The sequence below is a fragment of the Bubalus kerabau genome, chromosome 4 (assembly GCF_029407905.1).
Source record: "Bubalus kerabau isolate K-KA32 ecotype Philippines breed swamp buffalo chromosome 4, PCC_UOA_SB_1v2, whole genome shotgun sequence".
Taxonomy (NCBI): domain Eukaryota; kingdom Metazoa; phylum Chordata; class Mammalia; order Artiodactyla; family Bovidae; genus Bubalus; species Bubalus kerabau.
This window is the reverse complement of record NC_073627.1, coordinates 109,676,224-110,829,656: the sequence shown is the minus strand read 5'-3', so window position 1 is coordinate 110,829,656 and position 1,153,433 is coordinate 109,676,224. Positions and strand designations below refer to the sequence as shown.

General features: G+C 41.1%; 8 protein-coding genes, 3 long non-coding RNA genes and 2 other non-coding genes across 33 annotated transcripts; 5 read left to right on the top strand and 8 right to left on the bottom strand.

Moving 5' to 3' along the window:
- Positions 1-25,723: 25,723 nt before the first annotated feature.
- TJP2 (tight junction protein 2) lies at positions 25,724-154,675 on the bottom strand. 8 transcript variants are annotated; one of them, XM_055578253.1, is made up of 25 exons: positions 153,359-153,547; positions 153,170-153,255; positions 124,282-124,402; positions 64,180-64,233; positions 61,500-61,624; positions 60,732-60,834; positions 58,766-59,327; positions 54,763-54,866; positions 53,976-54,129; positions 52,214-52,322; positions 51,975-52,108; positions 50,398-50,464; positions 49,430-49,580; positions 45,525-45,633; positions 44,177-44,387; positions 43,128-43,315; positions 42,187-42,282; positions 41,394-41,473; positions 40,780-40,990; positions 33,932-34,032; positions 32,514-32,726; positions 31,135-31,245; positions 29,636-29,965; positions 28,068-28,153; positions 25,724-26,649 (listed from the first exon to the last, which is right to left on the bottom strand). In XM_055578253.1, exons 2-25 carry the CDS (start codon positions 153,226-153,228, stop codon positions 26,484-26,486), a joined length of 3,645 nt encoding a protein of 1,214 aa, XP_055434228.1. In that variant the 5' UTR covers positions 153,229-153,255; positions 153,359-153,547; the 3' UTR covers positions 25,724-26,483. The 8 variants fall into 8 exon arrangements, with proteins under 8 accessions (XP_055434228.1, XP_055434235.1, XP_055434231.1 ...); XM_055578260.1 differs by lacking the exons at positions 153,170-153,255; positions 153,359-153,547 and adding an exon at positions 154,654-154,675; XM_055578256.1 differs by lacking the exons at positions 153,170-153,255; positions 153,359-153,547 and adding an exon at positions 153,657-154,411.
- Positions 105,866-106,480, top strand: LOC129650092 (uncharacterized). Its single transcript, XR_008713582.1, has 2 exons — positions 105,866-106,057; positions 106,229-106,480. It is a non-coding gene; the product is annotated as an uncharacterized LOC129650092 (long non-coding RNA).
- Positions 154,676-165,236: 10,561 nt separating the features above from the next.
- On the top strand, positions 165,237-178,099 carry LOC129650093 (uncharacterized). Its single transcript, XR_008713583.1, has 3 exons — positions 165,237-165,417; positions 170,647-170,909; positions 177,872-178,099. It is a non-coding gene; the product is annotated as an uncharacterized LOC129650093 (long non-coding RNA).
- Positions 178,100-196,066: 17,967 nt separating this feature from the next.
- Positions 196,067-218,472, bottom strand: FXN (frataxin). Its single transcript, XM_055578267.1, has 5 exons — positions 218,251-218,472; positions 213,601-213,698; positions 208,675-208,795; positions 202,150-202,247; positions 196,067-197,061 (listed from the first exon to the last, which is right to left on the bottom strand). Exons 1-5 carry the CDS (start codon positions 218,416-218,418, stop codon positions 196,893-196,895), a joined length of 654 nt encoding a protein of 217 aa, XP_055434242.1. The 5' UTR covers positions 218,419-218,472; the 3' UTR covers positions 196,067-196,892.
- Positions 218,473-228,525: 10,053 nt separating this feature from the next.
- LOC129650091 (uncharacterized) lies at positions 228,526-315,851 on the top strand. 9 transcript variants are annotated; one of them, XR_008713577.1, is made up of 9 exons: positions 229,464-230,055; positions 230,459-230,922; positions 232,152-232,256; positions 302,486-302,598; positions 304,308-304,359; positions 306,236-306,395; positions 310,194-310,467; positions 314,522-314,666; positions 314,983-315,845. It is a non-coding gene; the product is annotated as an uncharacterized LOC129650091 (long non-coding RNA). The 9 variants fall into 9 exon arrangements; XR_008713578.1 differs by lacking the exon at positions 229,464-230,055 and adding an exon at positions 228,526-228,627 and having other exon boundaries at positions 314,522-315,850; XR_008713579.1 differs by lacking the exon at positions 229,464-230,055 and adding an exon at positions 229,214-229,456 and having other exon boundaries at positions 314,522-315,851.
- Positions 269,475-269,546, bottom strand: TRNAE-UUC (transfer RNA glutamic acid (anticodon UUC)). The gene has a single exon. It is a non-coding gene; the product is annotated as a tRNA-Glu (tRNA).
- Positions 303,948-775,806, bottom strand: PIP5K1B (phosphatidylinositol-4-phosphate 5-kinase type 1 beta). 3 transcript variants are annotated; one of them, XM_055578262.1, is made up of 19 exons: positions 746,369-746,428; positions 741,938-742,055; positions 661,649-661,753; positions 643,216-643,312; positions 510,913-510,997; positions 507,121-507,189; positions 461,392-461,522; positions 445,924-446,041; positions 435,853-436,005; positions 427,781-428,080; positions 415,538-415,588; positions 399,164-399,375; positions 396,572-396,655; positions 396,400-396,448; positions 393,064-393,148; positions 379,089-379,244; positions 373,957-374,101; positions 310,276-310,390; positions 303,948-305,065 (listed from the first exon to the last, which is right to left on the bottom strand). In XM_055578262.1, exons 6-19 carry the CDS (start codon positions 507,187-507,189, stop codon positions 304,967-304,969), a joined length of 1,767 nt encoding a protein of 588 aa, XP_055434237.1. In that variant the 5' UTR covers positions 510,913-510,997; positions 643,216-643,312; positions 661,649-661,753; positions 741,938-742,055; positions 746,369-746,428; the 3' UTR covers positions 303,948-304,966. The 3 variants fall into 3 exon arrangements, with proteins under 3 accessions (XP_055434237.1, XP_055434236.1, XP_055434238.1); XM_055578263.1 differs by lacking the exons at positions 415,538-415,588; positions 746,369-746,428 and adding an exon at positions 775,672-775,806 and having other exon boundaries at positions 303,953-305,065; XM_055578261.1 differs by lacking the exons at positions 643,216-643,312; positions 661,649-661,753; positions 741,938-742,055; positions 746,369-746,428 and adding an exon at positions 634,550-634,679.
- LOC129651968 (small nucleolar RNA U13) lies at positions 378,836-378,940 on the top strand. The gene has a single exon (XR_008714457.1). It is a non-coding gene; the product is annotated as a small nucleolar RNA U13 (small nucleolar RNA).
- Positions 539,687-546,645, bottom strand: PABIR1 (PP2A Aalpha (PPP2R1A) and B55A (PPP2R2A) interacting phosphatase regulator 1). The gene has a single exon (XM_055578265.1). The coding sequence runs from the start codon at positions 546,617-546,619 to the stop codon at positions 545,630-545,632; it is 990 nt and encodes a 329-aa protein (XP_055434240.1). The 5' UTR covers positions 546,620-546,645; the 3' UTR covers positions 539,687-545,629.
- Positions 775,807-829,818: 54,012 nt separating the features above from the next.
- TMEM252 (transmembrane protein 252) lies at positions 829,819-833,355 on the top strand. The gene is made up of 2 exons (XM_055578268.1): positions 829,819-830,096; positions 833,118-833,355. The coding sequence occupies exons 1-2, from the start codon at positions 829,819-829,821 to the stop codon at positions 833,353-833,355; spliced, it is 516 nt and encodes a 171-aa protein (XP_055434243.1).
- A 2,820-nt stretch (positions 833,356-836,175) lies between these two features.
- Positions 836,176-1,044,497, bottom strand: PGM5 (phosphoglucomutase 5). The gene is made up of 11 exons (XM_055578264.1): positions 1,043,675-1,044,497; positions 1,022,354-1,022,516; positions 1,015,352-1,015,498; positions 1,012,098-1,012,223; positions 1,005,311-1,005,501; positions 1,004,560-1,004,714; positions 920,315-920,430; positions 896,989-897,124; positions 893,216-893,399; positions 877,368-877,502; positions 836,176-841,060 (listed from the first exon to the last, which is right to left on the bottom strand). Exons 1-11 carry the CDS (start codon positions 1,043,933-1,043,935, stop codon positions 840,971-840,973), a joined length of 1,704 nt encoding a protein of 567 aa, XP_055434239.1. The 5' UTR covers positions 1,043,936-1,044,497; the 3' UTR covers positions 836,176-840,970.
- Positions 1,044,498-1,086,612: 42,115 nt separating this feature from the next.
- LOC129651571 (forkhead box protein D4-like 1) lies at positions 1,086,613-1,090,798 on the bottom strand. The gene is made up of 2 exons (XM_055580239.1): positions 1,088,319-1,090,798; positions 1,086,613-1,088,256 (listed from the first exon to the last, which is right to left on the bottom strand). Exons 1-2 carry the CDS (start codon positions 1,089,403-1,089,405, stop codon positions 1,088,105-1,088,107), a joined length of 1,239 nt encoding a protein of 412 aa, XP_055436214.1. The 5' UTR covers positions 1,089,406-1,090,798; the 3' UTR covers positions 1,086,613-1,088,104.
- Positions 1,090,799-1,101,976: 11,178 nt separating this feature from the next.
- LOC129650083 (putative COBW domain-containing protein 7) lies at positions 1,101,977-1,148,093 on the bottom strand. Of its 4 annotated transcripts, none has more exons than XM_055578250.1 (15): positions 1,147,960-1,148,093; positions 1,143,785-1,143,871; positions 1,141,668-1,141,764; positions 1,140,098-1,140,189; positions 1,133,777-1,133,836; positions 1,132,577-1,132,614; positions 1,126,910-1,126,956; positions 1,124,537-1,124,623; positions 1,123,311-1,123,355; positions 1,114,522-1,114,578; positions 1,111,692-1,111,743; positions 1,105,890-1,105,958; positions 1,105,722-1,105,787; positions 1,103,521-1,103,650; positions 1,101,977-1,102,377 (listed from the first exon to the last, which is right to left on the bottom strand). In XM_055578250.1, exons 4-15 carry the CDS (start codon positions 1,140,156-1,140,158, stop codon positions 1,102,271-1,102,273), a joined length of 819 nt encoding a protein of 272 aa, XP_055434225.1. In that variant the 5' UTR covers positions 1,140,159-1,140,189; positions 1,141,668-1,141,764; positions 1,143,785-1,143,871; positions 1,147,960-1,148,093; the 3' UTR covers positions 1,101,977-1,102,270. The 4 variants fall into 4 exon arrangements, with proteins under 4 accessions (XP_055434225.1, XP_055434223.1, XP_055434226.1 ...); XM_055578248.1 differs by having other exon boundaries at positions 1,147,776-1,148,081; XM_055578251.1 differs by having other exon boundaries at positions 1,147,846-1,147,964.
- Between the last annotated feature and the right edge of the window lie 5,340 nt (positions 1,148,094-1,153,433).

Genomic DNA, 1,153,433 nt, shown 5'->3' with positions numbered 1-1,153,433 from the left:
TGTAATAATAAAACTTGTATTTAAGCTGCTTATCATGTATGGAATATTAAACTTCCATAGTACATGAAAATTACCTCATAAGTCTAAGTGTATGAGCTAAAACAATAAAATCCCTAAAAGGAAATATAGGAGTAAATCTTCCTGACCTTGAGTTAGGCAATGATTTCTTTTTTTTTTTAATTAAATTTATTTATTTTAATTGGAGGTTAATTACTTTACAATATTGTATTGGTTTTGCCATACATCAACATGCATCCGCCACGGGTGTACATGTGTTCCCCATCCTGAACCCCCCTCCCACCTCCCTCCCCGTACCATCCCTCTGGGTCATCCCAGTGCACCAGCCCCAAGCTTCCTGTATCCTGCATCGAACCTGGACTGGCGATTCGCTTCTTATATGATATTATACATGTTTCAATGCCATTCTCCCAAATCATCCCCCACCTCCCTCTCCCACAGAGTCCAAAAGACTGTTCTATACATCTGTGTCTCTTTTGCTAGTGCCAAACACTAAGTGCCAAAATGTTTGGTTCCATTCTGCTCCAAATTCCACTACAACCACTAACAAAGTGCACACATAGAATTAACTGTGTCAAAGTAGTTGTTTTCCTTATAGCCTCATCTTGAATTTTACATTTCTATGGCAAACAATCAATAGGAAGTGTCTATTTTCTGAAAACAAGTTGAAGAGCAATCACCTTGCTTTTCCGAAGAACCATACCATATTTGGTTCTCCCATTCCAAAAATAACAGAAAATTTTGGAGATGGTCACATGGCAAGAAACCAAGCATTGGAATGTAAAACCTTCCTGTCTCTTGTGGAAGGCTCTTGAGTCCTTAAGTAGTTACATTCCAACATCACAAGGAAGCTGAAGAGGGCAAATGCAGTGAGGAAAGTGTCAGAGGCAGCCCTGGCATTCCTCTCCAGGGAGACACCAAGTTTGGTCATGCCCTGGAGAGGTTAGGGTGCCTTGCAAAAGGTGTTGCCACTGCTCTGGTCTGTGAGGCTACATGGAGGGAAATAGCGACTTTTCTAAGTTCTAATCAGCTGCACACAGTCCCCTCAAACACCCACCTACCTGTTTACTCCTCACCCTCCTCCTCACTCCATAGAACTGCATGACAGTCCAACTTTGCTGCTTCCCCTGCTGACAAAGACCCACATGTTTTATTCCATCCTCTTTCCCACCTATCATTCTCCCCCTTAAACGCATAGGTTAAATGTCTCTCTATTTTCCTTAGTTTTTAACAGCATATATCTAAGCTAATTACTCCCTGGGCAATTATTGCCTCTTATCTAATTATCATTTTTATCCCTGTGTTCCTACACCTGCCACAGCTTAGACCCAATTACGTCATTATAATCTGTATTTGTTGGTCTCTTCTCCCATCTGTGAATAAGAAATAAATAAAAGCAAGGATCCTTTAAACAAATGGTGATGGAGCAATTGGAAATCTCTGGGGGTGGAAAAAAGCAATAAAGAAAAAAAAAGCAGTGACCTAAAACTCACACCTTGATAAAAAATTAATCCAAAATGGATCACAGGTTTAAATGCAATAGTGGAGTTAGAAATCTTTCAGAAAAAATTGAAAAATCTCTGGGATCTAGATCTAGGTAAAGAATTACTAGTTCTGATATCAATCATACAATGTACAAAAGGAAAATTTGAAAATTGGACCTTATCAAAATTAAAAATATTTGTAAAAGAGCTGTTAAGAGGATGTGAAGATAAGCTACAAACTGAGAATAAAATCTGCAATTGTATATCTGACAGAGGACAAGTATCTATAATACAAAATGAATTCTCAAAACTCAACAATTGTAAAGACAAGCAATCTAATTAGAAAATGGGAGGAAGACATGAGATGAAATTTTCACAGAAGAGGATAGATATATACATGACTAATAAACACGTAAGAAGGACAGACAAAATGACCACAATATAAATTATCAGGGGCTGTTCTGCAGCAGTGGAGAGGAAGGATTGGACAGAAAGTGTGAAGATACTTTAGGAAATTAGAGTCATGTATCAAAGGGGTGACATCAGCAAGATGGCAGACTCGGAGGTCCCAGACTTCATTCCCCAGAAAAAACATGATTTAGCAGATTGGACATATTATATATACATTGTATATATAAATATGTATGTATGTATACATTCACAAGGGACTTTTTGATAGTATGCACTATACACACACACACACAATGGAGTATTATTCAGCCTTAAAGAAGGAAATTCTGCTATTTCAGACAACACAAACCTGGAGGACAGGTTTAACCATGAATGAACCTGGAGACTAAGTGAAATAAGCCAGATACAGAAAGACAAATACTGCATGATTTCATTTATATGTAGAATCTAAAATAGTCAAACTCAGAGAGGCGGAGAGTAGAATGTTGGTTTCCAGGGCTGTACAACTCATCTGCTCAACTCCCTCATGCCCACTGCCAACCCTCCCTCTTAAAGAATAAGGAGTGGGTCCCCATATTCAGGGCTTCCATGGTGGCTCAGATGGTAAAGAGTCTTCCTGCAATGCAGAAGACTTGGGTTCAGTCCCCAGATTGGGAAGATCCCCCTGGAGAAGGGAATGGCAACCCACTCCAGTATTGTTGCCTGGAGAATTCCATGGACAGAGGAGCCTGGAAGGCTACAATCTCTGGGGTCACAAAGAGTTGGACACAATTGAGTGACTAACACTTTGACTTTCCCTGTATCCAAGAGCTTCGGGGAGGGGACTGAGCATGGACCAACAGTGTGGTTTCCACACTCCTTGTGAGGGACTCTATAAGCCCATTGCATTTGCCAGAAGCCAGTGGTGTGTTCTTTGATTAGACCCAGTATCTGTTGTAGGGGAAGCAAAGATCCTCTTTGAGAATTTCCCTTCAACTCTTGGAGGTCCCAAAGACGAGGCAATGCCTCCTGATGAGATGCCTCTGGTCTGGGCTATTTAGGATCTAGGATTGGGGTTCTTTAGATATGTTCTTCCTGTGTTGTGCCTGGCAACAAAAGAGCCTATTGCTTTGAGTGCCTCCCAGTAATGGATGTGTCTAGTCATTTCCCACACCCATCACTCAGATTCCCCAGGACACACAGGATCAGGCCCATAAAAATAGCAAGTGTGCAGGGCTGAACAAAATGCCCTAGCCTGGTCCTATGTTGAGCTTTTGTTAACAGCTGGTGATCTATAAAACACCAATTAAACCAAATTGAAAACAAACTAGTATTTCTGTCCTAGGTTTTGCATGTATTTTAGTTTAAATTGATGAAGGTGGTAAGAGGAAAGAAAATCTGTATTTTTTCACTTCCATAAACATGTCTGCTCTAGTCCCAAATCAGAATGCTTTTTTTTTATCACCTCTACTGCCAGGAAGATAACAATGCAATTCAGAGCTTAGGAGAGGAAGTAGATTTGCCCTTGGCACAAACCTTTTGGTCAAATCAAGAGATACTGAGGCTGAGCTTTCTCAGGACTGTGGACTGTGTTAGTCACTCAGTCATGTCCGACTCTTTGTGACCCCATGAACTGTAGTCCTCCAGGCTTCTCTGTCCATGGAATTCTCCAGGCAAGAATACTGGAGTGGATTGCCATTCCCTTCTCCAGAGGAACTTCCCAACCCAGGGATCGAACCCTGGTCTCCTGCCTCGCTTTATCAGGAAGCGCCTTTAAATATCTAGTTGACAGAGGATTAGGGCCCAGGACCACTACAGGGACAGGACTTTGGGTTCATGAGGGTTCGCCCCACAGGGTGTGGGTAGACCTGGGCCAGCACAGTGTGCAAGAAAGACAACCAGGTCACAGATGGTGAATAAAAGGCTTTCCACATCCAGGCAGGAGCAGGTGCAAGTTCCATAAAGTCCCAGAGTCAGTCAGAAGGGTCTCTTTCTGTTGACCAGCTTTTGCTAAGAGTATTATTATGGGGAATGTTACACTAGCTGCAGTCCACGTAATAGTCACAAGGTAACCTTGATTTTCAACTGCTTCTGGTCATCTGAGAACCACACACCTGGACTGCACCCTTTTGGCTACTTCTGGAGGTTCCTACTTCTGTGTCACTTCTTTCTCACACAGAACACACATACAGAAACACATTCACATATATTTCCATTTTTCTCTATTTTTCTCTACCTAGTATCATTTTTTACAACTAGGTATATCTTTTTAAATGTCTTTTTATGTGGTAAATTACATATAATATTTTTAAGTGTACAGCTCAGTGGAACTAAGCACATTCACACTGCTGTTCAACCATCGTCACCACACACCTCCACAGTTTTTGCCATCTTCTCAAACTGAACTCTATACGCATTAAATAATATCAATAACCCCCCATTCTCCATCCCCCTGACCCTGGCAACTGCAATCCTACTTTCTGTAAATTTGAATACTCTAGGTATTTCATATAAGTAGAATCATACAATTTGTCCTCTTGTATCTGACTTATTTCACTGAGCATAATGTCTTCAAGGTTTATCCATGTTGTAGAATATGTCAGAATTTCTTTCCTTTGTAATTCTGACTAATGCTGCATTATATGTATACCATTCATTTTGCTTATCCATTCATCCATCAAGGGACTTCTGGGTTGCTTTCTCCTTTTGACTACTGTGAGGACGGCTACTACGAACTTACGTATACAAATATGTATTCAAGTCTCTGCTTTTAATTCTTCGGGACTGTATACCTAGAAGTGGGGTTGCTGGATCATAGATGTTATATTTTAAAAATATTTTTATGATGGAAAATTTCTAGCATTCACTCAAGTGGAGAGGATATTATAAGCAGCCCATGTCCCCATCACCCAGCTTCAACCACTCCTGGCTCATGGCTGATCTTGTTCCATCCACCCTTTACGACTGGAGTACTCTAAAACAAACCACACGCCTATCATTACATTTATAAATACTTCAGAGTCTACTTCTAGCAGAAGTGATCTTTTTTAGGGAGTTTTTTTTTTTTTTTTTAGAGAGTAAATGTACATTGTGAGTGCTTAACTACTAAATACCAATTTGGGTGAATACTCGTTGAGTATTTATCACCGTTTGGAGCTTTAAAGTGGCAGCCTTCTAAAGAAATGTTTTATTATAAAAATTTTGAAATACACTCTAAACTGGAAAAAATTGAACAAGGCAGCCCCATGTGACCATCACTCAGCTTCAGTGACTATCAATAGCAAAATGGTACTCCTTTTTAAAATGTAGGCATAAGATTGCTCAAGTGATAATCTGAAACTTCATTCCTCTGGAGAAAAGAACAGGAATTAGAGTGGAGCTGATAGCAAGAAGAATTCTTTTAATTCTAGAAAGGTTTATTACTCATTGCTTATTTTTAAATGATTGGAGCTTTGCTATAAATGCTCATAAATATCAGCTGAAATTCTCAGCTACAGTGAGATTCCTGGTTTATCTGAGCTCACTTGTCTTTCCTCCATGGCTTAAATCTAGGTGACGTTCAGATTTTTCCAGCCTAGATGGTTATTTACAGAAAGAACAAGTTGACATTTGAATAAAGGCAATGGCTAAGAAGTTATTTCTCCTTTTATCACAAGCACAGAAAATGTGCAGTCAAAAACGGAAGCTGCCTACAGGTTTAACTTTTTTAAATTAGGGATTTGTATAATTTTATAAACAGATGCATTTCCTGATTATTCTCATAAAGACCATATCACTAAACTTTTGTTGCCTAACAAATCATCCCCCAAATTTAGTGACTTAAAACAATAATCATCTAGATGGAAGGATTTTCTTCGTTAGATAACAAAACTTAGTATATGCCATTGTTTCTAAGACACATTATCTTTGAAATTAGGCCTCATAGATTTAACAATCTCTGACACTGTGGAAGATGGATTTAGAAAAGGCAGAAGGAACCAGAGATCAAATTGCCAGCATCCATTGGATCATCGAGAAAGCAAGAGAATTCCAGAGAAACATCTATTTCTGCTTTATTGACTACACCAGTCTTTACTGTGTGGATCATAATAAACTGAGGAAAACTCTTCAAGAGATGGGAATACCAGACCACCTGACCTGCCTCCTGAGAAATCTGTATGCAGGTCAAGAAGCAACAGTTAGAACTAGACATGGAACAACAGACTGGTTTCAAATCGGGAAAGGAGTACATCAAGGCTGTATATTGTCACCCTGCTTATTTAACTTATATGCTGAGTACAACATATGAAATGCTGGGCTGGATGAAGCACAAGCTGGAATCAAGATTGCTGGGAGAAATATCAATAACCTCAGATATGCAGATGACACCACCCTTATGGCAGAAAACGAAGAAGAACTAAAGAGCCTCTTGATGAAAGTGAAAGAGAAGAGTGAAAAAATTGGCTTAAAGCTCAACATTCAGAAAACTAAGATCATGGCATCTGGGCCCACCACTTCATGGGAAATAAATGGGAAACAACGGAAACAGTCTGAGATTTTATTTTCTTGGGTTCCAAAATCACTGTAGATGGTGACTGAAGCCATGAAATTAAAAGATGCTTGCTTCTTGGAAGAAAAGCTATGACCAACCTAGACAGCATATTAAAAAATAGAGACATTACTTTGCCAACAAAGGTCTGTCTAGTCAAAGCTATGGTTTTTCCAGTAGTCATGTATGGATGTGAGAGTTGGACCATAAAGAAAGCTGAGTGCCAAAGAATTGATGCTTTTGAACTGTGGTGTTGGAGAAGACTCTTGAGAGTCCCTTGGACTGCAAGGAAATCAAACCAGTCAGTCCTAAAGGAAATCAGTCCTGAATATTCATTGGAAGGACTGATGCTGAAACTCCAATACTTTGGCCACTTGATGCAAAGAACTGACTCCTTGGAAAAGACCCTGATGGCAGGAGGAGAAGGGGATGACAGAGGATGAGATGGTTGGATGGCATCACCGACTCGGTGGACATGAGTTTGAGTAAGCTCTGGGAGCTGATGATGGACAGGGAAGCCTGGCGTGCTGCAGTCCATGGGGTCACAAATAGTCAGACACGACTGAGTGACTGAACTGAACTGAAGAAAAGATTAGATGACACTGTGTTTTATTTTGTGACTAAAACTCATTGAAATGAATTGCCCATTATATACTAAAAAACTTTTCAAAATGGGTGTAGGAAACTTGGCCCCCCAAAATCATGTAATCAATAGTTGAGCGTTCCTTTAAGAAGTGCTAGATCAGACTGCCCTGGTGGTACAGGGGATCAGAATCCATGTGCTAATGCAGGAGACAGTTTCGAATCCTGGTCCATGATGATTCCACATGCCTCAGAGCAACTAATCCTGTGCATCACAACTACTATGCCTGGGCTCTTGAGCCCTTGAACTTCAACTACTGAGCCCATGTGCTGCAGCTACTAAAGCTTGCACACTTAGAGCCTGTGTTCCACAACAAGAGAAGGCACCGCAGTGAGAAGCCTCTGCACAGCAACAAGGAGTAACCTCCTGCTCGCTGCAACTGTAGAAAGCTCTCATGCAGCAACAAAGACCCTTTGCAATCAATAATTAATTAATTTAAAAAAATAAGTGCCACATTTTCAGTGCTCTTAATGGCTGACAGACAAACCTACATACCACTGACTCAATAAGCTATTGGAGAAGGCAATGGCACCCCACTCCAGTACTGTTGCCTCGAAAATCCCATGGATGGAGGAGCCTGGTGGGCTGCAGTCCATGGGGTCGCTAAGAGTCAGACACGACTGAGCGACTTCACTTTCACTTTTCACTTTCATGCATTGGAGAAGAAAATGGCAACCCACTCCAGTGTTCTTGCCTGGAGAATCCCAGGGACGGGGGACGCCTGGTGGGCTGCTGTCTGTGGGGTCGCACAGAGTCAGACACAACTGAAGCGACTTAGCAGCAGCAGCAATAAGCTATAAGTTTGTTTCTCTGAGATATAAAATAATTCCAGGGGTAGCCTGTACAGGATGGGTATATAGCATGACAAAGCTACCAGGGATATAGGTTATGTTTGATCTTACTGTTCTGCTATTTTCTGCACATGACTCTTGATTCATGACATAATATAGCTGCTTCAGATTCAGACATCATGTGCATATTCCAAGAATGAAGAAAAGAATGAAGAGGAAGCAAAGGGCAGCTGCCAGCTGATTTTCTAGAGGAGCATATGCTTGTTAAAGGAAGGGGAGAAAAAGTCTGTAAACCCTGGGTCTCCAGGAGAGAAGCACCCCCTGCCCCCAGCTATTCACTCTCATGTATTTTTAGGCCCTGGCTGGCATCAGCAGGTCACAATGTCAGGAACCCAGAAGGGTACTTCATGTGGACTCTTTGCTAAGGGCTACTCCAGAAATGCTAGTAAAAGGAAGGGGCCAAAAGCTTCAGTCTCAGTCTCCTCTCCTCCCTCTTCTTCAGGCCACTTCTCCCCAAACCTGCTTGTCTCTCATTCTTCCTTCTTTGTTTAGCATTTCCCTGTCAGATTTTAGAGCACTGTTTGGGCTACAGCGTCAGTAGAACACAATCTTACCCAAATCCAACATATGGTAGTTCATAATCACCCAGTAAACCCACTCAGAGTATGTGAATATAAGCAACAGATCTGCTCCCTCAGCAGGAATTGCATATTTCATGGAATCTTTGCAACTCTCAGACCCCTCCCTGAGGAAATGGGAGTGAATGAAGAATTGTGCCCCAAGTACCTACTAGGTTTGAGGATCCTCTTCAGAGAGCACCTCAGAGGTTTGTGATTCTTGTGTGACACTTGGCATGTCAATACATTGACAGCACAAGCCCTCCCACAGGACATTCAGAATGTAACCCTACTGGTCCAACTAGGGATGCAATCTTCACTCTCAGACCTCTGCCAACACCCAGCCCTCCCCAGGGCCCCTTTGTCCACACAAGTAGCTAGAGCTCTATGTGTGAGGCACTTTGAACACAGCTTAGAACGAGGCTGACTTAGTCTCTGCCTCCATAGAGCTTTGTCCTGCAAGACTGACAGAAGATTCAACTGTTTAAACTTAAGGTCTCTGTTTCTGTTGTTTTTTTTTTTTTTTTTTTTCATTACTCCAGGAGGTTAAAAAAGATCTTGCTGTGATTTATGTCAAAGAATGTCCTGCCTATATTTTCCCTTAAGGGTTCTAGAGTACCCAGCCTTACACTGAGGTTTTAAATTCAGTTTGAGTTTATTTTTGTGTATTGTGTTAGGGAGTGTTCTGGTTTCACTGGTTTACATGTAGCTGTCCATCGACAGATAAATGAATAATGAAGATATGGTACATATGTACAATGGAGTATTACTCAGCCATAAAAAAGAATGAATAATGCCATGTGCAGCAACATGGATGGACCTAGAGATTGTCATACTGAGTGAAGTCAGTCAGAGAAAGACAAATATCATTTGTTATCGCTTATATGTGGAGTCTAAGAAAAGGAGTCTATATACAAAACAGAAATAGAATTAGAGATATAGAAAACAAACTAATGGCTACCAGGGGGTAAGAGGGGAGGGATAAATTGGGAGTGTGGGATTGACATATATATACTACTACATATAAAACAGATAACTAAAAAGAATCTGCTGTATAGCACAGGGAACTCTACACAATACTCTGTAATGGCCTACATGGGAAAAGAATCTAAGAGTGGATGTATGTATATGTATAACTGATTCACTTTGCTGTATACCAGAAACTAGCACAACACTGGAAATCAACTCTACTCCAATAAAAATTACCAACTTCCCCCCAAACAGCAAAAAAAACCCCCACAAAACTTAAGGTCTCTGATGTGGGGCAGTGTGTTTCAACAGACCTGGTAATTACTATTTATCTAAGCTCCTTCCTTTGACCCTCCTTTTTCTTGCACTTCTCAGGGATCTTGAAGGAAAAGTAGATCAAACATTTATCCTTGTTTGTTGCATGAAAGCCAGCCATTACTTCTTCCCAACATCATCACCTTTCCCTATTTCAAAGTGCAATTCTCCAGTCTTGGAAGCACCTTGGTATAAACCCCCTTAGTGACCTGCATGTAAACGTGGCAGGCTGTTTTTCCCCAAAAGGTCACAGCGAAATTTCCAGCTCCACACTGTTTCAGAATCTTGCCTCTAAGAAGAGGCAGATTCTATTTAGTCTTCCCTTGAAACTGAATGAGACTTGTGACTACTTCAGAGAGTAGGATGTGGCAGAAATAATGATTCATGACTTATGAAGCTCAGTCAGAGAAGAAGATAAAACTTCCTCCTGGCCCCTCTTGGAGGGTTTGCCCTCCGAACTTGGCCGCCACGCTGTGAGGAAGTCCAAACCAACTCTCATAGAGGAGCCACATGGGACAGTTGAAGTGGAGACAAACTGAGACTCCAGCCAACAGCTGGCATCAGCTGCCAGAGGCGTTAATGAATGAAATCTCAGGTGATTTCAGCCCCCAGCCTTCATGGCCCCAGATACTGTGGAGCAAAGACAGGCTGTCTCTGCTGCCCTCTGTCCAAATTCCTAACCCATAGACTCCATGAACATGATCAATGGCTCTTTCCACCACTCACTTTTAGGGTAATTTATTAGACAGCCAGAGTAACTAGGACAGGAAACCAAGCATAAAACACAAAACCTGCTAAGGTCCTTATCTTAGCACCTGCAGACTCCTACTTGTCACAGTAGCAACGCACAGAGACCAGAGGGGTAACCACAGGGATGGTTCTGCTCCCATGGCCAGTGCAGCCATGAGGGAAGCAAAGATGTGGAAAATGGGAAGAGAACTGCAGAAGCATAAGAATAATTGGGAACTGACTGTACGGTGTATAAAATTTCACTTACCCAACCCTGACCTTTCCTACCGAGAAGGCAATGGCACCCCACTCCAGTACTCTTGCCTGGAAAATCCCACAGACGGAGGAGCCTGGTAGGCTGCAGTCCATGGGGTCGCTAAGAGTCAGACACAACTGAGCGACTTCACTTTCACGCATTGGAGAAGGAAATGGCAACCCACTCCAGTGTTCTTGCCTGGAGAATCCCAGGGGCGGGGAAGCCTGGTGGGCTGCTGTCTACGGGGCTGCACAGAGTAGGACACAACTGAAGCAACTTAGCAGCAGCAGCAGAACTTTTCTAAGCCTGGTGTTGTGTCTGCTAGAACTCTGTTTTTGGCATTGGCATTTTCTAGTTGCCCCTACCCCACTTTTCTTTTTTTTTTTTTTTTAAGAAAGAAGAAAAGGTATGTGGGCAGTGGGGGTTTGAATCATTTCATTCCCCCGGGCCTTATTACCTTCAGCTTTTTTACTTCCCTAGAAGGTCTCTCTTATTTGTATACATCTACTCCTTATTGCTTGGTTTGCTAAAGACCAAGAAATTGAGAATTTAATGAGCTGAATATTCAATAAGTGGGGGCACCATCAGCAACCCCCCAGTAATCCCCAAATCATCATAATCATTATCAACATTTTTTTGGTGGTGTTTTCTGTTGATTTTTTTTTTTGCCACTCTGTGTGGCTTGCAGGATCTTAGATCTATTAGGGATTGAATCCGGGCCCTTGAAGTGAAAGTGCAGTCCTAACCACTGGACCACTGGGGAAGTCCCTCATTATCAATATTATTGTCATCATAATCTTTAATATGACCAAGTGATGCTTAATCTTATGAAAAGTAAAACTCCAAAGCACTTGAGAATATTCTGCTGTTTTTATTCATTTGTAGCAATCTTACTCTAGGTCCCCCGAGTAGAACCCAAGACAAGGGCCAGTGTGCAGCTAGTCTATGTGGAAGGTGACCCCAGGGAGTGAGAGTGAATGAGAGGGAAGACTAGACCTGGAAGGCAGAAAAACATCTGGGTACATTAAAAGGGTACGTTTTTGAAGCTGCTTCTTTAGATTGTGGACTGTGATTCCACTGGACTTCCTGAGAGGCACATGGATTTCTCCACTGTAGGGCTTCCCAGGTGGTGCAGTGGTAAAGAATCCACCTGCCAATGCAGGAGACGCAAGAGATTTGGGTTTGATCCCTGGATCAAGAAGACCCCCTGGAATACGAAATGGCAATCCACTCCAGTATTCTTGCCTGGGAAACCCCATGGACAGAGGAGCCTGGCGGGCTACAGCCCATGGGATCACAGAGTCAGACACGACTGAGCATCTGAACAGGATAATATAGGCTAGCATTTGCTGGGCACCAACTGTGCTATGTATTTCCAAACACTGTTTAATTACCAGAACAACACCATGAGGGGGATTTTAATTATCCCCATTTTATAGACAACAAAACTGAGGCTTAAAAGCTTAAACTGTCTGAGGCCACAGAGCTTGGCAGAGGTGGAACCCCACCTTTCAACTTCAAAATCCTTTGCCACTTTAGAACAGCTTCTCCTGTGCAAAGAAGGCAGAGGGTTTTGTTGGGTCTCTTTCAGAAGCTCTTAGAAAATGCAAAATTATCTTTTTGGCCTCAAATCAAAAGGCTCTGAATAAAAAGTCCCCAAAAGTACAGTAGGAATTGTCTGGCAAACTTATACTCAGCTGGAAGCCCAGCTGAGAAGGAACATCCTCTGAGACCCTTGATAAGCCTCTCCAGCCCATGTTATGTTTGTGAAGATACAGCTGACAAGACGTCACAGAAACACACGGACTGCAAAACCACAGACAAATGAAAAATCTAGGATCCAAGCACAAAGCTGAGTTTAGGTCTCAAGGACTCCCTGGCAGGAAGCAAGTGCCGTTCCTTGTGGTCCCTTCACTGTCATCCTCCTTCATCAGTCAGAGTCCTATTCTTAGTTTGAGGGATCTCAGCTGTCACCGATGAGAACTCTCAACTGGCTGAATAATTACAGCGGCTCGGAATAGCACATCTGAAGTAGCGAGCCAAGCTGGCAGGCACGCTGCTACATTAAGAGAAACTGGGTGGGGAGGAGGGAGATTCTGTGCATGCTGGAAGCCAGGTCACAGGGCCTTCCTTTTCACGTAGGGAAAAGGCCAGAATCACTGGTTTTGCTGTAAAAACAGTGCTTTAGGGGAGAAGAAGTAAATTTAGAGTAGAGAGCTAGTACACAGAGGCTAAAAAAAAGCAGCCTTTATTCACTTAATGCCTTTTCTTCATTCTGTCAGATTTAAAAAATGGAAATAGCTTTGTTCTCTTGCAGTTATAAAATGAACGTATTCTCATTGTAAAAAAAAAAAATCAGACAGATAGAGTTGCAAAGACTCAGACACGACTGAAGACACTTAGCATGCACACACGCATATATGTTTATATATATATAAACATATATAACTGATATATGTTTTTATATATATATAAACATATATAACTGAGCCACTTTGCTGTACAGAATAAATTAACATAACATTGTAAATCAACTATACTTTAATAAATTTTTTTTAAAAAAGAAAAGTAAAAATTGGCACTAATTCCATTATCCAAAGCTCAGAGATACAAACACTATTCACTTTATGGTGTGGAGTTTTGTTGCTGTTGTATACAAACAACTGGTATTTGCTACCCAGAACTTTCCCCTCTTTCTCCAGGAAAAGTCCGCCCAAATTCTTTTGCATTTGTCTCTCCCTCTAGTTCTCAGCCTGGTGGTTAGGGATTGCCTCACTGTTGGTTCCATTATCCCTTATGGCTTCAGCTTACCACTGGAGCCCATCACCCTGGCCAAGGAATTTGGTTCAGGAGTGCTCATGTGACCCAAACCAGAGCAACCCCAGTGAAGTTCATGTCTTTTTCTGGGACAGTGAAACAAAGATGCTCTCTACGTTCTATGTGAGATAAGGAAACAGAGCCCCAGGGACTGTTGGCAGCTATCTGGGGATCATGAGAGAAGAAGGAACTCTACAGGATGCATAAGAGAGAGAAAGAGAAACCAAGCCCTCCAGAATGTCACTGAGCCCCTGGAGTCCAGCCTTTTCAGTTACAGGAATCAACTGACTTCATTATTATATCAGCTTTGAGTTGAGTTTTCAGTTACTAGTAGCTGGGAAAAAACTGTAATCAATATCAGTTCTTTTGGACTTTGACCTTACCCCAACACTTATGGTTTTATGAAAAAAGTAGGGATTGTAGTATCTTTTCAGGTCAAGAAATACAGGCATATGTAAATAGTGATTTCTAATGTCCATCTTGCCATGTAAAGCTCTACTTAAATGTCATCTCAGTCAGGCTTCCCCTGACCCACCCCTGGTCACTCTTTATCACAACACCCTTTCCATTTTCATCCATAGTACTAACATGACCCAGCATAAAAAAAAAAGTTTTTATCTATTTATTCCAGGTCACCAATCATTAAAATGTAAGCTCCATTAAAAAAGATACCTGTATACCTAGATTTTACAAAGATATTCTCTCAACCTATATGCTCAATGAATGCTTATTGAATGAATGAATGTCTGAATAATGTTTCATGTATACACCATAGTTTATTTAAAGCAAGCCCTTATTGTTGAATATTTAGGCTATTTCCAAGTTTTTTCTCATAAAAACAATTATCTTCAAACAGTAATTATTTTCTTAGTATAAATTCTTGAAGTAGAACTATTGATCCAAGGCAAACATGTTGAAGGGTCTTGATGAATATTGTTATGTCATCCTGCAAAAAATGTATACCAGTTCTGCTCCAACAACAAAACATGAGACTCTAAGACTCTACTTCATACTCCACAGATGAAAAATCTTTGTTGTCTTATTTTTTCATGTGCCAGGCTTTGTGCTAAGAAATAACCTGTATTAGAGCATGTAACCCTCACAATCAACCTCTTGAGATAGATGCAAATTTTACACTTAGTTTACAGATGAGGAAACTGAGGCTGCAACAAAGATGTTATACAATTGGCCCAGGAGCACTAACGAGTAGTTTTCAGAGAGGGATTCAAACACAGGTAGTCTGCTCAGGGGCTGATATCCTCAATTACTGTGCTTTATGAAGTCACTGCCTTCAGAGGAATTCTACTCCCTAAGCTTTGTCAGTAAAGAAAGGAAGATGACATACACTGGTGTTAAGTTTGGGCTAATATTTTTGTAGTGCTTACACTGGGCCAGTCACTTAGGTAGTCTCTTTACTAGGTAGTCTCTTTACTTAATTCTCACCACCACATTTTGTAAAAGGACATATCGCAATCCTTACTTCGTACACGAGGAGCCTGCAGCTCAGGCAATTTACCCCAGGTCCCAGAACCAGTGAGTCATTGTAGCCAGATCAGCTGAGATGCCAGCATTTCCTCTGAATTCAGGATGGATGGACATGCATAGCTCTACCCCAGCCTTTCAGGTTCTGTCTCACAGGACCCTCTTCCTCTCTGAGCTCAGTCATCTGTGCAGCAATCCCACAGAATGTTACTTTCCTTCCAACCAGTTAGTATAACTGCACGAAAACTAAAGAGTTGGCCCTGCTCCCCTCTGTCACATGCATATCTGTTGATGGATAAGTGTTGATTAATTTATGAAATGTTAATTCATTTAGTCCTGAAGAGGAATCCAGACCGAGGGATAATTCCAGCAGCTGGGCCTAAAACCATTATCTAATCCTCTGCAATGTCCTAGACTACATTCTTATTTCTATAGAGAATATTTCAGAACGCATTTCCTCAGACCAAGGCCACAAATGTGACCTCTACAATCACCCGGCTAACAAAGGTGGAAGAAATCCCATCTGGTCCTTATTCATCAGAGTTCTGGGAGCCAATTTTCTAAGCAACAAAAACATATTTGCCACCCTCTCCCAATCTCGATTTTTTATTCCAACACATTTCAACTGTAGTAGCCATGGAGAGCAGGACTTGAAGAGATATACTCATGAATGCTTTCTAGAGGCAAGTGAAATTTCTGGACCATCTTATAGAGGAAGTTGAAAACCATGCCAGGGAGGAGCAGACTTCCTTCTGCATGTTCAGAATGCTGGCGTCCCTTGCAGTTATGTGGACGCTGCACACCCAGCATTCATGAGGGACGGGGAGGGAGGGTTGCAAACTCAATGTCCTCACCAGTCTTGAAGGTCATATTGGCCAGTGAGGGTGGGGGGGTTCCACATTGGGCTGAAAACATGCAGCTCCCGCCTGCGACTGTCCTATAATGATGTGCACCCCAAACTGCCAAATCTACCATTTTATAAAGAAAAGCCCCAAATCTTGACTTGTATATAAAATATACTGATTTTTAAATTAAACAAATTTTCCATCACCTTGTGCAGGCCAAACAAAACATGTTTGTGAACTAGATTAGTTCCATAGCTTCTGGCAATTTGCAGGCTCAGTTTAAAAGTGCTTTTTTCAAAATTGTAAGTAGAATATAATACAACATGATCAACAAACTATTTCCAGAGATCCTATAGGAGTGGCCTCTGGAAGGAAACACTGGAAGACTGGACTCAGAAGCAGAAAACTTTGTTTTGAATCCAAACTATATGTATTTTTTATTAGTGAAGGATTCTAAACAATTTATTCACCTCAGTTATGGATTACTTATAAAACTAGCATAGCCACACCTGCTATTCTTAATATATATAGGCTGTTGCAAAGAACAAATCAGACTGTCAACTGAGGAATTTCTCATGCAAATAAAATAATTTGTAATGGAAACTTCTGAAAGGCAAAGAATAGGTCATAGTACATAGTGTTTGTGTTTATCTGCACACCGATGCACTCAATAAATATTTTTAACTGACTTAGCTTACCAGAACCCCTGCTATAATTCAAATTTAGAGAATTAATGTCTTTCAGAGTCTACAAAATACTTTGTGTGACTCTTAAGCATAATAATTCACATAGTGACTGATGAGTGCTAAAAATATTGATCAAAGTTCCCAGACATAGTGAAATCACATGCTAATGTGTAGCTCTTTGTCTGGTAGAGATGCAAATAATTTTTGTCTGGTAGAAAAAACAAAGACAAAGGTTATCAATTACTATCCTGTAGGATATGAACTAGTTTTTTGTAACTCTGAATTCTTAGCCTAATTGATATTCCTTAATAATTACTTATCCATAACTAGTTCCTCAGATGTTCTTTAAACCAATTCTAATATCTTACTGGTTGCTCATTAAATAACAGTATTAAAAAAACTTTGACAAGGATTCATATTATATTTGCATGAGAATTAAAATTTTATCCTTTTGAAAACTATACTTTGATATTAGCCTGTCTTTTCTTAGCCAAACTAAGTTCTTTGATTTTCTCAATTTGTTTTACTAATGTTCTCCAGTTTATACCAGTGCTGTCAATGCTGAAGTTTAACTGGGCACAGTGTTAGAAAATCTTATATCACTGACATGCTTTTGGACAGATATATTTCAATTTATTTATTCATTCATTCATTCCATTTTCCAACAAACATTTCTGGAATATATGCAGGACACTGAAGAGGATACAATGATGAGTAAAAGACACACAAATACAACAAACAGCCCTTTTAAGCAAGTTGAGGAGGGAGTGGGGAGTAGTTCTATACATTGATAACTAGGATATCAGAGGATACAGATGAAGGGCTATGGAAACTTACTGAAGGAGACAGTGTTCAATTTGATTGAGGGCATCAGAGAAGGGCTGACAGAGAATGTGATACATTACCTGAATCTGGAAGGATGACTAGGATTCTGAAAAATGGTGAAAAAAAGAAAGGTATTCCCAGCAGAAGACACAGATAATTCAAGAAATGTCCTGGGGACGTATCCTTCTATTAAATTGGAATATACGTGGGCTTTGAAGGAGAAACTTACCTGAAAAAGGCTGCTGCTGCTGCTGCTAAGTTGCTTCAGTTGTGTCCAACTCCGTGAGACCCCATAGATGGCAGCCCACCAGGCTCCCTGTCCCTGGGATTCTCCAGGCAAGAACACTGGAGTGGGTTGCCATTTCCTTCTCCAATGCATGGAAGTGAAAAGTGAAAGCGAAGTCGTTCAGTCGTGTCCAACTCTTCGCGACCCCATGGACTGCAGCCTACCGGGCTCCTCCGCCCATGGGATTTTCCAGGCAAGAGTACTGGAGTGGGGTGCCATTGCCTTCTCCGGAAAAAGGCTGTGGGGGTCTATTGTTATAAAGCAAACGACCCTAAACTCAGTGACTGCACATAACACTTGTATAATATTTTTCATATATCTGCTGATCTAAGCTGAGCTCATCTAGAATGTTTCTGCTCCACATTCCTCTCATCCTGCCCAGGAAACAATAGGTGGTCTGAGGTGTTCCCTGGAATAGAATGGCAGAGGTGCAGGAAAGCAAGCCACATGATCAATCCAAAGCCAAGGGTTGGGGAGATAGATTCCGACTCTTTAGTGGAAGAAACTGTAAAGTCATATGGCAAAGAACATAGATACAGAGAGGGGTGAAGTGGAACCAGTGATGCAGTATCCAAGGGAACCTGCAGGATACCTGAACGCCATAATAAAGATTAAACTTTGCTGCTAAGAAACTAGATCTTAATTGTTCTCATCACAAAAAAGAAACAATAATTATATAACATGAAAGGGGCTAACACCAAGGTGGTCATCCTACTGCAACATGTAAATGTATCAAATCAACAAGCTGCATGCCTTAAACTTAACAGTAGTACTACATGTCAGTTATATCTCAATAAAAAAATGAAAGAATTAAACGTTGCCCTAAGCAGTGTAAAGTCATCGCTCTTTTTTGAAGCAGCAAGGAGACATTCTTAGGTCTATGTTAGATGATTCTGCCTGCTAGCTAGGTGGAGAATTAGAGAGTTTATAACCAGCTGAACTAGGGTAGTGGCTGTGGGAAAAGGGACAGAGGGACAAAGTAAAAATAGTTCTTACGTAGAATAAAGTAGGTCATCTTTTGGAAGAAAAATAAGAAAATCAAAGACACCACTCAGATTTCTAAACTGATATGGGACTGAGAATATTATTAGCTACACTTACTGAACATTTATTTTGTGCCAGCTACTACTGCAAACATATTACACATATCATTTGATCAAAGTGTCACACAAAACCCACAACACAATGTTAAGGTTTCTACCCCTGTTTTATAAATGCAAAACCTGAGCCTTAAACATAGTTGAGCAACTTGCCTAAGGTTCTATGCTATACTTAACAAAATTGGGGTTTAAACATAAAATTATTTTGAATCCAGAATCTGAACTTGTAAGCTCTATGGGCTGCCTCAGCAGGACAGGGATAATGAATGAGGGAACCGGCTCTTGGGGGAACTAACATTTGATTTGGGGAAGGGACTGGATTAGCAGCTTTATATCCTGGCCCATCATACTATTTTTGAGTAGTAACATGAGAGTGTATTTATTGGTATAAAACATCATTTTGATTATTTTTAAATGCCTTAAATTCTAATCACTTTGGCTCAAAGGGGCATTCATTTGGAAAGATTCAGAACCCATCTTCACACACACACACACACACACACACACACACACACATACCCATCCCCTCTCTCAAACCCTTCTGAAGTATCTTTGCTGTAATTCCCTCTTCTTAGGCTTCTAATGGGGTTTTTGCATATTCACCAGATCCTCTGGTCCATCTATACTTATGGTAGTCCCTAACAGGGTTGTTTTAGAATGGCTGAGGGGCGGAGACAAAAGAGCATTCAGTACAGGTTCTGGGAAGGAAGAGAAAGGAGGTTCAGAAGTTTCTAGTCCAGCTCCAGCCCTTTCTTCTTATTTTTTCCAAGTCCTCCTTCTTTCCACTCCTTTCTCTTGTCCTCAGAGACAGATCTACTCTCATTAACTCAACACATCTCTCCAAGGATGATTTACATCAGTCAATGTATTTTTCCCCAATCATTCCTCCTAGAGAGAGACTCAAGCTCAGGTCAGAGGAACCTGGACTCTGGTCCTCTCTGAGGTAGAGCAACATCTGAAGACAGAGCAGAAGCAATGAAACCACGTCATACTTTTTATTGTACAAAACAAATACCAAACTACTACTGCTGCCATTGCAATCACTACTAGTCTGGGAATGTGAACTGTGTCAATTTTATACCTGTATACATACAGAGGTGACTTCAAAGAGCTAGGATAGCAATGTGAAGAGCTCCCTCTCCATACATACACACATATATTTTAATTGCCATTCAGCCTTTTATTTTAAACCTCATTTATTTCACTAAATGTTATTTTAAAATGTCAACTACCTTATTGTTATGGGATTTCTCAACACTATTATTTGAATTCCTTTTATTCATTAATTTATTTTTTAATTGAAGGATAACTGCTTTACAGAATTTTGTTGTTTTCTGTCAAACCTCAACATGAATCAGCCATAGATATACATATATCCCCTCTTTGCTTTTAATTTTTAAGGCTTTTGTACATACTCTTATTTAAAACAAAATATATAGATAATATATGCATGTGAAATGTGTACCATATAGAATCTATAAAGAGGTGTAAATATAATTTTCCCTCTCTTGGTTCATTCAGCTTTACCACCGGATGAGATGTACAGCTACACGGGTAGTCTACAAGGTGAAGGGTACTATGATGGTTAATTTTGTGTCTACTTGACTGCGCTATGGTGGCCAGATTATTTGGTCAAACGTTATTCTGATGTTTCTATGAGGGTGTTTGGGGGATGAGCTTAATATACTAATCAGTGGATTTAGAATAAAAATAGATTGTCCTTTATAACGTGGGTAGGCCTCAAGTCAGGCGTGAACACAGAAAAAAGCTGATCTTCCCTGAGCAAGAAGGAATTCTGCCAGTAAGCCTCCAAGTCTTCCTTGGGTCTCTAGTCTGCTGACCTAGCCTGCTGATTTGGGATTTACTAGGCCTCTAGTACTCTTGCCTGGAAAATCCCATAGACAGAAGAGCCTGGTAAGCTGAAGTCCATGGGGTTGCTAAGAGTCGGACATGACTAAGCGACTTCACTTTCACTTTTCACTTTCATGCATTGGAGAAGGAAATGGCAACCCACTCCAGTATTCTTGCCTGGAGAATCCCAGGGATGGGGGAGCCTGGTGGGCTGCCATCTATGGGGTCGCACAGAGTTGGACACAACTGAAGCAACTTAGCAGCAGTAGCAGCAGCAGCAGCGGGCCTCCTTGGGCTTCCCTGGTGGCTCACACAGTAAAATATCCACCTGCAATGAGGGAGACCTTGGTTCGATCCCTGGGTTGGGAAGATCCTTTGAAGGAGGGCATGGCAACCCACTCCAGTATTCCTGTCTGGAGAATCCCACGGGCAGAGGAGCCTGGCAGGCTACAGCCCATGGGGTCAGAAAGAGTCAGACAGGATGCAGCAACTAAGCACAGCACAGCACAAGCCTCCACAACAGTGGGAGCAAGTCCTTAAAATAAATCTCTTTGTATATACACATCCTGCTGGTTCTGTTTCTTGGGAGAAGACTAATACAGGGAGTAGGCTTTCCCACTCCACTCTTCCAAGGGGATAGTTCCCTAGTTCTTCTCATGTTCCCCCATGTTTCTAAGACACCAGACAGAAAAAAAACCCTCACCTTGGAGGCCTCAGTAGATTCATAGTCCAATCATCACCATCATACGTGGCATCAGGGTTCCTCAGGACGTGCACCACTGCCTGCTCCAGCCTGCCAACTGCCAGCCTCTGCGTTGCTTTGCCTGAAGGAAGGGGGAGTTGAGAAGAGGGAGGGGGTCAGGACACCCTCTCCCCCATCAATGCAAGCATATTTGACCTAAGCAGCAGTCAGCCAGTCTAAAGCCAGCTGGTTTTAGGACAAACAGCCTGGCTCTCCCATCACCTGGATGGGAAAACTCGGAGGCACATGTTTCATGCCATTCAGCTGAATTTCCTGGGTGTGTGTGGGGGTGGGGGGTGGCGTGGGATTAAGTTCTGGTCTCCATTGCAGTTTACCTGCATTTCCCAAACAAACTACTTACACTCAAAACCTGGTCTTGGGTTCTGTGATCCAAATAACAATCTCCCCCATCCTCCACTGCACAACTACTGCTGTTTCATTCATCACACAAAGTCAAGGTTGACAGAAGCAGTAAAGTGAGGGACAGACAGGTTATGCTGTAATTCTGTAAGATGCTGCTGCTGAAGCAAGACTACCATGCAGATTTGGAGAGTTTCAGAGGGTGGAAGGTGCCCCAGAGACCTGTGAGGATACAAAACATCACTTAAGTCCCCCATGTTAGCCTGCACTCGTGGGAGATTTGCACTCTGCCGCATGATCTACCTTGTGTTTCAAACACCCACCCCCAACTCTGAGTAAAACAGATTTTGCAGAAAGATGGATAACTTATTTTCCTTGGGGATTCATACAGGTCATATTGCTATTTGAGATGCAATGGCCCTGAGTGCTGTAGAATTTTATTTCTGGATTAGATCAGAAGGCAGGGCAGTTTCTACATTGCAGTTTTCAGTGCTTTCTCCAGAACTTTTACTGAATGGTCCTTGGAATGATGCTACTGCCCTACAGTGAACACAGTAAGGAATAAGTGAAGTCGAAGTGAAGTCGCTCAGTCGTGTCTGACTCTTTGTGACCCCATGGACTATAGCCTACCAGGCTCCTCCATCCATGGAATTTTCCAGGCAAGAGTACTAGAGTGGGTTGCCGTTGTCTTCTCCAGGGGATCTTCCTGACCCAGGGATCAAACCCGGGTCTCCAGCATTGCATGTAGAAACTTTACCATCTGAGCCACCTGGGAAACCCAGTAATACAGGAGTGGGTTGCCATTTCCTTCTCCAGATCTTCCCAACCTTGGGATCAAACCTGGGTCTTCCACATTGCAGGCAGATTCTTTACCAACTGAGCCATGAGGGAAGACCACAGAAAGGAATGGACCTCCCAAATCCTAGCAAGAATGTGGTCACGATCGCATAATGCAAAATGAGATCCCACAGAATAAAAAGAAAAGGGGAGGGGACAGATTTCTGGAAAAATTCCCCTCCCTTCCTCCATGTAAAGTGAACACTATCCTCACTCATGTTTGTCCTTCCTATTCTGATATTCTTTCCTCTTTTTTCATTTGCCTAGTACCCATTTTTTAATTTAACCTCCATATATATTGTAGGCAGCCTTAAATCCTCCCCAGGACAAAGCTGACTATGAATTTAAAAGGGGTAGGGCAAAGGAGAAAAGGAAAGATATGCCCATTTGAATGAAGAATTCCAAAGAATAGCAAGGAGAGATAAGAAAGCCTTCCTCAGTGATCAATGCAAAGAAATAGAGGAAAACAACAGAATGGGAAAGAGCAGAGATCTCGTCAAGAAAATTAGAGATACCCAGGGAACATTTCATGCAAAGATGGGCACAATAAAGGACAGAAATGGTATGGACCTAACAGAAGAAGAAGGTATTAAGAAGAGGTGGCAAGAATACACAGAAGAACTATACAAAAAAGATCTTCATGACCCAGATAACCAGGATAGTGGATCACCCACCTAGAGCCAGACATCCTGGAATGTGAAGTCAAGTGGGCTTTAGGAAGCATCACTACAAACAAAGCTAGTGGAGGTGATGGAATTCCAGTCGGGCTATTTCAAATCCTAAAAGATGATGCTGTGAAAGTGCTGCACTCAATATGCCAGCAAATTTGGAAAACTCAGCAGCAGCCACAGGACTGGAAAAGGTCCGTTTTCATTCCAATCCCAAAGAAAGGCAATGCCAAAGAATGTTCAAACTATCACACAATTGCACGCATCTCACACTCTAGTAAAGTAATGCTCAAAATTCTACAAGCCAGGCTTCAGCAACACGTGAACCATGAACTTCCAGATGTTCAAGCTGGTTTTAGAAAAGGCAGAGGAACCAGAAATCCAATTGCCAACATCCACTGGATCATTGAGAAAGCAACAGTGTTCCAGGAAAACATCTAATTCTGATTAATTGACTACACCAAAGCCTTTGACTGTGTAGATCACAATAAACTGTGGAAAATTCTGAAAGAGATGGGAATACCAGACCACCTTGCCTGCCTCCTGAGAAATCTGTATGCAGGTCAAGAAGCAACAGTTAGAACTGGACATGGAACAACAGACTGATTCCAAATTGGGAAAGGAGTACGTCAAGGCTGTATATTGTCACCCTGCTTATTTAACTTATATGCTGAGTACATCATGAGAATTTACATCCGGGCTGGATGAAGCACAAGCTGGAATCAAGATTGCTGGGAGAAATATCAATAACTTCAGATATACAGATGACACCACCCTTATGGCAGAAAGCGAAGAACTAAAGAATCTCTTGATGAAAGTGAAAGAGGAGAGTGAAAAAGTTGGCTTCAGACTCAACATTCAGAAAACTAAGATCATGGCATCTGGTCCCACCACTTCATGGCAAATAGATGGGGAAACAATGGAAACAGTGAGAGACTTAATTTTCTTGGGCTCCAAAATCACTGCAGATGGTGACTGCAGCCATGAAATTAAAAGACACTTGTTCCTTGGAAAAAAAGCTATGACCAACCTAGACAGTATATTAAAATTACTTTGCCAAAAAAGGTCTGTCTAGTCAAAGCTATGGTTTTTCCAGTAGTCATGTATGGATGTGAGAGTTGGACCATAGAGAAAGCTGAGCGTCAAAGAAGAATTGATGCTTTTGAACTGTGGTGTTGGAAAAGACTCTTGAGAGTCCCTCAGACAGCAAGGAGATCAAACCAGTACATCCTAAAGGAAATCAGTCCTGAATATTCATTGGAAGGACTGATGCTGAAGCTGAAACTCCAATACTTTGGCCACTTGATGCAAAGAACTGACTCCTTAGAAAAGACCCTGGTGCTCGGAAAGACTGAGGGCAGGAGGAGAATGGAACAACAGAGGATGAGATGGTTGGATGGCATCATGGACTCGATGGACTTCAGTTTGAGCAAGGTCTGGGAGTTGGTGAAGTACAGGGAAACCTGGCATGCTGCAGAGCATGGGGTCGCAGAGTCAGACATGACTGAGCAACTGAACTGAACTGAGGGCAGACACTGATGATCCACTGGGCACTGCTGGAACATTCTAGGGAACAGAGATCCTTCCTTTTTGAGCGTACAACCTAACTCTTCACAGAAAAGTGCTACAGCCAGGGATAGCGCAGCTCTTGCTCAAAAGCTTCCTTTCTTCTTCTCCCGAAGCTTGCAAAAGGACTCATTCCTGTATTTAAAGAGCAGAAGCAAACCAAACCATCATATATTTAACCCTTTTTTTCTATCCACAAAAGGTGGCTTTTATTTATGAAATACGCAGATTTGAGTCAGTGCCTTGAAACCTGCTTAATTCATGGTGTTACACTAAATGGTTTATAAATTACAGCACCCGAACTGACACAGACACAACCAAGGATACATTTATAATATAACTAAGTTATGAGTAAGCTGAATTTCCAACTCAACTAAAACATGTGCTGACTGTGTCAATTCATATTACAAAAAGCCCATAATGGAACCAAGACTCTTCTCCTTTCCTAAATTCAAGGTACTTCCAATTCCAATTTACACAAGCCTAAATTCCTAATTTTTTTTTTTATTTAAAACATATTTTAGCCTTTAAAGAGTGAATACAGGACTATAAGTTGATGCAACTTTTCTAGGAAGCAATTTGGCAATAAACACCAAGAGCCTTAAAAATGTTCCTCTGCTTTCATTCAGTAATTCCATTTCAGAGAAGCTATCTGCTGCAAAGGATTAAAATGCTGCTCATTGATATATTAATATAAAAATGGATTATATATAAAAAGGTGCATTTCATATTAAAAGAAAAAAAATGGAAATAATCCAAATGGCCAACAATAGAAGAACTATCTATTTAGGTAGCAATGGTCACAGCACATACTATGATTCTGCAATTATTATGTCCTCGTTTTCATGATCAGTAACTGAAATAAAAGATGCACTTTAACACAGAAAGTAACATAGAAATTCACCACTAAGCACCTCATTGATTGCAATGTCCTCCTTTTTATTAAATTATAAAACTGGCTGTCAATGTACACATTTTTGGAAATGCATTTTTCTGCTTTTGTGGAGCACATGATTTTAAACAGACAAAATATTTCTATATTAACTTCCCAGTCTTTGAGCTATTTTGCACCGGTAGCCAAACCACCAAGTATAGATATTATAATATACAGTCAGAATTTATGGAAAATATTACAAAGACAAATGCCTTAACAAGATGATAGTGCAGAGAAAACCATAGCTCTGAAACAGGTATAAAAATTTAGTCAAAATATTTTAGTCCATTATGGCTTTGCATAAAGCTTCAAAGGAAGAAAATTGAAGACACTTCTCATCAAAGGCACTTAAAGAAATGTAATAAAATACTTCTTTGAGTTTAGAGTCCGACAGTATTTTTTATTTATCTTTTTCACATTCTGTCTCTCACTGAAACAGTCCTGGAAGGCAGCTATTAATAAGGAAAAATTGTTATCATTTCTTAATATACATGTTAAAAATACGCAAACAGAATTAATACAGATTTTGGTCCATGGAAGCAGGTAACAGTATCAGACTGTAGTATTTCTCTTAATTCTGAGCCCAAAGCCCTCAATTCCCCAGACGCAGTCCCCTGGGCTCCCCAGGAGGTGCCTTGCCATTGCCACAGTGCGCTGAAACTGGAAAGAGCCATCCTCCCTGTTTGGTGGGAATGCTGCTCTGAGGGAACGGCCACAGAGCACACAGGAGTCAAAACTCGGGCATTATAATTCTGTGTCCCGGTATCGGGAAGGCTGGCCGTAATAACCGCGCCTTGAGTGTTCTGACAGCTGCTGCCGGTATTCCTCCTCCTCAGCATCACTGCCATAGCTTCCTCTGGGATCCTGATAAAGTCTGGCAGGGCCTTTCTGTGGCTCGGGGGGCCTGGAACTAACAAAGAGAGAGGGTTACGTGTAGCCCAAAGCTCAGGCCTCCCTGCCCGTCTGTGCTGCATGCAGTGGGCAACTACTGCCCAGGACAGATGACTTACCTGAGTCACACTCTGCTGACAAACCAGGGCACTCCTGGCCCCGCTCCTAGTTCACAGAGTGGTGGAATAACAGAGTGGAGGATAGGAATAACAGGTCAAAGCCAATACCCACTCAAGTAGTGAGTGGGGAAGACAGACACATACTCTCTGACCTAAGAACCCTCCAGCCCGATGAGGGTGCCTTCCTGAGATCACTGGTTACAAGTTCACAAGCAGAGTGAGTTCTTCACCAGTTTTGGTCAATTCTACCAAGTCCCATCTGTTGCCAGGGGCCTCCTGGTCAGCTGTGCCACTATTTGATTGGTAAAGAAGAAACTTGCCTCTAGTTTTCTATTGCTGTAAAACTAGACTCTAGTTTCCAGTCAGAGTGGCTGCAAGAAAATGTGGTTTTGCTTCCTATTCACGGATGCAAGAAATGATGCAGTGTAAAACCTCAACAGGAAGACTCTGTGATAATCACTACTGCTTATGCAGCACTTTAAACAGAAGGCATCCTACCAACACCAGTCAACTGATGTTCCCTTTCCCTCAGACCACAGCTCACACACAGCCTGACTTTGCTACGTGACGCAAAAGGATTACTGAGCTTGTTGGCCAACAACTAGAAAATATAAACAATGAAACAACTGGCATCTAAACCCCAGGAATTTTGCTCATGAACTATCCTAACACAATTTAACGCATCTGTGGCTCCAATTGGATTTCCCTGGTGGCTCAGGAGTAAAGAATCCACCTGCAATGCAGAAGCTGCAGGGGATGTTGGTTTGATCCCTGGGTGGGAAAGATCCCCTGGAGGAGGGCATGGCAACCCACTCCAGTATTCTTGCATGGAGAATCCCATGAACAGAGGAGCCTGGTGGGCTACCGTTCATAGGGTTGCAAAGAGCTGGACATGACTGAAGCGACTTAGCATGCACACACATGGCTCCAATGGGTCTAATGGGACTGACTTGGATTGTCAGTGATTACACTGTGTTGGAGAAGGAAATGGCAACCCACTCCAGTATTCTTGCCTGGAGAACTCCACGGACAGAAAAGATAAGTCGGCTACAGTCCATGGGGTCGCAAAGGGTCAGACATGATTGGGCGACTAAACAACAACACTATGTTAGTTTTAGCATGCAATCAACACTACCATAAAACTTTGACTCTATGGTCTTTATAATTAAATTTGACTGATAAGTAAACAGTTTACCAGGAGAAATAAAAAAACAAACTTTCTTATTACTTTGAAATGTAGGTGAAAAAAAAAATTCTTAAGCATCAAAGTCCTACACAAGCCCCTTTTTTAGACCTATACCCTCAGAGCAGCCCTTACCTTGTGTACTGGGGTGGGCCAGGGTCCAGCTTGTGTGTTTTGATTGGAACTGCATAGATATCAGGATGCTTCTGAGCAATTTCAATCTGCAGAGATTACGGGGGTAAAAAAAAGAATAAGAGGGAAGGGATGAATGACTAGCCAGTCAGCTTGCTCATTTCCTGCTGCTTCCATTCTCCAATCGCATTTTAGCCAAGAAGAGGAAAAACAGAAGCAAACCTCTAGTTTCCAGAGTTGTATGTGATGCCTAGTGGTAAATGTCAAATAGGAAAAATGTTTAAAACTAATGAAAGTCTGCCACATGCTACAACATGGTTGAACTTTTAGGACACTATGCTAAGTGAAATAAATCAGCCACAAAAAAGACAAATATTGTATGATTCCACTTTTGTGAGGCTCCTGAGCTGTCAAATTCATAGAGACAGAAAACAGAACAGTGGTTAACGGGCTGGAGGAGGGGAAAATGAGGAATAATTAATATACACCGAGTTTTAGTTGGGGAGGATGACAAAACTCTAGAGACCAATGATAGAGATGGTTACACAAAAATGTGAACATATTAATGCCACCAAACACTTAAAAATGTTAAAGATGGTAAGTTCCGTGTATATTTTACTGCCAAAAGAAGCAAAAAAGAAAAAGAGTGTGGGTCATCTCTTGCCTTCTGAGATAGCCCACACTCTGTCCAAAGTGTGTGCTTCTCCCAGGGCCACTCTTGAGGGCCACACTTTTGAGACAGACTGCATTCTGTCTGTGGAATGTATCTCTCTAAATACATCCACTTTGTTACTAATTACTTTGTCTCTCACTGAATTCTTTCTGCAATAAGACATAAAGAACCTGAGTTCCAATAAGTCCTGACACCAGGAACTAAGGCCCCCTCCCAGTTGGAGGATGGAATTATGTGGACCCTCCTGACTTCAATCAACTACAGCCTGGACTCTGTCAACCTCTGTTCCAATTCCATGCTGAAGTCTTCTCTGCTCAAGCCCCCTTATGAACATGCACATAGCCTTAGTCTTAAACCTCCCTGAATTCGCAGTTCAGAGACTGCTTTGGGAAAAGATCCCTTGTGTTCTCCTTACTTGCTGCAGGTAATAAATCCTTCTTTTTCCCTACCTTCCCCCTCTAAAAAAGAAAAAGGCTCAGAAGCACTGCAATTGTGACAAATTTAAATGAAGAAAACTCCCATAACCACTGGGCCGAAACGCTCCAGAAACCTTTACTTAACAAATGTTACAGTGAAAAACAATGTTGAAGAGGCCACAGATTCTCTTGTCACGCTTTCCTATTCCAGAACCCAATATAAAGTTCTGAAGCACAAAGAGCAGAATCCTATTCACCTGCAAAGTCAGGTTTTCTTGACTGGAAGAAAAAGGGATGTGCTAACAGCTGGCAATCTGAAAATGACACACCCATAGCATGTGCCTTTGTACCACGCACATCAACACACCCTTTCATGTTTGCGGCAGTGGCAAAAGGACTGTAAATCACTACACTGCAATGCAACTGCTTTAAAATTCTTACTGTTGACACACTAACATGACCCAGTGATTGAAAACAATTACCCTTGCATTCTGTGCTTCTTGGAGCTCTTGCATTCTCTGTAACTTTGCCTTGTGATCCATCTTCTCAAATATTTTTACTTTGCCCAGGACAGATTTGGGAGCATTGTGCTGCTCCTCACTGCCCTCTCCGGTCTCCTCACTCTCTGGGGGAGGGACGGGAGTGGAGGGCTTCAGTACAGGCCGTCCAAAAGTGGGTTTCGCTGCAATAGGAGGAGGACAACCTTTGGTAGATGCCCCTGGAATTTCGTTACCAGCAGCGGCTGAGGGGTTTGACTTGTATTCATAAGATCTGGAGAAGTCAAAAGATTCTTCTCTGTTTTGGGTTTTGGCCTGCAGAGAGCAATGACATAGTTTTAACCTTGAGCTTTCCGTTTATTTTCAAATCTCTATTAGTGATTTAATACACTCCATTTCCTGATCAGTTTCCAAAGGTGGTCAACAAATTCCACTCCAACAAGGAATCAAATACGACAAGGTACATGGCCAAGATCTGGCATCCAAAGCCCTACCTCACTCCTTACAGAAGAGTATTAAGTGCTTGAGGAAACCAAGAGGGTGCTGGGAGGCCTGTAAGTGCTAGAGGTGGATCAGACCTAACTCTGTCCTAGAGGAGATTTGAATCTTAGAGAGGACCTCAGAACAAGTCAGGCTTCAGGATGGAAGAGTGGCTCCTGAGTTCACACCATGCTGAGGGGACGTGCCTTGGCCCAGAGGTCCACCCAGAAGTGAGGAGACTTGGGGTGGGGAGAGGTAAGGGAGAATATCATGCTGATGGCCACTTTGTCTTCATACTTCCATCCTAGGCCACTTGTAAACTTTCACTCGTCTATATTATTAGGTCACCAATTACCTCTAAGAGCTCACAATGAGTTATTACTTTCTTCCTATCTAAAGCACTGAGTTAGGAAGAGAAACTTTACTGGGTTCTAAGGGAAAGCCACAGTTATAGCTGTGATTCAGAGAGGGTGAAAAATCATATGACGTGTGTCCTCACATTGATTTTTTTCTGGACAATGGTTTACTTAAAAAATAAACTGTCCTCATAACGAGAGGCATTGTAAACAACAGTGGTGATTGTTTTCTTTAGCAAGTCATCAGGAAGGATTTTTTCATGTGCATCTAAATCAGATTGTGGGCAGAAAAATTTAATTGGATAGAAGAAAAACAGATTCTATGACAGGTGATTCCGGGCATGCAGTATTCATCCAACTTTTATTCTTTCTACATAAACAAACAAACAAATAAAAAACAAAAGGAAACAAACACTAACAGTCCTAAAACTGCACCCTCTTCTAAAACTGCCTTTCCATTTTACGTTTTTGCCATTTCTTAATTTTTTGGATTCACCCAGAAGATAGGCTCCAGTGGAGAACCCAGTTGGTCAAAACCATAATCCAGTGCCATCTGACTGCGCATGCTCTGCCCTGGCTACGCTGGAGCTCCAGGTGAGCTCAATGTGTTTCTTCCTCCTTCCCATCCTGGGCTTCCCAGCCACGTACCTTGGGCGGCTCTGGCTTGAATGTCGGGGGCGGGCTATTGTCCCTAAGTTGATCTCTGCTAGCAGCCCTCCTCATCTGAGCTCGTGGCTCTGGGCTGGGTTTCCTTATGCTCTACAAGACATAAAGGTTCATTCACAACAAGAATATCCCAGCAGGAAGAAGAGAGCATTGGTCTTCTTTGCTGGAGTTCTTCGAACTTGTGGGAATTAAGATGTTAAGGTTCCTAGTGTGCATAAGTTGAGCTACTGACCCAGTGCTTCTTTACTGAAAAGGCAGATACCTGGTATACGCTCCCATTAGCAAGTGTTTAAGGAACATTTTTTCCAAAACTAGCTGCATCTCTCCCTTTACAGTAAGAAAACAAGAGGTTTTTGTAAAGTTTTGTCACTAACAGCTGTTAGTATTTTATTCTTTTTTTTTCTTTCGTTTTTGGCCGCACCATGTGGCATCCATCATGCTCGTTTCCCACATCCCCTGAAGTGGAAGTGTGGAGTCTTAACTACCTGACCACCAGCTATTAACATTTTAAAGCATTAGCTCAACTGTATCTGCAGACATTCATGAGTTAATTTACTTTTTATGACTTGTCTGACAGTATATACTAATTTTTTTTTGTCATGGTGAATTGTTCCTCCTTTCAACTTACATATTTGGTCCTTCTATATTGTAAAAAACAAAATTCACTGAAACAACCTAAACTGCTGAAGAGAAGTCCACAGAAATCCAAATATATGGAGAATTTTGTCTGCAAAGGTCATTATCCCAGTGTCCTCTGAGGTGCAACCAATAACTGCTCTGGTCCTAACTTAGTGCTAGCAATGTGATTTCTAGAATCACAGAAGCAGTCTATTCACTGGCCAGTGGATGCATAGTACGTGAGATCAGACATATAATTAATCAATAAACTCAATTAAAAAACTGAAATACAAGAGAGAAGGAAACTGATGGGGAAACACTCAGGAGTTTTGGCAAGATTAGAAAGGTTAAAGGTAGGGTGGAGAAGAAAAAGCACAGATACCTAAGAGTACAGAGAGAGACCTAATCAAAGGTTACAAGTAAATACAACAATATTGTATTTAAAAACAATGCCCCAGTGGTAATTTGGACAGCTGGTCTCACATCATGACATCATGCCCAGGGGCATCTGTAGGGTGAGTGCTGATCACTCAACCTCTTCCAGCACTTGGTTCCTGTCCCACTCCCCTCTGGACCATATCCACAATCACACAGGCATTAGCTTGGAATGAGAGGCTCCCTAGACATCAACCACTCCAACCCTTAGGAATACCTGCCTCAGCACCCTGAACGAGCTGTTGGCCAGAGCAATTCGCGTGAAACACCAGAACCTCCTGTTCCTGCCCAGGCCTGCCTCGCCTCACCTCCTCATGCTGCACCGGCTCCGAGGAGCGGGTGATGGAAGACACCAGCGGCTCCTCAGCTGGCTCATCCAGCTCATTGTCAGTGTAGGCGCCTCCTTCACCGTCGGTGTCTTCAAAGTCACTGATGAGGCGGCTGTCACAACTCAGATAGTCCGCGCCCATGGCGGTTAAGTAGGACATGCGGTCTTCGGGATCATCATCCATCCCTTCCATCTAGAGGAATTTGTTTCGGAGGGTCAGTGGGATCTGACATGGCTCCTGGGAGTGAGGACTCAAGAAAATTCCCAAGGGCACAGCCAAGGGACTGAAACCTTGACTTGTTGGAGAAAAGGAAGTTCACCTTTATCTTCCTGAAATCACTTGGCTTTAAATGACTATGTAAATTTCTGTGTCGAGACTTAAATTAGAAACCCTCCACCCTATCTCTCCTTGCCACCATCCATCAAGCTTCCTCACATTGTGCGCTTTTCTTCCAGAATCTGGCTCCCCTCCAGTTTTTTCTGTTGACCTGGTCTCCCAGGGATAAGTGCATGCTGTCTGGAGCTGTATGCCTCTCCACTCACCCATGAGATTCTCAGATCCTTGAAGGCAGAAGCTCCATCATGCTCAGCCTGTTCTCACCACGGAGGCTAACACAGAGCCGCAGTGGGCATAAGCAGTCAGTACACGCTAGATACTCTGACTGAACATGCAGTTCCTCAAGGGCGGGGCTAGGACTCAACCATTAACTGGTAACAGAGGCACTTAGGCAACAAAATCATACCTTGAATGTCTCACAAACGACCTCAATTCAGCTGGACCACAGAATACCAGCACCAAGGGCTCCTAGTACCACAGGGAATTCTATAATTTCTCTGCTTCCTTCCTGCAGTAGGGCTGTGTGAGAACTTCCTCCACAGATGAGAAGTGAGCCAAGGTTAGGAGCCTGTACCAGATTCTAGCGCTCTCTCATCACCTACTCAAAACCCTAGAACTCATCCTCTGCCAACCTTCTTTCTAACACAACAATTCCAATTCCATTAGCTTTTCTTCCTTCTATTAATTTTTAACTATGTTCTCCACGCCCTCAACCTAACCCCTCATCTCCACTCTGGGTTCCCCAGGTCCTTGGTAATAAGCTGTGGAGTTCAGCACAAGGTCTTGTAAGCTCTGATTAGTGTGCTTGGAGGACAACACTAGTTACTACATTAAAAGCAAAAGGGAAGTGAATGTAGGGCTGCATATATCCCATTCTGCTTTTCTTGTAAAAGTCCCTTCGTTTTGTTACTTTTCCAGAGAATTTACAAATTTTTGAACAATTGAAGCATAATGTTGAGATTACTCGAAATGTGCATGGTTTTACTACATTCACTACCCTCTTGAGAAAAAAATTCAGACCACAGACTCTCACCTCACAGCAGAGCATCTGTGTCGCCTACCTTTCCTTCAGAGACCCAGACTGCTTCGCCTTGCTGATGCTGAATCGTGTCTTTCAAGCTGCCAAACCAGCTGTCGTTGGCTGAATTGAGGTTGATTGTGGCTACAGAAATGTAAACCAAAAGGTGTGCCTCAATTTCACGTTTATTAGAAAACTTATTGGACATAACTTACTCTAACTTGTCATATTTCAATTAAAACTTTAGCAAATGGAAGAGAAAGCTGGCACATATTTGAACACTATTCTTTCAATTGAATATAATTAAAGCTATTACCATCTATCTGTTGAAGTCTGCATTATAGGTGGATCTCATAAAACTAAAAATGGATTTATGTTTATTTTTCAGAAAAGCTACCTTTAAAAAATATGTTTTTAAGAGATGAATTTGAGTCAGTTGTAGTAAGGTGGATCAACCTAGAGCCTGTTATACAGGGTGAAGTAAGTCAGAGAGAGAAGAACAAATATCACATATTAACGCATGTATACGGAATCTAGAAAAATAGTACTGATGAACCTATTTGCAAGGAAGGAATGGTGACGCAGATGTAAAGAACAGACTTGTCAACACAGGAGGGGAAGAAGAGGGTAGGATGAATTGAGAAAGTAGCATAGACATATATACACTATCATGTGTAAAACAGATAGCTAGGGAGAAGCTGCTCTGTGACATAGGGAGCCCAGCATGGCACTCTGATGACCTAGAGCAGGTGGGATAGGAAAGGGGGAAGAAGGATCAAGAGGGACAGTGTGTGTGTGTGTGTGTGTGTGTATACACACATATATATATATAAAATCATAACTGATTCATGTTGTATGGCAGAAACCAACTCAACACTGTAAAGCAATTTTCTTCCAATTAAAAAATAAATTTAAAAAATACATTTTTAAAGAGTGTGCTTTCAGGGGCAACAATAACTCATCTAAATAAAATATAAAAGTACATATTTAAAAAATCAATATATAGACATGAACAGTAAAAGAAAAATATATACCAATGTACTGTTTATCTCCAATAAAAAACTAAATGTATGTCATTTTGATAGGCTTAAACATTTCAGAATATAGATACAGACTAACCAAACTCTACAGGTGTGTGTATTCACGGGACATACATTTTCTATTCTGAACAAAATGCTTCCTACGTAACAGCACTTACTAGGACTGACCAAGCACTTTCCTAAATACGTTACATGGATTAGTTCATTTTATGCTTAAACAAACCTTGCAAGGTGGGTGTTGCTATCATCCCCATTCTATAGATAAAAAACTGAGACACAGCAGTGAAAGTAACTAGTCTAAGGCCTCACACCAAGCAAGTGGAAAAGCCTGGATGCAAACTCAGAAGTCTGCTTTTAGAGCTTATGGCTTCAGCCACTGCGTGACTCAGCCCATCTGAAACATGAATTTGGAGCACCAGGATAAAATACCAACCAGTAAAATACATGTGATCATTTTTCAGCAATACTTTGGACCAAAAATGATCAAACTCCAGGTAAATCAGTACTTTTTAGAGCTATATCATCATGGCCTATTATTAAGCCCATTATGTGTCACCCAAAAGAAAACTGGATCTTGTCGCTGAAAGTTGTTGGGCAGCCTGCTCCACCTATCTTGAAGTCTGCATACTTCTCTATAAATAACTCCAAAGAACCAGAAAGCAAATTCTGTAAGCAATTTTGCTTCAAGATTTTCTTCCCAGTAACATACAGCATTCTTTCCTTTAAAAAGTCCCAACGTTGACCTTGGAAAATCCTGAACAAGCTGACAATTTCCTGGGCTATTAATTATTTATAGTATTAGAATAAACCGATACCTTGGACAACTAAAAGAAAATCAACCTTGTTTCCTTTAACTTTTGTACCCTTACCGTATGTGCGTTAGTCGCTTAGTAGTGTTCGACTCTTTGTAACCCCATGGACTGCAGTCTGCCAGACTTCTCTGTCCATGGACTTCTCCGGGCAAGAATACTGGAGTGGGTTCATTCCCAACCCAGGGATCAAACTTACATCGCCAGCATCTCGTACATTGGCAGGCCAGTTCTTTACCACCAGCGCCATCTGGGAAGCCTTACCACAGTACCTTGTAAAGATTACTATCCTCTTGGTAACAGAAGTGACATTGGGCACCCCAGGGACAAAATGAGTGATCTCCACTAAATGTACACAGAATGTCCAACTACCTTTTTGAGCTTTATGCAGAAGTAGTCTAAGATGAGTAAAGTTTGTATTTATCAGGAGGAAAATCTAAAATTAAAAGGGCCATTTGTGAAATGCAGAAAGTATGTTCATGCCCCCTGATAAAATGAAACAAGCCAGAAGCCTCTAACTGAATTCATACTGAAGTCTAGTGCATGGAAAAAAAGAAAAAACAGTAATTTCTAACTGAGTTGGTGGCATTCAGATCATGCACTTTACCTCTCTTTAAGAGGTGGGAGCACAGCCATGATGGTGCCCTCCTTTCTCTTAGAATCAAGTTCCTTTGGTTTACTGTTGACTTTTGCTCTTTAGGTTTCTCAGATTCTTTGACTACAAGCCATTAGGTTAACTCCTGTCATTTCCAACCTCTGGATTAAACTCATGCTTCCTTGGACAGACTAAATACATCTCTCAAACTCCAGAAGGTGAAATACTGGAAGGAGCTTCCTTCAGCCTCCATCACGGCCGGGAGTCCTGGCCTTCTGAGGGCATTCATTGGCAGCCCAGGCACGGGTGCCCTCGGCGCTACTTCTCCTTCCACAACCAAGGAGGCTGGGAAGCACGAGAGCAACAGCACAAGGTGACAAAGGCGCACGGGAGGCTGGAGGGTGAGGAGTCAGAAGTGACTGTAACGGGAGGAGGCTTCTCCTCAGGGCGATAGAGCAGTTCCAGATTGGTGGTGGTGACGGCTATACATCTCTGAATATACTAAAAACTACTGAACTGCATGCTTAAGTCGGGTGAATTATAGGGTATATAAATTAAATTTCAAAAATGCTATTCAGGGCTACCATTTAGAAGGACTCTAAATGGACAGGCATCAACCAAGGTGCCCAGCCAGGGACAGTGGCAACTTCCATCTGCTTCCTGTGGTCCTCAGTGTCCCTACATATCCTCGGGAAATCAAAAACTGCCTAGTGCAGTTTGGGTATTTTTAACTGGTACAAGATTCACTCCTCCCCACTAGGCTTTCTCAAACACTGTATTATGGAAATGAAAAATGTTTACAATATGTAACAATTAAAGATTTTGAAAAAGTATAAAATAGTATCACTAATGAATAGCATTTATTCAGTATTTCCAAAGTCTTAGGACTGCACTGTACATTGATTGTAAATTAATGTAATTAAACTAATGATCTGTAAGTTACAAATTTCACATTAATGAAATCTGGGAAACTGAGAAAAGTGCTGGACCATCCTGTGGTACTTTAAAAATCCCACAATTTCACACAAAGGATGGCTCTGCATGGATCTCTAAGTCTACAATTCCATTTCTGTGGTCTTTAAATCACAAACTGAGTGCTTCAGCAAAACATGTTCAACAACTCCAAGAAAATATGTAATGTAAACTTCATGTTTTAAAAAATAATTTTTGTAACATGTGCATGCAAAATGTATTATTCTACAGTAACATTTTTAAAGTGATGGGGGAAGGTTGGGAAGCCTAACATTTTAATTTACATTGACAAGTTAACTTGCTTTTGGGCAAATCTCAGAATAATGTTTCCCTTGTCATCTGTGCATTACTGAGAAGTACCCTGAATGTGCAAGAAGAGTCATTTTGCTTTAATTTTTTTAATTTTTATTTTTTAGGTAAAAGGTATTTGATTATATTGTAAAAATAGTAATGGATATATGTTAAAAAACAAAAGACAAAATAATTTATACCTTTCAAAAATGAGCAAGACATAATATTAAGCATAACAGCACAAAAAAAGTAAATCAACAAAAACTAGCAATGCTAGTTTTTCTTGTAACCAGCTACTATTAATATCATACTAAGCCCTGATTTGTCCTACATCTGAAATACTAACAATTTATCATGACACTGTACAGATCTTCAGTTCTCCTACTCAATCACTTTTATACATAGTAACTTCCAGGAGAGTCATTTTATTTTATTTTATTTTTAGGAGAGTCATTTTAATACTGTCAAATTTAAATACTCATCTACGGAAAATGGGATTTTCTCGTTACTGTGCAACAAGGAAAAAAGAAAGATATTCATTGAGTTAATCCACCTGCAACATAAGCCTTGATTTTGAGTTACTGTTCATCACAGTAGCTCTATTTTTCCCCACTTATTAATTCATTGTGTGTGTGAGGGCATTGCTTGATGACTATTGTCATTGATGTAAATCTGATTTTTGTTGCTTAGTTGTTGTTCTGTTAGTAGCTCAGTTGTGTCCAACTCTTTGTGACCCCATGGACTGTAGCCTACCAGGCTCCTCTGTTCATGGGATTTCTCAGGCATGAATACTGGAGCAGGTTGCCATTTCCTCCTCCAGGGGAATCTTCCTGACCCAGGGATCAAACTTGCATCTCTTGCATTTCCTGCATTAGCAGGCAGATTCTTTACCACTGGCACCACCTGGGAAGCCCCTATTAATTCATTTAAAGGCCATAAATGCTGTTAATTTAAAGTCATTAAAAAAAAAAACCAACAACTCTGGATTCTGGCCTTGGCATACACCATCAAGTCACAACCTGGCCAGGTTGAGACACAGGGCATATAAAGTGCTCAGTGGAGCCATCCACGGAGTTTCAAGAGTTAAACTAAGCAGTCTGGAAAAGGCCAGAAAGGGCCATCCTTTTTTAAGTTACTCAGCACCCTGCTCTACCCATCCTGAAGACTGAGTCAGCAAATGAAGCTGACTCAAAGGCAGACCAATGAAGTGGCCAGCATCTAGCCTCCCTCAGCCTGGCTCTTCCTCTACAACTTATTATTTCCCTGGATGCTATCTCAGATCCTCACATGAATCCCAAACTCAACTCTCTGAGGGACACTCCTAGCCATTCAATGGACTTACACAAAAGTAAGGAGGTGGGGAGAAATGAAGTGGGCATAGATTTAACATCAGTCACAATCACATGGACCTCAAATTCAATGAATTATCTGTTAAATGGAGGAATGGCAACATAAGACCCCATTCAGCATTAGGATAATACGTCTGTGCTGTGAAGTATATAGAATATTGGACACACAGTCAGAGACACCACAGTGTTAGTCTGGGCTCGGCCATACACTAATGTGTGACCATGCAGAAATCACCTGGCCTTTCCTATGGTCTAATAAGACAGGACCCGTGAAAGGCTGTACCACTGTTAGCTATTGCTATAATAAAAACAGTAATGATAATATTAATTACAGTAGTAGTAGTAAAACAAAGGAAAGATCACATATGAACATGCCAAAAACACAAGCTTACTCTTGACTACATTCACAAGAATCCAGTTTATGAAGCACCACTTCCTTCTTTGCCTTTGGCTACATGACCTCTCAGTTAGAGCACTTCACCATAGTGGTAAGTCGTCATCTCACTCTTTAATAAGAAAAGCCAGTAACAATAAAACAAGGGTCTAATGTAGACATTCATTCACACTCTCCCCTTCCCTTCCCTTCCCAGTGTCAGATAAGTTAAAAGTGGCATAGGTTGATGATGACTGGTGCTGAACTCAGTTTAGTTGCTAAGTTGTGTCTGACTCTTTTGACCCCATGGACTGCAGCCCACCAGGCTCCCTTGTCCATGAGATTCTCCAGGCAAGAATACTGGAGTGGGTTGCCATTTCCTTCTTCAGGGGATCTTCCCGACCCAGGAATCAAACGCAGGTCTCCTGCATTGCAGGCAGATTCTTTCCCAACTGAGCTATAAGGGAAGCCCGAACTCACAGAGCTATCATTCTCCTAAGGATATTAATTATATCCACACAATTGCTCCATGTGGCTTCCATAAAACTGCATGACCAAAAACTTCATGCAACCCTTTTAAACCCTTAATTATACCACATTCACAGAACTAGTTGTTTTTTTTAGGCAGTGCACACAGCCAGTTACTAAAAAGGTCACATTCTTAAATCATTTTACTTTCATGAATAATAGCAGCAGTAGGTCTTCATTTCAGGAATTTTAAAAAATATCCTATTATGGAAAACTTTAGACATACAAAAGTGGAGAGAAGAATATACATCATGAATGCATCACCCAGCTTCAACAACTATCAACTCTTGGCCAGTCTGGTCTATAGCCACACTAACTCTCCTCACGGAAGATTATTTAAGCAAATCCCAGACACGATATTAGGTCATCCATAAATACTCTTATTTACCATATATGCCTAAAAATGAGAACTTCTAAAAAAAAAAAAAACCGAACATAATCACAATATCATTTTCACCTTAAAAACAGGAGTAATAAATTCTTAATATCATCTAATACCCAGAATAGTCCAGGCTATTTCAGAGACATTTTAAAATAATGAAACCAAGTGCCTATCACCTTGTAAGTCAGCGTACGCATGGATGGTAAGAAGAGAAGAATGACACAGCCCATGCCAGACATGCGTACTCGGTGCTATGCCAGGCTTAATCACTAGCCTTGTAGTCCCACCCCAAAATTTGAACCTCATCAAAATGACCAAGTATTGTGTATTATGGATCTTTATGATCATGTTCAAACAGTCAAACTTACAAAGTTAAATATACAAACACCATAAGTCTCGTATACTCACTTTATAGGATTAGTTCCTTTTTGAGGAGTCATAAACAGAATTTCAGATAACTATTTTCCATTCAGATTATTTTCCTATTCCTTCCATCCTACAGTTCCTCATTCCTTACTTTTGAGCAAAGAGTACATTTTACATTTCACTTACCTGTGAAAAGATGTGCACAAGTTTTTTTAAGCTTGTTGGCTTGATCAAATAACTTCCGAGAACTTTTGTTGGATGATGGATTCAACCTCTGTCTCATAGTTTTGACACCTTGCCTAGAGTCTGGGTTGAAAAAGATCACAATCGGGAACCACTGAGTATAGTTCAGCAGGTCCACAGCCTTAGGAGTTACATCCAGGAGTGCGTGCTTGTCCTGTTAGAAACAGGGGAAAAGGTGATGTAAATGGGTAAAAGCCAAATAGCATCAAAGAGTTTGTGTTAATAAGTAAAGGTTGCATCAGATAAAATGTGTCCACGTAAATCACAAAGCTGAAAACGTTTCCCTTCACATTAGGTCCACTTTAATATTACCAATCTATGAGAAGTTCTGAGAAAATCAATTAACAAGTTTTTGGTATAATGCTCAAACTCCAAGAGAATCAATACATTGGTTCACAGAACATCAACTGATTGTCACACAATGAAACAGCTTACATTTATATTCAGCTTACTAACATTTAATAATTATTAAAATACAGACTCTATTCTTAAAAACACTGCAGCAAACCATGACCCTATTCTTTCCAACAGCGTGGCCTTCAGGTGACTTTTCTTACCTGTTCAATAATTTGTCTCACGGTATTTAACCGCACCACCCCAGTGGATTTCTCAGATCCTGCGTCTCTTGGTTCCGTTTCTGCAAAGGAAAAAAAATAAAGCAGGGAGCAGGGAGGGGGGGAATGAATAAAATTTTAGAAATCAGTGACAACCAAGTACCACCCTCCTAGCATCAACTGGGACAAGAAACCTGACATTCATTGTCTCCTAATAAGAGGCAATGGGAAGGACTAAGACTACCTGTTTCACCAAAATCTAACCAAGGGAAACAGACCAGGCCAACAGGAGCATCCTATGAGACAAATGGCTTGGACTGTTCAAAATATCATGCCACAAAATACTTTAGAAAAAGGAGAAGATCAGAAAAGATAAAAATCAAAAGTACTGCATTCTGAACTTAAAGAAACAACAGTAATTACCTTGAAAGGCATAATTGGGATAACTGATAAAATTTGAAAAAGGGACTATATACAAAATAACATTATTGTATCCATGTTAAATTTCCTGGTTGTGATAATGGTATTATGGTTGTACAGGAGGAGAATTAGGAGATTCACAGAGGTAGGAAGTGTTATAATGCCTACAACTTAAACTTTCAAATATGTCAGCGAAACTATAAAAAGTGTGTGTGTATATGTGTGTGTCTATGGGGGACGAATATAGATGGCAAATGTTACCTGGTGACAAGTGATTCCAGGGGAAGGGTATGTGGGTGTTTATTATTTGTTCTTCAGGTTAGAGATTTTCCTAAATAAAAGTTGAGGGAGGAAAAAGTATCACTGACAGACTTACTAGCAGTTTGGAACAGGTCAGGCAAGTCATTTGCCAACTTCTCCAGGGCTATATCTGCTATGGGGCCGAATAAGACAACAGGTCTCTTGAAACCAGCTGAAATGAGAAAAGAAAAAGCCATGAAATTAGATGTAAAATAAGCTAGAAGGATATATTTTATAAAATGAGGAATATGGCCAATATTTTATAATAACTACAAATGAAGTATAATCTTTAAAGACTGTACACCTGTAATTTTATACATAATATTATACAGCAACTATACTTCAATTAACAAAAAAGAAAAGCCATGAAGACACCTCCAAGTCTTTAGCTGTTAAGAAACAAAAGTATTTTACAGAGTATTGATAACAAAATAGTGGACTTCCCAGGTGGTGCTCGTGGTAACGAATCTACCTGCCAATGCAGGAGACACAGAAGAGCCGAGTTTGATTCTTGGGTTGGGAATATCCCCTGGAGAAGGAAATGGCAACCCATTCCAGTATTCTTGCCCAGAGAATACCATAGACAGAGGAGCCTGGCAGGATACAGAGTCAGACATGACTGAACAACTGAGCACACACATTGATAACACAACCAAATAAAAGAAACTGTGTGTTCTTCCATCTCCAATTCAGCCCAGCTCTTTTCTGAAGAATAAAAGCTCTCTCTTTTATTTTGGTTCATTCCCCTCACTATTACTAAACTTTGCTCTATAGAATATATAAAAACTTCTGAATGATAGTATTAAAATAAAAAATAACAAAGGTTGTAGAAATACAAGTTTGCACAGTTCAGTTTTTTCTAAGTCTTATTCCATGCTGAAAATATGACTCCAACTGTCAGCTCACTTGGCCTAAGTGATATAGATAAATTGGAACATGACCATTAAAGTTTAAAAAGGAAGAAAAACTGGCTCTGAGCCCAGTCAGATCATTTCCTGGCCCACATGGATCCCTCACCTTCTCGAAGCAAAACCCTCTCGTAGGCTGGGAACTTGGTGCTGACTGTCACGGCGGCGGTCAGGTCCTCCCGACTCTTCCGTAGGTTCTTCTTCACACCTGATCTCTGGCCACGCATCCTCCAGAAGTCTGCCCTGTCCCCGGTGGTGTCTCTCTGGGCATTCTGAACGCTGGCCATTTGTTCCGCTCTGAGAGAAGAAGCCAGGGGAAGTAAAGTTCTGAAGTCAGGAAATGCGCAAATGTGAGAGTCACTAACTAAATCCAGTCACTCTCACTTATGGACTTGGATCAGAGAAGAGGCAGAGTGACAATGAGCAATGCCAGGAGTAAGAAACACAGGTGCTTTCTCATCCGGATGGAGGCAGAGAAAAGCTGGGTGCACATGAAATCTACCAGAAGTAGCTCAGTAATATAAACATGCTGACATGGCTTGTTCTGCTTAGGCTGGTGTACAGACATGCCCTGTCTTACTCTGCTTTATCATACTCTGCAGACACTACATTTTTTTTTTTTTTTTTTTTTTACAAATTATAAAGATATATGGCAACTCTGCATCAAGCAAGTCTATTGGTGCTGCTGGTCTATTCCCAGCAGCATCCACTCGCTTTGTGCCTCTGTGTCACAGTTTCTCTCAAAATTTCAAACTCTCCACCAGCAAAAAGCACTATGAATCATGGAAGGTTCAGAAGATGGTTAGCATTTTGGGACACTAAAGTATTTTTAATTAGGGTATATACCTTGTTTTTTAATAGACATAATGCTACTGTACAATTAATAGACTTAATAGTATAATATAAACATAACTCCTATATGCACCGGGAAACCAAAAAAATTGTGTGCCTTGCTTCATTACAATATTTGTTTCATTGTGGTGGTTTGGAACCAAACTCACCATCTCTCCCAGGTCTCTTCATAAATGAGAAGCAGATGAGGGGAGAGGTCATGATGGCAAAGGACGAAGTCATATGGGGCTTCCTTTACGTGGGGGTGTTGTTTATGTGTAGGGGGGAATCTTAGGGGGTCGTGTGGAATCGTGTGGTCTCAGATACCTGCTTTTGTTGGGGATTAAGCCTTTCTCCAGTTCGTTCCCGATCCTCACAGCCAGCCAGTGGCCCAGTTTGCCATCATAGAGTGTATCTACCACACGGAAGACCTCCCCTCTGGTGAAGGCCAGGCTCTGTGGAGTTTCCTTCTCACATTCAAAGTGGCTTCTTATAAAAAATGAATCCCCTCTGCCACAAGCCAGTATGTCTCTATACACTGAAAGACAAAAGCATCGTTTCATGCGGTGCTCAGCCTGGCCAGGGGTCTTTCCTGGAGCGGTTATTGGGTTCTCTGAGCTCTGATCACCCTCTTTACCTTCCACTCATTTAGTGAACTCAGCACACAGGCCCCACGGTAACCATAGCTCAAACAGGAAGAAGGACAAGTAACTAAGTTCATGACTTTTGCTGTGATTGTTAATTTTCTGTATCAACAGGCCATGCGATGCACAGTATTTGGTCAAACATTATTCTGACTGTGTCTGTTGGGGGTGTTTCTGGATGAGCTAACAGTAACACATAGACTGAGTAAAGCAGACTGCCCTCCCTCATGTGGGTGGCTTCAGCTAGTCTGTTGAACGTTTGAACAGAACAGAAAGGTAAATCTTTCTCTGAGTAAGAGATAATGAATTCTTTTTGCTTTCAAGGTGTGACATGAGCTTTTTTCCTGCTTGCAGACTCAGATACACTGGCTCTTCCTGGATCTTGAGCCAGTCCACCTTTGGACAACAACTACACAATCAGCTCTCTTGGTTCTCAAGCCTCTGGACTTGGACTGGAAGTAAACCATCAGCTCTCTTGGGGTCTCCACCTCACCAGCTCACCCTGCAGATTTTGGGACTTGCCAGGTACCATGAACATATGTGCCAAGTCCTCATAATAAGCAGCTCTTTCTCTGTGTGCCATTTTGTCTGGAGAACCCTGACTAATACAGGTGCCAATGAACCCTCTGAAGCAGACAAGAAGATTCTATTAACTTCCATTTTACAGATGACAAAAAGACCTGGACAGGTAAATCAACTTGTCAGACTGATAAGGGTTAATATGCGGGCTGACCTGCAGGTGTGGCCTCTGCATCTGTCATACGGAAAACCTCAATCATAACTTCAGGCAGTAATTAAGGAACGATCCCTGTCCAGAAAAGCAGTTTTATTCCAAAATCACACAACTAGTAAAGTTCTTTCAGTGGGTGCAGAGAAAGCATTTCTGTAGGAAGTTAAATGCCACCCAAATTCTTTCCACATATCTATGACCTAGAGTTAGGTCAATTTTTTAACACTCAGATTTGCCTATTCTGGTCCCAAGCTACCTCCCTCCCCTACTGCCCACTGAACTCAAAACCAAACTTGCTCACCATCAGCTCGGCTCTGAGCTAAAATGGTCACCGTTTCACCTTTGGGGATTTCTAACAGGTAGAGAACAGCATCCTCCCGAACGAGTCCTCTGAAATCCTGTGTGTTCACCTGATAGAGGAGGGGCAAACAGAAAAAAGGCAAGAGAAAATAAGAAGGTGTTTCTTAAAAGGTGCTCCCTGAGCTTCTGATCTGTTTTCATCAGGACCTGCCTATGTACAGACGCATACATCAGGGCCCCACAAGAAGCCCTTGGTGCCCTGCTGAGGCCCGCCAAGCACCCCGCCTGGACTGTGGGCACCGCCACACCCTCCTGTTCCCCACACTGCCCACCACCCCTCAGGAATGTGTCATTCCACCAAAGACTCGTCACTGGATCGGGTGAGGATTTCTAGGAGTGTGTCAGTCTCCCTCTCTTCTTTGAGTCTCCTGCGCAGGTGGCCAGCGAGGTAATGTACCATTATGAATCCAATAACTAGAATTCAACAGGAAGTGGTGAGATCTATGGCGAGTGAGCATGCTGGCTCAGCTTAAGGCATTACTACTTTTTAAATTAGTTCAAATAGAAGCCTGCAAATAAGGATTCTGCCCAAATCCACCTTTTTCTTATAGCTTCTATCATCTGAAATTGAAGAGCCTTAGTTTTACATGGTAGACCATCCTAATGTATAGGCTTTTACATTTAAGCTTCTGCCACACAATGGGTAAAAAGCCCATGTTTATCCACCGCTGATCAAGTAGGGTACACTGTAAATAGCTTTTGGAAGACAAGTTAGAAAGAGTAAAACTCAAAAATGGTACAAAGAAAAAGACATTTTGACATCTTTGCTCTGTACCTTGAAAACCATTTTAAAACAGAAATACAAGTAAAAAGCAAAAATGATTTTAAAGTACCTTATGTTTTAAAAAGGTATTACAGAAGTGAAGATATAGAATTTCTCTGAAATATTTTCTTCAATCACTGAAGACTTGTAGAATCTTTTAATCAAAGAGTAATGCCTTACTACTGAAAACAATAATTAATTGAGCCTAATTTAATTAAGGTTGGAATTTACAATGAAGTGAAAACATTTTTTCTTCATGGAAGTTTTCAATGTGGGGAGATGAACCGAGCTATCCCTTTTCGAAGTGTAGGTAGACACGGGGACTTGGAGTTGTCACTAACTAGGCTCTCTCTGGGAATGTTTCTCTCAACACATTCTGCGTCATGCTTGTGTTGTAACTATTCTGGAGACAGTCTGGCTGTGTCTAAACTGCATTACTGTTGTGTAAAATATAACTGTATAAATACAAAAACAGAATGTTGAAAAGAAAAAAAAAGTGAAACCAGGCATGAGACTAAAACTATATTTGGTACATTAAAAACGGTAATTTACTAAACCAATTGTGTTAACTTTTCCTTTGATACAATATTTAGCATTTAAGATAGCTCATTTCCATCTCTTTGTCTCTGAATTAAGGATATTTGACCTTTGGTATTGAATCCTTTCTCGCGTGCTATCTGCGGATCTACATTTGTGTCCGTATATGGCTATGAATATGTCTTTATATGCACTGTACATGCTTGCATTTGTTTATTTAAATAAAGCAGGGCCAAAGGGCATGGGGGAAGACCTTGGAAGTCCCTTTGTCCACCTCTACAAACTGAGAATGACTTTCCATCAAGCCGAATATTATAATGGACGAAATTAAAGCCTACATGGTAGCTAAAATCCACACAGTTAATAATCAAACTTAGGAGGCTCTTTGTTTCTGGTTTCCCTCTTCTCTAATAGTTTCTGAAAATGAAATGACAATCATACCAGGTAACCCAAGCACTAAAGCATGTGTTATTTCAGTTATTTTCATGGCACATAATTCGCCACCCAACACACTCATGTTTTCATTCCACACGTCAAGTTGTCACCTTTACAAAAGAAAGAGCTGCACTTAAAAACCTGCAACAGAAGACAGTGCTTGGTATATGTGTATCAGACCCTGGTCTCCTCAATCTGACAATGAAAAGAAGTGCTGAGACAAATTAAAGGAAAAAAAGGCCAAGACAGCACTTTGGTGAGGTTGTATAGCCCTCTCTAATAAGTATTGTCTTTCATTATCTATTTAATAGTCTACACGGTCCAGCTGTGTCTGTTGTGAGCCTGAAGAGGACTCTGTGTCAGCTGCACTAAGACTGTGTCATAACCTCAGTAGGCGAGCTCAAGCTTTTTCACCTCTTTGCAGAATGGAGGGCTCCTTTCGTAGTCAACAGAAAACTTATTCATGCCTAAGAATGAAGACATCTACTGTCTGACCTCCCCATGAGACTACTGCAAAAGAGGTGGGTCCCCACAGTTTCTTCCCTGTTGCCAGGGTGATAACAGGAAAAAAGATACTTTCTTAAATAGCAAACATTGCCTATCATAATTTTTACCCATGGAGGTGATGCTTTCTGTCTTTAACTTAGAGAGAGGTCTGTGAAGCCTTTAAATGAATTTACTTTTTTTTCCATGAAAATTCTGAAAGTCTATCTCTACCCCACCCTACTCCCGCTCCCGGGGTAGATAAATATTTTATCCTTGAACCTTCAGGAGCAAAAGCTGTCAAATTCCTCCCTGACTTCCTGTGGCCCCACATCATTTAGGACACATGCTTCTTCTTTGGCATCAGCTCAAGAGTAAACTGGTATGAGCTGGCACTCGAATGGGATTCTTATCGGTAGCACTTGGTAAGCAGTGTTTCCTAGGCTCATGTGGTACCCTGAGGTTCACTCAGGTACACCTTGTCTTCCAGGATCCTGGCTAGAGCCAAAGAGGGTCTAGAATGTCACTGCAAAGCTTCAGAGAACCTCGTGGTCAAGGTCTGCCCTTCATCTGCTCTGGAAATGAAATCTGAACTACCACCATGAGGTCACAGGCCAGGAAGGAAAAGGACCACTTCTTTCTGGGCTCTGCTGCCTGCTGCCTTGGGAATTCTGCTTTTCTCCCCCTCTCCTTTGAGGTGAGATGCTCTTCTTACCAGATCCCCTAGGAACTCATGATAAGAAAAGCAAGTTTATAGAAGCAGAAATTCCAGTGAAGACAATTCCCAAGCATTCTATATTTTTATAGTCACAAGGTACTCAGCATGCTTGAAGTTAATGCTCAAGTCAACAGAAAACACATGGTATGTGTCTCATAAAATATCAAAGCAGGACTTGCTTATCAGTTAATTTTAAACAGATTATACAAACACATACACAGTAGCTTTTAAAGTATCAATATTTGGTTAACCAGGTGTTCCCCTTCCTGAACAATTTTAGATGTAAGTGACACAGAGTGGCAGCAACCTGTTATTTTTCACTGGGAAAAAGAACGGACTCTGACCCTCCTCCTCTGTGCTAAGAACTCTGCTGAATTCCTTGTGAGTATCACCTAACTTTCCCAGGATCCCTGCGAGGCAGGTATGCTTATCCACATTGAACAGATACAGAAACCTGAGTCTCAGAGCTGGAGCCAGGGCCACAAACTAATATGAAGCTGGGACAGGATTCAAATCAGACGATCTGATGGCAACATTCACCTTTGTTCAGTTACAGCACACGGCCTGAAGAGTGATAACCACGCAGGAGAATTGGCTAAAAACCATCAGCAAGATCTTCCACCTAGGCCTTTAGTTAAAGTCTCAATTGTTTTGTGAATCAAACTAATAAAAATCTTTGTGAGGGTTCTGAATGCTATAAATTCCCACAGACATAAGGATGAGTTTTGGGTTCCAGGACTGAGGAGACAGGGTCCACTGGAACGCAACAGGGACCTGATGCTCAGTAGCAACAAACCCGCAGCTGGTCTATTTTCACCAGAGGGACCACTTCTTCATCCTTTATGTAAGACCCTCCAGGAAACCCTACTCTTTCCCAGTAACACCTACAAACAGGGCTGGGATCTCATACCTTCAGAATCTGGTCCCCTTCTTGAAGACCTTCTTGCTCCGCGGAGGTACCCTCTTGAATGCCGGCCACAAATATCCCAACGTCATTGCCACCAGCCAGCCGGAGGCCCACACTGTCTCCCTTCTTGAACCTCACCATTTTGGTATTGGGGCTGCAATGGGTTCAGTTTCAGTAAAGAAAGATGGGAGGTTTTCTTATTTTTTTTCAGTAAAGGAGAACCAACATTAGCAGTGAGAGATTTAATTTCTTCTATCTATAGAGTGAGTTACCCTTTATAAACTCTCTCTTGCCTTTCTTATATAATCTATAATTTTATCTTCCTTGGGGCTGTGAGATGAATATCAGGAGGCCACTTTACCAGTGAAGAACAGAAACAGAATGTCTAAGTAAACTCATTTAAGATAAAAAGCAAATAATGAGCAGGGTTGGGGTAAAAATTCAAGGCCATCTGATTCCTACTTCAGGATTTTTGCAAAGAAAATCCTGCTGATCCCACAGGGCTCCTGTCAAATGGAGACAGCCTAAGTCCAGGGGAGCAGGTTCCTAACCCATGGAACACACGGAACCAGGGGTTCTCTGTCAAGTGCAGAGCCCTGCATCACTTCCCCCCCCCCTCCACACACCAGGGCCACCTGTCACTACAGCCCCTACAGAGGCACCAGAGTTAAGCAATTCTTCACTCATCTGGGCATTCTTGATCTGGCAAACTCAACTATTCAGAATAACATCTGGAACACTAGCCAGCTAAGCAGACAAGCAGGCAAAGTTAACACTCACTCACTTCCACATTTTACTCTTCCTACGAATGATTTCTCTTTCTTAAAAACACTAGCAATAGAGATGGGTTAAAGGCAGCTGATTATATACAAAATCATCACCATTTAATGGTGTTTAAGAACACCATTTTTCCAGATTTAGGTTGACAGAGCTGTGTGGAGGAAGAAAGGGGAACAGGAAGAGATGCCTACCCATATATTGCTAAATCTTCAGGACTTGGACGAAGAACAGCTCTCGGGGCTGGTTTTGGTGGAGGAACTGTGGATTAAAACACATCACTAGTTATAATGCTGTTTTTTCCATGGATAAATATTTATGCATTTAAATTATGATGATAATTTTATTGTGGCAGGGGGTAGGGGATGGAGTTGAGATGAGAAATGCGACATAGGGGCTTCCCTGGTGGCTCAGTGGTATAGAATCCATCTGCCAATACAGGAGACACAGGTTCCATCCCTGATCCGGGAAGATTCCACATGCCACAGATCAACTAAGCCCGTGTGCCCCAAGTACTGAGCCTGTGCTCTAGAGCCTGGGAGCCACAACCACCAAGTCAATGTGTCTTAGAGTCTGTGCTCTGCAGTAAGAGAAGCCATGCACTGCAACAAGAGACAAGCCTCGCAGCAACGAAGCCATGCACCACCACAAAAGAAAAGCCCCAGCACAGCCAAAAATAAGTAAAATTATTTCTGAAATAAAGAAAGGGACATGAAAGGACTTTAATCAAATTTGACAAAATGCGACTGTGGGACATAATTAAGTATGTATCTGGTCTCTGCGCCACCCCCAGGTCCTGACACAGAGATCTTAAAACCCCTATAATTTCTGGAGTGAAAGGGGTACCAGGAGCATCTCTTGTTCTACAGTTTGGTCTTTAACCCTAATTTCTGACACAGAGCTCCTACATCCTTTGGAATTTGCTGGGTGATAGGAGCATCCCTTGTTCTAAAGAGATGACTCCTAGTAGCCTTCTGGACAGCCTCAAGCTGGGGCTGGTCACCAGGAGGAGGAAGTCATGCTCATGACAAAGCCTCCAAAAAACTAGGGGATTCAGAGTACTTCAGGATGGATGAAATCACTGAGGTGCTGGCAGGGTGACCTGCCCAGTGAGGGCATGAAACCTCTCTACCCTCTCCTCATACCTTGCCCTAGGCATCTCTTCCATTTGGCTGTATCCTTTATTTTAAAAAAAAAATGATCGGTAATAGTAAATAAAGTGCTTTCCAGAGTTCTATGAGCTATTCCAGCAAATTATCAAACTTGAGGAGGGGGTCATGGGAACTCTCAGTTTAGAGCTGGTTGGTCAGAAGTAAAAGCGGCAACCCAAGGCTTGTGACTGGCGTCTGTGGTGGCGGATCCTGTGAGACAGAGCCCTTAACCATCAGGCTCTGCAGGAATTTGGGTAGTCAGTGTCAGAACTGAACTGAATTGCAGGATAACCAGGTTGGTGTCTGGAGAACTGATAGTTGGGCGGAAGACAAAACCCATGCAGTTGATGTCAGAAGTGTTGTGAACAGAAAACAGGTCAGGTTGGGGTCAGGGATGGGAGACCAAAGGACCATGACTAATGAAATATAACAGAAGATGACCAGCCTGTTGGCACATATAAAAGACAAATTCTTTCTTTTTTTTTTTAATATTAAATGAGTTAGGAGTACCTCTTCTATACATGAGAATGATTTTAAATATTTTTTCTCTCTCCTACCAGCCACCCTCTGGAATTACCAAGCACACACACCTGAACACGACTGTGTAAAATGAGCCTCACCTGGGGCTTCCTCTTGGTATTTGGGCTCCTTGCTGGGCTCCGCGCTGCCCGCAGCCGCCATATCCCCAGTGGACTTAAAGGGAGTGGGTGTGGCGCCCATCCTGGACCATCTGCTCTGCATGTCCTCTCTTGAACTTAAGCACACAGCATGTTAATGTTTCATCACGTGACAGATTTGCCAACAGGTATGCGTATACACAGACAGCGACATGTGCAAGGGAAAACACATATCATCTTACTTTGGTCTCTCCTTTAGCTTTTCATTTGAGGAATGGTAATCATAATCGGAATACTGCTGCCGTCTCTCCTCTGGAGAAAACGATCGGTTGGACTCTATTTCTGAGATATCTGGTTTCAAAAATAAGAAAAGTCTTTTTAATGAAACATTTAAGACCTGTGCCAGAAATTATTCAATTTTCTGAGCAAGGAAACATGGGAAGTGGAAGAGAGGGCAGGCAGTAAATGTGCTATTAAATAGTCTGATAGTCTGCCTTTGGGAAAAAAAAAATCTGATAGCTTGAAAGGAAAGACATTAATTAACAAAGAGGAATCCAAATTCAGAATTTTATGTTCTTCATTCATTATTCTTTCCATCAAAGCTGTCACTGAAGAGTCAAAAGCCAATGATGGGGATTTTATAGATGAAAAGATACACAAACTCATTTTTACCAAAGAACAATGCTTCTCAAACTTTAACGTGCATACATGTCACCTGGCATCTTGTTAAAACGCAGTTGTTCTGGGTAGGGCCTGAGATTCTGCAATTCTATCAAGCTCCTGTATGACACAATGCTATTAGTGGATTGAGGATGACACTTGGAAAAACGAGGTAAACTGCAAGCCCCTAGCAAGTTGGGATTATTTCTCATGCTCTCCTTGTTCTCCTGTACTCCAAGCAGTAACCACTTGATTAAACATTTTATATAATAGAAATTAAATGAAGTTTTAAGGTTTTATGAAGTAATTCTTATAAAAAGCAAGTCCACTTCTAAACTTGAGCACTTAATATTTTCTAAACTTTTCTGCACAAAGGCAATACTAGATGGTTACATAGGAAATGCCATGCCTAGTTATTTTTATTGGTCATTTTTACATGGTTAAAATGTTATCCTGTGTGTTGAATATCAACTATATCTCAATTTAGAAAGAAAAAGAAAAAAATCATAATAAAGACATGCCTAAGAGCCAAAAAAAAAGAATAAAGAGTAGAATATCCAAGACCAATTTGAAGGACATGAAGTTGGACTTAAACAAAGACTGACCAACTAAATAAATGATGTTATCCTATGTACTATTCATCTTCAAGTTAAAACTAAAAGAAATGAATACATCTTCATACAAGAGGTGACACAAATTCCAAACCAATGAATACTGTAATATTCAGTCGTTCTAACTGATTCATTATTATAGTGTCTACCAGTTTTAGCTATCCTCCATATTGTCTTCTCTTTGTTGGAAATATTAATAGCCACTTCAAAAATATCACGTAAGACAGCCCAAGAATGAGTAATTTACAAATGTATGTGGTTAGTTCTTTTGTTTGTTTTTTTAAATATTTATTTATTTGGCTGCACAGGGTCTTAGACGCAGCACACAGGATCCTTAATTGCTGCATGCTGGATCTCAACTCCCTGATCAGAGACTGAACCTGGACACCCTGCGTTGGGAGGGCAGAGTCTTAACCACTAGACTGCCAGAGAAGTCCTGTGGTTAGTTCTCTGAGCCACTCTGATATACATCTGTTTACTCACAAGTTTTGTATTCAGTGGCTTTAATCAGAGTCCACTGGGACTCTTAAGTGCATCAGAATTCCATACTGGAATCCTAACTTCAACAGACTCTTTAATAAGAAAATAACAACCTAAGTTGGAATTAAAGTTTAAAAGAGAGGTTTCTGTTAGGAATTTAACTTCCAGCTGAATGGCTATAATAAATAGAGATGAGAACGCAGAAGCAACAGCCTTCCTCACTCGCAGCTAAGTTCACACCCCCCTTCTTTACCCTCTATTTCCGAGTCGCTGTCATTTAATGAGGGGATGTTGATGAGCGTCTGCTTGCTGTCCCTCAGCACCACGAGCTGGAGTTTCCCTCTTGACTTTTCTATCAGTTTTCGAGCATCCGTTAAAGACATGTTCTCAGTTACCGTTCCGTTTATCTGTGTATATGAAGAACAGTAATGTTCCATATAATACAATATTAAGAGTGAAATAGAAAAGTTCTCATTTTCCCCTGCTAAAAATGTAAAGGCTTTGCTCAGCTATTCAAACAGACATGGGCTTTAAGATGATAACAAAAATGAATTATCCTTTAAATTAAATATAACCCTGCATGTCTGAAACCCAAACACAGGCGTGAGAGCTATAGTGTGCTCAAGTGACTCTGTGAAATGACTGAACTTCCAAGTTCAAGACAATGGCTTGGTTTACTACTGGAACATGTTTCTTGACTGGAGAGGTTCACAAAAACTATTAAATATTCAGCATTCATATACCACCAAGTCACCCTCTCATCTTTCCTTCATTCAGAAAACAGGAGCTTAAACTTTAAATAAACAGGGGAAGAAGGATGTCTTTGTTGAGACTTTTTTCTTTAAACTGACATTCCTCTATTACAAATCTCTAAGTCTGGTTTTCCTGATAAAAACGATCTCTCTGCTGTTCTTCCCGGCTTTGTCTTACTATTGAGACTTCCATCTCAACAAAGTTTCACTGTGTTGGAACTTAAGTGTGGAAATGCAGACTATGAAGCCGAGCATGAACCCGGTTGTTCTCTGCCCTTATCCGCCAACCTTGAGAATTATGTCTCCTTCATGCAGGTTGCCATCTTTAGTTGCTAGACCGGTTCTGGTCATTTCCTTTATGAAGATCTGACTCCCAAGCCGGAGACCATATTCTAGGAGACAAACACACAAACATACACATATTTCATTAACATGTCCAGAAAACTGAGTCTGGCTTTCAGGACTAACTACTTAAAAATATGTATGAAAAGTTAATTTTGCATGTGGGAGATTCTGTAAGACCACTGGCTTGAACTTGTAGAAACTGTCAATGTCATAAAAAACAAAAGAGGCAGAGAGATTGTTCTAGATTAAAGGAGATACCAAAAAACAAACACACCACATAGGTCCTCACCCACACTTCACTAGGTCCTCAATTCAATGTGCGAGATACAGGGGGGAGGTGTGGGGGGGAGGGTGGATTACATTATTTTGGAATAACTTTGAAATGAACTGGGCTATAATATATTAAAAGGCATATTCATACTAATCTCTTAACAATGATGATGGCATTATGGTTATGTAAGACAATGTTCTTGTCCTTGGGAGATACCCACTGAAATATTTACGGGTAAAGGTCATCTTGCCTGCGACTTATTTTCAAGTGAGTTCCAAAACACCAATTAGAGACAGAGAGGAGGCAGGGGAAGAAGGGGGGGGGGAGAAAGGGGGAAAACAGAAATGGAACACATGTGGCAAAATGTTACAAACTGGCAAAACTAGGTGAAGGGTATTTGAGTATTTGCCACAAAATTAGCACTTTTCAAAATAAAATGTTGGGGGAAGAAAAAAAACACAATTCGGTACAGGCATGTTCTATGGACAATCCAGTTGCCTATAGGAAGGTACCACCAATATTATACTCTCCATCTGTAACAATTAAAATTGTGTAGGGTTTGGCACTGAAAAAACTTCAGTGTGTGAAGAAAAGGGATAAATAAACCAGCAAAGCAACAAATACAGTATTCAACTAAAACTGGCACAGCTCTGGGGATTCATGGGCTTAGTGTTGCTCTCAAAAGAAAAACCACTGTATTTACTAAGTATATATATACTATAAAATATTTAAAATATTGTTCTGATTTTACTAAACTTGTAAATAGACATATTTTGAGGATGAATTTCGGTTATTTTAGGAAGCTACCTAAACCTAGCAGGTTTTAAAAGAGGCACATTCAAATTTTCATTATTATTGTTATGGGCTAAAATCTTATCATTTCAAAATATCTTTTTACTACTTAGACATAGATTTAAAGATCAGTTTTAAGTGACTTACAGTAAGTTTGCATCAGATCTTACAATGATTAGTGTTGAGGTCCACCCCCACCTTATAAGAAGATGACTCTCATGAAATAAGAAATAAAAAGGGTAAGATGGATGACATTTTCTTTCAATGATGGCAATTTCTTACTGGTTAAACAACCTCACAGTCCAGCACAGAAGACTGAGACAAACCTTAGCCATGAATTCTCATGTGTCAACAATTCCTCTATCTTAAAAACTGTACTCTTACCGTAAAATTAACAAATAAGTTGCTATTGATGTGTTTGTAGGCATCTTTCAAATGAAGAAAAAAATCAGCTGACCAGCTTCTAAGACTTTTACCAGCAAGTCTATCTAATGCCCATGAAACATGTAAATGCTTGCCATATGAGTGGATCATATTTATCTTAATCAAATGAAGATCTTGCCAACAGCCAGATATTTTTAAAGATTAACTCTTATGGAACTCTAGCCAGTTATGCTTAATTATTACGTAATCTTACCAAAAGGTGGCTTTAAAAATCTTTTTGAAAAAGTAGAACTTTGGGAGGAAAACAATGAACACTGAATTCTAACTTTAAAGAACAAAATGGCCCAGAAGGAGTAAAATGTCGTATCTGCAAAGGGGCATGAGCTCCCTTTGTTCCTCGATAGTATTACTAAGACCAGGCATGACTTGGGCAGTTTCTTAGGACATGCAACATCTTTTTAAACTGTGGATCACAACTCATGAGTGAATCTTGAAATCAATTTAATGAGCTGTGACCAGTATTTTTTTTTTTTTTTTTTTGTGACCAGTATTTTTTAATGTAATGTAATGGAACTATTCAAAAACCAACACACAGTAAGGATTGTTCCATGAAACATTTGGTCAAGTTTTTCACATACTGCTGTACCCATGATTATTTGCAGGATGTGGTTCTTTCTGTGGCAGGAGTAGGAGGGGGAAGAGAAGGCAAAAGAGGAATAAGCAGGAGAGGAGAAAGAGGAAGAGGAAAATACTGAAGAGCACTACAGCGGGGAACTCAGGAACCTGGGTGCAAGTCCTATAGAACGTACAGTAGACCTCCGTGAAGGATGCCTCACATCAAGTCATCTTTCTCAAAATTCCTCAACAGTCCACAATCTGGAAGCAGAATGGTTTTCACTCTGCAATTCTTGGGGGTTGACGATGTCATTATCTAGGATGATAAGATTCTCTAGAATCCTTAAACCAGCTAAGATGCACATTCCTCAGATCATACAATCTCAACTTTCACCATTACTTTCTGGGCCTGTGCTCCAGGTATCCTGTTATTCACATCCTTGCAATTATTTCAGTATCTTTTCAGTATCAGGCGTTTCAACAGGTACCCAGTTCTATAACTCAACTCTTTATGCACCTCTAGGAGAAGGCGATGGCACCCCACTCCAGTACTCTTGCCTGGAGAATCCCATGGGTGGACGAGCCTGGTAGGCTGCAGTCCATGGGGTTGCTAGGGGTCGGACACGACTGAGCGACTTCACTTTAACTTTTTCACTTTCATGCATTAGAGAAGGAAATGGCAACCCACTCCAGTGTTCTTGCTTGGAGGATCCCAGGGACGGGGAGCCTGGTGGGCTGCCGTCTCTGGGGTCACACAGAGTCGGACACGACTGAAGTGACTTAGCAGCAGCAGCAGCAGAAGAGCTAAAGAAAACAAACCCTTTCATCTGATAGGCTCTTTAAAATGCAAATTCCCAACCTAAAAAGCAAGTGATCTTACACATTACACTCTTGGACACTCATCTTTTTTCCTCTTTGAAGAAGAATTAGAGAACGAAAAGAGATAAAACGTATATTACAAGGAATTTAAAATGTTGAATGCCAAGAATCAATGCAATGAATATCACAACATGGGGCTCTAAATCCCTGTTCATTCACCTACTTGTTTCCTGTCATTTATTTTCAAGAGATGAAGTTTAGGTTCCAACACTACCACTTACTTATCAGCTTCAAGATGTGGGCAAGTCACCTCCCACCTCTGAGTTTCACCTAAACTGCAAGTAATACTGCTTTGTCTACCTATCACCCAGGGCTTTAGTGAGTCTGGACACAATTAAGTGTGTGCAAATGCTCCGGGCACATGACATGGATCACCAGTGCAGGGCAGAGCCCACCTCATCCGTGGACATACCATCAATCTCTCCTCACATACCATCAATCTATCCCCACCAGTAAAAGAGGAGGGGATTTTCCTACCCATCACGCAGGCTTCTAGTGAGGATTAAATAAGAAAATATTTATTCCACAGAGGCCCTGGCATTGAGCAAAAACTCAATCAAGACTGGCTGGAGTAGCATCCTCTACTGTGGTTTCATTAGTTTAAGCTGCTCTGGGTTCACCAGGAGAGCTTGTTAACACAAGGGGCCACCCCAGTGCCTCTGATTCAGTAGGGGCTGGGCTGGGGCCTAAGAATCTGCCTTTCTAACAAGAGTCCAGGTGATACTTATGCAGCTTTGAGAATCACTGGCCTATCCATTTAAAGCCAAATTTCTGCCACCTGGCTCTGCCATTGATGATATAACTCTGTGCAAGTCAACGAACTTTTCTGCACCTCAAGTTTCCTTGTCTATAAAGTAAAAATATGAATAACACCCACAGGAAGTGGTGGTGAGGATGAAATGAGCTAATCTGTGCAAAGCATTTAGGTCAGTGTGTGGAACAAAGCAGGTACCACGGAAGAGTTAGCTACTGTTAACAGTGCTTTTCTTCATCACGCATGCCTACCTTCATTTGCTTTGCTTTTCATCAGAAGGACCCCGATAGGCTTGTCCGAGTCCGGCCGCCCCCGGGGCTCCGGGCTGGGGCTGCGGGAGTGGAGGTGCTCACGGCTGCGGCTCTGGGATGCCCCATACCGGGCATCAGGCTGGGCCCTGTGGCCGTACTCCCCCTCAGGGGTGTAGGCGCGATCGTAGACCGGGTCAATGCTCCGGCCGCGGCTGCTCTCCCGGGCTCGCCTGTAATCATCGTGGTCTAGGCCCCGCTCGAGGCTGCGGCCACGGCTGCGCTCCCGGGATCGCCCGTAGTCGTCGTCGTGGTCCAGGCCCCGCTCCAGGCTTCGGCCCCGATCCCGGCTGCGCGCCCGGTCATGGGAACGGCCCCTCTCTGGGCTCTCCTCCCAGCTGCGGCTGCGCCCTCCGCGGCTGCTGGGCCGGCTCCTCTCGCTGTAGCCGCTGCGGGCGCTTCTGCCATCAAACTCGTCCATCACCTCGAAAGCCCGGTCATCTTCGTGGACAGGAGGACTGTCCTGCAGCGGGGCCAGCTGGACCTTCCGGGGCCTCTTGACCACCTGTCACCAAACAAACAGTGGAGACACAAGACAATCACAACCAGAGAAAATACAGTGGTTAAGAGCCCGGGTTTCCTTTCCAGGAAAACTGTGTGTTCCTACCCAGGCTAAGCCTCAGGTTCCTCATCTTTAAAACAAGGATAAATACCTCAGAGTGTTAAGAAGAAAGTAAGACAATGAGTATAAAATGGAGCACAGTTTCTCCAAAAATCTGCTTCTACTCAAAAGTGTGAAAAGCACCAAGAGGCTTTAACTCAATAAGTTACAAAAATGAAAATGTGGAAAGTGAGACATTCTGTATAGGAGTGCCTAGGTTCATCCATAAATTATGTCATTCAAAGTGGGGGGATGGCATGTAGGAGGAGAGAGGGGGGAAAAGAGGGATCCTTCTAGACTAAAAAGGACTGATGAGATAAGGACCAAATGTGACTCATGAATTTTTACTGGCTCCTGGATAGAGAACAAAAACGGTCTATCAAAGTCATCTTAGGACATGGACTGTATACTAAATGACATGGTGACGTTATTATTGCTTTTCTTAAATAGGATAACAGTAGTATAGTTATGTAGATGAATGTTCTTATTTACAAGATTTCAGAAGTAAGAAGGGTTAACTGTCATGTCTTGCCCCTTCCCCTCAAATGGTTCACTAAAAATAAGTATGTCTTTATATACACATACAAAGAAAAATTAAGTGAATACAGAATATTAACACTATAGAAGATATGTGTTGGTTATACTAATCTTTGAACTTCCCTTTTTGTTTGAAAATTTTTATCATATAAAGCTGGAAAAAGAACATCAAATACCACACACCCCGTGCATCCCCCCAGCACTGTCCCTAACACACCATGTTCCAATTCTCGCTCAGTGTGTCTACTTGCCCTGCCGGAGTGAACACTCCTTACAGCTCAGACCTGCTCCAGGGCCAAGAGGATTTTCAACCAATGTTTGCCGAATGACTGAGTGAGCCCATAAATGAGTGAATGGCACAGACTGCCAGTTATCTCCAAAGAAATGCAAGTTTATGAAGAAAGAACATGATCCTGTGAGAGCTGTTACAGATGAGTTTTATGAGCTCATAATTGAGTTTCTAAATTAATGTGGTTTTACTATTGTTCGCAATCTAGCTAATTCTCTTAGAGAATAATTATCTAACCTGGCTCTTCAGGCAAATTCATTCAGGTAAGAGAAGCACTGGTCTTAAGTTAGAAGGATGAGACGGCGAGAAGGGATCTTTACATCAACCTTAGTTGGCATCACCCTCCCAACATACTGAGGATACAGAGGGAGCGGTCCCTAGATTGTGCAATTCTGTCCAGTGCTAAAGAGTAAGTAGTAATTTTCCTCCGGGCAAAAGACAAAGCTCTACGGAGTCAAGCTGAAAACAAACCCAGGACGTACAATGGCAGCGATCTTCCCACTTTTCCTCAGCTGCTGGACAGCAAATGAATGGAGCACATCTTCCATGGGGGTGCCATTAACCATGACCACCCTGTCATTCTCTCTGCAAACAAAACAGAAAAATGGGATATGAAAAACTCCCAGCTTACCCCTCTGAATCGTTTATTTAGAAACAAATAAAAGCAAAAGATTGACCCAAAATTCTTATTAAAGGGCTCAGTGTCTAATGACTCATGAGGTTTAATCTGTCAACTTGGTCTGAGCTCTTCAGAGGAAGGAACCCAGGAGACGCTCAGAGCGCTTTGGACAGTGTCTCCTGGAAACCACCTGCAGAGAAGGACCCAAACCCATGGGGTCCCTCCAGGAGTCACTGGACGGCACTAAGGTCAGAGCACAGAAGGAACCTGTACATCAGGCCCTCCTTACCCACGGTGTATGGTGGAACATGGTACGTGGTATGCTCCAGCAAATCTACAGATGCCCCCAAAGGAGGCTGACAGTCACTTGTGTTTTGGAGGGGATGAAGTCAAGAGGTTGCCTCAGCTTCTTAAAGAAATTTTGAGGTCACAGAACCCTAACACTTTAACTTTATCTCATCCCAAAAATGATGTAAAAATTCTACCACGCTCTCTGTATGAAAGAAAACTAACTTACATATATATATTCCTTTCTTTTTTTTAATTTTAAAAGTGCACACCACCAAACGCCCCCTGTCCAGGGCCAACCAGTGGACTGGCAGGGATTGGGAGCAGGAGGAAGGACACTCACTGAAGCAGCCCGTCGGCGGGCCCACCCGGGAGCACATCAGAAATGACGATGGATGTCTCCCCATTTTCAAAGTGGGGGTTGTCTCTGCCTCCGGATACTGCAATTCCAAATCCTCTCTTGGAATCCTGGTCATTGAAGTTAAGATAAAAATTAAAATAAAATCCTTATAAGTGGCTTTCAGGATTTATTACCAGCAGTCAATAAAATAAAGGTCAAACCAATAACCAGAGACAGTTCAGAAACAGAGGGCTTAGAGAAACAAGTGAGAAACGGAACACAGCATCATCATGGTTAGCCGACAGGTTTATAAAGGGAAACACCTTATCTAAAAGGAACAGCCTTGTGAAAGCTGGACAAGATTAATAGCGCAGACTGGAGTTATCACTAGAAGCTGGCAGGGGATGGAAAGTACATCTTCTGTCCAAATAAGTATGTGCTATGGGAATCACCAATCACACCTGTTCTCATATCCAGGCCTGAGCTGGAAAGGCTTGTCACAACTGAATCTGTGCGAAAACCGTATTTTTAAAGAATACCTTTAACTTACAAGTTAGAGGAGCTAATGGTCTCGTTTTAATGTACAGTGAAGAAGAAGTATATGGATTTTAAAGACAAAATCTGAAGATGAACTTATTTTTGACATCTTATGAGACAGCCAAGTATTGAATTCTTTTCTACATGCATTTAGGATGGAAATAGAGATGAATGAGATTCAAGATTAATCTAGAAATGTATAAGGGTGAACCCAAATAATACAGAATCTTAATGCATTTCCGTGTTCAAAAAAGCTAAGCTCCTGGATTTCATCCAGGTGACTATATAGACTATACACGGACTATATTCACACCCAGGGATATATGTGGCTATAAGACTAAATAAGGGTTTGATTAGATAAAAATCTATTCAGAGAATAAAAGAAACCTTCACCCAAAAAAAAGTTCCCACTTTTTTTGTGTGGGGCCCACTATGCCAATTGACAGCAAACAGAAACACAGAACAAGCTGGGCAGCTGTCCATTAACCCCATGGCTTTGATTTGGCAGGAGTGTCGCCTGATACCAGTTTCCACACAGAAAGAGCTCTATCCTCTGGACCAGGCCTAAAATGTTTCTCACCTTTGCCAATTTGTGGTTCAAATTCAAGTGGTATATGGTGAACGGGCAGAGAAAACAGTCAGAATGGAAGCCCCAGAAAATGACAGGAGGTGAAAAATAAGACCTAAAGGGGGAGGCCCCTCAACTCAAGAAATCATGATTACTGCTCCAGAAGTTTCAGCACCTGAGCATCCATCTGTGTTTTTCTATCTAAATTGATTCCATACACATTTATTCAGAAACCAGTTTCCACTGAAGTCAAGGTCTGAAGTTTATGGTTGTGATGGTCAAAGGAAAACTCCCCCTTTGAGGAACTTAGACTCCATTTACACGATGACAGAGACTGGAAGGACTCAGAGTGGGAAAAGACCCATACAGGGCCCAAGAACATCATGAGGCTGACCAAGGCAGCTTGATGAGTAAGACTTTGGAATCACGCGTGTGTGTTTAGTTCATTTAGCCACACACAAATCACTTACAAGTTCCTAATGGCTGCACTTGTCTTGAGTGGTGCTAACACCTATCATGCCTACCTCGAACTCTGCTGTCAGAATAAAAAGGAATAGAGCTAGCATTTATTAAGCAGCAATTATTAATGTGTATTAGACTCCAAGTTCTAAAAGTTCTTTGTATTACCTAATTTAACCAAGAGGGGTAATACCTGTGACATAACTTTAAAAATGCAGTAAAATACATTTATGTATTTTATAATCTAACTTTATGATCTTACTTCTACTTTCAATCCCATTGTGTGTAGGGGGAAGGGTGAGGGGGCATCATTAAAAATCTGATTAACTTAGCCCCATTAATACAATCAGGAGTGGGACAAGGAATACAACCCATGTCTCCAGAGTGCTAAACCAATATTTTAAAGTCTAGTTTGGACTTAAAACTCAGAGGGAACGATGTTATAAATGCTATACTTAAAATTACAGATGTTGTAGAAGCTGCCTTAACATTAAACAGAACAGATTATTTCCATTCCTCCCTTTCTTTCCTCTTTTTCCTGTAAAATATTCTATCTGAAGACATGTGAATCATTAATGAATCTCTATGATTCTTCTATATTATATAGATCTTAGCCAAAAATAGAACATACAAATCCTTGTTAATGCAGTAATTGTGTCTGTGTACAAAAAAATAAGATCCATGATCTGTTATGGTATATATAAATGGAATAATAGTCATTATATGTCCACTTGTATGTGGAATCCAAGAAAAGATATTAATGCAAATGAACCCACAAAACAGAAACAGAGACATAGAAAACAAACTTAAGGTTACCAAAGGGGAAAAGGAAGGGGGAATAAATTAGGAATCTGAGATGAACAGATACACACAACTATATATAAAATAAACAACAGGGTCCTGCTATAGAGCACAGGAAACTATATTCAGTATCTTTTAATAACCTATAATGGAAAAGAATCTGAAAAAGTGTGTATGTGTATCTGTATACATATACACATGAATCACTGTGCTGTATACCTGAAACATAGGCAATCAACTATACTTCAATTAAAAAAAGATCCACGATCTGTAAATACAAGAACAGACTGTAGCAGATATGACATACGTAACACTCACCTTCTGTAGGGTCACAGTGTACTGTTCCCATATCAGTTCTTCCATGCCTGGAGCCTGTTTTAAAAGAATCAAAACCAATTTGATTAAAACCACAAGCATTTCAATGCTAGAAATAAAACTGTAATTCAAAATGTCTCCATAGAAAGTCCAGCTCACACATTCCACACATCAAAAAGAGTGAGAACATTATACTACTTATTTCCAAACACACTTTCCTTCAATGAAATGACAGTCTTAACAATACAAGGAAAATTAGTGAAATACATACTGAGAGATAGACCCTAAAAAGGAAGGAATATTAAGTGTTAAGCTTTTTTCTTATCACCACTCCAAAACACGGTCATAATAAAAGCCCTTATCTAGAGTTGGAAACAGATATATTTCAATTAAAAAAAAAATTCCCCTTCCTCCTGTCAAAAGCAACTTCCTAGGCAAGTTTATGCATTTTTAAGTCTAAGGGAATCCTTGGCCTTTATCAAGAGAGTGCCAAACTTGACACCTTGGCCTTTCCCCCATCAGTATTATGGGTGTAAAAGATGATAATGCCAGCATAAACAGACCCCCTAGGTGTCAACTTCTGACAATATTCTAAAATAGACGTATAGACAAACCTGAAAAATAGTGGATATCATTTCATAATCATAATAATCCATTAAATGCAGGCTGGCTTTGAGGGGAAATCATTAAAGACAAGAAATGCCAAGAAAGCTCAAAGCCAGAGAGATAAGGCAGCACTGCAGCAGGCATTTCAACAGGAGGCTGGAAAGAGAAAAGTGCAGATGTAAACAGGGTGGAGATCAGATTAGAGTGGATGTATAAGGGGGAAAAGCATGCAAGGCAGATGGAGACAGCAGGCACAGCTGCCTGTCTCATTCTTGGCTCTGGGCAGAGTGGAAAGAACTAAAAATATCTCTCTGGAGAATTCCTGTATTGAGAGACCTGTACTCACTCAGGCTTGAGACTGAAATTCATATTATAGATGTGACGACACCCTCCCCTACTAAAACACTCACACCCGAAGTGGTTCTACATTGGCAGCACCACCCAGGTACGTGGAGTGAATGAAATATTCCAGGAACACACTAAAAATACCCAGGAACACACTAAAAAACAGGCTTCAGAGAAGCCTGCAGACAAGTATCTGTGGAACACGAACGAGTTCGCGGTTTAAACACAAACACAAAACAAGTCATCATTAGTGAGAGTTAAGAGAAATAAACTGCGGAATCAAAGTCTGTGCATTTTGGAAAAAATCAATCACAGGCCAAAAGAAAAGTATATGTTTCATATGTTTTTCATAAGAAATTAAAAAGGGGGAATTCAAAGTGTAATCAAAGAACAGCATCAAAAATGATCAGGCAAATCTAAAATTTTTTTTTTTAAATAAAAAAATACGATAATAAAATTAAGTTTAAAAATGGATTGAATCACATAGCACAGAAAGTTGAAGAAAATAATGAATTGGAAGAAAGATGTGAATAAATTACCCGGTGCAGCACAAATCATTAAAAAAGTGAAACAATTGAAAGAGATTGAAAGTGAGATAGTCTTACAATGTGTCTATTTAGATTTCCAGAAGTTAAGAAAATGAGACAGATGCAATACTCCAAAACAAGAGGACCTGATGATTCCTCAGGTTCAAGACTGATACATCACAAACAGGGTAAATTAAAAAAACAAATTAAAAAAATCACTTTGAAAAACATGGTAATCTTACTACAGAAAAAGATATAGAGACTTGAGAGCAGCTAGGCAGAAAAGAGAAGGCAATGGCACCCCACTCCAGTACTCTTGCCTGGAAAATCCCATGGATGGAGGAGCCTGGTAGGCTGCAGTCCATGGGGTCGCTAAAAGTCAGACACGACTGAGCAACTTCACTTTCACTTTTCACTTTCATGTACTGGAGAAGGAAATGGCAACCCACTCTAGTGTTCTTGCCTGGAGAATCCCAGGGACAGAGGAGCCTAGTGGGCTGCCGTCTATGCCGTCTATGGGGTCGCACAGAGTCGAACACGACCGAAGTGTTTTTTAAAAAACAAAATTAAGACAGATTATTACCACAGACAAGCCGTAAAAGAACTTTCAAAGGACAAATTTAAGAAAGGAAAATAATCCCAGAAAGAAGTATAAAAGACAAGAAGGGATGTACATCTGGACGTATATTGGCTATATGCAAGTATAATAAACGTGAAATTTCTGAGAGTTAACTCAGACAGAACTAAAATTCTGTGAGCTTCCCAAGTGGCTCAGTGGTAAAGAATCCACCTGCCAAAGTAGGAGATGCAGGAGATGTGGGTTCAATCCATGGGTCAGGAAGATCCCCTGGAGGAGGGCATAGCAACCCACTCCAGTATTCTCACCTGGAAAATTCCATGGACAGAGAAGCATGGCTGGCTACAGTCCATGGGGTCTCAAAAGGTAGGAAACAACTGAGCGCACGTGCACACACACACACACACACACACAACCAGGCAGCACAGTATGTAAATCTAGAAGACTGTAACATGATTTAATTATTCTAAATATTGCATTCAAGAGCAGAATTAAACTGTTGATTAATTCTGAACTTCATTGAGTAAAATCCACATATTAAATTTTCTGGTATAATCGCCATAGGAATAATTAGAATATACAACTTCCAAAATAGCAAAGGGAAAAATAAAATGAAAAGTCAATCCAAAAGAAGGCAGACGAGACAAAATGGGATATTTAGTAAAAGGAGGGCAAATATTAGTACAAAACATAAACTATGATTGTAGAAATGAATGTAGAGTTATCACAACAAAGACAGATGGTCAAAAAGGATTAAAAACAAGAAGATCTAGTTACATGTTTTTTTTAACAGACAATATCTAAAACATAAGGACTTAAAGAAATTTAATTATATGAATAAAAAGCTTTACTGTTCTTATTTACAAATAATTTAAGAAAAACTCTCTAGCTATTTTATATTACAAATTTTTTAAACTCAAATTTGCCAATTCCCGCACTGCTACTAATAAGACAGAGAGAAGAGAATCAAAACATGGCCAGATACTGTCATCCTGTTTCACCCAGTTAAACTCTTAGGCTTGGTGGTGGGGGGAGATGCCGCTTAGCAGATAATTTCTTTCGTTTGGTAGAATGGGGTTAGAAAAAGGCAATTCTGTTTGTAGAGAAGATGAGCAAGACTACTCTTGAGTGGCTGTCACTGATTACTCAAATCGAGAGGAGTTTATAATCCTTTAGTTCCCTCCTCCCTCTATGTACTCACTGTGGGGACATTTCCCTGGTTAATACCATCTGGCTCCAAGAGATCAGAATTCTCAGAAAGACATTTAAAAATAGAACTTAGATTGTCTCTAGGGTTAGAAAGAACTCAAAAAATGGTGCCTGGAAAAGGTGAGAATTAGTTTCTGTGCTACCAGCACACCTGGGACTGAGTGCTCTCGGGGTGGGGGTGCATTAATGTCCAAAAAGGGGGATGCTTAGGCTAAATGAAGGCATGGCAACACAATGAAATATGTAAGCATTCAAAAGAGGTGACTGTCTCAAATATGTAAATCTCTCCCACTGTTTAAGTTTATTCACCATGATCACTGTTATTCAATTAAAAAAAAAGAAAATGGATTTTCAAGTGACTTTTTTCTATCTCACTCACTTTTGTCTCATATCTTCTAGAACAGTGTCTGGCACACAGAGTAGGCACTCAAAAATGTTTTCTTTTCCATAAACTAATGGATATATTATTCATTCATCACCCAATTAATATGATGAAGGCACCGATTTCTATTACATACAAGTTTTCCTTTAAAGTAAATTTCTACTCCATTCAGTAGCTCTCTGCTTTTTCCATATCACGCTTGAGGTGGTTAGCTGGAAACTCAGGTGCCTATGGTCTGGTGTTCCAGAGAGAAATAGTTTATGGCCATTTCTCTCTGGATTTTTGTTTTCTATAACAGCATTTTCCAATTTGTGCCAGTATAACACAACTTTCCTATTATTTTTTTTTAAAGTGTTTCTTCTTAAAGGGAAATAATAAGCAGAAATCCAGCTGATCAGAAACGATCGTCCCTTTCCATTTTCACAGAACACTTCCTAACATCTTGGCACCTGTTTTCGATGTGGCTTCAATACAACCAATCCACCATTACCTGGAAGTAATCTTACTAGCACATATGTTTTCCAAGTTTCTTCTCTGCACTTTACTTTAAAGCTGACAGAGTTCAACAGTGAATTACTCTGAAAGTTGTGGTAAAATAAATACAGTTGCCAACTCCTCTTTGAGCATAGCTATACTCTCATGTATTAAGAAGAAACATCATTCAGTATCCTACCCCAAAAATGTGTTTAAAAGTCATCAGGAAAGATGACAATGACCCTGAGGACTGGACAATGCTATGGGGTGGATGGACAGTATAATTCCCAAAAGGACAGTGATCTTTAGGTTAAATAAATCAATTCACAGTGAAACACACAGGCACTGAAATAATCATTTAACTTCTGTCCATTTCTAAAGTTTTTTTCATCATGATGACCATATTTTCAATTAGAAAGAGAATTAGTTTTATGTTTTTAGGCCAGCCTGTTCTTGGGAAACAGTGGGGATATAAATTGGCATAAATCTTCCAGAAGGCAAATGCCTAATTTATTTCAAAATGTAAAATCTACATACCACTTGATCAATCAGTTCCAGTTCTAGTAATTTATTCTACAGAAATACTTGTACAAGTGCACAAAGATATACATATAAATTTATATACATATACAGCTGTTTATAGTTTTTAATAATTAAATGCTCAACAATAAGAGACTGGTTTTATATACATATATATATATATATACACAGACACACTTAAATGTCAATTAAAGGAAAAAGAATCAAGGAACAAAACATCATTGTTTGTTCCTGTTTGTTATTTCCCTGACTTATTTATTTTTGTAAGCATACAGGGAAAGGACTGGAAGAGTAAATACCAATAAATGTTAAATTTCTCCAGAAGTTGTGAGGGTTTAGAGAATATTTTTATGAGCACATTGCTTTAGAATATATGTCAAAAATAAAAACAGAAAACTCTCTATTAACAGTTTAAAATTTTTTATCAGTTAGCAAAATAAATATATTACTTCAAAACTTTCTCCAACTATGAACCTGGCTTTTGTAATTCGCTATTCTTTCTTAATAAGATTAAACTGCCTTTAAGTAATCCTGTGCTGCCTGCAGGAGTAATTTAAATTCGATTTGTCAGAGAAAGGATTAACCCCTTACCACTACTGTGCCAATCACAGGAATGAATCAAATTTTTAAATCAATCAGACCTTGCCAAGCGCCAAAGACTTCATCAACTTGTTATGAAACCACTCAGATTATAAGCAACCTTTTCTTACCTAGAGTTAATGGGCTGTGACACAAACCATTAACTACTTAAATTTTAAGAAAATATGCTAAATGATAAATTTCAAATTTTAATTTTAAAGGTGAAGAAATTAGAGTGAAAATAAATTTTAATAGCTCTCTTGAGCATTAAAAATAAACCATGTTGCATGGAGACCCGGGTTCGATTCCTGGGTTGGGAAGATCCCCTGGAGAAGGAAATGGCAATCCACTCTAGCGCTTTTGCCTGGAAAATCCCATGGACGGAGGAGCCTGATAAGCTACAGTCCATGGGGTCACAGAGTCGGACACGACTGAGCGACTTCACTTCACTTCGTGTTGCATACAACCCATAAAGCTGTGACTTTTTACAAAGGTCTCACAGAAAACCCTTCATTCTTTCATTCGTTCACTTATTCACTCACTCAAAAATATTTATTGAGCATCCATTATGTGCCAAGCATGTGGGTTTGTGGTGCCTGGACTACAGGTGAATAAAACAGCCAAAGTCCACATAGAGCTTACCAACCACGGGTGTGCCCAAAACAGCAAAGCACTGAGTGTCTTCTCTGCCTCATCTGTATAACTATCTTTCCAGAAACAGAGCACCCTACACAATCATAGAAAATCAGCTCCCAATATATCCCCAGGGATAGCCTGCAGGCATGCATCAGCTTAGTTGACAGCTGAGACCATGCCTTTCAAACTGGGCCAAAGGGCCCCACCTAACCTGTGCCGGGCTGTGCAGAGATCCGAGAATTGCCATCAATATTTAGACACTGCAAATGAACGCGGGCAGGGAGCTGCTTAGCCTTCGGAGAGCTTCACATGCAAGGCCATAGGAAAAGTACACACATATCAGGCAGGGTAAAGGGACTCATATTCACGATGCAATGATTTCTCTGCTGGTCAGAGGCCCAAGAGAAATGTGCCAGTATGTGCACACAGATCCACAGAGTATTCACAGCAGGAATGTTTCAAGAGCCCAAACTGAGACAACCTGAATGATCTATCAAGGGCAGAACAGACAAATAAATTGTGATATATTATTAAAATGCAATGCTGTACTGCAATGAAAACTAGAGCCACACATCCACAACACAGAAGCATCTCAAACATAACATCCTACAAGGATTTATATAGAGAGCTATCATTTTACATAATTCAAAGAGCAAACACTATTTTGTGGAAATGTGAATATATGGGACACCACTGCACTGTACACTTTTGTTTAGAGGTGTTTGTGTGTGTGTGTGACCCAGGATGAGGTAGATGAGTGAGGAAGGACCTTGGGTCCACCCTAGTGAGGGTCCATGGGTATCGTGATGGGCTCACGAGTGTATTTTATAATTACACTTTATGATTTAGATACATAATTCTCTTATATACCAAACACTTTGTGAGTTAAAAAACAGGGAGGAAGGAAGGGTGGGCTCATGAGTAAACACCAAAGCGTACCCAATGATTCCTAGCCAAAGGACCTCATACCAATATTCGTTAATGCAGTACAGACGGCAAAGCCAAGAGCAAAAGTGCAATCATTCAGACTGCCAGAGGGCAAGGAGGGGATGGAGAGGTGCCTGAAGGCAGGCAAGGTGCAGAAGCAGGCTGGCTCCGGAGGAGCAGAAGGCTGCAGAAGAAGCCAAGTCTCCTTTTCAACCCAAGAGACAACATTCCAGCAGCAGGAGGATCTCCAGTGCTCTTCCCCACATCACTTTCACTTTTTCTGTATGTAAGGTGAATAACCACCCCCACGAAATTGTAATGACTCATTCCTAGATAACGCAGAAAGATAAAAGGGGGCCATTTTTTAAAAACTGTAAATAAAAAGCTTTGTGTTGGCAATAACGTATATACATGAAGAAGGAGAAAGGGACAAATAGTTATTTGATTTGTCTCTAAAAATACTCTCTAGTTGTTAAACTTTCCTTTGAAAAATCTTGGCCAAATAGGTAAATTCCATATTTTACATAAAGAATATCAAAATGTGATAAAAAACAACTAGGCGGCAGTCACTAAAAGTCTTCACTGCCTTGACTCTCCCAACAGGAAATTTTTAAGCTTCTTATCTACAAACTGTTGGTTTTCAGTGATGGAAAGTCAGAGCCAGACATGAATCAATATCTGCCCATAAGGGATGTGTTTGTTAAAAATCCCGTCATAGAAGTAAACACTTATACATGTTACAGTGCATTCCATGTTCAATCTATTGGGGGAAAAAAAGAACAAGGGAAAAAACTTTTTTCTATCATTTAGAAACCAAGATAAAAAGAATACTAAAAAATAATAGTAAGAAGAAAAATATAGATTTCTGCTGGATAGGGAAGCAGAAAGCTTTTTACCCAAAATAAGAAATTACAATTACCCAAATACAAACAAACATCTTTCCCCAGAAAGCAACACCGTGCTCGCAGATTCCCAACACAGGGAAAACAGCAGCCTTTGATTCATAAATCCCATTAAGAGGCTATCAGTTTCACATAAGTCTGCCTAATATAAGACAAGTATTTTTTAAACCCACCAATGACTACAATCTGCATCTCACAGTTCGTTCCTGAGGGCTGCCCAAAGCACAAATAAATCAGAGGAGAAAGGAATCACTGTGAGAAGGCTCCCCCTCCCAATTTCCCACAAAGAAAGGTTGGGGAAGAAAAGGGGGAAAGGAGAGCTTGCGGAGGGACTCACATGGCCTTTCAATCTCCCCAACTTTTTAACAGCCTGGACCCACATCCTCTGGAGGAACTGCGCGGTCTTCATGGCCTCTGGAGGGTGACTAGCCAGAGCACTGCCTACATCCCAGGCTGCTCGCCCATTGCCACCACTCCACGTGGTTACGTAAGGCGGATACAATAGTGGCCCACATTCCCAGCAAATCCTGTTGTCATCTCACACAGTGACACATCCATACAGCGGGACACCAAACGCTCTGAAAAGCACTACTTACGAGGAAAAAGAAAGCATTCTGGATTTGCACCACTCTGCTGGCTTTCTTTCCCTCCCTCTCTCCCATGCCAGAGAACTAGAGAATTAAGAGTAAACATTCCTTTTAGACATGTAAAATGATTCAGTATCCGAGTAGACATTTTTAAGTTAAGTAGGACATTCTAGAGCAATATTGTGGAAAGGAACACTTAGAGAAGTATTTATTTACATAGATGCTCCCCCTCACCAACCCCCCCCCCCCCCACATACTCGAAAAGCACAAGGTGGCTGAACAGCAACAGGTAATGTTTCAGGTGCCTAGGATTGCTGTTATCACTTAGAAAATTAAAAGGCTTGAAGATACGAAGCTGCTCATCCTTGGAGATAACTACGTCTACTCGGGCAGTGGGTACAGTCAGGGCCATAGCGGGGGCAGAGTGCTCACTCGGCAGAGCCTCCTCCTCTCTCGCCCCTTTCTGTAAACTTCACAGATAAAAGAATAACAAAGAGCCCTGCTCTCCATTTCTTTGTCTTCACCACTTGCAGAGGGTGGGGGTGGAAAAGCACATTTTGGGTTTTTGAACATCTAAGAAAGCCTGTATGGGATGCTGGGGGTTTGGGAGCTAGGTTGGGATTTTGGAAGCATGGTCTTGGGGAGTGGTGGTCATTGTCACCGCATATTGTATGTTACACCAATGGGCCAGACTGAGCAGGCTGCAAGGGAGGAGTGTGCCCTCTACATTGTTTGAGGTTGTGTGCTCAGTCATGTCTGACGCTTTGTGACCCCGTGGACTGTAACCCTAACCCTAACCCTATGTAGCCCACCAGCCTGGGATAACATAACTAAATGAGGAAAATATACCTACACCTCAGAGGGCCAGTGTCAGCCTGGAACGTGCAACCTCTCCCTACAAATCACAAAGCACACACGCTGAATGGGCTCTCTAAAGTGTTCACGGTCTTCCCTTGGACTCCATAAGAGTAGATGCTTCAGAAGTGCTGGGCCAGCAAAACGGGATCAGAAATGACTGAAAGTTTGTTTCAAATCTTACACTGAGAGGGCACGGAAGACAAAGGAGCCCTACTGAAGTGGGACCTTGGGAGCTGAGCGGATGCCCAGGACTCGACCCCGGGTGTGCAGGCGCCCCACACCAGCGAGGCTCAGCCCAGGCCCCGGGCACAGAGGAGCATGGATGGAGGGCACAAAGCAGCTTGCTCCTTTCCTCAGGAAAACACTCCTGCTGCCCTGATGAGGAAATAAATACTTCTTTCCCTTAAATGTATGAACATTACCTAGAAGTCACTGGCATTCTACAAGTTAACAATTTCAGATTTTTCTTCAATGATTTCCACAACTTACGGTTTCTGCCATCACTCACTATTTTTTTTTTTAATTATGCAGGAAACATAAGAGATGTGGGTTCAATCCCTGGGTTGGGAAGATCCCCACTCCAGTATTCTTGCCTAGAGAATCCCATGGACAGAGGAACCTGGAGGGCTAGAGCCCATAGGGTCACAAAGAGTCAGAGAAGACTGCAGCAAAACAACACGGACACAACTTAGCAAAACAACAACAACAAAAAAACACTGCATAACATACAATGTACCATCTTAACCACTTCTAAGTATTCAATTCAGTAGTGTTAGATCTGTTGATATTGTTATGCAGCCAATCTCCAATACTTTCTCATCTTGCAAAACTGAAACTCTAGACCCTTTCAACAACAACTCATTCCTCCTCCTCTCAGCCCCTCACAATCACTATTCTTTCTGTTTCCATGAACGTAACTATTTTGAATATCTCATGCAAGTGGAATCATATAGTATTTGGCTTTTTTGGTTCTGGGTTATTTCATTTAGCATAATGTCCTTAAGGTTAATCCTTGCTACATGTGCCAGATTGTCCTTCCTTTTTAAGGCTAATATTCCATTGTATGTGGTATGCCATATTTTATTTATTCATCCATCAATGGACACTTGGGTTACTATTACCTCCTGAATTGTGAATACTGCTGCTATGAACATGGGTATGTAAATATACTAATTTTTTAAAATCTATTTTTAATTGAAGGATAATTGCTTTACAATATTGTGTTGGTTTCTGCCATACCTCAGCATGAATCAGCCTTAGGCATACATATGTCCCCTCCCTCTTGAACCTCCCTTCCACCTCCCACCCCATTCTACCCCTCAAAACACCTCAAACCACCAGTTTGAACTCCCTGAGTATTACAGCAATTTTCCACTGGCTATCTATTTTACATACAGTAGTGTATATACTTTCATATTAATTCTTTACTCACTCATTCAACAAACGTTTACCAAGCACAACATGCCAGATCCTGATGTTCAAATGAGGATCAAACCATATATAGCACTGTCTTCAGGAAGTTTGACAGGAGCTAGCACCTGATCTCATTGGAGGATTGGGGAATAGGGGCTATTTCCCGTGAACAAGGCCACTGAGATGAGGTCTGATGAACGAATACAATTGGGGGTGGGGGTCAGTTGTGCAGGGTTTACAAAGTGGTTCAGTGGTAAAGAATCTGCCTGCCAATGCAGGAGTTGCGGGTTGGATCCATGGGTCAGGAAGATTTCCTCTAGAGAAGGAAATAGCAACCCACTCTGGTATTCTTGCCTGGGAAATGCCAGGGACAGAGGAGCCTGGCGGGCTACAGTCCATGGGGTCGCAAAGAGTCAAACACGACTGAACACATGTGCACTGGATTGTGCAGGACCCAAAGAGCAGCAGAGGGCACAGACCCTGAAAAAGAAAGGCAGAGGGCCACTAGTGAAAAGGCCATCAGAACCACTGCAGCCTGTTCTGATGAGCAGTTGTTCTATCAGTGGCATCTAAAGGACATTTGGTGGTGGACAGCTGCCTCCATGAGAAGATCAAGAGTTTAGGGATTTATCTTTCCCAAGATCCATAGTCACATATTTGAAAAACATCTACTGAGCAATTAGCACCCACCCTGTGGATAAAAGAAAAATCATCCTACATCATTACCCTCAGGCAGTGACAGTCCAGGGGGGGAACCAGGACATGTAAACAGTAATCCCAATGCAGTCCAACTACAACAGTAGATGGATAGACAAGGCTCATAAACTCAACAAATACTCCTCAGGAACCTAGGACATGTCAGACACTGCTGGGGGTACATGAATCAGTTCTCCCCACACAGGGAGGATTTTAACAGAGAAAACAGACAACAGACAAGTAAACATATAATCTCCAGTAGCAGTTAACAGCCATGGGATGTGACACTGGAAAGAAGGAATCATAAGAAAACCTGGACCTCTCTCCAAGTAGAGGGAGCAGTAGACGCAAAGGCCATGAGGTGAAAAAGAATCTTATAATCATGAAAAAAAAAGGCCACATGGGGCTGGAGCAGGGTGATCTCCGAGGGAAGGGCAGGTATATACAATGCGGAACTGATGGTGTGGGTGCATGTCATGAAATGGCAATGAGAGGTCCAGGGTGGACAGCTGTGTACCCCAGAGCTGAAAGATGACTGACCTGCGGGTGGGTGGATATCCGGGGAGGGGGCCACAGGCAGAGCAGGAGGGATAACCTGTAAGGTGTGTCCAAGACAATGTGGACAGGCACTCGGTGTGGCTGGGAAGTAAGCACAGGATGCTACACTCCCAGCATGGAACAGAGGTGTTAAATAACTTAATCTACAGCTTGGGAGTCTTAAAACACACACCCACCCCAGAAATAAAAGACAAGATGAGTGTGAGAACTGGAACAGAAGTAAGCTATCAACACCAGCAGGTACCTGGCTCACAGCACTCTGTAGAGTTTTTCACAGATGCCCACAACCTACAGAAACTCCTTTTTCCCAGAAAAGTTTGAAAATGAGCTTCACTCTTGCTCTTTTTAAATTATAAATCAAGATTTTGGCTTCCAGGCACCTGCCTGTGTCTCTTCAAAGCTAAACCCTTCCAGTAGCAGTAACCAAGTCAGCAGTAAGTTAAACAAACCCTTATGTAATTCTTTTTTTTTTTTTTAAAGTCTCTCATAGTTGATTCCATAAGCATTTCACGTTCTTGATGATAACAAGATCATCACCAGCTCTTTGCCCTCCCTTCACAACTCACTAAGGTGCGCACTGATGGGGAACAGTGACAACTAGTGTACACAGTGTGCTCACAGCACACAACTCACAATGGACACAGCTGAGTGTGACCAGGGTGAGCGAAAAAACCTACACACAGCAGTTTAAAGAGGGATTCTTGGTAGCTCAACAATTCCCAGGATTAGATTCCAGACCTACTGCTGATGGGTACCAGAGTTATGAGGGTTTTGTTGTTGTTGTTATTTTAACCCGTCACCTTTTGTTTACCTAAGGTAAAGTTTCAGTGCATATTTAAGTAAATAATAAAGAACAGAGAGAGGACAACAATTCGCCTAGAGGTGCATTTCAAAAGCAGTTGTGCTGAAATGCAAAAAGCAATGAACCCAGGCTCCAAGACCACACTTCCAGCCAAGACTCTGCCCCTCCCAACCGACCCAGGACCTTGGGCACCCACTCAATTCCACTGCCAGTTGGTAAAAACAAGGATCTCCTCATCTGTTTGACAGGGCGAATTGAGGCAAACTCCCACAAAAACACAGTAAATACCAGGCCAGTAAACTTTCAAGGAGGAGGTGGGATAGTCATAAATGCCTCTGATAAACACGGCCACAAAACATGGTGGGAATAGCCCTCTACAACCCTGCACATGTCAGAGTCCAAGCTCAGCTCCCACACACCTGATAAGCTCCATGAGCTGGAACAGCTCCTTTGCTGAGGCTCAGTTGCTTCATCTACAAAATGGGTTCAAAATCCCTACCCTTTATAATTGTTGTGAGGACTGAATGAAGAAATGCTTATAAAGAGCCTCACCCAGTGCTCATCACACAATTAACACTCTCCATTAAGGTCCCCACCATAATTCTGCAGCAGCAATATAAGGTGACCACTCCCGTTTAAGAACCTGTTCTTTTTCCCAGAAGACCACAGTATGATTAACTAAGAACACATCATGGAACCCAAGGGAAATGAAAATATATGTCCACACAAACACCTGTACACAGATGTTCACAGTGGCATTATTTATCGTAGCAAAAACGTGGAAACCACCCAAATGTCCATCAACTGTAAGTGGGTAAACAAAATGCAGTATATGAATACAACGGATTATTATTCAGGCTAATAAGGAAAGACATACAAATACATGCTATAAGGATAAACCTTAAAAACATTATTAGCAAAAGAAGCCAGATGCATTATATTTTGCAGAATCACAAAATATTATGATTCCATTTATGTAAACTGTCCAGAAGAGGCAAATCCACAGAGATCACATGTAGATTAGTGGTTGCCTAGGAAGAGGGGAATATCGGGAAAAGTGGGAAGTAACTTGCTAAATGGGTATGGAGTTTCCTTTTTGAGGTGATAAAAATATTCTCAAACTGATATGGTGTTGGTTGCACAACTCCATAAATACACTAAAACCCAATGAATTGTACATTTTTATTTTGATATGTGAACTGTATCTCAATAAAGCTTCTTCTTTTTTTTAAGACTTAAAAAAATGCACCATGGATTCTGCAATCAAAAAGTGAGGATCCTTTTTTTATTTTTTGGCTGTACCACACAGTTTGCAGGATCTTGGTTCCCAATCAGGGATTAAATCTCGGGCCCTCACTCATGAGAGCGCCGAGTCCTAACCACTGGACCACCAGGGAATTCCCAGAAAGTGGGGATTCTAATCCTTGTTCCACCACTTCCATTACTTAACTTCTCCATGCTTCAGATTCCCCCATCTGCAAAGCAAGGGCAGTTACAAGACCTACTCCGCTAGGGTTATTGTGAGAATTTAATCAGGTTACTTATGTACAGAATTCAGGGTGATGCCCCCCCAACAGCAAATGCTCTGTCATTTTCAGCTATTATCATTATCATAATTATTGGACTCATTTTACAGAAAAGACTGAAGTCAGACAAAGTAACTTGTCTGAGGTCATACAAGTTAAAGGTAGCAGAAGACAGATTCTACCCCATGTCAGCATGGCTAGCACGCCTGTATCCTTTCCACTGTACAGCCTTTGTGCCTTTCAGAATCTACCCATGAGTGACGACTGATCTCAGGCATGCAAACAAACAACCCACCCCAAAAACACGGCTGGTGGTGCTTGGACACGGGACCTGCAATGGATCCCATCACTCTGACAACTCAGAACATCTTAACAAGCACGACAGTCACTTTCAAGCAGTTGGCCTGGGTTCAGTCAACCTGGCTCAGTAACTCATCCACAGTGACTTGCTGAGAAGAAGGTGCACGAAGGGCACTGGGCTGGACTTTATTTTATTTCTGGTTCTTCCAATAACCAGTTATGTATAGGTTCCCTAATGACTGTGCCCTTGCAAACACATGCTTAAGTGAGGGGCCTGATATATATCATCATTAACTGAATGTTACAATGTGCCAGACACTGTGCTGAATGCTTTATGGCTGTTGCCCAGTAATCCTTCCAAAAACTCTACACAATTTCTCCCTTTTTTAACATATGAAAACAGAAGTCCTGATGATCCACAAAACAAGGAATTGAAAAGCTGAACTTCATTAAAATAAAAAACTTCTGCTCTGTGAAAGGCAATGTCAGGAGAATAAGAAGACAAACCACCGAGTGGGAGAAAATATTTGCAAAAATTACATCTGATAAAGGACTGTTCTCCAAAATATACAAAGGACTCCTAAAATTCAACAATAAGAAAACTACTGGACTAAAAAAAATGGGCCAAAGACCTCAACAGAGAGAAGATATATATGCAATAAGTTCTGTTCAGTTCAATCGCTCAGTCGTGTTCGACTCTTTGCAACCCCATGGACTGTAGCATGCCAGGCCTCCCTGTCCATCACTAACTCCCCAAGCTTACTCAAATTCATGTCCACTCAGTCAGTGATGCCATCCAACCATCTCATCCTCTGTCGTCCCCTACTCCTCCTGCCTTCAGTCTTTCCCAGCATCAAGGTCTTTTCCAATGAGTCAGTTCTTCGCATCAGGTGGCCAAAGTATTGGAGTTTCAGCTTCAGCATCAGTCCTTCCAAAGAATACTCAGGACTGATTTCCTTTAGGATGGACTGGTTGGATCTCCTTGCTGTCCAGGGGACTCTCAAGAGTCTTCTCCAACACTACAGTTCAAAAACGTCAATCCTTCAGTGCTCAGCTTTCTTTATAGTCAAACTCTCACATCCATACATGACTACTGGAAAAACCATAGCTTTGACTAGACAGATCTTTGCTTTGACTAGACAGACCTTTGCTGGCAAAGTAATGTCTCTGCTTTTTAATATGCTATGTTGGTCATAACTTTTCTTCCAAGGAGCAAATGTCTTTTAATTTCATGGCTGCAATCACCATCTGCAGTGACTTTGGAGCCCAGCAAAATAAAGTCTGTCTCTGTTTCCATTGTTTCCCCATCTATTTGCCATGAAGTGATGGGACCAGATGCCATGATTCTAGTTTTCTGAATGTTGAGTCTGAAGCCAACTTTTTCATTCTCCTCTTTCACTTTCATCAAGAGGCTCTTTAGTTCTTCTTCACTTTCAGTCATAAGGGTGGTGTCATCTGCATATCTGAGGTTGTTGATATATATGGTAAAGAAACATATGAAAAGATGCTCTGCAACTTAAGTCATCAGGGAAATGCAATACACACACACACACACACACACACACACACACACACCTACACATACATAGGAAATGGCAACCCATTCTGGTATTCTACTCCGGTATTCCTACTCCAGGGGACCTTCCCAACCCAGGGACTGAACCTGCATCTCCTGCACTGGCAGGTGGATTCTTTACCAGTGTGCCACCTGGAAAGCCACATATACACATATATATGTATATGTATATATACATCTCCTGAGGTATTAATTAACTTGCACATAACCCCACAGCTAGCAGGTGAATGGTCACTATCTGAATCCAGATCTGTATGAGTCCAATTTTAATAAGATATGAGGCAAAAAATAACAATACCATCAGCAGATAATTACACTTAATACCTCTATGGTCATAGTTCTGGATACTAAGCTATAAATTATAATTACAATTTAACAGGCCCTTCTTATTTGTAATCACAAAGAAGCCATTAATAAGCCAAAAAAGGAGGAGCTAATTTGGCAACACAGTCACAGTCCTGTCAACTCTATGATTTTAAATCTGACTAAGCCTGTATAACCTTAAAACACAGCCTCACTTTAAAAAAATAAATACACATACAAACCACCACCCATGCTGGTACCAAGATAAAGAAAATTATAAACTGCTCTGTCAAAAGGCAGGCTAGAAAACCAATTAGAGTGCTCAGCTAAATCCTGCCGGCAGGATTGGCCCTGTATTAAATGCCCAAGGTCAACTGTCACTCCCTGTCTCAAGGCACCATCAGAGGGCAGCTCACACAGGGTGCTTCCGCCATGTATCAGTGTGCCTGGCTAATCCCCAGCAAGTGAGGAAACCTACAGAGACCTGCACCTCAAAGACAGGCCTTTCCTATGAGAATCAGGGAATGAGCCCAGGAACTTAAAGAACCTCCCATTTCAATACTGTATTGCCAACACCTGGAAGCAGAATCTCAAGCCCTACCTTGGACCTACTGATAAGAATATGCATTTTAACAAGATCCCCGATGTGATCAGTATGCACATTAAAGATGCACACGCAAGTGTTCCCAGCAGAACTCGGTGTCATGCTAGCAGAGCTGCCATGAAAACCACTAGCTCCTTGCATCTACTGAGCACCCAAAATAAAATTCAGGAACCAAATGTTTAACTTAAATTTGCAAATAGTCATGCTTACCAAATAATTAGCCATATCCCTAGGAACCAATTTTTTGCTACTATAACAAATACTATAGTTAACATTCTTGTTATGTAGCCCCTCCCCCATAATTTGTGGTATTTCTGAATTAAAGAACATGCTCATTTCTAAGTCTTTTCATGTGTAATAACTTAAATTCTAGCAATTTACAGCACTGTATCAAGATGAGTCAAATGCTATTTTGAGGACAAAACACTGCTTATTTACAGAAGCAGTGCTTGTTTTCATACTTTGAAGATTTTTCTGGTATTCTTTTGGTAAACTTTTCTGCAAAAACGAAGAAGAGATCGTGGAGAAAAAATATTCTGAACTCTTTCTGTAGGCACATCGGTAAAACTTTGCAAATGACCCTTCAAAAACACTAATTCAACCAGCTCTCAGTAAGAGACGCAATAATTTTCTATTAAGCCATTATCTATGGATGAGATTTAAAACTTTACAATTTATGGCTTCAACTGCCTAAGTATTTCTTATACATTTTTATTTTTAAAATTGAAGTAAAGTTGACTTACAATGTTGTGTTAATTACTGCTGTACAGCAAAGTGGTTCAGTTATACATATATATTTTTTAAAACATTCCTTTTCATTATGATTTATCATAAGATATTGAACATAGTTCTCTAAGTAGAACCTTGTTGTTTATCTATTCTATATATATATAAGCTTACATCTGCTAACTGCAACCTCGCATCAATCCCTCCGTTAACCCCCTCCCCCTTGGCAACCACCAGTCTGTTCTTTATGTCTATGTTTCTGTTTCATAGATAGGTTCATTTGTGGCATATTTTAGATTCCACATATAAGTGACATCATACGGTACTTGTCTTTCTCTTTCTTCAGTTTAGTTCAGTCACTCAGTTGGGTCCAACTCTTTGCGACCCCATGGACTGCTGCACACCAGGCCTCCCTGTCCATCACTAACTCCCCAAGCTTACTCAAACTCATGTCCATTAAGTCAGTGATGCCATCCAACCATCCCATCCTCTATCATCCCCTTCTCCTCCTGCCTTCAATCTTTCCCAGAATCAGGGTCTTTTCCAATGAGTCAGTTCTTCGCATCAGGCGCCCAAAGTATTGGCGTTTCAGCTTCAACATCAGTCCTTCCAATGAATATTCAAGACTGATTTCCTTTAGAATGGACTGGTTGGGTCTCCTTGCAGTCCAAGGGACTCTCAAGAGTCTTCTCCAACACCACAGTTGAAAAAAAATCAATTCTTCAGCACTCAGCTTTCTTAATAGTCCAACTCTCACATCCATACATGACTACTGGAAAAACCATAGCTTTGACTAGGTGGACCTTTGTTGGCAAAGTAATGTCTCTGCTTTTTAATATGCTGTCTATGTTGGTCATAACTTTTCTTCCAAGGAGGAAATGTTTTTTTAATTTCATGGCCACAGTCACCATCTGCAGTGACTTTGAAGTCCAACAAAATAAAGTCTGTCACTGTTTCTATTGTTTCCCTATCTATTTGCCATGAAGTGATGGGACCCGATGCCATGATCTTACTTTTCTGAATGTTGAGTCTGAAGCCAACTTTTTCACTCTCCTCTTTCACTTTCATTAAGAGACTCTAGTTCTTCTTTGCTTTCTGCCATAAGAGTGGTGTCATCTGCATATCTGAGGTTATTGATATTTCTCCCGGCAATCTTGATTCCAGCTTGTGCCCAACATTTCTCATGATGTATTCTGCATGTAAGTTAAATAAGCAGGGTGACAATATACAGCCTTGACGTACTCCTTTCCTGATTTGGAACCAGTCTATTGTTCCATGTCCAGTTCTAACTGTTGCTTTCTGACCTGCATATAGATTTCTCAAGAGGCAAGGATGGTGGCCTGGTATTCCCATCTCTCTCGTTTTCCACAGTCTGTTGTGATCCACACAGTCAGAGGCTTTGGTGTAGTCAATAAAGCAGAAGTAGATGTTTTCCTGCAACTTTCTTGCTTTTTTGATGATTCAATGGATGTTGGCAATTTGATTTCTGCTTCCTCTGCCATTTCTAAATCCAGCTTGAACATTTTGAGCATTACTTTGCTAGTGTGAGAGATGAATGCAATTGTGTGGTAGTCTGAACATTCTTTGGCATTGCCTTTCTTTGGGCCTTTCTCTTTCTGACTTAACTTAATCTTTCATTGCATCCATGTTGCTGCAAATGGCATTATTTTTTCTTTTTATGGCTGAGTAGTATTCTATTGTGTGTATGTACCAAATCTTCTTCATCCATTCATGGATATTTAGGTTGTTTCCATGTCTTGACTGTTGTGAATAGCGCTACTATGAACATAGGAGTACATGTACCTTTTTGAACTAGAGTTTTGTCTGGATATATGTCTAGGAGTAGAATTGCTAGATCATATGGTAGTTATATTTTTGGTTTTTTAAGGAATCTCCATACTCTTTTCCATAGTGGCTATACCACTTCACATTCCCACCAACGGTATAAGAGGATTCCCTTTTCTCCATATCCTCTTCTACCATTTGTTATCTGTAGACTTTTTAATGATGGCCATTCTGACTGGTGTGAGGCGGCACCTCATTGTAGTTTTGACTTCCATTTCTCTAATAAGTAGCAATGTTGAGCATCTTTTCATGTGCCTCTTGGCCTTCTGTATGTCTTCTTTGGAGAAATGTATATTTAGGTCTTCTGCCCATTTTTCGATTGGTTTGTTCTCTTGTTGAGTTGTATACTTGTACATTTTAGATATAAACTTGACAATGGAATGTATACTTACACGGTACATTCATCATGATGAGTGTGCACCATCTCAGAGAATCAATGGAGGAAAACAAAGATCCATACGATTGTTGAAGAAAACACTCCATTAAGGGGAGGGGACAGCAAAGACCAGAGACAGGAAGGGGAAAGGTGAGGTTTCCTGCATCCAGCTCCCAAACCAATGAAAGGTGGGAGCTCAAGCCAAACTATTAAAAATAATCAAAGTACACATCAGCAAGCCTTAATAATGATTTTGACTTAATAATAAAACAGAAGAGATGAAACTGAAGCAAGTTTTATCAGAACAGTTAGCCTTCTATTTTTTTTCTCATGACAAAACTTCAAGAAAAAGTTCAGATGTTTAGAACAGCCTAATTGCTAAACTTAGAAGGAGACAACCTTTTTTGATCTAGTATCTTGCATGGCATTATTATATAAGTTGAGTTAAATGGACAGTCCATAAAAACGTGTACAATACCCCCCCACACCCTATTTTCCTTTACTGGTGACATGGGAAATTTCAGACATAGGTCAGTATTATTTTTTAAACTCTGAATTAAACAATGTTGAGCTCCTCTCAAAAAACTTGTCTACGCCTAGTAACATAAATTATTGGCAGAAACTGCATGCAATCTTAAAGCATAAGAAGGCACCCAACATTTGCTACCCTATCATGGAATTTGTTTATCAGGAAATCGGCAAGGCTACTGCATAGTAACAGACATAACCCACTAGGTGGCGCAATGATGCAAACATGAAAAAGGAGAGATGGAAAAAAATTACACTTTTACACGTTAAGTTGTCATACATATACTATTAAAAAAAAGCACTGGAATCTATTGTATAACACATGGAACTCGGCTCAGTGTTATGCGCCAGCCTGGTTGGGAGTGGGGTTTGGGGGAGAATGGATACATGTATATGTGTGGCTGAGTACTTCCACTCACTGTTCACCTGAAACAATCACCACACTGTTAATCAGCTACACCCTAATACAAAATAAAAAGTTTAAAGTTTGGGGAAAAAACAAAACAGTAGATGGACTCCAGGGGGCATGGGTTCGATCCCAGGTGAGGGAACTAAGAACCTGCATGCCACTCGGGGCAGCCAAAAACCAAACCAAACCACTAGAGCATATTAGTCAGCTGACAGCTTACGAGGTTTTTGACCCTGTTCTGGTTGTGGGGTAGTCAGAGCAAGTTAAACCATGTGGAAGGTAGAAGACAGCACTTTCTCACTGTTAATCGCTGGACCGAATTGCTGAAATATAATTTCTAGTAGGAAGAGTTATTGGAATTGAAGTTTCACACAGAAGGTGGAATCCATTCATTGATTCACCCAGTAAATGTTTATTAAACACCTTTTTCATGCCAGGCTTTGTACTGAGCACTAGAGATTAAACAGTGAGAAAAAGAAACAAGATCCCGCCTTCATGGAGCTTACAGGCTGACGGGGGCTCAGCTGTAAATCAGGGAGTCTGTCAGTAACTGTAGAACTAAAACTGTGACCATGCCATGAAGGGAAAGTACAGAAAGGTCTAGAACAGGAGGAGCTGGCCTCTCCAGGGAGATCAGGGAAGGCTTTCCTTTTTAGTGACCCCATGGAAATAGGGACTTCAATCCACTGAGAGAGGACACAGCAAGAAACCATCACGGCTGGGACATAGAGGGGGAGGCCGACGGGGGAACCTGGCTCTCGGTAAGCATCCTGGTCTTGTGCATGAAAAAAGTAACTAAAAGTCTGAGGTGGGTCAAGGGCACGAGTGGATTTGTATTTTTATATATTTGAGACCAGACTCCTCATTTTCCCGAGAAGCAAGAAAGAAGTCTAAGCTGAGGTCGACAGCCACAGGGCGTTACTGAATACAAGAGGTGGGAAGGAGGAAGAAAGAGAGGGCTGCCCTGAATTCCTGGGTTTCAGTCCGGGGCAGTAATGGCCTTCTCAGAGCAGTAAGGCTGAGCGCTTACCCTAGGGTTTAAGCCCCAGTCAAGATCCCCCTTCTACTGTGAGGAAAGTTTAAATCAAACCACCATTTCTAAGCCAAATTCCAGAGTCACCTTTGCAAGTACATAACTTAGGAGTGGGCAAGAAACTGCTATCAGGGCCTGCAACAGGAATGTTTACTGGGCATTCTGAGAAACGGATACAGACATGGAAAAAGCCAAAGGACCACAGGAACAAAATGCACTATCAAGAGTGCTTCACTGGGGAGTTCCCTGGCGGTCCAGTGGTTAGGACTCAGTGCTTTCACTGCTGGGAGCCCAGGATTCAATTCCTGGTGGGGGACTAAGATCTCAAAGTCACCACGCGATAAGGCCAAAATAAATCAATAAAGAAATTTAGGTAAGGACTTCTACAACATTTGCCAAGAAGACTCAGGCTTCTGCTTCCCTGGAGGCTGGGGGCCAGACAACACTCTGGAGCTCTCTCCAGCTGTTCTAGTTTGTCAACAGATGAGCCCCTGGTTTGTCACTAACCAGCTGTAAAACCTCTAAGCTCGCTGCACAGCTCAGGTAATAGTACCCACCTCACAGGGTTCTTAGATCAACTGAGAATTTTACATGGAAGTTTATACAAACTGTAAAGTGTCACACAAACGAGGGGGTACTTCCTCTATTAAGTAAGTCTCACTCTAAAAAAGGCGATATGGTATACATTTAATAAAAGATTTTTCTTTAAGACCTCATTTAGTCATTCAGCATTTAAGTATCTACCAGTGACTCAGGCTTTGAAAACAAAGGCCTATCAACATAGAACAACAGTCCCCACCCTCAGAGGATGCCTTTTTTTTAAGGATGTAGAAAGGCTTGGAACAGTCTGGAGAAAAATGGCGGTGAATGCGTACTGAACTGGGGTGTCAGTCACTGATCTGGCAGCCCCAAGTTTTTCCAAACCCGAAGAACAGCATTAATTCCTCTTCTGTGCAACATTTCTTCACAACTTTGACCATGGTGATGGTTTATTATATCTTTGAAGTCCCTTCCATCCCCCAGAAAAGAATGAATTGTTTAGAAATGAAAGAGCCAACCACTTAGAAATACAACAAACAGTATTGGTCCCAAAGCTGGAAATCCAGAGCATAAATAACAACATCCAAAACTCAGGCAGAACTGTTTTATCACTGAAGGACATTTCAGCGTTATAGCCTTTCCACATCTTACAACGCGCTCTGACATGCACTTTCTCCACGTTTTCTCCTACTTAAGTTACTGCTTAACTTGGAGGAAGTCTACACTCATAACTTCTCAACTGGCTCACCATCTAGTCACTGTTTGGGGATAATTTTGTTTTCTTGTTTCTTTTTTTTCTTTTTTAAATTAATAAGGTGTTAGTTCTTAGTGAATAGGGGCTTCCCAGGAGGTGCAGTGATAAAGAATCCACTTGCCAATGCAGGAGACACAAGGGACGTGGGTTTGATCCCTGGGTCAGGAAGATCCCCTGGAGTAGGAAATGGCAACCCACTCCAGTCTTCTTGCCTAGAAAATTCCATGGAGAGAGGAGACTGGTGGGCTATCCTTCATGGGGCCACAAAGAGTCCACACAGCTGAGCACACATATACACATGCAAGGTCTTAGTGGATACATAATTGCAAAGTTAGGTCAATTCAAAGTGAACTACCCTTGGTTTCGGTGGCAATGGAACTTCTGGTTATATTTTACCTAAACAAAAATCTGAACTTGTTAATTTCCAATCACATACCACATGGGAAGTTGGCCTGAGATCAAAATCTTGCTTCAGATAATCCAAGTGGATAATTAACTACAGGTGGGAGCATTATCAACACACTTATTGGGCAAGACACTGTGAGGAAATGTGCTGAACACAGAGAAGTGAAAACTTTGGTTCTGCTCTCAAGCTGGGCTGCTGCCTGTGTACCCCCACAAAAAGACAATGAGCATGCGGCACCTACAGACCAAGACCAGTACCACTGGAGAAGAAATTTTTTAAAGAGAACATGAGAACCCTAGAAGTTTCCATCACCCACCACAGAATCTGGTCAGAATTATATATCCAGCTTTTGTCATGGCTGAGCTTCGAACCAAGAACCAACCTTTCAAACAATGTCAGCCTTATTAGACTGTGGAAGCTCATGCAACTCCTCAATTCTGGGTCCTCAGGGGAGAATGCCATGCGGTGAGGCTGTGAGGATGACAAAAATGCCCCTAACAGGACCCCAGGGGGAACAGGAGCGAAACAAAGTTTGCACTTGGAGCCTGTCTAGCTCTTTCTACCCCGTGTGCTTGTTGCTCTGGTTGTCAGCGTCCTCCTACCCCAAAAGCCTCCAAAGGCAAAGCCCCCAGCACTCCATCGCCAAATGTTCTGGCTCCAAAATTCCCTCTCTCTCTATCTTTAACCCAATCTCTCAGTTTTATATATCAATGCTTTCAGTCTCAGCTAGATATCACAAAAAGATGACCTACCTGCCACTGAACTGTGCTTGCCTGGTGACCTACACCTCTTAGTGTTATTTAAAAGATGTACTTTGATCCTGACGAAACTAATAATGTAATTCTGATCCTTAACAGGCAAGTTCCCAAACACAGCATATCAAAGATGAACATTCTTTCGAATTCCACAACTCATATGCTTTGTAGCCGCCAACAAGTTTTTCTTGACATTAACAACAACTGTTGTTTTCTGTGGGATGCGATTACACAGTCATTTCTAACTGGATGCTGTGGACTTGAAGAAAGCAGACACTCTCACTTGAGAGTCTTAATATTTCTATAACAGAACTATGACTTTCACTGCTGCTGCTCCTGCTGCTAAGTTGCTTCAGTCGTGTCCGACTCTGTGCGACCCCATAGACGGCAGCCCACCAGGCTTCCCTATCCCTGGGATTCTCCAGGCAAGAACACTGGAGTGGGTTGCCATTTCCTTCTCCAATGCATGAAAGTGAAAAGTGAAAGTAAAGTCGCTCAGTCGTGTCCGACTCTTCTCGACCCCATGGACTGCAGCCCACCAGGCTCCTGTGTGGGAGGAGGGCTTTTCCTGGAGTCGGTTGCCATTGCCTTCTCCGGTACCAAGGTCTAACACTGTACTAACACTGCACCAGCCATGTGGCTTCTCTCACTTCACCAGAGAAAAGTCTGTCTGCATCTTACTTTGTGTCCTGGGGTCCCCTGACCATCAGGTATTTTACAGAGACACCAGGAGTTCTACTGGACACTTGGGTGGAACTTTAGTAAGCCAGCCCCCAACACACCCATGTTTGCAGAAATCAAGGACAGAGCCTCAGAGCCATTCTATAAAGTCCATTCAGATCAGATCGGATCAGTCGCTCAGTCGTGTCCGACTCTTTGCGACCCCATGAATTGCAGCACACCAGGCCTCCCTGTCAATCACCAACTCCTGGAGTTCACCCAGACTCACGTCCATCGAGTCAGTGATGCCATCCAGCCATCTCATCCTCTGTCGTCACCTTCTCCTCCGGCCCCCAATCCCTCCCAGCATCAGAATCTTTTCCAATGAGTCATCTCTTCACATGAGGTGGCCAAAGTACTGGAGTTTCAGCTTTAGCATCATTCCTTCCAAAGAAATCCCAGGGCTGATCTCCTTCAGAATGGACTGGTTGGATCTCCTTGCAGTCCAAGGGACTCTCAAGAGTCTTCTCCAACACCACAGTTCAAAAGCATCAATTCTTCGACGCTCAGCCTTCTTCACAGTCCAACTCTCACATCCATACATGACCACAGGAAAAACCATAGCCTTGACTAGACAGACCTTTGTTGGCAAAGTAATGTCTCTGCTTTTGAATATGCTATCTAGGTTGGTCATAACTTTCCTTCCAAGGAGTAAGCGTCTTTTAATTTCATGGCTGCAGTCACCATCTGTAGTGATTTTGGAGCCCAAAAAAATAAAGTCTGACACTGTTTCCCCGTCTATTTCCCATGAAGTGATGGGATCAGATGCCATGATCTCTGTTTTCTGAACGTTGAGCTTTAAGCCAACTTTTTCACTCTCCACTTTCACTTTCATCAAGAGGCTTTTTAGTTCCTCTTCACTTTCTGCCATAAGGGTGGTGTCATCTGCATATCTGAGGTTATTGATATTTCTCCCAGCAATCTTGATTCCAGCTTGTGTTTCTTCCAGTCCAGCGTTTCTCATGATGTACTCTGCATTGAAGTTAAATAAGCAGGGTGACAATATACAGCCGTGATGAACTCCTTTTCCTATTTGGAACCAGTCTGTTGTTCCATGTCCAGTTCTAACTGTTGCTTCCTGACCTGCGTACAAATTTCTCAAGAGGCAGATCAGGTGGTCCGGTATTCCCATCCCTTTCAGAATTTTCCACAGTTTATTGTGATCCACACAGACAAAGGCTTTGACATAGTCAATAAAGCAGAAATAGATGCTTTTCTGGAACTCTCTTGCTTTTTCCATGATCCAGCGGATGTTGGCAATTTGATCTCTGGTTCCTCTGCCTTTTCTAAAACCAGCTTGAACATCAGGAAGTTCACGGTTCACATATTGCTGAAGCCTGGCTTGGAGAATTTTGAGCATTACTTTACTAGCGTGTGAGATGAGTGTAATTGTGCGGTAGTTTGAGCATTCTTGGGCATTGCCTTTCTTTGGAATTGGAATGAAAACTGACCTTTTCCAGTCCTGTGGCCACTGCTGAGTTTTCCAAATTTGCTAGCATATTGAGTGCAGCACTTTCACAGCATCATCTTTCAGGATTTGGAATAGCTCAACTGGAATTTCATCACCTCCACTAGCTTTGTTCGTAGTGATGCTTTCTAAGGCCCACTTGACTTCACATTCCAGCATGCCTGGCTCTAGGTCAGTGATCACAACATCGTGATTATCCGGGTCGTGAAGATCTTTTTTGTACAGTTCTTCTGTGTATTCTTGCCATCTCTTCTTAATATCTTCTGCTTCTATTAGGTCCATACCATTTCTGCCCTTTATCGAGCCCATCTTTGCATGAAATGTTCCTTTGGTATCTCTGATTTTCTTGAAAAGATCCCTAGTCTTTCCCATTCTGTTGTTTTCCAAAGTCCATTAATGCCTATTTTACATTTGTTCATCCAATAATGGAATGGAATGTTGCAGCTTCAGTCTCCAAGCCACCTGCATGGTTTTGGGGGCGAGGGAGGCCAGTGGGAAACACAGTGAGCAAGGCAAGAGAACACATACCCAGACCAATCTCATTTCAGTTTTTTAGGACTGTCTCCATTCTCCTCCTTTCACCGTCCTTCATTTACTGAGCAACTATTCTATGCCTGGAGTAGTAATGCCAAGAACCAGATCTGCCCTCGAAAATTCACAGTCACTGCACCCCCGCCCAGTGTTAAAAGTGACCCTCCTTCCAACACTAGGCAGAACCCAGGCCTCTCAGAAAACACACTGCTCTTCCGAAAGGATAAACACAAGCAATGAAGTTTACATCTAATTGAGGACACTTATTTTGCAGTTCAGTTTTCCAAGCAATGAAGTTTACATCTAATTGAGGACATTTATTTTGCAGTTCACTGTTTTCCAAGCATTCATTTTGATGAAGCTCATCCCAATCAAAAAGCTTATGTTGCCGCTCACGGAGAAAATGAACTATCCATGTTGCAGACTACACAGATGGAGCCAACAATATCCAAGCTGGAAGAGACAGAAAAGACAGACAGACAGCAGACAGGCAGAATACAGGCTCAGTGTCAAGGGCACCTCACTGCATAAATCATTATCCCAAATGTAAAGCCGAAAGGACAAGTCTGGTGACTGTCTGGAATGATAGGTGAGTGTCATTTTCTCAAGACAGTTCATCACTGGGACATAATCCATTCGGGCCAACATTTATATGTCACCAACTAATCACACTGGGGCTTCCCTGGTGGCTCAGAGGTTAAAGCGTCTGCCTGCAATGTGGGAGACCTGGGTTCGATCCCTGGGTCGGGAAGATCCCCTGGAGAAGGAAATGGCAACCCACTCCAGCATTCTTGCCTGGAGAATCCCATGGACGGAGGAGCCTGGTGGGCTACAGTCCACAGGGTTGCAAAGAGTCGGACACGACTGAGCGACTTCACTTCACTTCACTTCAATCACACTCAAAGACCACTTAGAACAACAATGCCATTGTTCCTTGGAGCTTATTAATACACCAAAGCCAAATGAGCTTCCTCCCCTACCCAACCCCCAAGTGACATGTGTATTCTCCTTGGTTCTATTAATAAGCGAGAGAGATTCTTTAAGGCAGTACATACTGCCTGCAAATATTCTGGGATAATAGATAGTAAAAACATGGCTGACATGTGATTTCTAATATAAATCATAAACATGATACATACAAATTAAATCATAAACATGAAATTTAAGAAATTCAGAAAATTTGGCAATGCCTGAACTAAGTTTACTTTTAACTCAGCTCTCTTTCCCCACATTTTACACAGGAACGGCCCCCAGAGAACTTTATCTTTAAAAAGCTGGTGACTAACCAGTTCTCAGATGTGAGGAGGTTTCAAGGACTGAGAGGGGTGATGATGCAACGCCAGCTGCCTTTCTTAATTCCTTGGCTTTTGTGGAATTATCATTTCATGCCAGAATTTGACTTCTTGTTTTAAGTTTAAAGGACACTATCAAATAAAAATAAGGCTGCTTTGTAAAAATACACAAAGCAGCACTGAGCGACCCTTCTTCAGGCTGTAACACTACTAGCTGAGATACAGACACCCGGATCAGAAATACATAGGTGTTTAAAACCAATCATTTTTGTCGAAGGAGTGAAATTAGGTCAGTGCCCTTAAGAAGCCCCCCTTCAGCTCTATTTTCCACTCTCCAAACAAAGCAAGCTTTTGTGCATTGTGTTAGCCACTGTAAACTGTTTGGACATCCACTGTTAGCCCTCGTCAACTAAGTCAGGCGAAAAAAGAGATAAAACAGGAGATTCTGTCAGTGTATTTCTAGCACATTCAAATTTAAGTGAGCTTTTGCACAGAGCCAGCTCACTCTGCTAAACCAGTGGCTGAAATGAAGTTACTGCTCATGCTTATCTTGGCACTTAGAACATTTGCTTTCCTTACCACGTCAAATTTCTCTGCAAGGAGTCTTCAGAAGCAGTACTATAGATCTAAGCCTAAAATAAAATATGGATCAATAAATCACTTGGCTAGTCTGTTTCTAGCTACTCACCTGAAAGCAACAGGAGTAACGTCCCTAATTAGTCAGGGTCACAGGCAAAATTCTTCGAATGAGAGAGAAGATTCACACACATTCTAAATGAAGAAAAACTCAGTTCTTTCCACATGGGGCATCATTATACAGGGAGGGTTTTGCAAAAACCAAGTCAAGATTTTTAAACGTCTCAAGAGCAACACCTTACAGCTCATATTTTGCAAATAAGAAGTGGGACAGACACTATTGCCAAATGTTTTGATAGACTAGCACGTGCTGTCAGCATGAGACGTGAGGCACAAAACAGGATCAAGATTCAATCTTTTCACTTAGCTTGTCAAAAGACAGAAGTTAGACAGAGGGAGGAAAGGGGGACAGACTCTTCAGGGGATCTTCCCAACCCAGGGATCGAACCCAGGTCTCCTGCACTGCAGACGGATTCTTTATCATCTGAGCCACCAAGGAAGCCTATCAATCTATAAACCAGATTTACATATCACCTTTTACTTTATTAAAAACTAACAAGTCAGGGGGAGGGATAAGTTAGGAGTTTGGGATTAAAACATACTACTACACAGAAAATAGATATCCAATAAGGGCCTACTATATAGCACAGGGATATTACAGTATCTTGTAATAACCTATAATGGAAGAAAATATCTTAAAATGTCTATATATATTTATCTACATGTATAACAGAGTTGCTTTGCTATACATCTGAAACTAACACAACATTGTAAATCAACTGTATTTCAATAAAATTCTTTAAACATTAAAAAAAAAAAAAAAAACTAAGAAATCAAAACAACTTCAGAAAGAAAATACTTGGACTTTCCTGGTGGTTCAGTGGTTGGTTAAGAATCCGCCTGCCAATGTACAGGACACAGGTGTGACCCCTGGTCCAACAAGACTCCACAAGGGCAACCAAGCCCACAGGCCACAACCCCTGAGCCTGCACACCACACCTAGAGGGAGCCCACGGGCAGCAGCCAAGATCCAGCGCAGCCAAAAATAAATACATAATTTTTTTTTTAAAAAAAAGGAAATATTCATTAAGTTTCACAAAGTTATACATCAAAGAGCAGCTCTTAGAACCAAGTCACTTCGCAGCCTGTATTAATTTATAGGCCTGCAAATTAAAACTCCTCAAGCTTACTCATACTGAAAAGTATCAACCATCACAGAGCAGTTGAGAAACAGAGGCCCTTCAGAGACAATACTTTGGGACGACTTAACAGTGGCATCCACACTCCAGCAGGTGATTATAAAGTCTGATTAAAGTACTGATTCTGAACACAGAGTACAGGAAACAGTCCCGTGACTACTGCGGCATCATGTTCTTCGGTAACAGTGATAATACAAGCAGATTGTAACCACTGCAGTGAAATGGCCATTGCAACCCTGGGAGGCATCCATGCCATTTCTTGTTTGCTGGTACTCAGCTTCCCCTAGTCCCAGAGACCAGAAGGCCCAATATCTTCGCCCAAAGGGTACCAATGAGGTGCAAGTATTTACTTAAGATTTAAAGAATGAAGGAAAACAGATGCCATTAGTTTTCCTTCTTCTTTTCCTGTAGCAGCAGTCATAGGCAGAAACTGACCTCCCAGAGCCGCCTCCAAGCTCCCTATCGTTTCAGCCTCCTCTTGGCTACAGAGGCTGATAAAATCAAAGAGGTCCTGGCTCGGGGCAGAAGCAGCTTTCTAACTTTCTAGGAGGCAAATCAGAGACCTAGTGATGGGCCCTAGGTTTTCATCCCTCCAGCCATTTGTTCTGTAGGCATCTAATTCCCTCCATTAAATCCCTTTCCCCTTGAAAGGTCTAGAATAATGTCTGTCTTCTTCACTGAGCCCTGACCCAGAGGTATACGATGCCCATTTCACAGCTGAGCAAAGTAAACTGCCTAAGGCCATGCAAGTTTCAGGACAAAAAGAACTCACACCCAGGTATGCCTGATTTCAGCAGTCACAGAATGAAAGTTAAGCATGTCTCCAGCCCGTGACCCAGCAATTCTACTCCTAGGAATTTACACAAGAGAAATGGGTGCATAAGCCAACAGAACAAAGTATTAGGTGACTTTCATAGCAGTTTTACCCATAATAGAAACAAAACAAAAACCTGACAACAACCCAAATATCCATCAACAAAAGAATGAATAAACAAACTGGGAAATTCATATAAGTGAAGTATATATTATTGAGCAAAAAAAAAAAAAACAAAAAAAAAACTACTGAATCACATAACCACACAAAGGTTACGCTGAGGAAAGAAACCAGATACCAAATGCTGATTTCATTTATACAGATCCTATCAAAGTGAAGCAAAGCTATACGATGGTAAGAGATGTCAGAAGAGAGGTTCCCTTGTCGGCGGGGTGGTAACGGTCAAAGAAGTGGCAAGAAAGAAGAACCTTCTAGAGTGATGGAAAGTTCTACTTTTTGATCCAGGTGGCAATCACACAATGCATACATTCATGTAAAAGTTCAGCCAGCTCTGCAACTGGATAGCGATGGTGGCTGCACAAGCAGATGCCACTGAATTTACACTTAGAATGGTTAAAAAGGTGGGTCTTACTGTGTTTTACTACAATTAAAAAAAAAAAGTATCAAGCTCCCCACTTCTGTGTTTTACTATATATGCTATACTTCAATTTTTAAAAATACATGAAAATAATAATATAGAAAAAACTTCACTGTGAGTAAGCAAGCTTTTGAGACCACCGTTCCCACAGGAAAATTTTCCTCAATTTCAGGCAAATATTTTTCACCTCACTTCTTTGGTAAATTCAGTCTACCTTTCCTGTCTCTTCCCAACTCTTGAGTAAAGACATCTGCACACTATACTTAAGAACTATAAGCCGATCAAGTATTGCTGCTTCTACTGCTGCTGCTAAGTTGCTTCAGTCGTGTCCGACTCTGTGTGACCCCCATAGACGGCAGCCCATCAGGTTCCTCTGTCCCTGAGATTCTCCAGGCAAGAACACTGGAGTGGGTTGCCATTTCCGTCTGCAATGCACGCATGCATGCTAAGTTGCTTCAGTCATGTCTGACTCTGTGCGACCACCAGGCTCCTCTATCCACAAGACTCTCTAGTCAAGAATACTGGAGTGGGTTGCCATTTCCTTCTCGGCCTCTGATTAAAATCTGAAAAAACGCCGATGTTCAAAGTGAACTCATTACCTCTTGATTTCAATGTATTGCCACTTGCCTGTTTTTAGACTCTTCACAATAACACCAGAAGGAAAAGCACAAATGCTTCCAGTTGCATTTCTGGAAAATTTCAATGGATGTCTGAGATGCCACAAATCTCTCTCCCCTCTTAAAACTCACCCAGACACTAAACAGACTCGACCAAGGCAGGCGAAGTGCTCTCCCTGAAGTTAGGCAGAAAAAATCCCATGTGCCTGAGGCATCTATGAAATGTGGCTGCCGGAGAGTGACTTCATGTCAGTCAGTAACAGTGAAAGAGGTCTTGCAACAGTCACCAGGAGGCCGTCTCCAGTACACTGGTGAAGAACAAATCAGGAAGGGCTCCTAGTGACAGGCCTGCCTTACCTTCTGTGCCCATGCTACAGGCATCGTGGCTCCTGGGAGAAGATTCCATAGGGAAGGGAGAGGGTACTGGAGGCTCCCAGGATGCAGCTTTCAATGGGAAGGGTGGAGGGGAAAAGGAAGAGGAAGGAAAAAGAACTCTCAAGAAGCTCTGTGAGATGGTTGCAGCTGCTGACTTGGGGCTGCAGAGTGAGGAAGAGAATTCAGTACCTACTGAGCTGGTACATTATTTAAGCTACAACTGAATAATAGATCTTTCCATCACTTCATGAGCTAAACAAGACAGCCACTCTTAAAACACTGCTTTGCAGACAGACTGCACTGAATCTCATCTTCAAAGAGAAAACAAAGAGAAAGAAAACACACACAATTTGTCTAAGGAGTATAAAAGCGCTTCAAGGTGACAAGAACCAACAGAAATTTAGAATGTTCTCTAGGCTTTACACTGGATACTGAGAATCTTAAGCACAGTAAGAGACTTCAGAGATGATCAAGTATAGTTATCCCCAGAAAGTAACTGAGAATTATTAACAGAATTACATGCCTTAGATAAAGTCACCAAGCTAATTCTTAGTACAGCTTATACACCATCGAAGAAAGGATCTGTATATTAATAAAAATTCTACATTATTTTTTTCTTATGGACAAACTATCATCCACTCACTCTATCAATGTCAGGAATCTAGGAACCCACTTTTCTAAGTTCTCAATGAGTCTTTCCTTCTTACTACTTTATGCAATAAGGCTTCCCCAAATCAAGTCAGTAAAATGTGGTCAGTACTTCAGCGAATGTGCTTGGTGACCTGTCAGTGTCTGGGATGACGCAGACCAGGGAGGGGCTCATGGCTGACAGGAAATGACTGGCATAAGGCAGATGTGATAAGGGCTCAAATAAACACTGGCATGTGCACACTAACCAATCACAGGCCAGGAGGTAACTGATTCAGCCTGAGGGAAGAAGGACAAGGGAGCAACTAAAAATGAGCTCACCAGGAAGTTTCTTCTGAACTATTCTTTTCGAAAGCAGAAATGGCTAGTTAGGCTAATACTTATTTCTTCAAAGAACTTCATTCTGCTTTGCTAGATATATTTGGAGACAGTCGTCCGAGGATGGAGAATGGGCTGGTAGCCCCTGATGGGTACATCACCCCTCCTCCCCATTGCTGAGCCCAGCACACGCAACCTCTCAGATGCCCGCTGCAAAAGGAGGCAGAGAAGAAACCCCACAACCTAGGATGTCTCTCAGTGAATGGAAACAAACAGCCACACACGGAACATTATTTTATCAGAACAACAAAGGTTCACGAAGCTACAAGTCCTAGAAGAGAAGTTCACTAAATCCTATTGATGACTAGAATGCATTATTTCCCCAGTTCACCTTCAACTAAGTGACAAAACCTAGAGTATCTGCGGTATTCTCTCATCTCTAACAAAGCTTTTTCTAACATATACAATGGCAAAGATACAACTGGATTCTGGGACTCTCCCGGTGGTCCACTGGTTAGGACACTGCACTTTCACTGTAAGGGACCCAGGTTCGATCCCTGGTAGGGGAACTAAGACCCTGTATGCCCCGTGGCCAACAAAACAAAACCTACAACTGGATTCTAATCGTTACCTATTAATTACAGCCTAATAACTGTTAGTGAAAGTCGCTCAGTCGTGTCCAACGCTTTAACGACCAGCAAGACTATCCCAATAATTTTCTTCCACAGTGTATTACATATGTTCCTTCTAAATGCCTCTGACTTCTAACTATATTGTCACTAACTATAAAAACATAACTATATATTTAGTCCTGTGTTTATATAGGGTGTCAGATGAAGCATTCTACAATTAAAGTTTCCAAAGACGACATCATTTTTCTCTTGTGAACATAATGCATATATTTCATATGGCTGAGTAAAGTCTATGACACAAATAATAATTACTGCATTGATTAACTCTGAAATCCGTGTTTACATATGCGTATGGGTAAAATTCAGTAAACATTTGTACTCAAGGATGTGACATGAGGTTTTTGCCATGATTAATAGTATAATTTGAAATCCTGGTGTCAGAAGAGCTTCCTGTAATACCCAACAAATATTTTATTTTCAAAAGATCTATCAATAGTCTTTTACCACTACTATCAATAGCCCCAAACTCTCCCCACCCTCCTCCCCCACACACACAAGATGATGGGGGAACAGAAATATAAGTAGAAACTATAATCTATAATCTAATCAGGCAAAATATTTAGCCTGAAAGCTAAAATAAACACTCATTATTATCAAAATTTATACTGCTATGGTTTGCAACACACCATGATGTGTAAGTGACAGAGAAGCTGCATGGTTTTTAAGATTAAAGACCTGATTTAACTTTAACCATCTGGCAGAGGCACTAAACAAATATCTGTACTGACTTTATATGACTAAAGAACAAGTTACTAATTGAAGGCCTAGGATTTCTCATGAAAACTGTGCACACCCACAGAATTAGGGATTCTGGTGACTGAAACAAAGTGTTTTCTGTCGTGGTTTTATTCACCAACCATGAAGAACCTCAATTGCTCTTTTCTCCAGGTCATAGCAGGGTGCTTTTTCCCTATCTCAAGACTTACAATTCCTATGACAATCCTTGTTAAAGTATAGTTTACAGACCATAGGCTTCCCTGGTGGCTGAGACGGTAAGTGTCTGCCTGCAGTGTGGGAGACCTGGCTTCGATCCCTGGGTTGGGAAGATCCCTGGAGAAGGGAATGGCTACCCACTCCAGTACTCTTGCCTGGAAAATTCCATGGACTGAGAGGCTCCTCAAGCCTGGTAGGCTACAGTCCATGGGGTAGCAAAAAGTCGGACACGACTGAGCGACTTCACTTTTATGAGCTTCATTTTTAATGAGTTAGATGCATTGCATGGGAGGCTGCTTGGGTCTCTCTACTCTTAAGCACTGATGAATGGTGACTAAGATGCATTTGGTAACAGAGGTATGTCCTCCAGGAGTGCCAAAGCTCTTCCCCTCTTTTCATGCTGCTGCTGCTGCTGCTACTAAGTCGCTTCAGTCGTGTCCAACTCTGTGCGACCCCAGAGACGGCAGCCGACCAGGCTCCCCCGTCCCTGGGATTCTCCAGGCAAGAACACTGGAGTACACTATCCTACTGCAAATGTCATACCAACAGACCTTAAAACTGCAGAATGGCTCATGGGAAGCAGAGAAAGGAATGAAACTTACGGAAGACATTAAATAGCTTCACAAATACACTGTCTGGGTAGCCAATGGCACGATACACACATTAAGACATAAAGCCCATCAAGTTCAACTTTCCTGTCTTTTCTGGGCCATGCTGTGGTGACTTTCCTGAAGGTGTGGTTGAGGTATACCTAGCTCTCCATACCTAAATGTCACACTCACAATTTAAGAGTATTTTCCAAATCTCAGATTTCAAGGGCTCTCTTCACAATTTTTTATCTTATTCTCACTCTACTCATCCTGATAATTTACTATTTTTCTTAAATCAAACTCACTGTTTTACTTAATACTTATTTTTGCCCCATTCTAAGCAAACTATCCATGAAATAAATGAGTTTACAGACTGGCTTTTCGTTTTTTATTTATACAAGAGAAATGCACGGTAATTAAAGAATGGGCAATGTCCCTCCCTGTACAGTCTGTCTGTACAACACACTTGGGGAAAAAACACTGTTTCAGATCAGATCAGTCGCTGAGTCGTGTCCGACTCTTTGCGACCCCATGAATTGCAGCACACCAGGCCTCCCTGTCCATCACCAACTCCCGGAGTTCACTCAGACTCATGTCCATAGAGTCAGTGATGCCATCCAGCCATCTCATCCTCTGTCTTCCCCTTCTCCTCTTGCCCCCAATCCCTCCCAGCATCAGAGTCTTTTCCAATGAGTCAACTCTTCGCATGAGGTGGCCAAAGTACTAGAGTTTCAGCTTTAGCATCATTCCTTCCAAAGAAATCCCAGGGCTGATCTCCTTTAGAATGGACTGGTTGAGATAGCAAAAAAGACAAGAGAAAATGCATAACAAACTTAATAGATGGTTTTCCAATGACAGTCCTGCATCGCCCTTTTGAGCTCACAGGTTATTGAAGCTGATGTGGCTTTGGATGAAAGAGACTCTGCTGCTGCTGCTGCTAAGTCGCTTCAGTCGTGTCCGACTCTATGCGACCCCATAGACAGCAGCCCACCAGGCTCCGCTGTCCCTGGGATTCTCCAGGTAAGAACACTGGAGTGGGTTGCCATTGCCTTCTCCAATGCAGGAAAGTGAAAAGTGAAAGTGAAGTCACTCAGTCGTGTCCGACTCTTAGCGACCCCATGGACTGTAGCCCACCAGGCTCCTCCGTCCATGGGATTTTCCAGGCAAGAGTACTGGAGTGGGGTGCCATTGCCTTCTCCAGAAAGAGATTCTAGTCCCCTTAAAAAGCCAGTATGAAACAGTCACCGTTAGGCCCACGCAGGCCTGCCTGGGTTCTAACAGTCAGAGGCCACATTCTAGGAAGGGCATTTCCTAAAGAAGCTGCGAAAGTAGACGCTGGTACTTTCCACCTCAGAACTCTCTTCCTCATACGGTGACATGGGCAGCATACAGCTCCTTTCCTAGGTAGCCTTCAAACCTGGAACTAGCTATTGCCAATAGCAGATAGTGGGACTGAGTGCCTGATAACCTTTTTCCATTGCTGTTATATGACTTTTGCAAAATTTTTAATGGAGGTACCATATCAGACCCTCATAAATTTGCTAGCTAAAGGAGCTTCTACTCATAAGGGCAATCATAAAAGTTCCTGTGGGGATGAAGTAGGTTCTAAATTGCTTTAGGGAACATTTCTTTTCTTTCTGAACCTTAAAAAGAGCCCATGTAGGACTTCCCTGGTGGTCCAGTGGTTAAGAATCCACCTGTCACTGCAGGGGACAGGGGTTAGATCCCTGGTCTGGGAAGATTCCACATGCTGTGGAGCAACTAAACCTACGAGCCCCAACTACTGAGCCCATGTGCTGCAACTACTGAAGTCTGTGCACCGACAGCCCGTGCTTCTCAACAAGAGAAGCCACCACAGTGAGGAACCCCTGCACCACAATGAGAGCACCGCCCCCGCTCACTAAAACCAGAGAAAGCCCATGCTCAGCAATGAAGATCCAGTGCAGCCAAAAAATAAAAAATAATTTTTTTTTTTTTAAAGGTCCATGTAAAACAAGTTTTTAACCCACAAAACAGGTGTTGAATCTGACCCCTGAGTCTGTTTCTGATCCTGACCCTTGGATTTAGGATGAAGAAATGAACTCAGTAGATAATCATTAGATAATCATCTTAGATAATCATTCTACCATGCCCACTTAATTTTCAATGAAAATTCTTCTCAACCCCAAGGCTGGCTGGTCCAAGGCCATTCTGGCCCAGCACTTGCCCTGTGATTACTGCCTCAAGTCTGATCAACAAGGCATTTTATAGGGTATCAGCTCTCAACCTAGATAAGCTAATCTATAGCCACAGCTCCTCAATGGGATTTGTTTTAGGGATTAGGCAAGGAATTCCCTGATGGCTCATATTTTTGGTAGAGGTATGTGGAAAGTTTCAGCGTGATTACTAACCCTTCCTAACTCTTCACCCCACCCGCCCTTCCCACACACATCAAGCTACTCTCACACCAAATCTGCATGACTGACTTTTTCACCTATAGAATATATGACAGCATACAAGACTCAAGCGGCCCCGCCTAGTTTCAAGGACTTTTCTGTCTCCTAAGAAGAATTTCTTCAGAAAAGAAAAACTTGCTAAAGTCACTAGGGATTTTATCATCTCCCTCAAATTCCCAGGCACTTCTCCCACGGAAGAGAAATGTCTGGCTGTGACCTTTTGTCAATATACAAAGAAATAGACTAAAAGTTAAACAAATGGAAGCAGAAATCCTTGCAAATGGAACTCCCCAGCAAGTGGTGCTAAAAAATTTAGGATCTTAAGCATATGAGTGCCCCCCAAATAGTTATATTCCCTATGTAGGGGGTGTGGGATAGAGTGTTTACTAGGAAACTGGCTCACTCCTTTGCAGGAAAAGTCAAGTCATTAATACATGAGGGATTTCTGTGGCCTTTTCTTAAAGTTCTCTTACTGGCATTCAAGGTCTTTCAAGAGTGTGAGCATCTCTTGTTCTTTCCCCCAGCAACTGCCCTGATACCTACCTGGCATCTCCTATTTGTGCTTCTAGGTCCCACTTCGGAGAAGGCAATGGCACCCCATGCCAGTACTCTTGCCTCCCATGGGCGGAGGAGCCTGGTAGGCCGCAGTCCATGGGGTCACTAAGAGTCGGACATGACTGAAGCGACTTAGCAGCAGCAGCAGGTCCCACTTGCCTTAGTAACCCAGGACCCTGCACTTAAGAGTTCTCAGCACCTGTTTTGGTTCATATTACAGTCAGCCCTCCATATCCTGAGGATTCAACCCATCATGGATCAAAAATGTATGGGCGCAGGGGAGAAATCCCAGAAAGTTCCAGAAAGCAAAACTTGAATTTGCCACACCAAGAACTATTTACACATCATTTACATTGTAATTACAACTATTTACAAAATATTTACATTGAATACAGTATTGTAAGTAGCCTGTGCTTGCATGCTCAGTCACTTCAGTCTTGTGGAACTATTTGCAGCCCTGTGAACCCTATGGAACATAGCTGCTAGGCTCCTCTGTCCATGGGGTTCTCCAGGCAAAAATACTGAAGGGGGTTGCCATGCCCCTCCTCTAGGGGATCTTAACCTAGAGATGATTTAAAGTGTACAGGAGGATGCCTTGAGGTTACAGGAAAATACTATGTATGCCATTTTATATTAAGGACTTTGAGCATCTTTGGATTTTGGTATCCTACGGAGGTCCCAGAACCCTTCTTCCCCTTCCCATGATACTGAGGAATGACTGTACAAGCTACTGTTTATTTAGCACCCACGAGCCAGGCACCCTGGCACATTTCATTCAGTCCTCACTCAACCCAGTGAGGAGTGTTATTAGCCCCATCTTCTAGACTGACTTATGCTGTGAGGAATCTGTTCAAATGGCAAACTTTCTTCCCCAAAAGAATCCCTGAAGGGAGTGTGCAAATGACAATCCCACACTTTGTTCCATTTCTGTACTGCAGAGTGTATATCTGTATTTGACACTCCCTCCTTCAGCCAGGGTATCCCAGCAGAGAGAGTCTACACAATCTAAAAATACACCTAAAATTTTCAGCTCGCATAGCAGACTCTTAAAAGACAGAAATTGAGTCTTGCTTATCTCATGCACTCACCTCTTCACAATGGACCGGCACAAGCAGGTGCTCATTATGTTATTAGCTTCGCGGTCCTGAAAAAGTTGCAGCAGCGAATCGGGGCAGGGGAAATCTCTGACAGCAGCTCAGAAAAAGCGCAAGAAAAACCTCAAAAGCCACCACCACCTTAGTAAGGCACCCTCACCCCTCGCTTCTTTCACCTCCCCAAAGAGGGAAAACGACAGCATCCTGTTCATCTCTCTAATTGGACTACATCAGTCTTAAAGATTTGCATTCTTCCCCAACAAGACAGGGTGACAGAGGCATCCCCACACTGAAGTGAAGCCAGTCATGAAAATTTATTGAATAACCAAATTTCATTCTCTAAGGCAGGATATCACATGGTACTCTGCTACAAATGCAATCATGACCACTAACTCCTCACTTAAAAAGAAAACAGTCTGATTCCAAGGTCTGTGTGTAGACTGTCTCGCCCAGGAATAATCCAGACACAAGTGGACCTGTTCTCCCAGAGTGTCAGCACAGCTGGCCCAGACCACCTAAAGATCTGAGGACAAGGGCCTCTTGCCTTCTCTGCTGGGATTCCCCCAACTGAGGAAGGGAGGGCAGTTTCTATGACAGGATGAGGGCAGTTTCTATGAGGGCAGTTTCCACTGGGAACTGCAGGGAAACCACAACCATTACTCAGGCTAGACAGCTGCCAAGGCGGCAGCGCTGCCTAAGAACTGAAGCTAAAACAGAGGTGGGAGGCTGTATTCCTTTCCATTACTAAGCCCTAGAGTATTCACTCCCAAGTTCATCCACATTTCAAGAATGTTAAAACCCTGTAGTCAAAACCCTGATTATTTATAATTTAAAATAAACTACTGTGTAAAGCAGAGGCTTCACAAATGAAGACAGAAAAGGAACTGGTGACAGGTAAGATAATACCAGAGTACAAAGCATTCATCACTCTCTTTTCGTGGCGTCCTCCCAAACCCCATCTCCATTTCCTACAGCAAACAACTTTTACTTCTACTGCAGATGTAACTGATTAAAAGGGAAAATGAGGATTCTGGTCCAAAGAGTTGTCATTGTGTCTCACGCACACACGCCTGTTATTTTGCATCAACCAGAGAGTGAGGTTTGGAACAGAGAAGGAAAACATAGGCACAGGGCAGGCGACACAGCTGGCACAGCGAGACGCCCCCGAAGTAGTAGAGATCCAAGACAGAGTTCAAGACATTTTTTCCCTACTCGCGACTTAACCCGAAATCCAAGTGACTTTGGAGAACAGAGAGAAGGATCCAGGAGCCTGGGAGGCCACGAGCCACCACTCCCGTCCGGTGAAACCTACCCGCTGCCCTCAACCCCACCTCCGCACGGGAGAATCCCAGTCACCCATGGCGCATCCGGGAAGCCCACCACGCGCTCCCAGGCTCTCTCCTCGGGACCCTTCTCCGAACCAAGCGGAACGCAAGAGGGAACTTACAGGGAGCCAACCTGACATTTCCCGCCGAGATGGAAACCCGCGATCTCCTCGCACCGGCATCTTCGAGCGCCGGTCCCGCTTGGGCACGCCTGTCCTGGGCCCCGCTCCTCCTCGTTGTCCAGGCTGCAAGTCAGTCCCCAGCCCCGCAGCCGGGTTTTAGCCCGGTTTTAGTCCGCGGGGACCCACCCCTTTGTCCCTCCCTCCAAGGCGGCGGCGGAGGCGGCAACGGCCCGCCCCCTACCCAACGCAGCGCCTCAGCGCCCGCCGCCTGGCCGCGGAAACTCTCAAATGGGCCGCTACCACCCCTGCACGGCCGGGGGGAGGGCTTGCCTTGCCGGCGCCGTGCCCCCGGAGTCCCCGCGGAGCCCCGTGCGCGACTCTCGGCCGAGGACGGAAGAGGGGGGCGGCAGCAGGGAAACCCCGAGGACAGAGCGTCCCGCTGCCCCCACGCCCAACCCCCCTCCGGCGGACCCGATGGTTCGCTCCGCGGCGCGCACTGGGGGCAGCAGGTCCGGCTCCGGGCGCGCGCCGGGGAAGCGCTGCAAGTTCGCTTGTAGCAGTGAGTTCGGGGTGGTCTCATTGTCCGCGGGGAAAGAATCTGCCTGCAAGGCGGAAGACAGGTTCGGATCCCTGGGTCGGGAGGATTCCCCTGGAGAAGGGAATGGCAACCCACCCGAGTATTCTTGCCCGGAGAACCCCCAGTGGACAAAGGAGCCTGGAGGGTCCATGGGGTCGCAAAGAGCTAGACGCTACTGAGCGACTGACACTTTCACTTTCTTTCTGCCCCCAAGGTCGCGTGCGCATCTTGTACGAACACTTTTTGGAGAGGTTTGCAGAGCCTTCTTCCCAATTCTCTTCCAAAAGAAAGAACCGGGGAAGCTCCAAAGTTTCTTTTTGTCCTGCCTAGAGACCAGACCGGCCAGCCAACACACACACATAACCCAGGACTGTACCCCAACTTTCTCGGCTCAACAATTGATACCCTGAATTCGGAGAGTGTGAGATGTTCGTGATAATAAAACAAGACTTTTGAGGAAAATATACTCCAAGTTCTCTCTTTGGCACATTCCCAACAACTCCAATAGGGATTAAAACTGCTTTTTTTTTTTTAAGTGAAAGTCGCTCAGTCGTGTCCTACTCTTTGCGAACCCATGGACTATAGCAGTTCTTGGAATTCTCCAGGCCAGAATACTGGAGTGGGTAGCCTTTCCCTTCTCCAGGGGATCTTTCCAACCCAGGGATCGAACCCAGGTCTCCCGCATTGCAGGGATTCTTTACCAGCTGAACCAAAAGGGAAGGGAAGCCCCAAAGTAGGTCATAAATGCTTATCAGGAAGAATTCATCAAATTCAACTCAGTACATTTATTCATTGTAGAGTCCTCTGCTGTGTGTTAGTCACTCAGTCGTGTCCAACTGTTTGCGACCCCATGGACTGTAGCCCAACAGGTTTCTCTGTCAACCGGATTTTTCAGGCAAGAATATTGGGGATCTTCCCCACCCAGGGATGGAACCCAGGTCTCCTGCATTGCAGGTGGATTCTTTACTGTCTGAGCCATCAGAGAAGTCTCAGTTCAGTTCAGTCGCTCAGTCGTGTCCGACTCTTTGTGAGAAGAGAAGTCTATGTATATATAATTGTGCACAATAAATAAGTTTCCTTATTTTAAAGGCATGTAAGTTATTTGGAGAATCAAAACAGGTACACTGAATATAAATATACCTTTGGGTTTGAAATCTTAAGGAAACCACATTGTGAGAGAGAAGAGTTCAGCCCATCCTGCTCTTAGGTTGAATAGTGCATAGTTCACGTAGGCCCACCAGAAGGTAGATAGAGGAGAGCATGGCAACCCACTCCAGTATTCTTGCCTGGAGAATCCCCATGGACAGAGGTGTATGGTGGGCTACAGTCCATGCAGTTGCAAAGAGCTGAACTTGAGTAAGGGACTAAAGCATAGCACCTCAGAAGGTAGAAGGGTTGATGGACCCACTGAGGAGATGCAGATGGCAGGCTCTCTCCCTGAAAAGTTGCTTCATTTCCTGCCTAATGAAAACAAGTTTGGCAACTTATGTGGAAAAACAAGTCGAGCAGATGCCTCTGAAAGTGTTAGCTTCTGGCCTCCTTTGGAATGGCAAAGTGCCTGCCTCTGAATAAAAAGCACTGTGAGTAACATTTCCCAGTTTTAAGTCTCCAGAATTAGATGCTTTGGTTGTATTCCTGAGGTAAGGTGTTACTCTCCTGATGAAAGCACCATTAAAAAAAAAAAGTTTCCCAAGTTAGGCAGTGCTAATAATAACAGTGACACCATTTGTGAACTGGTCACACCTTAGTGATGTGAGCTTATACCACTAGCATTTAAAAAGAAAGGCGCCCAGAATGCAGCAATTATATCTGCTGAATGATTTTCCTTTTTCTCTCTAGAGTTGCAGTGTCCAACATGATAACCACTTGTCACATGTGAGTATTGGATACATTTACATTTAAATTAAAACTAAAAGAAACTAAAAGTCCAGTTTCTTAGTCATGTTAGTCATATCTCCAGTGCTCAGTCAGTACCCACACACTTGTGATTTCCATATTGAATAGTGTAGATATAGGATGTCCGTCGCTGCATAAAGTTCTATTGCATTGTGGCTATTCATTAGTTGCTAAGGCGTGTCCAACTGTTTTCAACTCCATGAACTGTAGCCCGCCAGGCTCCTCTGTCCCTGGGATTTCCCAGGCAAGAATACTGGAGTGGGTGGCAATTTCCCTGTCCATGGGATCGTCCGGATCCAGGGATCAAACCCAAGTCTGCTGATTGGGCAGGTAGATTCTTTATCACTGAACCACCAGGGAAGCCCTTCTACAGTACTCCAAATGATGACATACTTTTATAGTAGAAATACCAACATTCTGACACAATACATAGTTCTGACTCATGTTGAAAAAAGTCTTTCAATTGATACAGTACCATTGCTGGTGGCAGTATAAATCTATACAACTCTTTGGAAAAGCAAGTTATACTAGTATATAGTTCTCACAAGTGGGCTTGCACATGTGAACCCCATTCCTAGAACTGTGTTTCTCCAAAGAACTTCTATCCAACAAATAATTACTAAACACTTTTTTAAAGTCAGAACCCCCTGATACAAGACTTAGTTAGGCTCTGGCCTCAGAGTTCAGCCTACTACAGTAGACAATTAATAAATGATAAGAAACCATTTAAGATTCCTGGCAGTTCAGAGTAGTCTAGGGTCTTTCTGGAGGGGTTCCTCACCCAGATAGGGGTATGGGGTTTAGCGAAGTCTTTCCAGAGATGAGATAGCAGCTTACACATTCTAAAGGACAGGGAGGAATGACTTTGTGAGACAAAAAGAGGAGAAAGCTTTCCAGGTGAAGACAACAAATAACAAGTGGAGAAAAAAGGAAGCGATCACAGGCTTGCCACTGACGTAGCAGGAGGTAAGGCTGTTCAGGCAAACAAGGTTTGTGTTCTACTGTGACACAGCAGAAGTGGGATTAGACTGGCCTTTTGTGAAGATCACTCTGTCAGCTTCTTGGAAAATGGATGAGTTGGATGGGGGGTTGCAGGGAGGGGCATCAGTAAGAATGACAAGGCCAACAACAACCAAAAAAAAGGATTTTTGTGGGAATGCAGGTGAGAGATGATGTGACTATGAAGTTACACAAAATAAGCCAGTTCAAGGGATGAAGGAAGTGGCATCAGCAGACTGGGTGACTGCCTGATCAGATATGAGGTAAGGAAGAGGGAAGTGAGTCTAAGGTGACTCTTAGGTTTCTGGCTTAACTAAGTAGATGACAGTGTCTTTTGCCAAAAGAGGAAACAAAGGAATGGGAACAGATCTTGGGAGGGGCTTGAGGAAGGATGGTGAATTTACTTAAGGACTGATTTGAGTTTTGAGGGTCATGGGTCCTCCAGGTGGAGAGATGGTCAAGTGTCTACTACGTGCCAGGCATTAACGAGATCTTAGGTAGAGAGGTTTGTGGTAGACGAAGAGATTTGGAAATTGCCAGTGTATCAAGAAAGCTGATGTCATGGGAGGTAATGAGAGTATTCAGAGACATGACAAAAACTGAGGCAGGAAAAGAATAAGGGTATGCCAATACTTAGGGAAGATCCCAGGGAATGCCAATACTTAGGGAAGATCCCAGGGAATGCCAATACTTAGGAGGCAAGCTTAAGACCCCAGGGTAGAGATAAAAGAGAAACTGCCAGAAGGGAAAGAAAAAAATCCACTGCAGTAAGGTGTCCAAAAAGTCAAGAGAAGAATGAATTTCAGAAGGGACGAACAGCCAACATGGAACTTTGAAGAGTTCAGTTAAGAACAGAAGATGTTCACCAAGAAGAGAACCACAGATCATCCTGGCCAGAGCTGTCTCAATAACAAGATAGGCTTGGGAGGTTAGATGACAGCACGTGACTGGGAGGTGAGGCAGCGCTTCATCGTATGCCTGTTTATAATAACATAGGATGGAAACCATTGCTCTCCAAGACTGGAGAACTGTTAAATTACAGCAGTTCAAAATTATATAAGGAAGTCTGTATAGCAACAAGGATAATAACAATATAATAACCAATGAGAAAGGGTACAAATAGCATCTATCCTCGGGAGTTCCCTTCAGTCCAGCAGTTAAGACTCTGCACTTTCACTGTCACGGCCCAGGCTGGCTGGGGAACTAAGATCTCACAAGCACACAGTGCGGCAAAAACACCAACCAAACAAAAATACTATCTATCCTGATAGCAATAACAAAAAATTACTATATATATATAAAAGAATTGGAAAGTATATGAGAACATGATTTGATGAATGGTTAGGACTGTGTATACTTTTCTTTTTTAATTGTAGTTATTGTTTATGAGATGTTTTAACACTTGTCATTACGTATTACAGTGTATAAAGTCTTTAAAGCAGGGTCAGAGGACCTCAAATAACTGTAAAAACCAAACACTTTTAATCAGATTTCCTCAAGAACATTAAGATTTGGGGATAAACACACACACACACACACACACACACACACACACATATTTGCAACATGATTTTATACAGTATCATTAAATGGGAGCAAAGGACCCCGACATGAAAAGTTTCCAGGCTAACTAAGCAATTGAGTTGGCCTGTACACTGGTTGGTGGATTAGAATCATGAAGGCACTCCCAGGACTTCCCTGGTGGTCCAGTCGTTAGGACTTGGCTTTCCAACGCAGGGAAAGTTTCCAGTGCAGTTTCCCACATGCCTTGCAGGCAAAAAAAACCAACACAAAACATAAACAACAGAAGCAACATTATAACAAATGCAATAAATACTTTTTAAATGGCCCACATTATAATGATACTTTCCTTCAATAAGTGTTTCTTGAATGGCTAGCAGGTACCCTGGGGTAGGTGTATAGCAGATAAAGGCAGTATACAACAAGGGGCTTGCTCAGAGCATGATGAAGAGAAAGACATGTACACAAACGATGACAGGGCACAAGAACTGCTCGAGTACATGCATGATTTAGGTGCTGACAGGTAAAACTCTGCCTGAAGGAAGGGTACTTTTCAGGAGAAAAGGCCTGGCATTCCTTTCCCTTCCCAAGCCAAACAACCACACCAGTAACTGTGCATATTCACTTAAAGGACGCCTCCTTCCATAAGCAGTCACCTCACATCCCCTAAAAGAACATCCAGGAGAGAGGCATTCAAAGTTCTGCTCTGCCCCAAGCCTTCACATTTCGTTATTTAATGATGTTACTCTCGCTAACTTTCCAAGTTCGTTAACTCCACGTGCAGGCACCTAGGAATGGCCCTGTGAGCACACAGCGAGAAGGCGACTGTTTGGAAGCCAGGAAGGGGGCCCTCACTGAGGACCGAGCCTGCCAGCACCTTGATCTTGGACTTCGCAGCCTCCAGAACTGTGAGAAGTAAACGTCTGTTGTTTAAGCACCCTGTCTGCGGTGTCCTGCTGTGGCAGCCTGGGCTAAGGCAGCCTCCGTGTCCTCTATGCGTGGACCCTGCTGCTTTTCTCCAGGCTCAGCCCAGCCTGCACTCTCCCAAGCTCACTTCCTGGAGCTGCACCGGCCTTTCTTTGCAGTTGTTGCTCTTGAGACCCTGCCAAGCTCATTCCTGCCCCAGAGCCTTTGTTGGAGCTTCTCTGCCTGGACCACAAAGCCAGCTCCTGCTTAGATTTCTCTTTCCATCTAAAGTAGAAAGCATCCCTTGAGGTTACTACCAGGAAATGATGCCCTCAGGAGAAAGCCAAGTTTAAATTAAAGCAAGGTGGAGTTCAGCTGAATGTTTCATTTACAGTGAAACAAGGGTTTCAGAGAGCCCAGTGCAGGGTATGAAAGGGTGGGAATGGTAGATGGTCTATTTAGGGGATGGGAAGACCAGAGAGGAACAATAGCAGGAAGGGAGAGTAGCCCAAGAAAGGGCTCCCTCTTTTTAATCATCATCATCATCATTATTACCACTGATAATATGTTGGCATTGCTGCTATTATCACTACAATGAAAAGATATTACAGTAAGTACAAAGAGGATGAAAATATCAGTAATCAGACTTACAGGGAAAGAAAGTTTTCAGTTCTAAATGGATGGTGGCTTCTACTTGCCTCTCCTCTCACTGCCAATGGTACAAACTCCAAACCCCAGCATACCCCACCCTGTTCCTACCCTCCATCCTGTGTAAGGACTGGGCAATGTTTCTGGCCATGATGGGTTCACCTGGCCACAAAGTTGACAGAAGAATTAGCTGTGCAACTCAGAATCAGGTGGATGGATTACAAGTCTGAGGAGGCCCTGGAACGGTGCTGGGGGGAGTTCTGGTTGGAAGGAGGTGGCTGTGGTCTGGGCTGACCTCAGAGTGCCATACTGTGGATGGGCAGGCTTCTAGGAAACTTACGGAGCTGACCTGGGTATATTCAGCCTGCTCAACAGGAGTTGAGATACAGCATAATCCAAGTCCAATCCTGGAGATCATAGAAGCACTTTCTGGGATGTGGTTTCATCTGGACAGACCCTGCTGCAGAGCACGCTCTGCCTGTGGAGAGCCCTCTCCTCCTGACAAGGTGTCCTGGATCCTAAAGGCACTGTGCTCTGTGTTTTGACATCTTTAATTATTTTTACTACTATTTATATTGCAGAGTATTTTATATATATCCACACTCTTCAGGGAGAGGTGCCATTTGTTAATACCCCATCAAAAACCCCAGAAACCTGGATTAAAAAGTAATTGATTAAATGCACATTATGTGCCACAAATCCTTCAAACACTATTTTAACTCATTTAATGTAAATCCTTCCATCACCCCGTATATTTGGTATTAGTGCCCTGTTTTAAGATGAGGAAACAGCTTCCCAGAGGAAAACAGCTTGTCCAAGGGCATCACCGAGTAGATGATGGATAAGACTCTAAACCTATCAGACTCAAAGTCCATTCTCATCACTGCTCTCCTGTCCCTCAGTTCATTGTCTACAGCAATAAGACAACTGCACAGAGTTGGGGTAGAGGTTGGTCTTTGGTTGTTGTTATTGTTGTTTTCCTTTCGGTTCTTTTTAACAGACATAAGAGGGCTTCTGCTGACACAACAACTGAACAAATAATGCTGGGGAATCATATTTGTGAAAATCTTCCTGTGCAATATTAAAAAGGTAAATACCACAAATGTCATTTGACTCCACCAATGAGCTAATAGCTAGTACGGATATGAGAGGTGGACCGTAAAGAAAGCTGAGTGCCAAAGAAATGATGCTTTGGAACTGTGGTACTGTGGATGATTCTTGAGAGTCACTTGGACAGCAAGGAGATCAAACCAGTCAATTCTAAAGGAAATCAACCCTGAATATTCATTGGAAGGACTGATGCTGAAGCTAAAACTTCAATACTTCAGTCACCTGATGTGACGAGCCAACTCATTGGAAAAGACCCTGATGTTGGGAAAGATTGAGGGCAGGAAGAGAAGGGGGCAACAGAGGATGAGATGGTTGGAGGGCATCACTGACTCAGGACATGAGTTTGAACAAATTCTGGGAGACAGTGAAGGACAGGGAAGTCTGGCATGCTGCAGTCCACGGGGTTGCAGAGAATCAGACACGACTGAATGACTAAACAACAACACTGAGCTAGGAATTAGAACCCTGAAATCAAATATGATTCTAGCGTCTAAGAATTCTCGAATTTCCTCTCCCCAAATAAGTTTCTTAAAAAAAAATAAACCTTTAATAAGGCAAAATTTTTCCTTTTTAAGGGAAAAAAGTCCTCATCTCCCATGCAAGGGAGGGAATCTAAGGTGAGAGTGGCCCAGGGGACTGTCTGTGTGATACACAAGTCCTCCAGGGAGCCCCGAGGGGCCTCTGGCAACTTGAATTGGTTAATCCTGTAGCACTAAGAATTCAGTACCCCAGACCAACACAGATTATAATTGTTGAAGTGTCTCCTTGATTGTCAAAGAATCCTCAGATCTGAAAGGGGCCTTAGAAAAAAAGCTGTTAAGTTTTCCAGGGCAGCCATACAAAATAGTACAGGCCTCTGAAAACAAAGGAAGCCGGTCCTGGGAAAGGCAAATCCAAGAGGCATTCTATAAAAACTTGAAAACACATAACATACATTTCTATGAAGACAGCTTCTTGATGATAAGAATCACCTGAGGCAACCCAGGTCCCTCCCTGAGATCCTGATTCAGTGGGGCTGAGAAGGGCCCCCGGGGAATTTTACATTGCAGCACTGTACCCAGCAGGTGAATCTTATCATCAGGGAAGTTTAAGAAATTCTGCTAAAGGGACATTGTTACAATTCTCTGACAAAAGATAACAAGGTTTCCAAGGCAGGTAAAACATTCATTTTGAAGGTCAGAAAATAATTCTCCCGTGGGAAAGGATCAGGGGAAGGGATAGTTACTGATTTGGGGATAGACATGTACACACTGCTAAATTTAAAATGGATAACCAACAAGGACCTACTGTATAGCACATGGAACTCTGCTCAATGTTATGTAGCAGCCTGGCTGGGAGGGGAGTTTGGCGGAGAATGGATACATGTATATGTATGGCTGAGTCCTTCTACTGTTCACCTGAAGCTCTCACAACATTGTTAATAAGCTATGCCATGCGAGTTCAGCCATGTTCGACTCTTTGTGACCCCACAGACTGTAGCCTGCCAAGTTCCTCTGTCCATGGGATTTTCCAGGCAAGAATACTGGAATGGGTTGCCATTTCCTCCTCCAGGGGACCTTCCCAACTAAGGGATCCAGCCCACATCTTCTGCGGCTACTGCATTGGCAGGCACATCCTTTATCACTGAGCCACCAGGGTTATTAATACCATTGTTGTTAATCAGTTATACCCCAAAACAAAATTAAAATTTTAGAAAAAAGAAAAGAATTCTCTTCTTGCAAAATGTCTTTGGCTTACAAAAGGGTCAGATGTTATAATCCTCTTGGTATGTTGATTTGCATACATATTTGTATATACACATATATTTGAGTTTCAGTTATTTTAAAATAAATGATGCTTATTTACACAAACCATACCACAGATCACACACACACACATACACACACACACACAAAAGAATAGTAAAATGCAATTAAAATGTCACAATCTAGAGCAAACTACTGTTAAATAACTGGATGAGCATCCTTCCAGGTACCTGCATGCATAGGTAAGCATGTAGATATCATATATAACATTATACATCTGACGCTATACTAGACATGCCCTTTTGCCACCTGTTTTTTCTACAGAGGAATAGGCAATTTTTTCATGGCAATATAGTTCTATATCATCACTTTTCCGTGTGTGTGTTAGTCACTCAGTCACGTCCGACTCTTTGCAACACCATGGACTGTAGCCCACAAGTCTCCTCTGTCCATGGAATTCTTCAGGCAAGAATACTGGAGTGGGAAGCTGCATAATATTCCCATTTGTATGAAGATACCATAATTTGCTGAATAAATACTTCAAAGTTCTTTAAAAAAATGGTATAGAGCAGAGATCCCTAACCTCCAGGCTGTGAATGGGTATTGGGCCACAACCTATTAGGAACCAGGCCACACAGTAGGACGTGAGTGGCTGGACAGCTAGCAAAGCTTCATTTGCTGCTCATCATCACTGGCATTACCACCTGACCCACCATCCCACCCCACCACCATGGTCCATGGAAAAATTTTCTTTCACAAAATTGGTCCCTGGTGCCAAAAAGTTTGGGGACCACTGGTATAGAGGACAAGGTAAAAATCAGATGGATGAAATTCCTAAGATTTATTTTCCATAGATAATGAGAAAGCAAGTAGTTTGTAAGTTGTTGTTCTTTAGCTGCTAAGTCATGTCTGACTCTTTTGCAACCCCATGGACTCTAGACTGCCAGGTTCCTCTGTCCATGGGATTTCCCAGCCAAGAACACTGGAATGAGTTGCCATGTCCTTCTTTCTCCAGGGGATGTTCCTGACCCAGAGATCCAACCCAAGTCTCCTGCATTGAGGCAGATTCTTTACCACTGTGCCACCTGGAAAGTCCCATGGTTTGTAAGACTCAGGCACAATTCATAAGATGTATATAGTATAGATAATATGTTAGTAAGATATGTTAAAAATAAAATAGAATAAATGAAGTGCTTTTGTGTTAAGTATAGATGAAAATAAAGAAACAAATAAGAATGTCACTTATAAATGGAAGAGTTCCAATGAAGGACAAAGTAAATCTTAAATATTAATATTTAATAAAGCCACAAGAAAAGCCCAATAAAATATTAATAAATGTACTAAATATCTAACTTACAATTTTATTTATATTATTAATAAATATTTCCTAATAAAATATTAATAATACATAATAAAGCCCAGTTCATGTTGCCTCTAGATTGACAGCTATGTCATCCCTAAATGGACCACCCATTGGTGACACCCATTATGTTCAATTCTGGCCACATGTATACTCTGCCCCCAAATGCAGGCAAATTACTATTGAGCTACAGATACTGGCCAAGTATACTTGGCCTGCATCCCTCCTATGGGGCAAGCCTATGCTGGCTTCAGACACCTTCTATCTGCTAAGCCTCCTGTTCAACCTCAAATCTGGTCTCTGTGACCACACCATCACTGGGGAAAGCTAACACCGCACAGAGACAGGACATGTGAAGACTGCAAGCATAGGATTCCAGAGTGTAGAGACTTTTCACCTTATTTATACCCTCACCTAATTATGTTAAAAGTGTTCAAATCCTTTCCCCTTGCATCTCAAAGCATGTTTCCAAGGGGAATAAATCGTGTGACTGGAACAACTGACTTTGTTCTCTGAGCCTTTCCATCTCATAATCTCTGGAAGAGTTTCCTTGGCGGTATACTTGGAGGCTAAGACTGCATCAAAGTTAGTTACTTCCCACACTTCTAAAGTAATGGAGAGAAGCAAGCAGAGTGGGGGACCATCATGACTAAAATTACACACGTAGAAGGTACATCAAATTCTTTGCTAGTCTGGGCCATGAGGGTAAGGGTAACACGAAGTGCAATCTTTCATTTAATTTCAGGAATGTATCGGGTTTTCAGCTTTTCTTGCCTCCAAAATTATTATGTAAGTTTTTAAATAAATCAATCACACTTTATTTTCAAGGGATTCTGATATTTATATTTTATACACTAAATCACATAAGCAGTTTTAGCTACTCTTCCCAAAGACATTTTATTTTTCACCAATCTTCTCTCTCCCTGATCTATTTCTAGCTCTCCTGGAACCATCCTCCACTTGCTAAAGTATTTTGATTCTTGTTCTAAATCTTGCCATAAGTATCCTACTGAGCTAAAGCCATCAGAAGAGACAAATTTAACTTTAACATAGTACGATGGCTCTTTCAAAGTGTGTTGACAGTTATTTTAGTTGCCAGACTTAAGATCTGAACTAAAAAACATCATATATGTAATTATTTTGATTTTTTGACTATCAATAATTATATCACAAATATCCATGTTGAATATGAATAATTATAATCAATCATGTATCTTTTTCAAAAATCAGTAATTTTTTTCAAATATCAATAAAATTAGAATTAGGTAGGGGAATTCCTATCTAGGGTGTTTCGTCTAATCTCACTGTACAATCAGATTACCTCTAAATAAATCAAAACTTTGGCTGAACTGAAACATGCTATCACCAACCACTCAACTAATGAAAATGTGAGGTATCAAAATCAGGACTCCAGTGATAACACCCTTCCCAACCAGAAGCTAATTACATCACTTTTTTTTTTTTTTTTTTTTTAATTTTTGGCTATGCTGAGTCTTCGTTGCAGCACACAGGCTCTAGTGTACACAGGCTCAGCTGCCCCCGCAGCATGTGGGACCTCAGTTCCTTGACCAGGGATTGAACCGGAGTCCCCTCCTTTGGAAGGCAGATTCTTAACCACTGGACCACTCAGGAAGTCCCTGCATTATTTTATTATAATGGGAATCATAAAATAAGCTGCCTCCAGTCTTCCTCACGCAGTCACAGTACCAGGGGTCCAGTACAGGTAGCACAGACACAATGTAACTGTTGATTGAAATCATTTCCTGAGGCAGTGCTGTGCGTAGCCCTGTGCCTGTGTGTCTAGCCCAGAGGGTACCTGAAACCAGTTACTGGATCCTGAGTGGCTGGAATATGAGGAGGAGGAAGTGCTGAATAGAGAGGCAGGTGGAGGAGAGGAAAAAGGGTGGTAAGTTCAGAGATTCCTTTTAAAAAATGTGGCTGTGAAAAGCAAGAGAGGGGCAGGGCTCTAGGTTCACAGGCCCCTGGTATGTGACCTGGTATGTGACCTAGTATGTGTCTGACTCTTTGTGACCCCACGGACTGTAGCCCACCAGGCCCCCCTGTCCATGGGGTCTTCCAGGCAAGAATACTAGGACTGTACCCCACCAGGCTCCCCTGTCCATGGGATCTTCCAGGCAAGAATACTAGAGTAGGTTGCCATTTCCTTCTCTAAGGGATCTTCCAACACAGGGATCTAACCTGCGTTTCCTACATTGGCAGGCACATTCTTTACTACTGTGCCATCTGGGAATCCCTTTCACCAGCTCCTGGTGGTGGTGGTGGTGGTTTACTTGCTAAGTCATGTCTGATTCTTGCGACCCCATGGACTGTAGCCCACCAGGTACCTCTGTCCTTGGGATCTTCCAGGCAAGAATACTAGGACTGTAGCCCACCAGGCTCCTCTGTCCATGGGATCTTCCAGGTAAGAATACTAGGACAGTAGCCCACCAGGCTCCTCTGTCCATGGGATCTTCCAGGCAAGAATACTAGGATAGTAGCCCACCAGGCTCCTCTGTCCATGGGATCTTCCAGGCAAGAATACTAGGACTGTAGCCCATCAGGCTCTGTCCATAGGATCTTCCAGGCTAGGACTGTAGCCCACCAGGCTCCTCTGTCCATGGGATCTTCCAGGCAAGAATACTAGGACTGTAGCCCACCAGGCTCCCCTGTCCATGGGATCTTCGAGGCAAGAATATTAGGACTGTATCCCACCAGGCCCCTCTGTCCATGGGACCTTCCAGGCAAGAATACTACAGTAGGCTGCCATTTCCTTCTCTAAGGGATCTTCCAACACAGGGATCTAACCCGCATTTCCTGCATCGGCAGGCAGATTCTTTACTATTGCACCATTTGGGAATCCCTTTCACCAGCTCCTGGTGGTGGTGGTGGTGGTGGTTTACTCGCTGAGTCATGTCTGATTCTTGCGACCCCGTGGACTGTAGCCCTGCCAGGCTTCTCTGTCCATGGAATTCTCCAGGCAAGAATACTGGAGTGGGTTGCCATTTCCTTCTCCATCACAAGCTCCCAGTCATGTTTTAATTCTTAGGTTTTGGGTTCTCTAAAGCATTCAGGAGTATAATTAAATTTATGTTTCAGAACCTAGGTTGAATATTACTCATCTCTAATATATGCTATACTTAAAATATCCAGACATCTCAGATTTCCAGAGATAGGCAAATGGCTACCATTCCGTCTTGTTGACTTCATGAGTGAAGCACGCACTCTAATTTTTGTTTGGAAAACATATTAGACTATAATTACAGCATTCAAAAGTGGGAACAAACACTTATTTTTATTTTTCTTCCACTTCAATAGTACACAAATTTCTCATGATGAAATTTTGCTTAAATTGCTAAAGTGACAAAAATCTTTGTACATAAGTATTTGGGGCAATGCTCTTTCATTATATATACTTAAAGAAGAAAATATGGAATTATTGTGTGAGTACTGACAAAACTACTTGTCTAAAATCTCCACAGCTAGACAATTAAGTCGCTTGAATCCCTGAATGCTGAAACAATTCCAAGTAAAGGTACTTAAAATACAAGTGCATAACTAAACACATTGCTTAAAAATATTTAGGTTGGTTTGAGAAGGAAATTAAGACTAGGACATTTGTACTCTGATAACCTGTGTATTTATAGGTAGTGGTGGTTTAGTCACCAAGCTGTATCTGACTCTTGCAATGCCATGGACTGTAGCCCACCAGGCTCCTCTGTCCATACAATTTCCCAGGCAAGAATAGTGGAGTGTGTTCCCGTTTCCTTCTCCAGGCAATCTTCCTGACCCAGGGATCAAACCCACATCTTCTGCATTGTAGGCGGATTCTTTACCACTGAGCCACCAGGGAAGCCCATATGCATAGGGATTTAATGTTTTAATAGCAATGAATTTTTAATTTCATATACTCCAGTGGCCCCCAACCTTTATGGCACCAGGGACCAGTTTTGCAGAAGACCATTTTTCCACAGACTGAGGGTGGGGGTGGAGTGGGGAATGGTTTCAGGATGATTCAAGAGCATTATATTCATTGTGCATTTTATTACTATCATTAATATATATCAGCTCCACCTCAGATCATCAGCATTAGATCCTGGAGGGTGGGGATCCCTGATATAATCTGGTAATTTCCCACCACTCTCCTTAAACAGGCAGGATAGGAAACTGACACATAAAAATATCTGACCCAGAAACTCAAGAATTAGAAATAAACAGGCTATCGGCTTGGTATCCTGATCTCCAAACCACTGCTTTTTCCAGTGAACCATGAGCAGACATAGCAGGAAAAAAAAAAAAAGGAAAAGCCAGTAAACAAAGTGAAGCGCTGGGTGAAAGAGCACACGATGAACCAGATCTGGGTTTCAACAAACCCCGGTTCTGCTACTTCTCAGGTTTAACGTATGCCACTGCCACTATTCAGCTGTTTCTGAGCCATCAAAATGGCAAGTTACACAGCTGGACCTAACGGTCGTGAGATTTATGTAAACCCTCTAAGTTTCCATCACTGCATCTGTAAAATGGTACAGTGAGTTGTATGATGTCTCCCCAGATTTCACATGTTGAAGTCCCAGCTCTCCCTACCTCAGAATATGATCTTGTTTGGAATCAGGATCCTTACAGAGCCAATCAAGTTAAAGTGAGGTCTTTAGCGGGGGCCCTAATGCAGTGTGACTGCTATCTTAAAATGGGTAAATTTAGACAGAGAGACACACATATTGGAAGATGACCACCTTCTAGCTAAGGAGAGAGGCCTGGAACAGATCCTTCCCTCTTAACTCTCAGAAGGAACCAATCCTGCCAGCACCTTGATTTCAGACTTCTAGCCTCCCAAACTATCAGTTCAGCTCAGTTGCTCAGCCATGTAATACAAACTACGAGACGATACATTATTGTTTATACCACCCAGTCTGCGATAGGTCTTTATTTTTTTACTGCAGCCCTAGGAAACTAATACAAATTAAGATTATAGTCAGACTCATATCTCATAGGTGGGTCTGAGAATTAAATGAAAAACAATGCAATTAAATATTTAGTACAGTACCGAGTACACTGTAATAAGCTCCCAAATAAATATAAGGCTTTCATCTTTATTACTGTAAGTTGATACTTCATATCAGAATTACAATGGAACTCTCACCACAAACAACTTTTCTTCTCACAGTACAGCATCTCCAGGCCTCTGAGGTACAGCCTGTCCTCCCCACGTTTTTCTTCCCTTCTCTGCACACCTGGCCAACAACTTACCCTCCTCAGGAGCCTCCTCGCACATAATCACTGCTCAGGCCTTCTGCTCTGCAGCCCTTTTCACACAGCAGTGTAATTACTGATCTCAAATTAGACTCCCAAGTCCCCCAGACAAGCCTTTACATTCCTCTTAGCTTTCCTCAGGCCGTGTGAGCCTGTGAGGTGCTCATTACATGTTTGAGGAAAGAATCTCTTCACCACAGGCAGGGAAACTGGCCACACACTATCTACAAACAAGCCCAGACTCTAAGATAGCTGTTAAAAGTACTGTCCAGGTTAGTGGTTCTCAAAGTGTGGTGGGGAAACCTGAAGCATCAGCCTGGATGGGAGCTTGCTAGCAATGCAAGTATCCTGGGCCTCACCCCAGGGACTGAAGCCGCAACTCTAGGGGGGGAACCCAGGAATCTGTGTTTTAACAAGCCCTCCAGGCGACTGATGCAGCTAAAGTTTGTGAGCTACTGTTCTGTCTCCAATTCCAAGTGAAGGGGTTGGGCTGCTGGTTGTGAGCTCCCCAGGAATTCCTACAGAAGAGGAGTCCCAGGGGAGAGGGGACCACAGCAGGGCTCCCGGAGCACAGAAGCAACAGTTTTTAATTTTCACTTTCAACTCACTTATCTATACCCATATTATGGGAAGAGCTGGTGACATCTCTAAACTGTTACTATCTAAATTACCTAGCAATGAGAATCCATGTCTAGGAAGTGAGGCTCTGTCCAGACTCTGAGCATCCTTCCCGAAAGCAAAGAGGCAAAGATGATTTTGCCACATCAGAAAACTGAACTCCAAAGCCCCTTAAAGTAGCAACAAACAAGTGCCGGGCAAATAGTGCTCTCCAAAGACTTTAAGATAGTAAAGCAGGGCAGCTGCAGTAGAAGCTGATGATGAGAAACAGGTAAAGGGCCTTCAGGGACCCTCCTCCATCCATGCCAGACATTGCTAATGGGTCACAAAATTCTTACTCAACAAACGTGGACAGTATCTGCATGCTAAGTTGCTTCAATCACGTCCAACTCTTTGTGAACATATGGACATAGCCCACCAGACTCCTCTGTCCATGGGATTCTCCAGGCAAGAATACTAGAGTGGGTTGCTGTGCCCTCCTCCAGGGGATCTTCCCAACCCAGGGAATGAACCTGTGTCTCTTAAGTCTCCTGCATTAGCAGGTAGGTTCTTGACCACTAGCACCAGTTGGGACAGTATCTACAAATCTTTAACTCCAGGCAGCCACTATCAATTGATCTGACCTGGCCCTTGCGAAAAACCCATTACTATCCTAGTTTAGGAGTTAAATCCTCAAGTTCTGTAGCTGCTATTATAGGAATCTCACTGTACTTGGGAATCAGAGGCTATGCAATCTTGGGGAAACCATTTAAAATCTTTGAATCTCAATTTCCTTATTTGCAAAAGGGAGCTGGCAATAGCTCCTCCAGAATGGTCTGAGGATAAACAAGATGGATGAAAGTCCCTTGTCCAGTCCCTGGCAAATAAAAAGCTCTTAATAAATGTCCGCTGGATTTGAAGCTACAGCCATGTGGAGAAAACTGCACCACCCAAGCTTGCCTGCAGCTAATTCACCCAGAAACCCAGGTTTCAGTGTTTATCTATGAAGGAGCTGTGGAGTAAGATGCTGGCTTGGGAAAACAAACTGATGTTGCAGCGTATGTGGTCACTAGTATAGGCAATCAGAACCATGGAGGCATTTATCAGGAAGAGCTTGTTTGAGTCCTTGTCCAAAGACAATGCCAGCGCCAGCTCCTCCTTTGCCATATCCATACTGGACCTCTAAAATCATTTGACTAAAGCAACAGATCCTACCCAGAAATCTACTTTCAGAAAAACCACTTCCAGGGTTGGGGCAAGCATCTGTCTTCTTATGTTTGGAATGTTTAAAAGCTCCATAGAGAACATCTCAGTAAACAAAACCCAGTCCTACCTAGCCTTGTTAGTTCAGTGGAAACTGAGGAATTCCCCACTCAAGTGTCCCCATTTGGACAACCAGATGCCAAGAAAGGCCTTGGTGTGTGACCGATGCTTGCTATATGTTAACTCATTCAGCTTCATGTTAACAAGCCCTTTTTACAGATAAAGGATCTGGAGCTCAGACATTAAGACGATCACGTAGTCAGAAGGCAGGAACACTAGGATTTGAAGAGCTAGCTGCCAGTCACACTCCACTAAATTCCAACACTGATATGAAGCTGGAATCCACCCAGTAAGGTCCTCAAGTTTAAACAGACAGGAATTTTGAAACAAACACATGAAAAAAAAAATTCTAACCCCATTCTAGCAGCCATGAAGTAGCCTATAACCAGGGGTTAAAGTGTAACTAAGAACAAATACATCCTAGCATCTGTCAAAATAGAATTTAATACCTTGTAAATCCCATTTAATTCGTACTTAAAACTGAATCAGTCAATAGATAATACTCAGCCCTTTTTCTAAAAGCCTGTACGTAATTAATCTTTAGAAGCCAGTGTGACTGATGTCTTTTTTATTTTCAGCAAAGCACTTTCCACTGTTATATAATTTTGCTATGTCGAAGATAATGGAAAAAATGTGACCTACCAGAATGACTTATAAACCCTACACATCAAAATACCTTGGTATGCATTTATTCTGAATAATGAGGGTTAGACCTAGACCATAAATGCAGGTAAGATCTTTCTCAGCTTTGGGAAACAGGCCATTACAATTCAATTTTCTTGGCTATTATACAATTTCATTACCAGCAACATCGAATAGGGTGGCCTTGACTTGTAGGATGTGAGATTAGGATGTGAGATTATTTAATCAAACTAGGCCAGTAACTAAGCTGATGAGAGACCAAAAGGCAAGTACCGGGTAAAGCAGGCTGTCTGCTGGCACGTGTCTGTGTTTCCTGGAGCCCTTGTGCCAAGAGGTGCAGCTGGGATGCCAATCCCACTCACAAGGAGATGACAGCAAGGTAGTACTTCGCACCCTGAAAAAGACACTACTGTTAAAATTCAGCACGGTCATTCCCAGTTTGGTGAGATGCTTGAAACACACTGAAATTCACATTCTGTAGCGTTTACCCACCTACATTATGGCTTTCAATATATTCACAGACTTGTGCAACCATGACCACAATCCATTTTAGGACATTTTCATTACTTCAAAATAGAAACCATTTAATCCCCCAATTCCCCCCTCCTCCCAGCTGTAGACAACCACCAATCTAATTTTGTCTCTATAGAGTCACCCCTTCTAGAGATTTCATATAAATGAACTCATACATGATCTTTTGTGACTGGTTTCTTTCACTTGGTATAAAATTTTCAAGTTGCATCCAGGGTGTAGCCTGTGTCAGAACCCACTCCATTGTATGGATATATCATAGTTTACTTATCCACTTTACAGCTGATGGACATTTGGCTTGGTTGTTTCCACTTTTTAGCTATTATGCTCAAACGTGTACATGGACCTAGCTTTCATTTCTCTCAGCTATATATCTAGGAGTGCAATTGCTGTCCTGTTCTTCAAAAAAGGAAAAAAAAAAAAAAGAGTAAAGAATTCACTTTTGGTGGGGGGAGGGGGTACTTCCCTGGCAGTCCAGAGGTGACACAGTGGTAAAGAATCTGCCTGCCACTGGGACGACCCAGAGGGATGGAATGGGGAGGGAGGAGGGAGGAGGGTTCAGGATGGGGAACACATGTATACCTGTGGCGGATTCATTTTGATATTTGGCAAATCTAATACAGTTATGTAAAGTTTAAAAATAAAATAAAATTAAAAAAAAAAAAAAAAGAATCTGCCTGCCAATGCAAGAGACACAGGAGATGTGGGTTTGATCCCTGGGTCGAGAAGATCCCCTGGAGTAGGAAATGGCAACCCACTCCAGTATTCTTGCCTGGAAAATCCCATGGACGGAGAAGCCTGGCAGGCTATAGTGCCTGGGGTCACGAAGAGTCGGACACGACTGAGCACATACATGTCATGTCATGTCTCTGGGGGTCCAGTGCTTAAGACTCTGCGCTCCCAATGCAGGAGGAGTGGGTCAACCCCTAATCAGGGAACTAACACCCCACATGCTGTAAGGTGCAACCAAAATAAACAAACAAACAAAAAATTCATTTTTTAGGTTAAAAAAAAAATACCCAGCAGGTGATAAAACATCTAGGGGAAACTTTTTTTAATTTTGGTAAAATACACTTAACTTAAATTCATCATTTTAAGGTATACAATAGAAAAAACATTTTCAACTAAAAGGGAATTACAATACTGGCTTGTCTCTATATTTATACATGTGGGTTTCCCCCAATCAGAAAAGATGGCAGATACTTTTTATTTTAACCCCTCATCCCAAGACAATCCAAGAAAATGCTTTCTGGACATTTTTATGCATCCTGCCTGTGCCTTTCAAACAGCACAAGAGGCAAGCTCCTTTCTGGGTGGGGCTGGAAACGCAGCAGCCTCATATGGGGACACATCCAGTGGGAGGAGGAATGTGCTTCTCTCCAGTTTCGCACATACTCCTCTGTCTGCTAGACAAAGTGATATTGTGGCATCTGTGCAAAACACTCCCTACACAATGGAACAGAAATCAGAGAGTGTCCATTTTATTTGTGCAGGCAGGAGACCCATTTCCCTTCTCCAAGGACCAGCAGGAAATGTGGGTACAGGCTAATGCAGGGACATCTGGATATCCTACAAAGCAAGCAGCAGGATTAGAGCCCGGCCCATGTGCCATTTCTGTTATTACTTCCCACAATAAGTAAATGCCCAGCAAATCAAGATGGACTTGCTTATGCTTTGGGCCTTAGCATGAAATTTTCCTACGTGTATCAACGCCAAAGAGAGTTTTGCCTCTTTCACTGAAATGGCTTGCTTTTGAATTAAGTCAGTTTTCTGCATTGTGACAACATCCTGATTTTAACTATCTTTTACGATACTGCCTGAAGTTTCTGACATATATAGAAACTCAAATAACAATCAGCCATTTCTGAAATACAAACTATTGACTAGTGGTAGTTGCTCAGTCGTGTCTGACTCTTTGCGACCTCATGGACTGTAGCCCGCCAGGCTCCTCTGTCCATGGAATTCTCCAGGCAAGAATACTGGAGTGGGGTGCCATTTCCTTCTCCAACACTGACTAGGGCTACCTTTAAATTAAGGAAAAGCTTGGAAGAAAACTAAATACACTTGGTATTCAATAGTATTGACAAATATGTAAAATTTTTGTCAGGTAACATGAGTTAGTGCTGGAAAACTTCACAAAATTTTAAAAGGAAAATCCATAAGTGGCTCAATAATCAGATGCCAACTCATGCCATACATCATGTGAGAGCTTAGTTTCCCAACCAGGAATTGAACCTATGCAGCCTCCATTGAGGGCATGGAGTCTTAACCACTGGACCACCAGGGCAGTCCCTGGATGTCAATTTTTTTCTCTACTTGTCGCTATTTTTTAAATAATTTATTTTTATTGTTGGTTACACATGGTCTTGGTTGCTGCACACAGGCTTTCTCCAGTTGTGGCAAGTGGGGCTACTCTTTGTTATGGCGCACGGGCTTCTCGTTGTGGTGGCTTCTCTTATTGCAGGGTCTGGGCACATGGGCTTCAGTAGTTGCAGTTTGCGGGCTCTAGAGCGCGAGCTCAGAAGTTGTGGCACACCAGGCTTTATTGCTCCGCGACACGTGACATCTTTCCAGACCAGGGATTGAACCTATGTCCCTTGCATTGGCAGGCAGATTCTTCTCCACTGTACCACCAGGGAAGTCCTAGGGCTATTTTAAAACCGTAAGCAATGGCAAAATATTTGCCAGTGTACCTATCGTGTTGGGCACTGGGGTCAATAAACACATGTGCAAGTTATCCAATCTGTGCTTCAATAAACTTGCAACATTCAGTCAACTGGTTGGCAGCTGGTTTTGACCTATCATATGATTAGTTAGTAGAGTAGACACCCCAGCACAGCTCTGTTTGCAGAAGCAAGACAAAGTACTAAAAGGAGGAAGGGGCTGGTAGTGAAAGAATTCCTTGAGGTCTTGAAAACTTAATCATGACCTGACTTCCAATTATGTTCTAAAACCCAAAAGGAGCTGCTCATAATTACTCTGCAGTATTACATGTATGTTGCAGCAACTGGAATAGTTCTGGAAAAGAATGAAAGGGAAAGAATCCTTGGAAGAAATATTGGCCCCACTATTTAGTCAACCAGCTCAAGAGAAATCTCCAGTCAGAATGCTTGTCGGCAGATTTCCCTCCGTAGAAGCACAACTTATCACCTACCTTCTAACCACTGAGATGTCTAACAGCTGCAGGGAGAGGAGGTATTTGGACAAAATTTTTAGGAAGGTCAGAGAACCGTGAGGTCAAGAGGGAACAAGTAGGATATCATGGAAAGGGCTGCTCTAGATGCTTGTTCCTCCAAGTGTGGTCATGGACCATCCACTGGGTGGGCATCACCAAAGCTGACAATATCACCTACAAGCATATTCAAATGCAGACTCTCAGGCCCCACCACATCTACAGCATTAGAACCTGCATCTTAATAGAGTGGTTCATATGCACATGAAAGGGCGAGAAATAAGATATCAAGGTGCCGCTGAAGGATTTAGAACTTATTTACAAAATTAAACAGTAGGAGATAAGATGCCTCCTAAGATGCCAGGAAAGGAGAGTTTACTACAAGGTTAGTGAAGGATATTAATATGTCCACAGAAAGGCTGTGTCAAGTGATAAAGTCAGCAAACAAAAAAATGAGGATCAGCAAAATACTATTTTGTCCACGTATATTCAAAGAACTCAAAGTATTATAAGGAAGATCTTGACCTGAGATGCAGAGATATTTCATCAGGCTTAAACAAAAATTTTTTTTAAGGGAATTAAAAAAAAAAAAGGAACACTCAACTCTCCTTATTAAGGATCACTTTGGAATGAATGCTTTGACTTCTGTTTGGCTAGACTTGGGAAATTGAGGATAACCAGAGGTGGTTCTACCTAGGGCATTTACTCATTTTGATGGCTGGAAAAGGTTATCTCCAAAAAGAAATGAATAATGTGGCAGTCAATTTATACATCTGAGTCATGCATGTTTGTTTAGAGTGAATCCTTTAATGACTGGTCCTGAGCCAGAAACTAAGAACATCCAGTTGCTGTCTGAGGGCTAAGTCTTCGATCACGATGACTCAAATGAGGCTGTTTCACACTTGTAAAATTTGAAGACTAAATTATAACTAAGGAATGGCAAAGATATATAGCATGTGTATTGCAGTTTCCCAGTTCTCCAAATTATATGTCTAGAACAAGTATCACTCATTATTCACAATATTCCATACTTGGCCTGGGGATCCTCCCTAACTTGATCCTCTGTTATCCACCCATCAACAGGTTTTGGCATGATATATGAAGCTTGCCTGCCATCCTTGACAAAAGGTCCTCCCAGCTCTACATTTCTGTCATTTTGGGACAAAGAGTTATGCCCAATCTCTAGGGGCTACTTGAAGAATCACAATTTGGTCATTACAACATGTTTTCCATAGCTGTCACTAAACACTGACCCACATCACCTCTCCTAGGGTCACTCTATACCTCTTGCACCCTCTGCACATATATACACTTCCTTTTACTTTCAGGTAGGTAGGTAGATTTAGTCACTAAGTCGTGTCCGACTCTCGTGACCCCGGGGACTATGGGGACCCCACTAGGCTTCTCTGTCCATGGGGATTCTCCAGGCAACTGGAGTGGGTTGCCATTTCCTTCTCTAGGGGAGATTCCCGACCCAGGGATTGAACCCAGGTCTCCTGCACTGGCAAGCAGACTCTACCTTCTGAGCCACCAGGGCAGCAAAATCATCATCATCATCTTGCTGCCTCAGGATTCCATTCTAAACCACCTCTGAAATTTCCCAAAGAAACATCTAGTTTGTTTCCAATAAAAACTACTTTCTAGTGTCAAAGAGGATCTGCCTAATTCAAGTGTCTCAACAGCAATACTATGCAATACTATGGACATTTTGCACTGGATAATTCTTTATTGCATGGTGGGTGGGAGTGGGGAGGGAGGCAGGGAGTGCTGTCCTGTCCATTGTAGGAGGCTGGGCAGCATCCCAGGTCTCTACCTGCTAGATACCAGTACCACCTCCACCCTCCCAGGGTTGGAACAACCAAAACTCTAACCAGAAATTGCCAAATATCCTTTAGGGGACAATTCCTGCCACTGCACCTCCTCCCTTGCAAACTACTGACTTAAATCATTATATAGGAACTTCTAAAAGTTCCACCTTTCAGAAGGTAGAACTATGGATCACAATTTTTCTTCTATATTTCTGAATGTATATTGTTTATATGATAAAAATAAGCTAGAGACTATTTTCTTTTTATTTATTTTTAATTTTTTTTTCTATTTTCTTTTAAAAAGAAATACCATTAGCTACACAGATACCTCAAGCTGATCCCTGAGTGAATGCCAAGTGTTTGGCTTGTTCAGTTTAAAAATTGAATTCAGTCCCTGCATGTGCATCATACAGGAACTTTCAGTTAAACTTCTCAACGTGTAAAAGACACAAAAGAGGGACTTCAGAGAAGAAAATCAGAACTGAAGCCTCTTAACCCTTCTTCAACTGGTAGATCGAGGCGGGGGGATGGGGGGGCTCTGAAGAAAGACATGTTGAAGAAAAGACTGCTGCTTCAAGAGAAGTAATTACCTGAAAAAGTCTGCATGTACACTTCAGTCAGAAAAATACTTGCATTGTTGGAAAAAAAATGAGGCGCAATTTACTTCCTTTCAAGAACTGCTACATTAATAGACCATGTAAAAATTTTTTCAAAATCATAAAATTAAAATATCTGAATGCAAAAATGGGCTCAAAACACATGCATTCCTTCATCTTCTTGACTGCTAGACCAGGAATTTCCTTAAAATTATACATTAATTTCATTACTAACTACTTTAATTCAGTTTGGGGAGACCATATCTGCCAGGAAGAAACGATCTGCATTTATTGAGACAACACAAATTTGGAATGCGAGCTCAGGCTGAACTTGAAATAGAGTTTAACTTTAGCCATAAAAAAAAAAAAGGTAGTGGGCTTAGGAAATGAATAATGATAAACAAGATATATATATATATATAAATTGCTTTGGGGAGTAGTGTTATTTAAAATTCTGATGAGAATTAAACAAATGGGAGGTTAACTACAAAAAAGGAAAAGAAAGAAACAAGTTCCCAATGAAGAACTCGACATCTATTACCCTCATGAGAGGGATGACCCTTGAGTCCACCTGGGCCCCCAAACACACACACAAAGCACCTTCTGGTCTCCTCTGCTTACCCAGGTTGCTGCCAAAGGTTCGCGTGTCTTCTGCTCTCAGGTAAAAGTTCTCTTTTGTTAAGTGGAGTGATGCCCACTGCTGCTTCCAGAATAGTCATATATTTCTTGTACCTCATCTTGTCCCTCTCAGTACAAGGTCAAGGAAATTTGGGGCAGTGTTCCGCTGAAGCAGATGAAGTAATCTTTGCAACACTGGAAGCCGCTCTACTTTTAGATGCTCAGTGCATCCCCAGCCAGTGCTATTAAACTCTACTGTGGGGGGTAAGGCGTGGGGGCGAGGCCAAGGCCAAACCACAGATAAATAAATAAATAAAAGCCTTGTTCAGATTTCCCTGCAATGTCAGTATTATGTAAGGCTAGAGAATTTTGAATAAACCACTAATGAAAATGATTTGCAGGATGATGGTGGTTCTAAACGCAGCGATCTAATGTACACTCCCCAATTAATCCGCACATAAATCTTTTGAGGCCACTAATCCTTCAAGTACTAATGGCACAGGAGGTGATTTATCTCAAGGTCTGGTAATAATTGATCCAAAAAGCCTGCATGCCTCTGGGTGAACTAAAATCAGAAGCAGATCTGCTCCTTCTACAAATATGCTGCTGCTGCTGCTAAGTCACTTCAGTCGTGTCCGACTCTGTGCGACCCCAGAGACGGCAGTCCACCAGGCTCCACGTCCCTGGGATTCTCCAGGCAAGAACACTGGAGTGGGTTGCCATTTCCTTCTCTGGTGCATGAAAGTGAAAAGTGAAAGTGAAGTCGCTCAGTCATGTCCGACTCCTAGCGACCCCATGGACTGCAGCCTACCAGGCTCCTCCGTCCATGGGATTTTCCAGACAAGAGTACTGGAGTGGGGTGCCATCGCCTTCTCTGTCTACAAATATACCTCTCTCTAAAAGACTGCACTTGACACTGAAGAAGGGAGTTCCAGTTGTCATTTATGGTAATGCATTTCTGCTGCTGCTGCTGCTGCTGCTAAATCTCTTCAGTCGTGTCTGACTCTGTGCGACCCCATAGACGGCAGCCCACCAGGCTCCCCCATCCCTGGGATTCTCCAGGCAAGAACACTGGAGTGGGTTGCCATTTCCTTCTCCAATGCATGGAAGTGAAAAGTGAAAGTGAAGTCACTCAGTCATGTCCGAGTCTCAGCGACCCCACGGAGTGCAGCCCACCAGGCTCCTCTGTCCATGGGATTTTCCAGGCAAGAGTACTGGAGTGGGGTGCCATTGCCTTCTCCGAATGCATTTCTACATGCTATAAACTTTCTGCTTGAGTCAGTTGCAAAGCAAAGATTAATTGAGAAACAATTTTTTTCTTTTTAATTATCTTTTTTTATAAGTTTTTTTTTTTTTTTTTTTAATGTGGAACATCTTTAAGTCTTTATTGAATTTGTTACAATATTGCTTCTGGTTTACGTTTTGTTTTTCTAGCCAGAGCAATGTGGGATCTTAGCTTCCTGACTAGGGATTGAACCCATGCTCCTACATTGAAAGGCAACATGTTAACCACTGATGGCCAAGGAAGTCCCCAAATATCTTTACCTCTAAAACCCAGCATGGGTGAGCTCTGCTGGCATGAAAATAAGGCTGTTAGAAGATATTCAGAACCTAACCCTCTCCCTTTTTTAAATGTCTCCTCTTAGCCTTAAGGACTTTTCTTACCCTTTTTCCATGGGGTAAAGGTGGATGCTCCATCATAGGGGTCCATCTAATGGGTCATGGTACACAGGACCCAAACTGGGTGGACTAGCCTTCCCTGGGATGAAAATAAGACTTTCAGAGAGAAATGTCCCCTTTCTACCGGTGTTGACAACCAGGGCTGATAGGAAGTTAGAGCTGCTGGCAATCATGCTCCCCACCAGGTAGAGGGGGGGTCACCACTAGCTAATAAGAAAAACAGTATGAGGAGAAATGTGATGACATCACTTGAGTTTCTGAATCCAGCTATGCCTGACCATGCTAGGAGGTATCTGGTACATTTTTACTGAGATAATGAATTCATTTTTGTGAAACTTAGTTTTAATTGAGTTTTTGTTATTCTGAAAGAGTTCTGATTTACATGCCTCCTTGACCACTTCTTCAAGCTCTTTTCTATTTAATGCAATGTAAGTTCTACTGCTACTTATCTAAACAAATGCATACACAGAAGGGAAGTAAAATCGAGGAGCATCGTCCTATAATACTTCTGACTAACCTAGACATTCACAATTAATAAGTGTCCCAAGTCCATGTCCCCCAAATTGTGAACTCTTCTTCCACAAAATCTCTTTCTTGATAGCAAATTTCATTTTTTTTTTTAATCTAAGGGACCTAAAACAGTGGTCTCCAAAGTGGGTGCATATACCAATAATCTTTGGGGTGTGGAAAGAAAATATTAAACCATCTATTTCTTTTTTGTCTCTTGTCCATTAAAATTTTAGTTTGAGCATTTGTTATTAAATATTTGTAATGTTTGCTTCTGGAACTAATATATTTTAAATTACATAAAAGTATAATTCTGTGTGTGTGTGTGTGTGTGTGTGTGTGTGTGTATTTTGCCACACAGCATGTGGGATCTTAGTTACCAACCAGAAGTTGAACCTGTGTTCCCTGCAGTAGAAACCTGGAGTCTTAACCACCAGGGAAGTCCCCAACGTATATAATTTATAAAGTTATATACTCATATATATTATAGAGTATGCTTAAAAATCTGATGGGGTGTATGAGCAAAAAAGTTTCATGGTCAGTAACTTAACCCTTCAACTGCTTTCTAAACCTCAATTTTCCTCTTGATGAAAGGACTGAACTGATAAGCGCTAAATTATTTTCCAATAATAGTAACAGACTATGAGCCTCCACTTCCCGATTATAATATTATAGTCAGCCCTCCATATCCATAGATTACTATCCACAGATAAAACCTACCTTGGACTGAAAATATTGGGAGAGGGGGATTCCAGAAAGTTCCAAAAGGCAAAACTTGAGTTTGCCTAGCTCTGGCAACTATAGGATGTAGCATTTACATTGTACTCACAACTATTTACACAGAATCTACAAACACAAGCTGGAATCAAGATTGCCGGAAGAAATATCAATAACCTCAGATATGCAGATGACACCACCCTTATGGCAGAAAGTGAAGAGGAACTAAAAAGCCTCTTGATGAAAGTGAAAGAAGAGAGTTAAAAAGTTGGCTTAAAGCTCAACATTCAGAAAACGAAGATCATGGCATCCAGTCCCATCACTTCATGGGAAATAGATGGGGAAACAGTGGAAACAGTGTCAGACTTTATCTTTTTGGGCTCCAAAATCACTGCAGATGGTGACTGCAGCCATGAAATTAAAAGACGCTTACTCCTTGGAAGGAAAGTTATGACCAACCTAGACAGCATATTAAAAAGCAGAGACATTACTTTGCCAACAAAGGTCCATCTAGTCAAGGCTATGGTTTTTCCTGTGGTCATGTATGGATGTGAGAGTTGGACTGTGAAGAAGGCTGAGCGCCGAAGAATTGATGCTTTGGAACTGTGGTGTTGGAGAAGATTTTTGAGAGTCCCTTGGACTGCAAGGAGATCCAACCAGTCCATTCTGAAGGAGATCAGCCCTGGGATTTCTTTGGAAGGAATGATGCTAAAGCTGAAACTCCAGTACTTTGGGCACCTCATGTGAAGAGTTGACTCATTGGAAAAGACTCTGATGCTGGGAGGGATTGGGGGCAGGAGGAGAAGGGGACGACAGAGGATGAGATGGCTGGATGGCATCACTGACTCGATGGACGTGAGTCTGGGTGAACTCCGGGAGTTGGTGATGGACAGGGAGGCCTGGCGTGCGGCGATTCACGGGATCGCAAAGAGTAGGACACAACTGAGCGACTGAACTGAACTAAACATTGTAGTTACAACTATTTATGCATCATTTACACTATTAGATATTATAAGTAATTTAGAGATGATTTAAAGTATACAAGAGAATAGGTTGCACATTGTTTGCAAATACTATGTCATTTTATATAAGGTATTTGAGCATCTCTGGGTGTCGGTATCCTTGGGGGTCCTGGACCCAATCTCCCATGGATACTGTACTATAACTGACCACAAGTAAGAAGTGAAGACAAAGGACAAACCATTTGGTCTTGAAATATTTCATTTTCATAGTATTCATGAATATTACTCCCACTGGTTGTTCTACAAACAATTAGTACCAGTCAGTCACTGGAATTCTTTTACAGGCTGAACTTAGTTGGCTACAGCTGTCACTGCTCAAAAAAGCTCTAATACAGCCCTCATTTAATCATACAGGATGGTGTAATTATACTTACATAACAGTCTTTGTTCTAACAATTTGTATTCCTAATGACGTGCAATAAAAATTACTACACAACCCTCTCAAACAATAAATGAAGTCTGAGTTACCAACAACAAAAAAGCAAGCTAAGCTTATTAGCTGTTGGGAGCTGTTTTACTACAATGAAACTGACACAATACTTTAAAAATGGCATGTTTTAAAGTTTAATTTTCTATAGGAATTTCTGATGCATTTAACATAACTTACAAAGTGATTCTTATCTATGATGATCTCATACAAAATTAAAATTTTGTCTTTTATATGGAATTCTCCCTTAGCAAGTAGCTAGAAAGAACTTGTTTTTATTCCATGAATGAGTTGTTCAGTTTTCTATTCTTTTTTAAAAATTGTCATCTTTGTATGAGCTCCCTCATAATACTACATGAGGACAATAACACAGAAAAAATAAATAAATTTAGTCAAAATTTGTAATATGTATGTAATACATACAGATATGTGTGGATTGAAAACTCAAGTTTTGCCTTTTGGAACTTTCTGGAACCCCCCTCCCCCAATATTTTTAATTATAAACAGATATGTAATTACATGGCTATTTTCTTTGTAATTCTAGAAAGTCTTCGGAATTTTCATTTACTTGGTTAACTCCAATTTCTAGAGTTCTAGAAATTTTTATAACTACAACTATTTGATTGAAAATCACTCATTTTTTTATAAATTGTTAAATATATATGATCCAAAAACCTTTTAAATCAGGATGCTCAAGTTCTCTTTCTGAATGATTAAAATTGGATATACAAATTCACAGATAAGACTGACCTTCCCTTTGAACTGATGATGTCTATTTATTCCTGCTGGAGGAAAAGAGTAGACATCCTTTTTCACGGGGTATTCTAACTGTTCCTGTGTTTTAGAAGTATAAAAATGGAAATGAACTAATGCCCCAAACAGGCTGTTATACAGGGTGTGGTTTGCTTTACAGGGAGCTGGAAAAAGCCTTAACTAAAAGTAGAAGAGTCAGGGAAACCGTCTTTTTTTTTTTTTTAACTCCACTACAAACAAAATAAACTATGACTTAAGGCATCATTTCATCCCTGCCAACCCCCAATAGCTTCCTTAAAATACATCTTTATATATTTGCTACTCAAATGAGCCACTAGAACACAGTTAGAAAAACAGACTACACAGTGCAAAAGAATTACAGAGTTCAAAGTTGTGCCTCTCCTAGATTTAACACCCACCTCCCTGTCAGTTCAAACTTGACTTCTCTCTTCACAGCCAGTCTCAAAATGCACTGTATTGGGTTTATACCATGACCTTCAACTGGATATACCAAATCTGTCCTTCCAATCCCACCCCCCCACCCCCGCCGACTCAACCTGGTATCTACCTGAAGCAATCCACTGCCCAGCCCCCAGCAGCAGTTGCTTCTTGCCTTTCCTGTTTCTTGCATCCTCCTCCTGGCTCTCCCAGCATGAGACCTTGAAGTCATCCTCACCCATTCCTGGGGTGCCCAGTCATACACGGAAAGAAAGCTGAGTTTAAATGAGAAGAAATCAGGTCTTCTCAGGTCCCACCTCTGCTGTCAACACCATGGGACCCTGAACAAGTTACTTGACCCTTCTGAACCTATTTCATTATCTGTAAAGCTGGAAGACCACCACGCAGGGGTGGCTTTAAATAACAAATGAGATGATGTATTTGTATCTCCCTCCCTTCTGTCCATCTCCTCTGTCTTTCCCCCATTCCTAATATCTCTTCAAGAAACCTCCATAAATCCTAATTTCTACCAGTCAGAATGGCTGCGATCCAAAAGTCTACAAGCAATAAATGCTGGAGAGGGTGTGGAGAAAAGGGAACCCTCTTACACTGTTGGTGGGAATGCAAACTAGTACAGCCACTATGGAGAACAGTGTGGAGATTCCTTAAAAAACTGGAAATAGACCTGCCTTATGATCCAGCAATCCCACTGCTGGGCATACACACCGAGGAAACCAGAATTGAAAGAGACATGTGTACCCCAATGTTCATCGCAGCACTATTTATAATAGCCAGGACATGGAAGCGACCTAGCTGTCCATCAGCAGATGAATGGATAAGAAAGCTGTGGTACATATACACAATGGAGTATTATTCAGCCATTAAAAAGAATACATTTGAATCAGTTCTAATGAGGTGGATGAAACTGGAGCCTATTATACAGAGTGAAGTAAGCCAGAAAGAAAAACACCAATACAGTATACTAACACATATATATGGAATTTAGAAAGATGGTAACAATAACCCTGTGTACGAGACAGCAAAAGAGACACTGATGTACAGAACAGTCTTATGGACTCTGTGGGAGAGGGAGAGAGTGGGAAGATTTGGGAGAATGGCATTGAAACATGTATAATATCACGTATGAAACGAGTTGCCAGTCCAGGTTCGATGCACGATACTGGATGCTTGGGGCTGGTGCACTGGGATGACCCAGAGGGATGGTATGGGGAGGGAGGAGGGAGGAGGATTCAGGATGGGGAACACATGTATACCTGTGGCGGATTCATTTTGATATTTGGCAAAACTAATACAATTTGTAAAGTTTAAAAATAAAATAAAATTAAAAAAAAAAAAAAAGAAACCCTTATTATAAAAAAAAAAAAAAAAAATCCTAATTTCTTTGCAGGCAAGCATAAGGAGTACTTACACACTTCTGTTCCTTCCCTGAAGCTACAAAAAAAAAGCCCAAGGCTGAGTGGTTTTGTGGGGAAAACAGGGAGACTGACTAAAGGATATAGGAAGCCAGGGGCTAAAGTAAATAATGAAAACTATCAAAAAAAAAAAAAAGGAGAAAATAGTGTCCCCAGGCTTGCTGTAGAAAGCAGAGGAAAGGGGCCCAGCTTAGGTGTTACTCACCAACTGGGAAGGTTCTTCCTTACCATATTTCACAGATTTTTAGTTTCTGCTAGTAAAGTGTTAGTCTCTCAGTCATGTCCAACCCTTTGGTTCCCCAAGGACTGTAGTCCACCATGCTCCTCTGTCCATGGGATCTGCCAGGCAAGAATACTAGAGTGGTTTACCATTACCTTCTCCAGGGAACCTTCTCAACCCAGGGATCAAACCCAGGTCTCCTGCATTGCAGGTAGATTCTTTACTGTCTGAGCCTGAATAATTAAAAGCCAAAAGACCATATCTCTCAAATAACTTGAATACATAGTAATTCTACAAGTACCTCTTTCCTAAAAGATAAAAAAATTTTAAACTCCTTATATGAGGGAAATTCACTCCTTATTAATGTTGTAAAAATTATACTGCCCCCCCCTCCAAAAAAAAGAGAGAGGGAGAAGTTCCTTAGTGGCTTAGTGGTTATGATTCAGCATTTTCATTGCCATGACCCCAGTTCAATCCCTAGTCAGGTAACTAAAATCCCACAAACCACATTGTGTGGCCAAAAAAAGAAAGAAAATGGAAAAGAAATTGTGTTCATGTTACATTTCTATTCTGAAGCTAGAGTTGCAGGACTCTAGCAGATCTCTTGCTTGGGAGCCGATGAGCAGTGGCACTGCACAGAGTTTAGAACACTGACAGGAGCTGGATTAAATCAAGAAGGGCTTGGCCATTCGTCGGGTTAGGGAGATATTAGTCACCTTTGCTCTGCAATTTTTGGAAAGGGACAGAAGCTCCAGAACTTGGTAGGGACTACACAAGGTGTGAAGTATGGAGATCCAGCAGTCTGTGGCCAGTGGCTGGAGAGTGTATGTGCTCAGTCGCTAAGTCATGTCCAATTCTTTGCAACCCCATGAACTGTGGCCCTCCAGGCTCCTCTGTCCATGGAATTTTCCAGGCAAGAGTACTGGAGTAGGTTGCCACTTCCTACTCCAGGGGATCTTCCTGACCCAGGGGATCTCCTGCGTCTCCTGCATTGGCAGGAGGATTTTTTTTTTACCACTGAGCCACCTGGGAAGCCCTGGCTGGAGAGCAGCTCACACAATCTCACATCTCACCTGCCGAAACGTGCCCTCAACTTCCTTAGCATGAATTGGAGTGCCTCACCACCCAGAACTGAAGTCCAGCTCCACCACTAACTAGTGTAGTGATCATTGGTAAGTCACTCAATGTCTCTATGCCTCAGTTTCATTATTTGTAAAGTGGGGCTAATCATAGCACTGACATCACAGGCCTGTTTTAAAAGCTAAATCAGAGGCACAGACTTTCAGTTGCAAAATAAATGAGTCATGGGTATGAAACGTACAGTATGGGAAATATAGTTAATAACTGTGTAATATCTTTTATGGTGACATTATAACTAGACATAACATGGTGATCATTTTGAAATATATAGAAATACCAAATCATCATGTTGTGTACCAGCAACTAGCATAGCCCTGTAGGTAAGTTATTCTTCAAAAACAAACTTATAGAAAAGGAAACCAGATACGTGGTTACTAGAGGTGGGAGTTGGGGGAGGCAGTCAAAAGGTCAAATTTCCAGTTATAAATAAGTACTAGGAAGGTACAGTACAACATGATAAATATAATTAACACTGCTATATGTTTTCTATGAAAGTTGTTGAGAGTATATTCTAAAGTTCTTATCACAATTTTTTTCTATTTCTTTAATTTTGTATCTATACAAGATGATGAATGTTCACTAAACTTATTGTGATACTCATTTAGTGATGTATATAAGTCAATTCATTACGCTGTACACCTTAAACTTACACAGTACTGTATGTCAATTATATTTCAATAAAACTAGAAGGGAAAAACAGAGAAGGCAATGGCACCCCACTCCAGTACTCTTGCCTGGAAAATCCCATGGACAGAGGAGCCTGGTAGGCTGCAGTCCATGGGGTCGCTGGGAGTCAGACATGACTGAGCGACTTCACTTTCACTTTTCACTGTCCTGCACTGGAGAAGGAAATGGCAACCCACTCCAATGTTCTAGCCTGGAGAATCCCAGGGATGGGGGAGCCCGGTAGGCTGCCTTCTATGCAGTCGCACAGAGTCGGACACGGCTGAAGTGACTTAGCAGCAGCAGCAGCAGCAGAAGGGAAAAAAAGAAATAACAGAGAAATTTTTTTTTAAAAAGTGCTAAATCAGTTTTTACATGTAAAGCACTTAGCATGTGTAATTTCCAGCATATGTGTTATGTAAATGTGTTCTTTTCCTTGCTAATCAGCTATGTCTTCATTTCTTCCAGAAAGCTCTCCTTAGTTGAACCCCTTAGACAGGGTTAGGTTACTCTTTCTTCTGCCCTCTCAAATATGTTGTGTTTAATCTATCAAAAGTAGAACCAAAATGAATTCAAATTACAGGTTTAGGCATGTGCAGAGGATAGGGATGAGTCTCCTGGGCCATCGAGAAGATTAATCAAAGGTTAAGAAGGAGTCCTGGTCAGCACTGGGGGGTTTGAGTTCCACAATGATCCAGGCCTGGACCCAGTCCTCTCCAGTGGTGGACTGCCTGGCCATCAGACACAGGTTTGGTTCTGACCAGAGCCCTGTTTAGTGATCACAGTATTGTGGTCAAACTGGCTTCAGAGCCTTAATGTGGGACCCCTGGAGGAGTGTCATCCTGCCCCACATGGGTACTTTGGGCAAACCCAGGAGAAACTTCAGAGTTCAAAGCAGAAGAAGTTGATGATGTGATCCCCCATCCTGCTTTCCTGGGACATCAGTGGGAGACGGTGGAGTGTACACAACAGCTGCTGTGTTAACATCTCTCTGGTTTCCAGGCAGAATTTCTTATTCTGACTGTATTAGTTTGCGAGGGCTGATGTAACAGAGGACCACAGACTGGTGCCATTATAACAGAAATCTACATCTCACAGTCTGGAGGCTGGAAGTTCAAGTTCAAAATGCTGAGAGGATTGGTTCTTTCTGAGGGTTGCGAGGCAGAGATGTCTGCTCGGCTTATAGATGGCCATCTTCTCCCTACGTCTGTATATCATCTTTGTGTTGTATGTGTCTGTGTCCAGATTTCCTCTTCCTATAAGGACACAAGTGATACTAGCTTAGGGCCCACCCAAATGACCTCAGTTTTACTTGATTACTTCAATTAAGTCTTCATTTCCAAATAAGATCAATTTTGAGGTGCTAGGAGTGAAGATTTCAACATATGAATGAGAGGGATACAATTCAATCCGTAATGCTGCCTAAAGTTGCGGGGGGAGGAAAAGCTCTCATCAAGTGAGATGAAAAAGACAAAACCCCAGAAGAAGTGGGGTTGCCTGGACACGTCCAGTCTGTGATTTGATCTAGCATATATGCTTTACAGAAAATCAACTGGGAAAAGAAAAATGCTCCATGTTCAAGATGAGCCAGCATCTGGTACTTTGAGAATGATCTGTTCTCTGGAAGCTGCACCCAACAAAATACGAGAGGAAGAAGTTAAATCTCATGTAAAAGTATTATGTGCAACTGAGAAAGACTTGGGATCTCCAGATGGCATCTAGGGCTTGTGTTGCAAAGTCAGATCAAGTGTCTGGTGGGACTAAGAAAAGCTCACTCAAGATCGGCTTCTACCCACAGACATAAAAAATAAAATTGTGGTTAGAAAAGGGAAAAGATGGGGGAAGAGAGGGATAAATTAGGAGTTTGGGATTAACATATACACACTACTATACAGTATATAAAATAGATAAACAACAAGGACCTACTGTATGGCACAGAGAACTATACTCAATATCTTATAATAACCTATCATGGAAAAAAATCTTTAAAAGCATATATATTGGGACTTCCCTGGTGGTACAGAGGTTAAGAATCCACCTGCCAATGCAGGGGACACAGGTTTGATCCCTGGTTCAGAAAGATCCCACATGCCATGGAGCAACTAAGCCCATGCACCACAGCTACTGAAGCCTGAGTGCTTAGAGCTTGTGTTCCACAACAAGAGAAGGCACTGTAATGAGAAGCCTGTGCATCGCAACGAAGAGAAAGTCCGTGTGTAGCAACAAAGACCCAGCCCAGCAAAAAACAAATTAATAATTTTAAAAATTATTTTTAAAAACATGTAAAGCATATATATATATAAAATGCAACATTGTAAATCAACTATATTTCAATAAAACTTTTTTTAAAAGAGATAAGCTTCTCTTGGAGAAGAGAACGAGGTAACAAATTGGAATCGGGGCATGTCAACAATGTTGATGACCAGGCACAAAGATCCAGGAGGGAACTGACTAAAATTCCAAAACCAAGCATGCATCTCACCACCCCAGATGGAGAGAAAAATCAATTCTCACCAACGCTGCAGAAGAGAACAGAAAAGCAGAGCCGACAGGTCATCTTAGTGATGTCAGATTGAGAAAGCCTCTAGTGAAAGTGTAGTCACAAACACGAGAGAGGAAATGAGATGACGCAACTCCATCATGAGAAAGAAATGCAGCTTGTTGGGCTATTATCTGACAAGACAGAGAAAGAGGAGGGAAGGTCCGAAGCAAATGACAAGCTGAGCTGTGACCATGAGGAGCAGGAGAACTTGAAGAAAAGCTGCAACAACTCCGTCTTCTTCTCAAAGCCAAATTCTATTCCTTCAGAAGGAGCTTATGGTCGTTGGTTTGAGAGCGTGGGAGGCTGGATAAAACTTCTTCTCAAGACAGAACAGTGTAGACTTGAGACAAAAAAAATCATGAAAGCAATGAAACTCGAACCACAGCAATTCAGGGAGAAGGCAGTATTACTGACCCCCTTTACAAAGAGAAAACTAAGGCTCAGAGTGGAGAAACCTGCCCTAGATCTCACGGCTCCTAAGTGGCAGAGGCAACATTCAAGCCCAGGTCTGACTCTTTCCTGCTCTGCTCTAGCTCTTTCCTACTCTGCTCTAGTGCCTTCCTGGGTAACCTGCCTGCATCTGAGGACTCAGACAGCACATCTCTTCCTGATCCCTGGCAGAAGCGCTCTTCCTCTGAGATAGGAGAATATCTCAGCCCTACTCTCCAACCCCCTCTTGGCTGCAGGGCTTCCCCTTCCCTCACCTCCTCTCTCTCAAATCTGCTATTTCCACTGGATCCAAAGGTGGAGTCTGTGGCAAGAAGACATCCTCTTGGACTTCCCTGGTAGCATAATGGATAAGAGTCCACCTGCCAGTACAGGGAATATGAGCTTGATCCCTGGTCCAGGAAGATTCCACATGCCATGGAGCAACCAAGCCCATGTGCCACAACTGCTGAGCCTGAATGCTGCAACTACTGAAGCCCTAGAGCCCAGGCTGCGGAACAAGAGAAACGACTGCAGTAAGAAACCCACCAGCACAAGGAAGAGTACTCCCACTTGCTGCAACTAGAGAAAGGCCATGCAAAACCAACCAACAGATAACCAAAAGTAAATTAATTAATTAAGTCAAATTAAAAGGGATGTCTCTGGTGGCACAGGGGAGTAGACAGGAATCTGCCTGCCAATGCAGGGGACATGGGTTCGATCATCCAGGAATATGCCACATGCCTCGGAGCAACTAAGCCGGTATGCCACAATTACTGAGCACGACTTCCATGGCCTGTGAGCTGCAAATACTGAACCCACGTGCCCAAGCAACAAGAAGCTGGAGCACTGCAATGAAGAGTTGCCCCCACTTGCCACAATTAGAGAAAGCCCATGCACAGCAATGAAGACCCAAAACAGCCAAAAGATATAAATAAATAAATAAAAGAAGAAATCCTCTTCCTTCTCTTCCTTCCAAGAAGCACTCTCCCCTAACCCCAACCATCACCAAGATTTCCACCTAGGGATCTCTGTCCACCTTATCCTCCTCCTTATGGACTGGGTTTTTCCCTGAATACCCCCATCCAGGCAAAAAAAAAAAAAGAACTACCTCCTGGGTTTACTAAGCTTCTGCATGTACAGGATCTTCCCTAATAGTCAAGATTCTGAAATACCACAAGGTTTTTCATTCACTTTGTTTTAAATTTTCCTGTAAAATATATCTAAATTATCTATATTTATTTTTAGTTAAAAAGCTTTTTTACATAAGTGGTTCTACTTTTCCTCAAATTGTATCTTGATAGTATTATAAAGTTTAGGATATGCATTACCATCAGTTACTGTCATTACATTAGAAACTCTAGTAAAAAGTCATTTCTAATTTGATGACTCAGCCCCCTATTTCCCACACAATATATGTAATGTTGTGAGCACTTCAGCCACTATATACATTCTAAAATAGCGAAACACTTTACCTTTGCTAATGGTCCTGTGTAGTAGTTACAAAAGAAAGGTGAAACAATGTTTCTGTTGGCCTCAATACATTTCCAGTGACTTCAAAAGTCAATGGCACCCCGCTCCAGTACTCTTGCCTGGAAAATCCCATGGTTGGAGGAGCCTGGAAGGCTGCAGTCCATGGGGGTCGCTGAGGGTCCGACACGACTGAGTGACTTCACTTTCACTTTTCACTTTCATGTATTGCAGAAGGAAATGGCGACCCACTCCAGTGTTCTCGCCTGGAGAATCCCAGGGACCATCTATGGGGTCGCCCAGAGTCGGACACGACTGAAGTGACTTAGCAGCAAAAGTCATAGCTGTTTCTCTAAGCATTCTGTGATGGCCTAGAAGGCAGATAAGATGTCATATTCATCCTTGTATTGCTAGCATCTCCCCTGAGAAATCAGCATATGACAGATACCCAATAACATCAGAGTTTACTTCCTAACTAAGAGGCAGCAGGGTATAATGGTTAAAATCCTGCTCTCTAGAACCAGACTGCCTCAGTTTGTGTCCCAGCTTCATATTTAATTAGCTGTGTAGTCTGGGCAAGCCTCTATACCTCTCTAGGGCCTCAGTTTCCTCCTCTGTAAATAGGGGATAATAATGGTGCCTACCTAATAAAGTTGTGTGAAAATTAAACTTAAAAAAATATATGCAAAACACTTAGGGTCTGAACCATCTGAAGTGCTAAGTGCTAGCCATGATTATTATTTACTCAGCAAATATTTATTGGCCCAGGTTATTATGGACTAAATGTTTGTGTCCTCTTAAAATGCATCAATCAAAGCCCTAATTCCTAGCATGTTGGTGATCATGATGGGGAGCTGGAACGTAAATGAGGTTTATGTTAGGTCACAAAGGTGGGTTCTTCACGATGGGATAAGGAAGAAGAAGAGACAGAGACGGCTCCCTCTCCGTGCACAGGCACCTAAGAAAGGCTGTGTGAGCGCACAGGGAGAAGGTCACCTTCTGCAAGCCAGGAAGGCGATCCTCACCCAGAAATGGACCATGCCAGCACCTAGATCTCAGGCTTCCAGCCTCCAGAAATGTGAGTAATAAATGTCTGTGGCTTAACACCCCCAGGCTGTGGTATCTTGTTACCGAAGCCTAAGATCAGAGATCCATTCCCAGACAGGTTTTCAGGTTACTGGGTGCCACTTCTTCAATCAACCCTGTGTTCCCCAACCCCAGTTTTCCAAGTTTCCCTTGGACAACTTCAACCTTCCAAGTTCCCACTTAGATGTCCTGCCCTTTGGCAGCTGAGGTGTTGGTAACCTTTGATCCACCTCTCCATCCCCATCTGGAGGATTCCTGGCTCTTCGGGAGTGGCTCCCTGCCTGACCAGTTCTTCCAGCCTCCAACAACCACCCAAGCTCCAGCAGATATCACACTGCCCAGGGCATCAACATTTGGACCGCCCCTTTCTCCTTGTTCCTGCTCCCCTTGCACCTGCAGCTGGGCCAGACTCTGCTTCCCTCGTGTCACTTTTCTAATTATACCTGTTTACCATCTATCTCCCCCTCTAGACTGTCAGGGGCTGCTCTGAAGGCAGATACCTATTTTGCCGACATTGTATCCATTTCCTGTTGGGTTCTAGGTCCAGCCCAACACTCCATTCATTCATTCACTCCCTGGACAACCCCTGACCTGCTTCCCATCCAACATTCTGAGTGATGCTGCACATACAAATAATATGAAACCATCCCTTCCCTCAAGAACCACCCAGTCTAGCAGAGCAACAAGTAACTGTAACCCAGCACACTGAAGTAGGGGTCACAGTGACCACGGAACAGGGATGAGGCAGGAGAGAGTGGATAAGCCTGTTCAAGGGGCTTGGCTTGGGAAAGTCTTCACAGAGAAAGTACTTGAGTTAGGTCTTAAAAATATGAGCAGACATTCCTTAGGCTAATAGAAGGAGCTGAGACATCCGAGGCAGAGGGAAAAGTATTCCTAGGAGACAGAAGAGCAAAACAGCAAAAAATGTTCTCAGGTCAGTAGGTAGGATGAGCTGGCAAGAAGGCAGCCTGAGGTGCACCTATGAGCCCAGGGCTAGAGATGTCTTCTGACCTTAGGCTCTGCACACAGCAGGTATGGCAGATGCCACCCCCTCTGGCCCACATACCCTTCCCCTGGCCCATATGTGGCTAAACCATGTTTTAGTGACTACATTCACTGTGTCTGCCACTGGGATAAGGGCTCCCCTTAAAATGCATTACCTGGGTGCCCCTGGTGGCTCAATGGTAAAGAAGCTGCCTGCCAATGCAGAAGACATGGGTTTGATCCCTGGTCCAGGAAAATCCCACATGCCATGGAGCAGCTAAGTCCATGTACCATAACTACTGAGCCTGTGCTCTGGAGCCTGGGAGTTGCAAACATTGAAACCCATTCACCCTAGAGCCCGTGCTCTACAAGAGAAGACACTGCAATGAGAATCCCGAGCACTGCAACTAGAGAGAAGCCATGCTTTGCACTACTAGAGAAAAGCCCACACAACAACGAAGACCCAGCACAGTCAAAAACAAAAATAAAAAACATTTTTTTAAAATGCATTACCTTAGTTCATTCTCACAATGACTTTCGGAGGTAGATATAAAATCTGTTTTCAGATGAAGAAACTCAGGCACCAGATGACTAGGTAACTCTCTCGTGGCCACACTGGTAATAAGTACTGGAGGTGTGATTCCAACCCAAGTTGGTCTGATTACAAAATTCATATCTTCTGACACCCACTAAGCCTGAGCACTGAGTCGCTAATGAAGTTTCCTGGTTGGCAACATTTCATACATGTGGTCTGTTGGAATTAATCATGGCCTATGCACCTGCTCTAGGAGAGGACACTTGGAAGCCTGTGCCTGGTTTCCTCAGATTCTGATCCAAGTGGCTTCTTCCATTTACTGATTTTGCTTTGTTGTACTCTCACAGTAATAACCATGGAGGTGAGACTCTGAGTCCTCTTAGCAAATCATAGAAACTGGAGGTCATCTTAGGGATCCTGAAACAGCATCTCTCCCAGAAGCAAGACTGAGAAATGCTTCTAGTTCTGACCATTAACCAGCGGAAGCACACACCCTCAGCCCACAGGGGCCAAGTAGAAATGTAAAATTGTGCAACCAGCTGAGTGGGGTGGAGGACGCCAAGGTGAGTCTAACGTAGGTGGCAGCTGCCCAGCTCTGACCTCAGCAGCACACCACAGGCAGAGCTGGGCAGAGATCACACCCATGGATACCAAACCCTCTCCCCCTGCTGATGGCAGGTGCTCCCAGATGGGAACACAGAGTACTTTGGTGGCAGGCTTTGGCCTCATTCCAAAGCCCAAGATAAATGCTGTATATCCTCAGATACACTGAGGATTCCTTTCATGCAAAATATGAAATAAAATCAGATGTTAGTCTCAAGTCTGTGAAACCACGGGAAGGTGGGACACAGCTTAACTTCACAGGACCCAATAGCAGTGGGCTACCTCCCTTCTTGGATTTTTTTTTCTGTAGCGAACCTGACCTTCATAACATGGACTGTCAGCACCCCACTCTCAGAATCCGCTTATGCCAAGTTATGCTAAGGAGACTAGACACCTGGTAGCACAGATTTTTAAGCCATTAAGCTGAGCTGGCAAAGGCGTGAGAGGAGGAAAACTAAAACTTGATGGCTACTCCTTGCACAAAGGACTCTTGCTCTGGCTTACAAAGCTCCCCAGATTCTAGGTTGACTATGATTAACAGTAATAGTCAAGATGGGGAGGGGCCAGTCATGACTCCAGGACTTTGCCTGAAGGACTATAGGGATCCCTTATCTTATGAAGGCAAGTTCACACTTGGCTCTGTCCCCAGGTAGCCTATCCCACGACCTGGTAACGCTGGCCTTTCTGGAAGCAGTGAAGAGCTGTGTCCTCACTCCCCTGTTTACATGGAGTTGGGGTCCTCAGTGGCCTTGGTCTCCTCAGAACCCTATCCCCACTCCTTCCCCATATCAGAGGCTTCTCTTCCAGCTACCCCTCCCCACTAATCCCTATGTCCCAGTTCCCAGCACCTGTCCATGCCCTTCCTGAGTCACACCTAGCTCCTCAGCTCTATCAAGTTCCCGTACGCACAGAATGCAGGAGCTCACCGCTAGCTTTGTCCCTTTCCTCACTCTTACTCCAGTCCATTTCCAAATGCCTCCAATCCACTGGGTCTCTAAGTGAGACCCCCAGACCAGCAGCATCAACATCACCTGGGTACTTGTTGGAGATGCAGATTATCAGGGTCCCATTCAGACTGATTAACTCAGGAACCAAATTCGGGGTTGGGAGTGGTCAGCAACGTATGTTTTATCAAGCTTCCAGGTGATTCAGATACAGCCCAGTGTGTGAGGACCACTGAACCACACACTTCCATTTGCTTATTCTAAGGAATAAGCAAATAGAAGTAATTTGCTAAATCTGGCTGATTTTTCTATTGCCCTTACTGCTCTCTACATTCACCAGTAATATAAGATCCAAACATACAACCCAAGTTCAATATAGTGGGCCTCTAAAACGCCTACAGGTATTTTAAAAATTCATGATCCATTTGTAACTGTAGACCATGATGGTAATTCTCCACATGGCTATAGAGAAAACACATTGCCATGCAGCCTTGGAAAGAAAGAACGGAAATGCACAAACTCATGCCAAAACATCCACCAGCCTACTTGGAGTATATGAAAATAAAATCAGTAGTCTGCTAATGCAGGAAAAACGAGTTTGATCCCTGGTCTGGTGAGATTCCATAGCCTGTGAACCACAACCACTGAGCCCGTGTGTTACAAGTGCTGAAGCCCGGAGCCTGGAGCCTGCTCCGCAACAAGAGAAGCCCATATACTGCAATGAAGAATACCCCTGCTCGCTGCAACTACAGAAAACATGTGCAAAGCAATGAAAACCCAACACAGCCACAAAAAAAAAAAAAGAATAAAAATTTTAAAAGATTTTTAAAAAGACAGCCTAATAAAAGCTACAATCTATGAATATGAGCTGTATATTCTTATATATTAAGTAGAATGGACAGATGTTAATCAACAGACTACCAAACAATATTTTAGTTCAAGTGTTTAAAATGTCCACTATCAGCACAAGTACATTTATTTTTTGGTGCATTATTAACATTTGAGTGGTGCATGATTTTTTAGGGGGCATTGTATGGGCATATAGAATACTAAATCCCTGTCTACTTACTCCCCTTCACCTCCAAGAATCTATGTATTAATTCTTCACTCAAATCCTTTGGAACATCAGGTACTACAGGTACTAGGCCTCAAGGCAAATAAAAAGATGAGTCAAAACCAAAATAAATTTGAAAAGAGCAAAGTACTCAATTTACATTTTAAGTATTTTCCTAGACCACAGAAACTAGGGAATCTATACAAAACTGATTTTCCTCTTCCTCTATCTAGTTTTCCTTAGAAAATGATTTTAAAAAAAAAGAATGGCTTAATAAATAAGCTCATGAAAAGATGTTTGGCATCACTGGCCATCAGAGGAGTGTAAATCAAAACTACTTCACACCAACTAGGATGGCCAAGAAAAAAAAAAAACTAGAGAAACTGAAACTCTCACACATTGCTGATGGGATTGTAAATGGTGCAATCACTTTGGAAAACAGTCTGGCAGTTCCTGAAAATGTTAAATATAGAATTAACATATGTTTTTCACTTGTAGGTATGTACCCCCCCAAAATGAAAACATATGTCCACATAAAAACATGAATGTTCAGAGCAGCATTATTTATAACAGGCAAAAAGTAGAAACAACACAAATGTCCATCAACAGATGAATGGATAAACAAAATGTGGTATACACTTACATCAGAACATTATTTGGCAATAAAAAGAAAGCTCTGATACATGAGGCAATGTAGATAAATTTTGAAAACATTATGCTAAATGAAAGAAGTCAGAATACAAAACCACATATTGTATGATTCCATTTATATTGAATGTCCAGCATAGGCAAATCTATAGACAGAAAGTAGATTAGTGGTTATTTAGGTTGGGGGAGGCAGAAGATTAGAAGGGGTCAGCTAAGGGGTAGAAGGAGTAGTACTATTTTTAGGGCAATAAAAATGTCCTGAAATTGATTATGGTGATGGTTGCACAACTCGGTGAATATATTCAATATCAGTGAATTGTACACTTTATTGGTGAATTGTATGGTATATGAATTACATCTCAATAAACAGTGTGGAGATTCCTTAAAAAACTGGAAATAGACATGCCTTATGATCCAGCAATCCCACTGCTGGGCATACACACTGAGAAAACCAGAAGGGAAAGAGACACGAGTACCCCAATGTTCATCGCAGCACTGTTTATAATAGCCAGGACATGGAAGCAACCTAGATGTCCATCAGCAGATGAATGGATAAGAAAGCTGTGGTACATATACACAATGGAGTATTATTCAGCCATTAAAAAGAATACATTTGAATCAGTTCTAATGAGGTGGATGAAACTGGAGCCTATTATACAGAGTGAAGTAAGCCAGAAAGAAAAACACCAATACAGTATACTAACGCATATATATGGAATTTAGAAAGATGGTAACAATAACCCTGTGTACGAGACAGCAAAAGAGACACTGATGTATAGAACAGTCTTATGGACTCTGTGGGAGAGGGAGAGGGTGGGAAGATTTGGGAGAATGGCATTGAAACATGTAAAATATCATGTATGAAATGAGATGCCAGTCCAGGTTCGATGCACGATACTGGATGCTTGGGGCTGGTGCACTGGGACGACCCAGAGGGATGGAATGGGGAGGGAGGAGGGAGGAGGGTTCAGGATGGGGAACACATGTATACCTGTGGCGGATTCATTTTGATATTTGGCAAATCTAATACAGTTATGTAAAGTTAAAAATAAAATAAAATTTAAAAAAAAAAAAAAAATGACCTCGAGGAAGACTTCCCTGGTGATTCAATGGTTAAGATACTGTGCTTCCACTGCAGAGGGTATGGGTTCAATCCCTGGCTTGGGGAACTAAGATCCCACAAGCTTTACAGCATGGCCAAAAAAATAAATAAATAAATGACCTCGAAGCTAGAAGAAAATTACAAACTCAGTTAACTAAAAAGTGTTAGGTACCCCAAATATGTGACTTCTTCTCTTTTGCACTGTAAATTTCTCCCAAATGAAGGTAAGAAATTTTTATTATCCTTTTACAGTTTACAAGCACTTTTATAAGTAAGGTCCTTTTGAATCCTTACTACATAGTCTTAGAGAGAGACAACTGTCTCCCTAATTTTATATTTAGGGACATGGTGGCTCTGAGTTTATAAGGCTTACTCCTGCTCAGTCAGTTGGTCAGGGTAAATATCAGTTCTTCTGCACCTGAACCCTGTCCCCTTCCTTCCACACTGTGAGGCATTTGGGGTACTGCGTAGAGACCATCTGGTTGATATACAGAGGTAGCACTGCTGACTGGTCTCAAAAAGGAGATTGCTCAAGACCTGATTTTCCTGGGAGCTGGACTAGTTATCCTAATGCCTAAAATCAAGCCAAGTATAATCTAACTGATCAGAGGTCTTGTAGTACCATAGAAAGAATCCTTTGCTGTTGATTTCTTTGCTCTTTTGGAATTTATTTCAGTTTGGGCTCATCTTTTTATTTGTTTCAAAGTCTAGACCGTGTAGTATTAAATCTTCCCAATATCTCTGATCACTTATGTATTCTGAACCACATTCTAGATCTATAACAGTGTCTTTGTTAGATCATGAATGAAACCATTTTTATTAGTTTGCTAATTCACATTTCTGTTCTAACTGAAAAGCATGTCCTCAAATGGCAACCTGGACAATTTTAAGCAGATGCAAGAGGATGACATTCATTATTACAAAGCTTTTCTATAAATTATGAGTTTGGGATTAACAGATATACACTACTGTATACAAAATAAACAAAAAGGACCTACTGTAGAGCACAGTGAGCTGTATTCAATATCTTACAATAACCTATAATGGAAAAAAAATCTGAAAAAGAATATATATGTGTGTGTAGCTGAATCACTTTACTATATACCTGAAACTAATACAACATTGTAAATCAACTATACTTCAATTAAAACAACAACAAGGCTTTCCTTATATACAAACATTTTTAGAACCAGAAACAATGTCCTTGATCCATTAGACTCACTTAACATTAAAGCAGAATTGAAACAGTTTGAGGTCTTTTAGAAAATCATTTCAAATCTTTCTGAAGTCTTCCTGTGATCTCCTCCTATATATACCCCAAGCAACAATACTTTTTCTTAAGGTTTATTTTAACTACTTTCAAAAATGAGTTTGGTTCACTATTAAAAAACTAAGCCCAATACAATCAGGACACCCAAAATAAAGCCAGTTAAATGAAGTGCTCCAGTCAAACCAAAAAGGAAGGCCTCATAGGTTCAGGCTGTCTCCCTTCAAAGAAAGCACATGCATTTTAAAAACCTGGAGTTTCGTTGCCAAGTCCATCAGGCCAGCAACCCAGGAATTTCCAAATGTTTATCCATATTCTGTAAACATGATTTTACTTTTACTCTGTATTCCTATTCAACCTTCTCTGTACCCTACAGAAAATGTCATGAACAGTAGCCAGAAGCTCAGGGGCTGGGAAGAGGGGGGAAGAGGGTATTCTTTAATAAGTACAGAGTTTCTGTTTGGGACAAGGAAAAAGTTCTGGAAAAAGAGAGCAGGGATGGTTGCACAACATGGTGACAATGCTTAATGTCACTGAATTGTCCTCTTAAAAATGGTTAGGAATTCCCTGGTGCTGGGTGAGGACTCTGTGCTTTCATCGCCTGGGGCCTGGGTTCAATCCCTGATCAGGGAACTAAGAACCAGGAAGCCACACAGTGTGGTGAAAAAAAAAGAAAAAAAAAAGAAATTATTAAGATGACAAATTTTATGTTGTATTTTATCACAATAATAATAAAAGTATCTAGAAACAAAAAACACATAGCTAGTATACTAACCACATGTCCAAATCTTGCGTAAGGTGCCTAGCTCCCTGGGGCGGAGGGGCTGGACCCATAAAGCTGTTAAATGTGTTTGTCCTGGTCTGGCAAAATGAAGGTTCAAATATAGGACTGGATGGAAATGTAGGGAAATATACTGTAAATTACTTCTTTAAACTGGACAAAAAAAACTTCAGCCCAACATACCCTCTGCTAGTGGTTCTCAAGCGATAATACCCAAAGGATCCCCTGAGGACCTTGATTGAGCAGGCCAGGGTAGCGCTGAAATCCCATATTTCAACATGCCCCCAGGTGATGCCGATGTGACCCTGGCTCACTCACAGCAGCAAGGCCCCAGAGCGCTTGAAGTAACGCAGCCATCCTATTAATCCAACCGCTCTAGAACCACGGTCCTCTCACCGAGAAACGCGGAGGGTTGTTCACAACCTTAGAAACCAGGATGGAAGGTCTCACTGCACACACAGTACGAAGAAAACGCACCCACCCCCGGGACTAGAAAGCAGCCACAGGCGATAAGGAGAGCTGACAGAGCGGTAGTTTCGCAGAAAGCCCTCAAGCCAACTTCAGAACAGTCTTGAAAACACCCTTCTCAACCTCGAAGAATGCCTGGAATTCAGTGGCCTTTCTCCAACACAAAGATGTCCAACTCAATTTTGACCGAGCTCCCTATAGAAGAACCTTGCAATGTAGCCTTTGAAGACTGACAACGCGCAGCACATTGACGAACTCGGCCCCTCCCTTACAAATGGGTCAGAAAGTGGGGAAAAACAATTCTCTAAAATCCTGCGGAGGTGGGAGCTCAGGGCTCCCGGGCTGCGCGGGCTAACGAGCATCTCCCGGGCTCTCAGGTGTGCGGCGGAGAATGCGCAGGCAGCCCGCACCTGCTCTCAACTAGCCCGCGCCTCCCTCGGCCCGCATAAAGCCTCCTCCAGACGCTGCGAGTGTTGACCGCTCCAACACAAACTGAGAGGCCCTTTTAATCTGGTTAAAGAGAAGCTCAACAGAAAGTGAAACATTTCCCGTCCCTTGAGGAGAGAACTCCAGGCCAGGTAGGAGAAGGAAAGTGGGTCGCAGGCACCTGTAGCCGCCCCTTCTAGACGACTGCGCAGGAGAACCCTGTGACTGTCGTCCCCTGGAGGGATCGGGGAGGCAAAAGTCGGTTAAGCATCCCCAAAAAGGGGAGAAAAAAGTTACTGTCCAAGAAAGTATACTCCGAATCAACAAGGACGTGGGCTGACATCAGCTCGCGTTTACTCGCGCTACCCACCCCACACCTCCTCCCTCACGATGAATCCAGAGAGCACCCCCCAGAACCCCGCAAAGCCCTCCCCAGCCGAAGTCGAGCCCCGAGCAAGGTGTCCCGGCGCTCCCGGAGCGCGGCTGCAGCGCTGGGGGCGGCTCTCCTCCAGCCTCGCGGAGGGCCGTGCCGGGACGCCCGCGGGCGCTCGGTGGTCGGAAGGGAGAGGGAGGAGGGTACTCGCCTGGAAGCTGGTGGCGGCCGAAGCTGGCGCAGTCGGGGTCGGGGTCAGGGTGAAGGCGGATCTGGCCGGCGCTTGGGCGCCTTCGACACTACGCCGGCGGCTGGGCCGATGTCCCCTGCGCTCCCCGCGCTTCGCCGGCGGCGCCTGGTGGAGCCGGAGTACTGGAGGCGGCCCGGGGAATGGGCGGGTGCGAGTGGCCTCGGCCGCCGCTCCCGTGTATTATTGTGACTCAAGCTATTTCCTGTTTGGAGGTTTGGGAGAAAGGAAAAAAAAAAAAAAAATCCAGGGTGGGGGCAGGGGGGTTGGGCGACCGGAGAGAGCGGCGGCCCGGAGGGGACTCGGGTGGCCAGAGTCTGTCGCCTGTCTCCTTCGAGCCCCCAAGGGTGCCAAACGTGCGAGCCGGGGCAGAGAAACGCGGTTTCTTGCAGCTTTGCTTTGGGCTATCTGGAAGGACCGAGGCGGGGGCGAGGTTCACACACGCCACCCAGCGGTGGGGTAGGGGCTACGGGCCGCAGGGACTGCCGGCCTGGTCACTCCAGCCCGCGCGCTCACTGGTCTGGCTTTTTTCTTCTCTGCAAAACTACCGCTGAGCTTTCTTCCCGCCCAAGGGCGAGTGGAATTCGCTGTGCTGCTTTCTTTATTCTTGACCTGATTCGGCTTTTTGATCCTCTCCCTGGGTGTGGGCAAGGAACTGGTCAGCGTCTCTACTTTTTCAAAAGCCACCGGACGATGGTTGGGGGCCATTGTGGGTGTTCGATTGGCGACTTTTGCTGGAGGCAGCGGGTTGGGGGGTGGGGGTGGATCTTTGTTTTTGTTGGGAGGGGGATGGGAAAACAGGTTAATTATTTTGATGGAAAGTTAACTTTTATGATCAGCTTCCGTTCCCCTCCTCCACCAACCTCACTCTTAGCCGGGATCACTGGGTCTGAGGCCCCAATCCGGAAATACCGGTTCCTCCCGCTGGGACAATAGGTGAGGGCGTGAGCGTTAACCGAGATCTAGCTTGGTCTCCGCTGGAATCCTTGCTCAGATGGGAAGGCAGAATCCTCCTAGTGCCCAAGCCTGCAACTGGCGACCAGGTGCGTCTTCATTTAGTCTTGTTAAAGGTCCTGGGATGGTTTTGGGGACTTGTTTAATGGGTGAAGAGTTTCAATTTGGAACTCTGAAAAATGCTGGTTGCACAACTTAATGGTTTAAACCGTCAATTTTTTATGTGTATTTTACCACACACACAAAAAATATTAATGGGAAAATCATACCTTCATTCAGTCAAGACAGATTTGCTTATGATTGGCAAGCTCCCCTTCCCTCCTCCCTTACACAAACCTTTGCCAGAAGTAATGGAATAAGTAAAACTCAAGTTCATTTAGTTTAGACTGTGTATGGGTGTGCGCGCGCGTGCTCAGTCCTGTCTGACTTTAAGACCCCGTTTTCTCTAGCTAGCCAGGCTCCTCCGTCCATGAGGATTCTCCAGACAAGAATAAAGGAGTGGGTTGCCATGCCCTCCTCCAGAGGATCTTCCCAATCCCGGGATGGAACCCAGGTCTCCCGCTTTGCTGGCGGATTATTTACCCTTTAGACTTTGGGGAGTACCTATCAACAAGTTCTTTCAAGTGACTAGATTACATGGACAGGACAGTTTTTAAAAAGATGAACAGTAGTTTGTCAGGAGCACAGTGCTGGCAAGATGAGTAAAGGTGAGTATGGTGTCTTGCTGTTAATCTAAGAAAGCAGGAACACATACATTTGTGTATTTTCTAAGTGGAAAGATAAATTTGGGAGAGATGGAGCAAGTTGGAAAGTACAAGGATAGAAGCTAAACTTCTCTGACTATATCTTGTTTTGTAGATTTGACTGGGATGCTGTAAATTTTTATGATTATGAAAAATTAAACATTTAAAAAGCAAAATGCAACAAATGAATACAGGTATCAAGTTGGTGGCTTAACCATATAAAGGGAAATTATGTCAGGTAACTTTAAAACACAATTGTTTGGTTCTAGATGCCTTAGGAATATACCTTAAGGATGAAGAGAATGCTAAAAAACAAAACATAAACTGCTTTTTAGTAATCATAATGTTAGCAATAATTTATGTTAATGTTCTTACAAATCTTATTTTAATATAAAAGATAAATATAAAATCAAAGCTAAGCAATATTAAATTTGAACTGAAATTGTCATTTAGAATTTATACTTTTCTTAAATTTTTTTCTCAAGGTCTGTTGTTCAAAATGTTCACTGAAGAGTGACCAATCTGGCAGGATTAAGCACTCTTAGATTCCAGATTGTGGTCTCTAAATACCATTTTTCTTTGAAAGGAACTAGACCTATTTGGAGAAGTGACTTATTTATATTAAAGGCAAGAAGTACCCAAAATAAGACTGGGAGTATCTTGTCAATTCAGAAAGCAAGGAAGCTATCAAAAACTAATAGATTCACATGAAATCAAATAAGAAGCCAACTTATAGAAGCACCCACTGGCCAAAGTGGGATGAATTTGAGCATTAATAACAAAAATGACTGCAATGAATTCAGCTATATCATATATATATATGATATACATATCATATGATACAGGATACATATCATATGATATATATATCATATATATATGTGTATGAGTCATGCGAATACTTAAAAAAAAACCCAAAAGCCCTAATTGGTTACCTTGCAGATTCAGTGGAACAAATTCATTATTTTGAGAACTAGTAAATTGTAAGAGAGAATTACATATTTTATCTGCCTCCTTTGGACTGGATCTAACACTTCATATGTAGCATTTTAGATCTTCTATCCCTCACTTGTCTCTTATTCTAGCCACTGCTGTAGCAACAAATTCTAGGTGGGCTCTTTTCAGCTTCATGCAGTAAGAACCCAAATGACCTCATCTCCTACCTCCCACTCCAGTGCTTCCCTGTTAATGCCAGCGTGAGAATCCATGGAAACTATCTTGTTGCCTATGCATACAGCACCCTGAGGGGTGGGTGAGTTAGCCTTTCATGATCTAACCCTGGACCAGTCGGGGGTAGAAGCTGATAACTAAATATTCCCTCCTTTTCTCCCAGGATAAACTATTCTGAGGCTCTGTCCATATCACTTCTCAGAAATCAAATCACAATGAATCACTTAATCAGATGTTTGAAGCCACAAGACTACTGGATGAGGCTCCCTTGAACTGGCCCTCTCAGGATCCCCCACCACTAGCTTTCCCTAAAACCTTGCTTCCAGTGGGGCTACCTAGGTGGTTCATATGGTAAAGAATCTGCCTGCAATGCAGGAGACCTAGGTTCTTGAGACCTGGGTTCGATCCCCGGATTGGAAAGTTTGCCTGGAGAATTCTCACCTGGAGAATTCCATGGGCTGAGGAGCTTAGCGGGTTATAGTCCCTGGGGTCACAAAGAGTCAAACACACTGAACAACTAATACACAAACAGCCCATGTCTCAAGAACTCTGCTTCCTGGGAAACCCAAGCTATGAGCTGTACAAACTGTATCTCAGTTCAGTTCAGTTGCTCAGTCGTGTCCGACTCTTTGCGACCCCATGAATCGCAGCACACCAGGCCTCCCTGTCCATCACCAACTCCCGGAGTTCACTCAGACTCACGTCCATCGAGTCAGTGATGCCATCCAGCCATCTCATCCTCTGTCGTCCCCTTCTCCTCCTGCCCCCAATCCCTCCCAGCATCAGAGTCTTTTCCAATGAGTCAACTCTTCGCATGAGGTGGCCAAAATACTGGAGTTTCAGCCTTAGCATCATTCCTTCCAAAGAAATCCCAGGGCTGATCTCCTTCAGAATGGACTGGTTGGATCTCCTTGCAGTCCAAGGGCTCTCAAGAGTCTTCTCCAACACCACAGTTCCAAAGCATCAATTCTTCGACGCTCAGCCTTCTTCACAGTCCAACTCTCACATCCATACATGACCACTGGAAAAACCATAGCCTTGACTAGACGGACCTTTGTTGGCAAAGAAATGTCTCTGCTTTTGAATATGCTATCCAGGTTGGTCATCACTTTTCTTCCAAGGAGTAAGCGTCTTTTAATTTCATGGCTGTGGTCACCATCTGCAGTGATTCTGGAGCCCAAAAAAATAAAGTCTGACACTGTTTCCACTGTTTCCCCATCTATTTCCCATGAAGTGATGGGACCAGATGCCATGATCTTTGTTTTCTGAATGTTGAGTTTTAAGCCAACTTTTTCACTCTCCTCTTTCACCTTCATCAAGAGGCTTTTGAGTTCCTCTTCACTTTCTGCCATAAGGGTGGTGTCATCTGCATATCTGAGGTTATTGATATTTCTCCCAGCAATCTTGATTCCAGCTTGTGCTTCTTCCAGCCCAGCGTTTCTCATGATGTACTCTGCATAGAAGTTAAATGAGCAGGGTGACAATATCTCAGGATAACCAAATAATTGATGAGGAAATTATTCTAGCAAATGAAATGACAAAATTTGAATATCAGCATTTCCCAAAACTCTAATAAAAATGTATCAAGGCAATGGTCATCAACGGCTACTAATATCATAGAAAGGATCACTAGACATTGTATGCAATTGCTAGAAATACACAACACTGCAAATGACACATTTTGGCCAAAAAAGAACAAACCTGAATCTGATCAAGCTTCTAAACTGAACTATCAGTTTAGGGGAACTATTGGAATAGAGGAATGTGTTAACACTACTAGGGGCATGTGAACAAAATCCCGTATGTGAGAAACTCTAAATGACAAATGACCCAGTTTCCTCAAAAAGTAGCAGGCACTAAAAATGATGGGGGAAGAAAAATAGATTAAAAGACTTAAGTAGTATCAGTGAAATACAACATGTATTTCTTGTTTGGTTTCTGATTCAAAATGAGATATTTGGGGAAACTTGATAGCCCCTAAGGTAGAAAACTTTCAGGAAATGTTTTTAAATATTTTAATCACATGCTCTAATTTAATATATGGGGTTGGTGTTGCTACTACCTGTGGTTTGGGTGGTGTATTTATTATATATATATTTAATTTCAGAGAACATTTCAGGTAGGAAGAAAGGGACTCTGGCTGGCACAGTTGGTTATTGACATTTTCTGTTTTTTTTCCCATCCGTTCTTTTCATTTTGGGTACGGCTCTATGTGTGCCTTTGTGCTTTCCTGTAAACAGCAAACAGCATTTTCAGTAACATAATTATTTCCATTCGGAACACTAAAGGTTGCAAAATCTGCTCTTAGAAATAAAGAGACACTTCCATGGGCCATAGGGACAGTACTCTGAAAAATGGGACAAGAACTCTGGGTTCTGACTCAGCTCAGCAGAGGTTCTCTTCCTGCCACTGCCACTAAGTCAGTCCCATAGAAAGCATCTTGCCTTCCCGGGAAACAAAGCCCTATTCTGTGCATCTTGTGACAGGGAGCGCTTGTATTCTGAGGTTCTGAAATCAATACTGTGCTTCACCTGCAAGCTGGATAAATAGGATGGGGAAAGAGTCAAATCTCAGTCTAAAATGGGACACTTGGCTTGGTGAGACAGGTGTTTCCTCTACAGGCAATAGGTGTACCATTGAGTCCCCAAAAGAGCCTTGTTTCTAGTTTTGACTTTGCTACTTACTGCCTATGTGATTCTGAGTTTTGCATGTTTTGTAGTTTCATTGAGAAAAATTGTCATAGATCCCTGTATAAGTTTAAGGCATACAGCATGATAGTTTCATTTACACATATTGGGAAATGATTACTACAACAGGTTCAGCTAATAGGCAGCATCTCATAACAAAAGGAAAAGGGGAGAAAATGTTCTCCTTGTGATGAGAACTCTTAGGATTTACCCTTTTAACAACTTTTCTGTATATCATACGGCAGTGGTAGCTGTAGTTAGCATGTTGTACATTACATCCCTAGTATTTATCCTGTAATGTTTATTTTATAATATAATAATATAATTGGAAGTTTACCTTTTGATCTTCCTCCAATTTCTCCCTCTTCCCTCCTCCCCCACAAGTTTATATTTAACTTCTCTGACTCTCAAGTTCTGTCTTTTTACTCTTTGACCTGGCAACTCCATTTTTAGATATCTAGGTATCTACCCATCCCCCACATATACTTGCACGCATATTGAAAGAAATACATTTAAGAATGCTTATTCCTGTGTATTAGACTGGCAACAAATTAAAATTAAATGCCACTAAAGGAATGGCTAGATGAACAGTACATTTGGATGATGTGCTAAATGTAGTGTGATGCCTTTCAAGGTAGTTTTTTGTATGAACTATTCAGAGATTTGCATGTCCAAAATGAGTATTCAATTAATTAAAGTTATAAATTTAAAACCCTAGTTCTTCTTTAGGCTTTTTTTTTTTAGGCTTTGACTTTACACATTTTATTATTCTGTTTTGTAAGTCTGGTTTTTGTTTTCACTTAAAAAATTTTATGTTATATTTGATACATACAAAATCATTTAAGTAACATCTGTATAAACTTGGGAGCATATAATAAAATGAATACATGGATCCACCACATTATTAATCAGTAGAACATTACAAATGCTTTTGATGATGCCACAGGCTTCCAAATCCTAACCCCATCCCCCAGCCATTTCAAGGTAATCACTATCCTAAATTATGCATTCATTTAAAAAGTTGCTGTTTTTTTTTTTAACCAGACATGTACATCTTCCTAAACAATATATTGTTTGGATTTGCTAGTTTTTGAGCTTTATAAGAATAGAGTCACACTCTATGTAGTCTTCTGCAACCAGCTCTTTTTCACTACAAATTATATTTCTAAGATTTATTCAGGTTGCTGAGTATAGCTATATTTCATCCAGTTTTATTCCTGTGTAATATTCCATTTCTCTATTTAATTTTAAGTTTTCCTTTGTATAAAAAGATACCCATGGTGGGGAGTGGGAGGAATTGGGAGATTGAGATTGACATATCTATGCTATTGATACTATGTATGAGATCAATAAATAATGACAACCTATTGTATAGCACAGAGAATTTTACTTGATGCTCTGTTGTGATATAAATGGGAAGAAAAGGCAAAAAAGGAGATGTATGTATATCTGTTTCATTTTGCTGTACAGTAAAAACTAACACAACATTATAAAGCACCTATATGCCAATAAAATTTTTAAAAAAAGATGGCTACCCTCTAGGCAGATGATCACTTTCTTAGTGAACTTTAAGGGAAAGATTTCAAGACCATCACAAGATCAGAATTTGTAGACAGGAAGAGTGATTCTTTTTACATATCAAGAAAATGCATATATCATCCCATGTCTTTGGGGGTTTTGCCTAGTATATCAGAAGACACATAGCTCCCAGAAAAATGTGTCTGGATGGAACTCACTAAACGTTGTTTATACTTACGCTGCAGCTGCTAAGTCGCTTCAGTTGTGTCGGACTCTGTGCGACCCCAGAGACGGCAGCCCACCAGGCTCCCCCGTCCCTGGGATTCTCCAGGCAAGAACACTGGAGTGGGTTGCCATTTCCTTCTCCAATGCGTGAAAGTGAAGTCGCTCAGTCGTGTCCGACTCTTAGCGACCCCATGGACTGCAGCCTACCAGGCTCCTCCGTCCATGGGATTTTCCAGGCAAGAGTACTGGAGTGGGTTGCCATTGCCATCTCCGAGATACTTATGCTAATCACTCCCTAATTCCAAGAAGGGGTAGCCTTCTAGCCCACATCCCTAGATTACTAATTCTTCCTTCTACTCATGGAAATCTACACCTTACATGTACTTTTGAGAAAATTTTATATTTCTTTGGCTCTTATAATTTGTAAATGTCTTTTCTTCATAATTCTTAAGACCTTGGGACTTCATGAATCCTGCTTCTTTTCATATACTTCTCAACTTAGAGCCACATAACTCCAGCAGATATTAAAACAACAGCCAGTGAAAGTGGTAACAGTTGTTGAATCTAGTGGAATGTTATGTGTGTGTTTCCTGTGGTTTCCACTATTTTGTATGTTTGAAATGTTTCCTGTATAAAAATTAAGGGAGGGGGATTGAATTGAATTCTGATATCTTTCTTCACTGTCTGATTTGAGGGTCACAACTTTTTTTTAGCTATTTCTGCTGACTGCCTCTGAGGATGTTTTCCATCAGTTAAGTTAAAAGCAGTAAGCTAATCTGTATGAACCAACATAGAAAGTTCTTCAAGATATGTTGCTACGATACTGGATGCTTGGGGCTGGTGCACTGGGACGACCCAGAGGGATGGTATGGGGAGGGAGGAGGGAGGAGGGTTCAGGATGGGGAACACATGTATACCTGTGGCGGATTCATTTTGATATTTGGCAAAACTAATACAATTATGTAAAGTTTAAAAATAAAATAAAATTTTAAAAATAAATAAATACAATAAAATAAAATAAAAGATATGTTGCTAAAAAAAGGCAAGTCAAAGAACAATACATATGGTATGAAACTGTTTATGCAATACATACATGCATATCTATCTGCAAATGACTAGAAAAAGCGCTGGAAGAATACTCGCATCTTGGCCACAGTGGTTAACTGGAAAAGTGAGTGGGAGACGCTGTGATTTAGGGGGAGAGGAGAATGGTGGTGAAGCTAGATCTGTACTTTTGGGGTACTGTTTTGAATTTAATTAAAAGCAAAAGTAAAGTGAATGCATGGGGTGGGCTAGAAGGCCTGCCAGGTGTCTCCCAGCTGACACGTGCAGTGGTCCTAGGGGCATGGAGCACAGCTGTCTTAAAGGGGACTTGGGAGGTCATGGTAATGGGGTGCCCTCTGAACATTGAATGGGACCACTTGCAGCTCCTAGAACAGGCCACGATTGCATGGCTCAAGGGACTGCTAAGTGCTCTTCCAACACTCTTGACTGTCCTCATCCCAGCTACACCTGAAAGCAGAATTGCTCCAGAGCCAAGTACCTCCTCCATGGGGTCACAGTAGGCAGCAGCCCTGCCTTCTTCCTGGGCAAAGGCAGATACGGGGCAGGTAAACACCCCACGTGTAACTACCAGTCACAGTATTGAGAAGAAAGGCAAGAGCCATGCTCAGCAACCACTGGGCTGAAGAGTACTTTGATCTCCTTTAACACCCTTCATAGTCCACTCTACTTTAAAATGATACCTTAAGTCATTGAATTTATAATTCTGTTTAGAGCCAGGGGTTACCTCTAGATACACTGTTCCTATGGCCAGAGCTTAGGAAATTTTTCTAAGAAAATATCAGTTCAAGTACCTGACACAGTGCCTACTTTAGAACATTTAACGATGTTAATTATTTGGACCTTGACAAATAGCTCATAAAGGTACAGTACTATGTCTTGATTACTTGTTTGTTCCAGAGATCACTGTAGTTTTAGTTAAGCCTCTGGTCTATATTGATTTTAAATATGCATGAAGAACATACTTTCCTTGGGAATGGAATTTCCAGGGAGATAGAAATATATAGAGATATGGATAAATTCACTGAACAACTTAGTAGGAGAACAAGGATGTATTATAGTGTCTCGTGTAAAAATCATCTTTCTCATTATGATGCTCAAAAAAGCTACACAATAAATAATAGTTTTGTGATAATTACAACTGATATTTACATGTATAGCTCAATCATAGAAGCTAGAGGCTGAGATACAGTTTAACTGCACCTGTGCTTATTATGCATCAGATAATAAAAAAGACATGACCAAAATTATTTTAATGAGTATTTATTTGGCATAGAATGCCTGTGACACTAAACCAACGTTATATAAGCATGTTAATTGATTGAGGGATTCTTCTGCTTAAGTCAATAGCCACCACAAAAACCAGGGCAGGTGAGGGTGTGGTTACACTGTTGCCTTGCTACTGCCTTTGTAAATTGCTCTAACTCTTTTAAAAAGTATTTTCAGAAAATACATATAAAGACTTGTTTAAAAAAGTCATTGACCCTGTGATTTTACCCTGGGCACAGATTCTGCTATCTTAAGCCAGTAGTACAAATATAGAGAAAACTACATGCATAAAACTTTTCATCAACATATTTTTCATAAGAGCAAGAAAATGAAAAAAGCATAAGTAGCCAATAATTATGAGAAAGGTAAATTGAGGCATGTCCACTAAAAGGAACACTATGTGGGTGTATGTATATTAAGTATGGAGAGTATTTAGAAATAGTTTTTCAGCCAACAAACATTTATTGAGTCAGCTTTACTATTACCACACTAAGCACAAGTGATACAATGATGAACAAAATCATGGAGAACGTTTTGTCCTCGTGGAGCTTGTGGGTAACACAATATAATTTTCACTGTAAATGACAGACTATAAAATTCCCATGCTATGATTACCCCAATGCAAAAATGAAAAACCAAAAAGCAAACTTTGTGGGATTTTGATAGCACGTATGATTTACCCTCTCTGCATCATTTTAGAGAATATATATATTTTTTGTTTCAAATAATATGAGATATAAAGAAAGATCAAGAAATACTGTTAGCTGAGAAAAACAGAATAATAAATAATACAGACAGAATAGCTGCAGCTCTGTGTGCAGATGGACAGGGATTGAAAACAATTGTTCAAAAAGGAAAAGTATCAGGAAGAGCAATAGGATCTGAGCTAACTCATTTTTCTTTTTAACAAGTGCACGTTAATGCTGCTGCTTCAAGTCTTGTAACAATGTGTGCTTTAAAAAGAGACTTGGAGGAGCATTTCCCCTGTCAGTCCAAGAGCTCTAGAGAAAGGTGTGTGGTACAGGAAATAGAGCATTGAACATTTGACTCCCACAGACCTGGGCGTACCTCCCAGGTCACTTTCCAATGGAGTGACCAAGGTAAGCTCACTTTATCTACTTGAACCTATTTTCTCTTTTAAAAACAAGTCTAGCGACCTCCCTGGTGATCTGTGGCTAAGACTCCATGCACCCAATGCACAGGGCTCAGATTCAATCCCTGGTCAGGGAAGTAGATCCCCCCATGCTACAACAAGAGTTTGCATGCTGCAGCTAAAGATCCCATGTGCTGCAACTAAGACCCGGCACAGTCAAATACATTTTTTTAAGCTAAAATAAGGCTAATATTCGGTGGCTATGTGGTGGAATTCCAGTTGAGCTATTTCAAATCCCAAAAGATGATGCTGTGAAAGTGCTGCACTCAATATGCCAACACATTTGGAAGACTCAGCAGTGGCCACAGGACTGGAAAAGGTCAGTTTTCATTCCAATCCCAAAGAAAGGCAATGCCAAAGAATGCTCAAACTACCACACAATTGCACTCATCTCACACGCTAGTAGAGTAATGCTCAAAATTCTCCAAGCCAGGCTTCAACAATACGTGTTGAACCTGGATCTGTGAACTTCCAGATGTTCAAGCTGGTTTTAGAAAAGGCAGAGGAACTGGAGATCAAATTGCCAACATCTGCTGAATCATGGAAAAAGCAAGAGAGTTCCAGAAAAACATCTATTTCTGCTTTACTGACTATGTCAAAGCCTTTGACTGTGTGGATCACAGTAAACTGTGGAAAATTCTGAAAGAGATGGGAATAACAGACCACCTGACCTGCCTCCTGAGAAATCTATATGGAGGTTAGGAAGCAACAGTTAGAACTGGACAAATCAGGAAAGGAGTATGTCAAGGCTGTATATTGTCACCCTGCTTATTTAACTTATATGCGGAGTACATCATGAGAAATACTGGGCTGGAAGAAGCACAAGCTGGAATCAAGATTGCCAGGAGAAATATCAATAACCTCAGATATGCAGATGACACCACCCTTATGGCAGAAAGTGAAGAGGAACTAAAAAGCCTCTTGATGAAAGTGAAAGAGCAAAATGAAAAAGTTGGCTTAAAGCTCAACATTCAGAAAACGAAGATCATGGCATCCAGTCACATCACTTCATGGTAAATAGGAAAACCATAGAAACAGACTTTATTTTTGGGGGCTCCAAAATCATTGTAGATGATGACAGCAGCCATGAAATTAAAAGATGCTTACTCCTTGAAAGGAAAGTTATGACCAACCTAGATAGCATATTAAAAAGCAGAGACATTATTTGGCCAACAAAGGTCTGTCTAGTCAAGGCTATGGTTTTTCCAGTAGTCATGTATGGGTGAGAGAGTTGGAATATAGAGAGCTGAGCACCAAAGAATTGATGCTTTTGAACTGTGATGTTGGAGAAGACTCTTGAGAGTCCCTTGGACTGCAAGGAGATCCAAGCAGTCCATCCTAAAGGAAATCAGTCCTGGATGTTCATTGGAAGGACTGATGTTGAAGCTTCACTCCAATACTTTACCACTTGATGTGAAGAACTGACTTATTGGAAAAGACCCAGATGCTGGGAAAGATTGAAGGCAGGAGGAGAAGGGGACGACAGAGGATGAGATGGTTGGATGGCATCACTGACCCGATGGACATGAGTTTGAGCAAACTTGGGGAGTTGGTGATAGACAGGGAGGCCAGGTGTGCTGCAGTCCATGGGGTCGCAAAGAGTTGGACATGGCTGAGCAACTGAACTGAACTGAAGGCTAATATTACCTGCTTCATATTGTTGTCAGTGTTAGAATTTATATATCTACATGAAAGTGAAAGTCACTCGGTCATGTCTGCCTCTTTGTGACCCCATGGACTATACAGTCCATGGAATTTTCCAGGCCAGAATACTGGAGTGGGAAGCCATTCCCTTCTCCAGGGGATCTTCTCAGCCCAGAGGTTGAACCTGGGTCTCCTGCATTGCAGGGGGATTCTTTACCAGATGTGCTACCAGGGAAGCCCATATATCTACATAGACAGAGGGAAAACTAGAATATTTTATCAGGATTACAATTGGCTATAGATGATAGAATCTCAACTACAATAGCCAAACAAGATAGACCTTTATTTTATTTCACATCACAAAATATCTGGAGGCAGATTGTTCAGTATTTTTTTTGCTTTGTATAGCATTCTAAGATTAAAGGAGGGGACAAGAGAAACCACCACCACCGATACAGGGGACAAGGTTTTCCATTCTTTCTGCTGTGCCATCTCCCTGTGGTTTTGATCCTCATGGGTCCCAGATGGCTCCCCCTCTGTCAGGCATCTCGTGTATAGTGTGAGCAAGAGCCCGCTCAAGCTGACTCTGCCCATGAGCTTCCCTGTAACCATCTCTGCTTACATTAGCCAAACTTGGGTCCTAAGGCTATTCTTGGGCTTCCCAGGTGACTCAGTGGTAAAGATCCCCTGGAGAAGGAAATGGCAACCCACTCCAGTGTTCTTCCCTGGAAAATCCTGTGGACAAAAGTGCCTGGCAGGCTATGGTCAAGGGGTCGCAAAGAGTCAGACACGACTGAGCGACTAAACAGCAACAAGGCTATTCTTAGCTCCACACTCACATATACCCACATACACACACACTCACATATACCCACACGCACACTCTAGCCTGTAAACTCTTTGCAGATACAGCTATACCTGATACAGTGACACGTAATACATGCTCAGTAAATAATGTGTTGAAAAATTGTCTCCTCATTAAGGTATGATTTGCTATATGAATAGTAAATTAAAAGTAAAATATTAATTTCTTGACCTGATACGAGTAAGGCTCCTGTCAAGAAACTTCTATATGTTCCTTGACTAGGAAATACCCACAGTAAGGAAAAAGTGAAAAGCTACTCACCTGGCTCCCAAGCCATCCTGTGACCCACATTGTCCAGGCTGCTTTGCTTCGGCCTACTTAACCTGAAACCCAGGAGACAGAAACCAGAGGCTGTCCAGTGTGTGGCCTGTTGGGAGAGCATGGTACATGAGCCCACCTAGGGATGGAGCAGCCACAGGTGCCACGTGAACCTTCCAGGAGAAGAAATATGTCCTGAGTGCGGGTCTGGCAACTGTTAGGCAGCCATGTCTGTGAGAAAGTGCGTTGAGAACTGAGGAGTGACTAAAATGAGTAGCTGACTTAATTATCCTTACCTATGGTTCCTAAGGCAACAAGGCAACAACTCCCTTAGGATCTCAGGTAATAAGAGCCTTTCAAAACACACTTGGGACATATCAATTTTCTGTGGCCTGCTCCTGCCTAGCTGGATATGATCCATTGGTTTCTGCCTTCTGGTGAGCCGAAAAAAGCACCCTTCAAGTGTCTATCAGTTCTTGTGTATTTTCAGGTCCTACTGATACATATTAATTAATCCCCAACAAAGGACCTCCTGTTACAGTCACATCCACTGTGTGTAGAAGGATGTGGTGTTGAGTAATTCTTTTTTGCCCAGACCCAGATTCTGGATTCATAGCACCCTAACTACTCATGAGATTTGTTCAAGCAATTGCTTGCTTTTTGGAATTGCACAGAGAAAGGTTATGGTATTAGTAAATCCACAATCCCTTAGCCACAATTCTGAAATTTCAGAGTTTTGTCTCTGAAACCACAAGCTTGGTACTCAAACTCATTTGGCAGCAAAATCTGACCTCACCTGATGAGATAAGTCTATTCATGATCCTTATTTATTCTACTTGGTACAAATAATCATACGTTTCACTGGGAATATATTGATGGGTTTAATTAATTCTGGACTCTGATGGAAGTACCATGTAATGCTATGTAATATATGCACCATATTTCTGAAAAAATTCTGAATTCCAAAACGTATGGCCCAAGAGTTTCAGATAAAGCTTTGTGAACATGTAAAATTAAACCCCAGGGAGATGTGTAGTTAGTGATGGGTTATTCAACACATCACATTGTACTTGAATCCTCTTCATAAATGGTAGAGTCTCTGCTTTCCCTGCCCAAACACACCAGGTATCTAACCCTAACTATTGCAAGCTGTATCAGTTCTGCAGAAAATGTTGCAGACTCGTTATACACACCCCCCAAATTCTCACACTATGATTTTGCACTGGCTCTGCCTCTGTTTTCAAGGACTGCTCCTCCTCACAGGCAAAACAGCTCCATTTCCTCCTATTACTTTTCATATCGTTAAAGAAACAAGCACCCACCTTGGGCAAACATATTTAAGTTTCTCTACAAGTTTCCAAGGGGCTTCTCAGGTGGCTCCATGGTAAAGAATCAGCCTGCCAATGCAGGAGACACAGGTTCCTCCCTGTGTTGGGAAGATCCCCTGGAGAAGGAAATGGCAACCCACTCCAGTATTCTTGTCTTGGAACTCCCATGGACAGAGGAGCCTAGTAGACCTAGTAGACAGTTCATGGGGTCACAAAAGAATTGGACATGACTTAGCAACTAAAACAACCACAAGTTTCCAAGGAAAGCAAATTTGAAGAGCAACTCAAAGGAGGACAACATGTTTAGTTTCTTTTGTGTATCCCTAAATTTCCTTTATGTGGCTTTGACACAAGGCATGGTGTTGTGACTCCTGTATGATATTAGCACAACAAGTTAATCTTTCAAATATCCAGCTAAGTCAGAAATCATGATTTGGATCTTTCATTGAACATGAGGAATCAGATGCAGAATGCAGAACACATGGAAGATTCATGGATGACAAATTATTAGGTTAGCTGAACAGATTAAGGTCTAAACGTATTTGTGGTGACCAAGTAGAGGAGATATAGGCATGTCCCTGTTTTCCTCTGTACCTAGAAAACTGGAAAGTACCCAATAATGTATGACTAATTGCTCCTGTCATGGAGAAACTTGTACCAACAAGCTAAAGGACATTCTAAAGGAAACTCATGACTCCTCAATCATATCTGATGGAAGAATGACTATGACTCAATAAGGAAACTCAGTAAACTTTATAGCCTCGTAAATTTGCCTTCACAACCACCACATGCTCTTTGATGCAGGACCCCAGGACAAATATGAAGATCCTGTCTATGATGTAAGAGCTTGTGCTTAGCAGTGAATTGTTTTTCTGTCATGGTTCTGGTTTGGAATCTCTGCTAAATGCATTACTTCCAAGGGAAAAGTGACTCCCAATTCCCTCCTCCTTCATGCTCTTGAAGCAGGGTTTCAGCTACACCAAACCTTATTATATCAACTGTCACCTGGGCTACTGATGTCGACTTAACTGTTTCCATGGTGTGAAACACACTACCCTAAGCTTGTTCTCATTTTGTTCAGGTGTCTACTCAGTTGCTAGTGTATCTGGAGAAGTCTTCAACCACTCTATCAATCCGAGTTCCCCAAAACAGTTCTGGAGATGGATGGTGGTGGTGATTATGAAACCACACAACTCAAATTGGGACTTGAACCCAGCCAAAGCTCAGATGGGGACTTGACGTGCCTTTTAATTGAAATCTTGCACACCTGGTCTCAGGACTTTATAAAGCTCAGGTTCTTTATGTCTCAGTGCAGAAGGAATTCAGTGAGAGACAAAGTGACAGGTAAGAAGTAGATTTATTTTTGAGAGATATACATTCCATAGAAAGAACAAAGTCTGTCTCAAAAGGTGAGATGGCCCCAAAGTATGGAGTGGCTAGTTTTTATGGACTGGGTAATTTCATAGGCTAACGAGTAAGTGGGGAGAATTAGTCCAACTATTTTGAGGAAAGGTGGGAATTTCCAGGAAGTGGGCCTCTGCCCACTTTTGGCCTTTTATGGTCAGCCTTGGAACTGTCATGGCACTGGTGGGTGTGTCATTTAGCATGCTCCTGTGTTAGAGTGAGTGTGTAATGAAGCTCTAGGTCTACTGGAAGTCTAATCTTCCACCATCTTGGGTCTAGTTGGTTCTAAACAGTTTATGTTTTGTCCTCAACAGCTGTTTCAGTTGTATAACAATGTGAATGTTCTTAGTGCTATGAACTTTAACTTAAAAATGATTAACATGGTAAATTTTATGTTATGGACGTTTACCACAATCAGAGGGGGAATAAAAGGAAGGAAAAAAAAATAGTGCCACCCAGCACACTCCATCCTTTTCACCTGCTTCTTTTTCCTTAGCACATCAGTACCCAACTCTGTAGATTCATTTGTCTATTATCTGTACTCCCCCAAATGAAAGGAAGATCCAAGAGAGCTGGTGCTTCATTTGTTTTCTTCACGCCTTTATTTGCCATGCCCAGAACAGTATCTGGCACGCTGTAGGTACGTCTAGAGATTTTCTGAATTAATAAAAGTGAGCAAGGTAGGCCTGAAACTAGTATTCCCACCTCTAGTTTCTCTCCCTCTAATCCAATCCAGCCTAGCCACTGATCCTAGAGTTACCTGGGTGTTCTTTTTAAAACATAGATTTGATCTTACAATTCTAGTACTCCCAAATTCTGTACATTTAGGAGAAAAACAAACACTATTTTAAAGAGAGAAGAAGAAATAGCAAGTGATAACCACAGACTGTTACCTAGATTGACTCTGAGAAATAACATCCTAGTTTCTCTGCATGTCAAAGTCTCACATAAGAGTTAACAAAGATATTAAATCATAAGCAAACCAATGGCATGAATAACAACAACAAAAATTCCCCAAACCACCTATTGCTTTTTAGTAACTATGGTAGAAGATCTAAATTTAATAGATGGTATGACATCTTCAGTTCAAAATAGTTCGGTTGCTCAGTTGTGTCCGACTCTTTGTGACCCCATGGACTGCAGCACACCAGGCCTCCCTGTCTATCCCCAACTCCCCCAGCTTACTCAAACTCATGTCCATCGAGTCAGTGATGCCATCCTACCATCTCATCCTCTGTCTTCCCCTTCTCCTCCTGCATTCAATCTTTCCCACCATCTGGGTCTTTTCCAATGAATCAGTTCTTTGCATCAGGTGGCCAAAGTATTGGAGTTTCAACTTCAGCATCAGTCTTTCTAGTGAATATTTAGGACTGAGTTCCTTTAGGATGGACTGGTTGGATCTCCTTTCAGTCCAAGGGACTCTCAAGAGCCTTCTCCAATACAACAGTTCAAAAGCATTGATTCTTCAGCACTCAGCTTTCTTTATGGTGCAACTCTTACATCCATACATGACCACTGGAAAAACCATAGCTTTGACTAGACCGACCTTTGTTGGCAAAGTAATGTCTCTGCTTTTTAGTATGCTGTCTAGGTTGTCATAGCTTTTCTTCCAAGGAGTAAGTGTCTTTTAATTTCATGGCTGCAGTCACCATCTGCAGTGATTTTGGAACCTAAGAAAATAAAGTCTGTTCTCATTGTTTCCCCATCTGTTTGCCATGGACCGGATGACATGATCTTAGTTTTCTGAATGTTGAGTTTTAAGCCAACTTTTTCACTCTGCTCTTTCACTTTCATCAAGAGGCTCTTTAGTTCTTCTTCACTTTTTGCCATAAGGGTGGTGTCATCTGTGTATCTGAGGTTATTGATATTTCTCCCTGCAATCTTGATTCCTACTTGTGTTTCATCCAGTCCAGCGTTTCTCATTATGTACTCTGCATATAAGTTAAATAAGCAGGGTGACAATATATAGCCTTGACATACTTCTTTCTCGATTTGGAACCAGTCTGTTGTTCCATGTCCAGTTCTAACTGTTGCTTCTTGACCTGCATACAGATTTCTCAGGAGGCAAATCAGGTGATCTGGTATTCCCATCTCTTGAAGAATTTCCCTCAGTTTGTGGTGATCCACACAGTCAAAGGCTTTGGCATAGTTAATAAAGCAGAAGTCAGTGTTTTTCTGAAATTCTCTTGCTTTTTCGATGATCCAGCGGATGTTGGCAATTTGATCTCTGGTTTCACTGCCTTTTCTAAATCCAGCTTGAACATCCGGAAGTTCACGCTTTATGTACTGTTAAAGCCTGGCTTGGAGAATTTTGAGCATTACTTTTCTAGTGTGTGAGATGAGTGCAATTGTGCGGTAGTTTAAGCATTCTTTGGCATTGCCTTTCTTTGGGATTGGAATGAAAACTGACTTTTTCCAGGCCTGTGGCCACTGCTGAGTTTTCCAAATGTGTTAGCATATTGAGTGCAGCACTTTCACAGCATCATCTTTTAGGATTTGAAATAGCTCAACTGGAATTCCATCACATCCACTAGCTTAGTTTGTAGTGATGCTTCCCAAGGCCCACTTGACTTAGCAATCCAGGAATGTCTGGCTCTAGGTGAGTGATCACATCATCCTGGTTACCTGGGTCATGAAGATCTTTTTTGTATAGTTCTTCTGTGTATTCTTGCCACCTCTTCTTAATATCCTCTGCTTCTGTTAGGTCCATGCCATTTCTGTCCTTTATTGTGCCCATGTTTGCATGAAATGTTCCCTTGGTATCTCTAATTTTCTTGAGGAAATCTCTAGTCTTTCCCATTCTATTGTTTTCCTCTATCTCTTTGCACTGATCACTGAGGAAGGCTTTCTTATCTCTCCTTGCTATTCTTTGGAACTCTGCTTTCAAATGGGTATATCTTTCCTTTTCTCCTTTGCCTTTTGCTTCTCTTCTTTTCTCAGCTATTGGTAAGGCCTCCTAGACAACTCTGCCATTTTGCATTTCTTTTTCTTGGGGATGGTTTTGAGCAGTGCCTCCTGTACAGTGTCACGAACCTCCATCCATAGTTCTTCAGGCACTCTGTCTATCAGATGTTTTCCCTTGAATCTATTTGTCACTTCCACTGTATAATCATAAGGGATTTGATTTAGGTCATACCTGAATGGTCTAGTGATTCTCCCTGCTTTCTTCCATTTAAGTCTGAATTTGGCAATAAGAAGTTCATGATCTGAGCTACAGTCAGCTGCCAGTCTTGTTTTTGCTGACTGTATAGGGCTTCTCTCTCTTTGGCTGCAAAGAATATAATTAATTTGATTTCGGTATTGATCATCTGGGGAAGTACATGTGTAGAGTCTTCTCTTGTGTTGTTGGAGGATGGTGTTTGCTATCAGTGTGTTTTCTTGGCAAAACTGTGTTAGACTTTGCCCTGCTTCATTTTGTACTTCAAAGCCAAATTTGCCTGTTACTCCAGTTATCTCTTGACTTCCTACTTTTGCATTCCAGTCCTCTATAATGTAAAGGACATCTTCTTACCTTCCACTTAACTGCCTAAATGATTTTCCATAAAAACCCATCACTAGAATAGAGGGATCTCCAGGGATATCTGTAGAGAATATGGGCTAGGCATGGTGGAAGTAACTTGGCAGCACCTAGAGATCAGAGTCCACGCCATGTCTCATTGTCGCTGCATGCTCAGCAGATACTTCTTTATCAAACTTCTGCTTTTCCATTTTCACATGCATTACCTTCCTCCTCTCTGAAGTCCCAAAACACCACCCACAACAACCTCGTTTGTTTCAGCTGAAGATGATATTTAAGGAGAGGGGTGTGGCCATTTTGGCGGTTACTCAGTTTTCCTGGGTTTCTCCCAGGTATACATGTTATTAAACTTTTGTTTGATTTTTCTCTTGTCCATCTGCCTCAAGTCAATTTAATTCTTAGACCAGCCAGAAAAACTTACAAGGGTAGAGGAAATAGTCTTCCTCCCCTAGACTGTGCTCCCTACACTCCAGCAAGAGTAGGCTTTTCTGCTCACTTTATGCACATCCGCGTTCTTCCCTGCCTGCCTCTGCTCAAAGCTCTCCCCTATCCAGAAGGCCCCCACCTCCCCTTCCAGTTGACCTCTTAGCACCCCTTTCCCTTCTCCACCTGCCACAGTTGTGTTTATCCTTTAAGGCCTTCTCCACCATCCTTCCCTTAAATCAAAAGTAATTACCAGTTTCCCTGAGACATCTTATTTATTATTATTTTTTTTCTTTACATGTCATTTATTCTTTATTTTCTTTGTTTTAAATCCCAAGTACAAGTTCCCTGGGGTGCTTCAGTTTATTTCAGTTCAGTTGCTCAGTCATGTCCGACTCTGTGACCCCATGAGCTGCAGTACGCAAGGCCTCTATGTCCAACTCCCAGAGCCCACCCAAACTCATGTTTCAGCTTCAACATCAGACCTTCCAGTGAACACCCAGGACTGATCTCCTTTAGGATGGACTGGTTGGATCTCCTTGCAGTCCAAGGGACTCTCAAGAGTCCTCTCCAACACCACAGTTCAACAGCGTCAGTTCTTCTGTGCTCATGTGCAGTTCTAACTGTTGCTTCCTGACCTGCATACAGGTTTCTCAAGTGGCAGGTCAGGTGGTCTGGTATTCCCATCTCTTTCAGAATTTTCCACAGTTTATTGTGATCCACACAATCAAAGGCTTTGGCATAGTCAATAAAGCAGAAATAGATGTGCTTCATTCATTATCTAATCATAGAAACTCTGTCGTTATTGTTCATTCACTCAGTTGTGTCCAACTCTGCAACCCCATGGACTGCAGCATGCTAGGCTTCCCTTTCCTTCACTGTCTCCCTGATTATGGGAAGTGGGGATCTTCCCCTACTTCCTTCATTGTAAATTGTTATTTAAAAATATTTAATTCAAAAATATTATCCCCTAAGTGTTAATACAGTTGTTGTTCAGTCGCTTAGTCTTGTTTAACTCTTTGTGAAGCGCTGTCCGTCACTGTCTCCTGGAGTTGGCTCAAACTCATGTCCATTAAGTAGATGCTACCATCCAACCATCTCATCCTCTGTCATCCCCTTCTCCTCCTGCCCTCAATCTTTCCCAGCATTGAGGTCTTTTCAAATGAGTCAGCTCTTCACATCAGGTGGCCTAAGTATTGGAGTTTCAGTATCAGTCCTTCCAATAAATATTCAGGGTTGGTTTCTCTTAGTATTAACTGGTTTGATCTTGCTGTCCATGGGACTCTCTCAAGAGTCTTCTCCAGCACCACTGTTCAAATGCATCAGTTCTGTGGCATTCAGCCTTCATTATGGTCCAGCTCTTACATCCATACATGACTACTGGAAAAATCATAGCTTTGACTAGATGAACATTTGTCAGCAAAGTGATATCTCTGCTTTTTAATATGCTGTCTGGGTTGGTCATAACTTTCCTTCCAAGGAGTAAGCGTCTTTTAATTTCATGGCTGCAGTCACCATCTGCAGTGATTTTGGAGCCCAAGAAAATAACATCTGTCACCATTTCCACTTTTTTCCTACTTGCCATGAAGTGAGGGGACCAGATTCCATGATCTTTGTTTTTTGAATGTTGAGCTTTAAGCCAGCTTTTTCACTTTCCTCTTTCACCTTCATCAAGAAGCTCTTTGTTTCTCTTCACTTTCTGCCATTAAAGTGGTTATTGTTGTTCAGTTGCCCAGTCATGTTTGACTCTTTGTGACCCCATGGACTGCAGCACACCAGGCCTTCCTGTCCTTTACCATCTCCCGGAGTTTGCCGAAGTTCATGTCCGTTGCATTTGGTGATGCCATAGAGCCATCTTATCCTCTGACACCCTATTCTCCTGCCTTCAATCTTCCCCAGCATCCGGGTCTTTTCCAGTGAGTCAGCTGTTCACATCTGGTGACCAAAATATTACATCTTCACCTTTATCATCAGTCTTTCCAATAAATATTCAGCCTTGATTTCCTTTAAGACTGACAGGTTTGATCTCCTTGTTCTCCAAGGAGAGCACCACAGTTCAAAGGCATCAATTTTTCTGTGCTCAGCCTTCTTTGCGGTCGAGCTATCACAACCGTACATGACTACTAGGAAGACCATAGCCTTGACTATACGGATCTTTGTTGGCAACTTGATATCTTTGCTTTTTAACACACTGTCTATGTTTGTCATAGCTTTGCTGCCAAGAAGCAGTCTTCTGATTTCATGGCTGCAGTCACCATCTGCAGTGATCTTAGAGCCCAAGAAGAGGAACTCTGTCACTGCTTTTAACTTTTCCCTTTCTATTTACCATGAAGTGATGGGGCTGGATGTCATGGTCTTTATTTTTTTAATATTTAGTTTTAAGCCAGCTTTTTCACTCTCCTTCTTCATCCTTATCAAGAGGTTCTTTAGTTCCTCTTCACTTTCTGCCTTTAGAGTGGTATCATCCACATATCTGAGGTTGTTGATGTTTCTCCCATCAATCATCAATCTTGGTTCCAGCTTGCAATTCATACACCCCAGCTTTTCTCATGATGTACTCTTTATAGAAGTTAAATAAGCAGTGTGACAATATACAGTCTTGACTTATGCCTTTCCCAATTTTGAACCTATCCATTGTTCCATGTCCAGTTCTAACTGTTGCTTCTTGTCCTGCATACAGGTTTCTCAGGAGACAGGTAAGGTGGTCTGGTATTCCCATCTCTTAAAATTTTGCAGTTTGTTGTGATTCACACAGTCAAAGGCTTTAGCATAGTCGATGAAACAGAAGTAGATGTTTGTTTGGAATTCCCTTGCTTTTTTCTATGATCCAGCAGATGCTGGCAATTTGATCTCTGGTTCCTTTGCCTTTTCTAAATCCACCTTGTACATATGGAAGTTCTTGGTTCATGTACTGCTGAAGCCTAGCTCATTGTAAATTGTATTTAAAAATATTATCCCCTAGGCTAATAATCAGAGAAGGCAATGGCAACCCACTCCAGTACTCTTGCCTGGAAATCCCATGGACGGAGGAGCCTGGTAGGCTGCAGTCCATGCGGTCACGAAGAGGCGGACACGACTGAGCGACTTCACTTTCCCTTTTAATTTTCATGCATTGGAGAAGGAAATGGTGGTGTTCTTAACTGAAGCGACTTCCTAATAGTCAACTGAAGCGACTTAGCAGCAGCCTAATAATAATAAAACAGTATAACTTTTTAATAAGGAAAGCATTCTCTTTTTAAAAAAATTTTAAGAAAAATTTTATTATAGTTGGTTTACAATGTTGTATTAGTTTCTGCTATACGTTGAAGTGAATTAGCTAAATGTGTACATACACCCCTTCTTTTTTGGACTTCCTTCCCATTAGATCACCACAAAACATTAAGTTGAGTTCCCTGTGCTATACATCAGGTTCTCATTAATTATCTATTTTATACATTTAAGTGTATATATGTCAATCCCAGTCTCACATGGCGTGTTAAGTCTCTGCGTCAAGCACTGCTGTGGGTGTTGGATCGAAGTCCTTTACGCCTCTGCCTCTCTTCCTGACCAGACTGGAAAGGTGCAGAGGAGTGTGGCAGTGTACACAGCAGGTGCTTAAAGCGTACCTGTGAGAACTGAGTTCTCCTCACGTGTGCCTCCAGGACATTGCCTCTCCAGTCAGACACTGTATTGTCTGTCAGCTTCAGGTGTGGGTGCTGGTGGCTGTGTCATTCCCAAATATGGGCATGCCGGGCATGACTTCACTGGCAGAGAGAAGAGCCGGTCATGTCTGTGTGCACCTGACTGAGCCCTGATACCTGTTGGAGTTTCTGAGGGAGTCTCCAGGGCAGAGGTTTACTTGCGTGTCATCACAAGAACACCTGGGCTCCTGATAAGCTGATCCTGAAACTGTGGAAAGCTAAGGCTCTGCCTCTGAGTCAGCCTGGAGGCAGAGATCCCTGCTGACCTGCGGGAAACCCCATTGTCTGTCAGGTCACCATGAATATTTCTCTCACGGGAGGGTCCAACCCGGGGCCAGGGGAGATGAGAGGGAAATAAAGTGGAGACTCAATGTACAAGCTGCAAATCTCATGGGCAAAACTTGGCTGATTGCTAAAGTGTGAACTAAGAGAATAAAACTTTTTTTTTTTAAGTTTTAAGTTGAGAATTGTGATAGAGAGTAGATGGAGCAAACAAGTGAAGTAAGACCAACACAGCAACTGTTCCAGACAAATACACTTCTACTGCTCTAGCACCAGCCTGACTCTGTCTTTCCTGAATCTGATGGAAATGTCCTACTCATCTTTCTCTTGTCCAGGATGCCTGACCTGGACATGCTTCACCAACCCTGAGCAGGAAGAAATGCGGGCACGGCGGTGATGGTGGTGGTTTAGTCGCTCATTCGTGTCTCACTCTTGCAACTCCATGGACTGTACCCAACCAGGTTCCTCGGCCATAGGATTCTCTAGGCAAGAATACTGGAGTAGGTTGCCATTTCCTTCTCCAGGGGATCTTCCTGACCCAGGGACTGAAACCACATCTCCTGTGTCTTTTGCATTGGCTGGTGGATTCTTTACTGCTAAACCACATAGGAAGCCCAATAGATGTAGTTCAGTTCAGTTCAGCACTCAGTTGTGTCCGACTCTTTTGCGACCCCATGAATCGCAGTACGCCAGGCCTTCCTGTCCATCACCAACTCCCAGAGTTCACTCAAACTCACGTCCATTGAGTCGGTGATGCCATCCAGCCATCTCATCCTCTGTCGTCCCCTTCTCCTCCTGCCCCCAATCCCTCCCAGCATCAGAGTCTTTTCCAATGAGTCAACTCTTCACATGAGGTGGCCAAAGTACTGGAGTTTCAGCTTTAGCATCAGTCCTTCCAATGAACACCCAGGACTGATCTCCTTTAGGATGGACTGGTTGGATCTCCTTGCAGTCCAAGGGACTCTCAAGAGTCTTCTCCAGCACCACAGTTCAAAAGCATCAATTCTTCAGCACTCAGCTTTCTTCACAGTCCAACTCTCACATCCATACATGACCACCGGAAAAACCATAGCCTTGACTAGATGAACCTTTGTTGGCAAAGAAATGTCTCTGCTTTTTAGTATGCTATCTAGGTTGGTCATAACTTTCCTTCCAAGGAGTAAGCGTCTTTTAATTTCATGGCTTCAGTCACCATCTTCAGTGATTTTGGAGCCCCCAAAAATAAAGTCTGACACCATTTCCACTGTTTCCCCATCTATTTCCCATGAAGTGATGGGACCAGATGCCATGATCTTAGTTTTTTTAATGTTGAGCTTTAAGCCAACTTTTTCACTCTCCTCTTTCATTTTCATTAAGAGGCTCTTTAGTTCCTCTACACTTTTCTGCCATAAGGGTGGTGCCATCTGCATATCTGAGGTTATTGATATTTCTCCCAGCAATCTTGATTCCAGCTTGTTGTTCTTCCAGCCCAGCGTTTCTCATGATGTACTCTGCATATAAGTTAAATAAGCAGGGTGACAATATACAGCCTTGACATACTCCTTTTCCTATTTGGAACCAGTCTGTTGTTCCATGTCCAGTTCTAACTGTTGCTTCCTGACCTGCATACAGATTTCTCAAGAGGCAGGTCAGGTGGTCTGGTATTCCCATCTCTTTCAGAATTTTCCACAGTTTATTGTGATCCACACAGTCAAAGGCTTTGGCATAGTCAATAAAGCAGAAATAGATGTTTTTCTGGAACTCTCTTGCTTTTTCCGTGATCCAGCGGATGTTGGCAATTTGATCTCTGGTTCCACTGCCTTTTCTAAAACCAGCTTGAACATCAGGAAGTTCACGGTTCACATATTGCTGAAGCCTGGCTTGGAGAATCTTGAGCATTACTTTACTAGCATGTGCGATGAGTGCAATTGTGCGGTAGTTTGAGCATTCTTTGGCATTGCCTTTCTTTGGGATTGGAATGAAAACTGACCCTTTCAGGTCCTGTGTCCACTGCTGAGTTTTTCATATTTGCTGGCATATTGAGTACAGCACTTTCACAGTGTCATCTTTCAGGATTTGAAATAGCTCAACTGGAATTCCATCACCTCCACTAGCTTTGTTTGTAGTGATGCTTTCTAAGGCCCACTTGACTAGGCTTTCCCCAAAAGGGTTTTAAATCCAGATGTCTGGGAAGTTCTGGGCTGAACATGCATCTGTACTGCAGGACCTCTCAGATGCGTGCATTGTATCTTTTCAAGAGGAAGCATAGTGCTGGATATCCCAGATTTCCTTGGCTGCTGAATTCTTTTATACCCATAGAACTCTTAAGACTCACTTGGGCAGGTGCTAAAATGGAGAATCTCTTAAGTTCCCTTTCAAAACTTAGATACCCTCCCCGTGGCTGGCCTCACTGTGACATCTCTGGCCATGTTCTAGCTTGTTTTGCACGAGTCCTACTTTGTCTCATTTTGTCTCATCAGCTCGTCTTCCAGTGGTCATCTTCTCAGAGTGAACAGAGTCACATGGTTTTCTTCATTTCTCTGAAAATCTAGGTCTATCATTGTCAAAATATAAAAATGATATGACTATTTGAAAAAAAATGCATTACAGGAAAGTATAAGTAAAGAAAATTAAAATTCACCCCCAATTCTAATCACCCAAAAATAATTCTAACAAAGGATTTTTAAGTTGAGCCAGAAGATTCTACAACTGGCAGAATTTTATTAAATGCTTCAATTACAAATGTATATGGCAAAATATTTAAAACAGATTGAAGTTTTTGAACTCCTGTATATCTGAAACATTGGAGATTTAATAATTAGGGTTGTTCAGATATGGGTGGAGGGGTTGTTACAGCTTGAAGTATGTCCGCCCCACAAAATATGTTGAGGCCCTAACCCCTAGTACCTCAGAATGTAAACTTGTTTGGAAGGAAGGTCATTGCAGAAGTAGTTACAATTAAGATAGATCATGGTGGGGTAGTAGCTGCTGCTGCTAAGTCGCTTCAGTCGTGTCTGACTCTGTGCGACCCCAGAGATGGCAGCCCACCAGGCTCCCCCATCCCTGGGATTCTCCAGGCAAGAACACTGGAGTGGGTTGCCATTTCCTTCTCCAATGCATGAAAGTGAAAAGTGAAAGTGAAGTCACTCAGTCGTGTCCAACTTCTAGTGACCCCATGGACTGCAGCCCACCAGGCTCCTCCATACATGGGATTTTCCAGGCAAGAGTACTGGAGTGGGGTGCCATTGCCTTCTCCGTGGGGTAGTAGGGAGGGCACCTAATCCACTGTGACTAATGTACTTATTTTAAAAATGGCCACGTGAAGACCCAGAGACATAGAGGGAAGAATGTCATGTGGCAGCAGCGGTAGAGATTGGAGTCATGCGGCTGCAAGTCATGGAATGCATTAGAAACTGAAAGGCATGGAACAGATTCTTCCCTCGAGCCTTCAAAAGAGTATGACCCTTTTGAAAAAGAACATATACATATATATATATTTTGTGGTTGTTCTTGAGTCAGTAAGTCATGTTTGACTCTTTGCAACCCCATGAACTGTAGCCCACCAAGCTCCTCCGTCCATGGGATTTCCCAGGAAAGAATACTGGAGTGGGTAGCCATTTCCTTCTCCAGGGGATCTTCCTGACCCAGGGATCAAACATGTGTCTCTTGCATTGTAGGCAGATTCTTTACCACTGAGTCACCAGGGAAGCATCAGATTAGATCAGATCAGTCGCTCAGTCGTGTCCGACTCTTGTGACGCCATAGATTGTATAGTCCATGGAATTCTCTAGGCCAGAATACTGGAGTGGGTAGCCTTTCCCTTCTCCAGGGGATCTTCCCAACTCAGGGATCGAACCCAGGTCTCCTGCATTGCAGGCAGATTCTTTACCAACTGAGATATCAGGGAAGCCCATATATAAAACTTTGCTATACATTAGAAATTAACACAACATTGTAAATCAAATATTCTTCAATAAAACTTTTTAAGAAAAGAATATTGTCTTGCCCATACCTTGTCTTTGGATTTCTGGCTTCTAGAACCACAAGACAATAAATGTCTGTGTTTGAGGCACCCATTTTGTGCTACTTTGTCCTGGCAATTCCAGGAAACAAATACAAGGGTGGTGGTAAATTGAGAGAGGTTTTGAACAACAACCTGGCCAAATTAACACCCCTCTGATGGGCAAAGATCCCCATCCACACCTTCTGCCAAGCACTGGCATGCTGGAGGCTGTTCCTTACAAGGCCTGTGCCATGCACACATCTCCTTCCTATTCAGTGATGTCATATTGCGAGCTTGAAATGGGCCATTCTGGTAAGCAACCACCTTGCTTCTGGAGGAATTAAGGGTGTCCTGAGGTTCAGCACATTCCATGCTAAAACTGGGAAAGTTTCAGGCAGACTGGACCAAAGTAGTTAAACTATCAGTCATGGGAGGAGTATTTATACCATGCTGCTGCTGCTGCTGCTGTTAAGTCGCTTCAGTCGTGTCCAACTCTGTGCGACCCCATAGGCGGCAGCCCACCAGGCTCCCCCGTCCCTGGGATTCTCCAGGCAAGAACACTGGAGTGGGTTGCCATTTCCTTCTCCAATGCATGAAAGTGAAAAGTGAAAGTGAAGTCGCTCAGTCGTGTCTGACTCTCAGTGATCCCATGGACTGCAGCCTACCAGGCTCCTCCGTCCATGGAATTCTCCAGGCAAGAGTACTGGAGTGGGGTGCCATTGCCTTCTCCGATAGAACTTGGCAAATCTTACAAATCAGAGCATTGCCTTCTTAGAGAACTGCTCATGAAATATGCACCAGCACGTTACTATTCCAGGTTTGGTTCCCCAGCATTGCTGCCTTTTATTTGCATGGTGAATATAGCATTGGTTACCTGAAGCTCTCCCTATAGCTGTTCATCAAATTTACGGGATTGTGCAGCAGTTATTGGCAGGGATGAGGATCTGAGAAGTTATCCTTTCAGTTGAAAATGCAAGCCTTTGCTAGGTACATTGTATAGTAACAACCCTAGCATTATGAATCACATTGACAAAGCACTTAAAAATTTGAAGTTAAGAGATGTCTTCTCCCCAAGTTTTATGTTCTCTTCAAAATCAATGGTTTATTTTTGTGGCATTTACTTATTTATTTATTGAACTACCAAAATCAAAGTTGTTCCCTAATGGATACATATAATTATAGAGTTGAACACAAGACATGACAATTTTTTTTCCCTAAGAACCACATGACAGAATTAGAGATGCTTAACATCCTCCTGTGGACTTACGGAGATCTTAAGCCTTACAGTAAGTTGTACTTACAACAATAATCATTGAGCACAGCACAGCACTTAGCCCACCATGTCTACATTGTAAATAAAATAGCTTCTCAGTCTTGCCCTAGCAGTTACACCACCTTCCTCTCCCACTAGAGAAACCATTAAGTAATACAGGAGGGTGAGTGAAATGTCCATTAGATGGAGCACCAACCCGGACGCCTTCCACTCCCAACCAGGCATCAAACCATGAAAATGCCACAATAGTGCTTCTGTTCCTAAACTCTTCTCCCTGGTTCACTCTCCACTGCCCCAGGTCCTCCTCCCTACTACTTGTCTAGGGCCGGAAAATGTGTTTAAAATGCACTAGATAGTGTTCTCTTGGAGAAAAAAAAATGCACTGCAGAATAGTGTAAGTAGAATGTATTCAGCCTGGGGAAACTGTTCTAAATAAAGAGGTAAAGGAGAAACCAGGATATATATGATATATACGAACTTTTTTGCTGAGAAAAACATGTAGTCAAGCAGAGAGTATTGTTACTAATCACAAGAACAGACATCTCAAGTTCCTTACTTTAGTGCTTTTTTTCTATCTATTGGAGAAAAAAGTGATTCCTTATTTATTTTTGACGTATAGTTGATTTATAGGACTTCCCTGGTGGCCCAGATGGTAAAGAATCTGCCTGCAGTGCAGGAGACCCCGGTTCGATCCCTGGGTAGGGAAGATCCTTTGGAGAAGGGAATGGCAACCCACTGTAGTATTCTTGCCTGGGGAATTCCATGGACAGAGGAGCCTCGTGGGCTACAGTCCATGGGGTCACAAATAATCAGACATGATTGAGTGATTAATATACATACATACATATATATTCATTCTTTTTAAATATAATTTTCCATTATGGTTTGCCACAAGATATTGACTATAATTCCCTGCGCTATACAGTAGGAGCTTGGTTTTATCTGTTCTTTATATAATAGCATAAAGAATCGGCCTGCAATGTGGGAGACCTGGGTTTGATCCCAGGGTTGGGAAGATGCCTTGGAAAAGGGAAAGGCTACTCACTCCAGTATTCTAGCCTGGAGAATTCCATGGACTGTATAGTCCATGGGCTCGCAAAGAGTCAGACACTACTGAGGGGCTTTCGCTTTCACTTATATAATAGCTTGGGCTTCCCTGATAGCTCAGTTGGTAAAGAATCTGCCTGCAATGCAGGAGACCCTGATTCGATTCTTAGGTCAGGAAGATCTGCTGGAAAAGGGACAGGCTACCCACCCAGTGTTCTTGGGCTTCCCTTGTGGCTCATCTGGTAAAGAATCCACCTGCAATGCGAGAGACCTGGGTTTGATCCCTGGGTTGGAAGGATCCCCTGGAGAAGGGAAAGGCACCCACTCCAATATTCTGGCCTGGAGAATTCCATGGACTGTATTGTCCATGAGGACACGAAGGGTCGGACATGACTGAGCGACTTTCACTTCACTTCACTTCGCCTTATATAATAGCTTCCATTTGCTCACCCCAGCCTCCCAGTCTCTTATCCTTCCCCCAGTCCCCTCCTCCTTGGCAACCACAAGTCTACTCTCTATATCCACATATCTGTTTCTGTTTGTAGATAGGTTCATTTGTGTCATATTTTAGCTACCCCATATAAATGATATCATATGGTATTTGTTTTTCTGTTTTGACTTCACTTAGTATAATACTCTCTAGTTGCATCCATGTTGCTGCAAATGGCATTATTTCATTCTTTTTTTTGGTGCTTTTCTGTGTATGGAAACATGCAAGAATCTGGGTTCATTAAATAATTTCCTTAGATACCTATCTTAAATATCTAGGGACTGGCATATCCAAAGCAGGGAATGCTTCCTTTTTTTCTCAATTATGAAATCCCCCAAGGTGCATTGCAGTGGATAATGGCTTGATCCTTATAGAACTTATTGGCAGGCAACATTTTTTTCTTTATCATAGAATCATCTCCAGGGTATATTGTACAGTAAAAAACAAAGCGTGCTTGTGCATACACACACAAAACCCTCAAATCAACTGTACTTGAGTTAAAAGAATGGATCAGAAGGAGAGAGAAGCAAGGTGCTGGACAGTTGGTACAGTATGGTATCTTTCATAATTTAATTAAAAAAATTTTTTTTTATAATTTTAAAAAGCAGTCTTAAATATGCTTGGATAAATACAGGGTGGTTTCTGTGCCTAAAGCACACAGTCTTCACAATGCATTTTATTCATGTACTTTTCTATTTCTTCCAGGATACCATGACTTCCTTGAGGGGAAGGAATTCCTTCATTGACTTTTGTATCCTAGCACGTGGCTTGGATCAAATAAGCAATCAATAAAAGTCAGTTGAAGAAAGCAATCATTAAATACAGGCAGAAACACTGCCTTTAACAGTTTCCTTTTCTCAGTTAAATTTACTAAGCCAGTATTGTAACATAAACACAGGTCCATCGAAGATGTAAGTCACTTCCTACCATTTTAAAGTTGTTGTGTTTTTTTTTTTTTTGGTATGTGTGAATCAGGAAGAGTCGGAGGCATTAAAAAAAAAAGTTTTGAAATTAAACACACACATCACAAGCATCTAATTAGACCAAAACAAAACCAACTTACAAGTCTTGGCTCATCATCTCTGCACACTGATAGCTACATGCACTGATCCTATAATTTATGTCTACTAAACACTGTTATTTTCCTTCTCTATGCATTAGGCAACTAGGAAAAGGTTCCAGAAACATTTAAACACTACTGGCACTCATGATTATTAATATCATTAATACTGTTTATTTTTTTAATGGCTAGTCTTCTAGACTTGTGTATCCGATCTGAGAGAAGAATGTATTTCTAGGGTTGCAGCCAAATGCAGTCCTGAATGCTTTCTGCTGGCAGTCTTTGCTTTCCCAATATTGACTTGCTTCCTACAACCCCTAGGAAGCTCCTCTATCTTTTCAAGCTGCCCTTGGGATTCCTTTTCTTTCTTGGCTTCTTGTCACTGGCACCCCTAGAGCCAGGCAGCAAACATGTCCCCTTGCACATCCTGCCACCTCTCTGGGTCCAGGCACCAGTCTTGGAGATAGGAAGAGAGGAAGAGACGAGGGGTGAGGCAGAGGACGTTAATAATCTCCACTTCCAACCTCCTCTCTCCCTCCCCAGCCCTGCCCCTTCCTACCACCAGAGTTGGCTACCGCTCCAGGAAATAATTGCCCTTTTCACCCTCCTCTTGGAGCAGAAAGAAAGGAAAGGTTTGGATTCGCCTCCTTTTTGGAATCCCCCCATTCTTTTCATTTGTTCAGTCTCTAAGTCCTGTCTGATTCTTTGTGGCCCCATGGACTGTAGCATGCAACCCTGTTCTTCACTGTCTCCAGGAGTTAGCTTGAATTCATGTCCATTGAGTTGGTGATGATATCTAACCATCTCATCTTCTGCCGCCCTCTTCCCCCCTTCTAAGGTTTTCCAAATAACCCCTCTTAGCATCTCTAAAGCCCTTAATTTCTCCTCTTCTGTGCTCAGATTGCAGTTTACACAAGAATCCCCCTGTGGAGTTAGTCAAACATGCATCTCTCTGCTCTGCCCCTGGAGTTTGTCCAGGAGTTTGCTTGGTGAACAGAACTGTCCCTGGGAATCAGATGATTTTACCTTGTAGTGTGGCTTGCACTTTTTACCTTGAGAATGCGGTGATCTGAGCAAAACTTGTGTAAACAGTGGTGGAAAATACTAAGGGAGGAAAGAACAGCCAGACCAAAACTGGAGTTCTTCTACCGAGTCACACAGCATCTCCCAGAGTTTACTCAAACTCATGTCCATTTAGTTGGTGATGCCATCCAACCATCTCATCCTCTGCTGCTCCCTTCTCCTCCTGGCCTTTCCCAGCATCAGGTCTTTTCCAATGAGTCAGCTCTTTGCATCAGGTGGCCAAAGTATTGGAGCTTCAACTTCAGCATCAGTCCTTCCAATAAATATTCAGGACTGATTTCCTTTAGGATTGACTGGTTTGATCTCTTTGTAGTCCGAGGGACTCTCAAGAGTCTTCTCTAACACCACAGTTCAAAAGCATCAATTCTTCAGTGCTCAGCCTTCTTTATGGTCCAACTCTCACATCTGTACCTGACTACTGGAAAAACCGTAGCTTTGTCTATACAGACCTTTGTAGATAAAGTGATGCCACTGCTTTTTAATATGCTGTCTAGGTTTGTCATAGCTTTTCTTCCAAGGAGAAAATGTCTGTTAATTTTGTGGCTGTAGTCACCATCTGCAGTGATTTTGGAGGCCAAGAAAATGAAATCTGTCACTGTTCCCACTTTCCCCCATCTATTTGCCATGAAGCGATGGGATCAGATGCCATGATCTTCATTTTTGAATGCTGAGTTTTAAGCCAGCTTTTTCACTATCCTCTTTCACCCTCATCAAGAGGCTCTTTGGTTTCTCTTCACTTTCTACCATTAAAGTGGTATCATCTGCATGTCTGAGGTTGTTGCTGTTTTTCCCAGCAATCTTGGTTCCAGCTTGTGCTTCATCCAGCCCAGCATTTTGCATGATGTACTCTGCATAAATAACCAGAATGACAATATATAGCCTTGACATACTCATTTCCCAATTTTGAACCAATCTGTCGTTCCATGTCTGCTTCTAACTGTTGCTTCTTGTCCTGCATACAGTTTTCTAAGGAGGCACATAAGTGGTCTCGGATTCCTATCTCTTTAAGAATTTTAGGTAGGCAGTGACCGAAGTCCTAGAAATCTTCACTCTTTCCCCAAAATAGTTAGAATAATCCTCCCACTCATTAGCGTATGAAATTGTCCAGCCCATAAAAGCTAACTGTAGCACACTTCAGGGTCACACTTGCAACCTACAATAGCCCACACTCTGTGGAGTGTGTTTGTCTTTAAATAAATCTCCTTCTTACCTATCACTTTATCTCTCACTGAATTCTTTCTGTGATGAGACGTCAAGAACCAGAGGTTCATTAGATCCTAAAACTGGGTCTGTGATCTCAGTTGGAAGACCATGGGTTTTGGCTGAGTCCCTAGCAGGGTTTTGGGAGGGTTCAAGTCCTGGCCACGTGGGTTCAAGACTCAGTCTGAGGTAAAAGGTTTCATAACTGTGGTGACCTAAGGATGAAAGAGCAGATAAAACCAAGGAGGGTCTTGGAACGCAGGAACAGAAAAACCAGACCCTTATCGTCCTTCCCTCTCCCATGTCGTAACTATTCATGGAACAGTATAACCTCTCTCCCCTCCTACCCCATAGGGAGAAGGTATTTGCCCTACTCTTCTCCCACCACCCAGTATATGTGCCTCATCCAATCAGCAAATGACCTGCAAGACCCTCATCCCACTCTTTGTACCCTGGGCATAAAAGTGGAATAAGGACCCCTGTTCAACGTCAGTTCTCCCTTGAGCTGGTTCGCTGTTCTAACAGCGTCTCCCACTCTAATAAACTTTATTTCTCTCTCATTCTGTCTCATGTCTGGAAATGCTTTTCCAACCTGTGCCCGGACCACGACAACAACTACCCTGTATGCAACTGATCTAGGTGAGGAAAGACTTGCCTTGTGTCATCCTAGGTTCAAGAGCTGGGTCTATGGAAAACTGACGACAGACAGATAAACAGAGAAAAGGTGTACAAGTTTATTAATTTTTAGCATCATGTGCACAGAGGCATCACAGGAAGAAATGAATACCCCCAAAGCAGTGCTATTTGAGAGTTTATAAAACAACTTTATTGGGCGGAGGGGGGGGGGGGGAGAAGGATATAGGCTCTTTAGAAAAAGTGAGGTGAAAGTCACTCAGTCATGTCCCACTCTTTGCGACCCCAGGGACTATGCAGTCAATGGAATTCTCCAGGCCAGAATACTGGAGTGGGTAGCTGTTCCCTTCACCAGGGGATCTTCCCAACCCAGGTCCCCCACATTGCAGGCGGATTCTTTACCAGCTGAGCTGGTTTAGAGAAATGAAGCCGGTTTCGAGAAAAGTAAATGATTTTTGGAGAAGATGAATGGACACTTAGAAGAACAGATAGGAAATCTGAAGATGTAAGGGGGCAAAATTTGTCACCCCAAATGTGTCTCTTTGGCCAAAAACCTCAGGAAGAATTCCTAACTGCCTAAAATAATTTATAGAGAGCCTGTTCCAGGAATGAAACTATCACTATAAATAACTGTAGTTTTATAAGAACCAGGTGTGGTAGACAGGGAGGAACCTAGCAGTCCATGTTGAAATCCTGTCTTTGTCCCATTGTCTGTGTTTGGCCCTTAAAATACTGGCTTTTCTATCATTTCCACGTGAATTGCTTTCCTCCCCTTCGAAGTCCCAAAACACTACCCCCAACATCCTTTGTGTCTTAAGCTGAAGATGGTATTTAAGGTGAAGGTTTTGGCCCACTTGCTTAGTTTTACTTTTGTTACCTTTCTTTTAGTGTCAAATCTAAAAAATCATCACCAAGATTAATGTCAAGGAGTTTACTGCCTATGTTTTCTTCTAGGAGTCTTATAGTTTGAAGTCTTAATTTCTGTTTAATCCATTTTGAGTTGCTTTTGTGTATGGTGTAAGACAGTGGTACACTTTTGTTCTTCTGCCTGTGATTGTCCACTTTTTCCAATACCATTTATTGAAGAGACTCTCCTTTTCCTATTATATGATCTTGAGTCTTTCCTTGTAAATTAGTTGACCATGTAAGTGCTGGTTTATTTCTGGGCTCTCAATCCTGTTCCATTCATCTATGTGTCTATGTTATATCAATACTATACTATTTTCATTGCTTTTTCATATACTTTGAAATTAGGAAGTGTTATGCCTCTTGCTTTGTTCTTTTTACTCAAGATTGCTTTGGCTACTCAGGGTCTTTTGTGGTTCCATACAAATTTAAGAGTTGTTTATTCTATTTGTGTGAAAATGCCATTGGAATTTTGATAGGGATTGTATTGAACCTGTAGGTCACTTTGAGTATTATGGACATTTTAATAGTATTAATTCATCTAAAGAATTGATGCTTTTGAACTGTGGTGTTGGAGAAGACTCTTGAGAGTCCCTTCGACTGCAGAGAGATCCAACCAGTCCATCCTAAAGGAGATCAGTCCTGAATATTCATTGGAAGGATTGATGCTGAAGCTGAAACTCCAATACTTTGTCCACCAGATGTGAAGAACTGACTCATTGGAAAGACCTGGATGCTGGGAAAGATTGAAGGCAGGAGGAGAAGGGGACAACGGGGGATGAGATGGTTGGATGGCATTGCCAACTCAATGGACATGAGTTTGAGTACTCTGGGAGTCCTGGTGTGCTGCAGTCCATGGGATTGCAAAGAGTCGGATATGACTGAGCTGAATTCATCCAATCCATGAACATAAAATAAGTTTTCATGTATGTGTATCTTCTTCGTTTCATCAGTGTCTTATAGTTTTCAGTTTCAGATTTTTCACCTTGGTTCAGTTTATTCCTAAGCATTTTATTTATTTATTTGGTGCAATTATAAATGGGCTTACTTTCCTAATTTCCCTTTCTGATATTTCATTGCCTTGATTTTTTTATATTGACTTTGTACCCTGCAGCTTTAATGAAATGGTATATTAGTTCTAATAGTTTTTTGGTGGAGTCTTTAGGGTTTTGTGTATATAATATCAAGCCATCTGCAAATAGTGAGTTTTACTTCTTCTTTTCTGATTCATGTGCCTTTTGTTTTTTCTTGCCTAATTATTTTGACTAGGACTTCTAATATTATGTTGAATTACAGTGGTGAGAGTGGACATCCTTCTCTTGATCCTTATCTTAAGGAAAAGCTCTCATGAGTATGTTAGCTGTGGGCTTGTCATATATGGCCTTTATTATGTTGAGGTACATTTACCCTACCCCCAGTTTGTTGAAAGTTAAAACATTTTATCTTAATATATCCAGAGGAAATGGATCATGTGAGCTCAGATTGTTTCTGGAGCAAACATCAGGATATACGTGAGGTCAGTTTTTCAACTTCCCAAGGGGCCATTAGTTGGGATCTTTAAAATGTCATGACTAGGTAAAACCAAAAATTTGAAGCCATTTCTTACTTTAACAGTAGCTATATGCTGAAAGACAGTCATGAAGTCATAGTTTTGAATAGCAAGGAGAATTTATATGAAATTTCATACCTGTGCCTCTCCTTCCTCTTCTGGTATGTAGCTATTTTCATTTTCAAAAGATAAATCCATGCCAAGAATTCAACTGGATAAGACCTAAAATTACTTTAATCTCGGTGTGTACCGGAAGGTATGCTTTCTTTGGCAACCTTGTAGAGCCAAACCATACAAACTTTACATTCATGAACAAGGTTCTATCATAAGAAGTAGCAATGAGGCTGTTTAGAACATGGGGTCAAGTGTAGCTTGAGAAACATATTGTAAACCTGTTATTTAATACAAACTATCAGACATAGGATGGCTTATTGGTTTTAGAAGCTATGCAGAAGATGGAGTGAAATATAAGTCCCATAGGGGTCAAGAAAAACTGTTCCAGGCAATTCAGAATCCATCACCAACAAAACCAAAATAAGTGTTTTAACTGTTTGAGGTTGAGAGGAGGACAGGATGTCATAAATCATTACTTTGGAGAAAAATCTCAAATTTATTATCTTTTAATTTTTATTTCTGAAATTTTTATTATTTTAAAAAATAAGTAATTAATTTGGCTGAACTGGGTCTTAGTTGCCACATGTGGAATATTCAGTCTTCATAGTGGCATGTGAAATCTTTGGTTGCAACATGCAGGATTTTTTGTTGCGGCATTTAAATTCTCAGTTGCAGCATAGGGGGCCTGTTTCCCTGACCAGGGATCACACCGCAGGCCCTCTGTATTGGAAGCGCAGAGTCTTAGCCACTGGACCACCAGGGAAGTCCGGGAAAACCTCACATTTATATATACGATTTTGTTGTGTCATATGTTTGTCATGTGTTTGCTTTCCATGTGGCCCAGGTGTCACAGGTTAGAGTCCCCATTTTACAGACCAGAAAACTGAGGCTCGTGTCAACAAACTAATAAGTGGCAGACTTTGGATAAAATTTTTTAAACTTTGATTAAAAAAAAATTTCTTTTACATACCCCCGTGTATCTCTGTATCTTCAGAAAGAGGCAAATAAATCATTCTGGATAGTTTTATTTTCCGGTGGCAAAGGGTCTCTTCACTCAGGAAGAGATACATAAGAGAAAGCTTTCTAAAATTATGTAATATATTTTCTTTCCCCTCCTTGAACTTATACTGAACATTCACAATGCGTTCCTGAGAATCCATCCTTTATTTTTTAAAACGTTTTTATTATCTATTTATTTTTGGTTGTGCTGGGTCTTGGTGCACATGGGCTTTCTCTAGTAGCAAAGATCAGGGGCCACTCTAGCTACGGTGCATGGGCTTCTCATTGTGGTAGCCTCTCTTGATGCGAAGAGCTGACTCATTAGAAAAGACCCTGATGCTGGGAAAGACTGAAGGCAGGAGGAAAAGGGAACGACAGAGGATGAGATGGTTGGATGGCATCACCTACTCAGTGGACATGAGTTTGAGCAAACTCAGGGAGATGGTGAAGGACAGGGATGCCTGGCGTGCTGCAGTCCATGGGGTCGCAAAGAGTCAGACACGACTGAGCGACTGAATGACGACTCTTGTGGAGCACTTGCCCTAGGGAGCTTGGGCTTTAGGAATTCTGCCTTGTGGGTTTAGTTGCCCTGAGGCATATGGAATCTTCTAGAGCCAGAGATCTTCCTACATTGGCAGGAAGATTCTTAACCACTGGGCCACCAGGGAAGTCCAGAATCTGTCTTTAGTATGGGTGATGCAATAGGTGAGATGGTGCTCCCAGGGTCTGAGGTATGAGGGGCACAGGCCCCATGTCCTGGTGCTTTTCCAGTTTGCTGGTCAGAGTGATTTTTATTCCTGTCCCCATTCTGTTCTTGTGCTTGCAGTCTTTTCACTGCCTTAAATGGCAATCTGCCAGAGTCTTAGGATCTAAATAATTAAACCAGTTAGAATTGTACATAAAGTAAAAGTAAATAGGCCTGAAAGGATGTGCAAGGAAAAGCATTAAGAGCACAGTCCTTAATTTCTATTTTCCTGTTACCTCAGCCCAATTAAATACATCTTTAAATTTTATATTGTTTCCCAGGTAGGAGAGGGCACAACTTAACTGAGTTCCAGGTAAGTGAAGGACAATGAAACTTTCATTAGAAGCAAGAGACAGATACAAGTGTATACACAGACACACACAGACACACAATTTTATTTATTTTTTCACTGGCACTGACTTACCCCACTTAAAAATTTTCACTGGACTAAAAAATAACTTATTTTTAAAGAACGACTGTATTTTAAATACTCATTTAGCATTTGTCTGTATTGTTCTATTGTTATGAGTTTTCTTCCCCCCACAAAGAATGTTTTTCGTTTGTCCCTGTGCAAAAAGTCTTTGCTACATATTTGCATAAACTAGTCACTAATAAGTCTTTCTTTAGTAAGGGAGTAGCAGAACAAGAGCCTAACTTTGCCTGAGTTTTAATGTTCCCATGCCCTGGTTTCTGCATGTGTAAAATGCAAGGCTGTAACAATTCAGATGGTGTAGCAGGCTGTCTTAGTCCACCAAGGCTGCGGCAATAATACCAGAGACTGGATGGCTTATGAACATTTATTTCATAGTTCTGGGGGCCAGGAAGTCCATGATCAAGAGCAGACTGGGTGGCAGGTGAAGGCCTGCTTCCTGGTTCACAGACAGATGTCTTCTCCCTGTGTCTGCACATGTTGCAAGGGACAGGCAGCTCCCTGGAGTCTCTTGTAAAAGAGCACTAATCTCATTTATGAGGCCTGTGATTGGGGGTTAGGATCAACACCTAAACATTCTGCCTTCAGCATAGGCTTAGCCAGTAATGGCACAATAAAAGATCATTATCTGAACATGAGTTCAACTGAAATTCAAGTGGACCTAAACCCAGAACCATATACTCACTCTGCAGCTTATAAAAAGTGTCCACTGTCATCTCCTCTAGCCTGGAAAATCCATGGACAGAGGAGCCTGGTAGGCTGCAGTCCATGGGGTCGCTGAGGGTCGGACACGACTGAGCGACTTCACTTTCACTTTTCACTTTCATGCATTGGAGAAGGAAATGGCAACCCACTCCAGTGTTCTTGCCTGGAGAATCCCAGGGACGGGGAAGCCTGGTGGGCTGCTGTCTCTGGGGTCGCACAGAGTCGGACATGACTGAAGCGACTTAGCAGCAGCAGTCATCTCCTCTGCTAGAGGGAATTAAAGCTAGCCTGGAAAGTTGCCTGATGGGACTACTGCGTGTCTGACTTGGGAATCGACTCTGTTCTATCCAGTTTCATCCTCTCTGTTAAGGCGGGACACAGAGGTCCAGAGAGTTTGAGAAACTTGCCCAGAGACAGACAACCTCTTTTGGGGCTGAGCCACGTCTCAGCAACTAAACAAGGTGTAGGACCAGGGTTCCTTTCATTAACACCAAGATATTTTTGTTTGTTTGTTTTTAAAGAAAAGAAAGGTGCTTTAATTAGAAGAGCTGGCAGTCTGGGGAGATAGTGGGTCTGTGTCCAGAGATCAAGTCCCAAGATTCTGCTCAGCCAGGACAGTTTTAATGGGAAAAACGGAGGGGGAAGCATCTCAGTGAATCACCGAGGCAGGAGGCTCTGCATCTCCACTGAGTGCAGACTGCCTGGCTTTCTTGTCAGTTATCTTGTCTGAGTGATCTGCCTGCAGGATTGCTTTGGGGGAACTTTTGGGTGTAGAGAGCTAGTCTGACTTCTTTTTATCTAAGAAAAGAATCAACAGGTTAGACAAAGCATGGTGTACATTCAGGAGAGCAAAGCTCAGGAGTTAGTTTCATTTGCTTAATGATCACATTCTTACAATTAGGTTCTTTTAAGGTAGGAGGGGAATAGAAATGGGGAAACAGGACAAGGGTGTGGAATTAAAAAATTATTCACAACCTAAAAGTTGAGAGTTAAGTTTTATTTTGCTACACCAACATCTTTTCATTTGTGTGGGCTTTCACAGTTTGCCAAGCACCTCCTTAGCTTCATTGACCTCGTTTATTATACTATATCCAGGAGATTAGGGAGATGTTCCCTGCCCCCTGGTCTTTGGGAGACTTTTCGCATACTCAGACCTATGTTTCAATAGCTTATTCTATACCGATCCTTAAAAAATATGTATACACACGTAAATGTGTATGTACATATATATGCACATATGGAAGACACTTCGTGCGTTGCCCCATCACACCCTGGGTCACAAAGCACAAAGAGAAAATAGTCTTTGTTCGACAGTTCCCGAGTTGCCACTGATGCTTCAGTACTAAAGGGCTTAGAAGTGTTTACACTTTCAAGAGGAGGAGGAACATTTTAGGCTTCCCTTTAATAAGTCTCATTTTGAGATAGTATGATGAGGTTGGCCAAATATTCTTCATGCAGTTTTTGTGGTAAGTCCTTCAAAGAATGAACGGTCAAGCCCATTTATTTCTCCTCCTAGAATTTATCCTTCTTGTTTTCCTTAGTTGTGAGGTTATATATAAAGGTATGGGCATACAGACATTATGAAACATAAGGCTATCACGTGAGGCAGGAAATCAGACAAAACATTCAAAAAAAACTCTATGGAAATTAAAAATCTAAACTCAGGGGGCAGGGTGGAAGGTGACACAGTCTTTTCACAGAGCTGTTACATACAATGCAACTGTCCTCAAATGCAGGAATGGAAAAAGCTAGCCATTCAGCTGCAGAACAAGGCTGGGGTCTTGGCTTTAGAGCTTTTCACGTCTTTAGCATTGGGCTGGGCAGCAAGTGTCTTTTCCAGAGTAGGCCAGAGCAGATAAATCCAGCTTGGTCTTTAAGGCTTGAGTCAGCTCTGTGGCCAGCAACTCGTGGAGGGACACGCCATCGTGGGAATATACCCAGTTTCTCCCAGTCCAGTCGTAACGCTTGGGGCCGCTGCAAGACGAAACACAGAGTAAGTTCACGGCAACTGCGCTTGCAAAGAAACTGTCACCAAGAAATTGACTGTAGTGAAGATCTAAAAAGTAATAAACAAGACATGTATTTGACTTCTTGTCTTAGGCTTGATTTAATATATCTGAGTCATTTTGCCGTACACCTGAAATGAACACAACATTGTGAAATCAACTCTAATTTTAAAAAAAGCAGAATTACATCATTATCCTCAAGAACAATTCACAGAACAATGCTCAAGACCTGAAAACATTTCTACCCTATTGATGAGTCTCCGTTTATCATATTCTGACCTTTTGCTTTTCCTATGATATGATATGATATCACATATGATAACCTGAAATATCACAGACAGTTCGACAGTTCAGTCCCTCAGTTGTGTCCGACGACCCCATGAACCGCAGCATGCCAGGCCTCCCTGTCCAACACCAACTCCCGGAGTCCACCCAAACCCATGTCCATCAAGTCAAGGATGCCATCCAACCATCTCATCCTCTGTCGTCCCCTTCTCCAACACCACAGTTCAAAAGCATCAATTCTTCAGCGCTCAGCTTTCTTTATAGTCCAACTCTCACATCCATACATGGCTATGGAAAACCATAGCCTTGACTAGACAGACCTTTGTTGGCAAAGTAATGTCTCTGCTTTTTAATATGCTGTCTAGGTTGGTCATAACTTTCCTTCAAAGGAGGAAGCGTCTTTTAATTTCACGGCTGCAATCACCATCTGCAGTGATTTTGGAGCCTAGAAAAATAAAGTCAGCCACTGTTTCCACATCTATCTGCCATGAAATGATGGGACCGGATCTGAGTTCTCTGAATGTTGAGCTTTAAACCAACTTTTTCACTCTCCTCTTTCACTTTCATCAAGAGGCTCTTTAGTTCCTCTTTGCTTTCTGCCATAAGGGTGGTGTCATCTGCATATCTGAGGTTATTGATATTTCTCCCGGCAATCTTGATTCCAGCTTCTGCTTCCTCCAGCCCAGCATTTCTCATGATGTACTCTCCATATAAGTTAAATACGCAGGGTGACAATATATAGCCTTGACGTACTCCTTTTCCTGTTTGGAACCAGTCTGTTGTTCCATGTCCAGTTCTAACTGTTGCTTCCTGACCTGCATACAGGTTTCTCAGGAGGCAGGGTCAGGTGGTCTGGTATTCCCATCTCTTTCAGAATTTTCCTCAGTTTATTGTGATCCACACAGTCGAAGGCTTTTGCATAGTCAATAAAGCAGAAATAGATGTTTTTCTGGAACTCTCTTGCTTCTTCGGTGATCCATCGGATGTTGGCAATTTGATCTCTGGTTCCTCTGCCTTTTCTAAAACCAGCTTGAACATCTGGAAGTTCACGGTTCACGTATTGCTGAAGCCTGGCTTGGAGAATTTTAAGCATTACTTTACTACTATGTGAGATGAGTGCAATTGTGTGGTAGTTTGAGAATTCTTTGGCATTGCCTTTCTTTGGGACTGGAATGAAAACTGACCTTTTCCAGTCCTGTGGCCACTGCTGAGTTTTCCAAATTTGCTGGCATATTGAGTACAGCACTTTCACAGTGTCATCTTTCAGGATCTGAAATAGCTCAACTGGAATTCCATCACCTCCACTATCTTTGTTCATAGTGATGCTTCCTAAGGCCCACTTGACTTCACATTCCAGGATGTCTGGCTCTAGGTCAGTGATCACACCATCGTGATTATCTGGGTCGTGAAGATTTTCTTTGTACAGTTCTTCTGTGTAGTCTTGTCACCTCTTCTTAATATCTTCTGCTTCTGTTAGGTCCATACCATTTCTGTCCTTTATTGAGCGCATCTTTGCATGAAATGTTCCCTTGGTATCTCTAATCTTTCCCATTCTATTGTTTTCCTCGATTTCTTTGCATTGATCACTGAGGAAGGCTTTCTTATCTTTTCTTGCTATTCTTTGGAACTCTGCATTCAAATGGGTATATCTTTCCTTTTCTCCTTTGCTTTTCGCTTCCTGTCTTTTCACAGCTATTTGTAAGGCCTCCTCAGACGGCCATTTTGCTTTTTTGCATTTCTTTTTCTTGGGGATGGTCTTGATTCCTGTCTGCTATACAATGTCACGAACCTCTATCCATAGTTCATCAGGCATTCTGTCTATCAGATCTAGTCTCTTAAATCTATTTCTCACTTCCACTGTATAGTCATAAGGGATTTGATTTAGGTCATACCTGAATGGTCTAGTGGTTTTCTCCACTTTCTTCAATTTCAATCTGAATTTGGCAATAAGGAGTTCATGATCTGAGCCACAGTCAGCTCCTGGTCTTGTTTTTGCTGACTGTATAGAGCTTCTCCATCTTTGGCTGCAGAGAATATAATCAATCTGATTTCGGTGTCGACCATCTGGTGATATCCATGTGTATAGTCTGGTGATGTCCATGTGAAATATCACGGCAGTGTCTTTTGGATGATGGCCATTCATGCACTACTGGCATGATCTGCCCCTTACCTATGTTATTATCATCATTTCAGTACATTTCATAACACTGGGCATCCACTATCTCTATCTAGTTTCAAAACATTTTCATCACCCAAAGGAAATTCCACATCCATTAAGCAGTTACTCCTTATTCACTCCTCTTCCCAGCTCCTGGTAACTGTCTCTACTGATATTTTTAAGCAAAAACAATTTGCTTAATTCAATTTGAAATCCATGAAGGTGAGAGTCTGATGGGCTAGTTCATCCGTCTCAAGCTCATCTAGTGAACAAGAACAGTACATGCACTTCATGCTGGGAACACTGTGTCCGTGTGGCCCGTGTGACTAGGTTTCGCAGTGTCTTATTATTCCAGACCAACACAACCTGTGCCCATTAATTCCACTTCCTCCGGGTCTAGTGGAGGAGGGGACGTGCCAGCAACTGATGGCACTGCAGGGTGACGCCTTGATGGAGGAAGGAGCAGAGGACACTGGGAGCCCACGGGAAGCAAGGGGCTGCCAAGTCCAACTGCGCTCATGGGAGCTTCTCCAAAGTGCAGGATTGGGACAGCTTTGCCAGGGAGGAGGAAAGTTCAGAAGGGAAGTATGTTTTGAAGGTTACGAAAACATCAAGGATTTCTGTATTATCAACCAAAGGCACTTTCTTAATGGGATAAAAGGGACAAACCAAAAGCACTGGGCTTTAACCATGTACAAACAGCCAAACACATAGAGGCATAATAACCTGGACCAAAGCCAGAGAACGTTTCCTTGGCTCTGGACTCTGATTTGCTGCCAGGATACCAGGCAAGCATGAGAACGTCCAGGCCCCTCCACACTGCCCAGGGCTCTGTGCTCAGCCAGGGACACCCAGCTGTCCACCCAGACCTCTCAGTTATTCCATCCTTTAACGTCCTCAAGCAAGGTACTGAGGCAAAGCCAGTGTTTCTTCTGACCTGAAACGTTGTCAGTTAAAAAGCCCCAGGACTTCCCTGGCAGTTCAGGGGTTAAGACTCTGTGCTTCTAATGCAGGGGGCATGGGCTTGATCCCTGGTTGGGGAACTAAGATCCCCCATGCCATAAAATAAAAAGCCCTGTAATATCAGAAAAGCAGCCCTAGGAAAGGTTATTTTGGGCCAATGTGAAAAATTGAGTGGAAAATAACTTTTTTTTTTGAGGAACATAGTATTTTCATGATAGTAAAAGGCTATGTGGCATATTTTCTTTCCAGATTCTCATCGTGAATTAAAAAAAAAAAAAAACAACAACTTAGGATTTCTCAAAATTTGTTATCATCCAGAAGTATATTTTTCTAAACATGCCTGAGGTAGGATCCCGTTGCTGGTAGGTGTGTCCAAATACGATAAGGGCTTTTCAGTCTCAAGATGCAACAGGAGGGAATTCTTTTAGTGAAGCCAGCACCGTTGGTTCTGGTGCTCTGCCTGCTGTTTTCAAAGCCACTGATCCCCAAAGCTGATGGCTGGATTTGAGCTGGTCCACCCAGTTTCTCGTCCTGATCCCTCTGGAGATGAAGGATAAGACTGCAGCCCTCATGCATGGCCACAGGAAGGGTCGAGGTGGCTGTTTGAGACCAAAGAGAACAGGCTAATTGGCCCACACAGGGTAAAATCTCCCTCAACTTCAAGTAAGTTAGATCTAAAAGCAAGACAGTCTGTGAATAAGCACCTGGCTAGAAATGAGTGATTCCTTGGAATTGGTTTTTCTTGAATGATAACATTCTTCCTAGATGAGGCTGGGATGAAGGAAGCCTAATGCTTGATTTAGTTTGAACAAAGAATCAAACATTACAGCACCATAAACAGTATAATATTAACTACCTAAAAGTGATGTCAATACTGAGGCAGGGAAAGAGTTAAACACTTTTCTTCAAAAAAATGGAAACACTGTGAGGCTTTCAAAGAATTCCATGCTAGTTGTATCTGGGCCTTTCCCAATTCACAGTCTGAGTGTTCTCTTTGGAAGTGCTAATGAAGGACCAGGAAGGTTGTTCTGAGAGCTCTTTGTGGGCGTCTCTCCCTTCACTTTCTTACAACCACTTCAACAGCAGCTAGAGGAATGAGGGACCCTCTCTCCCCGCACATTCTCAGGCCTTGAAACGCAGCACAGAAGGTCTCCAAAACAATCTTTTATTCTGCTAGATTGAAAGCACATCAATGAAAAAGATAGGAGGCATAGAATGCCCTGGAAGTACAGTTTAAAACACTCTCCAACCTCCACAGAGCACACAGCCCAGTTCTGCAAGTAGAATTCAACTAACTTTTACTTGAGGTGCTCAAAACAGACCAGAGGTCAAACTTTAACGTGCTTTGAAGACAAATTGCAACTTGTTCACATGCTGTAATAGCAAAGGTGGCTTTTTCATGGAGAAAAAATGGCAAGGTGGGTTCCGAAAATTCTTCACTTCCAATCTTGTTAATATCCTGATACCTGCTTATCGCAGCCACATAATCATCAGAGTAAACCTTCCTACTGAGCCTGAGACATGCTGTAAAACCTCAGGAAAGGTTGCCTTACATAGGTGCCAATACACGAGGGTGACCCTTCTTAAACAGTCTACCAGGTCATGTTTCAAACGAGCTAAACCGTGAGAGACTTTGACTTCCGGACATACCTGGATGGTGAAGATAACCAGATTTGCTTGTTTGGAGTCTGCTTGTTGATCACGTAGGTTCCTAGATCTCCACCCAGTTTAATTGTTAGAACACCACTCTGGTGCATCAGGTAGAAAAAAGCATGAGGAAGTAAAACAAGACAGGGTTATCACGGTGTCATAGTTGCCTCCTCTTTTGTTATATCTCAATTCTGCATTTATACCAGGGCACAACATACACCAAAAAGGAACTGTCTTTAATTTAGTTTTTGGAATTAGATCACGCAGAAAGAGCACTGCTCTTGGAATCAGATGATGATTAATCACAACGACACATATGTCAGAGTGTTTTCCCTCATTCCCTTTGAGGTGGACAAGGCAAAGAATATCCTTATTCCCCTCCTGAGGTAAGAAGACAGGAGTGTTCAGTGGCTCTACTGCAGCCGACAAATGAAAGGATCAGCATCCTGACTGCTGCCTTGGTTTCTCAACGACGGGCCAGAACATATTAGAGACATTAAAAGACGCAGGCACCAACTCTACTGCAGTCCCAGTCAGCACAAACATCGGGCAGACCAAGTTCATGACCGAAGAAAGGAAGAAAAGGCAAGAGAGAAGGAAGCCATCCAGCCACCAGCTTTGCTGGTCTCAGAGCAGCAGCCTGAGCTCCTCTGGCAGAAGGCAGACCCGCTGCACACCAGGACTCTTATCCACTGCCCCCGACCAAAGCAGCTCACAAGTTTCTCAGATGCCCCTCTCCAGCTTTATATTCCTCTCCGGAGCCTTGAATTCTTCAAAAGGCCGGTTGGTCTTTATCTTTGCCCAATAAATGCTCATTTAAATTTGAAAACCCTCTTTCAACAAAGGAGCCTCTTACTCCTCAGGCCTGAGATCTCTCTAGACTGCACAGGATATTCAAGAAACAGCTCCAGGGCTAAGCCTTGCTGCTCCCCAACCCCTGCAAGGCCCTCAGACAGGCAGCCTTTCAGAGTCCCTGTCCACCAACGGGTCCCCAGTGGTTCTTAGAATGTTTTGTGTTTGGTTTGCAAACACAAAGCGCTATTGAAAAGGTGGAGAGAGTGCCAATAATAATATAACTGACAGGCAGGGGATGGGGAGGACACTAGTGGGTTATATTTTTAATGATTTTTTTCCAATGAAAAAGGAATGTAGCAAAATTATAGAGACATTGGAAACATAAATGTTGTAAACAAAATGAAGACATCCACAAAAATAGCATCTATTATTTTTCAGTACCTGCTCTGTGCCAGGCACTGCTGGGCACTCTGTGTAAAACTGTTTCCTCTATGATCATGATCATAACCATCGGGAGGTGGAAATCATTATCCCAGTTTTACAGATGAGGACAACAAAGGGAAAGGGTAACAAAGGAAACTTAGAAACTGGGAAAGCTGATCTCAAATCCAGGTCTGCTCCAGCCCAGAAGATGCTGTTCTTCCCACAACACGAAGTGCTTTCTCAGTCCTGTTAATCAGCGATATCAGCTCAGGTATCTGCTGCCAGTTCTTTTGTTTGTTTTTATTTTAGCTGTACTAGGTCTTCGTTATGGCATGCAGGGTCTAGTTCCCTGACCAGGGATCAAACCAGGCTCCTGCACTGGGAATGCAGAGTGCCAACCAGTGGGCCACCAGGGTAGTGTTCAGCTGCCAGTTTTAAAATGCAGGGCTATGATCACGCAAGTTTGCTTTAAATTTTCTTTTTTTTCCCCTGAAACCTATCTGTGTTATTTTGTTAGGACTATCTTGCACTTATATTTCACAGTTTCTTACAACTGTATGATTTGGTAGTTTTTAGCCTGTCGCAGAGTGTTTCCATAAAGTGTGCAAACATCCTCAGTATCTAATTCCAGGCTATTTCCATCACCTCAAAAAGAAGGTCTGTACCCATCACGGTCACTCATTTCCCCGTCCATATATATAGTTTATGGCTTATTTTTCCATATAATAGACTCAAGGAATCAAGACATAGTTTCTTCTAATTTTACCTATTTGCGGCCCTTAAATGCCCTGCTGTGACCCTACACCCAGGCGGTACGTGATACAGCAGGAAAGGCAGGGGCCGGGTCTAGGAGTGCAAGGTCTCACCAGCTTCCTTAGGACAACAGCTGCTCCGCCCCCTTCAGAGACAGTTCGCGGAGCGGGGGCTGATGGGAGAACTGAGGCGATTCTGGGGAGGTTACCCTGGCACCCCTCAGCTGGGACTATGGCCTGTGTGTGTTTTCCTCACTGTATCTGAGCTGCCAGCTTGCTGCTCACCTGCTCCTTCCCTCCACTACTTTAAGCCCCCTGAGAGTAGATTTGTCTTTTCATCCTAGCATTTTCAATATCTGTGCAAAAAACTGATGGATTTTAAAAAACCCGATGAGTGAACCAAGTGGATGATAACTAGGCACCGTGATAACCCCTGGAACGTGAAGGGCAAGGTCACACAAGGCAACGCTCAACTACGCCCCCTCCTGTTCATTGTGCGCAATTAGAGTTTTCTACTGAGGTTGTTCAGTTGCTAAGTCGTGTCTGACTCTGCAACCCCATGAACTACAGCACACCAGGCTTCCTTGTCCTTCACTATCTCCCAGAGCTTGCTCAAACTCATGTCCATCCAGTTGGTGATGCCATCCAACGATCTCATCCTCTGTCGCCTCTTTCTCCTCTTGCCCTCAATCTTTCCCATCATTAGGGTCTTTTTCCAAAGAGTTGGCTCTTTGCATCAGTTGGCCAAAGTATTGGAGCTTCAGCATCAGTTCTTTCAATAAATATTCAGGGTTGAGTTCCTTTAGGATTAACTGGTTTGATCTCCTTGCAGTCCAAGGGACTGTCAAGAGTCTTCTCCAACACCACAGTTGGAAAGCATCAATTCTTTGGCACTTAACCTTCTTTATGGTCCAACTCTCACATCCATATGTGACTACTGGAAAAACCATGGCTTTGACTAGATGGACCTTTATTAGCAAAGTGATGTATTTGCTTTTTAATACGCTGACCAGATTTGTTATAACTTCTTCCATTTCCAAAGGAAACTAGCTGCATTACTGGTTCCCCAGGAATTCTTAATGCTTTTGGAACCGTCTGCAAGTAACCCAGATAAAAGGGAGCTTTTTGTTCATTAATGTTATTCCTTAAGGAGCAATCTGAGTGTCTACTTGGGGAGAATGGGCAGATATCAATATGGGGCAGTGGGGGAGAGAGGCAGTACTTAGCTCCTGACATCCAGACACTGACCAGTGGAAGCAGCCCCCAGTCATAGGAGGTGAGGCTTGATTCTGACTGGCAGCGTCAGTGGAAGCAAAAATAATCATTTCCATTGTTATAAGCTCATTTGTAGAAACAGACACATATGGGAATGGCATGTTGCATTAGGGGATTTCATCTATATGAATAGGCTTCCCTGGTGGCTCAGGGAAGCAGTAAAGAATCTGACTGCAATGTGGGAGACCTGTGTTTGATACCTGGGAGAAGGGAACGGCAACCCCCTCCAGTAGGCTTGCCTGGAGAATCCCATGGACAGAGGAGCCTGGCAGGCTACAGCCCATGGGATCGCAAAGAGATGGACACGACTGAACGACTAACACACCTATATGCATGTGACTTCCCCCACTCCTAAAATGGACACTGACTTCCCCTTCAGGAATAAGAATAATGAATATACAGCGCTTTTACCTACATTGTTTCACTTAATCCTAAAATACACCTGGAGAAGAGGAGGTTACTGTCACTCACTCTACAGCTAAAGGACCTGTCCTCATGGTTAGATAATTCACTTAAGCATCCTAGGAAAAAAGTACAAATGCAGGATGCTAGGCCAGGCCCTCTATCACCATATCCAACAAAGTGCTACCTCCGAGCAGGGGTGCATGACCTAGGACCCAGAGGTGGTCTTCAAGGCTCTGCAAACAGCACAGCCCTGGAAGCAGAAAACTCCTAGGCATACACAGAAGTTTTTCTCAGGAGAGGATCCAGAGCAGTCAGATTCTCACAGGGTGTCCTGATCCCCAAATGGTTAAGAAGCCTCTGTCTATGGCAATAATATGCAGAACACTCAGTGAATGAAGGGCATGGCAACCGGTAAATTCTATTTAAAGTGACTAAGAATCTAGGGCTCTACCTGGAAAGAAAACAAAGGCAGCTTGGAGGTAACCTCTAAATAGCATGGTGCTTGTCACAGTTTCCAGGGTCAAGTGCAGCGACTCCATGGTTACCTAGCTATGGGTGGGGCTTTGGCTCCTGCAGGCAGTTCCCTCTGATAACCATAACCAGTAAAGGATGAGGCCTGGACCCAGATACTGACAACCACATGACCTGCCCCACCCGGACAACACAAGAGCCACGAAGCTGCCCATGTCTCCCAGTCCACAGAAGGGAACAGAAGGGAACAGGTTTATCTAGAGTATTGCTTTCATTTGCCTATGTGGCCAATAGCAAGTTGATAAAACAGTTCTATGTGCTGAGTGCCATCACTGAAAGTATGTTCTGGAAAAGGAGGTGAGTCTCATTTCATTTATACAGTGAATCGACATTTCTTAAGTCCCTGCTATGTACCTGGCAATGTTCTAGGCATTGGAAGACCAGGAGTGGACAGTGTCCCAGCTGCCAAGGAGCTCACTGTAGCCATGGGAGCTGGTGTGTAAAGAGACAGTTACAGCAGAGGGTGTCAGTATCAAACTGAGGGGTGCTGGGCAAGGAGGGCTGGTGGTGTCTGCCTGGAGCATCTACGAGGCCTGCAGAGGAGGTGACATCTGACTCAGGGCAGGGAAAGGTTGTGCTCCAACCAACTAATGGTGTTACAGGTGGTCTACCGTCTATAATGTAATGTCAACTAACTTATCTTATATGTGAAATACATAAGTTAGCACCTGGAGGACTCTGATCAGAAATTCATACCTGAGGTAGCCCAACAACAGAGGGAGCTACTAAATCTCTAGTGTAGAGTGCATCTAGAGATTTTCCTAATTAGCACATGATTTACTAGATATACTTCTTCCCTAGTGAGGAGAATGACACTCAAGACGCAGTTTATGGATCGGGTGGAAAAACTCAAGTGCCTCTTCCCTTGCACGAATGGGCAAGTGCAGCAGCTGAGCCACTCTTCAGAGAGACCCTGTGAAGATAGGGAAGGTCCTGACCCTGCACTGAGCACAAGCTTTTGTTGCCTGCCTCGTGAGGGAAGCAGAATCCAGCTGCTAGAATACTGGCACCTTCGCTTCTAATGAAACTGTCATGTAAAGTATTTGAGTCAAGCAGGGACGTGCTTCACTAATCCTATAGGAACAGGTGGGGTGACTGCTTCTGTGGTGTCTGCAAGTGTGGCAGAGCTTAGCCTGAGACTTGGTTTCCCTATAGTTACCACACCCAGGAAGGAGGCTGGGGGAGATGAGACCTGTAGCTTCCCCTAGCTCTAATCATCCCACAGATGGGCAGGTTGGAGGGACCAGTCTGTAAGGGTTCCCTGGTATCTCTCCCTTCTGAGGCTGCCTGCATAAGCACATCCACAGCCCAGCCTGAGCACTGCTGCATTTCCTGGTGCTGACAGCTTCCAACGAATCCACCTGGAAGGCATTTAATCCTCTCCTGCCTACCCCATTACCACCAAGTCCCTTACTGTCCTTACAACCAGGCTTGACACCTGCTCCATCTGATGGAGTCCTTTTTCTATCCAGCACCCCTAACAGCAATATCCAATACCATTTCTATCGCTTTAGCCTGACAGCTGGTTGTCCTAAATAATCCCATGATTTAATCCCAAATGCACACTTCATGACATTTCCTGGTATTAATTAATTGCTGTCAAGAGGATTAACTTCTGCAGGGGATTTGCTCCCACTGGCCAAAAAGAGCTGCTCCCTACGGCCTAGGCAATAATTCTCTATAAATCCAAAGGCTGACCCTAAATCAAGTCTGCCACCTGGTGGCCAGCTGATACACACCAGCACTACCTGGGCTTCTAGGATCTGAGGTTTAAGTTTCATCCAGCCCTTGATGTGTTATTAGAAGCATCTGGGGAGTTACTCTAAAAACTTCAAAAACCTCAATGCCTGGCTTGGGCCACACCCTAGACCAATCAAATATTCCTAGAGGTGGGACCCAAAGGTGCTCTTTAGAATCTCAGGTGAGCTTTTCAAAAACAGGCTTCCTAGGACTGCAGCCTGAATTTCCAGGGAGTGAGGCACATGTCTAGTCTGAATGCATCTTGGGCAATCTCTCACCCGGCTTAAGAACTAGCAGTCTAGTTCAGTGTTCTCCATGCCTGCATGAGGAGGGCTGTCTTGCTACACAAACACATGCCTGGCTTCCTCCCTGATTTACCTTCATGGGTATTGAGTGAAGGTTCAAAATCTGTATTTTTAGGAAAAATGAGGGCTCAGAGAGGCTGAGTGACTTGCCTGAGGTCACAAGACTGGTGCAGCTGAAACCAGAACTCCAGTCTTTTGGCCCCATCCATAACTGCACGCTACTGGAAAGGAATTCTCTATTTCAGTGAGCTAAAATTCTTAGGGAGGATACAGAATAATGAAGAGAAGAAAAGAGGTACCCCAAAGGAGACATCATAGTCTTCAAACGTGTATGGTTTGTCTGCAAGATCTTCAAAAAACTCTGCTAAGGAGTCCAGTGTCTCCTCAGCTAGTCTTTCGTAGGTGGTATCGTCCAAAGTGCTGCAAGGGGAAGAGAAACAACACCAATCATGCGATCACCAAACTGCTGCATTTTATTAGCATCAATTGATATTTATTTTTTACTTAACTTTTTTAAATAGATGGAAAATATCTAACATATACAGAGTAAAAATTTAAAGAGCATGAAAGAATTTAGAGAAGTAAGCCTTTCTGCCCAAACAGGCTAAACTATGATGAGCAATCTCTTCTGTATCCTTCTAGTCACCCTGTAGACTGTAGCCCACCAGGCTCCACTGTACATGGAATTCTCCAGGCAAGAGTACTGCAGTGGGTTGCCATTCTCTTCTCCAGGGGATCTCTCTGGCCCAGGGATTGAACTCCTGCACTGCAGACCAATTCTTTACCATCTGAGTCACCAGGGAAGCCCAACATATACAGAATAAAAATTTAAAAAGCATGAAAAAAGTAAGCCTTTCTTCCCAGACAGGCAATCTGTGTATGAGCAAGCTCTTCTGTATCCTTCTAGAATTTTTATATATTTTTTAATATACAAATGAAGCACCTTGCAGTTTTCATTTCATAGGTCTTAGACATTGTTCCATATTAGACGTATGGGTTTTCACAGTATTTTATCTTATGTTATTCATTCAGCTTGTCCCTTTCAACTGGCCATTGAGGTTGTTTCCATTGCTTTTGTTATTAACATTTGTTGGGCAAATCACAAAGTGGGAGAAAATACTTGCATTCCATATATCTGAAAAAGTACTTATTTCCAGGACATGTAAAGAATTCTTACAAATCAATAAGAAAACCCAACAGGAAAATACGCAAAATATTTGAACAGGTTTCATTAAAAAAAAAAAAAAAAAAAAGATATCCAAATGGTCAATGAACATATGCAAAGGTGCTCAACCTTGCTAATCTTCAGGAAAATGAAAATTAAAAAACCACAATGAGATATCACCAGAAAGGTTAAAACGAAAGAGATAATATGAAGAGTTGGTCAGGAAGTGCAGTAACCAGAGCATTCAGATACTGCCGATGGGCAAATAAATTAGACAAGCATTTTGGAAAACTATTGATACTTCTACAAGAGTTGAATACATTCAGGTGCTGTGACCATCAATTCCACTCGGGTATATACTCAACAGAAATGCATACCCAGGTTCATCAAGAGACACGCACCACGCTAGAATGTTCACAGCAGAACTATCCAATAGCCCATATTAGAGGCTGCCCAAGTATCCAGACATAATACAGTAGATAAAAACTGTGATACCTTCATACCATGAAACACTACAGTGCAAGACAGACCTGTCTACAAAAATAACAATATGGATGAATCCCACAATAAACGGTGACTGAAAGAAGCCACACACAGACATACTTATTCTTAATACCATTTATATAAATTTAAAAGGCAGGCAAAACTAATCCATGTTATTTGAAATCAGAATGGTAGCTACTCTGGGACAAAGAGGGGTTAATAATTAGAAGTAAGCAGAAGGCCTGCTCTCAAGGGGTTGGTAACATTCTATTTCTTGAGCTAGTTCTTGAGTTACATGCTATGTTCAGTTTTTAAAAATTTATCAAGCTGAATACTTGGAGATATTCTATATAGATATTATTTTTTAATTAAAAAAATGCTATAAATCTATAGAGACAGAAAGTGGTTGTCGGGGGTCTGGGGCAAGGAGGAATGGGGAGTGATTACTAATGGCTATGGAGTCTCTTTTTGGAGTGATGAAAATGTTCTGGAATTAGATAGTGGTGAAAATTGCATAATTTTGTGAGGATACTAAAAACCACTGAACGGTACATTTTACTTTATATATATATTGGTTGGCTGGGTTTTTGTTTTGTTTCTGGCTGCACCAGGTCTTGGTTGCATCACGAGGGGTATCTTCACCACCTCGTGCAGGCTTAGTTGTGGAGTGGTGGGATTCTAGTTCCTTGACCAGGGATCAAATCTGAGCTCTCTGCATTGGGCACACAGAGTCTTAACTACTGGACTACAAGGGAAGTCCCAGTGGTACATTTTTAAATGGTGAATTTTATGGTATATAAATTATGACAATGAAAACTGCCAGAAACCTCCCTGTATAGAACGTATCTATAGGTTACAAGAGGTGTCCTGGAAAACTCCATCATTGGAGAGTTTCTAGGAGGCCCAGAGTAAGACATTCTATGGACTGTAGCCCATCAAGCTCCTCTGTCCATGGGATTCTCCAGGCAAGAATACTGGAGTGGGTTGTCATTCCCTTCTCCAGGGGATCTTCCCAACCCAGGAATTGGACCCGGGCCTTCCACATTGCAGTCAGATCCTTTACTGTCTGAGCCACCAGGGAAGCCTGTGCATATAGGTGAAATCCCCTAACTCAACATGTCATTCCTGTGTGTGTCTGTTTCACCGGCCTCAAGGGCACAATGTGGGGAAGGCTACGGGGCTGAGTGGTGGGCCTGGGGGGCGGGTGTTAGCATTTCCCTCTCCCTCTCCTCAGTTAACGCTGATCGAGGGACATCTGAAGAGAAGCAGGACAGACTGATAGGTGCCCGGAGGAGCTTGGGGAACATAAAGACACACCTGACTCAGGCATAAAGCCCAAAGTCAAGAGCTTAGCTGGTGTTATCTGGCAGTGGCAGGTGGGTCATGGCAAAAGTGGGCTGCCCTACACATGGCAGGTCAAGGTACGCTTCCCAGAGGCCAAAAGTAGACCCTGAAGAAGGGAGCTGGGCATGGAGCGTTCTGCGAAGGTCCCATCCAACCTCAGAGGGCTGTCTGGAGGGATGGGGGGACAGTAGCAGAGAGTCTGTGCAAGGAGGGGCTGGAAATGGTGCCCCCGAGGCAAAAACCTAACCCATGCAGACGTAGCACTTGTTCAGAGGCTGCGGGGAGGGGCCAATGACACAGACATGGGAGCCCGGAGCCTGTAGGTCCTCTGTCAACTGCTGCCTGTGATAATCTAGAAGGCCCATACTGTCCTGCGGAGCTGTAGCTCTGGGGACAGTTAGAATGTTCCTGTGTGTGGGTGGCTCCCTGCTGCTGTTAGCTGATGAACACAGAAATGGTGAGCCAGGAGAAGACCAGCCGGTCTACACTGGGGAGCTGGAAGCAGTACTGAGATGGATGAGCCAAGGGGAGAAGCTAAAGCTTCTCATTAAGCCAAAAAAGGGGATCTAATTCTGTTGCAAAAAGCAGGTTAAGAGTAGTCTTTAGTGTTATGCCCTCAAGGAAAATGCTCTTAGGTTGAGAAAGGTGGCTGTGGGAGTGAGGATGCCAAAAATAAGTCAGTTGGAGGCTCCCATCCCAGGTGGGACTAGTGGAAAAGGACCCGCCTGCCAATACAGGAGATGTAAGAGATGCAGGTTCAATCCCTGGGTCGGGAAGATCCCCTGGAGGAGGGTATGGCAACCCACTCCAGTATTCTTGCCTGGAGAATCCATGGACAGAGGAGCCTGGTGGGCTACAGTCCATAGGGTCGCAGAGTTGGACATGACTGAAGTGACTTAGCACATGCAGGAGGCTCCCATTCCAGGTGGCTGGTATGTGAGACTGACTAGGTCTTAAGAGATCAGATGCCTACTAGGTTTCTGAGAAAATCCTGTTATCAAAGAAAAATCAGTCTGGCCGACTGGAGCCTTACAATAGCCTGCAGAAACTGTTACTATCAGCAGGGAGAGGGCTGTGAAGACTGCTCACCCCCAGGAGGGACACGTTCCACTGCCTGTGTCCCGAGGCCACGGGGAGGGACAGCCAGTGAGGAGCCTTCTGGGGGCAGAACTGGGGTTTCTTAGAGGGATGTCCCCCACAACCAGGGTAGAGGTTGTCCCAGGGCAGCCCAGGGGGCTCCATTGCTGCCCACTTCAAATAAAATGTCATCTTTTACTTGAACATGAGCTATTGAGGTTACTGGTTATCTTGCCCCTCTCCGTGTGTTTGTGTGTAGGTCAGAGAAGCCACTCCTAGACCTGGAGGCAGGACTGCATGTCATCTGGGCATCTCGGCCTTGAGGCAGATGAGGGCCTGTGGGCCTGTGGTTGCGGCCCCAGGGTGTGTGTAGAAGGTTGCAGGGGCGGGGCGGGGGGTGCTGTCACGCAGATTCATAGAGGGCTGGGCTGCAGCAGCGCCCAGCAGCTTTCCCCCAGAACCCATCACCTCCTCCCTCCAGGACACCCCCTAGACTACCTTACTGGCCTCCCCTCCTCTTAGCTGGGGCCCTGGGACCAGGTCCTCCCCACTAAAATGTAAGCGAGGGACAAACACCACTGCTGGGCCTGCCATGCTCTCGTCCATTTCTGTGGAGTGTACCGTGGACGGGATGACCCAGGCTTGACCGGCAGAGGGCAGATGGTGCAGACAGGAGACAGGAAGGTGGAAGGAGTCTGGCTCTCTGAACCATTTCACAGAGGTACGGCCACCCTGCTCCAACAGAGAAGGGGGCCTGGTTGGAGCCATTTCAATTTGGGGTCTATTTGTTACAGAAACTTGGCCGGCTCTAAAGACTAAGATATCAAAGAGAATAACAACAAAACTCTGGAAACAACCTCAATGTCCAGCAATAGGGAATGTGTTAAATGAATCATGGCACATCCATAAAACTTAGTACTATTTCACTAAAAATAGTATAGTGGATAGTTAGTGATGTGGAAAGATGCTTATGAGCGCCGCTGCTTAGGGAGAAGACAGGTTTTCTGTGGGATGGGTTTTGAGGTTTTTGTTGTTAAAAAAAAAAAGTGAAAGGAAAGAAAAAGACAAGTATATGTGTGTGTGTGCATATGTTATACATGGGGGGTGGTGGTGGAAAGAGGAAGTGATCTCTGACATGGAAGATGCTTTGTCTTACCCAGCATCACCCAAAGTTCCCGCTGTCCTCAAATTTATCCAGCAGACACTCTGCTTTTTGACATCCAGGGCCTGGTTGAGGCAGCGGAGGCTCAAACTCTAAAAGCCAAAGTGAAGAACATTACCATTTTCCAATACATTACAGTCCATTAATGCCCAGTTTAAATATTGTTACGTGTACACTCAGGAATGTACCAGGTTAAAGTTTTTCAGACTATTTCCTCCTCGGCAATTTTTTTGCCTTCTTTTAGTGCAATACACTGCACTAGCCCAGGCTCTCTCTAAGGCTGTGCTCCCCAACGCAGTAACCACTCACTACATGCACCTATTCAAATGTAAATTTACTGAAGATCAAAATTGCAAAGTCAATTCCCCGGTCTCATTAGCTACCTGTCGGTTGTCGTGTGGCACAGACTCAGGACATACCTACCATCACCGGAAGTGCTGCTGGCTAGGATGGGGTGGTGAACACAGGCGGGGTTAGGAGTGTCAGCAAAGTCTTAGAATGTGATCAAAACGAGCAAGCACAAATAGCTGGATGGCCAGGATGCACCTGCAGACTGCTGCCTGACAGATCTTAATAACACCATCTGCAGGGGACACTGTGACACACTTATTTCTTTCAATACCTAACTGCTCCCTCTGAGCAGTGGGGTCTGAGCTATGACCAGCCGGAGAGCTGTCAGAGGGGATGGAGGCCTGAAAGGAGAGAGAAGTGGTCCAGCGGAATGGAGAGGCGGCAGGGGAATGATAGAGAGGCGGGCTGCAGGGCTTCATCTGGGGAGGACGCCGAGGGGCCTGCAGAGGTTGGCAGCAAGATTCACCTTCTTCAAAGGGCACCGTGGCTGCCACCAAGAGGAGGGGACAGAGGCTGTGGTTACTCTCTTGGGCCATCGGGGCCCTGGGCAAGCTGAGAAAGACTAAGGCTGAGACGTGAGGGGAGGAGGAGGAGGAAATGGGGGTGTAGGACACAGATGGCCGTTTAAAAACACTGGCTCTGAAGGAGAAGTGAGAGAGTGGCTGTGAAAAGCACAGTATCCCACGGCATGTTCTGGAGTGTTCGCCATCAACTGGGTGGTGCTCCCAGACTTTAGAGAAGGGACTCATTTAGTCCTCATTGCCCGCCTAGGAGGGAAGTGTTGTACTGTGATAGTCGTCATTCATGAGAGAGAGGCCCTGTAAAGTTGGTGGATGAGCGAGTTGCTCCTGAGGGAAATACGGAGAGGTTCCTGTGAGCCTCTGGTCTCGTTTTCACCAAATGATCAAGGCACAACCTGGTTTTACACGTGTTTCTGTTTAAAGACGCCTCTATCATATATGTTGTCGATTCACTGACCCTGGACTCACAGCCAACAGCACTAAAACTCACGTTTTGAACAAAGCTTACCCAGCCCACCTGTTTCCTCCCTAAGGTCCCTCACAGCCTTCCTGCACAGAGCAACCAGACAGCACTATGCTTGGGGCCACTTTAAACAGTGAAATCAACCAGAAAAAAAAACCACACAAAACTGTGCCACAAAACTAAACCATGAAGAACATGCCACAGATAGACTGTGCAAAAGACCCTCGTTTCCAGTGTGGGAGCTGAAACAAGAGGGCAGGGCCTGCTGTGACCTCAGCCAGGGTCATTCGAGTGTGGGTGACTCAGGCTTTCTGCTGCTCTGTGCACATCCTAGCATGACCCTGAAAGGGCCCTGAGTATTGATTTTGGGGTTACAGATACACCACAGTGAGGAGGTGGGTGCACAAGTACAGGATCCAGGAATGAGGAGGGTCGACTGTACTTGTATTTTACAGATGAGGAATTTGAGGCACGGCAGGGTCACTTGCCTAAGTCACACAAACACACAGATACAAAGTAGGGGAGCTGGGATCTGAACCCACGCTGTCTGGCCCCAAGGTCCTGGCCCCAAAGGCAAGAATCGCATCCTGGGAACGATACAGGGCTCCAGACACAGAGGGGAGGGGTCTGAGAACTCGGGGCTCACGTCAGTCAGTTTTTCCTTCTCTCATGGATCTCGGCCTCTCAAATCTTCGCTGTCTTAGTCTGTCTGCTACCTTCACACAGCGTGTTTCTCTTTTGTCCTTTAATTGTATATCTTCGATGGTTCTGATTGGAGAGCTGGTCTCAAGCAAGGTACTCATTCACAGCCAGAATAGAAGACTTTATTCAGCTGTTTTTTTTCAAGTTTCTTTTTTTTTTTTTAAATGAATGAATTAAAATTTGGCGATGTCAGGTCTTAGTTGCAGCATGCGGAACCTTCGTGTTGTGTCACACAAGATCTTTCGCTGTAGCACGTGGGCTCTCTAGTTGTAGCAAGTAGGCTCAGTTGCTGCACAGCATGTGGGATTTTAGTTCCATCACCAAGGATTGAACCCATGTCCCCTCCATTGCAAGGCGGATTCTTAACCAATGGACCACCAGGGAAGTCCCTATTCAGCTGATTGTAATCACAAGGGAACAGTTGCCAAAGACCCCCTCCATCATCTCTTACCTGCTTCTCCCTAATCTAACATTCTCTGTGGTGGTGGTGGTGGTGGTGTAGTCACTAATTTGTGTCCAATAGTCCGCCAGGCTCCTCTGTCCATGGGATTTTCCAGGCAAGAATACTGGAGGAGGTAGCCATTTCCTTCTCCAAGGGATCTTCCCGACCCAGGGATCAAACCCGGGGCTCCTGCATTGCAGATTCTTTACCGAATAAGCGATCAGGGAAGCCCGACATTCCCTGGATAACTGCTTAACCTTTCAGACCTCTTCTTCCTCCTCTGAAGGCAGCAGTCATGGACTGCAATACCCAAAACTTGGGGCCTGATGGTGATCAATCAGTTTGTTTTGAAGCATGTCAGGACAGTATGGAGAGATAGGACCTCAGGGGGGAAATCTGGCCTTTGCCAAGGAAGAAGCTGCCCCACTCTGATTGTGGGCTGCAGATAGACTTCAGGGTGGGCAGGGCTCTGTTATAAGTGCTCCCCCTTAGGCCCCGCAAGGCCAACCCTCCTGCTGCCAAGGTTACCTCCTAGAGCCCTTGGACTGTGTGTCTGTGGTAGATCTGCCCACTCGAGTGTCCCGGGCTCAGTGACTTCGTGAGCTCGGCACAAGGCCGGCTAAGGGGAGATGCTGCAGGAAATACTAGGTAGTTCCACAGGCTCCAGCTCAGACCCTGGACATGACCCAACCTAGGCCACTCTGGTGAGGCTTGGCCTGGTGGCCAGCAGGGAGGCCAGCCCAGGGTCCCCTTGTCACCCTGGGCTATGGCAAACCACAAGCTTGAAGAGTGAGTCAGTTCTCATCCGCTGCTGGGAGGACAAATGGGCACAACCACTCTTGGCATCAAATGAGTTGAGTATCTGCTGGCTCCTCACTCAGCAAGGCCAGCCTGAGGACTTCACCCAAGACAAGACTCTGTTCACACACACAGAAACGCCCACTGCAGCACCATGCCAGGCAAGAGCAGCACAGAAGGAACAGGGTGGAACAGGGTGATGAACATGTGCATTCTGTAGAAGGGGCACCTGTGACCAGCGTGGTCCTGACTGCCTGGTTTTCCTGAGAAGAGAAGTCAGTGATTCCAATTTTGAGCGTAGGCAACCAATCCCAGGGATATCTCCAACACAGTCAAATAGCACACCTCAGTGGAAGGGTTAAGCCTAAAGTCAACTTCCAAAGCTCCATGAACAATTTGAATTGGATTTCACCTGCCTCCTTCACCACCCACGTCCATCCAGTGGACCAGCCACTCAGAGCTGATCTCTGCCTGCCTGCCTTCCCGCCTTTGCCCATTCAGTTCTCTCCTGAAGGCCGCTCACCGCCTCCTGCTATCTGCAGACCCTGATTAAACATCACCTCTATCCTCCAGTGTAACCTCCTTAATCCCATAGTCCTTTGGGCTTCCAAGTCGTGGAGTAACTGGGTCAGGCATTTCTTTGTAACCCGGGGGAGAGAAGTGAAATTAAGTGCTGAAGACTTCATATATGTTAATTAAACCTCATGCCAGCGGTAATCTCTTCCCAGAAAAACAAGCCAGGCCTCAGAAGGGTTCTGCGATCCCTCGAGGTACCTCTGCTGAGTCCGGGAGCCAGAACTTGGAACCCAGGCCAGATCCAAAAAGCCCTGCTGCTCTAGCTGCAGTGCTCCGCAACTCTGACATCTTCACCTCGCTAGATGAAAGCATTTCGTTCATAAAAGCCCATGCTTGAAAGCATCGCTCTGATAGTACACATTTATATCATTATATTGATAGATACACTATTTTACTGAAGTAGTTCTATATTCATAGCATGCTAATATTATACATAGAATACTTATATGTATATTATAGTACCTAGCATATATTATTACTTAAATTTAAGTTCTCGAAAAGAGAAGTGACAAGCTTAGAACCATCACTGGTCCCTAAGAGCCAGTCCCCGCCCACCTTTCCTGCTTTTCCCGCAATTGCACCGCAGGATACAATCGCCCTTTTTCACCAGAAAGCGGAAGTCACCGGGAGAAACGGAGACTGGGCACTGCTCGGCCGCGCGCCGCCGCACTTTCCCCGCCGAAGCGCGGCCCCGCCGGAGCTGGGGCGGGTGCGCTTGTCCGGCGCGTCCTCGGCGTGCGCGGCCTCCCTCCCGGCGTGCGGCCTGCGCAGCTGCTGGCGCGGATACTTACAGACTGGCTACGCGCCGCGGCCTTGGCGGTTCCGCTGCGCAGGCCCTGGAGGCCGGAGAGCGAGAGGTCCTTCGCCGGCCGCGGGGCCCCGGCACGGGTAGGGGCAAAGCCCGGGAGCGCGGAGCGGGGCAGGAAACTGGCAACCGAGCGGCGCCCGAGCGTCCACATGCTCTTTGTGATCTGCGGCGGCTCCGCCCTCCTGCTCGGGAAATGGATGGCGCCACCTGGTGGTCACGGATTGCAGCCGCAGCCGCAGATTCCCTTTTACTGTTGGCTTGGGAAATGACTAGAAGTTAGACTTCCGGAAGAACTTCCCTGCATTGCTCTATCTGCTTTTAACAGAAATAGAAAGCTTGTTTAATGCAAAGCACGAGGCTTAACCCTTGGGCAACGTAGTGAATGCATAACCTAGGTCCCTGACATCGGAGACTTCAGCTTAGTGACCCGTTGCTGGAGAATTCTATACAGAAAGGCTTTGGGAGCTGCAGTTCTGCTGTGAACTGAGTGGGATGCAGGTCTTGAAGTTGCTTGAAAGCCAGTATAGATTAAAGCAGCTAGGAGAGTACAGACAGGAGACTGCCTCCCTGGTTTAAATCTGACCTCTGCCCACTTCATACCTGCATGACCAGTGAGTGCTAAGTCGCTTCATTTGTGTCCAACTCTTTGCGACCTGCTGGACTGTAGCCCTCCAGGTTCCTCTGTCCATGGGATTCTCCAGGCAAGAATGCTGGAGTGGGTTGCCATTCCCTTCTCTAGGGGATCTTTGCCACCCAGGGATTGAAGCTGGGTCTCCTGCATTGCAAGCGAATTCTTTACCGTTGAGCCAGTTGGGAAGCCCAGTGTGACCAGTAGGCAAGTTAATTAACCTCTCTGTGGCTTCTCTGTAAAATGGGGTAGAAACGTTTCTACTTCACAGGGTTGTTGTAAGGATTAAATGAGTTAACCTGTAAAGTTTTTCCTCGGACAGGCCCTGGATTGTGTTAAGTCTATAAGAAATATTGTTAATACATTTTAAAATAAAATTTTACTTTGGTAGTATATTTCAAAGGAATACGAATTGTGAAAGTTCTTTCATATTTTGTATATGCTTCAGAAAATGTCAAATATGCATGCTAGAGAATATCATTTTTATGGGTAAGCTAGTGGGCACCTTGGTGCTTTGTGACTAGTGGAGATAAGACACATATTATAAATACTTAGGACAATGACAAATGTTAAAGAGTGGCAGAGTTGCATGGGAGAGTATTTATAACTAGAAGTGGGGGCAATCAAGGAAGTCTTCGTGGAGGAAGTGGCATTTGCACAGGACCTGGAAAAATAGGGTAGAGGAGATGGGATCTGACTGGCTATCTGACAGGGCATTTTTCTGGATGAGAGATGTTCTCCTACATTCAGTTAATTCTAAGCAGCCATTTATAGAGTACCTGCTACATATATGCTGGGGAATGCTGTTAGACATCCTATTATGAACAGGAAGGCCACCCACAACGCAGAATCATCCAGTCCAAAATGGCAGTGATGCTACATCTGAGAAGCACTCATGAAGCCACACTGGAAGAATCCATTTGAGGCAAAGGGAATTGTGTTGGTTGTTGACCTTTGCCCTGACCCCACTGCACTGACAGTGAGGCCCTTCCTCACACACTCAGAGTGCAGTTACACACTTAGAGAGCTGCAGCCTTATCAACCAGCGTGCTGAGCGTGTTCCGGCATAGAAGGGTGCCTGCTCCAACTCCCAACAAAGCTGGTATCCCTGCCCTATCTTTTGAGTCAAGGAAACAGACTCAGCATAGCAGAACAGAAAATACTAAGGTCTCCCAGAAATCTGTCCTCCTCCAGGTCCTGGGAGGTGGTAAAAGAGAATTGGGCACACCAGGTAAGAGACGATTTTCATGTTTAAGTCATAAACATGACTTAAGCTCCCACCCCAGCTAGTGCTTTCTGCTTTACACAGAAAGCAGTGTGATTTCTCTTTACAAAGCAGTGATTTAATGTTTTGCACAAATACTATATACTTTATAAAATGTTAGGAGATTTGAAAAAATACACTCAAAAGAGAGCAAGAAATCACTCCTTGGAATAACCACAGTAAACATGTAGGGAGCATTCTTCCAGACAACGCAGTAGGTGTATTTATTTGGTCTGTTGAACAAGGATGCAAGACGAAACTAACCTCATTCTTTTTTAAATACATGAGTCTACCCAACTAGAACATGAGTTACATGAGAGGAAGCAGCCTGCCTTTGTTCCCTGATATGTCCCCAGAGCCAGATAAGGGCCTGGCATAGAAAAGGTCCTCAATAAATATTTGTTGAATAAATTATTACTATGCAAATATTATCCATGGTACAATCCTTTTTTTTTTTTAAGGTTTACATTTTCTTATTTGTTTGGCTGCATCAGGTCTCAGTTGCAGTACACTGGATCTTTGTTACGTCACGTGGGAGCTTTTCCTGGTGGCACACCAACTTTCTAGGTCGTGGTGGCCAGGCTCCGGACTGCACAGGCTCAGTACTTGTGGCACAAGGACTTAGTTGCCCGGTAGCATGTGGGATCTTAGTTCCCTGATCAGGGATTGAACACACGTCCTCTACTTCACAAGGTAGATTCTCAACCACTTTACCACCAGGCAAGTCCCACAACCAGTTTTTATATTTGATACATTTTATTTCATGGAGAGTTAAGTGTGTTTTTTCATGGAGTTTTAACTGCCTCCGCTTCACTTGTGTTGTCTGCCTTAACTGTATTTGTCCCTTCCTCAGCTTCCCCAGCATTGTGTGAAATCCCTGGAACATTCTGTCTCCCAGAAACCCCTCTCAGGGAGGTTCCTCCCTCCTGCTTCAACCTGGAATGATTCTCTTTAGGCTCAAGGGGCTGGGGCACACAATTCCACCCTGAAATTCCCCATCTGAATTCCTTGCCTTCCTTTCTCTGGGGTTACTTCCTTGTTTGGATAGAGAACAAGCTCCAGAAACATCCTAAGAAAGTGTTGGGAGAGGGAAAGCATCCCTAGGTTTTGCTGGGGGAAGAGAGCTGACCTTTGGCTGTCCCTGGAACTCAGCCCAGGCCCCCTCTTCACCGTTCTGTCTGCTCCCTTCCTGATCCTTCCACTCGCCATGCCCTTCTGTCCCTCAGGCCTTTGCACTTGTTCTTCTTTCTGAATGCTCTTTCTCAGGCTCATCGCAGGGGTACCCTTCTCATCCTTCAGTCCTCGGTCTACATGTTCCCTTCATAAAAAGCCCTTCTCAGACCACTCTACCCAACGGAGACCTTTCCCTCTACCCCGTCTCTCTCTGTCACTTCCCTCCATTGACTTCCTTTGTAGAACGTATTCTAACTGGCAAGTACATCGTCAGTCAGGGTCTTGCTGGCCGATTGGATGTCACCCACCCTAGAATATCAGCTCCATGTCTCTCCTGTTCACTACTGTATCCCCCGTGCTGGATATGGGGCCAGGTAAATAGCAGATACTTAGTAACTGTTTGCCAAATGGATGGATGAACACTCTGCTCTGTGACCTGTTGGATAAGCTTTCTGTAGAATGAGGATTATAGTGGTAGCCACCACATAATGTGTAGTAAGAGTTAGATGAAGTAAGGAATACATTTAAAGAAATGGTTATCTGCACATAGTAAGACTCAACAATTATTCTTTTCTTCCTTTGTTTCTGAGTTCTAGGCTTAACTCTGACCCTGCTTGGGCAAACTTGAGCTAATCACAGAACCTCTTGGGCTGTCAGAGTTTGTTGAGTGCCTACACACTGTTCTAGTGCTGGAAATATGGTGATAAGCAAAATATAAATCCCTGCTCTCTTGGGACTTACATTCCAAGATGTCTGATGGTCTAAACACTTTCTCTGATATCCTGTGTCACTTAGGAACTGGAATTACCTGGCTAGGTTTTGCCTGGAGGAGGGGATGAGGATTGGCTTTCCCTGATGGTTTGGCAGATCTCCTCCAACTGTGCATGTTTGAAAGTGAATTTGCTAGCTACAGCACAGGATCTGAAGTTATCCCCTCTGAGAGCACATCAGAACTGGAGGAGTTGGCTGACTTCCAGCAGAGCCTTCTGCCCAGAGGGCCTTGAGAGGGGCTGGGGGGAGGGGAGCGGCACAGTTGGAGAAAATATGCAGGGGCCCCACCTGCCTGGGGACAGCGTTTCTTCTGATTTGCAGACATATCTCTATCCTTCCAAAAATGAGTGCTGTCCCAGTTCACCACAGGTGATAAAAACTAGTATCTCCACATTCTCACTCATTCTTGCTTGGCCTTGGGTTTCAGCTCAGTGCCCTGATCCAGAGCCTAACACTTAACTTCTGGCCAGGAGGTGACTTCAGTTCTGGGGAAAAGCAAGCCCATTGTGTTTGCTTGGATCAATTGATAAGAGAAATTACTGAAGATGTTCTTCTTTGACATTTGCCAGGGGCAAAGTTTCATATAAGTGGGGTGCGTGGGTGGATGTGAAATAGCAGTTTGTCCCAGGAGACTGATTATGGGGCCAGAATCCGAATCCCAGGTCTGGAATGCAGTCTAATACGTGACTTTGTATATAATGTAGATTGAGTTCATAAGATACTCAGCAAATTTATCAATCAGTAATTCTAAAGTGTTTTTGACAATAAACACAAAACATGTGAATTATTTAAGTAATATGGTAAATAGTGAAACTTCCAGTGGACAGACCAAAAGAGGTTGGATCTATTTGCTGAGGAAGAGTCCCTGCAGGATCCCTCGGGGACAAGTGTGATAGTGTTTGGTCCTTGATCTGACAGATGTGGAAAGCCTCAGGCAGAGGACTCTCACTCTACAAAAAATTTCTAAGGGAGTCTGGTTGAGAGGACAAGAGGAGAGAAGCATAGGATAGATCTGAAATATCACTCTGAGACAGTCGTTCTTGTTGAATTTGTGTTAGGGCTTCCCAAGCGGCTCAATGGGTAAAGAATCTGCCTGCAATGCAGGAGGCACAGGAGGTGGGGGTTTCATCCCTGGGTCAGGAGGATCCCCTGGAGAGGGGCAACCTACTTCAGTATTCTTGCCTGGAGAATCCCATAGACAGAGCTACATCCCTGGCAGGCTACAGTTATAGGGTCACAAAGAGTCAGACACAACTGAGCGACTGAGCATGCATGCAACAGCAGCCCTTAAAGGCTACTCCTAATATAGTAGAAACATGTAAACTGTGGACTTAGATACGTTTTCAAAGAATAATAAAAAAAAAAAAAGCTAAAGTCAATTCTCATACAAATATATGCTGAGTATGTGTTAAAGATTAATTAGAGAGGTGGGGTCCTTATGCAATATAACTGATGTCTTTATAAGAAGAGAAAGGAACACCAGGGGTACATACACACAGAGAAGAGACCATGTGAGGTAGCAAGAGGACTGTCGTCTACAAGGCATGGAGGAAACCACCCCACTGGCACCGTGATCTTGGACTTCTGGCCTCTAGAACTGTGAGAAAATAAATTTCTGTCATTTAAGTACCCAGTGTATGGTATTCTGTTATGGCAGTCCTAGAGAAATATGAGAGAGAACATGCAGGAAGGCAAAGCTGGTTTCAAAGAGGATGGAAGAGATGATCAGTGACGATGAGAGTACCAGGGCCCAGCAGCTGATCTGGGTGCCTCCCCTCACAACTGCAGGCAGGGCAGAGGAGTGGGCTGTCTCTTCTTTTCTTTTTCATTTTTTTTATAATTTTACTTATTTTTGGCTGGGCTGGGTCTTCGTTGCTGTGGGGGGCTACTCTCTAGTTGCGGTGCACGGGCTTCTCACTGCAGCAGTTTCTGTTGTGGGGCACAGGCTCTCGGGCATGTAGGCTTCAGAAGTTGTGTCTCCTGGGCTCTAAAGCACAGGCTCAGTAGTTGTGCTGCACAGGCTTAGTTGCTCTGCAGCACATGTGATCCTCCTGGATCAGGGATCAAACCTGTATCTCCCGCATTAGCAGATGGGTTCTTTACCGCTGAGCCACCAGGGAAGCCCCAGGAGTGGGTAGTCTTGACAAGACTTAGCTGGAGAGGGGCGGAGAGCAGCTGGCTACCCACCCTTCTTTACCCTTGGCCATCACAATATTGCCCTCTCTTTGCCCTCTAACCCGATGCTGTTGTCAACCCCTCACTGCTTTCCATGAGGACTTCGGCTCTGCTGTACTCCTCTCTCCCCTCTGCCTTATTCAGCCAAGAGTACATAGCTCAGTTGGTAAAGAATTTGTCTGCAATGCAGGAGACCCCGGTTCGATCCCTGGGTTGGGAAGATCCCCGGAGAAGGGAAAGGCTACCCACTCCAGTAACCTGGCCTGGAGAGTTCCATGGACTGTATAGTCCATGGGGTTGCAAAGAGTCGGACACAACTGAGTGACTTTCACTTTCACTAGAGTAGGGGGTAGGAATTCCATATGGACCTGTAACTGGCATCTTTGTTGCTGTCCTTCCATTGGTTTTCAGAGGTGAGGTGGTTGATCAACTGAACTGAACGTATGTGTGTGTATTGGTTTTTTTTTTATTATTATTTTTAAAAATTTTTATTGGAGTTTAGTTAATTTATAGTGTTGTGTTTCCGGCATATAGAAAAGTAAATCAGTTAAACATATATCCACTCTTTTTTAGATTATTTTCCCATTTAGGCCATTAAGGAGTATTAAGTAGAGTTCCCTTTGTTATATAGTTGGTCTTATTAGTTATCTATTTTATATATAGTGGCATATATATGTCAATCCCAGTCTTCCAGTCCCACATGCATATGTATGTATTGTTAACATATTTTAATACTTTGGTAGGAGTTGAGGGGAAAGGGGCTTTTATGGTCCCAGGCCTGAAGGAAGAGACAGAGGGTTACCTAGGAAGCCATTCTAAGATTAGCCCAGATCCCTCCGTGGGACGCTGTGTGCTCACTCACTCATGTCTGACTCTTTGCAACGCCGTGGACTGTAGCCCACCAGGCTCCTCTGTCCATGGCATTCTCCAAGCAAGAGTACTGGAGTGGGTTGCCATTTACTTCTACAGGACGCCTTAGGACTCTGTTGTCCAGCACAGGGAGCTCGGAGCCCTGGGACTGGGGTTACAATGGGGTTTCTTTTTTCTTTTTCAAGCTGCTAAATGCATGGTAATATTTTTTTGGTGGGGGAAGGGATAGTGCTTCAGAACTGGTTCATCTTGAAATGTCCCATTTGTGGGGACAACTGCTCCCCATTACCTGAGTATAGAGCACCAGCAGGGGCAGCCTGGGCCTGAGGCTCTCTTTGGAGTGAAATGAAACAGCCTCTCCAGGAAAGGAAAATTGAGTCAGAGCGTTTGGGTGGTGCCTTTCCTCCAGGCCCTTCAGCTTCATCTTTCATTCCGCAATGCTTGGCTGCCTGGGTGAAAGCCATACAAACTATGAATAATGTAAATAGGCTGTTAATTATAGGAAGTATTGTGAATTATGAGTGAAGCACCCTGTGTGGACTGTGACTTATCCGTAAGGTTATATGCTGCACAGGTCTGTAGGGCGGCCCTGGAAGATGAGGTGTGCAGGTCAAGGGCACAGTGACCAGTCCTTGATCCATGGCACCATTTGCTGACCCCGGGCAAGAAGACCCTTAATATTCCTGGATTTCATTTTCCTCACGAGTAAAATGGTAAGAATCATGTACTAGAATTTTTTTTAAGAAGTGAGAGTGGGGAAAAGGAAATAGCCACCCACTCCAGTATTCTTGCCTGGGAAATCCTATGGACAGAGGAGCCTGGTGGGCGACAGTCCATGGGCTCGCAAAGAGCTGGACGTGACTTCGTTACTAAACGGCAGCAGCAGTTGCTTTACAATGTTGTGTTAGTTTCTGCTTATCGCAAAGTGAATCGGCTAGATATATATATATATATACCCCCTCTTTTTGGGATTTTCTTACAATTTAGGTCACCACAGAGCACTGAGTAGAGTTCCCTGTATTATACAGTAGGTTCTCGTTAGTTATCTATTTTATACATAATATCTATAGTGTATATGTGTCAAGCCGAACCTCCCAATTCCTTCCACCTTGCCCTTCCCCTTTTGCTATCCATACATTTGTTCTCTACATCTGTGTCTCTACTTCTGCTTTGCAAATAAAATCATCTATACCATAAAAAATAAAATAAAAAAAGTGAAAATCACATGAGCAGTGATTTTCTAGCAGGGGATTCAGGCTCATTTCTTGTAAAAATCGTGCAGCTGGGTGGCCCGCTATTGACCATTGAATGAAGCCCCACTATTCACCATTGAATGTATGCCAGCACTGTTCTAGGGGCTGATGAGGAAAACAACATCGAGCAAAACATGCAGAAATCTCTATCATCTTGTATTCCATTGTGTCGAGACTGATGATAAGTGAGATAAGGTAATGATGTGTTAGTTGGTGATAGGTGGTATGGAGAAAAATAAAGCAAGGAAGAAGGAGGGGAAGTGTAGTGGCCAGGCCCAAAGGCCTCGCAAGAATCCCCTCAGGCATTCATACTCTTGTGTGGTTCCCTCCACAGTGTACCGCATTGTCCGGGGATTAGTCTGTGTGACCAATAGGATATGGTAAAGGTGATGGAATGTCACATCTGAGATTAGGTTTTAGAAGATGGTGGCTTCCTTCTTGGGCTTGCTTTCTGGTCTCTCCCTCTAGGGGAAGCTGGTTGCCATACTGTGGGGATAGTCAGGCAGCCTATGATGAGGTCCACATGTAAGGAGCTGAGGTACCCCATCAGAAGCTGGTGAGGAAAGGGGCTTGCCAACAGACTGCAACCTCATGAGAGACTCTGAACCAGAGCTTGGAGGAAGCCTTGTCTTCAGTGTTCTGGAGTTGAGGATGTATTTTCTGCATGGCTACCATCACTAGGCCCTGTGCTAAGTGCTTTGTTAGCACATATAATTATCACACCTAATTCTCCTAACAGCCTTATGTGGTACGCTATTATTACATCCATTTTACAGATCGAGGCTCAGAGGCTAATTCATTAATGCACAAATCCTTCAGCTGAGACATGTCTGAGCTGGGACTCACACTTGGGCCTCTAAGCTGCCATGATATTCCTCCCCTCCTTTGCTCTTTTCAGACAAGGCTTGTGATGTAGCACTGATGCACTTTCCCCTCCCTTGTCTTCCACGTCATTCCTAAATATTGACATTTATTGAGCTCTGTGATCCCCAGGCCATACTTGTCCCTCTATTTCACCTCTGGAATATAAAAGGCAGCTCCAATATTCACAAGGATGATAGTCTATCCCACTCCAGGTTCATGGTTCTGGAATCTTTTAGAACATTTAACTGGAGATGTACCCTCTTGACAAAGTTTAAGTACATGATGGTGGTGGTTTAGTCGCTAAGTTGTGTCCGACTCTTGGGACTCCATGGACTGTAGTCTGCAAGGTTCCTCTGTCCCTGGGATTTTCTAGGCAAGAATACTGAAGTGGGTTGCCATTTCCTTCTCCAGAGGATTTTCCTAACCCAGGGATCGAACCCGGGTTTCCTCAAGTACAGGCAGATTCTTTACCAACTGAGCTACCAGGGAAATGCAGGATACAATATTGTTAATTACAATCACAGCAGGTCTCTAGAACTTATTTATCTTGCGTAGCTGGCACTATATACATGTTGAATAGTGACTCCCCACTTCCACCTTACAGGTCAGGTTTGTCTCTAGCCTCCTTTGTCCCCTACAAAGGATACAAACTTCTTGTTTTGTGTTGTTTAATTTCTAAGTCTTGTCCAATTCTTTTGCGACCCTGTGGACTGTAGCCCACCAGGCTCTTCTGTCTGTGGATTTCCCAAGCAAGAATACTAGAGTGGGTTTCCATTTCCTTCTCCAGAGAGTCTTCCCAACCCAGGGATCAAACCAAATCTCTTGCATTGACAGGCAGATTCTTTCACTGCTGAACCACCAGGGAAGCCCACAAACTTCCTGCATTGCCTTAATTCTGGAACTCGATCTCTGGTGCCATTGGTTGCCTCTTGTTTCTTACTGTTTTTATGTAGTTGTCTTTTGTATGAGATGTAACTAATTATTAAGATAACGAGAGGTGGGATCTCTCACATCTCAGGTCTTTGATCCACAGGTTATGGGGCAAATTGGTCTTCCTGTTGGGAAAACAGATTTCAATCTAGGACACATCCCAAAAAAGAGCCAGGCGGTCACTGGAAATGAGCAGCAGGTCCCATGGAGTGCACAGCCCCCTTTCTATTTCCTGTTCCGCTGGAGACACAAAGATAAGCGCTATTTCACTTCTTTCAACACTGATGTGAAAGTCCCACAATACAAGCAGGTTGATAAGCAGCAACGGTCATGGGCTCTGGCTGTGGTGATAGTGGGGTGGGCCAGGGAGGGCTGTGGAATGCTGAGAAAATGCTTGCAAGAGGTGTGGCTGCAACTCAGAACTGCTGAGTAGTGTCCCATGGGAATGCAGGTCTACTGTGCACAGATATTCCAACAGACGACAGCAGTCTGGGTGATATGGGTGTATGAAATTGACTGTCTTTTTTGTGTTTTGAAGTATTGCTGATTTACAATATTGTGTAGTTAGTTTCAGGTGGACAGCAAAGTGATTCAATTATATATGTAGTTTTTCAGATTGTTTTCCATTATAGATTATTACAAGATATTGAATATAGTTCCCTGTGCTATATAGTAAATCCTTGTTGTTTATGTATAGTAGTGTGTATCTGTTAATCCCATACTCCTAATGTATCCCCACTGCCCTTTCTCCTTTGGTAATTACAGGTTTGTTTTCTATGAAGATTGACTGATTTTTTATTAATGAAAAATAATTTAAAAATACTTTTCAGGCTGGTATATTGCAAGTCAAACAAAACATCTGTGGGCTTATTTGGGGTCCTAAAACCTTGGCTGCACATTAGGATCACGTGGGGAGCCTTTGAAAGTGCTGATACCAAATCACACTCTGAGTCAATTAAGTTAGCCTCTTGGGAGGCAGGAAGAGTCATCAGTAATTTTTAAAATGTCCCAGGTGATTTCAAAGTGCAGTTAAGACTGAGAGCTACTAGGCCTGATGACCATCGGTCTGTGACCTCTGGTTTCTAAGGGCCTGTTTCAGCAGGAGCTGTGGGTTCTATACTCTACCCGGGCTTTTTCTGATGTTAATTGGCAGGGGTGCCAGGTCACCAGGTGTCAGGTGCCCTGGGTGAGGCCTCCAAAGGAAGGCATCAAATGCTCTCCCTGTCTGTTTCTCTTGAGGTCTCCAACTCTGTCATGAAATGTGGGTTTTCATGGTGATGGCAGTTCCTGAGAAACTCACATGTTGTTTCACCTTAAATGGTAGCAAAGGCTTGTTTCATGGTGCACACTATCTGCTTTAGCATCTTGTCCTGGATACAAGGGCTGCCCTGGTGGCTCAGACAGTAAAGAATCCACCTGCAATTGAGATCCAGGTTCAGTTCCTGGTTTGGGAAGATCCCCTGGAGAAGGGAATGGCAGCCCACTCCAGTGAGTATTCTTGCCTGGAGAATTCCATGGACAGAGGAGCCTGGTGGGCTACAGCCCATGGAGTCACAAAGAGTCAAGCATGACTGAGTCTAACACATGCACACACACACACCTGGATAGAATTGCTTTGTTTTTTGTTTGCGCTTTTTCTTTTGGCCACACTGTGTAGCACGTGGGATCTTAGTTCCCAGACCAGGGATCCAACCGCCTCCTGCGCTGGAAGGCAGCGTCTTAACTCCTGGACCATTGGAGAAGTCCCACGGGTGCAATTTCTTATTCAGTCCCCCGGCCACACTGTCTCTATGTTATATGATAATGACTGGACATCATGCACCTTCCGTCACCTTGCAACTATGTGACAATGCCCTTTGGGTAGGTATACACACAAAATCATCTTCAAGGTCTTAAGACTGACTACAGCAGGTCTCCCCAGGTACCATGACCTGATGGTGGTGTTAACCACGGTGGGCAAATAGCAATGTCTGATATTCCTTCCCCATCCTCGGGTGGTGGTAGTTCTCGCAGTCACATCCTTGACTCTGTTGTCTCATCCCTCTTGTATCACACACTTTGGCTTGCACTCTTATACCTCTTAAATCTGTGCCAGCAATTCTTAGTCTTTGCTGAGTTCCAAGCCCTTATTTTCAACAGTCTATTAGATGCTTTCACCTGAATGTCTTATAGGAACCGTGGACTCAAGGTGATCGATCCTGAATTTATTATTATTTTCAATAAATTTGTTACTCTTTCTCTTTCCATTTGCTTTTTTCTAAAGGAATTTACTGAAAGGACACACAAGAGAAGACCTGATAAACCAGAACTAAGGAGAGGAGCCCAGGACACTTGTGGATTCAGAGCCTCAGATTCACATGGACAGCCTTTCAAGAAGCTGCCTTTGGATGACTCATTCACAGCCACCTCCAGTACACATGTGTTCCTGCTCAGATTCAGATTCCTGAGCAAGATGAACTGATTGGTGTTTCTTTGGTCATGTGCCACCCCTGACTTTAACCCCTGTGGTTGAAAACCCACCAGAATCAGACAAAACAGGCTAAGTGCTGTTACTAGGAGAAGGGGAAGAACTTCTAAGGAGCAGAAAAAGGATTTTATAAAAATCGTCCTCATCTTATTGATTTAAACATTATGCAGGTAGCAAGTAAGCAAATGCATTTGTGAAAAACCAAATAATGAAGAGTATAGAATAATACCTTACTTCTTACCTTACTCTCACCCCCAGAGGTAAGTACTATCAATTTATGGTGTCTCTTTATAGATTTTTTTGGTACATTTAGCGATTGCAAATTTATCTGTAAACTTATATGTATATACACAATAATATAACTATTTTAAAATGAATATGATGTACTGCTGCTGCTAAGTCACTTCAGTCGTGTCCAACTCTGTGTGACCCCGTAGACGGAAGCCCACCAGGCTTCCCTGTCCCTGGGATTCTCCAGGCAAGAGTACTGGAGTGGGTTGCCATTTCCTGCTCCAATGCATGAAAGTGAAAAGTGAAAGTGAAGTCGCTCAGTCGTGTCCGACCCTCAGCAACCCCATGGACTGCAGCCTTCCAGGCTCCTCCATCCATGGGATTCTCCAGGCAAGAGTACTGGAGTGGGGTGCCATTGCCTTCTCTGATATGATGTACGCCTTCACTTAATTTACAGACCTTTACCATTTTAAAACTTACAGCTCTAATATCTATTTTAACAAGTAATTCATGGTTAACGTTAATTTAAACAGTTCAGAAGTTAATAAAATGAAAAGTAAAAATTTCCTTTCTTCGAATCCACATTTTCATAAATTCCTAGTGCTATTCCCCAGAAGTTACCACTGGCAAGTTTCTTTTATATCAGAAGAAATACTGTAAGGTAAACAAGTAAGCAGGGCCTCCTAGGACTGCTCCCTTGCTATAGACCAATGTTATAATGTCAGTTATCAGCCCATTTCCATAAATAGAGCAAAATCAATAGTATCAATGGATGGATGATTGCCAACATTTTTGTTACAAAATGTAGTATTTGTTAAGTTACTGTCAGTAAACTTTCTCCCTCTTCTAACTTCCTGACTCCCCATATACATCGTTTATGTGTAACAGGGCCCAGGCCAATTTTTAAATCAACATTTTATAGATATCCTTGCTGTTTATAAATCTGACATAGAAACCGGTGTTCAAAGATCTTCATTCTGCTGCTGCTAAGTCGCTTCAGTCATGCCCGACTCTCTGCGACCCCATAGACGGCAGCCCACCAGGCTCCCTTGTCCCCGGGATTCTCCAGGCAAGAATACTGGAGTGGGTTGCTGGAAATAAACTAGAACTTGTTTGTCAAAATCCAATTAGATAAGTATCTCTCTTTGGACCAGAACATGCAGTATTACATGAACATATCTTAGGGAGAAAGACATTGGCAGGTTTTTTTCTGTTTGAATTCTGGGGTAATTCTTTGTTCTCATAAAATATTTTACAGATAGAGGGGACGTTAGGTTTGATTGCTACAACCTTCTTATACTGTCGACCATTTGGAAACAGCTACATCAGCTGTAAAGAGGAGCGTCAGCTGGTGTGATGGCTGGTAAGCAATTTTGGGAGCGAAAGCTTGTGTTGATTGTCGTCAGCTGGGCACACGAGGCAGGGCAGTTCTTACCTCTTCACCGAGCTCCACGCAGGACATTCTGGACACACTGTGGCCTGCTTCTGGGATCTTTTTCAATCTAACGAAAGGAATTCTGAGAATGCAGAGGGATCGCCATTCCCCTAGGCATGCTAAGAACTCCTTTGCTTCCTGAGATCATCAGAAGCAGAAGGAAAGTGGAGAGAAGTAAAAAGTGTAATTATCCTTTTAAAAAATTTAATTAATCTATGGCTGCGCTGGGTCTCCATTGCTGTGCACAGACTGTCTCTAGTTGTGGTGCGCAGGCATCTCACTGCAGTGGCTTCTTTTGTTGAGGAGCACAGGCTCTGGAGCACATGGGCTTCAGTAGTCACAGCTTGCAGGATCTTTCATTGTGGTATGCAGGCTCTAGAGCACAGGCTCAGTAGTTGTGGCACACAGGCTGGGTTGCCTCTTGGCGTATAGGATCTTAGTTCCCTGACCAGGGATCAAACCCTCATTCCCTGCAGGTGGATTCTTAACCACTGCACCAACAGGGAAGTCCAAGGGTATAATTATTCTGTGCTGGCTCTGGGACAGCTAAATACCCTTGCTATGTTCTTCTCGAGGGAATTTGGGTTTCCCTTTTGTGGAAGTTGGGCTCCTCTTGTTATCAACACTAGGTCTTTCGTCCTTCACCTCCCTTCCAATCAGACCCTCTCTGTATATGCGGTAAATCCCTATTCATTGGCCCATGATTAAAACATAAGCATTACACACAGTATACACTTGCTTAACCATTTGCTGAATTAACTAAGAAGAATTCACAGTTAATGGTAGAAACCCTCTACTTGGAGTCAAGCAATTGGGAATTCCTCTTTATTTTGTTTGGTTCCAGCCTGCAGGGCTGGGTGAAAGGATGTTGTGTTTACTTGTAGTAGCTCAAAGTGATGTAGCCAAGGTGCAAAATCAGAACCACAGGTACACAGAACTGACCCTCAAACTTAAGGGCAGGATGAAGAGAAATCGGGAGGGTAAATGCATATGTCTCTAGCTAGGCATTTGTGATGGGATACAATCTGTTGTAAGGAATTGAGAGGGGCGGACAGTCAGGACTCTTTTTTGGTGGGTGTTCTGACATGGTGGCCTGAGGGAGTCCTGAAGGGCCCATCACTTACACACAATGACTTCTCATAAATTTCTATGGTATGTTTTTTAATAATTCATAGAATAGATAGAAAATAAGAATACTGAAGCCCTGAACAATACTATCAACCAGCCAGACCGAATTGACATTTGTAGAACATTCTACCCAACAACAGCAGAATAAACATTCTCAAGTGCACATGGAACATCTACCAAGATGGACCATATTCTGGGCCATGAAACAAGTCCCAGTAAATGTGAAAGAATTCATGTTATACAAAGTATATTCTCTGATCATAGTGGAATTAAATTAGAATTCAACTACAGGAAAATTCTTAAAGTCCTCAAACATTTTCAAACTAAATAATACATTTTAAAGTAGCCTATGGATCAAAGAAGAAATCAAAAGGGAACAGAAAATATTTTGAAATGAATTAAAATGAAATCACTCCATATCAAAATTTATGGGATGCTACTAAAGCAATATCTAGAAAAAAATTTATAGTACTAAGAGTCTATATTAGAAAAAATTTCAAATCAAGGACCTTAGTTTCTACCTTAAGAAACCAAAAGAAAAAAAAAAAAGGCAAAAGAAGAGCACATTAAACCTAAAGCAAGCAGAAAAAACAAATTAATATGCATTTTAAAATTTTTTATTTTTTATTGAGATGTAATTAACATGTAACATTTTTGTTTTAGGTATCCAACATAGTTTCATATATATTAATATTGTGAAATAATTACCACTATATGTTGATTTGATACCTATCACTCACAGAGTTACCATTTTTTCCCTTTTGATAGAAGTTTTAAATCTTATTTCTTTGCAACTTTCAAATGTACTGTATAGTATTGTAAACTGCAGTCACCATGCTGCACATTACATCCTCAGATAGTGTGATAGTTTTTATCTTATAACAGGAAGTTTATACCTTTTGACACCCTCTACCCATTTCACCAATAGCCTGCCCTCACCCCTCTTTTCCCCATCCTCTAACAACCACCAATCTTCCTTATCTATAATTTGTTAAAATACCACATAAGGTGAGCTCATACAGTTATTTGTGTTTCTGTGTCTGACTTAATTCACTTAGCATAATGCTCTCAGATTTCATCCATGTTGTTGCAAATGGTAGGGTTTCCTTTTTCATGGCTGAATAATGTTCTGTGTGTGTGTGTGTGTGTGTGTGTGTGTGTACGTACCACATTTCCTGTACCCATTTATCCATCAGTGGATACGTAGGTTGTTTCCATGTCTTACAATGATGATGCAACGAATACAACAGTACAGATATCTTGTCAAAATAGTGATTTTGTTTCCTTTGGATAAAAACCCAGAAATGAAATGGCTGGATCATATAGTAGTTTTATTTTTAATTTTTGAAAAATCTTCATTCTGTTTTCCCTAGTACCTATACCAATTTATATTCACACCACCAGTGTAAAAGCATTCCTTTTTCTTTCTTTTTCTCCATATTCTCTCATGATCAGAATAATTTTGTTATTCCTATCACAAGTTTATTTAAAATTTATGTACTTCAAAATTTTTTTTCTAATTCTATAAAGTATATTTTGTTAAGGTGCAAAATAATGATACTGATCAAAATACTTTTATGAAATCCTGAGTCTGTTCTAGATCATTGTATCATTTTTTTAATTGGATAAATTTAACATGTAACATTATATAAATTTAATCATGTTACTTTGATACATTTACATATTGTAATATGGTTTCATTGTAGTAATATTTATCAGATTGTCAACTTATAGCACAATATTATTATGTTTCAGTTCAGTTCAGTCGCTCAGTCATGTCCGACTCTTTTCGACCCCATGAATCGCAGCACGCCAGGCCTCCCTGTCCATCACCAACGCCCGGAGTTCACCCAGACTCACGTCCATCGAGTCAGTGATGCCATCCAGCCATCTCATCCTCTGTCGTCCCCTTCTCCTCCTGCCCCCAATCCCTCCCAGCATCAGAGTCTTTTCCAATGAGTCAACTCTTCGCATGAGGTGGCCAAAATACTGGAGTTTCAGCTTTAGCATCATTCCTTCCAAAGAAATCCCAGGGCCGATCTCCTTCAGAATGGACTGGTTGGATCTCCTTGCAGTCCAAGGGACCCTCAAGAGCCTTCTCCAACACCACAGTTCAAAAGCATCAATTCTTCGGCGCTCAGCCTTCTTCACAGTCCAACTCTCACATCCATACATGACCACAGGAAAAACCATAGCCTTGACTAGGCAAACCTTTGTTGGCAAAGTAATGTCTCTGCTTTTGAATATGCTATCTAGGTTGGTCATAACTTTCCTTCCAAGGAGTAAGTGTCTTTTAATTTCATGGCTGCAGTCACCATCTGTAGTGATTTTGGAGCCCCCCAAAATAAAGTCTGACATTGTTTCCACTGTTTCCCTATCTATTTCCCATGAAATGATGGGACCAGATGCCATGATCTTCATTTTCTGAATGTTGAGCCTTAAGCCAACTTTTTCACTCTCCACTTTCACTTTCATCAAGAGGCTTTTTAGTTCCTCTTCACTTTCTGCCATAAGGGTGGTGTCATCTGCATATCTGAGGTTATTGATATTTCTCCCGGCAATCTTGATTCCAGCTTGTGTTTCTTCCAGTCCAGCGTTTCTCATGATGTACTCTGCATAGAAGTTAAATAAGCAGGGTGACAATATACAGCCTTGACGTACTCCTTTTCCTATTTGGAACCAGTCTGTTGTGTACTGTAATTTAAATCTCTATGGCTATATTAGTACTCATTACAAGTTTGTACCCTTAAACATCCTAAATTCTATCCCACTACCCTCTGATCCCCTGGTAGCTACTGTTTTACTCTCTCTCTTTTTTTAAATATTTGGTTTTTTTTCACATTCCACATGTATGTGATATTATATAATATGTACTTGTCTTGCTCTGTCTGGCTTATCTCACTTAACAAAATGTGGTCAAGGTCCATCTATGTAGTCACAAAAAGCAGGATATCCTTCTTTTTCATGGCTAAATAATACTACATTGTATATACATCTCATCTTTTTTAATCCATTCATCCACTGATGGGTATTTGTATTGTTTCCATATGTTTCACAATGAGATATTGTAAATAAGGCTGCAATACGCCAGGACGTGGACACATCTCTTGAAATTGCTTTGGGTTTTCATTTCCCTTGGGTATATTCTCAGAAGTGGAATTGCTGGATTGTGTGGTTGCTGCTGCTGCTGCTGCTGCTAAGTCGCTTCAGTCGTGTCCGACTCTGTGCGACCCCAGAGACAGCAGCCCACCAGGCTCCCCCGTCCCTGGGTTTCTCCAGGCAAGAACACTGGAGTGGGTTGCCATTTCCTTCTCCAATGCATGAAAGTGAAAAGTGAAAGTGAAGTCACTCAGTCGTGTCCGACTCGTAGCGACCCCATGGACTGCAGCCTACCAGGCTCCTCCGTCTATGGGATTTTCCAGGCAAGAGTACTGGAGTGGGGTGCCATTGCCTTCTCCGTTGTGTGGTTGATCAGTTTTTAATTTCTTGAGGAACTTCCATCTTGTTTTCCTTAGTGTTGGGATCAATTTACATTCCCATCAACAGTGTATAAGAGTTTCCTTTTCACCACATCTTCCCCAGCAATCATGGTCACTTGTCTTCTTCATGTTAACCATTCTACCAAGCGTGAGGTGATATCTTATAGTTGTTGTGAATTACATTTCTTGATGCTAATTGTTGTTGAACACCTCATGGTGTTCATGGCCATTTTGGCCTGATGGTCATTTTGATGGCCTCTTTGGAAAAATGACTATTTAGTTCTTCTGCCCAATCTTTAAATAAAATAGTTTTATTATTTGTTATTAAGTTGTGTTAGTTCTGTATATATTTTGGATATTAACCCTTACCCAATATATGATTTGCAAAAATTTTCTCCTATTCGGAAGACTGCCTGTTCATTTTGTTAACAGTGTCTTTGGTATGCAAAGTTTTGCTTTTGATGTGGTCCCATTTGTTAATTTTTGCTTTTGATGTTTGTGCTCTTGGTGTCATGTTAAAAAAAAATCCTCATCAAGAACAGCATTGATGAGCTTCTTCCCTATATTTTCTTCCTGGAGTTATATGGTATTTGGTCTTATGTTTATATTTTTGATCCATTTTGAGTTAATTTTTGTGAGTTATATTAGGGGTTCAATTTCATTGTTCTGCATATGTTTCTCCAGTTTTTCTAGCACCGTTTGTTCAAGACCCTATCCTTTCCCCACTGGGTATTCTTGGCTCCCTTGTTGAACATTATGTGACCATACAAGCCAGGATTAAATTCTGAGCTCTTTATTCTGTTCCATGGGTCTATCTGGCTACTTTAGTGTCAGTGTATCTTATACTGTTTTATTATTATGACCTTGCAGTGTGGTTTGTGGTTTTATCTTTTTGTTTTTTTCCTCAGCATTGCTCTGGTTTTTCAAGGTCTTTGTGGTTCCACACAATATAGGATTGTCTCTTCTATGTCTGTGAAGAATGCCTTTGTTATTTTGATGGGGTTTGTGTTGAAGCTGTCGGAGAAGGCAATGGCACCCCACTCCAGTACTCTTGCCTGGAAAATCCCATGGATGGAGGAGCCTGGTGGGCTGCAGTCCATGGGGTCGCTAAGAGTCGGACACACTGAGCGACTTCACTTTGACTTTTCACTTTCATGCATTGGAGAAGAAAATGGCAACCCACTCCAGGGTTCTTGCCTGGAGAATCCCAGGGACGGCGGAGCCTGGTGGGCTGCCGTCTCTGGGGTCTCACAGAGTCGGACACGACTGAAGTGACGCAGCAGCAGCAGCAGCAGCAGCAGCAGCAGTGTTGAAGCTGTAGATGGCTTTGGTAGTATGGCTATTTTAACAATATTAATTCTGCTATCTGTGAACAGAGGTTCCATTTTTTATATATCCTCAACAGTATTTGTTATCGTTTGTCTTTTTGAGACTAGCCATTCCAAGATATGAGGCGATACTTCATTGTAGTTTTGATTTTCATTTTCCTGATTACTGATATTTGTGCACATTTTCAAGTACCTGTTGGCCATTTGTATATTTGGTTCTTCCACCCATTTTTAAAATCAGATTAAAAAAAATTCAATTATAGGGTTCCTTATTTATTTGGGTTATTAATCCCTTAAGATATGTGGTTTGCAAATATCTTCTCACATTCTGTATGTTGCTTTTTCATACTATTAATGGTTTCCTTTGCTCTACACAAGCTTTTCATTTTTATTATTTTAATTGAGATTATGTAAATTTAAGGTATAAAAAATGTTGACTTGGTACAATGGTAATCATATTGCAATACATAAGTTTAACATTAGCTAACACCTTTATTATATCACATAATTATCTTTTCTGTGGTGAGTATACTTAAGATCTAGTCTCTTATCAAGTTTGACATCTAAAATATAATATTATCTTAATATCATTGTCTATAATCACTGTATTGTACATTAGATCTCCAGGATTTATTTATATATGAGTTTGTACACCTAAATAACATCTCTCCTTTTCCCTGACACCACCCCAGCCCCACCCCTCAGCCTCTGGTAAGCATCATTCTATGCTGTTTTTTCAACTTTGGCTTTAAAATATATATATAGGTTGGTGATGGACAAGGAGGCCTGGCGTGCTGCAATTCATGGGGTTGCAAAGAGTCAGACACGACTGAGCAACTGAACTGAACTGATAATTGTCTGTGCTGGGCTTATTTTCAGCATGCAGCATCTTTGATTTTTTAACTGTGGCGTGCGGCATCTTTAGTTGAAGCATGCAGCATCTAATTCAATGACCAGGGATTGAGCCCTGGCCCCCTGCATTTGGGGCCAGGGCTCAATCCCTGGTCATTGAATTAGATTGGGAGTTCAGAGTCAGCCCCTGGACCACCAAGAAGTCCCTAGTTTAGCTTTTTTTAGATTCCACATGCTAGTGATATATCATACAGTATTTGTATTTCTCTGACTTATTTCACTTAGTGTGATTATGTGATTTTTTTTCTTTGATTCTATTATTGTGATGTATCTCATTGATTTTGTGCATGTTGAACCATCTTTGCATCCCGTGAATAAATCTGTCTTGATCATTGTGTATGATCCTTTCAATAAGCTACTGAATTCAGTTTGTTAGTATTTTGTTGAGACTATTTCCATCTATATTCACCATGGATATTGGCCTGTAGTTTTCTGGTAGTGTCCTTTCCTGGCTTTAGTATTAGAATGATGTTTACCTCGTTACCTGGGTTTGGGAGTATTTCCACTTCATTGATTTTGTGGGGAAAATTTGGAAGTATTAGGATTAATTTTAAATTATGCCTGGTAAAATATGCCAATGAAGCCATCTGGACCTGGGCTTTTCTTTGTTGTGAAATTTTTGATTACTGATTCAATCTCCTTGCTAATAATTGGTCTATTATATAGTTGTTAATTAGTTGTTTTTTCCTTCCTGTGTTTTATTTATTTTTGCTTTAATCTCTATTATTTATTGCCTTCTGTTAACTTTGGGCTTAATTTGTGTTTTTTCTAGTTTCTTAAGGTGTAGTTAGGTTGTTTGGGATCTTGTTTCTTCATGTGGATGTTTATTGGTATACGTTTTTTCTCCTTGAACTGTTCTGGCTACATATGTAAGTTTTGTTTTTCCATGTTTATTTACCCCAAGACACTTATATATTTTCCCTTTAATTACTCCTTTGATTCATTTGTTGTTCAGGAAAAGTTCTTTAATTTCCACGTATTCACTAATCATCCAGTTGTACTCTTGCTCCTGATATCTAGCTTTATATTTTTGTGATCAGAGAAGATACTTTGTATGGTTTCAGTCTTCCTGAATTTGTTAAGGCTTCTTTTATGGCCTAAAATACGGTCTCTATCTTATAAAATATCCCAGATGAGCTTGACGTGAATGTGTATTTTGCTGTCATCAGAATGTTCTATGTAAGTGTGTTAAGCTCATCAGTCTGTAGTGCTGAAATTCATTATTTCATTATTGATTCTCTGGATGATGTATTCATTGTTGAAAGTGGGGTATTAAAGTCCCCAATTATTACTGTATTGCTGCTTATTTCTACTTTTAGCTCTGTTAATTTTTGCTTTATCGATTTGGGTGCTCCCAATGGCGGCCCACTCCAGTACTCTTGCCTGGCAAATCCCATGGACAGAGGAGCCTGGTAGGCTGCAATCCATGGGGTCGCTAGGAGTCGGACACGACTGAGTGACTTCACTTTCACTTTTCACTTTCATGCATTGGAGAAGGAAATGGCAACCCACTCCAGCATTCTTGCATGGAGAATCCCAGGGACAGGGGAGCCTGGTGGGAGGCCGTCTATGGGGTCGCACAGAATTGGACACGACTGAAGCAACTTAGCAGCAGCATCAGCAGCATGTTGGATACACAGAATTTACAATTGTTAAATCTTCTTGATGAATTGGCACCTTTATCATCATACAGTGACCATCTTTGTCTCTTTCCCATTTTTTAAAGCCTGTTGTGTCTAATAAAAGTATACCTAGCAACCTCTGTTTTCATTTGGGATGGTTACCATTTCTTTGCACTATCTTTTTTTATCCCTTCATTCTCAGTTTATTTATGTCTTTAAGGTTAAAGTGAGTCTGTTGTTGGCAGTGTATCATTAGATCTTGTTTTTTGTTTTTGTGTTTATATACATTCAGACATTCTATGTCTTTTGATCAGAGTTTAAACCATTTCCATTTCAAGTAAATATTGATAAAGAACTATTAATACTATTGTTGTTTTGTTAATTGTTCACTTGCTATTTTGTAAATCCATTTTATCTTAGTTTCTCATTCTGCTTTTTTAAAAAATACATTTTGAGGTCTTTTGGTGTCAGTCTGCTTTTACTTCTTTATCATGTTCTTTTGTGTAATTATTATGGGTTTTTCCCTTGTTATCATGAAACTTGCATAGAATATCTTAAAATTATTGTATTTGCCTAATATCCTGTTTTAAACTGATAAAAACTTTACTTGGATAGAGTTCCTAAACTTTACAGTTTTATTTCTCCCCATCACATTTTCAGTCATTAATATGATGTATTTTTTGTATTGTATGCTGCTGCTGCTGCTAAGTCACTTCAGTCGTGTCCGACTCTGTGCGACCCCATAGACGGCAGCCCACCAGGCTCCCCTGTACCTGGGATTCTCCAAGAGTGGGTTGCCATTTCCTTCTCCAATGCATGAAAGTGAAAAGTGAAAGTGAAGTCACTCAGTTGTGCACAACTCTTAGCGACCCCATGGACTGCAGCCTACCAGGCTCCTCCGTCCACGGGATTCTCCAGGCAAGAATGCTGGAGTGCGGTGCCATCGCCTTCTCCTTTGTATTGTATAGTATAGTAATTGCAAATTGTTGTAGCTGTGGTCATCTTTACATTTGTTTTTAACTTTTAAATTAGAGTAGTAAATGAATTATGTACCACCATTACCATATTATAGAGTCTAACTTTGACTATATATTTGCTGTACCAGTGAGCCTTAGGCTGCTTTCTTACATTTTTATGATGTTAATTTTTCAGTTTAACTTCCATTCAAAAAAGTCCCTTTAGCTTTTCTTGTAAGACAGGTATAATAAAGATAATGTCCCTCAGCTTTTATTTATTTGGGGAAGTCTTTATATCTCCTTCATTTCTGAAGGACAGTTTTACTGGGCATAGATTTTTGTTGACAGTTTTTTTCTTCAATATTTTGAATCTGTCATCCCACTATTTCCTAGTCAGAAAAGCTTTTGTGGAGAAATCTGCCAGTAGTCTTATTGGGATTCCCTTGTATGTAACTTCTCTCTTCAAAATTCTTTCATTCTCTTTGATTTTTAAAAATTGAAGCATAGTTGCTTTAAACTTTAGGGGTGGTTTCAGGTGTACAGCATAGCAATTCAATATTTTAGCAGGCTATATTCCATTAAAAGTTATTACAGTTAATGGGCAAATTTTATTACAGATAACTTCCTGTGCTACACAGAAAATCCTTTTTTCTTATTATTTTATAAATAGCATTTTGTATCCATTTATCTCCCATCTGTAGTTTGTCCCTCCCCACTCTTTGATAACCACAGTTTGTCTTCTCTGTCTGTGAGTCTGTTTTGTATATACATTCATTTGTGTTATTTTTTAGATACTACATATAAGGAATATCATATAGTATTTGTCTTTTTCTATATAATTTATTTCACTAAGCATACTCTCTAGTTCCCTTCATGTTGCTACAAATGGCAGTACTTCATTCTTTTTTATGGCATATATACACACACACACTTATGGCCTTCCCTGGCAGCTCAGCTGGTGAAGAATCCTCCTGCAATGCAGCAGACCCTTGTTTGATTCATGGGTCAGGAAGATCCACTGGAGAAGGGATAGGCTACCCACTCCAGTATTCTTGGGCTTCCCTGGTGGCTCAGCTGGTAAAGAATCTGCCTGCAATGAGGGAGACCTGGGTTTGATCCCTGGGTTGAGAAGATGCCCTAGAGAAGGGAAAGGCTACCCACTCCAGTATTCTGGCCTGGAGAATTCCATGGACTGTATAGTCCATGGGGTCTCAATGTGTCAGACATGACTGAGCAACTTTCACTTTCACAATATATATAAAATCTCACATATCTTTTTAACCCAATCATCTGTTGATAAGTCCTTGGGGTGCTTTCATAGCTTGGCTATTATAAATAATGCTTCTGTGAACATTGGGATGTATGCATTTTTAGGGGAGGCATGTTTTTGATTTTCTGAAGATACACTCAGGATTGGAGTTGCTGGATCACATAGGAATTCAATTTTTGGTTTTCTGAGAAACCTCCATACTGTTTTCTTTTTAATTTTTTTTTTTTAATGATTTTATCTTTTTGATTGCACTGGGTTTTTGCTGTATGCAGGCTTTCTCCAGTTGTGGTGGGTGGGGGCTACTCTTCGTTGTGGGGCATGGGCTTCTCATTGTGGGGCCTTCTCTTGTTGTGAAGTACAGGCTCTAGGCACACAGGCTTCAGTTGCAGCATGTGGGCTCAGTAGTTGTGGTACATGGTTTAGATGCTCTGTAGCATGTGGAACCTTTCTGGGCCAGGGATTGAACCTGTGTCCTCTGCCTTGGCATATGGATCCCTATCCCCTATAACACCAGGAAAGTCCCATACATAGTGGCTGCACCAATTTACATTCCCAGCGGTAGTGTTCAAGAGTTCCCTTTTCTTCACATCTCTGCCAACATTTGTTATTTTAGACTTTTTGATACAGTCATTCTAATAGGTGTGAGATGACATCTTGTTTTGAATTGCATTTCTCTAATAATTAGTGATGTTAAGCATCTTTTCATGTGCTTATTAGCCAACTGTATGTCTTCCTTAGCTGCTGCTGCTGCTGCTAAGTCGCTTCAGTTGTGTCCGACTCTGTGTGACCCCATAGACGGCAGCCCACCAGGCTCTCCCGTCACTGGGATTCTCCAGGCAAGAACACTGGAGTGGGTTGCCATTTCCTTCTCCAATGCATGAAAGTGAAACGTGAAAGTGAAGTCGCTTAGTGCTGTCCGACTCTGTGCAACCCCATGGATTGCAGCCTGCCAGGCTTCTCTGTCCATGGGATTTTCCAGGCAAGAGTACTGGAGTGGGGTGCCATTGCCTTCTCCGTCTTCCTTAGAAAAATGTCTATTCAGTTCTTCTGTTCATCTTTTGATTGGATGGATGTTTTGGATACTGAGTTGTATGAGTTGTCTTTCTCTATCTTGAATTAAAACCTTGTTAGTTGCATTGTTTGAAAATATATCCCCCCATTTCTTAGGTTGTCTTTTCATTTTCATTTGTCTCCTTTGCTATGCAAAAGCCTTTAAGTTCAGTTCAGTCCTATTTGTTTATTTTTGCTTTTGTTTCTTTTGCTGTGGGGGGGAAATCCAAGAAAATATTGCTACGATTTATGTTGAAGAGTGTTTCATATATGTTCTCTTCTAGGAGTTTTATGGTTTCATGTCTTATGTTTTAGTCTTTTAAACCATTTTGAGTTTATTTTTATATATGGTATGAAGGGATTTTCTAATTTCATTGTTTTACATGAGGTCCAGTTCTCCTAGCACTACTTGTTGAAGAGAGTATCTTTTTTTGATTGTATATTCTTGCCTCCATGGTCATAGATTAATTGACTGTAGGTGGAGTGGATTTATTTTTGCGTTCTCTATTCTGTTCCATTGATCTATGAGTCTTTTTTGTGCCAGTACCATGCTGTTTTGATTACTGTAACTTTGTAGTATAGTCTGAAGTTTGGGAGGGTTATACCTCTAGCTTTATTTTTTTTCTTCCTGCAGGATTGCTTTGGCAGTTTGGGGTCTTTTATGGGGCCATATAAGTTTTAGGATTATTTGTTCTAGGTCAGTGAAAAATGACATGGGTAATTTGATAGGGATTGCATTAAGTCTGTAGGTTGCTTTGGGTAGTATGGCCATTTAAAAATATTAATTCTTCCCATCCAAGGATGTCAAATATATTTCCATTTTTTGAATCATTTGCACTTTTTTTTTTTATTCATGTTTTGTAGTTCTCAGTGTATAAGTATTTCACCTCCTTGGTCAGGAGTTTATTCCTAAGTATTTTATTTTGGGGGTTGCAATTTTGAAAGTATCGCTTTATTTGCTTTGTTGTTTATTTGTTTAACTTCACTGAACTAATCTTGCTAAGTCTGTTTCTCCACAGTGTGTAGCCTCTTATGTTCCTGCTCAGATTTTCTCTCTTTTTTTAAAAAAAGTATATATTTGTTTATTTTTGCATGTGCTGGGTCTTTGTTGCTACACGGGCTTTTCTCTAGTTGCAGTGGGGGCTGCTCTTCACTGCAGTGTGTGGGCTTCTCATTGCAGTGGCTTCTTGTGTTGTGAAGCATGTGCTCTAGGTTGTGCAGGCTTCAGTAGTTGTGGTGCATGGGTTCAATAGTTGCAGTTCCTGGGCTCTATAGCACAGGCTCAATAGTTGTACATGGGCTTAGTTGCTCTGCAGCATGTGGAAGCTTCTGGACTAGGGATCAAACGTGTGTGTCCTGCATTGGTAGGCAAATTCTTTACTGCTGAGCCACCAGCGAAGCTTTGAAAGGTATTGTTTTTTATATGCCCTTTCTAATATTTCATTGTTAGTGTAAAGAAATGCAACCAAATTCTGTATATTAATCTTGTTTCTTGCTACTTTGCTGAATTCATGCATCAGTTCTAGTATTTTTTGTGTGGAGTATTTATGGTTTTCTATGTATGGAATCACATCATCTACATATAATGACATTTTTACGTCTTCCCTTCCAGTATGGATACCTTTTATTTCCTTTCTTTATCTGATTGCTGTGGCTAGGACTTTCAAGACTATGTTGAATAGAAAAGGTGAGAAGTCTTGTTCCAGATTTAGAACGCTTTCAGCCTCTCACTGTTGAGTATTATATTGGCTGTGGGTTTGTCATAAATGGCTTTTTATTATGTTGAGATACATTCCTTTTTTACCCACTTTGGTAAGACTTTTTGTCTTGTGGATATTGAATTTTGTCAAATGTTTTTTCTGCCTCTATTGAGATGATCATGTATTTTTGTCTTTTCTTTTGTTTATGTGGTGATTGATTGATTTTGCATATGTTGAACCATCCTTGTTAACTTCGGATGAATCCCATTTGGTTGTGGTGCATGATCTTTTTTATCTGTTGTTGGATTCAGTTTGCTAATATTTTGTTCAGAATTTTTGTACTTGCATTCATCAAAGATATTGGTCTATAATTTTCTTTTTTGGTTGTATCTTTGTCTGGTTTTGGTATCAGGGTGATAGTGGCTTCATAAAATATCTTTTGGAGTGCTTCCTCTTGTTCAGTTTTTGGGAAGAGTTTGAGAAGGATTGGTATAAGTTCTTCTTTGTGTATTTGATAGAAATCTCCTGTGAAGCTCTCTGGGCCTGGACTTTTATTTGCAGGGAGTTTTAAAATTACAGATTCTATTTCACCTCTAATGATCCATCTATTCAAATTATCTGTTTCTTTTTGATTGAATTTTGGTGGGCTGTCTGTTTCTAGAAGCTTGTCTACTTCTTCTATATTGTCAAATTTGTTGGCAAATAATTGTTCATAGCATTCCCTTATGGTGTTTCGTATTTGCACAAATTGGTTGTTGTGTCTCTCTTTTCATTTCTTATTTTGTTTATTTGGGTTCTCGCTCTTTCTTGGTGAGCCTGGCCAAAGGTTTGTCAGTATTGTTTACCCTTTTAAAGAACTAGCTCTTTGTTTTATTGATTTTTTTCTATATTAAAAAAAAATCTCTCTTTTATTTATTTACTTTCTGATCTTTATTGTTTTCCTCCTTCTGCTGACTTTAGGTTTTATTTGTTCTTCCTTTTCTAATTTTTAAAAATTGTACATTAGGTTGTTTATAAGAGATTTTTTTTTCTTTTTTGAAGAAAATCTGTATTGTTATGAACTTTATCTAATAAGTGCTTTTATTGACTTCCATGGATTTTGTATGGTTGTGTTTTCATTGCTGTTTGTCTCAAGGCATTTTAATTTTATTTTATTTTTATCAAAGAGCATCCTTTTATTACATTTATGATAACTGTGTGGAGACAGAGATTTCAGGAAGTTTCCAGTTCAAAAACCTCAGGCTCTCATCCAGTATAACAAAGTGTGTGTGTTATTTGCTCAGTCATGTCCAACTCTGCAACCCCATGGACAGTAGCCTTCCAGGCTTCTCTGTCCATGGGATTTCCCAGGCAATACTACTGCAGTGGGTTACCATTCCCTTCTCCATCAAGGTATTTTTAAATTTCCTCTTTGATTTCATTGTTGAGTCATTGGTTTTTTAATAGCATGTTGTTTAATTTCCATGTAGTAATTTTATTTTTCCTCATTTCTTTTTCTGTGTCTGATTTCTAGCTTCATGCTGATATGTCAGAAAAGATGCTTGAGATAATTTCTATACTCTTAAATATATTGAGTCTTATTTTATGTCCTAGTATGTGGTCAGTCCTAGAGACCATGTCATGTGTGCTTGAAAAGAATGTGTGTTCTGGGTTTGTTTTTTATGTAATGTCCTGAAAATACCAATTAAGTTTAACTGTTTTATTGTATCATTTAGGATCTCTTTTGCCTTGCATAGGAAAAAAGGCTGTAATGGTTAGTCCCACTGCTCCCCTTGCACACTGTTCACCCAATTGTGCCTGACCTCTAAGGAGGCCCAGGCTTCCTCTGCGTACACCCTCAGGTGTGGTCACACCAGACTCCAGCTACTTCAGGCTCTTTCTGTGCATCCTGCTCCAGTCTTCTCCCTGGGTCTGATTTTCAAAATCTGAGCTCCTACACCCAGCCCCTGCCCATCAGTTCAGTTCAGTTCAGTTCAGTTGCTCAGTCGTGTCCGACTCTTTGCAACCCCATGAATCGCAGCACGCCAGGCCTCCCTGTCCATCACCAACTCCTGGAGTTCACTCAGACTCACGTCCATCGAGTCGGTGATGCCATCCAGCCATCTCATCCTCTGTCGTCCCCTTCTCCTCCTGCCCCCAATCCCTCCCAGCATCAGAGTCTTTTCCAATGAGTCAACTCTTTGCATGAGGTGGCCAAAGTACTGGAGTTTCAGCTTTAGCATCATTCCTTCCAAAGAAATCCCAGGGCTGATCTCTTTTAGGATGGACTGGTTGGATCTCCTTGCAGTCCAAGGGACTCTCAAGAGTCTTCTCCAACACCACAGTTCAAAAGCATCAATTCTTCAGCGTTCAACCTTCTTCACAGTCCAACCCTCACATCCATACATGACCACAGGAAAAACCATAGCCTGCCCATACCAGTGAATATATGTCTTAAGCTGGAGAGTGCAGAGTGGTGGCACTCACCACCTATGCAGGTTTCTCTTCATTCTAGCTGCTGCAAACTGGTCGCTACGTTCTCCTCTGAGGTTCCAAAATTCTTCCTCTGTCCTGGCTGATTTCCCACTTGTCAGGGGATTTCCCAGCATTCAGGAGTCTTTCCTCTTTCACAATTCCCTCCCAGGGGCACAGGTCCCATCCTGATTCCTTTCTTGCTTTTTTTCTTTTGTCCTACCTGGTTCCATGGAAATTTTCTTGCCCTTCCAGAGGTCTGAGGTCTTCTGTCAGCATTCAGTAGATATTCTGTGAGAACAGTTTCACATGTAGATATATTTTTGATGTATTGGTGGGAGGAAGTGAGCTCCTGTCCTACTACTCTGCCATCTTAACTGTTCCCCCACTCAGTCTCTTTAATTCAAAGATCCTGAGTGGTGCAGGTGCAGGCTTGCCAGTGGTGTGGCTGCTAGGTGTGGGCGGAAATTATCTATTTTCGATTGGTTTACTTTTCATAAAAACATTTATTTTTCCTCATTTTTGTGTCTGATTTCTAGCTTCATGCTGATATGTCAGAAAAGATGCTTGAGAGAATTTCTATACTCTTAAATATGTTGAGTCTTATTTTATGCCCTAGTATCTGATCATTTTACTTTCATGTTAAAATGATCTGTTTATAGGGATATTCTCTCTTAGCATTTTTATTACCAAATTTTTGAACTCAGTGTCTGGTAATTAACTGTTTTATTTATTTTTTTCAGGGTTTTTCTCTTGCTCTCTTTCAATTGGGAGTAGTTCCTTTACCTTTCTCCCCCCTTTTTTTTTTAAAAAAAGAACTCTTCCTAAAATTTGTTTAGGAAAACAAAACAAAATCTCTGTTTCTATGGATTTGGATGAAACAGTTAACTATTGTGGCTTTAACGGCTGCTTTTATGTGGGAGTATTCCCTGTATAGGGGGCTTCCCTTGTGGCTCAGCTGGTAAAGAACCCGCCTGCAATGCCAGAGACCTGGGTTCTATTGTGTGTCCAGTTTTTGGTGTGAAGGCTGGATTTGATGTGGACACCAGCCACGTCTTTTCTCAAGGTGTGCTGACCACGGTCACTTTGGTAGGGGCTGTGGTTGGTGTTGGTAGAGTTAAAGGCTATGCAGGATGTGAGGCAGGCCTTCCTTCTCTGCATGGCTGTTGCTGCCCTGTCAGGGATGAGGTCTGCTCCCCAGATGCTAGAGTCTGGGTATGGGTGTCAGGTTATCCAGATTCTGCTCTCTTTGAGTGTGTGTTATTCCTTCTCCCTACTTTGGGGCCTTTAGCCCAAAAGAGAGGAGTGCTGAAGTCAGCAGGGCTGGTGTATTTGAAGAGGTCTGATGTGCTGCCTGCATAGGCATCTGTGGTTCCACTCAGATGCAGCCCAAAGCCACACCCTTTCCCCTGTTGTGAGCATCAAAAATCTAGTGCAAGGCTATGGTATAGAGTGAGCAGGCCCAGAACATTTGCTGTACTGGGGCCAGGGTTTGGGGCTTCTGGTTATAGGAATTGAAGTGGTTGTACTGGTGTCAAAGCTCTGGGCTGCTTCTGGGGCACTGTTTGAGCAAGTGCCAAGAGAAGCTGCTGCTGCCCCACCTGGATCACACCCCAGGCTTCTCGGCTGCTCCTGTGTCCCTAGATTGAGTCTTCTTCCAGGACCTAGAAGCCCTAGATCCAGTGGCAAGCAGTAGTGTGGGAGTGTGCACTTGGCTGGGAGTGGGGATTGTGGTATGTTGGTCACAGGGGCTTGGACTGTGTTGCCACCAGAGATCTGGTCTAACTCAGTGGTGCTATTTGACTATTCACCAACAGTGGCCACCACTGCCTCACCTGGAGTACTTCCCAGGCCCCTTGGCCATCTCTGTGTTGCTCAATCAAGTCTTTTTTAAGAACGTGGCTTCCCTAGATCCCATGCCAAGCTGTGGTGTAGAGTGAGAAGGGCCAGGATGTTTGTTCAGCTTGGACTGGGGGGCATGAGGAGGTGGTGGCTGCTAGTACAGAGCTCTCTCAGCCCTGACGGTTGCCAAGCCAGCACCCATGCGCTCCTCATGAGTACAGCGTGAGCTTCTCCAGCCCTTCTGTTTGTCCTAGTGGTTCTCCAAGCGGGTGGCTTGTCTCTTTCATGTAGGATTCCAGGACTAGGAATGGTTTGTGTGTTCACTCCCCAGGGTAAGAGTCCACCCATCTCTTCTTTCTTTTCTTCTTAGATGCCTCCCAGGTGTCCCGACCTAATGCTTTTTTCCCCATTCTATATAGTTATGCAGGAATCTTTCTTGTAGACTTGGTTCTACAGGAGTTCTGCCACTTTCCAGTTAGTTTTCCAAGAGAATTGTTCTACATGTAGATGCATTTTTTATGTATTTGTTGGGGCGGGGAGCGGTGAGCTCTATGTTCCCTTACTCTGCCATCTTGATCCTCCTGCCAGAGAGGTTCTTCATCTTTGTCTTTTGACAACCTGATTACAATGTGTCTTGGTGCATCCCTGTTCTAGTTCAAGTTCAATCTATTTGGGATCCTTTGGACTTCATGGATTTGGATGCTCATTTCTTTCCCCAGGTTTGGGAAGTTACTGCAGTTTGTTACTGCTTTAAACATACTTTCTGTCCCATTCTTGTTCTTCTAAGAGTCTCATAATATGACTATTATTTTTTAAAGTGTTTTCCATTGTTTTTTTTTGTAAAGAATTTTTATTGGAGTATAGCTGCTTTACAATGTTATGTTAGTTTCTGCTGTATAGCAAAGTGAATCAGCCATATGTATACACATATCCCCTCCTTTTTGGATTTCCTTCCCATTTAGGTCACCATGAACATGTCAGCAAATTTGGAAAACTCAGCAGTGGCCACAGGACTGGAAAAGGTCAGTTTTCATTCCAATCCTAAAGAATGGCAATGCCAAAGAATGCTCAAACTACTGCACAATTGCACTCATCTCACATGCTAGTAAAGTAATGCTCAAAATTCTCCAAGCCAGGCTTCAACAGTAAATGAACCGTGAACTTCAGATATTTAAGCTGGATTTAGAAAAGGCCTGCTGCTGCTAAGTCGCTTCAGTCGTGTCCGACTCTGTGCGACCACATAGACAGCAGCCCACCAGGCTCCCCCGTCTCTGGGATTCTCCAGGCAAGAACACTGGAGTGGGTTGCCATTTCCTTCTCCAATGCATGAAAGTGAAAAGTGAAAGTGAAGTCGCTCAGTCATGTCCGACTCTTAGCGACCCCATGGACTGCACCCTACCAGGCTCCTCCGTCCATGGGATTTTCCAGGCAAGAGTACTGGAGTGGGGTGCCATTGCCTTCTCCGAGAAAAGGCCTAGGAACCAGAGATCAAATTGCCAACATCCACTGGATCATCGTAAAAGCAAGAGAGTTCCAGAACAAATATACTTCTGCTTTATTGACTATGCCAAAGCCTTTGACTGTGTAGATCACAATAAACCGTGGAAAATTCTGAAAGAGATGGGAATACCAGACCACTTTACCTGCCTCCTGAGAAATCTGTTTGCAGGTCAAGAAGCAACAGTTAGAACTGGACGTGAAACAGACTGGTTCCAAATTGGGAAAGGAGTACGTCAAGGCTGTATATTGTCACCCTGCTTATTTAACTTATATGCAGAGTACATCATGAGAAATGCTGGACTGGATGAAGCACAAGCTGGAATCAAGATTGCCAGGAGAAATATCAATAACCTCAGATATGCAGATGACACTACCCTTATGGCAGAAAGCAAAGAACTAAAGAGCCTCTTGATGAAAGTGAAAGAGGAGAGTCAAAAAGTTGGCTTGAAACTCAGCATTCAGAAAACTAAGATCATGGCATCTGGTCCCATTAGTTCATGGCAAATAAATGGGGAAACAGTAGAAACAGTGGCTGACTTTATTTTTGGGGGCTCCAGAATCACTGCAGATGGTGACTGTAGCCATGAAATTAAAAGATGCTTGCTCCTTGGAAGAAAAACTATGACTAACCTTGACAGCATATTAAAAAGCAGAGACATTACTTTGCCAATAAAGGCCTGTCTAGTCAAAGCTATGGTTTTTCCAGTAGTCATGTATGGATGAGAGAGTTGGATTATAAAGAAAGCTGAGTGCCAAAGAACTGATGCTTTTGAACTGTGGTGTTGGAGAAGACTCTTGAGAGTCCCTTGGACTGCAAGGAGATCCAATCAGTCCATCCTAAAGGAAATCAGTCCTGAATGTTCATTGGAAGGACTGATGTTGAAGCTGAAACTCCAAAACTTTGGCCACCTGATACGAAGAGCTGACTGATTTGAAAAGACCCTAATGCTGGGAAAGATTGAAGGCAGGAGGAGAAGGGGACAACAGAGGATGAGATGGTTGGATGGCATCACTGGCTTAATGGATATGAGTTTAAGTAAGCTTGGTGAGTTGGTGATGGACAGGGAGGCCTGGTGTGCTGCAGTCCATGGGGTCACAGAGTCGGACATGACCGAGCAACTGAACTCAACATTCAGTAGAGCTCCCTGTGCTATATAGTAGGTTCTCCTTAGTTATCTATTTTATACATAGGCGTGTATATAAAAAAAGGAAGTTGCACAGTTGTGTCCAATTTTTGTGATCCCATGGACTGTAGCCTGCCTGGCTTCTCTGTCCATAGAATTCTTCAGGCAAAAGTACTGGAGTGGGTTGCCATTTCCTTCTCCAGGGGATCTTTCCAACCCAGGAATTGAACCCAAGTCTCCTGCGTTGCAGGCAGATTCTTTACCAACTGAGCCACTAGGGAACCCCAGTGTATATATGTCAGTCCCATTTATCCCAGTTTATCCCATCCCCCCTTTTCTCTTTACTCTTCATTCTTTTTTGTTTTGCCCCTCTGATTGGTAATTTCAAATATCCTGTCTTCTAGGTCATTAATTCTCACCTACACGTAGTTGAGTGTACTTTTTTTTTTTTTTTTAAGTTTTTTAAAAAAATATTTATTCCTGGCTGTGCTGGGTCTTTGTTGCTGCAAACAGGCTTTCTCCAGTTGTCGCAAGAAACTCAAGTTGCAGTACACGGGCTTCTCATTGCGCTGGCTTCCTTTGGTATAGTGAGCAGGCTTAGGGTGCAGTGGGCTGCAGCGGCTGCAGCACATGGGCTCGATAGTTGTGGCTCTCGGGCTGTAGAGCACAGGCTCAGTAATTGTGGGTTTAGTTGCCCCACAGCATGTGGAATCTTCCCAGGGATCAGACCCATGTCCCCTGCCTGGAAGGTGGATTCTTAACCACTGGATCACCAGGGAAGTATGGTTGAGTCTGCTTTTGAAGCTTTCTGTTTTTCAACTATTGGATTTCAATTTTTTATGCCTTCTATTTCTTTGTCAACCTTCTTTTGTTCATGCACGTTTTTCCCAATTTTCTTTAGTTGTCTGTGTGTTCCTGCAGTTCACTAAACTTCTTTTAAGGGTATCACTTTTAAGAGTATCCCTAGCAGGGGTGGTTAAGATTCTTTGCTTGCCACTGCAGGAGGCACAGGTTCCATCCTTGGCTGCAGAACTAAGATCCCACATGCTGTGTGTGTGGCCAAATATTTTTTCTTAAATTAGTAAAATAAAAAATTTTTATAAAGAGTATTACTCTGAATTCTTTGTCTGACAGTTCACAGATGTCCATTTCTTCAGGGTCAGTTCTTGGAGATTTATGAGTTTCTCTTGGTGACATGTTTCCCTGATTTTTCATGATCCTTGTTTCCTTATGTTGGTATCTGTGTATTTGAGTAAGTGGTCTCCTCTTCCAGACTTAACAGGTTCATTTTGGCCCAGCAGTTCGCTGAGTTTCAGTAGCTGGACGTGTCTGCTAGTAACATCCTTCGGTAGGTGGGGAATTACTCTCTGGGGCTCCTCTTGGTTGGGGCTTGTGCCTGAACTCCGAAGTGGTACGAGGTGGCTGAGAGCAGCTGGCGAGGACTGCTGGCTTGGCCCCCTACCCTAGCCAGGCTGTAATGTGGACTCTGCAGTTTCCTGATTTCTCTGGTCATACTTACTATGTCGCTGGGACCGGGTACTATGCTCAGCCCATAGATGGGACTGTGAATCAACTTTTGTGCCCTGGCAGGACAGGGCCCAGGGTGTGTACAGCTCAATGGGACCTAAATTAGGTAAGGCTGTTGTTTTGCCAAGAGTTTTTACTTTCGAGTCAGGTTCAAAGGATTTGTTAACAAGGTAAGGAATAGATTCTCTAGCTTTCTTCTTGTTGATTTCTTGTTTCATACCATTGTGGTCAGAAAAGATACTTGGTATGATTTCAATCCTCTTAAATTTGCTGAAACTTGTTTTGTGTCTGTCACGTGATCTGTACTGGTGAATATTCTGGGTACACTTGAGAAAGTGTATTCTGCTCTTGTTAGATGGGATGTTCTATATATGTCTATTAGGTTTATTTGGTCTAACATATGGCTCAAGTCCTCCTTGTTGGTTCTCTTTCTTGGTTCATTTTTGGGTTATTTTTTGGCTGCACTGGGGCTTTCTCTAGTTGCAGTACACGAGCTTCTCAATGTGCTGGCTTCTCTTGTTGTGGAGTGTGGGCTCCAGGGCACAGTGGGCTTCAGTAGTTGTGGTGCATGCCTTAGGTACCCCCCAAAATATGGAATCTTCCTGGACCAGGAATTGAACCCTTATCTTCTGCATTGGCTGGTGGATTCTTAACCCCTGGACCACCCAGGAAGTCCTTGTTGGTTTTTTATATTTTTTGAGTGATCTATTCATTGCTAAAAGTGAGGGTATTGAAGTAGCCTACGATTGCTGTGTTGTTACCTATTTCTCCCTTTAGGTTGTTAATATTTGCTTAATATATTTGTGTGCTCCCATTTCAGGTGTATATATATATTTTAAAAATATATCATTTTGATGAATTGATCCCTTTATCATTGTATAGTGACCTTTTTGTCTTTTTAAACTTTTGAATAAAAGTCTGTTTTGTTTGATATAAATATAGTAATCCTTCTTTTTCTTGGTTTCCACTTGCATGGAATATCTTCATTCATTCCTATATACTTGGAACATATGCTGCTGCTGCTGCTGCTGCTAAGTCGCTTCAGTCGTGTCCGACTCTGTGCGACCCCATAGACGGCAGCCCACCAGGCTCCCCCATCCCTGGGATCCTCCAGGCAAGAACACTGGAGTGGGTTGCCATTTCCTTCTCCTTGGAACGTATACATGTCCTTAAAACTGAAGTGAGTAGATCTTGTAGGTGGTATATAGTTGGGTCTTTCTTTTTTTTTTTTGATCCACCTAGCCATATGTGTCTTTTGAGATGAATTCAGTTTCACTTCTATTTAGAATAATTATTAATATGTAAGGATTTAATAGTGGTACTTTATTGATTGCATTCTGGTTGCTTTGTATTTCTTTTTTTTTCCTGCTCTTTCTGCCTACGTTTGTAAGTTGCTGATTTTTTATGATGGTATGCTTTGTTCCCCTCTCCACAAATCCTTTCTCCTGTTGTGAATCTACTCTAGATTTTTTTTGTGTGGTTATTATGAGGCTTACATAACAGATCTTCTAGATAAAACAGCCATTTTATAATGACAGCAATTTGTCTTTGATCACCTACAAAAATGATACACCCTTTTACTCTCTCCCTTTATATTTTTGATGTCATAGTTGCCTCGTTTTACATCATATATTCACTAACCAGGTATAGTATATTTTTGATACTCTTTAACTTATAGTTAAGCTGTTAACATTTGAATTTAAATGGTTCATCATCCTATTATAGAATTAGAGTTTTCTAAATCTGTTTGTTCACCTTTACCAATGTATTTTGTTCTTTTTTATTTTAATGTTACTGATTACTGTAGTCATTTCATTTCAGTCTGAAGAACTCCTATACCATTTCCTGCACAGCAGGTCTAGCAGTAACTCTATCAGCTTTTGTTTGTATGAGAAAATCTATTTCTTATTCATATCTAAGGAATAACTTTGCCAAATAGAGGATTTTTGGCATTTTTTCTTTCAACACTTTGAATATATTATTTCATTCTCTCCTGGCTTGTAAAATTTCTGCTGAGAGATTTTTTGATAACCCAATGGGGACTTCTTTGTGTATTACTACTTTCCCTACCCCACCCCACCCCTGACTGCCATTAGGGTTCTTTATTGATAGTTTCATTAAGATGTGTCTTGGAGAAAGTCTTAGGCGTTGAGGTAACAGGGTGATTTATTAGCTTTATGAACTTGTGTGTTGCCAGGTTTCCGAGTTCTCAGCTACTGTTTTTTAAGGAAGCTATCTATACACTCTTTCCTCTCTTCTTCTGGAACCCCAATTATTCTGATTTTTTTGACAGATTCCCATAGATTATGCAGGCTTTTTTCAATGTGTACTATTCTTTTTTCTGTTTTGTATTATTTCAAACTTATTTATCCTCTGAGTCACTTATTCTGTCTTCCATCTGCTTTACTGCAGATGCTCTCTACTGCATCTTGTATCTCATTCACTAAATTATGCAACTCCACAATTTCTGTTTGGTTCCTTTTTAAACATTTCTCTCTCTTTGGTAAAGAACTCATTGTGATCCTTTTTTTTTTTTTTTTTTTTTTTTTTAAGACTTTACTGAGTTGTCATTATGAGATTTCTTGTAGCTCACTGAATTGCTTCAAAACAGCTGTTTGGAATTCTTTGGAATTCAGCTAGATTATGATGTTTGTTCCTTTGAGCTTTGTTGTTGCAGAATGATAGATATCTTGGGGGATAAAACATTTCTTTTATTTTATGTTCCTTGCTGTTTTCAGGTTTGAAGTAGCAGACACCTCCTCAAGTCTGTATTGGTTGCCTTCAGATGGGGTACTGTTCACTGGTGGTGGTATGCCTGGTGTTTTCTCCGCTTTTGAATGGGTAGACTTGCCCCCACTCTTCTTGCTCCCTCTTGTGGCAGAATTCTTATGTTTCACCAGGCTGCCTGCAGAAAATCTCTCTTTCGTTTTCCAGGAGAAGGCACTGTAACTCTAGCTTGTTTTCTCACTAGCCCACAGACGCTTGTCTGCTTTTCTGAGAGCAGTCCAATTACTGGACCTACTCTCATGGCTTCACTTGGGAGGATGCACAAGCATGTGACAGCAGAGTGGGTGGAGGCATAGGCTTAGCACTTAGGGTATTGGGAACACCATGGACCCAGTGGGGAGATCTTCAGGTTGGGGTACTCCCAGAGCTTACAGGTGGACTTCATGCTGAAGTTCTGAAGCAGAAGGAGGAACTATGTCCCCTTGACATTCTTCTAAGTTTCTTAAACTTTGTCCTTACTCCCTCTAGTTATGGAGGTCCCACCTCGAAACTCTATTACTGGAGAGAAAAGGGTTTCTCCATCCATGACCCACACAACTGAGATAGCTGAGCAGGCATTGACCACTTTGCACCTCCATCAGAGGAGAGGTCTCCATTATTGCCAGACAGTTATCCCTATATGGTGTTGCTGTTGAGGAGGAAGGTTTTGCAGAGGTGCTTCTCCTCTCCATTATGTTCACATTTGTAACCTTCACACTCCAGCTGTGGTTGTTCAGTTGCTAAGTATTTTCTGACTCTTTGGGACCCCATGGACTACAACCCTATGCCAGGGTCCTCTGTCCTCCATTATCTCCCAGAGTTTGCTCAAATTCATGTCCATTGAGTCGCTGATGTTATCTAATCATCTCATCCTCTGCCACCCCCTTCTCCTTTTGCCTTTGATTTTTCCCAGCATCAGGGTATTTTCCAATGAGTTGGCTCTTCGTATCAGGTAGCCAAAGTATTGGAGCTTCAGCTTTAGCATCAGTCCTTCCAGTGAACATTCAGGGTTGTTTTTGTTTAGGATTGACTGGTTTGATCTACTTATAGTCCAAGGGACTCTCAAGAGTCTTCTGCATTACCACAGTTGTAAAGCATCAATTCCTCAGTGCTCAGCTTTCTTTATGGTCCAACTCACATTTGTACATGACTTCCCTGGTGGCTCAGATGGTAAAGCGTCTGCCTACAATGCGGGAGACCTGGGATAGATCCCTGGGTTGAGAAGATTCTCTGGAGAAGGAAATGGTAACTCACTCCAGTACTCTTGCCTGGAAAATCCCATGGATGGAGGAGCATGGTATACTACAGTCCATGGGGTCACAAAGAGTTGGATATGACTGAGCGACTTCACTTTCACTAGAAAAGCCAGACCTTTGTTGGCAAAATGATGTCTCTGCTTTTTAATATATTGTCTAGTTTTGTCATAGCTTTTCTTTCAAGGAGCAAGTATCTTTTAATTTCATGGCTGCTGTCACCATCAACAGTGAGTTTGGAGCCCAAGATAATAAAATTAGTCACTGCTTCCACTTTTTCCCCTTCTGTTTGCCATGAAGTGATAGGACCAGATGCCATAATTTTAGTTTTCTTTTTTCATATTGAGTTTTAAGCCAGCTTTTTCAGTCTTCTCTTTCACCTTCATCAAGAGGCTCCTTAGTTCCTCTTTACTTTCTGCCATTAGTGTGATATGATCTGTATACGTGAGGGTGTTGGTATTTCTCCTTGCAATCTTTATTTCAGGTTGTGATTCATCCAGACTAGCATTTCGCATGATGTACTCTGCATATAACTTAAGCAGGGTAACAATATACATCCTTGTTATACTCCTTTCCCAATTTTGAACCAGTCTGTTGTTCCATGTCTGGTTCTGTTGCTTCTTGACATGCATACAGGTTTCTCAGGAGACAGGTAAGGTGGTCTGGTATTCCCATCTATTTTAGGAATTTTCCATGGTTTGTTGTGAACCATATAGTAAAGGCTTTAACATGGTCAATGAAGCAGAAATAGATGTTTTTGTGGAATTCCCTTGCTTTTTCTATGATCCAGCAGATGTTGGCAATTTGATCTCTGGTTCCTCTCCCTTTTCTAAATCCACCTTGTACATTTGGAAGTTCTTGGTTCACATACTGTTGAAGCCTAGCTTGAAGGATTTTAAGCATAACCTTGCTAGCATGTGAAATGAGTGCAACTGTACAATAGTTTGAACATTCTTTGGAGTTTCCCTTCTTTGGGATTGGAATGAAAATCGACCTTTTCCAATCCTGTGGCCACTGCTGAGTTTTCCAAATTTTCTGGCCTATTGAGTGCAGCCCTTTTTTAGCAGCATCTATTAGGATTTTAAATAGGTCAGCTGGAATTCCATCACCTCCACTAGCATTGTTCATAGTAATGTTTGTAAGGCCCGCTTCACACTCCAGCATGTCTGGCTGTGGTTATTCAGGTCATTAAGAGTTTTTTTCTATAGATCCTCTTGGAAGAAAAGTTATGACCAACCTAGATAGCATATTCAAAAGCAGAGACATTACTTTGCCAACAAAGGTCCGTCTAGTCAAGGCTATGGTTTTTCCAGTGGTCAGGTATGGATGTGAGAGTTGGACTGTGAAAAAAGCTGAGCGCCGAAGAATTGATGCTTTTGAACTGTGGTGTTGGAGAAGACTCTTGCAAGTCCCTTGGACTGCAAGGAGATCCAACCAGTCCATTCTGAAGGAGATCAGCCCTGGGATTTCTTTGGAAGGAATGATGCTAAAGCTGAAACTCCAGTACTTTGGCCACCTCATGTGAAGAGTTGACTCATTGGAAAAGACTCTGATGCTGGGAGGGATTGGGGGCAGGAGGAGAAGGGGACGACAGAGGATGAGATGGCTGGATGGCATCACTGACTCGATGGATGTGAGTTTGAGTGAACTCCAGGAGATGGTGATGGACAGAGAGGCCTTGCGTGCTGCGATTCACGGGGTCACAAAGAGTTGGACACGACTTAGCAAATGAACTGAACTGAACTGTGTATACTTGCAACCTCTTTTTAATCTCTTATTCTTCTCTTTGATTTGGTCCTTACCATTTCTGTTCTTTACTGTATGCATTCTTGCATGAAATGTTCCCTTGATATCTTTAATTTCCTTGAAGAGATCTCTAGTTTTTCCCATTCTATTATTCTCCATTTCTTTGCATTGTTCACTTAAGGATGCCTTCTTATTTCTCCTTGCTCTTCTCTGGAACTCTGAATTCAGCTGGGTATATCTTTCCCTTTCTCCCTTACCTTTCACTTCTCTTCTTTCCCCTGCTATTTGTACAGTGTCCTCAATCACCTTGCCTTCTTGCATTTCTTTGGGATGGTTTTTGTCACTGCCTCCTGTACAATGTTACAAACTTCTGTCCATAGTTCTTCAGGCACTCTGTCTACCAGATCTAATCCCTTGAATCTATTCATCATCTCCATTGTATACCCATAAGGAATTTGATTTAGGTCATACTTGAATGGCCTACTGGTTTTCCCTACTTCAATTTAAACCTGAATTTTGCAATAAGGAGCTCATGATCTGAGCCACAATCAGCTCCAGGTCTTGTTTTTCCTGAAAGTATAGAGCTTCTCCATCTTTGGCTGCAAAGAACAGAATATGATTTGGTATTGACCATCTGGTAATGTCTGTGTATAGAGTCATCTCTTGGGTTGTTGGAAAAGGGTGTTTGCTATGACCAGCACGTTCTCTTGACAAATCTCTGTTAGCCTTTTCCCTACTTCATTTTGTACTCCTATGCCAACCTGCCTGTTATTCCAGGTATTTCTTGACTTATTACTTTTGCAATCCAATCCCCTATGATGAGAAGGACATCTTTATTTTGGTGTTAGTTCTAGAAGGTGTTCTAGGTCTTCATAGAACCAGTCAACTTCAGTTGCTTCGGCATCAGTGGTTGGGGCATAGACTTGGTTTACTGTGATGTTGAATGGTTTTCCTTGGAAATGAACCAAGATCATTCTGTTGTTTTGAGGTTGCACCCAAGTACTGTATTTTGGATTCTTTTGTTGACTATGAGGGGTTACTCCATTTCTGCTAAGGGATTTTTTGCCCACAGGAGTGATATAATGGTTATCTGAATTAAATTCGCCCAGTCCTGTCCATTTAAGTTCACGGATTCCTAAGATTTTTATTTTCAATCTTGCCTTTCCTGCTCGACCACATCCAATTCCTTGATTCATGGACCAAACATTTCAGGTTCCTATGCAGTGTTGTTCTTTACAGCATTGGACTTTACTTTCACCACCAGACACATCCACAACTGAGCGTCGTTTTTGCTTTGGCCCGACCACTTCATTCTTTCTGGAGCTATTAGTAATTGCCCTCCATTCTTCACCAGTCTCATATTAGACACCTACTGACCTACGGGGCTCATCTTCCAGTGTCATATCTTTCTGCCTTTCATAGGGTTCATGGGGTTCTTGCAGCAAGAATACTGGAGTGGTTTGTCATTTCCTCCTCCAGGGGGCCACGTTTTGTCAGAACTCTTCACTATGACCTGTCCATCTTTGGTGGCCCTGCAGGGCATGGCCCATAGATTCATTGAGTTGTGCAAGCCCCTTCGCCATGATAAGGCTGGGATCCATTTGACCCACTCCAATAGTGTGCTGGAATCTCTCCTCAGGCAGACTGGAATTCTATGAATTCTTTAGCCTGTGGAAATTTTCCCTGTGCTGTGCTTAGTCGCTCAGTCGTGTCTGTCTTTTTGCAACCCCATGGACTGTAGCCTGCCAGGCTCCTCTGTCCATTGGATTCTCCAGGCAAGCATACTGGAGTGGGTTGCCATGCCCTCCTCCAGAGGATCTTCCCAACCCAGGAATTGAACCCAGGTCTCCCATATTGCAGGAAGATTCTTTACAGTCTGAGCCACCAGGGACAGCATATTATAGATATTTTTTCCCCCACTGCACTGAAAGGAAGTAAGGCAGGTTTGCCCACTCCACAGCCTTTTCCATGATTGTTCTATCTATTTTTGAATACACCAGTGGGTGAGAGTCCTCCTGGATCCTTGGCATATGACAGATACTGTGTCCCACACTCTCCACCAAGGCACCTTTGTTCCTGGATGGATTTATAATTAGTTGTTTAAGAAAGGAAGAGCATCTTATGCTGTCACAATGCTGACATAACCCCCAGAAATTTTTAAATTTGATGTAGTCCCACATGTTTGTTTTTGTTGCCTTTGCTTTTAGTGTGAAATCCAAAAAAAAATGTTGCCAAGACTGATGTCATGGAGCTTACCCGCTTTGTTTTTTTCTAGGTGTTTTCTGGCTTCAGGTCTTACATTCAAGTCTTTAATCCAAATGACTTGGTTTTTGTGTATTTGATGTTAAGAGAGTAGTCCAGTTTCTTTCTTTTGCATGTGGCTGTCTGGTTTTCTCAAAACCATTTATTGAAGAGACTGTTTTCCCCACACTGTGTGTTTTTGACTACTTTGTCATAAATGAATTGAACATGTATACATAGACTTATGCCTGGGCCCTTAATTTTGTCCCATTGGTCTATGTGTTAATTTTATGCAAATACTATACTGTTTCGATTACTATAGCTTTGTAATAAAGTTTGAAATCAAGAAGTGTGATACCTCCAGCTATGTCCTTCTTTCTCAAGAGTGCTTTGGCTGTTTGTGGTCTTTTGTCATTCTATACTTTTAGAATTGTTTGCTCTAGTCCTGTTTTAAAAATGCCATTAGCACTTCAGCAGAGATTGCATTGATTCTGTAGATTACTCTGCACGGTATAACAATGCATGGACATGGTCTACCTTGCCACTTGTTTGTGTCTTCTTCAGTTTCTTTCTTCAGTGTCTTATAGTTTTCAGTGTACATGTTTTTCATCTCCTTGGTTAAATTTATTCCTAGGTATTTTTTTCTCTTTGTTACAATTGTAAGTGGGGTTATTTTCTTTTTTTCTTTTCCCCTGATAGTTCCTTGTTACTGTGTAGAAATGCAACTGTACTTGTACATTGATTTTCTAATGACCCAGATAACCACAATTGTGTGGTCACTCACCTAGAGCCAGACATCCTGGAGTGTGACATCAAGTGGACCTTAGGAAGCATTACTATGAACAAAGCTGGTGGAGGTGATGGAATTCTAGCTGAGCTATTTAAAATCCTGAAAGGTGCTGGTGCTAAAGTGCTGCACTCAATATACCAGCAAATTTGGAAAACTCAGCAGTGGCCACAGGATTGGAAAAGGTTAGTTTTCATTCCAATCCCAAAGAAAGGTAACGCCAAAGAATGTTCAAACTACTGTACAATTGCACTCATTTCACATGCTAGCAAGGTTATGCTCAAAATCCTTCAAGCTAACCTTCAGCAGTTCATGAACCAAGAACTTCCAGATGGTACAAGCTGGATTTAGAAAAGACAGAGGAACCAAAGATCAAATTGCCAACATCTGCTGGATCATAGAAAAAGCAAGGAATTCCACAAAAACATCTGTTTCATTGACTACTCTAAAGCCTGTGACTGTGGCTGACAACAAACTGTGGAAAATTCTTAAAATGAAGGGAATACCACACCACCTTACCTGTCTTCTGAGAAACCTGTATGTGGGTCAAGAAGCAACAGTTAGAACTGGACATGGAACAACAAACTGATTCAAAATTGGGAAAGGAGTACAACAAGGTTGTATATTGTCACTCTGCTTATTTAACTTATATGCAGAGTACATCATGCAAGATGCTGGGCTGGATGACTCACAAGTTAGAATAAAGATTGCAAGGAGAAATAGCAACAACTTCAGATGTGCAGATGATACCACTTTAATGGTAGGAAGAGAAAAGGAACTAAGGAGTCTCTTGGTGAATGTGAAAGAGGAGAATGAAAAGCTGGCTTAAAACTTCATTCAGAAAACTAAGATCATGGCAATCACTTCATGGCAAATGGATGGGGAAACAATGGAAACAGTGACAGATTTTATTTTCTTGGCCTCCAAAGTTGCTGCAGACAGTGACTGCAGCTATGAAATTAAAAGATGCTTGCTCCTTGGAAGAAAAGCTATGACATACTTAAACACCATATTGAAAAGCAGAGACATCACTTTGCTGACAAAGGTCTGTCTAGTCAAAGCTATGGTTTTTCCAATAGTCATGTACAGATGTGAGAGTTGGACCATAAAGAAGGCTGAGCGCTGAAGAATTGATGCTTTTGAACTGTGGTACTGGAGAAGACTCTTGAGAGTTCCATGGACTTCAAGGAGATCCAACCAGTCAATCCTAAAGGAAATCAACCCTGAAAATTTATTGGAAGGAATGATGCTGAAGCAGAAGCTCCAATACATTGGCCACCTGATGCGAAGAACTGACTCATTGGAAAAGACTCTGATGCTGGGAAAGACTGAAGACAGGAGGAGGAGGGGATGACAGAGGATGAAGTGGTTGGATGGCATCACCGACTTGATGGACATGAGTTTGAGCAAGCTCTGGGAGTTGGTAATGGACAAGGAAGCCTGGTGTGCTGCAGTCCATAGGGTAGCAAAGAGTTGGACATGACTGAGCAACTGAATTGAACTGAACTATAGGATCTTGCAGCTTTCCTGAATTCGTAAAAAAATTTTTTTGGTGGAGTCATTAGGGTTTTCTATATATAATATTCTATCAGCTTTACTTCTTCCTTTCCATTTTAGATGTCTTTTTTGCTTTTTCTTGCATAACTGCCCTGGTTAGGACTTTCAATATTATGTTGAATAAAAGTGGTGAGAATGGGTATTCTTGTCCAGTTCCTGGTCTTAGAGGAAAACTTTTCAGCTTATCACCATTTGAGTTAACTGTGGGCTTGTCATATATGACCTTTAATACATTGAGTTAAGTATTGGAGATGGTTGTTGAGAAGATGACTGTGGCTGACCTGTGGACTGGATCTAGGCAATTGGAGGCTCCTCCCTTCCCCCATCCTTGAAACGTACACTGTCAATTGTTTCTACACTAAGATCCATTTAAAGAATGGAGCCTTGAGACAATAATGTGTTGTTGAGAACATCTGGCCTGTATACGTGACTAAACTCCTTGAAGGCCTGAATATAAACTTTTTGAGTCCTGGCATGCAGGTGTGGAGATCAACTCATCTTGTGACTGTCCAAGACAAGCACAGTATGTAAGTTCCCTTGCTTATTAAAGCTTCAGCCTACCAATCTCATCTCTTTCCTTATTTCTCCTTTCCCTCTATGAATGGAAGATTGTTTTGAATTTTACCTGGAAAACTCCTATGGCTACAAACCAACAGTAATGTCCCTGTATATTCACTTTGTTGAGAGCTCTTATCATAAATGGATATTGAAGTTTTCATTTGAAAAAAGAAAAATATTTGCTTATTCTGCACTTCTTGAGATCATATCATCTTTATGCTTTATTTTGGTAATGTAGTATATGATATCAGTTTGTGAATGTCAAACCATTTTTGCATCATCGGGATAAATCCCACTTGACCATGGTATTATGATACTTTTAATATACTGCTGAATTTGGTTTGCTAATATTTTGTTGAGGATTTTTGCTCTTTGTTCATCAGGGATATTACCTGTAATTTGCTTGTAGAGTCCTTGACTGGTTTTGGTATCAGGCTAAAGCTGACATCATAAAATAAATGTGTTTTTCTTCCTCTTATATATATTGGGAAGAGTTTGGGAAGGATTGGTATAAATTTTTCTTTAAGTTTTTGGTCAAATTCATTAGTAAAGCCAGTGAACAAAAGCTTGGAATTTTGTTTTGTTGGGGGGTTTTTTGGATACTGATAGAATCTCCTTACTAGTAATTGATCTGTTTAGATTTTCTGTTTCTTAATGATTCAGTATTGGTAGGTTGTAAGTTTCTAGGAATTTATGCATTTTTTTCTAGGTTGTCTAATTTGTTGGCATACAATTATATATACTAGTGTGTTATGATCCTTTGCATTTCCATGGTATTTGTTGTAATACCTCTTTTATTTCCTATTTTATCTTTTTTTTTTGACTCTTCTTTTTCTTTTCTTGGAAAAATTGAACTAAAGGTTTGTCTGTTTCATTCGTTGTTTCAAAAAACTACCTTTGGTTTCATTGATCTTTTCTTTTGTCTTTCTTGTCTCTATTTCATTCATTTTTGTTCTGATCTTTGTTATTGCCTTCCTATTACTAACTTTGGGCTTTGTTTTATAATGTAGGCACTTATCACTGTGAATGTCTGGCTTGGAATTGCTTTTGCTGCATGCCATAAGCGCGGATATGTTTTATTTTCATTTTCATTTGTCTTAAGATATTTTTTGATTTCTCTTCATTTCTTATTTGATCCATTGGTTGTTCAGGAGCATATTGTTTCATCTCCATGTTTTTGAGAATTTTCCAGTTTTCTTTTCATTGATTTCTAATTTTATACCACTGTGGTTGGAAAAGATGCATGACAGTTTTTCAGTCTTAAAATTATTGAATTGTTTTATGGCCTCAGTACAGTTCATTCGCTCAGTTGTGTCCGACTCTTTGCGACCCCATGGACTGCAGAATGCCAGGCCTCCCTGTCTATCGCTAACTCCCAGAGTTTACTCAAACTCATGACCATTGAGTCGGTGATGCCATCCAACCGTCTCATCCTCTGTCGTCCCCTTCTCCTCCTGTCTTCAACCTTTCCCAGCAGCAGGGTCTTTTCAAATGAGTCAGCTCTTTGCATCAGATGGCCAAAGTATTGGAGTTTCAGCTTAAACATCAGTCCTTCCAATGAACATTCAGGACTGATTTCCTTTAGGATGGACTGGTTGGATCTCCTTGCAGTCCAAGGGACTCTCAGGAGTCTTCTCCAACACCACAGTTCAAAAGCATTAATTCTTCGGTGCTCAGCTTTCTTTAAAGTTCAACTCTCACATCCATACATGACTAATGGAAAAAACATAGCCTTGACTAGACGGACGTTTGTTGGCAAAGTAATGTCTCTGCTTTTTAATATGTTGTCAAGGTTGGTCATAGCTTTTCTTCCACGGAGTAAACGTCCTTTTATTTCATGGCTGCAGTCACCATCTGCAGTGATTTTGGAGCCCCCCAAAATAAAGTCTGTCACTGTTTCCACTGTTTCTCCATCTATTTGCCATGAAGTGATGGGACTGAATGCCATGATTTTAGTTTTCTGAATATTGAGCTTTAAGCCAACTTTTTCACTGTCCTCTTTCACTTTCATCAAGAGGCTCTTTAGTTCTTCTTCACTTTCTGCCATAAGGGTGGTGTCATCTGCTGCATATCTGAGGTTATTGATATTTCTCCCAGCAATCTTGATTCCAGCTCGTGCTTCCTCCAGCCCAGCATTTCTCATGATGTATTCTGCATATAAGTTAAATAAGCAGGGTGACAATATACAGCCTTGACGTACTCCTTTTCCTATTTGGAACCAGTCTGTTGTTTCATGTCCGGTTCTAACTGTTGCTTCCTGACCTGCATACAGATTTCTCAAGAGGCAGGTCAGGTGGTCTGGTATGCCCATCTCCTTCAGTATTTTCCACAGTTTGTGGTGATCCACACAGTCAAGGGCTTTGGCATAGTCAATAAAGCAGATGTTTTTTTGGAACTCTCTTGCATTTTCGGTGATCCAGCACATGTTGGCAATTTGATCTCTGGTTCCACTGCCTTTTCTAAAACCAGCTTGAACATCTAGAAGTTCCTGGTTCATGTACTGTTGAAGCTTGGCTTGGAGAATTTTGAGCATTACTTTCCTACCGTGTGAGATGAATGCAATTGTGCGGTAGTTTGAGCATTCTTTGGCATTGCCTTTTTTTGGGATTGAAATGAAAACTGACCTTTTCTAATTTTGTGGCCTAACATATGACATATCTTGGAGAATGTTCACTGTGCATTTGAGAAAAATGTGTATACAGCTGGTTTTGGATAGAATGATCTGAAAATGTCCAGTCCATCTGGTCTTATGTGTAGTTTAAGTCCAATGTTACCTTATAGATTTTCTATCTTTATGATCTATCCATCAGTGAAAGTGAGGTGTTGAAGTTCTCTACTATTATTGTATTGTTGTCTATTTCTGCCTTTAAGTATGTTAATATTTAGTCCTGTCTAACTCTTTGCAACATTATGGACTGTAGCCTGCCAGGTCCTCTGTCCAGTGGATTCTCCAGGCAAGAATACTGGAGTGGGTTGCCATGCCCTCCTCCGGGGAATCTTCCCAACCCAAGGATGGAACCCGGGTATCCTGCATTGGCAGGCGGGCTCTTTACCACTAGAGCCATCTGGGAAGCAAATTTCCTCATGCTACCCCTATTTTAGTTGGCAGTCACTGGCCTGTTCTCTTAACCTATCATTTTGCCTTTTCTAGAATGTCATATAAATGAATTTATACAGTAATTGACCTTTAGAGTCTAGCTTCTTTCACTCAGCATAATGCCATCCACATTTTTGAGTGTGTCAGTAATTTTTTTCTTTTTATTGCTGTGTGTCATTTCATTGTATGAATGAGCCACAGTTTATTTATCCATTTACACATTGTGGGACATTTGGGTTGTTTTCAGGGTTTGGTAATTATTTATAAAGCTGTTATATGTATCCACATAAAAGTGCTTATGAAAATAGAACTTTTCAATTTTCTACGGTAAATACTTGGAGTTGAATTGCTGAGTCATATAAGGGTATATGATTTACTTTATTAGAAATGGACAAATTTTTCCACAGTGGCTGTACCATTTTGCATTTCCAAGAGCAAAGTATGACAGAATTACTTTGCATTCTCACCAGCACTTGGTATTGTCAATTACAAAAAGCCAATTTAGTGTATGTGCATGTCATTATAGTTTTAATTTGCATTTCCCTAATGACTGATGATGTTGAGCATCTTTTTTGTTCTTATTTGTCAGCCATGTATTTTCTTTTTTTAATTTATTTAGTTTTTCTGGGTCTTCGTTGCTGTGCACAGGCTTTCTCTAGTCGTGAGTGGGGGCTACTCTTCGTTGTGGTGCGTGGGCTTCTCATTGTGGTGGTTTCTCTTGTTGCAGAGCACAGGCTGTAGGCACATGTGTATACAGCTGGTTTTGGATAGAATGATCTGAAAATGTCCAGATCACAACTACACAACTACACAAGCTTCAGTAGTTGGGGCACCGAGGCTCAGTAGCTGTGGCTCATGCGCTTAGTTGCTCCATGGCATGTAGAATCTTCCTGGACCAGGGATCAAACCTGTGTCCCCTGAATTCACAGGCCAATTCTTATCCACTGTACCACCAGGGAAGTCCTCAGCCATATATTTTCCTTTGAAATGTCTGTTTAAATCTTTTCCTTATTTCTTCAGTTTTTTTTTTATTTTTTATATTTATTTTTAAATTCTTTTATTATTATTATTTTTTTTTACTTTACAATATTGTATTGGTTTTGCCATATATCAACATGCATCCGCCACAGGTGTACACGGTTTTAATTAACTTTTTTTTTGAGAGTAATGTTAGATTTACAGAAAATGTGCAAAGATAGAGCAGGGTTTCTTTCTTTTTTTCTGCCATACCATGTGGCTCATGGGATCTTAGTTCCCCAACCAGGGATTGAACCCAGGCCTTGGCAGTGAAGATGCCAAGTCCTAACCACTGGACTGTCAGGGAATTCCCTAGAACAGAGTTTCTACATACCATTTACCCAGTTTCTCTTGAGTCATACTTACATATGATTTTAACATTATTTTTTACAAACTAAGTATTGACTTTTGTACAATTCAGTTCAGTTCAGTCGCTCAGTCATGTCCGACTCTTTGTGACCCCATGAACCGCAGCACGCCAGGACTCCCTGTCCATGATTAACTCCTGGAGTCTACCCAAACCCATCTCCATCGAGTCGATGATGCCATTCAAACATCTCATCCTCTGTCGTCCCCTTCTCCTCCTGCCCTAAATCTTTCCCAGCAGCAGGGTCTTTTCCAGTGAGTCAGCTCTTCACATCAGGTGGCCAAAGTATTGGAGTTTCAGTTTCAACATCAGTCATTCCAATGAACACCCAGGACTGATCTCCTTTAGGATGGACTGGTTGGATCTCCTTGCAGTCCAAGGGACTCTCAAGAGTCTTCTCCAATATCACAGTTCAAAAGCATCAATTCTTCGGCACTCAGCTTTCTTTATAGTCCAACTCTCACATCCATACATGACCAAAGGAAAAACCATAGCCTTGACTAGACGGATGTTTGTTGGCAAAGTAACGTTTCTGCTTTTTAATATGCTCTCTGGGTAGTCATAACTTTCCTTCCAAGGAGTAAACGTCTTTTAATTTCATTGCTGCAGTCACCATCTGCAGTGATTTTGGAGCCCCCCAAATAAAGTCAGCCATTGTTTCCACTATTTCCCCATCTATTTCCCATGAAGTGATGGGACAAGATGCCATGATCTTAGTTCTCTGAATGTTGAGCTTTAAGCCAACTTTTTCACTCTCCTCTTTCATTTCCATCCACTTTGTGTCATAAGGGTGGTGTCATCTGCATATCTGAGGTTATTGATATTTGTCCTGGCAATCTTGATTTCAGCTTGTGCTTCTTCCAGCCCAGTGTTTCTCATGATGTACTCTGCATATAAGTTAAATAAGCAGGATGACAATATACAGCCTTGACATACTCCTTTTCCTATTTGGAACCAGTCTGTTATTCCATGTCCAGTTCTAACTGTTGCTTCCTGACCTGCATCCAGATTTCTTAAAAGGCAGGTCAGGTGGTCTGGTATGCCCATCTCTTTCAGAATTTTCCACAGTTTATTGTGATCCACACAGTCAAAGGCTTTGGCATAGTCAATAAAGCAGAAATAACTGGTTTTCTGGAACTCTCTTGCTTTTTCGATGATCCAGCAGATGTTGGCCATTTGATCTCTGGTTTCTCTGCCTTTTCTAAAACCAGCTTGAACATCTGGAAGTTCACAGTTCACGTATTGCTGAAGACTGGCTTGGAGAATTTTAAGCATTACTTTACTAGCGTGTGAGATGAGTGCAATTGTGTGATAGTTTGAGCATTCTTTGGCATTGCCTTTCTTTGCAATTGGAATGGAAACTGACCTTTTCCAGTCCTGTGGAAACCCACCCACCCACTGCTGAGTTTTCCAAATTTGCTGGCATATTAGTGTAGCACTTTCACAGCATCATCTTTCAGGATTTGAAGTAACTCAACTGGAATTCCATGACCTCCACTGCTTTGTTCTTAGTGATGCTTCCTAAGGCCCATTTGACTTCACATTCCAGGTTATCTGGCTCTAGGTGAGTGATCACACCATTGTGATTATCTGGGTTGTAAAGATCTTTTTTTGTATAGTTCTTCTGTGTATTCTTGCCACTTCTTAATATCTTCTGCTTCTGTTAGGTCCATACCATTTCTGTCCTTTATTGAGCCCATCTCCGGAAGAGATCTCTAGTTTTCCCATTCTATTGTTTTCTGAGATTTTTTTGCATTGATCGCTGAGAAAGGCTTTCTTATCTCTCCTTGCTATTCTTTGGAACTCTGCATTCAAATGAGTGTATCTTTCCTTTTCTCCTTTGCTTTTCACTTCTCCTCTTTTCAAAGCTATTTGTAAGGCCTCCTCAGACAGCCATTTTGCTTTTTTGCATTTCTTTTTCTTGGGGATGGTCTTGATCCCTGTCTCCTGTACAATGTCTCGAACCTCCATCCATAGTTCTTCAGGCACTCTATCAGATCTAGTCCCTTAAATCTATTTCTTACTTCCACTGTATCGGAGAAGGCAATGGCACCCCACTCCAGTACTCTTGCCTGGAAAATCCCGTGGATGGAGGATCCTAGAAGGCTGCAGTCCAGGGGGTCACTGAGGGTCAGACACGATTAATTGACTTCCCTTTCACTTTTCACTTTGATGCATTGGAGAAAGAGATGGCAACCTACTCCAGTGTTCTTGCCTGGAGAATCCTAGGTACGGGGGAGCCTGGTGGGCTGCCATCTATGGGGTTGCACAGAGTGGGACACAACTGAAGTGACTTAGCAGTATAGTCATAAGGGATTTGATTTAGGTCATACCTGAATGGTGTAGTGGTTTTCCCTACTTTCTTCAATTTAAGTCTGAATTTGGCAATAAGGAGTTCATGATCTGAGCCACAGTCAGCTCCCGGTCTTGTTTTTGCTGACTGTATAGAGCTTCTCCATCTTTGGCTGCAAAGAATACAATCAGTCTGATTTCAGTGTCAACCATCTGGTGATGTCCATGTGTAGAGTCTTCTCTTGTGTTGTTGGAAGAGGGTGTTTGCTATGACCAGTGCATTCTCTTGGCAGAATTCTATTAGTCTTTGCCTTGCTTCATTCCGTATTCCAAGGCCAAATTTGCCTGTTACTCCAGGTGTTTCTTGACTTCCTACTTTTGCATTCCAGTCCCCTATAATGAAAAGGACATCTCTTTTGGGTGTTAATTCTAGAAGGTTTTGTAGGTCTTCATAGAACTGTTTAACTTCAGTCTCTTCAGCCTTACTGTTTGGGGCATAGACTTGGATTACTGTGATATTGAATGGTTTGCCTTGGAAACGAACAGAGATTATTCTGTCGTTTTTGAGATTGCATCCAAGTACCGCCTTTCGGACTCTTTTGTTGACCATGATGGCTACTCCATTTCATCTAAGGGATTCCTGCCCACAGTAGTAGATATAATGGTCATCTGAGTTAAATTCACCCATTCCAGTCCATCTTAGTTCGCTGATTCCTAGAATGTCAATGTTCACTCTTGCCATCTCCAGTTTGACCACTTCCAATTTGCCTTGATTCATGGACCTAACATTCCAGGTTCCTATGCAATATTGCTCTTTACAGCATTGAACCTTGCTTCTATCACCAGTGCTATCAATACTATTAACTAAATTCCAGATTTTATTCATATTTTTACTATTAACTAAATTCCATATTTTAACCAGTTTTTTTCTGTTAATAACCTTCCCTTGCTCCCTGTTCCAGGCTTAGATCCAGGATACCTAGAATTAATTTTCTGGTCTTTTTAAATAAGTCTTTGGGTATTTTCACCTTCTTGGAGAAGTTGTGTCTGGAGCCATCTCACCTGCTCCCATCTGGAATGATATATTTATAGATCTCCTCCATTGTTGCCATGTTGGGATTTCCCTTTACATTTATCCTGGGGGTTCCTTTCACCTCCCTTTGAGTTTGACCTCTGTTTTTTTGGATCCAGTGATTTCTCTAGTTCATGCCTTTCTTTTTCTTTGTTTACTATCTCATTTTGGTTCAACATATCTTTTGGAAGTCTTTAGATAAAGGGAAGATGGAAAAGATTTTTGCATAGATAACTTATTCTACCTTCACTTTTAATTGGTTTTTCAGGGAGTGATGATTAATTTTATGTATCAACTGGGCTAGTGGTAGAGCACCTATTTATTTAATCAAACACTAATATTTGAAACACTGAAAATATCTTGTGGCTATAATTAAGATCTTTATTAAATTTTAATCTGTCTTTTTTTTTTAGCCACCCCAAGAGGCATGTGGGATCTTAGTTCCCCAACCAGGGATCAAACCCACACCTCCTGCATTGGAAGCATGGACTCTTAACCACTAGACTGACAGGGAAGTCCCATAATTAAGATCTTTAATCAGCTGATTTTAAAGGAGATTACCCTTTCAAGGTAAAGGGTAGCTAGATAAGGATTTCAATATGTATTTTAGTTTTTAAGTGACTAAATCAAGTTTTAAGGCCTTATAGCAAAAACTGAAGTTTCCTGGAAAAGAAGAGATTTTGTCTCAGGATTGCTCCATCAACCCTTGCTGTGTTTCCAGCCTGGAAATCTGCCCTATGAATTTCAGAATTGCCTTTCCCCACAGTTGTGTGAGCCAATTTCTGAAAATAAACCTGCCATCTATGTCTTTGTCTCCCCCATCCTATTTCTCTAGAGAACACTGACCAGTATACAGGGCATATAGAATTATAAGTGAAAGTTGCTCAGTCCTGTCTGACTCTTTGTGACCCCATGGACTATACAGTCCATAGAATTCTCCAGGCCAGAATACTGGAGTGGCTTGCCTTTCCCTTCTCCAGGGGATCTTCCCAACCCAGGGATTGAACCCAGGTCTCCCACGTTGTAGGTGGATTCTTTACCAGCTGAACCACAGGGAAGCACATATAGAATTATAGGTTGGCAATTAATTTCTCTCAGGATTTTAAAGGCATAGTTCCATTAGTTTCTAGCTATCAGAATGCTATTGAGAAATTTGATACAATTTTGAGACTTGAGCTTTTATATAAAATTAATTTTGCTGTCTGAAATTATAGAATCTAGTCATCATCCTTGGTGGTCTGAAGTTGCATGGTCAGGTTCATTTTCATCCATTGTGCTGGGCACTCAGAATCCCTTTCAGTCTGGAAACAAACTCATATCCTTTAGCTCTAGAAATTTTTCTTGACTTATTTGAGGGTTTTCTGACATCCATTGTCTCTATTTTCTCTTTCTGGAAGTCCTGTTGTTTTGATATTGGATCTAATGGTCTTCAAGTTTTCTTATTCCATTTTACCTATTTTTAATCTTTTGGGGATATTTCTTCAACCTTATCTCCTAATAACTCTCTCTCTCTTAGTTTCTAATTTATACAATTATGCTTTTAATTTCCAAGAGCTCTTTTATGTTTCCAGAATATTCATTCTTTTTCCATATATTTATTTACTCACTTAAAAACTAAAATATATATTGAAATCTTTATCTATATGCCCCAAACAATGAGTATTATAAATTACCATTTTCTTTGTTATAAATCTAAAAACTGAAAGTTAAATTTGCATGGTTTCTAGAATATTTGGTCTATAAAATTTAGTAATGCATAGATATTTGTTTTGATGCTGTTATGCATCATAAGCTGTTTGTAAATTTTGGAGAATAATTCTTTATATGTCACTTGCAAACATTTTCTCCCAGTCTGTGGGTTGTCATTTCATTTTGTTTATTATTTCCTTTGGTATTCAAAAACTGTTGAGTTTAAGTAGGTCCCTTTTATTTTTGTTTTTATTTCCATTATTCTGGGAGATGGATCAAAAAAGAAGTTGCCATGATTTATGTCAGAGTGTTCTGTCTATGCTTTCCTCTAGGAGATTTATAGTGTCTGGTCTCACGTTATGTCTTTATTCCATTCTGAGATTATTTTTGTTTATGAAGTTAAAGAATGATCTTTTTTTTTTTTTAAACATGTGGCTGTCCAGTTTTCATGATAGGCAGACTACCTAAATAGACATTTTTCCAAAGAAGACATACAGATGGCTAACCGGTACATGAAAAGATGTTCAACATCCCTAATTATTAGGGAAATGCAAATCAAAACTACAATGAGATATCACCTTACACCAGCCAGAGTGGCTATCATCAAAAAATCCACAAATAATAAATGCTGGAGAGTGTGTGGAGAGAAGGGAACCCTCGTACACTGTTGGTGGGAATGTAGATTGGTACATTGGTACATAGCTGCTATGGAAAACGGTATGGAGGTTCCTTAAATAACTGAAAATAGAAGTACCACATGACCCTGCAATCCCACTCCTGGACATATATCTGGAGAGAAACATGATCCATAAGGATACATGCACCCTAATAGTCATTGCAGCACTGTTTACAATATCCATGACATGGAAGCAACCTAAATGTCCATGGACAGAGGAGTGGATAGAGAATATGTGGTGTATATATATATATAAACAATGGAATATTATTCAGCCATTAAAAGAATGAAATAATGCCATTTACTATAACATGGATGGACCTAGAGAGTGTCATACTGAGTGAAATAAGTCAGAGAAAGAGAAATCTTGGATGATAGTCCTTATATGTGGAATCTAAAAAGAAATGATACAAATGAACTTACAAAACAGAAAGAGACTCACAGACCTATAAAATGAACTTACGGTTGCTGGGGGAAAGAGACGGGGAATTTGGGATCAACATTTATACACTGCTGTATTTAAAATGGATAACCAACAAAGACCTATTGTATAGCACATGGAACTCTGCTCAATGTTGTGTGGCAGCTTGGATGGGAGGAGGGTTTGGGGGAGAATGGATATATGTATATGTATGGCTGAATTCCTTCACTATTCATCTGAAATTATCACAATATTGTTAATTGGCTATACCCCAATACAAAATAAAAAGTTTAAAAGAAAAAAAAATTTAGCAATGCAAATGCATGGTACAGAAGTTTGAATGTTGCCATTTAATTTTTGTTTCACATATTAGAAACTTAAAAGAAAATTCTGTAAGTATTGATATCCCTAGTTAGTATTTAATAACAGTTTAAATAAATGTTTATATGATGCTCACATTATGGAAATGCCTTGTTTTGTTTGAAGTATAATGCATGTCCTTGAATGTGTTTCCAATGCATAGATGCTATTTTTACTGATTATTTTTGCATTTAATTTCATCTCTTTATGCAAACATTTGCGTATGCTATCTCATTTTTCTTAACTGTTACACTAATCCTAGTTAACCCTAAAATATAACACAGGTCTATTTCCCTGGGTATACTAACATGCCAAGATGTTCCAGTCCAATATGTAACCATGTAATTTTAACATCTATTGTTTTCATACTTTCTTATTCTCATTTAACACATGCAGCTCTTAAGTTCTTGTACAAAATCCAACTATCTTTTTTTTGTTTCCTACTTTTTCCCTGCATAAATCTCTTCCTTTGTCACTGCTTTCTTCGTCTGTATAGAGCCTTCATATATGAGGTTGTATAACACATACAAGTTATATACATATGTAGGTGGTTATATAGCATAAGGGGTTAGAAGTGTGGGCTCTTTAAGTTGGCTAGCCTCCCTACATTTATTTATTTAACTTAAAAATTTTATTGAAATATAGTTGATTTACAGTGTTGTGTTAGTTTCGGGTACATAGCAACGTGAGTCAGCCATACATATACACACATTCCAAAGGGCTCCCCTAGTAGCTCAGATGGTAAAGCATTCACCTGCAATGCCGGAGACTGGGTTCGCTCCTTAGGTCAGGAAGATCCCTTGGAGAGGGAAATGGCAACCCACTCCAGTATTCTTGTCTGGAGAATTCCGTGGCCAGAGGAGCCTGGCAGGTTACATTCCATGGGGTTGCAAAGAGTCGGACACACCTGAGCGACTAACACACATTCATTTTAATTTTTTTCTGAACTTTTTATTTTGTATTGGAGTATAGCTGATTAACAATATTATGATAATTTCAGGTGAACAGTGAAGGGACTCAGCTATACATATACATGTATCCATTCTCCCCCAAACCCTCCTCCCATCCAGGCTGCCACATAACATTGAGCAGAGTTCCATGTGCTATACAATAGATCCTTGTTGATTATCCATTTTAAATACAGAAGTGTGTACACGTTGATCCCAAACTCCCTAACTATCTCTTCCCTGGGGCAACCATGAGTTTGTATTCTAAGTCTGAGTCTCTTTCTGTTTTGTAAGTAAGTTCATTTGTATCATTTCTTTCTAGAGTCCACATATAAGGGATGTCAAACGATTTTTCTCCTTCTCTGTCTGACTTACTTCACTCAATAAGACACTCTCTAGGTCTAGGTTTTAGAAAAATTTGGAGGCTTTATACATTTTATTATTTATATATAATATAGGTTATTAGATTATGTTTGCTCAAGACTACCATGCCTATTTACTAAGTCTAACATGATACAAAGGGTATCCACTCTGTTTTTGGATTCTTTCCCATATAGGCCATTACAGACTATTGAGTAGAGCTCCCTGTGCTATACAGTAAGTCCTTGATATATAGTAGTATGTGTATGTCAATTCCAATTTCCCAATATATACCTCCTCCCTTACTCCCTGGTAACCATAAGTTTGTTTTCTACATCTGTGACTCTGTTTTGTAAATAAGTTCATTTGTACCCTTTTTTTTCAGATTCCACATATAAGCATTATCTTACAATATTTGTCTTTCTCTGAAGGCTGCAGTCCATGGGGTCACTGAGGGTCGGACACGACTGAGTGACTTCACTTTCACTTTTCACTTCCATGCATTGGAGAAGGAAATGGCAACCCACTCCAGTGTTCTTGCCTGGAGAATCCCAGGGACAGGGGAGCCTGGTGGGCTGCCGTCTATGGGGTCACACAGAGTCGGACACGACTGAAGCAACTTAGCAGCAGTAGCAGTCTGCCTTCACTCAGTATGACAATCTCTAGGTCCACTCATGCAAATGGCATCATTTTCTTCTTTTTTATGGTTGGGTAATATTCCATTGTATATACATGTACCACATCTTCTTTATCCACTCCTCTGTTGATGGACGTTTTGGTTGCTTCCGTGTCCTGGCTATTGTAAATAGTGCTGCAGTGAACACTGGGGTGCATGTAGTTTAGAGCTGCATTTCTTTAATAATTAGTGATGTTGATCATCTTTTCATGTGCTTTTTGGCCATCTGTAAGAATGTTCATTTTTGTCACAGCATTCTGGTTATGTTTCATGGGTGCCATATAATTTATTATCTTTGAAGATGTGTGGGAAATTAAAATTTTTTTATTGTGGTAAAAGTCTCATGAAAACATACTATTTTAACTGTATTTAACTGTACAGTTAAGTAGCACTATGTATGTTCACATTGTTAATGCAACTCTCACCATCATCCATTTCCTGAATTTTTCATCTTCCTAAACTGAACCTCTGTTCCCATTAAACACTTAACTTCCCATCACCCTTCCCCATCTACCCTCCCCACCACTCGGCCCCTGGCATCTACCAGTGTACTTTTCTGACTCTCTGAATTTGACTATTCTACGCACCTCATGTAACTGGGATCAAACAGTATATTTCTGCACCTAATGTATATTGGAATGGATTTTTAAGGTTAACTTAATATAGCTTACAAACAGATTGTATATTCTATTTTTTTCTTTCCTGTGCTGTACAGTAGGCCCTCACCAGCCATCTACTTCATACGTAGTAGTGTACAAACATCAATCCCAATTTTCCAACCCTTTGGTGTCCATATGTTTATTCTCTATGTCTCTTTCTATAATTCTGCTTTGCAAACAGGTTCCTCTGTACGGTTTTTCTAGATTCCACATATATGCATTAATATATGATATTTGTTTTTCTGACTTACTTCACTCTGTATAACAGTCTCTAGGTCCATCCATGCCTCTGCAAATGTTACTATTTTGTAACTTTTGCTTCCCTGGTGGCTCAGAATCTGCCTGCAATAAAAGAAACCTGGGTTTGATCCCTGGATTGGGAAGATCCCCTGGAGAAGGAAATGGCAACCTAGTCCAGTATTCTTGCCTGGAAAAGTCCCTAGAGAGAGGAGCCTGATGGGCTACGGTCCATGGGGTTGCAAAGAGTCAGACACAACTGAGTGACTAATACTGTACTATGGCTAAGTAATACTTTATTGTATATATGTATCACGTTTTCTCTATCTGTTCATCTGACAGTGGACATTTAGGTTGCTTCCATGTCTTAGCTATTGTCAACAGGGCTTCAGTGAACATTGGAGTGCATGTATCCTTTCAAATTATGGTTTTCTCTGATACATGTTTAGGAGTGGGATTGCTGGGTCATATGGTAGCTCTATTTTTAGCTTTTTAAGGAACCTCCATACTGTTTTCCATAGTGGCTGTACCAATTTACATTACCACCAACAGTGTAGGGGGGTTCCCTTTTCTCCACACCCTCTCCAGCATTTATTGTTTATAGATTTTGTGATGATGGCCATTCCAACCAATGTAAGGTGATACCTCATTGTAGTTTTGATTTGCATTTCTCTAATAATTATCTATGTTGACCAACTTTTCTTGCATCTCTTGGCCATCTGTATGTCTTTTTAATTTTTTTTTATTTTACATTGGAATATAGCCGATTAACAATGTTGTGATAGTTTCAGTTGGACAGCAAAGGGACTGAACCATACATATACATGTATCCATCTCTCCTAAACACCCCTCTGATTTAGGCTGCCATATAACATTGAGCAGAGTTCCCTGTGCTATACAGTAGGACCTTGTTGGTTATCCATTTTAAATATAGTAGTGAGTACACATTGATCCCAAACTTCCTAGCTATCTTTTACCCCATTCTACCCACCTTGGCAACCATAATTTTGTTCTCTAAGTCTATGAGTCTCTTTCTGTTTTGTGAGTCAGTTCATTTGTATCGTTTCTTTTTAGATTCCACATATAAGGAATGTCATATAAGATTTCTCCTTTTCTCTCTGACTTACTTCACCCAGTATGGTCCTCTCTAGGTCCATCCATGTTGCTGCAAATGGCATTATTTCATTCTTTTTAATGGCTGAACAATATTCCATTATATATATGTATCATATCTTCTTTATCCATTCCTCTGTTGATGGACATTTAGGTGCTTCCGTGTCTTGGCTATTGTAAACAGTGCTGCAGTGAGTGAACATCAGAGTGCAGGTATCCTTTATTCTCTGGGTATATGCCCAGGAGTGGGATTGCTGGGTCATATGATAGTTCTATTTGTAATTTTTTAAGGACCCTCCATACTGTTCTCCATAGTAGCTCTACCAATTTATATTCCCACCAACAATGTACGAGGGTTCCCATCTCTCCACATACTCTTTAGCATTTATTGTTAGTGGATTTTTTTTATAATAATCATTTTGACTGGTATGAAGTGATATCTCATTGTAGTTTTGATTTTTATGTCTCTAATAATTAGCTTTACTGAGCAGCTTTTCATATGCCTCTTGGGCATTTGTATGTTTTCTTTGGAAAAATGTCTATTTAGGTCTTTTGCTTATTTTTTAATTGGGTTGTCTTTTTGATCATGAGTTGCATGAGCTGTCTGTATTTTGGAGATTACTCCCTTGTTAGTTGCTTCATTTGTAAACATTTTCACCCATTCTGAAGTTGTCTTTGTTTTGTTTATGGTTTCCTTTGCTCTTCAAAAGCTTTTAAATTTAACTAGGTCCCATTTGTTTTTTTGTTTTTATTTTCATTAGGAGGTGGGTGAAAAATTATCTTGCTGCAATTTATTTCAATGAATGTTCTACCTTTGTTTTCCTCTAAGAGTTTTATAGTATCAGGCCTTACATTTAGGTCTTTAATCCATTTTGATTTTATTTTTGTGTACAGTGTTAGAGTGTTCTAATTTTATTCTTTTATATGTGACTATCCAGTTTTCCAGCACCACTTATTATGAGATTATCTTTCAATTCTGGTTTCCTCAGTGTGTATGCCCAGCAGCGGGATTGCTGGATCATAAGGCAGTTCTATTTCCAGTTTTTTAAGGAATCTCCACACTGTTCTCCACATGTACCCCAATGTTCATCGCAGCACTGTTTATAATAGCCAGGACATGGAAGCAACCTAGATGTCCATCAGCAGATGAATGGATAAAAAAGCTGTGGTACATACACACAATGGAGTATTACTCAGCCATTAAAAAGAATACATTTGAATCAGTTCTAATGAGGTGGATGAAACTGGAGCCTATTATACAGAGTGAAGTAAGCCAGAAAGAAAAACACCAATACAGTATACTAATGCATATATATGGAATTTAGAAAGATGGTAACAATAACCCTGTGTACGAGACAGCAAAAGAGACACTGATGTATAGAACAGTCTTTTGGACTCTGTGGGAGAGGGAGAGGGTGGGATGATTTGGGAGAATAGCATTGAAATATGTATAATATCATATATGAAACGAGTCGCCAGTCCAGGTTCAATGCACGATACTGGATGCTTGGGGCTGGTGCACTGGGATGACCCAGAGGGATGGTATGGGGAGGGAGGAGGGAGGAGGGTTCAGGATGGCGAACACATGTATACCTGTGGCAGATTCATTTTGATATATGGCAAAACCAATACAATATTATAAAGTTAAATAAAATAAAATTAAAAAAAAGATTATCTTTTCTCCACTGTATATTCTTATTTCCTTTGTCATAGATTAGGTGGCCTTAGAAGCATGAGTTTGTCTCTGGGCTTTCTATCTTGTTCCATTGATTTTTCTGTTTTTGTGCCAGTACCATATTGTCTTACTGTAGTTTTATAATATAGTCTGAAATCAGGGAGCCCGATTCCTCCTGATTCATTTTTCTTTCTCAAGATTGCTTTGGCTATTCAGTCTTTTCTGTCTTCATACAAATTAAATTTTTTTTTGTTCTAATTCTGTGAAAAATGCCATTGGTAATTTGATAGAGATTGAGGGTGCATTTATATGTAAAAATTCACTGAACTATGCAGTTAGTAGCTGTATACTTTATTAAAGTTATACTTCCAACATTGAAAAAAGGTACAAAGTGTTGAGATTTTCTGAGACAAGTGAGATGCCCACAGGCTGACCAAGGGTGATGATGGGGGGAGGGAGCTGGGGATCATAGACAGCTTTATGGCACTGACGTAGTATTTGAGTTAAGCCTCAAAATAGTGGTTCCTAACAGTTCTTGGATCTGTCACTGTAAATTTGATGGAAATTATAGCCTTTCTCTTCATGAAAAAAGCCCCCATATACACAAAGGCATACTCAACTTGTGCATATTATTTCATGTATAATATACATCTATGACCCTTATACAATCAATGGGTAGTGCACTCAAGGACCCATGCTTAGATAAATGGGTAGATTTACAAATAGGAGGGGATAAGAGTGGGATTCCAGTTAAGAAAAACCCTGTAGGAAGAACGGGCATCTGCTAGCACATGTGGATACTAGAGACAGCAAGGCAAGAGACAGCAAGAATCCTCCACAATCCATTTCAGCAGAATTTCCCATTGATAACTCAACCCAGGACTGAGTCCCAGCACCAGCTCTGCAAGTGAAATTACTGCTTATAGCATGGCTCCCAGCTGTAGTTACAAAAGCTAATACCGTGCTTGCTTATGAGAATCAGTTTGCCACTCCAGTACTCTTGCCTGGAAAATCCCATGGGCAGAGGAGCCTGGTAGGGTGCATGCAGTCCATGGGGTCGCGAAGAGTCTGACACGACTGAGCGACTTCACTTTCGCTGTTCACTTTCATGCATTGGAGAAGGAAATGGCAACCCCCTCCAGTGTTCTTGCCTGGAGAATCCCAGGGACGGGGGAGCCTGGTGGGCTGCCGTCTATGGGGTCTCACAGAGTCGGACCCGACTGAAGTGACTTAGCAGTAGCAGTAGCAGCATTAATATTTTACATTGAGTATTTACCAGGAATGTCTTTTTGCTTTCTAATGATTTTTTCCATAGTGTATGAGTACACAACCTCTTAAGCTTCTGCTGCTTGGGACACTCAAGAGATGTTTTGGATGTATTTTTTTTTTTAAATCATTGTTCTTCTGTCAGTGTTGTGTCCGACTTTTTGTGACCTTATGAACTGCAGCACACCAGGCTTCCTTGTCCTTCACTATCTCCTGGATTTTGCTCAAACTCATGTCCATTGAGTTAGTGATGCCATCGAACCATCTCATCCTCTGTTGCCCCCTTCTCCTGCCCTCAATCTTTCCCAGCATCAGGTTCTTTTTCAGTGAGTTGGCTCTTTGCATCAGGTAGCCTAAGTATGGAGCTTCGGCTTCAGCATCAGTCTTTCCAGTGAATATTTTTAAAAAATAATTTTCTTTATTTTTGGCTGTGCTGGGTCTTTGTTGCTGCAGGGCTACTCTCTTATTATGCTGCACAGGCTTCTCACTGCCATGGCTTCTCTTGTTATGGAGCACGGGTTCTAGAGCACAGGCTCAATAGATGCAGTGCATGGGCTTAGTTGCTCCATGGCATGTGGGATCTTCCCAGACCAGGGTTTGAACCCGTGTCTCTTGCAGGTGGATTCTTTACCACTGAGTCACCAGGGAAGCCCCTACAGATGTATTAACTGCTTAAAATATTCATTGTCCCCCTCTGCTGTGTCTATTCCTATATGAAAAGTATATTTCCCAATTCTTTGACATCAGACTTGTCTGTGTCTTTTGCTTTGGCCAGTGGAATGTGAGCAGAAGCTCTATAAACCATATTTAAGCACTAGCTTTCTGAGCTCCATGGTTCCATTATCACTTTCTTCTGCCATAAAAGTGGCATGTCCTAGAGGATGCTCTGGATCCCCAATCCAGAGATTTGGGGATTGTTACCACAATATAACACAGTGAAAGCTGACTAACACCAGGACATTTGGGAAAAAATCTTGAGCAAACAGAGCAGGATCTGTTATTGAGTCTTTTCTCAGGGCCTGGAGAATTTTCTCTCAGTTTTCATCTATCATGAGAGTCAGTTTATTTAGCAATCTAGAATATGTAAAAATGAGGAATGTCAAAGTTACTTCTTTTTTATTAACAAAAAGAAAAAATATATAGACCATAAGCCACAATTGAGAACAAAATATTTTATTTCTTTCAATAAAACTATAGTTTACAATAGTATTTACTAAATAAATTATATAATTTCTCTTTTACAAGCAATAAACTAAATCACAAATATTTCAAAGACAATGTATGTACACGACATAAGGCCTTTTATAAATAGCTTTGCTTATCTCATTTCACTAGTAAACAGTGAAAAAATCTTTATAGAAGCTAATTTTCTATAAAGTATATGCAGACCTATTACACTGATCTTTATATGAAACCAATTTAAACTTTTAATGACATGGGCTATGATTATAACTTTGCAAAAAAGAATAGAATTTAGACTTTATTTACCATTTTGCATGGATGGATCTTTAAAAAATATATGCGCAGATTATATATGTTGCTTATGGATAATCACTGGATGCATGCAAAATGAAATAATGCAAGTGTCAATAGGAAAAGAGCACTTCCAAGTCCAAAAAGGTGATTGGCAATGGTATAGAAAGCAGCTTAAACAGAGTTCATGCAGTTCTTCACAGTTCAGCAAGCAACAGCAAATGCCGGAAGAGTGTGGTATTTTTCACATCTGCTGATTAGCCTTTCTGCCAAGGCTCCCCTGACATCTTGCAGACTCCAAGTCCAGTTGATTATGATTCTGTGCGTAGTGGGGTTCAGCCGTTTCCTTTGGGTAATTCTGGAGTGGAGAAACTTCTTTCCCACGACTGTGTTCACGTCTCCTCCATCTGCCAAGGTGGTCACCATTTTCACTTACTGGGTGGGGAAACAGGAAAGGAGATGTAAGGCTAAGTTTTGGCATTGATTTATAATGGTGCCTGATGAGTAGGAACACAAGTTCATTCATTCTCTCAATGACTCGTACCTGAGAAACATGCAGGTAGAAGTGAGAGGGCAATAGGCCTGGGATGGATTCTCTTTTTTTAAAAGAAATTTTAATTAATTAATTTGGCTGCACTTGGTTTCATTTGAGGCACGTGGGATCTTTCAGTTACGGCATGTGCTATCTATCTAGTTCCCTGATGAGGGATCGAACCTGGTCCCCTGCACTGGGAGGGTGGTGTTTTAGCCCCTGGACCACCAGGGAAGTCCCTGGGATTGATTCTTTTGCAATGATAAGCATCTAACTTCTGCAATATCTAAATTCCACCAAAATTTATCAAGTTCTACCACATCACAGCTCAGGGCTAGGGATTTGGAAGGAAATAACGCTGACTAAGCTCTCCAAGGGCACAGTGCTTTGGGGTTGTGCTGTGGTATATCTGTCCTGAAGTAAATCAGAGCAACCTGAACATGGTCTGGAACTCATGGACCCTGTGCTCATTTTCACACACTGTCCTGTGGCTGGGGAATAAAAAATACGTCCAGCAAATATCAGACCTAAAATGGTAGCCGCTTAAGATCAGAGGCAGCTAATTCAGCCTCTGACAGTTGTACTAGGATATATTTATGAGAAGTGGTACCATGTTCAGGCAGATGTAACTGCTTATATCTATTGATCCTCTAATTATTACAGGACAGTATCCAAGTTACCATCTTTGTACTTCATTTGTTCCATCTGTAAAATGAGAATAATAAATCCTGCTTTATAAGTGATAAACTTTTTTTTAATAGGAAAATAGTGTCTGGGTACAAATATATACACAGGGTACACGCAAATTATATACATATAATTTAGTGCCTGGCATATGTTAGTGTCCCTAACATAATGGTTAAGAAGGTTGTAGCTGGGACCACAGACATTGTGCGGCCCAACACAGTCATCTGGAGACTGAAAAAACTTGAGTCCAAAGTTTGAAATGACTGAAAATTATAGGAAAGAAACTGTCAAACAGGATTTTGTTTAAAAGTGAGTATTTCCTCTTGTAATTTGAGCCTTTTTGAGTTGTAACTTTTATTTACCACTTTGTTTCATAGTTGAGACTGCTCCCTCTTATTAATCAAAATTGGAAAGGTTCGCCTGCCTAAGTGTACAACATGTTCACACTGCTACTCAAGCTGTATCTGAAAGATTATTTAGTATTAGGTGGTGTGCGCTCTAGCAGTGGGCAAAGAGGAAGTTGCTCCATTTCTCAGGACAGATGTCTGTAAGGTCGACTTCATTTAGGCTTGACCAGTGGCATAAAAACACCCACATAAAACTGCAAGTTTCTTCTAATTAGATTTGAGTCCTGCTTTCTTTAAAACCAAAAGGAGGTGATAATTCAGCTCTCCTTAGCCGATAGATCCCAGCTGGGGTTCCGTGTCTGGTTTCTAGTGCCAAACTGAGGCGGACACTGACCAGTCTGAGCCCTGCCTGAAAGAACCATCAGTGGAAGGTCTCCACACCCAGGGCCCCATGGAATTGGTTAAGACCTGGGCTTTGGGGTCTAGAAAATAAAGAGATTTCAAGAGAGAACATGACAGTTGTCTTTGAATATCTGAAGGCTCACTTTGGGGAAGAAAGAGGCACTCGCTGAACGGTCACTGCAAGGGTGACAGTGTCACCAAGAGCAGCGGCCCAGGCGGCTGTGATCCTCGGGGCAGGAGCACCAGAGTGTGTGAAGTGAGCAGGCTGGGAAGAGGTCACCCCTTCAATCTCCTTCCATCAAGTGTTGTGGTACTCACACTGCCCTCCCCTCCCCCCGCCCTAGGAGCCCAATCTGTCATCTGTTGAGACTCAAGTGAATGTGTTAGTCACTCAGTCACATCCGGCTCTTTGAGACCCTATAGACTGTAGCCCTCTAGGCCGCTCTGTCCATGGAATTCTCCAGGCAAGAATACTGGAGTGGGTAGCCATTCCCTTCTCCAAGGGAGCTTCCCGACCCAGGAATCGAACCTGGGGCTCCTGCATTACAGGTAGATTCTTTACCATCTGAGCCACCGGGGAAGCCAAGGGTGAGAAAAAATGACTCCAAGACCAGAACTGGGACAAATTTGTAGAAGCCAGTTTTGCTTCAATGTGGAAATGTTTTCTAACTAAAGAAATGAGTAGTCTCTGAGGGAGGAGGCCAGGTGAACTGGCCTTTGGGTGGAGCTGAAGCAGTGGACCCAGGGCAGCAGGGAGGCACTCAATGACTAGTGGCCAGTGACAAGGGCTCGGGCAGGCGGGGCGTGGTGGGGGGGGCAGTGCTGGCTCAAATGATCACAAAATTCCATTACAACCACAAGACTATTAAATACTGTTCGTAACAGAGCGGATCACAATAAACTGTGGAAAATCCTGAAAGAGATGGGAATACCAGACCACCTGACCTGCCTCTTGAGAAATCTGTATGCAGGTCAGGAAGCAACAGTTAGAACTGGACATGGAACAACAGACTGGTTCCAAATAGGAAAAGGAGTACGTGAAGGCTGTATATTGTCACCCTGCGTATTTAACTTCTATGCAGAGTACATCATGAGAAACGCTGGGCTGGAAAAGGCACAAGCTGGAATCAAGATTGCCGGGAGAAATATCAATAACTCAGATATGCAGATGACACCACCCTTATGGCAGAAAGTGAAGAGGAACTAAAAAGCCTCTTGATGAAGGTGAAAGAGGAGAGTGAAAAAGTTGGCTTAAAGCTCAACATTCAGAAAATGAAGATCATGGCATCTGGTCCCATCACTTCATGGGAAATAGATGGGGAAACAGTGGAAACGGTGTCAGACTTTATTTTTTTGGGCTCCAAAATCACTGCAGATGGTGACTGCAGCCATGAAATTAAAAGACGCTTACTCCTTGGAAGGAAAGTCATGACCAACCTAGATAGCATATTCAAAAGCAGAGACATTACTTTGCCAACAAAGGTCCGTCTAGTCAAGGCTATGGTTTTTTCTGTGGTCATGTATGGATGTGAGAGTTGGACTGTGAAGAAAGCTGAACACCGAAGAATTGATGCTTTTGAACTGTGGTGTTGGAGAAGACTCTTGAGAGTCCCTTGGACTGCAAGGAGATCCACCAGTCCATTCTGAAGGAGATCAGCCCTGGGATTTCTTTGGAAGGAATGATGCTAAAGCTGAAACTCCAGTACTTTGGCCACCTCATGTGAAGAGTTGACTCACTGGAAAAGACTCTGATGCTGGGAGGGATTGGGGGCAGGAGGAAAAGGGAACGACAGAGGAGGAGATGGCTGGATGGCATCACTGACTCAATGGACGTGAGTCTGAGTGAACTCCGGGAGATGGTGATGGGCAGGGAGGCCTGGCGTGCTGCGATTCATGGGGTCGCAAAGAGTCGGACATGACTGATCGACTGAACTGAACTGAACTGAAAATATATACCATCAAGTAATTTAGAATTTTGAAAATAGTTACTGGTTTATATAATAAAACTACATGAAAAGAAATGTAATATTGTGTTTAACCAATTTTATGAGAAATTTGTAATTCAGTAAAAAAAATCAAACAGTATTATAATAAAATATAATTTCCTTAGTATTAAAAATAATGAATCATTTCCAGCTCTGGTCATTAAAACTCCTGTATGTTCACTAAATTTTTAATTTTTAAAATTTAATTTAAATTTTTTCTAGCCTATGAAGTGGCTTCCCAGGTGGTGCTAGTGGTAAAGAATATACCTGCCAATGCAGTGGACACAAGAGATGCTGGTTCAATCCCTGGGTCAAGAAGATCCCCTGGAGGAGGAAATAGCAACCCACTCCAGTAGTCTTGCCTGGAGAATTCCATGGACCGAGGAGCCTGGTGGACTAAAGTCCATGGGTCACAGTCGGACATGACTGAGCACACACACATACATGAATAGTTTAGATTTACAATGTTGTGTGAGTTTCAGGTATACAGCAGAGTGACCCAGTTATACATATATCTGTTCTTTTTTAGATTCTTTTCCCAAATAGGTTTTTACAGATTGTTGCGTAGAGGAGCTCCCTGTAGTATATAGTAGGTCCTTGTGGATTTTCTATATAGTAGTATGTATATGTTAATCCAAAACCCCTAACTTATCCTTTCCCCTTTGGTAACCATTAGGTTGTTTTCAAACACTGGCATCTGTTTGTATTTTGTAAATAAGTTCATTAGTTTCATTTAATATTCCATATATATGTGGTATCATATTTGTCTCTTTCTGATTTATTTCACTTAGTATGATAATCTATAGAATTGCCTTTGTGGCTGCAAATGGCATTATTTCTTTTTTATGACTGAGCAATATTCCATTATAATATATACTACACTATTCCATCATATATTGTGCTCCGTCGTCTTTATCCATTCATCTGTCAGTGAACACTTAGGTTGCCTCCTTGCCTTGGTTACTGTAATTAGAGCTGCAGTGAACACTGGGGGGTATGTATGTTTTTGAATTACAGTTTTCTCTAGATATATGCCCAGGAGTAGGATGACTGGGTCATATGATAGTTTTATTTTTAGTTTTTTTAAGGAAACTCCAAACTGTTCTCCGTAATGGTTGTCCCAATTTACATTCCCACCAACAGTGTAGGAGGGTTCCCTATTCTTCACACCCTCTCTAGCATTTAGTTTTGATGGTCAGAAAGGTGATACCTCATTGTAGTTTTGATTTGCGTTTCTCTAACAATTAGTGATGTTGAGCATCTTTTCATGTGCTTTTTTGCCATCTGTATATCTTCTTTGGAGAAATGTCTATGTAGATCTTCTGCCCATTTGTTGATTGGGTTTTTATTGATTGATATTGAGCTACATCAGCTGTTTGTATAATGTGGAGATTAATTCCTTGTATGTCTTTTTTTCCCATTCTGTGCATTGTCTCTTCATATTGTTTATGGTTTCCTTTGCTGTGCAAAAGCTTTTAAGCTTAATTAGGTCTCATCTGTTTATTTTTGTTTTTATTTTCATTACACTAGGAGGTGATTCCAAAAGGAGTGTAGCAATTTACATCAAAGAATGTTCTTCCTATATTTTCCTCTAAGACTAGAAATCTTTTCAAGAAAATTAAGAGATACCAGGGGAACATTTCATGGAAAGATGGGCACAATAAAAGACAGAAATGGTATGGACCTAACAGAAGCAGAAGATAATAAGAAGTGGCGGCAAGAATACACAGAGGAACTATACAAAAAAGATCTTCACGACCCAGATAATCATGATGGTATGATCACTCACCTAGACCCAGACATCCTGGCATGCAAAGTCAAGTGGGTCTTACGAAGCATCACTATGAATAAAGATAGTGGAGGTGATGGAATTGCAGTTGAGCTATTTCAGATCCTAAAAGATGATGCTGTGAAAATGCTGCATTCAAATGCCAGCAAATTTGGAAAACTCAGCAGTGGCCACAACGCTGGAAAAGGTCAGTTTTCATTCCAGTCCTAAAGAAAGGCAATGCCAAAGAATGCTCAAACTATCACACAATTGCACTCATCTTACATGCTGGTAAAGTAATGCTCAAAATGCTCCAAGCCAGGCTTAAACAGTATGTGAACCATGAACTTCCAGATGTTCAAGCTGGATTTAGAAAAGGCAGAGGAACCAGAGATCAAATAGCCAACATCCATTGGATCATGAAAAACGGAGAGTTCCAGAAAAACATCTACTTCTGCTTTATTGACTATGCCAAAGCCTTTGACTGTATGTGATCACAACGAACTGTGGAAAATTCTTCAAAAGATGGGAACACCAGACCACCTGACCTGCCTCCTGAGAAATCTGTATGCAGGTCAAGAAGCAACAGTTAGAACTGGACATGGAACAACAGACTGTTCCAAATTGGGAAAGGAGTATGTCCAGGCTGTATCCTTTCACCCTGCTTATTTAACTTATATGCAGAGTACATCATGAGAAATGCTGGACTGGATAAAGCACAAGCTGGAATCAAGATTGCTGGAGAAATATCAAAACCTCATATATGCAGATGACACCACCCTTATGGCAGGAAGCAAAGAAGAACTAAAGAGCCTCTTGATGAAAGTGAAAGAGGAGAGCAAAAAAGTTGGCTTAAAACTCAACATTCAGAAAACTAAGATCATGGCATCTCGTCCGATCACTTCATGGAGAATAGAATGGGAAACAATGGAAAGAGTGACAGACTTTATTTTTTGGGGTTCCAAAATCACTGCAGATAGTGAGTGCTGCCATGAAATTAAAAGATGCTTGCTCCTTGGAAGAAAAGTTATGACCAACCTTGACAGCATATTAAAAAGCAGAGACATTACATTGCCAACAAAGGTCCGTCTAGTCAAGGCTATGGTTTTTCCAGTAGTTGTGTATGGATGTGAGAGTTGGACTATATAAAGAAAGCTGAGCACCAAAGAATTGATGCTTTTGAACTGTGGTGTTGGAGAATACTCTTGAGAGTCCCCTGGACAGCAAGGAGATCCAACCAGTCTATCCTAAAGGAAATCAACCCTGAATATTCATTGGAAGGACTGATGCTGAAGCTGAAACTTCAATACGTTGGCCACCTGATGCGAAGAACTGATTCATTGGAAAAGACCCTGATGCTGGAAAAGACTGAAGGCGGGAGGAGAAGGGGGCGACAAAGGATGAGATGGTTGGATAGCATCACCGACTAGATGGACATGAGTTTGAGTAAACTCTGGGAGTTGATGATGGACAGGGAAGCCTGGCATGCTTCAGTCCATGGGGTCACAAAGAGTTGGACACAACTGAGTGATTGAACTGTACTGAACCGAAGAGTTTTATAGTAGCTTGTTTTACTTTAGGTCTAAGCCATTTTGAGTTTACTTCTGTGTATGGGGACAGATAATGTTCTAGTTTCATTCTTTTACATGTTGTTGTTGTTTGTGTTCACCAAGTCATGTCCAACTCTTCATAACTCCATGGACTGCAGCACTCCAGTCTTCCCTATCCCTCACCATCTCCTGGCATTTGCTCAAGTTCATGTCCACTGAATCGGTGATGCCATCCAACCATCTCATCTTCTGTCTCCCTCTTCTCCTTATGCCTTCAATCTTTCCCAGCAGTAGGGTATTTTCCAATGAGTCAGCTATTCACATTAGCTGGTCAAAGTATTGGAGCTTCAGCTTCAGTCTAAGTCATTCCAAAGAGTATTCAGGGTTGATTTCCTTTAGGACTGACTGATTTGATCTTGCTTTCCAAGAGATTCTCAAGAGTCTTCTCCAGCATCACAGTTTAAAAGCATCAGTTCTTCAGTGCTCTGCCTTCTTTATTGTCCACATCTCACATACATACATGACTACCGGAAAGACCATAACCTTGACTAAATGGACCTTTGTTGGCAAAGTGATGTCTTTGCTTTTCAACACTCTGTCTAGGTTTGTCATCACTCTCCTGCCAAGAAGCAATCATCTGCTAATTTCATGGCTGCAGTCACCATCACAGTGATTTTAGAGCCCAAGAAGAGGAAATCTGTCCCTGCTTCTACCTTTTTCCTTCTATTTGTCATGAAGTGATGGAACCGGATGCTATAATCTTAATTTTTTTACTATTGAGTTTTAAGCCAGCTTTTTCACTTTCTTATATCACTCTCATCAAGAGGCTCTTTAGTTCCTCTTCCCTTTTTGCCAGGAGGGTAGTATTATCTGTATATCTGAGGTTGTTGATATTTTTCCCAGCAATCTTGATTCCAGTTTGTAACTCATCCATGCAGCATTTCATATGATGTGCTCTGTGTATAAGTTAAATAAACAGGGTGACAATAAACAGCCTTGTCATACTCCTTTCTCAATTCTGAATCAGTCAGTTGTTCCATACAGGGTTATAACTGTTGCTTCTTGACCCACATAAAGGTTTATCAGAAAACAGGTATTCCCATCTCTTTAAGAGTTTTCCACAGTTTGTTATGATCCACACTGTCAAAGGCTTTAGCATAGTCAGTGAAACAGAGGTTGATGTTTTTCTGGAATTCCCTTGCTTTCTCTATGATTCAGCAAATGTTGGCAATTTTATCTCTGGTTCCTCTGCCTTTTCTAAACCCAGCTTGAACATCTGGAAGTTCTAGGTTCACATAATGATGAAGCCTAGCTTGGAGGATTTTGAGCATAACCTTACTAGCATGGGAGATGAGTGCCAACTGTCTGGTACTAAACATTCTTTAGTATTGCTCTTCTTGGGAATTGGGATGAGGAATGACCTTTTCCAGTCCTATGGCTACTGCTGGGTTTTCCAAATTTGCTGACATATTGAGTGTCTCACTTTATAGCATCATCGTTTTAAGATTTTGAAATAGCTCAGCTGGAATTCCATCACCTCCACTAGCTTTATTGGCAGCAGTGCTTCCTAAGGCCCACTTGACTTCACGCTCCAGAATGTCTGGCTCTGAGAGAGAGGCTACACCATTGTGGTTATCCAGGTCATTAAGATCTTTTTTGTACAGTTCTTCTATGTATTCTTTCCATCTCTTCTTGATCTCTCTGCCTTTATTAAGTCTTTACTATTTTTGTCCTTTATTGTGTCCATCTTTGGCAGAAATGTTTCTTTGATATTTCCAATTTTCTTGAAGAGATATGTAGTCTTACCCTTTCTGTTGTTTTCATTTCTTTGCATTGTTCATTGAAGGCCTTCTTTTCTCTCTCTCGCTATTCTCTGGAACTCTGCATTTAGTTGGGTGAAACTTTCATTTTCTCCTTTGCTTTTTGCTTCTCTTCTTTCCTCTATTATTTGTAACGCCTCCTCAAACAACCACTTTGCCTTCTTACATTTCTTTTTCTTTGGGATGGTTTGGTTTGCTGCCTGCTGTACAATATTATGGACCTTTGTCCACAGTTCTTCAGGCACAGTTTACTAGATTGAATTCTTTGGATCTATTTGTGACCTCCACTGTATATTCCTAGGGAAATTGATTTAAGTTGTACCTGATGGCCTAATAGCTTTCCTCGCTTTCTTTCGTTTAAGCCTGAATTTTGCTATGAGGAGCTGATGATCTGAGCCACAGTCAACACCAGTATTGTTTTTGCTGACTGTATACAGCTTTCCCATCTTTGGCTACAAAGAATATAATCAATCTGAATTTGGTATTGGGCACTGGGTGATGTCCAGGTGTAAAGTTGGCTCTTATGCTGTTGAAAATGGGAATTTGCTATGACCAGTGCATTCTGTTGACAGAATTGTTAACCTTTGCCCTGATGCATTTTATACTCCAAAGCCCAACTTGCCTGTTATTCCAGGTATCTCTTGACTTCCTACTTTTGCATTCCAATTCCCTATGATAAGTAGGACATCTTTTTTGGTGTTAGTTCTAGGTCTTGTAGGTCTTTGTAGAACAGATCAGCTTCTTCAGCATCAGTGGTTGGGGCATAGCCTTGGATTACTGTGATGTTGAATGGTATTCCCTGGAAATGAACCGAGATCATTCTTTCATTTTTAAGGTTACACCCATGTGCTGCAAGTTTCCCAGCACCACTTACTGAAGAGACTGTCTCCACTCTATTGTGTAGTTTTTCCTCCTTTGTCATAGATTAATTGACATGGGTGTGAGGGTTTATTTCTGGGCTTTCTATCTTGTTCCATTGATCTATTAATATATTTCTGCTTTTGTGCCAGTACTATACTTTTTTGATTACTGTAGCCTTAATAGTATAGTCTGAAGTCAGGGAATCTGATTCCTCCAGCTCCGTTTTTCTTTCTCAAGATTGCTCTGGTTATTCAGGGTCTTTTGTATTTCCATAAAACTTTAAAATTTTTTTGTTTCAGTTCTGTGAAAAATGTCATTGGTAATTTGATTGAGATTCCACTGAACCTGAAGGTTGCCTGGAGTATTATAGTTATTTTGACAATATTGATTCTTCCAATTCAAGAACATGGTATATCTTCCCATCTGTTTGTGTCATCTTATGAGATGGTTGGATGGCATCACTAACTCAATGGACATGAGTTTGAGCAAACTCAGGGAGATCGTAAAGGACAGGGAAGTCCGGTGTGCTGCAGTCCATGGGGTCGCAAAGAGTCGGACACAACTGAGCGACTGAACAACAACAACAATTTCTTTCATCAGCATCTTAGTTTTCAGAGTACAGGTCTTTTGCCTCCTCAGGTAAGTTTATTCCTAGGTATTTTATTCTTTTTGATGCTATGGTAAATGGGATTATTTCCTTAATTTCTCTTTCTGACCTTTTATTGTAAGTATATAGAAATGGAACAAATATTTAAAATTAATTTTTATTGGAGTATAATTGCTTTCTCTGGTGGCTCAGATGGTAAAGAATCTGCCTACAATACAGGAGACCCTGGGTTCTATCCCTGGGTCAGAAAGATCCCCTGGGGAAGGAAATAGCAACCCATTCTGGTATTCTTGCCTGGAGAATTCCATGGATAGAGGAGCCTGATGGGCTATAGTCCTTGGGGTTGCAAAGAGTTGGACACGACTGAGTGACTAACACACAATTACTTTATGATGCTTTGTTAGTTTCTTGCTGTACAGCAAAATGAATTAGTCCTATGTATACATATATCCCCTCTTTTTTAGATTTTGTTCCCTTATAGGTCACCACAGAGCACAGAGTGGAGTTCCCTGTGCTATAACGGTAGAATCTCATTAGTTCTCTATTTTATAAATCATAGTGTATACATGTCAGTTCCAATCTCTGAATTCATTCCACCCACCTTCCCCTCTTGGTAACCATAAATTTGTTCTCTTCATCTGTGACTCTACTTCTGCTTTGCAAATAAGTGGCTCAGACAGTAAAGCGTCTGTCTACAATGCGGGAGACCCGGGTTTGATCCCTGGGTCGGGAAGTTCCCTGGAGAAGGAAAAGGCAACCCACTCCAGTACTCTTGCCTAGAAAATCCCATGGATGGAGGAGCCTGGTGTCCATGGGGTCGCAAAGAGTTGGACACAACTGAGCAACTTCACTTTCACTTTCATCTCTACTATTGTTCTAGATTCCACATATAAGTGATATCATACAGTATTTGCACTTCATTTTCTGACTGTTCTCTGTATGACAGCTCCAGGTCCATCCACATCTCTGTAAATGTATTTCATTCTTTTTAGTGGTAAGTACTATTCCATTGTGTATATGCATCACATCTTTATCCGTTCCTGTCAGTGGACTTTTAGGTTGCTTCCATGTCCTGGCTATTGTAAATAGTGCTGCAGTGAACATCACAGTGCCTGCATCCTTTCGGATTATGGTTTTCTCTGGATAGGTGCCCAGGAGTGGGATTGCTGGGTTATATGGTAGCTCTATTTTTAGTTTTTTAAGGAACCTCCATACTGTTCTCCAAAGTGATAGTACCAATTTACATTCCTACCAACAGTGTAGGAGGGTTCCCTTTTCTCCAGCACTTATTGTTGATGATGATGGCCATTATGGCTGGTGTGAGGTGATATGTCATTTTTTTAAAATTTGAAAATGCAACAGATTTCTATATCTTAATTTTGTATCTTGCAGCCTTACTGAAATTACTGATGAACTCTCCTAGTTATCTGGTACCATCTTTTGGATTTTCTGTGTATAGTATTTTATCTGCTAACTTCTTTTCCAATTTGGATTCCTTTTTTCTTCTCTGATTGCCATGGCTAGGACTTTCAAAACTGTTTAATAAAAGAGGTGAGAGTGGATGTTCTTGTCTTACTCCTGATCTTAGAGGAAACTGCTTTCAGCTTTTCACTGTTGAGTATGATGTTAGCTGTGGCTCTGTCACATATGACCTTTATTATATTGATGTAGGTTCCCTCTATGCCCACTTTCTGGAGAGTTTTTATCATAAGTGAGCATAGAATTTTGTCAAAAGCTTTTTTTGCATCTATTGAGATGATCGTATGGTTTTTATTCTTCAATTTGTTAATGTGTATCACACTGATTGATTTGTGGATATTGAAGAATCTCTGCATCCCTGGGATAAATCCCACTTGATCATGATGTATGATCCTTTTAATGTATTGTTGTATTCTGTTTGCTAGTATTTTGTTGAGAATTTCTGCATATACATTCATCAGTGATATTGGTCTGTAATTTTCTTTTTTGTGGTGTCTTTGTCTGGATTTGGTATCAGGGTGATGGTGGCCTCCTAGTTTGGGAGTGTTTCTTCCTCTTCAGTTTTTTGGGATAGTTTCAGAAGGATAGGTGTTATATTGTCTCTAAATGTCTGATAGAATTCACCTGTGAAGCCATCTGGTTCTGGACTTTTGTCTGTTGAAAGTTTTTACTTGTGACTGGTCTGTTCATATTTCCTATTTCTTCCCGGTTCAGTCTGGAAGATTGTACCTTTCTAATAAGAATTTTTCCATTTTGTCTAGGTTGTCTATTTTATTGGCATATAGTCACTTGTAGTGGTCTCGTATGATCATCTGTATTTATGTGGTATCAGATTTAACTTTTTTTATTTCTAATTTTATTGATTTGAGCTCTTTTTTTTGGATGAGTCTAATTAAAGGTTTATCAGTTTATCTTTCCAAAGAACCAGATTTTAGTTTCATTGATGTTTTCTATTTTCTTTGTCTCTATTTCATTTATTTCTACTGTAATCTTTATAATATTTTCTTTCTAATTAATTTGGATTTTGTTTATTCTTTCTCTAGTTGCTTTATATGTAAGGTTAGGTTGTTTGAGGTGCTTTTCCTTGTTTCCTGAGGTAAGACTGTGTGGCTATAAACTTCCTCTTAGAACTGCTTTTGCTGCCCAAGAGCTCACACTAATGAGTATTCCCTGGGGCCTCCACCAGTGTCCTTGCCCCCGAAGTGAGTCACAGCTGACCCCCAGGCCCTGAGGAGACCCTCCAAGACCCACAAGTAGGTCTGGCCTAGGCTCTTATGGACTCACTGCTTTGCCTGGGGTCCCAGTTCATGTGAAACCTGTGTGCATCCTTCAAAAGCGGAGTCTCTGTTTCTCTCAGACCTCTGGAGATCCTGCACTCAAGCCCCACCGGACTTCAAAGACAAATGCCCTGGGGGCTCCTCCTCCCACTGCCAGAACCTCAGGCAGGGGAGCCTGATGTGGGGCTTAGCACTCTCACTCCTGTAGGAGAACCTCTACGATATATTTATTTTCCAGGCTGTGGATCACCCACTGGTATGTGATTTGATTTTGTTGCTAATGTGCCCCTCCTACTATCTCACAGTGGCTTCTTCTTTATCTCTTGGTGTAGAGTATCTTTTTTGGTAGATTCAAGTCTTTTTTGTCAATGGTGGTTGTCCTGCAGTTAGTTGTGATTTTGGTGTTTTCATGAGCAAAGGTGAGCAAGTCCTTCTACTCTGCCATCTTCTCTCTCATTCCACTGGAATTTTTTTTTTTAAACTGGAGGGTCTTGTTGCAGTTTCCGTAAACTTCATTAAACACCCACTCTCACCCCCCCAGGTACCAGGATGTCAAAGTTGGTGAGAACTGCCAATTCTATACCCATGTTCTAATGTAATCCTGGAATGACATGTTTGGTTACCTGAAAGTATGCATTTATGACCCTAATAAAACAAGGTGGCCTGATAGGTCTTTAGGTCTTAAGCAGTATCTCCCTGATTATAAACTTGGCCACAATGAGAAGAAGGTGATTTGATTATCTCATATTTAGTAATAAAGTGTTCAACAATTTTCCTTTCTCCAAGTTATAATCCACAAATCCTTTATTAACCATCAGTGAAGAGACAAAGTATCAGCTGTCTATCTACACTGGGAAGAAACTCATAGCTTGAGTTTATTCTTCAAAATATGGTACGTGTAGGATCCCCTCCAGCTCTCCAACACAGAGATGGGCTCTTCAGGTATTACTTCCGCAAACACTAGCAACTTCTTCTGAGGTACTGAAACTCAACCCTCTCCTCACCTGATGGCTTTGGAAGTAGAAACAGAAACTGGTGCTTTGGTGGGAGAACCCAGCCATATCTCAGGGAAGCATGGACAGACAGAATGACATTTGAGCTCTTGTCATCAACTGCTCTTGTATGTACATGTACGTAATCATCTGTCCACACAGATGCCAGGGTTCCCTAAGCATGTGATGCTCTGAGAAACCACGATATGTTTTAAATTCTGAGACCTGAAGGAAAAGGTGTGATAACGGTTGGTGTGAAAGGAGTATTTAGGTATTTCTGTGGCCTAAATCCTTAGCATTATTTATCCACATATGTTGGTTTGTGGGTGTGTGAGAGGTTCATATGTTTATTTCCACTTAAACTCAGGTACTTCTATGACTGAAACTGTACAATGCACACAAAGGAACAGAGCAAAACAAAAGTAGTCTGTTTGCTGAAAACAAAGCCCTTTCTGAGGATGGACCCCACTGTGGGGCAGCCAGGTTACCCCAGGGGTCCCCCTAAAGTAGATCACTTCATGATGGGCCAAGTTTTTGGAGGGTGACTTTTTAGAGTGCTGTGCCGAGGCTGTCAGGGGTGACAGCCTCTTCTGAGGTCTCACTTCTAGGCTCATTTCCATCCCTCCCTTTTTTCCTGAAAGAAACACATTCACACCCTCAGCCTGCTGTTTAAAAGGCATATTTAGCCAATAGAATTTCATAAGATCTGGAACGTCCTGTGAGGGGATTTAAGGGCAGAGCTGAAACAAGGCAGAGTTTCAGGACTGTCAGACTGGCTAAGATGACCACACTAAATAGTCCCTGAGGCCTCATTGTTCCATGAGCGCCTGACCTTCATGGGTGACGTTCTTTTTTAACTATAGTTGCCTCACAGTTCAGCCCCAGGGTCCCACGGAAGCATGATCTTTTCCTCTCTGGGGTCCAAGGGCAGCCCCATTCTGATTTTAAGTTGAAATTCTTTGCCAAAATACCCCTGAAGAAAAAACTGATTCCTCTCCAGGCTATCATAGGTGGCAAGTCCCTTATTTTCTTTTCCTGTTCCAAGCCCCTCTTCCCCAGCCCTGCTTCCTTTTGTTCCTACTTCACATTGTTCTTCTTTTGGCCAATGTTCTCTCTGTTGCCATGAGAGCACCTACCAGCGCATTCTGCCTCACGCCCTTCATTTTAGTCCAAACTCTGCATTGCCACAAACACGCAAGCAGCTCCACAGGGTCTCACCCCTGTCATCCCCTGGGGCCCGGTGTCCCCTCCTTCTCTGGGTTTACCAGATTGCCTTCTCAAAGACCCTTGAGTTTCTGAGGAGCCACCATGTACTCTGGAATTTTTCTTCAAACATCAGGCTCTGTGTTTTCATTTTATCATATTCATATCTGCCCCGTATTAGGATACTTCACAAGGCGTGATCACTTGGAAATAGATTGGAGTAGGAGATTTCTCTTTGAACAACAGTAGTGGGTGTCCAAAAGCTCACCATTTTTTTAAGGAGGTGAACAAGTACAGACACTAATGCTATAGGAATCAGGACACAGTCTATGTATGGAGTCCAATCACACTGGTATGGGGTTTTTATAGGTAGGAAGCTTTCTCCCAGCTAAGTTTCTTACCTTAGTACTTAAAAAAAAAAATTTAGACTCAGACTCAGGGGTGAAATTATTCTTTCCCAAGAACCAGGGACGAAAGGGCCTTAATTGAGAAGCCTTGAGGCAAAAAGTGGACCTGGAATGACCTTGGAGGATATGTACAATTTGGAAGAAAACTAGCACATTGTGCCGATCATGTAGAATGTTTGTTGAATCCTGAGTGCTGGCAGCACATGGAGTCCCAGGCCTTCTGCCAGCCTTCCAATGCCCTATCAAAGTGTTCCACACCAACCAGCAGATAGATTACTGATAAGATGAGAACAGACCCAAGAAAAACCTGGCACTGATTCTGGATGTCTCGAGGGATGGATTTAGGATTATGGCCTCTCATTTCAAAACTGTTAGTATAGCAGCAATATTTTAACACAGTTCCCAGCCTGATTGATTTGTTTTCCAAAGACCTAAGAGAAGTTGGAGGGCATCAGTGATTTATGTGGCTGACAGTTCTACATTGGACCTTACAGTGACTGTTGCTAATTGTAAATCAAAATGGTTACCTTATTATCTAATGTATCACATAGCCCTTGGGCTGCAACTGAGTTCACTCTGGAGAATGTGGGGAGGGTAATATGGTACTGCTGCTGCTGCTGCTAAGTTGCTTCAGTTGTGTCCGACTCTGTGCGACCCCATAGATGGCAGCCCACCAGGCTCCCCCGTCCCTGGGATTCTCCAGGCAAGAACACTGGAGTGGGTTGCCATTTCCTTCTCCAATGCATGAAAGTGAAAAGTGAAACTGAAGTCGCTCAGTCGTGTCTGACTCTTAGCGACCCCATGGACTGCAGCCCACCAGGCTCCTCCGTCCATGGGATTTTCCAGGTAAGAGTACTGGAGTGGGGTGCCATTGCCTTCTCCTAGCTTCATTCATAAAGGGAGCACTGCCTTGGGACGAGGTCACTGGTTTTTCTCCCTGTGCAGAAGGAAAGGGTGAGCTGCCAGAGACCCCCTAGCCATAGCCAGAGGCTGCACCCCTATCAGGCCTTTCCCTTCCATCACTTTTCTTGGTACCATTTTTTTCTTCACAAAAACACAGTAGCCGGCATGGATTGCATTGTGCCTCCCAGTTCCCCTTGGCCCATTCATGTGTTCAAGCTTTAACCCCCAGTACTACGGGAGTAAGGGAGTTAAAGTCAGGTCATTAGGACTGGCCCTGATCAGATATAACTGAGATGCTTATAAAAAGGAGAAATTTGAACACAGAGATAGGCACACAGAAGGAAGACACAGGGAGAAAATGGCCATCCACAAGCCAAGAAGGGAAGCCAGAAAGAGATCCTCCTCTTACAGCCCTCAGAAGGGATGAACCTGCCAACACCTTGACCTTGAGCTTCTAGCCTCCAGAACTGTGAAACAATACATGCAGTTCTGTTGTTTATGCCACCCAGTTTATAGTATGTCGTTATGGCAGCCCTAGGAAACAAATACAGTACTCTTACTGGGATTTACAAAGTTGGTTTTTTTTTTTTTTAAATAAGGACCTATATTTGAATTTTATTATGGTGATGCTAGTGGTAAAGAACCTGCCTGCCAATGCAGGAGACTCATAAGAGACACGAGTTCAATCCCTGGGTTGGGAAGATCCCCTGGAGGAGGAAATGGCAATCCACTCCAGTATTCTTGCTTGGAGAATTCCATGGACAGAGGAGCCTGGCGGGTTACAGTCCATAAGGTCGCAAAGAGTCGGACACGACTAAAGTGACTTAGCACGCACACATACTTAACCGTATATTCTATTGGGAACTACCACAAAAGCTATAGTCCCCTGCAGGTAGAATGGCTGTCAAGAACAGCCTGTCAAAGACTGAAAATGAAAAAAAGGCTTTTTCACCCTATGTTTGTTGATACTTCATTAAAGATGCTGCTTAAGCAGTAAAAAGGATTTTTCTGTGTTTAACCCCCAAATTGACATAGGGCTTACAAAGAGGATCAAGTGTATTTGGCCTTGATGGATGAGAAGGGCATGCTAGGATCCTAGGGAAAATTAGCACCTTCATTTTTCTGTCTGATTGTAAATTGCAGCCTCCACTCCAACTTGAAAGGTGGTAGATGTCTGTCAGAGGGAACTGCCTTTGCTGTTTGAAGGATGTACCCCTGCCAAACGTGGGTTCACAGCACCGAGAGGCTACCATAAAGTAAGTACACAGAATGGAGACAGTCCTCCGAGCCTCACACTCGCACTTAGATTTCAATTCCAGGACCTCAGTCACTCCTTATCCAGGTTGGTCAGAGGCACCTTCCTACCACGAGGTGGCAGTAGTGTCTGCTGCAGGAACCCAGTCCCATACCCAGTTCATAAACGAAGGTGGTAAGGTTCACCTTAGAATTGAGTGCATTTTTCCTAACTGGCCAACCATCTTAGGGGCTCTTAGGGGAGAGCTTTCCCTTCTGTTTAGCACAGAAGGATTATAGGGTGTTCAGAGCTGAAGGACCCTGCCCTGGATGTGTGGGGAGCTTTTAAAAATACCAGTGCCCTGCTCCACCCTCAGGGATTTTATTTCTAACACACAATATGTCCCCAACATGTGACTGTATCTGTTAATACATTCATTCACCTGATACCTTTCTGCGAGGAGTCCACAATAATTTGGAAACATATATCCAACCTCACGTCCCTGGTGGCTCAGATGGTAAAGAATCTGCCTGCAGGGCAGGAGACCTGGGTTTGATTGCTGAGTTGGGAAGATCCCCTGGCAAGGGAATGGCAACCCATTCTAATCTCTGCCCCAGTCTTCACACTGCCACCCTGGGACTCTCTGTGTGTCCCCTCTTCTTGTGATAACACCTGTCACTGGATTTAGGGCCCACCCTAATACCAGAGGAGAAGGCAATGGCAACCCACTCCAGTATTCTTGCCTGGAGAATTCCATGGACAGAGAAGCCTGGTGGGCTACATTCCATGGGGTCATGGAGAGTCAGACACGACTGAGCGACTGACACACACCACACGCTAAAGAGCGTGTGCGTGCCCTTTCACATGTCCTCAGTAAGGTGCTGTAGTTGGTTGACTAGTGTCCCCTGAAAATTCACATCCACCTGGAGCCTTGAAATGTGATCGTATTCAGAAATACGGTCTTAGCAGATATAACTAGTTAAGATGAGGTCATCTGGTATTAGCTGCTACTGCTACTACTAAGTCGCTTCAGTTGTGTCTGACTCTGTGCGACCCCATAGACGGCAGCCCACCAGGCTCCCCCTGGGATTTTCCTTGCCTGGGATTCTCCAGGCAAGAACACTGGAGTGGGTTGCCATTTCCTTCTCCGATGCATGAAAGTGAAAAGTGAAAGGGAAATCGCTCAGTCGTGTCCAACTCTTCGCGACCCCATGGACGACAGCCTACCAGGCTCCTCCATCCATGGGATTTTCCAGGCAAGAGTGCTGGAGTGGATTGCCATTGCCTTCTCCTCTGGTATTAGGGTGGGCCCTAAATCCAGTGACAGGTGTTATCACAAGAAGAGAGGACACACAGAGAGTCCCAGGGTGGCAGTGTGAAGACTGGGGCAGAGATTATAGAGTATTGCAAGTGGAACAATGCTCAGGACCACATGACCACCAGAAGCCGGAAGAAGCCAGGAAGCATCCTTTCCTAGAGCCTTCACAGGTAGCAGGGCTACAACATCTTGACTTTGGACTTCTTTGACTTGGAGACACATTTCTGTTGTTTAAGCCTCCCAGTTTGTGGCACATTGTCGTGGCAGCCCTGGGAGCACAGGCAGAGGAAAAGGGAAGCTGGGTGCTCGTCTCATCCACATGCCATCTGTCACGTCAGAGGGGCCTTATTTTTTACTAAGTGGACAGTATGTAGGCATCCTCCCTTCTACTCACTTTTCCCATTCCTCCTCAGGTCCCAGGAGTGTGAATGGTATGAGGGACAGCCAGCTCATGAGGTCCCACAGGTATGATTTAAACTTACTTTCCCTAAAGTTTTCATTTCCCTAAATTCTTTTGAATTTGCTTTTTTTGTTTCCAGAAGGCTCAGGGCCTGGTAGCCTCCAGGTTCATACCATTAGAATATGTTCTTCCACAAACACACTCTTCCCAAGAGTTGAAAAGGCTTATTAGGAGACTAGCAAACACTGGTTTCCTATGATGAGGGAGAAGATGGAAATCGAAAGCAGAGAAGCGACAAGAAGATTCTGGAGGGAGTGGGGAAGGAGAGAGCGCCTGGTGTTGAGAGGTAAAGACAAAGAATAACAGGGGCCCCCAACAAGGGCCTGGATGAATAGGAACCTTAGGTGAGCTCGAGAGCAAAACCAGCCTTGAGAAAGGTGGAAATCAAGCTGGCCTGTGAGGCCATGATTCACTATAAAGCCAGGACAAAAAGAAAAAAACTACCATAGCTCTGCAATCTGTCATCCAATTAACTGTGGGCCTAATTTAACTGAAAAGCCAGTATGCCTTTATAACTCCAATTCCCTAAGCTAATCCTTAAACAGCAGTTTAATGCTATTTGTTAAAAAAAAAATCCCACAGAGACCTAATCCAGACTGACGGGTTGCCTCACTAATTTGAAGCTGGCGTCACTCTTGTTTGAGGATGAATCCTTTCTAGGTGCCGTGGGGTGCAGGCAGTCAGATCCATTTTGTCAGCTTTTCCACCTGTCTCAGAAATGTTATTTGGTCAGTGACTTAAAAGGATCAAACCCTCTTTGAAAAGCGCCCTATTTTTCGCCCTTTCTGAAATCTCTTCCTTTCTCAACCATGTGGTCAGACAGTGGAAGAAACTGGCATTCTGGTGAAACTTCTAAACCAAAGGCAGCCACTGCCTCTCTCTTCCTATTTCGATCACACTAAGACCTACCAGAAACATGAGCAGCATCTCTGGTTGGTGGGGATGTTAGCTCTCTGCTGAGAAGCAACAGAATTGCCACTGTTTCAAATAAACATCCTTTGCAGCCAGTGCTGGCTCAGGCAAGGAATGATTCCAGAGACCCGACACTTCACATACAAGTCATTAACGTCCATGTCAGGAAAGTCAAGTCCAGAAATGCATTGTCTCTTGCCAAAAAGTTCCACTGAGTTTTCTAGGACCCCCATGACCTAATTTAAAGTGTCTTTCTTTTTCTCTCAAGCTTTTTTTCATAGATAATAGTATGATAAGCTGTTAATTCAATCATTTTCGCTTCTCTGCCACCCTTCATCCCATGATCAAAGAGTATTATTAACCACCCTGAAGACACATTAAATAACCAAGCTGTCTGACAGCTGCATATCAGAACACTAATTGCCAATACTGGCTTGGCTAAAAAAAAAATGGCTTAACTGTTTCTTTGCCCACAGCTGTTTTTGCACTTTAGCCATCGTGCAGAAACACACATCTGGATGATCAGATATATTATTGGGAGGCTGTTAATACATAAAGTGTAAAGCAAAAAGGGCATGACTTCAAGACTAAATAACAGAAGCAAGAAAACTGTTATTTTGTGGCAGCCCTCTTTCACTTCTCTATTATTTAATAAAGCAGTTCCATTATCTCCTACCTGCCCACCCATTCCCAGTTAGTCATAAAAAAGGACACTCCCACCCACATTTTTCAGCTGCACTGCCTTCGTTGCTTGTTCCTCTTTGCACTAACACCAAATGACAGCTACCGTGATCAGTGCCTTAGAATATCGGATGATTCAAAAAGCGGAATCAGGCCCTATTATGAAGATGGCATGATTGGCCATTTAAAATCAAGAGCCTGCTCATCTCTGCTGTATTCTTTTAAATACTCCAATCTGTGTCATCAACTCAAAATTCAGTGGAAAACATCTCTTTGGTTATTGGACAGAATCTTAAAAAACCCAATGATGTGAGTATTTGAAACTGAATCGCATAGCCTGGAACTACAGCTTGAGGGTGAACGGCCTTTTTCCAAGAAATAACTAGGAACATGGAACCTGAAGCAAATGCTTGAATAAGAATAATGGAACAACTAGCAGCCATTTAAGGTAACCTATCCTTTTAATTTTATGTCAAACTACTGGAAAAGGCAGAATAGCTAGCCTAATTTACATGCACATAATGGGAAGGATCTTTGTATTTTTTAATTAGAGGATAATTGCTTTACAGTGTTGTGGTGGGCTCTGCTGTACAACAACGTGAATCAGCCATAAGTATGCATATATCCCCTCCCTCTTGAGCCTCCCTCCAACCCTGCCCCCATCCCACCTAGGTAGGTTGTCCCAGAGCACTGATCTCAACTCCCTGTGCGATACAGCTCCTTCCCGCTAGCTTTCTACACATGGTGGTGTATACGTCAACGTCAACGCTACTCTCAATTCACCCCACCCTCTCTTCCCCCCATCCCCACAAGTCTGTTCTCTCTGTCTGCATCTCTCTTCCTGCCCTGCAAATAGGTTCATTAGTATCATTTTTCTAGATTCCGTATATATTTGTTAATATACATTTTTCTCTTTCTGACTTAACTTCACTCTGTATTACAGGCTCTACATTCATCTACCTCACAACTCACTCAAATTCATTCCTTTTAATGATTAATACTCAACTGTGTATATGTACCACATCTTCTTTACCCATTCATTTATTGATAGACATCTAGGTTGCTTCCGTGTCCTAACTATTGCAAATAGTGCTGCAATGAACACTGGCTTACACGTGTCTTTGAATTATGGTTTTCTCAGGGTATATGCTCAATATTGGCATTGCAGGGTCATATGGTAGTTTTATTCCTAATTTTTTAAGGAACCTCCATAGTATTCTCCATAGTGGCTGGACCAATTCCCACCAACAGTGCAAGAGCGTTCCCTTTTCTCCACACCCTCTCCAGCATTTATTGTTTGTATATTTTTTTGATGATGGCCATTCTGACCAATGTCAGGTGATACCTCATTGTAGTTTTGATTTGCATTTCTCTAATAATGAGTGATATTTATAAATGCATCTTTAAAAAGGAAATTTCTTATGTTGTCTGGTGTGCATAAATTGAGTTTAAATTATATTTTAAAGAGATATAAACAGTATTGTCCATTAATATATAAATAGTAGCACTAGCAATTGGTAGCACAACCAACAATTCTTAAAGGAGGAGAAACATTATAAGAAAAATTTATGTTTGGTTACAACACCTAGTATAATGTCACCACAAAAACTTTCAACTGCTCTTTCAGTAAAGATTGCTATGATTAAGAGGATTCTAATCAGGTCAAGAGGAAGGAGAGACAACGATGTTGGCAAGATTGGTTTTCCTTTCTGATGCTTTTCTTTGCCATCCATTCTTTCATAGTGTGGAGGCAAATGAAAATATTGAAGGGAGGGCAGTGAGTTGCGTGCTCTCAGATTGGAAGAGCGTGCAAAATAATCTCCAGAGTGAAAACACACCCTAGAAATACAAGTTAATGGTGCAGAATTTTCTGTATGTGTTGCCACAAAAGTTGAAATACTGTGAAGGTTGACGGTAGAATGTGTGATGAAACTGCAATATGAAAAAACAGCTTATAGCTATTCTGAGGGGGAAAACAAAACACCTTATTTCTGGAACTCCTTGTAGTTTAGAACAGGCCATGGCCAGTCAGAGCTGGAAGGGGTCTTAAGAGGTGATTTAATGATCCATTTCATAGATGAGAAAACTAAGGACCAAAAAGGGTGATTAATTGACCATCAGTGATTAATGAGAGGCAGAGATAAGCATAGAATCTCAGTGCCTATTTCTAATTAATCCGTCTCATTTGGTTCTGCACAAGTAGAAGGGAATAAGTTAAAGTACTAGAACAATGGTGTGGGAGACCAGTTCTGGGGATCCATGAGGTTACCCTATTTTCCTATTAATACTAAGATGTTATTTGCCTTTCTCATTCCCTCTCATGGGTGCACAGTGGAGTACAGTCACACGCTGGATCATGCCAAATCAATGTAGAAGCAGACACCCAGCTTCTTACAAGAGGGACTGCAAAAACGTAAAATAATGCCACTCTTTTCACTAAGCTTATTTTCGTTCTGAAAAATCGAAATTTTCATAAAAATATATTTAACATTTTAATAGTTGTTTCAAATCAATATTTTTGAAATTTCTCATTTTAATTTTAAAAATATAAAATGTTGATAGATATAATCCACATATACAAAAGCTATTTGGGATCCTCAACTTTTAGAATATGAAGGGATCCAGAGATCAAAAGGTTTAAGAACTGAGGCAACAAAAACTTGAAAAAATAGAAGGGATGAAAGAGGAATTTTATAAAAACTAAAAATCCTCACTCCTTCCTTTTTGGATCCACTTCTTGCCTTCGTTAGGAGCATGATTCCAATGAGATGGATACATCAATTGGGAACAACTACAGTCATGGGGGCTTCCTGGGCAATATTACAGTGACGGGGGCTTAGGGAGGAGCTGGGTTTGAATTTTGGCTCTGCCACCTGAAAGCTCTGAGAACTGATCAGTTAAGCCCCAGGTTCCTCGTCTGCATGAATGGAGGCAAGTAGAACACCTACCTTATGAAAGGGTTAGTGTAAGAAAAGCATTGGTATAGTGCCTGCCTATGGTATGTACCCCGTTTGGCCATTATAATTATTGTTCAAAATACTATGCTACGAAAACCTACTGAATGGGAGAAGGCATCTGCAAATGATATGTCTGATGATGGTTTAATATCCAAAATATATAAGGAAGTCATACAACTCAATTTATATATATATATATGAAACCTGATTATTTATATATATATTATGTTACACGTGTGTATACATATAAAAAACCTGATATACAGATTATGTTGTTTATATATATAAACAACCAGGTTAAAAAATAGGCAGAGGACCTGAATAAGCATTTTTCCAAAGACCTATAGATGGCCAACAGGCATATGAAAAGAGGCTCAACATCACTAATTGTCAGGAGAATGCAAATCAAAACCACACACCTGTCAGAATGGCTGTTATCAAGCAGCCTTGTAAGGTAGGTGTTAATTCCCTCTTTTGGTCAATAAGAACACAAAGAGTTGCCAGAGCTACACCGAGTCCGTACTCAAAACCCGCCAACCCTTTCCTTCAGTAGGAGTTAACATAAATCCTTTAAGTCACAGGATCCAGAGATAAGAAAGGAAGTTATAAGGAGAGAAGTAAAACCCAAAAACCCAGATGGAACCAGCAGGGACCAAGATGGTGATAAATCTGACCTCAAACAGACCCTGATTCTCATTAAACACTGATTTTACTACTTTAGTGAATTAAATGACATACCCACTGGTGGTCACAACTGGAAATTAAGGACCAAAAAAGGATAAAAAGAGTGGCACCCTACTCCCTCAAACATCCCAGTCCCTTCCCACATAGACTACTGCACATGCCTCCACTCAGCTTCATCTCATCCCTCCTCCTTTTGTCTTTACTCTTTAAAATCAAACCCTTCTCACCACATGGGTGAGAAGCTGACTTGTGAACTATATTCTCACCTCTCCATTCTTCGGCCATTGAACAAGGCTTGCACTGCACTGATCTCAGCTTTGGCTTTATTATTTGGCTACACGAACCCACACGTCCCCCACACAAGTGGATACAATTGAGTCAAAATAGATGTTAGTTTGTGAAGAATGACACCAAGGTGCCCCAGTTGGCTTCAACAGTAGGGGATTTGCTCTCATTACATACGATGATTTAGGATTTTATCCTCGATATTCTTCTGTGTGCTGTTCTATAAGAACTGTGGGATGGCATAATTTGTGAAAAGATGCACTGTTTGTAGAAGTGATGGGGTGCCATTGTTTAAAACTCAGATATGCCTTACCTTACAGAACTTGTTCTTGTATGACCTATGGCCTGGATCCATTTGTAAACGAGGCAGAAAAGAAGGGGAAGAAACCAGATATTACTTACTAAATAGACATCAAGCACGGAGGCATCATCTTGCATTTCCAGAGCATCTGGCTCAGAAGTCAAGTAGATGGTCCCCTCTTCCAAGGTAAAGGTGGAACTGGAAGGTAACCCTTTACTGGAAAAATAAGGAAGAATGATGAGCATGTGGCCTTCAGAACAAAATCCAAGGACCCCTCCCAAGTGGTGGCTGAGGTGGGTGAGCTTTGGGGGAAAGAAAAATGTGGGGTGTTTGAAGGAGATACGGTCACACCTAGAGGTATTTGTGCTTATGTCTGAAGAATCTGGCTTTATTGGCAGTGCCTTTTCTCGGTCAACTTCAGTGCATGAGACACTTTGTATTTCTGAGAGGTGATGTGTTGGCCCCACGCCTTGTGAGAGTGGACTTCTGGCAATCTAGAGGCCCATCTCCAGCTCTGAATAGTTAGCTCTCACTGCTTAAATCCTTTTCTCAACAGTATTGATGTTTTTCTAGCTTATAGAAGATAACCTGATCCCTCATTAGCATTGATGATTTCTTTCTTCAAACCTAAAAGTGCAGCAGAATCCCCTTGGGGGCTTGTGAAAGCACAAACTCCTGGGCTCCACCCCCAGAGTTTGATTGGGTCTGACATGGAGCCCATGGTAACAAGCTCCCAGGTGATGCTCTTGCTGCTGATTCAAGGCCGACATTTGGAGTAATAATGAATCACATAAATACAGAGCTCTGTATCATGTGCTATGTGAGGACAGTTGAGATGGACCCTTCCTAACAAGGATAACAGCAAAAGCCAAAGGAACCCAGGTAGACAGCACTGGAGTCCTTTATGGAAGGGAAGCCACCTTGTTTTGTCATGATATGACAACCAGTGTTAAGTAAATGGTCCAATAGTGTAAAGAACCTTCCTGCCTATGCGGGAGATGCAAGAGACACCGGTTCCAGTGCTGGGTCAGGAAGATCCCCTGGAGTAGGAAATGGAAACCCACTCCAGTATTCTCGCCTGGAGAATTCCGTGAACGGAGGAGCCTGGTGGGCTGAGTCCACGGGGTCCTGAAGAGTCGGAAATGACTAAGCCGCGCACACACTAACATTCAGTTCAGTTCAGTTGTTCAGTTGTGTCTGACTCTTTGTGACCCCATGGCCTACAGCTAACATTGACAATGTTTAAATTGGGAATTTAGCAGCTCAGGAATGTACAGTCTTCCCCCCTACTGAAATAAAAGTTGGTTATATTTGTAACCTGTGGAGATTTTCCATGTGGAAACAAAATATCTACACACAATGGTGGAAGAGTCTGATGTTGGTGTTAGAAGAGGGTGGGCTAGGGGGCTGGCTGGCAGCCACGTGGGACAGACCTGGCTGGGGCTTTGCCTGGGCACCAGGGCTGAGAGCAGGAGAGGAGAAGTCTGGCCTCCCCACTCACCTCCCCATCACACCCGGGGGCTGAGCTCTTAGCTCACTCCATTGAAAACTCCCACGTAAAGTCACCCCCTGGGCTTCTTGTCTGAGCTTCCCAGATAGATAGGTGACTTATTGAGGACATTATACTCCTCAGTCCTCCGTCTTCTGGGCACGACACATAATTCTACTTCTGTACATACCTATTAATTGAAGATACATGAAATAGAAGTTCTGAGCTCTTCAATATTAAAAAAATTTCTCAAAAGAATTATATGGATCTTATGAAATCAGGTTCATTTGTAGAACACATAACACAAAATTGTGAGAATCCAGACTAGTAGTAAGAGGAAAGGGAAGCAGGGAATCTCCCATAGGTTTTCCATTTGGTGATATTTGAGAATTTGGAAACTCAGGGATGAAAGCCACTTCACTTTGGCTTGATATAATTTCTCTCTTTAAATTCTAGACACAGGAAAAAAAAGTCCTCTTGCTTTTCAAAAACCCAAGATGGGTTATACAAGGTGGGAAACTGTGTGTTTTGATTCATTTTTAAAGATCAAGGTGAATGTGGCCTCTTTCCACTGAGCTGTTGACTTTATATTGTAAACCTTTACAGATTTCTTGGGTTAAATAAACCATCAGGTTTCAAGGGATGCTGTTTGGAGAGGCACTGCATGGTAATGAATGTTGCTCAGGTTATTTTCTGGATCAAGAGCAAGGATGCTGTAATGGGCTTTAATTGGCTTTTGCCTTTTGACTGCTAGGATGTCACTCACTAATCCCATGGGTAGGGAGCAGTCCTGCCTGGTTAAGCCTTATGAGAAAGATGAATGATTTATCTACTTAAACATCAAAGCAGGAAACAAAGGGGTTGCAAAATATGTATAGTTCACAATTAATACAATTCAAAAATCTCTAATGGCTTCTGAGTTATTTTGTAACCATAATTTACTTGATGAGGTTCAAATCTAAGCTTCTCTCATCTTGCTTGAGTTTTTGGTCATGATTTTAAATTATTTCCATCCTAAGATTAGGGGTATAACCAAGATATTCTAGAAGTGCTTTTTCTTTTTAAAATTTAATTTTTTAATAGCATACCACCTGTAGTATAAAATATAGCAAAAAGTAATCCTCCTCCTTATTATTATTTTTTTTTTTGTGGTCCTTTTGTGATTCAGAGTTCACCTCCCTAGGAGTAAATCCTTTTGTAAGTATTTTTCAACCTAATATTTGTTTTACTCTTGGAAACTATGGATGAGTCACTAGCATGGTTAAAACCAAATACAAATAGAAAAACAATTAGTTTTCTTTGGGGTTTAACAGGTACATTTATCAGCTTATGGTCAGTTGCTCAGTTGTGTCTGACTCTTTGCAACCCTATGGACTGTAGCTCACCAGATTCCTCTGTCTATGGGATTCTCCCAGCAAGAATACTGGAGTGGGTTGCCATTTCCTTCTGCAGCTATTTTAGCTAAAATATAAAAGATTACAGAGAAAGTACTATATTTCCTTAATACCATATCGTCAAATTTAATAACATCCATCAAGCATATTAAAAGAAAAGACCTTCTGTTAATTTACCCTGTTTTGCACATGTTAGAATAATATCCTATCTTAGTAAGAAGAATATTCTGAGCATCCTTAAATTTGGGGGACAAAAATGAGATATCCAGAGTATATAAAAAACTCTTGTAGTACAACAGTAAAAAGACAACTCAATTAAAAATGGTCATAGGATATGAATAGACATTTCTCCAAAGAAGATACACAAATGGCCAATAAATGCATGTCAAGATGCTCAGCATCATTAGTCATTAGGAAAATGCAAATCGAAAGCACAATGAGATACCACCACTTCACAGCCACTAGGATGGCTATAATAAAAAAGACAGATGATATGGAAAAACTGGAGCCCTCCTACTTTGCTGATAGGTATGTAAAATGATGAAGCTAGTTTGGAAAACATTTTGGTGAATCTTCAAAACCATACAACTCAGCAATTCCACTCCTTGGTATATATGTAAGGAAAATGGAAAAATATATGCCTACACAAAGAACTGCACATGAACGGACACAGCAGCATTACTCATAATAGCCAACAAGCGGAAATAACCCAGAAGTCCACCAGTTGATGCATGGATAAGTAATTCATACAATGGGATATTATTTGGCAATAAATATAGTAAAGTATTATCTATGCAGCAATATAGGTGGACCTTGGTAAGTGAAAAAAAGCTGGTCATAAAGGAACTCATACAGAATGGTGGAGAGATGCTATGCTGCAGGCTGGGGAAGCTGGGGACCATCTGCAGAGTCCCAGGGCCAGAGCTGCTGGTGCGGGAGCAGAGGTAAGGGGGCCTCTCTCCTGGAGGATGGTCTGCCTAGAAAATGCAAACTGCTGGCCCACGGGCTCAGGCCGGCTGCGAGAAGTATGTTTTGGGCCCAAAGAGATTTTTTTTTTTTTAATTTGAATGATTGCTAAATTAAGTAACAGAAAATTCGTACAAAATCCAGTCTTCCACAGATTCTAATGAGAAATGAGATGGGCAGGCAACTCCAAGCCCACATTTGTGAGTAGTGATGAGGCTGAGGCATGTCCTCTCCATTGTTCCAGGGTCCCTACTGCTGCTTCTGCGTCACACACCGGGCCTGTTCTCGCCATTGGCATCATCTCTGCCTGGTCCCTCTGTGTGCATGTCAGCCCAACATCCTCACTGCACTGTATGAAGAAGCTGAGGCTTGAGAGGCATAGTAACTTGCTCAAGGTCACACTAGAGTTGAATAGAGCTAGAATATGAACTTTGTTTTCCAATTAAACACCTTCTCTATGGTCACCCCTGATGAAATTTTATAAATTTGTTACTGCAGAAATTGAGGGAGCTGAGACCAATGTGCCTAGGAGCTTGAGGAGCATCCCATAAGCCAGCAAAAACAAATGCGGGTTTGATGCTTGATGTGAGCTGTGGAGATCTTTTGTTTGAGAAGAGTTATGGCCAGAGAGGTTTGAGGAAAAGTAAGTAGGCAAAATATGCTGTACAAAGCAACATATTTATCTTTCTCAAAAAAGTTAAAATAGAATTACCACTCGAGCCAACTATCTCATATATACCCCAAAGAATGGAAAACAGGGTCTCAGATATTTGTTCCCTCAGTGTTATGGGCTGAACTGTGGGCTTCCCTCCAGCCTCCATTTATATCTTTAAGTCCTAAGCCCAGTACTTTAGTATGTGTTGGTATTTGGAGATAGGCTCCTTAAAGAGGTATAATTAAGGTTAAGTGACATAATTGGGATGGCTCTGATTCAATATGATTTGTGTCCTTACGGGAAGAGGAGGAGGGGATTAGGACTTGGATACACAGAGAAAAGACCATGTGAAGAGGAAGAAGACGGTCCATCTACAAGCCAAGGAGAGCCGCCTCAGAGAAAACCAACCTTGCTGACACCTTGATCTTGGACCTCTAGCCTCCAGAACTGTGAGAAAATAAATTTCTGTTGTTTAAGCCACTTAGTCTGTGGTACTTTGTTATGGCAGCCCTAAAGTTAATACATCAATTTCACAGCAGCCTTATTCACAGTAGCCAACAGATGGTATAATTTCACCGACTTCCTCATTTAAGTAGTCAAATTCAAAGAAGAAAGTAGAAGGGAGGTTGCCAGGGGCTGAAGGGAGGGGGAAATGGGGAGTTGTTTAGTGGGCAGAGTTTCAGTTTTTCAAGATGAAAAAGTTCTGGAGACTGGTTGCACAACAATGTGAATGTACTTTGAATGTTGAACTGTTCACTTAAAAATGGTTAAGATGGTAAATTTTGTGTTATGGGTATGTTACCACAATTTTTAAAAAGTAACATATTAAAAATGAATATCTGAGAGTTGACAAGAATAGAGGTATATAACCTTCTAATGTTTTAACACTTAAAAAAGACATGTAACCATTTAGCCCTGTGTAAACAATTGGGCATTTATAAAGTCGCATTAAATGCTCTTGGAATAATCTGACATTAAATAGCAAAAGCTATGTAACCAATTACTCTTTTAAAAAATATTTGTTATCTTCATTATTCAGTATGTACTGAGTGATATCCAAGTATAGAACTGGCATTTTGCGTCCCTAAAAATCTTAGATTAGGTCCTATCTGCTGCCCAAGAAAGGATGAGAATACACTTCAGGGAAACAGATACCTCAGCTGATAAGGCATTACAGGCATGGCTCAGCTGGGAAAATATCTGCCTGCAATGCAGGAGACCTGGGTTCGATCCCTGGGTTGGGAAGATCCCCTGGAGAAGGGAAAGGCTACCCACTCCAGTATTCTGGCCTGGAGAATTCTGGGTCGCAGAGTCAAACACAGCTGAGCGACTTTCACTTTCACCATCTTTGCTTTGAATTCTGGCTTTTCCTCTTAGCTGTATATGCAATACTGGATGCGTTTCTTAACCCCTCCAGTTACTGGAAACTCCAGGTTCCTATATGTAAATGAGAACAACAACCCTGAACATGCAGGATTACTGGAGTAACAGCAAACGCCCAACACGGACACCCATCTTTGCACATTGTATTCTAGGCGCCAGGATGCAGTGGGGATTGAACAGAGACCTCGGACTCATGGAACTTGCACAGCATTGAGGAAAACAGGTAATGAGAGGAAGATACTTAAAATATATAGTATGTTGGTCAAAAGCACTAAGGAGAAAAATAAGGAGAGAGAGAGGTGAGTGAGCAGCACAGACCATTCCCAAGCAGCACAGTTTCCCTGCTCTGCCACTGGAATTTTCAGGGCCTTAGGCATGAGTCAGAAACCAGGGGACACATCCAGGTCCCCTATGTCCCATGAGGCACTATCAAGGTCTCTGAAGCCTCACTGAAGTCCCTTTCCCTGAGTAGGGACAGGCACAGGCACCCCGACTCCCTTAGAGCTCTCTCTAAAGATCACATTCAAACTGCCAACTCTTCCTGGCTTCTCTAACTTCGCTCAAAGACTGTAGGTAGTCAGCTAAATGGTTTCTGACCACTTCCTTTGCATGTCCTGCAGTCTCACACCTTGCTTTTGTTTTGGGTTTCTGCTGAAACTGATAATCAAAATACTTCATTTTAACATTCTGCTGCTGTTTTTAGCAAAGAGGTTAGTAAAGGTTATACATGAAAATGCTTCACACAAGGACATAAAGTATTATCTGGGCTTTAAGAATCTTTATACTATATACTCGAATGTGGATGTGTTTGTCCATTGCTACTTAAAAAATTAATGAAGTACAATCCATAAAAGAGTAGGGAGATAATGCAAGAATAAACCATCCAATGTAAATAAACGCATCTGCAGCCTACAGCAAATTCCTCTTCCCTTGAAGATGCCCCAAGAAGAAAGGTAAAATATGTTCTAAAAGGGATTTTCACTTAAATGTTTATGTCACTGATCGATTTGTTTCTCTCCAGTTCTGACACTGGTAATAGTCTTGCTATTGCTCGGTTTCCTTACTTCACTGTTGACTTCTTGGGCACAAGCCTGTTTGGAATTGGTTTCTAATGTCCCAGGCTGAGTTTTCCAGATTCCATTTCAGGGGTCACTTTCTCTTGGGAGGAGTGCCTTCAAAACTGAGCAATCTACTCAGAAGGCCTGCCATTTTTCAGCCTCGCAGCTTGGGAAGATCCATTTCTAGAAGCAATTTTATGTGAACAGGTTTGAGTCTGGCTGGCTGCCTGGGTTCTGCACCATCAAGTTTTGTCACAATTCCCTCAATTTAGATGGTCTGAGGGCTAATTGCACCTAATTTGCAGCAAGGTGCTCAGGAAACTGTTAATCTATCTAGTTTTCTTCCTCCCTCGTAAAAGCAGAGGCGCTGCCAACATTCTTCGGCTGCTCTGGTCTCTGCACACGTCACAAACTTGTCACAGGTTAAGCAGGATAAGGAGGGGGAATTTTATGTCCTCCTAGCTCCCTCTGGGAGCTGACGTTAGTGGCTCTCTGATGCAGCTCAGGCCTCTCTGTCATTTACAAAAATGTTCCTTTCTTTTACCAGCAACATTAGTTTGGCTTCACTGGAGAACATTAGCCTGGCTGGACTGCTGAAAACAGGCATAGGTAATTTTATAGCCTGGAACACTCTGATTTCTGTTTGCAGACCTAATGAGTGTTTTATAGCTGATTCTCATGGGGGCACTTGCTCAGAGAACATATGGTACAAAGCACAGTTTTTGTCTTTCAAAAGTTATCCCCTCACTGCCTTTTTTGTCAAAGTAATAACATAATATATCATATGATACAGATGACTAATGATAAAATAAACAACCTCCTGCTCCCGCCTGTACCCCAGTCATCTCCCCAAGGGCAGTGCCTTTCACCGTTTCTCTTTTTAGCCCTTCTGGTGGTTTCCTTCATATCTTTTGATGAATCAGGGAATAAAATATATTATCAACGCAAGGCAGTATCTATTGATTCAATACAAAGGATGTTTGCCTCCTCCTACTTTGCACTTCCTCCCAACATTTGCTATTTATATTTTATTTATTGTGTAACTGTAAATCATATACTTAATAACCTTTTCTATTCCATCAACCATATACCTTTAATTTCCCACATTATTTAATCTTTGTCCTTGTCTTCCCACTTTGTCATAGCTATTAATATTTATATTCCTTTATTCTTATCTTATAGCTATAACCAATTTTTCTGTGCTTTGTCCATGGATTGATTCTAAAAATAGAAAATCACTCCATAGAGTTTATTATTATGACTATTGAAAATCTTGTTAATGCCTAGGCAACACTGAGTTAAGTTTACATTTTCCTCTCTAGATTCAAAATCATGATTGCTGGGCCATGTGAAGAAACATGTTTCCAACATCAAGGTTAAATGGAGTCTTTTAAAATCTTTGCTTAAATTTATACCATGTTTTAGGCTGCTTCATGTTTGGAGGTTTTTGCCCTTTAGAAATGGACTGAGTACCATGGGGGTAAACCTAGGGAGCATCTGGACTAAGGGTGGAGGCCTGAATACAAGCCCTGCTTCTTTGATTATTAGTTACAATACTGGGCAAGCATGACCCTGAGCTCCCAGTTCCTCCTTTTCAAGTGAGAATGCAGTCCCCACCGAGCCCACCTCCCAGGGCCGTCAATCAAGAGGACCAAGTCAGACCCTGCAAGTGAGAGAAAGGCCAACAGAGGGTAATGCTCTTCTGTCTAAACGACCCAGGGTGTCACTATGACTTCTACCTCTGGGACTCTGCTTGTTTCCTGGGGGACGGTAGGTGTGTCTGAGAAGTTTGGCTTTATTGTAACACTTGGGGAAGAAGTCTTTTTCTGCTAGTCCAAGTTTAGCTACCTACCGGAATACTGACTGATGGTAAGAAATGTGGACAGGAAAGTTCTCCTCGCAGAGAAAACCCACAAGTACAGCCTAGTCTCATGTAAAGGCTACAAATACTTGTTCAGTCCTACAGACACATGTGCTTATGAGCAGGTCCCTCCCTGCAGGACTCAGGCACTTCTGATGTGATGGTCAAGCCAAGGTCACGTGTGTATCTTAGAAAAGCTCACTCTGGCTGGCATGGCTCGGGGGTGGAGGCTGCTCCAGGGTGTAGAGTTCTGAAGCCCTGGCATAGGGGTTCCCAGCTACAGCCGGGAGAGTGTCGGCCTGCAGCAAATCTCATGCCCTTGCCAGGATGAGCGTCTCCTTCACACGAGCTCCTGGGTTGATTGTATAGGCAACATCTGCAAGACCCCTGGTGTGAACCCAGAGCACTGGGAAGCCCTTGGCCATGGCTACTGCATACAGACCACCACCCACCTTCCTAACCTACCCTGCCAGGCTTTCAGCAGGATCTGCTGCTTTCTGTCTTTTCTCCTTTTCAGCCATGAGCATGGCTGCTGCTCTTCCACGCTCTCCCACTTTGGCTATTTTTAGACAGGGAGGCTGCCTGTATCTAATGAAGGCAAGCAGAGCGGCAGGCTCTCTCTCTGGAATCGAATGACGGCCACCTATGGGTCTAGTGCTGGGGTTTAACTCTACTCTCTCCCTGCGTTAAGTGTCGCCCGAGGCACGAAGACCGCTGGAGACCCAGTGCAGAAAGCTGCGCTTTGAACTGGCAGGGGAAGAGAGCAGCAAACAGCGTGCTGCCAGGTCTATTAGTTCTGGGGACAGGAAGCCACAGCTGCTGAGAGAGCTAAAGCAACTGAGCTCCTGCCACCAGCAGCCTCAGAAGCAGGCAGAGGAAGGAAGCAGGGCCCTCCCTTTGAGGAAAGCATGTGCATCTGTGGGTGGTAGCTGGAGGGAGAATGCTTTCAAGAAAGAACCCCCATCCAAGTTCAAGGAACTTTTCCACCATCTATCTCTAGGAGATTTTATTTTTCTTTTCAACATCCTCCCACATACATTTTAAAGCTAGCAGTCCTCCTCAGATATTATTTCATTTAATCATCAGAGATCACCCTGTTAGGCTGGGTCTCGTCCTGGTTATTTTGTACATGTGAGTTTTAAGGCTAACGTGTCTAACCACAGTTAATAAATGGTGGTACTGGATTTGAACCAGGCCTGACTGGGGAGCTATGCCGTATCCTATACATGCTGTCTAAGCACTGAGGAGAATTAGTCCTTTGCTGCGCTCCTAAGCTATCCCCAGCAATAATGATTCAGTTATAAAAGAGATATATAAATCTGTTTCTAAATGAAAAATCTATTATCATAAATCAGTCTTGATTATATGACGTGAGAGGCAGGGATATGAAAGAAGAGCAAAAAGAATTTTTGATACCCCCCCCCCCCCCGCGGCTCAGTCACTTCAGTCATGTCCAACTCTTTGCAACCCCATGGACCGTAGCCCACCAGGCTCCTGTGTCCATGGGGTTCTCCAGGTAAGAATACTGGAGTGGGTAGTCATGCCCTCCTCCAGGGGATCTTCCAAACCCAGGGATCGCACCCACATCTCCTGCACTGCAGGTGGACTTTTTTTTTTTTTTTTAACCACTTAGCTACTGGGGAAGCCCCTGGATACCTTATACACACAGAAATTAATTTGAGATGGACCACAGACAAAATGTGAAAGCTAATGCTTCCCTGGTGGCTCAGTGGTCAAGAATCTGCCTGCCAGTGTAGGAGACAGGTTTGATCCCTGATCCAGGAAGATTCCACATGCTGCATGGGACAACTAAGCCCATGGGCCACAACTACGGAGTCCACGTGCCATAACTACTGAAGCCTGTGTGCCTACAGCCTGTGCTCCTCGACAAGGGAAGCCACCATAATGAGAAGCCAATAAACCACAGCTGGAGAGTAGCCACTGTTTGACACAACTAGAGAAAAGCTCGCACAGCAATGAAGACTCAGCACAGCCAAAAATAAAAATAAATGTGAAGGCTAACACCATTAAGCTTCTAGAATAAAACAAAGGGGAATGTTGCCTTGACCTTGGGTGGTCATGACTAGGAAGGGGCAGAAGGGAACTTCTGGTAGGACAGGAATATTCTTTATCTAGATCTGGGTGATGGTTACTGCAATGTACACATCTGTCAAAATTTATGGAACTACATACTTAAGATCTGTGCATTTTGCTATATACAAATCATATTTCAACAGTGAACTGTCCACATCAAAAAAACTATCTGCTTTTCTATTCACAAAACTATAAATTATCCATTCAAACATACACCAAGTGCTGACTTCACCCACTTACTGTGCTAAAAGTGAAAAGTTGGTAAACAGTTCACACATGGCTGAATCACTGACTTAAGGAGCTTTCAAGAAAGTTGGTGAGATGATAAATGTTAAAAAGAAGAAAATGACTTATATATATCATTATCAAAAATGCAAAAAAATCCCTAGTCAAAACAACAAAAAATGAGAAACCTTGACAAAGTAATTTCTAGTGGACTTCATAAAACTGAACAGTTTCTATTCTTCTTGTAAGACGTCTTTTCCTGTTCATATTTGGTAGAGTCTAAAACCAGAATTGGTTCTCTCCCCAGAGCTCTTGTCTATGAAGTTGAGAGATAATATAGTTAAGTAGTTCCCAGAGGTAAGGCTTAGGGCTTCTTTGGTGGCTCAGATGGTAAAGAATCTGCCTGCAATGTGGAGAGCCAGGTTCAATCCCTGGGTTGGAAAGATCCCTTGGAGAAGGAACTGGCAACCCACTCCAGTATTCTTACCTGGAGAATCCCATGGACAGAGGAGCCTGGAGGGCTACAGTCCATGGGATCCAAAGAGTCAGACATGACTGAGCCACTAACACACACAGAGGTAAGGCTTAGGGGGATAAAAAAGACTCTAATATGAGTAGTCCACAAAAACCCCCAGATAAGTGGCTTGCACTGAAAACAGTGCTCTCTAGCTAGAGCAACACACCACAAAGGTAGCAGGAACTGGAAACCCTTTAATTCACCAGAGACTCATGGCCTCCATGGAATGTGGAAGAATAAGCTAGAACAGGAGGCAGGGCAGATGAATTCCGGTACTAACTCAGCAATAAGTGTGGTGTGTGCTCTCTTTGGGTAAGCTGTTTAGCCGCCTGGAGTCCCAGTTTCCTCCTCTGTAAAACTCAGGGCTTTGAACTTGGTAAGGTCCTTCCAGCTTTCAAAAGCTTTGATCCTTAGCCTAGTTGGCCCTCGTTCAACTTCCCCAGAAAACCAAGCCTGAGGTCACAGCAGTCTATCAGGAATACAGTATGCAGAAATGGAGATGCCCATGCTGTATAAGCTAATGGAACCACTAAGGGTTTAAGATAAAGTGAACAAATAATTCTCAACCACAGCACCCTTAACTTCTACACTGCACCTCAATGACATAACTCCCACAGATGGGGTCTGTAGTCAGATATTCTGCAATCTCTTTACACTTGCTTCCTACCAGGATTGGAAAAAACAAATCCAGAAAAAGTAAGCCTTATTCAAAGATGATACTATAGGTTAAATTGTGTCCCTCTAAAATTTGTATGTTGACAACCTAGCCCCCAGTACCTCAGAATGTGACCTTATTTGGGAAAAGGGCAATTGCAGATGTAATTAGTTAAGATGAGGTCATAAGAGGAGATCTGAACAGACATGCACACAGGGAGAAGGACATGTGAAGATGAAGGCAGAGATCAGGTGATGCCTCTGTAAGCTAAGGAATGTCAAAGACTCACAGGAAATCACCAGAATCCAGGTGACAAGCATGAAACAGATTCATCCCCATGGTCCTCAGAAGCAAGCAGCACTGTGAACATCTCAGGCTCCTGGCCTCCACCACGGTGAGAACACACACTTCTGTTGTTTAAGCCACATGGTGTATGGTGCTAGCAAACTAGTACAGGTGTTATAAATGCTTAAAGGACAACCCTGCTTGGCCAGGGGGCTGACTCACTAGCTTTCTCTCCCCTTCCTTAGCCCATAGCACAGCAGAGCAAGGTTACTGGTGATAAGTCGCTTCAGTCATGTCTGACTCTTTGCAACCCCATGGACCACAGCCAGCCAGGCTCCTCTGTCCATGGAATTCTCCAGGCAAGAATGCTGGAGTGGGTTGCCATGCCCTCCTCCAGGGGATCTTCCCGACCCAGGGATCGAATCAGAGACTCTTATGCCTTCTGCGTTGGCAGGTGGGTTCTTTACCACTAGCGCCACCTGGGAAGAACCACCAGTAACCTCAACCTTCAGGAAATTTATGATCTGGGTACCTGAAAAGAGTATTTACCATTCCTATTCTTTTCTAAACACCACATTTCCTATTTTTAAAAAGCAAGTAATCAAATATTTGTTAAGCCTTTATTATCTAACCAGGAATATTCAGATAGCGTTTGTGACTTAGCTGAGTGAGGTCCTCCTTATGTCAGTATGCTAAACATGTACACGGTGGAAATGACCACTGTCAGCAAGTAAGTGGCATCATTTAGTCCAAACCCATATTGCTACCAGTCTGCAGAAGCTACTGGAAAGAATATGAGAAAAGATTACAAGGCAGCTTTACCATCACAGATGCACACTGTAATTAGCACTGTTCAGGGCTATTGGAAAACCATAAGCACCATTGATTTTTAGTGGGCCTCCTAGCTTCAGAGAGGTGCAGAATGACTGGAAGTTTTCTCATACATGGCCAGGCCAATGCCAAATTAATTATAAGCTCTGACTTGAATAATCAGAAAATGTCACAGAAACTACTGGCCTCTGCTGGACAGGTCAGTACCCTGTCTTGAGTCATTAGGAACATAAGCAGTTTAGGGAGAGAGAAGAGCTCTGGTTTGCAAAAGATGGGAGGTGGCTGGCTGAGATGGGGGAGGTAAAAGAGTACTGGCATCTCTGAGAAGAACTGGGACTCATTCTACTTCAAATCATGGCTCAGGTTTAATTATTTCTGACAGCGGTCCTTCCATACACCAAACCCCTTCCTGTAAGTTAAGGAATAAACTAGGTGCTTTAGAATCAAAGGTCAGAACACCCTGGTAGTTAAAACAGTGGCTCTCCAATGACCAGGCACTAGAAAGTACAGGAGCAGGAAGCTGCTGTTTTACCAACCCGGTGTTCCTGAAGCAGTTGCTCCTAGGACCGATAGTTTAAGAAATACTGCCTTACCACACACACACACCCACACCCACACCCCCACACACACCCACACCCACACCCACACCCCCACCCACACCCACCCCACCCCCCACACCCACACACACCCACGCACACCCACCCCCCTTCCAGTTATAAGATAAATAAGTCCTGGGGATGGAGTGGATGGCATGGTGACTGGAGATAATGAAGGACAGGGAAGCCTGTTGTGCTGCAGTTCACAGGGTTGCAAAGAGTGGAATACAACTTAGCAACTGAACAACAACAAAACTGTTATGCCTTAAAGTTGCAAAGAGAGCAGATCTTAAAAACAAATCAAATCAAACTAACCAAAACAAAGAGAGGCAAAACATAGTCCCTACCTTTAGTAAATAAAACCAACTCTTAACCTCAAAAAAAAAAAAAAAAAAAGCAAAACAAAAAGTAACTATGTGAGGCGACAAATATATTTATTAGCTTGATACAGTAATCATTTCACTATGTACAGCAAATTATTATGTTGTATGCCTTAAATATATACCATTTTTATTAAAGATATATACTGTAAAAACAGTTCTAGGGGAGAACAATTTGTAATCACCCATGCAAAACAGGAAATATATAAGTTCCAAATATATTTAGCATGATAAAACTTTGATGAATTGCATGTGTATCATTTCCTATTTAAGTCTTGGGAAACTACTATTTTAGAGAAATTGGTCATCGGCATTCAAATTAATGTATCAGATGGCCATAAAATACTAAAATCCCCCAGAAAAGAAAACAAAAAGGAAAAAATAAACACAAACTGGCTTAACAGAATGGTAAGGCAGTGGGATGTACAGTCCAGACGTAGTGTGGTGTGTGTCTGCGAATGACTGGACAAGAATGGCCCATTCTGGGAAGCCTAGCAAAGCATGAGGGGGATGTAGGTCACCGCTGAAGGGCCTTACCCACACCTTCAAGGACTGACACTGACATTGCCCTGCAGCTGGTATTGAGAGTGCCTGGAAGGGTTGGCATCCGGCTCTGTAGGCTGGACCTAACTGATGTTCAGGGGCTCTGAATATGACTGACTTTACTGAATCAGATGTGAGGCATTTACCACGTGTCACACACAAGAAATGCTACCTTCCAGAAAGCAGACATAAGTCAACTAATAAATGATTAGGCACTTTGCAAAACATCATAGAAAGGTAACCCATTATTTCACACTGTTCATATACCTGACTCTTTGTTATGTGTAAATGTGCTTTGCAATCTGCAAATGCAAACAATAATGTTTAAAAGCTGTCACTGAACTTACACCCTTTCCCATTTATTCTTCCTACTGGAGAAGTCTAAATTATCCACTTTAGGGGTTTGATTTAAGCTCTAGTTATTTTGAATAATGCCTATCTTTCATATGGCATGTCTACATCCCATTAAATGTGAAATTTCTCAATGGCTATTAATAAAAATGCTCTCAAACTACTTACCATTTCCTTAGATGATGTAGTTATATGACATGTGAGTTGATTTAGGAAGACGTACCTGAAAGCTTTGATTCTCCCCCTGTGGTTTCCCTTTCTAACCAGTGTCACTTAGCTGCAACTTGGGCATTTATTCCATCTGAGATTATTCTTTATCCATATAATAACTTTCCTTATTTATCACAGGTTGATGTGAATAATTTATATGCAAGTGTCTACTATGCTCCTTGCCCTTGGAAGGTCCTCTGCTCCAGTAAAGCTGGAGGGGCCTAAATATACTTCCTCATGTCCCCCTGTCTCTAACAATAAAACCATTTCTGAGAATTGAGTCTCAGAAATTATAAAGTCTGTCACTTGTGTTGAATACATGTTAGCTGTTATTAATATGATCATTAAAGATAATTATAATATGTATTTTTATGGACTTCATAAGGAATGGGGTACTGGTAAATGTTTAACAACTAGAATTTTGGGGAAAAGTGTGTGTGTATATATGTTTATATATTAAACTTTACTGACAAAAAATGTGTAACACAGAGTGTAAAAATAATAATAAAATATGCAGTAGTCTTTACTGTAAATTCCATATAACCAATTGATGGTCACATAATGCTTTTGTTGATTTTGGTAGAACTTCTACATCCACAGTCACTTTGTGACTGCAACTGATGACGATGTATTTTTAACATGATGTTGGTTGGTATTTTCCTTTACATTAATAAGACAAAAATGAAATAAAGACATCTGTAAGAAGTTCACTCATTTGTCAATGATATGAGCTACTTCTCTGATGAATGAAAAAACAGTTTTCAAATAATGGAAGACTACTTGCTCAATTTTTTATGCTATTGACAATGCAATTGCTGTAGATATGACACACTTTGAAGGTTTAAAAGGAGATAATCAATAAATCTAGTCCTAACTTACACTGCTTGACAACTGCTGTGGAATAAATACTTCTACTTCAGTTTACCAATGTGATGTCACTGAATGAGGAGCTGGAGTGAAATGCACTGTAGGTGACTACCTAGCATCCCACCATACAGATCCAACCTACATAAACAACCTTAAGGTTAAATAACAATAGGCACGTAGCAATTAGAAGGGGATCACTTTTGAGTATTACCTTTTAAAAAATACAACTCGATTTAGTTGTAAATTTGTCTAATTTAATTTCTAAATTAAATTTACTACTGTGGTCAAGAATCCCTTAGAAGAAATGGAGTAGCCATCATAGTCAACAAGAGAGTCTGAAATGCAGTACTTGGATGCAGTCTCAAAAACAACAGAATGATCTCTGTTCATTTCCAAGGCAAACCATTCAATATCACAGTAATCTAAGTCTATGCTGAAGAAGCTAAAGTTGAATGGTTCTATGAAGACCTACAAAACCTTCTAGAATTAACACCCCCAAAAGATGTCTTTTTCATTATAGTGGACTGGAATACAAAAGTAGGAAATCAAGAAAAACCTGGAGTAACAGACAAATTTGGCCTTGGAATGCAGAATGAAGCAGGGCAAAGGCTAAAGAGTTCTGCCAAGAGAACGCACTGGTCATAGCAAACACCCTCTTCCAACAACATAAGAGAAGACTCTATACATGGACATCACCAGATGGTCAACACCGAAACCAGACTGATTATATTCTTTGCAGCCAAAGATGGAGAAGCTCTATACAGTCAGCAAAAGCAAGGCTGGGAGCTGACTGTGGCTCAGATCATGAACTCCTTATTGCCAAATTCAGACTTAAATTGAAGAAAGTAGGGAAAACCATTAGACCATTCAGGTATGACCTAAATCAAATCCCTTATGATTATACAGTGGAAGTGAGAAATAGATTTAAGGGACTAGATCTGATAGAGTGCCTGAAGAACTATGGACGGAGGTTCGTGACATTGTACAGGAGATAGGGATCAAGACCATTCCCAAGAAAAAGAAATGCAAAAAAGCAAAATGGCTGTCTGAGGAGGTCTTACAAATAGCTGTGAAAAGAAGAGAAGTGAAAAGCAAAGGAGAAAAGGAAAGATATACCCATTTGAATGCAGAGTTCCAAAGGATAGCAAGGAGATAAACCCTTCCTCGGCTATCAGTGCAAAGAAATGGAGGAAAACAGTAGAATGGGAAAGACTAGAGATCTCTTGAAGAAAATTAGAGATATCAAGGGAACATTTCATGCAAAGATGGGCTCAATAACGGACAGAAATGGTATGGGCCTAACATACCATACTTTATTTTATGGGGCTCCAAAATCACTTCAGGTGGTGACTGCAGCCATGAAATAAAAAGACACTTACTCCTTGGAAGTCAAGTTATGACTACCCAGACAGCATATTCAAAAGCAGAGACATCCATACATTACCATGCATGGATGTGAGAGTTGGACTATAAAGATGTGAGAGTTGGACTATAAAGAAAGCTGAGCACTGAAGAATTGATGCTTTTTAACTGTGGTGTTGGAGAAGACTCTTGAGAGTCCCTTGGACTGCAAGGAGATCTAACCAGTCCATCCTAAAGGAAATAAGTCCTGGCTGTTCATTAGAAGGACTGACGTTGAAGCTGAAACTCCAACACTTTGGCCATCTGATGTGAAGAGCTGACTCATTTGAAAAGACCCTGATGCTCAGAAATATTGAGGGCAGGAGGAAAAGGGGACAGAGAATGAGGTGTTTGGATGGCATCACCAACTCAATGGACATGAGTTTGAGTAAACTCCGGGAGTTGGTGATGGACAGGGAGGCCTGGTGTGCTGCAGTCCACGGGTTGCCAAGAGTCGGACACGACTGAGTGACTGAACAGAACTGAATTAGTTTCTAAAAATGGCTGTGCTTAACAACTGGCTCCCAAAATTTGACAAGTGAATCTCAAAAGCTATAAAGAGTGGGCTCCAGGACACCACTGGACAAACACTAAAGAAAAATCTTAGGAGATATTTTGGACACAGTTTATCAGAGTTCCTGCTTCCATTGGAATCACAGTGATTCCATGACTGCTGGCAAAATATTACCAGTGAACAATAGAGGCTGGTGGGATTTCCAAATAATGTCTGTCCATACATCCATATGCAATTTCTTAATCAATAGAACATTGAAAACACAATTACATCAACTTTAGACTTCGAAGAGTTCAAGCCCACTTCTTTCAGTTCAAAAAGTACAGACTAAAAAAGTCTACTACCTTCTTGAATGAAAAATCATATATATTAAGGGAATAAAATCTATAATGCTTGGATAGACAAAAGTTCGTTTATCTTGGTACTAATGACCTACTTTGTTTTACCAGCACTTTCCCTCACATTGTGGGAAAGATGATCTCAGATGATCCCCTGATGCAATCTACTGCTTTCCTACCAATTGCCAGGAACAACCAAATTACCAGCAGTAATTGTCAAAGCTCAGTCCTGTCCCATTACAAGTACATAATGAATAAGCATCTAAAAGACTTGCACAGTGCCTGCTGTTGACAACCTGTAATTAACCCTGGCTATAATTCTAGATGTCACAGAGTTTCAGTGAAAAACAATTTCAGGGAAAACAAATGCTTCTTAAACAAATTTAGACTTCACCGTCTAAATTTGTTTATGATTTTAGAAAGTCAGCCTCATCCCTTATAATCAATGGAAAAGATCAATGGAAAGGTCAGTGGATTCAGAGTTGAAGGGCCTAGATTCTGGTCTTGATTCTGCTACTGCCTATCTCGAGTGATGCTGAGTAAGTAATGTGACCTCTATTTATCTTAGTTTGCTAATTTTTAAACTAGAAGTGTTGGGCTAAATAATGGCCAGTTTTTAAAAATGAGGAAATCAACCTCCATAATCAAAAGCATTTCCTACGGCTTAAAAAACCCATATGAATTAAAAATGCAATAAATATATCCTCCATGTAACTCTCTTGAACAACTGTTAAGCCCTTCTTGCAGATTTTCAATGTCACACTCCTTGTCATTCTTGCAAACACACACTGTGATTCCTCTAGTTTCTAAATGTACATTTGACCTTCTTTCAAATGTGTATTCTCAGTTTTCCCTATTGAAACTTGTTTACTTGTGAGAACAAGGCTCTCTTTTTCCAGTAGATCAGCAAGCAATTCCCAGAAAGGGATAGGGTGTGAGGGGTTGGACATACCCAGGTACAAAGATATCATGTCAATGTATTAAGAAGACAAGGTGTGGTGGTCTCAGCCCCTGGGCTGGGGAGTGTTGTTCTATCGTCTCTCACTGCAGTTCTTAAAAATGGCTAAACCTTAATTTAAAAATTCTGAGTCTATGGTCTTTTCTCAGAACTGTCCAATTAAAAATTTTTGTAGTTTTAAGCATGTTGTGCCTGAGACTAAACAAAGACTGTAACCATCACACCTGAGAACAGTAATACTTGCCCCTTATTGAGGCACTGAACTTGGTGCTTTACATATATTATCTCACTTACAATTTTACCAACCCATCAAAGTGGGTATTATCAAGTTTCATACATGAAGCAAATGAAGCCCCAAGAAGCTAAGTATTGTGCCAGGTGTAGCAGGCAAGTAAGTGTATGACAAGAACACACAGTGTACGGCAAGAATACACAGAAGAACTGTACAAAAAAGGTCTTAGTGACTCAGATAACCACGATGGTGTGGTCACCCACCTAGAGTCAGACATCCTGGAGTGTGAAGTCAAGTGGGCCTCAGGGAGCATTGCTGCCAGTGAAGCCAGTGGAGGTGATGGAATTCCAGCTGAACTATGTAAAATCTGAAAACATGATACTGTTAAAGTTTCACACTCAACATATCAGCAAATTTGGAAAACGCAGAACTGGCCACAGGGCTGGAAAAGGTAAGTCTTCATCCCGATTCCCAAGAAGGGCAGTACTAAAGAATGTTCAAACTGCCGAACAGTTGCACATGCTAGTAAGGTTATTCTCAAAATCCTTCAAGCTAGGCTTCAGCAGTACTTGAATTAAGAACTTTTCAGATGTATGAGCTGGATTTAGAAAAGGCAGAGGAACCAGAGATCAAATTGCCAACATTCACTGGATCATAGAGGAAGCAAGGGAATTCCAGAAAGACAGCTACTTCTGTTTCATTGACTAATCTAAAGCTTTTGACTGTGTGGATCACAACGAAATGTGGAAAACTCTTGAGATGGAAATACCAGACCACCTTACCTATCTCCTGAGAAACCTGGAGTCAAGAAGTATGAGGGTCAAGAAGCAACACTTAGAACCTTATATGGAACAACTGACTGGTTCAGAACTGAGAAAGGAGTATGACAAGGCTGCATACTGTCACCCTGTTTAACTTATATGCAGAGTACATCATGAGAGATGCTGGGGTAGATGAGTTATAAGCTGGAATCAAGATTGCTGGGAGAAATATCAACAACCTCAGATATGCAGATGATACTATGGTAGAATGGTAGAAAGCAGAGAGGAACTGAAAGAGCCTCTTGATAGGGGAGAAAGAGGAGGGTGAAAAGGCTAGCTTAAAACTCAACATTCAAAAAACTAAGATCTTGGCATACAATCTCATCACTTTATGGCAAATAGAAGGGGAGAAGGTGGAAGCAGTGACAGATTTTCTCTGCTTAGGCTCTAAAATCACTGTCATGGTGACTCAGTCAGTTCAGTTGCTCAGTCATGTCTGACTCTTTGTGACCCCATGAACTGCAGTAAGCCAGGCCTCCCTGTCCACCACCTACTCCCGGAGTTTACTCAAACTTGTGTCCATTGAGTCAGTGATGCCATCCAACCATCTCATCCTCTGTCGTCCCCTTCTCCTCCCACCGATCTTTCCCAGTATCAGGGTCTTTTTAAATGAGTCAGCTCTTTGCATCATGTGGCCAAAGTATTGGAGTTTCAGTTTCAACAATCAGTCCTTCCAATGAACACCCAGGACTGATCTCCTTTAGGATGGACCAGTTGGATCTCCTTGCAGTCCAAGGGACTCTCAAGAGTCTTCTCCAACACCACAATTCAAAAGCATCAATTCTTCGGTGCTCAGCTTTCTTTATAGTCCAACTCTCACATCCATACATAACTAGTGGAAAAACCATAGCTTTGACTAGACGGACCTTTGTTGGCAACTGCTTTTTAATATGCTGTCTAGGTTGGTCATAACTTGTCTTCCAAGGAATAAGCGTCTTTTAATTTCATGGCTGCAGTCACCATCTGCAGTGATTTTGGAGCCCCTGAAAATAAAGTCAGCCACTGTTTCCCTATCTATTTGCCATGAAGTGATGGGACTGGATGTCGTGATCTTAGTTTTCTGAATGTTAAGCTTTAAGCCAACTTTTTAACTCTCCTCTTTCACTTTCATCAAGAGGCTCTTTAGTTCATCTTCACTTTCTGCCATAACGCTGATGTTATCTGCATATCTGAGGTTATTGATATTTTTCCTGGAAATCTTGATTTCATCTTGTGCTTCCTCTAGCCCAGCGTTTCTCATGATGTACTCTGCATATAAGTTAAATAAGCAGGGTAATAATATACAGCCTTGACGTACTCCTTTTCCTATTTGGAACCAGTCTGTTGTTCCATGTCCAGTTCTAACTGTTGCTTCCTGACCTGCATACAGATTTCTCAAGAGGCAGGTCAGGTGGTCTGGTATTCCCATCTTTTTCAGAATTTTCCACAGTTTATTGTGATCCACACAGTCAAAGGCTTTGCATAGTCAATAAAGCAGAAATAGGTGTTTTTCTGGACTTCTCTTGCTTTTTCCATGATCCATCAGATGTTGGCCATTTGATCTCTGGTTCCTCTGCCTTTTCTAAAGCCAGCTTGAACATCTGGAAGTTCATGGTTCATGTATTGCTGAAGCCTGGCTTGGAGAATTTTGAGCATTACTTTGCTAGAGTGTGAGATGAGTGCAATTGTGCAGTAGTTTGAGCATTCTATGGCATTGCCTTTCTTAGGAATGGGAATGAAAACTGCACTTTTCCAGGCCTGTGGGCACTGCTGAGTTTTCCAATTTGCTGACATATTGAGTGCAGCACTTTCACAGCATCATCTTTTAGGGTTTGAAATAGCTCAACTGGAATTCCATCACCTCCACTAGCTTTGTTCGTAGTGATGCTTTCTGAGGCCCACTGACTTCACTTTCCAGGATATCTGGCTCTAGGTGAGTGATCACACCATCATGATTATCTTGGTCCTGAAGATCTTTTTTGTACAGATGGAGGAGCGTGGTAGGCTACAGCCCATGGGGTGGCAAAGAGTCGGACACGACTGAGCAACTTCATTTTCACTTTCTGTGTATTGCTGCCACCTCTTCTTAATATCTTCTGTTTCTGTTAGGTCCATACCATTTCTGTCCTTTATCGAGCCCATCTGTGCACAAAATGTTCCCTTGGTATCTCTAATTTTCTTCAAGAGATCTCTAGTCTTTCCCATTCTATTGTCTTCCTCGATTTCTTTGCATTGATCGCTGAGGAAGGCTTTCTTATCTCTCCTTGCTATTCTTTGGAACTCTGCATTCAAATGAGTATATCTTTCCTTTTCTCCTTTGCTTTTCACTTCTCTTCTTTTCACAGCTATTTGTAAGACCTCCTCAGGCAGCCATTTTGCTTTTTTGCATTTGTTTTTCTTGGGAATGGTCTTGATCCCTATCTCCTGTACAATGTCATGAACCACTGTCCATAGTTCTTCAGGCACTCTATCAGATCTAGTCCCTTAAATCTATTTCTCACTTCCACTGTATAATCGTAAGGGATTTAATTTAGGTCATACCTGAATGGTCTAGTGGTTTTCCCTACTTTCTTCAATTTAAGTCTGAATTTGGCAATAAGGAGTTCATGATCTGAGCCACAGTCAGCTCCCAGCCTTGCTTTTGCTGACTGTATAGAGCTTCTCCATTTTTGGCTGCAAAGAATATGATCAATCTGATTTCGGTGTTGTCCATCTGGTGATGTCCATGTATAGAGTCTTCTCTTATGTTGTTGGAAGAGGGTGTTTGCTATGACCAGTGCGTTCTCTTGGATTAGCCTTTACCCTGCTTCATTCTGTACTCCAAGGCCAAATTTGTCTGTTACTCCAGGTGTTTCTGGACTTCTTACTTTTGCATTCCAGTCCACTATAATGAAAAGGACATCTTTTTTGGGTGTTAATTCTAGAAGGTCTTGTAGGTCTTTGTAGAATCGTTCAACTTCAGCTTCTTCAGCATTACTGGTGGGGGCATAGACTTGGATTACCATGATATTGAATGGTTTGCCTTGGAAACGAACAGAGATCATTCTGTCATTTTTGAGATTGCATCCAAGTACTGCATTTTAGACTCTTTTGTTGACTATGATGGCTACTCCATTTCTTCTAATGGATTCCTGCCAACAGTGGTAGATATAATGGTCATCTGACTTAAATTCACCCATTCCAGTCCATTTCAGTTCGCTGATTCCTAGAATGTCTACATTTACTCTTGCCATCTCTTGTTTGACCACTTCCAATTTGCCTTGATTCATGGACCTGACATTCCAGGTTCCTATGCAATATTGCTCTTTACAGAATCAGATCTTGCTTCTATCACCAGTCACATCCACGGCTGGGTTTTGTTTTTGCTTTGGCTCCATCCCTTCATTCTTTCTGATGTTATTTCTCTATTGATTTCCAGTAGCATACTGGGCACCTACCGACCTGGGGAGTTCATCTTTCAGTGTCCTATCTTTTTGTCTTTTCATAGTGTTCATGGGGTTCTCAAGGCAAGAATACTATAGTGGTTTGCCATTCCCTTCTCCAGTGGACCACATTCTGTCAGACCTCTCCACTATGACCTGTCCATCTTGGGTGGCCCCACAGGGCATGGCTTAGTTTCATTGAGTTAGATCATGCTTTGGTCTGTGTGATCAGATTGGCTAGTTGTCTGTGATTGGCGATGGTGACTGCAGTCATGAAATTAGAAGGCAACTGCTTTGTGGAAGGAAAGCTATGACAAACATAGACAGTGTGTTAAAAACCAAAGACATCACTTTGCTGACAAAGGTCTATATAGTCAAGTCTATGGTCTTTCCAGTAGTGATGTAAGGATGTGAGATCTGGACAATGAAGAAAGCAGAGTGCCAAAGAACTGATGTGTTTGAGAAGACTCTTGGGAGTCCCTTGGACCGCAAGGAGTTCAAACTATTCAATGCTAAAAGAAATAAACCTTGAATACTCATTGAATGACTGATGCTGAAGCTCCAAAGCTTTGGCCACCTGACATGAAGAGATAAAGACCCTGACGCTGGGAAAGATTGAAGGCAGAAGGAGAAGAGGGCAACAGAGGATGAGATGGTTGGATGGCATCACCGATTCAGTGGACATGAACTTGGGCAAACTCAGAGATGGTGAGGGACAGGGAGGCCTGGTTGCTGCAATCCATCGGGGTTGCAAAGAGTCGGATGTGACTTAGTGACCAAACGAAAGTGTATGACCTCCCTCACAGTACCTGCCACTGCAAATGAAAACTCCAGCATGACCCAAGTAGGATTGATGCCTGTCTTGGTTTTGAATGGGGAAGACAGCAGTGGAACAGCTCTATGAGATTTTGTACTTGGCAATTTCACTATTAATGGGATAGAATGCCCATTTTGAAGTGAATGTGACACTTTTCCAAGCAAAGCTTTTACTTCAACACTTGCACAAAAAGGTCCATTAAGGACTATCCAACATATTGTGCAATCCTGTAAGGTCTTTTCAATGCTAAGCTAAAAGCCATACTTGCAAATGGACTGAAATATCTTTTGTTAGAAAAGCGTGGGAGAATTATATACATGCTATGTATAGATCATGACGCCATGGGAATACAACTAACTTTATTACTCAACTATCACAAGTTCTCAACTGGCTACTAAATGTGATCCAGATGTAAACATCAACATGATTTTATGATGATGCCAAGCACTGGCAAGGTTGTGACACAATGAAGACTGCTGTACATTGCTGGGGTCAATGTATGCTGAAAACTACTATGAAGAAAAGCATCTTCACTGACCCAGCAATTCCAATCCTAGGTACACAGCCCACAGAAATGCATTCACAGGATACCACAGTCATGTGTGAGAATGCCTGTAGAAGCTTTATATAGTAGCCCTAAACCAAAATCAACACAAATGTCCGTTATCAATAGAACGAATAAAGAAATATTGGTATACAGTGGATACTATTTAGCAAAGAGAATCAATAAATATAGCCACACCACACAACATGGATGAGCCCCACAAACATAATATGGAGCTAGGTACAGGACTATACAGTGATCCTGTTTATGGAATGTTCGAAATCAGGCGAAACTAATATACAGTGTTAGAAGTCTGGAGGGTGGAGGCATTTGGGAAGGAGAAGAGGGGGAGTGGTTGCAAAGGGCCTGGAGAGGGCATCTGAGAAAAACAGCAACACAATTCTATTAATATCAGGTAGGGATTATTAATATCAGGTAGGGATTATTATTCTCACTTTATACAGATGAAAAAGGGACTTTTAGAGAGGTTAGGAGAACACAGCCTACATTATACTTATTTAGTTATAAGTGGCTTTAGCCAGAATTCTAAGCCAGATCTGAGTCTCCTCATTCCTTTCTTCACAATATTAGTATTAAATATAGTGACTTATTTTTCTTTTGCCCACTCAGCACACCTTTCCACTGCTGGTAAGAGCATCCCACTTAGCCGCCCCTCATTCCATGTGGTCCTATGGGGAATGCCCATGACAGCACCTCACCCAGTGACGGGGGGCCTTTGACTCGCCTATGCTCACTGGACACTGTAAGGGACCTGAGTCTTGGACTGTGTGACGAATAATCGATGAAGACTAGAGGAGCTCAGTAATAATACCAGAGGCAGCCAAATGTGAAGCTGTCTGTAGGTTTGATATCCTCTTAAAGCAAGCTCAATGGAAGCACAAGCATGACAGATTCCACACATTGTTCTATCCTCACCCTAGACACAGTGCCTGTGATGTCACAGACTCTCAGTAAATATTAAATGTATGAATGAATATTCAATGTGTGAATGAATCCTCTGAACTGTTGCAATTCATGTTCTTCCCTTGGCTGGACAGTTTAGCCTTTTCTTTATATTATGTAAACTAATTGCTATTTTCCCAGTGCAATGCCAGATTTCCCTTTCTTTTGCAATGCCAGCTTCTCATGTTTGCAAGCAAAGAACCCTATCAGAGTATTATTTCCAGCATTGTTACATGTGCCATAATATTTGAGAATACAGTCCTATGGTGATCTGTGCTTCTACAGCAATGTCTTTTCTGTACTACTGTCACCCCCAAAGAAGGATGCTGACAGAAAATTCTTCAACTGCAGCATCAAGGAACTGTACAGTATCATAGGAGAGATAGTTTATTAAGTAGCACACAGATCCATGTGAAAAAGACCACCTACAATACGTGAGGAAGTAGTTTATTTCTACACTGCATTTGATTCATCCTAAACTTGGACCGGGAGAAATGGCAATAACCTCAGATACACAGACGACACAACCCTTGTGGCAGAAAGTGAAGAGGAGCTAAAAAGCCTCTTGATGAAAGTGAAAGAGGAGAGTTAAAAAGTTGGCTTAAAGCTCAACATTCAGACAACTAAGGTCATGGCATCTGGTCCCATCACTTCATGGGAAATAGATGGGGAAACAGTGTCGGACTTTATTTTTGGGGGCTCCAAAATCACTGCAGATGGTGATTGCAGCCATGAAATTAAAAGACGCTTACTCCTTGGAAGGAAAGTTATGACCAACCTAGATAGCCTATTCAAAAGCAGAGACATTACTTTGCCAACAAAAGTCCGTCTAGTCAAGGCTATGGTTTTTCCTGTGGTCATGTATGGATGTGAGAGTTGGACTGTGAAGAAAGCTAAGCGCCGAAGAATTGATGCTTTTGAACTGCGGTGTTGGAGAAGACTCTTGAGAGTCCCTTGGATTGCAAGGAGATCCAACCAGTCCATTCTAAAGGAGATCAGTCCTGGGTGTTCATTGGAAGGACTGATGTTGAAGCTGAAACTCCAATACTTTGGCCACTTGATGAAAAGAGTTGACTCATTGGAAAAGGCCCTGATGCTGGGAAGGATTGGGGGCAGGAGGAGAAGGGGACGACAGAGGATGAGATGGCTGGATGGCATCACCAACTCAATGGACATGAGTTTGGGTAGGCTCCGGGAGTTGGTGATGGACAGGGAGGCCTGGTGTGCTGCGATTCATGGGGTCGCAAAGTCGGACACGACTGAACGATTGAACTGAAGTGAAACTTGGACCATCTTCCATTTATTTATCCAGGTACAGTTATGAAAAGGAAATCAATGCAAACAGCATATGAATTCATAGGAAATATTAACATCTTCTCAGGAAGAGATGGGTTGATTGGTTTTGAGCAATGATAATAAAATATAAAAACCAATAATGTGCATAGTAGCCTTTTCAAAGAAATCATATGCCTTTTTGCTTTGATTTTCATCTTCTTCACAGTGGAAAGGGCTGGAGTTGATGTAAAAAGAGTGCATTAGAGTAATGATGATGGCAATTGTTGCCAAGTGCACAATCTCTGAGTAATGTCCCTAAGCCTGCAGTGAATGGGACATAGTCTGACTACACGTACCTTTCCATAGGAGAGACACAGCCTGGTTTTCTGTATTTGGGACATAAATTATGGTTGTCTGTACGTCCAATACGGGCAGCTAAATATAAGCAAGAAACTTTTCCTTACCCTGGACACATACACATGGAAAACTTTTTTGATTCAACCCCAAATTTTGGAAACTGGCAAATTCAAGCTATAAGGGCCAAAGTTATCCACAGCAGCCTTGTATGGGTCAAGGTTCCATGGCAGATTAAAATATAATCCACATAATACATTAATCATGGTTAGGCCTGGCTGCAAAAAGTCCTATACTACTCAGCAGGTTACTTGTGTCCCTGTGTGTATAACACATATATTGAATACACCTAATTTCAAGTAAAGCCTCAGAGGTAGTTTTAAAAGATGATCCTTGGGGCTTCCCTGGTGGCTCAGTGGTCAAGAATCCACCTGCCAATGCAGGAGACACAGGTTCAACCCCTCATCTGGGAAGATCCCATGTCTTGGAGCAGCTAAGCACATGTGCCACATTTAGTCATCATATTTCCCTGGATTCCTAGAGACTGTGATTGTTTCTTAAACTTTTCTTAGTTTTGAAGACCTTGATAATTTTCAGGAGTATTTATTAGATATTTTGTAGAATGTTCCACTATTTTGGTTATTGAGCCTGTGCTCTAGAGCCTGGGAGCTGCAACTATTGAGCTCATGTGCTCCAACTACTGAAGCCCATGACCTAGAGCCTATGCTCTGCAACGAGAGAAGCCACGGCAATGAGAAGCACGTGCACCGCGACTAGAGAGTAGCCCCCACTCTCCATAACTAGAGAAAAGCCCATGTAGCAATGAAGATCCAGCACAGACAAAAATAAATAAATCAAATTTAAAAACACCATTCAATATGCTAATGCATGATTATTGTGTAGATTATTGTGTCACTTTGAGGAAATAAATGTCAATCATTAAAAAAAAAAGAAAATGAAACTTCACACAATAGTTGGATTTTGTAGGTTTTCCCTAATGCTCTTTTTCTGTTCCCCATCAGGCTATCACATTACATTTAGTCATCATATTTCCCTGGATTCCCAGAGACTGTGATGGTTTCTTAAACTTTTCTTATTTTTGAAGACCTTGATAATTTTCAGGAGTATTTATTAGATATTTTGTAGAATGTTCCACTATTTTGGTTTGGCTGATGTTTTTCTCATTGTTAGACAGTATTTTGGGAGGAAGATCACAGAGGTAAAGTAGCATTCTCATCACATCATATCAAGGGTATACAGTATTATTAACATGAGTGATCACTATGACGTTAACCTTGATAACCTGGTCAAGGTGGTGGCTATCAGGTTGCTCCACTGTAAAGTTACCCTGATTTCCCTTCCCATCCTGTGTTCTTTGGAAGCAAGCCACTAGGTATAACCCACACTTAAGGGTCTATGGGGTCGCACAGAGTCGGACACGGCTGAGGTGACTTAGCTACAGCTGCAAGGTATGGGGAGTTATGGTCCACCTCTTTGAGGGCAGAGTAGCTACATAAATTATTTGAAATTCTTCAGATGGGAGATGCGTTTCTTCTCCCGCATTTACTTATTTATTCAGTCATATAGTAATCTCTGGAGAAGGAAATGGCAACCCACTCCTGTATATTCTTGCCTAAAGAATTTCATGGGCAGAGGAGTCAGGCAGGCTCCAGTCCATGGGGTCACGAAGAGTCAGCTGCGACTGAGCACAGCATATAGTAATATCAGTATGGACTTGTATGTTTATTTATTCTCTGACTTATAATTCAGTCCTGTGTTATTTTATTGCTTGAACTGTTCCAGTTTTACCCACTGAGATTTCTTTCAGTTGGCTCCCATGCTCTCTGACATGTCCCCGTTGTTTTGCTCTTTGAACACCAATTACTTTTTCTTTTTTAATAGGGAAGGATAGGCATCTGTATTTTTGGATGGCTTATATATGGAACCACTGAGAGACTAGGCTCAATCTTTTAATCCTTAGTAAATATTGAGTTCTAGTATCACTTTCCAGTTAATTCAAAGGGTTAAGACTGACCTCAATACTTCATCATTCATTTATGGGACAAACTTTGTACAGGGGTTCAGAAGGTTAGTCTCCTTAAATCATTCCCAGTGCATGACTGGTATTAATTCATGTTGAGAGGCTAGGTCTTTCAGAACTAGGCTGTCCATCAGACGTGGTGAAGTAACCTGTACTGGAACTTCAGCCTTTCCTGAGAGACCCTCTGCTCCTTTGTACTTCATCTTGTACTTTCAAATTAAATCACATCTTCACAGTCACTGGTTAGAACCAGCCTACTGGTTATCACCAGCTAGAAGCAGTCCACTGCTATCACAGGTTGGAACCAGTTTCCCAGTTGGAGGTCCTGCAGTAATGTGGACAGAATGTGGAATAATTTATCCCTGGGGACTCAGGTGTCCTCTAATTATGCTAGTTGGGCAGAGTCCTGAGCATGCAGTATGTCTACAGAAATGTCTGAAGGGCTATCTTACTAAAAAACTGGATATTTGAGAATACGTTAGATTCTAGGTACTAGATAGTCATATATATTTTCTCATCTTCTCCTCATAATTATCTTGTAGGAAGATATCATTATTCTCTTGTTACAGAGATTGGGGCCTGGGAGGTTAAGTCATAGAACTGGTGAATGGCAGAGTGGCATTCTAATTCAAAAGTCTCTATGCTAGCTTCCCCTTCAGACTGGAAATTATGGCCATATAATCTTACAGTTTCCTCAAAGGAAGCCTGCTGTGCCAAGCATGGGCAGTGTAAGCCTCAGGTCTATTTAAGGCCACATTCTTGCTGGTTTGGTTTTGCTCTGTTCATAAGAAAGGGCAAAGAGGGGTTAGATTTCCTCTCACAAGGCTCTGTATTGGTTGAAATCAAGCATTCTTCTCTTGGGAGTTACCTTAAGAGAAACCCAGAACTGCAAAGTTAGAAGGAAACCGAAAGGCATTCTCGCTAAAAATGCCATGTGACGTTTCTCTCCCCTCCCCAGCACCTCTCCCAGATGGTGGTTCAGCTTCACTGAAAGGCTCAGTATTTTCTGAGGTAGGCTATTTCTTCTTTAACCACATTATTAAACTCCTCATTCTACAGAACAATCATCTCTTTGTAACTTCTAGGCTGGGTTTCCGACCCCACCTTGGGAAGAAGAGCTCTCAGTTGGCTTCCACATGCCAGCACCATCAGCTTCCTGGACCGTGTGGGGAGTTGGGTTAGCCCCAGGTCAGGCACTGCTTATTTTGTGGCGGATCCAAGGGAGCATCCTTCAAAGAAAGACAACCATAGACCCAAGATGCCAATTTATTCCAAGTTACTGTATTAATATATGCCCCTCTTCTGAGATAGCAAAGACTGGCTGTCACTCATGATGAATAAATATTAGCTCTGTACTTCCCTTAGGACCTTCACTTCTCTTAATGGGATCACAATCATCCCTTGGCAAACCCTTAAGAGACATTTAGTCCACTGTGTTCATGTAAAGTGCCTCTACGGGTGAGGGTGCAACCACATGCATTTCTAAGTGTCTATCAGATTCACAGTTCAAAACAAACAAGTCAAGGAAATCTTGGATGTGCCTGAATATAAAAGCAATCTCAAAGAAGAATGATGGCTTAATGACAAAAGAGAAGGAAGTTTCAAGACTGCCACTGGGAAAGAAAAATGTGACTTATTTCATTTCCTTCCGATATGAATAGCAGGTGCTCAGATACACTGAGCTGAAAAACAAGTGAGATGCAGAAAAATTAAGTATTCTACCAACTGCCAGGAGCTGAGAAACAGAAAATATATTTTTATTCAAGTTCTTTTCCCCTTGGGGATCAAATCTCATGTTTTAATTTAATTTATCTTGAAGAACTTGACGCACTGAAAGCTACTGTCAGAGCAGGAAGAAAGCACCTGAAAATTACCACCACCAGTTACTGAACACCCATGATGGAAAGCGTGCAGCCTAAGGAACTGAGGTCTGAGCTGTAACAGCTGTGTGACTGAACTCCAGTATATGCCTGCAATGCAGAGTTTTAGGCAAAGACTGTATAATGAAAGCTCCAACTGCTTTCATAGTAAAGCTCCCTGAGAAGAGGAATGTCAGCCCTGTAATGACTGAACCAAAGTAAATGATTATTGGGGTCTTTAAGGAAAGTATCACTTTGCTGACAAAGGTACAATAGTCAAAGCTATGGTTTTTCCAGTAGTCATGTACAGATGTGAGAATCGGACCATAAAGAAGGCTGAGTGCCAAAGAATTGATGCTTTCAAACTGTGGTGATAGAGAAGACTCGAGAGTCCCTTGGATAGAAAGGAGATCAAACCAATCAATCCTAAATGAAATCAACCCAGAATATTCATTGGAAGGACTGATGCTGAAGCTCCAATATTTTGGCCACCTAATGCAAACAGCTGATTCACTGGAAAAGACCCTGAGCTGAGAAAGATTGAGGGCAGGAGGAGAAAGTGGCGACAGAAGATGAGATGGTTGGATGGCATCATCGACTCAATGGACATAAGTCTGTGCAAACTCTGGGAGATAGTGAAGGACAGGGAAGCCTGGCGTGTGGCAGTTCAGGGGTTATAAAGAGTTGGACATGACTGAGCGACTAAACAAAAACAACAAAGCCAAGTATGTGGTGGGAGGCAACTAAGATCAGAATATTTGGCTGCAAGTCTGATTAAGAAGCTGGCAGAGCATCTCTCCCACTCCATATCATGGGGCAATTGCCCTTTCTCAATCTTGGTGCATGCGTGTGCACATACACACACACATACAGACAAATGGAGATTCATTCTCTACAGTGAAGAGAAGAGAAGGTCTCAGGACTGGGGTCCACCAAGTACCATGGAAGGTGAAGAGGCCTGGAAATGAGAAGATTAGGTGGGCATTAGCTTTCTGGATTCAGAACCAGCCTTCTTACCTCAGTCAAGTTCCAGAATGCTGGTAGCTAGCTTTTATTTTTCAGCCTGGAGAGACTGATAGAGTCTTTCCTGGGGAATCTAATCAACTAGGAAGACAAAGATACCCCAGCCAGACCACTGTACAGTAAAACCCACAGATGATAATCACCAGCCACATACATGGAGCTTTTAATTATCTTGCTAGCATCCCACTGGAAATGGCAATGGCACCCTCCTCCAGTACTCTTGCCTGGAAAATTCCATGGACGGAAGAGCCTGGTGGGCTGCAGTGCATGGGGTCGCGAAGAGTCGGACACGACTGAGCAACTTCACTTTCGGTTTTCACTTTCATGCATTAGAGAAGGAAATGGCAACCCACTCCAGTGTTCTTGCCTGGAGAATCCCAGGGATGGGGGAGCCTGGTGGGCTGCCGTCTCTGGGGTCGCACAGAGCTGGACGTGACTGAAGCAACTTAGCAGCAGCAGCATCGCATTTGTCTGAAATGGTTTTATTGTGGTATTATACATATCCAATACAATTAATCCATCTAAAGTGTATAATCCAATGTTTTTAGTATATTTAGAGTTGTGTAACTATCACCACAACCAATTTTAGTGAGAAACCCCAAAAAGAAAATTCTACTTATGAGCAGGATACCCTCTAATTCCTCAGCACTAGGTGACTACTAATCAACTTTCTGTGTCTATAGATTTGTAGTGGTACCCTTTTACGTATGAAGAGACAAGCAAAGACTACTGTAAGCCTGAGAAAAGTCACTATTTTAAAGACAGAGTTGGAAAATACACAAAAAACTAATTAGAGGGAAGCTGAGGTTATGCAGGGAGAAGAAAATGCCAAGATATCCAGATTAACTATCTTTCATATCCTCAGATAAGTAACTGTAACTATGAAATAAAAAATATGATACTTTAAAAATCATAAAGACAAGAAAGAGGTCCAGGAAAGCAAAAATATAATAGTAGAAATGACTCAATAATAAGGTTGGATGAAAATTTGAGGAACTCTCACACATAAAAGCAAAGCCCAGAAACAATGAAACCCAAGGGGAAACATGCTAAGACTCATATTAATCAAACTAACAAAAATTAAACACAAAGAGCAAATATTAAAAGCAGCAAGGGAAAAGCAACAAACAACATACACTGGGATCCTGATAAGGATAACAGCTGATCTTTCAACAGAAACTGCAGGCCAGAAGGGAATAGCAGGATATACTTAAAGTGATGAAAGGGGAAAACCTACAATCAAGATTACTCTACCCAGCAAGGATCTCATTCAGATTCAATGGAGAAATCAAAAGCTCTACAGACAAGCAAAAGCTGAGAGAATTCAGTACCACCAAACTAGCTCTTCAACAAATGTTAAAGGATCTTCTCTAGACAGAAAAGGTTTATAAAAACTAACCCAAAATAATATGGTAAGTGGTAACAGGATCAGACTCATCAATAATTACCTTAAATGGGCTAAATGCTCCAACCAAAAGACAAAGACTGGCAGAACAGATACAAAAACAACATCCCAATAAATGCTGTCTACAAGAAGATCACCTTAAACCTAGGAACACATACAGACTGAAAGTGAAGGGCTAGAAAAAGATATTTCATGCATATAGATACCAAAAGAAAGCAGGAGTAGCAATACTCAGATAAAATAGACTTTAAAATAAAGACCATTATAAGAGACAAAGGACACCACATAATGATCAAGGGATCAATCCAAGAAGAAGATACAATAATTATAAATATATAGGCACCCAACATAGAAGCACCTCAATACATAAGGCAAATGGTAATAACTGTTAAAGGGGAATTTGACAGTAACACAATTAATAATAGGGGATTTTAATACCACACTCACACCAATGAACATATCATCCAGACAGATAATTAACAAGGAAACACAGCTTTAAATGATACATTGAACTAGTTAGACCTAATTGATATCTATAGGGCATTTCATCCCAAAACAATGGATTTCACCTTTTTCTCAAGTGTACATGGAACATTCTCCAGGACAGATCACATCCTGGGCCACAAGTCTAGCCTTGGTAACTTTAAAATAATTGAAATCATTTCAAGCATCTTTTCTGATTACAATGCTGTAAGATTAGATATCAACCACAGGAAAAAAAACTATAAAAAATCACAAACATTTGGAGGCTGAAAAACACACTTCTGAATAACCAACAGATCACTAGAGAAATCAAAATATGCATAGACACAAATGACAATGAAAACATGACAACCCAAAACCTATGGGATTCAGTAAAAGCAGTATTAAGAGGGAAGTTCATACCAATACAGGCCGACCTCAAGATACAAGAGAAACATCAAATAAACAACCTAACTTTATACCTAAAGCAACTAGAAAAAGAATAAAAAACTCCCCAAGTTAGCAGAAGGAAAGAAATCATAAAAATCAGAGCAGAAATACAACAAATAGAAATGAAAGAGACTATAGCAAAGATCAATAAAGCTAAAAGCTGGTTCTTTCAGAGCATAAACAAAATAGACAAACTGTTAGCCAGACTCATCAAGAAAAAAATGGAGAAGACTCAAATCAATAAAATTAGAGATGAAAATGTGGAAATTACAACAGACAACACAGATATACAAATGATCGTAGGAGACTATTATGAGCAACTATATGCCCCAAAAATGGACAACTTGGAACAAATGGACAGATTCTTAGAAAAGTATAACCTTCCAAAACTGAACCAGGAAGAAACAGAAAATTTGAACAGACAAATCACAAGCATGGAAATCGAAACTAATCAAAAATCTCCCAACAAACAAAAGCCCAGGACCAGATGGCTTCACAGGTGAATTCTACCAAAAATTTAGAGAAGAGCTAACATCAATTCCACTCAAACTCTCACAGAAAATTGCAGAGGAAAGAAAACTCCCAAACTTATTCTATTGAGGCCACCATCACCCTGATACCAAAACCAGAAAAAAATGCCACAAAAAAAGAGACTGCAGGCCAATATCACTGATGAACATAGATAGACGCAAAAATCCTCAACAAAACAGTAGCAAACAGAATCCAACAACATATTAAAAAGATCATACATCATGATCAAGTGGGCTTTATTCCAGGGATGAAAGGATTCTTCAATAGTCACAAATCAATCGATGTGATACACCATATTAACAAATTGAAAGATTAAAAGCCATATGATTCTTTCAATAGATGCAGAGAAAGCCTTTGAAAAAATTCAACACCCATTTATAACAAAAACTCTCCAGAAAATAGGCACAGAAGGAACATACCCCAACATAATAAAAGCTATTTTAAATGCTATTTCAACTCCTAAAAGATGATCCTGTTAAACTGCTACACTCAATATGCCAGCAAATTTGGAAAACTCAGTAGTAGCCACAGGACTGTGGCCTGTGGAAAGGTCAGTTTCCATTTCAATCCCAAAAAAAGGCAATGCCAAAGAATACTCAAACTACTGCACAATTGCACTCATCTCACACACTAGCAAAGTAATGCTCAAAATTCTCCAAACCAGGCTTCAACATTACATGAACCATGAACTTCCAGATGGTCAGGCTGGATTTCAGAAAAGGCAGAGGAACCAGAGATCAAATTGCCAACATCCACTGGATCATCAAGAAAGCAAGAGAGTTCCAGAAAACATCTTCTGCTTTATTGACTACACCAAAGCCTTTGACTGTGTGGATCACCACAAACTGTGAAAAATTCTGAAAGAGATGGGAATACCAGAGCACCTGACCCACCTCCTGAGAAATCTGTTTGCAGGTCAAGAACCAGCAAGTTAGAACTGGACATGGAAAAACAGACTTGTTCCAAACCGGGAAAGGAGTTCCAAATCACCCTGCTTATTTAACTTATATGCAGAGTACATCATGAGAAATGCTGGGCTGGATGAAGCACACACTGGAATTAAGATTCTGGGAGAAATATCAATAACCTCAGATATGCAGATGACACCACCCTTATGGCAGAAAGTGAAGAGGAACTAAAAAGCCTCTTGATGAAAGTGAAAGAGGAGAGTGAAAAAGTTGGCTTAAAACTCAACATTCAGAAAATGAAGATCACAGCAGCCAGTCCCATCACTTCATGGGAAATAGATGGGGAAACAGTGGAAATAGTGTCAGACTTTATTTTTTTGGGCTCTAAAATCACTGCAGATGGTGGTTGCAGATATGAAATTAAAGGACAGTTGCTCCTTGGAAGAAAAGTTATGACCAACGTAGACAGCATATTAAAAAGCAGAAACATTACTTTGCCGACAAAGGTCCATCTAGTCAAAGCTATGGTTTTTTTCCAGTAGTCATGTATGGATGTGAGAGCGGGCCTGTAAAGAAAGCTGAGCACTGAAGAATTGATGCTTTTGAACTGTGTTGTTGGAGAAGACTCTTGAGAGTCCCTTGGACTGCAAGGAGATCCAATTAGTCCATCCTAAAGGAGATCAGTCCTGGGTGTTCATTGGAAGGACTGATGTTGAAGCTGAAACTCCAATACTCTGGCCACCTAATGTGAAGAACTGATTCACTGGAAAAGACCCTAATGCTGGGAAAGATTGAAGGTGCGAGGAGAAGGGGATGACAGAGGAGGAGATTGTTGGATGGCATCACCGACTTGATGGACATCATTTTGAGTAAACTCTGGGAGTAGGTGATGGACAGGGAAGCCTGGAGTGCTGCAGTCCATGGGGTCACAGAGTCAGACATGGCTGAGAGACTGAACTGAACTGAATAAAAGCCATATATGACAAACCCACAGCAAACATCCTCAATGGTGAAAAACTGAAAACATTTCCTCTGAAATCAGGAACAAAACAAGGATGGCCATTCTCACCACTGCTATTCAATATAATTTTGGAAGTCCTAGCCACAGCAGTCAGAGAAGAAAAAGAAATAAAAGGAATCCAGACTGTAAAAGAAGAAGTAAAATTCTTACTGTTTGCAGATGACATGATGCTCTACATAGAAAACCTTAAAGACGCCACTAGAAAATTACTAGGCCTAATCAATTAATATAGTAAAGTTTTGGGATATAAAACTAATACAAAGAAATCTCTTGCATTCCTATATACTAATAATGAGAAAATAGAGAAATTAAGGAAACAATTCCAGTCACCATTGCAATGAAAATAATAAAATACTTAGGAATATATCTACCTAAAGAAACAAAAGACCTATATATAAAAAACTATAAAACACTAATGAAAGAAATTAAATATGACACAAATAGATGGGAGAAATATACCATGTTCATGGATTGGAAGAATCAATAGTGAAAATGACTATACTACTCAAAGCAATCTACAGATTCAATGCTATCCCTATCAAGCTACCAACGGTATTTTTCAGAGAACTAGAACAAATAATTTCACAATTTGTATGGAAATACAGAAAACCCTCAAATAGCCAAAGCAATCTTGAGAAAGAAGAATGGAACTGAAGCAATCAACCTGCCTGACTTCAGACTATACTACAAAGCTACAGTCATCAAGACAGTATGGTGCTGGCACAAAGACAGAAATATAGATCAATGGAACAAAACAGAAAGCCCAGAGATAAACCCACACACATATGGACACCTTATCTTTGACAAAGGAATATACACTGGAGAAAAGACAATCTCTTTAACACTTGGTGCTGGGAAAACTGGTCAACCACTTGTAAAAGAATGAAACTAGAACACAAAGGAGGCAAGAATATACAATGGATTAAAGACAATCTCTTTAACAAGTGGTGCTGGGAAATCTGGTCAACCACTTGTAAAAGAATGAAACTAGAACACTTTCTAACACCATACACAAAAATAAACTCAAAATGGATTAAAGATCTCAACGTAAGACCAGAAACTATAAAACTCCTAGAGGAGAACATAGGCAAAACACTCTCTGACATACATCACAGCAGGATCCTCTATGACCCACCTCCAAGAATATTGGAAATAAAAGCAAAAATAAACAAATGGGACCTAATTAACCTTAAAAGCTTCTGCATATCAAAGGAAACTATTAGCAAGGTGAAAAGACAGCCTTCAGAATGGGAGAAGATAATAGCAAATGAAGCAACTGACAAACAACTAATCTTGAGAATATACAAGCAACTCCTACAGCTCAACTCCAGAAAAATAAATGACCCAATCAAAAAATGGGCCAAAGAACTAAATAGACATTTCTCCAAAGAAGACATACAGATGGCTAACAAACACATGAAAAGATGCTCACCATCACTCATTATCAGAGAAATGCAAATCAAAACCACAATGAGGTACCACTTCACACCAGTCAGAATGGCTGGGATCCAAAAGTCTATAAGTAATAAATGCTGGAGAGGGTGTGGAGAAAAGGGAACCCTCTTACTCTGTTGGTGGGAATGCAAACTAGTACAGCCACTATGGAGAACAGTGTGGAGATTCCTTAAAAAACTGGAAATAGACCTGCCTTATGATCCAGCAATCCCACTGCTGGGCATTCACACTGAGGAAACCAGAAGGGAAAGAGACACGTGTACCCCAATGTTCATCGCAGCACTGTTTCTAATAGCCAGGACATGGAAGCAACCTAGATGCCCATCAGCAGATGAATGGATAAGAAAGCTGTGGTACATATACACAATGGAGTATTACTCAGCCATTAAAAAGAATACATTTGAATCAGTTCTAATGAGGTGGATGAAACTGGAGCCTATTATACAGAGTGAAGTAAGCCAGAAAGAAAAACACCAATATAGTATACTAACGCATATATATGGAATTTAGAAAGATGGTAACAATAACCCTGTGTACGAGACAGCAAAAGAGACACTGATGTACAGAACAGTCTTATGGACTCTGTGGGAGAGGGAGAGGGTGGGAAGATTTGGGAGAATGGCATTGAAACATGTATAATATCACGTATGAAACGAGTTGCCAGTCCAGGTTCGATGCACGATACTGGATGCTTGGGGCTGGTGCACTGGGACGACCCAGAGGGATGGTATTGGGAGGGAGGAGGGAGGAGGATTCAGGATGGGGAACACATGTATACCTGTGGCGGATTCATTTTGATATTTGGCAAAACTAATACAATTATGTAAATTAAAAAAAAAAAAAAAGAATGAAACTAGAACACTTTCTTGGAGAAGAAAATGGCACTCCAGTATTCTTGCCTAGAGAATCCTGTGGACAGAGAGGCCTGGTGGGCTGCTGTCTATAGGGTTGCACAGGGTTGGACATGTCTGAAGTGACTTATGCATGCATGCACTGGAGAAGGAAATGGCAACCCACTCTGGTATTCCTGCCTGGAGAATCCCAGGCACAGAGGAGCCTGGAGGGCTGCTGTCTATGGAGTCGCACAGAGTCGGACATGACTACAGCGACTTAGCAGCAGCAGCAGCAGAACATTTTCTAACACCATACACAAAAATAAACTCAAAATGGATTAAAGCTCTAAACCTAAGACCAGAAACTATAAAACTCCTAGAGGAGAACATAGGCAAAACACTCTCTGACATAAATCACAGCAGGATCCTCTATGACCCACCTCCCAGAGTAAGGGAAATAAAAGCAAAAATAAACAAATGGGACCTAATTAAAATTAAAAGCTTTTGCACAACGAAGGAAACTATAAGCAAGGCGAAAAGACAGCTTTCAGAACAGAAGAAAACAATAGCAAATGAAAAGAATTAATCTCAAAAATATGCAAGCAGCTCATGCAGCTCAATTCCAGAAAAATAAATGACCCAATCAAAAAATGGGCCAAAGAACTAAATAGACATTTCTCCAAAGAAGACACACAGAAGGCTAACAAACACATGAAAAGATGCTCACCATCATTCATTATCAGAGAAATGCAAATCAAAACCACAATGAGGTACCATCTCATGCCAGCCAGAATGGCTGCTATCCAAAAGTCTACAAGCAATAAATGCTGGAGAGGGTGTGGAGAAAAGGGAACCCTCTTTACACTGTTGGTGGGAATGCAAACTAGTACAGCCACTATGGAGAACAGTGTGGAGATTCCTTAAAAAACTGGAAATAGAACTGCCATATGACCCAGCAATCCCACTGCTGAGCATACACACTGAGGAAACCAGGACTGAAAGAGACATGTGTACCCCAGTGTTCATTGCAGCACTGTTTATAATAGCCAGGACATGGAAGCAATCTAGATGTCCATCGGCAGATGAATAGATAAGAAAGCTGTGGTATATATACACAATGGAGTATTACTCAGCCATTAAAAAGAATGCATTTGAATCAGTTCTAATGAGGTAGATGAAACTAGAGCCTATTATACAGAGTGAAATAAGCCAGAAAGAAAAACACCAATACAGTACAGTAATGCATATATATGGAATTCAGAAAGATGGTAACGATGATCCTATATGCAAGACAGCAAAAGAGATACAGATGTAAAGAACAGTTTTTTGGACTCTGGGAGAAGGCGAGGGTGGGAGGATTTGGGAGAATAGCATTGAAACATGTAAATTATCATATGTGAAACAGATTGCCAGTCCAGGTTCGATGCATGAGACAGGGTGCTCAGGGCTGGTGCACTGGGATGACCCTGAGTGATGGGATGGGGAGGGAGGTGGGAGGGGGTTCAGGATGGGGAACACATGTACAGCCATGGCTGATTCATGTCAATGTATGACAAAAACCACTACAATATTGAAAGTAATTAGCCTCCAATTAAAATAAATAAGTTAATATTAAAAAAAAGAAATCTCCTGCATTCCTATACACTAACAATGAAAAATAAGAAAGAGAAATTAAGGAAACAATTCCATTCACCATCATAATGAAAAGAATAAACTACTTAGGAATAAATTTACCTAAAGAAACAAAAGACCTGTATACAGAAAATTATAAAACACTGATGAAAAAAATCAAAGATGACACAAGTAGATGGAGAAATACAACAAGTTCTTGGATTGGAAGAATCAATATAGTAAAAATGAGTAAACTACCCAAAGCAACCTATAGATTCCATGCAATCATTATCAAATTACCAATGGTATTGTTCACAGAACTAGAACAAATAATTTCACAATTTGTATGGAAACACAGAAGACTCTGATTAGCTAAAGCAATTGAGAAAGAAGAATGGAACTGGAAGAATGAACCTTCCTGACTTCATATTATACTACAAAGCTACAGTCATCAAGATAGTATGGTACTGGCACAAAGACAGAAATATAGATCAATGGAACAAAACAGAGAGTCCAGATTAAATCCATGCACCTATAGACACCTTATCTTTGACAAAGGATGCAAAAATATACAATGGACAAAAGACAGTTTATTCAACAAGTGGTGCTGGGAAAACTGGTCAACTATGTGTAAAAATTGACACTAGAACACTTTCTAACATCACACAAAAAAATAAACTCAAAATGGATTAAAGACCTAAATATAAGACCAGAAACCAGGTATAAAACTCAGAGGAAAACATAGGCAGAACACACTATGGCATAAATCACAGCAGGATCTGCTATGACCCACCTCCCAGAGTAATGGAAATAAAAACAAAAATAAACAAATGGGACCTAATTAAAAGCTTTTGAACAATAAAGGAAACTGTAAGAAAGGTGAAAAGACAGCCCTCAGAATAGGAGAAAATAATACCAAATGAAACTGACAAAGAATTAATCTCTAAAATATACAAGCAGCTCAATACCAGGAAAACAAACAACCCAATTAAAAAGAGGCAAGAGACCTAAATAGACATTTCTCCAAAGACATACAGATGGATAATAAAAACATGAAAAGATGCTCAACACTGCTCATTATTTGAGAAATGCAAATCAAACCACAATGAGGTATCATCTCATGCTGATCAGAATGGCACTCATCAAAAAGTCTACAAACAATAACTACTGGAGAGGGTGTCGAGAAAAGGAACCCTCTTACACTGTTGGTAAGAATGCAAACTTATACAGTCACTATGGAGAGCATGTGATATTCCTTTAAAAACTAGGAATAGAACTGCCATATGACCTAGCAATCCCACTGCTTGGCATACACCCTGAAGAAGCCAGAACTGAAAGACACACACATACCCCAATATTCACTGAAGCACTATTTACAATAGCTAGGGCATGGAATGTCCATCGACAGATGAATGCATAAGAAAGGTGTGGTACATATACACAATGGAATATTACTCAGCTATAAAAAGGAACACATTTGAGTCAGTCCTAATGAGGTGGATGAACCTGGAGCCTATTATACAGAGTGAAGTAAGTCAGAAAGAGAAAGACAAATACTGTATATTAATACATACATATGTAATTTAGAAACATGGTACCAATGATCCTACATATAGGGCAGCAAAGGAGACACAGATATAAAGAAGAGACTTTTGGATTCAGTGGGAGAAGGAGAGGGTGGGATGATTTGACAGAATGCCATTGAAACATGTACATTACCATATGTAAAACAGATGACCAGTGCAAGTTTGATGCATTAAGCAGGGCACCCAAAGCTGGTGCTCTGAGACAACCCAGAGGGATAGGGTGGGGAGGGATGTGGGAGGGGGTTTCAGGATGGTGGTGGGACACAAGTATACCTGTGGCTGATTCACGCTGACGTACGGCAAAAGCCATCACAGTGTTGTAAAGTATTTATTCTCCAATTAAAATTAACTAATTAATCAAAAAAAGAAACAAAGAGATATGAGACAGAGAAAATAAGAGAAACACAGAAGGCCAGTCCAGCAGTTCTGATTTTCAAATGAAGAAATACAGAGAGAAAAGAGAAAACAGAGGCAAAGAAGTCATCAAAAAAAGTCCTAGAAATGAAACTCTCCTATCATGTATGAAACGAGTTGCCAGTCCAGGTTCGAAGCACGATACTGGATGCTTGGGACTGGTGCACTGGGACGACCCAGAGGGATGGTATGGGGAGGGAGGAGAGAGGAGGGTTCAGGATGGGGAACATATGTATACCTGTGGCGGATTCATTTCAATGTTTGGCAAAACTAATACAATTTTGTAAAGTTTAAAAATAAAATTAAAAAAAAAGAAATGTAAAATGGTACAGCTACTATGGCAAACAGTATGGAGGTTCCTTGAAAAACTACAACTAGAGTTGCCACACGATCCAGTAATCCCAATCCTGGCGTATATCTGGAAAAGACAAAACCCATAATTTAAGAACACACATGTACCCCAATGTTCTCAGCAGCACTATTTACAACAGCCAACACATGGAAGCAACCAAAGTGTTCACTGACAGGTGAATGAATAAACAAGATTGATGTATATGTGAACATACTGGAGTGGGCTGCCATTGCTTCTCCAGGGAAGTTTTCTGACCCAGGGATCAAACTCATATCTCCTGCACTGGCAAACAGACCCACTCCAGTATTCTTGCCTGGGAAATCCCATGGACAGAGGAGCCTGGTGGGCTACAGTCCCTGGGGTTGCAAAAGAATCAGATACGTCTTAGGGACTCAACAACAACAAAAGATCAACTATACTTCAATAAAAAAAGAAAATGTCCCAGGTCAAAAAACAAAGGAAAAAAGGAAAAAAGAAAATTTCCTAGATCTGAAAGACATGAGTGTGCAGACTGAAAAGATCCATTGAATAGACTATGCTGCTGCTGCTAAGTCGCTTCAGTTGTGTCCGACTCTGTGCGACCCCATGGACTGCAGCCTACCAGGCTTCTCTGTCCACGGGATTCTCCAGGCAAGAACACTGGAGTGGGTTGCCATTTCCTTCTCCAGAATAGACTATATATATATATAGCTACCAGCTTGTAGCTCAGCTGGTAAAAAATTCACCTGCAATGGAGGAGACCCCGGTTCAATTCCTGGGTCAGGAAGATCCCCTGGAGAAGGAATAGGCTACCCACTCCAGTATTCTTGAGCTTCCCTGGTGGCTCAGATGGTAAAGAATCTGCCTGCAATGCAGGAGACCTGGGTTCAATCCCTAGGTTGGGAATATCCCCTGGAGGAGGGCATGGCAACCCACTCCAGTATTCTTGTCTGGAGAATGGATAAAATAAGACCCACTCCAGTGTACTTTATAAGAAGAAAGTGAAGATCTTTAAACTTTCATATAGTGAAAACAAACAGGTAACATGTAAAGGATCAGGAAGCAGGACGACTTTGAACTTCTCAGCAAAATCTGGGAAGCCTGAAACAATGGAATAAAGCCTTTAAATACCTAAAGGAAATTATTCCCAGAATAAAATCTTACATCCTGCCAAACTATTACTTGTGAGTGAACTTAGCATAAAGATATTTTCAGACATGCATGACCTCAAAAAAAAATGCTCTCTACAAGTCTTTTTTCTCAAAAAGATACCAGAGGATGTGCACCACAAAAACAAGGGAACAACCCCTTGAAGAAGAAGATTTGAGAACTATGAAGCAGGGGAGCCACAAAGGTGAAGCAAGTTCTCAGTATGACGGGCAGACTGAGTCAGATCAGAAGGTTCGTGGGAGAGAGAATTCAGCTGACGACAGTGATGCAATGGCTGATGTATCTGAACAAATTACACAGGGTGAACAGCTCAATGTTCAATTAGTAAGAAGTAGTACACAACTAAGTAAACAAACAAACAAACAAACAAAAACAGAACATCATTTATTGGGGGGGAGTGGAAATACAAGGAAAGGTAATGAGATTTTACAACAAGGCACAGTTGTGAATGGGGCTTCCCAGGTGGTGCTAGTGGTAAAGAGACCTTTACCATTGGAGACCTTTACCTGCCTCCAATGCAGGAGACACAAGAGATGCACGTTTGATCCCTGGGTCGGGAAGATCCCCTGCAGGAGGGCATGCTAAGCCACTTCAGTATTCTTGCCTGGAGAATCCCATGGACAGAAGAGGCTGGCTGGCTACAGTTCATGGGGTTGCAAAGGGTCAGACATGACTGAAGCAACTTAGAACACAATGCATGCACAGTTATGAATAGTCGTGATGACATAATAAGGTAAAAAATTATGATACATTTGCACTAGGGGGACAGCGGTGTAGAGAAGAGTTAGTGAAGAGGTAGGGGTAATAAAAAAGAGCTATATTATCCTTTTCCAAAATGACAACATGAAGTAGCAACACAAACATTTTGTATATAGAGAGGAGCTGCTGCTGCTGCTAACTCGCTTCAGTCGTGTCCAGCTCTGTGCGACCCCAGAGACGGCAGCTCACCAGGCTCCCCCATCCCTGGGATTCTCCAGGCAAGAACACTGGAGTGGGTTGCCATTTCCTTCTCCAATGCATGAAAGTGAAAAGTGAAAGTGAAGTCGCTCAGTCGTGTCTGACTCCTAGCGACCCTATGGGCTGCAGCCCACCAGGCTCCTCCGTCCATGGGATTTCCCAGGCAAGAGTACTGGAGTGGGGTGCCATTGCCTTCTCTGATATAGAGAGGAGAGGAACAGCCAAAAGATCAGACAAAAATGGTGAAAGTGATTGCCTGTGGGAAGGAGGAAAGGAGGGTGAGGGGTAGGTGGGTGGGTGGTATAACTATTTGATTCTGAAGTGTATCTTTGATAAAAATAAAACTTAAACATGAAAAAAAGTATGACAACAGCGCTACAGAATGTATGATATGTATGAATTATTTGTATGATACAAAGTAGCATTCATGCTCTGATTACAATCATATAACAAATCTGAAAAGAGCTTGACTGGGATTTACAAAAGCATTAGCAATTGTATTATGGAGGTAGGATTAAGAATAACTGCTTTCTTTTCTAAATTCCTGACACTATAAAGTGCTTACATAACTTGATAATCAGAAAGGGAGTTCATAAAGCTGAAAATGTATATTCCTTATCATGGACTGAAAATTGGTTCAGAATTACTTCTACTTTCCAAATCCAAGATCAAGTTACCAAGGAGAGATCCTGGGTGGCTGGTGTTTTCTCTTTCTTATTCTTTTTTTCCTTCCAAGTCAGTATCAGGAATATTATGAACCAACTTTCTAAAAATTATCAATTAATCAGAAGTAATGTTTGTATTTAGCTTCTCCACTTTCAATGCCATGTGTCTCAGCTATAGTGTTTGCAACACAATGAAAACAATTGCTCTGTCAATTCTGAGGGAATGAGAAAAAGTATCTTCAAATATCCAAAGTTAATACTGCTTGAATAAAGAAAAGTTAATGTTTTAAAATTTGTGGTGTGAGACATTTGCATTACAATGATGTTTAATTTTAACGTTTAAGAAATGAAACAAAAGCAGCTCTGTGGTCTAACTATGGAGACACCTCATACAACATTTCGAAGATCCCATCGGATTTAACAAGTAATTAAAAACACGAATGCCTTTTCATTGCAAATGTGACACACAATGAAATTTAGTAAGCTATCAAACAGGAGAAAAAAGTATAAAAATCATACCTAGTTCCACAACTCAAAGCTACAAAATTATAAATGCTGCTTGGATGTCTCTGAATGAAAATGAACACTGAGCATTTCTTTGACTAGTATTTGTACAAACCCTTCTCTTATCTGTAGGATGCTCTGTTTACAACTCACTTCCACAGAGGAAGTTTTTAGTTTCAGGGGTAAATGATCCGGTGGATAGTTTTTTGGTGGAAACAGTCTAAACAGTTACTTAAGAAGCAGAAAATCTATCTCATTAAAAAAAAGAGAATCTTGAGCTTCTTCCTTACAGGCTGTGTTTGGCACTGCCGCTGGTGCCTTACACAACTACCATAGCTCTCTGTCTTTGCGAACAGAACCCTCAAAGTTTGAGTTTAGGTAGTGGATGGAGAACAGTAGTCAAAAGGTAAGTAAAGTTCTTCCCAGAGTCCTCTGCAACAAGAAGTGGTCACGTGATCTACCTCTGGCCATGAGTTATTAAGAAGATGCTGTTGGAGGCATGACTGGGAAAGCTCCCCCCAGCTCCCCTACCCACTGGATTAAAGAACAGACCATTGCAATATGAAACACCCTCACTTTTTTTCTTTGCTCTTTTTGTTTCCTTCTTGAATGCATTCCCTGGAGCGAGGACACAAGGTCTGAGGCTGTGGCAGTCACTTTGTGACTCTGGGGCAACAATATGGAAAGAGCCTGGATCCCTGAGACTGTCACTGGGCAGCTGCAACCATCCTGGACTGCACACTTTCAGACTTTAATTCAAATAAATGACCAATATTCTTTATTATATTTTAAAGCAAGTATTGCTCAACCATTTTTTAGTGTCATAACATTCATAGGACATGATAATATTTGTCCTGCTTGTGGGGAACATGGAGGAGATTGCTGGCACCTGAGGTGAATAGCCCTGGATTTCTTTCGCTTTGGCTGCCCTAAATCCCCTTCACCACCCTGAAGACCGAGGAGATAAATATCTCGGCTCATCTTTTTGTGGTTCACCAGCGGGCCTCACTACACAAGTTAGATCATTCTATATTCTGTTGCTTGGGCTGAAAGCACTTCCAACTAATACTGGGCTCACTTTTACTTCTTAACGCAAAGTGACAAAATTTCATAAGATATCTTCTATATTCTCTAGCAACATATAATACATAAGAAACAATGATTCAAGCTTAAATCACATCACAAGCTTCCACTGACTGGACTACCTGTTATTTAACTTGTGTTCTTTTTTGTCAGTTATGGGGCCACTTCCTAACTGACAAAGGTCATGTTTCATGAGATTTTTCAAATAGGAAGGGCTTCCCTTGTGGCTCATTTGGTAAAGAATCTGCCTGCAATGCTGGGTTTGACCCCTGGGTTAGGAAGATCCCCTAGAGAAGGGAAAGGCTACCTACTCCAGTATTCTGACTTGGAGAATTCCATGGACTGTATAGTCCATGGGGTTGTGAAGAGTCAGACACAACTGAGCAACTTTCACTTTTCACTTCAAATAGGAAAGCTTTCAAACAACACAATTGAGAATACAGTCATGATTGAAGAACTGTCAATCTTAGAGGAATAAAATTCATTAGTATCTAGAAGTCCATTTATGGGTCAAGTTAGTATATTTTTTTAATAGTTTTAGGTTTGGGTACACAGGGCCTTGACAATAACTGACTTTTCTATATTCCTGTCATGTATGTTTCTAACTCTCTTTAACCAATTCCACTAGCTTACCCTATAGGGCTGACAGAAGCATTAAATAAAACAATACCTGTACAGTATCTAGCAGAATACATGGTATAGAGTAGGCATCCAATACATGTTCTTAAGATTATTATCATAACAAGAAATGTTAAAATTATGCCTTAATTAATTGCCATGGGCTTCCCAGGTGGCTCAGTGGTAAAGAACCTGAATGCCAAGCAGGAGATACTGGTTCAATCCTTGGGTTGGGAAGGATCCTTGGGTTGGCAGAGGACATGGCAACCCACTCCGGTATTATTGCTTGGCAAATCCTATGGACTGAGGAGCCTAGCATGCTACAGTCCATGGGGTCACAAAGAGTCGGACACGACTTAGTGACTAAACAACAATGGTAGCCATACAACTCATCAGTTTTCAAAAATTATCTTCCATATTTAGCAAAAGACTTTATAAATATTATTAGATAAGTGCAGCTCTCACCATCCCCAGAATTCATGTAATTACTTCAGTCTTGGGCCAGCTCCCAGGTGCCCTGCCTTCCTGTCTTGGCAAACAGGTATCATGCTTCAGTTATGGCTGAGAGATGTGTGCTCTTCAAAAAAAATATCCAGTTCCCCAGTTCTCTAGAGAACAGACTGAGGGGGCTTTATGTGGGAGCCCCTTGTTTATTAAGAATTGCTTTTATGTCACGAAGGCAAAAAAATGACTTTTAAATCTGTCTCAGCCATAGAATGACACATGGGACTGAATGACAATCAGGGGCAAACTGGGGAACTCTGCTCTCTCACAGTGTCTGGGCTGATGAGCTGAAGGCATCTGTCTGTACTTGAAAAGGTAGATGTATTAATTATTGTTACAAATATGGCCAGAAGCAAGTGATCAGTACACATCTTCCTGGAATCAAGCTTTTTAATAAAATGGCATTTCCCTTTTGGAGATCCCTTCTTAGTTCAACTAAGAATATGTACCTCAAATATTGCATTTGGATAATGAAGAAATTTTTTCTGAGCCAGAGAAACAGACACCACCATTAGGGACATGGAGTTTTTACTCTAGCACATTTCCTTTGCTGTAGGCATCACAGATAGTTCTTGACAAGTCATCTTTCCTAACTTCCTTTTCCTAACTCACTTTGCATAGATCTTTTACTGAACTTCTGAATACTGCTTCCATTTTATCTATTCATGCAAATATGATGGTATGATGGTTTCTTAAGAGTAAAGATTTTCCATCTTTCCACCCTCCTTAGAATCTTATATAATAATATCCTGTGACTAGAAGGTCCTTCCCAAATGTTGGGAGATACTGAATTAAAGTATGTAAGAATGTGTATTATCTATGTTAATAGACGTGGTAAGATACTAGCCTGAGACACTGAGGTGGGGCAATGTCCATTTTTAGGATTTAGATCTGATGGACTACTGCAACAGGCCCAGTGCAAGTCTATTTGCTAAGGGTTGAGGGAGATCTAATAAAGCAGATAAATTGAATTATGTCTTAAATATTAGAGGGTATGTCTAGTTAGTGGTAGGCTAACCCTAAGGACTCATGCTTTATTCCCAGGGCTAGAGACACAGAGAAAGTCACAGAGTGGGGTATGCTTCCCGATTTCCAACATGTTGATAAGCTATAATTCAAAGCAAAAATACAAAGTACTCATGGCAAAACAGACTCTTAAACTCATGCACACCCAACCAGACACACACTTGTTATGGATGAATCCATTACTGATGGTTTTCTCTGTTTTGAAAAAGGATGCCCTGAACAAGGAGTCAGAGACTACAGGTCCGAGTACCAGTTTTGCTATTAAGTTACGTTGCAACCTCAGAATTCTCACTTGGCAACTCTCTGGGCCTCTATTAACATAGAGACAGAGAAGCAGAGCCAGACAGAACTCATCCTATCTAATTGTACTGTCACCTCAAGCCCCTTAAAATGACAACAAAGGGTTAAAAAAGACATAAGCTTAAAAAAGAGCAGAAGATGGGGAGAGGGTAACAGACACGATATTTTGGAGCCTAGAAGGCACGTAGACAGGTAGTAACTGATTGCAAGCCCAAGAGAGCTGAATCCTAAGTCACCAGTGGGAAAGCAGACACACACACAGCCAGCCAAATACTCAGGCCCATTTTGGCAGAAAACTGGAAGACTTTTCCCCCCACTGAGGAGCACATAGAACAGGGGACATATAGACCCAGGGACACCAGAGGCAGTTGAAGGAAAACAGTGTGATGAGGTTGAATGTGTGCCTATTATAACAGACGCTGAGACACCCAGCGCTCTTCCCAGTCACAGGTCCCACAAGGCTTACAGCCAGGCCTTTCTCTGTCAAGCAGGAAACTAGAAGCATCTTCTGTAAGGAGTCAAATCAGGTCAAAGTAAAGACTGGTGGTGACTAACACTGGCTTCACATCAAAGAATCCAACTGATGCCTTTTAGTGAAGCTTGGGTAACTCAAATACTGAAGCTTCCAGCCAGACTTTTAATTTCCCATTCAAACATGTGGTTGAGCAACAAGCAAGGTTTTTCAGAAATTTGAGGAAAACTGTGAACATGAAAATGAAGACCAAAACAAACAGAAAAAGACAACCCACGTAAAAATTGAGACCAAAAGATAAGAAGAGACAAAAATCAGAGCAAAACAAAAAAAATTCTGATCTCTTCAGAAAGAAAAGAGAAGAAATTTCAACTGTGAAATAAGGAAAGATCCCTAAAAAAGATTCTCACAAAATATGGCAACAGAAATGAAAAACTCAGTGGAAGGATTAGGAGATAAAGTAGAGGAACTCCCTCAGAGGGTAAAATAGGAAGACAAATAGAAGGAAATAAAGAGAGGAAAGGAAATTGGAGGACAAATCCAGAAGATTTCATATGCACAAAAGGAGCTGTAAGAAGAAGAAAAAAAGTGGAGGAAGGAAATTAAAAAAAAAAATAATTACAAAAATTTCCCCAAACTCAAAAGCATGCATTTGCAGATCAAAAAGGCCCTCTGAGTGTTCAACATAATGGTGGAAAATAGACCTGCAGTAAGGCAACCCACTCCAGTGTTCTTGCCTGGAGAATCCCAGGGACGGCGGGGCCTGGTGGGCTGCCGTCTATGGGGTCACACAGAGTTGGACACGACTGAAGCGACTTAGCAGCAGCAGCAGCAACAGCAAAGCCTATCACCATGAACCACTGAGATACAAGGGGGAAGCTGAAGAGATAATAAGCTTCTAGAAAAAAACACAGGCCGTATACAAAAGATCAGGAATCAGAATAGCACTGCATTTCTCAACGGTAACTGGAAATTAGAAGATAACAGAGCAAAGCCTTCACAATTGAAAACAAGAAAGATGTACAGTGCAGAGTTCTATATCAGCTAATCTATCAATCAAGTGTTAGGGTTAAGAATAAAGATTTGTTTGGACATACAAGGCCTTGAATATTTTACCTGTGATGAATCCTGAGGAAGACACTAGAGGATGTGCTCCACAAAAATGAGGGAGCAAACCAAAAAAGAGGTAGATACAGGACATGATAAACAGGGGAATCAACACAGACCAGAGGTGATTAGGATCCCAGGATGGTGGAGAAGGGAAACTCCACGGTAACATATGAACTTCAGGCCCCAGAGGGCAGTCCAACCCAGATGGGAACAGGTCAGAAGACTTTGGGGACACTTCTGTAAAACAATGAAACGAACAGAACTGGATGGCATGTAAATAGTGTGGGAAGCAATTAAGACAACTGGTGAAGAGTTTAGGCTTCTGTTAAATACAAATACATAGAAAGCTAAGCAAATAAAAGGACAAGATGATTATTTATTCCAGAGAAAACAAAAAGTCATACAGAAAAGGAAACCAAAGCTCAATATTTACATAGTTATAATAAAACACTCGATATAGATCTAAGCACAATCATGATGTAACTATACTGGCAGACTAGAAGGGCGGGTGGGAAGGGTACATGTATGGGGCAAAAAGACAGCTAAATATTCATCTTCTATAGTGGGAAATTATTAGTTAATGTCCAAACCTAATGTCGAGGAACAGCAATACAAGCATGCTGTTTAGAAATACGGAATTAATTACCAAATGAATCAGGTAGAAGAGCTGAAAGTGGTTACTTCTGGGGACAGTAAAGTGTAAGGGGAGGTGAACAAGGACCGGCTCTTTTTCCTAATTAACTTTATACAACCATTTGACCATTTAACTCAGTATACAGAATTATGATATAAAAGAATAAAAGAATTGGAGGATATGATGTCAAAGTGTGTGTGTTAGTCACTCAGTTGTGTCTGACTCTCTGTGATCCCATGGACTCTAGCCCACCAGGTTCCTCTGCCCATGGGATTCTCCAGGCAAGAATACTGGAGTGGGTTGCCATTTCCTTCTCCTATGATGTCAAAATACTCTTCTATTTCCAAAGCTCCATGATACTTTTAGGGAAAGTTTAGCTACTAGGATTGGAAACACATCAGGAAGGTGAGCAGGGAAACTCACTTATTAACTTGGCTCACTTATTAACACGTCTGACTTCTCTCCTGTCACAACCCAGTGACGACAAAGAAAATGGCCAGTAATGGCAGTTAGAATTACTAGGAAATGAACCCAGATGCACTTACATATAAATAAAAGATGAAACACTTTTGCCCAGACTATGAGTACATAGAAATATTCTTCCAATGTGATGAGAAACAACAAAAGACAGAGAAATTAACCCATATTTTATCAAGTAGCCATCATGATGAATTTTCATTTTAGCCAAATCCTTAGTTGAGAAAACAAGTCTGGTTGTTTTTAAGTTCTTTTGTGACCTTCCAAACACTAATTCTTAATATGGCTGGCCAGAAAATTAACTAATAAACTCCTTTATATCATTATATTTCATCTTTATTACTTTATCCTTGAAAGCAGGTGATTAAATAATTACATTTTGGATTAGTATTATTCTGATTTAAGATTTTATCGATGCCTCCTAATTCCCTCATTAGACTTACCTAACTCTCCTGACACCCAGACTATCATGAGCTTCAAGCAAAAGGCTGTTGTGTAGGTGTGTTTAGTTGGCCTGTGGGCTGGAGGTGGAGGGGGGGTTCTGTCAAGTTTCTCTGAAATTAATGAGTCCTCAGTAGCAGGTTTACACTATGGACTTCCACAGTGAAACTGTACCCTCAAAGATCACCAACTCATCTAAATTACAAGGAGATAAAGCTGGCTACTTGGGAGATAATTCCATAGATAACAAGATTAAACAGAGGATGTTGAGAATCAACCTCCTTCTAAAGCCTTGGAAGAAATGATGTTTGTTACTTTGTGTATATTCAGTATGTAAGAGTTGCAAAATCAAACTTGGGATTCTGGCAGAGCCTGGCACCTGGGGGTCCCTGGATGGAGGAGGAAGGGAGGGAGCTAGCAGAGAGAACCTAGAAGGAGTTCACGCATCATAGTCTCAGGCCCTGGCAGTCACCATTACTTTGTATTGTGGTTATCAGAACTAGATGAGAAGGCAAATGGGAACACAGGAGATGCACTAAAAGAGAGTACCCCAAAGAGAGGCTGTTGACAGCTGAAGTGATAAGGACAAGTCCACGGCGCTGCCCTGTATGGGGTCACTTGGACAGGAGTTGTCTAGGGGAAGATACTAACTTCATAAGGCTGGCTAAACTGAAGGGTGGAATTAGAGTGTGATGCAGACAAGTCAAACAGGCAGAAGGAGATGGTCAGGGTCGAGAGGGTGACTTCTAGGGGCCCAGAAGGATCAAACTGATCTCTAAGTAGACCAAGAGAGTCATCAAGCTCATGGGATCTCAAACAGATGGCTTTGCTTGGCCACTGAGTCAAGGGTCTCTGTAGACTTAGTCAAGTCCAGAAGAGCAGAAACGTAGTTTGGCCAAAGGTCACAGAGGGTGAGCTGGGAAGCCAGTCTAGGGCAGGCTGGAGTCTTCCAGAGGTATCGTTAACCTAAAATTCCTTTAAGGCAAGGGAATCTTTGCTTAGGATATGTCCAGGTAGAGTTGAAGTACAAGAAAGGCATTGAGGTCCTGTCTCTCCACTATCATCTGAAACCCCTTCCACTTTGCATGGCAGGCATTACATATTATATCCTCTTAAGTCCTTGAATGAGCCCATCTGTGTATCAGCTTAACCACAAGGCAAAGAAATTGTTTCATACCTCAGAAAAAATAGAGAAGGAGAGGAATATCTTTCAAAAAACTTTTTTTTTTTTTTCAAAAAACTTTTTTATTCAACTCTAACATGAGTTGAAGAATTCCTTGAGCAGTGTGGAAAACCTAGATGGAGGAATCAATCACATTCTGAGATGCATTTCTCTAGGGGCTCAGTGAAGAAGAGCAGGGGGTTGGGGAGGGTCTACTGAGGTACATCCACCACCAGCAAGACGTTCTTCCAGAGACTGCATTAGTGGCCGAAGTCAAGCAAATAGAGACATGATGGTTTGGTCCCAGAACTACAATGTAGAAAATAGACTGAAGAGGTTATTTTTGACCAGTTAAGATATCCAAAGGCTGGCCAACATTTTTCCACATTTTTTTTCCCTCATATGGCTTACTCATCAATTGGATCCATTAAAAAATTTTAATAATGCACGAAAAGCACCTAGAAATATTACCATGTAACAATTCATCAAAAAATGTGAGTGTTCTTTGAATTAATGCTGAATCCTAAATTATTCTTCATAAATGTCAGATATCTGAAAAGTTCACTTCAATTTCCTGCCTAGGCTGAAACATATGAGGGATCATTTGAAAAGCTAATCACTTCAGAAGTAATTTTATAATTTGTCAAAAAAAAAACCAGTGTCATCTAACAAAATCCAGGCATAGAGTATATGATGTAAATCTGGGTTTTTTTTGGCCTGGGTTTGTGGAGAGGAAGCTAAACTAACAGGCATACTGTGATGCTGCATCAGGCTCCAATTTTCTCTGCAGGGGCCCCAATCACAACTGGAAAAGGATATGAACATGGCTCTTAGGTTCGCCTGAAACACAACATGCCTAAAAAGGTCCTAATTTCTAAAATAAGACATTCTTCTCTTGGGAGGCTGGGTAACAAAGCAGGCTTTGCCTCAGGATTCTCAGGACTGCTATTCTCCCCAAACATGTATCATCATTTGCTTGGTGACCTGCTTTCCTGACACTAAACCCTTCTCTTAACTCTAAGGAGAATGGAAATGACATTACATCTCTCCACTGCCTCAAATGTGTGTTTGCTTTAAACTGAGTTATAGTCAGTTGATAAGATGGGGTGGACTGGGGTCTTGGCAATAAAGTGCATTGCCTAGGGCAGGGGTGATGGCTACCTTGTCTATCGCCTGCTCTATCAGCTGGATTCCCCAGATTTACAAACCTCTTTGTGGAATTCTTGAGCTCAAGAACCTTTCTTATCTAACCCATGTACCTGGAATTAGCTAAGACATTTCTTTGAGTATTTAAAACCAGCATCTACTCTAGTATAGTATCAGGGAAAGCATTATTGGCTATCAGACTTATTGGTAAATACTGAAGTCTCTAATTACCCACATTATTTAAAAAATTATAGCTACCTTACATTCTATTATTACCTTGGCACAGTAATAAATTGGCTCTGATTCCCTTTAAAAGAGTCTAAATTGATTTTTGTTCTTGCACACACTCAATCTTTATAAAACTTTGATTTTTATAATTCTTTTGTGTGAAAGATTTTATATCTATCTCAGTTTTCCCTTTGTGTGCTGAGGCTATTATTAATATTCTGTCTCAACTCTCCTTTGCAAAGCTGGGGCCAAGAGTTGGCAAACCACGTTCCTCAGGCTCCTTGGCCAGGTTCTGCCAGTTGAGGACACTGCCAGGAAATGAGGCAAGAGGAAGAGAGAAGGCTTGGGTCTCTTCCTACATTTTTCTTTTTTTCTTCTTTGGGTGATGTCTTTAGAGCTGGCCGTGTCCCTGCCACTCTCCCAGCTCTGTAGGTGACATCCTTTTCTATTGTCCCTGTTCCTCAGGGGGCATCTGGTCCCCAGGTGTGGCCTCCTTCCTGAGTTTGAGGTTCTGGTGACATGGCAGGGCTCCTGCCAGGAGCAGTTTCCTGCAGTTATTTAGTTGGGTTTCTGCAACTCCCTGCTTTCACTCTTTCAGCCTCCCACACTCTGTAACCCTTTCCTAAATTCTCTCTGAAATTCCAAGTGTGTTTTCTGTTTCCTTGACAGGACTCTGACTAACAGAGTACTCCATGAGGGCTTTTTGCCAAAAATAACTATATCTTGCCTCTTAGAGTGGGACTTATGGGGAAACTGCAATGTGTCAGGGTCTGGAATCACTTATTTTAACGAGTATTTTGAGGCTGCTTACTATGTGCCAAGAGGCATGATAAGTGCTCTCCAAAGATTATTACATTTAATCTCTGTAACAATGCTCTGGTGGGTAGCATAATAACCCACATTTTATAAATGAGGAACTGAGGCACACAAAGTTAAGGTGACCTGCCCAATGTTCGAGAGGTGGAAGTGGCAGTTGGAGGACTAATGCCCTAACTGATGATTTATAATACTGAAAGTGAAAGAGAAAAACCTGACTGGGGCTGATGGTGGCAAGAAGGTCCATCTGCAGGCAGGAGTACTGAGATGAAGATGCATAAAAGCACAAGAGTCTGTCGAGGTCAGGTTCAAAATCTAGCATCAACAGAAGGGCTACAGAGACCTTCTGATGGGCTGGCAGAGCCCCCAGCTGGCATCTAGGTACAGCAAGGAGCTGCCATGGCCATAGCAGATACTGCAGGCATGCACTGTCCCTCTCTGGAGGTTATGGTTACAGAACTGGAATTACTAGCAAGTTTGTGCCCCCAACTTTTTCTCCTTTGTTTTGTAAGTAATAAAGATTCCTTTGAACCTTACTATGTCAACAGAGGATTCAGGGTTTTCTAAATCAAGCAGAAACATACCTAACAAGTCTCTTCTCAGTGAACTTCTGCCATTTATGACTATGTGATGGCGGAGCCTGGTGGGCTGCCTTCTATGGGGTCACACAGAATCGGACACGACTGAAGCGACTTAGCAGCAGCAGCAGCAACGAGTATTATGTAAGGGTTATTATGCTTAGCAAAAAGTCAGACAGAGAAAGGCAAAAACTGTATATTAACACGTATATGTGAAATCTAAAAAATAAATGAATGAATATGACAAGTATAGAAACAGATTCACAGATACAGAGAACAAACTAGTGATTACCAGTGTGGGGAGAGAGCATGGGAGGGGCAAGTTAGGGGCAGGAGAGTAAGTGATACAAACTACCATGTACAAAAAATATAAAAGCAACAAGGTTACAGGGAATCTGACCAATATTTTGTAATAACTTTCAGTGTAGTATAATCTACTAAAGTATTGAATCACTATGTAGTACACATAAAACTAATATTATAAATTAACTATAATTCAATTTAAAAAGTCTCTCAATGATCATGTAACAATTTGAAGTGTATCTGGATAATTGAAAATAAAAACATAAGGAAACAGCTATTTTAAGTTTCTTGTGAATTTAAACTAATATGTCATATTTTTAGTGTTTGAAAACCAAAACTAACATTTTTGAAAGTGAAAACCCTTACTCAAAATCACATGGAAAAAGAAAAGGCAAAACAGATAGGGAAGAAGAGAACATGTGTGGATATTACTGAATTTCCATTAAAAGCATCATCTAAAAGCCATCTTGTCTGAGACAACTGTCCTTGTCTAAGGACAACTGTTGAATAGCTGAGGCTGTGCCTTAATACACTCTCTGTCAGTGCTGTGTGTGGATAACATGGCTCTATTTTTTAGCCACTTGACCTCAGGAAAGTTAGCTAAATTGCTAAGCATCCCTCATCTGTAAACTGGAGATAAGACAGGGTTGCTGTGAGATTTACTAAAGGAAATCAGCCCTGATTATTCATTGGAAGGACTGATGCTGAAGCTCCAATACTTTGGCCATCTGATGTGAAGAGCCAAGTCACTAGAAAAGACCCTGATGTTGGGAAAGACTGAAGGCAGGAGGAGAAGGGGACGACAGCGGATGAGACGGGTGGATGGCATCGCTGACTCAATGGACTTGCATTTGAGTGGGCTCTGGAAGATGGTGAGGGAGGGGAGACCTGGGGTGCTGTAGTCCATGGGGTCGCAAAGAGTAGGACATGACTGAGCGAATGAACAACAATGAGAATGAAGTGACTTGAGTCAAGAACACAGATCCTTAATAAGGCCCAATAACTAGCTATTTTGTAGTTATTATTGGATTATTATTGATGGTTTGAAGTATAACTAGTACAATGATAGAAAAGTTCCCATAACTATCATGTTTTTAGTAAGCAAACTTAGCTCAGTGACTTCTAGAATAAACATCATAGGTAGATGTTAACATAAGCCCACTACTTTGCCAACTGGAAATACTTTAGTTATTAAATAGTGAAATAAAAAATGCTCAGAGGGCCAGAATTCACATTAAGGGAAAAAACCCCAACTGACCATCTGTGCATAACATACACGTCAAGGATAAGACCAGAGGTCTTCGGAGACCTTGATGAGAAAGGTGGCACAGTGGAAAGACCGTGAGGCTTGGACCCCAGAGACCTGTGTTCCGATTTAAATCCTGTTAGCAGGCTCTGTGACTTTGGATATGTCATATAATGCATGTCTCTGCATTTCTCTTTCTTTATCTTTTAGACAACATCTGTAAAATAATGGGTCTCTAACATTCTTTGGGATGGCTCTACCTATATGTCTTTAAATTTGAATGATGAGCAATTTGTGGGGAGGAGCTTGTAGATAGAGGCAACTGTTCCACCCTCTCTGAGGTTTACCATTCTCTACTGGCAGGAAGAAAGGGCCAGAACTGTGCCTGGAACCACTGAGTCAGCCTTTGAGGTCTCAAATGTTGGACTCCACATTTAGGGAGCCTTTGCCAGCTGTCCCTCCGTGGACGAATGACCAGTGGTTTTCCTCTGACCTACCCGTCCTTCTTGCAATATTTCAAATGTCTTCAGTCTGAGCCAACTATTAGAAATAGCCACTGGCAAAACATGAGACTAGACAGAGTGGTGATGTTGGTAAAGACATCTTTGGTGGGGAAAGAATAAACATACTGGAATGCAGTAGGGCTTTCTATCCTTATGCATAATAAGAGCTTCACGTTTACTACCAACTGTGCAGGAAATCACAAAAAGAATTAAGATTCATGTGTGCATCCAATTTCCACAACACTAAACTGCTTTTAACTTCGAGGTAAAACACATTTGCCTCTGTATTCCTTAATGCTCAATTTATATAGATAAAAACAGAATTCTTATTAAGAAAGAAGAATTCAAGAATCAAAACTTCAGAATTAAAATCCCACCATTTGACTGGGAAGCAAGAACTTATAATAGTTCCTTTGTATTCTTATGAATTCCATGCTCTAACATAGGACTGTTGAGTAGAACTTGAAAATATATACTCCCAGTAATCAGGTCAAATATATACTTTAAAAATGATAGTATTTTTTTGTTTCCTAGTCAAATTTTGGAGTACACTTGAAAAAAAGAATAAATTGCTACTGGAATTTTTGAAGTCACAAAGAATAATCTTTTTTTAAAAAAAGAAAAGGAGTAATTCTAAGAGACAGCAGCAGCCCACTACAGTATATAATTCAGGAGTGGAAACACCTACTAACTGACACTCTTCAAACTTAAAAGATTCTGAAAGGATGGACACAACGACAACTGCTAGTTGAAATATGCACAGCATATCTAAGTACAGTTATGTATAGTATGATGTGGAAGTGGGAAAACAGACCACTCTGCCTTAACATAAAAGTGATTCATAAAGAAAAGGGAAAACCTAACATGAATTATAACACCAATTTTCTTTACAGGCTGTCTGGATTAGGTTTTAAACTTTAGCGGGCCTGAAGAGAATTAGAATATTGTCTATGTATCGCCTCGAGAGACAGCATGTAGGACTTGGAGGACTCTAAAGGAAAAAAATGATAGGAACAAAATATGACAACTTCTTTTCAATTGGCTGGTAAGGCTTCCCTGCTGAGTAATTAGGGGTGGGCATGGTGGGTGGGGAAGTAGGCATATTGATTCCCTGGGGTTGAATCACCATTATTTCTCTTCAGGGTTCTTTAGCACCTCTGTGCCTTTTTTGCACCTTTTCCTTATGACTTCCCTACGGCAGTCTTAAAATCTGAGGCATGTCTTTCACTTCTCTTACACATCATGGGTGAAGAGCAGAAATGCCCACAGGAGCAGGCAGGCCAGAGCAGAGGGTGCTGACCCGGAGCGTCCAGCTCTCCTCCCCAGCGTGAAGCAAGGGAGCCCAGCGTGCCACAACTGGTGGTTTTTCACAAGAATATGGGCATTTTAGTGAAATATGATATGATTACTTAGTGAGGATTTAGTGACATGATTTTAAAATGTTGGTTTATTTAAAAAATATTCTCAGTTCACAACATGCTTTTCTCTGGCTTGCATCCCTCAGGCAGGACCTCCACTTGATTGTGATAAAGGCTGCAAGGCTACTGGTGGGCCAGCTCGGGGGTGTGTACCTGGAGCGGATTTTCTAATGTCCCACCCACAGCACAACGCACCCCCAAGCCTTTAAGACTTTGTGGATTCTCGTATCAAATCCCTTTCTGCTTAAGACTGAGTGGTTTCTTGTTCTTGCAACTGAACCCAGATGGATAGCTAAATATATCAAATTGTAACTTGGGAGATACAATGCCACAGAAGATTTATTTCAAATAATTCACTTAAAAAAAGAGAAAGAGGAAAATATCATAGACAACACTGATGCCTTTCCCATCTAAATGATAACCTGTATCAGCATAAATAAAGGTATCAAGAGTTGTATACCACAGCCCTGGAACAGGCAAGGTATCTCCCAAGCTGGCCAGAAAGGATTGGGAGTTAGAAGGAACTCCGATTCAGATCCTCAAGGAACCTTATAAATTCCCAAGAGTTAAATACCTCTGGTCAAGAGACTGAACCACAACCACTGCCACCAAAAACAAACATACTAAACCCTTGTATTTTTGTGCTGAAAATTCTAGTATGTAATTTAACAGCACATCCAACTATCCAATGGTAAAGAAACCACCACAGTTTCACATGAGAATTGATTTTGACCTTTCAAAGAACTTCCTGTGACTTTCCATCTTTTGAGCTGCTATTTATATTTGAGAGCAAAAGAACAGTTTTTCACAGCTGTACCATATGAACAGGAAAAACTGTTGCTTGACTAATTTACATAACAAATTTGAACATTCAAGGTACATGTTCATGGTATAAATTGCTTTGAATTTTTCTGATCTGAGGAAGCTACCCAAATTACTTTTACAGTTAAGATGAGTTGAATAAGTTACAACAGAGCCTTATTTGTTGGTCCTAGAGTAGAGTGATCCAAATGGAAGTCCAGGCAAGATTTGTTAATCACCTTGTCCTTCCTTCCTCTTTTTCAGACTGTCTCACCTGCTACCACCTAACCTGTATCTAGCTGACAGAGAAGGGAGCAGCAACAAAACGGAATTTCTACAGAAGCTTCAACTACCAAATCTTAACCTGCTGAAAACCAAGCTAGGATTTACAGGGATGCACACATTGAAAATGAATCTATCATATTGAGTCCTGTTTCTGGAGGTGAACCAAGCTGCTAGGTTGGAGGGGGAAAATGACTTACTGTATAAAAAGCACTTGTACAAATTTGATCTTGATTCTTGAGAGCTGAATTTTAATAAGAACCAGTTCAACATTTAACAGATAATTACTGAGAAGGTATACACAGTATTCCCTACCCTGTAATTGAAGCTACTTACAAAAATGCCTATATAAAAATAGAAAAAATAGCTAATCTCACAATGTTGTGATCTTTTGGTAAAGATATTTTTTATTACTAGAACCAGTGTTTGAAAACATTTTATTTACCTAATTTTTTATTAGAAAAATATCTAACAAAAATTAACTTTCTATCCAAGAAAGTTCAGTAACCCACCCCAACATTCAGATTCACAGTAAATGTTTGAGAATCACTGTATTAGTTTCCTATTGCTTCTGTGGCAAACTGTCATAAACTTCATGGCTTAAAATAAGACAGATTTATTATTTTATACCTCTAACAGTCAGAGTCCTAACATTCAAAGGGTTGGAAGTACTGTGTTCCTCTGTGGATGCTCGAAGGCAGACTGTTTCCTTGTCTGTTCTGGCATTTAGACTCTGCCTGCATTCCTTGGCTCATGCCCCTTTGTATACCTTCAAAGCCAACAATGCAGCATCTTCAAATCTTTCTCTCTCTCTCATCTCTGCTTCTGCCATCACACCTCCTTGTCTGACTCTAATCTTTCCTGATTTCCTCTTATGTGGACCCTGTGATTGTGCTGGGTCTATCTGGATAATTCAGGATACTCTTCCCATTTCCAGATCTTTAGCTTAGTCATATTGGCAAAGCCCCTTTCACTATATAAGGGAAGAGCATCACAGGTGCTGGGGATTAGGACATAGACAATTTTGGAGGGCTGTTATTCTGTTTATCATGGCTACTAAGATCACTCATACAAAAAGAAAATATTCAAATATCTTTGCAACTATTTGTGAAAATATTAACCAAGAGTGCTTGCTTTACAAAAATTCATAAGATTATTAAAACAAAAATGATGAAAGATTCACATTTTCCCCCCATAGAATCAAGTATATATACTTTCTACAGGACATAATGATTAACTGTGAATAAAAATCATAAGGATTTTCCCTCCTACCACGGTAAAAATCCAGATTTTCTGTTTTTCTTACAGGGCAGGCAATGGTCACAACCGGGTTGTCAGGGATGACTGGATGACTCATTCAGAGACGCTGGTCTAGCTGTGACATTAACATGGTAATAGCTGGTTGGTAATTTGATTGTACTAAGTATTACCTGTTTGAATAAAGCGTAGTCCTGTCATGTGGATAATGTTCATTGACATACAAGGAAGAAGATGAAATTGTGGTCGCCAAGGAAGCGGCTTCAAACAGCGATGGAGTACTAGGCACCAGATCTGGCCTGTGTCGGGATCCCAGTGCTGGGTGATAAAAAGCAAAACAAGCCCTCATGAATCTCACGAATAAATGTTGTTTCAGTGTCTATGATAATCTAAATGAGTCAAAAGCATTAATTTTACATATCAGGCTGCAAATTAAATTGTGAATTAATTGTGCTCCTCTGAACTGCAGCAGAAATGTAAATAGCTTCTTGGAAACAGGTTAAACAGAAAGGAAATTGGACTAATTTACAAAATGGCTAATGGAAATGACATTATGAATGTTCTTTTTCAAACCTAATAAAGTGATTTACTGTTTCAAAAGATGACATAAAAAACTCCTAGGAGCTTGAAGAGATAATTCGACAGAGATTAAAAGGATGATTGGCAAATGTATAAACAGTGAACCTGATCCCCCTTGTGAGGCTGTGCTCACATCTGCGATTCTCAGTGCAGATCTAAGAACTCAGATTTGCTAAGAGCCAGGAAACAAATGCTTCAGAGACTAACAGCCAGCTAGACCTTAACCCTGTTTGAGCCCACATGCATCTGTGAATATTATTCACAGCTTTTGATATTATATTTTAACAAGCAAGACTGCTTTTTTTTTTTTATGAGAACTCATTTTTCTTTAAAATGTAGGTACCTATGGAAATACTCATGCAAGAGTATCCCCCATCAGAAAAGTAGAACAGTCAAGGCTATGCTCACTCTGAGTCTATGTGGATTTTTTTTTTTTTTGGACAGTTGAATCTGGATCATTTTAAATCATCCTCTCCCAATGGACAAATTCACATCAATTACTGGTCAGCCTGTCAGAGATAGTATTTTGCTTAAAGGACCAACCACAAAGATCAGAGTTCCTTTAAAAAGAGACATAAATTCCCAGAGATAGAATACTGTGAATGAATCTTGTTTTTATCATTCCATAGTTGGACCTTTATTCCCCTCATGGAGATAATTTATTTTTTAATTTTATGGAAGTACAGCTGACACATATTCAATAACACTGGATCAGTTTTAGGTATCATAAAACATAGTGATTTGATATGTTTATTGGGTTGGCCAAAAAGTTCGTTTGGGTTTTTTCTGTAAGATGGTATGAAAAACCCGAGTGAACTTTTTGGCTAACCCAATATATATTGTGAAATGATCATCACAATAAGTTGAGTTAACATCCCATCACCACACACACTTCTAGCATTTTTTTCTGGTGATGAGCATTTTTAAGATCTCCTCTCTTAGCAACTTTCAAATATGCAATACAGTTATTATTAACTTGAGTCACTATGCTAAACTGTGGATTCTTTTTAATCCTTTCCCCAAAGCAAGCTAAAACAGATGATAATAAATACAATATAGCCTTAAGGTGTTTGTGGTATTCTTTTATAGGTACCACAGGCTCAGAATTATGTACTGTCATGAAGTATATGAATGGAAATTGACCCTAATTGGCATAACAACATGTGAGGTTTTGGACTTTGGATTTGGAGGGATATAGATGGAGATGTGGGGTGAGTAATGGAGGGAGAAGGGGGCAGGCACAGAAGGCCTGGACTCTGGACTAGGAAACTAGACACACATTAAAGTGTGGGAGATGGTGCAGTTTTGCCTCTGAGTCAGATCAAAATTAAGAACTGCCATGATGACTAATAGATGATGAGCATATAAAATTACACAAGTACTCAACATTCAAAAATCAACAAGTCTAGCAGTTGACAAATGGCTGGCAATCTTCAACATACTTGATTCCACCTTCTCATTAAATATACAGAAAAATATGAAAACTCTCAAGAATATAGAAAAGTGGATCTGAAACACAAGCTCACATCAGATTCCAATGAATCGCTATTAAATATAAGGTGGATGGAGCTGGACTGAGAACAACTAATAGACTTGGGTCTTGGGCATACTCAGCTTGACTTCATAAACCAGAGGCTTCCTGAGTGATAGATTATAGAAAAACACTACCTGTCCAGTGACTTGGGCCCGGGTCAGAGAGCAACAAAATACCAGGTAGCTGACTCTTAGGAGCAGCTCAAGGAACCAGAGCACTGTTTCCTTATATGCCCATACACTTCAGTTTTTAAAAAAACTAACTAGTGTGGTGGGAAGAATTCTAGAATGTTCCCCAGTGACCTGCACCCTTATATAATCTCCCTTTGAGTGTGGGTAGAAGCTGTGAGAATGATGAGATATTATTCTTGTGATTATTTTATCTTATGTGGCAAAAGGAATCTTGCAGATTTAATTAAGGCTACTAATCAGTTAACCCTGAGTTAGTCAGAGGGTGTCCCCTTTATCCAGGTAGGCCTGGCCTAATCATGTGAACCCTTTAACTATATTAAAGGGTCAGACACCGTCATGGCAGAGATTCCAAGTGTGAGAGGCACTGACTTGCAGGAAATTCTCCGTCTGAAGATGGAGAGGGCTACATGGCAAGGAACAAGGATGGTCTCTAGGGGTGAACCCGGCCCACACCTGTCAGATAGCAAAGACATGAGTACTTCAGCCCTACGGCTGCGAGGAAGTGAATTCTGCCAACAACAGGAAGTGCTTGGAGGAGGGGTCTTCTCCAGAACCTCCAGATGAGAACTCAGCCTAGCCGACACCTTGATGACCCGTTTCTGAGGTGACCCTGATAAAGTTGTGTTCAGAGGACCAGGTAAACCTTGCTAGCCTTCTGACTTACAGAACTGGGAGATGATAAGTGGGGGTAAGCTGCAACCTTCTGGTCATTTGTCACATGGCAGAAGAAAACGAATACAACCCAGACATACTGAGAAAGACAGAAAGTACATGATTAAACACCAGAGGGGCTTTGGTGATGAGTTGGCGCACTCTGAAAGGGAAGTCCCCAAATGCAGAGCATTATAAAAAGACTGAATCTTGCAGCAAACTTTGTAGATGCAGAGAATTGTCCAGATAAATTCATTTAAAAATAATACATCAACAGTTTCAGGTTCGATGCACGATACTGGATGCTTGGGGCTGGTGCACTGGGACGACCCAGAGGGAGGGTATGGGGAGGGAGGAGGGAGGAGGGTTCAGGATGGGGAACACAGGTGTACCTGTGGTGGATTCATTTCGATATTTGGCAAAACTAATACAATATTGTAAAGTTTAAAAAAAAATCATCTGGGGAGTTAAAAAGAAAAAAAAAATAATACATCAACAGTTTCAAAGAATAATCTCAACAGGTTCTTCTTCAACCTTCAGAGACCTTTTCTGGTGAAGTGCTTTTAGATTCAAAGCAGTAGATCCAGGAGTTCATTTGAAAAAAAGCACGATTTGTGCACTGCTTCCTATGTTTCCAGACTTTCTAGGCGCTATGTAGTGTATTTATTATACTTATCCCCTTAGATTAACAACTGGACTCATAGCTTACACTTTAGAAGCAATATATACATGTTTAAATGAGCATAGCTGACAGAAGCCGTATTGAGCACACTATCTGAAAGTTTGTTACAGTTTAAAAAAATGAGTTAATTCTAGAGAATTAAGCAGTGTGGTAGGGAGATACCAACGCAGGGAAGCTAGGGAAAGAGCATGGATGTCAGAAACTGGAGCCATTAACTCAGAGTGAGGAGCAAGGGCAATTCAGTAACTCTCGTTGAAATTGCTAAATCTGGGTAAAAGTTAAAGAAATCCAACTTGGCACATATGGATAAGTGCTGCAAAAGGGCCAAGGATGAACATGCTATTTTAAAGGCTCTGAGGAAAATAAAACCCCAAGGAGAGATCTAATATTCTACAGGAAGTAAAAGAAACTTTCAGGAAATGCTGGGATTCCCAAAAGAATAAACTGATAATAAAATCCAAAATGTTACTTCCTCTTATAGGATTAGAGAGAAAATCCAAATGATTAACTCAAGAGATAGAGAAAAACATTTGATAAAATGCAACACTCATTCTTGATAAAAATTTTAGAAACTAGGAATAAAAAGGAACTTCCTTGACTTGACTATGGGTATCTGATACATCAAACTACTTTCTCAGAAGTGAAACATTAGAATTCCCTTTAAAATCAGGATGAGGCAAGGCTGCCCACAAGCACTACTTCTATTTATCATTGTACCAGAAGCCCTAGTCAGCAAGTAAGAAAGATGTGAGGTCTATGCAGTAGCAACAAATAGCCAGAAAAACCAAATCTTAAAGATACATTATCTGAAAAGACAGAAAACACATATCTGTCTTTATCTCTACAACCATTTGAGAAATAAATCTAACAAAAGGTAGGACAATGACATGCCAGGAGAACATTATAAAACTTCTATTAAACTCATTAAAAAGGACCAAAATAAGTTGGTAATTCACTGCTATGCTGTTGGTCAGTTCAGTCGCGCAGTCGTGTCTGACTCTTTGAGACCCCATGTACTGTGGCATGCCAGGCTTCCCTGTACATCACCAACTCCCGGAGCTTGCTCAAACTCATGTCCATAGAGTCCGTGATGCCATCCAATCATCTGATCCTCTGTTGTCCCCTTTTCTTCCTGCCTCGTATATGTATATAACGTCTATGTGTGTTTGGAAAAAAAAAAAAAATATATATATATATAAGCACAGACCAAGGTCTACTAGTGAAAATACCAAAACCTTCAGATTTGGTATGTTCAGGTAGTGGGATTATAGATCTTTGTTTCTTAATATTTTAGTATGTTCTAATTATTATTATTTTTTTTTACCATAAACCAATACAGGATTGTTTATGTGTTTCAAAAATTTTATGTTAACTGTGTCATACTATAAATATCTTTTAAAAAATCAGTTAAGAAGATCCTTTTGTAGTTCATGAGTGTGATGATTGGGTGTTCATGATGCTGCGTGACATGTGCCTCCCTGCAAACCTTGTTAAGACACCAGCACAATACCTGTCTGATGTAAAAAAGAAAAAAGTCAGTTAAGAGACTTTGTTTCTTAGAGAAACTGTTTTCTAATTTTTCTACTGTGAGTTTACATTACTTGTATGAATAAAAAAAAACAAGAAAAGAAAGAAAAAATTCTTGTGGTTTAAGTTCTGTGTCTTTACCTTCTTCATCAAGGCTGCTAAAACTCTGCCCTTCAGTCAGCAAATCATGCTTCTCATCCTTCCATTCCTGGCTAATTGAGGACACAATCTCCTGTGAGGTTGCCTTCAGGGCAGCGATGGAGTTGCACCGTTTCTTAGAAGGTGACGCCTTCAAAGCTAGAAAAAGAAAAAAATAGATAATTATTGTAAAACCACATTAATAATATTTTTTAATTAAAATTTTACTCATGACTTATTAACATTTTAGTCATTATCTGAGTAGGATGCAAGGAGCTTTGTTTTACATACACAAGGAAAGGGAGACAATATTATTTGTCCAAAGTGACTTAAATCAAAATGTCTTAGAATAAATCCGGGTTGAGCTGTCTTTTCAGATTTTGAAATGTAGTCTTACTTGAGGTGAAATTCAAATGTTTATTGCTAAAGAATTATTTTTCCTCCTCTGAGCAGTGTTTTTCTAGTGCTGAGAGGAGGCTGAGTGGGTTGATAAAGGCAGATGGTAAAGTAAGGAGAATTCTCATGACCCCAGTTTTATTAACTTGGGACTGGGAATTTCTAAACATGCCAATGTTTAATCTTATACTTATGTTACCCAATTTAGCCAAGTTACTTCTGGTTTGCTTTTTTTCTTTGAGTGACTTTCCACTCAAATTTCCGTCCCTTTCAGTCTTTTCTAGGTCATGGTTATATTAGATGTATAAATTCACTCCTGATCTTTGTCCAAACAGCATTCTATGGCTTCTGAAGTGTGCTGGAAACCTGTACCAAGGCAAGCATACTTCACCATCAATCATGCTCACTGAAGGCTGTGGCTTTACTTTTGATATGTCAATGGGAGCTGCTTCAGCTGCAGCCAGACCATCTTCATTTATATTTTTAATTATTCTTCTTGTCTGAACATTGTGAGAGCATTGAGGAAGCCTACCTACCTGAAGCCTGTTTATACTTCTCCCTGAACTTGGTCTTGGCAGTGTCTCTCTTCCTTTGGAGGTTTGCATGTAGGGGTAACCTGACAGCTGATGCATTAGACTGATTGTGTTTGGCCTTGGGAATCTCAGAGCTTAGATTATACAACTCATCAGGGGCCTTCCCATCGGCAGCTTGCAAGAACTTAGCTGGAGAAGGGCTTTGGGACACACAAATGAGGAAAGCATAGAGGGCAATCTCTCCACTTAAAGAGAAGGGGAGGTTTATGTGTCCCATGAGTAGTATTATAATAATAATAACAACATAATTATAATCAATAACATGTGTAGAGGGCTTGAGAGTTTGGAAGCCAACACTAACATTCCACATCTCAAATTATCCAGATGGTCATGTGAGGGAGGTAAGCCCTTTTATGGGTCTAGAAACTGAGAGTCGAAAAGTTGTGACCTGCTCAAGGTCCAGAGCTAGAAAGCATGAAACCCCAGGTGTCTTTCTTTGAAGTTGTTTAATTGGTGGTTTACTTCCTAGCTCTTTGGCATTCTATCTTCTGATTAAAGTGAGGGGTGGGAAAGATAAAACTAGAGTTTGTTTTTCTTTGAGGAGGAAGATCTTGAATGTTTAAAGACTGATTGAAATGGATTTTAATGGTAAATAAGTGGAACAAATAAGTCACATTTTTTTAAACTCATCATCCCATCAAAACAGTGGTCACACTTGCTTGAAGTAATTATCCATATGTTGGCTTTTGCTTTAACATTCTATCTGCTAACTTTTGTAAACCTTCATCTCTCATCTTTCAATATAGTAGAGTTGACTCTTGAACAACACAGGTTTGAATTCAATACTAAATACAACAGTTTCACATAATCTGGGGTTGGTTAAATCATCAGATGCTGAGGAAGCACACAGGAGGAGGCCGACTAAGTTACACAGGAAATTTTAATCATGCAGGGGGTTGGTGCTCCTAACCACTCCTCCCATTGATATTCAAGGGTCAACTGTATTTTAAAATTTCTAAGTCAGAAGATCTCACTGTGGTTCAGGGACTGCTAGGAACCCCTGAAATTCTCTTAGAAGGTCTGTGATGCTAAAACAATTTTCTTAATAATATCAATAAGTTGTTTATCTTTCTCACTCCTATTCTCTCCTGAGTTTTCTACATGACCTGTGGTTATAATCATGGATTGAATTCAGAAGCAGACATGGGAATCTAGATGTCTTCTATTAAGCTGGAATTAGGGATTTGAAAAAATATAAAATAATGCCACTTTTCTCATACAATTATTTATTCTCATACAATAATTTACAATTATTTATTATTTATTTTATTATTTATTAATTAATACAATTACTTTTCAAAATTACTTTTTTGTTAATATTGACTTATGTTGACATGCAATTTTTTGCTTTTATAAGAATTAATGAATATTTAAAATTTCCCTCAATTTGAATTTCTAATAGGTTAAATATAGATATTTAAATAAATTTAGATAAATGTGAATAAAGGATCTTTGGGGTCCTAAGTCATTTTTAATAATGTAATGTGGCCCTGAGACCAAAAGATTTGAGACTTGCATCGTTCTAGGCCAATGCTCATTTCCTAAACTGAGGGAGACCTAGGATCAGACGAATGCTGGCAGCGACATGGAAGGGTGAGTGAGGGGAAGATGCTCAGAGAACGGTCTGTACTTGTGACTTATAATGAACCAAAGGCCAAGAGCCCCAGTAAAGAAATAACTCTTGGCTCATTATCAGCATACATGCAATGCGGAGCAGAGAAGACCCCAAACAAATTCCTGCAAGGGCCACACAGCACCTAAAGAAAGCCTTTACTTTTGTTGTAAATGGTGACTCTTCCTTAAAGGAATTATCTGAGACTCTCTCAGTGGATAAGGACTTGAATCTTGCAGAAATTGAATACCTCAGGGACTCGTTTTGATGGGAGAATCTCAAAGGATGGTTTTGGCTGGTTACTTTCTTTTGTGCCACAGAAACTCCTGAATTTGTCTTTAGCTCACCCATCTGCCACCCCTGAAACTCTTCTGTTCATTCCTACCCCTGGGCCTTTGTACATGCTGCTCCTCCTACATGAGATGTCTTTCCTGCCTCTAACTTGAAATGCTGGCTTGCATTTTAGGACTTAAATATTCTTTTCATTGTTAAGTTCTTTGGGGGAAGATCAATTTTATTTCTCTCTGTGTACCTACAGTAGCCTGTGCAAAAACTCAACTAACAGCTGCTTTATTACATTATAAATCTGTTTCATGTTCCAACCCCTGACCCAAAACAGGCTATGAAATTACCAATGGAATTAATTTTTTTCAAAAAAGCTTTTATTAATGTTTAGCATAATGCTAGGTATATAATATGTGCTCACATGTTGGCTGAATGAATTAACTATTCCAAAATTTTAGGACAGTTGATTTTTAACTAATTAATGTATTATTCTACTCCTTCCAGAAAACTTAAGTTTTAGTACTTTAGACACATTATCTGGGTAGAGAATTTCAGTGAGGTTTCAACATTACAGTGACTAATATTTCCAGAAAGTATTATTGGATTTTGTAAACATTATTACATTGACAGCAGGACTCAATTCTGGGGTGGGATAAATGGATTTAAGAAGATTAAAAATTTTGATTAAAAAAAAGAAACCTGAAGACCAGGTACTGTTTTCTTGAGGTTAGGGGTAGCGAGGGGAAGTTTTCACCTACAAAGCAAGTATGCCTGTAGGAACTAAGAGCTTTAACTTAATCATAGTTGATAAAAGATGTTGAAGTTGCATTTTAAAGTGTCAAATTACTAATTAAATTGCTACCCTAAGTACTTTAAATTAAATTCCATTCATTCATTCAATTATTCATCAAATAATGATTGGCTACAATGTGCCAGGAAATGTGCTAGGGTCTGGGAATATATAAGAGAACCAAACACGGTCCCCACTTTTCAGGAATGCAAAGTCAAGTGAGGAAATAGGACGACAGCTCACCATGGCAAAGTATAGTAAGTTCTATGAAAGAAGCATTGTCTGAGTTGAGAAGTGAAGGAGAACCAGGAAAGGATGGAGACTGTTACAGGCAAAGGGACAAGGGCTGTACAGATGTATAGGCAGCCTTGAATGCAGGGTAACTGCAGGGTGCTCAGAGCTGCTGGAGCCTAGAGGACAGGGTAGAGCATGGAATGTGGGAGGGAAATCACAGGGGAGGGAAAGAGAGGCCGCCTCACACTGGGACTCAGAAGCAGAGTTAAGGATTTTGCATACTAGGTAATACATTGAAGTTCTTAACAAGAAGAAAACTTCTGAAACACGAGAGGGTTTCCTTTTTAAGCACGGAAATCAGCAAGAGGCGATTAAATTGATCCCTGTGGCTGGGGTGGGGTGACACTGGATTGGATGGGTTATATCCATACAATGGAATATTATTCAGCAGTACAAAGTAAAGTACTACAAGGTGGCTATGACTGGAGCTAAGAAAGCAATGTGAGGGCTACAGCTTTATGCAAAAACAAACACAACAAATCCAAATCACAAGAAACACAGTTAAAACAGGAAAGGCATCGTCGAAGAAGCGATGGACACTTGCTATTTCTAGGTACAACTAGGTATTGGTGAGTGACTGCAAGTCAGTGGTTAAGCCTTTACAAAGCTTGATGCCAACATGTCTGGTCTGGATAACTGAGTAAATTGTGGTGGCCTTCAGGGACGTGTGGACTCGGGATGTGTGGCAGGTTCTTGAGCACCCTGAGGGCAATCCAGAAATTAGTCCTAATTTGTGGACAACTGATTTTCAACAAGGAAACCAAGATAATCCAATGGGGGAAAGAACAGGCCATTCAAAAAATGATGCTAGGACAACTGGATATCCATATGCAAAAGAATGAAGCTGGACCCTACCTCACACCATCTAGTATAAATTAAATCAATATCTGTAAATAATATATCTGTTAACAGAAACTCCTGTCAAGAATATATAAAGAACTCTCTATAACTTAACAATAAAAAGACAAATAACTGAAAATAGGCAAAGTATGTGTATAGAAATTTCTCCAAGGAAGATATAAATACTCAATAAGCACAAAAAAAAGATGTTGAATATCATCAGTCATTAGAAAAATACAAATCTAAACCACATTGAGATACTACTTTATACTCACTAGGATGTCTAAAATTAAAAAGACAGTAACAAGCATTGGTGAGGATGTGGAAAACTGGATCTCTCATACATGGCTAGTGAGACTGCAAAATTGTGTACCTGTTTTAGAAAAGAGTTTGGCATTCCCTCAAAATGTTAAATAGAATTACCACCTGACCTACCAATTCCACTCCTAGGTATATACCAAGAGTAATGAAAACTTATGTCCACAGAAATCTTGTGTATGAATTTTCAGAGCAGAATAGCCAAAAATGTAAACAACACAAATATCCATCAACCAGTGAATCAATAAACAAAATGTATTTTTTCCATACAATGGAATATTATTCAGCAATAAAAAAGTAAAGTACTATAAGATGACTAAACTTTGAAAACATCATGTTAAGTGAAAAGACCAAACACAAAAGGCCACATATTGGTTACTTCCATCTATATGACATATCCATAATAGGCAAATCCAGAGAGAGAAAATAAATGAGTAGTTGCCAGGGGCTAGGAAAAGGAAGGAATGAAAAGTAACTGCTAATGGGTATGTAAGTTTCTTTTAGAAGTAATGAAAATGTTCTAAAATTAGATAGTGGTAATATTTTCACAACTTTGTGAATATATTAAGAATCACCAAATCACATACTTTGGAAAGGTGAATTTCCCAGTATGTGAATTGTATCTGAATAGAGATGTTGTAAAATGTAGAGAAAAATGATAAAAAAAAAAATAGATCTGACCACCTGAGGAGTAAAAGACCTGTAATATTAAAAAAATGATAAACTATACAAATTAGAAAGATTCACAACTCACACCATATGTCATGGAATTGAGGATGCCACTGACTGTACCATGAATTTATACACTGTTAAGAAAGCAAAAGCTCTGAAGATGGGGAATCTCATGGAGGAGACTCACTGAAGCTGGGGTCCCAAGGACTATCTCCTTCATAAATCTACCAGGGGCCACAAAGAAATGCATGTTTTTAACCACAGCAAAGGGTGAAGAGAGGCAGAAAATCTGAACCATAAGTTGGTGTTCAGACAGGATTTCAGGCTGAATAAATACTATGTTATGCTCTATCTTAGGCAGAAAAGACAATCAGAGAATTTAATTTGTAGTGGTCTCGATTTTAGACCAATTTTAAGATACCACTGAGATAGTCAAATGTGACATAAAAGTTTTTCTTAGAATGAAATAAGGTTTAGAAAAAGGGACTGATATATTTAGTATGTAGAGTTCACACAAATCGCTTGGATAAATAGTAAACGCTAATATAAATGAACAAATATTTCGAAGCTCAATTCTCAAAGGAACTAAAATGGCTAATAAACATGAATAAAGGTTGAACTTTACCAGTACTTAAGACAGGCAAAATAAAACAATCAGATAACATTTTTTCCTTATCAGAGTAGCATAATTAAAAAAGAATAATTCTGGCTAAAGGCTAGAAGAATATAGGCACTTGTGGAAGTCTAGAATGGCATAATCATTCTGTGCAATAATGTGCATTTTAAACACTCGGTACTTCTCTTGGAATCTATCCTAAAGAAATAATCGTAAGCTTGGAAACAATATTTATCTAAAATGATGCTCATAAAAATACTAATTAGAAAAGGGAGAAATAATGTAAATGCCCAATAATGACAGAATCATTAAATAGATCATGGCATACCCACATAATTTTAATGCTGTATCATAATTTTAAACAGCTTCTTTGTTCAATATACAATGATATGGGAAACTACTCATGTAAAAAACAGAGGACACAGACATAAAACTGTACACCACTGTGCCACTACTTTTGTATAAATACACAAAGTACAGAAATAAAGATGGGTAGGAAGAATGTCAAAATATTAGTGTGGAGGATCTGAACAGACATTTTTCCAAAGATGACATATAGCTGCCAACCAGAATGGCTATTATCAGAAAGACAACAAGTAACAAGTGTTGGTGAAGATATGGAATAAAGGGAAGCCTTGGGTACTGTTGGTGGGAAGGTAAAATGATCAGCCACTATGGAAAACAGTATGGGGATTCCTCAAAAAGTTAAAAACAGAACTACCATATCCAACAATTCCACTGCTGGATATTCATCCAAAGAAAACAAAGCACTAATTAGAAAGGATATATGCACCTTTATATTCATTGTAGCATTATTTACATCAGTCAAAATATGGAAGCAACCTATGTGCCCACCCATCAATACATGAGTGGCTAAAGATTGATCTCTCTCTCTCTCACACACAGGAATATTGCTCATCCATAAAAAAGAATGAAATCTTGCCATTTGTGACCTCATGGATAGATTGAGAGGGTATTATGCTAAGTGAAATCAGTCAGACAAAGAAAGATAAATACGGATATTTCAGGTAGTGGTAGTGGTGGGGCAAATAGGTGAGAAAGATTAAGAGGTATAAACTTCTGGTTGCAAAATAAATGAGCCACCGTTATGAAATGTACAGTGTGGGGAATAGTCAATTATTATGTGATATCTTTGCATTGTGACATATTATAAGGAGACTTATTGTGATGATCAGTTTGAAATGTATAAAAATATCAAATCTCTATGCTGCATAACAGGAACTAACATAGTTTTGTAGATCAATTATACTTAAAAAACAAACAAACTTGTAGAAAAAGAGATCAGATCTGTGGCTATCAGAGACTGGGGGTGAGGTTGGGAGGAGGGGGAATTAGATGAAGGCAGTCAAAACTTCTAGGGAAAAAGAATAAAATACCTAGGAACAGACCCAACTAAGGAAACAAAAAGAACTGTATACAGAAAACTATAAGACACTGATGAAAGAAATCTAAGATGACATAAATAGAGAGATATTCCATGCTCCTGGGTTGGAAGAAGCAATATTGTGAAAATGACTATACTACAAAACACAATCTACAGATTCTGCGTGATCCCTATCAAATTACCAATGGCATTTTTCACAGAACTAGCAGAAAATTTCACAATTTGTATGGAAACATAAAAGACCCTGAATATCCACAGCAAACTTGAGAAGGAAGAATGGAGCTGGAGGACTCAACCTTCCTGATTTCAGACTACACTACAAAGCTACAGTCATCAAGACAGTATGGTACTGCCACAAAAACAGAAATATAGACTAATGGAACTAGATGGAAAGCCTAGAGATAAACCCATGCACCTACGGGCACGTTATCTTTGACAAAGGAGGTAAGAATAGACAATGAGGCAAAGACAGTCTCTTCAATCAGTGGTGCTGGGAAAACTGGACAGCTGAGTGTAAAAGAATGAAATTAGAACACTTCCTAACACCATATACAAAGAGAAACTCAAAATGGATTAAAGATCTAAATGTAAGACCAGAAACTTTAAAGCTCTTAGAGGAAAACATAGGTAGAACACTCTGACACAAATCACAGCAAGATCCTCTATGACCCCACTTCCTAGAGTAATGGTAGTAAAACAAAATAAACAAGTGGACCTAATTAAACTTAAAAGCGTTTTCACTGCAAAGGAAACTATAAGCAAATTGAAAAGACAATCCTCAGAATGGGAGAAAATACTAGCAAGTGAAACAACAAAGGCTTAATCTCCAAAAATACACAAGTAGCTCATGCAAGTCAATACCAGGAAAACAAACAACCCAACTGAAAAGTGGGCAACCTTCCAGTTCAAGATGGTGGAGCAGAAGGATGTACGTTCACCTCCTCCTGCCAGAACACCAAAATTGCAACTAGATGTTGAACAACCATTGACAGGAGGATGCTGGAACCCACCAAAAAAAGACTCCACATCCAAAGACAAAGAAGAAATCACAGAGAGATCGTAGGAGGGGTGCAATCATGATAAAGTAACATCCTATACTTGCTAGGTGGGTAAACCACAAAATGGAGAACAATAATACCAAAGAAGCGTTCCCACTGTTCTGAAAGTTCAGAACCCCATGTCGGGCTTCCCAGCCTAGGGATCTGACAAAAGGACTGGGAATCCCCAGGGAATCTGGCCTTGAAGGCCAGCAGAACTTGATTACAGGACTTCCACAGCACTGGGGGAAACAGAGACTACAGTCTTGGAGGCACAGCCAAAATCTTCTGTGCGCCAAGACTCAGAGCGAAGGAGCAGTGACCCCACAGATGACTGAACCAAAACTACCTGCCAGTGTTGGAGGGTCTCCTGTGGTGGCAAGGGCTGGCAGGGGCCCACCCACAGGGATGGGGGCACTGGCAGCATCAAGCCAGGAAGGCCCCCCTTGGCACAAACTGTCTTGGAGTTCTTCATTAACTACCATAGCAGAGGAACCAGAGTTCAAACATCCAGCCAACATCCACTGGATCATCGAAAAAGCAAGAGAGTTCCAGAAAAACATCTATTTCTGCTTTATTGACTATGCCAAATCCTTTGACTGTGTGGATCACAATAAACTGTGGAAAATTCTGAAAGAGATGGGCATACCAGACCACCTGACCTGCTTCTTGAGAAACCTATATGCAGGTCAGGAAGCAACAGTTAGAACTGGACATGGAACAGCAGACTGGTTCCAAATAGGACAAGAAGTACATCAAGGTTGTGTACTGTCACCCTGCTTATTTAACTTATATGCAGAGTACATCATGAGAAACACTGGGCTGCAAGAAGCACAAGCTGGAATCAAGATTGCTGGGAGAAATATCAATAACCTTAGATATGCAGATGGCACCACCCTTATGGCAGAAAGTGAAGAAGAACTAAAGAGCCTCTTGATGAAAGTGAAAGGGGAGAGTGAAAAAGTTGGCTTAAAGCTCAACATTCAGAAAACGAAGATCATGGCATCCGGTCCCATCACTTCATGGGAAATAGATGGGGAAACAGTGGAAATAGTGTCCGACTTTATTTTTGGGGGCTCCAAAATCACTGCAGATGGTGACTGCAGCCATGAAATTAAAAGACACTTACTCCTTGGAAGGAAAGTTATGACCAACCTAGATAGCATATTGAAAAGTAGAGACATTATTTTGCCAACAAAGGTCCGTCTAGTCAAGGCTATGGTTTTTCCAGTGGTCATGTATGGATGCGAGAGTTGGACTGTGAAGAAAGCTGAGCACCAAAGAATTGATGCTTTTGAACTGTGGTGTTGGAGAAGACTCTTGAGAGTCCATTGGACTGCAAGGAGATCCAACTAGTCCATTCTGAAGGAGATCAGTCCTGGGTGTTCTTTGAAAGGAATGATGCTAAAGCTGAAACTCCAGTACTTTGGCCACCTCATGCGAAGAGTTGACTCATTGGTAAAGACTCTGATGCTGGGAGGGATTGGGGGCAGGAGGAGAAGGGGACGACAGAGGATGAGATGGTTGGACGGCATCATCGACTTGATGGACATGGGTTTGGGTGGACTCTGGTAGTTGGTGATGGACTGGGAGGCCTGGCGTGCTGCAATTCATGGGGTTGCAAAGAGTCGGACACGACTGAGCGACTGGACTGAACTGTACAATATGATTCGTGTGATTAACACTGCTGTATGTTACACAGGAAAGTTGTTGACAGAGTAAATCCTAGGATTTATCATCACAAGGAAAATTTTTTTCTCTGTCTTTAATTTATGCCTAGCTGAGATAACGGCTGTTTAGGTGGCTCATTGGTGAAGAATCCATATACGAGCAGGAGACACGAGCTCGATCCCTCGGTTGGAAGATTCCCTGGAGAAGGAAATGGAAACCCACTCCAGTATTCTCACCTGGGCAATCCCAGGGACAGAGGAGCCTTGTGGGCTACAGTCCATGGAATTGCAAAGAATCAGACACAATGTAGCAACTAAACAACAAGAAACTATTGTAATAACCATTTCATGATGTATGAAAGTCAAATCATGCTGCACATCTTAAACAGTGTTATATGTTGACTACAGCTCAATAAAACTGGAGGAAAAATATTTGCTGTGGATATCTCTAGGTAGTGGGATATTAAATAATTTTCACAGTTTTCTTGGCATTCTTTTGCATTTTCTAATATTTTTACATTGGCACAGTTCAGGTTAAAGACTTAAATATAAAACCTGAAACTAACAATAGCATAAGAAAATATAGGGAAACGTTCCTTGACAATGGTCTTGGGAATAACTTTTTGGATATCACACAAAAAAGCATGAGCAATAAAAGCAAAATAAACAAGTGGGACTACCTCAAATTAAAAAGCATCTATAAAACAAAAGAAACAGTCAATAAAATGAAGAGGCAGCCTACAGAATGGGAGAAAATATTTGCAAACCATGTTCCAAATAAGGGGTTAATATTCACAATATATAAACAATTCATACAATCCAATAGCAAAAAATCAAATAATCTGATTTAAAAATGGGCAAAAAAAAAAAAATGTCCTGAATAGACATTTTTCAAAGAAGACATACCAATGGCCAACAGGTGCATGAAAAGATATGTAACATTAGCAATCATTATGGAAATGCAAATCAAAACCATAATCACCTAATACCTGTCAGAATGGCTATTATCAAAAATACAACAAATAACAAGCATTGCCAGGATATGGAGAAAAGGGAACCCCGGTACACTGTTGATGGTAAAGTAAATTGATCAGCCACTATGAAAACAGCATGGAGACACCTCAAAAAGTTAAAAATAGAACTATCATATGATCTAGCAGTCCCCACTTCTGGGTATGTATCTGAAGGAAATGAAATCACCATCTCAAAGAGAGATCTGCATTTCCACTGTATGTGAGGCATTATTCCCAATAGCCAAGACATGGAAACAACCCAAATGTCCACTGACAGATGAATGGATAAAAAAACTGACACATATATGAATATTATTCAGCTGTTAAAAATTAGGAAATTGTGTCACTTGTGACAATATAGATGGACCATGACAGCATTATGTTAAGTGAAATAAGCCAGAAAGAGAAAGACAAATACTGTATGATCTCATTTACATGTGCTAAAGAAGCTGAATTCATAGACACAGAGAGTAGAAGAATTGTTCCTTGGGGCTGACAGGTGGGTGAAATGGGGATATATTGGTCAAAGAGCACCAACTTGCATTTCATAAGATGAATAAGTCTTAGAAATCTAATATACAGCAAGGTGACTACAGTTAAGAATTCTGTCTTATCCACTGGAAAGATGCTAGGAGGGTAGGTCTTAAATATTCTCATGATACACATACACAATCACAATTGGTAATTATATAGGATGGTGAAGGTACAAAGTAACATAACTGTGATTATCATTGTGCAATATATATTTGTATCATATCATCACATTTTATACCTTAAATTTACATAATGCTATATGTAACATTATGGGAAAATGCTATATGTAACATGTAAATGTTATATGTAACATCGTCACATCATTACACCTTAAACTTACATAATGTTATATGTAACATTATGTGAATGCTATATGTAACATTAGGGGGAAAAAGCTTAAAAAATAAAGTGCTTCACTTTCATTAACAAAGAACTCCAACAAATATTATTTAAAAAATCTGTCTTATATAAATAAAAAATACGAATTTTCCACTTTTTAAGCTTTTTGTGTATGGCTAAATTGTTATGGGGCTTCCCTGGTAGCTCAGCTGGTAAAGAATCCACCTGCAATGAGGGAGACCTGGATTCAATCCTTGGGTTGGGAAGATCTCCTGGAGAAGGAGTGGAATGGCTACCCACTCCAGTATTCTGGTCTGGAGAATTCCATGCACTGTATAGTCCATGGAGTCGCAAACAGTCAGACACGACTGAGTGACTTTCACGTTAAATCGTTACTAAATTGGACAACAAAATATCTAAATGATAACATAAGGAACAATATTTTTTTCTTTTAATATAGTTAAAAACATTTCTACATAAATTATACACACCTGTTGTAGAAAATTTAATAAATATTGATGTAAAGAAAAAGAAAATAACACACAACCTCATGGGTCAGAATAACCATTGTTAACTTTGGGTTTACTCTGCTCTTCCTTTTTTAATTCCTTATGGTTTAAAGTTAGGGTACTGATTTGTGATCTTCCTTCTTTTTGAACGTAGGCATTTATAGCTATATATTTCCCTCCCAGCACTGACTTTGCAGCATCCTGTAAGTTTTTGGAAAGTGAAAAAGCTGGCTTAAAACTCAACATTCAAAAAAACTAAGATCATGGCATCCAGTCCCATCACTTCATGGAAATTAGATGGGGAAATAATGGAAACAGCACAGAGTTGATTTTCTTGGGCTCCAAACTCACTGCAAATGGTGATTGCAGCCATGAAATTAAAAGACACTCCTTAAGAAAAGCCATGACAAACCTAGACACCATATTAAACAGCAGAGACATTACTTTGCCAACAAAGGTTTGTCTGGTCAAAGCTATGGTTTTTCCAGTAGTCATGTGTGGATGTGAGAATTGGACTATAAAGAAAGCTGAGGACTAAAGAATTGATGCTTTTGAACTGTGGTGTTGGAGAAGACTCTTGACAGTCCCTTGGACTGCAAGGAGGTCCAACCAGTCCATTCTGAAGGAGATCAGCCCTGGGATTTATTTGGAAGGAATGATGCTAAAGCTGAGGCTCCAGTACTTTGGCCACCTCATGCAAAGAGTTGACTCATTGGAAAAGACTCTGATGCTGGGAGGGATTGGGGGCAGGAGGAGAAGGGGACGACAGAGGATGAGATGGCTGGATGGCATCATTGACTCGATGGACGTGAGTCTGGGTGAACTCCGGGAGTTGGTGATGGACAGGGAGGCCTGGCGTGCTGCGATTCATGGGGTCGCAAAGAGTCGGACATGACTGAGCGACTGAACTGAACTGAACTGAAGATATTTAACTACAATTACTGATTACTGCTTTGGGGAGATAAATAGTTCAAATGCTTTCAATAAAAATCTTACAAAGTGAAGCCAGTCATTAAGTGCTGAAGGTAAAAAAAAGAAATTCATAAAAATCTTACCTTGAATTTTCTTGAAAACTCTGGAATTCATAAACTTTAGAAATCTGTCTGCATAAAAGCTGGGTCTATGAACCGAAACAGTGTCCTGAAAAGATAAATCAGGTACCACAGGTTTACCTCTCACACAGTTTGTTTCAAGTCAGTAGAAAGCTCTATGCAACAAGCTCTCTGTTAGCCAATGTCCTTAACCAGGAGGTGTGGATGTTAGGAGCCAGACATGAGTGATGCCTGTGGGCGTGTGCACAGGAGCTGAGCTGGGGCAAAAAGCACAAGGATCAATCTGAGTAAAGATTCCAGATACTCATGGCGAAACAGATCATGAAGAGGGGCAGGGCTGAGATAGCAAAGACTCTGCTTTATAAACCCAAACAGCTAATCCTTGATCCACTGTCCACCACGAGGGTGGGATGATTTGGGAGAATGGCATTGAAATACGTATAATATCATATATGGAACAAGTCACCAGTCCAGGTTCGATGCACGATACTGGATGCTTGGGGCTGGTGCACTGGGACGACCCAGAGGGATGGTATGGGGAGGGAGGAGGAAGGAGGGTTCAAGATGGGGAACACATGTATACCTGTGGTGGATTCATTTCGATGTTTGGCAAAACCAATACAATATTGTAAAGTTTAAAAATAAAATAAAATTAAAACAAAACAAAACAAAAATTCCATTTTTTAACATATAAGGCAACCAGTGCCTCAAGTGTCATCTGGAACAAAGACATAATCACTTTCAGTCAGAACAAAACTGGGACATAAACAAGCAAAACAACCCTAATGTAAGATTGAGATAGAGAGCAAAAAAAAAAGTTTGCTGGTTTCACTTTCCAGTCATAAGGTATGTAAACACCATGACGATTCCTAGGAGACAAGGCTGACTGACGATCCCTGTTATGTTCAATTAGCTACTAATTAGACACAGCTGAATTGAATTAAATCATTAGCTCAATTCTCTCATGCTTGGTAGGGGTCTTTAGGACTGAGGGGGCATTTTATCACAAGTCCAGGAAAGAAGACAGATGAAGGAGCTAATTCCATATATTTATTCAGCAGTCATTTATTTGCTATCTGAGATAGACATTCCTAAAAATAGTAAATTTGCTTATTTAGTGTTCCATTTTGATTTGAGGTTCATGGATTCCAACAGGGAAACTTCTAAAAACTTATATTTAGATAACATCGTCTGCAGTGGGTTTGGAAGAAGAAATACACATTGGACCAGAATCCAGAGACCCGGTTCTCATGTTAGCTCTAATTTTAAAGAGCTCTGTGATCCTGGGTAAAGACAGTATCTCAGTGCCTCAGTCTTTTCCTCTGTGAAATTGGGTGTTACATGAAGCATAAGAGAAGTCTGGAATCAGTGTTTTATGAAGGACTCAGCATGGAGGAATCCTCTGCCAAGTGATAATGTTCTCTAGACTATCAGTGATCCTGCAGATGTGATGGAAAACTTCCCACTGGTCTGACATGCACTCCGCCCAGTGTTCTGTCAGTTTCTGCTGGAAGTGGACATGGATTCACAAGTGCAGTCATTTAGAAATACATAGGATGTAAGATGACTGAGTCAGCCCTTGCCTTCTAAGAGAGGTTAAACTGTGGCTTTTTTTGGTATGAGGAAGCATTGTTTAAAGGAGAGGCACAATTGTAAACAGAAAAAAAAAGTCTTAACTATTGCTTATAATTACATATAGTCAGCACAGAGATTTTCTTAAAAAAAAAAAAAAAAAGACACTGAAAAACAGAAGACATATTTTATTTCAACAAAGGTAGGGGCTCCTTAGAAGTATCTGACCGATAGAGGACTAGACCATTTGGAGCAGAGGTCTCATTTGGTAACAGGGAATTGAAACTGTCAATAAACAGGAGGAGAATGAAAGTGTTTACTCTCTCTCCCTTCCATGTTCAAGGCATTATGTAGTTGGTACTTTACTCAGCTAGAAGGAAAAAAAACTAACCTTCCATCTTGGTCTTTTCTTCAAAAAGAGTCTTTGATTTGAATAAGAAGCCTAAGTTTGATTCTCAGAAACAAACTTGTGAACCTGTTGTTTAAAAGTGCATTTTGACAAAGGTCATTTCCTTAGCCTGTGGACAAAATGCAGATCTGACATGCTGAGGGGTTATTACCAGTCTTCCTCAGAACTGAGACAGCGAAGTGTTCTTTTCCAGGAACAGAGAAGAATAGCATCCATAACTTATCTTTTTTTTTTTTCAAAGAAAAGCATCTGCTAACATCTTAAAAAAATATGTGAGCAAATCTTTGACCAATACAATCTTTGGAAGTGTCACTCTGAGTTATTAACTGAGTGAGGCTGAGGCCATAAATGTTCTGTCAAGCAGCAGGAAGTTCACATTTAACTTCTAGATAGGAAGTTGTGTGTGTGTGTAGACAGACTGCTCTTTGATAATTGTTTTCTTCAGTCATGCCATTTCTGGATGCAAAAGACATTCTTGTATCAGTTAACCTTTGTTATATTTAAATCCAACACAATTTAAAAGTTTTCCCTTCCCATGTCCTTATTATGTGTTATGCATTGTGTTGAACACCAAACGGCATTATTTAACTTAACCCTCAAGTCAGCCTATGAGACAGGTAGTGTAGCAGGGCACACACTAAATTGTGTCAGACACTTTGTGACCCCATGGACTGTAGTCCACCAGGCTCCTGTGTCCGTGGAATTTTCCAGGCAAGAATACTGTAGTGGGTTGCCATTTCCTCCTCCAGAGGATCTTCCCAACCCAGGAACTGAACCTGCATCTCCTGCTTGGAGGTGAATTTTTTACCACTATGCCACCAGGGAAATATTCTGAGGTACAGGTACTATGACTAGCTTCCTACTATAAATGGGAAACAACACTAAGAGATGAGAAGCAAGCAATGTGTCTGGGTCACATGGTTAGTAACACGGTTTAAATGTAGGATTCCAGCCTATAGCTGTCTACCATCAAATTCAGGTTCAACCCCCTCTGAAGCTTAGTTTTGAGAGAACTTCAACTCCCCAACTGTCTTTCCAGTGCCTATGAAAAGCCTTTAGCTTTTTCTCATCATCTCCTAACTGGGTTCTTTAGATTGCACATCAAAATAAGACATCATTTTGTTTTCCTGGCCTCTACCTGTTCACCCACGTGGATGGCCTCTATTTGAAGAGCCATTCACATTTATGTTGTCTTTATTCTTAGATTTGAACTGATCTGCTAAGCCTGAGATTCTGAGTTTATAAAGATATTTGTTTCCTCTCCTTTTCAAGTGACACAGCTTCCTAGACATACACTGAGGTCTCTGAGAAATCAGGAAAATAATCCAGTTTAACAAGGAGCATGATAAATCACTCACCCCATCATAAACAAGAGCTTTCCAGGAATGTTCCAACTTCTTCATTAATCTAAATATAAACATACAGAAAAATAAAAGTAAGAATGTAAAATCAACCCCATTTAGTGAATTCTCAGAACCTTTCATTGAATTATTTTGAAATAATAAAAGACTATTCCCCCCAATTTTTTACCTATATGATTGCAGAATGTCAATAATGCCCATAAATAAGAGTAGCTTTTCTCCCTTATGGCTTTTAGCTGGAATGCCTCCCATTCTGTGAACAGAGCAAAAGAGAAATCATTTTATGTGAACAGGAAGTTAAAAATCATTTCTAATAAATAGACTGTAAATGAAAATGGTTAGTCTCTAAAAATCATGGACTCTCATCTTTATTTATTTATTTATTTTTTTGGCTTCAGCTAAAGTCTTCCTGGGAATCAAGAAAGATATACTTTCCAAGAAGGAGAATAATACCACAGTTGCCAGTTCTGAAGAGTTGGATGGGAAGAATTCAATTAAAAAATTATTCTGACTTTAAAACCATGAGCAAGAATTTTTAAAGTATTTCAAAATACTGCCCATCAAAAATGCAACACTTTTATATGTTTACTGTGAAATTTTTAAATAAAATATAGGTGAGCACAAAGGAAAAAATACATATAAAAATATATAAAGAATCCATTCCAAGGATGCAAAGATAACTACTGTTAACATCTTTCCTCTGTATTTATTCATCTGCATAAGTTATTACTTATTAGATGGATTTATAGGAAGGATTAAAAACTTTAGTATGTATGAATTTCCTTCATAAAAGTAAAATATGTCTGTGGTTTAGTCACCGTTGGAGAAGCTTACAAGATAGGCAGTTATAGTCAAGGAAAATGATTTCTTTCTTTCAGTCTTTTTGCTCGGCTAGTACACACACGTGATACAGTCAACCAATTCAACAATTTTCTTTGGTTGTAACTGTTTCTGTTAGTCAATAAGCACTTTGTACATGTAACCTAATGCTGCACATCTGGCTGAACCAAGTGATCACATCTGTCAGGATGTAGGACTAGGACAACAGAATCCTCTTACACAGATAAAAAGTTCCGAATTGCAGACATCACTTCTAGCAAGTATTTGCTTAAATGCATGCTTATTCAAATTCAAAGTATATCCCCCCTGTTTGTGAAGGATGTTTTGAATATGTAGTAAATAGGAATAAAAACATTATTAGCCATTGTTAAATTATGGAGCTATTTGAAAAAAGAAATCATGTGGGTGAAAGCAAAATTAAAGATCTAAACGTAAGACCAGAAACTATAAAACTCTTAGAGGAGAACATAGGCAAAACACTCTCTGACATACATCACAGCAGGATCCTCTATGACCCACCTCCCAGAATATTGGAAATAAAAGCAAAAATAAACAAATGGGACCTAATTAACTTTAAAAGCTTCTGCACATCAAAGGAAACTATTAGCAAGGTGAAAAGACAGCCTTCAGAATGGGAGAAGATAATAGCAAATGAAGCAACTGACAAACAACTAATCTCGAGAATATACAAGCAACTCCTACAGCTCAACTCCAGAAAAATAAATGACCCAATCAAAAAATGGGCCAAAGAACTAAATAGACATTTCTCCAAAGAAGACATACAGATAACTAACAAACACATGAAAAGATGCTCACCATCACTCATTATCAGAGAAATGCAAATCAAAACCACAATGAGGTACCATTTCACACCGGTCAGAATGGCTGGGATCCAAAAGTCTACAAGTAATAAATGCTGGAGAGGGTGTGGAGAAAAGGGAACCCTCTTACTCTGTTGGTGGGAATGCAAACTAGTACAGCCACTATGGAGAACAGTGTGGAGATTCCTTAAAAAACTGGAAATAGAACTGCCTTATGATCCAGCAATCCCACTGCTGGGCATACACACTGGGGAAACCAGAAGGGAAAGAGACACGTGTACCCCAATGTTCATCGCAGCACTGTTTATAATAGCCAGGACATGGAAGCAACCTATATGTCCATCAGCAGATGAATGGATAAGAAAGCTGTGGTACATATACACAATGGAGTATTACTCAGCCATTAAAAAGAATACATTTGAATCAGTTCTAATGAGGTGGATGAAACTGGAGCCTATTATACAGAGTGAAGTAAGCCAGAAAGAAAAACACCAATACAGTATACTAATGCATATATATGGAATTTAGAAAGATGGTAACAATAACCCTGTGTATGAGACAGCAAAAGAGACACTGATGTATAGAACAGTCTTATGGACTCTGTGAGAGAGGGAGAGGGTGGGAAGATTTGGGAGAATGGCATTGAAACATGTAAAATGTCATGTGTGAAACGAGTTGCCAGTCCAGGTTCGATGCACAATACTGGATGCTTGGGGCTGGTGCACTGGGACGACCCAGAGGGAGGGAATGGGGAGGGAGGAGGGAGGAGGGTTCAGGATGGGGAATGCATGTTACCTGTGGCGGATTCATTTTGATATTTGGCAAAACTAATACAATTATGTAAAGTTTAAAAAGTAAAATAAAATTAAAAAAAAAAAAAGAAAAAAGAAACCATGTGGGTGAAAGCATAATGACTCAAAAAACTGCCATTCATCCAGTTATCCGTGGATGAGAGGAAATTAGGCTGGCCTGATCCATTTTAGTGCCAGGTAGGAATCTATTCCTAAAGAGCCACCATGAAGGGAATATGATTGTATTTCATTACCCAGTGGCGTCGCCTGCCATGATCAAGGGGTGTGTGGGCAGACGGCTGCACTTACGTGTCTGGGTTCTCTGTGATGATTCCGTCTCCTGATTTCCCTGGACCCTGGATGGATTCCATTGCTGTTGAGTAGAGAACCTTTTGCGTCCCAGGCCGCTTAGCATCAGGCACATTTTGGGAAATTTCCTCTTCTTTTTCTTTGAGGGTATGGTCCAAGATGTGGATCCCCAGCAAAAGGCTATAGTCCATGATCTTGAAGCTTTCCAGCACCTGAGTAAGAAAAAGAACCAGGAGGCCCATCATGCCAATGACTTATAATTCTCATCTGCCCAGGATCAGAGAGATACGTAGACAAGCAGCTCCTGCTTCCCTCCCAGGGGGGTGGCTGACAGAGGAAAAATCAAAGTAAAAACACTGGAGGTTATTATTAGGTCAAATGCAGTAACCACTCTCACCATGGTTCCAAGATGATATTTTTACACAAATCTAAAGTAAGTACATCTTTCTTTAGCACTCCATGAGCGTTTTACTAAGCATTTATTGAACACTTTCCATGAGTCCAGGTGCTAAATGGTTCATTTTGATTCAGTCCTCACAACTCTTTAAGCCAGGTGCTATTACTGTCTCTGTTTCACAGATGAAAAAAATCGAGACACACACAGGAAGTAATTTGCTCGGTATCATACAGCTCAAAAGTGGCAGTGCTGGGATCTGAACCCAGGTGGTCAACTCCAGCACCTTAAGTACTGGAGGACAGAAACCAACAATCAATGGTCTCTAAAAACCTGTACCCTCCTGAGCATGAAGACTCAGCTGGAATGGGCTTTTACCTGAATTCCGTTCTCAAAACTTTCATCTTCCTAAAGTTCAGGGGCCCCCTTTTCAAAGCTTGTCTTTCAAAGTTACCATCAGTTTCCCTGTAGGAAGTCTTTTTTTAAAAGTATGGTCTCAACAAAGAACAGGACTTACTGTTTAATTATCCACTCAGCAAATAGTGGGAAAGGGAAGGAATTAAAAGTAGCTGGATGTAGCCAGAAAAAGGAGATGGGGGAAAAAAATGGAGACATGATCAAGACGTGAGGCAGGCAGCAACATGGCTCTTGAGTATGGGTAAGTCTTATACTCAGGACCCTTCAACTGAGGAAGAGTGTTCAGGGGGAGTTCAGGAAAATGGGAAATTCTCTATTATACGATAAAGTTTTTTTCCCAATGGTTTGTTTATGATTCTCCTCTACAACAGATTTTTTTGACACCTGGCATTTCTCACACAAAGCTGCTCAGGAAATCAAAACAGCCCAGAAAGAACAGCCTGATGGCGAATAGCTACCCCTGAACCAACATGACAATGTATCTCTGTACTCTAGTTAGGAAATGCCTTTGGAGATCAGAGTCTATAGATAATTGTTTAACCAGGGATTGAATACGTATGCATTACACTGAATTCCGTTCAAGTGTATATCTCGAACTTGTACACACTTGAACTTCAAGTGTATATCTTGAATTCAAGTGTATATCTTACACTTCTCCTTCTCCCTCAGTCAACTGCTTTTGATCAGACACTTACGACATACTTAAAAACGGTTGGGGCTTCCCTGGTGGCTCAGTGTAAAAAACCCGTCTGCCAATACAAGCGACACAGGTTTGAGCCCTGGGTTGGGAAGATCTCCTGGAGAAGGAAATAGTAACCCACTCCAGCATCTTGTGCCTGGGAAATCCCATGGAGAGAGGAGCCTGGCAGGCTACATTCCATGGGGTCACAAAGAATTGGACACGACTGAATACTAAAACAACAACAAAGAAAGGTCAGGCCTGAGGATTCAAATACTTGGGGCTGCCACTTACTGGATGCCATTTAATGGTAGGCTTTGTGAACTATTTTTTGTGGGCTTTCCTTGTGGCTCAGCTGGTAAAAAATCCACCTGCAATGAGAGAGACCTGGGTTCAGTCCTTGGGTTGGGAAGATCCCCTGGAGAAGGGAAAGGTTATGCACTCCAATATTCTGGCCTGGAGAATTCCACGGACTATATAGTCCATGGGGTCACAAAGAGTTGGACACGATTGAGTGACTTTCACTTTTCATTTTTGTGAACTATGACGTATATGGCCTTTGGAAAATATGGTTATTCCTAGGTCTTATGTATCTTTGCTGGCAATGAGGAAACTTTAAGTGGGTTGGAAGTATTACTTAATCCTGAGTGCTCACCATTTACCTTTCAGTAAACTGACTTGAATACTTTCAGAAGGAGGCAGGCAAGAGATAAGAGTAGAATCTTATTATTTAAGCAGTATAGGCCCTGGAACTTTCTAAGCCAGGATATCACAGACTGGCCTGACAGCAAAGTGGAACCAGTTTCCCCAACCTGAGGAAGAGGGACTCCAAGACTGGAGGAAGAAGGAAGGGCGACAGGAAAAGCTCCTCACCACATTCCCAGCGCTGCAGCCTTAGACCCACTGGCTGGTTCCCTATGGAGGCACACCCATGCCTTGCCCCTCTGGAATACAACACAGAGCTGGGGAAGACGGGCCTGCATCAGGGTTGCCAAGGACCCAGCCTCTTAAAAGAAAACACTAACAGACACTGGATGCTTTCTTCAGACAGAAACAAGCATAGATAGAACTTAGCCTTTCCAATTCCCCACCATGCTGAAAGAAAGGCTTGGGAACAGTGCCCATCCAGAGACAATGCGACCCTGCACAATGACAACCGTGTTCAGATACCAGTTTTCCTGCTCTCATGTATCAGTGCTGGCATGTCCCTTCTTAGAACGAATGTTGGAGACGGACACGCAGGACACAGTGCACAAACTCTGTGACCCTAGGTAGATTATGTCACCTCCCCAGGCTTCAGTTTCCTCCTCAGTAAAAATGGTGGCAATAACATTAGCTACTGCACAGGGTGCTTGTGAAAACTAAATATGGTAATGCAGATAAGGTGTTTAGAGAAATTCCTAACACAAAGAAAGTGCTCAGTTCATTGTTAGTTATCATCATGGTTACAACTCATTGCTCACATGTGAGATGTCAGCTGGAAGCAGACACCCTGGGGTTATACTTCTGAAAACAGACATTCATAAAAAGCCAACAAAAATATGACTGCACTTCCAGCCTGCTTGCTAGTATCCCTTTGGTGTGTCCCAATTCCTTTAGAAGTTCTGGGTTCATGGCACCGAGGAGCACTGCATGGATGTTCAACAGGAAAAGGTTGGCTGACACAGCAATTCTGGCCAATGTGCTATAAAATAATGGCCTCGCAATCTGCCTGAGGGAACAGTCCTGTGTTCCGTGGGTGAAAATCACAGCCTTGTGCTCTGTACAGCCCCAAGTGTCCACTGGTAACCCCAAAGCAGTGACCTGGCTTCAAGAGCAAATTCTAGTCAGTCTCCGAGACAATGTTCTACACATTTCACAGGCCTCCAGAGTGAAAACTGAAAGGCACTCCTGGACACCGTCATATTTGTTTAATTTTTCTCTGCAAAGCACCCAAGTATTAACTCTGCTTATAAATAAGCTTTCTTTATACAATAATTTTTCTTAAAGTTTCTTACAATAATTGTCTAATGCACTATTCAAACAATGGCTTTATCTGTACCTGTAGTCTCCTTTCTTGCTCAAGGACAGGCCACAGAGAACATGTGTATTTTATAAGTGATGTGAAGTCAGGCTGGACAAAGCAAGAAGCAATTTCAATGCTTTATGTGGTCAAATATCAGGCTGGGTTTATTAAAAAAACATACAAGCCAAAACTTAGAATTAACTAAGAGAAAGCTATAAATAAGTTTGAGACAGATTAGATTTCTCTGTACTTTTTAATTGGATTGCCAACATCTCTGAAGGGTCTGGATTGTCCTCAAGAGGCCAGGTTTCTACTTTCCAAGTGAAAGTCTTAAAAAAAAAAAAAAAAGATAAGTTATCTTCCTATTGTGTGGAAATCTGAGCATGATAGTTGGATTTGGGCTTAGGGAAAGCCACCATCCATAACAAATGTTAAGAAAGAAAAAGATAAATATATAGATGTATATTTTAAATGAAATTCCCAAACTTGTGCAATGAAAAATTCTGGGAACAGATTTTAGTCATGTGCACAGCAGATGTGCATCAATTAGGAACAAAATAGTTGTTATTCATATCTTCCCGGATCGTTAATGAAAGGAATCAATAAATCTGCCAGAACCTTAACATGTGAGTGTTAAGAGGGTGCAACATCCTGCAACACGACAGACACCAGTCTAGTCTGCCACTCAGGTGCACGCTTTTTTCCCAGACTGTCGGCCTGACCTCACTGTTGCTGGTGGATCCTGTACCCGTGCATTTGCTTTGCAAAATAGCTGCAAGGCAAACACAGGTGCTTTCCCATCCAGCTGGGCCAGACCTTACTCCCTCACCTGTGAAAAAGAGAAAGCAGGAAGGATTCACAGACATATGCAAAACTGAAAGTAAGTTGAAATACCACAGTGTTTTTTTATCCTTAGACCCAGATTATTTTTTCTCTTCTTTCTCAAGGACTATTTTAAGTCAGTAATAATACTGGAATGTGGTTAACAACAACAAAAAAAAGCCAACGTCAAAGCAGCTGCTACATTATCCTGAAGACGTGCTCAAAACTACTTCTTCCAAGATAAAGAATATCCTCTAGGCTTTCATGGCTGGCGCTGCATCAGGGGGGCTCTCATTCACATACAATCTCTGTAGACTTGGTGACCTAACATGGGAGATGCCACAGCTTAGAACGGCAGGCCAACGCTATGCTCCTTTCACAGACAAAGGTCAGAAAGAGGGGTGTTCTTTTTCCTTTTCCATCCTCTGTGCCATAGCCCTTAGCCCGCTGCACACTGCTTTCTGCTCCTCAACTAGATGGAGCCAGCATGACTGCATGGTGAGAAGACTCCATGCCTGAGAGCCAGGTGGCCTGGTTTGACTCATGGCTCCTGCATTGGTTTGTCTTTGAGCAGAGTATATAGCCTCTCTGGGCCTGGTATCCTCGTTCATAAAATAGAAATAATAGGGACACCTACCTCACAGAGTTAGTGTGAAGATTAGTTCATCCACGTGAAGTCTTAGGACAGTCAAGACATAGAAAAAGCATCCAGTATGTGCTAGTTCTTCTTATTGCCCTTGCTCTCCACCACCTGTAGAATAAACCACCCCCACTGGAATCTCTACTCATCCTTAGCTATAAGGCCCACCTTCTCTTGGTTCTTTGCCTTCCTATTTGTTTTTCCCAGTACTTTCCTCTATGCTCTAAGAATATTCACCAGAGTTCTCTCTTCAACTCCTCTTTTTCTTACTTTTCTACAGTGACATTCATTTAGTACCCTGGAAAAAAATAAGTTGAGTGTCTAGTCTGTGCCAGGCCCCACGGAAGTTGCCAGATCTTCAGGGGTAAGTAAAACAGACAACTACACCATCCTCAAAATTACACAAGCTTTGCATCACAGGTTGAAGTAAGGCCTGGAAGGAAAAATAAGGGTGCTGTGGAGATACCACACAAAATGGTGACCTACTTTTAACTATGGGAAAGCAGCAATAGAGCAGGTAAGAAATGATAGTACTTGAATGACACAGCAGCAGGGGAGCTCAAGGGAGACATGGATAGATTTAAGAATATTTTAGGGGTTGATTCCAACTATCATTGGTCCACAGACAGCTCCTAAGATGCTATCTTTAATCTGAACTGAATGCCTAAGTTCCAGTCCCGTATATTTCCCATAGCCTTCTGCTGCACATTTCTGTACACTGTCCTGCTGCAACCCCAAACTTTTTTTTTTAATATAATTTTTAATTGGAGGATAATTACTTCACAATATTGTGATGGTTTCTGCCACACATCAACATGAGTCAGCCATAGATAGACATGTGTCCTCTCCTTCTTGAACCCTCCTCCCGCCTCCCTCCCCATCTCATCCCTCTAGGTTGTCACAGAGCACCAGCTTCGTGCAACCTCCAACTCTTCTTTCTCACTTTTTCTCTGAAATCATCCTAATGTGGATTTTGGACTCCACGACTCCTCTTCCTTTCATTACGTTTCCCAATCCTGCAGCTTCTATAATCAAAATCATCCTCCTTGCTAATACTTTGATTTCAACTTCCCTTTCTTTTTCTGATTCATTCTTGACCCCTTCACCTGACCAGGTCACCTCACATCCCTCCTCAAAGCCTGCGGTCTCTCACCATTGCTCAGGTGACACTGAGATCCTTGCTACTGTGGCCCCAGCCAACATCTGCTATTTACCACCTGTCTAGAGACACCGCCCAGGCTAGTCAAACTGAAATCCCATAATTACCCCTAAATACGCTCAGGCCATTTCTTCTTAAAGGTCCTCATTTCAAACCTTACTGGTTTTTCAAAGCCTATCTCAATTCTTGCCTCCATAAAGACTAGACTCATGATCTACACAAAATATCAGGAACACATCTCCCCTCTGAAAACTCAAGCACATTATTAGTACCCCTCTATGGAATAAAATACAACTATCCGTTTATCTATGCTTTTCCTATTGTACATATAAGGCTGCTCCATTCACCAAAGACTTGTTTTACTTTGTGCTCCCTGCTTGCACTCTGATCAGAGCAGAAATATGCATTTTTATACTGCTTTCCATATGAAAAAGTAAGGGAAAAACAAAATATTCAGCAGCAAAGAATGTATAGCAATACATCTTACATTAATATCTCCAATATAAGAACTTGGATATTGCGCTTCACAATTACAATGCGTGTGAAAAATCTTCAGCACTGAAAGCATTTACTGTGATTCTGTGTTCTATGTTGTCAGAAAAAAAAAATAAATAAAGATAATAGCCTACAGTATTCTCAAACCTTCCCACACCAGAAGTATTTATATCCACTTTGTCAAGGACAAAAATCAAGCTGTTATTTAGAGACTCTGAATTTACTGTTTTGTAGGCACACAACTAAATGGCAGATAAAAGGCAAGCTTGTTTTCTATAAACTAGGCTGAGCTTGGAATCTGGTAAGAGTATCACATTTCTTTTAAGGAAGCGTTTGCAAAAAAGGGCATGTCACAGGCTGGGTCAACTTCAAAGACCCATTAAGCATCCAAGAGTGCTTGGTGCTGAATTTAGGTTGGAGGCTCTGTTCTGAAACACATTTAAGGGCTTCCTTTGCTTTCCTGTCCTCTATTTCTCTGCTCTTCCAATCTGTAAGATATGTGAAGTTAAGTTGGCACAAGACTGAGAAAGGATGATAATCAGGTAAGTCCAAAAGACTGCTGAAAAATGGCTCCATTTTAAAAATGGTACCTGGGCTTCCCTGCAGTTCAGTGGTTAGGAATCTGCCTTGCAATTCAGGGGACACCAGTTTGATCCCTCATCCAGGACGATCCCACATGCCACAGAGCAACTAAGTCAGCAAGCCACAACTACTGAGCCTGCACTGCAACAATTGAAGCCCGTGAGCTTAGAGCCTGTGCTCCACAACAAGAGAAACCACTGCACAGAGAAGCCTGAGCACGGCAACAACGAGTATGCTCCTCTCACCGCAACTAGAGAAAGTCTGTGCAGCAGAGAAGACCCATCACAGCCAAAAAATAAATAAATCTTTTAAAAAATGGTTCCCAGCACCAGGAGATATTCACAGGGGCAATATAACAGAATTCATCTGTAAACCATGCCTTATGCAAAGTGGAGAAGGATGATGATTCTAGGAGGAAAAAGATGCTCTTTGATCAGATTTAAGGCAAGCAGAATTTCTAATAATTTTCCATGTTGGGGGGCTCTTATGGAAATTAATCAAGTCATTAAAAATTTTATTGAGCACCTATTATGTGCTTGACGGCAACTGTAGCCATGAAATGAAAAGACACTTGCTCCTTGAAAGAAAAGCTATGACAAACCTAGACACCATATTAAAAAGCAGAGACATTACTTTGCTGACAAAGGTCCATATAGTCAAAGCTATGGTTTTTCTGGGAGAAGGAAATGGCACCCCACTCCAGTACTCTTGCCTGGAAAATCCCATGGATGGAGGAGCCTGGGAGGCTGCAGTCCATGGGGTCACGAAGAGTCGGACACGACTGAGTGACTTCACTTTCCCTTTTCACTTTCATGCATTGGAGAAGAAAATGGCAACCCACTCCAGTGTTCTTGCCTGGAGAATCCCAGGGTCGGTGGAGCCTGGTGGGCTGCCATCTATGAGGTCGCACGGAGTCGGACACAACTGACGCGACTTAGCAGCAGCAGCAGCAGCATGGTTTTTCCAGTAGTCATGTATGGATGTGAGAGATGGACTATAAAGAAGGCTGAGCACTGAAGAATTGATGCTTTTGAACTGTGGTGTTGGAGAAGACTCTTGAGAGTCCCTTGGACTGCAAGGAGATCCAACCAGTCAAAGGAAATTAACCCTGAATATTCACTGGAAAGACTGATGCTGAAGCTGAAGCTCCAATACTTTGGCCACTTGATGCAAAGAGCCAACTCCCTGGAAAAGACCCTGATGCTTGGAAATTTTGAAGGCAGGAGGAGAAGGGGACAACAGAGGACGAGATGGCTGGATGGCATCACTGACTCAATGGACATGAGTTTGAGCAAACTCAGGGAGATGGTGAAGGACAGGATGCCTGGTGTGCTGCAGTCCATGGGGTCGCAGAGAGTCAGCCATGACTCAGCAACTGAACAACAACAAGCTATGTGCTTGGCACTCTCTTGTTTAGAAATCCTTTGAGCAGTCTAACTAATGCATGATAAAATAAGAACATCACCATTTTATAACACCTAATGAGTTTGAGTGGACTCCAGGAGTTGGTGATGGACAGGGAGGTCTGGTGTGCTGCAATTCATGGGGCTGCAAAGAGTCAGACATGACTGAGCGACTGAACTGAACTGAATGAATTAAAGCATCCAGTTAGTGGTCAAACATTTAGATCCAACAACCAATCTACAGGAAATGAAAGGGGAAAGAGGTGTATACTGAAAGAAATTATGAGAAACATAACCAGTAGAATCTGGACAATGGAATATACAAACCAATTTCTTCAACAAGTATCAATGAAATAATAAATGACCAGGGTAAAGGGGAGTGGTTAACCAGTAGACCCTATTTAAACCTTGATACAAACTATAAAAAAAGGGTTTTTCCCCCAGATACAACTAGAAATTTGAACACTGACTAGTAAGAATTATTAATTTTCTACAGGTATGATGAAGAGGTTGTAGTTACTTTTTTAAAAAGGAGTCTTTAGTAACTAGGGATTATTTGAGCAAAATGATTGGCAAAAACATTTATGTTAATTCAGTAAGACAAAACAGTATCCTGAAGATTTTATGCAAGTAGACATTCCTGGATGCACTGGCTTAGGGTAAAATGAATGTAAGGCTATGCCACTCCTCCCCAAGTAGGCTCCTTGGAATACAGCCCCAGAATTACTTGCATGTCCAAGTTCAGTTAAAGCCGAAAGTTGTCTTTTAAATTTAATTTAATTTCCTCAATACAGCTCAGAGTGTTCTTTGCTAATATGATAAAGAGAAAAAAACAGGCTGTGACAAGCCAAGCAGTTTTGACTGGTAGAGCAGACTGAAATAAATATTCAATCTCTAATTTAGTGATGGCAATAATGTGGTTTTTCACTGTGTCTAATGTGGTGACTTAGAATATCAAGCTGTGCTTGATAAACATGTAAAAAAGTCTTTTTTGCTCACTTAAAAAGCTTAAAGAAATAGAAGCATACCTTATAGCACTAGAAAATCAATTATTTTAAAAGCCGTATCAATCTATTAATATGCATATGAATGTATGAATGAAAACATATATTCTTCAGCTTCTATATTAGATGGATTATGGATCTTTTCTTTATGGAGACTATTTTTACACATTACTGTATCTTAATAAATTATTTTATAAACATATTTAAAAGTAACATTAAAACTGTCAAGTACTTCCCATTCTATCTTCTAGTTGCCATCACTAGAAGTGACTTGCTTCACTGTGGCTTAAGTGATGGGACAGTTGAGAAACTGGGCTGATAAGCTGTCCAGTGAGACTCAGAGGCCACTCATGGCCCAAGTTTCCATGCCCACTTCAATGTACGAGGTGCAATTTCTGACACCTTCTCACCACCTACTACGGTCCACTCCTTGCGGTGAACTGTCTCTGAGTAAAGAGGAAAAAAGTCCTCCTCTCTCTCCTCTTCACTTTAATAAACAAAGAGAGCAAAGAAGAAGGGGAGAATCTGTCCACAATAAATAAAACCTCAATTGTGTGGCCTTAAGGTTTGAGGCAAGGGCCATACCCTATTCACTTTTCTCTCTCCCACAGACTTAGCACAGAGCCATATGCAGGGCAAGAATTAGAAACTATTTGTTGAATGACATGTAGTTAATTTAGCAGGAAGGTAAGGAAGGATTTGTCAACTGAGATTCCAGTGATGGTTTGAAGCCAGAGAAATCAAGCCAAGCCATGCTCTGAGATCATTCAAGGTTCCACAGGACAGGCAGAATCTCAGGTGTGGGAAAGTCTCCATTTGTACTGAAAAGCTTACAATTTATGAAGAACAATAAGTACCTACCCATAGGGTAAGTTTTAAGAAGTGACAGGAAACCCAGATTGCGGGAGGCATCACTAGAAATGAATTCTTTGGGGTCTTGAGGCATTTTAATTAAGAAACAACTATATATGTACATGGTCAAAATTAAGGAAAGTACAAGATGGCAGCTCAGTGCTACGTCCCACAGAGCATGAGGGTGAGGGTTTGAGGTGAAAATAGAATATAAAGTGCAATATTCTGCAATATGCTCTGGTGCAATATTCTAGTCTCTGTGTCAAGATGTGATCCACACCCTACATGTTTGATGATGTTTACCTAACAAAATGGACTGATAAAAGGTTAGTCTACACCAGTCCTGAGAGGGAGTTCAATTTTGAGTAAGATTATTATTTAAATTCAGACACGAACGTTTAAATTTGGAGAGACAAATAATAATTGGCAAGTACAAGACTGTGGATTTTAGTGAGCAAGAGTAGTCATGAAAAGTCCAGTGGTCCCTGGTTTTCCAGTGGTTAAGACTCTATGCTCCCAATGCAAGGGGACTGGGTTCAACCCCTGGTCAGGGAACTAGATCCCATATGCCACAACTAAGAGTTTGCATGCCACAGCTAAAGATCCCACATGCAGCAATAAGCACTGACGATCCCAGGCGTCACAGCTGAGACCTGGCACAGCCAAAGAAATAATAAAAATGAAAAAAGAAAAAAGAGTAGTCATGGAAAAATTAAGAGAGTCTAATTTTCCTACGCAGCTGAGTGCACAGAAAGTAAATTTGTAATCCCAAACCACTGCTTTCTCTGCTCCTGGAGAATGAAGTGGTTGACATATTTTCTCTAATTGCTAATAATCTAGAAAAAGTTATATAGCTCTTTCATAAACAGAAATATCAGAGGCTGGTGAGTCTCCACCTACAGAGAACGTCCGTACCATCTGAAGCCCGATTATCAGGTGAAAATGTAGCAAACAATGAGATGGCATCTAGAATGGTTTGTTTTGGGAACAGCTGGGGTTGACCGAACACAAGTGAAGTTTAAAAATGAGGTCTTCATGTGGAGAAATGAAGAGAGGATGTTAACAAGATCAGACTGCAGCCAGGCTCACTTTCAGGGTGGATGAGGACACTTTAAATAAAGATTAGGTTTTAACCTCCCTGCAGCCCTACTACCTAAGGACAACTGATACATCCAGTGGACTATGCATTCTTTTTAAAATATTTTTTCCCCAAGTGTACGTGTACACAAATGCACAGATGCATGTTTTATAAAAAGTTGAAATTTAATAAATTCATTAAAAACAGATTGTCCTTGGCCATTTCACTCTTAAGAGGGGAGAAAGAAATTCTCCCGTGGAGATTTTCTACCTCACAATGTAGAGGGTAGAATTTTGAGGAACAAAAATGAGGAGAGAAGTGTTACACTTGCTGGGTTGAAATACTCAATTAAAAAATGTCTTTGAAGGAGGAACACTGGTGACATCAAAGGGACAGTCACTTGCAGGAGAGGGGAGGCATATAAAGTGTGCTGGCTGATGGGGACAGGGACGAAGAGCCGTGCACATGAGCCAAAGCCTCTCAGAGGCCAGTAAGTGCTGATCTTTTGGGAAAGAACTAGAACCAAAGTGTGGCCCAAGAAGTACCCTGCCTTTCCCAAGACAGTCAAGGAAGCCCTGTTTTTCCAGAATATGAGTATTTGAGTAAATGTGCACTGAATACTGAATGAATAAAATAAAGCCCTGTAAAAATCAAACTGATTTCACTCTTTAAAAGCGTTTCTAAACAGTGTCAGACTTTATTTTTCTGGGCTCCAAAATCACTGCAGATGGTGACTGCAGCCATGAAATTAAAAGACGTTTACTCCTTGGAAGGAAAGTTATGACCAACCTAGATAGCATATTGAAAAGCGGAGACATTCCTTTGTCAACAAAGGTCCATCTAGTCAAGGCTATGGTTTTTCCTGTGGTCATGTATGGATGTGAGAGTTGGACTGTGAAGAAAGCTGAGCACCGAAGAATTGATGCTTTTGAACTGTGGTGTTGGATAAGACTCTTGAGAGTCCCTTGGACTGCAAGGAGATCCAACCAGTCCATTCTGAAGGAGATCAGCCCTGGGATTTCTTTGGAAGGAATGATGCTAAAGCTGAAACTCCAGTACTTTGGCCACCTCATGCGAAGAGTTGACTCATTGGAAAAGACTCTGATGCTGGGAGGGATTGGGGGCAGGAGGAGAAGGGGACGACAGAGGATGAGATGGCTGGATGGCATCACTGACTCGATGGCCGTGAGTCTGGGTGAACTCCAGGAGTTGGTGATGGACAGGGAGGCCTGGCGTGCTGCGATTAATGGGGTCGCAAAGAGTCGGACACGATTGAGCGACTGAACTGAACTGAACTGACAGAGTTTTTGAGAGCTTCCCCAGAAGCTCAGCTGTTAGAGCATCCACCTACAATGCAGGAGACCCTAGTTCAATTCCTGGGTCAGGAAGAGTCCCTGGAAAAGGGATAGACTACCCATTCCAGTATACTTGGACTTCCCTGGTGGCTTACATTATAAAGGGTCTGCCTGTAATACAGGAGATCTGGGTTCAATGCCTGGGTCAGGACGATCCCCTGAAGAAGGCAATGGCAACACCTTCCAGTATTCTTGCCTGGAGAATTCCACGGACAGAGGAGTCTAGCAGGTTATAGACCATGGGGTTGCAAAGAGTTAGACATGACTGACTGGCTAACACACACACAGAGTCTTTGATTTTATGGCCAACTTGGATATATAGAGTCAACCATATGACAATGCCATTTTTGTAGGTCACAAGAGCCCAGTATTGGCAGTAGACTGTGGTTTAGTTGAAAGCCTGGGCTGCCGCACATGAGCACCTGGTTGTGCTCACTGCGATTCAGCTGCCTGCCTCTGCTTGGCTGGTCTCACAGTCAGAGAGGACTCCAGCCAGCCGGCCAAGCGTGGAGTCTGTCTCTTCAGGACGGCTGAAGGCAACGACCGAACACATCCTGCCTCGAGCCCTCTTGGCGGCGGGCTCAGAGTGAGTAATGCAAATGCTGCTACTGCTCTTGCCAGACACGAAACTCTGCTTCCTTGAGGATTGGTGGACCATGGGGATAAATCCACCTCTTAGGCTCAGCTGTCTATGCGTCCCAGACCCTTTCTGTAGTGATGACAAGCTGTAACCCTTATCTCTCCTCTTCAGCTAGGCATCCTTTTCTTTCCTACTGGGTCTTGAGAGACTGCATGAAAGCACTCTTTGTTTCATCCATGTTGTTTAAGCCCATCCTCATGTGAAGACCCCCTCACCTAGGGGACATGAATCCCCTCTAGCTTCCCCTTTCAGTCACCCGATGACACAGCAAAGCTGATTCTGGCTTGGAGATCAGGGAAGGGAGCCGTAGTTGAATATTCTGGTCCTATTGGAAAGATCATCCTTTTGGTTACAGTCTTGCAGCAGGCTGTTTTCCCTTAATGCCATTAAACATTTCACTCATTAGAGTCCTTCTTCAGATTCCAGTCTGATCCAGCAGCCTTCTACCCATCATGCAGCTTCTCATATAGATATGCCCTATCCCAGAGGCTTACAAGTATTTTGATTTCTGTGACATTTATTTCTTCTTGTGAATTAATAAATTTGAATTTGGATTTATATCATAAAAAAAAAAAAAAAAAAAAAAAATAAAAGCGTTTCCCCAGGGCATATTTCTGAACCAGCTTTTAAACTTTGTAACATTTTCCCAGGCCCTGAAAACTCTCAAATACTTCCGAAGTCTCTGGAACTCAGTCTCTTACCAGATTCCAGAAATTTCTCCTAAACTATGGAAGGTCAACTCCATTTTGTTAGTTGCTGGGGTTTGCCACCCCTCTGTCTCCCTGGGCTGGAGTATTTACGACTCTAACTTACATGGTCATCTGTGTGACAGACTTACCCTGGCATCCACAACAGATCCACCCTGGCCAACTTCATAGCCTTTCCAGACACATCTTCAAAGCCAGGGATATTACCATCATGCCCCAACTCTTCCATGGCCACTTCCTCTTCCTGCTCTCTGTGCTCTGGTTTCCCAGGATTTCCCCAGTGGAGGAGGATATGGTCGTGGGGACATTTCCTTCCCTTTGCTCCCTGCCCTCAGATTCTCTGTGAGTCCTCCCACTTGGGGCCTCCATTGACCTCACCTCTAGACCTAGGGTCATCAACAAAATCAAAAGACAGGTAGGTTCTTTTCTCAAAAAAGCAGGAAACCCTCACATACTATATTTATTTCATAAAGCCCAAAGACTTCAGTTACCTTGAATGGGCATCACTGTTGTTTATATTTATTTACATGTGACAATTGACTTATAATGCAAGTTAGGGAGATACAGCACCGCCACTGCCAGGCCTCAGGATGTAGGTGAGCTCTCTAATCCTTAGGTCATATTGCTTTTAGGAAGAAAAAGTAAAGGAGTTTTAAAGGGGTTGAGGAAGATATTTTCAGTGTCCCATTTCTATTCTTTACTGTAGACATTCTTACAACGTTCCACTTGGTTTGAAGTGAGGGTTAAAAAAAACCCTACTGGCTCAATAATCCTTCCAATTCTGGAGTTAATGAGGATTCTTAAAAGCTGCTACACAGGATTCAACGACATACTTTGTGTCCCTGATCTCCCTCTCTGCCAGACTGGAAAAACAATCAACTCCACTGTAAACCATCACATTTCTCAGAAAGAAGTTTTGCTTTTAAGTTAATAGGATTTCACATGCACACATGTTGGTAACAGTTGGCAAGTGTCAATGGGCTTGATTATGTTTTTCATTAAACTTTCAAAATTAAATGTTTGGATTACTAATTTTACTTTGTGGTTCTCAGTCACTTGGCACTATGTTCCTCTTTGCCTCCTTCCTTCAAGTAGGTTGTGAGACACTTCATTAATTCACTGCACTGTCCAAACCAAGTTCTCTATTTTGATGGAGTCCTTTCTTACCTCCTGCATCAAATCCTCACCAGCTCTGTGTTAGAGCTAGAAAACCCATTACCAGGCACTTCCAACCCATCCTGTTTGCATCCAAGTTATCAATTAAACACTTTCATTTCCGCAGACTTTCCTCCATTACTCCTATTACAGAGAATGTACAGATGAAAGAACCTGGATTTTGGAACCAAAGAGTCCTGGCTCCAGCAATCTAAGCTCTGCAGGCTTGGGGAAGCTGAACCTCCCCAGAGTCCCCACTTCATCTGTCAAAACAGAATCATGGCACTCACTCTGAAGGGCTGTTGTGAGGATTAATGAGACAATCTATCTGTGATGTCAAGCACTGCCTGGCTCAGAGCAAGTCCATAATAAATGTTAATGGAAACAATCTAGAGATGAACTGGGCCTTGGAAGTGTGTCCTTCCTGTCCACAAAATCATGCCTTGGGTATTAAGCTACTTTGGTATCTACCTACAGGTTATTTCTAAGACAGAACTCTCCCTCTACCCAAAACTGGAATAGCTGGTTTTGAAATACTGAGAATTACTTGTCTGGCTCAAACTGAGGTATCTCTTGCTGAGTAGAAAGTCAGGTATGAACAGCAACACAGATGAGTATTTTGATTTTTGCAGCTACCCTGAAATTCTCTAGTATTGACCATCTTGCCCCATGTGTTATTGCAATTGGAGCCCCTTTCTATCACACACCTGCATGAACGCTGAAATGCAGCCGGTGCCACAGCTGGACAAAAAGTGTGTTCATCGCTCAGTCAGGTCCGACTCTTTGTGACCCTGTGGGCTATAGCTTACCAGGCTCCTCTGTCCAAGGGATTCTCCAGGCAACAATACTGGAGTGGGTTGCCATTTCCTTTACCAGCAGATCTTCCTGACTCAGGGATCAAACCTGGTCTCTGGCCTTACAGGGAGCGACATGCATATTCTTCACATTTGAGTCACCTGGAAAGGCCATCCATTCCAGTATTCTCACCTTGGAAATCCCAAGGACAGGGGAGCCTGGAGGACCACAGACCATGGAGTCCTGAAAGAGTCAGACATGACTTAGTGACTAAACAACAACAACAGACACTAGACACATAAGCAATATAAATGGACTTCAATTATCTTCCAATCCACAACACTGATATGATGATTAACTCTAGGTCTATTTCATATCAGACCATTGGTACACTATTATCAAAGCTTGCTCTTATTATATTTATCAATTAGGTAAGAGTTATCATTTCAAAGATGTTGTTTTCTCTTGTGCTGTGCTTAGTCACTCAATTGTGTCTGACTCTTTGTGACCCATGGACATCAAAAGACTAACACACAAAAAAACAAAAAAGAATCCACCTTCCAATATAGGGGATGTTTGATCCCTGGTCGGGGAACTAAAGTCCCACATGCCACAAAGCAACTAAGCCTCTGTGCCACAACAGAGATCCCACATGCCGCAACTGAGCCCCGACACAGCCAAATAAGTGATAATAATTTTTTTTAACCACAAAAAAAGTTCTCCTACTGAATAGGCTAGCAAAGAAATAAACTATAGAAAGCAGTAAAAAAAAAAAAAAGGACTAACACTAAGACATCTGCTATTCTGCTAAGTGATTTGAAGGGTAGGAAAGTGAAATCACACAATTCCTATTCTCCTAGAGAGCAGATTTTAGTAGGCAAATAAAACATGTACCCACGTAATCACAATATAATGTAGAAATACCAAAGGCTATAGAACAGAGTTAGATCAAGTGCTATGAGCATTAAAGTCACAGCATATTATTAGTGCTAAAGTCCTATACCTTGGGCCTCTCCTCAGAAATCCCTAGCAATTACATTAAGGCCCGGAGATGTATGATTAGCCTTTAGACTTAATGGTAAGTTCTTCTGTTTCATTTTTACCCCTCTTTCCTATATCCCCAAGCTACTTCTTTATTGGATTTATCTTTTGCTTTGCTGAAGTATATACTTAAGTAATTTTTTAACAACAGACTTAAATAAACACCTATAAGAATGGCTAAAATAAAATACAGTGATAACAGCAAATGTTGGTGAGTATGAAAAGAAACTAGATCACTCATACACTGCTGGTGGGAATGCAAAATTGTACAGCTGCTCTGAAAAAGTTTAGCAATTTCTTCCCAAGTAAACACATGCTTACCATACAACAAAGAAGCTGCACTTGGGCATTTACGGCAGAGAAATGAAAGCTTGTGCTTACGCAGAAACCTTTATGCAAATATTCATAGCAGCTTTATTTGTAACAGTCAAAAACTAAAGAAAACTACATGTTATTCAGCAAGTGGTATATCCATACCATGAAACTCAGCAATAAAAAAAGGGCAAACCACCAGTATACAAAATAACTTGAATGGATCACAAGGGTATTATGCTGAGTAAAAAAACGTTCCTCAGAGGTTACACCTGTATGAGTCTTGAAATGATGAAACTGAAGGGACGGAAAACACTGATGGCTGCAAGAGACTGGGGAGGGGCAGGACGAGGAAGCTGTGTGTGGCTACATATAAAACAGGGGCAGGAAGGATTTGTGTCAAGAATTGTCACTTGTTGCCTGTCAAGATACTTGACCATGTTGGTTTCAGAAATACATATATGCATCACACTGCATAAACTATATACATACATACCCATGCACACATACAAATGAGTGCACATAAAACTGGTGAAATGTGAAAAAGATCCCTGCATTGTACCCATGTCTATTTCCTAGTTGCAATATTGTACAAAAGTGCTATGAGATGTTACCATTGGGAAAGCTAGGTAAAGTGTATACGAGATCTTTCTGTACTTTTTCTTCCAACCGCATGCAAATCTACAATTATTAAAAAAATTTTTTCTTTTAATAAAAGATTTATAGGTAGGAAGCTTTTAAAAGTCCTTGCATAAACAGAATCCAACAACATATTAAAAAGATCATACATCATGACCAAGTGGTCTTTATCCCAGGGATGCAAGGATTCTTCAATATTTGCAAATCAATCAATGTAAAACACCACATTAACAAATTAAAAAATAAAAGCCATATGATTATCTCAATAGATGCAGAGAAAGCCTTTGACAAAATTCAACACCCATTTATGATAAAAAAAAAACCCTCCAGAAAGCAGAACAGAAGGAACATACCTCAACATAATAAAAGCTATATATGACAAACCCTTAGAAAACATTATCCTCAATGGTGAAAAATTGAAAGCATTTCCCCTAAAGTCAGGAACAAGACAAGGGTGCCCACTCTCACCAGTACTATTCAACATAGTTTTGGAAGTTTTGGCCACAGCAATCAGAGCAGAAAAAGAAATAAAAGGAATCCAGATTGGAAAAGAAGAAATAAAACTCTCACTGTTTGCAGATGACATGATCCTCTACATAGAAAACCCTAAAGACTCCACCAGAAAATTACTAGAGCTAATCAATGAATATAGTAAAGTTTCAGGATATAAAATTAACACACAGAAATCCCTTGCATTCCTATACAGTAACAATGAGAAAACAGAAAGAGAAATTTAAAAAAATAATTCCATTCACCATTGCAATGAAAAGAATAAAATACTTAGGAATATATCTACCTAAAGAAACAAAAGACCTGAATATATAAAACTATAAAACACTGGTGAAAGAAATCAAAGAGGACACAAATAGATGGAGAAATATATCATGTTCATGGATTGGAAGAATCAATATAGTGAAAATTAGTATACTACCCAAAGCAATCTATAGATTCAATGCAACCCCTATCAGGCTACCAACGGTATTTTTCGGAGAACTAGAACAAATAATTTCACCATTTGTATGGAAATACAAAAAACCTCGAGTAGCCAAAGCTATCTTGAGAAAGAAGAATGGAACTGGAGGAATCAACCTGCCTGATTTCAGTCTCTACTACAAAGCCACAGTCATCAAGACAGTATGGTACTGGCACAGAGACAGAAATATAGATCAATGGAACAAAATAGAAAGCCCAGAGATAAATCCATGCACCTATGGATACTTTATCTTTGACAAAGGAGGCAAGAATATACAATGGATTAAAGACAATCTCTTTAACAAATGGTGCTGGGAAAACTGGTCAACCACTTGTAAAAGAATGAAACTAGAACACTTTCTAACACCATACACAAAAATAAACTCAAAATGGATTCAAGATCTAAATGTAAGACCAGAAACTATTAAACTCCTAGAGGAAAACATAGGCAAAACACTCTCCGACATAAATCACAGCAGGATCCTCTATGACCCACCTCCCAGAATATTGGAAATAAAAGCAAAAATAAACAAATGGGACCTAATTAAACTTAAAAGCTTCTTCACAACAAAGGGAACTATAAGCAAGGTGAAAAGACAGCCTTCAGAATGGGAGAAAATAATAGCAAATGAAGCAACGGACAAAGAATTAATCTCAAAAATATACAAGCAACTCCTACAGCTCAATTTCAGAAAAATAAAAGACCCAGTCAAAAAGTGGGCCAAAGAACTAAATAGACATTTCTCCAAAGAAGACATACAGATGGCTAACAAACACATGAAAAGACGATCAACATCACTCATTATCAGAGAAATGCAAATCAAAACCACAATGAGGTACCATTTCATGCCAGTCAGAATAGCTGCTATCCAAAAGTCTACAACCAAGAAATGCTGGAGAGGGTGTGGAGAAAAGGGAACCCTCTTACACTGTTGGTGGGAATGCAAACTAGTACAGCCACGATGGAGAACAGTGTGGAGGTTCCTTAAAAACCTGGAAATAGAACTGCCATATGACCCAGCAATCCCACTGCTGGGCATACAAACCAAGGAAACCAGAATTGAAAGAGACACATGTACCCCAATGTTCATCGCAGCACTGTTTATAAAAGCCAAGACATGGAAGCAACCTAGATGTCCATCGGCAGATGAATGGATAAGAAAGCTGTGGTACATATACACAATGCAGTATTACTCAGCCATTAAAAAGAATACATTTGAATCAGTTCTAATGAGGTGGATGAAACTGGAGCCTATTATACAGAGTGAAGTAAGCCAGAAAGTAAAACACCAATACAGTATACTAACACATATATATGGAATTTAGAAAGATGGTTAACGATAACCCTGTATGCTGCTAAGTCACTTCAGTCATGTCTGACTCTGTGTGACCCCATAGACGGCAGCCCACCAGGCTCCCCGTCCCTGGGATCCTCCAGGCAAGAACCCTGGAGTGGGTTGCCATTTCCTTCTCCAGTGTATGCGAGACAGCAAAAGAGACACAGATGTATTGAATAGTCTTTTGGACTCTGCCAGAGAGGGCGAGGGTGGGGTGATATGGGAGAATGGCACTGAAACATGTAAATTATCATATGTGAAACGAATTGCCAGTCCAGGTTCGATGCATGATACAGGGTGCTCGGGGCTGGTGCACTGGGATGACCCAGAGGGATGGGATGGAGAGGGAGGTGGGAGGGGGGTTCAGTATGGGGAACACATGTACACCCATGGTGGATTCAAGTCAATGTATTGCAAAACCAATACAATATTGTAAAGTAAAATAAATTAATTAATTAAAAAATAAAATGGGGAAAAAAAGTCCTTGCATATATGACAATGTCTTTATTTGCAGTTTCACAAGGAAATCTGGCCTGGCTAGTACAGAGATCTATGTCCAAGATCATTTTCTCTTAGACCAGAGCACAGAAGGCATTGCTTCACTGTTTCTCAGAAACTTAATGATTTTTTTTTTCTAGCTAAAACAATCTGAGTCCATAAGTTGGTTTTATTTACTTATTTTTCAACAACTTTATCTTTGCTTTATGTAGGTATTACAACGTTATCAATATAGCTAATAAGAGATAGCAAGACTCGTAATTTAAAACAATGGAGCAAATAAATATATCATGAGATTATAGTGTTTTTAAGATCTAATTTGCCAAACAGTGCATTCATCTATATCTTTTCAGGGAAGTAATCTTTCATCTCTGGAACAGAGATATGGAGTCAATGATATCTCTTCCCATGTTTTAGCTGAGGTCTAAAAACAAAATTCAATTCCTTACTGATAAAGAAAATAGCCTAAATGTTAAGTGTTGTCATCAGTAAAAGATATACATCTTTTTTCTATTAGGTCAGAGGCATTTTTTCCTCCTTAAAGATAACTGGAAGGCAACCAATATATATATAAAAAAGAAAAGAATCTGTCTAGACTAAATGCAAAAAACATAATTGCTAAACAAAATTATAGCTATGTGGTAAGCACTAACATTATGCTAAATTAAGTATTATAGAAAATAACCTACATTGTAACCCATACAAACATGTCCAGAGCTGAGAAGAATCTAATCTACAAATTTAGAACTTGCCATACACAGAAAGAAATCCCAGTTTGCAAAATAAAAAGTCTCAGTATTAAGACTAGTTTCATGAATATTTCATTAATATTAATATTTATGGTGACAGATGTTTGTATAAAAAAAGAAAATTGGTTCCACACTAAATAAAAATTAATAAGTTTGCTGCTAAAAAAATAATAAATGCAAAATAAGTCATTTAGGTTATTAATTATCAAGACTGTCTGATATGACTCCCACATGAAGGAATAAACTATTTGAATTGCAAACATGAATTCTCACTAATATACTTTGTATCAATGTCACATCCCCAGAGTTATCAATAAATACCATAGGATGTAGGAATGTATCAAACTACTAATGATTGAGACTTTTTAGATTTTTCACATGTAAGTTATGTCAGAGAAGAATTATAGTAAATTTAAAAAATGAATACCAAATAGTTCCTAATTGTTCTTTCAAAATTAATACATACATTTCAAGTCATTTTAAATTTCATCATCCTATATGTACTGAATGTACACAATAAGCCAGGTACACAGTTGTAGAGAGGTATAAGCAATGAGCTTTAGGCTTTGAGACATTTAGTCTGGCTAAGGAGACAGGACATGTACCTAAAGGAAATAAGAATCAGCATCAAATAAATTCAAATGACTATAATACTGTTTCTATGGGAAAATAATTGAAAGATAAAAATACTTTTGTTGCACAAATGACTTTGAACATGGGGACAATGAGTTCAGTTTTTTTAAAAAAAACCCAAAGTGATTCAAAAGGGAACTCATCTGTTTTATTAATTCTCAGGGCTGTATCTGGCAGGCATGGCAGTGAAACTGGATGCCTCTTCCAAAAGAGACAGAACTTTAAAAACAGCTAGATATGTAAAAGTTACCAAAGATAGATTTTTTTTTGGAGGTGCGCCTAAACCTGTCTCTCTCTATCATCAGATAATTTATTCCTTTGTTCAAATATGTATTTCAATGAACTGTTACTAAGTACTGACTAAGCACCAGGCAATGAAGTCAGGTTTGATCCTCAGGCTCAAGGAACTACACGTGTTAAATCCCACAAAAGAGGTTAATCCTAGAGGTGGAGGCTTGGGGGACCCACAGCATGGTGGTCTTGGGGGAAGGTAGTCCTGAGATGAGTAGGCAGGGGCCAGGTGAAAGAGAGAGGGGGAGAACGATCCTTCAGGGTGAGACATGCCTGAAAAGACCAAAACCTTTAGAGAAAGTGTCCAGCCGATCAGAATGGCTGGGGAGTAAGGATGCTCTGGAAAAAGGGGAGAGACAAGGCTGAAGAAGGACGCTGAAGGAGCATCTGGGGAAGCAGAGGGATCAAATCAGGAAGGGTCTGAAAGTTTCAAGCTATGAAGTATGTATGGCTTCAAGAGCTGGTGGTCTTCTGAACTTAGGATGACTTTGGGGGCAGCACTGGAAATATACTGAAAGACAATGCTAGTGAAAACGCCAGGCAAGGAAGGGTCTCTGCAAGGGCAGAGGCTGTGCATCTGGAGGGAGCGGGCAGCTAAGAGTTATTTAGGAGGCAGATTGGACAGGATGTGGTGATTTACTGAGTGTGGAGAAAGGACAAGAAAGGAGGATGGGAAGGGCAGCTGCAGGGAACTGAAGTGGGCAACTGGCTTCATGCTGATCACATTCTCCAGGCCAGAGAAGACAGGCAGAAGATCAGGCTATGGGAAGACAACGGAGCACCTGGAAAGAGCAGTGTTCACACAGGATGCGCCTCTCAGCTTGTCTGTCACAAGGGGACCACAGGGGATGGTTTGAATAAATCCTACATTCTGTTTTTGATGACAAGTGACCTGTACTGTCCTGGTGGTACTTTCTACTGGCATGACTCTTACCTCAGGCCAAGTTCTCTTATGGGTGTAGATGGCTGTCATAGCAGGCAAAGGGTGAGGCTAAGGAAGAGGTAATGCTTCCAGAAAGGGAACCCCATTACGTCCACGTTCATTTCCCCTAGACATAGCCTATAGGGAACAGCGGTGTGGGAGTCAAGGAGAACCAAGATCTGGATTCCTGCTTCTGGAAAGAGTCCTTTTTCTGAATTCTGTGGGGAAGTGGGTTCAGCAAGGTTGAAGGATAAAGTGCATTCTGTTTTCTAGAGGACTGCCAAGCAGCCAGAGTGCCACGTGGAGGAGTTGATAGGGATGGACCATAAGTGGGGTGGGGGCAGGTTTATAGGCAAGGGCCTGAGGCTGGGCTGGGAAAGCTGAGGAAAAGGACTCAGGGGTGCTCAGGGGGTGCAGGGGAAGATGGCCCTTATCAAGAGCACTCGGTGTGGGTTAAGGTAGTTCAGGCCGTTTTGGATGCAGAGTCCGGAAGCAGCTCTGATGGGGAGTCAGGGAAGTAAGTAGTCTGTGGGGAACAGGGCACGATGCATGTGGGTCAAGCTGGGTCAGTGAGTCAGGTGGGTATCATCCAGCCAGCAGTCATGCAGGCAAATGGAGCCCTGGGTTCTGAGATGTCAAGCTGAAATATGAAAGAGGTGGGGGCAGGAAGTAGGAGTGACGGCAGGAAGAAGTTAGGAGGCTTATCTTTTCTATCTGGGAACGGCAGAGAAGCTGGGGTCCAAAGGTCTGGGATTCCTGGCTTTACTACTTCTAAGCCCTTAAGAGGACCTGGCACCCCCAGAAAGGGGCTTTTGACATTATTTGGCTCCTGACTGCTTTTCTCTCCTACCTCACATGTTCCTTTACTATTAACTGTCACACCACCAAACAATTCTAGTTCTAGGAACATGCTATGCCATTTCATGCTTAACTCATATTACTCTCTTTGCCTAGAAATATGCTTCTACTTCTTTGCCTACCTGGAGAACTCCTCTTCTTCAAAACCAAACTATGATGTTACCTACTCTGATCCCTATAAACGCCTTAGAACATCATCATAGCACTAATACACAGAATGGCAATGGATTAAAAATAGAGGTCATTTACCCCATGTTGGCACATAGTAGGCCCACAATACATGTGTCTGATAAGTGCATGGAGGGATGTATCTGAATAGGGGTCTAGCTCACCTTTCTTTGGCTGGGCTGCTGACACGGTAGTGCAGTCCCCCACCTCATTTCTAGAGCCCTAGCAGTAATGCCTCACTCAGAGGAATGTTAATAGCAGAGATTCTCCATCCTTTGGGGCTGGGACCAGCCCCAGGGTGATCTCACATCCTCCCTGGATCTCCATAGCACCTTGTCTGGCACTAAAGTCAGTTTTCTACAAAGTGAGGGAAATGTCAGGGTCAGAGACGCTGCAGGCAATGCCAACCACACAACCTATTCTAGCCCTTCAGGGGATGACCTGAAGAAAGAGCGAGATGGGTCTGCCCGGCTCTAGGATGGGAGTCCTCTGCCTGGAGTGGGGTAGGGTAGGGGTGGGGGATGATGGGCTCCAAGGGATTCATGAACTGGTGTGTGGATGGGCATTTTTCTGGGGAAACAGTTCACAGCTTTCGTCAGTTTTGCAAAGAGGTCCCTGACCTTTAAATATTAAGACCTACCATTCTAGAAACGTGCCCTCCTCCAGGCAGCTCTGATCTGAGAATCAGCTGCTGACTCCAGATCACAGAGGCCTTGGTCTTCACCAAGGCAGATCACAGAAGGGACTCAGGTTCCTCCATAGCATGCCTCTCACATGCCCGAACACCACCCCAAGAAGAGCCTTTTTGAAGACAAATGTGCAATTTAAGGAAGTTTCATTATCTGTGTCTTTTACAGGTTCAAATGCAATGAAAGAGAGAGAGTTAGGCTTATGATGCCTCTACTTTAACCTTTATGTTCCTCAGCACAACAAATCCTCAAAAAATAAAAAGGCAAATCTCCAGGGACTCATTGCTGAAGAAGAGTCGTGTCTGACCTCGTTCTATCAGGGCCGGGCTCAGGAAATGCTAATAAACAGACAAATCCTGTGCAATGGCTTCTTACATTTGACCTTTCCTTTTTTTTTCTGGCATAGGAGCCTTAGACGACAGCAGGAAAAAGGCTTTCCATATTAAAGAGGCAAGAAATGTACGCTCACACACGCACGCACACACACACATGCACACACACAGAGCAAATCTAAAACTGTACTAAACTCTGGGGAACTGAGAGTCACTTTTCACCCACATCCTGTCAGAGTTGAAAAGCATAGAAAAAGGTTTCTACTAAAATGTATGTATGTTTTATTCTTTTTTAAAGAAAAATATGAATCACTCATATGCACCCAGATATCTGAACAGCTCAGCTGGATATTTTTGTTTGCTTGGTTCTCACTGTTCTTCCCATGATTTCTGAAAAGATAGTTTTAAAAAAATCCTTACATTTGAGTCTGTAAATTTCAGTTGTTAAGAACACATGCATTGTCCCTAAACAGGGTGGGCTCTGCCACTAACTGGCTAGGTGATGCTGGACAGGTTTTTTAATCTTTTTAAGAACTTAATTATTCACCAATTAAAATAGGAGTATTATCTTCCAAATTAAAAAAAAAAAAAAAGGAGTGAACAAGTATCCTTTCTGTGCAGTCATCACCAAGTAGCTTAGTGACTCTCACGTGGGCAGTGCTAGGATTAGATGAGAACAGGGACATGTTGGGGGACTTCCTCTGAAACACCCCCAGGCCCATCTAGAGTGAAGAGGACACATAAGACAGCCTGCCCAGGAACAGTGGAACGTGAGAGGGAAGGACCAGGCTGAGAGGGCCTTTCTGCTCTGAGCTGGGAGTGGAAAACAAATGCTAGAAGGACAACATGAAGGTTGGAGTTGAAGCAAATTTTGGGGCATCTATGGTCACTTAACAAAAGAGGCCTGAATGTCTGATTAGTAAGAAAGAAGATGCTTGGTTCCACAGAGCACACCAGCCCTTGGACCAACATCTCCAGGATCTGCCATGAGAGAAAAAAACTAATAATAATAATTTGTGTTTGATTTACAGAACTATTCTCTTGCAACCAAAATCTAATCCAAACCAATAAATTACCTTGTTTCTTCATATCTCATCCCAGGATGGTTAAGCCTTTACCATTTCTGTAAGTCTCATTTCCTTTGAAAATGTATGTTCATACCAAAACCTGAAGACAGATGTTAATTCTAGCATTCTTTGTAGCCATTAAAATGTACTGATAGCTTTGAAAAAAGAGAAAAATGGGAGTATGAATGGTACTGATGTCACAGGGCGGCTGAGATAATGAAATGAAATATGAACTTAGGATATTAAGTGAAGTTAAGTCAGACAGAGAAAGACAAATATATGGTATCACTTCTATGTGGAATATAAACAAATATCGATACAAGTGAACTTACAAAACACAAATAGACTCAGAGACATAGAAAACAAAGTTATGGTTACCAAAGGAAAAGGAAGGAGAGGGATAAATTAGGAGTTTGGGATTAACATATACACAGTACTATATATAAAATAGATTACCAACATGAACCTACTATATAGCACAAGGTATATTGTGTGTGTATATATATATATATATATACATATATATATATAAACAAGATAGTATCTTGTAATAGCCTATAATGGAAAAGAATCTGAAAAAGGATACACACACACATATGTATAACTGTATCACTTTGCTGAATACTTGAAACTATCACAACACTGTAATGGTAAATCAATTATACTTCAATATTTTTTAAAAAATGGAAAATCTCAGGCTAGCTTGGCAATCTTGAAGCATTCAATGAATGGCAGCTAAAGAATAGGAACTGTGGGGTAAATCCTCTACCAACGAAAGAAATGATTCCAAGAATGCATCCTTCTGCGTTTTCATAAATGTTCTAACACAGAGAAAGACAAAATACAGCAACAGTGGGCTGTGCTTCTCGGGGAGGATCCCCTACTTTATACATTACATGGGGAGGTCAAGACTGCCTTCTTCACCTTCAGCTGAGCTCAAGCCTGGCAGAGAAGGGATCTTCCCTCCCCAGCAACAATGTGGGTCATCTGACCAGGTCCACAGAAGGCCCAGGAAGCCAAGACACACTGCATATTTCCCAGTGATCAGGCCCTATGAATCCTGTCCTCTCTTCTAGAAAGCCCTGATCAGGCCTGGACCCAAACCCTCATCATCATTCCTTCGGCCCATTTCCAACATGCTCAACTCAGCTGAGAACTTAGTGGTTCTCAAAAGTTCATCTGGACCAAGAAATAACATCCCTGACAATCTTTTGACCAAATGATCATCACCCTTCAGAACCCAGCAGAGTTACATTCTCATTGCATTCTCATCTATTTCTCCAAAAGGGCTTTTACCTACTTTCTGTAAATTTACCATGTCAGAAATATTTATTCTCAACCTTGGTTTTAGTTTTTTTCTTACGCATTGCTGGCTGAGAACTCGCATCCTTTTGATAAAGGATTTGGCTACTTTGCATGGAAAGGCCTTTGCTCTGTCAAATCTCACTCCTGATCACTTCTTACACAGATCATATAAAGCAGTTTCAGTAAATGAATCCATCCCATGGTTTGGCATCTACAACAGATTTCTAGTGATCCATTTATCAATTGCATTAAGTGCATTTTCTCTAAGCCTCTCTCCCCTGTTGGAATCTTACTTCATCCATGTGGCTTTTCTCAATAATCACTGTGTTAAACCCAAATTTCTTTTCCTTTCACTTTAACTGTCTTTCTCACAGAGGATGAAAAGAAACACAAATCTTTGTGTCATTTGATCAAGGAAGGCTGACTTCTCTTATTAGTAAAATTAATAGACTCCAGACAACTGCATCATCATCCACCAGTTCCTTCAACGACAGGGAAGCATGGATCAGCACAAGGACTGGGAATGAAGGGATTCCATGTGTTGGCCTTTGGACCTTCCTTTAAAAAGTACATTACCACAGATAGCTTTGCAAAGGCATTCACAACAATGACATTTCCTTACCCGGCAGTCTCTCTGAAGTGTCTTCATGAGTGCATTGTATGTTTCTGTATCAAAATACAATCCTTCATGCATGTCCTGCAGGAAATCTAAGTCCTTAAACGTGGGGCTAGATTTCTCTCTCTCTTTTCGGGATGCTCTTCGCTTATAGGTTGAGCCTTTCAAGTCATACGTAAAGTGCATTCTCATGGAGCGTGGTAAAACGTTGTTCATCACCACAATCCTGATGTTAATGCCCCCTGATTGCATGCAATACAGTCCGTAAAATTTTGGCAAAAGAGTTCTTGGATTCTGGTTTAAATTCTAAAAAGAGAAAAAGAAAAAAAAATGTTTAAAATGTACTTTTACAAAGCAACACTCCACTATGATGCATTTTCATGTAAAATGATAATTAGAAATGGAATGTGATTACTCTTGTTAACAGTCATTGTTAAAATTTTGCTGTTCCAAATCTAGTTTCTAAGTCAGCTTATGGGAACTGCAACTTTATCATTCTGAACTCAGGGTGTTAAAAGTGGCAAAGAGTTGGACACCACTGAGCGACTTCACTTTCCACTTTCATGCATTGGAAAAGGAAATGGCAACCCACTCCAGTGTTCTTGCCTGGAGAATCCCAGGGATGGCAAAGCCTGGTGAGCTGCCGTCTATGGGGTCGCACAGAGTCGGATACGACTGAAGTGACTTAGCAGCAGCAGCAGCAGAACTGAAAATGGACAGAATTTCCTTCTTTAATTAGTTACAACTAAAAACAGGCAGAGATGTGATTAGTGCCATGTGTGATTATTCTCTAAGGTAGTTCAAGAGAAAATTAACTGCTGGGGTACAAGGGTGGACATTTAAAATTTTAATAGCTCCTGAGAAACTGTCTTCCAAAATGACCAGATCAGTTTACAACAACATTTCATAAGGTTACATATATACCACCACTCTTACCAATGCTGAATATTATCCCACTTTACAATATCTGGAAGCAAGGTCGGTGAAAAATGAAAATGTGTTTTCAAGTTACTTTAAATGTGAATAACACAGAGAACTCGAGAAATTTAATATTCTTATGTATGTTTGCTGCTGCTGCTAAGTCGCTTCAGTCGTGTTTGACTCTGTGCGACCCCATAGACGGCAGCCCACCAGGCTCCCCCGTCCCTGGGATTCTCCAGGCAAGAACACTGGAGTGGGTTGCCATTTCCTTCTCCAATGCATGAAAGTGAAAAGTGAAAGTGAAGTCGCTCAGTCGTGTCCGACTCCTAGCGACCCCATGGACTGCAGCCTACCAGGCTCCTCCGTCCATGGGGTTTTCCAGGCAAGAGTACTGGAGTGGGGTGCCATTGCCTTCTCCACTTATGTATGTTTAGCCACCTCTTAAAGATAATTTTGTGTTACTCTCCTTTGCTCATTTTTCCTTAGGTTTTTTGTCATTGTTGGAGTTCTTAATATATTCTGGATATTTATTACTTTCCTCTTCTACTTGGGGTAAATATTTTCTTCCAGTATGTTGTCTTTTTTGTTACAAAAATAGACAATCTAACTTTGTTTTTTGGCTGCCTCACAGAGCATGCAGAATTTCCCCAAGCAGAGATGGGACCCATGCCCCTCTTCACTGGAAACACAAAGTCTTAACCATCAGATCACTGGGCTATAAAAATAAAGAATATGTGTCTGCTTTTGTTTCACTTTAAAAGTATGGGAAAACTAAAAAATAATTTTTTGGGTTGTTGTTGCTTAGTCGTTAAGTCACGTCCAGCTGCTTTGCGACTCCATGGACTATAGCCCACCAGGCTCCTCTGTCCATGGGATTTTCCAGGCAAGAATACTGGGGTGGGTTGACATTTCCTTCTCCAGAGGATCTTTCCATCCCCAGGATCAAACCCATGTTTCTTGCATAGGTGGGCAGATTCTTAACCACTGAGCCAACAGGGAAGCACCAAAAATAGTTTACTAAAAGGCATTTATATAAAGAAAACTCTCTCTTCTATCCTTAATCCTTCCCCCACTTCCCAGCTTTTGTGGAAACTGTTTCCTCTTTCTATCATTCTGGAAATAGTCTATGTGCTTATGTTAATTTGATATCTGGCATTATTTTTGGTTTTATAGATGTTTTGCCTTTTCATGTAGTTATATTTATGAACTTGCTTCTCATGCTTTTTTTTGTTTCTTATTTAGCAAGGCTTTTTATACCCCAAGGTTATAAATTTCTTCCTTCTTCTTATAAGTTTTTAATAGTTTTGGTGATTACATTTGGTTTTTACTCTGTATGGGATTAATTTTTTTCTTTCAGTTTTACTGAGATATAATTGACATACAGCACTAAGTTTGCATAGAGCACTGATCTGACTTATGTACATCATGAAACGAGTATCACAGCAAGTTTAGAAGAGAGTTCTTAGGATTTACTCTCTTAACAACTTTCATGTGTAACAGCAGTCCCAAATCTTTTTGGCACCAGGGACCAGTTTCATGGAAGACAATTTTTCCATGCGTGGACCCAGGGGTTTTGGAGGAGATGGTTTTAGGTGACTCAAGTACATTACATTTCTTGGGCTAGTGAAAACTGTATTTACAGCTGCTCCCCAGGGCCAGCATCACTGCCTCAGCTCCACCTCATATATTCAGGCATTAGATTTGCATTAGGAGTGCGCAACCAAGACATGGAAGCAACCTTAGCATCCCTCAACAGGTGGGATTAGATCCTGTGCATGTGCAGTTCACAGTAGGGTTAGCACTCCTCCGATAATCTAAGGCCACCACTGATCTGACAGGTGGCAGAGCACAGGCCGTCATGTGAGTGACACAGAGTGACTGTAAGTACAGATGAAGCTTCACTTGCTCACCTCCTGCTGTGCAGCCTGGCTCCTAATAGTACCAGTCTGTAGCCCAGGGTTTGGGGACCCCTGATATATAACATGCAGCAGTATTCATTATATTTATCATGTTTACATTAACATCCCTAGTAGTTATTTATCTTGTAACTAGAAGCTTGTATCTTTTGACTACCTTCCTCTAACTATCCCTTCCCCCCACCTCCCACCTCTGGTAACCACAAATCTGATCTCCTTTTCTATGTGCTCGTTTTTGAAGTAAAATTGACCTACATAACTATGCTAGTTCCTGTTATACAACATAGTGATTAGATATTTCTATATATTTCAAACTGATCACCACAGTAAGTCTAGTTAAAACCTATCACAACACAAAGATACTACATATAGTCTCCACACTGTCCATTTCATAGCTATGACTTATTTATTTTGCAACTGGAAGTTTGTACCTCTTAATCTCCCTCACCTGTTTCTCTCCTCCCCTGACCCTTCTTCCCTCTGACAACCACCTCTTTGTTCTCTATGATGCTGTTTCTGTTTTATGTTTGATCATTTATTTTGTTTTTCAGATTCCACATATAAGTAAAACAATACTGTATTTGTCTTTCTCTGTATGGCTTATTTCCCTCAGCATGATACCCTCTAGGTCTATCCATGTTGTCACAAATGGCCAGATTTCATTCTTTTTTCTGGTTGAGTAATATTTCATTACATATGTATATCATATCTTCTTCTTCCATTCAGTTAATGATGGGCACTTGAGTTGCTTCCATATCTTGGCTTTTGTAAAATAATGGTGCAGTCAACATAGGGATGCATATGTCTTTTCAAAGCAGTGTTTTTGTTCCCTTTGAATAAGTCCCAGGAGTGGTATTTCTGGATCATACATAGTTCTGTTTTTAATTTTTTGGGGACTCTCCATACTGTTTTCCATAGTAAAGTAGTTCACATTCCCATCAATGGGCATGAGGGTTCCCTTTTCTCTATATCCTTGCCAACAACTTCTATTTGTTGTCTTTTTGATAATACCTACTCTGACAGATGTGAGGTGAATCTCAGTGTGGCTTTGATCTGCATCTCTCTGATGATTAGTTATATTTAGAATCTTTTCCTGTGCCATCTGTATATCTTCTTTGGGAAAATGTCTAGTCAGATAGTGTGCCCAATTTATTTTCATTTTTTGGTTGAAGTATATTTGATTTATAATGTGTTAGCTTCTGGTGCACAGCAGAATGATTCAGTTTTATACACACACACACACACACATATAACTTTATACATATATAAGTAACTTTTTCAGATTCTTTTCCATTACAGGTTTTTAGAAGATACTCAATATAGTTCCCTATGCTACACAGTAGACCCTGTTAATCTATTTTATATAAAGTAGTATATCTATTAATCCCAAATTCCTAATTTCTCTCTCTACCCCTTTCCCTTTTGCTAAGTGTAAGTCTGTTTTCTATGTCTGTGAGATTCTGTTTTGAAATTAAGTTCATTTGCATTTTTTTGATTCCACATATAAGTGATACCACATATTTCTTTATCTGACTTAATTTCCCTTAGTAAGAGAATTTCTAGGTCCATCCATGTTGCTGCAATTGGCATTATTTAATTTTTATGGCTGATTAATATTCCATTATTTATATATGTACCATATCTTCTTTATCCATTCACCTGTTGAGGGATGCTAAGGTTGCTTCCATGTCTTGGTTATTGTAAATAGTGCTATGAACACTGGGGTGCATCTTTTCAAATTAGAGTTTCTCCATCTATATGCCTAAGAGTGGGATTGCAAAATCATATGGTAGATATATTTTTAGTTTTTCATGGAATTTCCATACTGTTCTCCACAGTGGCTACGCCATTTCACATTCCCCCCAATAGTGTAGGAGGGCTTATTTTTCTGCACATCCTGTCCAGCATTTATTATTTATAGGCTTTTTAAAGATGGCCATTCTGACTGGTGTGAGGTGATACCTCATTGAGGTTTGATTTGTATTTCTCTAATTTGATTTGCATCTTTACATGTGCCTGTTTTTGACATTTTTTAAAGATATTTAAGTGAGTTGCTTATTATTTACTTTTCAAGTTGAGTTTTATGAGTTTTTTATAGGTTTTGGATACTAACCTCTTATCATATATATCATTTATGAATATCTTTTCCCATATAGTAGGTGATCTTTTCATTTCATTGATAGTTTCCTTTATTGTGCAAAGTATTTTAGTCTGGTGCAGTCCCATTTATTTATTTTTTGCTTTTGTTTCCCTTGTCTGCAAGTAACTATGCAAAAGATCTGAAAAAGGGGATTTTTTCTTTTTTCAAATGGATAACTATTTATTAAACGGTCTGTCCTTTCTCAATTGAATTTAAGTCCCTCCTATATCATGCAATAAGTTGTCAAATACACATGAGTCTATTTCTGGACACTTTATTTGAATCCATTGATCTTTTTGTCTAGCTCTGTACAAATGCCACCACTTTAATACTAGTATAGACTAGTATATTATAGATAATATAGTATAGACATTTCTGGTGTATGTTATGGCAGGCCTAACATATTCTCCTTTGCCAAATGTATTGTCCATTTCTATAGGCTTGCTTTCCTGTTTGTTTTTAAAACTACTCTTAATATAATATTTGTTTTCACTTTCAAATGAACCAGCTCTGTTAAGTTCAGGGGAAAAAATCCTATTAGAATTTTTGATTGGAATTAGACTGGATTTATAAATTTATGTGGGCAATTAAAATCATTACAATTCTGGGTTCAGGAATGATGCACATTTATTATTTCAGAACTCTGTTTATGTCCTTCAATAACATTTTGTAGTTTCCTTCATATTGGTCTTGTTCATTTGTTTTATAGACATAAGCACTTGAGTTCTTATTAAACAAAATTTTATAAATTCTTTTTGGAGTATTGTTCATACGCTATACTTACTATAAGCTGCTTTTCCAATCAGAATTATAGTATGTATTCATTTATTTATATCTTTAATAACAATCATTATAAATTATTGTCATCACAAATGGAATTCTTTTTTCCCCCTTATACTCTCCAACTTTATATGATCTACATAATAGAATATGATGGATTTATTTATCAAATATCCTGCAAATCTACTGGATTTTCATTACCTCTGGAAACTACTGGTTTATTTTCTTGAAGTTTTGCTCATTTTCAATTGCATCATCTGTACAGAACAGTGTTTATACTTTTCTTCTATGTTTTTTTATACTCAAAAAGTTACTGCTGGAAATTCTAGCAAATACATTAGAAAAGATCATTGATGGAAAGCATCCTTATCTTTTTCTACTACTTTCAATGAAAGAGCTTTTGTTCTTCTCCATGAAAATATGTGAACTCTGGGAGATTGATAAATGTTGGTTTTTATGCCTATTGATTTATTTCCCTATTATGTAAAAATTTCCAATTTTAAGAATTCTCTCGGATATCTAGATGGATAACCACATAATGCTCACATTTTTTCTTGTTAATAAGATGAATTATATTATTTGTTATACTAGCTCACATGGTTGGGATAAAATTACTTGATTAGGCTAAATTTTAAAATTTTACTTAATTTAATAGCCACATATGGCTATTGGCTACCATATTGGACAGTGCAGTTCTACAATAAGAGACTAATCTACCTAAGCTTAGAAATAGAGAAGTTTAAGATTTACTCACTTAGAAGATTAACAAAGAGTGCTATGTGAGTTTGACTGCAATTTTAAATTATTTAAAAATGTGTATATGACTAGGATACATTTGAAAGGATATATACCAAATACTAGCAATGTGTATCTCTGAGAAAATAAATACAGTTGGTTGCATTTTTTCCTTTTCTGTATTTTCTATTTTCTCTAATATAAAGTAGATAATCTGTGCTAAAAAAAATTTTCCAGTGCTAAATTTTTTGTGCTAAAAAAAAATTTTTTTTGTTCAGGATCAAAATCTTTTAAAATCTGTGTATGCTGCCCACTAAGATTTTTGTTTAGATTTTAAATTCCTATATTTATATGTGAGACTAACTTAGGGCAGTTACTGTTATCTTGAGCAGATTTTGGAATTTAAAAATATTTTTACACTCTAATGAGCTGTATGGTGTATCTCATCAATTTTGTTTTGAAACAAAGATGACAGTTATCACCTCTCATAGCAAATGAATAGCAGAACTGTGGCTTTCGAAATCCTGCTACCATTCTAATCACAGAAAATTAATAACTGCCATGAAAGTACAAAGAAATCAGAGGTATGAAAACAACAAATCTACTGAGGAAAATGTTTGCCTGGAAACAAACATTGGAGAGGGCTTCCTATTTTAACATGGGTAAGACATGTAATGCTCTGATTTTCTTCATTGGATGCGTCATACACATTAATGTATTTTTACTGCTTATGTATTTGTTCTTGTAGTATTCCATATGCAGTGAATGTCTAATAGAGCTGTCTAACCCTGGAGCCGGTGGATCCTTGTTTTTTGTGACCAGTGACGATGAATTTATCATCAAAACAGGAAAAATCTGGTCTAAATGTTTAGCAAATCCAAATTCTGGGCTAGGTTATAGCTTCTTTGTCTCTAAAACATTACATGGAAGGTGATCTTCATGTTGTATTTAACCTATGACATCCTAAATTCTGAAGTGTGATGGCTAAAAGTGGCTAATGCTGAATGTGTGGCCCTATAAGGTGCAGGGGTTAAAGACGCGCCCTCTGGACCCCCACTGCTTGTGTTCAAGCCCCGGATCTATAGCCCATTAGCTAAATAACCCTTGGCAAGTGATTCCATTTATCTTTGTCTCAATTACCTCATCAGTTTTACAACTTAGTCCTCAATGAATGTTAACTACTCATATTACTACTACATACAAAGAGCTCTGCAATACATTGCTTCCTTTATCCTGCATCCTGGATCCTGTCTTTATTACAACCACCATGGAAGACAGGTGTCTGCCAGCCTTCAAAGACTGAGGCTCAGAACTTACCTTATTTACTCCTGGTCACACAAGTTAGCTGATGGCCGAGTGGGATATGAGCCCAGGACTGAGTCAGTCATTAGCTATGCTCTACTACATAGTTCTACTTCTCAAAATCTATTCAATCAATTTCATAGTATACTCTAAATGCAAAATAAACCTCACCAAGGAGAAAGAAACATGCCAGAGTTACTGAAAAAAAAAAAAAAAAAGCATTAAAAAAAAACTGGAGGAAAGTAATTAAATCTTAAGTAGAAGCTTTAATTACGTGCACTTACCATGTAATAGCCTGGCAGTAGCTTCTGAAGGAACTCTGCTTCTTTATGCTGAACTGTTTTGATGATAAATTCATCGTCACTGGTCACAAAAAACAAGGATCCACTGGCTCCAGGGTTAGACAGCTCTATTAGAGGTTCACTGCATATGGAATACTACAAGAACAAATACATAAGCAGTAAAAATACATTAATGTGTATGACGCATCCAATGAAGAAAATCAGAGCATTACATGTCTTACCCATGTTAAAATAGGAAGCCCTCTCCAAGAGCTTTCAGAGGAGACTCTAGGTATACTAACATGGCTCTTATGAGATTTCTAAAAATTTAGCTGATCCATTTACCTTAATAACAGAATCATGAATCACCATATTTGTTCAATAACTCCCAAGAGTGGTGTTGACCAAGGCACTTTGTTTCTAGAAAGTGCCCACAAAATAAGAATGGAAGGTGTGGTCCCCACTGTGTATTCCTCACTTGACACCAACACATATTCTTGTCTCACTGTTTACCCTAAGAGAGGTCATTCACTCATGATTTCAACAAAGAGATGACTCCAACATCTGCCTCTCCAGCCAAGACCTCCCTAGGGGATCCAGACCTATATGCCTAACTATGTAACAGACATTTCTACTTAGTTATACCACAAACACTTCATATGTAACAATTTCAAAAGTAAGTTCATCTCAGCCTGTGGTTAGCCCATGTGGTGCCTTGGTAGTGATTAGAAAGAAGGAACTCTTTTTTTTTCCTGGTATATGCAGCTCTGAGCCATAAAAAGGTTGGTGAGCAGATGAAGGAATAGATTCCAGGCTTCACTCCTTCACCTTAGCCAGGTATTTCTGGGCGGTGCACACCTTGTACAACTATACATGCTGACTAGATCATCTGTTCCTCCCCCATCCTCCGTCTTCTCTCTTTTTCCCTATCTTATAAAAAGGAAGCATCATTCATTCCCCCTCTCTTATAGAAAGGAAGCATCATTCACTCTGTTCTCCAAACCAGAAACTGGGATATGATCCTTGATGTTTCACATTTGTTCATCTTCCATATCCAGACTACTGCTAATATCTGCCCCATTCATGACATCTCTTTTTCAAATTCCTGAAATTCAGTGGTTTCATCATTTCATACCTTGATTATATGGCAAGCTCCACCTGTTCTAAGCTATTCACTCTTGACTCCTCCTGAGCATCCTCCACCAGGAAACCAGAGATCCTTCCAAACTGCATAGCCTTCCAAGCCTTCAAACCTTCCTGTGGGGTCCACTGTTAATAGAGACAATTACACCCAAGTTTCTCAGCAGAGCGTTCAACTCCATGGATGACAAAGCTCTGCTCTTCAGCCTTCTCTCTCATCCCTTTCCCTCCTTAAACTCTACCTCTAACTCCAGAGAACTATTTCTCATTTTCTCAAGTGTGCCACACACTCTTGATTATTGACTGCATTTTCTTCTATCAGAAACCACCTCCATGCTACCTTCATCTAGCTGAATACCACAGAATAAAACTTCCTTTAAAAAAAAACACCTTATTTTCTTGACAACAGACACTGGACTACCATTATATGACAACAAATTATCTGTGGTAGGATGTATATGCACTTAAACACTTGACATATGGATTTTATCATCCACTTGGCTTGCTGATTCTTCAAGAAAACCCTTAGGATGATTTGGTTAATATCACTTATGATTCTAGTTCTATGCCAGAAATGCACTATCCATGTTCATTCAACATTTAAAAAGTACCTACTGCGTGCAGACAGATGCACTGCCCCAGGCACTTAGGAAGCTTATACAGTAGTAGGAGGAAACAGCCAACAAAAGAGTAAATAATTTACACATCAGAATGTGCTTAAGTGCTGTTGAGAGAAAGGACACAGGGAAAAGGGGATGGGAGTACCACCAACGATGAAGACAAGGTGGTCACTAAAAGCCTTATTGGGAAGGTGGCATTTGAGGAGAGGCCTGGGGAATATCTGGAGAAAGGGTACTGAGGGCAGAAGGAAGGGCAAAGGCTAAGATCTTGAGACCTAGAGAGTTCATGGCACAGCAAGGAGGCCACGGCTGAAGCAGAGGGGGCAGAGAGGACAGCTGAAGGGGAAGAAGCCAGAAGGGTCTGGTGGGACAGACAAATACATAGGATATATACGGAATGTGGCCTTTTATTTAGGGGAGCTGAAAGCCACTGGAGGGTCTGTAGCAGAGGACCACTCACTCCCTCTGCTGTGCTGAGAGGCCCCAGTAGGAGGACAGAAGGAAGACTCAGTAAGGAGGCTGGTATAGTGACGCTGGCCTTCAGTGTCTGCTGGACAGCACTTGCTCTGGAAAACTCTGCCTGGTTCTGTGGGTCCACATCACCTGCTTCCTGGCACTGGACGCTCTTGTCACAGAAGATACGATGTGAATGTGTTAGTCACTCAGTCATGTCTTGACTCTTTGCAACCCCATGGACTGCAGTCCGCCAGACCCCTCTGCCAATGGAATTCTCCAGGTAATACTGGAGTGGGTTGCTAGTCCCTTCTCCAGGGGATTTCCCCAACCCAGGGATCGAACCCAGGTCTCCTGCATTGCAGGCAGATTCTTTACCATTCGAGTACCACAAAGTACCTTAATGGCCTATTTACTTATTCCAAGTTCCCTCTAGACTATAAAACTCTATAAGGGCAGAAACCATGACTCTTAAATTCTGATATGGTTCAGGATCTGTGCCTTGTACACAGAAGGGACTCAACAAATTTTTGTTAAATAAATGACTGAAATTTACCAACAACTGAAGGGCTGTCAGTCTCCCCAAGTAGTGCCCCAAATCAGCAGAACAGGAAATTTTAGGTTTATGAGTTTAGTGTTTACTACTTAATAATCCCTATTATTGACTTATAGAAACACTGTGGGCAGAGAAAAAGGTAAGGAAGTTAATGTGTGAGATCAGACCAGCCCTGGTGAGAGGCAAGAGCAGGGATTTAAGGAACTGTATTTTGAGGATGGAGGCATTTGAAATTACCAGGGCTGAACATCCTTCAAAGTGTTTTATCTGGGTTTGTGAATATGTAAGTCCTTATCAAAGAAACATCTGAGAGGATAGGAGGAAGAAGGGAAGGAGGGAGGAGAAGAAAGAGAGAAACCAGGAGAAAAATGATTAAAAGGCAGTGTCTAGATGTTACCTTTTAAATCATCCTGCTTTGGCAGCACTGTGGGTAAGGGAAACAGAATTCACCAGGAAAAAAAATAAGCAAGAGTTCACTGCCTTTCTTAACATCACTGGCAACTTCCATCCCCTACCTTCTCCTTTTTCCTCCAGCCTTGCTTCCTGGAGCTCTCTTGCTAAGCAGCACTGCAACCTAAGCCCTCAAGAATGAGTTGAGGATACGCAAGGAAAATAAAAACAGTCATCAGCCTCCACACAGGATGCTGTAAAAGCCAAGAGGAAGCAGAGGGAACCTTCCCTGCTCTGGGCAGAGTCCAAGTGGAAGGAAAGGCCTGGGTTTGGAATCAACCTACTGTTTGTAAAATCAGGACTCTGCCAGTGGCTAGTCACGTGACCTTGAGTAATTTAGCATCTTGGAGTCTTAGAAACCTCGTCTCTAAAATAAAGATGGTGATATATACTTGATAGCATCTCAGAGTGTTAAAAATAAATGTTTTTTAGATCCCTGGCAAAGAGTGACCACTTAGGCATGGCTGTTGCCATTTTTCACTACATGCTCAGCAGTGCCCTAGGATGTACTGAGAGTTTCAGTCTAACTTCCTTGACAAGAAGGCTACTCCAAGGTACACACTAAGATGATCTTGGTGAAGCAAGAAAAGAGACGGGTGGGGGGTGATGAGATAAGTTAGGAGTTTGGGATTAAGACATACTGCTCTACATAAAATAGATAAAACAACAAGGACCCACTGTATAGCACAGGGAAGTCCACTCAACATCTTGTAATAATCTATAATGGAAAAGGATCTGAAAAAGAGTGTATATGCGTATATATATATATATCTATATATCTGAATCACTTTGCAGTACACTTGAAACCAATACAACACTGCGAGTTAACTATACTTCAATTAAAGAAATTAACTTTTTAAAATTTTTCTTTTTTAAAGAAAAAGTAGGTGATTTGTGTAATGACAAATCTGAGACTCAGGAAAATAAGTGTATTTATTTTCATTTATTTATAAATAAATAATTTAAATAAAAAATAATAAAAAATTTATTTAAATAAAATTTTCATTTATTTCCATTCTCATAAAAAATGAAGGCAGATCCCAGACTCTCTTAGGATTTTGATTCTTTGTTCCATGGGGTTTGGATTTCTGGCATAGAATCCTCTTGTGGGTAGGAGTAAATGTTGTGAAAGTACAAAAACAACAAAGAATGCAGAAATTAGGGGCTGCAAATAGAGAAATTAGGGGGTGATTCAGAAAGAGCTGTCTAGGGAAAACTGGATTCAGATGTGAACATCTGCTTCCAATTAAAGTCTCAGATTCTTCCAGAAGCAGTGACACAAACTGGAGACTCTTTCATTGGTTACTAATTGCCAAATACTCCTTTATTATGCAATTTGCAGATGAATATGAATGGAGAAATCAGTTGTTTTGCCCTCTTTCAATAACCATTTTGGGCTCACTTCTAGCACAGTGTCAGTCTACATTAAGTTGGCACTAGGATGCAGAACCCCTTCTACCATTATCACCTCGGATTCTACGGCTTTTCACCTTGCAACTCTGTTACTGTTCTCTGCTAAGCTATCCTCTTCAACATGTTGCCTTTTCAGAGCAAATAAATAGGAGCTATGGGAACATGTTAATTAGCTGTGATCAACAAGCCCCTGTGTGCACCTTGATGCACCTTCCTGGCACCCTCACTGTGTAAGCTGTTGCAGTGTGCTCATTCCCTGCTTTCTATTTCCTGCAGGGCCTCCCTATGTACCCTGGAAAGAATGCAAAGCACAGTCCAGCTGGGCTCTGCCGAGGCAAATCAACGCTGTAAACTTGCACAGTGAGGTGGAGATCATTTTTCCTGCCACTTCTTCCCCTCAATGGTGTTTAATTATTTACCCTGCTCTCTTTCTTATGGGTGTCAATAAACCTAAATCACCCTGGACTTGGGAATACCCGGGCACCTGGACAAGAAGGAAATTAACCAAAGGCTTGTTGCCTAAGCAGAAATGGGGCAAAGATGCTCTGGGGCCCCTTCCCCTAGGAGGTCTTTATTTAGGAACAAATAAGGAAGAAGGAGCATTTGAATTGCTTTGTAGTACACGCGGACGCACCCTCACCACGCTGTCTCACATCCAATTGTGCACATTTCAACATGAATTTGTAATCAGCACGCACTTGGTGAATTTTAATAGTACTGAGAATGTAATCAGAGTAATTCAGGCTGAAATCCAGATGCAACAGCATAAGACTAAGCAGAAATACACACATATCACAGGGATCTGATATCAAATCTATCTATAGTGACCAATCCCTACATCTTTGCCTTTCCCCTCCCATTTAGGTCAGTATATCTTCACAAATTTGGGTTTAGATAGCCCTAGTTTGATGGATACCAGGATGTATTTGTGATGTACGCCTTATCCTTTTTTTTCCTTCACATGGTGTTTCAGGGGACATCTTATTTCATTCTTCTGTTTTGGGGGCTTAACCATTTCAAAATGTGCTTTGTTAGGTGTATTTGACCTCTTTGTCTCATTTTTCAGAATGGATAACTACAGTTCACAGTTTAATGGCTAGGGAGTGACCACCTTGAGACCACACCTTTTGGGTTTTTTGTAGGGGCCGTGCTGTGCAGTTTGTGGAATCTCAGTTCCCCAACCAAGGATTGAACTGGGGCCCTCGGGAGTGGAGTCTAGGGAATTCCTGCCATCTAATGATATCTAAGACTCAGTGGTTGGAAGCATGTGAGACTATGGTTCTGGCTTGGGCTGTGCCTCCACCCCTCAGCATGGGTAACCTTGGGCACCTCCCTTCACCGGTGTCAGATTCCTCATCTACAATGAAGAGTTGGGCTAAAAAGTCTCTGAGGTTCTACCTGATTCTCTGAAGCACAATGCCTCAGGCAAAAGACCCCTTCCTCATCTATCACACTCCAGATCACTGGGTAGTGTCCTCAGATACAGTACTTTGGAGGTGAGCCTCCAGAAGCTCCAAGACCAATAAGGGGAGCTGCCTCGAGCCTGGGCTCGGGGAGGCCCTGGCCACAGGGACCAGGGAGCCATGTAGTTAGAGGCTCGTGGCCCTTGTTCTGTCTTCTGCAGCTCCCAGAGATGGGTCCGGTTATGGAACTGTGTGTACAATTAACAAGGGAGGTGGAAAATGCAATCAAACAAAAGCACACTTAAGCTGCCTGGTCTTATCTCTGTGCCCCCTCCACCAGCTTTTTATCATGAAAAATTTCAAATATACATAAAAGTAGAGAATTGTGCAATTAACATTCATGTGTCTATCTTCCGGTTTCAACAGCTATCAACTCATAGCCTATCTTGTCTCTTTACATCCTCAGTCCTTCCCCTGCCTGCTTTCCTCAGATTCTTTAAAGCAAATCACAGACATTAAATCATTTCTCTGATTTTTACTGAGTGTCGCTCAGTCGTGTCCAACTCTTTGCGACCCCATGGACTATACAGTCCATGGAATTTTCTAGACCAGAATACTGGAGTGGGTAGCCCTTCCCTTCTCCAGGGGATTTTCCCAACCCAGGGATTGAACCCAGGTCTCCCACATTGCAGGCAGATTCTTTACCAGCTGAGCCACCAGGGGAGTCCAAGAATATTGGAGTGGGTAGCCCATCCCTTCTCCAGCGGATCTTCCCAACCCAGGAATTGAGCTGGGGTCTCCTGCATTGCAGGTGGATTCTTTACCAGGTAAGCCACTATTTGTCTCTAAAGGATGAGGATTCCTCTTATAAAAGAGAACCAAAATACCCTTATTGCATCCCTTTACAAAAAATATCTTCCACATAATCAAACATCTAGTCAGTCTTCATATTTCACTAATTTCCTAGAATTTAAAAAAAACATAACCGGTTATTTGAATTATTTGGCCCTGTCTTTCTAAGGGCTGAAACTGAAGCTGAAACTCCAATACTTTGAAACTCCAGTACTTTGGCCACCTGATGTGAAGAACTGACTCATTTGAAAAGACCCTGATGCTGGGAAAGATTGAAGGCGGGAGGAGAAGGGGACGACAGAGGATGAGATGCTTGGATAGCATCACCGACTCAATAGACATGAGTTTGAGTAAACTCTGGGAGTTGGTGATGGACAGGGAGGCCTGGCGTGCTGCAGTCCATAGGGTCGCAAAGAGCTGGACACGAATGAGCAACTGAACTGAACTGATCTTTCTAATATTCTTGATCAAAACCTTCCCTTCCTGCTATACTGGGCCATTCAAAGTCCTATCTAATGCACTTGCATCTCTGGTCTCATGGTCCTAACGCTGCTCCTCATCCTTACATGCCATTCCAACATCTTTCTTTTTTTCCCCACCTACTCAAATTTAACTGTAATTTTTAGGTCACGGTTAAACCACACCATACCCATAATCATCGATCCAAGAGAGAGCGATTTCTCCCTCCTTTGAAATCTTTGAGCATTTATTGTTTCTCTTCCTCTTTTTATTTACTGCCTGGTAGCATGGGTGGTTTTCCCACATCAATCATCATCCCAACTGGATTCTAAGTTCTTTGAGTGTCATGACTTGTAATTTTTTTGAATCTCTCTATAATTATTAGCGAAGCGTTTTAGTTACAGTTGCTGTTCAAAGTACCAAATAATCAATTAACGACCTTCTGCCAGGTACATGAAAGAGGACTTCTGCTTTGAGAAGCCATCACATAGCCTCCTGCTCCTTTGTAAACATTCTGACCCCATTATGAAGGTGATTTTTCCAGCTTAAAGGCTCATTAGGAAACTGTATAAGCTATGTGACTTGTTGCTTAGAAAAAGGCCTTCCCAAGGAAAGAAATCCTGTGAGGCAGACTGACTAAAGAATGGGCTTCCTAGCCTGCAGGTTGATGGCCACTGGCCCACTAAATGGAGACCTGTCAGGGTAGACAGCCATCTCATCACACTGATTGAATCTGTGTTATGAAATGCAAGTCTGGGGCATCACCTTGGTTGGCAGAAGCTCAAGGTAAGTCAGAAAGAGAGAATCCATTAACTTGTAACATATGGCAGAAGATGAGCTATCATCAATCTTGTTTTCAATAACACAGTATCAAGACCTCATTGGGTTCTCCAAACATGTTTCCTGAAAAACAGTGACCCTCAGTAACTACCAAATGGCAAGAAACTAAAGGATCTTCCCTAATGTAAATCCTGCCCCACATCCTGCTAATGCCTGTGTTCATGTACTTGCGTGGTTAAGAGGGCAGGGTTGACATTGCTGTAGAAGCACCTAATCTCTCCACCAGCGGGGTGTGGAGAGTAGAGGTGTGGGGTGTGGGGAGGCAGAGAGCGGCACAGCCATCTCACAGATGTGAAGTGGCAGCTTGTGTGGTTTTGATTTGCATCTCTCTGTTGATTAGTGATACTAAGCGTCTTTTCATGTACCTGTTGGCCATCTGTATGCCTTTTTTGGGGAAATGTCTATTCACAGCCTCTGCTCATTTTTAAATCAGGTTGTTTATTTATTTTTGATGTTGAGTTGTATGTGAAAGTCACTCAGTTGGTTGTGTCTGACTTTTTGCGACCCCATGCCCAGGGAATTGTCCAGGCCAGAATACTGGAGTGGGTAGCCGTTCCCTTCTCCAGGGATCTTCCCAATCTAGAGATAGAGCCCAGGTCTCCCACACTGCAGGTGGATTCTTTACCAACTGAGCCACCAGGGAAGCCCAAGAAAACTGGAGTGGGTAGCCTATCCCTTCTCCAGCAGATCTTCCTGACCCAGGGACTGAACCAGGGTCTCCTTCATTGCAAGCGGATTCTTTACCCGCTGAGCTACCAGGGAAACCCAAATGTGAGTAGTATGAGTGCACATTTAAGGCAGCAGGACGCCCACAGTACACACAGTTCTCATGCTCTATGAAGACTTGCTATTACTTCCTTGAGCAACCAGTATACTCTTTCATTCATCAGGCAGAAGTTTTCCTTAGGGCTCAACTAAGGGAGAGGGTCATTCATGGGTTTTATCAGCTCGGAACAGAATCAGCTTTGAATTTAATCATTTGTACTATATTCAAACTATAAAACAGATTTTAAATATTCTCTGTTATTAAGTAACACATGTTGCTGTACTTCTGCAAAGGATTATTCTCAGATCTGGCTCAAGTCTTACTAAGATCATTCAGAATGGAATGAACAATAAATATTTGATGGTATCCTTCCTAAAGCTTCTTGAAAACCAATTTTCAAGAGCCCCAGGGTGTTAACAGTGATCAAATTATAAGATAAACCATTTTTCTCTTGAAACAGAAAGAAACTTCCTGGCTTCTTGAACAGGAATAAGGTAAAACTCTGAGGTCACATCAGACTTTCTCACAAAAAGCCTGCTGTGTTTGTACTGGCTGCGTGCCAAAAGGCAGACAGGGAGAAAAGACAGACTGAAGGGTAATACATGCCCTCTTACCAAATAAAAAATACCTTCAGAAAGAGCCCACATGAAAAGCTGTTCAGGACAAAACTATCCAGCTTCTCTAAAATCATATTCAAATTGTAGGTCAAGGTGAACATGGCCATGGGCCATGGCAGGTTTGAGACGAATGGTACAAATAAGGCAATTAAAACAGGAAGACTTTCAAAGAGAACCCAATCAACAAAACTCACAGGAGTATTTATAGCTAATTATATCTCTTAGAAGAATTATCTAAAGTAGCAACTGAATTCCACTTATTTAAATATCAATTACCATAGTAGATTCTATAGCTATCAGGTAAAACTTAAGTCAAACCACATTTCCTGAAGCTAAATTTATAATCGCTATAAAACTTGATCCTTTTGCTATGCTCCAGAGTTTTGTAAAGTAAGAGACCGAGGCTATTTGTTGTTGTTGCTATGAGACACTTGTTGCTATTGCTATGAGACAAATGTTGACGTCACACATTTCTGGAGAAGGAAGGAAAATGATAAGTTCTTACCAAGTAATCATCAGGCTTGATACCAAAAAGTTCTCTGAAATATCGGAATGCTAGTGGAGCATATGTCTTAAATCTGAAGTCTGGGTAGTGATGTGCTGGGGTCAGATTGCTCCCTTCACTGCAGTTAAAATGTTAAAAAAAAAAAAAAGAGAGAGAGAGATAAAGAACATCAGCAAAGACAATTTTGACTTCAAATTCTAGCTCTATTAGTCCTGTACCAATTTCCCCTCTAGTAAAATATCCCTTGATACTGAGTCTCTCTAAGCTACTGTCACAAAGGCCAATGGCCATCAGGGAAAAACAGCTGCTAATGCAGCAAGGGACACTCCAAGCTCGCATTCCCTGCCAATCAAAATGTGTCTTCAGCCTGAAAATCCTTCATGCCCCTGTGCCTCCTTTCTGGGAAAAGCACTCCATTCTCTCCAATGAAACCACTGCTATAATGCTTTAGGTATAAGATCCAGTGTTTTGAGCAATTTCAAAAATGCATTTTTTTTTGGCCATGAATTTTGAATATTGCATAAACATTTTAAAGTAGGAATAAGTAAAATAAGTTAGCAAATGTCTCACCAACAGAAAGAACCAACACAGTGGAAATAGATGGGTGCTAAACTCTTTCTTATATCCACAGTTACAGGGAAAAGACCTTAAATATTTAGGGATTTTAAAACCTATTTTCCATTCCCATACATATCATGATTTTTTTCCTCTTCTGGGTTCATCATCTTTGAAAATTTTTGTACAAAATTTATGACAGGTATAAGGTATAAGGAGATCAGCAAATACTCATGCACCTAAACTGTTGCTTACGAAATAAAATATTATTCATGTCGTTCAATTGCCTTTAGTACTTTTTATGGATCATATACTCCTCCTTCTCCTTAGAGACAACCACTACTCTAAATTTTTATGTTTATGATGTTTACCCTCCATTTTATTCTTTGACTACATACAGTAAGACATTTCACATGACATTACCTAATTTTTTATTGTAAAAAAATTTTTTTATTTAGAGGTTCAGAATCCTTTTTCACCACATTCTCGGTGGGACACTGAGGCCGGTCTTTCCTGGACATTACACAAACACACTGTACAAATAGAAAGGCTTTCGGCATACAGCAAGTACTTAGAGCCCGCTGCAATTTAAGGTGGCTGAGGTCTGTCAGATTTGTTTGTATCAGTACCTGACACATGGCAGACAATAAGTATTTTTTGAATGAAAAAAATGAGTTTAAGATAATGCTAATTCAGTAAACTTGATTCTTAGATGAAGCTTAGGTTCAAAAGTCAACATAAAAGGAAAAAAAAAATCACATAGTCCAAAATCATCCTTAAAAACTATTTAGGAAATGACCTGTTCAATATATCGTGTGGCTAGTTTTCCCCTGCATGGTTACACATGACCGTTTCTTTTGGTGACTTCCAAAAGAAGTAGTAAGCTTGTGTTGTTAGGGGCCATCCTATAACAACCAATCTTCTCTGGGAAGGCCAGGGCTGCACTCAGGCAGCAGCAAGGCACATACAGGATGGGAGTGACACAGGAACGGAGGCTGCTTGGGAGAAGAACTCACATATGACCAGATCATCCGCTCACTGAAATGGCTATTGTTGCCCTAAGCAAGCACAGTTGAATATTCATAATGCTTGTATGATACCCAGGCATGGTGTCCAAACATTTCCTCATCCCATATTTTGGGATTTATGAGACATGCACTCAGTTATATGTCTTATGGGACTGCCAAAAGGAATGATTTTGGAACTTACATAATTATAACTTGAAAACATGGGCTGTGTAGAAATAAGAGATTAAAAGCAAAGAGGCTCATAGAGACCTCTGACATCTTTTCTCACTGTTGCAAGCAAGTAATGATAATCTGAAGCAGGCTACTTTCAGTGGGTCAAGACTGTTGCCAATTTTTTATTTTCTCCCACTCTCTTATCTCCTTTCTATCTCATGCAGTCAAAATAATTCATTATATTACAGATCACCTTCAACATTCAAGAGTAAAATAAAACACCCGTTCCACTTACATGGAATTATTCTTCAAATGACTTATTCCGATGCAGTTGGGGACTCAATATTTTATCAGAGAGGATACAGTATTTATTACTATCATTTTTGGTTACCGAGAGCTTCTTGAGTTGTTCACCTCTCCCTGAATCTACCACTAATTGCAACAGCTTTCCTTGGATTCACATCTCCCTGACTACTGTGCTTCGTGCAGAAAAGGTGTGAAAAGGATAGTGTTAGGTTTCCCTGGAGATGAGACAGGCAGACACATGTGTGCATACACACACACACACACACACACACAGAGAACATCTCTAGTTAAAGAAAGGGAACCTTTATTTCCTTACCTATCCACCCTGACCCCTGATGGCTGGTATAAAAAGCCATTACATCACTAAAAATGAAAAAAATAAATTGAATCTATTAATAGCTAGCTTTGGGCCACATTAAGATATAAAGAAAGGTATGGATCAACTATGATACAGGCTTGTCTATGTGGGGTCATCAATAAATTATATTTGTATAATGGAGACAATGAACAGAGAACAAGGATAATACTTAACAGAGGCATTACAGGAAGTGGCAATTTCTTCACAGCATAATTAACAGATATTAATAATTAACTGCTGAGGTTATACAATCTTGAACTTCTCCACTTGCCTGAATGGAGAGGAACGTTCCCTAATAGTGGATCATAATACATGACCACTTTTCATTTGTTTTTCTCCTAGTAGATTATAGTTCATGAATTCTGCTTTCCTTTGACAAGTATTAAGACTTTGCATTCTCTCAAATCACACTGGACCCCCTATGTGGGAGCTGAGACTCTCCTAACTCCCTGTATTTCAGGGAGACTTGCGTTCAAGTTCCATCTCTGCCACTGACAAGTTGTGCTCTCTGAGACCTGGTACCGAGCCTCTAGAAATGACATGGCAGAGTGGGTGAAAATGTGAGAGAAAGACCATGCCCCGGCACATGTGGAGCCCTCAGTGAGTTTGGATGAATGAGGTTGCATGGAAACAAGAGAGAGCCCAGGGTTGAACACGTCACATGAAGAATCAGGTAGCTAAATGGTTTTTTTGTTTTTTTAAAGCAGGAAAAAGAAAGTGACAAAATGAGAAAATACTAGGTTGGCTAAAAAGTTCACTCGGGTTTTTCTGTAGCATTGGGTTGAAAAACACAAATGAACTTTTTGGCCACCCCAACATGTGCAACTCATTTCACAAAAAGCTAACCTTCCAATATAAAGAGCTCTAAGATACAGCAAAGAAAAGACCAAGAAGTTATATATTAATATTTTTTAAAAATAGCCAAAGGTATAATCGGGCGGTTCACAGAAATGGAAGTACAAATGACTTAAATATATGAAAAGATGTTCAACCTCATTTGTCACAGAATAAATGCAAATTAACTGTCACCAAGAGATCATTTTCTCCCTCAGATGAGTAAAAATTTAAAACTTTGCCATAGCTCAAGGGAGACTAGCACCCTGAGACACTAGTGGGAAAGTAAATTGATACTTTTTATTTGGAGGACATTTTTTACAACTGTCAAAATTACAAATGTATATATAACTCTTGATTTAGCAAATGCATTACTATATGCTAAACTAGTGTTTGTATAAAATGACATATGTGTATCTGGTTATTCATTATGGCACTGTTTATAAGGATGAAGGATTAGAAGCAACTTAGATGTCTCTCAGAAGGGAAGTCAATTAAAGTTCAGTCACACACTGGAATATTATGCAATTATTACAAAAGAATGAGGAAGCTTATGTAACCTCCGTTATGCAGATAATACCACTCTAATGGCAGAAAGTGAAGAGGAACTAAAGAACCTCTTGATGAGGGTGAAAGAGGAGAGTTAAAAACCTGGCTTAAAACTCAACATTCAAAAAACTAAGATCATGGCATCTGGTTCCATCACTTCATGGCAAATAGATGGGGAAAAAATGGAAGCAGTGACAGATTTTATTTTCCTGGGCTCCAATATCACTGCAGACAGTGACTGCAGCCATGAAATTAAAAGACACTTGCTCCTTGAAAGGAAAGCTGTGACAAACCTAGATAGCTTAATTAAAAAGCATAGAAGTCACTTTGTGGACAAAGGTCCATAAAGTCAAGGCTGTGGTTTTTCCAGTAGCCATGTATGGATGTGACAGTTGGACCATAAAGGTGGCTGAGCACCGAAGAATCGATGCTTTCAAACTGTGGTGTTGGAGAAGACTCTTGAGAGTCCCTCGGACAGCAAGGAGATCAAATCAGTCAATCCTACACTCAAGCAACCCTGAATAGTCATTGGAAGGACTGATGCCGAAGCTGAAGCTCCAGTACTGTGGCCATCTGATGTGAAGAGTAGATTCATTGGAAAAGACCCTGATGCTGGGAAAGATTGAGGACAGGAGGAGAAGGAGGGAACAGAGGATGAGATGGTAAGATAGCATTACAGACTCAATGGACAGGAATTTGAGCAAATTCTGAGAGTGAAGGACAGGGGAGCCTGGCATGCTGCAGTCCATGAGGTCACAAAGAGTTGGACGTTGACTTAGAGACCAAAACACACTGACATGGTGATATCTGAGACACATTAAGTCAAAGAAGGTTGATGCAAAATACTGTGTATGGCATGCCAACACTTGTATACAAAAACAAAAAAAATATATCTTTGGCATGTATCTGCATAAAAAAACCCCTGAAGGATGTACAGATCCCTAGTAACAGAAGTCAGTAGAGCTAGACACTGGGTACAAAAGGGACAGGGATGAAAGGGGCACTATTCACAGTATTTCTTTAAAAAGCATCATGAGGATTAACCCTTCTATGTATTACCATTTACAACATTACTTTTTTTTTTTTAAGCTGGGGGTAAAAACCATAAGCCCAAAACAAAGCTCTGCACACTGGGTACCACACAGCAGAAAGGTTCAGCAACCCTTCTGCTTAGTAAGCTACTCCAGTGAATAACAAATAGCAACCTGACATGAATGAAGCTCTACTGAAAGAAATGCAAATTACTGGACTGTTGGCCCCAGCTGGAGGTTGTCAGGAGGTACAGGGCACAAGAGCAACACCACACAGCAGGTGCAGCGAGGATCAGCCAGCAGACCTACGGGGGACCTACAGGGTACCTACGGGGTACCAGTGTGGGTGCTGGTCCACTGGTGTCCAGCACAGAGGCTCCTCTGCACATGCAGGAAATGCTGAGCCAAGGCAGCAGACACAACTGCAATCAGCATTTGTCCACTGGCCAGTGGGAAAGCGCCACCAAAGACCCCTGAGGGCTTTCCAGCCCTGAGCCTGGCGGCAGCCATCAGGAGCAGCCAGGCATCTAGACTCAGCAAAACTGAAGTCTGCCAAAGAGAAGACTTCGTCACAATTTAAGACTTAGGTCTCTTCAACCGGTTTAAAAAAGACCCCAGTTTCCTGTCTCAGCATAAAATTGAGGCTTTGGAAATTTCAGCTACGATGTTTTCAGCAGTGATTTGAGATGTTTGGATCCCGTGAGCTGGTAAAATTTCAACAATAAAAATCTGGAGGCCGAAATGTCATACATTTTTAGTTCTCTGACTTAGTATGAACAGAATGTTAGTTTCTAATTTTAAAAAATAGATATGAAACATGCAACAAAGGTTTACTGTATAGCACAGGAAACTATAGTCAATATTTATAATGACCTATAATGGAAAATAATTTCAAAAATAATATATGTATATATGTATAACTGAATCATCTTGCTGTGCACCTGAAACATTGTAAGTCAACTATATTTCAATAAAATTAATATATATTAAGAAAAAAATCTTTAAAAAATCTTGAGGCCCACATAGGATCTCCAATTTTATTTTGCCAAGTAAGAACCTAAATAAGTAAGCCAACACACAGTTCTACTTTATCAAGTTACTAAAGAAAGGGTTTGTTAACCTCACCAGAGGAGGAAGAAACTTCAAATAAAAAATGATACTTTCTCTATCTTGTTCTTTTCTCCCTTATTTCATCAAGAAGCAGTTAGAATTTATTATGGATCAGCTTTGGGATTTTGATATTTACTCTTCGGAGGTGGGTTCAATTTTCAATTTAACTGAAATTAATTTAAAGTTAATGCTTGTCTTCAGTCCAAACGTATGTTATTTCTCAATGGCAGTAAATGTTTAGGGTTACAATGCTGAAGCTTGAGGAAGCAGTAGCTAGCATCTGGAATTTCCCATTTAGCAGATAAGGAAGTCAGAACCTAGGGAGGGAAAGTAATGACCTAAGTTAGTCAGGAACAAACAAGAGGAGGAGATTAGATTTACACCAAGGCAGTGGAACAGTCAGCAGCAATTAGGTTGGCCTTAATTTCAACCTGATCTTCCTTGGTTAGTCTTCCTTTTTAGGATCCTGTTAAAGGTTTCAGGGTACAACCTCCCCAAATACCCCAATTATCTCCCCATCCCCATGCTCCCCATCCCTAATCATGCTGCAGGATCAGGTGGGCTGAATTTGATTAGCCATTTAGGGGTTCTCATTTGTACGTATCGTGAACACCCTGCTTTGCATGTGTGGTTTCAGAGCCTGATAACCAAACGCTATTTTCAGTGGCACTGAGTGGAGAGATCTGATGCTCAGCAATGGGGTGAAATTGATTTAGTATCTCCAGGACTCTTAAGAGGCTCAGTTTTGGAACTGAGGCCCAGAGCTTTGATGTTTTAGAGGCAACATTTTATATATGGTAAGCTTCCTTGATTTCAAACTGTAACTGTTAGTTAGTGGCCTCCTGGCAAAACGAGTGGGTCAGCAACTCCTGGGTGACAGATTTATTACAAGGAATTGGCTCATGCAGTTATGGAGGCTGAGAAGTCCAACGATCTGCCATATGCAAGCTGGGGGCCCAGGAAAGCTGGTAGTGTAATTCCAATCCAAACCCAAAGGTCTGAGAGTCAGGGAAGCCAATGGTACAAGTCCCAGTCTAAGTCTGAAGGCCCAAGAATCAGGAACACTGATGTCCCAGGGCAGTGATAACGTCTAGGGCCTGTGGGGCTCCTGGATACAAACCCTTTCTGTATCCTCCATTTCTTTGATTATAGGAAACAGCCTTCATTCAGTCTCCATGACCTTCCCTGAGTTCCACTGGGTAGATTCAAGTAGTTAACTAGGGAACGGAGGGGATGTGAGACCAGGGAGACAGTCAAGAGCAGCCTTGGGGCAAGGTCCTGTTTTCCCATCAGTGGATACACACAAAAATATCTTCGAGCTATTCTGCAGATACTGAAGCCCCCTCCAGGTGGAAGGAGTTCATGATTAATGGTGGTATGCTGCCCACAAGCATGAAGACCCCAGACCAGTTAGACGTGAAGGCAGACTCCCGCTTACTTCACCACCAACCTGTTAGAAGAATGTCCATGGACTTACCACACCCTCTTTGAACAACTACTATAAAACTCCCTATCCTCCCCAAGTGGGGTCACATGGTTTGAGGGCATTCGCCCACTGTGTTCCCCTTTGCCTGGCAAAGCAATAAAGCTATCCTTTTCTACTTCACCCAAAACTCTGTCTCCAAGTTTTGATTTACCACCAATGTACCGAGAAGCTGAGCTTTCAGCATCAGCAGGAGATGTCCCATCTCAAGTAGGGAGAGAATCAGCCCTTTTGCCACCTTTTTCTTCTATTCAGGGTGATGCCCACCCAAACTGTGAGGTGATCTTTTTTTACTCAGTCTACTGATTCAAATGTTAATTTCTTCTAGAAATATCCTCACAGACACACCCAGAAAAAATGTCTTATCAGCTATCTGGGCATCTCTTAGCCAGTCAAGTTGACACATCAACTTAACCATCACACCTCCCATGAGGCAGGATAAGTGACTTTGTCCTATTATACAGATGGTGATACTGAGACAAAGAAAACTTAAGTGTAATACAATTGGACCAGTGACACCACAGTCCAGGAGCAAACTAGCGGTGGCACCAGTCTTCAGAGTGAACCTGTGTACAGCAGGGCATGCAGAAGCAGCGTCAGGCATTACTAATTGCCTTTGCCAACTCGGGCAAGGTGGACATTGCTTAGTTTTCACATACAACTATTTAACCTAGGTAATAGAAATTGGTTTTTTCTGTTGCCAAATCAGACAGTGACAGTGTTTTTCCATTCTCCTGAAGGAAAAACAAAACCAACATAATGAAACAAAAGACACACTCCCTGCAGGTGCCAGTCTCCTTCTGCTGAACACATCTGTGATGGGTACCCCTGAGCTGCCTTCTGGAACACAAGGTTGCACCATCTTTTGAGGTGAACAAGCTAACAGCCAGTCTTTAAAAGTGAGTAGCTGAAGACAGCTGAAATTCCAAAACTAAAGAACATATTCCAGGGTGTCATTTACTGGGAACGTGTGATATCGTCGTTCATCACCTAAATGCTAAACTTCTAAAGTAGTTATTAGCACACTGAAAAATTATGTTTACAAGACAATTTCAAATAAGTGAAAATGTTATGTAATATTCAGTGCATGCAACAAATTTTTCACTTTTGAATTAAAGGAAGAGGTATATAATCTTTATTGACAGGAAATTATCTTTCCCCTATCCCCACTACATAAATATTGAACAAATATTTGAAAAGTTTTGACTTGAAGGGACCTTGTATTATTGGCTTTACCAGCAACAGTCACACCTCTCATTTAATCCTGAGGAGAATATTCTGGTAGCTTTGTGTTCTATCCACATCTATATAAAACCTTGTATGGAAAAAAACAGGTATAGATCAAGGGTTAGCAAACCTTGTAGAGTCTTTGTTACAACTACTCAACTCTACTGTTGTAGTGGAAAAGGAACCCTAAACAATATGTAAGTGAACAGATGTGGCTGCTACAATTAAACTTTATTTTAAAAAAAAAAGAAGCATGGGGCTGGCTTTTTCTCATGAGCTGTAGTGTGCTGACCCATGGTACAAATGGATTCCTGGATGAGTTTATGTCAGTGAAACTTGAAATGCAGGTGGTTGGCTAGTCTGTCAAAACCCTAAATGTAGCACTGATATTTGGCAATGCTTATACGCATCTTTGACATATATGTTTGCTTGTCATTTAGAATAATATCATAGCTCAGTTGGTAAAGAATCTGCCTGCAATGCAGGAGACCCCAGTTTGATTCCTGGGTCAGGAAGATCCCCTGGAGAAGGGATAGGCTACCCACTCCAGTACTCTTGGGCTTCCCTGGTAGCTCAGCTGGTAAAGAATCTGCCTGCAATGTGGGAGACCTGGGTTCAATCCCTGTACTGGGAAGATCCCCTGGATAAGGGAAAGACTACCCACTCCATTATTCTGGCCTGGAAAGTATAGTCCACAGGGTCACAAAGAGTCGGACACAACTGAGTGACTTTCACTTCACCTGGTGATTCAAATAAATCCCGAAGAAGAAAATCCATCAAACCTAAGGGCAGTCTGCAATGATCTTCACATCAAGCTAAACTCCAGTGAGTAGATGAAAATACAGGCGATTTCTTTTCTTTCTTTCTTTCTTTTTTTTTTTTAAACAAATTCTTCGATTAGATAATTATTCTTGAATATGGAAAGATATATTTATTGCCAGCTTTCAAACCATATTTTCCATCCCCTCTGGCAGTGATGGTATCTCCAACAGAGGAACAGAGGGATGGATTCAAGCTGGCTGTCAAGGGGCCAGATAGGTAGATTTAGTTTCATAAAATTCTAGAAGTTTTGTTCTTTTTTTAATTCAAAAAGAAATACCGTTCCTGTGTTTCATCACCATAGTATAGGGAGAAACAAAACTGTGGACCCAGCCACTGCTGAGTTCAAATCCTGGCTTTACCATTTACTTGGTTTATCACTTTGGGTTAAGACACCTAATACCTCAGGGCCTTAGTTACTTCATATATAAAATAGTTTTTTCTTAATGGTAAAGATGAAAAGTAATAACAATAATATTGTAGAACATACAAATATTATTAATAAGACTATGCTTAGTTCATAGTCGGTACTTAAACTTTGCCTCCTGTTGCTGCTTCTGGTTCATGTTTACATGGCAGAAACATGATCAAACATTCTCTATCTTCCTAATCCCATTTACACATGAAAAATCTACAACCTTGAGTTCTGGGTGGTACAGAATTTGGGGTCAAAAGATTAAGATATGGTCATGGTTCTCTTACTCATCTATTTTGTGATTTTGGAAGATCATGGAACCAGACAGTTAAAAAGATTTTTATATCATCCTTAAAATCTTAAACAGGTCTAGAGCTCTTTTCCATCTACAAAATGAAATAATCTGTGGTGCAAATATATAATATCTAAAAATAACTTCAAGCCACTTTAAAATAAAGAAATAAAAAATAACACAGTGCACTTCGTTGCTAAGGGAAACAGATTCTGCAGTCTCAGAACAGTAGTAAATTAAAACATCTCAAGGCACCCTAAGCAATTAGTTCTATGACCCAGATAAATGCATTGGACTTTAGAGCCACCAGAGACTTCAGAATGTTTCAACTGCTTGCAACAAGGGCCTCTCACCCCTAGGCAGGCAGAGAAATATAAGCGGGGAGGGAGCGAGCATTATTTGGCCCCTTTACTGAGTTGTAACTGACATACAATAAAATGTACAGTTTGTTAGTTCTCACATATGTGTATACCTATGAAACCACCACCGGAATCAAGAAACTGAATTTATCCATCACTTTGTGGGAGGGTTTTGATCGCTATAGTAATGAGATATTACTGGCATGGCCTGGGGATGACAAATGTTCAGTCTTGCACAAAGAATTAGCTCATCCAAAAAAAGTCAAAAGCACATTTATTGAGAAATACTGGGACCAATCCCTTTGCTAAACCAAAGAAGAAACTGAGCCCAGATGAGGAAACTGAGGCAAGACCCCATGTGAGTTTCTTGTTTTCATGTAAATGCATCTGGAGCATATATGTTCTTTTTAAATTATTATTATTGGAGTAATAATTATCTTTCCAATTATTATTGGAATATAGTTGCTCCAGAAAAAACATCTACTTCTGACTATGCTAAAGGCTTTGACTGTGTGGATCACAACAAACTGTGGAAAATTCTTAAAGAGATGGGAATACCAGACCACCTTGTGTGCCTCCTGAGAAGCTTGTATGCAGCTCAAGAAGCAACAGTTAGAACCAGACATGGAACAATGGACTGGTTCAAAATTGGGAAAGGAGTACATCAAGGCTGTATATTGTCACCCTGTTTATTTAACTTATATGTAGAGTACATCATATGAAATGCCAGGCTGGATGAAGCACAAGTAGGAATCAAGATTGGTGGGAGAAATATCAATAACCTCAGATACACAGATGACACCACCCTTATGATAGAAACCGAACAGAACCTAAAGAGCCCTTTGATGAAGGTGAAATAGGAGAGTGAAAAAGGTGGCTTAAAACTCAACGTTCAACAAATAAAGATCATGGCATCCAGTCCCATCACTTCGTGGCAAACAGATGGGGAAACAATGGAAACAGTGAGAGACTTTATTTTCTTGGGCTCCAAAATCACTGCAGATGGTGACTGCAGCCATGAAGTTAAAAGACGCTTGCTCCTTGGAAGAAAAGCTATGACAAACCTAGGCACAATATTAAAAAGCAGAGATGTTACTTGGCTGACAAAGGCCCATATAGTCAATGTGCAAGTTGGACCATAAAGAGGACTGAGTGCCGAAGAATTGATGCTTTTAAATTGTGGTGTTGGAGAAGACTCTTGAGAGTCTCATGGACTGCAAGGAGATTAAACCAGTCAATACTAAAGGAAATGAATCCTGAATATTCATTGGAGGGACTGATGCTGAAGCTGAAGCTCCAATATTTAGGCCACCTGATGTGAAGAGCCGACTCACTGGAAAAGACCCTGATGATGGGAAAGATTGGAGGCACGAGGAGAAGGGGATGACAGAGAACGAGATGGTTGGATGGCATCACTGACTCAATGGACATGAGTTTAAGCAAGCTCCGGGAGATGCTGAAGGACAGGGAAGCCTGGCATGGTGCAATCCATGGGGTTGTAAAGAGTCGGACACTACTGACTGACTGACTGAACAACAGTAGTTGCTTTACACTGATGTGTCAGTTTTGGCTGTAGAATAAAGTGAATTACATATATATATATAAAATCCTTCTCTTTTGGATTTCTGTCCCATTTAGTTCACCACAGAAAACTGAATAGAGTTCCTTGTACTGTGTGTTCTTTAAACAAGCAATACAGTATTCGCTTAAATTTTAGTCTGAATCAAATGTTTCATGTCACATTGACATTTAAAAGCTATACAAACTCTGAATGATATATTTGAATGTGACAGTGGACTCTTCTCAATAGGATCAGTCAGCTGGGTGCTCCCTTCCCCAGAGACATGTGTGTCATTCAGTGGCTGCTGCTGCTTTCTTGGAATACAGAGTTAAGGTTAAAGATGCAAAATCCAGGTAGATACAACTTTGGTTCTTTTTTCCTGAAGAAAAAAATCTCATTTTGTCTAAATCATAAAAATGCAGTATGCTTATGATAAACTGTCCATCAACAAAAGGAATCAAAACTCTCAGAAGGGCCCGAAAACAGTGTTAGTTGCTCAGCTGTATCCGACTCTTTGTGACCCCATGGACTGTAGCCTCTGTCCATGGAATTCTCCAGGCAAGACTACTGGAGTGGGTAGTCATTTCCTTCTCCAGGAGATCTTCCTGACTCAGGAATCAAACCTGGATCGTCCACATTGCAGGCAGATTCTTGACAGTGTGAGCCACAAGGGAAGCCCCCTAAAAGTGTCTATGAAGAACTTATTTATTAAAAAAAAAAAGACCTTATTTATGCACTCCTTTTTGTATAGTATCTCATACAGTGTCATGTATAATTCAGTTGTTAAATATAATTTTTATATTTAAGATATTAATTTAAAAATATTTGGGGTTTTATGTGCTCCAAGAACAAAATCTGTTATCTATTAGAACAACTGTTACTCTAAAATGGGAAGCAAAGTGCCAGCTCAGTGATTCTCAAACTTTTATGTGCTTAGAATCACCTGGAGCAATTGTTAAACAGATTCCTGGGTCCTAGCCCCAGAGTTTCTAATTTTGTTGATCTGGGAGGGGGGAGCCCAAGAACCTGCGTGTCTAACAAGTGCTAGATGATGCTGACGCTGCAGGCCTGAGGACCATATGCTTGCTCCTGGTGCCCAGCAACGGTTGGCTCTGTTGACTGGACAGCGTGAGTAGAAGAGATCAGCCAGGATGGAACACCCTGCTCTTTGTACACCCATCTTTGCTGTAACTGCTCTAGTACCGTAACTCACTGCCAGCCATCCTTCCACAAAAGGCCTCAAAAACAAAAAAAAAATAAGGTTGAAAGTTTTGAGTAGAGGCCCTAGAAGACCATGAGAATTAGAATATTCTGTAAACACATTTCAAAGAATTTGAGCCTAACAGAACATACCAAAAGATTAAGATAAACTCATGACCTCCTGACTAATACATACATTTTTGAATGATAGACTGTTAAAATACAAACACCAAGGACAATTTCCAGCTACAGAGAGAATAACAGTGTCATGAACAGACAGGATTATATCTTAGGTCTTGGGGTTGTCCATATTCTGCATGAAAACTAGTTCTCATAACTGCAAGGGAAACAGAGAAAGGGAAACTTCTAACCTTTCATAGACCAACTTTGTTCTTCAGCTAAAAGGGTTTAAAGCAAAATGAGGCACAGATGAACCTATTTGCAGGGCAAGAATAGAGATGCAGAGAATGGACATGTGGACACGGGGAGAAGAGAAGTGGGGCACGAACTGGGAAACCGGGATTGACGTGTATACACCACCATGTGTGAAACAGCTAGCTAGCGGGAACCCACTGCAGAGCACAGGAAGCTCAGCTCAGCACTCGGTGATGACCTAGATGGGTGGCGGAGGATGCGAGGGAGGGGATGTATGTATACAGATAGCTGACATACTTTACTGTACAGTAGAATGTAACAACACATTGGTAAAGCAATTATACTCCATTTAAAAAATAATGCGGAGATGATAAATTTTAAAAGAATGAGGCTGTCTGGGTTTCTAGCTGACGTTCTTTTATTTATGTGCTCTGTTGTGACTACATGGACACACTCATCTAAAGTTTTTATTTCTAGGAAGCTGATGCCTGGACAAAGAAATAAATTTACGAACCATTTCCCTGAAGATTTTTAAAGACAATGAAAACATGGAGAGGAAAAGTGTCACCCAACCATTCTCACTCAAGCCTAGCAATAATCGATAATAAAATTGGCTTATTTTAGAGAGAAACATTTACTTTAAAATAAATGACAAGTCAATCCTTATAGCCACAAAGACAATATAATTGCTTCCAAACCCCTAAGTTGAGTATCTATTTTTTTTCTTTGAAAAGTCCTGTCAGTGGTAGTGACGTTTCCAATTTAATAGTGAGTACTTCTCTTCTTATATTAACTGAGCATTAGACTTTTAAATTATTTGTTTTATTTTGGTATAGCATGCATAATATAAATTTGCCATCTTACCCATTTTTAAACATATACTTATGTGGCATTATGTCCATTAACACTGTTGTGTAACATCACTATCATCCATCTCAGATTTATTTAACTGATTTATCCCCCCCAGTATGGGGCTTCCTAGGTGGCACTAGTGGTTAAAAAAAAAACAAACAAAACTCAACTGCCAATACAGGAGACATTAAGAGATGTGAGTTTGATCCCTGGGTTGGGAAGATCCCTTGGAGGAGGACATAGCAACCTACTCCAGTATTCTTGCCTGGGAAATCCTATGCACAGAGGAGCCTGGTGGGCTACAGTCCGTAAAGTCACAAAGAATCAGACACGACTGAAGTGACTTGGCACATTAGCATGCATATGATAAAGTTAGAGGTGACATGTATGGGTAACTTGGGTGTCTTTTCAAATATGCTGTCAAAATAGGGGAATTCCCTTAAGTTTTCTGGAGGAGAGTTAAAAGAGGAAACACATGAGAATATTCAGATAGCAGAACCAATTACGGGTTCCCCAACTCATTTCTTAAATTAGGGCTACAGCAAAAACTTGGCACCATCTGCTGCGTCTCAAGTGCCCTCTTTTTCTAAACCTATGCAGACATCACTCGGTGATTACTGTACTCCTTCCCACTGAATTTCAAAGTCTTTCTCCATACGGTCTTTCAGGCATTATTACAACTAATTAATTACAGCTGACCCACAGGATGAACTCTATCTACCATCTGCTATAAAAATGCAGGCCATGTTAAAAAAAAAAAACGCAAGCCATTTAATGCAACGGAAAGTAATAATTACTTGGATTACTTTTGGGCACACCAAAGGTCCAACATGAACATCAGTACATAATGTATGCATGCATTGGTAGAAAAGTCTTGTACCAGTAGAAAAGTCTTCAATATGGGGATGTCACAAGAAAGGTTCCTTAGCATGGAAATCATCACAATAAACAATGTTCTTACCTGGGCAGGAACACACTTTCCACCACATAAAAATCTTGCATGAGAACATCTCGGTCTGGCTTGGAGGTGAGATTACCCACTGTGTATCCTATTCCCAGCTGAATAGCACCTTTGATGGCAGATGATGCAGTCTGCAGGGAAAACAAGGATTTCAGCGTTAGCCTCGGTAGTCAGGACCTTATTCAATGTCACGAGTAGCAAAAACAGGAGAGTGAGGTTAGATTTCTTCTCTTGTTCCTAAGCAACAAGGAAGCTAGGTTTAGAAAGATGACAGGATGCTTCTTTTGATGGAGAATCCTTTCCAAACATCAAGGACCCTTCATTCCATGAAATTATTTTGGTGGTTATCTTTCCTATAAATGTTCCCAAGGTCAAATTACCATCCAAAATCTCTTTCTTTTATTAAGAACTGAGAAACTTTCAACATATAGCATTGTAATTTCTACCAAAGGATAATCGGCACAGTCACATTTTTAAAAAGTCAGAAGTTCTGTAACATATGTATGGATCAGGAAGAGTATTTTGGCTTCATAAGAAATGAGAGAGTAAAAAATAATTTCAGCCTTTGGAATACATAAAATTTAATTTAAAAATTGCTTACTAGTCTTGCCAAGGGTCCATAATCAAAATTTCCTTCACTGATCTATAATAAAACACAGAGTTTTGGAACCTCAATATTTCAAATTTACTGCTTTTCTATTATTCCACAGTTAAACTGACATAATGTTAACTTGGAGGAATGACATATATATTTGTGTGTGTGCACGTGTGCATGTATATATAAACAGTTGTAACCAACATAATAGGAGAAATAGAATAACTTAATTTAGGAAAATCAGAATACATTCTTCTTAATGGTGCAAGTGTGGCATGTTTTTTTTACGCCTTGCAATGTTGAATATAGTACACACTGGGACAGAAGAGCCTGGCAGGTTACAGTCTATTGGTTGCATAGAGTCCGACACAACAGAGCAATTACCACTCTCACTCAGACAATAGGAACTAAACAAATACTTAAATCACTGGTTCTCAGCCAGGGGCATTTGACACTGGAGACATTTTTCAGTCGTCATAACCAGAGGTGGCAGAGCTACTGGCATCTAGTGGGTAGAGGTCAGGAATGCTGTTACAACATCCCACAATGCACAGGACAGCTTCTCATAACAACAAATTATCAAGCCCCAAATATTAGTGCTGAGGCTGAGAAACCATGCCTTAAAATGAATGTAATAAAGATCACCTGCTTAATAAAAAAATATTCTTTTTGAGTTAACATTTTCACTTAGCAAGTTCAAGACCCATCTCCATCTTCCCAGATGCTGCTTTTTAAAAAAATTTCTTCATGCTTTTAACATCAAAAAATCTCTCTCTTCTTGAAAAATGTATCCTCTTGATTTCCATGATAGAACACAGTCCTGTGTCCATGTCTACCTTTTCTGATAGTCTCTCATTTCTTCACTAAATTCTCATATTTTGTTTGCTATAATTGCTGTGTCCCTAAAAGTTGGATCCTTGATTCTCAAATTTCCTTAGTTATGCAGACGATCAATCCATTCATTCCTAATGGTTTCAAATACTGACTTCATGCATATGACTCTCAGAACCTACTTGGACACTGTTTTATCATCACAAACACAGTACACGTGGCACCAAACCATTATCTTACAACCAACCCCCCTACCTCCAAGCCTGGTGTCCCTCTCCCTAAGCTCTGTAATCCTGTCACTGAAGGGTGAACCCCAAGCAAACCACATCTTGCACAGGGCTGGGTCCCCAGGAAATATTTGCTGACTGGGCCTGAAATGGTCACGATCATTCACACGGCTCAGTCACTTCCACTATACAATCAGTAACCCTTACTATCCCATGGAGTCATCATTCAATCGCACTGCTTATTTCACTGCAAATATTATATCAGCCTTAGTGTGAGGACAACTAGAATATCTATCCCCTTCTGTGCAGTTAAGAGAACATCCTGGGGCTTTTCTTCTTTACATATGCCTTTTTACTTACGATCCCAGAGCAGCAAGATGGCAAAAGACTGAGAGTCAAGCCCAAATAGTGCAACTAGTGCTTCAAAAACAAAAAGCTGCTATTTTAATCTTCCCACTGCGAGCTCAGCAATGCCACCAGTTGGCATCAGTGACCTTTTGTACCAATAGCTCTGACTTCTGAAGGCTGAAATGAATTTTTCTCATTTTAACCTCACATAAAAATTCAAAAGGTTTCTCTTCTCCTATCCATCACACAGGGCACTATGGCACAGGACGTGACATCAGCATTTCCAGAAGACACCTACAGTCTGAAACTTTCTATTCCAGGTCTATCAACAGAAGCACACACTCTCAAACTGTTTTTCCTCCCCTTTACCACACCCCTGACTCTGCTTCCAGAAATACCTGTATTTCTGCTTAATTCAGTCATTTAGTGTGCTTCTTGGACTGGAATACATGTGAAACATGGAATGCCCAATTCCTTGTTAAGCACCTGTCAGTCTTATCCCAGAGAAGGCAATGGCACCCCACTCCAGAACTCTTGCCTGGACAATCCCATGGATGGAGGAGCCTGGTAGGCTGCTGTCCATGGGGTCGCTAAGAGTCAGACACGACTGAGCGTCTTCACTTTCACTGTTCACTTTCACGCACTGGAGAAGGAAATGGCAACCCACTCCAGTGTTCTTGCCTGGAGAATCCCAGGGGACGGGGGAGCCCGGTGGGCTGCCGTCTATGGGGTCGCACAGAGTCGCACACGACTGAAGCGACTTAGCAGCAGCAGTCTTATCCCACCCCCAGCAACAGAGGGTGGTCAAAGTTGCAGCAGTCTATATCTGGTTTTTGCAAACGTTAGAAAGTCTGAGAATCACTGGGTCATTTGTTAAAACAGATCAAAAGCACAACTATGGAGACCATAAGAAGATCAGTGCTTGCCAGAGGGTTGGGGAGGGGAAGTAGAGCACAGAGGATTTTCGGGGCAGGGAAAGCACTCTGCACAATTCCTTTATGATGGTGTGTCATGCACGCTCCTTCGTGTCTCTTTGTGACTCCATGGACTATAGCCCACCAGGCTTCTCTGTCCATGGACTTTTCCAGGCAAGAATACTGAAGTGGGTTGCCATTTCCTTCTCCAGGGGCTCTTTCTGACCCATGAAGAGCTCTTGTCGAACCCACATCCCTTGAGTCTCCTGCATTGTCAGGTGGGTTCTTTACCACTGAGCCACCTGGGAAGTCCACTTTTATGATGGATACACATAATTATGAATTTGTCTAAACCCATAGAATGTACTCCATCAAGAGTGAGCCATAATATAAACTGTGGACTTGGGTGATTATGATGTGTCCCTGTAGGTCCATCAGTTGTAACAGTGAACCACTCTGGTGGGGGATGTTGACAATGGGCAGGCTGTGCATGTGTGGATACAGGGGGTGATGGGAAATTTCTGTATCTTCCTCTCAAGTTTTTTGTTAACATAAAACTGCTCTAAAGAACAAATCTTAAAAAAAAAAATGTCAGCAAGCACTGAAAAACAAGAACTAAAGTGGCTTATGGATTGCATCTCCAGAATTTCTGACTCGGAAAGTCTGCAGTGAGGCTCAAAAATTTGCTCTTGCTCTAAGGAGCATCAAGAAACTTTTTTCTCCTATGGTATAAGATTGAATTTTGAGTTCCTGAAGGAATAAGATTTTGGAAAGGAGGTCATTGACATTTGTTTAAATAAAAAAACCAGACTTATAATAATACTATTACTTTCTTTTCATGCTCCTTAAAATTCAAGTGCTCTGAAGACAGAAATAAGTGAAGTCTTAATAAAAGTAAACTTTTTTTATCAACTATTTGTGCCAGGGACTTGACATATGGATAACAACAATAATAATCACAATCAATCATAATTATGGCATATACTTAAAGAGTGTTTACTGAAAACACTCTATGAGGCAATCACTATTCTAAGTGCTTTTGGTTATATTAACTCTTCTATCCTCACAATAACCCTGTGAGGTAGGTACTATTATTATCTTCTTTTTTTAATTTAAATTTATTTATTTTAATTAGAGGCTAATTACTTTACAATATTGTATTGGTTTTGCCATACATCAACATGAGTCTGCCACGGGTGTACATGTGTTCCCGATCCTGAATCCCCCTCATTTTACTGATTCAAGTAGGTTTAGTTACTTACTCGAGGTCACATGGCTAGCAAAGAGGTGGAGCTGGGACTCGTACCTGGCAAGTTTGGCTCCACAGTCCAGATCCAGGTTATAAACAAGTACTGTGCTGCCTCTAACATCAGAATCTCTGACCTCATTTAACCCTTTCAAGGACACCAAAGAGAGGGAGAATCACACCCATTTTACAGGTGGGGATTTAAAGCTGAGCAAGGTTATATGACTGCCTCTCTCACATTGTTAGCACATGGCAGAGTCTGCCTGCAAAGCCCATGCTGCTTCCCTGTCTCTTTTTTTTCAAAATGAGTCTAGAACCCAAGTTAGAAGCTCTCTTTTAAGCCTGGCTGACCTCAGCAAAGGAAGCAGCTCTGTGGGAGCCATGCCTTTTGATGAAATAGGGATAAAATATTTTATTTGCTACTAATCATACTCAATCATGGGTGAGCCTAAAAGAAACCAGTAAACCACCTGCTAAACCAGTATGAACACCTCTGTTAAAGTCACTACTAATAACATGGAGAGGTACAAACAAAAGGAGATATTTTGCTGCCAGGGGAGGATGGCTACCTCTGGCTACCTCAGGGTTTCTTCCTCCCCATCTCTGCGTAAAATTAAATGCTTTAGCATAGATGCATTGGGTATAATTAAAAAGCATCCTGACTATTTCATGGATATGTCTGATTGCACTGTGGCACGTGGGTTTCTAAGTCACCAGCAGTAATGGCCGCATCATCTGACATTTTCCTATTGGACATTAGGCACAGGGACCAAGATGGGAGAAACCACAGTATTTTCTGACACAGTCACTCTTGAGCAAGATGTGTTTTAAAGGTACAAAAACACTTACAAATGCTAATGGGAGGGTTTCTGATTAGCAGACCAGTAAATCATGATGACTAAGAACCTGCTCTGTGTACTGCAGGTTTCTGCAGGTTTCTCCTCTTCTAGAACCAGCAGTTCTTTCCTTGTAAATTTGATGAGTTAGCAGCTTCAAACACACACACACACGTGGTCCATCCAATTTTCTGTGTGGCTTTGCATATGCTCTAAACACGTTGATGGCACCCCACTCCAGTGTTCTTGCCTGGAGAATCCCATGGACGGAGGAGCCTGGTGGGCTGCAGTCCATGGGGTCGCTAAGACTAGGACACACTGAGCGACTTCACTTTCACTTTTCACTTTTCACTTTCATGCCTTGGAGGAGGAAATGGCAACCCACTCCAGTGTTCTTGCCTGGAGAATCCCAGGAACGGGGGAGCCTGGTGGGCTGCCGTCTATGGGGTCGCACAGAGTCGGACGCGACTGAAGCGACTTAGCAGCAATAGCAGCAGCAAACACGTTGATACGTAACTATTTCCCCTCTGTGCTAGGTGGTGTCTGACTCTTTGCAGCCTCATAGACTGTAGACCACCAGGCTCCTCTGTCCATGGGATTCTCCAGGCAAGAATAATGGAATGGGGTGCTATTTCCTCCTCCAGGGGATCTTCCCAACCCAGGGATCGAAACTCACATCCCTCGCAAGCCCTGCATTGGCAGGTGGATTCTTCACTACTGGTGTCACCGAAACACATCGGTTCAGATTTCGGAATACAGACAAACCGAGTCTACGTTTAATTCAGGACTTTTCAAGGGCTAAGCAGAGGCAACATATTGTATGGATATTACAAACACCTCTAAAGCATGTGATATTTGGAGAAAGAACCAGCTAATACCACAAAAGCGAATCGCATATATTTACATTCATGGCCCTTTACTACCCAAATCTGTGTCGGGATGATGGTAATACTAAAAGGAAAATTAATGTCAGTCTGCATTTAGATAATATGCTATGGTTTTCACAATACTGCCTTCTAATGACTGCATGGATTGTCACAATTGTTATGTAGGTAGGTGGGGCTTTAAGGCCCATTTTATAAAGAAACTTGACTCCGGGAGATTAACTTGACCTAAATCCCTTGGCCAAGTATGTGATAACGCCACGAGTGATACTCTGGTCTACAAGGCACCAGTTCAGTGTCCTACCAGTGTGTACTGCTTTACCGGCCACCATTCTCTGTGCAGGAGATGGATCTGACTGAAGCTGAGAAGTAGTTGAACAAAGAGATAATAATGATGATTACTATCAATGAGACTAAACGTCCATGCAGACCTGCTATTAGGGGAGCAATGATCCTGACAACGGTAAGATTTTAATGATTTTACATTGGTTACAGGGAACTGCTTTCTACAGCATATTGTCTAGGAAATTAGATCACTTAATATGCAATCTGATATCACTGGTTTTAAAAGCAAGTACTAAAACATCTCAAGTCAACATTTCTCCCCACCTCAGGTGATCTGATGGCCTAATTATAGGATTATAGACAATATACTTGATGCCAGAGTGATTTTTTTCTCCCAAAGTTCAAACTTTTTATTTTGTATTGGATTGGGGTATAGCCATTTAACAATGTTGTGATAGTTTCAGGTAAACAGTGAAGGGACTCAGCCATGCATATAGATGTATCCATTCTCTCCCAAACCCCTCTCCCACCCAGGCTGCCACATAACATTGAGCAGCGTTTCCTGTGCTATATAGTAGGTCCTTGCTGGTTATCCATTTTAAATACAGCAGAGTGTACATGACCTTCCCAAAGTCCCTAACTATCTCAGAGTAATTTTTTTTTTTTAAGTACAGATCTAATCTTGTCACCACCTTGCTTGAAAACTAACGGGTGTGTAGTATCCTCACCACAGGATTAATCCCAAATATCTTAGCTTGACATGGAAACCTCCTTCCTAGCCTCACACTGAGTCCTACATCCTAACATGTAAAAGATTCTAGGGACTTTCCTGGTGGTCCAGTGGTTAAGAATCCGCCTTGCAATGCAGGGGACGTGGGTTCAATCCCTGGTTAGGGAACTAAGATCCCACATACTGTGGGGCAACTAAGCCCATGCGCCACAACTGCTGAGCCTGTGTGCCACAACTAAGACTCGACACCGCCCAATTAACAAACAAACAAACATCTTTTTAAAAGATTCTAAACACACACTCTATCCTTTGAGCAAGATAACCTTACAGGTCCATGGACCCCGAACAACTGCATGTGAAATTTTCTGCTGTGTGCATTTTTCCCAAGGAGGAGGTCCAATGCTTTCTCTTTTTCTCACAAGATATATTTTCCCAAAACCACAAATGTGGAGATTAATTCTAAATCAGAGATGTACACTGACAAGCACCTTAAACCAGGATGTTAGAAAATGGTTCAGTAACACTTCTAAAGGGGGCGTCCCCCATGGCTCATGGCTTAGCAGTAAAAAAAAATCCACTTGTAATGCAGGAGATGCAGAAGACTTGGGTTCTATCCCTGCGCATTGGGAAGATTCTTAGGAGGAGGGCATCCTTCCAGTATTCTTGCCTGGAGAATTCCATGGACAGAGGATTACAGTCCATGGTGGGTTACAGTCCATGGGGTTGCAAAGAGTTGGACATGCCTGAAGTGACTGAGCACAACACCTCTAAAGAACGAGAGAAAACAATCCTTGTCTGGCTGGGGAGACCCTGCCGCTCTCCTTCATTGCCACAGCTCAAGTCCTGTTCTGGGTTCTCACTCCTGTTTCTGAACTTGAACTCAGGAAAGAAAGCAGAGATTTCTTATTTGTCCCAATGAGAGAATTAAGAAGAAAACGGACAAATTTCACAAAACTGACTGTAGGACTATGGAAATGGGATAGTTTGTTGACAGGCAAGAGGAATGTCTTCTGAAAGGAGGTGGGACCACCTCTTGCTATGGGTTCCTCAACCCATTTCTCCAGTCCCTCCTTGATTTGGTTTTCTACTGCTGCTGTATAAATGACCACAAACTTCATGTCTTTCAACAACACAATGTATTATCTCACAGTTTAGGAGATCAGAAGTCCTAAAATCAAGGTGTTGGGAGGGCTCTGTCCCTTCTTCCTTGCCTTGTGGTCCCCTCCATCTTCATAACAGCAGCATCTTCAAATCTCTCTTAATCTCTCTCTGTCTCCCCTCTGCTTTTGTCTTACATCTCCTCCTCTGACTCTGACTCTTTGCTGCTGCTGCTAAGTCACTTCAGTCGTGTCCGACTCTGTGCGACCCCAGAGACGGCAGCCCACCATGCTCCCCCGTCCTTGGGATTCTCCAGGCAAGAACACTGGAGTGGGTTGCCATTTCCTTCTCCAATGCGTGAAAGTGAAAAGTGAAAGTGAAGTCGCTCAGTGTGTCCGACTCCTAGCGACCCCATGGACTACAGCCTACCAGGCTCCTCCGTCTATGGGGTTGTCCAGGCAAGAGTACTGGAGTGGGGTGCCATTGCCTTCTCCCCTCTGACTCTCTAGCCTCTCTCTTACAAGAACCTCTGTGACTGCACCAGGCCCATCTGGATAGTTCAAGATCACTTTCCCATCACAAGATCTTTAACTTAATCACACCTGCAAAGTCCCCTTTGCCATATAAAGTGCCATATCACAGGCTCTAAGGATTAGGGCATGGCTGTCTTTTGGGGACCCATGATTCTATATTCTACCCTCTATTTCAGGATAGACTTGAGAATTTTTTCCAGTGTTGCCTAGGTAAAGAGAAGAGCTCCCCTTAGAACTCCATTCAGTCACATGCTGTTCATTCATTTAGATCTTCATTCTCAAAGATCTGAGAATTTTCTGTGACCTAAGCACTATGCTAGATGTTGGGGAAAGCATAAATCAAAAAAAAAAAAAAAAAAAAAAGGTCCTGTTCTTGCTTTCATGATAGTTTCTAGGTTAGTGAGTGAAAGAGATTTTAAAGATATGCTTTCATAATAGGCAGTGATACAAATAACAGGGTGATGTGATTAGGCCAAAAGTGAGGAGATCCACTTTAGAACGGGGGAGAGTTAGGAAAGTTCTAACAGGAAGCATACACAGTCTGAGACATGAAAGGTGAGAGCCAGTTGGCAGGTCATATCAACAGATGCTGGCTGTATGTCCATCACGTGCCAGGCACTCATCTACAAACTGGGGATACAGAAATGACCTGGCCTGAGTGCTTGCCCTCAAGGAACTGAAAGTCACATTAGGAGGTCAGAGGAATCAATTTCCAGGCATACAGAAACAGCAGTTCAAGAAACTGAAAGCAAATCACTGTAGATGAATTAAGGTGAGCATCAGAGAGAGCATCAGAATTGGAGGCTGCAAAGATGAGCTGAATCTAGGGCTGAACCTCATAGATCCTGCTAAGGATCTGATGTGTTTCCATGAGGAAAGAGTTATTGTCTAACCTGAAAAACGTCACTCTGGCTGCCATGTGGAGGACAGACTAGAGAGAATATATGAGGAGAAGTGATTAGGAGCCAAGTGTCATGGTTCATGGGTTTGATTGCTGGGTCGGGAAGATCCCCTGGAGGAGGGCATGACAACCCACTCCAGTATTCTTGCCTGGAGAATCCCTTGGGCAGAGGAGCCTGGGAGGGGTCATGAAGAGTTGGACACGATCGAAACAACTTAGCACACATGCATGCATCATGGTTCACATGGAGATGTGGATGTCTTAAGAGTAGGGTGATGAACAATAAGATGGAAAGAAGAGTTGAATTTGTATATATTTTGGAGGGCAATAAACAGAACTTGCCATAAGCTAGAAATGAGGGAGAGAAGAGTACTGGAATGCCTTCTAGTGTTTTCCTTGAGCAGTGGAGAGGACTGAGGTTGCTTTACTGAGTTGGGAAGACTGAGGGAGGAACACATTTTGGGGGGCAGATTGAGTTCCACGTGAGATGCCGGGGAGACATCCAAATGATGTCAAGGTACAAGTCTGGAGCTTAGAACAGAGGTTTGGGCTGAAATTTTGAATTTGAGTGTTTTCAGCATATAAATGGTATTGAAACCCAAAGGGCTGAATGAATAACCTTGGGAGAGAGAAGAGCAACTTGCCACAGCAACTTGAAGCCCGTGAACTACAACCACCTTGCTCACCACAAGTAGAGAAAAGCCTGCCCAGCAATGAACTCAGCACAGTGAAAAATGAATAAATAAAATTATGAAAAAAAAGTCCAAGTACAGGTCAAGAATATTTGACAAAATTATTTGATAAACTCTAGTCAACTTATCGGAGAAGGCAATGGCACCCCACTCCAGTACTCTTGCCTGGAAAATCCCATGAACAGAGGAGCCTGGTGGGCTGCAGTCCGTGGGGTCGCTAAGAGTCGGACGCGACTGAGCGACTTCACTTTTCTCTTTCATGCATTGGAGAAGGAAATGGCAACCCACTCCAGTGCCTGGAGAATCCCAGGGACAGGGGAGCCTGGTGGGCTGTCGATGGGGTCGCACAGAGCCGGACATGACTAAAGCGACTTAGCAGTCAACTTGTACCTTTAAACCATATTTTTTTAAAATGTTCTATAACTTTTAAAAATATTACATTAAGAAAGCAAGATATAAAATACATACAACAAAATTTGAAAAACTCACAAATGTTCTATACACATCCACAGAGGAAAGCAAGACAGGAAGGAAATATATCAAATTGTTTGATTATCTCTGGCTTGTGGGATGTTGGGTGACTTACTTTCAAGTCTTGTACTTCTCAGATTTTCTAAATTTTGTGTTACAGATAAGAATGGAAATGTCCTTCCATGAAAGCATCTTGACTATGTTTATGAATACATTTTGAATGATGACAAAGGCATGTTTGGGATTTGCTAATTTTTAAAATGGTTTCTTCCCTGGTGGCTCAGTGGTAAAGAATTTACCTGCCAAAGCAGAAAATGGGTTTGATTCCTGCACTGGGAAGATCTCCTGGATTAGAAAATGGCAACCCACTTAAGTATTCTTGCCTGGTAAATCCCATAGACAGAGGAACCTTGTGGGGTCATAAAAAAGTTAAATAGACTTAGTGACAACATTTTTTAAAATCTTATTTTCTTTAGGACAAAGCCTTCATGCTAGAAACCCATGTAACTATTATACTCTTATGAAAGTGAAAGGGAAAGTCGCTCAGCCGTGTCCGACTCTCTGTGACCCCATGGACTGTACAATCTATGGAACTCTCCAGATCAGAATACTGCAGTGAGTAGCCTTCCCCTTCTCCAGGAGATCTTCCCAACACAGGGATTGAATCCAGGTCTCCCGCCTTGCAGGCAGACTCGTTACCAGCTGAGCCACCAGGGAAATCCAAGAATATTGGAGTGGGTAGCCTATTCCTTCTCAAGTGGATCTTCCTGACCCAGGAATCAAACCAGCGTCTCCTGAATTGCAGGGAGGTTCTTTACCAGCTGAGCTACCAGGGAAGCCCATGACAATAGTCAGCACAGGAAATAACCAGTACTTCATAATAACTTTGTGTGCTGTGCGTTTAGTCACTCAGATGTATCTGACTCTTTGCGACTCCATGGACTACAGCCCACCAGGCTCCTCTGTCCATGGGGATTCTCCAGGCAAGAATACTGGAGTGGGTTGCCATGCCCTCCTGCAGATGATCTTCCCAACCCAGTATCAAACCCAGGTCCCCTGCATTGCAGGTGGATTCTTTACTGTCTGAGCTACCAGGGAAGCCCATACTCTTATGAAGCATAATCATAATCAATTTTTTTGTCACCCACTGTCCCCCTAAATTTATTCTGGGGTCAGGTCTTCCCTTGCCCTAAGGATGAAATTTCAGGCAAGTCTATGACCCCTCTGGTGACTCCCAGAATAAAATAGTCTGTCCTCTGTTCATATATATTCACAGATCAGTAAAAAAATGGTCTCATGCAGATACTTGGTATGTCTAGCCCACTCATTAATAAAAGCCTTAAGTATACTGTTAGTAACCATCTCCCCTTCCCCCACCTGCCCTGGCATAAGCTGGTCACCAGCAGTGGGAAAGGTAGTGGGGAGCTTTTTCTCTATTCTGACTGATTGCCCGAGGAAGCAGAAAAGGTCTTACTTGAGGAGAGGGGTACAGTTCTAAGATGCCCCAGGCATTCAAGGCTCACCAGGTATATGTGTAGCTCTCTCTCTATTGTGGGTTGCTTTCATAGGATCGACAATTACCCTCCAAATGGCAGCTGCATTTCCCTTTTAGGGGAAGAACTCATCTCCTCTGGCTGCTAGGTCCACATTGTTCCTCCAGGGCCTTATTTGAACAGGCTCAGTGATGACAACACAGCAGCTTTATCTCTAGTTCAGTGCCCTCAACTGGTCACATATCACTTATCCTGAAACCATGGGAATCAACAAACAGTCCCCCACCCTCCCTAAGAACCCTCTCTTAGCTTCGCTACCATCAGAGCAGCTGACCAACAATTCTCTTGTTCTTTCAATTTCCCAGAAGATACTACAGTCCACCACATCTTCCAGGCTGCAGGGGTTGTATCACATGCATAGAGGTCTCACTGAAGCCTCCTACGCTTAGGAATAAGACGACGGGCCAACCCTCTCCTAATACCTGCCCCACTGAGAGAGTAACTCATGACATATCAACGATCACTCCAAAATTCCTTTTCCAGTCTCTGCATTTCGCGTGGGCCAGCTAAGCTCTTTCACAGACTGTGGGGACTACTGAACTGGTCGTAGACCACTTCCTTCCCCAAGTTCCTTGTGGTGGACTGGCACCCGACCTTGCATTGTAATTAAAAAGGCTTGCACCCTTTCAGCCTATAGTATCCTCAACTAACTCACAGATCCTGCTGATAAAATGTGGGGTGGGGGTTTCCCTGGTGGCTCAGGGGTAAAGAATCTGAGAATGTGCCTGCCAATGCAGGAGACGCGATCTGTCCCCTGACCTGAGAGGACCCCACACGCCACAGAGCAACTAGGTCTGTGCATCACAACTACTGATCCCGTGCTCTGGAGCCCCGGAGCCGCAACTACAGAGTCAAGCTGCCGCAGCTCCTGAAGCCCATGGGCTCTAGAGCCTGTGCTCCGTCTGCAACAAGAGAAGTCAATGAAATGAGAAGCCCGAGCACCGCAACCAGAGAGTAGCCCCCTACTCTCCGCAACTAGAGAAAAGTCTGTGCAGCGACAAGACCCAGCACAGTCAAAAATAAATGAGTAAGCAACTGATTTTTTTAAAAGCAAGGCTGTGGTCAGTGGCATCAATTGGTTTCTCACTGTGTTCCTTTCCATTTGTCATAAGACAGTCAGAGTCATCATTCTCGAGCTGTTTGTTTTGTTTTTATTACCACCCCCAGCATAAAAACCTTCATTTTTTTCCCCCCACTATGTGTAGAAGTGGACCTCGTTTCCTTGTTTGGTCTTCAAATTTTCTACAATCTCATTTCTACTAGTGCTAATTGCAAAATACATAAACTCCCAGATGCTAATGGCAGTAAAACAAACAAACAAGCAAACACACCCCTGAAATCTGGTGTCTTCATTCAACACAAGTTGATTCCTCAGTCAGGCACAGTCTACTGGGTATGTCCCTGACTGGGGCTCTGCTTCCCTCTGTTGAGTGGCATCCTGCATTCCTATGGCCCTGTCCTCCCCTAGGGTCTCCAAATCCTGCAGCTGGCTGACAGGAGAAGCAGGAATGGTGCAGGAACACCCACTCTCCACTTCTGACTACCTTTGCCAGAGGTCATCGAGCAGGATATTTACCCCAGGTCTGCTCCTCAGCCTTTCTTCAACTCTGTGTCCTGGGACATTCCCTGTACAACTGCATTAAAGCACTTCCTACCCTTCTGGCTTCTAATTGGGTTTGGCCAATGGATGCTTCCACAGAATATTGGAGAGGCTGGAGAGTGATGTCAGGGTTTGACTCAGACTGGTGTGTCCTTCTGAAGGTTATGGCTTCATATGGCTCCTATTCTAACTCCTAGAAACTGTACCCTTCTCTCAGGCCTAAGAGAGCTTACAGGGTAGACATGGGCCTTATGGTACTACACTATCCCTTGTAGTTTCCTTACTCATTCCTGCATCTTGGCAAACAGTGCCTTTCTTAAACTCCCTTCAAATGATCTAACTGGGGTCTGCCATCCATTTATTATCAGATCCTCTAGCTAAAGATGGGCTTCCCAGGTGGCTCAGTGGAAAAGAATCAGCCTGCCAAGCAAGAGACCTGAGTTTGATCCCTGGGTCAGGAAGAACCCCTGGGAGAGGAAATGGCAACCCACTCCAGTATTCTTGCCTGGGAAATCCCAAGAACAGAGCAGCCTGGCGGGCTACAGTCCAGGAGCTGCCAAGAGTTGGACATGAGTGAGTGCGCACACATGCACACTTGGTTGCTGTGGAGTCACTAAAAGTAATGCCCAACTCTTTGCGACCCCATGGACTGTAGCCTGCCAGCCTTCTCTGTCCATGGGATCTCCTAGGCAAGAATACTGGAGTGGGTTGTCATTTCCTTCTCCAGGGGATCTTCCCAACTCAGGGATCAAACCCAAGTCTCCTGTTTGGCAGGCGGATTCTTTACCACTGAGCCACCAGGGAAGCCCCAAGATAATGAGCCACTTATAGTTGATTAGCAAGGATGAACCACATGGCCTCACCAAGACACAAGAAGAGCTGGCTTTGCAGCTGCTTTCCAGGTCCTGCTTTGCTATGGAAGAGGGAACACAAATTCCAGTGGACAACTTGCTGTTTAGTCTGCACAACACAGTCTTTGCACAAATCTACATCTTCAATCGAATTTTCCTGCTAACTTGCTATGTGATTCCTGGTCCCACCCATGCCAATCCCCGTCTTCAGTGTTGTCCCCATCTTCCTTTGCTCCCCATTGAGTCTTCCAGGTCCAGCTCTCCATTAGTCTCTGCACACAGTGTCTGCTCACCCAGCAGCTAGACATGACTACTCTCCTCTCCCAGTATGACTGGTTTCATACTTTGGGCGTACTGCTACTTTCATGGCTGGCAACTACTTTTCTGATACAATTTCTGCAGTCATTGACATTTTCAAAAACAAGAATGCTGGAGCACCATAATAATGATGTCCTCCGCTGTGCCTGCATGGACCTTCTACGTGGTGAAACTGCCTTATAACAAGGTCATTCTGACACATTAGGCACTCAACAACTTTGGAAGAAGCCCAAGACAGATGTACTTTCTGTGTAATTTTTCCTTATTGCTAAGCAGCCGTTATAACAAGATCCCAGTGTATTCACCTGTTTGAAGAAAGGTTTGATTCTCTAAATATGCTAGAAAAGGCAGAACAAAGAGCACTTAATTTCGTGTTCTCTTGTAAATGATCTTCCCCTCATTTATATGATTGGCAGTGAAGCACATACTCTCACTGGAATGGAAAAGCATATTAAGCAAACATTTCTCATTAACAGAAAAATACTATACTCAAGGTGTTCAGCAGTGGCAAATTATGCACACTTAATTGCCCTTAAAAGAGACATGCCATCAACTGTAGATGAAATTTTTGATTTAGGACAGAATGGCATTATGAATGCTGCTATATTAGTCTTTCAGAAATATTACAGTGTAGACTGAGATATTCATCATAAATGTGACACAATGCAAGTACCCTTAATGCTACACCAAACACTAGGGGAAAAAGCTTCACTTGTTTGTATATTCAAACAAAAACAGTATTTACTTGATGCAAATACAAATTTAGGTTCAATAAATAAAAATAACAAAGGATTGGATTTTCATCCTCCTAGAATCAGAAACACCTCGGGTCTCGAGTATTATATTTCCTGGTAAGGGGGGTGGGTGTCAATTTTAAAGAGAAACTATTACATCAGCGCTAAGCACTGTTTGTGGGGGAACAACACAATGCTTATGGCAGATGTTGCTAGTTGTCCCCAGTATCCATTCACCCCTCTTGTTTAGAAGTTTTTCTCAGTAAGGGTTGATTTTCGTCCTCCAGAATACATGGAACAGTGTCTGGAGACAATTTTAGCTGTCACAACTAGGGAATGTTACTGACATCTATTGGATAGAGACCAGGGATACTGGTCCTACAATGCACTGGAGAGTTCCCACAACAAAGAGTTAGCCAGTCCCAAACTCCAGTAGTGATAAGATTGAGAACCCCTGTTATATGGTAAAAGAAACTTGGATTAGGTAGTTGTTAGGTTCTCTTGCAGCTAGGTGTAGTCACGTGTCTTATTTCTGACCACTGAGATGTGAGAGAAAATGATGTGACCAACTTCCCAGTCACATAGTTAACACGGAGGAGAATGTTCTCTGCAGCTGCGATGGCCAGAGCCTAAGCAGCCCTGATTGATCTTATTTGGAAGCTGTACATTGAGGACAACAGAAAAACAAGATTGAAACCTGGGCACCTGTGACTCTGAAGAGGTGGTAAATTACCTCTGAACTGTTACTTGAGAAAGAAACAAACTTCAACTTTGCTTAAGTCACAGTTACTCAGGTTCTTGCCTTTACACGTAGCTGAACCTATACTCCAAGCACTTATCAATGAACATACGACCAAATGGTCTTTAGCTGAAAAGTGATGCAGACTCAGAGATAACTCAAACTGAAAGAGAAATGTCTGTACAGATAGCATTGCTTAATTAAAAAAAAAATAAAATTGTAGCCCACACTCACTGAGGAAAAGTCAGACAACTCTTAACTATAGAAAGCAAAACACAAAAGTACCCTTTCTCAATCTCCCTCTTCAGAGTTAACTATTGTCACTTCTTTGGTGTGTATCCTTCAGCACATCTTTTCTTTATAATAACACACTGAAAACATTAATATAAGCATATGTATATACATTAAAAATTTTTTTAATGGGATCTTATTACTCATGCTCTATTGCATTTTGTGTTTTTTTACACTATATCCTTCCATGTCTATCTATACAGATTCTCACTTTTAATGATTACACAGGTTTTCATAGTTTGTATGTAAACACAACTGCTTCAACTACTCTTATTGGTAGACATTGGGGTTCTTATTCTCTCTTTTTAATGGCAAAATATTCTGTAATGAACATCCTTGCTCAAATAACTTTGAACATTTCTTTCTTGCAGATTTCTGCAGCATTAATTCCTAGAAAAAGAACTGCTGAGTTAAAGGATAGACACATTTATCCTTTTGTTGGTACTGCCAAAATGCCCTCCAAAAGAAATTCCATTAAAAAAAAAAGACTTCATCAGTTTGTATACTCATCAACAGAAGAATGAATTTGGCATCAAACCTTCACCAACACTGTTATCATTAATACTGTTAATTTTTGTGAATCTTGCTGTTTTAGTTTCCATCTTCCTGATCATTAGTGAGGGAGACCCTCTTTGTGAGTTCCCTGTATTATGCACCTTTAATGTCATACTCTTCTTCCTGTTTTAGGTTACACATTATACACTAATAACAAGCTCAATTATTTTGTATCAGTTAAACTACATTTACAAAATAATCTCCCTGGAAACTCTAAAAAGAATAAGATTCCATCCCATCTCTTCAGTATTTTTATTGTTGAACTTCAGGCTCTCACAGGGCAACAACTACTGCTGTTCTTCGTCATCTTCCAAATAGTTCTTTGTTCCTTTTTACTATAACAAAATTTTGCACTTCTCTAGATAGCTTTTCCCGGAGAAGGCAATGGCACCCCACTCCAGTACTCTTGCCTGGAAAATCCCATGGATGGAGGAGCCTGGTGGGCTGCAGTCCATGGGGTCACTAGGAGTCAGACACGACTGAGCAACTTCACTTTCATGCACTGGAGAAGGAAATGGCAACCCACTGCAGTGTTCTTGCCTGGAGAATCCCAGGGAAGGGGGAGCCTGGTGGGCTGCCATCTATGGGGTCGCACAGAGTCGGACACGACTGAAGTGACTTAGCAGCAGCAGCAGATAGCTTTTCCAATTTGAAATAGTACTTCAGAAGAATTTATGCCCATATTCATAATTTTAAAAATGCTTCTTTGCAATAACAAATAAGAGATGTACTCCATAATCAGCTTATAGGGACAGGGGATTCTTTTGGAGGAATATATACCAGCACCTGGGGGCTGTTTGGGAGGTTGAGAAACACACCTGTTCAGAGAGAGATACAGAGAAACTGTAAAAGTGCATGTTTAACTGTCCCTTCAGAGTCTTACATCCCTGTTGTGAGACGCAATCAGGTCTCTGGAACTGGAATTGTATGCACATGAGGGCAGTATCTTTCTTACCAAATCTCTGCTTCATTCCACTTAGGGAGGAATAAACGGGGCACATTGAGACCGTGTCACCACTCTATTAGCTAGCTGGCATTTTTTGGGGAGTTCACTGTCCTCTGGGCTTCCTCCTGAGTGTGTCAGAGACATTTTCTCCTTTAGGTGCATGTTATCATCAGAACTACTCAACACAGAAGGTAATGATTTACCTAAGATCAAACTGGTTCAGAAAGACAAAGAAGTATTCAGAGCCACGCAGTGAGGAAGTGATAAAGCTTTTAAACCCAGGTCTCTTAACCTGAGTTCATGTTCATAATCATCACATCTGACATAATAACTGGACCTAGAAATAGAGATATCAGCTTTGCCAACTGGTCTTTCAATTCAGCACAGGCTCAGCTAAATTCTATGGTTAGTCTAATGACTTGTTTCTTGGCTCTGTGGGCCTATTTCCAAACAGTATCAAGCCAGCTTCTACTCTTTTTTATTTGTATTTACCACTGACCAGCAAGGTCACAGTTAACTCTCTGTGCCCAGAGGTGTGGAGGTGGGCCAGGGCCAGGGCCAAGCCAAGCCTCACTCCTCCAGAGTTTGCAGGAGTTTCACAGAACTCTGCCAGTTCAGGTACCCAGAGACATGGGCACCTGAAGGAAAGGCTTCCTAGATAGGGCCAAAGTAGAAAAGTTTCACTGCAGTATTGGCATTTTGGAATCTTTAGAAATGGAACTAAAATCTAGGCTTGTCTACCAGCTTTCCATAGGGCAGCTAGAGGACAAACCACCAACCCCTTCCCCCCAAAAAGAAACCCTTGAGGAACCTCCACTCTCTCATCCATCCTTCCCAACCTTCCATTAGACCCATCTACACCGAGAGGATATTAACGCCTGCCCCATTTACACCCCTACCCTTTTATGCTCTTGCTGCATATGAAGACAGATACGACACACACGCATACACACGCACTGCTGCTGTTGCTGTTTCAGGGGATGGGAGGGGATAATTGCAACTTCTTAAGGGAGGCTAAGACCCTCAGGGAAATTTAATATACTTTTGGAACTACCAGTGGTATATAAGAGATTGTTGTTCCATCTTTTATTATCAACTTCAAGAGACCTCAAACCTTTCCTTTCACTCCACTGACTTCTTCAGCTTTTAAAAGAAGATTGTATTAAGGAGGAGAAATAATCCATTATCTCTCAAAGCTCAGTAGTGTAGGCAGGGCCACTGGTCACTATTCTGCAGTTAATTAATTCAGGAAGTAAATTCTCTAACTTTATAAAACAGGAGGGCTTAATTGCTGTATCTTTACTTGAATAAACAGAACAAAACAGAAATGAAACTTCTTCCTAGGGTGGTAGCAGAAGTGGGAGTCACTGGTTTTTTTCTTTTTTTCCATTTGTGCCTCAATTTGTATTAGTCATAATGTTTTTAATAACTAAGTTTGCTGATCTGTAAAAAATGATTAAATGAGAAAAATAATAGATGGTATAGAAGCAGGCCTAGAAGAAGTAAAATAGCTTTGCTTCTTTCAAATCTCTTCCAGCTTATTTTTTCCCCCTTAGGTTAATTTTCAGGATAAACTCTTTCAGTGGCCCAGAGGGGACTTTTATGAATATATATATATACACACACACATAATAGCATATGATATCATAACATATACATAACATATCCCAACACGTGTTACTGGAATAAATAATATTTATGGAAAATAATACTCATATGCATATATATGTTTTTCACAGAAATAAATAATATTCATGAAATATAAAGGCAAAGCTCAAAGATCGAAGATTTACAAGAAAGGAAGGGGAAGTTGAATGAGACGGAATCATACATAAAACAAAAATAATTTTACAAACTGAAAATACAGTAATCTCTATAGACAGATAATGAAAAGCATCATTTGCTAGAGACGTGTTGTTCGTCAATCTTCTACCTCTCGGCTCTAGGTAGCCCCCAACACTCCTTACAGAACAGAACCAGCAGCTGTCAGAACTAAGGAATGATGGCTGCTGCTGCTGCTAAGTCACTTAAGTTGTGTCCGACTCTGTGCAACCCCATAGACGGCAGCCCACCAGGCTCCCCTGTCCCTGGGATTCTCCAGGCAAGAGCACTGGAGTGGGTTGCCATTGCCTTCTCCAATGCATGAAAGTGAAAAGTGAAAGGGAAGTCACTCAGTCGTGTCCAACTCTTAGCGACCCCATGGACTACAGCGTACTAGGCTCCTCTAACCATGGGATTTTCCAGACAAGAGTACTGGAGAGGGGATGGATGCTGACAAAGGATTAAAAAGAAAATGGCTGCTCTTTAAATTCCTATGATCAAGCTCTTTTCTGAAAGAAAGAGGGTTGAAGCTATTCCTCCTTTCACAATTAAGTTAAACGATTGTAACAGCAATTGTTAACAATGTTATTACTACTTGCTTGGTAGTGCTGCCCATATTTTTGGTAAACCACAGAAGAACAATGCCAAGAGAGTTTTTAACAAAGAGATCTGAAATGTTAATGCTAGTATTTGGAATTTAGGTGTTTCCTTAATACAAAAAGGTTGGTTCTAAGTATTTAAAGGCCCTAACATAAAATTTTCTTTTGTAAAATAAATATGAACACTTCTATAATTATACTTCTATAATACTGCCTTAGATTCCGCTGTTATTGTTTTAAGTGTTTATTACCGGCCAAGTTATTTGCATTATTGATTTCTCACCATAACCCTACTATGTCCCTTTTATAGGTAAATAAACTGAAGTTCAGAAACACTACATATCTGAAAGATAAATTCTAGGTCATTTTTCACAAAGGACTATACAATTAAGATGCAGACAAATATCCGAGGTCATTTATGTATCTTTCAAGAACCTCAATAATCAGGTTAAAGTTAGGGGATGGTCTAAAACACTGTGCACAGTTTCAAGCAGGGATTTAACATTCTTTGCCCATGTAACTAACCTCTATGTTTCAAGATCTAGGATTACATGGCATTCTCTTTTAGAATCATGGAACCATTTCCAAAATTCTCTTGGAACCTCATACATTTGAACAACAACAAAACCCTAGCCATTTTAGGAGCTCAGGACTTCCCCATGCGTTGGCAGCTCCCTCGATTCATGTCTGATGGCTTTTCCTCCCTTGCCTCTGGATCCCTCCCATCAAGGGCTTTCAAATAACTGTGGTTTTCCTCATCCCAGGAGCTAGGATTAGTTCCTTTTGCCAGAAAAGTCCTTAGGTCTCTAGAAGAGAAGCATCAAAACCCAGCTGGACACCAGGGCTGCAACAGAGATGGAATGGGAGAGTCCCTGGCCAGGGGACTGCTGGTCACTGAGGGGAATGTGATGGACTGACAGCAGCCAGTACCTCCCCCTGCATCCCTGAGAAGCTCTACTAGGGGGCCCTGCCTGCTTAAGATGCTTCAGCATTCACCACACTCCAGGTTGCTGGAGAAGCTTCTCCCAGATCCTTTCCATGGCACCATGTCACCATCTACTATCCCAGGCCATCTCCTCCCTCCTTTCACCTAGAGCTGGACACTGGGAATGCAGGGCAAAGTCCAGACACGTGAAAAGTCCAGACTGGAGGTTCCTAGCTCTACCACCAATGCCTTTTCACCGAACGTAGAAAAATAGAAGGAAAAAAATATTCACAGACAATGATTACTGCCCTCATTTCATAAAACCCACCACATTAACAATTGAACATGAACAGACATTTGGGATCAGCAATAGGCAGAAAAACCTGAGTTTGGGGCCCCCTCTACTACCAGGGTGGCTGGAGACTGAGAAAGTTAGTGATATAACTGAGCATCAGTTTCTGCCTCTGTAAAATGAAGGCATTTGACTAGATGATAGCCAAAATCTCTTACCCACATAATATTCTCTAAGTCTACTTCCTAATTACATTCATTTTGCAGTCTATGCAGTCACCAACCCGAAGTCACTTGTTTTGCAAGGTTAATGTATTGCATTCCAACATTTTCTGCTTTTTCCACCCATTACAGTTGCTCCTTAAAAAACATAACGTAAGTAATTGCATCTTGCCTACTTTAGATTACAACCCTTCATGTAAGTAAGACTGATACTGAGAAAGGAGAACAGGGTAGTCATTTCTCACACCAGAAGGAGGAGGAAGCAACCTTGCTTCACCCACATGCAATTTCCAGAAGCCCCAGCTGGGTAAAGGCTGAGGGTGCTGCTTATGCATTTGGTCCTTTTCTTTTGAGCTCAGGGTGTTATTAAATTGATTGTGATGTTGCCTATGGTCATAAAAGTTGGTGTCAGAGTTAACAACAGATAAACACCTAGTTCAGGATTCTTCCTACAGGAGCTTCCCACCAGATTCAGAAAACTTTCTGGATCATCAGGTGATGTGACTGTTCTCAGTAGGTTTCTTAGAAGCTCTTGATTTGATCCCAACAAACCAGCCTTCCAATGGCCCAGCTCAAGATGGATCACTGATGGCCCCAGCTGGTGGATGACCTGCTATTACAGAGAAAGTTAACTGACCCACAGACCATTGCTCAATAGAGGGCTGGTTCCTCCCCTCTTTCTTGGTAACAGTTAGAGGAAACTGCGGTGGGTTTCTGCAGCTTAAACCTCTGACCCCATTCTCTCTCTCTCCCCAGCTATGCTAACCTGTCTGCCATCTAACCACAGCACCTTGCTCAATGACTGGGCAGATGAGGTCAGATAGATAAAGACCATCTCAACACTAAGAGTCTATGATGCTATGGAAACATCAAGCCTAATGTGGGGGTTCTCCCTCTTTAGGCTCTGCAGTAGCTGACTCTCAGGATGCAAATAAGGAAGTCAGCTTTCTGTCTAGAAATTTGTGTTATGTTCTGTGTTATAGCAGATTCTGTGTTCCTTGAATCTGCTATAGAAAAGCAGATTATCTGGCTGATTCCTGACCTTGTCCTGACCCACACCTCCAATGTTGGCTCCTCCAAGTCAACTTTGAAACAACCCGGTCCTGTGCACAATCCTTTCACCCTTTTTCCAGCACCAATATCTCACACTTGACTTTAGGCAGCTCTGTGGAGGGTTGCTTAGAAACAGCCTGGCTTGTGAAATAAACATACCTACCCGGTATAGTATGTGGCTTGGGGGGAAATTTCTACAGTCCAGCTGGGTCAGAAAATAGCTTTTCCCAAGAGGAGCAGTGTTCCACTGTGAATTGAAGGGGATGAAAGCAGCCCCAGTCTCTTCAATCAGCCACCACTAACCAGGTCTGCTAGACAGAAGTACAGGGGTCCTGACGCCGAGCACCACAGTCACACACACTGAGGAGTCTGCATCACCAAGCAGTGTCCATTTCATGGGAGGGGAGCCACCTGCCACCAGCCCTACAAAAGGAGCGTGGTTGGAAATACCTGTCTCTATCTCATGATTTCATTTGTTTGGAATTTAGCCACCTGGTAATGGGGGAAAACCTAACAATATGGAAATTGCTAACGATTCAAGAAGGAACAAGGAAAGACAAATCATTCTTATTACACTCAGTGCCCGAGTAGCACATAGTATACAGGCAGGGTTCCAGCAGCCTTTTCATCACTTCTTCCCCCGGACTCTTCTCCCTTTTCAACTACTGCTGCCATCGTAGACTTTGCCAAGACTCGACAATGCTGAGGCCCTTACCAGCCATAGGGTCCCCTGAACGGGCTGTTTTTGTACAGAATGGATAAGAGTAGAGCATTCATTAGTCTTTATATTCTTAACTATCTTCTTTAATACTATGTCTGCTTATGCAAATTATATCATGATCCCCAAACAAATACAACACATCTAAACTGTCAACAACAGAACTCATGGTTGTGAAGAGCAGAGGGAAGCTAACTTTCAATTAAGAGTCACTGAGAATAGAGACCTGAAAGTGAGCACAGAGGGGCAGTTCTGGGACTGTGGGGCAAACTTACTCCTTTACCCAATCAGACTACAGAAACTTCCTTGAGTCATATATTAAACTGACATGTCTAAATTAATCAACTCTTTACATAGCCTTCTAAAGCCAAGTATTAGTTAAGTCATAGATGCCCCGAGGCCAGGGTTTCTCAACCTTGGCATCACTGACACTTTAGACTGGATAATTCTTTGTTATATAAGTGGGGGTCTATGCTGTGTACAATGCTATACAGTGTTCAGCAGCATCCTTGGCCTCTTCCCACTAGATGCCAGTAGCACTTCTTCTTCCAAGTGAGACAACCAAAAATGTCTCCATATATTGCCAAATGGTGACTGAGCAGAGAGGGACAAACATCCCTGGTTGAAAACCACGGTTCTCATAACATACACCAAGATAAATCACCCTCCAAACTGCAGATGGATGTGCCACACGGATGCCTTACTTTGTTGTCTGCATATGCAGTGCCTATGTCAATAGAATACCTTAAATGTTAAGTTTATCAAGAGCAACGTCTTAAAGCTTCACAGTTGTTTTAACTTGTGTTTTGTTGCACCAAACCAAGTGCAAAACCCAAATACTGAAGTTATTTACAAACAAAAAATCAATGATGGAGAAGCAGAACGAGAAAGTACACTTGGTTCACCTTTGTCGTGATTTTGGTCCTTAAAAATGTAGCTGGCATAGTATGCGTGCCTCTCCCTGCCTTCCCCGTCTACTTGCACATGTACACACAAATGGGCTACTGCAGCCCAGAGCAGATGACTCTCCAGTTCTTCAGGGTAAAAGGCACAGGAAGTATTTTGGCCATCTGTTCAGGAGAAATGCCCACTTGGAAACTGACATGAAGGGCCTCTCTGGGCTCAAAGGCACTAGCGATGAGTGCAGTGCTCTAAGACTGAGGACTCAGAAACTTGCAACTTAAGCTGCAGCTCTGCTCCTGGACTCAGCACACTCTTGGCCAGAGAGAAGGATTTGGGCTTCTATTTCCTTGCATGTTAATGAACAGTTTTATCAGAGGCATTTCCAACTCTAACAGTTGAAGTTTCTAAGAATATAATGCAGACAAAATGTCACTTCCACCCACCTCACAATCCTTCTCCTTTCTAAATTAATCATTTCTGTTACTTCCACCTTGAGTGATAATGAGTATTCTCAATTAAACAGAAATAGCAAAAAAAAAAAAAAAAAAAAAAAAAAAACAACGCATGAGATATCCAATTACTTTCAAGAGAAAGGACTAATCCTGTCATTAGAAGTGATGACCTTATTCCTTTTTTTTTTTCTTTTTGCCCAAGATTAAATCTCTGTGAACAGTTAATATTCCATTTTCAAAGAAGTACTAAAAATCCATTCAAGTTAATCCAAACTGTGCTAAAAGATGGAAAATACCAGTCCCATGGAGCATATGAAATCACCAAAAGTATTTACAGCCCTTGATTCCAACCTCGGGATCACTTGACTCTATACCCCATGGAGAGATTTTCCATATATCATTTCCTTCTTCCAGACATGCTTCATAAACATGACCTGCTTCTGTAAACACCAAAGAAATCACATGGCGAATGGTTCTGTGGGAGATGCATAATAGTACAGGAAATGAAGGACACCATCTGTACTATCTCCAGCAGTGAGCTCAGCATTTTGATTTTCAAAACTGTGTTCAAAGATTGAAAAGCAAACATGGCTCATGTTACCACTGTAGCATGAAACAGTCAATCTTTGAAAACAGGAGCTATATTCGCTTTTCAGTCATATGGAATAATATTAGAAGCCCAGTGTCATGATCACACCTTGTAAAATGATCTCTTATTTATGTACATTTATTACAGAAAGATTTAGGTCCTGAAGTTAAGTTTATTATGCTGATTGATTGGAGAGAGTTACATAGAAGCAACAGGGGAAAGAGAGGAAGAGAAAAAAACACAGGAGACAGTCTATACCTCAGGGACCCCTACCAAGATCTACTGAGAGTGCTAGACAGACTAACAGCATATGATAAAGGGATGGCAAAGTGCTCTCGTACACAAAGGAGGATGCTCTTAAGTTATATTAAAGGTTGACCCTTACATATGTCCATGTCGTAAACACCTAGAACCTTGAAACCTAACGGAATGTTATCTAAGAAGGCAAAATGTTACCCTACAAGGTTGCAGATGCAATTAAGGATGCTAATCAGTTGAATGTGGGGTGGGGAGATTGTTCTAAATTATCCAGATGAGCTCAATGTAATAATATGGATCCTGAAAAGTGAAAAAAGAAGAGGCAAAAAGAAGAGTGAGTGAGATGTGAAAAGGACACAACTGCAATTGCTGGCTTTGAAGATGGAGGAAGTGGCAACAAATAAAAAAATGTAAGGACCTCTGCTGCTAAGTCGCTTCAGTCGTGTCCAACTCTGTGCGACCCCATAGATGGCAGCCCATCAGGCTCCTCCGTCCATGGGATTCTCCAGGCAAGAACATTGGAGTGGGTTGCCATTTCCTTCTCCAATGCATGAAAGTGAAAAGTGAAAGTGAAGTCTCTCAGTCATGTCTGACTCTTCGCGACCCCATAGATGGCAGTCCACCAGGCTCCTCTGTCCATGGGATTCTCCAGGCAAGAGTACTGGAGTGGGGTGCCATTGCCTTCTCTGTAAGGACCTCTAGAAGCTAGAAAAGGTGAGGAAACAGTTTCTTCTCCAAAGCTTCCAGAAAGGAATGTAGACCTTCTGGACACCTTGATTTTTAGCTCAGGGAGATGGTACTGGATGGCCATCATACAAAACTTTAAGATAATAAATCTGTGCTGTTTTAAGCCACTAAGATTGTGGAAACTTACTGCAGCAGGGAAACTAACGCATATATTAATTTTAAAGCACTCTCAATACTTTTAGGTCCTGTCTTTTTGAGGCAACCCAACCTTTTCATCCATCAGGCCCAAAAGGATGGATCTATTTATAAACAAAATGTTCTACTGGAACCTGTCTGGAGTGGTTTATCTATTTATTTAAAAGGCAAAAGTCACACTTGCTGTCAGCACACAGTCAGTTTAAACACACCAAAGTCAGACCAAGAGGACTAACTGTCCTTTTATCTCCTTCTTTAAACTCAGTATTTGCAAAAAAAAATTATTTCCAAGGCACTCTTCTTATCTAATTTGCTCTGGGCTAAAATTAAGGAGATGGGTTTGTATCTCTGTGGTACCAGCAATTGGTATAAAATAGGCTCTCAATAACTATTTGTTGAATGAATACGAGTGATAAGTCTGACACGGAAGAGTATACATTGTCCTTCTGGATGAGAAATGGTCTCTATAGGACCTCTGTGGACTAGCGATAACCATGTACGGACCCAATAGGAATACAGTGCTCTGGTCTTTCTCCTTTTCTTTCCATGAGACCACTTCCGTATGTTACATCCTGGTTACGTCAGGATTCCCTAAGGCTTGCAGAGCAAGTGAGGTTGGGTCACAGTGCCATGCTTTAAGTTTATACATACTTCAGTTTATTTTCTTACAAGATTGTCTTTTAAGTGTCATGACAGACTTTTGATCATTTTCTGGTGTATTAATTTTCCCTGGACCATAGAAAAGGGGGGAAATCTCCACATTTTCCCATAGAGGATTAGTCTTTTTAAATCCAGAGTCATTTGAGTTTCTAATCCACGGAGTATTGAAGAAAGGGTGGGAAAATATGCAAGAAATAATCGCCTTTGTACCAAAGGAAAACTAGCACAGACTTTCTTAAAACAGTTGAGGAATAAAACTTAACCTCTCGCCCACCTTTCACCTCTTTCTCCTCTCTTCCATAGCATCCGGCAAGCACTTAACAAAGCAATGGCTGCAGGGCATGATCAGAGAATCACAAACAATAAATAAAACAGCATTAAAACCCCAAGCAACTTAAAGGGCGTTTGGTTGTCATTCACATCCCCAATTCAACAAATGAAGAAAGAGAAGCCCAAATATAATATAAAATTACAAACAAAAGTAAAACTGAGTTGAATAAACACTATTCAGGTGGAAAAATAAGTCCCCTCCTTGTTTTCCCCCAATTTCTGATGAGAATTATTTCAGCAACCTGTCTACCCCAGGATAGCTTGCAGAAAGAACTAAATCTTAGGATAATTTCCATACAGATTAATATGGGAGAAAGGTCAGCATGCTTATAGAAAGAAATTCTAAAAATCATCCCAATCCATAAAGAAATAATACAATTACCCTGTTCATCGGGACTGATACCAACTCTAAATTAAACAATATTTTCTGAAAAACATGATTTTATTATTTTCAAGTACTTAGAGTATATCAAAAAGAGATCTGTGTTTCTATTGACTGCCTTTTCATTGTCTGCTTGAATCAATTTTATAAAAAAGTCAATATCCAATTAAAGTTTACAAAAAATCTTTTAGTAAAGCTAGAGTCAGGAAGAAACTTTCTTAATATGGAAAACAATTATTGAACTAAATGACAACATTATACTATTGGAAGCACTAGAGGGACACTTTCCAAATTCATTTGACTAACGGATTTGCATTTACGTATCTACTAATGATGTGTGTGTGTTAAAGAATGCAGTTTGAGAAACAGTGCAAGAGCCATTTGCCCTTTAAAGTCACACACAAAACAAGCCTGTCCTTTTATCATAAAAAGTCTTTGATACGATTTTGTAAGATCCATCTAGTAAAGTAAGACAAGAAAACCAAGTACAAAATGCTGCTTACAAGGAGAAAACTGATAACTCACAGATAATCTGATTATTACCTGTAATATCCAAGAACCAATCACGGACCTAGTGGAGTAGTTTCAAAAGATCAAGTTGGCAGTTTATAAAATGTACTCACGCAAATCTAGATTTTATACATTTCTAGCTAGAAAATGCAATTGGGAAAAAAAAAATCCTATTCACAGTAGGAAAAAAATCCAAAACAGTAACAAAAAAATCCCACATAATTTACTTAGAAGTATATTTAACCAAAAATAGGTAGAGAATCTTTGAATAAAAATTTACTGAGGAATGGAAAAGACAATAAATATATAGACATTTCATTCTTAGAAGGGTAGAATAGTTAAAGATGATATTTCTTCCTAAATTCATTAATAAATTTAATTTTAACAAATATCACAATAGAAATCTTTTTAGAGAAAATGACCTTAGAAGTCAAAATTCAATTAAAGGGATAAATATAAAAGCATCAACTAAGAAATTTTTGAAAATTAAAAATACCATGGGAACGACCCAATCAAAAAATGGGCCAAAGAACTAAACAGACATTTCTCCAAAGAAGACATACAGATGGCTAACAAACACATGAAAAGAAGCTCAACATCACTCATTATCAGAGAAATGCAAATCAAAACCTCTGAGGGAGACTAAAGTGGGATAACTTTTTGAAAAGTAATTCAGTAATAGTGCTAAAATGTCCAGACGGTTGAACCTGGTTCCATGGGGTAAGGGGCCAAGTCCCTCAAATTTGTTGCTATATTCCTGCTGCCTAACACCAGCAGGTACCCAGATTTACCTACTGAGTAAGAACACATCAGGAAATAAGTATTCTAAGGCCTTGGAAAGCTGAGAACAAAGATGCTCTCCTGCTGGGGTCACTGGTGGCCTCTCTACTCCAGGTGACTGCTGAGGATGTGTATAGGTCAATAAAGCAGGACAAGTGTGGATGGCTGTAATGTTTGCTATTTAAGAGTAGACTGCTATTTTAAATTCCTCCTACATTGGGCTCAAGGCCTGAGGGTAAAAGGTTATGCCTGGCACCCCACATTTGGCCAGACTTTGCCTTGCGTGTACCTAAAAGGATTCTGAGGGCTAAGAGATGCCCCACTGCCATATACTCCCTCTGCTTCTGCTCTCTGCAGCTGTTTGTTTTTCCCTTGGCTAGAGCAACCAGGAGCTTTTTCATTCTGTGCAGTTTCTTCTCACCCATTCCTAAACTTGCCTGAAGCATTTTAGAGCCTCCATAATAAAAAAAAAAATTGTTTTAATTAGCAATATGCCAATGAAAGTATTCAATATGCTTTCAAAAGCCTGCTTAAAATTAAATGAATGAATGAATAAGAACTATGAAGAGGAACATCAAGGTGGCTTGGGTAGGCTTATTCCAAATTCCAAAAGGAAACTGAATCTTAGGATATTTGCATATGTAAACACCCTTGAAAAATAGGATTTCATCTTACTAAGCAAAATTTCAGAAGACTTCATCCTTTGATTTTGTTCGCAAAGACACCTTCACTGCTTCAAAATCTCTTTCCTATTTACAACTTTAAGACGCTCCTAATTTATAATATCTCAGCTATATCCAATGTCAGTGTTTGACAGAATATAGTGGGTGAGGGATAGATCTGTCTTTAAGTTAAAAATAAGGAAATCATCTTGCGGGAGGAGGACTGTGCGGACTGCAGTGCCTAGTTTTCCATGATTTTCTTGAAAATGCATGTAACGCAGAGCTGTAGTCTCCCTGCCCACCCCAACTTCCCCTCTCCTGCTATCTTCAGTGACACACCTTCACCCCATGCTACTGCACTCTGTGTCCCTGAAGAGAAGGACTTCTCATTTCCCCAGGAGAATTCCACTGCCCCAAGACAAGCAGATAAAACATACAAAGGAAGAAACAGATGAGGGGAAAGGACTCCTAAGAAACCCAGTATAGTTTCTGCAAACTATCTCAGACCCTAGGATATAGTAAAGCTACAACAGAAATCTTCAAATTTTTATTTAATATGCTGGAAAGCAAAGACAGCATTTCCCCTTTCTGCACATAGGTTTTTTGTTTGTTTGTGTTTGTTTTAAGGTTTCTTTAACAGACAAAAGTTAGATTTCCTTTTGCCTTTTCTACAGTGAGATTCTTTTGCAGAATCCCACTGCCTTTTGAAAATGACCTGTCAATAGTAGGAACTGCCGTCAGGAGAGGTCAGAGTCCCAGGTTATTTGGAATTCTGAATTTAAGCAGGGCCCCAGTAGGGAGAAGGGGGGACTGGTGACTGTTCCTTCACTAAGAACTGAGTTCTTCCCAGCTTGCCAAGTCCCTGCTGTCACATGGCTTAAGTTCCATAGGAGGTGAGTGGGAATCCAGCAACAATAACAGAGATTTAATATTTGTACACCCAACTACTGTCTTCAAAGCACTTTCTCATACATCCTCAGATCTAATGCTCAAACCACACTGGTCCTGCTGGGCTCAGACATTCACTGTCCTGCACAATGTCGAGTTCAAATGGCAGAGCCAGCCTGCCTGCCTGGCCCCACCCACTGTCACGCATGCTGGTGAGGAAGGAAGGCTGGAAGAGTCAAGAGCTGGCACTCACATCACTGTTTGTTTTGGGGTCCTGAGTGCAGCTTTAAGGCCTGCACTCCTCCATGATTTTATGAGGAACGTAGCTGCTTTTAAAACTGCTAAGTTATTATTTCCTCTCTTTCTCTTTGAAACAGCAAACCTGAAAAACTGTCCATCCTGTTTCTTTTATGTAACAACAACAAAAAAAGGGTGTTTACTATGCTGCTGTGCTAGAGAAAGACTGCCAACCAACTCCAGATCTTGATTCCCCTGACAATTCCTGGCATCTATCTAGGGCAGCTTTTAATTGGGCCAACATCTGGAAAGAATAGAACCTTTATGTGACAGAGTTGGAAAAAGAATACCTTTTTTTTTAGTTTTTTTTGTTGTTGTTGAAGGATAATTGCTTTACAGAATTTTGTTGTTTTCTGTTAAACCTCAACATGAATCAGCCATAGGTATACGGTATATCCCCTCCCTTTTGAACTTCCCTCCCATCTTCCTCCCCACCCCACCCTTCTAGGTTGATACAGAGCCCCTGTTTGAATTTCCTTAGCCATACAGCAAATTCCCATTGGCTATCTATTTTGCATATAGTAATGTAAGTTTCCATGTTACTCTTTCCATACATCTCACCCTCTCCTCCCCTCTCCCCATGTCCATAAGTGTGTTCTCTATGTCTGTTTCTCCACTGCTGCCCTATAAGTAAATTCTTCAGTACCATTTTTCTACATTCTGTATATATGTGTTAGAATATGATATTTATCTTTTTCTTTCTGACTTACTTCAGCATTGCTCATTATTAGAGAAATGCAAATCAAAACTACAATAAGATAACACCTCACACCGGTCAGAACGGCCATCATCAAAAAATCGACAAACAATAAATGCTGGAGAGGGTGTGGCGAAAAGGGAACACTCTTGCACTGTTTGTGGGAATATAAATTGATACAGCCACTATGGAAGACAGTATGGGGATTCCTTAAAAAATTAATCCCACTCCTAGGCATTTACCCTGAGGAAACCAAAATTGAAAAAGAATATCTTTTAAAATTCATTGTTATGACTTCCCTGGTGGTCCAGCGGCTAAGACTCTGCACTCCCAACGCAGGGGGCCGGGATTCAATCCCTGGTCAGGGAACTAGATCCCACATGCTGCGACTAAAACCCAGTGCAGCCAAAAAACCAGATAAGCCCAAATTCCACTCCTGTGTTCCCCACTTGCCTCCCCGCAACATATCTCACCTCTAATTGCAGATCCTGAACTGTAGGTTCAAGAACATATCTCTCCGGAAAGTCTATAATAATCTTAGAATTAAGAAGAAAAAAGTGATACATCTCTTGAACACTATGTGCCAGGCACTGTGTGGGGCCCTACGGATGTCTGGATGATTGGGCAAGGCTCCTGCTCTCTAGCTGCTCCCGGTACAGTAGGCAGGACGTAACTGCACGCGATTATTACAAAACAAAGTCATCCATGATATAACAGAGGTAAGTGCAGGAGACTGAGGGCAGCCTGGGAAGCAGTGACTAACAGTCACAGCCTGGGAGCATGGGGAAGGGCCGAGAGAGAGCTGTTTCCAGAATGAAGGCATTCACGGTGATCAGCACGGACCTGGGATAGACACCTCAGTGCGGCTGGAGTCGGGTGTGTTCAAGGTAGCCGCAGGAGGTGGGTTTGGACACGCCCAGTGAGGGGAAGACTGTAAAGGATTTGTGTGCCATGGAGCATGGGTAGGTAACAGAAGGCCAGTGGAAGATCCTAAGGGAAGGACTTGGCCAATTTTGTTTATTTTAAAAATCTGAAAATTAAAAAAATAAATAAATAAATAAAAATCTGACACTCTGGAGGAGACTATATGGAGGTAAAGCCAAAATGTGGGTGTTCCTTAGTCTGGGGGCCTCGCTTTTCCATCTGTCTCACTGTGAATCTACAGTTTGACAAACTGAAGCAGAACCCTGACCTCTTCCCTGAGTCCTAAATCCACACTTCCAACGACCTACTTGATTCTCTCCTTCAGTGGCTCACTGACACCCTGAAACTGACATGTCCAGATTGGAGACCTTGATTTTCCCTCACAACCCTTCCCCCATATCATTCTTTTCCATCTTGATCAACAGTCACAAAAGCCACCCAAGTGCTCAAGTTAGAACGCTGGCTCATCGATCATTCCAGTCATGCCCTCACCCCCACTTACAACCACAAACCAGGCCAGTCCATCCTAACTCGGAAATATACCTTGAATTTATTCCTCTCCCTCTTCCTAGACTTCCACCTTAGCTTAAGCGTCTGCCTAGTTCTCTAAGCCAGGGTTTCTCTGACTAGCAGTGCTGACATCTGTGGGCAGACAGTTGTTTAGGGGGACTGTCCTGGGCATCGCAGGATGTGCAGCAGCATCTCTGGGTCTAGTCGCTGGACACGACTTGCATCCCCTCCCCCCAGATGTGACAGCATTGTCTAGTGGCCCTGGGGGACAACACCAGCCCCAGTCGAAAGCCACTGTTCTCACTTCACTCTCTCTCTTCCAGGCTTGGGACCCTCCATTACCCTGGCCTCGCCTTTAGGTGCTTGAATTCATGCACCCCTTCCTGCCCCCAGGGCTCAGTGGAAGCTGTTCTATCAAGAAAGTTCTCAATTCCACTCTTCTGTTAGCTGGCTCCTTCTCAAGCTCGTGATCCCAGCCCTGGGTCACCTCCTCAGAACCCCCTGAATACCCTGTCTAAAAGGTAGCAGCCCTACCCATGGTGATTTTCTTCATAACGCTTTTAAAGGTGGTAATCATTTTATTATGTCTACTTTTTCTGGTCCGTCTCTACCACAAGTACAAAAGCAGGATCAGGGCCGCACTATGTCTATCTTGCCTCTGCCTTACCTCCAAGGCCTAGTTCAGTGCCAAGCTAAATAAATACGTGCCAACTAAATAAATGAGTGAATCCACAGATGTATCATACAATCAAAGATATGTTTTACAGCCCAGGCACTGACCACACCCTTAAAAACAACAAAGCCACAATATGAAAAATTAGCTCAGAAGAACTAGCATGTCACCGAGACAGTCTATATATGAGCTCTGTGCTCAATAACCAAATGCAGCCTGGTCCATAATGCAAAGTAGATGACAGCACACGCTGGATGGAGAGAGCGCTCTGGCACGAGAGTGAGAGTGGCTCATCTCCTCTCCACCGGGGAGGAAGTGCTGCTAGACCCTACGATTGAACCCAACTCCTCATAACTCTTTATTTTCCTTGTAATTACACCCAATTTATACCTCTGGTGTCTAGGCGTGTGTGTCTGTGTGTGTATGTATATATATGCATTGGGAGTTGAATAAAATAGATTCAGGATAGAATATCTTATTACAGTCTCCAGAGACCACATCCACCCTCTTTTTCTCTTCTCCTTAGTGATGTGCTGTGTGTCTTTGGGGTGAAGGCTTCCAAGCAGAGGGTGAGCCTCTTCATTGTTCTTTCATGACAGAAATCTCAGACCCAGTGACCTGAACTCACCAGAAACGATCATCCTTTCACAACAAAAGCATCAGACACAGTGAACTGCACTCGCCAGAAAAGGCAGGTGTGCTTTTTGGGGGAACTTGATTCCCACAGGGGAAAATAACTTCTAAAATAGTCAGCCTTGGACCCAGTGCTTCCTTTATCAGATCTTTTAGCCATTGAGCAGATTTTTAGTGAGTCATTGCTCCCCCTGTGACAGTCTATGGAACAGTTAGCTTTTAAAACAGTCCAGAATATGCCACCCCTCCAAGTAGATCTCAACCCTCCCTGTCAATTTGGAGTGCTGTGGTCAAGAATGATTTGTGAAGTTACGACTTTCTCATTTTCTTTCCCATGTTCTGGCCAGTGCCCATGGGATCCCGATTTGTTTTTTTCATTTCAAAATGACTATGTACTCTTGTCAACTCAGTGGACATGAGTTTGAGCAAACTTCAGGAGATGGTGAAGCCTGGCGTGTTGCAGTCCATGGGGTCGCAGAGAGTCAGACATGACTTAGTGACTGAACAACGATGTACTTTCTAGAGAAAAGTATTTTTGAGGCTACAGTTCGGATTCTATATTCAGGGGTGAAACACTTTAGAGGAGAAAATTTGGCTTCTGGACCACCCAATTAGGGAAATAATGCTTTAAAATTGTTGAATTTTGTTCATTTTTCCCATGCTAAAGATAGCTGGGTTTGTGCCGCTGGCCCCCACTGTTCTACTGGATCATGGAGCGTCTTTCCATTTTAATGTCTGTCATAGGCACCGCAGTGTTCAGAGGACAATGTGCTGGTTCCAGGATCGCTAGGATCTGACGGACCCTAGACAGAGACAGTTGGGGTTAGAATCCCAGTTTTATCCTGCCACTTACAGGTTCTGTGGCCCAGAGTAGGTTATTTAACCTCTCAGTACCTGGTTTTCTCCTCTGTCCTAATTCATAGGGTTGTTGTAAGAGTGAGTTAATAATTCTAAAGTGCTTAAAATGGTGCCTAGCATACGTTAAGCACTTAATAAATGTTAGCTCTTATTACCAGCATAGCTTTGAAAGTGCTTTCAGTTGATAATAATTACACTTTAACTTGATGAAATAACAGATTTAAGGCTAGAATAAACCCACTTGAGTTTGATAAATAAGATGCTTCCAGCAACCAATGATCCTAATGTCATCAAATATTAAAAGTCCTGAATAAGCACATGGCATATGCCCTATCAGCATCTGTTAAGTAGTTAAACACCTAGAACGTAACACACATTGTCTATCATCTTTTTTGGAATTTAGAATGAAGAATTTCAGAATTTTAAAATTCTATGATCTTATGCAATATCTTAAGAGCTGCCTTTAAAAATCCTTAAGCACACGAGGAGAGGGAAGTGGGGTGGTAGTGATAAAAATGGTTAAGCCCTGAGCATTGGGACACGGGCTGGCTGACCAGACCAGAACCCCAGTGGCCAAGCTGTGCAGGGAGGCATGCAGATGGCCTGTAGATTTTAACCCTTTTAACTTGAAAACCAAAGTGCCCTTGTGCCCTGGGAGCAGGAGCTCCAGCTCAGATGGCCCAACTGGCTGTAGAAACACTGGAAACTCCAGCCTCCCAACCTGCCATGAACATCAAATGCAACAATGCAGTGTTTCTTGTTGCCCCAAAAGGAAGCTGTGCAGTAAGTCTGGGTGTAGCCTATTATCCCCTGGAGTCAGAGTTTGGGGGAGTTTCAATGGTTAACCAGGATGCAGAAGCATAACAAACCTGGGTGGCTTAACAAACAGGATCAGGGCCATATGAGTGCTAAAAGAGGTCACTTAGGAATGAACAGCTAAGGTAATCACCCTGGGGTAGGATAGGAGGGCTTCTCCTATTTAGAAGCTGCAGATTGTTTTTGCTTAATTACCTGCCACATCTTGCTTGAAAGTCATCAAGGAAGATTTCAAATCACTTGCTTGAGGACTTTTTGAGAAAGAAGTCAGAAGGGCAGGTGATCCTCTATGAAAGCTGACAGACTTGGAGGGAAGATCTGTACAAAGGGGTGGATGGCAATGGTAGACGATTATACATGCTTCTACATCGAATGAGATTAGAAGAACTCCCCCTCTCTGAATGGGGCAGCTCATTTCCTTGTTGCTTAATTTTAAAAGTGCTAAGGAAGCCCACCACTAGAAGCACATCTTTCTCTCTTATTTCTGAAACCCCTGCTGTTGGGAAGGAAAGACTGTCTTCTTTCAGCTCCATCTATTCTCTGATGCCCAGGCCAGACCAGGGCCAGCTCGAGAATGCTAAGTGACACTTCTCCCCCCGAGCCCAGCACTGGGGGGAGGTAGTTGCACCGCCTGCCATGCTCAGTTCTAACAGAACTAATCTGATCAGAAACCAGAGGCTGAGAGATCCTGCTTCTGCTAATTCAACAGAGACTTGACTCTTCGGCATTCCATTTTCCCCAGAACTTGTTCATATTGTTAAATCATTTGATTCTCACAGTGCTGTGAGCTGGTAAAGGCAGGTATTAAGTACATTTCATCAGTGAGAAAAATTAAGATTCAGATCAATTAGGGAAAGTGCCTAAGATGATACAGTGTGTGCATGCTCAGTCATATCCAACTCTTCGCGACCCCATGGGGTGTAGCCTGCCAAGCTCCTCTGTTCATGCATGGGATTTCCCAGGCAAGAATATTGGAGTGGGTTGCCACTGCCAAGGGATCTTCACAATGTAGAGATTGAATCCACGTCTCCTGTGTCTCTTGCACTGGCAGGCAGATTCTTTACCACTGAGTCACCTGGGAAGCCCAAGATGATACAACTAGTACCTAACAGATCTGGACTCCTATCTGTGAGTGTGTGCTCAGTCACTGACATCTACCCTCCACTTAAAAGGGTGGCTGGGTTTGACTGAAAAACCTTCCCACTACTAACATTTTAATAGTTCTTTGCTGTGAGCTCTGCTCTGGCCATAGTAGGAAGCAGCATCCTGGCTTCCACCTCCTCGATGTCAACAGCACCACCCTCCAACTGTGACAAACAAAATGTATCCAGACATTGCTGAATGTTCCCGGGTCACTGGTTGAGAACCACTGGTTTAGGGTGTTGTGGATTAAGGTGGATTAGGAATAATGTAACCTAGCAGGACCCTATGGCGCCTTCCCAGGACAGGCCTCCCCCGCCCGCCCCCACCTCCCCATGCTCTGCTTCAGCTCCTCTCTAAAGTACATAGAAAATGGTCCTTGATGCAAATTTCCTGGGTTGTTTCGCAGATGTGAAAATGCCCCACCAAATGGAAGATGTTAACTATTTGATGTCCATGAGCAAACAGTCCCAGGTCTCCTTGAGCCTAAGGACTGATGAAGGTAACCCCCATGACACCACCCTGCTCCCTCAGCATCAGCCAATCAGAGAATTGTTTACAATCTGATCAGGTGTTCTGTGACTCTCCAGCTCTCTCGCCTGGCTTTTTAAAATGCTTTGCCAAACAGGGGCTCTGTGACAATCTAGAAGGGTGGGATGGGGAGGAAGGTGGGAGGAAGGTTCAGGAGGGAAGGGACATGGATGTACCTGTGGCTGATTCTTGTTGATGTGTGAAAGAAAACCCCAAAATTTTGTCAAGTAATTATCCTTCAATTAAAGAAATAAAGTCATAAAAAAAAAACCCCAAAATGCTTTGCCAAAACCCTTCAGGGAGCTCAAGAGTTTTTAGTGCCCGAGCCTCCTTGCCTGGCCCTGTAATAAACCTTTCTCTGCTCCAAACTCCACCTCACTGAGTGTGGGAACATGAACTTATATTAGCACTAACACTCGGAATGCCACAGGATCACGCTTCCTATAGACCAGTGGAGGTTTACTGATGACAAGGGCTGCTCAATACAGAGACAAGCTTGTCTCTGCTCAGCTATAGAGTGTAGCTTCATCAGGGCAGAAGGCAAAGGTCTTATTTCTGGAAGTGGAGGCTAAAGGGAAGAAGAGCAGTTAGTGCTGGGACACATGCCAGCTCTCCCTTCTTCCCATCTCAAAATGTTATTTTTTCAATTTTTGAATAAGCAAAACATTTATATGGTTCAAAGTTAAATATGCATCAAAAGTACATACAGAACAGCTTCCTCTGACCCAAGATTCCCACCACCCAGTTCTCCCCAGAGGCAGGCGATGTTGACCTCTGCCTGTGTATCTTCCCATGGATGTTTTATAAAAGAGCTTGTATTTAAATAAATATTTCCTCTTAGTTCGAAGTATTGCTGAGTCATGAGTTCACTCATGTTTCAAAAGTCATCAAGTGCATGAAACAGGGCACTCAAAGCTGGTGCACTGGCACAACCCTGACGGACGGGATGGGGAGGGCGGTGGGCGGGGGGTTCAGGATGGGGGACACAGGCACACCCACGGCTGGTTCATGTCAATGTATGGCAAAAACCACTACAATATTGTAAAGTAATTAGCCTCCAATTAAAATAAATAATTAATTTTTAAAAAGTCATCAAGGACATCTTCACTGACAGTGTGGACCAAGGAAGGCCTGGCTCCTCCCACCTGTCCCTGCCTGCCTCCATTGAGAGGGACACCGGCTGAGACAATGGATTTACATGACGACCTAGGTCTTAAAAATCAAAATGAAAAAAAAGACCCTGGGGAGTTTGGCTCAAGGACCCTGTTTATAGCTAGAGTGGTCATTGTCCTACCAGGTCACTGTGAGTGGTCTAAGTGTGCCCATCTTGGTGGCAATTGGTTAACATGATGAAGAGACCACCTGAAGTCGAGGTACTGGTGCTAAAGATGGACCCTCCAGACCTACAGCAGCCTGTGGAAGTCATCAAAACCAGAATCTCCTGGGGGGTGGAGGCCCTGTTGTGGGCAGGCCCAGGATGGAAGGAGGAATAGAGGAGGGAGGGTCAGGCCTGGAATGACAACTTTTGCCTGGAGAGGTGAGAGAAGGAGAAAAGCAAATGGCAGCACTAAAAATTTCCCATGCCTGTCCACAGCCAGCCAACCTGGAAACACTGATTGATTCTGATGGACAAGTCACAAAATTAGGACAACCTATGGCTGGAACTTTTCATGTCCCTGATTAAGAATTGCTAGGTGACCTGGGATAAGCCACTGAGCCACAATGACATATTTGTTTTGGAAGGGTGGGAGTAGATGTGGGCAATTTCCTCACATTCCAAAGAAAGAAAACTCAGGCCTCCAGCATTAGTATTTTATTCAAGTTTAAACCACTCATAAAGTGAACTGATGTCCTGCTTTCTGTTTCCTTCTTTCCTTCCTTATGACTTTGTTAAAAAAAAAAAAAATCTCATCTTCAAACTTCTCTAGTTCCACCAATAGTAGAAAATTTCTATCAGTTACTATGATGGAAAACTTTAAGGCCAACCTTCATTGTAATTTGTACTGTCATTTCATCATGTCAGTAACCACCAAACCAATGTCACGGTACCTCACTGCCTAGAATTGTGCTATCTAATATGGTAGCCGTTAGCCACATGTGTTTATTTAACTAAAATTTTAAAAATTCCTTCCTCAAACACATGGGTCACATTTCAAAAGTCCAACAGCCACACACAGCTTGTAACTATTGTATTAATACAGATCATAGAACATTTCCATCACCACCAAAAGTTCTAATGGATGGTGCTGGCTCAGAATATGAATTCCAAAGGCCTCCAACCAGCACTCAAAGCTAGCAGTCATGTACAGCCAGGCCACACTTCCAAAATTTCCTCTGCTTTCTCCAAACAATGACACTTAGCTTTGTTTAGACCAGACTCCTGTCCCTCCAACAAATTACGTTCACCCCCAATGATTCTGTGCCTGTGCCTATTCGATTCCCCATCACTGAGACAAATGAGTAGATCAATCAACACACAGTCCCTGAATAAGTGGGATTTTCTGCCATGACAAAAAGCAATGAGGCATCTAAGAAATATTTATCCCAGCAAAATGTTCTGCTAACAAACAAGTCCAAAAAAAGGACATTTCCCCAGACAACTGTAATGAGCTTTGTGCTTGTCAGGATTTGCTAGAGGATTGAGTAAAATGCCACTTGTATTGGCACTTAATATCAATTTGACTTATTTAATTTTTTCATGTGAGTCTATTTCTTTTCTCTTAAATAAATTGTACAGATACAGGAAGAAGGGACCAGGCCTTATATGCATTTCTTTGACATCTTCCTCTCCTATCTCACCTCCTTACCCAAACAGTGCAGAGATTGCAAACTGGCCCCCATGTGAGGACAAGATACAATTGATACAGTTTGTTGCTTTTTTCAAAGTGGTTTTCTTTGTTTTGTTTTGGGGGGCTTTTTTTTTTTTTTTTTTTTTTTTGGTAGAAACAGAAAGTTTGCTTTATTTAGGAGACCAGCACCTGGGGAAACAGTGGATTCCTGTCCAGAAACCAGCTGCGAAATTCTGCCAGACCATGAAGGTTTTTAAAGGGAAAATCATTCAGGGAAAGGGTCAGAGTCCTTGTTATCTTTCACTGTGTACAGACTTCCTGAGTGTAATTTTGAATAATTTTGAATCAGTTGCCAATCTTTCAACAATTAGGAGTTTTACATTAGAATCCACATTCTTTATTTCGTGAAAAATCAGTTAGCTGGCAACCCTGGGTAAGGCCTCACACAAAGGTTTATTAGGTAGTGCTTAAGGCCATCTGTCCCCTTTATAAAAGGAATGTATTCTCTTGTTTACCACCTTCTCTCTGCTTGTTTTATTCCCTTATTATCTACCTGGCCCCTGAGGCCTGTGCATTTACAATTCTTGCAGAAGATACCCAATAAATGAACTGAGAACAGAAACACCACACTCCTTAATAAAGCCAGGCAGCTCTTAATACCTGTTTTCATGGGCAACATGTTTGTTTTAAGCAGCTAAAATCAAAATTCTTATCTCAGTCATTAGCTAAAGACATTAACCTTCCCAACTGATTTTAACTATTCTTCCTGGGCTTGCCAGGAACTGATAATGGATTAGAGAAATGGTCAACCGTAGGAACAAAAAGCAGTCAGCCTAAATAGTCACATGAAAATAATTGAGACTCAGAGAGCATAACCGTGTTCCATGAACTCTGAGTGTTCCCTAAAAACACGTGGACATCACAGCACTTATGATGCTGAGTGTTGCTGGCAGCTGCCCAATGAATCTTGATACAGAAAACCTAAACCCTCTCATTAACTCTAACCCTACACCGATTTCTCCTCTTTTGAACCTTTGTTACAGACTACTGTGTTTTAAAATTGTTTTCATGTCTTGGTACTCCCACTCAAGTCTAAATTCCTTATAAACTCTTTTGATATTCTTCTCACATCTAGCACCCAAGATCAGGGTGTTCTTAACCTGGATTGGCGTCAGTCACAGGCAAAATCCAATGGGTCATTTAAAAGAGCATACCCCATGGTCAAGGTTTCAAGACTGGGAAAGAAATTTTATTTTAAGGTATTTATAAAAAGGGCAATAGTTATGAAATGCATAGTGGATTTGATGACACCAATCTAGTCTGTTATTACTCCCAGCTTTCTGTCATCTGCACATTTGCAGAGTATAAATTTGATGTCTTCATGAAGGTCATGGGTAAAAATACGAAGCTACACAGGGACAGCTTATGCATCTTGTCGGTAAAGACTAAGTGAATAGGAACAAAACTTCTACTCTTTGGGAACATTAGTCTAACCAGGTACAACCTACTAATTAAATACTTTATCCATGCTTTTCCACGTTGTCTGAAAGGATGCAACAAGAATATGCTAGCTATCTTTAAATCAAGATTCATTAAACTTGAGAATTCTCCTTATCTGCAACCAATTTAATGATTCTTTCATAACAGGAAGTGCAGTTAATTTAACATAAACTCCATCTTTATGAACCTCTGCAGCTTTGTAAAAGACACGTGTTTCTTCTTTAAATGGACACAGCTATCCTAATCCATGCTCAAATTACGCTGAGGAACAGTTTCACGTCTGGTCTCCAGAATGGTTTCCCTCATTTTTGAAAACAGGGATGATATTTGCTCATCTCCTGACTTTTGGTAAGTCTTCCAGTCTCCTAATTTTTCAAAGTTCACTCAGTGGTTTCTCTATTCTAGCTCCAAGTTCTTTTATCTGGGAAATGGTTTAACTGGGCCTAGAGACAAACACATCTCCAGCAGCTAATGTAACTCCTGCTATCAATTCTACTAAGTCCACCATTAACACCTCCAGTTTAAAGACCTTTTGCTTAATGGAGAAGAATTAAATTGAATAGTTTAGCTGAGCCATTACCTGTTAGCAAAGCAACACTTTTTCTCTACGTGATCCCTTCTTCTTGCTTTGTACATCAACAGCATATTAACTGAGGGCTACAGTTCTAGGCATTGTGTTGTGCTGTGGTACTTTTCTTACAAAAAGGCTAAACACCTCTTCTCTTGTTAATCTTCCTTTTAAGATGAGAGATCATTAAAAAGCTATGTCATCACACATGAAAAGACATCATTGCTTTTGTCCTCAAGTTTCCTGCATCTTCTCTTATTTATCAGAATCATCTGCAGTCCTACAATGTGATTTTCAGTTTTTACAACCTTCCCAATATGCTGAGCCAACTTTCTTGTTAGAGACATTCATTATAAAATCATACCTATAATATTATTGAAAACCTACTTTACTACTTCTTGGACTAGACACATTTAGCAGACTCCAAGATCACTTGGTCACATTCCTTCTATCCCTTGCGCATCACTAGAGAGCGCCTGTAAAGCAGAACAGAGTCAAGAGTCACAGTGCATCTTGCTGCTGAGAAAACTGCCTGAAAGTGATCTGAAGCAATGTCAAGCTGGCAGTTTGACCATCTCTGTGTTGGTCTCACATTCGACCGAATTTACAAAGAGTCTTGGGTATATCAGGTAGGATTTCATTTTCTACCTGTGCTTAAAAATAAATAATAATGTATTGCTGTCTCTGTTCAGATTTACAAATTTTATAAGCTACAACATGACACGTGAGAGCTTTTGAGTATTTACCCTACACTCTTCCCCATACGCATCACCACTTTGGGTGGCAGCCACTCTGTTTATACTTCTAGGTTTGGCTGAGTAGGAAAGTCAGAAGAAAAGACATGCCAGGAAAAAGCATATATTATTCCACACGAAAATGAAACAGGAAATATATCATGTTAGTTCCATGACCTGAGTCTGTGGGTAGATCATATGGCTCATGTACTTTATGACAGAACTTCCTGCTAGCTATCCATTACAGAGCAAAATGCAAAAGGAAATGTTAAGGTATAATAAACCTATGATACACAAACCATCTACTCCCAAGAGAGAAGGAGAGCAAGGTCTTTTAAAAGGTAAAATGTATAGTCAATTTAAAATCAGGAACAGTGGTGCTTGGGGACATATATTACCCAGTAATGCTTCTGAACATCAGCTTGGTTGCCAGGAACCAAGAACTTATTGAAGTCAAAGAGTAGTCAGGCAAGGGATGTTGGGAAGTGTGGAAAGAGATTTTTGTGAAATGGGCTGAAGACATGTAATCTGAGAGGCTTAGTAAGGGGTGCGATGAAATTTCATGTTAAAAATCCTTTTTAAGGGTGGAAAATGTTTAAAATTTTGTTGGTAAGTAGCAAGTCAATTAAAAGATTCTTATGGTAGACACAGAACATTTCACACACATAGGGCCTTCTTCTTAGGAAGGGTTTTCAAGTAACTCCCTTCTGTCGATATTCTATCACAGTAACTGTGGTGGGCAGAAAAATGTCCCCCACCGCCACCCCGAGAGGTCCACACCCAAATTCTTGGGATCTGTGAATACGCTACATTACATGACAACAAGGAGTAAGGGTGGCGAGGAAATTAAGGTTCCTAATCAGATGAGTTTAAAATAAAGGGAGTATTCTGGATTATCCAGGGGGGCTCAATATAATCACAGGCATCCTTTACAGCAGCGGTTCCGAATCTTTTTGGTACCAGGTACTGGCTTTGTGCAAGCAATTTTTTTCAAAGAACTGGGTGGTGAGGGGGTGATTTCAGGATAACTCAAGCAAAGCAGCTGCCTTGGTAGCTTAGTCGGTAAAAGAATCCACTTGCAATGCAAGAGACTGCCTGCAATATAGGAATCCCAGGTTTGATCCTTAGGTCAGGAAGTTCCCCTGGAGAGGGACATGGCAACCCACGCCAGTATTCTTGCCTGGAAAATCCCTTGGACAGAAGAGCCTGGCAGGCTACAGTTCATAGGGTCACAAAGAGTCGGAAGGCATGACTGAGTGAGCAAACTACTATCAAGAGCGTTACATTTATCGTGCACCTCATTTCTATTATTATTACATCAGTTCTACCTCATATCATCAGGCGTTAGATCCCGCAAGTTAGGGACTTATGATTTAAAGTATCAGAACTGGAACTTTCCTGGCAGTCCAGAGGTTAAGACTTACCTTCTAATGCAGGGGGTGCAGGTTCAATCCATGCTCAGAGAGCTAGGATCCCATATGCCTCGGCAGCTCCCCCAAAAGCAAAACATAAAACAGAAGCAATATTGTAACAAATTCAATGAAGACTTTTAAAAAGTGTCAGAATGATAGGGCCTGATAAAGACTCAGTTGGCATTTCCTTGCTGCAAAGGAAATCATGACTCGGAGAACACAGGCAACCTCAAGAAGCTGGAAACAACAAGAAAACAAATTCTTCCCTGGAGCCTCCAGAAAGGAAGGCAGTCCTGTGGACACCTGGCTCTCGACCCAGTGATTCCTATGTCAGACTGGTGACCTACAGAACTGTAAGATAATACATTCATGTTGTTTAAGCCGCTAATTTTCTGGTCATTTGTTACAGAAACAGGAAGCTAAGGCAGTAACTTCCATACAAATGCTTTGGAGGAAGCAAAGGCTTATGGCAATATTAGCATTCTAAGCAATAAAACAGTTCCTCTTTCTGAGCTGAAAAAGAGAAAACACCACACTCATTCACCTTTTTATAGGTTTTCTCTTCGTTTTGTTTCCCAGGTGCCGTGTCTCCATTCTCAGCAGCAGACGACATCTGTAAGAAAGAAGTGGACCTATTTGAATTCAGAAGTTCTACACTGAAATACAATAGGCTAATAATATTGTTACCTACAGAATCTGTTTCGGTTAATTACATTTTTGTTGTTATGGCTGTGGTCTCTAAAAAAGGAAGAAATTTCTTAAAATACTAAGAAAAAAAATTCTGTGTTCCCCAATCTTTCCAAAATAACGCTTTACTTATAAACCATTTTGGTAGCATACTTTACTCCATATGCTCTAAGAAAGGTGCCATGGAAGTCCAAGCCCAGATTATAAGTTTCTTTCTACAAACTCTTAAACCCTTTTCTTCTGGTTATATATGTCTCCTGTAAAAATATCTGGAAAGTACCAAAAAATATGAATCACAACAAAACAATTACTCAGTTCTACTGCCCTTGGGCAACTCTACTACTCACATTTTGGTATATTTGTTTCCACCTTTTTTTCATGTACTTTCAAATGAAAAATATTATGATACCATCTTAATCGAGCATTTCTCACTGAACATTTATGTAATGAGCATTTTCCCATTTGAATATAAAAACCTCATTGTAAGAATAATTTTTACTAGTTGCAAGAGACATCACTGTATGAACATAAATGTGTGTTAATACTTTAGTTAACAATGCCAATATTGAAGAACAGTTGATGTGGTTCAGGGGTTTTGTTTCTACAAATAATGTAATAGCAATGATTTTGTGCTTCTACCTTTGTCCAACTTCAATGTTTTATTGAACTAGTTTCCTAGAATTACTAGGTCATTTAAAAAATTGAAAGCTCTTACCACATACTGCTAAATTTCTTTCCTAGAAGAATACACCCATTCACACTATCAGCAGTAAGTGGGAGCTGGTTTCATTACATGCTTAGCAACGACTATGATCATTTTAACTATCTTTGCTAATTTGACAGGTAAAAGAAAGTACCTCCTGATTTTAATTTGCCTCTTTGAAAATTGTTAGTGAAGGTTAACATTGTTTATATGTCTTTTTTTTTAAGCTCTCTGTATTTCTTCTTTCAGCTTTTCTATTATTTTGTTCACTGATCTTTTGGTGTTTAGTGTCTTAGGTATTGATTTTTTACCTATTATGGTCAGTAATATTAGTGATTTCCTTATTGGTTTTTAATGTATTAAGGTTATTAAGCTGTTTACAGCATATTATTAGTATCTTCCATGCTCCTTTCTTTTAATTTGGTTTATAATTATGACATGGAGAAGTTTAATATTTTTATACTTAAAACTATTGACCATCTTTGTGATTTATTCCAATGATTTTATATAAAAACTTTTTCATTGCGAGGTATCAGATATTTAAACATGTGTTCCTCTCATCTTTTAATAATAAGATTTTTGTATATTCTAATTCATCTGACTTCTTAAAGTCAGTTACTTATGTGGTAAATAAGGGTAAGGACATAATCAGGGAGCCGTGATATTTAAGGGCCATGTCTTAAATTGTAATGAAGAGCATTCTATACACCATGGAGGAGAAACTTCTGACTTTCTCATAAGCCTTTGAAGCACATTTTAAATCCTGGGCTTTTAATAAACACTGTGGGTGAAGCCTAAGAACCTGCCAGCCATTTCTCTATACTGAAACAAAATGACTGCCATGAGTTTGATGTGACTAAAAACCATCCAAGAAAATGGAAGAATGGGCCATGGCAAGCCAATTTCACCAGACCTATGACTGCCTACCAATCCAAGCATTCTCTTAAATAAACTTTCAGTTCCATTTAATCTGTCCATATTAGAATATAAAGTTTTCAAGGACAGATGTTTCATACACTACTGCTTCCCACTCTCTATGTACTTAATTTGTTAAACGAATAATTGACTTTTCTAGTCTCTTCATGATATTTTGGTGAGATGTGAAAAATATATTAGTAGAATTAGAATTGGAGAAGGCAATAGCACCCCACTCCAGTACTCTTGCCTGGAAAATCCCATCGATGGAGGAGCCTGGTAGGCTGCAGTCCATGGGGTTGCTAAGAGTCAGACACAACTGAGCGACTTCACTTTCACTTTTCACTTTCATGCATTGGAGAAGGAAATGGCAACCCACTCCAGTGTTCTTGCCTGGAGAATCCCAGGGACGGGGGAGCCTGGTGGGCTGCCGTCTGTGGGGTCGCACAGAGTCGGACATGACTGAAGCGACTTAGCAGCAGAATTAGAATATCTAATATGTTTTATAATATCAGGCTCAGGGTAAAAACCAAACCCAATCCTGTACCATCCCTCTTGAAAGCTCAAATTACATAATCACTTTAAGAATATACAGGGAGTAAACACTTTCATGCATTGGAGAAGGAAATGGCAACCCACTCCAGCATTCTTGCCTGGAGAATCCTAGGCTAGGGACGGGGGAGCCTGGTGGCTGACATCTATAGGGTCACACAGAGTCGGACACGACTGAAGTGACTTAGCATAGCATAGCATAGCAATCAAATATTTGATCCCAATTTCTATATTAGGGTATGTTAGTGTAATTTAGTACATACTACTACTAATAAGTAAGAGTAGGATTTTCTTTAATCTTCAACTGTTTAATAGAGCCCACAGAATGAAGATCTCCATAAAGAATGCCATTTCAGTAATTTCACCTTATCTAAGCCTTTGCAGCTATTAAAACTGAAAAACTTCAAGAGCATAGTTGAAGGGGCTTGAAAATACAACCTTAATGAGGGGTTGACAAATGGCATGAATAAAGGACAGATGATTAGATGGTTTTTATTATTTTGTAAACAATTCCCTTTAGGCAGCACAACAGAGATAATAATGTTAAAGGGAGGCCATGAGATATCACCTGGGTTCAAAGGTTTTTTTTTTCCCCCCTGTAGGATGATGTTTAACAAAGTCCACATGGACCTATTCACTGGGATATCCATGTAGGAGAGGCAAAGGAGATGCTTGTGGATGCCCTGGTTAACTGTAAATGGCTATTAAAATTGTCACAGTGATAATTACTGGGCTTCCCAGGTGTCTCAGTGGTAAAAGAATCCACCTGCCAAGACTCAGGAGAAGTGGGTTTGATCCCTAGGTTGGGAAGATCCCCTAGAGGAGGGCATGGCAACCCATTTCAAATCATTTCAGTATTCTTGCCTGGAGAATCCCATGGACAGAGGAGCCTGGCAGGCTAAGAGGGCTGCAAAGAGTCAGACACAACTGAAGCGACTTAGAATGCATGTGATAATAACTGTTTGTTCCTAGACTTGCAACGTTCTGCACTAGTTAAGGTACATCATATATAATAACTATGGAAGCCAAGATAAGTATGGATTAAAAATAGTTTTTAAAAACATTATAATCATATATATTTTTACATATGTGTACAAGGAAGGAGGAAAGACATTCACAGAAGTACTGGTAAGTATCTACAGACGATGAGATTGTGAATGCTTTGTGTTTTCATGTTAATTTTTTGCTATATTCTCCAAGCATTCTGCAGTAAGCACTGCTATATTTAAAAGTAATGAAAACATTAACACTTGTCAGATATTTAACACACAGTAATTAAAAGCAGAGACCACATCTCCTGGGTTCTGACCCTTTCAGCATAACAACATCCACAAAATTTCCTCTTCCTATTTGCTTATTTTCTGTTTTTAATCTGATAATGTCAACGTTAAAGGCCATGAACTAGATACATGATTTATAGTATTTGTAAACATAATGAATCCACTGGAAATAATTAAAATATAGACTGTACTTCCTTACCTTCGTAAATGAAATGGCCAGTCATCTGTAGCTGGTTGTGCTGAGTGGCCTATTCATTGTTGAGACTGTTCCCCTTCCCAGGTTTCTGTTAAAATAGAAATCACTGGTCATTATTTATTCATACCTCTCTTTCATCTCCCAGAAAGGATAAGAGGTGGCCACAGGGTTATATATATATTTATATATATATATATATATACACACACACACACACACACACTGTAGTCAGCTAAGGGGCCTCCCTGGTGACTCAGACGGTAAAGAAGCCTCCTGCAATGCGGGAGACCTGGGTTTGAACCCTGGGTTGGTAAGATCCCCGGAAAAGTGAAAGGCTACCCATTCCAGTATTCCTGCCTGGAGAATTCCATGGACAGAAGAGCCTGGCAGGCTACATGGGATCCCAAAGAGTCAGACATGACTGAGCAACTTTTCACTCACTCACTCAAAATTAAAACAAATGAAGTGATGTGTGTATAAATAAAGGGAAGATAAAGGTGAGGAACAAGGTGGTGCCAGCAGTATGGGCTGTACAAAGAATGTGCACTACGTAATCCTGTATAGTCATTGAATACCCTAGTCAGTCTCCAGCAGACTCTGAGATTCCTAGTGGTCATAGCAGAGGAAGACATAATCAGTTACATAAATGCCCAATGCTCATAAGATAAAAACAAGTCAGTTGCTCAAATGAACCACACTGGGGATTAAGGCTGGAGTGAACATTTCTCCTGTGGGTCTACATAAAAGAGACCCCACATGATGTGTGGATAATTTTTCACTATTATCCCTGTTATAAGTCATGTGATTTTCATGAGGGTTGTTTCAATAACACAACTTCAAAGGATAGTTCAACAAACCTCTTCTCTTGCTATGTTTTTATACAAAAGAGATACTTGCTCATGGTAACCAATTTTAAAAATAGAGTTTCAAATAAAAATGGGCTTCCCTGGTGGCTCAGATGGTGAAGCATCCACCTGCCATGCAGGAGACCTGAGTTCAATCCCTGGGTCAAGAGGATCCCCTGGAGAAGGCAATGGCAACTCACTCCAGGACAGAGGAGCCTGGTAGGCTACAGTCCATGGGGTCACAAAGAGTCGGACAGGACTGAACACCTCACACACAGAAAGTAAAAGTAAATAAGATTCCACCAGTTTCTCTCCAATGAGTTAATCAATGGGAACAGTTTGTTGACTATCCTCCCAAAATCTTCCCTGTCCTATACACACACATACACACACTTATTTCAGCCATTTACTTTTATTGGCATTTTAAATATATTTCTTCAAGTCTATATTACATATTTATCTCATTTACAAATAACTGCATTGTTTCCACAAAATGGATGTACCATCATTGAAGCAAACACTTCCTTCTGGGAAAACATTCAGACTGTTTCCAGGATGGGCTATTGTAGCCAAAGAAGGAATAAACAGACTTACACAAACACCTTTAATGTTCTAGTGCTTTTATTTCTGTGGGAAAGAATTCTGGCAATCAATCCCAACTTGAAGTGCATTAAGTATTTGAAGGGTCTTTGTTACATTCCTTTGTATAAAAAGGGTGAAGCAAATCAGTTCCATGATGCATGAGTATCTGCTTATTGACATACTAATCAGCACTGGATGTTTGCCATGTTTAAAATGTTTGCCAATTTGATGGGCGGAGAATGACACCTCAGTCATTTTAATTCATGTTCTCTCACCACTAATGGGCTTCCAGGTGGTGCTAGTGGTAAGAAATCTGCCTGCCAGTGCAGGAGACATAAGAGACATGGGTTCGATCCCTGGCTTGGGAAGATCCCCTGGAGGAGGGGATGGCAACTTACTCCAGTATTCATGCCTGGAGAATCCCATGGACAGAGGAGTCTGGTGGGCTGCAATCCATAGGGTTGCAAAGAGTCAGACATGACTAAGGTGATTTAGCACACACACCACTAACGAGGCCTATTCTCTTCACAGGTTTACTGATGATTTCCATTTTCAGTTCACATCCTTTGCTTATCTTTATACCGTGCTTTTATACTTTTCTTTTATAATCTGTAAGATCTCCTGGTACATTAAACATTAACTCTGTCTCATGAGCTGCAGGTGTTGTTCATCTTTTGGTTCTGTTTATGGTGTCTTGTAAGGTAGACATTTTAAATATTTACATAATCAAATCTATTCATTTTCCTATATGGACTATGGATTTACTGTCTTACTTGAGAGAGGTTTCCAAGTCTGGTGTTATACTACATGTATTCTCCTATATTTTCATCAAACATCTTTATAGTTCATTTTTAACATTTGATCCTCACTTCAAATGGAATCTAACTAACCTCATCTTCTTCCAGATGGGTAGCTAATTTGCCCAGCATCCTTTACTTTATAACCTATCTTCTCACTGGAAAGACATGCCTCCTTTAGCAAATATTAAGTTTTCCTATATACTTTAATATATTTCTGGACTCTCTGAGTCAAAGGCTTTTTGACATTTCTAAGCTAACATGTTGTCTTAAATGCAGTAATAAGACAGCATGCTTGTGATATCTGCTGCTACAAGTTCCCATACTATTTTTCTTCCAAGTTTATATTTTTATATGGACTTTAAAATCACATTGCTTGACCTGAAAACATGCCCACGCCATTCACCCCCTATCAACTTGGCATTCTGACCAGAGTTATATTAAATTTATATACTAATTTTGGAAGCATTAATATTTTAGGGATTTTTAAGTTTTCTTATTCAAAAACATGGTCCAGTTCTGTCTCCAAATGTTATTTTATATCTTTTACTACATCCATATTTTTGTATTTGTCTTACATCTTACTAAATTCATCCCCAGATATTTTAGCTTGTCACACTTTTAAATAGGGTGACAATTTAAATTTTTCTATTTGTATTTCTAACCAGTTATTAATTCACAGAAAGAGAATTATTGGGTTTCATCTATTATCTTTCACCTAGTCATTTTACCAAATCCTCTTACAGAATTTTAAAAGATTTTAAGTAGAGTCTCATAAAAAAAAAAGATTTTTAAGTAGAGTCTCAATTTCATCACATGCAGTATTTATACATCTTATTTCTATTTCTTTTCTTATTGCATTCACTGTACTTCTTTAAGAAAACACTGAATAACAGTGGTTAACAGCAGTAGTGCTTGATATTTAGAATATAACCCTACAGTAGTCACTGTCCTCCATAATGTTTTTGTTTGCATGGTAGCATGGTAGCTTCTTTCTGCTATATTCCCCTTTACTTTACTTTTTATTAGGAATGTCTAATGAATTACTTCAAGTGCATGTTCAACATCAGTTGATATAAGCGTTATCTTTTATTCTGCTATGACATATAAAACATTGAGAAATTTCACAATGAAAAATTATATATTTCTAGAAAACCTCTAACTTGGATTTGATTTTCTACTATTTTAAAAAGGATATTTTTATAATGGAAATTGAATGGTTTTTCTTCCATCTTTTTCAGGTTTTGTTAATAAAAAATGAATACTTTCATAAAATTGAAAGGCTTTCTATGTGCACTCAGTTTTTTGGATTATTCATTTCTTGAAATTTATAACCTTTCTTTGAATCAAATTTCTATAATTTATATTCTGTTGGAAAAATAATCAATTTCCTTTAGATTGTAAAATTTATTGTCATATAGTTAAACATAATATTGTTATTGAATTCTTTTAATGTCTTCTTATTTATTCCTGATAGAGTGTATGTGTGTGCATGTATTTAAAAATATAGATGTATTATATATTGTATATATATGTCATGAATATGTACTTTTTAGTCAGACTTCTCTTTTCTATTGTTTGTTTTTTGTGGCCACTTCCATTAATTTTAACTTTTACTATTAATAATATCTTCTTCAGGCTTTTTAAGAATTTCTTAGATACACTGCTTAGTTCATTTTCACTCTTTTAAAAAATCGTATTAAAGTCACTTAGGCTGAAAGTATTCTTGAATATAAGAATGTGGTCCACTGGAGAAGGGAATGGCAAACCACTTCAGTATTCTTGTCTTGAGAACCCCATGAACAGTATGAAAGGGCAAAATGATAGGATACTGAAAGAGGAACTCCCCAGGTCGGTAGATGCCCAATATGCTACTGGAGATCAGTGAAGAAATAACTCCAGAAAGAATGAAGGGATGGAGCCAAAGCAAAAACAGTACCCAGTTGTGGATGTGACCGGTGCTAGAAGCAAGGTCCGATGTTGTAAAGAGCAATATTGCATAGGAACCTGGAATGTCAGGTCCATGAATCAAGGCAAATTAGAAGTGGTCAAACATGAGATGGCGACATTCTAGGAATCAGTGAACTAAAATGGACTGGAATGGGTGAATTTAACTCAGATGACCATTATATCTACTACTGCAGGCAGGAATCCCTCAGAAGAAATGGAGTAGCCATCATGGTCAACAAGAGAGTCCGAAATGCAGTACTTGGATGCAATCTCAAAAACGACAGAATGATCTCTGTTCGTTTCCAAGGCAAACCATTCAATATCACAGTAATCCAAGTCTATGCCCCAAGCAGTAATGCTGAAGAAGCTGAAGTTGAACAGTTCTATGAGGACCTACAAGACCTTTTAGAAATAACATCCCCAAAAGATGTCCTCTTCATTATAGGGGACTGGAATGCAAAAGTAGGAAGTCAAGAAACACCTGGAGTAACAGGCAAATTTGGCCTTGGAATATGGAATGAACCAGGGCAAAGACTAATAGAGTTTTGCCAAGAAAATGCACTGGGCATAGCAAATACCCTCTTCCAAACAAGACAAGAGAAGACTCTACACATGGACATCACCAGATGGTCAACACCGAAATCAGACTGATTATCTTCTTTGCAGCCAAAGATGGAGAAGCTCTATACAGTCAGCAAAAACAAGACCAGGAGCTGACTGTGGCTCAGACCATGAACTCCTTATTGCCAAATTCAGACTGAAATTGAAGAAAGTAGGGAAAACCACTAGACCATTCAGGTATGACCTAAATCAAATCCCTTATGATTATACAGTGGAAGTGAGAAATAGATTTAAGGGACTAGATCTGATAGAGTGCCTGATGAACTATGGAATGAGGTTTGTGACATTGTACAGGAGACAGGGATCAAGACCATCCCCATGGAAAAGAAATGCAAAAAAGCAAAATGGCTGTCTGGGGAGGCCTTACAAATAGCTGTGAAAAGAAGAGAAGTGAAAAGCAAAGGAGAAAAGGAAAGATATAAACATCTGAATGCAGAGTTCCAAAGAATAGCAAGAAGAGATAAGAAAGCCTTCCTCAGCGATCAACTCAAAAAAATAGAGGAAAACAACAGAATGGGAAAGACTAGAGATCTCTTCAAGAAAATTAGAGATACCAAGGGAACATGTCATGCAAAGATGGGCTCGATAAAGGACAGAAATGGTATGGACCTAACAGAAGCAGAAGATATTAAGAAGAGGTGGCAAGAATACACAGAAGAACTGTACAAAAAAGATCTTCACGACCCAGATAATCACAATGGTGTGATCACTCACCTAGAGCCAGATATCCTGGAATGTGAAGTCAAGTGGGCCTTAGAAAGCATCACTACAAACAAAGCTAGTGGAGGGGATGGAATTCCAGTTGAGCTATTTCAAATCCTGAAAGATGATGCTGTGAAAGTGCTGCACTCAATATGCCAGCAAATTTGGAAAACTCAGCAGTGGCCACAGGACTGGAAAAGGTCAGTTTTCATTCCAATCCCAAAGAAAGGCAATGCCAAAGAATTCAAACTACCGCACAATTGCACTCATCTCACATGCTAGTAAAGTAATGCTCAAAATTCTCCAAACCAGGCTTCAGCAATACATGAACTGTGAACTTCCTGATGTTCAAGCTGGTTTTAGAAAAGGCAGAGGAACCAGAGATCAAATTGCCTGGATTCCAACATCCGCTGGATCATGGAAAAAGCAAGAGAGTTCCAGAAAAACATCATTTCTGCTTTACTGACTACGCGAAAGCCTTTGACTGTGTGGATCACAATAAACTGTGGGAAATTCTGAAAGAGATGGGAATACCAAACCACCTGACCTGCCTCTTGAGAAATCTGTATGCAGGTCAGGAAGCAACAGTTAGAACTGGACGTGGAACAACAGACTGGTTCCAAATAGGAAAAGGAGTACGTCAAGGCTGTATATTATCACCCTGCCTATTTAACTTATATGCAGAGTACATCATGAGAAACGCTGGATTGGAAGAAACACAAGCTGGAATCAAGATTGCCGGGAGAAATATCAATAACCTCAGATATGCAGATGACACCACCTTTATGGCAGAAAGTGAAGAGGACTTAAAAAGCCTCTTGATGAAAGTGAAAGAGGAGAGTGAAAAAGTTGGCTTAAAGCTCAATATTCAGAAAACAAAGATCATGGCATCCGGTCCCATCACTTCATGGGAAATAGATGGGGAAACAGTAGAAACAGTGTCAGACTTTATTTTTCTGGGCTCCAAAATCACTGCAGATGGTGACTGCAGCCATGAAATTAAAAGACGCTTACTCTTGGAAGGAAAGTTATGACCAACCTAGATAGCATTTTCAAAAGCAGAGACATTACTTTGCCAACAAAGGTCTGCCTAGTCAAGGCTATGGTTTTCCAGTGGTCATGTATGGATGTGAGAGTCGGATTGTGAAGAAGGCTGAGTGCCGAAGAATTGATGCTTATGAACTGTGATGGAGAAGACTCTTGAGAGTCCCTTGGACTACAAGGAGATCCAACCAGTCCATTCTGAAGGCGATCAGCCCTGGGATTTCTTTGGAAGGAATGATGCTAAAGCTGAAACTCCAGTACTTTGGCCACCTCATGCGAAGAGCTGGAAAAGACTCTGATGCTGGGAGGGATTGGGGGCCGGATGAGAAGGGGACGACAGAGGATGAGATGGCTGGATGGCATCACTGACTCGATGGATGTGAGTTTGAGTGAACTCCGGGCGTTGGTGATGGACAGGGAGGCCTGGCGTGCTGCGATTCATGGGGTCGCAAAGAGTCAGACACGACTGAGCGACTGAACTGAACTGAACATAAATTTTGATGAAGTCTTCTGTTTAGTTTATTTCCAAATAAATTTGCCATTTTTAATTTGATTTTGATTTAATTTGATTGATTTTCAACTTGATCTAGGAATCATCTGTAAGAGGGTTCCTTAGTGCTAAGCATTTATATTTTCATTATTAATACTATTATTTCTTTCATTGCCACATTCTTGCTTACTGCACTGGGATCAAAACATGGAATGACTAAAAGCTAGCCCTGGCCCCCCAAAATATGCTTTTTCCTATGGCCATTGAATAACTTTTTGAAAATGTTCCAAAGACACAAGAGAAAAGCGTGCATTTCTGCATATAGGGTAGAAAAACACATCATCTTATAATACTGTCTACTTTATCAAATTATGAAAAAATATATTAAAATTCTCTGATATGGTTATATATTCTCATATATTTTTACTTCTTTTTTGTGCCTTAAGATTTCTAAAACTATGCTGGCCAGTGTACAAAGGATATGTGAATAATAGTGTCCTTGTTGAACTGCACTCTTCTCTGTAAAGTTATCTTTTTTTCTTATTTAATACTATTGGTCTTGGGTTCCATCTTAGTTGACAGTAATAGCCTCATCTGCTTTCTTTTATTTGTACGTGGTGCGTATCTCCTCTTCCATTTCTTTAACTTCAGCTTTTTTATTTGTCATTTGGTTTCAACTGTGTTCCTGACATATAGCTTCAAACTAGATTTGGGGGGAGGGGGTGGTGTTAAACTACGAGTTTTCACATGATGATGATTATATCTGCAAAGACTATTTTCAAATAAGGTCAGTGTTCACAGGTACTGGAGGTTAGGACTTCAACATCTGTTTTTTGATCCCTAAAAACATCTTGCACCCCAATCTCTGTCCCAGTATCTGCTTCCAGAGAGTCCAGCCCATGACATTTCTTCCTCATCCCTAAGACAAGATACATGAAAAAACTTGACTCTCTCAATGATTGCTCCATTTTGAACTATCTCCTCTTTGTTGAGACGGCTCTTCTTAATGAACAGTTTATAGTTCATGGGCACATTATTATCATTTATTTAGACTTTGACCATAAGTTTTACAACATTTGTTGCTCATCATTGTTTCTTTGGCTCTTCATCTCCTGCTATCTGCACACCCGTGTTCTGATTCAATTTTCATTCAGTTGGAACACTTCTCAAATAATTACTCAGAAGTGGCACATGGACAGTCCACTCTGTGTCACTCCATGTCCAGAAATGTCTTTCCTTTGTCTTCATTTGTAACTAGATCTCTTGGATTCTTAACTCCCAGCCCTTTTCTTTCATGTCTCTGTTGATATGATCCTGCCATCTTCCTGGCTTACAGATGAGTAGTTTTGATGCTAGTCTGATGCTCCTGTCCTAATAACTTATTGGTTTTCTCTGTCTAGAAACCTATGAGAGTTTTCTCTTTCAACATATAGTTCAAAAATTCCGTAAGGACAGATATTTCTTTTTCTGTCGGTCCTGCCCAGTGAAGGGAAATCAACAAGAAGCTATTACACAGGGATCTGTGACTTAACTCATGAATAATATGTAGGCTATCTAGTTGATGAATGAATGGACTTATATCCTTCAGGCAGTGCTCTATGAAAATTGTTTGTCATAACCAACCTTTTGATAAGAATTGGACAGGTGAGCACTCAAAATTATAGTCCCTGGCAAGAGCTTGGAATGCAGAAATTCTAATGGCCAAGCAAGGGCATAGTCATAAGACTCACGTCTCCTTAGGAGATATGTTACTATGTAATCTGACACAAGACTTCCAGTTAGAATTTATTTTCTTAACTATTTCTGACATAAAACAGAGCCAACTTATGGTGTCACATGATCCAATTAAGATACCAGTTCAGCTAACAATTATACACGCCATGCTGCTGCTGCTGCTGCTGCTGCTGCTGCTGCGTCGCTTCAGTCGTGTCCGACTCTGTGTGACCCCATAGACGGCAGCCCACCAGGCTTCCCTGTCCCTGCGATTCTCCAGGCAAGAACACTGGAGTGGGTTGCTATTTCCTTCTCAATGCATGAAAGTGAAAAGTCAAAGTGAAGTCGCTCAGTCGTGTCTGACTCTAGCGACCCCATGGACTGCAGCCTATTTTTTGTAACTAGTTGATGACTTATCTATCCTTTCTGGTATTTTGGTATCTGGATCCTGTTAGTGTAAGAAATAAATAATTTACACTATTTCAGAGTCTTCTACAATTCTATGCTTTCAGTCATTTTGAGTCACATCAGCAGAGAGACAGACGTGGAGACAGGTACAACACAACACGACATGTGCTTGGCTAGGGTTCTTGGAGAAAGAAATGCCTGAGTCAGCCTGCAGGGACCACGGAAAATTTCACTTATGAGGAACACTGAAACTGAGCAGTTTTGGGGGGACACAAGGCTGGGAAGTAGAGGGTGAGGAAGACACCAGTTGCCATGGTGGCTTAAAGAAAGCCCCAGTAGCATGAAGCATATTTAACACATTTTCCTGGATGTTCTCAAGGATCTTGAATCTTGCATTTTAAGAATATACCCAGAAGCAGGCTTAGGATGTTACTTAAAGGGTTACAAACATCCGGATTGCTCATTTCACCTATGATCACAAGTCCCTGTTCAATCCTTTGCCTGCATAAAAATACATTTGTAAAAATGTATATGGATTCATGAAAACTTCGAAAGTCATTCTTAGGAAAATGTCAGCCTTGTAAATAGTTTGCTGGGGAGGTAATGAGTATTACCCAGGCACTTAAGAAGAGGTTTGTCACTCTTTTAATGTGGTTTTGGCAACAAACAATAACAGAACAGACAGGAAAAATCAAAAGCTTAAAAATGTGACAGGTTATTTTCCAAGGCTTAAATATAAGCAACAAAAACACACCAAACTGAAAACAATCCTTGATGTATTTTCCAAAGTACATCAAGGATTGATCAGAAAAAAAAGTTCTGTTATATTAAGAAATCAGAGGCTCATATCTATGGGGTCACACAGAGTCAGACACGACTGAAGTAACTTAGCAGCAGCAGCAGCAGCAACAGCAGAATATTTGCATAAACTCTCAACAAAATACAGAAGATCAGCATGTTAAGTATTTGCGCAATGGAGACCACCTATTCACACATATGTTCAGACATATGATATATTACACATTTGTAAGCTCAGAAGCCATAGAAATAGAATCTTGGTGCTCTTATAGTCAGTATGCGGCTCCCCTATTCCTACTGATGAAAATAATTTAAATGAGGCTGCATTTCATGTATCTAATATTTATATAACCAAGCTGCTGCCAAAACTGATTCCAAATGATGGCACTTGCTTGCTATGAATCCAAATGGAGACCAACCAAAACAAATTGCAGAGCTCTTATAGTCTCTCAAAAAACACATTCATCCACTCTCCGAGTGGCTCTTACCAAGCGAATACAGAGAATAGCTATAAATGGCATTGACAAAAGGCTCGGCATAAAACAAACCACTTGTAATTCATTTTCCCAACAAAGGTGCTCAAAGAATTCATACGTCTTTTCTAACCAAGCCTTCGCTGCAAACATTAGATGGAAGAAATTAGCCCATGGAAACGACTGTGAAGGATGTGTTGGTTCCAGACCAGTATAACTCACAGCCTTTCAGTAAAACATTGCATAGTCCTCTCCTGCCCCGATCTTCATGTTAAATACACAAAGACCTACTGTGTGTTTGTGTGTAGCATAAGAGGGTGGGGGGAAGAGCAGAAGGTCAGGGACTTCCCTGGTGGTCCAGTGGTTAAGAATCTGCCCTCCCAGTGCAGGGGGCCTGCTTCGATCCTTGGTCAGGAAACTAGATCCCACATGCACAACTAACAGCCCACCTGCCACAGCCAAGGCTTGGCACAGCCAAACAAACAGACAAAAAGGCTGAGAGTCAGGAGAGCAAATTCATATATGGTCATGACACTTATACTTCCAAAAAGCCTCCATGAAGTCTTTATAATCATTGTTACTTTTGTCTCTTCCCAGAAATATCTGGAATAATCAGTAAGAATTTCACATAGTTGAACTTTCCACCTCTGCATAATGCTTAAATTTTTTCTTTCCTAGTTTTTACTAGACATCTGATATTGGGTAGATTTCACAATAGTATATTCTCACTGCACTGTAAATTTTATTTTTTTATTTACTAGATTATGTTTTCTGTCCACATTTTATTGCTAAGCTATTTTTCCTCTCCTCCCAAGAATAGATTCCTCAGAAATTAATCAATTATTACAGTAATAATAATTGTGTGAACCAAATGTGAACAAAAGCAGTGGTGATTGGTAGAAAAATGTTTGGACTCAGAAGCAGCCCAAACAAAATAACCAAAATCGACTGGGTTCTGCTCCTGCTGCAATGTGCATGGCATTTCTGGGTTTATTTCATCATTTTTTTACAGAAAACCAGAGAAACAAAGGATAGCTAGTAGTTTACCCCAAAGCACTTTCTTTTTACCAGTGTTTCGGTGCTGTGTGTCTAGGGGAAGTCTGAAAGGACAAAAAGTGGGGATAGATAGGACCCTAAAAGAAACACACTGCTCAAGGGGATGACGAATGCTCCGAATAGTAAAAAGAGACTGAGCAGGAGAAAAATTCTGTCCAACAAAAAATCTTCTAGAGTTCTAGGCTGCTGCTGCTGCTGCTGTTGCTGCTGCTAAGTCGCTTCAGTCAAGTCCGACTCTGTGCGACCCCATAGATGGCAGCCCACCATACACCTTAATAAATCAACAAGCAATGAAAGAAGTTTCAAACAAGGCACAAATATAAAAATCAAGACAGAGGGAAAACTGGTGAGATGACCACTTAGGACATTTACCTAAACATTGATTCCAGAACTTCTATGGAAAGTACTCGGAGGGAAACAACAAGGAATAATATGGTCCCTGTTGTCACAGTGCTTAAAAAAGAGCCAAAACAAAAGCACAGGAATAATGGGCAAGTCTTTAACAGGATTAGGAGCTAATACCCCATACTTGGCTTTGCCTCTAACAAGTATTCAATTATCACAGTCAGAAGGCTTACATGGAATGTTCTAAAAAATGCAATTAAAAATTAAAGACCAAAACATAAAAACCTAACCCCCAAACCAAAGTCCATGAGATCATAAATCAGCTGTTAATCCCTAAATATTAAATTTCCCAAGTTCTAACATGTACTCAGTTATGTACAGTTTTGAGACATCCTGACATGCAGCTGTTTTCAATAAACCAACTGTTTAACTGGAGAGTCAAGACCAAAGGAGTTGGTTCAGGGAAGAGCAGGTGACAGGGTCTAAAGTAAGCAGTCCTTGCAAATGCAGGAGCTGGCAGGTGACTAGGGGTGGCACATATGGGAAAACTACCAGTGAGAGAAGATGACCATCCTGATCTAATAGTGGGCAATCAAGCTGAAGCCAATGGTTAGTCCCAGGCTAGATGGCCTTGGGAGCCCACCACAGATATGACAAATCAGATATGAACACCTGTTGAAGGCTTTTGAGTGGGAGGCCAGTAAGATTAAAAATAATAATAATATTGCTTAAGAGGAGACAGGATGGAATGGGAAGGGAAGACAGGATTGAAAGAGTGAACGGAGCATCTGCCACAATGGTCATGGTGGTGAGAACCTAGAAGGCCAGGGTTGAGCTGGAAACTGAACAGATGGAGCCCTGTGTGGTGCTGACAACAAAAACATGGTCAGAACACAGGCGTTGCCAGGGTCTGTGGGAGTATGAGGGTCAGTCAGGGTGACGGAGTTTTTGAGCCTCACTAACTGTGGCCAGTTCATGGGAGCTCTAAGAGCAGCTGTTCCCCTGCCTGTGGTACCCTCCCCACCTCCATCCCAGCTTTGGAATGAGCCAAGGGGGCACGCTGGGCCCAGGCCAAGCCACTGGATTATCCGAATCAAGAATGTTCTGACAATGCAGGGACTGAACTGTCAAGTGGGGTTGGTCCAGGGCTGGCCAAAGTCATAGGAGAGTTGCCGGGAGCCGGCGAGAGACATTCCACTCGTGACAAAGGTCATGAGGAAGGAGGCTCGGCATACGCAAAGGCGGGATCGAGCCTCGGGAGTGCCCCCGGATATTCTCGAGCATCTACCCCCAAAAAACCAGAGTCTGCCTACTTTATTGCCTTGTGCACTCACCTCTGACTTTACTGGGGGCTGTCCCCCACCACCAATCTCGCTCTCTCTGTCAAAGAGCTAACTTACAGCTCCAATTAATAAAGTTCCTGAGCAATTAGGAGTGTTTAAATCCAAACCCCTCAGGTGGCTCTCTAACTCGCCTGACAAGTTTACCCGGACACCTACAGCTATGCATACGATTGTTTACAGTCTCCCAGCCTTGAGAGGCACGGGAAGCTTAAGATATTCAAATAGCTTAGAGCCTCTCAGAGAGTTAGAAACTGTCAGAACAAAACTAATAAAAGATTTCATTGATGAGCCAATGTTTGTTGCCAAGTTTTCACATCCCCTGAATTGTATCCTTGAATGTGTATTAATTAATATAGTTGGTATGTAGAAAAAATAAGTAGTGGCCTTGGTGTTAGTAACTTTAGACCCTTAAGGTAATAAATTCTTTCCTTTGTAAACCCATTACACATCCGCCCTATAGGAATGTAATTTTATCTTCGAAAGATGGCGCCAAACCTTAAAATAATTACTCTTAGAGAAAATAAGTCTTTGTTGATAAGTCCTTGTCAAGAGTCATAAAATGTTAATAGGCCTCTGGCCAGAAGATGATGTAAATCACCTAAACCATTTGTATATGATAAATTTGCAGGAAAGAAACCCTGGTTTTTGATAAGCATCAAAGACTGCTGACTTTGCATCCCCTATTATCCTCTATGAGTAACTTAGGGTATAAAAGCCCCTGTTGAAAATAAAGCTACGGGCCTTGTTCACCAACGCTTGGTCTCCCCATGTCATTCTTCCCTTTAACTTCCAGCTGAGTGTCCATCTGGAGTGCAGATATCCTCTGCGACCATTTATTTGCCTGGGCTTCTAAGACCCACTCGAGAAGGTGTCTAAGGTGGGGCACCTTCCACTATTCGAGAGGGCGCCTGCGGCCTCCGTGGTCAGAGCTAACCTGGTGTCACAGGTTATATTGATTTTCCGCGTAAACCAAGCCACTCAGCTTCTTTTCTCCACTGAATTTTCCTACTGAGCTATCCTCTTTTTATTACTCTTTATATCTCTAATTAACATCTGAATAGGTCGCCTAGCCGTCTCTCCTTCGAATACCCTGGATCAGCCGGGGCTGGACCTCGGCAGAGAGTGAAACTAAGAACTTGGCAATTTAATCAGACTGCAGAAAGACGGACAGACAAAGCCCTGTGTTTCCAGACAGAGATAGTACTCCTGCCTGCGGACACCCAGTCCTTGAATCGAGTCACACTCCCTAGCTAGAAGCTGTCTACTGGGAGAGTCCTGTATCTTCGTAACATGCCCACCGTTCCCCTGAGCTCTATGCAGGGGGTTCTAATCCCTATGGCCACACTCTCCTTGACTAAGACAGAAAATCTACTATCAGTATGACACCAAGGGCTTAGCTGAGGTCATCACCCCATCCTCCACCTGTCGAGTGGTGACAATGAGGCAGTCATGAGGATGAGGGTGGAGTCAGAATGCCAGGCTTTACCAGCTGTCTGGCTTCCTCAAGTGACTGTGCCTCCTCATCTGAGAAATTGGGGAAGCGGCAGTACCTCTCTCACAGAGCAGAGGTGAGGAGACCGTGTCCCAGGCATACGGCACACACTCCATATCTAATGTTGTTATCACCACCATCATCATCCTCATCCTCATCAGCCACTCTCACCAGCAGGAATCCTGTGAGGCTGAGCAGGTCTTGTCACTGTTCTGCCTCCAAACTTTAAGTGGGCACAAGGCAGACGCCTAGCATTCAAGGTCCTCCGATGTCTGGGGCTCATGGCTCTGCTCCACTGGCTTACTCCCTCACTGGAGGCGGGAAGAGCCTTTACACACACACACACAGCTCCCCACACCTCACCTGCTCCCTCTCAAGTCTCAAGAGAGCACATGCTCTTCCACAGCCTCTCGCCGAAGCCCAGTGTTGTTCTCCATGGCCCATGCATCATCAGTCAAGAGTCTCTCATCTCTGAGGACCTCTTTGAGTCCTTCTATCCTAGAAGAACACAGAGCTTCCTTGGCTGGGCTCACAGAATCTCTCCATCAACCACTTAACATTTTGGTGTTTATGTGAGCCCAGACTGCATTTGCTCTCAGTCTTGCTAACAGTACTTAGTATAGTTAATATATACAGAACACTTTTTTTGTGTGTGCCAGGCACACTTATAAGTATATTAACACATTTAATTCTCTCAGCAACTCCAAGTAACAGGCTTCTGTTATTACCCTCATTTTGCAACTGAGAAAACTAAGGCAGAGAGAAGTTAAATAACTTGTCCAAATTCACACAGTTAGTTAAGGGGCACAACCAGGATTAACATCAGACTGTGCAAGCATGAAGACTGTCCAGTTCCAAAGAGGGGCTCCTAACCACTCTGTGAATACTGCCTTCTCCAAGACTTCACTTGTTGTGTCAAGTCCGCTGCCTGATGATCTCTGCTTCTTGCCTTCTGCTTCACAGATGGATGAATGGCCCCTTCGTTTACTGCCTTCCCTCCTATGCAATCCTGCACACTGATTCCCATCTTTTCTCTGCTCTGGGGCTCTCTCCTCCTCTCTAGTGCACAGCTAGGGCATGTTTTGTGTCCCCTCCCCCGACACACACCTGTCTGGAGCCCTCTCTCCACCAGTTATCCTTTGACCTGGATCTTCTACCTCATTCTCTCATATGGTTCTTTATCTTGGAAATATGAACATGTCAATTCCTTTCCCAAGACCCTTCCTCCTGACACCTCTTCTTCACCCTGATGCTCTCTTCTGGTTGCAATCCCATCTCACTCTCCTCACTGCTGCTGCTGCTGCTAAGTCGCTTCAGTCGTGTCTGACTCTGTGTGACCCCATAGACAGCAGCCCACCAGGCTCCCCCGTCCCTGGGATTCTCCAGGCAAGAACACTGGAGTGGGTTGCCATTGCCTTCTCCAATGCATGAAAGTGAAAAGTGAAAGTGAAGTTGCTCAATCATGTCCGACTCTTAGCGACCCCATGGACTGCAGCCTACCAGGCTCCTCTGTCCATGGGATTTTCCAGGCAAGAGTACTGGAGTGGGGCGCCATTGCCTTCTCTGCACTCTCCTCACACTCAGGTTCAAATCCTCCAAAGACTAGTGTACACTCCCGGCCTTCAATTCCACTTCCCTGCCCATTCACTTCCGGATGCACCAGCAATCCAGCTTCCCCCACAACCACTCCAAGTTCACAAGTGGAATCCTGGTTGCTTCACCCATGAAGTTTCATTTATCACCTTTCTGGACTTCTTCGAAACATTGACCTTAGGTAGCCTGCATACAGGCTTCTCTGGAACCTTTGCTGAGCTGATGACCAGACCCTCCTTCACCAACAGTCCCTCTTCCCATGGCTACTCCACATGGCCAACACTGTCATCTGCTTACCCTAAATCCTTTTTCCCTTGGTCTTTACTAACAGAACCCTGATTTTGTGTGGGGAGGCAATATGCCCAGTTAAACAAAACTTCTATTCCCAGACATTTTAGAAATGAAATGTTGGCAGATGTTTATGTCCAGGGAGACTTGTTAGAGGCAAAATCAGTTGGTGTGGGCATTTCTGCCACTTGCCATGTGCTCTTTGCCCTTTCTTTCATGGACAGCAGGCTTGAGAGAAAACCTGAACCAGGATTCCATACATACCTGACCTCCCCTTCCTCACATGTCTGGCTTTCCCCCTACCTCTCTGAACACATCTTGGTCTTTCTGGCAGGCTCCCTCTTCTTTGGCTGCCTCTTAAAATTCATGTTCCTCACGGTCTGTATTCTCTTCTTCTTACTCCCTCTGCATCATGCCCTCCATTACCAAAGGGTTCACCTATTTCGGATGAGTCCCCTACAGTAACTCTTGAGCCTACATCTCTTTCTTGAGCTCTAAATCTACATTTTCAGGGCTTCCCCCGTGGCTCAAGAGGTAAAGAATCTGCCTGCCAATGCAGGAGATGTGGGTTCGATCCTGGGTTGAGAAGATCCCCCAGAGGAGAAAATGACAACCCACTCCAATATTCTTGCCTGGGAAATCTCATGGACAGAGTAGTCTGGCAGGCTACAGTCCATAGGGTCGAAAAGAGTCAGACATGACTGAGCATGTACATGCACAAATTGGTATTTTCAATTGATTTCAGGGTTTTTATATAGCATCTTATGAAGTGTTAGTCGCTGAGTCATGTTTGACTCTTTGCGATCCCATGGAAGGTAGCCTGCCAGGCTCCTCTGTTCATGGAATTCTCCAGGCAAGGAGTGACTTGCCTTTCCCTTCTCCAGGGGATCGTCCAACCCAGGGATCAAACCCGGGTCTCCCGCATTGCATGAAGATTCTTTACCATCTAAGCCACCAGGGAAGCCCCATAGCATCTTAGGGGCACTATAAATTCTACAGTTTACCATACTTCTCCCCATTCAGAGGATGCTACCAGCATCCATCTAGTTGTCGAAGCCAGAAATCAAGGGGCCATCCTGACTCCTCCTTACTGCTCTCCCATAGTCCATCAATCAAGTTCTCTTGAATCAATCTCCTTAATGTTCTTTGACTCTTTATTGGCATTTTCCCAGTTACAATCTTAATTGAGACTTCATTTCTTGCATAGATTACTGCCTCAGCCTCCTAATTAGTCTGCCTCACTGGGGCACACTATTGCTAGACGAATCCTTCTATAATGCAAATCTGTCTGTGCCACTCTCCTTTTAAATCCTCTGGTGGCTTCCCACTGCTTCAGGGCAGACTTTAAGAGTCACACATATGACCTGGCCTCTTCAACTCATCTTTCCATGCTGCCCACATGGTTGCCACCATATGGGATGACTTGGAGTTCCCAGAAGCCACAGCACTCTCCTGCTCCTTACTTTGTATACCCTCTGGAGCCTGACATGCCACTGTTCCTCCTCCCCCTCCCCCGCTAGGCATTCCTTATCCTGCAAGATGCATCTGCGGTATCACTTCCTTCCTCGAATCCACCCTTACTCCTGCCAAGTCAGGGCTCTGTGCCTCCCTGAGTTCCCAGGGTGCCCTGGTCCTGCCCCTATTGTGACACTTCCTGATTATAATTATCAGTTTAAATTTCTTTTATTTCCACAATATTATAAGCCTTTTCTGGGCTTCTATGTATTTCTCTGTAAATCACAGAAACTAGCACAGTGCTTGGTACCTGAACAGACTTAATTAAAAGTTGAAAGTATAATGAATGTACATATGAAAATGTCTGTCACCATCAGATAAGTTACCTTGAGTGCAGAAATGAGGTCTTATCAGTTAAGTCAATGCTTCATAAGTGTTTTATTTTTCCTTTTATCATTGGTAATAAATGAAAGTTTGGTTTTCAGAGTGAGAAAACAATATGAAAAACTAGGATGGTGATTTAGCATCCCAAATACTTCTATAAGAGGTCTACCTCTTTCTACCTTCCTCCTTCTCTCCTCCCTTACCTCCTTCCCTGTTTTAGGTTTATTTCACACAAGTTTATTTCATTTTCTTTTCTCTTTAATTAGGAATAGTTGATTTATAATGTTGTGTTGGTTTCAGGAGTATAACAAAGGGATCCAGTGTGTGTGTATACTTTTTTGATTCTTTTGCATTGTAGGTTATTAAAGATATCGAATACAGTTCCCTGTGTTATATATATGCTACTGCTAAGTCACTTCAGTCGTGTCCGACTCTGTGTGACCCCATGGACAGCAGCCCACCAGGCTTCCCCATCCCTGGGATTCTCCAGGCAAGAACACTGGAGTGGGTTGCCATTGCCTTCTCCAATGCATGAAAGTGAAAAGTGAAAGTGAAGTCGCTCAGTCATGTCCGACTCTTAGCGACCCCACGGACTACAGCCTACCAGGCTCCTCCATCCATGGGATTTTCCAGGCAAGAGTACTGGAGTGGGGTGCCATTGCCTTCTCCGGTTATATATACAGACGGTCTTTATTATTTATCTAATTTATATATAGTAGTGTGTGCATGCTAAGTTGCTTCAGTCGTGTCTGACTCTTTGCAACCCTATGACAGTACCAACCAGGTGGCTCTGTCCAAGGGATTCTGCAGGCAAGAATACTGGAGTGAGTTGCCATGCCCTCCTCAAGGGGATCTTCCTGACCCAGTGATCGAACCCACATCTCTTATGTCTCCTGTGTTGGCAGGTGGGTTATTTACCACTAGCGCCACCTGGGAAGCTCCATATATAGTAGCGTGCATCTGTTAATCCTAAACTCCTGACTTATCCCTCCATCTCATTTCCTTCTAATGAATCTTTTTGAGTATTTAAAATATGGCTATAAATGCAACTCATATCTATTATAGAAATACTGGGTAAGCATAGAAAATCACAAAGAGAATACAAGTGGTCAGCAATCTCACTGCCCAGAGACACCCACTGTTGCTCCTTCAGAGTCTCTTCTAATCTGCTTTCTGTGATGCTCACACACTGCCTTGCTCTCCATCCCCTCATTGCTTCTAGAATGGCACAGGGGCTGAAGTGGGCTGTGATACCCACATAGCCTGGGGCAAGCCTACTTCATTCATTCCAACAGAATTCGATGCAGCATTAGTCACAGGACAAAATAAGAAGACTCTGTACAGCAGACGCTCTAAGGAGTGAACTTCAACCTGAGATTGGGCTTCATCTTCACACGCTACTGGGGTAGATCTATGCTGCAAAATAACCTTACTTTTAAGTGAAAACTGTCCAGATTTTCACTTATCTGTTGATGAAACTCAGTTCACTCTGGCAAAGACTTCTTTTCAAGTGGGGTATTAAGTTCACAGGAGTAACTTTTAGTCTTATTATTAACCTATTTCAATTCCTTTGAAAGTCGGGGGTGGGGTGGGGGGAGGGAAATCTCCCACCTTCAGCTTTAGGATTTATTTCAAATCCCACACACCTGGCAGGCTGCCTCAAAGCTCACCACCGTGCTGGTATCTCAGTATTGAACATAACCTTGTAACATCAAGGAAAAGGATAAACTATGATGCTTAAATTCAGCCCAACTGTATGCAATTCAGGAAGGATCGAACATTTTTGTCATTATTAGTGATCCATGGAAACACATGTGCTCTTTCCCTAGTGTTAATACCGCTAAGTCTCCCTGGAATTTCAAGTTCTGTGCCGCCCAGGCTTGTCGTTTCCCCTTGAATAGCCCTACCTGAGCAGTTTCCATCACGATCTCAGGACAACTGTGTCTTGGCTCAAGGAAAGCAGGCCTCCTCCCTCCCCTACACACAAGATGTCCCTAATCTTTATTGTAATTGGCAAGGAGTCCATTGTTTCTGTCTCTTATTTTAAAAATTTCCTTTTACTATAATATAAATTCCATGAAGCAAGAGAATTAATATGTCTTTTAGAAAATTGAGATCAAACTGTTCATGAAAGGTGAGTCTCTAGCCTAGAGTAGGTGCTTGAGAAATATTTACCAAGTAAACAGTGTTACAACCATACTAGAAATTCACCCCATTTATCACTCTCCAGAATATTGTTAATTAGGCTTCCTAAATAAAAAAATTCTTGCTTATTAAACAAGATTAAAATTAATAAGGGAATCATTATGCTTTGAGGAAGCTTAATTCAAATCTGGGCTTCAACAGATTATTTTATTCAAGTATTCACATTAGTTATTTTGTGGTACTCTATGGAGAATTTTTAAAAAATGTCATGGATGCAAATTCATTTATTTTAAAAAATCTTGGCAGTAACACAGCAGTACTATATGCCTTATTTTAATGTGGAAAATATTTAAATAAGATTATTATGGCTCTCTTACAATGTATCTATTTAGTCTAACTCTCTGGTTCCTTTCCACTATTAATCCACTTTATCTGAAGTCTCAGGATGTACAGCTGAAGGCTTTTCCAATGCTAAGACCAACGGATGTGCACAGTGCTCTTGATCACATTTTGGAGCATTACTAACAACATGAAAAATTCACAGATAATTTGACTTACATACTCTTTGTCTATTTTATCTTTCAATCTCCTTATGAATCTACAGCCATAATTTCTAAGCTATTAAATTCAAAGCAAGAGAAAAAGAATGTCACTGAGACACAAGTAGTTACAAGAACACCTTATTAAGCCAAGTTCATTTCATTTACTCTTTTAGGATCAATTTAAGAACTTCCTAAAATGGAATAAACAAATAAATAATTAGGTTCTTAAAAGCCAGAAATAGAGAAATAAGAAAACATTAAGTAAAAAAAAAATTTTTTTAACTTAAGAATTAATTATCTGCTGTAAATGAACATTGCAATTCTTGTTGGCTGGAAACTGCTCGAATATACTCTGCTGTTTGCATATGTTACATGACCCTCTTCATTTTCCCCTTGGAGGATACTCCTCACTTATCAATTTGCTAAAGAGTTACTTCTTTTGGATGGAGGGAAGGGATAGTTAGGGAGTTTGGGATGGACACGTACACACTGCTTTAAAATGGATAATCAACAAGGACCTACTGTAGAGGACATGGAACTCTGCTCAGTGTGATGTGGCAGCCTGGATGAGGTGGGGGGAGTTTAGGGGAGAATGGATACACGTGTATGGATGGCTGAGTCCCTTCACTGTTCACCTGAAACTATCACAGCATTGTTTGTTAATAGGCTGTACTCCAATACAAAATAAAAAGGTAAAAAAAAGAGTTGCTTCTTTTGTAAACACCTTTGTATTCTTTCCTCTATAGTCTTACAGCAGCAATTATGAAAATATGTCTACTATATATCACAGCAAAGCACTACAAAGTCTTGTCCTTTTTTAATTTTTAATGTTCGTATCCCCACCAACAGCAGCTTAAAGACTTGTCCACCCCTTTGAATCCCCAACCCCATCACAGAGCCTGGTACATAGTAGGTATTCACTGAACATTTACTGCAAAAATGTGTAAGTCATCTCTATTATTCTTTCTGCTAAAATCTATAAATTTGGTGGTCATATTTTATAACTGTAATACTGACAAACATGATATCACAAAGGATTTTCATGTCATTTCTAGAACAGAAAAATACCAATTTTAATGTCAAGATTTCTGATACATTTAAATGGGCAGCTGGAGGCAATATTTGATATCTTGACTAATGACTAATTTAGAAAATGTGAGATCTCAAGTTGCCACAGCTGTGAAAGATGAAAACAGTGGAGACCCTAAAGTCTGTGAGGCAGATATCTGTCTAATCCTGGCCTCCTTCTCCATCACCACCCACCGAATCTCTGCACCCTCTTCACCTCCACAAGGTCCAGCCTTTCTCCCACTGAATGATAGAACAGTAATAACTGACCTCCTGCTGACCTCACTAACACTGAATTACAGATAAGTCAGGTATAGGATAGCAATAAAAACCTCAGAGCCACATATTCCTAAATGACATTATCAAAACATTCTAGCCTGGATTAAAGAAAGGCTATTTCATACTCATTTAAAAAAAAAACTGAAATATAGATTATTTTCAGAGAACTATACTTTTCTTTTTCCTAGTCACACACGGGATCTCCAAACATGACCGTCAAATCACTCAAAACTGACTTGGAAAAGAATGCTTTAGAATTGGACAAAATTGAATTGAAATTAACATACCAACTATTTCATGTTGACAAGTTCAAGAAAGTTCTGTGGTCTTTAAACTGTAAAAGTTTTTCAGGTGTACATCAGAACATTGTAAGTGAAAAAAAAAAAAATTAGAAACATCCTAGGAAGCCAAAATCAGTTGGTTACCTATTACATGGTATAGCCACAGAGGGCAAAATGATGCAAAAGTATACATAAAACATTCACTGCATGTTATATGGAAAAAAGCAGTCTGTGGAGCTGCCCATACAGTAGATGCCATTTTTGTGTAAAAATTACACGTGCATATTTAATCAAAGAAAAAGCCTGGAACAACATTCATAAGAAGGTTAACAGCAGCATCTCAGTGAAGTATACTTATTTTCGCTTACTAGAATTATTTTAATTTTGAAATGAATCTGTATTGCTTTTATCATCAGAAAATATTTGCTTATTTTAGCCTACCTGGTTCTTTCTTTTTAATCTTTTTTCACATTATTAAAATATGCACCTTATGACAGGTTGCTTAAAAGAAAATGTCATCTGAACTCTTCTAATTATACAGAATTTGATAGATTGTGTTAAAATTAAAGCAGATTTCTCAATTCTGGTCTGTGAAAATGTGAATGAGAGGAAGAAACCCAGCAATTTTCATGAGTGTTAGGAAAACTGAAAGGAGAGCATATTGACTTCACACACCATCATCTCTAGCCTGTGCATGGGAAGGGTTTTAGTCTGGAAGAGTTCTAAAGCCTGAAACACTAATGTGCAACAATGAAATACCTTATGACATGTATATCACAGGTTTCCAGACACAAACACACCACATTTCCTAAGCTCCATCTATCATCACTATTAAGAACCAAGTTCTTTCTACAGAGAAGAACTGGTTGTTAGGAAAGATATATAAGCCTTTGTCTCTTTCTTTCAGGAAATCTGCCATAAAGATAGGGGGTTATTACATATAATATATATATTCTTCAGGTTTCCATTTATTCAAATAAGTTTTCTGCTAAATAAATCTAATGCTTTCTCTTCTCTAATTCTAACAACTTCTTTTTGAGGTAGGAACTACTCCCACTTAACAAGTAAAAAGACTGAGGTACACAAAGATTAACTCATTTGCACAAAGCAGGGAGATGGGCTAGGTCGGGAAAGCAGTTCTACTAGTCTGCAGATGCAGTGCTTTTAACGCCCTCCACTGCCCACCTCCCATTCCTACTCTCTCAAAACAACAAAAAAACCCCAAACCAACCAACAAAGTAAGGGCTACAAGCAGTAAGTATAGCAATTAAGAGGAAACCAATACTACCCAGAGCCAGAAGAAGCACAGAAGTTTCCACGGAGTAAACGGGACTTGATTGGAGTCTTGAAAGGCAGAAACGCAATATCAGGAAAGAGAGGGAATTCCAGGAGAAAGCATTCTTCCCTCCTGAGTACAAATATGGCTTGGATGTCCTTGAGTCCTCTTGTATGAAAGACTGGGACAGACTCCCCAACCCACAAGAATGAACCTGACAATATTTTACAATCAGAATGAAATCGTAGCAATTCAAAGTGGGGAAAGCATTCTTCCTTCCTTATCATAACTGGTACTCTCCTCTCTCACTGATCAGCAACAATTTCGAAAAGGAATAAGGAAAAAAAAAAAATCTGTCCCTATATAAAACCTAAGAGGACAATGAACTACTTAAAAAAAAAAACTCAGTACTCACTGAAGAGGGAAATGTCTCTGGGTTAAGAAACTGGGCCAAACTTGCAGACAGAAATAATTGTGTCACGGGTGTGGAACTAAATTTCGATTTATAAGTGGAAAAAAAGCCATTAAGATAAATAGATGACAAGGGAATAAAATGAACCAGATGAATTCATGAAGGAAGTGAATCTGTAAACCTTTTGCTTGAACAGTCTACTCATGTTTGGAGTAAAAGCATTTACTTGTAGCTCTTTTTCCTGATAATAGTCCTAAATAGAAAAAAAAAAAGGGGGGGGGGACATAAAACAATTTTACTAGACTTAGCTTTTGTCTCAAATTATAATCATACATATGTAAAGAGATATTTGAAATGCTTAAAAACATTTTACCCATAAGAAGGGGAAGGGAGTGACCTTTTCACTTTAGTTCTTCTTTATCCTCAAGGATCTAGAAGAACTCAATCTCTTTCTTCAGCCATCTGGCTGTCTCCAATTCTGCTCATCCTATTCTCTCTTAAACCTCCTCTAATCAGGCTTTTACTCCATCATTCCAATGAAATGACTCTCACCAAGGTGACCTGTAACTTACACACTACTAAATCCAGGGCTCAACACTTGGTCCTCCCTCACTTGTCAGATCAGCTGCAACTGATAACATATGAAAGAGGATAGAGTGATCAAATGTTTTCTTCACATAGTTTCCAGGACACCACACTCACAGTTTTCTTACCTCCCTGGTTGTTTCTTCTCAGTCTATTTTTCCTGACCTCTCAATGTTACAGTGTATTCCTAGGTTAGTTCCTATTCTTCTATTCTTTACACACATTCGTGTGACCTGTAATGATCTCATGTATTCTCTCGACTCTAAATACAGGCACAAGGCTCCCAGTCATGTATTTCCAGCCCAGTCCTCTTTTCTGAACTCTAGACTCGGATATCTAACTGCTTACGCGACACCTCCACTCGAATGTCTATAAAGTTTGTTTACTCAATATATCCAGACTGAGCTCCTAATACCTCTTGTCCCCATACCTCCCTTGCCCACCCCCCGCCAAACAGCAGCAGCAAACAAACCAAACCCCCAGAACAAAAAATCCTACCTCACACATAGATTTCCACATCTTAGTTGATGGCAACTCCATCCTTCCAGTTTCTCTCTCCTCCACCAGGCATCTCACACCCACCTTAAATCTGTAGCTCTATCTTCTTTGAAGGTAGAGCAAAATCTATTGGTTCTACCTTCAAAATATAATCTAGAATTTAACTACTCCTCCTCTCCAATGTTACCACCTTCATTTAAGCCACCATCATCTTTTATTAGATGTTGGAAAGCCTCTTAATTGGTCCCCCTAATGGGAGTAGTTCCTACCCTCCGTCTTTACTGGCTTCCTCCCCTGCCGCTCATGGTCAACTGTCAAGACAGCAAGAGTGTTTCTTTTAAAACCTAAGATAGGTCATGCCATTTCTATGCTCAATCCCCTGCAAAAACTCTCCATCTCTCAAAGTCAGTGTCCTTTAATGGCACACAAGACCTTATGTCACCTGTACCTGCAACAGTCCCCACCCTTGCCCACCTCTCTAAGCCCCTCCAACTATCTTTCCCTTCAATAACTCTGCTCCTGCCACCCTGACATCCTTGCTATTCCTCACTATATATATTATGTATAAGAATTTACTTATTTATTATGTTTAGTTGCTCTCCCTCCACCCTGTTAGAATATCAGCAAAATGTGTACTCTATACAGATGGGAGTCTTTGTTTTGTACACTGATGTATCCTAAGGGACTAGCTAGTGTGAGGCAGGTGCTCAAATCAAAATTACTTAATGAATGAATTTCTAGTCTCTTAGCAAACTATAAAGAACCCAACCATGTGACTGAGCTTGTTCCCCTAAGAATCTTATTACATTCCTTTCTCTTTAAAACAATCTGTGCCATTTTCCCACCCACTTATCCATCCATTAATCATCTACTCAATGTAAATTTGAGTAACTATAACGTTCTATGCACAGGCATTAGGGGCAGAAGTAAAAGACAGGCTTTGCTTTTACGCAGGTTAGAGAGTCAAGAAACCACACATATACATGTCAGCCTGTTAAGTGCCTTTATAGAAGCAAGGCCCGAGTATAACAAGATCGCAGAGGAAAGCTATCTAACTGACCAGGGCTGGAGAGGCAGAGGCATCAGGAAAGGCTTCTCAGAAGCTGCATCCCCTCGGTCTAAGTTAAGGAAAGAAGGTTGGTAGGGAGTGCAGAGGAAGGAGGAGGTACAGTTCTAAGTAAGGACACAGCTTGTCAGAGTGCAGCTAGTGCTGAGAGCAGGAAGCTGGGGCAACCCAGGCAGTGCAGTGTAGCTAGGGGGTTCCGGGGGTCTGTGGAGACGTGCAAATTCTCATACTGAGTAACTGGACTTAATCCTGAAGTAAAGGGGTAACCATTAAAGTTGATTTCAGGTGTGCATTTTAGAAATTCAGGTAGCAAATAGTGTGGTAAAATGGGGCCTTGAGAAAGACTATTTTAATTGAGTTTTAAACGTAGTATAAAGTGGTAAAAAGTTCCAAGAACTTTAATTCTTGACTCAAAGTAATCTTCAATAATAACAAAAGATAATTATCAGTATCACTGGATTATTATTCACCATTTTTTAGAAGACACTGATTCAACCCCAAATCCCAAATGAAGTGGAACAAAGGAAAAACAAACATTCATGAAGAAAACCATCATCAATGTCACCCTCTAGCCCACAGGGAGTTCACAATGTAGTGAGGGCTCAGGTGCCAAAAGGTATCTCCAATCCACTCATCTCCTCACTCCCATCCCCTTCTCAACAGCTCTCATTCTACTGTCCAAAAGACACCAACACTCAATAGCTACTCATCACTGAAGTTCCAGTAATCCTCCTGGCACTGCAACAGTAAAATCATTCTTTGTCCTGAAAGTAAGGGGAAGGGATTGTCTGAATCACAGGAATGGCTACATCAACCAATCATTTTACTTTGCAAGGGCACAAAAGATCTTTTTCAATTGTCTTCTTTCACAACCTGCTTTGCTAGCCAAGCCTTAGATGTCAGTTTGCTTTGGAAGACCGTTGTAGGCAATTGGAAAAGAACCAGAACTATCCCTGGCATTGATACAGAACTCAACTTTCACAGGTAAATAAAAGTGATATGTTCTCTGCTCTCTAGCTTCAGTCATGCTGTATGAGAATTTAAAGAGTGATTTTTACATCTACCCAAGTATATTCCAAAAGTTCAAATAGGAGAAATAGAAATCAGGCACAAAGAAACCCTATGTATGAGAACAAAATACCTGCTCTTTTAGGGCAGCAACTGGAATTTGGAAATTGATGCAAAATCAAGGCACCAAACACTCTTGCCAACAGTACCTATATATGTATATGTGTGAATAATTTACAAAACCTAACCTACCTATCTGAAAACTAAGGAGAGGAAATCTAAAATGGAAATAAAGGTAAATATGGCTCCAAGCATACAGAACAAGACTCATAAAGTAGGTCAGGTGTGTATATGTGCGAATGTGAGTGTACATTTAGTTGTCCATGCACAAGATTGGAGTATTTGATGTTATCTGCCTAACTTGTTATAAAACTATTTTCACTAACAAGCTACATATGTACAAATTTTATCTGCATCCACTTACTATTTCTGTGAGTTTGGGTAAATCACTTAACTCCCTAAAGCTAATTTCCTTATTTTTATTTTTTAATTTAAGTGTAGTTGATTTACAATGCTGTGTTAGTTTCAGGAGTACAGTACAGTGATTCAATTATCTCTATCTACCTGTGCTTCTTCAGATTCTTTTCTCTTACAGGTAGAACCAAAAGTCACTTTTCAGGTGATTTGAAAATATTTATTGAACTTCCAAAAATGACAGCAACCTTTTAGAATAAACTGTGGCTTTCAATGGTTTGTTTCCAAGTATCTAATGCAGGGATGTGACACTGAAATTTGAAGTCTGACCACCAACTAATTGCACTCTAAGTTTTCCTTTTTTGGGTCCTTTGGCTGAACAGTGAAGTGATTTTTTTATGAAGTAAAGGTTAAAAAAAAAAGTTTCTCAGGGATTGTTCAATTGTTCTGAATTTAAATCTCTAACCTCTGGGGATAGCTTCTTACAGAGAAAGAAGGCGAATTTGTTATGTAGGTAATAAAAGGTTTTTGGATCACTCTTTAAATCCTGCTGTTTAAATACTGAAATGGAACCCACTCCAGTATTCTTGTCTGGAGAATTCTATGGAGGAGCCTGGCAGGCTCCAGTCTGTGCGGTTGCAGAGAGTCAGACATGACTGAGCAACTATCACTTATTTAAATCCTGTTGCTTTTCCTCTAAAAATGATACATTTTTACCATATAGAGTTTATTTGAGGGAGGAGGGATCAAGCGGTTCTTGCTTGTTTCCCTAGGAGAATAATCTAAGGACACCCAAGGATATTGTATAACTCAAGTATAACAAAGCATATATAACATATATACGTATTTTTTATTTATACACGTTTTTTAAAACAATCTAAAATTTGTAGTTTGGGATTTCTTATTTCAAATAGCAAATCAGTTTTAAAATATGTAAACTATGATTTCCTTCTATTCTACTTTTTTTAACCCTTAGTAAAGAAAACAATCCTCCTGATTGCTTCCTCTAATATGATAATAATGTCGAAAGCCACCATTTTAAGTAAACATATCATTTGATTCAAATCAGAAGTGGTAACACTAGCAAGCTGGAAAATAGGCTTCACCTCAAAAACAAAACCAAAAGTTTGTTCATAGGAAATGACAGAAAGACTTAAATTTAAAAGGAGAAGAAAATAAAGTAAGAGAGACTTGAGAAAATGTATTGGCTTTCTCATGTTAAATGGGAATAATCCTTGCATTTACCTCATAGGGTTGTCATGAGGATTGAAGCACAGAAAATAGTGTCTAGGCCCATACTGAATACTCAATAAGCATTAGTGCCAATTATTATTACTACTGGCAACGATTCAAGTTATTAGACCATCTCCTGTTTTTCTATGAAGGAAAGGAAACAGTCTTAAAAGGATCACTGTCTTGTGAAAATCCTACCTGCCAAGCAAGGATAGCTCTACTTTATGAAGAAAGCACAGTGAAAAAATTCCTCAAGAGTCCCCAAATCCAGAAGAAGAGGTAATTACTGAGGGATCAGTGTTTCTGATTTGTGAAGGGAAGGTTATCATATAAATAAGAGATAAGACTTGTTCTGCATTTTCCAGAGAATTGGACATGAATTAAATGGTGGAACTTACAGAGGGAAATGTTTGCTCACTCTAAGAAGAATCCGATGTTGAAAACACTCATCTTATAAAAGGACAGGCTGCCTAGAAGGGTAAAGGGTATGTTGTTACTGAGTGTGAAAGGAGGAGTTTCACCCGTCAAGGATGATAAAAGATTCCTCAGCAAGTCCACACTAGATGACAACAATAATATAATGACAACAACCATCCCCACAAGGATAGTAATGGTAGTTGATACTTCCACAGAAATTGCCAGCATTGCTGTAAGAGCTTGACATGTAGTGACCCACTTAATCCTTACCTCAGCCACCCGGCTCCACAGCCTGTTTTTAACCACTACAGTATGTTGCCTGCCTCCTACTTCGGAATCCTGAGCAGGTTACCTAATCTCTCTGTGACTCCATTTCCTCACTAATAAAATGAGAATAATAATGGCACTAATTTACTCAGAGGACAGTGATGAACATTAAATGAAATAATACATTTGTTTAGCAGCTAGAACATAGCCTGACACGCAGTTAAGTACTCTATAATAGACATTTGAATATAAAGGTCATATTAACTTTTAAGAAAACTTTTTTAGTTGGATGGCAAGGTAGGAAAGGCATAAAGAACTGTCTTGGCTACAGTGAGCAATCTGACTCAAAAAAAGGTTTTTTTTGTGTTGTTTTTTTTTAATCATCTAAACAGAATTCAAGGCTTGCTGATTTAGGATTGATTCTCTGAATAAAATGAACATGAAAAAACATGGACAAAACTGATAAACTGAGTTCTGCAGTGAGATCAGACTCTCCATATACTTTGTCATGGTCAAATGGAATGGAAGATCTTGAAAAAACAGCCTAGTCCATGACGCACTGCTGACTTCTTGTAACATCTTCAAGATCTTGGCCAATCACTCAACTCCACTTTCAGCAAAACCTTTAATTGCTTCACACACTGGGCTTTACCAAGTACCTGTGTAACCAACTCCCAAACCTAGGTTAATCCAATCTACTTCTTTCGGACCTGCCATCTAATGTGGCCTAACAAAACTCCTACTCACCCTTGTCACTCCTTTACAGATTCTCACAGAGGCAGCATTAAACCTTTACTTCACTCAAACTTCGAAAGGTACTCCTGCCCTACCCTCAAATATCCTACACTCTTTAAAAATTGGAAAATAGAAGGAATCAGAAATTCTTTCAATTTTCATATGCCTTCCTCCATACCCCTAAACTCCTGCAACATGAATCAACACTTACTGCTTTTGCTGTCTAGCCATTTCACTCTCTTTCCTATTGCAAAAGGAGGGCGGGGGGGGCAGTGCTTTCCAAGACCAACTCGTTCTTCTATTCTCTGATGCTACTCAGGAAATGTCAGTTACATCACCATCTTTGGTTTGTTGCTTTGGCAACTATTCCCTCCCCGCCACTGCCACCCCCAGTATCCCACTTCTCTCTTGGAACTTCAGACTTTTTCTACTGACCTAAAAACATGCCAATAAGAAAACAATTCTCAGTCCTGTTTCCCTCATAAGCCTTGACCCTTTCCCAATTATATGCCAACTATCTGAGAGGTCTCTTGTTGTAGGTATGTAGCTGGCTGAACAGATAAATGCGAACCACTGAAGGCAACCCCATACCGATTATTCTTGATTACAATCAATCTTTTAAGTATGCTTAAAGGTTCTGACATCCTGCAGTTGCAGATTTAGTGACTACTAATTATTTTTTCCACTTGCACTGCTGTTTTTAACAAACATAACAAAGGAAAATATACAACAGAGGTTTGTTACATATGATGAACTGTACTTTAACTCAATGTTTGTGCTTTGGGGCTTCTAGCACCAAGTTTATAGATTAACAATACTAATACCTTATAAATGTTTTTTGAAGGATAATTCTTATATCAGCTAGCCCCTTACATTTTACAGAGTAATGACTGGAGTTATGAACAATAATGTAAATTGTCTATAAAAACTTAGAGGCTTATTGGATTTAAAACTTACCACCGATATAGAAAAACAAACTTACAGAAATAAAAGTTTCTCTATACCTTCAGGGAAGAGGATCTGGTAAAAGGTGGTAAGACAGGAGAGAACAAGATGTACTGAATGAGAAGCAAGCCAGTAAGGGTGGAATGCAAACAAGGGGAGGGAAAGGCAAGGGCCAGATTGCACAGGGCCTCCTAAGCTAGAATGAATACCTTTTGGTATACCACAAGAACAGGAAGCAGATGAAAAGCTTTAAGCTGAGAAATGTAAGGATCTGATCTGCAACTTTAAAAGGATTACTCTGGTTGATCTATGGAAGATGAACAGGTAAGCCAAGCAGAGAGTGTGAAGGGACAAGTGGGAATCAGGAGGCCTAAGCGAGACACGATGGTAGGCTGGATCTGGGTGGCAGCTGAGATGAAAAGAAGACAGATTCTAGAAGACAAGATCAATAAGATTTGGTGAATGATTAGATATGAGGGAAATAAAAGAGATGTCAGTGAGATGTTGGTTTTCTGAAATTTATATACCTATATACATGGAATGCAGAGTAATATCTTGTACAATATAAACTGAATTATTAACAGAAATTACCTATAGGAAAGGAAGATGAATTTTACATAGTACAGACAAATTTTCACTTTTTACTATATAGATACCTGCATTGTTTAAATATTTTTATAAGTAGAAAGTATACATTATTTCATAGTTAAATTCAAATGCAATAAAAAGAAACAGCATTTTCCAGGGTGAAAAGGACAGGAATGGCATTTTAGGGAAAGAAACAATTTAATCAAAGGTACAAATACATTAAAGTACAAGGCATATTTAAAGATTACAAACTGGTCTAGGGTTTACAAAGAAGAAAGGACATGTAACTGGGACAGGATGAGCAGAGGATGCCTATACTGTTTTAGCGTATAGACAGTTCATGAAGGACCTTCTATGTCAAGCTGAAGAAAGCATCACTAAAATGTACAAAATGGTGAAGCATATAAAGTTTTTAAGCAGGAGGATGACAAAATTAAGTATTTTAGAAAGTCTACTTTAGAGGCAGTATGAAGCCTGGATCAAAAGGGAGGTAAGAAAATAGGCTGGGAGATCACTTAGGCGGGGACTTAAGCTAAATTCAGGGGCAACAGAGATAGAGAAAGGGAGATATGAGACTCAGTTTGCAAGCAAACAGGACATGGTGATTGAGCTGGATGTGGCAGCACAGGAAGAGGGAAAGTCCAAGATGCTGCCCCCGGTTTTGAGTTTAGGAAATTAGACAAGATGACAATTTTAGATCATCCAAGAACAGGTTAAAAGAAAAGATACTAAATTTTGCTCTGGAGATGCTGAGGTTAAAGAACCTCTGGGAGTAGGTCAAAGCGCCCAACAGGAAGTTGGATATATACATGTGAATTTGAGCAACAAGGTCAGAACTGGAGCACATTAACACTATTACCCAGAATATAGAACTTTAAGCCTGTGGACACAATCTTACCCTCGCTGTAATTCACTGAATTCTTGAGTTGACCGGTTACATTTATTCTCATAGTTGTAAAAATTCCATATAATTGTAACGTCTCTGTAGGCAATAACTTAAAGTGAGCCGGAACTTTTTCTCTTGGTTTCTTGGTCTCTCTTATTTTTTTCCCCTTTCCCTTTTGTTTGCCATTCTTTCTATCTACCTAGTAATCTAGTTAAGGAAGAGACAGGAAATAAAGTATCATATAAAAAAAAACCTGTCATTAAATATTTTCATACTTTGTCTTAATTGTAAAAAAAACATTTCATAATTCTACCTTTACTAAAACCTAAATTAAATAATGATTTACCTAGGTGACTCTCCCCTGATTTTCTCTGGCAACTCATTGCCCCTTAATTAACTGACATCCCCCAGGCAGTCAACTCCAGCTGTAGCTTTAACCACAGAGGTTCCTGAAACAATTCCACAGTCCTGTTGTTGCTTACTGTGAGAAATTTGAGTCACACTGTACCTTTGTCTAACTGATGATGCCCTAGTTTCTTGGGAGGTGGAGAGGAAGGACCTGTTGGCAAGGAAACAGCTGCTTCCTTCCTGAGCCAGGGAAAACCAAGAAGGTGACAGACGGGCAAAGCAGAAAAGCAGCCAAAAGTTTCTTGAGCTCCTTGTTGGCAAGAATTTTCACTGAGGCACGACTGAGTATCTTATTAAAGCATATCAATGACTGAGAGAGTTTCATCTGCCTAGGCGCTCTGCTCAAGTTCAACAGGGCTTCCCACACATTTTCTACAATTGATAAAGTCTGCAGTGGTACAAAGAACCTGGCCTCAGCCTATGTACAGTGGGCTAAGACTGCAAGGCACTGTCCCATTTAACTTCAGGAATATACCCATAGGAATGCACTATCTGGTTAAAAAAAAAAGAAGAAATTCTGTATAGTAGTTATATTTGTAATGACATATTAAATTACTATTAAAATTTCATTAGAAAATGTTTAAATGTTTACTTTTGTATATTCAAAAGATCTGTTGCAAACTTTCATATTTTGCTCTTTTATCAGCTTCCCCCCCTCCCATCCACTTCTATACCCAGAAAATTAAATATTCAAGGACTCCTGGGTAAAACTGACAACCACTGGATGGATAAAACTAACACTTTAAAAACAGCTGTACATAGGTAAGTTATTGTTCTTCATCAAATAGAAGTTAGCAATCACTGACAATAACATTAAAAATTAGTGTGGGCATGAAGTATGGAATTTTAAAACATCAGTTTACTATGCTGATTAATTCAACATTTATATTTTCATCAGAACTTAATCCCATAAATAAATAGAGCTCTCAGTTTTTTAAAAAATCAAGGGATAACATATGTATTTAGACATATTAGCAGCGTAAAGATGTATGCTTCAACACACTTATTGGGAAAAAGTCTGAAAATATTACTACACTGAATTCAAGGGCATCCGCAGGAATCTGGCATAAAAGTTCTCTAGAATAACAACATTTCAGGAAATTCCAAAAAAGGAAAAGGGTCAAATAGGAAATAGCCTCAAATTAATCGACAAAGTTCAGTGCTTGTTCCAACTTGATTTTTCTCTCCATTGCAAAAACAAAACCGAGTCTCAGGAAGGGTGGGTGAATCACTTAGATGAAAGTTCATCTACTGGAATAAATGGAGAGGCCGCTTGGGCAGGCGACACAGGAGAGTCGGTGGTAGTGCTGACTTTCGCTGGTGAGTTACAAGAAGATCCGGCGCTGCTGCTGTTTCCATCAAGGGTATCGGAAGATACACACACACCCGGATCTGACAGCTGCGCAACGTCAGAAGAAAGCATGTTGGTGATGCCTTGGAAAAATCTCTTTGGCTGATATTCAGTTTCCATTTCACATTTTCTTTTCAATGGTCCAAGAACACTTGGTCTAATGCAATTAATGGGACTCTGGCTTCTCCGGGTAGTAAATCGGGTCGTTGGGCTGGGAATAGGACTTGGAGGCAATCCATTGCTACTCACAAAACTTTGCAAGGATGGTGAAAAACACTGCTTTCCAATTCCCCGGGTAGGCGACGGTGCTGGCGACACCGGAATGAAATCGATGCGTTTCGGGGAGGCAGATTTCTCCACGTCGTTGTCGCTCAGGCTGAAACTTTCCTCCCAGGAGTGGCTTATCTGCATTGCGTTCTGCACCTCGCGCTCGTGGACAGTCTCTCGATTGATCAAGTCCATGCCCTCCTCCTGTTTGATCTGGTGCAAGCGGCTGCTGTGCATGCGGACTGGGGAGGCCGGCAGAAGCAGGCCGTGGCGATTCGGGAACGTTGTGCTGTTTCGCCTGGTGCTCGGCGCCTCGGCCTGGAACACCGGAGAAGTGTCACTGAGGCCGTGGATCAGGGGGGCGCTGTTAGATCTCCTGAGGCCCCCGCCGCCGCCACTGCTGCTGCCCTCCGCCGGGATCCCACCTGAGCCCGGAGGGAGCTCCAGGTCTAGCTCCATCTTCTCCTGGGCCATGTCGCGGGCACGGAGGCGGGGGCGGTGCTCAGTCAGAGATCTAGGATTCCCATTCCCCGCAGTCCAGGGCCGCGGCCGCCGCCACCACCACCGAGAATCTGTCAGCGGGCTCGTCCCTCTGCGCATGCGTGCCCCTCCGCGCAAGCGCTCTGCAAAGTCTGTGCCTGGCGCTGGCTGAAAGCGTAAGAGCTGCGCCGCAGCCCTAGAGGGAGGGGCGAGGAGTGGTTGGGAAGAGAGTCAATATGTTTCTTCCGCAAATAGCTTTGAGCGCAAACTTGCTTTAACACATGTTAATAAGGTTACCATATTCAGGAGTATATGTTTATAAAGTTACAGCTCTGAAAAAGAAGCACTTTGCGACTTTGGGTTATATGGTGAGGAGAGGAGTTGGTCTTAACCCGAGAGGCCTTCTCTGAGGAAGGGCCAATCACTGGAGATCCCGAAAAGCAGGCCAAAAGGATGCGGTGTATACTGGCGGGAACCAGGAAGGGAGGGAGTGAGTATGGCCTGGAGTGGACAGTGAGCTAGCGGGGCGTGAGGTGGTGGACTTTTATCCTGAGAACAATAAAAACTCAGAAGGTTTTTCAGCATGGGTATAATAGCGACTGAAAAGGTCTCTGGCTGCATTCCGGAGAATACGTTACTGGGAGATTAGAACCCACAGAAAAAGACAGAGAGGAGGCAATCCTCTGGACGAGAATGATGGGAATTTCCAGTAAAGTGGTACTGTAGGAAAGGAGTTGGAAAGAGTGGTAAATCTGGGAACTATTCGGGTCAAGAAGGGAAAAAACCAACCTGTAATTGTATTACTATTGTTTTATTTACAATCATATGTGACAAGCATATGTGCTCAATCATGTTCATTCAGTATGAGGGATTAAATGAAGGAAAAACCAGCAGGACCTCGAACTTTAAAAACACAATAATTGGGTCATGCAATTAATATAAACTTTCATATCTCATTAAAAATCAGTTTATACTTATTCTTTAGTGTATTCAGTCAGATTCTTTTTTTCTTCTGTGTGCCAACTATGTGCCAGGCACTGTGGTAGAAATCAGGCCCTATGAAAACATTTAATTTCTACTTGGGGCAGGGTCAGGGGGAGAGATAAATACCTGAGCTATTTTTTAGATAGTGGTAAGCCTTAGGGAAAAAATAAAATAGGGCGGTGTGATGGAGCACTACTGGGAGAAGAGAGGGTGCAATTAGACAGAGCTGGGATCAAAATGACAAGAAGCAAGTCCTGCTGACATCTGGGGAATGAATATTCCAACCACAGAGAATAGCAGATGCAAAGGACCAAGGCAAACATAAGTGTGGTGAACTGGCAAGAAAACAAAAGGGCCAAGCAGCTGAAGCATAAGGGAGAGAGTGATATGAGGGGGTAAAAGAGTTTGGATCTTAGTCTAAGTATGATGAAAACTCACTGCGAGTTTTGAGCAGGAGAATGATATTATCTGGTTTATGTTTTATATCACTTTTGCAAAACAGGCTGAAAGAGACTAAGAGTGCAGATAGAAAGATGGATTAGGAACCATAGCAACAGGGCAGATGAGATTATTGGACTAGGGTTCTATCAATGGTGATGGGGGAGAAGTAGATGGATTCAGGATATATTTTGAAAGTAGAACCAATAGGATGTGTAGATGGATTAGATTTAAATGGTGAAAGAAATAAATAATCCAAAGGCAACTCAGAGATGTTTTACTTAAACTGGGTAAATGGCAGCATCATTTACAGAGGCAGGGAAAGAGTTCTTTTAGAGTAGAAATTGAGTTCTGTTTTGGTTGATTTGATTTGGAGGTGTCAGATATCCATGTGCCTAATTTGAACTGAAAGAGAGCTTAGTGATTTTTGTTTGGTCTCCTTTTTGCAGTTGAGGAAAGTAAGATCCAGAGAGGCTGGCATAGTCAACATCACACAGCTTGTTTAGTAATGGGAACCAGTACTAGAATCCAGTATGAAAATACTAGACCATACCTTTTCCACTGTCTCTCAAACAGCTTTTAATTTGAAATCCCCCTATTTCATGTAGTCACCCAGCTAATGAAATAATGTTGATTATGCATACCTATAATTCTAGAAACTGATTTAAGCTTTCCAAGTGCCTGACACTATTTAAAGTGCATCACATGTAGAACCTCATTTAATCCTCACAATAACTATAAAGGAAGTATCATTATTCCATTTTGCAGGGGAAACTGAGATGCAAGGATTAAGTAATGTGCCCAGGATGACAGGAAGCAGTGGGACCGCATCCTTCTGGCTCCAGAGCACAGGCACAATGTTGCCTCCTCCATGTGCAGTGACCCTTCAGACAGGGAGAAACCATTTCCAGATTGTCTACACCTTTGCAAGTGCAATGGTATTTGAGGGAGAATTTGAAGGACAGGTAGGATTTTAATAGATAATATTTTATATAGATTTGGCAGCATGGGTATAAAATAGTGAACTTGGCTAATACGTGAAGTACATGGAGAAGAACAGGTAATGGGGAAAAGATGGAAATTAAAGTTGGAATCAGTATTGGAGCTCTGAATGCCAGGAAAAAGTGCTTGTATTTAACGTGTGGGGCAATAGGGAACTGTTGAAGGTTTTTAACAAGAGGAACAACACAACAACTTCACTTTAGGGCTTGCCAGGTGGATGGATCATAGATAGAAGTGGAAGAATGGAAGGTGGAAAGAGCCAACATTTTCTACATGCCCAGGGCTGCCAGTTACTTTAAACATTTATCATTTAATTTTCCTTGTAATCCTATAAATCAGATACTGTTATGCTCATCTTGTAAAAGGGACAATTGAGGTTCAAAAATTGCAAAAGGCCCTATAGCTACATGGAAGAACAAAGATCTGAATGAATCTGAATCAAGATGTCACTTCAAAACCCATATTCTTTTTGATGCTTTCTCCATGAATTAAAGATGGAGAATTTGATAGCTAACTCTGAGATGAGTGAAGTTGCTCAGTAGTATCCAACTCTGCAATCCCATGGACTGTAGCCCCCCAGGCTCCTCCATCCATGGGATTTTCCAGGCAAGAATACTGGAGTGGGTTGCCATTTGATGAAAAGAGGATCTAAACTAAAGTTGGGAATGGCAGGAAAAGGAGATGGGTGTGGAGACTGGAAGGTAACAACCCAGATCCTGACTGTCTGGATGTACAGGGGATGAAGAGAGAGGAGTCACAAACAACTGAAGTTCGAGCATGTACAACTGAACAAATGGTACAACAGTACTGAATAAGAACAGGTGAGAGAGGAAGAGCTTCCAGAAGAAAATCAATATTAGATGACTAGGAAAAAAGTATTAACCATAATCCATAGCATATTGCTAATTTGTATATTACTAAATTAATTCTAGCATGACTCAAATGTGCCAACATTGTTCATGCATGTCTGGATAAACAATAATTATCTTCACTAATAAAGATCAGAGATGGTGATAACCACAAAATCAAACATCTATGCTATTTGGTTCTTACCTGAACACACCTATTAGACATCTTCACCCATTTCCCTGTTTCTACCCTTGTCACTTGTCCACCCAACCTTCAAGGTCATCCTTAAAATAAAACTTGAATAGTCACTTCCCTGTTCAAAATCCTTTGGTGGATTCCCACTCAGGGAAAAAGCTGAAGTCATTACAATGACCTATAGTGCTCTGTCTGGGTCCCTGCCATCCCTCTGCCTACCCACCTCCAACTGCTCTCCCCGCTCACTGCCTTCCCTCCAACTGCAGAAGCCTCCTTACTGTCCTTTGGCCCACCAGGCATGTTCCCCCTCCACTCAGCTTACTTTTCCTTCCAGTGGACATCTACACTGTTCCATCCCTTCAGCTCTCTGTACAAACATCATTGACTAAGAGGTTTTCCTTGACCTTTCCTCATAAAAAGCAACAGCAGAGTCCACCACCAAGCCTACACTCCCATCCCCCAACTCTGTTTTAATTTATCCTCCAGGGCACCACATGACAATATGTACACAATGTTTTCTTGCCTCTTTGTCCTCAAGAATCCAAACTCCACGGGGGCTCCCTGACATACACCTAGTATCCAGAATAAGGCCTGGCATATAGCACTCAATAAGCAAGTGTTGAATCATTGTACGTTGAATCATTGAATGTTGAATCATTCATTCAAGTGATGAATGAATACACGGACTAATATAGCTCTGTCCAAAAGGGAAGAGAACTCTAGTTTTTGAAAATCCAGCCTAATAGGCCTTTCTAGACTGATTCTATGTGTTCTTTACTTTGATAATTCTTCTCATATAAAGACTATCATTAGTTACAGTGCCCTCCAGCCCATGCAGGTAGGTTACCTGAATGAATCCAAGATGTGAACTAAGACATTTAAGTTCCAAGTTTCCATTCTTTTTTAACCATCTGCTGATATACACTTGACAGAATCAAAATGCTCAGGGCTGAGAATTCTAAGCAGTGTTACTCCTTCCTCTCAAAGGAATAAAAAATAAATGAGAGAAAGCAGCAATTCAGCTATTAAATAAAAGGCAAAAATGCAGTTCAGCCTGTTGCAAAAAAAAAAACATCAGATGCAGGATCTAGCTCTTCCCTGAATCAATTCACTCTTCTGGTTTTAACTCTGGGTATGAAGTAAATACCACACTTAAGAGTAAATCATAAAAAGCAAACACCTACTTAGTAAACTACTGTGCTTAATATTTTTTTCAAACTAACACATAGCTGCCTTTTAATTCCTAGGAGCAGTTTAAAATTAAATCTTCAAGCATATGACAAGGCAAATATGCACTTCTGAATCCATACTGAATGAATGTGAAATACAAAAACATGTGTACATGTATAATCTGAGATGAACTGAAAATGTCTCCATTAACTAATATCACCAATCTAGAACAAAAATATTGCAGAGGAAAAGTGTACTTTCAAAGTTGAGGAACTCAGGAGTGTTTATTGGTACAATAACTTAGGGGACATGTTTGGTAGTACATCATACTACCTACTAAAAGAAAATATATATACATGTTCTGTGATTAAGAAATTCCACTTTGGGGTATACAGCCAAGAGAAATCAGTGTTTATGTCTACTAAAAGCCATGTACAAGAATGTTCCTTGCATTATTACTTGCAATAGCCCCAAACTGGAAACAACCCAAATGTCCATGAACAGAATAGCACTATACAATGAATTCTTTACTCAATGACATGTACATGTATAATGTTGAATGAAAAAATCAAACACAAAAGAGTACATACTTTATGACTTCCTCTTTATGAGGCTCCAGAACAGCCAAAAGCAATCTACAAAGGTAGAAGTTAAACAGTGATTACCCTTGGGACTAATATCCTGCTCTGGGTGCTGTTGACACAGGCATAAACATATGTAAAAAATTATTTAAAAAGTGATTAAAATGTACACACTTTATTGCATATAAAGTTAGTCCTCAAAATGTATCAATATAGAAAAAAACAGAATGGGAACTGGAATGTAAATGGAAGACAAAACAGAATAAGAATGAAGATCCTTTGTTTAAATGCTAACCACGAGAGTCTAAACTGGAATGCTAAGCTTCCAAATCTCTTTGACACACAACATTATCAGTGGCCTTGACAGGACAAAGGAAGGAGACAGAAACATATACACACCCCCCTCAAGCTACATTTCACTGGGGCCCTAAACACCAATAAGTCTCCAGCAGCCTCACACAAACACTGGACACTTGTCTGAGGCGAGTTACAGATCACCAACAGAACCATTGGTTCTCCTTGGCACCGTTCCCAAAGAGCCCTCAAAGTTATTTATTTCTGAGACAGCATGAAGTCAAGGAAATGAAGCTCATTTCATAGCCTTTGACTTTCTCAACTGCAATCTGTGTATTCTGCCCAGTTGGTTCTGCCATTTCCTCCGAAGCATAATTCATCAAATGAGACAAAAGTAACATCAAAGAAACTCAGCAGGGGCTGTTATTACATATGGAAGGAATGAAAAATGTGCTTGAGGATGCGATTCTGGCCGCAAGGATCTTACTTTGTTATCATAATGAAAGAAAAATAGATGATCTCAGGAACTGTGATCAATCGTTTACTGGACAGTTTCTGAGAGCCAGTAAGTACAGAGACCCTTCATAGCATATACCTCGAGGGTGCTGAATCTAATCCTTAAAACTTAAAAGCAGCAGCAAGGATTAGAAAATCAAAGCACGAGTTTACTAAGGGGCTTTTGACCCCCTCACCTTTCGTCTTTGATAACAGCTAAAAGGCTATCATGTCACTTGCATGGAGCCACAGTCTTTAAATGGAGGAAGTAAAAAGGCAAAATGGGGGCTTCAAAGGTCTGACAGAAGAACCTATGGCCTAGGGCCTCAGCAAAGTTCAGACAAACAAATAAATGTGGATTGTAGTTATTTTAATTTTTTTTCAAGAGAGAATATCAGGGAAGATATTAAAAATAGCCATCCAGTCCCCACTCTCTAAGTCCTTCAAACAGAATAGAACAAAGAGTTGGTATCATTCTTTGTTGTTCTTCACCACTTCTTTACATTTTGCTGCTGCTGCTGCTGCTAAGTCGCTTCAGTCGTGTCCACTCTGCACGATCTCATAGACGGCAGCCCACCAGGCTCCTCCATCCCTGGGATTCTCCAGGCAAGAACACTGGAGTGGGTTGCCATTTCCTTCTCCAATGCATGAGAGTGAAAAGTGAAAGTGAAGTCGCTCAGTTGTGCCCAACTCTTAGCGACCCCATGGACAGCAGCCCACCAGGCTCCTCTATCCATGGGGTTTTCCAGGCAAGAGCACTGGAGTGGGGTGCATTGCCTTCTCCATCTTTACATTTTACGCAGCACCCATTTTTTTTAGTGTCTTCTTTTAAGCCATAAACCAGGGTTTTGATTGTTGTCCTTTACTATTTACATGTTACATGTTTCTCTCTGCCTGTTTGCTATCTTTCTCCTAAAGGATTAACCCAACCGGCAAGCAGGGAAAAAAGAACTGATGGCTTTATGGATAATGTATAAAGTTAACTTTAAAACATGCAAAAGTTGCAAATATAGTTGGGTGTATATACTTGGGCCTTCCACTTGGGTATCTGGGACACTTCTAAAAGTGTTCAACATATTAGTGCCAGTATGACTATAGCAAAAAAAAAAAAAAGTTCCAAACCTGGAGTCAGACAATCGTACTTCCAGCACAGTGACCTTAGACAAGTCTGTCAGCTTCTCTGGGCTTGCTTTACTCATTTATGAAGTAGAGACACAATGTCTGTTGTAAACATCAAATGATGTCCTTAATAGGCCTTGTAAGCAGTAAAGACTCCCTACACACAGGCTTCTCTCAATGAAAATACTCCATGCTATGATCGCAAAATGAGCCTGCCTACCCTTCCACTCCTTTCCTGATTTGGAACCAGTCCACTGTTCCATGTCCAGTTCTAACCATTGCTTCTTGAGCTGCATACAGATTTCTCAGGAGGCATGTAAGGTGGTCTGGTATTCTTATCTCTTTAAGAATTTTCCACAGTTTTCTGTGAGCCACACAGTCAAAGGCTTTGGCGTAGTCAATAAAGCAGAAGTAGATGTTTTTCCAGAACTCTCTTGATTTTTCTATGATTCAATGGATGTTGGCAATTTTATCTTTGGTTCCTCTGCCTTTTCTAAATGCCTTTTCTGATGCTGAAACTGGTTCCAAATTGGGGAAGGAGTACGTCAAGGTTGTATGTTGTCACCCTGCTTATTTAACTTATATGCAGAGTACATCATGCAAAATGCTGGGCTGGATGAAGCACAAGCTGGAATCAAGATTGCCAGGAGAAATATCAATAACCTCAGATATGCAGATGACACAATCCTTATGGTAGAAAGTGAAGAGTAACTAAAGAGCCTATTGATGAAAATGAAAGAGGAGAGTCAAAAAGCTGGTTTAAAACTCAACATCCAAAAAATGAAGATCGTGGCATCTGGTCCCATCACTTCATGGGAAATAGATGGGGAAACAGTGGAAACAGTGACAGACTTTATTTTCTTGGGCTCCAAAATCACTGCGGATGGTGACTGCAGCCATGAAATTTAAAGATGCTTGCTCCTTGAAGAAAAACTATGACCAACCTAGACAGCATATTAAAAAGCAGAGACATTACTTTGTGACAAAGGTCCATCTAGCAAAGCTATGGTTTTTCCAATGGTCATGTATGGGTGGGAGCTGCCAAGTCACTTCAGTTGTGTCCAACTCGGTGCGACCCCATAGACGGCAGCCCACCAGGCTTCGCCATCCCTGGGATTCTCCAGGCAAGAATACTGGAGTGGGTTGCCATTTCCTTCTCCAAAGGAGAAGTGGGTGGGAGAGTTGGCCCATAAAGAAAGCTGAGCACCAAAGAATTGATACTTTAGAACTGTGGTGCTGGAGAAAACTCTTGAGAGTTCCTTGGACTGCAAGGAGATCCAACCAGTCAGTCCTTAAGGAAATCAGTCCTGAACATTCATTGGAAGGACTGATGCTGAAGCTGAAACTCCAATACTTGGGCCACCTGATGTGAAGGACTGACTCCTTGGAAAAGACCCTGTTGCTGGGAAAGACTGATGGCAGGAGGAGAAGAGGATGACAGAGGATAAGATGGATGGATGAAATCACTGACTTGATGGACATGAGTTTGAGCAAGCTCTGGGAGTTGGTGATGGACGGGGAAGCCTGGCATGATGCAGTTCATGAGGTCGCAAAGAGTTGAACATGACTGTGTGACTGAACTGAACTAAACCCTTCCACTACTTTCATCAAAAAGCGTCCTTTGTTTTCTTGCTTTTTAATTTGATTCTGTGGAAGAAAATTCTCTCATCTTCTTCTCTAAGACTATAGTAATTTTTAGAGAGACACAGTTTCTGTGGTCTAACAGATATGAACTGAGAAGCTCACCTGCAATCAAGTGGACAACTTCGAAGGCTGCAAAATAAGAAAAAACACATTTCTAAGAATTTCACTCTTGAGTCTGTCTGAGGAGAGATGAACCCCGTGGCGGGTGGAGAGGCCATCAGGAACTAAAAATGTAGCTGCATCAGTGAATCCTATTCCCTGCAGCAAACCATTTGCCCATCCCAACAGCGGTAGCAACCTTCCCTGATCGCGCTGAACTTTTCAGTCGGGACTAATCCCAGAGGCTTATTCTCATTTATTCATTGTAAACCCTGTTTTGAATTCCTGCTGTCATGCTACTGTCCTTCCTGGCATATAATAAAATGCACAGACACACATTTGGCTGAGCCTGATAAACACCATGAACCCAGTCCCTCTCAAAATTGTTAGAGGAAAGGGGAAGAGATCAGAAAAAGACTCAAGAAGTTTCAAGGGTTACCATTCCTCGAGATGCATCTTTCCCTCCAGGTAGCTGATACCTTGTAGGTATATTTTGAGGACAAGGTCAAATGATCTGCAGAAGCTTGAAGCTGCTGCCCCAAATCTATAGATTCATAAACTACATGCTTTAGGGGAAAACTTTTAACTTTAGAGGATGACAGCTGCACAGGCAAGAGTTACCTAACCTCTAAGATGCTTGAAGACAGTGCTATTACTGAGTGCTATTACTGAGAAAGGGGGAAGCTCCTAATTTGCCCTTTTGCTTTTATCTAGCTTCACGCTAATATGACTAGTAAATGCAACAAAAAACAGAGTATTAAATAGTGGGAGGGGTGCTCTATTTTCTCCTGTCTCATACTAACTAATTTATAAACTAAATGCAACCATAATTCAGCATCTGCATGCCTTTTTTTTTTTTTTTTACCTGCAGCTCAACTTATTGGTAGGAAATTAATTTTTACCACTAATGGAGTTCAATCATCTGAAAGTCCCACTTATTAGGAAGTGGTACAGATGTTTCTTCTTCACTCTCCATTTGAAAACTGAAAGTTGAGAGAGAAGACTTCTTCAGCTTTTATGGTTATGACACTTTTTACCAGACAATGCTGTCGTTACCATTATCATCATCCACTTAGAGCTTACATTTACTGAGGGCATATGTGCCAAGTACCCTTCTAAGTACCATGGAGATAGCAACTCATTTAATCTCTACACCATTTCTAGGATTATTATCCTCAGTTTATAGATGAGGGGAAAGAGAAACAGAGGCTAAAAAAAGGTGCTTGAGATGACATAACCAGTTAAGGGGTAGAGGAATTTAAGCCCAGGGGTCCGGCTTCAGAGGCTCAACTCATGAAACACAGGTGGACTCCTCAAACCTGCCATGATCATGGTGCTCCAGGCTATTTTCAAGGAATGATCCAGTGGTTAAGAATACACCTGCCAATGCAGGGGACACAAGTTCGATCCCTGGTCCAGAAAGATCCCACACGGGGCAACTAAGTCCATGTGCCACGACTGCTGAACCCAAGTGCCAGCACTGTTGAAACCATGTGCCCTAGAGCCAATGCTCCACAATAAGAGAAGCCACCACAATGAGAAGCCCACGCATCGCACCAAGAAAGTCGCCCCTGCTGACCAAACTAGAGAAACCCCTCAGGCAACAACAAAGACCTATCACAGCCAAAAATAAAACAATTTAAAAAAAAGAATGATAGAGGACTTAATATGTACAGGGCAGTCATTCTGCAAATCAGACACATGAGGGACCAATGTTATTGCATGGATTTACTGATAACTTGCAAGGTTACAAAATCAAGCAATTAATGTCATATTTGTCCCAAAGCAGTAATGAAAACTAATGCAAAGGATTAGTACCACAGAATGTCAGCTGCAAAAGGGGCTTTAGACATCCCCTACACTAACCTTTATCAACAAGGACATCAGTTCAGAGAGAGCCAAAGATTTCTTCAAGGTCAAAAAGGCCTTCAGTATGCTTTATTAAAGTCACAGAAATCACTTCCTCAGTGCTCTCTGGGTTCCCTTTCAACTTTTTCTCTAAACAACAGTATTCACTTCCATGGTTTTAACTATGACCAATATGCTGATGTCTCAGATTTGTATCCCTAAATAGGGCTGACCTATCTCTAGACTGTAATATATAAGACAATTCCTGTCTGTAATATATAAGACAATTCCAAACTTTATGTTTCACAGGTCCATCAAACTCGTTTGTGAACAAACTCACTTCTCCCTGCCCCAAATCTACTACTTCTCTTGAGAATGAATTCACAGCAATCTCTCCAGACAACCACAGCAACACTCCATAGATTCTAAATCTCTCCAACCCTTCAGGTCTCCCATCTAATCCGTCACTAAGTCTCTTCAACTTCACTTGCTTAACAGTTGGCAGCCTCTCCTTTCTTTCTGCCTCTATTACTAAAACATTCTGTCTGCCCCTAACTACTTCAGTAGCTTCAATAAGTTTTGGGCATGTTAGGATGGCTCCAGTCCTGCACAATTTGCACAAATACTGCCAGAGTGAACTTTCTGAAATAATCTCATCAGAGTACAGCCCCTTCCTTTCACTAAAATCCTTCTATTACTGCACCTGGTATGGTAGGTGAGCAGGTAAACGGACTACAGAGAGGAAGACAGAGCAAAAAGAAGGAAGGCAGTGGAAGGGGCATGGGAAGTGGCAAACCCAAGTATGTGCCCAAATTGCTCTAAAGCTCTACTCTCTTTGAAAAGTGCTGCTTAAGTAGTATTTAAGAAATCTGCATTGTGAAGTCAGAGAAACTGGGTTTAAATCTTGACTGTGTAATTTACAGGTGTGTGGCCTTGAGAGTCAAGTTACCTTCCTTCCCTAAGACTCAGTTTCCTCATCTAAGTGAAAGCGAAGTCGTGAAGTCGTGTCCGACTCTTTGTGACCCCGTGGACTGTAGCCCATCAGGCTCCTCCATCCATGGGATTTTCCAGGCAAGAATACTGGAGTGGGTTGCCATTTCCTTCTCCAGGGAATCTTCCTGACCCAGGGATCAAACCTGGGTCTCCCACATTGTAGGCAGATGCTTTACCATCTGAGCCACCAGAGAAATCCTTTTCCTCATCTAAAAATGAGGGTAAACAGTCCCACTATTGAATGATTGTCCTGAACATGAATTGAGGTTAAATGAAGGAAGCTCTTCCACAGCCAGACATGAGATATCTCAAAACAAATCATGGAACCATAAATAGTGCATCTTATTTAACTAGACTGTTGCCTCACCTCTCCTTCCTAGGCACCACCCAGCCAGCCAACTCTTTCTGCGATATTTACTGAGTGCCGACTCTATATGCAGTTCAGTTTGAAAACTAAATGAATACTGGTGAGAAAGCTTCTCTGCTAGAACCCTGAGATTTTGAATTCCTTCAAACCATCAAACACTCAAAATCTCGTATGATTAAGGATCTGTAAAAAGTGAAAGTCGCTTAGTCGTGTCTGACTCTTTGAACCCCATGGACTATCGAGTCCATGGAATTCTCCAGGCCAGAATACTGGAGTAGGTAGCCTTTCCCTTCTCCAGGAGATCTTCCCAAACCAAGGATTGAACCCAGGTTTTCCACATTGCAGGTGGATTCTTTACCAGTTGAGCCACCAGGGAAGCCTAAGAATACTGGAGTGGGTAGTCTACCCCTTCTCCAGCAGATCTTTCCAACCCAGGAATTGAACAGGGTCTCCTGCATTGCAGGCAGATTCTTTACCACTGTAGAGGGTATAATAAAGATGAAAACAACCTCAGGGAAGTTGAGAGTCCAGGGAGGAGGTAAGCAGCACATTATTAACTATAAACTAGGTTAGATCTCATGTCCTCAGCCTTAGTGAGCATCATAATCATCTATGGAATTTTAAAAACAAACAGAACAGAGCCCTAGTTTAGAGATTCTCACTTAATAGGCCTGGGGCTTGATATTGGCATTTTTATTGAAAAAAAATTTTCCCAAGTGAATCTGATGTGCTCCAAAGGTTGGAAATGATTGGAATGAAAATCAACTCTACTGCTCATAAGTACTAATTAAAGTATTAACATTTGAGGATGTTGCTTTTAGCTGATTGAGGGGAAGAACAGAGGTCTACGAAGAATTCTTGAAAAAAGGTCCCCAAGGGTGTCTGTTCTAGTCCGTTTCATTTGGAGCATGAGACACCGTCTTCTAATTACACTAGTTGAATAAAATCTTCAAGTGAGAGTTTTTGTTTTTCTGTTATCTGGACTTTTTCCTATTTATGTTTTGATCTCAAAGGACAGAATCTCAGCAAGATGGCCAAAGGCCAGGAAAAAGGAGAAGGAGCTGAGGCTCTTTTCCTGCAGCAAGTCTAACCAAAGGAGAAAAGAGCTGAAATGAAGCTGGAGGCTCTTCCGATCGCACTGGAGACACTGGCTGAAATCAGTGATTTAAAGTGACACTAGCAGACCTCCCTGGCGGTTTAGTGGTTAAGAATCCACCTGCCAATACAGGAACACGGATTCGACCCCTGTTCTGGGGATATTTCACAGGCCACAGGCCAACGAAGCCCATGTGCCACACTACTGAGGTTAGGCTCTACAGCCTGTGCTCTGCAACAAAAGAAAGTCCACATGCAGCATCGAAGGACCAGGGCAGCCAAAAATAAATAAATAAATAATCTAAAAAGTAACAGTAGAACATTTTAACTGAGAACTTCCACATGTACAAGCTGGATTTAGAAAACGCAGAAGACCCAGAGATCATATTGCCATCATCCATTGGATCATAGAAAAAGCAAGGGAATTTCAGAAAAACATCTACTTCTGCTTCATTGACTACGCTAGAGCCTTTGACTATGTGGATCACAACAAAGTGTGGAAAATTCTGAAAGAGATGGGAATACCGCATCACCTCACCTGCCTCTTGACAAATCTGTATGCAGGTCACGAACCAACAGTTAGAACAGGACATGGAACAACGTACTGGTTGCCAATAGGGAAAGGAGTGCATCAAGGCTGTATATTGTCACCCTGCTTATTTAACTTCTATGCAGAGTACATCATGCAAAATGCCAGGCTGAATGAAGCTCAAACTGGAATCAAGAATCCCAGGAGAAATATCATTAACCTCAGATATGCAGATGACATCACCCTAATGGCAGAAAACAAAGAGGAACTAAAAAGCTTCTTGATGAAAGAGGGGAGTCAAAAAGCTGGCTTAAAACTCAACATTCAAAAAACGAAGATCATGGCATCCAGTACTTACACTTCATGGCAAATAGATGGGGAAGAAATGGAAACAGTGACCGATTTTATCTTCTTGGGCTCCAAAATCACTGTGGATAGTGACTGCAGCCATGAAATTAAAAGATGCTTGCTCCTTTGAAGAAAAGCGATGACAAATCTAGACAGCATATTAAAAAGCAGAGACATCACTTTGCTGCAAAGGTCTGTATAGTCAAAGCTATGGTTTTTACAGTAGTCATGTACACATGGGAGAGTTGGACCGTGAAGAAGGCTGACCACTGAAGAACTGATGCTTCCGAATTGCAGTGCTGGAGAAAACTCATCAGAGTCCTTTGAACAGCAAGAAGATCAAACTAGTCAATCCCAAACGAAATCAACTCTGAATACTCATTGGACTGATAGTGAAGTTAAAGCTCCAATACTTCGGCCACCTGATGCAAAAAGCCAACTCATTGGAAAAGACCCTGACGCTGGGAAAAATTGAGGGCAGGAGGAGAAGGGGACAACAAAGGATGCATTGGTTGGATGGCATCATTGACTCAATGGACATGAGTTTGAGCAAACTCCAAAAGAAGGTGAAGGGCAGGGAAGCCTGGTGTGCTGCACTCCATGGGGTTGGAAAGAGGCGAACAGCACTAAGTGACTGAAGGACAACAACAACGGCATTTTATTGCCTGCGAGTGAACACAAAGGTTCCCGAGTTTCCCTTCAGACGTAAGAGGAGACTTTTCCTCACTGAAAAAATTTACAGAGAGGCAAAAACAGAGTTCTGGCTACATCCCATGAGTGCTGCCTCTTACACTCAGAAGGACATTTGACATATGTCAAATATGGCAGAAATGTTGAAGAATGTTAGGACTGTGGGTTTGGTTTTGTTTGGGGAGCATGGAGGATGATGTGCAGGAGATACTTGGGGGTCTTAGAAAGAGGTCCCCAACAGAGACAGAGGAACGTGTATGAAGAATTCAGACTGGGAGGAGCTACACACTAAGTGGACAGTCAGAAACTGGAGGCAGCCAGTAGACTATGTTTCGGGAAATGTGGCTGATTCAAATTGAGAAAACATTTTTCCATTTCTGATGGAGTGCCAGGTGCTTCCACATAAGGCTTAAAGGAAAACAAGAAATTAAATGTCACTGTGGTGGGTCACAGAAGGGTTCTTAGGGATTTTCTTAAGCTCTTTTCCTTTCCTGAGAAGTGACTAGTGATAACAGAAATACCAGTGATACAAAAGGAAAGATAATCGGGACAAAAAGTCCCGGAGTGAATGGAAGAAATGGAATTGGGGGCACAAGCAATAGGTTATAAAATTTATTTAAAGCCTATAAATACACTTTAGCTTTAAACAAGTCAAATAAAATTGTTGTTTGCTTCATCAACAATAGCTAGTTATAGTCTCAAAGGGCTGCTTGCACTTGATCTGCTTCCTCACTGACAAAATCATCCACCTTTCTTCAGCAAAAATGAAAGGAAAGTGCATGCTTCTACTATACTTAGCTCATCTGGGAGCCTGATATAGGCTGATATAGGCTAGGGAAAAAACCACAGCCTAAATGACAGCGAAAGCCTGTCCCATTTTTCCTACCTAATGTGCTTATAGAATGTGTAAAATCTAAAGTTTCAATTAATCTAAATGACATGACAAAGAACAAAAACTTCCCCGGGCTAAAATGAATTCTCCATGTGTTGCAAAATTCAAAAAGAACAATGCATCAAGGAAAATGTAGGTAATGGCTACTTTTCTGCAAAGATGGGCCCTCAATCTTGAAATTTTTCTAATATTTATTTATTTTTAATTGATTGATGGTTGGTTTACAATATTGGTTTGGTTTCTGTCATAAATCAACATGAATTAACAATAGGTACATATGGCCCCTCTCTCCTGAATCTCCCTCCCACCTCCCGCCCATTCCCACCCCTCTAGGTTATTACAGAGGCCTAGTTTGAGTTCCTTAAGTCACACAGCAAATTCCCACTGGCTATCTATTTATATACATTAGTGTAAATGTATCCATGCTGCTCTCTCCATTTACCTCACCCTCTCTCTCTTCTTCCCCCAACTTGTCCATAAGTCTGTTCTCTATGTCTGCATCTCCATTGCTGCTCTGCAAACAAATTTGTCAGTACCATCTAACCAGATTTCACATATTTGCATCAATATACAATATCTGTTTTTCTCTTTCTGACTTACATCACTTTGTATAATAAACTCTAGGTTCATCCACCTCCTTAGGACTAAAATGTCCTTTTTATGGTTGAGTACTATTCCATTGTATATATGTACCATGGCTCCTTCATCCATTCATCTGTCAATGGATATCTAGGTTGCTTCCATGTCTTGGCTATTGTAAACAGTGCTTCAGTGAACATAGGGGTACATGTGTCTTTTTCAGTTCTGGTTTCTGCAGGGTATATGCCTAAAAGTGGTCTTGCTGGGTTATATGGTGGTTTTATTCCTAGTTATTTAAGGAATTTCCATACTGTCTTTCATAATGGCTGTATCAATTTACATTCCCACCAGCAGTATAGGAGGGTTCCATTTTCTCCACACCCTCTCCAGCACTTGTTGTGAGATATCACTTCACTCCAGTCAGAATTGCCATAATCAATCTTTGAATTTTTAAAATAACAATTTTCAATTGTAGAAATAAGATGAGGGAACCAGAGATGTATTACTGGTTTTGAAGAAGTTGTGTAAAGAAGCAAATGTTTCCTAATTTATTCAAATGATTTCACCACTTTTCCCAATAGCATGACAACTCAACTGTCTATACATGTACCCAGTATCACTCTTTGGTTTACTATCCATCACTGAAATGCTTCCCAGGGCAGACAGAGGAGTGATAATGCTACAAGAGAAAGAGCACTTGCACTCAGCAGACTGGAGAGCCCCGGGGGCATCTAAAGGAGACAGATAGCCACTGCACAATTCCAGCCAACTGCTGCCCTTTGCAGAAAGGGTGTCATGCAATGCTGAAGCTTCTAATTTTTCAAGACATGCTGAACATTCAGATTTTTTAAAACATGGAGTCTAACAATTTGTAAATGTTACAAAAAAAAAAAAAAACAAAAACTAACACACTTGGTGACTCTGATCAAAACAGTAAAAAGGATGCTTTAGGCTATGGGGCACAAGTTTAAGACCTCTAAAAACCCATTCTTTCCCTCCTTATTTGATAGTCTCAGCCCTCTTTCCCCAGGACTGTCATTCAGGTTCTGCTGCCCAATGACATGTCCTTCCATAATATCCTTTGTCATTTTTCTTTATACTCAACCTGGTCTCCGGCCAGGGTAAGAGACAGCAGCAGCACCATGTTTCAGAGCTAAAGTGATGCCCCGCAGTGCTTGGCCTGAGGGCGGGGGCATGTCAGGAGCATGTGAATGCTGGTGGGCGATACAACTGAAACCTCCCCTAGCCGGTGACGAGTACATCCAGTTTTCCCTTTTCTTCCTACCTCTGTCCCTGCAAGTACCAGTTATAGCTAGCCATGTGTCTTACTGACTTCTCTTATTGTTTCTAATAATTTCCCAGTTGATTCTCTTCTTTCTAGGTGCTGATGTGCTCAGTCATGGCCAACTCTTTGCGACCCCATGGACTATAGCCCACCAGGTTCCCCTGTCCATGGAATTTTCCAGGAAGAATACTGGAGTGGGTTGCCATTTCCTTCTCCATTCTTTCTAGCTACGTACTTCAAATATCTACAAATAATGATGTTTGCAACTTCCACTTCAATGTTTATATCTGTCACAACTTTCTCTTATCTCCTGGCTGGTACTTTCTGAGTCAGGTTTGTTATTTCAAAGAAAGTGAGCATTCTTATACATTTGACTTAATTGGGAATGTTTCTCATGTTTCACGTGATATGATACTGTTTTGTCATGAGCCTACATGGTATTTAAAATAAAACAACAAAGGTGACAAATCCACTTATTTTAATTTTACTAAGTTTAAAATATTTCTTTATAATCCATAATGTGTTGTCAGATTTTTTTTTCTGTCATCAAAGACTGATTTTATTTGTTCTTATGAAGTTAGGTTTATTGACAAATAATTTACATTTCATAAAATTCCTCCTTGTAAAGAATATAGTTCCGTGTGTTGTGATAAATGTGTACCATTGCCACAATTGATATATCACTGGATGCTGAATTTTAGCAAAGCATTTTTGGTACCTGTTAAGATGACAAATATATTTTTCTCTTTTGCTCTATCATGGAGACTAGCTTCTCTAATACTGAACCAAGCCCACATTCCTGTGATACACTCCACTGACCAGGCACTACTGCTAACTTTTTTGATGGCATTTTATTGAAGGGTTTTGCATCAGTATTCATAAGCCAGATTGATTTTCTGTGTGTGTGACCGTACACATGTACATGTCCACACACAATGTCTTTGTGAAGTTCTGATATAAAGATCATTTAGGAATAAAATAAACTTGGAAGTTTTCCTTTTGCTCTTTGCTTAGAAAAACCTGTAATAATAATGTGAACATTCATGCAGTTTATATGAATTGTCCCTTGTAAAACCCCATTTAATAAGTTACATGGTGGACTTTCCTGGTGGTCCAGTGGTTAAGAATTCACCTGCCAAGGCAGGGGACACAGGTTCAATCACTTGTCCAGGAAGATCCCACATGCCGCAAAGCAACTAAGCCCACACACCACAACTACTGAAACCCACACACCCGAGAGCCTATGCTCCATAACAAGAGGGGCCACTGCAATGAGAAGCCAGAGCACCGCAACTAGAGAGTAGCCCCCACTCTCTGCAACTAGAGAAAGTCCACATGCAGCAACAAAGCCCCAGTGCAGCCCAAAACACGTAAACATAAATAAATTATACAGTCACCCTACTTAATATCATCAATATCCTCGCATGTTGGAAGAATTTACTGAGGCCATCTGGAGCTTGCACTTTTAGAAAGCACCTTTTGATAGCTTTTTCATTTTTTCCATGGTGACTGACTTAAGCTCTCTCTTCTAGGAACCACTTTGATAATGTAAATTTTCCTAGAAATACCACCTTTGGAATTTCTCTATGGAATTTCATATAGTACCTCACAATATTGTTTTGGTTATTTTCTCTTTTTGGTCTCTAATTTTGTTGATTTTTTATTTTCTCTGGTAACAAAAGAAATATTTGTTCACTGCACAAAATTTTTAAAATAAAAACATATACAAAGAAAAAGCTTAAAATTACCTATAGCCCCATTAATCAGAATTACTACTGACATTGTCATGTGAAGCATTTCACACTTTGAGCTGTCTGCAAACCTACCTTCTAACCTCCCCACACACACTGTTCAATAACCTGCCTCTTCCATGTTATATGATGTGAACATCTTTTCCACATCAATAAATACATATTTACACCTTCAACTTCAATGGCAACAAAGCATGATTGTTATATATGACTTTCCTATTTAAATTCCTAACAAAAAGGGATATGTAGGTAAGTTATTTTTTTTAATTATTTTTTTAAATGTGGCATTGAACGTTATCCAACATCTTTGCATGGTTATCCAGCTATACTGGTAGGACAGATTATTTAAAGTAGAAGTTCTAGTCAAAGACATATGTGTTTAAAAACAATTTTTTGATTATAAAGTTTATATTTCTTATAAAAAATAATCCACAAAGGAAAAATCAGCAAAGGACAAAGTAAAGATGACCAGCAATTCATTCTCCAGTGAAACTTCTGTTCACATTATGTAGGGATACAGACACCAAGTCCTAGCGTGCACTTCTTTTTTAACTATAAATGGGGCCATAGTATACATACTAGTTTGCAGCTTACTTTCCATATTATACCATCTTTTCCTGCACAGCATCATTCTAGACAGCTATAAGACGTTCAATGGATAAAATAATCATACTTTAATTATCTGCTGATGGAAATGTGAGATGTTTCCAATTTTTGCTACTATAAACAATGGTACTGGGTTGGTCAAAAGGTTCATTCTGGTTTTTCCACAGGATTTTACAGAGAATCCGCAATGAACTTTTTGGCCAATGCAATGAGTATTATTTTCTTTAGTTTGGTCTCCATTGTTCAATGACTTCCTTAGGCTAAGTTTTCAGAGGTGGAACTGCTAGATCAAAGGATATGTGCTTCAAGGCTTCTCATGAACACAAGACCCCTGAGAAAGTCTGCATCAGTCAGCATTTCCACTCTGTGCTTTTTCTCCACCTCAATCTTGGTTATTTTTGTTCTTAAACTTAGACAACAAACAGTGGCACTTGGGTTTGCTGTGTTTTGCATTTTAAAAATTATTAATAAATTGGACACTTCTTTAATGTACTTTTTGTCCCTTCACAATAAACTGCCAAATCCTTTTATATGATCTAGCATCTATCTATAAACAAAGTTGTCGTAATAAATCATATTTATTTCTTAAAATCTTCAGTCCTATTCTGAAGAATTAAAAAGAAAGAAAGAAAAACATGCCCTGTATTTTTATAAATAGCTCTGGTGCTCTTCTTGGAATTTTGCTCTAAGTTTATTCCAAGTAAGGAAGAGCAGCCATTTTCTCCTTGTTGTAGTAACATAAATGGGTACCAGAACATTGTAAAATGTTTTGTTGGAGCACAGAATTCAGTGTAGCACAGGTACATATGCAACTTTCCAATATAGTATAAGAATTTTAATAGATATTTCAGTATAATACAGCCTCATCTCTAACTGCTCCATGGAACAGACTGCTGAATGAATACTAAAGGCAGGCCACATTTCATCACATTGTCAACATCTGTAATGTTCGAAGCATTAAAAATAAGAAGTGTCATTTTCCTCAGAGCTTTCATTTTTAAATAACCACCCATTATAAACAATTGTGACTGATTTCCTTTGGAGCATTAACTTAGTGAACATTCACGTTTTTAAAAAACAGCTAAGAACAAATGACCTGCAAGTGAATTCAAGATAATGAGCAGTGATTGTAGCATTCCATCAAAGCATTTTTGTTTAAATGTTGAAAAACAAGATTCAGAATACATATTCCAAAGGCAGCAAATTTAGATAGGCCTTCTCCACTTTTTTTTTAGTTTTATTTTAAAATGCACATGCCAAATGTGTGAAATGCTTTAGTGTTATTAATAACTATCATTAAAGAAATCAAGGTAGTTATTATTTGAAACATAAAATCTTTTTTTGGAGAGGGAAACACTGACATTTATGATCAAGAGGTCATATAATAAAGGTAAGGGCAAGAAAAGGTTTACTTTATCAAGTGTAATTAAAATAAACTTTCTGTCTTTTTACCACTCTTATTTTCTGTTTTGACAAAGTACTGCCTAATCTGTCTGACCTTGGAATGCTTGATACAACGTGTAAAGTAACTTGAGCATTAAATGAAAATTCAGTAAAAAAAAAAAAAATTTTTTATATTCCTAAAGCATTCAGTAGAAAATACTAAAATTCTAAGGTCCTTCAATAGTACTTTGATCAAAGAATTACTAGACAAATATAGCAACTTCAGGAGACAAATCTTATCCTCATAACTCATTCATTGAACTATAGGCCCCCAAATATTAACAGATTCTAAAATCTAGTATAAGAGATGATTAAAGCAACAGGTTAGGAAAATAAGATGACACTAAAAAAAATGGAAAGACCATTCTACAGAATTAATAGTACTGTGAATTCACCCACAATGGGTGGACTTAACCAACTAAATATTCCCAGAAGCCACCCACCACTTAGCTCCTAGATGCAATGAAAAAAATGATTACTATGGAAAGTTTATTGCTGAGATTAATATAAAAAAGCAACCGGCTTTAAAGAAAGTCAAGGTAAACCGAAAAATCTTGACATCTGAAAGCATGCTGAAACAAAGGTGATGATTAAAAAGAAAAAAATCAGGGGAGGAATATGTCCAAAAAAAAAAAGAGTTATCTGTACAAGGAGACAGAAGAGAAAATCACAGTGTCTCTGGTATTTCCAGAGAGATGGTGCCCTGAGCCAAATGCGTTGAGAATTCTCATTTGTCTGGCAGACATGGAATAAGTGAGCAAGGCTGATCCACTGGGTTGGCATCATCTGTTGAAACCAGCCCTTCAAAACATTCATCTGCATTTGCTCCAACTCTTCATCCTCACCTATGAGACCATTTGATGTTAACACAGGAGCTCAAGAAAGTTTACCAGCTGATGGGAAGAAGACACACCACCTCATTGCCATAACCGTCACAGCATGCTGAGAGGTTTCCATTTTCAGTCTAAATTGATAAAAGTGCCATTTTTCTTCATCAGTCTCTCTGATGATTTTGAGTAGTATGAATTGAATCATCATGGTCTAATCAGCCTTGCAAAATAATGACAGAGTTTATAAATCCACAAAGCTCAAATAATATTTTTTTTAAATTAACCATTTCCACAACAGTATGATGCTGAAACTCCTCAGCACAGGCTATGCAGACCTTGCCTCCTTTTTTCAATCTCATGTAATATGATTGTGATCAACATCAACGGCTGACTTTTATTAAGAGATTTTTTTATATCTAAGGCCCTGTTCTAAGCATTTTACTTATGAGATTTCACTCATAAAACCCCACAAGGTATCTAGTGTTATTTTCTTTGTTTTATTAAATGGGGAATTAAAGCACAGAAAGGTTAAATGCTTTTCCTCATCACATTCCAACATGAATCTCACACTTCAGTCATACTGAAATATTTGCAGGTCTTGCAAAATGCCGTATGTTTTTGCACACAATTGGCTTTGTCCAGAAAACCATTCCACTTTTTCTTATCTACATTTCCTGTTGATTCTTCAAGACTCGGGTTAAGCAGGGCCTCCTCTAAGAAACATTTCTAAATACCCTGACTTTCCTAAGATAAATTAGATGCTCCCTCTTCTGCACCCCTATTACCAATATGTATCCACTCACACATAACATGAAGATTTTAAGAGTCTGTATGTAAATCTGTCCCCCACTGGGCTTACATGCTTTCTCATAGGCAATGTCAGGGTCACTGATAAGGCCTCATAGTCCTTCAATGCACATATCCAGGGGGTGCCATTCACAGACTACAGAGTGATGTAAATGGTGACTCTTGGGGTTATACAGTATAGCAGTTCTAAAGACAGTATCCCCATTGCCTTCCAAAGAATTTGGCATATTTCTAAGTAACTGAATGGCCAAACCAGAGCTCACAATAATTGTGAAACGGTGCTTAACCACGGAAGTCTCCCGATCACTTCATTACCCTCTAAACCAACACTTCATAAAGTAATGTCTAAACAACAGTCAACCTAAAGATTAGTGTCACAGACTCAAATAATGGTGGTGAGAGCCAGTTATAAAAGTCTATCCAAAAGAGCAGACTAAAATGTAAACCAATACAGTTCAATTTTTCTATTTATTGAGCACATTCACAAGGATAGTACGATTCTAAATTCAGAAAAACAATATTCCACAACTTCCAACCACCTGCTCAGCAGAGAGAAAAAATTACACACTGAACTTGGGCAAACATTTATGATATCTTTGATCAGAGGTGAAAAAAAGACAAAGCTTAGGCAATACATTCTTATTTTCTTTAAAAGGACACAGTTTTATTTTTCCATGGGTGGGAACATGGGCTTTGGTCAAAGAACTTTCCACACACAATTAGCTTCAAGAAACAGCTAGAGATGGAGGATGCTTTGCTGAAGAGCAATTCTTCAGTCATTCAAGGCCACTGCTGCTGCTAAGTCACTTCAGTCGTGTCCAACTCTGTGCGACCCCATAGACGGCAGCTCACCAGGCTCCCCCGTCCCTGGGATTCTCCAGGCAAGAACACTGGAGTGGGGTGCCATTTCCTTCTCCAATGCATGAAAGTGAAAAGTGAAGTCACTCAGTCGTGTCCGACTCTTAGCGACCCCATGGACCGCAGCCCACCAGGCTCCTCCGTCCATGGGATTTTCCAGGAAAGAGTACTGGAGTGGGGTGCCATTGCCTTCTCCGATTCAAGGCCACTACTCAGCCTAATCCCTTCAGTTGACTTCCGCCTACTACTGGCTGACTGTGCCTAACTCAGTGTGGGAGGGGGGAACAGAGAGACAAAAACAACTCACTCTGAAATGATTCATAAAAACTATTAAACCTCAGAGACATACCAATGTGGTAGGCAGAAAAATGCTCTTCAGGAGATGCCCAAGTCCTGATCCTCTAAACCTGTAACTATGTGTGACTGTGGCATAGGGGGAATTAGAGTTGCAGGTGGAATTTAAGGTTGCTAATCAGCTGATCTTAAAAGGAAGAGGGAGGCAGAAGAGTTGCTGACTGAGTGATACAAAGTGAGAGAGGCTGAACTGGAAATTGCTGGCTTTGATGGTAGAAAGAGAACATGAGCCAAGGACTGCTGCTGGCCTCCAGAATCTGCAAAATGCCAGGATGACAAATTCTCCACCGGAGCCTCCAGAAGGCAGGGAGCCATGCAGATACCGTAACTTCTGCCCAGTGAGACCAATTTTGGGCTTCTGACCTCAAGGACTATAAGAGCTGTGTTATGTCTAAGCCTTAACCCCGTGGGAATTTGTAACAGGAGAAATAGGAAAGGAATACAGGGAATTTCATCTGAGAGAAGAGATACATGATTTCTGTAATTTCTATAGCACAGGAACATCTATTCCACCCCACCCCGCCATCTCCCAAGAGGAGAGCCAGAAGCTCCTGCAGACAACCAGGCCTGATGTGGCCCTTCCCTTCTCTGCCCTCACCTAAAACTTATCATGAAACAGAACACTTCACACCCATCTATTTTACACACATGGTCTGAAATACATTCAAGTTGGTGTGGTGCTTTGAGGCTTTGTACATATAAGTTTCATAACATTTTAGGAGCACTAGAAGGACCTCAGAGAAGAACATCTGGTCCATTCCTTATAATTAATTTATAATTTAAGACATCCAGGCCAGAAGGCTGTGAGTAGTACTATTCTCCAAGTTACACAGCTAGTTAATCACAAAGCCATACACATCCTCTCTCTCTCCCCTTCCCTGTCTTCCACTGCCCTCTGCTACTAGTAACTAAAATGAAATGCTGTGCATACAACTAAAATGGCACTTGAGCAAGTAGGTAACTAAGGAGGTAAATTTTAAATTTTATTTCATCTTAATTAAAATTTTTTTAAAAAACTAATGTTTCTGTTGCTGGGAATGCTGGAACAATCTGGGAATGTGAGTGTACTTTTTAAACTATAAAGCTTCCGAGATCTAAAAATAGGTCAAGTATTTCTGATGAAAATCCAGTGTCTGAATGCACTGAAAGTGTAAAATACACACTGGATTTAGAAGATCCAGTCTGAATAAAAAAATATAAAATCTATCCTTAATTTTTCATATGATTAGATATTGAAATGAAAGAAGTTTTGATATATTATTAACAAGTTTAAATGTAGCTATTACTATTAATATAAAATTTTACTATTATAAATTATAATTTAATATATAACATATAAAATTATATATAATATAAAAATATAAATATATTTACTATTATAAATTATATTATTACTATAAAATTTAAATTTATAAATATATAAAATTATATTTTATATATAAAAATATAAATATAAATATATTTACTTTTATAAATTATACCATTAATATAAAATTTTAAATTACACATGTGGCTCTCATATTTCTCTCAGTGCTGTTCTAAAGGAATGGATTGAGATACACATGCATTTTAATCTGACATTCTAGAAAATGCAAACAACAAAAAATACCAGGCATTTGTTTGATGCAAAGAAGAAATTATAGAGGGAACATGTGAAAGAAAAATACACATATATGGTAAGAATCCTCAAACTCTGTAACAAGGTCACAGTAGAAGAAACATTTTTTTAATTTTATTTTTAATCAATTGGAATACAAAAATGATTAGAATAAAAATCGCTCTTCTTAAAACATACCTTGTTTGTTAGTAGGCTCTTAATTTAAAAATAACATCATAAAACAAAACTATACACATTGGAGTATTAGTCAGCCATTAAAAAGAATACATTTGAATAAGTTCTAATGAAGTGGATGACACTGGAGCCTATTATACAGAGTGGAGTAAGCCAGAAAGAAAAACACCAATACAGTATACTAACGCATATATATGGAATTTAGAAAGATGGTAATAATAACCCTGTATGCGAGACAGCAAAAGAGACAGTGATGTATAGAACAGTCTTTTGGACTCTGTGGGAGAGGGAGAGGGTGGGATGATTTGGGAGAATGGCATTGAAACATGTATAATATCATATAAGAAACGAATCGCCAGTCCAGGTTCGATGCATGATACAAGATGCTTGGGGCTGGTGCACTGGGATGACCCAGAGGGATAGTATGGGGAGGGAGGTGGGAGGGGGGTTCAGGATGTGGCAGATTCATGTTGATATATGGCAAAACCAATACAATATTGTAAAGTAATTAGTCTCCAATTAAAATAAATAAATTTATATTAAAAAAAGAAAAAAAAACTATAAGAATGAGCACAGACTGCATAGCAGGCACTATACATTTTTAGAAATCTATTTTTTCTACAAATGTGTCAAGCTGACAAAATACAAGCGATTCACAAATTCTTTGCATGAAATTTCTAATCCAAGCTCTCCCTTTTTTTGGCCTTGGTAATGGATCAGCTATAAGTTTTCAGAACTAATACTATTAATACACCACAGAGAGAGATATGCTGATCAGACAAGGGTCTTGAAAAATGTTTGTGTAAAAATATCACATTGCCAAAGGGCCTACAAAAATCCATAGAATTTGGCCATAGGATATGTAGCAAAGAATCCACCTGCCAAGCAGGAGATGCAAGAGACGTGGGTTCAATCCCTGGATCAGGAAGATCCCCTGGAGTAGGAAATAGCAACCCACTCCAGTATTTTGGCCTGGAAAATTCCATGGATGGAGGAGCCTGGCAGGCTTCAGTCCATAGGGTCACAAAGAGTAGGACATGACTGAGCACAGCACAGTAAACCAATTCATCTAACTTCCTTTTTCATGCAATTCTATATGCACAACAGGAGTGAGTCTACACTGGAAATATCCCCATGTGACAGATGACTGATCAAAAAGCCACAGCAGTCTACACTGCAGTTCAGAGGAGGCCAGCTTTCAGAGGCCACCTGGTTCCTCAAGAAAAGAGGTAATTCGTTCAGGTGACCCTAAGCTTCCCAGGGTCATGCAGAATAATCTCAGCTTTGTTTTCCAGCCTCTCTGAGGACACTTGGGTCAGTGATTGTTTGAGGACCCTGGTGGACTTTGCTGAGCTCATCCTGGGAGTCACTCCCAGGACTCTGGCCTGTAAGGCTGCACGGATCACCTCATTCTCCATTTCCACCACCCAACAGTCCAGCTTTCCTGTTTAAAAGCGGTATCTCTAAGCAAAACACACGTGATTATAATATTCAGATAAAAGGACAATATACAAATCTATATATGCAGTGTGACAGCAATTACACAAACACAGGAAAAAGAAATGCAAATACCAACAGCAGTATCTCTACTGGAAGGATAATCTTCTTTATACTTTTCAATATTTTCTACATTTGGGGGCAGGGTGGGGGACCTGTATTACTCATACAGGCTGATTTTCCTTGGATTTTTTTTTTTTTTTGATACAGGGGACTATTAACAAAATAACACTCATATTCCTAAGGTACTTGAATATATTTTGAGTCAGCATTCTCCTTTGACATTAGCACCTAATACATTTTGCAAACTGCTTGTGACATCATTAAGCACAGGTATACTTGGGTGGCTCAGTGGTAAAGAATTCTCCTGCCAATGCAGAAGATGCAAGTTTGATTCCTGTGTCAGAAAGATCCCCTAAAGAAGGAAATGGCAACCCACTCCAGTATTCCTGTCTGCAAAATCCCATGGACAGAGGAGCCTGGCGGGCTACAGTCCATAGGGTTGTAAGAGTCAGACACGACTTAGTGACTAAACAACAAAAGTACTTATAAGTGTACTTTCAGTGTGCCACTCTGCTAATCCAAAAATCAGGATCAGTACTAAAAAGTATTCCTTTAGGAAAGTACTCTCAAAAGTAAGACACAGTAAGACTAAAACATTTCTTCTCTGAAGCATGAATGTACACTTCAATCATTCATTTACATTGTACATCTAAGGTCATGATAATACCGCATGAAAAATTAGGACCCTACATTACAGAAATTTTTGACCCACTTTTCTAACTTGATATATTTCAAATTATTTCTTGTAGCTTTTTAAAACTTCAGCAGAGCAGAGGGGTATTTACTGTATTAATAAATTAACCTAATACAAAAAGTACTTATTTGATTGATGTGTCACCTTTTAGTCATAGTGTGTGTGTGCTAAGTTGCTTCAGTCGTGTCCGACTCTTTACAATCCTATGGACTATAGCCCACCAGTCCTCTGTCCATGGGATTCTCCAGGCAAGAATACTGGAGTGGGTTGCCATGCCTTCTTCCAGGAGATCTTCCCAACCTGCGATCAAACACACATCTCTTACATCTCCTGCTCTGGCAGGCAGGTTCTTTACCACTAGGCTCCAGGCAAATATAGGTACCATTTTCATAGAGTTTTATGTCTATACATCAAGAAGATCATACACAAATAATAAATTATTAAAATTATCTTAATTGGAGAGGAAGACTGGCACTGCCAAAGTGCTCTGGAACAGATCACAAAACATGCATGATAGACCCTCCTTAAAAAGTCAGAAACCAGACAAGGATGCCTCTTATTAGCTCTGTCATTTTAATATTTCTTTTACCAAAACAAATCACCTGTTTTACCGCCAAAGTAGCGAAAAATAATAGATAATGGAAACTGAAAAATGTAACTAACATTATTTGGAAATGAAATGGTAGTTCACTGATACAACCCAGTAGAAATGCTTGAAAACAATTCAAGAGTCAATATACAAAATCCACAGCTTCCCAAATTTCCAGAAATAACCAGCAGGAAAATAAAACAGGGTAAAAGTCACATTCATAAAGAAAGAAAAAGATAGTAAACAAATAGTAATATATTTAAAGGGAGGTGTACAGAGCCAATATAAAGAAAGCCACATAACTTTACTGTGGGGCACAAAAGATCTGAATTAATGAAATGAGATATTATCCTGCTGAATGTGAAAGCTTAATTGTAAAGATTAGAATTTCCCTCCAAATAAATTTAGAAATGTAATATGGTTACAATTAACACTTCATTAGAAATGGTCTTTAAAACTTAACAAAAATAATCTAGAGTTCATTTAGGAGAATAGTCAAGAATATTTACGAAAATTTGGAGAAATAGGAATGACTAACTAGATGGAGCTTGCATTATCAGATATCAAATGTTATCAAAATGTGTTATAAGCTATTGGAATTGAAACCTGTTTTGACCTTACAAGAATGTCCAAATATAGTCTAAAATCCAGCATACAATAAAATGACATTTCAAATTAATGCAAAAAGGATGGATTATTAAATCAGATTCATCAACCAGTTACTCACTTTTGTTTTTTTTTTTTTTAAATTTTATTTTTAAACTTTACATAACTGTATTAGTTTTGCCAAATATCAAAATGAATCTGCCACAGGTATACATGTGTTCCCCATCCTGAACCCTCCTCCCTCCTCCCTCTCACTTTTGGAAGATTAAGTTGGATCCCCATCTCTTACCTTGCACAAAAATAAATTTTAGATGCAATAAAATTTAAATATGAAAAAAGAAATCACAAAAGAAAATTAAGGTAATATTTTTACAATAATGGGGTGGGAAAGAACTATCTAAGCCTAGACCAAAATCACAGAAAAATATTAGATTTGATAGCATAAAAATGTTAATCTTTAAGAAAAATAAAACCACCAAGCACAAAACTGAAAGGAAGGTGAATTAAAATATTTGCAGAACGTGGCAGAAAGTTGGACCACAAAGAAGTTTGAGCATCGAGGAACTGATGCTTTCAAATTGTGGTGCTGGAGAAGGTTCTTAAGAGTCCCTTGGACTATAAGGGGATCAAACCAGTCAATTAAAGCTGAAGTTCCAATACTTCAGCCCTCTGATGCGTAGAAACTCAATGGAAAAGACCCTGAAGCTGGGAAAGATTGAAGGCAAAAGGAGAAGCGGGCAGCAGAGGATGAGATGGTTAGATAGCATCACTGACTCAATGGACATGAACTTGAGCAAACTCTGGGAGATAGTGAAGGTCAGAGGAGCCTGGTGTGCTGTAATCCATGGGATCGGAAAGAGTCAGACATGACTTAGAGACTGAACAACGACAACAAAATGGCAAAAAGGGAGTTAATAACCTTAACCAAGAGCGTTCTTGAGAATGGATTAAAAGTCTTGCTTTTAAAAATAGGCAAGAGACATAAAACAATTTACAAAAAACAAACAAAAAATTCAAACATATACAAAAGTAAATATGTGCAAATTAAAACATGATATCACGTTTTCAACATTAATGGATCAAAGACTTTAAAAAAGTGATCACATCCAATGTTTTTAAGGAAGGAGGCTGTTGGCCACTCCCACTGCTGGTGTGAATCTATAGATTCACACCTCTCTATCGTCTTTCAAGAGGGGAATTTGGCAATGCATATTTAAAAACCCTAACATTCTGTAACACTCACTGATCCAGTAATTTCATTTCCAGGAATTTATCCCACAGAAATGACTGCGGATGTTTAAAGCATGCTTATATAATGACTAAAATACATTTCTGACACTAGTAATTTGTATACATTATGCTATATTCATTAAAAGGTGCAATGATTAATATTATTATTAGAGACTATTTAGAGACAGAAAATATATTTCAAGTCAGCTTAACTTTTGTTGTTGTTTGGTTCTTTTTTTCTGTCTTCATCCTAACTTTTTAAAAAGCATATTCTAAAGCAGAATACCTGCTATGATTATGTTTTTAAGAACTGCAGTGATTGGAAGTAGAAAAGATTGAAGGTAACATACCAAAATTATTAAAATTGGTTATTCTAAATTGTGAGGTTACTAGAGGTTTTATCTTCTTTTACTGCCCATTTGCTTTTCCACATTGTTTCCTCCTGCCTGCTCTCCTGGGGCTATTTCACTTTTTTTAAAAAATGTCTTGTTTCCTCCTTTATTTTCACTAAAAGCCAAAAGCAAACCAAACCAAAAAAAAACACTGCCTTGTTTGTTTTGGACACAGTTTGCCAGCCTCATTTTTGTGTCCCACGGGCCTACGATCCTGCTTCTTACAAACACCCCTTTCCAACTTTCTAATCTCAGCCAACCACACTTCATCACACTCAAATTAACATACAATAGAATCTTTGTCTGCACTCAGATAGGACCATTTTCTACCCTTTACACAGCAAAATCCATTCCTCCTATATTCTTTCTCAAGTACTATCATGAAAACAGTATGAAAAATGGTTAAGGATAGTATGAAGACTAGTTATAAACAGAATCTGCAACAGTCCCTCATCTTTTGAATCAGCTCAAAGAAAACCCAACTAATCACAGGATTTGGATGTAAAATCAAACGAAGCTTCAAAAGCACACTGAGTCTGGTCCCTGACCCTTACAGCAGGAAAAGCACTATTCTCCCCATTGGATAGGTGAGGTAAGAGAAACCCGGGGAAGACGAACTGGCGAACTCACTCACTGGAGACTAGTAGCAAAAAGAAAGAATGAAAGCTAGGTGTTATGTTCATGGAAACAATTCTTCTACAGTATCAGGTCACATGAATCTTTTACAAAAGGAGAGAGGAAGAGGGGAAGGAAGGAAGGAAAGAGAGAAGAGAAAAGGAAAAAGAAAAAAAAAAAGGAAACCAAACCATATTCCAATGTTTATGGCTGAATGAATTACCTACATACGATTTTTCTAAGTGTTAAGTTGAAGTACAATATCCTGGGAGAAAAGAGAGTCCTTATACACTGTTGATGGGATTGCAAATTGTTGCAACCATTATGGAAAACTGTATGGAGGTTCCTCAAAAAAGTAAAAACAGTTACCACATGATCCAGCAATTCCACTTCTGAGAATATAACTGAAGGAAATGAAATCACTGTGTACACCAGCAATCCCTGAGCATATATATGCAAAAAAACATAATTCAAAAAGATACATGCACCCCAATGTTTACTGCAGCACTATTCATAATAGTCAAGACATGGAAGCAACCCAAATGTCCATCAACAGAGGAATGGATAGAGGACACGTGGTATAAAAAAGAATGGAATAGCACCATTTGCAGCAACATGGATGGACCTAGAGATGATCACACTAAATGAAATTAGAGAAAAACAAATACCATATGGTATCATTTATATGTGGACACTAAAAGAATAATACAAATGAACTTATTTACAAATCAGAAACAGACCTACAGACTTTGAAAACAAACTTACAGTTATCAAAGGGGAAAGGTAGAGGGGAGGGATAAATTAGAAGTTTGGAGCTCCACAGAAGTATATACATACTACTATATAGAAACAGACAACCAACAAGAACCTACTGTATAGCACAGAGAACTCTACTCAATATTCTGTAATAATATATATGGGAAAAGAATCTGAGAAAGAATGGATATATGTATATATACATAGCTAAATCACTTTGCTGCACACTTGAAACTAACACAATATTGTAAGTCAACGATACTCCAATATAAAATAAAAAGTTAAATTTTAAAAATCCCACAATGGCGAGGATATATCTGCACCCCTGTGTTCACAGCAGCATTATTCACAGTAGCCAAAACATGATAACAACCTAAGGAGTGAACTGATGGATGAATGGATAAAGAACTTGTGATACACGTCACACATACATACAATGGAATATTATTCAACCATAAAAATGGAAGCAATCATGCCATTTGTGTCAGCATGAATGAGCCTTGAAGGCTTTATGCCAAGTGAAAAGTCAGACAGAGACAGAAAAGTACTATAGATCTTACATATATGTGGAATCTAAAAGAAAAAAACAAAGGAAAAAAATGATATTTGTGTTTACCAGAGGTAGGGGACAGGAAAAGGAGGAATTGGGTGAAGGTGGTCAAAAGGTACACATATCCAGTTATAAGATAAATAAGTACTGGATATAACGTACAGCATAATGATTATAGTTAGCACTGCTATGTGTTATATTTGAAATGTGTTTCAAATGTGTTATATTTGAAAACTGTTAAGAGTAGCTCTTAAGAGCTCTAGTTACAAGGAAAAAAAATTTTCTTTTTCTTTTTATACCTATATGGGATAATGGACACAAATTTACCACAGTAACCATTTCACAATACATGTAAGTCAAAACATCATGCTGTGCATCTTCAATTTATACACTGCTGTGTGTCAGTCAGATCTTAATAAAAGCGGTGGCGAATCTTCCCAGCTGCCCCCTAGCTCCGGGAGGGATCGAACCTCTCTGGGCCTAGGTTACTCATCTTAGAGCAAACTGAATCTGAAGATCTCTAATACTGTACAGTTTAACTCCAGTAACTTTAAATGGTGACATTACAAGCTATGAGCAACACAGAAAACAACATATATTCAATTCAATCTATAGATACTGGGCACCTACTATGGGCAAGATATTGATACCATGACAGATACTGTGGGAATACAGTTTGGCCTCTAAATAAGCAATATAGCCAAATAAAATTTTACAGCTACAAAGAACTGAATTTTATAAACTAGCAAACAGGCACAATATTTCATTATATATATATATTTATGTATATATAAAATATAAATATATATATATATATGTGAAAGTCACTCAGTCGTGTCTAACTCTTTGCGACCCTGTAGACTGTAACCTGCCAGGCTCCTCTGTCCGTGGAATTTTCCAGGCAAGAAAACTGGAGTGGGTAGCCATTCCCTTCTCCAGGGGATCTTCCCAACCCAGGGATTGAACCGAGGTCTCCTGCATTGCAAGTGGACTCTTTACCATCTGGGGTGCCAGGGATGCCCATATTATATATAAAAAAAAATATATATATATATATGTCAGACTATCATATTCTTTAATAACTTTTGAAGACTAGACAAGGAGATGGGGAATTTGGCAGTGAGCTTCATTTTTAAAAAACTTACTGAGGTGAAATCAAGATAACATAAAAGTAACCGTTTAAAAGTGAACAGCTCAGTGGCACTTAGAACAGTCACAATGTTGCGCAGCTGCCGCTTCTGCTAGTTCCGAAACCCGTGCAGTGCGGCAGCACATCCTAGACACACCCCATTCCTGACCCCGACCCTTCCCCGGTGAACCCTCTGATTTCTGGAGGGACTTCTGACATCATTCAGCAAAAGTGGACAACTTATTCAACTCCAAAATCATTTAACAAATGCCGATCTAAGTCTCTATCAGTAGTGTCAAGCCATGCAATTACTTAGAAAAGCCAATCAATAGATCCATCCTTCAGAACTAATTAATTATCTTTTCAACAGCTGGATGTTTATTATCTGAATTATTCACTGCGCCTATGCTCTCATTTCAGGCTCCCTTTACGAGAGTCTGCAGAGTCCTTGCAGTGTGTTTGGGGCCTAGGTTCACAAGAGGCCAGTTCACAGGCACTTTAGGTAGGACCCCCACTTTGCAGACAGAGTTTGAGAGAAATGTTTGAATGCACGTACACACTACAGTTATGCACTATGAATATATACACACTATGAATATATTTACATATTACCTTAGAAATATTTATTGTACTAGCTGTAAAATTACAACTATAGGCAAACCTCAGAGATAGTACAGGTTCAGTCCCAGAACACCATAACAAAATGAACACTGCAATAAAGCCACATGAATTTTTTGGCTTCCCAGTGCATATAAGAGTTACATTTACATTATACTGTAGTCCATTAAGTGTGCAGTAGCATTATGTGTAAAAAAAAAATACAGTGTACATATCTTTATTTTCAAATATTTTATTGCTAAAAAATGCTAACCATCACCTGAGCCTCCAGTTATAATCTTTTTGCTAGAGGTGTGAAATATTGCAAGAATTACCAAAATGTGACCTAAGACATAAAATGAGCAAATGCCACTGAAAAAAATGACCTCTAGATTTGTTGGACGCAGGACTGCAACCAACTTTCAGTTCATTAAAAAAAAAATGCAGTATCTTCGAATTACAATAAAGTGAAGTGCAATGAAACAAGGTATGCCTGTGCCCGCATCTTCTGAGAGTTTCTTATGCTCCTGACACAGGTCCAGGTACTCTCAGTATGTTATTTCATTTAGTCCCTGCCTTGATTAAACGACTTGCCCCCAAACCATCCACTTTAGATGTGAAGGGCTAGAATTTAAAAGATGTAAGGGAAGGACGTAAGAGAAGGAAAAAAAAAAAAGTGCTCTGATTGGCTAGGCACAGTCCTTCCCTGAGCCTGCACTGCAAGAATTATCCCTGAACCATTTCTATCAAAAATTCCCACGGCAATTGGGATAAACCAAAAGCCACATGGCTTAACTCTGAAAGACACTCCCAGGCAGTGCTGTGGAGAAGGAGCAGAGGCTCAGCTCCTCAGATATTCCAACTGTTCACCATCAGCAGAAATACATTCGCCAACAGTGATTTCAATCCACGTCAAAGACATTTTCATTTATCCCTGTGAAAATATTCAGCAATAGTTCTGCCCTGCACAAGACCGCATCTTTTCCCTGGGGGCCATCTCCAGCACTCCCAACCCCCTCACCCTAGACTGTTTTCCCACAGCTCTCACCACCCTCTAATACACTACACAGTTGATTTATGGACTGTGCGTATTATTTTTCTTCTGTGCTAGAATGCAAGCTCACTGAGAATGGGGGAATCTTTGTTTTATTCACTGCTGTGTCCCTGTGCTAAGAAACACAATGGCCTACACCACAGTTGGAAGACATTCATTCCTACTCCTTACAAAAGTAGATGATGGTATTTATTCAAAACACTTTCTAACATTTCACCAAAACCCGCTAAATGCTGCTAAATATTTCGTACGTTTGCATGGAGACACTGACACATCCATAAGTGAATTCCACAGCTACGTCACTGAGAAGAAAGCTGTAATTATGGAATAATAGAAATATCACTGACAGATGGAAGGGGGTTTTTCCTGTTGCTACAGCTTATCCACGGAATTATATGAAGAGTTCTGTGAGTTAGCATGACTGACAGATGATCAGAGCATGCAAATCAAGCCTTGATTCCTCAATACTTAGGAACAAGGTTGAGGAGTAGTGTGATGGAAGGCGGGAGCAATGAAAGATGGATGATTAATTTCAAGCACTGATCTTTATAACAGAAGTTACTAAATGTTTGGAAATGTTTAAAAATACTCATTATTTCTGCAAAGGAAACTAGATAAAATTATATAATAAATTAGGATTGCAGAGCATGGGTTAATAGGTGTTTTAATTATTAAACATTTTACTAGGTATCAATGGCTCAGAGGGTAAAGAATGTACCTGCAAATGCAGGAGACATACGAGACACGGGCTTGATCCCTGGGTCAGGAAGATGCCCTACAGAAGGAAATGGTAACCCACTTCAGTATTTTTGCCTGGAAAACTCCATGGACAGAGGAGCCTGGCAGGCTACAGTCATGGGGTTGCAAAGTGTTGGACACAACTGAGCACAGCCACCTACCTACCTGCTGGGTACCAGGCGCTGTTTTGAGGCCTTCGCATATGTCACATCAGTTGAGTAACCTCGTAACCATCCTGTGATGTAGGTACTATTACTATTGGGTTGGCCAAAAAGTTCATTCGAGTATTTCATAACATCTTACAGAAAAACACAAACGAATATTTTGGCCAACCCAATATTTTATAGATAATGAAACTGAGGCTCAGTGGGGCTGCCTAACCTGCCTGGGACTACAAAGTTACATTGTGATGGAGCTGGGATCAAACCCAGGAGTCATACTCCAGGTGCGTGGTTCCCAACAGGGAGTGGTTCTGTTTCCCAGGTACTACTTGTCAATGTCTGGAGATGTTTTTTTGTTGTCACAACTGGAGGGAAGGTGCTGATGGCATCTGGTGGGTAGAAATGCTACAAAACTTCCTACAATGCAGAAGACAGCCCCACAACAGAGAATTATCTGGCCCAAAATGTCAACAGTGCCAAGGCTGAGAAACCTTGCTGTACAGCTCCAACTCTTAGCCACTGTTAAAGTTTTAGAAAAACCACCACTGACACAAGGACTAAAGGAGGACAATTATGTAGAACATGCCAGTAATAGGCAGCTATAAGTTACCACATAAAAGAACGTTGTAACAGATGACCACAAACTTGCTGGCTTAAAATTACAGAAATTTATTCCTTCACAGTTCTGAAAATCCAAGTCCAAAACTAGCATACCTGTGCTGAAATCAAGGTGTTGGCAGGGCCAGACTCCCTCGGGAGGCGCTCAGGGAGAATCCATCCCTTGCTGCTCCCAGCTTCTGGTTGCAGCCAGCACTGGCACTCCTTGGCTGGTGGCCACATCATTTCAGTCTCTGCCTCCATCCTCACATTGCAGTCTTCTGTTTCTCTATGTGTAGTCTCCCCTGCCTCTCTCTCTTATTAATTAGGCCACTGTGATGACAATCAGGGCCTAGGAAATCCAGCATAATCCAGATGATGAAAATCCTCATCTGAAGATCTTTAATTTAAGAATTTCCCTAGTGGTCCAGTGGTTAAGAATCCGCCTTTGCAATGCAGGGGACATGGGGTTGATCCCTGGTTGGAGAACTAAGATCCCACATGCCGCAGGACAACTAAGCCTGTGCACCACAGAGAGCCCAGAAGAAGACCCAGTGCAGCCCCCCAAAGCACATCCTTAGTCACATCTGCAAAGACTCTTCTCTTTTGAATAAAGTAGCATTTATAGTTTGTAGGGATGAGAGCATGAGCATCTTTGGAGGGCCATTTTCCAGCCTACCACAATTATATCTACACTCACATTTTATCCATGATGGACTTTTAAATCATTTGCCCAAGGACAAAAGGCTATCAAGCAGTCGAGGTGGGATTTGAACTCAACTCTATTCATCTCTGGAACTCAATTTCTTATCTTTATGCCACTGAGGAAACCTGAAGAAAAAATCTTAAACTAGCACGTCTCAGGCTCCAATAATGCAAGATAATGCAAAAAAGCGAATAATGCAAAAAGACTAAAATTCCACATATGCTCCAGGCACAATCAGTGAAAATCATAAGAGCACAAACTTCCATGATGTGAGGGTCTCAAAAGTATTTTCATTAACTCATTATTTTCTTTACATTATTTAGTGATCATTTCTTATCCCCTTTGGAGGTATCTTATTGTACAAAGAACTACCCATAATCCTTTCATAGGACAGCCTACAGCCTTTTCCCCCAAATCTTAAGTAACAAGCAATGATTAAAGTTTTAATTGCACATGTTCCTTCAGGATTTGTAATTAGGGACTAAAATGCCAAGCTTATGGTGAAAGGAAGTTATTGCCAATGGAGGGAAGGATATGGTGGGTCTACATGTGGGTGGATACTATAGTTTTTGTAACCCCAGAAATTTTGTCATATTAAAAGTACTGGGTATATAGCCTTTAAAAGGAATGAAGCATGTATACATGCTACAACATGGATGAACCTTAAAAACAGGCTAAGTGGAAGAAGCCAGACACAAAAGGAAACATACTGTATGATTCCATTTGAAACATCCAGAATAGTTAAATCCATAGAAACAGAGAGCAGATTACTGGTTGTCTAGGGTAGAGGGAGTGGAGAATGGGGAGTGACTGCTTAGTGATATGAGGTTTCATTGTACAGTGATGAAAATGTTTTACAATTAAATAGAGTGGTTGCCTCTGTTTTTTTACTTTAATGTGGTTAATTTTCTGTTATGTGAATTTCACTTCAGTATGAACAAAGAATAATCAGAGACCTCTATGCTAAGCAAACTCTGGAGTAGACAACTCATTTCTTTATGATATAGTGTTAAACCACATTCTGGTTCAATTCCTAGCCAAAAAAACACTATGATCTATTTTTTTTTATGACCCTGGACAGAAGCTGTTTTCTACTACTTTACCTTTTAGACTTTGATAAGAAGTCTTCCAGAACTAGAGGTCATAAAAATTTTTAATTCACTTTTTTTTTCCTACTAGTGTAAAAATAATTATGCCAAAATTCATAGTAAAGTAATACCTAGAATAAAAACTTTACCTCCCACTCTCCTAAAATAAGTTGCCTACTTGGATTTTCCTAAAAGACAAATGAGATAATAAAATGAAAATGCTCTAACTCAGGAGCATCTTTCACATGCAAGGCATTATTGTTAGTGTACATAATCATACTCATAAAAAAGACAGCATCAAGTAAAATACTGCCATGTTGCAGTGTGTGTTTTAAAAAAACATGACATGGCAGTAATAACTAACCAAAGAAACTGGTGGTCTATTACTGTTCAGTCAACAGACAGTAATTAAGCAGCAAATGTCAAGAGCTGCAGTTCTGATGTGATAATAACCAGCTAGGACAGACTGGAAGAATGTGCTCCTAGGAGATAAGCCTTCCTCCTCCTGAAGTGAGCACTTCAAGGTTGTTGCCTCAGGGAGTCTGGATTGCCCCAGGGGCCCTGTTCAGCGGAAAACTTGTCAAAGGAAGAATGTAAAGCTGACTGTGGCCGGGGTCAGGGCAGTCTATTGAGCAGCCAGGGAAAGGATGAAAGCTAAGGCGATCGCCAAGCCTAGTTCAAGCCCACCACCATCCTTCAGAATCCAGTTGCTACTGTTCCCTGGGGAGGCAGGCCCAGGAGGCTCCAACAGTGTGGGCTGAGGTTGGGCAGGGGACAGGCCATCTTTAAGCATCCCACATTCATAGCACTGACTCTTAGATTCTCTTGCTCTGCACCCTGCAGGATAGACTCTGCCCAGGGAACTAGCATTTCCATTCCAAATGGCGGCTGGACTCCTGACACCTCTGTGTGACGGAGAAGTGGTGAGCCAGGCCATAGCAGTGATGACAGGGACAAGCCCAGGAGAGAGCTGGCAGGGCTGATCTCTGGCCATGCTGGCCAGTAACCCCTTCAGTGACCTCCCAGCAACACCTCCTCCTTCATGTGGCTATCTGTTAAACGGGGAGGTAGCCCCACTCAGCCCTGCCTGCCTCAAAGTTCCTGCTAGAAATGTGGGAGTGAAGGGGACAACAGTGAAAAGCAGACCAAAAGTAAAGCCATCAGCACTTCATAAACTCCACTGTGCATACCAGGCCACCAAGTCCCTGGATGTTAGGAGTTCACACAAAAGAGGAGAGGCTTTGGGAAATGATTTAGTTGGCTTGATTATTTGTGCCTTGATTTAGTTGGCTTGATTATTTGTGCCTTCAATCATTTATTCAACAAATATTTAGTAAACACCAACTGAAGTTCCAATACTTCGGCCACCTGATGCAAGGAACTGACATATTGGAAAAGACCCTGATGCTAGGAAAGACTGAAGGCAAGAGGAGAAGGGGACAACAGAGGATGAGATGGCTGAATGGCATCACCAACTCAATGGACATGAGTTCGAGCAAACTCTGAGAGTTGGTGATGGACAGAGAAGCATGGCATACTGCAGTCATGGGGTTGCAAGAGTCAGACATGACTGAGCAACTGAACTGAACTGAACTTAAATAAATGGAGTTGTGGGGGGGCTTCCCTGGTGGCTCAAATGGTAAAGAATCTACCTGAAATGTGGGAGACCTGGGTTGGATCCCTGGGTCAGGAAGATCCCCTGGAGAAGGGAATGGCAACCCACTCCAGTATTCTTGCCTGGAGAATTCCATGGAGAGAGGATCCTGGTGGGGTACAGTCCAAAAGGTCACAGAGTCAGACACAACTTAGCACACACAGACATATATATAGAGAGAAGCCTGGCAGGAGAAGGGAACTTCTTTGAATACCCACTTTAGTATAATGACCTGCAGAATTGCACGGACTACATAGTCCATGGGGTGGCAGAGAGTCGGACATGACTGAGCAACTTTCACTTCACTCCCATCAAATTGGAAGCTCCATGAAGGACAACAGTCCTTACCTGTTTTATTTAAGTAAGTGAAAGTGTTAGTTGCTTGATCCACATAAATAAATGGCTTAGAAAATCCCTTTGTTTATGCCAAATAACTACAAAAAAAGAAAAAAAAAGAGTGCAGTAGGGGGAGAGGGAAAGGGAGAAAAAGAAGAGAGAGAGAAAGGTGGGGGGGGGTTAGTGAGGGGTAGGTGAGAAAGAGAGAGGACCCAGTTGAACTGACCTTCTCTGCACTGAGAATTGGTTATGAACACTTTGATTAACTAGAATGTAAAGACACAAGCTGAGAAGAACAGTGAAACACTGAACTATGTATCTGAAGAATTTGTTGTACGTTATAATCTACTTGTCCATCTACTGTTATTTCTTTTCAATAAAATTTTTGAGGAAAAGAGAGAGGAAGAGACTACGGCAAAATGAGGAGTATGGTAAGCAGTGCCTTCCAAAAGAGTGTTAACAGGATGTCAAGACGGACATGGCAACCACTAAGATAGACTAGATACTAGACTCCAAAATGAAGTGCCAGCCCTGGATGCAATCCGTCAAAGGACAGTGGCCCCCAAACCATTGTCACCAATCTTGAGCTCCTCACCCACAGCAAGGGCGCAAATGGGTCAGGCTGTTGGCGGCTAAACTAAGGAGGGAACAGTTAAAGCAAGCAGGCTGCAGTTCTTCTCTGGAAGAGTCAGGAGTCCGGGCCCTCCCCTTGCTAGTCTAGTGAGGGGCCTCACAGGACTAGCAGGAGAGCAGAAGACTCCTGCAACATGGGAGACACAGTGACCTTGTTGGTGACGTCTGCCTAAGCAAAAGGACAAGAAGTAGGCTGGCGGGATGCTGATGGACAAGCCAGAGGAAATAACAGTTGCACTGGGATGAGCCTGCAGTTCTCAAGTTTGCGGGAGCCAAGATGTGTGAGTCTTTCCCAAGGACCAGATGTGGACCACACCCTGAGAACACATCTGGCACCATCTTCTCAGCTTCTGCCCAACAAGGGCCATCTCCTGCACAGCAGAGGAACCCAGCAGATGGAGTCCACACGGACCAGGGAGACTATGAAAGGACAGGTGGTCACATCAAGGAAACTGGAGGGGAGAGGTTCACATAGAGGGGACATTTCTGAAGAATATCTTTATTCCTGAGGATATTTCTGAAGAACCCACAAAGCATCCTCCCAGACAAAGAATTGATTCTAAACACTCACAACACAAAAGACAGCTCTCCTGTGATGCTGCCTGCCAGTCAAAATTTTCCTGCACCCCGTCCTGTCCTGCCCGTCACTCTTCTCCCAAAGCCAGAAGCAAGAGCTACTGAGTAAGCAAGGGGAACGTATCTAACCCCAGCCCTTTCTCCCTCCAACAGGCCCTTGCTGGAAGTAGGAGAGTGGGTATAAGTAGAAATAAAGTTGGAAGTTGGGAGCTTTGACTGTGACATGTTACTAGACATTTTCAGTATTTGGCACATTACACTGAAACTTTTTATTATGTAAGAATAATCGGAATAGTCATGGGATATGTTTTCATCCAGAAACAGGGGAAATGGTTTCCGCTGAATACATTTTAATGGGAGAGTAGGAGACTAGATAAAGTTGGTTTTTGATAGTAGCCCATGAAATCTACTGTTGCAGGCACATTACACATGAAACCACTTTGTGGCAGCACAGCGCATGGCAAATATACTTTCCACAAAAGAAGTCCACTGCGTCCCAACTTGAACATGAAGATCCCTATGGGTTCTGGGTTGCCCTTTGAACACCCTCGGAGAAGGCAGTGGCACCCCACTCCAGTACTCTTGCCTGGAAAATCCCATGGATGGAGGAGCCTGGTAGGCTGCAGTCCATAGGGTCGCTAAGAGTCGGACACGACTGAGCGACTTCATTTTCACTTTTCACTTTCGTGCACTGGAGAAGGAAATGGCAGCCCACTCTAGTGTTCTTGCCTGGAGAGTCCCAGGGATGGTGGACCCTGGTGGGCTGCCATCTACGGGGTCGCACAGAGTCGGACACGACTGAAGTGACTTGGCAGTTGAACACCCTATGTCCTTGGCAGGCCCATAAAGAGTCTGCAGCAGCCACAGCAACCGAGGCTATGGATCTGCTGACCATCTCCTTACACCCTTCTCCTCTTCCAAACACACACACGGGTCAGGAAGGGATGTCTGATACCAGGAGCCACCACCATGCTCAGCGCTAATCCACATAAAATAGGCTCTGACTGAGTTCCCAACTTGGAGCCTCACAAGTCTTCTCCTGAGACACCACTCAAATAGGATTCCTTCCACTGAAACCGAGCTATGAAGCCAGAGCCTCAACTCACACCCAGCAGTAAACTAAGGATATCAGTCCCAAGATGGCAGCCTATCTAACTCCCTCCCATTCATTCTCTCTGTGTCTTGGGTCACCAGAAGGATATCACAGAATGCAGAGTAGTAAAACATGAAACAGCTCATCTTCAATAAACTGGCACTTTGGTCAAGCAAATGTGCAAAGTCAACAGTTTCAGCATCATTATCTGTGTGTAAGTGTTAGCAAATCAACAGACAAAGGCCAAATCTTTATGTTATAGGAAATACTGCTACCAAATACATGCTATAAAAGGTATCTATATGCCCTACATTGATAAGAGTTTATTTAAAATCAAGATAATTTTAAAAGATGTTTCTGGGTCTGTGTCCACTAAGTTTCAAGCTCCATGAAGGCAAAGACTATGTCTCATTTGCTTTTGGGTCCCTTGGGGCCTAGCATAGAATCTGGTACATAGGGAGTTCAATAAAGTCCTAAGGCTGATAAGTGAATGAACAAACAAATGAATATCCTGGCTTCGATTTCAAGATAGATGTATGTTAACAGTGTAATTGAATAAATATGTTTTTAAAAAGGGATAGACCAGCTATCCATCATTTTTGACTACTCCATTCTCTCTACCTATTTTAGTGTGTGTATTTGAATCTTATAATTGGATAGTTTAGCGTTACTCTGTATAAAAGACTTTCTGGGACTTCTCTGGTGGTCCAGTGGCTAAGACTCTGTGCTCCCAATGCAAGGGACCCGAGGTTCAATCCCTGCTCAGGGTACTAGATTCCACAGGCTACAACTAAGAGTTCACATGCTGCAACTAAAGATTCGCATGCTACAACTAAAACTTGGTGAAGTCAAATAAACAAGTATTTTTAAAAAATGTTCTAAGGCTACTCTTTCAACAGGCCCCTGAGACCAGATCAACTAGCCATTCACCCTCACTAGGCAATAGCAAAGATCCGTCATGGTATACGACTCCATCTAAGGGAATCCATGTTTTGGGTCTCTCAAAGGGAATAATACTGCTTTAAAATAGATACATTGAAAAAAACTGACTTTTATCTTTCTTGTGGAAGGATCTTGGGGGCGAAGCAGAAAGAGGAACGGTTTGCTAGCAGATGGTGGGGAGGCATCAGGCACCAAAGAAGAAAGGTCACAAGCTTTGGAGTTGGACAGGTCTGCAGCCAGTCACATCTTGGCTCTGCTGGGCCTCAGTTTCTCCATCTGTACAATGGAAATCATAAGGCTCACCTCAAAGAACCACTGTGTGGAGAACAAAGGAACGCATATGGAGGCTCTGATTATAGTATCTGGCATACAATACGGGCTCAAACAAAAGTTCTACTACCATTATCTACACATAAACTGAACTACATACACCTACTTGCATATTTAAAGATGATTTTATTATGAGTGTCCACAACTCTTAAAGGATCTGAGATCCAAGACTCAGCTGTTTGGAACTTGGAATGCATTCTCCCATAGGAACAATGCTATAAATCACAGAATTTCAGAATTAGAAGCGGCCTCAAAGCTCATCTAGTGATGTAATAAAACTTTCCACCAAATGCAGTATCTCCTAACATAGTATTCCTGGGGTTTAAGTTTCAGGTAAATCCATCAAAACTTACATGATGTATAATATAGCTGAAATGCTACATGTAAGCACACACAAAAAAAGCAAAATATGATTTTCAAGTGTTGAGCAGTAGTTTATCTTCACATGTTCTTCTAACCGTAGCTAAGATTATCTTCCTGCTTGGAAATTCATCCATATAGAAAGTAGGAAGACAATTTCTTACTTCTTACAACCCACTCTGCCCCTCCCCACACCCAACAACCACCATAACTTACAGTTAACATGAGACAGAAATTTATCTGCAGCATGAACAAAATGCAGCAGACCCACAGAGGAGACAGAGACAATTGAGGGAGGAGAAGCGGGTGTCAAAGGGAAGGAGATGTGGGTGTGGAGCAGGGCACAGGAGAGAAGACCTTGGTTACCAAGTTCACCTCCTTTACCACTTTGCCCAGCAACAGCCCTAGTTCACCTGGTTGTGCACAAATGAAAACTATTTGTGGAGCTCATCTGAGACCCTGATGGGTCACCGTGCATATGAAGTATTTCAGGGGTAATCTGTCAACCTCAGTCTGACCCCTGGCTATGCCCACTCTGACTTCATGCAGCGGGCAGCAAAAAAGCACAGAGCGCTCTGGGGTATTCCACGCTGTTTGTCTTTGGATTGGCAGAGAATGGCTGTTTATACTTACAGGATGTTCACAAGCTAAGTGTATTTAGCTTGGCGAGTGTCAATAATGTTGCCTCCAATATGGAAAATTCAGCCGAAACTGCAGAAATGACCAAGGGAATCTGGTTTTGCATAAAAGCTCTAAGCACTACTCAGACAACATGGGACAACAATTATGATACAATGCTAAATGAAACAAAAGTTGTTTTATGAAAATGTATATACGGCATGGTTTCAATTTTGAAGTACATGTACATGCTATATTTTATACATCCTTACATATCTATGAAGGAAAAAGACTCCAAAACATGAATAATTATTTTGTCTGTGTTATGGAAATACAGAGTGTGTTTATGTATGCACACGTGTATATATATGAGTTCATTTATTTACAATTTTCTATAAAGTCTAGTTAAATGAATAACTATCAAAAGAGGTAAAATGGAATTTAGAAACTCTAATCAGAGATTTTAAAGCTAAAAGGATCCTTATAAATTACCCAATCCAACACTTCCTCCAACTCTTTTTAATTATATAGGAAGAACACGTCTGGTCCCACAGGTGACTTATGCACCTAAAGTCCTCCAACTAGTAGAGAACTAGCCAAACTGTGGCTTGAACGCAGATCCTATGACATTCATGGTCTGTGCCACTCCCATGAGATCATGGTGTGTCCTGGCGTCAGGGACTAATGAACTTCAGAAGGAAATACTCTGTAATGAAGGAGCAAGTCTGTCTGTGCACACCTACACTTCTCACTAAATACATATTTGCCAAGAGTCATATCATAATTTTATGACCTGCAAACAATTCAATTGCTACAGGAGCTCTGGTGACTTCATCGGGTCTACTGCACCAGAGTCCTGGTTTCAACATTTTTACTCCTGTGTTACACAGAAGTTCACCTTCAGAGACTTTCAAGATGAAAATACATCAAAAGGCACCTCTGTCCTTAGGTTACCCATCTAGGTGTCCTAGGTGACAATGGAGAAGAAATGTCTTATATGTGGTCTTCCACTGTTGCTTAACACCACATACAACTGCCACTTAACTTCCATTCCACTATATCACACTGTATGAGAACTACTTAACATTTATCCACCTCCCAAACACATAGAGAAAACAGATCGAAAAGCTTCTTTAGTAGCTCTCACTTTAAGTATTTCCTATTTATAAACATGAAGCCTTGTTAGGTGCAAAGTGCCTGTCAAAAAGCACAGTTTCAACCTGTTTCATTTCTACAGGGAGAAAATTCAGACATCTGATACAAACACAGGTAGAGAGCAGCCCTGGGCCTCATAGAAGAGGTTTCCTATTTTGTCCTGCTTATCTTGAGCTGATTGGACTGGGGAAGCTTTGGGGGCAAGGAGTGGGGACGTGTAGCAGAGTCCTGGTCACAGCTGGCAAGTCAAAGAACTGTTTTTTCAGATAAGCAGAGAGACTCTAACCCTGGTCACAGGTACAGTGGCTAGCTCGTTTCCTGTCCAGTGTGCTAACCAGAAACATAATAGGGAACCCAAGATATACTTATGGTGGGCAAAGAGCATGCGGGAATCTGAACAATATACCAGTTGCCTGAGTTAAGTAGTAATTAATTTAGACTTAGAACCTGAAGTTAGCTGTGCACATCATATGAAAGAAAGCAAAGCCTAGAGCATGCACAGGCATAGCAGAGCAGGAAGCACCTACGATGGGCTTCAAAAATGTGAAAACGCTTACACTATAAGACTTTACGGTAGAAGAATCCAAGGAGAAATTCAGGTAAGAGCTGGCTGAAAAGTACTGCAACCTGAGGTATTTCAGGTTGCAAAATATTCCTCCCACCAAAATTATTTCAGTATTGAGGAGAGCCCTAGAAAGAGACTAAAATTCATATGTTTAACTATAGGTGCTAAATTCTTAAATACTTATAAGTTTTAAGGACAGAATGTAATGGGCTAAAGTGATCTCTTTATTTTGTAAAAAAAAAAAAAAAAAAAAAAAAAAAAACCCACATCTAAAATGGAACAAGGATACTACCAAAGTACTGCTTAGTCAGACTCCCAATTCTGAGAATTTGAATGAACCTATCTCCAAAACAGAAACAGACTCGTGGACATAGACTTGTGGTTGCTGGTGGCGGGGGGGCTCAAGGAGGGGTGGAGGAGGAGTCTGGGGTTAGCAGATGCAAGATATTACATATAGAATGGGTAAACAACAAGGTCCTACTGCGTAACACAGGGAACTATACTCACTATTCTGTGATAAACCATAATGGAAAAGAATATAAAAATGTATATATATACACATAAATATATGGCTGAATCACTTTGCTGTATATCAAAATCTGAACATTGTAATTCAACTAAACTTCAATAAAAAAAAATAAGTCAACCCTGAGAATTTAAGTCAAGAAGACAAATGGAGCAAAAGGTTAGGCTGTATGAAGATGCATAATACATTGTATTCTCTAAGAGCAGATTTAAAAACACTAGATCCTATTTGATGACTAATGATGGGGAGAATCAGACAAGAGTAAATTAAGACACATGAAATAGCCTCAACCACTTTAAAAATGATAACATGAAGATACAAATGAGAAACAATATGAAGTTTAAAATTCAAAATTAAACATTCATTATGGCCACAACTAAATTAAAATACTATAGTGGTGTCAGGCAGAGAACTAGGAGGAAGGTCAAGGAACAGGACAAGATGGTTCAGGGTAGACTGGATGGGGGACAGAGGTGCTGTAGGCAAGTACCCCTTGGGTAAAGCCATGGAAAACTTTCTGGAGTGGTGAAGCAGAGGCTCCAATCTCATCCAGAAATCCCAAGGGATGGGCTTGAGCCCTAAACAACAAACAACAAACAAATTGGTCTTCCTAAGATTAAAGGGGGCCCAAGTACAGTGCTTCATTACTCTTGGATGTAAGGGTTAAGAAAAGGGTGGGCTGATATCCTTGTGGATGTGTCTGGTGGCAAATGTAATGTCGTATGCTGTAAAGAACAGTATTACATAGGAACCTGATGTTAGGTCCATGAATCAAGGTAAATTGGAAGTGGTCAAAAAGGAGACGGCAAGAGTGAACATTGACAACTTAGGAATCAGTGAACTAAAATGGACAGGAAAGGGCGAATTTAATGCAAATGACCATTATATCTACCTGCGGGCAAGAATCCCATAGAAGAAATGGAATAGCTCTCATAGTCAACAAGACTCAGAAATGCAGATTTCTGGTGCAATCTCAAAAATGACAGAATGACCTCAGTTCGTTTCAAAGGCAAACCATCCAATATCACAGTAATCCAAGTCTATGCCCCAACCACTGATGCCAAAGAAGCTGAAGTTGATCAATTCTATGAAGACCTACAAGATCTTCTAGAACACGAAAAAAAAAAAAAAATCCTTTTCATCATAGGGGATTGGAATGCAAAAAGAAGTCAAGAGATCCCAGAATAACAGGCAAGTTTGGCCTTGGAGTACAAAATGAAGCAGGGCACAGGCTAACAGAGTTTGAACACACTGGTCATAGCAAACACCCTTTTCCAACAACCCAAGAGATGACTCTACAACATTGAAGTCAGACTGATTATGTTCTTTGCAGCCAAGGATAAGAAGTTCCATACAGCCAGTAAAAATAAGACCTGGAGCTGACTGTGGCTCAGATCATGAGCTCCTTATTGCAAAATTCAGTCTTAAACTGAAGAAAGTGGGGAAAACCACTAGGCAATTCACTGTGATCTAAATCAAATCCCTTAGGATTACACAGTGGAGGTAATGAATAAATTCAAGTGATTAAATCTGATAGAGTGCCTGAAGAACTATAGATGGAAGTTCATAACATTATATAGGAGGCAGAGACTAAAACCATCCCAAACAAAAAAGAAATGCCATGAAGGCAAAGTGGTTGTCTGAGGAGGCTTTACAAATAGTTGAGGAAAGAAGAGAAGCAAAAGGCAATGGAGAAAGGGAAAGACATACCCAACTGAATGCAGAACTCCAGAGAATAGCAAGGAAAGACAAAACGGCCTCCTTAAATGAACAATGCTAAGAAATAGAGGAAAACAACAGAATGGGTAAGACTAGCGATCTCTTCAAGAAAATTAGAGATACTAAGGGAACATCTCATGCAAGGATGGGCAGGATAAAGGACAGATAATGGTAAGGACCTAACAGAAGCAGAAGACATTAAGAGGAGGTGGCAAGTATATATAGAAGAACTCTACATAAAAGGTCTTAATGCCCCAGATAACCATGATAGTGTGATCACTCACTTAGAGACAGACATCCTGGAGTGTGAAGTCAAGTGGGCCTTAGAAAGCATTACTATGAACAAAGCTAGTGGAGGTGATGGAATTCCAGTTGAGATATTTAAAATCCCCAAAGATGATGCTGTTACAGTGCTGCACTCAGTATGTCAGCAAATTTGGAAAAGTCAGCAGTGACCACAGAACTGGGAAAGGTTTTCATTCCAATTCCAAAGAAGGGCAATGTCAGAGAATGTTCAAACTACCATACAATTGCTATCATTTCCCATGCGCAGTTAGAACCAGACACGAAACAACTGACTGGTTCAAAGTTGGAAAGGAGCATGACAAGGCTATATATCATCACACTGCTTACTTAACTTTTATGCAGAGTACATCATGTGAAGTGCCAGGCTGGATGATTCACAAACTAGAATCAAGACTGCCAGGAGAAATAACAACCACCTCAGATATGGAGATGATACCACTCTAACAGCAGAAAGTGAAGAGGAACTAAAGACCCTCTTGCTAAGGATGAAAGAGGAGGGTGAAAAAGCTAGCTTGAAACTCAACATTCAAAAAACAAAGATTATGGCATCTGGTCTCATCACTTCTTGGCAAACAGAAGGGGGAAAAGTGGAAGCACTGACAGATTTTATTTTTCTTGGGCTCCAAAATCACTGCAGATGATGACTACACCATGAAATTAAAGGAAAGCTATGACAAACCTAGACAGTTTATTAAAAAGCAGAGATATCACTTTGTGGACAAAGATACATAGAGTCAAAGCCATGGTTTTTCTTGTAGGCATGTAAGGATGTGAGATTTGGACCATAAAGAAGGCTGAGTGCTAAAGAATTTATGCTTTGAACCGTGGTGCTAGAGAAGATTTCTTGAAGAGTCCCTTGGACAGCAAGGAGATCAAAATAGTCAATCCTAAAGGAAATCAACCCTGAATATTCATTGGAAGGGCTGTTGCTAAAGCACCAATACTTTGGCCAGCTGATGTGAAGAGCTGACTCAGTGGAAAGACCCTGATGCTGAAGGAAAAGAAGAAGGGGGCAACAGAGGATGAGATGGTTAGGCAGCATCATTGACTCAATGGACATGAATCTGAGCAAACTCCAGGAGAGAGTGGAGGACAGGGAAGCCTGGCATGCTACAATACATGAGGTCCCAGAGTTGGACACAACTTAGTGACTCAACATCAACAGAACCTTGAAGGCAGGGGATCTGAAAGAACTTACAGATTAAAAGAAAATCAAGCCTCTTTCAGAGATGGCCTTAAAGGGTCTATTTAAACCAAAAAAATCTGGAAGTTTCCATTTAGTCTAGAAATTTAGCCAAATTTACCAAGGAACATGAGGATGAACTTGTAATAGTCTGACAGAACCTAAGAGTAGGAATAGGGCAAAGCAATTAGCTTCACTCCACCCTTTGCCATCCCCAGCTTTCAGATAAGAAAGATGATGCCACCTGTTCACCCAAGATGACAACTAGTACACAGCAATACCAGAGTTAGCATCCAGATCTTTTCCTTTTATTCCATCAATTTTTATATTATACCTTGCTCAAATATCAACCATGCACCCACCATTCTCCCATCATACATGAATTAAACCCAAAATAAGCATTTTCACCAGACAAGTACTACTGCTTTCATTTTCAACTGGAGGAAGTCTAAGAAAGCCAAAAAAAAAGGAGGAGAATGAACTGCAATTTTGATTTTAAAAACCTCAGTTTTTAAAAATTCTCATCATTTCTATTAAATCTATCTAGTTGGTTTTGGGGTATTTTCATCATTGGTGAACATGTATTTCACAGTGTGAATCTTTATTCTATGAAGCTAATTAATCACACAAAATATGACTTTTTAGGACTTCTATCCAAGTCCTAAGGTGCTTTCTTAAGTTTGGGTCAAAGAAAAATGTGAAGTTCTGACACTAAAAACTTCTTTCCAGCCTGATGCTCAGTCATTAATTATGCTATGACTTATGAAAAGAATCAGTTGCCAATGTAATTATTCCATCATCCCCCAACTTTTCTCTACTAGGTACATAAGGAGACCTGTGGGAGATTTTTGTCAAATGCTTGATGTCTTTGGCATTTTCTTCCTCTATCAATCTAAAACTCTCCCTTTAAAAAATGTGATGAATTGGTCACTACACATTAGTATCATTATACTGGTTCCCAGGGATCAATGCAGTGCCTTCTACAGGCCCATCATCATTTGTAAGATGATAATACAGCATTTTTGCAAGAGAGCATTTCTACATTAACAGTTTTAGGAATTGGGCTTTTTCAAAAGCTCCACAGAACATCTACATGTCTCTGGTCTTCTGGAAGCTTGCCCACTCTCCAAGATTTACTTAATAATCACTGGCAATGACTCAGAGATGATATCTGCTCTTTCAACACCCTGAGATACAATCTAGTGTACCCTAGAGATGTGAACGCATTCAAATTACCTAGATGATCTTTCACTGTCTTCTAAATCCCTCTTAATTAATTATTTTTCATTTTGCAGATCATTCTCTTTAATGGAAAGTAGTTCTGCATATGCCATCTACTGATACTGGCCTTACTCACTTAAGCAAGAGTCTGTCTCTATCTCCATGCTTCTAGCTCCACATACAACTAAAAAGAAAAACAAGCCAAAATACTTCTTTCAGAATAAAAATGACATAACACACATATCACACACTTTTACACACACACACACATGCACCAAAAATGTTCAACTTAGCCAGTAAAGAAATTAAATGAGCACAACAATTAAATGTAGTTTAGTAACAAACCACAGAAACATACCTTTTAAGTAACCAAAGTAATGCTGAGGGGTTGTAAGTAAATGAACATACTTATATTTACTGATAATGTAACTATGTATTTGGAGAGCAAATACAAAATGCTCATGACCTTTCCTCCAGGAACCCTACACCTGCACATTTAAGTTAAAGAACATATTACAAAAAGAAAAGAAGGTCCGAGTATACAAATACATCTTTAGGAATCTCATAGTAGCCCAAACTGGATTCAGTCTAAGTGTCCAACAGGACAATGGCTAGATGAACCGCAAAATACCAACTGTGGTCATCCCAGCCTGAAAACAAAGACATTCACCTCCTAACCCCAGAACCTCGGAATATACAACCTTACGTGGTAAAAGGAACTTTCCAGATGTGAATAAATTGTGAATTTTTAGATGGGAGATTATTCTGAAGTATACAGGTGAATCCCGTGTAATCACGTGTCCATATAAGAGGGAGGCAGGAGGGTTAAAATCAGCGAAGATGTGATGACAGTAGCAGAGGTGAGAGACAGAGAGATTGACGGGGGATGGAGGGTGGAGACAGACGAAGATGCTATGGCTTTAAAGGCAGAGCAAGGGGGAATTCTCTGGTGGTCTAGTGGTTAAGATTCCGTTGCAGGGGGCATGAGGGGAACTGAGACCCTGCACGCTGCATGGCACACCCAAAGGGGGGAAAAACAAAACAAAACCAAAAAAGGGGCCCTTAGAGGCTGAAAAAGGCAAGAGATTCTCCCCTATAGCCTTTAGAAGGAACACAGCCCTGCAGCATTTCAATTTCAGGAATTCTGATCTCCAGAACTTTAATATTGTGTCCTTCCAAGTCACTAAATTTGAGGCAATTTTTTTACGGCAATAATAAAGAACTAACACACCAACTATTAAGCAGCCACTAGATAAATGGGCTTCCCTGGTGGCTCAGACGGTCAAGAATCCACCTGCAATGTGAGAGACCTGGCTTTGACCCCTGGGTTGGGAAGATCCCCTGGAGGGAGGCATGGCAACTCACTTCAGTATTCTTACCTGGAGAATCCCCACGGATAGAGGAGTCTGGCTGGCCGCAGTCCATAGGGTCACAAGGAATTGGGACATGACTGGGCAACTAAGCATAGATATTATGAATCTGAGGACTGTATAGCAACAAATGAAAAATATTAACATATGCAAATTGAAAAATTGTATGTACATAATTATTTAAAATTATTGTGTAATCTACTATGTAAAATATGCCTACAAATAGATCAAGATTCATAGATTAAAACCTGCTAATAGATTAAAAGACCTCTAAGCTGGTCTCCTTGCTTCTGCTCTTGGGCCCCTAACACCCAGAGCAGTCTGAATGGTCCTCTTTAAATATGAACCCCACTGCTCAAAATCCTCCGATGGCTCCAATCTTCTCTAAGAAAAAGCCCAAGTCCTGAGAAGGACCTACAAAGCCCAGGTCCCCAGCAGTGCATGCTCTGGGGAGTGGCACTCACACGTATTTTATATGACCGGCATCCTGGAAGTGTGCAAGACACCCCCTTCTCCGGCGTGGGTTTGCCCACATTCACCCCATCTCCCTCACCTTCACGCTTCCTCTGTCTTGGTGACACCACTCCAGCCTCACCAGCCAGCTCACTATTTCTAGCACATATGAAGCACACTCCTTTGTACTTTTTGCATTCACTGTTCCTAATGCCCTAAGCACTTAATGTCTAGGTACAGGTTTCCCGGAACAAAGGGCATGAACACCTTATATATTTGCTCTCCAAACACAGAGCTACATCATCAGTAAATACCTGAGCGTGTCTGTTTCCCTACAACCTCAGTAGAATTGCTTTTTATTTCTTAAAAGGTGTGTCTCCTAGGTTTGTCATGACATTTTGCTGTGTTCACTTCTTCACTGGCTAAGTTGTACTTTTCCCCTGTAAGTGTGTGTGCCTGTGCATCTAGTATGTAGCATCTGCAGTGTGTCATTTGAATGTTGATGATTCATTATCTTGCTTCCCTCCACTCTCACGCTACCACCTTATGAAAAGGCTTTCCTTGGCCACCTTCTACTGACTAACAATCTCATTACCTAGCCCCCAAATCCCTCAGTCCCCTATTTCTGCTTCACTTTTCTCTACATTATCTATTACCATCTGTCATATTAAACAATACCTACTTTTACCTATCTTTCTGACTTAGAATGTAAACTCCACAAGAGCACAGACTTTCCCAGCTTTGTTTATTGATCCATCCACAGAATCTAAACAAGCTCATGTGTTCTGCATTCAATACATATTTGTTGAGGGAATGACTTAAGAGTAGAGATGACTTCAAAGAAATGAAAAGAACTCCCATTTTAATAGAACTGCTTTAAAGGGGAACCCATACTAAATAACTTCATTTAGTGTGCACTCATAGCATTGTTTTAACAAACTAGCTGCTAGGTCAATTCTGATGATGCTATTTTTAGAAACAGTTCAATCCAAGTTTTCTGTGCATACCTCTTTAAAATCCAAATTAATCAGAAAGTATCCTCTGAAGCCACACTAGTGGCTTTAGCTGCTATCTCCCCATCTCTCTCATGAAGTTTCATGATATTTGTATGATGAGAATTTCATTTTTTCAGAAACCCTCATCTCCTTTGGGTCACATGTCCCTCAAAAGCCATGAAATTCAAGTACTTCCATTGGATGTTTTAAAATCTGCTCTGCTAAAGCTCTGGCAACATGTCTATGACAAGAGTTTTTTGTTTTTTGTTTTTTTTCTTTATGGTTACAAATTCCCAGATATCTAAGACAGTAATACATCAAACGAGTCGGGACCATCTTGTAATGTTCAGAAAGTAAGGGGGTACATCAAGGGATACAGGAGTTGACTGCAAGAGGAAACAAAAAAGGAGTCAAAGAGCAATTTGAGTAAAAAAATAAAAGTAGTACAGGATTGTAACTCAAAGTATAATTAATATGAGTCCATAGTGATATAAATAAATGACGGAATAAGTAAATAAATGGAGAACAGACAAATCTCTCATGCAGAAAAATTTCACATAATTTTTACAGAGATGCCTCCTTAAAAGAAGAGAAACCTAACTCCCCACTCTTGCAGCGTGGGCTGCAAACAGTACGGTACGGGAAGAGAGAGGAAAGAAAAGAATAACGTCACTGTGAAGAAACTGGCACACACTGCATCAGCCAGGTGATCCAATCAACTGCAACAGTGACGTCATATGAATAGTATGTCCCCTTGATGTGAGAATCTCACTGATCTCCCCCAAAACACATCACCCACTTTAATCATGAGAAAAAACAGGCAAACCTCAATTTAAGGACATTCTATAAACCATCTGAGAGTAATTCTCAAAACTGTTAATTAAGGTCACCAAAAACAAGAAAATTCTGAGAAACTATCACAGCCAACAGGAGACCAGGGAGACATGACAACTAGATGTAACGGGGTGTCCCCAGATGAGACGAACAACAACAACAAAAAAAACAGGGTGAAGCAGTAAATCTGAATGAAGTATGGACTTCAGTTAATAATAATATATCAGTGTTGGATCATGAATTGGGACCAATATACCACACTCATGTAAGACAATGAAAGGGGAAAAATTCTCTGCGTGAAGTATATGAGTCTTCTATACTATCTTCTCAGGAGTTCTCTAAGTCTAAGAATATGTAAAATTTAAAATGTGCTAAAAATCATTTTAAGACATCCTGATCACTGCCTTCAAAGGCTCCTCCAACTTCTACCTCATAAAGTAACTCTTGCTTAGTGGTTAGTGTTAAGGCTAACAACTTTTTTTTTTTTTTTTTTTCATTTTGTTCCCTTTTAACTTCACCTAATGCTCTGCAGAATGGTTCCTCCATCAGACTAGATTTATAGATAAGCCTGTTTATCAATCCTGTTTCTCCTCTTCTCTTCCATAGATGGGAGAGATAGTCCCATCCCTGTGAGTCTCAGGACCTCATTGGAGCAAGGAAGCCCTGGGAGCAAGCATCAACCCCATGTTAAAGAAGTATGGGGAAAAGAAGCATGACCGGTCTACTTGGCACTGCCCACTTGGCATGGTGTAGTTTAGGCCCTTGTTCTTGTCCTTCCCTCCCATTTCCCTATTAAGCCTTCCCAGAGGCTGTTTCCCTATTCTCATTTCGTGTAGCTTCGTTAATCCAATGTGCCTCCCACACAAGAGTGATTTTCCCCTTCTCTGAACCCTCCTAAATCCCACCTTAGTCACTCTGCATTCTTAGCACCATTGATTTCATGAGCATTATCTCCTCAACTACACTTCAAGCCCCTCACTGGGGAGAACTTTCTCTACTTTTCTGTAGACACTTTGTGCATTGATCATTCAAATTGCCTCGCAAATATCAGCAAATACTTGAGCACTTGCCACTGAATGTTTAATCTGCCAACAATGAAGTACAATGACCTCCATTTCAGAGCTGAAAACACTGAGGAATAAAGGATCTGAGTGACTTTACTAGGGTCACATGGAAGTTGCATAAGCTGAATTTGAACCCAAATTCAAGCTCTTAATCATCATAGTACATTCTACTGCCTCCTAATTCATACTTACTAGATAAGTGATCCTTCACAGAGTCTAGGTACTAGGTGGTGATCTTAGAAGGAAAGTTTAAAAACCCTTGGTCTGTGGATTCCAAATTGACTGAGAATATTTTTTTTTCAATTGTCCCTCTCTAAAAACCCTAAAAGTTAGAGTTTATGTATAGCATAGGCAATAGGACTCGTGGGAGACAGTACTTTTTAAAAAGTCTTTAGGAGATAGCATTTTATATACTCCATTATTTGTGCAAATTTCTTTCTGTGGATTTTAGTAATTCCATTGTATATATTCTGACACTGAGCATCATTAAAATCCTTATTTGTGCTTTTACTGAAAAATAAATTATTTTCAGTGGTTGCCTCAGGCTGAATAACAAAGTGTGAATTGGTTGCAAAAGGGGTACCAGATAACTTTGGGGGTGACAGAAATGTTATAAAACTGGATGGTAATGATGGTTGCACAACTGTATAAATTTACTAGAAGTCTTCCAATTACACACTTAAAATGGGTGAAATTTTGGTATATAAAGTTTACCTCAATAAAGCTCTTTCAAAAATCAGTTCTTTAGGAAGCACTGTGGTTAGCCATCATTCTTTGCACATGAACCAGTTAGGAGGACTGATGGACACAGAATGAACCAACAGAGGAAAATAAAATATGCAGGCCTGGAGAGTTTGGACTGCAGCGCCAAGCTGGCTCATACGCTTTGAGGAAACGGCAGAGACAAAGCAGCCCGCTAGAGGAGCAGCCAGCACCCAGTGCCATCCCACACGGGCACGGACAGCACAGCGAGGTCCTCTTCAGCCACCTGCTTCTCATTTCCTACTGGCAATTTTGTGCTTGGATGATCAGCTTCTTAGAAGAGTTCAAAAAATAAATTACCACCAACTCAATTACACAAGTACATGAGTATTTACAGTTATAAGCTCACAGCTAAATTAAACCACTGTACTCTCTATGAGATGAAGATGATGCTGAACTCCTCAGCAGGTGTAAAGCATCAAAATTGGTATTGGGCTCCCATTTCACCCGCGTCATCACCACCAGCACCACCACCAGACGACGCCCTTTGAAAGGACGCCAGTGCACTGTGCCAGCATTCAACTGTAAAACCCACTCCACACAATCAAGAATTATCAGGCTAAGCCTATGGGATAGGCAGACCTCTATGCTCTGCCCAGTTCCTGCCATCACTCTCATGCCAGCGGCTCCTTAGCTCTGAGCACTCCGAGAAAGCCTTGCCCAGGGAAAACACTGTCCTTCCTACATCTGTAATATGTGTTAATTACTCCTCTTTAGGGTCGGAGGAGCTTCTGTTTACCAGACACATGTCTGGTTTAGCTTTCAGATTTGGGACCAATGCCTCCAATTGTGATGTCCTTTTGCAAACAGTATGCAGCTAGAGTTCTGAGTCTCAAAAAAACCCAAAACCCCTGAATGAAGGCTAAAACATACCACAGCTGATTCCTAAGTTGACGGAAGGGAAAACACTAGCAGAGAATTAAGTTAGAAATGGTGAGGGAATGAATTTCCTTTGAATTCCAAATACGCCAAAAACCAAATGAATACAGAATTCCAGATACTTCTTGAACAGCCCTAAGTAAGTGAAGTCGCTCAGTCATGTTCGACTCTTTGCGACCCCATGGACTGTAGCCTACCAGGCTCCTCTGTCCATGGGATTTTCCAGGCAATAGCACTGGAGTGGATTGCCATTTCCTTCTCCAGCGGATCTTCCCGACCCAGGAATTGACCCCGGGTCTCCGGCATTGTAGACAGACACTTTACCATCTGAGCCACCAGGGAAGTCCCTGAACAGCCCTAATATAAAGCAAAAGTGACCCACGTAATTCAATCTGTCAGCAAGACTCTAGGATAAAGGGAACTGCTTTGAACAAGTTTTATTTATTAAAAAATAGACAAGAGACCTTTCTGCCCTTAAGAAACTTTCAATTCTGCAGGGAAGATAAGACACGCCTGCAAATAACTGAAAATACACACTGAAAGGTGGTAAGTCCCATCAGAGAAGTATAAATAAAATGCTTATCTCCTTGACCTCCCTGTCTACTCCAGTGTCACAAAGGTTTCAGGATCTTCTGGAAGAATTCTACCTTGGGACTAGGTAACAGAAGCCTCTGGAAGAGGAAGATGAACAGAAAGAGCTGAAAGTCTTCTCTTCCCAGCCACCTTTCATCCATGTAATAAAAAGGACTTCAATTTTCTTGTTATGAAGTACTTACTAAAATACAGTGAAAAAGAGGCAACTTTCAAAAGCAAAGAGCATAATTCTAGTATTATTACTCTTTTAAATAAAGTGTGACTCTCTCAGAGTAATCTCATAGCTGCATTAGCCCTGGGCACCAGCCTATTTTGGAACCTGGAGAGAACTATCACCACACACTACAACTTCAGAGGCTTAATTTGGAGCCCTGAGGCTGGCTTTTACCCTAGCTCAAACCACACTCGGCACTTTTGCCACCCTTCTTTTAACTGCACTGCAGTGAAGTGAAAGTCGCTCAGTCATGTCTGACTCTTTGTGACCCCATGGACTATAGAGTCCATGGAATTCTCCAGGCCAGAATACTGGAGTGGGTAGCCTTTCCCTTCTCCAGGTTTAACTGCATTGCTTTCACCTAATTAAGGATGCTTTCTGCCTGGCTTCCCCACCTATTGTAAATTCCCCATTTATTGTAAAGTTGAGAGGGCAAGGACCACTCAACTGTTTTTGCTATTGCCTCCTCACCTCACCCCCTCACTCTAACTGCTACCCCTTTGTCCTTAGCACCTTACAGAAGGCTTTGCACACCAAAAGTGAAAGGAAGTCACATGTACTTGGTTCCTACTACCCTCATCCCTTTATATTAATTATCTCAATAATCCATTGAAGTGGGCACCATTAGCTAATTTTAGAGACTGTTCTTGTTAGGAAGACAGATTGAATTCTTTCAGACCTCGTCCACTATATACAACACAATGTCAGGTTCCCCTCACCTCACTTTCTTCTGCAAAACATACACATCATACTCCTACCCAGACATCAGGAGAATCAGAAATCATTTCAGACAGATACTCATACACCAAAATGCTACAAGTTTTAGACATCCAGAGTTCTAGAACGGCCTCTAAGATTCTAAAGCAGCACTCAAACGTGACCCATGACCCTTGAAACTGAACATATTGAAACTGAACACATATTAAAAGGATCCAAAGGCTTGTGCTAAAGGTAACTTTCCTTAAGAGTGATGACTATGGAAGTCATATCTATTTATCTGTTAATGATTGAAGGATGACTAAGGGACAACCAGCTTTCGACTATGCAAGTGCCCCACTCAGGCCCAATCTCAGGGATAATCATTTTTGCTGAAAAGAGAAGACATACTGGAGCAACATCCTAAGTTCAAAACAATCAGGAAATCCATTATTTTTTCCTGTTTTTATTCTAGTTGATTTGTATTTAAAGTTAGTGTCTATATAAAGTGGGTGGGGCCCACTTTAAGGACCCAATTTAATCCTTTAAATTTATTGCCCAGTTCCACTATAACCTAATGAGACAACCTCTAGAGTTTTATTTCTCGGTGTAGTCAAGGTCAAACTCCATTACAATGATTCCTGTGGGCTTACTGATATTCTCTGGTTTTCTGGAATTTAGTTGTACATCATAAACTGTGATCATAATCAGGGATCAGTGGGTCAACAATTGAGAAATTTGCTTTTATTTACGGAATTTTTTTCTTTATTTTTGACTTTTACTTTATGTTGGAGTATATATAGTTGACTAACAATGTTGTGTTACCTTCAGGTGTGCAGCAAAGTGACTCAGTTATACATATACTTGTATCTGTTCTTTTACAAAATCTTTTCCCATTTAGGTTATTACAGAATGTTGAGCAGAGCTCCCTGCGCTATGCAGTAGGTCCTTATTGGTTATCAATTTTAAATATAGCAGTGGAATTTAAAAAATATAATTAGATACAAGTTATGATAATGGATCTAAAACCTTCTCTGCAGCACATTTTTAACCCCAAAGTAAATCTCATCTGCTGATATGAGTCACTTTTTGGGAACTGATGTTCAATTAGCCTTGAGGAGTATTTCCTCCTTGTCTCATCCTCACCTTCACTGGAGCACAGAGTAAACTCTGTCCCAGTTCTTGGCTGGGTATCAGAGCACTGGTATCAGTGCTCCAAGTTTTGTTAACCCTACATGTTATTTTCTACATCTTATGATATCCTTTCTTATGTGAATTATATTCTCTTACATTCGTCACATCATATTCATATAGAGTCAACCAAATATACAATAGAAAAGCAAAAGCAAAGCAGATTGTACAAAGTCATCCTTATCAGTGTGCTTGGTTACAAACTGCCTTTCATAATATCATATTTTTCCAGTCATCTTACATAGGCTTTTTCATAGTATTTGTGATAGACATCACTTTGTGCAAGTGATAGAACATCTTTATGAGCTATTATAGTTCATTTAATCATTTCCCCAAATGTTAGATAACGAAGTTATTTTTAGCTTTCCATTATTAAAAATAACACTGTTTGAAAAAGATGTTTTTCTCCTTTGATTTTCTTCCCCTGAAAAGAGAAATTATTGAATCAAAGGGTATATTCACTATTACAGCTTTTGTTAAATATTGTTAACACCCTTTAGGAAGTATACTACTTCAAATGCGACCAATCATGTGCAAATATTTCCAATTTTAAAGTCCCACCAACACTGTAGCTTATTTTAATTAATTTTTAAAATCGCAGTTACCTCAGGTTGCCTTTCCTTCATTATCTACTATGAATTTTTGCACACATTGGTCTTTTTTATGTTGTAAAAATGATAGTACTTAACCTTTGGCCATTTATCCAAATAAAGACTAGTTGTAACATATACATGCCTTATACATTCTGAATACTAACTTTTTATGTGTGTATAGATTGCCAGGAGAAATATCAATAACCTCAGATATGCAGATGACACCACCCTTATGGCAGAAAGTGAAGAGGAACTCAAAAGCCTCTTGCGGATTCATTTTGATATTTGGCAAAAACTAATACAATTATGTAAAGTTTAAAAATAAAATAAAATTTAAAAACTCTCCTGCAAAAACAAAACAAAAGCCTCTTGATGAAAGTGAAAGTGGAGAGTGAAAAAGTTGGCTTAGAGCTCAACATTCAGAAAATGAAGATCATGGCATCCAGTCCCACCACTTCATGGGAAATAGATGGGGAGACAGTGGAAACAGTGTCAGACTATTTTTCTGGGCTCCAAAATCACTGCAGATGGTGACTGCAGCCATGAAATTAAAAGACGCTTACTCCTTGGAAGGAAAGTTATGACCAACCTAGATAGCATATTCAAAAGCAGAGACATTATTTTGCCAACAAAGGTCCGTCTAGTCAAGGCTATGGTTTTTCCAGTGGTCATGTATGGATGTGAGAGTTGGACTGTGAAGAAGGCTGAGCGCCGAAGAATTGATGCTTTTGAACTGTGGTGTTGGAGAAGACTCTTGAGAGTCCCTTGGACTGCAAGGAGATCCAACTAGTCCATTCTGAAGGAGATCAGCCCTGGGATTTCTTTGGAAGGAATGATGCTAAAGCTGAAACTCCAGTACTTTGGCCACCTCATGTGAAGAGTTGACTCATTGGAAAAGCCTCTGATGCTGGGAGGGATTGGGGGCAGGAGGAGAAGGGGACGACAGAGGATGAGATGGCTGGATGGCATCACTGACTCGATGGACGTGAGTCTCAGTGAACTCTGGGAGTTGGTGATGGACAGGGAGGCCTGGCATGCTGCGATTCATGGGGTCGCAAAGAGTTGGACACGACTGAGTGATTGATCTGATCTGATCTGATATGGGTGCATTTGTATAGATATATATATTTTACCTATTTCATTGCTTTTTAAAAAGCATTCATTTTATAATTTTTTAAAACAATAGAACATATTAAGAAATTATCTTTCTTTCATATTTTGGATAAATAAATTAGATGAGATTTTTTATATCTTCCAGAAATAACCAAGACATAATTTGCTCTGTATAACAGAAATTAAGGATTTATACTTACTCTTTGGTGAATATTTATTTAAAAATACAGATACCTTGAGTAAGTAAATAAAAATAGTTCTTATAGGAAAAATACTATGTAGAAAACTTTAATGGAAAAGAACCTGAAAAATATATATATAAACTATATAAATAATACATATATGAATAATTGAATCACTTTGCTGTACACCTGAAACATTGTATACAAGTATACTTCAGTAAAAAAGAAAAGTATTATAAAAGATGAATATGTTTAGGTATTTAGTATCTCCATTTGTCCAAATATTTTAAATTCAAGTTCAACTCTTCCTTCGGAGAAGGCAATGGCACCCCATTCCAGTACTCTTGCCTGGAAAATCTCATGGACAGAGGAGCCTGGAAGGCTGCAGTCCATGGGGTTGCTGAGGGTCGGGCACGACTGAGTGACTTCACTTTCACTTTTCACTGTCATGGAGAAGGAAATGGCAACCCACTCCAGTGTTCTTGCCTGGAGAATCCCAGGGATGGCAGAGCCTGGTGGGCTGCCATCTATGAGGTCGCACAGAGTCAGACACGACTGAAGCGACTTAGCAGCAGCAGCAAACTCCTCCTTTGAAATTCCTGATCTCTCTTTTTGCACCACCCCAAACAGTCCCCTAACATATCCTTGCAACTGTTTATAGTTAAGAAAGACAATGTTTTAATGGTTGTTAAACATATGAACCTCATTAAACACAGGAAGCAATCAGTAACAGTGCCGTGAATCAGCATCTCTAAGGAGACACAACTTTACTGTCCCAGCCAACAAATCACCTTTAAGGCAGGTACGTATTAATATGGTGAACACAAACATTGTCCCTTGCTCACAGAGGACTTGACTTCCCTAGCAGTTTATTCATTCCTGCCTTCATTGACCAGCAAGATGCTCTCAGCTTCAACACTCTTCTCGAAATACTGCCTCTTCAAGAGATACTGGGTTGGCCAATAAGTTCATTCCAATTTTCCCATATTACAGAAAACCTGAATAACCTTTATACAATGCAGGTAGTTTTTAACGATGTCCTTTCCCTTCCCTTCTCTCAAGCCTCTAAAGAACTTCTCATCACACTAAATATAAAATCACTATCAGGTTTATGAGGCTCTACTTGTCTGGGCACCAAGTACCCCCTCCACTCCCTCAGCTCTGGCCATTTGTACAGATCCTCAAACAAATCAAAGGAGCTTTGCACTTACTATTCTTTCTGCCTGGAATGCTTTTCCCAGTATCATTAACAGAGAGTGGATATTTCCCTTCTCTATTTAATTTATATCTATGCTTGTTATGGACTGACTGTTTATATCCCTTCAAAATTCTCATGTTGAAATTCTAACCCCTAATATAATATCCGGAGAAGGCAATGGCAACCCACAACAGTACTCTTGCCTGGAAAATCCCATGGACGGAGGAGCCTGGTAGGGTGTAGTCCATGAAGTTGCTAAGAGTCTGACATGACCAAGCGATATCACTTTCACTTTTCACTTTCATGCACTGGAGAAGGAAATGGCAAACCACTCCAGTGTTCTTGCCTGGAGAATCCCAGGGGCGGAGGAGTCTGGTGGGCTGCCGTCTATGGGGTCGCACAGAGTCGGACACGACTGAAGTGACTTAGCAGCAATATGATATTATGAGGTAGGGCCTGTGCAAGGTAATTGGTTTAAGAAGATAGAGTCCTCATAAATGTGCTTAGTGCCCTTGTCAGAAGACATAAGAGCGCCTGTTCCCCCCATCTCTCTGCTCTCCCTCATGTGAGGATACCATGAGAAGAAGGAAGGCCATTTGCAAACCTGGAAGCAGCCTCTCACCAGACACATCTGTTGGGATCTTCAGAAATGTTTGCTGTTTAAGCCATGCAGCCCGTGGTATATTTGCTAGAGCAACCTGAGCTAAGACAATGTTCAAGTACAGTCCCTCAGAGAGGTCTTCCTTGACCTTGCTTTCTGAAATAACATTCCTCCACTACCACTACCATCACTCTACTCCTTAGTCTGCTTTATTTTTTTCTCTGCAGCATCTTACACTAAATTCTACACGTATTTTTTTGTGGATGTAAGTTCTCCATCGTCATCATTGGCTTCCCCCACTAGAATAGAATAATCCTAGTAACCTAAAACCATGTCACTAGACACTCATCTGTTGAATGATTAGTGAACTATAAAGTCAAGTTCAATATTTCTTTAGGAGACAGCTTCAAAGAATAAGTCATCTTAGAATCAATGAGCATGCATTGTGTGTGCTCTGGGATGTTACACCCTTCTTCCTACCATGAGACATCACACACTATCATAGCTAAGAGAGATGGTTCTGGAGCTGGACCACCTGGCTTTGAAACCTGACTGTGTGGCCTTAAGTAACATACTTAAATCTCGGCTTCATGGCTGCCTCACTTACAAAATGACAACAACATTACCGACCTCACAGGTTGCTGTAAATATTAAACAAGTTAATGCATGTCTACTATTTGAAAACTACCTGGAATATAGTAAGTGCCCAGAGACTTCCCTGGTGGCTCAACGGTAAAGAATCCACCTGCCAATGCAGGAGACACCGGTTTGATCCCTAGGTCGGGAAGGTCCCGTGGAGAAGGGAATGACAACCCTCTCCAGTATTTTCGCCTGGAAAAGCCCCATGGACAGAGGAGCCCGGTAGGCTACAGTCCATGACTTAGCTATCAAACCACAACAAAGTGTTAGGTACAGATCAGCAATGACTGTCATTTTAGGATCCCTCCTCCCTTTACACAGCTTTCCGAACATAGATTATTTCTCCAGTGTTTATTTTATAATATCCGGCTCTTACCCTCTACCCGCTTTAGTTATTTCATGTTGTTTTTTATCTTTATGATCCAACATACCAACGATTTATTTTTATCAACAAAATGCATGTACAAGGTAATATATCAAGTGATATAGAGGATCTCACGAGAATAAACCATTTCTTGATTTCCCTATTCCTGCTATTAGTTCCATTCTCTGAAGATAATCATTCTTAAAATTTTCTGTTTTGGTCTCCTGGTGGTTATCTCCATAACTCTTGATAACAGGCTTAAATATCTTGTTCTTGATTCATATCAAGTACTTTCCTCATATTGCTCTGGTTTCCATCCAAAGTTTAAGATATATCATTTTTTTCCCCCTCTGTTCATTATCATTGAATTTCAAGTACTCAGGTCTTCATTTGTGTTTCCATCAACTTTCTTTTTTAAGTGAATCTGTCTTTATTCACAGACATGATTGTCCCTATAAAAAATTCTATGCATACTACAAAAAAAGAAGTTATGAGAATCAATGCATTGAGTTTAACAGCTCACCAAAGAACTTATATGGATGGCAAATAAACATATGAGAAAATGCTCAACACCATTACCACTAGGAAAACACAATTTAAAGCCACAGGGAGCTACCACTGTACACCTATTCAAATCTCTAAAATGAACAACGCTAACCACACCAAGCGAAACTGAAGATGCGGAGCAACTGGAACTCTCATACGCCACCAGTGCGGAAACGAGATGGCACAACTCCATCTCCAGTTGGTGGAATTCCACCAACTTTTAACAACCGTATCTTACTCCCCATGTCTTACTCAGGAGATGAGAACAGTGGCACATTTAGCCCTTTCGTCTCTGTTTGCACATTCCACCTTCTGTCAGCTACAGTTTTGCTCTGTTGAGGTTGCTGCAGTTTGTAATCTAGCCTACAAACATAACCAAGTCCACCATACTTAGTCCATAATCAACTATTAAGGACAAAAAAAACAAGAAAAGCACCTGTATAATTACAATAATACCACTATGCTCACAGCCAGGATAAGGAAGGAATTAAGACTTCAGCCTCTTACCAGAGATCCCAAGTCATGGTTACAGATCCAATGTTGTTTCCCTACGCCAATGATGTTAAAGTCTATGAGTTCCCGTCACTTTTGATCCGGTATTACTTACCTATGTCAGTAACCCCAGTCACTCCCCTGCCATTTGATACAAGTACTGAACTATAAATATTTATATTATTAATTGAAGCTTCATGAGCATTTGAGGAATGTCTAGTTAACCTCAAGCAGCTTTAAGGACTCCACAGGTATCAAAAACGCTTTCTGAGTGACTTCTAGGAGCTTCTCCTACTCCATCTAAATATGCACTAACACACACTGACCATTTTATATGTGAGGGACAGCACTGGGGCGAATGACCACCACATACCATTCAATCTAAACTGGATAAGCAATGAATTTTAAAAATACACTGAGCATCATATCCTAGTTTGGACTCTATCATAAATTATTTGCTGCCCATCAGCATTCCTTATATTTTCAATTGAAATATGGTTTATTTACATATTGGTTTCAGATATGCAGCATAGTAAGTCAATATTTTTATGGATTATACTCCATTTAACATTATCACAAAATAATGGCTATATTCCCCTGAGGTGTACAATATATCCATATTGCTTATCTATTTTACACAGAGTACTTTGTATTGCTTAATCCCATGCCCCTATCTTGCATCTCCCTCTCCCCACTGGTAATTACTAGTTTGTTTTCTATATCTGTGAATCTATTGTTATATATGTTTTATTTTTTAGATTCTACATATAAGTGATAACATACAGTACTTTTCTCTGATTTATTTCATTAAGCATAATACTAAGTTTATTCATTTTGTTGCAAATGGCAGAATTTCATTTTTATGGTTAAGTAATGTTTCACTATATATATATATTCATGCACACACACACACACACATATATATACACACCTACACAACATTTTTATCCATTCATCTGTTGGACAATTGATTTGCTTCCATAACTTGGCTATTACAAATAATGCTGCTCAATAAACATTGTGATATATGTATCTTTTCAAATTAATGTTTCTGTTTTTTCCAGAAATATACCCAGGGGTGGAATTGCTGGATCATATGAGAAATTTGTATGCAGGTCAGGAAGCAACAGTTAGAACTGGACATGGAACAACAGACTGGTTCCAAATAGGAAAAGGAGTACGTCAAGGCTGTATATTGTCACCCTGTTTATTTAACCTATATGCAGAGTACATCATGAGAAACGCTGGGCTGGAAGAAGCACAAGCTGATATCAAGACTGCCGGGAGAAATATCAATAACCTCAGATATGCAGATGACACCACCCTTATGGCAGAAAGTGAAGAGGAACTAAAAAGCCTCTTGATGAAGGTGCAAGTGGACAGTGAAAAAGTTGGCTTAAAGCTCAACGTTCAGAAAACAAAGATCATGGCATCCGGTCCCACCACTTCACGGGAAATAGATGGGGAGAGAGTGGAAACAGTGTCAGACTTTATTTTTCTGGGCTCCAAAATCACTACAGATGGTGACTGCAGCCATGAAATTAAAAGATGCTTACTCCTTGGAAGGAAAGTTATGACCAACCTAGATAGCATATTCAAAAGCAGAGACATTACTTAGCCAACAAAGGTTCGTCTAGTCAGGGCTATGGTTTTTCCTGTGGTCATGTATGGATGTGAGAGTTGGACTGTGAAGAAGGCTGAGTGCTGAAGAATTGATGCTTTTGAACTGTGGTGTTGGAGAAGACTCCTGAGAGTCCCTTGGACTGCAAGGAGAACCAACCAGTCCATTCTAAAGGAGATCAGCCCTGAGATTTCTTTGGAAGGAATGATGCTAAAGCTGAAACTCCAGTACTTTGGCCACCTCATGCGAAGAGTTGACTCATTGGAAAAGCCTCTGATGCTGGGAGGGATTGGGGGCAAGAGGAGAAGGGGACGACAGAAGATGAGATGGCTGGATGGCATCACTGACTCAATGGACATGAGTTTGAGTGAACTCCGGGAGTTGGTGATGGACAGGGAGGCCTGGTGTGCTGTGATTCATGGGGTTGCAAAGAGTCGGACACAACTGAGCGACTGATCTGATCTGATGGTAGTTTAAAGTTTTTTGAGGAACCTCCATACTGTTTTCCATAGTGGCTGCCCCAATTTACATTCCCACCAACAATGTGCATGAGGGTGAGTGTATGAGGGTTCTCTTTTCTCCACATCCTCACCCACATCTGCTAGACTTTTTGATGATAGCTATTCTGACAGAATCTGTCAATAGCTATCTGTATGTATAGTGTATCTGTAAAATGTAAAGTGCCATCTCAGATGGCTTTGATTTGCATTTCACTGATAATTACAGCTGATGAGCATCATTTCATGTGCCTGTTGGCCATCTGTATGTCTCCTTTGGAAAAATGTCTATTCAGGTCTTTTGCCCATTTTTAACCAGGCTGTTGTTTATTTGTGCATATTTTGGATATTAACCCCTTCTCTCTCCTATCATCTGTAAATATTTTCTCCCATCCACTAGGCTGTTTTCATTTTGTTGATGGTGTCCTCTCCTGTGCAAAAGCTCCTACATTTAATTAGGTCCCATTTGTTTATTTTCACCTTTCTTTTGCCTTATGAAACAGATCCAAAAGAATACTGCTACAATTTATGTTGAAAGAATGTTCTATTTTCTCTTCTAGAAGATTTACAGTTTCAGGTCTTACATTTAGGTCATGCACTTATTTTTGTACACAGTGTGAGGAAATGGTCTAATCTCATTCTTTCACATGTATCTGTCCAGTGTTCCCAATACCACTTATTGAAGTCTTTTCTCCATTGTATATGCTTACCTTCTTTGTTATAGATTAACTGGAGAGTATTCTTTTTCTTTAACAAGTAAACAGACATTTCGCTTTCTTCAACAAATCTCCATGTCCAAAATTCACCTCTTTTTAAAGATAAAACTATGCTGCTCTCCTTATTCATGTTAAGGGTACATTTAAGTTCTGGAACTCTGATCAGGCAGACTTTAGCAGAGTCCTGTGGTGTCTCAGATTGGGGAGCAGACTTCTTTTATGGAACCCCATTACAGTAGATGCTATTAATACAACCTTTACTTCAGACCTCTTTACCCATGGGTTATAGAGGCAGTTGTTTGGAGCCTGGCCTCCTCCTGTAATTCTTATGAAATAAATTCTCTAATGTGCATGATGATTTTTTCCTATGGACTTCAAAGGCCATCATTCCATTTGACCTCACAGCATACCTTTGAACTAGGCCAAGAGCCCATGTATATATTCTTATTCCATAGATGAGAATAGTCTACTGAAGGCTGCTCAGTTGTGTCCGACTCTTTGCGATCCCATGGACTATACAGTCCATAGAATTCTCCAGGCCAGAATACTGGAGTGGGTTGGTAACTCGCTTCAAGTCGTGTCTGACTCTGTGCGACCCCAGAGACGGCAGCCCACCGGGCTCCTCCGTCCCTGGGATTCTCCAGGCAAGAACACTGGAGTGGGTTGCCATTTCCTTCTCCAATGCATCAAAGTAAAAAGTGAAAGTGAAGTCGCTCAGTTGTGTCCGACTCTTCGCGACCACATGGTCTGCAGCCCACCAGGCTCCTCTGTCCATGGGATTTTCCAGGCAAGAGTACTGGAGTGGGGTGCCATTGCCTTCTCCACTGGAGTGGGTAGCCATTCCCTTCTCCAGGGGATCTTCCTAACCCAGGGATTAAACCCAGGTCTCCCGCATTGCAGGCTGATTCTTTACCATCTCAGCCACAAGGGAAGCCCAATAGATGAGAATAAAAAGGCACGAGGCCAAGCCCCTGACCAGAGGTCACCAAAATGTCAGGAGATGGATGAGAATGAGCCAGAATCTCTGCTTTTAGGGCCAGATCTCTCACTGCACCCAGATTCAGCCTAGGCAAATGAATGGGATGTGTGCATGCTTGCTCAGTCATGTCCGACTCTTTGTGACCCCATGGACTGTAGCCCGCAAGGCTCCTCTGTCCACCAAATTTTCCAGGCAAGAATATTGGAGTGGGTTGCCATTTCCTTCTCCAAGGTATCTTTTCGACCCAGGGATCAAACTCGTATCTCTTGCATGTCCTGCATTGGCAGGTGGGTTCTTTACCAGCTGATCCACCAGTGAAGACCTATGATGTGTGTGTGCTTGCTCAGTTGTGTCTGAGTCTTTGTGACCCCATGGACTGTAGCCTGCCAGGTGCCTCTGTCCATGGAATAAAAATAGAGGAAGTACAATCCAATGAAACCTGGAGATAAACTCTGCTTGCAATAAGCAATGGTAGGTGTAGGGGAGCAGCTAAATTCCCTTCCTCTGAAAGTTTCAAATAGTGAGAATAACAGATGACAAGAAATTTACACTGGTTTCATGGACTTGTTTTGCTAATTTCTTTTTTAATAAGAAATAGAACCTTTTAGGGAGAAGGCAATGGCACCCCACTCCAGTACTCCTGCCTGGAAAATCCCATGGACGGAGGAGCCTTGTGGGCTGCAGTCCATGGGGTCGCAAAGAGTCGGACGCGACTGAGCGACTTCACTTTCACTTTTCACTTTGATGCATTGGAGAAGGAAATGGCAACCCACTCCAGTGTTCTTGCCTGGAGAACCCCAGGGATGGGGGAGCCTGGTGGGCTGCTGTCTATGGGGTCCCACAGAGTCGGATACGACTGAAGTGACTTAGCAGCAGCAGCAGCAGCAGAACCTTTTAGTCACAAATTTATTGTAAGCAGGCATTTTTGATTTGGTTCAAGAGGCCCCAACTGCTCCAAATCCTTAAAGAACTTTGAGTTGTTCACCTGTTTACCTTATTCCTCTAAAGGAGAATAACAATAAACAAAAAGCAGTAGAAGCAGCCAGTGTGTAGGAAGACACTGGAGCTGTCAGGCTGTGTGGGAAAGATGAAGTAGGGAAAGACACAGACCTGGCTGTCAGGACCGGGCCTGCAAGGAGAGAGAAGCTGAGAACAAAAGAAAAGTCAGCCTCAAGGGAAAGTTCCAAGACAGTGGTAAGAGCAAGAATGCCAAAGGGAGTGTGTGCCTGAGAAATCACTCTTGGGCACACGTGGGGATCAGAAGTGGGACATATGTGGTATCATGAAAATCTGATACCATTTCCTTCAACAGAGAAGAAAATAGAAGAAGATTCAGTTTAAAAAAAAAATAGAATGAGGAAGGCATAAAGAAATGAAATTGAAAGTGAAGATCAGGGAATGATGTTGTTTCTCAGACATGCTCTATTCTTAGTCCGTAAACCCTTCCAGGGAAGTTTCATCTAATTCCGTGGCTTTGATCACTGGCAAGAGATCGTAACACTGTCTCCATCATGGGCCTCTCTTCTCACCTCCACACTTGTGCACTGGAATGTCCTGCTGGTGTGAATTGCTGCTCAGAGAACCATGACCATAACACGGCTAGTGTCTCCATCATGAGCCCCTCTCCTTACAGCCACACTCCACCTACACATCCCACAGGGATCGCAAACGAATGTGCAAAACTGGACTCATCATCACGGCCCTCCCACCTCTGTCACCACATGTATGCTGCCTCTTCTCCATACTCTCAGTGGACCATCATTCTCCAATCTCCTCAGCTACTCAAGCCAAAACTAGAGAATCATTATCATCTACCTCTCCTATTCCCTCAAAACCCACATGCAGGTGGTCACCAGGTCTTATCAGTTCTCCTCTTCAATCTCAAATCTGCTCATTCACTACTGAGTTCAGGTCCTCTTCATCTCTATTGTAGCTATATCATCTGCTGTAACTAGCCTTTCTGTCTTCAGTCCCTTTCCCATCTCATTCACCTTCCAAAGTGTAGTCCAGGCTGCTGCTCTAGAACAAAGCATGACTCATCACTTGTCTATGAAAATCTCCTAGGTGTTGCCTCATTGCCAATAAAAGAAAGTTCAAACTCCTCAGCACATCTGATAAGATGTCCATGGTCTGGCTCCAACACACCCCTCCAGCCCGATTTCCTCCCACCCACATATACCCAACTCATTATCAGATTACACAGCTCCCAAACATAGCAGGAAATGTTATGGCTTTATGTCTTCTGTGTTGTGGTTGGTACAGAGTAAAAGTTTAAGAAATGGTAGTTGCTATCACTACTACAAAGATGGCAATGACAACACACTGATGATGATGACGATGAATGGTCAACTATGGTCTTATGGACAAAACCAAAGCATTAGATTTGGGGCATAACAAAGCATCTAAGGATTTGGGGGCATGGTACTGATAAAATTATAATCTCTGGTAGCAGGTATTATAACTGACTAAAAAGGGAGAGGGGGGAGGTATCGTAACCATTTGGGAAGCTGCTATAATAGTCCAGGTAGGAGGTGTTTAATATAGCAAATACACATGAAAATGGAAGAAAATTTAAAAAAAAATGTCCTCGTGACTTGATAGCTGCACAGAAATAACGATGAGCAAAATAAAAAGACTGCTAAAATTTCAGGAGCAGGTTAAAAAAAAAAAGGTATCTGATGAAAATCTAGAATTTAGGGATGCAGATCAATTCATGTTTTTAAAAGGTACAATATAGATTTTATAATATAAGTATTTTTCATAGAAGTAAGAGTTGGGCTCACAAGAGCAGATAAGTGACTAAGAGAGAGTGAAGCATGAATTATTAAATAGTTCTAAATGTTACAGGCCAAAAAGCAAGAGATGGACAAAAAGAGTACAATTTGGCCAAAAACAAGGCTGCTCATTGGGAAAGGAACTTGAAATCAGTTGGAAGACTAGCAGCTAGACTTGTTAACATTTTAGAAAGGAGGAGGACCTAAGAAGAGGAAAAAAAGACAATTGTGGCTTAAGAAAATCATTCATTGATTCAACAAACATCCACTGAGAGCTATCTGTGCTAAACACTTTTCTAGGTGCTGGGCATACAAGAGCCAACACATACAGTGCCTCCCCTTGTAGAAGTTCACTTTCCAGTGTGAGAGGCGGACAATGATGAAAACAACAAATATGGAATATCAGGAAGTGCTTGTGACCATCTCTAAAGCTGCTAGATGCGTGGAGAGGATACTTCAGGCTCAATTCTAAAAACCTGCCAGAAGTCTTCTGACATATGTGGAGAGTGACTGTTCTGTATATACGGTTTGCATGAAATGAAATGATGCATCATGTTTACAATATAAGTTGCCATGTAGGAGAGGAAGTTTCTGAGAAACTGCAAAACTAAATAGCGAAGCCCACCTCCACACAAATCTTAAAGGTTCTATTTCCATTCAATCTTGTATAAACAAGCATAAACAAAGGCATGTTTCTCTCTTAACCCTTAGCATGAGAGACTGATTTCTCATTTTCCAAAAATCTTCACCACTCTGCCTAAACTACCTGTCTTGGGGAAAACAATAAAGAGCATTTAAATAGAGCTTGCCAAAGCAATGACACTACTGTTTCCATATATGAATGCATAAGACTAAGAACAGTCTAGCTCTCACCACTTCTTAAAAATAAGTTAAAATTTTCATATTCACCTCCCTTGTTTTATTGTAGGTATTAAAGTTATTTTTTCCAATAGAAGATGGACATCAGAGAGACTGGAGAAGTTTCTATGCAATTTTTCCAATGGAAAATGAGTTACCTTTGGTAATCTATAACTTCCAAAGGCATAAAATATTAAAAATGAAAGTCTCACCATTACACCTGTAAATTACCACTGTTTAAATTAAATGGGAAAAAAAAGCCTATGAAAGTATGCTTTAGACCATAATGTAGTAAACACACACAAATATTTTATACAAATAAAAAGGAAACCATGAATATCTCAGCCTAAAAAGGTAGCACTTTATCTTAGCCCAAAAAACGATAAGAAAACCATACTCTTTATTGGCCAAAGAACTAAATGAATGAGAAAAACTAAAGCTTGCTTGCTTGAGATTTTCCCTTAAAAAAGTCACTTTTTCTTTCTTAAAATAAGTTTCAAGTCAATGAGTAAGATGAGTCTATTTAGGAAACACAATTCAGATAACATAGGTGTTATTTGGCTCCCAAGATCACAACACATTCTCAGTAACAAACAACGAGTGGAAGGGTTATCACTGTTTAAAGTCACAGAAACGGGGTCAAAAAATATTTTTAAAAAGGCAGGTAAGATTTTCAATATTAGCAAAGTGGGGCCATTGGGTACAAGAGCAAAGAGCCTTATATTCCTGAATGAATCTGAAGTTATCATTTTATTATACAAATGAGATATACTCTATGCTGTAAAATCTTTTGAAGAATCAGGGAAGGTAGTGGCAAATTTGGGGAAATTTTCTATACAAAAATTGGCTATAATAAATTTGGATTCTTAAGTAAGCAAACCCTTAGCAATCAAGAAATTTGTTCTAGAAGTAAACAGCCTGCCCCAAAGCTCTGAGAAGTCAAGAGTTCCCTGTTGTAAAACACATGAAAAGATGCTCAACATCGCTCATTATTAGAGAAATGCAAACAAAACTATAATGAGGTATCACCTCACACCAGTCAGAACAGCCATCATCAAAAAGTCTACAAGCAGTAAATGCTAGAGAGGGTGTGGAGAAAAGGGAACACTCTTGCACTGTTTGTGGGAATGTAAATTGATATAGCCACTATGGAAGACCGTGTGGAGATTCCTTAAAAAACTAGGAATAAAACCACCATATGACCTAGCAATCCCACTCCTAGGCATATACCCTGAGGAAACCAAAATTGAAAAAGACACATGTATCCCATTGTTCATTGCAGCACTATACACAGTAGCTAGAACATGGGAGCAACCTAAATGTCCATCGACAGATGAATGGATAAAGAAGATGTGGTACATACACACAATGGAATATTACTCAGCCATTAAAAGGAACACCTTTGAGTTGATTCTAATAAAGTGGATGAACCTAGAACCTATTATACAGAGTGAAGTAAGTCAGAAAGAGAAAGAGAAATACCGTTTTCTAATGCATATATACGGAATCTAGAAAAATGGTACTGAAGAATTTACTTACAGGGCAGCAATGGAGAAACAGACAGAGAGAACAGACTTATGGACATGGGGAGAGGGGAGGAGAGGGTGAGATGTACGGAAAGAGAAACACGGAAACTTATATTACCATATGCAAAATAGATAGCCAACGGGAATTTGCTGTATGGCTCAGGAACTCAAACAGGGGCTCTGTATCAATCTAGAGGGGTGGGATGGGGAGGAAGATGGGAGGGAAGTTCAAAAGGGAGTGGATATATGTATACCTATGGCTGATTCATGTTGAGATTTGACAGAAAACAACAAAATTCTATAAAGCAATTATCCTTCAATTAAAAAAAATGAATTATTAAAAAAAAACAAGAGTTCCCTGTTTCAAGCTCCTTTCATTTTATGCTTGAATGGCCAATTAAAATTGGCAGACTTGATGTCTCAATGAATTTCAGGCAGAAAAAAAAAACATGCTGTCAAACTGTTCCTGACATATTTTTTAGGTTAGTTTCATTTTTCTTCTTACAGCACCTTAGGTTCTTGCTAAAATAAATTATTAGGAACTTTTGAATGAGCATTCTATGAAAAACTGTAGCCATGCCCCAGTTTAAAGGTCATATTTCATCACTGTAGGTGATTTACCCTGTATAGCAGACAAAGTGGGTTTATGAGTTAATTTTCCCCAACACCAAGTTCTATTAGATGCCTACTCTCCAATCTCACAATGTTTTTTGACAGAAATTAAAACTTTGCAGGGAGAGTCTTATAGGGTTGTTAACTCACAACCCTCCCTGAACCCACAAGGGTGGAAAGATCAGTGGATGGGGAATGACAGACAGGTCCTCAATAAATGTACACCTCTGGACTGAGCTTCTGCAAAGGCAGCACTGGAGGGGACAGTAGAATAGATTCATGTCTTCCAAATTGCAGGTCTTAGCCCAACAACAGGGAGTAAAACCAACATGGCAGATCAAGATCAGTATTTGGTAGAGGTTGGAGGTGGGATGGAACTTATCAGAAAATACTTGGATGGCATCACAGACTCAATGGACATGAGTTGGAGCAAACTCCAGAAAACAGCGAAGGACAAGGAAGCCTGGCGTGCTGCAGTCCATGGGGTTGCAAAGAAGGGACATGACTTAGCAACAGGACACAACAAGAGCACATCTCACACAGTCTAGGCTAAGTATTGTTCCATGAATCTTTGTTTTGAATATATTATTTATATGTCTATGTCTGTCCTGGCTTTCAACATAGAATGTGTTTCTTAGAGGGCACTGAGTTGGCCACAAAGGGTTGCGTATGTGAACCCACACCCCTCAAATTCATATTTTGAAATCCTAAACCCCAGTGTGATGATATTAGAAGATGGAGCCTTTGGGAGGTGACCTGGCTATGAAAGGGGGTCCTTTATGAATGGGTTTAGTGCTCTTATGAAAGGGACCCCAGAGAGGGTTCTTGCTCTCTTTCCACCATTTGATGACAATGAGAAGTTGGCAGTCTGCAACCCAGAAGAGGGTTCTCACCAGAACCGGACCATGCTGGCATCCTGATCTCAGATGAACAGCCTCCAGAACTGTGAGAAATAAGTTTCTGTTGTTTGCAAGCCACCCAGTCTGTGTTACTTTGTTTCAGTAGACCAAGCTGATTAATATAGTTTGGTACTTCTCTATTATTTACAGTTCAAGGGACTGAGTAACTGAAAAAGCCATGTGCAAAGATTAAAAGCAAGCTTAGCGTCAGCTAATTTCTGTTAACTGGTCTCTAAAGGATCCTACAATCCCGTTTCATATTCATCCTAAGAATACCTAGAAGATCAAAGATAATGTTTTTAGCCTTTAACTAACTCCTTACTCAACAACTGCTTTTCTCTTATCTAAACAGCAGTCTTTGGTTCCTGTTAGAATATCACCTGTGTGCTCAGTTGCTCAGTCACGGCCAACTCTTTGCGATCCTATGGACTATAGCCCACCAGGCTCCTCTGTCCTTGGAATCTTCCAGGCAAGAAAACTAGAGTGGGTTGCCATTTTCTTCTCCAGGGGATCTTCCCACCCAGGGTTGAACCCCTGGATTTCTCTTGCATTTCCTGCACTGGCAGTTGGATTCTTTCCTGCTGAGCCACCAGGGAAGCCCAAGTGCACTATAAAATCTTGGTATTTGGTGAGGCTTGGGCAAGACCCTAGGATCATACCGGAGTCTTCATCCTGTGGCTGTAAGAGCAGCCAACTATAGTTATGACCATGGCCTGACCACATTCCAGGAAACAAAACCATCAAAGTGGGATGTTGTTTGGAAGAGCAAGTCCTCAGACTTGTGCAAGAGTTCTAAAGCTACAGATCTGGAGAGCCCCAGGGGCCAAAATGTGTCTGCTTCCTGAAGGGCCTGCCTGGGTGTGAGAGGTAAGGATCCAGCCAGCACACCTAGGGTCCTTTCCAGCCACTTCAATTGCTCTGGCTGCAGTATGGATGATGGATTAGAGGAGGGCCAGAGTGGACTCAGGAGCCCAGGGAGGTGATGGCTAGAATTCAGCAGAGAAATGAGAAGTCGGACTAGGGCAGAATCAGCAGAAACTATGAGACCCAGATGGAAGAGGGAGATATTCAGCAAGCAAGACTGACAGAAATAGGTGATGGGTTAGATGTGGTGGATGAGAAAGATGGGGTCAAGTATAGCTCCAAGTTTCTATTTCCTATGAGGCAGTGGCTAGCGATGTCCATCACAAAGCTAAGCAAGAGGACAAGGCAGGAAGAGATCAGGATTATGGTCTTGGACATGAAAAATTTCAGGTGCCTTTGAGATAGCCAAGTGCAATGTCAATTTTGTGATCTAGTGCTCGTAGAGACGCCTAGGTTGGAGGCGTACATTTTCGATTCACTTACGTCTTTTTAAATTCTTGCTCCAAAATTACATTTTGAGACACAAATGCTTAAAACAGAAGAGAATGAGGGTTTTAAAATCAGAAAATCCAGAGATGGAACCGTGTCTTACTGACTCTGTGTCCACGAGCAAGCACCTAGCCCAGTCGGGTTTCCAATTTCCCCTTTATCAGTGAGGAAGCTGCAGCCCACCATCAGAAGCATGGTGAAGGTGAGGAGAAACAGCACTTGAGAAGTGCCTGGAACAGAGCAAGTCCTCAGCACAGTGGAGCCAGAACCATGCTGTACTTTTTTGTATAGCCCCTAGCACTTGATACTGTCCTGGTTAAGGATTCCATCAACATTTAGTACGTTGAACTGACTTGAAATACTCAGAATTGTCAGCAAACCACTATTTCCTAGACAACCACTAGCTCTCAAAATCATTCCTCCACCTGGTATCCTACTGAAGCAACACCCAAACATAAGCTATGCATGGAGCATGTCTTCCTCCCATCACCCACATACCCTGGTGCATCTCCCAGCCCTGGGAGTACCCACCACTTGGCAGGGGCCAGTGACTATCCAGAGCTTGTTTGTACTATCTAAAGTCCTTGATACCCAATCCAGTCATATGAAGTTGTTCTCTTGTGGTCTACAAGGATGTGAGAAAAGCCACAATTGGCTCTATCTCTCCTCTGGTATTTCTAGAGCAGGCAGATGGCACCCTCTCCATACACCCTGAAATTCATCTGGGAATACCAAGCACTTCAGGAGGCTTAGATTTTGAGCAATGGGTTTACCATTTCCTGGCAATATTGGGATTTCCCAAGTGGCTCAGTGGGTAAAGAATCCACCTGCAATGCAGGACACGCAGCATAAGTGGGTTCAATCCCTAAGTTGTGAAGATCCCCTGAAGGAAGGCATGGCAACCCACTTCAGTATTCTTGCCTGGAGAATTCCCATGGACAGAGGATCTTCGTGGGCTATAGTCCATGGAGTTGCAAAGAGACGTGACTGAAGCAACTGAGCATGAGCATGCACACACACACCAATATCGAGCGTGCATCAGAATCACTTGTCATTCAGATTGTTGATCCCCATCCCCAGAGTTTCTGACTCAGTTAGCCTGGGGTACAGTATAAGAATCTGCATTTCTAACAAGTCCTTAGTTCTAGGGACAACACCCAAGAACCCGGCTTATTCCTGAGACTGGGTAATGGCTATGTCTAACTAACATTTAAAAAGAAACCAGATGAAGTTGGGAAGCTTTACCTGGAGTGTCATAAGAAGTTGCCCTGTATATTATCACTATGGTATCTCACTTAAGAGTTATATATGTTTGGGATTTTTGTACTTTCAGACCTTATTTTAATAGTTTCCTAAGGTTTTGTCTTATGCGTCATAATTTCTACTTATTTGTTCTGTTATTTTTGAAAAAGAAAAAGCAAGAACTCTTTCTATAGAGATACCTCTTCATACTGAAGCCAGAACCTAAACCATCACTGTTTCCTTCTCCTGGAGGGCCTGGTTGTCATTCTCATGGAGCTGTCACAGCCAGCCTTTAAGAACAATCTTCACAACTCAGACTGTTTGGCTTGAGAAACCTCAGTGGTGGCCCAATTCATCTTGACAGGATGAATGGGACCTATTCATTCACTGACTTACATGTTTACTGGGCACCTAGTATATGTCAAGCATTTCCTTGATAAGCAATGTTAAGGAACCATGACACCCACCCTTAAGGAGTTTATAATCGTAAGTTGAGTGTGAGTCTGAGTAGAGGTGATAAAAAAAAAATAAGTAAAATACATAAATGTATAAGTATCTACTGTGATAGGTGAAGAAAACATACGAAGAAGGTCCCCTTTAGTTAGATGATCAGAGAGTCTCTAGAGGAGGTGACATTTAAATTGATTAACTTAGAGAAGCTTAAGGAGAAGGCAATGGCACCCCACTCCAGTACTCTTGCCTGGAAAATCACATGGACAGAGAAGCCTGGTAGGCTGCAGTCCATGGGGTCGCTAAGAGTCAGACTCAACTGAGCGGCTTCCCTTTCACTTTTCACTTTCATGCATTGGAGAAGGAAATGGCAACCCACTCCAGTGTTCTTGCCTGGAGAATCCCGGAGATGCGGGAACCTGGTGGGCTGCCGTCTATGGGGTCGCACAGAGTCAGACACGACTGAAGTGACTTAGCAGTAGCAGCAGCAGCAGAAAAGCTTAAAGTCCATTCTTGTCTGTGTATCCTGAACCAAATTCACTCTTATGCCACTCTGGGAGCTTTAAAAATGTTTATCTGATAATTATAAACAGTAGAAAGAACAGATTTCCTATTTAGATTATTATTTCTGTTAAGGAAGAGAAAAAAATCATTCCTAGGAACATTGGTTAAAAAAAGTTGGCGGTCTGGTGAATAAATACCATTTATGATATAAAAAGAAGGACTACTATAAACTATTGAAACTAGTGTTTATCAGTCTGCCTGACATTTCTAAGAGGGTCTGGAAAATAATAAAATCAGAATAATCATGAAATGTCTCAAGGTTTTGAAGAGTAGTCTTCATGTAAATTCATAAGCTGTTCAGTATATATTTATTAAATCCCTACCTTTTCCCATACATAATGCTAAGTTCCAAGAATACAAAAACAAACAAAACGTGATGCCTAACCTTTCCCACTGACAAATATTAGCTAAACACCTACGATGCACTTACCACTTCCTCAAGCTGGTCATAGTTTTGCTTCTTTTTATTGTTGTTTTGTTTCCTTACTTTATCAGTAAATGCTGTGACCAAATGATCAAGAGATAATTATGCTGATCATAGTATTTTTTAAAGTATGCTTTAAATGTTGAAAATCCTGGATAAATAACAAGATCCTATTGTACAGCACAGGGAACTATGTACAATATCCTATGATAAACCATAATGGAAAGAATTTTTAAAAGAATGTATGTGTGTATATATATGCACATATATATACATACACACACATATATGTACAACTTTGCTGTACCTCAGAAATCAATAACATTGAAAATCAACTGCTGCTGCTGCTGCTAAGTCGCTTCAGTCGTGTCCGACTCTGTGCGACCCCAGAGACTGCAGCCCACCAGGCTCCCCCGTCCCTGGGATTCTCCAGGCAAGAACACAGGAGTGGGTTGCCATTTCCTTCTCCAATGCGTGAAAGTGAAGTCGCTCAGTCATGTCCGACTCCTAGTGACCCCATGGACTGCAGCCTACCAGGCTCCTCCGTCCATGGGATTTTCCAGGCAAGAGTACTGGAGTGGGGTGCCATTGCCTTCTCCGGAAATCAACTATCCTTAAGCAAAAAAAAAAAAAAAAAGAGAAAGAGAAAAAATTCACTACTCAGTAAGTAAAATCTACTGAATTTCTTGTGCAAATCTATGAAGCAAAGAAACACATTTTTATGGCTAGCTATAATTTCCTCCTAAACCCCTTGCTCAACATTATTGGATAGCAATGGCTTAAGTATCACCTTTATCTTACAAAACAGAGGAACTTTCTACAGTCTTGTGTCTTTAGTCCTGGGATTTTAGTTACAATTCAAGGTAATTATATTGTATTTCCTGGGCCTGCAGTGCTTGCAAGCCCCATCCTTGCCTGAAGAAACTCTACTGAAAGACACAAGCCCATTTTTAGTTGAGCACTACTACACACAAATGCTATGTAGTTCAATATACAATTTTATACCTGACTTTCTAAAACCTTTAGAGAAACAGGTCTCAAGAACTTGCTCACGCATTAGTCAACTCCTCCAAACATACTGCACACCTACTGTTATTTCATCCCATAAACAATGCAGAAGACTTTCTAAAAGAAGAATACACACTTCAGGGAGTTGTCTTTCAAACACAGGTTTAACTTAAAATTATAATACCTAAGAACTGTCAGTTGACTAGACATGTAAAGACATCTCAGTTATTATGTTTCAAATTTTCCCAAGAGTAACCTAATTTGGGTAGGGCTCCTGTGTTTTCCTATATTATCTCCTTACACACCTCTGATGGACTTCCCTGGTGGCCAAGATAGTAAAGAATCTCCTGCAATGTGGAAGACCTGGGTTCGACCCCTGGGTTGGGAAGATCCCCTGGGGAAAAGAATGGCTACCCACTCCAGTATTCTTGCCTGGAAAATTCCATGGACAGAGGAGCCTGTCAGGCTATATAGTCCATGGGGTCACAAAGAGCTGGACATGACCAAGTGACTAACACACACACACACCCCTCTAATGAAGTTAGACACAAGTAGATACAATTGAGAATGGAATACATAAAATTAAGCCTGGTTTCCCTGGCCTAATCTTTTATCCTGAAAGGAACCTGACTGAATAAAACGCTTCGTCAATAGCAGCCAATTTTGATTAAACAGTACTTCAAAAATGTCATCAAGAGATTAAGCATAACATTAAAAAAAGAAAAAGAAAAATACTAAATAAAACAAAAGGCTAGGTTTCTTCCCTCCTCCATTTCCCTGGCATTTAGAAGAACTGCCTTAGATAAGTCCACAAATGAACAGCTGAGCTACATAATGTACAGTTCTAACTGGGCAGCTTCTAGAAAAATAAAAGGACTCCTTCCAACCCCAGTTAATGTGCTTGATACAAAAAGAACATGTTTCTGCAACAAATATATTTCAGGCTTGATTTTTACAGAATAAACTAATGAAGGCTCCAGCCATAGGAGAAAAGAATTATTTTTCCAGGATATTAAATGTTCTGACTCACCATTTAACAGAAGTACAACTTAAATGAATATGCAAATTAAATATATACATATTTATGACTTTATCCATGTATGACAAGGCCTGTGGCTTCTGGTTTTATTAACCAGGAAGAAAAGTCTGGAAAACTACCATACATTTTTATTTCTATTCAAATAGTTCCTTCTCCCCAAGCACTGGTTGAAGCAAAGTACTAACTCTGAGTCTAGTGATATATATAAGCCAAGAGAATCATAGTGAATGGATGAAAATGGACATTGTCTCCTTTATTATCTATTTGGACAAGAAGATGTAAAAATATAAATATGAAACCAAAAATGTGACACCTCATGAATAATTATTAGTAAACAGAAATTTTCTGTTAATCTCTATGATTTCTAGAAGTCAAAAATGCACTCTCACCATAGAATCCCTAGTAAAACCTTGAGTAAGAATCTTAAGAATTTCACATTAGCTGTAGTCCTCCTGCTCAACATCTGTGAGACTACAAGCAGTCAATTCACCTCTCCAAGCCTCAGCTATTTTACCCATAAAAGGCCCAAGTTTCTGAATTCTTTATCAGAAAGAAATCTACCTCAATCCCCCATGGCTGAATCAGTAAGACCCATTCTAATTATTTGTCATCATTCTTCTAAAACTTAAAACACTCTTTTGTGCATATAGGAAGGATGGGTGGAAAGAGAAGAGGATTCTTAGAGGAAACAGAAGTGAGGTTGGTTTTGTTAATTAGGTTCCTCCTCTGAAACCACGAGTCAGTATTAGCATATACTGAAATTTACCCAAATATAAGAATGGTTGGTATCTTCATCTCAAGACATATTCTTTCAGGAAAGGGCAGAAGTCAATTTCTAGGAATGTATATTTCAGCCAATTGCACATTACTAACAACTAAGGCAGGCAAGAGGCAAGCAAAAGAGAATGACATAGATGTTAGTTTATGGTCTACACCGAGAAATAAACACTCATCTTTATATGATGTAATTGGGAAGGAAAGACACAACATGCGCCTGCCAGCTCCAGGAGGCACACCTCTCATAGGTATATTACCTTATGGGGCAGCAGATGTTGGGAATTTACATGATGAGATGCTTTCTAAGGATGACAAGATGCTTTGTTTTCCTCCTTCATTCAACTCTTCATTGACTACTTACCATATCAAATCCCAAAGCCAAAAAAATAAATGAAGGTATGAATTGACAGTCTGTAATATTCAGGTAAATCTTGACATTTTAGAGTAGTTCAGCCCCTGAGAATATTTCCAAATAAAACAATACTACTAAACAATATAGATGCTAAGCTAAAGTGCCCTTGGAATTTTCTTTCCCTTCATTAAGTGGTATGTGATGAAGGGGAAGTGTGTGTTAATCGCTCAGTCATGTCTGACTCTTTGTGATCCCATGGACTGCAGCCCACCAGGCTCCTTTGTCCACAGCATTCTCTAGGCAAGAACACTGGAGTGGGTAGCCATTCTCTTCCCAAGGGAATCTTCCCGACCCAAGGATCAAACCCAAGTCTCCTGCACTGCAGGCAGATTCTTTACCATCTGAACCACCTCATTAAGTGGTATGTGATGAAGGGGAAGTAAATTACAAGTGGAATAGGTAATTCGGATTACCTATCAGTTAACACAGGGTGAAAAATTTTCTTTCCCCTAGAGAAATAATTTTAATGGATTACAAATATATTGATAAGCATTGATAAGCATTATAGAATGCTTAAACCAGAAAGAGAAATATAACTCAATACAAACTCCTTGTTTTATATGTGAGAGACTTGAGGCTCAAAGGTGGTAGGATTTGGTCCAAGTTATACAGCTAAATCCCTGGAGGAGAAAATGGCAACCCACTCCTATATGTTTTTGCCTGGAAAATCCCATGAACAGAGGAGCCTTGTGGGCTACAGTCCATGGGGTCACAGAAGAGCCAGACACAACTTAGAGACTAAAGAAAAACACACAGTCAAGTATACTGCCAGAACTAGAACCCAGGTCATGAGCAAGCATGCTTAACAGTCCCTGATGTATTGTATCCCATGATGTCTCCTCATTGTTGTCAGAAGTGAAACAATGTCACAATCTACAAAGCCAAGGACTAGACATCAAGAGCTTTGAGTTCTAGTCTTGTAAACTCTACTAGATTAGACATGATACTATACAAAAGTAATCTCTTGTCTAAACCTCAGTTTTCTCAACTGTTGAAATTTGAACAGTAATTCACAGTGAGACAGTGCAAACCACAATAAATGCAGAAATGTCTGGCCATTGTAAAAACCTTATACAAGCACAGAAGTAGCACTGGGTGGATGATAATAGTGGTGGTCCTGCTGCTGCTGCTGCTAAGTCGCTTCAGTGGTGTCTGACTCTGTGTGACCCCATAGACGGCAGCCCACCAGGCTCCGCCGTCCCTGGGATTCTCCAGGCAAGAATACTGGAGTGGGTCGCCATTTCCTTCTCCAATGCATGAAAGTGAAAAGGGAAAATGAAGTCACTCAGTTGGGTCCGACTCTGTGTGACCCCATAGATGGCAGCCTACCAGGCTCCTCCGTCCATGGGATTTTCCAGGCAAGAGTACTGGAGTGGGTTGCCATTGCCTTCTCCTTCAGACAACCTGGCTTCAACTCTAATTCCAGCCACTTGCTACCTTGATAAGTCATTAATCCTGTGAGCCTCACATTCCTCTTGTGAATATCTGGTTAATAATTTTTGCCCTCCTCCCTGAAATGGTCAGAATTAAAAGTTTTTCAGAGAATGTTGTTATTGTTTCAGTTGCTAACTCAAATTCGACTCTTGGAACCCCATGGACTATAGCCCATGGGATTCCTCTGTCCATGGGATTTTCCAGCGAAGAATACTGGAGTGGGTTGCCATTTCCTCATTTGGGAAATCTTCCAGACCCAGGGATTGAACATGAGCCTCCTACATTGGCAGGCAGGTTCTTTACCATTGAGCCACCAGAACAGCCCTTTAGAGAATATGAAAAAGCATTTACAAAGCAAGGCATTGATGCAAATGTGAGGTATTACCAAATCCCTCTAGTCTTATTTGGACAAAGATATAACAAGATTTTATTCATTTTTTAAAGTGTTCCTCCCCAACTAAGACGTCATTATGCATCAGTCTCAGTCTTACCAGCTTTCTCATCAGTTTTCCTAAGTCCCCACAGAAGGCACTATTTCCCTCAGCTCAGAGATTATGCTTGCTGCTTACTCAACTTCCCACTGGCAAGGACTTATCTGAGAAAGGTTTATTTCTAGGGCCTCCTTTCGACTGGAAATGCCCTGACAAAAGCTTCCATGAACACTATTACACTTCATCACATTAAAAGTGGTAAGGAATCCAACCCTTTGGCTTTTCTCCACTCCCAGCACTTCAGCCTTTACATAGAAGAGACAGAAGCCTGGGTGGATGCTTTTCACCGGGAGGGCAACAAGGGTTACCCAAACCCATGCTCGGTAGTACTGATGGGGAAACTGCTGCTTCTTTGCGGGTGACTAGCACATTCTTAGGCCCAACCGGCCTCTCAAGGGTCACTCGCCTTAGAGCTAGGGCCCCTGGCAGGCTGAGAATATCATAGAAAAATAGAAGAGTGGGGGAGTGGGGGTGCGCAGTATTTTTGGTCTGCAACACGCTAGTTGCCTTTAAAAAAAAAAAAATCGGAGTAACTAGCATTTTCCTGCTGAGAACCCAGATTTCAGTTGATCAGAAGAAAAAATTCATCAGCCTATCCAAACAACTCTGGAACAGGTTTCCATCCAACCACGCCGGGCACCAGAGACAAGTGAGTTGGGGGTGGGTGGGGGGTAAGAACTGACAACAGGCTTATCTGCATAGATGAACGATAAGATGCCATTTGTTGTCTTCTGTTTTGGTGACTCTTGGCACCGGTTTGGCAAATCAAACCCCAGAGTTCTCCCTCTCCGGTGCCCCCACACTCCCACCACCCCCCCGTCCCAGCTGTTGAAGCGTCACGTTGACCCGGCTGGGGAAGAGAAGCAGGTGAAACGCAGAAGTCTGTATATTGCTGCATTTAGGTTGAAACCACGCCGCACCTGTTCAATCCGGCTCCAGCGCCAGAAATGACCAGAACACCGACTCGCAAGCCCCTCTTGAGATCCCAGGGGCGCCTAACAAGTTCGCCGCTGTTTAGTATCCGGGGAGGGTGGTGGGAGAGCTCTCTTGTTGCAGCCAAACTCAGCTGGCTACCCAGAAAAAGGGAAGGGGGCTCCAGTTCAAGTGAACCCAGAGTGATCCCCAGTGTCACTGCGGCCCCGGGGATCCGGGTAGTAAGCGGAGTGGGTGCCCGCGGGGAGCGCGCAGCCGTGGCCCGGAGGAATGAAGGTCCCGCTTCGGTGGCCACGCGAACCCCCTCCACCCTACCTCCAGCACCAGACGGACAAAGTCTGAGCGTCGAGAGATCGCCAGGATTCATCCGAGACTTAGAGCCCCCAAGCTCGAGTCCAAAAGGAGGGTCGCGGGAGGAGGGGCAGGGGACGCGCAGGAAACTTACCTCACCAGGACAGCCTTCGGGCACCTCCGGTGTCGAGACCAGTTGCGCCACAGCGTGCAAGTTATCGGGACGTTGTCTCTTCCCCGGGTCGAAAGGAGAGCCGTGCAGGCAAGGGGCGGGGGGATGGGGGGAGGGTGGTCAGCGGGGCGGGGCCCGGGCCGGGCGCAGCGCGCGGAGCGAGCAGGTGCCGGGGCCCCAGCCGCGGGACCAAACTCGCCCCGGACGCGCCTCAGCGGGGGCGCGCGGCTGCGAGTGTGCAATGCGCGCGCGCCGCGGCCGGAGTGTGTCCCCGCTTTCCCTTTCCTTCCCCGCCGGTCCTGCGGCCAGACTGAGCCCCGAGCGGCCGCCGAAGCCCCCGCTGCTCTGAGCGGCTCCACCGCCGGGCGCACTCTGGCCGCGGCGCGTTCGGGGTCGGGGGCCGGGGACTGAGGAGCAGGGCGCCCCCGGGCTTGGGCGCAGGTTCCTGCGCAGAGCGCGCTGGAGTCGGAGCGAGGCGCGGGGAGAGCGGGCTGCGCGGCGGCGGCCGCGGCTCTGAAAGGCTGCAGGCCCCGCCCGCCGGCCGCCCAGGCTCTTCCCCTTTTCTCTCCACCCCCTCGCTCCATCCCCGCACGCCCTGCAGGGAAGCCAGACCGGTTTGCAGCTGCGGCGGCGGGAGCCTGTACCGCAGTAGGACTGGGCGTCCGAGTCGACGATGGGGACAAGGCGCTTGGTCCCGCCGCCGCGTGCCTAAGACAGAGAGAGGGAGTGGAGTGGGCCCCCAGATATAGCGGCTTCCTGCAGGGCTGCAGGGCTAGCCAAGGACTTCTCGGCAGTGCTCAAAGTCTTGCAGCCCCGGAAAACAGGGCTGTGTTTGGGACAGGGCTCCCGCTTCCTCAGGCCACTAAACTCTTCGACACCTGGTCTTCTGCCCGCTGGACTCTGCTTGCGCCGAACCCCCCACTTTAACCAGGAAGGGGCAAGGCAGACAGTACGTGTTCCCAGGAAGTAAGACCTACCCAACAGATAGAAATAGGTAAGAGAAATAGGGTCCTGGGAGAGAGAAGGCTGGAGAGACGTCAGGCACTGATGGTCGGTGATGAGGGTACAGGCCAAATCTTTCTGACAGCGCTGAGTGGGCGTGGGGCCCTCGTAATCTCACCCGACGTCAGTCCAGCAACGGAGAAGACACCGGCCAAGTCTAAAGGACTCTCTTGGGTCTGGGGGAGGGGAGGGAGCTGCTATCATGGAAGCTATACCTATTACTGCTGCGAAGTCGCTTCAGTTGTGTCCGACTCTCTGCGACCCCATAGACTGCAGCCCACCAGGCTCCTCCGTCCCTGGGATTCTCCAGGCAAGAATACTGGAGTGGGTTGCCATTTCCTTCTCCAGGGGATCTTCCCCATTCGGAGATCGAACCTGCGTCTCCTGCATTGCAGGCGGATCCTTCCCCTTTACCCTTATTTTAAAAACAAACACATTCGTGGGAAACGTGGGATACATTCTGCCCCAAGAAAACCAACCTTTCATGTCCTTATCCTCGACCGCCTAATGGGTGAGCCAAAATGAATTGTTTGAAAGGATACTCTGTTAGTTCTCAGCAAATGAAAAAACCTTTTTTTGAGTTGAAATCTTGTACTTCCCAGTTCAGAATGGAGGGCAATAATTCCTTGGTAACACATATCTGTTAAACTTTTTCTAGCATACCTCTTCCAGATGTGTCAGGCCACCCCTGGGAGTTTTAGGGCATCACTTGTTTAGGACCCTGTGACTTGTTGTCTGGTTTTGGCACCCTAGGCTCTTCAAAGCCTAAGAGCAGGAACACAAATCTAGTCCAGAATGATCACTTCACAGAAGTAAAAACTGAGACCCCAAAATATTAAGTGACCCACAGGCCAGAACACAGGTTCCTTGATTCTCAGAAATGCTGGACTAACAAAGTTCAGCTTGGGTCTAAAGAGGCCTGGGTGGAGGAAAGAGACACAGATCAAAGAACCCTTCATCTGCCTGGTGTGAATCACCGTGTAGAGGGCAGCAGCATACCGCTGTAAGTAGCAGACTGCTGGGATCTGGGGATGGTAATCCCAGTTTCTCCTCTGCTTCTCAGATATTTGTTCTGAAATCCAAGGAGTGGAAAACAAATCTGCTTCCCAGAGAGGTAATGATAAGTGAAAATACAAAGTTAGTTCTCGATATTTCCTGGGAATACAGAGGAGACAAAAACAGATAAAATCAAAATTAAAATAGTGGCTCAGATATGGTCACCTATGCTACTTACAAATGGACACACACACTTGTACATACCTTTTCCATTAAAAGCCTGTTTGATTCCCTTCTGTAAAGCACAGAGGCCAACAGCCTTCAGTTTCCAGAGCAAACTCACAAAGCAGAATGCCCACTGGCTATTTAGAGAGCTAACACTATTAAACAGGATTCTAGGTGCTCTGATTTTTTCCAGTAATCATGTATGGATGTGAGAGTTGGACAATAAAGAAAGCTGAGTGCCAAAGAATTTATGCTTTTGAACTGTGGTGTTGGAGAAGACTCTTGACAGTCCCTTGAACAGCAAGGAGATCTAACCAGTCCATCCCAAAGGAAATTGGTCCTGAATATTCATTGGAAGGGCTGAGGCTGAAGTTTGCAAAGCTTCAATACTCTGGCCACGTGATGTGAAGAACTGACTCATTTTAAAAGATCCTGATGCTGGGAAAGATTGAAGGCAGGAGGAGAAGGTGATGACAGAGGATGAGATGGTTAGATGGCATCACCGACTTAATGGACATGAGTTTGAGTAAACTCTGGGAGTTGGTGATGGACAGGGAGTCCTGGCTGCAGTCCATGGGGTCGCAAAGAATCAGGCAAGACTGAGCGACTGAACTGAACTGAACTATTAGCAATAATGGCTTAGCCATAAACTCTGGAAATATTTAAAAATCAGATAATGCTTATCTAATTGTTTTACTTGATTTTGAGTATAATTTTTTCAACTGATTTCAGATCTTAGTCCAAAATCTTAATAATGTTATTTAGTACTCCCCTGTGAGAAACAGGCATAGATTTCTTATAACAGATTTAATAGCATTAATGGCTCCAGTTAATGACCTCCCTTTAGCCATGTCCTTTTCTTGTAACTTTGTAGTTCCCTCCCACTCTGTGTTCACTCATATGCTGTACTTTGATCAGTGAAACAGTAGCAGACTTGATGTAAATGGAGGTTTGAAAAATGTTTGTCAACAAGGAAATACCACTACATATCTATTAAAATTTCCCAAATCCCAGAACACTGGCAAAACCAAATGCTGGCAAGAATGTGGAGCAGAAGGAACTTTCATTCGTCGCTGGTGGGAATGCAAAATTCAATGGCCACTTTGAACAACAGTTTTTCACTTCCTTACAAAACTAAACATACTCTTACCATGTAATTTGGCAATCATGCTCCTTAGTATATACCCTAAGGAGCTGAAAACTTATGGCCATACAAAAACCTACATGTGGATGTTTATAGCAGCTTTATTCAAAATCGCAAAAACTTGGAAGTAAACCAAGACTTGCTTGGTAGGTGAATGGATAAACTGTGGTAAAACGGAATATTATCCAGTGCCTTTTTTTTTTTTTTTTTTAAAGAGCTATCAAGCCACAAAAACACACGGAAGAAACTTAAATGCACATTACTAAGTGAGATAACTCTGTCTGAAAGGGCTACATATGGTATGATTCCAACTATATGATATTCTGGAGAAAACAAAACTATGGAGACATAAAAAAGATCAGTGGCTGACAGAGTTGGGGAGGGAGGGATGAATAGGCAGAGCACAGAGGATTTTTAGGGCAGAGAAACTACTCTGCATGATTCTTTAACAATGAAGATGTCATTACACATTTGTCCAAAGCCTTAAAATGCATTAAGAATGAATCCTAATGTAAACCATGGTCTTTGGTGATAACGATGGTGTCTGTGTAGGTTCACCAGATGTAGCAAATGTGCCCCTCAGGTGGGGGATGTTGATAACGGAGGGGGCTATGCACATGTAGGGGCAGGTGGTATATGAGAAATCTCTGAACCTTCCCTTCAATCTTGCTATGAACCAAAACTGCTCTAAGAAATGAAGTCTATTTTTTTTTTTAATTGTGTGCTTTTCTACTTCTGTTCTTGGAATTCTGCCATCACCAGGAGAACAAGCCCACTGAAGGATGAAAGACCCTGTGGAACAGAACTGAGTCATTGCAGTTGAGGTCATCCTTGACCAGCCAGCCCTCAGTTGGCTGCAGAGGTACAAACAAGTTCAAATGAGATCTGCCAAGCTTGGTCCAGATCAGCAGAACCAAATCAAAGATTTGGGAGAAATAAAACATGGTTGCTATTCTAAGTTATGAGTTCAATTAATTATCTATTGCTGCATGGCAAACCACTTCTAAACTCATAGCCTAAAACAATCACCATTTACTATTTCTCATGAGTCTGTGAGTCAACTGGGATCAGCTGGGCCTTGGCTAGAGTCACTCAATTGGCTGCATTTAGGTGGCCTCTCGGAGAAGGCGATGGCACCCCACTCCAGTACTCTTGCTTGGAAAATCCCATGGATGGAGGAGCCTGGTGGGCTGCAGTCCATGGGGTCTCGAAGAGTCAGACACGACTGAGCGACTTCACTTTCACTTTTCACGTTCATCCATTAGAGAAGGAAATGGCAACCCACTCCAGTGTTCTTGCCTGGAGAATCCCAGGGACGGGGGAGCCTGGTCGGCTGCTGTCTATGGGGTCACACAGAGTCAGACACGACTGAAGTGACTTAGCAGGCAGCCTCTGGCAGCTGGGCCAAATTAGAAGATCTGAGAAGTCTTCACATCAGATACCTCCATCTGCCTCTCATGACCTTTCTCTTTCTGCATGGCTAAGTTATGGAACTTTGGACTAGTTACAAGTCCTTTCTGACTCTCTCTATGAAATGAGGGGAGTTAAGTTTATCCATATTGCTAATGCATATTTAACCTTATCTTTGATGATATCTCAAGGGCAAATTGAAGTCCAATAAATACCTAAAAGGGTGTTAGAGGGAATTTGGGGCAATTGGTCAACCATGGGTATTTCTAGCATTTCATCTGTTACTTATTTTTCAAGGAAAAATTCGCAAGAAGCCATATGAAAGACATGCACTGCCTCCATGGACATCAAACAGTAAAGTAGGAGATTGCATCCCTCACGACTCCTGAAGAGTCGTCTTTCATCACATTGTCCTCTCTTTCTAGAAACTTCATTTCTAAGCAGATAAGTTAAATGTTTAGCTGACTCCCCTGTATAACTTGAGATGCTCATTTCAGAGGGTGCATTTACCCAGGGGACCTTATACTCTCTAATTTCAGGTTTGCTCTTAAAATTAGCAGAGACTTGAAAGCCTCACCCCCAACTCCCTTCCATCTCTTCTTTCTCGCTGTGCCAACTTCCTTTCCTCTAGCTTTGTTTTCTTGTCCCACTGCAGCCTTTCTTCCCTAATCCTACAGCACTGAACTAGGAGCCCTAGGCCTACTTTCTCATCCCACCTCTGTTCCAGCAGCAGTGAAGTCTGCATTCTCTCTTGGCTCCAGATTCTTTGAATTCAGATTCATGTGTGTATCTGAGGGTGTATCATGAGATGCTCTGGGAAAGGTCACTTACAAGCCTGATAGACATGATCCTTATATGCCTTGTGCAACACATAAACAGTACAAGACTTGGAGGGGGTGAATGTTAAGGACTCAGAACTCTTTAGAAGAGGTACACTTGTGTCTCAGTCCTTCTCAAGCAATTCCCAACATCTAGGTACTTTCTCCTAAGGTGTTTTCTTTATTTATTTATTTTTCTATTGGAAAACACGCAACTCCAGCACCTACAAGCCCTATTTAACTCATTACTCTTTGCCTGGATGTTGGTATCATCCTCTCAAGACACCAGCTACTGTTTCCATCCTTTGGCCAGAAACAGTATGAAAACCGGAGGCCCACTGTTAGCAGGCATTCAGGTCTGACCCTAAAAATGTTTGCCTAAATATCTGATAACTCATCTAAAAACTATGAAAAAGAGTTAAGAAAGATTTCTGTAACAAATTCATACCAAAATACAAAATTACATGCATAGAGATTATAATTATGTGGGAAAATGTGCACATGAACAACTACTAAACGAAAGCAATTAAAAAGAAAAGCGCCTGTGCTGCTGCGTGGGTAGGGGAATTCTAAGGTTAACAAATGTTTTGATGTTACGTTGTTTTTACATTTAAAAAATACATATGCCTCTTCAACTTCTAATTTCTGCTAGCCGGAAATTCTTCTAATTTCTACAGTCTGTTTTCTGTGGAGTTCAGTTACTCTTTTTTCTCTTCAATAGTTTTTTTCTTGTTACAGACCTCACACACATACCTTTTCTAATGTTCACCTTGTCCAGAAGTTGCAAAAACAACGTAAACTTAATAGTTTTCAATGTGAAGCCTGAACAAGAAACAAAACAATAGCAGAATGAAGGGAATAAGGAAGGAAAGAGAGAGAATTGGTAAGATGGCACAGAGAATCCAGCTGCCTTTAAGAAAGCATACTAAAGGATGTAAAATTTATACACAGAGCTTGTGTATCAAGTCCAAACTTCGGTTTTAAAGAACCTGAAAGACAAGGTCTTCATAATTCATAGGAGAGAAAGAAATCCCCTTTTGGTTGGAGATACTGATTGAAAAGCTTAAAGTTGAGGAAGAAGATAGAAATGAATTAGCGGTGTTCCTCAAAACTTCACAAAATCAATTGCAATGATTATACCCCAAGGAACAGTGTGTTAGACTAGTCTATCTAAAGTCACAAAAACCAGCTACAGAACCAGGAACAAAAGCTAGGGTTGCCATCTTATCCCTACATTAGGAAGTGGTCAACAGAATGGGCTCTGGACTTCTCATGACTAAGCACCAGTTTTTCATGTCAAAGTCTGCTTTGTTCTAAAATGTGAAATACTCGGTTTGTGGTCTACCTTCCTGAAACATTTAAGTTTCTCATCAACAATGAGCACACTTGAAATGAAATGGGACACAATAAAAGAGTGACAGGTTGACATTCCTGATGATCCAGTGGTTGAGAATCTGCCTGCCAATGCAGGAGACATGGGTTCAATTCCTGGCCCAGGAAGATCCCACATACTTCAGAACAACTAAGCCCATGTACCACAACTACTGAGCCCACACTCTAGAGCTTTCAAACAGCAAGTACTGAGCCCACACTGCAACTCCTGAAGCCCTCGCACTCTAGAGCCCATCTGTAAAAAGAGAAGCCGTCACAGTGAGAAGTCTGTGTACAACTACAGAGTAGCCCCTGCTCACTGCAACTAGAGAAAGCCTGCACTCAGCAAAGAAGACCCAGCCCAGCCAAAAATAAACAAATAAATAAAAGTGTATAAAAAGAGTGACAGGTCTAGAAACAATACCAGGAAACAATGGAATCTACAAATAAGGCTGAAAAAGAAGGAAAGGTAATGAAGTCAACAAAGTCACTTGAGTTTCCAAAGTAGAGGCAACAACTGGCCACCCAAGATGCCCTTGGTGTAAGGGGTGCCTTCCTGTAGCCATTTCAGGAAGGGCTCGGGTACTGACAGTCTCAGTGAGATGAGCTCGCACCCCGTGTGGAGGGGCAGCTGGCGGGGCCAAGCTGCTGATGACATAATACATAGTTGATGAAGAGAAGTAAACATTAACTTCAGTCAACCGGTGAAGCCCCCACTAAGATTTCTCTGATTCCCCAAACACCTCACCATGTGAATACACCAGGAAGACATTTGCTTTCATTCCCCCCACCCCCAAATTTTGGACTTTCCCAGACTTGAAACCATGGGCAGAACCTTACTAGCAAGTGTCTCCTCTTGGTAATATTTGAATTTGAATGCGTGGCTAGCAAAAGGGAGCCCTTATTGTGATCCCTTTTTAAAGACTTTGTCTACAAGCTATCACAGCAACCTAGAATATTTTGCTGGGGTGGGAGATAGAAAAAGGAAATGTGTTAATCAGGGTATGCAAATGATGTAAAATACAAGCCCCAATCCTCAGGTAATGTGGACTACTATAACAAAAATTCATTTCTTGTTCATGATTCTGTTCAATATGGTAGTGAAGATTGGCTTCCTGCGTTCAGGGACCTTGGGTGCTTCCATCTGGTGGCATCTTATCTTCAACAAGTGGCCTCCAAAATCCCTACTGAACTGGGAGAGGGGGCAAAAGATTTAAGATTCCAGCAATGGAAGTGGCAAATATCGCATCCACCCATATTCCAATGGGCAGAACTTGGTCCATGGTCCCACCTACCAGCATGAAGCCTAGAAAGCTATGTCTAAGTGCTGTCCTTAGGAAGAAGAGGGGAGCATGGGTGTCAGTGAGCACTGTATTTTCTTCCCAATGTGCTGAATTAAAGATCAATCATTCACCTTAAGTTCATTTTTGCACAGCTGTGATTGGAGACCTGGGGAGAGTTGTTGGTAGTCAGATTTATTCTCTTATGCTTGTGTCCTGGTGTTTTCCCTACATTTTTAGACAAGAAGCAGCCTGTTATATGTGTGTAGTTTGGGATGGTACTGTGGTCTGAGAAGTGTTTGTGGACACACATGGGAACATAAAGAGTCAACAGCCTATATTGTTACAGAAAATTGAACACTTGAAGCAAGTGTATAAAAAGTACCTTTCCCGAGCTCTTACCAGGAGGAGAGGGCTATTGATTCCATCATCATGGGAGGAAATGGAATCTGTGCAATCAGATTCCATTTGAAGTGGCTGCAATTGGCAACACTGGAGGCTTTGGGAGGAAAAAAAAAAAAGGATGAGAAGAAACATTAAGTCATAGCTCTATCTGCAGTCAGCCTGTCCTAATGGCATCAGTGATTTCAGGAGAAAGAGTTATAATGAGGGAAAGAGAAAGAGGATGGGGAAAACAAGAAAAGTATACTTTTTTTTAGTACAAATACTCTGTAAGGAAAAATACAGGAATTGGTGGTATCATGGGGATTTGCAAATACTTTAAACCAAAGGCAAAGCCACACCATGAAGATATAAGTTAGAAGAGGTTGGAGAGCAGCTCAGCTTCTTCCTACTGCACAAGACTCCTTCTTTTTTTCCTGTTTTAAGTGGGGAGAGAGCATCAGACGGAAGTAAAGGACCAGGCTATGTCCTCTCCAAGTTCTACTGGGTTTGTGTTTTCCACAGGTTAAGGGACAGTATGTATGTATGCAACCTAATTTTTCCCCTTAATTTTAAAGGTTTGATCCCTGAGTTGGGAAGATCCCCTGGAGAAGGGAAAGGCTACCCACTCCAGTATTCTGGCCTGGAGAATTCCATGGACTAGTCCATGGGGTCACAAAGAGTTGGACATGACTGAGCAACTTTCACTTTCACTGTTTTTCAATTTTAAAGCAACAAATGTGAGAAAGGAGCCCTCTCTCATGACCATTCTGCACACCAAAAGATATAGTGGCATTTTCTTTAGAAACTCTCAAAAGAAATGGCTAAAGAACTTTGTTTAACATGCAGGGCTTTTTTTTTTTTTTTTTTTACTACATTAGAATAAAAACAAAATGCATAATTTAAATTTGCACGTATACTACAACCTCAAAAAGTACAGAAGGTCTAGTAAAATATCTTGAAGGAAAATCTGCTAAAATATTAGCTATTATTGCTTTTAGGTTAATATTGTGTCTCTTTAAAAAAAATTCCTTGTGTTACTTTTTTAAATCAGAAAAAGATAAAGAAAAAGGAAACATTAATACTTGATGATTAAAAGTTTGTTTTTAAATTTTAGAAAAAAATGGAAAAGAAAAAAAGAAATAGCTCAATTTTCTTCATTCAGAGACTATCATCTTAAACATTTAGTATTTGCTTACTAGGCGTTAAGATAGTTTATACTATTTTTTAATGGTGAAAATAACATGTGCATTGGGGAAAGGAACTGAATAGACATTTGTCCAAAGAAATAAAAACAGCCAGTAAGAATATGAAAAGATACTCAACATTATTAGCTATTAGGAAAGTGTAAATCACAACCACAATGAAATGCCACTTCAGGCCCACTAAAATGGCTAAAATTAGAAAGATATCATAGCAACTATTGGTGAAGATGTGGAGAAGTGAACCTCCCATGTTGCTGGTGGGAATATAAAATGATGCAATTACTTTAGAAAATGCTCTGACAGTTCCTCAAAAGGTTAAACATAGTTACCATATAACTCAGCAATTTCACTGCCAGGTATATGCCCAAGAGAAACGAAAACATCCATCCACAGGAAAATTCATAAAAACAATCCAACTCTCCATTAACTGATGAATTGATAAACAAATGTGGTATATCCAAACAATGGAATATTATTCAGCAATAAAAAAGAGTGAAGTACTGGTACTTGCTATTACATGGATGAACTTTGAAAACATTACACTAACTGAAAAAAAGCCAGATATAAGTCCATAAGTTGTTTGATTTCATTTATATTAAATATTCAAAGTGAGCAAATCTGTAGAGACTAAAAATAGATTAGGGGTTCTCTAGAGCTAGGGAGAGAAGGACTTCCTGGGGGAATGAGGCGTGAGTGCTAATAGGTAATAGATCGGAAAGTGAAAGTGAAAGTTGTTCAGTCATGTCCGACTCTTTGTGACCTGCCAGGCTCCTGTGTCCATGGAACTCTCCAGGCCAGTGGAGTGGATTGGGTAGCCGTTCCCTTCTCCAGGGAATCTTCCCAAACCAGGGATAGAACCTAGATCTCCCACATTGCAGGAGGATTCTTTTACCGTCTGAGCTACCAGGAAACAGGTAAAATAGATTTAGGTGGCAGATTTAGGGGGAGATGATGAGAATGTTCTGAAGTGGAAGGCAGTGATGGATGTACAACTCTGTGAATATGCTGGAAAACACTGAATTGTACACTTTAAGTGGGTGAATGGAATGGTATGTAAATTAATCTCAATAAAGCAGTTTTTAAAAAGGAAAAAGCAACATACATATGTCAAAAAATTTCAAACCATAAAAGAGTTTAAAGTTAAAAGTAAGATTTTCCTTCCTACTCACCATCCAACCTCTAGTTCTAGAGAATACCATTTTTAAGTTTCTGGTTTTTTGTTCTTCATCTGACTCTCTTTTTAACATTAAATAATACAGTTCTGCTTTTCTTAATCTAACTCCCACATCCTCTCCTCTTTTTGCCTCCCAATTTTTGTGTTTCTTATTTTTGTAATAGTTTCCATTTTTATAATATACTCATCTCTATTTCTTGATTTATTGGTTTTAGACACCATGTATTAACTAGAAGGAAGCAGACTTTAGATGTTTCATAACTATATAAACTATATGGGAAAAAAATCAATTAAATAAAATACTGAGTTCTATCAACAGAAGACTGCTCCCTATCCTGTTTAATTATGACATTCAGAACTTAAAATGTTTCTCAAAGATGTTTCACAAATTGTCTAAGTGATCATATAATTTATTTGAGAATTGACTATAGTGGATGAGAATGCTGTGTTGCCTGGGGGGCCAAGAATAGAGAGACCAAATTCTAGCCTTACCTTAAATTCATCATAGTATTTATCCAATGCTGCTACTGCTCAGTTGCTTCAGTCACATCCAACTCTTTGTGACCCTATGGACTATAGCCTGCCAGGCTCCTCTGTCCATGGAATTCTCCAGGCAAGAATATTGGAATTTGTTGCCATGCCCTCCTCCAAGGGATCTTCCTGACCCAGGGATTGAACCCAGGTCTCCTGCATTGCAGGCAGATTCTTTACCACTGAGCCACCAGGGAAGCCCATTTATCCAATTGGCATCATTTAATCAATTTTAAGAAGACCATTTCCACTGATTGGAAACTGTCAAGCACCCAAGGGAAAGTTGGATAATAACCATTGTGGCTTCTTTTAAATTCAGAGAGTCTGTAAGTCTGGGACTCTGGGTTTGTAAGGAAGATGCTAGGCTATATCCTGTTAACACTGGACATCAAGTCTGGATGCCATGGTGATAGCAAACATCACCTTGAACCAGGTGGCAAACAAAGAAAGGATGATAGAAAGGATTCCAGTTCAAGACTGAAGCATCCTGTGAGACAGAGGAGACGGTGAAGAGTAGGAAGGAAATTGGAACCCACTCCAGTATTCTTGCTTGAAGAATCCCATGGACAGAGGAGCCTCACAGGCTATAGTCCATAGGGTCACAAAAAGTCGCAAAGAGTCAGACACGACTGAAGTAATTTAGCACGAGCACAGGAGGAGACTGGGGGTCTTAAATATTCTAGGGGTATTCCCATGATATATAATTACCCCCCAGAATGCATAACCTCAGCAGCAGTTAAAGGAAAATGCAGACTGAGTGCTCTACTGCTGCTGCTGCTGCCATCACTTCAGTCGTGTTCGACTCTGCGCCACCCCATAGATGGCAGCCCAGCAGGCTCCCCCGTCCCTGGGATTCTCCAGGCAAGAATACCGGAGTGGGTTGCCATTTCCTTCTCCAATGCATGAAAGTGAAAAGTGAAAGTGAAGTCGCTCAGTCGTGTCCGACTCTTAGCTCTAAGGTACCTCCAATTCCCTAAGGCACGTGGAGTAGACACTGGCTACCTATATACTGTGCCAGCTGCTTCATCTGAACTATCTCATTCAATCCCAATCCAGAAAAGTAGTTGTATTATTTATGTTCCACAATGAAGCAGTTGAGGCAGAAAGGATAAGTCAAGTTGCTAACAGGGCTGAGATTTTCCATGACTCCAAATCCCTTAAATTATTGAAAGCAAAGGAATAATTCAAAACCTAATGTTGATGACACTTTGAGGGAATAAATACACCAAATGAACACTGGCAGAGTCTTTTTAGAGAGCAGCTAACAAGAAATATGCAATTATTATTACCTATGTCCCAGACATCCTACTTTAGGGAATATATTCTAAAACATTATATAGCTTAAACAATGATTATGCAAAACTATTCAGTGCACTGATATTAATAGTGGCAGGAAATAAATTCAACAGTTAACAACTGAAGACTGATTATGTTATAGACTATCTCCAAAAGGAAATATTTGGACTATGCGGTGCTGTGCTTAGTTTCTCAGCAGCGTCTGACTCTTTGCAATTCCATGAACTGTAGCTCGCCAGGCTCCTCTGTCACTTTGGTTCTCCAGGCAAAAATTCTGGAATGGGTTGTCATGCCCTCCTCCAGGGGATCTTCCCAACCCAGGGATTGAACCCAGGTCTCCCCCATTGCAGGCAGATTCTTTACTGCCTGAGCTTCCCAAATAGGGAAGCCCTATTTGGACTATATTGACGTGCAAAAAAATATACAGGAAATAATTTAAGACAAAAAATGGAACAATAGACAGTTTGTGAACAGTGAACACTGCTATATAAAATGTTTGTATGGCATTAACATATCTATACCATTCACAAGTCAATTAATATTTTTTTGTTAATTGGATTGTTTTTACCATAAAGTCATGTGCATAGTAGTATATTGATTTAAAATTCCCTGGACTTCCCTGGTGGTCCAGGGGCTAAGATCCCATCCATCATCACAATACAGAGGGTCAAGGTTTGATCCCTGGTTGGGGAATTATTAGGGCTTCCCTGGTGGCTCAGAGGTTAAAGCGTCTGCCTCCAATGTGGGAGACCCGGGTTTGATCGCTGGGTTGGGAAGATCCCCTGGAGAAAGAAAAGGTAACCCACTCCACAGTATTCTTGCCTGGAGAATCCCATGGAAGGAGAAGCCTGGGAGGCTACAGTCCACAGGGTCGCAAAGAGTTGGACACAACTGAGCGACCTCACTTTCTTTCTTTCTCTTTCTTGGGGAATTATTAATAGATCCCACATGCCGCAACTAAGACCTGGAACAGCCAAAGAAATAAATAAACACATAATATAAAATTCCTCAAATTAATTTTGCACCCTATGATTAAATGTCCTTCCCTCTCTGGAGCTGGTGTCCATTTGAGGGTTTGAAGATGGGGGTGAGAGACAGGGAAAGCACCACAATTTTTCTGAAAACAAAGACAAATCACCCTCCAAACCTTTCTTGCATGTTCCCAAAGACTTTCCTAATGGAAAGAGAGAGATTCTGCTGTGATATATTTGATGCTCTCAGAGGTCAGGCAGAAATTAGTGAAGTCTTGGGCCTGCCCCTGAATTGATCAGTTCATAGACATACCTATAAATGTTGTTCAAGAAGAATTTTCAATGAAGTTCCATGTCTGCAGAAAGGACTGAGTCATCTCATCTTAATAAATCTCTAACTTGGTGGAGGTATTACCTGTAGTCTTGGCACTGGCATTGTACGCCTTACCCTATGCTTTCCCACAAGCCTTTCCTCCATTCTGGAATGCTCCAACAGTCACATCCCATGTGTCTTTTTTTTTTTTTTTTTTTTTTTTTAAATTTTATTTTATTTTTAAACTTTACATAACTGTATTAGATTTGCCAAATATCAAAATGAATCCGCCACAGGTTTACATGTGTTCCCCATCCTGAACCCTCCTCCCTCCTCCCTCCCCATTCCATCCCTCTGGGTCGTCAAGATCCCTTGAACTCTTTCTCTTTCCAAAGAGTCTTCACAGGAAGCCATCGCTACCCTTTGGGATTCCCTTAGCACTTAGAGTACACTCACTTTTCTGCACTCATTCCACAATAAGATGACAAACTCCATGTAGTGAGAGGCCCCAGTTTTTGTAAACTGCTCACATGACATCAGTGCCTACAGAGCTTTGAAATACAGCACAAAGTGTTCAATCAATATTTGTGAAGATATCACCCCTTTCTTCTAAAAGAGGTCTCTTTTGCCCAGGGTTCCTTTACTTCTAGAATTAGCATTTCAAGCATTAGTGTTTTGAGCAGACAGATAAATCTGGGCTCCCCTGGTGGCTCAGATGGTAAAGTGTCTGCCTGCAATGAGGGAGACCCACGTTCAATCGCTGGGTTGGGAAAATCCCCTGGAGAAGGAGATGGCAACCCACTTCAGTACTCTTGCCTGGAAAATTTCATGGACAGAGGAGTCTGGTAGGCTATAGTCCATGGAGTCTCAAAGTCAGACCTGACTGAGCAATGTCACTTTCTTTTTCTTTTTATAGATCTGGGATCAAATGTTCCTGCTCACATTTTTTCTTGAGACTTTGGGCAAATTTTGTAAATTTTCAAAGTCCATTTCCTCATTCATTAAACAGGTATATAAGACATGCCTGATGGCTTAGCAGTAAAAAGTCCGCCTGCAGTGCAGGAGATGTGGGAGTTGTGGGTTCGATCCCTGGGTTGGGAAGATCCCTGGGGAAGGATATGGACACCCACTCCAGTATTCTTGCCTGAACAAGAGGAGCCTAGTGGGCTACAGTACATGCGGTTGCAAAGAGTCAGATATGACTTAGTGACTACACAACAACAAAGACATCTGATAGTGCAGTAAGGACTAAAATTACTCATTCTTCAAGTCTCAGCTTAAATATAATATCAGTTGTTTGGGACCCCTTCCCTCACCCCTCACCTCACCTCCAAGTCCAGACAGGGTGGTGTTTCTTCCCCGTGCTTTCCCGATTATCTAAATCAGCACTGTCCCATAGAACTTAGCGCAGTGATTCCATTCTGTAATCTGTGCTATCCCATAGGTAGTCGCTAGCCACAAGTGGTTACTGAGCATTTTAAAAGCGGCTACAGAGACTGACAGATTGAATTTTATATGTTATTTAATTGTCATTAATTTAAAATGAAATAGCCCCATGGGGCTAGTGACCATTGGATTGGACTTACACAGCTGTCAACAATCCCCATTATAGCACTTAACACACTGTGGTTCTTCTCTCACAAGACTGATACATAATGAAACTCGTTTTGACTGTGATGATCACTGCTGTAGTCATAGCCCTGAGCCCGGGGTCTGGTACACAGGAAGTGCTCGGTAGGCCAGCTATCATCATCTTCAACATCATCGTGTCACTCTTTGCATCCCACAGCTTAGCCCAGACACGCTGTAGATGCGCACTAGCTGCTGCTAATTGACTTCATTGATTTCTAGGCTTGCAAGCCAACCAATCATCTGCTCCTGGAGAATGTTCAAGTAAAGTGAGCTGCATGAATGTCTTGCTTATATATTTCCTTGTGTGCAGCACAGAGGTTAGAAGCATCTGCTTAGATGCAAATTCTGGCCATGTGACCTCTAGTACAGAAATTTTCTATGCCTTAGCCGATTATTCCTCTGTAAAATGGGGACATTTAATAGCCCTGCCTCATTGGGTTGTTGCAAGGTTTATATGTGTTGAGGTTTACAACTATTGTTTTATAGGAAATACAGAGAACAGAGGGCCACATTAAATGACATCATAAGAAATTCAATCAGAAAAATCTAGACTGTAGGAAACTCTAGTTAGAAAATGGAGGCAGCCATCTTGGAGTCATCAGGGAGTAAATCTGAGAACCAAGACAATACTCTTAGATTTGAGGTCTGGCTGCAAGGGATGTGCTGTTGTTGAGTTGCTCAGTCATGTCCAACTCTTTGCAACCCCTTGGACTGTAGCCCACCAGGCTCCTCTGTCAATTTGATTCTCCAGGCAAGAATACTGGATTGGGTTGCCATGCCCTCCTTCAGGGGATCTTCCCAACCCAGGGATCGAACCCAGGTCTCTTGCATTACAGGTGGATTACCTGTACCAGGGAAGCCCAAGAATACTTGAGTATTGAGAAGGAATCCCTTCTCCAGAGGATTCTTTACCATCTGAGCTATCAGAGAAGCCCAAGAATACTAAAGTGGGAAGCCTATCCCTTCTCCAGGGGATCTTCCTGACCCAGGAATCAAACCGGGGTCTCCTACATTGCAGGCAGATTCTTTACCAGCTGAGCAACCAGGGAAGCTGGGCTCAAGGGAGGCTAGGGAAAATATCTGGCACTGTCACTCTTTATAGTAAAGGGCAGGCTCTCGGGGGAAGAAGAAGTATTAGAGAGTGACTCTGTATAGCAATCAATAATATGGGCTCCACAGCCTTTGGTAAAACCCCATTTGCAACTGCCTTCAACTTTGCCTTTCAACTCAGCAGGGTTTTAGCAAAGAGGGCTCCCAAGTTTCAAATTCCAACTGTAGGATGTTGGTAAGTCAGGCACAGGCACTGTGTCAGTGAGTGGTGTCAATTTTTCCATGAGTCGCAGCTGTGGCAAAAGTTCAGGCCTTTAATTATACTTAAGTGAGAGTGTGAAGACAGAGGTGGGATGAGGAGAGAATGAAACAGCTGGAAAAAACATTGCCTGGATCTGCTGTACTCAAGAGTTCCCTGGAGCCTCCAATCACAGTCCAGGGTTAGCCTTCCATTTTCTTAGGATCTACCATTCTTTTTTTTTTTTTTCATTTTTTGAATGTTCAGTTTTTTTTTGTTGTTTTTTTTAATTATTATTATTTATTTACTTTACAATATTGTATTGGTTTTGCCAACATCAACATGCATCCGCCACGGGTGTACACGTGTTCCCAATCCTGAATCCCCCTCCCACCTCCCTCCCCATACCATCCCTCTGGGTCATCCCAGTGCACCAGGCCCAAGCATCCTGTATCCTGAATCGAACCTGGACTGGCGATTCATTTCTTATATGATATTATACATATTTCAATGCCATTCTCCCAAATCATCCCACCCTCTCCCTCAAAACAATAACAGGATCTACCATTCTTAGGCTTCCCTGCTTGTTTTCCAATTTGGGTCTCCTGAAGTGTGGCTGATATATTTTAAAATTCTGTTTTAGAAGAATTTTCTAAATCCTTTTTATTTTCTAAAATGAAGGAAAATGAACAGGGCCTACATAAAACTACAAAAACAGTGTCACTTCAATAGAATCCTAACTCTCCCCCACTTCTGTTCATCTATTCTGCTGTTAGCCTGGTCCAATGGGCCATCGCCTTTCACTTGGATGACCTCAGGAAACTTCCAACTCATCTTCCAGATTCTGATTTGCATCCTTAAAATTCATTTGCCAAACACTGTGCAGCATGATCTCTAAACCAGTGGAAATCAGATCTTATCTCTCTGCTGCTTAAAATCTAAAGGCTTTGTAACGTCTTAGAATAAAAGTTAAACTCTTTACTGTGGGCTTCAAGATCCTACATGGCCTAATCACAAAACATACATCTTTAGTGTCGTTGCAGACCACTCTGCCCCTTGTGCCCCAAAGTTTCAGCTATGCTTGTCTTTTGCCTTCTGTTTCATGAACATGCTAAAACTATTTTGTACTCAGGGAACTTAAACTTGCTGTGCCTTCTGCCAGGGAAGCCCTTAACCTGCATCTTCTCTGGTTGTCTTCTTCCCTTCACACAAACCTTGACTCTTGTGTCATTTCCTGCAAGAAGACTTCCCTGACCACTGAACAGAAAGATTTATGGTAATGATCTTCCATCTAAAACACATACACATGCGCACACACCCCCCGCCCCACATACGTCAGCTTTGCTCAATGTATTAATATTATATGAGGTGAAGGGCTTAGAACAACACATTGTAAGTCTCCAGTATTTTTAGGTATTGTTTTTTCCACTATAGCACATATGATCTAAATTTATCTTCCATATTTATGTGTTTACTTTTCCATGATTGGTTTACCTTCCTCATTGTGAGCTTCATAAGGTAGGAAACTTGATGTTCTGTTTTGTTTATTCATGTATCTCTAGAATAAAGCCTGGTACATAGTAGGTACTCAATAACCATTGCTAAAAAGATGAATTAACTATAGGAAAAAAATATATATGACAAAGAAAAGAATAGATGATAACCACTAATAACTCTGCATAGGGGAATTTTTGTTTTCTTCTCTCTAGCTTTTCAGATATTCTAAATTTTCACAAAGAACATGTACTTTTCCAAATCATAAAAAAGTTAATTTTTTGCAAAAAGAGTTATGTTGCTTTGCTGTAGGAAATGTCAATTGATTGATTTCTGCAGGCATGCTGAACGTTGCCACCTCTGAATCCAGGCTTAATACCTCTTAAGTCAGAAGTCATCTGACTTTCTTCAGGAAGCATGCTCAATGCTGTTTCTTAGTGTGTGAACACACATGCAGACCCTGGGGAGAGCCCCCTGGGAGGTCTGACAAGTCTCATTCCATCAGCAGCCACGTGCCATGTGACCGGCCACCTGCCTCTTTATCTCTAGCTCCTTAAGTCAGGAGTTCCGTTTGGCTACAGAGCTTGACACCGTGGAGGTCAGCCAAGGTCAGGGCTCCAGTAAGAATAACTCACAGCTTGCTCCCTGCTCTCCTCTGCACACAGGCTGCAGCACAGTGAACACTGAATTTCCACACTTGGCTCCCAGGATGTGAGGCTCAGTCCCTGAAATACAGATTCCTGAAAAAAAGTCTGATGTAGCCTCCAAAGAGGGGTTTGGAATTTAGGGGGAAAAAAAAGAAGCTTCTACTCTCTGATCCTTTCCAGGGTGGTTCTGATTCAAAGTTGACTGCCCAGTGTGAACATGCTTTTTAGGTTTGTCCGAATGAGGGCAATCATTACAATTTTTTTTAAGTTTATTTATTTATTTATCAGCTGTGTTGGGTCTTCGCTGCTGTGTGGGCTTTCTCTAGCTGTGGAGAACAGAAGCTACTCTCAGATTGTGATGCTTGGGCTTCTCATTGCAGTGGCTTCTCTTGTTGCAGAGCATGGTCTCTAGGGTGTTCGGGCCTCAGTAGTTTCGGCACATGAGCTCAGTATTTGCGACTACCAGGCTCTAGAGCACAGTCTCAAAAGTTGTGGCGCTTGGCCTTATGCTCTGTGGCATGTGGGATCTTCCCAGATCAGAGGTCAAACCTGTGTCTCTTGCACTGGTAGGTGGATTCTTTACCACTGAGCCACCAGGGAAGCCCAATCATTATGAATTTTTAAAAATGTAATGATTGTGTAGAATTACAAACACATATACAAGTGTTAACAATGATATATTTTTAAAATTGTAATAAAGGGTCAAGCTTAATAAGATTCCTACATGCCTCCCTTGCTTTGGAGTCTCTTGCCATAAAAAAAAAAATTTACAGATACAGTATACCCACCCTCAATTCTACTCCTTTTCTTCCTCCCCAGTGTCAAACAGTATCATACAGTAGCTGTTTATCAGTGTTCCACATAGTTTTACACAGACATGTATCAATCAATGGCATTAAATTCCTATGATTATTTTAAGTTTTATATAAAAGTTACCATGCCACACATATCATTTTGTAACTTGTTGTTGTTCAGTATTATATTTACAAGATCTTTATTAATACATGTGATGGTCAGTTTTATTTGTCAACTTGACTACAGTGTCCAGTCATTCAATGAAACGCTAATCTAGGTATTATTGTGAATGTATTCTGTAGATGTGATTAAAGCCCTTGACCAGTTGACTTCAGGTAAGGGAGATCATCCTACATAATTTGGATGAACAAGATTCAATCAGTTGAAAGGTATCAAGAGCAGAGCTGAGGCTTCTCTGAAGAAGAAAAAAATTATCCTGTGGACAGCAGCTTCACCTCCTGCTTGACAGTTCCAGATTGCCCTTTCTGATGGCCTACCCTGTGGATTTTGGACTTAACCTAGCCAAGTCTGCAATCATGTAAGCCAATTTCTTGCAATAAACCTCTTACCATCTATCTCCCACTGGTTTTTCCCTTTGGTTGAACCCTGACTGATGGTTTGTTTCTCTGGGTTGAACACTAATACACACCTCTGATTCATTTATTGGTGTTGCGTTCTTGTGGAAAAGAGACAGTCAATATTTTGGGCTTTGTGGGCTATGTAGTTTCTGTTGCAACTACCCAATGATGTCATTGTAGCAGGAAAGCATCCATAGACAGTATATCAAGGACTGCAGGTGGCTGGGTTTCAATAAAGGTTTATTTACACAAAGAGTGTTGGGCTGGATTTGACTCATGGGCTGCATAGTCTGCTAACCCCTGCTATATTGTTTGACAATGTAGCAATAAACCAGTTTGTCTGTTCACCTGTGATGGACATTTTTCTACATTTTCTGCTGTTCCTATGAAATGTTGTACCTAACATTCTTGTTCACATTATTTTCTTTGTGTACGTGTTCAAAATTTTCTCATTCTAGGAGTGGAATTACTGGGTCATGGGGGTATGTGAGTCTTCAACCCAGCTAGATAAATGCCAAATTGCCTGCTAAAGAAACCATTCAGATTTATACTCCTATCAATAGGCCATGAGAAGTTTCATTTTTCTGCATCTTCCACACACCACTTGGAGTTGTAAAAACATATTTACAATCTGGTAGATATAAAATTGTATTTCATTGTAGTTTTCATTTATATTTCTCTAATGAGTAATAGTGAGAAGCATCTTTTCATGTGATACTTTCTCTCCATATATTCTCTTTGGTAAAGTGTTGGTGCAAATCTTCTGCCCATGTAAAAAACTGGTTTTGCAAATTTTCTTGTCAGTTGTATCTAAATAAATTCTTACCAGGTATTTTTTAAAAAGCTGGGTTTTGTTCTCTTATTATTGAGTTTTGTAAACTCGTATATCATAGATACAAGTCCTTTGTTGGATATATATGATTTGCAAACATTTTCTCCCAGTCTGTGACTTGTCTTCTCACACTCTGAAGTGTCTTTTACAGAGCACAAGTTTTAAATTTTGATGAAGTCAAGTTCATCAGTTTGTTTTTTATGGATTGTGTTTCAGGTAACATATCTTTTGCTTAACCCAAGATTAAAACCAAGGTTAAGCAAAGAAATCTTTGTTTAACTCAAGGTTACAAGGATTTTTCAATTTTATCTTCTAGAAGTTTTATATTTTTAGGTTTTAACGTTAGGTTTATGGTGCATCTATAATGCATTTTAGGTAATTGTTATATACAATAAAGGATATGAGTTGAAGGTTGTTGTTGGTTTGGTTTTTTGTTTGTTTGTTTGCGCTTGTGGATATCCAGTTGTTCTAGCACTATTTTGTTGAAAAGACTATTTGGCATCTTTGTCAAAAATCTATGACCCACATATATATATGTGAGTCAATTTCTAGGTTCTCTGTTCTGTTTCATTGATCTATAGGTCTTTTCTTTTGTCAATACCACACTGTCTTGATTACTGGAGATTTATAGTAATTCTCAAAATCAGATGGCATGACTCTTCAAATTGGCTCCTCTTTTGCAAAGTTGTATTGACTAATCTAATTCCTTTGCCTCTCATATCAATTTTAGAATCAGTTTATTGATATCTACAAAAAATTCTGCTGAGATTTTGATTAGGATTATGTTAGATCTATAGATTAATTTGGGGAAAAACTGACATTTTAACAATGAACATGCCTATCTGTCTTTAAAAAAATTTTTTTTTCAGAAAGAGACTCACAGACTTAGAGAATGAATTTATGGTTGTGGGGATGGGAATGGGGGGAAAGGATAGTTACAGAGTTTGGGATGATCATGTACACACTGTTATATTTAAAATGAATAATAATAAGGACCTACTGTACATATAGCACATGGAACTCTGCTCAATGTTTGTGGCAGCCTGGATGGCAGGGGAGTTTGGGGGAGAATGGATACATGTATGTATATGGCTGAGTCCCTTTGCCGTTCACCTGAAACTATCACAACATTTTTAATTGCTTATACCACAATATAAACTAAAAAGCAAAAAATTTTTTATTGAAGTATAATTTATTTATAACGTAATATTAATATCTGCTCTACAGCAAAGTGACTCAATTTTATACATATACAGATTCTTTTTTATAATATTCATTTATTTATGGCTGTGCTGGGTCTTCCTTGCTGCCTGGGCTTCTCTCTAGTTGCGGTGAGTGGGCCTGGGGATGCTCTCTAGTTGCAGTGCATGAGTTCTCACTGAGGGGCCTTCTCTTGTTGCAGAGCACGGGCTCTAGGGTGTGCGAGCTTCAGCAGTTGCAGCCTGAGGGCTCAGTAGTTGCGATCCCCAGGCTCTAGAGCACAGGCTCAATGGTTGTGGCACATGGCTTTAGTTGCTCTGCGGCATGTGGGATTTTCCCGGACCAGGGATCAAACTCATGTCTCTTACCTTGGCAGGCAGATTCTTTGTCACTGAGCCACCAGGGAAATTGTACACATTCTTTTCTATATTCTTTTCCATTATGGTTTATCCCAAGGCTATGTGTCTTTTAATATATATAATTCATTGTTTATTTTATCAGTGTTTTCCAGTTTTTAACATACGAATCCTACACATATTTTGTTAGATTTATACCAAAGTATTCTTTTTTGGAGGGCTTCCCAGGTGGCGCTAGTGGTAAAGAACCTGCCTGCCAATGCATGAGACCCCATTTGGATCCGTGGGTCAGGAAGATCATCTGGAGGAAGGCATGGCAACCCACTCCAGTATTCTTGCCTGGAGAATCCCATGGATAGAGGAGCCTGGTGGGCTACAGTCCATGAGGTTGGACATGATTGAAGTGACTGAGCATGCACACACATTCTATTTTGGGGTGCAGTTTGTGCCTGCTCAGTCGCTGCAGTCATGTCCAACTCTTTGTGACCCCATTGACTGTAGCCTGCCAGGCTCCTCTGTCCATGGAATTCTTCAGGCAGGAATATTGGAGTGGTTAGCCATTTTCCTTCTCCAGGGGATCTTCCTGACCCAGAGATCAGACCCACGTCTCCTTTATTATAGGCAGGTTCTCTACTATCTGAGCCATGAAGGAAGCTTACTATATTCAATATCCTGGGATAAACCATAAAGTAAAAGAATATAAAAAAGAATGCATATATGTGTATAATTGAGTCACTTTGCTGGATATCAGAAATTAATACATTGCAAATCAACTATACTTCAATTTAAAAATATTTTAAAATATATGTGTTAGAAAAAAAATAAATAAATAAAATATATGTGTTAAAGTTCAGCTCTGTGCTAAGTGATGACCTAGATGGGTAGAATGGGGGTGGGGGTGGGAGGGAGGGAATATATGTATACACACAGCTGATTGACTTTCAATGTATAGCAGAAACTATGCAATATTGTAAAGCAATTATACTCTGATTTTAAAAAGAAAGAAAAAGGGGAAATATACAAAATTTTTTAAAAAATAAAAAAGATTGCTTTTCAATTGCTGGTATACAGAAATAAAATTGATTTTTATATATTGACCTCAAATCCTGCAACTCTGCTAAACCCATTACTTCTAGGAGTTTTTCCTTTGCCAGCTTATATATTGGTTTGTGGGATTTTAAAATTGATTTTCAAGAATCCTTTACATATTCTGTATATTTATTCATTGGATAAATATTTATTGAGTGCCTGCTATGTGTTAGATACTATATTAGCACACTAATCTTGGGTCCCCTTTGTTCATTACTAAATTCTTCAAGATGCAGTTATGCATCTCAGTTATATAAATACTTAACACAGTACCATCCATTAATTTACTTATTCAAAAACTGGATTGAGTGCTTACTGCAGGCCAGGCAATAGTTTAGCTACTAGAGATATAGCACAAAAACAAACACAAATGAAGAGCCCTGCTGTAATGCAGAAGAGAGACAATAAATAGACAAGTAAATAATTAAGCAAATTTCAGGTAGTGAAAATGCTCTGGAGAAAATAAGTCAAGGTTAATAGGATGGAGGGGACAGGCAAGAAGACAGAGAAAAAGGTGGCATTAAATACAGTGGTTGTGGAAGACCTCTCCCAAAGGGCATCATTTAAGCCAAGACCTGAAGTAAGAAGAACAAACTGAGGCAAGAACCCTCAAGGAAGAGACAGCAGCATGTGCAAAGGCCCTGGGGTGAGAATGAGCTCAGCATGACTGAGGCACAGGAAGGGGTCCAGAGTGTCTGGAGTTTCATTAAGCAAGGGACAGTGGTACACAAGAGACTAAAGGGGCCAAAGGGGCTGCAGGCAGGGAGAGGACATGATAAGAGAGCCTTGATTCTCAGTCCTTGAAAAATAGCAGTGCCTGAGTCAAGTACATCTGACACAAAGGTAAGACAGAGCCCAGCCCTAGAGAGGCTATGATCTCTGGTAGAGGCAAACATGTGAACAGATGCAATAGAATGTGCAAAATACTGTAACTGAGGTAGATGTGTAGGAGGGTTGGAGGTGGGAGAAAAGAAAGAGGCAAGAATGATCCTTTATTCATTATTTTTTAAGATAGAATTTCTAGAGCCTTCTATTTAAGCCCCAAAGTAGAAAAATTCCCTTAAAAATAATATACACACACACGTGTGTGTGTGTGTGTGTGTGTGTGTGTGTGTGTAAAATATATGGCACTATCTTATTTTCACATTGTGATTAGTAGGTAGAGATCCCTTCTGTGTGCTCCATTTCCCCACCTGCAGAGCCTAAATTTACTTGTTTCTTTGTCCCACCAATCTTCATGTTCCATGAAAGCAGGAGCTGAGCTTTATTGTCCAATGAAGCACAGCTCTGGCATAAGGGGAGAAGGTCAGAGTCTAGTGGCCTGCCTTTTCTTAGGTTAGGGTTTTTTTTTTTTTTTTTTCCCCTTTACTATCTCCCTCTCCTCACCTGACTTTGGGGAATATGGCAAAGGATATGGAGGTCAAAATGATGGGCTGGCTTCTGTATAAATTCACTAGTATGTCTTCTAACCACTGAGATAGTTCCAGAATATTATAACTTACTCAATGGTTTTTATTGTAAAATATGTCAAACATCTAGAAAGTATAAAATTATACAGTTTGAGAAATAGTAAAGATCCATGTATGTATATCCGGGTTAAGAAGCAGATCATTGCCCACTCTTGAGAGGCCACTCGTACATCCCTCCTTAACCACATTCCTCCCCCTAGCTCCAAGTACACATTTACCTTAATTTGGGTTAATCAGTCCCTTGCTGTTCTTTACAGCATTTCTACTTGTGTACACAATAGTCTGCCTTTTCTGAAGGTGGTACCTCACAAGACCCCTAGTGGATATCTGAGATCATGGAAAAAAAAAAAAAAAAAAGGGAAAGTTCTGGTCACTCAGTCATGTCTGACTCTGCAACTCCATGGACTGTAGCCCATCAGGCTCTTTGGTCCATGGTATTCTCCAAGCAAGAATACTGGAGTGGGTAGCCATTTCCTTCTCCAGGGGATTTTCCCAACCCAGGGATTGAACCCAGGTCTCCTATATTAGAGGCAGTTTCTTTACTGTCTGAGCCACCAGGGAAGCTCAATTGAGAGCATGGATAGTACCAGACACTGTATACACTATGCTTTTTCCTATACATACATACATACCCATGATACAGTTTAATTTATAAATTGCCGTAAGAGATTAACAAGAAATAATGATAAAATAGAACAACTGTAACAATCTACTGTAGTAAAAGTTATGTAAATGTGATCTTTCTCTCTCAAAATACCTATTGTACAACCTATTGCCTTTTCTATCTCAGCTAAGCACTCTTCACGTACTGTGCTCATAACTTTTGCAGTTTGAGTTGCAACAGCAAAACTAGCATGAATTTCATTTTTCTTCTTTACAATTTCACTGATAGAAGATTCATTCCATAAATCTTAGCGACCTCAGATACATTTTTTTCCTTTCCTCATTAAATCAAGAACTTTCACTTTTTTTCACTCAAAGTAAGTACTTTACTATTTCTCTTTGTTGGATTCAAATTGTGCACTGTGGCTCTCTGTGGCTCATGTGTGCAGTCAAGTCTGACTCTTTGTGACCCCATAGACTGTAGCCCACCAGGCTCCTCTATCCATGGGATTTCCCAGGCAAGAATACTGGAGTGGGTTGCCAAGATCCACTGGATCTTCTCAACCCAGGGATTGAACTTGTGTCTTTTGCATCTCCTTCATTGGAGGCAGATTCTTCACCATAAGTGTGACTTGCACACAAGCCTTGTGATATCACCAACAGTCATCTGAAACCAAAAGGCTACTGAATGACCAATTAGCAGGATACACAGGACAAAGGGACAATTCACTACATGGGCTGGACCCTGTGCGATGGTGCAAGACTTCCTCATCTATGCAGAACAGGGCATAGTTCAAAACTTATGGGCTGTTTATCTCTGGAATTTTTCATTTAATGTTTTGACCAAGGGTAACTGAAAATATGCAAAGCAAAACCATGGATAAGTGGTGACTACTGTATGCATCTAAACAAAATGTATTTTAGTTTTAAAGCACTAAGTAGCAAGCGCATACCTAGCTATGTAAGGACAAGTGATCTTACCTCTGTTAGATGAAGACTCCCAGGAAAAGGTAAGCTGGAAATTCTCAGAGCCAGAGTCAGCCTTTAGGTTCCCTGTGAGTGAGTGGGCAAGGTCACATCTGAATCCTGGGGAAAGAAGGAAAGCAAAAGGGTTAACACAGGTCTTGAAGTAAGTCAGGAAGAAAAAAACAAATATTTCATATTAACACATATAGGTGGAATCTAGAAAAATGGTACAGTTCCGTTCAGTCGCTCAGTCGTGTCCAACTCTTTGCGACCCCATGAATCGCAGCACGCCAGGCCTCCCTGTCCATCACCAACTCCCGGAGTTCACTCAGACTCACGTCCATCGAGTCAGTGATGCCATCCAGCCATCTCATCCTCTGCCGTCCCCTTCTCCTCCTGCCCCCAATCCCTCCCAGCATCAGAGTCTTTTCCAATGAGTCAACTCTTCACATGAGGTGGCCAAAGTACTGGAGTTTCAGCTTTAGCATCATTCCTTCCAAAGAAATCCCAGGGCTGATCTCCTTCAGAATGGACTGGTTGGATCTCCTTGCAGTCCAAGGGACTCTCAAGAGTCTTCTCCAACACCACAATTCAAAAGCATCAATTCTTCGGCTCTCAGCCTTCTTCACAGTCCAACTCTCACATCCATATATGACCACTGGAAAAACCATAGCCTTGACTAGATGGACCTTTGTTGGCAAAGTAATGTCTCTGCTTTTCAATAGGCTATCTAGGTTGGTCATAACTTTTCTTCCAAGGAGTAAATGTCTTTTAATTTCATGGCTGCAGTCACCATCTGCAGTGATTTTGGAGCCCAAAAAAATAAAGTCTGACACGGTTTCCACTGTTTCCCCATCTATTTCCCATGAGGTGATGGGACCAAATACCATGATCTCTGTTTTCTGAATGTTGAGCTTTAAGCCAACTTTTTCACTCTCCACTTTCACCTTCATCAAGAGGCTTTTGAGTTCCTCTTCACTTTCTGCCATAAGGGTGGTGTCATCTGCATATCTGAGGTGATTGATATTTCTCCCGGCAATCTTGATTCCAGCTTGTGCTTCTTCCAGCCCAGTGTTTCTCATGATGTACTCTGCATAGAAGTTTAATAAGCAGGGTGACAATATACAGCCCTGACGTACTCCTTTTCCTATTTGGAACCAGTCTGTTGTTCCATGTCCAGTTCTAACTGTTGCTTCCTGACTTGCATACAAATTTCTCAAGAGGCAGATTAGGTGGTCTGGTATTCCCATCTCTTTCAGAATTTTCCACAGTTTATTGTGATCCACACAGTCAAAGGCTTTGGCATAGTCGATAAAACAGAAATAGATGTTTTTCTGGAACTCTCTTGCTTTTTCCATGATCCAGCGGATGTTGGCAATTTGGTCTCTGGTTCCTCTGCCTTTTCTAAAACCAGCTTGAACATCTGGAAGTTCACGGTTCATCTATTGCTGAAGCCTGGCTTGGAGAATTTTGAGCAATACTTTACTAGCGTGTGAGATGAGTGCAATTGTGTGGTAGTTTGAGCATTTTTTGGCATTGCCTTTCTTTGGGATTGGAATGAAAACTGACCTTTTCCAGTCCTGTGGCCACTGCTGAGTTTTCCAAATTTGCTGGCATATTGAGTGCAGCACTTTCACAGCATCATCTTCCAGGATTTGGAATAGCTCAACTGAAATCCCATCACCTCCACTAGCTTTGTTTGTAATGATGCTTTCTAAGGCCCACTTGACTTCACATTCCAGGATGTCTGGCTCTAGGTCAGTGATCACACCATCGTGATTATCTGGGTCATGAAGATCTTTTTTGTACAGTTCTTCTGTGTATTCTTGCCACCTCTTCTTAATATCTTCTGCTTCTGTTAGGTCCATACCATTTCTGTCCTTTATCGAGCCCATCTTTGCATGACATGTTCCCTTGGTATCTCTAATTTTCTTGAAGAGATCTCTAGTCTTTCCCATTCTGTTGTTGTCCTCTATTTCTTTGCATTGATCGCTGAGGAAGGCTTTCTTATCTCTTCTTGCTATTCTTTGGAACTCTGCATTCAGATGCTTATATCTTTCCTTTTCTCCTTTTCTTTTCACTTCTCTTCTTTTCACAGCTATTTGTAAGGCCTCCCCAGACAGCCATTTTGCTTTTTTGCATTTCTTTTCCATGGGGATGGTCTTGATCCCTGTCTCCTGTACAATGTCACAAACCTCATTCTATAGTTCATCAGGCACTCTATCAGATCTAGTTCCTTAAATCTATTTCTCACTTCCACTGTATAATCATAAGGGATTTGATTTAGGTCACACCTGAATGGTCTAGTGGTTTTCCCTACTTTCTTCAATTTCAGTCTGAATTTGGCAATAAGGAGTTCATGATCTGGGCCACAGTCAGCTCCTGGTCTTGTTTTTGCTGACTGTATAGAGCTTCTCCATCTTTGGCTGCAAAGAATATAATCAATCTGATTTCGGTGTTGACCATCTGGTGATGTCCATGTGTAGAGTCTTCTCTTGTGTTGTTAGAAGAGGGTATTTGCTATGACCAGTGCATTTTCTTGGCAAAACTCTGTTAGTCTTTGCCCTGGTTCATTCTGTATTACAAGGCCAAATTTGCCTGTTACTCCAGGTGTTTCTTGACTTCCTACTTTTGCATTCCAATCCCCTATAATGAAAAGGACATCTTTTTGGGGTGTTAGTTCTAAAAGGTCTTGTAGGTCTTCATAGAACCGTTCAACTTCAGCTTCTTCAGCATTACTGGTTGGGGCATAGACTTGGATTACTGTGATATTGAATGGTTTGCCTTGGAAACGAACAGAGATCATTCTGTCATTCTTGAGGTTGCATCCAAGTAGTGCATTTTGAACTCTTTTGTTGACCATGAAAACTACTCCATTTCTTCTGAGGGATTCCTGCCTACAGTAGTAGATATACTGGTCATCTGAGTTAAATTCACCCATTCCAGTCCATTTTAGTTCGCTGATTCCTAGAATGTCAACGTTCACTCTTGCCATCTCTTGTTTGACTACTTCCAATTTGCCTTGATTCATGGACCTGACATTCCAGGTTCCTATGCAATATTGCTCTTTACAGCATCAGACCTTGCTTCTATCACCAGTCACATCCACAACTGGGTATTGTTTTTGCTTTGGCTCCATCCCTTCATTCTTGTCCAAGGTAAGAGAAACCCAAGTAAGACAGTGGGTGTTGCAAGAGGGCATCAGAGGGCAGACACACTGAAACATACTCACAGAAAACTAGTCAATCTAATCACATTAGGACCACAGCCTTGTCTAACTCAATGAAACTAAGCCATGCCCGTGGGGCCACCCAAGATGGGCGGGTCATGGTGGAGAGATCTGACAGAATGTGGTCCACTGGAGAAGGGAATGGCAAACCACTTCAGTATTCTTGCCTTGAGAACCCCGTGAACAGTATGAAAAGGCAAAATGATAGGATACTGAAAGAGGAACTCCCCAGGTCAGTAGGGGCCCAATAAGCTACTGGAGATCAGTGGAGAAATAACTCCAGAAAAATGGAACAGATAAACCCATTTGCAAGGCAGAAATAAAAGCCCACAGGTAGAGAACAAATATAAGGGCACCAAGGGGGAAATGGCATGGTGGTGGAGTGAATTTAGAGATTGGGATAGACTTATATATACTAATACACATAAAATAGATAACTAATTAGAACCTGCTGTAGAGCACAGGGAACTCTAAATGCTCTGTGGTAGCCTAACTGGCAAGGAAATCAAAAAAAGAAGGGTTATATGTATACATGTAGCCGATTTTCTTCACTGTAAAGCAGAAACTAACACAACATTGTAAAGCAACTAACCCCTCCCCTAAATAAAGAGATCTGTAACTCACCCCTTTCCCACTAGAGAATGTCTTTGTCAGACCATTGCTATAATTTTGTCAATGGTATTAAGGAGAAAGATTTGGGAGGGTCTACTTATAATGTGTTTTTAACAGGAATTATCTGTTCTGTTTAGACTGAACATTGCAAATAAATGTTGGATTTGTGAATTAAGAAGCATGACTGGCTGGAGAATGGGAAGGGAAGGACATTTCCTGTGTAATTATTTCCTACCTGCATAAATACATAAAGTATAAATAAAGCATAATACAGCTTTCTTTGAGAGCAATTGCATACCTAGCTCAAAACTCATATGTATCTCTGACACCAAAATATGTGCTGACATAGGTGAAAGGGACACTTTTGGAAACTGGTAGTTTTAGAGCCCTCCAGGAAAAGAATGTTCTGTGTTGTATCTGTTGCTTGCTTGTATCCTTTTAATCATTTGTAGTTTGTTGCTGTAAAATCTAGGATTTTATCATCCCATTTGACAGACTGACATTTTGTGTGAACTTGTTATAGTCACCATAGTAGGGGCATTTGGCAATATTGTAGAATTACCCAGATACTAGATGTCTACCAGAAATGTGGTCAAGAGTTGTCCTCTAATTTGTGTCTCTGTGTTCACCATGGACTCCCTTAGCTCTCAAAAGCAAGGTAAACTAGCATTAGATACCACTTCACACCCATTTGGATGGCTACTATAAAATACAAAAACAGAATATAGCAAAATAGCAAGTGTTGATAGGGATGTGGAAAAGTTGGAACCCTTTTTGCATTGTTGGTGGAAATGTGAGTTGGTATGGTCACTATGGAAAACAATATACAGGATGCTCAAAAAACTAAAAATAGGACTGCTCTTTGATTCATCAACTCTAATTCTCAGTATGTAGCCAATGGGTATGAAATCCCTATCTTAAAAAAATACCAATCTTAAGCTTATCTTTTCCTGGGACTCTTCATCTAATAGAGGTAAGATCACCCTGTCCTTATATAACTAGCTTGTGCTTGCTACCCAGTGTTGTAAAACTAAGACATACCCTTGTTTAGATACATACAGTAGTCACAACTTACCCACAGTTTCATTTTCCATATTGTCAGTTATCCCTGGTCAACCACAGTATGAAAACATTCAATGAAAAATTCTAGAAATAAACAATCTGTATATTTTAAACTGCACCCCATTCTGAGTAGGTGAGGAAATCTCACACCATCCTGCTGAGTCCAGCCCTGGTCACGAAAAACAGTTAGCTAAAATGGTAAATTTGATGTTATGTCTATTTTACCACAGTTTTTTTAAAAAAGAGAAAGGACAAAGCAGACACATCTGTGGGGTTATGATAGATGTCTCTGCTGACCCAGGGAGCAGGGCATGGAGGGGAGTCAGGCCAAGTGCAGAAAAGACTGGGCCAGTTTCACCCAGACGTGTTGCATTTAGTTTAAGCGAGGACAGTGGCCACGAGCATCATGACTGACAGCTCTCTCTTCCTGCCGTTGTCCCATCTGAGCCAGTAGCCCTTTCCATCTGCTGCAGACCTGTCACCCTGAACCGCTCTTCGCCACTTCCCTGAGGAACACTTTCACTATTTCCTGTGTTGGATCTCCTGCTTTTTTGGTTGTTGTTGCTGTTCAGTCACTCAGTCATATCCGACTCTTTGTGACCGCATGGACTGTAGCATGCCAGGCTTCCCTGTCCTTCACCATCCCCCAGAGCTTGCTCAAACTCGCTTACTTTTGAGTTGGTGATGGTATCTCACCTTTTCTGGATCTTTTTCTAGGCATATGCCCTCTTTTGGCGGGGCATGCCTGGGAGATTTCTTTCTTGAGTCCATACATTCCAGAAAAATGCCTTCTTCCTCCCTCATACACAAAGATAGCTTGGCTAAGTATGGAATTCTAGAGCAGCATCATTTGTCTTCAGAATTCTGAAGGAATGGCTCCATACCTTCTTGGTTCCGGTCTTGCTGTTAAGAAGGGACAACCCACAAGGACCTACTGTAGAGCGCATGAAACTCTGCTCAATGTTATGTGGCAGCTTGATGGGAGGGGAGGGGAGTTTGAGGGAGAATGTATATTTATGGCTGAAACCCTTCACCTGAAACCATCACATTATTAATCAGCTATAGCCCATTACAAAATAAAAAGTTAAAAAAAAAGTCTGCACCTATTTTGATTGCTCTTTTCTGGGTGACCTATTTTCTCTCTCTCTCTCTCTCTCTCTCTCTCTCTCTCTCTCTCTGTGTTTTTAAGATCTTATATTTGTTTCCAGTGTTTTTGGAAACATTATGATGTGCGTTAGTGTGAGTCTAGTCTCATTCATTACACTGTGTATCCTTTGAATCTAGTGATTCCTCTTCTTCCGTTCTGGAAATTTTTAGTGACCTGTTTTATCACTGATTTATCTCTTTTTTTTTTAATATTCTTATTTACAAAGTCTTATCATGGACTTATCAAAGTCTTTCTGGACTGCTCCTCTATTTTCCTATCTTTTTACCTCTGTCATTTTGCTCCGCTATCTGGGAGATTTTCTCAGCTTTATCTCCTAACTTCTCTTTTGCATTATTTTTATTTCTGCTGTTAAAAGCTCTTTTTCCAAAAGCACTTTCTGTTTTCTAAATTGTCCATTATTACTGCATCCTGCTCTGACTTCAAGGATGCGGTATTTCTATCTCTCTCCAGATATTTATTACAGTTTATGGCGATGAAGTTGTTTTCTCCCTGAATAGCCTGTTTCTTCCTAGTTCTGTTTTTATTTATTAATCATGATTACTGAAGGCATTTGTAAGCTGTCTGGGAATCTTGGTTGTCTGCTCATGATGGGGGAGCTAAATGCTGATGGATTCTCTGAGGGCATGGTTAGTGCTTATTAACTTTGAGCATCCCTCTAGGGTTATCTAAGTAAGTATTGGGGGGGACTTTGGTGCTAGTATTCTAGAGTCATTCCTCCTAAGCTGGCCAGATCTCCCCAGCTCCAGCCCCTGCTTCCTAGAAGAGGTTTCAAGTCCCCAGCCTAGAGGTAAGTGTCTTGACACCAATGTTCTGGAGGTCCCTGTAAAGTACTCAGTACACTTGGCAGTCACTTATTTCCTCATTATCGACATGGTTCCCAATCGTACTTTAAAGAGAAAAGGAATTTGTTTACTGGATGAGTTACAAATCTTTCTCCATGAAGAGACAGCACATACAGAAATCACCTTTATAGAGCTCAGGGAAGCTGAGACAGAGGAAGAAGGGTTAGGCTTACACTGTATCTAGTGGACACCTCTCCTGAATCATCTTCGGCTTTACTGGCAACCTTAAAAATCCAGCTCTAGAGGTTTCTTATATGACTAAGCTCTTCACTTTTTAGAAACTGTGAGTTGCCAGTCCAGGTTCGAAGCAATACTGGATGCTTGGGGCTGGTGCACTGGGACGACCCAGAGGGATGGAATGGGGAGGGAGGAGGGAGGAAGGTTCAGGATGGGGAACACATGTATACCTGTGGCGGATTCATTTTGATATTTGGCAAAACTAATACAGTTATGTAAAGTTTAAAAATAAAATAAAATTAAAAAAAAAACAACAATTCGGCAGTTCCTTAAAATGTTAAACACAGGATTACCATAAGACCAAGCAATTAAAAAATTATTCCACTCCTAAAAAAAAAAAAAAAGGAAAGAAACTGTAAGTGGATGTCTTATGCTTTTAAAACTTCACTCACACTTATTTATTGTGAGCAGGTGAAGTGCACCAAATCTATTTACTATTGATGTGTCTCAGATTAACAAAGCACGTGACTCACAGAACCTTATTTCCCCAACACTCATCAGGGATCTCTCCAATTTCCCAGAAGGAATATTCCCTCCACCTCCCCTCTAACTCTGGGCTCTGAAACATAGCTTTATGAGGAAGAATCTGAAAAATAACCAAACCTAATATGACTCTATGCAGAGAGTCACTAACCATGAAAATATCTTAGGTAACCAGAGGCTTCCAGCAACACCTTTGGCAAACAGGATGAGGAATGAGGCCACCATGGGTTTGCTTCCTTGATTTCATTCAAGACTCAGTTGTTAGACCTCAACTTATTGCCTTGCAAGTATCACCCAGTCTTGAAAGATAAGAAGGTGGAGAAACAAAGAAAGAGGGTTCCAGGCTGGAAAGAACTGTCAGAAATCAGAAGGTCTTAAGGATGAGGGTGGGTTTGTGAGCTGTGGTGGAGGGTGAGCAGTGGTTGGCAAGGGATAAGTGGGACAACGGTCAACCTAGGAGATGACTAGAGGCAACAAGAGGAGGGAGGACGAAACCCAGATTGGGGTGACTTAGGAGATGAATGAGAGCCAAAGGCACCAAGCAAGGAGCTTGAGATGATGACAATAAAAACAGCAACTGAATAATCAACGGTGATTAGTATGCCAGATGCTTCAATCCATTATCTCCAATCTTTATCCCAGATAAACATCAGCAAAACATCATCACTCCCATAATACAGATGCAAAAGCAGAGGGTCCCAGGAATCCAGTGTGGCACAGTCTGCATGCTTCTAGAGTCCAGCTGCCTTTTATCACACCACACTGCCTCCCAATTCATGCCACATTACCCACTGATTCAACCAGCCAGCACCCTACTGCCTATAAACTGCTCAGCTGCATGCTGGAAACGGCAAAAAATATTTGTCACCAAGTGGCAGAGATCCCTACTTTCTTTTAAAATCCATTTACTTTCTCAAAATCTTGTTTATGGGACTGCTAGCACCACTCCAGTTCTTTGATGTCTTTCCTATGTGAGTTGACAGAGGCTCAGGAAAGCCTTCGAAGAAGGCGATGGCACCCCACTCCAGTGTTCTTGCCTGGAGAATCCTGGGGACAGGGGAGCCTGGTGGGCTGCCGGTCTATGGGGTCGCACAGAGTTAGACACGACTGAAGTGACTTAGCAGCAGCAGCAGCAGCAGCAGGAAAGCCTTCCTGACTTAAACATCAGCTCACAAATGAGGTCAGGGAAGCTGTCCTTCAGACTGATGGAATCTGCCACCCAAACCAGTCAAGAATAGGAGTAACATCCCTCCCATGTAAGGTAAGAAGTGTTCCAGGGATCCAAAGGAGTGCTTAGTGCCCTTAGCTGCTATTTAGATTCATAACCAACTGTTGCCAATGGGCTACATGCCAAAAAAGCATCTTGCCGCTCATAATAGGAGCCATGTGATTACAGCCTATCATGCATTGAAGGATATGGACAGGAACAATTCAGCAAGTTCCTGGGTCAAACTTCAAAAACATGAAGAATTTCAACTTTTTAGTCATGTCACTGACTCCATGGACATGAATTTGAACAAACTCGGGGAGATAGTGAAGGAGATAGTGGCGTGCTGCAATCCATGGGGTTGCAAACAGTCAGACATGACTTAGCAACTGAACAATAACAAGTCCCACCCCTTCCTTTCCCAATGCATTCAGGGAAACATCTAGGTCTTTATCATGATGTTTCCTGAACCTCTAGATATTTCCTGAAGCTCTCATCTACCAATCCTGTTTACTAAGCTCCAGCTACACTGGACTCTTTCTTGAATTTCCAAGTAGGTTTGCAGGTGCTATTACTGCTTCTTGGAAAGCTTTCTCCCAACTCTTTCCTGGGTTGCTCCTTTTTTTTTTCTTTTTAAGGGCTACTGTGAGCATCTTTTTTTAAAATTGAAGTATCGTTGATTTGCAATACTGTGTTAGTTTCAGGTGTACAGCAAAATGATTTGGTTACATATATATATATATATATATATATACATACACACACACACACACACACATACACACACACACACACACACATATTTTCAATTATTTTCCACTATAGGTTACTACAAAATATTGACTATAGTTTTCTGTACTATACAGTAAATCCTTGGTGTTTATTTTATATATGGTAGTGTGTATATGTTAATCCCATGCTCCTAATTTACCCCTCCCCCCTCCTTCCCTTTGGTAAGCATAAATTTGTTTTCTATGTCTGTGAGTCTATTTATTTTCTGTAAATAAGTTTATTTGTATCACTTTTTTAGGTCCGACATATAAGTGATATTATATATTTGTCTTTCTCTGTCTGACTTCATTTAGTATGGTAATCTCTAGGTTCATCCATGTTGGTGCAAATTGCATTATTTCCTTCTTTTTTATGGCTGGATAATATTCCATTCTGTATATGTACTACATCTTCTTTATCCATTATTTGGTCAATGGGAACTTAGGTTGCTTCCATGTCTTGGCTATTGTAAATAGTGTTGCAATGAACATTGCATGTATCTATTTGAATTAGAGGTTTTTCCTTTTTCTGGATATATGCCCAGGAATGGGATTGCTGGGTCATATGGTTGTTTTAGTCCTAGTTTTTAAAGGACTCTCCATACTGTTCTCCATAGTGGCTATACCAATTTACATTCCCACCAACAGTATAAGAGTGTTCCCTCTTCTCTACATCCTCTCCAGCCTTTATTGTTTGTAGATTTTTTGGATGACCATTCTGACCAGTGTGAAGTGGTACTTCATTGTAATTTTGACTTGCATTTCTCCAATAATGAGCAATGTGGAGCATCTTTTCATGAGCCTTTCGGCCATGAAATGGCCATATGTATGTTTTCTGTGGAGATATATCTATTTAGATCTTCTGCCTATTTTTTGATTGGGTTGGTTTTTTTGGCTATTGAGTTGTATGAATTATTTGTATATTTTGGAAATTAAGTCCTTATTGGTCACATTGTTGCAAATATTTTCTCCCCAGATTTGCTCCTTCTTATCTCTAAGCTCAGTCTGAAAGCCACCGTGTAGGTGAGACTCCAGTTCAACCATCCTAACAAAAGTAGGTTCTTCCTGTAATCCTCCTGCTCAGCTCCTGCTTTCTACCACAGTATTTATTACAAATTAAAGCAACTTTTGTTTTTCTGTTACTTTTTGAGTTGATGCCCTTGCACTTGTGTGAGCTCTGTGAAGGGATGGGGGTATCTGCCTTGGATCCCATTGTGCATCCTGCACTCTGCATAGTGGCTGACAAAAATAGAAATTCAGTATATATGTGAGGAGCAAATGAAGTCAAATTACACACACGGTATCACACTGCACATTCTAACACAGAATTGACATTTCTTGAAGCCTTAAAATTCTAGGTAGATGCATTTCTATATAGAGGAATTTTAATTCTGCCTTCTAGACCAATAGACCTTCTAGGTTAATTTCTAATTATAAGAATCCTATGGGATAATATTTACTGATTTCCTCATGAATAAGTGTCACCTACTGATGTGTCTATATTTTTCGTGAATGACAAATAAGGTTTTGATTCAGATGAATCACAATGGGTAATTTGTTCTGAAATTCTAAACTGCTAAATAGGCAGACCAAAGTATCACATGGCTCTTTTCCCATCACTTGTCAAAGTATTAATCCTTGTAGGTGTTTTAAGTTTTGGTTTAACAAACAGTGAATGTTCGTTTGAAACTGACTTACTGATAGCCTGCTTCCTGAAATGAAAAATTAAAGTATTTCAGCTTCGATATCATAGTTTTGCTTTCATTCTGGGATACAAACTATCCATGCAAATTAGCACAAATCTGAAGCTTCAAAGAATTTGAGGCTGGACTCAACAAAAGAGAATTTACTAAACTAATTTTATAAAAATTTGGGATTTGGAGTCACTGTTCTGGTATAGTGTATTATCAGGTACTCACTGTTTTGTGCCATTGCTAAGCAACAGGTGACCTTGTCATTTCTTCAGTTGGTTCTGCTGTGATTCTCTTCATATTCCTTTGTGTTGTTTTGCTTTGCCTCCTTTTCCAGGACCTATTTCTCCCCCTACAGGTTTGATGTTGGTGTCTTCTAGAGCTCTGCCCTCAACTTGCTTCTCCATCTCTACTTTCTCCATAAGCCCTCTGGCTGCACAGTTTCATTGCTTCAGTCCCCACCTGGCTGCTTATAGGACCCAGCCCAATTCTCCATCTTCAGCCTGGGAATCTCCCCTTAAGCCAAAGATCTCTTTTCCCACCAGCCTAGTGAATAAATTCTCCTGAATTTTCTACAATCAACTTAGACTTGACATTTATAAGATCAAACTCACTAACAATCCTTAACCTTCAAAGAAATTCCAGCTCCCCTTCCTATGAAAGATACCATTACTCACCAGTTGCTTAACCCTGAAACTTGGGAATCACACTCCACCTATCCATCTTCTTTACCTCCATATCTCATCACACTCCAAATACTTTAAATTTTCCTTGTGAGACGTTTCTTAGACTTATCTCCACTAGTTTACGTTCTCTTCTTTGGTTCAGTCTCAGATAATAAAAAGAGCAAATATTTTTTAAACTTTAGATGAGTGCTGTTCTAAACATTTGTGTAAGTTTCTACTTAAACCTGCCCAACTATCTCATCAGTCATTATTATTACAACTCCACTGGATGAGAATGAGGTACAGAGAAGTTGTGTAACTTGCTGAGGCTAGTAATGAACAGAACTGGGCTTTGAATGCAGGAATCCATGTTAACTATTGGATATGCGGCCTCTTTGGGGCTTTGTTGGAGAAGGAAAAGGCAACCCACTCCAGTACTCTTGCCTGGAAAATCCCACGGACAGAGGAGCCTAGTAGGCTAGCCCATGGTATTGCAGAGAGTCAGATGCGACTAATGACATAACTTTGGGGCTTCCTAGGTGGTGCAGTGGAAAAAAATCTGCCTGCAATGCAGGAGACACATGAGATGCGAATTTGATCTCAGGTCAGGAAGATCTCCTGGAGTAGGGAATGGCAACCCACTGCAGTATTCTTGCCTGAAAAATCCCATGGATAGAGAGGCCTGAGGGGCTATAGCCCATGGGGTTGCAAAGAGTCAGATACAACTGAGCAACTGGGCATGCAGCCTCCACAGTCTAACCTGGAATCCTACAATTATCTCCTAACTGTTCCTCCTGCTTCTTCTGTCTCCTTCTAAAGACCTTTCACATAGCCACCCAAAGGATCCCTCAATAATGCAAATTGGATTACACTTGTTTCACCCATTCAGTGGTTCCTCATCTTCTCTAAGGCAAAGTCCAAACTTCTTGGCATGACCTGCTTTGCCCTTCATAATGCTGTCTGGGTGAGCTCTCTGAGCCCCAACCCTGTAGCTGAGTCATAGATATAGTCTAGGGGCTGACCTTTCCTTCTGTAACGTACTCATACAGCCACACCCAATCCCTTTATTATCCTGGTAAACATCATTCCAGCCTTCAAGATTCAAATATCACCCTTTCCTTATTTCCTTTTCTAAAAAATAAAGTGATCATTTCTTTGACTTCCCTTACTACCTATATCATTTTAATAGAAATTATCTCACTGCAATATCACTATCTGCTAGTAACCTTTGTCTGTAACCTGGACTGTGAGATTCTTGAGGAAGTGACAATGTTACAGACTAGTTTACAGACATTATTTGGTGTCTATACAGTTTCTAACACATAGTAGGTGTTCATCAAACACTTAGCTATGGTTTAAGGGGTAAGAAACTTGGATCTGAGAATATGAGCTTAAACATTAGAGTAGAATCTACCCAAAGAATTTTATATACATAATTCTTAGAAATTTCTAATCACCCGTATAATACTTGATTCTTTTCTACCAAATTCACTCATTTAATACACATCTCTTGAGTGTCTATTAAGAGTCAGTACCACGCTAAGATGAAGGCAACACAGAGAAGAACAAGGCACAGAATCTATTTATCTGAGCGACCCCATAGACGGCAGCCCAACAGGCTCCTCTGTCCCTGGGATTCTCCAGGCAAGAATACTGGAGTGGATTGCCATTTCTTTCTCCAATGCATGGAAGTGAAAAGTGAAAGTGAAGTCTCTCAGTCGTGTCCGACTCTTAGTGACCCCATGGACTGCAGCCTACCAGGCTCCTCCGTCCATGGGATTCTCCAGGAAAGAGTACTGGAGTGGGGTGCCATTGCCTTCTCCAGTTCAAGGGCTTAGTCTAAGTCAAAAAGGAACAGGCAGTATCCATACAGTATGTAAGGAGGCATGGTGGGCTGTAAGAGCACAAAGAAATGGTTTCAAAGGCAGTATGGTGGGATGACCAGAGTAGTGGCAAGACCTTCAAGTGAAGAAGGGTAGGACACCAAAATTCTAGAGGCAGAAAGCACTGACTTTTCTGAGTTCTGATGTAACTCAATTTTGCCAAATAGGGTAAGCAAGAGACAGAAGAAGGGCTTTGTATGTCATGCTAAGGACCTTTGGCTTTATCCTGCAAGTTACGGGGAGTTGAGAAACGTTTTAGACCAGGCAGTAAGAGAACTGATATGTGTATTTAGAAAAATTACCCTGGCAATTGGAAGAAGGGGAACAAAAAGCTGTCCAGTAATCTAGGTAAGAGAGAGTGAGATTCTGGTTGGACATCTCTGCAATGGAGAATGGGCAGTAGGCAAATGTGAAAAAAATTAGTGACGTAGAATCAATACAAACTGTGACTGAACATGGAGAGTGAGAAAAATGAGAGAAAGGAGTCAAGTCTGGCTCCCACACTGGTAGGATGACAGAGCCATGCATATAGCTGTGGTGAATGAGAAGAGGTCCACATTGGTGGGGGAAGAAAGTGAGTTCTGGTTTGCGAATTATACAGAGCTAGTATTACATCTAATTGGAGAATTTAAACAAATTCAGGGAGGAAAAAGAGTTCTGAGTTGGAGATAAAGCATGAAAAACCATCAACATGTAAATGTTAAAGAAAGGAGGAGATTAAAAGAGCAAACTAGTGGTGACTGTTGTTCAGTGGCTAAGTTGTGTAGGACTTTGTGACCCCATGGACTGTAGCCCACCAGGTTCCTCTGTCTATGGGATTTCCCAGGCAAGAATACTGGAATGGGTTGCCATTTCCTTTTCCAGGGGATCTTCCTGACCCAGTGATCGAACCTGCATCTCTTGCATTGGTAGGCTACTGAGGGGAAAGGAAGAGGGGAGGGGCAAGACCGGGGTTAAGAGATGAAGAGATACAAACTACTATGCATAAAATAAATAAGTGACAAGAATATATTGTATAGCACAGAGAAATATATCCATTATTGTATAACAAGTTTAAATGGAGTATGATCTATAAAAATATTGAACCTCTATGTTGTACACTTGAAACAAACATTGTAAATCAACTATACTTCAACAAAAATAAACAAATAAAGGAGAGGGGAAGAACTAAGGATGAACTTCTGAAGAATATTCACGCAAGGCATCAGAGGAAATGCTAGTGAAGTGACCAGGCAAAGGCTCAGATGTCCATATTCACAGAAGTCACAAAGTCAGAATGCTGTTAGATACATAGATACTGGTATTTGGGGGGCAGGGAGAGATATGTTAAGGCAGGTTTGCTGTACACAATCAGTCTGCTCACCACTAAACCCATGGCTTCTCAATTGCCAGAAGCAATCTTTACCAAGGCTATAGCTCTAATGAATGGAGGACATGATTTTTTTTTAAATCTCTGATATAAAGTCAGGGAGATTAAATGTAGTTGAGGGATAGTATGAACACAGCTATGGAAGCAATCATTATCCCTTACAGCAAACTGTTGTTGACTATCTCCCTAACTTGCTAAGTACTTATATATCTGATTTCATTTAACCTCCAGGATATATATTTTCAGATTTTCACCTTTTGAGGAACACTGCTGTATCCTGTGAAACATTAATAGTACACAAGTCCTAGCATTTCAATTGTATTGAAGTTTTATTATGTTTTCTAAAAGAGCGAGGGAGAGTATGCAAGCAAGAACACTGAAGCCTTTCTTAAAGACTTATTTTGCAGCCTTCTGCAGTAATTCTTTGGTTCTCATGGTTAGGAGTGTTTATCTATGCATTTATGTAATATGCAGTCCCATAGTATCAAAGCACCTGAAAAATCTAATTAGCCTGGCCTTGATTGACTGGCTGCAGGATAATGCTGTCGTCCTCACTCTGTTCTTCATCTCCTACAGCATGCCTACTGATACGAAAATGAAGACACAGTAAGAGTTTCCATGAGCAGCTGCCAAAAGGGCTTCTTATGGTATCCTGTCTGCATAGAATAATTGCCCATAAATAAGGAGGTCCCTCCACCAGTCAGGGACTGGGAAGTAGACTGTACCCAAGGAGAAATCACAGCAGCAAGTTTGAAGACTATAACCCAGTTACACCATTAGCAGCAGAACATTTTTTAGTCTTTCCTGGGGATAGCCCACTAGCAAACAACATTGCATAGGCAGGGGCTACAGTGAAAGCATCAGGAAGAGAAAATTTAAGACATGTTTTGTTTTCTTATTATTTAACAAAATGTTGGTATCACCTACAGCACTGGCATGGAAACGCTACAAAACTCATCCTATAGGAATGTCCCCTTTGCAGAGTTGTGCGAACTTGACTGGGACGTTGACTAACAGACCTGAGCAGGGGCAGGTTTATCATGAAGCTCATGAAATTTAAGCTTTCCAGCCCCTCGCTAGCTTGGGCCAGTTCCAAAGTCGTGAGTTCATTATTTTGTGGTTATCAGTTTGCATTCTTTAAAGAGGAGCCCAAAAGTTGCATAAGCTTCAGGCCTCATAAAATCCCGAAGTGTCCCTGGTCAAGAGCAGAAGTTGTTCCCTATGGATGAGTCCCACTAGTTGTTCTACAGAATTCATTTCCCCCCATTCCTTTCAATGATTCAACCACCCACTCCCACTCCATGTTTTAGCTGGGTGTGACTTCCCACCTAGAAACAATATTCCCCAGTCATATGAGAAGACAAGGAGGGCCATGTGACTAGGATTTTGTCAGGGGAGTATGAGCACAAGTAATGTGAGGAATGCCAAGGATATCCCCTTTCCTTTTTCTCTTTCCCCCTTTTCGGCTGGCTAGAATATAGGCATTCATGGAGCAGCCATCTTGGATCCAGGTAGACCACATGCTTCTGGATTGTTACTTGAGACCTCTAAGTTCATATTTGCAGAAGCCTCTGTCCTTTGAGGGTCTTTTATTACAGCAGCTTAGCCTGTATCCTTGACTGCCAATGGGCTGACTAGGTCAGGATTTATTTCAGAGGCAATTTGCAATGGAGAGAGTGGGCAAAAGATGGCTGAGTCAAAGTCCTCGAAGGATACTGAAGACTCAGACTCCAGAGGGACAGATACAAACATGAGTGACCAGGTGTGGGATCAAGATTAGGAGAGAATTCAGAGTCAGGAAACTGGTGGACACAGGATGAGAGTGGGAGCACCATACTTCGGGGATGGTGCATTGTCTCTTGGTGCCAATGACTTGACACTGGGGCTGAAGTGTATTGACTTAGGTCAGGAAAGGAGTCTATGAGCAAAGAGACCCCCACCTGACCCCAACTCCCCTGCCCCAACTCACAGAACCAAGGGTGAGTAAGCGAGGGTGAGCTCTCACAGGCTGTTTAATGGTCCTGCAGCGCTCTTCCCACTGTCCTCCTCCTAACAGGACTGATTACCCTTGTCATACCCTTGCTCATATGGAGTGTTATGAGAGACCTAGAAAGTGTGAGTAAGCAGATGACAATGGAGGTGTAAGTCAAAAGACACTAAGGATGAAGACAGTCAGAAAACAGTAAGACAGAAAGTGAAAGTGTTACTCAGTCATGTCTGACTCTTTTCAACCCTATGGACTGTAACCCAACAGGCTCCTCTGCCCATGGGATTCTTCAGGCAAGAATACTGGAGTGGATTGCCATGCCATCCTCCAGGGGATCTGCCCAACCCAAGTAACAAACCCAGGTCTCCCACATTGCAGGCAGTTTCTTTACCGTCTGACTTGAGAATAAGGATAGGCAGTAGCGGATGGAGAAGCTGCATCTGGAGCAAGGCTCATTTGCTCTTAAGTTCCCGGACCTTTGCACGGAGCATCAGAGCTAGTTCTATATCCCACACTTTGTTACTTCTTAAGACTGCCTTAGTTTACAGCTCTGAAAAGATATCTCACCCTGTTTATTTCCCTGTGTAACCCTGTAATGCTCATGCATGCTCAGTTGCTTCAGTTGTGTCTGACTCTTTGTGACCCCATGGAAGAAGCCCACCAGGCTTCTCTGTCCATGGGGATTCTCCAGGCAAGAATACTGGAGTGCGTTTCCATGCCCTCTTCCAGGGGATCTTCCCAATCTAGGGATCGAACCCAGGTGTCCCACATTGCAGGTGGATTCTTTACTGTCTGAGCCACTGGGGAAGCTCTAACCCTCCAGTAAACCCTGTTAACTGAGGTCAACTGAGCTAATTTAAAGATACAAAGCTGAGATAGCCAGAAAAACATGCATTTTATCTCCTGTAAATTTCATATTTCTATCTCAATCTGGATTCACTATCTTCATGACAGAGCTACCAAATAAAGGAGAATAAAAGTGGAGCCAAAGGCTCTTTGTTTTTTTTGGTTTTTTTTTGCTCACAAAGGTTGAAGTTGGAAAAGTCAGAAAAAGTGATAGAGTGTGCATATCCTTCTTTGCATATAATTTGTCCAGACAAATCTCACAGAGGAATGACACTGTGTCACTGTTCATGTTCACAGCAGATACAAATTTGGAATAGTTTATGTATATTTAGTCTCACTGCTGGAAGAGCTGTTAGAACATGATATGCTATTCTGACTCCCTCCCATGGATGCCAGATCTGTTGGAGGGAGGGGGGAGGTTTACACTGTGTTCTGAAGACGTTCTCCTGAAAGAAGCTATTTTCCTGAAGAGCAAAGATGATTGCCTCACCTCAGTCACACCTGGCAGTCATCTTCAGCGTTCACGGTCATTTTACCTTATCTGATTTGCTTACAACACCTCGGGAGACAAGAGTGAGTGAGCCAAAGAGGTCTTCTCTTAATTTCAAATAATGAAATTATCCAGCATTCTGCCCTGTCTCTTACACTTCCTCAAGGTCTATTCTCATCACCATCTCAATCAGCCTCTTTGACATCCTCATTGGCACTTTGGGGCTACTGCTTTTGTGCCACAATCTCTGCATCTGAACCTCCATCCTTCTGTCAGCCAAGACTCAGCTGACACCCCAGGTCCTATCTGAATTGGGGTAGAGGGAGAATCTTTCTTGAGCTACTAGTCCTGGCATGTACCACATGCTGCCCAGAAAGACATCTGCGCAGGTAACGTTCCCAGCCAGGTGCTGAGTACCATTTATATAGGATAGATTTTGCAGGCTTTCCATGCCATTGTCAAAGGTTCAGTTCAGTTCAGTCGCTCAGTCGTGTCTGACTCTTTGCGACCCCGTGAATTGCAGCACTCCCTGTCCATCACCAACTCCCGGAGTTCACTCAGACTCACGTCCATTGAGTTAGTGATGCCATCCAGGCATCTCATCCTCTGTCGTCCCCTTCTCCTCCTGCCCCCAATCCCTCCCAGCATCAGAGTCTTTTCCAATGAGTCAACTCTTCACACGAGGTGGCCAAAGTATTGGAGTTAGCTGCATTTTGCTAAAAATAAGAAAACAAAACATGTTTTAAATTTTCTCTTCCTAATGTTTTCACTATAGCCCCTGCCTATGTAATGTGCTCTACTTTTCAATGGGAAGTGTATCAGCAAACCATGGCCTTGTGGACCAATCAAACCTGCCACCTATTTTATTGGAATAAAGCCATACCTATATTATGGCTGCTTTTGTGATTCAACAGCAGAGTTGCAGAGCTTTAATTATGTACTGGTAGTTTCAACAAAGTTGCTGACCCCCTGACCTAGAGGAAAGCCATCATGCCCAATCTAGCATCTGATGCAGGGGAAACATTTAGGAAATTCTTTTTTTTTTTTTTTAAGGAAATTCTTATTGAAGGAAGGGAGGATGGAAAGAGGATAGGGAGATAGAACAAATGACCCCCCTCCCCATTCACATTTCATGTGATGAGATATGAGGAAGAATGAGATTAAAATCAGAATATACTCAGGACTACCAATTTCAAATAAGGAGACTGGGAGATTGAAGGGCATGGGATTAAAGGGGTTGTTTTAGGTAATTATTGCTGGATTACAAGCTACTCCAAACTTAATGGCTTAAAACAACTATATTTTATTCTATTTCATAATTCTGCAGACAGTGGTTGGCTGGCTGATCCTTCTGTTCCATGTGGCATCAATGGAGATCACTGGTTGTATTTAGCTGGTAGTTAGGCTAAAGGTCCAATTCAGCTGTATTACTTGTCTGGTACCTTGGTGGAGTGGTTATAAAGCTGAGATCAACTGTGATTGTCCACCATGTCTACACATGGCCTTTTCAGCTTGGGAGCTTCAGTGAAATTAGACTTCTTACGTGGCAGCTCAGGGCTCCAAGAGTAAGTGTACCAGTGAATAAGGCAAAACCACAGCGTATTTTTTGACCTAGCCACAGAAGTCACATTATGACCCTTCACCACACTCTGTTGGTTGAAGCAGTCATGAACTTGCCTAGATTCAAGGAGAGGGAACACAGATATGTACCTTTCAATAGGAAGAGTATCAAAGAGTTTGTGGTCATGGCTTACAACCAGTTGGGGGACAGGAAATCATTGGGGGCAGGCAACCAACATTTACTGAAGACTTTACATCGTATTTCAAAACCTTATGAGAAAGATGTTATTGTTTCCATTTTACAGTTTAAAAAAATTCACATGTACAAAAATTAAATAGCTTATAACTGACTTACACAAAGTGCTTGAGCTAGTGAGTTAGAGAGTTGGGATTTCAACCCAGACCTATCTTATTTCAAATCTAGAGCTTATGCCATTATACCATGGGTCTATCATAGAGGAAGAAGAGTCACCTATGGCAGACAGTACAATGATGGGGGCTATAAGGGCTTAAAGGGAAAAGACCATGGTCTTACTGTGTTACTCTTGGGAAATAGAGGCATTGGTGGCAGGAGGGGCCCAGTGTCCTTCTGAGAAGACAGTGTACCAAGGTGTGACACCTCCTGCAAGCCCAGTCCAAGAGATGCCAGATGTCCTATCTGTTCTCCAGTTGCTGGTCAGCTGTGCCAGGCAGCCTCTGCCCAAGGTCACACACCTTTGACAGTCAAAGAGGGTAATGTTGATGAAGCTGCTCAACCATCTCCTGTGTAGTAGGCTACTCTCATACCTGTGCTTTTGGACTCAGCCTCTCACACAGGTAGGTACAGGCCACCTCCACTCTGATGTTCCCCCCCACAAATTCAGCATGTCAGAACACAGAACATCATTGTCCCAGTGCAAGCTTCTGCTCCTCCTGCTCTCCATCTCCAGGCTGGTGAGGAAGGTTTCCAGTTCCTGATCCTGCAGGTACCAAGCTTGGAGGCCATAACTCCATCCAACTAGTAAAAAGTTGAACAGACTGAAAAGTAAACAACTCTTCTTCCATATGTAGCAGAGGGAGGACACAAGGCAAACCACTGCCTCCGAGATTGGAGAGACAGGCAAATAGAGGGAGCTGGAACTCACAGAACAGAAGCGGCCACAGTAACCAGTGCCTCAACACTGGGGGAGGAAAACCTGAACTGGAATTGACAAACTGCTAGGGACTCAGTAGGGACAACTCTGAGAGCCAAAAACTTCAGAGAGGCCCAGCTGGGGCTCTCACAATACTGTGAAATCTACCTTCAGGAACTCAACTAGTTTCTCATAATAAATATTGGGGAAAAAAATCTTATGAAATATTTCACAATTTCACCAATATTGTGAAATATTCCAGAGTACTCTATTCTTAACAAGGCCTGCCCTCAGGAGAAACTAGTTAACTGGAACCTAACCTGCTGGGATATTATCAGAGCCTAACTAACCTACGGAAAGGAAAATGCCCAATTCCTCACCATCCTGTCCCATCTAAGGTGGGAAGAAAAGACTGAGAAACATTTGTGAAGCTCACTGTTTAGGGGCATAGGACAAAGACTGAGACCTAATCATAGGACTATAAAATGTTTCCCCTCTCCAACACCTCACCACCACATTACTACAGGCCTATTTTCAGCAGCTCCTTTTACCTGGTACATCATGTCCAGCTATAAAGAAAAATATATATCAGATCAGATCAGTCGCTCAGTCGTGTCCGACTCTTTGCAACCCCATGAATCGCAGCATGCCAGGCCTCCCTGTCCATCACCAACTCCCTGAGTTCACTCAGACTCACGTCCATCGAGTCAGTGATGCCATCCAGCCATCTCATCCTCTATCGTCCCCTTCTCCTCTTGCCCCCAATCCCTCCCAGCATCAGAGTCTTTTCCAATGAGTCAACTCTTCACATGAGGTGGCCAAAGTACTGGAGTTTCAGCTTTAGCATCATTCCTTCCAAAGAAATCCCAGGGCTGATCTCCTTCAGAATGGACTGGTTGGATCTCCTTGCAGTCCAAGGGACTCTCAAGAGTCTTCTCCAACACCACAGTTCAAAAGCATCAATTCCTCGGCGCTCAGCCTTCTTCACAGTCCAACTCTCACATCCATACATGTCCACTGGAAAAACCATAGCCTTGACTAGGCGGACCTTTGTTGGCAAAGTAATGTCTCTGCTTTTGAGTATGCTATCTAGGTTGGTCATAACTTTCCTTCCAAGGAGTAAGCGTCTTTTAATTTCATGGCTGCAGTCACCATCTGCAGTGATTTTGGAGCCCCCCAAAATAAAGTCTGACACTGTTTCCACTGTTTCCCCATCTATTTCCCATGAAGTGATGGGACCGGATGCCATGATCTCTGTTTTCTGAATGTTGAGCTTTAAGCCAACTTTTTCACTCTCCACTTTCACTTTCATCAAGAGGCTTTTGAGTTCCTCTTCACTTTCTGCCATAAGGGTGGTGTCATCTGCATATCTGAGGTTAGTGATATTTCTCCCAGCAATCTTGAGTCCAGCTTGTGTTTCTTCCAGTCCAGCGTTTCTCATGATGTACTCTGCATATAACTCATACTAAAACGCAAAACACACAATGTGAAGAGATAGAGAAGGAATCAGACCCAGACATGGCAGGGATGTTGGGATGACCAGCCCAGCAAGTCTCACTGACTATTTCTTTGCTTCTCTGATGGCCAGGGAGAGTGTAGCATGGTATTTTAGCACATAGGCTTGGTACTGTACTGACTGGGTTTGAGTCTCTGTTGGCTTTTTCTTGGTTATTTGATTTCAGGCAAGTTTTTTCATCTCAGTGAACTTCAGCTTACTCAACTGTGAGATGGCAACAATAATAGTACATCCTTAGAGCATTTTTACGAGAATTGCTACTAAAGTGCTTAGAATAGTACCTGGCACATAGTAGGCACCCAGTAAATGTTAGCTGTCATATCCAATCAATCTACAGGTTCAAGTAGATTTTCAAGTATTCGGGTCCTTTCTATCACCACCATCACCATCTTAGTCCAGATCCTAATGATTTTATCCTTATGTAACCGTAATAGTTTCAAACAGAGGAAACCAGTGCTTTCCCTTCTACATTCTTCACTCAGCTAGTTAAAACTATTCCCCATTTATCGACCCCCTATGTACTAGGCACTGCATTAAGCATTTTAGAGACATTATCTATAACCTCTGCAACACCTCCCTAAGATGAGTATTACTTCTTCCGTTACAGATGGAAACACTGGAATCAGAGAAGTATTATAACTTGCTTAAGGTCACACAGCTAGTAAATGGAAGAGTCAGGATAAGAAACCTAGTGATCTTCTTTTATTACACCCCACCTTACTCTTTTATGACATCATACTTTAAGATTCAACATGTCATCTCCCTGCTTAGAAACTTAATAAGCAAATCAGTGACTCAAAGGACAGAGACTAAAACTTTCAAAGGTTTTCTACTACATACAGAATTTAACTTAATGTTTAAACACACAATATAGCCCCAAATGAATTTTCTCATCTAACTGCAATTACTTCTTAGTCCCAATCCTCTATGATCATCAGGCTAATCTATTCACCATCCCACTACAGACCACAGCCAATACCCATTATGAATCTTGTGAAGTTGGAATGCCAGCTTCATATCTACCCAGTCTATTTGTACCCATGCTTCAGCTCATATATCAAACTTTACTTCCTCCACAGGGCCAACCTAATTGTCTAGAACTAAAAAGGGTGTGAGATTTCACCCTATTGACAAGATGACAATTTAACAAGCTACAATTTCATGGATTTTCAAGGCGGAAGCCATGAAACTCCTGTGTCAGAGACAAAGGACAGTCTTTGTCTGTTTTTTTAATAACAGTAATAGTAATAGCCAGAGTATTAGCATTTTGTGCCAGTTTCCCAAGTCCTGATGCCCACAGGGTAACGTGAAGAGAATCAGGTGACCTGCATATACAGTAGGCTGCATTGCAGGAGAGGAACACAGAGCCTAGAGAACCCAAATCTTTTATAATCGGCACTAAGAATGGTCCCCTTTTACTATCTTTATCTTCCAATGCTGTAACCAAATCTGCACTTTGCTTCATAGAGATTTTGTCTTTATCTGGCAATGTTGTTCACAGTACAGACATGCTTAGAGATACAGTCCAGAACAAAGGCATTTAGTGTCTCTGCTTACAGTTCAGTTCAGTTGCTCAGTCGTATCCAACTCTTTGTGACCTGATGGACTACAGCATGCCAGGCTTCCCTGTCCATCGCCAACTCCTGAAGTTTACTCAAACTCATGTCCATTGAGTCGGTGATGCCATCCAACCATCTCAACCTCTGTCATCCCCTTCTTCTCCTGCCTTCAATCTTTCCCAGCATCAGGGTCTTTTCCAGTGAGTCAGTTCTTTGCATCAGGTGGCCAAAGTATTGGAGTTTCAGCTTCAGAATCAGTCCTTCCAATGAATATTCAGGACTGATCTCCTTTGGGATGGACTGGATGGGTCTCCTTGCAGTCCAAGGGACTCTCAAGAGTCTTCTCCAGCACCACAGTTCAAAAGCATCAATTCTTCGGTGCTCAGCTTTCTTTATAGTCCAACTCTCATATCCATATATGACTACTGGAAAAACCATAGCTTTGACTATACAGACCTTTGTTGGCAAAGTAATGTCTCTGTTTTTTAATATGCTGTCTAGATGTTTAGAAATATGAGAATTCCATGGAGAATCGTCTCCCAACACTGACAGCTCAGGCTTCATTGATATTGCCTTTTTCTGAGTCTTTAGACAGTATTTCTCTAACTTGAGTGATACAAAGCCCTTCTGAAAAAAACAAAGTTCCATAGACTTTCTGAGGTTAGCTTACACACTTCTATTGTAACATCATTTACATACAACTAGACCTAGGCATACTTTAAATGTGCTATAGCTCTTATACACTAGGCAAACGGAAAAATGTATACATTAAATGCAAACTAGAACAAAAAGACCAACTGATTTGATATTTATAATATGAAACTAATGACTACAAATTATTATTTGGCTAAAACTAAATTGTGATGTAAGTTTTAATGTTAACATGGTAAACAATTTTCAGCTCCACTCCCTGACCTCTGGGGAGGAGAGACCAGCTGGGGTGAATCAATCGCCAGTGGCCAATGATTTAATTAATCATGCCTATGTAATGAGAGCTCCATAAAAATATAAAAGGATGGGTTTCAAAGAGGTTCTGGGTTGGTGAATGCATTTGCATGCCTGGAAGGTGGATGTACCCCAGTTCCACGAGGACAGAAGCTGTTGTGCTCCAAACCCTTATGGACTTTGCCTCGTGTCCCCCTTCAATTGACTAGTCATCTGTATCCTTTATAATACACCAATAAACATTAAAAGTCCAGCTCTACATTTACCCTGCTCTGTTTCTTTTTGATTTCTATTAATATCAATGTGGAGATCAGTCCTGAGTGTTCATTGGAAGGACTGATGTTGAAGCTGAAACTCCAATACTTTGGCCACCTGATGAGAAGAATTGACTCATTTGAAAAGACCCTGATGCCGGGAAAGATTGAAGACAGGAGGAGAAGGGGACAACAGAGGATTAGATGATTGGATGGCATCACTGACTCAATGGAGATGAGTTTGAGTAGACTCCAGGTGTTGGTGATGGACAGGGAGGCCTTGCATGATGTGGTCCATGGGATTGCAAAGAGTCGGACACAACTGAGAGACTGAACTGAACTGAACTGAATATCAAAGTGAATAATACCTATATGTAAAGTATTCTGCACAAAATTATATTAATGACAATGATGTTTTGTTTTCTAATTGAAAATAATTATACCTTATATTGAAACAAAGTTAAAAGGCAACTTTAATGTTACATTGCTTTATGAACTCTGAAAAGTTATCATATTCACTTAAAAGTTGCTAGTTCTACTGAATTACCAAAATCTGGACCAAATGTGTTCTTTAATCTAATTATTGGTGGCATCAATATATGAAAGTAACATCCGAAGTTTATTGCCTACAAGATACGCAACCAGTAATGCTGAAGAAACTGAAATTGAATGGCTCTATGAAGACCTACAAGACCTTCTAGATCTAACACCCAAAAAAGATGTCCTTTTCATCATAGGGGACTGGAAATGTAAAAGTAGGAAGTCAAGAGATACCTGGAGTAACGGGCAAATTTGGCCTTGGAGTACAAAATGAAGTAGGGCAGAGGCTAACAGAGTTTTGCCAAGAGAACACACTGGTCATAGCAAACACCATCTTCCAACAACACAAGAGAAGACTCTACACATGTACATCACCAGAAGGTCAATACCAAAATCAGATAGATTATATTCTTTGCAGCCAAAGATGGAGAAGCTCTATACAGTCAACAAAAACAAGACTGGGAGCTGACTGTGGCTCAGATCATGAACTCTGTATTGCAAATTCAGTAGGAAAAACCACTAGACCATTCAGTTATGAATGACCTAAATCAAATCACTTATGATTATACAGTGGAAATGAGAAATAGATTCAAGGGATTAGATCTGATAGAGTGCCTGAAGAATTACGGATGGAGGTTCGTGACATCACACGGTAGGCAGGGATCAAGACCATCCCCAAGAAAAATAAATGCAAAAAGGCAAAATGGTTGTCTGAGAAGGCCTTAGAAATAGCTGAAAAAAGAAGAGAAGCAAAAAGCAAAGGAGAAAAGGAAAAATATACCCATTTGAATGCAGAGTTCCAAAGGATAGCAAGGAGAGATAAGTAAGCCTTCCTCAATGATCAATGCAAAGAAATAGAGGAAAACAATAGGATGGGAAAGACTAGAGATCTCTTCAAGAATATAAAAGATACCAAGGGAACATTTCATGCAAAGATGAGCACAATAAAGGACAGAAATGATATGGACCTAACAGAAGCAGAAGATATTAAGAAGAGGTGGCAAGAATACATAAAAGAATGATACAAAAAAGATCTTCATGACCTAGCCATGATGGTGGTTATATAGACCCAGACATCATGGAATGCGAAGTCAAGTGGGCTTTAGGAAGCATCACTATGAACAAAGCTAGTGGAGGTGATGGAATTCCAGTTGAGCTATTTCAAATCCTGAAAGATGATGCTGTGAAAGTGTTGCACTCAATATGTCAGCAAATTTGGAAAACTCAGCAGTGGCCACAGGACTGGAAAAGATCAGCTTTCATTTCAATCCCAAAGAAGGGCAATGAAAAAGAATGTTCAAAACCATATGACTGTACTCATCTCACATGCCAGCAAAGTAATGCTCAAAATTCTCCAAGCCAGAGTTCAAGAGATCATGAATCATGGACTTCCAGATGTTCAAGTTGGATTTAGAAAAGGCAGAGGAACCAGAGATCAAATTGCCAACATCCACTGGATTACTGAAAAAGCAAGAGAGTTCCAGAAAAACATCTACTTCTGCTTTATTGACTATGCCAAAGACTTTGACTGTGTAGATCACAACAAACTATGGAAAATTCTTCAAGAGATGGAATACCAGACCACGTGACCTGCCTCCTGAGAAATCTGTAGGTAGGTCAAGAAGCAACAGTTAGAACTGGACCTGGAACAATAGACTGGTTCCAAATCAGGAAAGGAGTATGTCAAGGTTGTGTATTGTCATCCTGCTTATTTGCATATGGCATTATGCAAAATGCCAGGCTGAATGAACACAAGCTGGAATCACGATTTCCAGGAGAAATATCAATAACCTCAGATACACAGATGACACGACCCTTATGGCAGAAAATGAAGAACTAAAGAGCCTCTTGATAAAAGTGAAAGACGAGAGTGAAAAAGCTGGCCTAAAACTCAACATTCAAAAAACTGAGATCATGGCATCTGGTCCCATCACTCCATGGCAAATAGATGGAGAAACAATGGAAACAGTGACAGACTTTGTTTTCTTGGGCTCCAAAATCACTGCAGATGGTAACTGCAGCCATGAAATTAAAAGATACTTGCTTCTTGGAAAAAAGTTATGACCAACCTAGACAGCATATTAAAAAGCAGAGACATTACTTTGCCAACAAAGGTCCATCTAGTCAAAGCTGTGGTTTTTCCAGTAGTCATGTATGGATGGGAGAGTTGGACTATAAAGAAAGCTGAGTGCCAAAGAATTGATGCTTTTGAACTGTGATGTTGGAGAAGACTCTTGAGAGTCCCTTGGATTGCAAGGAGATCCAACCAGTCCATCCTAAAGGAGATCAGTCCTGAATATTCATTGGAAGGACCGATGCTGAAGCTGAAGTTCCAATACTTTGGCCACGTGATGTGAAGGACTGACTCATTTGAAAAGACCCTGATACTGGGAAAGATGGAAGGCAGGAGGAGAAGGGGACAACAGAGGATGAGATGGTTGGATGGCATCACCCACTTAATGGACATGGATTTGAGCAAGCTCTGGGAGTTTGTGATGGACAGGGAAGCCTGGCATGCTACAGTGCATCAGGTCGCAGAGTTGGACATGACTGAGCAACTAAACTGAACCAAAAACAAATATCTAGCTTTATTAAAGAGTTAACTATTAGAATGTTGACAGAGTCCTGTAAATATTGGAAATAGAATATTTTTTAACGACCTGATCTTAAGCCAAGTTTTGTTTGCATCATCGTCTCTTTGACTTCACACTAGGATGTTTAAACTCCTGTGAAGCCTCTGTTCATACTGAGAAGCCACATATCCTTTGGTGGCTGCTGGCTCCGGCATCTCACTTACATTTGACATCCCCTACAGCAACCATAGTGGTACATTACTGCAAATCTCTGTCATTGTCCTGATGGCAAATTCAAGTCTCAGTTTATTAAATAACAGAGAGACTAAAATCTTTTTCTGGAAAAAAAGACTTTCCAATGGAAAATTATCTCTGTACAGGACTGTGACATGAGGACAGTGGCAGACACAGCATTCTTACTGACAGTCTGACAGGACACTGTACCCTTCTAACCGTGGCCAGTACTCAAAGTCAACAGAAGTCAAATTCACTAATGGGAGGGGACGGTGGAGCAATCGCATATACTCAAATGCCATATCAAGCAGAATATACTTAAATTGTTTTTTATCATCATGATGGAGAAAACTACATTAAAATATTCTTACTGAGCATTAAGGATCCAAAGAATCTCTTCTGTCTCTAAAGTCATTACCATATGCTGTGAATAGTCATTCCTGAAAAGAGATAGTGCCAACATGGGGGGGCATATTTGCTTCTACTTTTTTGTTGTTGTTTATTGAGATCAGTGAATTGTATACATTTTCTTTTACAATTGTGATAAAACACACTTAACACAAAATTTACCATCTTGACAGTTTTTAAGTGTACGGTTCAATAGTGTTAAATATATTCACACTGTTATGTAACCAATCTCCAGAATTCTTTTCATCTTGCAGATCTGAGCCTCTGTACCCATTAAACAATAACTCCCCATTCCCCCCTCTCCCTAGCCCCTAGGCAACCATCTTTCTAACTTCTATCTCCATGAATAAGACTACTCTAGGTTCTTCAAATAAGTGGAATAACATAGTTTTTGTCTTTTTGTAACCTGCCCTTCTATTTGAATATAAAACACCACACATTTAAAAAATCACCAGCCTTGGAAATAGCACGTGGGTCTGTATGTCAAGACTCTTCTTGTTCTGATTTCTCGCACACAGTGCTGCTCTCCTGGCCACCCTGGTTCCCATCAGACTGAACTGTCAACAAGTTGAAATGTTGACTCTGTTCCTTTTGGTTTCCCAAACTGAAGGTGATTAGATTAGACCCGAAAGAAACCATTCTCATCCATGAAATGAGGAGCAGTGGTTCTTACTGTTTTGGGGGTTTGGGAAGCTTTTGAAGACTTGATGAAAGCTATGTACCTTTCCCAGAAAAATGCACAGGCACACAGCCTTTTGCACACAGTTTCAGGGGGTTTATAAACTCTGACTTAATTTGGGTTCCTTCAGAAATAGACCCTGAGATAAGGACTTGGATGTCAGTAGCTTCTTTGGGAGGCGATGCCAAGGAATATCATGGGGAAGGAAAACAGAGAAGGGAAGAAACCCAATAAAGGACCTAGCCTATCGGTACCACTAGTGATAATGGAGGCTCTGTTTTGCCCCAGTTCCTCTGAGACAAAGTGCAGAACATACCTCTGAACAATAGCATTAACTCTCCAGCTATTCCAGCCCTCTCTGTCTGGGGCAAGCTCGCTCCTGCAGCCAAGAAAGCCCTCGGATAAAGAAAACAGGTGTTTGAGAAGAAGGCTTCTGGGTGTATGGGACTTGTTCACTGAAGCTGAAGGCAAGTTCTGGGTGGGCTAAGTGGGGATGTGGGTGGGGCATTAACACTACCATGGATCCTGGGACACTCATCTGCACACATGAGTTAAGAGTCTTTGGAAGAGGTTTACTAGCATCTCTTCCAGTTGTAAGATCCTATTGTTCTGTTTAAGCAGTGGATAACTTGCTTATCCTCTTAGGCATCATTTTTAGAGCAGATATTCAAGTGAGCCCTCTCCCGGGCAGCCTGCAATAGACATCCATGATGAGGCTGACCCACCTGCTCAGCTTACCACAGCCCCATCTGTGCATGTGTCCCACCTATCACTATTTACTCCAGGCATACTTTCTGACAGTCAGAAACAGCAAGGCCCAACTTGTGGACTCCTGTGCTTAATTCCATTGTTTATGAGAACAATGCACACAGTGGAGATCTGCAAAAAAGCTAAATGGAAATGGCCTGTCACCTCAGATTGGATGCTCTGTTATTCATTTCCTCTGCCTTATAATTCAAACCCACAAAGGAGGTGGTCAGTTTTATTAAGCAATAAAGCAGCAAACACAGGGACCTTAATAATGAAATGCAGTTTTTTAAAAATCCCAAGCATAAGCATCAGGACTTTTTGGTGATGGCTTTCCTAATGGTTACATTGGAGGAAGTGAGAACAGAGCAGGAACAACTGGAAAGGAGCTGAGATCTTAGGTTCTGTTGAGGGTTGAATCATAAACCTCCCCTAAAGATGCTGAAGTCCAAACCCTCAGCACCTGAATGTGACCTTATTTGGAAGTAGAGTTGTAAGCAGATAAAGTAGGGGTCCTCAGAGAAATAAAACCAGATATGGTTTTCTTGACATAAATGAAGCCATTTTTGGCCTAAGCCATTTTGTGATGTAAGTCTGGCTGCAATGCTTGCCCTTGAAGAGGTCTCTGTAATTAATGATCTTAGGATAACAGTCGACACAATGGACATGAATTTGAGCAAACTCTGGGAGACAGTGAAGGACAGGAAAGCCTGGCGTGCTGCAGTTTGTGGGGTAACAAAGAGTTGGACATGACTTAGCGACTAAACAACAAGAGGACAAAGGAATGCAGGAACAGAGGAAAAGCAGTCAAGAAACAATAGTTCAGCAATAAAACAGAGTCCTAATTCATCCTCAAGGGATATATGTAACAATCTGATACATACCCTTAAGCTTTTCTTTAGGAACTAAGGCCCCCAACCAGGTGGAGGATGGTAACTACATGCTAAGATCCCTGGTCTGGTCAAAACGTAAGGAATGATGATGTTGACCTTTTCTGACCCTCATGACTTCAATCAACGAAAGCCTGGACTCTGTTAACCTTTGCCCCACTCTATGTTGAATTCTCTGCTCAAGCCCCTTTATGACTATGCACACACTACCCAGACCCCTTCATGAATATGCATGTACCCTTAACTTAAAACTTCCCCAAATTTGCTGTTCAAGAAGACATTGCCTTGGGAAAGATTCCCAGTGTTCTCCTTACTTGCTGCAAGTAATAAATTCCTTTCTCCTTATCTTTAGCTTAGTTGTATCTTTTGGCTCAACACTCACCAAGAGGTGAAACCCAGTTTTCAGGTAACAGAGTCTTTGCAGATGAGTTAAGATGAGGTCATTAGCGTGGGCCCTAATCCAATATGACTTTGTTCAGTCTCTCAGTCGTGTCCAACTCTTTGTGACCCCAGGGACTGCAGCATGCCAGGCCTACCTGTCCTTCATGATATCCCAGAACTTGCTCAAACTCACGTCCATTGAGTCAGTGATGGCATCCAACCAACTCATTCTCTGACGTCCCTTTCTCCTCCTGTCTTCAATCTTTCCCAGCATCACAGTCTTTCCTAATGAGTTGGCTCTTTGCATCAGGTGGCCAAAGTATTGGAGCTTCAGCATCAATCCTTCCAGTGAATATTCAGGGTTATTTCCTTTAGGATTGACTGGTTTGATCTCCTTGCAGTCCAAAGAACTCTCAAGAGTCTTGTCCCACACCACAGTTCGAAAGCATCAATTCTTCAGCACTCAGCATTCTTTATGGTCCAACTCTCATCCTTAAATGACTACTGGGAAAACCATAGCTTTGACCATATGAACCTTTGTCAGACAAGTAATGCCTCTGCCCTTTAATATGGTGTCTAGGTCGTCCATAGCTTTTCTTCCAAGGAGTATGCGTCTTTGAATTTAACAGCTGTAGCCACCATCTACAGTGATGTTTGAAACCCAAGAAAATAGAGTCTGTCATTGTTTCCATCATTTCCCCATCTATTTGCCATGAAGTGATGGGACTGGATGCCATGACCAGATGCCAGTATGACTACTGTCCTTATAAAGAGGGGAAATGTAGACACAGAAACTCATAGAAGGAAGAAAATGTGAAGACACAGGGAGAACGCCAGCTACAAGCCAAAGAAAGCCTAGGAACAGATTCTTCCTCAAAGCCTTCAGAAGCAGTCAGCCATGCTGACACCTTGATCATGGATTTCCAGCCTCCAGAACTGGGAGACAATATGTTTCTCTGGTTTAAGCCCCCAGTTTGTGGTACTTTGTTACAACAGCCCTAGGAAACTAATAGAGGCTCAAAATAGGGAAACAAACCGAAGCCCAAGCTTGGGGAGAAACTTGGGGCAGTGAGAGGGGATAAAGAACATAATAGAGTTAAAGAACAGAGAAGAACGTGACGAGTCTAAACCATCACACCGTGTGTCTCTGAGTCACCAAAGATCAGGGACAAGATTCAAGAAAGTTAACCTGGGTAGTCAATTGCTATGAATTGGCCTTTTCTCTTTTTCTGGAAATACCGTCCACCTTCCTCCACCAGAGGAGCCGCCCTTGAAGAATTCTATGCTCTCTTTCCCCCTTGCCCTGATGTTGAAAGGCCTCCTCTCTACCCACAACACACTGACCTTATCCCATCAGAGTATTTGTCCCTCTGCCTTATAACTCTTTCCCCATTGGCCTTCCCACTAGACTGAGACCTCTTTAAGTGTAAGGACTTTTCCATTATTATTTTCATTCTTTTTCATTATTGCACCCCTAGCCTGGTACATTTTAGGGAGGCTCACTAAGTGTTTGTTGAAGAAATGAATGAGTGGACAATAATGGATGGATGGAGGCGTGAAGGCATAAAAAGCATGGGCTTGACATTAAGACAAAAATTAGCTTGCATTTTGGGGCTGTGTAGGTATTTTCTGGGCTCAAGGTGGTTGTAGGATGTGGCTTCTTAGGTGAGAACTTGGTCATCAGGACCAGCAGTTGGGGAGGGCTTGCAGCACTGTGACTAGAGCCACGTGGCCTTCATTCATTCATGCTCAGGCACGCTTGGAGTGCTACAGTGTTCCAGGTACCTAGGGATACAGAACGAGCCCAGCAAAATTCCATTAGGGGCTTTACAGATGGGAAGAGGGAGAGACTTGTACATAAAAAAGGGAAAAGGTATGTTCCCAAAGATATTTACTGCATTGTTGTTTCTAACATCAGGAAATTGGGGAAAATCTCAGTGCCTATCTACAGGGAGAAATAACTAAATATAATATAGTATATTAATTGGAGAAGGCAATGGCACCTCACTCCAGTACTCTTGCCTGGAAAATCCCATGGACGGAGGAGCCTGGTGGGCTGCAGTCCATGGGGTAGTGAAGAGTCAGACACGACTGAGTGACTTCATTTTCACTTTTCACTTTCATGCATTGGAGAAGGAAATGGCAATCCCCCCAGTGTTCTTGCCTGGAGAATCCCAGGGTCGGTGGAGCCTGGTGGGCTGCCGTCTTTGGGGTCGCACAGAGTCGGACACGACTGAACCAACGCAGCAGCAGCAGCAGCAGTATATTAATATAATGGAATAACATGTAACAAATAAAAGAGAACAAAGAAGATCTTCAGGTTCTATTTCAGTTAAGGTTAGCTTAGGCTATGAGTGAGAGAAAATTTGAAATTAGAGTGGTTGTAACTGAAATAAAATCAGAGTTGTCCAAATAGAAATATACTTTTTGGCTTTTAAACAGAAGCCAAAAGTAAGCAGGTGTGGTTTAACAATCATCAATTTAGGCTTCTCCCTTTGCTCTTCCTCCATCCATAGAATGTAATGACTTACGGCCCAAGAACGGCTACTAGAGCCCCAGCCATCACCTCAGCATTCCAGGTGGCAGAAAGAAGGAATGGATAAAGAATGGAAAGCCTCTTCCTTTTATAGATACTTTGAGAAGTTGCACATGACATTTCTGAATTCGCGTGTAGAGTTCCAGTGATTATGAGTGTTATAGTTTAAAGGATGTATTATGGAAAAACAGCCCCTACATTTTTGGAGAAGCTGCAGAAAGTTGGAGGATAGAGAAGGCATCACCAACTTTTGAGGTCATTTAGGAAAGCCAAGCACACTGAGCTGCTAAAGGGGCTTGGAAAGGGGGAATTCATGGCAAGACCTATGAGAAGCTGCTGCCATGTCTAGGGGTCCACAGTCAAACATCTGGGGTGGTCAGCAGGGCTAAGAGTTGGGAAGAAGAGTTGGACATTCAAGAGAAGAGAGTAAGTCCCATCTGGAAACTGTTGGACATCTCTGCATCCATCTGTTACCATATTGGACAACAGAATGGCCATGAGAGACCACGAGTCACTGTCTCACTTCTGCATCCTAAATTTCACGAGTTCCTCTTTTGACCAATTATATCTTGGAAGCACACACAAATGTGACTCTGGGAAATGTAACTCCAAGTTTAACCAAGGCGACACAGCACAAACCACCACAATCCACCCTTTGTCACCCTGGCAGCCATATACATGCTTTGTAAACATTTAATTTTCAAATAAAGACAACAGCAAAATCATGCTTCCTTTTAACGCAATACAGGCATTCTTCATACAGGAAAAATGCAAACCCTTTTCCCAAAAAAGGCTACTCGGAAACTCATGTGTAACCTTTGTCCACTATTGAATGAAGTCTTGTCTTATTCTTCTAGCTGAGTTACACTCTGATGGCCTTTATCTTAAACATATTACTGACTGCTATTAATACACCCTATGTTAGATACTAGGGCTTCCTTGGTGGCTCAGATGGTAAAGAATCTCCCTGCAGTGCAGGACACCCAACTGGGAAAATAAAAATAGACTGGCTAATATATATTACAAATATGTTCATATCAAAGCATGGAAGAAATAATCATAAATGCTACAGCCCCAATTTCTACAACTGGTCATGTGGTTAAAACTGGTATTTATTACTTTTCTCTTACACTACTATATTTTATATATTCTTTTCCCTCAGCAGACCCTATAGCAAGTCATAACCTTGCATGATGGGGTAAAGCAAACCTTCATTCCAGAAGGGTCTTAGCCACTAACAATCCTGTTTGTACTGGATGTGGTAGTTTTCCATTAACTCTTGTCATAGGACACAAGATGGCTAAGAGACAGCTTAAAGGATCTCCTATGTTCCAGACATACTCTTCCCTGCCCCCACTTCTCCTTGACAGTCAGGATTAATCATACCAGTCATATGTTTTTGTTTGTTCATTGGCTTGAGTTGCCTAAAACGATCAGCAGAGTGTGTTGGATATCAGCTAAAATCCCCTTTGTTGTATCTCCCAGTGGAACATTTTTTCCCTTACAATTTGAGATTCTCTAAACTAACAGCCCCAAATTATGGGGACAAAAAGCAAACATTTTACTAATAGATCACTAGGGATAATAGGGGAAAAAGCCACTCTCATTCTACCCCTTGATTCCAGGACACACAAATCCTGGCTATGGGAGGAAATATCGCAGACACCTGAATTTTTATTAGATTTGTTTCCCACCCTCTGGCATGGATGTGTCATGCCACGCTGTCTGGGATAATTGTTACCTCCTGTTCCCCAGCTCCGAACAGCATGATATCATCCATGCAGAGGACCAATGTCACATCCTACGAGATACAGAGGCAATGGTATCCAAGCAGACTAGATGATGACAGAGGACTGGAAAGTGGATAGAGCCCTGGGGTAGGACAGTGAAGGTTTACTGCTAAGCCTGCCGGCTGAAAGCAAACAGCTTCTGATGGTTTTTACTAACGTGTGTGGAAAAGAATTCACTAGAGCTGTTGTTATCCTTGAACCCAGGTAAGGAACGGGTTGTGCAACCTGCCAAACTTGAAAGACTCCAAATATTTCTCAAGTTGTATGCCTTATGAGTATTTCCAAGGGCAGCCTGGAATGCCAGCTGATCTTCTTTTTGTTCTCAGCATAGGTTCACAACTCGTTCTTTGCATCAAAATGAAAACTAGGGATACCAGAGTCTTCTGGCTTTTAAAAACAAATTGGACAACAGGTACTAAGTGACAGGAAGTGGTGTTACTCTATGAATTTTGTTACATACTAGAATTCAGAAGGGAGAAGGCATGTCAAGGTAACAAGAAAATTCAGACATCCACTCTGGGTGATTTGCTGAGAATATCTGTGTAAAAACAAAAACTTATGTATAGAATCATTTTCTCATTAACTTCTACTGAATTTGGTACTGGATGAAAAGATACAAAGATAAAGATAAGATTAAATCACCTGGGATAAGTTTCCTGGGCTGGTAGCTAAGAGGTGATTTTTTAAAAAATTAATTAGTTAATTTATTCCAATTTATTTATTTAAGGCTGCACTAGCTCTTCGTTGCTGTGCTTGGACTTTCCCCAGTTGTGGCGCATCTGCTTCTCATCGCAGTAGTTTCTCTTGTTGCAGAGCACAGGCTCGAAAGTTGTGGCATATAGGCTTAGTTGCCCCAAGGCTGGCGGGATCCTCCTAGACCAGGGACTGAACCAGTGTCCCCTGCATTGGCGGGAGAATTCTTAACTACTGGATCATGAGGAAGCCCTGGTTTCTATCTTAAATATAGCAATGTATACAAGTCAATCCCAAACTCCCAGTCTATCCTAAGAGGTGATTTTTGATGAAGGAATTTTAAATTGGTGACATCAAATTCCTGCTGGAGAGAATACTACTCTCTAACATGAGGGAAGTAGAATAATACAACAACTGGCTCAGGAGTATCAGAGGCCACGTAGCATGCGTCTCTCATTTGACAGATGAAAAAACTGAGATTCCCTGTGTTGAAGTGACTGGACCATGATCACATAACCAGAAATTTAGATTCAGTGAAGCTTTAATATCTGGTCCTTCCTCTTGTACACTATACACAACCATGAGCAAATTACTTAACACCTCAGTGCTACAGTTTCCTCATCTGCAACATGATAATATTTACAGTGTCTACCTCACAGGGTCGCTATTAAGACTGAATGAGACATTTATTATAAAGCACAGAGCAGGATGACAGCAAATAAGAAATGTGTGCTATTGTTATTAGTTGTCTTAGGACAAGCTTCTGACTCTTAAACCAATGTGATTTCTAATAGTCTATGCCATTTTTGAAATGGTGTTTTAGAATCCAAGTGCCTATTAGAATAGGATGGTACGAGACATTATTTTGTCAACAAAGGTCCGTCTAGTCAAGGCTATGGTTTTTCCTGTGGTCATGTATGGATGTGAGAGTTGGACTGTGAAGAAGGCTGAGCGCCGAAGAATTGATGCTTTTGAGCTGTGGTGTTGGAGAAGACTCTTGAGAGTCCCTTGGACTGCAAGGAGATCCAACCAGTCCATTCTGAAGGAGAGCAGCCCTGGGATTTCTTTGGAAGGAATGATGCTAAAGCTGAAACTCCAGTACTTTGGCCACCTCATGTGAAGAGTTGACTCATTGGAAAAGACTCTGATGCTGGGAGGATTGGGGGCAGGAGGAGAAGGGGATGACAGAGGATGAGATGGCTGGATGGCATCACTGACTCAATGGACGTGAGTCTGAGTGCACTCCGGGAGTTGGTGATGGACAGGGAGGCCTGGCGTGCTGCGATTCATGGGGTAACAAAGAGTCAGATACGACTGAGAGACTGAACTGAACTGAACTGAACTTATCTCGAACAGGTTGGGTCTCTAACAATGGGCTTTTCAAGCTGTCTCTCATCACCTCTAACCAACAACTACATTCAATGAATAATGGCAGCTGCTTTGCTCTGCCATTTTTTACCTCTGGGTCTTGGACAATATCGCTTTTGGCCAACTCTGAGAATCAATATAGGGGAGGGGGTCCTGGGAATCAAATTTCTCAGCTGACAATAGGGCAACATAGTGGCTCCTTACCCCAATAAATGTCCATGTCAATCCTTCATTCTCTTGAAAATCAATGACACAGGGTACCATTTTATTGTCTCTTGTACACACTGCTGGTATCTCATCACAAACTAAAGAATGAAAACTTTTTAATAGCATGGGTGATTTGTCTTATTTAGAGATTCAAAACACCTAGAACATGCAGCTTCTTGAGAGCTCAACGTAGCCACTTGAGATCTCCTTGTGGTGTCAATAGGTATCACAGAATACCTTGTATCAGTAACAGGCATTTGGAATATGTGGTGTTGAACTGCAAAGTATGACCATGCATTCCATCTCTTTTGATCCCATTCTTTAAAAGAAAATATGCATGAAGGATTAGAAAACAGTCCTCTCAAGTCTTTTTCTGACATGTTTATTTTAACCAAATAAAGCGATGTATTCACTGTCTTCCAGTGTTTCTCAAGAATGGATACCGTGAAAGAATTAAGTCAGATCCAGACACAGGAATTTATTTTCAAGTAGTTTCTTGGTGTGATACTATCTAGGATAGTTGAGATACCTTCAAGCCTTTCTTAAGACATACTTTTTTTTGGTACACAAGGTGGTGATCTTCAAAATCTAAAAGACAGCATGATCTTTGAAATCTAAAGGAATTAGATAGAAATCCTTCCCCTGCCACTGACCAGCTTTGGGACTTTGAACGTGTTAGCACAGCAGAGTCTTCACACTGTCCCCATCTCTTATGAGTAAACACTTTCCTCTCAGCCATATCTAATGTATGCTTACTTTGTCACCTTCCTATGATTAATTCATATTAATGTGTAAACAATATAGGAAGTAATTTCTGACCTTTAGAAAGTTTTATCCATTCCTTCCAGCCTCCCATTTTATTCTACTCAAAGGAGAAGGTGTGCTAATCTGTTTTGGTCAGTGTCCCTGCAAGTGACCCAGTGAAATTCTAGGGGACTCTGGATGGCTTCTAGGACAGTGCATGGAATGGTGTGTGTCTCTCTTTACTAATACCCTTCCAGTTGTAATGGTCAAATTATATGGGGCAGCTTGGGGTAGCATTAGCCTTTTATCTTTCCCTCTTTAGCTGGTCTCTCTTCTTTTATAGCAGGCAGACGTGGGAGGACTGGGGAGAATGGAGTGAGGAGTTGGGAGTCAGCTCTAAGCATTCCTGTTTTTCCTTTTCTCTAGCACTTTTCTCTAGGCTTTTCACTGGGATGATAGGTTCTGAGCGTCAAGGTCAGATGTGTTGGGTGGGTATCCAATGAAGTCCTCCTTGATGCCCAGACCAGCACCTCTTCACTGAGGAAGTTAATCAAAAGCATCACTTTCTCTTGCTCTGTCTACTGTTTATATTTATCTCCTTTGAGGACCTTTTGGGGATGGAGGGGAAAGCTAACTGGTCCAAGATAAAATGGAACATCTACCCCCCTCTCCTTACAAAATGCCATCTTAATTAAGCTCATCCCAGTCTGTCATCTGTTTCAGTTGTATAACTTAGGGTGTTACTCCTCTCAGGAATGATGACATGTAACGGAGAGGAGGCCTTAAAGAAACGGAACTCTGCAAAGACGAAATCTAGACAAAAAGCAGGGGGAAAAATTCCCATGAAACAGACATAGGTCTTCAGGGTCGCATAGAAAGCTCATCTCTGATGGTTCTCAAAGTACAAGATAATAATGCTGAGTGAGTGTATCTGGTTCTCACTCTTGTGTGGTTCCAAGTTCTACAACTACAGAATAGTCTAGGAGTGAGTGTTAGCAGACCCATTTGTCTCTTTCTCTAAACCATCCTCTCCCAGTAGTTTATCGGTAATAAACGTGATCTCTTAATCTTCACATATGTGACTCTGTTGATCTCTTAATGGGTACCAAGTGTGACAGAGTACAGCAGAGTCATTTATTTGGTTCTCTCAAGCACAAATAATATTTCTGTTTTCCATTTCATTAATCTACACTTTTCTCATTGCATGTGGTCCCTTCTTTCTTTGGATTATTTCATGTATTTTTCAGCTGCATATACTTCTATTACTGTTCCCTTAAGTTTTTAATTTCATTGACTTTCACAAAATTCAAAAATAATTCTAATTCCTATCAAAATTTCTTCTTTAACTCATGAATTATTTCAAATCTGTTCTATTAAAGATTTTTAAAGTTTTTTATTTCTTAAAAATAACACGTCATGAGAATGCGTTTTTGATGACTGTAAGAAACCCTTCAATTCCAAAAAGAAAAAACTCTTTACAAGAGATGAGCATTTAAAGAAAAATCAGCAAAACAACTTTAATATCTGTTTATTAACATATTAACCTAAAACAATTTAAAGGGACAATCTCAATATTTGTCCAGCTCTGAATCTCCCCTTAGGTCCCATAATTTCTGCAATTTGCACATGCTTATCTGAATAATTTTTAAATGGTATTTTTCTACTATGAGTGAGTGAAGTGAGTGAAAGTCACTCAGTCGTGTCTGACTCTTTGCAACCCCATGGACTGTAGCCTGCCAGGCTCCTCTGTCCATGAATTCTCCGGGCAATTCTATTGGAGTGGGTACCCATTCCATTCTCCAGGGATCTTGCCAATCCAGGGATCGTACCCAGGTCTCCTGCATTGCAGGCAGATTCTTTACTGTCTGAGCCACCAGGGAAGCTTTTCCACTATATCTCTAATGTAATACTTTAATCAGTGGTAATTTCTTAAAGTTAGAATTTTATACAGTACTGTAAATATACTGGCAGAGAAGGCAATGGCACCCCACTCCAGTACTCTTGCCTGGAAAATCCCATGGACAGAGGAGCTTGGTGGGCTGCAGTCCATGGGGTTGCTAAGAGTCAGTCACGACTGAGCGACTTCACTTTCACTTTTCACTTTCATGTATTGGAGAAGGAAATGGCAACCCACTCCAGTGACCTAAAGTGGACACCTCATTCAATGTATCAAAACAAATTCATGTTCTTATTTTCCCTGAAAAAACAATTCATTTAGCTCCAGAGGTTTATTACCATGTGTTCATAGCTTTCCTGATCATGACTAAAAGAATATCAAATTGAATGTCACAGGGTTCACTTCCATACTATGCACTACCATTTTTATTTAGTTATTTTTAATTAACTAATTTATTTTAATTGGAGGCTAAATACTTTACAATATTGTAGTGTTTTTTGCCATACATTGACATGAATCAGCTATGGGTGTGCATGCGTTCCCCATCCTGAACCCCCTCCTACCTCCCTCCCCATCCCATCCCTCATGTACTACCATTTTTAAAAAGCACAATTTTATTAAAAACCACCTGATACACATTTTGATAAGCTTAAGAGCTCTGTTATAAACAGAGAATTCCCCCCACTAATCATGTTCCCAATAGTGTAGAAGCTGGCTCCTCAGTGCTGCTCCTGAACATAAGAATAACTACTTTCACCAGTCATCATATATTGTTCTGTATAATTGATACTCACACATCAACTCTCACTGCCTTGTCCTAGATTCCCTAGGTATCTTTGATTTTTAAATTAACAAGGCAACAAATTTTGCTTAGCCAGAGTACTTTAAGGACTGTATTTGTGTGTTTGTATATTTTACCATAAACAAGATAAATTAACATATCTAAAGTTAATAATAATACCTAGATATTAAATATCCTGCTGTGTTAACATTTTTCTGATTTTTATATATATATAATTTATATATAAATATATAGTATATATAAGTTTAAATGTTATATAAATATACATAAATATTTATATATTATATATAATTCATATATAAAAATATATATATATATAAATCAGAAAAATGTTAACACAGCAGGATATTTAATATCGAGGTATTATTGAAGAAGAACTAAAAAGCCTCTTGATGAAAGTGAAAGAGGAGAGAGAAAAAGTTGGCTTAAAGCTCAACGTTCAGAAAACTAAGCTCATGGCATCTGGTCCCATCACTTCATGGCAAATAGATGGGGAAACAGTGGAAACAGTGTCAGACTTTATTTTGGGGGGCTCCAAAATCACTGCAGATGGTGATTGCAGCCATGAAATTAAAAGACACTTACTACTTGGAAGGAAAGTTATGGCCAACCTAGACAGCATATTGAAAAGCAGAGACATTACTTTGCCAACAAAGGTCCGTCTAGTCAAGGCTATGGTTTTTCCAGTGGTCATGTATGGATGTGAGAGTTGGACTGTGAAGAAAGCTGAGTGCTGAAGAATTGATGCTTTTGAACTGTGGTGTTGGAGAAGACTCTTGAGAGTCCCTTGGACTGCAAGGAGATCCAACCAGTCCATCCTAAAGGAGATCAGCCCTGGGTGTTCATTGGAAGAACTGATCCTGAAGCTGAAACTCCAATACTTTGGCTACCTCACGCGAAGAGTTGACTCATTGGAAAAGACCCTGATGCTGGGAGGGATTGGGGGCAGGAGGAGAAGGGGATGACAGAGGATGAGATGACTGGATGGCATCACCGACTCGATGGACATGAGTTTGGGTAAACTCTGGGAGTTGGTGATGGACAGGGAGGCCTGGCATGCTGAGATTCATGGGGTTGCAAAGAGTCGGACACGACTGAGCAGCTGAACTTATGTATGTATGTATGTATGTGTGTGTGTGTGTGTGTGTGTATGTGTGTGTATATATATATATATATATTTAACACTTTGACTCAGGTACCAAGTAACATCCATTCATTGCAATTAATTCATAGATCTAATTTTCTGTTAGTCTTTAGATTCCTCCTCCTTTTTTCCTTGAAATATTTTGTTGAAGAACCTAGTTAGTTTGCTCTGTAGAATTTCCCACAATCTGGATTTTGCTAATTGTATCCTGAAGGTATGAACACTTCCCCAGCCCCTTCCATTTCTTGTAAGTTGATAGTTAATCTAAGTGGCTTGACCAGATTTGTGTTTTTATTTCATTTTGTGTTTTGCAAGACTCCTCCACAGTTGGTGTTGCATGTTTACCCGAGGAGGTACGTTACGTCTGCCTGTCTTTTTGTTATGTTAGTCATTCTGGGTGAGCCTGTCTAGACTCATTATTTCCTTGAGGTATGTAAAATGATAGTCTAATTCTATAATTACTTTTTCAGTTACTAGCTAAATTCCTTTATAAATTCCTTTGTAAATACTTTCGGTTATCCTGAATTTTGATATCATATAGGAAAATTAGGATAAATAATAATGGGGTTTTTTTTTTCTTACCAGTTTTCAAAATAATGTGGTTGATCTATGTGTCTTTTATTATATTAAAACGTTGGCATCCTCCCAGGTGATCACTGAGGGTTTTTTCCCCCAGTATTAGTATAAAGTGACAGATTTTAAACACATTTGACTAATTCTCACTCATTTATCTTTCTTTTTCTTGCTCAAATTGTTCCATCTTGGCCAAAGGGAGATTATTCAGCCTGGTTCCCAAGTCATTTTAAAGTGGCTTTCATAGTCTTTGATATTTTCTTGCTGTTGGTATAAGAAGATATTCTAGGTTGATTTTGGAGACTTCCTGGACAGATCTGGAATTAGCCATGTCTCCAAGGGGGACTGGTTTATTTTAGTACAAACTGACATTTTGCATTTTAAAAAAAACTGATGCTAGGATGCTTATTTTGATGAATTTTATCATTATTTCTTGACAGTTTCTATCAATAGTCTCTCTGATTTCTTTATTTTTACCTTTGGTATTCTTCAGTTATACTATGATATGTTAAAGCGTCCTTCCTTGAATACTGATTCTCCCTACCCTCTATTCTGTTCTTATGAAACTCCTATTAGCTGGTCTTGAAATGGAAAAATCAATATGTCAAAATTACCCTACTACCCAAGGCAACCTACAGATTCAATGCTATCCCTATCAAATTACCAATGGCATTTTTCACAGAGCTAGAACTTTTTTTTTTTAATTTGTATGGCAACACAAAAGATCCTGAGTAGCTAAAGCAGTCTTGAGAAAGAAAACAGAACTGGAGGAATCAGGCTCCTTGACTTCAGACTATACTATAAAGCTACAGTCATCAAAACTGCACTGAACAAAAACAGAACTATAGATCAGTGAAACAGGATAGAAAGCCCAGGAATAAACCCATGCACGTATGGTCAATTAATCAACAATAAACCCACGCACGTATGGTCAACTAACCTACAACATAAACCCCCGCATGTATGGTTGATTAACCTACAACAACAGAGGCAAGAATATACAATGGAGAAAGGGCAGTATCTTCAATAAATGGGAAAGCTGGACCACTACCTGTAAAATAATAAAATTAGAACATTCTTTAACATTATACACCACACCCAAAAATAAAATAAAAATGGATTAAAGACCTAAATGAAACACTGATACTACACAACTCTTAAAGGAAAACAGGAAGAACACTCTGACGTGAAATATCTTTTTTGGCCTGACTCCTAGAGTAATAAAAACAAAAATAAAGAAATGGGACCTAATTAAACCCCAAAGTTTTTACACAGCAAAAGAAATCATAACAAATAAAAATACAACCCACAGAATGGAAGAAAATATTTGCAAACAATGAGACTGACAAAGGATTGATCTCCAAAATCTACAAACAGCTCATGCAGCTCAAAAAAAAAAAATATATATATATATATGTGTGTGTGTGTATATATATATATATATTTAGAAAAAAAAACAAACAGCCCAATCAAAAAATGGGCAGAAGACCTAAATAGACATTTCTCCAAATAAGACATACAGGGCCAAGAGGCACATGAAAAGATGTTCAACATAGCCAAGTATTAGAGAAATGCAAATCAAAACTACAATGAGGTATCACCTCACACCAGTCAGAATGGCCATCATCTAAACTCTACAAACATTAACTCCTGGAGAGAATATGTAGAAAAAGGGAACTCTCTTACACTGTTGGTGGGAATGTAAATTGGTATAGCCACTATGGAGAACATTATCAAATTTCCTTAAAAAACTAAAAACAGAGCTAACATATGATCTAGCAATCCTACTCCTGGGCATATATCTGTAGAAAACTATAGTTCAAAAGGATGCAGGCATCCCATTGTTCATTGCAGTGTTGGTTACAAGAGCCAAGACAAGGAAACAACCTAAATGTCTGTCAACAGATGAATGGATAAAGAAGATGTTGGTATATATATGCAATAATATATTAGCCATTAAAAAGAATGAAATTATGCCATTTGCAGTAACATAGATGGACCTAGAAATTATCATACTAATAAGTGAAGTAAGTCAGATAGAGAAAGACAAATATTATATGATATCACTTATAGGCAGAATCTAAAGAAAATGATACAAACAAACATATTTACCAAACAGAAACAAACTTACAGACTTAGAAAACAAATTTATAGTTCCCAAAGGAGAAAGGTGGGGAGGCGGGATGAATTGGGAGTTCGGGATTGACATGTGTACACTGCTATATTTAAAACAGATGATCAACAGGGACCTGCTAGTACAGGGAACTCTGCTCAACAGTCTGTAATAACCTAAATGGAAAAGGAATTTGAAAAAGAATAGATACAAGTATATGTATAACTGAATCACTTTGCTGTTCACCTGAAATTAACCCAACATTGTTAATTGACTATATGCTGATATAAAATTTAAAAATTATAAAATTCACTTAGGATTAAAACTATATTATGTTTGTAAATAACCATTGTACAGAAGCGTTAGGTAAGAGAAAAAACATTTCGCCACAGTGTTTTTCTAATGCTCATGAACCGAGAATTACTTGTTGGCCGCTACTCAAAAATGGATGAACTAGTAGGAAAGTTATAACAGAAACACTTATAAACTTGATTCGTGTAGGATATTGTACATATGCTTACCCATGAAGATGCAGAGAACTGCACAGAGTTTATGTAATCAAGTCTTCATTTCTGGAAGTAAACTTTTCTATGATTCTGTTTCCATCTCTTTAAAATACTTTTTTTTCAACTCCCAAATTCCACTAATCTAGCTTCAGCTCAACTGATAATTTTTTAAAAATTATTCTGTGAGAAAATTAGACATAGCAGTATTTCATGGCATTCTGCAAAGGGCACTGTAATTTACTGGTGTTCTGATCCATGAAAAATGTAAGAAACACTATCCCGGAACAATGTTTTTCAAAATTTGTTGTCATCAGTCGTACTGTATGCAAACACACACATAAAATCAGGAAAATTTTGATCAAGTTATAAAGCTTTAAATATATGTCAATGATGTTTCAAAGTTGTTAATTCAGTACTTAGAGATTGTCACACTGAGTGAGGTAAGTCAGACAGAGAATGAGAAATATTGTATGATATCCCTTACATGTGAATCTAAAAAGAAAGGAAATAAATGAACTTTGGCCACCCGGTGTGAAGAACTGACTCATTTGAAAAGACCCTGATGCTGGGAAAGATTGATGGTGGGAGGAGAAGGGGACGACAGAGGATGAGATGGTTGGATGGCATCACCGACTCAATGGACATGAGTTTGAGTAAACTCCAGGAGTTGGTGATGGACAGGGAGGCCTGGTGCGCTGCAGTCCATGGGGTCGCAAAGAGTCAGACACAACTGAGCGACTGAACTGATTTACAAAACAGAAACAGACTCACAGACTTAGAGAATGAACTTACGACTGCGGGAGGGGGAGGTTGTGGGGAAGGGATAGTTAGGGAGTTTGGGATCAACTTACACACACTGCTATATTTTAAAAGGATAACCAATAACTCCCTACTGTATAGCACTGGAATGCTGCTCAATGTAATGTAGCAGCCTGGATGAGAGGGGAGTTTGGGAAAGAATGGATGCATGTATATGTATGGCTGAGTCCCTTCACTGTTCACCTGAAACTATCACAACATTGTTAATCAGCCATGGCCCAATACAAAATAAAAAGTTACCAAAAAGGATGGGAAAAAAAGTTGTTCATCTACATCATCCAGTTTTCAAAGTCTCTCAAAGAAACCCCACCTGGTATGCAAAAACAAATCAGTCTAAAAAAGCCTCAAGACGTTTACTTGTCTTTTGAGAACACATTAGAGTTGAATACCTCTCAAAATTCTTCTCTCTCTCATCCACGTTTGACACACACTGAAGCAACCCCACACTTCTTTTCCCCACACTCCAACTCCCCCAGCAACCCTAACCCATGTTCCCCCTATTCTTCTCTCTCTGCAACTGCTTTACCCATTTTACAGCATAAAGGTCTAACATAATAGAATTCTGACAAGCTGGAATCTTTCTCAGATGTTAGAGGAAATGCAACAGATAGAACCAGAATCGTTTTTACTGTAAGATCTGGACACTTACATGCTTGATCCTTTTCCTCCTGACATACAAACATGTGCATATCTGGAAAGCACTATGAATGTTTATAGTAAAAGTCATGGGAAGTTTTCCCGTGTTCCTTAAACTCTCTGGTTATCAGTTTCCTCATCTGTAAAAGGGTGATAAAAAACAGTGTCTGTGTTCTAATGTGGTCTCGAGGGTTAAAAGAGATCATACTTGCAAAGCATTTAGGTAAGTGCTCAAAAAGTGTTAGGAGTTATTATTACTTGATAGTAGCAGTCATCGTACATGTGGTAGAGGGTAAGGCTATAAAGACACAACTTAAACTGGTTTATAGGAGGTATACAATTCTCCTTAAACAAAGGCCATGGGTAACAACCTAAGTGAATATTAGGATGATACTGTTGGTGACAAGAGACGTAATACAATTTTACACTTCTTGCTTTAAGTACCTACTTACTCAAATCATGATAAATTCATAATATATTTTTGCCTGTGAGTTGAAATACTGGTGTTGTTATTTTGCTATTTAATTTAATAACAATCAGTGATGCACGGGGCACACTACTAAAGACTTAATATGTATTATCACACTTAACTCCTAAAACAACCCAGTAAGGTAGGGGTTAATGTGTTGTCTTCATTTTTCAGGTGAGGAAACTGAGACTTCAGAGAGGATCCTTAAGAGCAAAGAAGCATTTTTTTCTTTCTTTGCATATCTGTGTTTATCCTGGTGTCTCCCATAGCCTGAAACTTCACAAAGATTTATTGAGTAAATGAAAGGAATGGTTAAATCTTAGTAGTCTTTATTTTGGTCCAAAAACAGGTTTTCAAAATTAATCGTGAAAGTGGATACAATCTTACTTTAAGAACAAACCAATCTCCCAGACCATTTTAGTTGGGAAATGAAGAATGAAAATGTGAAATAACATGAGTATCTTGGTGGGGGAAAAACTGTAAAATGCTCAGATATTAAGATGGTAAAGGTTATCAGACTCAGGTGAATGGCTAAAATTACAGAGGAAATAATTCCACTTTATATGCCATCAGTGGAGTTAAAGTGGAGTCAGAGATGCCAGCCTGCTTTCTCCACACTATTTATATTTTGAAGACCAGAACCTGTTGGCCTGAGCTAATGGGGCTGCTGAATTGGAGATTGAAATGCGGGCTACCTGTCAGCACAAACGGCTGCTGCTGTGGTCTCCCTAAGACCTACAGTCATAGGAAGAAGGTAGTTTCAGGACTCTGGGCAAGACACTCACCCACTCAGGGTGTTCCCACTGAGGCTCTATGGCTTCTCTTCCTCAACACCCACAGGGTGATATTCAACAGCTCAGTGGGTCTCAGAATCATCACAACTCTACTGTTATGTTCTGGATGAGCTAGAAATTATACCCAAGTTGTCATGTTCTGCAGGCTGCTATTAAAAATACAGAGCAGCAAATTTATCCACTGATGGGTTCCTTTAAAGAGACACATCCTCTTTCCTTGAGGATTCACTAAGACAGTGATTCCCAAAGCATGCCTGTACCAGCAGCATCAGCATTAACTGGAATCTTATGGTCAAGACAATCAAAGTGGATACAGAAAGCAGTATTTGAAACGTGGGAGGGGAGCACTCTGTGATGCTAAGAGTCTCTCCCCTTCCCTTTTTTAGTTTGAATATATATTTTGGATAGGTGCAAACCTGTTGAAAATTTTTCAAAATTGCAATTCACTACTATGCAGGTCAGGAAGCAACAGTTAGAACTGGACATGGAACAACAGACTGGTTCCAAATAGGAAAAGGAGTACGTCAAGGCTGTATATTATCACCCTGCTTATTTAACGTATATGCAGAGTACATCATGAGAAACGCTGGACTGGAGGAAACACAAGCTGGAATCAAGATTTCCAGGAGAAATATCAATAACCTCAGATATGCAGATGACACCACCCTTATGGCAGAAAGTGAAGAGGAACTCAAAAGCCTCTTGATGAAAGTGAAAGAGGAGAGTGAAAAAGTTGGCTTAAAGGTCAACATTCAGAAAACGAAGATCATGGCATCCAGTCCCATCACTTCATGGAAAATAGATGGGGAAACAGTGGAAACAGTGTCAGACTTTATTTTTCTGGGCTCCAAAATCACTGCAGATGGTGACTGCAGCCATGAAATTAAAAGACGCTTACTCCTTGGAAGGAAAGTTATGACCAACCTAGATAGCATTTTCAAAAGCAGAGACATTACTTTGCCAACAAAGGTCCATCTAGTCAAGGCTATGGTTTTTCCTGTGGTCATGTATGGATGTGAGAGTTGGACCGTGAAGAAGGCTGAGCACTGAAGAATTGATGCTTTTGAACTGTGGTGTTGGAGAAGACTCTTGAGAGTCCCTTGGACTGCAAGGAGATCCAACCAGTCCATTCTGAAGGAGATCAGCCCTGGGATTTCTTTGGAGGGAATGATGCTAAAGCTGAAACTCCAGTACTTTGGCCACCTCATGCGAAGAGTTGACTCATTGGAAAAGACTCTGATGCTGGGAGGGATTGGGGGCAGGAGGAAAAGGGGACAACAGAGGATGAGATGGCTGGATGGCATCACTGACTGGATGGACGTTGAGTTTGAGTGAACTCCAGGAGTTGGTGATGGACAGGGAGGCCTGGCGTGCTGTGATTCATGGGGTCGCAGAGAGTTGGACACGACTGAGCAACTGAACTGAACTGAACTGAGCTCAAGATTTCAATCAGAGGAAATGAGGTCACAAGCTTGGGTGGCCATTTAAATGGATTAGAAACATTGATTATATGTTGAAAGCCTTGTTTGAAAAAGGATTTGCCTATTTTTAAGTGCCTTATAGAGTTGTTGGAGTGACTGACGATGAGATAATTTGTATGAAAGTGTTTTTAAGTCATAAAATATGGGTTTTCCCCTGCTATCCAAAAATAAAGCATTCCTATGAAACCTTTCAGGAGTCAAATGATGTAAAGTGAAAAACTAATTACCTAGGAGAATTGCTAGCAAGAAGACTACCTAGGACATCTTGCTAGTGGATGCACAAAATAAACCAGTATAAAGCACAGACACTCACTGATGAAGCTCAATGCTATGGAGGCTTGACGCTGAGATGCTTCGTGTAGGGTAGTTCCCAGGGAAGGAGCTTGGCAGTGCCACTCTCACTGCTCAGGGTGTACATGACAAACATGACAAGGTTTTTCTTCTTGCCTTTTTTGTAAAAGCAAAATTCTTCAGATTTCTTTTGGTTAGCAAAGACATGTAGTAACATAGGTCTTTGGTAAAAGCAAAGTGGCATAAAGCAAACTTTCAAAAAGTGGAGGATACCTGTACTATGAAAATGTTAGTGCACGGTGGCTGAGCATTTGACACGATGCAAAAGAGAAAGAGGAAAACTGAGATAGATTATGAAAGAGACTGGAGGTCTTCCTTCCTTCATTCATTTATTCACTTGACTCTTAGTTACTAGGCATGCTGAGTCACTTCAGTCATGTCCGACTCTGTGTGACCCCCAGAGACGGCAGCCCACCAGGCTCCCCCATCCCTGGGATTCTCCAGGCAAGAACACTGGAGTGGGTTGCCATTTCCTTCTCCAGTGCATGAAAGGGAAAAGTGAAAGTGAAGTTGCTTAGTCATGTCCGACTCTTTGCGACCCCATGGACTGCAGCCCACCAGGCTCCTCTTTCCATGGATTTTCCAGGCAAGGGTACTGGAGTGGGGTGCCATCGTCTTCTCTGAAATAGAAGCATATACTGGAGATAGTGTGGGTTTGGTTCCAAACCATTGCAATAAAGTGAGTCACATGAATTTTTTGGTTTCCCAGTGCATGTAAAAGTTATGTTTACACTATACTGTTGTCTATTAAGTGTGCAATAGCATTGTCTAAAACAACAATGTACATACCTTAACTAAAAAATACCCTGTTGCTGAAAAATGCTAACCAGTATTTAAGCCTTTAGTGAGTCACAATAGAAGAATCAAAAATCACTGATTATAGATCAGCACAATAAATACAATAATAATGGAAAAGTTTGAAACACTGCTATAATCACCAAAGTGGGACATAGGACATGAAGTGAGAAAATGCTGTTGGAAAAGGACCCTGATAGCCTTGCTCGGTACAGTGTTGCCACAAACCTTCAATGTATAAAAATGCAATATATACAAAGTACAATAAAGCAAAGTTCAATAAAAGGAAGTATGTCTATATATATAGTGCCTGAAAATATCTATATATGTATTCACATACATATATATATATTACATATATATATATATGTAGTTGTATGTACACAAACACACACACACACACATCCCAAGGGCTGTGCCAGGTACTGGGAATAACATTTTGAACAAAAACAGACATGGCTCTTTCTTGCTTTCATAAAGGGGAGATATATATTTATCTAATATTTATCTAATATTCAGTTCAGTTCAGTCGCTCAGTTGTGTCCGACTCTCTGTGACCCCATGAATCACAGCACGCCAGGCCTGCCTGTCCATCACCAACTCCCGGAGTTCACTCAAACTCATGTCCATCGAGTCGGTGATGCCATCCAGCCATCTCATCCTGTCGTCCCCTCCTCCTCCTGCCCCCAGTCCCTCCCAGCATCAGAGTCTTTTCCAATGAGTCAACTCTTCGCATGAGGTGGCCAAAATATTGGAGTTTCAGCCTCAGCATCAGTCCTTCCAGTGAACACCCAGGACTGATCTCCTTTAGGATGGACTGGTTGGATCTCCTTGCAGTCCAAGGGACTCTCAAGAGTCTTCTCCAACACCACAGTTCAAAAGCATCAATTCTTCAGCGCTTATTTATCAAATAATTACATAAATGAATGTGTAATCACCGAAATTAAGAAAAGATCTGAAGCAAAAGAATACAGTTCAAGGATAATACATCACAGAGGAACCTGGTCTAGATTGGTGGAGGGAGGGAGTGTAAAGAGAAAAATGGATGTTCAGGGAGGGCTTTCCTAAGAAAGTTGTGCTGAGATCTGAAGGATGAGCAGAGGTAGATTAGGTCAGGTTGGAGGATGAAGGGTCAGAAAGGAAAGTCCTACAGAGAGAAGAGCATACAAAGGCCCCAGGAAGGAAGGCCCATATGATGTATTTGAACAACTGAATTCAGGCCAGTATGAATTGAAGAATATAAGGGTGAGAGGTGGGGCAGAAAGAAGCTGTTGAGGTAGACAGACACAAGACCACAGGGCCTCATAAATCCTCTACGTATCAGTTTAGAAGTTTAGTTCAACTCTTAAAGACAGAAATTCAATGATGTGAGTTTAATCCAAACAAATTCATTCCAAACAAATATAGATTTTGTTTCCCCACAGGGAAGAAGCCCAGAAGCAGACAGTCAAGTCTTGTATGGTGGTTTCACAAAATCATCAGGGCCCAAGCTTCTTTAATTTTTCTGCCTTACTATCTCTAATACTAACTTGTACCTTCAAAGTCTCAACATGGCTTCTGGATTTCCAGTCATTACAGGCACATCCCAGATATGAAGAACTAAAAGGACAAGGTTAAAGAGGCTTCCCAAGCTACTCCACTTAACTACTTTTTCTTGTATCTTATAGGTTATCTCTCTCTGTAAGGGAGGCTAGGAAATGTCTTGTGTGAGTGTGTGTGTGTGAGACAGAGACATTGCCATTTTACCACTTTTTGTGAGAAAGAAGGAAAACTGGTTATTATGGAAACTCAGTCTTTGTTACACCAAATGAAGGATTTTAGTTATTTTCCCTGTGATCAATAGGAAGTCTTGGCAAGTTTCATGGGAAGATGTCGCATGTTTGATTGACTATAGTGTGTGAAAGGAATGGATCTGGGAAAGCAGACGGAAGAAGTATAAATAAAACAGAGAGAAGACAGTGGCAGCACAGATTAGGGTGGTGTCTATGGAAATATTAGAATCGGGATTGATTGAAAAGACATTTTGCAGGAGAAAGAGACAGACCTTGGTGATAACTTTCATATGGTGATGAGGGAAAGGAAAGCAGCATGGAAGCTACACACTGGCTGGATACTGGTGCCATTCGTTGAGATAGAGAACAAAAAGGGGGAGCAGATTTGCTAAGAAAGATCATGAACTTGGTCTTGGACATGTTGAAAAAAAATGTATTCCAAATGGAGATTTAATACATAGTTGGACATCTGGGTCTGGAACACAGAGAAGTAGTCTATGCTGGAGGTACAAGTTGGTACCCACTGACATGTAGATGATAACTGAAATCATAATTGATCATTATTTCCTGGAGATAGTGCATAAAGTGAGAAGAGTCTAGGACTGAGACTTGAGGAAATTTAACATTTAATGAAAGGAGGGGGGTGAGAATGAGCCAGAAATGGAAGCAAAGAGGAAGTAGCCAGAGAGATGGAAGGAAAACCAAGATGTAATGTCTCAAAGCCTAGGAAGTCAAGGAGGGACCACATCCAGGAATGCTGATGAAGGGTCAGTGGGATGACAACTGAAAAAGTCTTTTGGATTTAACAAGATAGAGAGCATTAAGGATATTAGTGAGGACTCTTGGAGGAATGTTTGGGCTAGAAACCAGATTATAATGGGCTAAGGAGTGAATCAGTTACAAAAAGATGACTGCGATAAACACATCATTTGTTAAAAGTCTGGCTCTGAAGGAAAAGAGAGAAAAGGAATAGTAGCAAGAGTGGGGATACGGGCCAGGGTGCTTATTTTCTAATCCTTGTGGACTTAGATATTGACGACAGGACTGAGTTGAGAGGCAAGAAGGTTGCCTCTTGCCTCTAAGGTTTCTGGGAGGGTAGGAGCATAGTGGATGAAAAGCACAGGTCCTGTGCTGACTCTAAAGAGGTTGAAGAGAAGGTATAATTAAAACTGGAGGATAGATATGGATTTGGGACCAGAAAGTAGGAAACTGCAGCTCAAGGTGAACAATATTGTGTCCTTATCCTCTCCAAGGTAGGTCATTTTGAGAAAACCAAAGTCGCACAGGCATTATAATCTTTAGGGAAAGTGAATTTCACATTAAAGTTGTCATAAAATGTTAAGTGTCTCCATTTTATCTTCTTTCTCTCCAGCATCTAGTTCAATGAGACCTCAATAAAATACTATAGTTGGAGTTGGGGTTTACTGAACCTTTATAAAATCAGGTTATCCTCATAACATCTTTGTGCTGCTGCTGCTGCTGCTAAGTCGCTTCAGTCGCATCCGACTCTGTGCGACCCCATAGACGGCAGCCCACCAGGCTCCCCCGTCCCTGGGATTCTCCAGGCAAGAACACTGGAGTGGATTGCCATTTCCTTCTCCAATGCATGATAGTGAAAGTGAAAGTGAAGTCACTCAGTCGTGTCCGACTCTTCGAAACCCCATGGACTGCAGCCTACCAGGCTCCTCCGTCCATGGGATTTTCCAGGCAAGAGTACTGGAGTGGGGTGCCACTGCCTTCTCCAAACATCCTTGTAAGAAGGATGCTACTGTAGTCTCATTTTAAGAGATCAGAGAGCTGAAGGCAGAGGGGTTAAGTAATTGACCTGAGACCATGCACTATCCAGTGGTAACTACAGGATTCAAAGCATTATCTGCCTGCTGCAGTGGTCCTTTCTGCCATGCTGGGCTACATGCCTCACCAGAAAAGATACTGATTGACAAATAAACTCAGACATAACCAGTCTGAGCAGGGAGGTAGAGTTCTTCCCAATTAAGATTAACACCTGTGTTTGTGGCTTGAAGGCAATTGCAGCATCATCCCTTAGTTAAAGGCTTTCTCTTCTTGACATTGCACAGAGGGAATGGAAATGATTATGAAATGGAAATTGGAGAAGATCAGGCAAAAAAAAAGCCACCTAAAAAAGGGAGCAAATTTATTTAAGGCTAAACTACACAGAAGGACAAGTGTGGATATGACCATAACAATGCTCAGGCAAATCTGTAGCAGGTGGGACTTCCAAGTTACTGCTTTGGGATTTCCAGGCTTTTACTGAGCAGTCTGAGAGCAAATATTTACGGGAACTTAAAGGCAACATGTTTCTACATCATCACAGAGAACTTCAGTTTCTTCTGTCATGTGGTCTTTTCCAGAGCAATTTGCTTATTTCAATGTCATTCACAACCAAGATGTATCCAGAACTACTTTATATTGAATCTGAGCAGCCTCCTTGAGACAACATGGTTGCCTAGAAGTTTTCCTTAGGGGTGGGGCTTCAGTTGTGGGCTTCCCTGGTGGCTCAGATGGTAAAGAATCTGCCTGCAATGTGGGAGACCTGAGTTCAATCCCTGGGTCGGGAAGATCCCCTGAAGGAGGGCACGTCTACCCACTCCGGTATTCTTGCCTGGAGAATTCCATGGACAGAGGAGCCTGACAGGTTACAGTCCATGCAGTCACAAAGAGTCAGACATGACTGAACAACTAACAACAGCTGGTGAAATTTGACCTGGGACTGCAGTTACCAGGATGTGCACATGGATTTACTTCCTCATCTTTAAGCTCCGGTGACTCCGCCAGCAAAATGGAGGGTCAATAATTGACATCTGTCTGTCTGGGGTAAGACTCCGGACTCCTGGGGAAAACCGGGAGTATTGTTTGTCTAGAGAGAAAGGAAGCCTCTAGGGTAGGGATTTTCCACTGTTGCTTCTGAAAATCTGAGAAATGCTTTTGAGCCTCTTTCTTCCCTCCTTCCACTTCACCCAAAAAGAAAATCTTTCACCAAACCTATAACTGTGAAGATGTTTAATGAGATAATACAAATAGACATTTTTGTTGAAGTTTCTTATTTCGCTTCACCTTCTTTGTTGGAAGGAATTCCCGGCTTTGGGAGGTTGAATCAGGAAATTTTAGGAGACTTGTGATTTAGTCATTGTGTTTTTGTTGGGGCTTCTAAGGGAATGGCTTTGGAATTAAGAGGAGCCTGGAAATTTAAGGCAATTCATAGCAAATGATGCCTTAGCAGGTAAAGAATCTACCTGCAATATAGAAGATGCAGGTGACACAGGTTCAATTCCTGGGTTGGGAAGATCCATTGGAGGAGGAAATGGCAACCCACTCCAGTATTCATGCCTGGGAAATCCCCTGGTCAGAGGCTCCTGGCAGGCTAGAGTCCAAAGAGTTGCAAAGAATTAGACATGACTGAATGACTAAACACACATGGCAAAAGATCGTTATTACTGTACACAAAGATTTGTTTTCCCCAAAACTCTCAACTGAGGAGCCATGAAATACAAAATTCTCTGGCTGTCATTTGTTACATAATCCCACAAGGCAGGTTATCTCTACCCTAATTTATATTTTTCAGTTTGGATTACTGGATGAAAACCTGGATCCTGGGACTATGATGCTTCCAGCTTCTTACCTTATAATTTTTTAGTGACTTTTGGTTCACTGATTTCACTACCTTTCTCAGCTCCTTAAAATCTCTATCTACAATACTGAACTTTAGCTGAAAACAAGTGTTATATATCAGGAGATGAGTCTGGTAGAAGGTCAGAACACATAGTACTTAGAATTATAAATACAGTAATAATATTAATAACTGCCTGTATTTCCCAGCTACTGGGCAAAGGGATTACCTTATTTAAATATTTACAATAGTTTTGTGAGGTTGGTTCTATTATAATCTTTTTTTTTTCTTCTTTCCTGTTGAGGAAACAGTTTAGAGTGGTGAGGAAATCTGTCCTAATAAGAACAACTGCAGTCCAGAGCCTAGGTCTTGACAGTTAGCCCCCAGGAAATGTCACTCCTTGGGTGTGGAGAGCCATGTGGAGGAGGAAGCCAGCAAGCTCACAGGGAAGAACGATGGCAAGACTACTTGCACTGAACAAAGAGACTGTTGATCTTAAAGCTGGACAGAATTTTGGATCCTACCTTTCACCTTCTGGCTTCTAAACCTGATTATGGTCCACCATAAAAGGAGAAGTGACCAATTTAAGGCCTCTAGAATAAGGAAGACTCTAGAGCTCCCTTTATTCTCTTTATCGGTGAGATTACCATCACCCCCCGACCCCCAGCACTCAGGCCTCGGGGATTGCCCCTCCCTAATACTCCCAGAATTAAAGCCCAATAAAGAAATTTCTTAATGTTTTCTAGCATGTTTATGTAACTACTTCATTTGTTCTCCACTGGAACTTGTGACATCACCCAGGGAATACATTAAATTTCACTTTATTATTCCTATTCTGTAAACTAGGAAACTGAGTCCCCAAAAGAGGTGAGGTAACTTGTCCAGGGCACTGAGCTAGTTTGGGGCAGCGCTGGGACAGTAACTCCGGACCTTCAGCCCCAAGACATGATTTGTTTTCCTTTCAGCACCAGGAAATGCTCGCCTGATGCCTACTAGACATAGGCTATTGAGCAAAGCACTCTCAGTAGAAAGCAGACATCCTCCTCACCTTGGAAGGAGGACTCTTTTCTTTGGGAGATGGCTCTTACTCTCATCCCATTAGTAACATTCAAATTATTGTTGCTCCAAGGCTAAGGTCCTGTCTGACTTTTTTGCGACCCCACGGACTGTAGCCCACCAGGCTCCTCTGTCCATGGGATTCTTCAGCAAGAATACTGGAGTGGGCTGCCATTTCCTTCTCCAGGGGATCTTCCCAACCCAGGGACTGAACCCTTGTCTCTACCGTCTCCTTCATTGGCAGGCGGATTCTTTACCACTGGGCCACCTGGGAAACCCCAACACACAAACAGTTCATTGGTTTTTCAGAACTGTTTCGCAGGCACAGTTGGTTTTATACTTTTTTCTGTCTCCCCTTACACCCAGCAGGTGCTCGATAATGTGTTGCTGTCGGTTCCGCCTGTTATTAGTGACGAAGAGTGGCAGCCTGATGGAAAGAACAGAGACTTTGGAGTCAGGCCAATCTGCAATCAAGTGCTGCCTCTGCCCCTTCTGGTTGTGTGGCTCCAGGCAGGTGCTCGACCTCTCAGTGCCTCGGGCACCTTGACTGAAGAGGAAGCTCACAAGTGACGATGAGGATGAGTCTGAGATCACCGGGGCAGGTGTGCTCTGGGGTGCGAGGCACGGAGGAAGCCGGCAGGAAGTGCAGTCTCTGTAGCGGATGTTGATCTCAGGACGTCTACCTTACCACCTTCCTAAGAGAGTTTCAGCTCGTTATTGCTGAGCTTGCAACATTTCCTCTGTGCATTTCAACACGCGCTTCCGTTGAATCTGTAATCGCAGGCAGTTCTCTTTTATCTCCATTCAGGCGAGGTGGATGATCACATTCAAAACCAAAGCTCAACCAAGTGCAACTTAGCAGTGTGACTTTCCCAGCTGCAGGGATGCATATTAATAGGATCAACCTGAGATCCTCTCGGCAGATGTCCACCCCTCGCCCCACGACCAAGTTCACCAAAAACACAATTAAATTAGGAACAGGAGCCTTTGAACCAGAACAACGCCCCCCACCCTCAGCTATTCCTGGCACCCTTCTGCTAAGTGCAATGGCTGGGGGAGATGCATTTTCAGTGCTTCTGGCAGGACCATCAACCAAATCACTAGCATGTCCAAGATCTCCTACCCACTCCCCTGAGGAGAGCACAGAAATGTTCACCAAAGTCATTTCCCCCAAAGCTGATCTCCCCACTCCTCGGTGCCAGCATCAGACACAATTGCTCCCAGGACTAGGCTGCTGTTCCAAGAGATGCCTCTGAGGCTGGATGATTCCAGTTCAGCAATATCAAATCTGCCTGCTTGTTCTCCTCAGAGCAGTCTCAGAGAAAGGAAATGTTGCCTGTGTGGAAATGGGAGCTTGCTGAAAAAGAAGAGATCCCACAGTTCCACTGCATCCCAGTGCTCCACTCCCCACATGGTGGAATACAGAGCAACACAACTCCAAGTTCACCACCTGGAATTCTGTCACCTCATGGGTCTCCAGTGTACACTCCCCTGTGATTCAGATCAGAGTAGGCCAGGTCAGGTCAGTCAAGAAATGGCCTTGACTTCCACCTGGGTCTTCCAAAGCCTAGAAGCCAGCTCCTTTCTATTCCGCAGCTCTTTTCTCCTCTTCCCTGCCCCCCTGCATAGAAACTGGCGTGGGCACAAGTGTCTATTCCTACTGTGAGCTGTGTATTTAGCATTAAACGCCTTCAAAATAATTTCACAGCAGCTTGGGCTGTAACTGGAATATGTCCAGGTAAGCCTCTTGAGTATAAGATGTTTGTTGTTCTACTCTGGCATTTGAACAATTGCTTTTCTCATTTCTGAACCTACCTATAGCTAACTTTGAATTCTTAAGAGATGGCACACTCTGCACTGAGGCTGACTTGCATTATTTTATTTAAACCCAACAAAGACCCCCATGAAGTAGATACTACTATAATTTTCATTTTACTGTTTGGAAATTAAGTAACTCTAGAACCCATGTTCTAACCTCTCTGCTACAGCGTCTCCCAGTTACCACATACCATGAGCTTTGTTCTCCTTAGGGATGAAAATACCTTGCAGATGGAGACCTATGTCTTCAAATTCTGCACTGAAGTCTCAGTTTGTTCTCATTATCTCATTAGCATTTCACAAATGGCATTATCAGTCCAGTTCTCAATAAGAGTGTATAAAAAGCACATCTCTAGAGACTCATAGGCTTTCAACTTAGTATCAAACCCTATGGCATAGACAAAGGAATTACATAAATCTATCTAAGGGAGATTAGTCTTTATGAAACAGAGAAATAATTTAAATGTTAAACTGAAGATAAATCTTTTAGCATCTAGGGAAAGAGGAGACCAGATCATGGAAGGTAGTGGGATATTAGCTGGCCTTGAAGAAGGAGGCCAACGTAAAGAGGTGGAGAAGGAGAGAGATGGGAAAGGGTGTGAGAAAAGTCTTGGTGGGGAGACAACAGGTAGTTGGCCAGTAACTGTATAATATGTTCATTGTAATTGCTCTTCACCATCAAGGCTGGGAATTCTAGAGGCTTACTGTCTCTGCTTTTGATAAAAACAAATACTTCTTAGTTCATCAAACAGATTTTCTCTAAGGGCCTGGAATGGGAGTCAAAGGACCTACATGCAGGGAATGTCCCAAAGGCAGAAGGACGAGTCTGTCTCTTTCCAGTTCTCTTGGTGTTCTCCCTGTCTAACCTCTTCTACTTCCTATTATGTTCTCTGAACTTAGTTTTTGAAAACGGAACATGTGGAAGGTTTACAAGTGGCACAAAACAACCCAAGTTGGTATCCTAGTTCTGCCACCCTTCTACCCTGCCCCCAGCTATGTGTGGTCTCAGAGGCGGATGACAGTAAATCTGCTTCAACATGATTCCTGTGATGAGTGATATGCCAGGCATTCTGCATGGGCTAATTCAGTGAATCTTCACAAGAAAGATAGTCCACTAACTATTGGCACCCCCACTTTATAGATGACAAAACAGGTGTATAACTTGCCCCAAATCATGCTGCCAGTCATTAGCAAAGCTGGGACTACATCCCTCATCCATGGGACCACCAAGCCCATGTCCTTAGCCCACTAATTATACTTCCCAAGTCACTGAGCTTCTTGGAGCCTCAGTCCCTCATTTGCCAAGTATTCATAACAGCACCTACAGCAGGGCAGACCAAGAAGTAACATGGTATGGACATGAAGCAGCCACCCTGTGTGCAGAGGTCACCTCATTAATTTTCTTCATTCAAAAGCAGTGAACGTTGCCATTAGCTTTGTCTTATGCCTTTACACTTCTTCAAGGATTTTGCAAATACTCAGGAAGTACAGAGAAAGTACTCAGGAAGTACTCGCATATCTTTCTCAATCTCTGACACTGCACACAAAAAACTAACATTCAACTACTTTATTTTTAGTTCTTCTCTTCCCCTTTCTCTTTTTCTCTTTTGTGTATCTTTATGGATATCTTTGAGGGTAAAACCAGGAAAGTATAGTCCAATCATTTGCATTCCTCAATATTCATGGGGAATTTGTTCCAGCAATCATCCCCACCCTCAGATACCAAAATCCAAGATGCTCAAGGCCCCGAGATAAAGTGACACAGTATAGTCGGCCCTCTGTATCCCTGGTTTCTGCATCTGCTGACAGGAAGGCTGACTGTGCTTCACTCAGAGGTGAATCTCTAGGTAACAGAAGGTGACACAGGCTCCATGGTCCTTGGGTGGGGTGGGGAACCCTGTTGCCTTAGGTTGGCATTAAGTACTGTTCTACTGAGTGCTCCCATACAGGGCAGGTGTTTGAGCAGGTGGGGTGGCCCTGGGGCAGATGCTGAACAGGTCACACAGAGCTTAGTGGGTATAATTACACTTTCATAAAAAACGAATGCTGGACTTTCTCCCCTGCCGTGTCTTAGCTACAGGGGCTAAAATAAACATTTTAATTAGTTTCAGCTTCCAAAAGAGTCTTAGCAGGCCAGACTTCCGAATCTGCCTCCTGCAGGGAAAACACTTTCAAATCCCACCAGTTGGCAACAACTCCCTCCAAAATAAAAACTGCAAACCAAAAATCATGTCTCTAACTAAAGTTTAACTGTGCCTCTTAGATAGACAGCTTTGTTATGCATTTGGCAACTTGGAGTGACACAGTCTTGGACAGAAGCAGAACCTTCAGGTCTCCTGTCATTTAGCATGAACTGGAAGATGTCAGCGGTAAAACACAATAGAAGTCCTGTCTCCATCACCCCTTCATTTGCTTTTTTAGAAAATACAGGGGTGTCCCAGAGAGTTTAAGGTACCTAAATATATAGCTAGTTCACAATGGACTCAAGGTAGTGCCCCTCTCTTTCTTTCTTTTTAAAGGGTCCACATGTTACAGTACACATCCCTGCTATGATCACCTTATGAGGGAGATACCAGCATTCCTTTCACACGTGAGGTATCAGGGCTGAGACCCAACCAAGTGACTCGTCCAGCATTATAGCTGGCAAGTGCCAGTCCTGGAATCAGATGATCTGACTAGCTCACTCCTCACCTCTGATCAGCTCACTCCTGATCTTAGACCCCCAGTACCATTTTAGAACAATTGAAGACAAAATGTAGCTCAGACATGAAGGAAACAGTCTTTAAGAAACTCCGCAGTCCTTTCACGTAATGCTCTGAACTTGTTTCCATGCAGGCCACCCTATCTCTTTAGTTTTGACCCTGAAGGCAGGAAGGGGAATTGAGCACACCACATTTTGACCCACATACATTTACAGCTCTGTACTCATTCACTCACTCATTCATTCATTCATGAGATGTCTATTGAGCACCCCTCTGTTTCAGATCCTGAGCACATCACAAGCTAGACTCTGACATCATTTATATGCTAGCCACAAGGACGCTGCTTACCCCTTAAACCTTGGGTTGATTTTGAAACTTTCCTGTGGATATTTCACTGGCATACAAGGTAATTAATGGCAATACTACAGGTTCAAATTTCCTAAGAGATAAGACTTCAAGAATAATTTACTTCAGACTGTGAGCTTTTCCATGGCAGAAACTGCCTTATTTTCCTTTGAGTATCTCAAGCAGCACTGTCCAATAGAACCTGGGGATAAAAATGCCTTACATCTGCACTGATACTGTAGCCACTTGCCACATGTGGTTACTGAGCACTTAAAATGCAACTAAGGAACTGATTTGAATTTTAATTAATTTAAATTTAAATGGCCACATCTTTCTAATGGCTGCTGTGTTGGGCAGCACAGCTGCAAAGCCAGGGATTCTCAGCTCTCACTGCACACACCACAAAGTTTATAAAAATCTTCAGACTCCCAAGTTCTACCCTTAGAAAATACAGTTTATTTAGCTGGAGTGGGGGCCCAGTATACATCAGTTTGATTCTTTTCTTGTTTGGTTTTCTCTATACAAATTATAACCTTTAGCAGAAGTCATTTTCTCTTACTGTAGCCATAGTTACTCTTAAAACATTTAAAAATTTTATTTTTTTAATTTATTTTCTTACATCAATGGCTTATTGGACCAAATTTATTTTTGACAAATAAAATTATATATATTTAAGGTGTACAATGTGACATTTTGATACATGTATACATTGTGAAATTATTTATTTCAGTGTGATTCTAATGTGCAGCTAGGAATGAGAGCTAGTACTTAGAGTAACACAGAGCTTGGCATCTGATGGATACTCAGGAAATTTCTGCTGAAATATTGGAATATATGAGTGACCACTGATTGGACTGAACATTCACAAAGACTCAAGCTGTATAAAGATATTGTGTTGATCAGGTTTTTACAGAAAAACCTGAACAAACATTTTGGCCAATCCAATATAATAATCGTAATAGTGACACAGTAATAAACAATGTTGATATGTAACGTGTGACTATACACTTTCTATTATAATATGCTAGCTAAACATTTAGACATTCATTCATTCATTCATTCATTCAACAAACACTTAACTGAGTATCTACTATTTGTTAGGCATTGCCCTGAGTGCTGGGGATATGGTAGCAAATAGAAACAGACATGATTCCTATGCTCATCACCTAGTGGGGAGACAAACAATAACAAAGCGAATGCTCGCAGGTGGGGATAGGTTCTGTGGGGAAATGAAAAGTGATGAGATAGTACCTGGTGGTAAAAAAGGGGATCCGCATTAGAGAGGTGGTCAGGAAGGGCCTCTTTGCAGAGATGATGTTCCAGACAGCTGAGAATCCGCCAGCTAAGGCAAAGAGACAGGAAATGGCATCCCAAGCAGAGGGCACCAAAGCCACAAAGGGGGAAGATCTTGTTAGTTTGAGAAACAAAAAGAAAATGATCTTACAGTAGATTGACAGACAGGGAGAGGAATACCAGAGGAGATAGAGAAGCAGCCCAGAAGCAGGTCCTGCAGAACCTGATAGGAATTTGTATTTCATTCCAAGACCAGTTCTTATAAGGTTAGGTTACAAACAGGAAAGACCACTCTGACTGCTGGTGGCGAAGGGACTTGGTGGGGGGGTTGGGGTGGAAGGGGCTCTATCTGGGAGTCCAACTCAGAATGATGATTGATGGACTGGAAATGTGCAGGGTGAAGTAAAGAATTGAGGAACTCCTACCTCCCCCTCACACCCTGCCCTAATCCTGACCCCAGGCATCTTGGCAGATTATTTAGGCCAGGTATGCTCTGAAGAAATAACCCTTTACATTGTAATGCCTCTTTCACTTTCTCAAAGAGCTTTCCTGTTTCCACTCCTGTTGCCATAAATGATCCCTTGCAGTTTTATCTAGACTAGTTTTAGAAAAGAATAAATTCAAGGATTTCTGGGATAAAGAATTTGTATTGTCTTTCATTGCTTCAGGTAGCATTCAATGCACAAACACTCCTCTTTCTAAAAATCCCAATAAAGTATAACTAAACTTTCAAAATTGGGAAATGCTATTTTAATTCTAAGTGGTATCCCCAACAAAATTCTTTAAAGCAGTAGACTTTTCTCAGTATTCATTTATTTATTAAACAAATCTGTTTTAAGCACCAGCAATGTGCCAGACACTGTGTGCTGAGTGTACGATGCTGAAGTACAGTCTCTGGAGGAGGCAATATAAAATATACAAATATGGTCCTGGATTGTGATAGGCAGAATGAGAGAATAACAGTGGGCAGAAGAAAGTGACTTGACTTAGAGTGGTCAGTGAAAGCTACCCTGAGGAAAGAACATTTATACCGACCCTGAATAAGTAGGGGCAGTTAGGTCAAGAGTGAGGAAAGAGGAGCTAAGAGAGGGAACATATTCCTAGAAGAGGGAACAACATTTGCAAAGACCCCAAGGCAGCAACTTCAAGAAATAAACAATATGGCTGAAGTCCAGAGAGCCAGAGGGAGAGTAGTCAAAGATGAGGTGGGCATAGGCCACCTTCAAATCTTTTATTTATGGATAGATAATCACAGAGAACACAGAAAGTAGAGAAAGTGACTCTGTTGGAAGATACTGTCCATGTAAGAACTGTCAGAAACGAAATTGTAACTTTCTCACTGAAATTGTAGAATTAACAAAGAACCAATTTAATTTCCATACAGTTATTTTATTGCACAATTGGGTAAAATGTGTCATACTTGTTTCTGTGTAAGTTAAGAACTCGCTGGTTGACTTACTAGTCCTTTTTGTCACTCTTAGGGAACGACATGTGGGGAGGAAATTTCAAACAGGTGGCTAACAAGCTGAATTTGGTCCACAGACATGGTTTCTTCGGTCTGGACAGTCTTACACAAAAATTTAAGCAAGGTGCGGTGGCTGAAACAGTAACGCTGCATCTCCCAGCTACCTCAGTGTGGAGGCAGGACCACATGATTGCGTTCTGCCAATGAAAAGTGGGCAAAGGGGCTCCTCACTAGGCCTGGCCAATAAAAATCCTCACCCAGTGCTGCAGGGTCCCTCTTTCTCCATCTGCAGCTGAATGCAGAGACGAAAAATATCATAAAGGACACAGAGCCAAACGTGACGAAAGGAACCCAGGTCCTTGGAGGACCAGATAGAGTCTCCACAGTGACCGACACTGGTTGTGATGGAGTGAAAATTAAAACTTCATTGAGTTTACCACTGAGATATTGAGTTTTTTGGTTTTCTTTTCCTTACAACTGTGTTTTTGTTCAGGTTCTTCTAGAATCATGTTCTGAGATATGGATTGGTGTGTAAGCAGTTTATTTGAAGGTGATCCCAGAAAACATGAGTAAGCGAGGGAGGGAGTAAGACAGGGAAGGTGTGGAAACCAATGGGTGTCCAACCTCTGCCAGTCTCTGCTGTGGGCAGCCAAAGCTTGCCTTACAGGGGAGCTCTGGGAGACAATTTGGAGGGTACCGCACAATCATCCCAACTGAGAGATGGAAGACTGGAGTATTTAGGGGCTTCCTCTCTGTTTGGCATGGGCAGAGAGCTACTTCCAAGAACTCTTAATTCTTCAGGATTCTCAGCATGAAGGTCAAGAGTATACACAACATGTTTGGGGGGATAGATAGCCTGGCACAGGCAAATGCTGAGTGGAAAGGAATGGGGCATCAACAGTGTCTGCTGAAGACACAGCCTGCCCTGACTGATTTGGGTACCAACATTTAAAGTTAGATGACTTCACATAAAAATCTGAATTTCTGACTTTTTGAAAAAATAAGTCAGTCAAAATTGTATCTGTATTTCTGTACAACAGTGGCTGGAGCTGACTAATGACTGATGCGCTGGAGGTGGGGAGGGTCCCTAATTCCCCATAGTCCTTACCCTACCCCTAAACTGTTTCTTTTGTTTATGTTAATTTCATGGTCCTTGTGGTAGCCATTTGAATCTGTAACCCTGGTGTCCTCTTAGGCCAAAGCTTTTGTTTTCCCCTTTCCTCTCTCCGTTTTTCAGTGCAGCTGCATTTTCTCTCCTCCCTAACCCACTTCAGAAACTACTGAAGATACATCTTGGTGAGACCTTCCCCCATCAGCCTCACCTATTCCATTCACCACACTTCTGTAGTCATCAGGAGTTGTATTGTCCAATATATATAAAAGCCAGATGTGGCTACATATGGCTATTTACATTTAAAGTTCATTTCATTACAATTAATTAAGATTAATTAAAAATTAAAATGCACCCCTTTCATTGACTATTTCAGGTGTTCAATAGCCATAAGACGTCAGGGGCTATGATTCTGGGTGGAACAAACAACACATTTCCATGATTATAGAAAGTTCTTGGACAGAACAGATCTATAGAATATACTATATTCTTAGTTCTGGTTTTTCTTATAGGGAAAACATTTTTCTTATGTTTTTCGTATTTGTTCTTTAAAGTGAAACCCACCTCAGAAGTAAGACAGCATGTTCTACACACTGTATATTCTTTCTCACTGTCTAGTACCTAACCAGTCTCCTGCAGTGATATTGAGAATGTTTCTCAAGTTCTTGAATGGTATTCTGCACCAGGGTCCCCGGTGGTCTCATTCAGGGAAACATTGTGTGTTCTCCTGGCCCCTTCAGGGTTGTGGAAGACTGAGGAAGTAGCTTAGGGTGTAAAAAGACAGAAAAGGTCAGGTATGATTTCAATATCATACCCTCTTAGAATTGAAAGGATACTCATTAAGACCACTTACTGCTTCCTACTTGAGAAAAAGCATCAGAGGTATTTAACCCATACTTTGGTTAAAAAAAAAAATGTAATGCCTTTGTTTAAAATTCCATAGTGATTGGGGCAATATAACATGAAGGTACTGTAGAGCACTCTGACTTGGGAGCCTGACACACAGGGTGGACACTCCAGCTCTGATCCCTGTCACCTGTGAGCCCGTGCACCATTTACTTTACTTACCTTCCTTGAGCTTCATTTACTCAAAGGAGACTCATAATAATACCTATCTCATGGAGTTTTTGAGGATTAAATGAGATAAATGTCCAAGGATATGTTATAAATGCTAGCTATTGTTATTATCAGCAAAATAAATGAAATTCAAAAGAAAAGCAATCTAGTTAAGAACTGACTTCCAGTGGGGCACCTTGTTGGAAAGGATCCATGTAGATAATGCACCTAGAAAATTCCCTCCCATAGAAACATTTGCAGAGTTGCAAGGGATCCATTTTTTGACATTAATTTTTCTTGAAAAATATTAATGTACTTCCACCAGCATAAAAATGAAGATTATTAGGCAAGCATTGCACTCTCCCCTTGTCCTACTCTGCCAAGCAAACAATATCTCAAATTAAAGCCACCATTCAGTGAGAAATAAATGAGGATGGAAATAAAATGACCAGAAAGAAAAGGACTGAAGAACCTCCATCACTCAGTTTTGGATCAGAAAATAAAATCATTATAGGGAATATCTATCTCTCTTTCTGTCTTCTCCATCCAAATGTCTTATACCTTTGAAAAGAATTGAACATTTTGAATGCTTTCTTTTTCCAAAGACATAAACAATGACTGGAAATGTTAATATTCTCAAGTACCTCTGAGGCATGGCTCTGTCCTCTTGGTCATTGAGCTGTGAAAAGTCATCAACATTAAATAGTCTCACCAAGATACAGGTTAAAGGCACTTCCTGCTGAATGAAAGGGATCAGGCGAGGCTTATCCAAGAATGGCACTTTGGCCAATGGCCATGATGTCATGATGAAAACTGCTTTCAGCAGAGGCTCCAAAGTGGCATTTGGTAGTATTTCCTTCTTTACTCCGCGCAGTTTATTGCTAGGGAAAGATGCTCAAAATCAGTTGCTAAGTGAAATAAGGTAGATTACAAAAGAGGATGTGTGGTATGATCATATTCTGGTAAAAGAACCTTGGTTTTCAGCCACAGAAATTCACTCTGGCTCTCAAGAGCTGGTATTTATTGGAAGGATGTGGAAGTTCACAGAAGTATCAGTTAGCTATTGCTGCATAACAAACCACCCTAAATTTAGTGGCTTAAAAAAAATCAATTTATTTAGCCTAGGAATGTAGGCTAGTCTTTCCCATCTATCTGAGGCTGTGTGTCCATTAGGTAGTTACGCTTCTGTGCGTTGGCTGAGGCCCATGAGCTTTCCTCCAAATGGTTTCTCATCCTCCAGCAGACGGGCCAAGATGAGGCCAGTCTTGTTCTTATGGTGGAGTCAATGTTCCAGAAAAAGCCTACGCTCTGAGCTGGCACACTCTTACTTCTGCTGCATTCTTTTGGCCAAAGCAAATGACAAGGCATTCCAGATCCAAAGAGTGAGAAACTAGACTCCACCTCTTTACAGGGCTCTACCCTCTGTCAGAGGGTGTGGATATGGAGCCCACGAGTTGGGACCATCAACGCAATCAGTTTATCATCACAGAACTGAAGAAAAAGCTGAAGACTTAGTTCTCAGAAGGCCCGGGACTCAGGGATGCTTGAGAATTGCCTGTGAAGGCAACTAGTGAGTGATCTTCTCAAGGTTTTCCTCTCAGGATGAAGGAATTCCAGCATTTTCAAGTCCTGGGGATCACCTGAAATCCCACCGTGGCCACCTACTTTGGCCACAGAGGACACAACGTCTAGATTGGCATTTGTACTGGAAATGATGCTCCATGATTGAGTGGCTATCTTCAGAGCGAAGTGTGGGTGTGGCTTTCCGAGGAAGGGAACTGAGGCTGGTATCCACGCCAACCTGCTCTCTCGGCACCAAACCAGTGACAGGAGTAATGCAATATCCACACGTTGGATTTACTGAAGAGATTTTTCTTTTTGTTTGCATATATTTCTTAAGTTTCTCTAAGGAACATGTAGTAGGTAATCAGTTCAGCTCAGTTGTGTCCAACTCTTTGTGACCCCATGGACTGCAGCACTTTTACATTATAAAAAAGGTTGCAGAAACACAAATTTGTAGCAGGACAGGCACAGTAGGAAGGTACTTAGACTTCCAGTATTTTTGCCTTGGCTCTTCTCCTCCTCTCCTTCCTTCTACCTCCACTTCCCCTACATTCATGAACACACAGACACACACCCCTTCCGTCTCATTCCAAAAGGAAACTGTTTCGTGAAGTAAGAGGAGGAGAGATTGTCTCCAAAGTTATTTCCACTCAAGAATAATAGATGAATGCATACTTCTAATTTATCAGCTAAATTATTTTATATGTTATTTGACACTTTCTCTTTGTTCCAATATACTACATTTTAGCTTTAAAACATGTTCTAAAAGCATGTGAGAGAGAAAGGTTTTCTTCAGTGTCCCCCTCTTTGATCCCCATTACCAGATGCAGATATGACAGTCACCTGGAAGATCACACAGGTTGAACAGGAGCTATTCTATCCCTGGGGAAGGCTCCAGACTCAGGCTTTACAGAAAGCAGTCTCAGCAGAAAGTATCCCTCCTCACCCAGGTGGCACAGAGGTAAAGAATTCGCCTGCAATGCAGGAGATGCCAGAGAGGTGGGTTTGATCCTTGGGTTGGGAAGATCCTCTGGAGAAGAACATGGTGACCAGCTCCAGGATTCTTGCTTGGAGAATCCCAAGGACAGAAGAGCCTGGTGGGCTACAGTCCATGCGGTCACAAAGAGTCAGACACGACTGAGTGCCTGAGCACAGCACAGCACCCTCTACAGTGGCAGTTTAGTCGCTAAGTTGTGTCTGACTCTTGCAACCCATGGACTGTAGCCTGACAGGCTTCTCTGTCCATGAGATTCTCCAGGCAAGAATCCTGGAGTGGGTTGCCATTTCCTTCTTCAGGGAATCGTCCCGACCCAGTGACTGAACCCAGGTGTTCTGCATTGCAGGCAGGTTCTTTACCAACTGAGCTATGAGGGAAGTCCCACACACTAATGAGAGAGAGGAGAGAGAGAGGGAGGGAGAGGATGAACTGTGTCTTAGTACCTGCATATAGAAGTCACTGACAAGTGGCTTTGACCTTGTTGGTTGGAATCAGGGTAGTCAAAAAACAAAATAAACAAATAAAACCCCCAGGACAGGGGTGTCCAGCCTCTGGGATCTAATGCCTGATGATCTGAAGTGGAGCTGATATAATAATAATAGAAATAAAGTGTACAATAAATGTAATAAAGTACTTGAATTATCCTGAAACCATCCCCCAACCAGTCCATGGAAACACTGTCTTCCAGGAAACTGGGCCCTGGTGCCAGAAAAATTGGGGATCACTGCCCCACGACATTCAGTTAAAGTTCAACTTCAGATAAACAAGAAATAACTTGTTAGTATAAGTATGTCCCATATGTTGAAGATATTGTCAGTTTGAATGGGGCAGATTTTAAATATGTATTCATTTTTAGCAGAAATTCAATTACCATTTGCTAAACATGGCAATCCCAGTTAGAAGACATTTCCAATGTTTTTTGTTCTTCCAAAACCATGCCACCCTCAGGCACAGAGAAAATATGCAACCCAAACCAGACTTTGGCTACAAACCTAAAACTTGTTTTGAAGCATCTGAAAGAAATCATGAAGGAAAACATTTTATGGGAGGATATTCCTCATTTCCTGTGGTCATGACAGTCTGGAATAGGAATTAGTCTGGTTCTAAATTCAGGGAAAAAGTAATTATTTTCTTGTCTTTTTTTTTGTTGTTGTTCACTAAAATTCTACATATATATAGTACACGCCCCCCCAACACACATGTCTTTTTTAAAACAGCAAAGTTTACAGTTAACCACAAGCAGTACATGGGAAAGGCCAAGTGAGATGTCTCCTCAGAAACTAAAAAAGGGAAACAAGACTAACACTTCAACTCTGAGGGCTGAATTAATAAAATCCACGCATCATCTACTCAAAACCTTCCAGAACTGCCATATGACTGCAAGAAAACTTGCGACATTAGCAAATACATGAACGGAAGTTTTGATAAGAAAGAGGGTAATTAACTATGGAGCACAGGTGAGGCAGATTTGAAGAGGAAGGTCTTGGCAAATACCTGACTGGGAGATGCCAGCTGGAGCAAGGGAAAGCTAATGAGAGAAAGGGAAGAACTCAGAAGGAAAGACCTGGTTCAAGGATCATTTGTATTTTGTTAATATGTTCAGCATAGTGAGAACTCTAGTTCCTTGAGCATCCAATCTGCCTTGGGTACAAACAATGATGGTACAGTAAGATAGAAAATTATAGAGAAATGTACTCCAATTGTGGATTGTAGAATCCTCAAAATTCATTGAGGATTCATGTAAAGAAGGAATGGCAGATGTTTCCCCCTCAGTCACTGTACCTTTGAACAGGATTCAGTGTAGCCACACTTAATCTGTTTCTATCTATCTGGCACTAATGAGGTTGGTCTATTTTAGTCTTTATTGACAAGGAGGAAATGGCAGGCAGCCAGGTGTCCAGAGTACCAATCTATGAAAGGACAATTTCCTCTGTGTTTGCAACACATGGGATGCTTCAGAGATAGAATTCTGTTCTTCGGTGATGTTTCCTAAACAGAGACCAGTGTAATTCTCAAATTTGCCAAGCAGATACACTCACACACCTCTTGTTTATGTTCTTTCCTCTGACTATTCCAGTCTTGGAACCATGGAACCAAGGTCAAGTTACCTCACTTACTTTTTGTTTACCAAATGCCTATGTATACATGTTACATGCCAGACATTGTTTTAAAATAATAACTCATTTATGCCTCCTTTTAACTGAATGAAGTACCACTATAATCCCCATTTTACAGATGAGGTAACTGAGGCACAGTGTGGTTAAGAAGCCTGACCAAGTAAGTGACCAACTCAATACCCTGGACTACTTGCTGCATGCTCTCATCTTTGACATATGCTGATATAATTTGCACCTCTTGGCTGCACCAATGCTAATTCTCCTGATTCCTTTGGGAATAAATTTTCCTGGGTGGGAGAGGTGGGAGAGGTGGGGATGGGGTTTCAAGGAAATGCATATTGCTAAGGAAGATGGGAAAGATAAAATGTACCATGGCCACTCTGTTAACTTTAACATGATTGAAATCAGTTGTCTCAAGGAACCTAGTGTTTGGCTTCCCAACATGAAGTTTAGGGGCTCCCATTTCAAAATTGGTTATGTAACTCCAGAGAGGAAAAACCATGTTAGCAGTTGTCTTACCCCCCGAATTTCAGCATCTATGGATCTGAAATGTTCAGAAATGTTTTCGATTTGGCTGAAGCCAGAATTAAGTTCCTTCTCTAATGCTAAGAAAATTTCTCTCTGTAAAAGAGTTATTATTATTGGTATGTGATAAGTAGGGTGACCATATAACTAATCAGACAAATTGCAATACTTTTAGAAGGGGGCAATGATAATAATTAAGCAAGGACAAGTTGGCATTAAAACCAAGACTCAACTTGGCATATAGACGATATCATCACAAGAATGATAAATGAAACTAAAACTAGCCTCTTTTCTCTGTGCATGTGTGTATCTGTTAATCCCATACTCCTAAATTATCCTTCCCCCTAGAACTAGCATCTTCAAGATATGACAAAAGTCTTATTCTGGATAAGCCCAACCGGGATATTACATGACATCTTTGTTATTTTTGCCCTGGGTTGGCATTTTGCAGGCAGATTCTTTACTGTCTGAGCCACCAGGGAAGCCCATTGATAAGTTACCCAAGTCTTGTAAGTGCTGTGAGAGCTCATGGTAGGATTCTGATAAGACCTGCATGGGAGCCCTGCAGACATGGTTGTCCATCACTGATGCAACTGCTTAATAGAACACCTGAGACCCCACAAAGTTAGGCCAAGTTAGTGGACAAAAATATGGACTAGGTAATTTTCAACAGATGACCAGCTGCCACCTGAACATCCAAATGGATTTTTTCCTGAGCTCGCTTGATATACTCTAGTTCAGTGGAGGGTGACAGGATGTCAAGGAGACTTGAAACCTTGCCAGCTGCATGACAGCTGAAGGAAATGGGAACATATAGCTTGGAGTAGGGAAACATGGGGGACCCCAGGGGTAGAATCAGATGACAGACTCACTGCTGTGTGCAAGAAGGAATAGGCTTATTCTGAGTTGCCCAGAGTGTGGTACAAACTCCAGGCAATCAGATTTTGGCTCAATTTAAGTGACTTGTCTTTTTGTTGTTGTTTTAATCTTGAGGGAAATGTTTTAACATTAGCATAACGTAACAATAGCATGTGCTCTCTGGAAAAAATTTAAACAGGAATGAAACCTACAAGGTGAAAAAAAGCCTTCCTCTTCCTGCCTGTTCCCACTTCCCCCACCCAAACCCATTCCTCAGGAATATCCTATATCTTTATCCTCCAGCATCCCTATCTGTGCACGTGCAAACACACCATCCACACACATACACATGCATGCTATGCTGGCATATGATTTTGTTTTATTTTTGTTTTATTCTTAAAAGTATAGCCATAAAATTGGCATATTTCAGGAGGTTATTAAGAAGGGCCCTCCTATGTAAATTTCAAAGATTTCTGAATGATGTGACCTAGGGATGCTTGCTAAAGGATTGATAACCGTCAAACATGACTTTAACTCTTGACTGCATGGATTTGAAGTGTTCCACAATTTTAGTTAGCCTGTTCTGACTTTTCCTTTCATTAAAAGCTTTTAGTAGGTACCTTGAAAAATAAGTCCATATTTTGCCCTGGCACATGTTCACTAGTGGTAAAGAACCCGCCTGCCAATTCAGGAGATATGAGATGCAGGTTCCGATCCCTGGGTCGGGAAGATCCCCTGGAGAAGAGCATGGCAACCCACTCCAGTATTTGTGCCTGGAGAATCCCATGGATAGAGGCGCCTGGCAGGCTACAGTCATAGGGTCTCACAAAGTCAAACACAACTGAAGCGACTTAGCACATGTGTTCGTAAGAGGAAAAAATGTTCAAATGATTTAAGAGGTTTGAAAATGGAGGGGGCCTCTAAGAGTTTTGGACACTGGCTACGTTTAAGCAGAGGGTGAATGACCACTTCATTGAGATGCTGTGAAGGAGATTAAAGCCACAGATGGGAAGGAAGGGATGCAGAGATTTGGACTGTGTGCCTTCCCAGATCCATTTCAACGTGTTGAGTCCCTGACTTCCTGCGCACGCTCCCCTGGGGGGTAAGAAAGATTCAGGAGGAGCTCTGTGAACAGGAGCATCCAAATGGCCCCGACCTCCCCACCCCCACCAGGAACCGCCTGCACATACACAGCAGGGCTGGTTCCGGAGGCCGCCCACTGACACGTGGCTGGTGGACAGGAACGCCTGCAGGCAGCAATGCTTGTTCCAGCTGCTCTTGTACCTTGGGCGCTTTCATCTTAGGTACCTTGATTTAAAGGAAAGCAAATTCCTCTCTAAACACTGCAGGTTCTAAATTGATAGCAAATACTGTACATTCTTAAGAGCCTGGCAGGACAGGAAATTACTCCTTCACCTGTTTCCTATTTTGATATTTCATCAAGATGGAATTTAGTGGCTATGAAATACATTATTATAGTTGATCTTAAAAAAGAGACACTGGTTAGAATTTTCAGTATTCAGAATCCCCTTTATTTATTCATGGGTTGGACAAATGTAAATATTTCTTTTCTTTTTACCTTAATAACCCCAAGACACACTGCAAAAAAGTACATTGAACATCTATATATGTACATTCACCAATTATTAACATTTTACCACCTTTTCTCTATCTCTGTCTATATAAATATACATATTAATATCATTGTCAGGAACTGCTATAGGTTGAATGTTTGTGCCCCCCTCGATCCATGTGTTGAAATTCTAACCCCCATTGTGATGGTATTGGGGTGGGACCTTTGGGAGGTGATAAGGTCATGAAGGGAGAGCACCCAAGATTAGGAGTAGTGCCCTTATGCTGCTGCTACTGCTGCCAAGTCGCTTCAGTCGTGTCCGACTCTGTGTGACCCCATAGACCCCACCAGGCTCCGCCATCCCTGGGATTCTCCAGGCAAGACCACCCGAGTGGGTTGCCATTTCCTTCTCCAATGCATGAAAGGGAAAAGTGAAAGTGAAGTTGCTCAGGCGTGTCCGACTCTTAGCGACCCCGTGGACTACAGCCTACCAGGCTCCTCCATCCATGGGATTTTCCAGGCAAGAGTACTGGAGTGGGGTGCCATTGCCTTCTCTGAGTGCCCTTATAAGAAGACCTAAAGAGACATTTCTCCAAAGAAGACATACAGATGGCCAAGAGGCACATGAGAAGATGCTCGGCATCATTAAGTATTATGCAAATCAAAACTACAATGAGATACCACTTCATACCAATCAGAATGGCCATCGTTATAGGTCTACAAACAATAAATGCGAGAGAGGATGTGGAGAAAAGGGAACCTCTTGCACTGTTGGTGGGAATATAAATTAATACAGCCACTATGGAGAAGAGTAAGGAGGTTTCTTTAAAAACAAAAAATAGAGTCGCCATATGATCTAGCCATCCCATTCCTGGGTGTATATAAGGAAAGGGTGAAAGCTCTAATTTGAAAACACACATGCACCCCAATGTTCATAACAGCACTATTTACAATAGCCAAGACATGGAAGCAGCTTAAGTGTCCCTCAACAGATGAATGGATAAAGAAGATATATCTCTATCCTATATGTACACATACACATATATAGTGGAATTCTACTCAAGTCATAAAAAAGAATGAAATAATGACATCTGCAGCAACATGGGTGGACCCATAGATCATCATACTAAGTGAAGGAAGTCAGACAAAGATAAATACCATATGATATCACCTACATATAGAATCTAAAAAAATGAGACAAATGAACTTATGTACAAAAGAGAAGCACACTCACAGACTTAGATAATGAACTTAATGGTTACTAGAGGGGAGGGTTGAGGGGAGGGATAGATTAGAAATCTGGGATTGATATGTACACACTATACTATACTTAAAATATATAACCAACAAGGACCTACTTTATAGCCCAGGGAACTCTGCTCAATATTCTGTAATAACCTAAATGGGAAAAGAACTTGAAAAAGAATAGACATATATAAGGTATAACTGATTCATTTTGCTGTACAACTGAAACTAACACAACACTGTTAATCAACTATATTCCAATATAAAATAAAAATTCAAAAAAGAGTATTCACCAAATTTTTTTTTAAAAAGAGACCCCCCACAAAGCTCCCTTGACCCTTTTCCCCTTTGAGGATACAGAGAAGTAGACCACCCAGAAGAGGGCCCTCACTTGGACATGCACAATGATCTTGGACTTCTAGTCGGTAGAACTGTGAGAAATACTTTTCTGTAGTTTATAAGTCATCCAGTCTGTTGCATTCTGTCATAGCAACCCATATGGACTAAAGCGGGCAGTATTTGAGGTGAGTTACAGACATTGTGTTTCTTCTCACCTAAACATATGTGCAAGTGTTTGCTGGGAACAAGGGCACAGCATAATGATCCAATTGAGGACACGTTCCAATATAATACTATTACTGAACACAATCATATTCAAATTTGCCCATATTTCTAATATTGTTTGTCCTGGGTGTTCATTGGAAGGACTGATGTTAAAGCTGAAACTCCAGTACTTTGGCCACCTCATGCGAAGAGCTGACTCATTGGAAAAGACTCTGATGCTGGGAGGGATTGGGGGCAGGAGGAGAAGGGGATGACAGAGGATGAGATGGCTGGATGGCATCACTGACTCGATGGACGTGAGTCTGAGTGAACTCCGGGAGTTGGTGATGGACCGGAAGGCCTGGCATGCTGCGATTCATGGGGTCGCAAAGAGTCGGACACGACTGAGCGACTGAACTGAACTGAACATGCTCTTCCAATCTGGGATTGCATATGTACACTTAGCTGTCATGTTTCTTTAGTCTCTTTTAACTCAATGGTTCCTCAGCCTTTGTCCTTTATAATACTGATATTCTTGACGAGTACAGGCCAGTGGTTTTCCAGCATGTCTTTTGATTTGGGTTTATTTGGTGTTTCCTTTGGACAAGACTCAAACTATGCCCCTCTGTGTCCGCCTCAGTACCTCACCTTAGGAGGCACTTGCTGCCTGTTTGCCCCGTTACTGGTGACCATGACCTTTGATCATGTGGTGCCCAGATGACTTCTCCACTTTACAGAATCCTTCCCCTTTTCATAATCAATAAATAATGGATGAGTATACACTGGTATTGTCACCCAGCACTTTTCACGCAAGATAATTTTTTCTCTTTGTTGTACTAAATAATCTATGGAGAGTTACTTTTAGGCTATGTAAATAGCTCGTTTACAAGCAAACTGGTTTTAGCATCCATTGATAATCCTTGCCTGAATCAATGACAATGGTGCATAGATGCTTCTGGGAAAAGGAATATTGTATTAATAATACTGAGGTTTCTTCCTTGCACCCTTTCCCCATATTCCTCCTCCGACACCAGAAGGAATGCCCCAGGCAAACCATTTTGGCCATTATGGCTAAAGGTCCCTGACAGCACCTTCTCCCCACCATCCCAAAGTCTGAGCTCTGCCTGGAGGATGAGGCAGCCATGGTACAGCAACAAGAGCCTGAGGTTGAGAGGCAGATGAGCCATGGCCTAGCATCTCTACCTGGAGAGTCCACAGCTTCCTCTAAATGAACACAACCTAAACTGAACCCTGAGGAGGTCATGCCCTCAAACCTGTGCTTCCCTCAGAGTTCCGATCTCAGTGAACATCACCACTATCTACCCAGTTGCCCAAGCCCAAAATCTGGGAAGCACACTCTAGTTCCAATTCCTTGTGACTCTCCACATCTAATTAACAACCGTCCTATGTGATGATACTTTCCAAACATCTCCAAGAATCCATCCTCTTCTCTCCAGCCCTACGGTACCACTTGGTTCAGGCTACCACCATCTCGCACCTTCTCTTTTGCAACAGCCTCCTGACTGTCTCCTTAACTCCAAGATTATGTGAACCCAAATCCATCCATTTCACTTCATTCAGAGTCACCTTTCTGTGGTATAAATCTGATCGTGTCCCTCCCCACCCTCATCCCAGTACACCCTTTGGTAGCTCCTCATTCCTGTGAGGATCATTTAGCTAAAGTGAGAAGTCTCAACTCCCTACCATGGGATAAAAGGACCGCAGCCTAGAGTTGGCCCATTTCACCAGTGATATTTCTCATCATGGAACCACTTCTTAACTTACTTACTGACCTCACTTCTGGCCAGACAGACCAAGACAGGCACAAAGTGACATAACTATATGAAGCATGTTCTTGGAAAAAAACACAGGCAGCTCCTCAACGTGCACATGTATAGAAAAAGGAGTACGTCAAGGCTGTATATTGTCACCCTGCTTTAAATATGCAGAGTACATTGTGAGAAACGCTGGACTTTTTTATATGCAGAGTACATCGTGAGAAACGCTGGACTGAAAGAAACACAAGCTGGAATCAAGATTTCCAGGAGAAATATCAATAACCTCAGATATGCAGATGACACCACCCTTATGGCAGAAAGTGAAGAGGAACTCAAAAGCCTCTTGATGAAAGTGAAAGTGGAGAGTGAAAAAGTTGGCTTAAAGCTCAACATTCAGAAGACAAAGACCATGGTATCCGGTCTCATCACTTCATGGGAAATAGATGGGGAAACAGTGGAAACAGTGTCAGACTTTATTTTTCGGGGCTCCAAAATCACTGCAGATGGTGAGTGCAGCCATGAAATTAAAAGACGCTTACTCCTTGGAAGGAAAGTTATGACTAACCTAGATAGCATATTCAAAAGCAGAGACATTACTTTGCCAACAAAGGTCCATCTAGTCAAGGCTAATTTTTCCAGTGGTCATGTATGGATGTGAGAGTTGGACTGTGAAGAAGGCTGAGCGCTGAGGAATTGATGCTTTTGAACTGTGGTGTTGGAGAAGACTCTTGAGAGTCCCTTGGACTGCAAGGAGATCCCAACCAATCCATTCTGAAGGAGATCAGCCCTGGGATTTCTTTGGAAGGAATGATGCTGAAGCTGAAGCTCCAGTACTTTGGCCCCCTCATGCGAAGAGTTGACTCATTGGAAAAGCCTCTGATGCTGGGAGGGATTGGGGGCAGGAGGAGAAGGGGACAACAGAGGATGAGATGGCTGGATGGCATCACTGACTCGATGGATGTGAGTCTGAGTGAACTCCAGGAGTTGGTGATGGACAGGGAGGCCTGGCGTGCTGTGATTCATGGGGTCACAAAGAGTCGGACACGACTGAGCGACTGAACTGAACTGAACTGAAAGCAACTTTCCCTCAAGAAATCATGGAAGCAGCTCTGGCCTGGCCATTTCCAGGACTGTGACTTTAGAAAGTCGTCCCCCAGCGGTGGATCCTTCTCCTTACTTGAAGAAAGAAATTAAGTACTCACCAGGAGAGAGTGCCTTCAGTTTGCTCAACAGGGCGGGTGAGGCCATTGAAAGACTGGCCACCAGAGGGCGCACCATGACCCTGCAACAGGCTTGAGGAGGGCTGGGTTCCACATTTATCTTGAAAGAAAAGATATTAGAAACATATTACATATATTTATTTATGCTTTCTGACTAACATATGCATCCCAAATCCCAGGGAAGCCACATTCTTTTATTTTTGTGCCGTATCCATGGTTTCAGGACAAACATGCTAAGAAAAACTTTTCCCATCACTGAACAGAAAAGGAAATATGAGAGCTTGGGCTGTTTCCTTCTTCCAAAAGTCAGACCACCTTCTAAACAGTCTCTCCTTAGGCACTGAAGACATGTATAAAACTAATTCACTGAAGAAATGTCTAAAACTCTTCATAGCACATTACTCATAAATATTGGAAATTTCTCAACAATAATGAGGATGAGGCAAAATGACAATATTAATAAAATATGATTAACAGATACTTCTTATTGATTATTTACTGTTTCAGATATCATGTTAAGAGTAAATATAAATGTATGCAATCCACAGAATAAGCTTTAAATATAAGTATTATTCCTATTTTGCAAACAAGAAAACTGAGCCCCAGAGCACTTCAGTAACGTCTAAGATCACAGAATCGGAATTTAAATGGAAGTCTGTTAGATATCAAAGTCTGTGTTCCTACTCAATGAGCTCTGCGTCTTGGTGACCTCTCCTCTTTCTCTTAAAATCCCACAGTCTTAGAGAGAACAAGATGGTGGAGGAGTAGGTGAAGGTGGAGTACATCTCTCTATGGATACATCAGGAACACACCTTCAGATTCAGAAGTGCATGCAGAACACCAGCTGAGAGCAGACAGGAAGACCTGACCAGAGGAAAAGAATATATAGACCCATGCAAAACTCGGTAGGATGAAGGACTTATGGGGAAAACAAGAATGTTAGCAGGACTGGACTTGCCCTTGGTGGGTGGGGGGCCTGAAGCAGGGGTCCGATCTCCACCTCAGGGCAATTGTCTAAGTCAGAGGAGAAACATTTAAGGCTGAAGGTGAAACAGTTGATCTGTGGCAGTCTAAATGGAATGAGAAACAGATAGTCCTTGCCCCAGCCATGCATACCCTGGAGAGGGATGCAAGTTCCCTGGAAGGTGCAGCGGCTGGGAGCTGGAGTTTAGGGATTGTGGAGCAATCCCAGGGCGAGGGCTGCTGATGACTGCGGCGAGACTGATCGAGGGGAGTTGAGGGAGGAGATTGTGGTGGGAAATGCCTGTGGAGGAAAGCTGGGCAGCTATGGAAGCAAGGCAGTACTGCTGCGTCACGTGTAGGGGGCGGAGCCATCACAATAGGCTCTCTCTCCCCACATGCCAGCATCTGCAGCTGAACAACAGAGAGGCTGACCCATCAAACGCCTGACACATTGAACTACAAAGCAGGACCCCACCCAGGGTGCCCCTTTAAGTGCCTGATGTGCCAGTATACAGGGCAGGACCCCATCCAGGAGAGCCTCTCTATGTGCCGGAAGTGCCGGGGAACAACAGAGAAGGACCCCAGGCAAGGGAGCCATCTAAGTGCCTGAATGGGCGGAGCTTTGGGGAAAGACTGGCCAAAGAGGCATTCTGATTGCCAGCTACAAGAGGCTTGAAAAAAGACTCTGATAAGGCCATAACTCCTGCAGTGGAGGCAGTCCCTGTCACAGCACACTTGGCACTGCCAGGGTCCCCGCAAGCCAAGAAGCTGCGCAACCTTCACGCTCAACTCACTGTGGCAGAGCTGACACAGGCAAAAAAAAGTCTTGCGTGTATGCGTGCAGGGTAACTTCGGTTGTGTCCAACTCTTTGTGACCCTATAGACTGTGGCCGCAAGGATTCTCTGTCAGGGAGGGGGTTCTCTATGCTAGAATACTGAAGCATATTGGCCAATACTGGTTGCCATATCCTTCTAGAGCTCTATATTTCCCACTGCCCTAGCCGCCAACTCCCCTGAGTACCAGGTGCTGCCAGAACCCCTGCGACCCAAGCAGCTGCACCACCTCCACACCTGACCCTCACAGGGGCAAACCCAAGTCCTCCAGGGCAGCCTCAGCAGGAAACCCCAGTGGATGACCCACATGCCAGAGGTGGAAATAAAACCATAATTAAAACCCAGAGGCAGTGTGGCTAAGGAAGAAGACCCAAAACTTTCCCACCAGCTGTACAAGCTGTAGATTAAATCTACATAACCAACTAGGCAGACTCTGTGTCTATGGAATATATAAAAGGTAACTGAGAGCTCCCACAAAAGAAAACACACTAATTCTGATAGCTGTGGACATTGGAGGCAAGAACACAGAGGAATAAGACCAGTTAGAATCTGAGCTGCCCCACAGCAGGTCCAGAGATCAGCACAATGTTGGAGTGCATCCTAGGGAGGTGAGGTGGACTGTGACTCCCAGTGAGGGAAAGAACTCTGACAGCAGTGAAACAAGAAAAACATTTATTATTCTTACGTTTTGACTTGTTCTGTAGATTTTTTTGGATTTTTTTTCTTTTTCTTTTTCCTTTTTTACCCCCCTCTGTTGTAGTTGTCGATTTTACTGGCACTATGAAATCTAATTAAGCTTTTGAGCTTTTATTTTTTCTCAGTCGCATTTTTTATTGTTATAAACCTCTGCCTTTACATTAGGCTTTTTGTAACCTCTGCCTTTACATTGGGCTTTTGCAGTTCTGTGGAGTTTTCCCTTTTTTTCTCTTTTTTTAATTTTAATTTTTAAACCTATTATTTTTTTCTACATTTATCCCTTTGTTTGCTTTTCCTACTGTTCTTTTCCCCTTGAGGTTAATCTTTAATGTATGTAAATCTTCTTTATCTACCTCTATTTAACTCTGCATAAGGCAAACCACTTCAGTATTCTTGCCTTGAGAACCCCATGAACAGTATGAAAAGGCAAAATGATAGGATACTGAAAGAGGAATTCCCCAGGTCAGTAGGTGCCCAATATGCTACTGGAGATCAGTGGGGAAATAACTCCAGAAAGAATGAAGGGATGGAGCCAAAGCAAAAACAATACCCAGCTGTGGATGTGACTGGTGATAGAAGCAAGGTCCGATGCTGTAAAGAGCAATATTGCATAGGAACCTGGAATGTCAGGTCCATCAATCAAGGCAAATTGGAAGTGGTCAAACAAGAGATGGCAAGAGTGAATGTCGACATTCTAGGAATCAGCGAACTGAAATGGACTGGAATGGGTGAATTTAACTCAGATGACCATTATATCTACTATTGTGGGCAGGAATCCCTCAGAAGAAATGGAGTAGCCATCATGGTCAACAAAAGAGTCCGAAATGCACTACTTGGATGCAATCTCAAAAAGGACAGAATGATCTCTGTTCATTTCCAAGGCAAACCATTCAATATCATAGTAATCCAAGTCTATGCCCCAACCAGTAACACTGAAGAAGCTGAAGTTGAACGGTTCTATGAAGACCTACAAGACCTTTTAGAACTAACACCCAAAAAAGATGTCCTTTTCATTTAGGGGACTGTAATGCAAAAGTAGGAAGTCAAGAAACACCTGGCAATAACAAGAATAACAGGCAAATTTGGCCTTGGAATATGGAGTGAAGCAGGGAAAAGGCTAATAGACTTTTGCCAAGAAAATGCACTGGTCATAGCAAACACCCTCTTCCAACAACACAAGAGAAGACTCTACACATGGACATCACCAGATGGTCAACACCGAAATCAGATTGATTATATTCTTTGCAGCCAAAGATGGAGAAGCTCTATACAGTCAACAAAAACAAGACCAGGAGCTGACTGTGGCTCAGATCATGAACTCCTTATTGCCAAATTCAGACTTAAATTGAAGAAAGTAGGGAAAACCACTAGACCATTCAGGCATGACCTAAATCAAATCCCTTATGATTATACAGTGGAAGTGAGAAATAGATTTAAGGGCCTAGATCTGATAGATAGAGTGCCTGATGAACTATGGAATGAGGTTTGTGACATTGTACAAGAGACAGGGATCAAGACCATCCCCATGGAAAAGAAATGCAAAAAAGCAAAATGGCTGTCTGGGGAGGCCTTGCAAAAGCTGTGAAAAGAAGAGAAGCGAAAAGCAAAGGAGAAAAGGAAAGATATAAGCATCTGAATGCAGAGTTCCAAAGAATAGCAAGAAGAGATAAGAAAGCCTTCCTCAGTGATCAGTGCAAAGAAATAGAGGAAAACAACAGAATGGGAAAGACTAGAGATCTCTTCAAGAAAATTAGAGATATCAAGGGAACATTTCATGCAAAGATGGGCTCGATAAAGGACAGAAATGGTATGGACCTAACAGAAGCAGAAGATATTAAGAAGAGGTGGCAAGAATACACAGAAGAACTGTACAAAAAAGATCTTCACGACCCAGATAATCACAATGGTGTGATCACTGACCTAGAGCCAGAAATCCTGGAATGTGAAGTCTTTTAATTTCATGGGCGCAGTCATCATCTGCAGTGAACAAACAAACAAAAACTCAAAACTCAGCTCAAATCTCACCCTATACAAAGCTTATACAAACCACTGTACCAAACTTAGGAGGGCAGAAACCAAAAGAAAGAAAGAATTCAACCTTGAATCCTGGGAAACTGGTAAGTCACTTCAGTCGTGTCCGACTCTGTGCGACCCCATAGACGGCAGCCCACCAGGCTCTCCTGTGCCTGGGATTTTCCAGGCAAGAATACTGGCTGGGTTGCCATTTCCTTCTCCAATGCATGAAAGTGAAAAGGGAAAGTGAAGTCGCTAGTCATGTCCGACTCTTAGCAACCCCATGGACTGCAGCCTACCAGGCTCCTCCATCCATGGGATTTTTCCAGGCAAGAGTACCAGAGTGGGGTGCCATTGCCTTCTCGGAATCCTGGGAAAATAGACCTCAAACACAATAAGTTAAAAAAAAAATAGAAAAGACAGAGAAATACTATACAAATGAAGTAACAAACTAGAAACACAGAAGGCCAAATAAATGAAGAGGAAATAGGCAAATTACCTGAAAAAGAATTCAGAATAATGATTGTAAAGATGATCAAAAATCTTGAAAACAAAACGGAGAAAATGCAAGAATGAATTAACAAAAGACCTAGAAGAATTAAAGAATAAACATACAAAGACAAACAACACAATTACTAAAATTAAAAATACTCTAGAAGGAATCAATAGCAGAATATCTGAAGCAGAATGAATCAGTGAGCTGGAAGATAAAATGGTGGAAATAACTTCTGAAGAACAGAATAAAGTAAAAAGAATGAAAAGAACTGAAGATAGTCTCAGAGACCTCTGGGACAATATCAAACACACCAACATTAGAATTATAGAGGTCCCAGAAGAAGTAGAGAAAAAAAGTGTATGAGAAAATTTTAAAGAGATTATAGTTGAAAATTTCCCCAACATGGAAAAGGAAATAGTTAATCAAGTCCAAGAGGCCCAAAGAGTCCCATACAGGATAAACCCAAGGCGAAACATGCCAAGACACATAATAATCAAACTAACAAAGACTAAACACAAAGAAAGAATATTAAAAGCAGCAAGGGAGAAGCAATAAATAACATACAAGGGAAACCCCATATACTTATCAGCCGATCTTTCAGCAGAAATTCTGCAGGCCAGAAGGGGATGGCAGGATATATTTAAAGTACTGAAAGGGAAAAATCTACAATCAAGATTACTGTACCCAGCAAGGATGTCTTTCAAAATTGATGCAGAAATGAAAAGCTTTTCTTTTTTTATTTTATTTTATTTTTTTAATATTTTATTTAACTTTACAATATTGTGTTGGTTTTGCCATATTTAACTTAAAGTAAAAGTTAAGAGAATTCAGTACCACCAAACCAGCTTTATGACAAATGTTAAAGGGATTTACATAGTCGAGAAATACAAGAGAAAAAAAAAGATCAACAAAATCAACCCCAACAATTTAAAAAAATGGCAATAGGAACATATATATCAATAATTACTTTAAATGTAAATGGATTAAATGCTCCAACTAAAAGACACAGACTGGCTGGATGGATACAGAAACAAGACCCATATATATACTGTCTACAAGAAACCCACTTCAGACCTAAAGACACATATAGACTGAAAGTGAGAGGATGGAAAAATATATCCCATGCAAATGGGGAAGCAAAAGAAAGCTGGAGTAGTAATCTTCATATCAGACAAAATAGACCTTGAAATAAAGAATATTACAAGAGATAAGGAAGGACGCTACATAATGATCAAGGAATCGATCCAAGAGGAAGACATAACAATTGTCAATATCTATGCACCCAACATAGGAGCCCCTCAATACATAAGACAAACACTAACAGACATAAAAGGAGAAATTAACAGTTACACAATAATAGTAGGAGACCTTACCACCCACTCATATCAATGGACAGATCATCAAAATAGAAAATTAATGAGCAAACACAGTCTTAAATGATAAATTTGATGAGATGGATCTCATGATATCTTCAGGACATTCCATCCAAATGCAAAAGAATAAACCTTTTCTCAAGTGCACATAAAACATTCTCCAAGATAGACCACATCTTGGGTCACAAATCAAACCTCAGTAAATTTAAGAAAATTGAAATTATATCAAGCATGTTCTCCAACCACAACACTATGAGACTAGATATCAATTACAAGAAAAAAACTAAGAAACACAAACACATGGAGATTAAATAACATGTTTCTAAATAACCAACATGTTACTGAATAAATCAAAAGGGAAATCAAAAACATTTCTAGAAACAAATGACAATGAAAACACAACTCAAAGCCTATGGGATGCAGCAAAAGCAGTTCTAAAAGGGAAGTTTATAGCAATATAATCCTATGTCAAGAAACAAGAAAAATGTCAAATAGACAACCTAACTTTATACCTAAAACAACTGGAAAAAGAAGAACAAAAAAACACCAAAATTAGTAGAAGGAAAAAAATAATAATTATCCCAGCAGAGATAAATGAAAAAGAAATGAAAGAAACAATAGTAAATATCAATAAAACTAAAAGCTGGTTCTTTGAGAAGATAAACAAAATTGACAAGCCTTTAGCCAGACTCATCAAGAAAAAAAGAGAGAAGAATCAAATCAACAAAATTAGAAATGAAAACGTTTGCAACAGACAATGCAGAAATACAAAGGATTATCATAAACAACAATATGGCAATAAAATGGAAAACCTTGAAGAAATGGACCCATTCTTACAAAAGTTCTATCTTCCAAGACTGAACCAGGAAGAAATAGAAATTATGAACAACCTAATTACAAGCCTGAAATTGAAGCTGTGATAAAAAATCTCCCCCCCACCCCCAAAAAAAAGCTCAGGAGCAGATGGCTTCACAGGAGAATTCTATCAAACATTTAGAAAAGAGCTAATGCCTATCCTTCTAAAACTCTTTCAAAAATTGCAGAGGAAGGAACACTTCCAAACTCATTCTACAAGGCCACCATCACCCTGATACCAAAACCAGACAAAGACAACACAAAAAAAGAAAACTACAGGCCAATATCACTGATGAACATAGATCCAAAAATCCTCAACAAAATTTTAGCAAACGGAATTCAGCAACCCTAACCCTAACCCTAACCCTAACCCTAACATCAAAAAGCTCATACACCATGAGCAAGTTGGTTTGATTCCAGGAATGCAAGGATTCTTCAATATACACAAATCAATCAATGTGATACACCATATTAACAAGTTGAAAGATAAAAACCATATGATAATCTCAATAGATGCAGAAAAAGCCTTTGACAAAATTCAGCAGCCATTTATGATTAAAACTCTTCAAAAAATGGGCATAGAAGGAACCTACCTCAACATAGTAAAGGCCATATGTGATAAGCCTATAGCAAACATTCTTTCAGTAAAAAACTGAAAGCATTCCCCCTAAGATCAGGAACAAGACAAGGGTGTCCACTTTCACCACTATTATTCAACATAGTTCTGGAAGTCCTAGCTACAGCAATCAGAGAAGAAAAAGAAATAAAAGGAATCCAGATTGGAAAAGAAGAGTAAAGCTCTCATTGTTTGCAGATGACATGATACTGTACATAGAAAACTCTAAAGATAATATCAGAAAATTACTAGAGCTAATCAGTGAATTTAGCAAAGTTGCAGGATACAAAAATCAATACACAGAAATCACTTGGATTTCTATATACTAACAATAAAAAATGATAAATAGAAATTAAGGAATCAATCCCATTCACCATTGCAACAAAAAGAATTAAATATCTAGGAATAAACTTACCTAAAGAGACAAAAGAACTGTATACAGAAAATTATAAGACACTAATGAAAGAAATCAAAGATGACATAAACAGATGGAGAGATATTCCATGTTCCTGGGTAGGAAGAATCAATATTGTGAAAATGACTATACTACCAAATGCAATCTACATATTCAGTGCAATCCCTATCCAATGGCATTTTTCACAGAACTAGAATAAAAAATTTCACATTTCATATGGAAACACAAAAGACCCCGAATAGCCAAAGCAGTCTTGAGAAAGAAGAATGGAGCTGGAGGAATCAACCTTGCTGACTTCAGATTATACTACAAGGCTACAGTCATCAAGACAGTATGGTACTGGCAAAAAACGGAAATAGAGACCAATGGAACAAGATAGAAAGCCCAGAAATAAACCCATGCACCTATAGGTACTTATTTTTGACAAAGGAGGCAAGAATATACAATGGGGCAAAGACAGCCTCTTCAATAGATGGTGCTGGGAAAACTGGACAGCCACATGTAAAAGAATGAATTTAAAACACTTTCTAACACCAAACACAAAGATAAACTCAAAATGGATCAAAGACCTAAATGTAAGACCAGAAACTATAAAACTCTTAGAGGAAAACATAGGCAGAACACTCGATGACATAAATCAAAGCAAGATCCTCTATGACCCACCTCCTAGAGTAATGGAAATAAAAACAAAAGTAAACAGGTGGGACCTGATTAAAGTTAAAAGCTTTTGCATATCAAAGGAAACTATAAACCAGGTGGAAAGACAACCCTCAGAATGGAAGAAAATAATAGCAAATGAAATAACTGACAAAGGATTAATTTCCAAAATATACAAGCAGCTCATACAACTCAACACAGAAAAACAAACAACCCAATCAAAAAGTGGGAAGAAGACCTAAACAGACTTTTCTCCAAACAAGATATACAGGTGGCTAACAAACACATGAAAAGTTGCTCAACATCACTCATTATTAGAGAAATGAAAATCAAAACTACAATGAGATATCACCTCACACCAGTCAGAATGGCCATCATCAAAAAGTCTACAAACAATAAATTCTGGAGAGGGTATGGAGAAAAGGGAATGCTTTTGCACTGTTGGTGGGAATGTAAATTGATATAGCCACTATGGAAGACAGTATGAAGATGCCTTAAAAAGCTAGGAATAAAACCACCATATGACTCAGCAATCCCACTCCTAGGCAGATACCCTGAGCAGACCAAAATTGGACACATGTATCCCATTATTCATTGCAGCACTATTTACAAGAGCTAGAACACTGAAGCAACCTAGATGTCCATCGACAGATGAATGGATAGAGAAGTTGTGGTGCATATACACAATGGAATATTACTCAGTCATAAAAAGGAATGTGTTTGAGTCAGTTCTGATGAGGTTGGATGAACCTAGAACCTATTATACAGAGTGAAGTGAGTCAGAAAGAGAAAGATAAATATCATATCCTAATGCATATATAGGGAACTAGAAAAACAGTACTGAAGAATTTATTTATAGGGCAGCAGTGGAGAAACAGACATAGAGAATAGACTTATGGACATGGGCAGAGGGGAGGAGAGGGTGAGATGTGTGGAACGAGTAACATGGAAACTTACATTACCATATGCAAAATAGATAGTCAGCGAGAATTTGCTGTATGGCTCAGCAAAATCAAACAGGGGCTCTGTATCAATCTAGAGGGATGGGATGGGATGGGATATGGGAGGGAGGTTCAAAAGGGGAGGGAATATGTGTATACCTATGGTTGATTCATGTTGAAGCTTGATAGAAAACAACAAAATTCTGTAAAACAATTATTCTTCAATAAAAAATAAATTAAAAAAAAATCCCACAGTCTCCATTTCGGGACGTTCCCTCTTTCCTTTCTTCGTCTCATGAGTACATTTACAAGACCAGGTATGACTGCAGCAGACATCTACTGTACTCTAGATCCAAACTGCCCCACTGTTCCCTGGAGCTTCCCTTCTACTCCTAATCAAAAGTAGACAGCCCTGTGTCTCATTCCCACAGGGCCACTGTTTCATGCCTAAGTACGTTTTGTGCCTGGTAGTCAGGCAGTCAGCAAATATTATTGAACTTCTTGTGCCAGGCCAGTATGGTTCCCACACATGGGGCTCAGTAAACGCCTGTTGGATGGGTGGATGGATGGATGGATGAATACTAACACACAGTTAGTGACAAAAGAGGAAGTTTCGGGTCGAGGACAGAAGATGAGTTCTGGAATCAACAAGAGTGCAATTTTGGCTCTATCATTTGAGTGGTTCTTAAGTACTAAGTATTAGCCAAATATTTCTGTGTATGTTCATTTCAGGCACTTTTTAGTTCTATCCCACACTGCTTAGGTATTTCCAAATTCCCAGAAGGCATTAGTCTTTGAGATTTGGGAGTAAGAGACCAGGACTTCCAGGCATTCTCAGGAATTCTTAAATCATGAATTATTCCATATTTTTCATGACATTCAATTTACATGTATCTAAATAATAATAGGTAGCCATAATAATGAACATCAAATCATTTTTCAAAGATAGGATTAAACTGCCAGAGGTTTTCTGTAAAATAATAATAATAATAATAAAAGCATGGTTTATTATTGTTATGGATCAATCTCTTGTGACAAGATGATGTATTTCAATAACATGCACCAATAATCTCTTCTTTATATAGACATTTGATAATAAAAATACTAAAAGAAGGAGATAGTAGCACAAGATAAGTATCCAAGAAAATTATTATAAAAATGGAATATCAGATCAGATCAGATCAGTTGCTCAGTCGTGTCCAACTCTTTGTGACCCCATGAATCGCAGCACGCCAGGCCTCCCTGTCCATCACCAACTCCCGGAGTTCACTCAGACTCACGCCCATGGAGTCGGTGATGCCATCCAGCCATCTCATCCTCTGTCGTCCCCTTCTCCTCCTGGCCCCAATCCCTCCCAGCATCAAAGTCTTTTCCAATGAGTCAACTCTTCGCACGAGGTGGCCAAAGTACTGGAGTTTCAGCTTTAGCATCATTCCTTCCAAAGAAATCCCAGGGCTGATCTCCTTCAGAATGGACTGGTTGGATCTCCTTGCAGTCCAAGGGACTCTCAAGAGTCTTCTCCAACACCACAGTTCAAAAGCATCAATTCTTTGGCGCTCAGCCTTCTTCACAGTCCAACTCTCACATCCATACATGACCACTGGAAAAACCATAGCCTTGACTAGACGGACCTTTGTTGGCAAAGTAATGTCTCTGCTCTTGAATATGCTATCTAGGTTGGTCATAACTTTCCTTCCAAGGAGTAAGCGTCTTTTAATTTCATGGCTGCACTCACCATCTGCAGTGATTTTGGAGCCCCGAAAAATAAAGTCTGACACTGTTTCCACTGTTTCCCCATCTATTTCCCATGAAGTGGTGGGACCGGATGCCATGATCTTCGTTTTCTGAATGTTGAGCTTTAAGCCAACTTTTTCACTCTCCACTTTCACTTTCATCAAGAGGCTTTTTAGTTCCTCTTCACTTTCTGCCATAAGGGTGGTGTCATCTGCATATCTGAGGTTATTGATATTTCTCCCGGAAATCTTGATTCCAGCTTGTGTTTCTTTCAGTCCAGCATTTCTCACGATGTACTCTGCATATAAGTTAAATAAACAGGGTGACAATATACAGCCTTGACGAACTCCTTTTCCTATTTGGAACCAGTCTGTTGTTCCATGTCCAGTTCTAACTGTTGCTTCCTGACCTGCGTACAAATTTCTCAAGAGGCAGATCAGGTGGTCTGGTATTCCCGTCTCTTTCAGAATTTTCCAGAAAAGCATCTATTTCTGCTTTATTGACTATGCCAAAGCCTTTGACTGTGTGGATCACAATAAACTGTGGAAAAATGTAATATAAGCCAGCACATATTTCTATAAGGTATTATTATTAAAATGAAAATTTAGAACACACAGAACATTGTCTAACCAATTTTCCTTTATGCCTTGACAGTTGCCCAGTTGTTAGGAGAGCATCCAAAAGCAATTCAAGTCAAACGCTAGAGTACATATTGCTTTGTATAAGTTCATTTCCTTTTCTACTGATGAAAATTTAAAATTATTTGTCTCTTCTGCTTGCCCTGGTTTTGCTTTTGCTGTTGAAATTGATATTGCTTTTGCTAATTCAGATTTCTGTTCATTTTCTGATTTCCTATCAGAGTGTTCCACAACAATTGTTGCATCATCTGCTCTTTGCATTTCTTTTGGCTAAAGTATTTACAAAGAATTGTAGCCTAGAGGGAATATTCAACCACTGGAAAACACCAGTGAATGTTACTGTTGTTTAGTTGCTAAGTTGTGTCCGACTCTTTTGAGACCCCATGGACTGGGGCCAGCCAGGCTCCTCTGTCCATGGGATTTCCCAGGCAAGAATACTGGAGGGGGATGCCATTTTCTTCTTAAGGGGGTCTTCCCCACCCGGGGATTTAACCTGTGTCTCCTGCACTAGGAGGCAGGTTCTTTACTGCTGAGCCACAGGGGTTATGTCCAAACAACATCAAACTCAGATCTGCTGCTGCTACTGCTGCTAAGTCACTTCAGTCGTGTCCGACTCTGTGCAACCGCATAGATGGCAGCCCACCAGGCTCCCCCAACCCTGGGATTCTCCAGGCAAGAACACTGGAGTGGATTGCCATTTCCTTCTCCAATGCATCAAAGTGAAAAGTGAAAGTGAAGTTGCTCAGTCATGTCTGACTCCTCAAGACCCCATGGCTGCAGCCCACCAGCCTCCTCTGTCCATGGGATTTTCCAGGCAAGAGTACTGGAGTGGGCTGCCATTGCCTTCTCCGATACAGCAAAGTTAATAGCACTAAAGAGGAACATGTGCTGAATGTTTACAAAACGTACTTCTTAGAACACCACTCAAAGGATTCTTATGAAATATATGAAGCACACAATTTATTGATATTTATATGAAAGAATGGCTCACCCAGCAGCAAGGGCCATGAACACACACTTAAAACATAGCAAAAGCTTCCAGCAAGGCTGCCTGATCAGATGACCTTGGCTTCTGGGGTGTTCCTCTTCCTGTTCCTGGAAAAATCAGGCCTAACCTTCGATTCTGCACAAAAGCATTTCTTGGTCTTGCTTTCAACTTGACATGAGTGAATCACTTGAACCAGTTGATTCTTCATGGTTTAACACTTTTAGAGGAATCATAACATTTTCACATTTTCCCCATTTCTTGACTGAGTTTTACCGGGACTTGGGATTTGGAAAAACATATACATTTCTAGAAAAATACCCAGAAGGCATTTCACCATGAAAATAGTACCACTGCCTTTAAAAGTGAGGGGTAGCACGTGGCAGGCTTTCATCAGTGGAACATGTTACTTCCAGGCAGAAACAGAATCATGATGAGATTTGCCACGTTCCTTCTGCTGCACTAATCATGGAAACACATGTTGAATTAGAACCTCCAGAACCAGGGTCTCTGAGTGACTAAGATAAGCAGAGCCCACGACACTCATGTGATATCCATGGGAAACTTTGATGAGATTTGTGCTTGTCACTACAGCATAAGCAAAACCTACAGTGACATCTCTCATGTGTTGGGTAAATTACTTACCTCCTCTGAATCTTAGTTCCCTTATTTAAAAAGAGAAGTTTCTATTTCAGGGTTTTATTTTTGGTTTTGCTGCTGCTGCTGCTAAGTCGCTTCAGTCATGCCCGATTCTGTGTGACCTCATAGACGGCAGCCCACCAGGCTCCCCCGTCCCTGGGATTCTCCAGGCAAGAACTCTGGAGTGGGTTGCCATTTCCTTCTCCAATGCATGAAAGTGAAAAGCGAAAGTGAAGTCGCTCAGTCGTGTCTGACTCTTAGCGACCTCATGGACTGCAGCCTACCAGGCTCCTCCATCCATGGGATTTTCCAGGCAAGAGTACTGGAGTGGGTTGCCATTGCCTTCTCCATTATTTTTGGTTTTGGTAAGGACTAAATAAGATAAGTACATGGAAACCACGTAATACAAAGTCCCATATCTGGTAGATTCTCAACATATGGTTTCCGTGTAAAGGCATAAAAAGAATATCCTAGGAATTGCTCACATAAAAAAAAGTTGAAGTCCAAGTGGCATCAGACTTCCAAAGAGCAATGCCTTCAAAATTAGGAAAAGTCTTTACCCAGACAAACTATCAAATATGGATAAGGGTAGAATACAGGTCATGTGCATGACATATTTTGCAGCCCATGGGCCCTTCCACAGAAGTTACTCCATCCAAAGGAGTGAGTTATTCACCCAAGAAGAATACACAGGGTTAGGAAACAGAGCAATCCAACCTGAGATCAAGGGAATCTGTTGAAAGGGCTTTGAGGCAGGAGGGCAGGGCTGTGGGGGAGCCCTGCCCAGGAACAATATTAAACTGGTAGGAGACTTAATGTATTTGGAAAACAGTGCCAGAGGGCAGCAAGTTTGAGAAGAATTAATGACAGTACCTGGATAACCGAGGACATAAAAAATATAAGGCAAGGGAATTCCCTAGTGGTCCAGTGGTTAAGACTCTGTGCTTCTCACTGCATGGGGCTGAGGGTTTGTTTGATCCCTGGCTGGGCAATTAAGATCCAGCATGCCTTGTGGTATGGTCAAAAAATGTTTCTAATTCAAAAACATAAAAATATAAGGCAATTGTTAACTCTAAGATCGAGAAAATGTTGAAAAAAGGAAATCATAATTATTAGTTGACTTGGCAGGCAAGAATATTGACATGGTTGCAATAATTTTTTATGTTGATGACTGCTCTAATCAGAAAGTTTAAAGTAACTGCCAGACATGGTGGAACAGGGGAGGAAAAGTCAGGGAAGTGTTAAATCTGCATCTTGCAAAATGGGAAATCAGTAGATGATGCCTGAATTTGGTAAACCAAGAAATCAGTATCAGCCGATTATTTAAAAACATGGAGACACGTGCTGGATGAAGCGCATGAGAGATTTGGAAGTGGTTACTTCTGAGGAGCTGTATTCAAGGGTGGAGACCACTGCGGGCAACAGCTGCCAGCAAGGCTGCCTGACCAGATGGTCTTGGTCTCTGGGGTGTGTCCCTGTCCTGGTTCCTGGAAATATCAACCTTGACCTTTGACATCCGCACTTTAACAGCAACCTTAACATCAGCACTTCTGGGTTTTGCTTTCAACTGGACATGAGTAAATCCTGTGAACCAATAACATCTCTATATTGATTTCATGGTTTGTGTTTCCAGTTACAGTTGGGTAGCACTGTTTGACTCTATTTCGGAGCAGTATGTGTCCATATTTTAAAGATTACATTACTATTTAAAAACTAATGAATATTAATATCAACATGAAGCCCTGAGTTCCAGTCCTGGATCAACCACACCAGCAAGTTTTGTGACTTGGATTAAGCCCCCTGGGGGTCCCCTCTCAGTTTCCCCATTTGTAGGTGGGAAGTTTGAACTTGTTACCTACAATCCCTAAAATCTCAAATGTGCTGTCATCAAAACATGAATTTGTAGAATACCTTGTAAAACCTGTAAAAAAAAAAAAAAGTCACTCCTTATTTTCACAAGCACAATTCTTTTTCATAGATAAAATACTAAAACACAGCAAAACATTTTAGGTTAAAAAAAAGGAAAGAAGTACCAAGACTCTGACATACTGGCCCTGTTTTGTCATGGATCATGTTTAATAGCCTAGCAAGCTTTGTAAAAGATCCATTTTCAGTCTATGCAATATGGATAAATAAATACGACCTTGAGAGTTCTCATTTGCACATGCCACATTTTTCCCCTCAGGACAGTTTCAATAGTTATTGAACCAGAATTTAGTGTCCAGATAAGCCACTAAGAATAATCTTCCCCTTGGAGAGATCCCTAGTGCTTCTTGCAGGCATAAGATGTCTTGGGTGGAACTAATGAAGCAGATGGTTCAGAAATTTTCACTGGAGAGAATTTCTTCTCCACCTCCCCTCAGGCTCCCATGAACTGGTTCCCTTGCTGTGCTAAGCTCCTGAACAAGGAGCAGCAGAAAGCTCAACATTTCCAGAGGAAAGATAAATCGAAGTCAGCTACTCCCAGACAGAGGATTCACCCCAGTGTCTGCCTCCCACTCCTTTTTCTTTACTCCCTCTCTGCTGCTTTCCTTCTAGCCGCCCACATCATCCTTCACAGAGATGTAAGGTTCTGGTGACCTGAACTTACTTTCTCTCTTTGTCCCTCGGGCACAACTTGTTCTTTTCCAGAGTCAGAGCTCACTTCCCCAGCACCAGGTGGTCTGACTGTGAGCAGATGAAGGGAGCTGGGTATAATTAAAAAAAAAAAAATTCTTTTTTTGGAGGGGCAACAGTAAGCCCCTGTTATCAGCCTCCATTAAAACTTGGATTCAAAGAAGTGAATTTGACAGCTCCAAACTCCCAGCTGTGGGGTCCTCGATTAATTTCCATGCTCCAAGTCCAAGGTGAGGGAGAGAGGGGTCTCTTGGGCAAGCATCAGAGGTCCGTTCACACTCAGCTGCTTCTCCCCCAGCTTCTCCTCTTGGTTATGTGGACATGCGGTCTGTCACACCCTGCATATGCCAGCTCACTGAGTGCCTTAGACAGCCATATGCCTATTTTACAGGTGATGAAACTGAGGCACAGGAAGGGGAAGCAGTTTGCCTAAATTTGGAGTCAGATAGGAACTACCGTGCTTAGTCGCTCGGTTGTGTCCGACTCTGCAACCCCATCAACTATAGTCTGCCAGGCTCCTCTGTCCATGGGGATTCTCCAGGCAAGAATACTGGAGAAGGTTGCCATTTCCTCCTCCAGGGGATCTTCCCAACCCACGGATTGAACCCAGGTTTTCCACATTGCAGGTGGATTCTTTACCATCCGCGCTACCAGGGAAGTCCATGAATACTGGAGTGGGTAGCTTATCCTTCCTCCAGGGGATCTTCATGACCCAGGAATCGAACTGGAGTCTCCTGCATGGCAGGCAGATTCTTTACGAACTGAGCTACTGGGGAAGTTGCATTACTCCAAAATCAGTGTCTTTTCCTCTTGGGCTGCCTCTCTATCTTCCTGACGGAACCACCTTGCCCTGATCTCCCAAGACCAGGCTGGAGAGAGAGACTGAGTCGGATGCAGGGACCACATTTGGCTGGGTTTGACATGTGCTCAGAGTTTTGGTGACTAAATATAGACAGCCATGAAATGTCTTGGCTATTGACTGTCTTCCCTCAGTTTTGGTCAGGTCAGGCCATTCTTGGTTTCCTTCATCCCTTTGAATCCCAAGTAAAGACTGAGAAATGGTCATGGGTGACTCTTAGGACACACTAGAATTCCACTCTGACTTGGCCACAACATCAGTGAGCTTATGGGTCAAGCTCTTGGACATTGTCTGGGGGCACAGAGTGGCCTTACTGCCCTTCTTTTTCATGCCTTTCATTTCCATTCCTCCACCCCTGTCTTCTGGCTTGTGGTGGGTGGGGAGGGGCAAGGGTCTCTGTGTAACCCTGTTCCGTAGTCTGGTCTACAGCACCCAAGGACTGGCTTAGAATCTGCTGTCCATCCCTCTGGGAAAACAACTACCAGACATAGTCTCGCAGGCAGCAGGGGAGCCCCTCAGGCAGTAGGGGAGCCCCGCAGGCAGTGGGGGAGCCCTTCAGGCAGCGGGGGAGCCCCTCAGGCAGCAGGGGGAGCCCCTCAGGCAGAGGTGCTGAAATCCCTGTGGGGCCTCCAGGTCCCAGAGAGTCATGTAGACTCAAAGGCCCTTCCAACCACCACCGAACGCCCTAGCTTGGATCTTACATAATTACTCTTAAAATAGACTTTGTAAAAAGCTCTTTCTGTGCTTAGTTGTGTCTCACTCTTTGTGACTGTTCGGACTGTAGCCCATCAGGCTCCCTAGTCCATGCGATTCTCCAGGCAAGAATACTGGAGTGGGTTGCCATGCCCTCCTCCAGGGCCTTCCCCACCCAGGGATCAAACCCAAGTCTCCCATGTCTCCTGCATTGCAGGCGGATTCTTTGCCTGCTGAGCCATCAGGGAAGCCTGGCTAAACATGTTTTATTTTAAAATGACATTTCTTGGGTAAATTTTTTGGGTCAAATATTATATATGCTTTACAGAAAATTTAGGAAAGAAACAAAAGCACAAATAAGAAAAATAAGTATGTACTGCAATTCCATCAGCTGGAGATGATATTTGAAAATGTGTAACACTTCATCCATTGTTTGGGGGGTGCCTATCTATGTTCACTTTTCTTTCTAAAAATGGAATCATATCCCATTTACCATGTTAGACCTAACAGCCACTTCTCTGCTTTCTCCTTGGCAAGTCAACCCTGATTTTGTTCAAATATAGGACAGCCATGTGCCCGAGGGAAGACTGGGACCTTCTCCGCCCTGAGGAAATGCAACTTAATTGGTCTAGGTCATTCTGAAAAATTCTACTCATCTTGCCAGTGAATGGCTTGGGAATAAACATGGGACAATATTTTGGCCAAACAGACAGGAAGGAAGTCTTTAGGGAACTTCTGGGAAAAATTTCTCCACTCTTTAAAAAAAGAGAAAAATCCAATGTTGCTTCAGTGGTACCCTTGCATTTATTTCTTATGTGCTTAGTTTAAATTCTGGTTTAAATGTTCTGAAAATTTTTGAGACTTTTAATACATGTTCCAAATTACCTAGCAGTCCTTATCAACAAAGTTTGTACTAACAATTAAAAATTCTCCATGTAATGTCTGGTTTCTCTTTCTTTACAGTGAGCTATCAAAAGAATCATTATTAATAAGTATTATTCCTGCAAATGGAAACTTATTTTCCAACATGAGTTCTGTTTATGCAGAATATGTCTTCTAATAAACATTAGTACTTTATATTTTTCAACCAAGTTACACTAAATTCAAATTATTAGAATCATAGGATCTAACCTCATATGATTCTAATAATTTGAATTTAATGTAACATGGTTGAAAAATATAGACTAGATCCAAGTAAGGCCATATATTTGGGTGGATGGTGCTTGATGCTGGCTATACACTTAGAATCACCTGGGGACTTTTAAATAAAAACACAACTTTTATAGAGATATAACTGACATTCAATATATTATAAATCGAGTTAGCAATTTTATAAGTTTTAACATACATACACATCCATAAAACCACCAAAATCAAGATAATATATATTTATCAACTCCAAATTGCAAGGCTTACTATCCTTGGTATTGCCTGCTGTCCACTGACTTGGAAATGACTGTTTCCTATACTTTGCCTGTTTATTTAGTTGTCTCAGGTAGGAAAGAAAAGCCACTCCCTCTTACTCTATCTTAGACTGAAGCAGATACTCCCCACCTGGGGAGTTTTGTAAAACAGTCTCTTGGTTTTATCCTAGAACAAATGAACTATAATTTGGGGAGGGGGATAAATTATACTTCTTTGTATTTTTTCATTAAGGTATAATTTACATGCAATAAAATTCATACTTTTTAGCATACAGTTTTGTGGATTTGGCCAGTGTATACACTCATGAAACTATCTCCGCAGTCATGATATAGATCAGTTCTCCCCCCCTCTTCCAAACTCTTCTACTCCTCCTTGTAGTCAAGCCTCCCATCACCAACCGCTAGCTCCTGGCAACCATCGATCCTGCCCCTTCCCATAGTATGAGTACGTGGACCAGAGTGGATGTTTGAACAAGGGGGACTGGCAAATGAAAGCTCTACAGTCAACAATACACCCTGGCTCCTCTGAAGGGACCCAGGAGTAAGCACCCTTGGCCAAAGCTGTAGTTTGCCCCTTAGCCTGATGAGCAGCTATTGTCTCCAACTGGGTTTCTTGGGACCAGAACGGCCATCATAATCAAAGTCCACTTAAGGCCTTATGAATATTAACAACACCATGAACATTAAGTACCTCGTGGTCCCTCCATTCTTTCTTCTCTCTGTTCAGCATTACATGCTCTGTATTCCTATCATGCCTCCTGGGCCACCAACCTATGTATCCACACTTCCTATTTGCTTTTCTTGTCTTCTAAAGCAGCACTGATTTTTCTTAAATAATACACAAATGCATACTATGAAGTATATGTGTCTTTTTGAATTATGGATAAAGAAGATGTGGTACATGTACACAATGGAATATTACTCAGCCATAAAAGGAACAAAGTTGGGTCATTTGGAGTAACGTGGATGGACTTAGAATCTGTCACACAGAGTGAAGTAAGTCAGAAAAACAAATATCATATATTAATGCTTATAGATGGAATCTAGAAAATGGTACGGATGAACTTATTTGTAGGGCAGGAATAGAGATGCAGATATACAGAACAGACTTGTGGATACAGCAGGGGAAGGAGAGGTGGGACGAACTGACAGAGTAGCCCTGACATATACACACTGCTGCTGCTGCTGCTAAGTCGCTTCAGTCGTGTCCAACTCTGTGCAACCCCATAGACAGCAGCCCACGAGGCTCCCATCCCTGGGATTCTCCAGGCAAGAACACTGGAGTGGGTTGCCATTTCCTTCTCCAATGCATGAAAGTGAAAAGTGAAAGTGAAGTCGCTCAGTCGTGTCCGACTCTTCGGGACCCCATGGACTGCAGCCTACCAGGCTCCTCCATCCACGGGATTTTCCAGGCAAGAGTACTGGAGTGGGTCGCCAGTGCCTTCTCCGATATACACACTATCAGGTACAAAACAGGTAACTCGTGGGAAGATCCTGTATAGCACAAGGAGCTCAGCTCAGTGCTCTGTGATGGCCCAGAGGAGCGGGATGGGGCGTGGTGGGAGGGAAGTTCAAGAGAGAGGGGATAAAGTATACATAGAGCTGACTCACTTTGTGGTAGAGCCAAAAACTAACACAACATCAAAAAGCAATTATACTTCAATAAAAATGTATATTATGTTGTGGCATACATAAATGCCATCTTTCATGTATCCCCATAGAAACAAAGATGAAGAACTGCCCCTCCTTGTGAGGAGAGGCCTCACTCAGAGGATGTGAGATACAGGACTGGATCCTGAAGACAGGAGTGGAGCAGCACTGTAATCGTGGGAAATAACAATGATAATTACAAGCATCTTGCTTGGGTCTCCCAAGAGTCTCAGGAAGGTGGTTATTCTTATTCCATTTTCCCTTGAGGAACAAGCACAGAGAAAGGAAACAATTGATCAAGGCATTCAGAAGAGTTTAGTACTTCTGGCTTCATATTACATATGAATCCACTTCTTTACATATTACAATAGGGATTAAATCATCTCCACCTTCTCCAAGTTCTTTACAAAGATAAATGGTTCTAAGGAGAGCAAAGAGTGTCTGGAGACAGGGTTGATGAGGTGAAAGGGAAGAATTCCCACGCTTTCTCCAGTCATGTGGTCAGTTTCACAGAACACCAATGACGACATCCAAAGAAATTCTCTCTGCATTTGGCAACTGTTCCCTCATCCTGCAAAGCCAATAAAGCTTATAAAGAATAAGCTGCTAGAGGTGAGTGATCAGTTGAGAAGGGCAAAGCCGGTTGTCAGCCACTCCTGGGTTTAGGTGGTCCAGGGCTTAGATCTGAAATGTGGAAGCAGCTACCAGCTGTTGGGTCCCCACCTAAACTGAGAATAAAGATTTCAATGTAATAAACTGTTTCAGACTTTCAGAATTCTCAGCCATAGACAAGTTTGGCCCTTTACAGAGAGGCTTCCATCCACTTTGCAAGTCAATTTTCCTTCAGTCTCTTCCCCTCTCTGGGCTGTAACTCAGGACAGTGGCTCTCAAAGTGCAGTCTCTAGACCAGAGTATCAGCATTACTTAGGAATCTCTTTTACAATTGAGGTAAAAAAACGACATAACATTAAATTGACCATTTTAAAGACTACCACTCATCCTCATGTAGTACTTTCTTAGTACTATGCAACTATCCCCCTCTACCTAGTCCCAAAACATTTTCATCATTCCAAAAGGAAAGCCTGTGCCCAGTAAGCAGTCACTCCTTCCTTGCACCCCCCCAACCCCCACCCCCAGCCCTTGGCAACCACTAATCACTTTCTGCCTTTGTGGACCTGCCAATTCTGGACATTTCACAGAAATGGAGTCATGCAATATGTGATGTTTTGTGGCTGGCTTCTTTCACTTAGCATGATGTTCTTGAGGTTCATCCAGGTTGTAGCATGTGTTAACATTTCATTCATTTCTATAGTTCTAGGAACTTTTTAGAAATGTAAATTTCCTGCCTCACACAGACCTAATGCCTGAGAAGCTCTAAGCCCTCTTTTGGTTCCTTGAATGCATCCTAGCATCTAAGAACTCCCGATTTACGAGATGTCAGCCCAGGCTCTTTAACTCAGAAGGCAGTTGTTGGGTTCCTAAATCCAGGATTTTGTTATTCTGCCCAAAACCCTGCAACAACATCAATGTTTCAAAACCAAAAATGTTTCTGCCTTTTTCTTGAGTTGTAGGAGAGGCTGTCAGGATCTGCCAATTTCATTCCTTATCTTAAAAAACAAACTGAACATCTAGAGCACATTCTTTCAAAATAATCCCAGACTATCTACAATCTCTTGATGTTAACTTCACCCTTTTGCATTCTATTCCCATCCTATTTATAGAATGGCTAGTTTCTTCTCGAACATCTCCAAAGGCGCCTTCTGCTACCCAAGCTGTACGTGCTGCGAACAGGGCTGGCCCCTCTGGCACCTTCCTTCACTCCCCCTTTGGGGACAATACACAGTCATTCCTGTGAACACGTCTCTTCTCGATCCAGGAGCCCACTTAACGGCTTTCACTTGCACTGAACCAAAAGGCATTTCTTTAGTTTGACACCCAAATTCTGAATTTCTTTGGTATGTTCCCCTCATGGTTGCTTGTGTAGCCCATCTGGCCCTCTGCTAATAATTTGTAGGTTTAGGAAGAAGAGCTGTCCTGGATGGCATGGGAACCTGTAGTGGGAAACGCAAAGAACTGGGCCCAAATAACTGGGTTTCAGGGCTGACTTGACTTATGTTCTTGTTCACTCAACAAACACAGAATTCGCTGAAGACTGTGTAGGCTAGCTACTAGGTGAGAACACAGCAGTGGGCAAGATTGACAATGCCCCCCTCCACTCCCAGTTTTGGGAGCATAAAAGTCTAGTGCACGGTCCAAACAAGCAAAGAAGCCACTTCAGCACCACGTGAGGAGGCGCTGTGGGGAGTGTCGGTGACACTATGGAGGATACTCCAATGGCGGCGGTGGAAGAGGCTGTGGTGCTTGTGTTAGGGGAAGCACACCGACTGAAACCGCCCCCCCCTCCCGGGGCCAGGCACCAGAGTAACATTCGCATGCGTTGTTTTATGACAGGAGGTCCTGGTAAGGAACATGGAACTAATAAGCCACCAACTGGAAGAGTTCGGGAAAGGTCAAAAGGAGACACCACCTGTCTGACCACCTCCCAGCATCCCTCTCGCTGGCATCCATCTTGGCTGAGCGATGTGTGTGCCACCAGGAAGGACTGTGAGTCAGAATGATGGGCAGAGACAACCTAGAAACTAAGCCCATCACCATAAAACCTGAGACTGTTGAACCATGTGGCAGAGCAGTTCTCCCGGTTTCCCTAATCCTACTGCTCTCTGCCCGGGCGCCTCTTCCCAGTGAAATCTCTTGCTTTCTCAGCACATGCATCTCCTCGGACAGTTCATTTCCGAGTGTTAGACAAGAGCCCACTCTCGGGCCCTGGAAGGGGTCCCCCTTCCTGCAACAGTTGTGGTGTGTGTGTTCAGGAGAGGTCAAAGAAGACTCCGAGGAGAAAGAGAGGGATACGTTTAGACATGAAGGATGACTTAGCAGAACAGGATGTCAGGTGGGGCGGGGGTAGTTCAGTTGGAAAGAGCATTTCAGAGAGTGGAGATGGCATATGCACAGGCTGGGAGAGAGAAGGAGTGTGTGTCTTGCTAGGAACTAGAAGGATTGTGAAGTCGCTGGACTCTTGTGTCAGGGCTGGCTCTGCTGCGATATAGAGTTAGCAAGAGAAGAGTCTACAGAGCCCATTGAGAGCCAGGGAAACCATGGCCTCCTTGTCAGTAAACTCAGCGGGAACCCACAGCAGGGTTAAAGCTGAGTTGTGATTTGACCTGCTGTGTGTTTCCATGATCACTTGGACTATGTAAGGGGAGTGAATTGGAGGGAATGAGAAAGGAGATTGCGAATCCAGTCAAGAGGCTCTTGCATCTGGGGCCTCTCATATCACTGCTTCTGGGCATGTAAATTCAATACGCTGGAGAACAGTTTGAGAAGGTCTAGTGGACAGAGGAGCCTGGTGGGCTGCTGTCCATGAGGTTGCACAGGGTCAGACACGACTGAAGCAACTTAGCATGCATGCATGCATTGAAGAAGGAAATGGCAACCCACTCCGGTGTTCTTGCCTGGAGAATCCCAGGGACAGAGGAGCCTGGTGGGCTGCTGTCTGTGGGGTCGCACAGAGTCAGATACGACTGAAGCGACTTAGCAGCAGCAGCAGCAGCAGTAAAGTCAAAGATATGTGTGCTCTGTAATCCAGAAAGCTTCATCACAAGAAGTTATGAGGAAGATGTTCATAACTATATTCTTTTTTTTTTTTATTTTATTTACTATATTCTTTGAAATAAAAAATGGAAGCAATTTAGGTGCCCATGAGTAGGAGAATGGATAAAATGTGATACATAAAACATGCTATATTTATATGATGGATTTTTATGCAGGAGTTAAGATGAATGAACTGGAGATGAATTTATCAAGCTGAAAAATCTCAAAAGCATAATGCTAAACAAAGAGCCATGGTATGCAGAAATGCAGGTACAACTTAACATCCTGTACTTAAAAGTTTGTAAGGTCTAACATTACTTTACACATCCTTAAGAGAAAAAATTGCTGAGAACTAAACTCTGACAAAATGCGTTCTTGTCACTTATTACATACTTTATACTTGATTAGAAAATCTTTTACACCATATATTACTCCCATGCATGCATAAAACAGGGGAATAGAAGTGAAATAAATCAGTTATGGGTTCCCCCAACTTCTGCACATATAAATCCTAACTCTTCTAAATTCTCTTGACTTAGTCACAGATGTCTGTGTTTCCCAAATAATAAATCCTCCATCCAACTACAGGATGGGTAACAAGTAATCCATAAGTAATCTTAAGTAATCCATAAGAAAACTCATAGCCATTGGCACTGGGTTCTTAAGCTATTTTTGCAGTTAGGTATAACTAAGCTTCTTTGGAGTCCTCCTTCTATAACACTGCTGGACGTTTCTGATTTACCATCACCCCCACGATCTCCTCACAATCACTTGATTCCTGAAGGAGAAGAGTGCCCCCACTAATGTCTCCACAATTTTCAGCAAGTTTGGTCCTGCTGCTTTTGGATGTGTAGGCAGTAGGGAACGATTGCCACCCAGCTATCGGAAGGTATCATCAGTTACAAGAGCATCATGATTTCAGAGATATTCAAATGGGAAAAAAGTTGTGTGTTTTACATTTTGCAGGATAAGTTCAGAACAAGAGAATCTTAGCAAACCCACTTGCCTTCACAGTCATGCTACATCCTCCCATCCAGCTTCGTAATGAAACCAACATTTTGATATCACTAAGAAGATCCAACCAGTCCATCCTAAAGACCAGCCCTGGGTGTTCATTGGAAGGACTGATGCTGAGGCTGAAACTCCAATACTTCGGTCACCTCATGTGAAGAGTTAATTCATTGGAAAAGACTCTGATGCTGGGAGGGATTGGGGGCAGGAGGAGAAGGGGATGACAGAGGATGAGATGGCTGGATGGCATCACTGACTCCATGGACATGAGTTTGAGTGAACTCCAGGAGTTGTTGATGGACAGGGAGGCCTGGCGTGCTGCGATTCATGGGGTTGCAGAGTCGGACACAACTGAGCGACTGAACTGAACTGAACTGATGGGTGGAATCTAAAAAAATTATACAAATGAATTTACAAAATAGAAACTGACTCACAGACACAAAAAACAAACTTATGGTCACCAAAGGGGAAAGGGAGGGGAAAGGGATAAATTAGGAATTTGGGATTAGCAGATACAAACTACTATATATAAAACAGATAACCAACAAGATCCTTGTATATAGCACAGGGAACTATAATCAACATCTTGGAATAAACTATAATGGAAAAGAAAAAAAATGTGTGCTTTAGAAATGAGGAAATATTGTAGCTATCATTTATGAATAAAAATATATTTATAAACCATAAAAACTATGCATAGAAATAATAAACATCATTTAAAGACTGCTGCTAGTGGAAATCTGCTGTATGATGCAGGGAGCTCAAACCTGGTGCTCTGTGACAACCTAGAGGTGTGGGAATGGGGTGGGAGGTGGGAGAGACATTCAAGAGGGAGGTTACATATATATATACCTATGGCTGATTCATGTTGATATATGGAGAAGCCAACACAGTATTGTAAAGCAATTATCCTCCAATTAAAAATAAATAATTTAAAAATAAAAATAATAAATACAGCTGCCATCACAGAGAGAGCGGTGATGTGGAAACAGAAGGCATGTTATGGGGACAGATGCACACTGGGACTTCCAGTCAATTGTTCACATTCCCATCTTTAAGCTTGGTGGTGTCACATGGGTGGGTATTTGTATTACTTGCCACACTTTTTGTAAGACAACTATTTCACAACTTATAGAAAAAGGCTTCCCTGGTGGTTCAGTTGGTAAAGAATCTGCCCGCAATGCGGGAGACCTGGGTTCGATCCCTGGGTTGGGAAGATCACCTGGAAAAGGGAACAGCTACCCACTCCAATATTCTAGCCTGGAGAATTCCATGGATTCTATAGTCCATGGGGTGGCAAAGAGTTGGACACAACTGAGTGACTTTCACTTTTACTTTCAAAAAAAAGGAGACTGCCACACAAGCCCAATTCTGTTAATAGTCGCTGTGTGAATCAGGGAACGTGTGCAACTCCAGCTTTCTATTCTATTACTACATTGAGGTGGCTACATGGGCGCAGGAGGGCCTAGAGGAGCTACTCCATGTTCAAGGTCGGGAGGGGCAGTGGTGAGGAGATACCCCTCGTCCAAGGTAAGGAGCAGCAGCTGTGCTTTGCTGGAGCAACCATGAAGAGATACCCCACGTCCAAGGTAAGAGAAATCCAAGTAAGACGGTAGGTGTTGCAAGAGGGCATCAGAGGGCAGACACACTGAAACCATACTCACAGAAAACTAGTCAGTCTAATCACACTAGGACCACAGCCTTGTCTAACCCAATGAAACTAAGCCATGCCCATGGGGCCACACAAGACGGGTGGGTCATGGTGGAGAGGTCTGACAGAATGTGGTCCACTGGAGAAGGGAATGGCAAACCACTTCAGTCTTCTTGCCTTGAGAACCCCATGAACAGTATGAAAAGGCAAAATGATAGGATACTGAAAGAGGAACTCCCCAGGTCAGTAGGTGCCCAATATGCTACTGGAGATCAGTGGAGAATAACTCCAGAAAGAATGAAGGGATGGAGCCAAGCAAAAACAATACCCAGTTGTGGACATGACTGGTGATAGAAGCAAGGTTCAATGCTGTAAAGAGCAATATCGCATAGGAACCTGGAATGTCAGGTCCATCAATCAAGGCAAATTGGAAGTGGTCAAACAGGAGATGGCAAGAGTGAACGTCGACATTCTAGGAATCAGCGAACTGAAATGGACTGGAATGGGTGAATTTAACTCAGATGACCATTATATCTACTATTGTGGGCAGGAATCCCTCAGAAGAAATGGAGTAGCCATCATGGTCAACAAAAGAGTCCGAAATGCACTACTTGGATGCAATCTCAAAAAGGACAGAATGATCTCTGTTCATTTCCAAGGCAAACCATTCAATATCACAGTAATCCAAGTCTATGCCCCAACCAGTAACACTGAAGAAGCTGAAGTTGAATGGTTCTATGAAGACTTACAAGATCTTTTAGAACTAACACCCAAAAAAGATGTCCTTTTCATTTAGGGGACTGTAATGCAAAAGTAGGAAGTCAAGAAACACCTGGAGTAACAGGCAAATGTGGCCTTGGAATATGGAATGAAGCAGGGAAAAGGCTAATAGACTTTTGCCAAGAAAATGCACTGGTCATAGCAAACACCCTCTTCCAACAACACAAGAGAAGACTCTATACATGGACATCACCAGATGGTCAACACCGAAATCAGACTGATTATATTCTTTGCAGCCAAAGATGGAGAAGCTCTATACAGTCAGCAAAAACAAGACCAGGAGCTGACTGTGGCTCAGATCATGAACTTCTTATTGCCAAATTCAGACTTAAATTGAAGAAAGTAGGGAAAACCACTAGACCATTCAGGTATGACCTAAATCAAATCCCTTATGACTATACAGTGGAAGTGAGATATAGATTTAAGGGACTAGATCAGATAGATAGAGTGCCTGATGAACTATGGACGGAGGTTCGTGACACTGTACAGGAGACAGGGATCAAGACCATCCCCATGGAAAAGAAACACAAAAAAGCAAAATGGCTGTCTGAGGAGGCCTTACAAATAGCTGTGAAAAGAAGAGAAGTGAAAAGCAAAGGAGAAAAGGAAAGATATAAGCATCTGAATGCAGAGTTCCAAAGAATAGTAAAAAGAGATAAGAAAGCCTTCCTCAGCAACCAATGCAAAGAAATGGAGGAAAACAGCAGAATGGGAACGACTAGAGATCTCTTCAAGAAAATCAGAGATACCAAAGGAACATTTCATGCAAAGATGGGCTCGATAAAGGACAGAAATGGTATGGATCTAACAGAAGCAGAAGATATTAAGAAGAGGTGGCAAGAATACACAGAAGAACTGTACAAAAAAGATCTTCACGACCAAGATAATCACGATGGTGTGATCACTCACTAAGAGCCAGACATCCTGGAATGTGAAGTCAAGTGGGCCTTAGAAAGCATCACTACGAACAAAGCTAGTGGAGGTGATGGAATTCCAGTTGAGCTAATTCAAATCCTGAAAGATGATGCTGTGAAAGTGCTGCACTCAATATGCCAGCAAATTTGGAAAATTCAACAGTGGCCACAGGATTAGAAAAGGTCAGTTTTCATTCCAGTTCCAAAGAAAGGCAATGCCAAAGAATGCTCAAGCTACTGCACAATTGCACTCATCTCACACGCTAGTAAAGTAATGCTCAAAATTCTCCAAGCCAGGCTTCAGCAATATGTGAACTGTGAACTTTCAGATGTTCAAGCTGGTTTTAGAAAAGCAGAGGAACCAGAGATCAAATTGCCAACATCTGCTGGATCATCGAAAAAGCAAGAGAGTTCCAGAAAAACATCTATTTCTGCTTTATTGACTATGCCAAAGCCTTTGACTGTGTGGATCACAATAAACTGTGGAAAATTCTGAAAGAGATGGGCATACCAGACCACCTGACCTACCTCTTGAGAAACCTGTATGCAGGTCAGGAAGCAACAGTTAGAACTGGACATGGAACAACAGACTGGTTCCAAATAGGAGAAGGAGTACGTCAAGGCTGTATATTGTCACCCTGCTAATTTAACTTATGTGTAGAGTACATTATGAGAAATGCTGGGCTGGAAGAAGCACAAGCTGAATCAAGATTGCCGGGAGAAATATCAATAACCTCAGATATGCAGATGACACCACCCTTATGGCACAAAGTGAAGAGGAACTAAAAAGCCTCTTGATGAAAGTGAAAGAGGAGAGTGAAAAAGTTGGCTTAAAGCTCAACATTCAGAAAATGAAGATCATGGCATCTGGTCCCATCACTTCATGGGAAATAGATGGGGAAACAGTGGAAATAGTGTCAGACTTTATTTTTTTGGGCTCCAAAGTCACTGCAGATGGTGACTGCAGCCATGAAATTAAAAGACGCTTACTCCTTGGAAGGAAAGTTATGACCGACCTAGATAGCATATTGAAAAGCAGAGACATTACTTTGCCAACAAAGGTCCGTCTAGTCAAGGCTATGGTTTTTCCAGTGGTCATGTATGGATGTGAGAGTTGGACTGTGAAGAAGGCTGAGCGCCAAAGAATTGATGCTTTTGAACTGTGGTGTTGGAGAAGAGTCTTGAGAGTCCCTTGGACTGCAAGGAGATCCAACCAGTCCATTCTGAAGGAGATTAGCCCTGGGATTTCTTTGGAAGGAATGATGCCGAAGCTGAAACTTCAGTACTTTGGCCACCTCATGTGAAGAGTTGACTCATTGGAAAAGACTCTGATGCTGGGAGGGATTGGGGGCAAGAGGAGAAGGGGACAACAGAGGATGAGATAGCTGGATGGCATCACTGACTCAATGGATGTGAGTCTGAGTGAACCCCGGGAGTTGGTGATGGCCAGGGAGGCCTGGCGTGCTGCGATTCATGGGGTCACAAAGAGTTGGACGTGACTGAGCGACTGAAATGAACTGAATTGAACTGAATACATTGCAAAGAGGGCCACACCTCTTCTCCTTGCCTCAGAGGAATTCTAGGTTGTTGTGAAGGTCAAAACTGCAAGTGCTTGTGCAATCCATTGTTAGACGATAAAGCGCAGCAGAGAAAGGTTCCTGAGACTGTCACCTCACAAGTTTACCAAACCTCTTAGCAGGGATGTGTGGGAGGTGCTCGCAGCAATGGCCCTCAGTGTATTGGCCCCCGGCCCCCATCTGCACCCCTTTGGCAATATGAGTCTGCCACTCCTCCCATCAAATGGGAGCCTGTGTCTCTACTCCTAAGCTCTGGGCTGGCCTTGGGACCTGCTCTGATCAACAGAATATGGCGACAGTGACCCGGCAAGCACCAGAGCCTAGACCTCCACATGCAGGTGTCTTTCACTGGAACACTTCAGATTCCAAAAACACCCCCACCTCTCACCAGGCTGGGCAGCCCAGTCTAGCCTATTGGAGAGTGGAAAGTTGAGAGGAACCAAGAAGCCCAGCCAACAGCCAGTACCAACTGCCAAACATGAGTCAGGCCATCTTGAACTTTCCAGTCCCATTGACCCTCTGGTCAAATGCTGCCAACTAACAGAATTAACCCCCCTGATGATCCACAGAACCATGAGAAATAGTCATCAGGGTCTTTAGGTCACCATGTTTCAGGGTGGTTTGTTTTGCAGAGTCGGGTACACTGACCTGTGACTGAAAGTTTGGTTTAGTCTATTCTGCTGATGACAATACCTTTGCCATTTTGTAAGTTGAGTGGTAAGTAATTATCAAGCACCTACTCTGTGTTGGTTATGGGGTATGTGCTGTGAAGACTACCCAAAAAGGACTATAGATAAATGCCTCAGCCGTAGCACAAACAAGAACTGTAACCTCGTTAGGAAAAGAAGATGTAAATGATAGAAAGTAAAGTAAGAATGTGCTAAACTGAGAAAGATGTGCTGTGCAGGGGAAAGTGAACATTTTCTTATTACGTAGCAGAAACTCTGGCTTAGTTCATAGAATCCTCACAACTCTATAAGGCAGGTACTGTGATTATTCCCATTTTACAGGTAAGGAAACTGAGGAAGCTGCAGGGAAGTAAGCTGTCCAGAGTCACATAGTCAGCAAGTGGTTGGCCCTGGCCTGGGAACTAGTAGCCTGACAGCAAAGCCCACATGTGCCCTAGACTAGACAGATGACAGTAAGGCTAGTGCTGTGAAGATGTGGGGACAGATGCTTTGGGAGGGGCTGGGTTCCTAAGCAAGAGAGACCTCCACTGGCCTTGGAGGTTGGGTGGGAGTTGGAGTGGAATTTAGAAAGTTCCAGGCAGAGATCATGGTGTATGCACATGGGGGGTTTGGAGCCCCATGAGAAGCTGAGCCCAGCTGGGTCAGGACCTGTCTCTCTCCAACCCAGGAATCTGTGACTATCCTTCCAGGCCACCTACATCCCAGTGAGACCCCCACTGCCTGGCTGAGGGGAAGCCTGGGAGAGATGGGCTGGGAGGAGCTTGGAAAGTGGAAGTATCATTCCCACTTGGAAAGTGGCAGTGTCTCAGGGCAGGATGGAGGGTCAGGACAGAACCAGGAAACAGGGAAGGGGGGCCTCCAGGGCTGCCAGGATTCTCAGCTGGGCTGAGGAGGAGGCAGTGAGCGGAGGACTTGTCATCCCGCTGCCCCGCGGAGCCCACATCCATCAGCCAGGTCAAGCTGCTGGGGCAGGCCACAGGTACCAGGCCAGAAGATGCCCCATTTCCCTGGGACCTGTGGGGTGGACTTGCTTCTTATGTCCCTGTGTGCGCCCAGACCATCTTTTCCTGTTGTTTTATACTAGCGACGGCCAGCAAAATTATTTCTGCCAAAACCTATGCTATGACTCTAGAGGGAGAGTTGTGTTCAGAGATGCTTTTGAAATTCTCCTAAACAACCTGTGAGTTATGATGGAACATTTTAATAAGAGTCCAATTCTTGTTGTTGTATGTATTCTTGATTAAGCTATGTCATTTCACCTTATAAAGGTGCTCTTACCGGTGGGGTGGTGATGGGGATTGCTGGTTGCTTACTGATGTAGTTACTGTTCCTGAGAAGGACCCATGAAAAGCAGAGACCACAGGAGCATCATCTGGCTTCACCACTCACTCACCCCGACTCCCACCCCTGCAACACTGAATTGCTCACAGCCTATGGGAGTTCAGGAAAGGCTTCCAGTGAAGAGGCATTTGAAATGGGCCTTGGAGGATGGAGATTTCGATGGGTGAGGCCAGAGGATAGAGTTTATCCGCTTATGGGTAAACTGAGCAATGGCCTGGGACCCTGCAGGGGGTGAAAAAAAAAATCTATGTAAGAACAGAGCTAGGGAAAGAAAGTAAGATGGGACATGCCAGACAGCTGGGTTGGCGGTAGGGACTTTGAACAGACAGTTGGAAGACATGGACTTGCCTTCTGAAAGCAAGATGACAAACACAACATCTCGTGAAAGCAGCAATTGTTCCTGCTTGTTCTTAATTCAACCTTGTGGATCTGGATAAGCACAGACAGATAAAAATTGTGTGATTCTGAGACCATCCTGTGTAAAAAGAGCAGATGACTCTACCTGAACAAACCCTTGTAGAGCAAATGATATAAAGTGCATATTTTGGTGAACTTTAAATTGTACATGTAATACATGGTTGGGGTAGAGAAATTTGAAAACATGCATAAGCAAAAGAAAGAAAAAAGAAATAACACTTATAATACTACCATCCAGAGATATTATGCCTTTCAGACTTCTCTTAATGTATGGATATAAATTTATGCTACATAAGTGGGCTCATACTGCTTTAGAACCTACTTTAGAAAACTTAATATCTTGTGACTATCTTTCCATATAAATAAATACATTCCCCAGCATCATTTTAAACGGCCATTTTTTAGTCCATATTGAAGAACATCTTGAACTGTCTTCAATCTCCCACTTCTATTCGTGTTAAAATCTTAACTGTATCCATTCGAGCGATGTGTCCTTAGCCACTGTACAGAAGAGGGCACTTGAAAAATCAAATTCAGAGTAATCATCCCCATTATGTCAATCACTTTAGAGCTCTTTCCATTGCTTACCTGATGGAGCGATCTGCCGTCTGGCAGAGAGTCTTCAGGTGGTGCTATTAGGCGGCACAGTTCCTTCAGAACACAGATGACTCAGCTGATGACTGTGTGGGCTACTTCTGTGCGGACTTGACCCCACTTCTAGTGTCTTGTATTTCTGTATTCACTCCAACTCCCTCAAAAAAGAAACGACAAGAATGTGATGTTTTGCAGTTGTTTGTGATTGATGATGCATTCTTGAAACAGGGAAAAAATTAATGGATTCAGTAGATCCTGCAAAATGTTTATGAGTAGACTGAGCAGAAGAAAATGCCTTTTCTAACTAGGTAAGCTGTACCTGGGGCCTCCTGAGAAGTTAACTGCTGATATCAGACTCACCCTGATGAGATAGAAATGCTGAACTGAAGTGTGCCCCCTTGGTTTGCAGAGTCCGGTTTTCTCTGGCACCATCCACGTACGATAAAATTTGTCTCTCAGATACGAGCATCTTTAAAATGATGACATCAAAAACAAATACTACCAATTTGAACCTCAGGGAAGAATGAAGCATATGGACCTCATTGCTTCCCTCTAGTGGTTATGTCCTGTGTCAGCTGGTCTCTTGGCACTTGGGTGGGTCCTGTACTGGGAAGCCCAGCGCCCTCTTGTGGAGGGCAGGAGAAGGTGTCCACATTTCTCATACGGGCAGAGACCTGGACTGCGGAGAAGCCCGTGAATTGGCAAAGACAAACTTGACCTGCTGCTGCTGCTGCTAAGTCACTTCAGTCGTGTCCGACTCTGTGTGACCCCATAGATGGCAGCCCACCAGGCTCCCCCGTCCCTGGGATTCTCCAGGCAAGAACACTGGAGTGGGTTACCATTTCCTTCTCCAATGCATGAAAGTGAAAAGTGAAAGTGAAGTCGGTCAGTAACCCTAACCCTAACTTGACCTGAGGGACTGGTAAACACGAGTCACCTCCGCCAGAGCTTGTGGACGTGTTCCACACACAGAGATATCTTAGAAGCAGAATCAAATAAATTCTCATGATTTAATTGTCTTTTTAAAAAATACTTGTTAATGTTCTACTTATTCTGTGATTTTGAACGTCCTCTTGGAATTAAACAAATTAAGTAGTAGAATATAGCCCTGTTTATCAGACATGGTCCATGAATAAAGAGAATGCTCCAAAGAGCTGATAGTGCAACCCATGGACCATGATAACTTGTCAGGTTTTGCAGATAGAAGATAATGATTAAAGATGTGGGCTGTGATGCCTAATTCCCATGCTGGTTCTGCTAACCAGGCAGGCACCAGCAGGCAGGCACCTGACTTAAGTTTTCAAAACCTCACTTTCCTATAAAATGAGAATGCTGATAGTTCCCACCTTGCAGAGTTATGACAATTCAGTGGTGAAGAATTGGCCTGCAAATGCAGGAGCCGCAGGAGACTCAGGTTCAATCCCTGGGTCTAGAAGATCTCCTGCTGAAGGAAATGGCAACCCACTCCAGTATTCTTGCCTGGGAAATCCCCTAAACAGAGGAGACTGTTGGGTTACAGTCCACAGGGTCACAATGAGTCAGAAACAACTGAGGACGCATGCAAATAAATATATTAGCACATTGTACTTAGCAAATGCTATTACTATTTAACCCGAAGATTAACATTTTTTAAAAGGTGTATTACTTTCTTTGTTGCCTTCTATGACAAAGTACAATGACCAACATTAATCATTTCCTAGGAGGCTCCTATTTCTCCTTGTGAAAAATGACTCTATGCCCGTAAATAAGGCAATGAAGAGCTAAGAAGTGGCAGAGGTCTGAGTACGGTTACCCAACTTTTTCCTACTAAAAACCTAGTGGCCTTCATGTGAACTGCCTGTCCTATATTCTGAGGTTTCTTTATTTCCATTTTCACCTGTTCTCTCCCTGTCTTATCACCCATTTCTAACACCACTGTTGACTCCACCTCTCTCCAATCTGCTGTGGACTCAGAAAGGAGGTAACAGAGCTCATTAGAATTTTGCTTTATGCCATAGGTTAAATAGGCTCCAGTGGGAACATGTGAACTCTTTCCCTGTTTGCAAAACACATAATCTCCTGTCTGAATACATGTATGCCTTTTAGCATCCATGGAATCCGTACCTAAAGAGTAGAAAAGAACTAAAAAAATAAAAATAAAAAAATGAAAGTGTTAAAAGACTTTTTTGTTTTGGATGGGCGGCTGATCATGTGACGGGGGAGCTTTGGAGGCAATCCTATTTTGTCTTTTGTCTCCTGATTGGAGGGAGGGTAGGCTGGATTCTACTCCCTGGCCTGGAAGCACTGGCCCCTAGTGGTCGGGTTGGGTACTGCTGGGGAGGGCCGGCTACTGTTTGACAGAAAACGGTCTTGCAGGTAGTGGTAATGGAAGTTCAGTTCAGTCGCTCAGTTGTGTCTGACTCTTTGTGACCCCATGGGCTGCAGCACGCCAGGCCTCCCTGTCCATCACCAACTCCCGGAGTCCACCCAAACCCATGTCCATTGAGTTTGTGATGCCAACCAACCATCTCCTCCTCTGTTGTCCCCTTCTACTCCTGCCCTCAATCTTTCCCAGCATCAGGGTCTTTTCAAATGAGTCAGCTCTTCGCATCAGGTGGCCAAAGTATTGGAGTTTCAGCTTCAACATTAGTCCTTCCAATGAACACCCAGAACTGATCTCCTTTAGGATGGATTGGTTGGATCTCCTTGCAGTCCAAGGGACTCTCAAGAGTCTTCTCCAACACCACAGTTCAAAAGCATCAATTCTTCGGCACTCAGCCTTCTTCACAGTCCAACTCTCACATCCATACATGACCACAGGAAAAACCATAGCCTTGACTAGACGGACCTTTGTTGACAAAGTAATGTCTCTGCTTTTTAACATGCTGTCTGCTGCTGCTGCTGCCAAGTTGCTTCAATCATGTCTGACTCTGTGCGACGCCATAGATGGCAGCCCACCAGGCTCCTCTGTCCCTGGGATTCTCCAGGCAAGAACACTGGAGTGGGTTGCCATTTCCTTCTCCAATGCATGAAAGTGAAAAGTGAAAGTGAAAAGTGAAAGTGAAGTCGCTCAGTCGTGTCCGACTCTTAGCGACCCCATGGACTGCAGCCTTCCAGGCTCCTCCATCCATGGGATTTTCCAGGCAGAAGTACTGGAGTAGGGTGCCATTGCCTTCTCCGAATATGCTGTCTAGGTTGGTCATAACTTTCCTTCCAAGGAGTAAGCGTCTTTTAATTTCATGGCTGCAGTCACCATCTGAAGTGATTTTGGAGCCCCCTAAAATAAAGTCAGCCACTATTTCCACTGTTTTCCTATCTATTTCCCATGAAGTGATGGGACCAGATGTCATGGTCTTAGTTTTCTGAATGTTGAGCTTTAAGCCAACTTTTTCACTTTCCTCTTTCACTTTCATCAAGAGGCTCTTTAGTTATTCTTCACTTTCTGCCATAAGGGTGGTTTCATCTGCATATTGGAGGTTATTGATATTTCTCCCGGCAATCTTGATTCCAGCTTGTACTTTCTCCAGCCCAGCGGTAATGGAAGAGCAAGCAGATATTAGCCATGGGAGCATAACTGGAGGAGAATCTGAACCAGAGTCAAGATGGGAGCAAAGACCACAGTGAGGAGAGAGGCAAGGTGGGTCTATGATTGAGAGTACAAATAACAAGATATGAAGTGGGGGTGTGCTGCCTGTAGCTTTGTAGTGTAGTGAGGTCTGGGAGCATGATTCCTCTAGCTCTGTTCTTCCTTCTCAAGATTGTTTTGGCTATTCAGGATCTTTTGTGTCTCCATACAAAATTTTAAAATTATTTGTTCTAATTCTGTGAAAAATGCCATTCGTATTTTGATAGGGATTACATTGAATCTGTAGATTGCCTTGGGTAGTGTGGTCATTTTAACAATGTACATTCTTCCAATCCAAGAACACAGTGTATCTTTCTGTTTGTGTCATTTTCAATTTCATCAGCATTAGTCATATAGCTTCCTGAGAACAGACCTTTTACCTGTAGGTAAGTTAAGTTTTTAATGACCCTGACTGGCATGGCATGTATTTCATTACAGATTCAAGATGCCTAATGACATTTAAATTTTTTTTTTATTTTATATCGGGATATAGCCAATTAACAATGTTGTGATAGTTTCGAGTGCACAACAGAGCAACTCAGCTATATATATATATATATACACATGTATCCATTTGCTCCCAAACTCCGCTCCCACTCAGGCTGCCACATAACATTGAGCACGGTTCCCTGTGCTAGACAGTAGGTCCTTGTTGGTCAAATGACATTTTAAAACTGATGTATTTTATTTTTAATTTTCTTATTGTGGTCTCTCACACTAGAACATAATCACATTGCCTATATAGAAGGTACTTCTCTTAGATGGCTTTTTCTTAGAAACAGACCCTGAATCAAGAAATGTGAGTGCATGTGATTTATTAAGGACATGCTTCTGGGAGAAATCGCTAAGGAAGCAGGGAGGCTGGAGAGAGAAGAGGATGCTGTCAAGAAATGGTGCGATGGCAGAAGAAAGTCCTGGTCTCTGAGTCCCAGGGGAGCTCTGGAATGTCAGTTGCACCTCAGAGTTTGTCCCTCTGGGAGGCAAGGAAGGCAGTATTCCAAATATTCCCTCCCACAGTGAGGTCAGTCACCGAGCGGCAGAGGCCAGGGAGTGCACAGTGGGTAATAAACTCCCACTCTCCAAGCAGACAAGATGACCTCAGCAGCCACAGTCAGAGCTTGAAGGAAAGGTGACACCGTGAGCAGCTAGCCATGCAGCACAGAAAAGCTGGGACCTGGGAAGCGTGTCAGGGGTGTCCCCTCGAGTTCTCACTGAGGATGTAATAAATGAGTGGATCAACAAACAAGTACAAGGCCCCCATCCCTCCATAAGGGCACACATGGTGCCAGTTTTTGCTTTATATTACGTGTACTTACATCCCCATTACCCAGTGCTCTATGGATTAGATTTTGGTAAAGAAAGATGGTTCAGCCAGAGAGCTAACTTCTCCTTATCCAGGACACTGGGGTTTGGGCATAAGCCCCTCCAATGACAGAGACAGCAGAACTGGGTTGGTTTCCAGAGTCAAACCTTCCAAAGAACTGGAATCACCAGTGCATGAGTGTGACCTCAAGAAAGACGTGACCACTGTGGTCCTGGTCCTGGCATTAGAATGGACAGGAAGGGGTTTAATGTGACCCTGCACCTATCATTAAGTGAGTGACCAAAGAGCAAATGAGACCCTGCAAGTCCATCCCCAGGGCAACATGAGAAGGTGATTGAGAGTCCAATGTGAGAACAGAAAAAGAAGAGATCGAAGTCAGTCTCCCCATGGGGAGTGGCAATAAACAGCCCAGAAGATAAGTTTTTGTGCCCATAAATATCTTACATGATGATGAAGAGAATACACAGATGTGTGAAAACCTCATAAACAAGAAAGTGGCTCTGTCCCAGCTGCTCACATTCAGAGAACTGCATCACCATCCACTACCCCGGAGGAAGGAGCAAAGATTAAAACCAGAATGACCTCCATTTGTGAGGCTTATTTTAGTTGAAATGGGTCTAGTTCTTTGGTAGAAATTTTGTCTTCCTATAGGGAGGTAGCTCGGAGAAGGCAATGGCACCCCACTCCAGTACTCTTGCCTGGAAAATCCCATGGATGGAGGAGCCTGGTAGGCTGCAGTTCATGGGGTCGCTAAGAGTTGGACACAACTGAATGACTTCCCTTTTACTTTTCATTTTCTTGCATTGGAGAAGGAAATGGCAACCCTCTCCAGTGTTCTTGCCTGGAGAATCCCAGGGAAGGGGGAGCCTGGTAGACTGCCGTCTATGGGGTCGCACAGAGTCGGACACGACCAAAGCGACTTAGCAGCAGTAGCAGCAGCAGCAGAGAGGTAGCTATGTTCAAATAAAGATACTCTCCTTTCTTACATTCCCATTGACGGACCCCTGACATGGGTTGTCCTGTAGAAAAAATATGCAGTGAATCTGAGGGTTTCATGCATAGCTCACCTGTGCTGTCCAGCCTAGAAGACTGGGGAGAAACTGCCACAAAAATCATACCCAAAATAAGATCCTGGTATACAGACTTTGTTACATAAGTCTTATGTGTTTCAGAGTCTTAGAAATGAACAAGGAAACAAAAAAATAGTACATTCTGACACTCAGCTATGTTCCCAGCAGTTGAGGGACTAGCATACTGAGTCTGGAAAGGCGAGGGGCAACAGTGCCTGAAGCAGAAAGGGAACCCAGGCCACTTCCTTTCCACCGTATTTGAATCTGAATGCAGGTCTGTCCGCTTATGTGCCCTTTTCACTGTGGACATAACCAGACGGGTACACAGCGAGTTAAAGGATTAAGACACCAACTGAACTGACCCTTGTAACAACTTTTCAAGGAGGCAGAAATGGAAGTCCTGACCACAAACTGGGGCTGGCTTTGGCAGTTTAAAGATGTACAGCTAATTCACACCATAATTACTTCTTTAAAAAAAAAAATTAAAGTACAGTTGATTTACAGTATTATATTAGTTTCAAGTATACAACAAAGTGATTGTTATATATCAGATCAGATCAGATCAGTCGCTCAGTCGTGTCCGACTCTTTGCGACCCCATGAATCACAGCACGCCAGGCCTCCCTGTCCATCACCAACTCCCGGAGTTCACTCAGACTCACGTCCATCGAGTCAGTGATGCCATCCAGCCATCTCATCCTCTGTCATCCCCTTCTTCTCCTGGCCCCAATCCCTCCCAGCATCAGAGTCTTTTCCAATGAGTCAACTCTTCGCATGAGGTGGCCAAAGTACTGGAGTTTCAGCTTCGGCATCATTCCTTCCAAAGAAATCCCAGGGCTGATCTCCTTCAGGATGGACTGGTTGGATCTCCTTGCAGTCCAAGGGACTCTCAAGAGTCTTCTCCAACACCACAGTTCAAAAGCAAGTATATATAACTGAATCACTTTGTAATATACATATAACTGAATGTAGAAATATATGTTAATATTATTACAAGATATTGAATATAGTACCCTGTGCTATATAGTAAATCCTTGCTGCTTATCTATTTTATGTATAGCAGTTTGTATCTGTTAACCCTGCACTCCTAATTTATCACTCCCCTCGCCCTGTCCCCTCTGGTAACCATGGCTTTGTTTTCTATGTCTATGAGTCTGTTTCTGTTTTGTATATAGATTCATTTTGTGTCATAGTTTAGATTTCACAAATAAGTGATATCGATTGGTATCTGTCTTTCTCTGACTTCTTTCACTTGGTATGATGATCTCTGGGTCCATCCATGTTGCTGCAAATGGCATTCTTTCCTTCTTTTTTATGGCTGAGGAATTACGATTACTTCTGAGCTTTCACTACTAGTAGTAATGTGCATCACCAAGTGAATTGTTAGATTTGTATAGCCCAACCTGTAAGTATACAAACATGGAACTGGGAATGAACTAAACCCATTTACCATTCATTGACATCTACAGTGTGCCTTGCTCTGCAGCTGGGAAGAGTAGCGTGGGAGCAGGGGCAGCAGGCTGAAAACTGTGATAGAATCTCTGATGCCAAGAAAATGAGTCAATACCTGCTGTAGAAAAAAGATGGGTTAGTACCACTATCTGTGTTGACGGTTTGAGATAACGGGTGTTAGTAATTTTCTAGAAAGAGATTTCCTATATATTGAGAAATACTGAAGGGGGCAGGAAAGTCCCAGTGTGTGAGTGCATCCTATGCCTCCTGATTGTCTACATGTGAGCACAGGCCCTGCTCCTGACCTTGCGGAATATTTCCCATTGCCAATCAATGCTGCTGGTAGAAGCCTGCAACAATAGTCTTTCTGGGGCCCTGCCCAGACTCAACTCACTGTACCAAACAAGGCACCTAAAAAGAAGCTTTCCTGGAGTGGGCTCCATGTGCTGCTCCTCTGCTGCATGATCCTCTAGCACCAGGGTCCAATTAACATCCATAAAACTGACCCATCCCATGAGACCCTTTCCCCCTTGGAAGTACCTGTCATATAATTGGGGCTGGAGCGCTACTCTAGCCATGAAAACAGTGTGGCTAATGGGTAGGAACTCAGGGAAGGGAGGAGTCTTAATTTCAGGTGGATTACCTGTGAGCTTCTGATGACCTCCTTACTGTCCCTCCATCACCCCCAGCATGATCACTACCACTCTACCAGTGTTCTTCCTCTCACGAGGGGACAACAGCTGGCTTTCTGTACATTTGTCTCAGCAAACCAGCAGCTGTATAACTAAACACCAAGCAAGTGTTCAATAATAGAAATTACAGAAGCCTGCTGAGTGTGATGCCTCTTGAAAAGGTACTCAAATTCAGGGTTGTTTGTTTGATAATTTTTATTTTAACATTGTTCTGGCCAAACAAAATATATCTACAGTCCATATGCTAGCTTCACAGGCCACTAGTGGGTTACTTCTTATGTGGACCATCCTTTCTTTCATGAGCAGCTTTTAAATTTTTATTTACTTATTTTAGTGAGGTGTAGTTGATTTATAATACGATGTAGGTTTCAGGTAAACAACAGTGATTCACAATTTTTAGAGGTTATAATCCATTTAAAGTTATTATAAAATAAATATTGGCTATATTCCCTGTGTTGTATAATATATCCTTGTAGCTTATTTATTTAGACATAGTCGTTTGTACCACTTAATCCCCTACCCTATATTGCAACTCCCTCCCTTCCCACTGGTAACCACTAGCTCATTCTCTGTATCTGTGAGTCTGTTTCTTTTTTGTTACATTCAGTAGTTTGTGGTATTTTTTAGATTCCATTTATCATACAGTATTTGTCATTCTCTGTCTGGCTCATGTCACTAAGCATAATACCCTGCTCGTCCTCTCTCAACCTCAGTTGTGCACTTGAATCACGTGAAGAGTTTTAAAAAACATACTCATAAGGGACTTCCCTTGTGATCCAGTGACTAAGACTCTGGCGCCACCCGGCTCTGATCCCTGGTCAGGGAACTAGATCCCCCATGTCACAACTAAGAGTTTGTAAGCCACAACTAAGACTCAGCACAGCCAAATAAAAATAAATATTTAAAGAATAAAAACAAAGTCATAAGTGAGTTCTTCATTCCATACCAGACCAATTCATCCAGAATCTTTGGGGGTGGGAACTGGGCATTACTATTTTTCAAAAGCTTCCTTAAGGAGTCTACTGAGCAGCCAGGTTGGAGGACCATCATCTTCAGGCTGCTTTGCTGCTGCTCCTCCAAACAGAGAAGCAGAGAAAGCCCTGAGAAACAAGCCAATAGGAATGCCCTCTGATACCCTTTGGGTGAGGCTTAGTTTGGAGAAGACACGTTCAAGGATGTTCTGGTGGTCCTTATAGTTCCTACAGATTCCTGCAGACCTGGCTTATCTCTTTAGATAAGGAGATTAAGACCTGGCTAGTGCTACTATATCTTCATCACTTCATGGGAAATAGATGGGGAAACAGTTGAAACAGTGTCAGACTTTATTTTTGGGGGCTCCAAAATCACTGCAGATGGTGATTGCAGCCATGAAATTAAAAGACGCTTACTCCTTGGAAGGAAAGTTATGACCAACCTAGACAGCATATTCAAAAACAGAGACATTACTTTGCCAACAAAGGTCCGTCTAGTCAAGGCTATGGTTTTTCCTGTGGTCATGTATGGATGTGAGAGTTAGACTGTGAAGGAAGCTGAACGCTGAAGAACTGATGCTTTTGAACTGTGGTGTTGGAGAAGACTCTTGAGAGTCCCTTGGACTGCAAGGAGATCCAACCAGTCCATTCTGAAGGAGATCAGTCCTGAGTGCTCATTGGAAGGACTGATGCTAAAGCTGAAACTCCAGTACTTTGGCCACCTCATGTGAAGAGTTGACTCACTGGAAAAGACCCTGATGCTGGGAGGGATTGGGGGCAGGAGGAGAAGGGGACGACAGAGGATGAGATGGTTGGATGGCATCACCGACTAGATGGACATGAGTTTAAGTAAGCTCGGGGAGTTGGTGATGGACAGGGAAGCCTGGTGTGCTGCAGTCCATGGCGTCATAAACAGTTGGACATGACTGAGCGACTGAACTGAACTGGTTCTCAGCCTTGAGAACTTCATCTGGACATCTTCCCCTATAACCTTTTCCTCTAACAACCCATCCGCCAGCATTTCTATCTACTACCAAAACACAAATGCTGAGAACTAGGCCTTGCCCTCCAGCAAGGCAGGAATCCAGTCCCCTTATGACTCCAGGGAACATGATTCAAAAGGAAGGTGGTTGAGTGGAGCAAAAAGAATAAAGACAGAAAGAACAACAAATAAGGAAAGAATGAAAAGATGGAACATGCAGCTAAGTAGGAACTAAGGGCCTCACCCAACCACAGCTTCAACTCAGACCATTAAAGTCCCACATGTTGATGTGCACACATGTTCACAATGAATTGTGTGTTGGTGTCAAATGTTTACTGTCACTCTATCAAAATAGAGCCTGCCATTAAATTAGCTTAAGGTTTAAAATGAATTATTTCTTAACATGCTGTGTCCAGGGTCCTTTTTTTTTTTTTTTTTTTTTTTTTTTTTGGTGGACTGCACAAGAAGTAGCTGAGAATGAATCTGTAAAAGAAAAAGTCCTCTTCATATCTTGAATTTGAAGGTAAGGCTGAACGAAATGATAACCTAACTTCTGTGTTTTAGATTGAAGAAACTGAGGTCCAGGATGGTGAAATGACTCCTCTAACGTCATACAACTATCTTGTGGCAAAGCTAGACGTGGTATCAAGATCCACAGTCTAAACATGCATCTCTACCAGTAGAGTCTGTGCACAGCAGCAGAACCCTTCCCAACAGAGATTCTGCAAGGCCCAAGTCGATTGGTCAGAGCTGTACATTCTAGATGTGTTTTTGTCTCTGTTCTAGGATATGCACTGGGAAGTAGTTGGTTGGTTGCTCAGTTGCTTCAGTTGTGTCCGACTCTCTGTGACCCTATGGACCGTAGTCCATTAGGCTCCTCTGTCCATGGGATTTTCCTGGCAAGAGTACTGAAGTGGGTTGCCATGCCCTCCTCCAGGAGATCTTCCTGACCCAGAGATCAAACCCACATCTCCTGCATCTCCTGCATTGCAGGCAGATTCTTTACTGACTGAACCACCTGGGAAGTCCATTGGGAGGTAGGGGTGACCTTAAAAGATACATTTATAAACCACAAGGATTCCTTCTGTTCTTCCCCATAGTTGGATATGTAGAGTCTGTGGATGCATTTCTGCCATATCCATCTTAGACTGTGTGGGTCAATGATACAGAGCATCCCTACTGGGGGAGAGTCTGGACACTAAATATCTGAAAGAAAATAGCAAGTCTTAATCACCCAAAATCCCAAAGGTAGCTAAATGACCACATAATTGACTGAACCAAAACAAACAGAAAAACATAACTGAATATGCCGTCCACCAATTGCTGTTATTAAAGAACAAAAATCATATCCCGCCCAAGTCATCATTAAAAATCAAGATAAAAAAGTTGAAGGCATTTTAATTTTTTCTTCATAAATCTGGATACTCATTCTTAATTCCTAAGCTCTGTATTACCCAACTAGGGGCTTATCCTTTCACTGCCAGCTTCCCTTCTGCATTTCTCTCTCTTCAGCATGGACATCACATTGACCCCAAAGTATAGCAGCAGTTCCCCTTCTTTCTCCCATACATTCTCTCAGGCTCACGTGAAATAGAAAAGCCAGGGGCTCTAGATACTCTCTCAGTCCCCTGTAGAATAACCCTCCTCCTCTTCCTAGTCTCTGCTGGGCAGACTCAAGCAACCCACTGCTGTGACTGCTCCCTCATCTCTCTCTGTTCCCTGACTTTTGGGTCATTGCCTCATTTGCTCAGAATAATTTTTTTATCCTCAAATAATTTTCTCTATCACATTTCAGTGATTATTTACTTATTCATCTTTCCTAATCAAATTCATACTTCTGGAGAACAGAAACTACATTTCTGTCATTTTATACTTTTCAGCATCCAGTAGGTTATGTAGTTAATGAGTTATTATGTACATGAATGAATGAAAGAAATAAAGACCAAAATGAAGGAAGTAGTTTTACTACCTTTGTTTATGCTGATGGTTCTTTCTCTAAGGGAAATAGACATTTTGTCCAACTGTCTATAAATGAAAGTTGCTCCATTGTGTCCAACTATTTGCAACCCTATGGACTATACAGTCCATGGAATTTTCCAGGCCAGAATACTGGAGTAGCTAGCCTTTCCCTTCTCCAGAGGGTCTTCTAAACCCAGGGATTGAACCCAGGTATCCCACATTGCAGGCAGATTCTTTACCAGCTGAGCCACAAGGGAAGCCCAAGAATAATGCACTGGGTAGCCTATCCCTTCTCCAGTGGATCTTCCTGGGTCTCCTGCATTGCAGGTGGATTCTTTACCAACTGAGCCAACTGTGTATATAAAAGCATAATTAGAAAAGAAATGTTTCAAAACACAGTTTTACAAGGGTGTCTTCCAGTTGATTATGCCAAAAACGAGATCCCAATGAACCTCAAGTTAATGTTGATTTTAAAAATGTGTTGATCTGGTGTTTCTTGGTGATTTAATATAGCCTTTAGACTGCAGGGTGAGGAGGTATGTAGAATTAGCAGAGAATCAGCCCTAAAGAGAACAGTTGTAAAAGAGAGTCAAAAATGCCCCAAATAGCTCCTTCATTGGTTTGTTACAGAGCCCTATACCTACTGAAATTAAAAACTACTATTCTTCAGAACAGTAGTTCTGAAGTTTTATTATTCTTATTATTCTTGAGACAATTCAATAATCAGATATTGAATGCCTATGAATCATTAGATTTGGACATGTTACCAAGGATATTTCTTGCCTACAGGCATAGAGCACTAAATGGTCAACTCAGTAGCGTGGCATTGTTTACTTTATTAACTAACTAGGAACCCTTCTCTACTAGCAAAGATCAGGGATTTAAGCCAAGTGGGCAGTTAAGCTTTCCTGGCCAGTATTCTTCCATTAGAAGTATTTCCTTTGACACTGTTGCTTTTTGGTGACACTTTGTGTAGGATGGAATTTGCATAATTTTTTTTGGCTCATCTTAGGGAAAAATAGATTTTCACTTTCTTTAAATGAATGGGCTATTTTCCTTAAGGACCAAATCAGCCTTGTCATTTTAATAAATGTCCCAAACCATGCAGCCCAGAGCTAATGCATGGCTTCTAGGGCCCTCAGGCAGGTGATGGCATTTGCACATCATTTACAAGGATCTCTCCTATGACACCAAACAGACATTTACAACTTGTTAAATAACTACTTGAATTTTAAAAAGTTTACTTCAGAGGGTACATTTTGTCATTCTCCCTGGAAGACTGCTTATGGCTACATAGTTTTTGCAATGCCCACTGTGAAATCTTTGACCTCTAAATCTGCAGAAGGCCCACATGGAAAAATTCCTTCCTTTCCAATTTTACTATCAGAAAATTAATCTTTAAGTGAGTTATGTATTTCTTGTGGGTCAAGTTTCTCAGTCTCTAAACTGGTTGTAATATCACAATAATCAGACAAAGAAGAGAAATAAAAGGAAATCAAATTGGAAAGGAAGAAGTAAAATTGTCACCATTTACATTTGATATGCTACAACTCAGAAAAATCCTAAAGGAACCACCAAAAAACCACTAGAGCTCAATGAATCTGGTAAAGTTGCAGGATACAAAATTAGCATCCTGAAATCTGTTGCATTTCTATACATTAACAATGAACTGTCAGAAATAGAAATTAATAAAACAATCTCATTTACCACACAACAAAAAGAATAAGATATCTAGAAATAAATTTAACTAAGAAAAAGATCTATACTTGGAAAACTATAAGACACTGATGAGAGAAATTGATGTTGACATAGCAGATGAAAAGATACACTGTTTCTAGGGATTAGAAAAATTAATATTGTTAAAATGACCAAATTTCTCTAGGGAATCTACAGAGTCAATGCAATCCCTATCAAAATACTAGTTGCATTTTTCACAGAATTAGACCAAAAGTCATTCCAAATTTTGTATGCAAACACAAAAGACCCTAAACCACCAAAGCAATCTTGAGAAAGAACAGAGCTGGAGGTATCATGCTTGCTGATATCACACTATACTACATTACTACAGTAATAAAAAACAGTATGATAATGGCACAAAAACAGATACAGACATCATGGAATAGAATGGATATCCCATCAATAAACTTACACACGTAGGGTCCATTAATCTATGACAAAGGAGGCAAGAATCTAAAGTGAGGAAAAGACCGTTTCTTCATTAAGCGGTGCTAGGAAAACTGAAGAGCTACATGTAAAAGAATGAGATTAGAACATTTTCTCATACCACATAAAAAATAAACTCAAAATGGCCTAAGGACTTAAGTGTAAGACTGGAAACCATAAAATTCTTAGAAGATAACATAGGCAAAATACTCTTTGACATAAATTATAGCCGTATGTTTTTATCTGTCCCTAAGGCAAAGGAAACAAAGACGAAAATAGACTAGTGGGATCTAATTAAAGTTAAAAGTTTTTGCACAGCAAAGTAAACCATTGACAGAATGAAAAGACAACTTACTGAATGGGAGAAAATATTAGTAAATGATATGATCAACAGGGGATTCATATTCAAAATATATAAACAGCTCATATAACTCAATATCAAAAACCAAACAAACTTGATTAAGAGTGGGAAAAAGACCTGAATAGAAAATATACAGACGCTGCTGCTGCTGCTGCTAAGTCGCTTCAGTAGTGTCCAACTCTGAGCGACCCCAGAGACGGCAGCCCACCAGGCTCCCCTGTCCCTGGGATTCTCCAGGCAAGAACACTGGAGTGGGTTGCAATTTCCTTCTCCAATGCATGAAAGTGAAAAGTGAAAGTGAAGTTGCTCAGTCGTGTCCGACTCTTAGTGACCCCATGGACTGCAGCCCACCAGGCTCCTCTGTCCATGGGATTTTCCAGGCAAGAGTACTGGAGTGGGGTACCATCGCCTTCTCCGTATATACAGATGGCCAACAGGCAAATGAAAAATGCTCAACATCGCTAATTATCAGAGAAATGCAAATTAATGCCACAAGGAGATATCACCTCCTGCTGTGCTGTGCTTAGTTGCTCAGTCATGTCTGACTCTTTGTGACCCCGTGGACTGTAGCCCACCAGGCTCCTCTGTCTATGCAATTCTCCAGGCCAAAATACTGGAGTGGGTTGCCATGCCCTCTTCCAGAGGATCTTCCCAACCCAGGATTGAAACCAGGTCTCCCCATTGCAGGTAGATTCTTTACCATCTGAGCCACCAGGGAAGCCCAAGAATACTGGAGTGGGTGGCCTATCCCTTCTCCAGGGGATCTTCACGACCCAGAAATTGAACTGAGGTCCCCTGCATTTCAGGGGTATTCTATACCATCTAAGCTACCAGGGAGGCCCTATCACCTCATACCTCACACCCATCATCAAAAGACCACAAATAACAGCCATTGACGAGGATGTGGAGAAAAGGGAACCCTAGTACATTGATGGAAGGAATATAATTTGGTGTAGCCACTATGGAAAACAGTATGGAGGTTCCTTAAAATAGTTCTAAAACTAGAACTACCATATGACCCAGCAATTCCACTCCTGGGTATCTAGCTAAAGAAAACAAAATCACTAATTCAAAAAGATACACATGCTCCAGTGTTCACAGCAGCTCTATTTACAATTGCCAAGATATGGAACAACCTTAGTGTCCATCAACAGGTGGGTAAAGGAATGTGCTACTTATACACACACACAACCCCCACCCCACTGGAGTACTACTCAGCCATGAAAAAGAATAAAAATTTTGCTCTTTACAACAATTTAGATGGACCTGGAGGGTATTATGCTTAGTGAAATGTCAGACAGAGAAAGACAAAGACTGTATCTTATTACTTATATGTATAATCTAAAAAATAAAATGAATGAATATAACAAAACAGAAACAGATTCACAGTGAGCAAACTAGTGATTACCAGTGGGGTGAGGGAAAGGAGAAGGAGCAAGACAGGAGTAGGGGACTGAGAGGTACCAACTACTGTGTACAAAATAAACAAACTACAAGGATATACGGGCTTCCCTGGTGGCCCAGATGGTTAGAGTCTGCCTGCAATGCAAGGGACCCAGGTTCTATCCCTGGGTTGGGGAGATCCTCTAGAGAAGGGCATGGCAATCCACTCCAGTACTCTTTCCTGGAGAATCCCATGGACAGAGGAGCCTGGTGGGCTATGGTCCATAGGGTTGCAAAGAGTCAGACACAACTAAGCGACTCACACTTTCACTTCACTTTCACTGTACAGCCCAGGGAATATAGTCAACATTTTGCAATCAAAACAGTATGGTACTGGCACAAAAACAGAAATATAGTTGAATGGGACAGGATAGAAAGCCCAGTTATAATCCCACAAATCTATAGTTAATTAAACTATGACAAAGGAAGCAGGAATATCCAATGGAGAATGGTCTTTCAGTAAGTGGTGCTGGGGAAACTGGACAGCCACATGTAAAAGAAAGAAAACATTCTCTAACACCATACAGAAAAGTTAACTCAAAATAGATTAAATACTTAAATGTAAGATCACATCTATAAAACTCCTAGAGGAAAACACACAGGACACTCTTTGACATAAATTGCAGCCATATCTTTTTGGATCCACCTCCTAGAGTAATGAATAAAAACAAAAATAAACAAATGGGACCTAATTAAACTTAAAAACTTTTTGCATAGCAAAAGAACTATAAACAAAATTAAAAGACAGCCTATAGAATGGGAGAAAATATTTGCAAAGGATGCAACCAACAAGGGATTAATCTCCAAAATCTATTAATAGAAATAGTCAGTACAGCTCAAACAAACAAACAAACCACCAAGCAATCCAATTAAAAAAAAAAAAGGCAGAAGATCTAAATAGACATTTCTCCAAAGAAGACATACAGATGGACAAAAAGCACATAAAAAAATGTTCAACATCACTAATTATCAGAGAAATACAAATCAAAACTACAATGAGGTATCACCTCAAACCAGTCAGAAAGGCCATCATCAAGAAGTCTACAAATAATAAATGCTGAAGAGGCTGTTCAGAAAAGGGAACCCTTTTGCACTGTTGGCTTGGGTTGTACATTGTTATAACTACTGTGGAAAACAGTGTAGAGATTCATCGAAAAACTAGAAATAGCATTACCATATGACCCAACAATTATACTTTTGGGAATATAGACAAAGGAAATAAAAATATGATATTAATGAGATATATTCATACCCACATTCATAGCAGCATGATATCTACAATAGCTAAGACATGGGAACAACTTAAGTATCCATCAGTGGATGAATAAAGAACTTGTGAAATATATATATACACCCACTATTCTACTGTGTGTGTGTATATATGTATATATATACACACATACACACACAGACACACAAGAATAGTACTCAGACACAAAAAGAAGAAAATCTTGCCATTTGTGATAACATGGATGGGTATTATGCTAAGTGAAACAGGTCACACAAAGACAAACAATGATCTCATATGTGGAGTTTAAAAAAAAGAAGAAGAAAAAAACCCCAAACTCATAGAAAAGGAGAATAAATTTGTAGTTATCAGAGGCAGAAGATAGTGGATGAGAGAACTGGATGAAGGCAGTCAAAAGTTTCACACCTGCAGTTATAAGTACTGGGGATGCAATGTACAGCATGATGACTAGAGTTAACACTGCTATATGATATATTTGAAAGCTGTTAAGAGGATAGATCCTAAGAATTCTCAACAAAGGTAAATAAACATTTTTTTCTTTTTCTTTTTTCCTTTAGTTTCCTTTGTGTATGTGTGTCTATATGAAATGATGGATGTTAACTAAACTTTTTTCTCTTTTTTGCCACGTCACATGGCATGTGGGATCATAGTTTGCTTACCAGGGATCGAACCTGTGCCCCCCTGTCTTGGAAGCACGGAGTCTCAAAAAAAGGGAAGTCCCCTTGACTAAACTTCTTGTAGTAATTTTTTCACAATACAGACAAGCCATTATGCTATTTACCTTAAACTTATACAGTGCTATATGTCAATTATATCTCAATAAAACTGGAGGAGAAAAGATGTGATAGGAGTTGACTGGTCAAGGATATTTTCTAGTTCACCTACTCCAACCAACTCATTTTATGGATGAGGACAATGAGTTTTAGTGTGAGTTCAAAGTTACAAACTAATTAGCAGCCAAATTTAGGTTTCTGGACCCCAAATTCAGAGTTCTTATGATTACATTGCCATAAAACCTGTATTGTTAATCTTTTATGGGTCACATCAGAAAGATGATCTGACTTCACATGCCGGATCTTGAGCTTGAAATTAGGACAGGACAGAGTTGCCAGCTGTCAAAGTGAATCCTAAGGAGAGAAAACTGAATGGGGCGGGGGTGGTACTAGCAGGAGGTTGGAAGACTTTTAAATATAAATGATGGCTGGGATTGTTGGGAGGAGGAGACAAGACCTAGGGTCAAAGTCACAAGGAGAGTATTGAGAATGGTCAGTTTCCAAAAGAGCAATTTGCCTGTAGGAAAGGATTAAAAAAAAAGAAAGAATCCTCAAATATATTAGGGTTGCATCCTTTATTCATCTGTTCTACCATCTTTGTTGTCTGAGATGTCGTAAGATGGGGCTTTCTGAAGTTTTAGAATAAAACAAAATATACTATCAAAATCCCGCAGCTTATAAAGCCCTTCCCCTCTTCACACAAAAATTGTAAATACAGCAAGGATTTCATTTTAAAGCATTCTAAGAAACTGTCCCTGATTATTACTATTATTCGTCTTCCACTCTCCTTCCTTCCCCATCCTCCTCTTTATTGACTTCTCTCTGAAATAAATGTATCACTATGTAGGCTCTGAAATTTAAGCTATTTATTGTAATTTGACTTACAATGTGCACGTGCCCAGCTGTGTCTGACTCTTTTGACCCCATGGACTGTAGCCCGCAGGTCAATGGGATTCCCCAGGCAAGAATACTGGAGTGGGTTGCCACTTCCTACTCCAGAGGATCTTCCTGACCCAGGGATCGAACCTGGGTCTCCTGCGTTGTCAGGTGGAGTCTACCCACTGAGGCACCTGGGAAGACTTAATTGTCATATTCTTGTAACTATGAAGGAACTTCTCTGAAAGCACTAGTCCCACAGAGATCAGAGATGTACCCAGACTTTAACAGCCCAAAGAAATGCTTTCCAGTGTTATTTCTTTGGAAGTTAATTCCTTGCTCTTTATACACAACCATGATCCGCCTGTTTTATGATGGCTGGTAACTGAAACAGGCTATAGAAATACATAATTATGTAACCATGTCAACCTGTTACATGGTTGTAAGACAGTCTCCATTTTCAAATACACACATGCACACACACTTTCAAGCTGGGAGTCTTCACTTTGCAGGTTGTAAAACCCTGAATCATTTATTCAAAGGGATAAATGTGATTTTGTGATTGTAAAGACTAATGAAATTGTACACAGTCGATGAATTCATCGATTATCTCAAGGTCTGACAATCTTATTAAACTGCTTTCTAGATTTAATTTGAACTCGTATCCTCTGAAAATAATAAGCCACTTTGGGGAACATGGTAATGTATAGAGTCATTAGGCTTCTCAGTAAAGATTGTATTTTTCTGTAAGATTTTTCTGTATGAGTGTGAGAATAAAGTTAGAACAATTTCAGAGGGATTAAGTACACAGAAAGGAATCCATTCCAAGCAATAATTTGGAAAGTTGTATTTGAACCTGAATTAGAGCTGTAAGCCCTTAGAACTTACCTGAGCCTATGGAGTTCCGTTACGTGAATTCAGTGGGCTGGAGAAAATTTTAACAATGATTCTTTAATGTCACAGTCAACCCTAGAAGTGAAGGACAGGGAAGACTGGTGTGCTGCAGTCCATGGGATCACAAAGAGTTGGATACAACTTAGCAACTGAACAATAACCCTAGAAAAACTAAGCTACACTTCCAAACTACTCTAGTTTTATGAGAAAAATAGCAAGTGCTCAGAAGAATTTCCCCTCAAGTGTTCTGCCACAGGACTGGTTCTTAAATCCAGGTAACCTCCAAATCTCCTGGAGGGTGTGCCAGTCCCAGAATTTCTGATTTGGTAGTTCTGGGTGGGGCCCAGGAATTTACATTTCTACCAACTACCCAAGTGATACTTATTCCCAGGACCACAGTTTAAGAACTAAAGATTAGTGTATATATATATGTGTGTATATACACACACACACGTAGACTTTCATTATATGACACATATGTGATATTATACGTATACATATATGTATGGGCTTGCCTTGTAGCTCAGTTGGTAAAGAATCTGCCAGCAGTGCAGGAGACCTGGGTTCGATCCCTGGGTTGGGAAGATCCCCTGGAGAAGCAAATGGCAACCCACTCCAGTATCCTTGCCTGGAAAATCTCATGGACAGAGGCGCCTGGTGGGCTGCAGTCCATGGGGTTGCAAAGAGTTGGGCACGACTGAGCGACTAACGCTTACTTACACTTACTTACTTACATATATGTATAGAGAGAGAGGGGGAGAGAGAGAAAGTGAATGATAAAGTAAATGTAGCAAGTGTTAATTGGTGAATCTGGGTAAAAAGTATTCGTGAATTCTTTACCCTTAATGCAACTTCTCTCTAAGTTTGAAATTATTTCAAAATAAAAATTAAAATATTATACCATGGGGCTTCCCTGGTGGCTCAGTGGTAAAGAATCCATCTGCCTGCCAAGGCAGGAGACACAGGTTCGATTCCTGATCTGGGAAGATCCCACAAGCTATGGAGCAACAAAGCCCACGTGCCACAACCATTGAACCTATGTCTAGAGCCTGGGAGCCACAGCTGCTAAGCCCACGTGCCACAGCTCCTGACGCTTGCATGCCCTAGAGCCTGCGCTCTGCAACGAGAGAAGCCATCTGGGTAAGAAGCCTGAGCACCGCAACTAGAGAGCAACCCCCACTCACCGCAACTAGACCTTCCAATTCCAATACTTTACTAACTTCCATCTGTTTCTTCAGAGCAATTAACGTATTTGACACTTAACTATGTAAAGTTTTACTCATCATAATCTTTCCCACCCTCCTTTATCTTCTGACAGTTCTGCATGGAAGCCATTATTCATCTAGCTTTGTTCATGGGCAAATTATAAATCTTTATTGCCCAAGGGTTTTGAGAAAGACAAGGCCGGGGCCAAGATTTAAAAGAAGCAAACCTTCTCTGGTACCCAGATTGAATAAGAGACTAGTTTTAACAATTGTTTCAACTCTAGTGCTATAATTTATGCTGATATTCTTTAATTTGTAGTTTTTGTTTGTTTAATCCTAATCATCCAAAAACTGGGTTTCTAAACCCAATAGCTATGTAGGGTGAACCAGTCACCAAAAAAATGGGGATAGTTTTATTTATTAGGCTGCAGAGAAGTTGTTGGAAAGCCTGAAGGAAAAGCAGATGGTTCTTTTTTAAAAAAAATTATTTCCTGGTGAATTTGGGATACTTTCCTATAAGAAATTACAGATCATTATTTTCCAAGTTACAGCTTTAGTCAGACAGATGGCACAAGACAAAGAACAAGAATTCTAGAGAGTTTCCATGGTGATTGCAGAAGAGTCGTGGCCTGTTTGCAATGATGTGTAATGCAGCATCTAGGGTGAAGGTAAAACCCCATGGGATTCATTCCGCAACACCCATGGGTTTGAAGCTATTCAAAGGGTATTTGTTGAGCCTCCATTGTCTCAAAAACAGTCTCCTATTTATAGGGGGGAAGGGAGAGGAATGTCAAAGACAACACATTATTGGCCTTTCCCTCTAGAAGTATACAATATTGAGTGACATACATATGGATAACAGCATTAATGAAATCTGTGAATTTGTGATTAATATAGCATTTTCATTTTAATGAAATCCGTGCATTTGTCATTAATATAGCATTAAATATAGCATTTTAACAAGTGCTGTCTACTTAAGAAGTGGCAAGAATACAATCCTGGTAACCTGGGTTAACAGCAGCTTATTTATTTGTACACTATGTCTGAGATATTGAAGCCCTATGACTAAGAGTCTGAGTTCTGAGCCAGACTGCCCATTTCATTTCCAAGCATTGCCATTTCTTAGTTGATCGACCCTCCATAAGTTATTTAAGTTTGCTGATTCTCAGTTTCCTCATCTATAAAAATAGGAATAATAATGGTGTGTAAAACTCAAAGAGTTGTTAAAAGGATGCTATGAGTTAAGGCATGGAAAGGGTTTGGAACAGGTAGGTGTTCCATACATGTTAGCTATTAGCAAGAGGTATAAGCCCTCAATGCAACTTTATTCGCTAGTTTTCAAAAGACCAAGCTCATCTGATCTGAAGCAGAGAAAGAACAGAGTGGTTAAGATGACACTATTATCTGGCTCAGTAACCTTTGGAGGCAGCTTCATGTCTCTAACCCTCATTTTTTTCCTCTGGAAAATAGAGAATGCATCCGGTCCCATCACTTCATGGGAAATAGATGGGGAAACAGTGGAAACAGTGTCAGACTTTATTTTTGGGGGCTCCAAAATCACTGCAGATGGTGACTGCAGCCATGAAATTAAAAGACACTTACTCCTTGGAAGGAAAGTTATGACCAACCTAGATAGCATATTCAAGAGCAGAGACATTACTTTGCCAACAAAGGTCCGTCTAGTCAAGGCTATGGTTTTTCCTGTGGTCATGTATGGATGTGAGAGTTGGACTGTGAAAAAGGCTGAACGTCTAAGAATTGATGCTTTTAAACTGGTGTTGGAGAAGACTCTTGAGGGTCCCTTGGACTGCAAGGAGATCCAACCAGTCCATTCTGAAGGAGACCAGCCCTGGGATTTCTTTGGAAGGAATGATGCCGAAGCTGAAACTCCAGTACTTTGGCCACCTCATGCGAAGAGTTGACTCATTGGAAAAGACTCTGATGCTGGGAGGGATTGGGGGCGGGAGGAGAAGGGGACGACAGAGGATGAGATGGCTAGATGGCATCACTGACTCGATGGAAGTGAGTCTGAGTGAACTCCAGGAGTTGGTGATGGACAGGGAGGCCTGGCGTGCTGCGATTCATGGGGTCGCAAAGAGTCGGACACGACTGAGCGACTGAACTGAACTGAACTGAGACTGTAGTCACCTGCTGTGGTCACTGTGCAGAAATGAAATGGACCCCTCATTCAAAATTTGGTTTGGATGTGGAGACCAAGGATGTCACACAGACACACAAAGAGGGTCTGGGAAGATTTATGACTCACATAAAGAGGTTTTCTGGGGGACTCTAAGGTGGTTTCCCAAGCAACTCCAAGAACAGTTTAGGGGCACAAGGGAGGTACATTGGCTTTGATGTTTTATGATGAGGGGCGGGGCTGGGGTAAGGGTTCCCACTTACAGCAGGTTTACATTGTTTTAATTTCCCAGCAGCACTAAAGTAGGGAGCACTGTGTTTTGTTTGTTTGTTTAATAAGCTTGCCAAGATGTAGGGTAAAAGGGCAAAGTGGGGCCTGACAGCTGTCAGCAGCAAAGCATCAAAAAAGGGGTCAAGGACTTCTCTAGTGGTGCAATGATTAAGAATCCATCTTGCAATGTAGAGGACGTGGGTTCAATCCCTGGCCAGGGAACTAAGATCTCACATGCCCCAGGGGAACTAAGCCCATAAGCCGCAATGGAGGATCCCATCAGCTGCAACAGAGACCTGATGCAGCCAAAATGAATAAACAAATAATTTCTTAAAATGGGGTCAGATTCTTTATTAGACCACCTCAGAGGATTGTTATGAAGATTACATGAAATTATGCACAAACAGACTTAAACTCAGTGGCTAGCAAATAATAAATACTCAATAAATGGTACCTTTTGAAATAAAAATATTTTCTTCTTAAAAAGAAAAATCCCTCAATTTTTAAAACTTGCCAGAAAACTCAAGAAGCAGTACCTGCTTTCTTCTTGTTCTATTTGTTTATACTTATATGCATTAAAAAAAAACTTCAACATCATCTCTACATATGAAAAAATAATTACTTGCAGTCTCCAACAGCAGAAAGACTGTGTTCTAAGAATTCTGTTCTAAATTGTCACTTGAAACACTTTTCCCATAGAAACAATGTTATAAATAGAGTTAAGTCCCTGGGGGATGCTCAAATTCTTCCTAAACTCTAACTAAAATAGTCCTTGATAAAGCAGTGGACTCTTAGTCCTAGAACAGCCCATGGGTCTCTCAGAACCTCAAGCTCTCCCAGGTCAAAGTGACCCCAGGTGACCTAAGACTTTTGGAATCTAGATTTGGAGGAATTCACTGAATGGGAGCTGAACAGCATGGTTTGACTGATGGGGGCCCGTGTGCAATTATCAAAGCACTTCCTGACAATCTCTAAATCAAACCCTGATGGGAGTGGCTCTGGGGGCCTCAAGGCTGTCTCACATCCCTGCGTGTGTGTGGAGGAGGGTAGTGCTTACCTTGAAGGGTAGGGATGCTCCAACTCTCTGCCATCCTAGAGAGGAGTTTGTCCAGGGACAGGATGCTCCAGGGGTGGACCATAGCCTGGGAGGAGGTGAAAACAGGGTTCTATTTTCTGGAGGCAGATTCTGAGGTGTGGGAGGCCTGGAGTGAGTGGTTGAGCAGAATTGTCTCCGGTCATGTGGAAAAGGCCAGGCCCAAGCCCTAAGCCAGTCTTAGAGGGTGTGTGCCTTTGCAGTCTCTCTCATCTATACTAATGGTCCTTCTGGGCTGCGGGGAACTGCAAGGGCGATATAGGATAGCAGCAGCAATGTGAAGGAAGACAATCTGGATAGAAGATGAAAGACTTTAGAAGAAAGGGCACTCTAGGCTCTCTGAGGGGGCAAAACACAGCCTGGTAGATTAAAAGAGAATAGGATCAGCTCCCTTCATAAACACACTATGTGCCAGAGACCACACCAAGCATTTTATCTGTATAAGCACACTCCTCATCACCCTCTGATGCACTATTACCATCCCATTTTATAGATGGAGAAAATGAGACATGAGGAAATTAAATAACATGTTTAATTATCAGACAGCTTAGTGAGTGGCAGTGCCAGAAATTGAACCCGATAAGTGGCTTGGCTACTGAGGCTGGGCCCTTAAGTGCTATGCTTTCTTCCCTTTCACACACAAGCATTCATCTGGTGAATCCCAAAAAGACAAGGAGAGGTATATGAGGCAAAAGGCCAGATCTCCTGCTAGGAAACAAATGGGGGCTGGGACAACTGTGAGTCAAAGTGCCTTCATGTTCTGGAATGATTAGGACAAGCAGGCTACATGCCTCACTCACATTCTGAAGTTAGTTCTCCTTGAAATACAGATGTGTCAGATGTGATGGATGCCAGACATACATTAACAAGCAAGATTTGGCCCCTGCCCTCAAGATGTTCTCACAGTCTTGTGAGCAAAACAAAGAAGCAACTGAATGAGCTGTAAGCTGTATCTGCCCAGCCAGAAACGGGACTTAGCCTTGACTCTGTAGGGATACATTATGCTCTGCCTGGGCTTCCCAGGTGGTGGAGTGATGAAGAATCCACCTGCTAATGCAGGAGATGCAGATTCCGTCCCTGGGATGGGAAGAGGCCCTGAAGAAGGAAATGGCAACCCACTCCAATATTCTTGCCTAGGAAATACCATGGACGAGAGCCTGGCAGGTGGCAGTCCATGGGGTCACGAAGAGTCAGACACAACTGAGCACAACAAGAACCCCCTATTTCTCCCTGCAACTCTCTTCCCCTCTGCCTGGTGGCCACCGAACACCCACAGGGCTCATTTGAAGCCCATCCCTGTGTCTCCTGACCTAGTGAAAGTCCACAGTAATATCCTGGTTTCCCCTCTCATAACAGCTCTCAGCATCTGAGCTTTACCTGTCCAGGATCTGTCTTCCCATTGAGGGTAATCGCCTTGTCTGTCTTGTTTGCTGGTGTGTCCTTAGCACCCAGGACAGTGTAGATGCTTCATAATCAGTCATTGGTTAAACTAGCATCGTTTATTTATTTAGTATAAGCAAATTCTATGTGTGGAAGGTATGAGAACAATGAGAACCCCTTGATAAAGTTGAAAATTTCTGAAAAGCCTATTTGATGCCTAGGAGTACTCTTGTTCTGCAGGCACTTTGAGCTGACATTTCTAGATTTGTATTATGGAAATTTTTTACACAAGAGTATGGATGTTTGTTTAACTTGTAAGGATTATTTTTCAAGTAATCACTATCTGGCTGGAATTCATAACCAAACTCTTATCAATTGCACAGTGTAATTTTTTTTATAAAGTCATTATGGAGAGAATTTATAGAAGAGTTCATTATTAATGTTCTTCTGACAACATGCCATGAGATAAAAACATTTGATGCTCATTCTTTTAAAACATTTCCTTTTCATTCTTTTTTCAACATTTCCTTTACTTATTATTCATATAAACACACCACCAAAGCCTCTTATGATTCTATTAAATGCAATCATATTATTTAGTCTTTTGTAACCAGAAATAGATGGGGAAACAGTGTCAGACTTTATTTTTTTGGGCTCCAAAATCACTGCAGATGATGACTTCAGCCATGAAATTAAAAGATGTTTGCTCCTTGGAAGGAAAGTTATGACCAACCTAGATAGCATATTCAAAAGCAGAGACATATTTGCCAACAAAGGTCCGTCTAGTCAAGGCTATGGTTTTTCCAGTGGTCATGTATGGATGTGAGAGTTGGACTGTGAAGAAAGCTGAGTGCTGAAGAACTGATGCTTTTGAACTGTGGTGTTGGAGAAGAGTCTTGAGAGTCCCTTGGACTGCAAGGAGATCCAAACAGTCCATCCTAAAGGAGATCAGTCCTGGATGTTCTTTGGAAGGACTGATGCTAAAGCTGAAACTCCAGTACTTTGGCCACCTCATGTGAAGAGTTGACTCATTGGAAAAGACTCTGATGCTGGGAGGGATTGGGGGCGGGAGGAGAAGGGGATGACAGGGGATGAGATGGCTGGATGGCATCACCGACTCGATGGACGTGAGTCTGAGTGAACTCCAGGAGTTGGTGATGGACACGGAGGCCTGGCGTGCTGCAATTCATGGGGTTGCAAAGAGTCGGACATGACTGAGCAACTGAACTGAACTGAACCAGTAATAATGTGCCTACCTCCATGTTAGTAACTGAGTTGAAATGCTACTTTCCAGGCCATAAGATCTGGCCTTACTCCTAAAGTTTGTGCTCCCAGGATGATGGTCTAAAAAAGGCTGAGTCTTGGGAAAGTGAGACTTGGGATAAACATAGCAACTACTTCTTCATCAGCCATTTGCAAGGTCTAAGTGAGCTAATGGGGGACAATGCCTGGCACATGGTGAGCATCATTAGTTGCTGTTATCAGTCATTAAGTAGCTATTATTAACATTATCTCCAGAGCCAATTGCTATCTGCTCCATGACTACAGAGGTTTTTGTCTATTCACTGCAAAATCGTAAGTGCCGCTTAGACTAGTTTCTGGCATAGAACAGGGATTTAATATTTATTGAATATTAGTTAATGTAACTCTAAACCAACCTTACCCACTCATGTACCAGGCAGTTGATGGATACCAGGACTATCCTCATCTCATTTCTTTCCCTTGATCCCATTTAAGTTCAGTTCTGCCCAACTCCTGGCCCCTGACTGTCTCCAGTTTTCATCCCCGTTCCTCCCTTCTGGACTTTCACACTTTCCCTGATTTCCTTGGATTGACCAAGGCACTCTATAAAGAGTGCTTCCCTTTTGCTCTTCTCTGCCTGGTTGTCTGAGGGAGAAAATTCTGCCCCATTTCTATCTTGATAACAAACTCTACTGCCAGCCTCACTAATTGTTTTTTCAACTATTTATCATCTATGTAGCACACCTCTGGAGAAGGGAATGGCAATCCACTTCAGTATTCTTGTCTGGAGAACCCCATGGACAGAGAAGCCTGTGGGCTACAGTCCATGGGGTCACGAAGAATGGGACACAATTGAGCAACTAACACATCAATACACATGTAGCACACAGTGTTCCAAGCCCTGGAGAAACAGTGGTGAAGGAGAAAGTCAGGTTCGCTTGTCTTTGTGATAATAGGCTAAAACCATCATGATCTCTGTTCTTTTTATTATATTGCGGCCCAGAGGTGCAGAGAGACAGGGTGAGAGCTTCATGCAATGGACAGGCTGTAGATTCATGAAGGGTGAGAACCATGGCTAAACTGATGAGATGCCCAGCTCTGGCCTCTTTGAAACACCCTCACCAAAGAAGGTGCAGGCCGAGGTCACCTGCCATTTCCATGAACAAAGGGTGTTGCCACCATCGAGCCATCAGCCACTGCGGTTGCCACTGATGGCGTGCACTGAGGGGAATTCAGGATGGAGAAAAAGAGGACACGGGCCTGGATGGTTAAGATGCATACCCAAGGAAAGATGTCAATGACCCCAGACTCTTGCATCTTCCCATACACAGACAAGCTCTAAAATCACTAACTTGAGGTGTCTGCTTTTGTGATTAGCAGTAATCTTTTGATGTTTGACTGTATGGTTTTGTTTTTCTCCCAGCAAAACTATATATCCTGGCTCCTCCCTAACCTCTTTGGAGCAGTTCCTTGGAGTTATTTGAGAGGCTGTCTCCTAGGCTATACTTCTCAGAAAGCCCCTGAATAAAACTTAATTTGAATCATTCAGGTTGTACATTTTTCTTCAGTTGACAGTATATTCCTTTAGAATCCTTGTATCTTAAATATCATGGAATATTCTCCTTTACTTTCAATCCTGAGGACTTAATTGTTGCTGACTACCAAAAAAGCTCACACTTGAGAACCCAGGTAAACTTTACCTCAGTTTCCCATGAGCAACACCTCACACCAGCCTTTACCTTCCAAAATTACAAGGTGGGTTGTTGAAAGATAATTCCTCATCCTGATCCTGAACACATGTATACCTGTGGCGGATTTATTTTGATATTTGGCAAAACTAATACAATTATGTAAAATTTAAAAATAAAATAAAATTAAAAAAAAAAAGATAATTCCTGCTGAAACTCCATGACAGCACTAAAATATGCCCCATGAGCTCTTTTAAAGTTTTGCCTCTACACACAGATTCCACTTTGTGTTTCCAGACACTTGGTTGTTTGAGAAGATGCCAAAGTTTTACCTCATCATCATTATGTGAGTGAAATACGTGCTGTAAAAGTCCCTGGACTTTCCTTAATAAGCTTAGTACTTAGTAAATGATTATTGAAGCAGTCTCTACAACTTGACTTCCGTTCTCAATTTCTTGTGGTGGGGAGGGGGGTGTGGGGTGGGGGTGGCTGCAGGGAAAGCGTGTTGAAAATAAAATACTTCAAAAGCTGTAAGTTCCTTACGGTCATAAACACAATTTGAATATTTAAAAAGGTAAACTGCATGCTGATAACAATAAATTATAGTAAAATTTCCCCCACACTCTGCAATTTTACAGAAGAGTATGCAACTAGGTAAGGCTTTTACCAATAAATCAGTGTTTAAAACTTGGATGTCCCTGGTTGTCATTGCTTTATCAGCCTGTCTTTCCATAGGAGACACACAAGAACCAAGTGGAAATCTTCTCTAAATGTCACATAGATGCATAGTAATAATGCTGGCTATCACTTCTGTGACTGCTTACTGTGTCCCAGGTGCTTCTTTATGTCCTTGACGTGGGTTAACACATTCAATCCTCACAGCCACCTAGGGAGGTAGGTGTTATCCGGGAGAAACTGAGGCACAGAGATGGCCAGAAAGAACCATGTGCTGTGCTTTGTCATTCTGTCGCCCTCTGCGACCCCGTGGACTGTAGCCCACCAGGCTCCTCTGTCCATGGAATTTTCCAGGCAAGAATACTGGAGTGGGTAGCCATTCCCTTCTTCAGGGGATCTTTCTGAGACAGGGATCAAAGTTAGATCCTCTGCATTGCAGGCAGATTCTTTACTGTCTGAGCCACCAGGGAAGCCCATGAAAACTCATACTTGCATGATATTTGCTATAGCCAATATACATTGGCTACTAGGTACTGAAATTTTTTAACTTGAAGTTTTTTTAAACTTCAGTTCGTTTCCAAAGGAAACTTCATGTCTCTAACCGTAGATGGAAAAATCAGTATCACTTGCCATGAATAGGAGGTAACTATGAAAACAGATAGAATGAGCGCAGAACAATGTTATTAACTTTCAGCTTGATTCTCTTGCCTGCCAAGATCAGAGATTTGCTTTCTCTTTGTTAAGAAGGAGTGGGAGAGGAGAGAAGCAGGTGTTACCAAGGTGTTTAAAATACATGAAAACCAAAACATAAGACAAAAAAAAAAATAACAAAAAGTAAAATTTAATGTATGCATTAATGCCACTATAAAACTTGACTTTCTCCTTAACATAACTGCAACAGATAAAAGACTCTCAAACTTCATTCTCTTATTATGTGCTCTGGATTCCAAACCTGATATTGTCCCTTCTTTGCCCTGTGTTATCTGACTGCCCTGAGCCCCAGGTTTCTATCTGAAAATGAGAACCGCCTCAGAGGTGCAGACATCACATATATACCAAGCCAGGCACACAGTAGGTACTCAAAAACCCATTGTGTTCAGTGGTCACTTCTTGAAAAGACATGCCACCTCATTTCTCTTCTTGAAATGAAGCACAGGTTGGGGTGTCTCCTATCCCTGTGTCAGCAGAGCAGGGGTGGGCTAAGGGTTGGGTAGGTGTGACATTTCACATTCGGCAGAGACAAGGAAAAGAAGCTGGGAGGGCTACTGATCTGAGGAATCTGTTTACCTGCTAGGGGTCCCAAATAGATGGTAAGGAGAGACAGGAAAGTTCAATCATAAACATCTTAGAACTGTTGGAAAGCAAGGGAGATCACAGAATCCACTCCTCCTCAGGTCATGGGTCAGGACACGGAGCCTTTGGGCTGCAGGACCCTTCCCTGTAAACCCTATGCAGTGAGAGGCAGCCAGACTCTCAGGCCCCTCTGAGCACTGTGCTCTTCTCACTGAATGTCCCATGGGCCCCCTTCTCCTGAGCTGATCAGGGGCTCTGCACCCTGAAGACCCATATTTCCCGAGTCTAGACCCAAGGATCTTAACTTCCAAAATGATCATTGGTTCCAATGCTATCTAGTAATTTGCTGCAACATTTGTAGCCTTTCTGAGAAAACGTTGCAGTCTTTCTCAAGAAAGCCAAGCTTTTTACTTTCTTGCCAAATCCTGATTACATTAATTTTCAAAAGATAAAACAAACTAAATCCACAGCAAAGGGAAATAGTTCCACTTGGGGCTTTGGTCTGTCTCAAGACAATTCCGATTCCCTCAAGATAGCATTTGCTGAGTCACATACCGTGGAACACAGCCTAGTCTTACAGCTCCCTTTCCAAAGGAGAAAGATAGCAAGGGAAAACCAAAGAGGAGAAGGAGGGACAGACAGGTTACAAACCCAGCGCGAGTGGTGCAAACAAGTTCCAGAAAAACCAGTAAAGGAAAGCCCCCAACCTTCTCTCAGTCAGAGAGGCTGGATGTTGTGTGTCCATGGTTTGGGGGAGAAAACAGAGGAGAATTTAGTCCCAGGAAAGACATCATGAAGTGGTGCTGTGATTCATGGATTGAGCGTTAAATTCCACGCCTGTACTCACTCCTAGAACTCCTCAAGATTTGCATCCCTTGGGGGCCTAATTTTTTTGTACAAGGGTAGCAAAGAAAAGCCGCAAGAGCCAGATGGGAAGGTAAATGAGTGAGACACGGGCCAGAGGGGACAGCGACCAGAAGGGCATCTCACCTGTCTCTCTTTAAAATGGCAGCTAGGGGCATTATTCACAAAAGTCAGGACACAGATGCAACCTAAATGTCCAGACAGAGGAATGGATAAAGAAGATGTGGGGTGTGTGTGTGTGTGTGTGTGTGTGTGTGTATGAATATTACTTAGCCATAAAATAGAAGAAAATAATGCCATTTGCAGCAACATGAATGGACCTAGAAATTATAAACTAAGGGAAGTCACCTTCTTTAGAAGGAAAATGATAAAAATGAACTTAGATATTGAAACAAAAGAGAAACAGACTCACAGACATAGATAACAAATTTATGGTTACCAAAGGTGAAAGGTGCTGAAAGGGATAAATTAGGAGTTTGGGATTAGCAGATACAAACTACTATATACAAAATAGAGAAACAACAAGGTCCTACTGTAAAGCACAGGAAACTATATCCAATATCCTATAATAAGTCAAAATGAAAAATATTTTTAAAATGTGTATAACCACTTCCTTGTACATCAGAAACACAACATTTTAAATCAACTATACTTTATTTTCTAAAACAGGCAACTGAGTTGCAGCTCTTGGATTGTTATCATGCAGGACCAGGGATGCAGAATCACCAGATGCGTAGGTTAGGAAGCTATTATCTACTCTACATTCAGTTTTGATAATGAGGCCTTTCTCTTTAACTGCCTTCCTGGTAGGTTCTGCCAGCAAGGGGCACTAGAGGGAGCCTGGATGGCAGGAGTTGGGGGGCAAGTCCCTTGGGCCTGTTTGCTTGCTGGAACCACCAGCCTCACCCCAGCAGCAACATCTGCTTCCAGATGCCAGCTTCCTTTCCCACTCTCAGAACCAGCCTGCGTCCTCACAAAGGAACCAGCAGCTATTCCTCAGCTCCACAGACCTCACTTCTCTAAGCCTCTGGGTTTTGATATCCCTGTTTGTTCCCTTCATTCCACCAGACCCAGGAGTGGTGGCTCCTTCCTGCAGTTACCACATGTGGTTACCACAATGTCCTCCACTGTTACTTTTCAGCCTCCCCAGTACTTATTTAATGAACCCTGTACATTAAATCTCTGTTGAAATACCCAGTGTAGGTTTTGTTTACCTGACTAAACACTGATTGATCCACTAGTTCTTTTGACGTTAGGAGAAGTGGAGTATGTAGATTATTTTATGGAATTATTCAGTTTTTAAAATATCGTGAAAAGGAAAACAGGTATCTGAAGACCAAATTCAGCCTGGGAGTGAATGCAGTGGTGTTCTCGAGATGAGGGCTGCTGCGTTCCTTGCCAGCTGCTGAGACCATCAGCTCTGGGCAGCTCACTGCCGTCCCCACCCTCAGAACTTCCCTCTGCTGGAGGGAACTCCCTGACCTGGTCTAAGAGCGAACCCCTTCCCAAGGACAGGCTGTGCCCAATGACCTGCTGATACAGAGAAACAAAGACCTGACCTCAAGCTTCGTTCTGGAACACCTCTGGGGGGCCATCCAGCTTAAGAGATGCCTGCAGGACTGGCTAAGGCCTTTGGGCTGCAACCCCATCATGGGCCAACTTCTTGCCTTGCCCAGTTCTGCCTTTCTTACATCCTTACTGGTACAGCTCCCCAGAGAGCTCCCCAGTGAACCTGCATGCAGCTGTCTATCAAGAGTCTGTTTCTGGGGAACCCAAACCAAGCCAAGGCTGCATTACTTTGGTGTGCAGAGCACTGCACCCACAGAAAGCATGCGAAGAAAGAGAAACACTTCATTTCACCAAGACACATTCCACTGGAAAGAGGGCAAAGTAAAGAGAGACAGTAATTGGGAGAGTCCATGTACAATATAGAGTGGAGATGAGGTGAACAGTCCCCAGAAGCAAAATGGTCATTAAGACTTCCCTGGAGCCTCTCTGGGAACCATGGCAGACACCATTCCCCAAAGCCAAGAAGATACAGCGGCCACCTCGGCCTTTTCTGTCTCTGAGTGGACGGAACAGGGAAGCACTGCCAGGGACATTATCTCAATGCAACTTGAACTTGCTCCACCACAGAGGTCTCCCTGTGGCCTCATGGGAGAACCAATGACTACTCTGCATTTGCATCTGGACAGCAGCTTGCAAAGGTAGGAGCAGGTCCAAGCTTCCTCCCTGCGGGACAGCGCTGGGGCTTCAAGTGATGGTGATGCCAGCAGAGTCCCCACCACTGTGCAGGCTTTTCACCTGCAGCAGGAAGGAGTCTCACTTCCACCATCCCCTGCACTGCTTGGAGCAGGAGGGAAGATGTACCTGAGCAAGGTGTGGCCTTCGTAGTTTCTTTAGAACCCAGTACGTGCACCTCCAGGCCTGGCCCATGATAGCTTTCCTGGGAACATGAAATGGCTTCTTTTGTTGTTTTTATTAAAGTATAACATGTCCCTTTCCCTGCTAACCCCCTTCTGTAGCTCACCCATGTCCGTCTGATCAGCAGGCTGGTCAGAATCACGTCAAAGGAGAGAAGTGGGGAGGCAGGGGTCAACCACGCTGTAATATTTAACTATATTACTTAAAGTCACTGGAGAAAACTCACTTTAATTTTCAACTTCAAAGCGAGGCCAAAGGAATTACTATAGTATCCCCTCGGGACATCTTGACGTGTACCATGTCAAAGGGCAGGAAAGGTGAAACAAGCGAGGCCTCTGTTATCAGGAGTCGGTGGTCTCACTGGCTCCTCTCTGTAGGACTGAGGTTGGCAGAGGAGCAGAAGAGACAGAAAAATGATAGGCAGTAGGAGGTAGGGGGATCAGGCTACTTCCGCTGTCACTAGGTCACATCTCTGGATGTGTGTTCTGATCTTTAGAGAGACAGAGAAGTCAGAGTCGGATGAGTCATTGTAGGCATCTGAGTAGCCAGCGACTTAATATCAAGTGAGCAGCAAAATCCGAATCCTGGTGAACATGCTTCTGTTAGATGAACTCCAGTTGGAGTTGATAGCCCTTCTTTGGAATACTAAAGAAGTCCAAACCTCCCAGAATACATCACAAGGCAGTGTTGCACTTTCAGGCAATCAGATGTTTTTCTGAGGATGCAACACTGCAATTGACCATGGAAATTACTTAAAGAAATGTCTTAAACACAGACGCTTCAGTCCACTCAAAAAGGAAAGATTGAGTCACTGCTGCACACCAAACCCTGGGCGTGGCACTGCAGGTCAAAAGCGCAGGGGCAAAACTTGATGGAGCTTCGAGTTTCATGGGGAATACAGACCTTAGAACAAGTAAATAATTACAGTTGTGCTCTGTGTCATGCTGGAAGGACTGAATCTTACTCGGGAGCCAAGCAAGGCAGGCCTTTCTAAGGAGGTGACAGCCTTCTGAGACTTCAGCAAATGAGGTAGGGTTGGATACAATAAGAGGTGAGGGGAGAAGAGAGCTCCTGGAAAGAAAAGCATCTCTGGGGGCCCAAACATCAGACAGTATGGTACCTATGAAATGCTGAGAGCAGTGCCAGATGGGAAGCAATGAGGGCCAGATGGGGCAGCTGCTTAGGGACCAGTTAAGGAGCTACTTAAAAGCTAGACTGACTTGTGGCTTTACCCTTCAATTTGAGTAGGAAAGTGACATGGTTAATAGATCCCTCTGTCTGCAGAGTGAGGAATGGATTAGAAAGGGTAGGAGATGATGTGGATAGGCGAGTTAGGAAGCAAAGGCCCTTGTCCAGGAGGGAGATGATAGTAATTTGCACCAGGATGGTAGCATGTAAAGAACAGGGATGAAAGCTATAAAGCAATTATCCTTCAATTAAAAATAAATAAATAAATAAAAACAAAAGTACATAGGAATAAAATAAAACTTAGAGACCGAGAATGCAGAGTGTGAAGGGCCAAGAATGACTCCCAGGGTTCCATTTTGTCTAGGTGGGTAGATGGCCGTGTCTGTTCCTGATGGAAGAAACACAGGAGCAGGAGCTGGCAGTGGGGTGAGGATGAGGGAGGCCTGAAACTGATGATGGAGAGCTGAGCTTTGACTGAATTGCTCTGTGCTTTCTGAGTGGACAAGTCAAGCAGAAAGTTGAAGATACGGGCTTGGAACTGATACGGATAGACAAGTAAAGATAGAGGTTTGAGGGTCACAGAAATAAATGAGATCATGTATACCTTTGGTCCTTGCACTTTTTTAATGAGGATCTAAAATAAGAAATGTATTTTACATCATACACACACATGCAATTCCCCTGGACAGTTCTTACCTTTGCTATGTGTTATGTTCAGTGGCTGTCTGTTCTTTCCCCCATGCTGGTCAAAATGTCTATATTGATTTAATGGCCTGACAGTGAGTTACTAGCCACAGTTTGAAAAGTCTAATTCAGAGAACACATGATGGGAATAAAAGAGGGTCCAAAATAGAACCATGAGGAAATCCATTGGTTAGGGCTCAACTAGAGCAGCAGCAGCAGAGAAGGTTGATACCTACAAAGGAGACAGATCCCATGGAGAGGTGGGTGGAAAGGACCTAGCAGTCAGCGAGGTTGCTCCTTCCACTTGTAAGTTGAACACAGAAGCTTCAAAGACCACAACATTACTGTAGTATCCAAAGCCAGAAAGTGCCAAGTCTCAACCTTGGGTCTCTGCATTAGACCAAGTAGCCCTTCCCAAAAGCGTCTACAAGACTTCCCTTTTATCTCACTGGCCAAGATTCATCACACCACTAGGCCCAAGCCAGTCACTGCTTACAGGAATAGAATTATCACAATTGGCTTCAGCTGCTTGATATATTCATCCCATGGAACCAAGCAGGGGTTACTCACCCTGAGCACAAGATATTGTAAACACCTGGCCATTAGGGAAAGCGGTCACCTAGCCTCTGCCGCTTAAAGAGGGGTCCAGGGACCAGCAATATCAGCATCATGCAGGAACTTGCTAGAGCTGCAGGATTTCAAGCCCCACCCCAGGCCTGCTGAATCAGAACATGCAGGTTCTCAGGCTCCTCCCGTGATTACACGGACTTGCAGTTTGAGAAGCACAGGCCTCAATACCGAGGACCCCCGTGGTATTTGCCACGTTGCCTCCCCCTGCTCTGCTCTTTGTCCATTTCTTCCCTCACTTATTGATTTGCTGTCACAAATCTCAGCGTGCCACACATGCTTTGCAAGGCAGTGCTTCATATTTTTTCCAGGTCCTCTTTTCACTCCCCACATAAGGAGGCAGAGCAAAGGTTTTAGAATAAACACAGCGAGCTTCCAGCTGTGCTCCGCCCACGACTTTAATACTGTTCCTTTAGATCATCCTGTTCTGACAAGGTGTGAAATCCTAGCCAAGGCTGATAACTTGGCTGCCAGAAAGTTCAGTCTTCTTTCACAGCCCTAGGCAGAATTGAGGGGTTCTGTTTCCTTTTTAAAATAAAAAAATATTTTTTAGTATAGTCTCTTTTTACTGCAGGCTCTGCAGGGAGCATGAGGTAACCTTTGCCCCTGAAGCTCCAGCAAATAACCTCAAGTATTGGGACAGGTTCTCATTTAGCAAGTTTTGTCCAGTGTTTCAGGCTCTGAAACTTTAAGAGACACATAGAGGACCTAAAAAAAAAATTTCAAAGAAGAACAAATTTTGTTAAAGAACTGGAGAATTGAACCTAAGAGGAAATGGTAAAAGATTAACATTTGCTGGCTAAGGGAAGGAAGAAAGAGGAGTAATTAAACATGGAAAACTGGATGACTGAGGCTTCACCCAAACAACTTTACTTAGGAATTTTTATTCTTGCTTTCTTGCTGCTGCTGCTAAGTCGCTTCAGTCGTTTCCGACTCTGTGCGACCCCATAGACGGCAGCCCACCAGGCTCCCCTGTCCCTGGGATTCTCCAGGCAAGAACACTGGAGTGGGTTGCCCTTTCCTTCTCCAATGCATGAAAGTGAAGTCGCTCAGTCATGTCCGACTCTTAGAGACCCCATGCACTGTAGCCCACCAGGCTCCTCCGTCCATGGGATTTTCCAAGCAAGAGTACTGGAGTGGGGTGCCATTGCCTTCTCCCTTGCTTCCTTAAAAAAAAAAAAAAAATCAGGTGTGGGACTCAGAATTTGACAAACTGTCAAAAGTTTAACATAAAATGTCTTCCTCAACTTTCTTCCTACTAATTCATTCATATTTATTGACTACCTGTTATGTACTGGGCCTTCTGCTCTGACAGTCTTATTTTATTCTAGCTGGCATGAAAACATATCCTTCTAAGAATGGTAAACATGCCAAGATGCTCCTTTATTTGAGACAACATCTCTAATATAGTTCTGATAAAATGTGGCAACCCCAATATAAACGCACTGTTTCCTTACATGGCATTTACACTTCCACGGTTTGTGCAAAAATGCCTTTTCCAGTCTTTATTTCCTTGCTTATCTCACCTACCTGCCTCTCCTATCCTGTTGGTCTACCCATCTTTGCCTGAACATGTCAAACCCTTTCATGCAGTTCCCTTAGTTGGAATGCCTTTCTCCCTCTCTCCTTCAATGCTTTGAAATCCTTCAACTTATAAAGCTCACCTGTAGTCTTCTCTGCAAAGGCTTCTGTACCCTTGCCATTTAAAATTAGTAATTTTTCCCTCCGTGATCCTCTACTGTGATGCTTATACTAGTGTGGCACTTAACTTTCCTTTGCCTTATGATGGCTTGTTTGCATGTCTCACAGTAAGTTTTCTAAGAGCAAAGACTATGGCTTACTCTTTGTGTTCCCCTCAGCAACTAGGTGCATGCCTGGTGAGAGTTATTACCACTCAGCAAATATTTCTGGCTATTTGAGTCTTCTGGATCTACAGCAGGTTCTCAATTCTTGGTCCCTTATGGTCGGGGGGACATGTGGCCAATTACCACCAATGAGTTGTAAGTAAAGTGATGGGTGACACATCTGGGCCAAAACTAAATCACCAATGCAAGACCCTTTAGGTCATCTTTCTTTTTGCTACTGTGGCTGTTCATGCTCTAGAGAATAGTTCCTCACTCCTCTAGGATAATGTCAGCTTATAACAGAGCCTCAGCTGATCTATGATGACCATAGTGAGTGAACAAGAAATATGTTATTTAAAGTCGCTGAGCTCTGGAGGTTGCTACAAAGTAAAGCCTAGCCCATCCTGACTGATACACTTGTAAATGGTAGTACTGTGAGTCTAGAACTTTTGCAAAATCCATTAGAAGCAGTAATCAGTAATTATATCAATTGTAAATCAAGTAAAATCACCAGACTTAAACTCAACTGTCAGGAGAGGCATTGTGAGGAGTATAGGATGTAGAGCTCATTAGGGTTTGCAAACTGGCTGTAAATGACCTTGGTCACGGATGCCCTCAGAACTCAGCATTCTCTGACCTCAGTTAGAGCGTACGTACTTACCTTGTGGTACTGTGCAGTAATCAGAAATGGTAAATGAGTGGTACCTGGTACATGGTGGTACTCAGCAAATTGTTATCACAATTGTTTTAGGTGTGTTTTGCACGTTGGACCGTGGGATGTGAGAAACTACATATTTCAGTTTAAACCAAGATACTGGGACTTCGCTGGTGATCTCGTGGCTAAGACTCTGTGCTCCCAGTGCAGGGGGCCGAGACTCAATCCCTGATTGCAGAACTAGATCCCACATGCCACAAGTAAAGATTCCACGTGCCACAACTAAGACCTGATGTAGCCGAACCAACTAATTAAAAAATCCCACCAAGGTGTTCACTGCTACCCTTCCACTCATCAGGAGCAAGTTGTTCCCAGCAATCTTCTTTCATTCAACTTTCAAAAAATAAATTTGGGTCCCTATTGATCTGTAAAAATCTATGAAACTACGGTATGTGAAAAAATGATAATTTATGTATAAATATAACTTCTCATTCAGAGAGGAACATTTTAATAAGTGATTCAACTTTATGTGCTTGCTAGACACCAGTGACTCATATTAAATAAATAGATGCACTGAAAAAAGGGAACGAGAGGGGAAATAAAAAAACTCTGGATGAAAATGGGAATCATCAGCTTTTGAGGCTCCCAATTATACTTATAAAATTCAAAATAATAATTCTGGGTTTGATGATAAAACCTCTGAATATGTTGTCTTATGCCTTCTTGGTTTAATTTCCAACACTTGCTCAAGTATAGTGAACTATTCTTCCCAATATGCTTCAGTAAAGATTTCTAACAATCTGAATGTCACAATCCCAGGAGAGTTTACAGGTCCTACCGTGACATTTTCACGACTTGATTACACTCCTGGCTGTGAGGGGACATGACCTCAGTCTCAACGTAAACAGAGAATGACTCATCCTTCTGAGGCAGCGAATAGCAACTTGGGTAGATCAACACCATCTTTATACTTCTTACTACACCACTAACTTAGAAACACATCCCCTCTGAAGCATTTTATACCTATTTGATAAGCGCTGAAAGAAACACTGTTCTTTAGAGATAGGTTCTTGTTTCTAGGCTTTAGTCAGAGGGAGGAAAATCTCTACTATATTTCCCAAACCAACTAAAAGGATCAATTTTTTTTTTTTTAGGTAAAATTGGTATATAACACTATGTTAGTATCAGGAGTACAACATAATAATCCAAGGGTTGTATACGTTACAAAGTGATCAACACATAAGTCTAGTTGCCATTCATCACTATAGAAGAGACCCACTCACCATTTTATACCCCCCCCCAACCTTCCCCTCTGATAACTACCTATCTGTTCTCTATCTGGGTGTTGGTTTTGTTTCTTTTTTTAGATTCCACATACAAGTGATATCACACAGTATTTATCTTTCCCTGCCCGATGTATTTTACTTAGCATAATACCCTCAAGTTCCATTCATGTTGTCATAAATGGCAAGATTTCCTTTTTTCCTTTTCCCTTTTTATGGCCGAGTAATAGTCCACCGTCTGTGTGCATATATCACATTTTTTTAATTCATTCATCCACCAGTGGTCACTTAGGTTGTTTGCATATCTTGGCTATAGTAATCGATGCCACAGTGAGCCTAGGAATGTATGTATTTTTTTCAAATTAGTGGGTTTTTTCCCTTTGGATATATTCCCAGAAATGGAATAGCTGGATATGGTTGTTCTATTTTTAATCTTTTGAGAAATATCCATACTATTTTCCATAGTGGCTGCACAAAGATCAACTTCTGTAATAGCACAGAAATGGAGGAGAGGGGAAATCAAATAAAACACAGAAGCACACCCATTCAGTGTTCTCTGTTCCCAAATTAAGCTCCCTCTCTGTGTTCCCTCTCTACCTGCTGCCCTTTGTTCTCACCTGTTCAATGAAAAAAAAAAAATCAAATTGAATCAGGAATGCTGATGAATTGCTACATGCCAGATATTTCATTTAGTCTTAAGGATCTAAAAAGCTGACATGTTTCTCTTTCCTCAAGGACCTTATGATTTAGTGGCAAAGAAATAGAAGGAAATTAGTGTATATTATCCAGTATGATGAACTAGGAAGGCTCATTCATTCAGAATAACATTTTCAACGTGTGTTGTTGTTCTCATGGGGAAAAAAAAGCAAAATACAATATTACATAAATAGTGTGATCCTAATTTTGTAAATAATATCCACTCATGTCCTCATACAGTCAGAAAAGATATGAGGATAAACTGACAGGCTGAGCACATCTGTATGCTTTTCCTTCCCCCGCCAAATTCCATCTAAATGCCAGTCAAGAAAAGTTACAATCAAAGATTAGAAAATATGAAGATACCCTGGAAAAGAGAATGAAGAATTGGATTGAAAGAACAATAAAAGCGGAGGTGGAGTGGGGCGGGCCGGGTGGGGGCGGGGTGGGGGTTGGAAAGCCAGCAGAAGAACACTGCTAAGATACCAGCCATTTTGTACACTAACCTTCTAAAGGAACTTCAAGCTCAGGGTTAACAGTACAGGGTAGGGAGGGGCTTTGTCAATTATCTGGTCAATATATTAAAAGATGGCATTATCAACTGATGGGCTTATCACAATCCACCATGTCCTTCATATACTGAAGTTCTGGCAATAACATATCTGCTCCTCTGTTAAAACCTCAACAATTCGACTCCCCTGGTGGTCCAGCAGTTAAAAGTCCACCTGTCAGAGCAGGGGACACAGGTTCGATCCCTGGTCTGGGAAGAGTCCACGTGCCACGGGACAACTAAGTCAGAGTGCCACAACCACTGACACGTGCATCCCAGAGCCTGTGCTCTGCAAGGAGAGGCCACTGCAACGAGAAACCCACACACTGGAACAAAGCGTGAGCCCCAACTAGGAAAAGCCTGCATGGGGCAACAAAGACCTAGTGCAGCCGTAAGTAAGTGAATCAATTCTTTTAAAAACAACCTCAACAACTGCTTCCACCAGTGAACCTGGGTGGTCTCCCATCAGAAGAGCTGATTCTGGATGGAGAAATAGGGAGGAACTTGATGACTATATTCGTACAAGAACTGGAGCAGAAAGAGGCGACAAGAAACCACAAGATGCTTCCGATAAAAGAGGTTCCCGGACCTCAGCTGCTGAGGAGACTCCCACAGCAGGATAATCTACCTGTACAGAGGCAGTATTTTATTCTGCACACCCTAGAAGCTGGCTCTTTGATCAGAACTTTCATTCACTATAATGATTACTGCAGCCATAAAATAGAAAAGCAGGCTGGTGAGAGAAATAACCAGACTTCTGGCTTATTGAACGTACAATCACCATGCTTAAAACTGGGCTGAATATCCAAATGACTTGTTGGGCTGCACCTGGAAGGCCTACAAGGCCTACACTCGCCCAGCTTCACGGCTTTAAGAAAGCGCCTGGAGTCAGCAACAGAGACATTGTTTAATGGATGGGGGCACTCACTTGTCTGCAGCAAAGTCCTGGAGCAGCACCTCACCATGTGCGGCTGAGGGTGGGTAGGACATGGAGACCTTCTGCACTCCAGGGCAGAAATCGCCGAAGATAGGGGAACTGATGTCAGGTGGGCTCATTAGTTACCAAGGAGACCAGCAGAGGGGCCACCCCTCACTGCCTCTTTGATAAGAACAACCATCAGCTGGGGCCTGGGGCAGGTAGGCAGTTCAGTCCTGTGAGTAGGGCGTAGGTGAAACAGGCACTGATCGGGCAGGGGATGTACAGAGGGCAAGAAAACAGCCATCTGGAGTGGCCTGGCCAGACATGGGCACAGATGAATATTATTTTAATGAGCTGCAACATTCAGCTGAGGAACTCTTTCAAAACAGGACAAAGATATAAAGAATTTCCAGAAGCTACTACATCTGTCTAGAGAGTTTTGTAATGGAAGGAACAAAGGCAGTAGATGGAAGGCCATTCAAAGTCAGAGAAGATTATTTTTCAGAACTGAAGAAACATTAACTCAAGGGTTTTTATGTAATTTGTTTGTTTCAATTCATTTCAGTTTTTGAAACTTTGGGTTTCAGGTTGTCCCATCTTTTGGGTTAGTTGAAATCAGTATTTGGGGATTTCCGTGTCTTTTAGTTTTAATTTTATTTTAATTATGTAAAGCATGTAGATAGTTCCAATGTCAAAACTATTTTTATTTTTTTCTCAGTATCTTTCATTAATTTGCATTAATAGTCTGTTTAAGGTGTTTTCCAAATGTGCAGATGTTTTACGTTTTTATGAAGTCAAACCTGCTTTTATTCTTGATGACTTATATTGCTTAGAAAGTTGTTAGCACTTCCAGAAGTGACTGTCCTACTAGTGTTTTAAATGTGTATGATCTTCCTGTAAATAACATCAGATGTGAATATGTGGGACTGGATTGATTTTCTCCTGGTTGTTGTTTAGTTGCTAAGTCATGTCAGACTCTTCGCAACCCCATGGACTATAGCACACCAGCCTCCTCTGTCCATGGGATTTTCCAGGCAAGAATACTGGAGCGGGTTGCCATTTCTTTTGCCAGGGGATCTTCCTGACCCAGGGACCGAACCTGTGTCTCCTGCATTGCAGGCAGATTCTTTACCACTGAGCCACTTGGAAACCTTCAAAACTGTTTTTAAAAGGCACATTCAGACCAGTCTATCTTCCAATCTTATCTCTCCCATGCTGTTACCTCCCTCTGCCTAAAGGTAAACATTTTAAAAAATTAATTTTGTTTGATACTTTTGAGTGTTTCTTTTTTAAAATATATAGGCATTTATGCATATATAGTTTTATCCTGTTCTTTTATAAAAATGACTTTATTTATTTAATAGACTTTATTTTTTAGAACAATTCTAGGTTCACAATGAGATTGAAGGGAAGAGATTTCCCATGTATGTCCCTTGCTGCCCTCACAACAGAGCCTCCTCCATTATCAGACCTCGCAACTACTGAACCTATAGTGATGGATTATTATCATCTACAGCCCAGCTTATATTTGGATTCAGTCCTGATGTTGTACATACTACCGATTTAGAGAAATTTATAATGGCATGTATCTACCATCATGGTTATCAACCACTCCTTTTTTTATACTCTAAACTCTATTGTTTACTTTGACTATCTTTTTATACTCTAAACTCTGTTACTTACTTTGACTTTTTATCTTATTAAAATATCCTGGATAACATTCTATAATAACATAAAGATATCACTCATTCCTTTACAATTGTATGACATCGTGTTATGTGGATGTACCTTAGTTTTTTACCTAACCATTATTCATAGTCAATTGGGTGGTTCCAGTCTTATGTAATTACAAACAGTACTGCTGGAATAAGCAGATCCAAGCATTTAAACTTTTGAGTTTTTGCCAGAGTATCTTTGGAATGAATTGCCAGAAGCGTGATTTCTGGGTCAGAAGAAAAATACAAATGTAATTTTGTTAGATTTTGTGTTCCCACCAGTAACATACGAGAATGTCTTTTCCCAAGCCTTATCAACAGAATGTGTTGTCTAACTTTGAGACTTACCAAACAAGTGAGAAATTATACTTTACTTTTTCTTATTATAAATAAGGTTGAACATTTTTTTCATTATTTAAGTTATATTTTTCATTTATTTGTCTATCATTTATGTTTACATATTTTGCTCATTTTTATGTTAGATTAAATTACTTGTTATTTGGAAATGAGGGACAATATGATCATGGTATATAAAAACTTGTGGGACTAAGGCCAAAGTGACACACAAGAAAAAATGTATAGCCTTAATTATACTGATTAGAAAGCAATAAAGATGGTAAATAAATCATCTAAGCGTTCAATGGAAGACACTACAAAAAGTGACAAAAAACTGGAGCCTATTATACAGAGTGAAGTAAGCCAGAAAGAAAAACACCAATACAGTATACTAACGCATATATATGGAATTTAGAAAGATGGTAACAATAACCCTGTATATGAGACAGCAAAAGAGACACTGATGTATAGAACAGTCTTTTGGACTCTGTGGGAGAGGGTGAGGGTGGGATGATTTGGGAAAATGGCATTGAAATATGTATAATATCATATATGAAATGAGTCGCCAGTCCAGGTTCGATGCATGATACTGGATGCTTGGGGCTGGTGCACTGGGACGACCCAGAGGGATGGTATGGGGAGGGAGGAGGGAGGAGGATTCAGGATGGGGAACACATGTATACCTGTGGCGGATTCATTTTGATATATGGCAAAACCAATACAATATTGTAAAGTTAAATAAAATAAAATTTTTTTAAAAAGTAGACTAAAGAGCATATTTTAAAGAGCAGCAACTGAGGAAATATAAAACTAAGATAAATAATAAAAAAGTAAAGGCCTAATTTACTGAAGATAAAAGAATGACAAAGAATGCTTTTAAAGTACAATAAAGATCTTTTGATAACAGCAGAAAATTGTGACATATAAAACTTACAAAACAAAGCAGCTATACTCCAATAAAAATTTTAAAAAGAAAAAAATAACTGACAAAGCAAGACAGAGTCCTTTTTGAAAAGACCTAAAACCAAATGTGTTGGCTCTTGGGAAAGATCAGTACATGAATAAGTAGCTTTGAAAAAAGACTAGTAAAATGGCTTTGACTTGTCTCATCAAGGAGAAAGTGTAAAGACAGAAACAACAATGGTAAAGGATTGGAACGGTGACATGCCTACAGAATCAGAGGAGACTTTAAAATTATAAGTGATGTAATTTCAAACTATATATAGATACTGGGCTTCCCTGGTGGCTCAGATGGTAAGGAATTTGCCTGTGGTGTGGGGAAGATCCCCTGGAGAGGGGCATAGCTACACACTCCAGTACTCTTTCCTGGAGAATCCCATGGATAGAGGAGTCTGGTGGGATGCAGTCCATGGGGTCAATGTGTTTCCTAGGAAAGTGTACATTATAAAAATTGATTCAAGAAAAGGAGATAGCCCTATACTAATCCCTACAAAAGCTTGAAAGAGTAATCACAGTTGACCCACTTAAAAACACTGTGCCGAAAATGTTCTGCTTCTGCCTAGAATGTAGATAGCTGGGAAAACCTTTGTTCTCACTCTCCCACCAAGAAAATGTCTGAAAACCTGCAAATAATAACTTTTCTTGAATCCATTGAAGGGCTGAAGTTAGAGGGGAAAGAGCGTGAAATCAAAGGAAGAGCGGGAACCCCCAAAGGAAGCTGGGCATAAAGTCTGGCTAACCTGTGATACAGCCCAGGAATAAGAGATGTGGAGTGTCACGTAAGCCAGTATAAAGGATCCAGTTAATGTTTTTAGTGAACTGTTTAATGTCAAATGTGGGCTGACTTGAGAGAACAGAAGCACTGGGAGGTGCAGGTGAAAGGGAGGTCGCACCTACTTTTCTAGGTTCTCTTCTGTGGACCATCGCCAAGCTGCTGCATGAATGTCAAAATGCCACCTAAACTTTGTTAAACAGCAGCTTGGAGAGAGAAGGGCAGCAACCATCCCCTGCCCCACCCCACCGCCAGAACAGAGGTGACCCCATGTAGCTGGGGTCAGTAAAAAGAAAAAACCCTCTACCTCTAGAGGAGGGTCAGGAAGCCATCCTGAGGCCAGATCTTGAGAGGAGACTAATGTTGGAGACACATGAGACATGGGTTTAATCCTTGAATCGGGAAGATCCCCTGGAGGAGGGCATGAAAACCCACTCCAGTATTCTTGCCTGGAGAATCCCATGGACAGAAGAGCCTGGTGGGCTACAGTCCATGGGGTCACAAAGAGTCGGACATGACTGAGCACACACATACCATATTGAACAAAGGGTGGGACCACTGCAAAAGCCTTCACCCCCAAGACCCAGGACCACAGAGCCTACCTAAGACTAAGGTGGACAGGATAACAGAGAAAGCCTCTGACCCCACCATCCAGCTAGCAAGCACAAGTCACAGGCAACAGTACCCTAGTGCTGAAGGAATGGGCGAGTGTGAAGACTCCTTGAGGGCACACAGTGAAGCTCTACAGTTGAGAGCAGAGGAGGAACACTGAAAAAACAAAAGTCCTCAAGCAACCCAACCCTCAATCCAAGCACTAGTTAACACAAGAGGAATTGGAGAATAGTAGTGTGCTGGAGAATCCCAGGGACGGGGAAGCCTGTAGGCTGCCGTCTATGGGGTCGCACAGAGTCGGACACAACTGAAGCAACTTAGCAGCAGCAGCAGCAGTGTGCTGAAGGGGAGAAGGCAATGGCAGCCCACTCCAGTACTCTTGACTGGAAAATCCCATGGGCAGAGGAGCCTGGTAGGCTGCAGTCCATGGGGTCGCTAAGAGTCAGACACGATTGAACGACTTCACTTTCACTTTTCACTTTCATGCATTGGAGAAGGAAATTGCAACCCACTCCTGGAGAATCCCAGGGACGGGGGAGCCTGGTGGCCTGCCATCTATGGGGTCGCACAGAGTCGGACATGACTGAAGTGATTTAGCAGCAGCAGCATCGGTGTGCTGAAGGGAACCATAGTGACAATGAAATCCAAACTCAGCTCACATCTTGACTAGACTCAGTTGATCCATTTCACTGATAGGTGAGCACAGAAGGAGGTGTTCCATTTTGAGGTACAGTATGTTACTTCTCTTAATCTCTACTGTCATATATACAACATCTGACATTCAATTAAAAAAAAACTACAAGATATAAAAAAGGGAAAAGAATATCTTAGAACTAGTGGTTTTATGGGTGTGTTCTTATCAAATCTTTGAGGATCATATAATCACACTATCATTTAAGTTATCCAAGAGTATTAAAAACCAGGGAGGTGGGAAATTGAATATCAATATTAAAGAAAATTTCATGAGGTGGGACACAGAACCCACTTCATATTTACAAGTCACTGGCCATCACACTAACTGATATAATTTAGGCAGTCAAAGCTACCCTGGCTTGAGGCTTCTGCTCCCATCCAAACTGGCCACAGAAGTATGGTCCCTGTTCAGTTTTCCAAGGATCCATAAAGAAATGAAATCTCTTCTGGCTTGTTTCTGGATTAAATTAAAGTTAAGCTCTCTTTAGAATAGAATTTGTCTTGTTTGATCCATAGATAGAACCTGATTTCCTCACCAAACCTTTACTTACAGAGGGAGCAGCCCATAAGCCATATTTGCTAATTTGATTTTTTTTTAAACATTGTTTGAAAGTTTGATTTATCTTGATTACTAAGTTTTTTGGTGGCCTCAGAAGTTGTATGCTCCGGTCGAGTGCCTCCTGTGCCTCACCCTTTTCTGCATTGCTGAGTTCTCTGCCCTGGAGACTCACTAGGTTCACTCCAGAGGGAGTCCGAGTCTAGTGTGCTGGTCTCATACCTCCTTACCCTGCAATGCCACCCATTTGCTGCAGTTTGTCTTCTGCCAACCTTTCATGCCTTTATTTAAATCTTCCTGAGTGAGTGAGGGGGGAAAGAGTGAGGCTGGGGGGAAAGGATCAAAAGCAAAGAAAACAAGGAGCAGGAGGAGGAAGTGGCCAGTGCCCAGTGAACCCACAAGTGTGAAAGGCTAATCCAGAGATCACTCAGTGATCACCACCGTGAAACCAGACCGGGTGACATCGCTCGCCACACAGACAACTCACCTTCCTAACTAGCCATAGAACTTCACTTCCTAAACCCAAGTGACCTTAGGAAATCTGGCCACTCTGCCCCAGCTCTTGGCCCCATGCCCCTCCTATACAACAACTTCTACACACCATTAGCTTCCTTCCAAAGTCCCCATCCACTTCTCATCCAGAGCAACATGCTTTGCCTGCTTTCAAGGGAAGGGTGCTGGCCCATGTGTCCAGGAAACGAAGACTGGAATGCAGAGGGTTGTTTGAAGTTCCAAGGCCTCTTACACGGGAGAGTTTGAAAGAAGGGTGAGGTTTCTGGGGCTCTGACGTAGAAGGCAGGACAGCACTTGGAACTCGGCTGCACTCGATGTTCAGAACAGCGCTGGTGGGTCAGCCGTGCTCAAAGGAACAGAATGTTGAAAGTGTGATTATGTTTTAAACTAGTCTGGCTGTCAACCAAATAACACAGCACTGCCTGCTCTCAGGTCAGGCACTGCTGCTAATTGGTGAATTTTAATGAATGATAATGATAAATAAACTAGCTTAGAAGGGAGACATCACTGTTTAGGTGAATCTCTTGTGGAGGGGGTGGGAATCAGGATGGGTGTCGGGTCTTGGCTTCCACTGGGTCCCAGAACATTTGTTACAGGTCTCTGTCCATACCCCTCCTGGAGTATGCATTTTCTCATCAATCCCATGCTCACTATATGAACTTAGGTGAGTCACACATCTCTTGCCCTGTAGGATTCTCTGCCTTAAAAGGAGTATCACTGGCTCCTTCCTCTCGCACTCAGTGCTGGGCAGGTGGCAAGGTGGGCAAGCACAGGAAAGATGCCCTGGGAGTGAAGGCAGGCCCAGAAGGCAGGGCTGAGCCCAGGGAAGCCCAGCCAGAGGCCCACGGGTCTCCCAAAGTTGGCTCTTTCAGGGGATGTTTCTGGTGTTGGACTCTTTATTGGATTTTTTTCATTTTTTCCAGGTTCAGAGGATTTGGTCTGCTTTTTTTCCTATCATCACAACTGTTCTTCTGCTGGGCTGTCCACCCCTTCGAGGCTGACGCAGACCAGGAGGCTTTCTCTCGGTGTTTGTGCCACTTCATTGTCACAGAAGCAAGCACACATCTACTTTCATTTTTCACTTTTAAAAAATGTTTCCACTGTGAGTGATTATGAGGAGAGAAGAGCGAAACCACAGCCCAGAGAAGAGCGAAACCACAGCAGTTAGGATTGTTTAACACTACAAATCACTGGTTTTAGTTATCCATGGTCACTTTTGAGGCATCCAAGGAGACACTCATAGAACAGTGATGTGTGCAGTTGAGAACTAGGCAGAATATCTACAATAAGTAATTATTTAATAATTTATATATTTAATTATAATAAACGTAATATGCCCAAATAGCTTCAACATAAATCCTTAACTAGTATGTCTCAAGTACCATGAAGGAGATACACAGTTCTCAGAAATACTTCATATTTCTATGTTGGTTTTTCTAATCTATTCTCTTCATATACTACAGATTCTCTCATACTTTCTCCTTGGGCCTCCACCTCATCCTCAATAAACTCAAGTATTCTGAGTCCAGGAACTCACTCTTGAATTTATATAAATTTTATGCAAAATAACTAAGACCTTCCACCATTCCTGAATCTTGCTGAATCTTGCTCTTTCCTATTCAGTTTCTCACCAAAACAAGCCAAAAACCAACCACCACAACAAAAAACACTGCTCTGAAATGACAGACACCTCCTTAAAGGATTTGGGAGAGAAAGGAACTATTGATAAACTAGAAGGCACTAGTAAACCTTTATTGGAACTGGAGGAGAGAAAATGTCCTTGCTCAAATATTCATGCGACCACAAGAACTAGGCCTGACTTTTCATAATGCCTAGTCTGATTCATCCTCAGGTTTTGGTTTGAAACAAAGAAGCCCAACCCTGTGGGTGGGAAGTTCTCAAAGAGAAGGCAATCCTTCTTTACTCTGCTGCTGCTGCTGCTAAGTCGCTTCAGTTGTATCCGACTCTGTGCAACCCCAGAGACGGCAGCCCACCAGGCTCCGCCGTCCCTGGGATTCTCCAGGCAAGAACACTGGAGTGGGTTCTATTTCCTTCTCCAATGCATGAAAGTGAAAAGTGAAAGTGAAGTCGCTCAGTCACGTCTGACTCTTAGCAACCCCATGGACTGCAGCCTCCCAGGCTCCTCCGTCCATGGGATTTTCCAGGCAAGAGTACTGGAGTGGGGTGCCATTGCCTTCTCCACTCCTTACTCTAATACCTGATTATAGCTCGGAAGCACTGCCATTTACCTGTTCTTGGGACTCTGCTCCTAGTGCAGAACTTTTAGTTGAAAACCCTGGATCTTTTCCAGCTTCTTGGAATTACAGCCGTGATGGTAATAACAATCATAGTGAGGATGACTGTAGCTGACTTTGACAGGGCGCTTGCTATGTGCTCCATGCTGGGTAAACATTTAACTCTGATCATCTCCTCTGGTCTCCAAGTACTAACAAACTGTTTACCTACAGTTCATTGCCTACTGCTGCCTAACAAGTTGCCCCAAAACTTAGCAGCTTAAAACAACACATGCTTAATCATCTCACAGTTTCTGTGGGTCTGGAATTTGGCCACGACTTAGTTGGGTCTTCGGCTTCAAAGTCTCTCAATCAAAGTGTTGCTTAGGGTCTCGTCACCTCCCTGCTCAACTGGGCAAGTCTTTCATGTCATTTGCAGGCTGCAGTTCCTCCCTGGCTGGGGTAACTCAAGGCCTCAGCTCTTCACTGACTGTCAGCCAGAAGCTGCCTTCTCATACGGCCCTCTCCAATATAGTGACTTTCTTCCTCAAAGAGTACAAGCCACAAGGGCAATAGAGAGAGTCTGCTAGCAAGAGAGAAGTCACTGTCTTTTGTAACCTAATCTCAGAAGGGCCATCCCATCACCTTTGCCATATTCTCTTGGTTGGAGTCAGGTCATTATGTCCAGCCCACACTCAAGAGGACATGGATCCCAGGAGGGAGGGATCTTTGGGGGTCATATTAGAAATCTGTCAAGCTCAAGACCAATTGGATCTAAGAATTCCTCTTTAAGTTTAACTGAAGGTGCTCAAGAATTGCACCTTGAGAGGTGGACAACATTCTCTATGCTAATAATGACTATACTGGCAATGTTAGATAGTGGAAAGAAACATATATTTGATTACAATTTTGAATATAACAAAAAATTGGAAAAGAAGGGAGGAGTTGCTTTAAGATTATAAGGATAAAATCAAGACCAGAAGATGAAAGTTAGTTGAGGACAAGGATTGAAGCTAACAGAGATAGAGGTTAGGAGGTGAAATGAGGACAGACCGTGTATCATTTTTTATCCAGGAACCTCTCTCTCTCCCCTAGCCCACAAATGAAGGTAGAGCTGAGGAGATAGTGGTTATGAGGCTAAAGGGTATCCATGGAACTTCCACTAGGGCATTGCACAAAGAACTGTTTCCATTGGGAAAGTAATGGAAAATAATAATAATGCAGTAGTGGAGTAGAGGAATATCAAAGAGGAACTGAAGAGAATCTGTTTGGACAAAAGTGACCCAGAGTCACCCTGGGAAGGATTTTTGGCAGGAATATGCCAAGTGAAAGTGAAAGTTGCTCAGTCAGGTCTGACTCTTTGCAACCCCATAGACTATATTCTCCAGGTCAGAATATTGGAGTGGGTTGTCTTTCTCTTCTCTAGGGGATCTTCCCAATCCAGGAATATAACCCAGGTCTCCTGCATTGCAGATAGATTCATTACCAGCTGAACCACAAAGGAAACCCAAGAATACTAGAGTGGGTAGCCTATCCCCTCTCCAGTGGATCTTTCCAACCCAGGAACCAAACCAGGGTCTCCTGCATTGCAGGTGGATTCTTTACCAACCGAGCTATCAGGGAAGCCCAGGGATATGCCAGAGCACCAAGTTAAAAAGAAAGGAATCACAGCCTGAACCAGATCTGGCATAGGACTACAGTCCATGGGGTCACAAGAGCCAGACATGACTTAGTGATTAAACTACCACCACCACCATCCAAACCAAAGACAGACAAGACAGAAGAAACAAATTCTAGATAGAAAACAGAAGACTGGTTCCAGAAAGATTTTTTAAGGCAATGCTTCATAGAGCAATGGTACAGGGGAGAGGAAGGGAATGATTTTTAGTAGTATCTGTGCTGTGCTAAGTCACTTCAGTCATGTCCGACTCTTTGAGACCCCATGCACTGCAGCCCACCAGGCTCCTCTGTCCATAGGATTCTCCAGGCAAGAATACTGGAGTGGGTTGCCATTTCCTTCTCCAGGGGATCTTCCCGACCCAGGGTTCGAACCTAGATCTCCTGCATTGGCAGGCAGATTCTTTACCACTTGTGCCACCTGGGAAGTTCCTTAGTAGCATCTACCAAAACAAATTTCATTTAATATTTATTTTATGAGAGAAAAAAATGCAGGACTTTTCAGAGCCTTTAATATGTTAATGCACTCTGTGAAACCCTAAGATTCATAGTGGAGGGGGGACAGGGAGTAAGGATTGAACAGGCAGCACTTCTTATACGGAGCTGTTTTGCATGGAGGTGGAAACATGCTACAAATGTTTAGGGGACTTTTTTCAAATATCAGTGGCCTTTTTGAGAGGAGGAAGGGTGAGATTTGGTTTAAATATTTCCAGTGAGCAAAGTATGGTGGCCGATAGCTGAACAGTAAGCAAAATAATTTTATCTAACACCTATATATTACATAAAAATGACCTAGGGTTTCAACATTTGGGCCCCCAAAATGGGAAAGACACAGAATCAAAGCAGAAGTCACCAGATCACTACCACTGACAACCACCCTCAGAAATTCCCTCGCATTCCTGAAGCTCTGTCTATTACAATCCTTGCCAGCACTCTTTTCCCTCTCCTGCTGACACCCCTCTTTGAATCAGGGAGTTCACCCCTGGGCTTTTTTTGGGAATCTTTCCAACATCATATTGTGAGGTCAATAAAGAGAGATTTATTGAGAGAAGCAAGACAAATATGATAAAAGCCTTTAAAAATATCTTTTTAGGATAGAAAAAGGAAGAAGCAATTAGGAAAGGACTACCTGCCAAATCACAAAGAAAGTAGTTCAACAAGGAAAGCTAATTTCTCTAGCATTCATTTGGAATCACCTGCCCTGGAGATCAAGAGACCTTTTTAATCAAAGGATAAGAGACTTTCTTTCAAATAACTGGGGTCAGCCTAGGGTCCCATCCAGCTCAGAAGAACAAGACAGCTGTGCCTGCAGGACACCCATTTCTGCAGGACACAGGCTGTGTTTTTAGGTTAATCGTCCAAGGATATTAGAGTTACTTTCAATGGTTAATGAATAGCTTCTAAGAGCCTGCTTCATTTAATTGTCCAAAGGCCAGTTGGTCCAGAGCATATAAAGCTGTGAGCTGGCTAATGAGAGCGTTCTCTCTGAGCAGGGGAAGGAGGGGGGTGGCAGGGTCAGGGACCTGGGTTCCAAAGGATCAGGGATGCAGAACAGAACCTGTCTAGTTCTCTGTGCCTTTGCCCTCCTGACGGGCTTCCTGATGATCTGCCTGGGGGCCTTCTTCATTTCCTCAGCCTCCCTGTTCAACTGCCAGGGGAACTTGACCCTGGCCTACTTGCTTCTGCCTCTGGGGTTTGTGATCCTTCTGAGTGGAATTTTCTGGAGCACCTACCACCAGGCCAGTGAAAGCAAAGGGGTTTTCAACCGTGTGCTTGGACAGTACCATGCTCAGGGGGCCCTGCCCCTGGCCACAGTGGACAGGTATGTGCTCAGAAGCCTGAGGACTGGGGAGGGCTGTGGTGTGGCTGAGTTCTGGAAAAGGTCAATGACTTTTAATCTACTGGGGAGCAACTTACAAGTCCCATGGGGTTAGCAAGGATGTGGAGAAATTGGAACGCGTGTGCACTGCTGGTGGGAATGTAAAATAGTGTAGCTGCTCTGGAAAATGGTATGAAGGAGCCTCAAAACGTTAAACATAGAATCACCATTTGATCTAGCAATTCCACTTCTGGGTATACAGACAAAAGAAGTGAAAACAGGGCTTTGAACAGATACTTATATATCAGTGTTCACAGGAGCATTCTTCATGATAGTGAAAAGGTGGAAACAACCCATATATCCATCTAGTGGATGAATGGATAAACAAAATACAGTACATACAAAAGATGGAATATTATTCATCCTTGAAGAGAAAGGAAATACTGATGCAGCTGTAACATGAATGAACTTTAAAGACATTATACTAAGTGAAACTGGCCAGAAATAGGCCCCCAAAACAAATACTATGTGATTCTACTTATATGAGGTACCTAGAGCAGTCAAATTTCATAGACAAAATGTAGAACAGTGATTACCAGTTACCAAGGGAGGGAAGGAATGAAGAATTACTGTTGAATGAGTACAGAGTTTGAGTTCAGGATGGTGGAAAAGTTCTGAAGATGAATAATGGTGATGGTTATAAAACAATGTGAATGTATTTAATGCCATTAAACTGTACACTTAAAATAGCTAAAGTGGTACTTCCCTGGTGACTCAGACAGTAAAGCATCTGCCTACAATGCGGGAGACCCAGGTTCAATCCCTGGGTTGGGAAGATCTCCTGGAGAAGGAAATGGCAACCCACTCCAATATTCTTGCCTGGAAAATCCCATAGATGGAAGAGCCTGGTAGGTTACAGTCCATGGGCTTGCTAAGAGTCGGACACAACTGAGTGACTTCACTTATACTTTATAACAAAAAAATAATTTTGATTAACCTTACCTAAAATTAGTATCAGACAACCAAAAATTTCCTAATTTTTGGCTAAACACAGAATCATTAGGGATAAAACCCCAGGCATCATTCTTAAGATACAGACAGGCTGCATGCGTGCATGCTAAGTCATTTCAGTTGTGTCTGACTCTTTGCCATCTCATGGACTCTAGCCTGCCAGGGTCCTCTGTCCATGGAATTCTCCAGGCAAGAATACTGGAGAGGATTGCCATGCCCTCCTCTGGGGGATCTTCCTGACCCAGGGTCTGAATCCAGGTCTGTCTCATTAAAGGCAGATTCTTTACCATCTGAGTCACCAGGGAAGCAAAACTCCATAAATTCTTTGTCCTCTTCGTCTAAAATATTTTAGCTACTCCATGTATCTTGAATATGAGTGATTAGCCATGACAATTGATTTTTGACATGATGCTATGATACATGATACTATATTTTTTACTAATAAGATACTAAACTACAATGACCAAAATCTATTTCCAATGTTATTATACTAACTGCAAAGTCTTTGGATTTGGTAAAAAAATATTAAAGGTGAAGTGACTGCAGAAGATGCTTCTAGAGTGATGTTTTCTTTTTTTTCCTTTGGTATAAATGTTATATGATTGCCTCCATAATGTGAATCTTGATAAGAGTAACCAATTGCCTTAAAGATGTAGGTTAAATTTTTAAGCACAGGCATACTATTGTCCTGAAACACTAAACGATGGTGTCACAACACCCTCGTTTTACTGCCTCTTTCCGGTGCGTCTCTAGATGCCCAGCCCACTTAGCATGGCTAGGGGGTCAGTAAATGGTAAGTCATACTTCTCAGAAGTATCTTCATTTGAAAGGGGTACCTAGAATGAGACTTCAAAGCAAAGGGGTCTGCAAAGGTGGAACTCAGGACACTGGGACTGTGAAGTGGTGAGGGGAGGGCGGGGGTTGGGAGAAGGGATGTGGGGCAGGCGGCAGTCATCCTGGAGCCTCTCAAATCAGTCCAGGGAACAGCTCACCTTGGTGTCTTCAATGCTTTTATGCATGTGCCCCATGACACGGCCTTGGCTATTCTGAGTGAAGGCTGAGATTTATGCTGTACAGTAGATGGCTCCTTCAGTTCCTTGGCTTTGGGCCTGGTAACGTTTGGAACGGAGCTGTGGCTGCAAATGGCAGTCCTTGTTCTGTTGTGGTTACGCACCACAAACACTCCCTGCAGGCACTGGAAGGATTCACTCTATAATCACACAGCTCAATCAAGCTCACCCTCACTCTTCTTCACGTCTGTGCCACCCCCTATCCCATTCATGATGGAGAAGCCAGAGGATTTAGCAATTAGCAACGTTGGGCAAGATTACTGATGAGTACATCAACTCCTGCATGAAAGGCTCCTTTAGCCATCGGCCTGTTGGCATGGAAAGGGCCACTACTGAAATCTACATAAAGTTGTCACTTCGAATAGTTGAGAAATCAGTATTTTGTGTGTGTGCATGGAAATGGGGCAGGGCAAAAATACTTGAAATTTGAATAATAGGGAAGAGAAGCATCTAATATTGTTTAGGAATCTTCATGGAGCTGGTTTTCATTCATTATTTGTTGGCTGTGAGGCTCTGAGACCATGAGTACAGCTGACTAGAAGACGACGTGTGTGAATGGGGACAAGGATGTGAATGAACTAAATAACTGGTTAGAGAGACATTCCAGAGTCAAGGCCTGTCCCATACCCCTGCTAAGGATCTCCCACTGAAATTTCTGGGTTCCAATGAGTAAGAGAGAGGGGATAATGTGGAATAACCCACTGGGGAAAGTATGACTATAGAGGCATACATCCCATGGCTGATAAAGAGGGTTTTGCTGGAAGAGCAGCACATTAAAAAAAAAAAAAACCTGGGGTGCCAGGGAGGAAGAACATCTGTTTCAGAATCAATGTTTTCTAACAGTTTGGCTTCACACAGTGGGATTTGGGAGAGGCGGACATATGCCTCCTTGGCACGACCTACTTAAATAACACGCGAATGTCTGTGGCATTTTGTCCCCCAGACCAGGTTTTTACCCTCCAGCTTACGAAGAGAGTCTTGCTGCTGACAAGCGAGCCTGTCACACAGAGCAAGAGACCTCGGGTGCTCCTCCACCTCCGTACACTGAGATGGGCGTTGAATTTCAGGATGAAGATGGGGCCCACCCAGAGGCCCCACCACCCTATGACGAGTCTGTGGCAGACGGGGTGGCGGCAGCAAGGCCGTGGCAGGATGCTCAGAGGCGAAGCCAAGAGTGCTGAAGCAGGGCAAGTGCGCCAGCCCTCACGACGTACCCTCACGGGAGGCAGCTGCTAATAATAAACACAGGCAGGGACTGTGGGAGGAGAAGCCACATCATTGACCCCACACGAGAGCTCGCAGTGGGACCATGCGAGGCCAATGCGATTCCGCGTATGTGCTTGGCCTGCAAGGGCAGGGTGGGGCACCAGGCAAGCATTTCGAAGGGTTCGCAGCCACCCTAACCCAGGGAAGCTTTTGGACTGCAAAGGTTTTGTTGTGAGAGCTCTGCTCCACAGAGAGCCTTTCTGCTCTTCCCCAACACTTTTCCCATCTCCTGACCGGCCGCAGGGAGGAAGAGATGCTGTTTGGACACCATGCACCTTCTTGGACTGCATCACAAATACTCACAAAGGGAAAAGGCAAGCTGGCCACCAACGGTCATTATCGTTTAAGTTGTGGGTTCTGCTGGCTGGTTTCATAGTTATCCTCATTTACCGTACTGCCAGTGGCATGGTAATTCACACATTGTAAGAGATTTGCCTCTGGAGCCCATGAATGTTACTTTGTATGCCTATAAGTATGTATATTTTATTTCTATGTGAAAGGAAAGTGACTTCAATACTTACTTTCAAAATGGTTCAAGCACAAAATCTTAAATAAGTATTTTAAGAACGGGATGGTTTTACAAGCATATATAAGAAGATTTCTTAGACACTCAATAATTTATAATACACAGGATTCAGGGGAAAAAAAGAACGTGCTAGCCATAGGTTGTATTAATACAGAAGACATAAATCTTGAAAAGCTTTAAAATACCCATATATTTCAGTGAATCCCCTGTAAATCTCTAGGATTTGAAAGAAAGGAGACTATAGTGTAGTACCTTAATTATTAACAGACAATTCTTTGCGTCTCAAAACACAGATCCAAACACTTTTAGATTTAATACATTTATTTTGAAGCCCAATGCTTCCTCTTCAGCTTTATTATGTCTTATGATCTTATTATAAGTTTTAATACAAAAGGACAAGTCAGGTGGCAGAGTGGTGGGAGGATATGTAGCCTGATGCTTTAGAGCTTGAGAAAGAAACTTCATCTCTCTGGGCCTCAGTTTCCTGCCCTGTCAGGTGAAGACTTTATGCTGGGATTAATATATAACAATTATGGACTACCTTTTATAAGGCATGCTCTTTACTATAACTGTTTATGCTTTTTATTTAGCCCTCATTATAGTCTTCAGAGATAAGTTCTGTGGTTATTCTCATTGAAAAGATGCATAAATTGAGACTTTGAGAAGTTAAACCTTTCCAACAACATAGTTATTTCCACGAGGGTGAAGAAAGGTCCATAGAGGAGCACGTGAAGACTTTACTTCACACTTCTGTGCTAGGTTGTGCTGCTGCTGCTAAGTTGCTTCAGTCGTGTCCGACTCTGTGCAACCCCAGAGACGGCCGCCTACCAGGCTCCCCTGTCCCTGGGATTCTCCAGGCAAGAACACTGGAGTGGGTTGCCATTTCCTTCTCCAATGCATGAAAGTGAAAGTGAAATCGCTCAGTCGTGTCTGACCCTTCGCGACCCCATGGACTGCAGCCTACCAGGCTCCTCCGTCCATGGGATTCTCCAGGCAAGAGTACTGGAGTGGGGTGCCATTGCCTAGCTGCTGCTGCTGCTGCTAAGTCGCTTCAGTTGTGTCCGACTCTGTACGACCCCATAGACGGCAGCCCACCAGGCTCCGCCATCCCTGGGATCCTCCAGGCAAGAACACTGGAGTGGGTTGCCATTTCCTTCTCCAATGCATGAAAGTGAAAAGTGAAAGTGAAGTCGCTCAGTCGTGTCCGACTCCTAGCAACACCATGGACTGCAGCCTACCAGGCTCCTCCGTCCATGGGATTTTCCAGGCAAGAGTACTGGAGTGGGGTGCCATTGCCTTCTCCGGTTGTGCTAATCCTGTCTTATTTCCCTCCTTCCAAGAAAAAGTTAAGACTTGTCTCCCTCTTCAGGAAGTAGGCCCTAACAGGAAGGGGAGCCCCAGGGTAGCAGCATTATCTTAAAGCCCTTAGAGAGGCAGCAAAAGTTACTTTAGTGTTAACTGGAGGGCTTCTCTTTTAAAATGTAAATAAACCCTCCTCCGTTTTTCTGCCTAGGAGCTTGGCCCTCACCAAATTGTAATTTCCTTTCATCTGATGCTTTTTTTTTTTTTTCATCTGATTCTTATACTATGATGAAAGATAGCTTCTTCTGATAACAGACAGCCTTGGTGAAGGGGCACAGGAGTGCTTTGGACGCTGGAGGGAGAGATGAAGAGCTTTTGAGGAGGATAGGGTTGTAGAGATGAGATGGGGACCCTGTGGCCTCCTCCTTCTGGTTATTGCTGAACGCTCAGATGAAGCATGTCCTGACACACAGGAAACCATAAGAGGAAATCCTGGTTCCTTTACACAAAGCAGGACTTTGGGCATCTGTGATTTGAATCCTTGACATCAAGAGCATAACTGGACATGAATGTCACTCATGGTTGTCCAACAGGAAGGTGGTCATTTATTAGCAAGGCAATTTATAATTTCTCTCTTGTCATCTCTTTCTATTCCTCTACTGAGACGGTTACCCTGGAATTCTCCTTAGGGTCTGAGCACATTCACTGACTAGAACAAGCTCTGTCACTGGGCTTTTGTCCAGAATTTGAATTTGTAATAGATGTTTTTTCCAAATACCACTGAGACAAATATAATTTTCATTTATATGAGAAAATTGTCTTAATCTCTTTACTGCAATAAATTTTATACTTAAAAGTTTCCCCTTTTTGCTGTTTTGTATCAGGAAAAAAAAATCAATAGAGGAGCATAAGTCAAAGTTTTATTCTCCATGTGAAACTAATACAGCATCTAGATGAGTTAATCTTCGCAAAGCCGAACAACATAATGTTACTAAACATCAACTATTGATTCAGAAAATAAGCCCAGTGCTTTTTGAGGACATATGACTAACAGGTGTGAACTGCCTTTTAAAAAAACAAAAACAAATATACTCTGAAGCAAGCATCAAGAACATGATTATTACCCACAACAAATCCTGCCTTTCAGAAGCTATTAAAACTCACTGGGCAAATCAAACAAAAGTGTCCCGTTGTGATTAAGAATTCATTGCCTGACCCCTCACCTCCCCAGAGAATTCACTCAGGAGAAGTAGACAACGTATCCCCTTTTCCTCCTAAAGTTTATGATGAAATTAATAAAATTAATACCATGAACTGAGAACCACGATTTTGTGAATGGCAGGGAGGGCACTGAGACCGAGAAAGTGCAGGCTTTGCTGGTCCCCTCCTCTCCAACGTGAACAGTGGGCTCACGTGTCAGTGGGAGGGGAAATGCTCAGAGGTGTCCTCGCCATTATCACGCCTAAGTAGCAAGCGAAAGCAGCCACCTCCGCCCCAAAGACGAGCATGACACGGCCAGTTGCATCCTTCACACAACCGAGGTGTCAAGCGCACCATTTTGACCCCTCCACTCAAAAACTCACAAGCACTTTTACCAACAATCCTATCCATCCTTTAAGATTTTACTTAAACACGCTGTCTTTGGCGAGGTATCTCCCCAGCTCATCTATTTTGCAAGACACCTACTAGGTGCTAAAAAACATGGTAAGATGATAGATAAAAGACCTGGGTTTACACCGCGGCCCTTCAACATATTCTATAATGCGCCATGACAACTTATTCAAGCTGATTCACATACCGAGTGGGCCTGCCGTCAGCCGCAGGACCCATCGGCTGTTGAAGTCTCCAGCCGGTGCGAGTGGAGCAGGAGTTCAGCTGAGCTCTGCTGCTGCTGCTGCTGCCAAGTCACGTCAGTCGTGTCCCACTCTGTGCGACCCCATAGACGGCAGCCCACGTCCCTGGGATTCTCCAGGGAAGAACACTGGAGTGGGTTGCCATTTCCCTCTCCAGTGAATAAAAGTGAAAAGTGAAAGTGAAGTCGCTCAGTCGTGTCCGACTCTTCGCGACCCCATGGACTGTAGCTCTGCTGCCTTGGATAATCTGTTGCTGTGTGTAACTGTTGAAGGGCCAAAGACTGAAACACTAGCAGTAAGTTCATTTCCAAAGGTGCATGATTTCTGTAACCCTTCACCACTCCGGAATGGAACGCTCTTCAAGGCTGGTATCTGGAATATCAGCTCCCATGTGTTTCACAAGTACCTGGTGCGTGATCAACCAATGAAATGGAGACACCTGTTGTAGCGCTACCGGTTTTCACAGGTGCGTTTCAAATTCCCCACGCCCTATGTGAGTGATGGAAGTGTCCTCAGGGTAAATCCCACGCCTTACATTGAGCCACACTGGCCAATCAGAAGTTGCCATGCCATTAACCCTGTCATTGCCTATGTTGCCTGCAGAGAACCCTGGCTCAGTGCAGCCAACCGTCAGTCCATTACGCCGCCGTGGGACTGGTCATCAATCTGAGGCTTCCTATGCGGAAAGCCTTCAGGTCACACATTGCAGCCTTCAGCCTGCAATGTTATTCAATACTATTCATCCCGTGAATATGGTAGATGTGGACTGCATCTCAGATCAGTAAAATTGATAAGGGATCTTATTTTAATAATGACTGTCTATCCATTTCCAAGGTCAGTCAATAAACTCAAGAATCACAGATGAGGCAAAACAACTTTTTTGATCTAGGGGGCTGGCTGACACTAAGCAGGGTATTTCACGTCCTTGTTCCACTCCCAGTAAATACCTCCCTGGCACATATACACACACATCTCCAAACACCCCCTGGGTGGGTAGGGGCACTGCCCTATTTGAGAATCACTGCATTATATACACTGTTGCATATGGTGTAGTGAGTGAATCTCTCAATACTAGCTGATCACAAGGGTGGTCCAGACAGTTGCCACACTCTACTCATTGTCCCTTCTAGGATCATCTCCTGCAGTCCCCACAACATTCTTGGACCTCTCTAATCATTTACTCTTAAGTCAGACTGGCAGTTGCAGCTCCATCTTTAAGAACACGAGGAGCATCATGTGCAGAAGGGTGACTTCCTGTCTTTCACCTCTCCTGAGGCTAAAGCAAGAGGACATCCACGTACAGCTCAGCAAGAGAAGCTTGGATTCTATGTAGAGCAGAAATCATACTTTGGCAATGTGAATTTGAGCAGGATCCAGAGGCAGGCTGGGTCCTGAGCCACTACAGGACCTTCCCTTTGGCAGCCTTGCTGAGAAAAAGCTCATAAAAATAGGTGGCTGTGCAGCTGCTGCTTTCCGAAGCTGGACCCAAGCATTTGCTCGGTCTGATATACGTAACGCTGTGTCTGCTTCAATCCCATTCATCCAAGCCAACCTCTCACTAGACCCAAAGCAAGACTCCTCTCCAGTCATTCTACCTCTCAATTTCCAGCCTTGTTGCTGCATTCACCCCTGGTGAAATTCTGTAAGCGATTATCAGGCTCAGGAATCTCCACTCCTTGGGAAACACCTTAGTTGCCTAGTACCTTCCATCTCGGAGTCAATCTTTCTGTGTACTCTCCAGCAGGTTGCTTGTGCTGCTGCTGTAAAGTTCATGTCTACCTGATTCTTTACGCATGTTTACCACAGCCTCCTGTTTCCAAACTACAAACTCACAGGAGTAGGAATAGCATCTTATGCATCCATGTGCTGCACCAAGAAACCCAGGACGCCACATAGAGCAGTTATTCAAGGAGTGCTTGCTGAATGAATGAATGCATATTTGGGCTGTTGGACACATATGACTCCACACTGAAATAAAGAAACAGAATTTTAAATTGAGGATTGATTTACCTGGGGACTTCAAAGTTAGAGATGATGAAAAGTTCAAAAACTTGAGAAAAAAATATTGAAGAAAAACACAGGCGTTGTTAAGCCTAAGAGTGTGCCTTGTTGTGCTGACCGTCATGGACCTCCACTTTAAACACGTTGAGAACCAAAGCAACAGGACAAGTTGTATTCCATTGTTGATGAATTTTATAACTAGTTCCTCAGACTCTCAGCTCAAAGCCACTCTCCTACTATTTTGAAATGAAGATACTTGTGATGAAAGGTTAGATACCATGCTTCTGATGCCTAAAGGCAGTTTTGAGCATTGTGCCTTCTCCGTTCTATTTACTAAATTTCCAAGGTCGTCATAAGGAAAACCAGCCCTGCAAGCGTTCCAAAAGGCAAACCTATTGGAAGAGTGACCACTACTGGAGTTTCTCAAATGACAAAACAAGCAAAAATCCACAATTCTTGCATAAGGCTGAAATCAGAAATTTTTTTTATTGGCTAATAAAGGTCCTAGCAAGTATCTGACAGAAGCATAGATAGAAAATGGAAACAAATACCTTGCTGGGGATGTTTCCCTGCTTGCCCTAATCTTGACTACAGCAATAACACACTGCTGAACAGTCAAAGCGCATCACCTATCTCACCAGTCACACGGCAAGTGACTGCCGCTCCCAAGGAAGCAAAACGTGCGCAAACAGGTCCCGTGAACCCGGGCTTCTGGCTGAGAGGGCTGATGGAGGCTGCCAGGGCTGCAATATCCTTTCTCTGGGCCAAGAAAGCCAGTTGTGACCCTCTGCTCTCCAGCAGGGGACCCCACTCTCCCCTCCATCTCATTAGGGCCATCACCCGGTGCCACCAGTCAGGTGCTCTTCCAGCATCCGCTTCATCTCCTACTTGTGGAGCATGTCACTCACTGTCTCCTTTGACAGCCACGATAAGTAAGACCTGAACAGTGTCCAAACAAGTGCAGACCCTTCCTGGGAGATAAGACTACAGTGAGTGGAAGTCAGAGAGAGAGCCGATGTGGTGGTATTTTGCCGTCTCAATGGGAATCAGATCGACCCATGTATCAACCCATGTGATATAATCAAGAAAGGGCCTGAAAATGTTCAGCATTCATTCTCAGAATCCTGCCAGGAAACTACCTCCCGCCTGCATAATGAATGGCTGGATTTGAAGGAATGCAGCCAGCTTAATAGCTAATACTATTTACAAAATAAGAGAGAAAAAACACCCTTTGATATGTTTTGTTGAAAGTGTGCCATTGTGGTTTGTGGAAAGCTCTAGAAGATGTGAAGAGGGTGGCACAGGCACTTTGGAGATGGGAAGGAGAGTGAGTGGCCATAAAGTGGTTGGTGGGCATGAGGTGGGCTACTAGGAGTTGTACAACTTTTGCCCAAGGGAGACCTAACCTGGGATGAAAAGGAGGAGAGTCTTCTTAGGTCTGCCTGAGGGGACCTGGGCTTAGGGTCAGCTGACTTCTGGCTTTGTCCTCTCTGCTATTCCAGAACCTTCTTTCACCTGGCACCAATGATGCACAGATACCCTGACTGCTCCTGGCCCACTGATTCTCTCTCAAAAGGGCAGATTCCCTCTTGTGACAAAGCACAGGTATTGAAAGGCAGTGTGGCTTTCACAGACAACCGAAGACCCTGTTGCATTGCAGAAACTGACTAAAACCCAAACAAAACAGATTTTTTTCCCCCCACCTACACCCACCCACCCCCCCACAACCAGCAAATCATTTTTTTTTTTTCAAAGTCATAAGAGGCACAAACAGGTAGCAAGAAGGCATGAGTGAAGTGTCCCCCGCTGAGCGCACTCTTTGGCCCTGGTGAGTGATCTTTCCTCCATTCAGGTGATGACGGTGGGGCCCCTCCGGCCGGTTCTCTCATGAATCTGGGATATTTTCAGCGCAATGGCTATGAGAGGGCTCAACACTGCCTGAAAAAGAAGGAAGAAAGTCTGTGAACAACTCATGTCAGTCCCAGGAGGGCCGCAGGGATGGGTTTCTACTCCAAGCATCTGGATTCAGTTCCAATTTGCGATGCACAGGCAGTCGTCATGAACAGGGCACACTTTCTCTGGTCCTTGGTTTCCTCTTCTGTAAGAGGAGGCCGGGGTGGGCAGGGTGGCGGGGAGGAGAGGGACAAGATGATCTCCAAAGTCTTATCTAGCTCCCCAAACACTGCTCTAAGACAGGAACTTGCACAGTCCAACTACTGGTACATTGGAGTGTTCTAGGATCATAGCGCTGTCATTCAAGGAAGTTCAGAAAACCCCCCAGTTTTCCCTCTGTGACAGCGCCCTCCTCCACATGTACACCCCACAACACACACCCTGCCCCTCTACATGAACTTGAGGAAAAACATGCATTCTCTATCCTAAGTCCATGGGCCTGAAGAACCTTGATGTTTCAGAGAAAGGCCAACCCTTCAGCTTGTGCAGCAGAAAATAATGGCTTGTCTCCTCCCATCTTGTAACACGGCGGCTCACGGGGCACGTTGGTGTCCCTTAGGAGGAGGCAGGGAGCTTTGAGGGCCTAGGGGATAGATTCTTGGAAAAGCAAAGGACATGAAGGGGAGGATGAACTGTGTCTTGCCCTTCAGCTGCTCGTCATTTCATGGGATGCAGGCAGTATTTTCCCAAGTGAGGAGTGCACACTGTTCAAGATGGTTTTAGGGGATGCAGGGGATTATTTTCCATGGTGCATTGGACATGGTACTTGAACACTGAAAAGTCACTGTTTTCCATTCTTCTTTAATCTTCCTAATTTCATCAAAGAGAAACTTTCTACTTGCTGCCAATTTTTAACACATTTATCAAGACAGAACATGCCTCAGGCAAGAGTTAGTGAGATAGAAGGCAATATTTGCTGTATGTTTTTATTGAATTCATTTTTATGGCAAATTTTATTTATCAAGGGATTACTCTTTTATTTATCAAGTGAGTTTATCAAGGAATACTATTTTTTCCATGGAGAGCACTGATGTAGTTTGTTTGACATCATTGTAAGTTTCAAGATTAAGGATTTTCTATGCCATACCTTTACATGGTGGTACCTATTGGCAAGAGGTGAGGGCAACTCAGTTGTAAATCAGTACTGTAAACACTGCAGGTATTCTCTTAACAAATCTCCGCTGAACTCTACAGATGAACCTATCCTCCCCATTTCTTCTGTAAAACATCCTAACTGATGCCACTGTTCTCTAACATAGTCACCTGCTTCTGCCTCAGCAGCTGAGCTATGTGCTTATTAGGAGTCAGTTACATTTGTTCCTAAACATGTTAATGCCTGTTGTACTTGTTATTGAAACTTTGAATTTATTAAATTATATGTAAACCAGTGAAATGTGAGAATAAATAGGAAGAGTTCTTTATATGAAAATTAAGTTGAGTGCTTTGGGAAGAATTAGATAATGGTGATTAGTTATGCCTGTCAAGTTACATTTGAGATGTAACTTTGAGATGCTGTAAAATATTGGGGAGAATTTTTTAAGGTATAGAAAATTCTTTTTTCAGATTGCCTCATAAGTGGCTTTAAGTTCTCACTGACAATAAAGAATTTAAAGGTGAACATTACAGATGATGAATTATGAGTGGGAATCTTTTGAAGAAAGATAATTATAACACCAAACAGTACACCCCTATTCAAAGAAAAGGTCTTGGACCAAATTCTAGCATATATATATAAGCAGTCACACCAAGAAAGCAGGAACTTTGTCTAATTTAAGGCTAGAAAAGTGCCTGCTACTTAGGAGCTGCTGAATAAATATTGATAGAATAAAAGAATGCTACATCAGTTTGTAAAAGTAATTTGTTTTGTGCTAAAAATACAATGGCCAAGATACAAATGCATTTAATTACCTCTTAACTCTCTTTTTGTTGTAATGAATCAAGCACTTGTCCCTTGTCCTGACCATGTCATAGAAGAAGGCTTCCATGGTAATTACGAAAACTGAAAGGAAGGAAACACATTTTTGAAAACCCCCTACGAGAAAGACCTTAAACATGAGAATTCCCACTCTGAGCCCCAGGCCAACCTGACACAGAAACTGTGGAACCATATGCCCCTCAAGAACTGTGAGGGTTTGGGAAGTGATGATCACCTTGGAGTGAACATTACTTGGATCCTTCCACATATTTTGGAGGAACCTAGGGAATTCTGAGATCCCTAAATATGCCCAAGTGTGAATTTTTTTGCCAGCCCTGTAAAATGGGAGCTTCAAGTCATGATTAAGGATCATAAATTAATGTGTGTTTTTTCTTGCTTGAGTGTGTATGTGTGTGTGTGTGTGTGAGAGAGAGAGAGAGAGAGAATTGTGTATTTGTGTGTGCACACAGAATGCATGGTCTAGAATGAAGGGTCACACCAAGAGGGTAGGAACTTGGTCTTATTTAGGGCTAGAAAAGTGCTGCTATTTAGGAGGCACTGAATAAATGTTGGTGGCAGAAAGGATGCTATATCAGTTTGATGAAAAGAAAATGATGAGGCTGATAGACTTCTGTGGCTATTCAAGAAGGGCATTCTGGGTGAGCAGGAGGGTCAGAATTTTCACTATCACGTTTTTCTTTAGAAATTACATCTTTAATATATGTGAATTTCACATACTGCTCTCATATCATCAACCATTCATCGTGGAAGAGAGATAGGGCTAAAACTAAGATCATGGCATCTAGTCCCATCACTTCATGGAAAATAGATGGGGAAACAGTGGAAACAGTGTCAGACTTTATTTTTCTAGGCTCCAAAATCACTGCAGATGGTGATTGCAGCCATGAAATTAAGAGACGCTTACTCCTTGGAAGGAAAGTTATGACCAACCTAGATAGCATATTCAAAAGCAGAGACATTACTTTGCCAACAAAGGTCCATCTAGTCAAGGCTATGGTTTTTCCAGTGGTCATGTATGGATGTGAGAGTTGGACTATAAAGAAAGCTGAGTGCCGAAGAATTGATGGTTTTGAACTGTGGTGTTGGAGAAGACTCTTGAGAGTCCCTTGGACTGCAAGGAGATCCAACCAGTCCATCCTAAAGGAGATCAGTCCTGGGTATTCATTGGTAGGACTGATGTTGAAGCTGAAACTCCAATACTTTGGCCACCTGAGGCGAAGAGCTGACTCATTTGAAAAGACCCTGATGCTGGGAAAGATTGAGGGCAGGAGGAGAAGGGGACGACAGAAGATGAGATGGTTGGATGGCATCACCGACTCGGACATGGGTTTGGGTGGATTCCAGGAGTTGGTGATAGACAGGGAGGCCTGGTGTGCTGTGGTTCACAGGGTAGCAAAGAGTCCGGCATGACTGAGCGACTGAACTGAACTGAATCTTCCTGAGGCAACTGGAAAGGCTCTCAGATTGGGGAGTGAGAAGAGGGATGAAAAATTAGAAGCCTGTTGATATGAGATTTCTGAGGAGCTGCTGGACACAGCACTTGAGAAGCAGAAAGGAGCACGGGATGGTCTATTTTGACTCATTCATGTCACAGATGCAGAAATGGAGTTCATAGAGAAGATATGACTGGCCCAGGGTTACATGTCTGTCTGGTGGCTAAGCTGGGATAAGTAACAGTGGTTCCTCCTCTACTGCTCTTTCTATGACCCAATTTTGAACATGAGACCTGTGCATGACAAGGAAAACTAGAGTGGACAAGATGAGCCTAAGGGGAGAGATGGGAGAAATAGTAGGATCATCAGCCCACTGTACCAGACAAGTCCCATGTCAGACAAGGGGCCATGTAGACAGTGGGGAGAACAGGTGGGCAGTGGACAGTGGGGAGAAGAGCATTTCCCATTTTGTGAATGTACTAGAAGTTCCAAGATGACTCTTCATGAATAAAGGAAATAAACTAACAGAGACTACAATCCATTAGAAATAAAATCTCTCTCTCTCTCCTTTTTTTTTTTTTTTTCCTGTTTCCAGTGTCTCTTGGAGTGCTTGACATAGTTTTTCTACACTCGAGTAGGAAACAGTGAGTGCTCATTCTGCAGCCAACTGTGTCAGCAAGGCATCCATTCGACCATGCTCAAACCACAGTTCTAGTGTTCTTCCTCTACCTTGGATGGTTGAGTGGATTTTGCTGTTATCTTGAGTTAATAAGCCTAAAGAGGGAACTGGAGTCTGTCTTTAGTTAAAATTTGGATACTTTGTTTATCATGGATTTTTTTTTTGCATTTAAAAAAATATTGCATTACAATATTTATCTCAAGTACTGAATTTTTTGGCACTCCCTTAAATTATGCACTGTGCTAACCTCACCCTCATCTCAAGCAGAACAGTACCTCTTAACCCCTGAAGATATAATGTCCTATTCCATGCAATCTGTGAATGTGAGCTTGCTTGGAAAACAGATGTGATTAAGTGAAAGATTTTGAGATGAGAAGATTATCCTGGATTTTTCAGCTGGGCCCTAAATGCAATGGCAAGAGTCCTTATAGGAGAGAGTCAGAGGGAGATCACATGCACACAGAGGAGAAAGAGATGAGATGATGTAGGGATGTGGTCACAAGCCAAAGAATGCCTGCAGCCACCAGAAGATGGAAGATCAAGGAAAGGATCCTCTCCCAGAGCCTCCAAAGGGAGTGTGTACCTACTGACACCTTGAGCTCAGAATTCTGTCCTCTTGAGCTCTGAGGGAATACATATCTATTGTTTTAAGTAACCCAGTTCGTGGTAGTTTGTTACACAACAGCCAGAAGAAATGAATACACCCTTCCTTTTCACAATACCTCCCCGGTCTTCCGCCTGCCCCTTGTCTCACTGCACTGTACCCCTTGAACTCTGATTTCTCAGCCCGAGGCAGCCCACATGCTCTTCTCCACTTTCACGTGTATTGTTCTCTCATTTTGGACTGATGCTGAAATCTCACCCATCCCTCAAGGCCTTTTTCACGAAGTCTGTCTGATATTCCCAGGCAAGATCTCTCCATTCTCTGACCAAAGTCTAAGCTACAAAAGGCAAACTTTTTCTTAAATGTGTCTGTTTTCTTCCAAATACTATGTGTCTTGCCTATGAGAGATGCTAAACAAAAATGGTGGGTTTGGAATATTGTTTTGAGTGCTTAATGCAGTGGGTGATCTACCGAGAAACTACCTTGGGCTTTGCACCCTCTTCATCAGGAAGATTCACCAGGTAGAGATGAAACTGTCCATCCAGCCCCCCACCTGCCCGCTCCTAAGGCCAAACAGAGGCCAGGAACTGCTCTGCCTATAAAGGGTTAACAGGCATTTGGATGGTTCCAACCAGCACTAAGTGTAAACGTGGAGCTAGAGCTGGGTGAAACCTTCACAATCCAGAGTTCAAAGAAAAGGAAAGCTATCCAATCCAAGAAAGCAGTAAAGGGAAAAGATCTCTGAGTTCTGGAATTGGTGGGCGCCCCAGCCCCCTCAGACGCAGCACCACCAAGGAGGGAGGGACACACTGAGAAAGGATGGCCTGCGGGCAGTGGAGAGGACTATTAGGAAGAAGACCTGCACCCCCGCCCAGAGCAGTGCCCCAGGCAGAGGACAGACAACACGCAGAGGGGAAGACAACCACAGAGGCCTGCACTCTTCCCCAGGATGGCGTGCACCACCTCCCTGCTCCATCTCCTCTGAGCTGTTTCATATGATCTGGAAAAGGGAAGGAGCCCCAGATGGCCGCTGCTGTGCTTCTTGCCAATTCAGATGGGAGTTAGAGACCCATACAATACAGGAATGTGACATTTCCTGCATCCTAGGAGCAACCTGCTGAGATTCTGAGATTATAAACTTGGAGGCATCCTCTGGCTTTCTTTCCAATACATCTCAGTGTTGTAGAAAGGGTTTTTTGTTTTTTTTCCTGAACTTTTTAAAGGTTGAAGTATAATTGATTTATAATATTGTGTTAGTTTCAGGTGTACAGCAAAGTGATTCACTTATATATATATATGTATATATCTGTTCTTTTTCAGATTCTTTTCCCTTACAGGTTATTACAAAATATTGAGTATAGTTCCTTGTGCTCTACAGTAGGGAGAAAGTTTTTGATTACATTGACCCTCAAATCCCAAACACTCACATAATGTACCAGAGAGAGCCATGTCCTGGGATCTGTAACTAACAGTCAGGGCCACTTTATAAGGGCCTGGCCCAAAGAGGTAAGTGAGGGTGGAAGTGTATGCCAGCTCCTCTCAGCAAGGCAGGCGTCCTCACAAGGATCTGTATCAGAGGACAGGCTGCCTTTGTCTTTTCACAAAGATGCTCTTTCCCAGCCTCACTATCCTGTGCATTCCTCCTGAGGGGGCTTTTTCTAATTCACAAAAAGGAGCCCTAGAGGCTAGATGCCGCCCTGTTTCCAGGAGCCCATATTTTAACTAACAAAGATGACTGGTTATTTCAAATCCATTTGAGAAGCATCTAGAAGAGAAACTGTTACTGAAAGCAAATATCAAATAATTTCTTTTGCTAATAAAAGTTAACTGAAAATGCTAAACACTGCTAAACATTTTGCTCTTTTATTATTAATACAATGCATACAACCATGCTCCTAAATTTAATCCCCGTTTCATATAATAAATCTATGTGTCTTGATCCAAAATGGACCTAAAATTAACCAAAATACAGAATATGAAAAATGACTATAGATAAATCTGAATTCCAAGCGCAAGCTCCCTCCCTGAGGGTGCCCATATATCTTGCAAATATAAGAAAACAGGCCTCCATAAAAGCTCTCTTCTGAGGGGGAGAAAACCATCTCAGGAGATGAGCGACGAGAGACTCCCAAAGAAGTTCAGTCAAAGCAAAAACTAAACTAGCGTCCTGGGAGTGCAGTGATGAGCCTGACAGAAACCACACTGCCCAGGCCTGCTCGGCCCCTTCCACCCCTCCCCCACCTTTACGCCTGACTTGGGGCTTTAGGAGGTGAACGGCAGCACTTAGGTCGCAAATCCAAAATCAAGCAGATGAGTCCTGAAGCCATTTTACCTACGTATTCAAACTGGAGCTGCCTTTGGGTCCACACTCAGAAGTATCATGTTAGGCTGGAGAAGGAGTGAATACACACACACGTGCTGGCCAGCATTCGGGGGCATGGTTGAAAGGCGCAGAGAAGAATCTTGGGGCCTTTCATTGCCCTGTTGTGCAAACACAGACCAACCTGCAAGAGTTCACAGCTTCCCTGTCATAGAACTGCTCCCCTGGTCATTCTCTCCCTTTCCCTCTTTCCTCTCTTCTTTCTATCCCTCTATCTGTCCCCAAAACATGGCAAAAGATGGGAAATGACTGACTGGTTCAAATTGCCACACTTTCTGCCTACCTCCTCCAATGTCCCTAGCATGTCTCCATGTTTCTCTTTACTGGGTAACTCCACAATAGACATCAAAGGTTTTCCTGATGAGAATACACTTGCTGGTTTAAAGGGAAACTAGATTGCCCACCTCCCCACTTGCAAAACTGTTAGCAAAATGTAACTCCAAAATCATGGCATCCGGTCCCATCACTTCATGGCAAATAGATGGGGAAACAGGGGAAACAGTGGAAATAGTGTCAGACTTTATTTTTCTGGGCTCCAAAATCACTGCAGATGGTGACTGCAGCCATGAAATTAAAAGACGCTTACTCCTTGGAAGGAAAGTTAGGACCAACCTAGACAGCATATTAAAAAGCAGAGATGTTACTTTGTTAACAAAGGTCCGTCTAGTCAAGGCTATAGTTTTTCCAGTGGTCATGTATGGATGTGAGAGTTGGACTATAAAGAAAACTGAGCGCCGAAGAATTGATGGTTTTGAACTGTGGTGTTGGAGAAGACTCTTGAGAGTCCCTTGGACTGCAAGGAGATCCAACCAGTCCATCCTAAAGATCAGCCCTGGGTGTTCATTGGAAGGAGTGATGCTAAGGCTGAAACTCCAATACTTTGGCCACCTGATGCAAAGAACTGACTCATTTGAAAAGACCCTGATGCTGGGAAAGATTGAGGGCAGGAGGAGAATGGGATGACAGAGGATGAGATGGTTGGATGGCATCACCGACTCAATGGACTTGGGTTTGGGTGAACTTTGGGAGTTGGTGATGGACAGGGAGGCCTGGGATGCTGCAGTTCATGGGTTTGCAAAGAGTTGGACATGACTGAGCAACTGAACTGAACTCCAAGATTAAAGGCAGAGGTTTAAAACACACACACACACACACCACTCTCCAGTTCATGTTCTCAAGGGACTCTCTTTGTAGTCGTTCACCTCCTCTTTTGAAGCCAGGATCTAGGTTATAAGTAGTCATAGCCATTTTAAGACAACTAGATTCCTAGGGTTGGAACAATAATGTGATTCAGCTTGGGTTTCTGCATGTAGATCCCAGAATGCCTTGCTCCTTAGAGACAGATTAAAAGCATCAAGAGCAGTCTCCCAAAGACTGGTCAGCAGATGGCTACCTGAGGATGAGATAGGAATCACCCGGGGATGCTCCTCTGGGCTCCCATCATAGAGATGCCGTTTCAGTGGATCTAGGGACCAGACAGGGAATGTGTAGCTCTAACAAGCTCCCACAATGATTCTGGTGCACACATAGCTATTGAAATCACACTCATTTGTGATTAAACATAGTTTTTTTGTTTGCTGTATAAACACTTATAACACTTATTTCAAAAACATTTTCCAAACCAGAAGGTATAGAGAAAGAGAATATGTCTTAGGAACTCTATGCTGCTGAACCATTATTGGCTTTTAGGCCTGGGACCCTCTTTATTATATTGATATTATGACCCCAATTAAAAGGATAAAAATGATGTTAACAGTTTCCCACTAAGAGGTGGGGTCTAGTTCCTCTTCTCTTGAAACTTGGCAGGCTTGTTCAGCCAATAGAGTTTGGCAGGAGTGCTGTTCTATGACTTGTGAGTCTTGGTCACAGATGCCTGGCAGCTTCCCCATACTGCCCTCAGCAACCTCCTGTGTCAGAAGATGACTATCTCAAGGCCAAAATGGTGAAGAGGTCTCCAGAAGATTCCGGCTCCCAGCCATCTGAGTCAATCCCAGTTTTTTTTAGTTTTCCTACTGGAGATTCTAAGACATTCGGGTGCAGAGGCAAGCCACCCAACTCTGTTATGCCCAAATTCCTAGCCTACAGGCCCCATGAGCATGCTGAAATCATTGTTGTAGAGTGCCACCAAGTGTTAGGGTGATTTGTGAAGCAAAAGCAGCCAATCAGAGCGAAAGGTGAACCATCCAAACAGTGTTTTAGGTTGATATACTGCTTGACCACTCAGGAAGTGGGGCAAGAAGTTAAGACTTGAGTACAATGAGAGGACTTATAGTATGTTGGTTGCACACCTGGATCTATTAGGCTTGGCCTTAAATCCCCCTCCAGCACTCACAGACAAGATGCTTAATGTCTCTGTGTATCCTTGGTTTTGTTTTTTCTGTGCATCAATTTTGAAATTGGGATGCTAAGAATAGTTCCTGCTCCACAGAACTGTTGTAAGCATGAAATGAGATGCAGCCGGGCCCTCAGCAGCATCCCCGCCTGCACCTGCGGCTCCATCACTGAAGCCTGCCGGGAGGCCTCACCCTGCTAAACACGTAGCTTGCACATATGAACATCACATAATCCCTGCTCTTGTCTAAGCAGTCTTGGAAGCCAGAAGATGTTCTGTTTCTTGGCTGGGTTTAAGTCACAGGCAATAGAATCGGCTATACAAGAAAACAGGGAATTGATTTACTGGCTTGCGAAAGTCATGGGAAAATGAAATGCCTTCTCTTGCTTTCATCTATAGTTTGTGCCTTGGGTGCTAAAGTTTTTATTCTTCTTTAGCAGTTTTTAATAGCTGACACTGTCTATGTATTGCATGCCAAGCAGTATTCCAAATTCATGCACTGAGTTAATCTTTATAGTAGATGGTTATATCTTTATATAATCTATGATAGATATATCTATTATGTGAGGTAGGTAGTATTAGCCCCATTTTAAAGGTGAGAAAACTGAGGCTCAGAGGCATTACATCACTTGCTCAAAGACATGCAGCTGGTAGGTGGCAGGGCTGAGCTCTGAACCCAGTCACTGCCATGATTTTAACTGCAAAGTTGGGCTGTATCTCACTACCCTACACTGCCCTTCTACTGAGGAAAATGTTTCCATTTTATGAGTATTTAAAATAATGTTTTCATGCCTTGCTGTAAAAGGTTTCTCTGTTCACAGTACTGTGAAATACAGCAATCACAGGGAAGTACGTAAAAGTTATACCTGATGCTTGTACTTCTGGGGCCCTCGAGGATTTGAGTTCTACATGAACACATCAAATTGTTTCCCTAATTAGCATGACATCCTGTCAACACCTATAGCCTATGTCCAAGAGTTTTCTTTAGCAGTACTCTATGAGATTAAAGGACTTCCTTTTGATTCCTAGGTGCAGAATTTTTTATCATGAATATAGATGACTTTAAAAAGCATCTGTCAAATGCTTTTCTGTATCCACTTTGTTATAATTTTCTAAATTAACTGCCCTTGTGATAATACTCCGTATCATTTCATTCCCTAGTATATAGTTAATTTTCATACATGTTCCCTGTGGCATGAAAAGAATTTACATGTGGATGTTGTTTGGTGTAGCATCCATACATGTCATTAAATAAGGCATGTTAACTATGCCGTTCAACTATCCCATAGCCTTACTAATTTTTCTATCACCTTGCTCTAATAATTCCTGACAGCGGTACTAAAATATTCCAAGGCTATTTTACATTTCTCTATTTCTTCTCATCTTTTATCAAATTTTTGCCTTATAAATATAAAATTGTTAGATCTTCCTGGGGGAATTAAACCTTTGATCATTGTGAAGAGTTCCTCTTTATATTTAGCAATACTTTTGACTTTAACCTGAAACTAATAAAGTCAGATTTTTTGTTATTATTAGTATATAGCTTTCTCCATTTTTTTGAACTTCCAAATTTTCTGTATTTTTGTTTAACACGTCTCTTATAAACAGCTTTTGCCTTTTTAAAAAATCCAGACTTTGTCTTTTCCCTGGAGCATTTAGCTCATCCACATTTAATGCAACGACAAATACACTTGTATTTAAATCTACCATCTTACAAGCTTTTTATTTGCTCTGTTTTTCTTTCTTGTCTTGATTTTTAAAGCTATTCTCTGTTTTCCTCTCTTAGACCAGAAATTCTATCCTTTCTATTTGTGTATGTGTGTTATGGTTACCTAGAAATTACAAAAGCATTTCTTGATCTATCAAAGTTTAATAATGATCCATATTTTTACTTTTTCCCAAGATACGCAAGGATATTAGTATACCTTAACTATCATTACTCTCACTGGTTCTTAGAACTCTTGTGGTTGTACATTTTGTGTGCACACTAAGTCATATCCAAGTCTCTGCCAGCCCTGGGCTGTAGCTCACCAGGTTCCTCTGTCAATGGGATTTCCCAGGCAAGAATACTGGAGTGGATAGCCATTTCCTTCTCCAAGGGATCTTCCCAACCCAGGGATCGAACCTGCATCTCCTGATTGGTAGGTGGATTCTTTACCACTGAGCCACCAGGAAAGCCTTGTGGCTTTATAATATTATTTTAGTTCTTTATAATATTTTAGCTCTTTATAATATGAATATGATAAAAATTTCAGCATCATGACATTACTATTTATGTTTTACATAGCTAATGTTCATAAAAACCAGTCTTATTAACTTTGCTTTTTATTCTTTGATGCATCTCTTAAGTTTTATGTGGGATAATTTTCCTCCTCACTGAAAAATATCTTTGAGAATCTTTTTTGTGTGGGTCTGCTGGTAGCCTATTCTCTCAGTTTTTAATTTGTCTAAAAATGTCTTTATTTTGCTTTGAATTTAGATAGTTTCTAGACTGTCACTTATTTTATTTCCGCCTTCTGATTTTCAATGTTGTGAAAAATTAGCTGTCAATCAAACAACTTTGTCTTTGATTTTTAGATTTTAATTTTTTGTCTTTGATTGTCTACAGTTTTGGTCTGATGTGTCCAGGTGTGAATTTATTTTTATTTATCCTGCTTGGGCTTCTAGAATCAGTGGATTGTTTTCCTCCATTGGTTCTGGGACATCCTCAGCTATGATGTTTTCAAGTTTTACCTATACTGCAATCTCTCCTTTCCTTTTGAGACTCCAATTAAATTATGCTAGACCTCAATGTATCCTTCACATGTCTTTCTAGTCTATATTTTCTATTAATTGTGGTGCACATTGCTCTGTCTCTTCAGGTGCTTTATAATCTTTTATTGTTTAATGACCATTTTGTGTGAAAAAATTACATACAGAAATAACTTGAGACCTAGGATACTGTTAGCACCCTCCATCTCATTCTATAGACAGTGCAGCAAAATCTTCAACACCAGACTCTCAAATGATAGAAGTGAGCCCTCTACTCTAAGAGTCTTCCCAGAGACATCAAGACTGTGGATGGAATTTATGGACAGTGAATATATATTTTATGAGTGCAGAGCTATACCACTTAGCAAGAGTAGGTTATTCAAATTCTCAGGGCCAAAGTTTTCTCATTTGCACAAGAATGGATGAGTACCTATCCCACTGGACTGTGGTGAGAATTAGGTATAACACACACAAAACATGCAGCATTCACCCAGCCTAATCCAGGCAGGTATGTGATACATGCTAATGAGTATTATTATTGTTGTTGTTGTTCTTGAAGCAGGAAGCCTGGCTTGCTATAACAACATGGCAGAAGTGAGCACACTAGCATTCTAGCCCTAGCAGGTCAACCTTTGGTAGACACATAATAACCCCACTGCTTTCTGCTTCCTTGCCCATAAAATGAAGTTCATATGATCTTTCTTGATAGAAGCTTAGATAAAAGAAGATGAAGAATATCACAAGTATACTCAGCTCTTTGAATGAAAGACACCTAAGGCCGCTCCAGTCAGAACTAAAATCTCCCTGCATCAGTGACATGCTCTGGGCTCCAGGAAATCCCTTCCTTTTTGCTTGTGTTCACCCGTGGCTCCTCTATCCAGCCAGCATGAACACAGCTAGATGGCAGGTAAACAAGACAAAGCTGAAAACAAAGGAACAGACATGGCTGCACTCGGAACACATTCCTTTAGGGTGTATTTGCGTCTAAAGCGGTGAGTTAACAAGGACCACTACACAGAGTGTGAGGAGCAAAAGCAACAAGAGAAGAAAGAGAACGTGTGCTGTGAGGCTGCCTGAGCCTTACAGAGGAATCCTCAACTCCAGGCTCTAAGATGGTAGGAGTGACCTCTCCTTGAGACATAAGGGAGTGTGAGTGGAATTAATGGATGTCCTCCTCGAGACAGAAAGACTGTGAGTGGAATTTATGGACGGTGAATATGCATTTAATGCATGCAGTGACTGACAGGGCCTTCCACTTTTAACAAAAGAATGTGTTGTTCTATGGACTTCGCCTTTGAGACTGGGCTGCCATATCACCCTTAGGTACTTGAAGTACACTATGGTATTACCTGGTATTAATAATTGAAGTAACGCTGAAGAAGCTGAAGTTGAATGGTTCTATGAAGACCTACAAGACCTTTTACCTTTTCATTAGAGGGCACTTGAATGCAAAAGTAGGAAGTCAAGAAACACCTGGAGTAACAGGCAAATTTGGCCATGGAGTACGGAATGAAGCAGGGCAAAGGCAAATAGAGTTTTGCCAAGAGAACGCACTGGTCATAACACTCTCTTCCAACAACACAAGAGAAGACTCTATTCATGGACATCACCAGATGGTCAACACTGAAATCAGACTGATTATATTATTTGCAGCCAAAGATGGAGAAGCTCTATACAGTCAGCAAAAACAAGACCGGGAGCTGACTGTGGCTCAGATCATGAACTCCTTATTGCCAAATTCAGATTTAAATTGAAGAAAGTAGGGAAAACCTCTAGACCATTCAGGTATGACCTAAATCAAATTCCTTATGATTATACAGTGGAAGTGAGAAATAGATTTAAGGGACTAGATCTGATAGACAGAGTGCCTGATGAACTATGGAATGAGGTTCATGACATTGTACAGGAGACAGGGAGCAAGACCATCCCCATGGAAAAGAAATGCAAAAAAGCAAAATGGCTGTCTGAGGAGGCCTTACAAATAGCTGAGAAAAGAAGAGAAGTGAAAAGCAAAGGAGAAAAGGAAAGATATAAGCATCTGAATGCAGAGTTCCAAAGAATAGCAAGGAGAGATAAGAAAGCCTTCCTCAGTGATCAATGCAAAGAAATAGAGGAAAACAACAGAATGGGAAAGACTAGGGATCTCTTCAAGAAAATCAGAGATACCAAAGGAACATTTCATGCAAAGATGGGCTCGATAAAGGACAGAAATGGTATGGACCTAACAGAAGCAGAAGATATTAAGAAGAGATGGCAAGAACACACAGAAGAACTGTACAAAAAAGATCTTCATGACCCAGATAATCACGATGGTGTGATCACTGACCTAGAGCCAGATATCTTGGAATGTGAAGTCAAGTGGGCCTTAGAAAGCATCACTACTAACAAAGCTAGTGGAGGTGATGGAATTCCAGTTGAGCTATCCCAAATCCTGAAAGATGATGCTGTGAAAGTGCTGCACTCAATATGCCAGCAAATTTGGAAAACTTAGCAGTGGCCGCAGGACTGGAAAAGGTCCGGTTTCATTCCAATCCCAAAGAAAGGCAATGCCAAAGAATGCTCAAACTACTGCACAATTGCACTCATCTCACACGCTAATAAAGTAATGCTCAAAATTCTCCAAGCCAGTCTTCAGCGGTATGTGAACCATGAATTTCTAGATGTTCAAGCTGGTTTTAGAAAAGGCAGAGGAACCACAGATCAAATTGCCATCATCCGCTGGATCATGGAAAAAGCAAGAGAGTTCCAAAAAACATCTATTTCTGCTTTATTGACTATACCAAAGCCTTTGACTGTGTGGATCACAATAAACTGTGGAAGATTCTGAAAGAGATGGGAATACCAAACCACCTGACCTGCCTCTTGAGAAACCTATATGCAGGTCAGGAAGCAACAGTTAGAACTGAACATGGAACAACAGACTGGTTCCAAATAGGAAAAGGAGTACATCAAGGCTGTATATTGTCACCCTGCTTATTTAACTTCTATGCGGAGTACATCATGAGAAATGCTGGGCTGGAAGAAGCACAAGCTGGAATCAAGATTGCCGGGAGAAATATCACTAACCTCAGATATGCAGATGACACCACCCTTATGGCAGAAAGTGAAGAGGAACTAAAAAGCCTCTTGATGAAAGTGAAAGAGGAGAGTGAAAAAGCTGGCTTAAAGCTTAACATTCAAAAAATGAAGATCATGGCATCTGGTCCCATCACTTCATGGAAAATAGATGGGGAAACACTGGAAACAGTGTCAGACTTTATTTTTTGGGGCTCCAAAATCACTGCAGATGGTGATTGCAGCCATGAAATTAAAAGACACTTACTTCTTGGAAGGAAAGTTATGACCAACCTAGATGGTATATTTAAAAGCAGAGATATTACTTTGCCAACAAAGGTCTGTCTATTCAAGGCTATGGTTTTTCCAGTAGTCATGTATGGATGTGAGAGCTGGACTGTGAAGAAAGCTGAGTGCCGAAGAAGTGATGCTTTTGAACTGTGGTGTTGGAGAAGACTCTTGAGAGTCCCTTGGACTGCAAGGAGATCCAACCAGTCCATTCTAAAGGAGATCAGTCCTGGGTGTTCATTGGAAGGACTGATGCTGAAGCTGAAACTCCAATACTTTGGCCACCTCATGTGAAGAGTTGATTCATTGGAAAAGCCTCTGATGCTGGGAGGGATTGGGGGCAGGAGGAGAAGGGGACGACGGAGGATGAGATGGCTGGATGGCATCACCGACTTGATGGACATGAGTTTGTGTGAACTCCGGGAGTTGGTGATGGACAGGGAGGCCTGGCGTGCTGCAATTCATGGGGTCGCAAAGAGTCGGACACGACTGAGCGACTAAACTGAACTGAACTGGATAACTGAAGTAGTGCTAGACTGTCTGCCACAACTTTAGCAAGGTTTCCTATCTTGGTAAAACTGAATCAAAACTTTCTTCATTCTGGTTATTTTGAATCTCTCAGTTTGACTAATGTAATTGTGTGAAGAAAACACAGTCTAATGTTGTGGAGTTGATACTGAGGTAGGGTTTCTATGGAGATGCAAAGTGAAACTGATTTTCTTATTTCGTTTTTTGTTAAGTGTTCTTTGAAGCAGAAACAGGTCTTCAAAGCTCTTGGGACACTGTAGGATATTTTCTGCACTTTTGGTAATTTTCTAGGAGGAGGAGATAGTTGCAGAGGCCAGTTACCCCTACACATGCCTCCTAGCAGATGGGCTTTAGAGGGACTTGTCTGGAAGAAAGTGAAAGTGTTAGTTGCTCAGTCATGTTTGATTCTTTTTGAATCCATGGACTGTATAGCCTGTCAGGGTCCTCTGTCCATGGAATTCTCCAGGCAAGAGCACAGAAGTGGGTAGCCATTCCCATATCCTGGGGATCTTCTTGACCCAGACCCAGGGATCAAGCCCATGTCTCCTGCTTTGCAGGCAGATTCTTTACCATCTGAGCTACCAGGGACGCTCTATCTGGTCTGAAGGGAAAGTCAATCCTGCCAAGCAGAAGTGGAGGAGATAAGGACCCTGAAGACTGCCAAAGCTGAAATGCTAAGTCTTGAATGTGGACACAGATGCCCTCGGGGAGCTTGTTAAAATGCAAAATCTGATTTGGCAGGTCTGGGGTCGGGCCTGAGATTTTGCATCCTAGAAGCAACCAGGTGATACTGATGCTGATGCTGCTAGGCCAAGGACTGCTTTTTAAGTTGCAAGAGTTTCAAATACTGACAGAAAGAATATCAATTACATCGGCTTTTAAACTTTTTAGTAAATCTTATTCATTACATACATGGTGAATTCATCAGGACTGCAAATTCTGAGCAATATCAAAATGAAATACCCTATGTTAATATGTCCGGGTCAGCAGTTGGATTCACTAGTAGAGAAATGCCCATGTGGTTAAAGACAGTACAAAATGTACAACTGGAAAATCTTAGTCAGTTACCAAGGTGTCTTCACTTCTGTGGAATACCACACTGCCCATCCTCACTGTAATTCCTGAGGTTGTAACTCAGCAAAGCAACTTTGTAACAAAGCAAACCAAGATCAAAAAGCAACAATAGACTTGGCTTCCTAAGGGATCTGGGGCTTCTGTGGGAAGTGGTTTGAAGGTCACTGGGAAAGCACCTGAAATGCAATCACTCCTTGTGAAGCACTCCTGGGAGCCCCATTCACACCAGAACACACAAGGGCACTCCTGGGTGTGCACAAGCACTAAAATAGCCCACACTTGCTGCCCATGCATTCTAAGTACTGACCAGAGCTCTCTCCCATATCTTTCTTTTTTCATTCCATTTATCCATGAAGTCCTTCCTGAATAGTTTTCCTTTGTCTTCCAACATAGCTCTAGTGCTGCCCATCTGAAAATCATTTATAAGCAATTGCTTTAAATAGGAAAAAGGAGGAGTCCTTCCTAGAAGAAACCAAAAACCTGAAAAAGGAATTCAATTTCATGAAACAAACATGCTCAAAGACATTTTTCTTTCATGTTCTGCAGCAATCAAAAGCCAGAGAGCTCCATCTCAGAAGGCCAGTTTTGGAGATTTCCAGGGATATTTGATACTTTTTTAAAAAAAACATTAGAATTCACCTCTGTATATAAACACAAATGTGAATACAAATGTAACTGTACCTTTTACAAAATCCATTGTTGAGCCAAATTCATTTGGATGTACGCTTCACTGAATGTAATCAGAAATTGTGCATAAAGTTAAAAAAGGCCAGCGTCAGCAAACTATGGTCCTCAGACTAAACCTGGTCTATTACCTGGTTTTTGTATAGCCTGTGAACTAAGACTAGTTTTTGTGTTTTTAAATGGTTGGGAAAAAATCAGAAGAGTATTTTGTTATTTGTGAAAGTTACATGAAATTCAATAACTCTGAATTCAATAAATAAATTTACTAATTCATTTATGTATTGTTGGTGGCTGCTTTTATGCTACAATAGCAGGTGAGAAGTTGCAACACAGACTGTATGACAAGTGTTAGGGGCTGAACTACGTCCCCCTCCAAATCCACATACTGAAGTCTGGACGTGCTGAAGTACATCAGAGTGTGATCATCTTTGGAGACAAGTTCTCTACAGTGGCAATCAAATTAAAATGAAGTCACTAGGGGAGGCCCTACTCCAGTAGGCCTTGTCTACTGATAAGATGAGGAATTTGGACACAGGCACACATAAAAGGAAGATCATATAAAGAGATAGAGGTGGAAGGAAGCTATTTACAAACCCAGGAGACAAGCCTGGAACAGATCCTTCCCTCACAGCCCTTAGAAGGAGCCAATCCTGCCAATGCCTTGACCTTGAACTTCTAGTCTCCAGAACTGTGTGAGACAATACATTTCTGTTGTTGAAACACCCAATCTGTGGTAGCTACATCAGCCCTAAGAAACTAATACAGTGAGCAAAACAAAGTATTTACTATATGGCTTTTACAGAGAAAGCTTGCTAACACCTACTCCATGGGACTAATTAAAAAAAAAAAATTAATTGGAGTTTAGTTGATTTACAATGTTGTGTTAGTTTCAGTTGTGTAGCAAAGTGAATCAGTTATACATATACATATATCCAGTCTGTTTTAGATTCTTTTCCCATGTAGGACATTACAGAGTATTGAGTAGAGTTCCCTGTGCTATACAGTAGGTCCTTATGTTTTATACACAGTAATGTGTATAGTAATGTCAATACCCATCTCCCAATTCATGGGACTAATTTTTGCATTTAATGCTTTAGAGGTCAGCAAGCACATGGCTCATGACCAGCAACAGAGACTCCAGAAATCTTTTCTGTATCTCACACTTACTCTAGTCTTTAAAATCATCTTTTTTTCTCCTGCAAATGAGATGGGAACAACCAACCAATTACACATTATCTTGGATAAAACAGAATTATTGAACAACCCAACTCAGTACCTCTTGCATCAAGCCAGGAAGGTGGCAAATTAGTTCCACTAGCTCCGTGAATTTACCAATTCTCAATAATGGGAGGAGTGAGAAAAAGAAAGGAGAATGGAGAGACAGGAAAGGAATTTCAAATTCATTTCTGAACCTTTCAAAACAGTGCTGTGTAACTAAAATATTGTGTCACAGAGCCCTGGCACACTCTCATAAGACCAACATCCTTAGTGGCTGCCAGTTCTCTTGGGACATCTCCCATAGATCCAGTTGGCCCTCAGAGAATTTAAGGGAAGATGATAAGACACGACAGGTTAAGTTCATTTTCAAAACAAATTACTAGTTACTTTGGGCCTTTTTGATCCTCACATGATTAGAAATATGGTCTACATTGCTATTAATAAAAATAACGGCAAGAACAATAATATTATGTGCCAAGCATGTCCAAAACACTTTATATAAATTATTTCATGTAATCACCACAATAATCCTATGAAATAAAAAGTATTTTTATTCCTCTGTGATTGATAAAGTAACTGAAATTTACAGAAACTAATTGTCCAAGATTACAGAACTGGAAAATGGCAGAACTGGGGCTCAAAATCAAAGATGTAGGATTCTGAAGCCCAATCTTTCAACACTGGGTTATTTGGCCTCAATATAGTATATAAAAAAACAAAATCTTGATGCCTTCACAATATTCTTCTTCTGAAAAAGTGACTGTGTTTTTTACTTCTTTGTCTTAGACATGTCTTTCATTCTGATGATTTGACGTCTCAGGATGTTGCTGACATTGGAAGGGACTGCTCTTTCAGGGTTAGCTAATTTCTAGAAATAGCAAATAGCTCTCTTGGAAGCACACCTTTCATAATCATATCAACCAATCCAGAACACATACCCCAACCATCTCCTTTGTTGGGCTCTCAAACTCAGACCACTATTTCCTAGCCCTAATGACCCCAGAGCCAGGTGCTGGACAACTAAGAACAGTGTCTATACCCCAGAACCTGCTGAAATTATTCAGACTAGCCAATTCTAAGCCTATGAACCCTGCCTCACTTCTTCCTTTTCACGGAAACCACAATAAAAGTTCTTACCTACATTTCCCCCCACATTCCTTCTGCCTCATAACCAATCCTGGTGCTTCCTCCTGAGGCCTTGTATGGAGTGACTTGGCCCCTCATCTTGGGAATGGTGAGTAACAAGCTATCTTTTCAGTGACAAATCATGTCCTAATCTATTGGCCTCACCATATGCAAACAGTAATAAAACCTATATTTTAAGACACTCTCATAGCCTCATCTACCTCCCATCCCCCTATAATTAAGTTTGGAATACTTACCAAACAATGCCTTGACACAGTGACTTCCACCAACAAAAATGCTCAGAAATGAAACTAACCAACCACCACTCCTGCCCCCCAAACAAAAACAATAATAGTAAAGCAAGAGTTTCATAAACTTTCCATTGCTTTCCCCTCCTGCCTAAGGCCTAAGCATTCTTCAAGGTAGTGAAATGCTGCTCTCTAAAGTGTGTCCCACCTTGCAACTTTCTCGGGAAGCAAAAACAAAGGATGGGGAACCCATCTTTTCTTCAATACCGTCTTCTGCTTCTTCAATAGGGTGTCTCTTCTGAAGATTAGGGCATCAAACTTAAAATCAGCTAAGAGCAGACAGGAGAGTGAAACAGGTATATTCCTCACCTGACTGCCCAGATCTTGCATTCATCATGGGGAAAAAGTGTGATCATGGTGGGGAACCCGGGTGATGCTTCCTCCTCCTAAGGCTGCTTGTGTGCATGGTCTCCTCCTGAGCCTTCTTCTGAAGGTCACAGACAATCTCCAGGTTCACCACCAGTGTTAATTTGCCAAGATACACTCTTATTTATGAGCACAAGTTTTACTATCCACCAAATAAGGGCACTGATTCAAAGAAAGCCTGAATCACTGCCAGCCAATGAGCCTTCAGTAGCTTTTTGCTGAAAGGCATGAAAACTTGGTTGTGCTGTGCATCTGGGCTGGAACAAAGAGAATGCTGGGAAAGCCAGATTGTGCTGGCCGCAGCCTGTCAAATCCATTCATCTGGCGAGAGGAGTTACAGCCAGTGACCCTCTGTACTTGTGTGACCAAGGCAAATTCATTCATGCTCCCTTTTCAGGCTGAGTAAACAAGATCCAGAAGGCTCTGATTTGTGTACAGAAACAGCACCAGGTTAACCAATAGCTGGTTAAACACGTGCTTTGGGCGCAGCAAAGTAGAAGCACCAAAAAGCCTCATAAGGAAAAACAAGTCGAAGTGTTGTTAGATTTCCTTACATTTATTTTTAAAGCTAATTTTGTTTTTTATTTTGAATGACACATGGGGACATAGGGAGAGGAAATATAATTTATTTTCAGAGCTGTGTGTCTCTAAACAATAATTCAAACTTGACCCAAAGTCAGGATCAAGGCATGACATTTAGCTCTTCTGCTTCTTAAGACCACTAGGTTCTTGGGATAAATCAGCAATACCAAGATAGCCTTTAGGAGACTTGGAACAAGGGCAGGGGGAGGGGGGTTATATGGTATATAAAAAAGGAGGACTTGAGATAGGCTCTGTTGGTGGGACTGACATGAGTGGCTTACAGTGGCAGTAAGCTGTCAACAAGGAACATACTTTCCCTCTAGTCCTAGAATGACCACAGTGCCGGTAGACAGGGTGGGTCTCTGTCCCAAGCCAGCATGTGTTCAGTACCTTGAAGAGAACTGTGATCTCAGCAGAGGCCAAGGGAAAGGCCCACTGTCATCAAAATCCTAAACAGCCCTGGATTGTGACAGTCACTAGTCACAATCCTGCCAAATTACCAAACCAAGGGAGTTTATCACACACCGTCAGATGACCATCCCAGGAAAGGGTCTCGGTTCCAGGGAAAACAATCACAGTAATGGCAGAACATGAGTCCAGACATCAACATCCAAATAAGAAAAATAAGGGCTGTTTGATGTTTTATTTAAGAGGAAAATTCGCCTAAATGAAAAAAAAAAAAAGAAAACCCATACATGTTTACTTCTCAATTTTAATTTGGCTCCTAGTGACTCTGATCTGTGAGAACACAGTTGTACTGAATTCCTTTGTAGGCCACTAGAGGGAAATCTAATCCATCTAATTAGGACTTCTTTTTTTTTTAAACGAATAATCACAGAATCAAAATTTTTAGGCTGAAGAACATATAGAAATGTTATCTTTTCTGCCCCTTCCATCCCTGCCCACTTCTAAAAATTATTTGAATCTATGTGGTCATGGAGACTTCCAGAAAAACACAGACCAGCCATCTTAATTGGGCAGGAGCCCTCATAGTTGGGAAATTGTTCTAATAGACAGTCTGAATTCTTTCCAATTCAGCTTGAATTTATTTCCTCAAATTACATATTCATCAGTTATGGAGAACAGCTGGTCATCTTTCTCAGCATCATATTATTCTTTAAATTCCTGAATACCTCCAGGTCATGGCTGTCTCTCTAGAGCAAAATGAGCCAACTCTTTAACTTGGCCAAAGAGTGTACATCCCAACTCTTCAACCGGGTGTTTCTTCTCTAAACTCTCTCTACATCACCCCACCCTCCCTATACTTTCAGACCACAGCAATACAGGCTAAACTATGAGGACAAAAATGAAGTATTTAAGGTTTTCCTTGCATGCATGTCTATTAATACATCCCTGTGCTGGCTCTCTTTTTAAATACAACACAGTGTTTTTGACACATATTTACCTAGTATGATTCCAAAGCCATATGTATACATGATGTATATGCATATATGGGCTTCCCTAGTGGCTCAGATGGTAAAGAATCTGCCTACATTACAGGAGATCTAGGTTCAATCTCAGTGTTGGGAAGATCCCCTGCAGGAGGGCATGGCAACCCACTCCAGTATTCTTACCTGGAGACTCCCCATGGACAGGAGCCTGGTGGGCTACAGTACATGAGGTTGCAGAGTTGGACACGACTGAGCAAATAAGCACAGCAGAGCATATACATATATACCACATACACAAACATGTACCATATGTACACATAATATACATATATATATACACTTTCATATAAAAAAATGAATGTCTAAATTAGTGTGCATTTATGTGTCACTTCTGAACTCCATTGTATTTCCAACTTCCACAATCACACACATTATTTCAATTTCTAACTTCATTCTCCAAGTTTTTAACCATTCACTTTCCTATTAGGTATAAAACATAACTGGTATGTATTTAGAATGTTATTCTTTTAATGATTTTTTTAAAAAAACTCTTTAATTGATAATTCCCCTTCAAGGATCACAGCCTTGTCACGGCAAAGGGACTTGCATAACTCAATGCAGCTATGAGCCATGCTGTGCAGGGCCACCCAAGACAGACAGGTCATAGTGAAGAGTTCTCACAAAATGTGACCCGCTGGAGGAGGGAATGGGAAACCTCCTCTAGTACTCTTACTGCCAGAACCCCATGAATAGCATGAAAGGCAAAAAGATGTGACACTAGAAGATGAGCCCCCCGGGTCGGCAGGTGTCCAATATGCTACTGGGGAAGAGTGGAAAAACAGCTCCAGAAAGAATGAAGAGGCTGAGCCAAAGTGGAAACGACATTCTGTTGTGGATATGTCTGGTGGTGAAAATAAAGTCTGATGCTATAAAGAACAATATTGCATAGGAACCTGGAATGTTAGGTCCATGAATCAAGGTAAATTGGACGTGGTCAAGAAGGAGATGGCAAGAGTGAACATCAAAATCTTAGCAATCAGTGAAAGAAAATGGATGGGAATGGGGGAATTTAAATCAGATGACCATTATATCTAGTGCTGTGGGCAAGAATCCCTTAGAAGAAATGGAATAGACATTTCATAGTCAAAAAAAGAGTTTGAAATTCAGTCCTTGGGTGGAATCTCAAAAACAACAAAATGATCTTGGTTCATTTCCAAGGCAATCCATTCAACATCACAGTAACCCAAGTCTACACCCCAACCACTAATGCTGAAGAAGCTGAAGTTGACTGGTTCAATGAACACCCGCAACACTTTCTAGAACTAACACCAAAAAAGATGTCCTTTTCATCATAGGAGATCAGAATGCAAAAGTAGGAAGACCAGAGATACCTGGAGTAACAGGCAAGTTTGACCTTGGAGTACAAAATGAAGTAGAGCAAAGGCTAACAGTTTTCTCAATAGAACACTGGTTATAGAAAATACTCCCTTCCAACAAAGCAAGAGATGACTCTATACATGGACCTCATCAAATGGTCAACATCAAAATCAGACTGATTATATTATTTGCAGCCAAAGATGGAGAAAAGCTCTATACAGTCAGCAAAAACAAGACCTGGAGCTGACTGGTTCAGATCATGAGCTTCTTATTGCAAAATTCAGGCTTAAACTAAAGAAAGTGGGGGAAACCACTAGGCCATTTAGGTATGACCTAAATCAAATCCCTTGTTATTATACAGTGGAGTTGATGAATAAATTCAAGGGATTAGATCTGGTAGACAGAGTGCCTGAAGAACTGTGGACAGAGGTTCAGAAGAGAGGTTCAGGACAGGAGGTGGTGACCAAAACCATTCTAAAGAAAAAGAAATACATGAAGGCAAAGCGGTTGTCTGAGGAGGTTTTACAAATAGCTGAGGAAAGAAGAGAAGCAAAAAGGAAGAGAGAAAGGGAAAGACATTCCCAACTGAACACAGAGTTCCAGAGAATAGCAAGGAAAGATAAGAAGGCCTTCTTGAATGAACAATGCAAAGAAAGGGAGGAAACAATAGAATGGGAAAGACTAGAGATCTCTTCAAGAAAACTGGACATAACAAGGGAACGTTTCATGCAAGGATGGATATGATAAATGGTATGGACCTAACAGAAGCAGAAGAGACTAAGAAGATATGGTGATACACAGAAGAACTATACAAAACAATCTTAAGGGCCCAGATAACCATGATGGTGTGGTCACACTCCTAGATTCAGACATCCTGGAGTATGAAGTCAAGTGGGCCTTAGGAAGCATTACTACAAATAAGCTAGTGGAGGGGATGGCATTCCAGCTGAGCTGTTTCAGCTCCTTAAAGATGATGCTGTTAAAGTGTTGCACTCAATATGACAGCAAATTTGGAAAATTCAACAGTGGCCACAGGACTGGAAAAGGTCAGTTTTCATTCCAATCCCAAAGAAGGGCAATGCCAAAGAATGTTCAAATTACCATACAATTGCACTCATTTCACATGATAGTAAGGTTATGCTCAAAATCCTTCAAGCTAGGCTTCATCAGTATCTGAATCGAGAACATCCAGATGTACCAGCTGGATTTAGAAAAGGCATAGGAACCAGAGATCAAATTGCCAGCATCTGTTGCATCATAGAGAAAGCAAGGGAAATCCAGAGAAACATCCACCTTTGCTTCATTGACTATGCCAAAGCCTTTGACTGTGTGGATCACAACAATCTGTGGACAATTTTTAAATAAATGGGAATACCAGACCACCTTACCTGTCTCCTGAGAAACCTGTATGCAGAACAAGAAGCAACAGTTAGAACTGGAGATGGAACGACTCACTGGTTCAAAATAGGGAAAGGTATAAGACAAGGCTGTATATTGTCACTCTGCTTATTTAACTTCTATGCAGAGTACATCATGCAAAATGCTGGACTGGATGAATCACAAGCTGGAATCAAGATTGCTGGGAGAAGCATCAACCTCAGATATGCAAATCATGATACCACTCTAATGGCAGAAAGTGAAGAGGAACTAAAGGGCCTCTTGATGAATTCAAAGAGGAAAGTGAAAAAGCTGACTTACAACTCAACATTCAAAAAACAAAGATCATGGCATCTGGTCGCATCATTTCATGGAAAGTAGAAGGGGAAAAAATGGAAGCGGTGACATTTTCTTTTCTTGGGCTCCAAAATCACTACAGATGGTGACTTCAGTCATGAAACTAAGATGACTGCTCATTGGAAAGAAAGCTATGACAAACCTAGACAGTGTAGTAAAAAACAGAGATATCACTTTGCTGACAAAGATCTGTATCGTTAAAGCTATGGTATTTCTAGTAGTCATGTATGGATGTGAGAGCTGGACCATAAAGAAGGCTGAGCACTTTGTACTGATGCTTTCAAATTATGGTGCTGGAGAAGACTCTTCAGAGTCCCTTGGACTACAAGGAGATCAAACCGGTCAATCCTAAAGGAAATCAACCTTGAATATTCACTGGAAGGACTGACACTGAAACTCAATACTTCACCCTTCACCACCTGATGCAAACAGCCGACTCACTGGAAGAGACCCTCATGCAGGGAAAGCTTGAAAGCAAGAGGAGAAGGGGGTGACAGAGATGAGATGGTTGGATGGTATCACCCGACTCAATAGTCATGAGTTTTAGCAAACTCTGGGAAATAGTGAAGGACAGGAAAGCCTGGCATGGTGCAGTCAATGGGGTTGCAAAGAGTCGGACACTAGTTAGTGACTGATCGAGGGAACAATAAAGCTGAAAATGCCATAAGTCAGAAATGCATTTAACACACCTAACATATACATCATCAGTTAGCCTAGCCTTCCTTAAATATGCTTGGAGTACTTACATTAGCTGATAGTTGGGCAAATTGCTCTAACACAAATCCTATTTTATAATAAAGTGTTGAACAACTCATGTAGTTTATTGAATATTGTACTGAAAGTGAAAAACAGAGTGCTTGTATGGATACAGAGTGGTTGTAGGTGTATCGGTTGTTTACCTTTAAGACTGTGTGGCTGACTAGGAGGTAAGGCTCAGCCTGGGAAAAGGTCAAAACTCAAAGTACAGTTTCTACTGAAAGTTCATAGCTTTCACACCATCAGAAAGTAGAAAAATCAAGTTGCACCATCATAAGTGGGGGACTGTATGTTTTGTTCATTTGGCAAAACTGTACTGGACATTTACCGTATGCCAGGTGGTACTCTGTGCATTAGGGACGCAGTGAAAACAATTAAGCCCTGGCCTCCTGATGCTTTTCTTCAACTGGGTGGAGACAGACAATAAAACAAGTAAGTAAATATATATGTGCAATGGGACTGTGAGCTACAAAGAAAGGTAAAGCAGGGCAAGGGAGCTAAGCTGCACTCAGCTGTGAGGGCTATTTTATGTAGGGTGGCCAGGGGAACCTTCATGTAGAAATGAGGGGTAGGTCATGAAGATTTCAGAGGGAAAAGATTTCCAGACAGAGGAAACAGCCACTGTTAAGTGTCTTGAGGCAGAGTGTTCTTCGCATGTTGATCGAACAATGGCTGGAGTGGCGAGAGAAACAGGACGAGAGGGAGGAGATAAGGTGAAAGGGAGAAGGGGGCCGTTTCCAGCAGCGTCTGAGATCACAGTAAGGGGTCTGGCAATTCTTTGAGTGAGACAGGGAGCCCTGAAGGACTTTAGAGCAAGGAGGTGATCTAACATGTTTTTTAAAGCAATTCTTCTGGTGGTTGTGCTGAGGCGAGGGTGTGCGCAGGAGTGGACAGAGTGGAAGGAAGGAGGTCTGTGGCCTCCTGGAAGGAGAGCACTGCAGGCCTCTAAAGGAGAGCAGCCTGGCCCAGGGTGGCAACAGTTGGGGCAGAAGACAGGCTCAGACTCTGGCTGAGTTCTGAAGGTCACGTTGATAGGACCTGCTCTTGGATGTGCAGTAGGAAAGGGAGAAAAAAAAGGAATCAAGGATGAATCCTAGATTTCTAACCAAACCTACTAGAAGGATGAAAATGCCATTTACTGAGATGAAGAAACTGAAAGAAGCAGGGGTTGGAGGGAGAAGGGGGAGGTGATGGCAGAACTTCAGTTTTCCACACATCAAGTTGAGATGTCTAGAAAACATTCATGTGGAGCCCAGTGGGCAACTGGGAAGTCTAGAGGACAGTGAAGGGCACTAAAAACAGATGCTGCCCCTTCTGCCATTTAAAAATTTCAAAGTCAATCAACTGCACTTTTTTTAAAAAAAAAAGCTGAATTCCGAAAATGGAGAAAAACTTAAGTAAAAATTAACTTCCTCCATAAAATTTTTTTCAAGGTCTTGTTTATAGGGCTTCATGGTTCATCGAACTCTTTGCTGATCAAAGTGTAGTCCCTGGAACAGCAGCACAACACGACTGGGGGCTTGTTAGAAATGTAGACTCTCAGTTCAGTTCAGTTCAGTTTAGTCACTCAGTCATGTCCGACTCTTTGCCACCCCATGAACTGCAGCACGCCAGGCCTCCCTGTCCATCACCAACTCCCAGAGTTTACCCAAACTCATGATGTCCATCAAGTCGGTGATGCCATCCAGCCATCTCATCCTCTGTTGTCCCCTTCTCCTCCTGCCCCCAATCCCTCCCAGCATCAGGGTCTTTTCCAATGAGTCAACTCTTCACATGAGGTGGCCAAAGTATTGGAGTTTTAGCTCAGGATCAGTCCTTCCAATGAACACCCAGGACTGATCTCCTTTAGGATGGACTGGTTCAATCTCCTTGCAGTCCAAGGGACTCTCAAGAGTCTTCTCCAACACCACAGTTCTAAAACATCAATTCTTTGTTGCTCAGCTTTCTTCACAGTCCAACTCTCACATCCATACATGACCACAGGAAAAACCACAGGCTTGACTAGATGGACCTTGTTGGCAAAGTAATGTCTCTGCTTTTGAATATGCTATCTAGGTTGGTCATAACTTTCCTTCCAAGGAGTAAGCGTCTTTTAATTTTATGGCTGCAATCACCATCTGCAGTGATTTTGGAGCCCAGAAAAATAAAGTCTAACACTGTTTCCACTGTTTCCCCATCTATTTGCCATGAAGTGATGGGACCAGATGCCATGATCTTCATTTTCTGAATGCTGAGCTTTAAGCCAACTTTTTCACTCTCCTCTTTGACTTTCATCAAGAGGCTTTTTAGTTCCTCTTCACTTTCTGCCATAAGGGTGGTGTCATCGGCATATCTGAGGTTATTGATATTTCTCCCAGCAATCTTGATTCCAGCTTGTGCTTCTTCCAGCCCAGCGTTTCTCATGATGTACTCTATATATAAGTTAAATAAAGCAGGGTGACAATATACAGCCTTGATGTACTCCTTTTCCTATTTGGAACCAGTCTGTTGTTCCATGTCCAGTTCTAACTGTTGCTTCCTAACCTGCATATAGTTTTCTCAAGAGGCAGGTCAGGTGGTCTGGTATCCCCATCTCTTTCAGAATTTTCCACAGTTTATTGTGATCCACACAGTCAAAGGCTTTGGCATAGTCAATAAAGCAGAAATAGATGTTTTTCTGGAACTCTCTTGCTTTTTCCATGATCCAGCGGATATTGGCAATTTGATCTCTGGTTCCTCTTCCTTTTCTAAAACCAGCTTGAACATCTGGAAGTTCACGGTTCACATATTGCTGAAGCCTGGCTTGGAGAATTTTGAACATGACTTTACTAGCGTGTGAGATGAGTGCAATTGTGCAGTAGTTTGAGCATTCTTTGGTATTGCCTTTCTTTGGGACTGGAATGAAAACTGACCCTTTCCAGTCCTGTGGCCGCTGCTGAGTGTTCCAAATTTGCTGGCATATTGAGTGCAGCACTTTCACAGCATCATCTTTCAGGATTTGAAATAGCTCAACTGGAATTCCATCACCTCCACTAGCTTTGTTCATAGTGATGCTTTCTAAGGCCCACTTGACTTCACATTCCAGGATGTCTGGCTCTAGGTGAGTGATCACACCATCGTGATTATCTGGGTTGTGAAGATCTTTTTTGTACAGTTCCTCTGTATATTCTTGCCACCTCTTCTTAATATCTCCTGCTTCTGTTAGATCCATACCATTGCTGTCCTTTATCAAGCCCATCTTTGCATGAAATGTTCCCTTGGTATCTCTGATTTTCTTGAAGAGATCTCTAGTCTTTTCCCATTCTATTGTTTTCCTCTATTTCTTTGCATTGATCATTGAGGAAGGCTTTCTTATCTCTCCTTGCTATTCTTTGGAACTCTGCATTCAGATGCTTATATCTTTCCTTTTCTCCTTTGCTTTTCACTTCTCTTCTTTTCACAGCTATTTGTAAGGCCTCCCTAGACAGCCATTTTGCTTTTTTGCATTTCTTTTCCATGGGGATGGTCTTGATCCCTGTCTCCTGTACAATGTCACAAACCTCCATCGATAGTTCATCAGGCACTCTGTCTATCAGATATAGTCCCTTAAATCTATTTCTCACTTCCACTGTATAATCATAAGGAATTTGATTTAGGTCATACCTGAATGGTCTAGTGGTTTTCCCTACTTTCTTCAATTTAAGTCTGAATTTGGCAATAAGGAGTTCATGATCTGAGCCACAGTTAGCTCCCGGTCTTGTTTTTGCTGACTGTATAGAGCTTCTCCATCTTTGGATGTAAAAAATATAATCAATCTGATTTCAGTGTTGACCATCTGGTGATGTCCATGTGTAGAGTCTTCTCTTGTGTTCTTGGAAGAGGGTGTTTGCTATGACCAGTGCGTTCTCTTGGCAAAACTCTATTAGCCTTTGCCCTGCTTCATTTCATATTCCAAGGCCAAATTTGCCTGTTATTCCAGGTGTTTCTTGACTTCCTACTTTTGCATTCCAGTCCCCTATAATGAAAAGGATATCTTTTTTGGGTGTTAGTTCTAAAAGGTCTTGGCAGTGGCCAAGAGGAGCAACCCCACTTCCAACGAGCGGTAGTTGCACGGGCACAGGAGGGCCTAGAGAAGCTACTCCACATTCAAGGTTAGGAGGGGCAGTGGTGAGGAGATACCCCTTGTCCAAGGTAAGGAGCAGCAGCTGCGCTTTGCTGGAGCAGCCGTGAAGAGATACCCTACGTCCAAGGTAAGAGAAATGCAAGTAAGACGGCAGGTGTTGCGAGAGGGCATCAGAGGGCAGACACACTGAAACCATAATCACAGAAAACTAGTCAATCTGATCACACGGACCACAGCCTTGTCTAACTCAATGAAACTAAGCCATGCCGTGTTGGGCCACCCAAGACGGGCGGGTCATGGTGGAGGGGGCTGACAGAATGTGGTCCACTGGAGAAGGGAATGGCAAACCACTTCAGTATTCTTGCCTTGAGAACCCCATGAACAGTATTAAAAGGCAAAATGATAGGATACTGAAAGAGGAACTCCCCAGGCTGGTAGGTGCCAAATATGTTGCCGGAGATCATTGGAGAAATAACTCCAGAAAGAATGATGGGATGGAGCCAAAGCTAAAACAATGCCCAGTTGTGGATGTGACTGGTGATAGAAGCAAGGTCCGATGCTGTAAAGAGCAATATTGCATAGGAACCTGGAATGTTAGGTCCATGAATCAAGGCAAATTGGAAGAGGTCAAACAGGAGATGGCAAGAAATAACGTCGACATTCTAGGAATCAGCGAACTAAAATGTACTGAAATGGGTGAATTTAACTCAGATGACCATTATATCTACTACTGCGGGCAGGAATCCCTTGGAAGAAATGGAGTAGCCATCATGGTTGACAAAAGAGTCCAAAATGCAGTACTTGGATGCAATCTCAAAACCAACAGAATGATCTCTGTTTGTTTCCAAGGCAAACCATTCAATATCACAGTAATTCAACTCTATGTAGACTCTGGCCTTCCCCAAACCTGAGTCAGCATAAGCTTAGCCAGATCCCCAGGTGATTCTTATACACATTAAAGCATATGTATACCAAAGTACATGTATGTTAATATATACTTATATGTATATAAGTATCTTGGGCTTCCCAGGTGGCTCAGTGGTAAAAAATCTACCTGCCAATGCAGGAGACACAAGACATGTGGGTTTGATCCCTGGGTTGGGAAGATCCCCTGTAGTATGGCAACCCACTCCAACATTCTTGCCTGGAGAATTTCACACACAGAGAATTTCACGGGCAGGCTACAGTTCATCGGGTTGCAAAGAGTCGGACATGATGGAACGCATGTACGTGCACATGTGCACACACACACACAAAGAATATTAATGTATACTTGTATATATATATATACTTGTATACATATACAAGTATATATATATATATATAAGTATTTAATACGCTTATCTAATTAGAATCACCTATTAATAGGAAGCTTTTTAAAACTAGAGGCCTACACAGAATAATTAAAGTCAGTCTCTGGGAGTAGTCCCAGTCATGGTATCCTCACCAAGGCCCCCAAGTGGTTCTGATGTGCAATCTGGGTTAGAACCACTGATCTAACTCTTCTGGCCTGCTCTCTTTGTACTACTGGGCTTATATTGCTGATGCTTTTAAGAACCTGTCTGCAAAGAGGCCTGCAGATCTAAGGTGGCATGGAGGTGTGTAGCTAGAGGAACCATCTGTTTTGGTGTGTTGGGGATAGTCTCAACATAGTGATTATCAGTGCCCCCATTTCACTCTCAGAAGTATTGTAGTTTAGATGATAAATTATATGTTCTTCCAACATAATACAAAAGGGCTCTGGGCTTTATATTTCTAGATTATAAAGTCATAATAAGAACAGGTAGAAGAAAATATCAGATAAATTCAGTGTAGAGACTTCTGGTACTTAGATATTAGCTTTTAAAATATTCTATGTACAGCTTATCAGAAATACATACATACATTTCCTCAATTTGTAAGGAGGGTTAGAGAAAATACGTCTCCTTCAAGAGACTGGGTGGGGTGGGGCATGGTTATATTCTGCAATTGAAGTACCAAAGCCAGCTGCTGATTAGTAGGGAGCTGATTATCAGCCTGTGATTACCCCAGGCCTTAGCAAAACTTCTCCTTCCTTTTCCTTTTGGATCTTTAATTGTTCATTAGCTACTCCACCCTCAGGCTCAAAGGGACAAGGAAAGAAGTTTAAAAAAGATTAATTTAGTGGCAGAGATAATAAACTTGATGGGAAAGAAAATGGAAACAACTGGACTGTTTCTGGTTACCTGTGAATTTAAATTAGTTTGGCTCATCCCTTTTTCCAAATTATTCCCAGCTGGTGTGAGGGTTCACTGAAGCCCTACTGATTGCCAGTAAAATTAAAGTAATCTTGTATTTTTAAAACTATGTAATCTTCCAGAAATAGGACTTGGAAGCTTTCTCTCCTCATTTACCAAGGGCACAGGGTGAGGGCAAGGCAAGCGCCTCCTCATCTCCTCAGAGCCCTCCCCACCTTTTTCTCCCCTCACTATCAACCCACAGGTGTATATAAACAGAATTTTTTAATCTGATGCAGATAAGAAGTTATTTTACACAACTTAAGACAAATGGTATAATTACTGTTAGACAAAAGGACCCAAATGGAAAATCTACACACAGGAGGAGAGACTTGTGTGCATATAGATTGTATCACAAGTTTTCCTAGTTGCATCACCAACATAGTTATGAATACTTCCACAAGGCAACCACAGCATAAATGTTTAAAACATGTTCTGTTCACATGTGTTTAAAATGTCTGGAAAAGAAACTATCCACATGCAAAGTAAGAGAGCCAGATGCTGATAAGTTAGTCAAAGCGAACTCGCTGCATGTGCACTTAGTCGTGTCCAACTCTTTGCAGCCTATGGACTGTAGCCTGCCGGGCTCCTCTGTCTATGGAATTTTCCAAGCAAGAATACTGGAGTAGGTTGCCATTTCTTACTCCAGTGGATCTTCCTGACCCAGGGATCCAACCTGGTTTTTGCATCTCCTGCATTGGCAGGTGGATTTTTTTTTTTTTTCACCACCATGCCACCTGGGAAGAACTCTTGTTGAATAACAACAATAAGGGAATCTTCTTATTAAATAACTTAAATGGAGATAGTATTAAATTAGGGTGGGTAAAACATCAAAATAAATACCTGTTGAATTAAAATAAGAGTATCAATAGAACCTCTATAGATTAGAGAGGTACTTTTGTAGGCTTCTGAGTGCAAGGAGAGGGTGGGTGGGGGCATCTGTTCTCTGCTTTCCAGGCTGTAAGTCAGAACAAGCTAGAAGGATGGAAGAGGTCTCTGTGACTGAGAAAACATCACAAGCTGGTGTTGCCTGGCCAACCTGGACCAGTAATAATCTTAGCAGCTGGAGCAGAAGGTCTTATCTTTGATCTCTGTTAACAGTTAACCACAGGCTTTTCCTTCCAGAGCTCTTGGAAGGCAGAGGCAAGTGGTCCTGGAAAGCAATGCTGGAAGGGGGCCCCCGGTGGTTAAAATTAGATGCCGAGGTACAGTTAGCAGTAATTGAGCCAGGTGGGCCTGCAGAGAAATGCTGTTTCCTTTTCCTTAGGGGATTAGATGTCTTTTAAAATCTACTCTACGTTTTATCTTGACTGAACTGTATCATGCAATATGGCTGCAGTTGATGAGTCAATGAAGTCTGTTGTTTGAATAAGGAAATCTATTTTTAAGCTAAAATGTTTAGCTAGATCGTAAGTTTAACATTCTGAGGCCCATCTAGCAAGGACTGAGAAAACCCTCACTTAGGATTAGAAAGGGAACAGCAGTCATGAGAAGAAAAGCCGTATCAATGAAAGGATTTCTGAGTCATTCAAAATGGCAAACTTTTTAAACCAATGGAATGGATAATAACATAGCCAAGGCGACTATAACCAGCATTACTTATGTTTTTATTTTTTTTTTACCCACAGACTGATGTAGATACTTACCACAGTCCTCTCGCAGCAGGCCTGTGATGGCTTTCAGTTTCAAAGGAAGCCTTAGAAAGACTAACACCATTTGGCTCTATGGGACTACCTCAGAAAGACACTCATATGTGCATAGCATTTTTTTTACACATGTCTAATGGCCTAGACATCATACTTCTGCACTTGGTGCAGAGGTAAATAAAAATAAGCAAACATCATAACCACTTACTCCATGCAAATAGGGAAAAGAATGTTGAGAAAAAATAGCCTCGAGTCAGAGTGAGTCAGAGGCCTCGAGTCAGAGTGAGTCAGAGTTGGTGACGCCAGGAATATCATTCCTCACCCTGTACGTAGCTCTGGACTTTTGGGCCCTCACTTTAATCTCACTTCCCAACATGAAATGTAGAAGAGTTTTATATGGAATTTTTATATGGCCTCCAATTCTTGCACGATTAGGTACTATCTTGCCTGAAAAGTACTCACTAACAAATTATGCTGGCAGACAGTGGCACATCCCTGCATGAAAAGTCTGGGATCCTGAGAAGGAAAGGCCAGAGTCTCAATGCTGGCCCTGTGCTCTGCCCTTCACACTCTCAGTGATCCTAACAATAGCTCTGGGTCTCCTGTTTTAGATAATTTTACTCCAGACCGATCTACTGGTTACAGGGTCAGGTGTAAGAATCTATGGTATCATTTTTATAAAATTCTTTGAGATTCTCCAAAGAAAGAGGCAATTTTTTTAAAAATTAAAAACCACTAAATTACTGACAAAGAAAGATAACCCTTCCTGGTATTTTATTCCTTCCAGGGCACAAATTTGGCAAATTATAACCAAAAATTCTGGGCATCACTAAACTGAGAAGCAATGAGTTTTTTTTCTTTGTTCCTCTCCTTCTGCACAAAAGAAGCGCTGCAGAGGGAACCAGTGTTTTCATCGTAAGGAACCATCTCATCGAGGATTCTGCTTCAAAACCCAGGTTAAACTAGAGATCAAGGCAGGGAGAGGCAGCCTGCAGTGTGGCTGGAAGTACCCAACATTAGAGTGGGGGTTTTCTGGTATTACTTAATGTTGCCTGGAGCTTTAACAAATTTGGGAGTGGGGATACGGTTGTGCTGTTGCTCTTCTAAGTGAGTTTTTAATTAGCCCTTTTTTGACAACTTGAGAGGGCTCTGCTAAACTCAGGCCAGCCCAGCTTTGTCAGTGTCCTCCCCGAACTTTAAATTCAGAGCAGCCCCGGCCCCTCTTCTCATGCTGGGCCAGGCCGCAACCTCAGGCAGGAAGTCCAGGGTAGCGCCTGTGCTGGCACCTGAAGGTCATCACGCAACCTGGAGCTTTCCAAACACCCGGGAATTGACCATTTAAATGAGTATAGTCAAGGCTCTCAGGAGTCTGACCAGCTTGACTCTAACTCAAAATTTTCTCAACTTATCTATACAAGGTGCCTCTCTTGAGGTCACTACAATCTCAAAACTACAGGACAGTTGGGAAGCAAGTAGTTTGGGAAATGCTGGTCTAAACTCATAGATGCTCGAGAGCAATTTTTCTGTTTCAAACACTGCAATGAAAGAGTTAAATTTGCTTAGAGTCATTCTAAGTGTGCCTTTGGCTAGAGCTATCCATATGCCTTTCTAGAAAGTAAAACCACCCTCACTAAAGGCCCACTGGAGATCCTGAAATTTGCCATGAGCCTTAAGATACACTATGCTGAGAGTACAGCTCTGTTTTGTTACCTGGGGCTCCTGGTCATGACCGCTGGGATCCCTCTCGTAGCTTTCTGCATATAGTCTGATGGTGGCCCGCATGCCACTGGAGGAACTGAGCCGGAAGATGAGCCGAGATGCATCAGAGAAAATGATCCTCAGGCCCTGAGAGCAAGAACATTGAGGATGGATCAGTGAACAAATAAATATACATGTAAAAATGATGAATACTGACATTGGAGATTAGCATATTTCTATGCTCAGATATGCAGATAACACCACCCTTATGGCAGAAAGTGAGGAGGAACTAAAAAGTCTCTTGATGAAAGTGAAAGAGGACAGTGAAAGAATTGGCTTAAAGCTCAACATTCATAAAACTAAGATCATGGCATCTGGTCCCATCACTTCATGGCAAATAGATGGGGAAACAGTGGAAACAGTGTCAGACTTTATTTTTCTAGGCTCCAAAATCACTACAGATGGTGACTGCAGCCAGGAAATTAAAAGACGCTTACTCCTTGGAAGGAAAGTTATGACCAACCTAGATAGCATATTCAAAAGCAGAGACATTACTTTGCCAACAAAGGTCCATCTAGTCAAAGGTATGGTTTTTCCAGTAGTCATGTATGGATGTGAGAGTTGGACTGTGAAGAAAGCTGAGTGCTGAAGAATTGATGCTTTTGAACTGTGGTGTTGGAGAAGACTCTTGAGAGTCCCTTGGACTGCAAGGAGATTGAACCAGTCCATCCTAAAGGAGATAAGTCCTGGGTGTTCATTGGAAGAACTGATGCTGAAGCTGAAACTCCAATACTTTGGCCACCTCATGCGAAGAGTTGACTCATTGGAAAAGACCCTGATGCTGGGAGGGATTGGGGGCAGGAGGAGAAGGGGACAACAGAGGATGAGATGGCTGGATGGCATCACTGACTTGATGGACATGAGTTTGGGTAAACTCCGGGAGTTGGTAATGGACAGGGAGGCCTGGCATGCTGCGATTCATGGGGTCGCAAAGAGTCGGACACGACTGAGCGACTCAACTCCAAAGATGCTCAGCATCATGACAATTTATAACTGGCTCTCTATACTCACTCCAGTGGGACAGTGAGGTAAATCCAGATGCTCCCTAAGGTTATCTATTCATCTCTATTCTGTTTCTGTTGCTTTCTGGTGAAATGTTGGGGAGGGTGGGATTAGGAGCAACACTATGAACAGATGCTCAAGCTCCCTTGGTCTGGCAACGTGGAAATCAGAAAGAGGTGGAGGTAACAAGGATGGGGTGATATTTAATGAGTGTCACTGGAGCCAAAGTTTGTCTCTTTGGAACCTGCTGGATGCAATCAGATAGGCAATTTATCTGTTACAGCGAGACAAATTATCCACATCAAAGCTCCCCCATATGATGTTAGACTTGGCTTTAACTTCACCTCCTCTCTGTTTCTGCCCACGTTCCCACACTTCTCTGGGAGCCATGGAGTCCTACAATGAAATGCTCAGGGCTGGAGCTTTGGCCGGGTTTTGAGGGTTTCTATGTGCAGCCTCATCCTCTTGGTTCTCTTTTTCCTTCTTGCTCGTAAGACCTGGCCACCAGTGTGTGGTGGGGGCAGAGCTGCAGCAGTATCTCACACACTGCCCAGTATTTGACTTTGGCTCAGAACACCATCCATTCTCTATGCATCTCTTATTAGTGGCAGCGACATTTTAAAAAATATGACTGTGAGATCACATTGTGTGACTTCTGTTGAAGAAAATTTGTTTTCTTGAGACAACTGATAAAGTTATTGTTATAAATAAGCATATTGACAGGGGCCAGAGGAAAGAGAGGCAGGAACAAAATAATATGTCTGGTTGCTTGTTGATTCTGAAAAAGTAGAAGTCTCAGGCAAATTGATAGCAGACATTTTCCCAAGAAATTTACTTGGAAACTTCTCTGGCCTCAAATCCTGCTTGTCAAGAATAAGCCATTAATAAAAATATTCATACATGCCACATGAACCTGATTGCTAATCCCTTACCCCGACCCTCATCTGGTGATATTGCTGGGAAACACTGTGATTCCATCTGTGCCCCTCTGCTTTTTAAGTTTTGTAAGCACATTTTGTTCCAATTGCAAAGTTAAAAGTTTAATCTCTTTTTGAGTGGTTCAATGTCTGCCACAATTTGTGTAATAACAAGGAGCCGTGTCCCTTCCTGGAATGTGCTTTCCATTGCTCTGTGGCACAAGTTTTGCAAACAGGATAGTTTTGCCCAGAAGTCATTCATGGGCATGCATTTTACAGTGACCCTCATAGATCTGGTACAGGGCTAAGACCTGGGTATATGAAGATAAAGACAGTATGTGCTCTCCATGAGCCTAAAATCTTCTATTACAATGAGCAAAACTATTTTCTTAACCATCTTGTGTTGCTGGATAAGTGAATAGTTAGGAAATTCTGAATGGAGCAAACAAACCAATTTCTCTGCTATCCAGAAAGTATGATATATGAAATTCTGTACAGACTGATAATGAAACCTCAAAGGTTGGTTCCACCACTGTATTCATAGCCATGTTTTTAAAAACCTCAAGGTTGAAGCCCTAAAGCACCTCTTGTTGCAGATGCTAAATCAGTTGAAGCCAGCTCTTCTGATGACCTCTTGGACTTAACCCTTTAAGGTAGCTCCATTACACAATTAACCTCCCAAGTAAGTTTATGGCCACTGTGGTTGTTGTTCAGTTGCTGTCTTGTCCGACTCTTTGTGACCCTCTGGACTATAGCATGCCAGGCTTCCCTGTCCTCCACTCTCTTCTGGAGTTTGCTCAAATTCATGTCCACTGAGTTGGCAATGCTATCAAATCATCTCATACTCTGCTGCCCCCTTCTCCTTTTGTCTTCCATCTTTCCCAGCATCAGAGGGTATTTAAGAATGCAGGCCATGATAAACCATCAACATGGTTTATTACCTGCTCATAGCTAAGTCTTTTTTTACAGTGAAATGATGTTTTTTCTGTTGCTGTTTGTTTTTTTCCCCTGTGTGTAGCCATATATTTGGCTATACTCATGGAAGTTCGGTTAGAATCTACATTGGGTAGTTTGAAATAGATTTTGTACTTGAAAAGATGCTAAAGGAGTGAATAGCACACATCAAGTTGCTGGAAATAACTCAATGTCAATGTCATCTCTCTTTCCTAAGGAGATCTTAATAGAGAATCCACGTTGCATTGTTAGACCTCCCAGTGAGGAACGTAACAATTCTCTTTCTCCACGTGGAACCAAAAAAATATGTAGAATGAGTCCAGCTCTGTGCTGCAACAACCTGATAGTTCCATGACTGTTGAGCATCACTTGGATGTACGAATAGTTGTACTGGATTGTTTTGGGGTCTGCACATTGCTCTGGTGAACTTTATGAATTTGCAGCCTCAGCATGAGCCATGTTCTCTCCAGCATGTATCATCACCTGCTATCAACTAAATAATGAGGCCAAAATCACCACTGACCAAGACTTACCAAGTTTCAAAATGTTCCATAATTCCAACAAAAAAATACCAGTAATATACTTTGCTTTTTATTTATTTATTTTTTTTAGGTTAAACTCAGGCTTAGTGATATAGTCTGTCAGCCAAATTTGACCTGCCACTTGTTCTTATAAATCAAGTTTTACTGAAACACAGCCATGCCTGTTCATTTCTGTGTTGTCTATGACTGATTTGTGTTACAACTGCAGAGCTGAACTGTTAAGACAGACTGTCTGGCTCATGAGAGCTAAAATATTTACTATCTGGCTGTCTACAGAAAATATTTGCTGACCCCTCATATAACCATTCCATTATCCACAACATGGAATAACTCTACCCTTTCAACCTACCCTAGAAAATTGAAAATATAACCATATGTCTATGGAAATCCCAGTAGAAAGAAATTATGAGGACTGTTATAAGGGTGTCCTCCAGGTACCCCAACTTCTAGTCACTGTTCATCTGGACATATATGTGGCCTCAATAAACTTACTTCTGATCACCTACTCATGACAGAAATGGGTTTATTAAATTACATTTTAGTTTTAAGTCCTCACTTTTATTGCAGGGTCTGAACGGCAGTTATAAAATCTACTTTTTGCAGTCATTATAGGAGACTGTATGAAGCTCCACATGAGACATCTCCTCAAGAGCCAAGTGTTAGGAAAGCCTTTCCTCCCCTGAGGAACTAGGGGTGGTTTTTTTTTGTCTTTCTGACAACAAAAACTTTATAACTAACCATGGTTCCCTTTTCAATATGGCTGCCAGGATACTTTATGCCAAATTTGAAGTTAAGCCCAAGTGGATCCTTATGATTTGCATAATTATGAATTTTTCTTCCTCTGTTCTTGTCTCTCTACTCTTATTTATATTTTCCCTAGTCTTGATTTCTGTTTCTTATTTATCTTCAAACAATTTCATTATGTGTGTGTTTGCTGCCACAAATCCTCTTGAAGAAACAAGGCCTGGGGCAAATGAATAAAATAAGTTCCCTTTAAAGTCTTAACCCTAAAGTGTTGGAATCACTGAATTTTATCTTGGTCCTTTTTTAGCTAATAAGCTCTGGGAGGGCAAACCCTTATGTTCCTTGCTCACCATTTATTGATACAGCCTAGGACAAGCCCAGTACACAGTAGGGCCTCCACTGATACTTGTTGAGTGATTGTCATTACATGTCCCACAACTGGTATGAATGCTGCCAGAAGGGCCTCCTTCCACATTTTACAAGGCCAAGTGGAAACACACTCATATTCTCCACTGGTGAACTGGGGCTAACGTATTCGATCTGAAGGTTAATTGTGAAGGACACTGTGTCTACTCATTCTTCATTTTAGGGCAAAGGTCAGTTTCAGTTAAAAACAATGGAGTTGAACCATGGTAAGTTCTTTTCTGCAGCTGTGTGATCTTGTAAAAATTGTTAGCTAGCCCATTAACTGCAAAACTTAATACATACTGAAATCAGCCAGCGGTCTTTAAAAACAGTGGTACCTGGCTTTCACACAGACATGGTGATTGAGTTTGTATGGGGTGTGACTTGGGCATCAGTACTGTAAAAGCCCTCCAGGCAATTCTAATGTGTAGCCATATGTGGACACCAGACTAGTAGTCTTTTTTTCTCTGGGTCACCTACTTCATGTATCAAGCGACTGACTATCCTACATGTCAGTCTTAAGGAAGATGCCTTTATGAACTGAGGTTTCTGGCATCCACTACCAGCAAACTGGGGTCTTAGGAGGCCATACCACAGGGGCCTGATGAAACATCACGTTGCTGCTGAGTCCTGAAAGCCTCCTCCTAGTGCCTTGTCAGCAGCAGAAGCACCGGAAGCATCTCCTCTTGAGCATCTGACACTAACTTTTTAGCACGATTGCCTAAGGAATTCCTGAAGTACTGAAGGGATCCATGATACCACTGTTACCGCAGCAGCTATAGCAGCTGAAATTTCCATGATGACACAACAGCCACACTCAAAGAAGGGAGAAAGATGCCCTCCTCCACTAGAAGATAATGTTAATTACTGGGATGGGGCATTGCACTTCCAGCCTAGGGTTTTTTCCCCCTTGGAGTGACCATAGCTGTATGCTTCAGTGACCAGGGCAGGTTTTCCCACCTTACCTTTGTCCCAATGAAAAAGAATTGTTAAAGTGCCGCTCCACCCAGAAATCCTTCAATCTGCTTCCAGTTACCTCTATAGTCTTTCTTTTCCTCCCCATATCTGCCCCTTTTTGGTTTGCTCTTGGTGAAGAGTCAGTGTGGAAGTGATACAGGAATAACAACGATAGAGAGAGAACAGGACTAGAATTCTGGCTAGCTTTATCAGCCAGTGGTCTTGAGTAAGTCACTTAAGCTCTCCAACCTTTAGTTTCCTAAAAAGTGGATGAAAATAATACAGCCTGGCTTACTGGGCTGTTGTATCAGATCAGAAAATGTACGTGAGAAGTGCTTTAAAAATTACAAATCACTGCTGCTGTAAAGAGAATGTAAAGAGAATTCTTTTTCTTAGGTTAAAACTCTTAGTGAAAATGGTGCTGTGCTCTAATTTGTCCAACTTTACAGATTTTGCAAAAGACAGCTGTATAATGCGTAAATGGCAATGGTTTGTGGTGTAATGCTACATGTGCGTATATGTGTGTTAGTCACTCAGTCATGTCTGACTCTTTCACGACCCCATGGACTGCAACCCTCCAGGATCCTCTGTCCATGGGATTCTCCAGACAAGAATACTGGAGTGGGTTGCTATTCCCTTCTCCAGGGGATCTTCCCAACCCAGGGATCAAACCTGAGTCTCCTAGCAATGCTACATATGTATTTTTAAATTGGGCAGTTAAAATTAATTTTATTTTTAAAACTTTGCCATGTCCTCTGAAATCACTACTAAACACACAGATATGTTACCATTTATCTTCTTCATGCTTCCCACTGAGTGGCTTTTTGGCAAAAACAACAACAACAACAACAACAAAACTCTTTCCTGGTTGGCCAATTTTAGAATTTTAAGGTCCTGAAAGGAAGACCTTAGGGTAATCCAGGCCACTTTCTCCTTTTACTAAAAAAAGGGAGGTTAGAAAACTCGCTCAGGGTCACACAACCAGTAAATGGAGGAGCCAGGGCTTCAGCCTACCTTTTTCTTCCGACTCCAGGCTTGTAATCTTAGTTGAACCATATGAAACCACTGATAGCCATTCATTGCTTTCATGTGAAATATTTGGACAATATCTCCTGTGACTTTGTATGGTTCCCCAAAACTGGCACAGAGCTTTACGTAGAGTAGGTATCTGATAAATGTTTGATACATGAATTTTTTTTTTTTTGAGCCCCTGTGTAAATCAATGCAGGGAAATCTGCAAGATGCTAAGTACAAGCAGAGCAGCCAGATGTGGGTTTGGAGACTCTGTGACATGTTGCAGCCAGGCGGGGAAGGAGGAACTGTACATTACCAACAGTTCTTTGGCAGCATCTGCCCTAGTCAAATACTGACTTAGGATGAATTCCAAGGGAACACAGCGTATGGCCCTGAAATCCATACAGTGTCACCTATCCCGCCTGTTGGCCACCCCAGGCATGTGAACCTGAAGACAGGGCAGGCTTGGAAGAGAGACTCTGCGAGACTGACTCACATGTTACTTCCCACAGGAAATCCCAGTGATTTATCTGGAAAGCTTCAAGGTGAAAATATCACTTTGTAACATCTGAGCCATATTTTGTAGAAGAAAGCATGCAGCCTAGAAAGCAGAAGATTTGGATTGGACAGACATTTCTTGCCATGAAAAAAATTACCTAGAATCACCCCATTTTTCTTTGTATAAGTCATAGAGTTAGCTGCGAGCATGAGTTCAATAGTGGCTGAGCTGGGGAGCTGCTAGTCCAATCCATGCCCTTATATAAATTACAGGCAGTGCCCCCTCTGGGTGGACAAATCACTCAGAAGCATCCTTCCTCTTGGCTGGTCTGGACTTCAGCTTCTCCTCCCCAGTTAGGCCCCTGCCTTTGTGCGGTGCACTGACCACACAGCTGTACCCAGCTTCCCTACCTACCCTTGGGAGCAAATCTCATCTAGACTTTTAAATAAACAACCAGCACTCTTGGAAACCAACAATTGCAAATGCTTATCTAGAAAAAAACCAAGGTCAAATGGCTTCTTAAGTACACTTTTAAAACACCTACCCAGCAAAAATCACATTAGTGATGAGAAGCCTACTTGGAAACTGAAGACTGACAAGCTAGTCCTCATCCAGATTTCAACTCTCAAGTTTGGAACAATGGACCTAGGTCATACACATTCCATCTCCCTGTGTCTTTAGCCAAGATGGCTGCTGATATCTGCTCACTCAACACCAGGCCTGGTTCTGGGATATTTTGGATTCAGACATACTCTACCCAGACAACAGGGGTAGTTTCCTCCCTCAGTTCCTGTGATAGGTTGCAGCTTTTTCCTTTAATAGTTAATTTTCCTGGGGACGGCTGCCCTCCTGACTATACGCACACATTAGTACTTCAGTAGGAATTTACTGGGATGCTATTCCAGAATGCTTAGATTCTTATCACACATCTTAGCAGGTTTCTATCAATACTACCAACATTTTAGAAGATAGTCCTAAAGCAATCAATTATGTCAGGAAAAGGTAATTCATTACAACAAAACCCAAATGAATCAGAAGGAGGGGAGTCAGAACTTCTCAACTAACCAAAAATAGTCTCTCTCTTTCCGAATCAGCCAACAGGTCATTACAAAGCACTGAATACATGTTCGGTGATTGGAAGGCAAACAGGCAAAATCAAGGAAAAGTACCCATCAGGAAAAACAATTTTTAATCCAAAATCTTCAAAGTATCTACCAAGAGGCCCAATTGTCTTTATTGCCCACAACTACAGTGTTGTAGAATGAGCACTGCGGTTGGAATCGTAATCACAAACATTGTAACATCCCACTGGGAACGTGACAGCACATGGGAAACTCAGCTCTTTCTCTGGAAAGCTAAACAACAGTGTAAGTACAGTTGATGGGAGAAAAACATGTACAGTAGTCTGATAAGACAGTTTCACCTGAGCCAGCCGCCATCCACTCTTCAGGGCACAGCTTAAATATCACCTTCCCATGCAGAGCTTTCCAGAGCCCCAGTCTAGGTTCGTTCCTTCTGCTGTGCTGTGCTTAATTGCTCAGTCGTGTCTGACTCTTTGTGACTCCATGACTAGCCTGCCAGGCTCCTCTGTTCATGGGGATTCTCCAAGAAAGAATACTTGAGTGCCCTCCTTCAAGAGATCTTCCCAACCCTGGGATTGAACCCAGGTCTCCCACACTTCAGGCGGATTCTTTCCTGTCTGAGCCACCAAGGAAGCCCTCCTTCTGCTATGCACTTCCCAATAAGTGATTTCTCTGTAATGCTCTTCAATAAACCTTGTAGTCATCGCAAGTTTAATGGCAGTCTGTCTTTCCTGCTAGCAAGTCCTATGTGCTGCTATATCCTCAATGCCCAGCAAGCTGACTGGCACGCAGTAGGTATCTGAAAACTAGTCATTCAATGGAGTCGGACACAAATCACGCAAACTTCTACAACCTTCACCATGCTGTATTAAGGTAGGAAAGAAACATATATTTATTAAGAGGAATTTTTTAATCAACCACAACTTGTAACAGCATAAGGATTTCCTTTTTTTTTTTTAATTTAATTTAATTTTTGGCTGTGCCATGTAGCATGTGGGATCTTAGTTCCATGATGAGGGATCAAACCTGCAACCTCTGCATTAGAAATGCAGAGTTTTAACCACTGGACCACCAGGGAAGCCCAGAAAAAGGGTTTGTTAACCCAGATTTGATCACAGTATATATGTAATGATAACACTTTACTCCCTAAACATGTGTGTCACTTGACACAGGAGGACCATTAATGGGTTCTAACATTCAGATTTAACTAAATCTATAGGTGGGATAATAAGTCTGACTGAAGTGATATGCTCAATTCTGCTTCTAGGTGTGCAAACCACACTCCAGCAAATGCCATGTTATAGGACAAGGGCTGTTAATATGACGGCCTCTTAGTTGGTTCATTGATTGGAACATAATAAAAGTTTAAGCTTGAAGTTAAAGGGTGACCAGTTAACTCTGAATAGACAGCCCCTCCAGAGCCCTAGATTTTTCAGCTGACACTGTTCAGTTGCCTTCATGTGAGGCTGCCAGAAACGAGGCCTCAGTAAACCTCTGTATCTGTTGACCAGGAGTTGGCAATACCATGGTATATATTAAAGCACCACATGTCAGACTAAAATGTGATTTCAAGATTGCCAATTTGCTATCTTTATTATTTCTAAACACTGAAATTAAAAAGTACAGACACCTCCCTGCATATTAAAATAACATTAAAAGCAAATTAACTTTAGAATCAGTCTTCAAAGTGTACTTTTTCTCTGAACTAATTTCAAATGGCTCTTTTTTCCAGGTTGAGGATGACATTAAAATGTTTCCACACAGCTTGCATAACTTGAAGAGGTATTAATAAGTTCAGAGTTAGTCTGACATAATCAAATTGGATTTGGTTTTCCACATCAGCTAACTGGTATGCATTTATTTACATCACTTTTTTTTTTTTTAATATCAGCTGAACTTCTACTTGCAAATTACTTCAGCACTCATAGAATTTAATGATTTTGATCTTGGTAAACAGAAATATGGGAGCTGGATGAGTCATAAAGAGAGACTCAGTTGGTTAAATTTTGCTCCTGAAGTATCAAGGTTTCTCATTTCAAAGCTAATTTTCAAATTACAGGTCATAGCTCTGGATTGATGCCCATTCTGCTGGCAATATGCCTTCACTCGGTGCTGGTACCATTTGTCAAGTTGTCTTTCTTTCACAGAACTGGAATCGGAGCACCCCTTCTCCCAGAGCCAGGAGAGTCTCATAGTTGGGGGTATAAGGAGGGGACGAGGAAGGACAATGGTAAGAGAAAATCTGGGTATCCATAATGTCCACCCCGGATAGTGACTGTTGAGAGAAGAGAGAATGTGCCAAACACCATGGAAAATCTTGATATTTGCATAATGAATCCATCCTTGAGAAAAGACTGGGCCACCCTTTATGCAACTATTAATCAACAACTATACCCCTATTCTCAGAGAAGGCAATGGCACCTGGAAAATCCTATGGACGGAGGAGCCTGGTGGGCTGCAGTCCATGGGGTTGCTAGAGTCGGACACGACTGAGCGACTTCACTTTCACTTTTCACTTTCATGCATTGGAGAAGGAAATGGCAACCCACTCCAGTGTTCTTGCCTGGAGAATCCCAGGGACGGGGAAGCCTAGTGGGCTGCCGTCTATGGGGTCGCACAGAGTCGGACACGACTGAAGCGACTTAGCAGCAGCAGCATACCCCTATTCTTAGAGTAGCTAGCTATTGGCTACTTTTTCCACTTGCATTTGAAGAAACCAACATCTTTCATTCATGTTACTAGATTTTACCAACCAGAAAATAACCAGTGACATATCCTCTTGGGACCACAAAGGATGAGCTTCTATTGTTGAACCACACCTCATTCAATTGCTATTTCTAAATCAGAATCTCTCTTGGGTCCTGTTAGTGGAAAGCACACATCAACTTTTCTCTTGGTGCCCACAGTCACAAAAATATCAGACACTCGGAGGCAGCCATAATAAATTCCATGAGATTTGACAGGCCAAGTAAGGCCAGTGAAGTCCCTGGGAATTCGTGTGAGGGGTTTCCTTCTTGCTCCTTTTTTTTTTTTTTTTTTTTTTTTTTTCCAATTTGCTTGTGCCAGGATCTTTTAGTTGTAGCATTCGGGGTTTAGTTCCCTGACTGGGAATTGAACTCAGGCCCCCTGCACTGGGAATGCAGAGTCTAAGCCACTGGATCACCAGGGAAGTCCCTCCTTCTTGCTCCCTGAGGCTCCGCAGAATCTCACAGGCAGGACAGACTTTGCTGAACTTTTTCATAGCAGTGGAGTGGACAGGGGTGGGGGATGGGGGAGTGGCTTATCACCAGAACAGGATTTTAATTTCATTTTCGATGGAGAAACATTTCTTCTTTATCTCTAGAGATACATGTGAAACAACTTTATTTTCCCACGGTCTGTTCCCTAACTCTGACCTCAAATGAAGGACAAAAAGGAAACAGAGCTGCCTTAAAAATCCTTTTTCTTTTTAAAGCGAAGTGTGTGTGACAGAGGACAGAGGATGTTGGGGGAAGCAGAGAAATGCGAGTTTGAATCAATTCACAGATAACACAGAAACTGAGGGGCTTTCCCATGTCTTCACGTGACACCCTGCCAAGCTCTATGTTGTTGAATTCTTTCCCCCGCTTTTCTTATCACAGACAGAGAAGCCTGGCAAGCTACATAGGGTCACAAAGAGTCGGACACGACTGAAGCAACTTAGCACGCATGCATAGTTCATTAAATGCCCAAATCTTGCTTTCCCAAGGATGTTCTTTTAATATAACTTATTTAAGTTAATCATTTATTAATGTGTATTATATACTAGGACTTTATATGTATTATCTGATTGAATTCTCCCAATGGCTGTGTGAGGCAGCCACAATTACTATTCCTATTTCCACAGACAAGAGAGAAAGGCACAGGGAAGTTGAGTAACTTGACTGAGATCACCCAGCCAGCACATGGCATCAACTGCACAAGTCTATGTACTACAAACTACTGAACTGTACACTTTAAATGGGTGAATTGCACGTTATGTGAATTATTTATCTCAGTGAAGCTGTTATAAAATTATATTTAAAAACTGCACCACTAGGTTTAGGAGATGTAAGCTATTATATACAGAATGGATAATAACAAGATCCTACTGTATAGCACAAAGAACTATATTCAGTATCCTATGATAAATCATCATGGAAAAGAATATTTTAAAAAAGAATGTACATGTGTGTATAAATGAATCAATTTGCTGTATAGCAGAAATTAATACAACATTGCAAATCAACTATACTTCAGTAAAAAACTGCACCATGAGAAAAACCAATTATATACATTTGGTAGGCTCTCAAGAAATATGGTTTTTCCAGTAGTCATGTATGGATATGAGAGCTGGACTATAAAGAGAGCTGAGCACCAAAGAATTGATGCTTTTGAACTGTGGTGTTGGAGAAGACTCTTGAGAGTCCCTTGGACTGCAAAGAGATCCAACCAGTCCATCCTAAAAGAAATCAGTCCTGAATATTCATTGGAAGGACTGATGCTGAAGCTGAAACTCCAATACTTTGGCTACCTGATGCAAAGAACTGACTCATGTGAAAAGACCCTGATGCTGGGAAAGATTGAAGGCGGGAGGAGAAGGGGATGACAGAAGATGAGATGATTGGATGGCATCACCGACTCAATGGACATGAGTTTGAGTAAACTCTGGGAGTTGGTGATGGACAGGGAGACCTGGAATGCTCCAGTCCATGGGGTCACAAAGAGTCGGACATGACTGAGTGACTAAACTGACTGAACTGACAAAAAGTATCTATTGAATAAATGCACCAAAGCATTTTATTTTATAGCTATTTTAAAATAATACCAGTTTATTTAAATTCAAATATGTCTTTTAGGAATGGATAGTGGAGAAGGCGATGGCACCCCACTCCAGTACTCTTGCCTGGAAAATCCCATGGACGGAGGAGCCTAGGTAGGCTGCAGTCCATGGGGTCGCGAAGAGTCAGACATGACTGAGCAACTTTGCTTTCACTTTTCACTTTCATGCATTGGAGAAGGAAATGGCAACCCACTCCAGTGTTCTTGCCTGTAGAGTCCCAGGGATGGGGGAGCCTGGTGGGCTGCCGTCTATGGGGTCACACAGAGTCGGACACAACTGAAGTGATTTAGCAGCAGCAGCAGTGTATTTTGCAACCATGCCTCAATTTCCCCAGCCTCAATTGTCCCCAGAAGTGAATGCTGATAATACTGACATCCCAGGAATTCTGAGACATAGGCCTTGGGAGTGAAAGCTTAGCAATGGCCCCACCTGTGGAGGAATTTCCCCTGTGTGCCAACAGGACCATCTGTGGTGAAAGAACCATCTATGATTTGCTGACAACAGGTATGAACCTGTGTGTAAACTGATCTCCCAAAATCCCCAGTGAGTCCAACCCAGACCTGCAGGAAGCTCCAGTGTGAGTCTGGGACACCAGCTGATGAAGGCATCACTTGGGTCCTAGAATCTGGGAAGATGAACAACCACCCTTCCTTCATTACTAGAGAAACTCCCAAGAGCAGGTTCTGATAGTATTTATGGTCACCTTTGAGCTCATATGAAAGTGAAAGTGAAGTCACTGAGTCATGTCCAACTCTTTGCAACCCCATGGACTGTAGCCCACCAGGCTCCTCCATCAATGGAATTTTCCAGGCAAGAGTACTGGAGTGGGTTGCCATTTCCTTCTCCAGGGGATCTTCCTGACCCAGGGATTGAACCCAAGTCTCCTGCATTGCAGGCAGACGCTTTACCATCTGAGCCACTAGGGAACCCCAGATGAAAGAATATGGAAAAAAATCAATAAATTCTAGAGTAAAAACGGAAACCAATATTCAGGCTTGAAGGGGAGGGACATGGAATAAATCAAAGGCCACATTTGAGATCCAGTTGAAGAATTAGCCTGATATGAAAGATTAAAGAGGAGTCAAGAAAAAAAGCACCCAAATGCTGAGGCCACTGAGGAAGAAATAAAGCAGAGTGTTAGTAGATTTAACAGCAAAACAAATGAGCTCGAGCTCTGCATAAGGAGATCAAGTTCAGAACCTACCAATGACTAGACAATCCCTTCAAGGAACGGTTTTCAAGACTGCCTCATTGGGGAAGAAAAAACCTCTCAGGAATACTTTAGAAAGCATGTATTTTACCACTCTTGAGTTCTATGCAACAACAACAAAATGAGTCTTAGATTAGGGAAGTTTGTTCTGAGGACTCTGTATGAAATAGAAGTGAGAATATGATACAAAACTGGAACAGAATTTTATCTGAGCCATGGAGGTTCAAAGATGTGCTGAGCTCCTGGCTTCACATCTCCAGGACTCACTGGTATTATTTTAGAGAGAATTCATCCAGTCTACAAGAAAGCATTCTTGTGCAAAACAAATCATAGCCATGAAAGATGCATGGTGCACTCCCTGTGTAAAGGCTAGGAGTTTTTGTATATGTTATTTCATTCTATTTCTAAAACAACTCTGTGACACAGATGTTTTACAGATGAGAAAGAAACCAGAGACCAAAGAAACCTAACAACTCTTCCAACTAGTAAGTGGCGGGAGCAGGATTCAATTCTGGGTCTTCAAACTTCTTCATGACTAGTTTTTCCACTATCCTACACCTTTCTAAAGTAAGACTGTGATGAATTTGTCCAGCTATGGAAGGCCTTCTAGAATGAAAGACTGACATTTTGATAGAGATGAAAGATCACTGTAAAACTAAAGCAGACTAGACTGAGAATACAACAGAGTATTCTCAGAATACAGAGTAACAGGAGGGCACTAGGCTTTGGAACATCAGCAAGTCAGAGGACCCTAGGACAAGGACTAGGTATAAAACACCAGTCAAAGTAAAAACAGCAATATCTACCATTATATCTAGTCCCCTCAAACTACAGCATCTGATTTATTTTGTTGTCTGTAGTTGATGAAGCATGTATAAGAAGGTAAGAACTGGGGGATTTTATAATGGAACTTTTCTTAACATTACCCAGAATGTCTTATTCAGACTATAAATGATAAAATATGTTCCCAGAGTGACCAACATGGCCAAAATCGAGAATAAAAATAATTGTAATCGCTTTCCATGTCTCTTACACAATTCACAGAGATGAGATCACAGAAGAAATTGTGGTCGATTTTGCCACTTATCTTTCATGATACTTCTCAAACATAGATCTTCTTTTTGGGTTTGTGGGGCAAATTTTCTAATTTTTTCTTCCCCTATCAGGAGCAACAAACCCATCTGGCTAAGCTCCCTTCATTCCTCAAAGACGTAAGGTAATAAAAGGTGAAACATCCCTGCACCTGCGGGTCCCAAAGAAAAGGCTTCTGTTGTTCTTGGAAACTTTTCTTAATCTGTCACCCATCATGGCCGCTACATAGAGAGACTCAGGCTGCAAGTATTTCAGGAAGAAATGTTGAGTCTACATCTATTCATGGTGTTGAGGCCTATCAGTTACCAGGTGGAAAGAAGACTGGACAGAGAGCCAGGGCCCTGTGTTCTAATCCACCCACTGCCATTAAGTAGGTAGGTAATCTTCACCAAGGGCTTTCTGCTGGCTACAGGGCTCTCATTTATAAAATGAAGGGATCACAGTAGACTGTCCCTGAAGACCTCTCCAGTTGTAGGACATTTTGCATTTCCCCCGGCCTCTCATCATTTGATAACCTGTTCTGGCAATGTCCTAGCAAGTACCTGTTTCTTGGTCACGGTGCCATCCACAGGGTCCATGTATTCAAAGCTGTCTGTCTTCGCCACACTGTACACATGGCTCCCCACAGCAAACTGCTGGCCGATGAAGGACTTATCTGTGAGCAAGGCCTCCAGGTCCCTCATGATGTAATAGGTCGTCTTGGGCTCTAATCCCTCATAGTCAAACCTGGTGAGGGGGACAGGACAAAGGCTAAAGACAAATCTAATCAGAGAAACAGCAGCCAGGAGGGCCTCTCAAGTTGTCTAATCACTGGTTTTGTTTCCATGGAAGAACAGCACAGAAAAGCACCCACAGCTGGTCAACCTCTTCCCCTGGTCCCTCACTCATTCCCCACACAGCAACAGCAGCATCCTGTAAACATTAAATCATGGCCATCCTTTCCTTTGAATCCCTCCAAAAGTGCCCATCATCTTGAGATTAAGATTTAAAACACTATGTTAAAAAAGAGTTATGTTATTCATTCTAGGTTTAGTATTTTGAAATAAAGGTGGAGTTATGATTTATACAGAAAAAAAAAAAAAAGATTTAAAACACTAACCACAGCCTATAAAGTACCGTGGGATATGACATGCCCACCTCCTTGACTTGGCTATGTCTCACTCTGGCCCTTGTTCACTATGCTCCAGCCATACAGGCCTCCTCTCCAGTCCTCAAAGATGCTCCACCCTCTGGGCCTCTGCTCTTGCTGCTTCCTCTCCCTGGTACAGTCTTCTCCAGGCTATTCCAATAGCTGATGCATTTCCTTCCTTCAATTTTCAAATTTACTGTCACCCCTAGAAACACTTTCTCTGACAAGACATCTAAGGCACCTCCCCTCTCTCTCTCCCCGTCGCTCATCATCCTTTACATCTTCTTTTGGTAGTTACCCCAATCTGTATTTGCTTTGTTTATATATTAATTTACTTATTTCTTGTCTTTGCTCATGAGAACTGTAAGCTCCAGGAGGGCAGAGATCTACTCTGTTTTGTTCTCTCTGTTGCTTCTGATAAGTAGTGGGTTTTGTAAGCACTGGAATGAATATGGGAGGAGGTGAAGGCAGAAAGGGAGGAGAGAGAGGAATCAAGGCAGGGAAGAGAGATGGGGAAGGGAACTCATTGTACCATAAAATTCTCTTGGAAACTTGGAAGATAAATTACAATTGTTCCATTAAAAAAAAAAAAAAAAGGTCCTCCTAGCCAAGAACATCACATAGAACAATGGGGCTGGGAGGTGATTAGAGGGGGAAAAAAGACTAAAAATAACACCTATCTCATTTGTTGTTGCTGGGTTTAAATAGGATAATACATACCAAGTAGTTGGCACAATGCCAGACACTGGTGCTTAAAGCTCTTACTTTTATTCTTAGTCACTATCATGAAGAAACTATAGGGTCTTTCCCAGTGTCAGATGGGTTTGACCAAGTCCTAATGGCATACTAAGGGAGGTCTGTTTAAGAAGGAAACCCTAGGAGGGGCAGCTGTGCTCAAGTGGTGGGATCTCAAATTTGGGCCCTCTTTAACACAGGAAAGGTGAGTTCTCAGAGTGAACTAAAGAAGGAAGATCTGAATAGTTGACAGTTTTTCTCCACCCAAGATCTTTTGAGACTTCAGTAAACATCAGGTTATTGACCAACATGGACTGATACCATGTCTAACAATGGGTCCCCTGCACCTACATCCCCTCCTTCTTCTATTCTCTCCCTCCTACAGAAGGTGTGTCCTCCCAGCCTGAGAACAAAATAACAGGGAATGCTCTCAGAGCATTCTTTCTCAGCTTGCGCTCTAAGCCTAGATTCTCTTTATCAGTAGTTTGTTGGGAAGGTAAAGACCCAGCCAAGCAGAAAAGGGCATGAGGATGGGATAAGAGGCTCTAGGAGGAGATAGAGAGGCTCTGAAAGAGTCTGAGAAGTTGAGCAAACACACGAATGTGACAGGTCACGCTCAGCCATGGCTGAGATCATCAGACCAGCTGCCCCAACACTCGTCTTCTTACACGAGCAAGTTCTGCCACAACTTCCCCTCACTCCCCCAAACAAGCCCTTCTGACCATCACCACTACCAACACATGTTCAAGGAAAGAAATTTTACAATGCAGAATTCTTTCTGGGGTCCACTCATACAGGGAAAATCATCTAGGTTCTTCAGGCTCAGTGCCAGTTAAACCAAATTTGATTGTCTTCTGCCCACTAAGAAAACAGGCTATAAACAGTTCTCCTTCACAAGCATTGCGACCTACCTTTCCCGGAGGCTGGAGGAAGTGTTTGCTTTCATTTTACCTCCTCCCTCCTCCCTTTTTCTTTATCTCTGTGATCTCTTTGGACAGAAACCTGAATCATAATTGAATGCCCTACAAGAATTTATATCTCCACTGCATTATATTCTCTAATATGGTATTTGTTATGAAAAAAGTAATTATCATGTAAGCTCTTGGCCAGAAAAAAATGAACTGTATTATAAATACACTTATCATAACACCATGTCTTCAAAATGCTGGCAGAAAGCTAGATAATCATTCCACAAATTATGAGGAACACATCCCTGACTCAAAGTGCTTTCGCTAAGCCAGAGGTTGGCAATCAAAATTTATTTGATCAGGTTGGATTTTATGGCACAGCTTCAGACAATAAAAGGATTTTCTGTGCCAACTGGCCCCTCTGGTATGCCAAAAAAGCCCATAAGAATCAGGATTTGGGGCAGCTGTTAGAAATACTAGTGAATAAAACAAGTTCCTACCTGCCCTTACAGTTTTTATTTTATAATACAATGAATAATTCGAGATGATTTGCAGGCTGTCACATCCTTAGCCTTCTTAACTAGATAGGAACCAAGAATGTGAGGCTGTCTCCATTTCCCAGAGCACAGCAGCCTCTTTGATTTTAATGAGTAATATCGCAAGCCTCCTTATTCTCTGATGTTTATCTAAGTAAAAGACCTCTTAAGAGAAGAAACAATCACCTTATAAGGGAAGTCTAAAGCTTTCTTTCTGTCCCTTAAGCTCTTGAAATGCAACCAAACCTCCAAGTAGTTAACTATTCATAAGCAAAGCAAATGAGGTACAGTGTCTGTTTTTAATACACTGAGAGCTGCTGAGACTACCCAAAGATTATCTGCCGTAATTCCACAGCCTTACAGTTAACATCTTTTAAGACCACTGCTCCTCCTAAACCATGGTTTGGTACTATGTATACACGAATAGCATCTCTAGGTACACATATCTAGCTGGCAGCCACAAGCCAAAGACTGCCCCCCTTGCTTCCTTCAACAACAGGAAGGTAGCTGAGACTCCCCACCCACTAATAGTCACTCTGTGGACCATTAGTGGGGAGGCAAGACAAAGAATGGTAGGGAGAGGATTACAAAAAGCACCCTGACCTGTGGCAGCTTCTGTCTCTTCCCCCATTTCCTTGATAAGCATGGGTGGAAAACCAACAAGAAAAACCCCTGGTCTGACTGTACAACTTTTAATGGCCGCCAGAGGACCTTTCAAGGGTCTACAGTTCAAATTTCATCTCAGGACGGCTGCCCACTGTATAGGCACTGATGAAAAGATTACAGACAGGTGTCACCAGAGGTAGGGAAAGTTGTATCCTCTAATTTGGTACTACCTTGATAGCACCCCCAACCACCTCTCAGGGGTTATGTGGCTCTAGCCTCTGTATTCCTCAGATCTCCCTGACAGATGCTACCTTCCTAAGATTCTAGCCCCCGCCTTTTTTTTTTTAACTTTTCTAAAAGGAATTTCCTAAGGTGCATATGGAGACCCTTAGCCTTCTCACCTGCAGTAGTAGTGGCGGCCGAACCTGGCCCAGTGGCCTCGGACAATCTCCTCCACGCTCTGCTTCCGGGCAGCAATAATGGAGAGCCAGACCAAGACAGCCCAGAGGCCATCCTTCTCCCGGAGGTGATCAGAGCCTATGCGAGAAAGAAATATCATTCTGAAGATTTTCTCATGGGGGAAAAGTTAAAGCTAAATGAACTATTAAGACAGTTAGAACTTGAGTGTTATATTGAAATGATAGCATATATATTGATATTTATCTATTGTGTTAAATATATATCCCATAATATACTTGTGTTTCCAAAAATATGAAAGTGAAATTTCCAAAAATATGAAGTGAAATTCAAATAACATCAGTTCAGTTCAGTTCAGTCACTCAGTCGTGTCCAACTCTTTGCGACCCCATGAATAACCCAGCACGCCAGGCCTCCCTGTCCATCACCAACTCCTGGAGTTCACTCAGACTCACGTCCATCAAGTCAGGGATGCCATCCAGCCATCTCATCCTCTGTTGTCCCCTTCTCCTCCTGCCCCCAATCCCTCCCAGCATCAAATAACATAAATAATATCAAAAAAGAAAACCCTGGAAATTGTTGAAAGGATCAGAGAGCCAAGCTGATGTCACATTTGACTAATGGTATTGCTCATTCAGCAAATATTTGGTGATCCTTAGACTACACCAAGCATTGAGTGAGGTGATAGGCATCCAGCAGTGAATAAGACAGCTCTTTATTCATAAAGCTGGAGTTCAAGTAGGCAGGGACAAGCAGCAGAAAAGTAGACAAAAGAACAAGATAAATCAAACAAGCACAAGGACAGTGAAAAAAATTAAACTGGGTGATGCTACCACAGAGCATGACATCAGCAAAGGCTGCTTTATTAGAGCAGCACGGCTTTCCTAGAGCAGGTTGAATGGCACCCTATGTTCCCCCTGCCAAAGATATGCCACTGCTCCCCGTGGCCCGCCACGAACCTGTGAAGGTAAGCTTGTTTGGGAAAACAGTCCTGCCAATATAATTAAGGATGCTTAGATGAGATCAGCCTGGATTATCCAGGTAGGCCCTAATTTCAATGACAAGTGTTCTTAGAAGAAAAGACTGGGGAGAAACACAAAATAGTAGTTTATGTGAAGACTAAGACAGAGAGTGGAGTGGTTCAGTTCCGTTCAGTCGCTCAATCATGTCCAACTCTTTGCCACCCCATGGACTGCAGCCCGCCAGGCCTCCCTGTCCATCATCAACTCCTGGAGTTTACTCAAACTCATGTCCATTGAGTCGGTGATGCCATCCAACCATCTCATTCTCTGTTGTCCCCTTCTCCTCCTGCCTTCAATCTTTCCCAGCATCAGGGTGTTTTCCAAGGAATCAGTTCTTCGCATCAAGTGGCTAAAGTATTGGAGTTTCAGCTTCAGCATCAGTCCTTCCAATAAATATTCAGGACTGATTTCCTTTAGGATGGACTGATTGGATCTCCTTGCAGTCTAAGGGACTCTCAAGAGTCTTCTCCAGCACCACAGTTCAAAAGCATCGATTCTTCGGCGCTCAGCTTTCTTTATAGTCCAACTCTCACATCCATACAGGACTACTGGAAAAACCATAGCTTTGACTAGACGGACCTTTGTTGGCAAAGTAATGTCTCTGCTTTTTAATAAGCTGTCTACGTTGGTCATAGTTTTTCTTCTAAGGAGCAAGCGTCTTTTAATTTCATGGCTGCAGTCACCATCTGCAGTGATTTTGGAGCCCCCCAAAATAAAGTCTCTCACTGTTTCCACTGTTTCTCCATCTATTTGCCATAAAGTCATGGGACCAGATGCTATGATCTTAGTTTTCTTAATTTTAAGTCTTACCACCTTTTTCATTGAGAGTGGAGTTATGCTGCTATAAACCAAGGAATGGATGGAGCCACTAGAAACTGAAAGAGGCAAGAAAAGATTTTCCCCTCCAGCCTTCAGAGGAAGCATGGCTCTACCAAAACCTTAATTTGAGACTCTTGGCCTCCAGAATGATAAGAAAATAAATTCCTGTTGTTCTAAGCCACCCCGTTTTGGGTAAATTTTTGTGGCAGCCTTAGGAAACAAATACAGGGAGTCAGGGTTAGCCCCACAGGGGTGATGACATCTGATCTAATACCTGAGAAGAGTCAGCCCTGCAGAGATCTCGGGACAAAGTCTTCCATGCTGAGGGACAGCAGTCCTGAGGCAGGAAGGAACTGGGAAGCTTATTCCTACAACTATTTACAGAGGTAGCTTGTATTGAGGCATTCACACAATGAAGCATACAGGCTAAACACGTAGCTTCTTGTGCAAAAAGAACCCAGAGGAATGTGCTGCAGGCTCATTTAAGTATCTGTCTATTGGCCAATTGTAAGGTCTTCTGGAAGTGAATAAAGTCCTAAACACAAAGGAATGTGTTGTAGTGTAAGAAAGATGGTTCAACGGGAAAGGCATGAGGAGGGTTTTGGAATCAGGGTTTAAAATCAAACTTTGCTACTTCTCAGGTGTGTGAGAAGTTACTGCAAAATTGTTAACCTGAGTCTAGGGTTCTCATTTGTAAAATGGGGACACCATGGCCCATCTTGAGGGGTTGTCATATGAATTTAATCAAGTTCAGAGGGAAGGCTCTGGAGTCAGATTGTTTGAAGTTCAAATTCTGGCTCAGCCACTGACCTTTGTGTGACTTGCTGGCCTCATCTCTAACACAGGGAAAGAACAGCCCTTACCCCATGGGTTACTATCAAGAGGAAGTGACTAGATTATGCCTAGGTATTAAGGTGAATGACTGGGTTACCGTAAGTGGTGGTGGTGGTGGTTGTTGTTCTTATTGGTAATTCACATAAAGCACCAACATGGTGCTGATTCAATACACACTTTGAGACCGAGTGTTCTCAGTTATTCACATACTTTTTATCCTCTGACTTTAGCAAACAGCAATGTCTTAAGAAAGAACTATGGACCGAGGTTCATAACACTATACAGGAGGTGGTAACCAAAACCACCCCCAAGAAAAAGAAACGCAAGAAAGCAAAGTGGTTGTCTGAGGAGACCTTACAAATAGCCGAGAAAAGAAGAGAAGTGAAAGGTAAAGGAGAAAGGCAAAGATATTCCCAACTGAATGTAGAGTCCCAGAGAATAGCAAGGAAAGATAAGAAAGCCTTTTTTAAATGAACAATGCAAAGAAATAGAGGGAAACAATAGAATGGGAAAGACAAGAGATCTCTTTAAGAAAACTGGAGACACCAAGGGAACATTTTATGCAACGACAGGCACAATAAAGGACAAAAACAGCAAGGGCCTAACAGAAGCGGAAGATATTAAGAAGAGGTGGCAAGAACACACAGAACTGTACAAAAAGCTTGTACTGACCTAGATAACCATGATGGTGTGGTCACTCACCTAGAGCCAGACATTCTGGAGTGTGAAGTCAAGTGGGCCCTTAGGAAGCATCACTACAAACAAAGCTAGTGGAGGTAATGGAATTCCAGGTGAGCTATTTCAAATCCCAAAAGATAATGCTGTTAAAGCGCTACACCCATTATGCCAGCAAATTTGGAAAACTCAGCAGTGGCCACAGGACTGGAAAAGGTCAGTTTTCACTTCAGTCCCAAAGAAAGAAAATGGCAAAGAATGTTCAAATTACTGTACAAACGCACTCATTTCACATGCTAGCAAGATTATATTCAAAATCCTTTGAGCTAGGCTTCAGTAGTATGTGGATCAAGAGTTTCCATGTGTACAAGGTCAATTTAGAAAAGGCAGAGGTACCAGAGATCAAATTGTCAACATATACTGGATCATAAAAAAAGCAAGGGAATTAAAAAAAAAAATCTACTTTTGCTTCACTGACTACTCTAAAGCCTTTGACTGTGTGGATCACAACAAACTGTAGAGAAAATTCTTAAAGAGATGGGAATACCAGAGCACATTATCTGCCTCCTGAGAAACCTGTATGCAGGACAAGAAGCAACAGTCAGAACTGGACATGGAACAACAAACAAGTTCAAAACTGGGAAAGGAGCATGGCAAGGCTGTATATTGTCACCCTGCTTATTTAACTTCTGTGCAGAATATGTCATGTGAAATGCTGTATGGATGACTCACAGGCTGGAATCAAGATTACCAGGAGAAATATCAACAACTTCAGATATGCTGCTGATACCACTCTAATGGCAGAAAATGAAGTAAAGGAAGTAAAGATCCTCTTGATGAAGGTGAAAGAGGAGAGTGAAAAAGCTGGCTTAAAACTCAACATTCAAGAAACAAAGGTCATGGCATCCAGTCTCATCACTTCATGGCAAATAGATGGGGAAAAAGTGGAAACGGTGGCAGATTTCATATTCTTGGGCTTCAAAATCACTATGGACAATGAATACAGCCATGAAATAAAAAGATGCTTGCTCCTTGGAAGAAAAGCTATGGCAAACCTAGATAGTGTATTAAAATGCAGAGACATCACTTTGCCTACAAAGGTCAATATAGTTAAAGCTATGATTTTTCCCATAGTCACATATGGATGTGTGAGAGTTGGACCATAAAGAGGGCTGAGAGCTGGATTATAAGGAAGACTGAGTGCTGAAGAACTGGTGTTTTCAAACTGTGGTACTAGAGAAGACTCTCAGGAGTCCCTTGGACATCAAGGAGATTAAACTAGTCAATCATAAAGGAAATCAACCCTGAATATTCATGGAAGGATTGATGCTAAAGCTGAAGCTCCAATACTTTGGCCACCTGATACAATGGACCAACACATTGGAAAAGACCCTGATGCTGGCAAAGATTGTGGGCAAGAGGAGAAAGGGGCGATAGAGGATGACATGGTTGAATGGCATCACTGACTCAATGGACATGAATTTGAGCGAACTCAAGAAGATAGTGAAGGACAGGAAGCCTGGAGTGCTGCAGTTCATGGGGTTGCAAAGAGTGGAACACAACTTGGCGACTGAACAACAACAAGAAAGGGGACGAGGATCATGGGGTGGATCATTTCTTCCTTCAACAGAGTAATGAGAATGGGTACTTGGGTTTCAGAGTTATGAAACATAACTCAGAAAGGAAGACCCAATGACATCGAGCTGTTTAAACTTTGAAGACAGGCTGAAATAATACCTTAGTTAAGCTAGACATCTTTGAGAACTTCTCACCAAAGCTATGAATCATTTATACTTCTTGTTACATTGGCGATCTTAAATGTTTTTCCTCAAAAAAGGAAAATATACAACCTTGAGAGGGCAATGAAAATACTTAAAAGGAGAAATGATCAAGTCTTTGGCTCCTCCATACACCGATCAATGGTCTGCTAGTGACACTTTTAGATGTCTGGTTGTCATTGCCTCTAGCCTGAGAAGACTTTGGACTTTTAATTATCACAGCATGGAGTGACTCTAGTCCCATCCAAGGAACTGTGCACACTGCTACAAAAATGGAAGAAATTTAGGAGATGCTGGGTTAGCTCCATGGCCTAGTGCCAAAAAAACAAGTCTAGGAAGCCCTGCCCAGTGGGATAACTTCAAAATCCTTTGTCCTTTTATAGCTGAAAAAAGTCACTTTCATTTACTGGCTAGAGAGAAATACCTTTTTGTTCTAAAACATGGGCTTTGCATACTCTGAATCTCCAGCTGGATTACATTACCTAGAGATAGACCCATGAGATGCTGTTGAGTCTGACATCTGATAGGATGTCATAATTTAGGGTAGAGAGACACAGAGTTATTTTAGCATGATCAAAAATATAAAAAACATACAAACTCACCTCAACTGTTAGCAGCCAACCACATAATAAATTGTGAATTGGCTTGGATATCCTCACTTACAAGTTAAACACTGCCAAGAGTCACAAGGGGCCAATGATCAAGTAAAATCAACCATGTTCTTCATAACTCTTTGAGGTGGGGATAGAAACACTGATGATTTGCAATTACATGTACACGTTTCCACTGAACTCTCATAGTACATTAGAGGGGGTTTTGGGGAAACAGCTCTCCTTTTAATAACTTCAAGGCAAGTGAACTATAATGCCGTAACAGTGACAGATAAATTAAACAGTAAAAAAAAAAGGCATCAAATGATTTCCTAAGACCCCACTATAAAGAGTGAAAAATGGAGGGAAGGTATGTTCATACTATATATGACAGGACCACTAAACTTTATATTAAAAATGTTTTTATAAGTCAATCCAAAAAAGAGGGACCCAAATAGAAAACTGTTGCACACATGAGCAACTGTCAGACAGAAAAATATTAATAGTCAAAAACATTTGAACAAATGTTCAATCTCACCTCAGTCAAAGAAAAGTCCACAAAATGGAATCCCATTTGGGACTCTCAAATAACAAGGGTTCATTAGGGGCAGGGGAACACTTAGTACTAGCAAAGTACCAGTGTAAACATGTACAGTTTGGTAGGATAATTTGGCAGTAATGATCATGGCATCCAGTCCCATCACTTCATGGAAAATAAATGGGATAAAAATGGAAACAGTGGCAGATTTTATTTTGGGGGGCTCCAAAATCAATGTGGACAGTGACTGCAGCCATGAAATTACGAGACGCTTGTTCCTTGGAAGAAAAGCAATGACTAACCTATATAGTGTATTCAAAAGCAGAGACATCACTTTCTGACAAAAGTCCATATAGTCAAAGCTATGGTTTTTCCTGTAGTCATGTACAGATGAGACAGTTCAACCATAAAGAAGGCTGAGTGTCAAAGAACTGATGCTTTTGAATTGTGGTGCTAGAGAAGACTCTTGAGAGTTCCTTGGACAGCAAGGAGATTAAACTAGTCAATCCTAAAGGAAATCAACCCTGAATATTCATTGGAAGGTTTGATGCTTAAGCTGAAGCTCCAATACTTTGGCCACCCAAAGAGCTGACTCACTGGAAAAGACTGATGCTGGGAAAGATTGAGGGCAGGAGGAGAAGGAAGCGACAGAAGATTACATGATTGAATGCATCACTGACACAATGGACATGAGTTTGAGCAAACTCCAGGAGATGGTGAAGGACAGGGAAGCCTGGCATGTTGCAGTCCATAGGTTCACATAGAGTTGGACATGACTTCATGAATGAACAACAATAATGATCAATAGCCTTAAAACAGTGCCCAGCTTTGGACCCAGCTATTCTATTTCTTAACCTTTAGTCAAAAGGAAATTCACCAAAGCAGCTAAAAGAAGAGGGAAAGTTGAATAAATAATAACAAACAAAAAATATTTTTTAAAAGAAGAGGAAAAGTTGAAAAATGAATACAAATTTTTTTAGTCTTTTTGAGTTTTTTACAACATTGCTTCTGTTTTATATTTTTCTTTTGTGGCCACAAGGCATATGGGATCTTCGCTCTCCAACCAGGGACGGAACCCACACTCCCTGCATTGGAAAGTGAAATCTTAACCAGGGAAGTCCTAATACTAATTGTTAAAGAATAGGAAATTATGGAAAATCTACACCAAAACTTGTTGTGCATACAAAATATTGAATAAAAATCTTTGGGAACACATGTAATGAGTGTAATTATGTTTATCCAAGTTTAATAAATGTTAAAAAATCAGCTTATTAACAACCTCAGATATGCAGATGATACCCCTCTAATGGCAGACAGTGGAGAGGAACTAAAGAGTCTTTTGATGAAGGTGAAAGAGGAGAGTGAAAAAGCTGGCTTAAAACTCATCATTCAAAAAACTAAGATCACGGCCTCTAGTCCCATCACTTCAGGGCAAATAGATGGCTGTAGGACTTGACAGAAAATGAGGACAGGGAAGGCGGTGCACTGCTGAGCTGTTAACACTGGCCTTGGGGGAAGCTGAGCTTAGGGGATGGGTTTTGTTCACCTCACAGGGAGACCCCACCTTCAAAAACAAAGTTTCAGATTCATCCCCAAAGGCCCCTGAGCATTTCTACTATTGCTGACCAGGCATGAAGAGGGATTCATCCAGGCTGTTTCACCCTCTTTGTTCCCAGGCAAAATCTCTACACTCTACAAACAGCTGTTTGGGAAAAAAAAAAGCAAATAAAATAGTTCTTTCACTTCCTCATTTCATATATTCACATCTGTTCCATCTTTAGGACATGAGATTCCAGAAAAAATTTTTTGACACTAACATTTATATTAGCATACTATTGCCAGTAAATTTTTTAAACAGATTTTATTTTTTAGAGCCGTTGCAGCTTCATAGCAAAATTGAATGAAAAGTACTAGTTCTCATAATAGTCCCTGTCTCCACACAAACACAGCCTCCCCATCGTCAACATCCCGCACCAGAATGGGACGCTTGCTGCAAATGATGAGCCTGCACTGGTGACCCATCATCACCCCGAGTCCATAGCTCACATTAGGGTTCATTCTTGCTGTTGTACCTTCTATGGGCTTTAACAAATGTACCCACCATTATAGTATCATACAGTAAAGTTTCACTGTCCTAAATATCCTCTGGGTTCTGATTATTCATCCTTCCCTCCCTTGTAGCCCTGGGCAACCAGTAAGCCTTTTATTATCTTTACAGTTTTGTCTTTTCCAGATTATCATATAATTGGACTCACACGATATGTGGCCTTTTTAGTTTGGCTTCTTTCACTGAGTAATATGCATTTAAGTTTCCTCGATGTCTTCTCATGTCTTAATAGCTCATTTCTCCTTATCAGTTGTGTCCAACTCTTTGTGACCCCATGGACTGTAGCCCGCCAGGGTCTTCTGGTCATGGAATTCTCCAGGCAAGAATACTAGAGTGGGTAGCCATTTCCTTTTCCAGGGAAAATCCTAACCCAGGGATCAAACCCAGGTCTCCTGCATTATAGGCAGAGTCTTTACCATCAGAGCCACCAGGGAAGCCCTAGAATTAAATAATACAGTACAAATTTTGAAGTTTGCTTCTTTGGATACTTGGCTTGTAGTGCAGCCAGAGTTTGTCATCTGGTTCGGGACACTGCAAGAAGCTTTAACTCATATTTCCAAAGCCTGTAGGTACCACTCAACTGCCCTTCCCCTATCTAAGCTAACACAGTCTGAAGCCCGCTCAGACTCACTCTGACCAGCACAGAGAACCAGCCATCTTCACCAAGATACCAGCTCAGCTCTCTGGCCACAACTTGGGAAAAACTGACTCCAAAGACAGGTTTACTTTTTCTCATCAGAAACATCCCTACTCCCCTATTCCCTCAAATTAGACTTGAGTTTTCTCAAGCTTTAAAACCATATTACTTTGAGCTAGGCAGTATATTAGTAAGTACACCACCCTCACAAAAAAAATGGGGAAAAGAAAGAAGAGTACTCAATCTCAGAGGAATTTTCCTCCAATGGAAATGCCAGCATGGGCAAATCAACTCAATAAAACACCACACACGTTACTAACAGATCAAGTCATCTCAGTTGAGACTCTGATCAGGAAAGTCTGACTTTGTCATTCAGGAAAATACAAATCATGGTGCACCTGTTGCCAACTCCAAGCTAGAAATAAGTTAGTGTTTCTCAACCCAGGCTGCTCATTGGAGGCTCCTAAAGAACTTATTAAAAAATACCAATGCTCAGGCCCCACCCCAGACCAATAAAACCAGAGTTTTTGGCAATGGGAGCCAGGCATTAGTATTTTAAATTCATTGAGTAATTCTTATGGGCAGCCAGAGTTGAGAACCATTGTTTTCAGAGAAGGTTACTCAGTATAGTCCAATATTGGCAGCAGATTACTGAGGGACAGTGAATTAGGCCTCTTCCTCTATTTGCTCAAATTTAGCACTAAAGGAAAGTGCCCATTGGTCTCTAGTTCAGTGGCTGCCCCTGGCCTTAGTCAGGTAGAGGCCTCTCACTGGAGCCAGCTTTAGTATCATGGTTTTTCTCCTTTTTGCCTGGAAATCTACTGACAGCCTTGCCAAATTTGGGGTAATCAACCCATCCTGGTGTGCCTAGGACTTTCCCTGTTTTAGCAGGAAATGAACAACATACCAGGAACCTTCTCTATCCCAGGCACACTAGGATGGTTGGCCATCTGATAAGGAAGGCCACTCGCTTAAAGGGGCTCCTGATGGTTTTTAGAATATGTGCATATATAGCACATACCTAAGCACACACACTTCCTAGAGCCAGAAATGACGGGAAATTTCTCTATATACTTACTCTTGATGCAGAATGACACAGCGAGTTAAATTCCATTTTTAGAAGAATAACAGCAAGGTACCAAGCACTTCACTCAGTACTTTACACATCCATTATCTAACTTGGACAATTTGATAGCTTCTTTTTACAGATAAGAGGTTGAGGTTAGGTCATTTGTATGAAGTCACATGGCCACTAAGTGAAGAAAAGCTTCACACCTGGGCAGTTTGGCTCCAACGTCTGTGGACAAAACCACCCCTGGAAATGCCCAGTAATGCTGGTGGTCCTCAGGAGCCACAATGAGGCAGATAAAATGCCGCATGTGGTTAGACCTGAGGCAGCCTTCTGAATGGATTTGCATTTTTTCCTCCCCAGACATTCAGGATAAGATGCTAAATTTCCCTTTACTTCTCTTTTTTTATCACTTTAGTCTTTTCATCTACAAGTGAAGCTTTCATTAATGGGCAGGGAAATTCTTCCCATCCTCATTTTATCCACTCAAGGATCTGTCTTTTAAAATAGAGAAGTTATGAGGGAACACTGGGAGGTACCCCTTGCAGGGAATCTGCGATTCGAGAACGTGTTATTGAACTGTGACAGGTTATTTTTTTTTTCCATGTCTCAAATTGCTTGTGTTCAGCTCTTCAAATCTGGCCAAAAATCAGGGCTCATGGAAAAACTGTCACTTTTCCATGATTAAAAAGAAATTTTTTTTAATTAAAGCTCTAAAATGTTTACCAACTGCAAAACAAAGTTGTCCTGCTCGTAGGTGGATTGAAGGCAGCTGTCAGCTCAGAAACGAAGGACAGCAGTAACTGATTGTGTAGCTCATGATGCCCGGGGGGCATACTGCCTCCCAATGAGATGTAACAATAAATTTGATGATGGTGATGGTGTTTGACACAATAATGCAGCAGGGCTTTTGGCTAATATCCTGACTGTTGCAAAACACTGCAAACTCCATGAAGGAAGGGCCTGTATCTGAAATGACTCATCATTCTATCCTGACCCTGGCTCATAGAAAGTGCACAATAAACATTTGTTGAATGAGTAAATGAATGATTAGGTGAAACTCTAGTATGTAGTTTGATATAATTCATCAGATTCATTCCTCACAAAAAGCTGGAGGCAATCTAAAAAAATATATGGGAAAAAATTTTATAGATCATCCCACTGAACAGATTCATCTTATAAATGAGGAAACTGAAGCCCAGAGAAGTTAAGTGATCTGTGTGAGGTAGTTCAATGACAGAGAGGAGGGGTCTAACTGGGTCACTTCCTAGTACTGTGCTGTTTACATGACACCACGTCTCCTGGCATGCATCTCATCCCATCCAAAAGAATTAACCAGACCAGGGAGAAGGACCCCTTGGCATGTCCTTAAAAGAGGCAGCAGAGTACAGTGGGGCCAAAGAGACTGGCTTTGAATCCTGGCTCTGCCATGTATGATTGGCCTGTGGCCAACTTTCCCCCCCAATCCTCCATGACCTTGTCTATAAAATTGGAGTTATTATGGTCGCTAGTAGCAGCAGCTGCAGTTCATTTAAGAGTCAAAAAGTCTCAGTGAAATGTCATATAGGCAGCCCTAGGCATTGTACTTATCACTCAGGAGGTGCTCAGTAAATAATAAGTGTTAGCAGTGTTGCATTAACACAGGCCCTAAGGCAGCCGGGCCATCCATCCCAGAGGAGGAGAAAGCGGTAACATCGGGTCAGCCATCTGACACTTTTCCCTTACACAAGTACGCCCACATATAGGACAGGGGGGCCTTCTGACTCGTACACATCCCAGCCCACTTCTTTGCTGCCAGTGCTGGTGGGAACAATACAATTCTCTAAGAATTGTTTCTCAGTAGTCGGAGAAGGCAATGGCACCCCACTCCAGTACTCTGGCCTGGAAAATCCCATGGACGGAAAATCCTGGTGGGCTGCAGTCCATGGGGTCGCTAAGGGTCAGACACGACTGAGCAACTTCACTTTCACTTTTCGCTTTCATGCATTGGAGAAGGAAATGGCAACCCATTCCAGCCCATTACAGTATTCTTGCCTGGAGAATCCCAGGGACAGGGGAGCCTGGTAGGCTACTGTCTGTGGGGTCACACAGAGTCGGACACGACTGAAGCGACTTAGCAGCAGCAGCAGTTGTTAGCTGAACCAGAAATCTCTCCATGGGGTTTAATGCCTGCACCACAGGGGTGAGGACTTGTCACTCTTTAGTCACTGTACTTAACTCCCAGTGGAGCCACCTGGCAACTGGAAGACAGTATGGCGGGGGGTGGGGGGAGCCTCAAAGCACAACTTTAGGGATTGCATCTTAAATACCAAGGGATGGCCCCCTTGTTAAAAGTCCCCTGTGCTGTGCTGTGCTTAGTTGCTCAGTTGTGTCCAACTCTTTGTGACCCCACAGACTGTAGGCTGCCAGGATCCTCTGTCCATGAGGATTGTCCATGCCCTCCTCCAGGGGATCTTCCCAACCCAGGGATCAAACCCAGGTCTCCCACATTGCAGGCAGATTCTTTACCAGCTGCACTATGAGAGAAGCCCAAAAGTCCCCTAGAAATTGTGAAAAGAAACCCTTATAGTCTGTTTGGAATTCTTCAATTTGTAAGGACTGAAGGATGGTTTCCCAGGATTCCCAGTCCCAAGATGCACTGGTAAGCATGGACACAGCCTCAGATGGAGGTCCATTCCTTTCTGCCCCACACTGGAGTTTCACACAACACCCGCTCTTGCCACTTTTCATCAGCTTGCAGGATGAATTAAAGGGTCAGAGGAACTGGAGCTGTGCAGCCATCAGGAAAAAGATTTTTTTCTGATGGACACATTCTTACCACTCCAAGTGGGAGTTCTCTTTCCCAATACACAGGTTGAGAGTTTGTAGAGGTCCAAATGAGAGTTTCAGTTTTCAGAGTTTACAAGGAGGCTCTTGGGATGTGTCAATCACAGCACTTCTGTGCTCTAGCCCAGCCTAGATTGAATTGCACATGTACACACATCCTGTTTCAACTTGCCCAGGAAAGAAATTGCTCTCCTAGTGCTGATAATGCTGTCATCACAGCGTCCTCATGTCACATCTGCTATCCAAACAAGAGAAAGAGCTGTGGTGGAACCTTGATAATCTGAAATTCACAGATACATGGGTGTCCTTCGCTGGCCTAGAGACTGGATAGATTTGAAAACTGCAAAATGTAAGAACTAATGATTATCAAAATGGGGGAAGAACTAAAGTTTTCCTTTATCATACCTTTAAAAAATATGGTATTAAATAAAAATAAATGTATAAATTAGAGACAGTTCAACCTACTCAATATTGTTTAACAGCACTCCTGAAAACCCAACCTTGAGTTAGGATGTACATAGTTCATGTGTGAAATATAAACAAAGGAAGAGGTATGGAACTTGAAAGTATTATAAACTGTTTAGCTGTTAGAGGAAATAAAATGTCCATTCACAAGGCAACTGGAGAATGAAGTCAGTAATATAAACCATAAGGCAATAGAGCAGAGAATGTCTATGCTGTAAGAATTTAGTAAATATATAAGATCACTAAACTAGAACCCAGGCACTGTTGAACATGGCTATTTACAGGTAATCGTCAGCAGCCCCCAACCACCCAACCACAGGAAGAAAATAAGGTAATACAACTTGAATTACAAATACTTAACAGTACTTAAAATTTTAAATCTTCATTAACACAGATGTGGAGATGAAGTGTTCCTAGAAATACTCTGCTAGCTATTAATTTGTGCTAATAATGATAGGGTGACTGAAAATGTTAAAACTTTATCTTAAAATTTTATGTAATTCTTATGTGTGTGTGCTCTCTTCAGTCGTGTCTGACTCTTTGTGACCCCATGGACTGTAGCCTGCCAGGCTCCTCTGTCCACGGGACTCTCCAGGCAAGAATCCGGGAGTGGGTTGCCATGCCCTCCTCCAGGGGATCTTCCTGCCCTAAGGATCAAACTCACGCCTCTTACGTTTCCTGCATTGACAGACGGGTTCTTTTCCACTAGTGCCACCTGGAACAACATCTGACTCACCCCCTTCCAAATGGCCTGTGTTTATGTGGGTTTGTTTTTAGGAATCCTCCCAAATCTTGGGATACCCTAATGCCTAGACTTCCAGAAATACAACCACTCAAGAGTGATAAAAATATAATTACTAATAATGCAAAGAAAATATACCAAAATGGAAATTCTTTGTTTCTTTCTTTCTATCCATTTACTTCATCCATCTTCCCAGTCTCCCTCCCTCCCTCCCTTCCTTCTATCCTTCCATCTACCCTATAAATACTCAAAGCCTATCATATATAAAACAAAATAGAGCTGAGCGAGATAGATATGGCTTTTGTTCTCAGGGCATTTATAGTCACATGGCAAGCAGAGGGATCCAAAAAAATCTCAAAAGACTGGAAAGATACTTGTGATTTCCTGTGACATGAAGTACATACATACTCTGGGCCTCTTTCTTTTGTGCTACAGCCTATAAAATGAGCCAACTTTATTAGCACCAGGCTGAACTCCAGAGTTCACAGTATAAACAGTCATGTTGGTGTCAGGAGACCTGGATTCAACTCAAAATTTCCAGAAAGAGATGGTTGTATACAAAAGGCTTAGCAACACTCCGGTACATACTAAGTGCTAATTGTAAAAGACAACTATTATTATTGTGGAAAACTTATCAGAGAACACTTTCTTAGGCAAAGTAAACATTATTGTACTGCCTTATTTTGTTTGACTATTGACATTAGCTTTTTAAAAATACATAACAAAAGTAACAGTAATACTCAAGATGGTGGTCAGCTTGGAGCTCTTCTAGGCCATCACAAACCCAGCAATTCCTTGCATTATCTGTAAAGGGACAAGTTCTAGGCATGGTAGTTCATACACTCCCCAGATGGTATGACTTCTTAGAAAACTGATGAGAATGATGGCAACCAGTAGAACATCATCAACAAATGCTCCCAAACTTCAAAGTTGTTGGTTTTTTAACTCTTAGGATTTTAGTACCCACTTTTGTGTGTGGGAACGAGTCCAGATTCCTCCCAATTTGGAACTTGAGAAAAATAACTAGAAAGCCATTTAGAGGAACAGTTACTTTCTATTTAAAGCTAAGGATTTATGAAATGTTCTCCTTTCCCTCTGAAAAGAGTTTTCCAAAGCCCTTCCAAGGAAATGGGTGAATATCTTTCCTAGCACAAAAGATGATTTTGCTTCTGAAATGACCTTGGTTCTCTGACAGAGCAGGTTTCCTATTGTCTGAGACTCACACCTTTCCATGGGCAAGAAGCATGGACTCTGATCTTACCACTAGCATGTTACCTTGGAAAGTTCTAGGAGTTCAAGATGCTGGTAAGGGAAATTCCCACTCAGGGTATATCTTGCTCATCTTGGACAAAAAACTTAGCATCTTGAGCCTGAGGCAGATCCATATTTTCAAGCTTTCCTGGCACTAAAGTCTGCATTCCTAGTTGGTACACAGCTCCATGCCCCAAGGGCATTGAAAAAAGGCCACCACTAGAGAAAGCTTTGGCTTCCCTTGTGGCTCAGCTGGTAAAGAATCCACCTGCAATGTGGGTAACTGGGGTTCGATCCCTGGGTTGGGAAGATCCCCTGGAGAAGGGAAAGGCTACCCACTCCAGTATTCTGGCCTAGAGAATTCTACGGACTGTATAGTCCACTGTGCTCAGTCGAACACAACTGAGCAACTTTTACTTCACTCACTAGAGAAAGCTTTGATAAGTTTTAGAAGTGTCTGCCCAGTCTCAGGTTTAGAATCTTTCCCTCTCTCTGCTTTCTCCTTCCCTTATTAGCTCACTTGATTTTGAGAACTATGTCCTAAGGTAGGTGGGAAGCACCTGTGAGCAGCTGACTTTTACAGGCAGGAAATATAAGGGGTCAGAGAGGCCACGTGGTTTGTCTGTAAGTGGCAGGTGATCATCAGCCTCATGTTCCTGGGCCTCTAGACTTTCTGAGCTGAACCTGGCGTCACATCTCAGAGATACTTGTTATACCATTCCTGATGAAAAACAAATACCGGTTCTCACCAGAGCAACATTTCCTGTTCTTGACTGCACATCAGAATCACATAAGGACACTTAGTTAAAATGCAGATTCTCAGGCTTGAGCCAGGGATTTCAAGCAAGGGTAGGATAGAAAATCTACATTTTTGTCAAGCTTCCTAGGCGATTCTTAACATATCCAGCTCAATGCCTCTCCAAGAACCAGCATTAATAAGGAACAGCATGAAGCCACTTTCTCCTTGTAAGAATGACTGGTCCAGTTCCTTGGGCCTTCTAACAGCCATCTACTGTTAAGTGCTGGAGAGACAGAATTAGCCATTGCTTTCATGGGGAAGACTGATTGGCACAGTGGAAAGCAGTATGCACTATAGGGCAGGAGACCTGGCTGTTAGTTCAACTGTAATTTAATTCAAGTAGAGGCCTTTTCCAGGCTCTGGGGCCCTGGGTGAGTCACTTAACTGCTTCTTGGGTTCAGGAGCTTCATCTGTCAAATCAGGCTAATGTCATCCAAACCTGAAGAATGGTGGGGCTGGGTTCTACACATTGAAAAATCTGTTGTGCTCCTTGAAAGGAGAATGACGGGAAAACAGAACAGTGAGAGACTTTTAAAATTTCCCTTCCAGTCCAGCCTACATGCTGCAACTAGCGTAACAATCTGAAAGCAAAGACTGCTGAGAGTGGCTGCAAACAGATATCCCTCCTCCCCTGCAGACCATGGATGGATTCCTAGATCCCCTGGAGAAGGAAATGGCAACCCACTCCAGTATTCTTGCCTGGGAAATCCCATGGACAGAGGAGCCTACCGGGCTATAGTCCACAGGGTCGCAAAAGAGTCAGACACAACTGGGGAACTGAGCACACTCAACATCTAAGCTAGGCAGGCAAAGGGCTTCTAAAGTGAGGCCCTCGCCATTGGCATTTCCAATTTCTTGATACTCCCTTCTCTATCCTACCCTATATGTCAGAGGTTAGCAAACTTCAGCCCATGGGCCAAATTTGGACTTAGGCCTATTTTTAAGTAAATTTTTATTGGCACACAACCATACGCATGTATGTATTGCCTATGGCTGCTTTTGTGCTACGGTCATTCAGTCGAGTGACTCTGGAAGAGACCTTACATAGCCTCTCAGTTCACAAAGTCTAAAATATTTACTACCTGGCCCTTTACAGAAAAAAGTTTCCCAACCCCTGGTATAGACCAGTCTTTTTCAGTTTTTGGCCATGATCCACAATAAATATGTTTTACAGTAAGACCTACTATACACACAGATACCTGTATGTATATTTGTATGTAAAATTTCCCAAAATAACATTTACCTTTACTAAATGCAATGCATCTGATAGTTTCTAGTCTATTATATTGTCTTAAAAAGTTGTTCATGACTGTACCAATCTCATGATCCCAAATTAGCCCTGATTCATATTTGGAAAACACTTCTCTAGATAAACTCAACAGCTAGCTACTTACAACACATGTCCTCTCATCCCCACTTCTATTACTTTCTTGACATTGCTGTCTCCATCTAACAAGGCTCTGCCTCTGTCCTGTCATCTCTATATGTGCAAATCCTTCCCATTCTTTAGGAACTATCCAACTCCCATCTCTTCCAAGAAGTCTGCTTTGAGCCTCCGGTTCCAAACTACTTTCTCCTTTTCCTATCTGCCACAGTACTTTTTCTATTCCTCTATTATGGAACTTCAAATTTTCTGTTTTGTAGAAAAGTTATCTGTGCATCTTTCTGTGTATCCTAAAGATCTTGAGTTTCTTAAAGGTATGAACTTAAGCATTTTGTATTCTATATATCATCCAATATAGTGCCTTGTACTCTGTAAATACAGAATAAATGTTTATTACATTGAAGTCAGCAAATATTTGTTATTAAGGGTATAATATGGTTTTATACATATAACATTTTATTCTTTAATTTTAAAGACTACAAATTTATGGTATATTGTAAGCACTCGGTAAATGTTTATAAAGACAGAGAGAGAAAGGAGATAATCTGGACTTAACAGTTCTATCCCAGTTGCTAGATTTGTGTTATTTGGGCAGAACAATTTTAGGCAGAATTGTTATATACAGTGTACAATTCCTGAGTTTTTTGAGTCACAGTCACTGGTTTAGACATACAGAACACCTATTTTTCAAAGGATCAGCAGAGAAAAAAATGTAACAGTTTAAACTGTCCTAAGCAGACCTGCCAGCCACATATTCTGATATCAAACATAATCATTGAGAGAGCTTAATACAGTCTCTCCTTTTCCAGGAGACCCTTTTCCTGGAACCTTTTCTCCTTTTCCTGCCAACCCTTTTGTACCATTAACGCTGTTAGAATCTAACTAATTTTGGTAAAAATTACATTCACATAATAAAGGAGAGAAAAACACTAATATATCACTTAATTCTGAAAGGGCATCTTCCAGCGGCCATTTATTAAGTAATATGAGAATGGAGGGGGTATTACATAAGCATGACAAGGATTTTACTAACATTAAAAAGCAACCATCAAAACAGATGGTAAAATATTGAATTAATTTCCATTAAAATCATGAGCTATCACAATTGCTTTTTAATATTATTTTTAATATTGTAGATAATGGAATAATATAAGACTATAAAATAGAAGGTCTAAATAGTAGAAAACACATGAAAAATCTTTTAATTGTAAATTATAAGGCTGTATATCTAAAATGAATGCCAAAAATGTAGAAGTGTTACAAAAGAAAATACCATAGTCAATAACAGAATCCGTTATCATGGTTGCAAACCAGAAAAAAAAATTATTAATAGTTTCTCTTTATGTAACACTAAACAAATTAGAAAGGAACATTAAAATCAAAGCTATTAACAGCTCTATAGGACATATACCTCAGTTTCTTCAATGGATAAATTAGAAAGAGAAAATATAGAGGAGATAAATGCAGATTAAAAGAGACTTAAGAGAGATATTATAAAATCCCTTATGATTATACAGTGGAAGTGAGAAATAGATTTAAGGGACTAGATCTGATAAATAGAGTGCCTGATGAACTATGAACGAAGGTTCATGACATTGTACAGGAGGCAGTGATCAAGACCATCCCCATGGAAAAGAAATGCAAAAAAGCAAAATGGCTGTCTGAGGAGGCCTTACAAATAGCTGTGGAAAGAAGAGATGCGAAAAGCAAAGGAGAAAAGGAAAGATATAAGCATCTGAATGCAGAGTTCCATAGAATAGCAAGAAGAGATAAGAAAGCCTTCCTCAGCGATCAATGCAAAGAAATAGAGGAAAACAATAGGATGGGAAAGACTAGAGATCTCTTAAAGAAAATTAGAGATACCAAGGGAACATTTCATGCAAAGATGGGCTTGATAAAGGACAGAAATGGTATGGACCTAAGAGAAGCAGAAGATATTAAGAAGAGGTGGCAAGAATACACAGAAGAACTGTACAAAAGAGATTTTCAGGACCCAGATAATCATGATGGTGTGATCACTCACCTAGAGCTGGACATTCTGGAATGTGAAGTCAAGTGGGCCTTAGAAAGCATCACTACGAACAAAGCTAGTGGAGGTGATGGAATTCCAGTGGAGCTATTTCAAATCCTGAAAGATGATGCTGGGAAAGTGCTGCACTCAATATTCCAGCAAATTTGGAAAACTCAGCAATGGCCACAGGATTGGAAAAGGTCAGTTTTCATTCCAATCCCAAAGAAAAGCAATGCCAAAGAATGCTCAAACTACTGCACAATTGCACTCATCTCACACTGTAGTAAAGTCATGCTCAAAATTCTCCAAGCCAGGCTTCAGCAATATGTGAACCGTGAACTTCCAGATGTTCAAGCTGGTTTTAGAAAAGGCAGAGGAACCAGAGATCAAATGGCCAACATCCGCTGGATCATCGAAAAAGCAAGAGAGTTCCAGAAAAACATCTATTTCTGCTTTATTGACTATGCCAAAGCCTTTGACTGTGTGGATCACAATAAACTGTGGAATATTCTGAAAGAGATGGGACTGACCTGCCTCTTTAGAAACCTATATGCATGTCAGGAAGCAACAGTTAGAAATGGACATGGAACAACAGACTGGTGTCCAATAGGAAAAGGAGTACGTCAAGGCTGTATATTGTCACCCTGCTTATTTAACTTCTATGCAGAGTACATCATGAGAAATGCTGGGCTGGAAGAAGAACAAGATGGAATCAAGATTGCCGGGAGAAATATCACTAACCTCAGATATGCAGATGACACCACCCTTATGGCAGAAAGTGAAGAGGAGCTAAAGAGCCTCTCGATAAAAGTGAAAGAGGAGAGTGAAAAGGTTGGCTTAAAGCTCAACATTCAGAAAACGAAGATCATGGCATCTGGTCCCATCACTTCATGGGAAGTAGATGGGGAAACAGTGGAAGCAGTCTCAGACTTTATTTTTTTGGGCTCCTAGGTCACTGCAGATGGTGACTGCAGCCATGAAATTAAAAGATGCTTACTCCTTGGAAGGAAAATTGTGACCAATCTGGATAGCATATTCAAAAGCAGAGACATTACTTTGCCAACAAAGATCTGTCTAGTCCAGGCTATGGTTTTTCCAATGGTCATGTATGTATGTGAAAGTTGGACTGTGAAGAAGGCTGAGCGCCAAAGAACTGATGCTTTTGAACTGTGGTGTTGGAGAAGAGTCTTGAGAGTCCCTTGGACTGCAAGGAGATCCAACCAGTCAATCCTAAAGGAGATCAGTCCTGGGTGTTCATTGGAAGGACTGATGCTAAAGCTAAAACTCTAATACTTTGGCCACCTCATGTGAAGAGTTGACTCACTGGAAAAGACTCTGACGCTGGGAGGGATTGGGGGCAGGAGGAGAAGGGGACAACAGAGGATGAGATGGCTGGATGGCATCACTGACTTGATGGACAGGAGTTTGAGTGAACTCCAGGAGTTGGTGATGGACAGGGAGGCCTGGCGTGCTGCGATTCATGGGGTGGCACAGAGTTGGACACGACTAAGCGACTGAACTGAACTGAAGAGAGATTAACCAGTTACAATGTAAAGTCGTTTGTATCCTAACTGTAAAATCTACAAGACAGTGCCACACCCATTCCAGTAATAAGAAAAGATTAGGAAATCTGCAAAATCACAACTTTTGGGGAACTGATTAGAGATTTGATGTCACAAGCAATAAAGTTGATTCCAAAGAGTCTCAAGCCCCTTCAAGGAAAGATAGGACACAAAACCATCTCATCTCTGGCAGAGCACAGGGAAAAGAAGATGCTTCCATACAAGTGAATAATAAGACGTCACATAAGAGTTTTAAAAATTTGTAAGGGCCAAGTATAGCTTTTATCATGTTATTTTAAAATTGCCTAGAGTCCCAGATATAAGGGGCACACTTCCAAGTTTTTTCTCATAGGTTCCACTGGGTACTCAGGAAAGGCTGGAAAAAGAGAGACTTGTTACTGCTGGTATGCAGGATATAATCAACTTTTGCCCAAGAGATAAGCATGAAACCCTTCTCGTTCCCCAAACATTTCTTTCATAGGAAGTGAAAGCCTAAAGTTCCTGGATGAATGAGCTGCAAACCTTCTTATGCCTAGGACCCAGGCAAAGATTTGCAGCTACTGAAATAAGAATTGAAGTAAGAAACCTTAGAGAGAGGGTAGGAAATCCTGGGCCCGGAATTCTATACCAATACTAAGCAGAGGTCTGCTACCATTAGAGAAGGGTCAAGTACTTGGTGAGAAGAGGTCTATTTTGTATCACCTACATGCTGAAAGCTGTGAATGAAACAGAAACACTGAAAAATCTCTTTCATAACCCATCCTCACTTTCAGTACACAGTAAAAATATCCCACTCCTGGGAGAATTTGAAGCCTGTAACACACTAAAGATTATAACAGAAACATGAAACTCAAACATAGCTCAAGACTTAGTTACATTTAGCTTAACCTTGCACACTAATGCTCTGATAGAAAGATAACACCATTTTCTTTGTGTAAATATTACTTACATTAGTCTCTGCTCTCTTTATAGACATATAGTCCAGCATTAAATGAAAAATTACAGGATGTACAAAAATCAAGAACGAGTAAACCATTGCTTTATCAACAGACAAAGAAATCAAGAGAACCAGAACCAGATATTGGAATTATCAGTCAGAAAGTTTACAATTATGTTTAACATGTTCAGTAATCTAATGGAAAAGGTAAATAGCAGACATAAACAGATCAAGAAATGCATCAAAGAGATGAAAATTATTTAAGAAGAATCAAAAAGTAATGCTAGAAATAAAAACCACAGTATCAGAGATGAAGAAATGCTTCCCTAGGCTCAGCAAAAGACTGGACACAGCTCAGTAAAGAATCAGTAATATGCCACTAAAGATTATCTAAACTGAAACACAGAAAGAAAAAAGAGTAAACAAAACCAAATAGTGCTTGTAAAAGCTCTGTCCATATGTTGGACACAAATTATCTAACATACGAGTAACTAGAGCCTCAGAGGAGATGATAGAATAGGGAAAGAGAGATATTAAAAAAGATAATGGCTGAGAATTTTCTAAAATTAATGAAAGACAACAAACAACAGATCCAAGAATCCCAAAGAACCCCAAGAAGAATTTAAAAAATACATGTTCCTAGATATACTATAATTAAACTGTTAAAAACAAAAGATAAAAAGAAAATATTAAAGGCAGACAGAAATGGGAGGTAGGGGAAATTTGAAAACAGAGCAACAGTAGTAATTAGAGCTGACTTCTTGGGAACTATGGGCTTCCCTTGTGACTCAGCTGGTAAAGAATCTGCCTGCAATGCGGGAGACCTGGGTTCAATCCCTGGGTTGGGAAGATCCCCTGGAGAAGGGAAAGGCTACCCTCTTCAGTATTCTGGCCTGGAGAATTCCAACGACTGTACAGGGCATGGAGTCGCAAAGAGTCGGACATGACTGAGCAACTTTCACTTTCACTTTTCTTGGGAACTATGCAAGCCAAAAGATAAGATATATGTGCATATATGTTGTTTTAAATTTCCATAATAGAAAGTTTTGAAAGAAAGGGAAATTTTTTAAAAGAAGAAAAAATGGGCAGAAGATGTGAGTGTGTCATAGCATGTATCCCACTAGGTTTATCCTAATTTTTTTTTTTTTTTGGCCTCTAACTCCTTCTCCAGCCTCTGATTCACAGTGGAGTCACAGGTTTCCAAACTGGGGTCACAGAGTGCTGCAGCCACCCGCTCCAGTAATACCAACCCAATAAAGCCTACCAGTGCCAAAGCTCTCTTCTCCACACAGAGAGCACCGGCCCGAGTCCATCAGATTTGAGAAGAATCTCCATCCAGCTGGGGTCTCATACACAGGGACCTTCATTGATTTGGCCACTCTGAAAAACAGAATTTAAGGCAACAATCAATCCATACTTCGCCTTTCTTTTTTTCTCAGTACATAAGCAAGTCTTTAAGATTTGTTTATGCCATAAACTAGATTTTAGAACACCTGAACAATGTGGACAGTTTTAAGATGTGAAGCCACAGGTGAAGGTTTATGGATAGCATATTCTCACATTTATGTTTCCCTTCTCTATATATTCCTTAACCTTTGTGGTAAGATCCAACTGGGGATCTGAGAATCTAAAGGAAGGTGGTATTTGGGTGCAAACACTTTGGAATATTGTTTGACATTATCTATAAAGATGAATATGAGGAGGGCATGGCAACCCACTCCAGTATTCTTCCCTGGAGAATCCCAAGGACAGATCCTGGTAGGCTACAGTCCAAAGGCTTGCACAGTCAGATATGACTGAAGTGACTTAGCATGCACATACTAAAGATGAATATATACACATCCCATGAACAAGCAATTCAACTCCTAGAAAATAGTAGACACTGTGGTACACTGCTTACCCCCCAACACACACACACACACACACACACACACACACACACACACTTTGGTGGTTTAGTCACTAAATTGTGTCTGACTCTTGCAAACCCATGGACTGTAGCCCACCAGGCTCCTCTGTCCATGGGATTTCCCAGGCAAGATTACTCGAGTGGGTTGCCATCTCCTTCTTCTCCAGGGGATCTTCCTGATCCAAGAATCGAACCCTGGGTCTCCTGCATTGCAGGCAGATTCTTTACCAACTGAGCCAACAGCACTGGAACATTCTTTCTATGAGCTGCTAGAAATGTTGATTTTCTCTTATTCTCAAAATGTTCCAAGAAAAATACATAATCATGCTTACATCCTGGTAGGAATAGTGAAATAAATCCTCCCCAAACTGGAGAGAAGAAGTTTTCAAAGCCATTAATTTCACAGTCAGAAGTTCAACAAAGAAGAAATCATTCACACAGAAGCTTTCAAGGGCAGTTCACAGTGAAGGCTGGCTCAAAATTAATTTAGCTAAAACGAATGTATATGATCACAAAATAGAATGCAACTGGGGCAGAGGTGAGGGTAAGAGAAAGGCTAGAGGGTGTGCGATATATATTCTCTGGTTAAAACTTTCTTGTTGGGTCAAAGCCAAGTTGGCAGAACTTAAGGGAGGAGAAAGGATTTCCCCAACTCCACCCTTTTCAGTTAATCACTCTTAGGAGGTCATTAGGCTAAAGGCCCAGGCTGGATTTTAAAGGACTCGATACTTTTTATAACTATGAGCCAACAGTTGCAGTTACACAAGCTCAGATAACAATATGGGTAATTAAATTCCAGGATCCCAAGCAGGAGTTGACTGTGTCCTAAAGTCAGAAAGGAATTCCCCTCCCTTCTCCTTCTACTGAACTTGGGATCCATCCCAAACATTGCATCCAGCAGATACCAGGCTGAATGGAGGAGCCTGGCCTCTTTTTGGCAGGAGGCCCCGGTGGAGTCTCTGAAACTCTCTGGTACAAAAGCTAAAACTGAAGCTGCTCATGCTGAGGGTCTGCTCCCCTCTTCTTGCCTCCCCCATCACATGCTGGAGACAAACAAACCTCACTTTCTAGGAAAGACCAGAAGGAAAAGAAAGAAAGTGAATCTGGGCCAAAATTTTCCTAAAAATGGGAGTGAGCTCTCACAGCAAAAAGGAAAAACACTGGAAAACAAAGACACATGGTAGATACAGGCTCCTCATTGTGGATTTTAAAACCTCTAAAAATGTGGCTTCAGGTTGGAAATAGCCTCAATCTGCCTTTCCAACACTTTCTCTCATGACCCCTCCCACATGCTCCTTTAAAAAAAACTGAACTCTCTTTTTTTCTTTTATTTTGCAGGGGTGGAGGTCACCACGCAGCATGTGAGATCTTAGTTCCCTAACCAGGGATCAAACTGGAGCCCCTGCTATGGAAGCACAGAGTCTTAACCACTGGATCAACAGGAAAGTCCCAATCATTTCTTATTTTTTAAATATGCTGTTGCATTTTTGTTGTTGATTTCTGAGTCCTTCTTCCTGCTTTTCATGTTACATGGACTAATCCTCCTTTCCAGTCTCTCAGAATACTTCACTTTGCTTCAAAACCTATCTAAAATGTCCGGCCATCATGAATCTTGTGGCAAAGACTGCTAGTGATCAATAAATGCATCTTTTCCTGGACACACAGCTGGACTACATTTCTTAGCCTCCCATGAGGTTCGTTGTGGCCATGTAGAGTTCTAGCCAGTGGAACTCTAGTGGAGATAATGCATACTCTTTTCAGATATGGCTATTAAAACTTCCCATCCTCCCTGTTTCTTCTCCTTCTGCCAGTTTAATGTGGACAAGCCCCACCATCCTAGAAACCACATGTTAAAGATGGTGGGCCTACAAGTTGGAAGAATCTGGATCTCTGAATCACCATTTGGAAGAGAATTCATCAACAATCAGGAACACTTGTTTTTAACTTTTAATAACTGAGAAAAAACCTTTTGCTGTGTTTGAGCCATTGTACATTTTGGGATTAGTTTTATAGCAGCAGCTCTACTATCATAATAATACAACTTTTTTTTCATTGCCATAATCAACCCAGAGTAGCCGTTCCTGCCTTAGGCTTCCTCTCTGGGTATGTATGGGGTCTTTATGTTCACATGGTCATTGTATATGTTTTTACCTCCTTAACACTTTCCCTCCACACACAGACACTACCACCACCACCAATGTTTTAGTTCTTTGAGGGCAGAAGCTACATCTTACATACCTTTATAACTCTTCAATGTCTAGGATAACAAAGTACCTTATCAGACTTGCCCTCAATAAAGTCTGTATGATTTCAGTTGACTAATATCTACTATTTAAGGAATATTGTTGAATAGCAAGGGGGAAAGTATCTCTACTTTATGTTTTCTCATTTAAGGCTCCTTATCAGATCAGATCAGATTAGATCAATCGCTCAGTCATGTCCGAGTCTTTGCGACCCCATGAATCGCAGCACGCCAGGCCTCCGTGTCCATCACCAACTCCTGGAGTTCACTGAGACTCACGTCCATCAAGTCAGTGATGCCATCCAGCCATCTCAACCTCTGTCGTCCCCTCCTCCTCCCGCCCTCAATCCCTCCCAGCATCAGAGTCTTTTCCAATGAGTCAACTCTTCGCACGAGGTGGCCAAAGTACTGGAGTTTCAGCTTCAGCATCATTCCTTCCAAAGAAATCCCAGGGCTAATCTCCTTCAGAATGGACTGGTTGGATCTCCTTGCAGTCCAAGGGACTCTCAAGAGTCTTCTCCAACACCACGGTTCAAAAGCATCAATTCTTCGGCGCTCAGCCTTCTTCACAGTCCAACTCTCACATCCATACATGACTGCTGGAAAAACCATAGCCTTGACTAGACGGACCTTTGTTGGCAAAGGAATGTCTCTGTTTTTGAATATGCTATCTAGGTTGGTCATAACTTTCCTTCCAAGGAGTAAGCGTCTTTTAATTTCATGGCGGCAGTCACCATCTGCAGTGATCTTGGAGCCCAGAAAAATAAAGTCTGACACTGTTTCCACTGTTTCCCCATCTATTTCCCATGAAATAGATGACCGGATGCCATGATCTTCGTTTTCTCAAGGTTGAGCTTTAAGCCAACTTTTTCACTCTCCTCTTTCTCTTTCATCAAGAGGCTTTTTAGTTCCTCTTCACTTTCTGCCATAAGGGTGGTGTCATCTGCATATCTGAGCTTAGTGATATTTCTCCCGGCAATCTTGATTCCAGCTTGTGTTTCTTCCAGTCCAGCGTTTCTCATGATGTACTCTGCATAGAAGTTAAATAAACAGGGTGACAATATACAGCCTTGACGTACTCCTTTTCCTATTTGGAACCAGTCTGTTGTTCCATGTCCAGTTCTAACTGTTGCTTCCTGACCTGCATACAGATTTCTCAAGAGGCAGATCAGGTGGTCTGGTATTCCCATCTCTTGAAGAATTTTCCACAGTTTCTTGTGATCCACACAGTCAAAGGCTTTGGCATAGTTAATAAAGCAGAAATAGATATTTTTCTGGAACTCTCTTGCTTTTTCCATGATCCAGCGGATGTTGGCAATTTGGTCTCTGGTTCCTCTTCCTTTTCTAAAACCAGCTTGAACATCAGGAAGTTCACGATTCACATATTGCTGAAGCCTGGCTTGGAGAATTTTGAGCATGACTTTACTAGCGTGTGAGATGAGTGCAATTGTGCGGTAGTTTGAGTATTCTTTGGCATTGCCTTTCTTTGGGATTGGAATGAAAACTGACCTTTTCCAGTCCTGTGGCCATTGCTGTTTTCCAAATTTGCTGGCATATTGAGTGCAGCACTTTCACAGCGTCATCTTTCAGGAATTGGAATAGCTCAACTGGAATTCTACACCCTCCACTAGCTTTGTTCGTAGTGATGCTTTCTAAGGCCCACTTGACTTCACATTCCAGAATGTCTGGCTCTAGGTCAGTGATCACACCATCGTGATTATCTGGGTTGTGAAGATCTTTTTTGTATAGTTCTTCTGTGTATTCTTGCCATCTCTTCTTAATATCTTCTGCTCCTTATATTAAGGTGTAATTAAGTGATTATAACTTAATCAATCATTTTGAGTAAAGGGAATTTCTCCAGGTATTAATCAGTGAGACTATCAGGACAGGGGCTTCTCTGATGGCTCAGAAAGTAAAGAATCTGCCTGCAATGCAAGAAGACTCGGGTTCAATCCCTGGGTTGGGAAGATCTTTTGGAGAAGGGAATGGCTACCCACTCCAGTATTCTTGCCTGGAGAATCCCATGGACAGAGAAGCCTAGTGGGCTACAGTCCATGGGGTCACAAAGAGTCAGACACGACTGAGCGACTAAGCAGCATACGTAGCAGCAGTACACAGCTATCAGGAGAAGACAAAGGCATTTCTTGAAAGTCAAGACTTTAGGACAGAATTATTGCAGTGAATATATGAGAATCAAAGGTTTGAAGAGCAGAAAGACACATTATTTTTCTTCCCAGTGTCGGTAGTCACCTTACCCTCATGTACTCGAACAACGTAACAGATATAAAAGTATCCTGAAAAACCCCTAAAAGCTCACTACATATACAAGTGCTAGCATATCCATCTCTGTGCCTCCCACACCCAGCACAGTGCGTGCCCATAGTAGGTATTAAAGTATCTATTAACTTAATTATACAGTGCTACATCACTGGGTGCAGTAATATTTTACTGGAATGTCAATGGTTATTAATGACTCTCTTACCTTGCTATAGAACAGCCAAATAAACAATGACTAATTATAGCAAATATATCAAGCCGAATCAGCTGTTCTTGGAATTCTACTTTAAGAAAGTTGCAATAGATTAAAAAAGGACAAGATCCAGGTCCCTCTTTTTCTGATTCATCTTCAAACATCCACTTTCTAAAGAGCTTAGCAGACTTCTTGGTCCTATTTTCTACACACTGAACTCTCAGCCCCTTTTTAAAAAGCGTCCATCTACATAGATTACAAGATACCTGCACTGTGCCTGCATGCTGCCACTTCATGTAGTAGTCATGTCCAACTCTTTGCGACCCTATGGACTGTAGCCTGCCAGGCTCCTCTGTCCATGGGATTCTCTAGGCAAGGATACTGGTTACCATTTCCTTCCAACACAATGTGCTATCAGTTATCAAATCATCATGCTGTACACTTTAAATATATTATAGTTTTATCTGTCAATTATACCTCAATATAGTTAGAAACTTCCCTGCCTTCCCTGGTGGCTCAGACGGTAAAGTGTCTGCCTACAATGTGGGAGACCTGGGTTCAATTCCTGGATTGGGAAGATCTCCTGGAGAAGGAAATGGCAGCCATGGTAGGTTGCCATGCCCTCCTCTCCAGGGGATCTTCCCAACCCAGGATTGAACCCTCATGCCTTTAATCCCCTGCATTGGCAGGTGGGTTCTTTTACCACTAGCACCAACTGGGAAGCCCATCTGCATCACATATGTTCAACAAAATACTTATATGTAGTTTGCATATAAAAACTCTTATAAGTCAATGAAAACAGCAGATAACCTTTAAAAGAGGGGCAAAAATCTTGAATAGGTACTTTACATAACAGGATATTCAAGTGACGGATTAGCATATGAAAAGATGCTGGGAAAAGTGTTATTGCCAAGAGCTGGTGAAGATTTGTATTGTTAAAAGAATTGTTATTGTTAAAACAAATAGTGCACAGTTCAGTTCAGTCGCTCAGTCGTGTCCGACTCCTTGCGACCCCATGAATCGCAGCACGCCAAGCCTCCCTGTCCATCACCAACTCCCGGAGTTCACTGAGACTCACGTCCATCGAGTCAGTGATGCCATCCAGCCATCTCATCCTCTGTCGTCCCCTTCTCCTCCTGCCCCCAATCCCTCCCAGCATCAGAGTCTTTTCCAATGAGTCAACCCTTCGCATGAGGTGGCCAAAGTACAGGAGTTTCAGCTTTAGCATCATTCCCTCCAAAGAAATCCCAGGGCTGATCTCCTTCAGAATGGACTGGTTGGATCTCCTTGCAGTCCAAGGGACTCTCAAGAGTCTTCTCCAACACCACAGTTCAAAAGCATCAATTCCTCGGCGCTCAGCCTTCTTCACAGTCCAACTCTCACATCCATACATGACTGCTGGAAAAACCATAGCCTTGACTAGACGGACCTTTGTTGGCAAAGTGATGTCTCTGCTTTTGAATATGCTATCTAGGTTGGTCATAACTTTCCTTCCAAGGAGTAAGCGGCTTTTAATTTCATGGCTGCAGTCATCATCTGCAGTGATTTTGGAGCCCCAAAAAATAAAGTCTGACACTGTTTCCACTGTTTCTCCATCTATTTCCCGTGAAGTGGTGGGACCGGATGCCATGATCTTCGTTTTCTGAATGTTGAGCTTTAAGCCAACTTTTTCACTTACACACAGTATCACTCAAATGTGGAGTCTAAAAAAATGAAGCTGAAGTCACTGAAATGAACAGTAAATTGATGGTTGCTAGGGACTAGGGGGGTGGGTGGGGAAATGGGGAGATACTGGTCAAAGGGTACAAATTTCCATTTATAAGATAAATAAGCTTTGAAAAGCTAATGTACAGCTTGGTAACCATAGTTATTAATATGCACTGTATACTTGAAATTTGCTGAAAGTAGAATTCTCACAAAAAAAGAAGAGTAACTGCTGGGAGCAGGAGCTCCACCCGTGGCAAAGGTCATGAGGAAGGAGGCTCAGCATACGCAAAGGTGGGATCGAGCCTCAGGAGTCCCCCTGGAAATTCTCGAGCATCTACCCCCAAAACCAGAGTCTGCATACTTTCTGTTTTGTGCTCTCACTACACCTCTGACTTTATGGGGGGCTGTCCCCCACTACCTCTCTCTGAAAAAAAGAGTTAACTTACCGCTTCAGTTAATAAAGTTCCTTGGTCTGATAGTGTTTCAACCTACAAACTCCTTTGGAAGTCCTCTAGCCTGCCTGAATAGGTTTTTCTAGCCACATGTGATTGCTCAGAGCCTCCCAACTGTGAGAGGCATGAGATGTTCTAAACTGTCTAAATACAGATTCCTTTGAGCAGTTAAAAGATTGATTAGAAATTGTATTGGTGAAGGGTTTTTCACTTGTTGGGCCAATGTTTGCTGCTAAGTTTCCATATCCCTTACCTGCTGTGTCCCTGGCAGTGTATTGATTAATATGATTGGTGTAAGTAGTAGTTTTAATGTTTGTAACCTTGGACCCTTGAGTTAATTCTTTTTCTTGTTGTAGCCCACTACACCTTTGCCCTATAGGAATGCAACTTAAATGCTTTTGGAGGGTGGTGCCTGACTAATCACCTTCAGAGAAAAATAAGTTTTCTGAAGAAAGGGTCTTAAAATGTTAACGGGCCAGAAGATGATGCAAATCACCTAAACTTTTGCATACGATAAGTTTGCAGGAAGAAAGCCTGGCTTACTGCATGACTCTACCCCTTCTCCCATTATCCTCTATGCATAACTTAAGGTATAAAAACTACTTTGGAAAATAAAGTGCGGGCCTTGTTCACCGAAACTTGGTCTCCCCATGTCGTTCTTTCTCTCACCTTCTGGCTGAATTATTCAGCCTCTTTTCTCCACTGAATTTCCTCACTGGGCTATCCTTATTTAACCACTCTTTATATCCTTAATTAATGTTTAATTAAGCAATTGTTTCCTGATCGCCGATGCCGTCTCCCCTTCGAATTCCCTGGATCCACGGGGGCTGGACCCCGGCAAGTACCTATATGAGGTGATGAGTGAGTTAATTAACTTGATTGTGATAAGCACTTCACAATGTATGTTAGTTGCTCAGTTGTGTCTGACTCTTTACAACTCCAGGGACTGTACCCTGCCAGGCTCCTCTGTCCATGGAATTCTCTAGGCAAGAATACTGGAGTAGGTTGCCATTTCTTTCTCCATCACAAGGTGTATCAGTTATCAAATCATCATGCTGTAGTTTTATCTATCAATTATACCTCAATATACCAGTAATGCTGAAGAAGCTGAAGTTGAACAGTTCTATGAAGACCTACAAGACCTTTTAGAACTAACACCCAAAAAAGATGTCCTTTTCATTATAGAGGACTGGAATGCAAAAGTAGGAAGTCAAGAGATACCTGGAGTAACAGGCAAATTTGGCCTTGGAATACGGAATGAAGCAGGGCAAAGACTGATAGAGTTTTGCCAAGAAAATGCACTGGTCATAACAAACACCCTCTTCCAGCAACACGAGAGAAGACTCTATACATGGACATCACCAGATGGTCAACACTGAAATCAGACTGATTATATTCTTTGCAGCCAAAGATGGAGAAGCTCTATACAGTCAACAAAAACAAGACCAGGAGCTGACTGTGGCTCAGACTATGAACTCCTTATTGCCAAATTCAGACTTAAATTGAAGAAAGTAGGGAAAACCACTAGACCATTCAGGTATGACCTAAATCAAATCCCTTATGATTGATTATACAGTGGAAGTGAGAAAGATTTAAGGGACTAGATCTGATAGAGTACCTGATGAACTATGGAATGAGGTTCATGACATTGTACAGGAGACAGGGATCAAGACCATCCCCATGGAAAAGAAATGCAAAAAAGCAAAATGGCTGTCTGGGGAGGCCTTACAAATAGCTGTGAAAAGAAGAGATGCAAAAAGCAAAGGAGAAAAGGAAAGATATAAGCATCTGAATGCAGAGTTCCAAAGAATAGCAAGAAGAGATAAGAAAGCCTTCCTCAGTGATCAGTGCAAAGAAATAGAGGAAAACAGCAGAATGAGAAAGACTAGAGATCTCTTCAAGAAAATCAGAGATACCAAAGGAACATTTCATGCAAAGATGGGCTCGATAAAGGACAGAAATGGTATGGACCTAACAGAAGCAGAAGATATTAAGTAGAGATGGCAAGAATACACAGAAGAACTATACAAAAAAGATCTTCACAACCCAGATAATCACGATGGTGTGATCACTCACCTAGAGCCAGACATCCTGGAATGTGAAGTCAAGTGGGCCTTAGAAAGCATTACTACGATCAAAGCTAGTGGAGGTGATAGAATTCAAGTGGAGCTATTCCAAATCCTGAAAGATGATGCTGTGAAAGTGCTGCACTCAATATGCCAGCAAATTTGGAAAACTCAGCAGTGGCCACAGGACTGGAAAAGGTCAGTTTTCATTCCAATCCCAAAGAAAGGCAATGCCAAAGAACGCTCAAACTACCGCACAATTGCACTCATCTCACACACTAGTAAAGTAATGCTCAAAATTCTCCAAGCCAGGCTTCAGGAATATGTGAACCGTAAACTTCCTGATGTTCAAGCTGGTTTTAGAAAAGGCAGAGGAACCAGAGATCAAATTGCCAACATCCGCTGGATCACAGAAAAAGCAAGAGAGTTTCAGAAAAACATCTATTTCTGCTTTATTGACTATGCCAAAGCCTTTGACTATGTGGATCACAATAAACTGTGGAAAATTCTTCAAGAGATGGGAATACCAGACCACCTGATCTGCCTCTTGAGAAATCTGTATGCAGGTCAGGAAGCAACAGTTAGAACTAGACATGGAACAACAGACTGGTTCCAAATAGGAAAAGGAGTACGTCAAGGCTGTATATTGTCACCCTGTTTATTTAACTTCTATGCAGAGTACATCATGAGAAGCACTAGACCGGAAGAAACACAAGCTGGAATCAAGATTGTGGGGAGAAATATCACTAACCTCAGATATGCAGATGACACCACCCTTATGGCAGAAAGTGAAGAAGAACTAAAAAACCTCTTGATGAAAGTGAAAGAGGAGAGTGAAAAGGTTGGCTTAAAGCTCAACATTCAGAAAACGAAGATCATGGCATCCAGTCCCATCACTTCATGGGAAATAGATGGGGAAACAGTAGAAACAGTGTCAGACTATTTTTCTGAGCTCCAAGATCACTGCAGATGGTGACTACCACCATGAAATTAAAAGACGCTTACTCCTTGGAAGGAAAGTCATGACCAACCTAGATAGCATATTCAAAAGCAGAGACATTACTTTGCCAACAAAGGACCGTCTAGTCCAGGCTACGGTTTTTCCTGTGGTCATGTATGGATGTGAGAGTTGGACTGTGAAGAAGGCTGAGCACCGAAGCATTAATGCTTTTGAACCGTGGTGTTGGAGAAGACTCTTGAGAGTCCCTTGGACTGCAAGGAGATCCAACCAGTCCATTCTGAAGGAGATCAGCCCTGGGATTTCTTTGGAAGGAATGATGCTGAAGCTGAAACTCCAGTACTTGGGCCACCTCATGTGAAGAGTTGACTCACTGGAAAAGACTCTGATGCTAGGAAGAATTGGGGGCAAGAGGAGAAGGGGACGACAGAGGATGAGATGGCTGGATGGCATCACTGACTCGATGGACGTGAGTCTGAGTGAACTCCGGGAGTTGGTGATGGACAGGGAGGCCTGGCGTGCTGCGATTCATGGGGTCGCAAAGAGTCGGACACAACTGAGCGACTGATCTGATCTGATCTGATAGTTAGAAACTTCCCTGACTACCCTGGTGGCTCAGACGGTAGAGCATCTGCCTACAATGTGGGAGACCTGGGTTCAGTCCCTGGGTTGGGAAGATCTCCTGGAGAAGGCAATGGCACCCCGCTCCAGTACTCTTGCCTGGAAAATCCCATGGACGGAGGAGCCTGGTAGGCTACAGTCCATGGGGTCACGAAGAGTCGGACATGACTGAGCGACTTCACTTTCACTTTTCTATAGTTAGGGAAAAAATAATCAGAAAAGCTAGTCATTGGTGACAAAGTCAGGATAGAGGTTATCTCTTGGGAGGAGTGGAAGGCAGTAATTGGAATGGGGATCAAGAGAGCTTCAGGAATGGGTTCTGTTTCTTAATCTACAATGCTAATTACGTGGGTGTATATTCTTTATGGAAAGTGCTTGAGCTATGCATCAGTTGTGCCTCATGCATGTAAAATATACATTATGCTTCAATGAAACATTTATTTAGAAGAAAAATCCCTCTGTAGTACTTATGACTAAGTACATGTTTGAATTAGTAATGTTTACATCATCCCAACAAACAAATCACTGGAGAGGGAGTTTAATAGCCTCTGGATATGGTGGGCTAAGGTCTAGTAGACACATAACAAAATTGCCAGCAAGTCAGTCCTTCAGTATTTTCACATTGATGAGTTCACTCCCGGATCCCTTCTTTGATATCTGGTACTGCTGGCTAGAACTGCTCTGAGGTAAAAGGCTTAAGTGAGTTTGCAGTTTAAAAGCCTATCTAAGGCAGCCTTCTCAGCTCATAATTAAAAATTAGCCAGTGTTCAGCTAAGCCTTGTTCTCCAATAGCAAATCTCAAAGTCCACCCTTCAACTCATCTTTTGGATGGAGCAACTCACTGTTGTTGCTGTTTAGAGTCACTAAGTGGCGCCTGATTCTTGCGACCCCGTGGACTGTAGCTCTCCAGGCTCCATGGGATTTCCCAGGCAAGAATACTGGAGTGCATTGCCATTTCCTTCTCCAGGGAATATTCCTGACTAGGGATCAAACTTGCATCTCCAGCGTTGGCAGGCAGATTCTTTACCATTGAGGCACCAGGGAAGCTCTATAGCAACTCATACTTCTAAGTAAAGTAAGTATAAAACATGATGCTGTCATAATAAGATGACCACAAAAGTTTTTCAAACATATATAGCTGATATATAATGTATTTTATATGTAAATATATATAACATATTATAAATATATATTATATAAATGTATAAGTTTATATATAAATTTTATATATTTCTGTGATACAGAGTAAAGTCAGAGAAAAACAAATACAGTATATTAATGTGAATATATATATATATATATATATATATAATCTAGAAAAACAGTACCAACGAACCTCTTTACAGAGATGAAATGGAGATGCAGATCTAGAGAATGGACTTGCAGACACAGCAGGGGAAGGAGAGATCAGGACAAATTGAGAAAGTAGCATCAACATAGGTACCCTATCATGTGTAAAATGGATAACTAGCGGGAAGCTGCTGTATAACACACGGAGCCCAGCCTGGCACGCTGTGATGACTGAGATGGGTGGGACAGGGCAGTCACAGAGGTTCAAGAGGGAAGATATATATATATATATATATCTTATATATATATATATCTTATATATATATATATATAACTAATTTGCATTGATGTATGCTAGAGACCACCACAACACTGTAAAGAAATTATCCTACAATTTAAAATTTTATATATTCATATATTATATATCTTTATTATGTTATTCAAATTGTATATATTATATAAATCTATAAACTTTAGCAGACACCTGCCTGTTCCTGGGACCTGTGGCAGCCTAGACTAAACCATAAAACTCACATATTAAATAATACCTCGCTTGCCTGCCTTATCAAGGAGGTCATAAGGCTCAAATGAGATGGTATATAAAGATAAGAAAGAGCTCTAACAACTGCAAAATGTCCTGCAGTGTTTTGTTGTTACTGTTCTGAGTATTGAACCTTTCACTCAATCCAAAGGGAAATAAACATATCATTTAAAGAATATTTATAATAAAAAATATAACGGGATGTCTCATGCTTCCTATAAATTTTTAGATTTGGGGCAACTGTAAAACAAAGGTGGACCTTAAACCCAGTTGCCTTGGCTGCTTTATCTAAAAGCTATGGCACTTTCCTTTTGCTGCTGCTGCTGCTAAGTCACTTCAGTCGTGTCCGACTCTGTGCGACCCCATAGATGGCAGCCCACCAGGCTCCCCTGTCCCTGGGATTCTCCAGGCAAGAACACTGGAGTGGGTTACTTTCCTTTTAGGTAGGTGTTATAAAGGAAAATAGGATCCTTCCCAATTTGATTTTTAATTTTGTTAGGAAACATAAGGCACGCATACTTTTGAGAATCTTTATTAAAAGAAAAAAAATTGGCTTTGGGAAAGTGACCAAAGATCCAAGAGAAAAATATGTAAAACTGAAAGAATCACAGGTTTACTCTCATAAGCTAGAATTAATCTGGAGCCTTATGTCTGGAATCAACAAGTTTCTATGTTTACCATCTTGATGCTTCAGCACTTTGATGTAAACTGCTCCTGGTTCTAATTTTATTTTCAAAGAAGAAAAACTGTTGAGGCACTAGGGCTGGCAAATTTGAAGCCCGAAGTGTTCCAGTTAAGCTGAGAGATAAAGAGATGACTGTCAGCTGTCTTTCAGATTCCTGTGAGATTGCTCCCTGAAGAGCAAAAAGTGAGTCATCTTCTTGTCTTTCTGTTTTGCTTTAAATTTTAAAGTATGCTGACACTTCATTGAAGCTTTTTAAAAAGCCTATATACCGTTGGAAGATTTAGAATCCATTACACTTAGAGACTAAAAGTAGTAAATACAAAATGATGTATCAGCTCTAACCCAGGAGATAAAACATCTCACTACACAAAGCTTCTCTTTCTTTCTGTGCTTCCACTTCTGGATTCGATTAGCATCTTTTCCTGGATGGTATTAAAAAATCTTATTGATCCTATGTCATAAAACAGGAGAGATGGGGCATCTGGGGACGGAACAGCAAATAAACATACAGCAGCTGTAAATGCATACTCATTTTAAAGGAAGAACAAAGCCCAGAGAAAACAAGTATTTTGTATAATACTGCATCACTGTTCAATGGGTAATACCATAAGCAGAGGTAAATATTGAAATATTGGGGCATTCTCAGTTTTCTCAAAGATCCCTGGCTTAATATATGACCCAGCTTGCTGTTTCCTGGGAAGCCAGCTCAAGTCATCAGGCAGCCATCCCTAACTGGACTCTGAGAAAATGAGCATTTATCAAGGGACACAGAAGCAGTCACCCCAACTGAAAGGTACCATACATTCAAGACTGCACTTACTCTTCCAGGATGTGCATCCTTACTCAGGATTGGGTTTAATGTCTGTAAGTATAAAGAAAGCTCATGCCTCATTAAAAGTTTTGATCTAATGAGACATAGTTATAAGGAAAGAAACTACTGAAAGAGTTGATGCTTTGTGGGAAATGATGTTCTCAGCACAAGGCAAAGCTGAGTAGACAGGAAAGGCAGGCAGACACACTGCTGTGGAATTGAGTCCAAATACATCTGCATGGATGACAGAACGCACTCTGAATTCTGACTGCCTGAGTGCCCACTCAGATACTCTTCTTCCAGGCTGGCTGGCCAAGTTACTTAGACTCTTTCACCTGTGAGATGGAATAACAGTGAATTTCCTCATACGAGGAGGACTAAATGGGGTGATCCTTGGGAAGCCCCGGACACCCAAAGCAGTGACAGACAGTGTGGCAGCTGGCAGCATTGTTACCTCTCCAGTGGCTGTTTCCTGCATTTCCCTCTGCCCTCTGGCAAGAGCAAACTGAGATGATAGAGCCTCCTTAGAGTACCACGCAGCTTCAGACGCTGGCACACACAGCTCACGCAGACGGGGGTTACAGTCCCAACAGGAATAGATGACACACGCACATGGAGTAGTTTGAGGGGAGTTTAACACAGGCGCCATCTACACAGGCGTGGGCACACAATGGACCGCATAGGACCCCCAGGCAAGTAACACTGGGTGAACACTACCTCACCCCCAGGCTCATCCCTTGATCAGAGACAGAAGTGGGCGGACAGGGCTGCCTGGCAGGAGCCGTGACCTTCAGAGGGGGCATGTTGCCAGCCCACAGAAACGCAATACGGAGAGGAATCAATTCCTGACTGCACTCTCCTCTGTCTATCTGGTATCTGCAGTACTCCCAATTCTCCAAACCCAACTAGAATCAGGAGGGAAGACAGTCCATAGAGGTCAGCCTATGGGCCAGAGTGTAGGGAGAGCGTGGAGAGGGATCCTGGGGCAAATGGAAGACACCGGCACTCTTCAGCCGGCCCCCCAGATTCAGGCTACTTTGACTGTCCACGTTAATCTGTCCCGTCCCTTCTTTGTGCCACCACACCACCTCTCCCCACCAGTTACACAGTCAGCACAGGGTACTACATTAGATGTTGGGACAGCTGACCCCCTCTAATCTGTGAGCCCCTGGAAGGCAAGGACATTGCCTGGTATAGAGCAAGTACTTAGTGACATTTGCTAATTCTATGCAAGTATCGTAGGGTCTATCAGAACACAGACTTCTCCTACATGGGTACCAATGTCATTTAGATTCCAGAACTAAGTATTTCAAATACCAGAGGGAGGAAGTACATGAGACCACTGAAAGCTCAGAATAAAACTAAGTTATGGTAGATGAAGTTCCAAATGGAATTACATACAAAGAGTTGGCTAAAAAGATTGATAACCTTACTTCTACATAACTGTATGTTAGTTTACCAAGTCCAGTGCTATAATAAGTTTACTGTGAAAAGGTAGGAGATTTATGGTAAAACTGGTCTCTCTTTATCTTGGTGGGATTTCACAGAAGTAAATGCTTACTTCACTGTAAAACTTTAAAGAGAGGGGAGGGTGCATATTTCTCGTGTGTATAAGTAGCACCTCGTGGGACTGATGTTTCATGCAAAACATACTGGAAAACACTGGTTAAGATAAACCAAGTATATCCCCTATATTATTATGGCAGGGGTGTGCCTCAAAGGACTTTACTCCCACTGAACAGTTTTGAAAAGCAAGGGAGAAGAAATATGTCAAATAGCCTTGAGTCACATCAAGGATTCTCAGGAAGAGGCCTTTCCCAAAGAGGTTTGAGAGATGAGTTAACTGGAAGGGCATCCCAGAGAGGCAAATACCCTTCTACCAGGTCCCAGACTGCAGGAAGCTCTGCGTTCAGTAGAGAGAGGCAGCCTAGTAGCACAGCTAGTGGGGGTGATGGATGGCAGGACTTTTCACTGTCTAAGTCTGGTCCTGGGAAGCAGTAGGGGAAGAAGAAAGAGATGGGGAAAGCAGCTGTTTGCATGCAGGGTGACCCTGCAGTGGGACAGACTCTCTCTTGAGGGCCTAGTGGTCTCTGGGGAATGGGGACCAAAATAGGTTGGTGAGAACACACAGTTCCTGTAATTAATTGAAGAAGCAGAGTCTCCATAGGGAATCAGAAAGCCACTCAACTGTTCTGTCCCCCTTCTCAGAGACTGAGGCACAGATCCCCTGTGTGGATTTATTCTGTGTTTTAGGCTGATGCTGCCTCAGCCTAACTGGGGGCCCACAGAGAAGGGACAAGGTCGGGAGAGGACATGATGGCTTCCGGGCATTGAAAGCCACTGTGGGAGAAGAGTCTTGTGTGAGAGGAACAAATCTCTTCAAGCCAAGATCCCACTTCCTATGGTGAAGGGATGATACAGACGAGCAGTAGGAGCACCACTCTCTCTGTCAGCCTAGGGCTGCAGACGAAGCAGTGCCCTTGGCTAGAGCTACCATAATGTCTTTGAGACCCCAGTAATTTCCAGCTTTCAAAAAGTATTGTCGCACACTGCTTCTCTTAGAAGAGAGAACTTTAATGCCAACTGCAGAAACTCCGTCATAGTAAATATTTAAATGTAAGTGTTCTCAATGTGAGCATTACCCACTTGGAATGTATGGGCCTTACACAGGGCACAGCCTGTGCAACTGGATGCAGCAGCTCTCCATCAGCTTCACCTGAATGCAGCCAGAGTAGAAGCTACAGCCCTCAAGTCCCTTAAACACATTCCTGGCATAGCAGAGGAACCCTCCCCCGTGGTTATTTAACTAAGGGTGAACCCTAAAGTCTTTCACAGTCTTTGGATTGTTGAAGACACAGCTTTAAATGGCACATTTTCTTATCCCTGACCAATGGCATTCAGAAGTAGTAACTCTGTGAGTGTGCATGTGTGGGTAAGGCCTCAACCCATATCATACTGACCATATTAAAAAATATCCACATCTCACATAAAAATTGATTTTCTGTTTCAAAAGAATCTTGAAAGGATTTTTATAATTTTGTTTTTGAAATGATGCTACAAGTCACTCATTTAATTAACTATTGACAAGATTTTTCATCTATTATGCACACTTGGGAATTCTTTCAAAATGAGAACATATACACTACAGATTATTTCTAAGCACTGATTATTTCGATACTAAATTTAATAATAGAGTGACAAAATGTTACATTTTTTGCATTAAACTAGGCAGTTAATTATGCTGATATTGCAGTTTTCCTCATTTTGGAGTTAATACAGCTGACTCTTGAACAATGTAGGAGTAGGGCCACCTACCACGCACAGCTGAATATCCGTGTATAACTTTCCAGTCAGCCCTCAGTATCCATGGTTCTGCATCCACAGATTCAACCGACCTCAGATCATGTGTTATTGTAGTAGGTGTTTAGTGACAGAAATCTGTGTGTAAGTGGACTTGTGCAGCTCAAACTCATGTCGCTCAAGGGTCAACCATAATTGTTATCAGGTCTCTTTTAAGTTCATGAATATCAAAGGCCCTAGGCAAAAAGCCAAGAATGCCAATGAGGAATAAAATGACCCAAGTGCATGTGGGCATGTGTGTGTATGTGTGTGCTTGTGTGTGTGTGTGTGAATATGTGTGTGGGGATGAGCATGTGTATGCATGTCATATGGGTGCATGCATGTGTATTGTGTGGATGAGTGTGTGGGTGCTGGGGGCAAGGCAAGGTAGTATAACTGTTGTCAGAACCTTAGGTAGTTTCTCATACAGTAAGATTTTACAGGGAGTGCTTTATCTTCTCCTTCACCTCATCCCTACCACATTCTGCGTATACTATCCTTATTTTCAGCAGGTTTTACAAATTTATTTCTGAACATTCCATCCCAGAATTCTCTCAACCAGCTCCCGCTTTCTCTGCCAATATCCAATGCAGTTAAGTATGCCCATCTGGAAAGCCAGATATGGATGCAATGCAAGCCCAGTGTACTAACCTGGCACTAGGCTGCTGACTGAGTTTCTTGGAAAATTTCAAGGCAGTGCTCCAAGGGTCAGAAAAATACATCATCAGTCATTTGTAACAGACATTCTAGCTGATGAAATATGACCACTGGGGTTTTATCCCCTCGTGAAACCAAACATGCATATTCAGCCCAAAGAGAAGTGGCATAATGACTTCATACGATGTGAACTTTTATAAATTTAGAGTAAAATGACCCTGGACTTAAGAGTACAAATACCTCTATGGGGCACCTAGATAGTGTTTTTCAAAGGCCTCGCCTAGCACACAGCTTGGAAAAGTCTTCCTCTTTCTTTGTCTAGCTGGTGGCACTTACTCACTCACCTTCACAGAACAGGTCAGTGCTTCCTTCCCACTCTTTCTTGATAATAACCATCATCTGTACTTAGTAAACATACAAATTGCTAGGCCTCTCCTGCTGCTGCTGCTGCTAAGTCGCTTCAGTCGTGTCCGACCCTGTGCGACCCCATAGACGGCAGCCCACCAGGCTCCCCCGTCCCTGGGATTCTCCAGGCAAGAACACTGGAGTGGGTTGCCATTTCCTCCTCCAATGCATGAAAGTGAAAGGCCTCTCCTAGAAGATCTTGAATTAGTAGGTCTTGGTGTTTATACTTATAACAAGTAGTATTTCTTATCTCTAGAAGATTCTAGGAATCTTATTTTAGGAAGGTTTATAAAAAGATGTGAGTTAAGAAAAACTATCAATATATACAAATGGTGGTGATGAACTAACTTATGCAACTATATATATATAAGCTAATTATATACATTTATAGGCTTTGGACAAGATAAAAACCTTTATTTACAACTAGTGTATTCCTTTAAAGATAAATATAGTAAAGTATTTGGATAAAACATGACAAATACATATGATATATATATATATATATATACACACATGTGTATGTATATTCAAAATATTAATAAACAAAATATTATGTACATATTGCACAATGTTTAAGAAGTCCTCAGAGAATATTAATTACTCAGATTGATACTGAGCATCAGGGTTCACCTAGACGTGAGTCTATCTTGTGAAGACACGGAAGATGGCAACCAAACCTTGGAAGGCTGAGATTCAGCTCTCATCTCACCACAGCACTACCTGCAAATGCGAGAAGGACAACTAGCCCTAACCTTCAAGTGTTGCACAGTCTTTGAAAATCTGACAAGCCTGGGTTCAAAGCACAGCTCTTACACATTTAGTCCTGTGAACCTCACAGGCCATTTATCCTCTCTTATTTGGGGTTTACATCCAAGAAACTTGAATAACAGCAATACCTGCTACTTAGAGGAATGGGTTTACTTCCCCACTCCCTTTTCCTATAGCACTCTAGGGAGACTGGGCAGCAAAATGGAACAAGCTTGGGCTTCTTGGATCTACCAACCTGGGTTCAAATCCTGAATCCATCTTTCATTTTTCAATAACTTATTTTGGTAAGTCGCTGGATTTCTGTGAGTCTCGGTGTCCTCAAAGGAAGAGATGACACTCAGTAAGCATGCCAGAAAAGCAGCACGATTTAACAGGCAGAAATCCTCATCCTCGCTGGGATAAGTGGGTCTTTTGAAGGCTTTCAAGAAAAGTGACTCACCTGTTAGTGATAGCCTAAAAGGAAATGGGGGCTGCCAGAGGGGTCTGAGTCTGAGAGATGGCTATGTCAAATCAGGACCTACCACCATCCTGCTTCTCCCCACTGTGGACTGGCACAGAGTGTTTCCTGAGAAGGTGTGGCATGGGAACTGAAAAGGCTATGACCTTGGGGGCCCCAGGGCACTCACAGCTGAGCTCTGCATTGAAGGAAAGAGTCTGTCCTCCCTTGAAGAAATACTCTTCAGTGACTCCAAATATTTGCAATTTCCAGGTAAGCCACGCTTCCTGTCCCCCAAGACTCAGGGATACATCTTCCCTCACTTCAGCTAGCCAATTCTTAAATGTCCTTTAAGTCTCAGCTTCTGGGAAGAACCTCCAGACCCACAGAGGTTCCTTAAAGTGACAAGATCACCCCACCACAAGTGTCTCTTCTATTCTCCCAAAGCTTTGTGCAAAACAAAACCAGTTGTCCTGGTCCATCTCCTCCAACTGGAGAAGGCAATGGCACCCCACTCCAGTACTCTTGCTTGGAAAATCCCATGGACGGAGGAGCCTGTTAGGCTGCAATCCATGGGGTCGCTAAGAGTCGGACACGACTGAGCGACTTCACTTTCACTTTTCACTTTCATGCATTGGAGAAGGAAATGGCAACCCACTCCAGTGTTCTTGCCTGGAGAATCCCAGGGACGGGGGAGCCTGGTGGGCTGCCGTCTATGGGGTCGCACAGAGTTGGACTCGACTGAAGTGACTTAGCATTAGCATCTCCTCCAACACCTTCAGGAGGATCAGGGCTGTGTCTTTCTCTAAAGACCAACTCTTGAATAGGGCTAGGTACTAACAGGTGCTTGAGGGATATTGATGACTGAAAAACAACCTCTGAGCTACATTTTAACAGGGTCAGGAAAGATTATCAGAAACTCAGAGGTGGGGAGATTCTAACCCCCAAGCTTTACCTGCTTCAGAACTGCTGCAGGGAGCAACGGGTGCTCCTGATGGGAGTGGGCTATAAATGTGAACAGAAAAGCAGCTTGAGAACCTCTGACCTAACTTGAGAATAGAAGGGAGTCTTCTTAATGAAATTTGCAGGGGGCTCTGGGGTGCTGGATAGAACCCTCTGGATGGGACCAGGGCTCTGCACTGAAGGGACGTCCTATGCAGGTTTCCCTAAGTGCACCCTCCAATGGCCCCTTGGCTTGGGTGAACTTGGTTGCCCTGGCAGCATGGCTGATGCTGGACCAGGGTTTGCAGGAGACACACAGTCGTGTTTCTGTCCTTTTGACTTATCCTGAAGGACTTTGTTTCCTGGGAAATGTAGCTCAAACAGGTAGAATTCAAAGAAGGAAGTGAGTATAGGATTAACTGTAACCAGAAGAGACAGTCTATATGCCTACAAGTAGAAAGAAGCTTCCCCTCCTCTTAAGGCTTCTCTTTCCCTCCTCTCTCCCCAGACTTAGCTGTCTCTTTCCCTTTGCCTTCTAACCTAGAATTGACATCAGTGCTCTGTTTCCTCTCCCTTTTTGTGGTGCTATGGCTCCAGGAATGGAGTGTCTCCTCTTGGGGAAGGAGACAGTGGGACAGAGTGAAAATTTAGTGAGCATTGCCCTCGGACCAGGCACCGTGCTCGGTGCCCTATGGTTATGCACTGACTCTCGCCAGCAGTCCCAGGAGGGAAGTACCACCATCCTCCTTATCATGCTCTATTACTTGCTGTGTCTTCCAGAGGAAGCACCCCAGTGCAGAGGCTCTGTGGCACAGGTGATCTGAGCTGACTGGACCAAGGCTGAACCAGGTGTGCACCGGGTACATGGAGCCACACTGGACCACAGACAGCAGAAGTGTCTCCACCTCACTTACCATTGGCAGTAAAGAGCCCTCAGAACTGCAGCTTATTTCCATGAAATCTCTAGTAGGTCTGCAATCAACCCTTTCTCTGTCCTGGCTCTTGGCAACCGAAATGTGTGGATGTAAATGACCATTATCACCAGACTACAGACCACAAAACTGAGGTACCAAGAGATTAAGTCGTTTGTTCAGTGCCGTAACTGATAAGTGGCTGGGTGGGGATTCAAGCCCTGACCTGCCTGATTCCAGAACCTATTTTTTGTACAATGAACTGTGCCAAGACATTCTTCAGGGCAGCTAAGAATACTTTTGGATGTGTTTTGCATTTAAAGAAAATGTTTGTAAAAAGAGTGCTGGATCAGAGCAGTGGGAGCTATAGGAAATTCTGGCCGCAAAAAGCAGAACTACAGCTTTCTGCTCTTAGTCATGATATAGTAATGATACAGCATAGCAGCCATAGTAATGATAATAAGAGCTAAGAGGTATCAAGCATTTACTATGCACCAGGCATTGTGCTAAACACTTTAAACTGGATTTTATCACATTTTTATGCCAAATTTTTAGATAAAGACATTGCAGGAGACACACAGTCATTACCTCAGAGAGGTTAGGTAACATATCCAAGGTCTCAGAGCTAGGAAGAGGAAGCTCTGTGGTTCAAGGCCAGCCTCCCTGAACTCGAGATCTCATGCTGTACAGAGACAAATGCTACAGTGCAGACAAGACTCATCTGAAATCTAAAGGAAGCCGTGGCCTCCTTGCTGTAGCTGTCATAATAATTCCTAACGAGGAGCAGGGTGGGGAGTGTCCAGATGAATATGGATATATAAGTTGCGATGTTCTCGCTGCAAGTCAGAAGCCCACGTTGTGAGATAGGCTTTTAATACAAGTGAAGAGACTGACAACACTAGGCAGTGAGCCTGGCCCTCTGAGGTCTTCCTCCATGGCGCTCGGCGCCAGCGCTGCCCTGTGATTCACGCTTCCAAGTGACACAGAGCCTGCAGGCAGCAGCCCTGCAGCAAGAGGAAAATGGATGGAGTGCCTGGGGAGGTTTTGCCTGCACACACCGCGTTCCCTTAAAAGGTCTTGAGAGCACATACAGTTCTGCCATGAGGGCAGGACCACATAACGTGGGGCCTCTCTTTCCCTTATATGGTCAAGTATGACAATGGCACCCTCCCTCCTAATTTATGAAGCGCGCGAGTGGAGGAATGTCCATCAGGAGACATGGGGATGTTTCACCAGAGAGAAGATATAAAGCTCATCTCCCTGGCAAAGGACTTCCAAGACCAAATGGATCAGAATGCATACTTGCTGAGGTTTCTTTTCTTTTTTTTTTTTAACTCTGAAGAATAAACATTTTTGCTCCTCTCAAATATCAACATTTCTTAAAGCCAAAGAATATGCTGAGCTCCCCCCAAGTATCAGAGAAAAAGAAAAATAAAGCAAGAATGAAAATTTGTAGAATTTCTTCATATATCTATCTACCCCTCCAGCTCTAGCCTTTGTTTCTCCATTCAGTACACACAAAGACACACATATACACACCATATATACAACAATTCAAGCATCTGAAAAGAAAGGACCATTTCATTTGAAGTATAACAGATAAACAGGATAAAGTCCTATTTAGGAACAGTCAGCTACAAATACAAAGAGTTCTTATCTATAAACGGTCTTAGTTATTTTGTTAGAAGCTATAGACCAAGTTTTTCCATTCAAACTTGCTCCTAAGAGAGGAATCAAAAAAGACAAGAGGGTGTATCAAATGGGAAAATATAGGAAAGTGCTTTGTACATCATAAATCATATGATGTCCACAGTTAACTCAAACACTTGTTAGTGTCCTCCTAGTAATATCATTTTCAAGGGACTATTACTTTGTGTATTATATAATACACAAGTAGGTTTCCTGGCTATAACCAAGTATAAGCTACATTGCTATTTAAACTACTTTCACCTTGACTATACCTTACTTTCATTTGGTCAGGACTCTGAATCTATTCGAAGCGTAGGCTGGTCCAAATAACAAAATTCTTCTATCATGTTTCAAAAAGCCAAGGAACCCTGGGGTGTCCATTATAGGTTTTAATGGCACGTTGTACCGGCAATCCACTCCAGTATTCTTGCCTGGAGAATCCCATGGACAGAGGAGCCTGGTGGGCTATGGTCCACAGGGTCGCAAAGAGTCAGACATAACTGAAGCAACTTAGCATACACATACAAGCTAGCAGGCAGAAAAAGAGTCAGGCATTTTATACACATAAAGCATATTCCTTCACCATTTAAAATGATGTGTGCATAGAGCACCTTGAGTGAAATACTCGAAAAAAGCACTTGGGAGATCCTCAGACAGAGAGTGTGGTACAAATTACAAGACTCAAGAAAACAATGGACCGTGATTCCTTCAGTATAACTCCCCAGATGAGATGTGTTGAATGTGAAAGTGTAGCCTGGAGTTTCAATTTCTTAAAACTAGAAATTCAGAAATCAAACTCTGCTGACTCCGAGAACATGTTTTCACTTAAAAAGGTATATTTAACAGCCTTATAGGATTGGCACGATAAGGGAAGCTCTCAAGGTATTCAGGGCCAACTTTCTACTGCACAGCTTTATTACACAGCCACATTTGAGGCAGAAAGTGTGAGAGGCATGAGGAGAAAATGCAGGAACCCTGGGTAGTTGTGTCTTTTATGCCTGAATACTTGAGCGATGGAGCCCCTGGCTACCCTGGTGTTCACTGTCTTCCCAGCATCTTCACGCTATCTAGGGGGCCTAGGAGGGAGCTTTCAGGGCCATGCCTGTTGCCTACTTTAAACATTTTGAAATACCTGCAGCTCCAACTGAGGAGGTTTCCTTTTGTTTGACTGAAAACTGAACAGCAGGCATGCAAGTCTGAAGGCTTGATCACCTGCATCAGAACTACCTGACCATTTCATTTAAAATGTAGACCCCTGGGCTCCACTCTGCATGACTGAATCTGTATTTCTGTCTATATGGCTTTGGCATCTTTATTTTAATAAGAACATCTCTCCCCAACCAACCCCCCAAAGACTCCTATTCATGCAAACATTTAAGAATCATCAGGTGACACAATGGTAAAGAATCTGCCTGTCAATGTTAAAGACACAGGAGACGTGGGTTCAACCCATGGGTCAAGAAGATTCCCTGGAGTAGGAAATGGCAAGCTGCTCCAATATTCTTGCCGGGAAAATTTCATGGAGAGAGCAGCCTGGCAGGCGACAGTTCATGGGGCCACAAAGAATAGAACACGACTGAGCAACAGAGTACACACGCTGTAAGCACTCAGAAAACTCTGTTGAATTTAAGTCTTATGCGCAGCTTAGGTATACAGTCATGACCCTGGCCCCAAGATATACTTCTCTTAAGATCTGTATCAAAAAGGGATCTTAGGGAATAGCTAATTCAGCCTCTTCACTCTGTAAATAAGGAAAGCAGAGGTCCAGGAAGAGTGACTGACTCGCTGTGGCATCCTCCTGCCACCTCTTAGCACTGTACTTTGGGAGTTCTGGTCTTGGTCCAGTTCTTAGAAAACTGCTTTTTCTGCTATTCAATTCAGTTCAGTCGCTTAGTTGTGTCCAACTCTTTGCAACCCCATGGACTGCAGCACGCCAGGCTTCCCTGTCCATCACCAACTCCCAGAGTTTACTCAAACTCATGCCCATAGGGTCAGTGATGCCATCTAGGCATCTCATCCTCTGTTGTTCCCTTCTCCTCCTGCCTTCACTCTTTCCTAGCTTCAGTTTTCTTCCCCCCAATCTTTCCAATGAGTCCATTCTTTGCATCAGGTGGCCAAAGTATTGGATTATCAGCTTCAGCATCTGTCCTTCCAAGGAATATTCAGGACAGATTTCTTTTAGGATGGACTGGTTGGATCTCCTCGCAGTCCAAGAGACTCTCAAGAGTCTTCTCCAACACCACAGTTCAAAAGCATCAATTTTTCAGTCTCAGCTTTCTTTATAGTCCAACTCTCTCATCCATACATGACTACCAGAAAAACCATAGCTTTGACTAGGTGGACTTTTGTTGGCCAAGTAATGTCTCTGCTTTTTAATATGCTGTCTAGGTTGATCATAGCTTTTCTTTCAAGGAGCAAGTGTCTTTTAACTTCATGGCTGCAGACACCATCTGCAGTGATTTTGGAGCCCAAGAAAATAAAGTCTGTCACTGTTTTCATTGTTTCCCCATCTGTTTGCCATGAAATGATGGTACTGGATGCCATCGTCTTAGTTTTCTGAATGTTGAGCTTTAAGCCAACTTTTTCACTCTCCCCTTTCACTTTCATCAAGAGGCTCTTTAGCTCTTCTTCACTTTCTGCCATAAGGGTAGTGTCATCTGCATATCTGAGGTTATTGGTATTTCTCCTGGCAATCTTGATTTCAGCTTGTGCTTCATCCAGTCCAGCAGTTCACATGATATACTCTGCATATAAGTTAAATAAGCAGGGTGACAATATACAGCCTTGACATAACTCCTTTCCTGATTTGGAACCAGTCTGTTTTTCCATGCACAGTTCTAACTGTTGCTTCCTGACCTGCATACAGATTTCTCAGGAGGCAGGTCAGATGGTCTGGTGTTCCCATCTCTTTAAAAATTTTCCAGGGTTTGCTGTGATCCACACAGTCAAAGGCTTTGGCATAGTCAATAAAGCAGAAATAGATGTTTTTCTGGAACTCACTTGCTTTTTTGATGATCCAGCAGATATTGGCAATTTGATCTCTGGTTCCTCTGCCTTTTCTAAATCCAGCTTGAACATCTGGAATTTCTAGGTTCACATACTGTTGAAGCCTCACTTGAGAATTTTGAGCATTATTTTGCTAGCGTGTGAGATGAGTGCAATTGTGCAGTAGTTTGAACATTCTTGGCAATGCTGTTCTTCGGGATTGGAATGAAAACAAAAAACTGACTTTTTCCAGTCCTGTGGCCACTGCTGAGTTTTTCAAATTTGCTGGCATATTGACTGCAACACTTTCACAGCATCATCTTTCAGGATTTGAAATAGCTCAACTGGAATTCCATCACCTTCACTAGCTTTGTCCATAGTGATGCTTCCTAAGGCCAACTTGACTTTGCATTCCAGGATGTCTGGATCATACCATTGTGGTTATCTGGGTCATGAAGATCTTTTTTGTACAGTTCTTCTGCATATACTTGCCACCTCTTCTTAATATCTTCTGCTTCTGTTAGGTCCATATAATTTCTGTCCTTTATTGTGCCCATCTTTGAATGAAATGTTCCCTTGGTAGCTCTTATTTTCTTGAAGAGATCTCTAGTCTTTCCCATTCTATTATTTTCCTCTGTCTTTGCCTTGATCACTGAGGAAGGCTTTCTTATCTCTCCTTGCTATTCTTCGGAACTCTGCATTCAAATGGGTATATCTTTCTTTTTCTCCTTTGCCTTTAGCTTCTCTTTTTTTCTCAGCTATTTGTAAGGCCACCTCAGACAACCATTTTGCCTTTTCACATTTCTTTTTCTTGGGGATGGTCTTGATTACTGCCTCTTGTACAGTATCATGAGCTTCAATCCATAATTCTTCAGGCACTCTATCAGATCTAATCCCTTGAATCTATTTGTCACTTCCACTGTATAATCAGAAGGGATTTGATTTAGGTCATACCTAAATGGTCTAGTGGTTTTCCCTACTTTCTTCAATTTCATTCTGAATTTGGCAATAAGGAGTTCATGATCCGAGCCACAGTCAGGTCCTGGTCTTGTTTTTGCTGACTGTATAGAGCTTCTCCATCTTTGGCTGCAAAGAATATAATCAATCTGATTTTGGTGTTGACCTTCTGGTGATGTCCATGTGTAGAGTGTTCTCTTGTGTTGCTGGAAGAGGGTGTTTGCTATGACCAGTGCATTCTCTTGACAAAAGTCTGTTAGCCTTTGCCCTCCTTTGTTTTGTACTCCAAGGCCAAATTTGCCTGTTACTCCAGGTATCTCTGGACTTCCTACTTTTGCATTCCAGTCCCCTATAATGAAAAGGACATCTTTATTGGGTGTTAGTTCTAGAAGGTCTTATAGGTCTTCATTGATTCGTTCAACTTCAGCTTCTTCAGCATTACTGGTTGGGGCATAGACTTGGATTACTGTGATACTGAATGGTTTATTTGGAAATGAACAGAGATCATTCTGTCATTTTTGAGATTGTAGCTCAGTTGGTAAAGAATCTGCTGGCAATGCAGGAGACCTGGGTTCGATATCTGGGTTGGGAAGATCCCCTGGAGAAAGAACTGGCAACCCACTCCAGTATTCTTGCCTAGAGAATCCTCATGGACAGGGGAGGCTGGCAGGCTACAGCCCATGGGGTCGCAAGAGGCAGACACGACTTAGCGACCAAACCACCACCACCACTGCATTTCAGACTCTTCTGTTGACTGTGAGGGCTACTACACTTCTTCTAAGGGATTCTTGCCCACAGTAGTAGATACAATGGTTCTGAGTTAAATTCAGCCATTCCAGTCCATTTTAGTTTGCTCATTCCTAAAATTTTGATGCTGATGTTCACTCTTGCCATCTCATTTGACCACTTTCAACTTGCCTTGATTTATGGAACTAACATTCCAGGTTCCTATTCAATATTGCTCTTCACAGCATTGTACTTTACTTCCATCACCAGTCACATCCACAACTGGGTGTTGTTTTTGCTTTGGCTCCATCTCTTCATTCTTTCTGGAGTTATTTCTCCACTGATCTCTAGTAGCATATTGGGCACCTACCGACCTGGGGAGTTAATCTTTCAGTGTCCTATCTTTTTCCCTTTTCATGCTGTTATGGGGTTCTCATGGCAAGAATACTAAAGTGAGTTGTCATTCCCTTCTCCAGTGGACCACATTTTGTCAGAACTGTCCACCATGACCCAACCATCTTGGGTAGCCCTACACACGGCATGGCTCATAGTTTCAATGAGTTACACAAGGCATTGGTCCATGTGATCAGTTTGGTTAGTTTTCTGTGATTGTGGTTTTCATTCTGTCTGCTCTCTGATGAATAAGGATAAGAGGCTTATGGAAGCTTCCTGATGGGAGAGACTGAATGAGGGGGAAACTGGGTCTTGTTCTGATGGGTGGGGCCAGGCTCAGTAAATCTTTAATCCAATTTTCTGTTGATGGGTGCGACTGTGTTCCCATCCTGTTGTTTGACCTGAGGCCAAACTATAGTGGAGACAATGAAGATAACAGCAACCTCCTTCAAAAGGTCCCATCATGCACTGCCTCACTCAGCGCCCCCGACCCTGCACCAGGCCACCGTTGACCCACACGTCCGCTGGAGACTCCTGGACACTCACGGGCAAGTCTGGGTCAGTCTCTTGTGGGGTCACTGCTCCTTTCTCCTGGGTCCTGGTGCACACAAGGTTCTGTTTGTGCCCTCCAAGACTCTGTTACCCCAGTACTGTGTAAGTTCTGGTGGCTCTATGATGGGGTTAATGGTGACCTCCTCCACGAGGGCTTATGCCACACCAAGGTCTGCTGCACCTAGAGCTCCAGGCCACTGCTGACCCATACCTTCTCAGGAGACACTCAAACACAGTTCTGACTCAGTCTCTGTGGGGTCTCTGGGTCCCAGTGCACACAAGGTTTGTTTGAGCCCTCTGAGCATCTCTGGAGGGTAAGGGGTTTGATGCTAAAGGAGACCTCTGACCTCAGCTTCCTATTATTTTTGAAACCAGCTTTTCCTTTGATTCTGAGAGTTACTCCTTATCCTTCCACTGCATTCCTTTTAAGTAACCTAAAATTGGCCTGTCATTTATATGCCAAGAACTCTACTTGACCGCTGGTTTTCTTAACCCAAAACCATAAACAGACAAGCATTTGATTCAATCCTACAGAAAGGGAAGTTGGGGTTAAATATCTTTGTTGGAAGCAGAAAGGATATAAGAGTTTGCAGTTGGATGAGTGGGGATGCAGTACTGAAAACCCCTGTCTTCATCAATACCCACCACACTACTCTTTCCAGAAAGCCTAGTATTTTGCCTTTGATCCCCAATCACTCCACCCCTAAACTAAAAGGCTTAAGATACTATCTGTGCAGCTGAAAATAGAAACAATCATGAACCCACAACTGCAAAGTGATCCAAATGACTCTTCTAAGTAGTGCACGCAATCTCAAGATTCAGTGCCAAGAAGTCACTGGGCTCACCACATCTGCACAAGTAGACAGATTCTCCTCCTTGTCAGTCTGGGTTTTATCTTTAATGTCCTCTCCCCAGGGCAGCACTATGGTCCCTGACATGCAGGACATCTGTGTGCAATTTCCACATAATAGGAGCAAGGCTTGTTATTTTAAAGCCATAAATGCCATTAAGAGGTCTTTCTGCCAAAACCCATATGGCTCTTTTGTTACAAAGTTATACAAATATTTGTGTTTTCCGTTTGACTTGGCAACAAGGAAAACTTTCAGATTCTTTACTGTTCTTGCTTTGAAATGGCTTCCTGTCTCCTTTTGCAGGTTATTTACTATTTACTGCGATTCTCTAAAACAAATCTAAGTTTTTAAAGCAGAGTTCTAAAACTCTGTTGTTTAAGAGGCCCATCACTGAGTAGTTGCTCCAGAGAAGTGCTAGTCAATCCAGACAGCACTTCAGCACTAAAAGGAAAGATTTTTAAATGTCGTTTTTTAAATTAATCAACAATAAGGTGGAGTTTTTGATGTGCTGTGTTCTATGAATTTTGACATATGTATAGATTCACCTAACTAGCACCACAATCAGGAGACAAAACATTTCTATCACCCACAAAAAACGCCTTTATACACCGTTCACCTGCTCTGGCCCCTGGTAACCACTGCACTAGTTTCTTTAGTTTTGTCTTTCTGAATACCATATAAATGGATTCACACAGTATGTGACATTTTGAGTCAGGCTCCTTTTACTCAGCATAATCACCTGAGATTCATCCAAGTTGTTATGTGTACCAGTAGTTTCTTTTTATTGCTAAGTAGTATTCCATTGTATGGATATGTTAGGGGAAGCACGCTGATTGAAACCGCCCACCCTGGCCAGGTACCATAGTAACCATTTGCATGAGTTGTTTTATGACAGGAGATCCTGATAAGGAACACGAAACTAATAAGCCACCACCAACCAGAAGAGTTCGGGAAAGGTCTAAAGGAGACACCACGTGTCCGTCCACTTCCCAGAATCCCTCTCGCTAGCATCCATCTTGGCTGAGTGATGCGTGCGCCACCAGGAAAGACTCTGAATTAGAATGATTGGCCAAAGACCACCCGGAAACTAATCCCATCATCATAAAACCCGAGACTGTGGGCCACGTGGCAGAGCAGTTCTCCTGGGTTCCCTTACCCTACTGCTCTCCACCGGGGTGCCCTTTCCCAATAAAGTCTCTTGCTTTGTCAGCACATATGTCTCCTCGGACAATTCATTTCCGAGTGTTAGACAAGAGCCCAGTTTTGGGCCCTGGAAGGGGTCCTCCTTCCTGCAACAGATATATTACAGTTTATTTATCCATTCATCTGTTGAAGGATTTGGGGTTATTTCCATTTGGAGGATATTATGAATATAGCTGCTATAAATATTTGTGTCCAGGTTCTTGTGTGAACCTAAAGTTTCAATTCTCTAGAATAAGTACACAGGCTTACAGATTACAGATTACAGAGGTATATGATAACGATCTGTTTAACTTTATAGGCAACTGATGAACTGTCTTCCAGAGTAGCCATATCTCCCATTTTGCATTCCCACCAACACTGTAAAAGGGCTCCAGATGTGCACCCTCATCAGCATGTGGTATTAGCAGGATTTTTTTAGTCTTTCTAATCATTATGTAATGGTGTCTCATCCCGGTTTTACACTTGATCTTAGCCAAAAGGACAAAAAGTGATCATCCCGGTTTTAATTTGCATCTCCTTAAGGTTAATAATGTTGAATATCTTTTAATGTGCTTATCTGGCATTCATACATTTCTTCAGACCAAGTCTTTTGCTCATTTTTAATTGGATTGACAGTTTCAATTCTTCCAGTATGTTTGAAAAATTATACTTTTTCTATGAATTGCTTTAGCACTTTAGTTGAAAATCAACTGGGCATATTAATTTAGGTCTATTTCTGGACTCTATCACATCTCAATGATATATATGTCTATCCCTTTGACAGTACCACATCACTTTCCACTAATTAGAAAATCTGACTCATCCAGCTTTTTCTTTTTCAAAATTATTTTGCTTATTCTAGTTCCTTTACTTTTAAATATAAATTTTAGAGTTGATCTGTCTATAACTACCAAAACCCTATGGGAACATTTATTGGAATTGCATTAAATATATGTATCAATTTGAAAATAAATGACACCTTTGCTGTTTTGATTTTTTCAATCCATGGACATGATACATCCCTTCCAATTTAGGTATTTTTCACAAATGTTTTGTAGCTTTTAGCATATAGATCCTTGTTTGTTTTATTAAATTTATAGCTAAGTATTTTATTTTTCTGAACACTATAACTAGCACTGCATTTTTTCATTTCAGTTTCCAACTGAACTTTGATAGTATATGGAAATAAAACTGATTTTTGAGCACTGACTTGTATCCTATTATCCTCCTTTAATAGATTTGGGACTTTTTTGTGGATTCCTTGGGATTTTCTATGTAGCCAATCATGTCACCTGGGAATAGGATCAGTCTTATTTCTTCATTTCTACTCTGCTAAGCTGCTAAGTCACTTTAGTCATGCCCGACTCTGTGCGAACCCAGAGACAGCAGCCCACCAGGCTCTGCAGTCCCCGGGATGCTCCAGGCAAAACACTGGAGTGGGCTGACATTTCCTTCTCCAATTTCTACTCTATATGCCTTTTAATTCCTTTTCATGTCTTATCACATTGCTAGAACTTTCAGGACAATGTTGATCAGTAGTGGTGAGAGTGGACAACTGTGTCTTGTTTCTGATCTTGAGGGGGAAGCATTCATTTTTATACCATTAACTATAGTTTTAGCTGTGGGTTATTTTGTAGATGCCCATTAATAGACTGAAAAAAATTATAAATTGAAGATTATCAATTTTATTCATCTTTTCAAAGAACCAGTTTTTTGGATGTTGATTTTATAATTGTTTCATTGTGTTCAGTATCATTGATTTCTGCTCTTACGTTTATTATGTCCTGTATTTTCCTTGATTTGTATTTATTTTGCTCCTTTTTTTTCTAGTTTTTTAAGGTGAAAGCATATGTTATTGGTTTGATAACTGTCTGCTTTTTTAATATAGGCATTTGATGCTATAATTTCCCACTCTGTAATGCTTTATCTGCCTCTCACAATTTTTTCTGTGTCATATTTATTTTCATTTAGTTCAAAATATTTTAAATTTTCCTTGAAACTTTCTCTTTGATCCACAGGTTATTTAGAAGACTGTTCTTTAAATTCCAAATATTTCGAGATTTTCCTTTTATCATTCTCTTACCAAACTTTAGTCTAATTCCTTTATGGTGAGGGAACATACAATTCTTCTACATTTTGTTATTTTTGTTTGTCTTAATGACCCAGGATATATGGTCTCCCTTGGAGAATGTTCCATGTACTTGAAAAAAATACTTATTTTGCAGATGGTAAGAGTGTTCTATAAATGTCAATAATACACAGTTGATGGATAGTGTTGTTCAGTATTTCCATGCACTTGCTGATTTTCTGTCTAATCTATCTGATTTTGCTGTTCTATAAGTTTCTGGGATAAAACTGTTGATTTCTTCAACTAGAATTTTGGAATTCTCTATTTTTTCTTCCTCTTTTGTCCATTTTTCCTTCAGGTACTTTGAAGTTCTGTTAGTAGGAGCAAATACATTTAGGATTATTATGTACTTTTAGTAAATTCTTTCAGTAAAGTGGCCTAATATAATTTCAGTTTTTCGAAGACTTTGCAGTACTTCTGAGTTCTCAAAGCCAGTGTATACTGTTTAGAGTCACATCCATGCATGCTCAGCTCAGGAGTGAACCTAGTAATTCATACATAACTTGAGGGTTATTTTACCTGACTCCATCCTCTTTTGGGGGCTTCCCAGGTGGTGCTAATGGTAAAGAACCCAACTACTGAAAACTGGACAGCTACATGTAAAAGAATGAAATTAGAACACTTCCTAACACCATACACAAAGATAGACTCAAAATGGATTAAAGACCTAAATGCATGACCAGAAACTATAAAACTCTTCAAGGAAAACATAGGCAGAATACTCAATGACCTAAATCAAAGCAAGATCCTCTATGACCCACCTCCTAGAGTAATGGAAATAAAAACAAAAGTAAACAAGTGGGACCTGATTAAACTTAAAAGCTTTTGCACAGCAAAGGAAAATATAAGCAAGGTGAAAAGACAACCCTCAGAATGGGAGAAAATAATAGCAAATGAAATAACTGACAAAGGATTAATTTCCAAAACATATAACCAGCTCATACAACTCAATGCCAGAAAAACAAACAACCCAATCAAAAAGCAGGGAAAAGACCTAAACAGACATTTCTCCAAAGAAGACATACAGATGGCTAAAGTGAGTAAAATCACTCAGTCGTGTCCAACTCTTTGTGACCCTATGGACTATACAGTCCATGGAAATCTCCAGGCCAGAATACTGGAGTGGGTAGCCTTTCCCTTCTCCAGGGGATCTTCCCATCCCAGGGATCAAACCCAGGTCTCCCGCATTGCAGGCAGATTCTTTACCAGCTAAGCCACAAGGGAAGCCCAAGAATACTGGAGTGGGTAGCCTATCCCTTCTTCAGTGGATCTTCCTGACCCAGGAATTGAACAGGTGTCTCCTGCATTGCAGCCGGATTCTTTACCAACTGAGCCATGAGGGAAGCCCAACAGATGGCTAACAGACACATGAAAAGATGCTTAACATTGTTCATTATTAGAGAAATGCAAATCAAAACCACAGTGAGATATCACCTCACACCAGTCAGAATGGCCATCATCAAAAAGTCTACAAACAATAAATGCTGGAGAGAGTGTGGAGTAAAGGGAACGCTTTGGCACTGTTGATGGGAATATAAATTGATACAGCTACTATGGAAGAGAGTATGGAGATTCCTTAAAAAACTAGGAATAAAACCACCATATGACCCAGCAATTCCACTCCTAGGCATATACCCTGAGGAAACCAAAATTGAAAGACACATGGATCCCATTGTTCATTTCAGCACTATTTACAATAGTTAGAACATGGAAGCAACCTAGATGTCTATCGACAGATGAATGGATAAAGAAGTTGTGGTACATACACACAATGGAATATTACTCGCCTATAAAAAGGAATGCGTTTGAGTCAGTTCTGATGAAGTGGATGAACCTAGAGCCTATTATACAGAGTGAAGTGAGTCTGAAAGAAAGAAAAATATTATATTTTAACACATATATATGGAAAATAGTACTGAAGAATTTATTTACAGGGCAGCAATGGAGAAACAGACATAGAGAACAGATTTATGGATGTGGGGAGAGAGGAGGAGAGGTTGAGATGTATGGAAATAGTAACATGGAAACTTATGTTACCATAAGTAAAATAGATAGCCAAGGGGAATTTGCTGTATGGCTCAGGAAACTCAAACAGGGTCTCTGTATCAACCTAGAGGGATAGGATGGGGAGGGAGATAGGAGGGAGGTTCAAGAGGGAGGGTATATGTGTATACCTATGGCTGATTCATGTTGAGGTTTGACAGAAAACAACAAAATTCTGTAAAGCGATTATCCTTCAATAAAAAATTAATAATAATAAAAAGAACCCACCTACCAATGCAGGAGACATAAGGAAGAGACACAGGTTCGATCCTTGGGCTGGTAATTTTCCCTTGAGGAGGGCATGGCAACCCACTTCAGTATTTTTGCCTGGAGAATCCCATGGATGGAGGAGTCTGGCGAGCTATGGTCCATAGGGTTGCAAAAAGTCAGACACGACTGAAGCAACTTAGCTCTTTTTGATCTCCCTGATACTTTCCAACTTTCCTAGGGCTCTTTTTGGTACTCTGACCAGAAAGCTGGCACTTTCTTTACTCCATTCTACCATACACTTCCCATGTCTGCCCCTGTTTCTGGGGGTAGAGATAGTCAAGCAGTGGGAAGACAGAAGAAAAACAAAGCAGTGGTATTTTCCCCGACTCTCTTGGAACTACTTGTACAGGTAAGAGGAATGTTTCCTTCCCCTAAGTTTTAGGCCCCAGTTAGTCACTTTACTACTACTGTTACTGCTACCCCTGGACTTCTTTGGAGCTATGACATGAGAGAATAGAAAAAAGAGAGGGAAACAAGAAAAATGGGGAGCTTTCTCACACAAACTCTGTAAGAGTTAGGCTCCTTGAACCAGAAGTAGAAGACTTATCGGGAGTTCTATCTGCGCTGATGTCCATGTCCAGGTTTTAGGCTGCAATGAGTTCAGGCTGGAAGATTCTAGATACACACAAAAGGTAAACTCATTACCAGTTTCGTAGTGCTTTAATTTATGGTCTTCCTCAATCTGTCTACTACTTACTTTTCAGAGTCCTCAATTAACCAATCCATATTCCTGTCCAGATTTTATAGCTGCTTTCAGTGGAAGACAGGGTATATAAAACATGCATACTTCATCTAACTTAAAATCAGAAACAAGAGAAAAACTTTTTAAGCCTTCAGATTCCCCGGCTTCTCACCAGACCTACAGGCTCTTAAAGGGGAACTGGGAAGTGGAGGTGGAGAAGGCAATGGCACCCCACTCCAGTACTCTTGCATGGAGAGTCCCATGGATGGAGGAGCGTGGTAGGCTGCAATCCATGGGGTCGCTAAGAGCCAGACACGACTGAACGACTTCACTTTCACTTTTCCCTTTCATGCATTGGAGAAGGAAATGGCAACCCACTCCAGTGTTCTTGCCTGGAGAATCCCAGGGACAGGGGAGCCTGGTGGGCTGCCGTCTATGGGGTAGCACAGAGTGGGACACGACTGAAGTGGCTTAGCAGCAGCAGCAGGGAAGTGGAGGACAAAATGTAGGTTTTTGGAGAGCTCCATAGGAGATGCTGATGTACAACTGCCATGGAGAGCCATTTCTCAGACTACAGTCAAGCAGCTATAGATAACCTGCAGCTGCTCAGATTCTACCCCAGATCACCCTAATATTGGCCAAAGTTTAAGGAATTTGGGTCCTTAATCAAAGATTGCAAACTCACATGCCTCCACAGGCCACAGAGGTCAAGCAGCCAACTGGACCTATGACACCAAAAAATAATAAGGACAGTGGTAAACTAGGAAGCCCAGTTCTGCCAGGGCTCTGATAAGCTCCGAACAACTACTTCTATGGGGAATGCAGGTCCAGTAGCACCAGAACTGTAATTGTTCAATAAAACAGTAACAATCTGGATTTTCATACAAAATCTCCTAATTTTTAAATGATAGACAAATAATTAAAAAATATAACTGCAGAGCATTAATTTGCTCTTTTTGGCCAAGAGAGAAACTGGTAGCATTTCTATAAAGTACTTTGGTTATGCAACCTAGACAGCATATTGAAAAGCAGAGACATTACTTTGTCCACAAAGGTCCGTCTAGTCAAGGCTATGGTTTTTCCAGTGGTCATGTATGGATGTGAGAGTTAGACTACAAAAAAGCTGAGCACCGAAGAACTGATGCTTTTGAACTGTGGTGTTGGAGAAGAGTCTTGAGAGTCCCTTGGACTGCAAGGAGATCCAGCCAGTCCATCCTAAAGGAGATCAGTCCTGGGTGTTCATTTGAAGGACTGATGTTGAAGCTGAAACTCCAATACTTTGGCTACCTCATGCGAAGAGCTGACTCATTGGAAAAGACCCTGATGCTGGGAAAGATTGAGGGCAGGAGGAGAAGGGGGCAAATGAGATGATTTGATGACATCATCGACTCAATGGACATGGGTTTGGGTGAACTCTGGGAGTTGGTGATGGACAGGGAGGCCTGGCGTGCTGCGGTTCATGGGGTCGCAAAGAGTCGGACACGACTGAGAGACTAAACTGAACTGAACTATGCATATGTTTAGTATGTGCATATGTGTGTGCATGTTTATGTGAGTCTGTGTGTATTCCTTTGAAAAATTTGATCTCTGTCCTTGAATACCTAAAGATCTCTTACATGGAGCCAAACTATTCATTGTTTGGAAACTCTGTGATGTAGCAACATGTATAAAGTGTCTTTGGAAAGAGCTATTTACCAATTTATAGATGGTTGCCTGTGAACTGGGCTCCCTGAGGTGTTACTAAGAATTCCTTTTTCTTTAAGGTAAAACATTAAATGGAACTTGCCGAGATTCTTTTTTCCCCCACTAAGAATATCTTTTCATCAAAACCTCTTCTTTCAACAAGCACCCAGAGGAAATGAAGTGGAGGAAATTTGCAAAGGAAAGAAAAATCTCAAACATTATGTTGCCAAGAATTTTTAATTTGCAAGTTACTGAAGGGTATGTGACATGTCTCATTTGATTTTAATTTCAAAGTGATGTGATCTGACAGGGATAATGAAGTGAAATGTATGCTACAAACATTTTTATATATAAACCAATTCTGTTATTGTCAATAATAGAAAATCAGGAGTTACTTGTGTATAAATATGACATCATATTTTAATTTTAGTGAAGAAATTCATTAATAAATATGAATTTACACTTAATTCCAAGCTGGTTCACTTAAGTGGTAGAAGCACATTGCTATCCAAACTGAAGTTAAACACCTACGTCAGGAAATACAGTTCACTTCAGTCAATCAGTCATGTCTGACTCTTTGCGAATGCATGGACTGCAGCACGCCAGGCCTCCCTGTCCATCACCAACTCCCGGAGTTTATTCAAACTCATGTCCATCGAGTCAGTGATGCCATCCAACCATCTCATCCTCTGTCATCCTCTTCTCCTCCTGCCTTCAATCTTTCCCAGGATCAGGGTCCTTTCCAAGGAATCAGTTCTTCATATCAGGTGGCCAAAGTATTGGAGTTTCAGCTTCAGCATCAGTCCTTCCAATGAATATTCAGGACTGATTTCCTTTATGATTGATCTCCTTGCAGTGCAAGGGACTCTCAAGAGTCTTCTCCAACACCACAGTTCAAAAGCATCAATTCTTTGGCACTCAGCTTTCTTTATAGTCCAACTCCCACGTTCATACATGCTGCTGCTGCTGCTAAGTTGCTTCAGTCATGTCCGACTCTGTGTGACACCATAGATGGCAGCCCACCAGGCTCCCCCATCCCTGGGATTCTCCAGGCAAGAGTACTGGAGTGGGTTGCCATTGCCTTCTCCCATCCATACATGACTACTGGAAAAACCATAGCTTTGACCAGATGGACCTTTGTTGCCAAAGTAATGTCTCTGCTTTTTAGGTTGGTCATAACTTTTCTTTCAAGGAGCAAGCTTCTTATAATTTCATGGTTGGAGTCACCATCAGCAGTGATTTTGGAGCCCCCCAAAATAAAGTCTCTCACTGTTTCCACTGTTTCCCCATCTATTTTCTGTGACGTTATGGGACCAGATGCCATTATCTTCGTTTTCTGAATATTGAGTTTTAAGCCAACCTTTTCACTCTCCTCTTTCATTTTCATCAAGGGGCTCTTTAGTTCTTCTTCACTTTCTCCTGCAAGGGTGGTGTCATCTATATATCTGAGGTTATTGATATTTCTCCCAACAATCTTGATTCCAGCTTGTGCTTCATCCAGCCCAGTGTTTCTCATGATGTACTCTGCATATAAGTGGAATATGCAGGAAATACAACTGAGTTCAAAATCCAAGGAGGGCATATGACTTGTCATATGGCTTGTCACCACCCTAACCCAGCTATCCCTTCTCACTGGCAGCCACATATTCCATTCTATATGTATTTTTCTTACTTTATCTTCCAGGTTCTGTTTTTTCATTACTCTGACTTATCTATAACGTCCACTCACTCATGACCATCATGGCCCCACCAGATTCTTTCTATTAATACCTTATGACCTAAAAGCTTCTGCTCCTGTTTAAGGAGGATTATTACCTGGTTCTTATATATTCATATTACTAAATTCAAGTTTACAAAAAAAAAAAAGAATCTGATCGTGTTTTAATTTCCTGTTTATGAATACTTTTTCACTCTATTTCAAAGGACCCTGACCAATATGTGAAAAAGCCCCATTTGAGCTAATTGCCCATCCTTGACCTAATCTGTTATGGCTCAAATTCATCTAAAAATCAAATTAATATCATTCACTGGCAAAATCTGTGATGCACACTCACTCTGGTTAGGTTCCAACATTACAGAGAAATTAAAAATTCTAATACTAGATTTCAGACCTTTAGCTAACTATAACTAGCACATGGATTATTTGCAAATAGTTTTTCACACAGAAGGTGTGAAAGTATCAACCAATGCAAACTCTAAACCATACCTGTATTGGTTTGAATAGCTTTCAAATCCACTTTGATATTTGCTGTTTTAAACCTGGACTGTTTCCTTGACAGACTCCTAGGAACTGGTGGATACTATATTTTCCAGAAGATAGTTCCAGACATCTACAGATTTGTTCAGCTAAGTAAATAAAGAGTAAAGTCTCCATCATTCTACCCTTCCACTTCTTTTGGCTCTGAGCCCTTCAAAAGCAGAAGGTTAAAAGAAACCAAACTAACATCTTTCCCAACCTCTTCATTTTATTTATGTATTTGATTTTTACAAGGTTCAGTACACAAAACATGGCCATTAAATGAAAGATTACCATCACATGAGTGCTATAACTGACTTGGAACTTGATTAAAACTAAATCTGTTCATTGACCAACAGGTCAAATGTGCCCTTTCCAAGTACTGGGGAATGTTTAAGAGCACACATAAACACATAGCCATCAAACTGATTTGAATTGGACAAAATAAACAAAATCTGGTCTAAATGGGAGTTTGTTCAGTTATGTCTCTCAGCTTTCAAAAAGCCTTGCAAGAAAAATTCACAGCTTGAATGTCTCAAAAGAATCTTCCAGGGGGTTAACAGATTTGTTTATTAATAAAAGCTAAATCAGAAGGAACTTAAATTACCTCTGCTTTCACAATATTTTAAAGAGGAGATTTTCATACTGGTTAGGGACTGCCCTAAACAATTCTCTAAAATGGGCAATATCAGTTTGTAAATGTAAAGATTCATTGGCCACTGAAACTCGGAGACTGTCAAATAGCTTCCATTCTCTCATTTCACAGACAGGAAGCCAACACAGAGGAGAAAAGAAGCAACCTGCTCCAAGTGTATAACTTGGTAATAGAATTCAGATTAAAACCCATGCCTTTGAGAGCAAGTTTTTTTTCTTTGGAGAGGGGTGTTAATTTTGCAAGAGCAATTGCAATTTTGAAGGCACACTCTAAGATAGAAATTACACTTTTAGGAGTTCATAGTATAGAAATACCAGCACAAATATGCAAAATCATATATACTAGGACACCCACTGCACCACTGTTTGTAGAATAAATAGCTGAAAGCAACCTACATGTCCAACAATGGGGAAATTATTGAGTACAAGATTCTATTACCATATAATGAAATAAAACAGCTGTTAAAAGCAATATAGTGCATTTAAATATTCTGACATAGACATTCATGAAAAACTGTAAAGTGAAAAAAGCAATTTTCAGATCAAAGAGTGAGTATGACCTCATTTTCTTGTTTGTTTAAAAAACAAATAAAAACTATGTGCACATGTCCGTGTGTGTGTGTGTGTGTGTGTGTGTGTGTGTGTGCGTACGCCTGGAAAGCCACATACCACTGATGGAGGAATTTTAAAAAACAAAAAGTAACATTACAAAAAGTCTCCCACAAGAACAATAAAATAATCTGAGAATATGTTAGTAACCTGAGGCATATCGTACTCAGGAAAGGCTCCTGGGCTGTAAACAGCTCACGTGTGAGCAGTAGGAATTCCCTGGGTGGGACATGGGGGTAGTTTTGGCACCGCATCGATCTCCAGCAGTCACCACCACTCCCTGCATTCTTTGATGTGAAAAAAATTATATTCTGTCTATCTTGTACACAGTGCTTTCAAACCCGAGTATCATTCTCCCCAGCATTGCCCCCTTCCAACCAGCTGCCCCCTTTACCTATTCCTAGAGGGAAATTCTGGAAAATCACAGCACAGACTCCTGGAAAATCAACCCTCCCTGTGAGATGGAATAGACTAAGACTCTTAATAGTGCACTTTACCCCTGTATCTGTTACAATTCTAGAAGAAGATTGTAAATGTATTATCTGAGGTTTCTCTGAGCACACATTCCATTGCCATAGGCTTAAGAACTGTGGATAAGTTGCCTCTTTTGGAAAGCTTAACCTCAGCTAAGTAAAGCAAGAGCTTTAATAGCTATATTAAATCCCTGTGTTCTTTTTAAAAATGCTTTTGAGATAGAAAAAAAATTTATTATTATTTGAGTATTCCTAGCCTCACTCTGAACCCTGGAGGCCTCTGCTCCCCAGTAAAGATAATTTTGTCTCTTCCTGCTTATTGTCTCCTCTTTGCATAGCCTCTGAAGAGATTTTTTTTTATCTTCCCAACTTAATTGCTGGCTTCCTGTGACACAGAATAAGAAGAATGGGAAGAAACAGGTAGGACTCAAAAGAATCCAAGAGATGAAAAAACAGTGGAGAGCACTGGGGAGACATGGAAAAGAGAAAATATAGAAGAAGGCTTCAGGTGGCCTCCAACAATAAGGAAATGGAAGAACAGTATGAGAATCATAGACAAGTTCTGTACATTTGATCCACTTTAACATGTTCTGCGAACTGTAAGCAAAATTTAGAACCGCTCTTCATTTGCTTTTGGTTGTTTCTTTGGATGGCACACAGCCCTGAAACTTGGTCACATGAGGTCAGAATTTATTCAGGTCACAAAATATGCCAAGGGAACAGGCAGATATGATATTCATAGAACTGTATTTAAAAGAATCACAGTGAGAACCAATAGGGAAACAGAGGATTGAAACAATACTATAGAGTAAATGAACCTAATAGACATATATAGAACATTCTATCCAACACCAACAGAATACACATTCTACTCAAGTGCACAGGGAATATTTTCCAGGACATATCATATGTTAGGCCACAAAACAAGTCTAAACAAATTTAAGAAAACAGAAATTACATCAAGTATCTTTTCTAACTACAATGGTACAAAATTAGAAATCAACAACAGAAGAAAGCTGAAAAACTAAAAAACCCATGGAAATTAAACAACACACTTCTGAACAAACACTAAATCAAAGAAGAAAAGAAAAAGGAAATTTTAAAAATTATTTTGAGACAAATGAAAATGGAAGCAGAAAAAGCAATTTTGAGAGGAAATTGTATAAGGCATACACTAAGAAAAAAGTTCTTAAACAACCTAACAGTACACCCTAAGAAATTAGAAAAAAATGAAGCCCAAAGTTAGCAGAAGGAGTGAAATAATAAAGATTAGGTCAGAAATGAGTGAAATAGAGAAAAGGAAAACAGAAGAGATTAACAAAACTAAGAGTTGATTCTTTGAAAAGATCAACAAAATTGACAAACTTTTAGCTAGACTCACCAAAAAAAAAAAAAGAGGAATAAAATGAATACAATTATAAATGAAAGAGGGGCATTATCAGCTGATACCACAGAAATACAAAGGATCATAAGAGACAACTAGGAACCATTATTTGCCAACAAATTGGGCAAATTAGAAGAAATGGATAAACTCCAAGATGCATAAAACCTAAGACTAAATCACAAAGAAATATAAAACCTGAACAGACCTATGAGTAAGGAGATTGTCAGTAATCAAAAATCTCCCAACAAAGTAAAGCCCAAGACCAGATGGTTTTACCAGTGAATTCCACCAAACATTTAAAGAATTAATGCCGATCCTTTTCACATTCTTCCAAAAAGCTGACGAGGAAGGAACACTTCCAAACTCATTTTATGAGGCCAGCATTACTCTGACATCAAAGCCAGATAAGGACACTACAAAAAAAGAAAGCAAAGTGAGGGGTTAGTCACTCAGTCATGTTGTACTCTGTGACACCATGGGCTGTAGCTTGCCAGGCTCCTCTGTCCATGGAATTCTCCAGGCAAGAATACTTACTACTCTAATTCAACAGAGTAATTGAAGTCCTAACCAAAGCAATCAGGTAAAATAAAAAATAAATAAAAAGTATCCAAATTAGAAAGAAAGAAGTAAAATTGTCTCTGTTCACAGATAACATTATCTTATACATAGGAAACTCTAAAGACTCCACCGAAAAACTCTCTTTAAGAACTAATCAATGAATTCAATGAAGTTGCAGGATACAAAATTGACAAACAAAAATCAGTTGTGTTTCTAAACACTAACAACAAACTATCTGAAAAAAAATAAACAGTCTGTTTACAACAGAATCAAAAATAAAAAAAAAATCCTTATGTGTGAAAGCTAAAAAATAAATCATTGAAAGAGAGAGTAGATTGGTGGCTGCCAGAGGTAGGGGGAAGGTTGAGGGAAATGAGTGAAGATAGTCAAAGGGTACAAACATCCAGTTATAAGTTCCAAGGATGTAATGTACAGCACAGTGACTATAGTGAACAATACTCTGTAGTAGACTTATAAGTTGCTAAGAGAATAGATCTTAAAAGTTCTCAGCATAAAAAAGGGTAAATGTGTGGAGATGGATATGCTAACTCACTCGTCGTGGTGATTATTTCTCAATATATATATCTATCAAATCATCACACTGTACAACTTAAACTTACACAGTGTAATATGTCAATTATATTTCTATAAAACTACAGGGAAAAAAAGATCAAAATTCATTACAAAAATTATTTATTGATAAAATTTGAATATCAGTTGCATATATGCATATAATGACTGATTTTTTTTTATTTCAAAAGACAAAGAACTTGAATTCAAGGAAAGACTTAAGTGAGAAAGTAATACTCTAATCAGGAAAGAATAATCACCTAAAAGTTTTCAAACCTTCTGTCTGTCTTTGTTTCTGCTCATAAGAGACAAGACATGGAGAACTTAAGTATATACACATACAAGTATGGGAAAGGAAATCTGAGATTTCCCTTACAATGAGAAAGCTGAAACCATTTCTACACCTGGTAATGAGGGCTACAAGTCTCCAGATTAGAAATAATATCCAAGTAAACTTAATTCCTGAAAAGTTGATGGATGAATTTAATGTCATTGGGTCTTGAAAAAATCATGACTAAATTAGGGAATAAGAAAATGTGAAGGTCAGAAAGGGATATACGTAAATGCTCTCCTAATTTTTCTCTAAATGATTTACCTCTTGTACTAGTGATACGCTAGAAGAGATTACAAACACTGAAAACATCAGTAAGTAGAATTTACTTTAACAGAGTAAACACTCTGAAAAGGAAAAGCACGAAATGCCTTTATTTGATTATCCATGAGACGTGGAGCTGTTTGGTGGATTGCTCATGCACAACCACTGCGAGCACGAGAGCTGGGATATGAGACAGAACAGCAACAGCCACTCTAGTCTGGGCTGGAAAATTCAACCTGTAGAATGAGGACAGATATCTCAAGGTTAAACTTAAAATTGTAGCGAAGATAAAAGGAAACCATATATTCCCCAAAGTATTAATTTTTGAGAACTATTTTTCAGGTTATTTCTACATTTCAAATGATATATCTCAAGATAACAACAGAAGTTTTTCAATTGGGTTTTGCCTTTCAAATAAAGCCTAAGGGTGTTAAGAGAATAAAGCAAATAATAAGCAACCTCAGATACCCAGACACTGCTCCTCCTCACAGCAATACCAACACTAAGTCCTATTCTAGCTCACTGGCATTCTTCCCTATGTAACAGGATGGTGAGGTTCAAGTTCATCCCTGGCAGTTGTTCAAAGGATCAGTGTAGAAGACAGAATAAAAGGAAACTGCCTTGAATTACAACAACATAGATTATTTTTCAGAAAGAATTCAGAACTGTGATAGCGATTAAACTCTAGGATGGAGGTCTGAGAAAGAACTATCGCCTGTTCTTCTTCAGATATTGGGGCAAACAGAACAAGTACTCTTTAATCCAAGACAGTGTATTTCCTAGGAACCAATGAAAAATTGTACTTGGGGGAAATTTTTCACCACATTTCATGCCAAATGTATTTTATACTATTTCATTCCAAAATGCACTTATTTCATTTAACTTCCAAAAACACTGACAAAGAACATTGTCAGGCAAAGAGTTTTGTTTTTTGTGGGACATAAGAGCCAAAAATACTTCTTAAAGGGAGAGTATTAATTGGCAGTTGGACTAATTCTTTGATGTAAGAGTGTGTTTTATGAACCTTGTGTTAACAGGAAGTACAGTTAAGTGTCAGTCTACTGCTTTAGAATATGAACTGATTGGTTTAATTGGTTGACTGGTTTTGTTAGTTGATTTGTTAGTTGGTTTTGTTGGTTAGTTGATTATTTTTGACAATTGATTGTATTTACTCCTGTAGAAATTAAGAAAATGTAAACTCCCCACAGTAGGCATGTATTCAATTAGTGCTCATTTCAGAGGGAAAGAATTAATATTTTCTTGAGATCCTTAAGATGATACTAGAAACTAAGGCATACCAAAAGCCTACCATGTGCTAGGAACTGTTTTAAAAACTTCAGAGTATTACTTCATATAATTCTTACAGCAAGACTGGTATATTCCTTACAACAGAACAATTACTAAAGCAGACCCTAGAGTGCTTTACCCATATGCCTTGAACCACTGGACAAAACTAAACCAAGACAGTGTTCCTCTTCATTTTGCAAGAGACAGAATGGTTAGAAGACTTGTCTAAGACTACCCAACTAGTAAGAATAGAGTTGGCATTTGAACCCACCCCGGCACCATGGATTCCATTTCCCCAGTTATGTGGTAGAATCTATGCAGAAAATCTAAATTGTGGGGAGTGTTCTGCAAAACACAAATACTCCTAGAAATTTCACCAGTTGCATTGGATTTCTGTGTATGTGAGACTGCAGAAAGTGAAAACTAGAGATAGCAACTTCCAGGGGAAATTGGGTGTCTGGCAGCTGCTTTGAATTAACATTAAGAGCCAACATTAAGAAATGAGAAGCACAGAACAGGTTTCCTCTAACAGACACTCCTGGAAATCCTGATTCCGTGCAGAATCACAAACTCCAGATCTATATTTCCATACTCCTGACAGGTTGCTAGCTTGCAGCTGAAACACAGGATGTGATCCTGGCTCAGGGGAAAAAAGAATTACTATGCCTGCCTGAAAGTCAGTCACCAGAGGCAAAGAAAAGAAGACACACAGGCACCTTTGAAATGGGAGCTGAGATGAAAAAGTTTGAAAGCATTTGCTCATCAGTATAAATCTGGGATAATGAAACCACCTATGGGTAGTCAAAAGTAAATCAAACACCTACCAAACCTCTAACTACATCAGTACGTATGAAACTGCCACCTACTCGCCATGCAAGACAGCTGTGCTATATCCATCTCCCTTTTTACAGTTACAACCTGCAGATCATTAATACTCTGTCTGAAACATAGAAAAATTGTTTAGCCCCAACAAATTAAGTGAAAATCTTGGGCAAATAACATCTTTCTGGTCAAATTAGAATAATTAATTAATATTATCATATTGAATTTCATCTGTATGTAAGATCCAATACATTTATTTTTACTAAACTCTACAGATGATTGTACCACAAAGCATAAAAAAGTACAGCATAATTTTTAGCCAAATTTGGGTAGCTCTTTAATAGAATATGGTAAAAGGAAAGCTGCAATGTTCTGTCTCATAAAGAGAACTCCAAGTCATTGCTCAATCGTGAATGTCCAACATGAAACAATCTGGGGTCTGAAAAACGTGTCAGAGTTCTCTGAGGGTTTCCACAGTAAACAAGAATAATTAGAATTCTAGAGCAGAGCTGTCCTCTTTGACAACCTCTGCCCTCAGAGTTCAAGCTAAGCCAGCACCACAGGAAGCTTCAGGGTAGACTCAAGATTGGCTTTCAGCCAGCCTTCAATAAATTAGAGAGACTCCAGAGGAATTGGTTGCAAAACAACCCAGAGTCTGAGGCCAAGGCAAACTTCTCTGAATTGTTTACTCAGTTTCTACTCCCCTTATCAAGGCTGTCCAGCAATAGGCAAGTGGCATACACGTGATATTTAAACACGGACTTATTTATACACAACTCAAAAGCTCAGTGCTCTGATCTCCCCTGAATTGGCCAGAGACCCCCCCAGCATCCATGCCCACAGCAGGTGGCCTTATGATGCTCAATGGGATCAAAAAGGGATTTTCTGCTCCAGAGAGGATTTGGAAATCCTCCCTGGCCCTGCTTTGTCAAGGAATTCTGTTTTCAGTGGCTCTTACAGCACAGTCGGGAGTTCTGGACACAGGATATGGTTCTCAAGCACCACAGGAGAGGCCCCTTCTGTTATCTCAACCTCTGTAACAAGATCTTGCTTACAGAATGACTGATATTAGAAGGGAGATGATTAAAATATTTGGCCAGAGCAAGAGGCTTCCCTGAAATCATGTTACATGGGTCAGGCCAGCTCCAGCCTGCAACCCTTTCTTTGGGAATTAGCAGACTGAAGACCAAAGTCTTCCACTCCCACTGGGAATTCTGCTCTTAGGGCAATGAGGCCACCTGTGCTGCATTTGCCTCTCTAGCTCCAGTTTCTAGCACCAGTGTCTGGCATTTTTAACAATCCTTTGATGAATGAATGTTTCAGCAAGTCAGGTGACAGTAAGGAGCCTATCCTGCATTAGCCATCTGCTCAGTTCATTTCCAATGAACACTCACTCACTGAGATCTTATGACAGGCCAGGCCACACAAGGATGCATATGATTAAGACACAGTCCTGCCCTGAAGGACCCTGTAGTCTAGGGGGAGGCCTCACAGTTGAATCATTTTGATAGAGCCTAAAGATGGAAATATAGCCACCAAATGTAGAGTCTGAATCCTGCTGGCTGCTTTCAAGAGGGCATTTAAACATTCTGTGACATTCTAGGAAAGTTACCAAAGGGAGGAGTAGTTGGATGAAGGGAAAAGCTCAAAAGACAGGATAGATTAAAAAAAACAAAAAACCTGCTCATTCACTTTGACTCCATAATCCCTCCTCTGGAACTAGTCCCAGAGCAATTGGTCAAAAAAAAAAACAAAAAACCCCAAAACCCAAGCCTAAATGTAAAAAGATGTTTCTCACCACATTATTATAATAGGGAACAACTGTAAACCATTTAAATGTCCATTAATAGAAAAAAAGCTAGTAGATTACAGCACAACCTAACGTTAGATGTAAAAAATAGAACACAAATTTGTGTAAGATACTGTGATTGGAACCATTTATATGTAAACAAAGATCAGAAAGGAACTAAAAGTAATTATATGGATATGTAAGGAACTTGAAAATTGCAAGCTGCTTTTACATATTCTCTTCTGGGATACTTTACAACAACTCTGGGAAATAAGTAGTATGATTATGAAGCCACATTTTTTTAATGCCTCAAGAATGAAGATTAGAATACAAAGCTTAAACACTAGAAAGACATATAATCTCAAAGTCCTTCTTTCCATTATACTACTCTGTTTCTAGAAAATGAAAATCATTGCTGGGCTAGTATAGACAAAACATGTGCTAGTTTTTAATTACCAACATTTTGGGGAAGCAAAAATTTTGTTTGGGTATTTCCATAACATCTTATGGAAAAATCTGAACAAGCTTTTTGGCTAACCCAATAGATATTTAAATAATTTAAAGTGCTTTAAGTAGTACATTTAACTTAAAAAATATATGTAGAGTAGCATAGAGGACTTTCACACACCAAATGACAACGATAATCAACTTTGCTGAGAACTAGGAGGTACTTCTAGACAAGGCTATGGTTTTTCCAGTGGTCCTGTATGGATGTGAGAGTTGGACTATGAAGAAAGCTGAGCGCCGAAGAATTGATGCTTTTGAACTGTGGTGTTGGAGAAGACTCTTGAGAGTCCCTTGGACTGCAAGGAGATCCAACCAGTCCATTCTGAAGGAGATCAGCCCTGGGATTTCTTTGGAAGGAATGATGCTAAAGCTGAAACTCCAGTACTTTGGCCACCTCATGTGAAGAGTTGACTCATTGGAAAAGACTCTGATGCTGGGAGGGATTGGGGGCAGGAAGAGAAGGGGACGACAGAGAGTGAAATGGCTGGGACATGAGTCTGAGTGAACTCTGGGAGTTGGTGATGGACAGGGAGGCCTGGCGTGCTGCAATTCATGGGGTTGCAAAGAGTCGGACACAACTGAGTGACTGAACTGAACTGAGGAGGTGCTTCTTTTTTATCTAAAACTGAAAATCAGGAAAATAAGAATCCTAGTCTGCTTTTAATTCAATCCCCTCTTGATCCTAGTTGTAGAAAGTCACTTTAGTCATCCTTTGTCATTGTTTGTGCATCCTCAGTTTACTGACAGTGAAAGTTAAAACTTTGCTTTAACTTATAAGTCAATAAAAGTTGCTAAGGTGTTAGCCTACGGTCTGACCAAGGAATACAATGGCTTCAAGATGGTTTCCCTCACACATGCCAAGCAGAAAATCATTTCATCTGAATGCTGCACTGTATTAAAAATATTTCTGGAATTTAGGTATCTTAACTGCAAAATAAGGCAATACTTAGGATAGGATTTGATCCAACCCCAATGTTCTCTGAGAGTATGCTCTTGACTTTCTCTCTCCCTTATGTATATAGTATCAATACTATATTGATACAAGGAATGTAGTATCAAATGTACATTTGGAAAATTCCAAGCCCACTTGCTCCAAGATACACACACAATTGAAAGTCTCCACATCTGGTCCCATCACTTCATGGGAAATAGATGGGGGAACAGTGGAAACAGTGTCAGACTTTATCTTTTTGGGCTCCAAAATCACTGCAGATGGTGAGTGCAGCCAGGAAATTAAAAGACGCTTACTCCTTGGAAGGAAAGTTATGACCAACCTAGATAACATATTCAAAATCAGAGAAATTACTTTGCCAACAAAGGTCCATCTAGTCAAGGCTATGGTTTTTCCAGTAGTCATGTATGGATGTGAAAGTTGGACTGTGAAGAAGGCTGAGTGCTGAAGAATTGATGCTTTTGAACTGTGGTGTTGGAGAAGACTCTTGAGAGTCCCTTGGACTGCAAGGAGATCCAACCAGTCCATTCTGAAGGAGATCAGCCCTGGGTGTTCTTTGGAAGGAATGATGCTAGAGCTGAAACTCCAGAACTTTGGCCACCTCATGTGACGAGTTGACTCATTGGAAAAGACTCTGATGCTGGGAGGGATTGGGGGCAAGAGGAGAAGGGGACAACAGAGGATGAGATGGCTGGATCACATCACTGACTCGATGGACATGAGTTTGAGTGAACTGTGGGAGTTAGTGATAGACAGGGAGGCCTGGCATGCTGCAATTCATGGGGTCGCAAAGAGTCACACATAACTGAGTGACTGAACTGAACTGAACTGACTGACAATGCCCCTTACCAGCAACAGTACCTTGGAGTAGTATCTGCATTAGTCTACACTTCACCTCTTTCTCCCCTTCTTATGGTAGATTGGATTGCTATGATATCATTCACCAAATGGGATACTTTCACCATGAGCCTTGCTTGTCACCTTTTGAAAACACCATAGCCATTTGGATGTTTCTACCATGTCATCAAAGGAGTTGCCTCTCTTGTCTTTCTCTTGCTCTTTTTCTCCCTCACTGATGTAGAAGTTTTGATAACCTTGGCTTGTTTCTAAGCTTGTCCTTTTGCCTGTCAAAGGGCAGAAAACAAGGATGAGGTGACCCACATTGCAAAGAACATACAGAAAAATTCTCAAAAAAAAATCTCTCATTATAACTCTTGAATTATTTTTTTATTTGGAATAAGAAACTTCACTATTTTAATGAACAGCTAATGAACATTCAGAGACTAACACCAAATTTGCCTTGCCAGAAATGTGTTTAATCACATAATAATATTAATTTCAGATAAAGAAGGAAGAAAGCCAATTTTGGACATCAGAAGACATGTCTGAGTAGGGAAAGCAACTTGAAATCAGTGTGTCAGATTCTGGAAGAGGTCTTTAAAATCAAATATAGTTCATCCTCCCTCCCAATATAAATTCCCTCCTGTAATGGGGGATAATGGAGCCCACTAGCTTCTGTGGGTTTCAGACTTCCATTTCAAGGATATCCATTTAATTTCTTTTCAGACCAGAATTAATAATTAACATTTCTCTAATATAGAATTAAATCTTGTCTCTCCCTAAAACTTTCACCAGCATCTGCCCTCTGATTAAAAACAGAATAAACCCATTGCTTTTCCACTTAATAGTTTAGGTTAAGATTTCTCCCAAATGGTTCCCAAGGAACCCTAGTCCTTAAGAGATGTTCACAGGTGCACCTCGGTTGGGGATTATTTGCTCAAATAAGTTTAGGAGAGACTGCACTCTATACTCGGAGAAGGCAATGGCACCCCACTCCAGTACTCTTGCCTGGAAAATCCCATGGACGGAGGAGCCTGGAAGGCTGCCGTCCATGGGGTCGCTAAGGGTCAGACACAACTGAGCGACTTCACTTTCACTTTTCACTTTCATACATGGGAGAAGGAAATGGCAACCCACTCCAGTGTGCTTGCCTGGAGAATCTCAGGGACGGGGGAGCCTGGTGGGCTGCCGTCTATGGGGTCGCACAGAGTCGGACACGACTGAAGTGACTTAGCAGCAGTAGCAGCAGCAGCACTCTATACTCCTCTATTGGAGAATCACAGAAACCATTAAAGGTTGTGAAAAAATTTTTTTAAAACAAATGAAAAACTCTATTCTGCTTTATTTCATCCCTTTTCAAATGTATTTTGTCTGTGGAACCCCTCTGCCTTGCTGAGGAACACCCATTAACATTTCTCAGGAGCAGTGTTTCAAGAAACACTGTGGGAATCCCAGAGCTGAGTCTTTTCTTTGCTAAACATCTCTGGTTTTGTCAAGAGCTCCTCATAGGAAAAATTTCCAGACACTTCACCCTTCTTGTTCATCACAAGGTCAGGGGTGACTGAAGGGCAGATGTGGGGAGGGAGAGGAATTCTGAAAAGATGTTAGGAGACAAATGACCACAAGCTGCATCTCCTTCTAATTTTGTCAAGGGACATGGTAGCATTGACACCTGCACGAGTTTGAAAATAACACTCAGCCTTCTCAAATTCAGCCTTGTCTTCTACATCTGAGTTAGTTTTGTGTCCCCAGCGCTGCCCTATTTTCCTATCCACTCACTGCTCCTCCCATGGCAAGGAGAGAAAGAAGAGGAGGAAGAGGAAGGCTTATGTATCTGCACACCATGATTTGCCCACTCCAAATGTGCTGCGGAATTTGAGGGCTGTCTCTAATTATTCGTGGAATAATTAGAGCGGATCTTCAAGGACCTCAGGCCCCAGAGAAAAGGGAGAGTGGGAGAACTGGCTTGCCTGAAACTGTCATCATTCCCATTATTCCCTGATTCAAACTGTGACTGTGCAAAGCTTTTCAGCCCTGCTCCTTAGCTGTTTTCCCTTCAAAGGAGCTTTGCCATCCTAAGAGCTTTGCTATCCTAAGAGCTTTGCTACTCTTAAATTCAGATTATTGTGTGTGTTTTTAAAAGTACTTTTGCCTTTGCAAAATGCTTTTTCCTATTACTGCTTTTCCTATTAGTATGCTAATTTATTTTACTACCTTTAGTCATCTCACCGATGTGTTTACCTTTTTCACTCTCCTAAATGGGGAAGAGGGAGCATCAGAGAATAAAGAGAATCTTGAGGATCAGTTGTGCTACCAAGATGGGGTGGCAGCTTTTGCCTCACTCTTGTTATCTCCTTCAATCCCTCCCAATAATTTAACTAAATGTGAACAAAAACTGAGTTCTTCATATGCAAATTGAGTTTCAAGACAACTCTTCAAGACCTCTTCTGAAAATTTGATGACTACAATCTCCCTATACAGACATTTTGGAACAAATTGACATTATTAAATACCTTGTTAAGTCATCAAATCACTATTTTATTATTGTTGGGGATTTTTCCTTTTACTTGCTCTGTCAAAACTTTGCAGAATTTCAGTGAGTTTTCTCACTTCTATAGAGTTTTTTTAAAAGTTTATTGAATATTTAAGAATATTTCTATATTTTGATGCTATTATTTAATACATGAATATTAATAAAGTTGTTTTAAATTAATTCTTCTTTATTTAATTTTTGGCTATGTTTTCTTGGATCTTTGGGGTCTTTGTCGCTACACGGGCTTTTCTCTTGTCACAGCAAGTGGGGGCTACTCTTCATTGTGGTGCATGGGCTTCTCACTGTGGTGGCTTCTCTCCTTGGGGAGCATGGGCTCTAGGCCCACGGGCTTCAGCAGTTGCAGCACATGGGCTCAGTAGTTGTGGCACATGGGCTTAATTGCCCTGCAACATGGGGCATCCTCCCAGAATAGGAATCGATCACATGTCCCCTGCATTGGCAGGCAGATTCTCAAGCAATGGAACCCCAGGGAAGCCCATAAACGTTAATTTAAAACAATAAAAACCATCTTCATTACTTTAACATTTTATTACCTTGAATTTTGCTTTTTTTCTCCCAATTTTTTAAATATATCTTTGCTTAACATTTTACTTAACTATTTAAACTCCATGCTGAGACTCTGTCCTTTAAAAAGATATATTAATTCATTTACATTTACAATCCATACATGGACACAAAGCAGGGACTTCCTTCTGTCCTCTTGTTCTGTACTTTCTGTACTTTATACTTGTTTGCTAATTTTGTCTCAATCTTACTGCTTTTATTTTCTTCAGTGATTTAGCAGTAGTACATCCTGTTCTGAATTCTATTTGTGGTTTATTCACTCAACACATATTTGTTGAGTACTTACAACATGCAGATTCTAGACAACCTTCTTTAAACTTCAAAAAATTATAATCACTATGCAATGTTTTATAAAAGGTTAGGAGTAACTTCTCTTATACACTAATACTTTAAAGGGTGGCCATTTGATTATTTAATCAACAGCCTTTAATTGGTCATTTCCATTCTTAATATGGATAATGTAAACCAAGTTAAAACTCATCACTTGATTATCATACTTGTTCTGAACCTCAATACGGATGTTTAAGTCTCTCCCCAGATGTAACAGAAACGTTAAGATCTTAGGGACAAAAAAAAAAATGTAGAACTGTCTAACTTTCTAAGATTCAAAGAATTCTTAAGATGCTGTTTCAACTGCCTTTTGAAATTGGGAAGTCCATTAATCACATAGTACAATGCGGTCATTTAAAATCATCCCCAGTCCCTCCCATGATTAAGAACTTGGGAAATTACATACTACTCTTAATTTTATAAAGACACAGAGACTCAAACATATAAGATAAACATATAAGCAGAACTCAGAATTAATCATATGGAAATACAATATGAATGAACTCAGATTTACATTATAATCTCTTTCAGTATTCTTTCTGTAAAATCAAGCTTGAGTTTTTATTTCATTCATGTTGCAGATGGTGACTGCAGCCATGAAATTAAAAGACACTTCATCCTTGGAAGAAAAGCTATGACCAACCTAGACAGCATATTAAAAAGTAGAGACATTACTTTGCCAACAAAGTTCCATATAGTCAAAGCTATGCTTTTCCATAGTCATGTATGGATGTGAGAGTTGGACTGTGAAGAAAGCTGAGTGCCAAAGAATTGATGCTTTTGAGCTGGTGTAGAAGACTGTTGAGAGTCCCCTGGACTGCAAGGAGAGCCAACCAGTCCATCCTAAAGGAAATCAGTCCTGAATATTCATTGGAAGGACTGATGCTGAAGCTGAAACTCCAATACTTTGGCCACCTGATGCAAAGAACTGATTCCTTGGAAAAGACCCTGATGCTGAGAAAGATTGAAGTCAGGAGGAGAAGGGAACGACAGAGGGTGAGATGGTTGGATGGCATCACTGACTCGATGGACGTTTGAGCAAGCTCCAGGAGTCGGTAACGATCAGGGAAGCCTAGTGTGCTGCAGTCCATGGAGTTGCAAAGGATTGGACACGACTGAGTGACTTGACTGAACTGAACTGATGTTTACTGCATGATGATATAGATCTTATCCCACTTTTTAGATCCAAGCTAAGATCCAGCAAACCCAGGCACTATAAAACATCTGGCTGGTTACTCTAAGTTTTAAAAGAGGATTTTAAAGGGAAAAATTCTTCTTAACAAAACTTTAAAAAATCTGCTCCAGAATATTAGATCACAAACTTTGCTAAACTGCTTATTCTAATTAAGTTTTCAAGCAGATTCAGGGTACACTCAACACAGTACCCTGTTTTAAAATAGGATAACCAAATTGACAGACCTATACATTTGCTCGGAGAAGGCAATGGCACCCCACTCCAGTACTCTTGCCTGGAAAATCCCATGGATGGAGGAGCCTGGTAGGCTGCAGTCCATGGGGTCGCCAAGAGTCGGACACAACTGAGCGACTTCGCTTTCACTTTTCACTTTCATGCATTGGAGAAGGAAATGTCAACCCACTCCAGTGTTCTTGCCTGGAGAATCCCAGGGATGGGGGAGCCGGTGGCTGCCATCTATGGGGTCACACAGAGTCGGACACGACTGAAGTGACTTAGCATAGCATAGCATACATTTGCTAAATATTCATTTAAAATTCTATATAATCTTTCCTCTCTACAAATTGCTGGTACTCATGTGTTAATTTAATATCCACCTATGAAGCAAATACCTTGTACCAGTCAGAGTCCAATCAGGAAAGTAGGTATTTCAAACAGTAGGAAATTAATAATGGAGAATCCAGGAGATGGAGGAGTAAGCAGCCAAACTGAAGAAAATGAGACCAACAAAGATTTGCAATAACAGGAAATGGTCACAATCTGCAGGGCTACAGGGACAACAGGAGGAGCCCAGGTGCTACAACCATCCAGAAGGAACTACCTCCTACCTCTGGGGTAAGGGAGCAATCTGGCAGCAGACAGACACCTTAGGGAAACACTGCTCCCTGAGATGCAGGGCAAAGGAGGGGGAGAGCAGGGAATGGATCTTAGTGTAAAAGTGGAGCTGGCCAGAAAACATCTAACCTCATACTTGTCACAATATGTTCTCCGTCAGGGATACAGGCACCCACGCAAGCACACGTATGCATGCACTCACATACACATATCACATTATTCATTCATCTATCTTTCCCCAGCCTCATCTTCCAAGGAAGAAAGTATCCATGACCAAAATATGAATCCTAAGTTAATTTAAATTCTTTCAAAGCTTCTATGATCATCATAATACCTTACATGTCTGTAACATTCCACTGTTTCAAACCACATTCAAAACCATCCATGCATTTTTTAGTTTTCACAACCACCATGAGGCAATGTGTGTATTAACATTCTCAGTTGTAGAGAGATTAAGGTATCTAACCTAATGCATTGCACAAATAGGTCCAGAGTCCTAGATTCTCCAAGCACCAAGACTAGACACTGTCTTCTGGCTACTGATGAATGCCTGAAGGTCACAGGCAAGCAAAGTAAGACCTCTAGGCTCTAAGTTACCACACCTGGCTAAGACTAAGAGGGAGGCTATATTAAGTTAATCCCAGGCTATGGCCTCTCTTAATTAACTTTATGCTTCAAGTTACCCATTTTAAGAAAAATTCATCTTAGCAATAATTTGTACAGTGCATGACAGCTTACAAAGGTGCTCCTCATTTTCCCATGTGATCAAATAATATTCCTGAAATACATCATGGTAACTAAATTCAAGTCAGGGGATGGTGTTTTTTATTTTTTTGTTCCTTGTAGATATTATGATGGAGAAGGCAATGGCACCCCACTCCAGTACTCTTGCCTGGAAAATCCCATGGACAGAGAAGCCTGGTAGGCTGCAGACCATGGGGTCGCGAAGAGTCGGACAGGACTGAGCGACTTCACTTTCATGCATTGGAGAAGGAAATGGCAACCCACTCCAGTGTTCTTGCCTGGAGAATCCCAGGGACAGGGTAGCCTGGTGGGCTGTCGTCTATGGGGTCGCACAGAGTCGGACACGACTGAAGTGACTTAGCAGCAGATAATATGAATTATGTGATCTACTATATGAATTCAAAGGGATCCATTTCCTTCATTTGTGTTCAATATCCCAATTAGAGGACTTTTCTTCAGATGTGACCTATTTCTGACTATTTCCAACTATTTCCCTGACCCGCCAAATCACAGACAAAGCAGCTTTGACTCTGGCATACACCATACATCAGAGGTTTGCTCCTGGGAGTAACAGAGTCTTTCAGGGTCTTCAGAGTCCTAGAAGGAGGGCTGGGCTGTGCCTGCCACCAGTAAGGCAGGAATGGCCAATCCCACTAAACAGCTGGTATTCTTCCTGGGTTACCTTTGCGTAAAATGCTTGATGGTAACTTGATTGAGTCTGCAAGGAGTGTCAGCTGCAAATACTGGAATCAAGGCACTTTCCATGCCTTTGGAAACTATCCTTAAGCAGGACTACAGATCAAAAGCAGTCACACTATTGGGTATGGAGCACCACAGCCTGATTGGAATCTGACTGTAATATCTTCCAGCAGAGCTAGGACTTAGCAGAATGAGGATTTCTCAACAATGTCGGACTCTGACAGAATTCTCACCAGAGGGGAAGGGAAGAAGGCCATCTCACAAAAGACATAAAGTATGTCCTAGCTGTGACATCAAAAATTCTCTTATTTCTACAATGAAAATGTTCTGTTTGGACTCTGGGAATATGCAAAGGGCATAGTTCGGGTGACTGACATTTCCAGACTGGGAGCGTTGAAGTGCTGCATAAAAGGAGCAGTGGGTATTGGTTCCCATGAAAGGCTTCTAAACAAAGTTGAGTGTCACAGAAGGAGGAGATGGTTTGCAGAGCTGTGGGACTCTCCTGGGTCCTGCTTCCTCTCCTAGCTCCTCTCTAGTACGGGTTCACCCACTTCAGCTTCAAAATGCCAGCTGGGTCTGAGCAATACCCACTCTGGCTCTGGCTGAGGCCAAATCTCCCCAGACAAGGCTCCACCCACAACCAACTTCCCAAGCAGGGTGCCCTTGTCTGTCTGGATGCCTGACTGGTGATAGAAATGGAGGAGGAATAAAGCTGAGGTCTGGGAGCTGATCTTTAAATCTATGTGTCTTTTCAGACAAAGAAAATGAATTTATAGTTACCAAAGCACAAAGTAGGGAAGGGATAAATTAGTTTAGGATTAATATACACACACTACTATATATAAAATATATAACCAACAAGGACCTACTTTATAATACTAGGAACTGTACTTAATATTTTGTAATAATCTATAAGGGAAAATAATCTGAAAAAGAATATATATATATGTATATACATATGAATCATTTTGCTGTACACCTGAAACTAACACAACATTGCAAATCAGCTATACTTCAATAAAAAATAAAATAAAATTTAAAAATAAATTAGTTTTAAAATTAAAATATACCGGTAATTAAGTTTAAAAAAATCTGTGTTTTGTCCATAAGATATCCAGTGATGGGTACTCCACATGTTTATGGAAAATTATGAACAGCCACAAAGCTTTCAAACCTTTAAAAAAAAACCCTCAAGACATTACCTTCTGTTTATCTTCTCTCTCAATTGAAAGTACGTCATAGTGTACTTCTATCACGATGCCTGTACCTCCCTCCTAATTAAAGAAATAGTAATATGCAATGGAATTGAGATAAATTATGTGTTATAGTAAGTCATGTTAATTTCATAAGATTTCTTTAATCTGATTTTCTTCTGTCAAAATCCCAAAGCAGAGGTTTATTTCTATACACCAAGAGGAGGTAGGGGGAGGTACCTGGTAAAGTATTAAGTAAAAGTTACAGCTATTTCAAAACAGTCCACCAAATCTTTACCACATTCTCTTTTCTCAGTTGACATTAAGATTACATAAGTCTGGTGCCTCATGCTGTCCCAGTCTCCCTTCTGAACTTTTGTCTCCTCACACCTCTTTTCTCCCGCAGACTCAGACATCTAAATTAAGAGGCTGTGTGCAGGTAGGAGGGGGGTCCAGGCAGGTAAGGAGGGAGGAGTCCTGACCCTGACAGGGGTGCTGGCCATGGCTCACTCCACCAGCCAGCTGATAACAGCTGACTCCCCTGGGCTCAGACGGGATTAAGCACAGCACCTCGTGGGGCAGGCGCATCAGAAGCAGTGAGTCATCTGGACAGAGAGCAGGGGTGAGGTGAGAGAAACAGAAGCAGCCTGCAGTGGCCATGCAGCGCCCAGTTCTCTTTCTTTCTTGAATATAAGGCATCCTTTCTTTTATCACCCTTTGAGTTCAGGACAAGCTATCAGTGACAGGGTTTGATTTCCAAAGCGCTTCTCTCTCACACCCTCAATGGGACAGGATGTCAACTAAAAGGTCTGCAAGCTAAAAATAAGACCACTTGTCTGTCAAGCTGAGCACAGGGGCTGAGTGGGTTCAGAGCTCAGGAGGCCTTTGTCTAAACTGAAGCAGAGTGGCAGGGGAGGTGGCAGAAACCTAGCAGGGCAAATCTCAGGGGACTCCTTCCTCTGAGTGCACAGAGATAAATAAAAAAACATTCTAGTGGGATTGCCCAGTGAAATGGGGCACAGGGGTTTGGCAGGGAGATCTGACCTCTGGGGTTCAAACAAGCCTGAGGTGCCTTTGGTCAAACTCAGCAAACAAAACACAGGACCCTGCAAGCAGGTTTAAGTGCAAGAAGACCATAATCCAAGGAGGTGACAGACAGAAGAAGAAAGCAGAGCGAGAGGCCTCAGTGACCCCAAGAAAAACAGCTCTGGCTCTTGTCAGGACAAAAACAGAGCAAAAAAGAAAGATCAAAGGCAAGACAATTAATTCCTTCTCCCTGGTGGTGTCAGAGAGGGCTTTGGCAACTGTCTCAAATGAAGTGTAAACCAGGCAGGGAGCAGTTACTGCCCAAGATTCCATAACACAGAAAGTGAAATTCAAGTCCCCAAAAAGCCAGGGGTAGGCTGGAGACACAGTTCAACTGAGGCAGAGCTAAGACCCTTTCCCCAGTTCCCCTCAAGTTTTGGCAGATGCCATCAAATTCCAGAAACACAAAAGAAAAAAAATCTTTCTTGACAGCCAGGAAAAAAGAAAGGCTCAGAGGCTACAGCTGAACTGAACAGGTTTTGAAGATAGATTCTGACCCAGAATTAAGCAGCATCCATATGCTTCCCTGGTGGCTCAAACAATAAAGAATCTGCCTGCAATGCAGGAGACCCAGGTTCAATCCCTGGCTCGGGAAGATCCTCTGGAGAAGGAAAAGGCAACCCACTGTAGTATTCTTGCCTGGGAGAATCCTGTGGACAGAAGAGCCTGTCTGCCCATGGGGTTGCAAAGAGTCAGACATAACTAAGCGACTAAACCACCATATGTTTTTAGCCTCTTCTTGCCTGATTAGGCATATAATGTACCTTTTTCCGAGAAGGCAATGGCACCCCACTCCAGTACTCTTGCCTGGAAAATCCCATGGACGGAGGGGCCTGGTGGGCTGCAGTCCATGGGGTCACGAAGGGTAGGACACGACTGAGCGATTTCACTTTCACTTTTCACTTTCATGCACTGGAAAAGGAAATGGCAACCCACTCCAGTGTTCTTGCCTGGAGAATCCCAGGGACTGGGGGGAGCCTGGTGGGCTGCCGTCTATGGGGTCACACAGAGTCGGACATGACTGAAGCGACTTAGCAGCAGTAGCAGCAGTACCTTTTCCAGCAGTTGTTTCATTTTTCAATTCAACTCTGTGGTTACAAAATGCCTATCCTCCATTTTGGATATTGCCCTGAATGACAGAAATGAGAGGATATGTGACCCAATGGTTCACATAAAAAGGTCATGCAGGCACTTGATCAAAATCCTCCACAAATGGAGATGAAGCACCAGCATTTCATTCTCCCCCGAGGGCCCAGGAGAGCACGTGCCCATGTGTTCTGACTCTAACTGCTGCTTCCTGGAGGGTCCCAGGTCTGGCAGAAACCTAGGAGTGAGTGGAGAGCTATCACATGTCCTTCTCAGCAGTAGCCTGACAGTTAAAAGCATATGCCACTGTCAGTGAAGGGACTCCAAAAACAATCTGTCACTATGTCTCACCATTTTTTGACAAGAAAACCCTATTTCAAGGGAACCTTCTGCTAAACCTAATTTAAAAGCTATATCTACTTTGTCTATCTTTGTGACAGACACTATAAAGACACTAGCAGGTCCGTATCCCATCAAGAGGGCAGTTATCAGGATAGAGAAGCTAGCAAGAGGACGGCTACTCACGGGGCCGAGCTTGCCCAGTTTTCACACCTCCCGTTGGTATTTGATCCTGGCTTTCTAGCCAACCTGCTGAACCCCATGAGGAAAGAAACAATCTGTCAACATTCGGAGCTGAGGAGGAAATAGCGGTTTTGAGATAAAATTCCTTCTGTGGCAGATGTATATTTTTCTAGCTTTATCAAGTGTCTTTTCTCAACAGAGTCACACAGCAGTAGATTTCATAAAATAACAAAATCACACATAATCATGAAAGCTAGAAGCACACCCCCTCCCCTTTGAGAGTTCCTGCTCAGAGGAGGCAGAGATAAAGTTCTAGAGCTGGGCACACTTCTGAATTGTCCCACCATAACTGTGCAGTTTCTCTGCATGCCTTGATTTTCTCATCATTTACTTTTCATAAACCAGGCACAAACAATTGGATCTGCATACTTAGGGGAAATCAGGATGTTGAAATGTATCAACCCAAATGAGAAGGAAGACAATAAATATTTCTGATGTCTTAGTTTGAGCTCCCCAGGAGCAGATCTGAATCCTGAAGTAGGGGTTCAGGTGCACACATCAATCTGAGGGGGAAGCAACTGGAGAGAGTATAGACTGGGGAGAAAAGCAGTAAGATATGGGACAGAAGAAAGCTAATAAAGGTTGGGTTCTCAAACCAGTTGTTACAGTGGTTGAAATTTAGTCCTGCAAAGATGCTCTAGGAAACTGTGAAAATAGATGTCTCAGGCTTCCACTGAAGGGCAGGGGAACAGGGGTATTTACACGCCAACTCTCATCAGGCACTCATGCAGCAGTCACAACAGAGCCATCCGTAACTCCTTGTGTAGACTCCCTTGGACTCAAAGTGTTTCATCTAATATTTAATTTTTTCTTACCATTTCAGTATGGGGTTTTCTGAGAATGGCAGGAAGTCACAGCATCTGTAGAAGGAATTCCTCAGATCTTACATCTTCCCAGAAGCAAGCACAATTTATTTTGGACCTGATGGCAGTTTCATTCACTTTGAACTCTTCAGAAGCAAATACTGACTTTACTCTTTAGAATAATGTTTAATATTTTTGAACACTATGAGATACCAACTTGACTCTTTTGGATATTGAAAAACAAGACAGTTTTTCCTGCAAACCAATTATATAACGGTACTGTAACAACAGCTGTAACTAATTGTAGGTAGTAATCTTGAGACTGTGAAGAAGGCTGAGCACCGAAGAATTGATGCTTTTGAACTGTGGTGTTGGAGAAGACTCTTGAGAGTCCCTTGGACTGCAAGGAGATCCAACCAGTCCATTCTAAAGGAGATCAGCCCTGGGTATTCTTTGGAAGGAATGATGCTAAAGCTGAAACTCCGGTACTCTGGCCACCTCATGCGAAGAGTTGACTCATTGGAAAAGACTCTGATGCTGGGAGGGGTTGGGGGCAGGAGGAAAAGGGGACGACAGAGAATGAGATGGCTGGATGGCATCACCAACTCGATGGATGTGAATCTGAGTGAACTTCAGGAGTTGGTGATGGACAGGGAGGCCTGGTGTGCTGTGATTCATGGGGTCGCACAGAGTCGGACACAACTGAGAGACTGAACTGAACTGAACTGAGTAATCTTGAAGGTGGGGAGGGGAGGCAGACATATCTTAAGCAGTAGACGACAATCTCTAAATTGTGTGTGAGTGGATGTGAATCTCTCTATTTGTACTCATTTCCCAGATATTTTTATATTTTTAGGGAGAATCCTCCTCCACAGGGAGCCATCCTTACTCGTGAGTGAGGATGTGGTATAAAATGAAGGTTGAAAAGTATACACTCATCACCAAAGTCTAGAAGAGAAATGTGATGAGAGAGAGAAACCATAAAGAAGAGAGGTACATGAAGAGAGTAATGGTTCCCTCTAAATAAGAAATAGCCTCAGGATACTCTCAAATAATGCTGCTTGCCATGTCCACATTTGGACAGATGGGGCCACACTGTGCTGCCTGTTCAAACAGTCCTGATCTCAGGCCCAGCCCTGGCTTGGGAAGTGGAACACACAGGTTTCCTACCACACCGCTCGTGTTGATGTTGGAGTAGATGAAAGCAGATGTTTCCTGTCAAACTGCATATCTCTCCCTAAAGAACACATCAGCGTCCTTCATCTCTTCAAGCCACACAGAAGACCAGAGGCCTCCATGTAACTGAATTTCTCCTTAACGTCACTGTTCCATTTGCTAGATCAGTTATTCCGAAACAACGTGCTCTGGAATTCTGTGTTCTTCTCATAAATGGAACATGGCACAAAGTTTTATAAAAGGGAGAAACTATTAAGAGAATGGCCCCCAGAGCCAATTAAAGGAAATAGGTCTCTGACATGCAGCTGCCATGACTAGTTGACACTCTTGGCTTAAAAATACCTAACAGCTTTAGGGGATAGACAGGGGATGCAGAGTGTGGGCCCTGAGATCTGGAGATTCCCATGGAAATGGGTCCAATCAACAAAGGGTGATTTCATCAATTAAGGAAAACCCAGCCACTTGTGGAGAACATTTGGCAACTCTTCAGCTGTGCACCCTTTCCTATTTTAGGAAATAGAGAACACTGAATAAACAGAATGTAGGAAATATTAGCATGTGATATTTGTCAGAATCACACTATAAATGTCTGTTAACTCGATGACTCTCAAACTAAAGTATCAGGAAGTACGTGAAAGGCTCACTTTCAGTTGCCAGAAATATTCTGATTGAAGGAAAGAATTTTCCTCAACAAACACTTCAGTAAAATCGAAGATTTAGATGAGGGAGGAAAAAATAAGACAGAAATAAGGTAGAGTATGTTATTAACTAATAATAACAGCAATATCCACAAATGCTTATTTTCTGCTGATCATTTTACATATATTATCCCAACTGAGTTACACAACAATCTGATGCAGTTAAGTGCTCTAATTTTTATTTGACAGATGAGAAAACAAGCGCAGGGAGGTTAGGTAGCTTCCCTACATTTACACAGTTAAGTCACAGCAGAATCTCAGACTTGAACTCAGGTCTTCGTGACTCTAAAGGTCTTTATAGTCATGCTGTAGCATCTTTTCTGGTCACAATGGATGGTTTGCTCCAGAACACTTTCTCTTTTCCTGACTTGACTCACCCCTGCTTACCACCATGAGGAATGATTAATACTATGCTCAAAGCATTATATTTGGGTTAAAAAAGAAAGAAAAGGAAGCTCATTCAAGAGCTTCCCATAAGAGACATTCATAACCTAGAGAAGAAAGTTCCAATTACAACCCTAAGTCTTGATCCTGGACTAGGCCAACATAAATGGTTTCCTCTCAGCACTTCATGGCCCCTGGTATAGCATTCCTCACGCTGCATTTTAAGTGTTACTCAGGATATCTGTTTCTCTCTCTGAGTCATAATTTTTTTTTTAGGGTAAGCACAAATTGTACTCACTTATAACACCATCTGACCCAGAGAAGATATTCAATAAATGTATACTGATGAGTAAGTGAACAAACTCTAATAAGCAAGTGACATCAAAGCAGAGGCATTTTCAGGAAACACCCATAATTCTACAATGTCTTTTAATGCTGGACAAACACTTTAAATGAGTTAGCAGCTACTGACAGTTCCCCTCCCAAAGTCACTGACACTGATTTCCTCACTAACAGAACAATGGCTTTATCATTTATCCTAAGCAACAGTGAACATACCATAGGAAAGGAAAACCACTGCACTGAATGGTTTCCCGGAAAGTTTCTTTGACTTTCAAAAGATGCATGAATAAAAAGCAGCCTCTTTTCTTCCATAAGACCACATCATATATAGGGGAAGAGCTACAATTTCTGGAGCAGCTCCATGAGGAAAGCTCACCAAGGATAAAGACCACACCCTGAGGATGACAGAACCCAGCTCCTTAATGATGAGACCAAGGCAGTGAATTAGCCTCCTTACCTGGGAGCTAGTTCCTTCTAGACATTTTAACATGTGAGCTACAGTTTTTCCTTACTGTTTACATCATTTGGAGTTCAGGTTTCTGTTATTTGAAACTAAAAATCACCTTGTTTCCTTTCCCCTAACCCTGCTTCCCAGTCTTTGTTGTTACATCATAATTCCATAGGTAAGGATGGGTATTAGTGGGTTTCTCCTGCTCCAAGCATCAATTTGCTTATTTATAAAATCTTTTATCTTTTCTTTGGTAAATAAGGAATATCTTGCCCTCTTCCTCATTGTCATCATTAATATCATCATCATCAATTATGTCATCACTCTAACTTCTTTAGCCTAAGAAAAAAAATTCATCATGTCAAAGATCAAATAATATTTTATATCTGCATAGACTGCACTATCCTGCACAGAATATTTAGGATATCATCTAAACCCATGGCAGAAATTGTAAGTTGTCCCATGGTAACTATTCTCCTCTTCTTTCTTGATAAGAAAACACTTGAATTTGAGCTGTGCACAGGTCATTCAAAGTGAAGCATCCACTTCCCAGCTTCCCTTGCAGCTAGGTATTGCCATATCATTAAGTTCTGGCCAGCAGGATATAAGCAAAAGCATCAAATCTCTACCCTGTGAACCTCTTTAAATATATAGTGTGTCTGTTTTTGCTCTTCCTTTTGCCCTTCTTTATCCTGTACTCCAGTAGCTGCTTAAAACACAGACATGGTTGTTGGAGTTCCTGCAGTCTTGAAATCTGAGGGTAAGAGCTACACCCACAGAAGTCAGAGCAACAAGCTAGAAGGCACATGAGTCCCTGGGAGAGCTGTAGAGAAGAGCCACTATATGAGCCCTGACAACTTCCCTTCTGGAAGGAGTGAATCAGGAGAAATGATAAGTATCACTGATAAAATCAGAAGTACCAACATGCTCACACATATATCTTCTTTTCTGTTTTATTCTCCTGTATCTCCCTGAGAGCTTACTCTAGTCGTCCCACACTGGCTTGATGTCATGCCCACCCAGAGCCACAACAGTCTTTGATATCTGACCTAATTCAAGAGTTGGTCCTCAGATGGAAGTTTCCTCCAAAAATCCAAACAGCCTTGTGTAAACCAACTCTCATTCTCAAATTTCTCATGCTCCTGGCACCCACCTGCTTGATGGGATTCACATAAATAAACCTCATTTGGGGAGGAATATTCATCCTTCTACCTCCCAAGCCTCTTCCTAGTTTACCAGAGGACTTGGCTAAAGAATCTGCAAATAAATGGACTACGGAGGAGCTAATAAACTTTTAAGAAGTCATTATAAATGCAGGAAACAACCATTACAACAAGAAATTGGGATTTAGATGTTAACTGTTAAGAAAGGGAGTAGCTAGCACTATATAATAACAAAGAAAGCCACTTTCACAAATGTCTCCTCTGTCCTCTCCTCCCCACACACAGGTATATCATAGAGTAGTTAATTTAGTCCTAGTGTTTCTCTTATTTTACTTTTTAGCTTTTGGCTGAATACTGAACAGACTGTGAAATGGGCAAGTACTTATGCAAACAAATTGCACTATATGTTTTAATTGGATGTATATATAACACAATATAAAAATACTAGCAGCAGAAGTAGCAGTAGGGGAAAAATCTTTGAATTCTGTACGGGGATTTAAAGAACTTTTCTGGTGGCTCAGATGCTAGAGTCCACTCACAACGAAGGAGACCTGGGTTTGATCTCTGGGTCAGGAAGATCCCTGGAGAAGGGAATGGCTACCCACTACAGTATTCTTGCCCAGAGAATTCCATGGACAGAGGAGCCTGGTGGGATACAGTCCGAGGGGTCGCAAAGAGTCAGACATGACTGAGCAACTAACACACACACACACACACATACACACATACACACACACACATACACACATACACACACACACATATGTGGGTTTAATTGCTCTGCCCCAAATACAGACAGACACAGGTGTGTTTTAAAAGAAAAAAAGAAACCCTATGTTTTTCCAGAAAGACAATTTTTCTAAAAAGATGAGATGATCAGGGTTCGATAGTTCAGGGTCCACTTACTTCTATGAACAAAGAACTTCTCATTGTAACAACTTTAAAGAATATTAATAAAAAGGCAAAAGATCAAATATCAATGGGTCTAATTCTGGGTCACTAGTGAAATGCTCCATTTACAGCTAGAGAAGAGCTAAAGAAAATTAACAATCATTATTTACAAAGTAATCTGAAAAACTACCAAATACAGATACTTGAGGATCACAACAGCAGTCTTCTAAAAGCTTGTTGTGCTATGAAATGTGAGGAACCCATAGAAGGAACCCCCACTCAATCACCAGTATCTACATGGGGGATATTGGGTCTAAGTGCAGCCACTGGTTAAATTTTTAGTCCCAGTTCCTTAGTGTTAAAGAACTGGGGCTGGTTTGAGTTTGCTATCTATGAAATTTCAACATCATGATGATAACAACTAACCTTCTTTGAGCTCTTACTGTGAACGCACTGCTCTAAGCACTGTTCATACATTATTACCTCATTTAATGCCAATGAGAATGATGCTGTTATTATCTCATTTAGCAGGAGAGAACCTGATTAGGGAACCAGCCCAAAGACATACAACCAGAGAGCAGAGGATTCAAACCCAGGTAGTTTGAATGCAGAAGCCAATGAAAGTCAAAGAGTGCCATGTTCCACTCCATGCATGAACACATTTGTGTGTACTGGCAGGCAGGAATGTCTTCACTCCTTAACCTATGTCCTCTCCCAGTAGCACACATACTCTCTTTTTCCCTCCCACTCCTAAATTTAGGTAGCAGAATCTGTGTAAGGCAATCTGTAGGATACTACATCATGATCTAGAAACACTCTCCAAATCTCTCATTAACATTCAGATTGAAGTCATGAACCTTTCTGAATCTAGCAGAATACCTTCCAGAGAGAATATTAATAAATTTTGTTGATGGTGAAGTTTGACAAAGGAAGAAAGAATGTGGAAGAGAAGAACTTCAGCAATGTATTCGGTACCTAGCAGTGGGCTTGGCACACAGCAGGTACTAAAAATGGTTTTTGAAAATTGACAAAGTGGAAGGTAGGTAAGGATGCATGCGTGCATGATAAATCGCTTCAGTCGTGTCCAACTCTTTGTGATCCTATGGATGGTAGCCCACTAGGCTCCTCTGTCCATGGGATTCTCCAGGCAAGAATACTGGAGTGGGTTGCCATGCCCTCCCACAGGGGATCTTCCCAGCTCAGGAATGGAACCCTTAGGTCTCTTATGTCTCCTGCACTGGTAGGTGGGTTCTTTACCACTAGCGCCACCTGGGAAGCATGGTAAGGATAGAGGCAGGGAAAAAAGGAAGGAGAAAGGAAAAAGTGAGGAAAGAGGGAAACAGCAAGAGAAATGGAGGAAGGAAGATGGAAGGGAAGGAAGGGACAGACAGAAAAGGATGGGAAAGAAAGACGGATGAATTCCTGAACACATGCAGAGATCTGAGGCAAGCACCACCATTCAAATTCTAACACTGTTGTCAGTTACTGGGAAGTAGCAAAGGATCAGCAGGGATATGAGGAGGTAACAAGAAGGGCTTCTGGAGTTCTTAACCAGGTCCTGAATTCTCATTCCAGAACTGAACCACAGTATACTCACCTAGCTCACATCCCTGGCCACCTACTGGGTCTCAAGTTGCTACCGTTACTCATTCTGGAAGGAGGAAGAAAGAGCTTGCTCTGGAAGACAACTGCATCCATTCTCTGTCACTTGGTTTGGGAAGGAATAACTGTCCTCCCAACTCTACTAAATGAGGAGAAAGGGCTTAAAACTTTCAGTCTCTCCCACACTCCATGGCCTCAGTGAGCCAAAAGGTCAGAGATGATCAAAACACCCACAAAGTCAAGACTCAAGGGCATGTTCTCAGTTACTTCTTTCTAGAAAAGCTTTGTCTCATACACATACACACACACGTGTGTACACTTTATCCTCCTAGTTTGGAATTAATATATACATACTACTATACATGAAGTATATAACCAACAAGAACAGGACCAACTGTATAACACAGGGAACTATGTTTGATATTTTGTAATACCCTGTAATGGAAAAGAATCTGAAAAAAAAAGAAGATATATATATATACACATATACACATGTATAACTGAATCACTGTGTTGTACACCTAAAACCAACACAACATTGTCAACTATAAATCAAATATACTTTGATTAAAAAAAAAAAACTTTATCCTCCTAGACAAGGTAATATAAGCGGGTGAGGGCTGAAAACTTGCTCCCTCAAAGAGACAGTCTAGAGAGCTAGAGGCAGGGAACCTGAGGCTGAAAGTGATACCTTCTAAGGCAAAGCAGAGAGGGAGTATTCAGGTGTCACCAAGTTGCTGGATCAAGATTCCCCTGAGACCAAGTCTACTTCAGTTGATACGGGCTGAAACATTCCCTTTATCATTTAGGTCCATTTCAACTAGTGTTCTCTCATCTGCAGGGCAAAGATCCTGATGGATACAATCTCTCTTTGAGTCCTGGATAGAGAACGTGCATTCTTAAATACAATCACCAACTCACCAAACAATTTTCTTTTATGCTAGGATATAAAACACTGATGCCATCAGGGACTCTAAAAGAACTTGGAATTCCAAATGACAAATTTAAACCTCAGGCAGAAACCTGATCAGAGATGAGATGAATGACTCCCCAGGTCTGAAATCTACCCTCACCTGTGTAGGACATACATACAGGGGCTTACACAATTTTTTTTTCTTTTCTTTTTCTAAGCATCAAATATCTTATAACCAACCACTAACACATTTCATATTAAAAGATCCCATTTTATTTAACTGGTAACTTTTATGTTTCTGCTCATCAGTGTTGCCTAAGACTAAAAACTCTTAAAAGGAATCATATCAGTTTAGCCCACTTTACACAGAATGTTATGGAGAAACACTGCTGAAACGTGATAAAGGTTTTTTCATACAACCACTGCTGATCTTACTACTTAAAGCAGATCCTGAGGAAAGGGTATAAAATTCAAACCCTACCTTGAACTCCAGTCAACATTTTCCTGGAAGTCTTAAATTGCAGCCAAGAACTGCTTCGTCCAGAGCTTTACTAAACAAGAGTGATGTTTAAGGTCAAAATTACAAGACATTTTGGGGTCAAAATAAATTATGCATGTTTGATGTCACCCACCACACACATAGGTACCCCAACACACACACTGATAGACACAAATGACTTTCACCCAAGATATAATCAGAATTTCTCCTATTCTCAGCAATAAGGAACAGCAAAGACGTTATGACTTGAAATTGACAATCTAGTACCAGTCTTGACTGCTTCCTTTTTGATGGGCAACTGTGGGCCATTATAATGGCCAAAGCAGAGAGGGATTATTCAGGTATCACCAAGTTGCTAGGTCAAGATTCACCTGAGGCCAAGTCTACTTCAGTTAATATGGACTGAAACATATTACTTAATCTCCCAATATAATACTTTTCCTATAAAGCTTCAATAATAACACTTAACGCAAATACTTCTGAGGGCTTATGTGACCATTGAATAAGAAACTGTAATGAAATCCACTATAAATAAAAATGCATTGACCCTCTTACTCTGTGTTGAGCAGGCAAAATTTGGGGAGAGTTGTTTTATTCTCCTGTGCATCTTTCTTAGGTACTATTCTTACCTCAGCCCTACTGGAAAGTGAAATTGATAGACTTGGCAATTTAACCAGTGTTCCAGCAGGTTCAGTTTAAGATTACCCTAAGAGGCTGAGGTTTAAAATCCAATAAAAAACTTTTTCTGGGTGAAAGTTATAAAGTTCATTTCAAAATACAAAGCATACACCAAAAGTACATTTTTGTACCAAAAGCTCTTTCACTCCAAAAGGATCTTCAAGCCTGAGATGATTCATCACTATCCTCCATCATTTAAAATCATTGTCAAGTGCCAAGCTTCTCTGGCTGCCTGACAAAGCATATAGTTCAGTTATGCTGGGCTATCCTATCTTCTTTATATCTTTATGCCACCAATAAATTTGACTAATGACCTTGAAATCTTAGAACTTTCAACTCTAAATGTAAATATTTCCCAAGACAAGACTGAAAATAGTGTACTGATGTTCTGGCTCACCAGAGAGAAGGAAGTAGTGGACAGCAATTCCAAAGACCACTGGTCTCACTTGAATGCAGCCAGTGTGTATTGATAGTCTGGTAAATGCAAGCCTTGATGCTAGGAACTACAGGCACTCAAACAGAGTCATGATCCATGACCCTAATCATAAAGGAAGACCCAAGAGAAGTTCTTTGATTTGTTTTCAAATAAATAGGATTTGATTATTTTTATCACTTTTATCAAGGTATTACTGATATAAAATAAAATTTGCCAGTTTTAAGTATACAGTTGTATAAATCTTGATAGATAGGTACACAGATAGAGTTGTGTTATTAAAACTGCTACCATAATTAAGGTAATTTATAAGGAAAGTTATGACTAACCTAGATAGCATATTCAAAAGCAGAGACATTACTTTGCCAACAAAGGTTCATCTAGTCAAGGCTATGGTTTTTCCTGTGGTCATGTATGGATGTGAGAGTTGGACTGTGAAGAAGGCTGAGCGCCGAAGAATTGATGCTTTTGAACTGTGGTGTTGGAGAAGACTCTTGAGAGTCCCTTGGACTGCAAGGAGATCCAACCAGTCCATTCTGAAGGAGATCAGCCCTGGGATTTCTTTGGAAGGAATGATGCTAAAGCTGAAACTCCAGTACTTTGGCCACCTCATTCGAAGAGTTGACTCATTGGAAAAGACTCTGATGCTGGGAGGGATTGGGGGCAGGAGGAGAAGGGGACGACAGAGGATGAGATGGCTGGATGGCATCACTGACTTGATGGACGTGAGTCTCAGTGAACTCTGGGAGTTGGTGATGGACACGGAGGCCTGGCGTGCTGCGATTCATGGGGTCGCAAAGAGTCGGACACGACTGAGCGACTGATCTGATCTGATCTGACCATAATTAAGACACAGAACATTTTTATCAGCCCAAAAAGTTACCTCATACCTCTTTGCAAAATGAATTGGATTGATTTTTTAAGTGTATAAGTATTTGAAGTCACAAAAAAGAGAGGATATTTAGCCAAATGGACCCTTAAAAAACCAAAACTGAGATTATAAGTAAAGATAGGTCATGAAGTCAACATTTGCATTGGAGAACAACTACATGCCACTTAGTTATATGCTGTAGACCAGATGGCATTGGAACCCAGCCTTAAGTGATCTTTAATTCCCAATCACCTAGGGTGGTATAAATGAATTTCTTTCAGTATTGGCAGAATTCACCAGTGGTCAAAATTATTTGCCAAATGCCAACAAGTGCCAAGACAATGGGAATGGAAGGACTGAGTATAGGATGTTGGAACTGTTATTATTGACTATGCCTTTCCAGAAACAAAACTTAAGAGTGGCCAGGAGTCCCTACAGATATAGCAGGCCAGAGAAAACCAATTCCTAAAAATGGTTTGTCTGAGATCACATGTAAGGGTAATGATAACTATATGTTTTGGAACTCAGGTTACTGATTGCTCATTCAAAACTGTTTTACTGACCAACATAGAGAGCAAACACCCAACCAAGACAGCTCTGAACAACTGAACAAAAGATGGTTTATCCAACATCTCCAAAGTTCTTGTAGATTCTAGCCTTAAATGTTATCAATTTATTCCTCTCACTTTAGGTAATTAATCCATAAATGCCCTCTACTTAATGTGGGCATGAAATTGCTTTCTCATCTGACACCAACTCATAGAAATACTGACAAGCAGGCTTGAATCACCATCTGCATCCTTTCCAGAAGGTAGACACAAAAGGCATAGAAGAAGGTATCCTTTAACCTAGGATGAAATCAGTACTCACCCTACCTACCAGGGAAAGGAATAAAGAAACCTGAGCTTAAGTTCAGGCTCTGGTAAGTGTGTTCACCTATTGACTGAGAAATAAGTGCTATGCCATTGCTTCCTTTTATCTCATTTTTATTATCAATACATAGCATCACTAAAATTCAGCTCACCTCAAATTTACCTAAATATAAATGAAAACCATAAGTCAGGCATAGTTTTATTAGATACCTAAAAGACTAACAAATTATACATCATTGCTTTTCTCCTTATTGGTATATTTATTTTCCTCTTCAACCAATAAATTGACAAATTTATTTTGTAAAAAAGTTCAAAGAAGCTTGTTTATATATCATGGCAGTTAACTTTTAGAATTATGTGATTAGATCTGTGGAGCTCAAGCTACTTTTTCTCCTAAATAAAAAATATTCCAAAAGGGAAAAAAATCTTATTCATTCATTTGGTAAGCGTTTTTGAGAACCTATCCTATGCCAGGCACTGGCCGAAACCTTTGCTTGTGGGGGATTTACAGGACATTAAGGAATCAGACAAACACATGTTTTTCATGTCTGTGACAACTGTGATAAAGAGACCTTTGAAGAGTGAGTTCTCTGTGCTGCTTTGGATGGAGAAATATGACATCAAAAGAGTGCTACCAAGAAGGTGATGCTGACTCAAGTCTTGAAAGATCAGGAAGAACAAAGTAGGCAGTGGGACAAGGTGAAAGGAACACATTTCAAGGAAAGAGAACAGGATATGCAAAGGTACATCAGTGTGCTGCTGCTGCTAAGTCATTTCAGTCGTGTCCGATTCTGTGCAACCCCATAGACGGCAGCCCACCAGGCTCCCCCATCCCTGGGATTCTCCAGGCAAGAACACTGGAGTGGGTTGCCATTTCCTTCTCCAATGCATGAAAGTGAAAGTGAAAGTGAAGTCGCCCAGTCCTGTCCGACTCAGCGACCCTATGGACTGCAGCCTTCCAGGCTCCTCCATCCATGGGATTTTCCAGGTGAGGAGAGTACTGGAGTGTGAGAGGTCATCAAATTTGGAAACTTCTCCCAGGTGGCTTCCCAGGTGGCTCAGTGGTAAAGAATCTGCCTGCCGAGCAGGAGACGCAGGCTCGATCCCTGGGTTGGGAAGATCCCCTGGAGAAAGAAATGGCAACCCATTCCAGTATTCTTGCTTGGGAAATCCCATGGACAGAGGAGCCTGGTGGGCGACAGTCCATGGAGTCACAAAAGAGCCAGACACAACTTAGCAACTGAACTACAGCAACAAATATATAGAATGTACAATGAGCTCATGGAAATCCATCAAAAAAGGGGAGAAAATCCTAAATACAAACTCAGGCAAAGTATAGGAACAGAGAGTAATAGAAAGGAAACCCCCAAATCTCAAGCATTTGAAGAGATGTTCATTAGTAATATGAGAAATAAAAATTTAGTACAGCAATGGTGTATTACTCTCTCTTCCACTGGTCATTGACTCTTCCATTAGTCAATAAAAGCATTGGTCTGGACTTGAAGATGCAGAAACTAGCAGGGGAAGCAGACTAGTGAAGTACAATCTAACACAGGATTTGGTCAAATTAAGTATACACAGTACTTCTGACCCAACAATTCTCCTCTTGGATACACATGTCGAAGAAACTCACATAAATCCCAAGGGGGCTATGAAGCATCATTCACTGATGCGGGAGGTAAGAGGCAGCCTGAGTGTTCAGAGGAGCAGGAATGGAAGTAACCTGTGGATGCACACCATGGACTACTATGCAGCAGTCAGAAGCAACACACTACATGCACACTTAGCCACTGAGAGGATTTGAACATAAAGTCTTCAGTGGAAAAGAGTAAGAAACCAAATACAGTCTATTTATAGTACTAGTCACAATCATTTGAAGTACATGCAAATAAAACAACATATGCAAACAAAAGGATACCCAACAAATACACATTTGTGATTGTCTCTGGGAGGAGGGTAATCAAAGAAAAGAGAACTACATTAATTTTTTAATAATAAGAAATGAGTCTCCCACTGGACACATTATGAAAGGACTGTTCAATGATGAGCATGATTAACTCAGCTGGCTACACCTGAGGTCCAAAAAACTGAGGAGAGGATGAGACTGGGAGACAAGCAGGTAGAGATTACCAAAAAGACTGGCCATTGTGCTGGCTGTTCCTTGTTTGCCCCCTTCCACCCGAGAGTCCCCCATTTCATTCAACGCCCATCTCTGCCCTATTGGCTTCCCTAGGAGGCTGAGCTGCAAGGGCTGCCCCCTGCTTCCTGTGGGGTTTGGTCCAGAGGAGGCATCAGCAAGAGATTGGAGGGTGGGAAAAGAGAGAAGTTAGGGTATTTATACCTCCCTGACAAGATCAGTCCCGACAACTCCAAATCTTCTCAGGCTATGGTTACTCAATCCCTCCCTGACTCTTCAGTCCTGGGGGATTACTAGCTTTCTGATACTGTGAGTCCTGGGATGCCTCTCCATCACTTCTTGCTTTTTTTGTTTGTTTGTTTCCTTCATTATCTTTGTTCATACTTCTGTGACCAGGTTATTAAAGCTACTATTACTAAATTCTTTTTAGCAAACCCCTTTGATGGTGCCATTTCCTTTCTCCCTTGACCATGAATTAAACAGCTATGGATGGTTTTAGGGCAATAACTACTATTATAAAGAGTTTTTTCTCCCTTTTCTGTTTTAATATAGGTTACACTTGAACATATTTATCTGCTAAGGGGATGTATGGGAGACTGGATAATTACATATCAGCTCACAACACTCTCTCTACCTTACCACTGTGCATCCTGACTGATCTTGGAGACAAAATAACACAGATCTAAAGTGTGTAACAAGGACCAAGTTCATCATAGATCAGTAGATGTTGCATACTTGCTGGTTTAACACGGTCTAGATTCCAATGACCAGCTGGGTATGTTCAAGATAAAGCTACAGTACATATTTCAGATTGGGGACTGGCAACAAATAGTTGTAGACTACATTCTGAAAGAATAAGCATTTTCACATGTGTTATGGGCCATTTCTGGCTTCCCTGGTGGCTCAGATGGTAAAGCATCTGCCTGCAATGCGGGAGACCTGGGTTCGATCCCTGGGTTGGGAAGATCCCCTGGAGAAGGAAATGGCAACCCACTCCAGTACTCTTGCCTGGAAAATCCCATGGGTGGAGGAGCCTGCTAGGCTACAGTCCATGGGATCACAAAGAATTGGACACGACTGAGTGACTTCACTTTTTTTTTTTTTTAATGGGCCATTTTTAATCTCAGCATCAAAGCCAGGTCTACCTGCATGTTTCTAGTCTTCGGTCCTACCCATAAACTCCTCAGAAAGTCCATTATCTATCTTACCAAGGAGGATGTTCCACACTTGCCGATTATTACTATACCAAGTTCATTTCCCCTGAACGTGCATTACAATTTGTGTTTATATGCTTTTTATTTACTTGTTATTATACATCTTCTGCATCAGACAGTAAGTTCCATCAGGGCAAGGGACAATTGTCTAGGATATAGAAGGCCCTTAATAAATATTTCTTGAGTGAATAAATGGTGAACAACAGGAGTGACACAAAAAGCAAAAAGAGAATAGAAGAGTCCTAATTCCCTTTTCCATCATGTTTATGGGTGGTGGACCTCATATGGCCTCCCGGTAGTCAAAACATACTTTCTAGATATGGCTCCCTTGCAGTGTATACTAGGATGCCAGCCTTGATTGAGGCTCTAAATATCTCTTAATGAGGACAGTTCATGTCTGCACATGTCTGCCTTGCTTAACATGGCAGTCAGCACAGGACCAAGCACAGATGGGTGCTTCATAAGTATACTGAAGAATGATAACACAGAGGATTATTTAATACAGCCTCATGGGGTAAAGATAAATCTTGGGTCACAAATATACTTCTAATGTGCTTTACTTCTCGAATAATTTGAACCAAAATTATTTCAGCAACACAGATTCATCTGTAACCACAAATCAGACACATTCAGAATGACAAAGCCCAAAGGAATGCCATTTTCAAGGCTGAAACGGTATTATTCTGGGGTAAATGGAATCCTTGTTTCAGTGATATTGTTAGAGTAGAAATGAAAGATACTGAAAGTCTTCCCTTGGGAAACAACAATTATCCATGAAACAATGGAAGTTTGTCTGAATAATTCATCAACATCAAGGGTGCAGGCCTCCCTTATTCTGCAATCCGAGGAGTTTGGGCAAGTGTACCATTGAATGTGTCTCAGTCACTTCGCTGTCTTTCTTCCAGGGTCTGACATTTAGGGGCACATTCCTATGATTTTATTAATTAAAAAATAACCTAAGTGGGAAACTACTGACAAGATAAAATTTTGAGGCAGCATTTCTTTCATGAAGAAGAAACTTATAAAGTGTCTATCAGGAGAATCCACCAGGGACTCAACAAGAGATCAAATACCCAAAACAAATCACCACTTCAGAGTCCCACAGAATTCTGAGTCCCAACCAGCAAGCATGAATAATCCTTTTAAATGGTCACTTAGGTATCAGAACAGGTCCTCTGTGAACTTTCTAAGCAAGGCTTCTGGTTTCTGACTGAAACAGAGATTCATTGGGAAGGAGGGATAAACTGAAACCGAGAACAACTGGGAAATTTCCATAAGAAAAGAGCACAAATGGGTTGTGTTGTCAGAATGAAACCGGCCGCTCCCGGCCAGGGTTTGGGAAGCTGCTGACTACCCCACGGGAGAGCTGAGCAATATTCGCAACTGGTCTCTCAGAAACCATCCTGATTAAGTTGCAGTTACTAGGCAGATGCAATAGTTTCAAATCCCAGGTCACTTTCTTATTAGCTGTGTAAACTTGTGTCACTTAATCTCTCTGATAATTGGTTCAGCATCTTTAATATGCTGAGAGTAATGTCTACCCAATACCTTTCTAAATTATTGCAAAGATCAAGTGAGTTCAAATTAATGAAAGTTCTTTCTGAATTGTAAGATTATGTATAAGTGTACATGCATGCTCAGTTGCTGGGTCTTTCTGACCCTCTGTGACCCCATGGACGGCAGCCTGCCAGATTCCTCTGTCCATGTGATTCTCTAGGAGAGAATACTGGAGTGGGTTGCCATTTCCTCTTTCTGACACAGTGATTGAACTCACATTTCTCCCAAGTCTCCGGCACTGGTAGGCGGATTCTTTACCAACCACTGAGCCACCTTATATATCCTCCCAGAATATTAAGTAACCTGCATAGAACTCAGGATGCTCTATGACTCTGGGTTTTCCATTTCTAGAGACAGTCTGGTTTTTGCTTTGCTTTCTACAAGTTTTGTTGATTTTTTTTTTTAAAAGGAAAGATATAAACCAAGGCAAATGGGGAAGAATAGAATTACACATCCTACCCTTTGGAGCTGCTAAGCAAGAATTTTAAACTGTGGTTGGTTCATTATCACAGATTTGACATCAATATCACCTGAGGGAAAGAAGGAACATAGCGGGCATCCAAAAGTCATCTGATTCATCTATGTACCGGGGGAGGATTAAAAGATCAATTTACAGAAATCAATTATATTTCTAATTACTAGTGGCAAGCAACTAGAAAATCAAACTTATAAAACTATTCCATTTGCATTAGCATCAAAATATACAAAATACTCATGAATCAATTTAACAAAAATTGTAAAGATTTCCACGCTAAACTACAAAATATACAGAAGAGAAACTAACCTACAAAGTATGTAAGAGAAATTAAAGAAAACTAAATAAAATGAGAGATATATCATATTCATGGACTAGAAATCTCAATATTATTGAAATGCAATTCTTCCAGAATTGCTCTGTGGACTCAACACAATTTCAATCAAAATTGCAACAGGCCCTAGTAGAAAATAACAAGTTGATTCTAAAATGTATATAGAAATGCAAAGGACATTAGATATATAATTTTTTCTATATGAAGAAAAAGGAAATAAGAGTTGGGGGAGTCATCTGACTTAAACAATTACTTTAAAATTTCAATAATCAAGACAAGGAAATATTGGCATAGGGATAGACAATAGATCAATGGAGCAGAAGGGATAATCTTGAAACAGACTCACATATATATGGTCAACTGATTTTTGACAGACACATCAAGGGAAAGGTAAATTCTTTTCAATAACAAGTGGATATAGGGAAAAAGTGAGCCTCAACCCCTGCCTTATAACCCACAGAAAAATTAATTCAAAATCCTCAAAGACTTAAATGTAAAATTAAAACTACAATGATTCTAGAAGAAAGGATAGGAAAAAAGCATCTTTTTGACCTTTGCATAAGCAAAGATTTCTTACAGAGGATAAAAAAGTATATATTAATTTTACGAGGGCTTCCCTGGCAGCTCAGCTGGTAAAGAATCTGCCTGCAATGCAGAAGACCCTGGTTCAATTTCTGGATTGGGAAGATCCCCTGGAGAAAGGATAGGCTACCCACTCCAGTATTCTTGGGCTTCCCTGGTGGCTCAGACAGTAAAAAATCCACCTGCAATTCGGGAGACCTGGGTTTGATCCCTGGGTTGGGAAAATCCTATGGAGGAGGGCATAGCAATCCACTCCAGTATTCTTGCCTGGAGAAGCTCCATGGACAGAAGAGCCTGGTAGGCTACAGTCCATGGGGTTGCAAAGAGTCCGACATGACTGAGTGACTAAGCACACAATTATATAAGAAAAAAACTGGACATTGTCAAAATTTAAAACTCACACTCATCAAAAGACACAATTAAGAATTTGAGTGGGAATGAAGCAACTGACAAACAACTAATCTCAAGAATATACAAGCAACTCCTGCAGCTCAACTCCAGAAAAATAAATAACCCAATCAAAAAATGGGCCAAAGAACTAAACAGACATTTCTCCAAAGAAGACATACAGATGGCTAACAAACACATGAAAGGATGCTCAACATCACTCATTATCAGAGAAATGCAAATCAAAACCACTATGAGGTACCATTTCACACCAGTCAGAATGGCTGCGATCCAAAAGTCTACAAGTAATAAATGCTGGAGAGGGTGTGGAGAAAAGGGAACCCTCTTACACTGTTGGTGGGAATGCAAACTAGTACAGCCACTATGGAGAACAGTGTGGAGATTCCTTAAAAAACTGGAAATAGACCTGCCTTATGATCCAGCAATCCCACTGCTGGGCATACACACTGAGGAAACCAGAAGGGAAAGAGACACGAGTACCCCAATGTTCATCGCAGCACTGTTTATAATAGCCAGGACATGGAAGCAACCTAGATGTCCATCAGCAGATGAATGGATAAGAAAGCTGTGGTACATATACACAGTGGAGTATTATTCAGCCATTAAAAAGAATACATTTGAATCAGTTCTAATGAGGTGGATGAAACTGGAGCCTATTATACAGAGTGAAGTAAGCCAGAAAGAAAAACACCAATACAGTATACTAATGCATATATATGGAATTTAGAAAGATGGTAACAATAACCCTGTGTACGAGACAGCAAAAGAGACACTGATGTATAGAACAGTCTTATGGACTCTGTGGGCGAGGGAGAGGGTGGGAAGATTTGGGAGAATGGCATTGAAACATGTAAAATATCATGTATGAAATGAGTTGCCAGTCCAGGTTCGATGCACGATACTGGATGCTTGGGGCTGGTGCACTGGGACTACCCAGAGGGATGGAATGGGGAGGGAGGAAGGAGGAGGGTTCAGGATGGGGAACACATGTATACCTGTGGCGGATTCATTTTGATATTTGGCAAAACTAATACAGTTATGTAAAGTTTAAAAATAAAATTAAAAAAAAAAAAAGAATTTGAGTGGGGAAGTGACAGGCATGGAGAAAATGTTTGTAATACATATATATGACAAAAGACTTATTATCCAGGGAATTCCCTGGTGGACCAGTGGTTAGGCCTCTCACTGCTGAGGACCTGGGTTCAATCCTTGGTCAGGAAACTAAGATCCCACAAGCTGGCAGTATAGCCAAAAAAAAAAAAACTTATTATTGAGAATATATAAAGAACTTCTATAAATCAGTAACAAAAAGACAAATAATGCACCTTCAACTGAGCAAATATATTTCAAACAGGTACATAACAAAGAAGTTCATAAATGGACAATGAGCATATGAAAATGAGCTCAACATCACTAGAACAATACAAATTTAAACCAAAATGAAACACTATTTTGCACTCACTACACTGGTTAAAATAAAAAAGACTGATAACACCAAATGTTGTAGAAGATATAAAGCCACTAAAACTCTCACACGTTGTAAATAAGAGTATAAAATGGAAAATAGTTTGGCAGTTTCTTGTTAAATTAAACATACATCTATCCTACAATCAGCACTCTACTCCTGGATATTAACTGAAGAAATGTAGATGCATACACAAAAAGACATGTGTAAGAATGTTTATAATGGCATGATTTATAGTATCTAATAAGTGAAAACAACCCAAATGTTCATCAACAGGATACTGGAAAAATAAATTGTGATGTATTCATGCATTGATCTACTATACTGCACCATAGGGGAATGAACTAGTTACAAATTCAGTGAATGTGTATGAATAAAAAAAATTTATTAAATGAAAATACTAGTAACAAATATGTAGTATATGATTCTATTTTTGTGAAGCTCAAGAATAGGCAAAGCCTAAATATGGCAGAAGAAATTACAACAATGGGGCAATGGAAGGAGGAACTTTGGGGGCTGATGGGAATGTTCTATATCTTATTTTCATTGGTTGTCACCCACATGTATACCTTTCCCAAAACTCATTGAATTGTACCCTTAACTCACTTCACTGCATATAAAATTTACTTCAGGAATGACTGAATGAATGGTAACATCATGAGGAAATAACTTCACAATCCAGAAGATGAGATTCTTCAGGACAACTGGTCTGGTCTCCTCAAAAATCATTATCATTAACTAAAAGATAAAAGGCTTGTGCTAGATTCTAAAAGACTTAAGAGATGTGACAACCAGATGCAATGTATGATGTTAGACAGGATGCTGCTTTGGGCAAAATCATCCATTAAAGACACTCCAAGGACACTCGGGGGAAATTTGAATATGAATATGACCTTGGTTTTAGATGATATAAAAGTGTATTAAGGCAAAGTGTATTAACAGACTTGGAGATTGTTGATGGGGAAAAAAGTTACAAGGCAGTATGTACTTTCAGATCTCTTTTCAGTTTCACAAAAAGGCAAATATATATTATACATATTATATTATGTATGTTATATATGATTTATAACTATGTATATATATTATATATGTATATAAAGAGATTCAGTGGGGAATATACATTTATCAATTAACATAAGTGGCTCAGGCAGAGTTGCTTACATTTTCCTAGTTTTCTGTTTTTTTTTTAACTTTCCATCATGAACAAATCCTGCTTCCACAATAATATACATTGCTTGAAAATATTAGACTCTGAAATTCACTGTTTTCTAAGATAAAGTAAAAGATGGGTGGATAGAGCCAGGTCAAGAAACCTTAGACTGTTATCTACAGAGTCTCCTGTTGAGCATTTTCCATGTGTATCTTGCTTCATTCTCACAACAAACTTATCTTCCCTGTTTTTACAGAACTAATGATGATATAGTAAAAGTTGCTCAGTCATGTCTGACTCTTTGCAATCCCATGGACTGTAGCCTGCCAGGCTCCTCTGTCCATGAAATTCTCCAGGCCAGAATACTGGAGTGGGTTGTCTATCCCTTCTCCAGGGGATCTTCTCAACCCAGGAACTGAACCGGGGTCTCCTGGATTGCAGGCAGATTCTTTACCAGCTGAGCTACCAGGGAAGCCTGAGATAAGTGAGCATTTTAAAATAATATTATCTGATCTTTCTACCCCGCTTACATATTTAGTAAGTTTTCTTACCAAACATTTATGAAGCATTTACTATGAACCATGCGTTCTGTTACATGGTTTATAAGAATCACCTCATTCCTACCTCATACAATCCATGTAAGGATGATACTATTATCATGCTCATTTTAAAGATAAGAAAACAGAGACACAGAAATCAAATAAGTCTCCCAAGTTCCTAAGAGCTAAGATGTAGCAGAACCCAGTTCAGGCCACCTGATTTTTCACACTTCTACTAACTATACCATGTCTCTAAATTCCCATATCTCTAAATTCAACAAGTTCCCAAAGTGAGAGGGGAGAATGAGTGATAGCCACAGCAGAGGGAACAATGACATCAGAGGCCTGTCATGCAGTTTTCCACAGTGACATTTTGCTTACCTGTCGAGGGCTGTGCTGGTGGGCATACTCCTTCCAAACCCTCGGACTCCCATCTGACGGAAATACGGAATGCAAGAGAGGTTGGCGGCAATGATGGCCAAGGAGTCGGAAGGGCTCACAAAGAAGCCATTTTGGCCTAGGATCATGTAACGGTCCTGTGGGAAAGAATGTGTGAAAATGTTCAGGCAAAGGCATCTGCTGCTAGCAGTCCATTCCCATCATCACAAGGCACTCACTGCCATCCTCACATTTAAACAATGTAAAACCACTTGAAAGAGGGCAAAGAGGGCGTGGGAAACTAAAATCCATGAATAATGCAGGGCCCAAGATCTTGACACCACTAGGAAAATATCCGACCTGTCGAAATGTGGATGACTTCCTCAGGCTTTAGTAGCCTCTACAGTCTTCATTCACACGTCCCCCAAACATAATGGAGAACAGAGATTATTACTAAAATAGCTGGTTTCTTAACATGGTGATCTCAACAAGATCAGCTATAAATAAAAATGGACTGCATGAATTTTTTTTAAAGAAATAACAACTTTATAACATACTGCTACTTGGAAAAAGAAAAGTAATGGCTATTTACATGCAATACTAGGCCATTAAATAGAAGGGCAGATGCGGAGCCAGTTAAGGTTCGTATGCCCCATATGTGTCAGCCCCAGAGGTATTCAATAATTCTCTGGTTTCCAGTGTTTGGCTCATTATACATCAAAAGGATCAGCAGGCAGAAAGCTTTCCTCCTTACCCCATCAGCATCAAATGCAGCTCCAAATCCATATTCCCCTCCTTTCATAGCTTCCAGAAGGGTGGTTGCATATGTCAGGTTTGGGTCAGGATGCTGCCCTCCAAAATCTTCCAGGGGAACACAGTTGATTGCAGAATTGGCTGGGGCCCCCAGCTCATCACACAGAACTTTCCTCACATAGGGTCCCATAACTTAAAAAAAGATACACAGCAATGTGAGATCTTTGTATAACTCCTCCCCCAAGGGTGTTTTGTTCTTCTTAGAAGAAGGCTACTTCATAGCACAAGAAAAAAGAATATAAATTCTACAAGTTTTTTCAAGCACAGAAAAATGGTTATTTCAATTACTACTCATTGAGCATCTATGTGCCAGTGACTATGTTAGGCATATAGAAGTTGTATTCAATAATCCAGCTGCATGAAATTTTTCTCCAAAACTTTCCTAAAACACTGCCAAAAAGAAATCAACTACCTAATAATAATTCATGGGCTGTTACTTTTTATATTAAAAGCATTAGTTAAATATATGCAAAAGCACTTAAAGGCTCTAGCGATGTTCTTTGTCTCTACAGATGTTTTAACTTTGCCAAGTATATAATTAAATACTGCCAACCACTGAAGCATATACAACTAAGTACATTTTACAAAATAAATGCTAAGGAGTTGTGTTTTCCAGTTCAACACACATTCATGGAGTGCCTAACACAGAACTCTTATGTGAAGAACAGAGGGTATCCAGGGACACAAAGTACTCTCAGTCTGGGCTCTCAGCCTGGCAGTGGGATGAGTCACATCTGCAGGTGAGTGACTGGACTTGTACGACTAGTTCAATTCAATGTATAATGTATTTATTAAATAATGAAATCCAACAGCTTAAAAGAGAAATGACCATAGGCAAGGCTTCAAAATGGAGCAGCATTTCTGGGAGAACATGGGAGAATATAAATTTGACAGAAGTAAGGATGCTATCCAAATGAAAAGAACACTGTGAACAAGGGAATGGAGCCTGAGGTAGAACACACAGCACATTTGGGGACAAGCATGTAATCCTGTTGGCTGAAATACATAAAAGTACCGCTTTCCGTTTATTTTCAACTAATAGAATACAAACCACAAACAGTGAACACACTTTGATTTTGCCTGCCCAGCACCCATTTTCCTTTCCTCTGATAGCAGTATTTTGGGTCTTCTTTAGAGAACCAATCCTTTTTCCATCTCAGTTCATGGAATCTGAGTGTGGCTGAATCCTACTTCCCCCCAAACTAGGGAGGTGACCTAGGTCTGCCAATCCTCCATCCCTCAACCAGAGTGACTGATTCAGAGATGAACACATGGTACAAGCTAGGCAGTGAGGCTTAAATCCAGAAACAATTTTCAAACTCTTTGGAAAGAGAAACTCTCTTCCCTCTAGGTCAGATAATGCTAAGGCAAGAAACAGAAAGAGCCCTTTCTGTGGAATATAACTAGCCCAAAGTTATATTTCTGTGGAATATAACCAGCCTGAAGTTGAACGGTTCTATGAAGACTTACAACACCTTCTAGAACTGACACCCAAAAAAGATGTCCTTTTCAATATAGGGGACTGGAATGCAAAAGTAGGAAGTCAAGAAACACCTGGAGTAACAGGCAAATTTGGCCTTGGAATACAGAATGAAGCAAGGCAAAGGCTAATAGAGTTTTGCCAAGAGAATGCACTGGTCATAGCAAACACCCTCTTCCAACAACACAAGAGAAGACTCTACACATAGACATCACCAGATGCTCAACACCGAAATCAGATTGATTATATTATTTGCAGCCAAAGATGGAGAAGCTCTATACAGTTAGCAAAAACAAGACCAGGAGCTGACTATGGCTCAGATCATGAGTTCCTTATTGCCAAATTCAGACTTAAATTGAAGAAAGTAGGGAAAACCACTAGACCATTCAGGTATGACCTAAATCAAATCCCTTATGACTATACAGTGGAAGCGAGAAATAGCTATAAGGGACTAGATTTGATACAGAGTGCTGGATGAACGATGGACAGAGGTTCATGACACTACAGGAGACAGGAATCAAGACCATCTGCAAGAAAAAGAAATGCAAAAAAGCAAAATGGCTGTCTGAGGAGGCCTTACAAATAGCTGTGAAAAGAAGAGAAGCGAAAAGCAAAGGAAAAAAGAAAAATATACCCATTTGAATGCAGAGTTCCAAAGAATAGCAAGGAGAGATAAGAAAGCCTTCCTCAGTGATCAATGCAAAGAAATAGAGGAAAACAATAGAATAGGAAAGACTAGAGATCTCTTCAAGAAAATTATAGAGATATCAAGGGACCATTTCATGCAAAGATGGGCTCAATAAAGGACAGAAATGGTATGAACCTAACAGAAGCAGAAGAAATTAAGAAGAGGTGGCAAGAATACACATAAGAACTGTACAAAAAAGATCTTCATGACCCAAATAATCACTATGGTGTGATCACTCACACTCACCTAGACCCAGACATCCTGGAATGTGAAGTCAAGTGGGCCTTAGAAAGCATCACTATGAACAAAGCTAGTGGAGGTGATGGAATTCCAGTTGAGCTATTTCAAATCCTGAAAGATGATGCTGTGAAAGTGGTCCACTCAATATGCCAGCAAATTTGGAAAACTCAGCAGTGGCCACAGGACTGGAAAAGGTCAGTTTTCATTCCAATCCCAAAGAAAGGCAATTCCAAAGAATGCTCAAACTACCGCACAATTGCACTCATCTCACATGCTAGTAAAGTCATGCTCAAAATTCTCCAAGCCAGGCTTCAGCAATATGTGAACCGTGAACTTCCAGATGTTCAAGTTAGTTTTAGAAAAGGCAGAGGAACCAGAGATCAAATTGCCAACATCTGCTGGATCACTGAAAAAGCAAGAGAGTTCCAGAAAAACATCTATTTCTGCTTTATTGACTATGCCAAAGCCTTTGACTGTGTGGATCAAAATAAAGTGTGGAAAATTTTTAAGGAGATAGGAATACCAGACTACCTGACCTGCCTCTTGAGAAACCTGTATGCAGGTTAGGAAGCAACAATTAGAACTGGACATGGAACAACACACTGGTTCCAAATAGGAAAAGGAGTACATCAAGGCTGTATATTGTCACCCTGCTTATTTAACTTCTATGCAGAGTACATCATGAGAAATGCTGGGCCGGAAGAAGCACAAGCTGGAATCAAGATTGCCGGGAGAAATATCAATAACCTCTGATATGCAGAAGACACCACCCTTACGGCAGAAAGTGAAGAGGAGCTAAAGAGTCTCTTGATGAAAGTGAAAGAGGAAAGTGAAAATGTTGGCTTAAAGCTCAACATTCAGAAAACGAAGATCATGGCATCTGGTCCTATCATTTTGTGGCAAATAGATGGGGAAACAGTGCAAACAGTGGCTGACTTTATTTTGGGGGGCTCCAAAATCACTGCAGATGGCGATTGCAGTCATGAAATTAAAAGACTCTTACTCCTTGGATGGAAAGTTATGACCAACCTAGATAGCATATTCAAAAGCAGAGACATTACTTCGTCAACAAAGGTCCATCTAGTCAAGGCTATGGTTTTTCCAGTAGTCATGTATGGAACTGAGAGTTGGACCATAAAGAAAGCTGAGCGCAGAAGAATTGATGCTTTTGAACTGTGGTGTTGGAGAAGACTCTTGAGAGTCCCTTGGACTGCAAGGAGATCCAACCAGTCCATCCTAAAGGAGATCAGTCCTGGGTGTTCATTGGAAGGACTGATGTTGGAGCTAAAACTCCAATACTTTGGCTACCTGATGCAAAGAGCTGACTCATTTGAAAAAACCCAGATGCTGGCAAAGATTGAGGGCAGGAGGAGAAGGGGACGATAGAGGATGAGATCGTTGGATGGCATCACCGACTCAATAGACATGGGTTTGGGTAGACTATGGCAGTTGGTGATGGATAGGGAGGCCTGGCGTGCTGCAGTTCATGGGGTCCCATATAGTCGGACATGACTGAGCAGCTGAACTGAACTGAACTGAACTGAATAGGAAAGAACAAAACAGCCCAGGAAGAAAACCTTAGAGTAAAGCCCTTGGAAGATAAGTTCCACACGTCGGCTCAGAGCTCCCAGCAAAATTTTTAGCACCTCACTCTTAAAAACAGGAGGAGAAGGGGACGACAGAAGATGAGACAGTTGGATGACATCACCAACTAGATGGACTTGAGTTTGAGCAGGCTCTGGGAGATGGTGATAGACAGGGAAGTCTGGCATGCTGCAGTCCATGGGGTTGCAAAGAGTTGGACATGATTGAGTGACTGAACTGAATTCACTCTTTAATATGAGACCAAACAAACAGTAAAGAACAACATGGGAGAAAGAGAAACTACACAGGGAGAAGAAATCCTTTAAAGTATGTATCAGTCATATCCTAATAGAGATCAACAAGATGTGGCAGACTGGCTGTAAAACTGAAAAGACTGAGAATACCAAGTATTGGTGAAGGCACAGAGAAACTGGAGCCTTCATACTCTGCTGTTAGTGCAAATGGTAGTCACTCTGGAAAATAGTTTGGCAATTACTTATTAAGTTCAATATACACATTATATGACCCAGCAATCTCACTCCTAGGTATTTATCTAAAACAAAGGAAATCATATATTCCTATAAAGACTTTTTCACAAATGTCTGTAGCAGTTTATAGTAGCCAAAACCTAGAAATAACCCTAACTGTATCAAGTGGTGAATGGATAAACAGAATGTAGTACATCTATATAAAGGAATACGACTCATTAGTAATAAGAAATAACCACTGATACATACAACACCATGAATGCATCTCTAAAACCTTATGCTGAGTGAAAAAAGCCTGAAGAAAATGGCTACATATTGTATGTTTCCATTCATATGGCTTTCTGGAAAAGGTAAAACTATGGGGCAAAAAGCAGATGAGTGATTGCCAGGGACTAGGGGAAAGAGGAGAGGTTAAACTTCAAGGGATGGAAAAGAATTTGTGGAAGCATGGGAGATATTCTATACCTTGACTGTCTGAGTGGTTACATTACTGTACATGTTTGTCCAACTTCATCAAACTATATACCAATAAAGTATCAGTTTTACTGCAAATAAATTTTATACCTCAATACATCTGACTTATTTAAAAAAGATATGGTACTCATGAAACATGAGTAAGAAGTTATTTTTAAAAAGTTATTTGGAAAACAAAAAAAAATGTTTTGGGAAATTAAAAATATGACAGTGGAACTGAAAAACAATGGAAGGACTTGGAGCTAAAGTGAAGAAATCTGCCAGAAAGTAGCACAAAACAAAGAGAAGAAAAATGGGTGCTGGGGAAAGAAAAGGATAATTAAAAGATCTGTCCAGTAGAGTCAATATCTAAACAATAGCCATTATGGAGAAAGGAAAGAGAAAATAATGGAGGAATCATCCAAGAAGTAATGTAAGAAAATTTCCCAGAATGAAAGGACATAAGTTTCTAGATTCAGAGGATCCTCCAAGTGCCTGGCACAATAGGGAAATATAGTCCCACACTAAGACTCATCGTTGTGAAAAGAAGGAACACTGAACACATATCAAAGGCCCCAAAAGCCTCTAGAAAAGAAAAAAGGGAAGATTTCAAAACATGAATTAAAAATCAGAATAGCATCAGATTTCTTGAGTTTGGTAGGAATGGCTACCAGACAATGGAGCAATTCTCTCAAACTTTTGAAGGAAAATAATATCCAACCTAGATATCTATATTCAGATAAATACCAATTCAGAATGAGCATAGAAAACAGGCATTTTCAGACATGCAATGACTCAAAACATTTACCTCCCATGAGCTCTCACAGAGTAACTGGAGAATGTGCTCCTCCAAAATGTAGGAGTAAATCAAGAAAGCAAAAGGCAAAGGATCCAGAAATAGGAGAGTCAACATAAGAAAGGCGTAAAGGGAATTTACAGGATGATGCTAAGTGGAGATTTCAGGACAACAGCAGCTCACAGAACTACCAGTGCAGATAGAGATTCCAGGTCTCCAGAAAAGTGAAGTGAGAAAAGATTTTGACACTAGAAGTGTATGAGGGTTAACAGTGGTAAATACACTTCACAAAAACTGAATAATGAGAAAACAAGATGACTACTAATTCCAAAGAAGTAAAAAAGTTGTGCTGAAAGGAAAATATAATTACAGTATTTTGCATGGCTCAACCACGTTATGATAATCTAGACATTGCATACTGATCTTACCAAAATGATGACAGAACTTGTTTAAGGAAGTGTGCTTGGATTTAGTGAGTGGAGACAGTGAAAAAGAACTACAGATTCATCTTCCATGGTATGAAGTCAGTAACACCTCAAACTGAAAAATCAACAAGGAGCAGTATATTCATAGTATTTAGCAATAGAGAGATAAATACCATCCTCCCCCCGCCAAAAAAAAGACTGCCCCTGGAAAGTAGAAAATTGGGGGAAAGAGTTGTGAAGGATTTTTTTCATAGCAAGCTATGAACTATCTGACTTTTTTAACTATGTACTGTGATCAAAAATTTTTTTTAATTTACAATCTTGCTATTTCCACTCCACACTGTAACAGGCATAGCCTGAAAATCATATGCTCAAGCTTTTTTTTCAGTTGCATCAAAAAAGAGAGATCAGAGCCCTTAAGCCTTCCAGAGTATCCCACATATCTATCTGAACGTATACATGTCATGTGAATATCTATGAATCCAACCTTCCTTGTAATCCCAGAAACCCAACACACACTGAGGTCTCCTTTACCATTTCTTGTTCACCACTTGATAGAAGACCACATGCTTACCTCCATGCATGGCATCAACTCGGATCTTCAGTTGGCCAGGCCCAGTCAGCAAACTCTTGATGGCGTTAAAGTCAAAAATGGTCCGAAGGAGGTTGAGATAGATATCCACTGGGTCCACTATCTCCACTATGGGTAGGAAAGCCAGAGGAGACACCAATGACTATCCATGAGGGATTCTTGGAAGCATAAAAAAGCATGAAATTCTGATCACAATCCCATCATAACCCCACACATTTTCACGGGAAGCAAAGTGTCCATTTGCAGAGAAAAATCACAAAGCACAATCAAGATGCTACAAACTTTGCAGATGATTAAATGGTATAAAAAACATCAAGTTGCAAATTCTTCTTTGCAAGTGAAAAATCAACCACAAGAATAAAGTAATTAAGATAAAACTATGCCTATTGTCCCCACTCTTTTCATTCCACCACCTCCCTCCCACAAACTGCAAACACCTCAGTGCTAAGAGGCATCTTGGCAAAACCGGTTGCCTCTCCTGTAGGGACTGGCCAAAAAATGACTCAGCTGGCCTGAAGCAATTCAAGAAGTAACCTCAGCAGTGACCCCTACTTTCTAAATGCCATGGTACCAAGCAGATTCAGGTTCTGAATTGGTGATAAAGGATATTTTTCTGAGTTTGTGTAAAGTTTCCCATGTGCCCAGTCTATTACCAGGTTCAGAGTGAGTGCCAGATATTTAGAAATCTTCATTAAACATACATGCTCTCTTGCACCACCCAATGACCAGACAACCAAATCAAGTCTTTTCCATTTATTTCACAGATTGATAAAAGCCAGAATACATCATACTTTTCAAACTTGGTGAGTGGTACATAATTAGTAACCAGAAAATATTTTTCCCAGAAATAATAAATATTTTATTTTAGGCACTAAAATTTGTCCATGAGCTCTGCTTTTGAAATTTGTAGTTAAATTTTGAAACTTATGTATGCTATTTTTCAAATTTTTCAAACACATACTACTTTGGAACCTTGAAACATTTAAACCTGCACTAAAGATATTACCAATCCACCTTTAATAATTTTTAAGTAAATCCAGGTGTAATATTTAGTGGGTGAGATTTTATATGTAACATGAAAATATCCCTTCATCCGATCAAGTACACACTAAAAATACTTTCGTTGCACTTAAATCAAGTTCAAATATAATAACTTTTTCAAGAACACAGATAGTTTTTAATCATCTTTAATAGGAGGAGGATATTAATCTATGCTCAGTCATGTCTGACTCTGCAACCCTATAAACTATAGCCCACCAGGCTCCTCTGTCCATGGGATTCTCCAGGCAAAAATACTGGAGTGGGTTGCCATTTCCTTCTCCAGAGGATCTTCCTGACTCAGGGATCAAACCTGCATGTCCTGCGTCTCCTGTATTGCAGGTGGATTCTTTACCACTGAGCCACCAAGGAAGCCCATACTAATCTATAAAATAAATTAATTAGAAGTTTATACAAAATGCGTCTAAAAATTATTAACATAGTGTACGTTACATATATTTTATCACAATAAAAAATTAATCTATAAAATGAAAGGTTACGGCTTGTGAATATGTTTGAAATTTTACTCTCTCTACAATATAGCATAATATTTTTGGCAATTTCATTCTGGGTCTAACTTTTGAACTACTTGCCTAAATACATTTGGTATTTATAGCAGGTAAATAGCATTAATACCAAACAAAAATGTAAAAAAACAAGGAAGCAAGTAGATTTCCATGAAAACTGAAAGGTCACATCACATAGTTCTTGCTCTTCGTCCTTTAAGATGAAATGCCAAAGACTAAATTGTTTCCAATTAACTCAAGCCTTGCTCAACACTTAAATAGCAAGAACACAGCACATAAATTATCCCAATCATTTTCAAATTCTTGAGACCAGGGAATGTCTCCCTCTACCTCGTGGTGTCTGCAGCCCTGTAGAAAACTCACCAAGCGAGCAATGTAACTGAAACAGTGGTCCTCAATCTGAGCCACCAAAGATCTGGGTCTCTTGGACAACTAATACAACTGTGAAGATTCAATCAACCAACAAAATTTCTTCCTGACAATATAATAATACCTGCTTTTTCTGTCATCTTATTTTCCAGTACATCCAAACATATGCAATCAAGTATACTTAAATCACTTAGTTAACATAAAATATCCCTTGCTTTTAGCTGTCAAGCCATTGTGTGTATGAATACTCCCAACTAGATTAATAAAATCAGGAATCATTGCATCCTGTATCACATGGCTTTCAATTAACTTCTGCTCACTAGCTAAGCAAGCAATTGACTCAAAATCTTCCAAGAAAACTGGTAGAGTTGGCCCAACACTGTGTCTCCAAATAGTACATTTCAAGCTCCTCTCTGTCCCTAAAATACCATGTGGCCATGAACTAGGTATTTCACCTTTTGAACTAAATAAATTACTTGTAAAATAAGGATACCATCTTAATACAAACTGGATTTAAGCTGATAAGAGGCACTGAAGGAGTTAAAAAAAAAGTTTGTTTTATTGCTACTTGTATGCCTTCTAGGAGAAAGCAACAGGATAAAATAGAGGGTGAATAATAATATGCATTTACTTGGTATTAATGTTATTACATGGTTCAATATTAATCTACAAATTGAAAGGTTAAATCTGAGGACTTAGAAGTTTTATTCACTCTACCATACAGGATAATACTTTTGGCAACTTCATCCTGGTTTTTAATTTTTGAACCATTTTCCTAAATCCATTTGGTCCTTCGTGAGTTCCTTTGTAAAATCTTCTATCATGGAGCGTGGTATAGAGCAGGTGGTCAACTGTGAATTGAATCAAGATAAACTACATGATCCTAGCTTGGAAAAGAAACACCTATCTTCCATGGGAAATTTTAGTGACTCCATTACCTTGTTGGGTCTCTCTTTAATTATCTAAAGTATTTCAGCACCTTCACCTTAATTGCTTAGAAAAGTAAAGACATGTGTTGGCAATTCACAGTCTATTCTTGGAACACTGTAAAAGAGTCAGCCGTGAAATGTTCCCTATGTCAAAAATGATAGAGTTTGGAAAGCAGTTGTTGAAAGTTGCCAGTTCCAAATATCTTGGCTGCTCTCATTTCCCTCCACACCACACTCAGTTTATATCTATCTATCAAGTGCCACTCCTAAAATTGATAATTCCATCACTTTTGTATGTGCTCTCCCCTGAAGAAAAAATGTCACCTCCATCCACAGAGTTCTAATTTTCTTCAAAATACAATTTCCCAATTACCTCTAAATGGTTTGAATTTGTTCTCCAGGTCAAATTCTTGTCTTCCTAGTCGAGACAGGTCAATTCGCAAATCAGGGCATATAGTGTATTCCTCAATTGTTTTGCTGATTTGGTAGATTTTGTCTGAGACGACATCTGGAGCAGGACCTAAAATTGGAAAATAATGCACCACCAAAAATAAATCTGCATAAAAAATAAATCAGAGAAATGTTAGCTCTTCCTCCACCAAGCAGGAGGAAGATTTCTTTGTGTTCTAGACAACAGTCAACAGTTCACAGTTCAAATGGCTTCAGTATTTCTTATCCATCCACTCTGGAGGAAACGGGGCCAGCCTCACCTGTTCCGTGCAGGCCAATAACCCACATGTTGCTTTGTTTTAATCCACTTCTAAGCAATGAGACGTCTTCCCTAAAAATAGTTGCACACCTGCCAGGGAGACCCGGTTATGTCATCAGCTTTATTCAGGATATGAGACACAAACAGGATATGCATTTGACAGAAGTGAGGGACTCCAGAGTTAAACTGCAGCCTCCCAAGTGCACCTAGAGAAAGTATGACTTCTACCCCCAGGTCTGATGCCTATTTGGTGTATAAGTTGACCAGGGTACGTTAGTTTTCCCAACTCATACTCTCTAGTGACTCCCAAGTTTTCAAAGTGAAGTTTAAAATATCTGACGCACATCTTTACAAGGTCAAGTTGACAATTAAGGTGAAGTGATAGGCTTTAAATAAATTGAACATAAAATCAATAGCTGTCCTCCTTTTTCTTTTTAATTTTTATATCTTACTGCAAGCTACTTTGGATTTTTTGCAGTAAGTTTGGGAATCAAGTAAATAAGTAGATTGAAGATCTAAAATATAAATGATTGACAGATAGATAGCTTTGTGTATTGATCTCACTCACTAGTTACAATTTTCCATTGAACTGCAATTGTTTCTTGATTTCTCTTCTATCCCAGCCCTTAGAACTATGCTATTCAATTCAATAGCCTCTAGCCACATGTGGCTATTGAACACTTGTTCAACAGTATAACTATGACTAGTTATACTGACATGTGCTATAATTATAAAATGCACGCCACATTTTGAAGAGTTAGTATAAAACCAGAATAGATTATATTCCTAATTTTATTGTAACATGTTGAAGTGATAATATTTTGGATATATCAAGTGAAATAAAATATTTTATTCATTTCACCTTCTTCTTTTTACTATTTTATGTGGCTACTAGAAAATTTTTAATTACATGTATGGCTTACAATATATTTCTATTAGACAGTGCTGCCTTAGAATATAGCACGGTAGTTGCTGTTTTAGTCACTAAGTTATGTCCGACTCTTCATGACCCCATGGATTGTAGCCCTCCAGGCTCCTCTGCCCATGGGATTTTCCAGGCAAGAATACTGGAGTGTGTTGCCATTTCCTTCTCAAGGGGATCTTCCTGACCCAGAGATCAAATGTGTGTCTCCTGCATTGGCAGGAGAATTCTTTACCACTGAGCCACCAGGGAAGCCCATTTCACTGTTATCACCTCCCAAAAAGGTTCCTTGAACATATAAAAAGGAATAATTACCAAATTCATCAAGCTGCATACATTAAATATGTACATGTTTTTAATATGTCAATTACACCTCAATGAAGTGGGGGGAGAGGGGAAAGGAATAGCAATAGCACCATTTCACCGGATGGAAAAAAGCCTAATGTATTTTAATACCCCCATGTTCTTCTACAGGAAAAGTGAAGACCACAAAGAAATAAACATAGTCCTTCTCAACTTCACTCCTTACATTTTTCATTCTTTTGCAAAACTTAAAAAATTAAATAGAGTTATTTATCTTTGCATTTTTTTTAAGCTTTCCAGATGATACATGAATATCCCTCTGGCTCCCGGGTACTGCTTTATGTTCTTGGGATACTTCCATCACATTTTAAAAGTCTCTGTCTGAGTTTGTTATGCCAAAGCACACTGATTTCCAAAAGTAAAACAAGTTGTAACCAGCTAGATGCTGCTCAGTCAGCCATGCTGATAACCTCTGAGGTCATCAAAATCCTTTGTATCTCTTTGAGTGAGTGAGTGAAGTCGCACAGTCATGTCCGACTCTTTGCGACCCCGTGGATGGTAACCTACCAGGCTCCTCCGTCCATGGGATTCTCCAGCAAGAATACTGGAGTGGGTTGCCATTTCCTTCTCCATTGTTATCTCTTTACATCCTCCCAGTTCTTAACATCTTCCGCTCCAATGACTTCTTCTTCATTTAAGTCAGTTCCTAGTACAGTCATGCCAGGAATTGTCTCTTGAAATTCTTATTTCAAAAATATCAAATTTGAGTATCTTCATTCCACAAATTCCTAATCTTCCATCTACCCTACTTCTACTCCATACTCCTGCTGAACCTGTTCTTCATTCCTATACAGAAGTCCATCATCACTTGATTACTCCCAGACTATTGGTCCATTCTCATTTCACTGGCTTCTTATCCCAGAAGGACCCTATGGTCTAGCATTTGAGCCTTTCTGTTCGTTGTTAGAATAATAAGACAAGCCAACATTTGTTGAAATTTACACATAACACATTTCACACCTTATGTGGAATTTAGCACACACAAAAAGTATATGAAGTGAGAACTATTAATATCTTCATTTTCCAAATAAGGAAACTGAACTTGGAAGAGATGACTTTAAGCAAGGTCACATCACTGGTGTAACAGAGGGTGGGTTTGAATCCTAAGAGTCTAATGTCAACTCAGACATTCTTAACAACTACCAGCTCTCCTGTTGCTCTGCCGTGCCTACACTGTCATTCCCCACCACCATCATCTGCTCCACTGCTGCCATTACCAGACTCCCATGTGCTGCTGAAGGCAGTCGTGAAACAATCCAAACTGGTTACCCCAAAGAATGAGGCTGCTTAAGTTTACCTTGATCCCCACAATTCCTCAGGTATCCTCAACAAATTCCCCAGAGCACCTTTTAGAAAACATCTCTGTTTATCCCAAGTCCCTTAGCTATCCTTGCTGCATTATCTTCAGTTCAGTTCAGTTGCTCAGTCATGTCTGACTCTTTGCAACCTCATGGACTGCAGCACACCAGGCCTCCCTGTCCATCACCAACTCCCGGAGCTTGCTCAAACTCATGTCCATTGAGTCAGTGATGCCATCCAACCATCTTATTCTCTGTCATCCCCTTCTCTTCCTGCCTTCAATCCTTCCCAGCATTAGGGTGTTTTCAAGGAGTCAGTTCTTTGCATCAGGAGGCCAAAGTATTGGAATTTCAGCTTCAGCATCAGTTCTTCCAATGATTATTCAGGAATGATTTCCTTTTCCTTAGGATTGATCAATTTGACAGGCAACATTTCCTCCTCTTCCTTTACAAGAGGGATAAGCAACTCTTTCCCAAAGTTTCCATTCTACACCCCTCTAGATGCTTCTTTCCCCCAGCTCTGCCTTTTCACTCAGAAGTTCTGCCCACTTCTTGGAATCTAGGTTCCAAATGAGCTCCACAATTCATGACTTCTGTGATACTGGTCAAGTTTTTTAAGCCACTTTTATTCCTCAGTGACTTCATCAGGCTGTTATGAGGATTAAATGAGAACATGTATGTAAAGTTCTGGGTATGTAGCTTGGCACACTCTAAGTATTTAAAAAAGTATTTTTATTATTGATTCCTTTTGTCCTCTAGCATCTTCTCCCCTATTTACAAACATGCTCAGAAAAGTCCTGTTCTATAAATAATTTAAAAGCAACATAGCTTTAGATGCGTCCTATTTCTCTGGATGTACCTACCAATTCTGTAGACATTTTGCCTTTTAACCTATTCCAAGAGATGTATCTGTATGACACTCAATGGAAGAGATGACTGTGTGCAACTTGCAACTTCGGATGAAAGATGTCATGATAAAACTCACTCTAGCAGGAAGAAGCCAACGGAATCTCTCCATGCTAGCAGGAATGTTAGTCTCACTGATGACACCAAGACATGTAAACATGAAGAAATAAATGCAAAAGGGAAGACTTTCAACATAGTTAAAGGCTAAATGATAAATTCAACCCCCTCCACCTATTCAGGATATGACTGAGCAAGTCTCACAACCTTCTGCAATTTAGTCTAAAAAATGGTTATTTAAATAGTATCTTTTCCTTTTATACCTCACAAATTATCACAGAGATGACTGAGATTCTCTTATAAGATATTCAGTCAGATATTAATTCAAATATTTAAATACATTATTTAGTTTAGCAACTTTTATATTACTTATATATTACATTTCATTGCCATATTCTGAGTACGTGAAATGTCCTATATTTTAAGTATATAGAATACCTGCGCTTTGCATATTTTTTCCTGAAATATTCAGTAGCTTCTGCAAGACTAAATGTTGGCCCAAGGTGTGCTTTTTGGTGAAGCAGGGTTTCTTGAATCATACCTTCAAAAATAAGGCTCTTCATAAAAGGTTGTTTTTTTTTTAAAAAAACACTTGACTTGAGTAACATTCTTTCTTTGAATAATATCCAAAATGGCTGCAAGGAGGGGGCAATCATGTACTTCCCTTTCAAGATGTGCTACTGTGCCTGGGCCAGGAATGCTTCCTAAGGGCAACAGTTGTTGGTTAAAATTCAGCTCCCACCCACATATACATGAAGACTTAGTGTTCTAGATTAAAAGAGATTTAAGAAACTTAAAAACCAAATGCAACACATGGTTCTGGGACAAAACTTGGCTTTAACAAAGCAGATGTAAACAACATTTGGGGGACACTCAGAAAATTTTAAATATAGATGAGATTTTAGATGACATTAGAGAATTACTGATTTTTGTTAGGTATGATCATGTAGTTATACAGGAATACATCTTTATTTTAAAGAGATGTAGTCAGAAATATTTAAGCCTTCATGCTGTAATTTACCTTAAAAGTCTTTAGGGGAAAAAAGCAAAATGGAAAAACAGAGTAATGAATATATGGTATCCATTTATTATTATCCTTCCTACCCTACATTTTATACATGTTCAAAAATGTTTTAATTCACCCTTATACACATATCCCACTCCACTAGGACTTCTAAACTGTCCATGCTCATTCACTACAGTTGTGTCCGACTCTTGTGATCCCATGAACTGTAGCCTGCCAGGCTCCTCTGTCCATGGGATTCTCTAGGCAAGAATACTAGAGTGGGTTGCCATGCCCTCCTTCAGGGGATCTTCCGACCCAGGGATCGAACCAGCATCTCCTCAGTCTCCTGCACTGCAGACAGATTCTTTACCACTGGCCCACCAGGGAAGCCCTTCTAAACCATAAATTTCTATAAATACAAGAAAAAGTGAAATAATTCTAAGCAGGTTAGTAAGAGAAAGTCAACACTATAGGAAAGGGAGAAGGTAGGACTTATGCTAAGAAGTCCTCTGTCTGCCAATGTGACCTTGAGCAAACTGCCTCTCAGGGCTTTGATCTGTCTATTTGTAAAATGATGGGAATGATCTAAATGACTTTGAGGGTCTGCTTCAACTTTAAAATCCAGGGTCCTTCCATGTCAGATAAGCATCAATATTCAACCATTTCACTGTGGTGAGGAGTGCAGGGGACCAAGAGACCAAATGGGTATAAGACCCCATTGTGCCCCTTCCTTGTCATATCACCTGAGGCAACATGATGCTTAATTTTACATATCAGCTTGCTTGTGTCACAGAGAGCCCAGATGTTCAGTTAAATGTTACTCTGAGTATGTCTGTGAAGGGTTTCTGGATGAGATTAACAGTAGACTGAGTGAAGCAGACTGCCCTCCCCAGCATGGCTGGGCCTCACCCACCCTACCAAAGGCATAGACAAAACAAAAAGCCTAAGGAAGGGAGAGTCCACTTTCCACCTGACACACTGGTGCCACTCTGCTTTCAGACATGGACTCAGACTGGAACTTACACCATCAGCTCTGTTGCTTCTTAGGTCTGCAGACTCAGATCAGACCTATATCATCCACTCTCCTGGAAAGATCTTGGCACTTCATAGCCTCCATAATCACATAAGCCAATTCATTAAAATAAATCTCTTTCTAGATCTTCCTGGACTTACAAGTTACATTCTGACTAACCCATTGTAAACTGAAAATATCATAAGTCAAAAATGCATTTAATACACCTAACATCGTGGCTTAGCCTAACCTATCATAAGAATGCTGAGAACACCTTGGTAGTCTACAGTTGTACAAAATCATCTATCCTGAAGCCTGTTTTATAGTAAAGTGCTGAATATCTCATTTAATTTATAAAATACTGGACTGAAAGAGAACAACAGAATGGGCGCAAAGTGAAAGTGAAGCTCACTCAGTCGTGTCTGACTCTTTGCCACTCCATGGACTGTATAGAATTCTCCAGGCCAGAATACTGGAGTGGGTAGCCTTTCCCTTCTCCAGAGGATCTTCCCAACCCAGGGATAAAACCCAGGTGTCCCACACTGCAGGCAGATACTTTACCAGCTGAGCCACAAGGGAAGCCCAAGAATACTAGAGTGGGTAGCCTGTCCCTTCTCCAGCAGATCTTCCTGACCCAGGAATCAAACAAGGGTCTCCTGCATTGCAGGCAGATTCTTTACCAACTGAGCTAAATGGGTACAGAGCAGTTGTAAATGTACTGGTTGTTTACCCTTGTGATCGGGTAGGAGCTGCACTTGCTGCCCAGCATCACGAGAGAGAATTATACAGCATTGTTAGCCGAGGAAAAGATCAAAATTTGAAATTCCAGTGAAACAAGGTTTCTACTGAATGCATATTGCTTTTACACTATAAAGTGCAAAGTCAAAAAATCTTTAAATCAAACCATCGTTAAGTTGGAGACAATCTATATGTCCTATTGGTTCTGCGTCTCTGGAAAACCCTGACTACTACAGGCACCTCACTAGACTTTTCTGAGCCATTCCCTCTCTGCCTTTCTTATCTGACATCATGGGGTCACTGTAAGACCATGATATAAGAGGAAAGAAACCATAAAAATTAAGGCATATTCCGAGCCACATACCTCCATTGGCAACATTGAACTTCACTCCAAACTCTCCCCCTGGTCCTCCAGGGCAGTGGCTGGCTGTCAGGATGATTCCACCAGCTGCCTTGATCTTTCTGATAATGCAGGACACAGCAGGTGTCGACAAGATGCCATTCTGTCCAATGATCAGTCGACCAATCTAGATTAGCCAAAAAAAAAAAAAAAAATCAATCTGGTTACATGGGATTGAAGTACATTTCTATGAGAAAGCGTTCCAGGCTCTGTTAGTACATACTGGTCACTTGGCAAAAAGAACTGAGTGGGCTTCAGGTGGGAAGAGATGTGTGGGGGCACGGGGAGGCACCTCTCTGGCCCAATATCTCCAAGACCATATGGGACACCCATGTCTCGTAGTCAGTTATTAACCTGTAAGGGAGATATGCCTCATTGCTTTTCAGCAGTTTAAAACACCTGATTCTGATGACCAAAGGGTTAGGTTGACTCATACAAGAAGTTCTTAGTTTGTTATTGGTTCAGAAACTGCACCTGTACATTCTGGAAATTACAAGAAATAAAAACAGAGCACTTCTCTGCTTCACCTTCCTTCCCTGCCTCAGCACAAGCTCACACAGGAGGGACCTGACTTGCTACAGCCTTGTTGTCAGCAAGTGTATTTTAACTGCACTTGGAAGCCCCAGTTTCCTGAGGGCAGAAGTCCTATTCTGGCCACTAAGTGATACCATGTGCTGGGGACACTGGGGAAACCCAGCCATGCTAGGCAGTGATCTGGAGGTCATCCATCTGTGTGGCCAGACTCTCTGTAGCCATGAAATTGAGTTTTAAAAAAGAAAGAAAGCAGCATAGCCCTGTAGAGCATTACTCTGCGTGCTTTGTTTTCAAATAGGACCCAGTGTCATCCAATGCAGTGGTTCTCAAATGTTGCTACCAATTAGAATCATTAATGAGAACTGGAAGATTCTTAGTATTAAGAGTGCCTCAGGATCAGGCATGGCAGGGGAGGAGCCTGAGCTCCACAGGCGTTTCCAACATCCAGTCAAGTTTGGTGATCAAACCCTCTCCTTACTCAAAAAACCAGTGGCATGGGCATCACTTGGGAGAAATGCCAAACCTCAAGGCCCACCCCACACTTAGCAAGATCCCTACCCTTCCACATAATTCACCTGTCCTTTAAAGTCTGAGAAGTACTGGCATAGCCTTGAAGCCAAGACCAGCTCTTATGTCCAGCACAACTGCAAAGTTACCCTGGCACCAATAATAGCATTGCTGGAAGTAGGTCATTGACCAAATACGACAATGAGGAAAGATATAGGAAAAAAAATTTCTTAAAGATCAAACACAAGAGCTCCAAAAACAAAGCAGTTTTTGGGATAATTTAGTATGGAAAGACACTCAGCTACAACATCTCCAGAGTATATATTCTCAAGTGGATGAGGTAGATTATAAACAAATAAACCTAGTAGTAGTGGTAATAGTAATAGTAGTATTAATAGTAATTACTAGTTGGATAAATACCAGAAAAAAAATTAGTGGGATCTGTGATAATAATGGGGTGTTAATTTTAATAATAGCATAACACTTATAGTAATAATAGCTAACAGAGCTTAGATTTTACTCTAGGTATTCCAGGAATCCATGGAAGGGTTTTAAGCACTAGAAGTGACCTTATCAGTTATAAAGATCACGGGCTGAGCAATCCAAAAGATCTTATTAAAAAGCAAGTCATATCATATTAGCAAAGCATTCCAACGACTGTCCTCATGTCCCACCAACCCCAGGTAAAGTCAAAGTCTTCAGTCCACCAGGCCCTCGGTGATCTGACCCCATCACCTGCCACTCTCCACTCCCCTTCCTCTCTCTGCTCCAATGACACTGGCTGGTCTCCTGTTCCTCACACACAGCAAGCATGCTTTGTGCTTGCTCTTTCCTCTGCTTAGGACACCCTTACCCAAGTATCCATATGCCTGCCTCCTCCTGTCTTTTGGTTACTATTCAATGTCAACTAATCAAAGACAGAACCCATGACAGTCCTATATAGCACAGCACACATAAGTCCCTAATTTCCTTGTTGTCCTCTATTTTCCTTACCTTGTTTAGTCCTTTGGGCTACACACATTACCCTTTAATATTTTCCATCTTATTTATTTCCTCACTACATGTAAGTTTCACTGCTATACTCTTGAGACTCTGGAACAAATCTAGCATATAGTAAGTATGCAATAAATATATTTAACAGAATTAATAGAAAAAATAAATGATGAATAGGTTTTCTATTAATTAATTCTATTCATTAATAAAAAATGAATAGAGTTAACGAATAGAAAAAAATGAATGAATGATGAGTGAGTGGCTGCGATGTTAAAAAAATGCATTAGAGAGTGAGAAGTAGAAGAGAAAAAGGAGAAAGATCAGATGGAAGGCTATCATGGCAGAGCTGAGTGTGGACCCTGTCTTAGACTAGACTAGAAGCAGTAGAAATGAAGAGAAGTGATTCTATCTGAAAGTAACTTTGGAAGGAGAATGAACAGAACATGTGGGTAGAATGAAATACGGAATGGAGACACTATGGTAGCTAGCCTTCAAGATGGCCCCCAACAATCCATGCCTCTGGCATTCATGCCTCGGTGCAGTCCCCTCCCACAGTGAAGAAGGAAGATCTGGGAACACTGCAAAAGTGAAGGTGTGTGACTTCCCAATAAATGACACTGCCACTTCTGCCTTGCTGTCTTGGATTGCTCACTCTGGGAAACAGCGGCCACCATGTCACTGGGACATTCAAGGAGGCCCTGTGCAGCCACCTGGACCGAGAGCACCTTAGTTCTCCCACCAACAGCCAGCATCACTTTCCAGCTGTGTTGAAGTGTGCAGGTGAGCCATCTTGCACCGGACCGTCTAGACCCTACCGACATGCAGCTATGACTGAGTCAAAACAACCTGCCTCCTCACCCATAGAAACTGTGAGCAATAATAAATATCCGTTGTTATTTTAAGCCTGTAAGTTTTGTCATAATTTCTTACACAGAAATAAATAAAACAGGGACAGTGAGGAAAGAAGTCAACTCCCAGCTTCTACCTTTTATAATCTGATGAACGATGGTACCATTTATTAAGATGGGAAAGATATAGGACAAAAATTACATTCATTTTTTCCGGAGCCATGATAAATCATGTTCCAGGCGCTTTTGTTATATTTTATTTCATCATTCAACTCATTTTGAGTATTACCATGAAACAAGCAATGTTGAAGACCTTGCATATGCAGCAATGCAACTATTCTGGAGGAGTAAGCCTATATATTCCAAAGCCTGAAAAATATTTGTAACTTAAATTCATTATTTTCTCTCTCTCCCATTTTTTCAGAATTATTCTTATAGAAATAATTCTCAAAGGGGGGAAAGTTATATGTGTGTACACATTTCCTACAGTGGGATCTAGATATTAGAGGTGAAAATTTTTTAACAATTCCTATAAATGTATAATAATGAAGAACCTGTCAAAGTGTGATGTCTGAACTTACGGAATATTCTTCAGCCATCTAAAAGGGTAATCATGAAGATCGACCAGTTGGGCAGACTGGGTGAACAGTCCACAGAGTTATGCTCCTCTTCCATAGGCAGAGCTGTTGCTGGGCAACAGATGCCCAGCCAAGGGCTACATTCTCCAGACCCACCCTTGTAGCTACGTGTGGCCGTGTGACCAATTTTCAAAATGAGGGAAAAACTAGTGTGAGAAAGAACAGAAGTAATGCGTGTTTGTTCTGGCTAGAGACATTTGTTCTGGCTAACATGTTAAGAGATGTTAATATACCTTTCTCCTCACTGTTTATTTCCCCTTTCAAAAGCTCAACACAGGTGACCATGCAGCTCTAGGAGATGCCAGCACTAGAAGATGGAAAGTACCTGAGTCCCTACCTCTTCATTGGATGGACAAGAGTCTTTGCCCACCAGCAACATCCACATTGGACTATTATGTGAGTGAGATAAAAATTTCTATTGTTTTAAGGCAATAAAAGTTGCCTAAATTTCAAGTTTATTTGCTGTAACAACTTACATTTTCTTAGGCAGTAGAGAAGGAACACAGACAATAATTTAATGCTAAGTCAAAAATGCAGAAATCTAAATAACTTTTAAACTATCACAAAAATGTACAATTATGTACACTTTGGGGCTAGCGCTTAGAAAAATAATAAATAAATATGCACAGAAATAAAAATGTATAGTTTGTTAAATAGCAAAGATTATAAACATATCTTTATCTTATTAAATTTGAATTTTTTAAAAGATAACATCTAATCTGTTTAAAGTGAAAAAATACACTTGAATAAAATTTCAACCTAAAACATTTTAGTTATCAGTGGAAATTTTACCTGTGTAGATCTACTCATTAACCCACCAGTATGCCCCCCAAAATATAGCAATGCTGGACACTGATGATAACTCTAGTTGAGAGAATTCTAAAAGGAAACAAGTGCTGGAGGAGACGGAGGAGAATAAGTGATGAGGCTTCTAAGATAAGACAAGGAAAATCATGAAGATATTTGTGTACCACAGGAGTGCTCACCAAAAGGGGACCTCAGCAGAAGAGGATTTAAATAATCAAGGGGCTAAGATGACCTGCTCCATCAGTACCAGTTAGCCTCTTTCCCCAGTGACTCCTGTCATTGTCCAATGGGCTTGTGAACACAGTGGCCAATGATGGCAGGGACAGAGGTCAAGCGTGGGCTCACCACATGGACCTCTAAACACTGAGGCCAACATGGCTGCATCTACCACTGAGGACTCCATCTGCCCCCAGCAGAGACCAGCCCTCAGTCCAGTCTCCACCTGTGTTCATATCACCTTCTCTGTGTGTCTGTGTTCTCCTCTGTGAATTCCCCGCCTCCCAATTCAGTTCAGTTCAGGTCAGTCACTCAGTCATGTCCAACTCTTTGCTACCACATGGACTGCAGTACACCAGGCTTCCCTGTCCATCACCAACTCCCGGAGCTTGCTCAAACTCATGTCCATTGAGTCGGTGATGCCATCCAACGATATCATCCTCAGTCATCCTCTTCTCCTCCTGCCTTCAATCTTTCCCATCATCAGGGTCTTTTCAAAGGAGTCAGCTCTTCTCATCAGGTGGCCAAAGTATTGGAGTTTCAGCTTCAGCATCAGTCCTTCCAATAAATATTCAGGACTGATTTCCTTTAGGATTGACTGCTTGGATCTCCTTGCAGTCCAAGGGACTCTCAAAAGTCTTCTCCAATACCATAGTTCAAAAGCATCAATTCTTTGGCACTCAGCTTTCTTTATAGTCCAACTCTCACATCCATACATGACTATGGAAAAACCGTAGCTTTGACTACATGGATCTTTGTGGGCAAGGTACTGTCTCTGCTTTTTAACATGCTGTCTAGGTTTGTCATAGCTTTTCTTCCAAGGAGCAAGCATCTTTTAATTTCATGGCTGCAGTCACTATCTGCAGTGATTTTGGAGCCCAAGAAAATAGTCTGCCACTGTTTCCATCATGTCCCCATCTACTTGCCACAAGGTGACAGAATTGGATGCCATGATCTTAGTTTTTTGAATGTTGAGTTTTAAGCCAGCTTTTTCACTCTCCTCTTTCACTTTCATCAGAGGCTCTTTAGTTCCTCTTTGCTTTCTGCCATAAGGGTGTGTCATTTTCATATCTGAGGTTATTGATATTTCTCCTTGATTCCAGCTTGTGCTTCATCCAGTCCAGCATTTTGCATGATGTACTCTGCATATAAGTTAAATAAGCAAGGTGACAATATACAGCCTTGATGTACTCCTTTCCCAATGTGGAACCAAGGCAAATGTCATCAGAAAAGCTATGGCTTTCAAGATCTAATAACTAGTTAAAGAAATATAACCTTTGGAAGCCCTGTTGTATAAATAAAAAGCACCCCAAAAGTTAAAAGATCTAGATTTAAGTCTTGGCTCTACCCCTGATCTAAGGCAAATCATGTAATTTCTCTGAGGCTTGGGGTCTTCATTTGCAAAGTCAAGAAGGTTCAGAGTCATGAAAAGTTACTTAAGATGGGATTACATAAACCCTTTATGAGCTTCAACATGACACAAATCATGCTATTGCCTTACCCAAATTGTCTCCCCTCCCCCATTTAAAATTTAATTTTAGACCTTAGATAATCCTTTAAACTACCACTTCCCTTTCTGAACATCTTAGAAGTACTATCCTCTGCCAATGTTGCAGACTGCTACCTTGCAAGGAAAAGATGGTCTACTTCCAATACTGGCTTTGGTTTTGTTTACAGCACTGAAGTAGGCAACATCTGACTTGTACTCACATGTGAAATCCAGTCGCAGCCTGGGGAGGTCTGAGCTGTGTCACTCTGCTGTTCCCTCACTGACCCTCCCAAAGGGGCACTGGAGGAAATCCATGCCCACACCATATGGTCTGTCTTTTCTTTGTTTGTTTTGTTATCAATTTTATTCCATTCTTCTTCAATGCTCCACGTAATGATTTCATGTTCCCATGCTGGAAGAGTTTATTTACTAAAATCCTTGTACAAGAATTGAATTCTTTAAGGGATGAAATCCATCTCAAAAAATAGCCATAACAACTATCTTAACAATTATATACTTCAACTAGAATTTGTTTTCCTGTTAAGTGATATTGCTTTATTTTGAGACTAGCCTTGACACTTAACAGGATACATTTTTCATTATTTCTTTTTTTAACACATTCAACAAGTTCCTTTAAGTGAAGGGGCACTTCAATAACATGGTTGGCTTGTCTTTCAATTTGCCAAGTTCTATTGTTAAAGTGATATTCTAGGCCTCACTTAATGGATTATTAAAAATCTTAGTGAGAATTTTGGAGGCCTTTTTTTCAGAATTCAAATACATTTCAGAGTTTCTTGTAAATTGAGGATTCTCTGAACTGTATATGATAATGTCTGTGTTTGGCTGGAAGAAGAGAAATCCCACCTAGCCCTGCACCAACCTGGGTGGGCCTTACTGCCCCTGAGAAACACGTCTTTCAGTTCCACTAGGAAAGGGGGCAAAGTAGACCCGAGTCACGGTCACTTGCACATTCACATAAAGGCACACAGACAGGGGCCCCAGGATCCACGGGGAGCCATGAGAACACTGTCATGCAGGCGCCTGCAGACACGCGTGAGGCACACACTTCCCCAGACACACAGATACACAGAGCCAGCATGAACTTGTCACCCCGTCTTAACTTCTAAATGCTTGGGAAAGAGAGGGTGTCGGCTGTACCCATGTACAATTATCATCAATCATATCCCATGATGCAGTTACTTATAATCCCTCTGAGTCTGTTCTTCTAGATGCCAATGTCTTCCACCAACTCTTAAACCTCACCTAGATTGCATCACTGTTTACTCCACCCATGAATGGGCACAGCAAGTACCTCAGGAATCAATATGCCCCTCCACATACCAAAGACCAGTGTCCTGAGAAAGAGAAAATTGTATTATATGAAGCTTTGTCCCAGCATGTCCATACTGTACACCACGTGCTATATACAACGAATTATTTAACTCTTTTATTTCTGATGGCTCCCTCTTTTCAGAATATTAACAACTACTCTTCTAAATTAGATTTAGTACGAGTTCAGTTTCTAATTAACTCAGATTAAAGTTCTAGAGAGCAGCAATATATAATTTAAACCCTGGGGCTAAAATCTCAGAGTAGATGCAGAATTTTGATTCCAAATGATTATTCCCCAGCAACATAACACTAATGAAAGCAGGATTGTTTTCATGTGTAAACTCCCGTAAATAAGATTTCCCCTTTATGATTTCCTTTTAACTTTAAATGAGTAATAAAAAAAAAAAAGAGTCCCAGAGAGAGAAAAGAAAAAGTAAGCATGACATTCTTCAGTATCCTCTGTTCACTATGTCATATCCCTGTAATTCTCAAAGTGAATCAGAGAGAGTTAAAGAGCACACTAGACAGAAACTTCCTTGATGGTTCACAGAGAGTGCTGTTCGGGACCACACAGCCTCCACCACATCCACCTACGAAGTGCATGGAAAGTCATAAACACAAAGATGCCTGTTTCTCATCTTCTTGGTTAAACAAAAAACAAAAGCCATGAAGGAAACCCAGAGTCAAACTGCCGTGGATGGCAGGGCTTCAGGCTCTTGTCCCAGCTGTCAGAGACGAGTGCCAGCCCCTGACCAGTGCTGCACACAAGTAAGCAGGAGATGGTGAAGTGGAATTTTGAGAAATAACAAACTCAAGACATGGATGTGGTTATCCAAACATCAAGGGACTTCTTCATTTGCACATGGATAATTGTGCAGTTACACACTTTGTTACGGGGAGACCAGATGGGAGCAACGGAGCTCATCCTCAGCTGCCTGTTGCCCTGGAAGTCTTGACACACACCCAGGGGCCAGAAGGAGAGATGAGCTCTCATTAGATCCAAACCAAGATGGGTTTCACATTCAATTCCCAACCTCTCTACAGGTGTAGAAAAGTCACAGGTATCTGCAAGTTTGGCCCAAGTTCTGTTCCTCAATTAGTCCACCAATTCTCAAGGTCTCGCTGAGCAGATATCAAGCTTTCCTTAAGTACAAAATGGGTGCAATGAAACTGGAGCTTACGTTCCTACTGGTAATTAGGTGCTTGGAAGCTACTGAACTCTACCTTAAGATAGCGGACATGGCTCACTGAAATTAAAAAAGGGCCTATCTGCTGCCGCTTTTCAAAGTGATCAAGCCATTGGATACCTGGATAAGAACTATTGGATCTATCCAGGTCAAGAAGGCAGGGTTGAGTGCCCTGAGATAAACTGAGATTTTGGTATTCAATGGAAAATGATGTAAAAACAGATTTGCCACCTACCGACTATACGACTTTAGAAAAGATTCTGAAATCTCTGTATTTCAGTTTTGTTACCTAAAAGATGTAGGGTGAAAGATAGCAACAAAGCCGAACTCCATCCAGTACAGTGTCTGGCACCCAATAAATCCTTGATGTATTTCCTTTGTCTTCCTTGCTGGTATCATTTCTTAATTCTTACTTATGAATTTCTAATTCACAGTAATTGAACACTTTGATGTTTTACTAACCTGCAGTCATTTTTTAATCACAAATATATATATATACATATATATATATGTATATATATATATAACATTTGAAGAAGTGAAGTGAAGTGAAGTGAAAGTCACTCAGTCATGTCCAACTCTTTGCTACTCCACGGGCTATACAGTCCATGGAATTCTCCAGGCCAGAATATGGGAGTGGGTAGCCATTCCCTTCTCCAGGGGATCTTCCCAACACAGGGATTGAACCCAAGTCTCTCACATTGTAGGCATATTCTTTGCCAGCTGAGCAACAAGGGAAGCCCTATATGACATTTATATATTTTATATGTGACATTTATACATATATGACAAATACCTATGTGGAATATATGACATTTAGGAATTATTCTTAAGAAGAAAATAAAAATCATCTGTAAATCTAAAAGTGATTACAGTAAACATTTCAGTGTCTACCTTTTGTCCATGTGTCTTTGTGTATCCTCCTCTCTCTTTCATTTACATACTTATATATTTTTACAAAAGGGAAAGATGTAGCCAACATCTTTCACTTAATATATCTACTCCTTCCATGGAGCCTATCTTTCTCTCTCACTGAATATTTTTCCACAACATTATTTTAGTGCTGTATAGTCTTCCATTATGTAAAGGTAGCATGGTTTACTGACCAATAAATGTGCTCTTTTAGCTAAGTTTTTATACGTAAATAGGAAAAGGAGTTCGTCAAGGCTGTATATTGTCACCCTGCTTATTTAACTTATAGGCACAGTACATCATGAGAAACGCTGGGCTGGAAGAAGCACAAGCTGGAATCAAGATTGCCAGGAGAAATATCAATAACCTCAGATATGCAGATGACACCACCCTTATGGCAGAAAGTGAAGAGGAACTAAAGAGCCTCTTGATGAAAGTGAAAGAGGACAGTGAAAAAGTTGGCTTAAAGCTCAACATTCAGGAAACTAAGATCATGGCATCTGATCCCATCACTTCATGGCAAATAGATGGGGAAACAGTGGAAACAGTGTCAGATTTTATTTTTTTCGCCTCCAAAATCACTGCTGATGGTGATTGCAGCCATGAAATTAAAAGACGCTTACTCCTTGGAAAGAAAGTTATAACCAACGTAGATAGCATATTCAAAAGCAGAGACATTACTTTGCCAACAAAGGTTCGTCTAGTCAAGGCTATGGTTTTTCCAGTAGTCATGTATCGATGTGAGAGTTGGACTATAAAGAAAGCTGAGTGCTGAAGAATTGATGCTTTTGAACTGTGGTGTTAGAGAAGACTTTTGAGAGTCCCTTGGACTGCAAGGAGATCCAACCAGTCCATCCTAAAGGACATCAGTCCTGGGTGTTCATTGGAAGGACTGATGCTGAAACTGAAACTCCAATACTTTGGCCACCTCATGCAAAGAGTTGACTCATTGGAAAAGACTGTGATGCTGGGAGGGATTGGGGGCAGGAGGAGAAGGGGACGACAGAGGATGAGATGGCTGGATGGCATCACCGACTCAATGGACATGAGTTTGGGTGAACTCCGGGAGTTGGTGATGGACAGGGAGGCCTGGCGTGCTGCGATTCATGGGGTCACAAAGAGTCAGAAACAACTGAGCGACTGAACTGAACTGAACTGAAAAAATGTTTGAGGACTAACACACTATGGAATAAATTAAACTGAAAGTAGCTTGCCACTAATTAAATAGAAAAATAGTTGTGTCAATGGGATTCTCCATGCAAGAATACTGAAGTGGGTAGCCATTCCCTTCTCCAGGGGATCTTCCTGACCCAGGGATTAAACCCAGGTCTCCTGTACTGCAGGCCGATTCTTTAATGTCTGAGCCACCAAGGAAGCCCCTATAACATGTCTATAATCTGCACAAGTGAAATGTCTTCTTTCTTCTTTAACCACCAAACCTGCTCACTATAAAACTGCTGAAGTCCATGATGAGGAGTGAAAGGACCATGTCTGTATCCTTGTCTTGGCCCAGATCTTCTTCTTTCATTGATGCCCCATCTATGCCTCTGACTTGCACCATCCGCTTGTATGTCCCATGCCAGGCTGCTAACCTGCCCATGTTGCTGAGCTCACAGTAGAAAGCTGTCCATGCAAGATTAGTTCTTAACTAGAATAGCAAGATTTATATTACTTATGTTTCTTACTAGCAGTCCATCCAGCTCTAGCACAAATTCTATTTATTACCACAGAAACATAGGGCATTTGGGAACATTTAGTCACTTCCTTCAACTCTGTGCTGTCTTCAGATATTTCTGACATCTGGGACTCTGCTCCACACTCTCCTTGAATATACCCAGGGAAGAAGATGTATCTTTGGGGATAGGCTGTCCCAGGCGCATATATACACGTATATGCTACTTGATAAACTATATAAATGCTTAAGAATACTTTCCATTTGGAACCTTTATAGGTAGACAGATTATATATATATATATATAGATATATATATACACACACACACATAAATATTTATTTTATATATATAATACTCACCCAAAACTCAGTATTTTTGGCATTTTTATAAATAGCGTATTATTCTACACATATTCCGGTATATGTATATATTTTTTCCCAGAAAAACCTCAGTCTCTCTTTATAGCTATGCTCTAGTCTCTCTTTATAGCTATGAATAGTTGTCACAGTCGATTAAAATACAAATATGTGGATCTTTAAATAAATTCCATCAGACCAATATCTGGTTGGGAAGTAATTACTGTCCATTTGCTAAATGACTCCATCCGTTATACTATTTTCCAATGAACTAAAGACTTCTGGCAATCATAGATTTACAACTCAGCAAGATTAAACAATTTACTGTTATTTATGACAGCAAAGCTGGGTCTTCTGTATTATATTCCACATTAGCATCTGTCACTTTACATTTGGGAGATCCTGTCCAAAAAAAGATTATGCCTCCTAACCAAACATTCAGCAGGACTGCAGGAACAGGCACCCTGATAAACATCCTGACAAAATACTTTAAAGCATCACTAGAGCTTGCAGCTGTGCGTTTTCAGACGACTCAGCAGATGAGCATGGAGTTTCTTAGCCTCTGCTCAGTCTGTTCCTCTCAGTAATCTCTCACATGGTCCAGTCCATTAGGCTTTAAAATCCTCATGAAATGAACAGATTAAGATCTGGCCTCAGTGGAGCAGGTATAGAGGGGGTGGGTCTGCTCTTAGCACAGTCTAAGCCTCATAAAGATTTTAGATTGAAAAGCATGGCATTGACTCAGCTGATTCATAACAGGAAATAATGCACAGATCATGCAAAAAAAAAGTCTTGTATGAAGAATTACAGTCTATGCCAGAGCAGCTGCTGCCACCTCAAGTACCGTGACAGGGTGCATGTGCGTGTGTATTTGTGTGTGTGTGTGTGTGTGTGTGTGTGCGTGCATGCACGCGTGTGTGAGAGGGGAGAGGATCATGACTTGAGCAGTTGCCTCCCAAGCCTTAGCCAGCAGCCTGCAGAAATGCCAAAAGCCTTGCCTATGGAACTGTAATCAACAGGCACCTTCTATCAGTAAGGCTACTCAGCATAAAAAGCATATATGCACATGTCCTTCTTTTAACTGGAGGAATAGTTCGGTTTTAATTGAGTCATATGAATCAATAAATAATTGATAATAATCCATTACCTCATTCAATCCTCCCAAAACCCCTGGAAGATGTGGGAGGAAGTATTATGACATTCCCTAGTTTTATAAATGAGGAAACAAACCCCCGAAACCTAGGCGACTTCCCCACAGTCATACATGTTGCAAATAGTAGTACCATAATTCAAATTCAGAGCATCTCCTTTCTTCACTGCTTTTTAGGGATGTGTTTAACTATGAAAGTAATGCATACATACGTGTGTAATTACTTAATAAAGAGACATACATGAAGTAGAAAGGGAAAGGATTCCTCTTCCCCGACCACACACACCCTCATGCCCTAGATATATTCACTGTTAACTGTAAGCAGTATGTCCTTCCAACCCTACTTTATATACCTAATTATATACACATAAGTAGGATCATGCTACATCATGCTACACATGATCTTCTACTAATTGCTTTATTTCACTTTAAAAAACTATAATCCACATCTTTTTTCATGTCACATATAGACCCACTTCCTTTATTTATGGATACTAATGCATTCCTGGAATGGTTGTGTCATAAATTACGTACCTGCTCTCTACTGCTAAACATATAAACTGTTTTTAAGTTTTCTTTGGCAAAATGTTGCAGTGAATATTCTTGTACATAAATGTTTCCACATTTGTATTAGAAAATTTACAGGATGGATTCTTAAATTAAGGGATTCCTAGATAATTGAACAAGTATTCTATTAATTTAGATACATACTGCCCAACTGCCGGACGAAAAAGTTGTAGCAATTCAACTTCCACCAAGAGTGAACAAACATGACAATTTTCCAACATTTATGCCATCTCTGAGTATTTTCTATGTTTTTTCAAATTAATGGATTATTTTTATTTGTATTTCTTTGGTTACTAGTGACACTGATAATCTTTTCATACATTTGTAGTTGTTGACAATATTTCTTATAAATTGTTTGAATTTTTTATTAATTTCAGAAAGCATTTCATATATTATGATACTAGCCATTTGCTGTAAAACTCTCCTCCCAATATTCTGTGGGGTCTTTTGTCAAGTAGGATAAACTCTGGTCCTATGATTTCAAATTCCGTTCTCTTTTTCATTGTAAATATCTTAAATACAAAGCCAAATATCCCTAGTTAGCAAACCAGATTCTCACTAGAGGAAAACAACTGAAAGGCAATAATTGTTCTATTTGTACAAAATATCTATTAGTAGAGACTTGGAAAAGGAAAGAAAATTGTGACCTTATGCTAAGAAAAAAATGTCTTTGGGGACTGAATATTCCTAAAAACTACAGGCATTACTCTAAAATTTGATGTCACTAACAATGTAGGAGATGAAAGATATTTAAAGACTCAGAAAATGTGGGCTTTAACAAGTCTTGTGTATATCCTAGATATCCTCTTATTCATAACTAATGTGAGTCAAGTCAGATGAAGAACCCAAAACTTTCCCTTTGGCTATGCAAATATAAACAGTAAAGGCATATTGGCCAAATCTTGAGTATTTGCAATTAGCTGTCAAGGCTGTACACTAACAAAGGACATTGCAGTACTAGCTTTCTACCTCCAATTTAAAAATCCCTGGGCAACATAGATCTTTTTTGTTGTTTGCTTTTTTTTTTTTTTTTTTTTGCTGCCTATTATTCTCAAATAATCATATTCAATATTACAGTGTTCGTTTATGTCACTGTTGTCTAACAGAAGAGTAGCCAAGGCCCAAAAGATGAAGGTTAAGGTTGCTAAAGCCAATACCTCTGCTTAGATTCCCCCTAAATAGGTTCCAACTTCTATTCCTCAAGGCTGTACAGAAACTAACAAACTTCCAGAGTTCACAAAGGGAACAGATGTTTTACAGAAAATTTTTAGAGCAAGTTTCAAGCATAATGCTGCTGATATGTATCTGCCTTTTCAACAAACATCATTATGTTTTATCACAAGATTTAATAAAGCAGCTTAGTTAAAAATGCCATCTGGGTCTCTGGACACATTAAACAAAGCTTAAAATAACCCACCCCAGCAACTGGGAGGGCCCAGCTGTTCTCAAAACCTCTCCTACTCCTTTTACTTCCTCATAAAAAAGTAAATGAGGACTTAAGGCTACAAGACTAAAGAATGAACTGACCCAAACCAGGGAGATGGGTGGAACCAAGGGCTCCCTAAAACTTGCTATTGCTTATATAATCGATTTCCTATTTCCACAATTCTGGGGTGAAGATTTGGGAAGGGAAGCAAGATAAAGTTATGGTGAGTCCTTTAGGCTTTTCTAATGTACTACACACCAGTCCTTCCTAATGTCTGAGCCATAGTAGACCATTCCATTCACCTATTCTGGAGTTGACATGAGTAGAAAATACAGAGCAATCACTGTCTAGTTCTTTTCCCCTCTAGAGACAGGACCTGGAGCCGGCCTCACCCAGATTTCCAGATCCATTTCAGGAAGGAAGCCTTCCTGTTGAAGCACATGTTTCCCTCTCTTACTTTTTGCTTCTTTCCTCCTTACTTGCCACCCACCACCACATCCCAATCTGCTTCTCTTCCAAATGAATGTTCCTTGTCTTTGGCACCAAACCAAAATTTGTTCCTCAGATAGTTCTCATAATTGGCCAAGGTTCATATATTCTCATTCTCTGCAGCAAATACCTCTTCATGATCTATTGGAATCAAATACAATCTGTGACAGCTTCTATCCAGAGAGCACACCCAAGTCCCTTGCTGACCCAGCATTCCTCATATTCACTTTATTTTCTACCTCTAAAAGATTTCACAAGACATTGAGAAGCTCTTTTATTCTGTAAGCTGCACTGCAGGCCAATATTACTATCATTAATGCTGATCATCATGTGGCCAGAACAGTGCATGACTAGCCAAAAAATTGATTTTCTCTTGGCTAAGTCTTGTAACAGAGCTCTACATTGTTTCAGTTCATACATAGAGTCAAATTATTATGTGAGATGTATTCAGTTGACTATAATAATACTCCCTTGCATTTCTTAGTTTTGTGGATGTTACAAAATGTTTTCATAAGCAGTGCTTCATTTGATTCCCAGGATAATTCAGAAATGCAGTCATACACAGTTTATAGATGAGAAAACAAATGGTTCCTAGGTATGTCAAGAGGCTAAAGCTTTGGACTGCAACTTGTTTGGCAGAGCTAGAAAATGAGGCAAGCCTTCCAGCTGCTGATTCAGTGCTTTCTCTACCATACCTCATGCCTCCTGGACTAAAGTCAAAAGAGAGTGTGGTTATCGTATAAAGAAATCAGGTTTGGGTTTGCCAATTCTGTATTTGTAGTATTTAATGGGGCTTCCCTGGTAGCTCAGCTGGTAAAGAATCCACTTGCCGTGCAGGAGACCCCGGTAATATTCCTAGGTTGGGAAGATCCTCTGGAGGAGGGCATGGCAACCCATTCCAGTATTCCTGCCTGGAGACTCCCCATGGACAGAGGAGCCTCGTGGGCTACAATCCACGGGGTGGCAAAGAGTCAGACATGAGTGGCTAAGCACAGCACAGCACAGCACAGCACAGCACAGGACTTGGTGACCTACTTTTATTTTATTTAATCAATAATTGCTGTAACAATCTGGCTCCATGAAACACACACATACATTTAAAATGCTAAGTTACACAACTGTGCTGTCTAGTATGGTAGCTACTAGCCACTTGTGGCTAAGTTGAAATCTTAATTAATTAAATTAAATGTAAAATTTGGTTCTTTAGCAGCATCAGCTACATGTCAAGTATTCAACAGTGAAGTGTCCTAGTTGGCTAAGACAGTGCAGACTTCAGAACATGCCCATTCTCACAGTAAGTTCCACTAGACAGTGCTGATATACAATATCATCTTAGAGAAAGAAGACTTTAGAAAAAGTCAGAAACATCTTAAGGCAGGCACAGTGCTGTCATCTGTTCAATATTAAAGATAGTTTAGTACTAAAAAAGAAGAATGCAACAAAGAGGAGAAAGATAGACAGGTGGTCTTAGCCATTGATGGATCTACCTAGGGAAGGGCAAAGGCATTCTTATAGCCTAATATTATAATTCATTTAGCTTTTCAACTCTTTAAGACATTAGAATAAGTTGATAAATAGAGTATCAACTTTAGATACCCTGAGGAGTATCTAAAGCTGTTGGAAATAGAAATAGGATAAAAATAAACTCGCTACAAACTAAGTTTAATCACACTTCATTTAAATAACACTATTTACTCCATGTACTTAGTTTTCTATAGTTTGTTTTTTGCTCTATATAGCAGGACATAATTTTTAAAGGGAGATTTAAATACTTCTGGAGATTTTTCAGATAAATTCACATAGCCCCATAAAAACTACTGTAAAAAGGTAGCTTCTTTACATTTTTCATTGACCTATTCAAATTAATTATATAAAAATCCAACAATATATTTATGTTATTTCTTAGTCGCTAAGTCGTATCTGACTCTATTGCAACCCGTACTGTAGCCCACCAGGCTCTTCTGTCCATGGGATTTCCCAGTTAAGAATACTGGAATGGGTTGCTATTTCCTTCTTCAGAGGATCTTCCTGACCCAGGGATCTAACTGATGTCTTCTACATTGGAAGGAACATACTTAACCACTGAGCTACCAGGGAAGCCCCATTATATTAAAAAAAAAAAAAAAAATTCATACCAATGGAGGTGGCTATTTCAACGAACCCTTACTCTGAAAATCAGTAATTAAAAAAAGAGAAGGAAATAAACATACATTCTGTCTTTCTATAAAGAACTATATTACAGGATAATCAAAGAGCCTACTAGTGAGAAAAATACCCAGTTTATAGAAAAATGTCAGCTAAAACATACAGATGGAATTAGAGAATTTGAAAGTCATCATTTTGAAATCTCTAATGAAATAATCAGTTCAAGTCAGTAACATTAATGAATGCTAAAACAATCGGGTAAAAGTTGATAAGGAACTGAATATTCACATGGTATGAATTAACCCCATAGGCTACTGCTAGTCCCAAAGGGGAAAATAATGGACCATACCACCATATCTCTATAATCATCTCAGAATCACGAATGATGAAACAACCAGAGATTATGTTTCCTCGTATTATGCAACTGAATACACACCATTGCCATGAAATAATCTTGGAAAAAGAAAAATATTAAACCTGAATCTAATTAAGCCTCTAGACTGATTTCTAGTTCTCTCTCACACACACACACACACACACACATAGAGGAAATGGAATGAAAAGGTAAATGACACCATAAAGAAGCAATCATAAAATTCCAGAAAGGAGGTGGAGGAGACATTTTATAGAAAGACAACCGACCTAGTCTCTTCAAGTCAATTTCATTAACAAAATGAAAATAAAGAGGGAGGTACTTTCTAGGTTAAAAGAGACTGAAGACAAATGTAATGTGTGTTCCTTGATTATAAGAAACAAGGTTGAACAAATCAGGTATAAAAGACATTTCAGAATAACTGAGGAAATCTGAAGGTAGACAGGGTCATAACTAATATATAGAAATATTTTTTAAATTTTGTTTGGGATGTTAATGATATTGTAGTGAAGTGAAAGTCGCTCAGTCATGTCTGACTCTTTGCAACCCCATGGACTATACAGTCCATGGAATTCTCCAGGCCAGAATACTGGAGTGGGTAGCCTTTCCCTTCTCCAGCAGATCTTTCCAACCCAGGGATTGAACCCAGGTATCCTGCATTGCAGTGGGATTCTTTACCAGGTGAGCCACGAGGGAAGCCCTAACGATATTATAACTATCAAGTAAAATGTTCTTCTTTTTTAGAGATTCATACTGAAGAACTTGTGGGTAAAATTTCATTTTTTTAAATATACTTTAGCCCCTCAAAAAGATGAATCAAATATAGAAAAATGTGAACAATCCAGGACAGGGGTATGTGGATGTTGTAATTTATTATCTCCACTTTGCTGAAAGCTTATAAGTTTCATAGCTTTATTACAAAAATTCTTTAAATCTCAAAGTGTTCAGGTATTTGTCCAATCTATTTCAAACTCTATGAGATATTAAAACATTAACAGTGTAGTTTTACCTTCGAAAGATTGAAGGCAAAAGGAGAAGGGAATGGCAGAGGATGAGATGGCTGGATGGCATCACTGACTCAATGAACATGAATTTGAGCAAATTCCGGGAGACAGTGAGGGACAGGGGAGCCTGACATGCTGCAGTTCATGGGGTTGCAAAGAGCCAGACATGACTTAGCAGCTGAACAACAACAAGTGTATTTTATCATTTTAGAAATTCTGAAAACTTCTGTTTTCATCCAGCAACTATATAATCAAAGACCAACTATCATTTTTTATAGAAAATGTGCTTTGTAAAATTAACTTTTTCTATTAAAATCAAGATTTTCCAGAGAAAGAGAATTCAGCCCACCTGGTCAGATTCAAGTCAGTTCAAAGAGAATAAATTCTACATTCTACTATTTTTCTAGGTAGTTTATGAATATCCAAAGGGAAATAAAAAATGGCCAAAGTATTTGAAATCTAAGTTCCCTATTCCTGAGTATAGTCAGCAAGTCAAGTCAGGAGGTAAGTGTATCCCCATCAATTTGCAATCACGCAAGACCAATTTTGCTTACAGTGGTCCCTTTAAACAACCTTTCTCCTGAAGTCAGCCTTCTGATTCTCCACTTTGCTATCAAAAGCTCCAAAGAAGGTGAACAAAATGAGGAAAAGATTGGAAAAAATTGGTTGTTTGAAATCTTGATAAAGTCAACCATCCCTTTCCCCCATGCTCATCCATCCTAGAAGTACTACTTTCAGATTATTTAAGAGATGGTGCTTAGTTTGTCATCCTTTCCTTTGTAACTGCTAGATTAAATTTGACTCTATTTTAGGCATATATATTAACATATGCTAACTATCTCCTAAAATTAACTTCATTCTTAAAGTTAATGTGTATTTATCAGAGAAGACGCACTGAAGTAAGAGACTAAAGAGTCCTTAGGGCAAAGTGTGCCAATAAATAATACAGCATAATAATAATTTGCCCATGAAAATCACCAACCGTAGCTTCAAAAATATCCAGACCCATAATAAATACTAGACAGGCTATGTTTCTCTCCTTAGAAAAACTGGCCCAGGAAGGAGTATGAAAGCTGCCACAGCTCTTCCAAGTCTCATTATTCTCCATCATTCCATGGGAACAACTTTGTCAGACAAGAGTAAAAGACTATTTGTCAACCTCTCTCCAACTGTCTGATTCAAGCCAACTTTCATCAATCCCAAGTGAGGAGCCAGAGAGAAATATAAGTCTTGTATCTTCAGCAGCAGCATCTGCTGGGGTTAGAGATCACAACTCCACAACCCAATGGGCTTCCAGTCCCCTCACCCCCACTTCCACCCAAACCAGGCCCTGTTTTTCTCAACTGCTTTTTGGTTATTAAAAAAAAAAATCCTCTTTCCCCTCCCGGAAACACTGAGAAGTGGGAATTATAGTAGATAAATGTAAAGAAATGAACAACCTTAGAGCTGTTTTTTTTTTAAAGCAAGACATGAGAAAATTAAAAACGAGTTGGAAACGAGGGGGGAAGAAGTTCAAATGCCAGGTAATTGTTTAGTTTCACTTTTTAAAATGTTCATATTCATTTATACTCATTTATTTAAACCTCTGCAGAGGCTTCCCTTAAAGAAAAGTTCTATGTGTGTGGATCTGACTGTATTAAAAAGGCTGAAATTCCTCATTTAGACAATGTTTCCACAGAAAACTCAGGGACCCTTGAAATTAGGTATTCCCCTTGAGATGCTGCTGGCTTTGGAAAGGAGGAAATCAGGGTATGAGGATATGCCAAAAGGTGCATCAAATTGTAGGACAGGAAGAAAGAGGGGAGAAAGAAAAAAACTCCAGGTCTGAGAATTCAGATAGCAAAAGGAGACTACATAGGTCATGGGAAAAGGGACAGAATGAAAACTGCAAGGGAGAAGGGGCCTGAAATGTTGTCAACTGTCAAAGGGTATCTAGGAGAGAAATTGGGAATAGCTTTAAGAAAAGCATGGCAAATCTCATTTCCGACCATTTAGATTTTCCTCCCGGGAACTGAGATCCCAGTCTGTATAGTTTCAAATTGACCCCCGCCCCCATCCCTTTCCTAGTCAAATCAATTATGAAATAACTCCACAAACCAATGATATTAAAAACCTTCACGCTTGCCAAATATGTCAGAGATAAACACTGTGTGTGTGTGTGTGTGTGTGTGTGTGTGTGTGTTCTGAGCCAACACTACTGTTAAATTTGGCAGAGCCAAGATTTAGAGTGGAAAACTGCAAACAGAATACACGAGTGGTGGGGGTAGAACTATATTGGTAGCTGGAGGGTAGTGAAACAATCAGAGCAAATATTTTTAAAGGGCCGAGGAAGAGAAAGTTGAAAAGAACAGCGAGCAGGTGCAGAACATGGTCAGAGTCCAAGGAGAGGTGAGGGCGATGTGGCATCCATCGGGATGCCCGGCGGGGCTCAGAGAAAGGCTAGGAACTCCTAAGGCCTTTCGGAGTGGCTAACAAAACGTAGCCCAGGGGTCCCCGGTGCGCTGGGGACGCTGAGGGGGGGACAGCGGTGGGGCAAGGGTACAGGGCCTGGGAGAGCAGCCGAGCCGAGGAGCAGGATGGGGGTCGGGGCTGGCTGGAGGAGGGGGTGGCGGACTCCACGGACAGCGGGTCACTCACCCCGTTGGCCGCAGCCATCTGCACCACGATTTCCGTGGCCGTCCTGCTGAAGTACCTGCCGTCGCTGCCCACCACCATGGTGCAGCCTTGGCGGTCGCGCAGGTCGATGGACGACAGCACGCTCTGGATGAAGTTGGGCAGGTAGTTGCGCTGGCCCTCAAAGAGCCCGGTGGGCCGCCGCAGCCCCCCGCCTCCGGCCGGCCGCTGGTCCTCGTAGGGTGCCGTGGGCACCGTCAGCACCGGGATGGGGCTCCCCTCCATGGTGCCTCCTGGCCGGTCCTGCCGCGGCTCCCGGAGCCGGAGGGAATCTGCAGCCCGACGGGGCCCCCACCAGCCTGGCGGCGCGCCCGAGCTCCGCCTCGCGCCGCGGCCCCCTCCGCGGCCGGTCCGCGCCCGGCGCCCTCCCGCCGTGCAGACCGCTCCTCCCTCTGCGCGCGGCCCCTAGCTGCCCCGGCAGAGTTTGGCCTCTACCTTCCAAGAAAGTTTGCTCCCGCCCAACTTCCTCTCTGGCCGGAGAGCTCGATGTGCCCGAAGCTTCTTCTTTCTGCTGGACTCCCTTTCGGGGTGTCCCAAAAGTCCCTTCCCAGTGCCAACTACCCTCACTGACTCTAGGACCCCTCCTGGCTGGCCTAACCTGAGCCTTCCCCGGGTGATCACGTCTCTCCCGCACACCCTCCTTTAGAAAACAACGGCGGGGTGGGGAGAGTTTGAGCAGGATCGGGGGTCCTCTCCTGCACCCGCAGCCCCTCTCCCCTCCAACCTGGCAGTCCTGCCTCCTGGCCTCCCAGGGAATGAGCGGTTCACAAGCACCGGTTTCTCTTTTGAACAAGGGCAGGGGTGGAGTTGGGAGGGGGCTGAAACCTTTTGCCATCAGAGAACAGCCCCAGCCAAAAATAACCCTGGAAAGGCGAGCTGAGAATTGTTATCTTCTGCCAGCGCTGAAATTGGAGGCTGGGCGCTTCGAATGTGTCTGTGCGTGTACACACCCCCCCACCACTACCATTTGTTGCAGGGAATCACATACTGTCAGGCCCTTCAATCCAGCAGGACCCACCCAGCTATCCACACTTTTCCCCAGGCTGTCTGAAGGCAGCACACTTCTCAGGAAGGAAAAACATTTTTTTGCTTGTTTGTTGTGGTGGTTGCAACAGCAGCAACACTGACGCACAGATGCCTGTTTCCTTATTCTCACCCTCTCACCCTCCCTAGCCCCGCTCCTGCTTAGCAACAGGCTGTCCCACACTGTACTTGTCCACACTGCTGAGCTCTCACCAGGATCCATTGCTTTCACTGGGAGGAGGGTAAAGCCCTTTGTAAGGTCCTATCAGGGATGAATGAACAAACCCTAACTAAACAAGGACTGGGTACCAGGAACTAGGCTTGTTCCTTTCACAGGCATTCTGGCATTCTGGTGGGAAGGGGGCTCAAAGAAGGGGGTCTTCTCTCCATAAAGCCCACCAAAATATCCCAATTCAAGAAATTCCTTGTAGAAAATCAGAGTGAAGAAAAAACAGGCAAAAAGCATAAAGCCCCAAAACAGAAGACACAATTCTTTTTTTTTTTTTTTAACTTTTTGGCCATGCAGCATCTCCCCAGACCAGGGATCAAATTTGTGCTCCCTGCAGTGGAAGCACAGTGTCTTAACTACTGGACCACCAGGCAAGTTCCAAGAAACAGTTCTTATTTTTGTTTCTCTTTTCACCCTCAAAGCATTTTTGCACCCAACAGAGTCACTAAAATCTCCTGCTGCTGCTGCTTCTCTAAATATCATCCACTTCCTGGGACTTAGCTCAATTTGTGCAGGATTATAAAGCATTTGATCATAGTAAAAGGACTGTGAATAACAGTTCACACTTATGTGCTGTTTTGCAGGTGACAAAAGGCTTTGCATCAGTCTTTAGAGACTCAAAACATCTAAAATAAGTAGTAATGGCATTCATATCATTCCCATTTTACAGATAAGAAAGAAGGCTTTCTGTGAGGTGGAAGGAAGTGGATGAGATGGCCTACATTCAGTCCAAATTCTTATATGGCCCCTCCCCTTTTTATGAATATCTTTAAAGTGTGAAGTCATTAACTGAATCCTATTGACAGCAAAGATTTTTTGTGTTTGTGTGTGTGGTTATTGTTGTTGTTTTGTATCCACCCTATCCTCAGGCACCCAAAAGTCCATTCCCCTGTAAATTAAAGTTCCTGACTTTATGGTTGAGGGAGCCTTAGCACCAAATAGAATGTCAACCCTTCTATTACAGTGTGGGATTCTTTTAATCACTATCTAATAACACTTCATTTTGCAGGGAAGCACAGCATCATTCCTAAAACAAGAGAAAGTCGTTAAGTGCTCAGTCCCAGAAAAGACAATCTTCAGACTTGGAGACTTGGCAACTCGGCCCCCAAGCTTCACAGATAACCAGAAGGTCTCCAAGACTCCATCTCTCCACTTCCAAGGCATGCCTCTATTTTGACATCACCATCATTCTCTCCTGACACAGCCCAGCTCCTTCCCCAGGGCTGAGGACAAGTCAGGTACATCTCAGACAGGACTTTAGAGCTTTACCAGCCTAAAGGAAAGCCTCTTTCCTTGTCTAGTCCCCAAAGACCAGAGACTCTGACTGGTCCAGTTTGAGGCAATGCACCCAACGACATAGCAGGAACCCCATAGTGAAAGGGGAAAAAATTCCTCCAAAGTCAGGCGGTGCTGGTCCCCAAAAGGAGGAAAGATGGGCAAACGAACCATAATTGTCCACCACACAATTGAAAATTCCACTGATCAAGTCTTCAAAAATTTTATTTTCCCTGAATTCATATAGCACTTGGTATATTCATAAGGAATGTTTCATGTGCTGCTAAATCCTGCAATAGGTTTTCTCTCCTCCAACTATATGTGGCTTGGAATAATTCCTTATCTTCTCTTCACCTAAGAATCATTACTGTGAAATGGGGATTATCATAATCCCAACCTCATAAATTGCTGGGAAGATGAAAATATTAGTACAGTGCCTGACAAATAGAAAGGCATTCAATAAATGTTAGATATTCATATTATTGCCAGCAATGTATTTGTCATTACAATTAATGTCCTATATAGTAAGAACTACAGTTTATATCTTTATAGACCACCACTGTACTTAAACATCTTCGAGCAAAGGTGATATTATATAAAGTTTGGCTGAATTATTCTGTAGTTTCTGACAATGGAAACTCAAGGTATATAGAATATTTGTCCTTGAAACATAGAAAAAAGGGCTTTTGAACTAAAGAAATCTCTTCAAAGTTGCCCCCAATTTTGATCAAGTTAATTCCAATAAATGTGTCACTGATGGAGAAAGGAATCTGAGAGGGCCTCACAGGTAAGAGATGCCTGCCCATAGTTGCTCACAGGTAAAATGAGGTCAGATTAGATCAGTGTTTCCCCAAGGGTTTTCCGCAGAACATGAGTGCCTTCCAAATGCTGCACAAACAAGCATTTCACAGTGAAGTAACTTTTAAAAATCCTGCATGCTGTATCTCATTCTTGGAGTTTCCTGATGTGTGTTTTCATACTGAAACCTCTGAAAGGTTCTGCAAAAAGAGATACGACTTTAATGTTTTGGTTTTTTTTTTTAAAAACCTGCACTTTGCAACCTAAACCCACACAACCAGTTTGCTTGGGGAAAGAGACTCAGACTCAGACTTTGGGACTGCAGCTGGTGACAATCTCCTCCCCCTTCCTGTGTCCTCAGTGGGCTAGGTCAGGGATAAATACTTTGTCCCGATTCTAAGGGGCTGGTCACCCCTTTGCGCTGAATCACAATTTCTCTACAGTGTGTCACAGTGAAACGCGTCCTGTTTGCCTGTAGGTGCCTTCCAGCCTCCTCTGAGTCTCCAGGGCAAGTCCTCTCACTGAGAATTCTTAGCCTGAAACAGAGGCTGCTGGTATCCTTTCTTCCCCTTGGGATTTCCTTGTTCTCAAAAAGGTGTCAGTTGCCATCTTCCTGTAGAGACTATGCTAGCGGCTCAGCTACATCAGCCTTTCCCAAAAGGGAATTTGGGTAAAATCAGTCTTGAAACATTTCAGACTTTCTCCACCCTCTTATAGATTCACAAAGCATATTAGCATATGAAAGACTCCATGAAGTTCCACAGGAAAAAAACCTATTTAACTTTAACCCAGCACTTCTAAATTTTATTTGACCCTGGGGTCCATTTCCAAATCATCTATTAAGAGATCAAGGTCATCAATATTCCATGAAACTCTTTAGCTTTCTGGGGTCCCTTCCAGCCATATCATTCTATGATTTGCTTTTTTACTTATGAGACATTAAAAGATTAATTCCTATCAGGCTTCCATTTAAGAACTTATCAGAATATGCAAACAGGAGCAGGTAAAACTGCCCAGTTTTTAAAAAATATCCTTGAATGGTTTTGAGACTTAAAATGAATTTTACATACATACATATATATATACATATACATTTACATATAATTTTATTTTCTGCCCCACGCCTAATCTCCTGGCTGACAGGAAAGGCAGGCACACATGTCTGGCCCTTAGTAGTTCTATATTCCTACTGAGTCTGCTTCTGTGCACACAGGGCATGCTAAATACATGCAGTAGACTCACTGACTCCAACAGCAGAAGAAATGCCAAAAGTACAGGACTAGAGGCAGAAAAAGCAGGTGGAAAATGTCATGAGGCAGTCCTCTAAGGAAGCGCTAGTTCCCTTTTAAATCTACCCAACATCTTCTGGTGAGTGGGGAAAGTTAGTTACACATTTCTCCTAAAACACTACCTTCCACTAAGCCTTCTGTCCCCCAACAAATGAAATAACACACACTAATTCCAACAGAACTTACTGCTTCTCTACTTCCTTCAGTATAAGACCACTAAGTGAATGTTCAAGTGATGGAAAGGCGCATGTCACATGTGTATCTTATAAATGTTTGTGCAGTTGTCTCTGATTTCTCACATTTGGGCTTCAAAACTCTGTTTCCCACCTTCATAAGCAACCACCCACATGACCTTGGACAAGTTGTTTACTCTCTCCAAAGCTCAGTTTCTGAATCTGTAAAATGGACACAATACTACCTACATTCTAGGGTTTATGACCATACTCAAAAAGCTAATATGTAAAAACTGCTTAGCACAGGGCCTAGAATATTTTAAGGGCATAATAAGTGCTTGATGTAATTATTGTGATTATTATATTAATATTACTATCAATAAAGTAAGTATCACTGATATTATAATCATTACTATAATAACTACTACAATTATTATTACTATAATAATTTTTTAATCTTTGTATCAGATAGTATTGTCTTTGAGGCAACAATATACTATGTCTGAATAACCTTTATAGGACAGTATCTGTATGAGATCACATGCAAATCAGGAAACTAGGGTTAAGGATGAAAAAAACTATTCTTATTGATCCTTAAATGTGCAAAAAGAGCCATCAGCCTCACACACGGAACTCCAGTTCCTCTGGAGTTTGTTTTTGGAGGTAACCACAGGATGCTTCAGTTCAGTTCAGTTCAGTTCAGTCTCTCAGTCATGCTTAAGAACACTGAAATGCTGTTTATAAATCTCCTGAGACCAGCACAAGCAGGTGATTGGCTTAACCAATGCAGATGTGGTCTCTTGACTGCTGCATGCCCTGGCCTCAACTTTGAAAAACACTTAATGTTAACTAACTTGTAAAAATGGTGGTTTGGGGAAAGCAAAAGTTTTCATTTTAATTCAGTTTTACCTAAAAATAATAGGCCTCTGATCTGTCAAGAATAAAGATACCATTTCCATGTGTCCCCCTTTAATATCTAGGAATAACAATGATTACAGTCACAGATTATTTAAAACTTTAGAAAGAATTTTATCAAAGTTCTTAATTCTATAAAAGGCAAAAAAAAAAGCATACTTTTCTAGAGGAATCTCAATACTTTTCAGCAGATGAATTTTGTTTTTAAAGGCTTCAAAAAGGAACACAATTTAGATCTTTATTAAAAAGAAAATGTATACTCCAAGTTTTACTTACATTATATTGCAATAGTCGTTTGCGATCACAGCCTATACCAAATATTCCTCTGGTGGTTTTTATGTTTGGGTTTTAGAAAGGGACCCCCCTCCCATACATGGCTAATCTCTGAATAAATATTTTAATATTCCTATGTAGTCATTTTTAAAAAGCAATTTTATATCCATCTATTTCATGGAGCTAAATAACATGGCTTGCCATATAAGCCTTCTGAATGAGTCTGCATGACTGATAGTGAAATACTGTGTTATCAGGACCTATCAATTTGATGCCATCCTCAAGTCCCTCTAGCTCAGCCGAGGTTCAACTCAGGTTTTACTCACCCACTTAACCAGGAACCACTGTGCCTAATAATTCTATATACCCTGACAGGTCAGTTTTCTCCATGAGATTCTTTCAGCCTTTCTCTCATTTCCTCAGAGCACATCTACAGAGGACACATATTTGAAAAGTAACTCAACCAAATAGAGAAACAATGTACATGACCATGATCATTGCAGTTTAACCTAGAGTTTTCTGGACATGCTGTTTTAACCCAAAAGTGGTGTCAGTGGTTAGCATTTCATAGCCTAAAATATAGTTCCCAACTTCCCAAGGGTATCTTCATTGTTCTGGCATTTTTCTTCACCCTGTTTCTAGTATTTCCTTGAAAGCCAGAAAATAGTCACTTTTCATTTATCATGGAATTGATTTTTCCAACTTTCAGTAGGAGCCAAGATCAACCCAGAGGTTTGTAGTCAACAACAATTCTCTTCGTGTATCTGAGATCCCCCAACAAGTGTGACTGACTCGGGGACGCTGCTCATAACAGCAGCTCAGAGCTCAACAGTAACCTTCCATCACTGACCTGCCAGGTATCAACAGAGGGTGTTCTTCCCTTTCACTGTATCCAAACTTCTGACAGGTATTAATCATTGGGATTCAAGAGTGAGAAGACAGACTTTCTGAGAATTCTTAGAAATTCCAGAATTCATGTCAGTATTCTGTAATTCTCATAGCACTTGTACTTACATGTTTCTTAAAAATATTAAGTGACCATAATAATGGGCAGAGAATAATTTTTCCGTGATAGGACTGTATGAAAAGTTTTCATGGTCTTCTGTTTAAAGATATAATACCAAAAGTATGGATTTTGGTATTTAATAATAAAAAGTATTATTATTATAATTAACCAACAAATTGCAATGAGATTATAAAATCCAATACTATGTAAAAATGATCTCTACCCGATACACACAAGATAATAGAAAACATTAAAAAGAAATGAACATTAACAAAAAATGGTGCTAAATAAAAATAATTTTTAAATTGGAAGATAATTCCACAAACATTCAAAGACTCTTATTCTTTAAATGAAATTTTTAACCCCATAAAGCATCAAATGTTTTTTCCAATAGAATTCAAGTAATATTTGAAGGCAAGGTCAAGAGTACTACAGAGAAGCAAATGTCAGAATGGTCAATTTAAGGATGTATCTTGCTTCCAATACCTGGTATGTCTTAGAACACCACAGGATTGTAAAAAGTATCTTAGACCTATAAACTTACTAATATTTATCTGTAAGAATAATGCACTGTTGGCAGTGGACAGAGCCATGAACACACTTAGAGCAGAAGATGCAGTAAAGTCTCACTGATGCTTCCCTTCCACTGCTCATGTCCTTGTTCCCAGAAATGCTGACCTTGACCTTTGATCCTACACAGCAGTATTTCCTGCTTTTGCTTTCAACTTGAAGTCAGTGAATTTCTTCAAATAAGTAATGGACTTTTAAGCTTTAATTCTCACAGGAGAACTGTAACATTTCTTCCAATTTTTTTTTCAACCGATTTTTCTCAGAATCTAGAATTTTGGAGTCCATTTAAATTTCCCTCAGAAATGCCAGAAAGGAATCCCCAAATGGACAAGTGTTTTTCCCTATATTCCTTTTCAGAAGAAGCCATAAACATAAGAGATTTCCTTCTCATCTCCAAATTTTCTCTGCTCACTATGGTTGTCACCTCTTTAGATGCCTTGCTTGCTCACAATTTCTCCTCCTCTGGGAACAGCCCCAAAACCGTGGACAAGTTCTTGGTGGTTATTTCCTTTCTGTATCACCCTGCATTCCTGACCATATACAGGATGTTGACTAGGAAGGACAGCTGGCCCAACTGGATTCTCTTTACTGTCTCTGGAACTTGAATACTGGAACCCAGACATACAGAAACTGGGGGCCACTGTGGCCATATTGATATTGATGACAGGTGTGGGAGCAACAGAATCTATATCTACCTGTTGCTTAGATCCCAGAACTTGGCCTGAATGCTCTTTCCCAGTCACGAGGTACTTAAGACGTCCCAAGGTTCTTCATGAAATCCCTCCCTGGTTTAAGCTAGCCAAAATTAGTTTCTGCTGCTTTCAGTCAGAAGAACCTTAGCTAATACATCATTATTCCTTGGCCCAGTTCCTCTAATTTTTCAGAAAAAGAAGGAAAAAGTGACAACATAAGATACCATTTATCTAACATTTGGAAACACACAAAGGAATACTCTGTTCAGTTTATTATGCACACGTACGTAGAATGAGCAAACTGTGAACAGTGTGCACGTCTATATCAAGATCATGATTGCCTTGAGAGGCAAGGGAGACATGGGCCAGGAAGAGGCCTGAAGAGGAGCTTCAACAGTTATGGTAATGCTTGATTTCCAGGTGACAGTATGACTCAGTTTGCCTGGGGCTGCTGAGTTTATATTTGTTATCCCAGCATAATCAGCAACAGCAGCCCCTTCTCTCTCAAGAGTATTCCAGTTTGGATACTAAGTTCTATAACCATCCTTTCAGAACACTTTAAATAATAATAGAAAAATACTTCTGCATATTTTCCTGTATGTTTGAAGTATTTTATGACAAACATATTTTTAAATTATTACACATACAGAATATAGCTGCCAAAGTCCCTACTTTGAGTAGGGAGTCATGAGTCCCTCTAGAACATCTCCCTCTCACACAACACTTGTGAGGATTCAATGAGGCCAGCTCTATGAAGCACTCATCAGTAACCTGCACTGAATAAGAGACAGTCACCATTTAGATGGCATTACTTTATATTAACCAAATTCCTGGTAAGTTATTTAAGTTCAGTTCAGTTCAGTCGCTCAGTCGTGTCCAACTCTGCGACCCCATGAACTGCAGCACACCAGGCCTCCCTATCCATCACCAACTCCCAGAGTTCACTCAAACTCATGTCCATCGAGTCGGTGATGCCATCCAGCCATCTCATGCTCTGTCATCCCCTTCTCCTCCTGCCCCCAATCCCTCCCAGCATCAGAGTCTTTTCCAATGAGTCAACTCTTCGCATGAGGTGGCTAAAGTACTGGAGCTTCAGCTTTAGCATCATTCCCTCCAAAGAACACCCAGGGCTGATCTCCTTCAGAATGGACTGGTTGGATCTCCTTGCAGTCCAAGGGACTCTCAGGAGACTTCTCCAACACCACAGTTCAAAAGCATCAATTCTTTGTCGCTCAGCTTTCTTCACAGTCCAACTCTCACATCCATACATGACCGCTGGAAAAACCACAGCCTTGACTAGACGGACCTTTGTTGGCAAAGTAATGTCTCTGCTTTTGAATATGCTATCTAGGTTGGTCATAACTTTTCTTCCAAGGAGTAAGCGTCTTTTAATTTCATGGCTGCAGTCACCATCTGCAGTGATTTTGGAGCCCCCAAAAATAAAGTCTGACACTGTTTCCACTGTTTCCCCATCTATTTCCCATGAAGTGATGGGACCAGATGCCATGATCTTCGTTTTCTGAAACGAAGTTGAGCTTTAAGTTGAGCTTTAAGCCAACTTTTTCACTCTCCTCTTTCACTTTCATCAAGAGGCTTTTTAGTTCCTCTTCACTGTCTGCCATAAGGGTGGTGTCATCTGCATATCTGAGGTTATTGATATTTCTCCCGGCAATCTCGATTCCAGCTTGTGCTTCTTTTTATTTAGGGACATTTTAATTTTAATACTGTATGTAAATTGTACATTCATAAGGTTCAAAATTCAAAAAATACAAAAGGGCAATGAAGTTTTCCAGTAATGCCCTTGTTTATCTCCTTGTTAATATAGAAATAAATGTTTCTAGATTTTTTACTATCCTTAAAGAATATTCCATATAAATTATATATATGTGTGTGTGTTTGCATTAACCCATTTGAAGCTCACAAAAACTCGTTGAAAAGATACTATTATTACTACCATTGTACATGATGAAGTGAAGCTTGAAGTGATTAAGTGACGTATTTAAGGTCACACAGTTGGTAAATAGCAAAATTCAGGTTCCAATCACCTAACCACTACAAGTGTTGTCCCAAATTTTGAAAAAGAGGAAGTGGAACTGCCCTATTAAAATGAAGGCATATTTCAGGTACCAAAGAAGCTGGCACCCACACTCCCTGCTCATCCAGAAAGCTCAACTTGCCCCCAAATATCTCCCTTTGTTATAAAGAAGTCCATCATTTCAGATTTTTTACTTAAGAGCTGAGAGTGCTCAGCTCTTCTCCTAGAGCTCCCTAATAAAAATAGAAATAAAAATCTTGAAAGACTAAATATATGCTAACAATGGGAAATTTGTTGGTTCCCCTTCTTAAGGCAAGGCACTGGAGGGGAGGGTCAGATTGAGTGAGCAGGGGGCATCCTTGAGGAGCAGGGGCAAGATAGGATGTGACAAAGAAAACTCACCCCACGGTTTTCCCTTCAACATGCCCTAACTAAGGGATCAGCAACTGATCACTGTCTGAAAACTAGTTATCTGAGTTGCTTTTAATATGATGATAAATATCAGTTTCATCCCTTCATCAAACATTCTCATCTAGCTCTTCTTTGACCAAGGACACACACATTGCCAGGAAAAGTGTGGGCAGTTAATTCTCCCACACAAGAATCTGCAGGTTCTGAGTTACCCAGGATCACCCACCTTCACACCCGCCCATTTGTATCCTGAGTTCTGAGCAGCAGCCCCTCCCGCCACGCCACAATTCTGGATAGAGCATATAGCCTTGAGTACAGCAACATCTAGCCCTCTGGCAGAAAAGTCCCAGGTATCCAGCAGTAATAAACATGAATATGAACTCAGGAACCATGAGTCAAATTGTGTTTCTGTCTGAAAAAGGATATTAAGAGCTTCATTCAGGTTAAATCAGAGTCAATCCTCCAAACCAAGAGGAAGTTCATACCTAACACACAGAAATTATACGATGGAGGGAAATGAAAGATTAGGCCTTACCTTAGCAAGAATTTGTGATTGTTTCAGTACAGTATAAAATATTTGTTCTGGAACCAGCTATTTGCCTAATCACTTGGACACTGCTTGCACAACCAGAAAAATGTGTCCTCAGTTAGGAAAATGTGTGGTTATGTAAGGCTTAGAACTCAGTATTATCTGAAATTGCAAAAGAAGGTAACATTTTCATCCAAAGAGAGTGCCTTTGTTCATCCTGACTGATTATTCTAGCATCAACAACCTCTAATAAAGTGTTGAAGATCATGACAGTACCCCCTCTTTCTCCGTCTTTCTTGTTCCTCCCATGGGGTTTCGGTTGCCCAAAGTCCACCATTAACAACTCTTTCTGCTGAAATCTGGCTCTCTGAGGAACGGCATCCAGAAACGGAAGACACAGATTGGGGAGTTTCTTCCTACTAGAACTGCTGCTTTAGTTTAAATTGAAAAAGCCCACGCCCAGTTTCTAATGGAAAACATCTGAACCACCAAATCTTCCACGAGCAAGGCGATGCTTATGCTCTCAGCGTGCTCCATCCTACATGCAACCCACAGATTGCTTGCTGAGAAACAGAGCCTTACTGCCAGGAGAGCAACATTCCACCAGACCCTGATTTAGCAAGACATTTCCATATTGTACCCCCAACCAGCTGGAAATCTTCCACTGCTTTTGTGCAAAGACTTAACTCATCTTGCTGAATTTCCTGATTTAAAAGTCTAATTCATTCCACCAAAAGTGTGACAGAAGGAAACCAAGTATACCAGCCTTCTCCTGCCAGATTGCCCCAGACTAAAGTTCTTGCATTTTCAGTCTGTAAAAACGGTTCAAATATGCCCTGCAGGGGCACTGGTCATCCTCGCATTCTTGCTGCAGTGCCTTAGCTGATGGCACTGGAGGGAAAATAAGTTTATCGATTACAACAGCCACTAAACTCACTTCTCCATGAAAATAACAAAGAGTCAAATGTCTCTTAAGTTTATGAAATAAGCACAGCAAAAAAAAAAAAAGTCACGGTTTTAAAATGTGACACATTTTCTCTAAACAGTGAGCTACCTAGACATGCAATGTTTACATTGCAAACCCTCCTGGAACAGGGGTTATGCAGCTCAGCTGTCCTTCGGTGTTCAGGGATGAGCTGTTAAATGCAAGGGAACCTGCCAGGGGAAAGGAAGTAAATCCATTTGCTAATTATAAAAATAACATACACATATATGCAGCTATATATATACACAAGTATGACTTACATACATGTAATTAGCCCATAATGACTTCTCCTGGCTAATCATCAAGGCAAATCTTTTCTCCTTTTCCTGCATCTTTCTGAGCGCCTTTTATTAAAACTTCTTTTATATATAAATGACCAATTAACTTTCTGTAATCTGTAGCCCTCCCCCATTTCCCCACACTATCTACAGTACTGTCTGCCAACTCCTAGGTTTCCTCAAACCCCTTACCTTCTCTTAGGTTAGAACAGACAGGTATATGCAGTAGGTACCATTAACTCATCCCTACTGGATTATTTAATTTTTTTTTATCACATCCTAGAGAAATCTCAGGATTTCAAACTAGAAGGAGAAAGAGCTGCCTCCGCGTATCTCAGGAGGAAGAGATTATTAAACGAAGAAAGCTTATTCTGCTAGTCAAAAGGAACAATCCTTCTGATCACCCTCTAAATGCACTTAGGTACTGACTGGAAGTGTACACGGGAAAATGGTCCAACAGCACCACTTACAGTAAGAGCTGTTAAGTGCAAAGCTGTTGGTCCATGTCGGCAAAGAAAAGCAAGCTGGCTCATCAGAAAGGTTGATTTCCCCCAGTGTCTGCAGAAAGACCGTGCCCAGGACAGGAAGCCAGTGCAATTAGTTTGTCATCATTTGAAGTTAATACACAGATTCCAGCAAATTCTGGGGAGGAAATGTTCATATCAGGCTCTGCTGATCGATGAGGAATGACTCCCACTTGAGACAAGCTGATTTTCACCAGAGGCTCCGTTTCTGGAAAAATAAACTAGGGAATCCTGTATTACATCTGGTGTATATAAATAAAGCACCTCCTCCTTTATAATCAAGGCTCTCCCCCAAACTCAAACAAATCCAAACTTTATGAACTGCCTCTTCCAACTAGCTTACTTTCAGGGTCTCCAGGACACAAAGAAATACAGCACAAAGATGCTTTCTCCTTAGGGATCATATACAAATTCACTCAGTCTGTTTCCATTCCACACAGAGCAACAAAGTCATCAGACTTCCATACTCCCCTTGGCTCTTTCTTGTTTAAAGTAAGATAAATCTTAGACTGCTGTCTGCAGATGGCAGGTTACAGGCGAGGGAAGCTTGGGTAGGGAGATCTACCCTGGAAAAGCCCTTTCTGTTTTCTGCATGCAAGTAAGCTGGCGTGGAGAGGTGCAAGCAACTGTGGATACATTTCAATTCCCCAAACCCTACAATTAGGATTGGAAAATTTTGTCTATCCCTTCATATATGTGTGTTGATGAAAGAAGGAGTTTAAACTCTCCTTTTTATTGGCTGCATGCATGCATGTGCATGCTGTCATTTCAGTGGAGTTGGACTCTTTGTGACCCTATGGACTGTAGCCTACCAGGCTCCTCTATCCATGGGATTCTCCAGGCAAGAATACTGGAGTGGGTGGCCATGCTCTCCTCCAGAGGATCTTCCCAACCCAGGGATTGAACCCGCATCCCTTATATCTATCTGCATTGGCAGGCAGGTTCTTAACCACTAGAGCCATCTGGGAAGCCCCTTTTATTGGCTACACTGATTAAATTCATCACACAGTGACTCCATCTTTACTTTGTCTGGATAGACCCAATTCAGGACATACTTTCAATAGCTTTAACCTCCTCAAATCAAAGAACTAGCAGTATTATTAAGTTCTAAGTTCAAATAACATCTTGTTTTATCTCATTTTTATTTTTAATCTGCTTATTCCTCCAGATACCATAGTCAGGTAGGATTACAAACCCTGATTGAGGAAAGATATTAATAGAAAATGAAATTCTTATAATTCAGTGTGTAACTACACTTTTAATAAGCCCTCCACTCTTTTTTATGTATACTCCACTAGACACTCCTTTTCAAATTTAAAGTCCTAAATACCAAAATGTTATGCCTTTAGGGAGTCTAGTGACTGCCCAATCCTATAATTTGATGGGTGAGGACACTGAAGCTTGAAGAAGGTTAAGTTATATATTCCCAAAGCCCTAAGTAAATGAAAGGGAAGATGATCAACAGACAATTCCCACTCACATCCAAGGGCCGAGGCCTGGGATTGCAAGGTCTTGATGAACTGTACTATATTCTTGGCTCCTCATTTAGAAATCTCAGAAAATCCTTATTCTTTTCCAGGTTCACTGAGTGCTGTCCCCAGGCTCTCTCACAAGATGTTCTGGCATCATACCACACAAAGGCATTCAGCAAGTTCAAGAAATGAACCCAGGCTCCAGTAAATGAAATATATCCATCCAGTAAATGAAATATATCCATTAGAAGCTCTCAGAATTCATACTTTCAACTCCCCTGGATTTTGATTTGTGTATAAAATAGTCATTGTTGTTAGGATAGCTTTCCTTGCTGTTAGTGAGCAAGACTTTATTTTTTCATATTTTAAAGAAAGCTGTGGTACATATACACAATGGAGTATTACTCAGCCATTAAAAATAATACATTTGAATCAGTTCTAATGAGGTGGATGACACTGGAGCCTATACAGAGTGAAGTAAGCCAGAAAGAAAAACACCAATACAGTATACTAACGCATATATATGGAATTTAGAATGATGGTAACGATAACCCTGTATGTGAGACAGCAAAAGAGACAGAGATGTATAGAACAGTCTTTTGGACTCTGTGGAAGAGGGTGAGGGTGGGATGATTTGGGAGAAATACATTGAAACATGTATATTATCATATGTGAAACGGATCGCCAGTCCAGGTCCAATGCATGATACAGGATGCCCGGGGCTGGTGCACTGGGACGACCCAGAGGGACCCAATGGGGAGGAAGGTGGGAGGGGGGTTCAGGATGGGGAACATGAGTATACCTGTGGCGGATTCATGTTGATGTATGGCAAAACCAATACAATATTGTAAAGTAATTAGCCTCCAATTAAAATAAATAAATTTATATTAAAAAATAAATTAAAAGTGCAGACTTGTTTATTTCATCTGATCCTCTGATCCTCCTCTAATTTTCTTGAGGACATAAATGATTTGTTTCTCTCTCTCTCCCCAGGGACCAAAAGAATATCTAATGTAAAGCAGCAATCAATCAATATTTTCTGAATAAACGATTCTAGCAACCAAGTACATGAGTTCTGCAGAATGCATACCCCCTTAATGATCTAACATATCAACTCATTTAACTCATCAAAATCAAGCGCTACTTTTCTTTTTAGCCCTCACAGCCTCTTTTGCATCTGCTTTCTCAGCACTTCTCAAACCTGAGTCACTCTCATCCTATCCTCATAATTTTGCTCTATCAACTATCTCTACTGTTATTTATTTAAATGGCCTTGCTTTCTAAACTTAAATATATGTCTTTTAAAGGGCAGCTTTAGAGCTACTATATACTGAAGGCCAATAACATTTGATCTAAGTAAACTACTCATAACAATAAATTCACAACTATTAAAAAATTTAAATGTTTATCCACACACGCTCTAAATTCATGAGTTATGTGCACATGTTCAAGAAAACAACTCTGCATTATTCATTCAGTTTTCTCAACATCCTGAGGAGGTAGACAGAACAAATGCTGGGCCCAAAGAATTAAGGTGACAGTCCAAGCAAGATGGCAGCCATATCCACTGACCTCTTGGTTAATGCTCTTTCCTCTGATGCCCAGATCCTATTTCTCCAAATGTAGCTCGCAACCCAGAAGCATTAGTATGCCCTGGAGGCTTATAAAAAATGCAGAAGCTTAGGCCCCATGCAAGGCCTACTCAGTGGGAATCTGCATTTTAACAAGATCCCAGTCGCTTCAGGTACACGTGAAAGTTAGAGAAGCCCTAGTCTAGATCAGTGGTTCTCTAACTTGGCAGCACATTAGAACCATCTGGGGAGACTTAAGAAATACTGATGCCTGGGCTCTACCTCCCAGATATTCTGATGTTAAGTGTCTGGGGTTTGATCTGGGCCTAGGGAGTTTTTTCAAAACTCCTCCACTTAGAAAAAGCTGGCAGGTTATAAGAAATTAAAGCCTGTATAGCCAAGTTTAAGAAAGAAGAGTCCAGATCAGTGGTACTAGAACTTTAACTGCCCCAGAACCACCTGAAGGGCTTGGTAAACCACAGATGGTTTGGCTCCAGCACCAGAGTTTCTGATTTAGGAGATTCTGGTCCGGCCTGCATATCTGCATTTCCAACAAGTTCCATGCTGATGCTGCTGGTCTAGGGACCAGATTTTGAGAATCCTGATAGTTAGGCAGACCATACCATACAGATCAAAGCTCAAACTCATGCCAAGAACTCTTCTAGACCCATAAATAAGCTGAAGTTGGAGCAAGCATCTTAAGGATGAAAAAAGTTTAACTATGAACTACTTAAAGTATTTCATCTGTTCCCTTATATATTCCTATTTCCCTAAATGTAAAAATGCCAGTTCTCAGCCTGTTTTCATCCTCATAAAATAACTTTTCTACCAGAATGAGGTCTAAGCATTAGTTGTAAAATATCTTGGGATACAGCCCCTGAAAAACCCTTGAAGGAGCCTGGCTCTGGGTTTCAGCTCAAGTAGGCAGGTTGGAGGCATTCCTCCTTGTGTGAAGAACGTCCCCTGGAGTGCTGCTGCAGGTGGTGCCCTGCATCTGACATTTGGTGGAAATCACACCTTCCCTGGTGGCTCAGACAGTAAAGAATTGCCTGCAATGGAGGAGACCTGGGTTCAATCCCTGGGTTGGGAAGATTCTCTGAGAAGGCAATGGCAAACCACTCCAGTTGTTCTTGCCTGGAGAATTCCATGGACAGCAGAGCCTGGAGGGCTACACTCCATGTGTCGCAGAGAGTCAGTCAGGACTTAGCAACTGAACAACAGTCTCTTTGTTTTCACCTCAGGAAGCCACCATAAACTGCTCTGAAGAATCCCTTGAAAGCCATGTTACCTCTAGGACAGCATGTTTTCCCAAACACACTTGCCTTTGCACCAGACTTATTATAGAGCAACAAAGAAAAGACCAACAACTGAAAGACCTCTTTTTTTTTTTTTTTTAAACTTTAAATAATTGTATTAGTTTTGCCAAATATCAAAATGAATCCACCACAGGTATACATGTGTTCCCCATCCTGAACCCTCTTGCCTTTGCACCAGACTTATTATAGAGCAACAAAGAAAAGACCAACAACTGAAAGACCTCTTTTTAAATTCATACTCAACTCATAGCACATCGTCATTATCAGTTTGTGCAAATCCCCTCTCTTGTTTTCTTTTTTCTCTTTTTTTTTTGTCCTCTCATTTCTGATCCCCACACTCAACTGCATTATTCCTTAGGCAACCTCTCTGTTAGAGATATGTCCTTAAATGTGCATATATCCCTGTAGAAATGAGTAGGGCTGCTTTGTATGCATGTGCATGTATGAGTGCTAGGTCGCTTAAGTCGTGTCCGACTCTGCACCTCTATGGACTGCAGCTCATCAGGCTCCTCCTGCATGGGGTTCTCCAGACAGAAATACTGGAGTGGGTTGCCATGCCCTCCTCCAGGGGATTTTCCGGATCCAAGGATCGAACTGGCATCTTCTATGTCTCCTGCATTGGCAGGTGGGTTCTTTTACCACTAGCACCACCTGGGAAGCCCCTTTGTATGCATATATGGCTTTAAATTACATTTGTTGTTGTTCAGTTACTCAGTCATGTCTGACTATTTGCAACCCCATGGATTGCAGCATGCCAGGCCTCCCTGTCCATCACCAACTCCTGGAGCTTGCTCACATTCATGTCCATTGAGTCGGTGATGCCATCCAACCATCTTGTCTTCTGTCATCCCCTTCTCCTCCTGCCTTCAATCTATCCAAGTATCAGGGTCTTTTCTAATGGGTCAGCTCTTCACACCAGGTGGCCAAAGTACTGGAGTGTCAGCTTCAGCATCAGTCCTTCCAATGAATATTCAGGATTGATTTTCTTTAGGGTTGACTGGTTGCATCTCCTTGCAGTCCAAGGGACTCTCAAGAGTCTTCTCCAACACCACAGTTCAAAAGCATCAGTTCATCAGTGCTCAGCCTTCTTTATGGCCCAACTCTCACATCCATACATGACTATGGAAAAACCATAGGTTTGACTAGACCAACCTTTGTTGGTAAAGTAATGTCTGCTTTTTAATATGCTGTCTAGGTTGGTCATAGCTTTTCTTCCAAGAAGCAAGCATCTTTTAATTTCATGGCTGCAGTCACCATCTGCAGTGATTTTGGAGCCCAAGAAAATAAAGTCTCTCACTGTTTCTATTGTTTCCCCATCTATTTGCCATGAAGTGATGGGACCGTATGCCATCGTCTTAATTTTTTGAATGCTGAATTTTAAGCCAGCTTTTTCACTCTCCTCTTATACACTCATCAAGAGCCTCTTTATAGTTCCTCTTCACTTTCTGACATAGGGTGGTGTCATCTGCATATCTGAGGTTATTTATATTTCTCCTGGCAATCTGGATTCCAGCTTGTGCTTCATCCAGCCTGGAATGTCATAGATGTACTTTGCATAGAAGTTAAATAAGCAAGTTGACAATATACAGCCTTGACATACTCCTTTCCCAATTTTGAACCCGTCCATTGTTCCATGTCCATTTCTAACTGTTGCTTGTTGCCCTGCATACAGGTTTCTCAGGAGGCAGGTAAGGTGGTCTGGTATTCCCATCTCTTGAAGAATTTTCCACAGTTTGTTGTGATCCACACAGTCAAAGGCTTTAGCATAAATTACATAGTGGAACTGTATTAGAAATCTCTTTTCTTATCATTGTACTCAACATCATGGTTTTAAGACACGGCTTTATGTCCATAAGATGCACCCAACCACATTTTGCTTATTGAGAAGTCGCCTTTACACATCTGTTTTTCACACTGAAATCAGCATGCTATTGAGTCAGAGTGCTTCGGGGTAAGCAAGATTGTTTGCTGAAGTTAATCTGACACCAGATGCATTTATCCCTGTTTTAGGGCTGTAACTAATTCCTTTCCGCTCCATGTGGCCCTGCTCTCTAGCTGGCATCACAGGTGTCTTCTTTAAAAAGATTTTGTGCCTTGGTTTCCTGGCAGTCCCCCACTTTTGGGGGCTCTTTTTCACAAAATTTGCATCAAAAAGAATGGAGATGGAATCCTTCAAAAGAAAATTTTCTTTATCATCTATGATTTATCTTTGCTTAAATAAGAGCATTCCAGCCTTGGAAAAGTTAAAAAAAAAAAAAAAAGAGAGAGACAAGTTGCCTCAATCTTGGATTACAGGTTTCAGATCAAAATGAAAAAATAGTCAAGTTGCTTATCAGAGAGTGTTCTGTTCTTACTCTTACTTACTCCTCTTGCAGATGTAAGTAATAAATCCAAAACCAAATGCTCCCTCAAGACATGAACTCTCACCAGCACCCATGAGGAGGCAATTTGGCTCACACAATAGCACTTAATTAAAATCTATAACTTCCACAGGTATGTGAGAGAGAAAAAGAAATCATCTTTGGGCCTATTTCCAGCTCAGTCCTTCAGAATATGTGAAATTGTACTTCTTTATCAACTGGACTCCATAAAATGATAAATATATGATACCACGATTTAAAATGCAAGTAATACTTTATTCAATATTCTAAGATGAGCCCTTCACAAGCTTGTATAAATAAAATATTAAAAATAACTACCATGGGGACTTGCCTGGTAGTCCAGTGGCTAAGACTTCTAGCTCCCAGTGCAAGGGTCTGGGTTCAATCTCTGGTCAGGAAACTAGATTCCACATGCTGCAGCTAAAGATCCCACATGCCACAACAAAGACTGAAGATCCTACACGCTACAACTAAGACTCAAAACAGCCAAATAAGTAAATAAAATAAATATTAAAAAACAACTACCATGTATTATATGTTTATAATGTGCCAGGTATGACGGAATCAAATCCCTTATGATTATACAGTGGAAGTGAGAAATTGATTTAAGGGCCTAGATCTGATAGAGTGCCTGATGAACTATGGACTGAGGTTCGTGACATTGTACAGGAGATGGGATCAAGACCATCCCCATGGAAAAGAAATGCAAAAAAGCAAAATGGCTGTCTGGGGAGGCCTTACAAATAGCTGTGAAAAGAAGAGAAGTGAAAAGCAAAGGAGAAAAGGAAAGATATAAGCATTTGAATGCAGAGTTCCAAAGAATAGCAAAAAGAGATAAGAAAGCCTTCTTCAGCAATCAATGCAAAGAAATAGAGGAAAACAACAGAATGGGAAAGACTAGAGATCTCTTCAAGAAAATTAGACATACCAAGGGAACATTTCACGCAAAGACAGTCTCGATAAAGGACAGAAATGGTATGAACCTAACAGAAGCAGAAGATATTAAGAAGAGGTGGCAAGAATACATAGAAGAACTGTACAAAAAAGATTTTCATGACCCAAATAATCACGATGGTGTGATCACTCACCTAGAGCCAGACATCCTGGAATGTGAAGTCAAGTGGGCCTTAGAAAGCATCACTACGAACAAAGCTAGTGGAGGTGATGGAATTCCAGTGGAGCTATTCCAAATCCTGAAAGATGATGCTGTGAAAGTGCTGCACTCAATATGCCAGCAAATTTGGAAAACTCAGCAGTGGCCACAGGACTGGAAAAGGTCAGTTTTCATTCCAATCCCAAAGAAAGGCAATGCCAAAGAATGCTCAAACTACCACACAATTGCACTCATCTCACACGCTAGTAAAGTAATGCTCAAAATTCTCCAAACCAGGCTTCAGCAATACGTGAACCATGAACTTCCAGATGTTCAAGCTGGTTTTAGAAAAGGCAGAGGAACCAGAGATCAAATTGCTAACATATGCTGGATCATAGAAAAAGCAAGAGAGTTCCAGAAAAACATCTATTTTTGCTTTATTTACTATGCCAAAGCCTTTGACTGTGTGGATCATAATAAACTGTGGAAAATTCTTCAAGAGATGGAAATACCAGACCACCTGACCTGCCTCTTGAGAAACCTATATGCAGGTCAGAAGGCAACAGTTAGAACTGGACATGGAACAACAGACTGGTTCCAAATAGGAAAAGAAGTACATCAAGGCTGTATCCTGTCACCCTGCTTATTTAACTTATATGCAGAGTACATCATGAGAAACGCTGGGCTGGAAGAAGCACAAGCTGGAATCAAGATTGCCGGGAGAAATATCAATAACCTCAGATATGCAGATGACACCACCTTTATGGCAGAAAGTGAAGAGGAACTAAAAAGTCTCTTGATGAAAGTGAAAGAGGAGAGTGAAAAAGTTGGCTTAAAGCTCAACTTAAAGCTCAATTTCGTTTCAGAAAACGAAGATCATGGCATCTGGTCCCATCACTTCATGGGAAATAGATGGGGAAACAGTGGAAACAGTGTCAGACTTTATTTTTGGGGGCTCCAAAATCACTGCAGATGGTGACTGCAGCCATGAAATTAAAAGACGCTTACTCCTTGGAAGGAAAGTTATGACCAACCTAGATAGCATATTCAAAAGCAGAGACATTACTTTGCCAACAAAGGTCCGTCTAGTCAAGGCTATGGTTTTTCCTGTGGTCATGTATGGGTGTGAGAGTTGGACTGTGAAGAAGGCTGAGTGCCGAAGAATTGATGCTTTTGAACTGTGGTGTTGGAGAAGACTCTTGAGAGTCCCTTGGACTGCAAGGAGATCCAACCAGTCCATTCTGAAGGAGATCAGCCCTGGGATTTCTTTGGAAGGAATGATGCTAAAGCTGAAACTCCAGTACTTTGGCCACCTCATGTGAAGAGTTGACTCATTGGAAAAGACTCTGATGCTGGGAGGGATGGGGGGCAGGAGGAGAAGGGGACGACAGAGGATGAGGTGGCTGGATGGCATCATAGACGTGAGTCTGAGTGAACTCTGGGAGTTGGTGATGGACGGGGGAGCCTGGTGTGCTGCAATTCATGGGGCGCAAAGAGTAGGACACGACTGAGAGACTGAACTGAACTGAATGTGCCAGGCACTGTGCTAAACATTTTTGTGTGTTTTCCCACTTAATCTTTATAAGCCTATGACATAGATTCTTTTTAATCCCTGGTTTCAAGATGAAAGACCTAAAGCTCAGAGATAAAAGAAAAATAAAACTTTAATCCCATTATGCACGATTAGTTTATTCCTTCAAGCCAAAAATACATCTCCCTTGTCCTAAAGATATATTCTTTAACTTGTTACTCCCACAAGAGCTCATTCTCTCTCTCTTCCTTGACTTTAGCCAACATCTAGAATTCTCTGGGGTGCCCATCCCCTCTTGCAGTCTGGGTGCCTCTCACAGCAGTGATACAGAAAGCCATTTCCTTGCTCCACAACTAACCCAAATTATGATTTTCTTTGAACCTTTGACTGCCCTTTGTAAGTCCTGCCTAGTGTAAATCCTCTCCTGCCTTGGTTTCTCTGCACTAGATGGTCTAAGTCTTTCCTGCCTCTTTTCAGGTCTCCTGAGCTATTTTGCTAATTCTTCCTTTGCTGACCTCGTGCAACAGGGCACAGTGCAGCTCCTGCCTCAGCCTGTTTCCTTAGTCCCTGCTGGCGTCCCAGGACCTCCCTTGCCCCAGACTGGAGGCTGTATCCAGGGTAGCCCCCTTCCCCATCCAGGGACCCCTAGCCCTTACCCACCAGTGTTTATCACAAGAGCTTCCCAATCCCTCAAACTTTGCCCCTTCCACAATTGCCTGATGTTGGCCATTTAGTGCTTGTGAACTGAGGCCTCAATTTCCTCCTGTATAACACAAAGAACAAGAACTCAATGATCTCTACAGTCCTTCCTAGGTGTGGCATTCTCGCATAGTTCCTTTGCATAAACACAGAAAATCAAAACATTTCAGCCTGGCATGCAATTCCCCCCACTCTGCCTTCAGACATCTCTCACCCCTGTAATACTCTATAGGTCTCTCAACCTCTCCCTGAAACAAACCCAGAGGTGCTTCTCTGCCAGGAATCTCCCTTCTTTATCTCCATTATTTTCCTGCCAAAGTCCCAGGTCAGCTCCAAAAATCTTCAATCCTCTAAGCAGTTTTCCTGGCTGAAAACCACTTCCCTCCCATAGAACGTAGCACTTTAGATGGTCTACGTAGATGCAGAACCTGGTGAATGCATGCATGATCCCACCTTCTACCTGCAAAGTTCAGGTTTCTCAAACTAGCCAGTCCTAATGGAAACCCCAATAAAAGCTGTGCCCTAAGCTCTCCCCTTGCAGCTGCCTTCTGCTTCTCCGTACCACTGAGGACAGGGAAAGCCTCTCTCCTGAGGGGATTTTTGACAGAGACTTGAAGAAAGTAAAGGAATGCCATTTGAATATCCAGGCAAAGGGAATCAGCAAGTGGAAGGGTCCTGAGGAAGAAGTGAGCTTGACATGAATGCGGACAGCAAGAGAAGCTTGGAGTCTTAAGAGATGAGATTTCTGGTAGCCTTTGACTGCTCAACGGGCTTCCTTTATGACTCAGCTGGTAAAGAAACTGCCTGCAATGAGGGAGACCTGGGTTCGATCCCTGGGTTGGGAAGATCCCCTGGAGAAGGGAAAGGCTACCCATTCCAGTATTCTGGCCTGGAGAATTCCATGGACTATATAGTCCATGTGGTCGCAAAGAGTTGGACACGACTAAGCGACTTTCACTTCACTTCACTGTTCCAGAGAGTCTATGCCCTTTACCACATAGCCCCAGCCATCCTAAAATATACTTATGCTAGGGATTTGTCCCCAGATTTCCTTTCATCATGACTTATCTTCTAGTATCCTATCCCAGAAAGCAAAAATTTCCTGCTTTTTCCTAGTAATTAGTAATGTAGCTCCTTCCTAAAATGTAAGGTAGTGAGGACACAGACTTAGTGTTACCCACTGATGTATATTCATCTCCTTTTTCAGGGCTAGAAACCAAGTAGGCCCTCAATAAATGTTTATTATATGTATGAACTGGAAAACCTAGCCATGTGACAAGGTAATGAGACAGCTAACCCTCTTGAAGGCAGGAGATTTAAGTTCTCAACATTTTGACACAAAGCAATAAGGAGATGACCTCTAAATATCACTACCTCTGAGCCTCAGTTTCCATACATATTAAAGTACTGGATGAGAACTGGACCTGGAAAAATCCTGCTGCAGATATGGCCACGCCCATCCATGTGTCGTCATCCCATCCCCAACAGACACTCTAATGGCCCATGGCTCTTTTTCAGTCTAGACAAGACCTTGGAGTATTTTCTAACCCTATGTTCTTAGCAGCCTCTGCCAACTGGTCAGAGATGATCCTTACAATGAACCCAATCTGCCCTCCCTCATAAGGTTCCATTTAGCTTTAACATCCTATGATTCACACCTAAGCACGTCCTTTTCTTTAGCCACACGGAGGCATACATTACTGCAAACTCAACCAGTCCTGTACTCCAGCAAATCACACTGCTCAGGGTCAGGTGAGCCCTGCTCGCTCTCTAACAAGGTGCTTCTAAAGCAGAGGCAGAAGACTGGTAGTGCTTGCTTTAATTCTAACAAATATTATTCACCAAAAAAAATTAAGGCAATGCTAACTTTTTCATAACCTCCTAAAGGCTGCTAGGGTGGATGCTCTGAGTAAGCTGAGTATTGTGGTTCCCCTCAAATCCTTTCCCATTAGGGATTCATAAACACTCCATTTATAAATACACAAGCCCTAAGGCTGGCAACCAGAATGGCCAGTCTTTGAGTTTTTAAATCACTCTAGATCTTCTGGCCAATCAGAGCGAGTTGCTGAGGTCCTTGATTTATGGTCTACTGGACCCTGAAACCTCTGGCCTGACCCCTCCTAGGGTATCCATTCCTGACCTGTCCCTGACCTCTCTTTCTGTGCCTTAAGTTTTCTTGCTTTTCATGTGACTTGGATGCTCCTCTTTCTTATAACGTGTATTCACCTCTCAGAATATGTCATCTTTCAGCCACTCCAGGTAACAAGCTCAGTCCAATCCATCGTGGCCTCATTCACGTCCATGACAATGGCATTTCTGCTAACAGAAATACACAAATGATCTAGATACAGAGCAGGACCATGAAGGACCCTAAAGTCATATGGAGAAACATGGAAGACTGACACACCTCTTTGTCTCAACCTCCTCCCAGTGGTTTCACTGAGGAAAGTTTTTTAATGGCACAAACCCATAAGGACAGAGAAAACTAGAGAAGAATCAGCAGCAGAAAAGTCAGCAAAAAATGAATGAACAACAGCCATTCTATTCAGCCAAAGAATATGAGCTAAAATAAAAATGTATTACATGGGCCCTGTATCAGGGGACTTACAAACATTATGGAAAAACGTCTTCAACTCTATGTTCTAAAAAGTTACTAAAACCTTGATCAGATACTTGTTATCAAAACAACTTCCTTTTCACCTGTTCTACCAAAATGTCTCCATGTCATAATCAATGACTATGTACTTTTCTTCTAACTCGGTTTATCACAGTGATGGTGTCTTGGGTGCCTGAAGAGCTCTAAACCCCTATAAACTCCAGGGACCCACTGCCAAGGTCACCCCAAATGAACACACGATGGAAATGAAAATGGTGTGGTTGCCATGCAAGCACTGCTCCAAGGCAAGTCACAACCCTCCAACCCTTCACACAAAATCACCATCCTAAACCCTTCTCCCTTCTGTACAAATTTTGATGTGATTACTGGGACCTCAGCCACTGATTCTTACTCATTATTCTGCCTCAAAATAGAATCCCTCCCTCTCTTCAAAATAATTCTCACACTCACACTGATGATAGATTTAGACTGCAGCTCTAAAGAAAAGAATTTTAAATAATATATGTCATAGAGTTTTGTATGATGTTCATTACACAGTTGCCCCTCAGTAAGTGATGTGTAATGTTTTTATTCTCACTAGGGCAAAGGCTTATTTTATTTCCACATGGACATGAGTATCAAAAATAACTTTGCTAAGGACAAGATTTTCCTCAAAAAAATAGCTTAAAATTGTCTCATACGCTTAAATAAATTTTGATTCAATTGAGGTCCTCTTAATTCTGGTTGACTTCCCTGGTGGCTCAGACGGTAAAGTGTCTGTCTACAATGCGGGAGACCCAGGTTCGATCCCTGGGTCGGGAAGATCCCCTGGAGAAGGAAATGGCAATCCACTCCAGTATTATTGCCTGGAAAATCCCATGGACAGAAGAGCCTGGTAGGCTACAGTCCATGGGGTCGCAAAGAGTCGGACACGACTGAGCGACTTCACTTTCACTTTCACATTTCTGGTTGTTAGCACAGAGAAAAGATAAAAAAGTTATAACAACAAGAGTTACTAATCAACTGCCTTATCAGAGCAGAATATCTGATTTTTAAGGCAAATGAAGTGTTCATGGTACCAACAAGGATGAGTTCTATGCAAAATGTGCTCCGATAGAAAAGACAAATCATTCTCAATCCTGGCTGCACATAAAACAATTCAAACAATTAATTTAGAATTCCTTGAAATGGATCCCAGCATCAGAGTATTTTTAAGAGCCCTTTAGAATACAGCCAGAATGAAAATCTACCAACCACAGGCTTTTTTTTTTTTTTTAAGTGATCTGTTGGAAGGAGGAAAGAATTGACTTATTTAAATATTTGAAATGTCTTCCAAATTACCTGAGTCTCAGCATAATTGCTGCTAAATCACTTTGTGAAAAGTGGCCGAAAACCTGGAGGCAATCAAGAAAGATGTCCTTCAGAAGGCAGATGGAGAAATAGACTGTGGTACATCCAGACAATGGAAAATTACTCAGCACTAAAAAGAAATGAAGTATCAAGCCATGAAAAAATAAGGAGGTATCTTAAATGCATATTACTAAGTGAGAGAAGCTAATCTAAAAGGCCACTTACTGCATGATTCTAATATATGATATTCTGTAAAAGGTAAAACTATGGAGACAGGAAAAGATTAGTGGTTGCCAGAAGGAAGAGAAGAACAGGCAGAGCACAGAGGATTTTTAGGCAGCGAAACTACTTCACATGATACTATAATCATGGGTACATGTCATTACACATTTTTCCAAAACCATAAAATATACAGCACCAAGAATGATCCCTGATGTAAGCTACAGACTTTGGAAAATAATGACATGTCAATGTAGGTTCATCAAGTGTAACAAATGTACCACTCTGGTGGGGATGTTGATAATGTTAATAATGGAGGAGAATATGCATGGTGAGGGGAGAGGGTATGTGAGGAATATATGTACCTTCCACTCAATTTTGCTGAGACCCTAAAACTGCTCTTAAAAAATAAAGTCTACAGGACTTCACTAGTAGTCCAGTGGTTGGGAATCCACTTGTCAATGCAGGGGACATGGATTGGATCCCTGGCCTGGGAACTAAGATTGCACGTATCTCAGGGCAAATGAGCCCACGTGCACCACAACTACAGAAGCCTGTGTGCCCTGGAGCCCTGCTCAGCCAACAAGAGAAGCCACTGCAATGAGAAGCCCTTGCACTTCAATTAGAGAGCAGCCCCACTTGCCACAAGCAGAGAAAGCCCTAGCACAGCACAGCCAAAAGTAAATAAATAAATAAATAAATAATTTAAATAATAATGTACTTTAAAAATAAAAACTATTTTTTAAAACAGGAAGCAGAAAGAAACCAACAGTCTGATGCAAGAGCCTTTGGGTCAAAGTCGTGAAGACTAGATCCTAGGAAGTACCAGGATGCCCCAGGCATAGCTGCCTCATTATCTGAGCCCAAAAGAAGCAGTGAGTCTGCAGTTGAAGAAGTAAGTAGACTAAGGCTCCAAACATGAGATGGAGCAGAAGCAACAAGAAATCTGGAAGTGGAGCAGAAGCCAATCTGACAGCAAGGCATGAGATGCAGAGACAGTAGTCACCAGATGACCCTAGGGGACACCACATGCAGCCACAGCTTCTCTTTACCTGCAGCCTGAGCCCTCCTGCCGGAAGGCCCACTTCAGATACCAGTGTGTCAAGCAGATACTACCGCCATGGGGGTTACTTTTAATTGCTATGTGTCGGCTGTGTTTCTAACAGGCACAGAGGACAAAGATACTTGCTCACCTCCTTTTGAGGTATGGACGTGTGATCTGATCTGGCCAGTAAGATGTGAATAAAAGTGAGCAGGTGCTTCCGATGGAAGCTTTCAAAGCCATTACACACTTCACCATGCCTCAGTCACTAACTAAGGATGCCTCGTGTTAGAGCAAAACTTAAACACTTTTGTATTAAATCACAGTTGGAGTTTGGTTATTATTGTGACACAAATTGTGTATGTGTGATGCTCAGCTGCTCAGTTGTGTCTGACTCTTTTGCGACCGCATGGACTATAGCCCACCAGGCTCCTTTCTCCATGGGATTTTCCAGACAAGAATACTAGATCAGATTGCTGTTTCTTCCTCCAGGGGATCTTCCCGACCCAGGGACCAAACCTGGGTCTTTTGTGGCTCCTGCATTGGCAGGTGGATTATTTATCACTGCGCCACCTGGAAAGCCCAGCATAACTAGTGTCTATTGATTCATAGTTGAGAAACCTCAGCACAACTGACACTCGGCACTGGATACAGCTGTATTGCGGAGGGTGCTGAGCAGCTTCCCTGACACCCTTTCCCTAGCTGTGACAATCCATAATGTCTCCAGCTGGTATGATTCCACTTAACGGGAGTACCTCAAGTGGTCAGACTCAGAGAGGCAGAAAGTAAGATGGCGGTTTCCAGGGGATGGAGAGAGGCAAGGGACGGAGAGTCACTGTTTAACGGATGCAGAGTTCCAGTTTCACAAGATGGAAATAGTTCTGGAGCTGGATGATGCTGATGGGAGCACAACAGTGTGAATGTACTTTAAGCCACTAAACTGTACACTTAAAAAATGGTCAAAATGATACATTCTATGTTATGTATATGTTTTACCACAATTTTTTTTTAAATGGGGGGGAAAATGTCTCCAGATGTTGCCATATGTCCCTGGGAGGACAAAAATCACCTCTGGTTGAGAACCACTGATGGCTGTAGGGGCACCTCACTGAAATGTCTGTACAAAAACACAAGACTAGGGCTGGGCTCTGTTTTACACCACTAAGGGCTAGAATTTCTCTTCCAACGGTTTTTATCTGCTCTGATTTTCAGCCAGGATCTGCACAACGATCCAGAAAAGGCTCCTCCTTGTGGATCCAGAACCGACGTGATAGAAATAAGCCTGGTAGAGATTCTTTCACTGGTTTAAGCTTCCTGTTCATTTGATAAACCCTAGGGATTTTATGTGGACTAAATATTCCTAAAAGTTACTGGTTCCTCACAGACTCTAATAGGCAAAGGGATTTTGAAACAAAAGAATGGAGGGGGGGGGGTGGGTCACCAAGTAAGGTGTGTGAGTCTGTCATTTAGAAGTGCTCCTGGGTTTCCCTTCTTGAGTTCACATTGAGGAGCAGTCCTCAAGTCTGAGAATAAATTATGGCCAACACAGGGGTCCAATTGGCAATTGGCTCTGCTCTCCATGAACTGAATTCTATCTGACATTGAAGCAGCAGAGGGCTCTTTCCATTCACCTGCACCACACCACCCTGCCTGACTACCTTGGTGAATTCTCTTTGTATCTCAGCATTGGGGCTACATCCTTACTCCTCCATCCTTTTCCATAAGAACTTCTCCACATTGCCACAGTCTAGGGCCATGACATACAGGGCAACCACAGTGCCAGGGGAAGACTTCATCTCAAAGTCAGGGGCCAGAACCCTACATGGCAGGGCTTCTCTCTCTCTGGCCTTCACGGACACTTTCCAGGTTCAAGCTGAAACTGCTCCCCCAAAGCTCTCTAATAAGCATGAACAGATTACCCTCCCCTTCTTGGTTCCCATGGCCAGAATCCTTAACTAATTCTCTACCCACAAAGTAAGGCTAGTTTCACAAGCTGTTGTTTCAGCTGCTCACTCAACACCTGCTCCTGACTTGCTTACTGAACACCTCCAGCAAGCAAGGAGCCGCAGCACTGCCACACTGCACCCCGCGCAGCTCTCTGCCCCCTCCAGCCTCAAACACACCTGCGTCTGCACACACCTACCGTCTCACCCCACTCCCTCTCACAAGGCTGCCCACCACTGATCCGTCCACCTGTGCTCCAGACTCCAGACCCTTGGGAGCCTGCACCATCAATTCCTTGCACTCACTCAGGAATCTAACCTTCCATCCTCAGGGCTACTTCATTTATTCAACAGAGCAACACGCTTAAGCCTCTCCCACCTAGGGAAAAAAAACCCTCCTTTATCCCTGTGTCCTCCAGATTTTTAAAAATTGTTTTATTTCATTCATTTTATTAAAGAAATATCGAAGCAATCATAGCAAATATTTAACTATCAACAAAATAGTAAATGACAGAATTTTTAATTCTCAAAATAAAAGAAAAAAAGTTAATTAAGAATGCTTTGACAAGGTGTTCCTAGCTATCTTACATTATTTTTTACAGGAAAAACAACCATTCCATTATTTCCATGGAATACAAAAGCCTCAAAGGACTTTGTCTAAGTTTATGCTAAAGATCAGTGAAACAGTTTCTTCTTCTGAAAGCAAAGTCTACCAATATTTCTTCCTACTTATTAACCCCTGTACTGAGTGGATCAGTGTCCCCCACAAAATTCATGTCTTTCCCAGGAACCTCAGAATGTGATCTTATTTGGAAATAGGGTTGTTACAGATTTAATCAATTAAGGCTCCAGTATGACTGGTGTCTTTATGAGAAGAGGAGAAGAGACAAAGACAGCACACAGGGAGAAGGCTATACGAGAGAGGAGGCACAGATTTGGGTAATGTGTCCACAGGCCAAGAAATACCAAGTATTGCTGGAAGGAAGCATCAGAAGCTAACAGAAAGGCCTGGAACAGATCCTTTCTTAGAGCCTTCAAAGAGAGCATGGCCCTTCTGACATCTGACTGCAGGCTTCTAGCCTCCAGAACTGTGAGAAAATAAATTTCTGTTGTTTTAAGCCACTCAGTTTGAGGCAGTTTGTCATGGCAGCCCTAGGAAACTAGTACACCCCTTAAGTCAGCAGTTTTATTTCTGGCTTCAGGATTACTCTGCATGTGACCTGCTAGAGCCAAATCCAATCTTTATTTTATTTGACTTCCTGAACTTGAGAGAGTCAATTCCTAGGCAGGTTGATAAGAAGTCTGGGGATCCCCAAGGAGAGAAGGGGCTGGGATTCTCAAGGAAGAAGAAAGGACAAACTTTTTTTTCCTCTACATTCCTTAGGATTATATAACAATAATGTATCCTGCTTGAGGAGTCTCTGGAAAAAACCTTCTGGCTAATCCTGTTATTTTAAAATGTAAATTATGGAGTGGGTCTAGTAAGGTCTTTACAACCTCCAGACATCCTTTTGATTCACTGTAATAAGTAATTAAAAAGTATATAACTCCATTGCTAACACTAGCGAGGGGGTACTCTTTCTGCCCCCTTCTGATATCTATGTCAGAGGCTTTCTCTATGCCTTTTATACTTTAATAAAACTATTACACAAAAGCTCTGAGTGATCAAGCCTTGTCTCTGGCCCTAGATTGAATTATTCTCCACCGGAGGCCAAGAATCCTGGCGTCTTTTGTGGTTCAGCAACAACCTTTCGGACTCACGTTGCTCATTTATTCCCTGCTGTTGCTCTTCTGCAGCTGTAACATTGCTGGCCCCTGGTTCTCCTCCACATCCTTCTCAGACCCTCCCTGCCTCCTACATACGCAGCCCCCTCACTGAAGAGCAGTGTCCCTGAGTTCATCCTGTCTCTTCTATTCACTCCCTGCTATGATCTCATCCAAACAGCCCCTCTCCTACGAGTGTGGCCCCCACACACCCCACCTACTCTCCTGAGTTCTAGTTTGGATTTCCTACTGCCTCCTGGCCATTTCCACCTGGCACGCATACAAGCACCTCAAATACCACATGGCTTAGATGGAATCATCATCTAGAACTCCCTTCTCAAACAAACCTGCTTCTCCTCTAGACAGCATGTCCACTCAGGGGTGCAGGTCAAATACTAGCCCTCTTCGTGGTCCCCCACTGCACCCTTCACAGTCATCATCAAGGCCATAGAATGCTGCCTGTGAGGGTTTGGGGACTCCATGCCCTTCTTTCCATACCTGCTGCTGCAGCTCTAGCTCAGGCTCTCACTATCTCTGTGACTAGTGGAAACCCTTACCAAATCCCACTTTAAGGCTGCTTGCTATGTGGCCTTGGGCAAGGTACTTAACCTCTCGGCACCTCAGATTAGATTTCTCATCTGTAAAATGGGGATAATAACAGTACTACCTCACTGGGTTGTTATAAAGATTAAATGAGCTAATATGTTTAAAGTGCTGGAACTGTATCCAGCAGATGGGAAGTGAGCACTGAAGAGTAACCGCTGTTGCTATGGAAACTGCATTCTGCCTCCTTTACTCCCAGCTCCCCATGTACTTTGCTCTCCAGCAACCAGAATCACTCTCTCATCATTCTTTGTGTTCCCCTGGCCCCTGGCCTCCACACACACTGCCTGGAATACCTTACCCTCTCTCTTCTCAGCCCAACAACTAATGAACATGCTTCAAAATGCATCTCCCCTCCACTGGGGTCAGATGTGCTCCTCAGCAGACTCTCATCAGTTCCTCTGTCAGAGCACAGATCATACTGGATCATAACAAACTGCCTCCTGTCTCTCAGTCAGCTCCTCAGGCAAGGACTTTGCCTTATTGATTCTGGTAACGCCAGCACCTGGCACAAAGCAGCTCATCACAGGCTCTGCTGCTGCTGCTAAGTCGCTTCAGTCATGTCCGACCCTGTGCGACCCCATAGTGGCAGCCCACCAGGCTCCCCCGTCCCTGGGATTCTCCAGGCAAGAACACTGGAGTGGGTTGCCATTTCCTTCTCCAATGCATGAAAGTGAAAAGTGAAAGTGAAGTCGCTCAGTCGTATCACAGGCTCTAGAACTACATAATCAGGAGTACAGGGCTGAGCAGAGGGGGGGTAAACCACATCCTAGGTCGCCTAGGACAGTCCAGTTTAGGCAATGGTCCTGACACAATTATTAACAGTGCTCTCAGTTACTTTTAATAGTGCTCCAACATGCATAATAGATCACCACAGGTATTAGAGCCGTGATTCTCACCCTGACACAATGATTCCTTTTGTCTAATGACTATTCTGGAATGCCCTGTGTACCATTCCTTAAATAAAACTGATAATCTGAATAAAATTTCCAAATAACTGATGTAGTGCCCTAAATAGAAGGTAAAGAAGATTTAAAATGAAAGTAGCTCAAAATAAAATTATATGTATTTTGATGTATAAATGCTTGGGGAAATGACTTATCCTTTTGGCCAAGACAGTAACAGAGACCAAAATTATGCTCTCACCAGAAATAACTAAAAAACTGGACAAAAGTCATGAAACAATAGTCTTGAAGACACCGGAATCAAGCAACAAAAGTCTGAATTCCCGTTTGGGGAAACAAATGGGGTTTGTTTCTGGTTTACTGCATTGTGAGGGCTCCCAGGCCACAGCACAGGAAGAGGGATGCAGACAGAGCTCAGAGGTTTCTCTGAGGGCAGAGGACAGAGCTGGGGGTCTGGGAAGGCTGAGGTGGCTAGAATTTCCACAGCAAGGTACTGGGGAGAAAAGCGCTCTACAAAACTGCAGCAAATACTCATCCTCCTATGTATCCAGCACAGTATTGACCAGAGAATCAATGTGAGAGTTACCTGAAACTGGAGAAAGAACCATCCACTAGGGAAAAGCACTGGATGCTCACACGGGGCAACAAATAATGCCTGCTGCCATTAGTTGAAATTGCTATTGCTATTGCTAAGTCACTTCAGTCGTGTCCGACTCTGTGTGACCCCATAGACAGCAGCCCACCAGGCTCCCCCATCCCTGGGATTCTCCAGGCAAGAACACTGGAGTGGGTTGCCATTTCCTTCTCCAATGCATGAAAGTGAAAAGTGAAAGTGAAGTCGCTCAGTCGTGTCCAACTCTCAGCGACCCCATGGACTGCAGCCTTCCAGGCTCCTCCATCCATGGGATTTTCCAGGCAAGAGTACTGGAGTGGGGTGCCATTGCCTCCTCCGAAATGGAAAACCTCAATTCATGAGGCAGGTGTAGAAGACTCAGAGGGGTTTTTGTCTCCGTGGAGCAAAGCAGTCTTACACTAAATGCTGTTCTTATCATTTAATAAAGCAAAATCTATAAAATCAGACTTTTTCCAAGTAGCTTAATGGCATGAGAAACTAAAGCTTAAGAATATTTATAGAAAAAAAAAGATTATAGGAATACAAACCTATCACATATCCAATAATGTAAAACACAATGTCTGTCATCCAATCAAAAATTATCAAGGCTGTCAAGAGGTCAGAAAATATGACACAAAGGTTAATTAAAATCAATCCAAGAAATGACAGACATGACCGAATTATTATACATTTGAACAGTTATTGCAACTGTATTCCACATATTCCAGAAGCTATAGAAAAGACTGGCCATTTTAACCAGAGACATGAAAAATCTAGGAAAAGACTCAAATTACACTTCTAGAGGTGAACATTATCAAGTGTGAGATAAAAAATACACTGGATAGGATTAATGACCCAATTAAACATCACAGGAAAAAATGAAAAATAAATTTTAAAACATAGCAATACAAATTATTCCAAATGAAACACAGAGAAAAAAGGCTAAAATAAATTAATAGAGTAGCAGTGGGCTATGGGACAACTTTGCGTGTGTGTGCTAAGTCACTTCACTTGTGTTGGACACTGTCCCTATGGGCTGCAGCCTGCCAGGCTCTTCAGTCCATGGGATTCTCCAAGCAAGAATACTGGAGTGGGTTGCCATGCCCTCCTCCAGGGCATCTTCCCAACCCAGGGATCAAACCTGTGTCTCTTACGTCCTCCTGCATTGGCAGCCAGGTTCTTCACCACTAGCGCCACCTGGGAAGTCCTCATATTAATGTGAGTTTAGAATCCCTGGGGGGAGAAGGGACAGATAAGTACTTACAGAAATAAAGATTAAGATTTTTCCAAATGTTTAAATAAGACTGTGAACTAGTTACCTGCTTACATTTAAATATGTAGATGATTACCACGACAGCAACAGCTACAAATGTAGACCATTGTAGAAGGGGATTCAAATTCATATACCATGAATGGTTTTCTTTCTTGGGTGGGACTGTCTGATATATTTCTGGATGTTCATTAACTCTAAATCTCACCCCCAAAAATGTCAGTAATGCCTCCCAATCACTGCACACAAAACACAAAAATCCCTCCCTACAATGTGGTGTCACTTCTCTGAGAGCCACTGAGCTACAACAGATCAGGGCCAGAAAACTATGGGCTCCATTTGTATGGCCTGTGAGCAAAAAATAGTTTCACTTTTTTTAAAGATTGTTAAGAGGAAGAGGAGAGAGGAGAAGAAAAGAAAAAGGAAGAGGAGGACAAGTAAAAATAGTAGGAGAAAGAGACGGAAGAGATGAAATAAAGGGAAAGAGATAGATTATAAGTGGCCCACAGAGCAAAAAATAAGATTTCGTTGATCCCTGGTCTAGACTTCAAAGGGAAAAGGATATCACATGGTCCATTTTCATAAGGTGTTTATAACCTAATGGGGAATTTATACATTAGGATTCAGTCTAAGAAGCAGAACCATGACAAGTAATAGGCAATATGGGATTTATTACAAGGATTAGACGATGTGTAACTGTAGGAGCTGGTGAAGAATCCACAGGAGACTGATGCCTTTGTGCCTGGTGGGGGCCAAAGGTCACTGCAGGTAGACAATGCATCTATCTCAAGTGAAGCTACACATGATGCTGGGAAAGAAAGGACGATGGAAACCCACCAGAGCCAACTGGAACCCATGAAAACAAACTAGAGTCCATGTCTTTCTCCCCACCTTCAATATCATTGTTAAGCATGACCTGAAGAAGCTGATGCCCTCTGCCACTGAGCTGCACACATGTGCCATCCTCTACATGTTCTTACAACACCGTGGGTTTACCTTGCATTGGCTCCATTACACAATCCTATAGTTGCCTGCTTCCTTGTCTGTGTCCTCTGCTGGACTCTGAGCCCTGGTGGTAGGGACTCCATCTGTCATCTTCATCATTGTATTATCCTTTGCTTCTAGCACAGTACTTAACAGTAATTGCTCAAGGAATACTTTCTAGATGAATGAATGAAAGATAAACCAACGTATCAAGTGAAAATCAAGCTGAGCAGAAATGAAACAGGTGGTTCATGCAAAGAAAGGCTGCTCCTTTATTCTACAAGTGTGATTTCTAATTTTAGAGGTGTTGTGGTGACTTCATGTTATTTTGCGAGGCTTTGGAGACAGGCAAAAGCAATTCTATTTGAAAACAGGAAGAGTTCGCCAAAGGGTGTGTACTTCACTACACCGGTTCTTGGGAAGTGATGGTGCACGTCCTTGTCCCTCACAGCAGAAGGCTAAGCTAAGTTAGCAGGAGATCTGCACTGGGAACTGTCTGGCAGGAAAGAAACAACATGCCCTATACATCAACCATATAGAGCAGGAATTAAAGAATGTCCACCACGTGAAGACTGTGCAGGACACAAGAAAGAAGGTATTAGGGAAGATGCCACCAATACTTAAGGACACAACACGGTTATTATCATCACTAAATAACAGCTGATATTTAGAGTATTTAACCTGCCAGACTAACCATTCACATGCATTATATCAGGTGATCTTTACAATGAAATCTATAATTATCACCATTGTATAGATGGGGAAATTGAGAGGCTGTTTGTCCAAGACAGCAGAGCTAGTAAGAGACAGAAATGGAATGCAAACCAACACACTTTTCATCCAGAGACCCAATTCCTCACTACCATCTATTCTTGGAAACTAGGTTAGTCCTGAGAAAACTGGAGTCTACATTTTAACAAACAGAAGCTATTCCCTATAGCCGGTATTTAAATGGTTTTAGAAAACATTGGAAATCTATTCCAGGATTAAAGTTTAAAAGCTATTGAACATAAACTATATACATATATTTGTATATACCATGTGATATGGTATGCAATATTATACTGATTAAGTGCTAAATGCAGTGAATTAGGAAATTCAGACAAAAAATACCCAACAACATTATATAAAACACCACCTGCTTACTTAACAGGTATTAATTAACAAAGTGATCTATTAATTAAGGTGTTAGAATACCCAAATCGAGTTTTACCTAAAATCTCTGTTTGTTCTGGGTGAATAATATTTTTTGAACAACAATAATTTGAACAATATTTAGATCCATCTAAACAAATCAGAGCCCAAAATATGTAACACATTTTTACAAACATCGGTATTACAGATACAACAGAATCAAATTAATTTCATGAGATACTAAGATGACTAAAACTTGGTCTCTATCTACATAGGGATTCCAGAGACTGGGAACACCAAAACTTCTACAAAGAACTGCAGAATGAGACAAAAGACAATAAAAGCCCAATTAACAACAGAAGAATGGAAATTGAATTTAGTAGGCATATCATTTTTAGTAAATATATTTCTTAAAGTGAATATTTTCCATTTAGTCTAATTTCTTTCATAAGTCTGTTCAATTTAGACTTATCCTAAAATGAATTTTCTTCTCATGAGCACAGAATTAATGCAATTACCCTATCCCTGATCTCGCTAAATGTCACCACTTTTCATTCTAAAATACAAAACAATATAAAACAATTTGTGGGATGGGGCCTGCAACATGTTGGGTCTTAGTTCCCAGACCAGGGATCAAACCCATGCCCCCTGCATTGGGAGCTCAGAGTCTTAACCACTGGACTGCCAGGGAAGTCCCAAAAACATAAAATTTTGAAACATAAAATGTCTTTGGAACTTCAACTAAAATTTTAAAGGTGTAAAGAGCTTCATTCATGCCAAAATAAGACTAGATTTAAATTTTTAAATGAAGTATTTGATGGGTAATTTTATATTTCTATAAATACATGGGAAATAATTTCATTTTTAAAGTTTTAAGAAAATGTTATATTTACATTTAGGAAAAAAATTACATTTCCCAGACTCATGCTTACCCTAATAATACTTTCTTAACAGTTAGCTCTGCTCTTAAAGGTATCTTAACTAAGCTCTGCCCCTCTGCAAACAGTATTATCATCAATATTTGCTAATATTCAATAGTCCAAATAATCTTATCCCTGGAAATATCTCTAAATATTATAAAAACATTGCTTGTAACCACAAGTTCACAAATTTCAAATTCTTGGAGATAGTCCAGATTCTTCCACAAAAATGCAATTTAAAGAAAAGGAATTGAAGAGATTATATCAAACAAATATAATGTGTAGCCCTTATTTGCATCCAAATTCAGACCAGCCAACTAATCAAAAATTGTTTTGAGAATAGAGGATATTTAAGTATAGCCTGGATAAATTGACACTATTAATGAATTATTTAGATGTGTGGTGATAATGACACTGTGGTAACAACGATGTAATTCTTATCTTTTAGAGAAATTTTCAAAAATATTTGTAGATGGAATGATAAGAGATCTGGGGTTTGATTCAAAATAATTCAGTGGGAAAGGACTGTCAGAGGGTAAATATGAAACAAAACTGGCCTAACAAAGAGATATATAGAGGTTAATTATGTTAATCTCTTTATATGTTTGGAAGCTTCCATTATAGAAAAATTTTAATAAATGAAAAACACAGCTTGAAATATGGTACAATGTCTCTTATACAACAGATACCATGAATAACAATAATACAGTCACCTTAATTTTAAGAACTATTGGTCATAAGCATGGCTTTGAATATAGACATAGTTACTGGTAGCAAAATGACAGTATCTAAAGACATGGAATTAATTTTAATCATGCTTAATTCAATCTCATTGTTCTCTTTGCCTGAACAGAAACTGCTTCACTGTGAGAATAAATCATAACTATCCCCAAATAGACTTAATTACTGATTTTAATAAGCATACCCGCATTCTAAGAACAAGTAAGAAAAGGAAGTTTATAACTAAGTACTTCTTTTATAAGCATTCATTTTAACATATAAACCTTAATTATGTTAAGACAGCTGAGCAGCAGGAAGCCGGTGTTACTGAACTTCAGACTGGGTCTTCAAATCGTTTTCCTTTTCCTACACCTAATTTTCTTGTGGGTTTTTTTTTTTTTTTTTTTTTTTGAGGGGAAGCCAAATTTTGGTATTAATAGCTATCACATATTTAAGTTCTTTACACCTAGTGGTGTATATGAATTTTAAACCCACTTAAATAATATCAGTGCTGATATGAAAACATGACCGTTAAGACTAACCTATTTTTGTAGAAATTACAAGGTGACATTAGCAATTAGAGTAATTTTACCATTCAGACTGGAATCATATATTAACGTGGGAAGACATTTCTGAACATTCTTCCTAAATGCCGGGAGTTGCGGGGATGAGAACTAGAAGTTCTTCACACTTCCAGTAAAATGTGAAGCAGGGTGCAAATTATTAGAAAACGAAATTTGCTCTATCTCCCTCCCCCTGCTGCTGCTGCTAAGTCGCTTCAGTTGTGTCGGACTCTGTGCGACCCCATGGACTGCAGCCTACCAGGCTTCTCCGTCCATGGGATTCTCCAGGCAAGAACACTGGAGTGGGTTGCCATTTCCTTCTCCAATGTGTGAAAGTAAAGTCGCTTAGTCGTGTCTGACTTTTAGCTACCCCATGGACTGCAGCCTACCAGGCTCCTCCATCCATGGGATTTTTGCGGGCAACAGTACTGGAGTGGGGTGCCATTGCCTTCTCCCGCTCCCTCCCCCAGCCTTTGTTAATTCTTACTGTCGTTTGATTCTAATTATCGTAGCGTCCGCTGTACCTCTAGATATTCTACGGTCCGTTATTTCATCCATGTCAAAATGAATGAGAAGGGAGTGTCTGGTTTAGGCAGATGCCTGGTTTAGGAGCTGAGAGAGGTTCCTGAATCATTAGCTACGTTCCCTTGAATAAGCAAGTACCACACACCCACTGTACGCAGGAACCCGGCGAAACTCAAGTTATCGCGGTGCCACGTCGCACCTACGTGGGGCGTGCAGGCCACCAGCAGGCCCCCAGGCTAGCAGCCTTCGACCACCTCGGGGTCCAGTCCGCCCAATCCACAGACGCCCTCCTTCCTTCTCTGCTGGGGCCCCACCTGCACTCCTATTCCAGCCGGCTGGGGGTGACTGAGGGCTAGTCCTTCCTCAGCCCGGAGTCCCCACCCCTCATCGCCTCTTGCCAGGCCGGCCGCGCCCAACAACCTGGGCACATCGGGGTCCCTTCCGCGCTGTCAGGATCCAGCGCCCCCGCGGAGCGCGAGGTGAAGCGCAGGGTCAAGATTCCGAAGAGGAACCGGGGCTTGGCTGGGCAGCGCCAGGCGTACCTCCACCTCCAAGATGGGCGGGCGGCTGGGGAGGAGGCAGCGGCTCCGAGACTGCAGGCGTACGGATGGGGTCCCGTTATCTATATGGAGGGTGCCTGGGTTCCTGGAGATCACAAGGGGAAAGAGCGAAAATCCTGCTGAAGAGGAAAAACTCACTGTAAGGACTCTCGGCTGACTCCTCACTGACGACCTTGGGTTCAACTAAGTCCTCTAGTTTGGCGTGGGCCAGGCATGGCCAGTGCCGGGCCGCGCCTTATCTTCCCTCCGCTCCGCCCAGGCACTTCCTAGCTTCCTAGGGAAACGCAGAGCCCGGGCGCCAGGCTGGGGATGGCACGGCGCGTGTCCCTGGGGGCATCCGGCTCTTGAGGAAAGAAAGGCGCCTCCTGACGCAAGGGGCCAGAGTCCAGGAGCCTGGATGTAGGCTCTAGGACCCGGGTCGCCTCAGCCTCTGAGGCCTCCTCGAGGCCCAGGTATTATAAGGTGACAGACGCCCATGCGGTTAGTAGTTGAGAAACCCGACAGAGCCCCGTAGCACCGCCTAAGGTCCTCGGGCGAGTTTCTTAATTTCTCTAAGTCCAAATTTCTTCTTTATATGACGGAGATTTCATTGTGTCGTCTTCATTGGGTGCTAGGAAGGTTAAAGGGAAATCCATTGCTCCGCAGACGAAGAGCAGGAGATCAGGGTTAGCTACTATTGCTAATAATATTTGTGTTATTATTAGTGGGCTGGACCCAAGGGCTTGCCTGGTGGCTCAGTCAGTAAAGAATCTGCCTGTAATGCAGGAGACTCGGTTTCGATCCCTGGGTCAGGAAGATCCCCTGGAAAAGGAAATGGCAACCCACTCCAGACAGAGGAGCCTGGCGGGCTACAGTCCATAGGGTCGCAGAGTCCGACACGACTTAGCGACTACACCACCACCCCGGGGAAAGTGACTTTTCCTTGTTTTTTTTTCTGCCCTCGCCCTGGTCTCTCTGTGACTTCCAACTCCTCACTGAGCTCCAGCCCTGGGGCTCCACTACCCCGGCAGCTCTGGACGCTTCCAGTCAGTCCTGTCTCAGAAGGGCCCGCGTTCTTGCCCAAGCCTTGGGCCAAGGTCAGCCGCAGGGTGGACAGAAGCCCCGGGCCCGGGAAGAGCCCTGATGCCCCTACAGAGACCCCGGAGCCGGACCTGGAACCAGAGGTGCGGTCTCGCGCTCAGCGCGTTCCAGAACCCGGCCCGGTCGGCTCACCGCGCAGGGCATGGTGCGCCCTCCGCATGTTCCCGCCGCAGGCTGCCCCAGCCCAAGAACTGCGCCGCCACGAGGCCGGCCTAGGTGAGCCAGGCCGCCCAGCTCTGAGGGCTCGGTGTTGTGGGTGGGCCCTCTCTAGCAGCCGCACAGGCGCCGGTCCGGTCGGCGAGCCCAAGAAGGCCCGATCTCTCCGCGCGATCGCGGCGCTTCGTGCAGGTGACCTAAGCGCCACGTTCGATAGGAGAAGAACGTTTAACTTACTCTTCCACAGAATCGAAGATTCGTCGTAGTAATTAGGCAATGAGGGGCCGGCTTGGGCCGGGCTCCGGACTCCGCTGTTCTGGCCTGGGGCCGCGGCCGCGGGAAGGACGTAAGCTCTCATCTCCTGCGGGGCGCGCGGGAGAGACTCCGGTTGGCTCTGGGCTCTTCCGCGGCTGTGCCCCGCGCTCCGACGTTTGTTGCTCGTACAAATTAACGAATGTAGGCCTGGAGAGTTTTCGCACAAGGGGCAGAGGGAAATTGGAATGTGAACGGGTGAGTAGTTAGCGTGAAATAGGTTCCCTTTATATTCTCGCTTGTTTCCAAGCACTTAGGTGACCCCGGACCCGCAAGATTTGCGAAAAGGATCTTAAAGCTGAGGTGATGAGGGCGAGGCAAACTGACTTCAGGATTTGGCAAAGTCTGCGGAGGGAGAAGGGGGAGTAGGGGTTTGGAGGATCGCCTGAAGGTCAAAAACAGGAGCAGACATAGTCAACTGGTGGTGTCTGCCTTGCGGGCGGAGGCTGCAGGTGTTGAGGGGAGGGCGAAATCGGAAGCAGAAACGCGTATGGCGGCTATCAAGGTTGAGCGTGGGAACTTTCCAGAACACCCTCGGAACAAACTGTTGCAAACCGGGAGGAAGTGGAGATCTTAGGTAGAGTGATGGGACGGAAATGAGATGGGGTAAAAACGGTCAATTACACGGCTCTAAAAACGTCTCTCTGTGTGTTCTCTTCCTCCTGGAAAGAGAAATTCACACCTGGGGCAGGGTAGTAGACGAGGGGGAACCAGCTTACATTCACGGAGGAACTTCTTCCAAACCCGCAAGGAACACGATTCTTTTGAAACCTTAGCCCTGCGCAGGACCGCAAGAGCTGCAGGGTCTCTAGAAATTCGCTTTTTCTGGCGAGAGTATTTCTTGATGGACATCTTCGTTTTGTTTGCCTCCCTCCCTGAAACCGAACACAGTGAAACCTTCCTGGTAGCAAAGTCCTTTCAGATTTTTTTTTTTTTAACTTCTTTCTATTCTAAAGAAAGGGAATAGAAGTTTGTAGAAGGTACAGAGTTTTCAAAACTGCAAATATCCAGGATCCGAATGCTTCGTTTGATATTTCCCTTTTCTCTGGGCTCTAGTTTTTAAATTTCTATTTTTAAATTGCCTTTTATTTTTCCTGAATAAACTTTGACCACTACATGTAAGATTCACCTCATATCACCCTTCAGTTTATTTGGGAGAAAAATCAATGCTTTAGAAAGACGGAAAATAAATGGAGAATATATAATTAGATGACTTCCAATTATTTTTTATTTATAGATTTCATAAATACTAAATCCCACATTTTAAAAGCCAGGATTTTTTCAACTTCAAATATTTGCAAGTTTTACAAACCATTTTGAAAATAGATTTGTTTCTTATGTCCATAATGAATATGGATTATAACACTAAATTGTTTAATTGAGAGGAAAGAACTAAGTTTTTAAAAAAGAGTTCTAAATTCCACTTGGAAGGCGAAATAACATAAAATAAACCATGTCGTGTAGTGATTCAGCACTTTATTTAGTCCGTACAGTTAGGTTTAATTTTAATACTGTTCCACGGAAGATGGCACATTAGACACACTGATAGGAAATAAATCCTCTGAAATTAAAATTCTACTCATTACACATCAATTACAGGAAGACATAAAGGGCACAAGCATTCTGCACTGGACTTGGGAATGATACTTGCAGTTCCTAGGGAGTGAAGACGGGGGAAACATGTAGTGCATTGGACGATTTACTTTCTGCTTTTAACACCAGAACAAAACGCCCCACTCACGTTCATAGTTCCTCTGGAAATGTGCAAATCGGAAAAGCCTTGGAAATCAGGACTGGAGGCTGCAAAAGAAATGGCGAGGTGACGCTGACGCCATGCGAACCGAAATTTGTGGTTGCCCGGCTGCAGGATTCTGATACACACAAGCCTACTCCCGGCTGTGCAAAGTGAAGTGCGCCATGGCGAGGACAGGACGACCTCGGATGGCTCCGCCCTCCGGGTTGGCTCCCCGTCCGCCTCACTGAGTCAGCTCCGGGACAGGTGTGGGTGCTATTCGAAAGACCGGTGAGGTCCCCTCTCCGCCCGAAAGGGCGACCAGCGACGTCAGCCTAGAGCCCTCTGCTCCGGACTGACACCCCAGCAGCGCCGCGGTGGCGGACAGGTGACGGCCCAGCAGAGCGCCCTTGCTGGGAGCGCAGCCGCTGGTACAATCCTGCTGCTGCTGCTGCTGCTGCTGCTGCTGCTGCTTCAAAATTGTCCGGGCAGCGGATGCGGCGGCGGCAGCGGATACGTGGAGCAAGGGGGCAGCGGCCTGAGGATGCAACAGGCACGACGAACGCTGCAGCAGGTGGCAGTAACCCCACGGGGTCGAGGGCAGACTCTGCGCGGCGCCTGCACCCGCTCCCGGGACCCCTTGCATGATACTCTCGATGCTGAAGGAGGTGCATCCGCCAGATGGCCGCGACGCCGGCCCCTTGCTGTCTTCCCAAGGCTGGGAGTCTAACGTGGGCTGCAGCGCCGGAAGGGCGCCGGGGGTCCCCAGATCCGCGGCTTGCTCTTTCCTGGGAACCTCAGCGTAGGCCGGGGCGGAGAGCAGCAGGTAGCGGAGTGGGTGAGGATGAAGCAGCGCGCACGGGCGGCTCCCGGGGGTGGAGGCGGGATAGGCTCCAGTGACAGGCTGTGGCGGGGCCGCGGGCCCGAGCAGCATGCCCGGGTAGGGGCCGTGCAGGGCAGCGGGCGCAGCGGGCAGGGGGAAGGGGTGGTGCAGGTGGGCTCCGGGAGGTGGGTGGTGGCGCTTGAAGCGCTTCCTGCGCCGAAGGAAGCTGCCGTTGTCGAACATGTCCTGGGAGGCGGGGTCCAGGCTCCAGTAGTTGCCCTTGCCCGGGTGTCCTGGCTCGCGGGGGATCTTGACGAAGCAGTCATTGAGGGAGAGGTTGTGGCGGATGCTATTCTGCCAGGCGGGGAACTTGCGGCGGTAGTAAGGGAAGCGGCCACTGATGAAGGCACAGATGCCGCTGAGCGTGAGGCGCTTGTGCGGGCTCTGCAGAATGGCCATGGTGATGAGCGCGATGTAAGAGTAGGGGGGCTTCGTCGGCTGCGGGGCGTCCCGAGAGGCTGCTGCAGACTCCGTCGAAACCCCGAACTTGGGGCAGAATTCGGAAGAGTTGCTTGGGCCGCCGCTGCTCTCGGTGCGCTCTCCGGGAAGCGCGCCAGCGACCCGCCGCGCCTCCTGCGGCTGCGGCTGGTGCAGAGGCTCTGGGAACCGCTGACTTCCCTCGGGTTCCTCATCTTCCTCCTCCTCTTCATCTTCCCCTTCTCCCAAGATATCGATCTCACCGTCTTCCCCATCGGAGCCCCGGAAACGGCGCGGAGGTGTGGGGCGAAGGCGCTCAGCTCTAGGCAAGTTCATGGAGGAGCAGGTTCTGCAGATGCCGGGGAGGCAGCGGCCGCTCCACCTGGCTCCGGGCTGGAAGCCTGTGTTGAGTGTTCCAAGAAGCGGAGACGCTCGAGGTCCCCCTTGTAGATGGTGGTCTTTTACGCCGATTTGTCCTTTCCTACACCGTCCGGCAAAGATGCACTTTGCCTTTTATTGAAGTTTCTGGGTCCTTGTGTGATGGACTCTGCCGCCCCTCTTCAGAGCCTTTCTCGCCAGAGCGCCCTTCCCTCCTCCAAACGCAGTGCAGTGATGAGGGTCCTTGGAGCATTACCCGACACAAGAGCCTTCAGTCTCCTCCTTGCACCCACCCGCCAACATGGAAGGCGCTTCACTCAAGATCAGCCGGCCAATGGGGCCTGGAGTTGCATACACTCTGTTAACGCGCTTTGAAAACCTCAAATGAAAAAGCAGGGGCGGGGGGGTGTAGGAAGATATGTACCCAACAATCTAAGGCCACATCCATATTCAAACCTGTCTCTTGAAGGATTAAAAATAAGCAATAAGCGGGAGAAGACACTGAAATGTATACGGTGTTTACCTATAAAAGAATGTGTAACAATAAATGTTTTTGTTTCATGGTTAGTCACCCATTTTCATTGGTGGGTTCTGTCCTCCATAAGAGCTGAAATAAGGAGTTGAAATATTTTTAATGTTCTAACTACACTCCCCAGCTCAAGAGTGAAGTGTGAGAGTGTTGCCTTGTCCCTACTACCTCCTATCTCAGCTTCCCAAAATGTTCTCCATGACTCCAGTTTTCAGAAGACTGAAATATCCTGCCATGAAGTTGTGGAAGTTATGGGTGGAGGGAAAGCAGAAGGGCTAGAGAGAAGTCCCCTTCCAGCAGTGATTCTCAACTTCTTTGAACATTTAACCTCAGTATGAAATATATTTTATACCATGATCTTGCATACAGACTTATACAACTGTGGTAAGTTTCATAAAACAGGTGATCATTGATTTTTTTTTAATGGCCATGACCAACTAAATTGTACCAATTAGTACAAACCCAGTTTGAAATATCTTTTACCAAAATGGCTTGACAATTTCAAAGGATACACCCAGTCTGAGACTCAGTCTTTCTCTTCTTTAAAACAAGAACCAACATTAAGCACTTTTTACTGTAATAATAAATGATAATCTTGAAACTTAAATGAGGCAAAAGAGGGCAGAAGTTTTGGTGTCTTTAACTAAATCACCAGGTCATCATTCCCTACTCACACTGGAGAAACGAGATGACAGAGATGCTCTGTTTCAGTCACTTGCCATCCCTGGGAGTAACATGATTTTTAGATTGGCATCATTTAAATCAGCCCAGAGAATAAAGTAGCAGTGCTCAATGCAACATAATTTAATGTGCATTATGGTAAAATACCAAGCAACAGTATATATTCATAATTTAATACCCCCCTCACCTTCAAAAATTTGAGGAGGCATCTAATAAAAATGCAGAATGAAAGTATTGTACTATGCCACTGAGTGTTACTGATAGACAGTAAATCTTCTATTAGAATTTGAAAAATGACAATTTTCAGCAAGAAATCAGAAGTCGGCTAATATAACCAAAAATAGCTTAAAGGAGTTAGTTTCTTCAGGATAAAATTTTGAAAACAGCTTTCTTACTAGTCTTTTTAAAGTTTTATCCTCTAAGTCTTCTCAGTTGTATGCAGTCTAAACCAGAACAAATAACAGAAGTTTTCAAGCTAACAGATTTGTGCTTGAATCCCAAATTAACCAATTACTACGTGTGTGACCTACTCAGCTAAGCTTCAGGAGGGCTGGGACAGGTGTCTTATTCAACCGTTGATTCCCTGATGCCTCCCCCTCAGCCCCCTGCAGGTAAGGCAATTTTCTCCATCAGCACAGGAATCCGATTACCTGGGAAAGGGAGCATTGTTAGTTTTCCTAGAGTCAACTTCTATGGGGATTGGGGTTATTTAAAAATGAAAGAAGAAAAGGACACCCTTAAAAAAAAAAAAAAACTATCCCCACTGATGAAAGTATGTTAAAGGGGGCACTGGGAAACGAGAAAGAGCTCCCAATGGCCAGAACCGGGACAATCTGAGCAACAAAATAAAGTAGCACAAGCTTGTTAACCAAAGTATAAAAAATAGATTGAGTAAAGTAATACATGGGCAGAAGGAAGAAAGAATGTGTGCATGTTCAATTGTGTCTGACTCTTTGCGACCCTATGGACTGTAGTCTGCCAGGCTCCTCTGTCCATGGGATTTTCCAGGCAAGAGTACTAGAGTAGGTTGCCATTTCCTCCTCCAGGGGATCTTCCTAACCCAGGGACTGAACCTATGTCTCTGGTGTCTCCTGCATTGCAGACAAATTCTTTATCTAGTACATGGGGGTAAAAACGCAAATCTCCCTTGCAGAAAAAATTCCAGATAAACTATGTAGATATTCCACCCTTTAGGAAATGGGGCATAACCCGCCCCCCCCCCCCCGCCCCAATCTTTTACTGTGGGCAGTGCACAATGACTTCCTGCCAAACAGAACCTCATGAAGTGGGGGGAGAGAGAATGTTACCTTGGAGAAACCTAACAGAGGCTTCACCCAGGTGTTAGGTAAAAATGTCAACATCAACAATCACAAATCACATTGATAGTATGTACCCTTGATATCAGGTAACAGTAACTGTAATGTGGTATCCTGAGTGAGATCCTGGAACAGAAAAAGGACATTAAGTACAAACTGCTGCTGCTAAGTCGCTTCAGGCATGTCCAACTCTGTGCGACCCCATAGACGGCAGCCCATCAGGCTCCCCCGTCCCTGGAATTCTCCAGGCAAGAACACTGGAGTGGGTTGCCATTGCCTTCTCCGAATACACTGTCTAGGTTTGTCATAGCTATACTTCCAAGGAGAGTGAATCTTATAATTTTGTGGCTGCAGTCACCATCTGCATTGATTTTGGAGACCAAGAAAATGAAATTTGTCAGTTTCCACATTTCCCCAATCTATTTGCCATGAAGTGGTGCGACCTGAAGCCATGATATTCGTTTTTTGAAAGTTGAGTTTTAAGCCAGCTTTTTCACTCTCCTCTTTCACCTTCATCAAGAGGCTCTTTAGTTCCTCTTCACTTTCTGCCATTAAACTGCTATCATCTGTATATCTGAGGTTGTTGATATTTCTCCTGGCAATCCTGATTCCAGCTTGTGATTTATCCAGCCTGGCATTTTGCATGATTTACTCTGCATATAAGTTAAATATGCAGGGTGACAATATACAGCATTGACATACTCCATTCCCAATTTTGAACTAGTCTGTTGCGCCATGCCCAACAGGCAAAGGCTTTAGCAGAAGCAGTTTTTTTTTTTGGAATTCTCTTGCTTTTTCTAGGATCCAGTGTTTGTTGGCAATTTGATCTCTGGTTCCTCTGCCTTTTCTAAATCCAGCTTGTATATCTTGTACCACAACTTTTTATCCATTATTCTGTCAACAGATATCTAGGTTCCTTCCATATCCTGGCTATTGTATATGGTGTGTTCCTGAAAGGCAGGCACACCACACCCACAAGGCCACACAAGGAAGCTCCTAAGTACAAACTAAGGATATCCAAATAAACTATCACTTCAGTTCAGTCGCTTGGGTGTGTCTGACTCTGCAATCCCATGACTGCAGCATGCCAGGCTTCCCTGTCCATCACCAACTCCTGGAGCTTGCTCAAACTCATGTCTATCAAGTAAGTGATGCCATCCAACCATCTCATCCTCTGTCATTCTCTTCTCCTCCTGCCTTCAAATTTCCCAGCATCAGGGTCTTTTCCAATGAGTCAGTTCTTCACATCAAGTGACCAAAGTATTGGAGTGTCAGCTTCAGCATCAGTCCTTCCAATGAACATTCAGGACTGATTTTTTTTAGGATGGACTGGTTGGATATCTTTGCAATCCAAGGGACTCTTAAGAATCTTCCCCAGCACCACAGTTCAAAAGCATCAATTCTTTGTTGCTCAGCTTTCTTTATAGTCCAACTCTCACATCCATACATGACTACTGGAAAAAAAATGAGTTTGATTAGACCAACTTTTGCCGGTAAAGTAATGTCTCTGCTTTTTAATATGCTGTCTAGGTTAGTCATAGCTTTTCTTCCAAGGAGCGTCTTTTAATTTCATGGCTGCAGTCACCATCTGCAGTGATTTTGGAGCCCCCCAAAATAAAGTCTCTGTTTCCACTGTTCCCCCATCTATTTGCCACGAAGTGATGGGACTAGATGCCATGATCTTAGTTTTTTGCATGTTGAGTTTTAAGCCAGCTTTTTCACTCTCCTCTTTCACTTTCATCAAGAGCTCTTTAGTTCTTCTTCACTTTCTGACATAGGGTGGTGTCATCTGCATATCTGAGGTTATTGATATTTCTTCCGGCAATCTTGATTACAGCTTCTGCTTCATCCAGCCTGGCATTTCGCAGGATATACTCTGCATATAAGTTAAATAAGCAGGGGTGACAATATACAGCCTTGACCTACTCCTTTCCCAATTTGGAACCAATCTGTTGTTCCATGTCCGGTTCTAACTGTTGCTTGTTACCCTGCATACAGATTTATCAGGAGGCAGGTAAGGTGGTCTGGTATTCCCTTCTCTTTAAGAAATTTCCACAGTTTCTTGTGATCTACACAGTCAAAGGCTTTGGTATAATCAATAAAGCAGAAGTAGATGCTTTTTCTGGAATTCTCTTCCTTTTTCTATGTGCCAACAGACATTGGCAATCTGATCTCTGATTCCTCTGCCTTTTCTAAATCCAGCTTGTACATCTGGAAGTTCATGGCTCACATACTGTTGAAGCCTGGCTTGGAGAATTGTGAGCATTACTTCGCTAGCATGTGAGATGAATGTAATTGTGTGGTTGTTTGAACATTCTTTGGCATTGCCTTTCTTTGGGATTGGAATGAAAACTGACCTTTTCCAGTCCTGTGGCCACTGCTGAGTTTTCCAAATTTGCTGGCATATTGAGTGCAGTACTTTCACAGCATCACCTTTTAGGATTTGAAATAGGTCATCTGGAATTCCATTACCTCCACTATCTTTGTTCATAGTGATGCTTCCTAAGGCCCACTTGACTTCACATTCCAGGATGTCTGGCTCTAGGTGAGTGATCACACCATCCTGGTTATCTGGGTCATGAAGATTTTTTTGTATAGTTCTTCTGTGTATTTTTGCCACCTCTTCTTAATATCTTCTGCTTCTGTTAGGTCCATACAATTTCTGTCCTTTAGTGTGCCCATCTTTGCATGAAATGTTCCCTTGGTATCTCTAATCTTCTTGAAGAGATCTCTAGTCTTTCCCATTCTATTATTTTCCTCAATTTCTTTGCCTTCATCACTGAGGAAGGCTTTCTTATCTCTCCTTGCTATTCTCTGGAACTCTGCATTCAAATGGGTCTTTCCTTTTCTCCTTTGCCTTTAGCTTCTCTTCTTTTCTCAGCTATTTCTAAGGCTTCTTCAGACAATCATTTTTCCTTTTTGCATTTTTCGTGGTGATGGTCTTGATCACTGCTTCCTTTACAATGTCACGAACCTCTGTCCATAGTTCTTCAGGCACTCTATCAGATCTAATCCCTTGAGTCTGTCACTTCCACTGTATAGACATAAAGGACTTGATTTAGGTCATACCTAAATGGTCTAGTGGTTTCCCCTACTTTCTTCAATTTAAGTTTGAACTTGGCAATAAGGAGTTCATGATCTGAGCCATAGTCAGCATCTGGTCTTATTTTTGCTGACTGTAAAGAGCCTCTCCATATTTGGCTGCAAAGAAGATAATCAATCTGATTTCAGTATTGACCATCTGGTGATGTCCATGTGTAGTCTTCTCTTGTGTTGTTGAGAGTTTGCTATGACCAGTGTGTTCTCTTGGCAAAACTCTGTTAACCTTTGCCCTGCTTCATTTTGTACTCCAAGGCCAAATTTGCCTGTTACTCCAGGTATCTCTGGACTTCCTACTTTTGCATTCCAGTCCCCTATGATGAAAAGGACATCTTTTTTGGGTGTTAGTTTTAGAAGGTCTTGTAGGTCTTCACAGAACTGTTCAAATTCAGCTTCTTCAGCATTACTGGTTGGAGCATAGACTTGGATTACTGCAATATTGAATGGTTAGCCTTGGAAACGAAGAGAGATCATTCTGTCATTTTTTTTGGATCTTGGTTAATAATAATGTATCAATATTTGTTCACTAATTGTAAGAAATGTACCATACTACTGCCAGCTGTTAACTGTGTGAGTATAAGGGGTGGGGGGTAGATATGGGCATTCCCTTCTACTCTTTGCTCTGCTCAATTTTTCTGTAAATCTAAAGTTGTTCAGAAAATTATAGTTTATTAAAAAAGTAAACATGAGGAAAGGGGACTAGTAGCCAAAAAATAGAAACTCAAATGTCCATCAACTGATGAGTAGAACAAAATGTGGTCTATAGAATTTTATTCAGCAATAAAAAGAAACAAAATGCTGATCCATGCTACAACATGGATGAACCTTGAAAACATTATGGTAAGTGAAAGGAGTCTGAATGGGCAAACCTATTGGGACAGAAAGTAGATGAGTGGTTGCTGGGAAATAGGGGCAGGGGAAATGGAGAGTAACTGCTAACAGATACAGAGTCTGAGAGCTATGAAAATGTTCTGGAACTAGATAGTTGTAATGGTTTCTCCTTTACCTGGGGATATACGATAAAGCCAAGAATTGTATACGTCAAAGGGTAAGTTTTCTGTGAATTATATCTAAATAAAATCGATGTACAAAATAATGTTGTTTAGCTGTTCAGTTGTGTCAGTGGCTCTTTGTGACCCAATGGATTGTAGCCCGCCAGATTCCTCTGTCCACAGGATTTCTCAGGCAATCCCACTAGAATGAGGAAGCCATTTCCTCCTTCGGGGATCTTCTTAACCCAGAGACTAAACCCATGTCTCCTGCATTGCAGATTCACTTCTTTCAATATCACCTCCATGTGTCCTCCACAGGTGGATTCTTTACCACTGAACCACCTAGGAAGCCTATACAAAATACATCAATGTAAAAAATAAAGAGCTGTATCAATGAAAGGAAAATAACTGAGTTCTTTGGAAACAGAAATCAAGTTTATTATGGCAAGTAATTCTTGAAGGGAAAAAACAAACATGGGCGAGGTGACTCTTTGTCCCATCTGATTCTTTAGTGTTGCTTCACTCTGTGCTCATGAAACACTGAAACATTTAACATGGGACCCATTGCATAGTGGCAGATTACTTCTTTCCTAACACTGAATAGGCTTTTTTCTTAACACTGAATAGGCTTTTTTCCTGAACAAATCTATCAGGGCTTCACAAACACCATCCATCCTACTTTGAAAAACCAACCTTTCTAAACTACTATACAGAAAAGACAGATATCTAATTTCTCTCCATTTCACTATGAAAATTAAAGGCAATCTGGTTATTGAAAGTTAAGGTTGATTCTGATATTAGGACATTCTAAGAAAAAACAAATCTTATTCTCCTTTCTCATCACAGTAGGCCAAGCTGCTAGACATTCAAAGACAGAATTCACTCCTTTCAACATCACCTCCACATTGTATGGCATTCCTAGAACTGGGAAAGGCCTTTCAAAGAAATCTAAAAGTACAGGTTTCCACCTACACTACTAATCCAAAGGAGATATTTATTCAATTTGTAGCCAGCAACCAAGCCCACAGATGTTTAAAAGCCTTTTAGCTTTATTTTGCTGGTAATTCCCTTCAAACTTCATAATCTAGGAATTAGAGACCCTTTCAATCCCTGGTCTTCCCTCACCTCTGGGATGACTCTTCCTCCAGCTATCTTAAATTCAGTACCCGTGTTCTTGTCCTTTCACTAAAAGCTGGAAAAGGCCTAGGAAAGAACCATTTGTTTTAAGAAGTTGTGCAGAACCTTGAATATTTATCAAATCTTGCTGGAAAAGGAGAATTCACATTTACTGAAACTCTATATTCAGAGTGCTTTAAATATAATCCCTGGAACAATTCAGAGAGATTTGCATTTTATCTCCATTTTATGAATAAGGGAGCAAGGGCTCCAAGAGATTTGGTAATTTATCCTATATTACTCAGTAAACTATAAAGTTACAAATGAGCTATGCCTAAATCATGATTATCATTACCCTGAAATCATAATACCCTGAACACTTTCTATGGGTAGCAGAATAATGGCCCATGTTATTAATTTGTTAGTTAGATTTCCATTATAAAAATAAAACCTCTTGAGGATATAGACTGACGGCTCCAAAGCCCTCTGAAGCACAGGTTAAACTGGTAATGTCTCTGATGAATGAAAAATTTCACTTTGGGAAAAATAAGAACAAAGAACAGAACAATGTATTTAAAAGAACATATAAATAACATAAAAATACAGTAAAAAAAAAAAAAAATTAAATTAAAACAGTAAGATCCAGAAAGGCAAAGGTTAAAATGTGTTAGGTAGGTTTGGAAAAATGGGTACTTTCATATACACCTGTATCACAGCAGAAAGGTACAGCCAGTTGGGAAGGCAATTTATCTATCAGTATCTATTAAGAACTTTAAATGTGCATATCCTGGAAGCCAGTGATTCCACTCTTACGTATCTCTTCTAGAGAAACACTGTCACATAAAAACAAAGAGGCACACATTAATGTTCACTGCAGCACTGTTTTCAATGTCAAAAACAGGAAACAATTAGTTCATTTGCCACAGCAATCAACCACATTACTTGTCCAGCTCAAAACCCATCAGCCACTTCCCAGGGCTTTCAGAATAATCCAAATGTTTTCCTCTTTACACCAAATCTTTTCCACAGAAGCAAAAGGCCTGGCCCTGGCTTACAACTCCAATCCCATCCCATACCCATCTCATACCTGGCTTTCTAACCTTTCACCACCCTCAACTTCTTCATGGTTTTCCAGCATGCTACACTGGTTCCCATATAAAGGCTGTCTCTATTACTTGCTCCCTCTGTGTAGAAACTGCTCCCTGACTTTGCATGAATGACTCCTTTTAGCTCTATTCTCAACTTAAAAGCCACCTCTGGCAACCTGGATGAATCTTGAGGGTACTATGCTAAGTGAAATAAGTTACAGAAAGAAAAACACTGCAGGATTTCACTCATATGTGGAATATAAAAAACAGACATAATAAATAAATGAGCGAAACAAACCAAACAAAATGAACACATGGATGCAGACAGCAGAGTAACGGTTACCAGAGGCAAAGGGGATCAGCTGTATGGGGAAGGATGGAAATCAAATTTCTGGTGGTGAGCACACTGCAGTGCATACAGAAGTGAAAATACAATGTATGCACAAACCTAATACAGTGTGAAAGGCAAATTTCACCTCAATTTAAGAGATAATTTTTTTTTTTAATATGACAATTCTCCCAAATTATACTATAGATTCAACGCAATCCCAGTTAAAATCCTACCAAGCTTTTTGAAGAAACTGACAAGTTAATGACAAAATTTATATTGAAAACAAAAATATCTAAAATAGCTATAACAACCCTGAAAAAAAAAAAAGAACAAGATTAACTTATTTACACTACCTAATTTCACAACTTCAGTTCAGTTGCTCAGTCGTGTCTGACTCTTTGCAACCCCATGAATCACAGCACACCAGGCCTCCCTGTCCATCACCAACTCCCGGAGTTCACCCAAACTCATGTCCATAGGGTCAGTGATGCCATCCAGCTATATCATCCTCTGTCGTCCCCTTCTCCTCCTGCCCCCAATCCCTCCCAGCATCAAGGTCTTTTCCAATGAGTCAATTCTTCGCATGAGGTGGCCAAAGTACTGGAGTTTCAGCTTCAGCATTAGTCCTTCCAATGAACACCCAGGACTGATCTCCTTTAGGATGGACTGGTTGGACCTCCTTGCAGTTCAAGGGACTCTCAAGAGTCTTCTCCAACACCACAATTCAAAAGCATCAATTCTTCGGTGCTCAGCTTTCTTCAAAGTCCAACTCTCTCATCCATTCATGACTACTGGAAAAACCATACCTTGACTAGATGGACCTTTGTTGGCAAAGTAATATCCCTGCTTTTGAATATGCTATCTAGGTCGGTCATAACTTTGCTTCCAAGGAGTAAGCGTCTTTTAATTTCATGGCTGCAATCACCATCTACAGTGATTTTGGAGCCCCAAAAAATAAAGTCTGACACTGTTTCCCCATCTATTTCCCATGAAGTGATGGGACCAGATGCCATGATCTTCGTTTTCTGAGTGCTGAGCTTTAAGCCATCTTTTTCACTCTCCTCTTTCACCTTCATCAAGAGGTTTTTTAGCTTCTCTTCACTTTCTGCCATAAGGGTGGTGTCATCTGCATATCTGAGGTTATTCATATTTCTCCTGGAAATCTTGATTCCAGCTTATGCTTCTTCCAGCCCAGCATTTCTCATGATGTACTCTGCTGCTGCTGCTGCTGCTAAGTTGCTTCAGTCATGTCCGACTCTGTGCGACCCCAGAGACGGCAGCCCACCAGGCTCCCCTGTCCCTGGGATTCTCCAGGCAAGAACACTGGAGTGGGTTGCCATTTCCTTCTCCAATGCATGGAAGTGAAAAGTGGAAGTGAAGTCGCCCAGTCGTGTCCGACTCCTAGCGACCCCATGGACTGCAGCCTACCAGGCTCCTCCGTCCGTGGGATTTGTCAGGCAAGAGTACTGGAGTGGGTTGCCAATAAGCAGGGTAACAATATACAGCCTTGAAGTGCTCCTTTTCCTATTTGGAACCAGTCTGTTGTTCTATGTCCAGTTCTAACTGTTGCTTCTTGACCTGCATACAGGTTTCTCAAGAGGCAGGTCAGGTGGTCTGGTATTCATATCTCTTTCAGAATTTTCCAGTTTATTGTGATCCACAAAGTGAAAGGCTTTGGCATAGTCAATAAAGCAGAAATAGACTTACTCTAAGGCTAAAGTTACCAGGACAGTGTACCATAAAAAAAAAAAAAAGACAATGATTCAAGCTGTTTGAAATATATTCTCAATAAAATAACATATCTTCTTTTTCTCATATTTTCTAACAAACTTAATAATTTTTTTAATTTTTATTCTTCAGCATTTCAGAACATCATTCTGATTTTTGAAATTTTATTTATTTATTTATTTTTGGCTATGCTGGGTCTTCATTGCTGCATGCAGGCTTTCTCTAGTTGCAGTGAGTTGGGGTGGCTTATTGTGGTGGCTTCTCTTGTTGTGGAGCACAGGCTCTTAGAGCCCACAGGCTTCAGCAGTGGCATATGGGCTCAGAAGCTATGGTGCATGGGCCCAGCTGCCCATGGCATGTAGAATCTTCCTAGACCTGGAACTGAACCCAGGTTCCCTGCATGGGCAGACAGATTCCTAACCACTGGAGCACCATGGAAGTCTCATTGTGATTTTTAAATTTTATTTTTAATTAGAACATAATTGCTTTACATTTTGAGAACTTCATTTACTTTTCCTGAACCTTCATGTCATATATGGTAGTGGTTATGGAATAACTCAGTTTCATCTTCTTTCTCCTTTGAATGTTTCCTAAAATGTTTCTCTTTGTTCCTCCTCTCAATGAATTTGTTAATTCATAACATGTTTGAACTCAAGTATTAACTTAAATAAATTCTACATCCCTTTGGTGCAATGGGGAAAAAAAAGACAATGAATCAAAATAATGTCCACAGAAACACACACACACACACACAGGTGATTTTTAGCAAAGGTGCAAAAAGCTTATTCAAAGGGGAAAAGAGTTTCCAAGACATAACAATAGAACAATTAACTTGAGATGGATTGTGGTACTAAATGTGAAGAGCTAAAATTATTAAGTTCCTAAAAGAAAACATAGGAAAGATCTTTGTGACACTAAGATTATCAAAAAGTTCTGAAACAGGTACGCATATGCTCAGTCATTTTGACAGTCTTCTGATATTTAACAACCATTAACTCTTCTTTAAATCTCATCTCATGCCTTTCTCTTACTATCTGAATATAGTTATGCTGACCTGGCCTTCAGAAGGAATAGGAGAAAAGTAATCCAATATATACTTACTTACACACCTACTATTTATATAAAGACTATTAAATTATCAGAAGTTCTCTGTAATTATATTTAAAGTACCCTGTCACTTTTTAGTTTACATTGAAAAATAAAGAAGTTCAAAAAACCCAAGATGGATTTAATACCAGCAGTAAAATCAACTCTAAAATTAAAAGTTCTATAATTGAAATCTTTGAAATATATTACAAAGTGAACGGCTGAATTTCCATTACACTGACTACCAGTAAGGCTTAGAATCTGACTCTAAGAATAAGAGAGAGTCTCAAATAATTTCTTTGACTCAGAAATTACAAGTAATTTCTTACAAGTCTCTACCATAATAAAGCTCTTATTTCCCTTAATAAAAACAGTGACATTATTTGTTTTTAAAAATTTTTGCTATTAACAATAAAATTACATCCAAGCATTCAGCTGAAGTTCTAAGGGAAAATGATAATGCTGAAATAAGTTTTACCATTAAAAAAAATTATTTTTAATTAGAGGATAATTGCTTTACAGTATTGTGTTGGTTTCTGGCATATATCAACATGATACCACTATTATTATTAAAATTTTCATGGGTGAGAATTTCAGCATATGTAAACTCCAAAATAAGTTTGCAAATCATCTGTCTACAAAAAAAAGTCATAGGAAATTACATTTTATTGAATGAATGCCAAGGGTTTTATATTACTGATTTACTATATTTATGTATTCTATAAAATAAATACTATTTTAAAGGATACACTGTAATTCATAAGAAAAGTAATGCAAAAAATAGATGCTTGAAGTACATCCAACAAGAAACTTATTCTCACTTTTATCATCCAGTCCTTTTGGCGATACTTCTAGTATTATGGACAAACTTGATCTTCTTGGAAATGTGTTGTCCATCGCTTTTCTGTTTCAGTCACAGTAGCTATAAATAGTTGTTTAAGAATATCCTTATCTAAATTCCTGCCTGTAAACAGAACAAAATATGGTATGATTATATTATGCTTATTAAAATGACACAGTTTACCTATCAAGTCTAGACCATTAAATGCTTGATAATCTTGAGAAATTTACGAAAACAATAGTAATTAGTAAGTCCTTCCTTAACTTTCTAATTAAGTCCCTGAAAACCAAGCTGACATTTGGATTAATCACTTTTCTAAAAATATTTGAGCTTCCCTGGTGGCTCAGAAGGTAAAGCGTTTGCCTGCAATGCAGGTAGACCTGGGTTCGATCCTGAAGAGTAAAGGGCAGGACTTCTCTGATGGTCCACTGGTTAAGAAACCGCCTGCCAATGCAGGGCACACAGGTTTGATCCTCCTTCACAAGATCCCACATGCTGCAAAGCAACTAAGCCTACAGGTCACAACTACTGAGCCAGTGCTCTACAGTCTGTGAGCCACAGTGACTGAAGCCCACTCGTCTACAGCCCATATTCCAAAACAAGAAAAGCCACCACAGTGAGAAGTCAACACACCGCAACTACAGAGTAGCCCCTACTTGCCACAACTAGAGAAAGACCACATGCAGCAACAAAGACTCAGTGCAATCAAAAATAAATAAGTAAATAAATAAATAAATAAATAAATAAGTAAAATAAGTTTTCTATTAAAAAAAAAGCAAAGGAATTAATAAGTTCTTATGATGTTATCACATAATTAGCACAAATACGTTAACCACAAGCTTATTTGAATTTACAAAAGAAGTTCAGGTTGGCTAACACCGCTTAGGTAGCGCATTATATCCCTCTCTCCATTTTTTTTAAAATGTTTATTTCTTCATTTATTTGGCTGTACTAGGTCTTAGTTGTGGCACACAGGAACTCTTAGCTGTGGCACATGGGATCTAGTTTTCTGATCAGGGTTTGAGAGTGCAGACTGGACCACCAGGGAAGTCCCTATTTTTTTTTTTTTTTTTTTTTGCTTTAGAAATTTAACTGTCTATAAGGGAAAAATATTTGAAAAAGAAAAAGATATGTATGTACATATATATATATACACACACACACACATTACTTTGCTGAATTACTTTGTTGTATGCCTAAAAATAACACAACATTGTAAATCAACTATATTTCAATTAAAAAAAAAGTTAACTGTTTGCTACTTACCAATAAGGACCAATCGATTTGTTCTCTCACTGTCGTCGTCCCAGTTCACTGGTGTCTCCTCCAGATCATATAGCTCATGGACACCCTGGATGATCACTTGATGCGGTTTGTCTTTGATTGACACTAGCCCCTGCTCAGAGGAGAACGGCCAATTAGCAACAGTTTGAATTTAAAAGCAGAAATTGAGCACCAATGTTAATGCATTAATTATCCCTATTTCTTTTTAAAATACAGAATCATAAAGAACATATTGTTAAAATTCCTTAATTCCAGTTATTTGTGCATTAAAGTTTCCTAAAGCCTCCAATTTTTAAAACATGTTTCCACATAATTTTTTTTAAAAACCCCTATTTCTACTGATAAAGTTAATATATGTATTATGATGTGTATTCAGTGTTATCACAATGAAAAACTGAAAAAACTAAATGATAAAACATGTTAGGTATCAAATTCTACCGATTATTCTACTTTTAAGGACTTTATACTTATTTCCATTTTAGTAGGAAAATTTGAGATGTTAAAGGATTTTGATGATAATATGTTTTTGAATGAGTTGTATTAAATGAAGTAGATAATGATGAAATAAAGGAAAAGAAAAACTATTGTACTTATCTGAATAAAATCCACTTTATATTGATTTGTAGAAATAAAGAGCAAATTATCTAATAAACTGGCTCCTATGGGAATGATACAATTTCTCTGAAATAATATTTGTTAGTTATACATATTTTTTTATAAAATAATACAATATTGAAAAATAATAAGAGACAAACCACTGTCATTACCACCTCACAATTCCTGTGTATTTTTGGTAATATTCATGTATTTTGGGTGTACATTCTTCCAGTTTCCTTTTCTCGTGCCGTTTCATTTTCTACTTTATAAAGTTGAGTTTTAATACGTAAGAACAAACATTTTGAAAATAATTACCTAAGCATTAATCTTATATAAAGTCTTTGAAGTATCAGCTGTTACTAGAGTTCACATTTTAAACATACTGATTATTACCAGACTAATACTTTGTAAGAGCAAAGAGAAGGAACTCTATGAAGAGAAAGGCTGTGTTGTCTCAGATGCCCCAGTGTTGCTGTGATGAGAGGAAGGCCAAAAGGAGAACCAAAGAAAGGAAGAACCAGAGAAAATGTCATATTATCTAAGAACAAGATCTAAACTGGGATGGTGCAGAATGAGCCACTGAACTCTCTACAGAGTGGTATATATGACTACTTAATTCTAGGTAACCACCCTATACTCACTAGGGATAAAAGCAGTTACAGAATGAAATATGATCTTTCAATTAGGATCATAGAATGCAGATGGGGACAGAATCACGGAGAAGCAGCAGACCTGGCTTAGCTCCTCTGGGTGGGAATGATTTGGGAGTACACTGGGATTCACCTGTGTTCCTTTGCAGTGCCAAACCCAGGTAGAGCCTGCACAGAAGGTAAAGAAATCTAAATACTTTCCCTGTCACTCTAGTGACCCCAGGAAGTTGGCAGCTAACCAGAGAATCTAGTTACTAACAGTAATGATAATAAATAGCATTAATAAAACCCTAAGCACATTTCTGAAAACAGAAGACTGCTCATTGGTTAAGCACACAGCCTGGAACCCACAGCTCCCTGGAAAAAACACTTGTGTGACATAATAAAGCCAGATAAACATGAATGGATTTCCAAACACAGAGCAAGAATTCTTTTAGTCCTTCATAACTTTGTTGCACAGTATATCAGATGTTTAGTGTCTGCTAAATGCACCAAGAAGCATAAGGTTCGGCTGTGGCAAGCTTTCCTCTGTTAATGAAGCTCTCTCAGAAACAGTAACACAAGAAAACATTCCATTTTCTCTGACTGACCACAAGTTGTATGCCAAGAGGAGGGAAATTTCAACAAGTCAAGCTCATTAGCCAGATAACTGCTCAGAGCTCCTGGGAGTAGAGAGCAAGGGTGGATGTTCCAAGGCATGCAGGCTGTTTAGCTCAGCACCCGGTGAAGCTGTACAAATAAACCATGCTTTTACGCAACTATGCAATGACTTTCAAAGCTTCTTTTCAGAAATGGAAATAAGGAAAAATGAAAACACACAGAGGTTATTTGAACTAAACCTAGCGCTTGTGTTTTTTACTAAATATGGGGCTCTCTTGTAGCAGCCAAGACAGGGACTTTATCCGAAAGTATGAAACCATAAACTGTGTACCACACCTTCAGCCGTATGACCTCCATGCAGTCGTCATCCCTGTTCCTCACATTCTTTTCCCACAGAAGATTCTGTATCAAGTGACATATTTTAATAAGATCAACCACTGCTCAGAGGAACAGCTACATGGCAAAACAATTGATAAATCATTAATAAGTTAAAAGTGCATTCACCTGAATGTAAACATTTAGACTTTCTTCCTCCGCATTTCCTGGTACTTCAAATGTGACTGTAATAATACTCTGTAAATCAAGAGACAGTCAATAATGATTTTTTAAATAATAATGTCAATCTTTTTTTTTTTTTTAAATCACAAGTTTCAAGATGAAAAGTAAGGAAACATTCATGGACATATGTGTTGCCTTAACAATTGTATTAGGTATAACTTTTTCACCATATTTGTTGATTTCTGAATCAGCAACTCCACGTTCTATATTCTGTAGCTAGTCAATGGTTTAGTATTTACACAGAGAAACTCTTATGAAAAGATACTCATTGTTTAATGCATTCTTTACAAGATTCTCAGCACTACAGGGAAGGTTAATATAAAGAGTGTATCAGCTATGCACTAAATGAGGCATGTTTGCCTGGGTCATTTTATTTCATCTCATCATTTACTCATGACAACAAACCATGGATTAAAGAGAATGATTTCCATTTTATAAATTGGGAAGGATGAGGCTCAGAAAAAATAAACTACCCAGAGCCAGGAATAAAACTCAAATGCAAAGGTTCTCTGGGAAATATAAATACAAATTGAAAGATTCAGTTTATCTCTGACTGAACATGTTCCAAAAGAAGAGTTCCAAGAGATGAGAATGAGTTTTAGAAGGTTGACATTAACATTTACAGAATGTTAACTTTGAGATTTATTTTTTCTCCTGATCTTGATAAATCTCTCACTGACCACTCTAAGCAATCAGAAGCTTAAGATTTCCTCTAGCTGAGCGCATAATTAAAATCCAAACCTCCATTTGCCACAGTAACCCAAAAATTTAAAATTAATGATAAAAATACACAAGAGCTAAGCATAACACAACAAAAGCACAAACCCCATCTTGGAGAATAAGATGCTCAAGCCAAGCTTTAAAACAGACAGAAAGAATACACTAATATACAGCATTGCATAATTGCCTAGAAACACATATCTTAACATTACAAATCACACCTAAAAACTCATACAGAAATGTATAGCAAATCATAAAGCATATCAAAATACAACATAGCAAAAGATTGCCAAATGAAACATAATTTGTTAATTTCAAAAGACAGCGGTAATTTAACCTTTAAAAATGCTTAATATGCATCTTATTCTAGTTGGATAACTTGGCTTTTAATGTTGGGAATGTCTCAATATAGTACTCAATACTGTATCAGGAATGATTTTTGCTTTTGGCAAGTTAGAGATATGATGGTATTTCTAAAGAATACAATTAACTCCAATGTGAAATTTTTAAAAAAGGTTTTAAAAACGACAATGCATCATGGGACTTGAGGGAGACAGACATTTTAGAACCAGATGTTTTTCTGTACCAATAAACTCTTCTCATATTAGACAAATCCTAAAGAAGATGAGGTGGCTCAGTGGTAAAGAATCCACCTGCCAGTACAGGTTCAATCCCTGGCTCATGAAGATTCCCTGGAGAAGGAAACAGCAATTCACTCCAGTATTCTTGCCTGGGAAGAATACTGGACAGAGGAGCCTGGTGGGCTACAGTTCATGGGTCGCAAAAGAGTCAGATAGACATAGCAATTAAACAACAATAAAGAAGATGAAATCCATAAATGTGCAGTGCAGAAGATGAGGGTCACAACTCAAGAGTTCACCCCTGGCTCTATTAATAAGTATACCTAGATTGACACCTGGGTTTTCTCATCTACCTTTCCCTGTTCAAACCCAGTTCCTCTTTATCAGAATGAACAAGAAATCCATGAAAAACAAACAAATGCATTAAACATCATTCAGGGATAAAACTTTAATGACATACATAATATGTTCTAGGTATTACCCATTTCAGACTTTTTCCAGTTTATTTTGAATCTAAAATTAACTCTCCTTTTCCTGTACACAGAAAGGAGGAGAAAACTGAAGCAGTAATTCAGAAGACTAAAGCAAAATAAGGTACTGTTCCTAAAATAAAAAATAGGAATAACTCTTAAATATTAGGATTTTGTTCTGTTTGTTCTTTAACCTACTGGGTTATCTCCCTCAGTTTCCCACTCTTCTGCAAACAATATCTAACATGTAGTAACATGCTGAAACTCTAGTACTTTGGCCACCTCATGCGAAGAGTTGACTCATTGGAAAAGAACCTGATGCTGGGAGGGATCAGGGGCAGGAGGAGAAGGGGACGACAGAGGATGAGGTGGCTGGATGGCATCACTGACTCAATGGACGTGAGTTTGAGTGAACTCTGGGAGATGGTGATGGACAGGGAGGCCTGGTATGCTGTGATTCATGGGGTTGCAAAGAGTCAGACACGACTGAGCAACTGAACTGACTGAACATGCGGTAACTTCCGTATCTTTTTTATCTGGAAAACTAAGCCCACTAATGTGCTTAAATGCAAAACCTCTCTCTCCACTCTCCACTCCTCTAGCTTCTCTTTCCTGTGACTCCTCTGCTGTGATATCCTGCCACCAGCCACACAGCTAAACATCTGGTGTTTTGATCCAAATCCATCTGCCTTCTAGATTTCCCTATTTCTATTATTAGTAATAGGTCCCTTTTGTCCATTTAGGCTTGTTTCCCATCACTACTGTCTTTCCGTACTGCTCACCATCGGTTAGTAAGGCTATCCAAGCAAGCCGACCTGTTTCACAGTGCTCACTGTCTACCATTTCCATTCTCCCTGTAAACAACAGAGATCAGGCCCTCATCACAGGGTATATGGACTTCCGCAGTATCTTCCTGCTTGGTCTCCTGACTCCACACTCCAATCCAGCTTACTGGACACTGTCCAATAGTACAGAATGAATTCTCTTTGCCTAGCAAATCAAAGCCTAATTAATACCTTAGCTCAAATTCTAATACCAAGCATTCATCAGGACTTCTGCTCTTCTGGAGCACAGTTACTTTCCCACTTTTAAAGATCTGGACTGCTCTTTTCCTTATATCTTCCAGTCCAAAAGGAAAAAAAAAAAAAAACACAAAAAACAAAAAGCCTTCTAGTTTAAGGTTTCTTGTTGGCGTATAAATCGGAATAGCAGTTACAACTCTGGAAGAAGAAGGGTTAACGACTGGGAAAGGGCAGAAAGAAATTCTCTTAACACTTTTGGAAATCTTTAGATTGATTTCAGTAAGAATTAGAGAGATATCTGTTCGTGTGTACATACAAATACACACGCACAAATATAAATAAAGATGCATTGACTTGCAAACTAAAAACATGTATGCTTTACTATACGTTAAAAAAACAAAACAAAAATCTGTCTTTCATGAAGCCTCAGATCCACTAAATCAAATGAGACTGTTCATGTTACTGAATCTCACAGTTCTTGGTCTGCAATATTATATTATACTTTGCCCTATGTTGATATACCTAAAGTAGGAAAGTACATCAGAATCTTCTGTAGAGCTTTTTAAAAAAGGAAAGAAGGACAAAGATTGGGCTATCCCATTTCTTGATTATAAACTATACTACAAAGCTACAGTAAGCTCTACGGAACTGGTACAAAAAGAGACACACAGATCAAGGGAATAGAACAGAGAGCCCAGAAATAAAGTCACACTCATACGGTCAATCAATTTACAACAAAGGAGGCAAGAATATACAACATGGAAAAGACAGTCTCTTCAGTAAATGGTAACGGAAAAATAGAGCAGCTACAGGCAAAAGAATGAAACTAGACCACTTTCTTATAACACAAACTTGAAATGGATAAAAGATTAAATTTAAGAGCTGAAACCAAAAAACTCCTAAAGGAAAACAGAGGCACTATACTCTTTGACATAAGTCTTGGCAATATTTTTTGGATCTATTTCCTTAGACAAAAGCAACCAAAACAAAGAATGGAACTACATCGAACTAAAACATTTTTGCACAGCAAAAGAAACCTTCAATAAAATGAAAAGGCAATTTGCAATTGATTTGTCTAATACATGATTAATATCCAAAATACATAAAGAATCATACAACTCAGTATCACAAAAAACCCAAACAATCTGATTCAAAAATGAGCAGAAGACCTGAACAGACATTTTTGCAAGGAAGACACAGATGGCCAACAGACATGTGAAAAGATGCTCAACATTACTAAGCATCAGGGAAAAGTAAATCAACTACAATAAGATATGACCTCACATCTTTCAGAATGGCTATTCTCAAAAAGACAACAAATAGTAAGTGTTTGTGAAGATGTGGGCAAAATAGAACTCTCATGCACACTATTGGCAGAAATGAAAATTAGCACAGCCACTATGGAAAACAGTAATGAAGCTTCTTCAAAAAAATAGGACTACCATTTGTTGCTGTTCAGTAGCCCAGTCATGTCCAACACTTCCACTTCTAAGAAAATGAAAACAGTAATTCAAAAAGATATATGCCCCCTAATGTTCATTGAAATATTATATATTTACAATAGCTAAGATATGGAAACAGGAATCTAAGTGTTCACCAAGAAATGAATCCATAAAGATGTGGTGTGTGTGGGTGTGTGTGCATGTACACATGCACATATGTATGTGTATACACACAATAGAATATTACAAAACTATAAAAAGACTGAAATGTTGCCATTTGTGACAGTACAGATGGGCCTACAAGTATTATGTTAAGTAAAATAAATCACACAGAAAAAGATAAATACCATGAATTCACTTATATGTAGAAACCCAAAAAGCAAAACAAACAAATATGCATAACAAAACAGAAGCAGACTCATAGATAACAGAGAACAGACTGCTACTGCTAAGTCACTTCAGTCGTGTCCGACTCTGTGCGACCCCAGAGACGGCAGCCCATGGAGCAGCCACCAGGCTCCCCCGTCCCTGGGATTCTCCAGGCAAGAACACTGGAGTGGGTTGCCATTTCCTTCTCCAATGCATGAAAGTGAAAAGTGAAAGGGAAGTTACTCAGTCGTGTCCCATTCTTAGCGACCTCATGGACTGCAGCCTACCAGACTCCTCCATCCATGGGATTTTCCAGGCAAGAGTACTGGAGTGGGGTGCCACTGCCTTCTCTGGAGAACAGACTGGTGGTTGCCAAAAGGAAGGGTCAGGGGATAGGCAAAACAGGTGAAGAGGACTAAAAGATAGAACTTTCAGTTGTAAAATAAGTGAGTCATGAATATTCTATTAAGAAAAGTTTCTCAGAGAAAAATGACACAAATGTGGTAGTATACCTCCCCATAAATATGAGACAGATAAGTATGCTGTTATCATGGCCCTATTAAAATTGATTCAAAAAATAAGTGACAATCTCAAGGAAAAGGAGAGAATGCAAGACGCACTACTCACTCACAGGCCCCCTCTCATGGTGTTTAAATGGAAGAAAGAAGTTATCCTAGCTCCACCATACACAAGTTGCTTTCAAAAAAGGTGGGTACAGTGAAAATACATTTTGTTCCTAGCATCTTTCCTGCCTTTCCAAAGTCAGTTTTTATTTAAATAAGCCATGGATGTCTAGTCCAGACTTTTCCTTAATCAGTTAGTTAAATATACTTAAAAATAGGCTGCAAAAAGAACCCCTAGGCCACTTTTATATAGTAATTCTCATCAAAAGAACTAATCAAAATATGTTGACTGACATGTAGAATGGAGAAGCCAGAAAGCATGATTTTAAGATTTTAAATAACTCTGGTTTGATGAATTCTTATTACTCATTAAGAAGCTAGATATAGATGACCTCAAGAACATTTAAATTATGAAAACTATCAAAACAGTTTAAAAATGCTTTTTAAAAAAAGTTCTAATAAGACAATTCTAAACAGAACAAGGTAGTTAAAGATGATTTTTAAAGATTTTTTTTTTTTACCTGATCAAGATGAGGTTGTGTTGTTGGCACATGTTGAAGTTTTTTCTGCAAACTAAGAATAACTGATTATAAATTCAGAGCTAAACATATTTCTCATTTCACCTTATATATTACTTAGAGACACAAAGCTAAATAAGAGAGAACTTCCACAGCTAAATCTGTTACGTAGTTCCAATTTTACATGCTGTTTACATATTCTAATAGACAAATGCTAGCAGACTGCTTACAAACCTCTCATAAAAATGTACATTCATTGACATACATACATATACACACAATATAGACAAAAACTAATCTTAACTATTTTGTGTGGTTAAATAGGTTTCTTATTTCCAAAAGACCTAATATAGGCCTAGGAAAATACACCTAAACGTTTTACAACTGCTGAACATTTCATCTACTCTCCCCTTGAAAATAATGCTTGAACCTAAAGAAAATTAGAAGAATAAGTTTTTTCCATATCAATGTTTTCCCTTGAATGTATCTACTTTTAAAAAATTAACAGTATCCATAAATGTAAGCCTTCTATTCAGTCAGTTACCAGTGGCTGAGAGAAAACTAAAAGACTCCTAAAAATACATTGTTCTGATATAAAAGGAGCTAAAGATCAATATGCCATAACAAATTACAACCCTAACAACTGCAGCATAGCTTCAGAGACTGATGGGGATAGGCTGGAAGGAGGAAAAGGAATTAAAACCTTGCAGATGTTTTGCCTTGGAGAACAGTGAGGGGTAAATTAGTAACAGCAAGTTTAGGAAAGAGAAAAGGCTTGTAGGAACTGTTGAAGGGAATGAGTCTCCTTGGGGGGTCTCAGTAGGGACAGTGTCAAATTAAATCCTTCCCAGCTGGTTGCTCAGGAAAGGATTCTCTTGTTAAGCATCTAAGCACAAAGAAAAGTTATGCAAAGACCTTATCTAGAGCAGGGCCTTCATATTAAGTAGTTATTTCTTTTAAGCATCACTAACGCAGTAAGTGTAGAATGAAATTACCTTGGAAACTTTGAAAAAATTCTATGTTCTTTCCCTGTGTTTAATATTTAATATTGGACAATGACTGCCTACAACTTCCACAGGCAAGAAAAAGTTTTCCTCTACAAGTCCCTGGGTGGGTCTGAAAATTAGACAAAGATTAAGAAGAGAAAAGCATATACATTCATTTAATAAGGGTTTTGGTTGACAAAGGAAACTTCACAGTGAAATGAAGACCTGAAGAAAGGGTAAACCTGGGTGTTTCTGTGCTAGGTTTGATGAAGAGTGGAAAGCCATGGAGATATGACAGGACAGAGGATGAGCCAAGTGTGGTAAACTATGGGAAACTCAACAAGGCCTGTGCCTTGAGATTCCCTCCATCTTCAGAGATAAGGATGCGCCTTTCCTTTGGGTATAGAGAGGTTACCGCTCACATAAGTCATACCTCTCACTATGACTCATCTACTTCAGAGGAAATGGGAGAAAATATTTGCAAACCATGCATCTGATAAGGGGTTAATACCTAAATTATTTAAGAACACCTACATTTCAGCCACACACAACCACACACACACACACAAAAATAATAATAATAATCCAAATAAAAAACGGGCAAAGTATCTGAACAGACATTTCTCCAAAGATAATATACAAATGGCCAACAAGTAAATGAAAAGACGCTCAATATCTAATTGTTATAGAATGCAAATCAAAACTACAACATATCTCATGCCCACTGGGACAGCTACTACCAAAACCAACAGAAAATATCAAGTGTTGGCAAAGATGTGGAAAAATCGGAACACTTATGCACTGTTTGTGGGAATGTAAAATGGTGCAGCTGCTATGGAAAACAATATGATGGTTCCTCAAAATATTAAAAATAGAATTACCATATGATCCAGCAATCTCAGTTCTGGGCATATATCCAAAGAATTTAAGGCAGGGTCTTGAAAAGGTATTTGCACACCCAACCCATGATCACTGCAGAATTATTCACAACAGCCAAGAGGTGAAAGCAACCTGAATGTCATTATCAATGAATAAATGGATAAATAAAAAATGACATATACAATGGAATATTATTTAGTCTTAAAAAGGAAGACACTATTGTCACATGCTACAAAACAGATGAACCTTGAAAACTAAGTGAAATAAGTTAGTCACAATAAGACAAATACTGTATGATTTCACTTATTTGAGGTATCTAAAGTTATCAAATTCTTAGAAACAGATGACAGAGTGGTAGTTACCAGGGGCTACAGGGAGAGGAAAACGAGGAGTTGTCATCAGACTAGTACAGAGTTTCAGTTTTGCAAGATGAAAAAGTAGATCCATTGCAAACAGTGTGAATATACTTAACACTACTGAATGAACTGTACAGTTAAAACTGGTTAAAGATGGTTAAAAAAAAAAGATATCAATGACCAGGGAAGAACTATTTGTTCTTTCCCTTATCAAAATGATTCCCTGGGGAAAGAGATAGGAAACTGATCCATTACTACAGGAAAAGGAGTGCTTGAGGGAATATCCCAAACTAAAGCTTTCTATGTATTTCATGTGTTTTCTCATAGGGAGAATTACACACAGTGGTTGGGAAAGAAATATTAACATCAAATCTCTAAAGTTAAGTACCACTTACACTGTAACTTCTGTAGGAAAATACATGTGATTTCCAAACATCCAGTTAGCAAAACTTTCAAGAACATAATCATTAGGAATGATCTAGAACATCAAAGATGTGACAGGAAGCATAAATCAAATGTGCATATGTATAAATCATTCTTTTAACACCTATAACTGTAGGGGGAAAAAAATACATTAAAGTAAAAGTGACCAAAACAGGACAGGAAACATACCTTATTCCAGAGAGACTGTCAAAGGCATGAAGATCTAATACTTTTGCAAGGTCAACTCTAAAAGTAAGAACACCAACGTGAAGTGTTAAATTCTGTAAAATATAATTAATAAAGAAAAGCAATTTCTATTTTGCCAGAAATGTAGACATAAAAATTAATTAATATATACTATTTTGGGAAACACATAACATGACAGGCAAGGAACAAAAAAGCTTTTGTAAAAAATTTCCATGGGATTTATGCATAAAAATTTAAGAACAGAATAAATGGTTTTAGACCAAGGCAGAAAATTACTTTGATTATTGCTTCAATAAACTGTTGTGGGTTTTTTGGTTTGTTTTTACTTAAATTGTCTTTTCAGTTCTAAAAACTTGAGCTTTTCAAACTAGATTTTTATAGAAAAAAAAAATTGGTAAAAAGCTTAAACTTTTCAAAAGTAGCAGTTTACTACTCAAAAGATGAAATGAGCAAAACTGAACAAATGTAAAGAACAAAGTAGTATAGGAACAATATCCTCAGAATTACTGTATTTCTTTTACTCCATCTTTCATGATACAACGAGTAGTAGCGTAAGAATATAAGCAGTCAGATAATCAAGACATAAATATTTATTCTAGGACCCTTATCTACATCCAAAGAATGCGGTTTGATTTTATTTCCTTCAGATGGGGTTGCATATAGACTGAAACTTCCTGTTAGTGCTCTATTTGCATAAACATTATTTCTGTTAAAATTATTTAGTGGTAATTAAGCCTTGTTAGGAAAGCAGAGATTGAAGTCAGAAGAGGTTACCATATCACAATCAGCATTCAGTTCAGTTCAGTCGCTCAGTCGTGTCCGACTCTTTGCGACCCCATGGACTGCAGCATGCCAGGCCTCCCTGTCCATCACAAACTCCTGGAGTTTACGCAAACTCATGTCCATTGAGTCCGTGATGCCATCCAACCATCTCATTCTCTGTCATCCCCTTCTCCTCTCACTTTCAATCTTTCCCAGCATCAGGGTCTTTTCCAATGAGTCAGCTCTTCGCATCAGGTGGCCAAAGTATTGCAGTTTCAGCTTCAACATCAGCCCTTTCAATGAATATTCAGGACTGATCTCCTTTAGGATGGACTGGTTGGATCTCCTTGCAGTCCAAGGGACTCTCACGAGTCTTCTCCAACACCACAGTTCTAAAGCATCAATTCTTTGTCGCTCAGCTTTCTTCACAGTCCAACTCTCACAACCATACCTGATCACTGTAGACAGACCTCTGTTGGCAAAGTAACATCTCTGCTTTTTAATATGCTGTCCAGGTTGGTCATAACTTTTCTTCCAAGGAGTAAGCGTCTTTTTATTTCATGGTTGCAGTCACCATCTGCAGTGATTTGGAGCCCCCCAAAATAAAGTCTGCCACTGTTTCCACTGTTTCTCCATCTATTTGCCATGAAGTGATGGGACCAGATGCCATGATATTTGTTTTCTGAATGTTGAGCTTTAAGCCAACTTTTTCACTCTCCTCTTTCACTTTCATCAAGAGGCTCTTTAGTTCCTTTTCACTTTCTGCCATAAGGGTGGCGTCATGTGCATATCTGAGATTATTGATATTTCTCCCGGCAATCTTGATTCCAGCTTGTGCTTCATCCAGCCTAGCGTTTCTCATGATGTACTCTGCATATAAGTTAAATAAGCACGGTGACAATATACAGCCTTGACGTACTCCTTTTCCTATTTATAAAGAATAGTGATTGAGTTCTAATTTTTACACCAGCCTATGAAACAGTAAGGGCTTCCCTGGTGGCCCAGCAATAAGGAATCTGCCTGCAGTGCAAGAGACGGGAGCTCCATCTCTGGGTTGGGAAGATCCTCTGGGGAAGGGAATGGCAACCCTTTCCAGTATTCTTGCCTCAAAAGCGGACAGAGGAGCCTGGAGGGCCACAGTCCAGGGGGTCCCAAAAGAGTCGGACACGAGTGAGCGACTAAACAACAACATGAAACAGTAAAGGACAGTGATTTTTCCACAATCAAAGCTACAAGGAAGAAATGTTTGAAGAAAAATGACAACAGTAAGATCAGGTTTCAAAATTAGACTCCAGGGATATGCTGAACATTTATTAAATTTTCTGACAAGGAAAATAAAACTTCATTTGAGAAAAATTTTGTCAAAATTTTTTCAAATATAAAAACATGTAAAAACCATCTCCTTTAACTTAGAGCTGTGTCTGCTTTGTTCATTCTCAATAGTCTGTCATATATTCATACTTGTAGCAACAAGCATCTGTTAAATTATGAACCTTATCCTGAAACAAGGCAGACAAATTCCCATCTTATTAAAAGAAGGATACTCCAGAGTTCTATGTTAACAGACTGTAATATTTCAAATTCTTGACATTCTAGATGAGCAGAATTAGGAAAATAATCAAGCAAAGAAGTAAACGTTCCATGAAAAAGTTTCTAAATATCAATTTACATAAGAGACCAAAGCCTAATATTAAACATATTTCCTTTCATACCATCACAGTTAAGCAAATATTTATACTGACAGGTGACAAGTGAATGAAGTTTTTCACCAAGTTTGTCATCTTTAACTTAGGAAATAGCTTAAAGTTTTAAAAGTTTACACATGCTAACTGTGTGAATATCAAAATTCAGGCAAACTAAACACAAGCTTCTGAACAATCTACAGTTTTCACCACAACAGTGTTTTTGAGAATACATAGATAATTCTGCTTTATACCTAGATTCTTTTGATATTTCCAAACAAGATGGTATCAATAAAAGATCTAGACAGGATAAATTGTACAGAGAACAAAAAGTACCAAAGTCCCTCACTGTATCTCACCAGATTCTCAAAGGAGAGGAAAAGAGGAAAAGTCTGAGGTTCCAGATGAAAGTTGTCATGGACTTTCCCCAAATTTAGTACCACCATCAAAAAACAAATTTCTTCATTCATCCAAGGCATGTAACTAGAAAACTAATTTTCATGGCATCAAATTTTATTTAATTTCTCCCTTCAGAGATAAAAACAGCAGATGTTTTCCAAAACATTAATAAAGAAAAAAGAAAAAGACTATTACTGTTATGTAAAAACTGAATGGCAGAATGAAGCAAACAAAGAAGAAAAAAGTTTCAAAGCTCATAATTTCTCCTAATTTCTTGAGCTATCATTTCAGAAGTACCTAATCTTTTCCCTATGAGGAGCTTTCAATTATCCCTATGTCTAAAGACTGCTTTATGTAGCCTAAGACTAGCAGCAAGAGAATGGAAAAGGAAGAGGGCTCTGGCCCTCTCGGGGGAGGGGAGTTCTGCTTCTACTCCAGAAGTATCATCGTCTTTTCAAAGTCCAGTGAGTCAGACACACGGGCCACCAGACCATCCCAGATCTACGAGTAGTTGATAACATCTAATAGTAAGTCTTGACTTCTAGAGCTAAATTTCCAAATGCCTTCCCAAGTGGCATCTCAAACTCAGTGTTTACAAAATGGAACTAATCCCCTTTACCAAACCCAGTGCTCTCACTGTTCTGTGTGTGTCCTAAGTTGCTTCAGTTCTGTCCGACTCTTTGCCACCGCATGGACTGTAGCCTGCCAGGCTCTTCTATCCATTAGATTCTCCAGGCAAGTTGGGTTGCCATGCCCTCCTCTAGGGGATCTTTCTGACCCAGGAATCAAACCCACGTCTCTTGTGTCTCCTGCATTGGCAGGTAGATTCTTTACCACTAGAACCACCTGGGAAACCCCACTCCAAAGCTGCTCCTCCTTCCTGAATCTCCTAACTTGGAGAATAGCACCATATTCAAGAATAGCACCGTATCACAAGAGTCATACTGCCTTTAAAATCCTTCACGAATAACTTGCTGCCTACAGTAGAAAATCTAAACCATGAGTCAAAGCATTCAATACTCTTTGAGATAATTTCTTCATCTCCATAGTCATATGTCTTTTCCTCCTGCAACATAACACAATGTGTTTTGTCCATTCTAAAATATTCACAGCTTCCTGGAATACAAAATCTTTCTTATGCCGAGAAAGACACTACTACTCTGGTCCATTTCAAACTGTTCATGGGATTCTCAAGGCAAGAATGCTAAAGTGGTTTGCCATTCCCTTCTCCAGTGGACCACGAACAGAGTTTTGCCAAGAGAACTCACTCTTGGCAAACACCCTCTTCCAACAACACAAGAGATGACTCTAAACATGGACATCACCAGATGGTCAATACCGAAATCAGACTGATTATATTCTTTGCAGTCGAAGATGGAGAAGCTCTATATAGTCAGTAAAACAAGATGGGGAGCTGACTGTGGCTCAAATCATGAACTCCTTTTTGCCAAATTCAGACTTAAATTGAAGTAAGGAAAACCACTAGGCCATTCAGGTATGACCTAAATCAAATCTCTTACAATTATGCAGTGGAAGTGACAAGTAGATTCAAGGGATTTTATCTGATATACAGAGTGCCTGAAGAACTATGGACAGAGGTTCGTAACATTGTACAGGAGGCAGTGATCAAAACCATGCCCCCCAAAAAGAAATGTATAAAAGCAAAATGATTTAAGAGGCCTTACAAATAGCTGAGGAAAAAAGAGAAGCAAAAGGCAAAGGATAAAAGGAAAGATATACCCATTTAAAGCAGAATTCCAAAGAATAGCAAGGAGAGATAAGAAAGACTTTCTAAGTGAACAATGCAAATAAATAAAGGAAAACAATAGAATGGGAAAGACTAGAGATCTCTTTAAGAAAATCAGAGATACCAAGGGAATATTTCATGCAAAGATGGGCACAATAGACAGAAATTGTATGGACCTAACAGAAGCAGACAGAGAAGGCAATGGCACCCCACTCCAGTACTCTTGCCTGGAAAATCCCACTGACAGAGGAGCCTGGAAGACTGCAGTCCATGGGGTCGCTGAGGATGGGACATGACTGAGCGACTTCACTTTCACTTTTCACTTTCATGCATTGGAGAAGGAAATGGCAACCCACTCCAGTGTTCTTGTCTGGAGAATCCCAGGGATGGGGGAGCCTGGTGGGCTGCCGTCTATGGGGTCGCAGAGAGTCAGATACGACTGAAGCAACTTAGCAGCAGCAGCAGCAGCAACAGAAGCAGAAGATATTAAGAAGAGGTGGCAAGAATACACAGAAGAACTACGCAAAAAATCTCAATGACCCAGATAGAGCCAGACATTCTGGAATGTGACGTCAAGTTGGCCTTAGGAAACATCACTACAAACAAAGCTAGTGGAGGTGATGGAATTCCAGCTGAGCTATTTTAAATCCTAGAAGATGAGACTGTGAAAGTGCTGCACTCAATATGCCAGCAAATTTGGAAAATTCAGCAGTGGCCACAGGACTGGAAAAGGTCAGTTTTCATTCCAATCCCAAAGAAAGGCAATGCCAAAGAATGTTCAAACTACCACAAAATTGCACTCATTTCACATGCTAGCGAGATCATGATCAAAATCCTCCAAGCTAGGCTTCAATAGTTCATGAACTGAGAACTTCCAGATGTACAAGCTGGATTTATAAAAGGTAGAGGATCCAGAGATTAAATTGCCAATATCTGTTGGGTCATAGGAAAAGCAACAGAATTCCAGAAAAACATCTGCTTCTGCTTCATTAACTATGCTAAAGCATTTAACTGTGAGGATCACAACAAACTGGAAAATTCTTCAAGAGATAGGAATACCAGACCACCTTACCTTTATTCCAAGAAATCTGTATGCAAGTCAAGAAGCAACTGTTAGAACTGGACATGGAACAATGGACTGGTTCAAAATTGGGAAAAGAAGTACATCAAGGCTGTATATTGTCAGCTGGCTAATTTACCTTATATGCAGAGTACATCATGCAAAATGCCAGGCTGGATGAGGCACAAGCTGGAATCAAGATTTCCAGGAGAAATATCAATACCCTCAGATATGCATATGTTACTACTCTTACGGCAGAATGTGAAGAGGAACAAAAGAGCCTCTTGATGAGAGTGAAAGAGGAAAGTGAAAAAGCTGGCTTAAAACTCAACATCCAAAAAATCAAGATCATGGCATCCAGTCCCATCACTTCATGGCAAATAGATGGGGAAACAATGGAAACAGTGACAGATTTTATTTTCTTGGGCTCCAAAATGACTGCAGATGGTGATTGCAGCCATGAAATTAAAAGGCACTTGCTCTTTGGAAGGAAAGCTATGACAAATCTATGACATTAAGAAGCAGAGACATCTCTTTGCCAACAAAGGTCCGTAGAGTCAAAGCTATTGTTTTTCCCGTAGTCATACTTGAATGTGAGAATTAGACCATAGAGAAGATTGAGCACAGAAGAATTGATGTTTTTGAACTGTAGTGCTGGAGAAGACTCTTGAGAGTCCACTGGATTGCAAGGAGATCAAACCAGTCAATCCTAAACAAATCAACCCTGAATATTCATTGGAAGGACTGATGCTGAAGCTGAAGCTTCAGTACTTTGGCAACCTGATGCGAAAAGCTGACTCACTGGAAAAGACCGTGATGCTGGGAAAGATTGAAGGCAGGAGGAGAAGGGGATGACAAAGGACAAGACGGTTGGACAGCGTCACCGACTCAATGGACTTGAGTGTGAACGGGCTCCAGGAGATGGTAAAGAACAGGGAAGCCTGGCACAGTCCATGGAGTCACAAGGATTCGGACATGACTGAGTGACTGAACAACAACAACTCTGGTCCATCTGGAAAACTCCTATTCGTTCTTCAAGACTGAGATCAATGATCACCTGCTGAGTCAAAAGTTTCTGACTCTTCACCAAGAAAAGTTGAAAAGTTGTTCCTCTATCTTCCTACTCTTATAGGATCCTGTGTATTTAATATTCCTGTTGTAAAACAGTATTTAATATATGTTTTTAATATATTCTGATTTTCTTAAAGGCAGAGTTTTTACCTTACATATACATTGTTCAAATTGTCAATATGCCACAAAATGTATAGCAACTAGTGGAAGGCTCAATAAATCGTTGAATTGATTAACTTATTATCGATCAATTAAACTTTGGTTTTCCTCTGTTCAGTCCACTTAAATTTCCAAGATTAAAAAAAAGTCTGTTAAAGAATGGTACTTCTTCTAATCTTCCACGCATACTTCTGAAGTCCATTAGAATTTTCATTTGCCTCAAAATCAATTTAAGTCTCAACAATAAGACATACTATACCATTCTTACTCCTTAACTAAATATTCAAGGTAAGCCTTTTCTACACATGTTTATAAGTTTTACAATTGCTATACTATTATAAGTTTTACTATTTTTACTATTATAAGCATTTGCCAACCACAAAATGCTTAAGGGATTAAAAAAATTTTAAGTACTATTTCAGAAAGCCCCTGATATCTCAGATGCACTGGTAAACACCAATTGAAGAAACAGAAGAAAAAAGGAGATGTTATTCACTTGTTCATTAAAACATTTGAAATAAAATTTAATCACTGAATGTTTATTGAAAAAATGAGAGAGCAAATGTTAGGAATATTATATAAACAACAAAACTGTTACAAAATAAACCATTCAAGATGAAATGTTTATGCAGGACATAAAGGTTAAAAATTAAAGTCAATAAAAAGAAAAATTAAGCAAGATAAATCTAGGGGCCTTTAAAAAAATTGGTTTACAACATTTGTAAAAACAAACCAAATAAATCTATTACAACATAATCACATCTATTTATAGGAAGGAGAAAATTTAAGAAGAAAGAAAATGGTAAAATGCAACAGGAAGAAGACAGATACTAAGGAATGGCTCATGGTGTGAGTTAGGTTATCAGAGACATTCTGCACTGTAATCTGAAATGCAGGGAGCACATGTGGTATATGCTTGTAGAGGACTTAACACTAAGGGCATTCTTCTGCTACTTCTGCCAACAGATGAGCGGCTTCTGAGAATGCATACCAAATTAATTCCCCAGCTGTTCATATGCATAGAAGCAGCTGCTGCTGTTACTGCCTAACACTTATGGTAGTCTGTCAGCACCTCTAATCTCTACCGCAGCAGATAAGCCACTCAACTAAGGCTGCTGCAGTACTTCCAAAGACAGAATCTCTGAATTAAGAACCAGGTGGCACTAGACTGCCAGCTCTGAGCCTCAGAGCTGCTGGCTGCATGTTGCTGGTCTAGCAGCTGCTGAGATATTCTTGCTAAAAAAAAAAAATAAGCTTAACAAAAATACTCCTGCACAGAAATTTTCTGAAATCATGATAGCACTCAATGCAAAATAAGAGTTCAATCTACAGAAATCCATTTCACAGATGTTTTAAGAACACATCTATTTTAGAAAGTAAGGCACATCTGTATGAAAAGAATTAAAAACAGAGAAGAACCTATAGGAAATCAAAATCAAAATATTTACAAAGAATGCATTAGGAACTTAAAGCTTCCTCGTATTTTTACATGACAGTTTTACTTTGCAACTATGAAACACTAAGAAAGTTTTTAAAATATTAAAAAGTCATCTAAACATCTCAAATTAAGGTAAGATTCCTAACAGTATACTTTTTCAGATTTCTGTACTAATTACTTCCCTGAGTGGTTCAAAATCCTATGCTTTCTTCCTCGTTAAAGCAAAGGCACAGTTACAGACTATAATCATGGCTCTGAGGTCTTAGTTACAATGAGAAGTGAACATATTAACTAAATATGCCGAAGTAATATATAAAGAACATTTAAAACAAAATTTTGGGTCTCATTTTTTAAAAAATGTACATGTCTTTCTTATATTAGAATCAAACATAGTTATCAATTACTTAACTAAAATTATTTATTGTTAATATTAGTAATAGCTTTTAAAAGTACCTTGATCTCTGTGTTTCTAAAATTTTTCCCAGTCCATTTATTGATCTGAAATAAATATAAAAATGAGGAGGGTAAAAAAGTAAATGTTAACTTTTTAAAAAACCACTTCACATTATTTATGAAACATGAAGCGAGCATATATAAGTATATCATACAGCTAGAGAAAAATAAACAATAAGAAAACTTACATTTTTTATGGTTTAGTTTTTTCCTTCTAATCATAAATCAGGTATATTCCACTTATACAATCAATGATGATATGTAAAACTCTACCGCACAACTGACAGACTAGGGACTACTCTGTATTTATATAAAGACCCTTCACTTTAGAAAAAATGATTCATAAATAGCCAGTAATTCTAAAGTTCTTGAAATGAGTCAATACATCAAACTTTTAAACTGACACCTAATTTTCCTCAACACACATTGGTGGAAATGGCTGTACACACGCTAGAAATAAAAACCTAGTTACAAGTGGCTTTGACCCCAGCCTGTCCTCAGTTTCAGTCACACATCTGTTTTTTTAGAATAACCTCTTCAGTTCCCTAGCTAAGATCTCTATCTACTCTGCCAGCCCTCCCCTTTCTGGTACAAAGATAATGAAATATGCTTTCCTTTGTATGGTGCCAAAAATACTTGTTAAATCCTTTTCAGTATACTGTATAATATCTATTTAAACAATCAATTTCATTACCTTTAGGGTTATTTGCTGACAACATTTGCTATTGTTCTCGTGGGTAAAAATTCCCAAACAATGATAGTGAGGCAAGACTCTACTAATTCACCAAAGTCTTAATCTTCTCTTTTGAATATACTCTATAATCTGATGGCTATTACCTCTCAAATATGTTTACTTTCTTCCAACTGTTCAAGTCTAATTCTGAGTCAGTCACAAGTCTGAGGTACAATGGAGGGTAAGAAACCCAAAGAGTCTATAATTTATCAAAGTGCTTTGTCAAAGTCTTTTCTCGTACTGCTATACAGTACAGGCTGGCAACAACGTTCAACTGCATATTCTACAAGCAATGGAAAACAATTTTACTTATTACTATTTACATAACAGTCTATTACGCAACAACAAAATATGTGATTCCCTGAATATGTGATTCAGTGACAATTGAAGCAAGTTAATCTTGAACCTTAAATTTATACAAGTTACAGTAAAAATATTCTGTACAGTACATTTTTAATATGCAGGTACTTAATATACATTTCTAATTTTGTACCTAATAGTTGTTCTTAACTTGTTTAAATCCTCTTCTGAAACCAAGTCTGTTTTATTGATGATGATGATATCTGCCAAAGCAACTTGCCTAAATTAGCAAACAAAGAACAGATGTCAAGAAAAAAGCTAAGAAATGAAAAATAGAAAACACCTCCTCCAGATCAATTAGCAATTTAAAAGTATACAGTACTCTATGTAATAATTTGATTTATCCCTAAACTATTTATCATTCTTCAAATAGTAAGGATGAATTGCATTCATCACTATATAAATTAAGATTTCACATTATTCATTCAAAAAATATTTATTAAGTGTTCTTACTGGCTACTCTAAAACTACAAAGATAAGCCTCAAAAAGTTTACAATCAAGGATGGTTTATAATTAGGATGATTTTCAACTCATGATTTTCTCTGTAAAAAAATGCATAATTCTGATATCCAATATGATAGTAACAAGGACAGTCTACTTATTAAAGTATTCCATGTAATAGTTACCATAATTTTCAAAGAAATTACAAAGAACAAGTTCACTTAACATTCAGTTCAGTTCAGTTGCTCAGTCGTGTCCAACTCTTTATTAACATTTTAAAAAAATCTACACTAAAGAAGATATATAAGGATCTTGAATAATTACCTTCACCATTACAAATATGTATTTTCTCTATAAGATAGATACACTACAGAAATTAAGTTAAAGAATCCAGTTGACAGGATGCTGGATAACAAAATAGCTTACTATGATTAGAAATTATATTTTCTATAATTCTTTAAAATTTCCTCAATTCTTCAGGAAAGTTTAATCACTAGGCTGTTTCCAGTACTGGTTTTACACTACCTAATGGTATAGCTGATTATTTTTAAAGAACAAACAGATTCTCAAAAATAAATCAACTTTAATTCACTGAAAAGCAGGTTTCAACAGTAGGTACATCACAATCCCATTTTTATTTAAGTAATTTCATATGAATAAAGACTGAATGTGTACATGTCAAAATACAGACAACTGGAACTTCAAATTGAAGGGCTTCTGTATTTAACTTTATTTTGGTTTCTATGTGTGTGTTAGTTGCTCAGTCATGTCCAACTCTTTGAGACCCAACAGACTCTGTAGCCTGCCAGGCTCCTCTGTCCATGAATTCTCCAGGCAAGGATACTGGAGTGGGTTGCCATTCCCATTTTGCTACTTTCTATTTGGTTTACTTATATTTTCTATAACAAATGCATTTTAACAAGGAAAAAGTCACAAAAATATTCAAGTTTAGTCTAATGTGAATCATAGCTAAATACCAAATGAAGTGTTGTTATAAAACAACAGAGTACCATATTCCAAAATGATAGGGAATCAACCACCTGCTTGCATCATCTGCAGCAAATCTTGGTTCGGGGACACCTGCTTGCATCATCTGCAGCAAATCTTGGTTCGGGGAAGGGAGACCTCCCTTTTAAATCCAATAGCATATTCAGGGACTATTGAAAGTGAAAGTGAAAGTTGCTCAGTCATGTCCAACTCTTTGCAACCCGTGGACTGTATAGTCCATGGAATTCTCTAGGCCAGAATAGTCAAGTGGGTAGCCTTTCCCTTCTCCAGGGAATCTTCCCTGGGACTATTCCTATTCCCAAACTCTTTCCCCATTAACAAGAATATGCTTAGGGTCAGCAAAATAATTTAAATATTCATAAGTCTAAAGAGAGGGCTTCTCAGGTGGCGCCAGTGGTAAAGAACCAGCCTGCCAATGCAGGAAACACAGGAGACATGGGTTCCATTCCTGGGTCAGGAAGATCAGCTGGAGAAGGAAACGGCAACCCACTCTAGTATTCTCGCCAGGACAATCTCATGGACAGAGGAGCCTGGCAGGCTGCAGTCCGTGGGGTCAGAAAGAGTAGGACACGACTGAGCAAGCACTGTAGACTAAGTCTAAAGAGAACCCAATTAGGAGCATAAAGGTATTTAAACAAAAAATGTTCTAAATGTCAAACTGCAACTGTTTCTGTATTGTTCTTCTGTTGTGTTGAATAACAATGAACATTTGAGTCAAATGAATTACTATGAAAGAAGGCAGGAAGTGAATCAACTCTGTTTAACAATCATTTTCAATCCCAAAGAAATCATATGAGAACAACAAAATATTTTTAAATGTTAACATATTAAAAGTTCCTCACAAAGTACAACTGGGCTCAGCACTCAGTTTATGCTGTAATATAGTTTTAAATAAAATTTTAGTTATCAGATCATTATAAATAGCAATAATTCAAACACAGGAAAAAGATTTTCCTTGATTATGTTTTTGTTTCTCAGGTTGTTTTGTTTTTCCTACCAATAATTTCCTTTTTCCATTTAGCCAGTAATCAGTAAATACTTTAAACAAATGAATACCTAGAAGCTTCATTGATAAGTCCATCAGGTTTTTCTTCTGCTAAATGCTAAACAAAAACAAAATTTGAACAAAAGTTACTGTTGTGTAACACACAATCTAAAGTCAACACAAAGGATTTTTACTTCTTACCGCTAATAAAAACTTCAAGTTCTATTGGTGGTTTAGTCGCTAAGTTGGGTCCGACTCTTGCGACCTCATGGACTGTAGCCCACCAGGCTCCTCTGTCCATAGAATTTTCCAGGCAAGAATACTGGAGTGGGTTGCCATTTCCTTCTCCAAGGGATCTTCCCAATCCAGGGATCGAACACAAGTCTCTTGTACTGCAGGTGGATTCTTTACGAACTGAGCTACCAGGAAGGTCCATTAAGTTCTATTACTGAATATCCAAATTCAGGACTAACTTTTCTATCTGAAACCATTTTCTTCCTCACCTGTAAATTTTTTCCTACAGTGAACTTGTGGGGTTTTTTGAGGGGAAGGTGAGGTGTAAGGGCTTAAATTTTGTCCTCTGACCTCTTCTTTTTCTTAAATGGAAAACCCTCCAGATTTAAATAATGTCATAAAAACACACAACATTATACTTCAGAAATTGGGCATTTTCCTTTTTACAAAACTGTCCTTGTTCTAAATATCCATTATTACTTATTTTTTTTAAAAGAGATAACCACCAAAATTGTACTTTAATAAACTTCCCTCCATTCCTAGCCCTACCCCAGAACCAGGCACATTATGAACTTGTACTGGGCCCTTCCAATTCCCTAGAAACAAATGATCTGTGAGAAGGACAGTCTTATATTTAGCAAAAAGTTGGTTAACATTTTGAAACCTACACTTGAATGATCTGGCCTCTCCAGTTAACTTTATTTTGCACCTTGCCGAAGTCAAGCTAGCACCAAAAATACTTTTGACAGAGAAGTCCACAGGACAGTTTTGATCTCTTTGGGAGTTCATATTATTTTTCCAAAATCCTATTTATATCCCTAAAGTCATCAGTGTCATTCTCTAAAAAATGTTTCACCTGCATTACCTTAACCTTCAACAGATGTTCTTTGTCACAAGAAAAAGTTGCCTACTAATGTCAGAGGCAATTTGATTATATAACATTTTTTGTATTTGAATTGAACCCCACAAATTATTAAGTCCTTTTATAAACATGGTCTCATTTATCCCTAATAACAATTATGGGGAATGACTATTCTTATGTCATAAAAGAGAAAACTAAATCTAACACTGTCACCATCACAGGATACCTTTTCATAGGGTGATTTTTCAAAAATTGCAAGAGGGCTCAATAGAAGTAAAATGAACATAATTTAAAACCCTTTGTGAAAGCTTTTTATGTCATATAAAATCATTCTTGTATGCTGCTGCTAAGTCGCTTCAGTTGTATCCGACTCTGTGCAACCCCATAGAGGGCAGCCCACCAGGTTCCTCCATCCCCGGGATTCTCCAGGCAAGAACACTGGAGTGGGATGCCATTTGTTTCTCCAATGCATCAAAGTGAAAAGTGAAAGCGAAGTCACTCAGTCGTGTCCGACTCAGTGTCATTAATAACTGCATAAAATTATATGCATAATGATCACCTAAAATTATATTCAAAATTATTTCATCAAATCAGTTTTACAATTCATGAAGAAGTAGATCATTAAGGTATTTGGATAGTTTGGAACCTAAGAGCAAACTGGTAATCATTTTATTTACTAGTCTTGGTAAAATCTAGAGAGAAAAACTTTTTTTCTCCTAAAAGTTTGCCAAATTCTATTTTTGGGGAAACCAGTCTAAACTAAAACTAGAGTAATTATGCATGGATTCCACTTTAGGTGCAAAATGATACCACTTTAGGTACAATCCTATAAATTCAACTGGCAGGCTACAGTCCATAGGGTTGCAAAGAGTCAGACATGACTGAAGAAACTGAGCATGCATGCTGAATAGATAAGTGGATGTTGTTATCTGAAGAATATTACATAACATGCAGCAACAAACCCCCTTCTAGTCAGCAGGAAATCTATTTAATAAAGATGCATTTTTAGCAAGGCATCTGTCTCCGAATGATCCTATAATATTGAATTCTTTTAAAATTTTGAAATAGTTTCAAAGTATAATATTTTGATCTTTTGGAAGATTTATTTACATATGAATTTGGGGCTTTTCAGCTGTGAGCAGGAGGAGTGTGAAAAAGATATAGCAAGAAAATCAGAGTTTTGTTTTTTTTTAATTTCTGTGCCTAAACATAACTAATAATATAGTATTTTCACAAAGTAACTCAGGTTTTTAATACATCCAGTCTCCAGAAGATCAGAAATTTTCACTCAAAGCTAATGGGGCATCTAACCTATCTTCAAAAGATTAGAAATTTTCACTCAAAGCTAACATGGACTGGACTAACGTTTTATGATCTCTAGGAAGTCAAGAAGCATCAAATGCACAAACATATTAAAATTGCCCCAAATAAAAACCTACCAGTAAGTACAATTCTATTAAGAATGATATGTAATAAACATATAAAAAAGCAGAAGAGATAAATGCCCCTCTTCTATGTAAATATGAAGGCTATACAAACATAAACAAATAAAATGCACATTAACATTTATTTTCTCTGGCTATCAGCTCAGATAAGCTCAGGAAGAAAACATTTTTGAAATGTTTTTTTCAAAATATTTTATGCGTGTATATCCCCAACAGATGCCTCATCCCTGCTTAGAGACTGGCTTTTGCTTACATATCAGAAAAGATTTAAAAATATTTGGCAGTACTTAATCCAACATACGGAGAAGGCAATGGCAACCCACTCCAATACTCTTGCCTGGAAAATCCCATGGACGCAGGAGCCTGGTGGGCTGTAGTCCATGGGGTCGCTAAGAGTCGGACATGACTGAGCAACTTCCCTTTCACTTTTCACTTTCATGCATTGGAGAAGGAAATGGCAACCCACTCCAGTGTTCTTGCCTGGAGAATCCCAGGGACAGGGGAGCCTGGTGGGCTGCCGTCTCTGGGGTCGCACAGAGACGGACACAACTGAAGCAACCTAGCAGTAGCAGCAGCAGTAATCCAACGTATCAAAAAGGTTAAGGTTCCATCCTCTAACTTAGCATAGCATAAAAATAAATCCTTTGAAAACCACTGAATGAATCAGTGGTGAAAATAAACACCACTGCATGATACAACTTCAGGAAGGGTTTAGAGGGTGCCCTTTTCTACAGAAATAGAAACAGGCTGGTAGGAAAGAAAGAAAGTAAAAAACACTGTTTTGACCAAAGTAGAAAGAAATCTAGTGTCAAAGATGTCAGATGACACTAAAAAAAAAAAAAAAAGCAGCAGCAGCTATTTCTTTCCAATGGATTGGTTATAGCTAACGCTATTTTAGCTTTTAAAAATAGATTATTGCATAATGTCAGTCTATTTATTTTTCTGGCCTTTTCTAAGCCAAACTGTTTACTGACTGAATTGTTTCAACAGCTTGTGCAATATAACAGAAGAACCAAAAAGAAACCTCTGACTTGACCTTTTCTGTGTAACTTCATTCTTTGATTCTATTGCATTACATGCTGTCACATTCGTAGAACTGAAAAGGACAATGTCAGTAGCCTGGGTGTCAAGTCCTAAGAATAGAGAGCTGTCATTTGAAGTTGTCCAATTCTTTGCCCATGATTAAAAAATGAATATTTCAGATCAATGGGTGACAATCCCATTAGAGTGATAGCTCATAATATCAATTACCACTTCAGTTTCAATTTGGCTGGCTGGCCACAGGGTACCATTTCTCAGGTTTACTTGTGATGGGCTGGCTCTGTGAAGCATGACACCCTTAAATTGCTGCCCATTATCCAAGTGTCATTCCTTGTACTGCCTCAGAATTCTCTGAATCACAAGCAGCTCCTAAGGTCAAGCTTTGCAACCAAAGGAATTGGACAAGTTGGCAAATTCTTTATATAAAGGAAAAGTTATTTATTTGGCACCTGACTTAGAAAATCTGAAGTTTCCATTATCCTGACAGTATGTCAGTTTTGTGTAGGTATATTGATTTAATAATTTAAGAGGTTTTATCAAGGTGGCAGCGGGTTAAACGTTTACTGTGTTTGCATTATTCAGAATGTTGCTTTGCTTTTTTTGGCTTCTATTACACTCATAATAGATTCTATTTAACTCTTTTCCACACCCAAATATACATAAATACATAAAAAGTTTGATTTGGCACAAAGCACTTTTAAGTCCATCAAAACAAACAAACAAACAAAAATCCTGCTATCTATCCTGTAAATATTCCAAATTTGGTAATAAACTTATATATGGGATGGATTCAGACATGCTCTTTAATAAACATTCAGTGAAGAATTTTGACTTTTTTCATTTTGTTTTGCTTCTTCTGTAAACATTTTACTAGAAATATCATGATTTCAGGATAGCTGGAATATTTCAGAGTAAAACTATAATATTTGGGATCTTTCTTTGGTTCTTAAGACTATTAACAAAATTTGACTTAACATCTAAAAAGGAATTATTTCCCAAACTTCACAAATTAGGGTGTCTCCATTCCTGAGGGAACTGAAGGGCTGATGAAGGGGTACTGGTAACCCATTTAACAAGCCTGCCATCATAATGTTATTGAGGGTTTGGAAGAAAAACAAACTTGTTCAAATTAAGAAATTCAGTTATAATGTGGGATAGAACACAAAATGGATGTGAATTTTAAAACATTACATTTAAACTTCTAAGAAATGATTACTCTGAGCATTATCCATATTCCCAGACCAGATCAAGAGATGGAGGATAATTTCCTTCTCTTCTGCCTTTAGTAATAACTCACTTGGAAAGTTGAGAAACAGTACTTTATACAGCAATATGCATTTTAAAATCTGACTATTTTTCATTTTGTAAACTGAAGTTGATTTAAGCATAAATCCTGATTTCTTCAAAATATGGCAAAGCACTATATTTTTTAAAAACTCAATCATCTCCAGCTTGTGTCTGACAGCAATTTAACAAGAAAAATAAGCTCTCATATGTTCATATCAAGCTCAATTTCCTCTATCAAACAGAAAGACTTATCAATATTGGGGCTGAGTCCTAGGAAGGGGTTACATACACCCAAACTTTGTGCTGTAAAGAAAGAAAAAGAGAAGTCGCTCAGTCGTGTCCGACTCTTTGCAACCCTATGGAATTTAGTCCGCCAGGCTCCTCTGGCCACAGGATTTTCCAAGCAAGAATACTGGAGTGGTGTACAATCTCCTTCTCCAGGGATCCTATAAATTTTTCTTATTATAAATATTACACTTTCAACTTTTATCACATCAAGTCAGAGAAGGAGAAAATAAACAGTTAACTTAAAAATACAAAATAATAATTAAATGAAACACAAATTTCATCTATTGTTCAAGATACATAAAAAAACTATTTTTTTTTTTTTACCATATTTGCTTTATTCCTCTTCATGCTAAGTTCCCAAAACATGATATATTAAATTAAAAATGTAAATCACTGGCTTAATATACAGTTCTCTGATAATATTACTGCCATTTTAAAAAGCAATATCTTTCATATTTACAGTGGAAAATTATTTGTTATGGATATTTCAAACAGACACAAACATAGAAAAAACAATATCATCAATCCCCATATACCTAGCTCTTAACAAATGAGTAACTCACAGAAATTTTTCAACTTACTTTTAATCCATATTTTGAATCTACAACAGTTATGATACCTACAAAGGAATAAATCTTTTAATCATTTTTGCTCTTAAGAATGAAAATTTAATGCATTTCCATTCACAAATGTCACTCAATAAAAATTGTTTTTTTTCTCTTGCCAACATTGCAATTTAACTCCATTCCATTAGTAAGTAGATGCATTTCAAACATGTCCTTAGCACTATTCTAAGGCACAAGATAGGATACAATAAAAACAAATGTTTAAAATTAAATAAAAAAGAAAATAAGATTTCTCTGGCCTTTAAAAAGCTTACAATCCAAAATATGATGAGATGAATTTCATAATGTAAAGCGGAAAGTGATAAATCACACAAGATAGCTTATCTTCAGTTTACTTTCACATAATCAAAAATGAAACTTTTCTTATTTAAAATACTGCTTAACAAATCTGAGGCATCTTAGAATATCTTATTCCTAACATCTCTCACCAATCTAACTCACACAGTTCTTTTATCTAATATGTACCCAAATTTCCAAATGATCAGTTAGTTGGGCAATGTCTGAATTTATATACCAAATACTCTTCGGAAGGATAACAACAGAATGAGTTTGATGATGCCTAAGGAATTTTAACCAGCTACATTTCATATATATTAGGGCCAAATGATGAGGCCCAGTTTCAGTAATTCTTAAAGTTCACCCCTTAGTCTAGGAAAATATGGTTTCCAGAAAGGTGGGGGATGTTTCAGGGGATATATGTGCCTAATTCAGAAAGTTTCTAATATGCCTTAAATGAAGCCTATGAATAAGACTGCCCAAAGTGTTAGGGGTAATGGATAGGGAACTTTGTTTAACTGTTACCTTCAAGAGAAAAGGAAAGTAGAAATTTGATCCTCATACTATATATGTTTTTTAAAATAAAAAGTTATATACTAACTGCATAAATTAAACATCAGGGAATATAGAAAAGCTACATAGTATTTTTAAAGGAAAACCTTAATGGAAACACTAAACTGGGAGATGAGATTACAATGGACATCTAGTTCTAATACTGTTTGGGACTTTAGAATCTGTTCAAACACATCATCATCAAACTGAACAAGCTTAAAAAGAGTATCAATACAAGGAATTAGAAGTATAATATGAATAAACAAAAATGATCTTAACATTACATTTTACTTGAAAATTTAAAGAAAAATTCATTTCTAAACTTACCATCAAGATAAATATCAACCCCTAATTCAGCATCAACCCAAAACATAGAAGCTACAGCACCTGAAAATATATAATAATACTCATCAAATAAAAAACATTTCTTCAAACTAGGAAACAAAATTCTATCCATAATGATTTAATCTGCCCCAATGGAATTAGCAGGCAAATACATATATGAATAAAATATGGGTTTTCAATCTTCTTAAGGGAATATAGAACCATTTATTATTTTATATCCATTTCTTGCCCTCTCTTTTACCTCAATTTATAAAAGAACAGGTATTATTATAGGCAAATACAATATCAAGCTTTTACCAATGCCATAATAATTTATCAATAAATATTATCAAATAATTTGAGCAGAATGGCTGTATGTACATAGGTCTAATTTTTATTTTCTCTCTTCTGAATAAAATAATCATACAGTTCACAAATAATTATCTCCCTAAAGGAAAACAAAGCAAATACAGATAAATCCAAAATCAGTTGTTCAAATTTTTTTGTAAATTTTCAAAAATTTAAGTTTTACATAATAAAAGTATGACAAAATTAATTAAGGTCTTACTAATAAATCCTTACACTACTTATTAGTATGGTATATAAAATTTAGAGACTATTTTGAGGAAAAATAATTTCTAAATAAGAAATTAAAACTTGTTTTTGATAGAAACTGGTTCAGCACCAAACCACACACCCTGATTAGTATGCCACAACACACAAAAAAGAAAACTGACAGCAAAGAAAGAATTTGATTTTTCAAAGCATCAGAGCCCTATTAGTGACAGAGCTGTCGAAAAGAATGAGTATGGGGAAAAACAAGGATAACTGAACTCATTCCAATGTCTAAAGCTGTCCACCTACCCTGACGAGATGTGGTCTCCCAAGCATCACTCTGTGTCAACAATGAAATACCTGTCAACTGTTTACAGTGATTACTCATGCAGGATATAGCAAGGGCCACAAGATCTAATGGTTTCCTGATACCTATTGATTTTTTCCCAAAAACTTAATAGTTTTCCAATTTGACTGAAATAGGATTTGTGAGTAACAGGGGCTGAATCAATGCCTGTCCTTTTCAAGGAAATTACTTTACCATGACAATTATTTAGCTTAGAACCGGAGGGTGTCAGTCTTCTCAACAGGAAACAACTGAATTGCCAATAAAAATTTTCTTCACTTACTTGACTAACAACATGATTTTAATTAATGAAGGAGAAAAAGTAAATCTATTGTGACTATCATTACTTCAAATAATAAGTTATTTTTAAAAGTATTCATTTTTCCACTAAGTAAAATTCCTAACATTGTACACAAATATTTTTTAATTCACTGATTTCTATTCAGATAGCTTATAAGTCCAATAGTTCACATTTGCATAGTATTAATTTGAGCTGTAAGACTATTAGAGCTTTTATTTTAAACCTAATGTGTATCTTTGGTTTAATACTTACCAGAATACACATGAAAGAACTACTTAAAATTTGGATGCAGGTGTTTAACAGGAGAAATAAAAACGAGGGAATGCAGTTAATCAGTGATTCTAAATCCAGGATGATTTTTCTCCTTAGGGACTATTTGGCAATGCCTGGGCAAATTTTTGGTCATCTCAACCATGGGAATGCTGCTGGCATGTAGTAGGTAGAAGCCAGGGACTCTAGTAAACATCATACAGTGCACAAGACAGTCCCCTCTAATAAAGAATTATCCAACCAAAATGTCATTTATACCAAGTTAAGAAACTCTGAGCTAAATTACAGAATCTCCATTCTTCAAAATCTCATAAAACATAAACTAAATAAAAATTTGAAAGTCAAATTTTATCAGCAGCAACCAAATAAACAATCCCCTGCCATAATTTTTGGATGATAGTAAAAATAAGAAATAGAAAGTTCTATGTGATTTATGATAGTTCTTATATCTACCTCAAACCTCAACAAGAGTTATACAGAAATAGTTTACAAAATCCTGTATTTATCATTTTATTCCAAAATTACGAGAAGTAGAACCAAGGGAGAAATAAGCAATACAGGAAAAGGTCAACAAAGAAATTTCAAGAGTAAAATTTTCTGCGTCCACATTTTCAGGGGAGAAGGTCACTTTCCAGGGCTCAAAGCGAAATGGAGAGAGAGGTCTGAAGCTCAAGGATGCCCCTACAAAAGGTATGGGAAATCTGTCCACAAGAAGTTTGAGCTAATACAAGAGCGGAACACTTGGTATTGTGAGAGAGCAGAGCCTAAAATATCACACTGCCCATCTGTCTCTCTCAACCACTTCTTTTCTCTGTTTCCCCATCCCTCAGCAATACCCAGCTTTCAAACCGAGGCCCAAGAGACCAGCAAGTTTAGGTAACATGGGTAGGGTATTTAAAAAATTCATGAACACCACATCTAAGTAGAGAGAGGTTCTCTGAGTCTCCCACATTAAGCATAAACACAGTGAAAAAATTATGCATATGTATTACAGCTTAGGAGAAGCAAAAAGAAGATAAAAGGAGGAAAGGGAAAAAATGAACAAATAAACGGGGAATACCAATGGCAAACAACCTGTTCTGAATGGAAACATAATTGAAGAAACAAAAGAAAATTTCCAAGAGGTTTTTTTAATAATAAGGAAGATAAAAACAATATAATCTTAATTAAAAACAAGTGCTAGGGAATTACCTGGCAGCCCAGTAGTTAAGACTTAGCACTTTCACTGCTAGCCATAACCTAGGTTCAATCCTGGTCAGGGAACTGAGATCCCACAAGCTGCATGGCATGGCCAATAAAAATTTTTTTTAAAGGGCAAAAAGAAACAACTAATTTTTTTTTTTTTTTTAAAGGCAAGAGGTAAAAAAAAAACAAGCTCTAAAGCAAAAAGCAGAATAATATGAAAAGGCAGTTTGGAATGCTAAAGAAATAAACTTAAGGCCAATATACCATTATTTAATGAATTAATTCATTTAAAACATCAACAGACATTGATGGAAACAGAATTACTGACAAAAAGGAAGATTTGAGATGATTACAGTAAATGCAGAGGCAAAAGGCAAACCAAGACAATTAGAAGATAATATATATGGAGAACAAATGAAAATTCAATGTAAGAAAAACTGGTGTCATAAAGAAGAGAACTCAAAAATTTGACAGAAAAATTCTTCATGGTAATGAAGGAAAAATTCCCTAAATGAAGCACTAAACCTACAGACAAAAGAGTATATTGTAATTCCAGGAAAATATGATTATGAATGACCCCGAGATGCATCTTGGCTATATTACTGCATTTAAAAAATAAAGAAAAAAATTTTCAGGCATTTTAAATGAAAAAACAAGTCACTTTCAGGGAGGCAGTTAAAAAATCAGACTTTTCTACAGTAAAATTCATTGCTCCAATATAATAAAATAATGACCACAAAGTTCGAAGAAAAGTATTATCTAATGATATTATCTCCTGCTAGCTTGTGGTTCAAGAATGAAAACAACAGGCAGACTCTCAAACATCAAAGGAAACAACACTGAAACTCAACAAATACAGCACTCACAAATCCTTCCAGGTGAAATGAAAAGAAAATATTAGACGAGGAAATTCAGCCAATCAAAATATTAAGAGATCATAGAACAACATTTTCAAAGTTCTGAGGGAAAGAAATTGTGATAGAAAAATTTTATACCTAGCCAAGTCATCCCTCAAATATTAAAAAAAAAAAAAAAAAAAGAAAGAAAGAAAAACATTCTCAAGCAATGAAGTATGCAAGATCTCCAGGAATACAAGACTGAAAGCTTGAAAAGATTACCAGACCATGTGTGCATGCACACTTGTGTGCTAAGTTGATTCAGTTGTGTCTGACTCTTTGTGACTCTATGGAGCCTGCCAGGCTCCTCTGTGCGTGGGATTTTCCAGGCATGAATACTGGAGTGGGTTGTCATGCCCTTCCCCAGGGGATCTTCTCAACCCAGGGATCAAACTGCAGTTTCTTATCTTACCTGCATTGGCAGGCGGTTTCTTTACTACTAGTGCCACCTGGGAAGCCATGATCATGAAGTTCAGTCAATCAAGAGACTGATCAACTCAGAACTCAGAAGTTACTGTGCTGGTAATGACAACTGAAATGGTTTAAACACAGAACTGAACGAAGTATGACAGAATATAAATGTTAGAAACCTTGACAACATAGCAAAGGAAACAATGGACCAAAACCAGATAGGAGAACCTGGAATGTGTTCATTCTCTCATCCTTTATGCCAGACGGTCAATAGATACTAACCTGAAACTTTAAATGTGTAGTTAAAAAAAATAACTTGTCCAATATATGTCCTTTATAATCTTTTATTTTTTTAACTCACATCTCTAGCAGTGAAGAAGTATTTATCTGACATTCAGCAATTCTTTCACTTCTTTCAAGTTCTAAGTTCAAGTGAAAGTATTAAGAATAGCACCCAGAATGTGATCCTATTTTATAAAATTACCTCGGCATATTTACACAGAGAGCAGGCTCTCCCAAACTTACGCATGTGTGAGAATCACATAGGGGGCCTATTGAAACAGATTTCTGGGTCCTGCCCTCAGAGATTCTGATTCCAAAGAGCTGAGATGAAGCCCAAGAATCTGTATTTTTCCAAAGCTCTCAGCTAAGGCTGATGCTGTCATTCAACATACCACAGCAAGTAGCCCTGGCACAGAGAAATCCTGGAATAAAATTTCCCTGTTTGTATTTTACAGTAATGAGACACAGGGCAACATTTTTCTAACTTTCTTCTTTGTATTTTCTTAGGTACTACTGCATTTTTTTTTTAATAATCAATGTTTCATTTTTAACCAAACAATAAAAGTCATTATTCTAAAGAAAGAAGAAACATTCATCTGTTTATACCTACACTCTGTGCAAAAGCTTTCTCTGAGATTTTTATTTAACTTTTACTTCCTCTGAAAAGCCAAACTGTGTTTTAGTAAATTCACCTACTCTCAAAATCACAAGAACTTTTCTCTATACAGTGGCTATAACAAAAGACATTGATATTTTATTTCAAAAAAAGGCACACAGTATATTTCCCTACCTTACCAGACTTAAATTAATATTTAACATCAATGTAATGGTTCAAGTCCTATCATCAGTTAGACCTCTTGAAAATGTATGAAAATGTATGAAAAATCCATGCCTAGTATCAATATAAGGACCAAAAGAGCCCAACTCAATCCTAATTTGAAAACACAGGTACAATGGTATTATGTAATAATTCAAAATAAATAACAATTGATTACAGTGAACCTTCAGTGCACTCCAGTATTCCTTTTAAACAATTATGACCCCTTAGTTCTTTAATATGATTTTATGGTGCAGTGTCATAGACTTAGATGAAAAAATAAATGGGTCAGACTTACAAAACTAAATGTTCTGCAAACTAGGAATAAAATGTTACCTAAACGTTATTTGGGTAAGAAGGAACAGAAACCCATGGTTAGGAACAGGTAGACTTTGTGTAGCTTTCAACAGGGAAGTTTAGATGAAATTCCATTCAGAGTTAAAACTTCATAGATAATCATTACTAATTCCACACTGGAAAAAAGACCCAGTAGGGTTTCCCTGATAGCTCAGTTGGTCAAGAATCTGCCTGCAATGCAGGAGACCCCAGTTCCATTTCTGGATCGCAAAGATCTGCTGGAGAAGGGATAGGCTACCCGCTCCAGTATTCTTCAGCTTCCCTTGTGGCTCAGCTGGTAAAGAATCTGCCTACAATGTGCAAGACCTGGGTTCGATCCCTGGGTTGGGAAGATCCCCTGGAGAAGGGAAAGGCTACCCACTCCAGTACTCTGGCCTAGAGAATTCCATGGACTGTATAGTCCATGGGGTCGCAAAGAGCCAGACATGACTGAGCAATTTTCACTTTCAGGCTTGATTTAACTCCATACCTTATAATAATATTTACAATTAAAATGATTTCAAGCTCAGTAGTAGAAAACCAAATGCTAACAATTAATTTAAGGGAATAAGTATTTCTGGGATTTAACTCCAAAAGTCCTTAAACATATACCTGAAGTAGAATGTCTCCTTTTTTTCTATGTTTTATTAGATTTTTCTGAAAGTTTTAACAACTCTTCTTCCTACCAATAATCCTAAATCAACTGATAGAAATTGAAATGCTATTAACATGTTAAAATTATCAAATACTTTGATCGTCATTCATCTGCCAAAGAAACATGACTCAGTATTTTTTCTCCTTTAAATAAAAAAAAAAAAATTAATCTAGAGTAAAGCTTTAATATTCATTTTATATATTTCTCTAGTATATTTATTTTAAAATGTTTAAGAACTATGTTTTGGTTTTTAATAATGACATTTCTTACCAGGATCTGCTAATCCAGTGGTCTCTAACAGTATGTAATCAAATTTCCCTTTCTTCTTCATCAAATTCTCAATAGCTCTAAGGCCATTGTCCCTGGGGAATAGCAAAACATGACATACAGTTGATTGCCTGAATATTTTAAAGTGATCATCACAAACATTTAAAAATATATTTAGCAACCAGGGATAAACATATCTTTAGGCATGCAAAAATTTACTTCACTCCTAAGCTTCTAACATGTCTATCCAGTTTCACCAGTTTGGGGGAGCAGAGAGGATGGATGCACAAATGCTGACAAGTAACAAGATATTAGATAAAAGTAGAGGGAATTTTAATTTACTGGACTAAAATAAGTCAGAACCTGTTATTTTTATAGCATTATGAAAGAAAAAGATCAATACAGACAATGACAAAATGTATGAATTACAGTAGCTTAACAGAACAGCTAAAGGGATATCTACAATTAAATACCTTTTATTTCTGTTCTGAATAAGGGTGGTAGGCTTTAATTTCCCTTTTTTATTAATAATATTAAAAACACAAGAAAACATTTAATTTTAAGTGGCTAAGAAAACCTGTTGTGCTTTAGCCTTCATAAATACACTTGACTCACAGTCAAAACATCTAAGATAGTAAATGATTTAGAAGAAATTTAATTCACTGGACTATACAAAATCAACAATACAGGTATTAATTTTCATAATTTGCTTAACAAACTTTTGAGTGACGACTATGTGTCATTCCTTTTCTAAGAGCGGTTATATCGGTGAATAAAACATTCACTGTCCTTGAAACAACTATCACTGGTGGAACATGAAGTGAGGTTTTTTCTTTTTTGTGGTCATTTATATTGTTTTTAGAGATTGAAATCTTGGAAATAAGACCAATAACTTATTACATTCAGAACAATCATTTTCAAAACATGAAACGAGACTTTTGTGCACCACAGGGATCATTAATTAAAACTTGATGTCAAAAACAACAAAAATAAAAATAAAATGACTACAGTATTAGAGCTAAGACAATGAGAAACACTTTAAGAAAATGTATCCTAACCTTGGTTCAAATAACTAGATATGCAGACTTATAATGTCTTTTAGTCTTAATTCCCTTATATGTTCAGCAGGCAAAATAATATCCACCTGGAAGATCTATATTGTGAATTAACAAGATTATCAAAAACAACTAACAAATCTCTAAGTACCTAAAATTGAGACATTTCTCCTTAATCCTTAGCATTTAAGGAATAAGATCATTTTAAAAATGAAAAACAAAAGCCTGCTATTTATCTCTTAAAACTGAATTAATGTGAATAATTGAGAAATGTAGAAAGGACTTCGTGAGAAGTCCACAGTGACCACACTGCCATAATGTACCAAATAGTATTAAAATTAATCAATTTCCATCTGTTAGAAAAAGAAAATGCATCCTAATAGGTGTATCTTCTATTTGAAAATACAATGAAGAAGATTATGAAGATTCTGTTAATTTATGTAAGAAAATCAAAGCTGGAAATATAAGCAATAAACATTTATAGAAGCCAACAAGCACCGAGTATATCCATTTCTCACTTTACAGAACAGCAGAGGCAACCGTTTCTAAGTTCCAGCCATTCTTCGTAGAGTTCTCCATCTTGGCTGACAGCTAAGGATTTCTCCACTGCACTTCCTGGTAATTAACAGGAAGCACTCTTTAGATTATGTCCACTCGTCAACCAAAAACAAAGATGAGGATACTCAATAGTACAGCAGATTTCTAAGCAGAAAAATGTATTTCATAATTTGTATTCTTTCATTCTGTTCAGACTATCTCAATATTTTAAACTATACTACTCTAGATTATTTTATTTTTTCTTTCTTTAAGAGGATTTAAGCCCCTAAAGAGACAACTGCAAAATTAATGAAAGTTACCTACTTCCTCTCTAGGCCTCTTACTAGACTGCTCCCATTTCCTAATAAAATAAAAAAAGCTATTTTAAAGGCATTCTTTCTTGTCCATGGCCAATTCTCTAGATAGACCAGTATGTTTATATATTGGTTTTTAACATATGCCTTTCAGTCTCTTGCGTATTTTTTCTTTTCATTCTTTCTCTAAATTGTTTCAGTGTCTACTAGACAGACTGTTCAGCATTCCCTGTATGAGTAATACCCTTAGTTCATTTTAAGGAAGTTTGCTTGGCCAGGGTACCAATGTGCTCAATTAAAAATTAAATTTTAATCAAATACACACATGTTTCTTAGCAATGCTTACTTGAGAAAAAAATAAAGTATATATGAGAGTCTGAGATGTTTGTTATCAAATAAGAATGATTTTAAAAATCTTACTTTTCCTTCAACAAAGAAACATGCCCAAGCCAGGAAAGTTCTAAATATCCATTAAAGCAAATGATAAGGGAAAAAACTAAATAATTTTTCACTGATATATATTTTATGTTTATGTTTTAGTTAGGCAAGGGGTTGCTACAGAACTCAGGGTGTAGAGAACATTTATAAAATGAAAAGGAAAGTATTGTAAATGCTGTAAAGGACAAAGCTGTTAAAAAAAAAAAAAAAAAAGATCCAGAAAGACTGAAGAAAAATAGTAACAAATGATAATAAATGTAATCAGTGTCCAACAGAAGATCAATTCATAAGAAGTTAGAATAAAAATTATGATTTTTATTTTTGTCTGACAGGACTCTTTAGTTTATTGAAATCCTCTTCAGTTTATTAAAACCAGAAATCAAGTTCAACTAACAGCCCTCATCCTTTTCATAAACTTAGTTTCTTTACTAATTTGCAACTGAAAAAAATAAAATTTAAGAAAAATTCAAATGAAGTTATATTTTTTTAGCTAAACGTGAACTTTTATTGAAATTCAGACCTGAGAAGAAAAACTTATAAAAGTAATCAGAGAAGTATGTCTAACACTGCTGTACAAATTTCTTAAAACACAGTTCAGTGAAGACAAAAAACAGAAAATTAAATACACATATTTTCACAGATAAGTGAAGTTGCTTGAGGATGGAGACCACATATTTATTTTCTAAGCCTTCTGTTTTAACTGCTTTGCAGAATAATAAACATTCAATAAGACAGAAGTATTTTCAAATATTTTCAAAACCTGCAATTAAACAATACAGTCAGCACAAAAGGGTCTTCCTAATTGGTACAAAAATCTTCCTGAACGATTTTCTTTCATCTCCTTAGATTTTTACTTCTGGAGTATTTATGTAAAAATTTAATTAATTCTGGTATGAATTTTAAAGTTATACAAAATAAAATTTTATAGAAACAATCTGATTTCAGTATCTCAACTCCATACAAAATAAAATGACATGAAGTGAAGTCGCTCAGTCGTGTCCAACTCTTTGAGACCCAATGGACTATAGCCTACTAGGCTCCTCTGTCCATGGGATTTTCCAGGCAAAAGTACTGGAGTGGATTGCCATTTCCTTCTCCAGGAGATCCTCCCGACCCAGGAATTGAACCCAGGTGTCCCGCATTGTAGACGGACGCTTTACCATCTGAGCAACCAGGGAAGTCAAAACTTGACATAAATTAACCTAATTTTTCCAAAACTATCCATAGCAATGTGTTCACATGATAATACCTTGCATTTTCATTTCTGCATATGGAATATCAATTCACCAGCTGAATTAACTGTTCAATACATTCTTATAGCACAGCATTTATTGAACTTTACTTACCTTCCCCAAATTCATTTAAAATCACTGCTATTCTTTTACTATGTTGCTCTGTCAAAATATAGTTAAGAAGTGTTGTCTTCCCAGCACCTATAAAACACGTTTGTTTTAAACAACAAAAGTCAAAAGACTGATTTTAAATGGACAAAAAAGTTTAGAGAGTCCCAACACTCTTTAAAATTTGCATGTTATTCAAATATTATTTAACGATGGTAATATAAGATTCTAGAGGGAAAGATTAAAGTACCCTTTGAAAACTATTAAAAATGCTTTATGTCTTATAAAATTTTACAAATATTTACAAACACTCCAATAAGGTGGCTTACATAGCTTTCTTATATAGCTTTCTCATACGACAAAAAAAAGAAGTCTTCTATGTAATTTAAACAATTAATGTAAGGTTATCTAAATTTTCTACTAAATAAGGAATTATTGAAATAATGGTTCCTGGGGAATAAAGTAGTCATGCACTTTATAAAACATAAAGTATTTAAATCCCTTTACAGGATGACAGTGTTTCTTAGCCAAGAATAGATAGTTTACTTCCCCAAAATGTACACATAAAGAACTACCTTTTATATTAACCACACACAAATTCAGAATGTCTATATGGATGTTTTTAGTATGCTTAAAGCAATCTATAAAATTAATTTTACACACACACAATGGCGAATGGACCTAGGAAATGTTAACAAAAGACACAATAATCAGTATTAGAAAAGTTCATATAGCTACACTAACTATCCAGTAGGTGGCATAATACACCTAAATACATTCAGCTCAAGCAGAAGGAAAAAACATTGGTCTTGTGAACATCCATAGAAGGGTAAAAAAAATAACCAACCCTAACTGCATATAGACAGTAGTGTAGTCGATTATATAAACATGTAATTTATTTACATATTTTTCTGTTGGTGGGCATATGGGTTGTTTCTAGTGTTTTGCTATTACAGTGTTGCTAAAAAGAACTTGTATACATGCATGCAGGTTGTACACATCTTCTGCAGTAACTTTACAAGATTTCTAGGGTATAATTAGGAGGGATTTACTGAGTAGTAGGATATTAATATCTTCAACCTTTGGGGACCATATTTGTATAAAAGTTGTTGAAGGGATGGAAGGCTTGTGTTCAGAGGGATTTAGGAAGCTCAATATCACTAAAGGTTAATATTCATAATGGAAGTAACAGATCTTAAGGACACAGAGCAATAAGGATATTCTTAAAACCAATCCAAATATGAGACAAGGGTCCTGAGCATGAGCGCTGCACTAAGCTGTGGCAGGGAAAATGGAAAGGATGGGGTGGCCATAGAGGACTTTGTAGAATTACTGCTGCTAAGCTGCTAAGTCACTTCAGTCATGTCCGACTCTGTGCGACCCCATAAACGGCAGCCCACCAGACTTCCCCGCCCCTGGGATTCTCCAGGCAAGAACACTGGAGCGGGTTGCCATTTCCTTCTTCAATGCATGAAAGTGAAAAGTGAAAGTGAGGTCGCTCAGTCGTATCCGACTCTTAGCGACCCCATGGACTGCAGCCCACCAGGCTCCTCCGTCCATGGGAGTTTCCAGGCAAGAGTACTGGAGTGGGGTGCCATCGCCTTCTTCCTGTAGAATTACTAGTGCTTTATAAATAACTATGTGTTTGTGCTCAGTCACATCCAACTCTGTTCATGGACTTTTCCAGGCAAGAATACTGGAGTGGGTTGCCATTTCCTACTCCAGGGGATATTCCTGACCCAGGGATCGAACCTGCATCTCCTTCATTGAGGGTTCTTGACTGCTGAGCCATCTTATCAGGAAGCAAAAGATACTAAGACACAGTTCAAGCACTCAAGTCTGCTATGGACCAGATTTTATACTGAGCCTTAGTGAAACGTGCACAAGACACAACAAACTGTCTCTATCTTCATGAAGTTTAGAAACATTAAGGGAAGCGGGAGAAAGAGGGGGAATTCAGATCAGTAAAGAGGCAACCATGCCACAAGATCATATAGTCAACAGATGTACAAGATGTCATGGAGCACCTAAGAGGGACATCTAGCCAGAGAACTGACAGTAAGAAGAATGTCTTCCTGGGACCAAAACACTTGCTCTTTTTAGAAGTAAAAGTAGTTCACTTGGCTGGGCCACAGTTTATCAGGCTAAAGAGGTTGTCAAGAGCAAGATTATAAACTCATGTCAAGGAATTTGAACTTTAACCCAAATAGAAACTGCTGAAGGGTCTGACAAAATCAGATTGACATATATAAAGATCATTAAGGGTAAAATACAGAGAACACATTAAAAGGCAATATGACTTAACACTAGTTAGGAAGCTTTTATAATATTCCAAATGGTTAGGATCACAGAAGCAACCATCATTCATAACAGGATGCTAACATGAAGTTTTGGACATGCAGAGTTTGACATGTCTATGAAACATGAAAATAGAAATCACCTGGGTATGAAGTTAAAAGAGAGGACAGAGGAGGGATAAAAAAAATTTTTAAGGGGAAGCCAGAAAAGTAGGGGGAAAATCAGAAGTAAAATGTGATAGAAACCAAGGGAACAAAAATGCTCAACAATAAGCAGGGAAACCATCTCCTAGATTCAGCAACTAAGTTGGTTGCGTGAGGCCTCACAACTACGCTTCAGACCATTATCTGCAATGCTCTTCTGATCTACCAGTGAGCAAAATGGGGAAGGCGGGGAAAGCAAGTCTAAACTATATTGTTTCAGAACAAAAATTTGCTCAACTTCACAGTGAAGCTGCATCTGAAAACACTGGGGAAATTCCTTTACAAATAAATAAACTCCTTTATAAAATTAACCCTGAGTAAAAATGAAAATAAACTTAAGTCTGCAAAGCAAAAGAGAGAGAGACCGAGTCATGCCAGTGATTTAATTCCCGTTTTTATGTAAAAGGCCCTCAGGTGCACCAAGTTTATACTTGTCTCTTGGGGTTGCTAAGAGTCGACTCGACTGAGCGACTTCACTTTCACTTTTCACTTTCATGCATTCGAGAAGGAAATGGCAACCCACTCCAGTGTTCTTGCCTGGAGAATCCCGGGGACGCCTGGTGGGCTGCCGTCTATGGGGTCACAGAGAGTCGGACACGACTGAAGCGACTTAGCAGCAGCAGCATCTAGAAATAATACTCTTTTCCCCAGATCATTTCACTTTAAATATTTCATTTCACTTCCTTTCCCTACACTTTTAATATGGTATTTATTCTAGCCCTTCTATTTAACTGTAGTTTTAAAATGATACTTCTTAAACTTTTCCAATAAAGTACTCCTAGTGTAAGCACATAACCCGTCCTTCAGGAAACCACTCTGTTTACAAAGTTATGAATTAAGTGACCCCATGAACTCCCGAAAAGCCCTTAAGTTTGAGAAATATAGTCTCGGAGGGCACAGTAATTTTATTCTTACTCTTTCTCCAACAGTACGTTACAAACAGACATTAAAAAAAAAAAAAGGCTGCGATAAAGAGTATTTTACACGAAAGGCAAGAAGAAACTGGCTGGTGGGGAAGGGAATATACTGAGGAAGGGCCCTTGGGCGTTTTCAGAAAGGACATCTTTAATGGGAACCTACTTATAAAACATGTGTTTCTTGCCCCACTAAGCATAAGAGAAAAGCAAACTGAGACAGGTGACTGGTATTTCCATTTTCAAGTGAGGCAGTGAACTTCAGAAATGCAACTTGTTAGGGGTCACATGCAAAATAAGGGGCGGGTCCGTGCTTCACACTGCAAAGCTAGAACTAGTTTAAAAAATGCGAGGCTAATTTTCAACCTCAGTTGATAAATGTGACCCTAACGCGGAGGGGTCTGAGCATCATTAACCCTTGAGGTGAGAAGAATCCCTTACGGGGAGCAACTGACCCAGCCCCTACCTCAGAGACACTGGCCATCAGCCAGAAGGCCCGGATGCCTAAGGAGAAGAGGCACCATCAGCCCCCAAATCCCAGAACAGCGTTCACTGAACTTTCTGACCGGGATGGTTAGTTACCTAAATACCCAGTGATAATTGTGACTGGGATCTTAGCGCCGGGGCCAGACTTTTCCTCCTCCTCCTTCACCTCTCTTTGCTTCGCCTCAATGGGTACCAATTCAGGACAATCCTCTTCCGCCTGCTCCTCTTCCTCATCCGCAGAGTCAACAGCACGAGACATCTTGCAAACAGCACAGCTCACCTCTCCCTACACTCAGGACCTGGGATCAAGACCCCCACAACCCGCAGCTGCGCACGCAGAACGCGAGGCGCGCGCTTGACGTCATCACTTCGCGACGCGTGGCGCCTCCCGAAACCGCCCCCAGTTACCTGGGCTCGGGCTCAGGACCGCCACGCCTTTTAGACACGCCCCTACGGACGCTGGGCACGCCCCTCGGGCGTGTTCTATTAACGTGGGCGGAATTGTCAGGGCCGTACCTGACATCGTGTCTGTGTGAGACTGCAGCCTTTATAGTAGTTAATGGACGGTCAGTGGCAGGGTTGAGGCCTTGAGACCAGGGCAGTTGGAATCTGAAGAGTAGCCCGTCCTAAACAGCTCCCACAGGGAATAGGCTACATCAACTTGACATTTCTTAGTATCATTAAAAATATTTTTTTAATTCATAGGAGAAAGAATGGGAAGCTATAACAGCACAAAGGTAATTGTAATTTTTCTACCTGAACCAGTGAAACTTTTTTCTATTTTATAATTGCAGGTTTTATGTTTATCCAATTTTTTACTGTGTACGTGCATTACTTTTATTTATTTTATCATCTCATTTTTTAAAATTTGGTCTCAGTTACCCTGAGTTCAAGCTTCCTTGGTGTCTCTGACCATAAAAAATCTGCCTGTAATGCAGGAGACCTGAGTTCAATCCCTGGGTCAGGAAGATCCCCTGGAGAAGGGAATGGCTACCCATTCCAGTATTCTTGCCTGGAGAATTCCATGGACAGACAAATCTGGCGGGCTATAGTCTGTGGAGTTCAAAAGAGCCAGACAGGACTGAACGACTAACACACCCTGAATTCATTTATTCATACATTCTTCAGTGCCTGGCACTGTCATCAATAATAGTCTGGATGAAGAATGCCACCTGCCCTATCAGTAGACAAAGGTTTTTGCAGACATCAAGTCGTTAACCTCTGTACCTACCCCAGCAGTGCACCCTAAGGGGATTCAAGGAGGAAAACAGGATACTGGCCCTCGTTAGTTAAGGTATATATCAACGGAACAATTTAATTAAGCCCAGACTCTTGCAACTTCACACACAAAGAAAAATCACTAAATTTTTTTGTGTGCTAAGTTGCTTCAGTCGTGTCCAACTATTTGAGATCCTATGGACCTCAACTTGCCAGGCTCCTCTGTCCATGGGATTCTCCAGGCAAGAATACTGTAATGGGCTGCCATTTCCTACTCCAGGGGATCTTCCTGATGCTCCCAAGTTTAAGTCCTCATGAATAAAACATAATTCTCTACTTTTAGGTTGTGCATCTTTTAAAGTCTGCAACAGCCCTCCTTTATATTTACATATATATTTATGTATATTTGCAATGAACGCCTTTGACATCACTTCTAACCCAAGAACAGTACCAAGAAGGACACCTATTCATGTGACTGTCTCCTAGTCTAATGCTCTGCCTCTCCTCTGAGATAATAACCACTACTATGAATTGATCATGGCTGACTTATTTCCTCTTTTCTTTTTGGTTCTATCACTTATATAAATATGTACTTAAACAATATGTTGTTTAATTTTTTCTTGTCTTTGAATTTCATATGATATTCTAGGGTTAGCTGATTTTTCAACTCCACTGTTGTATTATCTTGTTATATGACTTGTCAGCAATTTATTTATGCATTTCCTATCAGTCATTTTCAGGTTTTGCTCTTATGAACTGCATTGAGTGACCCTTCAGCATTGCTTCCTGAACAGAAAAAAACTGTTACAACCCTTATCATCTTCTCTTAAGTACTCCTCAGGCAAGTTCTTGCAGATTCCCTTCTATGACTCTGGCTGAATGTTACACTAACATCTCTTATCTCTCACCAGGAGGAGGAACCTGTGCCCTACAGCAACTCAGTAAGATGATGGACAAGTATGATGTAACAGTCTGTAGCTTCAGTCAGAGCAAAAAGAGTTTTATACAGCTCAAAATGTCCATCAGCTGATGAATGAATAAACAAAATGATATACCCATATAATAGAAAATTATCTCACAATGAACAGAAATAAAGTACTGATACCTGCTACAAGGGACTTCCCAATTGGCTCTAGTGGTAAAGAACCTGCCTGCCAAGGCAGAAGACATAAGAGACACAAGTTCGATCCCTGGGTTGGGAAGATCCCCTGGAGGAAGCATGGTAACCCACTCCAGTATTCTTGCCTGGAGAATCCCACAGAGAGAGGAGCCTGGTGGGCTACAGTCCATAGGGTCACAAAGAGTCGGACATGACTGAAGGGACTTAGCATGCATGCACCTGCTGCAAGATGAATTAACCTCAGAAGCATTATGCTGAGTGAAAGAAGGCATTCACAAAACACCACATATTGTTTCACTCCGTGTACTTTGAAATGTCCAGATAGGCACACCTATAGAAACAAAATTAATTAGTTGTTACCAGACACCAGGGGACTGAAAGCAGTGACTGCTAATGGGTACATTTTAGAGGTGATGAAAATGATCTAAAATTGCTTGTTGGACATGGTAGCACAATTCTCTGAATACACTATAAACCACTGGGTTGTACCCATTAAATAGATGCTTTGTTCTGTATATGGATTTTACCCTAGTAGAGCTGCTGTTTTAAAAAGGCTTCTGGGAATTCCCTGGCTGTCCCGTGGTTAGGACTCTGAGCTTCCAATGCAGGTGGGTCTGGATTCAATCCCTGGTCATAGAGCTATGATAAATAAATAAAAATATTTTTTTAAATGAATTAAAAGAAAGACTCCTACATGCATCAAAATGTGGTGGGGCAAGTGTGTGTTTGTGTAGAACCACTGCCTGCAGTCTTGCCTCCAGCAGTTTCAGTCCTGGCCTTCTGAGTAGAGTTATCATTTGTTGTGATTTCACAATTGAGACATACTTTGGTATGAGTATAAAGATCAGAGCTGGAAAGTTTTCCTTTAGTCTTTCTCCATAACACTCTTCAGCAAGATGTCTCTTCAAGAATTCTATGGAGTTCTACCACTTTCTTTTCTGACTCTAGTGCCTGGCCAGATGTTAGGAAGCTTGTGCCTGAAGAGGTAAGGGTTTTGACTTAGTTATAAGGCTTTTGATTTCAGCTCTTCTTGCATATCTGAGTTTGACTGCTTTTTGTTGTTTTTCAGTTGCTAAGCCGTGTCCTACTCTTTAGGGACACTATGGGCTCCTCTGCCTATGGGATTTCCCAGGCAAGAATACTGAAGTGGGTTGGCATTTCCTTCTAACAGGACCTGCCAATTTTATCCATTCTATTTTGAGTGAGACGTTGTTATTTAATTCAAAATACCTTTTAAAGTAAGCTTTTAAAATGTCCTAAGTATAATATTGTAGAATCTTCGATACAATCTCTTCCATTCTGCAATCTATTACAGTCTATTCTAATGTTAACTTTAAAATTCCTCATTTTTGCAATTTTATTTAATCACAGTTGTTATGGTAAAACAACAGCAATGATAATGTGTGGATCCCTTACTGAGTGGTAGGCATTATGTTAAATATATCAAATGTATTATCTCATTTAACTCAGCAAGTTAAATATAATTTCTATACCCATGTTATAAGCAAGGAAACTGAGGCTTAGAAAAGTTAGATATCTTGCTCAGTCTACCTTCAGTAAATGGCAGTCCTACTGCACAGTCAGACCTTCCTGACACTAAGTTCTGGGCTCTTCTAAACCAGGGATCTGCAAACTTTTTCTATAAAGGGCCAGGCAGTAAGTATTTAAGGCTTTACAGTCAACGGAGGAATTCAAGCGTGTTTTATACAGGTACTTATAAGAGAGAAAACAAATGTCCACGAATTTTAAAATCTGAAACTCATATAATTTTCATGTCATGAAATAGCATTCTTTTAATTTTTCAACCTACAAAAAATATAAAAATCACTCTGAGCTTGCAGTCTGCACAAAAAGCGGCAGCAAGCCATAGTTTGCCAACTGCTAATCTAATATGCAAAGTGTCTGACACGACTGGGTGACTGAACAATAGCAACGAAAACAATTTAATATGCACTGCCTTGTTAAGCTGAATTAAATGAAATTTTGCAAAAACAGATCACCCCTGCTATTTTAAACTCAACTTGTAAATCATTCCCCATTGCAACCACCCCTGTCCCCAAAAGGTTAGGTACCATTGTATAGTGAGTGTGTGTGTATGTGTGTGTCCTTAGTTGCTCAGTCGTGTCTGACTCTTTGCAACCCCATGGACTGTAGCCCACCAGACTCCTTTGTTTATGGGGTTCTTCAGGCAAGAATACTGGAGTGGGTCACCATTCCCTTCTCCTGGGGATCTTCCTGATCCAGGGGTCAAACCCTAGTCTCCTGCATTGCAGGCAGATTCATTACCGTCTGAGCCACCAGGGAAGCCCACCATAGTATAGTACCATACTAATATTCAGAGAAAGGTCTGAAGCTGAGAAGTTTAAACTGTTTCTCTAGGGGCACCAATACCTGGCCTTCAGGAGACCCAATGTGGGCAACACCTGAGTCTCTGCATTGTGGTAGGAGCCCTCTGTTGGCACACAGCAAGTAGACAAGCTCTCACGCTGTCTGGATTGCAGCAGCTCAGTTTTGTACCATGTATCTTTTGTCATAATTCCATACTTCTCTGTTTTACCTTATTTTTCTTCTTTTGAATAGTTATGACGGTTGCCACGAAAAAAGTAAGGACTGTAGCTACGTCCAAATCAGAGGACAGCTAAAAATAATGCCAACTTGGTATTTTTTTTTTCCCTCTCAATTTTGCAACTTCCTGCAAAGGAAAGAACACAGCAGTGAACAGCTCAGAGAAAAGGAAACTGGGGAGAATTTCAAAATTAGCCCAGTTCCTCTTATCTAGTTGTGGTTAGTAAATAAATAAACAAAATATTTATTAAATCCTTATATGTATTGATTTATTTGCTATTTTTCATTAGCAACTTGGGAATATCTCTGAAAGGCCAGAGGCCTGTGGTTTTTATTCTTGTGACTGCCCGAGTTAGGACAGAATAACAATATTCAAGTATCATATAGTTCTGTTATGACATAAAACCACTTTAAGGACATGAAATAATATTCCTTCCACAAAATATTGAAGGTGACTGGCAGGTGATACAGGATAATTTCTGTGTTTTAAGGGAGTGTGATTTTCATTTCAAAGGCTCTCAGTAATATTCTTTGAATTCATTAGCTTAGTCTTTTAAACTATGCTACTTTTAAGGCTTAGTTTATAGTCTATTTATAGTCCAGTCACTTATAATTCAGGTTCCCACAAAATTTTAAAAAAGAAAAAAACACTATTCAAAGCCTACAGGTTGGCCAACTTGGTTGGTGCACAGTTCTCTCCAAAATATACTATCAGGCAAGGAGTGGGCATTGAGAAATACTTAAAAAAATAAACAATGATTTATATTGTAATGGTTTAGGAGACAGTTCAAATAATATCCTCATCTCTTCTCAATAGAAATTTAAAAGTGACAATTGTGGCTTTAAGTTTC

Coding starts and splice junctions, on each gene's coding strand:
- LOC129651571 (XM_055580239.1), bottom strand. CDS start 1,089,405: ATGAACTTGCCTAGAGCTGAGCGCCTTCGCCCCACACCTCCGCGCCGT. Junction 1,088,257..1,088,318: donor GCAGCGTTCGTCGTGCCTGT/TGCATCCTCAGG, acceptor GCATCCGCTGCC/CGGACAATTTTGAAGCAGCA.
- PIP5K1B (XM_055578262.1), bottom strand. CDS start 507,189: ATGTCGTCTGCTGCTGAGAATGGAGACACGGCACCTGGGAAACAAAAC. Junction 436,006..445,923: donor TCAAGCCTGATGATTACTTG/GTAAGAACTTAT, acceptor TTGTTCTTGTAG/TATTCCATATGCAGTGAACC. Junction 396,656..399,163: donor ATCACAGAGAACCCAGACAC/GTAAGTGCAGCC, acceptor CTCTGTTCACAG/AATGGGAGGCATTCCAGCTA.
- LOC129650083 (XM_055578248.1), bottom strand. CDS start 1,147,938: ATGTCTCGTGCTGTTGACTCTGCGGATGAGGAAGAGGAGCAGGCGGAA. Junction 1,114,579..1,123,310: donor TTAGAAACACAGAGATCAAG/GTACTTTTAAAA, acceptor TCTTACTTTTAG/AGTTGACCTTGCAAAAGTAT. Junction 1,105,959..1,111,691: donor CACAACCTCATCTTGATCAG/GTAAAAAAAAAA, acceptor CTTGATTTACAG/AGTATTATTACAGTCACATT.
- FXN (XM_055578267.1), bottom strand. CDS start 218,418: ATGTGGACGCTCGGGCGCCGCTCGGTTGCCAGTTTCCTGCCCCGCTCC. Junction 202,248..208,674: donor ACTATGATGTCTCCTTTGGG/GTACCTCTTTTC, acceptor CTGATGCACCAG/AGTGGTGTTCTAACAATTAA. Junction 197,062..202,149: donor TGGTTATCTTCACCATCCAG/GTATGTCCGGAA, acceptor TTCGTCTTGCAG/CGGCCCCAAGCGTTACGACT.
- TMEM252 (XM_055578268.1), top strand. CDS start 829,819: ATGCAGAACAGAACCTGTCTAGTTCTCTGTGCCTTTGCCCTCCTGACG. Junction 830,097..833,117: donor CCCCTGGCCACAGTGGACAG/GTATGTGCTCAG, acceptor TTTGTCCCCCAG/ACCAGGTTTTTACCCTCCAG.
- PGM5 (XM_055578264.1), bottom strand. CDS start 1,043,935: ATGGAGGGGAGCCCCATCCCGGTGCTGACGGTGCCCACGGCACCCTAC. Junction 897,125..920,314: donor AGAAGAGAGCTTTGGCACTG/GTAGGCTTTATT, acceptor TTTCTCGCATAG/GCTCTGATCACCTCCGGGAG. Junction 877,503..893,215: donor GCACCGTGACCAAGAAACAG/GTACTTGCTAGG, acceptor TCTTGCTCTCAG/GGCCTGAGGATCATTTTCTC.
- PABIR1 (XM_055578265.1), bottom strand. CDS start 546,619: ATGCGCAGAGGGACGAGCCCGCTGACAGATTCTCGGTGGTGGTGGCGG.
- TJP2 (XM_055578253.1), bottom strand. CDS start 153,228: ATGGGTCCAGCCCCTCCGCCCCAGGGAGCTAGGCACCTTACGCAAGAT. Junction 59,328..60,731: donor GTGGGAAGATCGCTGCCATT/GTACGTCCTGGG, acceptor GTTTGGTGACAG/GTGGTCAAGAGGCCCCGGAA. Junction 32,727..33,931: donor TCTGGGTCTCTGAAGGAAAG/GTAGGCGACACA, acceptor AAATTCCTCTAG/ATGGAAGGGATGGATGATGA.